The sequence below is a fragment of the Schistocerca americana genome, chromosome 5 (genome assembly GCF_021461395.2).
Source record: "Schistocerca americana isolate TAMUIC-IGC-003095 chromosome 5, iqSchAmer2.1, whole genome shotgun sequence".
Classification (NCBI taxonomy): domain Eukaryota; kingdom Metazoa; phylum Arthropoda; class Insecta; order Orthoptera; family Acrididae; genus Schistocerca; species Schistocerca americana.
Window position 1 is genome coordinate 508,943,181 of NC_060123.1, and position 1,153,433 is coordinate 510,096,613.

The 1,153,433-nt window shown below is 42.9% G+C and overlaps 3 protein-coding genes, 1 non-coding gene and 1 pseudogene across 6 annotated transcripts; 4 read left to right on the top strand and 1 right to left on the bottom strand.

Annotated features, from left to right (window-relative positions):
* The first annotated feature begins 312,434 nt into the window (after positions 1 to 312,434).
* On the top strand, positions 312,435 to 323,706 carry LOC124616475 (sterile alpha motif domain-containing protein 1-like). The gene is made up of 3 exons (XM_047144784.1): positions 312,435 to 312,448; positions 323,183 to 323,414; positions 323,512 to 323,706. The coding sequence occupies exons 1-3, from the start codon at positions 312,435 to 312,437 to the stop codon at positions 323,704 to 323,706; spliced, it is 441 nt and encodes a 146-aa protein (XP_047000740.1).
* A 298-nt stretch (positions 323,707 to 324,004) lies between these two features.
* Positions 324,005 to 881,736, top strand: LOC124616750 (homeotic protein spalt-major-like). 3 transcript variants are annotated; one of them, XM_047145118.1, is made up of 13 exons: positions 324,005 to 324,108; positions 579,751 to 579,903; positions 837,818 to 838,092; positions 841,838 to 842,056; positions 844,863 to 845,141; positions 851,112 to 853,626; positions 859,184 to 859,282; positions 862,618 to 862,754; positions 864,973 to 865,194; positions 866,110 to 866,356; positions 866,980 to 867,125; positions 878,939 to 879,112; positions 880,223 to 881,736. In XM_047145118.1, the coding sequence occupies exons 1-13, from the start codon at positions 324,039 to 324,041 to the stop codon at positions 880,619 to 880,621; spliced, it is 4,935 nt and encodes a 1,644-aa protein (XP_047001074.1). In that variant the 5' UTR covers positions 324,005 to 324,038; the 3' UTR covers positions 880,622 to 881,736. The 3 variants fall into 3 exon arrangements, with proteins under 3 accessions (XP_047001074.1, XP_047001075.1, XP_047001076.1); XM_047145119.1 differs by lacking the exon at positions 864,973 to 865,194; XM_047145120.1 differs by lacking the exon at positions 866,980 to 867,125 and having other exon boundaries at positions 880,223 to 880,361.
* Trnat-ugu lies at positions 381,445 to 381,519 on the top strand. The gene has a single exon. It is a non-coding gene; the product is annotated as a tRNA-Thr (tRNA).
* On the top strand, positions 842,276 to 842,393 carry LOC124616981 (annotated as a pseudogene).
* Positions 881,737 to 1,051,420: 169,684 nt separating the features above from the next.
* Positions 1,051,421 to 1,102,208, bottom strand: LOC124616077 (sorting nexin-2). The gene is made up of 11 exons (XM_047144322.1): positions 1,102,026 to 1,102,208; positions 1,101,795 to 1,101,866; positions 1,101,005 to 1,101,073; positions 1,100,686 to 1,100,932; positions 1,097,407 to 1,097,562; positions 1,095,591 to 1,095,712; positions 1,089,850 to 1,090,056; positions 1,073,531 to 1,073,623; positions 1,071,179 to 1,071,322; positions 1,059,685 to 1,059,837; positions 1,051,421 to 1,052,302 (listed from the first exon to the last, which is right to left on the bottom strand). The coding sequence occupies exons 1-11, from the start codon at positions 1,102,119 to 1,102,121 to the stop codon at positions 1,052,252 to 1,052,254; spliced, it is 1,410 nt and encodes a 469-aa protein (XP_047000278.1). The 5' UTR covers positions 1,102,122 to 1,102,208; the 3' UTR covers positions 1,051,421 to 1,052,251.
* Between the last annotated feature and the right edge of the window lie 51,225 nt (positions 1,102,209 to 1,153,433).

Consider the following 1,153,433-nt stretch of genomic DNA (forward strand, 5'->3'; position numbering starts at 1 on the left):
CGAAGTTAAGTTTCTCTCTTTTTTCACTTCTGCCACTTCTCCTTACTTTCGTCTTCCCCTTACTTTCGTCTTCCCCTTACTTTCGTCTCCTCATTACTTTCGTCTCCTCATTACTTTCGTATTCTGAGTACGGACATAAATTCTTTACATAATTTTATCTACCATGTATCATATGCTCTTAATTTTTTCTAAATTTCAACACTTTCTGTTTGTCATGTTTTGATTTTTACGATGTTTTCTTGCTTTACCGAGCATTTTAAAAGCGAGTGGAAATGGCCGTGCTCTTCGTGGACGGCTCACGTACTTCACAGAAGTTAAAACCTGAGAAAAGTGTGTTGGCTGCAATCACAGGAGCAAGTCGCGTCGCCCAGCCCGCACCGCCGTAGTGTATCGTATGCTGCCCAGAGAGGCGTGGCGCCGCCGACAGTCAGCTTTACGGGCCAGAGAAGGCCGTGAATCTCACTCCGCGACGCATGTACCGCGTGCTGGTGTCCGCTGGCAGCGTTTGTTGCCGTCGCACGGGCGCCCCCGCCCAGCATCTCATCTTGCAGTTCGGCGAAAGATGCGAGACCCGCCTATGCACTTGCCCTTTTGCCGGCATACCGAAGGGATAGCGTCTTTAATCCAAGTCCCCGCCAGAACAGCGCTTCCTAACAGATGCCGAGAAGTTACCAGCCATCAGGAATACATCCCGTGGGATTAATGTCAGTCCTCCACAGCCATGTCCCAGCTGAAGAATGATTTATTTTTAGGGAAAAGAATCATCAGATTCATAAAGAGCCTTATGGCAAAGCGTCTAGCGATTCAAAGAAACACTATTGCTTAGCAATAACTTATTACCCCAGTAGTAGCTCTAAACTGGATAACTTCTACCGCATGTGGAAGACAATAAATAGGCTGCGTGTTAGAAGTAATCTTTACAAAGACAATGTACAGTGAAGTGAGGTTTGTTTGAACTAGGCGATAATACACACGAACGGATGATTCAAAAGAAGGTGCTTCACGAACTGAGCAAGTGATTAGCGCGTTGGTCCATCTCCGGCCCTTATGCAAGCGGTTATTAGGCTTGAAATAGATTTATACAGTTTTTGGACGACTTCCTGAGTGATATCGAGCCAAATTCTGCCCAACTGACGCGCTAGATGGTCAAAATCCCCAGATGGTTGGAAGGCCTTGCCTGTAATGCTCCAAACGGTCTCAATTGAGGACAGGTGCGGCGGCCTTGCTGGCCAAGGTAGAGTTTGGCAAGCATGAAGACGGCCTGTAGAAATACTCGCCGTGGGCGAGCGGGAATTGTGTTCGCTGACCATGGAGGCTCAATTCCAACCGTGACTCATCAGTGAAGACGATTCTACTACAGTCGGTTCCAGGCCGAAGACATGTCTGCACACGATCCGGACAGCGATTGGATACCAATATGGATGTTGCCTGCCTCACGTCCCGACAACAAGGACTGAAGATCTGCGGTGCCGTTTAATTTCATAGCAAGACCCCTTTGGTGTTCATCCATGGCACACTTACACCACAGAGGTACATCGACGTTATTCTGCACGCCGTTTTGTTGCCCTTCGATAATTACTGTACAAACACCGCTGTCCATGACCATGAAACAAGAACTAGACTGCATCAATAGTGCCTTTGCTAGGGTTTTCAGTCATCGTAAGCAGTTTTCCGAAGTGTCCATTATAATTTTTGAGGTGTGCGAAGCATTTTCACTCATTTCTAGTTATAACAGGAAGAGAGAACAGTTTCCTCAACAGGAGAGAAGTACCTCTTATCTTTAATATTGCCGAAGATCTCTTTAAGACGTGACGCCAAAGACTGAGAGGGTTTCGAAAAGGACCAGCCGTTTTCTAAATAATTCGACATCAATATTGCCGACATTGATTTCAGGATTTGAAACGAATTGTTTGGAATTATGTTCTCGAGGGGGATGGGTACACCACCTCAGCCTCTCTCCTCATGCTACAGAGCTTATATTCTTGGAAATCGCTAATAATGTCTAACTGCTGAAAGGGTTGATATATTTCGGCGTCCTGGTAAAATATAATGACCACAGCCAGTACTATGTATGAACTATAATTGGGCACACGGACTCCGTAGTTCTGTTCGGCAGCAGTCAGCAACAGTCGGCAGACATCGTGCCATAGTGACTTGTAGAAGTTCGTTCCCAAATGTGCAGCGAACATTAGCTGTTTTAAATCAGTCACATCAGCTTTGTTGCTGAGCTGTAAAGTCGTTGTTTGTGTTTTGTTCTTCTATTTTCATTGTGATATTTATTGAAATGTAGTTGTTATACTGTTGCTGCCGCATTGAAGAGTTACCTTCCACTCCAGTTCAGAACAGGAAGACGTTTGTCAAGAGCTCTTGGAAGCTCAAAACACGAGTTTCTAAGCGAAGTTTCCTTCGCCCGGCGTCCCACTTTCCCATCAGCATACCCTATCCGTTCTTCTCGCGCCTCGCAAACCCCTCTCGCCAAATGCCACGTTACGCTGAAGTGACAAGTCATGGGATAGCGACATGCACACATACAGACGGCAGGATTATTGCGTACGCGAGGTATAAAACGGGAGTGCACTGGCGGTGTTGTCATTTGTACTCAGTGATTCATGTGTAAAGATTTCCGACATGATTATGGCCACACGACGGGAGTTAACAGACTATGAATGCTGAATAGCAGTTGGAGCTAGACGCATGGAACATTCCATTTCAAAAACTGTTAGGCAATTCAATATTCCGAGGTCCACAGTGTCAAGAGAATGCCGACAATACCAAAATTCAGGCATTACCTATCACCAGGGACAACATAGTGACTGAAAACCTTCAATTAATCACCGAGACTAGCAGCGCTTGCGTAGAGTTGTTGGTGATAGCAGACAAGCAACACTGTGAAGTAACCACAGAAACCAACGTGGGAAGTATGACGAACACATCTGTGAGGACAGTGCGGCGAAATTTGGGGTCAGTGGCTGTGGCAGCAGACAACCGACGCGAGTGCCATAGCTAACAGGTCGAAATCGTCTGCAGCGCCTCTCCTGGGCACGTGACCATTTCGGTTGGACCCTAGACGACTTCAGAGCCATGGCGTAGTCAGATGAAGTCCCGATTTCAATTAGTAAGAGCTGACGGAAGGGTTCGAGTGTGATGCAGACCCCACGAAACCATGGACCCAAGTTGTCAATAAGACACGGTGCAAGCTGGTGGCGGGCTGTGTTTACATGGAATCGTCTGGGTCCTCTGATCCAACTGAAACGATAATTGACTGGAAATGGTTATGTCCGACTACTTAAAGATCGCTTGCAGCCACTCACGGAGTTCATCATTCTCAAACAACGATGGATTTTTAGGGCTGACAGTGCGCCATGTTATCGGATCACAATTGTTAGCGATTGGTTTCAAGAATATTTTGGACAATTCGAGCGAATGTTTTGGCCACCCAGGCCGCGCGACATGAATTCCATCGAAAATTTGGGAGACATAATCGAGATGTCAGTTCGTGCACAAAATTCTGCATCGGCAACAGTTTCGCAATTATGGACGCCATAGTGGCAACCCTGTGATCTAGGAGTATCCGGCACGTTAGCTCAGCGTGTCCGGTCAGAGGGTTAGCTGCCCTCTGTAATAAAAAAACTGAGTGAATGGATCAACTTTGTAATCGAACACATATCATAGGAAGTTCACCTCGAACAAATACAATGAACAAAAACAGATCAAAAAGAAAGGGTAGTGTCTATAAGTAGTTATCAAAATGTCCTCGGTCTCGCCTTTGAAACCCGCCACCGCTTAAATTCTGATTAATAATTAGCATTGGCGGCCGAAGGCTTCCAGCATAACAAGTCACCATCATTCTGTCAGTGGCCTTGTCAAAGAGGGCGGAGGAGCGGACAGAGGTTCAGGACACTCTCTTGTCCTTGGGGTGGGAAACTGCCCGTAAAGACGGAAGAATCAACATTGATCAGCGTCATGAGGATGCAAAAGGTAATGGAAATCATTGCATTAAAACAAACAACACGTATCCATGTCATGATGGTATCTCCATTGCCAAAAGTTTCCGGAGTAGTCCCCCATTCGGAACCCCGGGAGAGGACAGCGAATGGGGAGGTGACTGTGAAAAAAAAAAAATGAATAATCAACGAAAGGATAACGTTCTACGAGTCGGGAGGTCGAACATAACAAGCTTGAACGTGTTAGGGAAGCTAGAAAATCTGTAAATGGAAATGCAAAGGCTGAATGTAGATATAGTCGGGGTCAGTGGAGTGAAATGGGAAGAAGCAAGGATTTCTGGTCAGGTGAGTATAGGGTAATATCAACAGCAGCAGAAAATTATATAACGGGCGTAGGATTCGTCATGAATAAGAAGGTAGGACAGAGAGTGTGTTACTGTGAACACTTCAGTGATACGACTGTTCTTATCAGAATCGACAGCATACCAACATCAATAAAGATAGTTAAGGTATACATGCCGATATACATGTCAACTTTGCAACCTGAAGATGATGTGACAGAAGAAGTATAGGGGGATGTTGACAGGGTGATTCAGTACGTAAAGAGAATTGAAAATCTGATTGCCATGGGGGACTGGAATGCAGATGTAAAGGAAGAAGAAAAAGTTACAGAAGCATAGGGGCTTGGGTCAAGAAATAAGAGAGTAGAAAGACTAACTGAGCTCTGTGATAAATTTCAACTAGTAATAGTGAATACCATGTTCAAGAATCACAAGAGGAGGAGGTATAATTGTAAAAGGCCGGGAAGTACGGAAGATTCCAGTTAGATTACGCCATGGTCAGACAGAGCTTCCAAAATCACCTGCTGGATTTGAAGGCGTACCCAGGAGTAGATATAGAATCAGATCACAGTTTAGTAGTGATGAAGAGTAGACTGAAGTTTAAGAGATTAGTCAGGAAGAATCAATATGCAAAGAAGTGGGGTACAGAAGAACTAAAGAACGACGAGATACGCTTGAAGTTCTGTAAGGCTATAGCTACAGCAATAAAGAATAGCTCAGTAGGCAGTACAGTTGAAGAGGAACGGACATGTCTAAAAAGATAAATCACAGAAGTTGGAAAGAAACCCGTAGATATAAATAATGTAACTGCGAAGAAAACATGGGTAACAGAAGAGATACTTCAGGTGATCGATGAAAGAAGGAAGTACAAAATTGTTCAGGAAAACTCAGGAATACAGAAATACAAGCCACTGAGGAATGAAATAAATAATAAGAGCAGGGAACCTAAGACGAAATGGCTGCATGACAAATGTAAAGAAATCGAAAAAGAAGTAATTATCGGAAGAACTGACTTAGCATATAAGAAAGTTAAAACAACCTTCGGTGAAATTAAAAACAAAAGTGGTAGCATCAGGAGTGCAACGGGAATTTCACTGTTAAATACAGAGGAGAGAGCGGATAGGTGGAATGTGCACATTGAAAGCCTCTATGAGGGGAAAGATTTGTCTGATGTGGTAGACGAAGACGCAGACAAGTACTAGAACCAGCATTAAGGAGAGCTTTGGAGGACTTAAGATCAAATAAGGCAGAAGGGATAGATAACACTCCATCAGAATTTCTAAAATCTTTGGGGCAAGTGGCAACAAAACGGCAATTCACGTTGGTGTTTAGAATGTATAAATCCGGCGACATACCATCTGACTTTCGGAAAAATATCATCCATACAATTTCGAAGACTACAAGAACTGACAAGTGCGAGAATTACCGCACAATAAGCTTAACCGCTCATGTATCCAATTTCTGACAACAATAGTATACAGGAAAATAGAAAATAAAATTGAGGATGAGTTAGATGCCTTCAGTTTGGCTTTAGGAAACGTAAAGGCATCAGAGAAGCAATTCTGACTTTGTGGTTGATAATGGAAGCAAGACTAAGGAAAAATCAAGACACGTACATAGGCTTTGTCGACCTGAAAAAAGCGTTCGACAATATCAAATGCTCCAAGATGTTCATAATTCTGAGAGAAACAGGGATAAGCCTAAGGGAATAACGGTTAATATACAATATGTGCAAGAGCCAAGAGGGAATGATAGGAGTGGACGACCAAGAACGAAGTGCTCGGATTAAAAAGAGTGTAAAACAGGGAGGCGGTCTTTCACCCCTACTGTTCAATCTGTGCACTGAAGAAGCAAAGACGGCAGTAAAAGAACGGTTCAGGAGTGGAATTAAGATTCAAGGTTAAAGGGTTTGAATAATACGATTCGCTGGTGACATCGTTATTCTGAGTGAAAGTGAAGAAGAATTACATGATCTGCTGAATGGAATGAACAGGAAGAGTCTAATGAGTACAGAATATGGACTGAGATTAAATCGAAGAAAGATGAAGTTCGGGAAAAGTAGCAGAAATGAGAATAGGGAAAAACCTTACATCAGAATTGACGGTCACAAATTAGATGAAGTTAACGATTTCTACTACTTAGGCATCAAAATAACCAAAGGCGGATGGAGCAAGGAGAACATCAAAAACATACTAGTACTGGCAAAAAGAGCATTCCTGGCCAAGACAAGTCTGTTAGTATTAAACATGGACCTTAATTTAAGGAAGACATTTCTGAGAATGTGCCTTTGGAGCAAAACATTGTATGGTAGTGAAACAAGGACTGTGGGAAACCCGGAATACAAGAAAATCTAAGCATTTGAGATGTGGTGCCACAGACGTATGTTGAAAATTAAGTGGACTGATAAGATAAGAATTGAGGAGGTCCTGCGCAGAATCGGAGAGGATATGTGGAAAACACTGACGAAGAGAAACGACAGGGTGATATGAGGTCTGTTAAGACATCAGGGAATGACTTCCATGGTACTAGAGGAAGCTGTAGAAGGCAAAAACTGTAGACAAACACAGAGATTTGAATACATTCAGCAAATAATTGAGGACGTAGGTTGTAAGTGCTACGCTAAGATGAACAGATTGTGCACAGAAGAGGAATTTGTGGTGGGCCGCATCAAACCTGTCAGAAGACTGATGACTCAAAAAAATAAATAAATGAGTTAATAGAGACAACGTAGCTCAAAATTTCTGCTGGGGACGTCGAACGAATTTTTGAGTTATGGTACGTCGAGTTGCTGCATTACGCCGAGAAAAAGGAGGTCCGACACAGTATTAGAAGGTATCCCATGACTTCTCTCACCTCAGTGAGTGTTTCTCGACTATTAGCGAAGATGGGTCGTGCGACGAGTGTTACGGTGGAGAGCAAAGATAAGAAGTTTGCGAGTGAATCTTCTTACGTTTCGGAAAGCAATATTTTATTCTGTAAATTATTTAATTTTCGTATTTTGTGGCAGAAAAGAGATGCTGTCTCAAAACATTTCTTTAAAAATAAGGAACATTTGTAACGAAAATTAAGCAATGATATGGCAGGCAACAATAGAACTTTCGTTAGATAAGCAAAGGAAACCTAAGAGTAGAAAAATAGAATCTATTCACGAATTTACGAGATGCTATACAAAGCCAACATCCTGCTGGAGATGGTAGACGACCCTGCAGTCCGGAAATAGCTTCCAATGTGTATTACCAGGTGTGTACTTTTAATGAAATTAAATGAAAAAAAAAATAAACAGTTATCTTTATTTTAAATTTGTTTTTAGTTATTTATAATTTTTTTTTAGTCAGTACGAACGAACTTTGTTGTAGAACCCCTTATCTACGTGTGGTAATAAAAATTCATTTAGACAGAATTAAGCACATTCACAATTACGTGAACTTAGTCAACCCTCTCATGCTGATAAATTCATATTAACTGATTAAGAACATTTAGTTGAGAATTAAATCTTTCACATAATTCGGTCTTGGCACACATTTTCTAAATGCAGTGTTTTTTTTTTTAATATTTACTGAATTCTTTCCCGGCGTTAGCTATGGAACACAAGACTGTCTCTATTACAGAAAATGGTTAAATATTGCCAAGCCGACGTTTAATTATCATTGATAAAACACACTTCACTATACATTTAAGTTACTTGAAAGAACCAACAAATTGTTAAACTTCAGCGTTAACTATCCGCCTATGAATGCACAAATGTGAAACTAGTAATAAATTCCGTCAGTCTCTGGATCGCTGTAAAAGAAAAACATTTACTTAATTCGCTGCTAATTTTTATCTTCCTCCGATTTACGGGTTTGGTTAATTTTTCTTAGCGGAACAATTTTTTAAATGTACCGCCACTGCAAATCGTTCGGTCGCGGCACAGCCCAGCAACGCCAGCGATAATTGCTAAAAATGCTGAAAATTCTTTAAAGAAATATTATAGATGACATGGGCAAGCTAATTTACATTAGTAATACACACTTTTGATAAATTATAATGTATTTAGACCACAACAATAATTCACCTTATATTAGTTTGTAATTTCTCCTCTAATGGCGGCTAAATCTCGATACAGACAGATGAAGTCTACCCATTCATAAAATGCTACGTCACAGGTTCCTCTCTTTCTCAGCTCTCGAGGAAGAAGACAAAGAATGCACACTATGTATTCCTATTTATACGACTATCAACCGTTATTGCCTCTTTGCAGTCTGCGGCTGTATTTTACATTTTTCTTATCGCACATATTGACACGTTTCGTAATTACATTGTGAATATAGAAATATTACAATCATAAATACATCGATAATATTGTTACAGAAAATATTACAATAATAACGAATGTCCTCTATACAAAATTAAATAATATTTTTTGTTAAATAATTACAGTATATACAAATTGCTTCATAGCGGCGTATATAGTACAATTAAATTTTAGTTTATTAATAGTGTGTGTGTTGCCAGGGAACGTTACATTGCCCCCTGGCAGCATTTGGCAAAGAGTTTCTATACTTTGACACAATGGTGCCAGTAACGTTCTTTACAATTCTGTATTTTTTTATGGAATGGCTCTTTTAATTAGTCCCAGGGTTATATATGTTCATGGCTCCCCCATTTGGGCGAAGGCAGACAGGAAACCTGGGCAAAACTGTGCCGGAGCCCAGCCATCCCAGTTGGTTCATGATTAATCTTGTCTCTTTAACAGTCATTTTTTTGAATTCGTTTAGCAGTTTGTCATCAACGGTTACATAATATCACAGTCACATACAGTACAACGAAAGTTTGTTGTGTGTGATTTACAACTCGTAATTATTATTTTTGCGATATACTGCAAGGTCACTTGTCCTACGATATATCACTTAGTTTTTTGAAATCATTTAGCACAACGTCACTTTTCATAATGTTCCCACTACCTACGTGTTACAAATCTTGTTAGTGTTCATTTTCTCTTGTCAGTTTACGGGTATACATAATAAATGTTCAATGTTTACCAAAAATCGAGTTAATTGACATGTTATGAGTTTGTGTAAATATTTTGGGATATGTCAATAATGCTGTAGTTGGTGAGCGGTGCGGAGTGATTGTTGGGCGGCGCTCGGCGCGGCGCGTCGGCTCCGTGTAGGTCACCGCCCCCGGTGTTGACAGCTACGGCGCGGAGAGGCGTGTGGCTGTCTGGTCTGCTACGGGCTGCTGCGGCCGCTGCATGGCTGAAGTAGCCGGATGCGCGTTGTATATCAGCTCGCCCGTGTGACATCTTCTTGCAGTGCTCCAGCAAACATGCAACAAGTTCACAAACAGTGTACTATCCTTATGGGCATTTTTCCTGCTGTGGGAAAGAACGCACAGTTATTGGCAGTTATTATTCAGTACGCCTTCACTAGTCTGGTTTGCACAATGTTTCGTTGTCACAGTAATACGTTTTATGGGCACACAATATTTTTTCACCATGTCATGACCTGTCATTAGTCACACGCAAGTTTTCACCTTAGGACAAAATGTATCTCTGTAGTCAATGCGCTTTCCTGGCGTCCCTTGACACACAAAGAGTTATAGTTTGACACTAACTTGGTCCACCGTCTGTTATCGGCTCACTGTTCGTGTCGTGCTAGTTCCTTGTCCACTTGCACACACGGCGATAATACAGTTTCTTATTGCTTGTTCAAAACAACCTCGTGACGTATTGCTGCAGGTTTAACAGTCACTGTCTGTCTCTGCCACACAATACTGCACTTTTGTTTAAGTTTTTTCAGTTACAATGTCCGTTGTGCAGTTTTTTGTAACAGCACATTGGTAACTTCTTTGTTCGCTCTTTATCAAGGTGTGTGATAATTGCGTACATGGTAACAAATATTAAAATTTCGTATTAGTTTGCCCAAAAATCATCTACACAGGGTTATTACAAATGATTGAAGCGATTTCACAGCTCTACAATAACTTTATTATTTGAGATATTTTCACAATGCTTTGCACACACATACAAAAACTCAAAAAGTTTTTTTAGGCATTCACAAATGTTCGATATGTGCCCCTTTAGTGATTCGGCAGCCATCAAGCCGATAATCAAGTTCCTCTCACACTCGGCGCAGCATGTCCCCATCAATAAGTTCGAAAGCATCGTTGATGCGAGCTCGCAGTTCTGGCACGTTTCTTGGTAGAGGGGGTTTAAACACTGAATCTTTCACATAACCCCACAGAAAGAAATCGCATGGGGTTAAGTCGGGAGAGCGTGGAGGCCATGACATGAATTGCTGATCGTGATCTCCACCACGACCGATCCATCGGTTTTCCAATCTCCTGTTTAAGAAATGCCGAACATCGTGATGGAAGTGCGTTGGAGCACCATCCTGTTGAAAGATGAAGTCGGCGCTGTCGGTCTCCAGTTGTGGCATGAGCCAATTTTCCAGCATGTCCAGATACACGTGTCCTGTAACGTTTTTTTCGCAGAAGAAAAAGGGGCCATAAACTTTAAACCGTGAGATTGCACAAAACACGTTAACTTTTGGTGAATTGCGAATTTGCTGCACGAATGCGTGAGGATTCTCTACCGCCCAGATTCGCACATTGAGTCTGTTCACTTCACCATTAAGAAAAAATGTTGCTTCATCACTGAAAACAAGTTTCGCACTGAACGCATCCTCTTCCATGAGCTGTTGCAACCGCGCCGAAAATTCAAAGCGCTTGACTTTGTCATCGGGTGTCAGGGCTTGTAGCAATTGTAAACGGTAAGGCTTCTGCTTTAGACTTTTCCGTAGGATTTTCCAAACCGTCGGCTGTGGTACGTTTAGCTCCCTGCTTGCTTTATTCGTCGACTTCCGCGGGCTACGCGTGAAACTTGCCCGCACGCGTTCAACCGTTTCTTCGCTCACTGCAGGCCGACCCGTTGATTTCCCCTTACAGAGGCATCGAGAAGCTTTAAACTGCGCATACCATCGCCGAATGGAGTTAGCAGTTGGTGGATCTTTGTTGAACTTCGTCCTGAAGTGTCGTTGCACTGTTATGACTGACTGATGTGAGTGCATTTCAAGCACGACATACGCTTTCTCGGCTCCTGTCGCCATTTTGTCTCACTGCGCTCTCGAGCGCTCTGGCGGCAGAAAACTGATGTGCGGCTTCAGCCGAACAAAACTTTATGAGCTTTTCTACGTATCTGTAGTGTGTAGTGACCATATGTCAATGAATGGAGCTACAGTGAATTTATGAAATCGCTTCAATCATTCGTAATAGCCCTGTATTTATGTTCGAGTAGATTTTATTTGTGCATTCCAGCCGGATTCAGGCATATTGTTCAATAACTCCTTTGAAATTATGTCTCACTTTACTTGCAAGGTCCCACGTAACTACAGTGTAGTCTCCGTAGGCTAAAATTGACTTGGACTGTATCAGGCTAGCTCTTTTAACTGATTTGATCTGCACATGCTTCAATTGAAGCTTCTTTGTGCGTAACTTTGCGATACTTAAATTTGCAATAAGTTTGCCTCCCATGGTGCCCTCGGGTCACTACTGGGTGCACTATTCTCTTTGATAACACTGGTTTGAAAATAAAGTTCTCAGGGTCTCATATTATTGATATTATTCTGGGTTCGTATCTGTCAATCTGACAGCTACACACACACACACACACACACACACACACACACACACACACACACACACACAATAGAAAAGATTTTACCAAGAAATATTTCAAGTTTGACACACATATAGAATATTATGCAGTACACAAACTAATCACTACTATAATGTTCCTCCTGACTGATCTCTGTCACAATTTAACACTACAAATAATTGCACTAATCAGGTTATCTGTGCAGACATTTAGAGCATGTTCAAGCTAACACTAATTAAAAAGAAGACATAACACAAATATTCATAAACAAAAGAGAAAGTCAATCACATTTTTATAACTAAATACTTCTACACTAGTACATTATCTCTACAGATCACACATCATTAATGTTCATTCATTTTCAAAAGAATGGTGTACCTTTTTTTACACATAACACATAGGACTATTATTCATTTACTGTAGGAATATTTTCACATCCTTACGCGGATACAGTCCCCGTACTCTCCCTGATTGGGGATCTGCTAAGAGATAGCTACTATTTCCTTCTTGGACTAAGGAATGGAGTATGAGGCTCGACAGTAGGTTTTGTGAGGCTTCACCTCGATATTGTATTGATACTCCTTAACAATTCCTGGTCGTTCTGAGAATACATCTGCATAGTTAGATAATAACTGTACCAAATCCTGCTGTTGCATTGAGTTCAGATTTTCGGACTGTGATACTTTGTTCACAAGTGCGTCCACATTTGCTTTTAATTGATCACTTTGTATGTCTGGATAATAGAGATTTTGTCCTAGAGAATGATTGTCTAAATGTAGTATCCACTGATTCCTACATTTTATATTAATAGCATTACAATTAGGCACAGGTACCTCTTCAGATCTGAGCATGGACAATTCTATCCTCCTACCCGCGTTCATCAAACTTAATTTTCCCCGAGAAAGGTCGATTACTGCGCCCCTTTCTCTCAAAAAATCTACCCCAAAATGCAGGCTACCTTTAAACCCTTTACTACCAGAAATGAGCACGCTATGGCTTCTCCCCCTATATACATCTCTACCCGCACTTGGAGTTTAATTATTTGTCGCTGTGCACTGATGGCTCCAGTGACTTTGCAATTGTTCACAGGAAAAATCAGCATACGCTTTTCTTTCCCCAGTACTCTGAATAAGTCCATACTCATGACACTGACAGTAGCACCTGTATCTACGATTGCTTGCACATCAATATTGTTAATTTTGATCTCTATTATCGCTTGTACTTTGTCTTTGTGCTCCTTTATGCACGTGGGTGGTTCAGTTATTAATTCATGTCCCATCTGTACCCCGTCATTATACCTGAGGATACAGATTCTCGATGTTTTGTTCTGTGTCGGGCTGCTCTCACTCTAAACCTCAGCCGACGATGGAGAGCGTATCTCGGCTGAATCTAGTTTGTTGAATTATTACAGGTGGATGGGTGTGGCTGCTCTGTGTCGCTGACCTCCACTATGTGTAAGTTGTGTTGCGTCGGCCGCCACGGTTGCGCAATTGGCGCATTTTGTGGTGGCGGTCGGTTATTGTCATATCTTTCACTGTTTTGCCGGTCCGGACTGGGCCTCTGGTTCTGTGGCCAAGTTCGGTTTGCATCATTATAGGTATTAGTGTTCCACTGCCCCCCGGCATTTTTCCATCTACTATTGCTTGGTGCGCCTGTTTCATATCGGTCATCGGACCTCCTTTTCCGGTCATTATTCACCGGCAGACTATTGCCGTTCCGGTCTCTACCTCTATTCCCGTTTTGTACATTATCTTGTCTCCCATTGTTACCTCCGCCGTTTCCATTATTTGGTGGAGGCGTGTTATTTCGATCATTTCTGTAACCGTTTCCGTTACTTCTAGCCTGTTCAGAGGCTGCTTTAATATCCTCCTGAATCAGGTCAATTGAGTCCAGAACAGACAAGAAATGTTCCATGTCGTTCTCCGGTACGTGTATAAGTTTTTCCTTTACGTGTATAGGCAAGTGTGATTTCAAAAGTCTGATCAAATCCCGGGATGAAATCTGCTCGTCCCAGTAACGAGTCTTATTAATGTATTTCTCAAAATATTTTCGCAAATTGCCTAATCGTGGAGATTACGGCTCTGGATTATATACCTCTTTCCGTAATCTCTCCTGAATACATGTTGACCAATATTTGGCCAAGAATGCCTTTTCAAATTGCTCATATGTGTCGCAACTGTCAGCTGCTTCGGTTGCCCATAATCCAGCATCTCCATGTATCTAAGACATAACGAACTGTATTTTCTGTGTATGACTCCAAACGCTAGGCAAAATATTTCTAAATCCCTTGATAAATACTACAGGGTGAACAGATTTCTTCTCCGTTGTAAAGATCTGAAACTGTCGGTTTTTAATCAGGCTTTCTTCAATCACTATTTTGGAGTGACATTTGTTTGTTTCGCTAACATTGGTTGCCTGTTCTGTCTCGCAGTCGCTATTTTTCACTGCTGTACTTATATGCCTATCATTGTTGGACCTGGCTGGCGTGACCCACGCCTGTGCGTCGCCGTGCAGCAAGCTGCTTTCCAGCTCGACGACGGTTGACATTCCGCTGCCACAGCGGAATGTCAGTGTGCACCGCCTTTTTTAGGTCCTGCACTTCCGCACTGGAGCCCACGGCTTTGGCCTCAATCGCGGCGTGCACCTTCTTGTGTATTTTTTTTATAAATTGGTTTCTAGCTCGACGACGGTTGACATTCCGCTGCCACAGCGGAATGTCAGTGTGCACCGCCTTTTTTAGGTCCTGCACTTCCGCACTGGAGCCCACGGCTTTGGCCTCAATCGCGGCGTGCACTTTCTTGTGTATTTTTTTTATAAATTGGTTCTCAATTTTGTGCACTTGTTCGGACATTTTGTGCTCAATTACTTGACTTGTGTCAATTTCTAATTGTTCCATCCTGTTAGCCAGTACACTGAATTCACCCACGATACTGGCGTTCGCCACATGGATATTATCTACTCTTTCGCTCAGTTCTTGCACCGCTTTTGGTATGGTTTCATAGTTTTGTCTCAAACTAACAATCTCACTTTGCATAGCTTCCAAAGATTGCATTAACTGCAAGTCTCTCTCATGCTGGCGTCGATCACGCGCTGCTTGTTTAGCATCACGTTCTCTTTCGCGTTCTGCTTGCATACGTGCAAATTCAGCTTGGAAATTGAGCATGCGCTCGAACATAGCTCTTAATTATTGCACTTCTGACACCTCACCACTCTCTGGTCCGTGTCTAGTGCTTATGGGTGGTACAGTATTTCCACTATCAACTGAATCACTGGCTGGCAGTGGCAACATTTCTTGCCCTTCTGGCCCCAGATTCTCACATTGTACTTCCTGAACTACGCCACTAACATTACTTTGTGCCCCACTTTCTAACTCGGTATCACTGCTTGCTAACTGTTGTTCATTATCCATGTTTATATCTTTCTGACTACGCAATCTAACCATAGTCAACAAAAGAAAAAAATCTGAACTAAATATCCTAACACTCAGGTTTCACTGACATAATCACACAAGAAATGACCATTTGTTGAAACACACTTATTATATGCTACGATGACTAACTACTCAAATGTCCTGTTATTTTTTTTAAAAAAAAGAACACTAACAACAAGCACACCACTAATGATCCGAGAACACTGCACTGTGGCTACTTTACTACCCACAGGACAACTACACTGTAGCTTTACCTTTTGGTGATCTATCTTGGGTGCAGCTGCCCCCTGGTATTGTGGTAGGTAATTAATTTTTCGATATAATGAGCTCTCTTCTTCAGCTTGCCTCTGGGTATATAGTGTTCTCATGCAAAAAATCATATACAGGTATTACCACACAATATTGGTTAGGCAATACATACAATACATGAAAAAAATTATTAATTGTTCTCCAACAAAGTTCGACTACAATAATTCCCTAGTTATCTCATGGGTATTTTGTGGCCACTGCATATTCGGGCCCCACGTTGGGCGCCAATTTAATGAAATTAAAAAAAAAAATATATATATATAATGAAATGATTTTGTTTTCAAATGTCCCCTTTTTTAAATTGTTTTTGTTATTTGCTCTTTCTTTCTTTCTGTACGAACGAACTTTGTTGTAGAACCACTTATTTACGTGTGGTAATAAAAATTCATTTAGACAGAATTAAGCACATTTACAATTACGTGAACTTAGTCAACTCTCTCATGCTGATAAATTCATATTAACTGATTAAGAACATTTAGTTGAGAATTAAATCTTTTACAAAATTCGGTCTTGGCACACATTTTCTAAATGCAGTGGTTTTTTTTTTAATATTTACTGAATTCTTTCCCAGCGTTATCTATGGAACACAGGACTGTCTCTATTAGCAGAAAATGGTTAAATATTGCCAAGCCGACGTTTAATTATCATTGATAAAACACACTTCACTATACATTTAAGTTACTTGAAAGAACCAACAAATTGTTAAACTTCAGCGTTAACTATCCGCCTATGAATGCACAAATGTGAAACTAGTAATAAATTCCGTCAGTCTCTGGATCGCTGTAAAAGAAAAACATTTACTTAATTCGCTGCTAATTTTTATCTGCCCCCGATTTACGGGTTTGGTTAATTTTTCTTAGCGGAACAATTTTTTAAATGTAGCGCCGCTGCAAATCGTTTGGTCGCGGCACAGCCCAGCAACGCCAGCAATAATTGCTAAAAATGCTGAAAATTCTTTACAGAAATATTATAGATGACATGGGCAAGCTAATTTACATTAGTAATACACACTTTTGATAAATTATAATGTATTTAGACCACAACAATAATTCAACTTACATTAGTTTGTAATTTCTCCTCTAATGGCCGCTAAATCTAGATACAGACAGATGAAGTCTACCCATTCATAAAATGCTACGTCACAGGTTCCTCTCTTTCTCAGCTCTCGAGGAAGAAGACAAAGAATGCACACTATGTATTCCTATTTATACGACTATCAACCGTTATTGCCTCTTTGCAATCTGCGGCTGTATTTTACATTTTTCTTATCGCAGATATTGACACATTTCGTAATTACATTATGAGTATAGAAATATTACAATCATAAATACATCGATAATATTATTACAGAAAATATTACAATAATAACGAATGTCCTTTATACAAAATTAAATAATATTTTTTGTTAAATAATTACAGTATATACAAATTGCTTCATAGCGGCGTATACAGTACAATTAAATTTTAGTTTATTAATAGTGTGTGTGTTGCCAGGGAACGTTACATACTAAAACCTCAGTGATACTAACTAGGATTTCCTATACTTCTTTCTTAATACTGATTTTTCTTTTTTGTATTGGGTAATATGTGGAGACCATCGCACAGTCAACCAACTAAGCAAACAATATATTCCACGCTATGCCAGCGAAGTACTAGCAAGCATATTAAAACAGTATTTAGAAGGGAAATCGAACTTGGCTCTATCTGCGACGAAAGTAACGACTCTTCAGGCCGCTGTGTGTTTGCACGTTTGACCAAAACTGAAGATCCAGTATCTAAACATGGATGACTTTTTGTTATAAAGTGCGTTACTAAATGCCGCGAACAACAGAATATCTTCTCAAGCGATCCTGCAGGCTTTGCATGCTTTTGAAATTAAGTGAGTCTGCTCTGTATATTTTGAACTGTTATAAAAGGAAGGGAATTATGACAGAACGTTTAATTTACATCACTTGTTGGGCATATAAATTCAGTTTGTTCGGTGGTGTCCTGCAAAAGAATCTGAAGGAGCTTAATGCCGTTGTGTCGAAAACAAGAAACTGTTTTCGTGTGTTCAAGAAAATCACTCACTCAGTTCCGTTCATACCTACACGAAAACTTCCCAGATACGTCAATTTTATTGTATCCATAGCCTGTGTTAAGTAGATGAGAAAGTTAGTTTAAAGCCGCCTGTTACATACATACAAATTTAGATACCCTCCACTATCTTTTTAAGCAATTGTCACTAAAATTGGGAATAGTCCCACAGTAACCCGGTTGGCAGAAATGGACGATGCCAGATTTTGCAACATGGTAAACTTCCAAGCACCATTTGTTTTTGGAAACTGCAAGTTTTTTGCAGACGTTATTTTGGAATTGTAAGGGTCTAATTATCTCTTTTTTCATTTGCTGGTTTCGAAAATAACACAACTGAAGAATAGCATGAATGTAATTGCTTCTTCTTATGTTGGTGAAGTAGTTAGTAAGATTATTTAAGGATTTAGTGACTCGCTAAAAAGTGAAACGGCTCTCCTCTTGCAAAATGTTAGTGTTTTAATTGTATACAAAACTGAAAAGCACAAGTCCCCATGTGATGTTAACATGTTATTTAGTTTTTGAGTGATTTACTTCATCCAGCTAACAGAATTCAATCAAACTATACAACCATTTCTGGAATAAGTGAGAAAGCACAAAAATTATATGACTTTCACGTATTAAAAGAGTCTGACATTACCGCTGGGTACCTTGCTTTTAAAGATATTCTCCTAAATCAAACAGAAAAATTTCCCGGTCAACAGGTTGAAATAATTCAGTCACTCCAAGCATTGAAATTCTTGTACCTGAACTTTACAAATGCTGTCTGAAAGTCTATTTAAGTTACCTCTTCATCCCTTGATGCAGGCAGATCTGTTTTCAAAGTATAGTCTAACTGTCAACGACCGGAGACGACTAATGAAAGATCCATTGTAGCACGTGCTATGTTACCTTTCAAGAAGTAAGGGATGGGTAGGATGGCCCAGCCATAGTGTAATGTCAGTGTCATTTAATGATAATCAGGGAATTAATAAAGTAATATTTGATGATTATTAGTACCTTGTACACCTATCATTCACGCAAATAATTCAGAACCACAATAATGAAAGCTGTAAAGATGAATTTCAGAATTTCATTAAAGCGATGCGGCAATATTTTTATCGCGAAGGAAGGCGAAAATTTGTATCCTTCTCGGGAAATCGTGAAGAAATTAACGAGAAAAATTTATACCTCTAGCAATGATCTTTACTGGAAATATTACATCAAATGCATCAAAGTTGCAGAAGTCAATTCAGTAAAATTATATCTTTAGAAACTAGTATCTGTATTTCATATTAGATTAGCTTAGGTCCGCTGCTTTGCTGGCATAGTTTCTATGCTATGAACAGATTTCTTTCTTTAATCTAATTTCTATGTTCACATACCCCAACACCTAAACTTCTCACGCTAATTAAGTCCACAGAAGTATGGTCTTTTCCTAAAGTGCTTATGACCAAAAAGCAATTCTGGTAGGTTTTTGTAAATCATATCTTTTGCATTCTCGTTGTGATACTTCCATGGGAACTTCCATTCCCTAATACATACTTCTTTGTCAAAATAAGATTTTCACTGTGCGCTGATCTGAAACTTCCTGACAGATTAAAACCGTGTGCTGGACCGAGACTCGAACTCGAGATCTTTGCCTTTCGCGGCCAAGTGCTCTACCAACTGAGCTACCCAAGCACGACTCACAACCCGTCCTCAAAGCTTCAATTGTGGCAGTACCTCGTCTCCTACCTTCCAAACTTCTCAGAAGCTCTTCTGCGAACCTTGCAGAAGTAGCACTCCTGGAAGAAAGGATATTGCGGAGACATGGCTTAGGCACAGCCTAGGGGATGATTTCAGAATGAAATTTTCACTCTGCAGCGGATTGCGCGCTGTCGTGCTTGGGAAGCTTGGTTTGTAGAGCACTTGCCCTCGAAAGGCAAAGGCCCCGAGTTCGAGTCTCGGTCCGGTACACAGTTTTAATCTGTTAGGAAGTTTCATATTTCTTTATATCTAACCAAGAAATGAAACATCAGTTTTCATGATTTAGCTCTAACCTTTTTTTTTTAATTTCTAACAGAGAAGCCAAATACAAATTGGCGTAGAGTTAGCTTTGAACATGTTTTCATAGTGAAATAATTTCATAAAGCTTTTCAGCCCCTATTTCACTCCCTTTTTAGGAGACGAGGTACTGGCGGAAGTAAAATTGTGAGGACTGGTCGTGAGTCGTGCTTGGGTAGCTCCGTTGGTAGAGCATTTGCCCGAGAATGACAAAGGTCCCGAGTTCGAGTCTCGGTCCACCGCACGGTTTTAATCTGCCAGGAAGTTTCACTCCCTTTTTCGTTTCTAACAGAATTAAAAACCAATTTTCATAGACGCAGCCCTAAAAATTCTTTAGTAGTTATTTAATAATCAATTATTTCCAAACAAATCTTTCCCCCACTATTTTACTTTCTTAATGGTTGAATTTCCAAAAATACTGAAACACCTATTTTTTATGTCTGACTGAGAAACGAAATACCATTTCTCGTAGTTCTATCTTCAAAATTACCTTAATAGCGACATATTTTCAAAAAGCCTTTCATCCCCTATTTCACCTTCTTTGGGAGTGTAATTTCGAATAGCCCTTGTTAAACGAGACCTGTAGTGTAAGATCCACACCCTCTCCAAATTTCAAGTCTCTATCAATAATGGTTTGTGCTGAGCGATAATGAAGCAGTGAGTGAGTCAGTCAGGACACTGTCTTTTTAGTAGTATACACTGTAGAGGTGTAGTCGTATAACAAAGCGTATTCTCTACAAGCTGGGTAAAATGAGTTACCAGTTATAAAAACAAAAAAACTGTTGGTTTTTCAAATAAAACACACAGGACTTGCAATTCGAATTATGTTTTTATAAGCTGAATAAATTTACAGTGACTATTTCCGTGTGTTGTCGTAAGTCACCTAACGTTTCGCATCAGCTTAGCAACTGCGTTCTTACGCTACTACTAGCATTTGTAACAACACGACCACCTGAAAACGTTTAGCATAGCCCAGAGTCGACAACTTTCTGGTACAGAAAACAAGTCATTTCCTTTCGCTGGTAACAGCGTTGTTTGTACGAGGAGAGCGTTAAAACTCGCAGAACTTGATCCCTCTACGTTAGTCCTCGTTGAGAATAACAAACGATTTGCATTTTAAAAACTTCACGCTTCTGGAAGCGGGCAACGTACGCTAATTAGCGAGGCACGAGAAACAGAGAAATGATTTTCCGTCTGCTTTTCTCTTGCTTCGCAAAATACGGGATATCTGAGGGATGTGACAATTTTCATGGAACTATATTTTTTTAGGTAGCATACGAAGCTAAACACAGCTTATTCGAAACGATCTGGACTTGGCAATCGTCTGCTTTTCCGTTCCTGTTTTTCCGTAGAGCTGGATAATACCATTTTCCCTCCGCAGTGTTATATAGAGACACTTTGGAATAAAAAGAATGGCAGCTCTGTCCCTTTGTGTGAAACAGAGAAATAATATATGAAGAAACAGGGAATACTTTTGTATGTTATTTCAGTGTAGGCAACCTGTTTAATTATGTATATTCATTTGCATTGTGGAAAGACAGTTAAAGATTTTCACCCTCTAGATTAATAGTGACATCCACATTAATTGTTGCAGTTAAACGTGAGGGACAAATAATCGTGTATCTTTGTCTTTTGCCCACTTATATTTTTCTACAGTACCACATTTCGAAAATTTTTCACTGCTGCCATTTTTATCTGTTTTTTGAAGTGTTGTTGTTAGATATCAGCTTCCTTTATGAGCATATCAACTACTTATCACGTAGTATTTACCTACTGCGCCTATTTGCTATCCACTGGGGCCCTTGTTTTTTTATTAGTTTCACACTGAAACTTTACGTTACGACAGAATTGAACGCAAAATTTATTTTTTGAAGTCCTGGGATGTATGAGAGTCCTGTATCCTTCCGCTTCGGAATATTTATCTTTTGTGGCATTTTTTGGTAAGCTTATTGCTTAACTCTAACACAAGACGAGCGCTATTTTGATGTACCTATATATTTAGCCATGATCAGCATTTTAGAGGAAGCTTTTTGAATTGTGACTGTTGTGTCGTACGCGCACTGTGAACACCCTAGCGTATGTGTTGGTCAGGTTTGCTCTCTAAATATAGGGCCGTGAGACGGATGTGTTAGAATAATACTCTAACGGAAAAAATGCGGCAACACCAAGGAGTAGTTATGCGACATCAGCGAAAGTTGGTAGGCGTGTTTCTGAAAGATGTCTGTTCAAATTTCGCGCCAGTCGCATAAGACTGGCGCTAGTAACTTCGAGGATGCAGAAGAGATTTGCTTTAAATACACGCTGTAACGGTCATGAGCGATAGTTACTGGAGGTGGTGAGTTGATGTAAGTCAAGAATGCCTTTAAGGCTACAAAGACGCCATAATCCACACCACACTGAGTAACAAACCAGCATTCCACAATTGCAATGGCTTATCCGGCGCTTGTGGTAACCTGTGAGCTTGTAGTGTTAACAACTTAAATATGTTGCCCAGACAAATGTATTCTCGAAATTTCATTAGTCTACATTAAAAGTTTTTTGGCGTTGCGATTTTTTTCCTTCGCTACATATTCAGGCTAACTTTTCACGTTGCATTCTCGTGATATTAAGAACAACGGTAGTGAGGTGAAAGTCGGAGTGGGTCTTTGTCGTTTATCAATAGTCTAATTACTCACGCCGCGTTCATATGGTCTCAGAGATTCCGTATGAAGATCATAATTTTGTATCGTGGACTACGGAACGTTACTAAAACTGACTGTAGATGAACTGATACGAAATGAATAAGAATTTGCATAATTAAACCATGCTATCTTTGATATGCCAAGAACTGTCATCAATTGAAACTGGCATAGTCTCCTTCCTAAAATTATCAGCAAATGAAAGTATATAATTAGATACTTGGAGGTGAAGAGGAGTATTACAACAAGTCTGTTACTCTACGTCAACGTTTAATATGCTCTCTTTGCATAATTCTGCGTTGTGCGGTTTCTACACAGACCAGTGGCTAAAAATGAGACTAAACCTGCATGTATAGCGGATTCTAAGTATGTGGTCTAATTTCGACGTTGCAGGCGAAATCACTTGCTGGTGAAGTAGGCTTGTAGTATTTTGTATAGTTGCGCAAATGATAGACAAAAGTAAACTAGAAGACAGTATGTTGGGGGAAATTTATCTGAAATACAGCAGTTATTATGTTTCAGATTATTCCGTAAACTGCGTCTTTCTTGTTGCATGATTTGAAATGACGGTGAATGGAGGTTGATCTATACAGCTTCTGAGTTACAACAATTTAATCCACAAGTATAATCCTAAATGGACAACGAAGACAGTAATGAATGTAAACCAGATGCCTCCAGAGCTTTCAGTTTATTCAGAAGCTACAATTTCGCCACAGACAGTGTATTTGGGGCTCGGATCAGTTTGTCTGACGTCCGGTATTGTGTCCCCATTCACAGTTCTGCAGAGATGTGTTAGTTGTCTGATAACACATCAAGATCAGACGGTTAAGAAGGAGGAAATTTTCTCTACACACAGTACTCCAGACTGAGTTTTAAGAATTACTGTCGTGGTACGTACTTAACAGGGAAAGTAGTTACCACTACAGTTAGATTAATGTTGTGAAGTTTTGTGGTGACGGTGTAGTGGCGTTGGGAAGCATCATCTGTACGTAAATTTTATCATTTTCGTGTGCTGTCAGAGGAAAGTTGTTCCCGATCAGAAGAAGAAAGATGAAGCGCAGCAATCACACGATACAATTCGAAGGAGTAGTTGAACTAACTTCGTCTCCACAGAATGTAATCATAGTCCACACAGAGCTGCTGTGTTGAAGGAATACCGCGCAGCTGAAGATGCCATTCACATGGAGAGCTCCATATCCGGATCCTAGTAAACATGTCTGGGATGCAATGGGCAGTATACGTGCATTCCGTTACCCGCTTCCAATAACTATTGTAGATCATTCAATATTTCGCTCTTACCAATCCAGATTAACACATGACTGCTGTCCAAGTGCAACACATCATTCAGTTAAATCTCAATGCCACAATCCACCATCACTGATCGTGACAGTAACCGACACTGTGACGTACTATTCACTCTAGGCGCTTTCAACATTATTCTAACCTTCCTCTGGATCACATGTTGGCCTTGTAATGGTTCTTTATTTATGTGACCATTACGGCACTCCAACCCCAGTTCTCGATACCAGTAATATCGTACTACTTTTCTACGAAGTAACAGACATATTTTTGTGACAATATTCGCATTTGGTATTATTAATGTATAGGTACTCCGATGTATCGATATATTACAGTGATATGGTTCTTGTGTGTATTCATTTCTGTGAGACTGTCGTAATCTTTTACTTACTTGTAACCGTTTTGCCGCGAACGCGCTCAGAGCAGTCTTTGTTTCACTTTGCAGAAATTAAGTTGTTATTTCGCTTTGTAAAAGAACAGTCAAGTCTTGTGTTTGGTTAAAGTGGAAATTAAATATATGAAGATTGATACAAAACTGTTTTATTGATAATGTGACAATTAAGAAGAAGTATATGTGAATTTACAAGAAGTTTAATAAAAATGTGGATCCTGAACACCAAGTCAAAAATTATTTCTACCATACCATCGTTCTGATCTGTGATTGTTTGATCATTAAGAATTTCCGGAAAAACGCATTTGTTGGGTCTTCAAATATTGCTAAAATACAGATCTGGACCTTCTAGCAGTCAAAGTGGAATCACCCTAGAATCAAAAAGAAGAGCCATAAGAACTTCGATGAAATCTACATGGGAATCCATTCAAGATAGCTGCCAAAATTAATGACTTTTTTACAGTGACTTCATTATTTCCATTCTGACGATACCATCCACAGTCAATAACTTTGTTGTTGCCCGATAAAACGAACATATGCTGCGTGAGCAGCATTATTAATCTGATTTCTAACCTACTTTACAAGTGATGGTATCGTTAGAGCCTTTAATATCTGACCTCCTATAATCCTTTACGTTATCGCCTCCTTTCCGCATCCGAAAGAATTCCATCGACACCCACTCCCCTTCGTGAAGTTCTCGTCCAAATCCGTGATTTCTAGTTTCATGAAGATGTTATGCATTCATTCTTCGACCCAATCAACACCGATATTAAAGAGTTGTATTTTGTCTCTGTAACGAACACTCTCATTGCGATGACTTCTTTACTACTAATTCCGTGGGGTGGTTATAAAGTTTTAATTGTCACCATGAAAATATCAAGCTGCGATCACGAAACTTGTTGGTGTTGTCAGTCGTTCTACTCACATCCACCCTTCGACGTGACAAATTTTTACTAAATATGGATGATTGGTGGGGATCTTGCAATGGAGAAGTCTGCATTTTGGCTGTTCACGGAAAGTCCCACCTCGAAAATCGCCTCTTTGTCATTCTGGAAATGAGTACCAGGCTATATTTTTTTTTTTTTACGTGAGGAAAAAAAAAAAAAGTAGTCACCGAGTGCCGTGTCAAGAGAATACGAGCACTGAAGGGAAAATTTGACAACCTAAGGAAACAGCGTATGTGACTATCTTGTGCAGAATGAGCCACTGCGTTGTTGTAGAAAGGAAATTTCACCATGAACAACTTCCCGAGGCTCTTCGTCTTGACAGCATACCGTCAACTCGTCACATTTCACGAGGGGCTTGCAATGGGCTGCTGCCCTGTAGGCACCCTGGCTAATATCTTCCTAGATAATATGGAACATAAAGTGCTGAATAATAATTCCGACATTGTTAATAAAATAGTATACTACGAAAGATACGTAGACGATACGATCACATTATTACGTGGTGACAGCAGTGATGTAAATAATTTAGACCAGATCTTCAACAACATGCATTATTCTTTGAAGTTTACCACTGAAATTGAGACAGATAGTGGACAACAGTTTCTTAGACTTGAGAACTGAAAAATGTAAAAGTACACGCCAAATGAACATATTCAAGAAAGCAACAATTACAATTGCTATTTTCAGTAGTAACTCTTGCTGTCCAATATCGTACAAGCCCTTTTTTTCCACAGTATGATACAATTATTTGACTTCTTTTGTCACAATAAAGTGTCGGTAGATAAGGTATACAACAAGAAAGTAAAAACCAAAGACAAGACTGAAAAATATGAGACTGCTTTACAAAAAGTTAATGAGAAACCAGCTCCTAACTGTGCAGTTTTACCGTATTTTGGCAGTGTCTCAGACAAGTTAAAACAAATTCTTAAAATAATTGATATTGCTGTGGCATTTCGAACTGAGATGGGGCTAGGGATGCAATTGCAATAACATTTTGAACAAGGATCCATTTATAATCAGTCTGGTATTTATAGAATTAAGTGTTTACAGCGTGATAAGATTTGTATTAGCCAAACACTCTGAAAATTACTAACAAGGTTTAAAAAGCACATATACCCGACAAATTGATCGGCTTTAGGTATAAGCCTAAAAACATAACATCACACCATGAGGAACATCTTCGATCAAATGGAGTTATTACACAGGGCAGGCAAGGGTTTATGATGAACTCACTGTGTAGTGATGATTGTACGCACAGAAAGAATACTAAATGAAAAAACTGATTTAAGAAATAAAATCTCACTCAACAACGTTATTGACATCTTTAAGAGTATAGGACGCCAGAGTTAGTGGTAATTTTTTTATGATGACGATATCTTGTAACCTACCACTCGATAGGTTTCTTCTCTCTGTCCTGAGTTGACATATATGACTGTACAGTAGTACCTATAAACTGTGGTCATATCTGCAGTGTTGTTGTTGCTTCCTGTTTGTGGCTGGTGATGTTAACTGTGTTTGCACGTTTTCTTATTTTATAATCTGAAGATTAACATTGTTTTTTTATTTATCCTATGCTTCTGGTGATTAGGACTTGCGATGTTTACTTATCTTGTGCCTGTTATAACTTGTTTATCCATTACTGGTGTAATGGTCACAACTTTGTCACAAGGATTTTGTATTATCGTTAAAACATATGTTGGTGAGTTTCATAGCTAATTTTTCTTACTTAACATTTTATTCTTGTATGCTGTTCACTCTTAGTTACATTTTTATGGATACTCACATGTGAGGCTAGTAAGACTGCAAAGCTGTATCCTTTGAATTACGCCTTGTTGCTGTTGTGACTTTGCGAATCTGATTACTGATGTTAACTATATTAGCATATTTCCAGTTTTACAATCTGAAAATTAGGACTCGTGTTTTTTCTACTTATCTTACACTTGTGATGATTAGGACTCATGGTTTTTTTTCTTATCTTATGCTTCTAATCACACTTTTTTTATAGGTGTTATAGTTACAACACTGTCACCTAACTTTTGTATATTGTTAAAGCATATGTAGTGAGTACCACAGCTCATATTTCTAGTAAGACTGGAAAGTTGTACCTTTTGTATTCCTCCTTTTAGTATAGATGTGTAGGTGGGAACCGAATTGTTTGCAAGGATCGCTGAACAGCCAGAAAGGATACTTCATGTACACACTGAGTTTAATGAAATAAGAATCACCTCAATTCTGTTGTCATTTTGAAAAAGTAGGATGCCACATTTAAATGTTATTTTCAAGCAAGTACAGCATCTTGAATTCTGGCATCCCTCCAGTTTTCTTGTCGTACGTCTTCATATGACACGTAGGTTAGATCTTTAATATAAATATGGATCTAAAATTAAAATTTGGTTATTACAGCGGAATATTGTAACATGCCATCCCAATAGCGTTTTTCTTTCTGTCTTGTATTAACACATATGCCTACACAGTAGTATAAATACGGTCATATAAATGCTGCAGTTTTTGCTTTCAAAATGTAATTGCTAATGTTGACTATCAACATATTTAACTCTTTTATAATCTAAAGATGACGACTTGTACTTTCTATTTACCTTAAGCTTGTTATGGTTAGGACTTGTGGTTTTTACTTACTTCATGCCTGTCACATTACGAATATCCATTACTAGTTTAATAGTTATAACTGTTACACAATTTTTGTATTATTGTTTCATGCATGTGTTAATGAGCTTCACAGCTCATTTTTTCTTCCTGAAAACGGTTGCACCCTTGCATGCCATCCAATTGCATTTACATTTTTAAAGATATTCATATGTGAGACTAGTATGAGTGATAAGTTGTATCCTTGGTCATGTCTGAAAGAATGGTCATCATTTTGATCCTACAGCAACAATGAACCGATACACAAATGAATTAATGACAGTAGCTGCCAGTGGATATTGATTTAAATCAATGGTAAAAGTGAAAATTTGTGCCAGACCGGTATGTGAACCAGAGGCTCTCCTTACAGGGCAGATGCACTGACTACTGTGCCATCTGGACACAGTGGTCATCGCACAGTATACTCTGTCAGACTATTGATTGCCCCTTGCCCATTTCCTCATTACTCAAGCAGTTCGCCGTGGTGTGCACTGAAGTGACTAACTGATCACCCTCGCCTTAATTACATATGTGGTGACTGTTCTTTCGGACATTCATAGTGGCCTGGTGACAGGCCACATTGTCATCTATAAAAATTCCATCGTTGTTTGGGAACATGAAGTGCATGAACGGCTGCAAACGATCTCCAAGTAGCCGAAAATAACCGTTTCCAGTCAATGACGGGTTCAGTTGTACCATAGGACCCAGTCCGTTCCATGTACATGTCCCAGCCTTGTTGACAACTTGGATCCATGGCTTAGTGGGGTCCGGGTATGTGACCATATCGGATCCTAGGCAACAGGAAAACCGTGATTGATCAGATGAGTTCCGATTTCAGGTGGTGAGAGCAGATGGTAGGGTTTGACTGTGGCACAGACCCCACAAAGCCATGGACCCAAGTTGTTTACAAGACGGGGATGTGTATCTGGAATGAACTGGGTCCTATGGTACAAAACCCATCACTGACTGGAAACTGTTATTTTTGGCTACTTGGTGATCATTTGCAACCATTGCTGGACTTCATGTTCCCAAACAACGATGTAATTCTTATGAATGACAATGCGTCATGTTACCAGGCCACAATTGTTCGCAATTGGCTTGAAGAACGTTCTGGACAATTTTAGAGAATAATTTGGCCACTCAGATAGTCTGACATAAATAGCATCGAACTTTTATAGGACGTAATCGAAAGGACAGTCCGTGCACAACATTCAGCACTGGCGGCACCTTTTCAATTACGGACGGATATAGAGACAGTATGGCTCATTATGTGTGCATGGGACTTCCAACGACTTGTGGAGTTCATGCCACTTCGAGTTGCTGCACTACGCCGGACAAAAGGAAGTTAGACACGATATTGGGAAGTATCCCATGTATTTTTTACCTCATTTTATAAGGGGCGTGAACAGTTTCAGATGCTGACTGATCACTATGAAGGACACGTTGACAGAGTCTAGAAGGGGCCTTGTAGTGGGTCCCCTTTTGGTCAGCTGGTCGATTCGTGCTATATCCTGAACAGTTAGGCACTTTAGTGTTGCGAACTTATACGATTCTGGACTTCACCTCCAGGTTGGAAGTCGTCGTTGAGCACACAGCATTCAGAAACTGAAAGCACTTCCTCTGCCTATTCTTACGTTGAGACATTATCTGAACTTCGTGCTAGTGCGTGCTTGTGGCTGGCAGTTCGCGTTTCTCGTCTGTAGAACACAGACAGGAGAAGACAGTATTAGAGTATATTAGTCAGAGGACCGCCTTCTGCCGTCCTAGTGTTTGAAAGAGTTTATTTGTGGCTGGAGTTCTTCCATAGTCGCAGGCGAGTACAAAAATGTTCAAATGAGTGTGAAATCTTATGGCACTTAACTTCTAAGGTCATCAGTCCCTAAGCTTACAGACTACTTAACCTAAATTATCCTAAGGACAAACACACACACCCATGCCGGAGGGAAGATTCAAACCTCCGCCGGGATCAGCCGCACAGTCCATGACTGCAGCGCCTGAGACCGCTCGGCTAATCCCGCGCGACAGATGAGTACGAGAACCATCACTTCGACGCACCGGATGCAGTACATATGGTGATATCGCAAACTGCTTCGCCTTATTAGGGCTATAAAAGCAAAACAGCTGTGATCACGTTAGTTTATTTCTACTGAGGTTCCACACCACCATATATCGTCTTTGAAAGTAGTTGGTTGATTGGTTGGTTTTGGGGTTTGATGGGGGCTAAACATAGAGGTCATCAGTCCCCAGTTCCAAACAGACATAAAACGCCTATACAGTAAAAGCGTAACCTCTCTACCCGGAGGAGGGAACACAAAGGGGTATAGAGCCAAAATGAACACCGCAGTAACACAAAATATAGGACACTTAAAAGGAGCAGAGAAAATAATTGACTAGAGTAAAACAGACTACAGTGGTTGATGGATCAGGTAAAAGGTCAACCTCTCAACTACAAATGAAGAACCTCCTGCTGGAAAACGTTAATAGAGGTACCAACACAACTTGTTACCATAAAAGACGCTATTTTGGTATCCACGTCACAATTAAAAGTCGCTGGAGTGGGTGTAACCTGAGAAATCATGCGAGAGCACCCACACCAGAGCGAATGATAAAATCCAGCTGCCGGCCGCAGTGGCCGAGCGGTTCTAGGCGCTCCAGTCTGGAAACGCGCGACCGCTACGGTCGCAGGTTCGAATCCTGCCTCGGGCATGGGTGTGTGTGATGTCCTTAGGTTAGTTAGGTTTTAGTAGTTCTAAGTTCTAGGGAACTGATGACCTCATAAGTTAAGTCTCATAGTGCTCAGAGCCATTTGAACCATTTTTGAAAACCCAGCTGCACGGATAAAAGGTAAAACTGAGTCAGCTATAGAGGCATTGTCACCTAGAATTAAAGGAAGTGCAGCTGGTAAATTAAAGGACTGCCACAAGGAGGCTAAAAGGGGGCAGTCCACCAGAAGATGGACCACTGTCAACCCTGCATCACAGCGACACTTGGGCGGGTTCTCACGACGACGGAGAAGGAGATACAGTCATAATGAGGGGCGGGAGTTCGGCAGTTGATCAGTAAATTTACTTATGAAATTTAAACTTTGTAATATAAATGTTTTTTTTTTAATCTACGATAAATATGTAAGCAGGAACAATGTTTATCATTAGTAGGATTAGTTGCTTTCATCATTCATTTATGTTCAGATTGTAATGTATAGAATTAAGAGATCCTAAGATCTGCTTCAGTGGGTTGTCAACAGGGCCAAATCTTTATTTTAGCGCTTATTATTTATCGCTGCGCACACTCATTTTACACCCGCCTGGAGTAGCATCTTGGAACATCACTGGTGAAGTTTCATTTCGTTTCCTCCGCCCCTTCCGGGTGCTTCACGTTTTCGGTCGGTCAGTGCTAAAAGCTGAAATCCCAATCCGATAATCATCTAATAAATATGGATAATTAACCAAAGGAAATGATATGTTACGTAAAGCCGTCAGATTAAGATACTCTTCCACCGCTAGAAAACGAAGGTTGTCCTCGGGTACAATACAGGTGGCTCAGTGAAGTATGCATGTCGCAAGCACGGCATATTGAGAAAGGCTGCGCATAACCAGTCCAGCGTCGCACAAGAACTGGTCTCGTCGGAGTGGCGCGCCAGTTTCATACGGCGGGCGGGCAGGCAGCTATGCAGTAATTGTGGCCTGCTGGCGGTGCGCTCGCGCCGGCCCGGCTGTCAGGAACTCGTCATCGCCCGTGGCACGCTGCAGATTAGTTCCGCGTAGCCGCCGCAAGAACTGTCGCCACCGGCCGACGCATTAGCCTTCTAGGGAAGCCGCTGCCATCTGCGAGGACGGCAGCTCACTCTTATGGGCTCCGCTCTGTCCCAACGTGACCATACAAATGCTGCGCAACTCATCCTCCGTTGGTATCCCTCATGTTTTTAATGCATATTAGCGTCAATCTTCCGACTGTGCTCGAAGAATATCAAAAAGGTTCAAATTCTTATAAAGGGCAAATGGTGAGAGATAAAGCGCGTACTGGATACCGAGTCATTATCTGGATATCTACAAGGTAAAACCGAACCATACCTGTTGTGGTTGGCAGGAGAGCCAACACCGTGTTACTAGAGGAAGCCGAAAGGCACGCGTTTTAGCTCACGCAGGCTGGCGTGAGGTCTGGAACAGGACAAGGAAATTAGAATTTAGAAAAAACGGACGTAGCTGGGGGAATACTTAACTTTAATCCATTAATGGTGAACGTCGCTCTTGACGGTACATGATTCACAGTATCAATAGTAACTGGTAATGGCGCCTTGCTAGGTCGTAACAAATGACGTAGCTGAAGGCTATGCTAACTATCGTCTCGGCAAATGAGAGCGTAATTTGTCAGTGAACCATCGCTAGCAAAGTCGGCTGTACAACTGGGGCGAGTGCTAGGAAGTCTCTCTAGACCTGCCGTGTGGCGGCGCTCGGTCTGCAATCACTGATAGTGGCGACACGCGGATCCGACGTATACTAACTGACCGAGGCCGATTTAAAGGCTACCACCTAGCAAGTGTTGTGTCTGGCGGTGACACCACAATACCCACAACATTTTGGAGGCTGTCCAAAGGTATTTTGGAATACAGGATCTGTAGTTATAGATAAAATGGATATCCTTTGATTTCTTGACCTCATTCATCTTCATATCAGTGTTACACTGAAAGTACCGAGCGAGGTGGCGCAGTGGTTAGCAGAAAGGACCAAATTCTGGATGACTACGATTCAAATACCAGTCCGACCATCCAGATTTAGTTTCTCCGTATTTCCCTAAACGCTCCAGGCAGATGCCACTATGATTCCTTTAGTAATGCAAGCTTGTGCTCCGTCCCTAATGATGACACTGTCGACGGATGATAAACTATAATATTGCTTTCTTCTGTTTTTCCTTTGAACTGGAAATGTCTGCTAAACAGTGCAGTTCAGTTGTAACGAAATCAAGTCAATAATTCGAAAAGAAAGGTACGCTACCAATCGGTATCGATATCTCGAGTCTGTATCGATATCTCCAGACGCATATAAATACCATTGTATATACAGAGTGTTACAAAAAGGTACCGCCAAATTTTCAGGAAACATTCCTCACACTCAAAGAAAGAAAATATGTTATGTGGACATGTGTCCGGAAACGCTTACTTTCCATGTTAGAGCTCATTTTATTACTTCTCTTCAAATCACATTAATCATGGAATGGAAACACACAGCAACAGATCGTACCAGCGTGACTTCAAACACTTTGTTACAGGAAATGTTCCAAATGTCCTCCGTTAGCGGGGATACATGCATCCACCCTCCGTCGCATGGAATCCCTGATGCGCTGATGCAGCCCTGGAGAATGGCGTATTGTATCACAGCCGTCCACAATACGAGCACGAAGAGTCTCTACATTTGGTACCGCGCTTGTGTAGACAAGAGCTTTCAAATGCCCCCATAAATGAAAGTCAAGAGGAGGTCAGGAGAGCGTGGAGGCCATGGAATTGGTCCGCCTCTACCAATCCATCGGTCACCGAATCTGTTGTTGAGAAGCGTACGAACACTTCGACTGAAATGTGCAGGAGCTCCATCGTGCATGAACCACATGTTGTGTCGTACTTGTAAAGGCACATGTTCTAGCAGCACAGGTAGAGTATCCCGTATGAAATCATGATAACGTGCTCCATTGAGCGTAGGTGGAAGAACATGGGGCCCAATCAAGACATCACCAACAATGCCTGCCCAAACGTTCACACAAAATGTGTGTTGATGACGTGATTGCACAATTGCGTGCGGATTTTCGTCAGCCCACACATGTTGATTGTGAAAATTTACAATTTGATCACCTTGGAATGAAGCCTCATCCGTAAAGAGAACATTTGCACTGAAATGAGGATTGACACATTGTTGGATGAACCATTCGCAGAAGTGTACCCGCTGTACATGGTACGGAAACAACTGGTTCTCCCGTAGGGCTCTCCATACAGTGACGTGGTCAACGTTACCCTGTACAGCAGCAACTTCTCTGACGCTGACATTAGGGTTATCGTCAACTGCACGAAGAATTGCCTCGTACATTGCAGGTGTCCTCGTCGTTCTAGGTCTTCCCCAGTCGCGAGTCATAGGCTGGAATGTTCCGTGCTCCCTAAGACGACGATCAATTGCTTCGAACGTCTTCCTGTCGGGACACCTTCGTTCTGGAAATCTGTCTCGATACAAACGTACCGCGCCACGGCTATTGCCCCGTGCTAATCCATACATCAAATGGGCGTCTGCCAACTCCGCATTTGTAACATTGCACTGACTGCAAAACCAAGTTTGTGATGAACACTAACCTGTTGACGCTACGTACTGATGTGCTTGATGCTAGTACTGTAGAACAATGAGTCGTATGTCAACACAAGCACCAAAGTCAACATTACCTTCCTTCAATTGGGCCAACTGACGGTGAATCGAGGAATACAGTACATACTGACGAAACTGAAATGAGCTCTAACATGGAAATTAAGCGTTTCCGGACACATGTCCAGATAACATCTTTTCTTTATTTGTGTGTGAGGAATGTTTCCTGAAAGTTTGGCCGTATCTTCTTACATTTTCATACAAAATTATTTCATATTTAAATGTTCATCTTGTACATCCTGTAAAACATCATTTTTATATGATGTTTTTGTGTGCCAAAGGTGCGTAGCGAGAACTGGAAGCAAAGATATTACTCTATGACTCCACTCACAGAGCGAAAAATGGTTAAATACTCGTATTATCTCTGAGAGAGTATGAGCTCTGTACGTCGTAATTAAGACCAAAATTATTAGGACTTTTTATGTTCTGGGCTTGGGCATGATAAAAACAAATGGTTGGGTGGACTATTAATTAAATAAAGGATATGTTCATCATCATTGTTCTAGTATGAAAGTATCACTCCCACCAATGAAAAAAGCAAACGAGTTTTCGCCGAGGACATTTATTAAGTGAGACTCAACTAAAGGTCATTATTTCTATTCATTATTAATACCTATGGGGAAGTTTAAGGTTTCACGTGAAAAATATCGGCGCGACGCTGAGGTGAATTCCACGAGCCTGCAACCGAGGGTGACAATTTCAGTTTAACGGTTTCCTTTGAATAAAAGTAAATTTGTGGCTGGTTGCTGTCCTAACACCATCAACATTCATGAGCATACTTTTCCATACTGCTGTCTATCACGTTAACGTACAACTGACACCGCCAGAAAGCGCACACCGTCAACGTTTGCACTGGTGTGCAGATATTTTCAGTGGGATGCAGATGCTAAGTTAACGGGGGTAATAAATCAAACTAAAAGCAATTACTCCCTAACGTGCCAGGAGAGAACACCGGACCCTTATACTAAATATCTGCCGGCCAGTGTGGCCGAGCGGTTCTAGGCGCTACGGTCGCATGTTCGTATCCTGCCTCGGGCATGGATGTGTGTGATATCCTTAGGTTAGTTAGGTTTAAGTAGTTCTAAGTTCTAGGGGACTGATGACCTCAGAGCCATTTGAACCATTTTTGTTTTGTTTCGGCGAGTTGATGTTTATGTCGAATACCGGCTTTAGCGCGTTGTAATTAATCTTCATTCACCAGTAAGTGTTACCAAGTAACGTCTCATGATCTGTCTCGCGCGTGAAATTTGCCTGCGGTCGCGAGTAGATATCGCGCGACGCCACGGAAAGACCAAGGAAGAGTCGGCAGAAACGTTTCAATTTTCAAGACAGCTTCATTTCCGTAGGCTATTTTGCATCGGACAGAACGCATACAACGTGTCGCAGATTGGCTCATTAGATGCAGGAAATGTAATCGATCACCATCGTCTGTAAATTGGAATGACCGAACAGAGACTCGATGCCACATTTCCCGCTTCACTTGAGCGGTCACCTTAAGCGCTTTGGCTATCCGTGCACGAATCACAGCCAGAGCCAAACTTCCATATGTCGTCGTCCATGTGTCAGAAACTGTATTCGTACGTTACGTATATTCCCGTCCGTAAAGGACATATTTATTAGCAGTCAAAGACCTGGTATTGGCGAATAAATATGGCGTAGCAGTGCCTGTGTTGTTAAGAAATACCAAGCAATGTTCCTTCGGACCTGCATGCGTGTTTGAAGAAACATCGCATCCTACTTCTTAATAGTACACGCACTGCTATTAAGTTGTTAGACACAGTTATTAGAAAGGGTTGTTGCTCCTTCAAAATAATATTTTTGGTGAGAGAATTTTCCGGGTACAGTAAATGACAGGTGGTCTTCCAACTGGATAGCATTTATCATTCCCTATCTGATGATGACAGCTATACACTTCGAGACTGTACTTCGCTCAAAATGCTGATTACATTAACATCAGTAAATACATTAACGTTGGCGCTCGAATGCACAAGTATATATTCCGAAACAGAACCGTCATCATTAGATCCTATTCATAAATTCCTTCATGATACACGAGGTGGGAATTTTGGACGCACAACTTCATGCTTCAGGACTCCGCAAGAAACGAGAACAGTTGAACGCAGAGATGTACAGGATGAGTTCGAACTCTAGCATGAAAATGTAGAAGGTTGTTCAGCGATATTTTTTAGATATTTAGTGGTTCAAATGGCTCTGAGCACTATGGAACTTAACACCTGAGGTCATCAGTCCCCTAGAACTTAGAACTATTTAAACCTAACTAACCTAAGCATATCACACACATCCATGTCCGAGACAGGATTCGAACCTGCGATCGCAGTGGTCGCGCGGTTCCAGACTGAAGTACATAGAACCGCTCTGCCACTCCGGCCGGCAACGCCGAAATTTTGTAAAAATAACATCGAAATTGGCAAATGAATTTGGCCAACAAAAACGGTATTTTCATGTCTCAACACTATTATGTGGTCTCTTCATACACTCGCCCAGAGAGTACGAAAGTGATTCAATTGAATTTCACGACCGCACACAGGAATGCACTTTGGAATGCTTGTAGTCTTTCAGTTTCAGCAGAATAACGTTACTGATCACTGAGGATGAGTCACTCCAGACTTCCTTCACACAACACTCTTAAGACATCATTCCCGTCCCACAAGAGCCTCGACTCACCTCCTACACCCGCGAAAGCTGCCGCCGTCCCCTGAAATGCTGAACAGTTTAGGACACTACTCTAGTCCCAGACAGCATACGACTCGTCTCCTACACCAGCGACTTGCCGGGAACACTTCATTTCCGTGAAATTTTTTTAACATGCTTACCTTTCAGCCAGTCAGCCGCACGAACAGAACGCAGGTATTTTCAATAACCATTGCCTGCTCACAATAACAGCACACCTCTGTAAAGTGCTGCTTTAAGCCAGTACTTTTTAAAAGTAGTTACGTCCAGCAAGTGCTGTAAAATACCTGCCGTCATGGGAAATGCCCCCTTCCCAAGGTTGCTAGAAACTCACTCAGATGTCCATAGTAGCGAAGAGGACGTGACCACGGGTGCAGCCAGGAACGATGTTACAGACTGCTTTGTGCTGACTTTCATAATTTCCTGCATAACCACGAATCGTTAAACTCTGCAAATGGTGTGTCAACAGAAGAATGGAGCTACAAATATAATTTCACAGGTGCCGGCGTGAAGATAAAATGATCAGTTTAAAGACGATGGTGTTCACTAACTTAAACGGAAATTTTTAAACTGCGTCATATACCCTTAAGTCTGTAAAGTGAATTACTATTTTTGTATTGTAATCCATATGATGTTCCCGACATGTTTGCGGGAAGACACGTAGAATTTGTAATGATTCACTAAAATATCCAGTAGCCTGATGTAGTGGAGTCATCGAATGTTCTCATTTTCTACAGCTTACGGAAATTGTAAGAAGAAATTGAAAGAGCTAAAGAAACAGACACTTTTCTTAAGACGCAAGATACCTCACTAACTGTGAAAGGTTACTTTGCAAGACGATCGTCCCTTACAGATTTAATTGTCGATTCGTCTTGCTGACAAATACTTCATTAATCTCCTGATGTGTATTGGCCACTGACTATCTTCCCCAAAGATCCAAGCTGTTTCGAAAAACTATTGGATCATGGAGCAGTAATTGAAATATTGCGTAAATTTGCTCTTAATGTAGAATGAGAGGCAACATTTATTAAGTTTGATCCTCGTAATGTTTTTCATAATACCTATCTTCCATTTCTATAACCATCTAAGATTTCTAATTGCCCGACTACTTGTAGTCTTCAAAATATATTGCATGAATGAGATGCAGAAGCAGATTTCAATAAAAGTAGGATAAATTAGAATTTCTGTGATGTTTGTTTACAGAATTCTAGCGCGAGTCTTTTACGAGATATCGTATTTTGAAAAGTTCCCACAGCGACACTGGTCACTGCAGGTTGCAGTGATACGTAGTTACATACGATAGAGTGTAGTAGATGTGTCCTTTTAAACAGTGTCTTTTAGCTTTCTGTACAAGTGCTAGAAGCGTCAAATCCGAGAAACGGACTGGCCGAGGTACAGATCCTCTACGTCCAATCCAACGATCTGGAAATAATTCATGAAGACACGCTGAACTGCTTCGTACATTATGGGTTGGACAGCCATCATGTTGGTGGTACTACAGTTTAATCCGAGCCTGCAGTCGAACATTTTCTAGCATCCTAGGAAGATAGTTGTTTGGAGGCTGCGATATGTGTGCGGATTCAGTATTCCGATTATGAAAAATGGGTCTGTGAGCTGATGGTTCACTATCCAATACCACACTTTTACACACCATGGATTGCTGACTTTCCGCCTGACGAAGCCAATGGGGATTGTCAACAGACCGGTAGTACACATCTCTGTGGTTTACCTGGCCATGATCGGTAAATATGGCTTCATCACTTAAGAGGATGTATCATATATCTGGAGTATCCCGTCTTAACGCCCCTGTACGGAAGTTAAATTGATTCTCGTAATCGTTTCCATTTAGATCTTGATGGCGAGAAATGAAAGAGGTTTGGACGTATGTCGATGGAGAACACGTAGGACACTTGCCTGACTCAAGCCACTTCCTCATGCGACAGCGCGGAAGCTAACGTACGGATCAACTGCAACGGCAGCAGATTAATTTCGCCCACTTCTGTAGTCGCTTTTTCCCTTCTGTTACGTTGTCTAGGTGTTACGCTACCACTTTCTCGTAACTGGTTGAAGAAGATGGTAAATAATTGCCGAGGTGGTTGACGTCTGTTGAGATACCTTTCTGCATACACCGTACAAGAACGAACTGCATTCCTCCTACACTCTCCATACACCATGAGCATGTCGGCTTCTTCTGCATTAGTAAATCTCATCGTCCACTCACGACTTACTACTTGGACTGCCACACACTAACTGACTAGCAAGTTGCAAAGCACTCAAGGACCACACAAGAACACTTTAAGCAAACATAACAACATCGAACCTAGCAACTACGCAGGTTGAATGACACAAACATGTGTCGGTGTGGAAACGTTGCGCACTATGACATCTCGTAAACGACTGTCACTAGACTCTGCAGTGGCATGACTGACATTTTAATTTACCCCACTTCTGGTTTGCTTACCTCAATAGGCGTTGTTCCATTTAAAAAGTGTGTGTTTGCACAAAACATACACTTTCTAAGTATTATCATAATCTTTTGAATGGCTAACAATACCAGCCCCTAACTACCAATCCACTCAGTCAAAACCGCACATCAATAGCACTTTCCATTTCCGCTATATCTGCGGTGCATGTTTTCGGTGATTCACACTGTATAATTTGCCGGCCGTTGTGGCCGAGCGGTCCTACGCGCTTCATTTCGGAGCCGCGCTGCTGCTACGGTCGCAGGTTCGAACTCTGCCTCGGGCATGGATGTGTGTGATGTCCTTAGGTTAGTTAGGCTTAATTAGTTCTAGTCTAGGGGACTGATGACCTCAGATGTTAAGTCCCACAGTGCTCAGAGCCATTTGAACCATTTTGAATTCTGTATAATTTAATTACACATTTGTTTGAACATAAAATTTTTTTAAATTTCCTAGTGCGTTACAGCTACTGGATATATTCAAAAGAAAATGAAATAGATTAATAAAAAGTATCTCGACCATGTTGTCGGTACAGAATATCTCCAAATACCTTGATAGAAATCTGAGTATTGCTTCATGGTGTAGCACACTCTCAGTTCCTGTGGAATTACATTCCCGATGTATGACTGTGAATCGAGGAGAGGTACTGGTCGCTTGTAGTGAGAGTCCGAAATCGCGCTGCTGCTACGTTCACAGGTTCGAATCCTGCCTCGGACATGGACGTGTGAGACGACCTCAGGTTAGTTAGTTTTAAGTAGTTCTAAGTTCTAGGGGACTGATGACCCCAGATGTTAAGTCCCACAGTGCTCAGAGCCATTTTTGGTGGCGGGAAGGAGGGGGGGACGGAATGGTGTGCTTTATGCAATTCGTTGGGGGCTGAGGTGAGACGGAGGAAGGTCTGCGTTTAGCAGTAGAGTTGTCTGAATTATTTGCACTGACAACATTGATGTTGTACTTTATCTCAATTTATTCCATAACCTGAATATGGCTTGTAGAGGAAACTCGTCAGAAAATTAATAAAATATTTCTGGTTCAGACAAATATATAATTAAATTACACGGGCCGGCCGAAGTGGCCGTGCGGTTAAAGGCGCTGCAGTTTGGAACCGCAAGACCGCTACGGTCGCAGGTTCGAATCCTGCCTCGGGCCTGGATGTTTGTGATGTCCTTAGGTTAGTTAGGTTTAACTAGTTCTAAGTTCTAGGGGACTAATGACCTCAGCAGTTGAGTCCCATAGTGCTCAGAGCCATTTGAACCAAATTACACGAGTGCAATATATGTTCGCTGCATCTCATTTTCCCTTCGTGCAATATGTTTGCAGGATCATTGCTGTTCGATTTATATTTTATCAATAACTTAATTAAATATTTTTGGTGGAGTGCCCAACCAGCTGCAAATACTTTTAAAAAAGGCTTATTTTCCTGTCATGTTCCATTTAGGCCTACCACACCCAACTTCCGGTGGATAACGACTTTTACTACTGCTTTATATTTGTCAGCAGCATGTCGTGCAGTCCTGCAGTTTGTTCTAGTGAATGTCGTTCCGTATCGTTTTCCTCCTTCAGCAATTCATACGAACAACTGTGGCACACATGAACGATTCCCAGCATTCTTCATGTCTAAAGCTACAACTAACAGAAAGAATATTGTGAAGCGTTCATCTGTCACAGTTGTGTGATATGTGTGCACATCCTCAGAGAAACGCACAACGAGAAAAACGATACGTAATGACGTTCACCACACCAAACTGCAGGAGCGTATGACACGCTGCTGACAAATATCTGCAGCAAAACAGGCAGCCATCTGCAGACGGTCGTGATAGCTTTAAACACGTCGTGGCAATAAAAGAAAGCTTTTTGTGGCTAGCTGCGCTCATCATCAACCATCCTGACTTGAATAACAGACACCTACTCGTATTCCAAGAAGATCCAGCATACATAAAATAACGTCCATATTAATATAATAAATGCAAAAGAAACTCTGCCTGTTACCTTTTCATGACCAAACCGCTGAATCCATTTCTGTGACGTGGTATGGAGATAGTTTGAAGTCTGAGGAAGAATATGGGCTACATTGGAAAGTGTATAGTGTAAGATATTTATTGATCTGAAGAACAATATACGGATTAGAGGGATATATTCGTTATTATTGTTGTTGTGGTCTTGAAACTGAAGACTGGTTTGATGCAGCTCTCTGTGCTATTCTATCTTGTGCAACCCTCTTGATTTCGAAATAACTACTGCAACCTACATCCTTCTTTATCTGTTTACTGTATTCGTTTCTTGGTCTCTCTCTGCAGTTATTACCCCTCTCATTTACCTCCAGAACTAAATAGGTGATGTCTCAGAACGTGCCTTGTCAACCGATTCCTTCTTCTAGTCAGTCTGTGCCACAGATTTCTTTTATCTCCAATTCTACTCAGTAGCTCTTCATTAGTTACCTGATCTACCTAGCTAATCTTCAGCATTCTTCTGTACTACCAGGTTTCAAAAACTTCTATTCTCTTCATTTCTAAACCGGTTGTCTTCCAGACACGATTATACTCATTACACTCCACACAAATACTTTCAGAAAAAGACATCCTGACACTTAAATCTATGTTCGATGTTAACAAATTTCTCTTCTCCAGAAACGCTTTTCCAGTCATTGCAAGTCTACTTTTATATTCTCTCTACTTCGACCATCATCAGTTATTTTACTGCCCAAATAGTAAAACTCATCTAATACTTTAGGTGTCTCATTTCCTAATCTAATTCCCTCAGCGTGTCCTGATTTAATTCGACTATACACCATTATTATTTTTTGCTTTTGTTGATGTTTATCTTGTTTCCCCCTTTCAAGACACTGTCCATTCCGTTGCACTGCTCCCCTAAATTTTTCGTTGTCACTGACAGGGTTACAATGTCATCGACAAACCTCAAGGTTTTTATTTCTTCTCCCTGGGCTTTAATTCCTACTCCAGCTTTCTCTTCGGTTTCCTTCAAGGCTTGCTCAGTGTACAGTTTGAATAGCATTCGGATAGACTACAACCCTCTCTCACAACCTTCTCAACCACTGCTTCCCTTTCATGCCCCTCGACTCTTATAACTGCTGTCTGGTTTCTGTGCAAGTTGTAAATAGCCTTTCGCTTCCTGTATTTTACCCCTGTTACCTTCGAGAGTACTCCAGTCAACATTGTCAAAGGCTTTCTTTAAGTCTACAGATGGTATAAAAGTATGTTTGCCTGTCCTAAAACTATCTTATAAGTTTTAGTGTCGGTGTTGCCTCCTGTGTTCCTACATTTCTCCAGAATTCAAACTGATCTTCCGCGAGGTCGGCTTCTACCAGTTTTCCAATCTTCTGTAAGGAATTCCTATAGTAGTCTGCACTCATGACTTATTGTGCAGGTTGTTCGGTAATATTCACACCTGCCAGCACTTTCTTTCTTTTGAATTGGATTTTATATTCTTTTTGAACGCTGAGGGTGTATTTATTCATTGAAAAATGCTGTTCACTCTTTGACTTTTGAACTTATCATATTTGTGAAAATGCTCGAATTGGTTGATATGTTCTACATAATACGTTTCCACGTAATGAATACAATGCCGTTACAATGCTCAACGTGTTTAATTCGTACTTCCACACGAACATGATAAAAGACGAAAATAACTCTGTCTTGTACGTTTTCAAGACTAAACCGCTGAACCAGTTTCGATGAAATCTGATATGAAGATAGTCTGAAACCTTAGGAAAGATGTAGGCTGTTTTAGAAAGTAAAAAAGGACTGCTAAGATGGTGAAGTAAGGAATTGAACGTTTTTTTTACATTATTGAATGCAACCGTGTCAAAAAATTATTAAAATTGTTGCATAATGTACATGTTGTGTAATGTATAGCTACTTGAAAAGCACGATGCATAGATGAGCGCTCCTTTCTGCCCATGCCCCTCCGCATTCACAGTTCGGCTGCTGTGTCATGCATTTGCACTGTTTGGCGGTGGAGGGGAGGACTACACTTACCCAAACAGGCAGACAAGTGCAGGCAGCTAGCGGTATTGCAGTTACAGTAGCTTCTTATTCACCATCACCCATCACAACCAAATTACTGATATGCGAGTGCAGCTGTGGATAACAGCCAGTAACTCCATATTTGCTGATGAATCTTCCAGGCCGTGGTCGAAGAAACTTTTCGGTTCCTGACGTTTTGTCCAGAGCTGCGCGGGACAAAACGTGAGGAGCAGCAGAGTTTCTTCGACCACAGTCACACAGCCTGGAAGATTCACAGCAATTGCGAGGTGCAGTTGTGAAAACCTTCATTCTATGAACTACTTACATATTTAATAAGTAATTATTGCTATTTTTCTCTTTCTGCCAATCCAGGCTCAGACCACATGGCGTCTTCCTTGGTCTTCCAACACTCCTCCTTCCAATAGAATTATACTCCATTGCTTATCGACAGATTCTCTAAGGTGACATACACATCCTCTTTCCAGTTTTGTTTTCATTGGACTACTTTTTTCATTATTTGCTGTACCCACAGTTCTTTCCTTTTGTCTGCATTTCTTATACTGTCTTCTCTTTTGCAGCCTTCCACTAATCTACGGAACTTCATTTCTCATATTCCAAATTGTCTTAAGTCTTCTGATTCTAGTGTCCAACTTTCTGGTCCATATGCACTGATGGGGAAAAAAACGCTACACTAATAAGGAGTTGTGCGATATAAACAAAAGTTGGAAGGCGTAATTGTACGTCTGAAAGACGATGTCTATTCAAATTTCGAACCAGTCGTGTAAGAGTGGCTGTAGTAGCGCCACTGTGAGCAATCAAATGGCCTATCGGGAGTTTTAGTTACCTACTATCTACACAGCAAGTTAGGCATTAATTGTCTCAATTTTGCGCTTCATTTTTGTTTTAAAGATTTTGTTATAGATCTGAATGCTGTTCGTACTTTTTGGGAGAATCTGACATACCGATTCAATCTCTTTTCGTAGCTGAACTGTAACTGAACTTGAGTTTTCAGCAACATCATAGTAGAGCTGTTGTACCGCTTGAACGTCTACTTCCACCTGCTGAGCACATGATGCGTTGACGTTAGTCAAGGATGCCTTAAAAGCGACAAAGTCGCTATTATCAGCACCTCACTGAGTTTGGACGAGGCCATGTAAAAAGGACTATGAGAAGCTGATTCTTTCTTCTGCGATACTAAAGAAAGACTTGTCAGGAATGTAGCACTGTACATGATCAAATAACTTACAGGTTTGCTGCCGGATGACGTCGTCGGACACCGCCGATATTTCGACAGAAGCACACCCTGCCATTCTCAAGGCGCAAATGCAAGGAAGATTAAGGCCCTGTTGGCGTCCGTAAAAGATGATCTTGGTTTGCGTAAGGCTGGGGTCTATCGTATTCCTTGCAGTTGTGGCATGTCATATATTGGTCAGACAATCAGGACTGTGGAAGACCGGTGTATTGAACATAAGCGTCACACACGCTTACAACAGCCGAGCAAATCCGCTATTGCAGAACATTGCCTTGACACCGATCATCCTATGGAATACAACAACACGGAGATTCTGGCTTGCGCGTCAAACTACTGGGATAGTGTTATTAAGGAAGCTGTTGAAATCAGACTGTCAAGTAACCTTATTAACAGAGATGGTGGATTTTGTTTAAATACTGCTTGGAATCCGGCTCTGTCTCTCCTCAAAAAATAGAGGGACAAAATTAGCGCTACCTCACCTGTTGATTAATAGTAACCATCGACATTTCTGATGTTGGTTATCTTTGATTGTGTTGACACTTGTTCTGTGTGTGGTATCTTCCCTGTTTCTCCTCTATGAACCGAGGTATTAAATTTGCTTGCACATTTTTTCTTCCTTGCATTTGTGCCTTGAGAATGGCAGGGTGTGCTCCTGTCGAAATATCGGCGGTGTCCGACGACGTCACCCGGCAGCAAACCCGTAAGTTATTTGAACACTCGATTCGCCGGGAAAAGTTAAGGTCTCACTATACATGATTGCTGACAGCAGGGGTCACGAGAATGTACAGTCGCAAGAACACCAGGCTCCGGACGGCCACGTGGCACTACAAATAGGAAAGATGAGCGTGAGCGGTGTATGGCTCTAACGCTTGAGCAGCAGTTGGCACCACTGTGATAAACACACTGTTTCAAATCGATTGCCTCAAGGACAGCTCCGAGGCAGACGCTGTGTAGCGTGCATTCCACTGACCCATTTGCGTCTTAAATAGTTCAAAGCGAGAGCACGTTAGAGGACAGGGTGGAGGTCTATAGTGTTTTCGGACGAAAACTGGTTCTGCTTCGAAATGGTTCAAATGGCTCTGAGCACTATGGGACTTAACTACTGTGGTCATCAGTCCCCTAGAACTTAGAACTACTTAAACCTAACTAACCTAAGGACATCACACACATCCATGCCCGAGGCAGGATTCGAACCTGCGACCGTAGCAGTCGCGCGGTTCCGGACTACGCGCCTAGAACCGCTAGACCACCGCGGCCGGCTCTGCTTCGAAGTCAGCAGCGATCTCCTTGTGTTGGTTAGAAGGAGGCCAGTTGTAGACCTGCAACCTTCCTGTCTGTATGACAGACACAGTGGACCTACACCTGGAGTTACAGTCAGAGGTGTGATTTCGTATGACAGCAGAACCACTCTCGTCGTTATCCCACGCACCCTGACTGCAAATTTGTACGTCAATCTGGTGATTCGACCTGTTAAGCAGCCATTCATGAACAGCATTCCAGCGGATGTTTTCCAACAGGACAACGCTTAGTAACCCAACATGCTCTACAGAACGCTGGCGTGTTGTCTTCGCCTGCTCGTTCACTATATCGCTCTCCAATCGAGTACTTATAGGTTATAAACCAACGCCAACTCGAACGTCTCCACAAACAGCATTAACCGTCCCTGTATTGACGGAGCAAGTGTCAAGACCTGGAACTCCACCCCACAGTTGACATCCGGCACCTGTACAATACGTGCAGTCACGTTTGCATGCTTGCACTCTGGTGGTTACACCAATTATTGATGTACCAGCATTTCACATTTGAAATGGGTTATCTCGCGCTTACAATCGCCTGTGATCCTGCAGTGCTAATTGCTTACCTATGTTCCCCAGACAAATGCATTCCCGAAATTTCATTACTTTGTATTAACTATTTTTTTGATGTTGCGAATTTGTCCGTCATTGTAGTACTGTGGGTAGTTCCATGACTTTATAAAATTTGCCGGCCGTTGTGGCGGAGCGGTTCTAGGCGCTTCAGTCTGGAGCTGCGCGATCGCTACGGTCGCAGGTTCGAATCCTGCCTCGGGCATGGATGTGTGTGATGTCCTTAGGTTAGTTAGGTTTAAGTAGTTGTAAGTTCTAGGGGACTGATGACCTCAGATGTTAAGTCCCATAGTGCTCAAGGCCATTTGAACCATTTATAAAATTTCGTTTGGTTTCTCTTCTCGTTTAACCCTTCAATGTTCTTCCTATCATGCCAAATAAACGCTATAGGCGTTAAGATTCTTATTTATACAGGGTGTTTCAAAAATGACCGGTATATTTGAAACGGCAAAAAAACTAAACGAGTAGCGATAGAAATACACCGTTTGTTGCAATATGCTTGGGACAACAGTACATTTTCAGGCGGACAAACTTTCGAAATTACAGTAGTTACAATTTTCAACAACTTTTTTTGTTCTTTTGTTTCGGAGTGTTGATGGTTATGTCTAATACCGGCTTTAGAGCGTTGTAATTAACTGTAATCTGCCTACAGTTGCAGGATAATTGAGGAATTGTGGCATTTTCCATAATCTTTCAGGAATTATACAAATTATGACGTATTGAGGTGAAGAAATTTGGGCCCTCTACTTTACTGTTATCAGGTCTCTGGGAAAACCAATTTTCCCCATTACTGACCAGTATTATTAGAATATTTAATTAGTATCTGGAGAGTTACTTCCCAGTGAGGACGTCATCATTTCATGATATATCACTGGGCTTGACAGGCGATCGACGATCTAAAAAGGCATACGAAAGCCAATGGGAGAGGTTGATGAGGGGTAAAATAGAACCCTGGGCGCACTTCGGCCTGAAATTGCGTCGCAGACGAGGGTGTAGGGCAGGCAGTGGGCGTGTTGCGGCAGGTAGGACAGGCACCGTTTTAAAACGCTAATCAGCGCCGCGCCGCCGCCCTGTGCGCCTCTGTACGTGCCAGTCGAGCGGTCCCGTCTGGCTCGCCCCGGCCGCCATTTCTGTCCAATAATGTTCAATTAGTTACGAGCCGATTAATTCCAAATGAGGCAGCCTGCGCACGCCGCGGCCGTATCGGTATGGAGCGGGCGTGCGCGCAGCTCGCCTCCCGATATGGGGTGCCGCCGCCGCCGCCGCCGCCGCCGCCCCCGGCCGCTACCCCCCGGTGCGGTTTTTTCGCGTCACTGCCCCTCCCGTGCGGTCGGCGGCGCAAGAAACGCGCCAGCCATCATCTAGCTCTGCTGCACGCGCCCTGCATACCGGCCCGGCAGCCGGTGCGATATGGCGGGACGCGCCACTCCATTCAGACATCCCAGCCGCAGGTACCGTTGGCGGAGGTCACCTCCCTTACCTCCTTCCGAGGCACCTCGCCCAGCTCACTCTTCTTAGCATCGAACGAGTCTACTCAGTTCAGGGTCATCTCGTTGCGAATCCAATTCCACGTGACTCTAAAGGACCCCTACAGGATCAACACTCCTCTTTTCCTTCCTGGCATTATCTCGTGTCTTCATAGGAACTGAAGTCCTTTCAGGTATTAGATATGCCTTGCGTATGGTTGGAAAGATTGAGAAACCAAGTTCCACCAACAAAATTTATGGCCGGCCGTGGTGGCCGAGCGGTTCTAGACGTTACAGTCTGGAACCGCACAACCGCTACGGTCGCAGGTTCGAACCCTGCCTCAGGCATGGATATGTGCGACGTCCTTAGATTAGTTAGGTTTAAGCAGTTCTAAGTGCTAGGGGACTGATGACCTCAGAAGTGTCCGCCCCTAGTAGCTGAGTAGTTGCCGGCACGGTAGCTCAGCGTGTTCGGTCAGAGGGCTGCGTGCTCTCTGTAATAAAAAAACTAAGTCAAAGAATCAACGATCAACTTGAACAGACGTCTTGTGACGTCCTTCCAGACCAAACGCAACGAACAATATCGAACAAAATGAAAAAAAAGAAGAAAAAGAAAAAAAGTGGTCAGCGCGACAGACTGTCAATCCTAAGGGCCCAGGTTCGATTCCTGGCTGGGTCGGAGATTTTCTCCGCTCGGAGACTGGGTGTTGTGTTGTCCTAATCATCATCATTTCATCCCCATCGACGCGCAAGTCGCCGAAGTGGAGTCAAATCGATAGACTTGCACCCGGCGAACCGTCTACCCGACGGGAGGCCCTAGTCACACGAAAAAAAAAGAAAAAAAAAGAAAAAAAAACAAGGAAAAAACCTTAGGAGTTAAGTCCGATAGTGCTCAGAGCCATTTGAAGCAAAATTTATGACTATGCGAATGGTGTCTCTTCTTTCAGAGACATTTCTGTTTTTGATCCAATGGCCGGACATAGAAAATGTTCAGATAGGAGAAATTCTGATCTCTGCCACATAGGGACAATGGAAGAATTCATTGGCGACAAATGAAAATTTGTACCAAGGTCGGGATTGAAACCTGGGTCTTCTGCTTTTTAGGCAATTGCATTACCCATGTCCAACACCTTGGTACAGTGGTTACATACAACTGCACCGGCTACCCACGCCCGCCTTCCCCCTTAATCTACGAGGGTCACCCCGAAAGAAATGAACACTATTTTTGTAAAAATGCAGTTTTCATTCTGCATGTGTTAAAGTTTTACCGTGTGTAGATACATCCTTCCTGCTCGTTTTCAAACTTAGTTCAACCTGTTCCCGTGAGCGGCGCCGTCACAGCATGTCTTCAAGATGCCTCCTACACTTGACGTTCGTCAGAAGCCATGTGCTGTCATAGAATTCCTGTGCTGTGAAAACGAGACAGTGGTAAACATCCAAAAGAGGTTGAAAAAGGTGTATGGAGATGCTGCTGTCGATCGCAGTACAGTTAGTCGGTGGGCAAGCAGGTTGCGTGATGAAAACGGGCACAGCAAATTGAGGATCGTCCTCGCAGCGGCAGGCCTCGTACTGCACACACTCCAGACAATGTGCAGAGAGTTAACGAATTGGTGACTGCTGACAGACGCATCACAGGGAACGAATTGTCACGCTACGTTGGGATAGGGGAAGGAAGTGTTTGCAGAATACTGAAAGTGTTGGCGTTAAAAAAGGTTTGTGCCAGGTGGGTTCCCAGGATGTTCACAGTGGCTCACAAAGAAACAAGGAAAACGGTATGCAGCGAACTTTTGGAACAGTGCAAGAATGGTGGAGATACATTTCTTGGAAGAATTGTGACAGGTGATGAAACATGACTCCATCGTTTTTCACCAGAGACGAAGAGGCAATCAATGGAGTGGCATCATGCAAATTCACCCAAGGAAAAAAAAAAACACACCTTCTGCTGGAAAAGTTATGGCTACGGTGTTTTTCGATTCCGAAGGACTCTTGCTTGTGGACATCATGCCAAGTAGAACCATCATAAATTCTGATGCATATGTGACGACACTGAAGAAACTTCAAACTCGACAGAGTCGTGTTCGATCTTATCGCAAAAGCAGGATGTTTTGCTGTTGCACGACAATGCACGGCCACATGTCAGTCAAAAAACATGGAAGCGATCGCAAAACTCGGATGGACAACGTTGAAACAACCTCCTTACAGTCCTGACCTGGCTCCATGTGACTATCATCTCTTTGAGAAACTGAAAGACTCACTTCGTGGAACAAGGTTTGAAGATGATGACTCCCTTGTGCACGCTGCCAAACAGTGGCTCCAACAGGTTGGTCCAGAATTTTACCGTGCGGGTATACAGGCGCTGATTCCAAGATGGCGTAAGGCAGTTGAGATGGATGGAAATTATGTGGGGAAATGAAAATATTGTTCCTAAAGGATGTATCTACACACTGTAAAACTTTCAAATATGTGGGATAAAAGATGGATTAAAAAAAATAGTGTGCGTTTCTTTTGGAGTGACCCTCGTATATTCCTGTTTGTCGCACAACATTAAAGTAACGTCCCCTAGTCCTTTTTTCTCTGTTAGTTCGCCGCATCACGCGAAGTTCCGCACGAGGTCAGGCGAAGAGTGCTCTGCACTGAATGATCATATTAGCCGTCACAGCAAATATTTATCTATATGTGTGGAATCTGTTCTTTCGGACATAACCAATTTTGAGCTCTCTTATTCTGTTTATACAGTAGAAATATATGTTAGTTATAGATTGGAGTTGAACATCTCATTCAGCCGTTATCAGTTACTCCTTGTGCAGTCGGGTGATTAATGGGCATCCATCTATTGTGATTCGTACATCACTAGTCGAACTGAAGCTCCGTGCATTTTTATAAGACTAGTCATTATATTGAATATAGACTGAGGTGACAAAAGTCGTGTCATACCCCCTAATATCGTATCGGACCTCCTTTTGCCCGGTATAGTGCAACAACCCGACGCGGCATGGACTCAACAAGTCGTTGGACGTCCGATGCACAAATACACAGCCATTCTGCCTCTATAGTCGTCCATAAATTCGAAAGTGTTGCTGTTGCAGGATTTTGTTAACGAACTGACATCTCGATTGTGTCCCATAAATATTGGATGGAATTCATGACGGTTAATATAGCTCGCCCAATCATTCGCTCGAATTGTCTTGAATGATCTTCCAACCATTAGCGAACAAATGTAGTCCGGTGACAATGACATTGTTATTTGGGAACATGAAGCGCATGAATGGCTACAAATGGTCTCCAGGTAACCGAACATAACTATTTTTTGTCAATGATAGGTTCAGTTGGGCCAGAGGACCCAGTACATTCCATGTAAACACAGCCCACACCATCATGGAGCCATCATCAACTTGCACAGTCTCTTGTTGACAACTTGGGCCAATGGTTTCGTGGTGTCTGCGCCACATCCGAACCCTGCCATCAGCTCTTAGCAACTGAAATCGGAACTCATCTGACAAAGGCATTGTTTTCCAGTCGTTTAGGGTTCAACCGATATGGTCGCGAGCCGAGGAGAGGTGCTGCAGGCGATGGATGACGTGCTGTTAGCAAAGGCATCCGAGTCAGTCGTCTGCTACCATAGCCCGTTAACGCCAAATTGCACCGCACTGTCCTAAAGGATACGTTCGTCGTACGTACCACATTGGTTTCTGCGGTTCTTTCACGCAGTGTTGGTTGCCTGTTACCAATGACAACTCCACTCAAATGCTGCTGCTCTCGGTCGTTAAGCGAAGATTGTCGGACACTGCGTTGTCTGTGCTGAAAGGCAATACCTGAAATTTGGTATTCGAGGCGCATTCTTGACACTGTGGATCTCGGAATATTAAATTTCCTAACGATTTCCGAAACGGAATGTCCCATGCTGCCAACTACTACTCCGCGTTCAAATCTGTTAATTCCCGTCCATAATCAGTTCTGAAAACTTTCTGCATGAATCGCCTGAGAACAAATAACAGCTTCGCTAATGCACTTTTATACCTTGTGTCTGCAATACGACCGCCATCTGTATATGTCCATATCGCTATCCCATGACTTTTATCACCTTTCAATCATTTCAGTGTGTTAAATAACCAGCGACAGAAAACTTAATTATTATTAGCTGAAATAGCGAAACCGAAATATAAAAAGTAACTAAGCAAAACAAATGCTTTTATAGCCAACACTGGACCACTTTACACAATATAGCGAATTAGTTTCTTCTGTTTTTTGTTGGCCCAATACTTTTTCATTCTTTCAGATCGTGCCCTTTTCTTCTCATCCGAAATCACCATTTCCATTTTTATTGTTAGTGCGATATGTTTGTCCTCAAGAATCTTGAGTGCGTCTGTCTTGCCTTTCAAATCCTCCATCGTAATCTGTAATTTCATCATGTCCTCCTTGATTTCTGCGGTCCATCTAACGCCGCTCATACTATTCCACAACTTCTCAATTATTCTCAAGTTAATTCTATGTCCTAGGAAAGAGATCCGTTTCTTTTTCACTGTACAGTACTTATCACTGCTTCTGTTTCCTTATAAAATGTTTCATTTTAAGCTACTCTCCAAACCCTTCTTTTTGGTACTTTTTATTTATAAATGTTCTGACTATCCTTCATTCTGTTTTGAGTAATCTGTCTATTGCTGTAGTGTTGGTTGTTTTAAATATGGTTTCTCTAGCATACGTTATTTGCGGTTGTGTGACTATTTTATAGTGTTTCAGTTTTGTGGCTACTGAGAGGTATTTTTTGTTATATGTGTTCTTGGTAGCATGATGTGTTTTAATCAATGTGTTTATTCTACTCTGTCATGGTGGTTTCTCGTTCAGGTTGTGTGTTATTATTTCTCTCAAGTATTTAAACTTTTCAACAATTTTGTGTCGTGTTCTCGAACTATAATTTATTTTTCCAGTGGCGGTTCCGTTAGCATTATTTCTGTTTTTTCAAAAGATATTTTAAGGTGAATACTCTCGGCTATTTCCTATAATGATTATATTTGTTTTTTGGTTCATTAAATGTTGCTAGCGAGAGGAGCGAGGTCATTAGCAAATCTTAAACATTTCAACTTTTTGTGTTACAACCTTACAGTTCTTTGGAGTGTCCTTGTACCATTCCCTCATCGTGTATTCAAGGGCACAATATAAGTGAGCGGTGACAAGCCGCGTCCCTGCCTTAAACAAGTTCTTACAGATAATGATTCAGGAAGTTCCCCTCTGAACTTAATTTTCGAATTTGTATTTGTTAAGGTAAGTTCTGTTAGTTTAATTAAATTTGGGTGGTGTCGGAAATGTCTCAAAATTTTTAACAGTGAGGGTCTATGGAGATAATCAGTTGCTCTACTAAAATCTATAAATGTATTTGAGAGAGGCTTGTTTCGTTTGCGGCAATAGGCCATGATTAATTTCAGAGTAATTATTTGTTCGGCAAAATTTCTCCAAGGTCTGAAACCTCCTTGGTATTCCACCAGTTCCTTATCCAGTTGTTCTTTGATCCTATCGTGTAAAATCTTGGAACAAATCTTGTAGGTACAGTCAGAGAGCGAGATTCCTCTATAGTTGTCTGGTTCACATTTGTCTCCTTTTTCATGAATTGTGTTAATTATAGCTGTGGTCCATTCTCTGGGAATTTTTCTGTTGCTCAAATTTCTTGTAACATAGTGTATAGAGATATCTGAGCTGTTTTACCAGCATACTTCCATATTTCCGCAAACATGTGATTTTCACCACATCCTTTGTAGCTCTCATGCTTAAAGTGCAATTTCTATTTCTTGTACTGTAGATAGGTTTGTATTTTCTGGTTGGTTTGTACAGGGGTGCTTGTGTCTATTGTTAAAATCTTTTCAGGTTCCTCACAGTTCAACACTTCTTCAATGCTTCTGTCATTATTTCTGCGTTTTTCTTGTTATTATGAGCTATTCTTCCATCTTTATTTCTCAGAAATAGTGCGGGGTGGTTATAATTGCGTAATTGTTTATCAAAGGCTTTGAAATAATCTCTGGAATTGGTTTTGTAGTAGCTTTCTATAATGGAAGTCAGCAGACCCATTTGATGTTGCCGGTCTGTTTTTCGTACAATATGAGAGAATTTTTTCTGATGTTTTTGTGTTTAGATGCATTTTATTATGTTTTGTGAGTCCGAAATTTTGTTCAAGTTTGATGTCTTTCATCATGAATTTCATACCATTCCGTTGTCGACCATACATGTTGTTTACGTTGATTTACTGGGCCGATTCATCAGCATGTTTCTTTAAAATTGATATTAATTCCTCAAGATTATCCGCTACTAATGTATTTTGCGTGTTTCTCTGACAGTGTGCTTCAAACTTCGCCGCTCGACTTACATCAACACGAAACAACTGAAGAGCTAACTCAGGTGCTGAATCTTGCCTTACCACAACAGGCCTCTAACCGTTGTTAGTGTGACTCCAGTCCCATTTATCAGAAGGTTTCCAGTTTCTCATTCCACTCTGGACACGATGGCAGCACAGAACACTCAAGGTACAACGAAGATAAAGAACTGTATCAAAGAATCGACTGTATTGGAAGATATAATAATGACCTAATGAAAATGATGTGTAAATGGATGGAACATGTAGCCAAATGAACGCATGGTGGATGAACCAAAAATGTACTTTGCTGGAGAAGGAACGATCGAGGCGAGGATATCAAGAAAGTTGGGTGGATGACATTAGAAAACATACAAGATCATATGGATACGTACAACTCAAGACTGTGACGCTTTTGAAAGTCTAGATCAGGCCTTTATCCAGCAGAGGTCGTCAGATGGTTAACGATGACGTTAACGATCTTGATGATGATAATCTATCTCAATTACTATTGTTGAGATAATTATATACACAAAATTCCTGCAGTTGCTAGATTAGGAACGAAAGAGACCAGTATATTTTTGATGATATGTGTTTATCTCTGTTAATTTTATATAATTTCTTTGTACAGTCTACAGCATTATATAATTACCAGGATCATTGACCTCTACCGTATCCTTACTTTATTGAAAATTTTGGCCTGGAATATCGAAACAATCGCATCAGAATATAGCACCACTGTTTCAAGAAGTATCATTATATGAAATTTTGAGAACATTTCATAGTTAAAAACCGCTCTAACATATTTAAAGTTTTCGACATGCATTGAGTTGATCTACAGAGAGTAATTGTGTGTGTTGTCTGCTGTGTTCGACAAAAATGATCTTATTTAGTTCCTTCTTCCTACTTTTTCTGCTATAGTCTTTTGAAACGCTATTTGTTTTCGTTCGTAATGTTCTCTCAGCAAGTACAAACTAAATTTATGGTGGAAATTACAAGCAACTGTTGGGAGGCTCATGCGGTAAAAGAGATAAACAAGTAACCAGCGTTGAGTCAGTCTCTTCTGTTAGTTTGCTGAAATTCAGTAACAGTGGTCTCCACATGCCAGTCGCATGTTTTACTCTCTGCGTTTGTTTAGGGATCCGTGTTGTAACGTTTCCCGCATGTTGTGTTCCATAAAAACGACCAAAAAGATGTTTTGTTAGGCTAAACCTGTATTTCGAAAAGAGTGTGACGTCGCTGGTATTATATCGGCTGCAATATTAATGATATGATCAAGCAAGAGCCTCAGTAAGTTCACGAAGGGTGACTTCAGGTCACACTAACCAGTCCTACCCTGACGCTCGAGTAAAGAGTAGTCTACGATAGTTACGCATGATCGTGGAAGACAACAATCGTGTGGCATTAAATTGAATTTTTCTTTGGTGATAATAGAGGAATTTCACTCGTGACACCATTTCAAAATCTCTTGGATACTCTGAAGAAATGGTTCTGTATACCTGCGAACAAAGCTGGATCTAAACCACAGTCCCATTTTCAAGTTCCAGTTGACGTGTCTTTTGCACATCTCCTAAAATTCTCTCTTTCCGGCAGTTCCAACCGATCGAACCATGAGACAAATCGTAAATTCTAGAATGAGATATTAGGATCAACTGATAACCATTTAAGATTCGTCAGAAGATCTATATAAAATTAAGCAACCACATTACTCCACGGTCATGGCAGATATATCTTTTTTGTTCTTTTACAGCTCAGCTCAAAGCCGCCAATAGCTGTTCCCGCTTTTGATGTACGGTACCCCAGTTTTTCAAATTAAATGTTATTTTGAAAGTTCCCGAAAAGTTGAAAACGTCTGCTTTCTACAAAAGATCGTTAGATCTCGTCACCTCTCGACTGCTAGTAACTATTCTGTTACATTCTGCCTTGGTTGAGTATTCAGTGTTTAACAATCATCCACAATTAGTCAACAACTGTATCGAAAAATCAATTTCGTTAAGGTGGTGAATTTAATCCACTTGTGTTAGAAGTGTTTATTCTCTATCGTTTTTTAGTAGTGATAAAGTGCTTTTGGATTTCATCTGTCTCCAAGCCGGCCCCGTTCATTATGAAGTGACTGTTGTGAGCATAGCGGTAGTAACAATGAGGAAGACACTTAAAAGTATCTACTGATTTTGATATTAGACTGGTAAAACTCGACTGGTAGACCAGAAAGAAGAGCTAAGTGGGTTAATATTAGCAGATCGCCATTACTTACTGGTGTGTGATATGTCCTAGCGTTCATGTGTGACGGTGAACTGATTAACGATGAGCAGATTATGAAACAGCCAGCGAAATGTTCGCAAAGCTTATGCCAAGACTGACCATCGCTACAGTAGAGCTGTACTTCTAATTTGCTGTCGAACTGCCACTTATTGGCCCAAGGCAGAACTACCTGATTCAGAACTAGTAGCCTAATGCTGACCTATGGCGGCCTAAATTACTGTACCGACGTCTTCACGTATTTCCATTTTATGACAGAGCAAATGGGTGTTAAAGTGACAGTTATTTCCTCATGTAAACTTTCTTAGTGGATTGAGTGATGAACCTGGTGATTGGCGAAATTACATGTGAGTAAACACTGAAACACATAATTTATTTCCTAAATGAATTTTCAATCAGTAGCGGACTGTCCACTGATAAGTAACTTTCCAGCAGATCCAAACTGTGTGGCGGAAGCGGCTCGACCCTGGTCCATGGTATTCGAGGGCAAGTGGCTTACCGACTGGGCTATCCGAGTACGACATGCGACCTCCCACTCCCTGCTCACACCTTTACTCTCGCCGGTTTTCCTGGACTCATTTCATACCTTCCAAACTTCACAGTTCTCCTCCATACCATGCGGGACTATTACTTCTGAAAGAAAGAATATTGCCAAGACATGTTTAGCCACAGCCTGTCGTCACAGCTTTACTTACGCCAATACCTAACCTCCTGCCTTCCAGACTATTTTCCCATATTTCAATGAGAAAGGACACGTGCTCGATTTTCTTTGTTACTGTAGTCCTAATTTCCCCCATGGACAAAAATTCAGTTTTCGCTGACTTAATTGCCCCACTATATTGTTAGCTTTTGATCTTCCACCAAAACGGATGATTTCTGTAAAATACTTCGAACTGAACAATAAATTCTCGGGAAACATATCAGCCACTTCCTCAAAGTGAAATAAATTACGTTGCGCAGCTCACATAATCTGTCCCGGTTTCCTGTTCCCTCGCAGCGTTTGTTTGCTCAGTGCTGAACTGCACGTGCATGTTCTAGACTTTAGTGAGAACGGCATATAATGTTTGGCTGTTCGGTGCGTTAAAAGTTGAGGAGTACTGCCAAAACTCTTGAAACATACGTGGTCTACAAGGAGAGGCAGGCGGGTGTTCCACAGTACCCTTGAGGCCATGCTCCCTGAGGACTCACCCTCGCTGGTTCCTGCTAAGCAGGTGGACGAAGTCACCGCGAATGGACAACGCCACCCTGTAGGGTCGCTGACCTTTGTGCGGCATGCCAGCCTCACAGCGACGGTAAACTGTTAGCTTCAACCAACATTCGGAGACTGCTAGGGACTTTCAGATCATAGCTGTCAGTATGCCTTACGTCGATCAAACGGCCACAAACTTCTTTACACTACGCAAAGAACATATTTACAGTATAACAAAACAGCATACGGTGAGCACGTAAACACAACTGGGCAAACCATGAAGGGCATCGAGCCATATTTAAAAATTCTACACTGGGAACAAGAGCGTGCTCTGCTGGAAGAAAATGAAATATAAGCCAGTCGAAAAAATAACCACATAAACTCCCCAAATGCGAGATACGCCACAGCATCTATTCTGGCATCTTTAGAGATATCCTGTGACACAGCTGTTGTAGATGCTGTCTAGTTACAATATAACTCATTGTTATTGCTCCTACCATTAGTACGAGAACTATGCTTCACGCCGATAGCAAACTCGCGGCCAGCCGATGTCAACACAAGCCGACGTTCCGCCTGTGAAGCCGGCTGGTCTGCCGCTACTGTCACAGATGGTCAGCCTGAACTCATCCGACTAATGACGTCATCTACTCTGCTTCACCAGCTCCTACATTCAGATTCGCCTATTTTGTGGTATCAACGTTCGATACCACACTTGTTAGGCGTTGAAGATATCGACCGCGATCCGTAAAAGATATCGCTGGACCCGCGAGTCTCGACTATGGCTGCTAGCGCCGCTCCGCGGCTTGTGACAAGTATCTAGCGAGCTCTCGTCCACTCTTGCTCGGAACGTCAACTAGGAATGTACCATAGCCTTCAGCTGATAGGAAGCAACCTCTAACCAGCCGCTTAGTCAAGTATGGCATAAGTAATGCCTCTCTAGATATGTTTGTAATTATATGTATGCACCATATGAAGAAGCCTGTAACACAAGTACAATATATGTTATTTTTTACCAACGATTATTAATTATTTGAGTCGTTGCAGATACAGACTATGCAGCCAGCTCCTTACCGACTTCGGCCGGCCCGGGTGACCGAGCGGTTCTAGGCGCTACAGTCTGGAACCGCGCGACCGCTACGGTCGCAGGTTCGAATCCTGCCTCGGGCATGGATGTGAGTGATGTCCTTAGGTTAGTTAGGTTTAAGTAGTTCTAAGTTCTAGGGGACTGATGACCTCAGAAGTTAAATTCCATAGTGCTCAGAGCCATTTGAACCTTCCCGACTTCACTGTCAAACCTGCAATATATGTTTCTATTTAGCATTGGCCACCTGTTATCATAACAACTGACGACGAGAATCATAACAGATTTTAAGTCCACCTTTATGCCATTATTTACTCTCTTACTCTTTTATTTAAGTAATATTACATTTACGTTGTATACTTCCAAACTTATTTTAAATTTTCTTTACTTTTCTTACAGTGTCTTACACTATATGTTACCGCTTATAAAACTCTGGCACCTACCCTGCGATGTACTGCTTTCCATGTAATATCTTTGTGACCCAGCTGTACAGAATCAGATTTCAAACGTGTTTTAAATTGTTTTTATGCTTTTAACTTGTGTCTTACATAATACATGACATTCTTTTATCACGACAGAAACGATCTGATCTTTACCTTTTCAAACATGAAATTTAACATTTGTTTTTAAATATATGGACTCGCCATATTTTAGAAACTTGTAAAAGGTATTTCATTTAACATTTCCTAACATACATTTTTTTTAAATTTTCTGCATTTAACGTACATATGCTTTCAATTCTCTGTAACTGGTATTTTACAATCTATATTTTACAATCTATAAATGTGTACTCCTTGCTCTTGTTATTTTATGTAGCGACTACACACCTTCTGACTGAGCTTTTCTCAATTGTTAATTAACACAAAGTAATTTTGTGACTTTGTATGTAATACTGATTCAGTTTAACTTGTATCTTACTGGTTTTTTTCTCTTGCATGTGAATCAATACAATTATGAAGAAAATGTATGTACCTCACGTTTTATGTGATTTCTGTGTGGTCCGATAGAATACATGTGATCTTTGTAAACTTTTATCAAGAGTCAAGTGAAAATTGAGAAGGGCCAGTTGAAGCTGCTGCAATGAAGTGTAAAGATGGAGAGAATGGACGTGTCGTTTTATTTAGTGGAAAAGAGTGATATTTTGCGGAAAAGAGGAACTTTTCTTTGTGGTTATAGTCGGAAAGTGTAATCTGGGGGAAGAGAATTATGGTACGGAGACAGAGGCAGCACCATGAGAGTGCAGAGACGAGCAGAGCGGAGAACTCGGCGGCAGATTGTCATGGCGGCCTTTTTGCAACGAAGTACTGAATTTTAAGAAGAGACGCCAATTTTGAAATTATCAAATAAGAAGAAGAGACCAAGGGAGAAGATGAAGACTGAATATTTAGAAAAAGGATCAGCACGGAAATCAACAGGAGGTCAAGATTTACAAAATGTTGTGATTTTCATAACAAGGACTCGAATATTTGATATATTAGTAAGGAGTGGGTACGTCGGATATGATGGCGTTATTTCGTCTCAGAAACATAGAGAAACTATAAACTATAATTGAAAATGTCTGATTATTGAGTTCGTCTTTGCGAAGCAGACTGTGAATTGAAGAACTGTTGTTAAAAAGTATTTATTGAGACAACCAAAAAACGCATTAAATCTGGCAGTGAAATGCCAATAAATAGGCACCACGTGCTCAAATTAATCTTACCGCTGTCGTTCGTTGTTGTGTATATAAAATAATTGTTTGAGTCTATCAGTTTGTCTAACAATCTTATCTCCAGAGCATTTTCTTTTTTTTTTATATGAAGTTAATTTATGAGATAGCTCATTGCCATCCTTACGTCTTCCTGCTTCACTGAGAACAACGAATGCAGCGACTGTCATATGCTGTTATATGCTGCTGCAATTACGTCACTCGTAAGGCAGAGAGGAATTGCATTGACACTTCTTTGGAGGTGACCATTATTTTCGACAACTCAATGAATGTTCATATTGAACATACCATAGGCTATGCACATTAGAGATAGACAACAGTAATATATATTGATATTAGAGACAGTTATTTCAGAATAATAGTAACAATATATGTGAAGCTATTTCATTCTACATTCAGATACAGACTGTCGCTTGCAGGCGAATATTTGATAGCATCGGTTAACACAAGTTAAGTTTATAATCAATTCCTTTGATCATCGACCACTTGAAACTTTACATTTGTTTCGTAAATATCCAATCATTTGTGTAATTTGAGGTCAAAAATATCGTAATGAGAGCTTAACCTCAAATATGCAGTTCCGTACATTACTGTAGTAATCTTGCGATAGACGCTTCATGTTACCGTTTCATTCCGATCTTCCCTTCTATGTGTAGACTGCTCAATAGATTTAGTAATTCATAACAGTTTAAACTTTGCTAATGCCACTCTTGTTACAATGACTCAAAACCATTCACTCAGAACAGAGAAATGACTTATCGACCTAAATAATTGTAAAAATGATTGTGATTTTGTATTTGTACCTATTTTATGCAAGCGTGACTGTGTGTATGCGTGTATGAAATGAAGTCGCATCTATTACCAAGAGCAGAAGTTAGACTTACAAGATCCATTTAGACGAAACAGCAACACACTTGGGGGTAACAATTTATTGACAGTGACAGTATTCCTTGAAATCTATGTCAGTGAAAGAGCAGTATCCACTATTATTTAATCAGTAAGTCAGTATTATTAATTTATAACCGCTTAACCTATGTGTAGCTGCTCTAATTTTCAAGTAATCTGTTTACTTTACTCCGAAATTTAGTATCCATTTTCTTGTTTTGTTTATCTGCTAATATTCCTAATATGTTTTTGTTTATATTTTCTAGTTTTCAGATCTGAAAACTGAAACCGGTTATTGGTTTTAATAAAGTAGCATGTGACCAGGGCAGTGACTTTTATAATCTATTTCAGTCGAAAGTACATGATGCTACTGAGAAATATTTATGAACAAACAGCAATGACAGTCTGAGTAGTCGAATGCCGCGTAGCCGACAACATCCCACAAGCCAAAGAAGTTCGCCAGCGAGGATATAATATATCCAAAGTTGTTTAACCTAGTCATCAAAGCTGTATTCAAAAGTTTGGACTGGAATGGCAGAGGAATCCAAATTGACCATCAATCCATGAACCACCGTCGACTTGGTGACGCCATCAAGTTAATACACTGATAAGTCAAAACATTATGATCACCTACTTAATAGGGTCATCGTCCACCTTTGGAACGGAATACAGCAACTATTCTGTGAGGTATGCATTCCAAAATCCTTGGTAGGTTTCCGGAGCTATGTCACCTCAGATGTCTGTGCACAGGTCACCTAATTCCCGTAAATTGAGAGCCGGTGGTTTGTGGGCACAAAGCTAGCACCTGATAATGTTCAAGATATATTCCATCAGGTTCAGGTCAGGAAAACTATGTGGCCAAGACGTCAACGTGATTTCACAACAACGCTCTTCGAAACATTGTAGCAGAATTGCAACTTTTTGACATAGAAGATCGACGGTACAGTCTGGATGATCCTGTGCCTTTTGCAGTCGTAATTAGCGATGTCGTTGCGTCAGTCTGGGATCACGTAGGGGTTTTCTGCTGTGGAACCACAAGTTCACCATGTGCACAGAACTGTAAGCTCCGGAACACTTTTACATGCGTCAGCATTGTGTTCATATTTTACATAGATCCCCTCTTAATCATGCTTTTCAAAGTGGGCCAGCCTCCGACCTCCACGTTCTGTGATGAGACATTGACGTCTGACACCTTCTCGCTTACTCGCAGTTACACCATCTTTCAACCACTTTCCGTAGGTGCTCACGACACTAGCAAGTGGACGGCTCGCCGTAACAATCTTCTCTTTGTCAGAATCTTATCAATGGACTTCCCGTGTTCTCACCAGAATTATTCCGCATTCTACTTCACTTATACTGGACAATCAGAAACGGTGTGAAAGGCTCGTAAGGGTGTTGCAGGGTAAGCTGTGCTGGGAAATATTTGTTAAAAAAAATTCCATGTGTTCAACCGACTGAATTAGTATTGACGTTAGCCAGTCAGACCGTTATGCACGCAAATTCAAACTACCCGCCAGACACGGTATCGCCTAACGTTTTCTTCGTTTTGGTTCCTAAAACCAAACAAGAGAGCCATACAAGAATTGGACGTTAGACGGTTGTAGGGATCGAATGTGAGCCAAAGGCTGACCAGACCCGTGCACTATCATCAACGCTGTAAGAACAATCGACACATTGTTTCTGACGGGTTGCTTGAATCTGCACATGCAACTGCCTGATTGGCTGACCAGTGCTAATGTGGTATCATGTATCGATACCTCCCCCACTGGCGTTCCACGGTTGGCAACGAAATTGCAAGTTTTCATCAAACGCCGATGGTGAAAATTTGGGATTTGGAGGACCCAATGGAGCACACCTGCTGAGCCATGCCTCCAAGGCTCTGGACTACTAGCGCCCTCTACCGCCATAATATAGGATGGCTGGTAGCAACGTCTCTCCCCACTTGCTCTTTGAGCCACTATACTACCAACCTTCGTTCGTGTTTCATCATTGTTGACATTGAAATAGCTACAATCTGTTTCATGCTGCGTTATTTGAAACGAGTCTTCGTTAGCTTGGAGAAATAAAAGTTAAGTAAATATTCTACTTATTGTGATCACTTTTTCGCTAATAATTTCTGTTCCTGTCCAGCTTTTCCACGACGACAGTTGCTGCACCACTCTGTAGCCCACCTTCCCTTGCCGTTGTGTACAATATCTACACAACAACTAAATACTCAAAAACGGCACAACGTACAGAATTTTTTCTTAACATTTGTTTCTAAACAAAATCTACCCTGTAACACCCTTACAATCTTTCAAGACCGTTTCTGACCATGCTGTATAATTTCTTGACCTTGTCACGTAACCGCAACGGCTTCTGGAGAGATTCAGCCTCGTGGTGTGCAGTGGCCATAATGTTTTAGTTCATCAGAGTAAGTGAAGTCCCGACACAACTAATTTAAGAACGGAAGTTGCCTCTATAACTGTTGATTTGGAAATGAAAGTATGCAAAACTAAAGTTTTGAGCCGAAGCATCCAACAGTTAAAACTTAACACAAAGCTATTAAACTTGGCACTGAATATATCTGTCCTGGCAATAAAATTGAGATGTGGGTAGCTAACCGAAAGGTAGAAATTCCATGAAAAACAGTTCTGAATTTTGACCCATTCGATAGCCTGAGCGCATCCTGACCAGCGAGGGTATTACGATGAACCTAAAAACGAAAGTCTCTAAAACATACGTTCTATCAGTGACACCTTATGCACGAGAGAAGTGCTCACAACCAATCACCACCCGCACTTTACATATCCACATAGATTACACTTTTGCGAAAACTGTCATCTTCGGATAAAAATAGAAGATAAAATTCTATAAAGTGTATGAAGTCAAGAATAGCACTTATACGTATCAAATTTAAGTGAAAGCAATGGCGCTTTATCGTCTCTACTTGATGGATGACCCATCAGAAATACACTGATGAGCCAAAACATTATGACCACCTGCTTAACAGATTGTTTGTCCGTCTTTCAAACGAAAAAGACCACCGATTCTGCGTCACGGATCAGACAATTTGCTGGTAGGTTATTGGAGGTATGTGGGAATAGATGTCTACGCATAGTTCATGTAAATAACGGGCCGCTGGTTTGCATATGCGGTGATGCCGCCCAGTAGTCAATCAGATGGGTTTCATATGATCCACATCAGGCCAATTTGGTCACCGAGACATCAATGTGAGTTCACAATAATGCTCCTCAGATCACTGACCCCTGGACCGAAAGGGCTATGCCGCTGAAAGATGATATCGCCTTCGGGGAAGACATCAAGCATGAAGGAATGCGGGTGGTTCGCACCTGTCCAGCGTAGCCTATCTCCGATTACTACCACAGGTCCCAAGCAGGCGCAGAATAACGTCTCCCATATCATAATATTGCTCCCACCAACCTGCTACCGTGGCACGTTGCACTATTCGAGCTGTCGTTCACTTCTAAGAGGCGTTTGTGGAGACGACCATCGACCTACTGTAGCAAAAATATAATTCACCCGAAGAACCAACACGTTTCCATTGATAGACGGTCGAATCCCAATGGTCCCATGCCCACTGCAATCGTAACTGACGATGCGGTTCTGCCAACATGTGAACACGTAGGGGTAGTCTGCTGCGGGGCTCCATGTTCAACAATGTACGATGGACGGTTTTCTTCGAAACACGTGTGCGTGCATCAGAACTGTGCACGTTCGGCAGAGATGCCACAGATCACCATCTATCCCACTTTACAGAGCAAATAAGTCTCCGAACCCTTTGTTCTGTGAAGGGTCGTGCACATCCAACCATTTAGCTCTTAGTGGTACTTTTATTGTCCTATCTCTCCCCGTAGGTGATCTCGACAAAAATTGGTCCAAATGGCTCTAAGCACTATGGGACTTAACATCTGAGGTCATCAGTCTCCTAGAACTTAGAACTACTTTAACCTAACTAACCTGCCTGCCCGAGGCAGGATTCGAACCTGCGACCGAAGCGGTCGCGCGGTTCCAGATTGAAGCGCCTAGAACCGCTCGGCCACACCGGCCGTCTCTTCTATGTTCACTGTAGGCATTCCCAGGTTACACTTCGCTCAAAAACTGATTAGCCAATCGAGTCACCTTTTACCACCAGCCCCGAAAAGTGGACTAGTAGGCGACAGCACGTAGACGGTATCATTTACAGCAGTGATGAACTAATAGTTATAGTGACTGACTCACGATTCTCTTCTTTGCTGTGGCCGAGCGGTTCTAGGCGCTTCAGTCCGAAACCGCGCGCCTGCTACGGTCGCAGTTTCGAATCCTGCCTCGGCCATGAATGTGTGTGATGTCCTTAGGTTATTTAGGTTTAAGTAGTTCTATTCGTGTTCTGAGAGAGGGAAAAATTACTATCTATACACTCTGTATGTACCATAATCTCTCTTATCTTAGTATGATTCCTACGATGATGGCAGCGTAATGTCTGCACAGTCTTCTGCGAATAGAGATTCTCTAAATTTATCCAACAGGGTTTTGCGAGAAGTACGTCGTCATTTTTCCATACAGTCCCCTTTATTTTCTAGGATTTCTGTTTCAGGTCCCTCTGGGCTATACCGATCTGTTACGAGCATAGCTGCACGTGTCTGCATTTGTTAGACGTCTGTTGACACGCCTTCTTGATAAGGACTCCAAGCACTGGAACAATACAATTGCTCACACTAGAGTCTTCTATGCGATTTCCCTTACAGATGCATAGCGATTTCCCACAAGCCTTCCCGGAAATGTAAGTCTTTCATTCACGTTTACTAATACTGGATTTGCGTGATCATCCCGTTCCATATCGCTTTTTAGTATTACCCCTAACTCATGAAGTGGAACGAGCGCGTAAGGATCCTAGTAGTGAAGGCGAATGGTCGGCTTCGGTTTATTGGAAGAATTTTAGGAAGATGTGGTTTATCTTTAAAGAAAACAGCGTATAAAACACTAGTGCGGCCCATTCTTGAGAGTTGCTCCATTGTTTGGGATCCTCTTCAGAGTAGATTAAAGGAAGACATTAAAGCAGTTCAGAGGCGGGTTGCTAACTTTGTTACCGGAAGGTTCTATCAGCAAGTGAGTATTTCGGAAATGCTTTGATAACTCAAAAGGGAATTCCTGGAGGGGCGGCCGCGTTCTTTTCGAGGAGCACCATTGAGAAAATTTAGAGAACCGAGATTTGAAGCTGATTGCACAAGATCCTATTGCCGCCAGCTTACATTTCGATAAGGCCCACGAAGATAGAAATTTGGGCTCGTGCAGAGGCATATAGACAGTCCTTTTTCCCTGTCTGTGTTTGCGAGTGAAATACGAAATAAAATGAGTAACAGTGGTACGTGATACCCTCGCCACGCACCCTACGGTAGTTTGCGGAGTACCTGTGTAGAATTAGATGTAGATGTGACGTGCTCAGGATATTCAGTACCAATGTTGTACTCAAATGCTATCGGAAAAGTGTATGTTTTAGTCTGCAGTCGCAGTTTATTTATTTTACCTACTGGCAACAGGTTTCGGTACACAGTACCATCCTCAGGCTATTCCCTAACACGAAGTCGTCACGCTCGCTTCCCAAAAAAAATGGTTCAAAAGCCTCTGAGCACTATGGGACTCAACTTCTGAGGTCATCAGTCTCCTGGAACTTAGAACTACTTAAACCTAACTAACCCAAGGACATCGCACACATCCATGACCGAGGAAGGGTTCGAACCTGCGACCGTAGCGGTCTCGCGGATCCAGACTGTATCTCCTAGAACGGCTCGGCCACTCCGGCCCGCCGCTTGCCAAGAAGGGAAGCGAGGGTGCCAGGGAATGGCCTGGAGACGGTACTCTGTGCCGAAACCTGTTCCTGTAAGCAAAATAAATATTAAGTTGATGCGTAAGTTCGTAGCATTCTTCCATAATTTTAATAAAAACAACAATACGTATGACAGATACTTTATTCGTCAATAACATATTCTCCTTCACCATTTACAACAGTCTTCCAACGCTGGGGTAACTTTTCGATTCCGCGACTGCATAAATCACGTGGTTTTGAGGCGAAGAACTGGTCGAGCCACATTCGGAGCGCTTTTTCATCTGGAAAGGAAATTCCTTTAATTTTGTGCGATAGAGAGTAAAAAAGTTGAAATTCTGAGGGAACAAAATCAAGTGAACGAGGTGTGTGCCGAATGACATCCCAAACTAGCACGTGTATACTGTTTTTGTCAGTCTAGCAGAACGAAGGCGGGCGTTATCGTGGAGTAGCATCGCTTTATGCGGTCTTCCTGGTCATTGTTCTTGGACTGTGTCTGCAAGACGTCTCAGTTGTTGATAATAAAAACCAGAAGTGATGGTTACACCTCAGGGAAACAATTCGTAGCACATCACACAGTCGCTGTTCCACCAGGCGCATAAAATCATCTTTTGTGGTTGCGCGCAGGTACATGTACGGAAAGACGTAGCTATATTTGAAGGGCTTATTTCAATATTGGCACAAGTCCATTTTTGTTCATTTTGAGATACAGAGTCCTAAAGTTCAATAAGCGCTGAAAAATCTACAGTTGAGATACCAGAAATATTCAAGCATATGGTTTCTTGCTAGAGATGAACCGTTTGTATGGATCATTAATTTCAGAAGAATTATAGGCATAAAAGTGGAGGTAATGGACTTGTACCGCTATTGAAATAAGCCATTCATTTGGGCTCAACCATTTCTGTCTTTTCCTTATGTTAGCATTAAGACACTGTTTATAAAGTATGTGAATGGCCGATATGTTGTTCACGAGCCAGCTGATGACGAGCAAGCAGAGATACACATACGGCCATCCGCTGATTTTTGTGTTTTTAATTTACAGCGTGCGGTGTACATACACCCGATATTTGAACCTTCCCCATTGGGTGCAAGTGTTCATCTCATTTGCCAGTTCTCGAGTACGCTGATACGGATGATTGTGCGCTAATGATTTTCATCAAACCCCGACACTCTTCCGGAACGTGGAGGGCCATTAATGTCAAAACGTTTCTCCTTAAAACGAGAAAACCTTTTTCTTGCCGTGCTCTGTCCAATGAAAATTTCCCCCACTCACGGCGCAAACACTTCTGCCTGGCTCCGCTGCTGTCATCGCTCTACTGAACTCAGACAGAAGAATATGTCGGAAATGTTCCGATTTCTCCACTCGGTACTCCACTTTTTAGCAACCAGAGCTCCACTCACTATCCCCAAATGACTAAAAGATAATATGTAAACTTAAATAGCAACAGTGAACTACAAATAAAAATGAAAATCGATAAATAAACCCATTGCGTCCGAAATACCAAAATGCAAAACAATAACGCTACGAGCTTACGCACCAAAGTAATAAACTGCGACTACACATTGAAACAATACATATTTTTTCAGTATTGTAATGGTCACTGTTCATCCGACACTATATCGAGAATACTCTTTGGTATAGGCGTCGTTGTTGCTGTTGGGGTCTTCAGTCCTGAGACTGGTTTGATGCAGCTCTCCATGCTACTCTATCCTGTGCAAGGTTATCTCCCAGTACTTACTGCAACCTACATCCTTCTGAATCTGCTTAGTGCATTCATTTAATGGTCTCCCTCTACGATTTTTACCATCCACGCTGCCCTCCAATGCTAAATTTGTGATCCCTTGATGCCTCAGAACATGTCCTACCAACCGGTCCCTTCATCTTGTCAAGTTGTGCCACAAACTCCTCTTCTCCCCAATTCTATTCGATACCTCCTCATTAGTTATGTGATCTACCCATTCAATCTTCAGCATTCTTCTGTAGCACCACATTTCGAAAGCTTCTATTCTCTTCTTCTCTAAACTATTTATCGTCCACGTTTCACTTCCATACATGGCTATACTCCATACAAATACTTTCAGAAACGACTTCCTGACACTTAAAGCTATACTCGATGTTAACAATTTTCTCTTCTTCAGAAACGCTTTCCTTGCCATTGCCAGTCTACATTTTACATCCTCTCTACTTCGACCATCATCTTACGTTAATGTACAAATGTCATTCGTGATATGCAGAATTTTGTCCAAATCTTCCTTCAGTTCCGCCCAACGACGATACCTTCCTAATAACAACAGAATCGCCGACTCATCCTACCTGAAAACTGTTTATGTATACTCAGAGTATTAGAGGTGAAACTTTCTGGCAGATCGAAACTATGCGCCGCACCGAGACTCGAACTCTGGACTTCTGCCTTTCGCGGGCAAGAGCTTTGCCAGCTGACCTATCCAAGCACAACTGCTCACAGCTTTACTTCCGCCAGAACCTCATTTGATACCTTCCAAACTTCGAACTTCACAGAAGTTTTGCCACGCGGGTTAGCCGCGTGGTCTCAGTCGCCTTGCCTCGGTTCGAGCGGCTCCCCCCGTTGGAGGTTCGAGCCTCCCTCGGGCATGGGTGTGTGTGTGTTGTCCTTAGCGTAAGTTAGATTAAGTTATATTAAGTAGCGTGTAAGCCCAGCCACCGATGACCTCAACGGTTTGGTCCCATAGGAACTTAGCATCACCACAGAAGTTTTCCTGCGAAACTTGCAAGACTAGACTCGTGGAAGAAAGGAAATTGCGGAGACATAGCTTAGCGAGATGAGTTACTGTCGGAAGTGAATGTCAGGACGGGTCTACATCTACATCTACATTTATACTCCGCAAGCCCCCCAATGGTGTGTGGTGGAGGGCACTTTACTTGCCACTGTCATTATCTCCCTTTCCTGTTCCAGTCGCATATGGTTCGCGGGAAGAACGACTGCTGGAAAGCCTCCGTGCGCGCTCGAATCTCTCTAACTTTACATTCGTGATCTCTTCGGGAGGTATAAGTAGGGGGAAGGAATATATTCGATACCTCATCCAGAAGCGCACCCTTTCGAAAACTGGACAGGAAGCTACACCGCGATGCAGAGCGCCTCTCTTGCAGAGACTGCCACTTGAGTTTGCTAAACATCTCCGTAACGCTACCACGCTTACCAAATAACCCTGTGGCGAAACGCGCCGCTCTTCTTTGGATCTTCTCTATCTCCTCTGTCAACCCGATCTGGTACGGATCCCACACTGATGAGCAATACTCAAGCATAGGTCGAACGATTGTTCTGTAAGACACCTCTTTTGTTGATGGATTACATTTTCTAAGGACTCTCCCAATGCATCTCAACCTGGCACCGGCCTTAATAACAATTAATTTTATATGATCATTCCACTTCAAATCGTTCCGCACACATACTCTCAGAAATTTTACAGAAGTAACTGCTACCAGTGTTTGTTCCGCTATCATATAATCATACAATAAAGGATCCTTCTTTCTATGTATTCGCAATACATTACATTTGTCTATGTTAAGGGTCAGTTGCCACTCCCTGCACCAAGTGCCTATCCGCTGCAGATCTTCCTGCATTTCGCTGCAATTTTCTAATGCTGCAACTTCTCTGTATACTACAACATCATCGGCGAAAAGCAGCATGGAACTTGCGACACTATCTGCTAGATCATTTATATATATATATATATATATTGTGAAAAGCAATGGTTCGATGACATTCCCCTGTGGCACGCCAGAGGTTACTTTAACGTCTGTAGACGTCTCTCCATTGATAACAACATGCGGTGTTCTGTTTGCTAAAAACTCTTCAATCCAGCCACATAGCTGGTCTGATATTCCGTAGGCTCTTACTTTGTTTATCAGGCGACAGTGCGGAACTGTATCGAACGCCTTCCGGAAGTCAAGGAAAATGGCATCTACCTGTATCTAATATTTTCTGGGTCTCATGAACAAATAAAGCGAGTTGGGTCTCACACGATCGCTGTTTCCGGAATCCATGTTGATTCCTACAGAATAGATTCTGGGTTTCCAGAAACGACATGATACGCGAGCATAAAACATGTTCTAAAATTCTACAACAGATGTATGTCAGAAATATAGGTCTATAGTTTTGCGCATCTGCTCAACGACCCTTCTTGAAGACTGGGACTATCTGTGCTCTTTTCCAATCATTTGGAACCTTCCGTTCCTCTAGAGACTTGCGGTAAACGGCTGTTAGAAGGGGGGCAAGTTCTTTCGCGTACTCTGTTTAGAATCGTGGTTGGGTAGCTCAGCTGGTAGAGCACTTGCCCGCGAAAGGCAGAGGTCCCGAGTTCGAGTCTCAGTCCGCCATACAGTTTTGAACTGCCGGGAAGGCATCAGCACCCATTCACCCACTCCATTGCAGACTGAAAAATCTCACGCTGGAATGTTAGAGGTCTCCATTGTACTCCTTTGTTCTCTGTCCCCAAGAAGACGACAGAAATACCTGTAGCAGCCGAAGTGTTTGCCTCAGTGGTGAATCGCTGCGAATGTGAGCGATACAATCGGCTTTCAGTGGCGTCAGTTCGGAGTGGCACGTTTCTATCGTTTGAGCCAGGACGTGCGACTTGACGCTCCGATGAGGCCCGCGATTGGATTGTGTGGCCTGCAGCGCCCTCGACGCCAGCAGGCCCGACAAACGAACCGGCCACGAGGGCCCACACAAATCAGAGCGCCCGCCCGCCACATAAATCTATATTATACCCGGGGACGGCGACCGCATGCTACCGCCGTCCCGTCCGGGACCCACAACATCCAATTAGACGAATTTCTGGGGACATCCCGGGCCGAAATACTGTCTTGTCGTCCCAAACGACTGCTCGGGCTGCGCGCCGGATCCGAGACTATGGCTTAAATTATTCCGGTCAGGAGAGCTGGCTGCTCATTATAAAAGAGACGGCGGCACCGACAGCGGCCGGTCCCCCGCTCTGCCGCCATCGCCCGTTCTCTCAGATAGCGTTAAGTCAAAACGCGGGGATCAGCCCACCGGCAATCAAAACAAAGGGCACGGCATCGCAGGTTTATGACTGCCGGCCGACAATAAATAAAGTTGATTGGGCTCGACGTTTTCATATCGCATTAACATCACCAGCTGCGGCAGCGGAGAAGAGCGGCATTCTATATTTGGAGACATCTGTGGAAGCCGAGCGGCACGTAACTCGTGCATTAAGGTCGCGTCCGTCTGACCCTCCATCCCCTGCTTACTACGCCGCGGCGCCGACTAAAATACATATAATTGCGCCGTCTCGTCAATGCGCTGATAGTATTCACCTGGCGCGAAAGAGCTATTGCCGGCGCGTTCGCTGCCTAATGAATAGACACGAGTGCCGTTATTTGTGTAAGTAGTTCGCCTCTGGCGCGCTCGCTGAAGTTAAATGAATTCTTAACCAACACAGTGGCCGTTAATCCGGTGCCTTAGATGGCGCGTTCCTTCTTGAGCGGACGGAGGGAAAGATACACCAGGGCTCTCTGCGTTACAATGAGGCAGTTCAATTCATTACCGTACCGGCGTAAATCAGTGCGCCTATCAGAGCCTAGGCGGCATATATTACTTGTTTAAACATTCTACCTGGGTCTCTGAAACTCGCAGTAGGGCAGCTGAGGGAAACCTGAAAGCAGTCTGTGCCAGGTTTCTTCATGTGGCATCACAATTTAACTTGTTCTGCCCTCACATTTCGGTATCACTTGTATTCAAATTCGGATTAGCATTCTGTAGATCCGTGGAAAACGGAGAGGGCAGCCAGTGGTCGCTGAACATTTATTTAGCATCGAACCAAGAACCAGTACTTGATTATGTCTCCGTCGCTAGTTTCGTTCATAGTCTACTGTAAGAAGTGGACGAAATTTTATAACATTGTTCGTCAAGACAGCCATTAACTTCGATAGTGTCTCATATTGAATACAATCCTTCCTTTTTTCATAGTTAATTCAAATTTATAAAGCTACAGACACTACTGTTCATACACGATAACATTTATTTCTATTTATCTCAAATGAGTGCAAGTTCATTTGCAGGTGTTCGACATATGGAAATGTAATAGACATCCATAATCAGAGTACACTGAGTAAAAATATCAATAAATATTTGACGCATACAACATACTGACAAATTTGTCTAAATGTATTACACATCGCATGAAACAGTTTTTTCACATTGTTTAAGTTCTGTTGTTAGGAAGTCGATATCTAGCATGCATGATTGGAAATTACTACTGTGTTGTTGTTTAACTAGAGGTCAGAACAATTTTTTCCAGCTGTCGAAAGATTTGTTGTACTCATAATATGGACTGTATTCCAAGCTTATTTTGGAGAGACTACAGTGCATTGCAGGTTCAGTTTCCACAGAAGAACAGTGTTATATTTAGGTTGGGCACTTCTGCACAAATACTTTGTTTATTCTCCAACAACTTATTGAAAAGATGAGAAAGTACCCATTAGAAACTCAATTGCATTTGTAAGTTCTTTATAAACCTTTCAGTTATTTAACAGAGGTACACTATGAAAAATGACGCAAGATATCGTCTTACCTTACATACCAAAAGCTTATATTGTGGGAGTAGAATGAAAATACAGGACGGAAGAACTTACTTTACAACAAATACGGAATTTAGAGACGAGCGCTATTTATCACCGACATCTCTTAATTTGTATATCGACTCTGCTGAAAAAATGGAAAATACAACAGTCTTTGGGTCAGAGATATAATAATACTCATTTCGTTAAACCTCTTCTATTTGACCACGACTTAATCCTCTTAGGTGAAATTGATGATGAGGTTTAGATGTTGCTCTTATTCCAAGAGAATACAGTAGGATTACCACCGCAAAAACAATATTAAATGGAATCATTTTAGCTTGTAACTACTCCATTGGTTTCTGTTTGTATAAAAACAACAGTATGGGATTGAGGGTCCGCCTTATTCAAAAACGCTTTTGTTCTCACTTATTTTATTTTAATTTCCAAAGTAGTTGCAGCGACAGTTTCCCCATTGTCAGTGACTTTTTTGTACTAAAACATGCAAAAGTAGCGTCGTTATAAACATTCTCTCTCTCTCTCTCTCCCTCTCTCTCTCTCTCTCTCTCTCTCTCTCTCTCTCTCTCTCTCCCTCTCCCTTTCCCTCAAACACACACATATATCCGCATATCCGCTTACTTAAAAAAAGAAAGCCACTCTCACAGGGAATGACACATTCACACATAACAAAATACACACACATACACGCAGACATATCCAAAACAGATGAAAAATATCAAACCACACACCCAACGTAAACAAAAGACTAAGAACAAAAAAACACAGTGACAGTTGGCAACACTACACGCTGCAAACGCACACATGTTGATCACAAAATGAAAAATGCAAGTAATGTGTTGTAATAAATGTAGGTGAAAAAACTCCAGAAATCGGCCAGGCTGGAGCTTGGGGATCGAATGAACACATCTCCACGACTACACATATGGATTAACAAGAATGGAAATCGTAATTAGTACCAAAAGATGACTAACCTCGCGGAAATCGTGCTACAGAAGTTATTTCTGATCTGAAAAAACAAGAGAAAGGCATTAAAAAAAGTATCCTAGTAACATACTTGGATACTAAATAACACATTTATTAATGTACAGAAATAAACATGTATCACAGGCCAATGGAAATGCCTCGTGTATGAAAGAAGCGCTGCGCGGGATTAGCCGAGCGGTCTCAGACACTGCAGTCATGGACTGTGCGGCTGGTCCCCGCGGAGGTTCGAATCCTCCCTTGGGCATGGGTGTGTGTGTTTGTCCTTAGGATACTTTGGGTTAAGTAGTGTGTAAGCTCAGGGACTGATGACTTTAGCAGTTAAGTCCCATAAGATTTCACACACATTTGAACATTTTTTGAAAGACGCGAAACGCGTGTGGAAAAAGGCAAACTGCCTTTCATTTAGTTGCATAGACGGAACATACCTAAATGAATTTTGAAGCAACTAAAGAACGACGAAAAACGGAAAAAATGACTATTATAAAACATTATTGCAAGTGTACCATTTGGTTTTAAACACTGCATTCTGTGAACAGTTTCATAATACCTTACTTACGTTAAGTGACAGCATGGTTTATACATTTTTTTGCCGTTATTATCGGAATATTCTACGGTTTTTTTTGTTTTTTTTTTCTTTGTGGTCATCTGTAACTGTGTCAGTGGCTGTTATTAAACTACACGTAGGAACTAAATACAATCAAACAAACTGCTGCTGAAAATTAGTGGAAAACATACACCACAAACAAGCTCAACAACAATGTAAAAAGAATAGATAATGATAGTGGCCGACCACTCAAGAGCAACACCAAAGGGTCTGAAAACATAGGGCAGAAAACACAGGAAACAGCAGACCACACCACGTCACGAAAAGCAAATAGATGGTACACACGAACATACAATAATAAAATAGTGCATAGAATCGGAAACATTTTGAAAACGCGAGGGATCCCAGTAACATTCAGAACAAACAACACAGTTCAACAAAGGCTAAGATCAGAAAATTCAGCAATGCAGGAATATACCAACTCACACGTAACATCTGTCAAGCCCAATACATAGAACAACCAAGCAGAAACGTCTGAACAAAAGGCTTTAGTGAAAGGGAAAAACGTAATAAATGAAAACTCAACACTTTACAACAACGTACTCTTCACGGCTCTAAGAGAACTGACACAGGACGCAGAACAAGAAGAACACACACAGACACACACACGCGCGCGCGCATGCACAGATAATCACTGCCCTATCGCACACAGGGAAATAAACGAGGAACAAAAGTCGTCAGAACTCCCGCTAAAATTTTCAAAACCTTCTCGCAGTATGCGATACATTCTCGTGACACATGCAAGCAGCAAGATGGGGTAGTGTTTTGGATTACAACCAAGGTGCAAACGTTATTTTTTTCTGTGTTTAAAAGCAGCTGCAAGCCGGCCAACGAATGTTCAAAAATGGCTCTGAGCACTATGGGACTTAACTTTTGAGGTCATCAGTCGCCTAGAACTTAGAACTACTTAAACCTAACTAACCTAAGGACGACACACACATCCATGCCCGAGGCAGGATTCGAACCTGCGACCGCAGCGGTCGCGCGGTTCCAAACTGTAGCGCCTAGAACCGCTCGGTCACTCCGGCCGGCGCCAACGAATGTGGGAACATGAAAAATTCCGTAACAACATAGCGCACACCTAAACAGCATCCACAACACTAGCCCAATTCCCAATAGGATAACGCTGAAGCAGTCTCACGTTTTACATTTGTTTAATAACTGCCACCCATACAGCTGCGGATCACATGTTGTGCGCCGAAGAAAACGCCAACAAAATCAAGGAAAATATGCCGGAAATAACGGTGTGACTTCAAGTAAATAAGGTATTACGAAACTGTTCACAGAATACAATATTTGGAACCAAACGGTACACGTGTAATAACGTTTTATAATGTTTATAACATTGCTCTTTTTGCATGTTTTAGAGTTAAAAAACCCACTGATGATGGCGATACTGTCGCTGAAACTAGTTTGGCAAAGAAAATGAAATAAATAATAACAAAAGTGTTTTGCATCAAGGCGGACCCCACAGTCCAATAAAACTAACGACTTCACACAGTTACGCGCAACGCTGCCACGTTGGTAACTCGTTTCCGTCCGATCGTGTAAGTTATGCAACTTTTGGCTTGGCTAGTACTTGGATGGGTGACCATCCGGGGAAAGCTGTTCGCCGTTCGTTAAACGACATGCAAGTCACCCAGGACGCGTCCAATTAAAAGACTGGCACCGTGTCGTCGTGCCATTATGACTTTATTACCATTTTTTATTTTAGTTTCGTTATAAAGTTTTTGCATGGTAGGTAATGCAAAGCGTCTATATTTGTAGCGTGCGGACACTAGGAGAACTGGCTGCAGCCTGGAAAGTTAGGAGCTGCGTTGTTCAGTATCGACAGACTTCACGGTTGCTGCACTAACAAGGGAAGACCACGACGTTGAGATCACAGACTTACTTCCTACTTTGTACACCTTTCGTAAGCCATTAAAACAACATAATGTGCAAGTAGTAAGGTGCACTTCTTTGACATTTCCTAGAAAATCGCAAAGGAAGTTTTACGCGTCTGTTATGCAACTGATGTATCTGTGCGTGGGACCCGGACGATAGAGTTCATGGTGGTCAAGAGGTTAGTGTTCGAGCTGTCACGGTAGATCAGCGTGTTCGAGGGTTAGCTCCTCTCTGCAATCAAAGAAGTGAGTGGGCGGAATATCGATGAACTTGTACGGTTTTCATGGAACGTCCGCCCCGAATAAATGCAACGAACAACAACAAACGAAAGGAGTTGTTTTTTTTTTTTAAAAAAAAAAGGGTGTCGCAACATGGACGTGTATGAAGCGACTGCTCGACTCCCGCTCAGACTTAATTTTTAATCTGCATTTTTTTCATCACTAGTCATTATTTAATTTACATGTCTTTGAGAGGTAATATAACTAAAAAAGCCACTGTATTTGCAAGAATTTTTAGTGAATTTCACATTACTTGACTACTTACTATTTTTAATTAAATTTAATTATTAGAACAAACATATTTAGAACTATCGACAAGCGCTAAATGAAGAAAAGCATAGAGTTTTCCTGAAAACGTGCGCCTGTCGTGATTTGCGAAATCCGTTATACATGCGATATGGTAAGGTACCCGCAAGTACTTTGCACCTCGAGGCAGGCCCAGTTTGGCAGTTAACCTGCGTGGCGGCGTGGCATTGCTAAAGTAGCGAGAACGAATAGTGTCGGTGCAAATATTGTGATTACAGAATCCGTACCAGATAGGGTTGATAGAAGAGATAGAGAAGATCCAACGGAGAGCAGCGCGCTTCGTTACAGGATCATTTAGTAATCGCGAAAGCGTTACGGAGATGATAGATAAACTCCAGTGGAAGACTCTGCAGTAGCTCGGTACGGGCTTTTGCTGAAGTTTCGCGAACATACCTTCACCGAGGAGTCAAGCAATATATTGCTCCCTCCTACGTATCTCTCGCGAAGAGATCATGAGGATAAAATCAGAGAGATTAGAGCCCACACAGAGGCATACTGATAATCTTTAGTTCCACGAACAATACGAGACTAGAATAGAAGGGAGAACCGTCAGGTGGCTTGCGGAGTGTGGATGTAAATGTAGATGTAGATGTAGATTCACACTTGTACTACAAAAATGAAGGTTCGAGCGAAAGTCGTACCATCGCCTTATACATGTTCACCTTACTTAGCTCTAACGCTAACCACTTGTGCATCATGAACTCTAACGTCCCGCTTCTGCACACAGATATATCAGTTACATTATAGACGCGTAAAACTTCTTTTGTGATTTTCTCGGAATTGCCAGAGTAGTGCATTTTACCACTTGCACGTTATGTTGATTTAATGGCATACTAAAGGTGTACAAAAGTTTGAAGTAAATTCGTGATCGCAATGTCGTGGCCTCTGCTTGCAAGCTGCGACGATGCTGAGGAACCAGTGGCGAAAGCTGCGACACCTCTGGCAAGCCACTGGGAACCTCAATATCGCTACATCTTCGCATGTGCATCATGTGAACGGTTTGTCATCGTTCGAGGGTGAGTGGCGAACCAGGGAGCGTTTGTGTGTCTTTGGGTGGAAAGCGAAAGTGGGATCTGGCCACATGGCAGCCCCCTTACGCCCTAGGAGCAGCTACGAGGAGCTGCCCAGTGTTGATACAACATCTGAGCCAACACGGGATGCGTCGACTGTTGGGCAAGTGGCTGATATTCCACCCAATTCCAGATCATCATAGAGAGTATATATGCTGATCCCAGGGTGCTCCAACGTTAGGCGGGTAGTGGACGCTACAAGAAACGGCAGGAAAATCGGGAAAGATGCTAGTGTGCAGCAATATGTTTGCTGTGAGATCTAATTCGTGATATGGAGGCGGCTCTGCCGGTGACTACTGAACGCACTGGGTACGATCACCTGCGGATAGTGACTCACTTCGCCACGAAGGGCACTGGGTTCTGAGACTATCCTCTCTTCATGTGTAGATGGTATCTGTTCTTTCGGACATATGGTCATCTTGCACTTCTTGAAGAATGAAATTACAATGAAATACAGATCTTTAGCTGCTTACAGACGTTGATAAATATCAACGGGGACAGTTGAAATTGTGTACTCCGACCGGAACTCAAACCCGGGATCTCCTGCTTACATGGTAGGCGCTCCGCCTGAGCCATCAAGGACATAGAGAATAGTGCGACTGCAGGGACTTATCTCTGGCACGCTCCCCGTGAGACCCACGTTTTCAGCTTACTGTCCACACATTATATTTGTAGTGCGCCTGCCGACTATACTCATTACTCGCGGCAGTCAATCTACCGATTCCCATAAGATGTCGGGCAATGTGAGTGCATCTGCACTGAAGAATATCATTGGCCGGTAAGCCTTATCTATATGAAGATGGTAATCTGTTCTTTCGGACATGTGAGTTCCGGTCGGGGCACACATTTTTAACTGTCTCCGTTGATATTTATTTTTGTATCCCGCCTGGAAGGCGGCGTGTGGGTCTGCTCCTGAAAACTGAAGGGTAGGTCGAATGGGGGAAGGTGAGTCAACAATCTCTCGGTACTGATTTTAAGGTAAAAGTGCCTTTAAATAGAGAATATTAGTAAATGGCATATACGTAACTTTTGGTAAAGATGAGCACGTAGGTTCAAAGCCGTTGTCCATGTATCAAACCTAGCAAATGTTACACAGGCAAAATCTGTAGTGGCTCGCCCACTATGAAGATGAAACAATGTTGGTTGGTCGTCAGCGAGGCAACAAATGGGCTGAATCTGGAACGGCGCTCGTGGAGCTGCACAGTGCCGGCTAGATGGCGCTGTAGTCGGTGTCGGTGTCGTAGTGCCAACCTAGTAGAGCGCACCTACGTTGTGGTATCGTAGCTATCGATACCACATTTATCAACGCCTGCAAGCAGCTGAAGGTCTGGAGTTTATTGAAATTTTAACCTCTCTTCAGTTTCTTTTGGGTTGGTTCCACAGCCTCGATACATTTGAAGAAAGATATTGTTCCACCAGATTGTATTTTAAGATTATAGTTCATTAAGCACTAATAGCGTCGAGTGCGACTCATTCTCAACGCATAAAAAGCATAACACACCACAACAAAATGAAATTCACTGTACAAAAGCCTATACAGCTGTAATGAATGTAGAGTTTTCTTAACCTTAATGGTTACCCAATACGCATATGGATTTACATCCTCGTAAAACCAAAATTTCGCACCATGCGTAGTTGTGCATAGCGAGGTCGTCAAAGTGTGTGATCTAAAACATAAAACGCATAGAATGATAGTGACTGCCATATCCATAGCGTAAATACACAATTAAAAAGCCATTATAACCAGTGGTAAGCCAAATCTTGCTATACATAACCACAAAGTACACATACATACAGTTGTTCACGGTACTGCCCCATATGTACAAGAATGTACGGGAACCATGTGTGCAACCATAAGAATATACAGACAAAGGATCTTATAGTACTATCGATATGCAAAGTAAATGGTGGATATCACTGTGAATTATACTGAGAATCAATTTTCGTTAAATGCAAACAGCGAATAAGGTTGTGTACTATAAACACTACGTCCATGACACTCTTGTTCCGTTTAACCGTCCTCTTGAAAAAGTAAATACGATGTTAGCATAACTTAATAATAAGTATAATGTGCAAGGCAATATTTTTTAGAAAGTAGAATAACGCTGTAGGAAATACTGCAAACGGCCACAAGTTTTCTTGAAATGATTTTATTATACCAGTACTAGTTTCGGGCCTGAGTCCATCGTCAGATGGTAGCGTTGACTTCTCAGTAAGTTTTACAAAAAGAAAAAACCTTGAACGACTAGAGAAAGACCATTCATATTCACAGGACATGTACATCAGTATGTTCTACAGAAATCATGAGCATTTCAGTCTCCTTGTGTCCTGTTGGGTAGTAGGCACAGGGTCCACCTTGGGCCCTGACGATTTGTTCCATGAGTGATGACATCGACGCGAATGGCGTCTTGTGGTATAGCCAACCATGCTGCATTCATCTGTGGTTATTGCCATTGGGTCACAGCACTGCACCCATCGTTTCACCACATCCCACACATTTTTGACTGGCGACAATCCTCGTGATTTGGCAGGCCAGGGTGAAAGGCTGACATCCTGTGACACCAAGAAGGCACGTGTTCGTGCAGCAACAAATGGTCGCATTGTCTTGCTGAAAAATGGCGTCTGGGTGTTGTGCAGAAAGGATACGGCTAAAGGTCACAGCACGTCGTCCACGTAGGTCACACTGGTCACAGTGCCCTGGACACATTCCATCTGTGATTTGTGGTTGTACCCAATAGCAACCCATACCATAAGGCCTTGAGATGGCGCATTATGTCTTGTGCGAATGCAGTCAATGTGATGCCTCCAGGCCTGTATACGGCGAACCAAAATGCGGTCATCATTTTCAATTAAACAGAACCTGGATTCGTTCGAAAACATTGCTTGATGCCATCTCTGTCCCCAGTGACGAAGTTCCACAAACCATTGCCGTTTAGCATGTTTCTGCACATTCGTCAAAGGTAGGCAGAGAAGCGGACGACACGCACATAAACCATGCCGTAATAAACAGCTACGGTCTGTCACCCCTGATAGTGTATGATATCTTAGACGGTTCCACTGTTGCACCAGACTCGAGGAAGACTCATATTTGTCCTGCAGTGCCATTACCAATGTCTGGTATGAAGGCATAGTTCACAGTGTTCGGAGAAGCTATTTGTGCTAAAGTGCTCTTCGTTTGGACTTGGAATATGAAATGCGTCTGCATATCATTCATTGGTGAAGTGTCATATCAGATTGCAAAATTATTCCGTGCCAAATATCAAAATTCGTTTTTCCAGAAACAATAAAATGAGACACAGTATTTTACACAGCTTTAATTTAAAAACTGAAGCACACCACAGGCCTGTGTTAACAAACATTGTTCTGTGTGCTCCAATTTTACATTGGCCAAACTGGTAGGAGTTTCAACGTACAATTCCGTGAACACATGGATGATCTCAGGCTCAGCAACTTCAATGAGTCAACTTTTGCTCCTCACTTGTCCCAACACGGAAACACAAATATCAACGGCGAAGAAAACTTAAAAATACTACATTTCACCGAAAAAGGAGTACAGATGGATTTGTTGGAGGAATCAGAAAGATATAACCACATTCGCAATAAACCTGTCTGCATTACTGACTGATCAACTAGTATTATAAAACCAAATGTACCTCCAAAATTTCATACAACTCTTACAATTTTAAACGATAGAAACAATTATTAATTGCCAGAGAGAAAATTCTTGGTTGGCCATTGCCAGCATCCTTTTAACCTAAATTATTAAATGGCTAACTGCATAAAATTATCTGCGCTATGTAAAAGTATCTTTGAGGTAACTTAAGGAGAGTAACATATTTGTACACATATCACGTAAATTGGCACATCAGACCAGCAGCCGATGTAAAGAAATGTATCCGCCATGATGCATTTAGTTCAGTTCATTGAGTGGTCGCAGGTTCGAATCCTGCCTCGGGCATGGATGTGTGTGATGTCCTTAGGTTAGTTAGGTTTAAGTAGTTCTAAGTTCTAGGGGACTTATGACCTGAGATGTTGAGTCCCATAGTGCTCAGAGCCATTTGAACCATTTTGAACCATTGAGTGGTAACGATTGTACAATAAAATCAAACCTCTGTCCTATAATACGTAAAGGAAAGCTTTTCAGGAAGTAAGTACAAAGTTCAGAGCATATATAAAAATAAAACTATGTAATCACAAAACCTTTGTTATATTTTTAGGACGCAAATGTAAAATATTTTGTGAACTATGGATCACAGAAATTTTGTTGTACTTTAGGACACAAATGTAAAACTTGCAAAAAAGCCAACGCTATCATCTGACGATGAGCTCAGGCCCGAAAGTGGTAATGGTATAATAAAGTTATTTCAAGAAAACTTGTGGCGGGTTGCAGTATTTCCTACAGTGTAATTTACATAAGCTGCTGCGGTGTTCTCCAGCCGAAATGGATAAAATAGTAAGGATAACAGTGAGACCATAGTCACCACTTAAGCGCTTACAGTAAACCAACAGCAATGGACACATTTATGGCCAAAACTTCATGCCTTCCGAAATCACATAAAAAGGCCTTCTTCCATTCCATGTTAGACTAATGAGGATAATAATCACCTAACAACTAATTTGGGACATAGCTGTGAATAATGGATAGGATACGAAAATGACTGGAAGATTATATGCGAGAAAATGCAAGCAAAATCGGCACCAGATGATGAAATCACATTATGAAAGGAATCTATAAGATATAAGTCTAGTTATGTTGTGCTACCCTGTTATTTCAGGCAGTGTAGCAAACATGTGCAATCAGACTAATACTCAGATAGGCTTCCAGACTGGCATCTATTTGGGGAAAAATATTCATCGAACGACAGATAATGACCTGCCATTTTCACAATTTTGTACATACAAAATTAGTTGTGGTACCTGTGTCTCACATTCTCCGTGGTGTCTGTTTGTTCTATATCGTGTCTCCATACCACTTTCGCGCAACGACGCTCTGAGCGTGTTTTTTAGGGAATTGACTAGTTTGAACCTGGGACCTGTTGCTGGTAAGGAGACGCCAGACCACACATGACATGTAGAGTTCAGAAGATTTCAGTGAGACTAGCGATGATATAACCAAATGCATAATGATTTCAGCGTCAGCTCCACTGCACTCCCTGTAAAAGAGTCTTAATACTAACTAAATTTAGTGAAAGGGGTTCAAGGCTTTCCTATTTTTAGTTAGCTGGTAAAATAACGTCGAAAAAGCAGTTAAGTTTACCATTGGAAATCTTATTCTACTCACAAAACATTGTTTATAAATTGCACTATTGATAAAAGGAAATGTTTTAATACAGGATGGTAAAAACCAACTGCGTTCAACAAAAATGTGAACGAATATTCCCTGAATGAGTTTCCAAATTCTACAATGGATCAAAGGATGACCTATGCCATATCACATCTATAATCTAGGTTTAAATTAAGTTTCACAAAAGAGAAAACTATCAAAATGGTCTACAGTGACCCTCAATTATCTTTAATTACTTATCTAACTTGTCGTAAATTACAGTGGCTAATGTGGCTTCTCAATAACTATATAACAGAAAAATCATCGCGTTTCAGATTTTTACTTCAAGTGGCAAATGTGAACACCATGTGCTTTAATTGACGATCGACACTAGTATTAGGCAAAAAGGGGGTGTAACAGATGAGACTTCTGCAGTTCTGAGTGAAGCTTTATGCGCTGTTACGCGGCATCGCGTGCGTTCATTACCTTGTCGGTGTTCGTCAGGGGGCGGCGGACAGCACAGCTCCGCTCACCTCGCCGTCTCGGAAGCAACTCTCGCCTAACTTCTCCTTACTACAATTTACCGAAGTTGGTTTAAAAAAACTATCTGGCTGTGTTTTCATCTGACCAATCAGGGTCTCAATGTTAACCTTAAGCTCCGCCTCCAAAAATTCTGTGGGGCAATGTTTTTAAAGTTTGCAACGTAACAGAGACGCGAAAAAGTCTCACGCTAAAACTTGCAGCTGGTGTGGTCCTTTTAGTGTTATCGTAAGATCTATACTGTTCTTCTGGAGGGCTCTATCTTTTAACATGGGCTGGGAGGTGGTCCTGACGTAACAGAGACGCGAAAAAGTCTCACGCTAAAACTTGCGACTGGGGTGGCCCTTTTTGTGTTATCGTAAGATCTATACTGTTCTTCTGGAGGGCTCTAGCTTTTAACATGGGCTGGGGGGTGGTCTTAGCGGTTAGCTGGCGACGTGGGTGTCCGTCCGCCCCTTATCGTAGGGCCTTCTAGCTTAACACGGTTCTGCTCTCGGCTTCTGTTCTCGTTTCTCCCCTCGGAACTGCGTCTGTCTCACGGTGGGACGGTATGACATGCATTTAGGCATTCTTGTGTTAGTCTGTGGTATTCCATTTGCTCACTCGTTACTCGTATTACTTTGGTTAATTTAATGTCACGATTTATTCGGAGCTATGTGACACACTACTGGATTTGCTTATTGTGTCAGGGTTTTCATGGAAGGTGTTGGATTTGCCTGACACCTTACATGTGATACATTTTACAGAGGACGTACTGGACGTAATTTTAAGGTACGTTAGAGCGAACGCACAATACCAAGCGAGAATAACTTGCCTTCCTTTCATGCTGACCTAAGCACTGAACTTCATACCCCACAGGACATTACCATTACATTCAACGCTTTACGCAAAGTCAGCAAGGGCAGAGTTATGAACATACTTGAAGAGATTGAGATATAAAGTCACTTCCGGAAACATCCCGATAGTGCTCTCAAACAGTGATAAAGAAAATTTTAATCAAATATTCTGAAGTTAGTACCTATTGTTTCTATGTTGTATCTTCTATTTCACGTTGTAGCAGCACATAAAATGATTGTTTCACGTTTTAGACTTTGTTCACTGTACATTACGATAACAGCAGTATAGAGCCGGAAGTTGTTACTGCACTTTTGAATGTTTATTCTGCACTGACGGCTGTTTCTTAATCCTTATGTTCTTGCAAATGATAGTTCACTTTTTATTTACACAACGGTTTCGTTTTATAAGGTCTAATCTGACTGAAAAAGGAAATGTTTGTGAGAGAAACTGCGACATTCAGTATCTGTCCTTAAGCACTCAATACCATGTCTTCTGCGCTTGAAGCGCTGGTTTACAGAGCAGGCCAAAATGTGCTCTGTTTATCTGCGTCATGACAGCGAATCGTAGTTGAGTGCATCACTACTTTTATGGTGATGGTATCGTAAATTTTCGTTCGTATAGTTTTTGCGGGGAGATGATTAAATTAAAAAAGAAATTGGCAGTTGGTTGTCTTCTTTTACTTTTTAATTATTATTATTCGTTTTACTTCTGTGCATCAACTATCAACGTACAAAACTGGTACTGATTTCACAGCCTTGATTAATCATATTAGACACTCCGTTGAATATCGAATTAACTTCTGCACTTCTTTTATTATTTTACTTGTAATACTCTTGACTTTCTTGTATGATGGACATTTTATCCTAAATGTTAATTTTATAAGTTCTTCGCTCACATTCCCACGACATCCATATTCAACGCTGTTCTCTCGCTACTAGTGCCTTGTGATCCAGTGAACAACACACAGAGTTTGACAGCAACAGAAGATGCGGCTTTTACGTGATGGTTAGAGGAGTGTAACACTCTTTCGAACAATTCATTTTCGTTATGGTACTTTTATAATCAAACATCTGCTTCAGAGGCTCACTAATTTCAGGAGCCAATTCAGATATTCATTTGGATATAAAGAATTTTAATCGTGTATCCCTAATAAAAATGTGAGATGTCATCTGAGAAGTCCGAGGATATGACCGACTTACAGTGATTACTCGTGACACTCCTCCTACACATCCAACGATCTGCCGACACAATTTTTGAATTAAACTTCTGTGTGTGCACGCAAATTTATATCTCTAAAACAAGAAGTTGAAACATCTTAAAACATAAGTTAGTAGTCCGTTTGGCAAAACTGTATGACTGTGAGATTTTTGTGACAATAGAAGTATCTTTATATAAGTCTGCAGGCTTCCTTGGCCATTGTGATTGATAACAAAATCTTCTGAGTCGTTATGTCACGTTGTATCCCTCATGCACGACTTTTCCATCCCTCTGGTGGGATATTCTGCAGATTTCTTCTGGTGTTCCAGAATGGCTGAACACTGTCGAAAGCAATTTTTTCTTTATTATTTTATTGCTATTTCAGTCCCCTCACCTCTCACGGGCCAGGGGCGGGGGAACGAGGGGGAGGGGAGAAGGGGGAGACTGCCAGTGGCACCACGTTCCTCTTTTCACCCAAATGCTTTAAAAATATACGTACAGGCGAAACAAATATGATTAAAGGGTAAAAAATTTACATATGTTTTTAAAATCTTTAAAGGGAAGAACTTTGTTGGTGTTTACATAAGATTAAAACTTTTGATCTTCATTGTTTTTTAAATTAAAATCGAAGGTCTGAAAGATACAAACAAAAAAATACGTATCTGAAACATGTAGTAGAAGTGTTGACTTTCTTTTAAAGAGAGCATTACACTTTCACTAAAAAACTGGAGGCCCTGCATTGAAAAAAATATGAAAACAGAAAACAGCGTAAGGTTTGCAGGGTTTCAAGGTGTGGGTATAAAAAAAGGGTCTGTTAAGTAATATCTACGGAGTTGAAGGTATGTGTTAGGAGGAGGTGTCTGGTGTGTAGGCAGAGCTGTTGTATCAAGAAGATAAGGGATAGGGAAAGATGAAGCAGCATGAGGTTTGTGGGGAGGCCTGATGTTAATCGGAATAGGTGGGGTAAAGTTACTGGTGGCAGGAAGGATAAACACTGGACCGGATTTCATTGTCTGTCAGAGGGACTCGGATGAAGTTGCATTGAGATAGGATACAGAATGTGCGTAGGTATAGGGAAAATTGTTCAAATGGCTCTGAGCACTATGGAACTTAACTTCTAAGGTCATCAGTCCTCTAGAGCTGAGAACTACTTAACCTAACTAACCTAAGGACATCACACACATCCATGCCCGAGGCCGGATTCGAAACTGCGACCGTAGCAGTCGTGCGGTTCCCGGCTGTAGCGCCTAGAACCGCTCGGCCACCCCGGCCAGCAGGTATAGGGACTGTGGGATGTGTCCTTGCAGGTGCGGCAGCACAGCCGGATTGTTGATATGTGGGGAAATAATGGGGTTATTGGAATCTAGTTTGCAGATGTTCTAGGATATGCGGATTTGTTGAAATTTGATTAGATGGTAGAGAACCCCAGTGGGGGAAGGTAAACAGAGGCAGAAAGCAAACCAGAGTGTATGGCACTCAGTGATTTGGTGACAGTGATAGAACCTGGCTGGAGCAGTACTTGAATCATTTTATAACGTCTCTTCCACTTTTCGAAAACATGGTGTAGGCTCTGAGCACTATGGGGCTTAACATCTATGGTCATCAGTCCCCTAGAACTTAAAACTACTTAAACCTAACTAACCTAAGGACATCACACAACACCCACTCATCACGAGGCAGAGAAAATCCCTGACCCCGCCGGGAATCGAACCCGGGCGCGGGAAGCGAGAACGCTACCGCACGACCACGAGCTGCGGACAAAACATGGTGTAGGCCACTCTTTGTCAGGTCCTTGAGAATCACCTCACTTTTCTTGAGCATTGAATTAGAATTCTCAAATGGAATTCCCCGAAGCTTTGCCTTTATTGACAGGAACAAAAAAATCACAGGCTACAAAATCGGGACTATAAAGCGGATGTGGTACACAGGTAATGTTGAATTTAACCAGAAACTGCATAACTTGATATGCGACGTGAAGCCACGCATTGTCATGATGAAGTCTCCATACAGTCCGATAACGTTCTGGTCGTTTCCTTGCAACGTGCCTTCTCAGTTTAGCGAATACTGACTTGTAGCGTGCTTCTGTAGACTGTAGTGTGAGAGGGAACGGTATGCTGGTAAATCATTCCTGAACAACCAAAAAATGTGATCACTATCACTTTGCCTACAGATGGAACAAATTCCGCCTTTCTTGGTGTTGGAGAAGCTACCAGCTACACTGTGCTGGCTCGTTTTCCTTTTGAATCGTAGTGACGCAGACATGATTTATTACCGGTGATAATCGATTCCAGACACGGATCCCATCCATCACAAAGAGACGCAGCATCTCAGGGCTTGTCTCCATTCGCACAACCTATTTTTCGGGAGTTAACAGACATGGCATCCGACGGGCACAAACACGAGTCATATAGAGATGATCAGATCAGGCATAATCGTAAAGGCACTGCCGTGTGAAAATCTTGACACTTCACCGAGATTAAGTAATGTTAACCACCGATCTTTACGGACAATCACAACAGCTTTGTTGATATTGACTTCAGTCACAGCAGAAGCCGAAACACCAGACCCGTCTTGCTTAATACAGACACGTCGGCCTTCTTTGAAATCCTTAAACCATATAAATACTGTTGCAAGAGGTTGCGCATCTTCACCGTACGCTTGTTTCGACTTTTCGTAAGCTTCAGAGGCTGTATGGTTCAAACGAACACAGAATTTTATTGCGCCATACTGTTTCTCTCGCGTCACCTCCATTGTTTGGGACACGAAATGCAAAGAGTGTCTACAAAATAGAGCATTACAACCAATCTACCGATACCAGAGTGCTACCGCCCACGGATATCATACATAAAAACCGTTCTTTTAAAATATTTGCGGTACATATAGAGACTATCACTGAAGCTGCAGGAAAAAATCATTCTCAGCGTTTATTGATCAGTCCTCGCAGTTTTAGTGGTTTCAGTCTATTGTGGGCTTTCTGTTGGGTGCTTACTAGGTGAGGTTTCCAAGTCAGTTGCATGTCGAGGATTAATACCGAAGTGAAAGTAATAATTTTTGAAGTCTTAATTGGAAACATAGCGATCTTCTTTCGTTATCTAACCAAAACGATCAGTCTAGATCGCTATAGGTGTCAAACTTTCTGGTAATCAGTATCAGTGACAGAAAGACTGTCATGACACCAGAACGAAACTCCATTGGCGACGCGTGGAGCCGGTACGCCGAGCTCCTCTATGTGCTAAGAGGCACCAGTCAACAACTGGACAAGTAACAGTCATGGTTGCGGAAGCTGCAGATGGTTCGTAGTGCTATTACTGCCATGGTTTGGAGGGGGTCTATCTTCAGGAGCCAGTGGCTACAACTGGAGGAAAACTGGTTAAGATGGGATTCTAGGGACTGTTGGGATTTATGGAGTGTTGGTTAGAGTATTATAAATGCAGTGTCATCAGCAAAGCGAAAGGGGTAGTCTGAAGGGGGTAGTTTTAGCATATCATGTGTAGAGGATATAAAGGAGAGGAGAAAAGCAGAGCCTTGGGACACACCTGCAGTAGGATAGATGATGCGGGGAATGGTATTGTTAATAGCGACAAAATATCGACAGTTTGACAGATAGAAACCAGCAGACATAGTTAATTGGAAGAGTATGTGTCTGAAGTCTGAAGGGCAGATCAGCAGGCTGCACATGGGCATAGGCTTTATCGGGGTAGGGGGATATGAAGTCGTTCATATTTTGTTGTTTGTTAAGTTGGTGGGGTAACAGATGTGTGAGGTAAAGGACCTACGTCACAGGAAAAGTTGAAACTGACACTAGGTGAGAAGGGATAAGTCTGGGTTTAGGTGATTATGGATGCGTTAGGAGCCGACAGGTGTGGCCGAGCGGTTCTAGACGCTATAGTCCGGAACCGCGCTGCTACTACGGTCGCAGGTTCGAATCCTGCCTCGGACATGGATGTATGTGATGTCCTTAGGTTAGTTAGGTTTAAGTAGTTCTAAGTTTCAGGGGACTGATGACTTCAGATGTTAAGTGCCATAGTGCTCAGAGCCATTTGAACCATTTGATGCGTTAGGAGAGGATAGCCTCGAAGAGCCTGCTGAATACCAAGGTAAAACCTCTGGCTCAATTGGAGGTTTGTTTGGTTTAAGGAAGGTAGTATTTTGGAGTTTTTACACAGTTCAGGGTAGTAGCTAAGGCGAAGATCGTGCTGTAAATCGTTGCAAGGGTTCCTAGGAAGGAGTAGGGACACTGTTCTAGGTGTGTGTAGCTAATGCAATCGTGAGCATGAGCAGCGTGACAGTTTTCGGGTAATACTTGTTTTATGTCATTTGTTGTGCTGCTCTATCAGGGGTAAGCTGTCCAAGTAACGAAAGCTGGCAGCAAGTTGTGGCATAGTAGTGTGTGCGCGTTAATGGACTGTAGAGGATACGGGATAGCCTAGCCGAAATGAAAGTCATCAGGAATTGTGAATATATCTGAGAGATAATATGCAATGTAGTTAAATTTTCGGAGGGCATCAAGTAGGTGCTGGTTATTGTGAAGGAGTGGGTAATCAGGAATGGAATCGCTGCCTGTGAGTCAGTGGAAAGCTTTCTAATATTTGAAGACTTGACGGGTTATATAGCGTTAAGTATGGTGCATATTCGGCGCCTATCTACCTAGCGTAGAGTAAGTTTCTGCTATGTCCCTGTAATTGCCGGTGGCGTGAGAGTGTATCCCGGTACGAGTCTGTTGGAATGAAAGATACAACTGGGACTCACGAAGGAGGAGTGGAGTTTGTGGAGGGAGGGTAAGGCGATTAGCATAAATTTGTTTGACAGGGATGCGTACGGATATGACGTTAACAAGGCCTACTGAAGGAAGGAAGTGGTTCGAAGTGTATCGGTTTCTGGTTGGCTTCCGTTATGGTTGTCTGGATTCCCGGTAGGCATTGCAGTTGGTGTAAGAATTATCTTGGATAAGTTTGTGGCAGCTGCTAGGATGGGATACTTAGGGGTGAGGTGACCAATAGGGGATGGTAAGTAGGAGGGTAAGTAGTCAGTTTCATTTCGATCCACGACTTGTGCGTTAAAATGTCCAAGGAGATTAGGAGACGGTAGGATGACGTCTGAGGTTGTTTTGCTTTCAGGACAGGTGGGGGCTATGTCACCCTCGAAGGAGTTAGTAAACTGACGCCACCACTTGAATTTTGTTAAGGATCTACAATGGATGTCGAGGTTAGTGGCAATAATATAGGTGGAAAATTTACAGTCTGCGTGAGTGAAGAAGCCACAGGCCGAATGCATAGGGCGGCCAGGCAACGATTAACGTTCCGAAGATGATAAGGATTAGATGTTTGGTGGGAGTGTTGTACAAGGGTTGTAGCGAACATGGATGTTCTTTAGCTGGTGGACTGGAATTTTACCTCAAGCTGAGGGAAAGGCGGGACCTAAGCAGAGGTTCAGGTGGTGTGATAGGGCTGGAGGAAGGTCTGGTTTAAAATTAAGGCATTGATATTTTATTGGGAGAGGATATGCATAAAAACGGTTTATTTGTTGGGTGGAGGTGGATGTTGTGAAACAGGATATTGCAGAGATGTCACGCCGTCGTAAGGGTTCATGATGAGGGTATGGCAGTGGTTTGCGTGGGTGAGGACTAGAGAGGGCGTAGATCAGGGAGTCGAGGCGAACTGCACTTGTTGATACAGGACGTTGTAGTGATGTCACGAGATCATAAGGGTTCATGAGAAGGGTGCGAGGTGCCGGGGCTAGCAGTGTATTTAACACTAAATTCTTCTAGAATCTTCATATGGAAATGATGCTCTAAGACCTACTTTTCTAATTCCGACTTTTGCTGTTGCACATGGATCAAAAAGAAACGCGAACTGACTATAATCGACCCTGCAAGTGGAGTAGAAAAGAGTTTGGCACCTGCAATAATTTACTTTGATAGAAATTAATTTGATAAAGACAGCTTCATTAACGTACTGAGAAATGAAAGGGTTACTCTATCGATCTAAAGAATGAAAGTTTTGTCCAAAATAACAATTTGATTTATTATGACTAAACTCAAAATAATAAACAAAACACATGAAACATTTACAATACGTCAAATCGGGTATTCAAATAAATGCTGTGAAGGTGAAGTTGTCCATAAACTAGATTGTGACATTTATGACCAAGTGTTATGTGGAGACAATTCCTTGCAACTCAAATCTTAAGAGAAACACCCAGCCAACCCAACATTAATTTCTGCTACAGTAGTGAGAACTCAGACAATGAACACCCAAGACAGAACCACGTTAGAAAAGACGGGAACAGGCGCGCTCTGCTGAGCTCTGATCACCACGCAGCAAAATTCCCTAATCTGCCAGTGCTGCGGACATACATTACCAAGCTGTCTTCTTAACTGCAAGGACACGATCTGGAGTACCGGAGGCGATGGTTAGTTGCTTCGACGTCTCGTCGTGGTGATGATAATGTCGCGAGTGTAGCCCGAACAAATTATCCTGGTCTGATTGTTCAAGACTAAGGACTTCCTAGCAACACAAATGCACCTCTGAGGGAGACGAAGAAGGCTCGCTACACAATCACTGACGGTACAGTGATTGATTTTAACAAGCGAAGTCACACAGTCACTCCGATACAGTCAACCTTAGCCAAAACTGCTCAAGACGGATAACATAGGCCGCTTGTACGCAGAACGCTCAATTGCCAACTGTACTCGGAAAGTTACGTTGAAGTCGAAATTTCAGCAACTTCGTCAAACAGTTACAATTAAATGAAAGTATATTAGACAGCCAACGGAAGGCAGGCTGTCCAGAGCAGCGAGAGCTCAGTCTTGTAACCTACTCCGATAGAAAGGCGAGAGCCGACTCTCTCAAGAGCACCCGTACAAGCCGAACACAGAACATTCCCGCCCCCACGACAGTGGCTGTGGCCAACTCGAAAACCGGCGGAAAATTCCACTCTATTGCCGAAGCACTACTATTACACCAATGGAGATACTAGGCGTCAATTTTTGCGCCGATTTTGCTACGTCACGGAGCTATCCCCTGAGCAAGCCAATCACAGTTATGATTTTGCAGCAAACGCGGGAATTTGCCCGCCAAGACTGCCTGGGAACACAAGTCATTCCCACGTCTCGCTGGAAGCCCGTCAGAAAATTTTTCACCAAGTTTCTGCGAAGTAACTTAATCTCTAGCCCCAGTCGCTCCTTCAGGTCCCTGTAGGTTTGTCGCCCCCGCTCTTATGACAATGTCGGCGTCTGGAAAGCATCCACTCGACTCCCTCACACCCGTCAGCATAACCCTTTCAAGATCAGGAGAACCCGCCTGTCACCGGACCACCCAGTTGACGAGAGACGATGCGTGGGAAGTCCGCGTGTGAAGCAATAGCAACTTTTCTCCACATGCAATTTGAGAGGAAAAATATTCATATCTTCAGAGTTCTGAATACTCTTTCTTTTAATGACAATACTCGGCCACACTTCCCCAAATCGAGTTGCTCAGAGTAAGATGTAAATATGAGAGGGGGCAAGTCAGTGTGTGCATGTAAAGGCATGCCACCTCTCTAGGGTTTGGCAGTGGTTTGTGTGGGTGAGGACTAGAGAGGGCTTAGATCAGGGCGTCTAAGTGAACTGCACTTGTTGAGACAGTTGGTGGTTTAGATGATTAGATGAAACATAGAGAGGGTGTCGAAAGAGAGTTTCACTCAGATAAGGCTATTTTCCAGCGCTTTTCTCGATAAGTGGAGTTACTAGCTAAAATTATTCAGGTCACTATGGTGGACCGTCGTCATTAGATAAATACTGAGAGAGAGAGAAAATGTAAAATAGTATTTTTGTTGTGTCGTCTCTGCTATTTTCTGGTACCTATACATGTTGCGCTCACCTTGGATGGGTGCTTACTTCCACGACAGTAGGAGCCGCGAGGTTCGGTTGCTGTAGCCGTCATCTCTGCCGCAGTTGCACACATTTTCGACATTTCAACCGCTTCACGGTTTCCTTCGATAAATACTTCTTTATCTGGTTAGTACACGTACGTTTTTATAATCCGTAACTCTGTAACATTTCTCGTTGTGCTCCGGTACCGCTGATTTTACATTCTGTCGTAAACGTGAGCGACGTTCGTGCTGTTTAAAGCGTTCTTTTTTATACTGTTTCGCCGAACGCTCGAGAACACGTAATGCTTATGGAAGACCTCTCACGAAATATCAAGGTAAAGGGACCTCTTTTGTTAACTAATTAAGGTCTATTATTTCCATTTTAAGAACAGAATAAAATTTGTTTTTTTCCCTAAATGTACTTCATTTATCGCGTGCGTTTTTTAAGTTAACAACTCGATTACGTGAAAGAAGAAAAATAACAGCACTGAGAGGTGCTGTAGAAGAAAAAACGAAGAGTCTGTCTCTGTAGCTTTGTTGCTGCGAGGGTTGCCCAGAAAGTAGTGCACCGCATCTTTCTCCCATCCGAAAACAAAGCTACGAATGCGAAACGTTGCGTATGTATCATTTGCAGTCTCCTGAGTGAGCGCGCCAAGCTTCTATCACTTCCGACAGATAACAAATGTCCAGGATAGTTTCAAAATGGCTTCTGTAGGTGATGCACGTTACAAGCAACGTGCTGTCACTGAATTTCTCTCTGCAGAGAAAGAAACTGTGAGGAATATTCACAAATGCATGTGCTAAATCTATGGAACATCTGCTGTCGACAGAAGTACAGTTAGCCTCTGGGCACGGAGGGTGAGGTCATCAGAAGGCGGTTCGGCGGAGCTCCACGATTTGCAGCGGTCGGGGAGACCTTCCACGGCTGTCACACCTGACAGCCCTGACCTAGCCTCCCTCGGACTCCCACTGGTTTGGGCCATTAAAGGATGCCATTCGTGGAAGACATTTTGAGGACGATGAGGAGGTGATTCACACGATAAAGCAATGGCTCCACCACCAGGACAAGTATTTATACCGACAAGGCACACACGAGCTTGTTGCCGGCCGCTGTGGCCGAGCGGTTCTAGGCGCTTCAGTCCGGAACCGCGCTGCTGCTCCGATCACAGGTTCCAATCCTGCCTCGGGCATGGCTGTGTGTGATGTCCTTAGGTTAGTTAGGTTCAAGTAGTTCTAAGTCTAGGGGACTCTTGACCTCAGATGTTAGGTCCCATAGTTCTTAGAGCCATTTGCACCATTTGAACGTTCTTGTTTCGCGCTGGAGGCAAGCCATAGAACGGGATGGAAAAATGGGGTGTGTAGATGAAACATCATTCTTACGTGTGTGATTCTCATTATGTTCAATAAGCGATTGTTAAAGAGAAAATGCAGTTCATTATGGAACGTCCCCTTAGAAAATTTAATGGATTACTGTGCTGATAAACCTCTTACGTTATTTGATTTTCAAACAGCTGAGCAAAATTGAACGTACTCAGACATTTGTCTCTTTACTTACTCTGATCATCATTAAACTGACACACAATATTTTTAGCGCAACGCAATCTGACTTTCAATAGTCCCTACATAAGAATGGCCCTGACTAACAATAACCTACACCTTTCATGAATCACTTACCACACAAAAATCTTCGTTATTCGAACTACTGCAATACAGCGAGCGCCACTACTGCCAGCTAAGTAAAAGATTCTAACTACTGAAGGCACTAACTACTGATAGGTATAATTAGCAAATGAAAGATTTTGATAAAGAACAATGTATTTACCTTAATAATTTTCAAATTCATCATATATATGTATCAGTTCATGATATCCAATAATACAAATTTACTGTTTCTGATGGACACACGTCCAGATCGTCCGCTCTCAAAATTCTGCCATCTCTCTCCCCACATCCACCATTGCTGGCGGCTCACCTCCTACTGCTCAACACTATGCGCTGTTCACATGCAACTGCCCAACACTACAATAGCAAATATTCCGACAATGGAAACCAGCCACAGACTGCACACAGCACAGCCAGTGATTTTCATATAGAGCGCTACGTGACGTTACCAACATAAAACCTAAACAGCCTACTTACAATTCCTTTCTCGGTAACCCTCGTAGGTTTTAGCAGTTAAAGAAACATCACAGTTATGAAAGTGGTGAAACACATTGTAATATTAATGTTTTTGGTGTGTTCTTCAGTCCTGAGACTGGTTTGATGCAGCTCTCCATGCTACCCTATCCTGTGCAAGCTTCTTCATCTCCCTGTACTTACTGCAACCTACATCCTTCTGAATCTGCTTAGTGTATTCATCTCTTGGTCTCCATCTATGATTTTTACCCTCCACGCTGCTCTCCAATACTAAATTTGTGATCTCTTCATGACTCAGAACATGTCCTACGAACTGGTCCCTTCTTCTTGTCAAGTTGTGCCACAAGCTCCTCTCCAATCCTGTTCAATACCTCCTCATTAGTTACGTGATCTACCCATCTAATCTTCAGCATTCTTCTGTAGCATCACATTTCGAAAGCTTCTATTCTCTTCTTGTCCAAACTATTTATCGTCCACGTTTCACTTCCATACATGGCTACACTCCATACAAATACTTTCAGAAAAGACTTCCTGACACTTGAATCTATACTCGATGTTAATAAATTTCTCTTCTTCAGAAACGCTTTCCTTCCATTGCCAGTCTACATTTTATATCTTCTCTACTTCGACCATCATCAGTTATTTTGCTCCCCAAATAGCAAAACTCCTTCACTACTTTAAGTGTCTCATTTCCTAATCTAATTCCCTCAGCATCACCGGACTTAATTCGACTACATTCCATTATCCTCGATTTGCTTTTGTTAGTGTTCATCTTATATCCTCCTTTCAAGACACTATCCATTCCGTTCAACTGCTCTTCTAAGTCCTTTGCTGTCTCTTACAGAATTACAATGTCAGCGGCGAACCACAAAGTTTTTATTTCTTCTCCATGGATTTTAATACCTAATCCGAATTTTTCTTTTATTTCCATCACTGCTTGCTCTATATACAGATTGAATAACATCGGGGAGAGGCTACAACCCTGTCTCCCTCCCTTCCCAACCACTGCTTCCATTTCATGTCCCTCGACTCTTATAACTGCCATGTGGTTTCTGTACAAATTGTAAATAGCCTTTCGCTCCCTGTATTTTACTCCTGCCACCTTAAGAATTTGAATGAGAGTATTCCAGTCAACATTGTCGAAAACTTTCTCTAAGTCTACAAATGCTAGAAACGTAAGTTTGCCTTTCCTTAATCTAGCTTCTAAGATAAGTCATAGGGTCAGTATTGCCTCACGTGTTCCAATATTTCTACAGAATCCAAACTGATCTTCCCGGAGATCGGCTTCTACCAGTTTTTCCATTCGTCTGTAAAGAATTCGCGTTAGTATTTTGCATCCGTGACTTATTAAACTGATTGTTCGGTAATTTTCACATCTGTCAGCACTTGCTTTCTTTGGGATTGGAATTATTATATTCTTCTTGAAGTCTGAGGGTATTTCGCGTGTCTCATACATCTTGCTCACCAGATGGTAGAGTTTTGTCAGGAATGGCTCTCCCACGGCCGACAGTAGTTCTAATGGAATGTTGTCTACTCCCGGGGACCTTGTTTCGACTCAGGTGTTTCAGTGCTGTGTCAAACTCTTCCCGCAGCATCGTATTTCCCATTTCATCTTCATCTACATCTTCTTCCATTTCCATATTGCCCTCAAGTACATCGCTCTGTATAGGCCCTCTATATACTCCTTCCACTTTTCTGCTTTCCCTTCTTTGCTTAGAACTGGGTTTTCATCAGAGCTCTTTATATTCAGACAAGTGGTTCTCTTTTCTCCAAAGGTCTCTTTAATTTTCCTATAGGCAGTATCTATCATACCCCTATTGAGATAAGCCTCCGTTCATATTAATAAATAAATTATTAATTCATTCTTCCCAATTTATACTTTGATTTCGTCGATTGGTCGTTCGGAAGTCTTGTGCGCTCGTCAAATGTTATTTTAGGAGTGTTCCGGAGGGCCGCACGAAGCGCCAGAAACCGGGCTGTCAACGCCTGTGCCTTACGCACTGTGCGTGCGGTCAGCGCGCTCAGGTGTGAGAAGGACGACGCTGCCCGCGGCTTGTGGCTACCGCCGGCCCGGCTCCCTGGCTAGGCCCGGCCTCGGGGATGACAGGTTTATTGCGCGGCCGTGTGCTGCCCTGGACCAGCGGCAGCGGCAGCAGCAGACCCGGCGCAGGCGCGGGCACGGGCGCGGCCAGAGCGCCATTTAAATCGCCGGCCATCAGTCAAAGTTCTTGCGGCGCCGCGGGCAGTCCATCACGGCGGCGGCGCGCATTCCGCGGCTTGGCCCAGCCCCGGGTCACGCGGCGGCAAAAACAAAGTGTCGCCGGACACGCCGCGCCAGGTTGCGCTCTGAGCCGCGGGGTCGCAGCCGGGCCGCCTACCGACGGTCTCGACCAACAGGCCGAAGCCACAGAAGTGCGTATCGTCAGTCGTTCAACAAACAATATCGCAAGATGGACTTTTTCCGACCCTACTGAAAGGATCACTCCAAAGAAATCCTTCAGTTAAAATAGGAGACACAAACATCAACAGAGCATATACAGGGTGTTACAAAAAAAGTACGGCCAAACTTTCAGGAAACATTCCTCACACTCAAAGAAAAAAAATATGTTATGTGGACATGTGTCCGGAAACGCTTACTTTCCACGTTAGAGCTCATTTTATTACTTCTCTTCAAATCACATTAATCATGGAATGGAAACACGCAGCAACAGAACGTACCAGCGTGACTTCAAACACTTTGTTACAGGAAATGTTCCAAATGCCCTCCGTTAGCGAGGATACATGCATCCACCCTCTGTCGCGTGGAATCCCTGATGCGCTGATGCAGCCCTGGAGAATGGCGTATTGTATCACAGCCGTCCACAATACGAGCACGAAGAGTCTCTACATTTGGTACCGGGGTTGCGTAGACTAGAGCTTTCAAATGCTCCCATAAATGAAAGTCAAGAGGGTTGAGGTCAGGAGAGCGTGAAGGCCATGGAATCGATCCGCCTCTACCAATCCATCGGTCACCGAATCTGTTGTTGAGAAGCGTACGAACACTTCGACTGAAATGTGCAGGAGCTCCACCGTGCATGAACTACATGTTGTGTCGTACTTGTAAAGGCACATGTTCTAGCAGCACAGGTAGAGTATCCCATATGAAATCATGATAACGTGCTCCATTGAGCGTAGGTGGAAGCACATGGGGCCCAATCAAGACATCACCAACAATGCCTGCCCAAACGTTCACAGAAAATCTGTGTTGATGACGTGATTGCACAACAGAGTGCGGATTCTCGTCAGCCCACACATGTTGATTGTGAAAATTTACAATTTGATCTCGTTGGAAAGAAGCCTCATCCATAAAGAGAACATTTGCATTGAAATGAGGATTGACACATTGTTGGATGAATCATTCGCAGAAGTGTACCCGTGGAGGCCAATCAGCTGCTGATGGTGCCTGCACACGGTGTACATGGTACGGAAACAACTGGTTCTCCCGTAGCACTCTGCATACAGTGACGTGGTCAACGTTAACTTGTACAGCAGCAACTTCTCTGACGCTGACATTAGGGTTATCGTCAACTGCACGACGAATTGCCTCGTCCATTGCAGGTGTCCTCGTCGTTCTAGGTCTTCCCCAGTCGCGAGTCACAGGCTGGAATGTTCCGTGCCGATCAATTGCTTCGAACGTCTTTCTGTCGGGACACCTTCGTTCTGGAAATCTGTCTCGATACAAACGTACCGCGCCACGGCTATTTCCCCGTGCTAATCCGTACATCAAATGGACAACTGCCAACTCCGCATTTGTAATCATTGCACTGCCTGCAATACCACGTTCGTGATGAACACTAACCTTTTGATGCTACGTACTGATGTGCTGGATGCTAGTACTGTAGAGCAATGAGTCGCATGTCAACACAAGCACCGAAGTCAATTGGGCCAACTGGCGGTGAATCGAGGAATACAGTACATACTGGCGAAACTAAAATGAGCTCTAACATGGAAATTAAGCGTTTCCAGACACATGTCCACATAACGTCTTTTCTTTATTTGTGTGTGAGGAATGTTTCCTGAAAGTTTGGCCGTACCTTTTTGTAACACCCTGTTTAACACGCTATCTTAGTGAACACATAGATGAGAAACTTCATTTCCGTGATCACTTTTTGAAACTCGCCCGGTTAGCCGTTCGGTCTGACGCACGGCTTTCCTGACTGGGAAGGGGCGCCTGGTCCCCGGCACGAATCCTCCGGGCGGACTTCTTCGAGATCCGGTGAGCTGGCCAGTCTGTGGATGGTTTTTAGGCGGTTTTCCATCTGCCTCGGCGAATGCGGGCTCGTTCCCATTATTTCGCCTCAGCTACACTATGTCGGCGATTGGTGCGCAAATAAGTTCTCCACGTATGGGTACTCCAGCATTACTCTACCTCACAATCATAGTGGTTACACTCGTCTGGTGAGAGACGTTCCTTGGGAGGGTCCAACTGGGACCGAACCGCACAATAATCCTGAAAGAGTAGTTCGGTGTGGGGTGGCGGATGGGTGAAGTGGTCTGCGGTAATCGTTGTGGGGTTGTGGACCACTGTGGCTGTGGCGGGGACGGAGACTCTCCGTCGTTTCTAGGCCCCTGTTAACATACAGTACAATATAAGACGTGTTTCGAATCAGTACTCAGCTAAGCAGCTAGCATGTGGACACATCGTCACCAATAATGCATCAGTCAGACGAAACAGAAAAGCGTCCCATTGAGATTACCAGAAGCATTCGGCACCATCGCCATGGTGGTGCTCGGAATATGACCGATAGATAATACGATCAAATACGGAGCTGCAAGATACTGGTTAAATTATACGAGTGAGTGGTGTCTGTTCTTTCGGACATGTCCAAAAGAACAGATTCCACGCACCCATATAATTGATACACCTCGAGGGGCAATGAATCCATCACTTTCTGTGCGAATGCACAATTACGTTTGAACTCGTGAGGGAACTTCAAAGTAGCGAGCATGGAAGACTTGGACGGGGACTGTGGATAGGTGGCCCTCGGTGGGAGTGTGGATCGGTCGAGGGGCGTACCGAGGTAGTCCGTGCAGTTGCCGTAAATACTGTGCCCGGGTGGTACAGTTGTTAAATGCCAACACGGTAGCTTAGCGTTTTCGTACAGAGGGTGGGCTGCCCTCTATAATAATATAAAAAAAACTGAGTGAAATATTCAACGATGAACTTTAAGGGGTGTCATGTGATGTCCGCCGAGACCAAATGCCGAGAACAATGACCAATAAACTGAAGGGAAAAAAACCAGCTGCCAAGAAAGCAGGATCCCGTGTTCGAATTTGTCCAGCACATATTTTCGCTCGTAGCTGCCGATTCCGCGTAAAGTCCCTTACATAGTAAAGGGTGCTGAAAACCTATTAGTTTCTGATTCTGAAGTCCTATTAATTTTTACTTTCTGTTGTTTTGTATTAGTCTTGTCATTCAGGAGCAGTTAATGAGCCACTTGTTTAGGTATTACCGCAGTAGACTGTTTGGGACCATTCGATGTTTCCGTCAAGTTTTTTAATGAGATTCCATGCTATTTTGCTGCCATGTATCATATCCATCCTCTCCAGGGTCTCCAGCTATCTATTTTGCCGAGCTTCACTTAGCATTTCCATAAAACCGTATCATATGCTATTGTTTCTTGATTAAAGGAGTCCTTTTGGTATAATTCCTCGTACTTAGCTAGGAGATGCCTGGGGTTCTGTGACAGACCAGGGTTGTACTGCTGTCTGCAACCTCGTGATATATCTTGTCTGTTCTCTGTAGCATTCGTACAAATGCCTGGTGGTTCTCTGCGGTTAGGGCGAGGTTTACTATGGCTTTATCCATCTCCTCTGGGAAAGTTTCCCAATTGGCCTTTTTAAAATTAAATCTTCTGCTAAACGGTACTGTAGTGGTCTTCACTGCTGTATATACCTGTATCCCTACTGATATATGCTGTGTTCGAGGTATAGGTTGATATTTGCTTTAGTACAGCAGACTTGTATGTTTGAGCTGTTAATGCAGTTGTCAGGGCTATATCCACGTTTCCATATTTTACTTGTGAAGGAGGGGGGAAGTTTTGGATCATGGAGGATACTGAGGTTTCTTGTTTCTTTCTATACATTCCTTCAGCAGGTGTCCGTTCTCGTCTGTTTCACTATAACTCCAAGTGGTGCTGTAGCAATTAAAATCTCCTACAATAAATTTGATGTTTTGGTTTGTGAATTTTTTTGGCGGGGTGAAAGCAAATTTTTTCCCTGGAGGTTGATACACGGATGTTAATGTAAAGTTTCCAATTTCAGCTGTTAGTATTTCGATATCACTGGCTGTAGCTTTCTGACGGAAGTCACCGTCATTTCAGGTCTAACGAATGTGGCACTGCCGTGTTTAGGATGTGGTGCTTCCACAGCTAGTCGCATTCCTTGTATTTCAGGTGTATTTGCTTCTGCGGCTCTGTCCCATTTTTGAGTCTGACAGAGTTCCGAAAAGATATCTTGTTTGTTGTTTGTAATTCCCTCCACGTTTAGGCTTATTATCGTCAGAATTGGCTCTGAAAAGTGCCTATTTGTTACCTTCATCCAAGGTTTCCGGTGGCGGAAGGATTGGCCGTTATCATTATTGATTACGTTTCGAGGGTACCCGGCATGCTATACTCTGATGATGTTGCTATAGCATGCTCTTTTGGAGGCTCCTTCCTTGTCTTCATGGACGACAATTCGCGCCCCCATCGTGCACATCCTGTGTATGACTTCCTTCAGGATAACGACATCGCTGGATTAGACTGGCCAGCGTGTTCTCCAGACATGAACCCTATTGAACTCGCCTGGGATAGATTGAAAAAAGCTGTTTATGGACGACGTGACCCATCAACCACTCTGAGGGACCTACGCCGAGTCGCCTTGAGGAGTGGGACAATCTGGACCAACAGTGCCTTGATGAACTTGTGGATAGTATGCCACGACGAATACAGGCATGCATCAATGCAAGAGGACGTGCTACTGGGTATTAGAGGTACCGGTTGAAACGTCCCCTTTGAACAATTATACATGACTGTCCTTAAACTGACACACAATATTTTTAGCGCAACGCAATCTGACTTTCAAAAATCCCTACAAAAGAATGGCCCTGACTAACATTAACCTATACCTTTCACAAATCACTTACCTCACCAAAAATCTTCGTTACTCGAACTACTGCAATACAGCGAGCGCCACTACCGCCAGCTAAATAAAAGATTCAAACTACTAAAGGCACTAACTACTGATAGGCATAGTTAGCAAATGAAAGATTTTAATAGAGAACAAACAATGTATTTACCTTAATAGTCATAATATATATAGCAGTTCATGACATCCATTCGTACAAATTTCAAAACTCCGCCATTTCTCTCCCCACATCCACCACGGCTGGCGGCTCACCTCCAACTGCGCAACGCTACACGCTGTTCACATCCAGCTGCCCAGCACTACAATGGCAGACAACAATGCAAACTAGCCACAGACTGCACACAGCACAGCCAGTGATTTTCATACAGAGCGCTACGTAACGTTGCCAATAAGAAAACATATACAGCCTACTTACACGGTGTGTACAGCAATCTGGACCACCACCTGTGAAGGTCTCGCTGTATGGTGGTACAACATGCAATGTGTGGTTTTCATGAGCAAAAAAAGGGCGGAAATGGTGTTTATGTTGATCTCTAGTCCAATTTTCTGACTCAAACCATAATCACTGATGCAAGAAAGAGTGCAATCATCCGTACGTGAACCATGTGGCATACAGGACCACTACTTAAGAGAGAACAGAGAAACTACTACATCCGTTGTAAAATCCTGGAAATATTTAAACAAGCTACAGTGTTATACATTCAACTCATTTACGCAGATGAATTAATGAAGACCTTATTTTGTACCACTTGCATCGAAAGCCAAATACCTCACTGCACGGCAGACGTAATATTTTAACACGAGTAAAGGAACATTAAAGATCTGAAAACGCTGCAAGTAAAAATTGCGTGAAGCTGCAAAATGCAAGCTGCAACCTCACCACGAAAAGGGCCAGCTTCAAAGCTAGGTACTACACCAGTTATCCACAGCAGAAACGTCACCAGAGCAGATCGCAGAAATCGTTATAATTACTTTACCAAACAAGCACTGACTTTAGGAACAAAACCCTCAGCAACGTGTTCGGGCGTCAAACTCTCATCAGTTGACAGTCTGCGTTAAACCTACACTAAAATGCACTTCAAAAGCACACTAAGTCAAAATATAATAACAAATAAAATTATTCGGAGATAAACGCTTAGTCTAACTTTTAAAGAAACGGCAACACCAGGTTAAAAAAAATGGTTCAAATGGCTCTGAGCACTATGGGACTTAACATCTATGGTCATCAGTCCCCTAGAACTTAGAACTACTTAAACCTAACTAACCTAAGGACATCACACAACACCCAGTCATCACGAGGCAGGGAAAGGCAACACCAGGTTTCTGCCCCATTTGTCCATATTATCTTCCATCCACCAAGCGTTAATTTCGTATAATGACGAATTCCAGTCACATCAGCTACAAGTTCCATCAATTGCCTCACTGCTAGTTAACATGTGTGTAGAGATCCAACAGAATGCACTGAGCCATCTAAAGATGCTGCAAGAACTTGAAGAGACAACATACAAACGCAAAACCGCTTACATTTACCGTGCTAAGTCTAACATTAAGAAAGATCCAAAAAATCATTGAGGAGAGCGTTACCACTCTCGTCCGTTTGTACACGTTCCTCAAGTTAATGATTGAACACTAAAGTAATTATAACGATTATCTTCGGCACTGTTACCTCCAGTACTTAAGATGAACAATATTAGACAGGTCGTAGAAAGCGAGCCGGAAACAGGCAGGAACCGTGCAGCGAATGCTTCGCGTCATTCAAAATGGGCTCATACAGATACCATGCGGCCCTGAAGGCCTACCATTGTCTCGCACATACACCGTCCAAAGTAATTTTTTACATATTTTAGGCGTTTTATATGTCATGTTCCGTAGGACCAAATTGAGGGCAAGTGTCTATGGTGATGGAACGGGCCAATAAATAAATTTATAACAGAGGAGTAACAATAGATAAACTGAAACGTATATGAATCCTAAGCAGACGACAAGCCACAAGTTGAAATAAACATAATAAACAAAGTAACACAGGAATTATCTTAACTTTTTAAGTTTTCCATGATTCCCCTACGGAATAGAAGGTATGAGCCGTGAGGAAACTCTACACTTTAGATTTGAAAGTACGTGAATTACTGCTACGATTTTTTAATTCCTGCAGCAGCTTATTGAAAATGGATGCGGCAGAATACTCCGTTCCTTTCTGCACAAGAGCCAAGGAGGTGTGTTCCAAATGCGGATTGGATTTCTGCCTAGTATTAACCGAGTGAAAGCTGCTAACTCTTGGGAATTAGCCAATATTGTTAACAACTAAGGACATTAGAGAAAATATGTATTGAGAGACCAATGTCAGAATTTCCAGACTACTGAATAGGGGTTGACAAAAGGTTCGCGAACTGTAACTGTGTTACACTGTAACACCCCACCCATCACTTAGCTGGTTTTGGGCGTGCGTTCACCCCAACTAATTGACTAACAGATCAACAGAGAGTGCAAAACTGCCGCAATATCGGATAACGCAAAAAAGTAATATGGCCCTGTGACTCCTGATTGAACTGCGGTGGCAGTGTTGACATTAATTTATTCAGAATTGATCACTTTCAATTAAAAAGGGGTGCACATTGATGTTATATTCAGCTATTGAATACCAGATGCAAATGTTGAACATAAAATTAATTAATAAAGTGACTTGGGATTTCATCTACTTGATTCAAAACAGGTGCAATCGATTAGCACAAATTTATTTTACTCCCGACCTTCAATCATCACATTACAAGACTCTCCTATCAGGCAGTGGTAATAAATTGCGTTTGCATGGAGAAAAACGCGATAACTCAAAAGTAATTCCTATCGACTGACCCAGCTGTAATGCAAAGTGCGAGAAGAATTCTGCAATACACGGCCCATGAAAACCTCATGGAAACTTTGCCGACGTGATCCAAAAATTAATCAGTGGCCGGAGCGGGCGCAATATCACCGAATACAGCATGGTGGAGCAGCGTCATTGTGTGGACGTCGGCCGACCTCGTGGTGCTGCAAAGCTGTGCTCGTCTATTCACTCCTAGCTATCTTGCTCAGTACATAGCTGAACCAAAACTTTCTATCTCCAACCTCAATCGTTCTATTTGCTAAGTCCTAAACTGCAGAGATGCTCACTCTTTCTCAGGCAAGCTGAGTAAAGAACGCCATGTCCGCACTCTAGGCAAGCTGGGAACGGAAGACCTCCACGGAGACTTCTCACAGTCCGCTCATCGCCTCGGTTTCCCCTCCAGAAAAATCACTTACGCCAATTGCAGCGCAAGTCGCGTTAATTGTGTGTCGCTTCCAAGTGGCGACCAATGCCTGCTCTGGGAAGTGAACAAATTCCCACAAAATTTCCCTTCCTCTCAACTTCTGTTATTTAGCTCCTCCCAGGCCTCCCACCAAGGTTAGCGTCTGCACAACACCAAGTTTTCCGGAATTCTGACTCCCAGGAGAGTACTTCAAATTCCTTGGTCCTATGTTCCCATCGGAGGCCGGCGTATTTCATTATGCGCTCTTCACCTGATTTGCTTCAGACTCTGCGGACCGTGAATTCTGCGTGAAGTTGCTATAGTCATGAACACGCATATTTTGACTTCTGTTGACCGCTCCACCGTAGCTTTGCGCGGCTTTCTCACATGTTGGACATTTATCAACAGGTGTACAAGTTCTTCGTCTGTTTCCTAGTACACCAGCATGGAATCAGGGGCAACCACCAACTCACTAGGTGGCTGTAGGCCGCGTCCTGTTACTGCTTTCTCAGAGCTTGAGCTGCCCTAAGCTGCCTATTGTCGTTTCCCTTAGCCGCTCCCCCGGCGGCCACGGTCAATTCTGAGTACTTCCCAGGGGTAAACTAGCCTCCAGTAAATGGATGCGTTTCCGCAAAGTTTTCATGTCATGTGAATTACTGTAAAACCATCACCCGACATTAATTATTCCAATACATCCATACTATACCCTCTACAGGATGCATTGTGCCTTGTCAGTCATTTTTGTTCAGCACTACTGTTCGCTCAACCTGAGTTAGGTGATCTTTAATGACTTCATGTTAGGGGCATAGTTCTTGCCATCTTACAACACCACATATTGCTCGAACTGCCCGTTTCTGAGCCAGAAACGCCCTTTTTGAATCAGAAGAGTTACCCAAAAAAATAATACCATACTTCATAAGTGAATGAAAAGAAGCAGTCTAGACTACTTTTCGTGTTGAACTATCACTTATTTTATATACCGTTCTAATGATAAATAAAGCCTCATTGAGTTTTTTAACAAGATCCTGAACGTGGCCTTTCCACAGCAGTTTGCTGTCTAAACATCTGGGATTTGGATTGTTCAGTCTCACTAATCGTATATCCACCCACTTTGTATAGTCAAAATGTCTTTTTTTGTTGAACTATGTGTTAGAAACTGTTAAACCTGGGTGTTACTATGATTTAGCATCAATTTATTTTCTACAAGCCATGAACTTATAACTTGAACTAAACTATTTTATTGTCAATATTACACACAACATCTTTCACTAGCAAGCTGGTGTCATCAGTAAATAGAAATATTATAGAATCATCTGTAATACTAGTAGGCATATCGTTTATATAAATGAGAAAAAATGTTCAAATGTGTGTGAAATATTATGGGACTTAACTGCTAAGGTCATAAGTCCCTAAGCTTACACACTACATAACCTAAATTATCCTAAGGACAAACACACACACCCATGCCCGAGGGAGGACTCGAACCTCTCCCGGGACCTATAAATAAGAAACAGTAGCGAACCCACCACCGACCTCTGGAAATCCCCCCACATAATTGTGCCACATTGAGACTGCACGTCGTTGCCATTCTCAGTACTGTGGAGAACGAACCTTCTATTGTCTGTTCTTAAAGTAAGAGGCGACCGAGTTGTGAGCTACTGCTGTTATTCGATAATCGTCCTCTGCAGTAATATTTTGTGATCAACGCAATCAAACGCCTTAGCTAAATCAAAGAAGACGACTAGCGTTCGCAACCATTTACATGATACGTATAGCGCCTTAGTGCCAACGGCCTTGGCGCATTGATAACACCGGTTCCCTTCAGATCACCGAAGGTAAGTGCTGTCGGCCTGGACTAGCATGGGTGACCATCCGGTCTGCCGAGCGCTCTTGGCAAGCGGGGTGCACTCAGCCCTTGTGAGGCAAACTGAGGAGTTACTTGATTGAGAAATAGCGGCTCTGGTCTCGTAAACTGACAAACGGCTGGTAGAGCGGTGTGCTGACCACATGCCCGTCCATATTCGCAACCAGAGACGCCTGTGGGCTGAGGATGACACGGAGGCCCGTCGGTACTGTTGGGTCTTCCAAGGCCTGTTCGGACGGAGTTTAGTTTAGTTTATAGCGTGTTGATGAGAGCGAGAATATAAGACTTTCAGTTGTTAACACGTTCAGCTCTGAATTTTTTCTGGAGGAAGGAACATTTTTCTTTATGTGGTAATGCTCATAGGCAACTTTTTAATGATTTCAGATGCAAGATTTATACAAAAATACGAGTATGTGTCCATTTTCAAAATATATCTTGTACACTTGGATTCATTTTTTGAACTAAATAACTAATTATGAAACGTTCTCTATTGTAACAAATAAAATGATCATCCAATAATTTCCAAGCAAAATAACAATAACAACATTCAGTTATACAGTGCAGTATAGTGAAACAACCACAACTATGTTTTCTCGTGGTCATTAGCTGTTGTGCAGTGCTACATCGACTTGATATTTTCATAGTGGTGACCAACACTTGGCAGCACTTGCGCGTGATGAAAGGGTTGAACATTCACAAAGGTATACCTCAGGTTTTCATTGCGGAAAAATATTTCGATTGCAACTTCGACACAGTAGAAGTTAATTCACACAGCTGAAGCCAGAGGGCTTGATAGGGTTAAATCACTTCTAGAACCAAACTGTAAATTGGGCAGAAAATTATTTGAACTGAAATGAGCAATTGTCCTTCGACATAGAGCCTTTTCAATAAGTTTGGCAAACGCCGGTGGCATAGAAATAGATCTAAAATTATCTACGTTGTCCCTTTCTCCCTTTTTATAAAGCGGCTCCATTACTGAGTACATTATATGGTCAGGAAACTGACCATTCCGAAAGAAATACTTACAGGTGTGGCTAAATACTGGGCTAACGTATGTGGAACAGTATTCCCCTAGATACCTTGTCATATCGATGGGAGTCCTTAGTCTATAGTCATTTAATTATTGACTCAATCTCCCCCTTGTCAGTATCATGGAGACATTCCTTTACACAGCTAGCCAAAGACCCTGATACATCAGAGACATCTTTGCAGTATGCTTGTAATTCAGGACTCGCAAAAGAAAGAATAATTTTGAAATCTAACACTCTAACAAGCAGCTTTCGACTTGTAAGTAGCCGTAGTTGGAGATGATTGACGGGGCACCATATCTAATACCACACTGTGGTACTGAAACAAAATCACGGGTTGACAATGGTTTTATCAATTTTCAACAAAAAAAGTACTGGAATTTTTCGTATTTTCAGAAGTAAAAAACAACAGGCTGTACTGCGCATGCGCAGCTACGATGACATAGGTAGCCCGTGATTGCTCTACTCATACGCTTTTCGTCGTATTTCTGGTGGAATTTCGTGCGTGGTGGGACATCGCGTGACCATGTGCAGCCGTGCGGCATGTTGTTGAGAGGACATACTGAGTTGTACTTAGAGCAATTGTTTTATCATATCCCACACAGATAAACAATTGAAATAAAGAAGCAGTTCTTGGCAAAATATCGTTTCAAAATTAGACTCCACAGCTCGAAGTACCATAAAATTTTGTTAAGGGATGACATTGACAGATTTTTTTTTTTTTTAATTCGTACTCTGCAATATTGTTATGTAGAATTTCCAACAGGTTTACATCTACACAGCACTGCAAACAGCTAGTAGGATGGAATTCAAATTTCTTGCAAAAAAAAAAGTTTCTTGTGTAGCTAAACCCGAATAAAGGACAATAAATGTCATAACTATTTTAAATTGTGAAAAAATTAACATGGTTGTCTGTGAGGCAAAGAAACTGTACAACTACAGTTTATATAATCCTCTAGGAATAAATACACTCCTGGAAATTGAAATAAGAACACCGTGAATTCATTGTCCCAGGAAGGGGAAACTTTATTGACACATTCCTGGGGTCAGATACATCACATGATCACACTGACAGAACCACAGGCACATAGACGCAGGCAACAGAGCATGCACAATGTCGGCACTAGTACAGTGTATATCCACCTTTCGCAGCAATGCAGGCTGCTATTCTCCCATGGAGACGATCGTAGAGATGCTGGATGTAGTCCTGTGGAACGGCTTGCCATGCCATTTCCACCTGGCGCCTTAGTTGGACCAGCGTTCGTGCTGGACGTGCAGACCGCGTGAGACGACGCTTCATCCAGTCCCAAACATGCTCAATGGGGGACAGATCCGGAGATCTTGCTGGCCAGGGTAGTTGACTTACACCTTCTAGAGCACGTTGGGTGGCACGGGATACATGCGGACGTGCATTGTCCTGTTGGAACAGCAAGTTCCCTTGCCGGTCTAGGAATGGTAGAACGATGGGTTCGATGACGGTTTGGATGTACCGTGCACTATTCAGTGTTCCCTCGACGATCACCAGTGGTGTACGGCCAGTGTAGGAGATCGCTCCCCACACCATGATGCCGGGTGTTGGCCCTGTGTGCCTCGGTCGTATGCAGTCCTGATTGTGGCGCTCACCTGCACGGCGCCAAACACGCATACGACCATCATTGGCACCAAGGCAGAAGCGACTCTCATCGCTGAAGACGACACGTCTCCATTCGTCCCTCCATTCACGCCTGTCGCGACACCACTGGAGGCGGGCTGCACGATGTTGGGGCGTGAGCGGAAGACGGCCTAACGGTGTGCGGGACCGTAGCCCAGCTTCATGGAGACGGTTGCGAATGGTCCTCGCCGATACCCCAGGAGCAACAGTGTCCCTAATTTGCTGGGATGTGGCGGTGCGGTCCCCTACGGCACTGCGTAGGATCCTACGGTCTTGGCGTGCATCCGTGCGTCGCTGCGGTCCGGTCCCAGGTCGACGGGCACGTGCACCTTCCGCCGACCACTGGCGACAACATCGATGTACTGTGGAGACCTCACGCCCCACGTGTTGAGCAATTCGGCGGTACGTCCACCCGGCCTCCCGCATGCCCACTATACGCCCTCGCTCAAAGTCCGTCAACTGCACATACGGTTCACGTCCACGCTGTCGCGGCATGCTACCAGTGTTAAAGACTGCGATGGAGCTCCGTATGCCACGGCAAACTGGCTGACACTGGCGGCGGCGGTGCACAAATGCTGCGCAGCTAGCGCCATTCGACGGCCAACACCGCGGTTCCTGGTGTGTCCGCTGTGCCGTGCGTGTGATCATTGCTTGTACAGCCCTCTCGCAGTGTCCGGAGCAAGTATGGTGGGTCTGACACACCGGTGTCAATGTGTTCTTTTTTCCATTTCCAGGAGTGTATGAAGCCATGTGGGGAGTTAAAACACGGTATGCTGCCAGTCTACAATTTAGCACAGAATATAAATTTAAGACGTAAACACAAATTAAGAAATAACTTCAGGCCTAGAGGAAGTACTAGACAAGTGATCGAAAAACACTTTCACAGAAGGCAGATTTGTAAAACTCTGCTACAGCTGTCGTTATATTTGAAACAAAATATTTAGTTCAAAACTACTGACCAAATTTGCCTACTTAGTCAGCTTCAAGTCAATGTTTACGTATGTTCGTACGTATATAGCACTAAGAGATCTTACACTGTCATAAAAGGAACAGGACATCAGAGACTACTCCAGCAGCATCGAAATTTCATAAACCATGTAAGTAGGCTGTTTAGGTTCTTATATTGGTAACGCCACCGCCACGTAGCGCTCTGTATGAAAATCACTGGCTGTGCTGTGTGCAGTCTGTGGCTGGTTTGCATTGTTGTTCGCTATTGTAGTGTTGGGCAGCTGGATGTTAACAGCGCGTAGCGTTGCGCAGTTGGAGGTGAGCCGCCAGCAGTGGTGGATGTGGGGAGAGAGATGGCGGAATTTTGAGAGCGGACGATCTGGACGTGTGTCCAACAGAGACAGTAAATTTGTAAGACTGGATATCATGAACTGATATATATATATTATGACTTTTGAACACTATTAAGGTAGATACATTGTTTGTTCTCTATCAAAATCTTTCATTTGCTAACTATGCCTATCAGTAGTTAGTGCCTCCAATAGTTTGAATCTTTTATTTAGCTGGCAGTAGTGGCGCTCGCTGTATTTCAGTAGTTCGAGTAACGAACATTTTTGTGAGGTAAGAATTCATGAAAGGTATAGGTTATTGTTAGTCAGGGCCATTCTCCTGTAGGGATTATTGAAAGTCAGATTGCGTTGCGCTAAAAATATTTGCTGTCAGTTTAGTGTTGATCAGAATAGGTAAAGAGCGAAATGTCTGAGTACGTTCAGTTCTGCTCAGCTGTTTGAAAATCAAATAATGTAAGAGGTTTATCAGCACAGTAATTCATTAATTTTTCTAAGGGGACGTTTCAACCATAGTAAAATGCTTCATTCCGCTCTAATTGCGCATTTCTATGTCCATATGCACTCTGAAGTACCTGATATTTAGCTTTTCATGTGGTTTTCGTGATATCAATTTTCTTGAAGGTACCGTACTGTATTCTCATGTTCGGTTCTTTATTATGGTATAACGTCATTCGTCCCAGAAAATGAAAATTTGCACTTTAAATTGAACGAGGTTGAAAGTAGCGAATAGTGCGGTATGATACACTTCCTTTCAAATAAACTAACTGCATCAGCGAAAAAAATTAATAGAAGCAAATTTCTCTATAAAAGAGACAGAAATAGCTTCATTAAGAGATTAACGGTTGGGTGCTAATAATGTGGAAATAATATAAAATCAGAAAATTGAAACTACTGACTTATTCTGGTCTTTCATGGTTATGAGAATGTATATTAATTCACTTGATGGCTCCCGGCCACAGATATCTGTTTTCATTTCATTTGACGTGGGAGCTGTAAACGAAGACACGAAACATATACACGGGTCACGTGGGGAAGGAGCCCCCCCTCCCCCCCCCCCCCCCACTATAACTCACCTTGCACGGCGCATGCGCGAATCTGGCAGCTTGGGCGCGCCAGAAAAAAATTTCCGGGTAGCTTCTGGCTACTTGCTGCTACTGCTCATACAGCAAACAGCCACGCTTCAAGTAGCCAGAAGCGGGAGGAAGACACTGCTCATACGCGAATTCAGCTCTGCGCATGCGCACGAGCCCGCTGGCAACTGCTCATACGAACCTTCAATGTGTATGCTTAACCCTCTAACGGTAAGGTTGGGGTTGGATCCGACCCCAGCGAGTCTGTTTTGTTTATAACTCCCCACTCCCTTTTCTGATAGCGCTGTGGTTCCAGCTACCCTACCAGCCAGTCGTCCCGAGAACGCCGAGGAGGCCACGTCAGTCTGGTGAGTGGCCTGCAGCTAACCTCTCTATCCGAAGCCTACATTACCCGCGCTCGTGTTGGATCCGACCCCACCTTACTGTTTACGTCACACTTATTAGTTTCTTTTGTGGGAAGGATTCAACTCCATATTGATGTTTATATTACATCTAAGTTTTGATTTCTCTTCTAGTATCTTACTAAAATGGCGAATCAACTCCTTAGAACTCTTGAGGAGATATACAACAAGTTTCTCCGACAGGAGGCTGAGTCAGAGGATGGCGACAATATCGATGCAGAAAACTGTTCAGAAACCACATATTACATTATGTGTACAAAGACATTTATTATTGAGAACTTTATATTTCGAAACTGCTGATACTATAATTATTTTGTACAAGTAGTAAGAGATGTTTCTCATTTAGTTCCTATCTGTAGAACTTCTAAAGCACTCAAGTTTCTAGTTGATGACTGAATCTATGTTTTCAACAATTTTATAGAGAATATTTCTATTAAGGAATTTTTTTGTAATCAAATTCCTATTTTTTTCCAAAGTACTTTATATTCTTACTTATTGACTATAAAAATAAAAAAACTTGTTATAACAAATATTATATGTGTTTAATTGATAATAAAACTTTTTCCCATTATTCATTTTTTATTTTAGCCCGAAAAATCGATATTTGGAGGGTGGGGTCTGATCCAACCCCACCTTACCGTTTATGTCAGGAAACTTCACCTTACCGTCAGAGGGTTAAGGTCAATAACAGAGCAGGCTACTGAATGTTACGGAGTACATTCAACTGTACGAGACGCTGAGCCTTCATCCACAGCCTGCTGGTGCCATTCGTAATTGACGTTACGTAAGGACTGCGTGCAGGTGTCAGCCCTCGGCTTTTCCACTGCGGCGGCTTCCCCGGCCCTTCCCCTTGCCCTTCCCGTGGTGCCAGCCCAGCCCAGCCCAGCGCCGTGAGAACGTACCGCGTGGGCGGAAGCGCCGACATCCGAGCCGCGCCCCACTTGCAGGACTTCGGCCGCTGCATCGCTCGCACGCCCGCCCTCGTACCGTAAGCGCGAGAGGCCGGCGGTTGCCATTAGTCGCGCAGCGCACCGTGCCACGGCCGGTTCAATTAGGGGCGGTTCACGCCGGACGTCAACGGAACGCAAGGGCAGGCGTGTCACCGTCAAAAGGAGGCGTGCTCACGCCAGGAGGAACGCCAACGAAGCGTCACCTCCGATGCTGAACATTGACAGGCTATACGACACCATCCGTGATACAAAAAGCCATAATGTAATATCAGAATTAAGGGAATAGTGTTCGGTATAAGAGTCGAGGGACATGAAAGGGAAGCAGTGGTTGGGAAGGGAGTGAGAAAGGGTTGTAACCTCTCCCCGATGCTATTCAATCTGTATATTGAGCAAGCAGTAAAGGAAACAAAAGAAAAATTCGGAGTAGGTATTAAAATCCATGGAGAAGAAATAAAAACTTTGAGGTTCGCCGTTGACATTGTAATACTGTCAGAGACAGCAAAGAACTTGGAAGAGCAGTTGAACGGAATGGACAGTGTCTTGAAAGGAAGGTATAAGATGAACATCAACAAAAGCGAAACGAAGACAATGGAATGTAGTCGAATTAAGTCGGGTGATGCTGAGGGAATTAGATTAGGAAATGAGACTCTTAAAGTAGTAAAGGAGTTTTGCTATTTGGGGAGAAAAATAACTGATGATGGTCGAAGTAGAGAGGATATAAATGTAGACTGGCAATGGCAAGGAAAGCGTTTCTGAAGAAGAGAAATTTGTTAATATCGAGTATTGATTTAGATGTCAGGAAGTCGTTTCTGAAAGTATCTGCATGGAGTGTAGCCATGTATGGAAGTGAAACATGGACGATAAATAGTTTGGACAAGAAGAGAATAGAAGCTTTCGAAATGTGGTGCTACCGAAGAATGCTGAAGATTAAATGGGTAGATCACATAATTAATGAGGAGGTGTTGGATAGAATTGGGGAGAAGAGGAGCTTGTGGCACAACTTGACAAGAAGAAGGGACCGGTTGGTAGGACATGTTCGGAGGCATCAGGGGATCACAAATTTAGCATTCGAGGGCAGCGTGGAGAGTAAAAATCGTAGAGGGAGACCAAGAGATGAACACTAAGCAGATTCAGAAGGATGTAGGCTGCAATAGGTACTGGGAGATGAAGAAGCTTGCACAGGATAGAGTAGCATGGAGAGCTGCATCAAACCAGTCTCAAGACTGAAGACCACAACAACAACAACAATCGGTATGCATTCGTTCATAAACACGGGACTTACCCGGGGCTCATACTTCGGGTTGTATCGGTGATAGAAATCTAGGGTCAAGTGTTTTGAACACCCCTTGCGCTAAGGACCGTATGTTTCCCAACAGAAGGATCGTCTTATTGCAACTACGCGGACAATGTTTGAATATTGCACACTTGTTTAAGCTTAGGCAAATCCAGCAAATCGGTTGGTACTATTTCCATCAGATGCGGTCTACGGTGCTCCTTAAGGGACTTATGAAGGCATCATTTGGTTCACGGGGGGTTCCTGTGAAAACTCGAAGAATCATGTATCCCGTTCTTTGGCCGTCACCAACTGATATCTAAATAACTAGCCGCAGAAAATTGCTCAAATCATAACAGTGTATTCAAAAACCTTTATCCGATATCGAGAAACATCCGAAAAACTTGATTTCTAGGTACCAAAATCGAGGCGCGGATTCAAAGACGGCTATGCACTAGAAATGGATGTAATTCAATCTTTATCGTTTTCTATCTTTATCGTTTTCTATCTTTATCGTTTCTGAGATACGGAGGTTCAAAGTAAGGAAATCAGAAATTTTGCTTTGTTTTAATGACATCCCGAAATTCCGTAGTTCTTACAGGCCCGGACGCACTTAACTCACTAATGAAGCTACTGAAGCGGGAACGTGTGAAGATCGCCGTGTGTTTGGCGAACGCGAGTCAACCAACGAACGGCACCAATTAATTTGGAGTACGCGATGCTGGGGAGCCTGTGTTAAGCTCCACCCACGTGGTTCGCGGCTAGCGAAGTCAGTCTGTCCGATCCCCTCTGGTAGGTACCGTTGCTCACTTCGCACTACTTTGTGCTTTCGTCCCAGGCGAGTTTGTCCGCACCATACCGTTGCCAAAAGGTGGCCTAACGGTAAATATTCGCACAGTTACCGGGCCGGTCACCACCCTGTGTCAGGGCCCGGGGTGAGAATTTCAGCCCCCAGCTCACCCAACTCTGCAGTACGACTGCTGCGGTATGACTGCCACACTACTTCCCTCGCAAGCTCGCAAGTAACCGGATGATGACGCACCTTAGGCGAAAGCAACAATGACAACATGAGAATGATGATTTAGTTCTAAATGTTTTGAAATGCTTAACTACTACATAACACTTTTTCAAAATTAATAAGCAAACATATTAATTGTAAGACAGTATTAAAAACTTTCAGTGTTCGGCTCCACAAATTTAAATTATATGTAAAGTTTTACTCCAGTGCATGGGAAATACACATCCCAGGTTGGGATGCATAAACTAAAACCAGAGGAGGGGATGGTCTGATGCAGAGGGGGGGAAATTCCCCCCATTCCCCCCCCCCCCCCCCCTGCAAATCGCGTATTGGATAGTAGCAGTAAGAGAGAGGTGAGAGGGAGGCAGTGACGGTGAGAGGAGGCAATAGTAGCAAGACAGGACGAAGTAGGCACTGGCTATGAGACAGGAGAGACACAAAGAAATAATGACAATGAATTGGGCTGAACGAGTAAGAGAGAAAGGGCACGTGAGACTGTATAGGGATGAGCGAGTTACAGCGATGGCCTAATGGGTGTGAGCGAGTTACAATTTTGGGGAGCTTGTGAGAGTGAGAGTGAGTTGCATGTTAAAAAGAGCTCGAAAACGGTCGCGTGCCAAAATTTTTGGGAAAATTTTTAAAGCTGTTGAGGAAAGTAGAATGGGGCAGCTGATACCCTACTTTCCAGTCAGAGATTTTTGAATGGAATCGTATTTGTCATTTTTGTGCAACGATTGAAGCATCTTTTCTGCTGGTGATAGTAGAATCTCTGTCTCTCTTTTCAGCGATCACAGGCCCTGTAGACCACGCGCTGCTTCAACGATCTGCTTCCACCGCCTTCTATCTCTCGCAGCCTGTCTCCACGCTGCGATGTCCTTCTCTATGTCATCTTTCCACCTTTTACGGGGTCGGCCCAATGGTCTTGTTGCCTGAAGAGTTCCTTCAAATGCTTTCTTGGTGATTCTGTTGTTTTCCATTCTAGCCACATGTACAGCCCATTGCAGTCTCCCACTTTTTAATTTCTGGATGATAGTGGGTTGCTTCATTAGCTGATGAATTTCATTGTTCTTTCGAATTCTCCACACACCATTTTCCAGCACAGGTCCCCAGATTTTTCTCATTACTTTTCTTTCGAAAACATTCTGTCTTTCTCTTTCATTCTTTGTAAGCGTCCAGCTTTCTGTATAGTAGAGTGTATGAATGTTATGAGCAAAATTCGTATTGGATATTCTTGACAGTGTTATTGGGGAAAATTCTCCACGGTGCTGAGAAGTGAAACAATGGAAGCAGTTTGCCGTAACATTTTAAAACACCTTTCCTAGATATGTATACATCAGACAATATTTAGTACGAACACGCAGACTGATGAGCCAAAACATAATGACCACTGTCCACCGCCACTATGAATGCCTCGTAGCGTTACGGGAACGTGACACGACGAGGAAAGTAAATAAGATGAACAGAAACGAATGGGGTATCATTAAAGCGACAATACGAGCATCAAATGCTCGATATCTGCCCCAACGACAATGGCACCTTCCACTATAACACCTGCCAGTGACAAAAGGCCAGAATCGTGCTACTGTGGGCCGCGCAGGATTAGCCGAGCGGTCTGAGGTGCTGCAGTCATGGACTGTGCGGCTCGTCCCGGCGGAGGTTCGAATCCTCTCTCGGGCATGGGTGTGTGTTTGTCCTTAAGATAATTTAGGTTAAGTAGTGTGTAAGCTTAGGGACTGATGACCTTAGCAGTTAAGTCTCATTGATAGTGAACTCACCTTGACGTTTTGATCCTCAAATTCTCCTGATCTGATCACGATAGAACACGTCTTGGACGCTACACGGGGCCAGCTCCGCGTCCAGAGATCGACAGTTCGCAATTAAGGGAAGCGCGCGTCCATTGCGTAGACGAATGGTTCCACATACCTTCGGGAACGTACAAAGGACTTTTCGAATCTCTGCCTAGCAGGGTCGCTGCTATATAGCGTTACAGATGTGGATATGAAATGGAATGAACAGATCAGGTTGGCAGTCATGAAGGCATTGCTCTTCTTTGTTTTATTCGAAAAATTTTGGGACAGAGTAGCTCATCCGTGCAGCAGATGGCGTGTAGAACGCTAGTGCGACGTATTCTTAAGCAATGTCCGAAATGTTTAGGATTCCCACCAGATCAGAATAAAGGACGACATCGAAGCAATTAACAGGTATGATGCTAGATTTGTTACAGGTAGGTCCGATAATCACGCACATATTACGCAGATGGTTTGTGGACTATATATGTGGAGCAACATGCTTTTAGGCAGGTGGTCATAATATTTTGGCTAACTGGTGTAGTGACTTTTCACTGTATCCATTGTTTTGTTTTCTTTCCAAGTACCAAATAACGTCTTAAAACTAGATATTTCATCTCGATTCGAGCTGACCTTTCCAAAAGCACAAAAAAAGCTAATGAAAATTATTTACACACGATGTAGGCAATTTTTTCGTTCACTTGTTGAAAACGTAAATTATTCTTCGCTTTCAAATATTCAGCGTCTTTTGTGGAACAATATCCTAAATGTGTCACGAAAACGACGCAGAATAAATATAAAACCTACCAAATGTACTACCGTTACGTGAGTGAACGCAGTGAGAATAGATTAACTTGCGATGTTAGCGTACGATACCACCGTCTCCCCACCAACAACAATGTCAAAACTTTCTTCCAATGCGTCCTTCGTATCAACGTTCTTTTCCGGCCGGAGACGGTCTTTTCAAAGGCTATGTGGACGCCTCCATCTGAAATGTTTTGTGGAACGTTTTGAGCGTTCCGATCCCTCCGGTTCCGACCGCTGTGATTCGACCCTTAAGCAACCCAGTAGCACGGGCCTCGGCACTTTCTTCAGTAGCCCCACTTTGGAGAACGAAGTTACGTGGTTAATGATAAAAATCAGTCGTATCGGTGCATTTGAAAAACCCATTAAAATTCTATTGCAAAAGAAATGCATGTTATTAAATTTCTTTGCACATACAAAATTGTTGTGGTTTTTGTGGCCACTTGTCCACTAGGTCTCTAATGCCTAACCATTCTCAAATTTACGCAGTACTGTACTGTGGCTGTTGTATCTTTGAGAGCGAGATACGTAAACCAAATTTATTATGATTAAAAGAAATTATTTTTCTAGGTTTTGAAGTTCACCATCGAAATATTGAACACCATGATGCCATTAATACCGGTAGCGACACACTGTCGACTGAAGCTCATGCATTTAGGACAGACTGGTTTGACGCACATACATGTTGTTCTTGCAGGGTATCGCTCGGAAGTCTAATGATCTACCTTCTCACAAGCAAAAGCACATTGACATTAAAGATGCTGGACAAGTAGCTATGAGAGACAGGCACCATGACGTAATCGATGTGCTCTTTAAAGCAAATGGAACGAAGACTTTATGAAAAGCAGTGACGAAAAGTGTTGATACTCTGTATCTGCCCACAGAGATAACAATTTTTTTTGTGCCTTTTTCCGCACTGACACAGGGTCAGCATGGTTAATCGTAAGGGGTGGCCGGATGCCCTTCCTGCCGCCACCCCATACCCCCCAGGATGGAATTAGTGTATCCCAACTGTCTGTGTCTTGTGTAATCTATGGAATAGTGCGAATGTGTTCAGATGTCTGCGAGCCGTGTAACTGAGACGGGACGTCGGGACCAGCCCGGTATTCACCTAGTGGGATGTGGGAAACAGCCTAAAAGCCACATCCAGGCTGGTCGGTACACCGGCCTCCGTCGTTAAGCCGCCAGGCGGATTCGATCCAGGGCCGGCGCGCCTACCCGAGTCCAGGAAGCAGCGCATTAGCGCTCTCGGCTAACCTGGCGGGTACAGAGATAACAATAAATCTTGTTTTTTATTCTGTTACTTGCTACGCCACAGTTAAAACTCGTGTTTCATCGTTATTTGAAAATAATGCTACCCGCACGAGGCATAAACATTTACAGATATTTCCAGAATGAAGATTGTAAGGTGGAATGGCTACTGGCTGTGAGGGGCGAGGGACTGTGGGTCGCGTTTGTATAGCTTGATGACATAGCATTTGTCCTCTTCCGTCATAGGCTTTCAGTCTACCTGGACATTTCACGTACACATTGTGGTGTGCGTACTGTAAGACCTTCGGTACACACCATCAGATTATTTGACTTGTCGCTCTAAAGAAGTAGGCGAGTGTCAGCAAATATGTCTCGTGGTCTTATCGTGGCGTGTTTATCTTCTGCCGTTAGGTCAGACGATAGAAATGCCACTTGCACGCTTAGAGTGCCAGATTGACGGTGACCAACTTTAAACAGAACTTGATTAATTTTCACACGCAATTATTAGAATAATAACAACATAAAATTACTTAACTTGATTCTGGATGCTATTTACAATTGACAATTGACAATTCCCTTGGTCTTGGTACGTTAATCTTATTCTCACATATCTCTGATACTTGACAAAGTGTCTATACATTCTTCTTCATGACTATGTACAGGAATATGATAATCTTATTAGGTGCAGACTGAAACTTGACTATAGACTGGTACAGACTAATGCCGACTGACTAATCGCAGGTCGGTACACTCGTTATAATACCTCGTGCGCTCAGGTATCACTGCGCGAGTGTGATCTGGGTCGAGAAAAGGTTCTACGTTAGCAGCAATCTCATTGGCTGCGTTACATATTAATACGTGGATCGGCGGAAGAAGAAATTGGTCCGTCTCTAAGACAGCGCCATCTCGTAGTGCGGAGATGGACGAGCGCTGCGCCTGCGCTGTTGTACTTAGCGGGGCGCGCTCTAGTGGGAAAGTTGTGTACACGCTGACTACGCGTAACTATGTACACAACACATATATTGCTAGTGTAGATCAATAGATGGAACAGAACCATAAATACATAATAAATACATAATGATGAAAATAGTGACTTTCACGAAGTTATGCCTGATGAGGTATACGAAGCCAATGACAGTATTTGAACAGAAATGGTTAGGGAAAACAATAGAGTAAGCCAAATGATTTGCTGAATGACTACGGAGTAAAAAGTGAAGTAAAATTCCGCATTCTGGCCCAAGATGGGTCCAACGGAGTGCCCTGTCATCCACTGCCAGTGGTGTCATTGGATGCAGTTTGGGGGAGTGTGTGGTCAGGACACAGCTCTCTCGGTCGTCGTCAGGTTCCTTGACCTTGGAACCGCTACTGCTCGGTCACATACCTCCTCACTTGGCCTCAAGAGGCTGAGTGCACCCATTTCTAATCCTCCCATCAAGAAAAAGTCCTTGACATACCGGGAATCGAACTCCTGTCCTGTCACGCTGAGCACTAAGCTGTGGAGGCCGACGAATGATTACGTAGGACGATAAATTTTCATAACTGGAATAATGCCGTTCTGCTTCACAAGAAATGAGACTGACAAGACACAATAATGTCGTCCTATTACCTTGCTCTTCGTAATGTACTAGGTATTCAATAAAAGATCAACCAACGGCAAAAAAGGAACACGAGATTTAACTTTAATCAAGCAAACAAATAATCTAGCTTTAGCAGCGAAAAGGCTATAGCATGACGTACAAGCTACTGCAAAATCTAAGGTTTTCCTGCCGTTTGTTAAAAATGTAACGGAAAGAATAGGGAGGATCTTGACGAAGCGGAATATTACCGTAATTTACAAGCCCACCATGAAGATACAGGAACACCTTAAGCCTGCCAAGGACGCTAGCAAACCATTGGAAAAAGCTGGAGTGTGTAGGATCCCATGCAGCTGTGGTGATGTTTATGTGGGTACCACTAAAAGAACTTTTTCTAAACGTTTGGAAGAGCACAAGGGAAATTGTAGAAGAGGAGAAACGGCACGATCAGCTGCTGCGGAGCATGCTTTCCAGCCAGGGAACCACAATATTCGTTTCGAGGAGACGCAAGTACTAGCGGCCACAAGCGGATATTACGAAAGGCTCTACAGGGAGGCAATCGAAATCGCTAAACACCCAAATAAGTTCAACCGAAAGGAGGAGGGCTTGAAATTAAACGATATATGGATGCCGGTGCTAAAGAAGATGTGTACCACCCGCCCACTACTGGGTGATGGCAACGGCGATCGACTGCGACGGTCAGCGGCCAATTGCACTGACGTTTCCTAAACACGTGACGTCACGCCGCGGCGTGGGAGCGCGCGGACACGGAATTTAGCGGCAGTCGGTAGCGAGCCAATGGGTGTGTTGGACCTTCCATCGAGCTACGGGCCCCCTTGAAGATGTCTCCCGCAGTCGGAGACGAAACGTTGGGAATCGACACAGAATTCATCAACCGACCACGGCATAACAGCCCGGATAATTATAATGGACATGATATTTCCGGCCGTGAAAGTCTACATTTTAGTATCATGCGACAGCTACATGGATGCGTATAACTGTAGGCAGGAACATGCGGAAGTTACGGAGGGAGCCTGTACCCAGTAATTGTGGTTTGGAAATAGCTAACGGTGGTGAATAGGATAGCATTGTACTCTCTTAAGTTGGTCTGAATGCAATAATATTTCAAAATTATTTATATGGCCATAATTTACGCTGTGAATTTGGAAAACTAGTATATTGGACATACGTTCTGCTGTATACAGTTTCCTGACTGTATTACCGTGCTGCTACAAAAGTTTGTCATCAATAGTCCGTTCTGTGCTGATATTCGTACTACGGTGATAATTATAAACTTGCCGGCCGAAGTGGCCGAGCGGTTAAAGGCGCTACAGTCTGGAACGGCACTACCGCTACGGTCGCAGGTTCGAATCCTGCCTCGGGCATGGATGTGTGTGATGTCCTTAGGTTAGTTAGGTTTAAGTAGTTCTAAGTTCTAGGGGACTTATGACCACAGCAGTTGAGTCCCACAGTGCACAGAGCCATTTGATCCATCTTTTGAATTATAAAATTCAAGGTACAAGGAACTTTGTGTCCTATATTTTAGGCTTTCATCCCATTATCTTCACAGATGAAGCGTGACTGCTGATGTGCTTTAGTGCACGCTATTACCAGTCTCAAAATGGTTCAAATGGCTCTGAGCACTACGCGACTTAACTTCTGGGGTGGAGGTCATCAGTCGCCTAGAACTTAGAACTAATTAAACCTAACTAACCTAAGGACATTACAAACACCCGTGCCCGAGGCAGGATTCGAACCTGTGACCGTAGCGGTCGCTCGGCTCCGGACTGTAGCGCCTAGAACCGCACGCCCACTCCGGCCGCCTACTAGTCTCATTTGATGCTCGTAGTCACTACTGGATCGATATGTAAATGGCTGTGGACTATTTTGCCTTGATTACCGGTTGGTGAAATCTTCTAATTGTTCTTCTACAAACTCGGCCGTCTTTCTTCGATGGTCTACTGTTTTAGATTTCTTAGCATTCGTTTTCTCATCACTCACCAGACAAACTAGCCTGTGACTACATTCGGACTGCGATTGTTTGTGTGTATGTTCAACAGACAACGTCCAAGGTGATATGCATAGAACAGTAGAATAGACCTCGGCAGTTTTCAGGATGGGTCAAACAAGTATTTCGCAAACTATCTTGCGTAGACTACCTGCATTTTTCTTGTACATTCCAGATGAGTGGAAGCCTGTCATTTGCTGTTATTATAGTACATTCTATGTGATCGTTTCGCCTCATATCCTCACGCACTTTTACTTTCAGGTATTTGTATGGCAACTCAGTAATCGCGTTCTCATAGACATATTTCTAAAAAAAATCATGACCAGCTGCGGCATTATCATGCTTCCGTGGGGCCAATCCGGACTTATTTCTGTGTACACGGATGGCTCTCCGTCAAGAACGATCTGTTTCACACTGCCTGTCGAACATTTTTCGGTCCAGTTTGTGATATTCGCTATTTTTGACTTCATTAAAACAGCAAATAGTTAATACTTTCAGCCAGAAGGCAAATACTTGTTTATAAAGAATGATTAATGTATAATAAGGCGTCGCATAGCGACGGTGGAATTTCGTAAATAATGTAATTCGTCGTCTTTGGGCGGCAATATAAACAGAAAAATACGGATAGATATGCGATCCTTCACTATTTTGTTCGCTAGAGGACAAATGCAGCATTGAGCGCAAAACACTTGTGCTGTTTTTCTTAAGTAAGACGGACGCAGATTTGTGGCAGTCTGATCTAATTTTTACTAAATGTATAAAAACGTGTTACTTCTAAGTTTTTGAGTGAAGTGTAAAAAGAAGAACTATTATAACTTATAGTGACAACGGTTGGTTGGTCGGTTTGGGGAAGGAGACCAGACAGCGAGGTCATCGGTCTCAACGGATTAGGGAAGGACGGGGAAGGAAGTCGTCCGTGTCCTTTGAAAGGAACCAACCCGGCATTTGCCTGGAGCGATTTAGGGAAATCACGGAAAACGTAAATGAGGATAGCCGGACGCGGGATTGAACCGTCGTCCTCCCGAATGCGAGTCCAGTGTCTAACCACTGCGCCAACCCGCTCGGTTAGTGACAACGTACGAGCGACTCAAAGAGGACAATGGTTATATAAAAGAGCGCTCAATGGACATGAAACAGACATAAAAATCTACCGTCATTGTAGTACTAAGCTTATGGTACGATATATGTTTTAGTTATAATAAATATTTGTTCTGGAAATATTGACTCATTTAGCAGTACTCATTCCTATCTTCTCCTCAGTGTTATTTTCATTTTAATAATGCATTTTGCTAAGATTACAGACGCCAAGATCAGCAGTCCAATGTGCGTGTTACATTGACAAAAAGAAAACTGTTTTTTCGTCTTCTTGCTTCAGCTTTAATATTGAAATTCCCTTTTGTGTGATATTACAGTTGTTTTTGCGCCCTTAAGAACTTTCTGGTCCCTTAGGAAATTGTTTTGTCATAAGAATAACTTCGCGACCGGGTATGATCGTATCTACGATCATGAAGTAATTAGAAAGACGATAATGCAATTTCTTAATCAATAGCACTCTAGCTGTGACTGCCTCAAGCCACGCGAAACTGCAAGTAAAGACTACTCACATTTCATAATGCAATATTTTATGACAATGGTCAATCCATGATTCTTACGCCAATTGTGACTGATAAAACAGTAAGCGAAATCTCAGTTTCCAACTTTTCCATTGAATAACAACATCACTTTTATTTTGTTACATCACAAGTTGTAACCATGGCTGCACATCACGCAGAAACACATTTTCTATTGTGGGGTGATCTCATGGGATGTAAAATTGTACAGTGTCTAGAAAGTGCACGGTCGAGAATGGCTCTGTTTGTCCACTTTGACAGGCGAGAAATGGCCCCAAGCCAGCCGACGACGCAGGGAGGCTGGCCCGTCTTTCTTTTCACAGGCAACAAGAGGATTATGACTGGCGGCTGGTCCCGAGGGGATGTCGCGTCCCGTTAGCTCACGCAGAGTGTAGTGAAAATAAAAGCACGTGCTGAGAAACCGAAATTCCTTTGCACCAGGGAACACAAGAGGCGGCCAAGTCAAAATCCATGACAAATCAGTCCACCTGGGTAGACTTCGAAGAAAACGCAGTAACTATAGGGATGCTTCCCCGAAGACAACAACGATGAAACAAACAACTCTCTTTTTACTTGGCATAAATTTGAGGTGGGTTCCCTAAGCGGCGACAAGCATGTATTAGGTCGATCCTACAAGAAAACCAAAGAATTTCTAAATTGGGAGCACACGATTCCTCCTCTCCCCCTCCACAAAACCTCGAATTATTCACCTTTCTATTTCAGAAGAGGGAAGGAAAGCTGCCGATAAAAAACGGGGAGCAAAGTGGAATCGGTCAGAAGTAGCGTGACGATCTCTTCGAAATAAATATCCGAGCGACAAAAAGGCGCTGTGTTACTGCCACCGTCCCAGCACAGCTACTAGATTTTCGTCACAGCGACTAGTTCTAGAAATAAATTCACGGCTAACAAAGAAGGAGTATGTTTGTAAACGCGTCAAGTTGGACTACTAATTGAGCGAAGTGAGGCTGTGGCTAAAGCAATGTGATCACATTAGGTAGGAGCAGTATTTAAATCCCCATTCAGTTATTCTGGTTTTGAATTTCCTGCGTTTCTCTAAGTCATTTAGTGCAAATACCGGGACGGCTTTTCTGAAAGTAATGTGGGTTGTTACCTTTCCCTCTATTGTCCATTTGGAGATTGTGCTAATTGCCTCACTGTCGACTGGCTTTAAATCCTAATCTTCCTTCTTTTCTGGACTACTCAACCGGTGTCTCTGGATACCCAGTCTCCCAATACCTCCCAGCAGGTGCGAGTCCGAGTCCTTCCTCGGGCACGGGTGTATGCATTGTCCTCAGCCCTTAACGTAAGTTATTTTAAGTTAGGGTGTAAGTCTAGGGACCGATGACCTGAGTAGTTTGGCCCCATAGACGCTTACCACAAATTCAAATTCCTCCCAGCAGTAACCACTGCAGCTGTGTCACTTCTAGACCTGACCTGCAACAATAACGTAAAACTACTCGTGCACAATTTTCTATGGCATACAGTGGTATAAAGTCTCTGATTTGCAATTCAGATGGCAAAATCCCTGACAATTATGGTTAGAATCAACACCTTTCTTCAGAGAAAATCTCAAAATAGGGTTTCACTTCGATCCACCGGCTTCTTTATAGTGAGATTTACATAATCAGTCGTCTTCTTAAAGTTGTCAGAAAATTTAATATTTCAACAACGTTTCTTAACCTTTTTAAGATAGTGGATGATTTACTCTTGATCGACGCAGCAAAAATTATCACACTTGAATCGTCTCTTTAAAAACGACATTTTCGTACTCAAAAGACTCTGACAGGAAGTCAGCAAAACTGCATCAACAAAATCAAGTGGAATAGAAGAACCATGCAAAAATCGACATCTGCCGTTGATACCTGACTTTACACAGTGAGTGACGATAATATTCGGACACTATTTTTCTACTTTGTAGCGTCATAACTTCAGCCTTAACGAAATAACAAAAAACATAATCAGATATTATGTTAATTAAGTTATATGTCTTGTAAATAACAGCATAAACTTTACTAACATAACGTATAAAAATTCTTTACTTACAAGACTAAATAAAACACCGTTTTATTTTCACGTTACTCTAATATTCGGTCACTTTTCAGAACTATTTATTTCAAGACAAATTTTTCTGAAAAATTTGTTTTTTTAATAATTTGCTGGGTAGCCATTCAAACACTGTGGCATACTGCTAATGATCTTTCTAAAATAGTCCATGCACTACTGATACATTCTTCTTTTAATCTAACTCCAATGTTTCTTTGAAAGATATTAGTGTTTTTCTAATACGTCGCTCTAGTTTTCCCCACACATTCTCAATGGGATTTAGGTCTGGTAATTGAGGTGATGGTCGTAACACTTTCGTGCAATTGTGCAACAAATATTCCTGCACAGTGCGCCCCTTATGTATTGGTTTCTTGTAATTGTAGCCGGCCGTTGTGGGCGAGCGTTTCTGGGCGCTTCAGTCTGGAACCGTGCTGCTGCTACGGTCGCAGGTTCGAATCCTGCCTCGGGCATGGATGTGTGTGGTGTCCTTAGGTTAGTTAGGTTTAAGTAGTTCTAAGTCTAGGGGACTGATGGCCTCAGATGTTAACTCCCATAGTATTGAGAGCCATTTTTCTTGTCCTTGTAAAATTTGAGCATGTTTGATATCTCCAGTTTTTAGGAACTTTTGCGTAACTTTTTTTTTACATTTCAATATAGAAATAATTGTCCATAATACTGTCTATGAACACTAATTCGCACTGTCCAGATATGGAACTACAGTTCCAGACGAGAACACTGCCACATCCATACTTGAAAGCCGGTTTAACATTTGTGACTAATTCTTCATTCATCTTCCGCCACACCATCATTCATCTACCCGACCCAAAAATGTTAAATTTACCTTCGTCTGCAAAAATGACTTCTTTCCACAATGGCTCTTCTTTCGTAACAAACGCTTTAGCAAAGAGATACTGAGGAATGAAGAGATACGCTTGAAGTCCTTTGAGGCTACAGATACTGTGATAAAGAATAGCTCAGAATGCATTTCGGTTGAAGAGAACTGGACATCTGTGAAACGGACAGTCACAGAAGTTGGAAAGAAAAACATAGGTACAAAGAAGGTAACTGTGAAGAAACCATGGGTAACGCAAGAAATACTTCAGCTGATCGATGAAAGAAGAAGCAGAAAAATGGTGAGGGAAATTCAGGAATACAGAAATACGAATCGCTGAGGAATGAAATAAATAGGAAGTGCAGCGAAGCTAAGACGAAATGGCTGCATCAAAAATGTGAAGAAATGGAAAAAGAAATGATTGTCTGAAAGACTGACACAGCATATAGAAAATTTCTGAAATCATTGTGGGAAGTGGCAACAAAACGACTGTTCACGTTGGTTTGTAGAATGTTCGTATCTGGCGGCATACTATCTGACTTTCGGAAAAATATCATCCACACTATTCTGAAGACTGCAGGAGCTGACAAGTGCGAGAATTATCGCACAATCAGCTTAACAGCTCATGCATCCAAACTGCTTACAAGAATAATATAAAGAAGAAAGGAAAATAAAATTGAGGGTGTGTTATGTGACTATCAATTTGGCTTTAGGAAAGGTAAAGGCACGATAGAGGCAGTTCTGACGTTACGGTTGATAATGGAAGCAAGACTAAAGAAAAATCAAGACACGTTCGTAGGATTTGTCGACCTGCAAAAAGCGTGCAACAAAGCAGAAAGGTACACGATGTCCGATTTCTGAGAAAAGTAGGGGTGAGTTATAGGGGAGAGACGGGTAATATGCAATATGCACAAGAGCCAAGAGTGTATAGCAAGAGTGAAAGACCAAGATCGAAGTGCTCTGATTAAAAAGGTTGTAAGACACGGATGTAGTCTTTCGCCCCTACTATTCAATCTAAACATCGAAGAAGCAATAATGGAAATAAAAGAAAAGTTCAAGAGTGGAATTAAAATCCAAGGTGAAAGGATACCAATGACCCAAGTCGCTGATAACATTGCTATCCTGCGTGAAAGAGAGGAAAAATTTCAGGATATGTTGAATGGAATGAACAGTCTAATGAGTACATATTATGGACTGAGGGTAAATCGAAGAGCGACGAAAGTAATGAGAAGTAGCAAAAATTAAAAAAGCGAGAAACTTAACATCGGGATTGATGATCGCGAAGTAGGTGAAGTTAAGGAATTCTGCTACCCAGACAGCAGACAGAAAAATCACCAATGACCGACGGGGCAAGGAGGACATCCAAAACAGACTTTTTTTTATTTTTTTGTCATCAGTCTTCTGACTGGTTTGATGCGGCCCGCCAAGAATTCCTCTCCTGTGCTAACCTTTTCATCTCAGAGTAGCACTTGCAACCTACGTCCTCAATTATTTGCTGGATGTATTCCAATCTCTGTTTTTGCCCTCCAAAGCTCCCTCTAGTTCCATGGAAGTCATTCCTTCATGTCCTAACAGATGTCCTACCATCCTACCCCTTCTCCTTATCAGTGTTTTCCACATATTCCTTTCCTCTCCGATTCTGTGCTAAACCTTACCTTTTCATCCACTAATTTTCAACATTTGTCTGTAGCACCACATCTCAAATGATCCGATTCCCTTCTATTCCGCTTTTCCCACAGTCCATGCTTCACTACCATACAGTGTTGTACTCCAGACGTACATTCTCAGAAATTTCTTCCTCAAATTAAGGCCGACATTTGATATTAATAGACTTCTCTTGGCCATGAATGCCCTTTTTGCCACTGCTAGTCTCCTTTTGATGTCCTCCTTGCTTATTTTACTGCCTAGGTAGCAGAATTCCTTAACTTCATCTACTCCGTGACCATCAATCCTGAAGTTAAGTTTCTCGCTGTTCTCATTTCTAGTACTTCTCATTACCTCCACCTTTCTTCGATTTACCCTCAGTTCATCCTTGTATTCATTATACTGTTTATTCCGTTCAGCAGATCATGTAATTCTTCTTCACTTTCACTCAGGATAGCAATGTCATTAGCGAATCGTATCATTGAGATCCTTTCACCTTGAATTTTTATTCCATTCCTGAACCTTTCTTTTATTTCCATCATTGCTTCCTCGATGTACACATTGAACAGTAGGGGCGAAAGGCTACATCCTTGTCTTACACCCTTTTTAATACGTGCACTTCGTTCTTGGTCGTCCACTCTTATTGGGTTGGGTGGGTTGTTTGGCGGAAGAGGCCAAACTGCGAGGTCATCGATCTCATCGGATTAGGGAAGGACGGGGAAGGAAGTCGGCCGTGTCCACTCTTATTAATCCCTCATGGCTGTTGTACATATTGTATATGACCCGTCTCTCCTTACAGCTTACCCCTACTTTTCTCAGAATTTCAAACATCTTGTACCATTTTACATTTTCGAACGCTATTTCCATGCCAACAAATCCTATGTACATGTCTTGATTTTTCTTTAGTCTTGCTTCCATTATTAACCGCAACGTCAGAATTGCCTCTCTCGTGCCTTTACTTTTCCTAAAGCCAAACTGATCGTCATCTAGCTCATACTCAGTTTTCTTTGCCATTCTTCTGTATATTATTCTTGTAAGAGACTTGGATGCATGAGCTGTTAAGCTGATTGTGCGATAATTCTCGCACCTGTCACCTCTTCCCGACTTCGGAACTGTGTGGATAATGCTTTTCCGAAAGTGAGCTGGTATATCGCCAGACTCATACATTCTACACACCAATGTGAATAGTCGTTTTGTTGCCACTTCCCCTAATGATTTTAGAAATTCTGATGGAATGTTATCTATACCTTCTGCTTTATTTGATCTTAATTCCTCCAAAGCTCTTTTAAATTCTAATACTGGATCCCTTATCTCTTCTAAATCGACTCCTGCTTCTTCTTCTGTCACATCAGACAGATCTTCCCCCTCTTAGAGGCTTTCAATGTTTTCTTTCCACCCATCCGCTCTCTCCTCTGCATTTAATAGTGGAATTTCCGTTGCACTCTTAATATTATCACCCTTGATTTTAATATCACCGAAACTTGTTTTGACTTTCCTGCATGCTGCGTCTGTCCTTCGAACAATTTCTTTTTCGATGTCTTCACAGTTTCCCTGCAGCCATTTCGTCTTACCTTCCATGCACTTCCTATTTATATCATCCCTCACCGATTTGTATTTCTCTAGTCCTGAGTTTCCCTGAACAGTTTTGTACTGCCTCCTTTCATCGATCAATTGATGTATTTCTTCTGTTACCCATGATTTCCTCGCAGATACCTTCTTCGTACCAATGTTTTCCTTCCCAACTTCTGTGATGGTCCTTTTTAGAGATGTCCATTCCTATTCAACTGTACTGCCTACTAAGCTATTCCTTATTGCTATATCTATGGCCTTAGAGAACTTCAACCGTATCTTGTCATTCCTTAGTACTTCCGTATCCCACTTCCTTGCGTATTGATTCTTCCTAACTACTGTCTTTAACTTCAGCCAACTCTTCATCACTACTATATTGTGATCTGAGTCTGTATCTGCTCCTGCGTACGCCTTACAATCCAGTATCTGATTTCGGAATCTCTGTCTGACCATGATGTAATCTAACTTAAATCTTCACGTATCACCCGGCTTTTTCCAAGTATACCTCCTCCTCTTGTGAATCTTGAACAGAGTATTCGCTATTACTAGCTGAAACTTGTTACAGAACTCAATTAAACTTTCTCCTCTCTCATTCCTTGTCCCAAGCCCATATTCTCCTGTAACCTCTTCTTCTACTCCTTCCTCTAAAACTGCATTCCAGTCTCCCATGACCATTAGATTTTCATGTCCCTTTACATACTGTATTACCCTTTCAATATCCTCATACACTTCCTCTATCTCTTTATCTTCAGCTTGCGGCGTTGGCATGTATACCTGAACTATCGTTGTCGGTGTTGGTTTGCTGTCGATTCTGATAAGAAGAGCCCTACCACTGAACTGTTCATACTAACACCCTCTCTGCCCTACCTTCCTGTCCGTAACGAATCCTACTCCCGTTATACCATTTTCTGCTGCTTTTGATATTATCCTATACTCATCTGACCAGAAGTTCTTGTCTTCTTTCCACTTCAATTCATTGACCCTTGCTGTATCTTGATTGAGGCTTTGCATTTCCCTTTTCAGATTTTGCTAGTTTCCCTACCACTTTGAAGCTTCTGACATTCCACGCCCAGACTTGTAGAACGTTACCCTTCCGTTAATTATTCAGTCTTTTTCTCATTGTATCCTCCCCCTTGGCAGTCCCCTCCCGGAGATCCGAATGGAGGACTATTGCGGAATCTTTTGCCAATGGAGAGATCATCATGACACATCTTCAATTACGGGCCACATGTCGTGTGGACACACGTTACGTATCTTTAATGTAGTGGTTTCCATTGCCTTCTGCATCCTCATGCTGTTGGTAATTGCTGATTCTTCCGCCTTTAGGGGCAGTTTCCCACCCCTAGGAGAAGTGAGTGCCCTGAACCTCTGTCTGCTCCTCCAGCCTCTTTGACAAGGCCGTTGGCAGAATGAGGGGTGACTTCTTATGACGGAAGTCTTCGGCCGCCAATGCTGATTACTAATAAAAATTTAAGCAGTGGTGGGATTCGAACCCGGAATTATGAATGAAAGACGCTACCCCTGTTTTTGTTGTATTTGATCGTAGCGGACGTCACGTGACATTTATTGAAGTTCATTGCTGATCCCTTCACTCAGTTTTTTTAAAATTATTATTACAGAGAGCAGCACCCCTAGACTCCTAGATTAGCACTGGTAAAACGTGCATTCCTGGCCGAAAGAAGTCCACTAGTATCAGACGCCGGCCTTAATTTCAGGGAGAAATTTATGAGAATGTGCGTTGGGAGCACAGCACTGTATGGTAGTGAAACATTGACAGTCGGAAAACCTAAACAGAAGAGAATCGAAGCATTTGAGATGTGGTACTACAGGAGAATGTTGAAAATTATGTGGACTGACAGGGTAAGGAATGAGGAAGTTATGTGCAGAATCGGAGAGGAAAGGAATGTATGAAAAACACATCTATTAAGAAATCAGGGAATAACTTCCACGGTACAAGAGGCAGCTATGGAGGATAAAAACTGCAGAGGAAAAGAGAGATTGGAATACACCCAACAAATATTTTAGAATTTAAGTTGCTAGTGTTACTCTGTGATGCAGATGTTGGAACAGGGTAGGAATTCAAGGCAGGCCGCATCAAACCATTCAGAAGACTGATGATTAAAAAATAAATACATAAGTAAAATAAAAAAAAAATCCAATCTCTTGTTCAAAAATGGTTCAAATGGCTCTGAGCACTACGGGACTTAACATCTGAGGTCATCAGTCCCGTAGAACTTAGAACTACTTAAACCTAACTAATCTAAGGACACCACACACATCCATGCCCGAGGCAGGATTCGAACCTGCGACCGTAGCGGTCACGCGGTTACAGACTGAAGCGCCTAGAACCGCAGGGCCACAACGGCCGGCAATCTCTTGTTTCGCTTCTGTTTATTCACATATGGTTTCTTCCTAGCCACTCTTCCTTTGTAGCTACTATCTTTCAATGCTCTGCGAAGCGTTTCAGGATGTACCTTGATTGTACTCTCGTTTAGAAGCTCACTTCTTAATCTGGGTTACGTATTAGAGCCTTCTTGTCACGTGCGTCCAGCTGCTTTGGTTAGCCCTTTTGAGGTATAAAGTCTATACAGTCCTTGTTTTTGAATCGTTTGACGATATCTGTATGCCACAGTACTCTGGATCACCGTAGACTATCGCGAACTGTAACAGCGATAGACGGCATAAAAAAAAATGGCTCTGAGCACTATGGGACTTAACATCTGAGGTCATCAGTCGCCTAGAACTTAGAACTACTTCAACCTAACTAACCTAAGGACATCACACACATAGATGTCCGAGGCAGGATTCGAACCGGCGACCGTAGCAGTCGTGCGGTTCCATACAGAAGCGCCTAGAACCGCTCGGCCACAGCGGCCGGTGATAGACGGCATAGTGCAGCCTCTTTATTATTATTTGTTAGTGTGTGACATTGTCTAAGCTTCACCCTCCTTTTCTTGTGGCGGAAACGTCAGAAAAATCATTAGACAAACGTCGGCCGAATAACCCAAGACAGAAGACAAGAGGGAGTTTGTCAACAATTGGCACAAAAGCCATAACAATTTTGTACATTGTAAAAACTTATCGTTACACTTTGTACAATTAAAAATCATAAAATATATTTTTTTTTAAAAGTAGTGACTGTTTTTGGCCAAGGCAGTGTTGGCTGATATGGCTTTTATCATATTCGGATTCAGCACATTAAAAATCACAAGAGGAATCCGCTCTCGTTTTGAAAAGATTTTCATCGTTGTTCCCATAAGACGTTACTGAGCCGAGCGTCTGACAGGATATGAGACCCGTCAACTCGCCGCGGCAGCGTGCTCTGTGCGTACGTATCTGTTACGCCGGGGGGAGAAGTGTGTATTAGCGCCACCCGCAGGCGGAGGGGCCAGGCAGCGGGGCCCAAGTGGCAGCACAATGGCTTATTAGGGGCTGGCCGGGCGGCTACCGGATATGCAGGAGCAGGTCGTCCTGCCTGCGGGACGGGCCTCGGCCCCCCGTGACTCACCGCGGGAGGTGCCACTGGGCAGGATGTTTTCATCTGGCGGGGGTTATACCCCTCATAACGCCTGCCGCCGACACACGCACTGCTACTGCCACTCGCGATGGCACCCCTGAACAGTGTACAAGCTGGCTTCACGCGAATGCTCGTGCGTAGAACAAGCGTCAGTAAGAAACTTCTTGGCAGATTAAAACTGTGTGCCCGACCGAGACTCGAACTCGGGACCTTTGCCTTTCGCGGGCAAGTGCTCTACCATCTGAGCTACCGAAGCACGACTCACGCCCGGTACTCACAGCTTTACTTCTGCCAGTATCTCGTCTCCTACCTTCCAAACTTTACAGAAGCTCTCCTGTGAACCTTGCAGAACTAGCACTCCTGAAAGAAAGGATACTGCAGAGACGTGGCGTAGCCACAGCCTGGGGGATGTTTCCAGAATGAGATTTTCACTTTGCAGCGGAGTGTGCGCTGATATGAAACTTCCCCCAGGCTGTGGCTAAGCCACGTCTCCGCAGTATCCTTTCTTTCAGGAGTGCTAGTTCTGCAAGGTCCGCAGGAGAGCTTCTGTAAAGTTTGGAAGGTAGGAGACGAGACACTGGCAGAAGTAAAGCTGTGAGGACCGGACGTGAGTCGTGCTTCGGTAGCTCAGATAGTAGAGCACTTGCCCGCGAAAGGCAAAGGTCCCGAGTTCGAGTCTCGGTCGGGCACACAGTTTTAATCTGCCAGGAAGTTTCATATCAGCGCACACTCCGCTGCAGAGTGGAAATCTCATTCTGGAAAGCGACAGTAACATTACATTGAGGTGATAAAAATCGTGGGATAGCAATATGCAAATATGTAGATGGCGGTAGAGTCGCAGACGCAAGGTAAAAAGTGCGATGCATTGGCGGAGCTGTCAATTGCACACAGGTAATTCAAGTGAAATAAACCCACAATAATAGAAAAACATCACAACAAAATGCAGACAAAAACCACAGATCCACTTCACAGCAGTGACTTCAATCCATATCAGTACGCCATAGGAGCCAAACCTAAATATGCTACTCTCCCATACATAGGCCCACTTTCATACCAAATAGCAAACTTATTTAAAAAGAAAAATATCACAATCAGCTTTTCCACAAATAATAAATTACAACAAAAGGTAATCCATGATGTAAATACCTCCAAAATTCCTTACCGTAAATCAGGAATAGACAAACTCAAATGCGATACATGCCCAAAATTCTACATTGGACAGACAGGCAGAAGTTTTGAAATTAGATGCAAAGAACATATTGATGCTTAAAGACTTGGTAACTTCAACAAATCAGCATTTCCAGCCCATATTGCTGAAGAAGACCATACAGTGGGAAATATTGAGGACAACTTAAAAATTTTACATCTAGCAGAAAAAGTAGCCACTATGAACATATTAGAAGAAATAGAAATACACACACACAAAAACAGCACCTAAGACTATATCCTTAATGAACAAACTGAGTTAGCTAACACCCCTTTCCTGAAAAATTTCCAAAAATTATTTTCCAACCTCCAAATCAAATAATATTAGTACGCCTATCTGCAGATGAAGTAGCAAATTTACATGTTACTATAATTCTCATGATGCTGAATGTAATTAAATAATATACTATTTTACCTATACAGTACTATATATGTATATATATTTAAAAACTTTATAATTAATGTAACAATATCAACTCAAAAATTCAATGTCTCTGTACAAGTGTAAAAGGCATTACAGTTGCATAAATGAACATATGATCCTTTCCAAACATACGACATCATTGTCAAATATTACGATATATCATAGCATCTTTGATACTCATATGTTTGTAAGCTCTTTGTATGTATCAAAACATGTGGTGCGTGGTAGAAATCTTCTCAGTGACAAATCTAAAGTGTTCAGTCTGAACAATTTACGTGTGCAACAATAAGAAAGAGGTGGGAATGTATTCACATTTGTTGGACGAATGTTACGAAAACAAACACTCCAAACCGACATTTCACGTAAGTCACATGCAACGAAAATCTGTAACGCAACCATCTGTGTGTGGCGTGTTTATAATTATGTATTATTTATATTTTAGCACAATTAATCTGTAAAAAAACACACCACATGTCATAAAGAAAGCGTGTAAACCGTCTGAGGATGAATCACAACGATTCGAAACCGGTAACGGTATCCTATGAATAAAGGAACTGAAAGTAAATTTGTGGCTGGCTGCTGTGTTAACACCATCAACATTTGTCTCAAAACGTTTTCCGACTTCATTACGGCCGCGCGATGGACTTTAACAGACTTTGAATGCGGAATGGTAGCTGGAGCTAGATGTAAGGGACATTCCATTTCGGAAAGCGTTAGGGAATTCAGTATTCCGAGATCTATAGCTTCAAGAACGTGCCGAGAATATCAAATTTCAGGTTTTATCTCGCACCAAAGGCGGTGCAGTGACCGACGACCTTCATTTAACGACCGAGAGCAGCGACGTTTGTGTAGAGTTGTCAGTGCTACCAGACAAGCAACACCGCCTGAAACAACCGTATAAATCAATATGGGACGGAAAATGATCGTGTCCGTTAGGGCAATGCGGCGAAATGTGGCGTTAATGAGTTATGGCAGCAGACAACAGACGCCAGTGCCATTGGTAGTGGCGCGACATCGCTTGCAGCTGCGATTCTGGGCTCGTAGCCATATCATTTCGACCCTAGATGGCTGGAAAACCGTGGCATGGTCAGGGTAGTCCCGGTTTCAGTTGGTAAGAGCTGATGGTAGGTTTCGAGTGTGGCGCAGAACCTCGAAGCAATGTACCCAAGCTATCAACAAGGCGCTTTTGTTCCATAAAGATGTGGGTTTTGTTTACATTGAATGGACTGGGTTCTCTGGTCCAACTGAACCGATCATTCACTGGAAGTGTTTATTTTCGTCTACTTGGAGACCATTTTCAGCCATTCATGGACTTCACGTTACCGAACAACGATTCAATTTTTGTGGATGACAATGCGCCATGTCACAGGGGAAAAGTTGTTCGCATTTAGTATCAAGAACATTCGGGACAACTGAGGGAATTATTTGGCCACCTAGACATCCCGACATGAATCTCAACGAACATTTATGGAACATAATGGAGAGTTATGAAGATGGCATCTGACATGTCCGAAGGAACAGATGCCATCTTCGAATCGTTTAAGGCTAACCGGTTGATGACCTTCTTCAGTGCGAATGCACACGATTTGCCTGAACTCTTACGGGACTCGGTGGATTGTCTGCCACGAGTAATGAGTATAATGGCATTGGCACTACGAATGTTGTATGTGGACTATAAGTTGAGAATGTGTGTCTCACGGGGAGCGTTCCTGCCGATAAATCCCTGCAGTTGCACTATCTTCTGTGCCCTCGGAGACGCCGGCCGTTGTGGCCGAGCGTATCTAGGCGCTTCAGTCTAGAATCGCTACGGTCGCAGGTTCGAAACCTGCCTCGGCCATGGATGTGTGTGATGTCCTTAGGTTAGTTAGGCTTAAGTTGCTCTAAGTTCTAGGGGACTGATGACCTCAGAAGTTAAGCCATTTGAACCATTTGTCACTTCAGTGCTCATTCACACGACCGATAACATAATAAATAAATAGTATTCCATGTAAAAGTACAACCTCAGTTCTTGCACTTGCACCTCTAGCTATAGAGAAGAACAATAATTTCTCATGACACACAACAGCATAGTTGAGGAACCATCTAGCTACAATTTTGGTTTGGTTCCCAGCCATAGTAACACTAGGAGCAGGTGCAGAATGCCGAAGCTCCGTTCCCAGTAGTGGCCTCTGAACACGTTACCTAATCCGCCTACATATTTTATCCCCCAAGCGCGACTTTCAAAAGAGGCCTACATGACAGGCCGTCAGGCTAATGTTAACACTGGCCACTGCTAGCACAGGGGTTAAAGCTACACTACTGGCCATTAAAATTGCTACACCAAGACGAAATGCAGATGATAAACGGGTATTCATTGGCCAAATATATTATACTAGAAGTGATAAGTGATTACATTTTCACACAGTTTGGGTGCATAGATTCTAAGAAATCAGTACCACCTCTGGCCGTAATAACGGCCTTGATACGCCTGGACATTGAGTCAAACACAGCTTGGATGGCGTGTGTGTCGAGCCAGTTGCTCGGCCACCATTGACCAGATGTTTTCAATTGGTGAGAGATCTTGAGAATGTGCTGGCCAGGGCAGCAGTCGAACATTTTCTGTATCAAGAAAGGACCGTACAGGACCTGCAACATGTGGTTGTGCATTATTCTGCTGAAATGTAGGGTTTCGTAGGGATCGAATGAAGGATAGAGCCACGGGTCGTAACACATCTGAAATGTAACGTCCACTGTCCAAAGTGCCGTCAATGCGAACAAGAGGTGACCGAGACGTGTAACCAATGGCACCCCACACCATCACGCCGGGTGAAACGCCAGTATGGCGATGACGAATACACGCTTCCAATGTGCGTTCACCGCGATGTCGCCAAACACGGATGCGACCAGCATGATGCTGTAAACAGAACCTGGATTCATCCGAAAAAAAATGACGTTTTGCCATTCGTGCACCCAGGTTCGTCGTTGAGTACACCATCGCAGGCGCTCCTGTCTGTGATGCAGCGTCAAGGGTAACCGCAGCCATGGTCTCCGAGCTGATAGTCCATGCTGCTGCAAACGTCGTCGAACTGTTCGTGCAGATGGTTGTTGTCTTGCAATCGTCCCCATCTGTTGACTCAGGGATCGAGACGTGGCTGTACGATCCGCTACAGCCATGCGGATAAGATGCCTGTCCTCTCGACTGCCAGTGATACGAAGCCGTTCCGTATTACCCTCCTTAACCCACCGATTCCATATTATTTTAACAGTCATTGGATTTCTACCAACGCGAGCAGCCATGTCGCGATACGGTAAACCACATTCGCGATAGGCTGCAATCAGACCTTTATCAAAGTCGGAAACGTGATGGTACGCATTTCTCCTCCTTACACGAGGCATCACAACAACGTTTCACCAGGCAACGCCGGTCAACTGCTGTTTGTGTATGAGAAATCGGTTGGTAACTTTCCTCATGTCAGCACGTTGTAGGTGTCTCCACCGGCGCCAACATTGTGTGAATGTTCTGAAAACTAAATCATTTGCATGTCACTGCATATTCTTCCTGTCGGTTAAATTTCGAGTCTGTAGCACGTCATCTTCGTGGTGTAGCAATTTTAATGGCCAGTAGTGTATTTGGAAAAACTGGAATCAGGCCTAATAGTTCATCTCCATATCACATGGGACGATACGATGGTCATTGAAGCCGTCTAATTGGCTTGTCAAAGCTGTCCAATAGCAGCTGGTTCTATCGTGTCAATTGTGTACTGCTGCGTTTGTTTTAGTTTTTATAGTCTATCTCATTTCATATGTGCATATTGTACATTACTAAATATTTGGCTGCATCTTCGTTATAATAAGATTCTATACTTTAAATATCATAGCCTTCGCAATGGAACTGGAGAGAATGTCTGCTGAGAAAAATGTCCACAATAATTGTGGTGTCACCGCCAGACACCACACTTGCTAGGTGGTAGCCTTTAAATCGGCCGCGGTCCGTTAGTATACGTCGGACCCGCGTGTCGCCACTATCAGTGACTGCCGACCGAGTTCCGGAAGGTCTAGTCTAGAGACACTCCCTAGCACTCACCCCAGTTGTACAGCCGACTTTGGTAGCGTTGGTTCACTTTCTACATACGCTCTCATTTGCAGAGACGACAGTTCAGCATAGCCTTCAGCTACGTCATTTGCTACGATCTAGCAAGGCGCCATATTCAGTTACCATAATTACTTCAAGAATGTATTCTGAACAGATAATATTGTGACTCAGATACCGTCAAGAGCGACGTTCATCATTAATGGATTAAAGTTAAGTATCAAACTAATTACGTCCGCTTTCTGAATTCTCATTCCCTGTCATGTTCCAGACCTCACGTCAGTATAGTTCTTCCCTCCTCACGCCAGCCTGCGTGAGCTAAAACGCGTGCATTTCCGCCTCCACTCGTAACATGGTGTTGGCCCTTCTGCTAACACAAAAGTAATTAGTAAGGTAAAATATTTAATTTACTTTATTTTAATTACATACAAATGAAATGTATTAGCTTCTATCTAGAATTAAACTGTGTGGATTCCGTCTGGTTATTCGTTGCGGGCCGGTCGGAATGGCCGTGCGGTTCTTGGCGCTACAGTCTGGAGCCGAGCGACCGCTCCGGTCGCAGGTTCGAATCCTGCCTCGGGCATGGATGTGTGTGATGTCCTTAGGTTAGTTAGGTTTAATTAGTTCTCAGTTCTAGGCTACTGATGACCTCAGAAGTTAAGTCGCAGAGTGCTCAGAGCCATTTGAACAATTTTTTATTCGTTGCGTGCCGGTGATGATGAGATGATGATGACTACACAACACCCAGTCCATGGGCGGAGAAAATCTCCAACCCGACCGAGAAGCGAACCCGGGCCTGCTGCATGATTGGGAAGCACGTTACCACTGTGTTTTACGTGTCAAGTTGGTTTATTTGTCACCACAGAGCTACCCCTCAACTAAGGAGGTGGATTCACGTGTCATTAACAATTGTTGTAGACAACGTAATCAAGAATTTGTTTCTCCGAATATCCAATGCAAGAAATTAACGTTGAAGTACTCCTGAAAATTCACAGGCTCTTTTTCTAGATAATACGTACTTTCAATGGAGAACGTTAATTACAAGCATTTCTACAAATTTCCCAGACAACCTCAAGTGATTTTTCTGAAGTGGAAAAGTGTTTACGAGCTGCCACCTGCTGTTAACTGTGCTAGTGTTTTTGTTTGTGAGGCCCCTTTTTCCGAAAAATACTTTCCAAGCAAAACTTGGCATAGGCTAAATAGGGGTGCGTTTCCAAGACGTCTGACACGTGTTGCTTTTGTAGCTACTAATACCAGAAGTGAATCAGGTGAAACTGGTGCAGAGCAATTCTATGAGCGATACACTTTGTAAGTCTTTTGTTCCCTCTCAAAATGAATCGACAGATGGTGATTACGCATTCTTATCTGAAACATCTGTAAATGAGGAAGGTGGGGTTTTGCGTACTGGCAACAACACCTTCTGTGATAAAAGAATGAATGTGGTTAAGGATAAATTGAGCAAAAAGAGCGAAACCGTGAGATATTTTACAATGTACTTAAGACAAGAAAAAATACTAATTAATTTTTTTCATTTTCACTTTTTTAATTCCTATTTACTATTTGTGATACTTTTCTCTTAATCTGCGTCTTCTTTTGTATTGAAGCACTTAAAGTTATTTTAAGATGTAAAAATTTTGTAAAAGAAGTCAGTCGTTGATAGTTTCCTAAAATACGCATTAAAAATAGCATTAGTATTATAATAAAGGCGAGTTAAAGTCACTGCTGTTGCAGCTGCGTTTCAAACTGTTTTATTCTGATGCTAGCCAAAAACATTGTTTCGGAAGATCATAAAAATGATATTAGTGAAATTAGAATCACAATAAAAACTTACTGTATATGCTGCAGCGGATGCAATCCGTAATGTTTTCATTTTCTTTAGGTTATATTACATGGGACGTTGCTGTCATTCCTTGTTCCCATTCTGCAACGCGGGCCTTGCGCTTTTTGCTTACTGTTTTCTGTGGTTGCTGCTTGCAACAGCAACAAGCAAGCACCACCTGACATAGCGAGGAGTTGCTTCGAAGAAGTATTGTGGTATAGTTTGTGAGCGCGACACCCATCTTCAGCTATCTGAATTCTTACATCACATATTTCTTTCGCTTCATCCATGCGGTAAGTGTCTGAATCTCCTGCCTTGCAAGGTGTTATGGTTTAGTCAAAAAAGAAGAATAAATTAGTACATCGATACAAAATAGCACACTCTTTCCGCCAAATAAAAGCTCACTTTTTCAAAGTAATCGGAACCATCCACAAAGGAAACGGTCGTATAGTGAGATGGAGTTCGGTGTACACGCCGGCGTACTGGAAGCAAACGCTCCGTCGTTAAAAGTGTGGTAGGTACCCACGGGATCAGTCGCTCACACATTCATGATACCTAATGCACGCAACCCTTGTTAATATCACATTTTCTGTTGCCTCGGAAAGATCTGACTGTAGTGGACTGGGGTATGAAACCACATGTTTTGTCAAAGTTCGATGCTCAGGTCTTCAAATAGATGTGGCAGTTCAATTTCAAGTCGGTCCGGATATTTGTTGCCATTCAAATTACCGTCGATAAAATATGGGCCGATCAATTTATCACCAATTATACCACGCCAAACATTAACTGACAAAGGTCGCTTATGGTCGACTTCTCGAATCCAGTGTGGGTTCTGTTCAATAATGCATGTCGTGGCGATTAACTTCGCCGTGGTTTGTGAATGTTGCCTCATCGGAAAAAAGTACTCTGGCAAAAAAGTTTTGGTTTGTTTGCATCCGCTGAACTGCCCAGTGACGAAACGTTAGACGGTTTTGGAAGACATCGCCATGTAGTTCCCGACGCATGGATACAGGGTATGGATGAACTTTGTGGAGCTTCAGGATTTTCCAGACACTCATATGTGAAATTCCTCATTGCCTTGATATTTCTCTTGTGCTCGCATATGGATTATGAACCACAGCAGCTACGACTGCCACTTGATTGTTTTCTCCACAAACAATAGCTGCACGGGTTCTTTTTTCTTGTTCACACTACCTTCCCCAGTAAATTGTTTAATAACTCGAACAAAAGAGGACCGTGATCGTACTTGGTCAGGAAAACGCTCTGTAACAAAGTATGATAGAATAAATAGCCTCCATCATGGATCATGTATTTGCGGACATAAGTTCATTTGACCTTTTTTGTTCCGTATCCCCTCATCGATCAATCCCAGGAGTTTGTACACGATGGAAAAAGTCACTGTGTACACAGGGTGTTTGTTATATCTTGAGGCAACTAAATATCTCGAAAACGATGAATTGAACGGAAAAAATGTGCCAGGTGAAAGTCAGTATTGGTAAAGAGGACGTGTGTCTGAGTTACAACTGGTCACCTTCTAACCACCCCTCCTGAGTGGGGCGTCAACTTTGTACTTTCAAATAGCAACCCTATATTTATCATATGTTCGGATTTACATCAAGAAATATGTACAGTTTACTCAAACCACTGTTTCCCATTCATAGGAGATGGTGACGTAATCCACTAATTGCCTATTTTTGCAATCAAGAACCAACGCATTTGATTCTACATTTCATTTTCGATGTAAATATAAACCTTTGGGTTCTGGCGATTGATATTTATGTTAGAAATTTATTTTAACACTGCAAACTCGATCGTACAGTACAATATGGCTACCCTTTTCAGGATCTGGTTCGAAACTACGTTTAGTGTTACCTGTGGACAACGACATGACTGTAATAGTTTTCTATTCCCATAGGTGTGCTTTGTATTGGTGAGTCCTTTTGCCTTGCAGCATTGGGGTGCTTGATATCGCTGACTCTCCATGGCAGCTGAGCCTGTCACTATCACTTCATAGACATTTTACAATGGTTGTAGTTTGTATTCCGCCGATAGCCACACAGCGGGTTGGGCGAGATTTGCAGGTTTGGACGGTGATACGCCAAAATCAGATCATGAATACGACATTTCGTAATGATGTGGAACATGTCGGCTTTACATAAATTTTCTTTACACTCCATAACCTTTTCTTGTTTTTAAAGGGTGACCACTGAAATAAGGCATTTTGGTAGTTTTGGGAGGTCACATTCAAACCCATAGAGAACATAAAACTATGGCAACACACATATATCTTACTTGTCAGGAATGTCAATGTCTAGCCATATTACTTGAGCTGTACAATCACATTCGTAGCACTCAAGTGACATTTGAACATCAGCCTCAACCGTTAGAGCACAAAGGTTTACATTTACATCGCAAATGAAATGTAGAGTCAAATGGGTCAGTTCTTAATTGCAAAAACCGGCAGTTTGTAGATAACAGAGCCATCCACCATTAATGTAAAACAGTAGTCTGAGAGCCCCATACATACTTTTTAGTGTACAATCTGCATATGCAATAAAAATGGGGGTTCCCATTTGGAAATCCAAAGCTGACCTCACAATGCAGGATGGGAGGTTAGGAGGAGACTAGCTACCGCACTGACAGATGGCTCCTTTACTAATATTAACTTTTCTCATAGAACATATTTTTCATGCAATGTGTTGCTTTGTAGATGTTTGGCTGTCTCAACTTAAAAAAAAAAAATTAAGCAGGGTGTATGTCTGGGATCTCTTCTCAAATCCCTGGATTGTTTTCAGCTAAGAAATGTAGAAACAACAAATTTCATGAGTATCAGCACTTTGGGGTACACAACCTCCAATAGGAGCAGGGATATGGGCAAAAACGTTTTTCCAGCTCCTGGAACATAGGCTACCCTGTACAACAGGCATGTTGTGTGTGAATAGTATGGGCCCTCCAAATCAACCTGCTTCTTGGTGCAGCCAACATGTAGGCTGCCCTACGTGACGCATGCATAAGTATTAAACGTCTGCTTTAGCGACAAAATTTACATGGCAGCCTGTATGTCAGGTGCAAATAAATGATTTAAAGTCCCTGGTATGTAGCCTACCATGCACAACAGTGATTTGTAGAAATAGTATCAGTCTGCTTTATATACCTGCACTGCAGGGGCTACAGATGAGAATGAATATGACTGGGGACAGGTTGAGATGCTTAGAGACAGAGAGGAACAGAGTGAGGGGGAGGAAAAAATGAACTGAGAGAGGGGAGGAGGGGAGATGCATTAGGCAGGTCAAAGGTGTAGAGATAGAAAATGGGAAGGGGGGGGGGGGAGCTGGAGAAGATGAATAGGGAGCGATAAGGAAGAGGAGAAGGGGCAGGAGGAGATGGATAGGGAGAGAGGGAAGGAGGAAATGGAGAGGAGCAGAGGGAGGAGGATGATCAGGGCAGGAGGTGATGTACAGAGAGACTGGGTCAGGAAGAGATGGGCACAGAGAGCAAGAGAGGAGGAAACAAACAGAGGGAGGTGGATGGAGAATAGATGAGTAAAGAGGGGAGGTATAAGGGTGTTAAAAGGAAGAGGAGAAGATGGTCAGAGAGGATTGGATTGGAAATGGGAGAGGGGGAAGGAGGAGGAAATGGACCACAGGAGTGGGAGGCAGAGATGTGTGTAACATATGTGTCACATATCTACACGGGTGTAGCATGTACACTGGTGGGATAAATATCGCAATAACAAAAAAGTAACGAATGTAGAACAATAAAATTTCGGGAATACATTTATCTAGGTAACGTATTTAAGTGATGAACATTGCAAGATTACAGGTTAATGTAGGCGTGAGATACTCCATTGCAAATGTGAAATACTGGACGTTAATAACTGGTGTAACTGCCAGAATGTTGAATCCAGGCATACAGACGAACATATATTGTTTTGTACAGCTGCCGCATGTCAGTTTGCCGAATGGAGTTCCATGCCTTGACACTTGGTCGGTCAGTACAGGAACCGTTAATGCTGCTTGTGGATGATTCTGGAGTTTCGTCCGATGATGTCCCACATGTGCTCGATTGGAGACGAATCTAGTGATCGAGCAGGGCAAGGCAACAAGTCGATACTCTGTAGAGCATGTTGGGTTACAGCAGCGGTGTCTGAGCAGGAGTTGTAAGCTTATTTGTCCATCGCTGACATAGAAGACCGCAAACCTTCTTTCCTTCCCGTCTGGGCAAGCTGTGCAGTGACTAGAGTACATGTAAAGCTTACTGGGACAGGGTAAATGCTAGCTACAATGAAGTCGACAATTCGATTATAATATTGGCATTTTAATTAGATATCCCCCACAACTGCAAAACTTACAAAAAAAACCTGAATTTCTTTGTCAACCCACACACTCCTGAGAATGGCACATTAAGAATTTGCAGTTATGCGCCCCTATTACTGGCAGCTGCGTTGATAAATACTCGGCACCTCGCAAGGATAACTACCAGATCAAAAATATTAGGTAAGTTGTTGGAAGTGGTTAAGCGATGGTGAAAATCTCGCTTCTGAACACACAAAGAGCTCTAACCGCAGAACAATGCACGGAACACGCGTTGGTGCAGTGCTGCAATACAGACCGTATATCTCCCTTCGAAGACGATGGCCAAGACGCCGTCTCCAAGTCCGTACCGCTCGATGGCTGAAGGTGAAGTCCCTCCACAATTCTATCTTCTCCCCTGCGTACGAAAACGCGGAGGAAGAATACTCATCAGTTTCGGCCAATGTCGAGCGCTCTATCATCGCCGAAATCCCTCCACTGAGATCTACTCAATGGTCGAGTAGGTCATAACACCTCTAGGCAAACGAAATTCCCGTCTTCGCCACGTGTTGCCCAGCACCGTTGGCTCCGGATGCCGGGCTATCCCCAAAAGCTCCGTATTGTCCCGCGTTTCCGGTGACCGCTACCTGCCGCCCACGGCGGCCCGGCGAGCTACGGCGATCTGCAGACTTTACATTGCACAATTCTCAACTTCCAATACTTTTCACCAACGCTTTAAGTTAGTGACTTAATCTGCAGACATGCAGGGAATACTGCTCGAGAGTGCCTTATATTTATCATAATTCAATAGAGTCATCATCTGATGCCCTTGCCAGTCCCTTTATTATTAATACTAATGTTGGTAAGCTAACGTGTAAGTGCCCATGTCCTGGCACCTTACAGAGTTATCCTGTTGGCAACACAACAAATCGAATCACCATATTGACGTAGAAATTAGTAGTCAGAGTGTGTGGGATAACCACGAGAGTGCTTCTGTTTTCATATGAAATGGTACCCCAGACCATAACTCCAGGTGTTGGTCCAGTGTGCCTATCACGCAGACAGGTTGGTTACAGGCCATCAATTTGCCTGCTTGTAGCCAACAAACGGTCATTTCCAGCACCGAAGTAGAACCAGATTTCACCAGGAAACGACACTGACTTCCACACTGCTGTCCAATGTCTCTCGTTTGACACCACGTAAGTCGCAAATGGCGTTGGTTTGGTGTCTGTTGAATGCACGTTACAGGGCGTTTGGCTCTTAGCTGTCCTTGAAGTAACCTATTTGTAACAGTTTGTTGTGTCACTATGGTGCCAACAGCTGCTCAAATTGCCGCTGCAGATGCAGTACGATGCGCCAGAGCCATACGCCGAACACCATGGTCTCCCCTCTCGGTAGTGCCACGTAGCCGCCAGGAGTCCGATCTTCTGGTCACCGTAGTTTCTCTTGACCACCCTTCAACAATCATGTACAGCAGTTGCGTTCTTGCCAAGTCTCTCTGCAGTATCGCGGAAGGTACATCTAGCTTCTCGCAGCCTTATTACAAGACCTTGTTCAAACTCAAGTGACATGTTGATAATGGCGTCTTTGTCGTCTTAAAAGCATTCTTGACTAACATCAACTCACCACGTTCAATCTCAAAGGTAACTAACGCTCTCGACCGTTACAGAGTGTATTTAAAGGAAAGCTGATTCGCATGCTCATTGTGGCCCTACTTGCGCCACTGTTATGCGACTGGCGTGGTATTTGAATAGACATAATCTCTCAGATGTAGAAAAACGCGTAGCCACTTTGGTTAATGTCGCACAACTTCTTCTTGATGTTGGGATTTTTTTCCGTCACTGTATACAGGGTGTCCCATTTATCTTGCTCACCCAAAATAACTTTTTCTGATATGTTGAATGAAAAATTGTTCAAATAATGTTTTTTAACCTCACTGGATAGTTCTTGCTGAGGGTAAACATTTTCTGTATCACCACAGATGTAGAGATGCGGAGTAGAGGTTAATTCTTTTAAATGGAATTATGTACATTTTATTCAAGAATAGACTCCCCCTCTCCAGGAGATACTCAAAAATGTATCACAGTGTGCCATTTCATCCACGAAACTAGTAGCTGTGCGAATGATAGCTACGGAAATGATAAATAATACATAACTTCTCTAATTTAAATAGTACTTCAGTGCATTTCATTAACCAAATCATTTAACCTCTTCAAGGTACGATTGAACATTCTACAAATTACCAATAAATATTGAATACAACAGTACTGCACTGTACAATAATTGGATCTTGTTATTGTACAGCACCGTTTTATAGTATTTATGACAGTGTAGAAGTAAACATGGCCCTTTGTAGTAGTTTTTACTGCGATACTACCACTAAGTGAAAAACAGAGCTTTTACATCACATCCTCAAAATGGTGACCATTGATATTCATACATAGGGTCACTCTGTAGATGGAAGAAGCTGTTCAAGCTCTGAGCACTATGGAACTTAACTGCTGTGGTCATCAGTCCCCTAGAACTTAGAATTACTTAAACCTAACTAACCTAAGGACATCACACACATCCATGCCCGAGGCAGGATTCGAACCTGCGACCGCAGCGATCACGCGGTTCCAGACTGTAGCGCCGAAGAAGCTGTACATCGTGTTACTACTCCCACTGTGATGGCTGTACAAGCATCAGTAATGCGTTGCTGCATGTCCTCTGGTGTTGCAAGAACATTTTGGTAGATATCATCTTTAACTGCTCCCCACAGAAGAAAATGCAGCGGTGTAAGGTACGGATATTGGGCAGGCCAACTAACTGGCCTAACAATCCCAGGGTATTTACAGTCCAGAATTAGCTATGCACATATGTCGTTACGTGAAGGGCATCCATCATACCGATACCACATGACCATCCCCTGATCCCTGATCCAGAGGTATAGCGTCCAAGGGAACAGGAAGAGTGTGTGTTACAAATTGGGCATATTGTCTGGCATTTTGGTTGCCATTTACAAAGAAAGGTCCGATAATGGTATCTCCAATAATTCCGTACCACATATTAACGTTCCTTGGAAGTTGATGCCTTACCTGTCGGAGGTTTCGTGGATTGTTGATGGACTAATAATGTGTATTTCTCATATTGGAAATTCCTTTCTTGGAGAATGACGTCTCGTCTGTAAAAATAACATCTTAGAAGAAATAAAGATTAGTGAGAAGTTTTTCTGAAACAACCTTACTCTTGAATTAATTTCTATGAAGTTCTTGGTGTAAATTAACATGGTAAGGAAGAAATTTATGACTTTGCGGAATGCGATATGCACTTCCTTTCGGGATATCTGCTTCATGTTGAGAGGATTCAGCGCTACGGCGGCGCGCACAGCGACCTCAGCAGCTTCGTCTCTTCGTGTACTACGACGATTTCGAGGTCTTGCATTTAAACTTTCCATTTCACGCAGACGAGAAATGAGATGACCAGACATCCAGCGAAAGGGCGATGGCTTGTCAGGGAATCGTCTGCTGTACAGTAGTTGTGCCTGAACAGAATTTAGAAACACAAGTTAATAAATTATTTCCTGTCAACGTACTTTCTCCTTAGATCAGCAGCATTTTTACCTTATCGTCAGGCGCGTACACAACTAAAACTGTATTCACAATGTGTACAGGCGCCATGCAGTTACTCAGTTACTCTGATGCACAACTACGCTATAACGGTGTACTGTAACAAATTTGGTGTGCGGGAGAGGGGCCTGGGGGAGGGGGGGGGGGAGTGGGGGGGAGTAAATATTGGACCTGTGTTTACATGAGCCAGAAATCATAAACAAAACCCACACCTCTACTACAGCACTACATTGGGTACGTAATGTCTACAATCAAGAGGGTTAACAGCCAGGTTTCTTCACAACATGTGTACACTTTATCATCTGCACATCTACATCCTATCAACAAAAACGGTAAAGTGTGATACATTTTTGAATAGCTCTTGGAGAGGGTAAGTGAACTTGAATAAAATGACATGGTTGTATTTAAAAATTTAACCCCTACCCCGTATCTACTACATCTGTGGGGATACAACGAACGTATACCTTCAACAAAAACTACTCAATGATATTAAAAAACGCTGCTTGAAAAAAAATGTTCAAATGTGTGTGAAATCTTATGGGACTTAACTGCTAAGGTCATCAGTCCCTTAAGCTTACACACTACTTAAGCTAAATTATCCTAGGGACAAACACACACACCCATGCCCGAGGGAGTACTCGAACCTCCGGCGGGACCAGCCTCATAGTCCATGACTGCAGCGTCTTAGACCGCTCAGCTAATCCCGCACGGCACACTGCTTGAAACAGTTTTTCATTTAAAGCATCATAAAAAAGATTTTTTTTTGGTGAGCAACATAAATCCTGTGGGACATCCTGTAGAGGCGAAATTAAACTTTTATTGTTGTGCTGATTCTTTTGCAGACAGTCTTACATGTTTATTAGTTCACATGTAAGTGCAGGATTATTGGTTTAAACGTTAAATACTCTGATGTCACCATACCTTTTGTGATAACGCTAATGCATTAATTTCGATTGTACATAGCTGAGTTAAGTTTTGAAGTTCAATTTTCTTTATCTTGATATCCTATGCTGTCAAGAATAAATCAGATAATAATAATCTGGTTATGAGTGACATACATAATTGTAGTGAACGTGGATAGCATTTTATTATAATGGTTCGTGGTGTTCAATTTCATAATTGATTCTTACCTTTGAAAGGGTACAGTACCACCCGACATTGAAAATAGGTACAACTTACTTCATTATTCTTGTCAGATCAACACATTTTTTTTTTGTAAAACTAACTCAATTTCAATTAATACAGCGAAGCCGGATACCAGTGTGGGAAAGAATGACAATTTATTTATTTAATTGATCACATGTGCACTCCCACAAAGTAAATCGCTACATCCAGTTTGGTGAGATCTGTGAAATAAATGAATGTATGGTCGTCTGCTAACCACAGATAGTGAATGTGAATATATGATCATCTTTGAGACGGTACTTGGGTCACCTTTGGTGGGACCAAAGAGATGAAATTTACCTGAGCTTTGAGCGCCTGAAATGTGGCTGACCAATACGGTAGCAAGGTGCTCCCCCACTTCGGCAGAGGTGCGAGAGGACCTGAAGAATGGCCATGTTTCAGCACTCTGCCGCTGGATCTTGTGCTGTTAAGACCTGTCTTAGGTGTGCTCCGTAAAGACAAAAGAGTGGAGACACGGTATGCATGTGGAATATTTAAGAGTAGTTTGAAATAATAATTTCTCTATTTCAGGAACTTTTGTGGCGAGAATTAAATGTCAGGCAGGTAATATTAATGGGATCGTAGTAATCTTTGGAAGTGACCAACGGTCATCATGTAACCATCTGTAGCAATAAGTTGAAATACTTCCGTGTGCTTAAGTTAAGCTGAATTACTAGCGTACGTACTATAAGTTGAAATATTTAAGAAATAGCGTGTGCAGGACTTGAAATTAGAGGCGAGTACTTCCACGTGGTGAGTACTGTGTGAGTCTCAATCTGTGTATGAGACAAAGAATAAAGAGAAGTACTCGTCCATGGTATCAGTTGAGGACTCGCGTGTGTGATGAATACGTTATTACTTTGCGTGATATGATTCCGTGTGACGCTGGATTCAAACTCTGAGAGAGAAGCAAGGTGAGTCGGCCGTCTATCCAGCAACGCCACTTGGCTTGCATTGCACAGGAAGACGTGCATATATCTCCAGAGTTCATAGTAGGAAAGTGGAATTATGAAGTGGGGCAGTGTCGTGTGAAACTGGGATAAATATTGATTGAAGTGGGAAACCTGAAAGTGATAATGTTGTGACTATTCTCTGTGTAGTATTTCATGTTGTAGTGTGGTGTATGTCATATAATTTGGGTATGTGTGGTTTGCATGGGAGAGTAGCGAGGTAGTTTCAAAAGATTAGTGGGTTATGCTTGTTCCTTCAGTACCGCTCGGTCTGGAGGAAAGTTTAGTGATGATGATTGTGAGAGTCGAAGTGTGAGGTATAATAAAAGATCCACCATCCTATCCAGAAAGTGTACTGTAGCGTCAAAAATAATTACGAGACCATAATATAGAGATTCACCATTGTAAAGCCATGCCCACTGGGCGGAATTTCTCATGTGTTATTGTTGTAGGTTATAGAATTTGTGTGTTTAGGTTAGAGAATTTATCGGAATAAATAAGTTAGTGAAAAGAAAAAGATTGGTGGACTTTTCCTTCGAATTGTATGTTGTAATAATGTCCCGAATTTATAATGTGTGCGCCATTCATATTCAGTGCGGTGGCCACATGTTGATAAAAGCCGTTAAATAAAAGACAAAAAGAAAATGTGGTATTGCCAGTGCTAGTGTACAGTCAGAGTTCTGTAAATTACTGATAGTCAGATGCGTGTTTCCGTTGCGTATTAATCATATAGGAGGATAACTTGTAACTTAAGTGTGAGTACTAGAGTTCATGTTACTCGATAAATAAGAATGAATCCACTCGCTTGGCAGACCACTCATCTTGCAGGCCTGACTGCTTGATACCACAGTATGAGCAAGGCATGTGGGTGCCTCTCATAATTTCGACCCTGCCAGTATTCTGTTTCTGCCAGGATATTTTGTTGCCAGGATAATTTGGCCAGGATATATTTTGCCAGGATATTTTGGTGTTAGAGTTTGCTGTTAAGATTTTTTTTTTATGGAATGTATTGTGATAGCGATAGGAAGTAAAATTTTTTTCTGTTTGCAGTTTCTTTTGTGGATTGGTAAGGATCTTTTATTTTTTTTATGTAATTAATTGCTATATCGTCCAAGGCTGGAAGATCGTGGTATAATTTTTTTGCGTAATGTCCATAGTAACTAGGTCGCAGTCGAAAAGGGTAGCCACCATGGAGAATAGCGATTCTTGGGTGAACGTAGCAGTGCAGCAGGAAGTAGCTGTTGACCATGGGTTAATGAGCGGGGACGGCAAACACTCAGAAGGGGCTGAATTGTTCAGCGGACCGCGGCTAGGTGATCCTTTATGCTGCGGGCTTTGTTCACAATCGGGGGCTTTTCCCGACGACGCGGGCGAGCCGGGACTAGGTCAGGTATGCAGTGAAAGTGCAGCTACCCTTAGCGAAGCTAAGGTTTCTCAGGCGAATGAGGTGAGCGCACCGGAAGTAGCAAATGGCAGTGTGCTACTGCAGTTTTTACAGAGGATGGATAGAGATAATAAGGAAAGATTAGAAGCGATGAATAAAGATAATAAGGAAAGATTAGAAGTGATGAATAGAGATAATAAGGAGAGAGATAGGGAGAATAAGGAGAGAGATAGGGAGAATAAGGAAAGATTTGAAGCAACTAAGGAAAGATTGGAAGCGATGGATAGAGATAATAAGGAGAGAGATAGGGAGACTAAGGAGAGAGATAGTGAGAGTAAGGAAAGATTGGAAGCAAATAAGGAAAGATTGGAGGCAATGGATAAGGGAAATAAAGAGGCAATGAGGAAGCTACACACAGTTATCTATGAGCATCTGTCCGCAGTTAATAATCGGTTAGATGAGGGGGAGAAGAATCTGGGTGCGGTGAAGCAAGTATGTGATGCAGTGAAAGAAAAAGCTAATAATTTGGAGGTACAAGTATTTGCAATAGAGAGTGATACTACTGAACGTAGGGACGTGTTGCCGGATGAGCGAATCAAAGAGGTAGTGGTCAGAATGAATACGATTAGTGCAGATGCAGAAAAGTACAGTACAAGAGGTGAGACAGGTTCTGACAGTATGCAGCAGTTTATGCCGACCAGGAGGAGATACAATCACCATTACAGTTTAAAGAGGCACAATTAGAAATAAGTAGGAAACATAGTGAAGAACTAGCACAGTTGCAATTAGCGTGCATAGCGAAGGTGACACACCACCAGGTAGATTGCAGAGGGAGAGTGAGATAAACTCAAAAAGCGAAAATAGGCAGAAAGAGCAAGACGAATTCAGAGTCAGAAGAACGGTTGTGTCGGATAAAACAGGTGACAAACCCAACTGGGTATATTCCAAGGCTGTCTCAATTTCAAGATTCATTACCTTCATCGTGGGGACTGCCCCTGAAAATGAAGTTTGTGTGTAACCATTTGAGGGACGAGGCTAAAGCGAAAATGCAGGAAGTTATTAAAGACTGTAGTAGCTATTTAAATGAATTCTGATCGAAAAGTAAGCAGGACCAGGTTACGCAAAGCATATTGATGATGTCAAATTTTAACGAAGGTGGTATAAGAGATCCAGTGTCGTGCTATGAGGAACTGCTGAGACGAAATAGGTATTTGGATGTGCCATACGAAACTGGGGAGCTCATTAGAATCTGTATAACTAAGTTGCCAGTGAGATTGGGGAGAGATATAGTGATAGCAGGCAGAGGCTTAGACGATTCCGCGTCACTTCAGCACTTGTTACAAGGATTGGGTAATGAGAGCAATATCGTGAATGGAGACACGACTCATAGGTCAGACAGAGTCGAGGATAGGAACGGCAGAAACTATCAGAATGACAGGAGAACATGGAATCCTGGCATTTCATTCTTGTCATAATGGATTGAAGAATAGGAGAAACTAATCCAACATATCAGCCCTTAGCATCTTGCCTTAAAACACATGCAGCTGGCACTGAAAATTGTCTATGTAGCAGACATACTCTACTGATATGTAGGAGTGCAAATACCATACTTCTGATCAGAGAATAAAACACCAGTAATGGCATCTGTTAGGCTGGTCTCTCAGAGAAAAATTTGAAAATTTTTATTTCGAACAGTAAAGTAAAAGAACTGTTTCTTCAAAAAAAAAAAAAAAAGAAACCAGTTGCTAAAAATGTTAGGTTAATGCCAATGAGTCCAGTTTAATTGGTGCGATTTGATTATGGCAGGTACTTGACACGTAATGTATAAAGTAAACATTGTGATCTGTATGGAATAGGGTACGTTTATACTGCTGTTACAGGTAACATCTGTAATGTGATCAAAGTTTTTTAAATTAGATGCCATCTGATCTATAGTATGTCATAGTCGTGGTGACAGTTATAATGAGGTGCTGTGTATGGTTGTTCGGAATCTGGTGTTAGTAAAAGAGGCCACTAGCACCAAAGTTTCTAGCACTTGGGCTGTCCCATCTCTCCCAGCTTGTATATTCTCTGCACACATTTAATTTTCATGTAAACTTAGATTCCTAACTAGCAAATTCTTTACTGTGTATAGTGGACCATTCAGAGTGAGGCGGATTGTCCATGAAAATGCTGTACTGATTGAGACGAACAAGGGAAAACAATCTCGTTGACTTCATCACATTTCTAACATCAAATTATGGAAAAGTTAAGGATAGATCTAAAGTAGGCAATTTATGGTAGATAGTCAGTGTATTTATTTGTGGTGTGTAACGTTGTGCAGGGTCAAATCGAACATAAGAATTTTCAGGCGGGATGTAAGGAAGTATGACGGAATAGACTTGTCGAATGAGTCATGAACAGGAGTCTACAGGGTGGTGTATGTACGTATTTTTTGTCATATGAATAAAGATCAAGCAGAAACGACGTGATGATTAATGAGTGGATAAAGATGGTAGATAGAGAAGCGACGTGATAAATAGTAGTGGATAAAGGTGATATATAAGGAGAGAAGCGACGTGGAGCAGTGTGATTAATAAAGAGAGATTCGACGTGATGAAACAGTGGTAAATAAAGGTGAGTAGAATTGAATAATGTGGAGATGTCTTAGATGTATGTTACAGAAAGGCCTGTGTATGCTGCAATAGAGATTGATGCCAATGTCGAAGGAAGACCAGGAAATGATGGAGTAATGGACGGACGGAGAGCCGAAATACGAATGAAGAGATGAGGACAACTGCACAATGTGAAAGGACATAAAGGGAGTATGAGATCCAGATGGTGAATGTTGTGGAATACTGACGTAGGATTTAATATAAATGTAAAATCTAATTCTTACCGTAAGATATGCAATTTGGCAAAAATAATTTTTGTTGTTGTTGTTGTTGAAGCCTGGTACCAGTATAACTAATCAAAACGGAACCAAGAATGTGTACAGTTATTTTGCAGGATGAATAATTAGTGTATTTTTTGTTCTTAGATGAAATGTCGCAATTCTAAGTGATATTTAGCAAGAGGAATAATTGGTGAAGTGAATGCAGAGGTAAGCCGATGGAGAGAGGTGCCAGAGTGAAAGGACGAATTCGGAGACTGGAATGCTATCTTCGAAACAGCTTCATGTATTATGTGGTCGAGTATAGTGGAGGAAAGGTATGGTATGTTGTCGTGAGTGTGGTGGTGTTATGAGTATAAGGGAGCAAAGGTTGGTATATTGTCGTGAGTGTGGTGGTGTTAAGGTTAGCTGACTTCTAGACCTATTCTGTTAGTGTATTAATGGATTGAATGAGAAGGAAAATGTGGTCTGGTGAGTGAGAGTCGTAGAGTAGTGTGATCAATGCTACCGATCCATAACTAAAACATTATTGTGTTTTATTGTTTGATTGGGATGAACCTCGATGGCAGGTCAGGATCTGACGTGTCCTAGAAATGTTGTTATATATAATAAAATGTAAAATATATAAAGAGATACTAATTTCAATCTGTCACAAGCACAAAGGTGCATTGTATGTTGTAGATTTAGAGATATCAGTTTCTAAAATGTTTATTGTCTTAGTATGTTAAAGTAGTTTACTAGTTAATAGCATGTGGTAGGAAGTTGTGAGCTGTGTAGATTACTTCTTTTTTTTTTTTTGTTGGAACACTTTCAAGTGGTATTAATTTCAGTCTGTCACAAGCACAAAGGTTCACTGTATATTGTAGTTTTAGAATAAACAGTCTCTAATATTTTCACTGTGATGGGATGTTAGAGTAGTCTACTATTTTATATTGTAATTATGAGTTGTATAGATTGTTTATTATTCCTTTTGTTTTTTTTTATACTTTCATGTTTTGTATGAGGGACGACAGGTACAATTAATAGCGCAAGTGTGGGCTGTATATAGAAAAGGGATAAATGTTGATGTATGTGTAGAAAACTAGGGTGTATAGTTTTATGTTTCTTAGAACAAAGATTCTTTTATTACCAATGTATCTAATAGATCATACATGTAATCAATGAGTATTTAAATATATCCTTTTGTCTGTAATGTTGCGAGATGCACGGAACGGTCTGACTGATTGGGTGTCGTAACGCCCATACCGCTAGCGGGCCGAGCTGAAGTCACCATGGCGACGGGCGACAGAGCCGCGGCACTCCCCACTCCACTGCCGGTGGGGGTACACTCCACGCGCCCGCTACAGCAGGTCAACGGCCTGGGGCGACACGCACGTACCACTGGCCATTCATAAGTTCCACCACCCTTACGACTGGGGAAAGTATCCTGCGGAGGCAACAGCGGGTGGTTTCTTCTGCTTAACGGGTCGCGCGGCGGCGCCACGGCAGAATGAACGACGCGGCGCAGAGCCCGGCGGGCATTTTTTTACCAGCAGCCATTAACTAGTACTGGACTGTGGAGCCGTGAAACAAGATGACTGCGACTTTCCATAAGGTGGAAAGTGAAGGACTGGTGTTTCCACGTTGTGAGTGGTGGAAAAGATTTTGTCTTTAGCAGACAGGACGATTGTTTTGTTTTCTCTTGACCACTGGAAGGTGGGATCCATAAACTTTTGGCAGTGACTTGTTAAGTGTGCTTTGTGAATTGCATGTGGGATGCTTGGTATTCTTGAAGAGGACAGTTGTCGTTTGGTGACTAATTATTGTATGAATGCAAGAAACTAGAGTGGGACATTGACAGTTGCATCGGTAGTAGGAGACATTTCTTTAATTGGTGCGGGAATAAGTGCTATTTGTTGGAACTTACGACTTTAAATTACACCATGAACTGAAAGGACAGAACCGTGGGTAATAGTAGTTGTAGGGCCATTTCTGGACGACCAGATTCGTGTGGATGGTATGCTGAGAGTGACTATGGCATTTGTGTTTAATGTGAGATACAGTTTACTGTTCAGTGCATGTTCAAAATGCCGATTTGAGTGACTTAAAGACTTTCGTCTGGGAAACCATGGGAGAGCTTTGACACCGAGACAGTGTTTCTAGGAAAACTATCAGCAACTTTTTGACCCCAAGAAAATCACAGAATGAAATGTTTCCGTGTGACTCGCAAGATAGGGAATAATGTATTTGTACTTGTAATTGTGTAAAATTTTTTTTATATGTTTCATTCCTGATGGGACAGCAAGTGTAATTGTATTTCAGTAACATTTGTGTTTAGAATAGTTAGTGTTTTTTTTGTTTGTTTGTTCTGGGTTATCAAGTTCACGTAGCATGTTTATTAGAATTGGTACAATGATGCTTTAATTATTAGCCAGTGGCGTAACACTAACGTAGCGGCTCTTGTTGCATTGGTCAGTAAGGTTGTCACAGGGGACAAGAGTTTGCATTGCACAACAAATATCGGAATTAATTGATGCATTTTGATGTCGTGGACAGTAACAATCTTGTTGGTGTGTTGACTGAAGCCACTTAATTTCATTATCACAGTGGTGATATTTCACATTAAAGTGTAACGAAGGCTAGTCGAAATGCAAGCTCTTGTCGTCTAATTGTGTGACAACAGAGAAATGAGCAGTAGAGTAAGATACGAGAGCTACTGGTGGATTCAAGCACTTATTGCTAACTATTTATTGCGTGTATTGATATGGAGCCTGACTTCTACGTGTAACTAGTGTACGCAATTTTTTTTCTTTTGTTGATTTTGTTTTGTATTTAGACATTGCCGTGTAAAGATTATTACAACGCAATTTATGAATGTCAGATTACTTGTTCTGTGTTTGGACGGTGACTTACTTAAAATTTCATGAGTACAATTAGTATTTTTTTTATTTGTCATAGAATTAGTGAAGTTTGGATTACTCATAAAAATAACGAAAATCCCAGTAACTAAGCAAATTTTTATCTCAACATTATTTTTTATTTGTGTGATGTAATGTTTTATTTGTCATGTGGATTGTTGCAAACTTGTATGTGTACATTACTCCGGATTGTGGAGAGTACAATAATGGAACAACTGTGTCAATACTTTGGTAAAGTAACAGCATTTGGTCGTCTATTTGAGGTCACCAGGGGCTAAGGTCTCCTCCTGGTTATTTTGATGACTTGCTACGTTTGTTGTAATACAGCTTTCTTAAAAAAAAAAATGTTCGCAACTACCCTCGCATTGCAAGGATAGTACCGTGCTATTTTTTTCTGCATGGGTAGCCGGTGGTGAAAGGGTACAGTACCACCCGACATTGAAAATAGGTACAACTTACTTCATTATTCTTGTCAGAACAACACATTTTTTTTGTAAAACTAACTCAATTTCAATTAATACAGCGAAGCCGGATACCAGTGTGGGAAAGAATGACAATTTATTTATTTAATTGATCACATGTGCACTCCCACAAAGTAAATCGCTACATCCAGTTTGGTGAGATCTGTGAAATGAATGAATGTATGGTCGTCTGCTAACCGCAGATAGTGAATGTGAATATATGATCATCTTTGAGACGGTACTTGGGTCACCTTTGGTGGGACCAAAGAGATGAAATTTACCTGAGCTTTGAGCGCCTGAAATGTGGCTGACCAATACGATAGCAAGGTGCTTCCCCCACCTCGACAGAGATGGGAGAGGACCTAGAGAACGCCCATGTTTCAGCACTCTGCCGCTGGATCTTGTGCTGTTAAGACCTGTTTAGTTGTGCTCCGTAATGACGAAAGAGTGGAGACATGGTATGCATGTGCAATATTTAAGAGTAGTTTGAAATATTAATTTCTCTATTTCAGGAACTTTTGTGGGGAGAATTAAATGTCAGGCAGGTAATATTAATGGGATTGTAGTAATCTTCGGAAGTGACCAACGGTCACAATGAAACCACGTGTAGCAATAAGTTGAAATACGTCCGTGTGCTTAAGTTAAGCTGAATTACTAGCGTGCGTACAATAAGTTGAAATATTTAAGAAATAGCGTGTGTACCATAAGTTGAAATATTTAAGAAATGGCGTGTTCAGGACTTGAAATTAGAGATGAGTACTTCCACGTGGTGAGTACTGTGTGAGTCTCAAACTGTGTATGAGACAAAAGATAAAGAGAAGTACTCGTCCATGGTATCAGTTGAGGACTCGCGTGTGTGATGAATACGTTATTACTTTGCGTGATATGATTCCGTGTGACGCTGGATTCAAACTCTGAGAGAGAAGCAAGGTGAGTCGGCCGTCTATCCAGCAACGCCACTTGGCTTGCATTGCACAGGAAGACGTGCATATATCTCCAGAGTTCATAGTAGGAAAGTGGAATTATGAAGTGGGGCAGTGTCGTGTGAAACTGGGATAAATATTGATTGAAGTGGGAAATCTGAAAGTGATAATGTTGTGACTATTCTCTGTGTAGTATTTCATGTTGTAGTGTGGTGTATGTCATATAATTTGGGTATGTGTGGTTTGCATGGGAGAGTAGCGAGGTAGTTTCAAAAGATTAGTGGGTTATGCTTGTTCCTTCAGTACCGCTCGGTCTGGAGGAAAGTTTAGTGATGATGATTGTGAGAGTCGAAGTGTGAGGTATAATAAAAGATGCACCATCCTATCCAGAAAGTGCACTGTAGCCTTAAAAATAATTACGAGACCATAATATAGAGATTCACCATTGTAAAGCCATGCCCACTGGGCGGAATTTCTCATGTGTTATTGTTGTCGGTTATAGAATTTGTGTGTTTAGGTTAGAGAATTTATCGGAATAAATAAGATAGTGAAAAGAAAAAGATTGGTGGACTTTTCCTTCGAATTGTATGTTGTAATAACGTCCCGAATTTATAATGTGTGCGCCATTCATATTCAGTGCGGTGGCCACGTGTTGATAAAAGCCGTTAAATAAAAGACAAAAAGAAAATGTGGTATTGCCAGTGCGTAGTGTACAGTCAGAGTTCTGTAAATGACTGATAGTCAGATGCGTGTTTCCGTTGCGTATTAATCATATAGGAGGATAACTTGTAACTTACGTGTGAGTACTAGAGTTCATGTTACTCGATAAATAAAAATGAATCCACTCGCTTGGCAGACCACTCATCTTGCAGGCCTGACTGCTTGATGCCACAGTATGAGCAAGGCATGTGGGTGCCTCTCACCTTTTACTGTGGATGACATGTGTAAGAATGTCTTTAAGTTTAAATAGACACATACTAAGTTCCTCTCACAATGATGAATCTACTTGCAACTACTGAGATAACCAAATTCCTTCACCATTGAATAACTCTCTGTTGAAATTCTGTGGCGACCCGAACGTTAACGAAGCATATGGAAGTGATTGCTAGACTGCACCTCTCTTCCTGCTATACTGTCACTTCTCTTCACAGAGACCAACGTCTGTAGCAGTTCGAAGTCCTGAGGACTAGAAGTGCTCCTACACACGCTACCGACAACGATAGACTGCATCAGTGCTGATAGAAATCCGTCCCATTACGTGCATGGTTGCAAGTGCACGCCAAATGACGATTAGGTACTCCAGTCTCCATAAGTTCTCATGTGGTACAACTGTGCTTTATACTGTAACAAGATGGTTAATTCCTTCATTCATTATGCGACTAGGAAGACTGAACACTTCTTACGGAAACGGATAGGATTCATAATTCAAGGGAATGAAAAAGACAGATTCCACAGTAAAACCGGGTAGCAACACAGCACCATTAATAAGGAAAATATTTCCAAGCAGTTTCATCCGACGTGTGTGAACGTAGTAGTTCGTTCCGCGAACTGCAACCCTACTTAAGCTGTTGGGTTTCACTACGCCAGTCTGGCCACGGACGTTTCACGAGTCACTACTAAGGCTACTGGAGCAGACGCGTGTATCTTCGATTCACTTTCGCACATGTCCCGCATCTGTCAATAAACGTCCACTTCCACTCGTCGACGATTGCGGAAACCTAGCAAGGGCACGCTGATGAAGTCCGCCGGGGATGAAGACTGAATAAACTAATCAAGTCTCACACGGCTTCGATGCAGCGACCAAATCATACAAGTGCCTCGCGTCTTAATTAGGAAAGAGTTGATATAAATGTTGAACGTGTTCGAAGCGTTAATTAACTAGATAAACTAAAGAACATAATTTTCCAATCGGTGATTAACAATGGACACAGCATAAAATTTTAGAGATCGAGGAGCAGTATAATCATTTTTCGTGCTGTTCGTTAAAAGGCAAACTACATTCCTTAGCGAAAGCTAAATCTCTCGGATGGATACTGATACATATTTGCATTCCATTTCTCCATATGCTCTATATTCATTGATTCTTTCTTCCTTCTGTTGTTCTTACTAATAATATTATTTTCTTCTTCTTAATCGTCAATTTTGCGAGCGAAGTGGTGCACTTGTGCACCGTCTCTAATGACTTCGATATCGACTCAACGTTAAGTCTAATATTCCTTTCTTCCTTCCTTCGTCATCTTCAAATTACGAAAGTATTTCTGTGGCACTTAGTACAAGACATGTTCTTGAACTGAACATGATTTGAGAGTAAAGGGGGTTTAACCTATAAATATAGGAATACTTGAGACAGTATTGACCCTACGACAGTTTAAAGAGGGCAAACATACGTTAAGAGTTGAACATTAAGAAAGTAAAACATGGATAATGCAACGTAAACGAACTAAATCAAGCTATGCTAGTGGAATTAGACTAGGACATGAGACTCAAAGAGGTAAATGAGTTTTATTACTTGGACACCAAAATAAATGACGGTAGCCGAAGCAGAATATAAAAGAAGCAATGAAATCATTTATGGAAAACGAAAAATTTTTGAACACTGAATGTAAATTTAACTGTCGGTAAGTCTTGTCTGAAGGTATTTCTTTGGAGTCTAACCATGTGCGGAAGTGAAACATGGAAGCTGAAACAAGAAGAGAGCAGAAGTTTTGATATGTAGTGCTGCAATAGAATACTGAAGATTATATGAGCAAGTCGGATAACTAATCAGGAGGTTCTAAACCGAACTGAGGAAAAGAAAATTTATGGAATAACTTGACTAAAGGAAAGGCATTTGGTTGGACACATCCTGAGGCGTCAAGGAATTGATAATTTGGCTATGGAACGAAGTGTATGTGTGTTTCAGGGTGGAGGGTAAAAATTGTAGAGTGAGGTCAATGCATGATACACTGAGCAGTTTCACTTGGATGTAGTCTGCAGTAATTATGCAGAGATGAAGAGATTTGCACAGGATGGGCTAGCATGGACAGTTAGATTAAACCAGTCTTCGGACTGAAGACCACACCAGCAACACCACCAATAACAAAACAACCTAGAATATTAGTACGATATTGCAGCGCCTGTGTTGTTCCGAAGTACGATGCAACGTTCTTTAGGGCACGCATGCATGTGCCAAGGAACAGGCATTGCGGCAACTACAGCTGTTAAGAAGTACATCAATTGTATTCACTGTTGCGAATACGAACAACTGAACGACGACAGTGAAAAATTTAGCCGGGGAGGGACTCGAAGCCGGATTTTCCGTATATAGGGAACCGTCGGCTTGCCATTAGGCTATCCGAGCACAAATCACGGCGAGACCCGAACTTCCATATGTCGTCAACCAACTGTCTACAATTTGTACTCGTACATCCATTATGTATATTCTTGTACAGGGGACACATTTTAATTGAAAGTCGCTTGCCCAGTGATGGTGGGTAAATACGCTGATGCAGTGCCTGTTGTCCCTATGTACGATGCAGTGTTCCTTCTGACAGTAATAGAAGGGCATGATGAAAGCGTAGAGATGAAAGCAACGCCGATGATACAAGATAAAGCTGTAATGTACTCTTGAATCCAGAGTGGTTTTGGATAAGACACAAGTTACATGGTAAAGTATTTTATATTCCTGTAGCTGAAATGAGTAAGGAGTTGGTGAAAGATTTAATGTTCAGCAAAGGGACTGCCAAGACATCAGACCTAGCCGATCTGACATTGCAGTTGTGGAATGATCATAGATGTTTGACATGTAGGTAGAGGTAATGAGGACACCAGTGAATAAGAAACCAACGAAGTAAAAACAGCATGTGAAAATCATGTCACTTCCCCGGTCGCATCCAACCTTAGTATTGGAAAAACTTATGTGTTAATACATTTTAAATATACGTCATCTGCAGAAAATCGTACAAAAAATCTCCAATTCTCTTCCGGCATAGGTCTCTACAGTGCCTTTAAGCATGTAAAAAATTCTCTTCTCAGTTTTAATTATTACGTTTGAGAGGTGACAAGCCTTTACAATGGACACAGTGACTTTACCCCTCTCATATTTATATCTTGCTCTGAGTAATTCGATTTGGGGAAATGTAGCCGAGTACGGTCATTACTAGGCTAGTATTGAGAATTCAGAAGATACGAATATTTTCCTCTCTAATTGCATGCAGTGAAAAGTTTCTATTCCTTCACACACGGACTTCCCATGCAGAATCTCTCGTCACCTGGGTGGTCCGGTGACAGGTGGGTCTGCTGATCTTGAAAGGGTTATGCTGACGAGTGCGAGGCAGCCGAGTGGATGCTGTCCACACGCCGATATTGTCCTAACAGCGGGGGGCGACACGCCCACAGGGGCTTGAAGGAGTGGCTGGGGTTAGAGATTCCGTTACTTCTCAGAAACTTAGTGAAAACACTTTCTGACGGGCTACGAGCGAGGCGTGGGAATGACTTGTGTTCCCAGGCAGTCTTGGCGGATAAATTCCCTCGTTCTCTGCAATATCATAACTGTGATTGGCTTGATCAGGGGATAGCTCCGTGACGTAGCAAAACCGGTGCAGAAATTGGAGCCCAGTATCTCCATTGGTGGAATAGTAGTGCATCGGCAACAGAGTGGAATTTTCCACCGATTTTCGAATTGCTGATTGACACGTTTAACCACAACCACGGTCGTGGGGGTGGTAATGTTCTGTATTCGGCTTGTATGGGTGTTCTTGGTAGTGTCGAGTCTCACCTTTTGGTCGGAGTGGGTTACAAGACTGAGCTCTCGCTGCTCTGGACAACCTTACTTCCGTTGGCTGTCTAATACACTTTCATTTAATTGCAACTGTTTGACGAAGTTGCTGAAGTTTCGACTTCAACATAACTTTCCGAGAACAGTTGGCAATTGAGCGTTCTGCGTACAATTTGGCCTATGTTGTCCATCTTGAGCAGTTTTGGCTAAAGTTGACTGTATCGGAGTTACTGTGTGACTTCACTTGTTAAAATCAATCACTGTACGGTCAGTGATTGTGTGGCGAGCCTTCCTCGTTTATTATTTTGAGTTTAGTAATAATAAATCAAATTGTTATTTTGGTTGTAGAACGGCAGAGCAACCCTTTCATTTCTCACTACATTAATGAAACTTTCCTTTATCAAATTAATTTCTATCAAATTAAATTATTTGCAGGTGCCAAACTCTTTCCTACTTCACTTGCACGGTCGATTACAGTCAGTTCGCGTTTCTTCTTAATCCATGTGCAACAGCAAAAGTCGGAGTTAGGAATGGGGGGGGGGGGGGGGGGGGGGGCTTAGAGCATCATTTCCATATGAAGAGTCTAGAAGAATTTAGTGTTAAATACATTGCTTGCCCCGGCCCCTAGCAGGTTTTTCGCTTTCCGAAGAAGATCCCTTCATGATGTCTGGTAGTAATAATGCTTTACGCAGGGGTAGCTGCAATATAGTGGGTTCCGACAATGCCAGGCTCCCAGGAATATTTTGGTGGTGGTAGCAGTTCAGCCCCTTAGCTGCCACATGCCGACTTCTTCCTCTTCTACTTCTTTTCATTTTAGACATCTAAGGACCACGTTAATTCGAATGAGCTTCATTTTTCTGTTCTGTGTCCTTGTGCAGTGCTACTTCATTCTCTTAATTTGTAACTATCTACGCTCTTCTGTCTAAGGTTGTTCTCCTCTGACTCTAATTCTGCCTGGAAACTTATAACAACCCGAATTCTTTTATTTGAAAGTCTTCTTGATGTAGGTCTCCGTTTCCACATTCTCGGTTATTCTACCTCTCTCTGTACCTCTTGGACCCATCGTAGCCGGCTGGGGTGCCCGAGCGGTTCTAGGCGCTTCAGTCTGGAGCCGCGCGACCGTTACGGTCGCAGGTTCGGATCCTGCCTCGGGCATGGATGTGTGTGATGTCCTTAGGTTAGTTAGGTTTAAGTAGTTCTAAGTTTTAGGGGACTGATGACCTCAGATGTTGAGTCCCATAGTGCTCAGAGCCATTTGAACCACTTGATCCATCGTAGTTTGTTTTCCTGTTCAGAAGAAACTACGAGTACATTCTGTGACATGACACCCTTCCGTGGGTGCGCGAAGAACATGATCTTTCTTTTACGGATAGTGACTGAATTTTCTCTATGTGGTCATATTGCTCTTGGATCGCTCGTCTTCTATTTTGACCGTCTCCTCCTCTTCGAGGATCCAATGGTCTCCTGAAGATCCTTCGTTCCAGAGGGTCGAGCCTCTTAAGCAATCATGTTCTTATTAAGTTCAGACAGTCTGTTGCAATTCAGGCGTCAGGGCCGATAGCAGTCTGGTACTATCTAAATTCTCCATTGGTCGAAACAAGCCAAGTACTCTAAAGTGGACTGTAGTTCCTTTTCTTTCAAAGCTCTCTGTTTCAAACCACCAAGATGGCCACCAGAGACAACTGTGAAACATTCATTTCTCAGCCGAAACCTTAGCATTATAATGTTGTGGCCTTCAGTCCGAAGACTGGTTTGATGCTGTTCTCCATGCTGGTCTATAATGTCCAACCCTCTTCATATCTTCATAACAACTGCAACATCTATACCCTTTAACCTGCTTACTGTATCCATCCCTTAGTCTCCTTCTGCAATTTTTACCCATTACATTTCCGTCCATTACCAAACTCCTTGTTGCCTCAAAATGTGTCCTGTCAACGGAACGCTTCTTGTAGTCAAGGTGTGTCATAAACTTTTTCCCCCCCCAGTTACAATCATTATCTCTTAAATATTTTCTCAATTTACCCATCTAATATTCAGATTTTACTGTAATACTACATTTCAAAAGCTTCTGTTCTCTTCTTGCTTGAAACTCTCATCGTCGTTTCACCTCTCCCCTCAGAGATCCTAACAATTAAATTTAAAATTTCCTCGTTTTCAGAAATGCTTTTCGTGTTATAACCAGCCTGCATTTCACACGCTCTCTACTTCGACGTTATCAGTTATTTGTCTGCATAACAAGCAAAACTCATCTATTAGCGCCTCATTTTCTAATCTGGTTTTACTTTATTATATTGTATCATGTCCGCCACTCGTGGTTCAAATGTTCAAATGTATGTGAAATCTTGTGGGACTTAACCGCTAAGATCATCAGTCCCTAAGCTTACACATTACTTAACCTAAATTATCCTAAGGACAAACACACACAACCATGCCCGAGACCTCCGCCGGGAGGTCTCGCGGTAGCGTTCTCGATTCCTGGAGGGGTCTGGGATTTTTACCTGCCCCGAGATGATTGGTGTTGTTGTGTCGTCTTCATCGTCATCAGTTATCCTCATTATGGTCGGAGGAAGGCAACGGAAAACCACCTCCATTTGAACCTTGCCTAGTACGGCGGTGTGGGTCTCCCGCTCTTTCCCCTACGCTCTGTGCAGAAGCATGGGACTTCATTTCCATATTCCATTACCCTTGCTTTACTTTTGTTGATGGTCATTTTATAAACTCTGCTCAAGACCCTTCCCGTTCCACTCAACTGCGCTTGAAGGTTCCCTCACTGTTATTAGAAAAACTCAAACTTTTTATTTCTCTTCCTCAAATTTTAATTCCCTCTCCAAATTTATTCTACGACTCCTTTATTACTTGTAAAATGTGCAGACCGAATGGCATCGGGGATAGGCTACAATCCTTCTTGTCCTTTCTCAACCACTGCTTCCATTTCAATCCTTCGTCTCTTATAACTGCACGTTTGTTTCTGTTCAAGCCGTTATCCGCTTTTGCTCCCTTCGTTTTATATCTGCTGACTTCAGAATTTCAAAGAGCATATTCCAGTCAACGTTGTGATAATCTTTCTCAAAGTCTACAAATGCCTTGAATATAAGTTTGCTCATGGGCGTCCGCAAATATTTATGCAAGAGAGTGCAAAATTCTAAAAATGCGATTTCTGACGTCAGAAAACTTGAGCAGTTCCTGTTGAATATTAACAAAAATAACCAGCAAAACCGACGCTGGTTAATACTCCTAAAAGTGAGGAAACAAGAAATAAATTTTAAGAAAGATTATTCAACTTACGACATTGACTGTTTCACTACAATATTTCACAGCTGATTTTGTTAATGGATATTGTTGCATTATTTACAGAATTTCAATTTTTTAAGGTTGATTGACGTAATTAAAGATTAATAAAATACGTTTGGAAAGCTACATTTCTTAACTTGTTTGGCTGAAGTGTACCAAAGGCCAACATTCAACAAGATAATAGTGGGAAATCTTCCAAAACAACCTGCACGGAACAATATACCCTCCAGATCCTAGAACTGAACCACGAAACCAAGGTATCTTATCTCGCCTTCTCCCAGTTTAACACATTACTGTGCAACAAGCCAACTGGACCGATGAATTCGTAATTCTGTGACTGTATGTCAAAAAATGGTTCAAATGGCTCTGAGCACTATGGGACTTAATATCTGAGGTCATCAGTCCCCTAGAACTTAGAACTACTTAAACTAACCTAAGGACATCACACACATCCATGCTCGAGGGAGGATTCGAACCTGGGATCGTAGCGGTCGCGCGGTTCCAAACTGAAGTGCCTAGAACCGCTCGGACACACAGGCCGGCGACTGTACGCCATGCTGTATTGCATGCACCCTATGCAGTCTGAGAAGATTCCATTACTTGAAGTGGAGATCTTTTCTCCCTAGTTTTTTCACACTTTTTCCCGCTATACGATTGCAGTACTGAATGTAATCTCAGCAAGCCGTGGCAAAAGGTAGATTATTATTGCGATTAAGTTGTGCAACGGAAGGAAGAAGTGTCCTTCTGGGAATTAGGGACGGACGTTGGGTAGGTGTACTGCAGCGATGTTTATTTTACGCAGAGAGGAGGCACCGCAATTCGCGTGCCAGCGTGCTGGTCGCTCTCTGGAGGTCATAAAAACTGTACGAGGATGGGTTGGAGAATACTTTGGGAACAATAAGTTAGTAATGCTATTATGTCTAAAACTGACATGGTGAGACAGTAGCTGTGCACAATTAATGTGGGTTAATTCTTACAAAGAAGAAGACAGCAACCAACCACTATTAATACTGCTATTTATTTAGGTAAACAGCGCCGTTACCGTTTTCGAACTGGCAAGTTCTTCATCAGACGGCTGTTCACATGATTTGCAAGATACACTTTACATTATCGTCAGTTTTCGATTTTTATTCTTCCACTGCGACGAAATATTTTTGGTGTGATGGTGCCCTACGGTAGAAAACAGTGTTAAGCCGGGTTCACACAGACAACAAAAGTATCGCCACTGCTAATGACGAACTGCAGTTGCTTTGTAGTTGCATGTGTGAACTCTTAGTTTTCGGTGGCGCCATTTAAGAAGCGCAACTTTTGTCACGCCACAAAAAGTTGAACCTGGTTCTACTTTGTTGCGCCATTTTGCCTTCTCCACAATCGGATAACGTCATTCGATTGCTACCTAGCGGCTGGATTCAAACGTTTCAAATGCGCATTCGTTCGCAGATAGTGCTTTTGTTTGTGCGTTTGTTATTAATATGTCGAAAAAGTGGTCAACAGCGACAATTATGAGATTCTTGGAGGTGTATCAAGAACGAGAATGCCTTTGGAACCACAAAAGCGAATCATACAAAGACAGAAATTTGAGACATGCTGCATTAATTGAAATAGTAAACAGTATGCGTGAATATGTGCCTGGAATTGATGTAGCTACAACAAAATTAAAAATTCGAAGCTTCCGAAATGCTTACATGAATGAACATAAAAAAGTACTGAAATCACTTAAGAGTGGTGCGTCTACAGACGGTATTTATACACCCATCCTTGCTTGGTTTGAAGCTGCAGACCGGTTCTTAAAACATATAGTCGAGACAAGAGAGACGAGAAACACTTTGGTAAGTAATATTTTACATTTATTATGTTTCCAAAACATCTTATTTAGTAATATGTACAGCCGTTTAATCAGCTGAGACAGGTGACGCCATTTTGCAAACCGCGCAATTACGAAGAATTTGTGGCGTCCTGTGTGAACGGTAGCTGACAGCGCCACTTCAGAATGACTTGACTTGTGGCGATACTTTCGTTTGCGTGTGTGAACCCGGCTTTAGAAGCGTCCTTTGTGAAAATAACTAACCTCCAAACGATGAAATACATAGTAAATAAATATGTGAGGTTATGTGGTTATGGTACTTGCGTCAAAAATTCCGCGCGATTTTGTTGCGAAGTTGCAGGATTGTATTTTTCGAATATTCCAAATATTCGCGCTGAATTTTCGACGTAAGTACCATAACCACATAACCTCAAATATTTATTTACTATGTATTTCATCGTTTGGAGGTTAGTTATTTTCACACAGGACGCTTCTAACACTGTTTTCTACCGTAGGGCAACAACACACCAAAAATATTTCGCCACAGTGGAAGAATAAAAATCGAAAACTGACGATAATGTAAAGTGTATCTTGCAAATCATGTGAACAGCCGTCTGACGATGAATTTGCCAGTTCGAAACCGGTAACGGCGCTATTTACCTAAATAAATAGCAGTATTAATAGTGGCTGGTTGTTGTCTTTTTCTTTGTAAGAATTAACCTACATTAAGTTCGCAATGTTCTGTATATCGTCACATTCTCCTTGAAGGAAGAACAAACAACCAACACACCGACGAAAACGCATAATTTCCAGCCATTGTTAGAATTCTGCACCCAATTGTCAGGGCACGGCAAATGTCCCGCCTTAACCCATCCCTCCCGCCATACCTTTCTTTCGGACGCCTTTGCGTTTGCCTTTATCCAATCTTTCTTATGAGATCGCCTCGCATGTTCCTTGTTTTCTCTGAAACCCCAACTCATCTCCCCCCAGTTCGGCATCTAACAGTTTTTCCATTCATCTCTCTATAATTCGTGCCAATATTTCACAATTTTGATGTGTTTAGCTGACAGTTCGGTAACATTCACCCCTGTCATTCTTCCTGATGTTGAGGGTACTTCGCTAGCCTGCTAGCTCCCCTCCGTTCTGTTGGTACGTTTAGGACGATGCGGTCCTCTCGAGAGGTGGCGGCCGCTCGCTGTACAGCGTCAGAGTGAGACAGGTGGGACTGGACAGACCGGCAGCATTCCTGCCCGCGATGAGACCGCGCGCCGTCCAGCGCCACTCCACGCCACACCGCGGCTTCCCGGCGCTCCGCTATTAGAACAACAAATCGCGCACTGCCCAGGAATGGGCATTAGCGGCGCCGCCTCCCTCAATGGCTATATGGCCGCTATAAAGCAGGCATCCCGGACCGCGCCGCTGCCCCAAATCGATTTACTGCGTCTTCGGAGCTCCGTCGCCGGCCAGGTGCCTCCTCCCTCTGCTCTCACTCCCCCCAACCGCCCCATACTGCCCGGCGTTTATTGCAGCCTCCTCCGCCCATCGCTCGTTATTGCTGGTGCGCTGCTCTGCTGCCACTCTGCACACTTTGTCGGCGCCGTCCTTCTGGATTAGCTCCTGCCCGAGGTATACTGGCAGCTGCCAGCACTGTGCCGACACCCAGCTTTTTTCTGACACCTCGCGATGGTGCCGAAACGTGGTACATTTGGCCTCGTGACTTACAGCTGTTGCAGACATCATTCTCAAGACTCGTTTGAAAACATGATAATCCATCTTGTACAGTACTCTTCATCCCTGAACAACTGTTGCAACCTACAGCCTCTTGAATTCGAAGCTGCTCAATTTGTTGCAGCCTTGCCCTCTCTCAACAATTTTAACCCCCCTCCCCCACCCCCACACACCCAAACTCCCGCTAATCCACTAGTGGCCATTAAAACTGCTACACCAAGAAGAAATGCAGATGATAAACGGGTATTCATTGGACAAATATATTATACTAGAACTGACATGTGATTACATTTTCACGCAATCTGGGTGCATAGATCCTGAGAAATCAGTACCCAGAACAACCACCTCTGGCCGTAATAACGGCCTTGTTACGCCTGGGCATTGAGTCGAACGGAGTGGCCGTGCGGTTCTAGGCGCTACAGTTTGGAGCCAGGCGACCGCTACGGTCGCAGGTTCGAATCCTGCCTCGGACATGGATGTGTGTGATGCCTTAGGTTAGTTAGGTTTAATTAGTTCTAAGTTCTAGGCGACTGATGACCTCAGAAGTTAAGTCACATGGTGCTCAGAGCCATTTGAACCATTTGAACCATTGAGTCAAACAGAGCTTGGATGGAGTGTATAAATACAGCTGCCCATGCAGCTTCGACACGATACCACAGTTCATCAAGAGTAGTGACTGGCGTATTGTGACGAGCCAGTTGCTCGGCCACCATTCACCAGACCTTTTCAGTTGGTGAGAGATCTGGAGAATGTTCTGACCTGGGCAGCAGTCGAACATTTTGTGAATCCAGAAAGGACCATACAGGACCTGCAACATGCGGTCGTGCATTATCCTGCTGAAATGTAGGGTTGCGCAGGGATCGAATGAATGGTAGAGCCACGGGTCGTAACACATCTGAAATGTAACGTCCACTGTTCAAACTGCCGTCAATGCCAACAAGAGGTGACCGAGACGTGTAACCAATGGCACCCCATACCATCACGCCAGGTGATACGCCAGTATGGCGATGACGAATACACGCTTCCAATGTGCGTTCACCGCGATGTCGCCAAACACGGATGAGACCATCACGATGTTGTAAACAGAAAATTGGATTCATCCGAAAAAACGACGTTTTGCCATTGGCGCACCCAGGTTCGTCGTTGAGTACACCATCGCAGGCGCTCCTGCCTGTGATGCAGTGTCAAGGGTAACCGCAGCCATGGTCTCCGAGCTGATAGTCCATGCTGCTGCAAGCGTCGTCGAACTGTTCGTGCAGATGGTTGTTGTCTTGCAAACGGCCCCATCTGTTGACTCAGGGATGGAGCCGTTGCTGCACGATCCGTTGCAGCGATGCGGATAAGATGCCCGTCATCTCGACTGCTAGTGATACGAGTCCGTTGGGATCCAGCCCGGCGTTCCCTATTACCCTCCTGAACCCACAGATTCGATTGTCTGCTAACAGTCATTGGATCTCGACCAACGCGAGCAGCAATGTCGCGATACGATAAACCGCAATCGCGATAGGCTACAATCCGACCTTTATCAAACTCGGAAACGTGATGGTACGCATTTCTCCTCCTTACACGAGACATCACAAAAACGTTTCACCAGGCAACGCCGGTGAACTGCTGTTTGTGTATGAGAAATCGGTTGGAAACTTTCCTCATGTCAGCACGTTTTAGGTGTCGCCACCGGCGCTAACCTTGTGTGAATGCTCTGAAAAGCTAATCATTTGCGTATCACAGCATCTTCTTCCTGTCGGCTAAATTTCTCGTCGGTAGCAAGTCATCTTCGTGGTGTAGCAATTTTAATGGCCAATAGTGTAAATTAAATTTATGCCCCTAGACGTGTCCCTTCAACACTTACCGTCTTTTAGTCGTAACGTGTCGTAAAGCTTTTTTCTCCTAAATTAAATTCAGCACCTCTTTATTAGTTGCTACTTCTACTCACTAAATCTTCAGCACTCTTCTGTAGTAACAAATTTTTAAACATTCCACACGAATGGAGAAAGAAGTCGCGACGCCAAAAAGAAGTTGTGCGACACAAACTAAAGATGGCAGGTGTGCTGCTACATCTGAACGATGATCTCTATTCAAATTTCGTACCAGTAGTGTAAGAGTGGCGTTAGTAGCGCCACTATCGGGATGCAAAGCTGGTTTGCTTCAAATACGCGCTGCAACGGTACTGGGCGTTACTTATCTTTGAGATCTGACGTGATGAGTTGATGTTAATCAAGAATGACTTTTAGGTGACAAATACGCCATGATCAACATCTCACAGAGTTTGAATAAGGGGTTGTAATGGGCCTACGAGAAGCTCGATGTTCCATCTGTAATATTGCAGAAAGATTTGGCGGGAATGTAGTCACTGTACATGACTGGTGGCAGCAGTTGGAACGGTCGCAAGAAGATCGGGCTCCGGACGGTCACCAGGTACTGCCGACATCAGACCATAGCGTTCGGCTTATGGATCTGGTGCATCGTACTGCATCTGCAGCAGCAATGAGAGCGGCATTTGGCATCACAGTGACACAACGAACTGTTACTGTAGGTTACTTCAAGGACAACTCTGAACCAGACGCCCTGTTGCGTACATTCCACTGACCCCAAACCACCGCCATTTGCGACTTATGTGGTGTCAAGCGAGAGCTCATTGGAAGAGAGGGTGCAGGTCTCTTGTGTATTGTGATGAAAACTCGTTCCGCCTTGGTGCCTTTAATAACCTGCTGGCCGTGTGTTGGTTAGGAGGAGGCCAGCTGAGGGCAACCATCCCGCCTAGTCACACTGGACCTACAGCTGGAGTTATGGTTTCGAGTACGAATTCATATAACAGCAGCAGCACTCTTACCACAAATTTGTACATCTAAATTACCATCTACATAGATACTTCGCAAGCCACCGTACGGTGCGGGGCGGAGGGTACCCTGTACCACCAGTTGTCATTTCCGTTTCTTTTCCTCTCACAAATAGAGCAAGGGGAAAACGACTGCCTATATGCCTTAGTATGAGCCCTAATCTCTCGTATCAACCTGGTGATACAACCTGTTGTGCTTCCATTCATGAATAACATTGCAGGGGGCGTTTCCCAACAGGATAACGCTTGCCCACATACCGCTGTTGTAACCCGACATGTTCGACAAGGTACCGACATGTTGTCTTGGCCTGCTCGATCACCAGATCCGTTTACTTTCGAGTAGATGTGGGACATCATCGGCCGACAACTCCTGCGTCATCCGCAAACAGCATTAACAGTGCCTGTATTGACCAACCAAGTATAGGACTTACGGAGCTTCATCTCACAAACTGAAATCTGGCTATTATACAACACAATCCACGCACGTTTGCATACTTGCATTCAACATTCTGTTGCTAACATCGGTTATTAATATACCAGCGTTTCACTTTTGCAATGGCTTACCACAAGCTTACATCAGCCTGTGATACTGTAATGTTAATCACTTAAATATGTTACCTAGATAAATCTATTCCCGGTATTTCATTACTTTACATTAATTACTTTTTTGGCGTTGTGATTTTTTTCGTCAGTGTAACCTTCTCTTGTATGTAGCGTTTACCGACGATCTCATACGGCAACACTAAAAATCGAAAATTTCAGAAAATGCTTCCCAACATAAATTTGCATTCGAAATTAACATATTTCTCTTTTCCAGAAAATTCTTTCTTGCTCTTGCTTATCTACACTATGCATCCTCTTTACTTCTTGACTTCTCAAAATGTCACTCATTTTGCTGCCCAAATACCAAACTCGTCTATTGCTGTCAGGCGTTGCGTTTCGGGGAATTGAATTACGTGTTTGGTGTGGTTGTCTGATCTTCACATACAGGGTGATTCCGTGATGATATTACAAACTTTCAAGCATAATGGGGAAGAGAAAATGTGTCAAAATGAGACAAGGGCGCTGGCCAGGAAACGACCAGTCGAAAGTGATAAGTGAAAATCCTTCTGATACATGCCACAATGTACTTGTTCTATTGTAAGCTCTTTTCTTTCCATATTTTGCGAGGAAATAGTACGGACCAAAACAAAAAAATTGTCTAGTAAACAAGGACTTTAAAATCCGTACCTCAGTAACTATGAGTGCTTGTTTGGAAGAAGATTTGTGTGTTTCACAGTAGCAATGATGAACAAGTGATTGTAGCTCCTTCAGTGTGCATTTCAGAGATCGTATTTCCTGGACCTTTTTTTCTCTTCTTGTTTGGTCCATACTACCACCTCTCAAAACATGGAAAGCAAAGAGCATGCTGTAGATGAGGTCCTCTGTCAGAGGTATTAAAACGATTTACGCTTATAACATTCGAGATGGTCGTGTCCGGGCCAGCGTCCCTTGCATCAAATTGATACATTCACGCTTGTCCATCATCTCTGAAGGTTTATAATATAGTCACTGAACCAGTCCGTATTGGAATTATCATCCCGAGAGCTTTTACCTTGCTGAGACTGTCGACAACATTGTAAACAGTGACTTGAGGGTTCAACGGAGATTTTTAGCGTTACATGTCTCCAACCCAGTGGGTGTATCTTGGAATTCACATGAGGTCATTCGGATTGCTAAAGGCTAGTGACCAGTTCTTTCATAGTTGCAACGTTTTAATCTTATCTCGCTGATTAAGCCAATCCTTGCGATTCTTAATGAACATAGCAGTGTAGAGAGTTGACGCGGATCCGAGGAATCCCTTCGCGGACAGTCGTTTAATAACGTCTCGTAACGGAAACACGCGTGTCGCGGGACTTGGATTGCGTGGAACGTAACTGCTTTCACAGCTTTGCGGAAGGGAGAAGGTTATTATTTTACATGGTACGTAACTTGGGACCAAACTGCTGAGGCCATCGCTACCTAAGCTTACACACTACTTAATCTAACTTAAACTAACTTACGCTAAGGACAACACACACGGCCGGCCAGAGTGGCCGAGTGGTTAAAGGCGCTACAGTCTGGAACCGCACAACCGCTACGGTCGCAGGTTCGAATCCTGCCTCGGGCATGGATGTGAGTGATGTCGCAGAACGCTCAATAGACAACTGTACTCGGAAGGTTACGTTGAAGTCGAAACTTCAGCAACTTCGTCAAACAGTTACAATTAAATGAAAGTATATTAGACAGCCAACGGAAGGCAGGCTGTCCAGAGCAGCGAGAGCTCAGTCTCCTAACCTACTCCGACCGAAAGGCGAGAGCCGACTCTTCAAGAGCACACTTCTACATCTACATCTACATTTATACTCCGCAAGCCACCCAACGGTGTGTGGCGGAGGGCACTTTACGTGCCACTGTCATTGCCTTCCTTTCCTGTTCCAGTCGCGTATGGTTCGCGGGAAGAACGACTGTCTGAAAGCCTCCGTGCACGCTCGAATCTCTCTAATTTTACATTCGTGATCTCCTCGGGAGGTATAAGTAGGGGGAAGCAATATATTCGATACCTCATCCAGAAACGCACCCTCTCGAAACCTGGCGAGCAAGCTACACCGCGATGCAGAGCGCCTCTCTTGCAGAGTCTGCCACTTGAGTTTATTAAACATCTCCGTAACGCTATCACGGTTACCAAATAACCCTGTGACGAAACGCGCCGCTCTTCTTTGGATCTTCTCTATCTCCTCCGTCAGACCGATCTGGTACGGATCCCACACTGATGAGCAATACTCAAGTATAGGTCGAACGAGTGTTTTGTAAGCCACCTCTTTTGTTGATGGACTACATTTTCTAAGCACTCTCCCAATGAATCTCAACCTGGTACCCGCCTTACCAACAATTAATTTTATATGATCATTCCACTTCAAATCGTTCCGCACGCATACTCCCAGATATTTTACAGAAGTAACTGCTACCAGTGTTTGTTCCGCTATGATATAATCATACAATAAAGGATATGTATTCGCAATACATTACATTTGTCTATGTTAAGGGTCAGTTGCCACTCCCTGCACCAAGTGCCTATCCGCTGCAGATCTTCCTGCATTTCGCTACAATTTTCTAATGCTGCAACTTCTCTGTATACTACAGCATCATCCGCGAAAAGCCGCATGGAACTTCCGACACTATCTACTATGTCATTTATATATATTGTGAAAAGCAATGGTCCCATAACACTCCCCTGTGGCACACCAGAGGTTACTTTAACGTCTGTAGACGTCTCTCCATTGATAACAACATGCTGTGTTCTGTTTGCTAAAAACTCTTCAATCCAGCCACACAGCTAGTCTGATATTCCGTAGGCTCTTACTTTGTTTATCAGGCGACAGTGCGGAACTGTATCGAACGCCTTCCGGAAGTCAAGAAAAATAGCATCTACCTGGGAGCCTGTATCTAATATTTTCTGGGTCTCATGAACAAATAAAGCGAGTTGGGTCTCACACGATCGCTGTTTCCGGAATCCATGTTGATTCCTACATAGTAGATTCTGGGTTTCCAAAAACGACATGATACTCGAGCAAAAAACGTGTTCTAAAATTCTACAACAGATCGACGTCAGAGATATAGGTCTATAGTTTTGCGCATCTGCTCGACGACCCTTCTTGAAGACTGGGACTATCTGTGCTCTTTTCCAATCATTTGGAACCCTCCGTTCCTCTAGAGACTTGCGGTACACGGCTGTTAGAAGGGGGGCAAGTTCTTTCGCGTACTCTGTGTAGAATCGAATTGGTATCCCGTCAGGTCCAGTGGACTTTCCTCTGTTGAGTGATTCCAGTTGCTTTTCTATTCCTTGGACACTTATTTCGATGTCAGCCATTTTTTCGTTTGTGCGAGGATTTAGAGGCCGAACACAGAACATTACCGTCCCCACGCCCCTGGTCGTGGTTAAACGTGCCAATCAGCAACTCGAAAACCCGCCGAAAATTCCATTCTATTGCCGAAGCACTACTATTCCACCAATGGAGATACTTGACGCCAATTTCTGCGCCCATTTTGCTACGTCACGCAACTATCCACTGAGTAAGCCAATCACAGTTATGATTTTGCAAAAAACGCAGGACTTTGTTCGCCATAACTGCTTGGGAACACAAGTCATTCCCACGCCTCGCTCATAGCACGTCAGAAAGTGTTTTCACTAAGTTTCTGCGAAGTAACGGAATGTCTAACCTCAGCCTCTTCTTCTGACCCATGTGGGGGTGTCGCCCCCACTCATATGACAATGTTGGCGTCTGGACAGCATCCACGCGGCTCCCTCACACCTATCAGCATAACCCTTTAAAGATCAGCAGTACCCGCCTGTCACCGGACCACCCGGGTGACGAGAGACGCCGCGTAGGAAGTCCCCGTGTGAAGGAATAGCAACTTTTTACCGCATGCAATTAGAGAGGAAAATATTCATATCTTCTGAGTTCTCAATACTAGCCTTGTAAAGACCATACTCGCCTATACTTCCTCAAATCGACACTGGACTCGCATTCGGGAGGACGACGGTTCAATCCCGCGTCCGGCCATCCTGATTTAGATTTTCCGTGATTTCCCTAAATCGCTCCAAGCAAATGCCGGGATGGTTCCTTTCAAAGGGCACGGCCGACTTCCTTCCCCCCCCCCCCCCCTTTCCCTAATCCGATGAGACCGATGATCTCGCTGTCTGGTCTCCTTCCTCAAAAACAACCAACCTTTCTCAAATCGAATTACTCAGAGTAAGATAGAAATATGAGAGGGGGCTCATGCCACCTCTCAAGCACACTGGGATCAATGCGCAAGCGCAAGTCACATAAAGTGTTGGGATGCGTGATTTTCACAGTAATACGTACTGTATGTGTAATTTTGTGGGTTTTGCAACGATGGGTCGTGTCTGTACACGGCAATGGGCATGTCTGCCTGGTTCAGTTCGCTGTGAGAGGTTGACGGTTTCGGACGTATGCTAATGAGTGGCGTGTCAATCGTGATTAAACTCTAAGGACTTGTAAAATTCCTCCAGGAGTTCGGAAACTTAGAGAAATTTTCGAAATTCGCGCTCATGGACTTTGATAAGGGGAGCGGTTACAGACCTTTGAAATATCTGCATAGTTTCGTGGACTTTGAGCTGTGGCATCGTATTTAAAAACTTCTGAAAGTTCTGAACAGATTTGTAGACTTCTAGAAGTTTTAAACAACCGATTTCTTGAGCTTTAATTTTGAGCGGCAATTTGATATGTCCGAGTTTCGAGTCCTCCCTCGGGCATGGGTGTGCGTGATGTCCTTAGCGTAAGTGTGTAAGCGTAGGGACATATGACCTCAGCAGTTTGGTCCCATAGGAACTTACCAACACCATTCGTAATTGAGCTAGTGGTTCAATCTGTCGTTACTCTCGCGATATTAAGCAAGGATCGAATCAGCTTCTACATTACTAAACGGTGCCCGCTTGTGTTGTTAACCATTCAAATCACCACTATAATCCTGCCTGCAATTTTAATTAAGTTGTAAAAAGTTATGAGAACAAAAACAGGATAATGTGACAGACAGGTGTGTGGGCATCCGCCAGATACACATGAAGCCAGTGAACTTTAGAAATCGGTGGCGGACATAGTTAAATCTTTTGGCGCACAGATAAAGTGTGACGAAAGACATTTTTAGTACGTTGCAGCTAGAACTATGGCTATCCCCCTTCTCAACCACCATTTTCTCTTCACATCTCTCGACTCTCACAATTGCAGTCTGGTTTATACACGAGCTGTAAATAACCTTTCGCTGCTAGTATTTTATCCATGCTAGATTCACAATCTAAAAAGGTGTAAATTTGTCTCGCTCACCGGACATGGCCAAGAGTACCAAGATTAGATTACATTAGTACTTGTTCCATAGGTCATGACTACGACACTTCGTAAAGATGCGGAACGTGTCAGGTTAATAAAAGGTGTCTATACAAGATATTACATTACACAAAATATTACATGACACTTTTTTGTGTGGGTTGGGGAAATTACCCACTTACTATATCTAAAAATTCGTATAATGAGTAGAAGGAGTTGCCATTAAGAAATTCTTTTAATTTCTTTTTAATTGCTATTTGGCTATCTGTCAGACTTTTGATGCTATTAGGTAAGTGACCAAAGACTTTTGTGGCAGCATAATTTACCCCCTTCTGAGCCAAAGTTAGATTTAACCTTAAATAGTGAAGATCATCCTTTCTCCTAGTGTTGTAGCCATTTACACTGCTATTAATTTTGAATTCGTTCGGACTGTTAAGAACAAATTTCGTAAGTGAAGGTGTTACACAAAGGTACGGCCAAACTTTCAGGAAAACATTCCTCACACACAAATAAAGAAAAGATGTTATGTGGACATGTGTCCAGAAACGCTTAATTTCCATGTTAGAGTTCATTTTAGTTTCGTCAGTATGTACGCTCAATGGAGCACGTTATCATGATTTCATACGGGACACTCTACCTGTGCTGCTAGAACATGTGCCTTTACAAGTACGACACAACTTGTAGTTCATGCACGATGGAGCTCCTGCTCATTTCAGTCGAAGTGGTCGTACGCTTCTCAACAACAGATTCGGTGACCGATGGACTGGTAGAGGCGGACCAATTCCATGGCCTCCACGCTCTCCTGACCTCAGCCCTCTTGACTTTCATTTATGGGGGCATTTGAAAGCTCTTGTCTACTCAAACCCGGTACCAAATGTAGAGACTCTTCGTGCTCGTATTGTGGACGGCTGTGATACAATGCGCCATTCTCCAGGGCTGCATCAGCGCGTCAGGGATTCCATACGACGTAGGGTGGATGCATGTATCCTCGCTAACGGAGGACGTTCTGAACATTTCCTGTAACAAAGTGTTTGAAGTCAGGCTGGTACGTTCTGTTGCTGTGTGTTTCCATTCCATGATTAATGTGATTTGAAGAGAAGTAATAAAATGAGCTCTAACATGGAAAGTAAGCGTTTCCGGACACATGTCCACATAACATATTTTCTTTCTTTGTGTGTGAGGAATGTTTCCTGAAAGTTTGGCCGTACCTTTTTGTAACACCCTGTATATTGTGAGGCTACAGTGAAGATCTCTAGAGTCCGCACCTCGTGGTCGTGCGGTAGCGCTCTCGCTTCCCACGCCCGGGTTCCCGGGTTCGATTCCCGGCGGGGTCAGGGATTTTCTCTGCCTCGTGATGACTGGGTGTTGTGTGATGTCCTTAGGTTAGTCAGGTTTAAGTAGTTCTAAGTTCTAGGGGACTGATGATCGTAGCTGTTAAGTCCCATAGTGCTCAGAGCCATTTGAAGATCTCTAGCTCTTTAAATAAGTGTCTGCAGGATGATCTTGGATGAGCTCCAGCAATTATTCTGATTACGCGCCTTTGTGCAATGAACACTCTTTTACTAAATGATGACTTACTCCAGAAGATGATGCCATACGAAAGCAGAGAATGAAAATAGGCGTGGTAAGCTAATTTACTCAGATGTACCAAGGTCACGAACCGGTGCCACGCAAGCAGCGAGGAAGGAACTTTTTAGTTTTAATGACTTTCTTCGCCTCACTACACGTGGAAGGAACTAAAGATCGCAGGAAGGGAAGCCGGTGCAGCGCGTGAGGTCTGTCTTTAGCCTTTCCCAGCATCCGCTCGCCGGCGGCGGGCGCTGCAAAAACGAGCTATGACACGGCCCGCGAGACTACACGACTCCGCCGCGGTAACTGCCGTTGTTTATGCGCGACCGCCACTCGCCCCATATTATTTATCCACACTCGTCAAACAGTTGCGCGCCGCAGGTATCTCGAGCCGCGTACACTCCACACTCTCGGAATGGCATTCCAGTTTAAAAAACGCCTCGGACGCCATCTCGCCACCGCTCCCGCTCTGGAAAGGAGACAAGTGGAGAGATCTGAATTACGAGCTGGTCAGATATTTCTCTTCCCCCCTCCCCCCCCCCCCCACCCGTTTCAGTTTCTTTTTTCCTCCTTTTGCCGCCTTTGGTTCTCCACTTCCTCCGAGGGTACCGGGCCGCGTTGTCCAGAACATTATCTGCGGGTTTGTTTTATTACCGCGCCGGAAAATGAGCCTCACGTATGGGTCGGCGCAGAAGTATGCGCGATTATATTGACAAAGGTAAAAGCGGCGCGGGCCTAGTTCCCAGGCCCGCATTCTCCGGCGCGTTCCTCATCACTTACTCCCCCCTCCTAGGCGGCCGCGGTATCGCCTTCGCCGGCCGTACGGGCCCCGCTAAATCTCGAACAGTGAGTGCCGCAACGGTCTGCCGGTTGCCCGCGCCGGATCCAGCTGCGTCACGTGTGAATCGCTCATCGTTCTCCGCGGCGCTCGGCCAGATTAATCGCCCGAGTCCCGGGCTCGACACGTCCGCGGGGAGCGGCCAGGTATTCCGGCGCAAGACAGAGTGCGCCGCGCGGTACCGGGCATTTCTCCAGCCGCGAACACGTGTCTCGCGCCGGTAAGAATGCGGCGCGATTAATGGCGCTCTCGAGGTGCGGACCGCCGTTTCCGCGCCTGCGCTAATGTGTCCCAGCCGCACCGGCGTCCGGGAGCAAGCGGCCAGTCCCGATGCCGGATGCTTCTGTCTTCGAGACTCCTTACAGCAGGTGAAAAAAACCTGTGATGGTGGAGCGCTGTGGTGTCCGGCAAACTGCGAAACCTAAAAATCCCGGTAAAATAATGTGCGGCGGTGTCCACGTGCACCGCCGGCCGGAGTGGCCGAGCGGTTAAAGGTGCTACAGTCTGGAACCGCACGACCGCTTCGGTCGCAGGTTCGAATCCTGCCTCGGGCATGGATGTGTGTGATGTCCTTAGGTTAGTTAGGTTTAAATAGTTCTAAGTTCTAGGGGACTTATGACCACAGCAGTTGAGCCCCATAGTGCTCAGAGCCATTTTCTTTTTTTTTTTTTCCACATGCACCACCCGGCTATGGCGCGCAAGTCACGGGAAGCAACGCTGACGCGGTCCGTAGGAGCCAGGAAGGATTTCCACGTACGTTCACAGGCAGCCATGAGGTACACCGAGAGCTACGTACCGTCAGGTACCTCGGCACCGAACAGCAAGAGGTCGCCAGTCGCGTCGCAGGAGCACGCCTACATCCGGTCACAAGTTACTAGGGTGCAGCACGTCTCTTCCGGAAAAACAGCTGTTGAACGAAACCCGTGGATCACTGCGGCACCATGGCATCATTCACATTCATCAGTGACTGCAATTTAACTGTAGTATACAATGAAGAGCCAAAGAAGCGCGTACACGTGTCTAATATCGTGCAGGCTCTGAGCACTATGCCACTCAACATATGAGGTCATCAGTCCCCTAGAACTTAGAACTACTTAAACCTAAGTAACCTAAGGATATGACACACATCCATGCCCGAGGCAGGATTCGAACCTGCAACCGTAGCAGCAGCGCGCTTCCGAACTGAAGCGCCTAGAACCGCTCGGCCACCGCGGCCGCCAATATCGTGTATGGCCCCCGCGAGCACGAAGAAGTGCCGCAGCACGACGTGGCATGGACACGACAAATATCTGAATTAATGCTGGAGGGAGATGACACTATGAATCCTGCAGGACTCTCCATAAATCCGTAAGACTGAGAAGGGGTGGAAATCTCTTCTGAACAGCACGTCGCAAGGCAACTCAGATAGGCTCAATAATGTTCAAGTCTGGAGAGTTTTGCCAGGCCACCGGAAGTGTTCAAACTCATAAGAGTGTTCCTGGAGCCACTCTCTATCAATTCTGGACATGTGGAGTGTCACATGGTCCTGCTGGAATTGCAGAAGTCCGTCGGAATGCACAACGGGCATGAGTGGATGCAGGTGAACAGACAGGGTGCTTAGGTACGTGTCACCTGTCAGAGTCGTATCACTCGAATTGCACACGCCGACACTATTACAGAGCCTCCATCGGCTTTGACAGTTCCCTGCTGAAATGCAGGGTCCACGGATTCATGCGGTTGTCTCCATACCCGCACGCGTCCATCCGCTCGATACAATTTGAAACGAGACTCATCCGACCAGGCAACATGTTTCCAGCCATCAACAATCGGTGTTGACGGGTCCAGGCGAGGCGTAAAGCTTCATGTCGTTGAGTCATCAAGAGCATCCCAGTGGATGATGTTTCGTTGAATGGTTCGCACGCTGACACTTGTTGATGGCCTAGCATTGAAATCTGCAGCAATTTGCAGAAGGGTTGCATTTCTGTCACGTTGAACGATTCTCTTCAGTCGTCGTTGGTCCCATTCTTGCAGGATCTTTTTCCGGTAGCGCCGGCCGAGGTGGCCGAGCGGTTCTAGGAGCTACAGTCTGGAACCGCGCGACCGCTACTGTCGCAGGTTCGAATCCTGCCTTGGGCATGGATGTGTGTGAAGTCCTTAGGTTAGTTAGGTTTAAGTAGTTCTAAGTTCTAGGGGACTGATGGCCTCAGCAGTTAAGTCCCATAGCGCACAGAGCCATTGGGACCATTTTTTTCCGGTAGCAGCAATGTCGCAGTTTTATGTTTTATTGGATTCCTGATATTCACGGTACACTCGTGAAATGGTCGTACGGGAAAATCCCCACTCCTTCGCTACCTCGGAGATGCTGTGACCCGTCGCCCGTGCGCCGACTGCAACACCACGTTTAAACTCACTTAAATCCTGATAACCCGCCGTTGTAGCAGCAGTAACCGATATAACAACTGCGCCAGACACTTGTTGTCTTATAAAGGCGTTGCCGACCGCAGCGCCGTATTCTGCCTGTTGACGTATCTCTGTATTTGAATATGCATGCCTATACCAGTTTCTTTGGCGACTCAGTGTAAAATCGACAACGAGTTTTAAAAACCATTACTCTTTTGCATATGTGTGTACGTTACAAAATTCTCGTTTATTGTCGCCTGTTTTTATGTAAAAATCTTCAAAGTCGTCCACCTATGTATATCTTTTTTTCAAAATCATCTGTTATTCTCATATTTTATATATTTCTACCATCTTTAAACATAGTTTTGCAAACCTTTGGCTGAAGGATGGTTTTATGCGTTGCCAGCACGCCTTCATTCTGGAGAACTGAAATGACAATAAAGGAGAACAAATCACTGCGGACAGCGCCCGTTGAAGAGAGCTGGTCGATTCAAGTGTCGTCTGCTTGCAGTCCCTCAATTAAGCTCTGGTCGACGTGCCGTCGGTCACGACAGCACAACACAGAGAAGTAGGCTTCTGTTTTGTAAAACAGGTTTCTTTGAGTCTTGATAATTTCAGTGCGTAGTTCCGGCTCCAGGGACTTAGATGCACCCAAATCCGCAGAATCGTATTTTGTCTGGAACTGCAGAAGAGGCGAAGTTAATTTGTAATTATAACCTGTGACGAACAGATTTTTGGTTTTCGAAAGAACATTAAAGAAGCTATTGAACTCCTACTGGGACTTTCTTTCAATTAGGAACAATAGACAGATTTTGCAGAATGGAAGTGGCGCTCTTGCTGCTAGCGACCTCAAATTTTTGGACTTATTTGGTTATCGATTTATTTAACCTGTCAAGACCAGGACCATAACACCTTTTCCTATACAATCACGCTTTGTGCGACTCTGTAGCCGAGGTCACTAACACACGCCTGTGCGGTAACACTCGACTCGAAGGTAAGCCGATTCGAATCCTAGTGGAGGGCGAATTTTTCATGCCAGTATTTGGCTGGCAAGGGAAGGAGAGGTGTTGGCGGGCACTCGTAGTGCAGAGCTGCTTTTTTTTTTGTCTGTGTGTAGTGTGGCCTGAAGAGACGGTCCTTGATGACTTATTCTTCTAGGATGGGATGTAAGGATAAAAGGAAAACACTTTATTTATTACACATTCAGTTAGGCTTGGGCACTCAATGGGTCCTTTAGTCTGCTGTCTTTGGTGATGTCTATCTGCTGTGGAGGGTGAAATGTGTCTACGCTGTTATGTGTGACTGCTTCCTCGTGTTATGACAGATTGCCCATGCGGGGGTGAAACGTTAATGACTTCGGTACACGATACTCGTGCCTTCTTGCAGGGTTTACCGTTCCTACTGATTCTAATTGTCGAACTTCGTCCGTAAGGGCATCGATTTTGTCAAAAACGCTTAGAGCATTGTCATGGGCCTTCTCTTGTATAGTGGTCTCGTGGAGTGCTGTGCGGATGTCGACGTTTCTTGTCCACCATGGAGCTCCTGTGATCCTTCGATAGAAAATGTTTTGCAGCGTTTGGAGTTTGTTGTAGTTGGAGACGCACGTTGTTCCCCAAGATGTGGAGCCATGTAACATTGTGGGTTCCACCGTTGCCTTATACAATTGGAGTTCAGTCTTCGGGTTGAGATCCTTACTCTTCAGGAACGGAGTCAATGACCTGGCCATCTTCTGGGCTGCCGTCTTCTTGTTGTGAATATGCTGCGTAAAGAGTAATTTTTTGTCAAGGTAGACACCGAGGTACTTCACTCCCGGCGACCATGGGATAAATGGATCAGCTATTTGCGGTCTGTCGTTCAGAACTGGTTTCCTCCGTGTGAACATAACGGCGGCCGTCTTCGTCTGGTTGATCGTTATCTTATTTTGCAGCGCCCAGCGTTCCATTACAGCAAGTTGCCGTTGCATCCTAGCGATTAGCTGGTCCAAGTGTCGTCTAGTTGTCAGAAAGGCGGTTGTTGGTGTTGTGTTCTTCAGTCCAGAGACTGGTTTGATGCAGCTCTCCATGCTACTCCGTCCTGTGCAAGCTGCTTCATCTCCCAGTACCTACTGCAGCCTACATCCTTCTGAATCTGCTTAGTGTATTCATCTCTAGGTCTCCCTCTACGATTTTTATCCTCCACGCTGCCCTCCAATACGAAACGGGTGATCCCTTGATGCCTCAGAACATGTCCTACCAACCGATCCCTTCCTCTAGTCAAGTTGTGCCACAAACTCCTCTTCTCCCCAATTCTATTCAATACCTCCTCATTAGTTATGTGATCTACCCATCTAATCTTCAGCATTCTTCTGTAACACCACATTTCGAAAGCTTCTATTCTCTTCTTCTTGTCTAAACTATTTATCGTCCATGTTTCACTTCCATACATGTCTACAGTCCATACAAATACTTTCAGAAACGACTTCCTGAAACTTAAATCAATACTCGATGTTAACAAATTTATCTTCTTCAGAGTCCGCAGCTCGTGGTCGTGCGGTAGCGTTCTCGCTTCCCACGCCCGGGTTCCCGGGTTCGATTCCCGGCGGGGTCAGGGATTTTCTCTGCCTCGTGATGATTGGGTGTTGTGTGATCTCCTTAGGTTAGTTAGGTTTAAGTAGTTCTAAGTTCGAGGGGACTGATGACCATAGATGTTAAGTCCCACAGTGCTCAGAGCCATTTGAACCTCTTCTTCAGAAACGCTTTCCTTGCTATTGCCAGTCTACATTTTATATCTTCTCTACTTCGACCGTCATCAATTATTTTGCTCCCCAAATAGCAAAACCCTTTTACTACTTTAAGTGTGTCATTTCCTAACCTAATTCCCTCAGCATCACCCGATTTAATTCGACTACATTCCATTATCCTCGTTTTGCTTTTGTTGATGTTCATCTTATACCCTCCTTTGAAGACACTGTCCATTCCGTTAAAAAATGGTTCAAATGGCTCTGAGCACTATGGGACTTAACTTCTGAGGTCATCAGTCCCCTAGAACTTAGAACTACTTAAACCTAACTAACCTAAGGACATCACACACATCCATGCCCGAGGCAGGATTCGAACCTGCGACCGGAGCGATCTCGCGGTTCCAGACTGTAGCGCCTAGTTCTACGTTCTAGGGGACTGATGACCATAGATGTTTAGTCCCATAGTGCTCAGAGCCATTTGAACCTTGGCCATTGTCAAGTGCTATGACTGCCAGTGGGCTGTTGGTCCGCCCTTATATACGCTAGCTGCCGGCTGTGACGTCACTGGTGCCCGTGACATTGCCATATATGGGCATGTTTTGAGTCGGCGTTCGATGTGCCCTCTTCAACCGCGCGGTCGCTGGATCCCACGCAGCGCTGAGCTGTAAGCCACCGTCTCTATTCAGGGTGTTTGTGGTAATTTTTATTTTAATAGCTACCTGTATTAAACTGTCCCAGAAGCCGTTAGTGCGAGCCACGACAGAGGTATCGTCAAATTTTATGTGGTGACCGTTTTCTAACGCATGCTCAGCTAACACAGATTTCTCTGGATAGCGTAGGTGATAATACCTCTCATGTTCTTTCCTGGGTTGTTCCACAGTGCGCACTGTTTGTCCGATGTACTTCTGGCCACACTCACAAGGTAATTCGTAAAGTCCAGGTGTTCTGAGTCCTACAGCGTCTTTAACTGGTCTCAGTAATTGACGGATTTTCGTTGGAGGCCTGAAGATCGATTTGATCTTGTGTCTTTTCAACAGGCGGCTTATCTTGCCCGAAACAGAGCCACAGAATGGCAGCAAAGCCAGTTTCTTTTCCTGCTCTTCGTCGCTGGTCTTATTCTGATATTTCCGAGAAATCCCTTCCTTCACTTGATGGGTGTTTTAGCCGTTATTCCTGAAAACCTTGCGTAGGTGGCTCAGTTCGTGGGGCAGGTTGTCGTCGTCTGATATTACTCTTGCACGATGCACCAATGTTTGCAATACTGTGCGTTTCTGTGCTGGATGATGATGGCTGGTGGCGTGCAGGTAAAGGTCTGTGTGGGTGGGTTTTCTGTAGACGCTGTGGCCAAGGCACCCATTTCGTTTACGGTGGACAAGGACGTCGAGGAAGTGCAATGCACTATCTTTTTCCAGCTCCATGGTGAACTGGATATTACTGTTGATGCCATTAGGATGTTGCCATAGATACTGCGCCATTGAAGCCTAAGTGTTTCTTTCGATACGTTGACGACACGTTCGTCATTTGGCCACATGGACGCGAGAAATTTGACGAGTTTTTGCAACACCTCAATGGTGGCCGAAAGCTCGTGTAGTTTTAACCAATTGACGCGGTTGGAAACCCGAGAACATTTTATTCAATGTTACCGCCGCGAGACTCTGCATTCATACATTATGGTACTTATTCCAAATATGTTTTGATTAACGAGGATATGGTTAGGATGGAACCTGAAAACATGGCTTAAACTGTTCTTAGAGAAACTAGTAGGGATTATATTTTTACTCTTGTTTTGATGAATATTTGGCTCTTACTTTTACTATTTGGTACTATTTCCTAACCTCGGGAATAGACAGCAATCTGAGAGCATAATTTAAATTGTACCGAATGGAACGATTAGTGATTATAACGCTGTTTAGTATATTTATTTGGCTGTTTTTTAATGTGGTACGTTTGTTGAGGGATAGGTTAGTCAGGAACCTAAGTGCATAGCTCAAATGGTTGCGAGTGAAACGAATAATGATGTCATTTACAATCTTCGTTATTACAATTACTTGAATGTTTCTTCGAATGTGACGTCGAGGAGGTGTGACATATTTGAAATTCAGTGCTTTTAGCGCTCGTGTTGCCGTTAGCGGTGGCTCACTCTTATAGTAGACGTTTGTATGCGTGATCTGGTTTGTGGTAATGTTTCAGCTGGACTGGATCTAGTTGTTAGTAGTTATTGCAAAGCGGCCTTACCACAGTGATAAAACCGTTTACCGTCAGATCACCGAAGTTAAGTACTTTCGGGGTTGGCTAGCACTTGGATGGGTGACCGTCTGAGTCTGCCAAAAGCTGTTGCCAAGCGGCGTGCACTCAGTCGTTGTGAGGCCAATGGAGGAGCTACTAGACGGAGAAGCATGGAGTGATTCCTATCTTCTGAGGATGACACGGCGATCGGTCGATACGGTTGGCCTACCAAGGCCAGTTCTGGCGGAGTTTCTTAGTTATTGATTCTTTTTTATTTTTGGTTTTTGAGCTGTTAGTTTTCGTTTGCAGTTTATTGCTTTGTTATATTGAATGCTCGTGTTCGATTTCAGTTGTGTGCTTTTCTTTGTTACGTTTATTCTAGAGGAATGCGTATGTGTCATTTTTTGATTATGTGGTTCTTTTGTGTGGCTGTGTCTCGACTCTGGAATCAATGTCTTAGTTTGGGTTACATACATCGAGCGTAAGCTGAGGTTCCACTTCTTGGCTTCGACTTGTGACGTTAATGTGTTGCGTTGCGTTGAGTGAAATCGTGATTGCTCGGTGTATTCTGAAGTAAGCGGTGAAGTACTCTTGTGGTTAATGTTTACGTTTGCTTGTTTCCTCTAAAAAAAAACAATTTATGATTTTCAATTTAATGTTTTGTTCCTGTCATTTCGAGGGATATATTCTTGGTATCGATGCTTGTTTTTCAGTCATATACACCAGACAAAAACCGTGATATTGGTTCTTGTGGTTCCATTTGCGGCTTCCCATATCACTATATTCCTTTGAACTATCATCCAAGTGAAAAATTCTATTCTAGTTGTGCGATTCATGTATTTCTATGTCCGGTTAATCCCAGTTAAATTCGTGTGTGTCGTTTCTCGATTACCGTGTTTTGATAGGACAGTGTCTGGTATCGCTGTCTTCGTTTGAGACATAGGTGAAGCGAAATGTTCGATTTCTTTTTTTTTTATTTCTTTTAATTTCTATTTTGTTTCTTTTAGGGAAATTTATTTTCATTGATGGTTTTCAGTTTCGTGAACTGTTACTGTCACTTGTAGGGCTGTGTTTTCGATACCAGTACATGAGCTTCAATCATATAGACATGACGAAAGTACGATATTGCTTCTCATGGTTCAGTCTGTGGTTTCTGGTATCGCCGGCTGGGTTTGAGCTATAGGTTAAGAGAAAAAGTCGATTCCGATTTTTCGATTTTTGTGCTTTTGTGTTTGGTTTAATCTAGAAAAATGCGTGTTCGTAAATTTTCATTTTCTTTACTGTTTCTGAGAGAGGATTGTCTGGCGAGGCTGTCTTCCTTTCAGTTGTGTAGGTCAAGAGAATTTTTCTATTCAATTTTTTATTTTCGATTTACTTTCTTTCTGCATATTCCAGATGAATTCGTGGTGGTGGTGGTTAGTGTCTAACGTCCCGTCGACAACGAGGTCATTAGAGATGGAGCTCATGCTCGGGTTAGGGAAGGATTGGGAAGGAAATCGGCCGTGCCCTTTCAAAGGAACCATCCCGGCATTTGCCTGAAGCGATTTAGGGAAATCACGGAAAACCTAAATCAGGATGGCTGGAGACGGGATTGAACCGTCGTCCTCCCGAATGCGAGTCCAGTCTGCTAACCACTGCGGATGAATTCGTGTCCTATTTTTCGATGCCTTGGTTGCTTTCGAATGAGCTTACCTTCATAACCCTTTCTTCTAAGTGCATCCCCACCCACAATCCCTTCATTAGCGCGGTTGTCCCGTTAATTTGATCTTATGAGCTGACTGATGCATTTCGCGTGTTTATTGGGTTTGTTTCCGATCGTAAGAGTGTGTCCTGTGGTCGCCGTCTTGTAGGATGTAATAGGCTTATTATTAAATGCCGTCCGTGGTTGCCTAAGTAACTAAGATAAACGACCGCTTTTACGCGTAATATAGCATCATTGGTCAAACCAGACAGGTGGAACTGAACCTTACTCCGTTCCCACCATGAACAAACATCTGACTTCTGCCAATCCGTGGCACCCAAAACACAGGCACAAAACAGATTGCAACTTTCTCCGGAAGCATAACAAATTCTCACAGACCTGTATATATAATGAATATGGAGATCGAACTGCAGTTATATAGAGTTTAAACTGATCTTGCAAATCAGTCACCCAGACTTTGTCAAGATTTGTTTGAGACAGTTGCTGCTTAAATTTCTGTATCGAAAAACCAGCTGCGATCCATAGGCCATCACCTTCACACACTCATTTACAGGTTCATAGAAAGCTATTTCTAGTTTCGTGTGCGCTCTACTGTGGAGGAAACGCACCACCAGCGCTGGCGCCAACTGGCTTCCGGGGCGGGATTTGAACTGCGTCATGAAGCACAATTCACGGTGCATAGGTGAGTATAGAATGAAATTTTCACTCTACAGCGGAGTGTGCGCTGATATGAAACCTTCTGGCAGATTAAAACTGTGTGCCGCGCCGAGATTAGAACTCGGAACCTTTGCCTTTCGCGGGCAACTGAGCTACCCAAGCACGACTCACGCCCAATGCTCGCAGCTTTAATTCCGCCAATACCTCATCTCCTACCTTCCAAACTTTACAGAAGCTCTCCTGCGAACCTTGCAGAACTAACACTCCTGGAAGAAAGGATATTGCGGAGACATGGCTTAGCCACAGGCTGGGGGATGTTTCTAGAGTGAAATTTTCACTCTACAGCGGAGTATGCGCTGGTATGAAACTTCCTGGCAGATTAATACTGTGTGCCGAACCGAGACTCGAAGTCACAAGTAGAGCAATTGCCCGCGAAAGGCAAAGGTCCCGAGTTCAAGTCCCGGTCCGGTACACAGTTTTAATCTACCAGGAAGTTTCAATGATGAGTATGCTGTGCACGCGCACATCTTCGACGATGACGACAGCCTTTTTGACAGAAATTGCATTCATACACCCCTAGTTCGACGAACACTCAGGCAACCTCTGCTCCTCGACTAGGGATGTGGAAAACGACCAGTTAAAACCATACCGGTATTTTAGTTCTGAACAACCGGTATTTTTCAGTATTTTTTTGGTCTCGGTTATAACGTGTCTAACGTATGTTCGAAATATTCCGGAACATTCGTAATTTCGCGCCAGTGGTGGAGTGAAATGCGGATGGCATCCCCGCACACGCCTGTATTTAATGTGTAACTGCCGGAAGTTTCACTGTTGTGTGTCTGTTAGTTATTGTTCAATGCTTTACTGAGTAGAACGTTGTGTCGTACTGTTTGCGAATTTTGAGATGGGAGAGATAGAGGGGCAACGCGTCTGCATTAAATTCTGCGTGAAACTCAAGAAAATCGTACAGAGACACTCCAAATGATGCAGAAAACCTACGGTGATGAGTGCTTAAGCTGTTCTTGCTGTTGCGCATGGTTCACATGGTTTAAAAATGGCCGGACGGAACTTAAAGGTGATCCTCGTTCAGGAGGCCCTTCGACGTCTACCGGCGACGCTCATGTCAGGAATGTCAGCGAAACTGTGCGTGCCAATCGAAGACTGACTGTTCGAGGGATTGCAGAGGGCATGTAACATTTCAGTATGATCGTGTCATGAAATCCTGACACAGCATCTTAGAACGCATCGTGTTGCCGTCAAGTTCGTCCCACGGCTCATGAGTCAAGAGCAGAAAGACCTTCGCCTCGGAATCTGTGAAGAGCTTTTGTATCGCGCAGATGAGAACGAGATGGTCCTTAAGAGAATCGTAACTGGTGATGAGACGTTGGTCTACGGTTATGATGTTGAGACCGAAGTTCAATCTTCACAGAAAGGTTCTCCAAGACCCAAAAAAGCTCGTTAGGTCAGGTCAAATGTCAAAGCCATGACGGCAGTTTCCTTGACTCTGAAGGAATAGTTCATCATGAAATCGTGCCACAGGGGCAGACTGTTAATCTGCGATGTTGCGACGCCTGAGAGAAAGTGTGAGAAGGAAACGGCCTGAAACGTGGCGAGACAATTCGTGGCCCTTGAATCACGATAAAGCAGCCGCCCATTGATCCATGTTGGTGCGTGACTAGTGTGCGAAAAACGAAATCACTGTGCTGCGTCATCTTTTGTGCTATCCAAATTTGGCACTTTTATTTATTTGCAAAGTTGAAAACCCCATTGAAAAGACGAAGATTGGCAACGATGGACAAGATAAAAGAAAATTCGCAGACGGCGCTTCGCGCAAACCAGAAAGAGGCGTACCAAGACTGCTTCCGGAAGGGGAAACGGTGTTTGGAGCGATGTGTTAACTGTGGAGGAGAGTATTACGAAGGAGACCATGCACAATAAGTGAAAGGTAAGCGCAGGAAAATGTTGTGGACGAAGTTCCGGAATTTTTTGAACAGATCTCTCACTTTTCTCTTTTATTGACAACCGGGTTTTTAAACAGATAGTTTGCCATAGGATTGTGCTAAAATTTTTGGTTTTAAGTAAAACTTTAAAAAAACGCGTTTGGTAGGTCATTTTGTGACTTCTGATCGATTTGTATCGTCTTTGAATGATATTATTTTTGATCAAAGGAGTCATCTTACAGACCAACACATTATACTGTATAACAGGTCTTTATTAACAGAATGGACAGTAAATATTTTCCATTGGACAAATGCATTATTGAAATTTTAACTATTGTCATATAACTGTTCCTGGCAAGTTTTGTATTTTGCCTACTATTTAAATTGTCATCTGATCTTTTGAAATACCATACTTTGTTTTGTTTTCAAAAAATCAACTACATTCAAATCCCAATAAAAAGTAAAAATATATATTTGACTAAAAACGGGGTTTCCCTTCGAAATAGATAAAGAACAAGAACGCTACAATTTTTATACAAAAGCTTATCGTTTATCTGTCATTTTTGTGGAAAACTAAAAGAAAAAGGATGTTATAATAACGGTAGTAAATTAAAGACGTATCACTTCATTCATAGTTTTTAATATAAAAATTGAAAGTAGGTGATCTGATGCATGTGTCTGCATAATATGGCTTTATCTGCGTGTAGCCTTTGGAAAAGGACAACTTACACGAAAAATAGAGATTTCACCCTTTGGCACCAACTATTCGTAATGTCATATAGTGGTATGATTCTCGATCAGAACGTGATTTTCAACAGATTTAAAAAAATCAAAATCAATAGGAGAATACTGGTGAATTTTCTGTAGTGCTTTTCGAGGAAAGCAGCGAACTATGGACGGACTAAGTTTTTGTTTATTTACCTATTTTATTTGACATTTTTATTCTACACTGACGGAAAAACTCGCAACATCAAAAAATATATAATGCAGGATAATGAAATTTCAGGAATATATTTGTCTAGATAACATATTTAAGTGATTAATATCGCAGTGTCACAGGTTAATGTAAGCAGGAAAAAAGCCTTTGGAAATGTCAAGTGCTGGTACGTTAACAACCGGTGTAAAGCCAGAATATTGAATGCAAGCATACAAACGTAAATGTATTGTGTTTTACGGGTGCTGGATGTCAGTTCGTGGGATGGAGTTTCATGCCTGTTGCATGTGGTCGGCCAATACGGGGACGGTTAATGCTGGTTGGGGATGATGCTAGAGGTGTCGTCCGATGATGTCCCGTATGTGCTCGATTGGAGGTGGGTCTGGTGATCGAGCAGGCCACAACAACAGGTCGATACTCTGTAGAGCATGTTGGGCTACAACAACGATATAAGGGCGAGCTGTTCATTAATTGCAACACAACGGATCCAGTCAGGATGCGTGGTATAACCACGTGAGTGCTTCTACTGTCACACCAAGTCGCACCCCAGTCCGTAACTCCAGGTGTAGGTCCAGTGTGTCTAGCATACAGACAGGTTGGTTGCAGGTCCTCAACGGGCCTCCTATTAACTAACGCACGGCCACCACTGGCAACGCGGCAGGAGCAGCTTTCATCAGGAAACACAACAGACCTCCACCGCGCCCCACCACTGAGCTCTCGCTTGACACTACTGAAGTCGCAACTGTCGGTGGTTTGGGGTTAGTGGAATGTACACTACAGCGCTTCTGGCTGGGAGCTATCCTTGAAGTAACCGATTTGTAACAGTTCGTTGTGTCTCTGTAGTGCCAAATGCTGCTCACATTGCTGCTGCAGATGCGGTACGACGCGCTAGAGCCATACGTCAAACACGATGTTCTTCTCTCCGGAGTCCGGTTTTCTAGTAAGTGTACATTCTTGTGACCACCGCTGCCACCAGTCATAAACAGTGGCTACATTGTTGGCAAGTCTTTCTGCAATACTGCAGAAGGAAGATTCAGCTCCTGGTAAGCCTATTGCCGCGCGGGATTAGCCGAGCGGTCTACAGCGCTGCAGTCATGGACTGTGAGGCTGATCCCGGCGGAGATTCGAGCCCACCCTCGGGCGTGTGTGTGTGTGTTTCTCCTTAGGGTAATTTAGGTTAAGTAGTGTATAAGCTTAGGGACTGATGACTTTAGTAGTTAAGTCCCATAAGATTTCACACACATTTGAATATCTTTTGGTAGGCCCATTGCGCGACCTCGTTCAAACTCAGTGATGCATTGATAAAGCCGTCCACGTCGTCTCAAATGCCCTCTTGACTAATATCAGCTCACCACGTCCAGTCTCATAGATAAGTAACGCTCACGACCGTTACAGTGTGTATTTAAAGCAATCCTGATTTGCCTCCTCATAGGGGCGCTTCTAGCCCGACCCGTATGCCACTGGAGCGAAATTTGTCTGGACATCATCTTTCAGCTGTAGAAACACGCCTATCAACTCTCAATTATGTCTCATAATTTCTTCTTGGTGTTGCGATTTTTTTCCGTCAGTGTATCTATCTTGAAACTTATAACGCTTAAGTCTGATAGTCGTAGAATTTTTCAACCTTTCCTCGATGTGTACGTTTATTGGTGGAAATAATAGCAATAAAAAACCGAAAATCGGTTATTTTAGAAACCGTTATAGTTAAACTGGAGATGAAAAATCGACGAAAACCGTTTGTTCCAGCGATAGCCGCCATCCCTAACCTAGACTGGTCCACTGAAATACGCGACGTTAATCCCATACAAAATGTCTGGAACTATTTGGAACACCTAGTGAAATGATCCAATTAACTCCCCTGCTGTTTTACAGATATGCGGGCTTCTACTGTATAAGGCATACCTGATGACAGGTGTCGACTCCCCCGTCCGCCGACCTGAAACCATCATCGAGGCTAGGCATTAGCATGACGTCTTCTTGATATGAGTATTTTTTTTCCGTCGTGCTTATTTCAGTCACTAGAAACCCGAGACTGTTTTTCCAGGGCTTGGTGCCAGCGGGTGAAAACACACGAGAGGAGCCGGCCAGGTGGAGGGCAGCTAAGTGGCCTTCTCCAGCTCCAGCTCTGGAGCTGGCATCGCGTGCGACGTGGCGTGGCGCGGCGCGGCGCCGCTTTTTGTGGCCTGTGTTCTCGCCGTCAGCTGTCCGTCAGCGCCGCCCGCGCTCCATCCAACTCCTCCGCAGACGGGCCGGGCCGCCCGTCACCGCGCTGAGAGCCGTCCACCCGCCCTGCCTCGCTTTCACCGCGTCCATCTGGCGCCGCTGCGTGCACGAGGGGTACCACCACCACCACCACCACCAGCCCAGCAAGTAGTGGTATATGTTAATGCTTAACATTGTATGTCTTTAGAACAAGGACCCCAGATTCAAAAATCATTGACAATTTCGTTAATGCAGGCCATTCTCCATTTTTAATTCAAACGTCTATTTCATTCAGCAACGTAATATTATTTTCCAGACATGTTTTACCCTTTTATATTAAGGGCATCACAATTTCTTTTATTCTGGAATAACATAGGTATGTGAGCCGTGGTAAAATTTGCTGTTCTGAAGAGCGCGCTGCAGTGTGTACTGTAAAAAAGCAGTCGCCTTCCGTTTCTGGCGGTGGCGCCGCTGTGGCAGTCGCAGCTTTGGTGTCTCCCTCTGGTGGGAAAGGGGAAAAGTTGCCTTTTCACATGTATTTAAGGGGCGCTATGAGCTCGGTAGTACCCCAACCCCCTCCCCCCCTCCAGTACACCTCTTGCAATATGACAATGACACCGCATTCCTCCCCCACGCTCCTACCCTCCAACGGTCCCAACGCCTTCTCCAGAATCACCTTGACCTTTTTGCTGCATATTGTAATCAGTGGCTCCTGAAAATCAATCCTTCCAAGACCAAGGCAATCATCATAGGTTGTACCACTCGCTCCTTCCGGCTCCTGGATTTCTCCCTTACTGTCTGTGCCCGTCCTGTCCGCCTCACCCCCACCCTCACCTACCTTGGCCTCACCATTGACCGTCACCTCATCTGGATCCCTCATCTCCGCTCCATCCAATCCGAAGCCCACAACCGCCTCCGACTCCTCAAACTCCTCCCTGGCCGGACATGGGGGTTGCACCCCTCTACCATCCTCTACACCTACAAATCCTTAATCCGTCCCATCCTCTGTTAGCCAGTCCCGCCTGGATATCTGCCCCCCCAAATTCTATAAGTCCCTCCAGATCCTTGAGCGTCATGCACTCCGCCTCGCCTTCCGTATACGCCTCCCATCCCCCACGTGAATCCTCTATGACCTCATTCCTTTCCCCCATCTGCTCCTATTCCTCGAACATATCCGCATCCTCTACACATCCCGCCGCCTTGATCCCCCTCTCCTCTCCCATCCCCGCCCCCTGCCACGTCTTCACTGTTGTGTCCTCCCTACCCTCCATCTCTACACCCTTCATCTCCTTTCCCAAGGTGGCTTTCATCAACACCCCCTCCCAGATGATGCCCTGTCTCCCTCCATTTATCCCTCCTATCAACTCTGATCCTCGCTCCCCTTCCTTTCCTCTGTCCTTTTCACGGGCTCCCTCTCCCCCCCCCCTTCCATCCTCTTCCTTCCCCACCTCCCCTCTCTCTGCCCCCTTCTCTCCCCTGAGTCCTTTTGCATTTCCCTCCTCTGCCTTTTCTCATTCCCTCTCGCGCCTGTCCTGCCCCTCTCCCCCCTTATGAGTACTGTCCCTCCTTGGTCCCCCCCCCCCCTTTTCGTTTTTTCCTCTCCTCTCTCCTTGTTTTTCCCCCTCCTCCAGCCCCCCCCCCCCCCCCTATCAGCCCTTGGCTCGGGAGTGTCATCTTTGTGCCGCCGTTTTTGTGCAGTGTTTTACAGTAAGTGTTTTACAGTGAGTGTTCCGTGTTGTGTGTCTTTTGGGAAGTGTTGCGAACGGCCATCATAATGTTGCTGGGTGTGACGTTTTTTTTTTTTTTGTCTCTTGCGAACAGAAACCAGACTGTCGCCATTTTTTTTAAATTGTGTGTCTACTATGTTACTTGTCTGATTCCTGTGTATTTTATTAACATTGCCAACCCCTTTGCTTCCTGTTTAAACTTTCTGCATTTTTTCGCCGTTTTACACTTTAAGTCACCGTTTTATCGCCTGTTTTCCTTGTTTCTTTTCTTCTTCCGCTTTTAAAAAAGTCTGTAGGCTGTAGAGCAGCGTACTAAGCTGCTGCCAGCCCGCCCCCTTCGGGGGGAATTGAAAATCAATAGAGGAAAAAAAAAACTCTGCAGTAGGTCAGTCTGTCAGTCTGGGCGAGTCTGGTCAGCTGGTCAGCCGGGTCACTGTGGGGCAGTCAGTGTCTGTCTGTCGTCAGGAGTGTTAGTATGGGTTAGGCCGCCAGTCTGCTCGAGTTTGTTCAGGCAATGGGCATTGGCGGTTGGATCGATCGGTTGGACGGTCGCGCACTGGGACACAAGATGACTTGTCCGTCTTGAGCGTTGGCGCATGTGAGGTCGCCACGTCAGTCCAGTGCGCCGCGTCGTATAGCGAGGGGTAGTGGCTTCGCGGCCGACACGAGAGCAACAGGAGTCAACCCACGACATCGGTCTGGCCGGCGCGCCTTCCTGCGTCCGTTGAAGCGGCTGGCAGCGGACGGTTCGGGAGACCGATTTGGGGGTGCTGCGCCAGGTCTTCGCCAGACATCGCAGTTTATTAGAAGTTAAGTGATTCGTGGTATGTTGTTTCATTTACTTGTAAATTCTGCTTGTTTTCTTGGTCAGTCTCTCGTCCCCAGCTTGCTCGTCTGTCTCTGGTCCGCATTTTTTTGGCAGTTAGTGTCTGTCTGTCTGTCGGTCGGTCTGCCATACGTTAATAGCTGCCTCTGTCATGTTTGTCGGATTCGGTGTTAACGAATTTATTGCTTAAGGTGTAAAGGCCGAATTCCTGAAATATGTTTTTATCTTGCCTATCATCTTGAGAGGCGGTATATGTATAATGTAGAGCATGTTTGTACGTTTTATGTACGACTGCATTTCATGGGTTTTTACGAGTATTTAAATGTTCATTTTAGGATATAAAATTGACACTCTTCCACCGTAAGAGTTTTCTTTTAAAGGCAAGTTGCGCTTTGGGTGGCAAGTAATTTTTTTTAATGTGAGTGTTTGTACCATTCCCATCCCTCCTACGGGGTTCATAGTTATGTGTTTGTGTGAGTTGTTAAAATTTTTAGTTTAAAGTAATCTGGTGTGTTGCAGATTTGCACCAGTGTAGTCTTTCAGAGGTTGTTGTGAGCGGTCGTGACTACGGCCGTGTTAAAAGGGAGCGGCAAGGTTCTCTGCCCGAAAGCTCATACTGTCAAAAAAAAAAAAAAAAAAATGTTATTTTTGCCTCTGAATAAATTTTTACTTGACATTTAGAGGGTGCTTTCTGATTATAATTTTTAAATCTGTTTTTTTTTTTTAAGAAAGGGTTTTTAGGAATAAAATTTCAATCGGTTGAAAGAAATTTGTTTTTATCAGTTACCCACTGGCAACTACTTCCACGCTCACATAGTGTGATTAAATGTGTCAATGTTCTTGATGAATCCCTAGCAAATAAAGTAAATTCTCTAAGAAAAGATTTTGAAAGTAAATTCGCGGTCCAGTATGTCTATCCCTCGATGATTAATAATGTATTCTGCATATGGACTCAAACCTAGAACCTTCCTCTTTTTTGGGGACTTAGCCTACCGACTGACTCACTCAGGCACATGTCACGACACGCCTTCGCTTTTCTTCCGCTTTTAGCTCTCTCCTACTTTTCAGACTTCGTATTTCTCCTGAACACACTATCTTATCGAAAGTATCTGGACACCTATTAATGGACATTAATATGAAGTGGACACTAATATGAAGCCTTTATGATGGCTTGAACTCTGCTAGGGACACTTTTAGCGAGGTGATGCTGTGGGGGATGGCAGCTCCCCGAGAGCTGAAACCAGTGAAGGCAGTGATACTGGACGCTCTAGTCTGGAGCGCAGTCGACGCTCTAACTCGTCCCAGTGGTGTTGCATTAGCTTCAGGTAGGTGTTGTGGCCATGCCGGTCCATTTCAGGAACATTACTGTACACAGACTATTGCCTCACAGATGTTGCTTTGTGACAACATGCACTGTATAGCTGATACAAATAATCATCGTCTCAGAACTGTTCCTCTAATGCACTAGGTACACTGTGCTTTAAAATGTGTTCATATCCTTCGGCATTTAGCGTTTTCTTAAGCGCAATAAGGGAACCACACCCTAGTACGGAAAAACGCCTACATACCTTTAACAGCATCTAATCCGTACTTCACTGTTGACACTACATATGATGGCAGGTAATGTTCTCCAAACATTCGCCAAAATCAAACCCATTCATCACAGTGCCAGAGTACAACGTGATTCGTCTCTCCAAATCACTCGTTTCCAGTCATCCACTGACTGGTGGCTTCGGTCTTTACACCGCCTCAAGCGTCGCTCAGTACTAACCAGAGAGATCTGTTACTTATGGGGAGCTGCTCCACCATTGTATCATATTCTTTTTCAACATTCTACGCACATTCATTGTGCTGGCTCGACTACTGGTAGCGCTGTGGAACCACAGTCCGCAGTAGTCGACGGCCTTTGTTCGTCAGTTCGTGAAATCCGCCTGATCTTCGTCTAGCTGTGGTTGTTCATTCGCATTCGCACTTCAAATTCAGATGAGCAGTCGACTTGGGCAGCTGAAAAAAGGCTCGAAAAGTATCTGATGGGTTGTTACTCAAATGACATCTAATGTCTCGTCCACATTCGAAGGCATTCCTAGCCACTGCTTCTCTACTGACAAAGCAATTGCCCCCTCCCCTCCCCCACCTCCTTTTACAAATGGCTCAAATGGCTCTGAGCACTATGGGTCTTAACATCTGAGGTCATCAGTCCCCTATACGTAGAACTACTTAAAACTAACTAACCTAAGGACATCACACACATCCTTGCCCGAAGCAGGATTCGAGCCTGCGACCGCAGCAGCAGCGCGGTTCCGGACTGAAGCGCCTAGAACCACTCGGCCGTAACGGCCGGTCCCACCATTTACTTTTATACCGGCGGGTCCACCTCACGTGACATCTAGTCGTCAATACCGCTTTACGCAGTGGTATCCAGATACTTTTCATCAGACAGTGCACGTTGCGGAACTAGCGCTCCTGAGAGAAGGATTCAAAAGTCGTTCACTAAGACAATTTCCACTTTTTATATGATACTGATCGATTCGGGCCGACAACACCACAGTTGCAACATACACTACTGGCCGTTAAAATTGCTGCACCACGAAGATGACGTGCTAAAGACGCGAAATTTAATCGACAGGAAGAAGATGCTGTGATATGCAAATGATTAGCTTCTCAGAGTATTCACACAAGGTTGGCGCCCGTGGCGACCCCTACAACGTGCTGACATGAGGAACGTTTCCAACCGATTTCTCATACACAAACAGCAGTTGATCGGCGTTGCCTGGTGAAACGTTATTGTGATGCTTCGTGTAAGGAGGAGAAATGCGTACCATCACCTTTCCGACTTTGATAAAGGTCTGATTGCAGTCTATCGCGATTCCGGTTTATCGTATCGCGACATTGCTGCTCGCGTTGGTCGACATCCAATGACTGTTAGCAGAATATGGAATCGGTGGGTTCCGGAGGGTAATACGGAACGCCGTGCTGGATCCCAACGGCCTCGTATCATTAGCAGTCGAAATGACAGGCATCTTATCCGCATGGCTGTAACGAATCGTGCAGCCACGTCTCTATCCCTGAGTCAACAGATGGGGACGTTTGGAAGACAACAACCATCTGCACGAACAGTTCGACGACGTTTGCAGCACCGTGGACTGTCAGCTCTGAGACCATGGCTGCGGTTACCCTTGACGCTGCATCACAGGCAGAAGCGCCTGCGATGGTGTACTCAACGACTAACCTGGGTGCACGAATAGCAAAACGTCATTTTCTCGGATGAATCCAGGTTCTATTTACAGCATCATGATGGTCGCATCCGTGTTTGGCGACATCGCGGTGAACGCACATTGGAAGCGTGTATTCGTCATCGCCGTACTGGCGAATCACCCGGTGTGATGGTATGGGGTGGCATTGGTTACACGTCTCGGTCACCTCCTGTTTGCATTGACGGCACTTTGAACAGTGGACGTTACATTTCAGATGTGTTACGACCCGTGGCTCTACCCTTCATTCGATCCCTGCGAAACCCTACATTTCAGCAGGATAATGCACGACCACATGTTGCAGGCCCCGTACGGGCCCTTCTGGATATAGAAAATGTTCGACTACTGCCCTGGTCAGCCCATTCTCCAGATCTCTCACCAATTGAAAACGTCTGGTCAATGGTGGCCGAGCAACTGGCTCGTCACAACACGCTAGTCACTACTCTTGACGAACTGTGATATCGTGTTGAAGCTGCATGGGCAGCTGTACCTGTACACACCATCCAAGCTGTGTTTGACTCAATGCCCAGGCGTATTAAGGCCGTTATTACGGCCAGAGGTCGTTGTTCTGGGTACTGATTTCTCAGGATCTATGCACCCAAATTGCGTGAAAATGTAATCACATGTCAGTTCTAGTATAATAAATTTGTCCAATGAATACCCGTTTAGCCGCCCGCAGTGGCCGAGCGGTTCTAGGCGCTACAGTCTGGAACCGCGCGACCGCTACGGTCGCAGGTTCGAATCCTGCCTTGGGCATGGATGTGTGTGATGTCCTTAGGTTAGTTAGGTTTAAGTAGTTCTAGGGACTGATGACCTTAGAGGTTAAGTTCCATAGTGCTCAGAGCCAATACCCGTGTATCATCTGCATTTCTTCTTGGTGTAGCAATTTTAATGGCCAGTAGTGTAGATAATATGTTGCTAACATTCATCTCTATTACATGCCAAAATCCGTGTGTTCTGTCTTGTGGTCATAGCTTGGGAGACATACTTTAATTTCACTTATGAAAATTCGGCCCACATACCCTAGTCGAAATATTTCGGTTTTCTGGTTTCTCACACTTCGTTTTTCGTTAACTAAATGGTGTGAAACTCATTACTGTACCTTTGACAATAACTGTCTGCTTTATAAGATGAGAGCAGCTGAGTGGATTGTGATCACGCAGAGCACGCTCACACGGTCGCCCCATTACCGACGAACCTTCGCAGGATATCACCAAAGAGCCTTTCTTGATCCCCTTCCACCCATCCCGTCCACCGTCGGGGTGTGCCGCGTCTCCCCTTTTCATGACACAGATGTGATCATCTTGCATGGTATGGTGCACCGACACGTGTAAGCCAACGAACGGAGATATTACGAAAAACATAAATCGTTGTTTCACGGTTACTGGGATATCCTATCCCTCATTCCTGTCGCCTTTAAGGATTGGCGCTCGAAAGATCGCCTGTTTTAGTTATACAGTGTGATCCACAAAGATATGCAAATATTTTAATATGTTATTCTACAAGAAAAACTAAAAAAAAGATTCATATAAACGTAGTTCAGTATTACAACACTTGTCGTGAATATGATCTGTAGAACTAACAAACTAACTTCACGTACATGTTGTGCAGCATACTAACTTAGACTGAATTAGTATCTCGTTTCTCAAGGGCTGTCACGAAGACACTGTTGAATTCAAGAGAGAGACGCTTTTACAGCCATGCGGGCACCGGACAAGTATATAAAGTGGGGACCCCTTCCCTCCTACATGCTTACCCCCACTCCGGCCTATTTCCCACTCAACACCGCCCATACATCGACTCTCATAGGTAGTCCCCTATCCCTTCCTTTCTCTTTACGTACATTCAGTCTGAAGTCCACCACTCAAAGACCGCTCTCGTTAAACTAAGACAAAAAGTGAAATAAGTAAAGAAACTTTTAAAAAACCATCGTATATTAAATACTTAGGTGAAGTCAAACATAAATTTAATGATTCTTCTCATATTTATACAAAGAAGATCCAACTGTTGATCCTTACATTATTGCACATGACACTGCACGCTATCTGAGAAACATTTTAATTACATACAAAAACCACAATGTTTATGAGAGTCTTCGTTAACTCGTCAGACAATCTCCTTACGTTCAGAATAAAAACATAAAAAGGAATTGAAAAACTGAATAATATCACTGTTGTATTCACCAAATAAAGTACCAGGAACTGAAACCCTAGCGCAGGAAGTAATAGTTATATTGACGCATCGTGCTTGCACGCTGTAGTTAGTCTCGTCACGGGGAAAGCTACACTACAGGAAATATAATGCTGGCAAAATAATGAGTAACAATTAACAAACATTTACTAAAATTATATATATTCTGAAGGTAGCAGGGGTAAAATACGCGGACGAAAGGCCATTTACAAATTGCACGGAAACCAGACACCAGTTATAAGAGTCGAGGGGCATGAAAGGGAAGCAGCAGTTGAGAAGGGTATGAGAGAAGGTTGTAGCCTATCTCCGATACTATTCCATCTGTACATTGAGCAAGCCTTGAAGGAAACCAATGGGGACATTGGAGTAGGAACTGAAGTCTGGGGGAAGAAATAAAAATTTTGAGGTTCCCCTATGACACTGTAATTCTGTCAGAGACAGCAGAGGACTTGGAAGAGCGGTTGAACGGAATGGTTGGTGCCTTGAAAGGAGGATACAAGGTGAACATCAAGAAAAGCAAAAGGAGGATAACGGAATGTAGTCGAATTAAATCAGGTGATGCTAAGGGAATTAGATTAGGAAACGAGACACTTAAAGTAGTAGATGAGTTTTACTATTTGGTCAGCGAAATAACTGATGGTGGCCGAAGTAGAGAATATAAAATGTAAACTGGCAATGGCAAAAAAAAGCAAAATCATTTCTCAAGAAGAGAAATTTGTTAACATCGAATATTGATTTAAGTATTTTCTGAAGACTTTACCTGGAGCGTAGCGGTGTATGGAAGTGAAAGTTTAGACAAAAAGAGAATAGAAGCTTTCAAAATGTGGTGCTACAGAAGAATGTTGAAGATTATATAGGTAGGTCACATAACTGATCAGGAGGTACTGAATAGAATCGGCGAGGCAAGAAATTTGTAACATCACCTGACTGAAAGAAGTGAGCAGTTGGTAGGACGCATTTTGAGACACCAAGGGATCACCAATTTAGTATTGGAGGGAAGTGTGGGGTGTAAATTCGCAGAAGGAAGGCCAAGAGAAGACTACAGTAAGCAGATTCAGAAGGATGTAGGATGCAGTAGTTATTCGGAGATGAAGAGGCTCGCACAGGATAGAGCAGCATGGAGAATTCCATCAAACTAATTTTCGAACTGAAGACCACAATTGTTGTGTACATAGTTCCGCGTAGTCAGTGCTTACACAACTTTCCCACTAGAGCGCGCCCCGCTAAGCCCAACAGCGCAGGCGCAGCGCTCGTCCGTCTCCGCTCTACGAGATGGCGCTGCCATAGAGACGGACCAAATTCTGCGTCTGCCGACCCACGTATTAATATGTAACGCAACCAATGAGATTGCTGCTAACGTATAACCTTTTCTCCTCACGGATCACACTCGCGCAGTGATACATGAACGCACGAGGTATTATAACGAGTGTACAGACCTCTGATTAGTCAGTCTGTATTTGTCTGCACCAGTCTGTACCAGTCTGCAATTGTCTGTACCAGTCTGCAATTGTCTGTACCAGTCTATAGTCAAGTTTCAGTCTGCGCCTAATAAGATTACTATATTCTTGTACATAGCCATGAAGACAAATGTATAGACACTTTTGTCAAGTATCAGAGATATATGTGAGAATAAGATTAACGTACCAGTACCAAAGGAACTTCAGACTGTCAATTGTAAATAGCATCCAGAACCAAGTTAAGTAATTTTTATGCTTGTTATTATTTTAATAAATGTGTGTGAAAATTAATCAATTTCTGTTTAAAGTTGGTCACCGTCCATCTGCTACTCTAAGCGTGCAAATGTCATTTCTATCGTCTGACCTAACGGCAGAAGATAAACACGCCACAATAAGACCACGAGACATATTGCTGACACTCACCTACTTTGTTAGAGCACACCACAACAATATAACAATATATACAGTGTTGAGCCAAAACATTGTGATCACCCGTTTAATAGCGTGTTGTTCCACTTTTCAAACACACTAGAACAGATGTTCTGCTTGGCATGGATTCTACAAGTACTTTACAGGATTCCAAAGTATGTGGCACCAGATTTATACTTACAGGTCAAGCAATTCTCGCAAATTTCGGTTTACGGGCACACAACTGGGGCCCTATATGTATTCCAGTGGGTACAGATTAGGTACATCTGCTGGCCAAGACAGCAGTGCGAGTTCACTAGAATGCCCCCAAACCACTACGGCACGATTCACACCTTGCAACACAGACTTTTCCTGGTGAGGGAGACTTCAAGCATGAAGCGCTGCAGATGACCTGCAGTAATGTTCACGTAGTTTACTGCTGTCACATGCCTTTGATTACCACCACAGATCTCACGGAAGCCCAACTCAAGGAACCCTGCAGCACAGTTCTGCTCTCACAGGCCGCATCTGTGGCGCGGTGCATGTTTCGTGCAGCCAGTCCAGATGATGACGTGTAAGTTCCCAACCGTCGACCTGGTGTTGCAAGAAATGCGCTTCATTCGACAGGCGACACGTTTCTGTTGATCCGCTGTGAAACCTCAGTGAAGTTGTGCCCACTGCAATCATGACTGACGATGTAGCAGGGTCAGCACACGAACACGTAGGGGTCATGTGATGTGGATCTCCTTGTTCAACAACTGCCTTTGAACGGTGTGCTCCGAAACACTTGTGGCTGCATCACCATTGTACTCCGCCATTAGATCCGCCACAGAAGGCTGCCTGTACTGGATTACACCGTGGGGGATGCTCCGACCTCTACGCTGTATTATGAGACGTGGTCGTCTAATGCCAAACGGCCTACTCGTTATTTCACCATTCTTCAACCACTTTTCATAGGTGCTCGAGACAGTAGTATGCCGACAGGCGACCAGAGATTCTCATTTCCAGCGTTTTGTCAGAACCACTTATATCAGTGGATTTCTGTATTTTCGCTTTAATGACTGCCATTGGTCTCTCATTCTCTTACATTTTTTCCTTGCTGTGTCATGTGGCCGCAACACCACCAGGAGGCTTTCAACCTCGCTGTGGGTAGTGATCATAATGTTTTGGCTCATCAATGTGTGTGTGTGTGTGTGTGTGTGTGTGTGTGTGTGTGTGTGTGTGTTCGGCTTCAGTGTGATGATGATGATGTGAAGGCGTGACATAGATGATGAAGTTTTGGACTCTGATCTAAAGCTAACGGTAATAATGAAGACTAACTAATCTAATAGTAAGTCAAGTCTGACTCTGCTGCCAGTAACTGGATCTAAGGTCTAGCTTTGTTAATAAAGCGCATGGTGACACTTGGCGTAATCTACGACAGTGTACGATGACTGCAGCAACTGACAGAAACTGGCCGGGTCAGTCTGTGCGTCCGATTAAATTCGCGGTCAGCAGATGGATGTTCATTTGGGAACAATCAGCCGGAATCGGGCTGTAGCCGCTAATAGCAGTGCCCTATGTGGCGTGACCACATGGCTTTGACGAATAGGTATGATTTATGGTGGAAGCATAATATGGTGCCTGCCAGGGGACTCTCCTATTGATAGTAGTTTCTAACTGGATAACCATTCATAGCTCGTTGTAGAACGTAAGAATTTTATTATTAATATTTTTAGCTAGGAAAAAGAAAGCTCAGCTTTTGAAACAGCCGTGGTTCTGTCAGGTGCATCAGGACCCCTTTAAATGAAGTTGTCACCAAAGTGACTTATGCTGGAAACAAGGTAAATTCTCATGGAAAAGTGTCACTGAAAAACTTAAGTGCTTCATTTTTTAGATCTTCGACGCAGGCGGTAGATATGAAAAAGGGCATATTGCTGCGAAAGAGTCTTTAAAATGCTTCATTCTTTAAAATCAGGTACTTGACTGTTGATAATCACTGGATAAAAAGACCAGTTACGGGCTCTGTAAAGTTCGTCGAGGTGTTTCTCTGCTGCTTTAATTCGTTTGTTCGGTAATTTACTCAATGGCCCCTCTTTAACAGATGTTGAAAGTTTGGGCAAGTGGTTTGACGGTAGCTATTTGTGAGAGTAAACGAGCGATATGTCGCAATGGTGAGACAGTCGACTCGCATTCAGAAAGAAGGCGATTGAGATCCTCGTCCGTCCATCCCCATTGAATTTTTCCGAACTTCCGGCCCAAATTGCTTGTTGCAAATTCTGGGATGATTCCTTTGAAAAGGATACCGATTTCCTCACCCACCCTTCGACTACCCAAGCCTGTGTTCCGTCTACGGGACGTTAAACCTTTACCTGCCACCTCTATTTCTGACGGTGCAGTTCCTAAACAGTCATACAAAGCTGCAACGCCCACACTTGCAAATTGGAACGCGTTGGGTGATGTATTAATTTTTTCTAGCGGTTTACATTCACCCTGAAAAGGTAACATTATGTTTTTAAGACCTATTGCTACATTTCGACGTCACATTTCTTACCCGTAAGAATTTTTGTCGGAGAGCCTTAAGAACGTCAGAGAATTCGTAAGTCTACAGACATTTTCCTATTTGCTAGTCCAGTGCGCCCATGTCTTTGCCATTACTTTGGAAGTTCTCATGGAACACCTTAATAAATTCTACGACCATAACATCCTGCGAAAAATTTTTTTTAGATGTTCTCACGTGTTTAGCCTCCACAGTATCTTTAATAACTAAATTTAAATTATGACTTGATTCTTTTTTAGCACACCGCTGTATACGCCGCTCACGACAATTGTTCAGTCATACCCTCGGCCGGAATGCTTCCACACATTCAGTCCCTTTCGTTCTATGTATTCATTTAATTGATTTCTGTACCCTAATGCAGCCTGGTCTTTTATCTGAATAAAGCAGATAAATGATTCTCATATCTTTAACTCACAATCATTTCCAAAAAGATCTCGTTTAACGTAGTGAAAGACTGTTCGTGACTGGTCGTTTACAAAGTTCTTCACTTTTCCTTCCCATTTTAATTTATCTTCATTTTTACTACCTTTTAATTACAGAGGCATCTTAACTTTGCGGGCATTACGTTATTATCTCTGGACAGTTTCTTTATTTGTGCAGTTATTATTTTCTGCATATCCTTTCAGAGAATAGAACATATAGCGACATGACGAGTTCCTCAACAATGCAGGGGTTCTGCAGCGCCCGTTGCCGTTGCTGATCATCAGTCAGAGATGAGGCAATTGGCGAGCAACATGACTGTGTCCGTCCCCAGTCAGGAAAATCTCAAGGAAACCGTAAAATTCAGCAAGAACACGGAGCAACAATACCAGCTCGAAGTTCAGCCATGGAGATACTCCTGGGCTCCGCTAATCCGTGGTAAACAAACCACAGGCATCAAATTGAATTTCAACTTTCTGGGGACGCGTGACATAAATTCTCATAGGTATTTATATTCATAAATTTGGAGATCTTCGACACTTGTTACATTCAGCGTAATGTGATTTTGCAAACTCGTCATGCAGACATTTTATCAAGGTTTGTCTGAGGCATTTTCCGCTCGAGAAGCATTAATTTTGTAAATTTTGCAGCTAAAAGAAAATCGCAGTACTACAAATTGTACATTCTCTTACTAGGTTTCGCTGCCAAGTGATCTCTATTAGCTCATATAGACACTGTTCGACAAGTCGAGTGTGACCGTGGTTTCTTGAAACACACACGTGCACCTATTGTAAGAAATAATACAATATAAGAATTTCTAACGATTATAGTAGAATTTCTAACGTTAGCTGTATTTTTATCAAAAAACAAATTTGCGTTTTAAATCTTAGATGTCTTGTAAACTGAATGAAGCGTGGTCTAAAATTGTTGTTCGTGCTTGCGTATAGTTAATGTAGATCAGCTTTACTGACTTGGCGTCAGTACAGTTCCTACCCCTAATCCCAATACAGTGTGAGCACCGTTTCTTGGCAGATTATCTCCCTAACACTGAATCGGTAGAGGTATTGTAATTCGGCCTGCTAATATGTTGCTTATTCTGGCATCCAACTTCGGCGATGAAATGATATTGTCCGCAGTAGACCAGATTACGCTCGTCGTGGTTTAATACTCTGTTTCAGTTTGGTGACAAACAATTTGTAGCAAAGAATGGTTCAAATGGCTCTGAGCACTATGCGACTTAACTTCTGAGGTCATCAGTCGCCTAGAACTTAGAACTAATTAAACCTAACTAACCTAAGGACATCACACACATCCATGCCCGAGGCAGGATTCGAACCTGCGACCGTAGCGGTCGCTCGGTTCCAGACTGTAGCGCCCAGAACCGCACGACCACTCCGGCCGGCATTTGTAGCAGTGAACATCATTTATACTTGACCTCTTACGCCATTGCGTACCCCAAAGTATGCTGACAGAAAAATATAGCGACACCAAACAATAATTAATGTAGGGTAATGAAATTCCGGGTATAGATTTGCTTAGGTAACATTTTTAAGTGATTAACATTGCAAGATCACAGATTAACGTAAGCGAGAGATACGTCATAGCAAATGTGAAATGCTGATGTATTAATAACGAGTGTAGCCTCCAAAATGTTGCACGCAAGCACGCAAACGTGCATACATCATACATTGTGTTGTACACCTGCTAGTTGTCAGTTTATGGGATGGAGTTCCTGGCTATTGTACTTGGTCGGTCAAGACAGGGAGGTTAATGCTGGTTGTGGATGACGCTGGAATTGCTGCCCGATGACGTCCCATTTATCCTCGATTGAAGACAGATTTAGTGATCGAGCAGACCAAGGCAACATGTCAACATTCCGTAGACCATGTTCGATTACTACAACGGTAGGCTTCTGGCTCCGAGCTGTCCTTGAAGTAACCGATTTGTAACAGTTCGTTGTTCTCGTGACCACAGCTGCCAGCGGTCATGTACAGCGGCTACATTACTGCCAAGTCATCCAGCCGTATCACAGAAGGAACATCCAGCTCCTCGTAGCAGTATTACACCACCTCATTCAAACTCAGTGAGGTGCTGATAACGGCGTCTTTGTCGCCTGAAATGCATTCTTGACTAGCATCAACTCACCGAGTCCAATCTCAAAGGTAACTAACGCTCGCGACTGTTACCGCATGTATTTAAAGAAAACCTGATTTGCATCCTCATAGTGGCCCTGCTAGCGCCATTCTTAAGCGACTGGCGAGATATCTGAATATATATAATCTTTCAGATGTAGCAACACGCCTACCAACTTTCGCTTATGTCGCACAACTCTTTCTTGATGTTGCGATTCCTTTTTCCGACAATGTATATACACTACTGGCCATTAAAATTGCTACACCACGAAGATGACGTGCTACAGACGCGAAATTTAATCGACAGGAAGAAGATGCTGTGATATGCAAAGGATTAGCTTTTCAGGGCATTCACACAAGGTTGGCGCCGGTGGCGACCCCTACAACGTGCTGACATGAGGAATGTTTCCAACCGATTTCTCATACACAAACAGCAGTTGACCGGCGTTGCCTGGTGAAACGTTGTTGTGATGCCTCGTGTAAGGAGGAGATATGCGTACCATCACGTTTCCGACTTTGATAAAGGTCGGATTGCAGTCTATCGCGATTCCGGTTTATCGTATCGCGACATTGCTGCTCGCGTTGGTCGACATCCAATGACTGTTAGCAGAATATGGAATCGGTGGGTTCAGGAAGGTGATACGGAACGCTGTGCTGGATCCCAACGGCCTCGTATCTCTAGCGGTCGAGATGACAGGCATCTTATCCGCATGGCTGTAACGGATCGTGCAGCCACGTCTCTATCCCTGAGTCAACAGATGGGGACGTTTGCAAGACAACAACCATCTGCACGAACAGTTCGACGACGTTTGCAGCAGCATGTACTATCAGCTCGGAGACCATGGCTGCGGTTACCTTTGACGCTGCATCACAGACAGGAGCGCCTGCGATGGTGTACTCAACAACGAACCTGGGTGCACCAATGGCAAAACGTCATTTTTTTGGATGAATCCGGGTTCTGTTTACAGCATCATGATGGTCGCATCCGTGTTTGGCGACATCGCGGTGAACGCACATTGGAAGAGTGTATTCGTCATCGCCATACTGGCGTATCACCTGGCGTGGTGGTATTGGGTGCTATTGGTTACACTTCTCAGTCACCTCTTGTTCGCATTGATGCACTTTGAACAGTGGACGTTACATTTCAGATGTGTTACGACCCGTGGCTCTACCCTTCATTCGATCCCTGCGAAACCCGACATTTCTGCAGGATAATGCACAACCACATGGTGCAGGTCCTGTACGGGCCTTTCTGGACACAGAAAATGTTCGACTGCTGCCCTGGCCAGCCCATTCTCCAGATCTCTCACCATTTGAAAACGTCTGGTAAATGGTGGCCGAGTAACTGGCTCGTCACAATACGCCGGTCACTACTCTTGATGAACTGTTGTATTGTGTTGAAGATGCATGGGCAGTTGTACCTGTACACGCCATCCAAGGTGTGTTTGACACAATGCCCAGGCGTATCAAGGCCGTTATTACGGCCGCAGGTGGTTGTTCTGGGTACTGATTTCTCAGGATGTATGCACCCAAATTGCGTGAAAATGTAATCACATGTGAGTTCTAGTATAATATATTTGTCCAGTGAATACCCCTTTATCATCTGCATTTCTTCTTGGTGTAGCAATTTTAATGGCCAGTAGTGTATTTTCCTTGTCGTGTCACGTGTCCACAGCGTCATCAGGCGTCGTCAGAGGTCGCAATGTTTTTGCTCGTAAGTGTACAAAATAAAAACCAAAAGGAGGCAAAAATATAATGGGTGTCATTCTTTCTTTCACTTTTAGGAATGCTCCGCAACGTGAAATTCTACGTTGTGACTTCAAGGAACTCGTCCTGCTCCATGTTCACGTTAGCTCTCAAGTCTCTTGTGACGATGATCTAACAAGCTCTCAATGGCAGTTTTGACGTGGGCAACATACCGAAGGGCTCGCAGCGCCTGTCCAGTACGTCATCCCGTATATTGAATGCAAATCCAGGCTCGTCGTCTGAGACGGGAGCCTGACAGCGCAGACGTCCGTCAGACCTCTCCGCCTCATCTGCATTGACGCCGGAATAAGGGCCGCATTGTGTGCCACTGTGGGCCCGGGGCCGCGACGGAGGCCAGCGTGTGTTCTCTCTCTCTCTCTGTCGTCTCAGAGGATGGCTCCGACGTTCCGGGCCTGGACTACACGGCATTACAGGTCACTTTTAAGAAAAGCATTGTCAAGTACTACTTGTAGTGACGTTTAGATCCTGCCATGGCTTTTGCTTTCGTTCGTTGTGGTCTTCAGTCTTGAGACTGGTTTGATGCAGCTCTCCATGCTACTCTATCCTGTGCAAGCTTCTTCATCTCCCAGTAACTACTGCAACCTACACCCTTCTGAATCTGCTTAGAGTATTGATCTCTTGGTCTCCCTCTACGGTTTTTACCTTCCACGCTGCCCCCCAATACTAAATTGGTGATCCCTTGATGCCTCAGAACATGTCCTACCAACCAATCCCTTCCTCTAGTCAAATTGTGCCACAAACTTCTCTTCTCCCCAATCCTATTCAATACCTCCTCATCAGTTATGTGATCTACCCATCTAATCTTCAGCATTCTTCTGTAGCATCACATTTCGAAAGCTTCTATTCTCTTCTTGTCCAAACTATTTATCGTCCACGTTTCAGTTCCATACATGGCTACACTCCATACAAATACCTTCAGAAAAGACTTCCTGACACTTGAATCTATGCTCGATGTTAATAAATTTCTCTTCTTCAGAAACGCTTACCTTGCTATTGCCAGTCCACATTTTATGTCTTCTCTACTTCGACCATCATCAGTTATTTTGCTCCCCAAATAGCAAAACTCCTTCACTACTTTAACTGTCTCATTTCCTAATCTAATATCCTCAGCATCACCCGACTTAATTCGACTACATTCCATTATCCTCGTTTTGCTTTTGTTGATGTTCATCTTACATCCTCCTTTCAAGACACTATCCATTCCGTTCAACTGCTCTTCCAAGTCCTTTGCTGTCGTATTAAAGACAAAAGCGGTGCAATTACTCTAATGAATCAAAAACAAGTTTGAGTTACATTACATCATATTTGATTTTTGGTTCTCTGACAGCAGCCGTGTTTTCGGACTAAATCATTGAAATTTGATTCTGCCTGTTACATAAGCAGCCAGTGTTGCTTTTGGTCCAACATGTTTCAGCACATTTATGCCATCATCAGTGGGTCATGTTTTTATTCAGGCTTGGAAAATACAAACTATCATTATTGAGAAAAAAAGTTATTGGACAACTATTGACTGAATAAAATAGAAGATAAGAGGGTAGCTTCGAAAAATGAAATACAGAAGACACCACAGGGTCAAATAGGCAAGTAGATAAGCCCTTGGATGATACAGGAGTTGTTGAATTTAAATAATGAAAGAAGAAAATACAAAAATGTAGCAAATGCAAAATGATAATACAAAAAGGCTAGAGGACAAATTTTTTGATGTCATGTGACGACGGCCTCCCGTCGGGTAGAACGTTCGCCTGGTGCAAGTCTTTCGATTTGACGCCAAATTTTTTGATGTCATGTGACGACGGCCTCCCGTCGGGTAGAACGTTCGCCTGGTGCAAGTCTTTCGATTTGACGCCACTTCGGCGACTTGCACATCCATGGGGATGAAATAACGATGAGTAGGACAACACAACACCCAGTCCCTGAGCGGAGAAAATCTCCGACACAGCCGGGAATCGAACCCGGGCCCTTAGGATTGACATTCTGTCACGCTGACCACTCAGCTGCTGGGGGCGGACTAGAGGACAAATGAGTAGCTGTAAAAGCAGACACGAGTACATGAAAGACAGATGCAGCCAGTAGAAAACTGAAGAAATCCTTGGAGTAAAGAGAATATAAAGACTTTACATGTAAGCCAGTGCTAAGGAAGGAGTGGTAGGAAAATATAAAAGGAGTATATAAGGGTAGGGAACTTCAGAAAGTATTACAGAGGGAACAGGATTTAGGTGAACATGAAGTGGGAGAGTCGGTAATGCGAGAATAATTTACAGAACACTGAACGACCTAGTGGAAGAAAGGCACCTCGAGCCGATAACATCGCCACAGTATTATTTAAACCCTTGGGCGAGCCAGTAATAACAAAAATATACCACCTGGTATGCAAGATATATGAGACAGGGCAAATATCCTCAGACTTCAGAATATCCTCAGACCTCAAGAGAATGTAATTAATCCTATTCCAATAAAGGTAAGTGTTCACAGGTGTAACTGTCACTCAACTATAAGCTTAACAAGTCAAAATTGCAAAATACTAACACTAGTTATTTACAGAAGAATAGAAAAAATAGAAGTCGACCTCGGGGAAGATCAGTTTGAGTTTCGGAGAGGTGCAGGAACGCACGAGCAAAACTAACCCTGCTACTACCTGAGAAGATCTGGAGATAGCTTTTGACAAAACAGACTAGAATATATTCTTTGAAATTTTGAAGGTATCAGAGATTAAATATTGTGAGCTAAAGATTAGTTACAACTTATAGAGGACTACACTGTAGTTATAAGAGATAAAGGCCCTGAAAGGGAAGCAGTGTTTGAGAAGGAGGCGAGACAAGGTTGCAGTCTATCTCCGATATTATTCAATCTAGTCTATCTCCGATGTTATCTGTACATTGAGCAAGCAGTGAAGGAAACCAAAGAAAAACTTGGAGAAGGAATTAAAGGTTCAAGGAGAGGAAACAAATCTTTGAGTTTTGTCGGTGACACTGTAATTCTATCGGAGACAGAAAGAGCAGTTGAACACAACGGAAAGTCTCTTGAAGGGAGGATATAAGATGAATATCAGCAAGAGGAAAACAAAGATACCGGAATGTAGTCAAATTATACCGGGCAATTTCGGGGTAATTAGGAAATGAGACGCTAAAAGTAGTACATGCTTTTTGCTGTTTGAAAGCTAAAACAAATGACAATGGCCAAAGTGAAGAGAATATAAAATGCAGACTGGCAACAACAAGAAAGCATTACTGAAAGAGAAATTTGATAACATCACATATTAATTTAAACATTATGAAGTCTTTCCCGAAGGTATCCGAATGTATCTTGGCCCTGTAATGATTTGAAACTTGGATAATAAGCAGGAACGCAATAGAAGTTTTTGAAATGCGATGCCATAGGAGACTTTGAAAACTGGATGTATCGATCGGATACAAATGAAGTTATGGACCGAACTGGAGAGAAATGAAAGTTATGGCAGAACTCGACTAAAAGAAGTGATCGGTTGGTATGGCACATTCTGAGACATCAAGGAATAGTCATTTTGCTAATACAGGCAAGTGGGTGGTGTAATAACTAGTGTAATTATTGTATAATGAGAGCAAATCTTTACTACAGTAATCAGGTTCAAATAAATTCAGGTTTCAGTAAATGTACAGAGATTAAGAAGTTTGCTTAGGACAGAATAGCATGGAGAGTTGCATCAAACCGGTCTTTGGGTATAAAACAACAACAAAAATTACTACTACTATTTAAAATATGCCTTAACAATGCAGCTGTCGACTGGAGGAAGCAGCAATTGCTTCTATAACATTTCACTCAGCTGAAGTGCAGATTCTGAAGCAAGGTTTGAAGATTTTACATGTGCTATTCGCTCATTATATACGTGATAGCAATGTTAACGAGGTAAGTGACACATCGAGGGTTCCCTGATAGCAGTTCTTGTGAGTACTGTTGCGTAGCTACCTCAAACGGATTGTGGTTCTAACGTACAGTGGTAACGTTATGTTTATTATCGTAAGCCTTTTGAGAACATCATCGAAGATATGCATCGGACAGGTCGATTTTAGAAAAATAAGTGCCCCTATGATCATTTATATCATTTCTTCCGGCCAAGAATGAGACAAGTACCTATTTCGGTCTCAGCATTCACCACATTGTTGAAATTACCGCAGAGCGTCTCACCATCACCATCACTGTATTACCGTTCCTTAATATTTTTTAGACAATCTAGCTTCTTCTTAAGGTAATCCTGAGAGCAAAACTAAAAGACCACTGCAATAACGAGTACCGGAAGTCTTTCAACGTTACATGTACATCACATCCGATTTGAGACTTATGCTTTTGAGTAGAATGGTCTCTGACACAAGACTGGCTACATCTTGAAATGGATGGTGAAAGAGAAAAATGTACCGACGCAACTGCAGAAACAAAGCCCATGAGAGCCCCGCTCGCGTTTTCATACGTTACTGTCATCGCAATTTAGCCTTTTAAAGGAGTATCTTGTTTGTTGTAATCCATAGGTGTTAAGTGTCTGCTGTTACGGTTGAGAACCCATACAGATAAACCAAGACCTTATGATCACAGCTCATTGGGTACTGACTGCCGCCTTGTGGCTTTTCATCGACATGGCAATGTTAGGAAAGAATATAGGCAGAGAAGAGACGAATAAGGAATCATTCTAGCGACATTATGGGCCGAAAATAGGGAATCTCTGCACAGACTCTCTCAGCGTCCTTCAAAGTCTATGTGCGCTGTACACCGCCCATGCCTTAGTGCAACGGGTCCAGGAAAACTGTCACTCGCTCACTCTTGGTGAGGCCACTGTGATGTTTATGTGGGTTGCCGGTCATGTCGGTCTGCCAGGAAACGAGGCTGCTGACGCTGCTGCCAAGGCTGCAGTCCTCGTACGTCTCCCCACAGTTCCTATATTCCCTCCGATGATCTCTGTGTTGCTGCCTGTCAGGAGGTGGTGTCTCTTTGGCATCGCCACTGGTCCTCCCTTCATGAGAATAAGCTCCAGGCTATTAAGCCTCTCCCAGCGGCTTCTCGACCTCCTCTCGGCCCTCCCGGGAGGAGGTCATTTTAACCAGGTTGCGTATTGGGCACTGCCTTTTTAGCCATCGCCTTTTGGTAACTGGCGCTCCCCAACTGTTTTGAACATATTGCGCCCAAGTTTTAACTGTCAGTCACTTTCTGAAGGAATGTCAATTTTTTAACCGTTTACGTTCCCGCTTGGGTTTGCCGTCTGAGTTATCGGCCGTTTTAGCAAATGACGCGCGAGCTGTCAACCACGTTTTACTTTTTATCCGTCAAAGCAATAAGGCGAAGGCCATTCGTTTTAGTTTTGGACCTCCGTTTCTGTATGGTGTCTTTTGTAGCTCTTTCTCCAAGTGCCTGTTTTTAGCTGTCTTCTCTTATGTCAATTGGGATTGACGATTTTTTAACTCCTCTCTGTCTTCGTGTTCTATAGTTTTGACTTGGGCGCGTATGACCCCAGTTGTTTTTGCGCCCTAAAACAAAACAAATTATCACAAGCGGTTTTGACAATGGGCAGACTGTTACGACCCGGGGTCTGGGAAAGAGCATCCCAAAAAATGCCGAAGCTGATATACATTTGCCTGCTAGTGCCGTGAGCATCTATGGATAGTGGTAGAAGGATTTTTAAACCAGGAGAAAGGGACAAGGTGCTGGACGCCCTCGTCTCATCAGAGAATGTAGCTTCGGTGGCTCGCCGACTCTGTAAACCAGGATGGGCGGCGACCTGTGGTAGATCAGGCAAGAGTGTACAATACTTTTGCAGGTACAAATGCTTCGAAGCACACTGTTCAGCGAATATTCTTGTAAGTGGGATCCGTAGCTGACCGCCTTTACGTGTTCTAATGTTGACCAACCAACATCGTCAATTACGATTGCACTGGACGCAGAGTCTCTAAGACTGGACGATGGATCAATGGAAAAGTGTCCCCTGATCGGATGAATCAAGTTTCTTGTGACACAAGGTCGTGTTTCTTGTCCTGATAGCCACCATTCAGGTTGGCGAGTGCAAGGAACATGCACAGATCACGGACGCCAGCTGGTAGTGTCAGTACTACGCTATGGGAGATATTCAAGTTGAGTTCCTTGGGTCTTGTCGCAGTAAACCACCCATTAGTGTGAAGGAAACGCCGTCTAACTGTATCTCTAATAAAGATTACTTAAGAACGTGGTGATATGCGGCACGACCTGCATATACTAGTTACCACAATTTATCGTAACATTAATTCATATTTTTACGATTTTTGAGTGAACTGTGCTAACTAGCGATGTTCACGCAGGTTGTAGGCCGTTACCACAACGTTCATAAGTAACCTTTATTAGAGAGACCATTAGATGACGCTTCCTCCTCACTGATGTGTGGAAGGTACGTGATCACAGTTTTTCACATTCACGGAGGTGTGTAAAATGTTTTTCTGTACATTTCTGACTTTAGTTTTGAAAATACCCAAAACGGCCTAGGAAGGGCAATGACTTCCTTCAAGACAACAAGATCGTTAGTGTGGCACAACCCATTCGTACCTCATCCCTACTCGATACATATTTAAACACTGGAAATACCAATCTCTCTCTCTCTCTCTCTCTGTGTGTGTGGAGCCTGTATCACAACTTGACTAAAAGAAAGGGTAGGTTGATAAGATACAACCTGAGGCATGTAGGAATAATTGATTTTGCAGTCTAGGTACAGACAGTGCGTCCGTGAAGCCATGGTGTAGTTTTAATAGCTCATTGAAAAGCTATGAAACAATATAAAAAATGTGAACCAAGATAGAAATGAAAGAAAAACTCTCCAGTGTAAATACCTGTTCAGCACAGTTCACTGTGGCTTCTATTCGTTGCTCAACACACATCTAAACGGTACATCTAGTGTAATAGAGAGAAAAGCTTCTACGAGTCTCTGTTTTAAATACTCTGAACTTTTCTCTATATGGTCCATATCTCGACTGACGTGAATTGATCCGCTGCTGCTACACGGTTCGTTGTGTTGCGTCATCAGCTGCACGTGCACACCATTGAACATCATGCTACAGATACTAATTGCGATGTGTCCACTGTAGGGCAAGTTTCAGCCTTTCATTTCGTTTCTGTTAACCAGAAAAAGCGTTCGTAACCGCACCAATTGTTCATGGACGCATTGTATTAAAATTGCGGCGCCCCAGTACCGTAGTACGCCGCTATATGAGCCAGAACAAAATGATGCAGCCCACTGACAAAGCGTAGTACCTTTCGGTAATTCATTTTCTGCATCTGAAGGACAACGGCGCTGCAACAACCCGTACTGGGAGGGTCGGAGTACAACAGCAATGGACCATCGTGTGACGCGGCCGATAGGTGCCGCAGACGCTTCCAGTGTGGTGAGACGAATGCAAGTGATGCACAGTGAAGTGGCAGACCTGCTCTCTGTGAAAAATCGGTAACCGACAGAGAAGTGGAGGCGCTCGTACTCGAAGACTGATGTATCGTGGCGACTGAAAATCAGTGAGTACCACTTTTCAACATCTTGTACGGCATTCTGAACATGGCAAATGTCACTGCTAGGTGGGTTCCTCTACCGCTCACAGCCATTCAGAAGCCCGCCTCACTGAAGCAGCAGCGGAAATATTTCTGCTGTGTCTGGCCGGGCCAATGTAAACGACTTCTACAGCCACCTAATCACCGTGGAAGGTCGCTGGATGTACCACAATGACCTCGATACAATGGAGCGAAGCAAGCAGTGGAAAGCTGTGTCGAAAATAGAACATTGGGCAAAGTAACGCTGCGTGTTTCTGGTAGTGCCGGGCTAAGACATAACATTCATTAAGGGAAAAACCATCAAAGGAGCATATTACCGATGTCATCTGACGAGGTTACAGACAGCTGAAAATGCGAAGTATAGCGAGAAGCTGTTCAAGGGGGTGTTCTCGCTCCACAGTAAGGCTTCCGCTCATACTGCACATGACACAGTACACACGCTGCTTCTATGGGCTGTCATATTCAGCCTCAAACCCTGTATTCCCGCGACATGACAACCAGTGTATTCTTCCTTTCTAAAAAAAATGGCTCTGAGCACTATGGGACTCAACTGCTGAGGTCATTAGTCCCCTAGAACGTAGAACTAGTTAAACCTACCTAACCTAAGGACATCACAAACATCCATGCCCGAGGCAGGATTCGAACCTGCGACCGTAGCGGTCTTGCGGTTCCAGACTGCAGCGCCTTTAACCGCACGGCTACTCCGGCCGGCATTCTTCCTTTCTCTTCGAAGGAAGAAACCCTTACATGGCAGGCATTTCCAAAGTGACGGGTAGGTGATTTTGGAGGTAGAAAGTTTCCTGAACATTGAAAATTGATGCTTCTGGAATCAAGATCTCCACCGTTGGCAGGGGACTGATGACCACAGCTGTTAAGTCCCATAGTGCTCAGATCCAGCCATTCCGCCGTTGGCACATTTCACCACAGTGAAGGGTGAATAAGCAGAGAAGGACTAACACATCACAAAGTTTTGTGGACGTAACACGATTTTTTTTGAGGTGATAGCTGATACTTTATGACTATCCGCTGTAGGTTGCAACAGTTATTCAGAGATGAAACGACTGCCACAGAACAGCCTAACATAGAAACTGCGTTAAACCAGTCTTCGAACTGCAGGCAACAACAGAAAACGAGGGCGGGCTGAAAAATAATTCCTCCATACTTTTTTTTTCTATTGGAAATAGAAATGCCGTGTGGCTAGGGCCTCCCGTCGGCTAGACCGTTCGCCTGGGCAAGTCTTTCCAGTTGACGCCACTTCCGGCAGCCTGCGTGTCGATGGGGATGAAATGATGATGATAAGGACAACACCCAGTCCCTGAGCGGAGAAAATCTCCGACCCAGAGGGGAATCGAACCCGGGCCGTTATGTATGACATTCTGTCGCGCTGACCACTCAGTCAGCTACCAGGGGCGGACTTTTTTTTCTATTCTCAATTTCCGTCATACATACTCGTATTACTCACTCGACTTTCACGCTTCACTGATGCAAGTTGCAACCCTCTGCCGCTCTGAACTGTATCGTGGTGTGTAACGTAACCATGTCGGGAGAAGCAGAGCGCTGGAATCCCTCTGAAAGCTGAAAGCACGAATTAGAAGAGTTCGTCTACACGCGGAGCACGTCACCCTCAGCATGATACACAAGCCCTCCGACATCTGCAATAGTCCTACACCTTGGGTTCACCGTCATCGATCATCCGCGATACAATCCAGACGTGGCACCCCAGATTTTCATAGCGCACCTTCGACAACTTCGCTTTGATATGATGAAGCGGTGAAAGCAGAGGTAAGGTTGCGGCTCCATCAATAAACTCAAACGTTCTACAGTGACGGTATCAACAAACTGGTCTCTCGTTGCAAGAAATGTGTTCGTCACCAGCGTGACTATGTTGAGAAATAAATATGTAGACATGAATAATAAAGATGTGGAAAGTTAATAACGTTTGTTTTATTTAAAAAGCCTTAAGAGTTCCCACATAAAAAATTCGGAGACATTACTTTTCGGAACGCGCTCGTACGAACTGTGAAATTATCCCTTACACGTAATTTGACATTTTTCCATCTTCAGGCTTACATTTCAGCTGTTTCTGAATCTTGGACTGAGCGACAACTGTGGCCTGAGCAACACGTGAAAGAGGAGCATGTTTTCAGCACGGCTAGTACAGGAACAGCCACTCCAAACGACTTCATACGACAGCCATCTGGAGGAATGACAGCTAAATAATACCCCATGTAAATATGAGTAAGAGGCTGGGCGGGGGGATGGAGGGGGAGGGGAGGAGACGGGGGCTGGCGGCGCTATATTTTCCCCGGACGACAACAAAGAGCGCTGATGCATGCGTGTCCAGATTCCGGCCGCTCGCGGTGATTGATACAAGTGCCACACGCGGCAGCCCTAATAGCCCGCCCGCCTTTGTGGCGGCTTCATAACTGCGCCGAGGTCACCAAACAATAACCGGTCATTACGCTTATTATACGACGACGTCCGCTCGCTCTGCCCCTCGGCTCGCTCTGATCCGTCTCCACATACGACGGTCTCACCAGGCGTTCCCTTCTCCACCCACTCACGAGACTTTTCCTGTCAGAAGCATAGAACGTTCTCTGAGGAACGCTTCAAAACCACAAACTCTAGAGGTTTGTGGGACCTAGAACCACACACCTTCCTAACGTGTCAGTCATAAGCAGACGAGGTGCAAACAATGTAAGAAGTCGAATTACATGATACGTTCAAGAGTCTCCGGAGGGAGATTTTTCGTGGTTTCTACAAATCACTTCTGGAGTATGTGTGTAGAATCTACATGTACATGGATACTCTCCAAATCACATTTAAGTACCCGGCAGAGGGTTCATCGAACCACCTTCACAATTCTCTATTTCTCCAATCTCGTGTAGCACGCGGAAAGAATTAACACCTATATCTTTCCGTACGAGCTCTGATTTCCCTTATTTTATCGTGGTGATCGTTCCGCCCTATGTAGGTCGGTGTCAACAAAATATTTTCGCATTCGGAGGAGAAAGTTGGTCATTGGAATTTCGTGAGAAGATTCCGTCGCAACGAAAAGCGCCTTTCTTTTAATGATTTTCAGCCCAAATCCTGTATCATTTCTGTGACGATCTCTCCCATATTTCGCGATAATACAAAACGTGCTACCTTTCTTTGAACTTTTTCGATGTACTCCGTCAGTCCTACCTTGTTCAAATGGTTCAAACAGCTCTGAGCACTATGCCACTTAACTTCTGAGGTCATCACTCGCCTAGAACTTAGAACTAATTAAACCTAACTTAACCCAAGGACATCACACACATCCATGCCCGAGGCAGGATTCGAACCTACGACCGTAGCGGTCGCTGGGTTCCAGACTGTAGCGCCTAGAACCGCACGGCCACTCCGGCCGGCCCTACCTGGTAAGGATCCCACACCGCGCAGCAGTATTCTAAAAGAGGACGGACATGCGTAGTGTAGGCAGTCTCCTTAGTAGGTCTGTTACATTTTCTGAGAGTCCTGCCAATAAAACACAGCCTTTGGTTAGCCTTCCCCACAACATTTTCTATGTGTTCTTTCCAATTTACGTTGTTCGTAATTGTAATACCTAGGTATTTATTTGAATTTACGGCTTTTAGATTACACTGATTTATCGTGTAACCGAAGTTTAACGAGTTTTTTTTAGCACTCATGTGGATGACCTCACACTTTTCGTTATTTAGGGTCAACTGCCACTTTTCGCACTTTTCGCACTTTTCGCACCATACAGATATTTTTTTAAAATCGTTTTGCAGTTTGTTTTGATCTTCTGATGACTTTATTAGTCGATAAACGACAGCGTCATCTGCAAACAACGGAAGACGACTGCTCAGATTATCTTCCAAATCGTTTATATAGATAAGGAACAGCAAAGGGCCTATAACACTACCTTGGGGAACGCCTGAAATCACTTCTGTTTTACTCGATGACTTTCCGTCAATTACTACGAACTGTGACCTCTCTGACAGGAAATCGCAAATCCAGTCACATAACTGAGACGATATTCCATAAGCATGCAATTTTACTACGAGCCGCTTGTGTGGTACAGTGTCAAAAGCCTTCCGGAAATCCAGGAATACGGAATCGATCTTAAATCCCTTCTCAATAGCACTCAGCACTTCATGTGAATAAAAAGCTAGTTGTGTTACACAGGAACGATATTTTCTAAACCCATTTTCCTTGTGTGTCAATATACCGTTTCCTTCGGGGTAATTCATAATGTTCGAACACAGTATATGTTCTACAATCCTGCTGCATATCGACGTTAATGATATGGGCCTGTAATTTAGGGGATCACTCCTACTACCTTTCTTGAATATTGGTGTGACCTGTGCAACTTTCCAGTCTTTGGGTACCGATCTTTCGTCGATCGAACGCTTGTATATGATTGTTAAGTATGGAGCTAATGCATCAGCATACTCCGAAAGGAACGTAATTGTTATACAGTCTGGCCCAGAAGACTTGCTTTTATCAAGTGATTTGAGTTGCTTCACTACTCCGAGGATACTTACTTCTACGTTACTCATGTTGGCAGCTGATCTCGATTCCAATTCTGGAATATTTACTTCGTCTTCTTTTGTGAAGGCATTTCGGGAGGCTGTGTTTAGTAACTCTGCTTTGGCAGCACTGTCTTTGATAGTATCTCCATTGTTATCGCGCAGAGAAGGCATTGATTGTTTCTTGCCGCTAACATACTTCAAATACGACCAGACTCTCTTTGGATTTTCTGCCAGGTTTCGAGACAAAGTTTCGTTGTGGAAACTGTTATAGGAGTCTCGCACTGAACTCTGCGCTAAGTTTCGAGCTTCTGTAAAGGATCGCCAATCTTGGGGATATTGCATCTGTTTTAATGTATGAATCTGGCGACTTCCGAAGACTGCAAGATGTGACGAGTGCGAGAATTCGCACAATGAGCTTCACAGCTCATGCATCCAAGATGCTGGCAAGAGTAGTATACAGAAAAGTGAAAAAGAAAATTGAGTATATGTTAGATGACGATCACTTTTGGCTAAATGAATGGTAAAGAGACCTGAGAGGTAATTCCGACGTTGTGATCGATAATGGAAGCAAGACTAATAAAAAATTAAGACACGTTCATAGGATTTGTGGACCTGGAGAAAGCGTTCGACAGTGTAAAATGGTGCACGATGTTCGAAATTTTGAGAAAATGAATGTAAGCTATAGGGAGAGACGGATAATATATAATACGTAGAAGAGCCAAGACGGAATAAGAGTATACGACCAAGAACGAAGTGCTCGGATTAAAAAAGAGTGTAAGGCAGGGATGTAGTCTTTCGCCTCTACTTTTCAATCTGTACAGTGAAGAACCAACGATGGGAAAAAAAAAAGAAAATTTAAGGAATGGGATTAAAATTCAAGGTGCAAGGATGGGAATGATATTATTCGTTGATGACTTTGCTATCCTGGGTGAAAGTGAAGAAGAATTACATTATCTACCGAGTGGAATGGACAGTCTAACGAGTACAGAATATGGACTGAGAATAAATCGAAGAAAGAAGAAAGTAATGAGAAGTAGCAGAAATGAGAACAGCAAGAAACGTAACATCAGGACTGATTGTCACGAAGTAGATGAAGTTAAGGAATATCATTCCCTAGGCACCAAAAAACCGATGGCGGACGGAGCAAGGAGGACATCAAAAGCAGACAAGCACTGGCAAAAAGGACATTCGTGACCAAGAGAAGTCTACTAGCACCGAACATAGACCTTAATTAGAGGAAGAAATGTCTGAGAATGTACGTCTGGAATACAGCATTGTATGGTAGTTGTAACCGATCTTTAGAGAGTGCGTATTCAGAAACGAATATTAGATTAAATTCTGTAATACGAAGTGATCCAAGAGCCAAAAACCGGTAGTAGTCTTTCAGAGAAATAGTTAAAATTTTACAAAGAGTAGATATTCGAAATAGAGTAACGCGAAGTAGTACAAAGGAAATCCAAGGAAGATATAATGGAGCTGCGTTTTGTTTTGAACATAATATATAAGCCAATGAGCAGCATTATTAGCTCTCCAGAGTCTTTGTTTTCAATGGTGCATGTTCGCGGTCTTCCGTGGTAGTCGGAAGCTAGGGATTATAAGCCTAATTAAATATCATTCTGATAACTGGGTTAGACATTGGAGTGGTGAATAATAGATTATTTTAAGATATTGGGACGGAAAATAGTTGGACCTTCCCATACTAATATCTTTGCCGAGCGTTGTCAAGGCGATTCTGCTAATAAACGAGGCGTGAGATACAGCGGACGTGAAAAGGCAAAATTTGTGCTGAATAGATATTCAAACAACTCTAACTTATAATTAATATCGTGTCGGGAGAATTAAGGAGCTTAGACACTGTCAGCCATAGATATATTTATGATGTATCAGATATTAGTAGTAAAGAACAGTTCATGGAAATCATACCTTTGGTGACAGGAACGCGAAGGAATGTGGTACAATACACACTAGGATCAACTGCTTCATTGATTCCCCAGTGCCGTCTCTCATTAATTTAAGGATAGAAGTATGTCAAAAACAGAATATATACGAGACTTTCTCCGTGTTTTCTAAATCACAAAAATCAGTTAGTGCACGACGATTATATCTGTGAACATTCAAGGGTTGTTGAGAAAAGCTGGTCAACCTGTTACAAACAGATAATAGGATTTCACGATGGGATTTTGACTGCGAAGGAAACTAAATCAAATTATTTTGGAAACAAACATCAGAAAAAATAGACTGGAACCCAAATGCTTTACTACTCCCGAGTAATAAATAACATCACTGTCTTTGGATCCGTCGTGGTTGAAATGGTATGAAATAACTCCGGGAATAAAAAACGATATCAATTTCCACCCGTAGTTCACACAATTAGAAATAAATGTTCAAATGTGTGTGAAATCTTATGGGACTGAACTGCTAAGGTCTGCAGTCCCTAAGCTTACACACTACTTAACCTACATTATCCTAAGGACAAACACACACACCCATGCCCGAGGGAGGACTCGAACCTCCGCCGGGAATAGCCGCACAGTCCACTGTAGCGCCTTAGACACAATTAGATTCACAACGTGATTCTAAGATGTTTTATGCCTGACCCACACGGCAGGGTATGGTTCTCAACTAGCCTCACAGTATACAGGGTGTTACAAAAAGGTACGGCCAAACTTTCAGGAAACATTCCTCACACACAAATAAAGAAAAGATGTTATGTGGACAAGTGTCCGGAAACGCTTAATTTCCATGTTAGAGCTCATTGTAGTTTCGTCAGTATGTACTGTACTTCCTCGATTCACCGCCAGTTGGCCCAGTTGAAGGAAGGTAATGTTGACTTCGGTGCTTGTGTCGACATGCGACTCATTGCTCTACAGTGCTAGCATCAAGCACATCAGTACGTAGCATCAACAGGTTAGTGTTCATCACGAACGTGGTTTTGCGGTCAGTGCAATGTTTACAAATGCGGAGTTGGCAGATGTCCATTTGATGTATGGATTAGCACGGGGCAATAGCCGTGACGCGGTACGTTTGTACGTTTGTATCGAGACAGAATTCCAGAACGAAGGTGTCCCGACAGGAAGACGTTCGAAGCAATTGATCGGCGTCTTAGGGAGAACGGAACATTCCTGCCTATGACTCGTGACTGGGTAAGACCTAGAACGACGAGGACACCTGCAATGGACGAGGCAATTCTTCGTGCAGTTGACCATAACCCTAATGTCAGCGTCAGAGAAGTTCCTGCTGTACAAGGTAACGTCGACCACGTCACTGTATGGAGAGTGCTACGGGAGAACCAGTTGTTTGCGTATCATGTACAGCGTGCACAGGCACTATCAGCAGCTGATTGGCCTCCACGGGTACACTTCTGCGAATGGTTCATCCAACAATGTGTCAATCCTCATTTCAGTGCAAATGTTCTCTTTACGGATGAGGCTTCATTTCAACGTGATCAAATTGTAAATTTTCACAATCAACATGTGTGGGCTGACGAGAATCCGCACGCAATTGTGCAATCACGTCATCAACACAGATTTTCTGTGAACGTTTGGGCAGGCATTGTTGGTGATGTCATGATTTCATACGGGATACTCTACCCGTGCTGCTAGAACATGTGCCTTTACAAGTACGACACAACATGTGGTTCATGCACGATGAGCTCCTGCACATTTCAGTCGAAGTGTTCGTACGCTTCTCAACAACAGATTCGGGACCGATGGATTGGTAGAGGCGGACCAATTCCATGGCCTCCACGCTCTCCTGACCTCCTCTTGACTTTCATTTATGAGGGCATTTGAAAGCTCTTGTCTACGCAACCCCGGTACCAAATGTAGAGACTCTTCGTGCTCGTATTGTGGACGGCTGTGGTACAATACGCCATTCTCCAGGGCTGCATCAGCGCATCAGGGATTCCATGCGACGGAGGGTGGATGCATGTATCCTCGCTAATGGAGGGCATTTGGCACATTTCCTGTAACAAAGAGTTTGAAGTCACGATGGTACGTTCTGTTGCTGTGTGTTTCCATTCCATGATTAATGTGATTTGAAGAGAAGTAATAAAATGAGCTCTAACATGGAAAGTAACGTTTCCGGACACATGTCCACATAACATATTTTCTTTCTTTGTGTGTGAGGAATGTTTCCTGAAAGTTTGGCCGTACCTTTTTGTAACACCCTGTATATACAAACTTGTGAGATCAGCCCCCCTGCCGAAGGGGGAAACGTCGAAGCGATATCATTGCATTTGCGACGACGATGGGTGAGCGGTCATAAACTGGTGCATTCAACGCGGGGCCCGAAAACGGATATAAAGGCACGTGAAAATTAGGAATATCAGCGTTACTATCGACGAGAGTAGCTGGAGTTACTACCATCCTTACCGACTGCTTCAACAACGACTCCACGACGTGGTTGTGACTCAATCATAACGCACGCCGATCGACGCGGGTCTGAAGGAGGATCACCAACCAGCGTGCTATCTTCTGTTGGCGCTGTCGTCTCTGCGAGGGGTTGCTGACGACGCGGCGCTGTCTCTCGAGTCGTCATTGAGTGATATCGGAAGCCGTGAAGAAACTCATGTAGGAAACAGTTCACTTCGCTTCTGTGCGCAGATTTCGGGTTGAGCATAGAATCATTTCGTTCTATAAAGCAGTTTGAACATTTCTTGGGTATCCGACCGGATAAAGTCGTAATTTCTCCACAATATTTCGGCAGATGTATACGCTGCCATCTTCAGGTGGTTCCTGACGAATGCTGTGCTGTTCTTCTCGGCGCCCTATATATACTAGCCGTTACCCCCTCCACCGTTCCTCTCCTGATGTCTTCGGTGCGGCCGGCACGGCGGCTATTGGATGTGGTGTGGGAAGCGGCACCTGGGTCTGAACTGGGGTCTGCAGTCTCCCTGCTGCCGCCTTCGGGGGCGGTCCTCGATCTCTGGAACCGAATCTTTCTCTCCAGGCTGAGTGCAGGGTTCCAAGCCTGACTAAGTTTAAGGCCGCTGTCTTTATTAATTAGATCGTTCTGTAGTCGGATTTTGATGGCCTCTTTAGTAACGCAGTCCAAAAGTAGGAGGATTGACAGAGTATTTTTGTTTTTTCATAGTCCATAGTATGGCCAGTCTTAATGCAATGATCAGCCACGGCTAATTTAGTGGCCTGGCGTAATTCGGTATGGCGCTTGTGTTCGCGGCACCTCTCTTCTACGGTGCGGACTGTCTCCCCAATGTATGATTTTCCTCACTGACAGGGAATTTGATAAATGCCTGGTTTTCGAAGGCCTAGGTCATCTTTCACTGAACCCAGTAGAGTCAAGGTTTTTGCACGGTGTCGGAATTCATATTTCACATTGTGTTTAGGATTCTACCGATTTTTCTTGAGGTGTTTCCGACAAACGGAATGCACGCCAATTACTTGTGTTCTTCTCTTTCCTCTTCTTGTTCTCTTGGCGCAGTCTGTCTGAGTGCGTGTCTTATTTGCTTTTGGCTGTACTCTTTTTTCCGAAATGCTGTCTCGAGGTGCTGCAGTTCTGCTGGAAGGCTCTCCTGAACGCAGATCGATCGTGCCCTGTGAACAAGTGTGCGCAGAACGCCTTCACGCTGGGAGCTGTGGTGGCAACTGAAGGCATTTAGGTACAAATCGGTGTGTGTAGGTTTTCTGCTGTATACAGTGTGTCCCAGCTTGCCGTCTGTTTTCCGTTTCACCAGGACGTCAAGAAGCGGTAGGGCACCATCCTGCTCCACCTCCATCGTGATGTTGGGGTGCAGCGAGTTGAGGTGTTCGAGAAATTCATTTAAGCTGTCCCGTCCATGTGGCCAAACAACGAACGTGTCATCCATGTAGCGGAAGAAACAAGTTGGTTTTTGTTTGGCTTGTTCTAGTGCCTTCTCCTCGAAATTCTCCATTGTGGAGAAATTACGACGCTACCCGGTCGGATACCCGAGAACTGTTCAAATTGGAAATACGCCAGGAAAACTTCAGAACGCATATAAAGCTGTTCTTCATAGTGCTTATTTAGTCATAGTACTGTGTTTGAGCGAGGCAGATTCGCGGCTCAGCAGTATCTTAAGTAATTAGTGACGTAGTAATAGTGATTTTCATAATGGTGTTCGGTGTAAAATAACCCATCAAAATGAAGCGTACTTATCAGCTGAGGTCCAATCTTGACGTCAACACGTCAGATGTCGAATTCGATGAAGCTCATAGAGATAAGCGCTGTATAGAAAATGTGGCTAAACATAACAACATGGAGATTGAGGAATCTGAATTGATTAACAGAGGTTCGGCGGGTGCAAGAGGGACTAGCTCACAGAATGAACATGATGAGCTAGATACTATAGGTGTGCCTAGCGCCAATCAAACTGTAGGTGTAGACATTGAGTCCTCTGCACCAATAAGTATGAAAATGTTGTTTCAGCTTTTAGTTAACTTTAATAACGAACAAGAACGCAGATGTAAAGCTTTGTGGGAACAGAATTTAGAAATAAAGAAATCTATTAGGGAACAAGAACGTAGGGAGAATGCCTTTAAGAGGGAAATGCTCGACTTAGTTAATAAGTTTGAAAAGGCCAATCGGGAAAAAGAGAAGCAATTGTCAAATACTTTAAGTAAGCTACCATTAACTATAGAATCAACTCAATGTGTAACCGATTCCTTGAAAGCTTCTGTAGCTAATCTAGAAGAGAATGTAAATGACATTAATAAAGAACATGATAAAATGACCACACAGATCGAACAGGTTTCTGATCAGGTTAAGCAGTTGCAAGTAGTCGGTCAGGAATATATTGATGACTATCTGACCAAACAAGCTAAAAAATTGGAAGACGATGTATCTGAGTGGCTGGAAGCAAAATCCGTGGAGGTTCAGGCTCAGGTTAATAGCGCGATTAATAATGTGAGGCAACAATGTAGACCAGATGCACCAAAGCGCGACTAATCTGAAACGGTAGCTAAGCTTAAAGAAGAATTCAATTTAATAAAGGAAAAAGTTATGTCTGAACTGCCTATGTGGCAAGAAAGTGTGGATAGACAACTAAATAAAAGCGATATTCCAAGTAGGAAACATTATTCTACGGACAATTATTCAGATGTCAATTATCATGATCGGTCACCTATAAGAAAACCTAAATGGTGTGAAAGATATAATGATAATGAACGTAGTAGCGATGAGATGGATGATGATGAACAAAACTATGTATATCGGGGGGCTACTACGTCATCATAGTTTGAAGATAGTATATTTAAATCTAGACAGTTTCCGACGTTTTCTAATGATAAGAATTCCATACACCCCATAGTTTTCATTCATGGGGAGAACGAGATAAAATTCAGTTCATTGTATCAAAAACGAGTGGTGAAGTACCTTTGTGGGCGTCTGAAGCTGCTGAGAAATGTCAATCGTGTCAATATTTTGAAAGGTTGTTTGTAGCGAAATATTGGTCGCAAAGCAAACAAAATAGGCTTAGGAATGAAGTTTATAGTCCAGAATTTTTTAATCCCAAGAAGGGTACACTCAGGAAATATTTTCAAAAATACATTAACAAAACCAGATATTGGGATAATCCTGTCAGCCATAGTGAGGTACTTAGAATACTGACCGGAAAACATCCCATACATTTAAGAGGAAAGTTGGTAAATGTACCAGTAGATTACGTAGATAACTTTCTTTCAGTTATTGATTCATTGGATGTCATTATGGAAGACGCAAAAAGCATGGGAAACCAATTTTATACTAATGGAGGTTGCTATTCGCAACATGGTAACAGTAAAAATAGCAACGGAAAACCGAAAAATGATGAGAATGGTGACTATGGTAAGAGGAATCGCGATGAACTCTACAATGATCATTAAAAAAATGATCCGGGAAGCCGAAATTATTGCCCTGACAATTCTAGTCAAAGTAAAGACGAGAGTAGAAAATATCCTTACGAACGTAATAACATAAATTTTCCCAATACATCGAGAGACAGAAAAGGGTATTACATTGAACCGCAGAAGAGTCATGGACCATTTAATGGCAGGCGTTTTAATTGGGTAAGAGCCGGAATGTACAGTGGGGGGCTCCTACGAATGTGATAACGGCAAATAGTCAGTATGTGCCAATGCCTGTTCCCTCGACCTGAGTCTAATACAATAATAAGGCTAAATGCAACGGGCAAAGTTCGGGAGTTCGGATGGTGGTGATCGACGACACGGGTAGCCCTCAGCCAAATAATACAACAAACCAGCTGCCCTGAGTCTTCCCAGTGTGGCTGATGGAGTGTTGGGAGGCCATGACAATATTAATCTGTGTGTTTTAAGGTATAATGAGGGAACAGACATCCGAGACTGACTATTAAACAACCCGGGAAGTAGAACAGCCGCGCGGGATTAGCCGAGCGGTCTGGGGAGCTGCAGTCATGGACTGTGCGGCTGGTCCCGGCGGAGGTTCGAGTCCCCCCTCGGACATGAGTGTGTGTGTTTGTCCTTAGGATAATTTAGGTTAAGTAGTGTGTAAGCTTAGGGACTGATGACCTTAGCAGTTAAGTTCCATAAGATTTCACACACATCTGAACATTTTTGAAGTAGTACAGGCTGTTGTTAAGGTCAAAATCATTGACGAAGATGTTGAAACTCTGTTAGATACCAGCGCTGCCTTCAGTGTTGTTTAAATATTTAGCCACTAAACAAAAATTACCCGTATTGCCTGTAACTAATTGCACCTTGTCTGGAGCGTTGGGATCACACTCCGTCGTCATTAAAACCCAAGTATTAGTGGATGTAGAAGCACAAGGGGAAATAATAGAGTGAACCTTCTTGTTGGCTCCTCACTTATCTTGTCTTTATTTAGGGGATTTACTTTATGCGTAGAAGAGACGTTTATGCTCGACATCCCAAAGGAAAGTGTATTCTGAACAATCAGGGTAAGGTAATTACGTTGCATCTAGTACGGAAGCTTGAATATGTGCAAAATATATGTAATAGAATAAGAGTTCAGACTAAAGAAGTAAAATTACTTTACGTGAATAGTGATTATCACCTCTGTTCACTAACTGAGAATCTGTGTCGAAAATAAAAGAATTAGTATCTCAAAAATCATTAGAGTCCGAATATTTGTCATACGAACAGAGAGGTAATTTAGCAGCTGTACTTAATGCGTATATTAATGTAATTGATACTAAACCAGGCGTTATCAAAGATTATGAATATGTTATGGATGTCTACCCGCATCAAACCTATTGTGAATCCAACACTGGCATTGGCTCGGCATTTTTTCAAGTCAGAGGGACTGATAATTTGGAGGACATTCGTGTAATAGCGTTTGCGACGACGGAACTTGAAATCTTGGCTGTTGTGTGGGCTACGCACAAATTTAGATTTTTGTGTATGCTAGAAAAGAAAATATTTATTGTCATCATAAGGCTTTGACCTTTTTAATGACTTGCAGGATCATGCACACCCAATTAATGCGGTGGGCTTTAATCCTTCAAGAATATCAAATAAGTATTAAGTACCGGTATATTAAACGAACTTATCTTGAGAAAAACCGTTATTGGTGGATAGAATATGTAGGTTGTTTTTTTTTTTACTTACATAATGAACTGCCTCATTCATCCACGATTTTAGTCCGGTAGAAATTATGGTTAACCAAAAACAAAACGAAGAGTGGATTAAACATCTGCCAAGGATAGTGGAACCGGATATTGATCGACCAGTTCTTCTCGACCGGGTTCGATTAGCCTTAGCTAAGGCTGCTGAATTACGTAAAAAGAAATATGACAAAAAAAGAATAAGAGTATGTACCTATAATATCGACGATAAGGTCTTGCTAAGAAAACATACAAAATCGTCAGCTATCAAAAGACTGAACAAGAAATGGCAACATTTGTATAAGGGTCCTTATCAAATTGTGGACATACCGCATGCTGGTAGCTATGTGCTACGAGATATTGATAATACTGCTAACAAGAGGGGATTATTTCCTCAAAAATATTTGAAAAAATTCTATGAATACGTTTTAGGGTTTAGAAAATAATTTCAAGATTCTATTCAAGTGTTGTTATTTTCAAGTCTACGTAGTGAAGAGAGTCTTTTAATCGTTGCAGTTTCGTAGTAATAAGTTCTCTTGGAATTTATGTATCATAGTTTTAAGGATGCCTCTTTTGTAAAGTCAATTCACGAGGCGTGTTTTTGTAAGAGCACTATGATGGACCGGGGGTTTAATGATTTTATCCTACAATGGGAAGCTAACTGTTTCCGAACCACAATATTGAGGTGATCGTAAAAAAGGTAACTCATATAGTCAGTGACAGGCACAATCATGTGGACTGAAATATACCAGTGATTAAATGAAAATGAAAAATTTTGATGCATGATGATAGAAGCTAATAGTTATAAGTAGGTTCCATGATTCGGAACTGAAGATGGACGGAATCCGAACTCGCGGCGAACTATTAAGTGCGTGAGTAGAAAATGCGTTACGTGTTCGGAACTGGCAATGGACGAAATCCGGATTCGATGCCGATTGTGAATATGTATCATGTGATCGCATTACTGGTTCGGAACTGCTAAAGACAGAATCTGAGCTCGTAGGGAAAACTTAAAGTTACAACAATATAAATGTCTAATTACGTGTGTGGAACAAAACGTAATAATTCATGAAACTATCGTTAGTATGATTTTATGTGTGATGAATGATAAATAGGAACGAACTGAGTAATGAAGTAATCAGTGTTGACAAGGACGTCGTTGGAAGTCGCTAAAGTGTTACAGGACTTATTCTAATTATATATATATATATATATATATATATATATATATACACTCCTGGAAATTGAAATAAGAACACCGTGAATTCATTGTCCCAGGAAGGGGAAACTTTATTGACACATTCCTGGGGTCAGATACATCACATGATCACACTGACAGAACCACAGGCACATAGACACAGGCAACAGAGCATGCACAATGTCGGCACTAGTACAGTGTATATCCGCCTTTCGCAGCAATGCAGGCTGCTATTCTCCCATGGAGACGATCGTAGAGATGCTGGATGTAGTCCTGTGGAACGGCTTGCCATGCCATTTCCACCTGGCACCTCAGTTGGACCAGCGTTCGTGCTGGACGTGCAGACCGCGTGAGACGACGCTTCATCCAGTCCCAAACATGCTCAATGGGGGACAGATCCGGAGATCTTGCTGGCCAGGGTAGTTGACTTACACCTTCTAGAGCACTTTGGGTGGCACGGGACACATGCGGACGTGCATTGTCCTGTTGGAACAGCAAGTTCCCTTGCCGGTCTAGGAATGGTAGAACGATGGGTTCGATGACGGTTTGGATGTACCGTGCACTATTCAGTGTCCCCTCGACGATCACCAGTGGTGTACGGCCAGTCTAGGAGATCGCTCCCCACACCATGATGCCGGGTGTTGGCCCTGTGTGCCTCGGTCGTATGCAGTCCTGATTGTGGCGCTCACCTGCACGTCGCCAAACACGCATACGACCATCATTGGCACCAAGGCAGAAGCGACTCTCATCGCTGAAGACGACACGTCTCCATTCGTCCCTCCATTCACGCCTGTCGCGACACCACTGGAGGCGGGCTGCACGATGTTGGGGCGTGAGCGGAAGACGGCCTAACGGTGTGCGGGACCGTAGCCCAGCTTCATGGAGACGGTTGCGAATGGTCCTCGTCGATACCTCAGGAGCAACAGTGTCCCTAATTTGCTGGGAAGTGGCGGTGCGGTCCCCTACGGCACTGCGTAGGATCCTACGGTCTTGGCGTGCATCCGTGCGTCGCTGCGGTCCGGTCCCAGGTCGACGGGCACGTGCACCTTCCGCCGACCACTGGCGACAACATCTATGTACTGTGGAGACCTCACGCCCCACGTGTTGAGCAATTCGGCCGTACGTCCACCCGGCCTCCCGCATGCCCACTATACGCCCTCGCTCAAAGTCCGTCAACTGCACATACGTGTCCGCTGTGCCGTGCGTGTGATCATTGCTTGTACAGCCCTCTCGCAGTGTCCGGAGCAAGTATGGTGGGTCTGACACACCGGTGTCAATGTGTTCTTTTTTCCATTTCCAGGAGTGTATATATATATATATATATATATATATATTACGGCTTTTGAACACTATTAAGGTAAATACATTGTTTGTTCCCTATCAAAATCTTTCCTTTGATAACTATATGCCTATCAGTAGTTAGTGTCTTCAGTAGTCAGAATCTTTTATTTATCTGGCAGTATTGGCGCTCGCTGTATTGCAGTAGTTCGAATAACGAAGAATTTTGTGAGGTAAGTGAATCATGAAAGGTATAGGTTATTGTTAGACAGGGCCATTCTTTTGTAGGGCTTATTGAAAGTCAGACTGCGTTGCGCTAAATATACTGTGTGTCAGTTTATGATGATCAGAATAAGTAAAGAGAGAACTGTCTGAGTACGTTCAGTTTTGTTCAGCTGTTTGAAAATCAAATAACGTTAAGAGTTTTTCCTGCAATGTCAGTCTTCACATACAAAGTGGAAGTTTCACATGTCGACCCTTAGTTGAGGATACCTCACTGGAATCTTTTGATTTTTTCTTGTAATTTGAGAAATTAGTGTAGTTATTGTTTATTGCTAGCGCGTAATTGTAGAGAGAATTTCCTTTCTACTGTAGTTTTTCAATGTTGTACAGTAAAACAGTTGTGACGCGCATGTAGATTTGCACCAAGTATTTAGCAGCCGCGCTTGCAATTAAGTAGATATTATTTTCAGTGCTATTTTAATGTGTTTTCTTATTTTGATCTTCAAATTGTACTTTTCTATGTTATCGTGTGAAATATTGTGACAATTATGGCGTGTGAGAAATGTACCAGTAGGCTCCAAAGTAAATTGAGAAATGATAGTGACGACGAGCGTAGCTTATCAGCACCACTGTGTAATGAATTAACAAATATTCAGAATAGTAATTTGGTAATTGTGCATAGGGAAATGGACCAGACAATAAATAATGATGTAGACAGTGAAACAGCTCGTGAACAGGATAGTATTGTCGATCGATCGGTCGGAAACAGCTCGCCCCAGGAATCCGAAATGATAGGACAAAATCTTGCAAATACCGTATATTCAGGTTTTGTGTCCTCACCTTTTTCTCAATTAAGTCAAGACTCACTCTCTGCTTTTCAAAATGCGAATGTTACCGAAGCAAATGCACTACCGAAAGCATAAAGGAACATGTTCCAGACACTAAAACATTTGTTATTGCATTTCATGCAAAGAATGGAAGAAAATCAGAAACAAATGGGGCAACAGCTTCAAGAAGTTAGACATAATGGAACAAAATCAGAAACAAACACAGCAAAAGCTTCAAAAGTTAGACTCAATGAAACAAACGCGTGAACAAACACGTGAAGATACATAACATCGAATCGAAATGTCAAAAATTTTGTAAAGACGTAAAAACACAAATTTGTAAGCATTTTCAACCTATTTTTTCGCGTCATGAAAATGCATTACAGAATCACGAAGCAGCCATAAAAGAACTGCTAACTATTGTTCGTGAAAATCACGACACTTTGCAGGCTTAAATTGACTCAGTTGCATCTACTGATTCGGTTACGCAACTTGCAAAAACTCAAGAAAACTTAAAGGACACAGTAGATACGCTTTCGACACAAATGGACACTGAAGCTTGGTTCAGAAAAACACACGGAGGAAATTAGTTCATTATCGGAAAAAGTAGCCAAACTTTCGGATCAGTTCAGTAACTTATCTACAAAGGTAGATGATGATCTGAATGACACAAGACCGGTAGCCTTCACTGACCCAGAAAAATATGAAAAAATTGAGAAATTTAAACAAAATCAGAATCAAATTAATACAAAGTACAAAAGAGAAATGCGGAAGGTACAAGATTAGTTGACACACGTAATGCAAGAATTACATATTTCAGAGGATACTAGCGCTCCGACACAGGAAGAGGGACTTAGAAATACGAAAAACCCACAAAGTAATAACACAGGGCATTTCGGAAATTTTGAAATAAATTGGCAAGGTGCACCAAATTTTGAGATAGAACCGCCGTCACGACGTAACAATGACCGATATGCGACTCGCCGTCGTGATGACTTTGGCTATAAGCTGTTCATTACGATACGTAAATTCAAAACATTTAAGAATTCCGGCAACGACATTCATCCACAAGCATGGCTTCATCAATTCTCTCATTGTTTTACTCCCAGCTAGTCATTAGACCACAGACTGAAATTTATGTGTGGCTATTTGGAAAACGAACCTCATGTAAGAATGTGTTCGGTCATTCGCGATTGTCACACTGAAGGAGAATTTTATCATGCCTTCCTTTCAGCATATTGGCCTCAAGCTACTCAAGACCGACTAAAACATAGCATCATAATTGTAACCTCCCCACAAAAATATTTAAATTAAAAATAGGAACCAAGTGTAACCTCCCTTCGGAAATAAGAAATTAAATGATGAACCAAGTGTAACCTCCCCACAGAAATAATAATTAAATGATTAAAATGAATCATGAACCATGCGTAGGCTCCCCACAAAATATTAATTAAATGAATTTTAAATATTGTAACCTCTAAACAAAATTGGCTCCCATTTATAATCTGTGTGCAGAAATGCATTCACATTTAATGTACCCCACAAAATTCTTTTCTCATTTAATGTTAAGTTCGAAACAGAAAAATTCCTAAACACCAGAATAATAAAAAATTCAGTAACCTGGTAAGTTTTATGACGACAGCAGCGCTGCGTCTCGGCCCTGTACTCTGAATAAGAAAACAAAAATTCTTACCTCAATAAAAACTGCGAATATATCTGCTCTTACCTAAAAAATTTTCGGCACAGCTCCGTGCAATGCTGGCCTGTGCTTTGTGACTAGTGAAAGGAATTAATTATTCATTGGATAAAAACTTTAAATTGAAATGAATGCTTTTTTTAAAAAAATTACTTTATATTATAAAAATTATTATTGGGGCATTTTTTTAAGAAATTGATGACAGTTAATATACATTACTAGATATGCGCAAGGCTGCTTCTTTACCTTCTACAATAATACCCATCTTCCAGAGTCTCGACCAGAGCAGACTGCACACAAGCGCAAACACGCGCCGACAACTGCCGACTACTGAAGACTACAGAAGACTACTGTCGACTAGCGACAAGCAACAACTAACTACATACTGCTCTCTGGTCAGAGACTCTCCCATGCCCCGCCCATCGCCGGCAACGCATACGTCTTACATAATGATGAAACACGTTGAACAATCTGAATTCTCCAGTCTTGTCAAATATTTTTAAGATATGTTGCACAAGAATCAGTACCTGTCAAACCCATACAGCCCCTCAGGTCTCATCCACATTTTTTTAATCAAATTGCCTGAACGTTTATGACGTATTATTTTGGCAGGACGTTGCAAAGACGATATCGAAGCTTTTCAGGGACTCTTACAAGAGTTAGAAATTGACACTGATAATCGCAAAACCAGGAAAACAACAATAACAGGTCACATCCGTCACAATTCCGTGACGACAGAAATAATAACTGGACACGACAAGGCTATTCTTACAACGCAAATCGTGACCAAAACAGACACCACCCGTATGACAACCGTTGGCAGAGTAATAATAATTGCAGGGAAAGATCACCTCTCCGCAGTAATGACTATGACGGAGACAATCATAGAAACAGACAGTATGGGAACCAGAACTATTATTATCAAGAGACACAGAATAATTTCAGACGCAACAGCCCACCTCATAATTACGATTCCGGGAGAAATTCTCCACCACGTGATCGACATGAAAGAAATTACAGAAATTACCGACATGACGACAGACGCTATAATCATAACGACAGACCTGAGTTTCATCAGAACTGGCGGGATTCAAACAGGGCAGGGCCCTCTCGACATGTCGAAACTGTAGAAGTTAGATCTCCAAATCGCAATAAGGACGCGCGACAACGAAGAGACAGTATACAGTTACTCACACTGCAGGCAGCCACGTGCGCAGGCTGGCCCTGAGAAAAATAACATAGAAGCTAACCATGAGAAAAATTGCAGTATTCTTTACCGGCGTATACGCCATGATAATAGCTTTGAAGTTGACGCTTTGCATTCTAAGAAAAGTAAAGAACTACACCACATTTCTCGTGTAAAACCGTTTATTGAGAGAGTACTTAGTCTTTGCCATAAAATTTTTCACTTCACGTTACTAGTACGCTTTGTCACACTTAGAAACTGTTAACATGCAACATTGTTTTGAAGTCAACTATCCGGGCAAGAACCTAAGGAACTTACTTAGACAGTAATTACGAATGCATTGCTATAGTGAAGAGACGACACAGTCTTATTGTGTGTACATTCTTGCTTGTTAGTTGCACGATTACGTAACAACTGTACTTAGAACATATACTGCTAATGAGACTTTACTGCAACATTTTGGTATACTTGAAAAGACATTCTCTATTTAAAGTTCTTTCTGAGACATTAAAGATGACTTAGTATTTGGTTTGTTTGACAGCTACACGATTATATATCATGACGCTATTAATGAGTGACAGAATTTATATCATTGCTTTTGTGCTGTATCTTTTTTAGAGCTGCACAGTTTTTTTTTACATTCTTATGGAAAGCAAAACATGTTTTAATAGTAACTTTTGTGATATAGCTACAATGAGGCAGGCTTTTCCATAACACAACAATATGTTAGAGTACAGTACTTTCTTGGTCACAGCAATGAGCATAATAGCTACGACATCTATACACATAGCATTTCACTTTTGTTTATGATGAGGTAAGTGCATTGACTTCTCCAGAACTTTGTTTATGGACGACGATAACTATAATACTTGGCACATTTTTACTGTCAAGTAACGACAGAAATTATCTTACAGCAAGATGCACAGTTTAGCTCAAAGGAAACGCATTTCACTGATTCAATCTTTGCACTTGGAACATTTTTAGAGAGATTCTTGAATTACAAAGAAACAAAGAAGGTTGTCAGTGAGACATTTCATTCCGTTGCTGTAATCTGTAACACCTGAGGGTATAATTAGATTAACGTTTACTTTGTGTACTAAGTGTGTGCAAGCGCTAGGAGCCCTAGCTAATATGGTATTTGCTTATACAACTTTACACATCGGTACAATATTTCTCTAACACACAATTACACAGCTATCTGATTATTTAACAGAGAGACAAACATTTTTTTTACTACATCAGTTGGATAACTTCGCACTTATGAATTTGTATTTTTTCTGTACTTTGTGAACTGTTCATACTTTTTTGGAACATTTGTGATACTATGAGAGCTTTTCATGGTGTGTTTGTAAGGGATCATGATTTTTGAAGTACATTTGAGGTAGATGCACAGAGAATTTTTTGAAGGTTCTGAGATTATTGAAGGAAGCTATGACGATTTTGAGATTTGATTGATCTGTTATGTGATGTTATTATAGAATCGTGCATTAAGAGTTATGAGATGTGAATGTATATGTCATTGTCAGTACCACAATGCCGATAAAATGTGAGATTTTCTTTATCCATACTTCTAATGTAAATTTTCAATCTGTGAAATTTTTTATTTTATATGAGACTGTCACTGTAGCAGAAACAACTGTCGTAAATATTTCAGTAAAGAAGGTAAGTGACCTTGACGTAACGCGCTGTGGGCACCCAGCTGCTTGACAGTTGCCTGGAAAAAAACCGCTAGTGTGTGCCTTTCAGAGGCACAGGTGTAGAAAAAAGACGCCATTAACCTCACTAATGACATTTCTTTGTAGAAAGCATCGCAAATATGACACGCTCATACATGAAAACATATTATTACACTTTGGAGCTTGTAATTTCTGATACTTACTGAAATGCCTATAAAATGATGAGAAATTTTTTACATCTACACACCTGATTATGACTACTGTCTTTCTAGTTGAGAGATTTTAATGATGTTTCATGCAGGCCTCTCCAGTTTGTCTGGCGAATCGGTTTCAGGCTCTGTTTCAGGCTGATACTGATCTTCGGCCTGACATGGCTGCTTGTACTGTTCCAGAGGTTGCCCCTTAGTCTGCAAGATCCGGGCGGTTGCAGAGGGTGGTAGTCGGGAGCTCCAATGTCAGGCGCATAATGGGGCCCCTTGGGGATATGGTAGCAAGAGAGGGGAAGAAAACCAATGTGCACTCCGTGTGCATACCGGGGGGAGTCATTCCAGATGTGGAAAGGGTCCTTCCGGATGCCATGAAGGGTACAGGGTACACCCATCTGCAGGTGGTCGCTCATGTCGGCACCAATGATGTGTGTCGCTATGGATCCGAGGAAATCCTCTCTGGCTTCCGGCGGCTATCTGATTTGGTGAAGACTGCCAGTCTCGCTAGCGGGATGAAAGCAGAGCTCACCATCTGCAGCATCGTCGACAGGACTGACTGCGGACCTTTGGTACAGAGCCGAGTGGAGGGTCTGAATCAGAGGCTGAGACGGTTCTGCGACCGTGTGGGCTGCAGATTCCTCGACTTGCGCCATAGGGTGGTGGGGTTTCGAGTTCCGCTGGATAGGTCAGGAGTCCACTACACGCAACAAGCGGCTACACGGGTAGCAGGGGTTGTGTGGCGTGGGCTGGGCGGTTTTTTAGGTTAGATGGCCTTGGGCAAGTACAGAAAGGGCAACAGCCTCAACGGGTGCGGGGCAAAATCAGGACATGCGGGGACCAAGCAGCAATCGGTATTGTAATTGTAAACTGTCGAAGCTGCGTTGGTAAAGTACCGGAACTTCAAGTGCCGATAGAAAGCACCGAAGCTGAAATCGTTATAGGTACAGAAAGCTGGCTGAAGCCAGAGATAAATTCTGCCGAAATTTTTACAAAGGTACAGACGGTGTTTAGAAAGGATAGATTGCATGCAACCGGTGGTGGAGTGTTCGTCGCTGTTAGTAGTAGCTTATCCTGTAGTGAAGTAGAAGTGGATAGTTCCTGTGAATTATTATGGGTGGAGGTTACACTCAACATCCGAGCTAGGTTAGTAATTGGCTCCTTTTACCGACCTCCCGACTCAGCAGCATTAGTGGCAGAACAACTGAGAGAAAATTTGGAATACATTTCACATAAATTTTCTCAGCATGTTATAGTCTTAGGTGGAGATTTCAATTTACCAGATATAGACTGGGACACTCAGATGTTTAGGACGGGTGGTAGGGACAGAACATCGAGTGACATCATACTGAGTGCACTATCCGAAAATTACCTCGAGCAATTAAACAGAGAACCGACTAGTGGAGATAACATCTTGGACCTACTGATAACAAACAGACCCGAACTTTTCGATTCTGTATGTACAGAACAGGGAATCAGTGATGATAAGGCCGTTGCAGCATCCCCGAATATGGAAGTTAGTAGGAATATAAAAAAAGGGAGGAAGGTTTATCTGTTTAGCAAGAGTAATAGAAGGCTGATTTCAGACTACCTAACAGATCAAAACGAAAATTTCTGTTCCGACACTGACAGTGTTGAGTGTTTATGGAAAAAGTTCAAGGCAATCGTAAAATGCGTTTTAGACAGGTACGTGCCGAGTAAAACTGTGAGGGACGGGAAAAACCCACCGTGGTACAACAACAAAGTTAGGAAACTACTGCGAAAGCAAAGAGAGCTTCACTCTAAGTTTAAACGCAGCCAAAACCTCTCAGACAAACAGAAGCTAAACGATGTCAAAGTTAGCGTAAGGAGGGCTATGCGTGAAGCGTTCAGTGAATTCGAAAGTAAAATTCCATGTACCGACTTGACAGAAAATCCTAGGAAGTTCTGGTCTTACGTTAAATCAGTAAGTGGCTCGAAACAGCATATCCAGACACTCCGGGATGATGATGGCATTGAAACACAGGATGACAAGCGTAAAGCTGAAATACTAAACACCTTTTTCCAAAGCTGTTTCACAAAGGAAGACCGCACTGCAGTTCCTTCTCTAAATCCTCGCACAAAAGAAAAAATGGCTGACATCGAAATAAGTGTCCAAGGAATAGAAAAGCAACTGGAATCACTCAACAGAGGAAAGTCCGCGGGACCTGACGGGATACCAATTCGATTCTACACAGAGTACGCGAAAGAACTTGCCCCCCTTCTAACAGCCGTGTACCGCAAGTCTCTAGAGGAACGGAAGGTTCCAAATGATTGGAAAAGAGCACAGGTAGTCCCAGTCTTCAAGAAGGGTCGTCGAGCAGATGCGCAAAACTATAGACCTATATCTCTGACGTCGATCTGTTGTAGAATTTTAGAACATGTTTTTTGCTCGAGTATCATGTCGTTTTTGGAAACCCAGAATCTACTATGTAGGAATCAACATGGATTCCGGAAACAGCGATCGTGTGAGACCCAACTCGCTTTATTTGTTCATGAGACCCAGAAAATATTAGATACAGGCTCCCAGGTAGACGCTATTTTTCTTGACTTCCGGAAGGCGTTCGATACAGTTCCGCACTGTCGCCTGATAAACAAAGTAAGAGCCTACGGAATATCAGACCAGCTGTGTGGCTGGATTGAAGAGTTTTTAGCAAACAGAACACAGCATGTTGATGTCAATGGAGAGACGCCTACAGACGTTAAAGCAACCTCTGGCGTGCCACAGGGGAGTGTTATGGGACCATTGCTTTTCACAATATATATAAATGACCTAGTAGATAGTGTCGGAAGTCCCATGCGGCTTTTCGGGGATGATGCTGTAGTATACAGAGAAGTTGCAGAATTAGAAAATTGTAGCGAAATGCAGGAAGATCTGCAGCGGATAGGCACTTGGTGCAGGGAGTGGCAACTGACCCTTAACATAGAAAAATGTAATGTATTGCGAATACATAGAAAGAAGGATCCTTTATTGTATGAGTATATGATAGCGGAACAAACACTGGTAGCAGTAACTTCTGTAAAATATCTGGGAGTATGCGTGCGGAACGATTTGAAGTGGAATGATCATATAAAATTAATTGTTGGTAAGGCGGGTACCAGGTTGAGATTCATTGGGAGAGTCCTTAGAAAATGTAGTCCATCAACAAAGGAGGTGGCCTACAAAACACTCGTTCGACCTATACTTGAGTATTGCTCATCAGTGTGGGATCCGTACCAGATCGGGTTGACGGAGGAGATAGAGAAGATCCAAAGAAGAGCGGCGCGTTTCGTCACAGGGTTATTTGGTAACCGTGATAGCGTTACGGAGATGTTTAACAAACTCAATTGGCAGACTCTACAAGAGAGGCGCTCTGCATCGCGGTGTAGCTTGCTCGCCAGGTTTCGAGAGGGTGCGTTTCTGGACGAGGTATCGAATATATTGCTTCCCCCTACTTATACCTCCCGAGGAGATCACGAATGTAAAATTAGAGAGATTCGAGCGCGCACGGAGGCTTTCAGACAGTCGTTCTTCCCGCGAACCATACGCGACTGGAACAGGAAAGGGAGGTAATGACAGTGGCTCGTAAAGTGCCCTCCGCCACACACCGTTGGGTGGCTTGCGGAGAATAAATGTAGGTGTAGATTTTGTTTGATATCTAGTTTCTAGCTGCACTGCAGCATTGGTTAAAATAAAATTTAACAGATGTACTAATGTAAATATTTTCTGTCTACAGATCCATTAAATAATAATTTTATGATCTACTTTCTCTAAAAAGAAAAGGGGGAAGCACAAATAGACATTTCCCTTCACAGGAATTGCATACATAATTTTTTCAATGATTTGGTAACTTGTTTGGTAGAGAAAGTTATCGTGATTCGTCACTCTAGTGTTAAGATGTGACATAGGTGTTAGACATTTCCTATCTTTACTGTAATATTTTTTCTGCTTCAGCTTTGTCATGGTTAGGTATAAGTTATTGCATTTTCTGCTGCTGTTTGTCAGGCATAGTCCTATTGAATTTCACTTTGTATTAATCTGCTAAGCCAGTTTTATTACTGATTTATTCTTCTTGTTGCTGCACATTGCCTTATATTAGTTGTAATGTTGCATTTGCTTTGCTAATTTATATTTTTTTGCTGCTTGCTTTGCCACTGTGCATTTTTTTCTCGTTCTTGTGAGTGTTAGTGTTTGTGTTACTGCATTGCCTCATTCCTTAGTTTATGTATCTGAGCTCAGTAGACTTAAGTTAGATTAAGAAGGGTGATACTATATAAGAAACTAAACATGAAGAACAGGGAAAGAATGCATTGAGAAGTTACATGAAAAAGTTTGAAAGAGGATATGAACAGAATACAAAAAACAGGTATTGATAGGATATTTTAGCGAAAAAAATGTTGAAATAAGAGGAAAGATCTATGGAATGAAGTTTTGGGTTGGACTTCAGTACCAAATGTTACACTAAAAGTAGACCTTGTCCTTTCCTTTTGTATTATTCTGCTATGTGTTTATGTGTACCTTTGTGTGTCCATGTTCTTCCTGTCTTTATGTGTTTATCTGATAAGATTTATGCTGTAGAATTTTCTAATACTAAACTGCATTTACTATGATGAGGAATGCTGTTGTTCTCAAACATAATTTGCATTAATAATATGTTCTCTACTTTGTAAAGTTGTTTAGACATTATTTATTCTGTTCTGTTTTATTCTAAGGTTCATGTGAGAAGTTAATGTTTCGAAAGGTATTCTCATTTTTTTATTTATTTACTTATGTCATAATTCCTGTAACACTGATGCATATTTTTATTTCTGTTCTTTTGTAAAGCCTATATCACTACAAATGTTATATGTATTATTATTTTCTTTAATGATATTTTCTGTACCTTTGTAATTGTATTCTCATGTTATAAAATTGTAATTGACACCAGTTCAACAAATTAAGTAACTAGTAGGGATTCATTTCACTGCACACATTTCTGTTGGTCATAGAATATGTAAAATATGTGAGAAGTTAAAAAAAAGGACTGTTAGTGCTCACACGTGTGTTGATAATTCAGCATGGGACTGGTTAGCAGTGTTCCTGGTTCTAAGGATATTCCAAAAAGTTTGTGAGGGCACAAGTGGTGGTTCAAGGACTTGCTGTATTATCTGCAAGACTCTTTGATGGTGATTGTGCAACTGCACAATCACAACAGATGGCTGCTGGTCATCTCTGAAAGGACTACATTGGGTCTGCCATTTGGTGGTCCACCAATACCATAATCTCTACAAGGACTACATTGGTTCTGCACCTTTGGTGGCCCACCAGTACCTTTGTCTCTATGAGAAATACTGTGGGTCTGCTCTGTGATGACCTACCTACCATTATTCTTCAAAACTTCGACTGACTCTGCTGTGGGTTCGCTCTGTTGTGGCCCATTACCTGTCTGCATGTCATTACCTATCTTTCTGTCGGAAGGATAACACTACTTCTTCAAGACAGCATGGAAATCCACTAATTCTGTGTGCATTTTCTCTTACTGCTCAGACTTTGTGCATAAAACTATCATTATTACTCTGATGAATGATCAGAATTATTTTTATGGACTGTGAGAATATCAATAAGTGTGTGCATTTGATATCTTTGTTAATGTTAAAAAATTTAGCCAATAAGTAATGGCCACTGTCCAAAAGAATTTGTAAAATTTTTTGTGGGGAACATGGGTGCTATGTAAGTAGGCTGTTTAGGTTTTTATGTTGGTAACGCCACGTAGTGCTCTGTATGAAAATCGCTGACTGCACTGTGTGCCGTCTGTGGCTGGTTCGACTCATTGTTGGAATATTCGCTAGTGTAGCGCTGGGCAGTTGGAGGTGAGCCGCCAGCAGTGGTGGATGTAGGGAGAGAGATTGCAGAGTTTTGAGAGGTTACTATGAGCGGACGATCTGGACGTGCGTCCGTCATAAAAAGGAAATTTGTACGACTGGATATCATGAACTGATATATATATATATATATATATATATATATATATATATATATATATATATTACGGCTTTTGAACACTATTAAGGTAAATACATTGTTTGTTCTCTATCAAAATCTTTCCTTTGATAACCATATGCCTATCAGTAATTAGTTAGTGCCTTCAGCAGTTAGAATCTTTTATTTATCTGAAAGTATTGGCGCTCGCTGTATTGTAGTAGTTCGAGTAACGAAGATTTTTCTGAGGTAAGTGATTCATGAAAGGTATAGGTTATTGTTAATCAGGGCCATTCTTTTGTAGGGATTATTGAAAGTCAGATTGCGTTGCGCTAAAAATATTGTGTCAGTTTAGTGATGATCAGAATAAATAAAGAGAGAACTGTCTGAGTACGTTCAGTTTTGCTCAGCTGTTTGAAAATCAAATAACGTAAGAGTTTTTCCAGCACTGTTATTCTGTACATGCAAAGAGGAAGTTACAAAGTTGGCTAAGTGTGTGTGTTTCGGAGACTACTTTGTCTACTTCTGTCACTCCACACACTTTCTGCTTCAGTCTAGAACAGTCCGTGAGAAGCCGGTGTGCGAGCTCGAATCTGTCTAATCTTGCCTTCATGGTGTTTTCGCGTGAGGTATTCAGAAGGAAACAGTATACTGGTTGCCTCTTCTTGGAATGTGTGCTCTCGGAATCTTAACAGTAAGTTACGTCGTGACACAGAACGCTTCTCTTGCAGCGTCTGCCACTACAACTGGCTGAGCATCTCAGTGCCGTTTTCGCGCTTGCTGGACGTACCTGTGACGGATCGCGCTGCTGTTCTTTAAAGTTTCTTTATTTCCTCTATCAGTCCTAACTGGTACGGATCCCAGATCGACAAGTAGTATTCAAGTACTGGTAGAAAGACGGTTTTGTAAGCTACCTCCTTCGTATATTATCTGCACTTTCAGAGGTTTCTTCCAGTGAGTCGCAGCCAGTCAGCTACCTAACCTGCGATTACTTTAATACGAGCGTTCCACTTTAAATCGCTCCGTCCTCATAGTCGCAGATATTTAGTGGGTATAACTGTTCCCAGTTACTGTTTTGTTACCGTGCAATCATGCAGTAAGGAATCGTTCAACCTTCTTTTGCATGACACGAAGTTACATTTGGTTATGTTGATGGTCAACTACCAGACCCCGTACCAATCGTGGATCCTCTGCAGGTCTTCCTACATTGCGCTGCAATTTTCTATCTTTGAAACGCCTATGTATATAACATCATTATCTACGAAAAATTTCTTCGAACTTCCGACGTTATCCACTACATACACTGCTGGCCACCGTGAATGCAACACCCTGAAGGAAGCATCCGAATCAAGTGAAATTTACACCATGGGTTTGCAGCGATGAGATATGCAACTGATTGGAATTTCAGCGCAGACGTACATCACGCGCGCCTGTGGCGCCACCTCATAGCGCCATTTAAGGCTTGGCGATTTCGACAAGTGTACGTTCGGCACGTGTGTTTACCTTGTGGTTGTTTCGCAAGACGATCAGTTATGCCTCGTAGACAACAGCGAACATCGTTTGATCAAGTATCCGAGTTCGACAGAGGAAGGATAGTGGCTTACCGAGATTGTGGATTATCATACAGAGAAATCGCTAGTCGTGTTGGACGAAACCAAACAACTGTAATGCGGATATGTGACCGTTGGATGCAGGAGGGTACGACGGACTGACGTGGTCGATCGCATTCACCTCGGTGCACCACTGTATGTGCTGATAGGCAAATTGTGCGCATGGCAGTGACGGATCGCTCAGTGACATCCCGAACCATAGCACAGCACATTGCGTCTGTAACACATTATCCAGTGTCTGCGCGTACCATTCGACGCCGTTTACAGCAGAGTGGTCTGTCCGCAAGACGTCCATTGCTTCGTCTACCATTGACGCAGAACCACAGACGTCTCCGTCGCCAATGGTGTGATGACAGACTGATGTGGACGGCAGAATGGAATGACGTTGTCTTTACTGACGAGGCACGCTTCTGTCTGCAGCACCACGGTGGTCGGATTCGAGTGTGGAGACACCGTGGAGAGAGGATGCCGGACAGCTGCATTGTGCACCGCCACACTGGTCTTGCACCGGGTATTATGGTATGGGGCGGTATTGGATATTACTCTCGCACGCCTCTAGTACGCATTGCCGGTACTTTAAATAGCCGGCGCTACATATCCGAGGTGCTGGAGCCAGTTGTCCTTCCTTACCTTCAGGGCTCGGCCACAGCCATATTTCAACAGGATAATGCGCGACCACACATGGCACGCATTGTCCAAAGGTTCTTCGTCAATAACCAGATTGAACTGCTTCCCTGGCCGGCTCGCTCTCCGGATCTTTCGCCGATAGAAAACATGTGGTCCATGGTTGCTCAACGAGTGACCCAGATTACATCCCCAGCTGCCACACCAGATGATCTTTGGCAACGTATGGAAGCTGCTTGGGCTGCTGTACCCCAGGAACACATCCAATGTCTCTTTGACTCAACGCCGAGACGTGTGGCAGCGGTGATCTCCAACAATGGCGGCTACTCTGGCTACTGATTCAGGCAGGAACCACATGTCACAGACGTCTGTAAACGTAATCATTTGATACTTGGTCAACATGTTATCTACAAAATAAATTTTGTTGTGCTGCCTCTTGTCTTTCTAGGTGTTGCATTTACGGTGGCCAGCAGTGTAGTTTATATATTTGTGAAAAGTGATGGTCCTGTAACACTTGCTTGGGATAAGTCCGAAGTTCCTTTGAAGGTTCCTCTCCGTTAAGAAGGATACGTTGGGCTGTATTTGCTAGTAACTCTTTAGTCCAGTGAATATCGTCGAAGTCTTCGGATATGAAACTCACGCCTTCCTTAACGATTTCCGCTTGACCTTCTGTCGTGTACCCGAATATTTAGACATATGGATCGACATTATAAACTCCTTTTGTGCCAACACGAGTGAATAGATAACTGAGCGAGATCTAACCGAGGTAGAGGGCAGACTCGTCGTTTTTAGGCATTCCGTCAGTGCGATTTCAGCTGAGTTGCATGTCCCGAGGTTCATTTATAGTGATCTCACTGAGAACTGAAAACGCCACGGAAGGCGTTCTTAGAAGTTTGTGCGGAGATCTCCCACTGTGATAATGCACAGAATCACAAAAAGAAAAAAAAAAAAAAAAAGTAGAGCTGCCTTAGTCCTCAGTTCTACTGGTCAAGTTGCTCCTGCGACTGAGAAGGTAACAGCTCACCTAGTATTTGGCAGAAAGGAATCTTACTTTACAATGTGCCGAATCTCAAACCACCTGCCTTGCCCTCCGGGTTAGCAAATGAAGTTAAAACAAAAATCGGAATGGTTTGCACTTCAGCACCACAGTCACAAGCAGGAGAGACCATCCTGTCCACAACACAGAGCAGCAGTATTTCTTCCCACACCAGTATCGTGTTAAGCTATGTCCAGGTAGAGCAAGGGAGGCGAAGACAGTACTGCGTAAAATTGTTATTGTAAGGCCATGAGCATGTGATGAGACCATCATGAGATGTAAAACACATGTGTGCCAATTCTTGGGGCGACTTCTAGGTAGGCTTACGGAAAGATTTCTGTCTCATTGGAGAAGTACTTTCTGTTTCGTGATAAACAGGAAGAGAGCACCTCTTCAGCATCACCATAATGCGGGAACAGCATTTTAACATCTAATAAGTGAGTCTGAATAAAAGTATGAGTATCTACTAGATCAGTGGAGAGTAACGTACCAAGCACGTACAAGATATGATTCGTTTGCATTGTGTAGAACAGTTCAGTCAGTCGAGTATAGCATACAATCAGTGATACAGTTGGGTAACATTCCAACGTTGAACACCCTATCTGATCAAAAGTACGTAAATCTGTTAGTGATCATCAGTATGGGGTGTATCCCTCTTTTGCCTTCATGACGGCTTGAACTCTACTGGGGCACTTTCAATAAGATGTCCGCAAGCAAGCAAGCAGCCCAGTCCTCCTCGGGAGCCGAAACTAGACAAGGTACGTAGTCATGCTGGACACTGGAGTCTGGAGCGAAGACTCATCGTGAAGGTGTTCGACTGCGTTCAGATCTGTAATCAGGAATGCTACCCTCAGCAAACCACTGAGTCAAAGACGCTGATAAAATCATCGTCTGCGCCTGCTCTAAAATGCGTTCATGTCATTCCGTATTCTTAAACACAATAAGTGGACCATACACTAATTCGAAAAACACTCTCATACCGTAACACCACCTCCTACACTCTTCGCTGGTGGCAGTACACATTATGGTAAATAACGTTCCCCAGGCACTCGCCAGCTCAAATTCTTCCACCGAACTGCAATAGAGCATAGCGTGACTTAACACTCTAAATCACTCTTTCCCAGTCATCCACCGCCCAGTGGTTACGCTCTTTACATCGCCTCAGGCGGTCATACAAATGTGTAGGTTATGAAGAGCCTCTAGATCGTTGTACCCAATTGTTTTTAACTCGGTATACACAGTCAATGGGATAGCTGGACTGCTAGCACCACTTTGAAATTCACGAGTGATTTTTCCTCTGACGTCATGCGATTTTTCACAACCACCCTCCACAATGCTCGATGGCCGCTGTCCGTCACTACGTGACGTGTGCCTCATCTTCGTATAGGTGTGGTTGTTCCTTCGCTTTTCCACTTCGAAATCACATCACCAACAGTTGACTTGGGCAGCTTCAGAAGGGTTGAAATATGTCCCTGACGGATTCGTTTGTTACTCAGGTGACACCCAATGACTAGTTCACTTTCAAGTCACTGACCTCTCCTGACTGACCGGATGTCCTATTACTGCTTCTCTACCGACAACACAATATTCCCCGCCTCTAAATGGCTTCAGGCAAGTGCCGGGATGGTTAATTTGAAAGGGCACGGCCGACTTCCTTCCCCATCCTTCCCTAATCCAATGGGACCGATGACCTCGCCGTTTGGTCCCCTCCCCCAAGTCAAACAACCAGCCAAGTCCCCACCTCGTTTTATGCTAGTGGGTCGGGCTCTCGTGATCGCTAGTGGTAAATTCCGCATCACATAGTGGTGTCCGCATACTTTTGATCGGATAGTGTAACCGTAGAGCTAGTGCTATAAAGCACTTGTCCGTAGCCATAAAGTTCCTGCTAGTCTTCCTAGCAACCTTTTTCTTGTTTCCTTCAATTTAACGGTCATTTTCTGAAGTTTGTACCGGTAGATAGAACTGTGTCGTAAACTGCGAGTCCTGATCCTCGCTGTAGACCAGAAATTTTCCTTTCTGTTATTTCGAGAAATGGGGTAATATCTGTTCAGTTGTGTTGTTCGTCAGCACTATTTTATGAAGCAAACATCCTCCATCTCGATTAAATCTCTTCGTATGGTGAGATCGATGTCGTCAGAATAATTTGTGAGACACAATATCTGAAGGTCAAGACTATACAAGTTGAGGAGAACTGGATACTCGGCTGAACCCTATGGCACGTCATTGTTAATTGCGGAAGACTTGAGTTAAAGAGGAAGGCATTTTTGCAAATAGTGTCATAAGTAGCCGATAAATTACGGAAAATAGAGATATTTCTAATTTTCCTCTCTAAAACTGGTTCCAAATACTTATTCAAGGCGGTGTCCACCATACCGAAAGCCAGTTCGCTTATAAGGAGCATGGGCCTCAGACATAGAGGTAATATTGGGTCGCTAATGAATTGTGGTTCGAATCGAATCCCGTGCAAACGGTTTGATTGTCAAGTAGTGCATCTCCTGGTTTAGCTATGGCGAATTAGATAAATGAATGTAAAATGTTAGGCAACAGCGTGCCAAGCCGTCCATGAGAATCTTTTTGTAGTGGCGTGACAAGACAGCCAAGCCAATCGGAGGTAGCCGAAAGGCACGCGTTAAGCTCACGCAGATTGGCGTGAGGTCTGGAACAAGGTAAAGTAATTATCCTATAAAGAAAACAACGTAGTTCTTGGAATACTTAACTTTAATCCACACTTGGAGAACATCGCTCTTGTTTAGACATTATTATACTGAATATAAACTGGTAATGGCGCCTTGCTAGGTCGTAGCAAATGACGTAGCTGAAGGCTAAGCTAACTATCGTCTCGGCAAATGAGAGCGTATTGGTCAGTGTAGCTTCGCTAGCAAAGTCGGCTGTACAACTGGGGCGAGTGCTAGTAAGTCTCTCTAGACCTGCCGTGTGGTGGCGCTCGGTCTGCAATCACTGACAGTGGCGACACGCGGGTCCGACGTATACTAACGGACCGCGGCCGATTTAAAGGCTACCACCTAGCAAGTGTGGTGTCTGGCGGTGACACCACACTTTTCTAGTCTGATATTTTCTTTTCTAGCGTGATATGATATTCTCAACAAAATATGGATTCTTTCATTTCTTAATAGGACTTGTTGCTCGGCTTTATTGCCGGCCATTGTGGCCGAGCGGTTCTAGGCGCTACAGTCTGGAACCGCGCGACCGCTCCGGTCGCAGGTTCGAATCCTGCCTCGGGCATGGATGTGTGTGATGTCCTTAGGTTAGTTATGTTTAAGTAGTTCTAAGTTCTAGGGGACTGATGACCTCAGAAGTTAAGTCCCATAGTGCTCAGAGCCATTTGAACCATTTTGAACCATTCGGCTTTATTCATAGCTCCTACTTGATCCACAGTCCACATGTCCTTTGAATGAATTAGAGCTTCGGTTACATGTGGGATAGTTCCCCTGCCGCCTCCTTCCCCCTCACCCTTCCTACAAAAAAAAAGAAATTCAGCAACTGCATTGACCAAGCATAACGAAGAATGCAAACAGAATCTGCGTTTAATGTATCAAACCTTAGCAGCAAGCCTCTTTTGGCGATTAAACACGGTACCGTTAGCAAACGAGAATCCTACACCTATTTAATTATCTTGCTAGTCTTAAGAACGAATAGTACTATGTGTTTCACGAGTTTTGGCGACATCAGGTATCTTTAAAGGCAGTAAATATTCTAACATGCGTAACTCAGTATGCCAGTAGAATCATATCGGGTGTATACCTTTGCCACTAATATAATTTAGAACCGATTACTGATAAGCTACTCACGATATCATGCTATTGTCTTCGCACTTCACCTTTTCCATTAAGTTTCTCGCACCTGGCATTCAAGACAAAGAAATTCTTTCGTGACAGAGGCGCTATTTGACTGCAAACATCGGAACATAATGTTGAATACATGCAAAATATAAATTACCAAATTAGAAATTAACCGACATCTAAAATAGAAAATAAGGTAAGGTTGCTCGTTGTTACCATAAAACAATACCATTTTCACTGAAAAAGTGGAGAAGATTTTCGAAGGCAAAAGATTCATTATTAAGGTACGGAGTGCTGCAATTTTTGAACTGCACTGACCTCGTGGCCGACAGCAAAAGTATTTGCGGAGTATGGTAAAGAAATTTGAAACAATTTTGTATACGAAACTTCACGCTCTAAATCAATACCACCATAATCAGAACGATTACGCTCAGCAAACATAGGAAAAAGTACGAATACGTGACATTAAAATAGGCTGAAATGGAAAGCATCTAGAGGATAATTTTGTTATTTAGGGACTACAATTACAAACCGCAACAGATGATGCAGTAAATTAAGAAAAGGAATTCAATAACGAGGCGTGTCTTCAAGTGAAGGAAACCATTACGAGTGAATAAGCCAGTGTGGACAGAAAAACTGTTTTAGCTGGAGATTGCTGCATGGCGAAAAATAAAGAATGAGTCCTATTGCGTTCTTAATTGGCAGACCCTAGCGTTAGGATCAGCCACCATATCAGAGAGGGTGAAGCTGGACACTATTAACAACAGCCAAGAGGTGACTGATGGTTCAAATGGCTCTGAGCACTATGGGACTTAACATCTGAGGTCATCAGTCCCCTAGAACTTACATCTACTTAAACCTAACTAACCTAAGGACAGAACACACACCCATGCTCGGGGCAGGATTCGAACCTGCGACCATAGCAGTCGCGCGGTTCCGGACATCGCGCCAGAACCGCTGGACCACCGCGACCGGGAGGTGACTGAGATGAGGTTTTAGTTTAGGAGAAAAATAAAAGTTATATGTCATTTCTTTAGTAGTAACAGTGTAGCAACAGATGTCTTTGAAGGAAACAATGTAGAAAAGGACACAGGAAGGCCAAGTCGGAATATAAAAGACGATATTTCTCAGGTAACAAAACAACATTATCAAGAAATGAAGCAATCAGCACCAAATGGAGCACAACATTAGTGGTAATAAAGATTTTTTCATCCTTCTGAAATGTAACTCTATCCATGGGTGCCAAATGATTATCGCCGGCCGGCCGGTGTGGCCTAGCGGTTCTAGGCACTACAGTCTGGAACCGCGCGACCGCTACGGTCGCAGGTTCGATTCCTGCCGCGAGCATGGACATGTGTGATTGTCCTTAGGTTAGTTAGGTTTAAGTAGTTCTAAGTTCTAGGAGACTGATGACCTCAGAAGTTAAGTCCATAGCTCTCAGAGCCATTTGAACCATTTTTGATTATCGCCGAATCAGAATTAGGATAATTACAGATTAACAACCCACTGATGCTATCAATGACAATATTAGTACTAACTATAATCTGCTTAACCCTTGTATGTGTATTGCGTGGGCGAGAGTGAGATACTAAAAACACGGTAACGGTAGCCTGGTGTAGAAGTACTGTCCATAATTTTTTCTGGTGGTAATTGCAGTTAGTTCAGAAGTTACTCGTCTTTGCCAAGACGACGTTTTCCGTACTAAGGCATCCCTTTGTGCTGTTTGAATGGTCCTTCGCGCATGAATTCGTCAGTATGGTGCCCCAAAAGAGGTTGGGGCTATTAGAAGAAGTCAGTGTCTGACATCTTAACTGAATTAAGCAATCTGCCCAAAAATGTGCAAATGAGCAAAGGCTATGAAAAGTAGAACACTCCACGCAATCGACCGTTTTGTTTGAAACAGAGATGTTAAACAGCCCCCACAGAGAGATCTCTGTTTCCCCGGGACTCGATTCCTTCTGCCTCAAGATGCGTTTTCGTGGCTGGCACAGTCGCCACACCACATGGTCCCACAGTTTAGGCAGCTTGCTGATACTGTGTAACTGAGTAGGACCCATAATATATTCCCGGTTAGTCGGAGAAACAATCGATGATCTTTTTGCTCGCTAGTAGCGAAAGTCACATCATCCGCAATTACGATGTCAACTCGTAATTACGGTTGCATGCCGATCACTGACGCCTACACGCCGCTGCTGATGTAATCTGCCTCCATCTAATGCCATGTTCCGTCATCAGCATATCTCCCGCTCACTCTTAATTACGTATTTTATTTCTTCGTTTTGTGTCCTCTTATTACTTTTGTGTGTGGTTTTGCTGATTGTCTATGTATTGTCTACCGGTCTAGTAGTAACCTTTTAGTACCCAGCTACCTTTTTCAGCTGTTTCAGTGCCTTTTTACCCTATGCGATCGGTATGTTGCTCTCTGCATATGTTTTTTGGTCTTCATGGAGCTTTGCATATTTTACTTAATCTGTGATAGACTCTTATTTAAGTAGTGTTCTGTCTGTAACCTATCTACTGTGACTGTGAAGAAAAGGTCGAATTGCTCATGTGGTACGAGATGAATTCGATGTTTTAGGCACATTCAGGGCATAAAGTAAAGTAATGGGTGTTCATTTCCAAGCCATACAGCTGGGAACGCAGTTTCATCTCCTCACACTTCCTTCCGAAGGTTAATTTGGACAGAAGAGTCATTTATTATGCCCGGTCCTACCGGGCGTGGTACATACATGCTATCTTTTAATCTATTACGAGGTTCCTCATGTTTAGGACTGCATTTCATTTTCTAAATTTTACATTTTACTGGGAATCTGCAGATAGCAGAAGTAATTCACCGCCTTAAGCAGAGCTGCAGAATATGACAGCGCCCTGTAAGAAGCTGGTTCTCTCTAAGATATTGGTGATGAATGGACCAAAGGGCGCAAGAGTGAATCGTTGGAGTGGGGCACGACGACAGCCTTGACAACGAATTTTGCATTGCAGTCCATACGTAGGGGAACCAAAGGCGCTCTAGAATAAGACTCAGAATTTTCTTTATTAAGTACTATTTATCAAAGTCCACTTTTGGCATAGTAAATACTAGGAGGAGCCTATGGCTTATCAGAGCATTAATACAATAATACAATACTGCTATGGAGCAAACCAATTAAATAAATATACCAACGAACATTGTCAAGCTGTGACGATGTACGACAGTCAGTGACAGGATGTACTCGTAGCCTGTTCGGATGGGATAGTCAGCAGTACTCAGAGCTAGCTTGTCCTTCCGTGATAGGAAGGTCTTAACATGCTCCCGAATTTTATTAACTTTTTGAGGGGAGTCGCTTCAAACTACACTCCTGGAAATGGAAAAAAGAACACATTGACACCGGTGTGTCAGACCCACCATACTTGCTCCGGACACTGCGAGAGGGCTGTACAAGCAATGATCACACGCACGGCACAGCGGACACACCAGGAACCGCGGTGTTGGCCGTCGAATGGCGCTAGCTGCGCAGCATTTGTGCACCGCCGCCGTCAGTGTCAGCCAGTTTGCCGTGGCATACGGAGCTCCATCGCAGTCTTTAACACTGGTAGCATGCCGCGACAGCGTGGACGTGAACCGTATGTGCAGTTGACGGACTTTGAGCGAGGGCGTATAGTGGGCATGCGGGAGGCCGGGTGGACGTACCGCCGAATTGCTCAACACGTGGTGCGTGAGGTCTCCACAGTACATCGATGTTGTCGCCAGTGGTCGGCGGAAGGTGCACGTGCCCGTCGACCTGGGACCGGACCGCAGCGACGCACGGATGCACGCCAAGACCGTAGGATCCTACGCAGTGCCGTAGGGGACCGCACCGCCACTTCCCAGCAAATTAGGGACACTGTTGCTCCTGGGGTATCGGCGAGGACCATTCGCAACCGTCTCCATGAAGCTGGGCTACGGTCCCGCACACCGTTAGGCCGTCTTCCGCTCACGCCCCAACATCGTGCAGCCCGCCTCCAGTGGTGTCGCGACAGGCGTGAATGGAGGGACGAATGGAGACGTGTCGTCTTCAGCGATGAGAGTCGCTTCTGCCTTGGTGCCAATGATGGTCGTATGCGTGTTTGGCGCCGTGCAGTTGAGCGCCACAATCAGGACTGCATACGACCGAGGCACACAGGGCTAACACCCGGCATCATGGTGTGGGGAGCGATCTCCTACACTGGCCGTACACCACTGGTGATCGTCGAGGGGACACTGAATAGTGCACGGTACATCCAAACCGTCATCGAACCCATCGTTCTACCATTCCTAGACCGGCAAGGGAACTTGCTGTTCCAACAGGACAATGCACGTCCGCATGTATCCCGTGCCACCCAACGTGCTCTATAAGGTGTAAGTCAACTACCCTGGCCAGCAAGATCTCCGGATCTGTCCCCCATTGAGCATGTTTCGGACTGGATGAAGCGTCGTCTCACGCGGTCTGCACGTCCAGCACGAACGCTGGTCCAACTGAGGCGCCAGGTGGAAATGGCATGGCAAGCCGTTCCACAGGACTACATCCAGCATCTCTACGATCGTCTCCATGGGAGAATAGCAGCCTGCATTGCTGCGAAAGGTGGATATACACTGTACTAGTGCCGACATTGTGCATGCTCTGTTGCCTGTGTCTATGTGCCTGTGGTTCTGTCAGTGTGATCATGTGATGTATCTGACCCCAGGAATGTGTCAATAAAGTTTCCCCTTCCTGGGACAATGAAATCACGGTGTTCTTATTTCAATTTCCAGGAGTGTATTTAGCTGTAACTGTTTCATGGTGTTTGCTAATAAACGCATTGTAACGGCAATCCATGACTTACTTCAAGTAAATCGGCTACTCACATGTCGACTTACGTTCACAGGTAGTATGCTTCCGTCTTTTTCGAGGGACAATATCACCGAGAAACTCAAAGAAAACTGATGGAAGGAAATCCTAGGCGCCAATTGATTACGATAATCGAGGAAAGGTTTAGTTAGCTTAATTAGAGCGTCGCCGGATGGGGGGCATGACTAGTTATAATGCACGTCACTAACAGCTGTGGTCCTGTAACTACGAGCGGCGTTCAATAAGCAATGCAACACTTTTTTTTTCTGAAAATGGCTTGGCTTCATTCAGGATTTCAGCTCACTATATTATTCTTAACGCTTTTGGCTACAAAACATTATTTTTCAACATGATCTCCGTTCAATGTGTCGGTCTTACGACACCTCACTGGAAGGGCCTATATACATGCATGGTACCACTCTGCTGTTCGACGTTGAAGCCAACAACCTCGCCATCATCGACATACTGTTTCCTGCGGAGTACGTCCTTCATTAGGAAAAACAGACGGAAGTCGGAAGGTACGAGATCCGGGCTGTAGGATGGATGAGGAAGAATAATTCAATGAAGTCTTGTAAGCTCATCTCGGATGTGCAGACTTATGTGAGGCCATACGTTGTCATGGAGAAGGACAAGTTCCTTTGCATCACCTCGAATGAGAATGTCGGTATTTTTCACCACTGCAGGAGGAGTGGCGCCAGCCAACACCCAGGAGATCGGACGGGTTTTCGCGATCTTGTTGCAATGGTGACAGACGCCTCACCTAACGACTCATCATGCTTTTGTTTACTGCCAGGTTTCCGCAGACATTCTTTAAGTCCTTACGAATATCTGCGATGCTCTGGTTTTCCGCTGAGAGAAACTCAATGACAGCTCTCCATGGCACGCACCTCCATTACAGACGCATTTTGAAGGCTACGTATAGCACCGCTACCTATTCGAGCTTCATGAATCCATAGGGGATGAAGTAGGAAGACTCCATGATGTCTCACAATAGACGCCGCATTTTTTGAACCGAAACTTTCCGAAAAAATATATTACATTATTTACTGAACGCACCTGGTGAATAATGGAGGTTTGGTAGTGTAAGATGGCAAGAACTATGCCCCTTACATGAAGTCATAAAGATCATCTAACTAACGTTGAGCGAACAGTAGGGCTGAACAAAAATGACTGGTAAAGCACAATGCATCTTGTAGAGGGTATAGTATGGACGTATTGGAATAATTAGTGACGGGTGACAGTTTCAAAGTAATTCACACGACATGAAAACTTTGTGGCAATGCCTCGATTTATTGGATGCTAGTTTATCCCAGGGAAGTATTCAGAGTCGACCGTGTCTGGCTGGGGAGCAGTGAAGGGAAGTGACAATAGGCAGCTTAGGGCAGCTCAAGCTCTGAGAAAGCAGTAACGGAGCACGGCCTCCAGCTGCCTTAAGATGAGTGACAGTGAGTGGGTGGTTGACCCCATGCTGGTGTACCAGGAATCAGATGGAGAACTTGTACACATGTTTATAAATGTCCCTCGTCCCGTTTTCAGTGAAACATGCGAGAAAGCCGCGCAAAGCTACGGTGGAGCAGTCAACAGAGGCCAAAATATGCGTATTCGTGACTATAGCAACTTCACACAGAATTCACGGTCTGCAGAGTTTGAAGTAAATCAGGTGAAGAGCGACAGAATGAAATACGCCGACCTCCGATGGGAATGTAGGACCGAGGAATTTGAAGTACTCTCCTGGGAGTCAGAATTCCGGAAAAATTGGTGTTTTGTGCGGACACTAACCTTGATGGGTGGCCTGGGAGGAGCTAAATAGCAGAAGTTGAGAGGAAGGGAAATTTTGTGGGAATTTATTCACTTCCCAGAGCAGGCATTGGTCAGCACTTTGAAGCAATGTATAATTAACGCGATTGGCGCTGCAATTGGCGTAAGTGATTTTGCTGGGGGGGGGGGGGGGGGGGGAAACCGAGGCAAAGAGCGGATTGGCAGAAGGCACTGTAGGGGTCTTCCGTTCCCAGCTTGCCTAGAGTGCGGACGTGGCGTTCTTTACTCAGCTTGCCTGAGAAAGAGTGAGCATCTCTGCAGTTTAGGGCTTAGCAAATGGAACGATTGAGCTTGGAGATAGAAAGTTTTGGCTCAGCTATGTACTGAACAAGATAGCTAGGAGTGAATGGACGAGTGCAGCCTTGCAGCACCACGAGGCCGGCCGACATCCTCACAACGACGCCGCCCTGCCACGCTGAATTCGGTGATATTGCACCCACTCCGGCTTGAATTAGGCCACTGATTAATTTGTTGGATCACGTCGGCGAAGTTTCCATGAGGGTTTCATGGGCCGTGTATTGGAGAATTCTTCTCACGCTTTGCATTACACCTGGGTCAGTCGATAGGAATTAATTTTGATTCATCGCGCTTTACTCCACGAAAACGCAATTTATTAACACTGCCTGATAGGAGAGTCATGTAATGTGATGATTGAAGGTTGGGAGTTAAAATAAATCTGTGCTAATCGACTGCATCTGTTTTCAATCAAGTAGTAAATCGCAAGTCACTTTCTTAATTAATTTTATGTTCAATATTTGCATCTGGTGTGCAATAGCTGAATATAACATCAAGTGCATCCCTTTTTAATTAAAAGGGAACAATTCTGAATCAGTTACTGTCAACAATGCCACTGCAGTACAATCAGGAGTCAGACGGCCTTATTACTTTCTTTGCATTATCCGATATTGAGGCAGTTTTGCACTCTCTGTTGATCTGTTAGTCAATTAGTTGGGGTGAACACACGCCAAAACCGGATAAGTGACGGGTGGGGTGTTAGAGTAGTGTGACAGGATCTTGCACAGTGAACTGATTCACCCATCCATTTTTAATGTCAAATGGGTACCATGTATTTTTCATATACAGAAAGCTTTGCCCAGAGGGAAAGAAGTCACAATATATGCCAGAAAAAGATCATATGTGCGACTGGAGACGGATGACCGAACCTGTGCACTATCTCTGACCTGTCAGATATTATACCACACGGCAGAACGGCAGAGCACAACTGCACAATGTCGAAAATCATGGGACAGCGATATGCACATATACATGTGGCGGTAGCTTTGTAATCACACACCACTGTAATCAACAGACTTTGATCACAATATGGTAATTGGAACTAGACACAAGGTACACTTAGCTTCGAAAATCGTTAAGGAATTCAAGATTCCGTGATCCATAGAGCCAAAAGTGCGCGGAGAACACCAAAATTCAGGTATGACCTCTCACCACAGAAAACTCATTCGCCGACGGTCTTCACTTAATGACCGAGAGCAGTGGGGTTTGTATAGAGTTGTCAGAGCGAAATGAGAAACGGCGAGGTGTGACATAACCGCAGAAATAAATGTGGGACTTATGACGAAAGTATCTGTTGGGACAATGCTGTGAAGTTTGGCGTTAATGGGCAAACGCAGCAGTTGACCTATGCGAGTGCCTTCGATAATAGAACGCCATCAACTGCAGAGCTCCTCCTGAGCTCGTGGTCATATCAGTTGGACCATAGACGACTGAAAAACCGTGCCGTCGTCATATGATTCCCTATTTCAGTTGGTTAGAGGTAATGGTAGGGTTCGAGTGTGGCGCAGACCCCACGAAGTCACGGACTTAGGTTGTCAAGAAGACACTGTGCAAACTGGTGTTGGGTCCATTATGAAGTGGGCTGTGTTTACATGGAATGGAGTGGGCCCTCTGGTGCAAATTAACTAATCATTGGCTGCAAATGGTTATGTTCGGCTACTTGGAAACCATCTGCTGCCATTCATGAACTTCTCGTTTCCAGACAACGATGGAATTTTAATGGATGACATTACGCCATGTGACCGGGCCACAATTGTTTGCAATTTGAAGAACATTCTGGACAGTTCGAGCGAATGATTTGGTCACCCAGATCGCCCGACATGAATCCCATCGAACATTTATGGGACGTAGGTCGTGTACGAAATGCTTCACCAGCAATACTTTCGCAATTATGGACGGTTATAGAGACAGCATGGCTTAGTGTTAACCAAGGGACTTCCAACGAATTTCGAGTTCATACTACGTCGAGTTGCTGCGCTATGCCGGGTGAAAGGAGGTATCCCACGACTTTTGGCACCTCAGTGCAAAAATGGAGGCAAAGAATAAACGGAGTGTGCTTTTGGTTTAGCACTCACATCTACCAGCAGAAAAATCTGAATTTCTGTGTATAATGCAGTAGGAGAACACGCGCAGTCGATAGCTCGTGGGAAAGTCCCACGGACGGAAGGTAATCTCGCGCCTTAAGAGGTTCCGCATAGCTGTATGATTCATCTCACGCTTTGTCCCGTCAGCGGCGAGGTGTCCGGCGGGCAGCGATACACGACTGGAACGGATCTGCGCCATATTTCGTGAGGGAACCGAAGGACCGCCTTATCTGCGATCGGAGCCAACAAATTCCGAGATTCCCATTGTGTGGAAATGTCTCCGGAGAAATCCACGGGCGACGCGCGCGGCCGCTCAAAATTTTAGCAGAGGCGCCGACGTGAGGTGTAGGAGGCGGCCGTGCCGAGCCATTCGCGGAGCGCTCACGGGGTCGCCGGGCTGAGCCGCCGCGCCGCCGCGGGCTCCCGGGTTCGACTCCCGACCCGGCCACGCCTAGCCGAGCGCGGCGCGGCGCGGTGCTGCTAACAGGCGCATAACTCTGTCCGCGCCGCAGATGGGATCTCGCCGCCGTCATTCTGAATTCTATAACTGGTTTGGGAAGCCGCTCGCCGCCTGCCGTTCGCCAGGTGCGCGTCCGTCCAGGCGTCATAACTCTTGGACAAATCCACGATCTCGCATCGCTCACTACTAAATATTCGCCGTATAAGCGGCTCCTCTCTCTCTCTCCGCTAATATTAATCTGGCGCTGTCCGCGCACGTCTCCCTGTCTCGATCGTTCTGCTTTTCTTTGGCGGAGTCCGGCGAGCGGACGCATATTTCTCTACCGGCCGGGTCTTCAATCATTCAAAGTATTAACATGTAAAGGAACGCCCGAAGCACTGGCCCGAACAAATAAGGCCGAGCGTCCAGTGTTCCGCCATGGTGCATTTCGCTCCGAAAAAGACTAGTTGATTGAGGTAAAGATACGAGACAACGGCGGAACGAAATAGATCTAAATTGTCAATCTCTAGCGTCCGAGATGCAGCCAAACGAGAACCTTATCACCGTGACGACAGTGGGACAGCTAGCTTGCAAGCTAACAGGCAAGAACGGTCTGTACTGAAAAAAAAAAAAATTGACTCACTTTTGTTCTAAAGGCAGTCTTATATTTCTTAAGTCACGGTGGAGACACCGACAAAGAGTATTTGAGAGCATATTCTCACTGACATAAATAAAAGAAATACTATCCGCCTACCTACCAGTCACACTCAAACCACTAAATAGTCGTTCTGTAAAACACTATAGGTCTGTCTGAAGATGACACTATAGTGAAAATATACGTAAGTGATTGGCTGTTCATACAGTATAACGCAGATGTTTACATACAAGTATTAAAACTAGTAAGTGTAAAACTGAATGAAAAAATCAGTAATAGCTGTATTTATTGAAATCGATTAGAGACTCACATAATTGGTTACGCAACTTTTAAATTGCATCGTCTGGTGTACATCTGTACAGAAATTTTTATAAACCAATACTTTGATAATGGGAAAATGAAGTTACTTGAGATATTTTAAATACTAAGTGAGTAGACGGAAACACGTAAAAAATTATTTTGCATCTAATTAGGAAACAAGACGTGGATCACCAACGCCCCGCAAGCAATGGGCCTATTCGTATGTAATAAACAAGATTTGTAATTTCATACAAAAAGATGGTTACTTACGTTGCTATGTCTTATGATACAGTGAGCTATTACAGAATGCCGCACAGCAGCCAAAGTTCTCAGCCTTTTTCAGTTGGTAAAACCATCAACAATGATGAATGTCCAGCAGTCTATAAAAGCGAAGAAATATAATTAGTAATCAGAAACTGATCCGTGACTATAAACAGTGAAGCAGTAACTGAAATGAAAAAGAGACGAGGACAATGCCATGTAACGTGGAACAACTGACAAAAAAGGAACTGACCTGTGATAAAATCGCGATGAACTGTTATCTCCTGACCAGTTAAAATCTGTTCCTGTGGGCCTATGCCAAGCAACGGAAGATACCGCTCGTAGATATTATCAACGAAAATACTGGGACCTGGAGCGACTGAAGAATAAAAATAATCAGAAGATGCAACTTAAAAGTTGAAAAATCGGTTGTGTAAGTCTCTAAACGACTTCAGTAAATATAGCTTTGCGGACTACTGGACTTTTCATTCAATTTTATATTTAATACGTTTAACAGCTATATGTTAAACCTGTGTTACACCGTATGAATCGTCAACCAGTTACGTATAATTGCTTTAGCTGTGGCTGCACTAGTTTTAAAACTATCTGTAGTGAAAATGTCAGTAGTATTTTATTCTTACTTTTTTGATCGACAGTAAACATTTCGGGGCCATGCCCTCATCGTCAGGCGCCGTATGTCGAATTAGATGCACATGGCAATTGTTTCTATGTTACTTTCAGCCGACCCAATTTATTTTCCGTTGTTGTGTTATATTTGCTTAGCAATATAAGCACACTAAGTCGCCTATTACACTTTGATAAATATTGCCTGATGTCGTTACAGTCAAGTGATGAGTTTTCTTGGCCAGTGCTCGTGAACTGTTTCCGACATATGTTACATATATCTCAAACCCCAAAACTTCTGTCATGATGCAGTCGTCATCACGTACGATGGCAATTGCAGCACCAATGGCACACAAAATTCGCGTAACCAAACTGTGTAGTATAGTAATGGATGTATAAATGACACATGAACCGGTGGAGAAGTGACCGGTAACACATTGCAGTAAATGACAGAGAGATGGAATCCTTGATATTTATGCGGACGGTCAATTAAGAAACAAGTTCCAGAATGAGATTTTCATTCTGCAGCGGAGTGTGCGCTGATATGAAACTTCCTGGCAGATTAAAACTGTGTGCCGGACCGAGACTCGAACTCGTGACCTTTGCCTTTCGCGGGCAAGTGCTCCACAAACTGAGCTACCCAAGCACGACTCACGCCCCTTGCTCACAACTGCCAGGAAGTTTCATATCAGCGCACACTCCGCTGCAGAGTGAAAATCTCATTCTGGAAACATCCCCCAGGCTGTGGCTAATCCATGTCTCCGCAATATCCTTTCTTTCAGGAGTGCTAGTTCTGCAAGGTTCGCAGGAGAGCTTCTGTAAAGTTTGGAAGGTAGGAGACGAGCTACTGGCAGAAGTAAAGCTGTGAGGAGGGGGCGTGAGTCGTGCTTGGGTAGCTCAGTTTGTAGAGCACTTGCCCGCAAAAGACGAAGGTCCCGAGTTCGAGTCTCGGTCCGGCACACATTTTTAATCTGCCAGGAAGTTACGTATCAGCGCACACTCCGCTGCAGAGTGAAAATCTCATTTTGGATACATCCCCCAGGCTGTGGCTAAGCTATGTCTCAGCAATATCCTTTCCTTCAGGAGTGCTAGTTCTGCAAGGTTCGCAGGAGAGCTTCTGTAAAGTTTGGAAGGTAGGAGACGAGGTACTGGCAGAAGTACAGCTGTGAGGACGGGGCGTGAGTCGTGCTTGGGTAGCTCAGTTTGTAGAGCACTTGCCCGCGAAAGGCAAAGGTCCCGAGTTCGAGTCTCGGTCCGGCACACAGATCTAATCTGACAGGAAGTTTCATGAAACAAGTTGTAATATCTGATAGTATGTCAGCTCTGCTTCTTATATATATATTTTCTCCTCGTTCGCAACATGAAATTATATTGTCTGGCTTGAATAATATATTGTAATGTGTCCCACGTCTTACGATTAATTGAATCACCGTGTAACCCCTTTGCAATGATTCTTTACTTCCCTCAATATGTAGCAAATTAATCTGGATTATAAATTTCTGAATGGTTCGGTACACATATATAAATAACGGAAGAGCATTTTCTTGTGCCTTTTTGGTTTATTGTAGCTCCGAACACATTAAGTAACAACCACTCACTCATGTTAAAAATTGGAATATATTTGACTTTAATATCTTTATCCACAGCAATATTCAAAAGCCTATGCCTCTTGTACTGGCGGATAATTCTATATTGTGCTGCTCGTCACAAACGCGTGTAATTCAACCACCAGATGTACCCAAACTGTTCTCTCTGCAGCCATATTCGTCTCCATAACGAAGGAGACAGATCAACGTTCAAAGAGCGAGAACACATCGTTGCCTCAGTATAGTTCGTAGAAGACATTATCTTTAAATTATATCGAAAATACCGGGTGATCAGACAGTATAAATTTGAAAACTTAATAAACCACGGAATAATGTAGACAGAGGTAAAAATTGACACATATGCTTGGAATGACATGGGGTTTTATTAGAACAAATAAAAAAGTATTGCTAGACGCGTGAAAGATCTCTTGCGCGCATCGTTTGGTGACGATCGTGTGCTCAGCCACCACTTTCGTCATGCTTGGCCTCCCAGGTACCCAGACCTCAGTCCGTGCGATTATTGGCTTTGGGGTTACCTGAAGTCGCAAGTGTATCGTGATCGACCGACATTTCTAGGGATGCCGAAAGACAACATCCGACGCCAATGCCTCACCATAAATCCGGACATGCTTTACAGTGCTGTTCACAACATTATTCCTCGACTACAGCTATTGTTGAGGAATGACGGTGAACATATTGAGCATTTCCTGTAAAGAACATCTTCTTTGCTTTGTCTTACTTTGTTATGCTAATTATTGCTATTCTGATCAGATGAAGCATCATCTGTCGGACATTTTTTGAACTTTTGTATTTTTTTGGTTCTAATAAAACCCCATGCCATACCAAGCATGTGTGTCAATTTGTCCTCTCCATGTACATTATTCCGTGATTTATTCAGTTTTCAAATTTATACTGACTTTTTGATCACCCGGTATTCGAAACCTCCTACACTGGAGGCATAAAAATGAAACTGAGATACCACTTAATCCCCTAGGTAGGCTGAAACTACGGGGGGCGTGGTGAGAAGTAATGCCTCCGAATTTTTTACGTGATGACTCAGAAGTTCTGGTTTGTGTGATGAATGGCAGCTAGCTCTAAACGTGGGAAAATGTAAGTTAATGCGGATGACTAGGAAAAACAAACCTGTAATGATCAGATATAGCATTAGTTGTGTACTGCTTGACACAGTCGCCTCGTTTAAATCTCTGGGTGTATCTTTGTAAAGCGACTTGAAATGGGACGAGCATGTGAGGACTGTGACAGAGAAAACAAATGGTCGACTACGGTTTATTGGGAGAATTTTAGGAAAGTGTGTTTCATCTGTAAAGTAGACCAGATAAATGACGCTGGTGCGACCTATTCGGGTGACCAGTGCATTTGTTGCCATATGCCTTCAAAAACCTGTCAGTGTCTTGTGGAATCCATGCCATGCAGCACCGTAGCCGCTTTAAGACTTAAACGTTCCCTAATAACGCTGTTTAAGCAGGTAGTCATTATAAGAGATAGCCGGCCGGGGTGGCCAAGCGGTTAAAGGCGCTACAGTCTGGAACCGCGAGACCGCTACAGTCGCAGGTTCGAATCTTGCCTCGGGCATGGATGTGTTTGATGTCCTTAGGTTAGTTAGGTTTAAGTAGTTCTAAGTTCTAGGGGACTGATGACCTTAGAAGTTAAGTCCCATAGTGCTCAGAGCCATTTGAACCATTATAAGAGATAGAAAATTTTGTGAGAGCGATAAAGCGAAAAAATAGCTATAAATAGAATGTTTTTAGCGTAATAACACAAAATCGATAATTTTTCATCTACATCTACATCTACATTTATAGTCCGCAAGCCACCCAACGGTGTGTGGCGGAGGGCACTTTACGTGCCACTGTCATTACCTCCCTTTCCTGTTCCAGTCGCGTATGGTTCGCGGGAAGAACGACTGTCTGAAAGCCTCCGTGCGCGCTCTAATCTCTCTAATTTTACATTAGTGATCTCCTCGGGAGGTATAAGTAGGGGGAAGCAATATATTCGATACCTCATCCAGAAACGCACCCTCTCGAAACCTGGCGAGCAAGCTACACCGCGATGCAGAGCGCCTCTCTTGCAGAGTCTGCCACTTGAGTTTATTAAACATCTCCGTAACGCTATCACGGTTACCAAATAACCCTGTGACGAAACGCGCCGCTCTTCTTTGGATCTTCTCTATCTCCTCCGTCAGACCGATCTGGTACGGATCCCACACTGATGAGCAATGCTCAAGTATAGGTCGAACGACTGTTTTGTAAGCCACCTCCTTTGTTGATGCACTACATTTTCTAAGGACTCTCCCAATGAATCTCAACCTGGTACCCGCCTTACCAACAATTAATTTTATATGATCATTCCACTTCAAATTGTTCCGCACGCATACTCCCAGGTATTTTACAGAAGTAACTGCTGCCAGTGTTTGTTCCGCTATCATATAATCATACAATAAAGGATCCTTCTTTCTATGTATTCGCAATACATTACATTTGTCTATGTTAAGGGTCAGTTGCCACTCCCTGAACCAAGTGCCTATCCGCTGCAGATCTTCCTGCATTTCGCTACAATTTTCTAATGCTGCAATTTCTCTGTATACTACAGCATCATCCGCGAAAAGCCGCATGGCATATCGTGAAATTTGTCATTTTGGGGTATCAAAAATGTTATAATGCGTGGACGACAGTTTATCAATACTTGGAAGTGATATTTATTGAATGGTGAAATTGCATTTTGCCTTTGTTTCATCGAGCTTAAAGTTCGTGTTTAATCCCAAAACGGCAATTCATTTCCCTTGTAACGAACTATTAAGTAACTTCAAAAATAGCGCCGCAACTGGCAAAAATAACAAAATTTGCAAGAAAATAATAACGAAATTGGCATAAAAAACAACGACTTCGGCAAAAAAATAACACCAAATTTGGCAAAAAATAACACAGCTGTGACGTTCGAACAAGACACAGCCAGGGCAAAAGCACCACAGGCGCAAAGATGCGAGCTGGTGCCAGTGCCGTAGGGACTCGCCGCTTGCACGAGTCCCACCAGCGCCACGGGCGGCGCTGAGGATGAAGATATCGACTTCGCCTCGGCCAATTGCCGGTCGAGCACAATCCGCCAATGACCGGACAACAACGGACAGAAGGCTACTGGGAAGATAGAAGAGCAGCTCTCGCCCACTTGGTTATAGATCATCGTCCGCTGCTGACTTAAACAGGAAACGTCGTTTAGTGAGCTCTTAGAAGTGAACAGACAGTTGTAAATTGCATTTTCTATGTACTGTGAAGTGTACTTACGATTATTTGCACCTAACCATTGAGGGCCTTCCTTGTGTTATATTACAAGCAGTGTTGCAGACTTCATTATTGGCTCTGAGCACTATGGGACTCAACATCTGTGGTCATAAGTCCCCTAGAACTTAGATCTACTTAAACCTAACTAACCTAAGGACATCACACACATCCATGTCCGAGGCAGGATTCGAACCTGCGACCGTAGCGGTCGCGCGGTTCCGGACTGAGCGCCTAGAACCGCTAGACCACCGCGGCCGGCAGACTTCATTATTCAACAAGTCACAAAGATATGTAAACGTTTTTAAATCATTTGTGTGACTTTGTTGCTAATTTGTTGGATTGTTGTAGAACCTTCGTTCTCCTATCATGTTACCTAATCCGGGGCTATAGCTGTTTAATAGTGGCAGGGAGAAATTGTCTTAACCGTTTACTGCACCGGAAACTGTTTCACGAACTCACAAACTCGGCCTACCGTAACAACAGTGGCAACTCCGCCTCCACATCAGTAGCGATGAGGCATTTACAAAACTTGCCACGAGCGTTTACAAAGAAACACCAGATTCGGTATAAATATACACAGAAATTGTCAACAACTGCAGCGAAGTTTGTCATGATAATGACGAACGAATCGTAGCCAATGTGAATGACTGGTGGCCAATGCTAAATAGAAACATAAGAATCTCTTCTTTGCATATACAGCAGGTTTGTGAGTGAAGTCGATAAGGAGCTGGCTGCTTGGTCTAGGTCTACAACGACCAAAATAATTAGAAGTCGTGGGTAAAAAATAATATATTGTACTTAACTGGTGGTACAGGAGTCTTCATAGTCAGGAGGAATATAGTTACAAACAGAGAGCTATAGAGGCATCGCATAGGCCATACTTTAACCAAGCGCCTTGTTAGAGGTTGCTTCCTATCAGCTGAAGGCTATACTACTTTCCTACTTGACGTCCCGAGCAAGAGTGGCCGAGCGCACGCTAGAGACTTGCTGCAAGCCGCGCTAGTTTCGACTCGCGGGTCCATCGATACTAGTACGGACCGCGGTCGATAACTGCAACCCCTAACAAACGTGGTATCGAACGTTCATACCACAAAGGTGGCAAAAAAATATCGAATTTGGCAATAAAGACACCGAAACTGGCAAAAAGTTACAGTGGCTTTGACAAAAACACACCGTATGTGGCAACAAATTCCATCGAATTTTGCAAAAGAAACACTGAATCTAGCAAAAAAAAGATAACACAGAATCTGGTAAGGAAAAAGAACCAATACCGAATCTGTCAAAACAGTAACACTGAAACTGCCCTTACAAGCACGAAGTTCCGAGGTTCGGTCGTCATCTTGTTCCTAAACAGGAGTTCATATTAATCATCCCTGGCAATATCAGGACCGAGAGGCAAAATAGTGTACAGTTTCTATTAACTGAACGGGATCACAGTCTTGCGGTGGCACATGCCTTGCAGAGGGCAGAGCAGGACACAGACACCTGCAGTCCGCGCCCCCTACACGCACAGCGGCGCGGTCTTCCCCCTCGCGCGCTCTCGTCCCTCGGCTACGCTGCCGGCGCCTTCTCAGCCCCATGACGCTAGTTATCGATAAAGCCACCAATTCCAGCGGCTAGATGCGGCCTCTTCCCGCCGCTGACATATATAATTCATAACGAATTCCGCACAAGGCAGCGGCAGCCCTTTGATTAGCTATTCCGACAGAGTGGCGCGACTAATGCGCGTGACCTATGGTCTGGCGGCCATCGACGGGCTCTTCACTTTTCTTCTGCTCGATAAGAGAAAAAGCATCGGCAGGATCGCCAACAGCCGCGAGTGCCCCGACACGTCTCTCACGAGGGGGAGATAGGACGACAACGATCGCTGTGCAGTTCTCTCAACACAGTATGGCAAACATCACCACAGTCTACCCCTCCGTGATTCCAATTCGTTTTTCTACTCTCCATGAACTAACATAAAATGTGTATTCCTTTTCTAATGTAATTACTGATGTTTCTATTATTTTTATGAGCTTCTGGCCATTAAAATTGCTACACCACGAAGATGACGTGCTACAGACGCGAAATTTAACCGACAGAAAGAAGATGCTGTGATATGCAAATGATTAGCTTTTCAGAGAATTCACACAAGGTTGGCTCCGGTGGCGACACCTACAACGTGCTGACATGAGGAACGATTCCAACCGATTTCTCATACACAAACAGCAGTTGATCGGCTTTGCCTGGTGAAACGTTGTTGTGATGCCTCGTATAAGGAGGAAAAATTGCTACCATCACGTTTCCGACTTTGATAAAGGTCGGATTGTAGCCTATCGCTATTGCGGTTTATCGTATCGCGACATTGCTGCTCGCGTTGGTCGAGATCCAATGACTGTTAGCAGAATATGGAATCGGTGGGTTCAGGAGGGTAATACGGAACGCCGTGATGGATCCCAACGGCCTCGTATCACTAGCAGTCGAAATGACAGGCATCTTATCCTGCATGGCTGTAACGGATCGTGCAGCCACGTCTCGATCCCTGAGTCAACAGATGGGGACGTTTGCAAGACAACAACCATCTGCACGAACAGTTCGACGCCGTTCGCAGCAGCATGGACTATCAGCTCTGAGACCGTGGCCGCGGTTACCCTTGACGCTGCATCACAGACAGGAGCGGCTGCGATGGTGTACTCAAGACGAACCTGGGTGCACGAATGGCAAAACGTCATTTTTTCGGATGAATCCAGGTTCTCTTTACAGCCTGACGATGGTCGCATCCGTGTTTGGCGACATCGCGGTGAACGCACATTGGAATCGTGTATTCGACGTCACCATACTGGCGTATCACCCGGCGTGATGGTATGGGGTGGCATTGGTTATACGTCTCCGTCACTTCTTGTTCGCATTGACGGCAATTAGAATAGTGGACATTACATTTCAGATGTGTTACGACCCTTCATTCGATCTCTGCGAAACCCTACATTTCAGCAGGGTAATGCACGACCGCATGTTGCAGGTCCTGCACGGGCCTTTCTGGATACAGGAAATGTTCGACTGCTGCCCTGGCCAGCACATTCTCCAGATCTCTCACCAATGGAAAACGTCTGGTCAATGGTGGCCGACCAACTGGCTCGTCACGATACGCCAGTCACTACTCTTGATGAACTGTGGTGTCGTGTTGAAGCTGCATGGGCAGCTGTACCTGTACATGCCATCCAAGCTCTGTTTGACTCAATGCCCAGACGTATCAAGCCCGTAATTACGACCAGAGGTGGTTTTTCTGGGTACTGATTTCTCAGGATCTATGCACCCAAATTGCGTGAAAATGTAATCACATGTCAGTTCTAGTATAATATATTTGTCCAGTGAATACCCGTTTATCATCTGCATTTCTTCTTGGTGTAGCAATTTTAATGGCCAGTAGTGAATTTGTAACACTTCACTTTTAGGGTACCGTATGTCAATCGGTAAAAACGGGACCCTTCTGGTTCAAATGGCTCTGAGCATTATGGGACTCAACTGCTGTGGTCATCAGTCCCCTAGAACTTAGAACTACTTAAAACTAACTAACCTAAGGACATCACATACACCCATGCCCGAGGCAGGATTCGAACCTGCGACCGTAGCAACAGCGCGGCTCCGGACTGGAGCGCCTAGAACCGCACGGTCACCGCGGTCGGCAGGACCCTTCCGGAATCACTGTACTGTCTGTCTGTCTGTCTGACTTTTCCAAATCTCTTGCCTCAGGAACTGGTAGACGTATGAAGTTGAAATTTATGTTACGTATTAAGGTCTACGGTTTCTTGGCGATATAAAAAAGTGAAGCTTCTAAGACAGTGGAGTCAAAAGATATAACGTTTATGTCACATAATTTGATACACACTCACTCATAAAAATCTCATTAGTGTAGAATCACGAAATTTGTCAAGAAGCAGGATTTCACACTACAACCAAAGGAAAAAATGCGAGAATTATTAGTATGCAATTACACCACAGGAAATTTTTTTTATCATTTGTTATCAGACGATCTGTCTGCCCGTCCGTCTGTTAAGACCCGTTTTTCTCAGGAACGAGTAGATGTGTCAGTCGGCCTTTTGTGGCCGAGAGGCTCTAGGCACTTCAGTCCGGAATCACGCTGCTGTTACGGTCGCAGGTTCGAATCCAGTCTCGGGCATGGCTTTGTGTAATGTCCTTAGGTTAGTTAGGTTTAAGTAGTTCTAATTCTACGGGACTGATGACCTCAGATGTTAAGTCCCATAGTGCTTGGAGCCATTTGATTTGGTAGACGTGTCAAGTTTTAATTTTTGTCACGTACTAAGCTCTACGTTCTCTTAGTAGTGCAACAAACGGTAGCTCCTAAGTCAATGCAGTCAAAAGATACTACTATTTATGAGTATATCATACTTTGATAGTAGTAAAATGACTCATCAAAACGTCCCGTTAGTCTAGAGTTGTGAAGTTTGTCAAGAAGCAAGGTTACGCATTACAGCCAAACGAAAAATCCGAAATTGGTAATTTGTAATTACTTCACAGGAAAAATGTTTCTTTTGTCATTTGTTATATGACTTCAAACTTGAAATTAAAACATCCTCGAAAGTCTTGCGATCCCTGGGACCGATAACTTGCTATTATCATTGTCGATAACAGGCAAAAATTGTCGAGATTCTCGATTTCACAGATGGGTGGACTGTCTATATATATAATTTAGTTTGTACGAAGTGCGCGAATCCTACTCGCATTTGGCCAATTTGTTATTTATTTATCATGTTCCGTCTGATAATGCGACCCAAAGTTGTTTGTTCGTGGAACGAACCAATACACAGTTCATAGAATCTTGAATAGAAAATTTATACACAAAAGAATTAAAGAATTAGTAAAGAGACAAGTGTGACACGTGGAAGTCTGGGTCAGGCCTGGAGGCGTGTTCGGATAGCCTGTGTGGTTAAGGCGACCGCTCGTGTAAAGTGGGCAATCCGGTTTCGAGTCCCTGTCCGGCACAAATGGTTCAAATGGCTCTGAGCACTATGGGACTGAACTTCTGAGGTCATCAGTCCCCCAGAACTTAAAACTACTTAAACCTAACTATCCTAAGGACATCACACACATCCATGCCCGAGGCAGGATTCGAACCTACCACCGTAGCGGTGGCGCGGTTCCAGAATGTAGCGCCTTGAACCGCTTGGCCACCTTGGCCGGCCGTCCGGCACATATTTTCGTATTTCACCAATAAATAGTACAGGTAAAGTCAGTTCACATCCGCAATTTGCGAATCAAATTACTTAATAATGGAACCAGAAACAATTTGTGAGACGATATACGAATAAATAACACAATACAGAGGAAAGTTCTCAGTTATGGCGAGAAAATCGTATACAGAATCGAAGGAGTGAGCTTCAAGAAAACCTTTCGACTTGGATTCGAACACGTGGGGTTTATCACTCAATTATTTTTCAGTTCTGCTGGAAGAATATTATAGTTGAAACGTATTAAAAACAGTATACCTTTCTCCATGCAATTTCTTCTGAATTAGTCAATATTGTCAACAACAAATCCTATACAGGGACAGTGAAACCGATGGGGATAACAGAGTCACATTTCTAAGATATGTGTGTTACAACGAACATAACTTAAAATGTTTAGAACGCCCTGTTAACCCTTTTGACCTTAATTTTACCAGGATAAATAAATAAACCTAGGGGACCTGAATGCGAATCTAGGAATTCAAATACAGCATCACATCGCTCGGTTATTCCATAGACAGTGTCAATGCTGATCGTAGATTATGCTGTCTTACTATGCTCTAAAACCATTGAAATTATTATCTAAGTCTGTACTTAGGTGCATGTCAAATAAGTAAATTAATCGACTCGAAAGCAGATTTGATCAGAACATTGCTTTAGAAGACATTTTTCTATAAGAGATAACAAATCCTTGATTTCTGTCAACCTAATACTTGTTCCGCTCAACGACCAGAGAGATGATGCAAGTGATCATGACGGAGTTCGGTCACTACAGATGGTCCTCATTCCTCAGGTTTTGTTTGGTTGTTCAGAGTGACACACGCCACATTCGTCGCCGTCCACGGTTCACGGTTTAGGTATTGCAGAAATAAGAAAGTGCAAATTTTGACGTTAGCCTCTGTGTCACTGTACGGTATAGCTCGCAGAAATTAGTTTGATTTGAGAACTGTCGGTCACGGGGTAAAACAACTTACTTGATTTTCGATGTATGACAAAAAAGTGAATCACTCAGACCAGACGGCCGGATATCAATGTAACTTCGTAAAAGTACACTCCATCGGCGTTATGTAAACGATTAAGAGTTGTAATTCTTCACGACAGGTGGAATTTCCATCAGAGTGTACGTGATGACTGGGTGTTGAGTGATGTCCTTAGGTTAGTTAGGTTTAAGTAGTTCTAAGTTCTAGGGGACTGATGACCATAGATGTTAAGCCCCATGGTGCTCAGAGCCATCAGAGTGTATCAGTGTTGTTCGTGTCTCTTTCGTTACCAGAGCTGGGAGGGTATACAAGGGTCGTGAACAGCATGAAATATTAAGCGAGCGCTGCACTGTGCATAATACGTGGATGTCGCGTCCTCGTGTGAGAAAGCGTTATCAGCGCCTGGCAGAGTTTGAAGGGGGCATCATTGTGGTTCTCCGTTAGGCCAGTTGGACGAATTGTGTTTTATCCAACTTTGAGGCGCTTCCAGATGTGATAGTGGTCTGCCCAAACTTCAAGGCAGCTCTCCTGTATATCTCGCAGGGCTGGCGGCTCGTATCCCGCAAGTTTCAGGTAGAGTTGATTTCCGTGCGTGAGCTACATAAAATATCACCATTTAGCTATCATATAAAAGTGAACCGAAATGTTGTACACAAACAATGGCAGATATGTAGAAGTGATGCTGTTTTTTCAGTCACAGTGATGTTGTTGGCTGCTCCCTACAGAGGTGATGTGGTCGTTCTGTCGGGAACAGTTCCGGAGATCTCGCTGGCCACGGACGTACTTCAGTATCACGCATTTAGTTCATAGAGACACACGCCATGTGTGGATGAGCATTGTCCTGTAGAGAAAGGGCACCGCGATACTGTTGTATGAGAGGTAACAGGTGAGGATATAGGATGTCTATGATGTACCATTGTGCCGTTGGAGATACTTGAACCACTACCAGCCGAAACAAATGTCGTAGGCGATGCCTCCCCACACGATGAGGTCAGGAATAATTTCGCTGTGCCTTTCTAAAACACAGGAAGAATGGGTCATCTTCCCATATCACCACCATACTCGCCGCCGATGTTCATTCGGGTACTGCAGTGCGACGCTTTTCATTAGCAGCCTATGTTTCTCGACAACACTCCAAACCTAGTCGTTTGTGTTGGGGTTTAATGGCAACCAACACACTGGGCGGTAATTCCGTAGTCTAGCTGAGTCTAGTCTCTGACCAGTGGAGTAGGATGACAAGATACAGAATGTTTCAGGGAGTCCAGTACTCGTCCTCTCATACCAAGAGCAGATATGAAGGGGTTTCGATCTACTTGCTGCAAAGTACGGCGGTCCTCCCTTATAGTGGTCTGCCCTGACGTTCTCACGCAGATGTGCATCAGGCCAGTGTCGCATTTAAATGAGCTACTTATGTGAATATTGCACGATTCGACCAGCTGATCAAATGGAGATCCAAGCGCTTTCAGGTGCTTCTAACGCTGTCTCTTATAAATACGTGGCATCTCCGTGTCCTTCACAATGCTCATTCAGCATCTGATGCAGTTGGTGCACGTTGAATACCCTACCAGGTCAGGTGACAATACTAAACACGAACAACACTAATGCACTCTGGTGGCCGTTTCAGCAGTCACAAGGAACTGCCACTTAAAGCTTTTACAATTCCACCAGCGGTGAGTACGCGTTCGAAGATACTTTGACATTCGGTCACGTCTTCTAGGAGCTTCACTTTTTTCTCAGGCAATGTATCGTGAAATGACGGCATACCAGATCTCAGCGACACAAGTTATATTTTCTGGACAGCGATGTATTGGTTCTGTAGAAACAGCGTACTTAGAGAAGCTACAATCAGTCTGCTGTACCAGGCTTTTTTTCCCAACAGACAGACGGGCGAATATCTGTAGCGAGCGAGAAGCAACTTCACCGTAATCGCACGAACGGGCAGTACCTACAGGATCGTGGTGGGGAAAAAAGCTGGTCCTACCAACGGAGATACGACAAGGCGAGCATGCACCCAATGAGTCATCGATTATTCACATCTTGCACACGATTGTAGTACATAGTTGGACATGTAACAAATGTTACTCTAGTGCGATGCGCTCCTGAAGCATTTTCGAAAAAATCGTGGTTCAAAGTTGAGCCTTTTGAATAGCATACGAAAGCAACAGCTTCTGAGCAGCGACGCCAGCGTAACCGCGTTGGTCTACATGTCGTATGCGATCGAGTCGTACCTTTCCTTTTCCCCCTAATCTGCTACCAAACACTTGTACTGGTACAGCGAATTATATTTCTTCGGAAAGGAACAATAATAAGAATGATAAACAATGTGGTATATTCGTGGCGTGGTGTAAGAAAGATACACTCTAAGACGAGCAAAAAAACGCAGCACGAAGGGATTATCGGAATGGGATGGAAATCGGTAGACGTATGTGACGTACATTTACAGACAAACAAATTATTACAATTCCATTAAGTTTCGGGTGTCCATCCGCAAGAAATCTCCTTCTCCTTCTAATATTTCGGCTGCATAACGTTCAGCCACCTTCAGAGTGAGCCGCAAGACTGCCGCTCCAGTTTTTTTTGTTTTTTGTTTTTTTTTCCTTTGTTGATTTTCAATTCCCCCCGAAGGGGGCGGGCTGGCCCGCTCCAGTGCTCGCTTCGTCCCTTTATACTGTTGTACCGCGCGTCTGCGCATGCGGCCACAGATGCAAATGCACCAGAGGCGTTGGTCGGCGGCAGAGACGTGCGTAATGCGCGAGTTGTATCTATGACTCGGCAGTTGATCTGTGTTGGCATATCGATATACCATTGTGAGCTGCACTGTGACGACGTCTTTGCGAGTTTATTACAGCAAGTGCCGGATTCCATGATTTATCAAGATTGAAACCACTCTCTCTATTAATTAAATTCATCGTCAAGCGAATTTCAATTGCCTCCTTCACTATCGAGTCCCAAAAGGATGATGTAGTTGCCAAAATGTCGACGTTGTCATACAACACACTGTGACCATTATCAATACAGTGCTCTGCCACTGCCGACTTGTTGGGTTGTAAGAGTCGTGTGTACTTCCGGTGTTCTGTACATCTTTCTTGGACAGTACGGGTTGTTTGTCCGATGTAAGAAAGGCCACATTCACATGGAATTTTGTAAACTCCATATTTTCGGAGCAGCAAATCATCTTTGACGGACTCCACGAGTGCAGCTGTCTTGGGTCTTACTTTGTGTCTGCCAAGAATGCGTCCTATTTTTGATGAGAGGCTACCCACATATGCCAGGAAGGCCATCGATTTAAAGGTATCTACATCTTCTTCTGCTTTCTTTGTGGCCTCTTTCGGTTTCATTTTCAGTGCCCTCTGTATTTGTTGTGGAGAGTACCCACTGTCTTCAAACACTCTTTGTAAGTGGGAAAGTTCATCTTGCAGACTGCTTTCGTCAGAAATAATATGCGCTCTGTGAGTCAAATTTCGGAGAACACTCGTTGTCTGGGCAGGATGGTGGCAGCTATTTGCACGTAAATACAGATCGGTGTGCGTGGGCTTCCTATACACTTCATGTCCCAAAGTGCCATCCTCTCTGCGCCGAACCAAAACATCCAAGAATGGAAGGCATCCCTCCTTTTCAATTTCCATTGTGAACTTTATTTGATCGTGGAGGGAGTTCAGATGTCTTAAGAAGTCTTGCAAGTTGTCTTCACCATGGGGCCAAACTACAAAGGTGTCATCTACATACCTGCAGAGCACCGTGGGTTTCAAGTCAGCAGATTCAAGCGCCTTCTCTTCGAAGTCCTCCATAAATAAATTGGCCACCAAAGGGGATAAGGGACTACCCATGGCAACTCCGTCCGTCTGTTCAAAAAATTCGTTGTTAAATAAGAAATATGTAGAGGTCAGAACATGTTTAAATAGAGCTGAAATCTCTTTGTCAAAACTTCTTTCAATAAGTTGTAGAGATTCTGGAAGGGTAACCTTTGTAAATAAAGCCACCACATCAAAACTAACTAATATATCAGACGGGTTCATTTTCAATGATTTCAGTTTACTAATGAAGTCAGCCGTGTTTCTTATGTGGTGAGTACATTTTCCCACAAGAGGCCTCAACAATGATGCCAGATGTTTGGCAACGTCATAGGTCGGAGAGCCTATGTTACTCACTACGGGGCGTAGAGGAACATCTTTCTTGTGGACCTTTGGTAGTCCATAAAGTCCAGGAGGCACCGGACCACTTGGTTTCAATCTCCGAACAACTTCTGATGGAAAGGGAGAATCATTCAGAAGCGAAACAGTTCATCACGTACTGTTGCTTTAAGCCATTACAGAAGCGTCGATTATTCATATGGCACACTTAATAGACAGCCAGTGAGAATTTTATAAAACAAAGTAAGTATATGAACGGATTAATATATACAGGAGATACTAAACGAATTATCCCTCAGGACAATGATGTTTCCGAACCACAGCATGAACGTTCACTCTCAATTTATTCAGAAGAAGCACAAGTGACTTCTAATGCTGGCCTTACACAAACAGATACTTAGACGAAGTTAAGCAATAAAAAATCATTTAATTGATCTAGCACACCAAGCAGAATGTTTACAGGCAATAACAAATGAAAGCGAAAGACATTTTGCAGTGCACCCACATTACCCAAAATTAATTAAATCTCTGAAGTTCACTAGGTTCATACAAAGTTATATATTGATAAGCCAAAACCATGGAGGTAAGAATAAGGGGAGATGGCGCTGCGTATCCCAGCCGTACCACGTTTTGAAGCCATGGGGGCGTGGCTCGCTGCCATGACACTCTGACCAAAACATTGCCAGTGTGCTACAGCGCTGCGTGTATTACAATCGCTAATTGCACCATATACGCATGTAACGTCATCAGATTGGTTGTTTCAAAGTTTTTGTTTAATATAAAATCTCGTAAAGGCGAAATTCCGTGTTTCTTCTGATTAATTTAGTTTTTAATGTAATATTACGAATAGCTAGTCTTCAATGTAAACGATACAATTTTGTTAATTCAGTAATAAACGTGTATCACAAACTAAATAATAGAAACTGAAAACTAGGTTAGCTATACCCTCCCTCCAAAGCCCCATAAATACATCTTGTTTGTAATACGTACTGGGACATTTCAGTTACGTTACACTACTGGGAAACACTGTTCATTACCACCAATATTTACTGAAATACGGTACATAGAATGGCAAATCTACACAGTGTCCTGTTTAGGCCTATACTTTACGCCAGTTAATGTAGTGTTAGCTTTTAATTTGGTACATGATGAAGACAAAGTGAGTTACTCAACATTTCGATTATCGACGATACGTACGTATTATACTGAAACGTGAACTTGAAAACTAAGAATTTAATTCTTTTAATTAACATACCTTTTGCAAATGTTTTGGGTGTGTAGGGAAAACTGATGGTACAGCATTTTCTCGGAGCCTTACTGTTGAAAGGGAAGTTCGGCCTATGTCCTCTTCTCGGAAATGCTGAGAACATATAGTGCTCCATTTAGACGCACGCCAGTTCTTCCTGCTCACGGCATTCTCCCACAGAGCTTTCCGACTTTCATTTTTAGGAAATCTAAAATCATACAGGAGAAAAACACACTATAGTACAAGTACCGATGTAGCACACGTTCATTCACAATGAAGTTGTAAAATCACACTTATCGAGACAACTTACACATGAAATGATATTCCCTTCGATTTCGCATCACAATCAGAACGATTCGTACATCCGAACACCACACAAGTCAGCATAATAGCGCAAAATCCCTCCAAAAGCGAGCGACAAGCCTATGCACACAAGCTTACAGCAGCAATGTTTTGGTCGGATTGAGATGGCTACCCTCGGCTTCACATAGCTTCGCAGCTGTGACGTCACGGCGTCTCCCTGCATTCTTACCTCCATGGCCAAAACATTGTGATCACTGCCCACAGCGATGCTGCATGCCACCTGGTGGCGTTGCGGGCACTTGACGCTAGCGATAGCTGAAGTACGTAAGCAGAGCAGACACGGACGAGGGATCACCCAAGCGAAGATATGGGCTGCAAATGCGGAAATACATTGACATAAGCCACTTTGTCAAAGGGCAGATTGTTATTATTCAGAGCCTGTGAACAAGTATCTCAAAATCGGTGAAGTTGGTCGAATGTTCACCTGCTACTGTTGTGAGCATCTACAGAAAGAGGTGGGACAACGAAACTACCACTAGGCGCTAAATGGTTGGGCGTACACAACTCTTCACAGAACATGGTGTTCGGAGGTTTGTCTGCTCTGTAAAGTGGGGTAGATGGTGATATGTTGACTAGAATACTCTCTTTCAAATTCTGAAGGTGGCAATGATAAAATACAGGGAGCGAAAGGCTATTAGAAATTTGTACAGTAACCAGATGGCAGTTACAAGAGTCGAGCGGCTAAAAGGAAAGCAATAGTTGAGATGGGAGTGAGACAGGGTTGTAGCCTATCCCCGATGTTATTCAATCTGTATATTGAGCAAGCAGTAAAGGAAACAGGAGAAAAATTCGGAGTAGGTATTAGAATCCATGGAGAAGAAATAAAAACTTTGAGGTTTGCCGATGACATTGTATTTCTATCAGAGACAGTAAAGGACTTGGAAGAGCAGTTGAACGGAATGGACAGCATCTTGGAAGGAGGATATAAGATGAACATCAACAAAAGCTAAACGAGGATAATGGACTGTAGTCGAATTAAGTCGAGTGATGCTGAAGGAATTAGATTAGGAAATGAGACATGTAAAGTAGTAGATGAGTTTTGCTACTTGGAGAGCAAAATAACTGATGATGGTCGAAGTAGAGGGGATATAAAATGTAGACTGGCTGTCGCAAGGAAAGCGTTTCTGAAAAAGAGAAATTTTTAACATCGAGTATAGACTTATGTGTCAGGAAATCTTTTCTGAAAGTATTTGTATGGAGTGTAGCCATGTATGGAAGTGAAACATGGACGATAAATAGTTTAGACAAAAAGAGAACAGAAGCTTTCGAAATGTGGGGCTACAGAAGAATGCTGAAGATTAGATGGGTAGATCACGTAACTAATCAAGAGGTACTGAATAAAATTGGAGAGAAGAGAAATTTGTGGCACAAGTTGACTAGAAGAAGGGTCGGCTGGTAGGACACATTATGAGGCATCAAAGAATCACCAATTTAATACTGGAGGGAAGCGTGGAGGGTGAAAATCATAGAGGGAGACCAAGAGATGAATACACTCAGCAGATTCAGAAGGATGTAGGTTGAAGTAGTTACACGGAGATGACGAAGCTTGCACAGGATAGAGTAGCATGGAGCGCTGCGTCAAATCAGTCTCTAGACTGAAGACCACAACAAAAACATACTCACAGACTGTACAAAACTGAAACGCCTTGATCTTCAAGTCACCGGAGCATTAGAAGCATCATCGAGGGAATCAGTTTGTCTTCTGCTCTTATGCCCTTGGCACACATCAGATCTTTAAGCAAATTTTATCAAGAACGAAAATGGTCCAGAGCATTTAGGGCTCCCTCTCTTGCTTAAACAGCATGCGAAGGATGTTTCAATCCCCTGTGTGCAGGTTGCATGACGATAAGAGGACAAGCTGTCCAGTCGTGCATGGTTTTCTGCTCAAGTGGAAGGATCCCTCTCGCTATTTGTAGTTCTTGTAGAGAACAACTGCACCGTACCATGATGTGACCAAAGTCGTGGGATACGTCCTAATTCCGTGTCGGACCTAGTTTTGCCCGGCGTGGTGTAGCAACTCGACATGGCATAGACTCAACAAATCGTTGGAAGTCCCATGCAGAAATACTGAGCCATGCTATTTTTACAACCGTCCATGATTGGGAAAGTGTTGCCGGTGTAGGATTTTGTGCACGAACTGAGATTTCGATTGTGTCCCACCAATGATCGATGAGTTTCATGTCGAGCGATCTGGGGGCCGAACCATTCGCTCGAACTATCCAGAATGTTCTTCACAGCAATCGCGAACAATTGTGGCCTGGTGACATGGCGCGTCGTCATCCATAAAAATCCCTTCGCGTTTGCGAACATGAATTCCACGAATGACCGAAAATGGTCTTCAAGTAGCCAAACGCAACCATTTCCATTCAATGACTGGTTCACTTGGACCAAAGGACCAAGTCCATTCCATGTAAGCATAGTCCACCCAAAAAAATGGTTCGAATGGCTCTAAGCACTATGAGACTTAACATCTGAGGTTATAAGTCCCCTAAATTTAGAACTACTTAAACCTAACTAACCTAAGGACATCACACACATCCAAGCCCGAGGCAGGATTCTAGCCTGCGACCGTAGCAGCAGTGCGTTTCCGGGATGAAGCGCCTAGAACCACTCGGTCACAGCGGCCGGTTCAGTCCATACATACCATCATGGAGCCACCACCAGCTTGCACACTGTCTGTTGACATCTTGTGCCCGTGGATTCGTGGGGTCCGCGCCACAATCTAACACTGCCATCAGCTCTTACCAACTGAAATGTGGACTCGTCTGACCAGGACACGACATTCCATTCGTCTAGGGCCAAAACGATATGGTCGCGAGCCCAGGAGAGGCGCTGCAGGCGATTTCGTGCTGTTATAACTCATTAACGCCAAATTTCGCGGCACAGTCCTGACGGACACGTTCGTCGTATGTCCAACATTGATTTCTGCGACTATTCCATGCAGTGCTGCTTGTCTGTTAGCACTGACAACTCTACGCAAACGCCGCTGACCTCGGTCGTTAAGTGAAGGCCGTCGGCCACTGCATTGTCCGTGGCGAGAGGTAATGCCCGACATTTAGTATTCAAGGCACACTCTTGACGCTGTGGATCGTGAAACACTGAATACCCTAACGATTTTCGAAATGGAATGTCGCATGTGCCTAGCTCCAACTACCATTCCCCGTTCAGAGTCTGTTAGTTCCCGTCGTGCGGACATAATCACGTCGGAACCCTTTAGACGTGAATCACCCTAATACAAATGAAAGCTGCGCCAATGGACTCCCCTTTTTTATTTCGTGTTCGCGATAGTACCGCCATGTGTATATGTGCACATCGCTATCCCTTCACTTTTGTCACACTATTGTACTTAAATATGGTACATTTTATATAGTGGAAAGAGAACGCAATTATATGAGAACCAGCCCTCTACTATGCTCGTGAGAAGACGAGTGTGTTAAAACTTTTAAAATTTTGTGCAGTGTCTGAACTCCAGCCTGAGCTTTTGCTGTAGAGATGTTAGGGAGTTGCAAAACAGAGACTGCCTGCCTCGTTCTCCCACCGCTCTTCCTCTCTATGCCTTTCTCTCTCTCCCTCTTTTAGTTCTAGGCCAGCCAAACGTATCTGCTTGTTTTACCTTGATCTCATGGATTTTTGTGCTTATCATGTGAAAAGGGTAAAGAAACCGACCTAGTACAAATTTTATAATCAGTAAATGTTTGTATGTTTTAAAGGTACGTTTTCATTTTAATATCAAAGACATTTTGCATTTATTCTTTCTAACCACGCTCGTCCCTACGCAAATTGGAATAGCATCTGAAGACCGTGATGTAAAGTGCTCTAAATCGCATCGTCAGAAATCACTGCGCTAATGCATTGCAGCACTTGAACACTCCACAACCAGAGCTATCTTGTCAGGCACTACACTCCTGCACCTGTTCCAACTGCAGACGTAATTGCAGCGTCGATGTCGTAATCTCCAGAGTTCGAGACTAGCAACCAAGTGTCTTTAACGCGCATTACGAGAACACAGGACCCGTTGTTACATCAGCTTCCGGTCGCGTCTTTCTTACAATTAGCTGCGCTTCTGTTGCGACACCACCCGGTGTCTGATGCAGGCCACAGCTGGAGACCCCGATGAATCTGAAAACTTGTGTGATGTATTTCAACAGTAGCGCTGAAATGAATATTTCCTGCTCAGTAATACCAGCGTTCACGGAACGATGACGACCAGTCTCTCACAAAGGAGTGTGGTGGGTGTGTGACAGTACCGTCACATACATAGCTTTCAGATAATGTGTAAAATTGTTGCCTAAAGATTCTTAACTGTGCCGGGGGGAAATACATCGTTACTGGCTTCTGGTGGAAGATTCGTGAGTTCCGTTCGCTGAGGTAGGCCAGTGAGGGCACACTGACGGACCTGGGTCAGCGCTATGAATACGGGGCGTGTGTGTGTGTCTATTTACATAATGGTTCACTTATGTGAGTGTGTGTGAAGCATTATGTAAATAAACACACAAACACACACACACACACACACACATACACACAGGATTAATTAATTTCAGGCATAGCAATAATAATTTCAAATCGTAATTTTGGCTGAAACAATGTATCTACTTTAAGGTGTAAGTGGTTGCAGATAACAAACTGTGGAACAAAACAGTCACTATAGAAACACAACACATCAGTAAAACCACACCATGTGGTAAAAAGGTACGAATGTATAATTTATGTATTGTTTCAAATATCTGTAATTACGATTTAAAAACTAACAGTTACGTGTATACAAACAGTAAAGAACATTCTTTATCTTTAACAGATGAGAAATAAAAACCCACTGAAGACGCTGCAAGTGCAGTGAAACATGTTTAGGTCAAAAAACAAAATTGTGTTTTCCTAAAGGCGGACCCTATCCAAAAACATGCGTATTGTTAAAGCAAACATCGAAAAAAGAGCTTCAACCCCAAGATGATTACCAAATTTGATTGTGTATTTTTTCATTATTTTTGTATTTACAACGCTGTAATTAGGCAGTATCAGTGCCGTAACTTTGAGGTCACTGAGGGTGGCAGCAATCTGAAACAGCCACAAAGTGTTCCAAAAGGACCAACTTTTAGCCATCAGCACTTGGGAGCCGGCGGCCAGCTGAAAAGCGCCTTTACTGTAGCTAGTCTACTTGGGACTTATAAGAGGATAATTTATGTAGGTTACCAATTGACTGTAAGATCGTTACGTACGCGATCCTAGGCACCATCCCAGAATCTCAGTTTTGGCTCTTCAGCGAAAAAGGCTGACTACCACTGGCCCAATGGGTTCACAATATAGGTTTAAAGTACACTGAAGAAAGACGAAATGAATGAGTACTAGCCAAAATGAGGTTAGAGATAAATGGAAGTGAAGGAATTCTGCTACCTTTGTTGTAAAATAACACATGACGCACGAAGCAAGGTGGACATAGAAAGGGGGCTAGAACAGGCAAAGAGGGTATTTCTGGTCAAGACAAGTCTACTTAATTTGAGGAAGAAGTTTCTCAGTAGATACGTTTGAGACACAGCACTGTATGGTCGTGAATCACAGTTTCTAGAAAAACTAGAAAAGAAAGTCGAAGTGTTTGAAATGTGGTGCTACAAAACATTGTTGAAAATCGAGTGGACTAATAAGATAAGGAATGCGGAGATTCTCCGCAGAATCAGCAAAAGAAGGAACGCGTGGAAAACACTGGCAAGGAGAAGGGCAGGCAGATAGGACATGAGTTAACACATCAGGGAATAACATCCATGGTACTAGAGGGAACTGAAGAGGGGAAAAATTTTATGGGATGACATAGATCGGAATATATCCAACAAATTAATAACGACGTAGGGTGAAAGTCGTGTGACTAGGGCCTCCCGTCGAGGAGACCGTTCGCCGGGTGCAAGTCTTTCGATTTGACGCGACTTCGGCGACTTGCGCGTCGATGGGGATGAAATGATGATGATTAGGACAACACGACACCCAGTCCCTGAGCAGAGAAAATCTCCCACCCAGCCGGGAATCGAACCCGGGCCCTTAGCATTGACGTTCTGTCACGCTGACGGCGTTTTTTTTTTTTTTTGTTTTTTGTTTTTTTTCCGATGATATTGCTCGTAGCGTTTGGTCTGGGCGGATGTCGCAAGACATCCGTTCAAGTGGATCGTTTATTCTTTGACTTAGTTTTTTTTATTACAGAGAGCAGGCAGCCCTCTGACCGAACATGCTGAGCTACCGTGCCGGTTGCCACTCAGCTAGCGGGGACGGACAGGGTGAAAGTGATACTCTGAGATACAGAGGTTGGCACTAGAGTGGAATTCGTACTGGGCCGCATCGAATCAGTCAGAAGACTGAGGTCTCAAAAACGAAATAAGCTTAACGAGTGAGATACGCACAAGAACGTGCTTCCCATTGTAGTTATTACTACAGCAACAGTAAATTGATACATTAGCCTCGAGATGTGTGTTTCCTATCTGCCTTAAATTCCTAGTGGCAGGTAACAATAATTTAGACGGAATCAGACTATTCATTTTTCTCTGTGGTTACCGATAGTATTCCAGAATGATCACACCGTAAACTGACATCTTTATATTAGAATTAGCTTAAGTATGTCCAATTTTTTTGTGTTCACGTTGAACTTGTAGTTTGTATTATCACACACTGTTTGTACATCTACATCTATTTGTACATCTATATCATTACTCCACAAGGCATATTAAGATGTGTGGCGAGCGGTACTTTGTGTACCACTATCCCCCCTTTCCTTTTTTATTCGTGAATGGTGCGCGGGAGGATCGGTTGTTGGTAACTATCTGCGTGAGTTAGAATCAATCTGGTTTCACCGTCTTGGTCGTTTCGCGAGATACACATATACACGTAGGAGCAAGCAATATACTGGTTGACCCTTCAATGCAAGTACGCTCGCCGAATTTTAACAGTGAACCACAACGCCTCCTTCTTAAAGTCTGCCAATGAAACGGCCGAGCATCTCTGTGTCACTTCCGTGCCTAGTAAACTTACCTGTGACCAAACACGTCGCTCTTATTTCTTAATAATTTCCTCGAAGAAATATTTTTGGTACGGGTCCCAGACTGGCGAGCAATATTCTAGTATCAATCGAAAGACGGTTTTGTAAGCCACCTCCTTCGTGGATTCTTCCAATATCTGTTTGATGAGATTATGTTACATGACAGTTTACACGTACATACATCAGGCAAAAATATCAGAGAAGCTGACAAGTTCGAAAGGTCGCCCTGTCATCAGTGTCCACACTAAAAGTCCAGGAAGACAGCATGCGGTCATCATTAAATAAAAAAAAGAATCAGTCTAAGGAAGAATTTCGTACAAGTCCAAGGAGTATAAGTCGAATGGAGTGAATCTGGATATCTACATACTGCTGCAGGCAACTGTGTCGGCGATTTTATGCCAGGTCGCTTACCACGTTATGCACGTAGGCGTCGTCTATACAGTGCTTAGTTTATTGTTTCCCGGTTGCCGGAGCTGAACGATAGGTTTCCTCTTCTGCTTTACTCTGTGCCTGCTGAAGGACATAGACGAGAAGCGGGGTTGAGAAGAGAATGAAGTATGGTCATAGGCTGTCCGTAATGTTATTCCGTCGGTACATTGCCCAAACAGGAAAGAAAACCCAAGACAAATTTGGAAAGGGAATTTAACTTCAAGAAGAAGAAATAAAGCTTTGGGTTTCCCAGTGTCGCTGTCGGCAAAGGTCTTGGAAGAGCTTTGGAACGAAATGGATAGTTTCTTGAAAAGAGTTTATAAGAGAGAACATCAACAAACGTTACGTAAAGGTCTCGTCGTCCATAAGCAGCTCTTTCCAATCTATCCCAGGCATCTTCGACAGGGTTCATGTCTGGAGAATGTGCCGGCCACTCTAGTCGAGTGATGTCGTTATCGGGTGAAGGAAGTCATTCACAAGATGTGCACGATGGGGGCGCGAATTGTTGTCCATGAAGACGAATGCCTCGCCAATACGATGCCGATTTGGTTGCACTATCGGTCGGAGGATGGTATTCACGTATCGTGCAGCCGTTACGGCGCTTTCCATGACCACTAGCGGCGTACGTCGGCCCCACACAATGCCACCCCAAAACAGTAGGGAACCTCCAACTTGCTGCACTCCCTGGACAGTGCGTCTAAGGCGTTCAGCCTGGCCGGGTTGCCTCCAAACACGTCTCCGATGATTGTCTGGTTGAAGGCATACGCGACACTCATCGGCGAAGAGAACGTGATGCCAATCCTGAGCGGTCCATTCGGCATGTTATTGGGTTCATCTGTACCGCGCTGCATGGTGTCGTGGTTACAAAGATGGACCTCGCCATGGACGTCGGGAGTGAAGTTACGCATCATGCAGCCAATTGCACATAGTTCGACACGTAACACGACGTCCTGTAGCTGCACGAAAAGCATTATTCAAAATGGTGGCGTTGGTGTCAGGGTTCCTCCGAGCCATAATCCGTAGGTAGCGGCCATCCACTGCAGTAGTAGCCCTTGGGCGGACTGAGCGAGGCATGTCATCGACAGTTCCTGTCTCTCTGTATCTCCTCCATGTCCGAACAACATCGCTTTGGTTCACTCCGAGACGCCTGGACACTTCCCTTGTTGAGAGTCCTTCCTGGTACGAAGTACCAATGTGGACGCGATCTAACCTAGGTACTGACCGTCTAGGCATGGTTCAACTACAGACAACACGAGCCGTGTACCTCCTTCCTGGTGGAATGACTGGAACTGATCGGCTGTCGGACCCCCTCCATCTAATAGGCGCTTTTCAAGCATGGCTGTTTACATCTTCGTGACGTCCCTGAACAGTCAAAGGGACTGTGTCTGTGATATAAAATCCACAGTCAACGTCTATCTTCAGGAATTCATGGAACCGGGGTGATTCAAAACTTTTGTTGATATGTGTATTATGACTGCCTAAAACAGTAGCTACCGCTATTTCCTTGAATACAACTCTCTAACAAACCGTCCTACGGAATACTGCCAAAGTAATACAGTTATTCTCATTGTATCCCCAACTCTGGTCAATAGAGGACATTACTCACGTTTGTCCTCCTATGGTTTATGTTTTCTTTGTTAGATACTTTTTACCCATTCAGTAACTAGACGCCAAACTATTAATGATACAATGCCAAATGTATGGATATGATCTTTTACCGTATAATTCATCTTCATAATAATAAGTAATTTTCTTATTGCATACATTTTGCCCCGATGCTGTAGCCACACCATTCCCTTTTCAAATTCTAATATTATTAAGAAGATTCATTTGGACTTTTACATATACTCTACAATAGGAAATACATTGAAGCGCCAAAGAAACTGGTATAGGCATTCATATTCAAATACAGACATACGTAAACAGGCAGCATACGGCGCTGTGGTCGGTAACGTCTATATAAGTCAACAAGTGTCTGGCGCAGTTGTTAGATGGGTTACTGCTGCTACAGTGGCAGTGAGTCTGAACGTGATGTTATAGTCGGCGCACGAGCTATGGTTCTCAGCATCTCAGAGGTAGCGATGAAGTGGGGATTTTCCCGTACAACCATTTCACAAGTATACCGTGAATATCAGGAAGCCTGTAAAACATCAAATCTCCGACATCGCTGCGACTGGAAAAAGATCAGCAAGAACGGGATCAACGACCACTGAAGAGGATCGTTCAACGTGACAGAGGTGCAAACCTTCCGCATATTGCTGCAGATTCCAGGGCTGGGCCGTCAACAAATGTCAGCGTGCGAACCATTCGATGAAACATCATCGATATGGGCTTTCGGAACTGTATGCCCACTCGTGTACCCTTGATGACTGCACAAAACAAAGCTTTACGCCTCACCTGGGTCCGTCAACACCGATATTGGATTGTTGGTGACTAGAAACATTTTGCTTGGTCGTACGAGTCTCGCTTCAAATTGTATCGAGCAGATAGACGTATACGGGCATGGAGACAAGAAATCCTTGGACATGTCATCAGAGGTCTGTTCAAGTTGGTGGAGGTTCTGTATTGCTGTGGGGCGTGTGCAGCTGGAGTGATATGAGACCCCTGATATGTCTAGATACGACTCTGACAGGTGACACGTACGTAAGCGTCCTGTCTGATCACCTGCATCCATTCGCGTCCATTGTACATTCCGACGGGCTCGTGCAATTCCAGCAGAACAGTGCGACACCTCACACGTTCAGAATTGCTACAGAGTTGCTCCAGGGACACTCTTCTGAGTTTAGACACTTCCGCTGGCCTCCAAACTCCCCAGACATGAACGTTATTGAGCATGTCTGGGATGCCTTGCAACGCGCTGTTCAGAAGAAATCTCCACCCCTCGTACTCTTCCAGCTTCCAGAGACGCTCTACGAGATTGATGGTGTCAGTTCCCTCGAATACTACTTCAGACATTAGTCGAGTCCATTCCACGTCGTGTTGCGGCACTTCTGCGTGCTCACGTGGGCTCTACACGATACTAGGCAGGTGTACCAGTTTCTTTGGTTCTTCAGTATATTATGTATGTTACATTTGTTAATATGTCTGATGTAATATTTCACCTCTCTCGTTGTTTTAATGTATTGTATCTATTTTGTTTTAACATTACCTATCAGTATCTAAAAAATTGCTTTTATTTGTACATTTAGTATGTACGTAACTGCAGATATCAGTTCGTACCCCGCTTTAAATTTTTAAAGAATAATTTTATGGTGGTTTACCTTATGATTACAAAATTATCAACACTTGTGAAATACTTTTAATACATTACATATTTGTCATGTCATTTCTGATGAACAGGGATCTGAATATGACACTATGCAGTGTCAAAACTGGTTCCGTAATTAATATATTTTGTAAATATACCCTTATTTCTTCAGGGTTCTGACTAGCTACAGTCCCACGTCCAACTTAGTGACGGATCCTCTAAAAGTTTGCCCAGCGTTTCTGTTACACTCTTCTTGTGTTTATATATCGATAACTTCAACGAAAGCTGTACTTCTTTGTGCAGTCTGATGATTTTTTGCCCATGATGACAACAGGGGCCGCCCAGGGACTATCACTCTCTTCATTAATGTTATTGTTGTCGTCTTCAGTCCAGAGATAGCTTTGATGCAGCGCTTCATGCTACTCTATCCTGTGCAAAATTCTTCATCTTCGAGTAACTACTGCAACCTACGTCCTTGTATATCTGCTAACTGTATTCATCTCTTGGTCTCCCTCTATGGTTTTCACCCTTCACGCTTGCCTCCAATACTGAATTGGTGATCCCTTGATGTGTCCTACCAATCGATCCATTCTTCTAGTCGTGTCACAAATTCCTCTTCTCCCAGTTCTATTCGGTACCTCCTCATTAATTACATGATGTATCCATCTCATCTTCAGCATTCTTCTGTAGCACCACATTTCGAAAGCGCCTATTCTCTTCTTGTATACACTATTTATCGTCCATGTATACAGATACTTTCAGAAAAGATTTCCTGACACACAAATCTATACTCGATGTTAAGAAATTTCTATTCTTCAGGAACGCTTTCCTTGCCATAGCCAGTCTACATTTTCTATCCCCTCTACTTCGACCATCATCAGTTATTTTGCTCCCCAAATAGCAAAACTCATCTGCTACTTTAAGTGCCTCATTTCCTAATCTAATTCCTTCAGCATCGCCTGATTTAATTCGACTACATTTCATTATCCTCGTTTTGCTTTGTTGATGTTCATCTTACATCCTTCTTTCAAGACACTGTCCATTCCGTTCAGCTGCTCTTCCAGGTCCTTTGCTGTCTCTGACAGAATTACAATGTCCTCAGCAAACCCCTTTCAGCCCCTCGACTCTTATAACTGCCATCTGGTTTCTGTACAAATTGTAAATAGCCTTTCGCTCCTTGTATTTTATTGCTGCCACCTTCAGAATTTGAAGTAATTGAATTTCAGTAATGCCATCAGCTAATTGTTGATCGATGAATTCCTTCATCATTGGTTACAGGCTTCGAGATATTCTGTATGGCTTTACATAAACTGGTGAACTGTACCATTTACTGTTTTATGCCTTGTCAGTGGTATCGCTAGTAATGGCCCATCAGGACTGAACAAGTTTGCAAACCATATCAACAGCGATTCCATAGCTCCCTGTCTTTCCCTTTCCAATGCTGCACTTTCTCGCATAATGTAGATGCACTGACAGTTTGCTTGTGGCAAAGTTCACCGCTCAACCTGTCTAAATCGTCATCATCCAGGATATCAAAATTGGCAATCAATAATCTTTTTGGCAGATTCATTTCATCAGAGCCAAAATTATCCACACTAACTGTAACCATGTTATCTCCATTTATATCCTGCACGTGTGCCACGCTCCTGCATACGAAACAATGTGAAGTTGCCTTCCAATGGTTCTATAACACACAAAATATCGTTCAGTGGGGCGGTACCCACTCTTAGCCAGACCAGCTACCCTAGGCCCTTCAGTACTTTACCATATGAATTGAACCTTAGTACCAGTTTACTCGTTTCTGTCTCCATGATCGGCGAACTATGTGACAGTGGGACATATGTTGCGATCTCTCCCAGCCAGAAAAATGTCCCACTGAGTTCGATAGTGTTCTGCCTAAGATCAATTTTTGCGTAATTCCTAGTCAAGAAATACAACGTTACGACTGCTCGGCACCACTCACTGACATGGCGAAATATTTCGATTTACACCCAAAAATTCTGTTCTCCCTCCAGGAATTGAGCAACATTGACCCGAATGATGCCACACCTTTGTCCCATACTCCACATAAAATATAGCATGGGGAATTCAGTGTCTTCCTACCCAAGAGGTCCAGATTCACTGCCGACACATGAGCCTTTGTGCCCACTAAAAACTAATGTTCTGCACCATTTAACATGCCCACCAATTAACACTCCAGCTATGTCTACGTCTTCCTAGTACTGTGCTTTATTGGGACCACTGTCTCGGAGTTCAGAAATTCCTGTTGTTGTTCAGTGAACCTTTAACATGATGTTACCCACTTTGTTTCTTACTATAACAATACCATACATGCATTCGCACCAGGCAATTCATTACTTCAGACTAGGTCGTGGTGTAAAAACACTTCACACACCAGTTCGTACAGTTAAGCGTCATTTATGTAACAAGTCATCTATAGTGACTCAACATTACTATTTATATGTAGTACGAGTAACATAACCGTAACAACGATAGTAATAGTAATACACCACTGGCCATTAACATTGCTACACCAAGAAGAAAAGCAGATGATTAACGGGTATTCATTGGACAAATACATTATACTAGAACTGATATGTGATTACATTTTCAAGCATTTTGGGTGCATAGATCCTGAGAAATCAGTACCCAGAACAACCACCTCTGGCCGTAATAACGGCCTTGATACGCCTGGGCACTGAGTCAAACAGAGCTTGGATGGCGTGTACAGGTACAGCTGCCCATGCAGCTTCAACACGATACCACAGTTCATCAGGAGCATGACTGGCGTATTGTGACGAGCCAGTTGCTCTGCCACCATTGACCAGACGTTTTCAATTGGTGAGAGATTTGGAGAATGTGCTGGCCAGGGCAGCAATCGAACGTTTTCTGTATCCAGAAAGGCCCGTACAGGACCTGCAACATGCGGTCGTGCATTATCCTGCTGAAATGTAGGTTTTCGCAGGGATCGAATGAAGGGTAGAGCCACGGATCGTAACACATTTGAAATGTAACGTCGACTGTTCAAAGTGCCGTCAATGCGAACAAGAGGTGACCGAGACGTGTAACCAATGGCACCCCATACCATCACGCCGGGTGATACGCCAGTATGGCAATGACGAATACACGTTTCCAATGTGCGTTCACCGCGATGTCGCCAAACACGGATGCGACCATCACGGTGCAGAACCTGGATTCACCCGAAAAAATGACGTTTTGCCATTCGTGCACCGAGGTTCGTCATTGAGTACACCATCGCAGGCGCTCCTGTGTGTGAGGCAGCGTCAAGGGTAACCGCAGCCATCGTCTCCGAGCTGATAGTCCTTGCAACTGCAAACGTCGTCGAACTGTTCGTGCAGATGGTTGTTGTCTTGCAAACGTCCCCATCTGTTGACCCAGGGATCGAGACGTGGTTGCACGATCCGTTACAGCCATGCGGATAAGATGCCTGTCATCTCGACTGCTAGTGATACGAAGCCCTTGGGATTTAGCACGGCGCTCCGTATTACCCTCCTGAACCCACCGATTCCATATTCTGCTAACAGTCTTTGCATCTCGACCAACGCGAGCAGCAATGTCGCGATACGATAAACCGCAATCGCGATAGGCTACTATCCGACCTTTATCAAAGTCGGAAACGTGATGGTACGCATTTCTCCTCCTTACACGAGGCATCACAACAACGTTTCACCAGGCAACGCCGGTCAACTGCTGTTTGTGTATGAGAAATCGGTTGGAAAATTTCCTCATATCTGCACGTTGTAGGTGTCGCCAACCTTGTGTGAGTGCTCTGAAAAGCTAATCATTTGCATATCACAGCATCTTCTTCCTGTCGGTTAAATTTCGCGTCTGTAGCACGTGGTGTTGCAATTTTAATGGCCAGTAACGCAATAATATTGACAAAATCTTTGATAGTGGATGTATATGGAATTTAAGAAATTTCAGTCTCATCATCATTATGCTTTAATCCCCTCCTCAATGCAGTATGGTTTTGCATGAGACACAGGATACACAGCAGTTTGTTTCACAAATGTACAGCTGAAATGAAGGAGATGGTGAAAGATTTAATCTTACGTTGGACCTATCTGATCTGGTACTGCAGTTGTGGAATGGTGATAGGTATCTGATATGTGAGGAGAGGTACTGAAGACCACAATGACTAAGAAACTGATGAAGAAAAGAGAGCGAGAGAGAAACGCGTTGCCTGTCCGGTTGCATCCAGTCTAACCAAATGCAGCAAGAACTGTTATGATCTAACAAAAGATTGTAGACAGGTGCCTGCCAGACGAGGCTGACTCACTGACAGATTTTTATGTGATATTTTATTATCGGTATCTGTTTTAATACAATTCGCATGCGTGTTGAGTTTGCACGAACAGAGACAGATAGCTAGTGGTGGCTAGTGAGCCCCAAGTTAGCAGGCAGTGATTAATGAGTCCAGAATCCCTGCGATTTTTACGACATAAGAATGCTCTGTCATTTTGTGTCGGAAATTGTGATTATCTGAGTCAGCTTCGAGGTGTTTTTATTTTGTTAATTGTAGAAAAAAAGGGATCTTTGTAGTGGGTATGTGGAGAATGCGACAGAATATGTGTGGTCGCTCTATGACATTATCAGTACATCATGTATCGTGAAATTTCTGTGTTAATTCGTTTTTGTTAATAAGTAATCAAAGTGAAAAGCAGACTTCGTGAGTTTTGGTTAGAGAGTTCCGCTATTCCTGAATACTTTGTCCTGGGGAGAACAATGTATAGGATGTACTTTTAGTTCAATATATTTCGGGTATAAATTATGCTGTGTACGAATAATGCATCGTTTCTTCTTATTGTGCTTCATTAAATTGTGCTGAAGATTTTGAAGCAGCTCCAATCAATGATGCAAGAATGGAGAAACTGGTGGTACGGACACATTATACGGGCTCCGCCTACTTCAGTCATCAGCTCAGCCTATCACATCACTGTCGAAGGCCAGAGACTACGTGGAAGGCGTAATTTACGGCGGCTAGGCAGTATAAACGCAGATCTAACATCAAGAAGCCTAAATCCACGGGAAGTGTTGTACTGTAAAAAATAGCGTGCATTAATCTAGGCAGCGGACCGCAGTCCAACGAGAAGGTGCTAAGAAGAAGTAACTTCTCCACAAACTGGGCAGATTGAGGGGGTGCAGTGCAAAGTCACCGACTTATATGGGTACTTTGGAGGACGTCAGTTCACATCCACGTCCTGCCAATCACGTTTTGGTTTCGCGTGGTGCCACGACTGATTTCCTTCTCTATCCACTTCCAGTCCCAGCCTGTTATGCTCCATCTTTAATGAACTCGTAATCGACGGGACATTAAACCATAATTTTCCTGCCTTCCTTCGACAAACTGGAATTATGCTGTCTATGTACGAAAGGAGTAATTATTTTAACGACAAAGGAAGCAATGCATGAAATCCGTAACATCTCAGTCGTTCTTCACTTCCTTGCGAGAATAGTGTAGGCTGTTTGTAAACTTTGCATTCTCATGCCTCAAAGACGCCATTTTGGTCCTGTTTCGTAGGTGACAATGCCGCTGCGCATTGACGCTGGTGAACTTTAACCAGATCGTCTTAGTGAAAAAAGTGGCCTGAGGTGTAATTCTGCGTATCACAACTTCAGCGACCAAACAAATCAAATTTGTTTCGCCGATGCTGCTGTTAAAAAAATATTCTGTTCAATCCTGTATGAACAACCCTCAAATCAACATACCGCTGTATTGTCACAATGACTCAGCTGGAGATTCGAAGCAACGGAAACGCTGTCTGCCATTTCTGTGAAGCTTCTGTGACCTTGTATAACCAAATGAAATACAAAGTAAACGTAAACATTGTTTTGCAGTCTTTCATTAGCAAAACACAGCCAATTCGACTCGTAGGGCTTTGTTCTTGAAAACGATTCAAGTATTAATGGCTAGCAAATACAAAGAAAGGCTCCCGCTACGTGATACGAGTGCGAAATGTTTGTAAAAGTGTCATTGCGAAGCTAAGTAGCTTTGATCCAAGAGAAGTGGTCGCGACATCGTTAAAACATTTAAAAAAATTCCTAACCTCTTTTCACTGGAACTTCGAATACACGTCATTGCTTTAGTCAACATTTTTCCTCAAATAATCCGATAAAAACTTGCCATGAGGTTTCAACAATAATCCGAAGCATTAATACTCAAAATAAATTCTCAGTTTGTGAGAGGCTTTCATGTCATGACGTAATAAACGGTTCCATTGGCGCCGTTTATGATGCTAACGAGATTCTGAGCATGGCGAAAATACCATGCAACTGTAAATTATAACCAGATGAGATTAGGCTATTTTTCATTTTGAAATACTTTATTTCATGGTTTAGTATTAACTAATTTCGCTCCCTTGGGCATTTTCATGCTGTCTCTGTTACTTCCATCATAGTGAAAAATTTAGCACCTTGCATTCCACAAATCTATGAGAGGACGCCGTAGGTTAGCAAACAGCGTCATTAATAAGGATTTCTTACGCTCACGGTAGTTAATAGACAAAACCTGTATGTGCATTGTATTTCGGAAGTGAATGCCGTAATAAAAAAAAAGAGAGAGAGAGACAGAAAATTACGACCATTATGTCGATACCAGCGTACCACACATTAATATATGTTGGTTTCAGATCTCAAATAAAATTACACACTGTCTGGTGAATATTTTAAAATCAAAATGTGCTGTACTGTGGCACAGTGTCAAAACTCGCAACAAAATGGTCACAATTCTCTCTTGTTGTATATGGAATTCAAGTCTGAGATATCATGTATATACCTGTTGTGCCCGTAACTACCATGGTCGAAAGAAACTTTTATGAAGGACGCCATCAGATTTTACTTCCTCCTCACAGATGTGGGGATTTTAAATGCATACAGATTTTTACTACGATGTAAAAAAAAAAAAAAAAACCAGCAGATATAGTCCGAAAATGTCCAAGGCGAAATTAGCTAATAGCTAAAGCGTCAAATAAAGAGATTATTTCAGAAATAAAAAACTCCTACATAGAAAAATGAGTTCCCCCAAGCAATTTTCAGCTGTTGTGGACCGGTATATATAAACGAGATTACTTCTCTATCGTAACAGGCTTTGTGAATATATGCGATTATGCAAGTGAACCACACGTTTTCAGGCTTGACGTCTAGTACAGTGGTAGTACACGATGGGCAAAAGCAACTCTTCTAGAATTAATTGTAACCGATCTCTCAACCCATACATACGTGGGGAGCCACACAGTAATCGAAGTTTTTTTTTCTTTCTTTTTCTCAGTCATCAGTATTGTGGCTGATTTGATGCGGTCCAATACGAATTCCTCTCCTATGCCGACCTCTTCATTTCAGAGTAGCACTTGCAACATACGTCTGCAATTATTTGCTGGATCTATTCCAATCTCTGTCTTCCTCTAGTTTTTACCCTCTACAACTCCCTCCGGTTCCATGGAAGTTATTTTCCGTCGTCTTAACAAATATCCTGTTATCCAGTCCCTTCTTCTTATCAGTGTGTTCCATACATTTCTTTCCTCGCTGATTCTGTGGAGAACCTCCTTATTCCTTACCTTATTTGTCCACCGAATATTCGTCTGTAGTACCATGTCTCAAATGCTTAGATTCTCTTCTGTTCCGGTTTTCGCGCAGCCCATCTTTCTCTGGCACACAATGCTCTGGTCCAAACGTACATTCTCAGAAATTTCTTCCTCAAATTAAGGCCTATGTTAGAGACTAGTAGACTTCTCTTCCCCACGAATGCTTTTTTTCCGGTGTTAGTCTGCTTTTTATGTCCTCCTAGCCCCGTCCATCAATGGTTATTTTGTTACCCAGGTTGCAGAGTTCCTTAACTTCGTCTACTTCTTTATGTTCAATTCGGATGTTAGGTTTCTCAGTGATATCGTTTCTGCTGCTTCTCGTTACTTTCGTTTTTCATCGATTTACTCTCAATCCACATTCTGTACTCATTAGAATATTCATTTTATTCAACCCACCATTGCCTATACCTTATCACTATTTTTCTCAGAATTTCGAGCGTCTTGCACCATTTTACATTGTCAAACGATTTTTCCAGGTCGACAGACTGTATGAAGCTGTTATGAATTTTCTTCTGTCTTGCTTCCATTATGAACTGCCTCTGGTGCTTTTACCTTTCCTAAACCCAAACTGATCGTCAACTAACAGATCCTCAATTTTTCTTTCCGTTCCCTCTTTATACTATTCTTGTCAGCAACCTGGTTGCATGAGCTGTTAAAATGATTGTGCGATAATTCTCTCAACTGTTGGCGCTTGCGATCTCCGGAATTGTTTGTATGATGTTTTTTTCCGAAATTGTGATGGTATATTGCACGTTTCATACATTTTACGTGTCATCGTGAATAGTCGTTTCGTTGCCACGTTCCCCAATCAGTTTAGAAATTTTGATGGAATGTCATCTATCCCTTTTGCCTTATTTAATCTTAAGTCGTCCAGAGCTCTTTTAATTCTGATTCTAATATTGGATCCCCTATCTCTTCCCGGGCGACTGGTAATTCTTCTTCTATCACGTCATGAGATACGTCATCTCCCTCATGGAGCCTTCAGTGTACCCTTTCCACATCTCCCCTCTCTTCTCTGCATTCGACAATGGAATTCCCACTGCACTCGTAATTTTAAAACCCGTGCTTTTAATTTCACCGAAGGTTGTTTTGACTTTCTATACGCTGAGTCAGTCCTTCCGACAACCAACTATTTCTCGATTTCTTCACATTTTTCGTGCAGCTATTTCATCTTAGCTTCCCTGCTCTTCTATTTCATTCCTAAGTGAGTCGTATTTCCTTATTGCTGAATTACTCTGAACATTTTTGTACTTCCTTCTTTCGTCGATCAACAGAAGATTTCTTCTGTTGCCCAAGGTTTCTTCGCAGTTACCTTCCTTGTACCTACTTTTTTCCCTCCAGCTTCTGTCATGGTCTGTTTAGTGATGTCCATTCCTCTTCAAATGAACTACCTATTCCGTACTGAGCTATTCATTATCGCAGTATCTATGGCTTTAGGAAATTTCAGTCGTATCTCTTCATTTCTTAGCATGTCTGAATCCCAGTTCTTTGCGCATTGATTCTTCCTGACTGGTCTCTTAAATATCAGGCTACTCTTCATCATTATTAAATTGTGATCTGAGTCTACATCTACTCCAGCGTATACCTTATAATACAGTACCTGATTTCGGAGTCTTTGCCTGACCGTGAAGTCGTCTAACTGGAATCTTCCCGGATCTCCGAGCCTTTTCCAGGAATGTCTCCTCCTCTTGTAATTCTTGTATAGAGTATTCGCTGTTACTAGCTGAAATTTTTTACAGAAGTGAGTTAGTCTTTCTCCTCTCTCATTCCTATTACCACTCCCATATTTTTTTCATATCCGTTTCTTCCACTAAATCCCCTGTACCGGCATTCCAATCACCGATGACTAATAGACTTTCATCTCCCTTTACGTACTGAATTACTCATTCGGTATCGTTATATACTCATAACTTTCTCTATCTCTTCATGTCCTGCTTGCGGCGTCGGCATGCACACCTGAATTATTGTTGTCGGTGTTGCTTTACTGTTGAAGGTTAGATGCACAATAAGCAACTAACGTGCCTTTTAGTTTCTCCAAGACAGTCATGAAACCATGATCAGCAGTACCTGCGCAGTTTGCTTGTTCGTTGGTGAGCTTGGACTGATTTTATTTCATTCTACTTTTATAAATTCATTATTATTTGAAACGTCCCCTTAGAAAAATTTACGAATTACTGTGCTGGAAAACCTCTACGTTATTTGATTTCAAACAGCTGAGCAAATCTGAACGTACTCAGACAGTTCACTCCTTACTTATTCTGATCATCACTAAACTGACACACAATATTTTTTTTGCGGAACGCAATCTGACTTTCAATAATCCCTACAAAAGAATGGCCGTGACTAACATTAACCTATACCTTTCACGAATCACTTACCTCACAAAAATCTTCGTTACTCGAACTACTGCAATACAGCGAGCGCCAATACTGCCAGCTAAATAAAGGATTGTAACTACTGAACTCACTAACTACTGATAGGCATAGTCAGCAAATGAAAGATTTTGATAGAGAACAAACAATGTATTTACCTTAATAATGTTCAAAAGTCACATATCGGTTCATGATATCCAGTATTACAAATTTACTCTTTCTGGCGGACACACGTCCAGATCATCCGCTCTCAAAACTCCGTCATCTCAATCCCCACATCCACCACTGCTGGCGGCTCACCTCCATCTGCGCAACGCTACGCGCTGTTCACATCCAACTGCCCAACACTACAATAGAGAATATTTCAACAATGCCAACCTGCCACAGACTGCACACAGCACAGTCAGTGATTTTCATACAAAGCGCTAAGTGGCGTTACCAACATAAAAACCTAAACAGCCTACTTACATATTCATTCGCTCTAATTAACGTAAGACATTATATCTAACCACCAAAAGGTCTAATCAATCCTATTTAGTAGTGTATTATCACTGCACTGATAATACATTTCTATTTTAGCACTGATTAGACATCTCGTTAGTTAAATACAGAGAGCTACACCACTCTTATTACTATTGTGTTCTTTAAGTGATGTACTGTAGAAACATAGAAGTGCACGTCTCTTCCGTCTTTTCTTCTTCTTCTTCTTCTTCTTCTTCTTCAGCACATAGTATTCTCCCACTTTCTGTTACCAACTGATACTACAAGTTACTGTAACGAGTTGCAATTCATTATTCCTCCAATTGTGTTTCGGAGGATTATACCTCCATCATCAGGTGGATATAGGTCAATCAATAAGGTGTGACACAAAACGTGCATGATGTTCTGTGTGCTAAAAGTTTAATGCTGAGCTAATAATCCATTCATTAGAGGTGACCCCTAAAGTAGCTACGGTTCCTTACCCCATTGTCGTCTCATTAGTTCGCTGTATAACGAAGACTGCACCTAAGAGCAGCATTTTACCCACTTTGTCGCCGAGCGTTGGCAGAAGATACAAATACAACGCACCGCCTCCTCCGTAAGTTCTCCAAGCTTGTTCTACGAATTCCTTCAATGCGTTCCACTGGCAACGTCCTGTAACGTCCACCCTTGCGACTGCCTGCGTCCAATCAAAGCAGTGTCCGTGCTGACACCCGGCGGCCGGTGTGCGGGGGCAGGTGGCCCTCGCTGAGCTGTGCTCTGCTGTGCTCTGCCGCTTTTTGTGGCCGGGCCGGCGTGCCGATGAATAAGCAGACCCCGCGCCGCGGCCGCCCACAATATTGCCGCACCGTCATAAAAGAGAAAGCGCACCCCTGATGTTTCCAGAAAAATGTTGCCTTCTGGGGTGCGAATTGTTTGTCGTCCTTTCCGACTTCCTCCGCCCCGACAAAAAAGAATGATAAAAGGAGCCGAGCAGGTAGAGAGAGAGAGAGAGAGAGAGAGAGAGGGGGGGGAGGGTCTGGTATTCGTGTCTGTGTAGCTGTTCTGGTAGACTAACGGGAATTTTACAGCTCTGACGAAAGCCATATGCGATTCATCCAGCGCCAATGTGGCTTATCCCCATTATTACTCAACCTATGCACTGAGCAAGTTGTAGAGGAAACTAAACAGAAATTTGGCAATGAAACTGAAGTTCAAAAAGACTAAATTCTGCAGTTCTATCAGAGACGTTAAACGTTCTTAAAAGGGCAGCTGAGCTGTATGGGTAGTGTCTTGAAGAGCGATTATAATGCGATCATCAGTATTGTGTTCTATTGTATGCTAACCGAGGACCTAGAAACACGGAGATGCGCCGTCCCTTCCACAGCCGCAGTGGTCCACAACCCCACGACGACTACCGCAGTCCACTTCACCCCTCCGCCGCCCCACACCGAACACAGGGTTATTGTGCGGTTCGGCCCCCGGTGGACCCCCCAGGGAACGTCTCACACCAGACGAGTGTAACCCCTATGTTTGCGAGGTAGAGTAATGGTGGTGTACGCGAACGTGGAGAACTTGTTTGCGCAGCAATCGCCGACATAGTGTAGCTGAGGCGGAATAAGGGGAACCAGCCCGAATTCGCCGAGGCAGATGGAAAACCGCCTAAAAACCATCCACAGACTGGCCTGTTCACCGGACCTCGACACAAATCCGCCGAGCGGATTCGTGCCGGGGACCAGGCGCTCCTTCCCGCTCGGAAAGCCGTGCGTTAGACCGAACGCCCAACCGGGCGGGCTCGATCATCAGTAAAAGTAAAACAAGATAACGCAAAGTAGTTGATTTAAATCAATTGATGCTGGAGGAATTAGATAAAGTAGTAAATAAGCTTTGCTGTTTGGACAGTGAAATAACTAAAGACTGTCGAAGTAGAGGGAATCTAACAAGCAGGCTGCCAGTGGTAGAAACGCATTTCTGAAAATAATCTTATAAACATCGGCTAAAATTTTAAATTTTATCATGGCTTTTGGATCTGTTTGACTGTAGTGTAGCCCTGTGCAGAAATGAAACGTGGATGATACACAGTTCAGACAAGTAGGTAATGGAAGCTTTTGAAATGTAGTGCTTGCCACAGGAGAATGTTGAAGATTAGGTACGTAGATTAGATAACTAACTGGGAGGAACTCAGTCGAATTGGGGAGAAAAGAAGAACATGGCACAACTTGATTAAAAGAATGAATTAGTTGCTGGGACACATACTGAGATACAAGGAATCGTCAATTTGGTAATGGAAGTGGGTGGACGTGGGAGAGGGATATGGTACTTTGGAAAAAATGGAGAGGCTTACACGGAACAGACTAGCGTGGAGAGTTTCTTAAGACTGAAGACCGTAGCACCAAGTAAATTGTTATCTGTCTCCCGACGTTATTCCTTATTTCAAAAACCGCGTGATTTAGCATTATTAGTTGTCATGGTGCCTGTGAATTTCCTTTACAAGGTCATGTGATGCGTGGGTAACTGAAAATGGATAAATGATTTCAATAAGAACACATGTCCAGAAAAAAAATTATTCTGTGCTTCAGCCACAAACATGTGTTTGCAATTACACAAATGCCGGATGGATGAAGAATAGTAAATGGTTCAAATGGCTCTAAGCACTATGGGACTTAACATCTGAGGTCATCAGTCCCCTAGACTTAGAACTAATTAAACCTAACTAACCTAAGGACATCACACACATCCATGCCCGAGGCAGGATTCGAAACTGCGACCGTAGCAGCAGCGCGGTTCCGGCCTGAAGTGCCTAGAACCGCTCGGTCACAAAGGCCGGCTGATGAAGAATACTAATTTATTGCGACTGGAGTAACTACTGAGAGCACTGTTCTTTAAGTTTCTATAGTAACAATGGCAAGAAAACAATCTGTGATAAAATTATCAAAATATTTACTTGAAATTTATAAGCTTTTGAATGGATTCGAACAAATACGGAAAACATTTTTACAGCCCTAATGCTGGTATGTCAAAAAGATTATTTTGGAAAGATTCAACAGCATCTTGACATAATGTTAATGGTTGTTCATTTTTTTTTTTTTTTTTTTTTTTTTTGGGCGTAAGGTATCAAAAAGATATCGTCAAGCCATAAAGCAGGTTAACTAGGGCTATAAGACACTAGTTCAATGGTTTTCTCAGTCTAATAATCAATAATCTGATGTGTGACCGCCGGTGTTATCATGGCGAATGATGAAACATTTTCGATCGACTTCCTGATTTCGTGTATGACTCGTGGTAGCCAAATTATTGTATAGCTATACCACTCTGCATTAACTGTTGGTCGATCCTCTGAACGGTGCTGAGTAATCAAACGAACAAGCGATCAATTTCTTGGAGCTGCTTCGCGAACTAACCATTTTTGAACAGACCCTTTTCAACTACAGTTTTTTGTCGACCTTCCGGATATTCTTCTCTGACCGAAGCAGAACCATATCGAAATTCTGCAGACCAGTTGAAAACAATCTTCTCTGAAGGTGATGTATTAATAAAAGTTGATCGAACTGATTTGAGGCATCGTTACGAAAATATTAAAAAAATCATCTGCGTGACCTTACCTTTTTTTCACTACACTGTTTGTATAAACTCTCACTGTAATCAAACTACTCAACCAGTCCGAGAGTGTCGTTGTATTAAGCATAACAAATTTATTTTTAAAACAATAGTAATGTCGCATTTCAAACCAGCCATCTAGTAGTCCTTTTTTAAAAACTTAAAAGTAATCAATGTAACGCAAAATGTATGTGCAGAGGTGAGGCATTCCTCTCTGTTACCAACAGCCTAACCCGATTCATGATTCACTGTATAGGGTTCGAGTTGCAGGTTGCCTATCTGACGGCTCCCAGGGGATAAAACCTTGATTTTCAACATTTTTTATAGTTTCTGACCAAATTTAAAATTTTAAAATGCTACCATAAGAATCTGATTAAGAGGTATAATCTTATGCAAAAGGCACAAAACAGTAAAACAAGTATTACAGCTAAATATTGTGTATATGTCTCGAAGCAACGTAACTCTGGGTCGCTAATACCCAGACTATATTCGCCCACTATTTGAGAGGGAGAGCAATTAGTGAATTGCAACGAACATTACACAGAATTTCAAACCTTTACGAAACATCTACCCGCTGACATCTCCTCCACAAAATGTTGAAAGGAAAAAAGCTTGTCTCTTACTACATTTTTCGTTATTCATGCAGTAAACTGCTACATTAGGCGTGATGAATCAATTTGTTACTTCTCTACAACTTGCTTGATTCGCAACACATTTTCCAAACAGTCCCCAAATACACCACTGATGTACCCGTAAAATTATATCAATGTACGGCGTTTAGTTCTGGAGATATGAGGTGATAATCTTTGAGATGCGTGAAAAGCTAGCTTTTGCTTAAAGCGGGGCGCAAATTACCCGGACTATACTCATCCACTGCTTGATATGAAAGCACTTAGTGACCTCCAACAAGCCTTAAACGTAATTTGAAACCCGTTCTAAACTTTTGCTCATTTACTTGTCAAGCGTCAAGCATTTAACACATTAACTCATTTGTAAAGCAAAGAGAAGTTTGAAGCTGCTTTATGAGAGGGAGTTCCATTCTTTACAGAATCGGGGGTTTCCTGCTGCATACGAGCTGTACAATTTTCACGTGTCACGTAACAAACTCGGACTTTCTTCTTCCGCTTATGGTTCGCATTTCGTTCCTGTAGTTTAATAATTGTAAGCGCCCGGTATTGTTATCACAGTAGCCGTTAGGTTATACGTAAACGTAACAAACAACAGAGTCGTATTACGTTACTACCGATCTTTCACCCAACAGAAACGGAAGAATGCGAAATAGTTGAGTCTTTCTGGTCACTAGCTGACGCACTGCCTCTTGGCTTTACTCTCAGGATCTGCCGCCGAGTTTGTTTAATGATTTTTCTGACGGTTCGCAGCACGAGTGACCTCACCTCTCCTCCCTCCCTCCAACTGGCCTCTTCAAATAAAAAGAAAAAAATACATAGCTTTTGACAAAGGTCAAAAGACATAATCAGAATATAATTTATAAAGACTCGAGAAATTTAAGAAGATTTTTAAAATCTCTGACTTTCTTGCAAAAAATATAGAGGGGGATTAAAATTCATAAACTAAGACAAAAAGTTTAATAATTTGCTGCAGTAACGTTGTAGAAAAAAATATAAAAATTAAAAAACATAAAAAATAAAAGGAATAAAAAGGAAAAATTAAAAATAACAAAATGATTTAAACGTCCCTATGTACTATGTCATAGCCAGTCCTAATCCTGGATAAATCATGTGGGCCTTCCAATTGTTGCCAAGGTTGTTTCGACTACGCTGAGAAGTTTCGTTGGGAAGCCGTTAAGCATCGTGCGTGTAGTCCCGATCTCTCTTCACGCGACTTCCTTAGTTTGAGGGCCCTGAAGAAAGACATTCGTCGTCGTCGGTTTGTTTCTGACGAAGAGCTATACGCGCCGGTATTATCATGATTCTGCAGGCAGCAGCATAATATTTCTATGAGAGCATTGATCGATTTGTCTCACAGTGGGATAAATGTATAGTGGCTATGGAGGTTACTTTTGAAATAATAAACAGTTTACTTGCTTTTTTTCCATTTGTCTCGTTTCCACATGACTGCCGCTTACAAATATGTTCAACAGTTGTTAACATTAAAGAAAATAGTACACAACAGCATGATGGAAAAGTGTATGTGCATTTTGTGTGTGCGTTGACAGTTGGTGTAGCGAGGAAGTAGGGGAACAATTCCACGAGCAGAGAAGCAAGTTCAATGTAGTGCAACGTCACGCACCATAAGTAAAAATATGAAATAAGCCACAAAGCGCCACAGCCAGACCTGTTTATTAGATGCAAGTACAAAGTCAGAATATGTAAACAGAAAATGCTGCAGGCAAGAGAAAAGTACCTTTTTTGCAGATAACTGAAGCCATTTCAGATAAATGGAGGCAAAATATGTGTGGTAAAAGACAAATTACATTTATTCATTTGCAAAACTGCTTTCTCATTATTTTTTACAAATCTGGAACGAGAATCTTGTTTTAAAACAGCTGTCAAAGTTCCAGCCTCCATTGGTGGTGGCGGACAGGAGTCGAACCGGTGACTGGGGATTACAGGCGCCTGTAGCGTGGACGTCTGAGCTCTTTTACCGCAGTGGCTCTGCCCTTGATATCTGCAACGGTCGTTCGCTCGTTCGCTGCATCACAGGAATCCGGCATCCGTTTACCTTGAGGCTTTCCTGTTGAAGTGGTTTTCATGCTTCTGAATTTCTGTGGCTTCCCTAAACAAAGAGGGCGTGGCAGCTCTTCACCACAGCGAAATCCTATGTGTCAGCGAATTTTACTATGTGATCTGTCTCACACAGCACGTTTTCACCAACGGCCGATTTCTCCACCCGCCACAACCTGTACTGTCGTTTAGCTTAGGTCATCCTGGTAATGATGGATTGTCTACTCATTCCAGCTTTCCATTGTAAATGAACGTTAGTTATGGTTTATCAAATAATACTTCAGGAAAATTATATTACGAAATTTTTATTGCTATAATTATCAACGCATTCATGTAATAAGATAATATAGCGTTACAATGGAACCTTCCAAAATACGAATGCAAAATTTATACGCATTTTGTAGGGTGTTACCCTTGCGATGCTTCTTCAGCACTATTTCAGTACTGGCTTTAGTTACCAAATGAGCTTATGAGTACTGAAAAGTTTAATAATAAGAAAAGAAAAGGAAAGAAGTAAAGAAAACTAAAGAATAAATAAAACGGAAAGAAAGATTTAACGTCCCATCCCCCGACGAAGTAAGTGCAGACGAAGCAAAAGCCCGAAATGGAGAGGAATGTCGTGCGTGGTTCTCTCAAAAGAACCATCCCAGATTTCACCCAAAGCGATTTAGGGAAACCACGAAAATCTAATGTGAATCACCAGACAAGAAGCTGAACCTCTGTTCTCGCGAATGCATGTGTGGTGCTTTTACAGCCGTGCATGAAGTGATGGATATTTCCGCACTGGGTACAGTTGACACGAGAGCTGCAGGATGCGAGCAGATGGTGAAGCGGTATGATGAACATGTTTTTGTCCTAGCACAACAGTCCTGATTGTCTCCATACGACATGTCTGTTTGTCGAAATATAGTCATCTAGCCTTAATAATTTCAAGATACAGTCTTAAATAAGACTTTAACTCAAAATGCACAATAGTATACATCTTTTTCCCCATCTACATCTACACTTGGTGAATGACTGTGAAGTGCGTAGCAGAGGCTATCATTTCTGACACCACATCTACGCTTACTGTCAAAAGTACGATCTTATTGAGGTATCAAGCGAAATTTGTGCCTGTACTGAGGATTTTTTAGTAGGGAGGACGCAGAAAGTTAACTTGCGGTGCAGCCAGAGAAGTGTGTTGCGACTCTTGCTATGCATGTTTTATATTAATGACCTTGTGGACAATGTTAACAGTAACCTCAGATTTTTCGAAGATTGTGCAGCTATCTATCATGAAGTACTGCCTGAAACAAGCTGCATAAATATTCAGTCATACTTTAATAATATTTCAAAGTGGTGCAAAGCCCGGCAGCTTGCTCTAAATGTTCAGAAATTTAAAACTGTGCACATCACAAAAAGGAAAATAACATAGTATCCTATGACTATAGTATTAGTGAGTCACAGCTGGAATTGGTTAACTCATACTTTGTAGAGTTATGAAAAGGTATTATCGCATGGGCTAAGTCTTAATTAAAGCAGGTGGCAGACTTCGGTTTATTTGTAGGATACAGGAGAAATGTAATCAGTCTAGAAAAGAGATTTCTTGCAAATCGCTCGTCTGACCCATCCAAGAATATTGCTCAAGTATGTCTGACCCGCACCAGATAGAATTAACAGGGGATATTGGACGCATACAGAGAAGGGCAGCACGATTGGTCACAGTTTTGTTTGAGACGTGGGAGACTGTTACAGGGATGCTGAAGAGATTGAGCCGGCAGACTCATGAAGATAGTTCATGTCTATCCCTACTAACAAAGTTTAAAGAGCTGGCTATAAATGATGATACCATGAAAATACTACAACACTCTACGTACCGCTCGCTTAAGGATTGTGAGGACGAGATCACATTAATTACAGGACACACGGAGGCATTTAAACAATCATTCTTCCCGTACTCCATACATGAGCGGAACGAGAAGAACTCTAAAAACTGGTACATGGGACGTCCCCTCCGTCACGCAGTTCACAATGCTTTGCAGAGTACAAGTGCTGATGCGGATAACCAGTCAGTCCAAAAAGTTTCGAGATTAGAGTAGTGAAAAATAGAGAAGGTTTAGATGGAGTTTTTAATGTTTCGGGCGTTCTCTATAGTTTCCCCCCACTTAAGTAATACGCACAGAATGTCCATAAAAGCGTATGAAACTGTTATAAAAGTTGTTGTTTGGGACAGCGTTCAATTCGCGCTTCACACTGACTTGAATGTCAAAACAATGACCCTTCATGTCGATTTGTGGTAGGTACGTGGTAATTAACTTTTTTCGGAAAAGAATTTTCCGCACTTTGGGTTTCAGTCAAGTCGCGACAGGCGTTCGCGCGTCATTGTTTTTCTTCGGAAGGCATCGTGTGCGGAATAAAAAAAAATGGTTGAAATGGCTCTGGGCACTACGGGACTTAAAATCTGAGGTCACCAGTCCCCCAGAACTTAGAACTACTAAAACCTAACTAACCTAAGGACATCACACACATCCATGCCCGAGGCAGGATTCGAACCTGCGACCGTAGCGGTCACGCGGTTCCAGACTGAAGCGCCTAGAACCGCTCGGACACTTCGGCCGGCGCACATCTGTTACTAGTTCACTACTGTTGGTTCAATCTGCCACCGTAGTTAGTAAGCTGATGTCGCTTATACGACAAGAATCAAATCAGTCGTGGAACTTTTTGAATGGACGATGTGTGTTAAGAATGCACCCCTGATAACGAGCGCTTCAGGGGAAGACTATCTGCTTGTACCCCTCTCTGCGAGATTCTATGTGCTATTTTTATTTGCATGGCCAGTCTGAAGGTCTGTACCTAAAGACTGGAAAGTCGCACAAATCACACAAATACCAGAGAAATAAAATAGGAGTAATCCGCTGAATTATACGCCCACATCACTAACATCGAATTACAGTAGGATTTTGGAACACATACTGTTTCAGATCATTATAAACTGCCTCCAGGAAAACGGTCTGTTGACAAATAGACAGCACAGATTCAGGAAATATCGTACTTGTGAAACACAACTGGTTCTTTATCCTCACGAATTAAAGAGTGCTATCGACAGGAGAAGTCAAATTGATTCCATATTTTGAGAAAGCTTCTAATCAAATTGCGTGCCTCAGTTGTGCAATTGGATTGGTAGGTTGCTTTTATGAAAGTTACAGTTGGTAGTAATTGACAGAAAGTCATCGAGTAAAACAGAAGTAATTTCTGGCGTTCCCCAAGGAAGTATTATAGGCCCTCTGCGGTCCCAGATTCACGTCATAGGAGACAGTCTGAGCAGCCCTCTTAGACTGATTTCAAATAATACTGTCTTTTATCGTCATCAGATGATCAAAACCAATTAAAAATGATTTAGACAACATACATGGTCGTGTGAAAAATGGCAGTTCACTCTAGATAATGAAACGTTTGAAGTCATCCACGTGAGTACTAGAAGAAATCCGCTAAATTTCGGTTTCACAATAAACATATAAACCTAAAGGCTGTGAATTTAACTAAGTACCTAGGGGTTACAGTTACCGATGACTTGGAACGATCACATAGATATGTTGTGAGGAAAGCAAACCAAAGACTGTGGTTTGTTAGCAGAACACTAAGAAAGTGCAATAGGTCCACTAAAGAGACTGCTTTACACCACTCTTCTCCACCCTTTTCTGGAGTGTTGCTTTGCGGTGTGGGATTTGTATCAGATGCGACTGACGGAGGACATTGAAAACGTTCAAAGGAGGGCAGCACGTTTTGTATTATCGCGAAATACGGCAGAGAGTGTTACGGACATGTTACGTGAATTGGGGTGGAAGTTATTAAAACAAAGGCGTTATTCGTTACGGCAGGGTCTTCTCGTAAATTTTCAGTCACCGACTTTTTCCTTTGTTAAAAATATTCTGTTGGCGCACCATGATAAAATAAGAGAAATCAGAGCTCTCACTGGCAGATTTAAGTGCTCGTACGAGAGTGGAACGATGAGAAATACCTTGAAAGTGATTCAATGAACCCTCTGCTACGCATTTAATTGTGATTTACAGAGTAGTCATGTAAATTTCGGTGTAGAATATATACCTAGGAGGGCTGGAGAATATTCGTGGTTTCTGCCATGAAAGACTTCTAAGATGGTTCTAGTGTGCGATGGATATTTTTTATACGTTGCACAAAAAGGAGCACCACTGGATTCAAATAACATGGCACGGATCATATTAGACAGATCAGCAGTTTGGCAGTCATAAGCTGGAATAAGCATCATTCATGATCCTGTTCCAGCAACCACTGGTACGGCTGAATTTGGAGACAGAGACATACGCCTAACAACAGCCACATCATCATCACTGGTAGACTTCTTTATCTTTCAAAACATCAAGATGTTTGTCTGGTTAGTACAACTGCTGGGAAACGCAGATCAAAGACAACGTACCGCTAATTGGTTCCATTTCTCTACATTTGTAAAGATAGATATTTACGTGACGTATGTGACGCTTGATTATACAGGGTGTCTCACAGTAAATAGCGAAAAGTGACTTGGGAGAAAGTGTCTGATAATAGGAGCAAAAACATTACTGGGAACATTGCAAACGAGCCATTTGCGAAAAACTGCGATTTTGTGATTTAGAATCACCACTGATTTTGTTATGAAATGTTGTCCTATTTAGTACAAATGGATTTGGAATGCGTCTAATTGGATTCAGATTTTACCTGTAGCCCATGAGTGCGAAATGTGGCACACGTGTAATGGTGTACCGGCACATTTTGCTGCTCGTGTAATGTGATATCTAACGCACCAACATGGATAGCATTGTGCATCATATTAAATGCTCCACGCCTCGTTAGGAACACCACGATCCACGGTGTCTTACAAATAAACACTTTTCCAGAGAAGATCCGATCCATATTCGAAAGCTTTTATGCCAGTTTCCTTCCTTCACCAAAACAGTCATTCTTCAATTACCCACATGCGCTATCGATGGCCAGCACAAACATAAACGTCCTAAACTGGTGCTGTTACCGCGTCGGTAATCTAGACTGTGGCTGACAACCGGGTGCACTATTCTAACCATTGTTCTCATATATTTGTGTATGTTGTCCGTCTCACATCATTGTAAATAATGTTCTGTAACAATGCAAATTGTCAGGCTATAATTGCAGTATTGTGCACTGTGAATTGTGTTTTGATCTTTTATTTAACAATGTATGTTGTCCAATAGCTTTTTGTGTGGTTATTTGTGAATCTTCCATTATTTATAGTTACTAATGACCTAGTCCTTGTAAAACAAAACTTGACTTCATGTTCTATACTCATTTGTACTTTGTCATGTTGTGGCGTTTTTGTTGGCAAATATTTTGCCCCATTACTGTCATTTATGCTTGATATACGGAACGGTACGTACTTACGTGTAAGGACCCTATAAAATAAAAAAATTAATTAATTAATTAAAACATTAAAGAAACATCAAAATGTCAATCAGGACTTGTACATGCACCAATATCTACATCTATACCCTGCAAATCACTGTGAAGTGTATGCCAGAGAGTACGTCCCACTGTCCCAGTTTAAAGGCTTTCTCCCGTTGCATTCACGTATGTATCGTGGGAAGAATGACTGCTTAATGCCTCTGTACGTACAGTAATTACTCTAGTCTTGTCTTTGTGGTTCCTATTGGAGTGATACTTAAAGGGGGGAGGGGGTAGGATGTTCTTAGACTGATCGGTTAAAGCTGGCTCTAGAAACTTCCTAAGCAGGTTTTCACGCTTAGCATTTAAGATCACCTGACCTCAAACCTCTGGATTTTCCTGTCTGGGGTAATCTCGGGATTGAAGTGAAGTGTGTAGAAATCCCTCTGATACGATTGGAACAGCGGATTATACCGTCTCGTCACGATTTACGAGATGATCCGCGGGTTTTCGTAGCCCAGTGTATGAAACGAATGCAGTATTGCATCGGAATGCGAGAAAGACTCCTGGAACACTTCTGAGCGTCCCAGCTCACTATCAAAAGTCTATTTAACCACCTTTTTTTAAACTACAGTCTTCTGACCGGTCTGATGCGGCCTGTCGCGAACTCATTTCTAGTGCCAAACTCTTTTTATCTCAGAGTAGCAGAGGCGAATCCATAGGCGGCGGGGGATGGATATGGGGCTGTAGACTTCCCCAGAACTGCACCTGATTCTTCTTAATCTAAAAAAAAAGAGAGATACAGAGAGAGAGGAGTAGGAGCAGCAGCAGAAGAAGAAGAGGGCGAATGTTTGCAACATAGCTTTCAGACTTTACAGTCTGCAAATTTTTTTCACTATTGTAGTCCGTGTAGGAAGACACTTTTGTTTACACTAGAGGAATAGCAGATAGCACAGTGACACGAAATTTCTATGAGACCAGCCCATCCTTCCATTTCCCCTCCCCCGCCGCAGACCAAAATCCTGGGTTCGACTATCCGACATCCTTAATTATGTTTTGTATATATTCCAACCTCTGTCGTCCCTTACAGTTTCTACCTTTTACAGCTCTCTCAATTATCGTGGATGTCATTCCTTTTAACGTTTCTTATTAGCGGCGATATATTGTTATCGAAAAATCGACTGCCACTGGAAATTGGCTCGAATTCAGATACTGATTTAATGTTATCTGAATAAAAACACGCGTCTCGGTTATATAGCTCACCAAAATGATTTTGTTCTTCCAAGCACAGAAACGGAGCGTTTACTATCCTGTTGCATTTAGAAAAAAGGGGAAACTCTTCCTTTTGTCAGCGTCATAGCTTACCGCTAAATACACATATACGGCCATTTTTCTTCCTGTCAACAGTAAAGCAAACGCTTCCATCTTCTCCCATTTATGTTGCTTCCTCGTTTCGATCCTCAGTCACACCGTTGTCTCTGCGCCTCTCTTCGTTCCCCGCTTTTCTATCACGCTCCTATTTCTCTCCCTCTGCCACCCCTTCTGCAACGTCCATTCCTGCCACTGCACTTAGCTTAAATTTAAGTGATTGTCAACAACCATAAATAAATTTTAATTAAATATAGTATACAGCCAAAAGTTTGCATAAATTTATTGTTAAAAACCTCGTAGACAAACCTCGTTGTAATCATATAGCTTACATCTCAGCTATTGCTCTATCCTGTCGTTTACCAAGTTTTCTACGTAGTCTTAGACCTGTAACAACGTAGTCTTTTGACAGGATAGTAGCACATCATCCTCTGGCGACAAATGCCTTCAGCGGAAGATAAGGAAGAGAAAACTTTTCGAAATGCTGCTGCCAAGCGGCTGAAGAGGCGAAAAACAACCTTGATTGTAATTTACATTTGCTTCTCTGCTTCTCATTAACTTTCTACTGTAGTTACTATTGCTTTCCACTGTTCATGTTATATTCGTCTTGTGACTGAAGCTCATGTTTAGTTCTGATGTAGAATTACAGAAATACGCTTCTGCTTCGAGCAAACTTTGCTCATGGCAGAACCGTATTTCCATAATTCGTATCATAGTTACACGTAAGTATAGTGTACCATATTAAACATAAATCCTTCTACGACGGCTTTGTCTTTATGTGAAAGTTGTGGTTCTGATCCTGTCAAGATAGACAAATAAATAAACAATATGCAACGTACGTGCATCTCTTCTGTAAGAATATCACTGAAACTTGTCACTAACGAGTGGTCCTTTCTAACCCCCAGGTGGGCGCGCCGTTTTTTAGAACAAGAGCGGCCGCGCGGCGTATCAACGATAACACAAACTTACATTATATGAGCTAAATCACTGTTTAGTGTAACAGTAATAAAATACTATTTCATTATATCACTCTGTTGCCGCGTACAAGTGTTAACCCACACTAATGACGCACTCGGAGCATTAAAGAGCGCATTTGTATCAGATCCCTGTCAGCCGTTTATTTGATAACTAATCATCTCGTACACTATTGCCCCAGTGTAAGATTGTGTTGCTAGCTCGGAATCTGGACGATTTTCTTGCGCGGATAGTAATTTCTTCTCGCCTAGCTCGCTGCTTATTTTATGTCATTGCATCTCACTTGGAGTATGACAACACAAGTGATCACTGTGTTAGATGAAGTAGTAATGCAGGAATACGTACGGGCTCGAAATTGTAAGACAATATTGGAATTGTACAAAAACTGTTTTTTTAGTGGCGCGTATTTTATACTTAAGCGCGCCCGCTCGAAGGTTGACATACACGCAAACTTTTCATTAAGAAAAGAAGTCAAGGCGACTGGTTTCTGTTCCTTGTAGAATTTGGGAGCCGTGGCACTTGGCGCCGGCGGGCTGTTTGAATGAGAAAGCACACAGGTCAGCTAACCTGCACCCCTTTCCCCCTCCCGCGGACACAGCTTCCCCCACCAGGACGCCAGTGGCCGCCCCTCCCGGCCCCTTCCACGACAAGACACGCCCGCGTGGTCAGCCCGGCGCGCGGCTCCCTGCGACGACTTGCGCGCCGCCCAGCGGCCGGCGCCTCAACGAACGGGCCCGAGAGCGGCCGAGCCGCGCCGAGTGTTGACGAGGCTCGGCGGTGACGGCGCGGCTGTCGGGCGTCAGAGGCGCACGCAACTGCGAGCCCACAGGACACGGGAGCAGAACAGAGCAGGCGCGGCCCGGAGGCCACGGCGACGCACACCCGACCCAGCGCCCCCGCGACGCCGACGCCGGCGGCCGGCCGCACGGCACCGCAGCCGCCGCGGCGCGCGCCACTCGCCACCGGACACTGTAGCGCGACGCTGCGCGCTCGACGTGCCGATATAAATCAGGTGGGGGAGTGACGGAGAAAACGAGTGAGAGAGAGAGAGGCGCGGACAAGGACAGAGAGAGAGAGAGAGGTAGCGAAGGTCCGAGGGAGGGGGCCGGACACGACGGCGACGACGCTACAGCAGCCGCCGTCGCCGAGTTGGACGACGACGGACGGCGTGGCGCAGGACAGGCGGCGTGGCCGCGCGCGAACTGTGTTGTCCCGGCGACGCGCCCACGCAGCGAGTGACGCCGGCGCGCGCGCCCGCTGGGGGGTGTGACACGGCGGCTGACAGCCCCGGAGGACCTCCCGACGCCGACGCCGAAGCCGACGCCGGCAGCGCCCCGGCAGCGCCGCGCTGAGGACATGTCGCGCCGCAAGCAGGCGCGGCCCAGCCGACACCTCGAGGCCGACGCCGAGGACGCGCTCGCCAGCGGTAAGTACCGGACACGGACGCCGGGCGTCGGCGCCGCAGCCGCCGCCGCCGCCACGCCACCAGCCGTGCCAGCGAGTGCCTCGTGCAGTGCCCATGTGTCGTGAAGTTCCACCAGTGTGTCGCTACAGAGTCCGCGCACGATAAAAATTCCGGCGTGCGAAACACGCCCCCTTGTTGGCAGTGTGTCCCTCCCTCACCCTCTCCAGTACACCGATCCGCCTACTCACCGCGCAGAAATTAACGCGCGACTTCCCCGTGTAATAGCCTTTACTTTACATCGGACATTACCATATATTTATGAGTTATTAGAGACTCCCTCGCAGACTTTCACCGATGAAATCTGCAGGCTTTTCAGCCGCGTACCAGCAACGTTTCCACTAGTTTCCTACTCGTAATCTTTCGCTGGAGTTACTCTTGGCCAGAAGATGATGAGCGAGAAACCTGCCGAGATGATTAACTTGTTACAGGGTTGATAACCGTAGAAAATTTGGTAAACATAACTATGTTTTCGTTCAGACATAGCAAAGACTGAAGTATACACTATATGATTACGCAGCAGATATGCGTTACCACTGATATTTTGATCTTACGTAGTCATGCGATCAGTATTCGCGATTGTTACGCTCCGTTATCAGACGCTGTTTTGGTTCTTAGTTCGTCTACAAGAGTCGGAGGTGTATTTCGTTGAAAAGTGCCTCTGTTATAGTATTTACGATACATTAATTCCTACCCCAACAAAGGCAGAAACCAAAGAAAATAATAAGAAATAATAGCGATTGTATTTCATGACTTGTCGTTAACCCAGGGACGAAAATTTCTTATCCTGCTGTTCAGAAAGACGTTTGTTAGAATATTTTAACACAAGGGCTTTAACAAATATTATCCATTTGCGATGTTTAGCTTTCTCAGGACGAAAGCTGCGAAAGAAAGCCCACAATAAAATGTAATTTTGCACTCATTCGGATCAGTACCTGTCTGGGCCGAATTAACGAAATATTTTTCAGTCTATGCCCCTGGAAGTATATATATTAATAGTGTTCTTGCCGTCATAGCGAAAAATTTCTGAGAAATGTTTTATGACACCATGAGTTGTATGTTTACGTCCTAGTCAGCGTTGGTTTTATCTTGTCATTTCCTTTTCAGTCAAAATAATGAAATTAAACGAAAAATGTTTTCGTATTATAATCAGTGACTATTACTGCGATGCAGAACTCATGAAATCGAAAGCTATTTGATACGTTCCCCGCATTTTCAAAGTATCTGAGCGGAGGAAATGGATGAAATGTCAACAAATGTAAATTGATCACAAAAAAAGAAAAAAAATCAGGCGACGCTCTTGCAAACGATTAATACAGATAACTATCATAAGCTCTATAAATGGTCCTTGAAATGTGTGTCAAACGTTTATTCATACTAATAACGACTGTGGTCTTCTACTCAATGTTTGCATTGACATATTGTAATCAACTAAAATTCATCGTATTCTCTGTTGCTATATTCTCCATGACGTTACCCGCAGGAAATAAGTTGTGAAACCTCGAAATCGCACTATTGATGTTAAATACCGCGAAACGGAAATGAGTTTCATTTCGATTCACAATACGGAGTCTTCCAGTGAGCAATTATGAGTATTCTGTACATTTTAAGAACGAAATCGGCAATGAAAAATAAGTATTTGCTTACTCTGAAAGGATTTAATGCTTCTACTCTGAAGGCGCTACAGGTACGGTCGTTCGAATGTGAATTACGAACATCGCGCTTTTCGAACACCGCTGTTACTCTCGCTGGGGTTGTCATCTTAGGTTTGTCGAGATGATAACCAATTCAAAAACTGCCAATGCTCGAGTGAATAAAATTGACTGTCGGATACCAGAGTAGCGATAACCGGACGATGTAAATCTAAGTGCCCTACCTATGTTTCTTTCCAGGAAACACATGCTTCACTACTGATAGGGCACTAAGCAATAGTAGTTTGACAGTTGATGAGGAGAGAGTAAAATGTTTTGATTTATTGTTTTTTGAAAAGGTAATTACGTTTTTGTACTAAGTCATTCATCTATATCAGCGGTTGACTTCTATGCTACCACAAGAATGGTTGCTATAAAATCGCCACCTTAACTGTGGAGTCGCTTTCTCATTGTTTGTTTGACTTTATTTTACAATATTTCCGGTTTTTTGTAGATTGTTTCAGTTTGTTTGCAAGAGTGTGATTAACAATCTAGATTTCAATACTCTTTATAGGGGCTGGGGGCTGTAAAGAGTAGCAATGCTAAAAAATAAATAAACAAATAAAAAATTAGTAATTTATTGCTATCGACCACATAGAAATTTGTTTTTGTCCTACAAGAACGCTCCAGTTATAAATTGAATCGAAATCACTTGTATGAAAATAAAATCAACTTGGATTTTTCATAATTGTTGCAAAAAATGATTCGTCGTCATAGTGCAGTGAAAGCTTGGTTAGAAACGTGAACTCGGGATTTTGAACTAAATTTCCTTATTCTTAGATCTATGATGAGAAAGTCATTACGGAAATAAAAAGAGACATCACCAACTCTGACTGAACAATAATTCCTGACATACCGTTGAAATTGATTACCATAACGCAGAATATTTTCATACCGTCTGTGGATATTAGAAAGTGTGCGGAAGTTGGATATTTGACAACACACTTCGCAAAACATTCATCACAGACTTAGCTTTCTCCAGCGACATGTCTGAAATACTGTAGTGAAATTCTCATAGTGACATACTACCGCACCACGTGATAAAATAAGAAAAATAGTGTTTGACATGTAATACGCATGAGTGCATCATGTTTTTAAGTGGGAATGGTTGCTTGTCTCCTTACATGCAATTAACCCGTTATTTTAGTGCGTGGCTTTGCGGAACTAATACGGTTGAGTAAAATAAACCAGTTCTATATACTGAGACAAAATGTCTTGAATGTCGAGGAACGTTCCAGCGATTTTTCCCCCTATTAACAGTTGTAGTTGGGTCACATACTTGCACAGTATCTATATGATGAAGAAGCTGCGTCTAGATACTAAAGTAGTGGATGTTTCTCTGTCCTATTTCGATTTCTTTTATGCAGAAAAAACGTAACTACATATTTGGAAGTGTTATACGTGTGTCACAAGGTGTGAATTCCTACCGCTTTAAAAAAAAATCTTTGTATGAAGGCCTGCAAACAATTTAAAAATGTGCATTAGTGGATTCCAAGAGAGATCGACTACAGGTGACCTCTCGTGTTCAGAATTTGTAATTAATCTTTTATGTCCCTGCAAACGTTTGCTAAATGTTTTGCAATACGCTTCGGTAATGCGGACGCGCATTCGTGCGGTACTGATACCCAAAGGTTATTTTTAATGATTAAAAAAATATACCGTGCGTTTAGCTTAGCCAGTCATTGTGGTTTTATATAGCACTTAGCATCAATGGAATTTCCACTAAAAAAAAAAAAAAAAAAAAAAAAAAAAAAACTGGCGCTTCGCAGATTCTATTGTCGTAGTTCAGGACTAGCAAACATTTTGCTGACGGCCCTTAGCGCTTATTCTGCGTTATCTAACTTGCCAAATAGAGATGATGGTCAAAATACTCTTCAAACACCGTTACTTACTTGATTACGCTTAATTTTATCCATATAAAATGCTATTAAATTTGTCTTACACTCTGTGAAAATGAATGTAGACGTTTGGTCAATATTTTTATTTTTTCCCTTAAGACAGAGAATACTCTGGAAGCGTCAGTAGTGTCATATAAACTTTTTCTTTCTTCAGTCCAATCCAGAATCAGAACTTTTTTTGCATTTGTGGTAATTAGCGTTGCTATCACTATCAGCAAATCGTCATGAACAAGTGCATTCACATCAGGTCTTCCATGTCTGTGGTTTACTACTACATTCCCTCGAATGCAGCTCTTTTCGACTCTTAATGTTTGCCAGAGGTTCCTCTGTTTCTTTCTCCATTTGTCTAATATTCACTTTACGTACTCTACCATTTTTAGATACCGTTCTTAGAATTTTCACTTTTTACTTTCTGCTGATTTTGCTCTTGTGTGTTATTAATGGTACTCTTCCCTCTTAGGCAACAATGCCCTTATTTTTCTTTACCTCTGCGTTGTGTCTTTTTTATCTAGTCTAGAACTCGATGAACTATACTCAAAATAATTGAATACGTCTGTTCTGTTCTCTATTTAAAAGATAAAAAGCGCGAAGTATGAGTCAACAGAATGCGTTTACTCGCTTGAAGTACGGTGTTATATTGTTCTCTAATCGGCACATACATGGCAGCGCGTTTCAGAATCATAACCATATATGCGAAAACCTCAATTTGTTTTCCTTGTTTTCAGCGAGCAATAAAGCGCTCAAAAATTGAAATTTCTAGAGCTGGTCGTCTTTCAAGACGCTCCAGTAGTTTTGCATTCACGTCAAAAATTATTTTGTACTTTGAAATGACTCTTGACACAGTTTCCGAAATTATTTTGTATTTTGAAATGATGCAGTTTCCTTGATATGCACCTCGACGTTCCGATGTCGACCCGAGGGGGTAAATCCTAGTAAAAATATGCCGCAGGTTGTAGATCCAAAGAGCCGTAACATTCAGTTGTGATGTTGTTATCAGAGATTACATTAGCATCATTGCAATAATCTATGTCAAGAGAGAAAAACGTGAATTAATCAGAGCTTGATTCCCAAGTCACGGAATAGATTACGGAAGATACCTGCAAAATACAAGTTACGTTCGATTCCTTAATCAGTATCTACGCCATATCTTAATTAATATTTTATTCACTTTTAGATCATTTTTTTTTTCGTATTAGTTCGGCTATTTTTCGTGGTTTTGTAGTTGTCTTACTCTGAATACACATGTCACTCCTTGAAAACACTGTACATATCGTTTACCACTGACATGTGAATATCTCAAGCACTAGCTTCATAAAACACAATATTTGTGTCCTGACTATGAAACAAAGAATGGTCATTAGAACACGCGGAAGATTAAGGTTTACTGTATCCCGACTAAAGCAAGGTTATCTTCCTGTGTTCACGAAATGAATCACATAAAATTCTAGAAATCACGATAGTTTTGTGGGCAAAATATAACTTTTTTCTGACAGGCGAAACGTAATGAATGTTGCACGCAGGATTCACTGCTTACAGTTGTAGATTCGACTTCCAGGTAGTTAATCAAACCCCAAATTGCACTTTGTTTCGGTTCAGCATGTTTCATCATTTTACTGCTGTAAGTTTTCATGTGTAACATTTACAATACCTTCCTTGCAACCCTAGTAGTTTTTCGACACATGAACGTTCGTTAAAATTTTGCTGTCTCGTCTTGTGTCTTGTTTCCGTTCGCGTTTATCATTGTTGACCATGTCTACACTCGTTTTCCGACGTAGTGTATTTGATGTGCATCACATAGTTTCAAGTCTTTATTCGTACATGATAAATAAATACAAATGTTTCATTTGAATTAATATTAAACTGCAACCACAAAACCACTTAATACAATACTTGTCAGTGAGCATTGAATGTGAAATGAAAAGGGAAAATCCCTTGTTTTCGTTTCTGTATAATTTATGAAAATAATACCACTGAAAATACCAATGACAGCTTTTGTTTCATACAATTAACGCAAGAAGAACATAGGCTAAAAAAAATAATTATTGAGTCATTTATATTTCACCGTAATCGCATAACAGTGCAGGGTTTGTGAGTACAACTTTTTGCAAAACACCATTATTCTTACTCATGTTTCAGACTTGTCTCATCTTGGCTGGTTTTTAAAAATGAAAATACTGAAAATGCAGAAAAAAGATAGCGGTTTACAATAGTTTGCGGCAGTCAGACGTAGTGACCGAGCTTTGCTGTGCATGGACTGTGAAACTTCGTATTTTCTCTTGACGAAGCCAGCTCTGATGATGGCAAAGTGATTAATGCTGAGTAGAATTCGTAGATGTACACACCCCATGAAGCACAGATCTTCATGCAAAATAGAAGAAAAGGAAATTAAACAACTGATGTACGAATTGTCATGAGATGATGTCAACCACGCGAACACTCGAAAAATAATTTACATCAAAAGAGGAACGAACTGTGTAGCATTAGGCTATGTACAACAATAACAGATGCAGTGCTCAGCGTTCATTCGTCTTTCTCTTGTCGGTGAAAACATTAATTATTCCGCAATCGTCTTTCGATGTGATGAAAGGTGTCTTCACCCATAACTTGCAGGTAGTGTCCCAGTTACGTTCCCTCACAGATAACTTTCTAGCATTACCATGTAACACTGGTTCGGCGACTTTATAAATAAGAAATGGAAATCGAACGAATCGAAAGGCAGATTTTAATATTGTACTCTACCGCTGAATGGCCTCTTATCATGCGGCAGCAAATTGTTGAAGGTGCCGTTTCTCCATTGTGGAAATTGAGGTTTATGTGAGACCTAATATCTTTTAATGAATTACACACAGTTCGATGTTTAATAGATTGTTTACTTATTGAAAAAGCGCGTTGCCTTAAGATATCGCGATATCCTCACCAGGTCTGTTTTCATTGCCTCAAATTAATTCTTCATATCTTCATGCATATACACTCTCGTCATACGGAGTTATTTGTGGTTGTATGACACTGTGCACCGCGTATTATCCCCAGCTTACGTAAAAGTGCGCAACAGATACGTTTGGAGACTACTGCGTGAATGTAAACCAGTAACATGAGGCAATAACAAGTCATTCGGGGACGGCGAAGTGCTGACGAAATGGATCATACCAGTGTAATTATTAAATGGCGGTCGAAGGAGCAAACGGTGATTGTAGTAATATAATAGCAGCTACCGTTGCACAATGGTTTGTCGACGCAGTAGGTTCTGGTTAGCGTCTATCTTTTACACATGTCTCACGGAATGTAATTTTTTTTTTTTTTTTCGTACGTTGGATAATTTTTGCTTCTAGTCCCAATGTGTACGTCATAATCAGACGGTTGTGTGATACTTTGAACAAAGAGCTGCACGTTGTATGTTTGGATTTGTTCTACATCTACAACTGCAGCCTTCAAGCTATCGTGCGATGCGTGGCGCAGGGCACCAATTTCATTTGTGAATGGTAGTTGAAAGAATAAGTGTCGATATAACGATATAAGTCTCAGGATAAGATCAAATGTCTCTAATTTTCCCGGCGTAGCAGTTACGCGAGATATTTATATAAATTCATATGCTTCTTGACCCATATTAGTCCCAATGTGGGAACTCTGTGATGCACAGCGCTTTTGTTATAGCATCTCCCATTGAGTTTGTGGAATATTGTTGTGACACTCTCTAGCTGACTAAACAAATCCTCAACGAATCGCGCGGCTCTTCTTTGAATCTCTCCCGTCTCTTGTGTTAGTCAAATTTGAACATTCTGCTAAATCTGAAGATCTTAGATACTGTCTGTCGCAGTGCCAAACTAAGAAAAATAATGTGGAATGTGTGAATACTACCTTGTAAATGTGAAACATTACTGTAAGCCAGTGGTAAGATACCTGAAGATGACAGTGTATTGCCGAGATGCAACGTGCTAATTTGATAAGTATATTTTTAATAACATAGCAGACTGTGTTAAATTTACTGCAAGGCATGTTAACTGGCGTCTTCGCTAATACATACAAATAGTCAACCACTATGAAAATTTACGTACTGTACAATACAGAAAAATAAAATCCGCTAGTGTAGGCAGGTTGTGTGATACCTAGAGAACAAGGCTCTACGGAAGACAGAATACGCGCTCTAAGATCTGTAATACACTGCTGAGCGCCTGTTGCTTATTGGCCAGGTGTCAGCTTCTGAACGTTAACTAGCTCACTCATTCGTTGGCCGTGTATTCCGGGCTAAGGCAGGCGCGCTAGCCGAGTGAGGGAGACTGTGCATGGGTGGCGGATTGTAGGGAAGCGGGAAATTGGTCTCCCGGAAACGAAGCGGTCCAGCAGACTCCAGGAGGCGTCTGTTGGCGGGGGAGGGTAACAGGTGGCGCCACGGCCCGGCGCCGCCGCCATCCGCCTCTGATGGCCGCTTAACCGCTCACCGGCTTCGCGTACGGGTTGCGCGATTTTTTTTTTTTTTTTGTCTCCGAGCACTTTCAGCAAATTCTTTCTTCGATTTCGAAAACCATTTTCCTCCATTTCTCACCACTGTTCCACAAAGCGGCAGCCAAAGCCTCTTTTGAAATAGGTCATAGGCGTACAGCTCTGACACATCATAGTACCCACACAAGCGGAACTGTGTAAAGAAGACTAGGCAGTACAACGGCAGGAACGGGAAGTGAAACTGTGACGCCCAGAACTCGAAGCAGACGTACTTCACAGTTGATGCTTTGCATCCGCTAAAAATGTGCCTCGCAGACCATTTCCCGGGTTGCTTAACATTTTAGGTTTTATTTAACTGCATGTGCAAGTGCTCTTGAACCTGTCAGCGGCATTACGAGCTGTAAATAAGACTGCGCGGTTATGTTTAATCAAGACTCGCGAGAACATCGTTAAAAATAAGAGAGATATCTCATAGTAAACAACGTTCTGCTAAAATGTGTCTTGGTCAATAGTACGTTGTAAGTAATTCATCACGGTTATAATTTCCACCCAAGTCGCATTAACATCAGCAATGCTAAATTTTAGTGTAGTAGTCGTACTGCCATATTTCGTCTATAGCAAAACAAAGAATTATAGGCACATATCATATGAGGTAGCTTACAGATATTGACATTTACCTCACCCACATAGGTTATGCCTTTAGAAGAACCTCTGATAGTTTCAAATCATTGTCGAGCAATAAATAACATTGATAGTGGTGCAGTTTTCAGTCGGCGCTAATTTCTATTTCCTAATTATTATGTTATTCTTATCTTACTCTTATCTGAACTTCAACAGTATCGGATTTGAAATGTTAATTGATCAAAAGTTATTCGCTAGATAATAACTATAATACGATGAATAAAAAATTCTGCAGATGGCTGCTTTGTGCACAGCGAAAAATGTAACACATTTAGTTTGAGGCATCTAATGTTTCAGCATAAATGTTTGTAAACGCAATCCTTCCTGTTAAGCGACGCATAAAATATCTCCAAAGACTATTTCCACAACTAAAACATCTAAAAAGAAAAGCATTTTCTTATCTGCATTTCTTTCACCCTCCCACTGTCCAAACAAAACGAAAATTTTCGTTAAGTTCCCAGACGTGAAGATACGCTTAACTGCACCTGCAGCTACGAGCAGCTACACAATTTCACCGGTCTAAGACAGTAAAACGTCGGTGCACTTCAGATAAATGCTACACAAGTATCGTATTATTTTCTCTCGTTTCAAATAACTTTGCAATTTAGGAAAACTATTGCTCTGAATCGCAATGTCTGTATTTAGCACAAGTACGAATTAAAAAATTAACAAGTTAATTTCAATTAACATTTAAACCCTACTGTAGTTTTTCCGGATAGATTAGGAAGAGACAGGTCCCAAACCCTTGCCCAGCACCTTCGTATTTCACGAAATACGACATTATCAAATTGGAACATGTGGCCTATTTTCAAAAATACTTTTTTATTCACAATTGTCTTGGTGGATTTATAATAATTTACCGGATCCTACTTTTGTCATCATCAGAACCAGTAATTTTGTTACGAAAGTGGTATTTTTGTATTATTCCGTCACTTCTGGGCTCAGCAATTTCACTTTTTACTTTGGAGGCGAGCTTCGCTTTTCTGAGCCATCGTCAGAAAACAATTGTATAGTGTCCATTAGAGACACTAATGTGTAGGAAACGAACCATTAGAAACAAATATACAGTCGACACATACAGAATGTTTGGTCATGACATTAGGTGTGAAATGTCAAATCGAGCTCTCATTAGTCATGTAATGCACCAATTGTAAATTGTACGAGTAATTTAGCACTGCAGTGTAACTAGCTTGGTGGAAACCATGAGATACGAGTGCTCGGTTTGACTTCACTCACATAATGTCACGACCAAAGATTCTATGTGTGTTGACGGTTATCTTTGTTTTTAATGTTTAGTTTACGTCAGCGATCAAAGTTGATTCCAGGTTAGCAAGACGGGCACGAGATGACTATTCACGTGTTAATTTTCGCAGCAAGGCACTGATTCTGAAGATGACTCATGAGAGTGAAAACTGGTAAAAGACACCAGACGCGATCAACACATTTCCAAATAAAAAAAAATCTATATTTTAAAAATGACCGCAAAAACATTTATTTCGATGGTTACAGGTTTCGTTCAGTATTATGACATTCCTCAGATACTCAAGTGCAGTCGACGCTCTTGGAGTCACATCACCTCCTCCGTCCACCGTCTAACAACCCTACCATAACAAAGGTCAAAATTTTAATAACGATTGTGGTGTTGCTCACGCTGCTAAATACTGCATTTTCGGGCAACATCAGTCATATTATGTGGCAGGTGTCATTAGAGCACAGTTGATAGTCATTTCAAGTAATAATGAAAAACTAGGCACTCATCTTTTTGTGTTTCCCACGCTGGTCTCGTATTATCATGGCTCAGTCGTTGAAAATCTAGGTGATTATGATTCCAAGCTCGAATGCAAAGACGCCTAGGTTTTATTCTGCTATATTCAACAGTTATGTAGATGCGCTTCATAAACCATCCTTGAAGATTACACTTTTGCTGGACAATGGTGATGTAAAAAAATAATCAGCACTCCGAAATTAAAGTTACACTTCCTTTTAATTGCTTTTATTGCAATATCACGTAAACACAAAACATCACTTGACAATACAAAACATACTTGAAAACATCTCTCTCACAGTCACTGTTAAAGTTCACATTTTATAAGCGGACTACGTTATGCGTCTTTCCAACATGACGTCCAGCACTTGACTTTTTCAAGGTCCGACTCTCTAACAAGTTAACAACTAACTGATAATCGCTTATGCGCCCAAAAATCAGAGTTACAAGTACGTCAAAGATCATAGTGACAAAAGAAAGAATACACATAAGAATAATATATTGCAATATAAACATATCGATGTAGCACAATTGAAATCAAGTCTGAATGTTATCTCAGAAATATGTAAACTATTTTACAGAAACACATTAGAATATTACTGGTATCGAGAGGTTCAGATGAGGTGCCGTAATGGTTACGTAATTCAAGTACCATTACAACCGTCACCGCCTACTATCACGGTATGACGGTCTAAGGATAGTCAAATAGTGATAGAAACTGGTATGACTTTGCGATCAAGACTGTTTGTAATCCGTTTTTGAGCTACTTTCTAACACGTCGCTGTTCCTCCACGAGAAATGTCCTCAAAGATTACTTTTGTATTTCTCGTATGCATCTCCGAGTAACCAGGAATGTTTCTTTGCTGAGGACTAGCATTACCTCAAATCGGTGAAATATCGTGCCTTTCTTGTCCCGTCTGCGAAATTGCTCGCGGCGACTGTTGCCGGTGTGTCGGAGAAAATACCTGATCAGCAAGATACTCCGGCAAGGGCAGCTTGCTCCGCAGGGAGGTGGCTTGTGGGTGCGAGACTTCGGTAGGCGTCCAGCAGCAGGCGCCGGAGGTAAAGACGCTACCAGAGGCTCCAAAGTGACTAAGCGGGGGCCGCGGCGGCTCCGCGATACGCGGACAGCGGCGTATTTGTCGTCCGCGGAGGCGGGAAGAGCCGTGAATCACGCACGGCGCGCAGATCGTCGGCGGGCGCTGAGAAATTGCGCGCTGTATCCGCAGCCATCTCCGCGCGACCGCCGGCGTCGCCGGCTGGGGACTCCTTCTGCCGCGGTCTAAAATTAAAACTCACTTCCAGCCCATTGTGGCCGCACCTAGGCACCGCCCGGTGACCATGGCCCGCGTGTACACAGGAAGACCCAGAAACTTTCTTACCTCATCTTTTCGATGACCGTACTGTGAGACATTGATAACAGCTTCTCTGTCCTTTATTATTAGCTGTAACAAATGCGATGAAGAACGCAGTTACCCTACCTCCTTATACCCAAACCTCTAGATGTCAGACACTTAGATCGGTACCAAATGTTGTATGTCGATAGAGTATCAAGCAAAACACCGATTTAGTTCGTCCAGTAGAGCGTGAATAGACGGTAATTAAATGTAACACCAGAACTACGAAGCACAGAAATAGCGTATCTGTGAGTAATTATTTGCAGGTCTCGTGTGGGTGAGTTGGTAGTGCGTGAGCTCGACGTGTCAAAGATTCCTCGTTCAAATCCCACTCACGGTAGTTTTTCTTTTTTTAACTGTTTACGTATGAAACTGTTGCATGTAATTTACTTCAAATACTTCTTAGTATGCAACCATTATTGCAAAGCCTTTGTTCCTAAATGAATGACACTGTGTGTGTGTGGGGGGGGGGGGGGGGGGGAGCGGGGCGTCGAGATTGCATTGATTTTTGAATGTTTAGTGCTTATTATTGATATTATTATTTTGTTTGTTATTACTTCTGTTAGTTTTATTATGTGTATTACTACTACTACTACTACTACTCCCTTTACTTCCTCACGTGTGATACAATTGTTTCCTAATTTTTCTGTTCTAATTGTATATTCGGTGAAACTATAAACGTAGTCTATAGGTTTACTACTTACAAAGAAACGAAGCGAGAGCAGACTTCCAAGAGAACGTTACTGTTAACTCCAACCGCCCTTTTCCATGTCATAGACATGTCGTCCCAAATAACACTTTCACGCATAATACACAAAAAAATTGTCATGATTGGGGTTTGACTCCAGGACCCTTAGTAAGACGATCCAGCGCCCTACCAACTTCCCCACGAAAGCGATGCTAAATTACGACTCACAGGTCTCCGTAGGTCTGCTGTTACTTTTAATTAACGATTACGCCCGTTCTGCTGGGCGACAGCATAGTGCGAAGTAGATCGGAGTTCTGGGTAATACTCCGTCGACATACAGCATTTGGTAGCGATCTGAGTCTCTTGACACCTGGAGGTTTGAGTGTTAGTCAAGGTGTTTCGGAAATTTTAATACGGGCGGGCAGCACCCAGGAACCAAGATCCGATACTGTGATGCAATAGAAATACAGAGTGTTTCGAAGATTTCGTATTTGAATAACACAGGATTCTCAGGAGCCCAATTAGCGATAATTTTGTTTATTCACTCCGCCAGTTAAATGGAAGTGCGCCTCGTCCGTAATCGAAATTTGATCTAGGTCAGTTTCTTTATCTTTGATTTTCTCGAGCATCTGCTAGGCGAATATTTTTCTTTTCGGAGAATTTCCAGTACATGACTTTTGCGTCACGAGCTAATTTGTACGGATGCTCACGCAGAAAATGCCGGATTACACGATGAGTGGACGCCGGCCAAATGTTCATTGTTTGGGCACGTTTTCGTCACGAATGACGAGGGCTTGCCTGTAAACTTCTACGCACACATTCGATGTTCTCGGGAGTTTGGGCGGTTTTCCGATGGTCGGTTGACTTCCGATTCGATGCACAGGCCGTTGCCCGGAAGTTTCTTGCCCCGGTTCAATATTATTCCACGAGCTGGAATTGGATATCGCGCCCGCATCTTCAAATGCTCAAATGCTTACTTAAGGCACGTGGCAACCGCGCTAAAGATTCGCTGTAGCGAAAATAGCACTCCTCCACGAACGCACGATGTTGCTTCAGTCCAGTACGACATGGTTACTGACTTGCATATGGGATGAAACGTGACACTCCTTAGTACTAGTAGATGTTGTATCTTGTTTTTTGGCGCGCATTATTCAAACTCGAAATCGTGAAACATTTGAAACACCCTGTACGCTAATGTACATTGCTTTTCTACGTCATTGCCTCCATTACTGAGACACTTGGAGTGTGCTACCAGTTTTCGTCTACTGTCCTTGCAGAATTCTGTTATCCGCTATTAGACTTCGTACAAATTTTGGAAAGTTAAATCCAGAATGCAGTGTGAGTATGGTCAAAAATCCTCCATCCCATATTTCCCTTGGTTTTCCTACATTAATCGACACGAATGCCGGGAAGATTTCTGTTATAAGACCACAGATGATTCCTGCCCGCTGTCTCTGAACACCTCTGGGTTCGCGATGCGGCAGTAGTAATACTCCGACCTTTCCAACTTTTCCTTTGGAAATAAAGTGTTCTCATTATGGAACTTATATTCTTACTTATTAGGCACACCAATTAACTATAGCAATTTCGCAGTTACTTTGGACGGCGCCTAATTTTTTACTGTGGAAATGTGGACGTTGTAAGTCGAACAACCACTGCCACCAATGAATCAATGATCTTGTTTCAAGAGTAGGCGTGTGTGTATAAAAGACACGTTTCCTCCGCATGAAAAAATATGCGAGTTGTTACAGGTAATTAAATCGTTATAGCCTGATGAAACTGCGACTGGTTGCCATATTTTTCTCGCCGTTAAGACTCACTCCTTGCCTTCAGCGTCATAGTACACAACGCTGAGTTACTGCTTGTGTCATACGTCGCGCATTCAGAAAAAATGCCCTCTAGCGAAGTACAATTCACCAATGGGTTACAACTTTTAAACTGAGCAAACACCATTTGAAGGCTACAATCAAGATAACACCAGAGTGCATATTCGGGAAATATACCGGAATTGGTATTTTGTTGGTCAGTCCAAACTTTGATAGCCTTGTTTTGTGTTCTTCTCCAACATCTCTTAAGTCGCGAGGAGGCGTCCATAGTTGCATATGAAATGCACCAAATGTATGTCTATTACATTAATTTTTTATTCAAAAATTACATTTACATTGTGGGTAATCGAAAATGACACCGTGAATTTTGCACAATGTAATGGTTAGCTACTTACTAACTGGAACACGCCTGCTAATGGATCTTAGCTCACTGAATATCTATTTCCGTTGCTATTACATTGTATCTTACACGTACTGTAGTAAGGGTAACATCATTAACTACATTCATTGGTTTCATTCGTATGCTACCGGTTTCGGTGTTACAATACACCATCTTGGCGCCGCTCTATGATTCTGGGTGAGCTCTTGATAGTGGTAGCCACAACCATATCAGCGATCAGTGTCTCGTAGTTTTATTAATATGCGAACAGAATAATGCCTTTGAAGCATGTCAATAATTGTTTTTACCTACTTAGGAATGGGAACCTAATGAAACTGATACTATTTGCTTTTCGTCATAGTTTGTTACGTAAATTTGCCGCTTTAAGATATTTTTCCTTTCTTTGCCGCATTCTTGCAACACTACATGTAAGGAGTTTCCCTTATTACGTACACATCTAAGAACGCATGCTTTCTCTACCTTTGCTTGGAATATCATGCACCGTAGAGCTTCTGATTACACTAATAAAGTATACGCTTCGTTGTCTATTGGAACTGAATCTCCAGTTAAGATCACAACCAAAATTTGGCGGCGAATTATTCGTTAAGTATAGTAGTATGGGTTTCCTTATTACGAACGTCATTCGCTTCAATGTAGGAAAGGGGTAAAGAAAGATGAAGGTGTTATGTTTTGACATGGTCTTTCGACAGTGGAATTTATGATTAACGTATTATTTGGGAATGATTACAATGCACACCTATTCATAATCATAAACACTCAGCGATATATATGAGATGGTAACCGTACTAAATGCATCTCATTGGACAAATAGTAACTTTATAAATGCCGATAATATAAGATGAAGTCTTCAGTTGTGATAAGAATTTCTTTTTAGATTATCGTACTGATACTTAAAAGTGCACACGACTGCCTCTCGCAATTGAGCTGCGTGGAGCTTTCAATGTAGCACACATCTTTAGTTCTCAAAATAAGAGTTTTCATAGTCTTTCGCGTAATAGGTCCACTTGGTGAATTAGTTTTCGTTAGCTGAAAATCGCGGAAGGAAGCAGCTCTTACGTATAATCGGTTGTAATTAATTCTCTAAGCAACTTGGAAAATTTTCTTGATATGTTTACTGCTTATTGTGAACATGTCAAGCATACTGCAACACATTGTATATAGACAATATTACAACACGTTGTATATAGACAAGACAGAATACAATAACTGTCCATATAAACATAGTCAAGCTGATAGGACGATACAGCATGTTTCGTATTTGTCGGAAAGTCCTAGGGGAAAAATATTCAAATGTATTACATGTAGACTTGGGAAGGACTTTGGTGCTTAAATTAAGAAATAAAAGCAGATTTATTATTTTTCCAATCCTTCGTTCCTTTGGCGATTTATATAGACATATTTCTTAAACATGTTCTGTATACTCACAGAATTCAGTAGTCAATTTACATGTGCTTTCGATGAAACCGCTCCCACAATGACAATTCATCAGTCCTGTGGTTTGTGTGTTTTTGATTCTCCCTGTCGGCAGAGACAAGCTGTTACGGCAGCCACAAGCGGCAATAGGCTCGAATGAGGAAGGAGGGGGCGTACCACGTTATTATTGTTCATGATAAATATTGCCCCGTCAGTGTCCCAGTTTTTGTGGTTTGTGCTGCGCGTTGGACGTCACCAAGCACAGCCGTACTCAAGCTGCGCATTTTTGTATGCTGTGCGCTTCACAGTTAAGAAATAGCAATTTACACAGAAGATGAAGAAAGCATTATAGTGGTTGCTGTAGCGCTCTTCTGACGATGCAGAGGTACCTGAAAGCAATACCCTAATATCGTAACTATCTGTGTCCATCGATCAACATTGCTAAGGTGCTAAGCCAAACGACAAGTGTTGATTCCTAGTAGATACAATTCTCGAACCGCACAAACAATAGCCCCTTAACTTCAAGTAACTAAAATTGGCTAGAGTCATGAAACAGGTTGACAGTAACAAAATAATACAGAGCTGCCTTTCTTTCTTCTAGCTTCATGGTGAGAGGTTACTTTTTTTCTATGAAAACCCTTCGAATTTTTTGTATGTCAACCCACCACACTGTCCATCAATATCAAAGTTTCGCACTGCGAAGTGTCTTTAGCGGAGATGAATAAAAGCTTTTGTGAACAATAATCTGTAAGATTCTGGTTCATTTTTGCTGAGGCAAGGTATTCGTAAAACGTGGCTGCAGGGACCAATGCAACAAGCGATTCCATTTACTGGTTCCTTGATTAACGCACATGACAGTTTATTTCAGCAAGTAATGTGATCCAATGGTCGGCAAACGTGACGATCATTTATGGCACACTTTTTTTAACTGACTGTAACACTATGTTACATCTCCTTCTGAGGATAGGACTCTCTGGAGTCTCACAGATGACTGTCTCAAATTAGTCGCTGATCTTGAAAATGTTCAAATGTGTGTGAAATCTTATGGGACTTAACTGCGAAGGTCGTCAGTCCCTAAGCTTACACACTACTTAACCTAAATTATCCTAAGGACAAACACACACACACACGCATGCCCGAGGGAGGACTCGAACCTCCGCCGGGATCAGCCGCACAGTCCGCGACTGGAGCGCCTCAGACCGCTCGGCTTATCCTGCGCGGCGCTGATCTTGAATTTTAGCGTGTATGTACGTCATGATTACGGCATTTCTATTCATTACTTCCGCCGTTATTAAACACAATATGGGATACATTTCTTGTACTGACTTCTGCATGGACACGCCGTTAATGAGACTGCTATTTCTCTCTCTCTCTCTCTCTCTCTCTCTCTCTTTCTCTTTCATCCCAGTAAGTAGAACGCTACACAGTACACACTATTTGATACCATACAAAGTGCGACGACAACTGCAACGCAGTAATTCATTCCGGATTTTATTCCAATGATTACGTAAAGCCCGACAATGTTATTCATAGTCGTTTTGCGGACAATAATGTAATGCATTAATTCACTGATTAATGACAGCTGTGAAACTGTTGATATACCAGCTATTTTGCTAACATTCCTACTTCCATAAGCAGACTCAACAATGCCTAACAACGGCGCTTACTATGTAATCATTTCGTTATCGATGTGGTTGCATCACTACAAATTATGTGAAAATAAGGGGATGGGGTGTAGTGCTAAATAGAAGATGAACTGATAAATGTGGCAGACGCAGAATCGTAAGTTAAATGTGGCAACTATGCTGATGAAGACTTAAATATGAAGACAAGGTAGTTTAATGTGTACTACGATTTTATATAGCAAGTTTACACATTAAATACCAAAACTATTGGTGATTGTAGTAAATCATTTATGAACATTCGCTCTTCTCCGGTCACTAAACTCGTCCCAAGAACTGCTACAAGGAAGGACACAATAGTGCAAGGGCCGGCCGGAGTGGCCGAGCGGTTCTAGGCGCTACAGTCTGGAACCGCGCGACCGCTACGGTCGCAGGTTCGAATCCTGCCTGGGACATGGATGTGTGTGATGTTCTTAGGTTAGTTAGGTTTAAGTAGTTCTAAGTTCTAGGGGATTGATGACCACAGCAGTTATGTCCCATAGTGCTCAGAGCCATTTGAGCCAATAGTGCAAGGAGCCCCTTTGTCGTGGAAGAGAAATAGCAAAAGACGACATACATACATATTAACAGCAATTCGTGAATTGTGTGCCACCCATAGGTGTGAATTGTTCGTGCCCCTACTTTATTAATTACTGTTTAGCTTCTTGTTGACGATATGATGATTAGGAACGGTACACATTCTGTGCACAGATAATCACAATGAAGCAGTTCTGCCATGGACTTACGTAATGCGACCTCAGTGCCGTGGCCTGGAGGAATATTCAGAAGTCTGAGAAAATAAGTGCCAGCATGACTGAACCAGCATTTGGACGGCAACCGTCTCACAATGGTTACAGCATCACTTTCAAGACTAGGTTACTAAAGCGAACCACTGGCTACTGGGTTTAATATTTAATAATGTAAGAAATTCTTAGTTTTGTAAGTAAAAATATGTTTACGAATTTTCATAATTTCTGCAAGCGTGTGACAATTTGTTTCATTATTCCTCAAACAGATCCCCAACATGCGTTTTTGTGTAAGACAGCTTCCTGAATCGAATGGCCAAACTCCAAAGCATACAACAGACGTTGTTATCTGTTGATTTGCTGCTTGTGAGCGTATCGTGATATATAGTCTCAGGCTATGGCACATACTACTAAAGCACTTTAGCCATTGTCCTGTGTTTATTATTGCTTCAGTGAAGTTATCAACATACTGCAATTGAAGACGAACTATGAAGTACCTAAACATAATAAATATTTTTTTAAACAGACGCTTTCAAAGAAAAGTTGAAGTTTTCCGTTATGCCACAAGCCTACCATTTGTTTAACTCGCAGCCGATTCCACATGATCGTTCTGTGTCACATTTGTACGCATTCCAATTCTCGGCTATCGATTGGACAAAGTGACTCGTTGTGAACCGCCGTAATGTGTTTATAGTGTTCTATGCTGGTATGACAATATTCCTGGAAAATAGACAGTATTAACAAATCTTCTCAGTACAACGTCTTCCCTCCAGATAGATGCAGATAAAATATCAATCTGGTGCAAAGATAGCGACAAGCTATTAATATTGAGAAACGTATAAAACTGTCCAAAAAATGTACAAATAGTGTGTACTTTGACTATAGCTTGCAACTGTCACGTCATACAACAGTGTGACAGCTACAAAGTATGGGAAAGGAAATTGAATGATACCATAGGTCCACCGCTAGGGAAAGCAAGTGGACCGTTTGATATATTTGTCAGAAACTGCAGTCTGTGTGTGGAAGATATTTCCAAGGAAATGCATGAACACAGCTTCTAATAGAAGATTGGCCAACTATTTCAGACTAGCAGTGGGCACAGAGCGCAAACAGTGGAGGACATCGAAAGTGTTCACAGGCTTTTTATAGTAGCAGGAGAGATTAACGGAATTATTGAAAAGTTTCAGCTGGCAGACATTAGCAGAGAGTATCGCGTGGAATCCCATTTAGAATTTTAATCGGGAGAGGGTGGGGGAGGTGGGAGGGCGGGTTGAGTATGGTTGAGAACGCGAAGATATAATTAGACTAGTAACAAGACGTAAGCAAAATAACGCTGTTCTCAACCTTAACGTTGAACTGATCTTTACGGAGCTTTACAGGTGTGATCCAATTTGAAGGAACTTACCGAGACATGTGTAGGGGAATATACAGCTTAACAAACTATTTTCAGAGGTGAAATGAGCGGCAAGTGTCGGGAAAAGTATTATGACAGTCTCGGTCTCGAATATCCTATCTCTACGTATGTAGAGTGCCACCAAGCACCATGTACATTGCCCGTACTCACTCATCCTTCCGACTCTCCAACTGCGAAAGGAATGAGCATAAGGTCTAAAATGAGATCCATAATAAGCAATCTTCACCACTTACTGTGCAGTGTGTAGCAAAATGTGTGTGCCGCAAAGTGTAGCAAAATGTGTGTGCCGAGATTAAAATTGTGTCCGGAGCGTGAAACCGGGACTTATACCTTTGGTGGGAAGCACGATATCGGCTGAGCCATTCGGTCTCTAGGTGTGGTAAACACTTCAAATAGCAATTCCCATTTAAAATGAAGAAATGGATTTAATCTTTCGCCTTTTGTAGCTCACTGTGGGTGTGTGAACTGGTTGACGACCGTCGTCTCTAATCTTAAATTACAATTTCGAAATAAAATTGCCAAAATAATGAATATATTGGCTTTTGTAGCTCTCTATTAGTACCATATGACGTCTTAATCTGGTTTATTACCACTTTCTTCATGCAGGTATAATGAATTCTCTATAAAATTGAAAAAAATGGCTATTTTATGATTTACATTTGTGCGATGTGTTGGCCTCACCTTGTAGCAAGAATATATTCTTGACATGGTCAGTGTAACAGCAGCTACTTGCTACTATAATAACCGAAGGAAACTTCAGAATCCAAAATCGCCAAAAAAAAAGCATGTCATTGGATGTCCAGTTTCGATAGAGTTACGGTGTCATCAACGGATCTTACGTTTTAAAATTTTTTTACACGTTTTCAAACAGTGTTGCAAGTTGCTTCACACTTCCCACTATCATGAAGATCGCGGTACATCGGCACGTTAGATGTAAAAGTGTTATGTATAGACATAAACATAACTACATGTTGGTGATCTTAATGGTAGTGAGAAGTGTATGTGCAATGTGAAGCAATTTGCAAGACTGATACATAACATGTTTTAAAAAATTTTAAAGCATAAGATCCGATGATAACAGCATAGCTCTGTCGAAACCAATTACCCAAGAAAATGCATTTTTAGCGATCTTGTCTTGTGAAGTTTTCTTCAGTTATCATAGTGGCAAGTAGTTGCCTCTGCGATAGTGTAACGAATTCCATGAAAAGTGGCCAAACTGATAGATCTTTTGGACATCATACCTCACTATGGTTAATAACCGATTTTATGTAAATGCCGAACACCAGTCTGTAATGGCTGTGGCGCGTCGCTTGACACAGTCACATCCATTAAATATCCAGACCTAACGCTGCAAAGCGACATGAAAAGTAACGAGAAAGTAAGGGCTGTTGCAGGAAAAGCGAAGTCTTTTTCAGTTTATTGAAACGATTCTGGAATAGCGTAACTCACCTATAAAGGAAGGAAGAAATATTAGGGTCTAACGTCCAGTCGACATCGATGTCATAAGGGACGAATGGTTCAAATGACTCTGAACACTATGGGACTTAACATCTGAGGTCATCAGTCCCCTAGAACTTAGAACTACTTAAACCTAACTAACCTAAGGATATGACACACATCCATGCCCGAGGCAGGATTCGAATCTGCGACCGTAGCAGTCGCGCGGTTCCGGACGAAGCGCCTAGAGCCGCTCGGACACCGCGATCGGCTTCATAAGGGACGGAGTCTACAAAGGAGACCGGATACAGAACATTGGTGTGACGATTCTCTTGTACAGCTCGAGTGTTTGGGATCCCCTCCAGATCGGACTAAAGAATGACGTTGAAGCAGTTCAGAGGCATGTGGCTAGATTTGATACCGGTAGGTATCAGCAGGCAAGAATTACAGAAATTTTCCGTGAACTCAAAGTGGAATCATTGCAGGAAATACGCTCTTTTCGCGAAACGCTATTGAGGAAGTCCAGAGAACCTATAGAACGATTGTACTGCAGCCAATACACATTTTACGCAACAACCGGTAGGAGTAGATGAGAAATCAGGTCTCGTACGGAACCCTGGAAACGGTCGTTTTTCCCACGTTCCATCTGCAAGTGGAGCATGAAAGGGAGTGAGTAGTAGTAGTGCAAGGTACTCTCCGCCATGCACCGTATGTAGGGCACGTATGTCGATGTAGACAGGTGTAATGATTTCCACGTACGGTTCGTAGCTCGACTCAAGCTTCAGACCTGTCAGTACCTCGTTTTGTCTTTTTATGGGGACGCAGCGGCGGAGGAAACTACCGAAGCGTAATCCGGAGGTTCACAATGAAGTAGGTCCTGCAGCAGTCGATTCCGCCTTTATCGAAATGCCGCATAATTACAGGGTACTAAGAGAAATGCTGTCAGAGGTGTCGGCACACATTTCTTGTGCTCGGCTCCAGCGGAGAGACCGTTAGCACCGGCTCGCCACCAGCTGAGAACAGCGGCTGGGAGGCGAACTCGGGCACGGCGGGAGGTAGTGTCCTCTGGGAAAGGAGCGGCTGGACCCTGGCACCTCACCTCGGGCGCTCGTCCCCGCCTACCCGCCCAGCGCCTGTTGACTCGCCGCTTATTGACTCGTGGCCGGTCACTCAAAACCTCGCCGCGACTCAACACCACAGCTATATGGACCACCGCAGTCGTCGGCCGCTCCGTTTGTGTGTGTGTGTGTGTGTGTGTGTGTGTGTGTGTGTGTGCGTGTAACAGGCAGCGGAAGATCACTGCCGAGCGAAAGTTTCCGTCTGCAGTGCTGGTAAAAACTTCGTCTCCATCTCTTCTTACCCATCCTCTTCTGCCACCCAGCACTAGCGAAGTAACGCCATAGAGCCGTGCTGCCAAGGAACTGCGTGTATCCAAATGGTCTCAAGCAGATTCCGCAAAAAAAAAAAAAAAAAAAAAGAAGAGTCGTTTGGCATGAATGGCTTGAAGATCCCGAAGAACACGTTTGGCCGCCTAATGGGAAAGTTTTCCCTTGTCCTTCCTGCCCGCAGACACCTTTCCTTCGCGAATGATTAGCTGTGTGTGGAGGCGTAACTGTCAAGTTTAGATGACTGTAGTGAGTGTGGGTGTGGGTGTGTGTTTGTGTAGTGTAGTGTCATGTTCGTGCTGAAAATGAGAGAAGGTAGAGGGTGAAAGCCCTCGCGAACACATAGCCTACTCCTCTCAAACATTATCAGGGGTGCCGTCGAACCTAAGGATGGATCACCATCAAGTGTCACATGGCCTTCACTTCTTGAGGCACTTTGGAGAGGTATTAAACTGAATGCAAGACATTGGCAAAAAGACTGGTGATCAGGAACTTTACGCCACCACATCTCCCATCCCCTCTGCCGTAAAGAAAAAGGGAAAATTTTCAATAGTGCGTAGCGTACCCGGATAGTCACCCATCCAAGTATACGGTTACGCCCGATGGTGCTTTACTTCGGTGATCTGACGGGAACCGGTGTACCCACCTCGGTAGGGCCGTTGACGATATTCCGCACAAACGAACACGGTCAACTTCCTCTTACCAAACCTGAGTGAATGCTCCAACGTGTCATAATTTTGCTGTTTATCCTGTCCGGATTAGAGCCTTTGTGCTGCATGTTACTTGGGACCACCGGCCGGTGTGGCCGAGCGGTTCTAGGCGCTACAGTCTGGAACCGCGCGACCGCTACGGTCGCAGGTTCGAATCCTACCTTGGGCATGGATGTGTGTGATGTCCTTAGGTTAGTTAGGTTTAAGTAGTTCTAAGTTCTAGGGGAGTGATGACCTCAGATGTTAAGTCCCATAGTGCTCAGAGCCATTTGAACCATTTTTTACATGGTACCAGATACTTCACATGTTACACTATAGGCACATATCTGTTTCCCTAATGATGAACAGCAATACATTAGAGCATGTACTCGAACTATGTAGTGATATCTGTTGTAAAGAGCTTTTTTTTATTTGACCACCAGACACTGTGCTCTTTTCAGTCATCTAAAACACACGCTTTCATTGAAAACATAAATGCATAATTACATATGCAAAAGATCAAGGTGTCACAAGTTTTATAAAATAAATATTTTGCCAGTAGCAGCAGGATTACATCTAAAATTTTTGGTTACCAATCCACACAATTTCCGTAAAAATTAAAATATTAACACTATGAAAGTCTACCGATCCTTTCCCTACACTCTTAAGAAAAATAACAATCGCTTTATAAAGGTTAATGTCTTTAGCAAATAAAAGAGAAGAAGCTGATTGATGAAGCCGGTACTCTATACTCATCAATGTCTTCAAAAATTCCGATTTTCCACAGTCAAATTTGGTCCACGGAAACAATATGTGGTTTACATCAGAATCATACACACATACAGGACAACCACAAATGTTATTTCTATGAAGACGTAGAAGAAAAAAGGCTTAGTTAAAGGAGAGTCCAATGATGGTCAAAATCGATGATCGGTCTAGATGTGTACTCTTAAACCACGATCTAGTAGAAATTTGAGAGCTTACACATAATCAGAGCTAAGACGTGGTGTGTGTGTGTGTGTGTGTGTGTGAGTGTGTGTGTTGCGGGCAGGGGTGTTACAGATCACTAGTTTAATGGATGATGAAGGGTTGGATGAAACTGTGCACAATTTCTTAAAGAAAAAAACGCAAAACTATATAAACTTGTGTTTGATATTTACCAAACACACTATTGCTTCCACTTCATAATAGGTATCAGCCACCTATAAAATTCTTAAATGTGAAAATGAAGTTTGTATGAGATTTGTACACACTATCTTCCTGTCACGTACATGGCGCTCAGCTATATGTGAATAGTATTAGTAGTTTTTAACTTTGAATGGCAATAAGAGAGAAGACACCGCGAAATGAATACACAATATTACTGGATGCTTGTAGGAGCCAGAGCTATTTGGTATTTCCAGCTGCAAGGAGCGTCGTGGGGAACTGTGAAATAGTTTTGAGATTTCACGACAAATGGCTACAGTCAATATCCCTTACATTTTGTGACGTTCTTCCAACTGATACTGAATTCGGCATGTATGACGAGACAGTATGCCACTTCGGTATCCAAAGATCATAATTTTCAGTCCACGGCGGAGGAGGACAGCTTCCCTCGTTGGATATATCTTTATCTATTGTACGAAATGAAACTTTTTGACGAAGAGGAAAAACTAAAATGAAATGAGAAAGAAGAAACAGAGAGTAGAAACATTTCTTGAACCGTCGGTAACTCTTTAGTCTGATGATTGTAGTGTGTATGAAATAAATATTTCAATGTGTAACGAATCTTTTCGATGGAAAATAGGAAATTTGTGGTAAGGCCTTATAGGACCAAACTACTGTGGTCATCGCTCCCTAAGCTTGAGCACGCACTACTTAATCTAACTTAAATTGACTTGCGCTGAGGACAACACACACACACACACACACACACACACACACATATGCCCGAGGGAGGATTCGAAACCTCCGACAGGGGAGCCGCGCTTTTCGATGGGCGACGCACCACACTCTAACGTATTTTATGAAAGCCATGTTGGAAAACACACCGACAGCTGCTAACGCAGTCTTTTAATTCATCATGATTTCGATAATGAAATATCTGCATCAAGTTACCCTTACATGTTTTTAAACCTGAAACGAAAGATCATTATCGAAATCAGATTATACGAACGGGTGCTAAGGTGATTTTTTGTGAACTAGGACGATCTTATAAATCGAAACAAGTGAAACAATAGGGAGATTTACTACGTAGCTGTCTTATTTTCCGACATGACTCTTATAACATTCTGATTCTTTTTTAACTTTGTGGGAAATTTACACCTTCTCTGATGATAAAGCCGCAGTCGAGTGTCTGCAACACAGGTGACATGGTGTCAGCTGTTGTGGTATGAGAGAAGAATAAAAGTGATTTCAAATCTAAGTATCGTAAGTGTTGTTCATGTAGAAATGAAGATTTAGAGAAGAGACATTTAGGGTTGTGATTATTAGTGGTCTAAGGAGCATATAAAGTGTTGTAATCGTTCATTCTTGCGGTACGTAACGAGGTCAGTTTTCTCTAGGAAGCAGCAATACGACGCTACAGTAGTATGCCGATTATTTATCTGTCAGGAATTTTGATCGACGTCGAAGCTAGTTGTCTGCCAAAGGAATCGTAAACACTGACTTTCTCTTCTTATCAATGATTTTGAGTTTGCTCTTTATCGGTAGTCAACAGTGCTTAACTCCTTGAATGTATTGCTGTGTTTGTAATGACTAAACCTGCAACAGCTATACTCTGGAAATCTCTGTAACACGTTTTCCACTGTCCCATGTACTGAGATAGCCTTCCGTTCCATTTACTGAGTGGGACGTAGGATGGTCTATTGCTTATAAGCCTCTATGGCAGCTTTTTAAATCTGCTTTTATCTACTCTGTCATTACATGAATTAAATGGAGAGGCTCAAGAATACACGTAGATATCGTACTGAAAACCGACTCTTGAAATTTTCTAAGCAAGTTCTCGCAAGATATTAGGCTTCCTTCTTCTTGTGACGTCCACTTCATACATTGCACGTTTTTGTTACATTCCCTAACCACACAAAGAAACCAGTAACCGATCTCGCCGCCCCTTTTTGCATTTATTCGCTGTCCATTCTTACTCCAACATCAAAATTATTCCAAGCACTTACACAATATATCAGCACAGGACGTGGAAGTCCTAGACTTACATGACATGCTGAGACCAATAAAAGCTGTGGTAGTCTTAGCAGTGAATAGAAGCCTACACTTTTCACTGATACTGTATTATCATTTCATTGCTAATGCCTAAGAATTAATATTCCCACAATTTGTGCGAGATGTTGAGATTTATTAACATTGCAGTCTAAAACCCGTAGCGTTCACCTTCTGTGAAGTAACAGCTTCTCGTTTCTCTTCGTTATTGAAGGTTTTAAGGCTGCAAATCGTCAGCAATTTAGTTTCAATTCAAAAATCTCTGATAAAAAACTAGCTATATTATTTCTGAAGTTATTACTACCATAGTGTACAGTATTTCACTTAAGGGACAAACTTGCTAATCAGAAGATAGAGTGGGTAGGAAACATAGGAATGAAGGCAGTACCTTCTGGTTCCTATTCGTGATAGTCAAACCAAAGAAAGAGGACGTCAAAATTTAGCAAATAGGGTAAGAGAAGTAAAAATAAAGAAAGATACAAGTGATGTTACTACTACTGTATTTTCAATGCATACTCGATACTTTTGTGGAGTCGTGTTGTTAACTAGATGTTAAGTGAGCCTGAGTGTAATTCTTATCTAAATGATATTAATTTCAAACTCATCGTTGACCGTTCTGCCGAAAAATTTACGTAATGTAAACACTAAGTTGTATAAGACTTTACATTTGCCAAACATGTTTTCAGCAATTACTTTATCTCTTTCAGTGCTGAAGTAACTGTCCTCTGATATGCACACATCTGGAATCATATATCATCCCGCAATCGCTGTTGCTCTGCGGATTAGGCTTCCTATCTTGTACCGTTGTTCATTCTTTCAGTACTTCTGTGTAGCGCATCACCGTTGGTAATTGTATGCTCTTAGAATACACGTCTTTATTCAGCTTCGTTTCGTATCCTATTCCATTCGTGAAATTAGTCCCCAATTAGTAAACTACATTCATCGTTATTCATCTAAATCCGTGAATGATGTATAATATAATTACATCACATACTCGGTTCCATTTGTTGCTTGTGCGGAAATCATTGTGAGAACAAAAGACGGATAAAGTTGTGCCGAAAGTGATATAAATTAATTATGTTTTTCGGTTATATTGAAATAGGAACTTTGTGAACTGACCCCATAAATTTCGTACCTATATCATGATCCCGAAGTATAAACTTGAAAAAGTTCCAGTTCCACTATACAATAAGATCCTGACGCACAAAAGACTACGATTCACTACATTAACGTAGCACGAGTTAAAGCACGGTAGAACGTGAACAGCAAACTGCAAAACAGTCAACGCGTCCCGTAAATTCTCATAGTTGTAATACGATAAAAACGCCGGTGTTAAATACTGGTACAAATGAAGTGTTAATTCGTTAGCTAAATCAGCAGTTGGAGCTGTGATGAAAAATAAGTGAATAATATTCGTTGTCAGTTCCATAAATGTTGAGTTAACATCTCTTGGTGAGTGGTTCGCATACCATCATGTTGCTTTGAAGAATGTGCCCAGCGTAGGCTGCATTCCGTACGTATTTTTCAGGTATTCTTTTCTCAGGAAACGAAAAGTAATAGATTTGTCAAAACACGCCTGTCTTTAAACTATCTTTTGTAGTTTTGTTCTTGCTTGTTCGAAGTGATGTGATGTAAAACTGAAATTTAATGTGGAGGCAGCGATCTCTTACGAAACCGATGTCTGGCGAATTCTGTCCATTGTGTACGGTAAGTGCTCTTCGCTGTAAGAGTAGTGATACTATGTTGTGGAAGGAAGTGACTAGTCCTTGTGGTCAAGGAACAAGCGCATTACCTGTGACAACGTAGTAATTACTGAATAATTGTCACTGGCGATGCATATTGTTAATGATAAGCGAAACACGTCGAGTGTAAATACATTTCAGTTATCTATTGCACAAGGACGATACGTAAACTTAACAATTCACACTTACAAAGTGTTGCAAAATACTTAAGCATATCCCCTATAATACTATCTTTCCAATAATTCAAAATGGTGTATTATTCATCAATACTATGTACGTCACATGAAAGTAAATAATACAATTTTAGATATTATTCTTCAGTTATATCTTATGAGGTTTCTCGTAGAAGATATATACACTAAATACTGTACGAAAAAGCGATTAAAGAAATACAAGAAAGAAAATGAATCAAAATATTTATAATAAGATAACTGCAAAGATGTTCTCATCTCTTAACAGATAAGGAGGCGCTATATATTATGCTTTTGTACAGAATGAATTTATTCCTGACTTCAGTTACTTTAAGTACCTAGGGGTGTAACACAATGAGTTCATAGTCGCCCACATTCAAATGCAACGTTACCATATTTATCAAGTCGGAGTTGCCAGTAAGAAATATACATGTATGCAACAAATTCCTGTTGCTGCGCTGACCATTGCTCTCCTTGTAGACATTAAACTGCTTTGATTTAAATACCGTTTTCGCTCGTAAACGAATTGAGCACAATACTTAGTAATTTATCTGTAAATCACCTATTCTCAAGGAGGCCATTCATCCAATAACGTATACTGAAACGACTACAGGCAAGTCACTTACCTTCCTTTCTTTCGTAACAATGTAAAAAAAAAAAAAAAAAAAATTCGCAGCATTGTGATTTTCAGCCATGATGTGAGACTTCCAAGAAATTCACTTCGCAATTTAAGCCGTTGTATGGATACCGGGATCTTCCACATATTTCTCTGTAATAGTCTGAGCAATGATCATGCAAACATCGTTGACGTTGAATTTTATGCCGAAGGACTTCATGCCTGATAGACAATGGTCGAGCTTTTCCAGCCGGCCGAAGTAGCCGAGCTGTTCTAGGCGCTACAGTCTGGAACCGCGAGACCGCTACGGTCGCAGGTTCGAATCCTGCCTCGGACATGGATGTGTGTGATGTCCTTATGTTAGTTAGGTTTAAGTAGTTCTAAGTTCTAGGGGACTGATGACCTCAGAAGTTAAGTCCCATAGTGCTCAGACCATTTGAACCATTTGAATTTGAGCTTTTCCATTTGCTTCCAGTTCAGTCTCATTTAAACTTCTTTGCATTGATACGGTTCTTTTTCTGGTCGGCTGAATATCCTCCTACGAGTAAAATGGCTCAGGTGTACAGAATTCCTTAAGTGCTGGTGTTTCTCATCAAGTGATTTCATTGCTTAAAAATTAAATTCGGAACAAATTGTCTGGTTTAATAACACTGTTTTTTTATCTGATACATCTCACATTACATGAAGTGTAAAATGCTTAAAAAAATAAAATTTCAGAGATCGAATTATGAAGCATATTCAACTATTGCCAGTATTTTTAATCAGGTAAGGGAGCACGGTTACGTACGAGTAGCCTTCATTTTAATGTGATTGCTCTATCAGGTCTATATAGCTATCGAGCAAGCGTCAGGCGTTCCACTCGTGTCCCAAAATCAGTGTTCACGTCCTGTGATTCGTGCTCCGATTCCTGATTGTTCTCCCTGTTGGCAGCGTGTGAAATTTGCTTTCTCTTACTGCTGTCGACTGCTTTCTTTTTTTACCGAAAGCCAGATTTTCTTGTACGGCACTTGTTTCTCCCACGTTGGTACACTGCTCCGCACGGTCGACGTTTATTAGCGTGCTGCGACTGTGCAGTGTTCTGAAAACTCGATAAGTCATATACACGCTCTCAAACCCCGAAAGCATTCATTCATGTCGTCACTAGGTATCTACCAACGGCTGAAGTACGGAAACGTAAGATACGTGTGCAATACGTTGATACAAGGGAACGTATAATTTATCGCCAAGATTCGCCACTGAGTCGCAGTGACGTTTCTTTGACGAATTACTGCAGAGATATACTTCTTATCACTTACGGGGTCCACCTAGAATAAGAGCCTCTTTGTTTCTACTGTTCAGACAAAGAAAATAAATGCTGGCTTATGGACATAAGGTGGGGCTAATGTATACACTTCCTCCAAATTCAGAGCGGGACCTCACTCTCCAGCCAGAATTTTCAGATTATCAGTAGATATCCAGTATAATTTTCTCAAAAATCTCCGGTGGTGCAGTGTTCTAATCCCTGTCTAGTCAACAATACTTAGATTTTTCAGTAGTTTCCTCTAATGTTATCAGTAGAGATCAACTGTCGTTTCTGTGACAAGACCAATGAGAGACTGTAATGAGACCTTGCTAAGAGGGCAAACCGAACGTTAATGATGAAGCTTTCGTCCATCCTTCAAACAGCAGGATAATGGACATTCCGCAATCGGTTGTTTCTATACAAGTGTTTCCATTATTATTACAGTGTTTAAAGAGATGAGAGTTTTACACAAGACAAGTCTTCATATTTTAGACGGAAATTTTGCAGTGACTGTATCAAGGCTTAAGTTCAGCCTGGTGCTCTGAAAAGAACAGTGAACATTAAAATGATCGAGAAATATAGAAAGAGAAGTAAAAGAAAACGAAAATTCATGAGGAAGACTAACGTTAACTGCAAGTGAAAGAAATATGAGGAGGTTTAGGAATGGGAGTAACAAAAGTTATTTTAATTTCCTTGGACATGAATGCCATTAAAGACGGAAACGACTCACATACATGGGGAAGACAATGGCTGTAGAAACCACTCAGACACCCGTCAGCACATGCGGAAAGTCTACGTCTGGATGCACAGATGTGAATTTGGAACTCTTTCGGGCCATTCCTGAATAAGTCTAATAAAACTGTAAAACCGTGATATAACTGTATGGCTTAGATTTTCTGTCAGCTTCCAACGTGGTTCCTTCAGTGAGCCACCAAGGAATTCTTCCATCATACAGGTAAAACTGAACCGGCACATTGATTCTGCATTCCTGTGCTCGACAGTTCATGAAAATACGGGTACAGTGATTTAACGGTTCGTAATCTTGGCCCTGATACTCGCTGCAAAAATATCGGAGGAAAGCGCTAAAACTGAGAGGCTAGGCGGCCAGAAGTGACTTTTGCAATGTACACACCGCGCTTATACCATGCTACATCGTTGTACCAAACCTTCACTTGCTTCCGCAAAGATGTGTACGTACATACACACACATTTGTGACAGTTTTGTTAGGCCTCTTATGAAATGCTACAAGTCAGCGTACAGTTCTATTTACAAAATTTGTAGCTAGCCATTACCTATATCTACACTACTAACGTACTTGTATACACGTACAGTGACTAGTCGTTGATTAACGCGGTTACCAAAAGTCTAGATAGGTTTTTATTGACTTCTGTAAAAGTATTCTAATCATAAGCCGATAAGACATAAATACAACTTTCATGCGAGAAATAAAACGAAACAACACATTGTTGTTTATAGTTTTTTTGAAAGAGTATAATGGTTACTTTCACAACCATTTGGATTCACATAGACTATATATTCCTTAATATATGTGGTATGTAAACACATAGTACTCTATACATAGGGGAAACATTGTTATAAAATTCTCAGAAACTTTTTGAGCAATTTACTTCCAATTTTTGCAGGATACCCTAATAAACATTGGGACAGACATATATTATATTTTTTTTAAACACAGTTGTACAGATTTTCTATTAAAACAAACTGAAAGCAAGGAAACGCTTTTCTACGCTATGATGTGAAAATGCGCTTTTTTCCCTCGTGCTCAGTTTTAACCACAATAACAGGGAATTTAAAGCATTAGACAAACTGTTTCTCCCATATAATATAGCACCATTATACTCTTTCATAAAAATCATAAACAACAATGTGTTGTTTCGTTTTCTTTCTCGCATGAAAGCTGTATTTATGTCTTATCGGCTTATGATTAGGATACTTTTACAGAATCTGAGTCGTCCGAAACTTTGCAATCTTCCGCGTTTGCAGATTAACACTGTCTGAAATTCTGTCATTGATGCTACTATGCTCACAGACCCAGCAGCGGGAGAGGTCTCTCATAACTCACATATCGATGATCCTAATTGATTTACCATTTCATTTTAAGTGACTTCAATTCCTAATCAAGGCTTCGTTGGCAGTAACAATAAACAAGACTCAAGGTCAGAGAGAGAGGGGGACGAGGAGAGGGCTGGTAGGAGGGTAGGGGGGGGGGAGATGAGGAAATTGATATAAAGCGGGGAAGGAGGATATAGATAGAGAGGACGAGAAGGAGGAGGCGGGGGTGAGGGTGCAGAAGCGTGGGTGAGGAGGTGATGGACAGAGAAAAGGAAGGGAGAGGAGGGGAGAGACAAAGAGTGGGGCGGGGGGAGAGGATATTAGGACGTATATCCAATTTCCATGCATATTTGGCAATTGTGAAGCATTGCCGGGTTTGCTACTGCCATATAAAGGCCAGTAGGAAATACATTTTATCTCAGTAGCGTAGGCACCCTCCCTGCTGGAGCCTGGCACGAGTGTAATACTTGTAGGTGTTTATACCTGATTAGCCGATTCCAATCGTCTGATTTTTCAGTTTGACCATGTTTCTCGTGAAATTACGCGAAAGAGTTTCAGAGGCAACACTGATCTTTAGAATAAAGAAGATATCGTTGCACTTAAAACCTATACTTGTTATAATATCTCGCTTTATGCAAGTGTTAAGACTGTTAACCGTGTAGCAAACTTGCGTCTCCCTCTACGTCTCTCATTCACCTTCAACCTCGGAGGGGAGGAGGAGGAGGAGATTAGTGTTTAACGTCCCGTCGACAACGAGGTCATTAGAGACGGAGCGCAAGCTCGAGTGAGGGAAGGATGGGGAAGGAAATCGGCCGTGCCCTTTCAAAGGAACCATCCCGGCATTTGCCTGAAGCGATTTAGGGAAATCACGGAAAACCTAAATCAGGATGGCCGGAGACGGGATTGAACCGTCGTCCTCCCGAATCCTTCAACCTCGTTCCGATAACGTACTTGTGTGCGTATTTACAAATCTCTTTCGGTCTCCAACACTGTTAGAAACTGCAGAGACCGTCTAGCTTTTGTTATCCGTTGAAGGCCAGTGGCTACGAACGGGTTCACTGCCAGCCCCAGCATCCACTAAATGGAGCGGACCGCCGTCGCCACCGCCATCGCCGACGCCGCGTTTTGAGCGCTGCTAGCCACGGCCGGCGTACGTCGCCGCACAGCTGCGACAGGGATGATTTTCCAATCGCTGGGCACCGCCTGGCGCATCGGAATGTTCCATTACATTCGCGTCGTTCCGAGCTATTTCTCAAAGCCAGGAAGCTCGATTCGACTCGTGTGTTTCCCTTTTCTCCCTGTCATCGCGCTAGGCTCAACCTACAGATTGATCACCTCGTTTCTCTATGCATCCGTGTCCAGGTTTCGAGGCGGTTGATAAATCGTGAACATAGATTTCCATTTGCTCCGAGATAAACTAGGAGATACCAGGCAAATAAGGAACACAGCGTCCAAGTCAGTTATTCTGTATGCTCACATAGCGACATTTCCGTTCCGTAGCACTGTTACCTAAATCGATTCTGTTCATTTGATTTTCTATTAGCTTAATAAACACAGACATAATAGCTTTGAGCTAAGTTTTGCGTCCTAGTCCATTACTGAACCGAAGCGCTGTGCTCGTTTGTCGACTCGCATATAGAATGTTATCATAGTACATTTAGTACTTCTTTGCGACGGCTGTAACCCGCATATCGTATCTGAAGTTTGCCGCTGGATTCTCTGCTTTCATCAAATTGTTACCAGAGAACAAAATAAAATATATGCTAACAGGTCACTGGAGAGTCAGTATAACGCCACTTCATTGTGGTCTTGCTGTAGAAGCTAACTCAATGTTCGCCGCAAGTCATTCAAGAGAATCATGGAAGCTAAAAATCAGAATGGCTTTACACGGTTACGAACCTTGCACCTCCCAAATGTGAATCAGTTGCCGTCTACACTGCCCTATGCTGCTCTGTGTTGTTATCAGAAGCACATTCGTTTTCCCTCGCAGGTCATCCTTAGAATAGACATTTTTCAACTGTTGTTAGATCTGGGCATCCAATAATCCTTGTTCGAAAGTCCTTGGTCATCCTCTACATACTTAGAATACTGATGTTCTACATATTACCCTCGTTTTATTCTAAGATAAGTTTTAGTTTAACAGCTCAATTATACCACAGTGTCAACGCAACCACTGTGTGAAAATTGCCTCAAAAATGGTTCAAATGGCTCTGAGCACTATGAGATTTAACTTCTGAGGTCATCAGTCCCCTAGAACTTAGAACTACTTAAACCAAACTAACCTAAGGACATCACACACATCCATGCCCGAGGCAGGATTCGAATTTGTGTGAAAATTATTAAATACAATTAGCTATCATGCAACAGATGATACATATAACACTAGATGTACGTTAGATTTGAACAGGGTTTAAAACTATACAAAATGGGACTTCAAAAGACTAATTTTTTTGTAATAATATAATTTTATAAAGATAGGGCTTGTAGCTACAGCAGAATTTTTTACACAGTAGAAAACAATCCTCCCGAGGCAAAAAATGATGGTTCGGAAGACATTCAAAACAATCATTCTACATTTTTCTTTTCCAACGATAAGACATTTACAGTTGTTAAATTTACTCCATTTCCTCTTACGTTAAGGAAACACCAACGTGTGGGCGACAGAAAATAGTTTTCACCCCTGTACCTAAATCACTCCCTGTGCGCACGAAAGGGTTTGAAGAATACAGAACAAACACTCGTTGTATGTAATTGCATTCGTGATTTCAGACTTGAGTATTTGTTCATTTCTCTTCGGATCAGCTCCAGCAAACAAATCACGGAACGCAATGCCAGATATTCCCAGCTACTGTCGCACTTATTTCTCCACTGCTAATTTCTGTAAAGAAAATAATATTGAACTTGATATCGTTTATGGGATAATCACGTAGCTCGTGTTCGGATATGGGTCCCGTAGGCGTTGTTCTCGTGCCGAAATTCTACCAAGGGTCTTATCAGTCAAAGACATTAACTATAGCTAATATCACGAACAATTTCGTTTTGCGAGAACTGGTTTTCGATTTGTTCAAAAACATCACCTTCGTATGTTCTCATGAACTGCAGTAAGTCACATACCATCAGCACATTCAAAGACTAGTGATAGAGTTCGTCACGTTCCCTGCCAGGATGTAAGAACTTTAAGGTATGTGAAGCATACAACTCTAATTCACGTATGTTCTCAGAAAGTACGAAGTACTTTTGTAACATAAATCGCAATTTTGTACAAAGCTTTGTAACGGAAGAGAGTACTTCTTTATGTTATTACTTCAAACAATTCCACAGCAGTTTTTTTCTAATACTGCTCACTGAAGGATTACCGACATTGTGGGATATTAGAAGTACAATATTTCTTTTAAAATTTCGAGAATTTCATAGTATTCTGTGATTACTGCTAGATAATAAGGACACTGACCCGGATTTATGAACACAAAACTGGATAGCACTGCTCCAACCCTCATAATAAATGTATGAGTTAGAAAAAGCCTACTTCAAATTGTGTGAGTCGATTACGGAAATTTACTACTTTAGCTCTCTTATTTAATTTGTCATCTGTCAAATCGGAACGAAGAAAATTATATCCTTAGAATTCCCAACGGAATTCATGCTATGCCAATAGACATCCTTCACTTTGTTTAGAATATTTCGGAAAATTGTTTCTTCTTCAGTACTAATGTAGGTAATTCAGCCAAAGAATATATTTTTAGTGACAAAACAAATTTTAGCAGCAGACTCTTCAGCTGCATGAGATGTATGGCTGAATTCATCAGTTTTTGCCTTTTTGTCAGCTGCTCTCGACTTAGGATAATGAACAATAGAAGACTTTCTGAACAATATCGGAGCTCTTTCAAAGTACAGTCAGAGCTCCTTAAAGTGTATTGGAATCCGTCCACGTAATCGATGCGGGGAAAGCAAAAAAGTTCAAAATACGCGTCTCTGACAGAGGTCGCCTATCTGCAGTTACCCCAAATTCCGAACATGCATTTCGAATGGCATGTGGCAGAAATAACGTAGGTCACCGTTCTTTGGTTGACAAGGGTGACAGCGTGCCTTTCTTGATGACCTGAATGTGCGTCGATGTAGGCGTACTGAATTAAAATCCATATCGCATGTGAAGTGAGATTAGACATCGTTTATAGTGATTCATTCGTCGCACGTAAACCTGAAATCCGAGTTTCTCCTTGGCACTTACCGTGAGTAGTGGGGTATGTACCGGCAGCAACATTCACCTTCAACGGTCTTGAAATAACAAGCACTTTACGTCGTCACCGTTCCGAACACTCATACTGAAGACATAGTCACCCGTCACAATAGGCAATGATTTAAAGTCCAAATTAGAGAGACATGCATGCCTATTAACAGCTTATGTCGTCCCTACCGTTTTTCCGTTATTCATATGGAGAAAGTAGCCGAGCATAAACAATTAGCACCTCTTCAAAACGTTTGTGTGCTAGAGTTAACAGATCGTAGGCAGAACTTTGTACGACAGTCTTAATGTCTAAACTAAATGTAAATCAGTTGCGTGAACTAGCGAATAACCAACTGACATTGTGACTTATTTCACTTCGTCTTCAATGTCCTAAACTACAAGGATATGTTAACCTTAATTAGCTCTGCTGATGACATGTCTGTATTACAGATCTGTTACCAACAACCTTGGAATTTGAGGATTTACAATCTCTTGAATTAACAGCGGCAGGGTAATTATTGTAAGTATCATTTGTAGAAAGAAAAATAGTTTCCTTTCGTTTTCATTGCTGCAAATAACAAATTGCGGTGACGAGTAAAGCTTTCCTGTTGCGACTTTGTGTACTGTGCGCGCAGTTTTCAGCGACGTGTGTAATTAGTAGTTCGCTGGTTTATCTTCACCATCTGTGGACAACCGAGTCCGGCGAAAGTAATACTAACTGTATATGAAATTAAATTTACAGTCCATCCTAGCGAAGCTTGCGGCTGGAAGGACAGCACTGCAATGCAGAAATAAATAAAGATTACTGCAATATTCTTTGGACGTCTAATCTTTCATTTTTATTGTTTTCCGAAGAGCAAAATAGTAGTGTTATACTTTTTGTTGCCTTTTTTTCAGTTACGCTGAGTGCATACAGTTCCGCCTCCTGCCTTCCTCCCCGAATCACGACATAGCGCAGTAGTGTTCTCAATACTAATTACACATAATTATGCCAAATGTTGATGCACAAATGTCTTGAACCTTTTCATATTTCTGAAACTCAGGCCCTAGTGACACACAATGTTTTGAGCACAACAGCTGAACACAGGCAAGAACGTACTCCAACAGAAAGGATCATTTTAAAATGTTATCATTATATTCATACAAATTCGAAGAAAACCCAAAATACGAGTGTAAATATTTTTTGTGCGCGCCTCTTGTGTAGACAGTTTCTTTAAACCTCTTGGGCGCTGGTCGTCCTTTATATGTATGCCTCTTTTGTACGTCTTTTTAAACGTTTATAATATGTTCCATATTGCCACACTGTAGAGTTCATCTCACATATTCTCAGTGACGTTAGCATCTACGGACTGATCAGGTGTTTATAAAATTTGTGTGATGTACCGAAACAGTTATAGACATACAATTTCTACTGGAAACAGATACCTTCTACTCTTTACAAGTGTTTGAAGTTATTTTGCATGTTCTCATGCCGTATCTTCACACATCGTTAAAGGCATTTATAGTCATCGATGAAAGCCAACAACACCACGATACCACCTCACTATTAAGACAGTGAATCGCGAAAGTGGCTCCGTATTTCACTATCGTAATATTCAGTGCTTGACCTGCTCTGCAGCAAATTCCACGGGGCAGACTAAAATACGTGACCTTATTTCAAAACGCTGTACTGTTATCCACACGCTCCTGGTCAAATCGAAGTCTTCCATCCTCGTTCATCTTACCATTCATCTCAATCAAGGTATCTTAGAGAAAACATACCGCACATTTAAATAATCTTACGGCAATGCAAGTCGGCACAGCTGGATCCTGATCCACCGCAACTGTGCCGCAGTTACGGCAGTATTCGCGTACTTGTTCATGAAGCTCAGCACTGCGCCTGGAAACTAACGCAACATTTGAGATATTGGACTTGCGTCAATGCTTAAATCTTCTTCGAGATATCCAAACTTAGATTTTCCATAGCTTCCCTAAACTGCTCCAAGTGAATTCTGGCCTGCTTCCTCTTTTTCTTCGCATCCCAGCACTCATATGCAAAGTTCCGTAAAAGTATCAAATGGCCAGCATATAACGGATCTGCAAATTAACGGTCTTCTCTCTGTTGTATATATGAATGAAATCCGCAATCGAGCATATAAGAACAGGACAATATGTCAGTCTCGTCCAGTTAGAGTATGCGATCATATTTGAACTGTTCTATAAATTTACGTAGTTTCAATAATATTTTAAAGTAAATAAACTGTTTGTAGATGACAATGAACGCTTCTGTCGATATGATTATATAAGTATTACCCACAACACGGATGGCGTCTTTCAATACGGACAGAGCAAGGGCTCCAATCTGGAGTAGGGTGGTTCAAACCCCCGTCGGACAATTCGCATTTATGTTTCCCACGATTTCCCTAAATCGCTTAGGACAAATGCTATTATGGTTTCGTTGAAACTAACGTGGCCAATTTCCCTCTTCAACGCGAGTTTGTACAACGTCTCTAATGACCTCGCAGCCGACGGGACGCCAAATACTAATCTCTCTTTCCTTTTATCTTCGATGCAGTCAACCTGTCAGGGTAATGCTGTTTGATTCTGGCTTTTAATTTGTCACTGTGATGAAGCGTGCGGACCTCCCAAGATCGAAATCGGGCGTGAGATATGGAAGCATTTGCTCCCTGTTGCTTTAATGGTACAAGAAGATCTTGAACTATGTAATAATTACCACATGTATCGGCCAGTACAAATTCGTGGCTACCATTCGAACGCGAAGTACTGACATACAACTGACACTGTAAGGAACGGCAGAATACATAAGTGCAGCGTTTTGCAGCAAAGTTGTAGACAAGGCGCACAAGACGTCGGAAGGAAGGCTGTGGAAAATAAAACGGAAAGGCGAATCAATTTGCGGAATAGCTCGGTTCCCTACGTGGTTCCTCGCATTACTAGGAGCAGCTATTTAGCGTTATCTCGCGACGGTTCTGCATTTTATATTGGGACGATAAAACGACCGCGAATCTGAGTCCACTTAATTGGCTGTAGCCCATTCCTTTCCTCCTCCCTCCTCCGATGTCCTTTTCGTCGCCCCCCTCTGACCTTGTTCGTATCAGCCGAGCGCAGGGATTACCTACCGCGCAGCTAATGAAGCGAGGCAGCGAGCGATCTCCGCGGGCGGCAGTACAGCGGGTGCTCGCTAGGCTCACGAAAACTTCAGCACCGCCAAAGTGCAAGAGTCAACAGCCTTCCGTCGTCTGCCGCCTCCTTCTCCTCCTGCCATTCATGTCGCGCTTTTCATATAAACGCTGCGGGGGCGGAGGGTGGTGGTGGGGTGGCAGTTGCGGCGGCTGCGGCTCTTTTGTTTGCTGGGGTTCCGCGCTAGGTTAGGGGGGCGGCTCCCAGCCAATATTTGCGGCGGGGGCGGCAGCTCCGCCCGGCGGCCCGGAGGCGCCAAGTGAGCCTTCCGCCCCCGCCTCCAACTGCTGCCCGTCACCTGACAAAGACTGCAGCGGGTAACCGTGCTGCTCTCTCCGCCCTGCATACAAGCTACTTAACACGCACCCGTAGGTGTGTGTGCTGGCCACCTGCAGGGAAGAAAAATGCTAACAAGGGTTCACCCACCTTCAAAAGACTTTCTAACAAGGGGAGGGTCTGACATATGGGTCACCGATTTTGAATGAATTTTGCGAGGACGATCTGTATTGAAAAATAAGAGACACATGGTTCAACTTTTTGCTGAGCACTAACTAGTTTTTGAAAAAAAATCGAGATCATATTTGATGGTGGAAACTCGTATTTTTAATGCTTTGCATCGAAAGACTGTCAATAAATAATCATTTGTATTGACATCATGTGGCATCCAAAGTTAATAAAGTTAGAGTTGTTAAACTTGTCGTGTTTTCCTGCTGTGGTTAAGGTAGCCTACCCATGATTCCATGCGTCTAGCAGAGCGTCGGCGGAATAGCGGTCGAGGCGTTACACTACCAAACCGTTGGTCCGTGTTCGATTCCTGGTCGGGGCTTTTGTTCATTCGATATTTTTTTCGGTGCATCTAATAATATTCCGATAATCGGAATACATTTCTTTGACTTTTTTTAAGTAAAACATCGAGAGGCGTGATTAATATTCAGATAAGCATGTACTTTTAAAAAAAAGCAAGGAAAAGTATTGTAACCGTGCTGCCCTCTCCGCCCTGCATGCCAGCTACTTAACACGCACCCGTAGGTGTGTGTGCTGGCCACCTGCAGGGAAGAAAAATGCTAACAAGGGTTCACCCACCTTCAAAAGGCTTTCTAACAAGGGGAGGGTCTGACATATTGGTCACCGATTTTGATTGAATTTTGCAAGAACGATCTATATTGAAAATTAAGAGACACATGGTTCAACATTTTGCTAGGCACTAACTAGTTTCTGAAAAAAAATCGAGATCAAATTTGATGGTGGAAACTCTTATTTTTAATGCTGTGCATCGAAAGACTGTCAGTAAATAATCATTTGTATTGACATCACGTGGTTCAAATGGTTCAAACGGCTCTGAGCACTATGGGACTTAACTTCTGAGGTCATTAGTCCCCTAGAACTTAGAGCTACTTAAACCTAACTAACCTAAGGACATCACACACATCCACGCCCAAGGCAGGATTCGAACCTGCGACCGTAGCGGTCGCGCGGTTCCAAACTGTAGCACCTAGAACCGCTCGGCCACCCCGGCCGGCGACATCATGTGGCACCCAAAGTTAATAATATTAGAGTTCTTAACCCTCTCGAGTTTTCCTGCTGTAGTTAAGGTAGGCTACCTGTGATTCCATGCGTCTGGCAGAACATCGGCGGAATAGCGGTCGAGGCGTTGGACTACCAAACCGTTGGTCCGTGTTCGATTCCTGGTCGAGGCTTTTGTTCATTCTATATTTTTTTCGGTGTATCTAATTATATTCCGATAGACGGAATACTTTTCTTTGCCTTTTGTAAGTAAAACATCGAGAGGAGTGATTAATATTCTGATAAGTATGTACTTAAAAAAAGGCAAGGAAAAGTATTCACATTATCAGAATTTATCAGGTACACCGAAAAAGATGGAATGAAAAAAACTACTATCAAGAATCGAACATCGACCAGCGGTTTGGTAGTCTAACGCCTCAACCGCCGACCTCGCTCTACTAGACGCACAGAATGACGGATACACTAGCTACAGCATGAAAACAAAAAAAATTTAATAACTCGAACATTATTAACGTTGGACCGCATATTTAATAAAAAAAATGTTTGTTTTTAGACGCTCTTTCTGTGTGTATAGCACTGAAAACATGATTTACCTTCATTACCTTTGACACTCTTTCTTTGTCTTCAAAAACTGGAGTGTCCAGCCAGAAGCCGAAACACCTATCCCTTTATTTCGAATGTAGGAAGTCCTTGCAAAAATTGAGCAAAATCGGTGATTGAATCGTCAGACCCTCCCCTCTTAATCAATTTATGTGCGTCAGATTGAAGATCCGTTTTGCAGGTAATGACGCACCTCCGCCGCGCCGGTAGCCGCGTGGTCTGGGCAGCTTGCCACGGTTGGCGCGACTCACCCCTCCGGAGGTTCGAGACCTCCCTCAGGAATGGGTGTGTATGGGTGTGTGTGTGTGTGTGTGTGTGTTGTACTTACCGTAAGTTAGTTTATGTTTGATTAAGTACCGTGTAAGCCTAGGGACAACAAAATTTTGGGAGCATATTGAACTCCTTTCTGAGCATCTGGCAGCTTTCATAATGAATAATAAAGATCATCATCTTCTGGTGTTGTAAGTATGGACATAGCTGGCCCTTTTTAATTAACATAATTTCCTTATAAAAAAAAATGTTCAAATGTGTGTGAAATCTTATTGGACTTAACTGCTAAGGTCATCGGTCCCTAAGCTTCCACACTACTTAACCTAAATCATCCTAAGGACAAACACACACACACCCATGCCCGAGGGAGGATTCGAACCTCCGCCGGGACCAGCCGCGCAGGCCATGACTGCAGCGCCCTAGACCGCTCGGCTAATCCCGCGCGGCTTCCTTATATACATGATGATAATAATAATAATAGTAATTATTATTATTATTATAATTAAAAGTCCTACGTTATAATTGTCTGTGCTGTCGACATTGAGATTTAGCAGCCTACATTGAAAATATTTTCTTCACTACCATGGATTAAGCAGAGTGTGAAAAGCGTGTGTTAATGTGTCTGATCAGCGTGGACAACTGACGATTTCAGGTAGAGTGTTGGTGGTTTCGATGAAGATGGAAGAAGGGGGTAGGTGCTGGAGCGTAGACTACTGTTCTAAAATAGCTCCAAAGGGGTTTCCCCAATTCAACGGGTGAATCACCAACAGTGTAACATGCTTTCACTTCTTGAAACACTGCGGAATGGCTTCGGACTGACCTCAGGATACCGGATACAGTATGGTGATGAGAAACTCAGCTATCTTTCCTTCCGCTGCCGACAAAATGCTGTTGATGTATAATTATTCTGCAACGAGAATGCGAAGAAGCTTCCTCTCTGTTAAGCGCCAGGTGGCAGTTCGTGCAGGATGCTCGGACAAATACTTTATGGAGAGATAAGGTCTTTAGTGTCACAATAACAAGCGTTTTAAACTGGCATGTTTTATTCATAACTGTATCTTAAGTACATATTTCTAAATTATGTTAAAGATAAAGCTGTCAACAGTTGACACTTTCGGTAGCCTATCCTTGCTATTCGTTTCCATCTCTGTCAAAATGATCTAGTTCTGAGGGTACGTTTCCAACCTGGGTTCGATTATCCATATTCAGATCCTCCCAAATAAATGCAGATGAGTGCTGGACTTGTTTAGCATTATTATCATTATTATCCAATACCGATGTCGCTTCCACAACCAAGTGTATCTGAGTTAGTTGTTCGTCTCTTATGACCTTGAAGCGGACGGAAAATTAGACTTTCTTTTCCTTCATTTGGCATTCGAAGCGTTCATACACTGTTGTCTCCATTGAGCTTGTAGATACGCCTCAGATACCACTTAACATGCTCACAGTTACTGTTCCCTCATTTGCAGCGACACCACGACTTCTAGATTCGATATTGTTGTGGGGAAGACAGACACGCCATGTCGATATTCAAAGCTTTGCCATCTATTGTTAGTCACGTGAACTGTTTTCTTGGCGACTCTTATTCATTGTGTCGGTAAGGACATTCTGCACTGTTTGGTCTGGAGGTATTTCGTCATGGCATTTCGTCTCCGTAACCGGATTTGGCCCTCTTTTACTGTAAAGCACAATTAAAATTTTATCATTTCCACAAGTTTCTAATTTTGAACAGTTACTAATAAAGGACTTACTGAAATTCAAAGATGGTGGACCAGCTGTTTCACGTCGTGAAAAATAGTTGCATAATATCTGTGCTATTAGTAATTAACGTTTCTTTTCACTCCGGAGTACAGACAACGCAGCTACTCACAGACACGATAGATAAAAGTTAACAAATCAAACTGGTTTTCAGAAAATAAGAAAATTCTGAAAAGAAGTGATCGACTTGGGAACTGAGCGCGGATCTACACGATTAAGAACCTTACAATCATACTTCCTCAGGGCTTATAGTGGTTACGTACGAACCCATCAACATATTAGATTCGGACCATAACTCGTGTTCATTCAACATAATTTGGAAAAAAAAAAGAAAAATTCGCTGTGCCCTGGAGACGATGTGAACTGTACATTTTACCAGAGCTGTAAAACATTCGCTTAAGCTAGCCGACCGACAAGGATGAAAATATTGCTGTGCATATTGTGAGTCATTTCGTCATCATTATTCGAAAATTACACTTCACATGGAATAGTATGATGTCAACTGAGTATCAGTGTCCGAGCTCTCAAGAAAAGCGAACTAGTTTCTTTATACGATCTGCTGGTAAAATATTCAGTAGTAATTCGAGGATTTTCCTCGTTATGCATAGGAAATTCGCTTCTGTAAGGAATGTGTGTCTGCATTTATGAGAACCTTCTGATAGGTAAGTTTTTTACTTTCTCCTTATGTTACTAGTTAAGTAAATGATCTGTAGACACCTAATCACGTAGTCGTTAACTTTATTGAGCTGTTAACACGACAGTAACAGTGGTAAATATTAGGTGTACTACTTTTAAGGATTTCTTGCCTGCTATTATCCAATAATACACAATTTAAAAATGTCGTTATTGTGATTGCCATATTCACACTCTCTTCCTTCGAAGTATTGCAAGAGATGGATACCAGTAAATGTTTGAACAATATTATGACAGTGATACAACGAGCAGATTCAAAATTGGAGTGACAGAATTGTGTGGAGGTTAGAAAGATGCTGAAAGTTAATTGCATGTTCGGTTTTTGACATAGCTATTTCGTTTGCATTGTGGATGGTTTAGTTAAAACGATTCATTCAAACTTCCGATACCGCTTATTTTACAATGTTCCTGTTTCATCTTTTGCCGGCTCGTATTTTTAAATTTTAATGACAGATTTCTAATAATACTTACCATCACCAACCGAAATAAATAGAACAGAGCTCCATCTGTCTGTAAAACTGTGTAGACTTATGTATAATTAAGTTTGAGAACAGAATGGTGTCCGGCTGCAGACAAACTGAACGATCGGGTTGTAACACAACGCTTAAGACATTTCCAAGATGGATTAAAAAATAATGAAGAATTTCAAATTAGCTGCTGGCATTTACAGAACAATACATCATTGTCCTCCTCACGAACCCATTTATTGACTTATAATTATAGAATATGACCATGTTTCATATGCTACATCACTGAATGAGATTTTCTACCGTTCATTAACTCCTAATCTATTAGATGGTGCACTGAATAGTGCTATTCTGTTTTGTGGCCTACATAGGAGGCACGTTTTGCAGTATTTTAAACGTCTGAAAATCGACGAGCAATTTATGCAAGCTTTCGACTATTTTGACTTCAGCTAACGCGTTTAATTGTGCAGCCGTCAGGTTTCTCAGTTTACTGCTTTTTATCAGATAGCTGGCGATACCGGGCTCCCAAAGACACCGAAGAAAACAGTTACTGATTAGCCCCTAACTACTAGCACTTGTATGGACAAACCCCCTCCCACTTCACACACACACACACACACACACACACGCACACACACACACACACACCACAAAACATGGCTATTTCAAATTATTTCTTACACACCTGAATACTTTTAGATCAACTATTGTGTGCTCTGGATACGGAAACAGATTTTAACTTTGTGGTCACGTACTGGAATACATCTTGCACTGATAAGACTCGACAATTCCTGTTTCAAGCGCACTGTTTTTGAATTGTAGCTGCGCCCTGTATAAGTATTAAGGACATTCAACTTTCATTATCTCGTATTTCCTTTTTTTTCGGTCATGTGGAAGTACAATAGAAAATCAGATGCAATTGTGAATATGACTTAAATTTAATTACAACAAATCCGAGCTGGAAAGAATAATGAAAGTTTTTCTTTATAAATTGAGATGTATTGAAGTAGCAGTTTTAAAGTCATGTTCCGAACGCCAAACACTAATTTACTTTTTTAATTGTGTATGTAGAAATAAATCAACCCTCGCTCCTAAGTTTCTGTTTACGTAGTCCCATAGCTTGTACATTAAACTCCAAAATAATAATTAACAAAAAAATACACGAACGATTTCTTCCACAGAGTGAATGTAATTGATATTTGCATTTGAAAGCAATTACATAACGTTACTATTGCCACACCTAGTGTTTTCTGTGTCTTCCTATTCAGTGAGCAGATGAAAATATAAGACATTTAGTTCCAAACCATTTAATTGAAAAAAATAGCTGTATTCTCCGTTGGTGCTTGGTAGAACATGACAATATTAACAAAAAGAAAACACGGAAATGGCAAAACACAATTCTCTTCCTACTTCTTTTATAGTAAGGATCAATTATGCACAAGTAAGAAAACAGCAGTAAAATGAACTTCTTTATTCGTTTGCAAAAGTGACTATCTTTAGTCCAAATGCGCTCTTTAAGGGCAAAACACAAATTATATATATATATATATATATATATATATATATATATATATATATATATAATTGTGAGAGCTCTGTACGTGTAGCTCTGTACGTGTATCTCTGTAAGTCGTACGTCATTTTCTCTGTTGCTGTGACGTGCACTCGTCGCTGAAGATGGCCTAAGAACGAGGGAACCAGTTTGTGAGCAAATAAATGTTAGTTGTAGAACAGCAGCGAAGTGCCTTCCTTTAGATATTATTCATTTTGTTTACCTTTATCATCTAGGCAAGAAGAGGATGAAAAAAGGGTCGATTGACATCAATTTTCGTGCTGAAAGCCGTCATTTAGTTGTACATGTACTTCCTCACGGAGCTATTCTCGAGCCCCTCCTCGACCCGTGCGTTTCTGTCTGCTGTTAATATTGTCCTTGTCACATCTATTACGAGCTACCCCACGATCATAAATGCCGGCACTATTGCGCATATATCAAGCATTTTCGGGTAAGAACAACATCAAGCCGTCTACTGGGTTATGCCGAATCAATAATAACAGTCTGTTGAGGTCATTATTATTAAAGTTCAACGCAGCTAAGGGCAACTGATTCACTGTTTAATGTTTCCATGTCACGGGAAGGGGGATCCCCACACTACCTAGAGCTGACGTATGCCAATATTTCAGTCAGCAATCAAAAATGATTTCTTGTGGAGCAAGAGCGTCGCGCAGAAGGATTAATGCTAGCGAGCTCTATGAAAGATGACTAACAATAATTTAATAGCAGTTCACTTGCTTTTGGTAACATATTTAGTCATGTACTGCGAACGCCAGAAAAAAATCTCACCATTTGCACTTTTAGTGGGCTGTAAGTAGCTGTGAGTAGTTGTAAGTAAATGAGATATACGAAATAATTATAGACACAAAAAGGAAACTTATGATTTAGCTCATTAGCGAGGGGTTTCCGCTTGTGGACGGGACGGCATCTGAATCACAAGTGTCGTCATATTGGAAATATTTTACCTATACAAACTTCGTATGAATCAATAATGCTTCCCTTTGCTTTCAGTTGGCCAGCCGCGGTGACCGAGCGGTTCTAGGCGCTTCAGTCCGGAACCGCGCGACTGCTACGGTCGCAGGTTCGAATCCTGCTTCGGGCACGGATGTGTGTGATGTCCTTAGGTTAGTTATGTCTGAGTAGTTCTAAGTTCTAGGGGACTGATGACCTCCGATGTTAAGTCCCATAGTGCTCACAGCCATTTGAACCATTTGATTTTGCTTTCAGTTCTCGAGGAAACCATAAGTGACGTGATCATATTTACGAGGAAGCAATTATTAGATTTCTCTGTTTCCTTGCAGGTAAGACGAAACATGATAGTAAAAGAGAAAGTTGTGTGTGTGTGTGTTTGTTTGTGTGTGTGTGTGTGTGTGTGCTGTAGTTAGGTAATAGTGTTACCTGATTAATGAAGTTATATGCGGAAAATGCGACCTACAGCCTCCACATTTCACTTCTATACCCTATGTGCAAGAAGCACGACAGGAATTGCGGTTCCAAAAAGAAAGTAATTTTTTCTCTAGAAATTTTTTTCCATGATAAATTCCTCTATACGAGCCTTTCATAACTAGCCGTATCTGTTTCCTCAGTCTTTGAAGCGAGAGAACACAGCGATAACTCATTTAAAAGCTTTGTCTTAATTAATTCACATTGACCATAGAGCCACTTCGTCAGTTCTTGTGCTTGCATCGATGTTCCCACATGTCTTATGTTATATGTGTATTTATTACACACACACCTATGAGTATTTTATCATAATTTTTTGCCTTTTTCGGAACACAAATTGTAATGACACATTTAAGGCCTGCATCTAGACCAGAGGAAACCTCTACGAGGTACGACAATACCACAAAACAAAGGCAATTGGCCATCACAAAGATCCAAGTAATTTTGTGTATATGTATTTATGAATTATTAATTTGTCGAGATAAACAATATACAGATTGTTTCCCCCAGCCGCGCGGTTTGAGGCGCCATGTCACAGACTGCGCGGCCCCTCCCGTCGGAGGTTCGAATCCTCCCTCGGGCATGGAGGTGCGTGTGGTTGTTAGTTTAAGTAGTGTGTAAGTCTAGGGACCGATGACCTCAACAGTTTGGTTCCATAGAAATTCACACACATTTGAACATTTTTTTGTTTCCCCCAATAGTTACCAAAGGATTGGCTGGTTTGAACACTACCAAGTTTTATCAGACAATATGCAATTAGAGGAGGATACATCGTCTTCCTTTGTCTGTACAACCGGCTGTCCTAACTATTTATTAACACAGAACCAGAGTCGTGGAAGGGCTTCACGTGTTTCAGATACTCTGCGCACTGGCGGAGGTGATCGTCTGGTTGGATAGCGAGTCCTCTTATCTACTTACGAGCCCGTCGAGCTATAATCTGATGCGAAGTCACCGAACAACACTGTAATGAAAATATTGGCGTCGTAAGAAATCACAATTGTATATACAGTCCGAATGACGAGCATAAGGTTTTTGAGAAAAGGACTGATCCAAAGTACCACTCGTGAGAGACTCATAATGAATCGTTAAGGAAATCAGACGTTTACAGCTGTACAAATTCGTGACATAAGCAGAGGAACACGAGCGTAAAATGTGCACCGAACGCGCGGCGCAGCACCTCTTCCGTTGTGAACGACTTGCTTTCGCCGGTGGTAATTTCTGAGATTGCATCAGTTGCGATTATTTCCAACTGTCAAAGAGTTCAGAACGCGCATTCCTCTCTAGAAGTAGAGCAGCGCAGAAGTGCGGTACCTCCCGCGAGGACTCGAGCTTTGCCTGTTAAGGTGTCTCCTTGGTGGAAGCAGCGTCGTGTTTCAGCGTACGAACGCATCGTCAGCACCGTCCCACTTGTCACTTGCCTTATAACCGAAGCCATCTGGTTCGTTTACGCCGCGCCGCGCTGAGATTTCTCAATCACAGAGCACGTGCTGCGGCCTCGCAGCGTCGCGAATTGTCTCAATAACCATTCCTTCTATCTCTGCTAGAACTTCTTCACGTTTATCTGAACGTGTTCTAATCCAAAGAGCGAATCTGACACTGCAAGTTCTGCCTACGATCTTTCGCATGCTGTACGACCACGATGTCTTACGACAAATTGCGCGTTAAGTAACTGCTTGTTATATCGTCGTGGCAACATGTAATTAAATTTTATATATTGCTGTGTTGCTCAGGGGTCTTTAATAATCGGAGTAGTATCAACAGCAGTGCTCTCTCTTTTTCAACCTATCTCTCTCTCTCTCTCTCTCTCTCTCTCTCTCTCTCTCTCTCTCTCTCTCCATACCTTTGTGCGTACGTGCGTGTATGTGTGTGTGTGTGTGTGTGTGTGTGTGTGTGTGTGTGTGTGTGTGTGTGTGTGTACGTGTGTGTGTGTACGTGTGTATGTGCGCACGTGCATGCGTGGATGTGTGTACGGAAGCTGAAATTAAAATGGTCAAGTAACTAAGACAACGAAATCGTTATAGAAAAAATAGGCAACATTCTATAAAACATCGGATAGTGGCGAAAAGGTATTCGGAAACTGTTAACTTAACCCTTGCAATAGGGATTTTTTTGGGGGAAGGGGGAGGGGCAATAAGGAGAACAGGAGCCGATAATATTGGACTACGTAAAACAGATTATCAATTATGATCGGTGTCCTAAACATGAAAAATTGGCACAAATATAAAAGAACCATAAAGCCAAATAAGTAAGGAAATGCTAATCGTCGCAACTAGTCGCTTCGCAATCTTTTGAAACGATTTTGAATCCACTGGCCAGCTATCATCAGATGGGGCACATTCACAGAAACTTTATTCTGGGTGTGAAAATAGGTGGTGTTTGTCGAAAATATGCAGAAGTTCTGGATAGTTATTACTATTACTTATGTGTAGATACAGAATGTTAGAAGAAATGCACTATGAAATTATCAGTTTCTTACTAGATTTGAAACACAGCACTTAGACTCATGAGGTTTACATGCTGCAGCTACTTAAACACCAAGTATATCGAAGTGTAAGATATGATGCTTCACTGCATCACACTTTTTGACATATCTATTTTGTTCGTCAAGAGATATCATGTGTAACAACACTAACACGATCTTGACACGTAATGGTAAACAAATTTTAAGTGTTATGATACTAAATGAGTGGTTTTTTTTAAGTTGTTGGTACAATTGTTCCAAGTTTCATAGTTACATTCTAAATAATATATGAGAGGTGAGTCGGTTTCTACGTTCTGGTTTGGTTTACACATGCCTGGAAGGCGTTGATAACTCGATCGGTCTTGAGCTGGGTTCTAATGTTTCAGAATCGTCTTATCTGTTTTTACCAATATGGTAACTGCAATTGGCACAGTACACTTTAGAATATGACTCATTGTGCTGAAGGATATGTAGAGGTAAAGAGAAATTTTAACATCGTAGATAAGTCACCATACTACGCTCTACTAAGGAGGCTTCCTTGTCCTAATGATCACCCGATTTTAATTTTCCTTATTTTGAATTCTATTTAAGTCAAACAGAAAACTAGAGGAGAAGTCGCAGTGACGATACTGTAAAACATTATGGCGAACTGGATGGGACACTGCCCAAAACAAGAATAATGCTATTAGGATAGAATGTTAAACACTTGTACGATGAGCTAGACCAAACAACTTTTCAAAAGTAAGTGTTCACATTGTGTTTCGTTTGCGCAATAAGTTCTGCTGTTAGTGTTTAGATAGTGCTTATATGACTAAAATGCATTTTCAATTAATCGTGTGTAGCTGGCAGTTAGCACAAGGATGCTTTCAGCAGCAATAATACGTCAGTCATCAAAGCTATTATCCTGTAAAATCTAAAATCTTCTATGTTCTTGTCATTAACATAATACTTCCAGATTTCTGCAGTGTGTCTTACAGTAAGCAACAGAGATACGTATGCCGAGTTTTCGCCGTGCCTGGGTTATACGCACTTGTATTACGATGTACTAGAAAGTTGTTTCAGCACTGCTACTCTGACCATCAAGTGATAAATACAACGGGCGGGGAAAGATTGTACTGCTCAAAGGAAATATTTTCTTTGGAGAATCAGAGGTTATTTTTCTCAATATTGTAAACAGGACTTCGGTAATCAGAGAAAGATAACAGTACATTTATGTTTGTCGGGCTGACTCAACGATACAGTGCCTGAACAATGGGCCGTGATATTTCTGTAAGTGCCAGAAATGCGTTTGATTCGTTGGCGGGGAACACTTGGACACATAGTGATAAAGAAATGAAACAAAAAAATCTGCTATTGTCTTCCTGAGGGACAGTGACATTGTCATCCAGTCGCTTTCTGAACTCACAATTAGACTATAAAGAAGAACCTGTTTACATTCCCCCTCCCCCCTTCTCCCCCCCCCCCCCCCCCATATACCTGCTTTCAATCACAACTAGACTTAAAGAGACGAAATCAGCACTGTAAATATTCCCTTTGAATATCTGTGAGACATTGCTTTTCATGGCATTCTAATCGTGTTCGCGAGGGCTTCATTACCTTTATTGAATAGTTTTTTCATAAATATAGTTCGACAAACACACATTTTAATCTGGCTACCTCCTATAATTTCCAGTGTGTGTGTGTGTGTGTGTGTGTGTGTGTCAGAGAACACAGAGAGATGAGGTAGAAAGAGGTCGATCTGGCATGGATGTGTATGGTCTTTGATTTTTGTTACACAATATAACAGTAGCCTAACGACGCAGAAATATCAATTCATGACATACATCCCAGATAACGTTCCCCTATGGTACCACATATAAGAATACGAAACTCATTTGTAGCTCTGCGTAATGAAAGTAGACAAATGTCTCCTTGAATATTCCTTTGGTTTTTGCGCGAAATAGAGGTCCATCGCTAAACTAGACCCAAGGACAAGGTATTTTGTCATACGACGCTACAAGATGCACTTAATGAATAACAGCTGAAAGTTCTACCTCGCCTCAACGTCTTCTAAGATGTCCAGCCCCTTAACAGTTTTCTCACATGTGGATTTTCTTACTAAGTTCTTACTCGCCGCCGGCCGCTGGTGGCCTGGCGGTTCTAGGCGCTTCAGTCTGGAACAGCGCGACCGCTACGGTCGCAGGTTCGAATCTTGCCTCGGGCATGGATGTGTGTGATGTCCTTAGGTTAGTTAGGTTTAAGTAGTTCTAACTTTTAGGGGACTGATGACCTGAGATGTTAAGTCCCATAGTGCTCAGAGCCATTTGAACCATCTTACTCGCCTTCAGTCATCAACCACCCGCTTCGCAGTCAGTTACACTGAGCACAATCGTTATTATTGTTATTATTGTAGTCTTCTGTCCGAAGACGAGGTCGATGCAGCGGACTTCGACTGTCTATCACGTTTAAGTTTCTTCGTCTCTGATTACTGCAACGTACAGCCATTTGAACTAAGTTATTATGTTCAAGCCCCGGTCTCTCTCGACAATCTAGTCCTTATAGTCAAGTTGTGCCCTGAAGATAATTTGTCCCCAATCAGATTCAGCACTTCTCCATTACTGATCCCGTGTACTCTTCAGCACTCTTCTGTTACACATCATTCCAATAGCTGCTATTTTCTGTCCATAGTATTAGTCGTCCACGTTTCATTTACACCGATGCTGCTGCACTGCTGACAAGTACATATAAGGCTTAAATTTATAATGGATATCGAGTATTTCTTAATGGCCAAGTACATTCTCTTTTTCAGAAAAGCTTTTCTCGTTATTGCACCTGTATATTTTATATCCTCTTTACATGTGCCATTAATTTATTGCCCAAATAGTAAAACACGTGAACTACTTTGAGCTTCTTATTTTCTAATCTAATTCCTATATTATCAGTTGACGTAATTACCTGTTTTTGCTTTTATTGATCTCGTAACCTCTTTTCAAGTGACTACCAGTACCATAAACTGCTGTCTCACAACCATCTCATAAATATCTTCACATACCTTTACGGGACACAATCACACGTCACCTTGTAATTGTGTCAGTAGGCACGTAGAGAGAAATCCTTTCAAGAAGCTGACTGAGTAGCCCCAACAGACGTTCCAGTTAGCATTTTCATACAATGAATTTTTTTTTTTTTTTTCAGAGTATATCCGCCGTGGAAGGTGGTAAGGGGAGGTTGGATTACACTACTGGCCATTAAAATTGGTACACCAAGAAGAAATGCAAATGATAAACGGGTATTCATTGGACAAATATACTATACTAGAACTGACATGTGATTACATTTTCACGCAATTTGGGTGCATAGATCCTGAGAAATCAGTACCCAGAACAATCACCTCTGGCCGTAATAACGGCCTTGATACGCCTGGGCATTGAGTCAAACAGAGCTTGGATGGCGTGTACAGGTACAGCTGCCCATGCAGCTTCAACACGATACCACAGTTCATCAAGAGTAGTGACTGGCGTATTGTGACGAGCCAGTTCCTCGGCCACCATTGACCAGACGTTTTCAGTTGGTGAGAGATCTGGAGAATGTGCTGGCCAGGGCAGCAGTCGAACATTTTCCGTATCCAGAAAGGCCCGAACGGGACCTGCAACATGCGGTCGTGCATTATCCTGCTGAAATGTAGGACTTCGCAGGGACCGAATGAAGGGTAGAGCCACGGGTCGTAACACATCTGAAATGTAACGTCCACTGTTCAAAGTGCCGTCAATGCTAAAAGAGGTGATCGAGACGTGTAACCAATGGCACCCCATACCATAACGCCGGGTGATACGCCAGTATGGTGACGTCGAATACACGATTCCAATGTGCGTTCACCGCGATGTCGCCAAACACGGATGCGACCATCATGATGCTGTCAACAGAACCTGGATTCATCCGAAAAAGTGAAGTTTTGCCATTCGTGCACCCAGGTTCGTCGTTGAGAACACCATCGCAGGCGCTCCTGTCTGTGATGCAGCGTCAAGGGTAACCGCAGCCATGGTCTCCGAGCTGATAGTCCATGCTGCTGCAAACGTTGTCGACCTGTTCGTGCAGATGGTTGTTGTGTTGCAAACGTCCCCATCTGTTGACTCAGGGATCGAGATGTGGCTGCACAATCCGTTACAGGCGTGCGGATAAGATGCCTGTCATCTCGACTGCTAGTGATACGAGTCCGTTGGGATCCAGCACGGCGTTCCGTATTACCCTCCTGAACCCACCGACTCCATATTCTGTTAACAGTCAGTGGATCTCAACCAACGCGAGCAGCAATGTCGTGATACGATAAACCGCAATCGCGATAGGCTACAATCCGACCTTTATCAAAGTCGGAAACGTGATGGTACGCATTTCTCCTCCTTACACGAGGCATCACAACAACGTTTCACGAGGCAGCGCCGGTCAGCTGCTGTTTGTGTATGAGAAATCGGTTGGAAACTGTCCTCATGTCAGCACGTTGTAGGTGTCGCCGCCGGCCCCAATCTTGTTTGAATGCTCTGAAAAGCTAATCATTTGCATATCACAGGATCTTCTTCCTGTCGGTTAAATTTTGCGTCTGTAGCACGTCATTTTAATGACCAATAGTGTATTTCATTTTTAGAGGAAACGACTACAAATACTATGTAACACACATATTTCATTGCAGGTTTGCGCACGAATAGTACCGACTGAGAGGAAAAAGCGCTACGGATATTAAACAATGAGAAACGAATTCGGTTGAATAACTGCACGTTTTCAATACACAGACCGTTCCGGGAGAGTGGCCGCGCAAGTGACGTCATCACGATTAAAACAATGAGGCGTGTTTAGAAGTGCGGAAAACAGGATGTCTGCGCGGTCTCCTTTGTGACGAATTCGCCATTCCGGCAGCAACACAAAAATTGAACGTGGCGCCAGGGGGGGGGGGGGGGGGGGGGCGGGAGGGGGAGGGGAAGCACGCGGCGGTTGCCGTCTAGCTGGCGTGGCGGGGAAAAATATCAATGTGCGCCGGATCCGGGTCGGCGTAAAGAACCCCTTATTTTTATACCACCAGTCGTGCAAGTAATGCACAGAAATAATACCGCTGTCACGGCGCCTCAGGCGACAGCAGGCTCTGTGACGAAGTATGCAGGGGAACGGGTCGACTCTGGGGACGTAGGCGTATATGGGCTGCGTTATTTCACGCCGGGCAGAAGAGGTGCGGGGCAAGAAGCCGGGACGACACTCGTACGGCGCCGCTTTTGTCGCGCGCCGCACCTGGGCGCTGGCGGGAACTGCGCTCGGATAAACACAAGGCGACGCGAATCGATGCTGCGCGCCTGCCCCACACATCATCGAAGGCCGTGCATGACCGCCGCCGCCGCCGGAATGCCCCCACTCAGTTTTTGCCGCCGCTTCTCATAGCGCGCCGAGCGAGCGGGCTGCTGCGTGGACCGTGCCGGCGCAGACGAGGGCTGCGCGCTTCGAGACCGTGCCCTCCCCGCTAGTCTCACCTGACGCTGAACACACTGAGGTGCCAAAAGTCATGGGATGCCTCCTAATATCGTACTGGAACTCCCTTTGCCCGGCGACCTGCAGCCAGTCTACGTGTCATGGAGTTAACAAGTCGCTGGAAGTCCCTTGGCCCGCATCTCGTGGTCGTGCGGTAGCGTTCTCGCTTCCCACGCCCGGGTTCCCGGGTTCGATTCCCGGCGGGGTCAGAGATTTTCTCTGCCTCGTGATGGCTGGGTGTTGTGTGCTGTCCTTAGGTTAGTTAGGTTTAAGTAGTTCTAAGTTCTAGGGGACTTATGACCACAGCAGTTGAGTCCCATAGTGCTCAGCGCCATTTGAACCATTTGAAGTCCCTTGCAGACATAATTGAGCCATGCTCTCTCTGTATGGCTGTTCATAATCGCGAAAGTGTTGCCGATACAACATTTTATGCTCGAATTGACCTCTCGATCATATCCCATAAACGAAATTAGAATTATATTAATACCTTCAGCTGCTAACGGGGACAGGTGAAAATGTGTGCTCCGACTGGGACTCGAACCCGGCATCTCCTGCTTACATGGCAGACGCTCTGTCCATCTGAGCCACCGAGGGCACAGAGGATAGCGTGACTGCAGGGACTATCTCGCGCACGTCTCCCGCGAGACCCACATTCTCACCTTGTATGTCCACACACTACATTCGTAGTGTCCCACCCCAACACACTCATTACTCGTGGAAGACATTCTCATCAAGTCCCGTAAGAGTTCGGGGAATATGTGTCCATCCGAAAGAACAGACACCATATCCATATAAGTATATAGTTCTGGCAACACCGGCCATGAACTTCTTCTCCTGTGTGAGTGCACACATATTCCCCGAACTCTTACGGGACTTGGTAAGAATGTCTTCCACGAGTAATGAGTGTGTTGGAGTGGGACACTACGAATGTAGTGTTTGGACATACAGGTGAGAATGTGGGTCTCGCCGGAGGCGTGCGCGAGATAGTCCCTGCAGTCACGCTATCCTCTGTGCCCTCGGTGGCTCAGATGGACAGAGCGTCTGCCATGTAAGCAGGAGATCCCGGGTTCGAGTCCCGGATGGGGCACACATTTTCACCTGTCCCCGTTGATATATATCAACGCTCGTTAGCAGCAGAAGATATTAATATAATTCTAATTTCGTTCTAGACGGCTGCAGGTCATCAACGGTGTCTGTTCTTTCGGATATGTCCGAAAGAATAGACACCATATCCACATAAGTATATCCCATAAATGTTCGGTTGGATTCAAGTGGGGCGATCTGGGTGGCTAAATCATTCGCTCGAACTGTCCAAGAATGTTCTTCACACCATTTGTGAACGGTTGTGGCCCGGTGACATGGCGCATTGTTATCCATAAAAATTCCATCCTTGTTTGGAAACATGAAGTCCATGAATGGCTGCAAATGGTCTCTGTGTAGTCGAACATAACCGAGGACCCAGTCCATTCCATGCAGGGGGGCACCGTACTGGAGCCACAACCAGCTTTCACAGTGCCTTCTTGACAACTTGGGCCTACGGCTTCGTGGGGTCTGTGCCACACTCGAACTCTACCACCACCTCTTACCAACTGAAATCGGGACCCATCCGACCACTCCACGGTTTTCCAGTTGTCTAGGGTCCAACCGGTATGGTCATGAGCCCAGAAGAGGCGCTGCAGGCGATGTAGTGCTGTTGGCAAAGGCACTCTCGCCGATCGTCTGCTGCCACAGACCACTAACGCCAAATTTCGCCGCACTGCCCTAACAGCTATTTCACACAGTTTTGCTTGTCGGTTAGCACCGCTGCTCTAGGTAGTGAAGTGAAGTCTGTCGGCCACTGCGTTGTTCATGATGAGAGCTAATGCCTCAAATGTGGTATTCTCTGAACGTTCTTGACTCGGTGGATCTCGGAATATTCAGCTCCCTAAAGATTTCCGAAATGCAATGTCCCATACGTCTAGCTAGAACCACCATTCTGTTAATTCTCGTCTTGCGGCAGTAATCACATCGGACACCTTTTCACACGAGTCACCTACTTCCAAATGACGGCTCCGTCAATGGACTGTCCTTTTATACCTTGTGTATGCGATACTACCGCCGTCTCTATAAATGCGTATCGCTATTCTATGACTTGCCACCTCACTGTAATAAACCCAATGCTCACTGATTACTTCTACCCATTGAGCCTTTATGTGTAGATGAAATCTGTATACAGGGTGAACCAGAACTCCACCGACAAACTTTGGCAGGTGGTGGTCGAGTCTGTAACACATTCGGAATCCTACAATGTATCGACAGCTTAGTTTACAAAACGAAAAGTTCTTACGAAAGCTATGTCCGTAAAATGTAGTTATTATTAAACGTTTATACTTCATATCCTTAGAACTAGTTTGTAGATGTTACGTAAAACACTGTAAATTCAAATCTATAAAATTTTTTCTTTATTCCAGTTCCTAGAGTTTTGTTTCCCATGCGTATTTCGGAGTGAAAGTTTCGTCCTGAAGGGTTTCAACATTCACATGATGTTTTCTGTCTTTAATTGGTGAAGTAGTCGCACCTGAAAGATGTTATTTTGATACATAAATGTAAAAACACACGAGCGCCATTATAAAGCACACTACGGTGCTGTAAAATATGTGAATGTTGTGAGAAACTGCTTCACTCTTGGCCAGTGACAGAAATCCTCGAGACTGTTTGCTTTTTATTGCATACGTCGTACAAATGTATGAAGGAAAACACTGAAAATAAAAAAAAACATTGTGACCAAAGATATTCGATTACAGAAGTTCTCCTCTGTGAGTACGAGACATTGGAGAGAAATAACTGCTGTTGGAGGCCATAATTTTCTTACTGCAGCGAGATATTGTGTAAATGATACTGAAAAACGGTACAGAGTTTTTTACCGTTTTTCACACACGCTCGTGTGTGTTTTACGTTCATATAACATCACAATATCTCTCAGATGCAACTGCATCACCATATCAAGACGAAAGACTCTTGCGAACGTTGAAAACCCTGACGAAGAAGCTTTCGCCCGAAATACGTATCGAAATTAAAATTCTAAGCACCGAAATACAGTCTGTGGACTTTAGTCAAAAGTATATAGTATTATCAGAAAGGCTCTGAATCCAAGGACATCGGTTCGATCCTACTTGCAGTGCACTGACAGCAATATTTTGACTGTAGATCCATTTCAGACTTCCAAAACGAGTCGGGATAGCTACACACAATCTATTATTTGTTTTGGTGTTCCGCAAAAGGATTTATGAACTTAGGAATCTGATTCTCGGGAAATCGCTCCTACACAGAAACCAAGCGCTAAGTGACGCCAAATGTACGAGAGGCTGTCTCCTTTTATCTCCCTCTCTCACGTCATTGACTGTTTTGAAACCATATCGAAAAGCACATATTATTAGTAGACGGCGGGGTGTGTGGTACCGAATCAAAATTTTCGTATCACTACAAACTCATTGCTTTGATCATATCTGACAATGTTTTCTATACATGAAAATAAAAAGTTTAACCGTGATTTCGAGTCCACCACGTACAATAAGCGTCTCCTATAACTAGTTGGAGAAGACAGTTCACTGGCTAGGGCATACCACCTCCAGTAAGAACGTACCGAGCAAAGCTTTCCAGTGATCAAATCTACCTTCGAGCTGAGGCCAGCTTTACCTTTCACTCTAGATGCATACCTTTCACTCTAGATGCACTCTCACGACCATGATGCACCGTGCATTCTGCTTAACTATCGGCAGGCACTCGGCAGAATTGACACCCACGTACTAACTTGGGGTAAAAAGTGGACCAAATACCTACATTCCTAGCAATTCATTTGGCGTCAAGTTCATCGGATAATTCATTTGATATTTCCAACATCAGTATTTCCCAAATACGACGTACAACTGATGTGCTGCTCTCGCGACATTAAAGGACTCACAGACGTACGAAAGTGTTGCCCTTACGTTGATTCGAATGATTCTAGCACCAGGCTGAGATTCAGTTGAAGAGTCTTGAATAACAGCAGTACATCCACGTAAGAAGTGGCGTACTAATCAATTTGAAAAATTCGTGAGTATCTCTCGTAGGTTTGGGACTCTAACCAAGTAGCGAGGGGACAGAGAGAGAGAGAGGAGAGAGAGAGAGAGAGAGAGAGAGAGAGAGAGACCAGATCCAACGAAGAGCCGCAAGAAGCTTACCGAGATGCTAATCAGTTTCCAGTGACTGACGATACAATAGGAAGTTTACTGTTAAAACCATATAATTACCTCTTGTAATATTACAGTATTCGGAAAAGCAGACCTTGGTTAAGACTGTCCGTTTTCTAAATAAAGACTGAAACAACATTTGTCCCATTCTTGGCTTAATATTAGCCTGGTCGCAATACTGGATAACATCACTCAATGTACTGTCGATTGCTTAACATAAAAGTAGTTCAAAAACCTTGACTATGTAACTGAAATAAACAATGTAGAATTGCTAAAAACGACATAGTGGTAGAACAGACCATTTATCATAATTCAATGGATTCTATCTGAAGTTAATTATCTGTCCACGTACAATAATTATCATATGTTTAACGGTATAGACTTTCATAAAATGCGCTCATTTTATATTGTGTGGTTTCAAAATTTTGCTGTTTCCGTTCTCGCCTTTTGGTTAGGCAAACGGTACTAACCAGCAACCAGACTTTACAATCTTATCGCCTATATCATACAGGCGATAAATGAGTTCTGCAATAACTACTCTTCTAAGTAGAAAGTGTCTGCTGCTTCGTTCTGTCAGTCACCATACTCGGTGTCCTCCGTCGATGCGCAATCCATTGAGTATAGTACAGAATGGGGCCTAATGTTGTCCAATATATCATGAATACAAGAAGAAATTATGATTCAGTATGGGACTGCTGGCAGACTTATTGCGCAATCTCTAATTTCCATACATTTGTCGATCTGTTTTGACGGCCTTGAAGCAGCCTCTTCTGTACACTCACCTATTCGGCTTATAGGAGTTCGTCAAAAAGACTGAGCAATTATTAACTTTTAGATGGCAGTATATCTGGCCGCCTCTCTTCGCTGCACTGTTTACGTCGATATCTGTCAGTGCGCTTGAAGCAGAGGTTATAAGGACCCGTAAAATTCTTGGCTGTCATATTTCTCCGAGTTAATTTTTCCGCGGAGGTCGCAGACATAAACTGTACCCGCTCTTAGTTCGGAAATGGCTGTCAGGCATGGACTTTTTAAAAGTTATCTTATTCGGCTTATCAGCATACATTCGAGAAATATGCAGAGTTCCCGCCCGTTAAAGTCGGACATAAACTAAATTGCAGACAAAAAAAGCCGAAACCAGTTTTTATGAGTGCTTTGGTAATTTATCACTAGCATTCCATCGGCACATTCTAGATGCAGCCAGGTACCTCTTTCCCTTCGTTTGTTTTGCGGTCTGATGCTTTTTAAGATTCCACTGCCCGATGAAGAATTCATGGGCGTAATTGCGACTTCATGCTTTCACATACTGCTTACGTCACCGACTTTTCAGACAGTGTGTTTTCGATTTGTAAAACGGCGGATCAACGTCCGTCACAATCGGATTTGCCCACTGTAAGACCTATAATAAATAGACAATTTCTGCGTATAAAAATTTTGTAACAATTTGAAATATTTACAAAAAACTTCTTGCAATACTGAGAATTTTCCTCCAAAAATGTGTTTGCTTTCAATAAAAGCTCTGCTATTTTACTGAAATTTATTTATCTGTTAGCGCTGCCAATCGTTGATCGTTAAAGTGAAATAGCTCTTAAACAATAAATTTACATACGGCCTATTTCATGGCAATCCTAACCAAGACAGACAAAGAGTCTAAGTTTCCTTCTTCACTATAAACAATATGTAATTTCAGTTATGTGACTGACGTCTCAAGTGGACTGTAGTTTCTGTGATAGTCGGTACTCGCACATCACGTAAGCAAATAAATGTTGTGTGATTCCGTTCCCCTCTTTTGACGAGGCGCCGCTTCGTGAGCCAGGTCGTCAGTTTTGATTGTAATTTAGCTAAGCAGGTCCTCTTTCGAGCTCACTAGGCTGAATGGCCCCATTACATAAAAAATGTGATGTGACAACACGGACTCGAACACAGGACCTCCATGTCGATAGCCAGCTAGATCAAGGAAGTCATAAACAATATAAAAACGTAAAACTGTTACTAATGATTTTTAGTCTCTTGCGTTCACCGAATTATCTGAATCAAACCCAGCCATTCCAGCAGTATGAAGGTAGTTGATAAATGCACTCAACTGATTAATGAGGCTTTCTATTAGTATATCGGTACGTATGCAACAGCATGCACTACATAATATGTTCCTAAACGCCGCGCATAAAAACCGGATTGTCCCAAGGCTTATACCTCGGTTTCAATTGGTGACAGAAAGGTAGGGTCAAGCGTTTTGGATAGTCATTGGGCTAGAGACCGTTTGATTGCCCAGCACAAGGATCGTCTTACTGTAAGTATCCTACAATACAAGGTCAAAATCTGAACATTAACCACTTCCTCTGGCTTAGGCAAATAGAACAGATCGGTTGTGTCTTTCTGCATTATATGTGGTCTGTGGGGCGCCTTAAAGGGCTTATGGAGGCTCCGTTTAGTTCATGGGCGGTTCCTGAGATAACCCCAAAAACATGGTTTTTGGGTACCAACACCGAGCCGCGGATTCCAAGACGGAAGATCCCGATCTCGGACACCCCTGAGAATTTTCTTGGTGTCTTTATCCGTTTTCGAGATACAGGGGTTCGAAGTTACCCCACCTGTGTAAGTAAAATACGCACGTAGTACCCGGTGTGAGGCGGAAGTTTAATGTACAAAGTGACGTAGCTAGGAGAAATATGCTGCAAACTATCTGTGTTATCATTGGAACCCTATGTTGTAGTACGAAAGCACATGCAAAATTTTCGTACACGTAAAATCCTGACTGAGGTTTTAAATTAGTTTTGCGTTCTTTCAATTGCACGTTAGCAAACTATCAAAATTTTATTGACCCGTAATATTCTTTTCATGTAAGTGACATGACCTGCTCTAACAGAGAAAAGAAGGGAACCAGCGGAAAAATGCTCTTATCGGAGTACAAAAAAGGCATATATGCTCCTGTTTTCAAAGGGTCTGACTGAATAATGGGGTACCAGCTGCCTCATGTTTATCTTTATGAGCATATTTAAAAGTTTTCCCAAAAATTTTGGCATACGAACATACTCGTGATTTCCATGCTGAGAGATAGAAGGAGACACTGACAGTAGTAGAGAGACGGAAAAGTAATAAGCACTGGAAAATTTGGAAAGACTGTGGTTGTGGTACAGAAAGAGCGAAGGAGACAATAGCAGTGTGAAAGGAAGAGAGGGGCACAGTGACAGTGGAACAGACGGCAATGACAGAACAATGCTAGGAAAAGAGTGAAGTAAACAGTGTCTGTGGGAGAGGAATAAAGAGAAGGAGAAAGTGGAGTTGGCTGAGGGCCAGTGATAATGAGAGTCAGAGTCTATGACATTAACAACGAGGAAGAGGAACATAGTGACAGCGAGAAAAGACAGCAGCAGTGCGAAGGAATGAACTATATTGTAGCAGTAAGAGAGAGCAAGAGGGCGACAGTGACAGTGAGTAGACAGAAGTAGTAGGAGAGAACGAATTAGGAGGTGGCAGTGAGATAGGAGTCAGTGGCAGTTAGAGAGACACAAAGAGATAATGACAGTGAGTAGGGATGAAGGACTGAGTGAGAATGGGTGATGGGTATGAGCGACTTGCAGCGATGAACTAGGGAGTGTGAGCGAGTTACAGTTAGAGGGGCTTGTGGAAGTGAGATGTGAGTTACAAAGAGCGCGAATATGATGGCATGCCAAAATTCTTAGGAAACATTTTAAGGTGCTGAGGAAGGTAGAATGAGGCAACTTGTACCCCTCCCCCTTGTCTTATTCTTCTAAAACAGCAGCAAATTAGCCTCCTTTGTCCTCCGATAAAAGCATTTTTGCATTGGTTGCAATAGTGCATCCTCTTTCTCATTCCCCAATAAAAATTTTACTTAATTATTGTGTCATAAAGCACGCAGTGTTTGCATTGTTGCAATATCACTTCTCTTCGCCTACACGAGACAACGTAACAACTTGTATTCGTTAACTGTTTTGTCAAGAACGGCCATTCTTCTTCGGTCACTTGTTTCTGTAAAGCTATAAATCGGGGAGAGTTGTATTACACCAAATGTACTAACACTGAAATTGCAGAAGGCCTGTATAAGAACTTCTGGAATATAAAATCTATACAACATTCAAGTGAAGGCCCAACACCGGAAGTGATACCAATGACAAACTGTTACAGGAGAGTACGCGGCGTCAGGAAAGTTTGAGGGTGCGTGAAATGTGTGGCGTGGTTTCTTTTAGCAGAATTAATACTTGCTGTAATTAATTTTATATTCAGTAACACCAGTCGCACTAACATCCCCCTACTAATCAGAATTTTGAAATTCCCACTTTTTAAACAGAATAAAAAGTTTCTGCTTGCATCCTGATGCAGAATGGTAATTTAATTCTCTTCGCTGCTGTAGTCATCTTGACTAGGAGAATAGTATATGTCATCAGCAGAGTATTTCGATTTAATTAAGACAGCTGAGTTACCCAGTTACTGTGTAGTATTAGAGAAAAGTTAACGACAGGAAAAGAAGAGTGTGGTGTCACCGCCAGACACCACTCTTGCTAGGTGGTAGCTTAAATCGGCCGCGGTCCATTTAGTACATGTCGGACCCGCGTGTCGCCACTGTGTGATCGCAGACCGAGCGCCACCACAAGGCAGGTCTCGAGATACGATATAGCACTCGACCCCAGTTGTACGACGACTTTGCTAGCGACTACACTGACGAAGCCTTTCTCTCATTTGCCGAGAGACAGTTAGAATAGCCTTCAGCTAAGTCCATGGCTACGACCTAGCAAGGCGCCATTAACCGTATCTGAAGATAGTCTTATTTGTATTATCAAGAGCGATGTACCACAAGGATGGAATAAAGATAAGTATTCGAGGAGCTGCATACTTTTCTTATTAGAATTCACTACTTATCCTGTTCCAGAATTCACGCCCGTCTGCGTTAGATAGCGTGCATTTCGGCCTCCTCTATCTACAAGGTGTTGGCACATTTGCCAACACATCAAAGAGAATCTTGTTTGTTTGTGAAATATGTATACGCCACTGAGGCAAGTTACACTGCCAATATAGACGAACCTAAACAACAATGGTAAGATGCAACTTGAAGACCAGCCCAACATTCTCTCTTATCACCCGATACTAGATTGCATTCAAATCGTATAGCGGTGCAGTATCTTCCTTTCCAGTTCGGTTTCCATTTGAGGCTAAAAGTAGAGGAATCTAATCTTCTGATAACACTGTCCATTTAGACCTTTACGTTTCTAGCAACTGTAATTTCCGTTTCCGTGCACGCGTCAGGTAGCAAGGAACCGGGTTCGTTCTCCTCATAATGACGGAACATTTGCCAGGCCGAGGTGTCTCGCCTGTTGCAGGATAGACCAGGTTGCGTGCTTGCAGGCAGTATCAGCAGTTTCAGGGCACATCTGTTTCCAGCCTACTGAATATAGCTCCCACCCAGTTGCTTTACATAGACCATAATCTCTTTCCTATGACCTCTTTCCCTCCGGCAGGATCCAGAAAGTTGACAAGCCACTGCTGGCGTTAATCTACAGTCAGTACGTAGCCACTTGTGTTCAGGGGTGTTTTCTTCTGATACGCCCTGCTGGGAGCTAAGCCAGTGGACTGTTCCTCTTGTTCGGTCGAACACGTTTTCTCTCACTTGATCGCTTAATGACTGAATCTTCGGCCTAAATACACCATTGCTGTTCTGATGACTAGTAAACTGTGTCTGTGCCCGTCGTTATCCATAGTAACAGCACCATACGCTCTTACATGTGAAAGAATAAACGAAAATAATTGTTATCGTAAACATTATTAAGCTTGATGTTATTTATCGGACTTCAAATTAACACGACTATTATTACAACAACGCAAGTTAAACTTTTGATAGGTCATATGTTGGTTGGAGATAAGGTGCAAAACTGAATGATGGGATGCACTTCTGTAAAAGCTCACGATTACTGAAAATGTGACAGGCGCTCGATCATGGCTTTATCTTTACCGTGGAAGATCCTTCAAAATGAAGTCTGTTGTGGATTGGCAAGAGGGCCAACCCACTAATGTAAGAGGAAGCCGAAAGGCACGCGCTTTAGCTCACGCAGGCTGGCGTGAGGTCTGGAACAGGACAAGGAAGTTAGACTAGAAAAAAAGGATGTAGCTGGTGGAGTACTTAACTTTAATCCATTAATGTTGAACGTAGCTCTTGTCTGTACATTATTTACAATATCAATAGCAACTGATAATGGCGCCTTGCTAGGTCGTAGCAAATGACGTAGCTGAAGGCTATGCTAACTATCGTCTCGGCAAATGAGAACGTATTTTGTCAGTCAACCATCGCTAGCAAAGTCGGTTGTACAACTGGGGCGAGTGCTAGGAAGTCTCTCTACACCTGCCGTGTGGCGGCGCTCGGTCTGCAATCCTGGTAGTGGCGACACGCGGGTCCGACATATACTAACGGACCGCGGCCGATTTAAAGGCTACCACCTAGCAAGTGTGGTGTCTGGCGGTGACACCACTAAGTCCTTTCGACGCTATGCTAAGCTACAGACTCCACAGATCTTGTAAGTTTCTACTGGAATGTCTTTCATCGGATACTACAGGTCAGTAGCAATTAGCAGAATAAAAATAGCCGGCCGGGGTGGCCGAGCGGTTCTAAGCGGTTCTAAGCGGTACAGTCTGGAACCGCGCGACCGCTACGGTCGCAGGTTCGAATCCTGCCTAGGGCATTGATGTGTGTGATGTCCTTAGGTTAGTTAGGTTTAAGTAGTTCTAAGTTCTAGGGGACCTCAGAAGTTAATTCCCACAGTGCTCAGAGCCATTTGAACAATTTTGAATAAAAATATGCAGACTTAAGGTAACCTAGCGGATCACTACGTTCTATTTACAAAGTACAATACACAGTTTTTCCTGGGCGAAGTAACTAATACTCTCATTATTCTACTAAATACTATTGAGTGCTAATACTATTCCATTATTTTCCAAGCAACATCAAAATCCATGAACCTGGCTTTGGAGTTGTAATAATGGAATATTCCTTGGAAGCGAGCTTCTAACCGATTTTCTCTCATATATATTCAGTTCACTGAATCTTCATCGATTTCATCCCCATCATCCATTTCATTAATTCAGATATGTTATAAACATGCATGTATTTATGTATGTGCCACATCTCCTCCTCAACCAGTGGATCTATTTCAATTAAACGTGGTACACACACCATTAATTCCTGGGAAGAAGTATTGTGAGTGTAAGAACTAGCTCACACTGAGTGTGACATAGTAGGCTGACAGAAAGACGAACGTGCAGAAGGTTGACAGAGATGGTTCAAACGGCTCTGAGCACTATGGGACTTAACATCTATGGTCATCAGTCCCCTAGAACTTAGAACTACTTAAACCTAACTAACCTAAGGACATCACACAAAACCCAGTCATCACGAGGCAGAGTAAATCCCTGACGCCGCCGGGAATCGAACCTGGGAACCCGGGCGTGGGAAGCGAGAACGGTTGACAGAGAGAGGGGAGGGCAGGGGGGGAAGGAGGAGATATGCGCAGTCATGGGTTAAATAAGCGTACGTGGGCAGAGCTGACGGCAAAAACCTAGTGTACAAGGTCATGCTGAAAATGAGTAGCTTTGGATTTTTTATGTGGGAACTCAAAACTTTTAAAATAAAACAAAAGTTATTAACATTCTACATCTTTATTCTTCATGTCTACATATAGTATTTGCAGCCCTCTGACGCTAGACCTCTCCGAATTGTAGCGTATAACATCGTGATGTGTAACCCAACCACGTCGGTGCGTGAGAAACAGCATGCTATAATCAACTTTCGAATTCGAGCAGTTCTTCTACCAATCGAATGCCCTATCCTTCAGCACCACAATGCTAGACCACACAAGCGCTGCAACATTTGCAGCAATACGACGTCCTGGGTTTGCTGCAAGCGATCATCCTACATACAGTCCTAACTTCACCCCATCCGACTTCTCGTGTTTCCAAAACTTAATGAACACCATCTAGGACTTCACTTCGATAGTGATGGAGCTGTGCAAGCCGGCCGTGGTGGCCGAGCGGTTCTAGGCGCTTCAGTCCGGAACCGCGCGATTGCTACGGTCGTAGGTTCGAATCCTGCCTCGGACATGGATGTGTGTGATATCCGTAGGTTCGTTAGGGTTAAGTAGTTCTAAGTTCTACGGGACTGATGACCTCAGATGTTAAGTTCCATAGTGCTCAGAGCCATTTGAACCATTTTTGAGCGGTGCAAGCGGAGGTGAGGTTGTGGCTCCGTCAACAAAGTTAAACGTCTATGACGGTATCAACAAACTGGTCTCTCGTTGGGAGAAATGCGTTCGTCGCCAAGGTGTGTATTTGAGAAATAAATAAGTAGACATGAATAATAGAGATATGGAATGTTAATAACATTTGTTTTCCTTAAAAAACTTTAACAATTTTCACATAAAAAAATCGGAGCCATTGCTTTTCACCACGCCCTCGTATAAATCTTGGGGCAAGGTAAGTCGCCTCCTCCACCGGCCCCCTTCCCCCATGGGGGCTTCCTCCGCTCTCCTCCAGGAAGAACCTCTCGATGTAGTGACCGGAAATAATAGATGGAAACATTAAACCTGAAAAACATTTAAATCAGGTCTGGAGATGTTCCCAGGTAACCAGTGTATAAGATGATTGTTCTCAGGAAGCAGGAAATCTAGACGCATTTTGAATTGTCACAATGCATTCATAAGCAAAGAGAAAATTGCGTCAAGAACGTGTTTGGAGAAAACACGAATTTGGGAATTTAAAACAAGCTTATTAGCCGCGCGGTCTTGGCGCCTTGCCACAGTTCGCGCAACTCCCTCCGTCGAAGGTTCGAGTCCTCCCTCGGGCATGGGTGTGTGTGATGTCCTTGGCGTAAGTTACGAGGGCAGTTCAATAAGTAATGCAACACATTTTTTTTCTCGGCCAATTTTGGTTGAAAAAACCGGAAATTTCTTCTGGAATATTTTCAAACATTCCCGCTTCGTCTCGTATAGTTTCATTGACTTCCGACAGGTGGCAGCGCTGTACGGAGCTGTTAAAATGGCGTCTGTAACGGATGTGCGTTGCAAACAACGGGCAGTGATCGAGTTTCTTTTGGCGGAATACCAGGGCATCTCAGATATTCATAGGCGCTTGCAGAATGTCTACGGTGATCTGGCAGTGGACAAAAGCACGGTGAGTCGTTGGTCAAAGCGTGTGTCATCATCGCCGCGAGGTCAAGCAAGACTGTCTGATCTCCCGCGTGCGGGCCGGCCGTGCACAGCTGTGACTCCTGCAATGGCGGAGCGTGCGAACACACTCGTTCGAGATGATCGACGGATCACCATCAAACAACTCAGTGCTCAACTTGACATCTCTGTTGGTAGTGCTGTCACAATTGTTCACCAGTTGGGATATTCAAAGGTTTGTTCCCGCTGGGTCCCTCGTTGTCTAACCGAACGCCATAAAGAGCAAAGGAGAACCATCTGTGCGGAATTGCTTGCTCGTCATGTGGCTGAGGGTGACAATTTCTCGTCAAAGATTGTTACAGGCGATGAAACATGGGTTCATCACTTCGAACCTGAAACAAAACGGCAATCAATGGAGTGGCGCCACACCCACTCCCCTACCAAGAAAAAGTTTAAAGCCATACCCTCAGCCGGTAAAGTCATGGTTACAGTCTTCTGGGACGCTGAAGGGGTTATTCTGTTCGATGTCCTTCCCCATGGTCAAACGATCAACTCTGAAATGTATTGTGCTACTCTTCAGAAATTGAAGAAACGACTTCAGCGTGTTCGTAGGCACAAAAATCTGAACGAACTTCTCCTTCTTCATGACAACGCAAGACCTCACACAAGTCTTCGCACCCGAGAGCAGCTCACAAAACTTCAGTGGGCTGTTCTTCCTCATGCACCCTACAGCCCCGATCTCGCACCGTCGGATTTCCATATGTTTGGCCCAATGAAGGACGCAATCCGTGGGAGGCACTAGGCGGATGATGAAGAAGTTATTGATGCAGTACGACGTTGGCTCCGACATCGACCAGTGGAATGGTACCGTGCAGGCAACCAGGCCCTCATTTCAAGGTGGCGTAAGGCCGTAGCATTGAATGGAGATTACGTTGAAAAATAGTGTTGTGTAGCTAAAAGATTGGGGAATAACCTGGTGTATTTCAATGCTGAATAAAACAACCCCTGTTTCAGAAAAAAAAATGTGTTGCATTACTTATTGAACTGCCCTCGTAGTTTAAGTTAGTTTAAGAAGTTTGTAAGTCTAGGGATCGATGACCTCAGGAGTTTGTCCCCATAGGAACTTACCACCACCAAGCTCATTCATTATAGATACTTGAATTGTGTATTAAATGAGTTATAGCTACAGACAGCTGCCATCAGTGTCTTAGTGTACCGATAGTTTATTTCCGTAACTATTTCCACAACTGAGAATCGCGAGCTCTGCGCCGTCACTGGTCACAGGTACTGTAGAAGGCACCTGTCGCCCCCCGCAGTCCCGGACACGGCGCGTTTTCGCTCATAGCTATTGCAGGCGCGCCGCGCCGCGCGTGTTGCTACATGGAGACAGCTCCGGCTATGATGATGCGTGGCGCATAAGGCGGCGGCGGCACGTCGCCGCATTAACGCCGCCGAGAAGACGGTCGCCGCATCGCGATGGCGGGCTGCCGCGGCTCGTCTCCTTAGCCGACTTCTATCCAGCTCCGGTTCACGTACCAGGAAAAGCCTTCCTAGATGAGGAAGTGATACCAAAAACGCACGTAATGTTACGCGTACCACACGGTACAATACTAGGTCCACTGCTATTCGCAACATCCATAAATGGCTCAGGAGATGATTTCATTTTCAGCTTGAGCCCTCTTTATCAGACTTCTAGGCAGCTCCAGTTGGCGTATCAAAAAACGCCTTCTTGAAAGAGTAAATAATATCAAAAACACTCTTTTACCAGATATACCACAAGGCACTGTGCTAGGTCCACTGCTTTTAGCAACATCCACAAATGGCTCAGGAGAAGCTATCATTTTCATCCTGACACCCTCTTTATCAGACTTCAAGACAAGTATAGTTGGCGTATCAGGAAACGTCTCCAGAGAGAGGAATTGATCCAGGTCTACCACAGGGCACAGTGCTAGGTCCACTGCTATTCGCAACTTCCATAGATGTTTCAGGAAACGATTACATTTTCAGCCTGACTCCTTTTATCAGATATCCAGGCAGCCCGGTTGGCGTATCAGGAAACGTTTTCTTGAAAGAGAAAATGTTATAAAAAACAATTATGTAGTGCCAGGAGTACCATAGAACACAGCACTAGGTCCACCGATATTCACAACATCCAACCCCTCTTTATCGGACTTCCTGGCGGCGCGGGTTGGCTTATCAGTAAACGAGTTATTGGAAGAGAAAATGAATATTATCAAAAACATTTGTAGTGCCGTGCATACACAGTACTAGGACCACTGATATTTGCAACATCCATCCTCTATCAGAGTTCCTGGCAGCTCTGGGAAACGCATTCTTGGATAAGAAAATGTTACCAAAAGCTCTTGTAGCGTCGGGCATACCACAGGGCATAGCGGTAGGTCCACTGCTATTTGCATTCATAAATCCTTGCTGCGCGGTTTGAGTCGCCCTGTCACGGATTGAGCGGCCCCTGCTGCCGGAGGTTCGAATCCTCCCTCGGGCAAGGGTGTGTGTGTTGTTCTTAGCGTAACTTAGTTTAAGTAGTGTGTTAGTCTAGAGACCAATGACCTCCACTGTTTGGTCCCTTAGGTATTCACACACATTTGAACATAAATCCTTTTTTTTTTTTTTAAGGTGGGCCCACATTTGCCATAAAGTTCTCAAAATTATTCCATGCTTCCTTCGACCGTACAATTTTAGTTTATTTTTGCTCTATTGCACAATAATGGCCTTAGCCCACTTTCAAGTACCATTCGTTGGCTGTTTGGCCAACAATTTTTCTTTTTTTAAATTAATATCGCCATACTTGTCTGTCGTATCTGTTGAACATGAAATTCACGACTTAACCTAGAACATTTTAGTGCAAACTTCTTAGGTATGATTAAAACATTGCAATTAGCTCAACGGGTATGGCAGCACGTCTCTAGGTTGAAATCACACATAATGGTAAAACACACAGTCACATTCGAGGTGTAAGCTAGAATCTACCAGTGGTGTTAATTGCGACATTTTAATCATACACATGCTCTTTTGCACTAGGCTAAATGGTGTGCTTCTTGTACAACTCATACAATAGACCTGTATGGCAAATTTGGTTGGCCAAAGAGCCAATGAATGGTTTTTGAAAATGACCGAAGACCGGGATGGTACATTAGCACATAAATAAAATAGAATTCAGCAGCTGAAGGTGGTATTTAGTCATCTGAGAATTTCAGAGATTGGCGGACGATGTCAGTTTCGGCCGGACCCTGTTCACGAAGGCAAGGAGTATCATATTCTGCCTGGCAGTGAAAGAGGTCATTTTCTTAGATGAAAACTGCGCTTGATTGTTTGACTTAGTCCAGTATTAGAGTAAAACACTTTGCCTTTCTTTGAAGCGCTACTCTCGAAGTCTTACAAAATACGAGCCGTATTCGAAAATTGTCATTTGGTTAAACACGGTGTCCCAAGAGGAATGATCAATATTCAGAGATATGATAAGAACAATCGGTCGAAGCAAAAAATGTTTAGCAAACATGGGCCCTGAAATGCACACCTTAAGAGCATTCTCGCTAATGTGAAACACATCTCTTCTACTGAATAAGTGCTCACGCATTTTAGAGCTTATGTTTAGTACACAATTTTTTCTTGCTTTGGTTCATACTAAACAAAGAGCTTGCAGCAGAAGAGATTTGTTTCACAGCATCGAAGATGAGGAAGTTCTCATAGCTCTTGAGGTGTACATTAAGAGCCTGTGTTTACTCGACTAATTAGCTTCCAATGATCGTTACTTTCATATCCCTCAGTATTGACCATACCTCCTGGAACACCCCGTATTTAAATGTCAGATCAGAGAAAAAGTTGTACGAATGCTTCGCCATCCATTGTTTTCCTGGAAATACCAGATTGTGATATAATTTCATAACCGATTACAAATTATTGAAGCAAAAGCGATCACGACACCTAGCAACACACTCTTTGACCCTAACCTAAAATGATATTACGTAAATTCTCTTTTTTATACATAAGACGCGTTTATAACAACAGCACAACATGGCTGATTCCTTGCTGATTCCATAGATCCACGAAATTCTTCTGAAACTGTATTTTAAGGTTCCCGTAAGAAATCCGTATTTCGAATGTTGAATCCACATAAATTCATTTCCCCACATTTTGCTAGCATGATTTGGGAATCTGTAACAACTAAAGATCATAGAAGTTGTTTACTGCTGGCAAAATTGCTTGTATTCTTTTGATAGTAAATTTTGTCACTGAGGTCTAAGTTCCCATGAACCCTCTACGTTTGATATTACGCGACGGATAGTAAAATACAAACAGTTTTGTTTATGTACTGTGCAAGAACTACTTTTCGGCGTCTGTAGAATCACAAAATAATTACTTATTTCTGACAGTTTCTGTAAAACTATTCCTATAGTTTAAAGAATAGAATTTACGCCCTCTTGGGTTAATGATTACAGCACTACAGGCCGTGGAAGACAAAAATAAAACTATCTCCATAATTATATGTACTGGATGCAAAACAACTTGTACTTGGCGAAAAGATACGTCGTTACGTCCGTTAACCAGTTACGTTACTTCCGATGATGACTGGTCTTGTGCAGGAAGTGAAATCTTCCATCACAGTGTCCGTAATTTTGTGATGGAGAGCTGTTCTTCGCTCGCCCGTTGGACAAACCAGAGCATAAATAATGCAGATACAACCGTCAAGAATACAAGACAGTGTACTTACTTCACAATAATTGGTGACACATCGAGCCGGCATCTGGAGCGGACGTATGCCACTGCTCATGAATCAATGCAGAGCCCCCTTACTTTGTAATTATGATTCATTCCGTCAAATTAAGCGATACTGAGCCTTTTGTGTCGCTTCCTTTCTTCTCAGCAAAATCGTAATGGACTGTTCGAAACAATTTTTTGTACATGCCGTGACAAATACCTTGGTGACGTTTCTCGGACAAGAATAAGATTTGCCGATGTTATTTCCGCCCGAATGATTAAGTAATAATACTGATTCTGGCATAGATACTCCTAGCTCAAAATGGCGTAGGACGTTCTAAGCCAGTATTAATGTTGCCCATAGAGACGTGCACTAATGTCATTTGGTAGTCGCATGGCACCTGTATTTACATCGTTAAAAAGCCACTGCACAAATTAGCGTGGCAAGACTCTCACGCTAGTACCAATACTATTAATTCACGAATTTAGTGTGCAACCTAGAAACTTAATGGAGGGCTTATTACCATGACTAACGCCCAAATTGGAGTAAATATTAACAGTTACACTCCCGTGCCGCTGTTGTTACAAATCTGTTAGTGTTACAAGTGCTATTACTTCTTCCACTTCTATGTAGCTTTTCCATGTCATCACACAGCCTCCATATTGCCGCTTAAGGTTAACTGGTCCACTCGTTACACGCAAGGGTTGGACAAAACTATGGAAACGCTAAACACACATACCATACCTAATTCAGTACAGGAAAACCGCTGGCTTTCGAAAGAGCTCCCTGCCTTTTCGAAATGGGTAAATACAGGTCCCGTATGGTTTTCTTGGGGATCTTATAACATTATACCAGCAAAATAGTGGCAAGTTTAGGTAAAAGTGATAGAGATGGACGGTGATCATGCACTTTTCATTCGAATATTGATCACGCAAGCTCAATAATTTTGAGATCTGGTGACTGTGTTAGCCAGGGGTGATCCGGCAATTCATTCTCGCGCTCACAAAAGCAGTTCTGGACGATGCGAGCTGTGTGAAGAGGGGCCCTGTCCGTTTGGAACACAGCCTCACCATTGGGGAACAAACATTGCACAGTGGGATGGAGCTGATCAACCAAAATGGTCACATGATCCTTAGCAGGGTAACGAGACCTTACAGAATAGCCACGAGGCCCGTGGGATATGGCTGCCCAAATCATCGCTGGATACCCGCCATGTTCCACTCCTCGGATGTGAATTCTGCCAGAAGTTGGAAATGGTGTGAAACAAGACTCATCCGACCAAACGATTTTCTTCCTTTGCTCCAGGGTCCAGGCTTCAGGGCTTCGGCATCAAATTTCCATTTTACGGGCATTTGCATCGCCGATGTGAGATTTTGGGATACCAGCTATCACTGCAGTTCCCTGCTTATGAGAGCTCCGGCCGTACTGGTTCGGGAGTGCGACATTCAGTTCTGGAGTATTTTACGCTGCTGTCGTCGTCTTATATTTGGCTACAGTCCTCTTCAAGGACCGTTAATCACGACCATTAGGGACACAAGTTCGTCCGCGTTGTGACTTAGCAGGTGTGATGCTTTTTCAGCTTACCATGTACGCGGTATAAATCTTCCATACGGTGCCTCTTGAAACACGGACAACTTCGACTACGTTGGTAACGGAAGCACCCACCATACGAGAGCCAACAGTTTCTCCACTTTGGAAACCACATAGCTCCAACATGTTGCACTCACAACTACACAGAACACTGTTCTGCCCAAGACCGAGCCGGCCGGAGTGGCCGAGCGGTTCTAGGCGCTATAGTCTGGAACCGCGCGACCGCTACGGTCGCAGGTTCGAATCCTGCCTCGGCCATGGATGTGTGTGATGTCCTTGGGTTTAAGTAGTTCTGAGTTCTAGGGGACTGATGACCTCAGAAGTTAAGTCCCATAATGCTCAGAGCCATTTGAACCTTTTTTTTTTTTCGCCACAAAATGTTAGTGTGGCCACCAACACGATGTTATACAAGCATGTTATACATTACGATGACATTTCAGTTTACATTTTTTGGCATATTTCGCAGTAACTTGAGGCTGTTAATAATTTCCTTTAGTAAATGAATGTTAATTGCCAGTCGTATCACACATCGACTCAAAAGTGAGTCTCCACAATTAGCTAGTCTGCCTCAAATACTGACGACGTCAAGGGCCCACACGGGACATTTAGTAAACAAGGGACTGAAATTAGTGTGTCTGTGGTTCTCGACTGCACATCTTAGTGAGAACGATATGTGGCCGCCTTCCCGCCGATCCAAAGACGCTGTCAGCTCTCACGTCGCTGTTCCAGCTTTCACACGTGTTTCGTTCGAGGGCACAAGTGAGCCAGACGGACAGCGGCGCAGCTCCGGCTCATCATACGCACTATCAGGCTTCCAGCCAGCGTTCATATACTGATCCAATATTTGTTTCATTCTTATCGGTCAGTTCATTGCCCGTTCTTGTGACAGCTGATACAAGAGGCTAACGTTCCCAGAGAAAATCACAGCCACACATTTAAATCAGAGTTCTCTCGTGCATGCACTCTCTATAAAAAAAAAAAAAAAAAAAAAAAAAAGTGATTCATATTCCTTTGCACTGCCGCTTAGGGGGATGAAGAGTGTTTAGAATTCTGCTTACTCACATCGCATTTTTTCAGGAACGGTGTTCATCTCCCACTGTATGTTTTCCGCGTATCCTAAACGAGGTTATTCGAGATCGAATGCATGCCGGATTGGACAAGGCTGGGGAAGAAAATGAGCGATGGCATATAAAGGAAGATCAGATGGAGATTTTCTTTAGGCGCTTTAGGGAAAGCAGAGAGAATAGATGATGGGATAGCTTGTTGAATTCCGATTCTCCGTATTATGTGTGCAACGCATTAAAAACTGCTCATCGTTACTCAGTCCACATCTAGGAAAAATTTCTGAATAAACAGTCATGTTCAGAAGAATAAGAACACCTAGACTGGCTACAGATAAGTCCTTCATACTCACACGACACGTACATTACTACGTTCTGCAGAAACGATTAGCATTTGAACCATGTTGGAACGCAGGTTCAAGGCCAGCATCGATATCGCGGCGCAATACGACCTACTGGTAAAATGTCCCTGTCGCTCTTGTTGTCGCTATTATGGTTCGGTGTGACTTGAGCAGGCGTCCAGGATGCCTCGCAGACGTATGCGCGAACTGTATCGTCAAAGTAATGAGTTTGAAGTAGGGCGCATTATTGGCATGAGAGAATGTAATGCATCCATCCGGGAAATTGCTGCTCGTGTGGTACAAAGTGTTTCGGCAGTGCAACGGGTGTGAGCAGAGTGGTTGACGGAAGGCCGTAGAACACGACGAGATGGGTCAGGTCGCAACATCCAGACCACCTTCCGTCTTTGCCCTCCCACCTACCAAGGAGGTTGAAACCTCATCCGAAAGGCATTACCGGACAGATCTGAGTCCTCTTTGGCTCCATCACAACAGTAGAACAGTGTAACACATTGTACACTACCAGAAATGACAGTCCGTCGCCGTTTATTACGGCATGAGTCAGGTGCGCGTCGTCCACTTCTCCGCCTACCTTTGACGAATGTGCAAAAACATGCTAGACAGCAATGGTATGGAACGACGTCATTGGGGACAGGAATGGAATCAGATGGTCTTTTCAAACGAGTCCAGGTTCTGTTTCTTTGGAAATGATGGCCGCATATTGGTTCGCCGCAGACAGGGGAAAGGCATCACAGTGACTGCATTCGCACAAGACATACAGCGCCAACTCAAGGCCTTATGGTGAGGGGTGCTATTGGGTACAACCACAAATCGTAGCTAGCGCCTCTCCAGGCCACTGTAACCAGTGTGACCTATGTGAATGACATCCTGTGACCGGTATCCATACCCTTCCTACTCAACATCGCAGAAGCCTCTTGGTGTCACAGGACGTCAGCCTTTTGCTCTGGCTCGCCAAATCCCAGACCTGTCGCCAATCGAAAATGTGTGGGATATGGTGAAACGGCAGGTGCAGCACTGTGACCCATTGCCAACAACCACACATTAACTTTGGAACCAAGTGAATGCAGCGTGGATGGCTATACCGCAGGACGCCATTCGCGCCTTATACGCGTCAAGGCCACCACGCATGGATTAAGTTATCAGGGCCCCTGGCGGACCCAGTGCCTACAAAGCAACAGGACGCATGCTGAACCGAGGTGACTGAAAAGCTAATCATTTCTGCAGAACACGTTAAGGTACATTCCTGTGAATATGAACGCCCTATCTCTAGTCATTCAAGGTGTTCTGATTTTTTCTGGACACGAAAAAATGGTTCAAATGGCTCTGAGCACTATGGGACTCAACATCTGAGCTCATCAGTCCCCTGTAACATAGAACTACTTAAACGTAACTAACCTAAGGGAACCTGAGACCATAGCGGGAACGCGGTTCCAGACTGAAGCGCATAGAACCGCTCGGCCACACCGGCCGGCTCTGGACATGAGTGTATAGATACCTAGGTCGGGAAGTGTTTCTGATGTTGTAGTCCTAAAATTACCAAACTATGCTACGTTGTCATGCAATGTGCCTCAGCAGAAAAAGGAGAAAATAAGAAAAGATTTTGTCATTGACAAATGCAGCTGCGCGTAAGTACGCTTTTCTAGTTAGCGGATAAAGCTCTGAGTATGCGGTGCTTCTAGCGAACAAGTTTGTGGAATATCAAGTATATACCACGAAGTGACTCGATAGACGATTCGCCATTTCTGCTACTCCATTTTCTTTAAGAAGCGCTCTTGCTTACTTTGTTGCCAACAAATCTAACTTCACCACATAGTTCGATCAAGTTTTAAGTTCGCAGCGAGCTCATATCTTGCTGTAGGCCGATTCTGTTTTCTTTCTACCACACAGCAGTTGATGTGCATGCGTCTGGTATTGCATCTCATTCATCTTCCTAGATGTTTCCTGTTTCACGAGCAAATACATAAAATGCGAGAGCCAAATAGATTGAACGGTATATTTTATACGACACTTGTACATCTCGCTGTTCAAAATGATTCAGATGGCTCTAAGCACTATGGGACTTAACATCTGAGGTCATCAGTCCCCTAGACTTAGAACTACTTAAACCTAACTAACCGAAGGACATCACACCCAGCCATGCCCGAGGCAGGATTCGAACCTGCGATCGTAGCAGCAGCGCGGTTCCGGACTGAAGCGCCTAGTACCGCACGGCCTTAGCGGCCGGCCCATCTAGCTGTCAAAATGTTATTTTTAGTGGTCGCTGTCCAACGCGATGGCCTCAACAGTTACTGAAGTTAAGAAAATAATGACATTCGACGAATCGTTCAACCGCAGGCCGCGTGTTTCATAGTACCAGTTGCCGTAAACGAGGGTCAGCCCTCGCATTCCATTCGGAGCGTTTGACGTGAGAAAGTCAGCTCGGTAGCATACTTGCCTAATCAGTACAGCGCCGAAGTAATGTTCTCTCCGTGTCTTTACGTCCGGCACTGTTACACCTGTGCTCCTCCACATTTCCAGTCACGCCACAGAATAGTGAGGAAGTAGATGGCGCAAAGGTAACGGGACGAAACGACAGACAGTCAACTTACTCAGTCGTTGGGAACCTGTTTCGAGCCACTGGATTTGAGATGCATTAACGAAGGTTCAGTTATTCCCGGAGTGCTGTGACACAGGGATGGCCCCTCTTAATCCTCTAAATCAGAGCCATTCTTATATTGATTGCAGTAACACTTCCAAGCATCTGTAATGTGACATCTCAGCTCTTACCGTGATGTTTAATTTTTTTGTCCAGTAACATAGATTAATAAACGTTAAATCACAAAGTTAAACGTGCTTGCATACTCTGCCAACATATGGCTCGCAATATGTGTTTTCCATGGTATCCCTAAATGAGGTTAAGCGATATTTCATATACGAGGGTTGCCCAGAAAGTAATGTAGCGCATTTTTTTCTTGAACAATCCTTTATTGAACACAATGAGAATCACACACACGAAGGAATGGTGCTCTGTCTACACACGCCATTTTTCCACGTAATCTCCACCCCGTTCTATGGCTTTCCTCCAGCGCGAAACAAGGTCGTGTATGCCCTGTCGGTACCAATACTTGTCCTGGTGGCGCAGCCAGTGCTTCACTGTGTGAATCACCTCCTCATCGTCGTGAAAATGTCTTCCACGAATGGCATCCTTTACTGGCTGAAGCAAGTGGAAGTCCGAGAGGGCTAGGTCAGGGCTGTCAGGTGCGATAGCCGTGAGTGGTCTCCCTGACCGTTGCAAATCGTGGAGCTCCGCCGAACGGCCATCTGATGATCTCACCCTCCGTGCCCAGCGACTAACTGTAATTCTGTCCACAGCAGAAGCTCCTAGACTGTGCACAAGCGTTTGTGAATGTTCCCCGCAGTTTCTTTCTTTGTAGTGAGAAATTCAATGACGGCACTTTGGTTGTAACGTACATCACCTACAGACGCCATTTTGAAACTGTCCTGCAGCTACGCTATCTGGCGGAAGTGACGGAAACTTGACGCGCTCAATCAGGAGACTTCAAATAATACATACGTAACCTTTTACCTTCGTATCATTGTTTTCGGCTGAGAAAAAAATGAGGTGCATTACCTCCTGGGCAACTTATATTTATTTCGATAAGGCCACTATCGACTATTTCAGCCTACTGCAACAGGCAAGGACAGAGCCACCTCTTAACTTTCTATACAGGGTGTTAACAAAAAGTATTCCATATTCTGAAACGTGGTAGTAAGGACCGAAACAAGTAGAAGATATCCAGTGAACATGGGCTTAAAAGGCATGCCTTAAGACCTCAACAGCTACGTGCAGTTACTCATATTCGCTACTCTGAAACACATCTCTTCTACTGCAAGCTCTTCACGAAAGATCTACAGAATGCGATAACCATTCGAGAAAGGAAACGAGGACACATTATTCTGTTACTGTGAATCATCTGAGCTTGTAATGTATTCTGTTAGCCATTGTATATGACCTGTATCTGTGAGTCATCGCTAAAGGAGGTGCTCCATATGGTTTCCATTTATAGTAAGGCATGCCTGTGTCAGACGTCTTAGGAAATAAGGACTGTGGAAAAGTCCAGGTTGGTCTCGCATGTGCGGGAAGGAACTGATGCACACGTTCCTCTAGCGTTTGTACATCATTAATTGAGCTTGCATACACTAAAAATTTAAAGTGTCCGCGAAAACAAAAATTGTAGGGATCAAGATTGAGGGAGACCAGATGGCCAACGTACTGGACCTCCCTGACGAATCCATTGCCCGTAATGTCTGTGTGTTGTCGAACATTTCGAAGAAAATAAGCTGTTACTCAATCGTGCATGAGACATGTCCATTTTTCGTTGCCTGTCAAGACAGGCAAGTCATTTTATAGGTACTGTAGATACACTGTCGTAGTCAACCTGCCTGGTAGTCTGTAAGGTCCTCTTAGTCTATCGCCAAACACTCCTGGCTATAGGTTAATCGAAAATCGGCGCTGGTGCTATGCTTCTTCAACAGCTTGTGGATATGCAATCAAACCACGCATGCTGATTACGAAAACTGACAATCCCATCTCGACTGAAACCACTCTCGTCTGTGAACAGTATCTCTGTCGTGATAAGTGGATCTTCACCGCATCTTTGGAACAGGCATTGACAGGACTGCATTCTGGTACGCTGATCTTGTGGCCAAAGGACTTGGTCACGCTGTACATGATACGGGTATAGAGCCAGTTCACACAGGATTGCCCAGACTAGAGAATGACCAAACCGGACGGATTCTCAAATTCTACTTATCTAGTTGTAGAAGCTTTTTGCATTCGTTGCAGTACTCTCTCCCCCACCACAGGAGTACGAATGATGCGAAGTCTGCCACGTTCTGCTGTTGTTAAAGCTACGGAGCCACAGTCTGCCAGTAGCTGGGAAAAACGGCTGAATAACTGTGCAGATGGTATCCTACGTTCTGGATATTTTTCAGCATACAGGACACGAGCTGCACTGTTGCTTCCATTTGCCAGAACATAGTAGAAGGTGATGTCTACCATTTTCCGTATGGAACAATAGGCTTCCATTATTCTGGTAAGCGCGAAGACAAAACTACAATGTAAAAGCGTTTCTCAAACTTAACAAAACATAAACTGGTTCCATTAGAATTAATTTATATGCAGCACTCACACAGTACTGTGAATACGATGTACAGTAACTAACCTAAGAGATGTTTACTGCACGCGGCATCCATGGACAGTAATAAATGAATGTTTACTGCATTCTGCAAAACGGTTCAAATGGCTCTGAGCACTATGGGACTTAACATCTGAGGTCATCAATCGACTACACTTAGAACTACTTAAACCTAACTTACCTAAGGACATCACACACATCCATGTCCGAGGCAGGATTCGAACTGGGACCGTAGCAGCAGCGCGGTTCCAGACTGAAGCGCCTAGAACCGCTCGTCCACAGCGGCCGACGCTGCGTTCTGCAAATCGGTTCATACTAGCAGAGAGCTTACAGTACAAGAGATGGGTTTCACAATATAGAAGACCTAGCTGTGCTCGTAGCTCTTACGATATGCATCTTAGAGGCCATATTTACTAGACTTTTTTTTCTTGTTTTGGTCATACTACCCACCTTTCAACATTTAGAATAATTTTTCATAACAGCCTGTACATCTTGGATATTAGTATCAAGTGAACTGTAAGGCTGTTTCAAAAGCTTAATTTTCAAACATTGTTTGTGTATTGTCTCTCTCTGTCCGTCCGTCCGTCCCCCCTTTCCGCCCTCCTTCCCTCCCTCCCCCCCCTCTCTCTCTGTCGCTGTCCCTCTCTCTCTCTCTCTCTCTCTCTCTCTCTCTCTCTCTCTCTCTCTCTCTCTCTCAGGCTGTGCGAGTTGGCCCAGTGTGCTAACCACTGGACTTGCATTCACGGCCGGCCGAAGTGGCCGTGCGGTTAAAGGCGCTGCAGCCTGGAACCGCAAGCCCGCTACGGTCGCAGGTTCGAATCCTGCCTCGGGCATGGATGTTTGTGATGTCCTTAGGTTAGTTAGGTTTAACTAGTTCTAAGTTCTAGGGGACTAATGACCTCAGCAGTTGAGTCCCATAGTGCTCAGAGCCATTTTTGCATTCACGAGGACAACGGTTCAAATCCAGGTCTTACGATCCTGATCTAGGGTTTTCGTGATTTTCCTGATTCACTCCAGGCGAGTGCTGGAGTGGTTCCATTGAAAGGAAGCGGCTGATTTCCTTCCCCATCCTGCGTACGGGTAGGCTTGTGCTCTGTCTCTAATGACCTCTGTCTTCTGTGTGTGTGTGTGTGTGTGTGTGTGTGTGTGTGTGAACATAGTTCGAAGTTATTTCTAAGACAGCAGAGCAAGTGAAATAAGATGTTGGAATCGGTCTCGATAACGAAAGTCTAACGTTCTGCCTAGGTAGCCAGGTTTTGGCTATCGGGTTCTGGGCGCTGCCAGATCTCTCAGGCTGCATGCAGGCGGGCCACGTGGGAGCCACGCACGAGCACCGGGTGCTGGCGAGGCGGGTGTCTGGCAAACGCCGGCCAGCAACCACCTTGAATGGCGGGCTTTGTGGTGCCCGCTGGGAGGTCCCACAAACCACACAACACGTGGCCACACATCTTTACTGCCCGTTTTACTGGCCCCGCCGCGGCAGGGAATCAAAAGTGTTGATGAGCTGAGGAAAACATCAAAGAATGTGCTTGTTGGCGGCTCCCGGCAGTAAAAGGACGGCTGGCGCGCATATCGCGGCCGCAGGGCAGCGCAGCACATGCACGGCGCGCGGCCTCTGTCGGCCCTAGCACTCGCTTCGCGACCCCTTTTTCTGTGCGGCGCGGCGGCAGAGGCGACCGTCATAACCGTGCCCCTTCTCGGAAAGCCTATCTTGTCTCCCACCCGAAAGGGCTACCCGTCTTTTGCGGCACTTAGACCTTTGAGTACACGCTCTCCAACTGAGTGATGTGCGGGGAGTCCCGAGTAACGCAAAGAACACGAGTCTTGTCAGGCTCTAGGCAAACGTGGCACGTACGTAAACTACTTGTGTAGTCGGGAGTCTGACGAACCCCACAACACATTTTGAAACACGTCAGCACAAGACGTTACTCACGGAAACGGATGAAAAATGGAGACATATTGTTCATATTAAGAGTATAAATAGTTTTTTAGCTAATCCAGTACACTTGAAATTTTTAGAGGTTCCCAAATCATTCTACGAGAGCTCGTTTTGGCTGCTAGTAATAGGCCAAGACCGCCATTTACCTTCCATAGCTCTGAATAATATCTTCGAAGACATTTTTATTATTAATAGCTTTACATTCATTCCAGCCAACTGCCCTGCCACAGTGGTAACACCGGTTCCCATAAGATCGCCGAAGTTAAGCGCTGTCGGGCTTGCCTAGCACTTGGATGGGTGACTGCCTCGCTCTGCGGAGTACTGATGGCAAGCGGTGTGAACTCGGACAATTGAGGAGCTACTTGATTGAGAAGTTGCGGCTGGCGGGAGAGCGATGGGCTGCTCACATGCCCCTCCATACCTCCATCCAGTGACGCCAATCGGCTCGGGATGACACGGCGGTCGGTCGGTACCATTGGGGCTTTTAAGGCCTGATCGGACGGGGAGAGAGAGAGAGAGTGAGAGAGACAGTGGTGTGTGTGTGTGTGTGTGTGTGTGTGTGTGTGTGTGTGTGTGTGTGCGTGTGTGGGTGTCGGGTGTCTGTATTCATTCAGACAGAAATAATAAAAATAGCAATGATAGAGTTGCAATAAAATTCTCATGAGTGTGTGACCACATCATCAAATCATTAAACTACTAATAACATTAACTGAATTTTCAGCCGATACTTGGCAGAAAATAATAGCAACATTAAAAAGAAAAACAATTCCTAATGTTCTACAAAATTATATCTATTTCTTCACAAACCGGCTTTCGGCTTCTCAGGCCATCTTCAGGTGACAACTAAATGTCGCAAAAACATGTGCAACGTACAGAGATATTACTTGTGTAGAGGATACAAAAACGAGAAAGTGTTTACAAATGAAAACATTACAATAATTAAATTAACTAAAAAGGGAGTGAGGGATTTAGTTACTGTAATCACTGCAAAGTTTTGCTATGTAAACACTTTGTCATTTTTGTATCTTATTTACCAATAATATGTGTACGTCGCTTGTCATGTTTGTCTGTGTTTGCGACATTCAGTCATCACTTGAAGACGTCATGAGATGTCGAAAGCTGCTTCGTGACCAAATAAACATAACTTTGCAGAACATTATCCAGTATTTCCGTTTGTATTGCAGGTATCTTTCATCAGGGTGACTACTTGTGTTTTGTGGCTGCTGCTTTGTATACGAGGGCTATTCGGAAGATAAGGAACGACAGGTAGCGCAGTGGAAAAAAATGGCTCTGAGCACTATGTGACTTAACTTCTGAGGTCATCAGTCGCCTAGAACTTAGAACTAATTAAACCTAACTAACCTAAGGACATCACACACATCCATGCCCGAGGCAGGATTCGAACCTGCGACCGGGGCGGTCGCTCGGCTCCAGACTGTAGCGCAATGGAAACCACAGAGAAAATCAAAACTGTTTTATTTGCAACTGTTAGCTACAACTTCCAGCTACTTATCTCTATAGTCGCCGATCCGACTTAGGCGTTTGTCGTAGCGTTGTACCAACTTTCCAATACCCTCGTTATAAAAGGCAGCCGCCAGTGCCTTCCGCCAATTCTCTTAAGCTGGCCTACAGCTCGTTGTCTGTGGAAAAATGTTGTCTTCATAGCCAGCGGTTCACGTGAGCAGAGATGAAACTCAGAGGGAGACAACTACGGGCTGTATAGTGGGTAATCAAACATTTCCAACTGAAAACGACGCAGAAGCATTGCCCCTGCAGAATTCGGCTGAGAATTGTCTTGAAGAAGGAAACGCACGACAGTTATGTAATTTTGACTGCATAGCTTCAGGCGAAATTTCTCACCCGGCCCTCGTACTTGGTGGGAGACACTATTGTTCTAGGTATCTTTATGTGCTCCCTCTGTGCTCAGAACTAAAAAGAACGACGTAACGCCATCGACAGACATACACTGCCCAGCACACCTGTGCAGAACTCCATCGGATTTTCATTGCGGTTTTTATTTCGCGACCGATCGTCCCTTACTTTCCGAATAACCCTCGTACATTATCTGAAAATGACTGGACACGATGCCATACTGTATTTTGCTTGGGTGGCAGAATCATGGTGGACGGATGTCAGATGCTTATTGCTCGGAATATTTTGTATTAATTTCTATCAGTTGTCAACGGGGAACCGGGTGGAAGCTGCTATCGGGACGTAGCGCAACGTGGAGCTATACTGAGCTAGTAGAAAGCACTGGTAGTCCTCAGGCGCCACCGACCAGTACTATGTCACGGTAGCACCTTCCACCGGATTTCTCAATCACAACCATTAAAAATATCAAATATTCCCAGCAATAAGAACATCATATCACCCCTCCCCCCCCCCCCCCCACTTGAACCTGTCACACAAACAAAATATTGCATGCCAGTCCGCTCAGCCCTTTTCAGATAATGTACACAAAGTAGTGGCCACAAACCGCAAGTAGTTGACCTGATGCGGCTGCCAGCAATAGCAAAGGAAACTTGAATAGATTTATCACATCATGACGCTGTCACATATCCACAAGGATTTTAACGAATAAACTCTGGTTGCGAAAACATACGCTCTTATAATGACACAGCTTTTGTAACTCTTTTCTCTGCTTTAATGTCAGATTGTATCACAGTCATATACGGTGCATAAGACAACGTTATAAGTAAGCCAAGAAGTTACGATCCCGTCAACACCGAGATCATGAGAAACGGAGCAGCAGCTCATATCTGGCAGTTGGTCCGTCGCCCAGAGATAGCTATCATACCATCGTTTTCTGACTTTTACGCCCGAGTCCACACTAGATCGACATGTTGAACTGGATTTGGCAGCACGGAATTTGTGTACCCCACTTCTGCGTCTAGTGTCAGAGTGCGAAATGTTTGCGAATCGTGTAACTGAGGCGGGTCGCGTTTATCAGCCCGGTATTCAGATAGTCGGATGTGGGAAACCGCTAAAAACCGCATCCAAGCTGGCCGGTGTTCGTCGTTAAACCAACCGGGCGGACCCTATCTGGTGCCTGTGTGCCTCCCCGAATTCCGAAAGTGGCGTGCTAAGTCGTGCAGCCAGCCGGGCGGGTCAGAGAAAGAGCAACCACAACGCCATTCAGATTAAGTGATTTATGGAAAGCAGAAAAAAAACCTGAATTTGGATGGCCAGTCAGAGAAATGAAGCAGCCTCCTTTCGAACAGGATTCCGCAACCTTTTACCCGATGTTCTTCTCAGTTCGGCATTCCACTGCAATTCAGTTGAACGACTTACAGTCACCCTGCTGAGTCTCGTTTAGTCACGACATGTGTGGTAGCGAACCCGCTAGCAAAGTCCAAACCACGCGACGTACTTTGCTACAAACAACAAGCTTGTTAAAGTACTTGTCACGCCGGAGAAACACAATATTCACCACATCTAAACATCGTAATACGTAGCGATAACAACTGTCATCGGTGAGATCAAAAACTTTCTTAAGAAATAGCGAAAGACTTGCCTTCTTCCAGATAAGCGGGAGAAGAGCGTTTTCTCTCGTAATTGGAGTTTAGGGTTCAGTTGTCTTAACCACTCGCACCGTTTCGTATCTGAACGCTACACAGAGAAGTGGATACATTACTCGTTAGCGACAGAAAAATTGTTTCCTCATTTAAATAAGTAGTTTAGGTGGGTTGCGAGACCGGTTCCTGTCCGGCCTGTAAACACACTACCAACGTGAGATCGGAAGACGATTATGCTGCAGGTGTCGTATTAACAGGATTTGAGCCTCCACCAAAGGTCATCGCACTGTTTACTGAAAACGCATTACTCGTATAAACTTCCACATGTGTTCTGTAGTGAAAAATAAGTTATCTGACGGTCAATGCCCGTTTCTTTGTTATTCACTGATAATAGGGATTTCGTGCGTTGCTCCTCTGTTACTCCAGGCGTAGAAGTGAGATTCTTTAAGGTCCAACTTAAAAGGCTCGATATTTAAGCCGGAATTTTCACCTTGTCAACAAAGCCCTCTTGACCTACCTCACAGCCTCGGACTGCCAGCACATTTTGGACAGTCCCTATCTCTACGGAAGCTCGGAATCTCAGAGAGAAAAAGAGAGACAGATAGGGTTGACAGAAGGGGGGGAGGAGGAGAAAGGTGAGAACATAGGGAAGAGAGAGTGTCCGCAGTAAACATGGGCTCTAAAATGTATAACTTAAGAGCTCTGAGATTTGCTCAGTAGAGGAAATGCGTTTCACAGCAGCGAAGATGAACAAATACTCATAGCTCTTCACGTATTCATTTTAGAGCCCATACTTACTAGACATTTTTACCTTGTTTTGGTCCATGCTACCACCTCTGAAAGTTGTAAAGTTGCCTATCCTATAATCCTAGCAACTACAGTACCAGTATATGTATTCCACTGTCAAGAGGTATCAGAACGGTTTTCCTTTATAACTTTCGACTCGTTCGCTAAGCTCAAATTGATACATTTATCCTTCTCCATCATCCTACAAATTTTGTAACATCACCACGGAATCACGCTGTACATACATACATTTCTAGACCACGGCTTCTATACCTTTGACGCTCTGTAGCGTCGTTGAATGACGTTTCCGGACATGGGTTCCCATGTAAAACTTGATCTGCTAAGTCCCCTCTACAGCATCTAGAAGTATGTAACATAAATTGTGAAATACCCTGTACACTATATAACTATTTCGTAAGCAAAATGCAGTTTCCTAGCATCGTGCCAACAAATCGAATCTTGCTGTTTGCTTTGCAACTAACTTAAACTTAAGACACTCCCATTTCATGCATCTACATGCTGTTACTTAATTTTAAGATATAACTAATTTAAGACATAACTAATGGCTCATCTAGTAAACGAAGGTCTACTACGTATTTAAGTTACGTCAAATGGGTAATTTTGCGTTTAGGTACATTAAGAGTTAATTAACAGTGTTTGCAAGAGGGTAAGCTTTTTGTCAAGACATAATTAAATATTACTAAAATTTATATAGGATAATCCCTCCTCATACACCGAAGAGCCAAAGAAACTGGTAGACCGGCCTAATATTGTGTAGGGCGCCCGCGAGCACGCAGAAGTGTCGGAACACGACGTGGATTGGACGCGACTAATGTCTGAAATAGTGCTGGAGGGAATTGACACCATGAATCCTACAGGGCTGTCCATAAATCCGTAAGAATACGAGGGGCTGGAAATCTCTTCTGAACAGCACGTTGCAAGGCATACCAGATATGCTCAATAATGTTCATTTATGAGGAGTTTGGTAGCCAGTGGAAGTTTTTAAACTCGGAAGAGTATTCCTGGAGCCACTCTGTAGCAATTCTGGACGTTTGGGGTGTCGCATTGTCCTGCTGTAATTGCCCAAGCTCTTCGGAATTCACAACGGACATGAATGGATGCAGGTGATTAGACAGGATGATTACGTAAGTGTCACCTGTCAGACTCGTAACTAGACGTATCGAGGGTCCCATATCACTCCAACTACACACGCCCCACACCATTACAGAACCTCCGCCAGCTTGAACAATCCCGTGCTGACATGCAGCGTCCATGGATTTATGAGGTTGTCTCCACACCCGTATACGTCTAACCGCTCGATACAATTTGAGATGAGACTCGTCCGACCAGGCAACATGTACTATCAAGGGTACACGAGTTGTCCTTCGTCTCCGAAAGCCCTTATCGATGATGTTTCGTTGAATGGTTCGCACGCTGACACTTGTTGACGGCCCAGCATTGAAATCTGCAGCAATTTACGAAGGGGTTGCACTTCTGTCACGCTGAACGATTCTTTTCAGTCGCCGTTGGTCCCGTTCTTGCAGGATCTTTTTCCGGCCGCAGCGATATCGGAGATTTGACGTTTTACCGGATTCCTGATATTCACGGTACACTCGTGAAATTGTCGTACGGCAAGATCCCACCTACATGGCTCATGCACCGACTATAACATACGTTAAAACTCACTTAAATCTCGATAACCTGCCATTGCAGCAGGAGTAACCGACCTAACAACTGCGCCAGACACTTGTTGTCTTATATAGGCGTTGCCGACCGCAGTGCCGTCTTCTTCCTGTTTACATATCTCTGGGAGAATTTTTGGAAGTGGTTAGGACCAACACCTGAAGGAGGATAGTTTACTTTTTATGATAGGGTAAGAGTGGAAGTGCCAACTATGGGTAGTTGTGCGTTTTTTTCATTTGTTTAATATTTTCAACATTTAGCGACCCTGTCAGCAAATGTATAAATATTAATTTTAATTTTAATAATGAACAGCCTCAGTAGCACCGTTTACCTAGAATTTACCTAGGTTTCACCCGGGATAACACAACCTTCTTCAGAATAACAGTATCTATCGTTTGTCCATAGTGGACATCGTCAAGCTAAAACTACAAATCCATAAATTATCATCAGACTGTAAAACTTATCTGGCACTCCATCGGCCCCACTTAGCGACCGAGATGCGGCAGCCGCGAGTGCTGTACTGGAACCAGTACAAACGATAGATACTGTTATTCTGAAGAAGGTTGGGTTATCCCGACTAAAACCTAGGTAAATTCTAGGTAAACGGTGCAACTGAGGCTCTTCATTATTAAAATTATCATTTGTTTATGTTTGAATTAAATAATTAAGTTGATAGAGGAAACGAATAAAATTGCTTAGCTGTGCTGCCTCTAGATCGCGGGTCCCGGGTTCGATTCCCCGCCGGGACGGAGATTTTCTTCAAGCAGGGACTGGGTGTTTGTGCTGTCACAGTCATTTCATCTCATTTCCATTGACCCGTAAGTCATCGAAGAGCATCAAATACATATAAAAAAAAAAACTTACACCAGTCGGTCGAACAATCTCAGACATGTCTCCAGACCAATAATGTCGTACGATCATGTCATTTCACAGATAATCGTTATTCTTAGTTTAATGTATAATTAACTGAGCACTGCAATACAGTAATGTGATGTCATTTCCATATATTCAATTTATATTAAATTAAATGTACAACCTCGACTGCTTTTAACTGTCGAAAAACCACTCTCCATAGGATGCATGCAGAACAACTAATGTAACGTAACCTAATGGGGAACACACGGTTCGATCCGAGTAGGAGACAAAAAAAAAGGCCTTCTTTACAGTTTGGTAGTTTCTGATTTTTCGTGCCGTCTTCGAAAACTGGAGACAATGTAACTGCAAGTACAGAGTCACCGAGATTCCCTTCGAGGGCGTGCAGTTTCATTGCAGGCGGGCACACTGGGCCGAACGCTGTCCCACAATGTGTAGTTTTCATGCGGGCAGCGTGCAGAAGTCCTCTACGCTGTGCGAAGTCCGCGCAGGTCTGCAGCCGCAGAGTGCAGCGCAGCCGGCGGATCGCGGAGCGTTTATTAGCCGTTAGCGAGAGGCGACAAGGCGAGAGAGCCCCAGCCGGCTAAGGCTTTGCGATGCCTCAGCGAATCATACCGCCGGCTGGGGCCGCGCGCGCAACCGGTTCCCATCGACAAGCTCTTCCTTTTTCCTTCTTATTCCGTCCTGTGTCTCTGCGACTTTTACGACCGCGACGGTTATTAAATTATTCGAGCTATCGCCTCGACGCTCTTTGGCGCGCACATTTTGAAGCACAAAGTGGCGGCCGTCATAATATTAAGTGCATAATTTATTACGGCGACAGGCGCTCTCGGCTGAACGGCCATACCTGGCGACGGATTCGCGTCTATTTTTAGAAATGTCGTGTCCCGAACGAATGTGGGCCCGTTCGAGAGATAAGCCCGGGCAGCCAATAGGACATTATGTATTCCAGTGATTACATTATGGAGCTTAAAACGAACGGCACTCGTTTAGCTATGCTAGTTATTCTACAGTAACGTTGCTCAACTTCCACTGAAATTCAGATTACCTGTAAGATAAAGATCTTATGTCTTTTCGGAAATATTGTACAATTTTTTTTTTTTTAATTGTGAAGGAATAAAATTTGAATGAAGAGGGAGCCTTTCTCGACGAATTTTACAGATGAACTCCCCTCGGGTCATCGGTCGCCGTACTGAAGCCACGTTTTAAAGAGTTTCCAGATGATCTTCTTCAGACTCGTTGAAAGCCGGCCGCGGTGGCCGAACGGCTCTAGGAGCTTCGTTCCGGAACCGCGCGACTGTTACGGTCGCAGGTTCGAATCCTGCCTCGGACATGGATGTGTGTGATGCCAAATGGTTCAAATGGCTCTGAGCACTATGGGACTTAACATCTATGGTCATCAGTCCCCTAGAACGTAGAACTACTTAAACCTAACTAACCTAAGGACATCACACAACACCCAGTCATCACGAGGCAGAGAAAATCCCTGACCCCGCCGGGAATCGAACCCGGGAACCCGGGCGTGGTGTGATGCCCTTAAGTTAGTTAGGTTTAAGTAGTTCTAAGTTCTAGAGGACTGATGACCTCAGATGTTAAGTCCCATAGTGCTCAGAGCCATTTGAACCATTTTTGATGTCGCTGAAAATTTGAATTTAGAAACGTATTCGACGTGGTAGAAAGTCCTAGAAACTCCCTGCGTATACGAGTCAACATTCTATCAGTAACTGAAGGCATCAGTAATAAATTTTCACGTCGCAAGTGCTGTTGTAATACACAGCTTATAACAAATAAAAGCGAACCGAAAAAGTGTAACACCGTATCGACGTTGTTCTTGAGATAACTACATTAAATTCGAGTACTCAAGACATCTCGAAATAAATATTATGGCTGAAAAAAAATTGTTTCTTTCGTTTCATAAAACTGGGTATTGTAATTTCAACAGGGAACTGTAGCATCCATTTATACCAAAAACGAATATAGATTATCGATAAGGATAGAAGCTGAAGTAATGAATCAAAATTTGTACGAAGGCCGTAACGTGAACCCAGATCTCCTGCTTATTAGGTAGATGATCTATTTTCTACACCACCCTGGCACGGAGGCGAACAGTGCTCCAAGGATTACACTTTTCCAATGCCTTCCCTAACACAAATATTGATGTTGCTATTTATTCGCTGCGCAGAGATGACTTCTGGCCGGCCGTGTGCCGAGCGGTTCTAGGCGCTTCAGTCCGGAACCGCGCTGCTGCTACGGTCGCAGGTACGAATCCAGCCTCGGGCATGGATGTGTGTGATGTCCTTAGGTTATTTATGTTTAAGTAGTTCAAAGTCTAGGGCATTGATGACCTAAGATGTTAAGTCCCATAGTGCTTAGAGCCATTTGAACCATTTTAGTTGACTTCTGTAAAATAAATACATCAGGTATGATATGGTAGAAATCTAGCGAACGAATACTGTATAAAATGTAGAAGGTTGTCTTTTTGTTTTCTATTCTCGCGCTATAACAAGAAATCGCCGTTACGAATATTTCTCACTCTATACTACGCCCCCACCCTCCCTACCTTGTTGTTTCAGTGAGCTGCGGAGTCTTGGGAATGATCCATCGTGGTTTGCAATCTGGCGAGAACTGTGGAAAATAGAGCGATGATCCTTCGTTAACCAGTGACCTAGGCTAAATGTCGAAGAGCGTGTAAGAGAATCATACCAAATGCTCTCGGCGATGCACGACGTTGTAAGGCGAGCGGCTCTGGTCCCACGTCCGATACACAGTAGGACTTACTGCGCGGACGAGTAATCTGTGCCGCGATAGAGGGCGGAAGGACGGCTAGAGAGAGGGGGTGAGGGCGTCACGCGAGCCACGCATAGCCTCGGCACAAGCGTCGTAAATTCCTCGCCTCGCAAAAAGCCATTACCATATCCATATATACGCTACATATGTTAGCCGCCGTACCCGAGGTGCGCGCCTCTTCTTTTTAATCCCGGGCTCCTTTCTTTGGTCGGCGTTTTATTGTGAGCCGGCGCGGCTCGTCCTACCTGGTGCGGTTGACTGTGAAGTCCTGTCATTGATCCGGCGGGCTGCCCACGGCGTGTTTATGCCCCGACCGGCAGTAAATACCGAACATGCTCGCGCCCACCACCCAACAGCCACTTGTAAAACTAATGGCCGCCGGGCACACTATTAAAATTAGAACTTATTTCATTTCTGTATTGTCCGACCCTCCCCGTTCCCGGGGTGGGGAGCGTCCGCTGGATTTCTGAGACGATGCTCACCGTTGGTATTTACTTCACCAGCCATTGCACAGATACACCGTCTCATCAAAAGTATCTGGACGCCTTGGAAAACCTATTACTGGACATTAATATGGGGTGTGTACATCCTTTGTCTTTATGACGGCTTAATCTCTGCTAGGGACATTTTCGATCAAGTGTTTGAACACCTAGGGAAGAAAGCAGCCCATTCTTCCTCAAGAGTCGAAACCAGTTAGCGATTTTTCCCGCTGAGGTATGGAGCGAAGTCGACGTTCTAACTCATATCAAAGGTGTTCCATTGGCTTCAGTTCAGGACTCTGGGCAGGTCAGTCCATTTCAGGAATATCTTTCTTTCACTTCCTTTCTATCGCGTTTGCCTTTTCCTGCAGTTAGGCTGGGTCGGCATTGTTAATTGGATTTGGCAATGGTAGTGGAAGGGGTGGCCGGATACCCTTCCTGCCGCCACCCTGTACCACCCGGGACGGAATTAGTGTACCCCAACTGTCTGCGACTAGTGTAATCCGTGGAATAGTACGAAAGTGTTCAAATGTCTGCGAGTCGTGTAACTGAGGCGGGATGTGGGGACCAACCCGGTATTCACCTAGCGGGATGTGGAAAACCGCCTAAAAACCAAATCCAGGCTGGCTGGCACACCGGCCGTCGTCGTTAATCCGCCGGGCGGATTCGATCCGGGGCCGGCGCGCCTACCCGAGTCCAGGAAGCAGCGCATTAGCGCTCTCGGCTAACCTGGCGGGTGGTCCATTTCACGAATATGTGGCCCACCAACCATTGTCTCACGGTAGCTTCTTTATGGCAGAGCGCATTGTCTTGCTGATAAAAACAAGCATCGTCTTCGAGCTACTCCTCTACTGTACCCGGTACACCACGCTATAAAATGTGTTTATGTTCTGTCACATTTAGCTTCCCAATCGCTATAAGGAGACCACGCCCTAAGCACGAAAAACCGTCGTACAACGTAACACCATGTTCTCTATACTCCACTGTTCACGTTACACATGACGGTAGGTAAGGTTCTCCAGGCATTCGCCAAATCCAAACCTTACCATCAGATTGCCATTACTCCAAATCATTCATTTCCGGTCACCGATCGTCCAGTGCGTCGCTCTTTACACCACCTCAAGCGTCGCTTAGCATTGATTACAGAAATAAGTGCCTTATGTGAAGGTGCTCGTTCATTGTACCCCATTCCTATATAGCCATTGTGCTAGCTGGATTTGTAGTAGCATTATGGAATTCGCGAGTGATTCCTTCCATTGGTTTCATGCCTTTCTTTACAAGCAAACTTCACAAAGCTCGATGCTTCCTCTCCATCAGCAAATGACGCCTGTTGGGTCTTGGTGAGGTGTTTTATGAAGTGGAAGCGCAAAGGAACAACCACAGCTAAACCATCTGTCGACTTGGGCAACTTAGAGGGATTGAAATGTCCCTGTCATATTTGCTACTCAGGTGACACCCAGCGACTAGTAGTCGCTCAAGTTATAGGACTCTCCTGACCGATTAATTCTGCTTTTACTGATTCTCTGCTGACAACATAACACTGCCTACTTTTATACTAATAGGCCGGCCTCTTCTGATTTCCAATGGTCAATTCCACTTTACATAGGTTTTTTCTGATATTTTTGATCAGATAGTGTATGAGAACTGACTGCTGTTTGTTGCATTATTCCTTTTTGTAAAAAAAAAAAAAAAAAAATTACTTGATCATTTGTCATTGCTCAGTTACGTACTTACCAGAAAAACAATAAAAGTTTCACTTTTCAGTGAGAACAATGACCAAGTTCTTACAGCAATCATTGAATTTACATCGAAAAGCAGTTCTACTATTTGATTTCGCGTTTAATTACACCATAGCTACAACATCTTGGGGTTGATATTTTATACTTCACATGATCTGTGAATTAACATCTCCGGTCCCAGATGAGTGCTGTAATTGGTTCAATGAATAAATTTTGTACTGAGGATTCTAACTTAAAAATTTAGTAGATAATTGTGATGTGTAAGCAAATAGGACGACTGTAAGGTCTTACGGACCAATTATGAATAAAACAAGAAACAAAAAAATAATCAAATGTATCTATAATTGAAACATGGGACTTAGGGAAAGGCAGGAATCGGTTGGACGGGGCCTTATTCAGTTACTGTTAGTTGCTCAGTTTCTCTTTTAAATCACGTACACTTTATTTGGAACCAACTGCAAATGAGGTTGACAATAAGGAACAATTATCAGATTTGACTATTAAGACACAATGTCTAATAAAAAGCAAGTTGCACTCACATCTGAAGGCCTTGTTGACCAGAAATTCAAATTGTTCATCGGCTGAAGGCCCCAATAGTAATAACTCAAAAACAATTTAACGGCTGAAGGCCTGGACAGCAAATTCTTAAAAACAGTTAAACTTCTCCAAGAGATACAATTAAAAAAAAAACACAACCATCAAAGTTGAGAGACAATATCTAATTAAACATTCGTAAGAGCTGCATTCACAGCTGAAGGCCGTCCTTCCAAAGATAGTATCATGGTACTAAAAAATCGATAACCGCTGCTGCTGCCACTCGCGGACAGACAACGCTAGCAAACGTAGTGGCGCCAGTAAACACAAGAAGAAAACGAGACTCCACTATCCCTATTACACGATGCCAACCTACCAACGGCACCAACGTGAGCCGCCACACGGCTCAATAATGTTATGTAAAAATAAGTTCACTACGCTGGCTATCTTGTAGATAAGAACAACAATCACACGGCTTGTTCAACTGAATTCTATTTCTTTTTTCTAATCTAACATATGTTGCCTAATTGTTTCAATGTCTTCAGTGTTCTGATAACAAAATCATTTACTACAGGTATTATGCAATAGTTCCCTCAGTATCACAACAACAGTCCATTCATTTCCACCATCTACAGTTCATGGCTTACCATTGTCCCTCAGTTACATTAGCAACAATGCCAAGTGCAGGAACTGAAGTCTTGTGTTTCACGTAGTTCACTGGAATCTTTTATACAAAAAAGTTTCCTTTCAGATATTCTTCCAGAAATGCCAATGGATACCCATAAAATATTCCACTTTCGTATATATGCAACACACGCAAGGTGGTTCGGTGTCCACTTCGAACTGCGGGGCTCGCTGCAGCTGGCTACGTTAAGTCGCTTCCAAGGTCACCCTTCTTAGAGCACTGTAACGTTAAAACCAGTCTTCGGGTTGCCGGCAACTAAGCTTCTATGAAAATTATGAACTAAATAGTAAAACCTTCAGTGTGCTATTAATTTAAAATAAAACCCTTGATTATTAATAGCACTAAGGAAGAAAGACCAAGAGCGTGTTAACAGCAGTAGAGAACTGTGCCAAATAATTGAGCTAAGGTAGCCTTGGCTGAGATAAAAGAACCAGGATTGCATATACACTAAAATAAAATACCATGTGTGTCCTTATACCGGCGACCTTCAGTGATCAGCCGTTTTGGTACAGAGAATTAAAATCTTCAGATAATTATTCAGTTACATAGACTTGTCACTTTTAATATAACTTGCTTTTTACCGGAATCCTTGAAACTAATTTCGATATTTGTTAGTATTAACCAGTGGTCAACCAGTCACTTCACGAAGTAATTTGGAACCATACCCAGTTTATTGTAGAAAATAAAGTGTCGGGAACAGTGACGAATAATGTACGAACGTCGTTTCTTATTTTATCTCGTGTTTATTTTCGTGTGAGCTGCTCAAATGAAAAAGTTCTCTTCACCGGCCCCATTGACGGAGAAAATAGTTTAACTCGTATGTTATTAATCATACACAGCCCACACAAAGCACAAAAAATCTTGTTACGCCAGCCAACTTTAGAAAGTGAGAGTTATCTAGCGATGGCCTCCAAACCCTGTATCTTTCGTGGGAAAAGGCTTGAAAATGTCGCTATAATTTCTTTGAGACGATAGAGTGAGCCAGATTATTCAGATGCAGAGCGCTGACCTATTCTGGAAACAACATGAAATGCATGCTTCAGTATTGTGGATTAACAAAATAGCATGTGTGTCCTTGTACCTGCGACCTTTCGTGATAAAGACTGTAGTTTCTACTTCTTGTCTGACCCAGCGTACCTGTTTACAATGGAGGAGGAGGAGATTCCTGTTTAACGTCCCGTCGACAACGAGGTCATTAGAGACGGAGCACAAGCTCGGATTAGGGAAGGATGGGGAAGGAAATCGGCCGTGCCCGTTCTAAGGAACCATCCAGGCATTTGACTGAAGCGATTTAGGGAAATCACGGAAAACCTAAATCAGGATGGCCGGACGCGGGATTGAACCGTCGGCCTCCCGAATGCTAGTCCAGTATGCTAACCACTGCGCCACCTCGCTCGGTTTACAATGGAGTTTGGCAAAAGAGTGACTATTCTTTCCCTTTTCAACGCCCAAAATATTTTAGCAGAAATGTATACCATCGACTAGCCTGCCATTGATCTTTAAAAAATTAATTCATGAACAGCTGTTCACTACCACAACCTGAATATAGACCCAAATTTACGGGGAGATGATCATCTCTGGTTTCTCACCCCCAACACTTTCGGCATTAGAAATGACTTCTGTTAATGCCTGAAAGTAGAAGCAACCGCAGATCCGGGTTTACGCTGTCTTACCCGAGAATCTGTCAGCCATTTATATTTGTGTCGCATAGTACGCAACGATGCCCGAGGCCACACTACAGGGTCATTACAGAGCAATTAGTAAACAGGTCCCTCGCACCGAGCTGAAACGTATTAGGCATACAACTACCTTTGGCAGCAGGTCGGATTCTTGTTGTCATGAGTCACAGGAAAAGTTTGATCAAATACTGTGTTCCTTGCTTGGGGAACAAATTTTAGTCTATTTACTTTTTTTCAGATAATTTGCTGGTACGGGAACAAATCCTAATCTGATCGACCAAGAACTCTTCCCCGTTTCTGTTTTAAATACTATCATCACAATACCTTCATTTGTCTCACTGGAATTTGCTTACATATTTCTATGCGCTTTTCTTGTGCATTACGATACATTTTATGAATGCATGATGTCTGTTCTTTTAGACATGTCCGAAAGAATAGACATAACGCATTCATAAAATTGATTTGCCTCAATGGGCTATGAATCCACCTCCTGTGGGAATCTCAAATTAGCAAACAAGGGGACACGGACGGCGACTACGGATAGGTTTCGCTAGGTGACAATGTGGGTCGGCCGTTCCGAGAGAGTCCACACAGTTACGGTAAGCACTATGTCCGGGTGGCACAGTGGTTAACGCAACTCTCTAGTAATCAGGAGACCCTGAGTTCGAAACCCTGCCCTCACACAGTTCCACTTCTCGCCGCTGACTTCGAATCAATCATAAATACCTTCCCTTTATTTTCTCCCCTCCCCCTCCACATTCAATTTACACAATTAGGGTAAATCTTCCTCCACGAATATGCTGCCATTAATATGCGTATTCTTTTTTGTATTCAATTTTTTTAGGTTGCAGCTCACTTAACATAAAAATATTCTTTCAGTGATTGTTCAAGTCTTGATCTCATAATACAATTTAGATGCGTCATCCTTTGTGCACTTTTGAATTTCTAGTCGCGGGCATTACGGGAAGATAAATATTGTAATTTCTGATAAATATGTCCCAATGACCTATAAAAATCACTCTATTCTGTACACATATTGCCGGCCGGAGCGGCCGTGTGGTTCTAGGCGCTACAGTCTGGAGCCGAGCGACCGCTACGGTCGCAGTTTCGAATCCTGCCTCGGGCATGGATGTGTGTGATGTCCTTAGGTTAGTTAGGTTTAAGTAGTTCTAAGTTCTAGGGAACTGATGACCTCAGAAGTTAAGTCGCATAATGCTAGGAGCCATTTTTTGTACACATATTCAACTGAAAGACTGTTGTATATTCATAAACGTTCTGCAGTCTTCGAAAAGACATTAGTGGCTGTGATTATCGTACATGGAAAGGAAACAAGAAACTGAACTTCTTGTTTTGCTACAGGGAACGTAAAAATTATAGTCTTTCGAAAAATTAATTCCTATGTTTGAAACATCAACACTTCCGTACTCTGCAGCAAGAGCCAATTCTTCTAAACTGGGTTAGGTGACACACCCCTAAAAACATACGTTTTTCATATTAGGTGCATTGTGATGCCACCTACTGCCAGTTACTCCGTATGTGACCTTAGTAATCATTAGACATCGTGAGAGAGCAGAGTGGGTTGCTCCGGGGAACTCACGGACTTCGAACGTGGTCCAGTGATTGGGTGTCACTTGTGTCATACCTCTGTACGCGATATTTCCACACTCTTAAACACCCCATGGTCCACTGTTTCCGATGTGATAGTAAAGTGTAAACGTGAAGGGACACGTACAGCACAAAAGCGTACAGATCGACCTCGTCTGTTGACTGACAGAGACCGCCGACAGTTGAAGAGGGTCGTAATGTGAAATAGGCAGACATCTATCCCTACCATCACACTGGAATTCCAAACTGCACCAAGATCCACTGCAAGTTCTATGACAATTAGGTGGGAGGTAAGAAAACTTGAATTTCATGGTCGAGCGGCTTCTCATAAGCCACACAACACGCCGGTAAATGCAAAATGACGGCTCGCTTGGTGTAAGGAGCGTAAAAATTGGACGACTGAACAGTGAAAAAACATTGTGTGGAGTGACGAATCACGGTTCACAAAGTGGCGATCCGATGTCAGGGTGTGGGTATGGCGAATGCCCGGTGAACGTCATCTGCCAGCGTGTATATTGTCAAAAGTAAAATTCGGAGGCAGTGGTGTTATGGTGTGGTCGTGTTTTTCATGGAGGGGGCTTGCACCCCTTGTTGTTTTGTGTGGCACTATCACAGCACAGACCTACATTGACGTTTTAAGCACCTTCTTGCTTCCCACTGTTGAAGAACAATTCGGGGATGGCGATTGCATCTTTCAACACGATCGAGCACCTGTTCATAATTCACGGCCTGTGGCGGAGTAGTTACAAGACAATAACATCCCTGTAATGGACGGCCTGTACAGAGTCCTGACCTGAATCCTATACAACACCTTTTGGATGTTTTGAAACGCTGACATCGACACTTCTCCTCAATGCAGCACTCCGTGAAGACTGGGCTGCCATTCCCCAAGACACCTTCCAGCACTTGATTGAACGTATGCCTGCGAGAGTGTAAGCTGTCATCAAGGCTAAGGATGGGCCAACACCACATTGAATTCTAGGATTACCTATGGAGGGCGCCACGAACTTGTAAGTCACTTTCAGCCAGGTGTTCGGATAGTTTTGATCACATAGTGTATGTAACGTATCTCTTGTATATGAGTCAAGCTTTCCATCGTTGCCGGCCGGTGTGGCCGAGCGGCTCTACGCGCTTCAGTCTGGAACCGCGCGACCGCTACGGTCGGAGGTTCGAATCCTGCCTCGGGCATGGATGTGTGTGATGTCCTTAGATTAGTTAGGTTTAAGTAGTTCTAAGTTCTAGGGGACTGATGACCTCAGATGTTAAGTCCCGTAGTGCTCAGAGCCATTTGAACCATTTTTATTTTCCATCGTTAATGGGGCTGTGGAGAACGCAGTCGTATGTTTAAGAAGGAAAAAATAAATTGCTACCGACTGCAATTAAATGGTCTCCATTTCATTATACCATTATCGATTTCAGTGCTTCTAGTCCTATCATCAAAATTACCCGATACATCCATGTCGGATGGATGTGCAGTGTATTCCGCTTAGGACTATCTGTTACTGAGGTCATCTGTTCTTCAGTAGTGCATATTGTCAAACCAAGGACCCCTGGCACCATTCAAGAAGCGACAACCTAGGCACTTGGTTGCAGCTAGCTTCGTCAGTGGTGCTGTGGGTCCCTGGTTTGACGGTACACTTTACTGAAGGACAGTTGATTTCAGCAAGACATGGTCCAAAGATGAACACATTGCACATCGATCCGATGTAACAGGCAAATCGATGGTGGCATAAGAAAATGAAGACCATTTAATTGCAGTCTGAGGAAGTTTCTTCCTTTCTTAATTCTTGTTTGTGATTTCTTCAGCGTTTAATATGAAGCTACTAGGGAAGCAAGTGGTCAGTCTACACGGATTAAAAGTTGCAGTACAGTGTGAAATTCCTAAGAACTTTTGTATGAAACTTCCTGGCAGATTAAAACTGTGTGCCGGACCGAGACTCGAACTCGGCACCTTTGCCTTTCGCGGGCAAGTGCTCTACCGACTGAGCTACCCGAGCACGACTCACGCCCCGTCCTCACAGCTTTACTTCTGCCAGTACCTCGTCTCCTACCTCCCAAACTTTTGCAGAACTAGCACTCCTGAAAGAAAGGATACTTCTGTAAAGCTTCTGTAAAGTTTGGAAGGTAGGAGGCGAGGTACTGGCGGAAGTAAAGCTGTGAGGACGGGGAGTGCGTCGTGCTTGGGTAGCTCAGTTGGTAGAGCATTTGCCCGCGAAAGGCAAAGGTCCCGAGTTCGAGTCTTGGTCCGGCACACAGTTTTAATCTGTCAGGAAGTTTCATATCAGCGCACACTCCGCTGCAGAGTGAAAATCTCATTCTGGAAACTTTTGTATGGTCGTAAGATGTCGAGTAATAATGTAGTTGTCTATAGAACGATATGAAATGGAAGTAAAGTTTATGTAATAAGTGTCCATATTACCTGGCAACCATCGTACTTACATGTCCGTTGCATTCATTACTGTGCTTCAAACGCATTCTAGCGTCGCAGAGAGGAACTTTTCTAAGCTGGCGTTTAGTACGTAAGATTACAGCAAATCAGAGGGCTTCCGGATAGTGCGTCTGCAACATAACTTGAACAGTTACCACACACTCGTTGAAGACGACGTAAACGACGATATGACGCGTTGCATTCGCAGATCAGTTGCTGCTATAGCTGACGACCCCGATCACCGCTCTTCCCAGCCCTTCCGCAGCACCGCCGGTTAAATACGCCCGTGCGTGCGTGCGTGGGAGCGGCCGCCATGCTGGCTGTTCGCTCGTATCATAATCCCATTAGCGGCTCCGAGCTCTGTTGTGCAACGCGGCGCGCAGCATGCTAATATGACAGCCGGCGGCGGCGTGGAGGGGGAAGCGACGCCGACGCCGAGCCGGGGCGCGCCGTGCGCATGCGCAACCCGCCACGCACCCCTTGGCGCCCTCGTCCGCCGTACCCCTTTCTCGCGCTCCCCTCCGCGCCTGCTGCGACTAATCGCGACATCAAAGTAATCCGCCCGGCACGTTACACTCGTTTCTACAACGCAGGCCACGCGTGGTCGCCGTCCGCGAGTTCCTACTGATAGACGCAGCAAGTCTTACACGTCCCAGAGCGAACTCACGTAGTACAGTCTTCCGCTTATACTTTCAGTTGCTTATCAATAGGCTTTGCCGCGATGGTGTCTTAGAGAGGGCATACTTGTAACTAAAATCACTGCCGTTGTTGTCGAGTCTGCAGGAAATTGGAAATTTGTGATAAGGACTATGGGACCAAACCTCTGAGGTCATCGGTCCCTAGGCTTACGTACTATTTAATGTAATTTAAACTAACTTACGCTAAGGACAACACACACACCCATGCCCGAGGGAGGACTCGAACCTCCAATGGAGGGACCCGCGCGAACCGTGACAAGACTCCCTCAGACCGCACGGCTAACCCGCGCGGCCGAGTGTGTAGTATAGGCCGCAAAATAATACGTATTCGCATGATGGCGTTTCTCGGTGTATTACACAGCACAGGTATGTTTATTTTCATCTTTAATAGTTTCTTTCTCTATTCGTGGTAGAAGTATTTCATACTTAAAAGTTGTGTTTGTCCTGCTAGTACCCTTTCTTCATTATTAAGGAACGGCTTTCAGCTTACTGAATCGATAGTTGTTGCTGGCAGATTGACTTACAAGCTGGAAACTGTTTCGAAATATATAAATACTGGCAAAAGAAGGGTATTTTGTTTGAAGTTTCGTTTTTAAACATTGTAATAAACTTTTAAATTTTGAAAGAGTCACTTTAGCCATCCAGAACGTCCCCACACATCTGCATCTGTGCCTTCTAATGCACGCAGATTTATCTGGAGACATGTCGTTTTTGTCTTTCGAAGGAGAGTATTCAAAAATTTCTCGTACGACCTACTCGTACTACCTATTCTCTAGTTTTCTCCGTCATTCTGGAAATCCTTAACAAGCTGGATTAACAGATGAGATGGACAACATTTTTCGTTGTAAAAATGGTGTTAAGGAAATACTCAAGAAACTTCTCTATACAGGATGGTCAGAAACATCTGAAAAGCTTGTGAGGATGTTGCAGGGTAGGTTGTGCTGCGAAATAATTGTTTAGAAAAAAATTCAATAAGTTGCACCTTTTACGAGTTAATTCGTATTGAAGATAGCCACCAATGCCGTAGAGCGCGCAAATTCAAGCGGCTGCCAGATACAATTAGCTTCCATTAATCTCATAGAGCAGAGATAGCGGACAAGACTGCTCAACCTTCAGCCTGGGTTCGATTCCTACTACCGTGTCATGTTCAATTTTTTTGTGATCGGCTAACTTCATTACTAATCAACTCGGAAACGGCCTTTTTTTTAACAGTTTCTCAGCACAACCTACCCTGTGGCACCTTTGTGACCTTTTGTGACTGTTTCTGATCACGCTCTATAAGAAACACAACATTCTCTACGACACAAATATAGTGCCGATAACTTCACACTTCCAAGGTGACGCATGGAAATTACTACTTTCTTCCAAACGGAACCTTGCAATGACGTGATTGTAAGAATGGAAGTAAATTGAATTATGTGGATGTCTGCTGAGTGAATGTCAAGATAAGGTCTCCCTCCGCAGATGGCTGCCATGTGGGGGACCAGGCTTCGATTTCCAGTATTGCCAAGGATTTTTCCATGGCGGGAGGACTGGCACGGCGTGCACTCAAAGAGTCGTGATGCCAACTGAAGAGGTTCAGAAGTAGTGACTCCACAGTCTGGAATGTCGGAGAAAAGGGCCAGGAAGGGTGATGTGTGACCACATGCCCTGCATCCGCATGACGTTGCAGGGCAGAGGATGACACGGCGGCTGGTCGACATCGCTTGAGCCTTCACGGCCTGGACGAGGAGCTCGCTGAGGAGAAGAGTTTGAAAAGATATTGTGGTCAATAAGGATGTAATCGTAGGTGCAGAAGAGAGGTGAGCGCATTGCGGCAGATACGGACCACAGATACCGGCATTTTCCAACTGCTGAGGTGTCCTCAGTGATGGCGGAAGTGGTCGGGGGTGCGTGGCTCAGGGGGAGGGTGACTGCGGCGGTGCTTGAGGGATGCGCGTTAGCAACCCCTTGGGGTCTCACCCGCTGTAGGTGGCAAGTCCCACCCCCGGTCGCTCCGCAATATTGCATTATCGTCACGCGTCGCTGCCGCTGGAAATCGAGTTTCAAAGCGGCCGACTTCTCTTCATTAGCTGGGGTCACGTTTAATTGCAGGGTGCGGAGCCGGCCTTTAGCTTATTATTGCTGGCATTAGGTAAACACGGAGGACCAGTCGTTTCGCGCTGCTACTACCCATATGCAGAATATGCGCCTTGCTGTTTTCCTCTGTTCATTGATCGTAGCCTGTTCCTAACCATTCTGTGTGGCTTGGTTGGGGGTGACTTGTTCAGACTTCCACGCAGACTTCCTCACATAATTCTTCTACTGTTCACATAAAATAATATCGGATGAATGACGCCGTGTTGTGTTCGAGTCGTCTTTACAACCACGTTTTGGTCTTTCCCCCTTTAATCGACGAAATAAAATACAATGATAGACACTACCAACGTTTACACTAAAACACATTTTCTTGATTTTTCAATTGTATGATGATGACATTTCAGAGTCTATTATTTTTGTGTGATCTAAAAGATGCAACAAATATAATAAATTGATTGGCGACTCCATGGAGTGCTGTGTGCACCACGTCCATATATGTCATATTAAAATATAATATAATATAAACATAATAAATGCACATTTTAATTCATTTTAATAATAATAACTAGGAGCATTGGTCAAATTTTGACTACCCTCGAGGGTCAGTGTATGCAAACATGGAGGATGGAGAAATTCTGTCACATTAAGCAGTTAAAATAGCATAGAAAAATTGCGAAAGATATGTCAATGAGAGAGAGGAACAGATCATATTATGAGTCTCACTGCATTTAATTCATGTTTTTTTTTTTTTTTTTTCGTGTTTTAACTTTGTTCCTATCTACAAGTGTAGGGTTCACCATCACCTGTTAATTATCACAGCTCATCATTAGCAGTACCCATGACTATTAATCTCATGTTTTAGTTCATTTTGGCATACAAAGTTTTTCTAACGACATGTATCCCTCTTTACGCAGGATGTGCAGCAACTATTCATACCCTCCAGCACACATATATCTCACTCATTCCATTTTCTTGTTCACTGTCTTCACTTAGACCTCTCCCTATTTGAATGCTATCTAGAAGTAATGGCAAACCAATCAGTACACCTTGTAAGCACTTTCTCACATTATTTAAGCAACTGGTAGGCTTTCACTTTCGAGGTTACTTACAGGAAATTTAAAAGAAGAAAACACAAGTAGTAAGCCTATAGTAAACACAGACTCTTTTGCACTAAGGATCAAATCATTATTGTCATTTGTACACAGTACGATATGCCCAGGTTTATTTGTACAATGCATCGTAAAGATGTGGAATGTGCTACTTTAGAGTTAGATATCTTTTAGAACTGACGTTAACACTGAGTTAAACAACGGAAATATTCAACAACCTACAAGAAAACATTATCCATAGAGGGGAACTTTACTCCCAACATATAGAGAGGTCTTATTCCAATACGAATCGGTAAACATATTGAGACGGCATTTTTGTACTCTTTAATGGGTTAGACTGTGATGAACACGTTTGACGAGCTGAAACCGTGTGTCAGAGATCGAACACGGATAACTCTGTTTCGCAAGCAAGATGCTACTAATTACGTAATATGATCATGCCTTATCGGATGATCCACAGGTTGTCCCTCTCCATACCTAACACAGATGTTATTTACATGTACAATATTCTGGACTCTCAAATTAGAAAAAATCGAGTTTCGAAGGAGAAATTCCGACATCTTTCTTTCCAAGTACTATCGCAAGAATGGATGATTTGGAGGGGGGATGATAGATCAAAGTCCAAAATAATGGTCACGAAACCCACAGTTTCTGAGCAGCTTCGTTGCTGTACCGCTGCCAAGATTTTAGCTTGATAAACACACTGAAAAACGATTACGTGTTGTGTATTTGAAGTAGCGAAGCACTTTCAGATGAAGCCGTTTTTCGGAGTTTATGTGGTTGTATACCTTATAACAGCAATCAGAAATATAATATGAAAATACTACTTTTCGATTTCCAAAGTATTCTGAGAGATGACTGAATAATGTTAGGACTAACAAATGCTCATTTGTGGATGGTTAGTTTCACTTATAAGACATGCAAGATAATGTTTAATATTTCCATTCACTCGTAGTATCGTCAGAACTTCTGCTGTTAATGGGACTGAAAAACTTTTAACCATTTTTTGATCGTGCTATTATTCTATAAATATTCCTATCAAACTTGAATCTGTTTCACAGAAACGAAAAATTGACCTACTCGTGCATTTCACCACTACGGTAGAAGAAGAAGGCATCGTACTCCGTGGATAGGCCTAACACTGATGGAGACGAGTCGAGTGCGGTACTAAGAGCCCAGCATTCAAGTGCAGAGCCTGAATTAGTTGATCCACAAATAAATTTGCAATACAACAATCGGCGCAAAGCACCAGAAAGTATGTGGCAAACACGCAAACATAGCCATAATCATTTCCTTTCCAACTTAAAACTCATGAGGTTACAAATCATTTCTCCTCTTAAAGGATTTTAGGTTATACAAATACTACTGGACTACTGCGCGAATTATGTACACGCTGTATCGGGTATACGTGCAGATATTTCTATTGGTGACTGAGATCGGTGTACTGAACAACAGTACATCAGTATTTACTTCATTTGCAGACTAATAATCATAGCTATTAGGAGAAGTATGTTTTTAGGTTGGTTAGTACCTCCAAGTACATGTGACAAAAGCAAGACATTTGTGCTTACTTTCCCGTGGGCAGCTCAGGTGTTGAAGTGTGGAAAGGTGGGCGCAAAATACTTAGTGTATAAAGACAGGGAAGTGCACTTAGTGGTGGAGTTACGGCTATGCAGAAAATGTCACGTCGCGGAGTTTGTGACATGTTTGTGGGAAGACTGTTCGATGCAAAGAAAAAACAGCCAACACACTAATGTATGTAGATATTAAGGTACCACATTTAAAAATGTCTGGACTGATCCCCGCTGCACCCTGATACATTGCTCTCAGTTATTATTATACTTTGATACTACCAGGGAAGCATAATCGTATTGGAAAAATCACTGCCCCGTATGGTGACTTGACAATAAAGAAGTAACAGCGTAAAAAATACCCATTTTCACTTTATATCAAGTCATTCTTCTGTTACTGCAAGCTAGCCGCCTGGAGTGCTAGCATGGTTGCAGCTGCTAAAAAATTGCATTTATTTCCCCTGCAGACTTTCACGACTGTTTGACTCAAGCTGTATCACACGCCGTACCGTGGTAGATGTGGTAAATACAAATGTACAACTACTAGCTTAGCGCCGGCCGCGGTGGTCTAGCGGTTCTGGCGCTGCAGTCCGGAACCGCGGGACTGCTACGGTCGCAGGTTCGAATCCTGCCTCGGGCATGGGTGTGTGTGATGTCCTTAGGTTAGTTAGGTTTAAGTAGTTCTAAGTTCTAGGGGACTTATGACCTAAGATGTTGAGTCCCATAGTGCTCAGAGCCATTTATTTTTACTAGCTTAGCGTCCGCTGCTTCGCTCGCGTAGACTGTGGTCTGCACAGAAATTTTTTCATTAATTGAATATTTACGTTGTTCATAAATTACAAACCTTCTAAACTTTTGACGGTAATTAAAGGCCATAGAAGTATCATCTTTCTCGAATGTACTTCCGATCAAAATCTGATTCTGGTAGCTGAAGTCGTAGATTTTTGTTTATCAAGTCTTTTGTGTTCTTGTGCTGATATCTTCATACAAACTTTCATTCTCAAACACAAATTTCTTTTTCATAGCTTTAGATTTAAATCTTTTTGATACAACTAAACGTTAGCTTAGAAATTTTTAATCCCCTATTTCACCCACTCGGATACTGAATTTCCATTAACAGTGAACCAATTTTCTTAAAAAAGAGAGAGAGAAGCCAAACAAATTTTCACAGCTTCAGCTTTGAAAATGCCTTCATAATGAAATAATTTCATAGCACTTTTCATTCCCTTAAAACGTTGAATTTCCAAAAATACTGCAACACTCATTATTTTATTTGTAACCGAGAAGTCAGATACTAGTTTTCACACATGTAGCTTTAAAAACATTTTAGTAGTTCTTTAATAATGATTTATCTTCAAAAAAACGTTTCATCTCCTATTTCATTCTTACAGAAGTTGAATTTCCAAAAATGCTGAAACACGTATTTATTTATTTCTGACTGAGAAATCAAATACCAATTTTCGTAGTTCTAGCTTCAAAATTGCCTTAATGGCGACATATTTTCAAGAAACCTTTCTTCCTCAATTTCACCACCTTAGGGGTGGAATTTCGAAAAATCTCTTCTTAAACGATGCCTACAATGTAAGATCAATACCCTCTGCACATTTCAAGTTTCTATGCTTTGTGATTTGAGCTGGGCAATGACGAGTCAGTGAGTGACTCAGTCAGTCGGGACATTGCCTTTTCTCTATAGAGATTTCCGTTTTTTACTTAATGAAATACAAGCGAAATACAAGCGACCATTATTCTACACTATCACTAAGTCCTACAGCCGTAGAGTTGCCCACGAGACGGGTGAGTATCCCTGCTGTCGCCCTTCGCCTCAGAAGAAAACGCATTAAATCGGCAGCGACTCGGCTTACGCAGAATGAGAGAGAGGAGACGGTGGTGCGGCCCGCCGGCTGGCGTCGTGCCGAAAGAGTCGCGCGGCGTCGCGACGCCGCCCTCCGAGGCCCGGCAATTAAGGCGTCGCCGTTTACGAGGCAGCGGCCCCTCCCGTTTTTATTCGCGCGCTTTAACACCGCTGGCGCGGCAGCACGCAGCCCGCAGGATGGACCGTCTTTCCAGCGACCGGCACCCAGCCGGCGGCTTCCGCGGCAGCGAGCGGGCTTTTATGAGCAGTATTTCGAGAGACGCGTGCGCTTTCTGCGGACGTGTCGCCGCCGCCCCCACCTCGCAGTAAAAACGCTGCCGGCTCAGAATAATACGGCGCTCGTGGTTATCCCCGCACTGAGTTCCGCGCGCCGCTCGCTGCGCGGTCTGCCCTGCGCTTCTGTTGGTCGCGTGCGGTCGGCTGTGCCCACCGATGCTACGTCACGTGAGTAACTCCACCGCGACCAGGTGTCACTACATTCTCCCTCCACGCCTTTGAACGACTGATTCCGACCTTGTCAGAGACCATAGCAACTTGTGGGAGGACACAAGGGAAAAGGAATAGGAATTCACGGGGCCAAACCCAGTGTGACGTGCTCTTGGTCACGTGATGACCAATTCCAGAGTATTATTCCACTGTTTGGAGGCATTAGAACAGACATCGAATGAATTCAGAATAGTGCTACCAGGATCTTAAGAAACGGTAGAACTATTTAGTGCTACGTTTTTAAATATTTCACACAAGTCACTGTCATAAATAGGGTGAAACTGCCCATTAGTGTAACTTAGTACAGTATGTCATAAGGTCATCTTGTCTAGCCGGTCGGAGTGGCCGAGCGGTTCTAGGCGCTTCACCCTGGAGCTGCGCGACCGCTACAGTCGCAGGTCCGAATCCTGCCTCAGGCATGGATGTGTGTGATGTCCTTAGGTTGGTCAGGTTTAAGTAGTTCTATGTTCTAGGGGACTGATGACCTCAGATGTTATGTCCCATAGTGCGCAGAGCCATTTGAACCATCTTGTCTAAGGAATCTGGCAATTTACGGTGCATATTTGAAAAGGTTTAATCATTTAGAAATCACGTCGATGCTGTGGACCAATACACGAGGAAGCTAATGTAACAGAGATGTTTAGGGCACTAGGGTAAATGTAGAGAAGCTGTAATCGAGCAAAGTTCTTGCGAGCATTATGCTCCCACCATCTTGGTTGGTTGGTTGGTTTGGGGAAGGAGACCAGACAGCGTGGTCATCGGTCTCATCGGATTAGGGAAGGATGGGGAAGGAAGTCGGCCGTACCCTTTCAGAGGAACCATCCCGGCATTTGCCTGGAGTGATTTAGGGAAATCACGGAAAACCTAAATCAGGATGGCCGGACGCGGGATTGAACCGTCGTCCTCCCGAATGCGAGTCCAGTGCCTAACCACTGCGCCACCTCGCTCCGTCCACCATCCTGTATATCGCGTAGGGATCATGAGAAAAAATGAGAAATTTGCATGTACAGAGGCATATAGACAAGTCATTTGTCCGTCCCCCAACACACGAATTGAATAGACCAGAAATCCGACGTACCCTCTGCCATGCACTGTACAGCAACTTGTGGAGTTTATAGGTAGATGAAGGTGCAACCACATTTATCTCTAGAACGGTACGATGTTTTTTATTTTGCAGTTACGCGTAGGAAGAAATAATCGAAAATGCATTCTTGTAGAGACACTGGTGCTTATTCTTAACCCTAAGACTACCAACGGAACGTCTGTGCCCCACTATAGGTTATCATGGAACCAATTGGAATTTGATGCATGTCACTGTCACGTATCTGTGTCCCACTAGTAATTGGGAAAGGGAAACCTGCTGCTAGTTAGCAGAATTCTTATATTTACAGACTGCACATGTAGGTTGCGCTGTCCTCAAGTTTCATTGTTAATCCTTGATCCCGTACTGCGACATCGAATTAGTTCGCACCCGCAGACAGGCTACCGAATTACCAGATTCGCAAAGATGGCTGGCTCAGGCTTTTCCCGGACACACTGCGTCAACGACTTGCACCCAGTAACTCATTCTTAGCAGATCACGAACGAAGCCTTTATTGAGCACCTGTAGTGTGTGTGACAAACTTCACGAGATTATCTGTCCATTGATGTGAGTCTGTTTTCAGTATGTCTTACAGGTTTTGCGCAGTCATCCTCTGGAGGTACTTGTAGAGGAGGAGGCGATAAGAGTTTAATGGCCCATCGACAACGAGGTCACTAGAGACGGACCACATCCTCGGCTTAGGGAAGGATGGAGAAGGGAAGCGGTTGCGCCCTTTCGCAGGAACCATCCCGGCATCTGACTTGAGCGATTTAGAAAAATTACGGGAAACCTAAATCAGGATGGCCGGACGCGGGTTTCAACCGTCGTCCTCCCGAATGTGAGTCAAGAGTGCTAACCAACGCGCTGCCCTGGCCCACTCGGTGTGGAGGTAATTATGACTAATCTTGTATGTCGTACCCCATACCGCACCCCCCGCCCCCCTCCAACCATCTTGGAAAACCAAACGATGAGAAGTATTCTTTTCATATTGTTACTTCGGTTTAAAACATTAATTAAAATAACCATACATAAACGTTTTTTAAATAAAACTGGTAGTCAGAGGGCTAAAGACACTAAATTAATTGATCAACGTTAACAGACAAGTGGAAATGTCGATGAGAAAAGTGACGGAAGTGTTAAAATGAAGAAGGGATGGGTACTTTTTTCCACTGTACGTTGGGCATAGCGACAAGCAGTGGGCCACTGCACGTAGGTAACGACACTAATTCCTCACTTACACAACCTAACGACAACGACACTCTCATTGTCTGTGCCCCTTCCCACGGTTCCAACCCTTACTCGAATAACTGTCAGTAATGCTTCATGCCGAGTTAATTGGAGATGCGGGCAGTGTGGAGTGCACCGTACCGCCGCCCTATGCGGGACAGCTGAGTGGAAGTATTTCTCGCAAACCTGAGTGGAACTTCTGGTCCGGAGTGCGGAGCTTACTTATCACAACTGCGACAGAATAGAGAGCTGCGTGATTCATGCTTCAGTTCTATTCAGAGCTCTAAATGGTGCGCGAACAGTTAGTTGACGGACAAATTGGTTTGATATGTAACCTACGAAAACTTGCCTTCCTGAATCATGAATGTTAGGTCCCGGAAATGGGAACAAAAATGCTCGAGCCGATTTTCGCTTCGTAGCTTACCCTTGTGTGTTAGTGATTTTCAGGCTGCTTTTTCTCTGTTCCAGTAAGCATAGTGGCTTTCCGAACAGATTTTTTTTCTGCAAGTACGTTTTCGAAATTCGTCATGGCTCTCCAAGAAAGACAAATTGTAAGACAGCTACAATTTTGGGCAATTCTGATATATAGTTTCGCGTTATATTTTTGTTGATAAGACCAGCGTTAGCTGTCACACTCTCATAGCACACAGCACTAATTCCCAGTTAAATAATTCAGTGAATAATAATAATGTGTCTGCATAAGTGGTTAACTTGTGTTTACAAATGAAAGCGCAGAGAAAAGGAAAACGACAGCCATACCAAAACACAAAAGTTGTCATTACAAGAACCAAAATTTGAAAAATTAAGTAACAAATTTTAACGTTAAAAATTCAGTGATTCTGCAGAGAATAAAGTAAGTGTGCCTAACGAGTACGTTGAAATCTGGTCTTAAAAACTCGTTGTTTCTAGTTTTACAGAAACATAAAACGTATTTCACAGAGAAAATCACACTTTTTTGAACGACAAAGAAAGCTATGTTCCCTCGTCTCGTATTCAAAAACAAATACAGTTCTTACATACACGAATCTGAATAACGAGTTGACGTATAGCGATGCCTGTGTAAGATTCTTCGGTTTGCTAAATACTGCGATAAGGTTCAATAATTAACACCACTAATGGGCGGGATGAAATAATTATGGACTGGAACCATCCTTTACCGCAAACCATTCCCCTTTAATACTAAGAAATGAGACCTTAGTAACTAAGTCAGCTGAAGCGCATCACAGGTGCTGACGGTGGACGAAATTCTGGTCGTAAAGCCAACTGCATCCATCTTACACTGGTAGTCATGAATATGTGCGTTATGAGAGATTCCCATCTATTCTCAATGCCAGATGACTGACGAGCACAGCCCAGTAATCATTCCAGCACTTTAATGAAGCTGTCAACTCTCATAGAAATATTTGTGAGATACTTAATATAAGAATTTCGTTGTAACCTATAACCTACAAACCAGAATGTGTGTTTCTAAACACATTCAATGATTTATTAGTCACGACTTGATTTGAATCTGGAACAGTTTTATCAAATGACTTTGAAAGTGTTGGAATGGTCTGTAGCAAGCAGTTAATAAATATTCCCGATATACTGTCGGCTGGAACAGTTGCCAACACAGAAGAAATTATTTAGTGTAGTCTATAGCGTCATTTTCATTTTCCCTACTGATTACTGCACTGTCCAATCACATTAATGCGAACACCTGTTAAAAACCTAAATTACCACCTTTTGCAGAATGGATCACTGCGAGTCGAGCTGGAAGAGATTCATTAAGGTTCTAGAAGATTGCGACAGGGACGTGAAACCATGCCAATTCCAGTGGTGTGCCCAGCTGCACTGGGTTTGGTAGCTGATGATCCGTGGCGCGAACAGCCAGATAAAGGTGGACCCACAGATTCTCCATTGGGTTAAATCTGGGAAGTTCGATGGCCAGCGGAGTACGGTAAACTCAACCTGTTGCTCATCGACCCACGCACGTACACAGCGAGCTGTGTGACACGTTGCATTGTCCTCCTGGTAGATACCATCAAGCCGAAGAAAAACAAACTGCATGTAAGGTTGGACATGGTCCCCAAGGATAAGTATATACTTGTCTCGATACACTGTGCCTTCCACAATCACGAGACCTCCCAGGGAACGCCACGAAAACATTCTCCAGACCATAACGCCCCTTCCTCCGGTCTGGATCTTGCCGATGACTGTGGCAGGGTGTTTGCTTTCAGACGTTTCATTTGCGCAAATTCCAGCCTTCGTCGCCGATGAACAGCAGTTAGCGGGGGTGCACGAAGCAGGTGCCTGCTGTGGAGGTCCATTACGCACCAACGTTCGCTGAACAGTCGTTGAGGAGACGCTGCTGGTAAACTCTTGGATCATCTGGATTGTCACTTGATCAGCAGTTGCACCTTTGTTCGCCTGTACATATCTCCCCAGCCGTCGTTTACCCTTGTCATCTACCGAGCGAGGTGGCGCAGTGGTTAGCACACTTGACTCGCATTCGGGAGGACGACGGTTCAATCCCGCGTCCGGTCATCCTGATTTAGGTTTTCCGTGGTTTCCCTAAATCGCTCCAGGCAAATGCCGGGATGGTTCCTTTGAAAGGGCACGGCCGACCTCATTCCCCATCCTTCCCTAATCCGATGAGACCGATGAACTCGTTGTTTGGTCTCTTCCCCCAAACAACCCAACCCAACCTTGTCATCTATGGCCCGTGGTGCACCACAGTTGCCACGAGGCTGCTTTTGCATGGTCTACTTTAACCACGGCGGCACGCGAAAAGCTTACAGACCTAGCCGTTTCAGAAGTGCTTCTACACTTGGTCTGTGGGCCACTGATCGTGCCCTTTTGGACGTCAGATAAATGTCTCCGTTTCCGCATCACGAGAAAGACTGCACTGACCCCCCCCCCCCCTCCTCCCCATCGCACACTCTTCACATACCCTGCACTGCTAGTGCTGCCATCTGTGAGTGGCTATCGCACGTTGACGTCGAACATTGGTGACGGTCACATGAATATGGTTCAAATGGCTCTGAAAACTATGGGACTTAACATCTGAGGTCATCAGTGCCCTTGACTTAGAACTACTTAAACCTAACTAACCTAAGGATATCACACACATCCATGCCCGAGGCAGGATTCGAACCTGCGATCGTAGCGGTCGCACGGTTCCAGACTGAAGCGCCTAGAACCACTCGGCCACACTGGCCGGCCGAAATATTAATGTGAGTAGACCGTGTAGTACTGAAACCAATAGTCTACAGACACACTTTTATTTTGACTAGTGATTATTAGTACTGAAACCTGTAGCACTAGACAAAATAATAGTACCATTACAGACCAAAGCAAATTTTTTGTACAGTCGTTAATGAATGTTAGAGAAGACGTGGTCCTGAAATGAAACCATGGGGGACATTCCAAATTACTTCACCCCAAATGTAAGACTGCAGCGGGCCCAAGTGGACAGTAAATAACAAATGTCGTAAGTTTGGACGAACTCTCTAAGCCATATGTAACAATCAACTGGAGCAGCTCACTGTATGACGGTTACTAAAAACCCAAATTGTCCGTGAGAGCGTGCCGGATTCGCGTGCGTGTACAAAGCACCGCAATTGAAAGCGATGATTATTTAATTTTGCCTCGTACAGTTTTGTGCGCTTCTAAGAAGTGAGACGCCTTAAATGAGCTGAATTGCTGCGTAATATGTCGCTTCCTGGAAGGCCACAAGCTCATTGAAATAATTTTGCCGCTCGCTGCGCCTTTATGTGGCGTTCCAGCACGCCACGCTGCCCTTGCGTCCCGCGTCCCGCGGAATATGCATGCGAGTGCCGTCGGAGCGTGCCGCGGATGTGTGCCACACTTCTCACTGCCGCGGCTACTTGACAGGGCGGCCCCCCAACTGTTTGGCCATTCAAGCAATTGTACTACAACACCTTACAGCCCCCTGAGTACATCAAGCAGGGCATTTTCGTGCGTAAAAACAGCGCACTTGCAGCTGAGACAATTCTTCTCGACGTAAAGGATGGAGATCTCGACGTCTCAATGAAACACATCCTCAAGTGTTCATAAACATAGACTATGCTACTGAGATTCTCTTCTCTTAACTTGTTCGTTGCTACTACCTGTCGCAGCTTCAGAGAACATGTTGTCATTGCCCCTTAGCGAAACAAGAAAACTTCACATTTTGTTCATTGTATATACAATGCTTATGTGACTGTCAGACAATTCAGAAATAAATACTGGTAAACAATGTCCTCTCGGGTAGGAAAAAAAAAATAGTGCATTTCGAACCCTGTGGGCAGTGTAAGAGCACGTGAGCACCCTAACTTTCCACACCCTGCGGATTTATGAGTTATTTTTCTTTGAATGTTGTTAAACGTGACATAGATGTGCAACCTGAAAGATACGGCATTTATATCTACAGCGCTACTGCTCGTCTAGACTCCTTGAAACTTGACATCAGAGTCGCGAGCACACCTTCGGTTGTGCACGTTTTAAGGAGCTTTTGCACATGCGCAATGGGTGTGACGTAATTGTCTTATGGGCCGAATACATAGGGATTTGATAAGCAACGTGCACAGTTCACTATGTGCACAGCTGGCCCTTACAGGTTTACGGCAGTGCCACCAGGTGGCAGCACACTGCGGCAGACATTTATCGCCGTTCGCTCGGCGTAAATCCCACTACATGATAACACACTCCTCAGATATGCCAATTCACTCACTATATAGTAAAATTAGATCGGACATCAGTACGTGTTTCAGTTACAGAAAAAATCTATGAATGTGTTATAGCGTACTAAGTGTGTTGATAAGCATAACTGTTTCACATCAGATTCTGTTAATTTCACACTCTCAAATTCACCTGAATCTAAAATTTTGTGAACACCCAGAATGAGTCGCTGCCTGTGGGTACAGCTTCAGATGCTGGTTACTAGTGAATGATACTTCTTCATTGACTTAGCACGCTACGAGCCACCCAACCAACGCAAAAAATTGTACTTGTGTAGTAGCTTACGTGTCTCATTATGAAACAGACACATGGCTGGAAATATTCGCACAAAATTTAAGTCCAGGTATAAGTATGTTTCAATTGTATCCAGTGTTTAGCACTTTTCTCAAGCCAAATTGCGTTACCTCTGAAGAATTCTGCATTATATATTTTACATGTTATACTTAATATCCATCTCGAATTTTAAAAGCTCAGGAAGTCGATCGGAGTGTGGGACTATTTGAAATTTATCTATTCGTCATGTTTTAGGCAGACTGATGCAGTTTTCTTCTTTTTAAAAGGTGTGGTCATTCGACTCCAGCTTCATATATTTTCTACTACGAAAGGTATTCGCTGCTTGTGAAATATTTGGCATTATTTGTGTTACGTGTGGATATACTACCTATTAGTGACACATGAAAATTTGTGCTGGACGAGACTCGAACCCAGATTTCCCGCTTATCGCCAACGGCCGGCCTAGGCGGCTCAACTATCCGTGCAGGCTCCTCGGACCGACCCAAACCCTACCACGCATCCACTAATGCTTGCAACATTGCTTGGATTTCCGCAATAGGAAGAGTGAGACAACAAGGCGTTCATCGTTATTATTCCCATCGTTTCGCCCCTGCATCTCTGAAAGAGCATGCATTTACAATAATAAACATTGTCGTATATGAGGTGTATCAAATATCTCTGAAACTAATAGACATATACAATGAATTTCGTTTTCTAATGAACTGGAACCCAAAACTTTCTTTTCATACCTTTCCTTAGGTGCTCAATACGCCACACTTGAGTTGTCAATGCGGTATTCAGATTGTTCCTACACTGCAGCGACCATGTCTTGAATTACAGCTTTCACAGCTCCTATTATGCGATGTCTCAGTTTATTCATTGATGTTGGTAACGGAGGCATATAAACGGTCCTTTGTAAACTCCTACAAGAAATAATCACATACAAACAGGTCCGGTGGCCTTGGAGGCCAGTAATGTAGAGCTGAATCATTTGGTCCAGTGCGGCCGATCAATCGTTCAGTAATCCTTTGATTTAAAAATTCCCTCACTTCCAGTTGCCAGTGCTACTACGTAGCGAAAACAATGTAAAGTTTTCTCTTTCCAACAGTACGTTGTTCACGCACATAAATAATGTAATAGTTATGATTTTTTTTAAATCGGATTATTCTTTTTGATACACCCTGTATTTTTGCAGCTCTGTCGAGAACCATCCACTTCCGAAACCGTAAGTGACTCTAGTAACGACGAAAGTATCTCATACAGAAAAACTGATTTGCTGGTAATTCTGTCTTCCAATACTCCCTCAGACTCAGACTGCAACTTCTAGTGTAGGAAAGTATGCCTGCCTCTTCGTCAGAAAAGAGACAGTTGCCAACGACGTAGGTACTTTGTTTTTTTATTCGTAGTACACGATAATGCAGAGAATTTCAGTAGTGATACGAAGACAAATCTTTCGCCTTCAGCTTCTACATATCCTGTTTGTGTTCTCCTGGCTGTCATGACTGCGACAATCTCGCCATAGCTCGTGCACATTAAACAGCCTTTGATTCATTGTGTCGACTTAAAAACTTATCAACATATGCACAGTTCCATGCCCATGCTGTCCCACAGGCCAGCGAGAGAGTTCAGACTGGGCGCATCCCATCTGCCCTTCCGGAGCACAGCGCTTTACTCAAACAGCTGGTCTAACAGGTCGGAAGCGCGACTAAATAAACTTGTGTTTATGAAACGCAGCGGATCGGGTGTCGAGAAGCAGAAACTTGTGTTTACGTCTAAAGCTGTGGACCACGCCTGAGTACAATGGTCTACGGGCGAACACGTGGCCGGGCAGAACACCGTTTGTTAGGGCGGAGCTAAAAATACAGCCCACCGGTCTCTGTCGCGCAGCTGGGTGGCCGTGGCCCGCCAGAGGGCCTACCGACGATCAGCTGTCTGATTCGCTACTCGGTCGCTGCGGGAACTGGCACAGTGCACCTTCTCATAGTACGAATGTGTTGTGGGAACGTCTATACACTACCGTTGACATGGAAACATCTGTACACTGCTTTTGACATTCAAGCTACGCTGGTATCCGATACGTGACGCCGGAGCCCTTGATTTCGTTCTCATTTCCCACGTTTCATCGGGTATGTGTATGGAGGAAAAAAATGGTTCAAATGGCTCTGAGTACTATGGGACTCAACTGCTGAGGTCATTAGTCCCCTAGAACGTAGAACTAGTTAAACCTAACTAACCTAAGGACATCACACATCCATGCCCGAGGCAGGATTCGAACCTGCGACCGTAGCGGTCTTGCGGTTCCAGACTGCAGCGCCTTTAACCGCACGGCCACTTCGGCCTGCTGTGTATGGAGGACACTGGATGCAAAGATTTTATCCTCGAACTGTGTTAGTCTTCTATACGAGTCCATAGCTACGTCATGAAATGAAGCTCTTGCGCTTAGTCTTCGCCATGCTGTTTAACTACCTTAAACGATCCGAGTTTCTGGCAATTTCAAATTTATGTAAGTGTTGTGTACATAGTTCCGCGTAGTCAGCGCATACACAACTTTCCCACTAGAGCGCGCCCCGCTAAGCACAACAGCGCAGGCGCAGCGCTCGTCCGTCTCCGCACTACGAGATGGCGCTGCCATAGAGACGGACCAAATTCTGCTTCCGACGATCCGCGTATTAATATGTAACGCAACCCATGAGATTGCTGCTAACGTAGAACCTTCTCTCCTCGAGGATCACACTCGCGCAGTGATACATGAACGCACGAGGTACTATAACGAGTGTACAGACCTCCGATTAGTCAGTCTGCATTTGTCTGCACCAGTCTGTACCAGTCTGCATTAGTCTGTACCAGTCTATAGGCAAGTTTCAGTCTGCGCCTAATAAGATTACCAGATTCCTGTATATAGCCCTGAAGATAAATGAATAGACACTTTGTCAAGTATCAGAGATATGTGAGAATAAGATTAACGTACCAAGACCAAAGGAACTTCAGACTGTCAATTGTAAACAGCATCCAGAATCAAGTTACGTAATTTTTATGCTTGTTATTATTTTAATAAATGTGTGTGAAAATTAATCAAGTTCTGTTTAAAGTTGGTCACTGTCAGTCTGATACTCTAAGCGTGCAAGTGTCATTTCTATCATCTGACGTAACGGCAGAAGATAAACACGCCACGATAAGACCACGAGACATATTGCTGACACTCGCCTATTTCGTTAGAGCGACAAGTCAAATAATCTGATGGTGTGTGCACCGAAGCTCTTACAGTACGCACACCACAGTAAGTGATTCGCTACAGCTAGTAAATACGTAAAGGATATCATACACAACAAATTAATTGATACACAAGAAATTAAGCTGCTAATTAAACCACTTTTCGATGACATAAACCACCATAAGTTATTACGAAACATCAGTCTAACAGTTGCCAAACATGGCTTTTTAATAAAGCCAAATGCTCACAGTTTGTGACTGACGCAACGTGACTATCGCAACCCGACCCATCATAACAGATTTTAATTTCAGTAAGCGGAAAGAAGAATGACACTTAATTTCATGGGCCCAAAATCAACTGGGTTCCAACCATTATTATAAAGTTTGTAATGTCAGAGTGCGAAACTTCAAGCGTAAACCAGCAAAGTGTACGTTATCAGTAGCAAATATATGTGTCCATCGTGAGGAGTCTACCGCCGACCATGCGCTAAGAATTCGTTGAATGTGTGCCATGACTAGCTGTATGCTTTTAGCACGCATCAGGTGTGTGGCTGCAATGTCGTGACTGGGTCAATATACAGGGTGAGTCACGAGAAAAAGTACATGCTTTGAGGGCTGAAAGTATTAGTGATACTGAACAAAAAAGCGTCATACGGACATACGCCCTACACCAAATGGTTTCCGAGATAGCGCATTTACTGTAAATTGTTATTTATTTTTCGTATTACTCAAACATTGCAATTATTTACAGCGTTCCACAGTAGTGTTGAGGAAGTTGAGTCGAACAACTTGATGCAGGATCCTTGTGGTCTGTCAAATCGGGAAAATGTCTCCAACAGGCCTACAAAAACTACCTAAGCCACAGCGCGTGCGGATAGCTCAAGATTTTCAGTATTCTCTCACTCTCTTCGAGCAAACGTAAAGAGAAAAATGAATAGGAATGTATTTTAATTTCATACTGCCTCACGCTTTTGCAGTTATTCTAGAAAAAAGTACAAAAGTCATATTAAATGTGCTCTGTCTTGGAAACCACTCGGAATAGGGCGTATGTCCATATGAAGTTTTCTGTTCGGATTTACTAATAGTGTCACCCCTCAAAGCATGTACCTTCCTCACTCACCCTGTATAGTGTGATCTCAATCGGGATACACCACATGTACCAGTACTGAAACATTTTAAAACTAGAATTATTTATTTATTTTTTTATTTGTGGATCAACTAGTGCAGGCTCTGCACTTTAATGCTCGGCTCTTAGTACCGCACTCGAATCGCCTCCATCAGTGTTAGGCCTATCCACGGTGTACAATGTCTCCTTCTTCTATCGTAGTGAATGGGTTCAAATGGTTCAAATGGCTCTGAGCACTATGGGACTTAACATCTATGGTCATCAGTCCCCTAGAACTTAGAACTACTTAAACCTAACTAACCTAAGGACATCACGCAACACCCAGCCATCACGAGGCAGAGAAAATCCCTGACCCCGCCAGGAATCGAACCCGGGAACCCGGGCGTGGGAAGCGAGAACGCTACCGCACGACCACGAGATGCGGGCTGAATGGGTTCAAATGGCTGTGAGCACTATGGGGCTTAACATTTGAGGTCATCAGTCCCCTAGAACTTAGAACTACTTAAACCTAACTAACCTAAGGACATCACACGCATCCATGCCCGAGGCAGGATTCGAACCTGCGACAGTAGCGGTCGCGCGGTTCCAGACTGTAGCTCCTAGAACCGTGCGGCCACTCCGGCCGGCCCTTTGAACTTTTCCTACGGCGTTTCGCGTAAGGAACTGCATCCACTTCTCTCCCCACGGGTCTGACACTGTATCTGTCGGGAGTATAATATCCTAAGATACCGTTATAATAATCATAGTAATAATAATACATTAACGAAGATGCGTTAAAGAGCCGGGCAGAAACCTAAGGAGGATTGGTTGAACCTACTGATACTGGGCGTCGGCTTTGAGACGTCGCATAATAAAGTGACATGCGACATCATACGTGTGCGTTATTAATTTGCCTTATATTAGGGAGGCGATGATTTACAGCTTTTGTATATATTTTTATGAATTCATTCTGTGGGCCTGACACTCTTAATAAAGTGACCTACAGTTAGAGAGGAAAAATATTAATATGTTTCTGTTTCACATAATTTATATAATAATAATCCGCTACAGCTGCCAGTAATTTCATATTTATTGCACTACCGGTTTCGAAACCTTAAGCTTCATCTTCAGGTGCCACCAACTCCAACAAGAGGAGTAGCTACTACCGTAGAAGTACTGTGTGGTTGACATACAAAATGAAAGGTAAAACCGTGAAAAGTGGTGTACTCGTGTAATTATGGAAACACAAATGTGTGGCGGTCAGACCAGTCGGGGGAACACACCGACGTCAAACAAACGCATGGGACAGGAATAGAGGCGCTAACATAGAGGGACGGGTCTGGACAAAAATGAGCTCCTATAATAGATAAACAAATAAGTAACTGTACTCACGCATAGGACCAGCAACCAAAGCAGTGCAGTTGCTGGCATTTTTGTCCAGATCCCTCCCTCTATGTAAGCGCCTTTGTTCCAGTTCTGGGTGTGATCCCCCATAACTTACTGGCTCGACCACCACATATTAAGTTCCCATAATTACGTAAGTACACCACTTTTCACTGCTTTACCTTTCATTTGGTATGTCAGCCACATAGTACTTGTGCGATAGTAGCTCCTCCTCTTGTTCCCAGCTGGTGGCATCTAAAGATAAAGCTTACAAATTTGAAACCTGTCGTGCAATAAATAAGAATTACTGTCAAGGGAAACGAATGTTTTATTATATTAATAAGTTCCTCAGTTTTGGATGCTACTCTGATCACACATTTTGTTTTATGTAAGTTGTAAGTACAGACTAGTCTGTATAATAGCCCGAGGCCTAGGTTAGAGTGAAAGGTGAGAAGTCGTGACTTGGCGAAGCCAATGAATGGGGTACCACGAGAATAACTACAATTATCGTTATAACGCTTATTTCCACCTGCTACAGTTCATTGAGTGTTATATGTCTGCCTTTATGACGGAGTCACTGTTGTGTATGACTTCGTACACAACGTAGGGAGAGGTGGGCTACAGGGTGGTGTGGCAACAGTCGTCTTAGAAAAGTTGAATAGCAGCAGAAATGGTAGCGAACAGTCTAACACAGTAAACAGAAGATTAACATAACTCGTACTTCTCCAAGCATACGAAGACTCTTTACAAATAAAGCAGTAAAAAATAAAGTCCCTCTCTCAATCTCAACGAGGAAGAGACTCTCTGTATTCAGTTCAAATGTTCAAATGTGTTTGAATACCTAAGGGAGCGAACTGCTGATGTCATCGGTCCCTAAACTTACACACTACTTAAACTATCTTATACTTAGAACAACACACACACCCATGCCCGAGGAAGGTTCAAATGTTTCAAAAATGGTTCAAATGGCTCTGAGCACTATGGGACTTAACATCTGTGGTCATCAGTTCAAAAATGGCTCTGAGCGCTATGGGACTTAACTTCTGAGGTCATCAGTCCCCTAGAACTTAGAACTACTCAAACCTAACTAACCTAAGAACATCACACACATCCATGCCCGAGGCAGGATTCGAACCTGCGACCGTAGCGAACGCGCGGTTCCAGACTGTAGCGCCTAGAACCGCTCGGCCACCCCGGCCGTCTGTGGTCATCAGTCCCCTAGAACGTAGAACTACTTAAAACTAACCAACCTAAGGACATCACACGCATCCATGCCCGAGGCAGGATTCGAACCTGTGACCGTAGCGGTCAAGCGGTTCCAGACTCAAGCACCTAGAACCGCACGGCCACACCGGCCGGCCCCGAGGAAGGACTCGAACCTCCGGCGGGAGGGGCCGTGCAATCCGCGTGACACGGCGCCTCAAACCGCGCGGCCACTCCGCGCGACTCTGTATTAAGCATTAACGATAGTATTGTAGCGAAGAGGCTGCTAGTGCAAGTGGGCTGAGTGCCTGCCGCCGACCGTCCTAAGTGTCGGGAGAGGGCGATCGTAATCCAGAGCCGGTACTGACGTGGCTCAGCAGGTGCGCACCATTGGGTCCGCCGAATCCGGCGCAACTGCTGTCGGCCTCTGAAGGAAGCTTGCACTTCCGTTGCCAACTTAAAGACACTGGTAGTGAGGTATCGATGCGCGATACCAGAGTCACAGATTAAAGCAGACAGTTGGTATCGGTAGGATCAAGCGGGCGACCTTGCCTCTGGACTGGGGAAGCTGGCTATCGGGGCCAGCCGCCGTGGCTCCGCCTGGCGAGTCATCTCCGCCGGCCGCGGCGTGGGAATGCGGAGGACGCGAGCCTCCCCGGCACGTTACCGCGCGTCTTGTGTGCTCCTATAATTAGCAGCCGGCGGGCGGCAGCGGTCGGCCAGTCTCCTTTCTGGCTTCTCTCTGAGTGTGTGTGTGTGTGTGTGTGTGAAGGCGAGAGGGAGCGCGCGCCGTGGCGTGGTCTAGGTCACGCACGGTAGCCCCTGTATCGGACGGCCGTATCTTCGCCGCTCCGCTCCCGTGTGCTAATAATAGCGCGGGTGTGGCGCTCCACTGGCTCCACTCTCGCAGCCTCCGCCACTTGGCGCAGGTCAGGGCGGTGGCGGCGGCGGCGGCGGCGGCGGCGACAGGTCCCCGGCAGACCGCACCGACCGCCTGTGAAGCGCCTAGCTCCACCACTTCCCCTTCCGGCATCCTTGACACAATACGGCAGGTATCTCCTCATCTCCATCGCAAATCAATTTCGGGAAGGATGATCAAAGAGGACTGAGACTGATTTCTTTTCTGTAGCTTCCGTGATAGCTCCCCATCTTTAGTGTGAATATTTGGAAAGACCAGATTTTTATGTATAATGTCCATAGGCGACACCACTGTCGTAAGTCAAAAAGAACTTTAAAACTTTGGAATGACATACAAATTTATTTATTAAGATAACGTGCAGTGCCGGTAGATATGTCATTTTGCGGCAAACAACCTCAACCTTGATTCATGTAGTGCATCAGTACCCCATTTCACCACCAGGAGGCGCCAGCGTCGTGCAAACTTACAATGGCGATACCACAGTCTCAGATTAAAGCAGACAGTTGGTATCGGTAGGATCAAGCGGGCAACCTTGCCTCTGGACTGGGGAGTGTGCTCGCTGTTAATTTTGGTTTAAAAAAAATGGTTCAAATGGTTCTGAGCATTATGGGACTTAACTGCTGAGGTCATCAGTCCCCTAGAACTTAGAACTACTTAAACCTAACTAACCTAAGGACATCACACACATCCATGCCCGTGGCAGGATTCGAACCTGCGACCGTAGAGGTCGCGCGGTTCCATACTGTAGAGCCTAGAACCGCTCGGCCACTTCGGCCGGCTTAATTTTGGTTTCATCAAACGAACTCTGCCACAACGTTTTAATTCCACAGACAGATGAGGATGACCGAGATGGGATGATTTACTGCCACCACCTGATTTCCCCACAGAAGTTCGAGGTTTCCTCGATAATCGCTTCCCAAGTCGTCGTTAGACTGGCCGTGAACGGCCAGTCGAATGGCCGCTGGACCTTTCTCTGGGTTTTCATTAAAGACCGTGTGAATTTTCCTCCCCTAACAAACAATTCAGCCGACCTGAAGAATCAAATCTACCATACCGTTGTAGCAAATCAGTGGCACAAGTTACGCCTGATTTTCTGCAACGAGTGTGGGAGTATATTGATTACCGGTAGTATGTTTGCTGCATCACAAATAGTAGCCACATCGAATCAAAATGACACGAGACAGTTTTATGGGGAGATTGAGGTTGTTTGCTAAAAATGACACATCTATCGATTCTGTAAAATACATCAATAAAATTCCATGTCATTCCGAAGTTGTGAAATCCTTTTCGACTGACTCAGTATTTTGTAGTGCTCTTACCAGTACGCATACCAGATAGTGGAAGTGACGCAAGAGGAAGAGTACTGTGCCGTAAGATTCTGTGTTTGTTTAAACCGTACAGCCAATGAGACTTACGAAAAGCTGCACCAAACGTAAGTTGAAGGTGCACTACCTCATGCAATAGTTTGTAAAGAGTGTAACTGGTTCAAGGACTTCAAAGAAGTCCGACTTGTTTATGTTAAGCAAGGTGGGCCCCGTGTTTCCACTTCTGCTGTGGCTGAGGTGAACATCAACATAGCTGCTGCGACCGGAGTTAGGATCAGCGGATAACATTACGTAACCTCAGTGAAGTGTTGAGAACTTCATATGACAGTGTTTTAATGATTATCCATAATCGTCTCTATATTTCCCGTGTTTGTGCCCCTTAGGCGCCACGTCTGTTGACTCCCAAACAAAAGGCGGAGCGAATGGAGGCAAGCCGTGAGGTGCTGTGTCTCTTTGCTGATAGGGGGGATGCTTTTCTAGAATATTATCACCGATAATGAATCATGGCCCATCGTTATGATCTTGCTGGAAAACGATCCAGCACAGGTGAAAATCGCCAGGTTCTCCAACACCAAAAAAAGGCGAAAGTTGTTCCATTCGCAGAGAAAGTGATGATGATCACATTTTTTTTTTTAATCCTATAGAATGATTTACTAGCATGGAGTTCCCCCTCGCACTACTGTTACTGCAGCATACTAAGCGTCAGTGTTGGCTAAACCGAGGAAGCACATTGTAAGGAAACGACGAGCACCTTCTCGAACTGGGTGGCAACTTCATCATGATAACGTGCGGCCTCAAATCGCAAGTCAAGTCATGCAATTTCTGGCTCAGTTCAACATTACCTGTGTATCACATCCACCTTACAGCCCCGATCTTACACACTGTGACTGTTCCCAACACTAAAGGAAAAATGGACATACGATTTGAGAACTCTGAAGCAGTGCTCAAGAGAGGTGAGGCGATTCTCAAGGACCTGACAAAGAATAGCCTGCACCATGTGATCGAGGACTGGCAAGAGATGGTATGAACAGTACATTCAAGAGGGGACTATTTTGAAAAAGACCATGTAAACACTGAAACGGAGCAATAAACAACTGTGAAAAAAATCAATCTCTGTCTTTGTTGATCAGCTCTCGTAGTTCCTAGCGTCTCTCCTATAAACGAAAGAGAATTCAGTTTTCTTTCTTAGTTTTCGACTACACTGACTTTACAGGAGAGACTATACATTGGGTCAATGTCTGATTACCCCCAAACGACAGACGAGAGCGCTCCAAAATTTTCCAACCAGCTAGCATCCGGGGAGGAGGGAGGGATTCACGCGCCACCACCAACAGCGTAAAATCACACATAACTAGACCTTTCGCCATTCTCCTGGGCGATGTTCCAAACTTCTACGCAGTGTGGCTTGGAATGAAGGCATGTGAAACTGTTAACGATGACCAGTCCTTCAGATGGAGACGTTAAGCAATGTGGTCCCCTTCGTGTTATTCGAGAGGAGCAGGCCATGTACCGGCTCCTCTCTCTCAACCTCATAAAATACGAACAAAACATTGCACTACACACGAATCGATTACAGTACCTACACTTAACACATACATCTAAGACACAACTCCCAGACGAAGCGAGTATAGGCACCATTGTGGTCTTGGGAAGATATCCTTTCCGATTAAGCTGCTGAACGTACCCTCGGAGATACTGAGCCCACAATGTCATACAATTCCCTCAATCTTTCCTTTGGAAAAATTACGGCCTATTTCTCTCTTCTTTCTTCTTATTCCCACGCTTGTTATACATGTTCGTCGTCGACGGGACGCTAAATCTATATCATCCTTTCTTCCAGCACTCCGCCTCACGAAGATTCGTAACACATGTAAGCTCTGGTTAAGTTAAGTAACTAACTCTTGAGTTCATCACTCGACGATTACATCTTGTAAAGCTGAACTTATTATACAAGGTATCTATTCACAATTAAATCTTTTCACTGCATGAATGGCCATCCACTTCAGCGTTGCACCGCTTTCTTCTTCTTTCCACTTCACACACTTTTGCAATCATTCTCCAAACAGCAAAGTTCCTAGGTCGCATCCTACGTTTACATTACCTTCAGCCGAACACATAACGATTTATCGGGTGCTTTTCGAGCCAATGTTCTGTTAACTGTTCTTCGTGCCGGCGAGATTTCTGCCTACTGTACTACTTGAAAAAAAAACAAAAAAAACACAAAAACAACTTTATTCGCTGCGGGACTAAACGTGGACCTCAATTCGAGAATTATTGTCATATTTTAATTAAAAACAATCTTGACTGCAACTTATTCCTTTATTAACAACGCGTTTCTACTTCATGGGACATAACAAATAAGCAAAAATTAGGGTGTGGTCGGTAAGAAAATTATTGGGAAACACGGATTAGGAAATAAAGGAAATATTATTTAAAGGATTAAATTATTTTAATAAAATTATTCCGGAATGTATTATCGGATAATTTCGGCTATTCGAACAGTCACTGTAGCTAATGAATAAAAAATTGAACAATAAGGTTTCGTTATGAATACATAGTTATAAAAATTAAATATATTTCTTATGTCCCTTCCTGAAATAATTGCTTACATCTCTTCATCGCTGCGGTGACACGTTGGTGTTTCCCTCCATTATTACTGGCGTCCTTGCAGGTCCTCACGATCGCCCAAATCTTTGTTACACAGCGCTTTCACGGCCTAATAAATAAATATATAAACAACTTTTTGAAACTACCCTGAGTATATTTTTACACACAACCCTTACGTAATACATTCAGAAGGTTAATAATACGTGGCGTGCATACAATTTTTTACACCTGCTTCTCACTCTCTTTTAGATTTCAACATAGGCAGATGGACAGACAGGCAGCTACTAATTGATTAGTGCGCGCTGGATTGCTCATCTCTGGCCCCGCTATCTTTTATCGTTGTCACAGATGTTATCGCTATCTAGCGGTCAGAGAGTGCGTATTTTAATCAACTTAAAAATTACCGCCTCAGGTCCTAGCTTGCACGATTCTAAATATAAATAAGAAATTATTACAAACATTAAAAATTCCCTTTTACAACTTATTAAAAATAATAAAACAGCTCTGTGCTGTACTGAAGCACGAGTCGAACCAGATGGACTCAGCGAGACCTTTTCTATTACCAACATTAAAAAAAAAAGTAAAACGGCTCTGTGCTAGATAGAAGCACTCGTTGAATCATATTTATTAAGTTATGTCTCGTTCATTTTGATTATTTATTTACCATTCTGTCCCGTGGATACACGACATTATATTAGTCTTTTTGACTGGGTCTTTGCTGGTTCATCTAGTCATACGCGTGCTTCAGTCTAGCAGAAAACAGTTGTTTTATTTTTGATGTTTTGTAAAAGGAAAATTTTAACGTTAGCAAAAATTTCTTATTCACATTTAAAATCGTGCAAGCTAATATTATACCCTAATTTTTGATTATTTTGTTGTAGTTATTGACAATCTGCAGATCTCCTACGAAGGCGAAATGCGTTGTTAATAAAAAATTAATTGCAAACAAGAATGTTTTTAATTCAAATATTCTACATACCATTTCTGTACCAGACGGCCTAATGGAGTGGAAGAAATTTTAGTTACTCTCATCGCTAGGTCGACACTGTCTCAATCTAAAACTTGTCATCAACCGTGTCTTCCAAAATTCAGATGTCTGGAGGTAGTAAAAATCTCTCTTATCTGAACTTCCTTCCACTTTTGTCACTCTGGCTGCAATCACGTCAAATTCTTGTGGGCATCACGGAGAATTCCATGATGGTGTTTTGCAGCGCAAGATTTCAATGGAGCAGAAAGCAGAAAGTTTCACTTTCGCAGATAACATACACATTCCTGCAGACTTCTGATTTTGTTTACTCTCGCGTGTCAGACAGGATCGTCTTGGTTTTCAGACTGCCTCGAGGAAAATTCCATCCATTCAGTGCCGAATAGTAAACATTGGTACAATTTCTAGTATGAGTTTGTTCCATGCAAGAAGACTGTAATCATCGAGCATGTTCTTTAAAAAGTTAAAAAGGTGAATTGCCCTTTTGATGTTGTAGCTGTGGATTCACTTTCTTCTGCCAGTGTTGCTACACGCCGCACTCTGTTCTGGAGGTCAGTGTATACATGTTTGCCTCTCGCTTTCATGCTCTTATGAGGCATAACGCAAATAATGTATGTCTATAATTCCTCAACAATGAAATTTGTAAGCTTTGTTTATTATAAGAATAAACTCTTTGTCACGCGACTGCAGCAGTGTTTTAGTAATATCTGAGCACCGTAGCATTTCTATCGCTCTACTCTTACCAGAGAGATTTGAAGTGACCCACACGGTCTCAATGGAAGACACCTGATATATTGGTGAATCGTTGGGTTGTTTTACATAGTAAAGCATTTATCCAGAAGTCCTCCAGCAGCGGCAGACTACCCACTTACAGACCGTTGTCTCCAACACAATGTTCGTGCTAGATCACTTCTGTGTTGCACCTCCACTTAAATTTCTCTTTTCCGTCTTCCTCGCTTTTCTCATACCGTGGCCGTGCTAGTAATTATCATGTCCGTGCGGATAAGGGCCTGTCGAGACGGAAACGCAGAAATTGCTTCTGCCCAGAAAAAGAAGAAAGTTTGCGTTAGCAGGAACTTGCCGCTTAAAGTCGACTCCGGACCGCCCAGACGCGCTTCTTGTTCTTTCCGGGCACGCCTCGGGACCCGGTACCGCCGCTTCTTTCTGCTTTCGCCGTTTGTTCGTTGGAGCACCAAGTATTCTATCGAGATTCACAGACGGGCGTTCCGTAATTGTAATTGAAAAATAACTGCGATTGGCATGCAGCTCTGGAAATGCGCTGTTGAGTGTTATTACGCCGCACAAGGGAGCTCGGGATAAACCATTCACCAGCCAGAGGGATTTAATTTGCTTGTAGCGTAAGTACATATGCGTGTAATGCATTTTTATAGAGTCCAGGCATTAAACTCATCAAACAACCCTTCCTTATTAATTAAGGATGACGCAAAGAGAATCCGACTTGAACCAACATCTTTGTTTTATCGTATCACGAGAAATGAGCCTCAGGTCCTCATATTGATAATGGCAGCAGAACTTGCTAGTAAAGGAAAAAAATAAAGCAGTTACCTCTTGACTGTTAAAAGTCAGTGCGGAAGGTGGGTGCAGAAACAAAGGTATTTCTGATTTAAGCTTAGTTCTTTCTTGTGTATACCTAGTTCCCGTTTTATCAGTCATTATGTTCCACTCTCTGACCACTTTATGAGAAATCAGGCGCTTTCGCTTACGGCCACAGATACGATTTATCTTTTCCCATCTGTCAGTTATTGACATCATAAAAAAACAAAAGATTACATTTTCTATAAATACATTAATTTGACAACATCATTTGCGAAACAGATCACACATAATCCTTATCAGCTGCCTAGTATTATTAATTAACTTCTAATAGTCTTCTTACGTACTGGTGTAAACAAAGCCACAAAAAAAGGTTCAAATGGCTCTGAGCACTATGGGACTTAACTTCTATGGTCATCAGTCCCCTAGAACTTAGAACTACTTAAGCCTAACTAACCTAAGGACATCACACACATCCATGCCCGAGGTAGGATTCGAACCTGCGACCGTAGCAGTCGCGCGGTTCCAGACTGTAGCGCCTAGAACCGCTCGGCCACTCCAGCCGTCAAACAAAGCGACATTAAACCTATTTTTCATATTTCACTTTGTTTTACCATTCATTACAGTTGCTAAGGCTGCAGTTCATCTCAGGAAGTTGATTCACAGGCGGCGCATGATTTAGCAATTTCAAACACCGTAAATTCTCTACCTCTCCTGTCAGTTTAAAGAAACTATCTCAACAAATTACGAGACTGGCTTTAACAGCAATGCCTTGACTTAAAATCGACGATTCGTACTGCAGCAATAACGCGCTACGATATTGCCACATAATAACAGTAACACACAAACATGGAGCCGGCCGGAGTGGACGAGCAGTTCTAGGCGCTACAGTCTGGAACCAAGCGACCGCTACTGTCGCAGGTTCGAATCCTGCCTCGGGCATGGATGTGTGTGATGTCCTTAGGTTAGTTAGGTTTAATTAGTTCTATGTTCTAGGCGACTGATGACCTCAGAAGTTAAGTCGCATAGTGCTCAGAGCCATTTGAACCATTTGAACAAACATGGAAAATAAACAATGTCTGTTCTTTTTACACAGTGTACACATGTCGAAAATCGTGCAGTACCACCATCAGCTACCATAAAAACCTTCATTATCACTGCTAGTTCCGATTTATACTAATCATTATCAGCCACAGTATCCGTCAGCTGCACATGAAGCTGTATCCTAGTAAAGTGGAATTATCACAAGAAATGAGTTGTAGAAAAATCAGACGCCAGGATGAGGTGCATTGGAAAAACTTTAAGGAAATGCAATTCATCCACGAAATAAGTGCCCTACAGAACACCTGTTCGCCAAGTTCTTGAATGCTGCGCCCTTCTCAGGCTGGATTAATAGGAAAGATAGACAGAATCTAACGAACAGCAGCGCGTTTCGTCACGCAATCCTTCATTCTGCGCGAGAACGTTACAGAGATGATCGACAAACTCCAGTGGCACACGCTGCAAGAGAGGCGTTGTGGAATCACGAAGTAGTTTACTATTCAAGTTCCGAGGTACATTCTGGGAAGAGTTGGGCAACAAAATATTATCTCCCGCATACGTTGCGCGAAACGATAGTAATGAGAAAATTACAGAAATTAGAGATAAGAATAATACAGAGTATAGGTAGTCATTCTTTCCTCGCACCATTCACCAGTGGAGTGGAGTAGGCAGAGTACAAAATTGGTTCCGAAGCTGTTAGCTGTGAGACTTGCCTCCAGATGAACCGCTTTTTACACTACTGGCCACTAAAATTGCTACACCACGACGATGATGTGCTACAGACTCGAAATTTAACCGACAGGGAGAAGATGCTGTGATATGCAAATGAATAGCTTTCCAGAGCATTTACACAAGGTTGGCGCCGGTGGCAACACCTACAACGTGCTGACATGACGAAAGTTTCCAATCGATTTCTCATACACAAACAGCAGTTGACCGGCGTTGCCTGGTGAAACGTTGTTGTGATGCCTCGTGTAAGAAGGACAAACGCGTACCATCACGTTTCCGACTTGGTTGGATTGTAGCCTATCGCGATAGCGGTTCATCCTATCGCGACATTGGTGCTCGAGTTGGGCAAGATCAAATGACTGTTAGATAAATATGGAATGGGTGGGTTCAGGAGGGTAATACGGAACGCCATGCTTGATCCCAACGGCCTCGTATCACTAGCAGTCGAGATGACAGGCATCTTATCCTGCATGGCTGTAACGGATCGTGCAGACACGTCTCGATACCTGAGCCAACAGATGGGGACGTTTGCAAGACAACAACCATCTGCACGAACAGTTCGACGACGTTTGCAGCAGCATGGACTCTCAGCTCGGAGACCATGGCTACGTTTACCCTTGACGCTGCACCACAGACAGGAGCGCCTGCGATGGTGTACTCATGGACGAACCTGGGTGCACGACTGGCAAAACGTCATTTTTTCGGATGAATCCAGGTTCTGTTTACAGCATCATTATGGTCGCATCCGTGGTTGACGACATTGCGGTTAACGCACATTGGAAGCGTGTATTCGTCATGGGCATACTGGCGTATCACCCGGCGTGGTGGTACGGGGTGCCATTGGTTACACGTCTCGGTCACCTCTTCTTCGCACTGACGGCACTTTGAACAGTGCACGTTACATTTCAGATGTGTTACGACCCGTGGCTCTACCCTTCATTCGATCCCTGCGAAACCCTACATTTCAGCAGGACAGTGCACGACCTCTTGTTGCAGCCCCTGTACGGGCCTTTCTGGATACAGAAAATGTTCGACTGCTGCCCTGGGCAGCACATTCTCCAGATCTCTCACCAATTGAAAACGTCTGGTCAATGGTGGCCGACAACTGGCTCGTCACAATACGCCAGTCACTACTCTTGATGAACTGTGGTATCGTGTTGAAGCTGCATGGGCAGCTGTACCTGTTCACGCCATCCAAGCTGTGTTTGACTCAATGCCCAGGCGTATCAAGGCCGTTATTACGGCCAGAGGTGGTTGTTCTGGGCACTGATTTCTCAGGATCTATGCACCCAAATTGCGTGAAAATGTAATCACATGTCAGTTCTAGTATAATATATTTGTCCAATGAATACCCGTTTATCATCTGCATTTCTTCTTGGTGTAGCAATTTTAATGGCCAGTAGCGTAGAATCCTTGTAACTGGTCTACAAGGAGTCAAGTTACGATATGAAATCAACGGTTAATAAGTTTGATAAAAGGGAGTCTGCATCGTGAGTGCCAGAGAATTTCGGGAGGCTTTCCTCCGCAGAGGACGTAGCGCGGTAGGAGCTGGCGGCGTGACTTGCAGCCGGTGGCGTCAGCGGGCTGTGACGAAGGGGGGGGCGGCGCGGACAGGTGGACGCGCAGGGGGCCAGAAAAACGACTGCCCACAAAGGCCAGCGGCGCGCCCCGCCACACGTCACACCTCCCAGGGGTCACCGCGGCAGTCGCGGGGTCACCTTCCGTAAGCTTACGCACACGCACCGTGTATAACGCGATCACAGGCTGTCTCTCGTACTACCTGCGCGTGACGCAGCGCTGTGACTCAGCGAACTTAAGCACTTTATGTTTTTATATGAAACAATACACAGCTCTGGAAAAAATAATAATAAAGTCAGTTGACCTGGATATTACAAGAAAGGTAATGTAGTAACGAATCGGAATGTTCAATTGGATGCTGGTGAATACATACCACGGCGTTAGGTGATGTGATGCATGGTGCTAGGGGACTACATAAAGCCAGTTACACATTATTTTGGTAGAGCAATAAACTTTTATTGAACGCTGTAGTACACATCGAAGTGGCACAGATACATGGCACTATTTTTCAACATACTTGACAAGTTTCTAAACAATTGTCGGAATGTTTTACCAATCGCACAGTTTCTAGACGACAGAAATCCGCTCCCTGGCCGCGGAACCATCTGAGAGAAACGCTGTGTGAAGTCCTCATCGTTGGAAAATGGAAATCTCATCCCCCTCCCCCGCATCTACCTTGATTACATGACATTGTCGCCTGCCGTCGATACCGATAACCTTCCTTCCCGACCAGCATCACACACATCTCTGTGGCCTTCGTCAAACTGTTGACACCATTTCACGACGAATGGAGCGCCGGAGTGTCAAATCAAACACCTTTCAGCTCTCTAATTTCCAAACTGTTATTTTATTGGGCTACCGATTTCGACGATATACTACGCCATCTTCAGACCCCCTTGACCAACATCGGTTCCGGTCATAATAGGGGCCAGCATTCAAAGACTGGTATCTGTAGATATCCAGCGATCACTTGAAACATCCGGCGGCAGTCGGAAGATGATGTTTCAAGTGATCTCTGTATAAAGTAGAAATCTACAGACACTAGTCTTTGAATGCTGGCTCCTGTTCTGACCGGAACCAATGTTGTAATCTTCCTAATTTCGGTCAGGGGCCTGAAGATGGCATGATATATCATCTAATAAAATAACAGTTTAGAAATTGGACGGCTGAGAGGTGTTTGATTTGACATTCTGTACTGAGCAGCCGAGATCCTGCATCCATATCTGAAAAGACTGACGTACAGAGACCGGACTCAACTCGTCCGCAAACCACCATAAGTTCACGACGAACCTGTGTTCAACTGAAAATGTACTCCGAAGTTAAAGTACAGGGCAAAGAACGATTCTTGTAGGTAAAATGCCACTCTTACTGTGCTGCGTACTTCAACTTTGGAGTAGATTTCCAGTTGCCGTGCCATTTCGCCTGCACACTATGATGCAGATGTTCCCGTACCGCGGCAGCACTGTCTATGCCACAACTGTCTCTGCAGGAAACCCGGGGCATGTACTCTCTTCCGACAATACGCTGTTCTTGTTGAGCTATGGTCTCAACGTGGGACGAAGTGTGTATCCGGCCGCTGTGACCGAGCGGTTCTAGGCGCTTCTGTCTGGAACCGCGCGACTGCTACGGTCGCAGGTTCGAAAAATGGTTAAAATGGCTCTAAGCACTATGGGACTCAACTTCTGTGGTCATCAGTCCCCTAGAACTTAGAACTACTTAAACCTAACTAACCTAAGGGCATCACACACACCTATGCCCGAGGCAGGATTCGAACCTGCGACCGTAGCAGCAGAGCGGTTCCGGACTGAAGCGCCTAGAGCCGCACGGCCACAACGGCCGGCTGGCAGGTTCGAATCCTGCCTCTGGCATGGATGTGTGTGACTTCCTCAGGTTAGTTAGGTTTAATTGGTTCTAGGTTCTAGGGGACTGATGACCTCAGATTTTAAGTCCCATAGTGCTCAGAGCCACGAAGTGTGTAACTTACTTGCTGAAGTTCCTACGCAGCAGGAACTATTTTGTAACTTACTTGCTGAAGTTCCTACACAGGAGGAACTACTGTTCAAAGTGACGCATCAGCCATACACATCACGTGGTGGTTTCTATTCTTTGCTGGAACTTCGGGGTGGGCGTGAGTACTCAGCGTCGATTTTCATGTTCTCATTGTATGATGTTATCTGTCAACGGTAGAGAGAGGTGGGCTACAGTGTGGTGCAGCAACTGATGTCGTATGAAAGCTAGAGAGGAGCATAAATGATCAGCGAACCAGTTAACACAGCGAACGAATGATTTATTTAACTTGTATTTCTCCAAGCATCCGAAAAGTCATTGAAAATAATGCAGCAAGAAACAGAGTCCAGAGCTGACAACGCCAACAACGAAAAGACTCTCTGTACTAAAGCACAAATGATGGTGCCGAAGCCACCACCAGGGAGCGTCGGCAAAAGTAAGGGTCGCTCGTAATCCAGAGCTGCTGGATGCATGGCCCAGTAGGCACGCACGCATTATTGGGTCCGCTAGATCCCACACGCCCGCTATCGGCGCCAGACAAAAAATTGCAGTTCCTTTGCCAACTGCAACATCCATAGTGTGCTATCAATACTTGATATCACATTAGAAGCAACTAGAAGCGACACGTGGAGAATATCCCAGGGTTGCTCACTGACAGGAGAGAGGAAAGCTTCATTTGTTGCGAGGGACAAAGACAGGAACGTCGACACCGCAAAACAGCCCCCTCCTCCCCCCCCCCCCCCAACTCTCTCTCTCTCTCTCTCTCTCTCTCTCTCTCTCTCTAAATGGAGGAATCATTCACATTATTAACTGCTCACCACTCTAGCTGTAATTACATTACCTTGCCTCAATTCTCAGAACCAACTCGCGCGAGTGTGGAGACATAACATCGATAATACCCAACCAAGTGTAGTCACGTTGATCAGGCGCGATAGGTCAAATTGCCGAAGGGATATTTATGCGGAATGATCATATACATTCAATTTCGGGGTCGTTTACTTCCATGGATAATTCAGATGACAACGTCTCTTACATGTGACGTTACATTCAGTTTTGTTAAAAACAACTTTGTAATTCACAGAGACATGCATCGCAACAACCTACTCACGATAGCCGTACCTCGCTTAGGGAACAGTTCGTACTTTCTTCTGTTATTTTGTAGGAAGGTCAAAAAAATTATGTCCATCTCCCCCCCCCCCCCCCCCGCCCAAACACACACACACACACACACACACACACACACACACACACACACACATATACACAAGCCACCTCCCACATCCATCCAATCAAATCTTATCGCCCGGCCTGTGTGCAGCTGATGACGCCATATGAAAGGCACGAATGCTGACGCACGACAGTTGGCTCGCAAGATCAGAACGCACGCAGACAAGGGCCTACGAAGAATTTCTACGTCGGCGTTTCCGCCTTGGCAAAACAAGGGAGTTCAATGAATGCATTATTCTTTCAGGCATAGCGCCATTACCAGGTCGCACTGGACTACCGCTGCATATGAACTCGAGTTCATTTTTACAGATTATCGATAGATTACGGAGCACGCGCCAACGTGAGATCCCTGAGGCGAGATGCGCGTCCGATATGAGCGGCCCGACCGCGCGCATTGTCTCGGTGGCGCCGCGAGGAATGAGCAAGCACCGCCTCTTGTTTGTCGCGGGCATTTGCAAGCAGATAGCATCGTCATATCGGTACGTGCCAATTTCATTAAAATTCAAAGGACTCTTCCTGCTTACACGGAAACGAATTAGAATATTTTAACTCGCATACTTTATAAGAGCTCTTACAAATCGCGCCGACCTTGCTGCCACGTAGCAGGTGTTCTGTATTTATGAAGAGAATGGCAAGCGGTGGCTGCCGCTGAATGCTAATGTGCGCGCGGCGAGTTATTGACGCTCGGGGAAGCTCCTTTCTTATATTCGACTTGTGGCGGAGTGTGAGCTCTTCCTTCAGTGTGCGATTGCTCAGAACCATTTCTGAATAAACGTCGTGGCGGATCGAAATGCGAAGTAGCGCAACTGGTTCTAGTGGAATTTTGTAAATTGTCCCCGCACTTTCTGTGGAATGACCAGTGGACCCTGCGACAGTCAAAGCCTTTACTTCAGTCTCTAAGTCAAGCAAGTGGAATGAATTTTTTCTCGTGATGTTTGTCGGAAAATGTGTCGTATTACACATATCAGGAATTTCTTACCAAGTTACATCGTTCCCTCGACTCCGCAGAAGTTATGCTGTAGTGGAGCAAGTAGAAGATGTCATTTTTGAAGGAGCAAGATATCAGCTTGGAATAATTTAGCTGACAAGTGCAACTAATCCACTTTTATTCACACATCGTTATTTCGGCTGAGTTTTTTTAATAGAAATGTCTTCCTTGGGCTAATTTTTCACTTCTACATACATATAGCACATCGGATATTTCCGTAATTGGTTCTACGCTAAATAACATTTGTTCATCATAATGTTCATCTACCACTTCCTCCAGATCCAAGAAATCTTGGGTGCTTTAACATGTGCCTGCTACTGGTAACGATTTTTCCATGTCTGTTCTTTCTAATGCCTACATTAATAAAACCTTTTTTCATTTCATATTGTCATCTTCAATTTATCACTGTCTTATCGGAGTTTTATCATGTATGATGCGGTGACACAACCAGAAAGATTTTATTGAAAAAAAAAGAACTCCAAAGTTCTCGTCGTGCTAATGGAAAACAACTTACGTCGGCATGTCACAGCTGAGGCATAAAAAAGCTAGAGTGACAGGGCGTATGTAATAAGTACACCGAAAGGCTTGATAGGTAACATCTATTTGATGAGCGATTTCATTATATCTAGCAATGACAGTAGACATCTTTGAGCTTTCGAGCCTACTTCATAACCACTTTATCGTATTTGCTTATGTTCCTTATCAACTGTACGTCACTTCACAACGTATTTGTTTTTCGCAAATGTAATATCGTCTGAGTGCAATCTTAGAGAGTAAGGTATTCAATAATAACAAATCGTCTCTAATGAAAATGCTTAATTATTTCTAGTATATTCGGTGAAAACCTGAGCCATTTAACCTTCGATAAGTGATAATGTGGATGCACAAGCTTCTCACGGACTCAGGCAACAGATGTGACGGGGCAGAAGGAAGATAAAATTTAAAAAAAAATTTCAAATGTGTGTGAAACCTTATAGGACTTAACTGGTCATCAGTCCCTAAGCTTGCACACTACTTAACCTAAATCATCCTAAGGACAAACACACACACCCATGCCCGTGGGAGGACTCGAACCTCCGCCGGGACCAGCCGCAGAAGATAAAATCGATAAAGTAATAAATAAGTACATCTTTTGTCTATTTAGACTAGAGACTTAAGTCTCGATTTTGTATAGTGCTTATTTAAACTTCGATTACGTAGTTCCGATACGAAACATATCGCAAGTGTTAGAATCAATCACAGAACGTTGATCGAATGTACGTGACATTAAAAAAATGGTTCAAATGGCTCTGAGCACTATCGGACTTAACTGCTGTGGTCATCAGTCCCGTAGAACTTAGAACTACTTAAACCTAACTAACCTAAGGACATCACACACATCCATGCCCGAGGCAGGATGCGGACCTGCGACCGTAGCGGTCACGCGGTTCCGGACTGTAGCGCCTTTAACCGCACGGCCACTCCGGCCGGCTACGTGACATTAAGCTTGAGACATGCTGCCATACTAATGGTGCTAGCTGTACAGTTTTAATTATTATATACATGGCATCTACTGTCAGAAATACAAAGGTGCACACATGATTTGTGAGCAAGAGATGGTCATGGCAACACCAACAACGGTAAATGTCGACGATTATACTGTCAACAGATGTATTGTAGGTACCTGAAACTGGCGTAATGCCGAAATTGTTGGTATTGATACCAGTAACACAATTTCGTTACAGCATTTTTCAAATGGTTCAAATGGCTCTGAGCACTATGGGACTTAACATCTATGGTCATCAGTCCCCTAGAACTTAGAACTACTTAAACCTAACTAACCTAAGGACAGCACACAACACCCAGCCATCACGAGGCAGAGAAAATCCCTGACCCCGCCGGGAATCGAACCCGGGAACCCGGGCGTGGGAAGCGAGAACGCTACCGCACGACCACGAGATGCGGGCAGAGCAGCATTTTTCCTTCTGACGCACTACAACTTAATTAATTAATAATTAATTAAGTTAAATAGGCCATCATCAGTGTTGTTATTACTAACGAAAGTGCAAAAGTGCCCAGTGTGTATTAGGGACTTACTCTAACAACGCTGATGCTTGCCTGTTGAGCTCAACATTCAAACAATAATTTGTAATACACGAGAAAAGTAAATTGCTATAACAAACTTTTTGACAAATACCAGAGGGTGTTCTGCGTATACGACCGAAACAAGTAATAAATTCAAGTTTTTGACAGCAGTAGATAGCGTAACTATATGAATACGCCTGTCATGTATTAACCGTAGATTATTAAACCCTTATAAAATTTACGACTGCCATTGGTACTATGTATCGATTCCCACCAATCTGGTATTGTCAGTATATTGTGTAAAACAGGATATTTTGCACTTATTTTGTTTATGACGTACCGCTAGAGACCTTATAACTGTAATCGGCTGCCGGCCGTGGTGGCCAAGCGGTTAAAGGCGCTACAGTCTGAAACCGCGCGGCCGCTACGGTTGCAGGTTCGAATCCTGCCTCGGGCATGGATTGTGTGATGTCCTTACGTTAGTTAGGTTTAAGTAGTTCTAATTTCTAGGGGACTGATGACCTTAGAAGTTAAGTCCCATAGTGCTCAGAGCCATTTGAACCATTTTTTTTGTAATTAACTAGTGCACAAGTTATACATTATGAGCTTGAATAAAACATGGAGTAGTAAATTTTACAGTGGTTTAGTAACAATGTAACATTTTCCCCGCTTTTAGCTTCTAGTGTTAATCCTCTAGTTGTGTTTGAGATGTGATATCGAGTATCTGAAGAACCCTGAAACGAACATGCGACTACAGTTCATCGCTTGCAAAGAGACTGAGACACTGTCCTACCTGCTGGCCAACATGCAACGGATCCGTAACAACAGCACGAAATTTTTCAGACGCTCTTTTCGGAGCCCTTCCATTCAACACTCAAAGCGAAATTTAGGATGAAAATGTGGGTTGCCATATTTACCGTGCATTTCTCTGGCTCGCCTTTCTGTCTGCGCGCGGATGGCGGCTGGCAGCCGATTGCAATCCCTTCCGAGCATTTACGCGGCGGCAATATTCATTATGATCGAGAATGGACTCTATCGAGAGGCGGAGAGGGCTCTGCCGGTGCACGCCGGACCTGCGTCCAATCAAAACAAAGAATACGCGCGCAGAAAGGGGGAGAGGGAGAGCAAGAGAGAGCGAGTGAGAGCGAACGAACGGGGCATTGGCGATTCCGCAGCCGGCATTATATATAGACAACGCGAATTATTCCAGTGACTGGGGATAATGCCCCATTTCAATAGCAACATACATTTCCCATTCGGACTCGTTGTAGGGTTTTGGCTTCCCCAGCCGGCGCGCGCGGCATGTTTTCGCTCGAGTATGAAAAGCGTGGAACATTAATGTGATGGCGGCATTGTGCGCGGGGCCCGCTGATGGGCACGATTCTGCAGCCATTGGCGCGCCGAGCGTCCATTTATTCACGCGCTGTCCGCCGCCGCCGCCACCAATGCCTCCTCCTCGGCCCCCGGCGCTTCCGCCTCCGCTATCGCGCGTCATGTTTATTACTTATTGAGCGCCGCACCAAGCCGTCACTGCCTGCCCCAATTTCTGCTCGTCAACTGCCGCCGGACGTGTTTCAAAATTTTAGCTAATCGTCAGCCATGGCAGAGTTCCTATAACGAGGCGACCCATGAAAAAACGTTCCAGGGGCGTTATTTCCGTCCTACGGTCCCGAGTGGCCTTCAGCTTATTGGTTACGAGATCGCTAGTTTTTTTTTTTTTTTTTTTTTTTTTTTTTTTTTTTTTTTTTTTTTAGGGAAGGAGATCCTTAAAAGTCTACCGTATATCTCGAAACCGCGTGCTAGCGTGGAGGACCCTTAATAAAGGTATTCGGGAGGACGACGGTTCAATCCCGCTTCCGGCCATCCTGCATCTTGATTTAGGTTTTCATGATTTCCCTAAATCGCTCCAGGCAAATGCCGGGATGGTTCCTTCGAAAGTGCACGGCCGAATTCCTTCCCCGTCCTTCCCTAATCCGATGAGACCAATGACCTCGTAGTTTGGTCTCTTCCCCCAAAACAACCAACCAACCAACCTTAATAAAGACAAAAACAAAGTAACCACCATTGTAGTAAGGTCCATAAAAAAACTTTGCTTCCAATTTGACATTGCAAATAAGTGAAGTATGACACGTTCTTTAACTCACATCACCCACAATGTTTTTTAGTCGTATCTGATCTTTTCCCCAGAATGCATCATTTTATTCTTGCTTTTAGAAATCTCAACATCTTATTATTTACAAAGATAATTCAGACGGCACATTGCATGACGCAAGTCGTCGTCTTTTTCTTGGAATATCGGAACATTATATCGTCTTCCTCTTCTTGTGCCTTTGTCCCGCATAGGCGCAGGGTCTGAATGGTCTTCAACCGTTTTGGCTTGGTTAAAGGGTGCCCGGATGCCCTTGATTTCTCCACCACGTACCTCCTGAGACCGAATATGTGTATCCGTTGGACTGATTCGATCCGGGTCTGGCGCACCACTCTGTCTCGGAAATAGCTTTTAGACACGCGCAGCTATTCGAGGGGGTCGAAACATCATCTTGTCTTAATTTAGATATAAATTTTTCACCTAGCAATCAGTCAATTTTTTTGGGGGGGGGACCGCATTGGTCAGTTGGTTGGTTGATTTGGGGGAGGGGACCAAACAGCGAGATCATCGGTCCTATCGGATTAAGGAAGGATCTGGAAGCAAGTCGGCCGTACCCTTTCAAAGGAACCATCCCGACATTTGCCTGAAGCGATTACGGAGTATCGCCTCAGTTGTGCGACTGGATTCGTGACTTCCTGTCAGAAAGGTCACAGTTCGTAGTAATAAACGGAAAGTCATCGAGTAAAACAGAAGTGATATCCGGCGTTCCCCAAGGAAGTGTTATAGGCCCTCTATTGTTCCTGATCTATATTAACGACATAGGAGACAATCTGAGTAGCTGTCTTAGATTGTTTGCAGATAATGCTGCCATTTAGCGTCTTGTAAAGTCATCGGATGATCAAAACGACTTGCAAAATGATTTAGATAAGATATCTGTATGGTGCGAAAAGTGGCGATTGACCCTGAATAAAGAAAAGTGTGAAGTTATTCACACGAGTACTAAAAGAAATCAGCTAAATTCCGATTACGCGATAAGTCACTCAAATCTGAGGGCTGTAAATTCAACTAAATACTTAGGGATTACAATTACAAATAACCTAAATTGGAACGATCACATAGATAATATTGTGGGTAGAGCAAACCAAAGACTGCGATTCATTGGCAGAACACTTAGAAGGTGCAACAGGTCTACCAAAGAGACTGCTTACACTACGCTTGTCCGCCCTATTCTGGACTATTGCTGTGCGGCGTGGGATCCGCATCATGTGGGACTGACGGACGACATCGAAAAAGTACAAAGAAGGGCAGCTCATTTTGTTTTATCGCGAAATAGGGGAGATAGTGTCACAGACATGATAGGTGAATTGAAGTGGCAATCATTAAAACAAAGGCGATTTTCGTTGCGACGGGATCTTCTCATGAAATTTCAATCACCAGTGTTCTCCTCCGATTGCGAAAACATTCTGTTGGCACCTACCTACATGGGAAGAAATGATCATCACGATAAAATAAGAGAAACCGGGGCTCGCACAGAAAAAATTAAGTGTTCGTTTTTCCCGGGTGCCGTTCGAGAGTGGAACGGTAGAGAGAGAGCATGAAGGTGGTTCATTGAACCCTCTGCCTGGCACTTTATTGTCAATAGCAGAGTAATCACATAGATGTAGACGTAGAATCCAGTGTGCTAACCACTGCGCCACCTCACTCGGTGTGACCGCATTATCAGTGGGTAAAACTTACGACTTTCCGGCCACTATTGCAGCAATTGGCATTTCTCAGGGCGTCTTTTTCGCAATCTGAGGTTAGCGTAAAGGACACCCTGAGGAACGCCACTTGCAATTGTGACCGAAACCTCGGAAAAAATTGATTGTGACAAAGGCCGCGGAAGCCTATGATTATATTTTCAACTATTGTTAGTTGTGTGTTTTTCCATCAATTTAAGAGACCACAGTTTTGTACGTGAGTGACGGGACTGTCAGTATTGCACGCTCCCAGCGAGTCGTATCCCCGGTGAAGGAGTGGAGGCGAGTGCCCACGTGCCTCGCCCCGACCGCCGCCGAGCCTCACCTCTTGTTTCGTCCCTGCTCTACGGACGCGCCTGCGATGCGGAGCCGGATAGGGCGCCTAATTTGTCATATTATGCTAACGCGGCGCCCTTTGTCATGCGCCATCAGTCTGCAGCGGCAGCCCGCGGGGGGCCGGCTATCATAAAACTATCATAACGCGCACAAAGGCGCCGCATTAGGACAGACGGGACCCGCTGCAGATGAGAAGGATTAGCCGGCGAGCACCTGGCCGCGCGGTCTACTCCTGCCCGTGCCTTATTATTTATAAGCCGCTTCACGGGGACAGACGCGACAGTCGCACAGGACAATGGGGAGCGCCGACACCGGACCCGGGGCCCCTCTGCCCGATCTCGTGGCTGATCACCGAGCTGCGCGCAGAGAGCAGAAATAAAGACTGGCGAGGTACGCGCGTGAGATTCAGAGAATATTGCGTCACCACGGGTTATAGTCTGTCTGTAAACTCAAGAGCGAGCAGCGCTTTTGGTGGGGGAATTGGCGTTCCCCGGAAGAACGCTGCCACCGGCCTACGGGGGCACCCAAAATCTGTTGCCCGTTATCTGTCTAGCGGTGTAGATCGGCGTGCAGCGAAATACGTCCTTTCTGTTCTTGGGATCTTAGTTGCCAGTGTCACTGAGTTAATTTTGTATACTTACTGATGTACTTCGATATCCGCATGGGCTATAGCACATGTAGTCTTGTAAACCTGTTGGTGGCTGTTTCCCAACTTAACAGACCACATGTAGTCTTGTAAACCTGTTGGTGGCTGTTTCCCAACTTAACATACCACATGTAATCTTGTAAACCTGTTGGTGGCTGTTTCCCAACTTAACAGACCAAAAGTGTCTCGTATAAAATTCTTCGTTTCGACTTCCACTACATAGCTATGCTACGTTGTAAACACGAAAATGTGCAGAAAACTAGGAAGAGGAGGTATTTGCGGAGTAACGAGCGTCTCTAATGTTATTACAGCGTGTATTAAAGAGGCGACCCAAAAAGAACTGTTGGCTAATATTACCAGTCCCAATCAAAGGTCTGCAATTTATGCAAACGTCAGCCTCACCTAACAGGACGCAGAAGTGAGGAATGGAAAAATTAGCCGCATGGTTTACTGGAATCGCCACGAAGGAAAGCTAATAATTTTGGGAGGAAACCCATCGTTATAGACAGTTTCCAAATCACGTAAAACCTTTGATGCTTATGGAACACTAAATCTCTATCTCGGTCACTAGTCACCTGATTCTAAGACATATTGCTTAAAACATCTGCGCAATAGCTATTCTGGCTCTGAGCACTATGGGACTTAACAGCTATGGTCATCAGTCCCGTAGAACTTAGAACTACGTAAAACTTAATTAACCTAAGGACATCACACAACACCCAGTCATCACGAGGCAGAGAAAATCCCTGACCCCGCCGGGAATCGAACCCGGGCGCGGGAAGCGAGAACGCTACCACACGACCACGAGCTGCGGACAATATAGCTATTCTAAACACTGCTGCAATTTCCTTCGAAACATGTACACCGATTCTGGACTTCTAAGCAAAAAGCTTGACATACGAGATGCGTTGACATATTAATTTTTATTTTTTGGTAAGAACTTTATTTGTTAATCTACAGCAATGTCATCCTTTCAAAAATATTCCCCATTACATACCATACACTTATGTCAATGCATTTTCCAATTCCCGAAACACTTTAGGAACTGTATCTTCGGGATAGTTTATAGGTCTCTTAACTGTGCATTTTTAATGTCATCCATGCTTGTAAAACCGCTGTCCTCTAAGGCCTGCTTTGAAATGTTTATACCACTTGTCTGCCCTTGGTTTACCCATAACAGGCTCACCAAAAGCAATATTTACCATTTCTAAAAATTTCATACAATTTATTCCATTCTTATAACAAAATTTAATGCAGATACTCTAATTAATTTTTATACAAAACAAATAATCGTTGATGCTACCAAAACACATGTAACCTTTCTGACAGCTGACAACAGAGTAAATACCCAATATGCATAACATTGAACACATACTTTTGAGGCATGTTTACGAAGACAGTGACAAAAAAAGTAGTGCAAATCGGACTAATACAATACACAAAATTATAAATTTCTGCTTACTTTTTAAACACTCTTTGTGTTGCAAGAATTGTTAAGTTTCAATGCAATCCTTCAATGAAAACTTCTACCTTTTAGTAGAAACACAAAATAAGAACAAGCCTTAAATTCTACAGACTGATTGCATTATATTGGGTTCGTTTTACGAATAGCAATAGAGAAACATACATTCACATGAACAGGCATTTGGCTCTATGTTTGTAGTACATTCCTGACCGTTCTTATGTTAATATTATTTACTCTATAATGTTGTGTTTCGGAAGAAGCTATCGTTTTTTTGTATTCCTTATGGTCTTAATGCATTTGTCTAAAAACAAACTCAGCAGAGACGTATCTGAACACGGCTTCGCCGCAGACTTGAAGCGAGCGCCGCGGCAGGGCCGGTACTGAGTTGTGAAACAGCCTGTAGAAGCGCCTTGTGACGTAGCTGGGTTGACAGAGAGAGGACTCGCTCGCTCGCTCTTCAGTTTACCGACAGACTATACCTAGCTTTATGCAGCACAGTACTAATCTGCCCCCATCTGGTCGTTACTCCTACCAATACCTAGTCACATCAGCTACGTCTACACCTTCCTTGTCACATCCGCGAATGGTGCACGGGAAGAACGATTGTCGATCAAGCGCCGCATGAGCTCTATTTTCTCGTCTACGCCATTCTTAAGCGAAATGCATATCAGCAACAAAAGAATCGCACTGCAGTCAACTGCAGATCCCTATACTCTAAATTTCCTCAGTAACGTTTCGTCTTCCCTCAAGGGATTCCAATTTCAGCTCACAAAACGTCTCTGTAACACACGCATATCGGTAACAAATCTAGCCTCTGAATTGCTTCGATGTCATCCTTTAATTGGACCTAGTAGGGAATCCCAGACCCTTGAGAACTACTAGCGGTCTCCTTTACAGGAGGAGCAGGAGGAGGTTAGTGATTAACGTCGCGTCGACAATGAGGTCATTAGAGACGGAGCACAAGCTCGGATTAGGGAAGGATAGAGAAGGAAAGCGATCACCCGCCAGGGTAGCCGAGCGCGCTAACGCTCTACTTCCTGGACTTGGGTAGGCGCACCGGCCCCGGATTGAATCCGCCCGGCGGATTAACGACGAGGGCCGGTGTGCCGGCCAGCCTGGATGTGGTTTTTAGGCGGTTTTCCACATCCCGCTAGGTGAATACCGGGCTGGTCCCCACGTTCCGCCTCAGTTACACGACTCGCAGACCTCTGAACACGCTCGCACTATTCCACACTAGACGCAGACAGCATGGGTACACTCATTCCGTCCTGGAGGGGGGGGGGGGGGGGGTACGGGGTGGCGGCAGGAAGGGCATTCGGCCACCCCTTTCCACTAACCTAGCCAAGTCCGTTCCTAACAATGCCGACCCTGCGTCAGCACGGGACATGGCACCAGTGAAAGAAGAAGAAGAAAAGAAGGAAATCAGTCGTGCCCTTTCGAAGGAACGATCCGGCATTTGACTTAAGCGATTTAGAGATATCACATAAAACCTAAATCAGGATAGCCGGAGGTGGATTTGGACCGTCGTCCTCCCGAATGCGATTCCATTGTGCTAACCACTAAGGTTAACCTCCAAAGTAAATTACTGCTTCGCGATAACAGCGATGAGGACGCAGTAGATAAAGATAACTGCGCCTAGGGAAAAAAATCTATGATTAAAACCAAAAGAAACTAAAATGATTGCGTAGAAAAAAAATTTATGATATTTCCACAACATTTTAATGTTGATAATGTTACATTGAATGAGTTTAACAGAAACGAAACGGCAAAGCCAGAGGACTCCCGCAACATAATTAAATCGTCTGATCTGGATGTCGGACAAAAATTATGGAAATACTGCAATGAGTCTGAAATCATGGAAACAAACCTTGGATGAGCCACAGGCTATTTTCCTCCTCATTTTCGTATTTTGTAACCTTTTGCTTTTTATTTAATAGTTGATGAACTGACCTACTGAGTACAGTTAAAAGAATATAAGTAATATAAATTCACCTCATTCTCTTGGAGTTAATTACACAATAATTCTGTTAATTTTGCAGTTCCAGGTCACTTAGTCTCACAAGCACACATTATTATTAAGTGAAAGTGAATTTGACAGTTATTGGTACCTTGCTTTCCCAACGGGCAGAGTTTACACAAGTTTATGATTACTCCTCAAACAGTTTAAGTAGTAGACAACTTTGCCAGAGATATTGTCAAATTATTCCAAAAATCAAATTAACACGTGACGGTACAATGGGAACTGCGAATTTAGACACCCTCTTTCCTTCCGTTTTTTCTCCCTTTTCACCTTCCCGTGTTTCTTTTTGTCACACAACGCTGCAGAGAACCAAGATCAACAGTCGCCACACATATATTCCACAGGATATAATAAACCTGAGGTTCCACTTGTGCAAATTATTCTTGGTGGAATTTCAAGGACGAGAGGAAAGTAGGAACACAAATTTTAAAAAATTACTGATCCATCACCGCTACAGTTTTGAAGGTCGAACTACACATGATCCCTTTGAACGAGGTCCGCGTATCTTCCTCTTGAAAGTTTATACGTTGTACAGCTTTTGTGCAGAGTTGTAACTCTCCAAGTATATTATCCTGTTAAACTGTTACGTCCACGATGCCGCGGACCACTAGAAGTGTTTAGTTATAGGAGCGAATATCTATGGGAAACACGTGGCACGCAGACAAAATTACGAGCACCGAAAAAATTCCAGCCAGTTGGCGAGAACGAAGTAAAGGGCTGCGGATATTTTTTTTTTACCCCTTTCCCCTCGTCCGCAGTCCAGGCTCAATCAGCTCTCGAGTTACCGCGCAGCTGGGTAACACGAGAATTTTTTTCCCCGCGCCCGGATGTAAAAATGTGCGTTAATTATCATTCGAAACTGTGCGCTGTGCCGATGGCAGCCTATTAATCTGCACGCCTTGACAAAGCGAGGCCGCAGCCGCACAAAGCGGCAAGACGCGGCGGGCCTAATGGGCGAGCGCCGCACCGCGCACCCACAGCCACGCACCGCCCTCCGTCGCGGCGATCCCTGCGCGCCGTCTACGACGGTACGGCAAGCGGGTACTTGTCGTGGCAGGCGATGCTTGTCTACCAAGGCGACTGTTCGCCGCTGTCTTACGCTGGACTTCCAAGACGCTGAAACGCCATAGTCAAGTTAATCTGAATATACACTATATGACTGAAAATATCTAGACACTCCTATGTAATGCGGAGCTGACTACTAGATATCACGAGAACCGGGTCCGCCAATATAAAAGAAGGCGGGAAGAATTATGAAGCAGTAACAGCGGAATGGTTCCGTCATGAGAGCTCAGTAACTTCAAATATGGACTAATCGCTGGATGTCATCTGTGTATCGCATTCGGGAGGACGACGGTTCAATCCCGTCTCCGGCCATCCTGATTTAGGTTTTCCGTGATTTCCCTAAATCGTTTCAGGCAAATGCCGGGATGGTTCCTTTGAAAGGGCACGGCCGATTTCCTTCCCAATCCTTCCCTAACCCGAGCTTGCGCTCCGTCTCTAATGACCTCGTTGTCGACGGGACGTTAAACGCTAACCACCACCACCATCATCTGTGTAACAGGGACATTTCAACACTCCTACAGCTGACCAAGACGACTGTTAGTGATGTGACTGTAAAGTGGAAACACGAACAACCATAGCTAAACCAACACCAGACAGACCTCATATACTGACGCATTGCGGGGGGTCGTTGTAAAAAGTCGTATGAAACCAGTCGAAGGAATCGCTCGTGAGCTCCAGAGTGCGACTAGCAATCCAGGTAGCACAATGACTGTGAGTAGGAAGTTAAAAAGAATCGGGTACAATCGTCGTTCTTCTCATAAGACACACATTTCTGCAGTCCGTGTTAACCGATTATTGGGGTGATGTAAAACGCGACGCTACTGCACAGTGAATGACTGGAGACGATGAGCTGAAGCGATGAATGATGCTGTACCCTACGGCAATACTACGAAATGCATGGAGAAAGTTACCTGCCATCATACACTGAAGAGCCAAAGAAACTAGTACACCTGCCTAATATCGTGTATGGCCCACTGCGAGCACGCAGAAGTGGCGCAACACGACGTGGCAAGGACTCGACTAATGTCTGAAATAGTGCTGGAGGGAGCTGACATCATGAATACTACAGGGCTGTCCATACATCCGTAAGAGTACGACGGGGTGGAGATCTCTTCTGAACAGCACGTTGCAAGGCATCCCCCATATGCTCAATAATGTTCATGTCTGGGGAGTGTGGTAGCCAGTGGAAGTGTTAAAACTCAGAGGAGTGTTCCTGGAGCCACTCTGTAGCAATTCTGCCCCATTGTCCTGCTGGAATTGCCCAAGTCCGTCGGAATGCACAATTGACATTTATGGATGCAGGTGATCAGACAGGATACTTACGTACGTGCCACCTGTCAGAGTCGCCTCTAGACGTACCATCGATCCAAATGTACTCCCCCTACACTATTACAGAGCCTCCACCACCTTGGACAGTCCCCTGCTGACATGCAGGGTCCATGGATTCATAAGGTTGTCCCCATACCCGTACACGTCCATCCGCTCGATATATTTTAAAATGAGAGCCGTTCGACCAGGCAACATGTTTCCAGTCATGAACAATCCAACGTCAGTGTTTACGAGTCCAGGTGAGGCGTAAAGCCTTCAGTCGTGCAGCCATACACGGTACACGAGTGGGCCTTCGGCTCCGAAAGCCCACATCGATGATGTTTCGGTGAATGATTCGCACGCTGACACTTTTTAATGGCAGAGCATTGAAATTTGTAGCAATTTGCTGAATGGTTGCACTTCTATCACTTTGAACGATTCCCCCCAGTTGTCGTTGGTCCCGTTCTTGTAAGATCTCTCACACAAGACATTAAACAGTTGTAATAATACAGACAAGCCAAAACAGTTTGAAGTACATAAGATCAACCGCCAAAACTGCACCATTTCTACGTAGCTCAGAGAGGCAGAAATTTTAGAGCGAGGTTTAAAAAAACACCTTGCTGCTTTTCATCTGCAACATTCCCTATCTACCTATAAGTGTTACGCAGAACAAAACCCGAAAACTGGACATTCTAAAACACTGAAAAAGTTTTGAGGCACACTGTCACAGCACATACTTAAGGAAGAGACAGACAGCGAATGCATTGCAGTTCTCAATACATTCAAGAAACTTTGGCTTAAAGTATCCCACCGATTGTAAACTCTTATTTCGTCTTCTTCTGTTCCTTCAGAATGAACTCGTCACAAAAATTAATCGAAAAAAAAACACTGTACTTCTTTTCATTACGATGTATATAATATCTCGTAATATCTAGAAATTTGTGATATCTGACAGCAATCTTGTTTATCCGATGTATCCTATCTATAGAATAATACCACATTAAGAGTGTATCTTAGTGCGCTCAGCATGTTTATTCTGAATGCTTTCATGCTTCTGTTTGTTAACGACATATCTGAGTAATGAAGCCGGCCAGAGTGGCCGAGCGGTTCTAAGGGTTTCAGTCTGGAGCCGCGTGACCGCTACGGTCGCAGGTTCGAATCCTGCCTCAGGCATGGATGTGTGTGATGTCCTTAGGTTAGTTAGGTTTAAGTAGTTCTAAGTCTAGGGAACTGATGACCCCAGATGTTAAGTCCCATAGTGCTTAGAGCCGTTTGAGTAATGAAAAGTATCATTACCGCAGGTTATTTCGATAAGTGGGTATTTTATAGTGCTATAATTTCCTTTTTACTAGCGCTCGTATGATTTTCCATTTACATAACAAGATAATCTACCTTAGGTGCGTGCTTTGCCAGATCCATGACATAAAGCCTCATCTTTGGAACGTTGACGATGAAACTTCTGATCTGGAATACCTAAAGGAAATGAAAACAGAATAGCCGAAATACAGGCAGTCGAGGAACTTTTATTCATAAAATATTCACTTTCTCAGTGTGCCAGGTGAAACCATTATGGATTCGTTAAAAAAAAAAAAAGACAGTAGCACACTTACTGAGAGGCGAGCAGCTACGACTCGTTTTCACAGCCAGGTGTCACCCCCCGATACCTCCTCGTGGCGATTGCCTTGCCAACGATTGTAAGCGCAGAAATTCACTGGCGGGGAGCGCTCGCTTCTTGAATGCAAGTGGACGCCGGCGCGTCGCTGCGGCGGAATACTGATGGGTGGCTCTCATCGGTGGCCTGCAGCCACTGTTATGAATAGTGATTTCTGTCACGCGGCGGCGATGGGACGTACGTCCCGTGAAACTACAAGTACGCAGGCCGAAGAGACTGCTGTTTGAAAATCAGTATTCGTTGAAAGACTCGGTGCTTAATGGCATATGTCACGGCGAATTGAAAACGGACATCGAGCGAGGAAGTGATACTGACATTGTGTGATTAATCACATTTGTCGACTTGAGGAGTGCGTTTACTGAAGCGAAGAGATCCATAAATAGTCGCCATTAATCATGGAACTGGTCGGTCGTCACAGGTCTGTCAGGAAGAGATAGCAATAAACTAATAAAGAAGCTAGTTATACCCTCCCTCTCCACTGTATACACACTCTCCCAGTGTTTCGGCTAAAGGAATAGATTTTATGCAAATTTCGGATATCGTAATTTGTTATCTTTCAGGGCAGCCGGCCGGTGTGGCCGAGAGGTTTTAGGCGCTTCAGTCTGGAACCGCGCGACCGCTACGGTCACAGGTTCGAATCCTGCCTCGGGCATGGATGTGTGTGATGTCCTTAGGTTAGTTAGGTTCAAGTAGTTCCAAGTTCTAGGGGACTGATGACCTCAGATGTTAAGTCCCATAGTGCTCAGAGGCATTCGAACCATTTTTTCATGTAACGAAAATTTTGAACTGGTCTGCTCGGCAGCCAACTTCCTCCCCATTTTAGCAGGTAGTGTAGCTCACTCTTCAATAGCACTTCACGTTCGTTTATCTGCGACGGCACATCAAAGCATTGTTCTACTCAGTCGGGTTCGGTCCAGCACGGAGTATACTGAAATCGATAATGTTACTAAGAGACATTACGGTTCGTGCAAGTACTCATTCATATAGAGGGCGGTCAGAAACAGCCTGAGAATCTTGTAAGAGATCCATAAATAGTCGCCATTAATCATGGAACTGGTCGGTCGTCACAGGTCTGTCAGGAAGAGATAGCAATAAACTAATAAAGAAGCTAGTTATACCCTCCCTCTCCACTGTATACACACTCTCCCAGTGTTTCGGGTAAAGGAATAGATTTTATGCAAATTTCGGATATCGTAATTTGTTATCTTTCAGGGCAGCCGACCGGTGTGGCCGAGAGGTTCTAGGCGCTTCAGTCTGGAACCGCGCGACCGCTACGGTCACAGGTTCGAATCCTGCCTCGGGCATGGATGTGTGTGATGTCCTTAGGTTAGTTAGGTTCAAGTAGTTCAAAGTTCTAGGGGACTGATGACCTCAGATGTTAAGTCCCATAGTGCTCAGAGGCATTCCAACCATTTTTTCATGTGACGAAAATTTTGAACTGGTCTGCTCGGCAGTCAACTTCCTCCCCATTTTAGCAGGTACGTGTAGCTCACTCTTCAATAGCACTTCACGTCCGTTTATCTGCGACGGCACATCAAAGCATTGTTCTACTCAGTCGGGTTCGGTCCAGCACGGAGTATACTGAAATCGATAATGTTACTAAGAGACATTACAGTTCGTGCAAGCACTCATTCATATAGAGGGCGGTCAGAAACAGCCTGAGAATCTTGTAAGGGTGTTGAAGGCTAGGTTGTGCTGAGAAATAATAGTTCAGAAAAAAATTCGATAAGTTGAACTGCTTCCAAGTTAATTAGCGTTGAAGTTAGCCAAACAGGCTCTTGCGCACGTAAATTCAAGAGGCATCCCCGATTCAATAAATTAATGTCAGTTGTTCTCATAACATGGATGATTGCACACGAGAGCGCTCAGCCTTAGACTACGGTCTATCCTTACTACGATCCCATGTCCAGTTTTTGTATCGCTCTCCTGTTCGGCATTATGAAAGCAAACGAAGAACAGGTTTGGCGACACCGAGTCATGCGCGGCGCTTGAAATTTACTCACGCACTGTCTGATTGGCTATCTCTAACGCTAATCAACTCGGGAACGACGCAACGCTTGAACTTTTTACTTAATAATCATTTCTCAGCACAACATACCTTGCAACACTATCAAACTGTTTCTGACCACCTGTGTAAGTGGCCGAGTAATTGCATCAACAAATGTTGCTCATACTGGTAGTCGACGTTCCTGTTAGTTTGCAAATCTTCGTGAAAGACCACAGTATAGGAAAATTTATGTATGGACCGAGGGAAGGAAAATTAAGTATTTAGATGCTACTAGTTTCATAAACTATTGACTTTCTCACTCCTTTTATACAACGAGAAAATGAAATTAATTTGATAGTGTGATGGCATCGGGATCATTTGAGCATTTGGGCTTATTACGGCGCAACGATGCGCGCGGAATGTTAGAGACACAGTTAGATAATAACTGAAACCTTTTCCTGCGCACATTGGCAAGCGCTGCACGGACAGAAATAGGGCTTCACTAAATCCGATGCAGCCGCCTTTATTAAATGGGGCACTCGTGCCACTAACATATGCTTAGGCTGCGTACAACACGGCGTAGACACGAGGAAATGAACCTCGTGTGCCCGTCTCACACATATATGTGTTTCGTTTTGTTTATTTATTCATTTTTAAATTGCGCGAGAAATCAGAAAGTGTAAACTCAGCCACCACGCTTTGACGAAGAGAATTTTTCCACGTCAAACAGAGCAGAAATAACTCTGAACATGGCCACAGAAACTTTTCCCTAGTCAGTGAACTAATTTGTCCTAGATATTGACTCATTTCGCATCGTTATGTTTTATGTTGGACTAAAATTGTGTATTATAGGAAATAATCGGATTTATAATTTTAACTGCGAACTCATCTCATTTGAAGCTGAGTTCCCATCACAGATTCGTCTGTGGCTAGGCGTCCGTTTTTTTTTACTTTCGTAGGCACACTTAAGAGTCGCAGTTCCTTCACAAAAGTCTCGCGCGTTATAGAGATCAGGGCACTGTCTTGTACAATAAAGTAAAATATATCGCAACGAAACTGTAGTATTTCAGACTGCTTTGCCTCGAAGATGGCTCTGTGGCATCTGTTAATTTATTACATATTTGATTACAATAACTGCACCAGGTACTATTCTTTCCTTTGTTTGAAACCCATAATTCGTTTCAAGTGGTTAACAGTTCATCTTCGGATTGCTGAAACATGCGTGCCCAACAGCTGGTCCTCCTGTGGACTATGTAAACACTCTTGTATTGCCATCACCTGTTTCTGCAGTTACGCCAAGCAGTGATACTTACCAGTTTTGACATGTATTTTTTTTATAACATTCGTTCAGATTACAAATAACTGCATCACATCTAAAGCAATGGTACTGCTACTGTCACATACTGCCGTGTAAACTATTCTATCAACCGATGTTTCACCTGTATGAATGTGGGTGTTAGTCCACTTGAAAATTAACATGATTGTTAAATGAACAGCAGTAAAAAACAGAAGTGACTGCTTGTGATTATTATAGCCGTAATAAAACCGTATACCAGAGAAAATTAATTCAATATTCATGCATAATGCATCAATTTATTTATTAATTTATTCTATTTCATCTGTCGTTTTCGTCGTCAGTATCCGTTGCATTACTCAGTTTCTCATTCTCGGATGGGCAGTATATAAACACGATACGGTTGATGATGAAAATTTTTAAATGTCAGAATACGTTCAGAAGACTTAACTCAAAATGACTGGCTTTGGAAGCTATTCGGCGATGCTGGCTGAGCGTTTTGATACTAATATTGATTAATTCAAACCGTTATGTCAAAGACAGACAGTTCCTGTCATGAAATACCGAACGGACAAACTTTCTTCTAACGTCACTCTGTTTCGAAATTTCAGGCGCGGAACTTCAAAATCTTCTTGAGGGAGCCATTTTTATATTTTTAGTAATTGCCATGTTACTGTTCGGAACAATGTTATCCCTCAAATATTTTGTTTCCTTCGTTTGAGAACCCACATGCAAGTAAAAGGTGTTCATGAGTGTCTGAGATTCGAGAATACCGATCCAACTGATATGTAACTTGTCTCTGCCGTATGTATTCTGTGGGCACAAACAAATAACCACCGAACTACTTACCTTTTACTGTTTATTTGACAAGAACAATATTAACAAATTAACTGGACTATGCGCAGGCTGCGGGCACTCTTTAGCTGTGTCACTTGCCACAGAGCTTTCTCCCTCAAAAGTACTGGGTTAGTGCATAACTTCGTAGCGTTTTTGCGGAAGTTTAATAAACACAACAAACGGGTCAAATGGCTCTGTGCACTACGGGACTTAACTTCTGAGGTCATCAGTCCCCTAGAACTTAGAACTACTTAAACCTTACTAACCTAAGGACGTCACACACATCCATGCCCGAGGCAGGATTCGAACCCGCGACCGTAGGAGTCGCGCGGTTCCGGACTGAAGCGCCTAGAGCCGCTCGGCCGCAGCGGCCGGCAATAAACACAACAGATACACGTAACAGGGACGTTAGTCGTCAATAATATATTGTACTTCACTGCTTACAAAAGTATGGGGTAACTTTTCGATTACGCGATTGTAGAAATTACACGTTTTCAGGCGAAGAAGTCGTCGAGCGATGTTCGGAGCGCATTGTCATCCTGAAAGGATGTTCCTTGAATTTTTTTCGATAGAGAGCGGAAAGGGTGAAAATCTGAGGGCGCAAGATTAGATGAAGAGGTGGCGCGGGATTACTTCCCGCCATAACTCCTATCTAGTGTTTTTTTGTCAGTCCAGCAGAAAGCGGGCGGGCGTTACCGTGGAGTAGCATCACTTCACGCAGTCTTCCCGGTCGTTTTCGTGGACTACGTCTGCAAGACAACTCAGTTGACAATAAATGTCAGCAATGACGGTTACATCTCGGGGAAGCAACTCGTAGTTCACCACACCGTCGCTATTCCACCAGGTGCGTAACACGAGCTTTTGTGAACCCGCGTAACTCTTTGTAGGGGGGTTACTGCTTTGTTTGGGCTCAAAATCAACCATTCCTTTCTTTTCCATTTGCTAGCATAAAGACACCGTTTCTCGTCACTAGTAACAGAGCAACCAGAGTTCCACATATGGCTTCCCGCTGAAAAAAATGGTTCAAATGGCTCTGAGCACTATGGGACTTAACATCTATGGTCATCAGTCCCCTAGAACTTAGAACTACTTAAACCTAACTAGCCTAAGGACAGCACACAACAGCCAGTCATCACGAGGCAGAGAAAATCCCTGACCCCGCCGGGAATCGAACCCGGGAACCCGGGCGTGGGCTACCCGCTGATTTTTGTGATTATGATTTAGAGGATGTCATACCCTTACACCCAGTTTATGAACCTTCCCCACTGCGTGTAAATGTCGCACAATGGTCGAATGATCGCAGTTCATCACATATGCTAGTTCTCGGGTGGATCATTGTGGATTAATGCGTTTAAAGGATCTTCATCAAACCCCGAAGGTCTTCCTGAACGGGGAGAGTCACTGATGTCAAAATGATCCTCCATAAAACGAGAAAACCATTTTCTTGCCGTGCTCTGTCCAATGACTTTATCCCCATACACAGCGGGAATGTTTCTAGTTGCCTCCACTGCTGTCATCCCTCTGTTGAACACAAACAGAAGAATATGTGGGAAATATTCCATTTGTCCACTAGGCACGCCATTTTCTAGCGTCCACAGCTGCTCCGCTCACTATCTCCAAATGACAGAACGACAGTACGTAAACTCAAGAAAAGTGAAACAAAAATAAAAAATGACAGTCGATAAATAAACTCACAACAACTGGAATGCTAACATGTAAAACAAAAACGTTACGAAGTTATGCACCAGCCGGTCACTGTGGCCGAGCGGTTCTAGGCGCTTCAGTCGGGAACCGCGCTGCTGCTACGGTCGCAGGTTCGAATCCTGCCCCGGGCGTGGCTGTGTGTAATGTTCTTAGGTTAGTTAGGTTTAAGGGGGGTAGGACGTCAAACGGGCCGACTTGGAGCAGGAGAGGCACCACAGGACATTTTAATTTCCACTGTCTATACTTTTACAAATAAATTCATAAGACTTTGAAAGCATGACCAGGAAGGATTCAGGAGCCTATTCATAGCAGTGGATGCTCAAAAACGTAACAAAATACATTTTTTTACGTGTGATATTTCATCATTTTTTCACTTACTACTGGCTGCATTTGTTGCTATAGGTATACTTTTCTTCCTAAGTAAGAGAGATTCTTCGATGAATTTTACACAGCATACAAACTACAGTTACATGTGTATGAAACTCTAGAGTTTATTTAATTTATGAAAAAATGAATGAACAGTTTCATGTCAAGAAAAAACTCAAATTTTGTAGTTAATTATCTCAATTTTTACCACAGTTTTTAATAGATTTGGAAAATTCTAGAGTTTCATACACCTGTAAGTAAAGCTTGTATGCTGTGTAAAATTCATCAAAGAATCTCTCTTACTTGTGAAGAAAAATGCACCTATAGCAACAGATGCAGCCATTAGTAAGCGAAAAAATGATGAAATTTCACATGTAAAAAAAAGGTATTTTGCTACGTTTTTGAACTTCCACTGCTATGAGTGTGAGTCCTCAATCCTTCCTGGTCATGCTGACAAAGTTTTATGAATTTATTTGTAAAAGTATAGATAGTAGAAATTAAAATGTCCTGTGGTGCCTCTCCTGCTCCAAGTCGGCCCGTTTGGCGTCCTACCCCCCTCAAGTAGTTCTAAGTCTAGGGGACTGATGACGCTCAGATGTTAAGTCACATAGTGCTTAGAGCCAATATTTAAATCTTATTTTGCCGCTGTTGCTGGGAGAGCTGAGTTTATACACAAGTGAGCTTACTTGGGAGGTATACGGGTACTTTCTCTGGTGTAAAGCTTGGGCAAGGGTGTTTCGAAATGCTGGCAACTGCCGGGTTACGTAGTCAAAAATAACCAGCGAGCTATCATGCCAAGCACGAGGATACATACATTCTAAAAATGACATCCATGTCTTTTCATACCGGAGTCGGGGCACGAGTTGGCAGCCCGCAGTTGCGGAGGGCTCCCGGTGTCGGTAGTCCGGGCCACACGAGGTGCCGGGCCGGCGAGGCGACTGGTGTTACCTCCGAGCGGTGCGCGCTGTGGCCCTCGTCCGCGATGATTTATCAGCCGCGCTTGGCGTGTGTATCGCGGCCGCACTGAACGCGCCGGTGTTTACGCGGCGCCGGGAAGTAAATTACTCGCGCCGAGGAGCATCAACAAGGCGACGTTTATCCGGGCACTAATAACCCCATTCATAAGCGCAGTAAATCCCAGTGTTATGACGCCCGGTGGCCAGTTTGTCACGCGCGGCCGGCCTGCTCCGAGAGGCGCGGCGCTTTTGACGCGCGGGCCAGAGACAACTCAACTCTTTCTCCGTCTGCGCCAACAGTACATTAGCAGCCCTCGATACATTCCGTAGACCAGGAACCTGTGAACCCCCTATTCTTCAAAGAACCGAACTATCGTGCATAAAACATTTTCAAACTTCTGAGAGCTATACAAATGAATTAATGTATTAACCCGTAAGTAAATTTTTGTGACGTCTTTACGCGCGTCGGTTTTTACCCCACTTAGAAAAAATATATATTTTCATGAAATTATTCGGGAAATTTGAATGTACGTGCGTACACCATAACATTAGAGCACATGGTGTTTCAGAAAGATTTATCTGTAGGTTAATTCTTACAAAGAAGAAAACAGCAACCAGCCACTATTAATATTGCTATTTATTTAGGTAAATAGCGCCGTTACCGGTTTCGAACTGGCAAGTCCATCATCAGACGGCTGTTCACATGATTTTCAAGATACACTTTACATTATCGTCCGCTTTCGATTTTTATTATTCCACTGTGGCGAAGTATTTTTGGTGTGTTGTTGCCCTACGGTAGAAAACAGTGTTAGAAGCGCCCTATGTAAAAATAACTAACGACCAAATGATGAAATACGGCGTAAATAAATATGTGAGGTTAAGTGATTATGGTACTTACGTCGAAAATTCCATAACCACTTAATCTCACATATTTATTTATGCTGTATTTCATCATTTGGAGGTTAGTTATTTTCACATAGGGCGCTTCTAACGCTGTTTTCTACGGTAGGGCAGCAACACACCAAAAATACTTCGCCACATTGGAATAGTAAAAATCGAAAACGGACGATAATGTAAAGTCTATCTTGGAAATCATGTGAGCAGGCGTCTGATGATGAACTTGCCAGTTCGAAACCGGTAACGGCGCTATTTGCCTAAATAAATAGCAATATTAATAGTGGCTGGTTGCTGTTTTCTTCTTTGTAAAAATTAACCTACATTAATTGTACACAGCCACGGTCTTACCATGTCAGTTTTAGACAAAATAGCATAAGATTTATCCGATTTCAAAACTCCATATTTATAGGTAAAAACATACAACAAATATGCCTTGAATTGAAAAATACTCGCAAAATCTTAAAGTTTCAGCTATGCTGTCACAAATGCTCTATGCGACCAGCAGTAGCAGTACGAACAACATCTAGACGAGAGCGAACTTGGTCATAAACTTTACACAGTGTAAAGGGAGATGAACACACTTTCCTTCACACAGAAATCGCTTGCGGTTACATCTGGCGACCTTGGACGCCAAGAATGCAGGGCAGTGTCTCGGGCTGCCGTGCGCCCTATCCAGCCTTGAGCTACCTACAGATGCGGCAGAACTCGCTTTTTCCACAACTTCAGGAGCTCTCCGATGACCGCCGGCCAGAGTGACCGAGCGGTTCTAGGAGCTACAGTCTGGAACCGTGCGACCGCTACGGTCGCAAGCTAGAATCCTGCCTCGGCATGGATGTGTGTGATGTCCTTAGGTTGGCTAGGTTTAAGTAGTTCTAAGTTCTAGGGGACTTTTGACCTCAGCTGTTGAGTCCCATAATGCTCAGAGCCATTTTGAACCATCTCCGATGACTTCATTTTCTAACAGGACGGAATTCCAACACACTGTCACAACAACGTGCGCCAGGTTCTCGATGACGCTCTGTCTCAACACTGGATGGGGCGCACAGGACCCCGAGACATTATACCTGCATTCTTACAAGGGAACCTCCCCATCGCACCCCCCTCACATTTAGTTATAAGTTGGCACAGTGGATAGGCCTTGATAAACTGAACACAGATCAATCGAGAAAACAGGAAGAAGTTGTGTGGAACTGTGAAAAAATAAGCAAAATATACAAACTGAGTAGTCCATGGGCCACATAAGCAACATCATGGAAGAAATGTGCTTAGAAGCGCCGTGGTCCCGTGGTAGAATGAGCAGCTGCTGCATGAGAGATCCTTGGTTCAAGTCTTCCATCGACTGAATATTTTACTTTCTTTATTTTTGCATAGTTATTATCTGTCCGTTCGTTCATTGACATCTCTGTTCGCTGAAATAAGTTTAGTGTCTGTGTTTTGCGACCGCACTGCAAAACCGTGCGATTAGTAGACGGAAGGACGTGCCTCTCCAATGGGAACAGAAAACATTTGATCGTAAGGTCATTGGTCAACCGATTCCTCCACAGGAAAACACATCTGATATATTCTATACGACACTGGTGACGGCATGTGCGTCACATGACAGGAATATGTTGTCGACCCACCTAACTTGTACACTTGGCGAATGGGTAAAAAGATTCTTCTTCTACCTTGCCCGATTTAGGTTTTCTTGTGGATGTGATAATCACTCCCAAAAAAGTGATGAAAACATAAGAGTTTGTCACATAAACTGGAAATAAAAAATTAAAATTTACACGCGATGGAAGATTTAAACCTAGGACCTTGCCTTCCGCAGCTGCTCACGTTACCACGAGACCACGGCGCTCCCCGTTCGTATCGTCCTTATTGTTGCTTATCTTCCTTTGAACTACTCAGTTTGTATATTTTGCTTATTTTTTCACAGTTCTACACAACTTCTTCCTGTTTTCTCACTTGATCTGTGTTCAGTTTTTCAAGGCCTATCCACTGAGCCAACTTATAACTAAATCTGAGGGGGGTGCGGTGGGGAGGTTCCCTTGTTAGCCTCCAAGGTCGCCGGAGATTTTTTCTTGTAGTGATATGTGAAGGAAACTGCGTTCACCTCCTCTTTACCTCCTGGCATAGATGAAGTGAAGAACGGAATAACAGCTGCCATAACTTCTGTAAAATTAGATGCAGTGTGTAAAGTTTATGATGAATTTATTTATCGTCTAGATTTTGTTCGTGCTGCTGCTTGTGGACACACAGAGAATTTATAACAGCGGAGCTAAAACTTTAATATTTTGTCAGTATGTTCCAATACATTCCATGTTTGTAGTATGTTCAGCCACAGATATGGCATTCTGAAATCGGGTCATTCTCTTTGAACACCCTGTTTCTTAAATATGTATTTAATCATGTTTATGGTGTAAACACTGACTTCTCATGACGGTAGAAAATAAATCTCACAAAAACATTGTATTCTTGAGACTTTATCTTTCATATCTAACCAGAATCATTGCTGACATATTCTTTGCGAACTGAAAAGTAATTGAAAGACATCATGTTTACGCCAGTGACTGTTTAAATTTTTATTTCCACTATAGCAATTTCAGCCTTAGGCCATTATCATGTGCAGATGTTTTGGCTTTAAGCCATGTCTACTTTATACAAGCTGACACATTTATATGTCGTTGTCATTTGCTATTATATACATTCGTAACGCAAATGGCTCTGAGCACTATGGGACTTAACTTCTGAGGTCATCAGTCCCCTAGAACTTAGAACTACTTAAACCTAACTTACCAAAGGACATCACACGCATCCATGCCCGAGGCAGGATTCGAACCTGCGACCGTAGCGGTCGCGCGGTTCCAGACTGTAGCGACTAGATCCGCTCGGCCAATAACGCAAATGACAACGACATTTAAATGTGTCAGCTTATATAAAGTAGACATGGCTTAAAGCCAAAACGTCTGCACTTGATAATGGCCTAAGGCCGAAATTGCAATAGTGGAAAAAAAAATTTAAACAGTCACTGTCGTAAACATGGTGTCTTTCAAGAAATTTCACATGACTGTGAGTCCCAGTTATGAAAAAAAATGAAAATTAATGGTCCTCAGATATTAATCTGTAGCAATCCTAGCACGTAGTTTCGGTTTTCCAGTCCTTTTTCGGTGGACACATCGAATCTCCCAAAAGACAATCTAGCTTGCTTCTGTCTTGGCTCTTCGACTCCAGTCGTGGACCTTCCAGCAGATTTGATAAGTGAGGGCAAGTGCTTCTTTCTTGTGTAGATTTTTTCCACAGAAAGTTATCATCCTTTCCTTTATAGCTCGTTCGAAATATTGCAGCCACATCCTCTGAATCATCACTTCTCCGTCTTACTCCGTATCTGTATTATTATCACTCTCTGAAATGTGGTCACTTTCGTTCTCACACTCTTTATTTATCTTACATTCATCTGCTAATGTGGCTACGTTATCATACGCTTTTTTTTTTTTTTTTTTTACCAAGCGTCAAACTGTGAGACTTAAACGTTACATGAAAGGACAGTTGGTTGAAAGGTATGTGGAAGGTCAGAGGTGTAAAATTTATCTAATACTGGTAACAACATATCAAGGCTACCCGGTTACATTTTAACGCCGAGTATGGTTACGGATTAAAGTTTTGACATTTAAGTATATAAGCGAGAAAAAGTTGAGAAGAGATTTGAAATTACTTTTCAAGTTTGTCGAAAGTTTCTAAGTGCTCTCATTCTCAAGCACTTGATGCCCATATTCTGGATAATTTGCACTCCGTTCCAAGGAAAAATTAGTTTCTCACGAATCTCAGTGTTTATGACGTCGTATTTTGCGAACCATGTGTCGTGCAAAGATATAATTTGGCAGGCACATTCACTGGTACATGTGCATATTGCTTCTAAAGGGCGTTGCGAATACAGAAAGTAGTAAGGAAATAATAAATTAAGGCCTGATGCCTGACGCGACAATTTTACTGCATGGTCAACGAAAGTATAGTAAGGGATACACTTTTTTCCTTTCATCATTTTGTGCGGTATGTCAGCGAGAAAAAGCTTCGCGAAGGTTTGAAATTATGTGTCAAATTTGTTGCAAGGCACTAAATGCTCTCATTCTCAAATACTGGATAAATATACTCTGAGAATTCGCGGTCGGAGACTTACACTGGCTCAAGACGTATACACGGTTTATAACTGTAATAGCTGTCTTACTGCGCTGAACCTTCCACATAATGAGGAGATTACATCAGTATTTTAAACTTTTACATTCGGTCAGTATCTAAATGGAATACTGAAAATCAAATTTTAGTTGCCGTTGGAAACCGTTAGATAGACAATCTGAATTCGTGCGCTTCATAACATAAATAGCCACTGCGCATGTCACGAGAACCAAACTGAAGTAGTCACGTGACGTTGGTTTTGCGCCACGACCGAAGCTTTAATATTATACTGTTTTCACGCTTGTATTTATTATTAACAGCAACGATGCTGAATTGTTGCTGTCACGAAATCAAGTCTAAATTCCCCATAGATAAAAAGTTACTTTTCGTAGACACGTACTTCGAAGGTCTACAGTTGTCATGTTAGTAAGAAGAGGTATTTTATGTTGATCAATATCGAGACGCAGAGTAATAAAGTGTTGGTATCGTAGGCCTGATTCATTTGACTGTATGAACGTATATTTACGAAACTAGTGCCATATAAATTTGGTAGTGCGCGAGCATGCTGCAGAAAAGATTGTAATCCACACTGTATCTTGGAGAGCCGCAGTTGCTTTATACCTTTCAGAAAGTAACAGAAAGCTACAGACAGTGTTTATCGAAACTGGAAGAACGAGAAAATGCTGAACTCACAAGAAACCAGACGCTCAGTTAAGTTATGGCCTTATACCTCAACAATAGGAAAGTGTGAATTATCGAATAATGTCATTACTGCAACACATTACGAACTATTAAACGTAGTGGCTATCGAGTATTACTGTCAAAAATTTTTTTACTTATTTCGATTGCAATTTCGAGTATTCCTCATTTTAAAGTAAACATCACAGATGCAAATATGTACACAGGAATACATACATCTGCTATATCAAATTTCTTAAGAGTCATAACATTGTCTAGGTCACACAGTAGACAGACATAAATAAATCCATGCCAAAACCACTTTAGCAATACATTTATGTCCTAAACCCTTCGTATTGTCTTGCTTGATAGTCGGATTAAATTAGAATCACAGGCGAATAACACGATTTGAAGCACACGGAGTGAATGTAGAAAGTATGATGGCTTAGAGCATAACTGTTAAAAGCAACACCTCTTGTTGCAGAAAAAGAGCGAACTTTCTTTGACCATACTATGTTGATTTCATATCCAAATATTAATTAACTCCGAAGTTGGTATTCTGCTTCGAGAGTGTTATGCAACACCAATTGACAACAAGGGAAAACACCTAAATGTCAGTAATGCCTAGCGGGAATTCCACAAAGTGATGGCTTAGATACTAATCTGATTACAAAGAAGTAACATATAACGTATCCAAAAATATTGTGTGCCATGAGTAGCAGAACTCATTTTTGAAGCAGTTTTTGCAGCACGTCCCAAATATTCCGTGTAACATGTGCATGTGTTGTAACACGCACAGTGTGGGCCAGACTCTGATCAAATCTGTACTCCGTGCAACGCCATTTATTTGAAAAGTCATATAGTAGGTGTGTCGCTTTTAGATTTCCCACAACAGTTTAGCCGACTGCTGGTTACTTTCCCCCGCCCCCCTCCGCCCCCCACCCTCACAGAAAAGTAGACCCGCAGAACTGAGTTACGGCGATTCAATGCTCTCTAATGTACACGAAATTCCTTCCTTAAGACTGAGATGATGTAACGTGAGAAGAGCAAAGAGCATAATTAAGTAGCAGATTCACGATGAGCTGAGATACATCAGGTGCGGACCCTAATGTTACGAAGAAGGAAATGAATAATTATAATCAGTATTTCCTGCAATGCTAGTCCGCGTGTGACAGCCACCATGACGATGAAGTCGACAGGAGACGTGTGACGGCGGCCGCGGATCTAACATTGCGCCCAGGGCCGCCCGCCTTGATGGATGGACTCGCTCTGACTAATTACGGCTGATCTACGGCGCAGCGCTAATTAATATCTCACTATTTATTTGGCAGCCTGCCCCTCGATATATATTTCATACAGGCGCTGTGTGTCTTCGCTTGTCCCCCTAAATAACTTTGATGGCATGCGGCCTCGCCAATTTACTTTAGGACAGAACCGTGTGGCAAGAGCCAGGCATTAGAAACATTTGTTATGTATGATTTTCTGGGCGCTACAGCTACTACTGTCAAGTCCCACAGCCAGGAAAACCTCACGCCATAAATGGAGATACGATTCGCTATATCCGGAGAATGAAACTAAACACTTTTTCCTTTTTCTTGCTCTTCTTCTTACACCTGCAATGGAGCAAAACCCTCTTTATTATACAGAAAATATGGATGCACTGTAGTCACTTGATAGGATTTCGGTAGGAATGGAGTTTGGCTACGGGTTGTGTAAGTATGTGCTCTTAACCCAACGTACTTCAATTTATTAACCGAGAAAAACACACTATACCAAAGATTACGCATAAGAAAACAAAATCAAGAATTGGCTCTCAATTTGCAAAATAACTTAACCTCTAATACAACAATATAAATTCCACGGAAATAATCTCACTTGCATCACAATAATAAATACAAATTTCAAGGGGGCCCCACTGAATGCAGAAACAGGGAATCTTAGCCTAATAAGCATATTTATATATCATTCACAATAATTACTTCAACTTACTGAAACCAGCTTTAAAAGAGGACACTAAAATAGTCTACAACAACACACAGTAGCCAAAAAGGTAGCACAAGCGAATCCAGATATGACCAGCACCTCAAGTGAACATCGGTCTGAGAACACGTACAAACATACAGAATCTTAATGACACATTAACCTACTTACACCGTCATAAATATTTATAAAAAAAAGACTTCAGTCGCTAAAAAGTCTCATCACTAAGGTACATCTCCTCAAAAAATTCGCTGTTTACAATATTCAGGTCTCACAATGGCCTCACCATGCCTCGTCCAAATGCCATACAATTATTCAAAGCACTCCTGCACATACTATGGGCCTGTAACTGACCACTGTGTTTAGTCAGTTCAAAACCTTGGTTATTCATTAATGCAAGCGTGGACTCAAAGGCCAACACAACTAAACGGCACGAGTCCGCCTATACACGTCTTCCGCAAACGTTTCCTAGTTCCCGGCTGTTTAAGCCTCTGGAAGTGCGGAGGCAAATATCAAATATCACTTTCTGTTCCAGCCAAATGACGCCTCGTGTTAACAGCGAGCCATACGTCGTGTTGATCTTTCACAGTCCCACTGCTTTGGTAGCTCCACACTATCAGCTCTACACTTCAGACGGCGGTTCCGAACTCCCTCCAGGATCTGACTGCCACTGCTCCAGTGGCTCAAAATGGCTCTGAGCACTATGGGACTTAACTTGTGAGGTCATCAGTCCTCTAGAATTTAGAACTACTTAAACCTAAGTAACCTAAGGACATCACACATATCCATGCCCGAGGCAGGATTCGAACCTGCGACCGTAGCGGTCGCGAGGTTCCAGACTGTAGCGCCTAGAACCGTTCGGCCAAACCGACCGTCACTGCTCCAGTGGGGCTGCGTTGTTTGATTGTTGGCGACAGCAAGCGCACGTCTACTTGTACATCTACATCTAAGTCCTGCGAATACACGGAATAACACCGATTCAGTGCCGGTCTCCAGACCCCTTTTTTACTGCGTTGCACCACCACAGCCAACCTCGGCGTGTGCCTGCGTGTGGCTGCGTAGGCATCTTACTGACACCTGCGCCCCGTGGCGTGACTCGATCGCATGACCCATGCTGGCGTAAATTACTGAGCAAAGCAGGAAATAAGGTGTGCCTTGAAATAGTTTGTTCACGGAATGTTAACAATTCCAGTCTGTGTCAGGTCATCATAAATTATAGAACACTTCAAGGGAATAATCAGGATAGTCCAGGGCTGCAGAGCAGCAACCTAAAATGTAGTTCCGTTGAAATCCAGTAGAGAGCCAGGTCACGAAAGTGTCATGTAGGGACTTAAGTACAGTTCTATTCGAAGTGTCCTGTAGCCGACCAGCGTCAGTGTTTTGCCTGCAGCGTGACGTCAGGAGCCAGGTCCATGTGTCAACCCGCTGGCACCACTTACCGGCCACCGGCTGTCTCTCTGATAGCGGACATCGCAGAGCATCGACATCACTGTCGGATGGCAGAGATATAGCACTTCCCCTTCTCCTACTTTCGTTTTGGCCAGAGCGGGCCACCGTGAGTTTCCTTGAGCTTCAGCTTGTACCTTTTATTCTCATATTTGTTTCTGTGACCTTTCTTTCTCCATTCAACGTCTTGTCAGCTTCCAACTTCGGCATTTCTTGGAAACTTTGGGTGTAACTGGTTGGGTTTCATTTGTGATTTCGACTTTTCGATCCGTTGAGCCTCAGTTAATTAGGACCCTTTGGTTCTTTTGTCCAGAAAACGTAAAAAAATTCTGTTGATCAGTTTCCCTTTTTATAAGAGTGAACCAATATATAGAGATTACAGCCCACTCAGAGGTTTCCAACGATCGTTCCTCCCACGCAGTGTGCCATTCGTGACTGGAACAGGAAAGCTAGAAGTGACGGTGCTACATTTCTTCAGCCACACACAGGAAGATGGCTTGTACAGTTTAGATGTAAATATACAGCACACGAGGTTGAAGCTATCCATTACATGAGCGTGGGGTTGCGTCTGCTGTACTGAGGGATTTTCCTTACATAAACCTCCTTCGGCCGGTTCGTTCATGTGGGACCCTTATCAGCTAGGTGTGATAGAAGAAATAGAGGTCGTAAGCAGAGGAGCACATTTAATCATAGATTCGTTTAGCGTGATGCAGATGGTTCTCGACATTCACTGGTAAATGGTACTCTGAAGCTTTGTGCACCACTGTAAAAGTTGCTAGGAAATAGGTTCTAAGAAATGTCATTGTACACAGGGTGATTCAGTTGACCCTAGTGCTTACTTTTATGCAGCCTGTAGCGCCTTCAAAATGTATAGAATGTATAGAAGAAGGAGCAGATTGCCAGTGTACAAGACAGTGGACACTTTCAGTTTTGTTCCTAATAATGTTTCTCAGGAAGAACTACTGACTGGTCCAATCACATTTGTTGGATGCAAGATTAACTTTTCATGTACTACTACAGAAGTTGTACCTGGTAATTCATGCAGATGCAGATGGTAACTGCATCTGCATCATATCCTGCATCTGCATCATATCCTCTCGCTCATTACATGCAAACTGTAGTCCTACGGAAAAAAATGAACATGACATTTTTGTAGGAAATGTAATATAGTTAAATTTTGTACCGAAATATGGTTTCTCTGGAGGCCACTTCTTTAGTGTTATTCAAGAAAAGCGCATTTGAAGGTCATTTTTGTACGTTTTTCTTCAATAATTCGAAACCTACAGCCTCTAGCGTATCCTAGAACCAAATTTGACGGGGCTAAATTTGCTACAGAGAGCTCCTACTCATTTTTTCTCCGGGCCAGCGCGTAGCAACAGTTTTGTGTATGGTATTTTAATGCACTGCGCGTTGCATAAAACCCAGCGGTAGGACCAACTGAATCACCTTACTCACCCTGTATATTGCGTGCTCCTACGTGTACCTTGTGAAAAAACAGTGAAGACAAAATTACAAAGATTTTAGCTCACGCACAAGTTTACAACAAAAGGATCGCCGCACTCTCCATCGCTCGGGTCTGTAACAGGACGTGAAGTGACAGAGGTAGACAAAGCAGGATCCGCCACACACTTTAAGACGACTTGTAGAATATATAAGCAGATGTACACTACTGGCCATTAAAATTGCTACACCACGAACATGACGTGCTACAGACGCGAAATTTAACCAACAGGAAGAAGATGCTGTGATATGCAAATGATTAGCTTTTCAGAACATTCACACAAGGTTGGCGCCGGTGGCGACACCTACAGCGTGCTGACATAAGGAAAGTTTCCAACCGATTTTTCATACACAAACAGCAGTTGACCGGCGTTGCCTGGTGAAACGTTGTTGTGATGCCTCGTGCGAGGAGGAGAAATGCGTACCATCATCTTTGATAAAGGTCGGATTGTAGCCTATCGCGATTGCGGTTTATCGTATCGCGACATTGCTGCTCGCGTTGGTCGATATCCAATGACTGTTACCAGAATATGGAATCGGTGGGTTCAGGAGGGTAATACGGAACGCCTGCTGGATCCTAACGACCACTATCACTAGCAGTCGAGATAACAGGCATCTTATCCGCATGGCTGTAACGGATCGTGCAGCCACGTCTCGATGCCTGACGTTTGCAAGACAACAACCATCTGCACAAACAGTTCGACGACGTTTGCAGCAGCATGGACTATCAGCTCGGAGACCATGGCTGTGGTTACGCTTGACGCTGCATCACAGACAGGAGCGCCTGCGATGGTGTACTCAACGATGAACCTGGGTGCACGAATGGCAAAACGTCATTTTTTTTTCTGATGAATCCAGGTTCCGTTTACAGCATCATGATGGTCGCATCCGTGTTTGGCGACATCACAGTGAACGCACATTGGAAACGTGTATTCGTCATCGCCACACTGGCGTATCACCCAGCGTGATGGTATGGAGTGTCATTGGTTACACGTCTCGGTCACCTCGTGTTCGAATTGACGGCACTTTAAACAGTGGACGTTACATTTCAGATGTGTTAAGACCCGTGGCTCTACCCTTCATTCGATCCCTGCGAAACCCTACATTTCAGCAGGATAATGCATGACCGCATGTTGCAGGTCCTGTACGGGCCTTTCTGGATACAGAAAATGTTCGACTGCTGCCATGGCCAGCACATTCTCCTGATCTCTCACCAACTGAAAACGTCTGGCAATGGTGGCCGAGCAATTGGTCTGGCAATGGTAGCCGAGCAATTGCGTCGCACAATACGCCAGTCTCTACTCTTAATGAACTGTAGTATCTTGTTGAAGCTGCATGAGCAGCTGTACCTGTACACGCCATCCAAGCTGTGTTTGACTCAATGCTCGTGCGTATCAAGGCCGTTATTAGGACCAGAGGTGGTTGTTCTGGGCAGTGATTTCTCAGGATCTAAGCACCCAAATTGCGTGAAAATGTAATCACATGTCAATTCTAGTATAATATATTTGTCCAATGAATACCCGTTTATCATCTGTATTTCTTCTTGGCATAGCAATTTTAATGGCCAGTAGTGTAGAACACAAGCAGTTGAGCTCTGCGTCTCGTTTACTGAACCAAGTCGATATCGCACCGCGCTCATAAAAAAATTTTAAAAAAATGGAAAAATTAGGTTGACTCCTGGCTCGGGGGGTGCGAGACAGCTCGCTGTCAGGTGGGGAGCGAGACCCCCGCGGCCGGGGCGGGGATTCACCGCGGACGCACGTCGCGGGCTCGTCCGTCAGTCAGGCCGGGCCCCGCACAGCGCCGGCGTCGGAGTGACGCGCTAATCGGGCAGAGTGCGCCGCGTCAGGGCGCGCCGTGTACATTTTATCAATATTGAGCGCCGCGACGCTGACGGACAGCTGCGGGCGCCGCCGCTCTTCACGCGTCGCGCCGCGCCGCGCCGCGCATCGCAAATTCCGGAGTGCCGCCGTGCCGGACACATCCCCGCACTCGCCCGTCCGCCTGGGACCGCGGCCGCCACGGCCGCTACCGCTTCCTCAGAACGCTCATCCATTCGCGTGCCGAACCTCTTGATCAGACTCTCAGAAGATTACAGGGAAGATCACTACGGTAGCTGGATTAAACAGTTTCAGGGTCTCAGTTGAACGTAATGAGCGACATTACCTTTGAGCACAGTACAGCATACGCAGGCAATGTTACTTACAGTTTTTCCAAAATTGCTCTGTAACCTCATTAATCACCCGCTATTCAAATTAGAGTACAAAATCAATTCAAATTAAAAGCAATACGTGTAACAAAAACAAACATCAATGATTGTGAATATAATTACTACTTCTGCATTTGATTTCTGTATGGTGGTAAAAGTTCCTGAGCCCACTAGCTGACTGTGGAAGCAGGTATACAATCGCAGTCGAAACTGTTCTTTCACTACAGTTCAATTCTTTTATCTTGGCGGCGCGCGCATGCCCGCCCAGACGCGGGAGATTGCTGCGTTGCCAGTTGCACACGACGCACGCGCCAAGAGAAGCAGCGCCATAGTATAGTATAGTTCGCAAACTTACGTTTAGGGGGGAGCGCGCAGTTCATGAAGCCACCACGGCCGCATTAACCTTATCGCTGCTACAAAGACGTGCTCCCTGCATTCCGCGCTGAGTGCCATTTTGTCACTGCAGTGCTCCCCTGTGCAGACACATGGTGTTCCGACTGCTTTGACACAATTATAATTCGATTTCACAAAAATTATTTGGCCCAAAAAATTTGATTTTTACTCATCTTCTTGACTGATACCTTCCCCCCATAAATGACTTAATTTTGTGTCGATGTTCAACGCAGTTATCGTGCCGCATTAAATGTAGTAAACCATTGGACGAAATTTTGAAGAGTTTGCAGAGGTAAAAGACGGAATATCTCAATATTACATACGACACCTATGTAGTACTTAAATTAAATGAGATATTGTTATACAGTAAGTTTTATATGAAATTTAGGTATCTTGTCCACATTTCATTCTCAACATTGTAGCAACTAAAATCGACCATACGGAAAATATACGCTATGGACTTTACCTCTGCAAACTCTTCAAAATTTCGTGCAATGGTTTACTACATTTAATGCTGCATGATAACTCCGTTGAACATCGACACAAAATTCAGTCATTTATGGGGGGAAAGCTTCACTCAAGAAGATGTGTAAAAATCAAATTTTTTGGGCGAAATAGTTTTTGTTAAATCGAATGATAAGTGTGTCAAAGCAGTCGGAACACCATGCGTCTGCACAGGCGAGCAGTGCAGTGATGACAAAATCGTGCACAGCGCGGAACGCGGGGAGCACGTCTCTGTAGCAGCGAAAAGGTTAATGAAGGGACAAAGCACTAGAAATTTCAAAAAAAATTACATTCAGACGAATAAAATTCGTGAAGTAAGACACTTCGATATTGTTTTTAAATAAAGAAAATATTAAGCACCGCATAAGGTATGAACCCATAACCTCTCGCTTAGTAGCCCAACACCTTAACTGTTACGCTAATGCAGCTTCTATGCCATCATACCTCCTTGAGGAGTCTAACACGTGACGCAAAATACTGACAAACACTGTTGGTATGACTATGAATTACTCACGCTTCGTCGAAGTATAATAGAAAATAAACAATTACCGCTGTTCTTTATTGCGAAAAAGCGGTTCGTGAGATTGATACAAACATCTTTCCTTGCTATCGCCTGAATTAGGAGGCTTATTGCTTGTTTGGTTTAATTAATTAATAGAATATGAAGGAATTGGTATATGTTGTTGTTGTGGTCTTCAGTCCTGAGACTGGTTTGATGCAGCTCTCTATGCTACTCTATCCTGTGCAAGCTTTTTCATCTCCCAGTACCTACTGCAACCTACATCCTTCTGAATCTGCTTAGTGTATTCATCTCTTGGTCTCCCTCTACGATTTTTACCCTCCACGCTGCCCTCCAATACTAAATTGGTGATCCCTTGATGCCTCAGAACGTGTCCTACCAACCGATCCCTTCTTCTGGTCAAGTTGTGTCACAAACTTCTCTTCTCCCCAATCCTATTCAATACTTCCTCATTAGTTATGTGACCTACCCATCTAATCTTCGGTATAAAGAATGCTTTTTCCAAACTTTCTATAAAAGGAAGTCTGCTATCAAGACATTGCTTTTGTTATTACTTTATTTATGACTGAACGTTTCTAAAACTGAAGACACTCGTCCGTGCTCTGCACTGCAGTCCAGCTCTGGCAACGTCGTTCTCTGTTCATTGTCTGACTGTTTTGTGACGTCAGATGCGCAGAACGAACCTAAACTTGGCCGCCGTCATAAATGACGCGCACTATAAAAGGCAGATACGCTAGCAAATATACACTGGGCGACGGGCGTTTTTGGGACGACCATGTCGCCCTAGTGTCGGCCAAAGCAGCAGGGAGTAGGCTGAAATTGCAGGTTGTAAACTGGCATTGTGGATGCCGTAACCCGAAAACACATACGTGTGATGGATTTTTCAGTTTTAATTGCGTTTAGGAATCAGGGAGGTTTGATGTGGACACCCTGTATATCTGTACTGGCGGTTATAAACCAGTGTTTCTGTTGGAAGCACGAGCTACAAAGCGTGTTTGTAGAAGTCTGGACTCTTGAAATTACCAACAGAGGCAATTGTCACGACTGCGTAACCTATTGCTACACCAGGTTTCTGCTCGCGGATGACGGCAGCTCTCCATTTCTTACTCAGCGACTTTTTATCTGCTAAACAGTACTTAAGTATTTTTAGCACCTGTTTGACTGAAAATCTCTTTGTATACAGGGTTACAAATGTGTTGGAATTGATGTGTGACGAATCCAATACCGTTAACAACAAGGTGATGAAATCAAACTACAGTACAATTGGCAACGAAGATACTCGTTTACCTTTTGTTTCCTTTCGTTTAGTGTCAACTGCTGGAAGTGAACGACTTCCATCACCACTGGTAGCAGTAATGAACGCTAATACAGCAGAGTCGAAGTCAGTCTTGAGTTACGTTTTTAATATGGCAGTGTTCACTTCATTCCTGAGAAGAGGAAGTGGATTAGCGAATAAAAAAGTAAGGCTGATTTTGAAAAATGACGTAATGTTTCCAGCTCTCCCTCCATTAAATGTACTACTTAATCAAGTTCATTGCTATCGGCAGCCTTTAATAACCACTCTCCCAACACCGACAAGGTATTTGGGTCGCCAGCCTCACTATAAAAGATTCACACCGTGAGACAAAGGGAACCATTCCGAAAGAAAATCATTGGTCCATCTGGCACTCGCAAAGACCCAGCGTCCGTTCATAACGATCGTCTAACAGTAGGAAAACCAATTGAGAAATACAAGCATTGTATTTAAACATAGATTCTCTCCATAAAAAGGTTATGGCGGTCAATGAAAAGAAAATGACGGCACATAGGACATATAACACATACAGGTCGAGAGACTAACTGTCTAAGGAACATGGCAATACAAATTGAAGGTGAAAAGGATTTTATTCACATCCTTTAACAACCGTTTCCATCCTTTTATACTTCGACATGTAAAGTTTCGCCTAGTCTATGTACATTGTCTAATAAAGTGTGACAAATGAGGTTTAATCTGACCTCTGTAACACTTTTAGGCATTTCCAGTCTTTCCTGACGACTAGTGAAACTCACAAAGTACCAGTGCTCGAATCTTCGACCGATCAGATTTACTTGCTCCCACCCGTTAATGAAACTACAGAGAGTTTGCAGGGCGAATTACCTTTGATAGTGAGCGTAGCGCCTCTCCGTTCTCCACAGGTCCAGGCCGACCTACCCTCTCGTCCTTCAGGCTGCTCCTCACGAAGCAGTCACCACTTCATAATTACACAACCGGCCTCGACTCGGGACCAACACCTACTGCCCTCCCTACTCTTTTCACTCCTGTGCCCCATTACGCAAATCTTGGTCTCTCCCCCCTTTCTATTGGCTGTCTCATAAACAACCACAACGACGAGATGTCATTGGATACTGCCTCTCTTGTCCCTCCCAGAGGAATTTTCCGAGATAAATGTGGCCTGGGAACCACAGCTACTACTGTCGGGGGCGAGGTAACACTTGACAGTCGCCGACACACCTCTCCTCTGAGTTTGCAAAATACAACTTGGAGTTCCCAGACCCGTTATGGTTCCACAACAACTCCAGAAGTCGCGCTTGAATTCTGTTTGGTCAGCGTTCCCAAGCGAGCGGCCAGCCCCTTCTCAATCACCGGAAGCCGTCACCCGCGAAACTGTTTTCTTCGCGGCCAAAGCATCAAGTTTCCCACCGTTGATTCAAGCAAGTCCAGTATACAGCTTAACTACATCTCCAGGCTATAGTCTCACTAACTGAGCTATCACATGCCTTTCATACACTACTGGCCATTAAAATTGCTACACCAAGAAGAAATGCAGATGATAAACGGGTATTCATTGGACAAATATGTTATACTAGAACTGACATGTGATTATTGTGGTGTCACCGCCAACCACCACACTTGCTAGGTGGTAGCCTTTAAATCGGCCGCGGTCCGTTAGTATACGTCGGATCCGCGTGTCGCCACTGTCAGTGATTGCAGACCGAGCGCCGCCACACGGCAGGTCTAGTGAGACGTCCTAGCACTCGCCCCAGTTGTACAGCCAACTTTGCCAGAGATGGATCAATGACAAATACGCTCTCATTTGCCGAGACGATAGTTAGCATAGCCTTCAGCTACGTCATTTGCTACGACCTAGCAAGGCGCCATTACCAGTTAATATTGAGATTGTAAAACATGTACCGTCAAGAGCGATGTACACCACTTATGGTTCAAATGGTTCAAATGGCTCTGAGCACTATGGGACTCAACTGCTGTGGTCATAAGTCCCCTAGAACTTAGAACTACTTAAACCTAACTAACCTAAGGACATCACACACATCCATGCCCGAGGCAGGATTCGAACCTGCGACCGTAGCGGTCGTGCGGTTCCAGACTGTAGCGCCTTTAACCGCTCGGCCACTCCGGGCGGCCACCACTTATGGATTAAAGTTAAGTATTCCAGCAGCAACGTACCATATTGGCTATATTAATTACATTGTCCTGTTCCAGACCTCACGCCAGTTTGCGTGAGATTAAACGCGTGCATTTTGGCCTCCTCTAGCAACACAGTGTTGGCTCTTCTGCCAACACATCAATTACATTTTCACGCAGTTTGGGTGCATAGATCCTGAGAAATCAGTACCCAGAACAACCACCTCAGGCCGTAATAACGGCCATGATACGTCTGGGCATTGAGTCAAACAGAGTTTGGATGGCGTGTACAGGTACAGCTGCCCATGCAGCTTCAACACGCCGGCCGTGGTGGCCGTGCAGTTGTAGGCGCTGCAGTCCGGAACCGCGGGACTGCTACGGTCGCAGGTTCGAATCCTGCCTCGGGCATGGATGTGTTTGACGTCCTTAGGTTAGTTAGGTTTAAGTAGTTCTAAGTTGTAGGGGACTGATGACCTAAGATGTTAAGTTCCATAGTGCTCAGAGCCATTTGAGCCAAGCTTCAACACGATACTAAAGTTCATCAAGAGTGGGGACTGGCGTATTGTGACGAGCCAGTTGCTCGGCCACCATTGACCAGCCGTTTTCAATTGGTGAGAGATCTGGAGAATGTGTTGGTCAGGGCAGCAGTCGAACATTTTCTGTGTCCAGAAAGGTCTATACAGGACCTGCAACATGCGGTCGTGCATTATCCTGCTGAAATGTAGGGTTTCGCAGGAATCGAATGAAGGGTAGAGCCACGGGTCGTAAGATATCTGGAATGTAACGTCCATTGTTCAGAGTGCCGTCAATGCGAACAAGGGGTGACCGAGACGTGTAACCAATTGCGCCCAATACCATCACGCCGGATGATACGTGAGTATGGCGTAGACTAAAACACGCTTCCAATGGGCTTTCACTGCGATGTCGCCAAACACGGGTACGACCATCATGATGCTGTTAACAGAACCAGGATTCATTTAAAAAAATGACGTTTTGCCATTGCGCACCCAAGTTTGTCGTTGAGTACACCATCGCAGGCGCTCCTATCTGTAATGCAGCGTCACGGGTAACCGCAGCCACGGTCTCCGAGCTGATAGTCCATGCTGCTGCAAACGTCGTCGAACTGTTCGTGCAGATGGTTGTTGTCTTACAAACGTCCCCATCTGTTGACTCAAAGATCGAGACGTGGCTGCACGATCCGTTACAGCCATGCGGGTAAGATGCCTGTCACCTCGACTGCTAGTGATACGAGGCCGTTGGGACCCAGCACGGCGTTCCGTATTGCCCTCCTGAACCCACCGATTCCATATTCTGCTAACAGTCATTGGATTTCGACCAACGCGAGCAGGAATGTCGCGATACGATGAACCGCAATCGCGATAGGGTGCAATACACCGTGACGGTGCGCATTTCTCCTCCTTACACGAGGCATCACAACAACGTTTCACCATGCAACGCCGGTCAACTGCTGTTTGTGCATGAGAAATCGGTTGGAAACTTTCCCCATGTCGGCACTTTGTAGGTGTCGCCACCGGCCCCAAGCTTGTGTGAATGCTCTGAAAAGCTAATCAATTGCATATCACAGCATCTTCTTCCTGTCGGTTAAATTTCGCGTCTGTAGCACGCCATGTTCGTGGTGTAGCAATTTTAATGACCAGTAGTGTATCTTTGTATCGAACGACGTTACAGGGAAGACAATCATGCTGCCTTGTGTCCCCCCTAGCAGCCAAACAACGTTCGCTTGATGCATTTTTCATTTTACTTCTGGACGGAAAGTTATGTGGCTTGGTTAAGATAAAAGGGACACCATGCATGATTTTCTTCTGTCCTCAAACTGTAATAAACGTCGTATTCGGTATCCTTCCAAGTGCCATCCACGGATTAATAAAAACTCCTGCAACTGCTACTACTACCACTACCAGTGAGTGACTAAAACGGCGTCCCCACGCGGCGGAGTCGTGGCCCTCGCTCCACGCCAGAGGCCTCTGGTGTGGCCAAGCCGTCGGCGGCGACCGCGCCCCGGGAGGAAGGCGCGCCTCCCGTCACTCGCCCGCGGTGGCCCTGCTCCGTCCTGCTCTTTCGCGGCAGCCGGCGGGCTAAATGCGGTTTATTACTCATAAACCCGCAGGCGACACTCCGCCTGTGAAATATGACGCAATTGTTCGTTTAATGGCGACCCCAGATTCATCTCGGCTGCGCATCGTAGCCAACGCGGATACCGTCGGTAGCAGCGCGACATTACTCTCTCTCTCTCTCTCTCTCTCTCTCTCTCTCTCTCTGTGTGTGTGTGTGTGTGTGTGTGTGTGTGTGTCTGTCCGTCCGGCCTTAATTTACCCGCCGGCCACAATATTTTTCCGGCGCCGACGTCCGTTTTGATAACTACCAGAGGCTCTAGTGCTGGCTTCGTAGGCGGTCCTAAAACAGTGGCGCAATACACACGTCAGCCACAGAACGCTTTTCGTCACCAGTGCGACGAGCACAGCTCGCCGCAGAAGGGTCTGCAAGCCGAAGTGACACAGTAACGATTCCTGGATTTTTTTTTCGTAGTCCTAACCTTTGCCTGAATTACCGTCATGTCACATTCATTTACAGTTTACAAAAGGGAAAAATTATATAAGATCCAAGCACCAACTGCGAAAGCCTGCATTGTAAAACGCATGGTAAATTTGACATATTCTATTTTTTGTTTATTGTTTTGAGGTCTTCAAAAATGGCTCTGAGTACTATGGGACTTAACTGCTGAGGTCATCAGTCCCCTAGAACTTAGAACTGCTTAAACCTAACTAACCTAAGGACTTCACACACATCCATGCCCGAGGCAGGATTCGAACCAGCGGTCGCGCGGTTCCAGACTGTAGCGCCTAGAACCGCTCGGCGACTCAGGCCGGCTTTGTGGTCTTCATTCCAGAGGCTGGTTTGATTTAGCTTTTTGCACTAGTCTGTCCTGTACATGCCTCTTCATCTCTATATAACTATTGCAAATCTATATCCATTTGAACCTGCTTACTGAAATCAACCTTAGTCACTCTCTACAACTTTGAAACCTCAGGACGCGTTCTTAATTTTATTTTATTTCATGTGGTTTCAGGCGTTGCCAATTTCACCAGGTACAATTATCATACATAATGAAACGAATAAGGTATTGGTCCAACGTCATTACAAACTATAAAACATAATTAACGGAATTACGGAGTCAATGAAGTACATTAGTCTGCGCCATTACAATAACCGCAACGAAATTTTGTATAGATTCGTAATGAAGTATAAAAATATCCTCAGATTTTAAAGTTCTTTTTTTACAAAGACGAATGAAACGGCAAATACGAGGGTTGGAACTTAAATAGTGGCAACTACTTATTCACAACCGATACAAAAGAGTTACATGTTCTTCTTTCAAAATAGGCACTAGCATTGTGTAGAACCCGTTCCCAGCGATGTGGAAGGCGTAGTATACCGTTAGCAGAGCCTGTTCTGTTGATGGTGCGAATGGATCGGTCTACTGCCTGTCGAATCTCTGGAACAGTTCTGAAGCGAATGCCAAGAAGTGGTTCCTTCATCTTCGGAATCAAATCAGAGTCACAAGGACTTAAGTCCGGGGATTATGGTGGATGGTACAGTACTTTCCAGTCCCATCGACTGAACAGAGCAGCCACAGCTTGCGCTGTATGCGCCCGCGCATTGTCGTGCAAAATGATGGGTGGATTGCGCGCAAAGTGTCGCCGCTTCTCTCCCAAACCTGGTCCCAGGTGATGCTCCAAAAATGAACAGTAATACTGTACATTGACGGTCTGTGGTGGAGTAACGTAATGCGTTAGGAAACACTATCACAGTCGTACACGAGACGAGAATCACCATAACTTTGGCTCCTCAGTGTATTTACACAATAGTATCAATTTATCTTCTCGTGAGCGCCAAGTTGAGAAATCGAGGGTGGCGTTGAATGTATTGTTGAATCGCCCAGTACCATGGGGAAGGATGTGTTCTATTAACAGATCGCTTCTCTTACTCATGAATTGGGGGCATGTGATGGGATCCATCCGTCCGGTGGAAACGTTAAGTTCGGCGGCCGCCTCGGTGCTGTTCGAGAGGAGGTGGCACTGGGTTTAACCCAGTCAGTTCCCTTCATTGATAACAACACAGACACTATACAAGCTCTCGTCAGTTATCCACACGACACGGATGCGAACTTGGGGCTTCATCAATGGTCAGAGGAACGCAACGACAAACGACTTCTCTTAGTACCTTGCTTAGCAAAGCGATGCAGGATTCCTGCATCGGCTCCAATGCTCCAGGGTTTTCAAAGCCTTAGTGTTGGCATGTTTTATCCTTTGCCACACCTCTCGTAATCACTTAGCACTATTTTCTTCTTCTCTGAGCATGACTTGATCCTCTTCTGCATTTTTTGTCAACTCATATGTCTGCGTGTTCACTTTTTGAATTCTTTCAGAAAAGGCTTCAACAGTTTCATTGGCTTTCTGCACTAATCCACTCAACTTCTCTCTTAAAGATCTAGCACTGTTCTGTTTATGGTAATTCTGCTGTCAATCCTCCACTAATTGTTCGAATGTGCGCACTTCCTCTTCTCCTTGATCCTTCGATTTCTAGGTCTTCAACTCTTCTCCCCACGTAGTACTCATCTCCTCTCAGTACATGTCCATACCATCTTAGCCAACTTTCTGTGATCTTCTTCCCTACGGGCACCTTAAGGGGGGTAGGACGTCAAACGGGCCGACTTGGAGCAGGAGAGGCACCACAGGACATTTTAATTTGCATTGCCTATAATTTTACAAATAAATTCATAAAACTTTGTCAGCATGACCAGGAAGGATTCAGGATTCGCATTCGTAGCAGTGGAAGTTCAAAAACGCGAAAAATAATATTTTTGAAACGTGAAGTTTCATGATTTTTTACACTTACTGTTGGCTGCATTTGTTGCTATAGGTACACTTTTCTTCTTAAGTAAGAGAGATTCTTCGATGAATTTTGTACAGCTTACAAATCGTACTTACAAGTGTATGAAACTCTAAAATTTATTTAATATATGGAAAAATGAATGGACTGTTACGTTTTAAACTTCGTGTTTAGAGAAAACTCGAATTTTATAGTTAATCATCTCAATTTTTACCACAGTTTTTAACAGACTTGGGAAATTCTAGAGTTACATACACCTGTAAGTATGGTTTGTATGCTGTGCAAAATTCATCGAAGAATCTCTCTTTACTTATGAAGAAAAGTGTACCTACAGCAACAAATGCAGCTAATACCAAGTGAAAAAATGATGAAATTTCACATGTAAAAAAATTGTTTTGTTATGTTTTTGAACTTCGTCTGCTATGAGTGTGAATCCTGAATCCTTCCTGGTCATGCTAACAAAGTTTTATGAATTTATTTGTAAAAGTATAGACAGTGTAAATTAAAATGTCCTGTGGTGCTTCTCCTGCTCCAAGTCGGCCCGTTTGGCGTTCTACCCTCCCTTAACATTCTCATTTCTGCCACTTCCATCTTTCTCTCTTGGGTTTTTGTAATTGACCAAGTTTCTGCGCTACACAGCATCGCAGGCCTCACCACAGACTTCTAAAGCTTTCCTTTCATTTTGCAGCTAACCTTCTTATCACATAGTATTCCGCTCAGTTTCCTCCACTTCATCCATCCACTAATTATCCTATTTATCTAAATAAAAAGTAATTACATTAAATAAATATTTTACTTCATTTCTATACCCCCATAACAGAATGTCCCGACGAAGTCCCAGCTAGATATGTCAACCCTTTGTTCACCCCAATAAGAGTTAAAATGGCTCTGAGCACTATGGGACTCAACTGCTGTGGTCATAAGTCCCCTAGAACTTAGAACTACTTAAACCTAACTAACCTAAGGACAGCACACAACACCCAGCCATCACGAGGCAGAGAAAATCCCTGACCCCGCCGGAATAAGAGTTAACTACTTAAAGAAAAAAAAAAAAAAACCTATATTACATCAGACAAAACTGAATTCTAAACCCTTTTATATACAAAGCTGTCATCTGTCATTGTATCCCTTTGTGTCTATTTTTACCAAATTAAGTTCTATTAATCATAACCGACACAGTTCTATATGGCCTACTACAAAAGTCAAGTTGAAAATGTCTGCTGCAGCCGCGTGGTATTCTTTCAGATACCAGGGCGTCAAGAGGCCTAGAAAATGTGTCCAGATATCAGGAAAACGAAAATGACATCCTGTTGCGATGGCACTCGCCACAGTATCCGCTCAGGGTCACCATGTAAGCGTTCAGAGAAATGCACGAGGTTCCAATACTTTGTTTTCTTTTTCACTTAAGAGTATTCGATGCAATACCTTATAATTTGTAGATTAAAAATGAGTAAGCTTCTGTCAGCAGCCGTGGTTTGGGAACATTGAATTTCTCATTGAGTAGCCTCTTTATCCCCTCCCCCCTTCATTCCCGGCCAGAGTATCGCCGTAGAATGTCAATATTAGCTCTTAAGCAAGAAAGTTTTGAAAGTTTAACGACCACTGTTCTATAGTCTGCATTCTACAGACAGCTCGTAAATCCATTCACTAATCTTCGCCTTCGTTCACGAGACAGCGGTAATAGACGCACGCGTATAACGGCCGGGGCTCCCTAAATTAATACTGCTAAATTCTTGGCTAAATTACGAGAAGCGTTTGGTGTCAGGCGCTAATGCACCATAAAGACAAGAGAAGAACAGCGCCCAGGTCTGGGGGCGGATCTTAGGAACACATAACGACAATGTCGCGACGCGCGAGACGCAGTACAGGCACCTTTTGTGCTCGGGCCGCCACTACTTCAAAAGAAAAGTTATTCTCGGGCAGCCGCCGCGCCATTCCAAACAAAATAATATTAATAATAACATCCAATTTGAGTCCGGGGTGGCGATAAATAACGGCGAGCATGTCTATAATGAAGGGCCGCGCGGAGCCCACACAGAGGCGCTCCCTATTTATATCGCGCCGCTTTGATGTCGCCCGCGGCACCTTTGTGGCCGTCGGCCGCAGCCACCGCGGGCCGCGAGACACCCGCGGAATTATCTATTGCCGGCCTAATCGACGTGTGAAAGTTGCAGCCGGTTCGAAGCTGAATCGCCGTGTCCGCTCCCGGTGGGGCAGCCGAGGACACACTGAAGCGTCAAAACATTAACTGGAACGGGACTGTTGCGGTCAGCAACTCCCCATTGTCCTCGTTTCATCTGGACTCGCGCCATTCGAACAGGTAGAGCTACCGTGCATCAGTTGTCACCATAACGTAAACACCTACCAAATATTTTAGTCATAAACAAAACTTTCTTAAATATTGGTGAGGCTCAATGGCTCTCCGGAGTTTAATTCTCAGCTGGTCTGGGAAATTTTGCTGTAACTCACTCATTATTTTACCTCTGGTACGAATTATGCATCAAAGGAATGTCCAGTTCCACTGTGGATCGGAATCCATGTAAAGACTTCAGCTCTCCTATAACTGGTCAATTCAATGATCTAAGAAGGGCAGACCACGTTTTATACGATCACACCTGATAAAGCTGTTCAAACCAAGCTCCATGTTGAAGAGCCGGTCGGAGAGGCCGACCGGTTATAGGCGCTTCAGTCTGGTCAATTCAATGATCTAAGAAGAGCAGACCACGTTTTATAGTATCACACCCGATAAAGCTGTTCAAACCAAGCTCCATGTTGAAGAGCCGCCTGGAGAGGCCGAGCAGTTCTAGGCGCTTCAGTCTGGAATCGCGCGACCGCTACGGCCGCAGCTTCGAATCCTGCCTCGGGCATGGATGTGTGTGATGTCCTTAGGTTAGTTAGGTTTAAGTAGTTCAAAGTTCTATGGGACTGATGACCTTAGAAGTTAAGTCCCATAGTGCTAAGAGCCATTTGAACCCTTTTTTTTTCTTTCATCTGCCAAGATTACATATACACAGGGTGGTTGGAGACAGTATGAAAAGTTTGTAAGAGTGTTGCTGTAGGGCAGATTGGGCTGAAAAATAATTGTTCCGAAAAAAATTCGACACGTTGCGCCGTTTCCGAGTTAATTAGCACTGAAATTAGCCAATCAAGTCGTTGAGTGCGCATATTCAAGCAGCCCGCCACAGACGGTGTCGCCAAACACGTTCTTTGTTTGGTTTCCTAAAACCGAACAAGAGAGCGATACAAAAACTGGACATGGGACGGCAGTAAGGATCGAACCCGGCCCAAAGGCTGAGCGGTCTCGTGCGCTATCATCTACGCTATGGGAACGACTGACACAAATTGTATCTGGAGGGGACGCTTGAATTCTCGCGCCCAACGGTCTGATTGCTAATTTCAGTGCTAATCAACTCGGAAACAGCGCAACATACGACATTTTAACAAATATTTCTCGGCACAAACTATCCTGCAGTTTTTCAGACTTTTTCTGATCACTCTGTGTGTGTGCGTGTATAAGTATGTATATTCCACGTCTGCTCCTAAACCACTGAGCGGATTCAACCAAACTTCGCACACGTATCCCTTACTGTCATGGTAAGAACAGCCAACCTGCCATAATTCAGGAGGTATGGCTTCTTAAATACTGAGATGCGTGAAAAAATGCCGCATCATGGCCGAAATTTTAATACACTTTTTCTTTATTGTTGAAACGCACCTACGGTACATTCGAGTCAGCGTAAGAAAATCGGTGATTACTGGTAGCGCTTTTAACAGCTTTCAAGAGCGAAGCGCAGACGACTATAGGCGAAAACAATCTCCGTCTATAGAGCTGCAAGAGGCGTTTACAAAGTAGCTTTGAAGACACGCAAAGCAGCTGTGCTCAGCATACAAAAACTGTCCGGGATATCGCACTACACAGTTGAATTTTTGCTTTCGTTTCTAACAGAAAAGTGGCAAAATGAATGCTGGGACAATGCCGGGTTTGTCAGCTAGTGTTCGTTGGTTGGTTGTTTGGTTGTTTGGTTGATCTGGGGGAGGGGACCAAACAGCGGGGTCATCGGTTCCATCGGATGAGGGAATGATGAGGAAGGAAGTCGGCCGAGCCCTTTGAAAGAAAGCAGCCCGGCATCAGGTAGTGTACACACAGATATCTTGTATTTGTGCAGTATTACAGAAGGAATCAAAAGTGGAGAAGAAACACACAAAGTTTACGTTGTGGCAGCCGATGGTGACAGATAATGCCTTAATCTCCCCTGACATGCTACCAAAAGTAAAATACGAAGCACTTTTTATTTATGAAAAGAGAAAATTTATTTGAAATTTTACAACATTAGAATGAGTTGGCATTCAATGATAAATGCAGAGGATTAAGATAATGCAGATTAGTAGCTTTTTTAAGGTACGAAAAAAAATAATTCTATGGTTATGCAAAGCTTTGAAGAGAAGGGACTTGCCTAATTTGATAAACAGTGTACGCACAGCATTATTGGCATGTGTGTTTCATGTAGAGGTATGGATATTTTAACGATTTAGTGACAAGCGACGCGACAATTGTGAATTCTGAGCCGATGCATAGCAACAGGAGAGAAAAGAGTCCCGGTGTGGAAAGGGCAAGAAAAGTCTCTCAGGACAGATTTTATGATTTGGTAATGAGACTGTCGTTGGCTGGTGTCGATTCAGAGTCCAAGAGAACTGGCGGTCCTCTTTTTGCCTAAAAATGGAACCGAAGTATGGCTGGACACTCCTGACTTTACGATCTGTCAATACTCAGTGGAAACGTAAGAAATCACAGACAGATGAAGTTAATTTGGGTGAGGTTGTGGAATGTGTGTAAAAGTATAGTTGGCAGAAAGAGTTGCTATGGGCAGGCATCCTTGTACCAGGACTGAAGAGTAGCGGAGGCTGTTAGAAAGTTTTGGAACAGCTAGTTTAATAAGTCTCATTACTATTCTGGGTTGACGAGACAGGGAAAATTGCTTATTCTAATTAATAAACGCCCCTTAATATAGATACACATCTGTTGCCCTGATGTAGCGGGCCAAAAATTAGACATAAATCCCAGATAGCACGAAGAAAGTAACAACCTGACTGTGAAATCTTGTGTTGTATGAAAAGATCTTTAAATGTAAAAGTTAAAAAGCACCACAACTGTATTTTGGAAACGCTTATTACGCCACAACCTGTTTCGTCTTGACTGAACGTTTTGAGGTGACGCTAGGTTCACCAACAGCCTTCGTAAATAGTTCTTGCAAATTGGCAGAAACGTGCCAGTGTGATCACTCAAAAATGCCTAACAGGCACATCTGTAACATAAAGAGCACACTGAGTGTGCTAGCCATTTTTAGTCATGACACCGGCACATTTCTCCCACTTGACAAGAACTAGTTAAGAAGACTGTTGGTGAACTTCCGATCAGCCTTAGATGTTCATTTAGAGCGAAACCTGTTGTAACGTAATAAAATTGCCTGGAACACAGTCTTGGTGGCTTTATTAACATTTACATTAATCAGTTAAGGAGCACAAGTTCATCAATAAAAGTTTTTGTCACCGGAATTTGGCGCGTAGAAAAGAAAGTGTGAGCTAGTCTCCTGGTATGAGCATAAAAGACGCTGCTAATGATGATCCGCCCATGGGTTAGTGAAGCTAATCGTAACGACCCTTTTAACGGTTTTAGTGAAGGACATGTTGCAAGCAGTCATTGTGTTTTGACATCTTTTCTGGCTAATCAGAGACTGAAAAAATAAATACATCGAAAGTCACATGCAACAGTTAGAGATAATTATCTACGTTGAAAAGCTGTAGTTAAGACGCAATTTTCACGCCTTGCCAGTCTTCTAGAACCCTATTAGGGTGATGTAACTGTCTCTTTGATTCCCCCAACCAACAACGCCTCCTTTCAATGTCACTTCCCACCGCGCGACGTCAAATGCGGAAAGAACAACGTGGCTTTACTTGGCTGCCCCGCCAGCGACCAGCGTTACAAGAGGGTCGAGTAGGGATGTCTCGTACGACGCCCTGGGGATCGGATGCGTCGGCGTCCACTCTCAGCCCTCCACTCGTCCCAGTGACACACACTGGACATCAGATTGGCTGCACTCACCTCTACCCAGTAGGGACTACATTGCTACAGACAGGGAGAGGGCAAATTTTTTACCCGTCGTTCTTTGTGTCAGATGTTCAGCCAACGACGCTGGTGTATCCTAATCAGCTGATACGCTGCCCTGTGCGTAACTGAGACGTAATTCGACGCTGAACGCCACCAGTTAAGTAATGATCCAAAATAGTCTCTCCCGTCAAGTGAGGGTAGCCGCTGCGAAGTTTCGCCTGATTTCATGCAACCCCACATAACACAACTGTCACGCATTTCCTCCTTCATTACAGTTTTAGGTCGCACTCTACAGGGGCAGTTCAGGATGCGGCAGGAGCGTCGATGGAAAGCATTTCATCACCTACCATACAGCCCGGACTCGTCTCCCTCTCATTTTCATCTCTGCTCGAATGAATCACTGACTGTGAAGACAATATTTTGTCAAAGACATCGAGCTACGATCCAGCGAACAAAATCGTATCAAAGCACAGGAGGCTTCCTTCTATGACGAGGGTATTGGAGAGTTGGTATAATGCTATGACGGATGTCTAAGTCGGAGCGACGACTACGTAGAGAAGTTCCTGGAAGGTGTCGCTAACTGTTGCAAATTTTTGATTTTCACACTGGTTTCCATTCCGCTACCGATCATTCCTTACTTTCGGATTAGCTCTCATATATACGCGTATATTCGGAAAGTAAGGTTCGATTAGGCGCGAAATGGAAACCACTGTGAAAATCAGATGGAACTTTACTCAGATGTGTTGAGTAGTGTCTTTAGTGTGCCTGCCGATCGCTTCACGTCTCTCTTCTCGGTTCAGAGTGCAAAGTGATCACGTATAAATGCCTAAAACAACAGTATCTCCCGCCAATTATGTGGATCTGGTGAGAGATTTCATCTGAAAAAATGCAGCCCACATAACATAAATGCCGCCCCCGGTGGCCGAGCGGTTCTAGGCGCTTCAGTCCGGAACCGCGCGACTGCTACGGTCGCAGGTTCGAATCCTGCCTCGGGCATGGATGTGTGTGATGTCCTTAGGTTAGTTGGGTTTAAGTAGTTCTAAGTTCTAGGGGAATGATGACCTCAGATGTTAAGTCCAATAGTGCTCAGAGCCACTTGAACCATAACATAAATGTCATACATTTCTTTCTTCAATACAAGTTTCAGCCCCATTCTGCAGGGGCTATGATGACGTTCCAGCAGCGTTTTCGATGGGAAGTGTTTGATCACCCACAATACAGCCTTTAATTGGCTCCCTCCGTTGTTCATTTCTGCTCACGTGAACCGCTGGCTACGAAGACAATATTTTGGCACAAATAACGAAATATATAACAGAGGAGGATCATTGTAGGGTTTCAGATAATTCCTGAATTATACGAGGCACAACTACATTGCTAGCCAATATCTTGAGTGTATCATAGCAGGTTATACAGCTCCATCGTCACAACCCTTAAGTAGAACTACACGTCTGGGATCGCGTGACGAATCTGCAGTAGGCCTACTTACTCGCTTGTCATAAATACTCTTCATACAGGCAGCCGGCTTATCTGCGTGACTCCTGCGAGATACATTCCCGCACGATCGCATCTATGCGGCGTTCCCGCAGGTACCTGTACCGTGGCTGTACGTCATACATTTTTCGCCCTGCATCTCGGTAAGTAGCACATCAATTTAAAACGCTCTACCGCGAAATGAATGTACATATTTATCGGCAGTCTCAATCGGCCGGAGCGACCTGTTAAATGGAGCGACGGGCGCCTTCCTTGCGGCAGTGCGCTCACGACCCATCGGAGCTCTTATTTATTCGCTCACAGTGCGCAGAAATCACGTGGCCTTTCACCGACCCGGAACGCAGACTGCTTCGGCGAACGTTGGCCGACTGCGGCCGCTGCTCTACCTTAGCGGTATCCGAACCAATTTTCCAGAGGCACACACAGCATCGAAACTAAGGAGCAAAGGTGCTTCCACGAATAGCTGTTTACAAGGTGCACTGTTTTGTCGTGGGAACTTCGTGACAGGATATAAAATTTATGGAACAGATGCATACACATCATTTCAAGATTCGTCATAGACCGAGCAAACGAGTTTTCATCGAAATGCGAACGTAGCAGTCGCGCAGTTCCGCACTGAAGCGCCTAGAACAGCTCGACCACCGCAGCCGGCTCCTCCATTTATAGCAACACAAAACTGTCCATATGACAACTATTGTCAAAGCCCCGTACTACTTGCTTAACAGAAAATCACTTTACGTGTATCTGGCGAGAGCGGAACAAAAGATTGCGTCCGTCCGCCCATACTTACGTTTTTTTTTTTTTTTAAATAAAAAAAATCACGCAATCGGTTGCTTTTGAAAAGGACTGTGACGTTTTTCTTCTCATCTTGTGCTATCCACACTTGTGCTGCGGCTCTTATCTCGTTGTCAGCGGGACGTTAAACTGTATTCTTGCTCTTTTTTCATCCTTTTAACACCATGTGAAGGTAACTCCTCTCTGCTGCCTCTCTTTCCTGTCGAATAGTGCGTCCTTTTTTAACATTTTGTGTAGTTTATGCAAGTCGTTCTTCTCGCTCCTCCACAATGAACCATTATACCTAGCACCAACCGACATTAAAACTTAATCCGTCTTCGATTTTTTCACATTTATCAGTTTTATTTGCCATTTTTCGCGACGTTTCACACCCATACAAAACACCAAGTGGCACTAAGTGGACCTGTATTTACAGATGCGACTTTGCCAGAGGAAATACGTTTTGAACATATTTTTATTTCCACTATAGGCAATTTCATCACAACCTATCCAGTTGCTCTATCAATTTGATCAGAGTTAAATTCTATTCGGGTGCCTATACGCTGACGCCTCTCTGATTTTTACTGATTATCTTACAAGTACGTTAAGTGTTTCTCGACAGCAGATACAACTTTTTTTTGTTTTTTTGTTTTTTTTTTTTTTTCAAAAGGAGGAGATAAATGCCTAGAGAATATATCGTTAAAATTTGAGCAATTCGATGCCGTTGTTCATTATTTAGATTTCGCCTCATACGAGAATTCACCTTGAAAGTGCGGTAACTATGAACCTCTGTATCTTGGAAATTGATTAAGACATAATAATGAGCGTATGGCATTGGTGGCCGGGAGACCCCTCGCGGTGCGGTTCGGCCGCGGCTCCACAGGTTCTTTAACGCCACTACGGCGACTTGCGAGTGAATGAGGATGAAATGACGATGAAAGACACACAACACCCAGTCATCTCGAGGCAGAGAAAATCCCTGACCCCGCCGGGAATCGAACCCCGGACCCCGTGCGCGTGAAGCGAGAACACTGCCGCAAGACCACAACCCGCGGACGATTAAGACATCAAGAACATTTTCAACTTTATTCGAGATCGCAAAAATTTCACCCATTTGTTGTGCATAGCCTTCTGGGAAATTTTTGGGGCTCTCCGGAGAAGTATCCATGAACCAGTGGTGCCTCCGCAAGTCCCATCAAGTCCACCGTAGACCACATCTAATGCAAGAAGATCCATTTACCTAAGCTGGAGGAAGTGTGTAATAGTCATGCTTTGACGCTGTACTGTAGGATAGTGACACTAAGTCAATTCCTCTACTTGAAACACGATCCTGCCATTCTACCACCAATAGAAACGGAGGTATGAGCACTGGAAAATCCTGTTTTTATGCGCGGCCTTTTGGAAGATATTAGGTAACAGACTGCTAGTATGTTTTCTTACCTTGATGATGTACATAATATGTTGTTTATTTGTTGTGTTATATTAGTCTTAATAAAAAGTAGAACCTTCAAATTTTGCGCTTTGTTTTGGCATGGTGATTATACCGAGCCAGGAACTAGGTCCTCTTTGTGGACGGACGCTGATGCTTAAGCTTCTTTACTTTCTGCTCTGCACTGATGACGCACAGGCTTCTGGACACCTGTGAACGTCGCTGCCAGCAGTGTGTTTCGTTGCGGAACAGCCGCTCCTGGCTACTGCTAATCTGCCCACGGTGGACGGACGGCGCCTGCGCGGCCGTCCGTGGCGGGCACGGCGTTGCGGCGCCAATATAAACACGGCGGCGTGGGTGGCGTCGGCGTCGGCGCCGGCGTCGGCGGCGCCCCATATTTCGCGATGAATATGCGCGATGCAGCGCGGGGGCGGAGCCAGCCTGCCGCCAACATGGCCGGAGGTGGCGCACGCGACGTCGTCCCTCCCGGCTCCCCCGTAGCGGCGGGCGCGGCTCACCCAAACAAGGCCTCATTTATTGCTCTCAGGGATCCCGGTACAAAGAAAGAGTCGCCTGGTAACTTCGCCGGAGTGATATTGACCTGCCGAATTAGTGTAAAGGGTTATTTCCTTCGCAGACGTTTGCACCTTTACTTCGTGATGAGCTAGTGTCGTGAATTCTACAGCTACATCACTTGTGCTCTGGAGACCAATGCAATTTCTTCATTCAACTTGCGGGAACGCAGCCGCGTGACTTTGGCGACATTCGCCGATATTTCGACAGGTGAACACCCCACCCAGGCTGTGCAAGGAAATTTAAACCCTCGATAGCATGGACTACGTAGACCAAGAACCATAATACGGCATTCGCAGAAAGACAACACACACACACACACACACACACACACACACACACACACAATGACACGCTGTAAATAGCTAGCGCTACCATAAAATCAAAAACGATCATCAGAAGTTATCGATAATGAATATTAATTATCAACTGTTGGACCTGTTGTTTGGCCATATAAAGACCAGGATTCGAAGCAGAATTTAACCAACTAATTTGCTAATTTAATTTCAAGTGGTTCTCTTAACAAGACTATCCCAATAGCTGGAGCTACATGACAAAATCTCCAGGATGTTACGTTCCATAGAATAACCGATACCGAGGTACTCCTCTGCAGTATAAGATTTGTTCGGCTGTTTGTAAGAGCGTCTGATACTTGATCTTAACAAGTTGTGATGAATTTCGGCTTTTCTTAGCCAACCGGGGTGGCCGAGCGGTTCTAGGCGCTACAGTCTGGAACCGCGCGACCGCTACGGTTCCAGATTCGAATCCTGCCTCGGGCTTGGATGTGTGTGATGTCAGTGGGTTAGTTAGGTTTAAGTAGTTCTAAGTTCTAGGGGACTGATGACCTCAGATGTTAAGTCCCATAGTGCTCAGAGCCATTTGAACCATTTTTCGGCTTTTCTTAGAATAGTGTGCTCATTATGAAAGTGCTCCTATAAGTATAACGTGCTATTTGTCGTTGATAACAAGTGCCGTAATTCATTTGAGTGTTCTCATGAAAACTGTAGTCTGCTTTAAACGTGAATGTATGTATCTTGATGCTCTTCACATAACAGAACTATATACTGTATGTTAAACCCAACTAGTGCGCAAATATTTGCTCCAGTGTAATAATTCTGTAAGTCACTTCGTAAAGCTTACAACGCCATTTCGTTTCAGAAAATCGTGTTAGGACCACTCACAAATTTGCTGACACTGCCATCTTACCTCTCCAAACGTCTAGCTTCAGTAAAAGCTACGTCTTTGCCAGTCTATTAATGTATGTCTGTGTTCCATACAATATCTAGCAATATACGTAAGGAGAAATGAGATGTGGAACGACAACGTAAAATTAATTCCGGTAAGGCAGTAGCTAGACTAAGGTTCATTGGAAAAATCCTCAGGAAATGTACTCCATCAACAAAGGAAGTAGCTTACAAACCATTCTTTCGATCAATCCTTCGATATTGCTCGTCAGACAGGGATCCACATTATACAGGATTGATAGAGAAGATCCAGAGAAGAGCAGCACGTTTCGTTACAGGTACATTTAATAAGCGCGAAAGCATCACGGTGATGCTCTGTCAGCTGCAGTGGAAGGCGCTGCAAGAGAGGCGTTCTGCGTCACAGTATGGTCTACTGTTAAAATTCCGTGAGTGTACGTTCCTAGAAGCACCAACCGATATATTGCTTCCTCCAAGGTATACCTCGCGAAAAGGCGATGAAAATAAAATCAGAGAGATTCGAGCCCACACGCAGGCTTACCAGCAATTGTTCTTCCGGCGAACCACACGCGACTGGAACAGGAGAAGGGGAAAGTGACTGTGGGACACAGACCAGCCTCTGCCACACACCTGAAGGTGTCTTGCGGAGCGTAGATGTAGATGTGGAGTCTGCTACGAAAACACCAGGACGTTAATTTTGTGTAGGAAATTGCGGATCACTCTGGCACTTCCTTCACAGAAGGGCGCAGAAAAGCGACCTTTCTTGAATTCGGAAAGGTGGCCGTGAAATTTTAAAAAGTTAACAGGCCAGAGGGGCGCCGCGAGCGCCGTTCAGCGCTTCACTACTCCCATGGAGAGCCCGATGTCTTCCGGGAGAGTGGCTGGCGCCCGCAAGTGGGGGTCGTGTTGACTTTGGCAAATATGAAATTCGACGCGTCTGCGTGCAGCTAATATAGCAGGCCTTTGTGTGCGCTCGTCCTTCTGGTCCTCGTATTTTATTTCACACGGTCGGGAGGACACCATATTGTACCGTGACTTCATCATACTGCCAATGTTAGCATAAAGCGAGGGAGGCCCGTATGAAAAAAGGAATAAAAAAATCCCTGTTTGTCTTTCGCCCTCTCGCCGTGGAAACAGGGGAGGCCATGAGTTCATTTTGTAGGAGCGAGATATTGTTTCAGACACTTCCACACCTCCATCATCCCCACTGTTTCTTTCATGACGCTCTTCCTGTTGGCACTACGTTCACAGAACTTTTTACTGCTGAAAAATCTTTATCCAGTGTTTTTATTTCCGCCCAAGACTTCTCAACACGATACTTTATATTACATATAGAAATTTACAGAAGCGCTAGAAATACCGAAGCGGTGGAGAAACAACTTCATAAAAGACCAATTCAGAAAATTTTTACGTTCTATACGGGATGATGAGGAAGAATTTAATAGCGCAGTGCACAGGAGAGAACCGAATATGTGTCTTTCAGAAATCATGCTTTCACCTAACTCGAATAAAGCCTGTATTACAGGAATTATCTATGATTTTGAGCTCCCTAAGAATTAAAATTTGTTTCGTACATCAAAAGTAGCTTCTCCAGGAGAAAATAATTTCAATTGATATCAACAGAGGACTCTTAAAGAACGCCGCGCGTTCGCATTTGGTAATTAAGTGTAACATCTCGATAGCACCGTTTCTATTTGTTTCCGAATGCTGGACCTTGAGCGTAATAAAACCACACTTTTAAGTGATAAATAACTATTTATAAGATCTTATTGTGAAAAAAAGTGTGACTCCGCACATTAAGCGTAATGATTGAGTATTAGGGAACGATTGCGCTAAAACAGAGACATAGGATGCAAGTTATGTATAAGAGCCACTTCAGTTTCTAGTTCCACCAGACAATCAGAACATTGATTTAACTTACAAAATGGTTCAAATGGCTCTGAGCACTATGGGACTTAACTGCTATGGTCATCAATCCCCTGGAACTTAGAACTACTTAAACCTAACTAACCTAAGGACATCACACACATCCATGCCCGAGGCAGGATTCGTACCTGCGAAACTTACAAATTAACAAATGTCTATGTAAAAAATGTTAGCACTGACAAGGGAACCTCCCCATCGCACCCCCCTCAGATTTAGTTATAAGTTGGCACAGTTGATAGACCTTGAAAAACTGAACACAGACCAATCGAGAAAACAGGAAGAATTTGTGTGGAACTATTAAAAAAAATAAGCAAAATAGACAAACTGAGTAGTCCGTGCGCAAGATAGGCCACAACAAGGATGGTGCAATCTCAGGAGCGCCGTGGTCCCGTGGATAGCGCGAGCAGCTGCGGAGCGAGAGGTCTTTGGTTCCAGTCTTTCCTCGAGCGAAAAGTTTAATTTTTTATTTTCAGACAATTATCAAAGTTCAGGCACTCACACATAATCAACTTCCCTCTCCAAAATTCCAGGACATGTTCAGATTTGCTTGGACATATGCAGGATTTGACGGTCTACACACGGAAAAATTTGAAAACGTTAAAAACATATTTTTTCACAGAGCACAGGGAAAACTGTGCGACTGTAAAACTGTTGCATTCATTTGTTGCAGTTTATGTGCCAACTCTTATGTTTTCATTACTTTTTTCGGAGTGATCATCACATCCACAAGAAAACCTAAATCGCGCAAGGTAGAAGAATCTTTTTATCCATTCGCCAAGTGTACAAGTTAGGTTGGTCGACAACATATTCCTGTCATGTGACACACATGCCGTCACCAGCGTCGTATATAATATATCAGACGTGTTTTCCTGTGGAGGAATCGGTTGACCTATGACCATGCGATCAAATGTTTTCGGTTCCCATTGGAGAGGCGCGTCCTTTCGTCTACTAATCGCACGGTTTTGCGGTGCGGTCGCAAAACACAGACACTAAACTTACTACAGTGAAAAGAGACGTCAATGAACGGACGGACAGATCATAACTTTGCGAAAAAAAAAGAAAGTAAACATTTGACTCCAGGGAAGACTTGAACCAAGGACCTCTCTTTCCGCAGCTGCTCACGCTAACCACGGGACCACGGCGCTCCTGAACTCACGCTCTCCTTGTATTGCCTATCCTGCCCATGGACTACTCAGTTTGTACATTTTGCTTATTTTTTTCATAGTTCCACACAACTTCTTCCTGTTTTCTCGATTGATCTGTGTTCAATTTTTCAAGGCCTATCCACTGTGCCAATTTATAACTAAATCTGAGGGAGGTGCGATGGGGAGGTTCCCTTGTGAACATGCAAACATGTACAGCTGAACAAGATGTGAACTTATAGGCACAAGTATAATAGTGAGGGTCCGCAGCTCGTGGTCTCGCGGTAGCATTCTCGCTTCACGGCCACGGGGTTCCAGGTTCGATTAAAGGCGGGGTCATGGATTTTTCCTGCCTCGAGATGAGTGGGTGTTGTTGTGTCGTCCTCATCATCATTATTCATCCCCATTACGGTCGGAGCAAGGCAATGGCAAACCACCTCCATTAGGACCTTGCCTAGTAAGGCGGTGCGGGTCTCCCGCGTCGCTCCCCTACGCTCTGTAAAGCGATACAAATCAAAATCTCAAAGGATATTTTTTTCTTCATTCTGCCATGACATGATGTTTTCTGTTAATACTTTTAAGCTGTTTCACTGATGTACAGATTGAATTGTGTGCGACGCTACTGGAGGACAAGAGGGCCGTTCTTCTGCTGCTAGGATGGCTAAAAGTGTTACGCACCACGTCCTAACATTTAATTTTCTCCTGTAACCGGATCCGTCCAAAACATCCGTTCGTTTACCCTAAGAGTTTCAGTTTTCTCTTGAAAGATTCTCTCTGTCTTTTGTTAGGTCCCTGAGTTATTTTGCAGATTGAGCTGTTCCACTCTATCGTGTGGGTTGTGGGTTGGATCTCCCGCTACAATCACTTAAATTTTGTTTCTAATTACCTCATCGTCGACGATACGTTAAACCGTGATCATCCTTCCTGTTTCTCGCCCTCAGGTACTGTCAGTAGTTTACTATCACCCCGAAACTAAGGTTTTGATAAAGCTCACACATGCACGACTAGTCTATGCACTATACACGTGAGAACGTTTCACAAGCTTTGGTGTTCCAGAAATGTCCCGCAAGCAAGTGATATTCCCAGTTTACTGTTCAAACAAATCGTTAAAATTTTAAGTGGTAAACAATTATTTACAAGACCTGACTAGAAAAATTGGTTCAAATGTCTCTGAGCACTATGGGACTTAACTTCTGAGGTCATCAGTTCCCTAGAACCGTAGCGGTCGCGCGGTTCCAGACTGTAGCGCCTAGAACCGCTCGGCCACCGCGGCCGGCACCTGACTAGAAAATTTACGTTAAATTGTAAAATAAGCGAGATTTCACACACCAAACGTAATGAATGAATGAACGAATTCGCACTGACATAAGGTTCAAATCATATGTAACAGTCCATTATCTGAGTACTTTTACAGGATAATAACCTTAAAATTGTCGCAGAGAATGTAGTTACCCGTCAGTTGATTTACTGTCTGAAAAAAGCTCCACAAATACACATTCAGAGCTTGGTAAGATTTCAAAAAGGTGCAAAGATTGGCACCTTGTTTTAAATGTTCAGGAACGTAAAATTTTGCACTTCACAACACGTAGTATCCTGTGTCCACACCTTTGAATCACAGTTTGAATCGGTCAACTCGTACATATACTTTGGTGTAACAATTTGTGGGGATATGCAATGAAGCGATCACATAGGCTCAGTCGGAGGTAAATGAGATGGCAGACTTCGGTTTAGTTGTAGAATGCGAGGGAAATGCAATCATTTTATAAAGCAGATTGCTTACAAAAGAATCGTGCGACCCATTTTAGAATATCGCTCACGAGTGTGGGACCTGTACCAAATATGACTATGAAGGGATACTGAACGTATACAGAGAAGGGCAGAACGAATGGTGACAGGTTTGTTTGACTCACGGGAGAGCCTCTCAGGGACGTAGGAAAAACTGAATTTTCAGATACTTGAAGATGAACCCTAATAATCGCGTGATAGCCTGCTTGGTAAGTTTAAAGAAGAAATTATAAGTGATGAATCTAGGAATACACTACAACCAACTATGTAACGGTCCCGTAGGGATCACGAGGACACCATTGGACTAATTACTGAGCGCACAGAAGCGTTAAAGCCATCGTTCTTCGCGAGTTCCATACGTGAATGTCTGTGGGAAAATCCGTAATAACAGACGCAATAAGAAGTACTCCTTGCCATCTACTTTGCGGAGTATGAATATACACGCAGACGTAGAGTCTGTTTCCAGGTCCAACGTATCAGTGTCATTCTTCGATGTCGCCAACGCACCTGTAGTGTCACGAGCTATACGAACTGCAGACTTCATGACGTGTTCGTAGAGATAGTGTACCCTCGGAGCACAGAACCTAGAAGAGTACACAGCAGTAAATTTTACGAACGCCTTGTAATTGCCTACTTAGAGGAAAAGATAATTCCTAGCTTTCTCTGTGAAGCTAATCGAGTCAAGTGTATGTCAGCTAGTTAAATTAATTGCGCTCCACAGTTCCGTATGCCTCACGGAGTTCCTGTAAGGTTCGGACGAAACGCTTTACGAGTTCATTAGACCGCAATAAAACCTCTGCCAGTCAGCGCAGTTACTTGCCGGCATTGTCGGCCGCGCATCGTATTTCTCGGATGAAGATCCGTCCGGACCGTTTGTCTGGCGCGGTGGTTGTCCCGGACAGCACGCGCCGGCTGACAATTAACGACACCCTCCGAGGGCGCTCGCCCGTGGCGTGACCAGCGCGGGGTGGACGTCACGGAAACAAATCTGGCCGAGGCGCGTCTTATCTGAGTGTCACAGGCTGGCCGCCTCTGCGCGCAAGTGATCGCATGGCACCGGAGACGGGCACTTCGCCCGTGGATCACTGTCTGCATCGAGAGCATAGCTCCTCGTGTCCCCGTCGTCTCTGCTACTCAGTTCCTCTTAAGCGCAAGAAACTGGGAATTCGGGGTAATGAATCAGCTGGGGATGCCAGGAAGGTAAATACAATTCCACGATGCCCATCTCCCCCCCCCCCCCCCTTCCCCGCCACCTTCCCTAGAGGAAGTTTACTTGTTGTCGCGACGAACGATCAAGACTGTAGGAAAAGAGGTGGTTAGCGTTGAGGAACAACAAGCAGCGGTCGGTGAAAATAGCCGTGGCGCTGCCCTGTACGGTCGTTGAGGCGGGAAGAAGTACTCTTAACACGTCTCACTTTTTGCCATAACAAGTACCCTAAGTACCTTGGTGTCACCCTTGACCGCACCCTTTCATATAGAAAACATCTTGAAAATACCACTGCCAAGATAAAAACTTGTAAAAATATTATTGAAAAATTGTGTGGAATGACATGGGGAGCTTCAGCAGATAGCTTGCGCACATCGTTCATTGCGCTGGACTTCTCAGCAGCCGAGTATTGTGCCCCAGTGTGGCTAAACAGCTACCACACCAACTCGATCGAGGTCCAGTTGAGCCACACTACGCGGTTAAGAACTGGCACAATCCCAGCAACACCGATTTCTTCGCTTCCTCTGCTGAGCAACGTCTATCCACCCGCAACTCGTAGAAGCGAGGCCTTGCTTAGGGAATGCTGCAAACTATACCTGGAATTACGCATACGGGAAGAGATACCAAATCTACGACGAGACCCCGTTCAAGAAACCCACCCTTACGGCAAGCAGAACAGCAAGATGCCAGTAATACCGGGATGAGAGACCTGTGGGATCAGAACAGTCAACTTCTTGAAAATCCTGAAGAGCGTGAGTATGGTTCCGAAAGTATAACTGTGATAATGCTGGCACAGAATTCGACAGGAAACTGAGCTGGCACTGGGCAAAGACGATGCGCAGACTCTCTTTACAAATGGGATGTTGCAGAGTCTCCGGTCTGTGATTATGGGGCTTCGAACCAGACAATCAAGCACATTAGAGATGAGTGCCCCTTGCGTTCCTATCAGGGGAGTAGGAAAGACCTCATGAAAGCTAATGATACAACTTTTATATGGATCAGGAACTTAGATATTGACCTTTAGTTAGTTTTATATGTATTTTTGTCTTTCTGTATTGCCGGCCTCTGTGGCCGAGTGGTTCTAGGCGCTTCTGTCCGGAACTGCGCTGCTGCTACGGTCGCGGGTTCGAATCCCGCCTCGGGCATGGATGTGTGTTATGTCCATAGGTTAGTTAGGTTTAAGTAGTTCTAAGTCTAGGGGACTGATGACCTCAGATGTTTAGTTCCGTAGTGCTTAGAGCCATTTGAACCTTTCTGTATTCTTATTGTATACGTACACTTATGCTATATATGGGTATTTTTAAACTGTATGTGAGACATAGGAATAAATAAAGAAAAACGACAGGGCTGTGTCCTCTGACACCTAGATTCCTCCGTTGTCGACAGGGCACATCATGGCGTACTGTTTGTTCTTCTTCTTGTTCCGCTGTCGTGCATCCGCATGGTTATTAACGGATTAATGGTTAATTTAATGGGCAGCCGGATGGCTTTCCTGTCGTCAGCCCGTTTTCCTCGGGATGGAATACGTGTACCCCCAACTGTCTGCGTGTAGTGAGCGAGAGTTTTCTAAATGTTTGCGAATCGCGTAACTGAGCCGTCCCCCTTGGGTACCTGCCCGTTATTCACTTAGTGGGATGGGGGAAACACCCTAAAAGCTACATATAGGCTGACCGGCACAAGGACACTCGTCGTTAATTCGCGGAGCAAATTCGATCCGGGGCGGTGCACCTCCCCGTCACGGAAGCATCCCTTTAACACGCACCGCTACGCTGAAAGATTCAGAATGCATTGCTTCTGATGTATTAACCATCTCTAAATATTACATGTTAACTCTTATCTGTCTTATATAGATACGACGACTGCAGGCGATTTACCAGCTGAGTTGCCCACTGTTTAAAGAGACGATGATACGAATGTGGTTGGGTTTTTAAGATCCTGTGCAGCGTCTAACCCATTACATAGGCTGTTACTCGTACGTAAAAGATCTGATGTGTTTTCAGAGTCGTTGGCTCATCCTATTTTTTTTTTCCAGTGATCAGCCATTCACAGTACCCTATTACATTATTTCAGCTGTTGTGTAGGCTGTGTATTTTAACAATGGATTATACAGGATTACTGCAGATAAGAGTCTTTTATTTTATGCTTCTGCGAGAAATAGTGAATGAAAGTCGAGAACAGCGCAGCAAATTTCTACATTGTATTTTCAAATTTCTACATGGTATTTTGAATTTTTAAATTTGATTTTAATTATTTTAGGCATTGTCATCTCAAATTATTTTAGTTAGAATGTCGGTGGCCTTGATGTTGAGCGCCACTAAGAAAGAAAGGGAAAAAAGTCTGAGAGGCTGCTGATGGTTCGAAGTGCGCAGAGAAACCAGCATGAACAGACGGGAAAAAGGACAATGTCTTCGTGACTTGTTGGATACAAGGACGATACGGCTAGGTGCCAAATAAGCGATGAGAACCTCCGAGCGTACCAAAAGATTTAGCAGCTGAATGACCTACACGACAGATACATTCCCAGTGCGTACACTGTGGTGTACAAGGAATTCGCATCATAACAGCGGTTATAATTAATCATAAAGTCTTGGCCACCTCGAGGCTAAAATTCTCTCCGATAAGAAGCAGAAGCTGTTGGAGGCTGTTGGAGTGAGGCGCAAGCAACTGAGTGCTTGATACCTTATGCGCAGCGGTAGAAGGAGACTACTAAGTTGCTTCCTCAGTTCGCTGTTTGTCTCTGTCACGCTACACGCGCGACATCCCTTCTGTCTCCTGCCACCTGGTAGGGCTGAGGCACGCTTCACGTGCGGACAGTGCCCTTAGTTCTAGCACTTCCTATGACTCTTAACACCTGCCCTTGGTTGTTCACCTAAAATTTGCAGTGGTTTATATCTCTAAAGAAAACAAAAATGACAAAATATCACGGAAAAAACGCTGAATGTGCAACACACACACTTAAGCGCTCGCTATAGACAGTATTCTTGGAATTCCTCTATTGACAGGCGTGTTGCGCAGTACACAGCCGCATATTACTGCACCTCACCTCGCCACCACCGGGCCTTGTCTGTGTGTGTGTGTGGGGGGGGGGGGCGACGCAATGAGGGACGCGTCGACATTTGGAGCAGAGATGCACATAGGAGACTTTTTCTCTCTCTCGCGCCACTAAAGTTTCTCAGTTAAAGCAGGGAAGGAGATACAAATATTGGACCGAAGGCTGCAAACTGCCGTTTTGTCATACATGTATGCGAATGTTACAATTGAAGTGACCACCGTAAACCTCAGTAAGCTTTCCTGGAGGACTTTGTGTAAGGGGAGTTGCTACCATGAAGAAGTGCTTTTTTTTCCCCTCTGCGACCACCGCCATTTACGCCAGCATTTACAACCACCAGAATAAGTAGACATATTACGGGATAAATACCACAGGATTTTATAAAAACATTTAATGAACAGTAGAAAACCTAAAACTTTATTAATGGAATACCGAATTTCTGTTTGTATTATTTGAAAGGTCTGCACCACGTGGAAGATCCATGTTTGGCCTCCGATACCTCCAGGATTTTATTATTATTATTATTATTATTATTATCGGGCCGGCCGCTGTGGCCGAGCGGTTCTAGACACTTCAGTCTGGAACCGCGCGACCGCTATGGTCGCAGGTTCGAATCCTGGCTCGGGCACGGATGTGTGTGATGTCCTTAGGTTACTTAGGTTTAAGAAGTTCTAAGTTCTAGGGGACTGATGACCTCACATGTTAAGTCCCATAGTGCTCAGAGCCATTTGAACCATTATTTTCAGCAGGGCTAGAACAGGGTACACTCAGTCTCGTAATATGTTCCGGTTTCTAAAGCCAACACTAACATCCAGTAGTTCATAAAATGAATAGATATTACCCTGAAGATTAGTTTTAACACCACACTGCACTACAAGACATGATCCTGTTGGATGTGTTAGGCCTACGCCTTTCTCCAACGTGTGAACCACGCGCTAGTGATTACGTAACTTATACCTAATAAAAAAAAGTGGTACCTGGCATCTCCGTACAAAGCTGTTTAATAATAGGAGAGGTCCGTCATTACGGCAGAGAACGGCAACGCACTGTCATCTCTAGTTGGAATTATATTTATAATAACGCAGTTCCACGGTTGCATTTCACACTCTAGCCTTGAAGATTCCTAGAAATATTCCTTGTTCTCTGGACACTCATTTATCATCTAGTTAACTCCCAAGGCCAAGCAAGAGAGTGCCACAGAATCCATCTTCAATGTTTGCTGGACTCTTCCTGACATTAGTTGTTCTGTGGCATCAGTGGATGTCGGTGAAGTTTCTTCATCAAAACCGAAACAGATTCCTTTAATAATATACTGATAACAGCTCTTAGTCCACAGACGTTCCTTATCTTATTAACACGGGTTGTGTTCACTGTCATCACCTAGAACCATGTCACATTCGAGACACCAAACACTGGCAATCTTCCAAAATACAGCGCCAACAATCTGTTCTTGGAGCTCAGAGTCGTCCACTGCAAAGTCTTACCAATGCTCTGACAGTTACGAGAGGAACTGCCAATAAATCAGGTAGCGTACCACAGACTGTTATTTGTACGCAATAACAAGGACAGACAAAGTGCACAAATAAATGATATTCCCATCTTACAAGGGTGTTGTGTTCCGAAACATACATTAATTATCATGTACAAGTATTAGCTACAATCTATGACTGCTACGATACAGAGCAGGAGAAGCACAATAACATACTAAAAGGAATGATGAACTACTAAAGTCCTATCGGGTCAGAAACAATCTGAAAAGCTTCTAAGAGAATTGCACCGTAGATTGTGATGACAAATAACTGTTCAGAAAAAAATTCTACACGTTGCTTCTTTTCCGACTTAATTAGCATTGAAGTTAGACAGCAAGGCCGTTGACGCGTAAATTCATGCGATGTCACCAAACGCGCTCTTTGTTTGGTTTCCTAAAGTCGAATAAGAGAGTGACACAAAAACTGTACGTGGGGCAGTAGTAAGAATCGCACACGAGCCAAAGACTGAGCAATCTTGCGCCCTATCATCTACGCTATGAGAACAATTGACACTAACTGTATCTGGTGGGCCTCTTGAATTTGCGTGCGCAACGGCCTGATTGACTAACTTCAATGTTAATTAACTTGTAAACGGCACAACGTATCGATTTTTTTTCCTTAACTGTTATTTCTCAGCAGTCTAATCTTCATCATCCTTACAAGCTTTCAAGACCGTTTCTGATCGCCCTGTATATAAGGTTGAAATGAGGCCCTCTGATAAACGTCAGATATCAAATGAATTAGTAACTAATTTGATAATGTTTCAGTTTTATGACCTGTGCAAAAAAACTAAACAGGATAGCAAACTGAGAGGCTAAATCTGTTCCTGGTATTATTTTAAATAAAGTGAAGGGATATATTTTAGTAACATTTATTTGAAGGCTTTCTGCTTCAAGAAAAACATGAAATTTGTGGAAGTGGAGGATAATCATGCTACGATTAAACACTTTTTAAATAAATCCTTTTGTATGAGACATTTAAATAGTGACAGACTGACAAAAGGCTTAATAAAATTGCTTTCCTCGTCCAAGTCTTAAATAACAAAACAAAAAATCTAAGCCACTACATAAACGAAACAAGTGAGAAAGAACAAAAAGGTGTGTGACGAAGGTTTATTGCTTATAAAAAGCAGCACTAACTATTTTATCTGGTCTGGCATATCACAGGCAACAGTATTCAGGCTGAAAAATTTACTTTGAACCAGAAAATAACGGTGAATACATTTTAAAAATATGTTCGTAGCTTGCATACTGTTCCAAAACAAGACGGTAATCATTTATTGAAGCATGCTTCCTGCAAACAAACCTCGTTTCCATGCGACGTCTTCTCGTCGCAAATGTGCCAATGTCTTGTTGAAGCAGAACACCAATGGCAAAATTTTCAACATTCTTCGCACAATGCTGATGAAAGCTGATTTGTAGAAGAGACACAAACATCACAGCTGAACTGAAGGAAGGTTAATGTTTGATACGGTGTGTAAGAATCTATAGTCGAAAGTCATGTTACTTGCAAGCGGCAGCAGGTGAAGTAATACAATGGGAAACATAGGATCTTCACTTGAGATGCCAGGGCGCACTTAGAAATTGATAAATATAAACGAAGATAGAGTTTTGTGTCTTAGACACTTCATAATGGGCATTAGAGCACGAACTCAGATTGGACAAATATCGGTTAGGAAATCGGCGATAACTATCTCGGCATTCACCTAACGCGACATCGGAAAACTACGGGATTCCTCCAAAAAGTTTGTCCAGTTCCTTAATCACTCCTACATACCGCCCTTTAAGGTTAAGTCTTCAACTGCAACTCTTCGTCAATGAGGCACCACTTCGTTCTTTGTCTCCCCGGATCTTACTAGTGATTTCATGGTGTGTCGGCCGTACGGAGACTAGGACGGATAAAAGTTACGAGCTGTTGCACAATTTTCGGTTCCTGCTCAGGATATCGGCATGCTGATTCTCCTTTCTTGCCGCCACGGTTAATTAGGGCCGTCATGCTTTTAAATCGCTGGCGCGTATAGCCTACTCATGTTCGATCTCCCGCAGACGAAGTCAGTGGGTAATAACTCCAATAGCGTGTGTCATGGGCAGGCAGGTGAATGCAGCATTAAAGGATTTATGTGTTTGTACGCATATATCTCTCTCTCCGCTGAAATGAAATATTCAAGGTTATTATTCTGATCGCAGTATTGTCTTTCTCGAACAAGAATATTCAATATTTACCGCGAACACCGCGTCGTTCATTACGATCCATACAAATAGATTAATACGAGTTTCAGTGTTTCCTTAAGGGACTCTCATGTTTACTCATGACTATAGAAGCGTTGCGGAAGGACGGACGGATTGAACTCACTGGTGTCTCTATAGTCTCTGATGCTGAAATACAATCAATATTAAAATTATCATCAGAGTAAATATGAAACTTGTCAAAAACATTTGAAAGTATCTATACGGAAGCGCATAAAATAATTCTCCGGCTACTATAGCCACTTATCATCAACAAACAGTAAGCAGTTTACAAAATTTTTACACGTCACTTCACTGTAATGAAGGTTTCTAAAAGATTTTGCGTAACAATAGTGTTATTTGATATTAATAGCCATACATACAAAAACATCATTTGACACCCGTAAGCAAATCGTCAGTGGAGTAAGAGAAATTGACCAGCAACAAATCCTTTAGGCTCCCCTTAAACTGTAGTTTATTAGTAGGTAAAATTTAAATAGCTGATCGAAAGTTGTGGAAAATATGTATTACTAAATAATACAGGATGTCCCATGAGGAATGGTCAATATTCTGGAAGATAACAGGAACGATAATTCGAAGCAAAAAAATCTAGTAAACATGAGCTCTAAATTGTATACCTATGAGCTATGAACACTTCTTCATCTTCAATACAGTGAAACAAATCTCTTCTACTGATAGCTCTTTGCTTCCCATATTTTGAGAGGTGGCAATATGGACCAAAACAAGAAAACAAGTCCAGTAAACTTGGGTTCGAAAGTGCATACCTGAATAGTTATAAGAATTTGTTCGTCTTCGATACAATGAAATACATCTCGTTTACTAAACAAGCGCTCATAGCTCTTAAGGTATGCATTTCAGAGGCCTCGTTTACTAAACAATTACTTCGTGTTTTGGTCTATAGTACCACCGCTGATAATACAGAAAGCAAAGGGTTTGCAGTAGAAGAGATTTGTTTCACAGTATCGAAGATAAAGTGGTTATAGCTCTTAATGTATGCGCTTTAGAACACATAATTACTAAACTTATTTGTTTCTAAAGAATGTTGACCATTCCGCCTGGACACACTGTATAAACTTTTGTGAGCCAAAGTAAATCGTTTTTAAATCCTTGCATAATTTATTCTAGTATTGACTCTGTTCATGGAATTGTGTTGCTAATGTCGGTTCTCTACTCTCTATGTCTTTGAATTGAATGAGTATATGGAGAATTGTACCTCAGATCATATTTTTAGAACTCAGTTTTACAAGATTTTAAATCACCACCCGAATTTAAAAGTGTTTACACAGGCGGGCCTAAGCAGGAGAATTTTATCGATTGCTCCGTCGTGTTACCCACCTTTTTTCTTCGGATAGGGCTCCCGGCGCAGTTCACAGTTAATTATGCGGGACTATTTGCTATCCTTAGGGCACTGGAGCAGATGAGACGCCAGCGTGGCACGATATTCCTCAACCGGACTCATTCGCTAAGCGACACTCTTGCTATTGGTCAGATGTATCTATCAGATCATAGGATGGTGCTAGGCCGTCCAGGACGCTCTAGTTCTCTGGCAACGGCGGGAAAAAGAAATACTTTTCTGCTGGGTTCCAGGGCACTTGGGTATCCGTGTAAATGAACTCGCATAAATGAATTCGCTTATGCGGCCGCCAAGGAGACTTGCATCCTTCTGCCTCAAGCTCGATGTGCATGCCCCTTGCAGGCCGTTACCATATATGTGACCAGAAGGCCATGTGCTGGTGGGAGTTTCAGTGGCTGGCAGTGTTCAAAAAATGGCTCTGAGCACTATGGGACTTAACTGCCGAGGTCATCAGTCCCCTAGAACTAAGAACTACTTAAACCTAGGTAATCTAAGGACATCACACACATCCATGCCCGAGGCAGGATCGAACCTGCGACCGAAGTGGTCGCGCGGTTCCAGACTGTAGCGCCTAGAACCGCTCGGCCACTCCTGCCGGCCGGCTGGCAGTGTGGGGCAATGTCTGGTCAAAGTCAAAGCCAACATCTTACCTCATGAATAACCTCCACATCATCCACGTACTGCTTCCCGCGGAGGGAATCCTTGATTGGGTCAAAGTCGTTGCTCTTAATGGCCTTCGGTTAGGAGGAAACCAGCGGGCACAAGCCTTTGTGTACCCCAACTACTGGAGGAATGTGTTAGTACTACCAACAGGGACGTCTTGTTGTGCAGCGAGGTGTTTGAGCGATCCATCGATCATCTCGAATGAAAGTGTCCGCACGTTCCAATATTGCAGGAGTCTCAGCTGTGTGCGTCCAGCTGGCACAGGAGATCGGACAAGCTAGTGCCACCTTGTGAAACATCCCCTTAGCAAAATTATAAATGACTGTCCTTAAACTGACACACAATATTTTTAGTGCAACGCAATCTGACTTTCATAAATCCCTACAAAAGAATGGCCCTGACTAACAATAACCTATACCTTTCATGAATGACTTACCTCAAACTACTGCAATACAGCGAGCGCCACTACTGCCAGCTAAATAAAAGTTTCTAACTACTGAAGGGACTAACTACTGATAGGCATAGTTAGCAAATGAAAGATTTTGATAAAGAACAAACAATGTATTTACCTTAATAGTGTTCAAAAGTCATTATATATATCAGTTCATGACATCCAGTCTTACAAATTTACTGTCTCTGATGGACACACGTCCAGATCATCCGCTCTCAAACTCCGCCATCTCTCTCCCCACATCCACCACTGCTGGCGGCTCACCTCCAACGCTACGTGCTGTTAACAGCCAACTGCCCAACACTACAATAGCATATACTCCAACAATGCAAACCAACCACAGCCTTCACACAGCACAGTCAGTGATTTTCATATAGGGCGCTAAGTGGCGTTACCAAAATAAAAACCTAAACAGCCTACTTACGGTTGTTGCGATGATGACAGACACCTCGCCCAACGATTCACCGTGCTTTTGTTCACTGCCAGGTCTCCGCAGACATTCTGAAAGCGCATCTGAATATCTGCATGCTCTGGTTATCCGCCAAAAGAAACTCAATGACAGCTGTCTGCTTGCAACGCACCTCCGTTGGAGACAACATTTTGAAGACTATGTATAGTGCCGCCATTTATAGGAACTTCATGAAATTATAGAGGCTGAAGAGTGAATACTTCACGATGGCACCACCAAGTTCTCCGTTTTTTCCACCGAAAGTGGCACAGAAAAAATATGTGTTGAATAACTTACTGAACGTCCATCGTGTATCCTTCCAAAAGTCAATCAGCGGTGAGACATCCCGTACCTAGCTTATGGAGAGAATAATGCAATGTATCCCGGCGGAGTCGTTGCGAACACGTGTAGGACCAGAAAGACGCCGCTGTGGTAGTAGCGGAGGTCGTCCGCGCAGGTGTCGCGAAGCAAAGCAGAGCGGCGCAGCGCAGCCACCAGCGATGACACAGCCGAACGGCTGGAAGCGGCGTGTTCCTCCCCTCGGCGTGCGCTGCGGGCGCTTGCTTCCCTTATGCAAGGGGTTAATGGCTTGTAAAATTATGAGCAGGCGTGACGTGCCGCGCTGCCGGGGACAGCCGAGCCGATATGACGGCCGCCTTCCTGATTAAAGGGGGCAGCGGCGGCGGCGGCAGTCGGGCCCGGAAATGATAGATGGCGCCCGCCTGAATTAAATTAATAAAACGGGTCGCAGGGCAGGCCCCTCCCCCGCAGCTGTCTTGATGGGCATTCTTCCCGTCCGCTGCCCTCCGCTGACATAATCTGATTTGTTTGACCTTCTCTTTCCTCGCTCTCCGGCCTCCGCCGTTTTAATCCTCCGTCAGGGGAGACAATTGTGACGAATTCCGGTTTCTACATTCCTCGCGAATTTTTTCCTCGCCTCCCTTCTCATTCCGTAAAAAAAGAGAAAATACAGAAGGTAAAATTAGTTGTGAACATTCCTCGCTGCTTCCAACGAACAACTAAAGGGACAACCATTCATTTTCAATATCCGTACCTTATACAGTTGCCCATCTTTGTCGTTTAATTTTTCGTACGGATACCTGCGCTTTAATCTCCCTAAAATCAACATATAGAGTTTGAGAAGGGACAGAAATACAGGGTGTCCTTGCTAGAGGTAAACACAAACAAATGCCTATAACGAAAGAATTCCACATTTCAAGCTGTTGGGTAAAAACGCAATCGACAGAGACACTCTCCAAGATGTGAGGCGAAAAATACCGGGTGATCAAAAAGTCAGTATAAATTTGAAAACTTAATAAACCACGGAATAATGTAGGTAGAGAGGTAAAAATTGACACACATGTTTGGAATGACGCCGGCCGCGGTGGCCGAACGGTTCTAGGCGCTTCAGTCCGGAACCGCGCGACTGCTACAGTCGCAGGTTCGAATCCTGCCTCGGGCATGGATGTGTGTGATGTCTTTAGGTTTAAGTAGTTCTAAGTTCTAGGGGACTGATGATCTCAGATGTTAAGTCCCATAGTGCTCAGAGCCATTTGAACTTGGAATGACATGGGGTTTTATTAGAACCAAAAAAAAAAAAGTTCACAAAATGTCCGACAGATGCGCGTCGTTTGGTAATGATAGTGTGCTCAGCCGCCACTTTCGTCATGCTTGGCCTCCCAGGTCCCCAGACCTCAGTCCGTGCGATTATTGGCTTTGCGGTTACCTGAAGTCACAAGTGCATCGTGATCGACCGACATCTCTAGGGACGCTGAAAGACAACATCCGAGCCCATGTCTCACCATAACTCCGGACATGCTTTATAGTGCTGTTCACAACATTATTCCTCGACTACAGCTATTGTTGAGGAATGATGGTGGACATATTGAGCATTTCCTGTAAAGAACATCATCTTTGCTTTGTCTTACTTTGTTATGCTAATTATTGCTATTCTGATCAGATGAAGCGCCATCTGTCGGACATTTTTGAACTTTAGTATTTTTTTTTAGTTCTCATAAAACCCCATGTCATTCCAAGCATCTGTGTCAATTTGTACCTCTCAATCTATATTATTCCGTGATTTATAGTTTTCAAATTTATACTGACTTTTTGATCACCCATTATATCACAACGAACTGAAGATCCACTTAACTTGTATTTCTCCAAGCATACTCATCACAAATAATGCTGCAAGACACAGAGTCCAGCTCATACGCCGGCCGGTGTGGCCGAGCGGTTCTAGGCGCTTCAGTCTGGAACCGCGCGAACGCTACGGTCGCAGGTTCGAATCCTGCCTCGGTCACGGATGTGTGTGCTGTCCTTAGGTTAGTTAGGTTTAAGTAGTTCTAAGTTCTAGGGGACTGATGACCTCAGATGTTAAGTCCCATAGTGCTCAGAGCCATTTGAAGCAGCTCATACAGTAGCAACTAGGATGAGGCTTTACTAAGCACGAAAGATTGTGTCATAGCAATGAGGCTCCAAGTGTAAGTCGGGCAGAGGTCGCTCACAGTCGTGACTCGCTGGAGACGTGGCTCAGCAGGTGTGCACCGCTGGCTCTGCCAGATCCCGCGCGTCTGCTATCGACTTGCAATTCCGTTACCCACTGTAGGACGCCCTTCGGGTGTCATCGATACGCGACACCACACGCTGAGTAGCATGGTGCACATGTATCGACTTGCTGGTGAACTATGCAGTTCCACAAATGCCTCCCGATGTCATTTTCCAGTAAGATAGTGCTCCCCCCTACTCCTGCTCACTATCATGGGGATATTACCATATTTCTCAACAAGCTGTTTCCTGAGCTTTGGATCAGAAGGTGGGGGGAGGAGGGGGGGAGGTGTCCCAATGCCTGCCCCCCTCGGTCTCACGATCTGATTTCGCTGGATTTCAGTGCATGGGGGACATTGTGTATAGAACAAAGACTCGAGATGTGGTAGATTTGATTCAATGAAAGTTAAAGTAAGCAGGAAACACAAAGACAAGGAAGACAGCGACTGTGGTGGAAGACAACTCACAGATTAAAAGAGAATGTCAGGAACACAAGACATTAATTACAATTTCAAATATAGACCATCTATGCAGCTAGAGACCAGTTCCGTTGTAGGGATGAAAGATGTGATCGGTTTCGTTTACTGCTTGTTCAGTGCACATATTGAGTATCGTCTGGGCTAGGCTACAGCCCTGCCTCACTCCCTTCTCAACCACTGCTTCCCTCCCAAACCCCTCAACTCTTATAACTGCCATCTGGGTTCTGTAAAAATTGTAAATAGTCTTTTGCTCCTTTTATTTTACCCCCACCACCTTTAGAACTTGAAAAACAATATTACAGTCAGCATTGCCAAAAGCTTTCTCCAAGTCTAAAAACGCTATAAAAGTATTGCCTCACGTGTTCCCACACTCCTCCGGAATCCAAACTGATCTTCCTGTGAAGAATTCGTGTTCCTTTGGGTTGGAATTATTATATTCTTCTTGAGATCTGAGGGTATTTCGCCTCTCTCATACATGTTGTAGGGATACCGCAGGAAAATGCGCTGCAAAATCTCTTCAGCTGTTGACAAGGGGAGAGATAATTCCCATCATACAGCTCGAGCACTGGCTGCAGAATTTGAGGCATGTGCTACAGCTACAGCAAGTTCGTCAACAGCTGCCATGGGAATGGGCCGCTTGCCTCTCCCTGCTGCACCTCCTAAGTCGCCCGTTTCTTTACAAAAAAATGGTTCAAATGGCTCTGAGCACCATGGGACTTAACTTCTAAGGTCATCAGTCCCCTAGAACTTAGAACTACTTAAACCTAACTAACCTAAGGACATCACACACATCCATGCCCGAGGCAGGATTCGAACCTGCGACCGTAGCGGCCGCGCGGTTCCAGACTGTAGCGCCTTTAACCGCTTGGCCACCACGGCCGGCGTTTCTTTACATGTACTTTAGTTCATTTATTGACCTGGGGCCTCTTCGCAGCTGTTCCTGTCGGTGATATTCCTGCAATACAGCTGTGCTATTGCTGCCGTTTTGATAACAGATAGACACAGGAAATCAGTCAAAGTACAAGTGCTGAGTTAGAGTTGAAGATCAAGCTTGCTAATAAACTCGCTGTTAAGCTCTCGAAATTCTTGAAACCAGGCAGATAAGCCATGAGAACGGGTCCTGTCTTCTTAAATATGCTCCCGAATTAGAAACTTGTATCTCTGTAGGAACGCCATACATTTACCACCATTACACAAAGAGAGTAAACGAAATATCAGGTGTGACAAGCCTCAACAATCTGGTAATTCACACCCGTACTCATTAAAATGTGCCTAGTGACTGGACTCTAAAAATGGTTCAAATGGCTCTGAGCACTATGGGACTTAACATCTGAGGTCATCAGTACCCTAGAACTTAGAACTACTTAAACCTAACCAACCTAAGGACATCATATACAGCCATGCCCGAGGCAGGATTCGAACCTGCGACCGTAGCGGTCGCGCGGTTCCAGACTGTAGCACCTAGAACCGCTCGGCCACACCGGCCGGCGACTGGACTCTAGTTCCATGCCCTACGTCGAGAGTGAGAAGTGCTGTTATCTTCACCAAGGCAACAAGTTACGATTTCGGAGATTTATTATACACCAACATTAAAAACAAGGAGTATGTGCTGTTGCAGTGGTAATCCTTATGAGCAAATGAGACATCCCGTTTCACAAAGGGCTTGCGTATGCTACCGCTCATGGGCGACAAGATATTTTTCAGGGACATTCAGATTCAGACATGATTCAGTCAACTATATGTCAAACCAAAGCAACATTTCTAAGACACTATAATTTCATCACTTCGTCTGTATTCAGGTGCTTTGCTTCCTCCCGCACACGTCTTTATTTCTTGAGAGACATTTGCCAGCGGCAACGGGCTGACAATGTAATTGACTTGCTAATTTTAACTGCCGCTCCGACCATATTATAAAGCACACGTGTTTCAGATCTTGTTAGAGAACTGTCTGATTCGATGTTCAGTAGCCACCGAAACGTGAAACTAGGGTTCTATTATTAGATGGCGGAAAATCGTTGTTCTAAATTGAAAGACACCGCAGAGTAATTTTGTGTCTGCTTTGTGTTGGAAAGCGGCACTGCTTCTGTGGCTGCTAGCGGGCGGTAGTTGTATCAATTAAACACGGAACCGTTAGCTATAGAAGGAGAACGTCACCGCGATTGCTGAGCGAAAGTTAGTAACTACGTGTTTAGCCGTGAAATTACATAATTTTCAAGTTGTGGTTCCGGCTGATCCAAACTGTTACTGTATTGCTTGTTGGATATGCTTCCTGTAAACAACAGATCAATAGATAACTCGCAACGAAGATGAAATCAAATCATGAGCGGAACTTTTCCTGCGGTAATACAAATACAATCTGCAGTTGCACATGAAGGCTGCAAGTCACTGTACGGTACATGATATTACGTTCTTTGGATGAATATTAGTGATTCTACATCTACCTCTATGGACAAACGGAATGAGTGGAAAATAATGTACTTGAATATCCTCGCAAGCGTTATTGTCGCATTGACTGGTTTTGCATTGCGCGTGCGAAGTATATAGTGGAAGCCATGAAGAATTTTGTAGCCTCATTCTAATATCAGTTCCCTAAATTTGTCGAATGCATTTCTAGTGGAAAACTTCTAATGTCTTCCGTAGATTCTCACTTACAGCCATGGAAAATTTTCTTTGGCCAATTGCAGTTCAACCAGACTGTCTTTGAATTCATTCGATCTCTTCCTTCCGGCAGACATAGTGATAATTCTAATTATAGGAGCTTTACTCAAGCACGCACGGTATCGGAATGTTGTATGTGGTCTCAGACGCAAATATATTACCCAGAATAACACATACTCGTCTTCAGACGCTGAAGTAAATTTTATCGATGTCCATATCTGTTCTGAGCCGGCCGAAGTGGCCGCGCGGTTCTGGCGCTGCAGTCTGGAACCGCGAGACCGCTACGGTCGCAGGTTCGAATCCTGCCTCGGGCATGGATGTGTGTGATGTCCTTAGGTTAGTTAGGTTTAACTAGTTCTAAGTTCTAGGGGACTAATGACCTCAGCAGTTGAGTCCCATAGTGCTCAGAGCCATATCTGTTCTGAGTTTCCTTGAAGAAAACTAACGACGATACTTCCCAGTACACAGTGGCGTCATTCGGATAACAAGTGAATGGTTTTCAATTTTCTAACAGAACGATAATATACGATTTTGGTGTAAAGTGTGAGGTTAGTAGAATTCGAGTCCAACCCTTATACTAAGGATGTAGGGTACGCCCGTCGTTACCTTTGATTCTGTAGACCAGTCGCCGTCTAATAATAATACAGCTCACCAAGAACTCTTAATTACGTTCTAAAACAAAAAAATAATTGCACTTTGTGCCAGTAGTCCTTGGAGACGTAATGTACCTCCCTTCTAAAGACGGCTGCAGAGTGACGAACATTTCGTACGCGCTCTATTTGCTTCTGTTGCAGTCTTTAATCCTCCGAGAAGTCTTTGCATACGCTATAGGTAAAACAAGTTTCTGCTGTAGTCAAAGCGTGGGGCATATTTCTCACTTATTTTTGGTTGAAATGATATGCCATAGAATAGACGTTCTAGCTCGTCGGAACCACGTTGTACGGGGCTTAGGTCGGGAAGAGGAGCAGGCCGTTCCAGTAAATCCAGGTGATTTTCTTCGAACCACGACACAACTGCCCTTGCCCTGTAAATAGGAGCATTATGTAGCTGATGAAAAACGTGCTGATGCTAGAGTGTCGAAACAGTATGGGAAGCACGCCCGTATCTAAAATGTTTCCATAAGCCCTGGAGTTCATTCTTCTAAAGACGAAGCTAGTGATCCGAGTCAAAATCACTTGAAACAACTATAGATCACCACATTATCTCCACCGGCTTTCACTGTCGTCACAAAACGCTCTGGTAAATATAATTCGCCAAGCCTCCGCTAGATGCATGAATCCCCATCTGAGTGCATCGCATGGCATCCCAGTTGATATGGTATCATTACACCGGGTACATGACAATTGCTCATTCAGTACATCGTATATTTAGGCAGATTCAATCAGATAATTTTTTATTCCCGTCACTGTGCCTGACAGTACCAATGGACCTGGGCGGATCCGAGTAAACTCAAAAACGGACACGAAAGGTGCTTCATTTGTAACGAGATTTTTCCGGCTGCAGGATCGAAAATTCTGAGCAGCTCTTTCGCCTCTCGGCTGCGTACAAAACAGGTGGTGCTATTCCGTTTGGCAGGCGGCGGCTTCGGCAAACAAGCGCGCCACTGCGCCGAGGCGAACTTTCGGATACCTGCGGGGTAGCGGAGCGGAGCGTGCAGGGCCCGGCTCAGCTCTGCCTCTCTGTATGCACGCCCCCCTTCCCTCGGCTAATAGTTTCTTGCATAGCAATTTAGCCGCTCCACAGACGGTTTTCTCAAGTTTTAATTAACATTTTCTCAGTGATTTTGCATCACATAATTAAGGTGGGCGTAAAGCGCTGTTTATTTTTTTCTTTTACCTTATTTTCACCGTCATGGGAGGAGAGATGAGAGAAGAGACTATGCCAAGCTGTATCGTAAACTAGAGAGACTGTGTAATCCGGCAGGTGGGACAGATTTATTGCGATGCGGGTGGCAAGTCTCATTATTGGCTCTATTCTCTTGATGGTATTTCTTCTTCTTCCTTCTGTTTTTCCCTTCCTCTACCAGTCTTCATTATCGCTCCAGCTCTAATGATTCTCGCACACTTTCCCTTCTATATTATGCGAAGCTTACAATCGACGCAATTTTGTATCATCTGTTATCTGCCAGTAGTTAGTATGATCTTCTCAACTCATCGGAGGTGCCGTTTTGCTCCACCGTGTATTGGCAACGTCACCAGTCCTGTCCAACTCCATCTCTTCCGCTACAGTTCTCACACTCTGTATCACTTCTAAAACTACGAAGCGAAATAATCTTGCAATATATGCTATCAACATGTCATTATGTGTGAATGCAGACTTTTTCGGCGTACTCTACAGATGACATGCTCTCGAGTTTCCACCCAGGAGTCATTGCTGAGAAACCATGACTTTTTGACGACTCTTATTATGTTATTGGCCAGGGGATGGTGACTCTACCACTCATCGAAACGTCACAGAATCTCAGCACTGCCTGCCGGCTGGAAACTCGAGAGCTTTCCATCAGCATCTCGTCAGTCATATATTTGGTCCCTCATGCTACCCAAAATCCCTCGTTTCAGTTTTTCCACGTAGTTACCTCGGCACGTATTTCTAAACATAGTAGTTCCAGTGTATACAAGTTGCCTCGTCAAACGAATCCTGTGTACGATCTGAATAAACGACACATCTCTTACAACAGCCAAGGTGTCGCATAAAATCGCCGACTCGACTTCCGTGGTCTGAGTTGCATCTGTGCCTGAATCAAATCCCCGCTATGGATTTGAGTTTCAAATTTGTCTCTGCCATGTGGACGCTGTGCACATGCAGGGCGCGAATATATGCGTGACGGTCGAAAACGAAACGATAAAAAATTGAAACTGAAATATGATATAAATATGTGCCTACGCAAAATGATTGAGACGTCCGAAAAATTCATGAAATGTCTGTACTGTAAAGCAATTGAAATTTTATAGCACGCCACGGAAGGACTTTTTTTAAGTCTATTCAGACATTTCATTTATTTTCCGATGCGATGCAACTACTTTCTGTTTCACACACAACAGTCAACATAAATTTTGCGTTCAAGCTCAGTTTTTTAAGATGCCTGAGAAACTTAAAGCATATTTTAGTGATTTTTTGGATCCTAGTCATTTTTTAATTACATGGGTACCAAGGCAGTCTTTCGTGGGCGTAATTCTTCAGTGCATATTTATATAAGGAACGATCGAAAGATTTCCGTTCATATACCACACTAACCCCTTGCGTAAATGTCGGTGCTTATATATCAGCACCGGAGCAGCGCTAGGTTGCACATACGCTGCAGCAACGCCCTCAAACGGAAATTTTTTGATTGCCCGTTATATAAGAGCTAACGTTAAATGAATAGAAAAACTTATGTTCAAAACATCTCTAACTGAATTTACAATAATTAAAAGAAATGTTCTTCGACGAACAAAACTTCCCGAAGACGAATTTGGCACTCAGTATGACTGTCCGTCACAAGTCTTCCCTTGTGTGCTTAACACGCCAGTAACAGAATAAGGAAACCGTAATCAACTACCTATTTTTCTATTTTCGTTCAAATGGTTCAAATGGCTCTGAGCACTATGGGACTCAACTGCTGAGGTCATTAGTCCCCTAGAACTTAGAACGAGTTAAACCTAACTAACCTTAGGACATCACAAACATCCATGCCCGACGCAGGATTCGAACCTGCGACCGTAGCGGTCTTGCGGTTCCAGACTGCAGCGCCTTTAACCGCACGGCCGCTTCGGCCGGCTGCTATTTTCGTCTAAGTCACAAAAACATACTGAAGAGCAAATAGATCAGAAGTTACAGGCCCATAGTATATACAATTTCCTAAAACTGGAAAAGGAAATATGCATAAATAACAGTAATCGAGATGGCTTTGTTCATTACTGTATTTGGGCACGAAAAAAATTTACAAGAGTGATATGTCTGCCATGAGCATCACGTATCTGAGGGTGATTAGAGTACACCACGCTACCCAAGAGTTCCTCTGAAGTGACCATAGGCAAGCAGTAGCCATGGTACCCATGAGTAGCCTACTCACGTCATTACTGTAACCCCCAACGCAAGAACAGCGTCGTGAAGATTATTATTTAACGATGATGATGATTACGATGATGAGTATTCTCCCATTCGACAGACCGTCGCAGATGTTGCGTTGACTCCAGCGCTCAGATCTGTAGTGGCATGCTGGGCAGACGCTCTGCCGTAGTTGGCGACCTCGAAACGATTCCATTCATATGCATCTAATGACCTTGTCGTCAACGGGAACCTTCCTTTCTTCCTACCCAATCTTGGTAGCTACTGACGAGCATCGATATTACTTGCTGTTCTGCCTTAGACTTCCATAGAGTATCAGATATCCAGAGACAGTACTCGAACAAAAAGGCAAAACCAGTCTTTGAGGGCTCAGGGGCGGGAAAAGAGACCATAGCATCATGTTGTTTGTCTCATGTGCCGGAAGCATTGCTGTTCTAAATACCACAAGGCTTTGCTAGATATAGCCTCCTTACAATCCATATCCTCCTGCGTTCATGTGTCTCGGCTCATCGAACCCGTAATTTGGGCGTTTACAGCTAAAACAGGGCTTCTTTATGAGCAGACTAAGAAGAAAAAAAATTAGGAGCAAGTTAAACGAAAGAAAGAAATGCAGATATTGCGCATCGTAAGATACAACGGCGTGGATGTTTGAAGAAGAAAAGGAAATAGGTCTCAGGAGACGGTACGGTAAGGCCAGTTGAATGCTTTACGTATTTTGGGGCCACTGACCTCAATGTTTGTGATGAAGTGTGGGAGTTCCGAGTAAGCGAGCAGCCGGGCAGCGCGGAACATCTGAGGAGCGCCGGCCGTTCTTGCGTGCCCGCGGACCAGCAGCTTCCCAGAACGGTCATAACGCGAGAGAGCGGCCGGACACCGCTGCAGCGCCGGAGCGCACCGCGCAGCCCCTGAAACGCGGAGGTATTCTTTCGCGTTCCTCACCATTTATAACAATACGTCTTTACTTTTCAAACCCCTCACCCTTTATTCTATCACCTCCGTACTTGCTAGTTGCCCTCATAGTGAAGGACCATATTCATCTCCCCTTTCTTTTTTCCTCAACTTTTTCTGTACTTCTGCAACTTTCGTGGCTGAGTTCTCTTACCAGAAACAAAAATCGACTTGCCGTAAGTCATTTTTATTATACAGTGTTTCAGCTGCCGCTACCGCTGGATTGTACGCAGCCCGCAACGCCTCAAATATCTCGCGGGAGTTTTTCATTTTCTCTCGTTCGCCGCACGCAAACTATTAGTTCTACAGAAAAAATAACTGGATTTTTTGTAGGAAATTTAATGTAGTTATATCTCGTACTGCCATACTACTTCGCTGGAGGCCGCGGTTTTCGATTTAGATAAATGCATTTTAAGGACACTTTTGACGTTTTCCTTGAAAAATTCCAGAACTACAGCCACTAGCGAAAACGTGTCCCAGCACAACATTTTTAAAAAGTTATTTCATAGGAAGGGAGCATCTTTCTCGTTACACTGTTTTCAACCGTCACTTCATGTGACTGGTTTTTTCTGATAAAGACACCTATAGTCGGTGTCGAAACTATCTCAAGTTCAATCTTGCTGCAACCGGTTGGCTATATGATACAGATCATATTCTAGTACTGTTGGGTCACAGAGATGCTTAAATTTGTATATTACACACTCTGAGACAAACATAGCGACGCACCACGAAGGAATTATCAGAACGGGATGGAAATCGGTAGATGTGATGTACATGAACAGACAGACGAGTAATTACAGTTTCAGAAAAAGTGGATAATTTGTTCACGAGAAAGCGGTTAACAAATTGATGTTTTTTTCCTTAGGTTCTATTACGACTTCTGGGTAACCTGTGGCACTATCTGACACTAAAATACAAAAAGCTGTTCTGGTTCAAGCTCGAAGTTACATGGATGTTTTTATTACGTCTGCGAACAGTAATATATATGTAAGTATCTTAACGAGTTATAGCGTATCACCAGGTACTTACGGACAGACTACTAGCAATGCTACATTTGTTTGTCTATTTTAACATCCCGTTCATTATTTTATTCGAAATCTTAAGAGACAAGTCGTAAACTATGGCGTGGTGTTTGGGAGGGGTGGGGCCAGATAGGGGTTAACGTCCCTTCGATAACGAAGTCATTAGACACAGAGTACAACCTCGGCTTATGGAAGAACTGGGAAGGAAATTGTCCGTGCTCTTTCAAAGGACTCATCCCAGTTTTACCTGGAGAGATTTAGGGAAATAACCCAAAATCTAGATCAGGATGGTCGGGCGCGTGTTTGAACCGTCGTACTCCCGAATGCGAGTCCGGTCTGCTAACCATTGCGCCATCTCGCGCAAGGTGGCATGGTATTAGTCGTACAAATAATATATTTTGACGAAAAGTTTGAAAACAAAACACATCAAGGTCACTACGCAACAAGAGTGGCACACAGTCAGAATATAGTACATGTTCTGGATTACCTGCAAACACAGTTCTGCTCCGGTACGGCTAACAGTGCATCAGAAAGTGCGACTGAAATGTCGTGACAACTGGAAACCTACTCGGAAGTTGAAACGCGCAGGAGGTACGATTCTCGTCGCAAAACGTCTAATGCACGCAGATTCACCGTGAAATTTTGGCGTTATATCACCAAATGCCGTTTCACGTCCAACCGTAGTGAAAAATGATGACAACAATTTGACCAAGGCCTCACAGACATGGATGGTGCTGATCGGGAAGGAATACCATCGACATCGACCACAATGTCATGCAGTGGCGTAGAAAGCATGGGTACAAAAAGGTTTTCCAATAACGAGGACGTTCACAAAGCGGTTCTCGAATCCGAGACCAAGGAGTGGGATTCTGTCGTCGAGGAACTGAATATTGGTAGAACATTCCAATCTTTGTTTACAGAGTCTTGGTGACTATGTTGAAAAATAGTGATATGTATTTGAGTCACTTTGATGTGTAGTGCAGCATTCTATACAAGTTGGTTGGCCTGCCATAATACTGTGTAACGTAGTGTTATGGCAGGCCTGTGTAACGTAGTATTTTAAGATACAGAACAGCTATTACACTCATTTCAGCTCTATGCCCTATATAATATGACATTTTTTGTAAAATGTCTGCCAGTGTGATGCAATTATGGTATGTTGATTTTGAATATATTCCAGTATATGAAAGGTCGAAATTCCTTTACACGAACAAAGTATTGAACAAACATCTGAAGAAGGCAGATATCAAAATGGTGGGGCTACTCCACCCAGTCATGAGACTATTCCGTCCAGCGTATTCCAGTGTCAACATGACAAGCATTCAGCACAAGTAATCACTTTTCATCGTTTAGCAGCCACATACACTTCGTGAAACCACGTAGCATATTGCTGGCACTTTATTCAAGAGGAGCTGCCTACAACACTTGTTACTACTTGTTTGATATCTTCCTCGGACCATGAAGCACTTGGCTTTTTCCCTTTGGATGTACGGACTATCTGAAACGAAACCAAAAAAACGTTTTCTCTAGAATTTCGCAGTAAAACATCAATTAAACTAATAATTTCACTGAGCGGAAATAGCCCCACGTGTACGGGGCGAAAAAACCCCATGTGCAGACATTTCGAAAGATGCAGCTAATCAGACCTTTGTGGAGAAAGCATGCAATATTTGTTGGTACACACACTACATCACCTATGTTCTTATACAAGTAATAATAATAATTTCATGTTATTCTGCATGACATACCTTACTTTCTTAAGTTGTATTCTTTAACTGTACCAATAGTCCATCGCAATTCGATTACCTGTAGTGTTTGTTCTTCTTTACTGTCAAGAACGTAACAGAAAAGACGCTTACTACAATCATATGCGGCGACACAGAGATAATGGCGCAAATTTAAGGCAAAACGACCTTGATTCTGCTGGGAACTAGCACACTGTTACAACATTTCTTATTTCACGCAAATCAGCCACGTGACTGTAACTTCTGATTGCATTGCGCTTGCAATGCGATGACTTCGATTTTAAGCCACCCCAACTACAATTAAGGGAAAAAAATTAAAAGTATGCAAACTTTGGTAGCATCTAAGGCGTCGTTTTCGCGATGAACGCACAGCAAAGAAGTATTTCGCTTCAAGTTGCGTAGCTTTCTGCCGAGTAATTTTGTCCGGTTATGGACTCATAAATTTCCTAGTGATGCGAGACATATCCGCGAAGCGCCAGCGGATGACTGTTCCGCGCCATTTGTATTCCACGCCCCCACTGTGGTATCCAATAATCGATGGCTGTGAAACTGAACTGCCCGTGTGACGCTCCGCTGAGTAATTAATTACTTCCGCGTCGAAAACTCGGCTCACTTCGCTCCGATACATCCGCTGTTGGCCTCCGTGTACATGCGCGACCGCGGTTTGCGCCGAAATGAGCTCCTGTATACACAGGGCGGCACCGCGCAAATACCGCACTGCCGGCCGCCGCCCGCCGCCGCAGCGTTTTCCTTGCGCACATGGACAGCTTCTGGAAGGCGGGCCCAACTATGGCCGCCACTCGATATCGATGCTTCTTTGCAAAAATATTCGAATCCGGTCCGAAGACCTCTTCCGCCTGAATGGTTCGCGTGGGGCGTCCTTCATGGATCTTTGGGCTTTCTTGCCACGTCGGGTTTGGGTTAACCCGCCAGCTTCTCTTACGCCGAGAAATCAGCTTATGCTAACATATACATTTTGGGCGGTAACTTCTATATTCCCGAAGGAGACGGTAGAGGAAACCATATACAGGTTAATATTTTTGAAATGGTTCAAATGGCTCTGAGCACTGTGGAACTTAACATCTAAGGTCATCAGTCCCCTAGAACTTAGAACTACTTAAACCTAACTAACCTGAGGACATCACGTACATCCATGCCCGAGGCAGTATTCGAACCTGCGACCGTAGCGGTCACGCGGTTCCAGACTGAAGCGCCTCGAACCGCTCGGTCACAGCGGCCGGCTTAAGATTTTTTTCCAAGTAAAACGCAACAAGAACGAAGACAACACATTTTATGTTTCGCTTCAACAAGATCCCGAAAAACCTTTCACAACCAGTTTGCAACTGACACCTTGTTAAGGTTTTGTAAATCATTCGCTCTGTGCGATTTGGACGTCCCCAGAAATTTATCCAAGGGGGTCAACATTCTAAAATTGCCTTTCATGCACGTGATTCGGTGAATTTGAGAACGTATGATGCTCCGAGAATTAAAATTAATAGGAAGTACACAGAAGTTATTGTACCTCAAACTACAGATAGGTGTTCACTAAATGTTTTTAAGGTACGATAGTGTCAAACTTCAATAGCCCCCTCCTTGCGAACGATCATTCATGAAAGTGGCGAGATTGGACTGTGCGAAGGTTGGGAATTTGTACGGGCGCTGATAACCACGCAGTGGAGTGCCCCACAAACGAAACATCATCATCATCCTTGCGAACGCCTATGTTGACAACACTTATGTCAGTCGATCGTCTCAAAACACTACTACCGCATTCTTACAGCGTTGCTGGTTGAAGGCCGCTTCTGACGATCATCAGATTTAGCTGCAAACTGTATCCCCGTTTCATCTAAGGCTACGTACCGACCACGATCGTAACACATAATTACGACTGAGGAAATTTTTCTGTCTTTGCAGTGACTGACTGTTTCGTCGTTCTTGGTAGAATATTTTCTACATTATGAATGAAAACACAGACGACACTGGTGTAATATTCTACATAGTGTAGAATTATGATAGTTTCGTGTGTGTCTTTATTGATAATATATTCTCTGTTTGCTTCGCAAGTATACATGTCGGTTTTAAAACAGGCGCATAAAATTTAAGTGGCTAAAATCTGGGAAGGTTTCTAGTCGGTTGAGAGAAGATTGTAAATTTACGCGAAGTTCCCGTCATTTACGTCGTCACTGTTAAAAATGCTTACCCATACTACTGACCATGCATCAGCGGCAAAAAGAGTTCAGTTTGATTGTTAGCATCAAAACATGATATATTTTCCGCCACGTAAGAGCTAGCGAGAAATAACTGGAGAAGAAGGTCCGGAACTATCGCTGGTTGAAGGTAATGCAATGGGGTAATTGTGTGCTTAAGTGTGAGACACTCTTGGTCAGTTTGGTTAACGAATACTTTCTTAGAGGAACTATATAGCTGTCTTCGTTTTAAAGGTCTTAAAACTTTCAATAAAATAATACACCTTGGTCCACATCCGGCAGTGCGCAGAAAGGCGCTGGAAGTCCTTTGGTCACCAAATTTCTTGAGACCTGAACCCAAAAGTGTATTTCTGCAATCGTTTAGCTAATGAAGCTCGCAGTTTCCAGCAGCTAAAGGAAGCATTGTGAAGAAGTGTTTCTGATATCCAACTAGGTACATCAGCGTCTCGGTACCTAGTACGGCTTCGTCTGGATATTGTTTGTGCTCCAAAGGACTGCCTCTCTGCGTAGTAACGGGTGGATAAAATAAGGTGACTTCCCAGTGTAAAACTTGCTATTAACTTGTACCTGAAACGATGTCGTCGCAATGGCGAAGAATGCTCCCCAAATATATTTAATTAATGTCGATGAAATGGGACGGTTGAAATGCTAAGGAGCAGCTGTAGCTCAGAATAGCCACGCTGTCTACGCAGCTGGTCTCACGACGTACCTCCCCGCAGCTGTGAAACAAATTCACGCGGAGAGTCCTCGAAATGAAGCGGAGTAAACGTCACTTGTCGAGAAACCCGGAGACAGCGACACCTGTTCACCTAGAGAATTAAACTCGACAATAAAACAGCCATTACGGGTCGGCGCCTTCTAAATATGAGAACCGGGCCGCGCCGTTGTCGCCGCGTGCGGGCGCGCCCGCGGTCCGCGGCCATGAATTTCAAGCAGTGCTGGGAGCGGCGAGCGATCCGGGCGGCCATTCCGCCCCCGCCGGCCGGGATCGGATTTACCCCGCGGCTACCTCTCCGACTTCCTCCTCCGGCGACTGCGGTCCATTCCATCAGCGGCGCCGCCGTCAGGAATAGCTACAACGCCACAACCGGCGCACCGAATATAAAAATGTATTGTTACTGCTGCCACCGGCGACTGTCTCTCTGAGCCTCGCGGTAAATAAAAGGCAGGGGGTGGACAGGTCCAGTTGCTGGAAAGGACCCTGGAGACAGACAAGGGGCGACGGTAAATCCATTTACGTTACGCGCGCAGTGGAGCTTCGGTGTGGATTTTTTGATAGTGAGAGCCATACCTGCTCCCAGCCCTCCAGATTTTTTCGTTGCACACAGTTTTTCTCGGATTATCGGCTGCGAAAGACCGATGCCAATTCGATCAGAATACGAAATTTTTAAGACTGCAGCACTCGGCTGTGGAAACTGCACAGTGTTGACAGAATTCACTTTCACATTACTCAACACTCAGTGGCTGAAATCCAGCGGAAAAATCCAAATGGTTATGTTCCTTCGTTGAATGTAGATATTAGGACGATTTCGAGCTCTGGAATTTAAATGTGCCTACGAAGAATACCAAGTTGCGCCGTGCTTCAGATCCCATGTTTAACTCCATGAACCTAAATCATTATCTCCTTAAAACTGTTCACGCGTGTTCGGTTCTCGGCAATTCGAGGTCAAATGAGCTCCAGCAGGAACATCGTTAATAATGTACTGTGCAGTTCCAAACAATTTTTGGGTTAAATGAAACTATCTTCCAAAGATATTTTCAATTCTCAAACATCTATCATGTATTTATGCATACTGAAACGAGAAATAAAAATTTGTACCTAGGCTAGGATTAGAAGTCGGGTCTCGTGGTCGCTGGGCAGAAGCAAGGGCCGGCCGGGGTGGCCGAGCGGCTCTAGGCACTACAGCTGGAGCCGCGCCTCGGGCATGGATGTGTGTGATGTACTTACGTTAGTTATGTTTAAGTAGTTCTAAGTTCTAGGGAACTGATGACCTTAAAAGTTAAGTCCCATAGTGCTCAGAGCCATTTCAACCATTTGGCAGATGCACTAATCACTACGCCATCCTGGCACAGTGGCTTTGCTCAACTGCAATTACTATCTTATCACGTCAGCGAGGCGTGCTAGGGTAGTCGATGCAGTTGTGCAAAGCTAGCGAGCAGGAGACCCGAGTTCGAATCCTAGCTTTGGTACAAATTTTCATTCGGGGAGTCAATCCGCATATAACATCAGTCTTTGGGTTGGTTATCCCCTTTCGAAAGTAAAGTAAGGTATTAGTAGTCATGTGTCTAGAAATTTCCCGTTTATTACCTGTTTACACCCTACACTACGAAATTAATGCTGAAAACTCTGACGTTACACCGTTGAAAAGCATATTGACATATCTCAAGAGTATGACCAAATGGCGTGTTAGACACCACTGAGGATGCTTCAGAAGCGAATTTTTTTTTGACAAAAGTTTAAAAAGCCTTTCGATTATTCACGGAAATGGTAGTCAAATAAGAAAGAAAATCAAGATTGAATACGCTAAGAACTATTTTGCGGCACACGCATAAAATATCGTTAGACATTCTTTCCCAGCTTACCCGTCACTCCCTTTGATGCATGATGCATCTGCTCCAGTGGCCCTCTACGCAGCAGAGTTCGCACGACTTTTGTGACAGACACATTTCTCGCTACCTCCGTGTTCATTTGGATAGCATCTCATTCCATCTCAGTAATCGACATTAATCACATACATCATTGTGACACAAAGTTTCGCAGTTTTTGCAACGGATGTTAACAGTTACTGCATTAGTTAATGATAATGTTTGATCGTGTAGGCAATACAATAACTTCGTTGTTTCATAAGTACTGCTCTTCTCCGTGACGATATCCGATGTAAATTCCTTCTACAGCTAGGATAAACTGAAAGAAGTCTGCGAAAAGGGGCGAAGACGACTAGCTGTGTGGCATGAAGTAGAATTTGAGCCCAGGCTAAAATGACAAGGAGAAGCGAATGGTGTGTGTAATTGGCAGTATGAGATGTTAAATGTCTACTGTTCCGTGAATTTGTTTGGCCTTGAAAATTATGTATATGTGGTTTCTGCACTAGAAAGTAGACCAAGAAGTGGGGCAAGAGTGTGTTTTACGTAAAATCAGCGGAAGATTTCGCTAGTTTTCGCGATTCGTGCCAGACAGAATTTGGCACGATATGCCTCAGGAGGACATACAACAACTCTTTCAATTAATGTCAAGCCGAATAACCGTTTGCATAACGGCCAGATGTGGACCAATGCGTTATTGACTTGCTCAATTTGTGAAGCTCTTCGTCTTGAATAAATCATCCAATTTTTTCTGAAATTTTTTTGTCTGCACATGTATGTCACATCTAGCGACTTCCATCCCATTCGGTAACCCCTTAGTAATTCGTCTTTTCTTTTCTTAGAGTGTATTTTGGTACAAGGAACCCATGGTCGCTAGCGGTTTCTTACCAGGTTAGTGCGTGTTGTCTGGTTTCTTGCCTCAATTAGCTTCGCATTTGAACTGCACTGAAAATAGTGCAAAACAGAGCACATGTCGATGGCATGTACTATATGTCTTGTTTGGAAATAAACTGGCCCCATTTATTACCTTACGAGACTCCGATCGATACTCACACGGACCTGGTTGCTAGGATCATAGCAGCTGCGGGAATCGTACTCCCAACTCCTGGCATTCTTGAGCGTGTAAGACAGTCCATGGTTCGTCACTGTACACACCGCCGTCGAAATTTTGTGCAGTAACTGGAAGGAAACAGTTCTACATTTGTTACGTATGCTGATGCAACAGACCGAACACTCTGTGATGAAACTACATGTTCTCATCGCAAGGTTGTTGTATTACGTGTCTTGTTGGTCACATTTTTTGGTTATTGCATATTAGAGGCTCCTTCACCGATTGAAGTTAATTTGACAGAAACGAGGATGATTGTGGTAACAAACCGAATAAATCGTAATTACGTTATTACTCTGTACCGAGCAACCTGAGACCGCGGGTCCTTCGAGCCAGATTACTCAGAAGGTATCCCTGAACAACCTCAGAAAATTTGTCTGAGGATTTCTGGTTCACCTCGTATATTTCTATTTAATAAACGGTAGGTGTACGTCACAAATGTTGCTAACATGCCTGCCGCATCTCTCTCTCTCTCTCTCTCTCACACACACACACACACACACACACACACGGAGGGAGACGCGAAGAAGCTGCCTGCCGTTCGCGTGTTTGCCTAGCGCCCCGTCAGTGGCAGTGCGGTGGGGGAGACACGGGGCTACGCGCATGCGCGCCGCGGCAGCGACAGTCGGCGGGCGCTACAAATTGCCGCCGTGTTTTTTCTGCAGATTTATGTAGATGCGGCGCGGCCGGCACGCAACGCGGTGATCTCATCGCCCACGCAGCGCCACGCACCGTGGCCGCCGCTGCAGCTCTAATTGTCACCCGCCACGCAGTCTTCCCAACACTGCGTGTCCATCAGCTCCGCTCCACATCCGAAGAGCACTAAACGCTGCAAAACCGTAAATACTTCCACGACACTTCGCCAACGATAGTTTTGCATTCGTTTGGGAGTTACGGTTCTCTAGCGCCTGCCTCATAATACACTGACGGGAAAAAAAATCCCAAGACTAAGTAGGAGATGTGCGAAAAAACGGAAGTTGGTAGGCGTGTTTTTACATCTGAAAGATGACGTCTATTCAGGTTTAGCTCCACTGGCATCAGAGTGGCGTTAGTAGCGCCACTATGAGCATGCACACCAGGTTTGTTGTAAATACACGTTGTAGCGGTCGTGAGCATTAGTTACTTTTGAGACTGTACGTAGTGAGTTGACATTAACCAAGAATGCCTTTAAAGGCGACAAAGGCGCCATTATCGTGTAATAGGGCTACAAGAAGCTGGATGCTCCTTTTGTGATATTGTAGAAAGACTTGGTAGGAACGTAGCCACCGTACATGACAGCTGGCAGCGGTTGTCACGGCCGCCAGGCTCCAGAATCCACGTGGCACTACCGAAAGGGAAGGCTATCGTGTTCGTCGTATGGCTGTGGCTCATACTACTGCGCTATGCATCAGCGAAACGAGCAGCAGTCCACACTACAGTGACACAACGAGCTGTTACAAATCGGTTACTTCAAGGACAGCACCGAGCCAGACACACTGTAGCGTCTATTCCAGTAACTACAAACCACCCCATTTGCGTCTTTAGTGGTATCAAGCGAGAGCTCATTGGAAGTCTGTTGTGTTTTCTGATGAAAGCCAGTTGTTCCTCGGTGCCAGTAGTGGCCGAATGTTGTTTAGAAAGAGGCGAGGTGAGCACCTACAAACAACCTCTCTGTTGCCTAGACACACTGGACCTACACCTGGAGTTATGGTTTGAGGTGCAATTTCGTATGACCGCAGGAGCACTCTCGTGAGGATCCGACGCGCCCTTACCGCAAATTTGTACGTCAGTCTGGTGATTCGATCTGTTGTGCTGCCACTCACGAACAGCATCCCAGGGAGTGTTTTCCAACACGACAGCGCTCGCCCACATACCGCTGTCGTAACCCATCTTGCTCTACAAAGTGCCGACCTGTTGCCTTGGCCTGTTCGATCACCAGATCGGTCTCCAGTCGAGCATGTATGGGATATCACCGGACGACAACTCCAGCTTCGTCCACAGACAGCATTACCCGTCCCTGTACTGACCGACCAGGTGCAACAGGCATAGAACTCCACCTCAGAAACTGACATCTGACACACGTTCAAATGGTTCAAATGGCTCTGAACTACTTAAACCTAACTAACCTAAGGACATCACACACACCCATTCCCGAGGCAGGATTCTAATCTGCGAGCGTAGCAGTCGCGCGGTTCCGGACTGAAGCTCGGCCATCTGACATGTGTACAACACAATGCACGCACGTCTGCATGCTTGCATTCTACATTTGCGCGGCTACACCGGTTATTAATGTACCAGCTTTTCATGTTTGCATCTCGTGCATACGTTAACCTATGATCATGCAACGTCAATCACTTAAATATATTACCCAGATAAAAGTATTCCCTAAATATCATTACCCTACATTAATGATTTCTTCATGTTGGGTTTTTTTCCATCAGTGGATTTATTATAGTAGAGGTCAGTAGAAAAAAGTGATGTGTCATCAGCTGAAGACTGCTCTGAACAGTATAGTGCTCTACTAGTCATGGTTCTATCGAAGATGAGACTATCTTCTCTGTACTGCCTAAACCAGACAATGACTTACAATATAATGTCGAATATTAACCGCAGTACAACTATTTAATTCCCGTATGCATAAAGAACTGGCACAAACGAAACTCACATTACGTGCAGAAAAAAAAAAAAAAAGAAAAAGACCTAGGATATGGATTGATAGTCTCTCTGTTGCACAAGCAAAACGAGAATCGCTACTGTAATTCGCAAGAGGAACTCGACTCTTATGACCGAGCTGTCGACGGTATGTAAACTCTTATCTTTTACTATAGAAACATTCTTGGTGACACTGATCATAAATACACTGCTGGACAAAAACGTATCCATACAACGAAGAATTCTTTAGAAGTATACGAAACTGATGTAAATAACTGAGAAGGATAACAAAATAGTTTCCATATAATAAGTATTTCCTGAAGCTGCCACAAAGTAAAATATGATCTACAAATCACTGTATGGAGTAAGATATCCACACACAGCACCTTCTTTCAGTAATAGTACTGGTAGAGAAAAAGGCAATAAGGTCTCATTGTATTCTAATAAAAATAGTCTAATAAATGAAGCTTAAGTTATGTATATAATATGGAGATCGAAAAACTACAATCTGTGCTTGAGGTTCTGACAGAACAAGGTGTGGAGAAGGGTTATATAAATCTTTTGTAACATATTCAAAACCTCCACACCTTTTGTGAGCTTTCTTGAGGAGACCAACGAATTATCCATTGAAAACGGTGTAAAACAAGGTGACTCTATATCCCCAAAGCAATCCAAGGAGAAGTAATGTCTAAACTGAATTGGAAAAGAAAGGAAATCCAAGCTGTGGAAAAGAGATTAAATAACCTGAGGTTTGCTGATGATATTCTTCTATTTGCAAATAATATAGAAGAACTTGAAATATTAGTTAGCGAACTTGTGCTAGTCTGCTCTGAAGTTGGTCTAAAAACGATCCATGATAAAACCAAGATCATATTAAATGAACGAACACCAGAGAGAAATATATGAGTTGGTGTTAAATTCAGCTGGCGGGTTTACGAAAGATACTTTCCAGTTTTCAAATCTAAGATGTCGGCTGAGCTGAAGAAAACAATTTTTGATTAATGCATAGTCCCTACTACCAGTGATAACTTATGGCTGTAAGAGTTCATTGTCAAAAAATTGGTAGTAGCTCAAACAGAAATGGAAAAACCAATGTTGGCCTACGCGAAGAAAGACACACACAAGGCAGTAGACGTGAAAGATACAACAAAGTTCAATGACATAATAGAAAGAGACAATACCTTGAAATGGGATTGGGTTGGTAGTGTCGCTCGAAAAAAGATTGACATATGGTCAATAAAACACTGTACACACGTCCGAAAGAACAGACACCGTTTATATATAACTGGAGTGAGACGGCCCAATGATCCCTTCGGTGCGGTGTAACATACATGAGCGAACTCTACGAGAATCAGCGATCAGCGATCGCTGCGAGTTGTGAGGCTGACGGGCAGGGGCACTACGTCAGTAGCGTGTGCTTATGTTGGAAATTTGGGTCGGTCAGGGAATGCGTCCGGATGGCCGAGGTGGTCAAGGCTAGCATTCGCCAGAAACGGAAAAATCCGGTTTGAGTATCGGTGCGGCACAGATTTTCAACTTCCCCTACTGCTGTATTTCAATACCGAGAGGCATCCGATGTCTTCATGTCGTTTGCTGCAGCTGGATGCAGTTGGCAACAACAAGCTCAAGATCGGCAAAAATAGAAGAACATGTAGGGATCCGACGTTGCATGCAAACTCTAAAGAGGTCACATTGGCTGATTATGTTAATGATTCGGTTCACTGAGCACACCCCTGATAAAGTGTCAGGTCGCTAAAGAACAAGAATCCATTTGTAATTAATGCTGCACTGAGATCGATGTTAGTAGATTTATCTCTTGACACGGTACTTTGTAGCAAGTTTATTTCTCGGTCATGTCATGTCCAAAATGCGTCAATAAAGTTTTTATGACAAATGGATTCTTGTCATTTAGCGACCTGAAGAAGAGATACGGGCATGGTCAAATGTTCATCTCACGCTTCAAACAGACGTAGCAGTATGCTGCGATACCTAGCACCGCGGCATTCTTCCAGCTTGCGCAAGCCCTCCGCGTGTTTTATGTCCGTCTCACTGGGCTATAACGCTAGGGTCCCCCGCCTAAATCTCGCGCCTTTCCTCGGCGCCACGTGCTTTTATTTCCCGCGGTGGAGCAACAGCGCTGGCGGGTACATATATTCCCGTTAATTACCGTAAACTGACTCCGCGCGCGACACGTGCTTAGCCCTCTGTCATAGTGGCGCTGATGCACGAGCGCGGGGCCACGTCATCAGTCGCTCCCGCCACCGTAATGATCCATAAATTGAGCTAAATGACCAACATTTTACGAAAGCTCTAAAAGGCTATCACAGCGGCGTGGGCCGCGATGACAGATGACGAGGCGGCACGGAGGCGCAGCGCCGCATATTAACCTGCGGTGCAGCGACCGCGGCTGTATAAATAAAGCCCTAATGGCGAGCGGCGTTTCGCGCCCACATTGTGGTGCCAGCTGCAAGACACTTGATTGGCATTAACAGAAAGCGCGCCTCCGCTACCGGGGGTGGGCGCAGACGTGCGGGCTTCGGCGCAAATCGTGTCCGCTATTCCGCTGCGCCGCTGCCTCGCTGCCCGACCAGTAAATCCCTCACTCACGCTGGCCCTCCCTCCGTGAGGAATCACGCTGCGTCTCCGTGCGTTGCACTAACTGGCGTCTGGGCAAACGCACGAGCTCCAGTCGCGCCGTAATGAGGGCAACAGCCTACCTCCGGTTTCACTGACAATAACGAAAATGCACTGACAAGAGTAGTTGATCTATAGACAACTGCCATCAACAGCGCATCCAGGGTCTAAGCTAGGAGAAATGTGGTGGTGGGCGTGGGCATGGGGCAGGGAGGGAGGACACTCACGATAATTTCGTGGTCAATGACGAAATACACTAGCAGGCCAAAAAAATTAATCACTCGCGAAGGGAGGAAGAAACGAAATGAAGCTTCAGGGACTGAGCCTCAATGTGATGTTCAGCTGCATCTACACAGATACTCCGCAAGCCGCCGTACGGTGCGTGGCGGAGGGTACCCTCTACCACTACTTGTCATTTCCTTTTCTGTTCCACTTGGAAAGAAAAAAACTAGGGAAAAACAACTCTCTGGGTGCCTCAGTATGAGTCCTCATTTCTTGTACCTTATCTTGGTAGTATGTTGAATGCAGTAGTATCATTTTGCAGTCAGCTGCAAATGCCGGTTCTCTAAATTTTTTCGATAGTGTTTCTTGAAATGAACGTCGCCTTCCCTCCAAGGATTCCCCTTTGAGTTACCGAAGCATCTCCGTAACATTTATGCGTTGTTCGAACCTACCGTTAACAAATCTAGCAGCCCGCCTCTGAACTGCGTCAATGTCTTCCTTCAATCCGACCTGGTACGGATCCCAAACACTCCAGTAGTACTCAAGAATAGGTGGCACCAGCGTCCTATATGCGGTCTCCTATACAGTTGAAGCACTCTTTCCTAAAATTCTCCCAATAAACTGAAGTTGATCATTCGCCTTTTCTATCACATTCTCACATGCCCGTTCCACCTCGGATCGCTTTTCAGGGCTGTGCCAGATATTTAAACGACTTGACTGGATCAAGCAGTACACTTACTGTACCCGAACATTACAGGCTTTATCTTCGTAATCATCCTCATTAACTTAAATTTTTCCACATTCAGGGCTAGCTGTCATTCATCACACCAACTGGAAATTTTGTCCAAGTCGTCTTCCATCTTCCTATAATCACTAAACTTCGACACCTTACGTACACCACGGCATCATAAGCAAACAACCGTAGATTGCTGCCCACCTTGTCATCCAAATCATTTATATATATAAATAACAACAGCACTCCTATCACACTGCCGGCCGATGTGGCCGAGCGGTTCTAGGCGCTTCAGCCCGGAACCGCGCTACTGCTGCGGTCTCAGGTTCGAATCCTGCCTCGGACATGGATGTGTGTGATGTCCTTAGGTTAGTTAGGTTTAAGTAGTTCTAAGTTCTAGGGGACTAATGACGTCAGATGTTAAGCCCCATAGTACTCAAAGCCATTTGAACCTATCACACTCCCCTGGGCCACTTCTGACGATACCCTTGTCTCTGATGCTGTAATTACAAAATCGAGTAAAATTTACGAAGAAATTGCAAGTATGAGGTCATTTGTCAGTACCACGTCGCACACAGTCTGGCCTGGATACATGGATTAATACGCTTGTTAAGGGTGTCGTAAAGCCATTGTATCCTCCCCTGGGGCAAGGTGGCTCCATAGCTGGTTAAGAACTCGACGTGCGAACTGGGTATCTTGCTGGCCACGAGGATACCTCAGCGTCACTCGGGACAGTTCATAGAGACAGGTGCGTTATGTGTACGACCATAGCCCTGTCGAAAATTGACACCACGATAATATCGCAGGAGAGGCAACACATGAAGATGCAGTACGTTTGTGATGTACCGTTGTGCTGTCAGAGTTCCACCTAAATCTACCGGCCATGACTTGTAGTCATTCCCTATGGCTCTCCACACCGTGACGCCAGGAGTAACACGTTTGTGCCTCTCCAAAACACTGGGGGAATGAAATCCCTCCTGAGGTCGCTGCCGCACACACGACAGTAGAGCAAAACCGGGTTTCATCGCTGCACGCAATCCGTCCTGGCCATAGCACAACTCCAAAAGCAAACGTCTATGTTTTGATTTTCGTTGGACAGTAATTCCCTTGTCTGGCCGCTGCTTGTCTCCGACCAGTGGTGCGGGATGACACAGAATACTTTTTCTCCAATGACAGGCACAGAAGTGAAGGAACTGCTATGTGGCTGGTGCACAATACGACTATCCTCCCTAGTGGTGGTCGGGCGTCGTCAGTCGGATCCTTGACGACGAGTATATGTATCCTTAGGTTCCCATGCAATCCGTCGTCGGATCACTATCACATATGAATGCCCCACGAATGTGGATATTGCACGATTCGACCATCCAGCCAAGTGAAGAGTGCAATGAGGCGCCTTTCAAACTTCGTCAGGCGCTGATAACGCTGTTTCATACTTAAATTTTCTAAATAAGTATAGATTTATATATTGTGATGTGTGTTTAATTTTTTTTTTTTTTTTGTTCTGAATGTATATTTTCCTGCTCCGAGTGATATAAAATTCGAATTTTTTTACATTAGATCAAGTTCCGGGATTGCACGTTTCACAAAATCTCGAAAATTAAGCAAAGGGTTAAGCAATCGTCTTTAAGCTGTGTTCAATACTAATAAAAATGTTAGTAATTTTAATTCGCTTCTCACTTTCTCTACAGCTGTTTTGTAATCTGCGTGAAATGCACAATGACGGTTTAGACCTTGAAAAGAGGCGCACCCTTCACCTACCGGGTCTCCAATAGGTAGCCTTAGTTCATAATGGAACTGGGGCACCGAAGTTTCCCTGTGGGATATGAGTACGTGAAATGAAATGGTACACTTCTACAGCTGTCTGAGCTCAAGAGCAAATGACAAGAGTAGCAAATGAAGCAGATCCATTGATTCGTCTACAGTCCTTCAATGAACAGCGTTACATTCAGCAAGCCAGTACACTTCCTCATTTCTTGGGTACTGTTTGGGGTAAACGAACTATCCACAGACGCCACCATAACTGGTTTTTCGCTATGGTCCATGATATCAGTTCCTCTGGAACGCTCATGAAAGGAATGTAGATGCATAGACCTGTTCTTCGTCAAACCCTTGTCAGATCTATGCTACAAGTGAACGATCACGGATCAGCATTGACCGTGCCGAGATGGTGTAGACAAATGATCTCAGTTGCACAGCACACTGATCAGAGGAACGTGGATGCATAAGACTGTTCTCCGTCAAATCTTTGCTAGCTCTAGTCTACCATGGATTCATCATGGATCAGCACTGAACGAGATAAATGATGGAGTAGTTTAGAAGCTGAACTCGTATTCGCGGGACCCATAGTTCAAAATCTCATCAGGCCATCCTCATTTAGCTTTTAGTGGTTTCACTACATCAGCTCACGCTAATGTCGGTATGATTCATTCCTTCGTCAAAATCAGGCTAGTCTGTTGGGAGGCGTCATTGTCTCATGTCTTCAGATGAACATGCTCCTCAAGGCTTCTCGTGTTCTACTGAGCCACTGCAATGATCACTGCTGATAGGGACGCTGCTGAGTAGTCCGTTCCAGCGAATCGTTCATTAATAACGTCATCAAGTGGAGGTGGTTTGCGTTGTTTTACTCCGACCTGTTACGGATAAGAGTGTCTTGGTGGATGACGACTGTTTGTGCAGTGCAGTGTGGTGTGGTGTTGTTGAGGGGTTTGGATAAGAGGAGGAGGGGGGGAGGGACAACCTACTGTGGGCACACAGCCTACTCAAATGACAGTGTGGAAGCCAACGAAACTGGCAGTCCGATTAACCAGTCACCATTCATAATCTCATTTCACTCATTCTATGAAACACTGCGAAGAGACTAGAGTTTTACCCTATGACAATAGCACAGGATTTTGTTTTCAACAATTATGAGACACCACATTCCTACTTCCAAACAAAATACTTTTTGTGGTAATGTATTCCAACGCTAGCTAGAGAATACATACAATAATATAATCCCTCATCAGGGTAAACAACTGTCTTAAACGGATATAATTTGTTGATCAGGCTGACAGCATCGAGCGAGCTAGAGCAACAATTAACACCCTGCAGCCGTTCTTGCTACAGGCAGCTGTCAGTTTTGCTCGTCGAAAATAGCACGTTTTTCTCCTCTCGCTCTGCTTAAGCTAAGCTCTCGACTTCTGACAAATTGACCATTACCTGGGCCGAACTGCGTATACACAATAGTCATCACTTACAGGTGTACTCTTGAAATGATGCCATTTAAAGTAAAGTTTCAAGTAAGTCTCAAGTCCGTTTGTCTTTTTTCGGCCTTCGCGCGATGCATTGCTCCCGACGCAACTCGTTCGGATTCTCAGGCGCACTCGCATTTTCTTGGAATTGGAAACGTAAACTATTTAACGGCGTGCCCTTCTCATCCCAAAGGCTCATTTCTCTCTGAAATGTATTTGCAGACACGAGGCACAGAAATGAAGTGGCTCGCTGCCAAGTGCTTTGCAAAAACGCATACACAAGCAGTAACAGAAGGGCCGGAGGCTGTCGGAAATAGGCAGCTCGAAGAAATTAAATAAGTGAGAGAGAAGTGGTAATTACTGGCTTTGTGTAGTCCAGTTCTTAGTATGTTTGCTTATTCTTGTGCTATTCTGTACACAAATAAACGTCTTTTATGAGGGGGAACTATAGTAATGCTGACAAACGGAACTATAGATTGAAACCAGACAAGGACAGCTGCCAGCTTATGGCAAGGCACTCAGAAATTTGGTACATCTAGAACTAAAATAAATTATACGGAAACTGTACATTTTCCTGTAAAATTGTTCGTAAGTAATTTGGGCCATTTTCAACAGAGGGAGTCAGGAGCAGTACTTTCATATTACCGTTATTCGCAGCTTCATTTAATGCGCAACAGAGTAAATTTTATTCGCCTGCTCCTTGTTTTACGCTTCATCCGCTTCCGACGGCTGGAAAAATACTGCAGGTGCGCAGGAAGTGCAACGATGTAATTCGATCCGCCGTTCGGCGCGAGTTCGGGGTGGTGCACAGATGTTCGACGCGGCTCAGGTAACGAAATAAACTTTAGGGAACAGGCGACGATCTGATGTGGCTACGATCGTTTGTTAGGGGGAAAAGCGTTCGCCTTCTCACGCTACATTCAAGTCGCACGGCAACTTAAAAAAAGACGGCACGTAGAATGGTAATTCGGCTTCAGAATGGGTTAGTAAATCCGCCAATCATCGATTCCCTTTTGTCAAGTGTATTATAAAATATCATGTTCGTAGGTTCGCAGTAACTGGCAAGTAAGTCTGTCAACTTTGTTCCGTTTAAACGTATAGCCGTCTGCTGTCATTTGATTCACGTCATGCCACAACTCTTGTTACATTCTATTTTTCGTTAAATTTTTTCCTCTCTTGCACACGACAGACTGTTAGTGATGTTGGCCCATTGGAGAGCTCCGATATTTTTACCTATTACCATCGAACTGGAACTGCGATAGAAGATTAGTCCGGTATATCTGGGAAGGAATTTCCAGTTGTCGTACTTGCCTTAAAACCAAGGGACACTCCCCGAAAACTATTCGAAATAAGAGGATTAGAACTATTTTCAGTATGTATCTTGAACAATACACTGATGAGCCAAAGCAATATGACCTTTGGTTAACAGCGTGTTCGTCCACCCTTGGAACCAAATATGACAGTGATTCTGCGTGGCATGGTTGTGACAAGTCCTACTTAAGTTTCCGTAGGCAGGTGGCACCAGATATCTAAAGAAATGTCACTCATTTTCCGTAAATTACGGACGGCTGTTCTCTACATGACGAGCTAGCGCCAGACAGCTATCGGATTCGGATCTGGCGAATTTGGTTCAAATCAAATGGCTCTGAGCACTATGGGACTCAACTGCTGAGGTCATTAGTCCCCTAGAACGTAGAACTAGTTAAACCTAACTAACCTAAGGACATCACAAACATCCATGCCCGAGGCAGGATTCGAACCTGCGACCGAAGCGGTCTTGCGGTTCCAGATTGCAGCGCCTTTAACCGCACGGCCACTTCGGCCGGCGGCGAATTTGGTGATCGAAATATTAACGCGAGTTCACCATCTTTCTCACCAAACCACTGTAGCACGATATCATGCAGTTATCCTGATGTAAATGCTGTCGCCGTTAAGGAAGACATCAAGCATGAACAGATCGCAGGTGATCCGCAAGTAAGCTCACGTAATCAACAGCTCTCATGGTGCCTTCGGTTACTTACCCAGGTCCCACGGAAGCCCAACTGAATGTCCCTCTAGCATAATACTGCACCCCACTGGCCTGCGTATGTGCATATTTCATATTTCTTTCACTTAATTGCCTGGATGAGGTCATACCCGGACACGACATTAGAAATGTGATTCATACTACTTTTAGTCTTCCCACCAAGTTCTTTTCTACGGAGCAAACTCCGGGTCCGCCGTGTGGCAGTTGGGCCCGCTGAAATCCTAACAATAGTTGAACCACGGTTAACATTAATTATTGTGGTTATTTTAACGTCGTCGTCGGTGCGCACAAACTATGAAAGAGCTAGCTCGATAGCGCCAGAAAGAAGCTCGGCTGCCGCGTAATTTTTACCAGAGAAGAATTCCGCGCTGGTGCGCGCCGTGTTAAACAGCGCGACGGCGCGCTGGCGCCACAGGAATGTCCGGCGAGCACGTGCTACTGGCGCCAGCGCCCGTTGCCGCAGCCGCACTGAATCACGGCGTCGTATCAGCCCGCCGCAGGGCCTAATCTTCTCCGCGGTAGCTCGCCAGCAGCGCGTCTTGTATTGCCACCCTGCTGTCGTTTGCCCTGTCCTGAAGTCACTAGACACTGTGGTATTAACCGCAAAATACTATTGACAGTATGTTGCGACGCATCATCGATTTATTTTGGTGAAACTAGTTTGGAAACTAAGCAAGCATTTCTTGTGAAAATTGCCTATTCATTCCCCTTTATTACGGAAGAATATAGGTGCTTAATTTCATTCTCGGGCCATCAGGCTGCTGACTGGTTTGATTCGGCCCGCTACGAATTTGTCTTTTGTGTCAACCTCTTCATCTCAGAGTACCACTTGCACCATACATTGTCCATTATTTGTTGAATATTTTCACTCCCTTGCCTTCCCGAGCAGTTTTTACCCTCCACAACGCCCTCTACCACCTTGGAAGCTACTTCCCGGTGCCATAACAGATGTCCAATCATCCTATCCATTTTTCTAGTCAGTTTTTTTTTTTTTAATTCGTTCCTTTCTTCTTCAGTTCTGCGGAGAACCTGTTCATTCCTGATTTCATCAGCCTACCCAGTTTTCAACATCATTATATAACACCGCATCCGAAACGTTTCCATACACTTCTTTTCCGTTTTTCCTAACAGTCCATGACTCACTGCCACACAACGTTGTGCTCCAAAAGCACATCCTCAGAATCTTCTTCCTCAAGTTAACACCGATGTTCGGTAGTAGTAGACTTCTTTTAGCCATAAATTCCCTCTTTGCCTGTGCTAGTCTTCTTTTCATGCGCTCCTTGCTTGTTTAGTCATGGGTTTTTTGCTTCCAAGCTGCTAGCAGAATTCCTCCATTTCGTCTACTTCGTGGTCTGCAATTTTGATGTCAATATTTCTGCTACCCCTCATTACTTTCGCCTTTGTTTGGCTCACTCTCAATCCACATTCTGCCCTCATTAGATTGTTCTTCCATTCAACAGCTCCTGCATTTCTTCGTCACTTTCAGCGAGAATGCCACTCTTCAACTTTTCTTTCATTTCTACCATTGTTCTTCGATATATAGACAGTAGAAGCGGAAGACTGCACTCTGTTCAATCCGAGCACTTCGTTCTTGGTCTTCCACTCCTACTTTCCCTCGTGGTCCTGGTTCATAGTGTATATTAACAATCTTTCCGTTTATCTTACCCCAGTTTTTCTCAGAATTTCGAACTCCTTGTCCTTTTTTTACACTGTTGTCCCTTTTTTTCTGTGTCGATGAATCTTATGAGAGTGTTGAAAGTTCAAATGGCTGTGAGCACTATGGGACTTAACATCTGAGGTCATCAGTCCCCTAGAACTTAGAACTACTTAAACCTAAGTAACCTAAGGACATCACACACATCCATGCCCGAGGCAGGATTCGAACCTGCAACCATAGCGGTAGCTCGGTTCCAAACTGAAGCATCTAGAACCGCTCGGCCACAACGGCCGGCTTATGAGGGTGTCTCGATTTTTCTTCAGTCTTGCTTTCACTCTCAATCTCAGCGACAGCTGTCTCACTGTTGAATTTATCTTTACGAAAACGATCCAGATAGTCATCTAACAGAACCTCAGTGTACTTCGCATTCTTCTGTGTATTACTTGCATTCACATAAGATAAATTTATCGAAAGGTGATTAAAAAAGAATGCTTTTCTTGCACGTGAGTATCTCAAACTTCAAATAAATGTAATATATTAGCGTGCATTATACAGAACATTCATTTATTTATTTATTTATAATCTCAAAAAAATGGTTCAAATGGCTCTGAGTACTATGAGACTTAACATCTGAGGTCATCAGTCCCCTAGAACTTAGAACAACTTAAACCTAACTAACCTAAGGACATCACACACATCCATGCCCGAGGCAGGATTCGAACCTGCGACCGTAGCGATCGCGCGGTTCCAGACTGACGCGCCTAGAACCGCTCGGCCACGAGGACCGGCTATTTATAATCTTCTAGTTCTTGTACATGATGTTCTCCTTTCATATCTTCCATATTTGGAAATGCGAATTACACATTTTCACGAGCTTCACATTTTTTTGTAGGGTGTATTTCACTCCATACTGCTATAGGTGTTTTAAATTAATTAAACGAAAAGGAAAGGGAATGGTAAACTGAATACAGTTTTCAGCAGTTGGACATACGAATTTCAAATACCTGTAATGTACTTAAAAAAAGTTGATCATAATATAAAAGGAAGAAATGTAATTTGTACAAGAAATGTAGGCCAGTGTGCAAAAGCAATTAAAGGGACATACGTCAGTAATTTAACGAAAGTGAGACGGTTAGCAGTTTTCCACCTCGGTGGACTAGCGGTTAGCCGAATGAGCAGCTGTCCGAAGAAATAAGCAGCGAGATGGACAAGCCCGCCACACCGAAGTGGCATCAAATCGAGAAGCTCGCATTAGACCGGGAGCCACCTGATCGTTATGACTATGAACAGTCGCAGTGATCTCCAGACATCACGGACGAAATAACACGCAGGGCAGCGCCGGCCGGCCAGCGCAGACGTCGGCGTCGGCGTCGCTTTGTAGCGGAGCGGCGCGTCTCGGCGCCACACGCGGCTGATATATTTTCAAAACACTGACGCCGGGGCCGGCGATTATTTGCTTTGTGGGACGCGGCGCGTGTTTACGGCCGCTTATTAAAACATCTCATTCTCGCCGGCGCTGACTTATGACTGAGAGCTGCCCGCCGCCGTTTTGCTCGTCCCGTTGCCGGCGGCGCCGTGTTAGCGCTGGCAGCGCATCTCGGTGCGGCGTCTGAAGCGTTATGACAGCCCTCAGACGCCTGTCATTACTCAAGCCGGAGGGCAGACACCGCTGCTGCTCTGTGGGTGGTTGGAAGCGAGCGACATATGAACCGTTTCGAATTCTCCCTAACATGTAGCTGGGCGGTCACACTCGCGCATACTGCCAAACGGACGAGCCGGGTTCGATTGTCGGTAATGCTTACAGAGTCTTTTTCGGTGGTCGGGAAACCAGGTGAATAATGCGGCACCTATTTCATTCCCTTAACCTTTCATTTCTTACACCTGAGGAGAACACGGCACGCACCGTCACCCGATCTCTCAGAAAGTTCGCTCAGTGAAAGAGGGACCAAAATAAGCGAACTCGTGTCTCAGCTTATCCGCGGATACTGGACCATTTCTGATAAAACGGCTTTCAAATTTTCTGCATCTACATCTACATCCATACTCCGCAAGCCACCTGGCGGTGTGTGGCGGAGGGTACTTTGAGTACCTCTATCGGTTCTCCCTTCTATTCCAGTCTCGTATAGTTCTTGGAAAGAAAGATTGTCGGTATGCCTCTGTGTGGGCTCTAATCTCTCTGACTTTATCCTCATGGTCTCTTCGCGAGATATACGTAGGAGGGAGCAATATACTGCTTGACCCTTCGGTGAAGGTATGTTCTCGAAGCTTTAACAAAAGCCCGTACCGAGCTACTGAGCGTCTCTCCTGCAGAGTCTTCCACTGCAGTTTATCTATCATCTCCGTAACGCTTTCGCGATTACCAAATGATCCTGTAACGAAGCGCGCTGCTCTCCGTTGAATCTTCTCTATCTTCTCTATCAACCCTACCTGGTACAGATCCCACACTGGTGAGCAATATTCAAGCAGTGGACGAACAAGTGTACTGTAACCTACTTCCTTTGTTTTCGTATTGCATTTCCTTAGGACTCTTCCAATAAATCTGTCTGGCATCTGCTTTACCGACGATCAACTTTATACGATCATTCCATTTTAAATCGCTCCTAATGCCTACTCCCAGATAATTTATGGATTAACTGCTTCCAGTTGCTGACCTGCTATATTGTAGCTAAATGATAAAGGATCTACTGTAATTTATGTACCTTTTAGCACACAATAAGTTCAGACGAAGTGGTGACAAATTGCTAGCGTCGCGGTTGGAAATGTGATTATTGTTTTTATTTTATTTCATTTTTTTCAATTATCTACCCATGTCTGTAGAACATTACTACACAAATGTTCACCAATGTATGTTGAAGTGACGTTGTCCTTATTCACCTACTACATGTCTGTCTGGTGAATGAGTTTAAAAAACTAAATTAATGAGAAAATTATTTGAACTTATTTTCGCTGATATTCCTATAGTGTATCGTGATTCATAAACGATTGCTATCGCCAGTTTTCGGGAAAAATGATCGGGTATGCGTGGTTTGCCGCGAAATTATTGCCAACTCGCGCAATCTTCAGTGATGTTAACCACGTTCTTCTCCGGAGTAAGATTCATGCGAAGAAGTGTCACTGCGGCAAACCTCCCTTCGCGCGAGGATCACTGTGTTCGGAATTTCCATATTTCTAATGTTTCTATCACCGATATCATTCAAGGCAATGCACGAAATCTTCATGAAGAAAGACGTAAGAATAAAACGTAAGAATTAACATAAGAAGTGATATGAGAATGAAATACGAGAATATGGGAATTTAAAAAGACTGTAATCCCGGAAAATACCATACTACATACCATACCATACATAATAACATACATACATTATACACTCAACAACCAACGAAACTGGCATAGGCATGCGTATTCAAGTACAGAGCTATGTCAACAGGCAGAACACGGCGCTGCGGTCGGCAACGACTATATAAGACAACAGGTGTCCGGCGCAGTTGTTGTATCGGTTACTGCTGCTACAATGGCAGGTTATAAAGATTTGAACGTGGGGTTATAGTCGGCGCACGAGCGATGAGACGCAGCATCCCCGACGTAGCGAAGAATTGGGGATTTCCTCGTACGACCATTTCACGAGCGTAACGTGAATATCACGATCAGATAAAACATCAAATCTCCGACATCGCTGCGACCGGAAAAAGAGCCTGCAAGAACGGGACCAACGACGACTGAAGAGAATCGCTCATAAGTGCAACCCTTTCGTAAAGTGCTGCAGATTTCAATGCTGGGATGACTGGAAACATGTTGCCTGGTCGGACGACTCTCGTTTCAAATTATATAGAGCGGATGGACGTGTACGGGTATGGGGACAATCTCTTGAATCCATGGACCCTTCATGTCAGCCTCAAGCTGGTGGAGGCTCTGTAATGGTGTGGGGCGTGTGCACTTGGAGTGATATGGGGCCCCTCATACATCTAGATACGACTCTGACAGGTGAAGCGTACGTAAGCATCCTGTCCGATCACCTGCATCCATATATGTCCATTGTGCATTCCGAGGGACTTGGGAAATTGCAGCAGGACAATGGGACAGAATTTCTACAGAGTGGCTCCAGGAACACCCTTCTGAGTTTAAACACTTCCGCTGGCAACCAAACTCCCTAGACATGACCATTATTGAGCATATCTGGGATGCCTTGCAACGTGCTGTTTGGAAGAGATCTCCATCCCCTACACGCTAAAAGGCATATAAAGTATATCGAAAACTTCGACCGTTGTTTTTTCAGAAACGATCGATTATCTGCCGAGAAGCCGAGGTATGTGTTTGCTTATTTTGACCCCTCATCCACAGAGCGAAGTTTCTGGGAAACTGGGTGATGGCACTCCTCGTCAGATGTGCCGCCTGTGTTAGAACTCTGTTTCAGTTAAAACTCGAGCTGGGAGTGAGTTAAATAATATTGACAGTTGCGAATATTTGGAAGAGACTTCCGAGTTTCGGCATTTGACGTACAATCAAAGGCAGCCCCACGAGACGCGGTAGCATTCGCTGTAAAGTAAAGAGGCTAGGGCGTGGGGAAGAAGCCTGGCACTTATTTCAACTTAGAGTGTATAAATTATACGGGATGATCGCAGGATAGCGTTACAAACTTTCAGGGACGATGGAGAGACGTAAATTAATCATTAATTAGAGGTAAGGTACCCTGGTCCGGAAATGATCAAGTCGAAAGTTTTAAAATAAAATCGCTGTCATACCTCTGACGCGGAACACATGTAACGGTATGTTGTTACTAAGGTTGCAGCGTAGGCAACTTTCAGATTTGGTAGTACAGACCAAACAAGGGAAAAAATGTCTAGTAAATATGGCTCTAAACTGCATACCTTATGTGCTGTGAGCACTTGTTCATTTCCGATACTGCTAAAAACATCTCTTCCACTGAACAACTGCCAGTAGTTCTTAAGGCATGCATTTTAGAGCCCATAATTACTGTATATATTTTCTTTGTTTTCCCCCATAATACCTCCTCCAAAGATAAGGTAGCCAAAGAGTTTGCTGAAGAAGATATGTGTTTCACAGTATCGAAGATGAACAGATGCTCATAGCTATTAAGGCATGCACTTTAAATCACATGTTTACTAGACACCAGCACCTTTAAAAGTCGCTGAAAGTTGAACGGTTGACCAAAGAATAAAACGAAAGACAATTTTGTGTACTTTTTACAGACGATTTTGCTGTATGTATCGAAAAGTCACCCTGAATCCAAGGAGGCAGACTGGGAATTATAGCACTTTAGATTCTTTCCACTTAGATTCCAGATTGCTTCATGTAAAATAATAGTAACTTGGGAAAGCAGCAAGGTTTGTTCCCAGTTGTGTGTTCTTAAGAGGGATCTTCTAACTTCCCTCAAAATCCTTAGAATAAACAGCGGTATTGTTTCTATTTCAACATTTTTCCGGTCAGTACTGTTCCATTTTGCTTACATTTTAACAAGGTATACAAGCGCAATGTCTGGTTATTGGGGACTTCTTACTGAGTAATTACTGACCACGAAACTTTTTTCACGACTGTTATTGGAACCACCTACCCCCGAGTTGGCTAATGGCTCTGAGTATTATGGGTCTTAACATCTGAGGTCATCAGTCCCCTAGAACGTAGAACTACTTAAACCCTAACCTAAGGACACCACACACATCCATGCCGAGGCAGGATTCGAACCTGCGACCGTAGCGCGGTCGCGCGGTTCCAGACTGTAGCGCCTAGAACCGCTCGGCCACCCCGGCCGGCACCCCCGAGTCCTCAGAATCAATTTTCTCTCTGCAGCGGCGTGTGCGCTGATTGTGTGATTTCTTGGAAGACTAAAACCCTGTGCCAGGCAGCTAACCGAACCCTATCTAAACACGAATCAGGACCAATCCTCACTGATTTAATTCCGCCAGTAGTTCGTTCCCTACCATCCAAACTTCACAGACGTCCACTTGCATACTTTGTGAGACTATGACTCGAGAATGAAAGGAGATGAGGTTGTGGCGAAAGTAAACCTATGAGGTGCTAGGATAGTCAGTTCGTAGAGCACTTGCCCGAGAAAGGCAAAGGTCCGAGGTTCGATTCTCAGTCCGACATACAGTTTAATCTGCCAGGAAATTTCAATACACGTGAGTTTACTTAGCTCGGCTGTCGATGCGGTTCATCTGTAACTGACTAGCAACGAGATGCACGTAGATTAGCATTTGTGGTTATCGTAGACCACAAACGAAGCATCGCGCTTCAGGGAGGACTATCCACCTCTTCAGTGAACACAGGCCGAGTGACGCTAAGCAGAAGAGCCATTCATTCCGTCTCTCGCGCCGCATTAAAATAACGACGTCGAATTTAGCACCTTATATATGAACGGTAGTTGTCTGGCGGGCGTATAAATTTCATTCCGCGAGGAAAACGCGTAAATTAACCGCTGGTGGGCTGGTGTCACTACGAAAATAGGTGTCGCGATGGTCGGCCACTCCGCTTCTCCGAGGCCCACGAGAAATTCAGCCCGTGGCGCATACGTCACAGCAGGTGACCCTGCAGGTCTTAAGCCGTCGGCACACGGACCATGCATCCGAACGTTGAGCGTTGAGCGTGCCGAGTTTCTGACGTCATGGCGTGGAATAGCACGTTCGGGAGTCTTTCCGAACGTGCAGAACAACATCTGGCATGTCAGACATTCTGAGCGTGCGTCTGAGCGTTGACCAATGAGATGGCACAACGCCACCTACGTCACATTCACGCCGTCTCTCTTCAGTACAGAGTTGTGAGGCGCCATATTGGCATTCATTTCAAGCCTATATGTATATATGCCGTTTCTGAGCACCAGCAAATTGAGAATCACTGCAAAACCCGTTGTTAACTGTGTGATCCGTTCCAATAAAATAATGAGAAGCATCACATTCGTGGCAAAAGAATTATTGTAACTTGCGTATTATGAGAGTACTGCTATTTGAAGGCACCGGCACACTAAAGATCCACTCAAAACGCATTGTTCTTGGTACAATTTGTTAAAATTAAATTTCAATTAGTAATTATCTACGATTACGGTTTCCAGCATGGAGTAAGAAACTATCAGTCATACAGAGAGATTGTTATTGGTTTAGCGTAATGAGTAGAGCTACCTACTTGTAAAGAGTTGATACAACGATCAATAACGAACAAAACGCAAAAAAAAAAAAAAAAAAAGTAGTGTCACTGACCGAGGTGGAGAAGGTTGAGGCGGTGGTTCGCGTCCAAACAAAACCAAATTTTTTTCCTAACATTCGCGTTTTTATTAGGTTCTGATACTTTATTATTAGTTTAATGTAAGTATACACTATAATATTTGATGTTATGTAAATATAAGTTCACCTTTTTTTGAGGGGTGACTGTTCGATTGGCTTAATCTACTAGACAGCTTGCGCTACTTGTATAAAGATATTTTGCTACTTTTTCATTTACGCTTCGTAATTCACATGTTGCTAAGATTCTGCTACTGGGTAGGAACAGTGATCAAGTAAGACTGACCTTGGGGTTTTACTAAAATGTGGGAATGATGAAATAACAAACATTATTTATTATTATTATGCGGAGAAGTATTCCAAATTTGCATCGCACTGTTTGTAATGGAAGTTTTATAAGCCTGTGTCCTTATTGATTGGACATAGTACTTTCGTTTTCGTGGACGATGGAGGAAATGTGAGTTTTAATAGAGCTAACGTGGGAATTTTACGCTGGCCTAGTGCGATTTACGAACTAGAAACATCTCCCAACTGCCGCTGGAGTGCGTTGCGATCGCGTATACGACGTTGGGGCCCACGTACCGTATGCACAAGTCGCATCGTTCCTGAGCGCTCAGCAGCTCGTTGAACTTGGCACGCTTAACGTTAACGTTCGACAGCTCGGTCCGTGTGCCGACGGCTTTACTAGTGTCTGCACTGCGGGGAGACGAGTTTAATTCTTGACTGCGCGTTTAAATGCATGCAAGCTCTCGATAGCACACGACAAAGTTAAGACCATTAGTGGGTGTCTTTTCAGTTTCATATTGATTCCCCGTGGCCCTTGGCCGGCCGCAGTGGCCGAGCGGTTCTGGGCGCTTCAGTCTGGAACCGCGCGACCGCTGCGGTCGCAGGTTCGAATCCTGCCTCGGGCATGGATGTGTGTGATGTCCTTAGGTTAGTTAGGTTTAAGTAGTTCTAAGTTCTAGGGGACTGATGACCTCAGATGTAAAGTCCCATAGTGCTCAGAGCCATTTGAACCCCGTGGCCCTTGCACGGAGCCGAGCGTTCACGAAGCGTGGCGGACAAGCCGGCTAGTGTGACGTCACAAGTTCGTCGCGGGGCCCGTATTTCTCGCTGGCCGCGGCGTGACGTGGGAAAGCAGCGCGCTGCCAGCGGAGGAGACAGCCAGTGGCCAGCGGCCGGGGGACGCCTGGCGCCACGCGCGCTGCTGCGCTGTACCGTTACCCGACTCCCCGTGCTCACGTCGTGGCCGTCGCGCTCACTGCGCTACCATACGACGTATTTTCGACCTCACACCAAAATGAGAGCAGCAGAGCGCCAGAGGCTCCCACAGGTTTCGACATTTCCCGCCGGGGCGGACAGTCTCGGTGGCTTCCATTTGGTAAAACACCTTGGGCGCCACCTGCACTAAGTTACTGGGGACAAGGACTCAATTGATCGAGTATAGATCATAATGGGGTCTAAACGGCAGATCCGCTTGAAAAACGTTGAATAAATTAGGCCCTAAAACCATATTTTGGATCATTGTTGATGCCTCAGACCAGACTTAAAACTCTTACAGCGTGCCAGTTTAAGCCTGGACTAAACGAATTTTGCGAGTAGAAAGTAAAAAAAATATTTGTTATTAATACGCAAATTTTTCATCGCTGTGTGCATGATTATTATCTGTTTCAAACTGAATATTTTTCAAATTAAATTCTGCTTGACTTGGTTGATACCACATTCCAGTGGCAAAAATGAGTAAACTGGGATACATTTTCCAATGAATTTTTACTTAGCATCATTCCTTCGTTTGTTAAGAAAAGGCAATATTGGTAATTCAAAATGGCTCTGAGCACTATGGGACTTAACTTCTGAGGTCATCAGTCCCCTAGAACTTAGAACTACTTAAACCTAATTAACCTAAGGACATCACACACATCCATCCCCGAGGCAGGACTCGAAGCTGCCAGCGTAGCGGTCGTGCTGTTCCAGACTGTAGCGCCTAGAACCGCTCGGCCACCCCGGCCGGCTATTGGTAATTTGCCTCGAACTCTATTCACAGCAATTCCTCTTCATAGATGCACTGACTATTGTTATACCAACACCAGACTTTAAGCGATTGTCGCGTGGCGTTCGATTGTTAGCCGTCACTCTCCTACCCATCTCTCTTACTAAAACTTAGAGCAAAACCAAGCAGATTCGTGCTTATCCACCACGCCCCTTAATCATTCATAGTCGTACTAGCGCAGTTCATTAAAACTCAGAATACTGTCTTTTTAGTGGATAATATAGATGAATTTGATTTACTGGCACATTAGTAAATCCTACAAAGCATCAATTCTTACTGCAACACAGCTTTTCGTGTGTATAATTAATTAAGCTTGGATATATTCGTTAATGATGTTACTTTTGTCAACTAAGACGCAAAAAATTGAAACTGCTTGTCAAAAAATATGGGAAGAGCAGGGGTGGGGGGAGGGGGCGGGCAACGACGCAATAAGCAGTTGGAGCACCTTTAATGACTCTGCTCAAACCATCAACCTCTGGTGTCTACTCTTGGGAGAAAATACGTGACAGGTAACGGATTATGCGCAGCCCATATTTCTTTTGTTGACTGTGCCGCAAGGTGCACGCTGCAAAAAAGCTGATATTCTAAAATTGCACGGAATGAAATCTCGCGCCTAGACGCGCAGTGCATCCTTTCTCTCACTGAAGCTAGTCCAGCAATGTATGTAGAAGATATATCGAATTTAAGACTCGTGTACAGGCAGATTGAAGCTGTTTATCGAAGCATGAGACGTGACGAAATTTATTGCAAGGGGAGGCCACGACGTTCGGATCATGGATTTACTTTAAACTTTGTACACTTTAAGTAGTACGTTAGGACAAAATGATGTGCAGGTAGTTAAGGCCAGAGAAGTTTTACGCGTCAACGGTGTCCGGTGCGTTGCGACCCAGATAACGAGTTGGGCTTTTGAACTTACATTTTTTTCAACACCAGTCATATTATTTCGTACATATTACATTTGAAAGGTAATATGATGAAAAGATGTGTATTTACATAAACTTTTTTTGGGTTTCCAATGTTATTTCATTGTTTACTAATTTTTCTTATTACATCAAATATTAAGCGACTTTTATTTATACAGGCAAGTTAAAAACTTTATCAAATGCCAACGGACTTGTTCATTTTCGACTGACAACTAACGAGAAATTACTTCTCGTGAAGACGCTACTAAAATACATTCAATCGTACATCGCCAATTTCTGTCACCTCCATTTACGAAAATGTTGCGTTAACGCACTGTTTCTACCCACACTGTCAGAAGAAAGAGAAAGTTTTCAAACTGTCAAAGAGCTTTGTTTTTCCTTAGAAACTCTGACGATTTCTTGTGCATGTGGAAACACTGCATTCATTCGTTATAGTAGATGCCGTTTTAATTTATGTTTTCCGTGTCTGTAGAAAAATATCATCCTGCGTCTTGCAGCGTCGAAGCCACATCCGACCATTAATCGTACATTATCCTCATATCCCAACGCACTGTAACTAACTCTATTATTGAATAAAGTTTTTTAAGCCTTTATTTATCGGTGTTTGACTTGGGTTTTGCAAACCTGTCGCTCGTCCTAGAAATCTGTCTCTGCAGACCGAAGCGTCCAGGTGCAAAGCCATTTCTCGGTATCTCACCCGATTACCCTTAAAAACTCTCTTGCGATTTCTTCCGAAACGCCTGAGTGGTACGCCTTACTAGTTGCACATTATGTTGTCCTAATGGACTACTAAGTTTAAAGTACAAAATCTGAAGTACATCCGTGATCCGAACGTCACAGCCTCCCCTTGTTAGTACGAAGAGTAAATCCCCACTGAAGACAATAGTCTGTGTTCGCGTCTGGTACGGCTAAAACAGAAAATCTAGATAAGCGATAGTTCTGATTCTTCGTTAAATATGGTCGGCAGTTCCTCCACTCGTCCTTTTAAAGCTGTCATCTGTGTTATCTGTTGGTTTCTCTCGTTACTGCCCGTCAGACGACCGAAGATTACACACAGTTTGTTAAGAAATAACAATTATAATTTTCCATTATAAGTAAATATATAAAAAATAACGTCCTCTTTGCTTGTTTCAGGTAAGTCGGAGCAAGCTTCGCCGTGTTCTGAAGTGGCCTGTTACCAGTTCAGTATTCGCTCTCGAAATCACGAAAAAAGAGACTTACAACCCCAGCGTCATCTGCAATGCGTCGCATCGTCAAAGACTACGAGGCTGACCTTCGCCGCTGCACGTAAGCAGAAAACATTTATTCTTATGAAGTAATTAAATGTTACCAATGTGGCGTATGACTCTGTCTGACTGTTATGATTTGCAACCCTATTTGGACCCTGATTTCAGCTTCTCGAGTAGTCAGCATTCGATGCAGTACAGTGTACTTTCGTCTTTCGTTTAGTTGCATCGGACAATGACAACGGAATAGAAGGAAAAATCCCTCTGCATTTTCTAATGCAAGAAAAAGTAGTGGGAGTTAGTTCACCATTGAAGAATTTCCAGAAAATAAATACCTCAGCGAGCAGTTTGCGGTTGAGTGATTATGCTTTTCTTCTACTAGTTATACTTTCCGATCATAATTAATGTAGCTATTCTTAATTACGTCTCGTCCAGTAAGTCTGTTGTTTAACAGTAATTTAAAACACTGTAATTCTATGTAGTGAAGCAAACTTCAGCGTTCCACTTTACATTTTGCTTTCAAGAAAGGACACAAGTTCTAGCTACTTAGTATTATTTGAAGCGAATTTACTTTTTAATTGTACTCGTGAGTGCATTGTCTCCTTTGTAAGACACTTTTGCTAGGACACAATTAGAAGTCATACTATTTGTTAACAAATGACAAAAGTAAACACAAAAAGCCCCTATTTCACTTCTTTTTTACGATACAACAGCGCTTTGTTTGACATGCTCCATTTTTAATCTTCGTAATTCGGTATTAACATGTTACAGTTTGTAATTGATACCACAGATATAGCTCCACAAAAAGTGACTTCGTCATTAGAAGGACTTCGCAACGGATTTTAAGTGTGTCTACATGCTCTTGTAAATGTATTTAACGTAGTTTCAGTGCTTTGATAGTCTGGGGAGACTACAGCTTACTGTAATTATTGAACGCACTGTAGTTGTTACAACGCACCTGCGTTTTGTAACTACTCAAGTCAAATATCATTGCCCCTTTTGCCATCTTATAGAAATCTACATTACTATCCCAAAGACGCGTAAATTTCTCATGTAGCATCTCTGCCCAGAGACCAACAAAGATATAGAAAAGCAGTTCATATGCTTTTGAATTATTCCCTCGTTAACTAAAGTAATACTGTTGTGAACAGGCGAAACTACTTTCGTCCAGCTACAACTGTAAATTCTTTCATTGTTCTGGGAGAAGGCTCATTAAAGTAGAACGCATGAAATATTGGTTCACTTTACTACATGAATGAATAAAAGATTTACTTAACATTGAAACACTTCCTTGCTATAAGGGTAATTTACGACTGTCATGGGCTAACAAAGCATCACTTGATGCACTAATTAAGAAACTGTTCTCTTGAGGTACACAATGTTCAACATTGACAACACTACAAGTTCACCTGAAACTTTCATGATTCATTGATCCTATACGATGATGTTGACTGCCTGTAGTTGAGGTCTCGAACTGGGGTCGACCTCCTGCATGCTCAACACTATATTGACCTCAGTGTGGGGGCACTGCTGTTCCTGGGAGGGAGGTGGTGTCTTCTGGAGGGCCTCCCGTACATCATTGTGGATTGTAACGAGCCTTCGCTAATGTCTGTGGTACCGATTCGCATTGCCGTTTTTGATGTGGGATCTGTGTCTCTGGACGATACCACAAATATGTTCCTAAGACATACCTTTCGCAACATAATGGAGCCGAGACAAACTTTGTACATAGACGGTCGTATACACTATCCGAAGCTGAAAAGCAAAGTCAGTGAGGAAAATGTCTTTGTGTACTACTTATAGTTCAGGCTCTCAACTGCAAAACGGTTCGAGCTTGCATTTACTCACGAGTTTTCATTCTGACCCACATTTTGAGACGTTTGACACTCTTGCGAAAGTATATAAGACAGAAGAGCGGGAGATTTTTTTCGAGAAGTGACCCGTAGGGTCTGTGGAGATAGGAAAGCACTTTTGCAAACGTTTTTTATAAAGACGTTTTATAATATTTTTCATTGTGTATTGGGGTACTTTTATCATATTTATTATAAAAGTAGGGCTTGTCGTAGCTTTTATAAAGAGTTGTCAAAATATTTCCACAGTGTAATATGGACCTTATGGCGATTCACGCAAAAAGCAATGATTCTTGTTCGAGTTCCCGTCCAACACACAATTTTAATGTCAGGAAATTTAAAATGTGCCAATTAATTGTAGGTGAAGCAAAGAAGAAAAGTCTTGTCTCTGCGTTTCAAACCGAATGAGAGAGTGCTTTTGTTAGGTCGTTGGACTCAAACTCGAGAGAAGCGGGATGCAAGACAACAGGTGAAGTGAGGAAGATTAGGTTTCAAGGAACTGTCGACGACGTGATAATGAGAGAGCTGGACAGGACAAGGAGGGGGCAGGAAACCGGCTATTGCGTAGCCTGGCATTAGTCTTAAGAGACAGAAATCACGGGTAGGTATATCTCGATGTCCAGGCGAGAACCTGAACTTCGTTGAGAGTCCAGCGTGCTAAACGCTGAACCATTTCGCTCGGTACGTAGTTAAAGGTCCCTTTCCGACTATAATGAGTGGTGGTTTTTGAGGTGTCTGCTAACGGCGTCCACTTCAATGATGGTGTAGCTCCTTAGCAAAGGCCAAACCATTTCCTTCGCCCTTCCCTGCGTCACTGAACCAGTGCTTACTTGTTTACTCAACAACATGCGCAACTCTGAACTTCGAAACCACATTTAGTACTGACAGTGTAGCTTGTAGGCTGATTTGCGCGAGCTGGCAGTGGGTGAGTTCAGATGTGAAGTAAGTCGGTCACAGCCGCTGACTGCTCGGATTTTCGTCGAACGCATACGGCGCAGTCCCGCGCTGAGTGTTTCTGTGAAAGCGGCCCGCTGCACGCCGAGCAGCCGCTATATAATTACACTTAATTACCTCGGCGACCGTACTGTTAATATTTTTATTACCGTCACCAACGATCTTTCTCAGCAGCAGCTGGGTCACGTGTGCTGACCTGGTTCTCCTTCTTTCAGCCTGTGACATGGGAGCCGGCCGGTGTGGCCGTGCGGTTCTAGGCGCTTCAGTCTGGAACCGCGTGACCGCTACGGTCGCAGGTTCGCATCCTGCCTCGGGAATGGATGTGTGTGATGTCCTTAGATTAGTTAGGTTTAATTAGTTCTAAGTTCTAGGCGACTGATGACCTCAGAAGTTAAGTCGCATAGCGCTCAGAGCCATTTTGTGACATGGGACTTCATTCGTTGTCATCAGCCGGTCCACTGAGCTATCCGGGTAGTATGTTTCCAAACGATTTGTTCCACCTGTTTCCGTCTTGGTATACTTCCTCCCTCACCACAGTATCCCATCTCTCTCGTTTCCATTCAAGAGTCTTTAATTTGGTCCAGTAGAGGGGTGGACGTGTCAGCTCTTTCTTGGACGCACAATTGCTCTTCGTCCCGGCTGATTTCTTTCCAAGAACTGATGGAGAATTCGGTTAGGCGGCATCCGTTTCACATGACCAAATCACCTCAGTCCCTCTGCACTCAGTCTTTCCCGCATGATCACATATTCCAGACAAGTCTTCATATCAGACTGAAGAATTTCGATCCTTTGATTACCTTTATCAGAACTAAACAATTGCCCCTCCCGTCATTTGCCATAACTCTGCCTAGATACGTCAACATTCCCAATCTTCTTACCCTCTAAAAATGGGTGACAGGAAGTGGGGGTTCTACGCGTTCGCATTTCCTCTGTTGTTTTTGCTCTTATCTAACCCGAACTCTTTGAATTAGATCTTCCACTGATCACCTTCCTCTGTACATGCACGTTGGTTTCACTCAAAATGGAGAGGTGACCCGCAAGTACAAGAGCATTTAGGTCTTCTTTCCCCATTTCGTTATGATATCCATGGGTGTGATGAGGAGTTTTGATGAAAGGGAACTATGCTATGACATATCTCTCTTTTTTTAAACCCCTTTCGACTTCTCATCTCCTATTTGTGCACTGCTCCCATAATTATCAAACAGTATCTGAATGTTTGCAATTAGACCATGTGAGACATTCGTTTTTCCAAGAAGCCCATATTTTACGTTTCGGCACACTGCCATATGCCTTCGCCAAATGTGGGAGCACTATTGTCAAGTCTTTCTTGTGTATAACTAATCAGTTAACTGTCAGTCTTGTTTAATGGGTACAAAGCAAGTGTGTTAGTATAAGAACGACAGAAGAGACACCACATGGACCCCAAACAACCAACCATGAAATCCCTCACTACGAAATATGGCAACTCGGTCAGCTTCAGCATTTCAAGTACTTACAAGTTAGGCAAAGTTATTGGGAAAACTGAGAGTGACAAGGTGAGTAATAAAACTTGTGCAGAATAACTGCATACGGTTTACATAATCATTTGAAATACTAATGACAAGAAATCCCTTTCCACCAAAGTCAAAATACGCTATTACCAAACAGTCGTTCTCTCAGAAGCACTCTGTACAGTTGAGACATCACCATTAACCGCTGGTCTCAATGTCATCGAGTTAATGGAATGACAGATATTGCGGAAAATTTTCAGATCCAAGATGCAAGAAAGTATGTCGGTGCAAAAAATTTCAGAAGAATTATATTCCCTGAGGGAAAAAAATTGTTCCTTTGCACGGAAAAGATGCCTGAAATTTTATAGATATGTAGCACGAATGGAGTACTCACAATTAGGGAAAACATTTTCAACATCATAAATGGGACCTGAAGTACAATGGCTAGAGTGTCAAGGAAATCGTTGTTGACCCGCTAGCAATTAAGCGGATGACATCCAGACGGAAGAGTGACTCTCGTAAGTTCACGCCAAAACACCTAACCGAAAGAAGACAGAAACTAAAGAAAACATAGGTCCTAGATGAAGACAGACTTTTTTTAAACAGCAGGGTGAAGAAGCTTTGGGAAGATAAGAACCTCAAGACCAAGGCCAACCAGTGGTTCTACAGGCCATTTAGAGGGTCAAACTAAATAATAATAATAATAATAATAATAATGAGAGAAAACAAGAAAGTCGCAGAAGGGCTCATGAACAGAAAAAAGGAGGGAAATACATTTTCCTTCTAATTCTAGGCTACTGCGTTATGATGCTGTAATAATGATTTTTCATTCCATTCTCACAAAACTGGACATCGCTCATTCTCCTAGGACGAAGAAGTTTCATAGACTATCTCCTCGTGGAACATCAAATACTGTTCTGTAAATGTTACCATACGTCGACAATTCTGCGCTGGTGTCACTGCTTACAGGACAAAAAATATTTCATGACAATAATTCGCTCCTTGTTGATGCTTTCGCTGTAAATCTCATTTATAACAGTATCATCCGTAGGGGCATTTTCGAGTGCCGCTGACTTGAGCAGGCTGTTCGGGCGGAGAGCGCTTCTGGAGTTTATTGCGGGTTCGTGAGCACGAGGAGTCGACGCAGAAGTTATTTCATTTTCCTGATTGCCTCATCTCGTGATCATCATCGTTTCCCGTAACTCCGGAATGGGGATATCGGCGGTAATATGCGACCTTCATCAGGCGCCCGCCCCCGGTGCCATTACGGCCTTAATACACCGGCGAGCGCTTACGCATCGCCGCAGCGCAGCCAGAACCACCTAGATTCGCCCCGAGCTGGAGATAAGGCAGACTGCGGCCGGGGACTGGGATTGCAAATTTTATATCAGCATCTCGCCGCCTTCTTTACCGCCTTCACCCCTCTCTCGCGTCGGTTCCGTTCCTTCCGCACCTTGGCGCTTCGCCAAGAGAGAACAACGTTAGCCGCTGCTACTTCGCCGCCAACCAATAGACACGCTCTGCAGGTTGTCGAAAGACAGTTGCCAAAGAGAAGCTTGCCGGTAGATCACATACGTTGAAATCAGACAATAGATTAATATCGATGACATACTTACACTACTTGATCAAAAGTACATGGCCGTCTATTAGTGGACATTAATCCGGGCGTATCACGTTGGGACAGCTACGGGACGAGGAACGTGTGTATGTGTGAATATATAGGGTGTTACAAAGAGGTATGGCCAAACTTTCAGGAAACATTCCTCACACACAAATAAAGAAAAAATGTTATGTGGACATGTGTCCGGAAACGCTTAATTTCCATGGTGGTTCAAATGGCTCTGAGCACTATGGGACTCAACTGCTGAGGTTATTAGTCCCCTAGAACTTAGAACTAGTTAAACCTAACTAACCTAAGGACATCACAAACATCCATGCCCGAGGCAGGATTCGAACCTGCGACCGTAGCGGTCTTGCGGTTCCAGACTGCAGCGCCTTTAACCGCACGGCCACTTCGGCCGGCATTTCCATGTTAGAGCTCATTTTAGTTTCGTCAGTATGTACTGTACTTCCTCGATTCACCGCCAGTTGGCCCAATCGAAGGAAGGTAATGTTGACTTCGGTGCTTGTGTTGACATGCGACTCATTGCTCTACAGTACTAGCATCAAGCACATCAGTACGTATCATCAACAGGTTAGTGTTCATCGCGAACATGCAATGTTTACAAATGGGGAGTTGGTAGATGCCCATTTGATGTATGGATTAGCACAGGGCAATAGCCGTGGCGCGGTACGTTTGTATCGAGACAGGTTTCCAGAACGAAGGTGTCCCGACAGGAAGACGTTCGAAGCAATTGACCGGCGTCTTAGGGAGCACGGAACATTCCAGCCTATCACTCCAGACTGTAGTGAGGGGAGGAAGGTGTCCACCCTTCGCCATTATGATATCCGCACACTTTTGATTAGATTGTGTACGTATCAGCATCCGTAGATGGGATCGGTAAGGTACGATTGTGCTATGGCACTCGACTCGGGAAGTGGCCGGTTCGAAGCCTGGTCTAAAAGTTTCTTCATTTTAGCGGGAATGGGAGGAGGACTGGTAGCGTGCAATTCCCCATTGGCAGATTCTACGTGAAACCCCTGCATTTAGTCCCAAATGTCTCAGCTTTGTGTCAAGGAATGTGGCCCTGTCGAAGATGTTAGTCGTTCATTGAATTTCCAGGAAAACACTCGGAGGTTTCTTTCGAGTACTAACATGTGGCCCTGTCGAAGATGTTAGTCGTTCAATGAATTTCCAGGAAAACAGTCGGAGGTTTCTTTCGAGTCCTAACACTTGAAGTGTTCCAGCTGCTCCGGATAGAATGAAACTATTTTATTATCCTAATAGCAGACGACAATAATACCTGAAGTATACAGTATCTAACAACTGTGGCACTTTGGAACGTCGATAGCACTTTCCCTGTTGCAGGGTCATCCACACGTAAGGCTTTTAGTCCCCCTGTCGAACCAAGGACCCACAGCACCACTGACGAAGTGAGGCGCCGAGTGGCATTGTGCGTTATTGAAGAGCGTTTGATGTCAATAAGTTGTATCGATTCGATGTATGCATGGTGTTTTACAATTCGTTTTACACTATTGTAGAGGTTGTAGAGGGGACTTAGTAAATAAAAGTGTCGATAAGGATTCATGTCTGGAAATTAGTTTTGAGTTCCAGTTGTAATTACATAATATATCATTTTCGTTTTCACTACATTAGCCGTCACGATGAACTGGTACATTCACAAGTAGTAGGGTTGACTGTGGTACTTCACAGACGTGCCGCGCTCTTGACTTTGTAGAAGATGTCCTTCGTCACTTTGGAGAGAACTCGACCATGAGGGCCCGAAACATTGCTCAAGTCATGTGTTGTGTGTAGCACACAGGTCAGAGCTCACTGGACTTATTTTACATCCAAGCAGTACATTTCCGGAGATGGTCTTAGTAGATTAGTGCTCTGTACAAACACCACAAGAATATAATAGGAACTGTGAAAAACCCAGTATGTACCAAAGACGTATTATGAGGCTAGAAACCTCGAATTTCGGCTGGTCCCTGCGGAGGTTCGAGTCCTCCCTCGGGCATGGGTGTGTGTGTTTATCCTTAGGATAATTTAGGTTAAGTAGTGTGTAAGCTTAGGGACTGATGATCTTAGCAGTTAAGTCTCATAAGATTTTGTACACATTTGAACATTTTTTGAAACCTCGAATTCGATCATGGTGTGGTGAAATGTACTGCTAGGCAGTTTCCATTTTCGTAATGAAAACAGAGGATACTTCCAGTCACGGAGTCGGTCCTTGGGTACTCAAAAGACAGTGCTAAGGAAAACGAGCAGATACACAGTTGACTATTTCATTTTACCATTGTCGGAAGCAGGTGCAACGGATTCCTAGCATCCGCGAATTGATTTGAGAGAGGTTAATTGCTGTTCACTGAGTACCATCCCGCTACATACCGCACCATGCTTGCTGTGTGCACTTGCAGCTGTAGACGTAGAAGTGGATTACGCGTTTTGCTACCAAGCGTCTCCCTGGCGTGTACTCTGACAGTGGACATCGCTCACTTCATACAGCTCCGCAGTAGCTAACTATGATGCCTGCGTTCCAAAGCTAACGTAAACCGCAATCTCACTGGACGCTAACTACGTATAATTAGCTATTTTTCTCCCCCACTGGTGCTTACCGCGCCTCCCGTCTGCCCACATTAATTTCTTAACTCGAGAGTGTCCCCCAGATGAGCAACGGATACTAATGCGTCTCTCCCCCGCCTGCCGCGTCGTAAATGGCGGGTCCGCGCAATTAGGCGATCGACAGCCGCTCCCGCCTTTAACGATATTAGAAGAGTAGCGCCGTTATAAAAAAGCGGAACAGGTTGCGAAACGAGCCGTTCGCGTTAACCTGCGCGGCGCCCGACTAAATGAGCGGGCCCGTGTCAGCCTGATGGACGTGACGTGTAGCGCACGCCCGGGTGCCAGCTGCGACAAGCCTCCCCGACCCGCTTCGAAAAAGCAATTAGCCCAATTGGAATAACGTCCGCCGCGATAATCAATTAATGACGGCGGCCGCCCGCGCCTGCCGCGGCCGGCAGTAGGTACTATGGCGGGTGCTGTGGCCAGCGACACCTCTGCGAAACCGCGGCTACTTGTCGCCGATTGACCTGCCCAAGCAGGCGTTCCTGCTCGTCATCCCGCGACACGCGCGGCGGCCAGACAAGTCGCCTTCAATCGCAATTAGCTGGTAACGCCTACACGTGCGAGGGTGGATCGATAAGTAATGAAACAAGAGTTTTCTTCTTCTTCCTTTCTCCCTAGGCTAAAGCTTGTTTCCTTCAGTATCCATGCGTCTACCCTGATGTTGTCGCTCCATTTTTTCTTTGGGCAGCTATATTTCTTTTACCAGCTGGGGATTTATTTCTTACGCTTTCTACAGTATATCGTTCATCCGTCCTGCCTATTTGTTGGTTCCATTCTTGCTTTCTCTTATGGTTCAAATGGCTCTGAGCACTATGGGACTCAACTGCTGAGGTCATTAGTCCCCTAGAACTTAGAACTAGTTAAACCTAACTAACCTAAGGACATCACAAACATCCATGCCCGAGGCAGGATTCGAACCTGCGACCGTAGCGGTCTTGCGGTTCCAGACTGCAGCGCCTTTAACCGCACGGCCACTTCGGCCGGCTCTTTCTCTTATGTACCACTCATTAACGGAGCCCACTTTACACCATTTTTCTAATGCTTTCACTTCTCTGTCTCCCCTTTTAATACTTCACAGAATTTTCATTTCCGTGGTTACCAAAAGCCGGCCGGTGTGGCCGAGGGGTTCTAGGCGCTTTAGTCTGGAACCGCGCGACCGCTACGGTCGCAGGTTCGAATCCTGCCTCGGGCATGGATGTGTGCGATGTCCTTAGGTTAGTTAGGTTTAAGTACTTCCAAGTTCTAGGGGACTGATGACCTCAGATGTTAAGTCCCATAGTGCTCAGAGCCATTTGAACTACACAACTGGCCATTAAAATTGCTACATCACGAAGATGACGTGCTATAGACGCGAAATTTAACCGACAGGAAGAAGATGCTGTGATATGCAAATGATTAGCTTTTAAGAGCATTCACACAAGGTTGGCGCCGGTGGCGACACCTACAACGTGCTGACATGTGGAAAGTTTCCAACCGATTTCTCATACACAAACAGCAATTGGCCGGCGTTGCCTGGTGAAACATTGTTTGTGATGCCTCGTGTAAGGAGGAGAAATGCGTACCATCACGTTTCCGACTTTGATAAAGGTCGGATTGTAGCCTATCGCGATTGTGGTTTATCGTATCGCGACATTGCTGCTCGCGTTGGTCGAGATCCAATGACTGTTAGCAGAATATGGAATCGGTGGGTTCAGGAGAGTAATACGCAATGCCGTGCTGGATCCCAACGGCCTCGTATCACTAGCAGTCGAGATGACAGCCATCTTATCCGCATGGCTGTAACGGATCGTGCAGCCATGTCTCGATCCCTGAGTCATCAGATGGGGACGTTTGTAAGACAACAACCATCTGCACGAACAGTTTGACGACGTTTGCAGCAGCATGGACTATCAGCTCGGAGACCACGGCTGCGGTTACCCTTGACGCTGCATCACAGACAGGATCGCCTGCGATGGTGTACTCAAAGACGAACCTGGGTGGACGAATGGCAAAACGTCATTTTTTCGGATGAATCCAGGTTCTGTTTACAGCATCATCATGGTCGCATCCGTGTTTGGCGACATCGCGGTGAACGCTCATTGGAAGCGTGTATTCGTCATCGCCATACTGGCGTATCACACGGCGTGATTGACGGCACTTTGAACAGTGGACGTTACATTTCAAATGTATTACGACCCGTGGCTCTACCCTTCATTCGATCCCTGCGAAACCCTACATTTCAGCAGGATAATGCACGACCGCATGTTGCAGGTCCTGTACGCGCCTTTCTGGATACAGAAAATGTGCGACTGCTGCCCTGGCCAGCCCATTCTCCAGATCTCTCACCAATTGAAAACGTTTGATCAATGGTAGCCGAGCAACTGCCTCGTTACAATACGCCAGTCACTACTCTTGATGAACTGTGGTATCGTGTTGAAGCTGCATGGGCAACTGTACCTGTACATGCCATCCAAGTTCTGTTTGACTCAATGTCCAGACGTATCAAGGCCGTTATTACGGCCAGAGGTGGTTGTTCTGGGTTCTGATTCCTCAGGGTCTATGCACCCAAATTGCGTGAAAATTTAATCACATGTCAGTTCTAGTATAATATATATGTCCAATGAATACCCGTTTATCATCTGCATTTCTTCTTGGTGTGGCAATTTTAATGGCCAGTAGTGTATTTAGTTCTCAAAAGCCTTCTTGTTTTTGATGTTTCCGGTCTGGTCTCAACTGTGTATGTCATAATTGCACTCACTATTGATTTGCATATTCTCGCTTTTGCGTCTTTTCCTATATGTTTGCTTTTCCAAATACTATCTTTAAACACCTAGCCCCGTGAAATTTTGTTTGTTCTCGCTTGTTGTTCTCTATCTTCCTTTTCGACATATTCACTGCTGGATAGTTCAATATTAAGATATTTAAATGCCACTACCTGATGAATAAATTCCACTTCCAGTTTGCAATTAATTGGTTCGACAGATGTGATCATACATTTTGTTTTTTGAGTAAATACGATCACATTTAGGTTTCTGGCTACCACATTAAATACATTTAAGAGAAAATCATTAAAACCTTGGCATAACAATTTTTCACCAAATAAACATGACGTACACCTGCATGAACTCTTGGGCGCAGAAGTATCTAGAAAGAAATTAAACATCAACAAACATTAAAAAAACTGCGTTATTTTGACTAATACAATCAATAGGGCGATTAACCTGCGGGATGAACCCATCAAAAGTTACGAAATTACAATTTTGATTTTAGGAAAACACTAGGTGAAGTCAGTCAGTTTTTTAAGTTCCAAACCACGCAGCACAGTTTATGAAATAACATTTTTGAGCCCTAGAAAAAAAAGAAACAGGTAAGGTTAATCGGTTTGTCACGCTCCAAAACATAGAAGAGCCATCAATTAATGCAAGTTCATAGGCTCCTGCTATAACGAGAAGCAAAAGCAGGTCAACGCACCTAATACAATACCAGAACCAGACGTTACAGAGACTGATAAAGCTTGACAGCCTAACCAAAACTGGCTAGGATGAGTGTCAACAGGCTCGGGTTGCAGAACGTGGAAGCATCGGAAGCGAATGTATATAAACGCACTCACCAATTTTTATTACTCTGGTGGGGGCAGCTGACATATAAGATGGAATCCACAGCAGCGATTTCCTCAGTCCGGAGCCCTCAGATTACCACATATTTTCGCAGAGTAGAGTCCTGCCAGAACGTTCGCTTGATCTTGCGCGTCAGCACTGCCCCAGTGCGTGGTCCATCCGCTCCAGTCCGAACGCCAAGAAAGAATCAATCCCAGCTTCCACGGCGCACCCTGTAAAATCCTCGCAAGGGGACAGATCGCGCACTCTCGTGGGATTCAGCTGAACCCGTTGCTGGGTAACTATCACAGATAACAGTGGACAACCGCTATCGATACGAGCCGGCACGGCTCAAAAGCCAAGCTCTTACCGCGGTATCGTCGAATGGGACGAATCGTGGGTGCGTCGTGGAAGAGAGCATCGGTGGCATGAGAATACCTTGTCTCTTCCCATTAGAAGTTGAAGTCAGTGGTACCCCTTGTAATGGTACTTGAATTACGTAACCATTACGGCACCTCATCTCAACTTCTCGATACTGTGTTTCTGTAAAATAGTTAACATATTTCTGTGACAACATTCAGATTTGATTTCATTAATGTAGAGGTACTTCGATACATCGATATGTATATATTGCAATGATATAATTCTTATGTGTATTCTTTCTTTTACCACTATGATGTTTGCCGTACTTGTAAGTCTGATTTTTGGGCGCGTAAACGGTTATTAGGGAACCAAGCTTTGGTCATCATGTTAAAAAAAGACGCAAATTGTAGTCAGTTTATGAAATGTGAACTTTAACAGTGAGGAAGATATTTTCAAGTATGTTTTATATTGTGAAGTAATGTTTTGGAACGAGTTACGTGATATTGTTACAAAACTAATAAAAAAGAAGTGTAACTTAAATTCGGAGTGTTGATTACTTTTTTACATCACCATTGTCCTAACTTGCAAAAGTTTAATCTTCAAGACTGGTTTATGAAACACATATATAAAACTTTTGAATATCACAGAATAACACCTAGGCCTCATTGCATCCGAGCTTGGAATCATCACTACCTAGATTTTCGACGATTGAGCCATGAGTTCACAACGAGACCAGCGTGGGAAACACGAAAAGATGAGTGCCTAGTTTATCCATTATTTCAAGAAATGACTTTATTAACTGTGCTCTAATGACACCTGCCACATAATACAACTTGGTTGTTGCCCGAAAATGCAATATTTAGCAGCGTGAGCAACACTACAATCGTAATTAATTTTTGACCTTTGTTGTGGGAGGGTTGTTAGACCCTGAACAAAGTTATGATCACAATCTTTCCTTACCCACACAATCTTTCCTTACGCATGCAGTCAGTGAAAAATGGCAATTATTGTATCACTCTAAAACTGTTGCAAAAGGCGACTAGGTTGTACGTGGTTTGGGTTGGCATTCCCGAGGAACTCACCTTCCATACAGCCCGAATATCGCACCAAAGTATTTTCATCACTTCGAACCGTTAAACAAGCACCTCGACCTTCGTCACTTTTCGATGTATGTAGCTAGTTAGTCATATGGGCTCATCAAAGATGGTGGGATGAAGGTACGGCGCGTGCCACAGCCACACGTTGCTAGGCAACGCGGTGGCCACAGCGAGGCGGCCGAGCCGCGCCGCGAGGTTTTTTGTCAGACGGCGGCGGTAATAAAGCGAGAATAACACAGCCGACGTGCGGCGTGTCGCTTGGAGCGCGGCCAAGCACGAGCGCCGGAATTCTGTCATTAGCCACCGGCGGCAACGGCGGTGGAAGGCGTCGGCGGCGGTCGCCGCAACCAGCGTCCGTCTACAGCGACGCCCCTGGTATTTAGCACCTTGTTTGTATACACGTTGTTAAGGACCTAGCTGCCTTTGCGTGCACTCTTCAGAAACGTCCTCCTAGTTTAGAGAAGGAACTCAGATGAGACCCACAATCCTCTCTGACACCTTCTCATCAACACTCGTCTCTTTTCGTTTGCAGTTTCGGATAGCCGCAATAAATCCGGCAGTCTGATCTTTCTGTACAACCTAGACACAGGGAATTTTACCTATTGCCTTTCTATTTTGTATAGAACTTTGGCTGCCTTGATCATAACAGTGAGGTGAAGGTACAAGACATTGAAGCCCTGGTTGTACTATTACCGAATTCATCTCAGCCTTGTCGTGCTTGAGTCATTTCTTATCACACACAACGTGCTGGTCTATGCATCTGATAAGCCTAGACTGCTTTACTTTCCTGAATTTTGTGCTTAGACCGACCAAAATTACTACTTTAACTGATAGAGGTAGTAAAATGTTTTTAGGTCTATTCAGGGGATACCAGTTTGTATTCTGAAGGAGCAGTACTCAACTCGAAGTCTAGTCATGCTCCTTTAGGTTTCTGTAGCTTCTCGTCTTAGAAAAATCGCAATGCTGTTTCTTAGATGAACACGTCCATCTCCATCCACATATTCCTTCAACTAAGAAAATCTTCTACATCCCTCGAGTCTGCGGCTGCCTGGAGGTTGTGGTAGAGTAGGCGGTAGTTCCCTAGACCTTTCAGAAGGCGAACTTCATGCGAAGTGCAGGATAACCTCTGGAGAGCCGATACTTGGTGCAGGAATCGACAATTGAACCTCAATGTAGATAAATGCAAAGCACTGTGCATAAGTATGGAGAAAGACCAAATGTTGCACCCAAAAACACTGCCGGCCGGGATGGCCGAGCGGTTCTAGGTGCTACAGTCTGGAACCGCGTGACCGCTACGATCGCAGGCTCAAATCCTGCCTCGGGCATTGATGTGTGCGATGTCCTTAGGTTAGTTAGGTTTAAATAGTTCTACGTTCTATGGTACTGATGACCTCAGAAGTTAAGTCCCATAGTGCTCAGAGCCATTTGAACCATTTGAACCCAAATACACTATTGGACAAAAATCACTGCAAATAGTATAGCATAGCGCCGTCGTTCTGACCCAGACGAGCCAGTCGGGATCGACCGACCGCCGTTTCATCCTCTGCCAATGGCGTCATTTGGATGAAGATGCGGCGTTGGCACACCGATCTCCGGGCCGTTGTTGGCTTTGCAAACCATTGAGCCGCTATTCGCCACTCAGGTAGCTTCTCAGCTGTCATCATGAGACTCTCACCAAGAAAAAATCCCTGGCAGTACCAGGAACTGAACTAGGTTCCTCCGTATGGCACTCAGCCGCCAGACCGCTAAGTACGAACGTTGGCCACCGGAAACAGTAACGACCGTAAAATATGTAGAAGGGTCCATTCGGAGTCACCTAATGTGGGATGACCGCGTGTACTAGTTGTAGCAAACGCTGATAACAAGCTGAGAAACAATAGAGGAATCTTGTGGAAATGTAATTTATCCACGAAAGAAGTGGCTTACAAAACAGTCATTCTATCAGTTCATGAATACTATTCCTCAGTCTGGGACCTTTACTAGGTAGGGAAAATATAGGAATTGAAGATGATCTAAAGAAGAGTAGCGTGTCTTCTCACGGGTTCGTTTAGAAAGCGGGTGAACATCACGGAGATGCTTGTCCAGTTCCAGACACTACAAGAGAAACACTGTGTATCACTGAGGCATGGAGGAGTTTTTTTTTTTTTTTTTTGTCTAGATCCCGAGAGCGTAAGTTCCAAGGAGAGTCAAGCGCCATATTACTTCCTGCAACACACTTCTCACGAAATTACCATCTTGGTGGAAAAAATTATAGAAATGAGACCATATACGGAGGAATACCGACAGTCGCCTTTCCCACAAATGACTTGTTCATGGAATAAGAAAGATGGGAAATACCAATGGTACCGCAAGTACTTTCCGCCACACACTATAAAAGGACCTGCACAGTGAAGCTGTAAATGCAGATCACCTATGATGTTCAACACATCATACATCGTTTTCCACAGATACTGCGAGAGTAATTCACAACGGTATCGGTAACCGTTACACTTCCATCAGAGATGCACACAGGGTGCTCTAAAATTCGCCTTACAAACTTCTAGGACTTGTAGAAGTGACTGAGCAGATAATATTTTGAATTAGAAGCCACATCCGTAAACGAACCGTTTTCATGCTACAACTTTTTTGAAAACATATTGACAACGCAACTACTTTTACAAGTAATTTATTAGGTGTGACACAGTACATCACTTGTTTTACAATTCCACTCATTAATAAGAGTTAACACTCCCATCCACTAAAAGTAAGGTTCGATGTGGCGACCACCAAGATCGGAGCGAAACATTGTATCTACGAATGATGTTGTGGTACGCACGCTCTGTCAGACCTATTGTCTCTGCGATCTGTCCTGCAGCGGACACAACTCGTCCCACCAGATATTCTTTGTCTCCAGAGGAGTCTGATAAACCAAATTCTTTATTCGACCCCAGAAGAAAAAGTGTAATGGACTCAGATCCGATGATCGCGGACGCCATGCGACTGAACCACCTCGGTCTATCCATCTGTATCCGAATAGTTGGACCAGATGTAAACGAACATGACGTGAAAAGTGAGCGAATGCGCCGTCATACTGGAACCACATGTCTTGATACGTGAATCAGGTCAGAGAGGTAGGTAAGACGTCAAATGACATCAGTCAATCCGATGTAAGCACCGCATACCATGACTACCCTGATGCACACCTATGTAACAAACATGTTTCGGCCGTGCGAGGTAGCCGTGCGGTCAAGGGCGTCTAGTCGCGGTTCACGCGGCTCTCCCCGTCGGAGGTTCGAGTCCTCCCTCGGGCATGGGTGTGTGTGTTGTCCTTAGCGTAAGTTAGTTTAAGTTAGATTAAGTAGTGTGTAAGCCTAGGGACCGATGACCTCAGCAGTTTGGTCCCATGCTCCTTACCACAAATTTCCAATTTTCAAAACATATTTACAAATGGCTGTAGCACGGAAATGGTACTTTCTGGACGTGGGTTCCGATTCTAAATATTGTCTGCTCAGTCCCATCTACAACTCCCCGAAGTTGTAAAGGAAATTTTAGAGCAACCTGTTGTTGTTGTTGTTGTTGTTCTTGTGGTCTTCAGTCCTGAGACTGGTTTGATGCAACTCTCCATGCTACCCTACCCTGTGCAAGCTTCTTCATCTCCCAGTACTTACTGCAACCTACATCCTTCTGAATCTGCTTAGTATATTCATCTCTTGGTCTCCTTCTACGATTTTTACCCTCCACGCTGCTCTCCAATACTAAATTGGTGATTCCTCGATGTCTCAGAACATGTCCTACCAACCGATCCCTTCTTCTTGTCAAGTTGTGCCACAAACTCCTCTTCTCCCCAATTCTATTCAGTACCTCCTCATTAGTTATGTGATCTACCCATCTAATCTTCAGCATTCTTCTGTAGCACCAAATTTCGAAAGCTTCTATTCTCTTCTTATCCAAACTATTTATCGCCCATGTTTCACTTCCATACATGGCTACACTCCATACAAATACTTTCAGAAACGACTTCCCGACACTTAGATCTATACTCCATGTTAACAAATTTCTCTTCTTCAGAAACGCTTTCCTTGCCATTGCCAGTCTACATTTTATATCTTCTCTACTTCGACCATCATCAGTTATTTTGCTCCCCAAATAGCAAAACTCCTTTACTATTTTAAGTGTCTCATTTCCTAATCTAATTCCCTCAGCGTCACCTGACTTAATTCGACTACACTCCATTATACTCGTTTTGCTTTTGTTGATGTTCTTTTTATATCCTCCTTTAAAGATACTGCAACCTGTATAAACAGTTAAACACCCTTTCGCACCTCGGGTAAATTTCTTCCTATAGCCGTGGCAGCGGTGAACGAAATACTTACTGAAGCAGACCTGTCTCATTGTACAGGTACCTAGCGAGCGAGATCCTCGGCAGACGGTGGTTCAGATCCCCGTCCCGGCATACAGATTTGGGTGTTCATATGATTTTTAATTTCTTAAATTGTTGCGTGACTGCTGGTATGGCCCAAACTTTCTCAACCCGTGCTTGTGCTGCATTACTATTAGTCTCGTCGTCGATGGAACATTAGACCCTAATCTCCCTTCCGTACTTAAGTCGTCAGCAGACGTCGCATCTCGGTAGCGTTTTTACCACGGTGTACGCCTCAGGCCTGGTAACAATGAGACGTGGGTGGCGACGCGGCTGAATGGGCGCCGCTGGCGCGCTGCCAGCACGCAGAAGCAGCAGCGATCGGCTTTGGCCGGCAGATCCTGTTAGCAGCGCAAACACCTGCTGCTGCCTGGCTTCGCGGCAGCGACCCGCGACCCGCAATTATGGACGGCTTGTAGAGCTTTGACCACCTACTCTCCTAACCAATCTGATCGGAAGTATTCTGACAGCCCGAAGTAATGCAGAATTGACCACTAGATATGACATGTCGGACCTCCTAGTATAAAGGGAGGCGGGGAGTACTGTGACGTCACTATAGTAATAGTAGCATCAGCATAATGGGCAGGTTAGGGGAGCCCGGTCACTTTGAAGTGGGCTAGTCACCGGATGTCATCTGAGCATCAGCTCCATCAGGGACAATTCGGCCCTTCTAAAGCCGCCCAGGTCGACCGTTGCTGATGCTACTGTAAAGCGGAAGCGCCAAGGAACGACCACAACTGAAACAAGGTGAGGCAGCCCTCCTTTATTGACGGAGAGGGGCGTCGAGCATTCCGGAGTGTGGTTGTAAAAAGTCGCGAGAAATCAGCGGAAAAAAACACTTGGGAGTTCCGAAGTGCTAACAGCAATCCAAGTGGCGCAGTGATTGTCCGTAGAGAGGTAGTAAGGACTTGGTTCTATGGTCGAGGTACTCATCACAAGCTATAAATCTCTGCAGTTAACGCTAAGTGGTGCTTGAGGTGGTATAATGAGCGACACCAATGAACAGTAGGATCAATGAAAACGAGTGAGCCGGCCGAGCGGTTCTAGGCGCTACAGTCTGGAACCACGCGACCGCTACGGTCGCAGGTTCGAATCCTGCCTCGGGCATGGATGTGTGTGATGTCCTCAGGTTAGTTAGGTTTAAGTAGTTCTAAGTTCTAGGGGACTGATGACCTCAGAACTTAAGTCCCATAGTGCTCAGAGCCATTTGAACCATTTTTGAAAACGAGTGATTTGGAGTGATTAATCACGCTGTACCTGTGGCAATCCGATGGAAGGGTTCGGGTTTGGCGAATGCATGTAGAACGTTACCTGCCATCAGTGAAATACGGAGGAAGCGGTGTTGCGGTATGAGAGTGTTTTCCGTGGTTATGGTGCGCTCCAGGTATTGCGCTGAGGAAAATGCTGAATACGAAGAAACAGGAACACATTTTACAGCGTTGTGTACTGCATACAATAGGGGAACAGTTCGGAGGCAATGCTTGTATCAGCATTACAAGACACTCTCTCACATAGCAACGTCTACGAGGCAATGGTTTGTGGACAATAACGTTCCTGTAGTGGACTCGCCTACACAAGGCTCTGAACTGAACCCAAGGGAGCACTTTTGGGATGAGTTAGAACGCCGAGTTAACTCCAGAGCCTAGCGTCCAACGTCACTACCTTCTCTGGTTTCGGCTCTTGAGAAAGAATGGGTTGGCATCCCTCCACAGACAAAAAGACACTTCACTGAAAGCGTTCACAGCAGAGTTCAAGCCTTCATAAAGGCGAAGAGTGTATCATAATAATGCTCACTAATAAGTGTCCGGATACTACTGATGGCATAATATAATCTTTAATCCGTAACCAGGCAGGACTCAACACTAGGCATCGCAGTTTTACTTCCGCCAGCACGTCTCTCCCAGTGTCCGAAATTCTCAAGAGTTCTCCTCCATATTTTGTGATGCTAGCTCTCCTGGAAGAAAGGAAATCCCATGTATTAGTACAGTGCTACCGTTCCCTTACGTGAACAAAAACACTAGTTACAATTTCGACACAGACTGAGTTCGGTGCACAACGCAAACTTGTGGCTAGCCGGTGCTAAACAAACAGTGAACACCGTGAAACATTGCAAGTCAATGAATAAAGCCGAAGTCCGTTGCACTGCTGTGAGAAATCTAGACAACCACCAAACAGAGCCGCAGTGTAGATGGTCAACAAGAGGGCAGGTGGCGTGTATTTCGCAACTATGTAGAATGAATACGACACTGGGGTTGCTGTCGTGGTCGGGCAGCTTTATCCAAAGGCCACGGGATCACGCCAAGTGACCTGAAATGGCGAAAAAGGCCGTGTGTCCACCCTGCTGTGGTATCCTCGCTGCCTGCTGCAGGTATATCGGGCCGCCGGTCCCGCTCTCTGAGACGCTGCCAACAGTATCCGAGGCTGTGACTAAGGTATTTATCCAGAATATCCTTTCTTTCGGGGATGTCCCACGAGGTATCCAGGAGAAAGTCTGTGAAGTGAGAGAAGTTCAATTGGCTCTGAGCACTACGGGACTTAACATCTATGGTCATCAGTCACCTCGAACTTAGAACTACTTAAACCTAACTAACCTAAGGACATCACACAACACTCAGTCATCACGAGGCAGAGAAAGTGAGGGAAGTATTGGCAGAAGTTGTGAGGTGCGTCGTGAGACGCGCTAGGATAATTTAATCGACAAGAGAATTGCTCGCGAAAGGTAAGGTTCCGGAGTCACTCAGTTTTAATCTGCAATGATGTGTCAATTTAGTTTTTAGGAGTCCATACCTCAGTTGTTGTCCGTCTGACTGTTAAAAACAGTTTTTATCAGGAATGGGAAGACGTGTCAAGCTGAAAGTTATTACACATATTAATGTCTACATTCCCTTAGAGGTGTAAAAAATTGAAGCTTCTAAGTCAGTGCAATCAAAACATTCGCTTATTTATGTCACGTATTTTGATACTCGCGAGCTCACTCATCAAAACCTATATGGTACTTCTCATTTACCTAGAATCATGAACTGTGGCAAGAAGCAAGGTTTCACAGAACAAGTAAAGGAAAATATGTGAAAATTCTTAATTCGTAATTATATCATACGAAAAAAATGGTCAGTTGCTATCCGGCTGTGTCTGCCCGTCCATACCACTTTTTCTCAGGAACGACTAGACGTATCAAGCTGAAATTTATGTCGCATACTAAGGTCTATAGCCCCTTGGCTGTCTCAATAAATGTAAGCCTCTAAGTCATTGCAAGCAAAAGACACGGCCATTTACGAGGAGTGTGAGAAAAGTAATGAGACCGAGAGCAACGCGGGCGATTTGGCCGCGCTGTAGTGTTCGACTTGTGTAGACCGATGTGTCCATCTCTTCCAAATGTTCAGTCTGAGTTTCAGCACCGTACAGCCGTAATGTTTATTTTTGACAGCGCCATCAGTGAAGTTGTGTTTGTGTTGTGTGTTACACGAAAATGAAACAGCGGAATTTAGCGGAGCGTTATGCTTTCAAGTTTTGTGTTAAACTTGGAGAATACGCGAGCGTGAGCTTTGAAAAGTTGAAACAGGCCTTTGGGGAGCATTCCTCGCCAACAGCATTAGTTTTTCGCTTCAACGTATCATTTCTGGAAGGCCGAGAACACGTTGAAGATGAAAATCGCTCAGGGAGACTTCAACTTCAAAAACTGACGGAAAAGTCGAATGGGTGCGTCCATTAAAAAATTTGTACCTGATGGACAAACTGTTCAACTCAGTGGTTTACAAAGATGTCCTTGAAAGGCTCAGGAAAAGAGTCAATCGAGTGAGACCGGACATTGCAGACAAGTGGATGCTGCATCATGACAGAGCCCCATGTCACACGCCTGCTGCCATCGCGGAATGTTTGACCACAAAAGGCATTCCTGCTAATCCCCCGCCCCCCTATTCACTTCATCCTTCATTTGACTTTTTTCTTTTGTCGAAATTGGAAAAAGTTTTAAAGGGACGTCATTTTGAGACTCTGGAGAACATTGAAAAGAATGTAGCCGACATTTTAAAGGCCCTACCAGTGGATCTACATCTACATCCACATACATACTCCGCAATCCACCATACGGTGCGTGGCGGAGGGTACCTCGTACCACAACTAGCATCTTCTCTCCCTGTTCCACTCCCAAACAGAACAAGGGAAAAATGACTGCCTATATGCCTCTGTACGAGCCCTAATCTCTCTTATCTTATCTTTGTGGTCTTTCCGCGAAATGTAAGTTGGCCGCAGTAAAATTGTACTGCAGTCAGCTTCAAACGCTGGCTCTCTAAATTTCCTCAGTAGCGATTCACGAAAAGAACGCCTCCTTTCCTCTAGAGACTCCCACCCGAGTTCCTGAAGCATTTCCGTAACACTCGCGTGATGATCAAACCTACCAGTAACAAATCTAGCAGCCCGCCTCTGAATTGCTTCTATGTCCTCCCTCAATCCGACCTGATAGGGATCCCAAACGCTCGAGCAGTACTCAAGAACAGGTCGTATTATTGTTTTATAAGCTTACAGATGAACCACATCTTCCCAAAATTCTACCAATGAACCAAAGACGAGTATCCGCCTTCCCCACAACTGCCACTACGTGCTTGTCCCACTTCATATCGCTCTGTAATGTTACGCCCAAATATTTAATCGACGTGACTGTGTCAAGCACTACACTACTAATGGAGTATTCAAACATTACAGGATTCTTTTTTCTATTCATCTGCATTAATTTACATTTATCTATATTTAGAGTTAGCTGCCATTCTTTACACCAATCACAAATCCTGTCCAAGTCATCTTGTATCCTTCTACATTCACTCAACGACGACACCTTCCCGTACACCAAAGCATCATCAGCAAACAGCCGCACGTTGCTATCCACCCTATCCGAAATATCATTTATGTAGGTAGAAAACAACAGCGGACCTACCACACTTCCCTGGGGACTCCAGATGATACCCTGACCTCCGATGAACACTCACAATCGAGGACAATGTACTGGGTTCCATTACTTAAGAAGTCTGCAGTGGGGCACCGAGTCAAACGCTTTCCGGAAGTCAAGGAATATGGCATCCGTCTGATACCCTTCATCCATGGTTCGCAAGATATCATGATAAAAAAGGACGAGTTCCGTTTCGCAAGAGCGATGCTTTCTAAAGCCGTGCTGATGCATGAACAGCAACTTCTCTGTCTCAAGGAAATTCATTATATTCTAACTGAGAATATGTTCGAGAATCCTGCAACAAATCGATGTTAAGGATATTGGTCTGTAATTTTGAGGATCCGTTCTTCTACCCTTCTTATACACAGCTGTCACCTGCGCTTTTTTCCAGTCGCTCGGGACTTCACGTTGGGCAAGAGATTCGCGATAACGACTTTAAACGCTGATATCAAGAGTGAGAGCAACGATTCGGTCGGTGTATTGCTGCCGAAGGGGACTACTTCGAAGGGAACAATATTGTTTCCAAAATATAAGAACTTTGGTAGATGAAAAATCAGTGTCATTGCTTTTCTCCACACCTCGTATGTCGTACATTTTGATACTCGCAAACTCACTCATCTGAAGCTATAGGGTCCTTTCGGTTGACCCAGAATTATAGAATTTGGCAAGAAACAAGGTTTGACAGAACAAGTAAATGGGAAAAATTGGAAAATTATTAATTTTTCACTACAGCACACGAAAAAAATTTCTTTTGTGTTTGTTATCCTAATGCAACCATAAAATTAAAACATTCGAAAGTCTTGGAAATCCCGGAACCGTCACCTTGCCAGTATCAGTGTCGGTAAGAGGCAAAAGTAGTTGGGATTCTCGATTTCAGGGATGGGTGAAATGTCCATATACGTAATTAAGTTTGCAGGGAACCCTCGGAGCGCGAGTGCTACTCGCATCTGGCCAATTTTTACTGAAGAAAGTGCGATGTGATGGGAGAGTTTACCAGGGTGCGCTGAGATAAAGGGCGCTTGGAGGAGCGGTTGTGGCTGGCTACTGGCGCTGCCTAGGCGGCCCGCAGTACCGTGTGCACTGTGCTGTGCGCGCATAGCAATGCTCGGCCTCTGCTGGCGCTGATGTATCTGCGGGAAGGCGATGCCCGCCGGCCGATAGGCGGCGCGGTGCGCTCTCACGCCGCCGCTTTGCATGGAAACGCACGCCACGCACCGCGGCGCGAATGCCGCACGCATCGTGCACAGCAATTCCCGCCATTACTCTCCGCCCCGCCGGGGGCTGCGCTTTTCCCACTTAGCAACTGGCCAGGCCTGCTAACGTATAAACAGCGACGTGTCACACAACTCCGGACAGCGACTAGCCGCCGTTTCGTACCTGAACTCTTCGTCCAGCCCGCAAACTCACTAACTCGCATGCGAATGCGCTAATTGAGGGGCAGCATTAACTACTTCGCGCTGCTCCTTCGCTTACAGGAAGCTTTGCCCGGAATAATTTGTGGCGCGATAACCACCGGCTCTTTGTGTGCGGAACGCAATGTATGCGGCCGGATGCGTCAGGTTGTAAAACTTAAATGTGCAAAAAGAGGAGGAAATCTAGCTCGCAGTTCATGGCGCACCATATGTCGTCCCTCGAAACAACCGAAGTTTCCCAAATGCTAAGTCCGGCAAGTCAGTCGTCTCTGGCCACATTATCAAGTCGCGCCGGCCGAGCGGTTCTAGGCGCTACAGTCCGGAACCGCGCGACCGCTCCGGTCACAGGTTCGAATCTTGCCTCGGGCATGGATGTGTGTGATGTCCTTAGGTTAGTTAGGATTAAGTAGTTCGAAGTTCTAGGGGACTGATGACCTTAGAAGTTAAGTCCCATAGTGCTCAGAGCCATTTTATCAAGTCGCAGCCTGCACCTTGTTGACGACTTATTGTTTCGTCGATACACTGAAGCTTTTTGAAGGTTGTAGTGTCACATGCCTCATACAGGTACATAGGAAAATCAGCGAGCATGAGTGTCTCTCGAATTTCGGAAATTGTCCAGGGATACTGTCTGAGAGTAGGTCCCTTGTTCCAAAATACTCTGAATATGTTACTAAATTACTCGTACTTCAAAGTTTTTTCGGTGGCGGTAGGGTACACGCTGCACAATTCCACAGGACATTAGTTTTACGCGTAGCGCATAGAAACTGCGAAGAACATCCAAGGATTTTCATCACTTCATCTAACTTAGTAACTCTGTTTCATGATAAAACAAGGCTTCAACAGTCATTATTCCACAAAATTTCTTTCCCTGTTTCGAGAATAAGCTGTTTCCAAACAGCAATGGTTATCTTATGATGTCTCAATTTTAGTCTTTTACATGATGTCGCCTGCTGTTACGGTGTATGAGATATAGCTATGTGATTAGCTCAGATTTGATGATTGTGAAAATAACTGAATAATTAAAAAAAAATTGGTTCAAATGGCTCTGAGCACTATGGGACTCAACTTCTGAGGTCATTAGTCCCCTAGAACTTAGAACTAGTTAAACCTAACTAACCTAAGGACATCACAAACATCCATGGCCGAGGCAGGATTCGAATCTGCGACCGTAACGGTCTGGCGGTTCCAGACTGCAGCGTCTTTAACCGCACGGCCACTTCGGCCGGCAATAATTAAAAACAGAATTATGTGTTGTATGTGTGAGGTGACAGGAAATGTGAACAAAATTTGCAGATTTCCATGCTTTTTGTAGTTAACTCACAGTAACACATGTTTTAAATTAGTTATTTAATATTCAACTTTGCATGTCTTTTATTTGTTTTGACAAATCTGGAGATCTTCACAATATGAACGAAACTGGTAATCGTTTGTGGAGACACATGCGATGATACGGTGTAATAAAAAATATTAGAGCAGTATCATTTCATTTCAATTTTCTTTAAGAAACTGCACATTAATCGGGCGTCATTCTTGTTACATAAACATAACTATCGTAAATGACGGCAATGTATGAATAGCGTCTTCACAGGTTTAACGTAGGTTTTGATACGTTTCGCTTTCGTGGAGGTAATATTTCAGGTTCACACGTACTGTACCTGTCCAAAAAGAAGTTTTGTTTCTCTCTGTGTCTGTTTCCAAATTCAGCAATTTCTCGACATCAAGATGCTGTCCAACATCCGTTCCTCTCTAACAAACCCAACATTGCGGTTCTATGAATTCCAATTTTGCTATGGTGCAATGTAGGTACAAGAAACAAAATTTGAGTATAGAAATCACGTAAGACCCATTTTCTGTAAAATAACACTGTAAAAACGCTGCTCTTTCGCGGACACCTAAACCAAATATTACATTTCACTTTCCAGGGCAGTAATTTCAACTTCAGAATACTGTAATCAATTTTGCATCAATTTTATAAATAAATATTGCTTTTAACCTATAAGTATCAAAATGCAGGTGCATATTATCTGTATCATATTTCGAGAATGATCACAAAGATAATTTATAAATAAAATTGGATCTCGTCTGGAGAAACAGACACTTTAACTGCACCTAACTTAATACGCAAAAACCAATAACAATATCTACCGCTGAAGATGGTCGTGCAAACAAACATACTATTTAAATGCCAAAGTTGGAATGCACTATCGTTTCTTGGACATTTGGCAGTATCTCCCTATTTCACGCGTACATAAACTTAACAAGGGTTTTATAGTTGTGTTCTTCACTCGTTGTCGGTTAGATCCAGTTGTGCATATTTCTCGTAAATCTCAAATTTTATTTGATGACTGAAAAGTGATTTCATCTTCCGCTGGAAGTGAATACGTGCTCCACGCTATTAATAGGATGACGTTCTTTTGACATTTTGACGATACTAATTTATTTAAAAATTCTATTATGATTCTGTGTTATTATTTGTGATTTAAAATTCAAGTAATCACTAGGTACAACAAGTTTTTCTCATTTTTTAAAAATTTTACTTAACTTCAAAACAAACAAAGTGTTCCACGAGAGTACCGGCGTTCTCAAAGCATTCCGCCAGAGGAAAAGTTTGGGACCGCTGGCCAACACTGGATAATTCATTTACTCCGTATTTAGCTGCTTACACAGCAAATATTGCGGCAGTGGAAAGTGCTATTCATGTGCGGTTTTCACAGAATGGATTCGCAGTCAGGGGCTCGTCCTATTAGCCATACAAAAGGATTGCAATAATACTTAGAAAGTGCAGTTTTGTGCAAACATTCTCTGCTCTTCCGTCGTCTCTTGTTTCCTCTCTTTCATCGTCTACGTGTTACACTACTACTTTCACGTGACTCGTTGAAGAGGTTGATAACTGCATTGGTAAATCTCGTCGTCCATTCACGACCTACTGCTTGCGCTGTCACACATTAACTGAGTACCATGCACTCAAGGAACACGTGAGCACACTGCAAGAAAAGTAACAACGTCATACCTAGCAAGTACGCAGGTTGAATGGCACAAACGAGCTTCGAAGTGGAAACTTCTCAAAATACGATATCCTGTAAACGACTCACTAGAATAGTGCAACAAAGACCACTAACATTCTAATTTACCCTACTTTAGTTTGTTAATGTCAATAGGCGTTGTTCCATTTTAAAAAGTGTATGTTTGCACAAAAAATACGCTTTCTAAGTATCGTTACAATCTGTTTATTGGCAAACAATACGTGTTCTTGACTACCAATAAATTGTGTAAAAATCGCACACCAGTAGCACCTTCGACTTTCGCAATTTTTGCGGCACAAGTTTTAGGTGATTCACCCTGTATATCCGTACTCTCACTTGGAAATTGTAAACGAAACTGAATCCGATACTGCTGGATTTTTTGTAGCTGTGTTTCTTAGCAATAAATAAGCGTGTAGCGAAGGTAAAGCATATTTTGAGAAAGCACACTAAAAGTACGGATGCTAGGTATCCCTTCTACTGTGCAATAGAAAGTAGCGTAGCGTAATTCGTCAACCGACAGGGTGCTACGCGCAGAGCAATTGGCGTGACACTGTCGGCAACATTTCTCGCCTGGCGCTGCCGAACGCGACGTATATGTTCGGCGGGGATTGTGGCCAGCACAGGGCCGCGCCGCCGGCTGCATCATTAATCGCCGGCTGCCGCGATTCGGCATTAAACAATTTCTGGGACTGCGCCTGCGAATTGGTCGGCGAGCGGCACCTGCGCCCCGTGCGTTATTGCGTGGCCGGCGCGGCGCGCATACGCACGCGCGCGTGTCATAAGGCCGGGCGCGGGCTCAAATTACTCCGTTTCCACGCCGCCGGTCACGCCGGCCGCTGGCGGATTCCAATTTACTGCCTCCCCGCTCCCGCGGCGGCTTCCTGCTGTCCACCCCCGCCCGCCCCGACACCCGCCCCCGGCCCCTCCGGCCGCGCTACCCAGCGCCGCTGTGCTCTACTTGGCGCCGCTCGGAAAATGAATTTGGCCCCCGGCGGCCGGCGTACAGATATTACACACTTTGCCTCCGCCCCCGGCCGGCCGGCGGGCATACATCACGCCATTTCGGACCGGGTTATCGCGGGCTCGCGACTGCTTATTTATTAACGCGTATCGCCAGTGTAAATCTCCCGGCACAGCCCTATCTACCACTCTCCTCTCGCTCTTCTCTCTCTCTCTCTCTCTCTCTCTCTCTCTCTTGCTGCTACTTCTCTTTCTCCTACCAGTAGCGGCTGCCAGGCTGAAATTAATAAGGGCTACCCGCCCTCTATTCCTTCCTCCCACTTTTCGACCTCTTCCCACCCTTCCCTCTCCTCGTTCCCCTCCACCTCCTACTAAAGCACCTTTGTGGCACAGATAGCAAAGTGAAATCTAATTCGTTCGTGCGCGCTTGTGACCTTCCTCGTTCTATTCTTTCTTACTGCCCTCTTTTGCTGGCTTCAAAGACTTCATGATTACTAACAAATTTCGTCAATGAATATATATATTGTAGAGTACAACTTACTTGTACACGACAATGATTTTTTTTATGGCGACAAATTACTAATGGTGTCCCACAGGGTTCAGTTCTGGGACCACTCCCGTTCTTGCCTTATCTGAATATTCACTTCGCTAGCGTAAACGAAACTAAACTAGATCCTATTGTATTTTTTTGTTCTGTTTTGTAGCTGTATTTCTCACTAAAGGATAAACCCGTAGCGAAGGTAAATCGCACTTTGAGATGGCACGCAAATACTGCAGATTGCCCCAAGTACAATTTGGAGCAATATTGAACAATGCGAATCATTTAAGAGCTGAATATTCCCGTCCTATGGTCAGTAAACGATTACAATTAATTTACTCATGTTAGCCGTGGTCGAGTTCCGTGACTGTGGATTAACTTACCTGAAGAAATACAAAAGCTGGCCATTTTTTTATGTAGCTTTATTGATCCTAAAAAGCGTTTTGAGCTGTCACCCATCAGAGACAGAGCCAGGGTTTCGTTCTCATGTGGTCCAACGTTTATTCGGGTTAGGGTAATTTTCAAAATATGTTCCAGTTTTGGCGTCTTTGTTATGGTCAGGGGCGATGAGAGAGAGAGACCCCTAACCTCACACTGCAGTTGTGTTTTCTATTGTTCAGTATGTAGCCTACTTTCAGTGTCAATTTCTGTCCCCTTCACCCCTCGCCCTCCCCCCCCCCCTTCTCGCTCTGCAGTCACGGATTATTGTCATTGTTTCAAGTGACACGCCGGCACAGCTCACTAGTATCTTGATAACAATAACATTAATAATACATATCGAGATAATCAGTAACCAGTTGCATAAAGGAAATTTAATTTCTTAACCGGTTTCAGGCACTTAATGTCCTTCTTCAGAAGGCTGTACAGAAAAATACACAAATAAGTATAAGTGAGACAAGAGTATTAAAATCAAGGACGAAAAGTTTTAAAAAACTAAAAAATTTAAAGATAAGAAATGGTAAATACTTATAATTATCGCATTATTTGCGAGTGCCAACAATAAATGCATGCAGCATATTGCTGTAGTCTTAGAAAAAAGTGCAATGAGTAATACAATAATGCAGCCATTAATACAATAAAAGCTCGTAAATGATTGCTGATTATTTCGATATATACAACCGCAGTTGCAGAAGGTTGATAAAATATTACAATAAATAATAGAGTATATAAACTTTTAATACAACTTACTTCCGTCGGTGCTTAGAATATTGGTACAGCATAAGCCCAAAAAGTTGAAATTAAAGAAAGAACATCATTCGAAAAGTGCGTGTCACAAAATTTGAGATACACGTGTGTCATGCTGTTGAGTGAACAACTATAACAGCACACAATATAAATCTAAGGCTGCACTCACCAGTATCAGTACTTTAACTAGAGGTTTCCACCTAAGTTTGCGACATAGTTATCTTTCTTTACTACTTTCTTAGTGGAAGACCTTTCCTCCTCTGTCTTGCGATAGTGACCTCTTGAAATCACAAATGGTATCGCATTTGTTGTTGGCGACCGGTATGTTCAACCTGTCATGATCGCCTTTACCTAGCTGGAATTTTTCTTACAGCCAGTAAGGCGGCAGCCCATTCACGTGGACCACCCCTCAGAAAGGCAGCCAAAAAGAGGATTTCCTTGCCATTATCCAGCCCCTCGGTTTCCAAGTTACGTTTTTCTCCAAGAGAAGATTAAAGAGTTTGAAAATTATTGAATGCAAAAATACAAATTGATTTAGCAAATTGTTCTTTGACTCCGCGCCTGTCATACATCGTCAATTGGCGTAATACATTTATAACTTCCACAACACAACGTTTTATTCAACTTTTAACTTGTGACTTCTTTCTCCGCGTCTATGTGTATAGCACAAACATTTTTAGTCTCACTTACGCGGGACAGCATTCGCCAGTGGCTGGCTTATGTTTTTTTTTCTTTTTATATCGGGAATTACATCTAAAGTCTTTTTTAATTTAGACCAACCGGTGTAACGCAATAATCGTTTGTTTATACTTGAGTTTCATAGCCTTCGTAAACGCAAGTTAAGTCAGATAAGCAGATTGTCTTGATGCCTCCAAGGATAATGGGGACTTCAGTTGCAAATTATTTTTTTGGAGCACACAGGCTATTTCTTTACTAATTTCCCACTGTGCTGTGTTTGTTGTTTACTTTATTTGTAGTCGATTTCTAAGCCATTTATGGCTTCATTCTCAGGCATCGAAATAAAATGCGGCATCAAGAATGTCTTGTTGCCTTATCAGAGCATCCTCTCCTATAATAAATGTTATATTTGATATATTACTGGATTCTGTAGTGCACCAATAACATACGGTATACGTGCAGCTATATTTCATTTCGATAACTGCTCAAATGCATTATGATGAAGTCATGAAATAGTCCGAAATCGAGTGTCAGGAAGGTCATAGGTAGTCACTGGCACGAACAGAAATGGTATCCGCGTTTGCCAAGGAAGCATTATAGACCCTCAGCTGTTCTTAATTGTGCAAGCGATTTAGGAGACAATGTGAGCAGCCCATTTCAGATGTTTACAGGGGATAATGTCGTTTACCGTCTATTAAAGTTTTAATAAGATCAAAATGAATTGCTAAATGATTTACACAAGGTATCTGCGTGTGGCAATTGAGTCTAAACAATAAAAAGTGTGATGCACTTAAGATGGGTGGTTGTCAGTCCAACAAGGTACCTAGGTACTAGAATTACGAACAACTTAAATTGGAAGCATCACAAAGAAAATGTTGTGGAGAAGGCGAAGAAATGATTGCATTTTATTGGCAGAACACTTAGAAGATGAAACACACGCTTGTCTGTCCTCTTCTCGAGTAGGGCTGCGCGGTTTGGTATCCTTATCAGATATTATTGACTGAGGACATCGAGAAAGCTGAAACGAGGACGCGTCGTCTTGTATGATTACGAAAGAGAGGAGAGAGTTTCACGGTTATGATACGCGAGTTCGGATGGCGATCATTAATACAAAGACTTTTTCTTTGCCGTGAGCACTTGTCACGAAATTACAATCACCAACTTTCTCCTCCGAATGCGAAAATATTTTGTTGGCTCCCACGTAAACAGGGAGAAATGACCGTAGTAATAAAATAAGAGAGATGAGAGCTCGCACAGAAAGGATGAAGTGTTCATTTTTCCCACATGCTGTTCGAGAGTGGAACGGTTCTACGAACCGTTTTTCAAACACTTAAGGATGAATTGCACAGTGTCAAGTACGTGCAGATAGATGTAACAACAAACCAGCTGAGCGGAAAAGTATTGCGAAAAGTAACCGAGTGCTCCAAAAAAGTTTTACCTTTTGGGGGGTATGTGATGCAGGCGGGCAGTCAGTGCTTATTGTGGCAAGTGGTCACAGCACGGCAGCGGACGTAACGGCGGAGCCATAACTCCGATGTGGGCGTGAGAGCGTGCGGTCGTGGGGGGCGCGCCTAAGTGACAACTTCCGGGCCACATATCATAGCGCATCATAAGCTGCTCGCCGTAATTAACCAGCTGCCGGTCGCCCACTCGAGGGCAGACGCTGCCGCTGTTGCCGCCACGCCACGGCGCTGCGTCTTGCTCTCCTGCTCTCGCTCCTGCTGCCACAAGCCACAGGGGCCTGTGAAGATGCAAGCTCCGCCTTCTCTTATCACTGCAGGGGAAATAACAATATTCTCGTACAAGATATTTGTGGCAGGAAAATACTTGATCTGTGGATTACCAAACCTTGCACTTACTAACTGTTACCGAAAACGATGTAACTAAAAGTCAACTCGTCAGCTTTCGTGGTAACCATAGCGACTATTCTTGGTAAACCGCGACAATCGAATAACTGCAAAATTTAATAATTAAATCCGTCTAATGTCACAATTAGCATTTTCACTGTGGCGATGTATACTTCGAAGCCATAATTCATCAACAGAGCTTTTTTTTATAATGGTAAGGACCTTCAATGTGATGTCAACACTCCAGAAGAGCCTATCTGTGGGAGCTCTTGTTTTTACCTGTAATCTCATGTTTGAAAATGGTGTGTATTGAACAAGTTGGAGTCGCTTCATTGCTATGTCATTTACGAAAGAAATTAATAAATTTCACATGTATGCTGTGATTTTCAACAAAAATTTTCTTATAATCTTCTTTAAAACTTTATATATTCCCGCACAGATTCGCAAAGTGCACTTAACAGTGCGCTGTAGCTCCCATAGATGCGCGTTTCTGGCATGTTGACATAGCAGTGAAGCTCCTTGCATAACGACAGAAAGTTCTGATTATGAAGTTGCAACTTCGACATGTTCATTCACATAGCAAAAATGCTTGAAGACAGTAAGTCCTATTTTATTATTGTTATTAAGTTTTCCAACTTATCAACTTGTTTGATTTTTCGTGACTGCCTCTAAGAATGTGAGTTTATAAAGTGTCAGGCTAGATTGGAACGGCCATAGATTTAGATATGAGTGCGATTCCGTTGATCTTCAGGGTTTTGTTTTTCTAGCGACAGCTGGTCAGCTCTCGAATAATAAAAAAAAAAATCTATGTAGTGACCCATGTTCTCCTAGTAAGTGATCGTATGGTGAGATGATTCGTAAACCAGAAGCAGGATAAACAGACACACGGAGAGGGTCGGTGAGCAAGGCAATCACTGAAAGGATTATTTGGCAGAAGAGAGATTGAGAAAAAGGCGATAAATTCTGAATACAGTTTCCTCCTAGTCCTGCAAATACACATTTGAGAATGTACGCAGTCTCGAAATATTATGATTAATCTAATGTAGTGAAAATCAACTTTAATTTACCAACCACTTCACACCAAACTGTCTCTATTTTGCTGGCCGGTGTGGCCGAGCGGTTTTAGGCGCTGCAGTCTGGAACCGCGCGACCGCTACGGTCGTAGGTTCGAATTCTGTCTCGGGCATGGATGTGTGTGATATCCTTAGGTTAGTTAGGTTTAAGTAGTTCGAAGTTCTACGGGACTGATGACCTCAGATGTTAAGTCCCCTAGTGCTCAGAGCGATTTTTTGTCTCTATTTAAGAGTATCCAATAATAATGCTTACGTTATTTGAATAAAAGCAATGTTAGTAATGCAGAAAAAAAGGTTAACTAAGAATTTTGGCGACTATTTGTGTGAGTGTGAGTGTGTGTGTGTGTGTGAGAGAGAGAGAGAGAGAGAGAGAGAGAGAGACGGAGTTAAACATGTGTCCGCTATCGCATCGGTGCGATTTTGCACAAGACACACTGTCTTAAAATGTTACGGTTAACCTAATGTAGTTAGGACAGTCAGAGAAACAACGAATCTCATTGTTTTCCATAATTACAGCATTTGCAACAACCCACTGACAATGCACAGTGAAATGAGTGATAGCTACATACTTAAATGAATGTGGAATTGTTCCTAATTAAGGAATAAAACTATCTGAGTCACACAGCTAACACGTTCTGTGTTAACTTAGCGTAGAATGTAGATAAAAATAATTTTCGGACAACTGTGCATACAAGAACTAATAGCGATGTCGACCGAGAAAATAATATATTTTCAGACATCGTCATTAAAAACTGATAAGTAAGAATTGGTAGGTGTTTGTTGCTTCCCTTTTAGGGCATCACAAACCTAACATCGCTGCTCCATTCAACGAACATCCACGGAAACTGTAGTTTACGTTACCACAAGTGTACATACGAACTTGATGGGGGCGTATGGTAAAAATCAGATCAATATATCCATGACAGTCAAGTTTCCAGTAGAGCGATAATTGCGACCGTTCGATACTATCCACATGAAGAGGGTTTTTCCTACCAGGACGGAGCACAATTGACGGCTACGGGAATGAAACATTTATTGAGAGAACGCTAGGTTATCGAGTAAATACTGAGTACCCACTCCGATAGTCAGTTATAAAACATTTATTTTCTATTTGTGACTCGCGCTAATGGGTTCTTAAAATTGGCAAGCTGCAGAGCCACGGCACTCGATGCTACAAGAGATGTCATTATAACTTACCGTGAGTCGGAGTTACCATTTGTCGCTCTGATTCACAGCACTGCGCACAGAGTATTGTGAACTCTAAATTTTTCCGGAGCAATAATTAAAATCAAATTTTCCACAATTTCAGCCCGGTATTGTTAATATATTTAATTTTGTGGTTCCATTAGGTGTTTTAGAGATATTTTGTACACAGTAAATTGCTGTTGACGGCTGTCAATTTCAATAGCAGTTGTTGCATACGTAAAGTATGCTAATTTCGAACTGTTAGTCGTAATGTTCTTAAAAACAGTACAGACATTAATTTCGTATATCCGGTTGTCAGCGAGATATTCGCGACATAGAAACGGCGAATGTTGATATTTCGTCGTAATCCGCTCGCTGGAAGTGGGACGAAGCGCTAATTCAATCCATCATAAAGCGCTTTTGTTCGGAGGTTTCCCCTGCGCAAACATTTACACGTTTCCATCAGTAAAAAATGTATTTTAATGTGAACTGAAAGGAACGGGTGCGAGCAGTTGGCCGTTTCTTTGAACGCAGAGGCCATTAACATCTCTTGGATATTCAACACGAATTTCAGAGAGTATAGCCTCTCTGACAGGCATCTTTGTAGGAACACAGTTCTCTCTCTCTCTCTCTCTCCCTCTCTCTCTCTCTCTCTCTCTCTCTCTCTCTCACACACACACACACACACACACACACACACACACACACACATACACGAACAAGCACGCACGCACTTTACACCCACCATCTGAAAACAAAGCGGAGCATTTTACTTCTCTTTAGTCGTTCGCTGCTTTCTTTTTGTTTTAGTGTGTAATTAAGTGCGAGAATTTTACAGTTACGCTATCTTAACCTAAGTGTTTCTATTTTCGACATAGAAACAGTTTCCTCTCAAGGTGGATACTTCGAATGTTTCAATTTTTTGTGGATAAAGACTGAGCTTTCATTTTCTGTCGTGTGCTAAAGGTGTATACTTCATTTTCTTTAAGCAAATTTCTCACTTTTTCGTAGTTTGCGTTATATCCATGACTAGTAAAGCACGTAAGTTACTTGGTCCTCACCCAGACGTAGCCTTCTCTACACAGTCGCCCCTCCGACTTAAATATCTGTCGTAACGTGGTACCAAGTTTCCAATACCCTCCTTACAGAAGGCAGCCGCTGTGCCAGAATGCTGTCCTCATAGCCGGAGGCTCATATGAACGAAGAGATGAAAATCGGAGGGGGCCAAGTCTGCCTGTGTGGAGAGTGGTCAAACACGTTCCATCGAAGACGCTGCAGGAACGTCTTCGTTGCACCTGCAGTGTACGGACGAGAATTGTCATGAAGAAGGAAACGCATCACAGTTACATTATTTGAGCTGCACGAAATCGGGCGAAACCCCTCAGCAGCACTTCACAAACAGCGGGAGACACTATTTTCTAGGCATCTTTACGTGCACACTGTGCGCTCGAACTGAAAAGCGTGACGAGACGCGATAGATGGGCGTACTAGAGACACTCCGCAACACATCTGCACAAAGCGTCACCGGCTTTTCTGTGTGGTTTTGATTTCGCAACCGACAGGAGGATGAAATAAAAGTAGCCCTCGTACTTATTTTACAACATTTTACATTGTCGAACGCTTCTACTAAGTCGACAAATCCTCTGAAGGCGTCTTGATGTTTCCTAAGCCTTGCCTGTATTACTAAGCACCTTGTTATCACCGCCTCTCTAGCACCGTACCCTCTTCTAAACCCAAACTAATCCTCATCTAATAGATTCTCAACTTTGTTTTCCATTCTTTTGTGTGTTACTCTTGTTAGCAACTAATATGAATGAGCTGTTAAGCCGAATGTAATACAGTTCTCGCAATTACTGTCCTTTGATATATTCGGAATTGGGTGCATGATATACTCCAGGAAGTTCGATGCTATGTATCAAATATTGTACAGAGTAATCTGATTAGTCATTTGTTTGCCACGTCCTACAAAGATTTTAGAAATCCCAAAGAAATACTTTCCACCTTGAAACTTCCTGGCAGATTAAAACTGTGTGCCGGACACTCCAACTCGGGACCTTTGCCCTTCGCGGGCAAGTTGGTAGAGCACTTGCTCGCGAAAGGCAAAGGTCTCGAGTTCGAGTCTCGTTACGGCACACAGTTTTGATCTGCCAGGAAGTTTCATACCAGCCACACTCCGCTGCGGAGTGAAAATCTCATTCTGCTTTCCACCTTGTTTGCTCGCAGTTCTTCTAAGCTCTGACTCCAGTATTGGATCCCAAACTGTTTCCAAAACGACAGCCATTACTGCTGAACTTCTATAGTTCAATCAAAGTTTCCACTGCTTCGTCGAGCTTTTTAGCATACCTCTTCAGGCTGATGGACAAACAGGTATGTTGTCACATAGGTTCAGGCCGGCAACCGGCCATTTTAGACGCGCCTTGTTTCCTGTCTTAGCGTGCAGTATAATTCCACAAGTCCCTGTATTCAGCTGTACAGACACATAGAAGCAACCCAGAGAGATTTACATCGAGGAAAAGTCGTGTATTCGTAAACGATATTTAAGTCGAGGCGACGTCTGAGAGATTCCGGCTGGAAAAGACACAATGTCCTCTCTTGCAGGACACAACTCAAGCAAATAACTGGGTGTAACGATTTGTAGGGATATGAAACGGAATGATCAGATAGGCTCAATCGCTGGTCAAGCGGGTGGCAGACTTCACTTCATTGGTAGAATACAGAAATGCAATCAGTCTACAAAGGAAATTGCTGACGAAACCCTCGTGCAGCCTATCCTAAAGTATTACCAAATTGTTTGGGACCATTAGCGAATAGGAATAACAGGAGATATTGAAGGTACACACAGAATGGAAGCACGAATTGTGACAAGGTTGTCTGACCTACGGGAGGGCGCCACGGAAAACCGACTCCTATTATTTCGTGAAAACCAACTTACAAAATTTGAGAAACCTGAATTATGTGAGGAACTTTGGAATATATTACTGTGGAACTATGCGGTATTTTCTTAGTGACTAGTTGAGATTTTTTCTCCAAAATTTGAGCCGTTTCATTACTTTAGCGCTTCCATTGCTTTCTCACAATGCCCACGTCTTGTTATTACAGTATCACTAAGGCCCTAGTGCAAGTCAACTGGTAATTCTGGAATACGATAATAATAAATTAAATGTTGAATAACAGAGTCGTAACTAGGCTTCACAACCTATAAAAGAAAGAAGTAAGATCTTCTGTTCTTCATGTCTATTTCAGAGCAGCGACTCTTCTTTACTAATCATATAATACCAACCGGCAGAACATACAAGCCGTGATCACTCTTTCTTCTCACGAGACACAATAAGCATTCATCGACAGCTGATCCTGGAGACTCATCTGCATGTGCTGCCGCACTTCCGTTGGACTTATATTCAGCTAGTTCCCTGGAGCACTTAGGGCACGTCCTTCCTCTTCCAGTTCGCAGCCAAGAGCGTGGTCCTGCACAGAGGCTTTATGAGGCTGGCATTTGCCTTGTACTTAGCTGTGGTGGTGGTAAGTTCCTTTGGGACCAAACTGCTGAGGTTATCGGTCCCTAGGCTTAGACAATACTTAATCTAACTTAAACTTACGCTAAGGACAACACACACACCCATGCCCGAGGAGGCCTCGAACCTCCGACGGGGGGGAGGGGGGGGGGGGGGGGGGAGCCGCGCGAACCAGTACTTAACTGTACAATTTTGAAATGAACCAACTGGATTTGCCATATTTCCCTCCATAATTCAGGCCACTTCCCCTAGTTACAAATACTGATTTATTGTGTAACATTTGTAATTTATTTTTCTTCCTTTAATAGGAATATTTTTATTTTCGAAATATCGTATTGCTTCAGGTCGCTCACTGTACTAATAGATTCATTATTTCGTGCCATAGTCTCTTCCCGCGATTACTCTGCTCATTCAAGTGCTCGATGATAGAAGGAGCGGTTGAAAGTGATGCCAACCATGTAGAAGATCTTTCAGGGAAAAACAACACCTAACTGTTGTTGGAATGTGACCCGCTCGGATAGCGGAGCGCGTTAAGGCACCGCTTCCGGGATTCGGTGAGGCGAGCCTCCCCCGGATCGAACCCGCAAGGCGGATTACCAACGAGGGCTGGTGAGCCGACCAACGTAGATGTGGTTTTTAGGCTGTTTCCCACGTCCAGATAGTTAAATACCGAGCTTCTTTCCACGTTTCACCTCAGGTATACCCTACGCAATCATATCACTCTTGTACATGAAACGTAAGCTGAGACGTGAACGGGAATTTGGATTGAGGAGGGAGACATGCTAAGGAATTCCGTGCAGTTGTGCGAAGCTACTTTGCCAGGGTGGCGTAGTGGTTAGCGCGTCTGGCTAGTGAGCAGGAGTCCCAGATTCGAATCCCAGTCTGTACCGGTTTTACATTCGTCGCTTCAGTCTGCATGTATATATCTTAAGTGTTAGAGACTTGAAAAGGTCTCTAAACCCTTATAGTTTCACTTGGACATGGGATGTATTCCAGACGCATACATATGAGGTACACAATTCCGTCGCAGGGATGGTTCAAATGGCTCTGAGCACTATGCGACTTAAATTCTGAGGTCATCAGTCCCCTAGAACTTAGAACTAATTAAACCTAACTAACCTAAGGACATCACACACATCCATGCCCGAGGCAGGATTCGAACCTGCGACAGTAGCGGTCGCTCGGCTCCCGACTTTAGCGCCTAGAACCGCACGGCCACTGCGGCAGGCTCCGTCGCAGGGAAAGTCTTGGCTTCAGGTGAGGCAACTGGCCAAAATCCGTATAAAACACGTATAATAATGGAGACCCCGTAGATCAACGAGAAAAGCCAAAGAAAAAGAAGAAGGGGAAGAAGAAGAAGAAGAAGATCGTTACTGGAATGTGTTTGCCGAGGGTGTAGCTTTCTGTGGGTGGATAGACGTTCACAACCCATCCCCTCCCCTTTGCCACAACCCGCGCTCTCCCTCTTTCTATTTCAAGTGCCAGGCCAGCTTTTTCCGCTCAAAGAACAGCCGTCTCCTTACATTAAACTACAATACACTATATATCAGTTCTGTAGATTTGACTCATTACAGCGCGCAGAGGCATTTAAGGAATAGCCCGTCCCGCAATCGGTAAGCGAATGGAACCTTAATACGCGGTGCAGTGGGAAGTCCCCTCTGCCACGCACTTTACAGATCAGAGCAGTAGAACCGAGCTCCTTGAGACCAACTCAGTGGCTCACCAGCGCTGAAGCATGTTCAGCCGGAAGCGCGGCAGCAAGTGCGCCACAGGTGTTGGCCAGGCACGCGGGCCCGCTCCTTATGTGAGGGCTACGTCCTGAGACTCAAGTGCCACTGGCAGAAATCGGTTTATAGTCGCGGCAAGGAGGCGTGGGCCGAAAATAACGCCTGCGGTCGGCGTCGCCGTCACCTTCGCCTCGGTGTAGGCAGCGGGATGGCGGCAGCGTGCGGCGAGCGGCCGCCAGCGCAGGCGCAACGCGACTGCCTTGCACAGCAGGCGGCTGAAGGAGGCCACGCGCCGCACTGCAAGCTTGACGAGCGTGCAAGAATGCTTCACCATCTGTAGGATAGCACTACACTATCAGCAAATGGCTGTAGGTACTGTAGATGAGTCGGCGTAAGTTGATCCCTGACAGCTGCAGTGGGCTGAGCGCGGCAGCCTCGCGGGCCTACGTCAACCAATAACGTAACGCGATTTTATAAACGTCTCTATGATCAGTGCCGCTAGCGTTTGCAGCAGAAAGCTGGCAGCAGCGCTATGAATTGTCAGGGACGTTCTTACGCTAGCTCGACTATACACATGTAACTGACAAGCATACATGACCAAGCACTCTGTGGAAGCATACTTGATCACCTTTAGTATAATTTTGCGCAAGCATCTGGACTATTATTATTATCTTTTGGCATTGTAGATAATATTCCTACATATACAATGTGTTTTTACGCATTACTAAGAGGAAAAAAGTACTAGTCCAAAGCGCAGTTTATTTTTTAGTCGTGGGCGGTTTCGGTTATAATGACCATGATCAGGCCACAATTAACGTAGCCAAACCTAATGAGAAGCCGCTGATCGAAGACACTGTGTACTGGTGTCGTTTGCGTCAGCAAGCGCTCAGTACAGGTTTACCATCCGAGCTCTTAATTTTCATACAGATGATTCTCTTTTACATCTCCTACACGCTGCGTCTATGACTCCCTTGGTCTTGCGTGATTATATAGCCTTGCCTTTCTCGTGTAGCCATTCCCACTTCACCACCTTCTTCTTTTGTCAATTTCGTTTTTTGAACGTCTGTATTCTCTTTTGCCTGTTTTATTTGCTGCATTTCGATATTTGCTCTTTTCGCCACTTAGATCCAAGGATTTCTACCGAGCCTTGTCTTTTTGCCTATTTGATCCTCTGCTGTCTTCACTATTTCATCTGTAATCCATTCGTCTTCACTCGTCATCCTTATCGCTGAATCAGTCAATCGTTGTCTAATGCACCTTCTGAAACTCACAACAACTTCTGGTTCTGTCGACATATCCAGGCCCTACCTTATTGATTCCCTAACTTTTTGCAATTTCTTTACTTTTAATGTGCAGTTCGTAGCCAATAAATTATTATCATGACACATATCTCTCTCTTTAAATGCCTTACAATTTAAAATCTGGTTCAAAGTATTTGCCTTATCATTAAATAATCAATATCAAACATGCCGGTGTCTCCAGATATCTTATATATGTAGAGGTTTTTTCATGATTTTAAATCAAGTACTGGCATGATTAAATTGTGCTAGATGTAAAATTCAACCTGAAAATTTTTCCTTTTCGTTTCTCTTCCTCAGTCCATATTCTCCTTTTCCTCCCTTTCCTACCGTCGAATTCTAGTCCTCTATCACAATTAAATATTCTTCTCCCTTAACTGTCTGTATAATTTCTTTTATCTCAGTATGGATCCTTTCAGTCTCTTCATGATATATACTTGATTAGTAATGAAAGTTATACTGATAAAACATGTTTTCTAGTGCTTACAATTAAGAAACGAGCAAAAGTTCTATAAAAATACTCTCGTATGTCGTTTTCCACAATTAACAATGGGAGCCGTAAAGTGAAAGAAGAATACCACAGCTAATCTTTTCAAAGGAGATATAATGGAGTTGTGCAAAGCTTCAATCAACAAAAATATAATAAACATAGATTTTGTATGTGCTAGTGAAACATCTTCAGAACAGAGCAACCGTTGGAATACAACTTAGTAATTCGCTAACTCTGCCAAAATGAAGAATAATACAGTTTAGCCGAAGCACGGTGTGTATAAGGGAGCTGCTGAAGGAAGTTTAATTGGTGATTTGTAAGGGTAATTGGAGCTCTGACATAACATTCCACATGATCCTTCCATCTACCTCTACATTCATCTATTACATCGTTGATCTGTTCAACTTTTTCTAATATCTTCAATCTTTATTTTATCTAATTTTGTACATTCTTCCGCAGCTCCTAGAAATCCCGTTTCAGACGCTTGAATCTTATTACTCTGTCATTTAACAAGGGTCCAATTCTCACCGTTTACAGTGAAGTACAGCAACCGACATAATTTTATAAAATTTAGTTTTAGTGTCTCACTTACAATGGAATTATTTTTTTAAATATCTCTTCCCTCACTTTGGTGGTTAAATTGCATTCGAGCAACGTTTTTCATACACAGAAGTGAGTTTTCACTCACGGTTCCGTCTCGTTTATTACACTTCAGCCAAATATGGAAAGTGAAGCAGTTTCAAATTGCAACATGTAACAATACTGAGAATGCTGCGTGTAAGCACGACGCTGGCCGCCTTTTGCGCTGGATGTCTGCACGGCTTCTCATAACCGTGCCGCCCCTCGGTGGCCGAATAGAAAACCGGGCAGTGCGAACCTCCCCCTCCCCCCCCCCCCCCCACCACCCCCTGGGTTCCCGGAATCCCGGTCCCCAGGGCACTGTCAGCTTTTATGGTGGCGACCGCGCAGACCTCCCCATAAACCATGCGCGTTCCGCGTTACGGTTATGGAGTCGCGACATGTTTCTCGGTAGCTCCGGCTGCTGCTGCTGCTGCTGTAATATGGTTATGGCCCGTGCGCTGACTAGAATTTTCGCATGTTTTATTGTCGCGGCGGAAATGTACGACACATCAAAATTTCCCTCGAATCCTTCCATCTGTCCCGAGGGAGGCCAGGAAGCAGAGATGGACATTTCGTATTGTGTGACCTCTGAAACGACCGACCACGTAACAGTGTGGCCATAACTAGCAGAGGGCAGCGCTGATTTTCGGTGCTTGTCGAGCCGCACATAGCGGGCATCTGTTTTATTACCCTTCCGGGAGAAAGTAGCGTCCATCCTCTATTTGTGTTATGCTCTTATTTTCTGTATTACGAATCTTATTCTCTATGAAGAGTACAGTAGTATCGACATGCGTGACTGACGGTCAGACCGAGGAACTGACTACTAACAGTGCTTGGAACAAACAGATATATTCTCAATCCCCGCCCCTGACAATAGAGCTATGGAAGTGAAATGCTGACCGAATGCAACTTCGACCTACAATGCGCCTCGTTCAAAACACTTGGAATTCCTACTGGGCACAATGGCAAACTAGATGCTTCATTCTAACACAATTCGTAGTTCATCAGAATGAGGGTCCGCCCCCGGTAGCTGAGTGGTCAGCTGTCAATCCTAAGGGCCCGGGTTCGATTTCCGGATGGGTCGGAGATTTTCTCCGCTCAGGGACTGGGTGTTGTGTTGTCCTAATCATCATCATTTCATCCCCATCGACGAGCAAGTCGCCGAAGTGGCGTCAAATAGAAAGACTTGCACCAGGCGAGCGGTCTACCCGACGGGAGGCCCTCGTCACACGCCATTATTATGTCAGAATGAGGCATGAAAGGCAAGAAATAACGCTTTTCATTTGGCTTGGGTTTATTGAACAATACTGCTAACAGCTCGGTACAAACGTAAAACCACATGTACGTAATATAAATTGTTTGTAAAATGATTTAAGATTATGTGACAGTGTGCACATAGGCAGGCACAATACCTACAGTTAAAGAATCTCGAAAGGATACCAACTGTCGAAAATTAGAATATAAAAAAGAACTTCACGGAGATTGGGGAGCACTGATAATACAAAACTGGTAGTACACCAAATTTCATTACTCGTACATAATCGAAAAGGGCTTTGCACGTTTGAGTATCTCCATGACTGAGTAAACCACGGCCACTTGTTTATGAACTTGTGTAGACCAGTGTAGTCATCCCTTCCAGATGCTCAGTTCGATTTTCAGCTCCTTACTACAATCATGTGATTTCTGAGAGCGCTATCAGTGGAGTTGTGTTTCTGTTGTGTGTTACGAAAATGGATCAGTGAAATTTAGAGCAACGTTATGCGATCAAGTTTTGTGTTAAATGTGAGGAATCGAGGAGTGACCTTTGAAAAGGTGAAGTAGGTCTTCGGGGAACATAGTTTCATAAAGATTTTAAACATCCTCCTTTTCTCTGGCAATCGCAGAGAGGGTTATTCCTAATGCCTGCCCGACGCTAGTGGTAATATACGCATTCGGACCAACCTAGTTATCACCATTCCGCTCGAAAAGGCAATCTGTATCACGACATCTGCATCAGTATTGCTTCATGTGAACGCGCCGATTATTGTGGTCCAACAAACAGAATGGTTCCTCCGAAAAACGAATGTGCGTCTAAAATTTCCGGTAATGCTGATCGCACGCTGTGTTCCAAAAACGGACAACTTAGATAAAGAAACGGCGGCACTTTTTGCAGGACGCGCCCATCAGTTTGCACGACAATGATCGCGGACGTATCGCGCAATTTGTGACTGATTCGTTCGATCTTTGGGGCTGGGAGGTGCTGTACCACCCACGATACTCACTGTGACTTCAACTTGATTCCTGAACTGAAGACAGCACTTCATGGCATTCGACTTTGAACTGTTATAGAGATTCGCCAAGCAATCAGCACAACTGGCGCTGGTAGGGATATGCTAAAACTTCCACATCGCTGGCACCTGGTTATGAACAGTGCTGGTGACTACTTTGAAAGACAGCAAAACTTCGAAACAATTATATATTTTGTATAAGCTGTAAAAATAAGTAGATGCCGCTATTGAAGGTCAAACGCTCGTATATGAGAATTTCTACATAAAGTGCACTTAGTGCTCTTTCTCTTCCTGCACAACAGACACACACATATTTCTTGTTCGCTGTTCACTCACAACTGTTTCTCCTAAACGTATATATTATCTTAACAGTACGTGTAGAAGTTTTTCTCTGTGGGCAAGAAATATTACGAAAAATTAAAATTATATATGGGTTAGTTCTGTTATAAAGCAATAAATAATTGTTTAAATAAAAAAGTTATACCATAGCACGTTTTTAAAAAGGACTACAAGGTATAAAATAATTTCTTCTGGCCCCATACAGATTTCTACCCCTGTACACACAGACCAGAAAATTTGTGCTTGTGAAATTTTAATAGTTATGAAAATAATTCTAAAATTTAAAAAGAGAAAAACGTGGGGCGAATGGCATAGACAACTGATGTATGAATAGTTCACCTAAGTGACTAACGATTTTACTGCACTGCAAATAATATGAACGGTTGTGTGATTTTCTTCAACAACTACTCTCTACATTCCTTACTATTATCTGCTGCAGACGTCCCACGTTTTCCTTTTTAAATATTACAGATCTTGTAATAGCTATTAAAAATTAACAAGCACAAATTTTCAGGATTATCTGTATGATGCTAGGAATCTGTATGGGACTGAAAGGAATTGTTTCATACTCCTTAATCCACTTCAAAAACGTGTTGTATTAGAAATTTTTTGGTGAAATCGTCATTTTCTGCTTTTTAGACTAATGTGTGTGAAATTTATGAATCGATTTCAAACATTCTGATGAGAGTATAACAGAGGCATAATGGTAAATTTCATTTATATTCCAGTTTCTCTTCAACTGAGTCAAACAATATGTTGCTTTCTGCTACGTATATCTCGTGGAAAGAACATGAAGGTAAAAATGAGCGAAAATCGACCTCACATGGGAGTTTACAAGCTATTGTTCTCACCACGAAACATTCACGACTGGAACAGGTAAAGAAGAAAATAGCGTTGGTAGATAAAGTACCCTTCGCTCACACCAGACAAGAAAGCGATTTAATATTGCATTGCGACCCAGTACTGAGCTATATTGAAAGGCTTATGTCTGTAGCTCATCGACAAATTGGACTACAGTCCATTGCAAAATTTGTACCTAACAGACAGACAAGAAAGTGATATAATAAAAACATCTTAAAATACTGTCCTTGAACTGGCTAGGTCCTACAGAGAAAATATATTTGGAAACGTGAGATTTCAATAATAATTAGTTGAATATTTCGCTATGAAGAAGGAAAGACTACACACGCCTCCAACTTTTCCGACGCAGTCATCCATAATCACCCTGGCGGCCATTTTAGTGGATTTACGTAAAGCATTATATGTCTTGCCCGTGGAAATTAACTACTGCACTGTGCTGTTAAGATACATATTTTTGTTGTACAAGCAGAAAAAGGACTCCTTAAGTGAGCCTTCTGAAGAACATGTCAGTATGATTATTACAGTACTTGCCATCTGTGATGGAGAAATAATCAGTTCGAATCAAAGAATTTGAATATCATCGAACCCTCTGAAAAATCATAACGATGTTCAGCATGTTTGTGTGCCCGTCTCGCGAGCGAATAGCTGCTGGTTAGGCTCTGGCTGCTGGCGCCACCATAACAAGTGAGATGGCGCCAGCAGGCGTTGGCGGCTGTCCGTCATCGCGACGCACGCTTCTCTTCCGTCAGCGGTGTCGGCTTTGGCCCCGCGGCCCGCGTATACAGCGCTAGCGCCGCCTGCAATCACAATATTGCCGCGCCTCCGTCGTCACCTCCTCCAAAAGGGGAGCCGACTGTGCCCGGTGCAAAGAGGCAGTGGCGACCATACTGGGAAAGGCTGTGGATCTTCACCAGTGAGATCCTATTCTCGAGTGCCGCAGAATCTTACCAATTTCTTACTTTTTGTTTCTCCTCAAATTGTGTATTTGAATTCGTATTTCTTGTAGTTCCATCTAACACACACGTCGGTAAAACCGTCAAAGTGTACCTCATGAATCAAAAAGAGATTTGTAAACAACGTACTGTATCACGCAAACGCCGTCAGCATGGAAAGTACTTGTTAGTAACGAAACATGTTTCACGCCCTTATTTCGTTCGGAAGAATTTCGCTAGATGGTGACTACCGTATCGTAGTGCACTCTACCGAGACTTTCATGTACCTTTACCATGCCTTTACTACAGTGGATACAACTGCCAATGCCAGAAGCAAGAAAGCGCCTTTACGACAAACAAAATATAAAGATGAAATTTCCTTTAATGACGATTCGAACCACAAGAGAGTGAAACAGAGACAACAATTCGAGACTGAAGGTTCAGTCACTCTGTTGATCCGCCATCGTTGCAAGAAGCGGAACGTGAAAATCACGTGTAATTTGGTACTATTCTTTAACTTCTAGAACTCATAATCACAATGCTCCATAAAAGCCACGCGCCAAAACCTGTGCTACACGGAGCTAATTAGCATGTCAAGGTTGCAGCCTTAAGACTAGCTACTACCAGTTTGAAAAATTTCAGTGTACATCAGCAGTTCCAAAAAATGTTGACCCTCGTTATATAAAACTACGTAGAAAATATTCGATAAGCTTCTCGATAATTTAAATTCTGTAGTACATTACGCTCCTCCATAATTTAAATTGTGTAGTACATTACTGATAAATACATTTTGATACGCCGCGCGACCGCTACGGTCGCAGGTTCGAATCCTGCCTTGGGCATGGATGTGTGTGATGTCCTTAGGTTAGTTAGGTTTAAGTAGTTCTAAGTTCTAGGGGACAGATGACCTGAGATGTTAAGTCCCGTAGTGCTCAGAGCCATTTGAACCATTTTGATACGTATTTTTTGGGGGAGGGGGGGGGGGGGGAGGAATCTCCACGGCTCCACCTCAGAGCCTTCGGCGGATACTGTGCTTAACAGCAACTGTCAGTTCACGTGCCCTAATGTCTATACCATTTGCCCACAACACAGTAAGGCCAACTCGCCGCGTGTACTTTATATGTTCAAGTGAGAAATGGTCTCTGTGGAAGAACTTGTTCACTTACACAACTCCAAAAATGGTTCAAATGGCTCTGAGCACTATGGGACTCAACTGCTGTGGTCATAAGTCCCCTAGAACTTAGAACTACTTAAACCTAACTAACCAAAGGACAGCACACAACACCCAGCCATCACGAGGCAGAGAAAATCCCTGACCCCGCCGGGAATCGAACCCGGGAACCCGGGCGTGGGAAGCGAGAACGCTACCGCACGACCACGAGATGCGGGCTACACAACTCCCTTTCTCTCTCTCTCTCTCTCCTCTCCTCCCCCATGCCATATCCCAGAAAATCTGTACTGACAGCACTCGAGAAATAAAGCTTTGTTTTCAGTCTTCGTTAGAATATGGAAGAAAATGTATGTCACATCAGGACAATGGGAAATTCAGAACTGAAACGGGAATCATGGCTCGAGAATCCACGTCATCAGCAAAATTCTCAGCAGCCGTAGGGGAAGGTTTCGGATCCCTAGACTCTGAAATACGAAAATGAAAATGTTTAGAATAATGTGTCTGTACGATTATCGTTTTGCTGACGGCAGTGTACTGTTTGCCTCTACTGCAAATGATTTTTAATACTTACGGAAAAAATATGAAATAGTAAGTTTGGAACTAGGCCTGAAGTAAAAATGTAGTAAGCCAAAATTAGCGCATAACAAGTACATAAAAAATAAAGTACTACAAATTAACAGCGAATGCGTGGAATCATTTGTAGAATTTTATATTTAGGGCATGTGAAAGTAATGACTGTATGGACCTCAAGAGAAATAAACAGACAAAGTGGCCTGGTATACCTTCGGTAAATTAAACACAGTTTCGAAACCAAGACTGTGATGTGTCTGAAAAATAAAGCTTACAAAATCGGTACGTATTTCTCGACTTTTGACACGTCTCAGAGAAACGTGGACTTTACATGTCAAACCGGTTTAAAAACTGAGGCTTGCTCAGCGAGAAACTGAGAGATGCACTTTGGAAATTATTAGACAACAGGAGAACAAACAAATGGATCAAGATAATTTTATCAGTAATGGGTGCTGTTGAGCACAGTGACTGTTTCTTTAAAGGGGGAGACTGATGAAAGTCTGCTACCCGTCACAGCTGAAGACGGTTTCGGTCTTATGCCCATGTACAGGTTGTTTTCACAAATTCAGTATTGTAGTTCACTGTTTAACATAAAAGGCAAATTATTTGATGCTGGCATAGGTGACGTAACTGAAAGCACTCAATGTGGCATAGTGACAAGAGCTGATGTGGTTGATGTGCCTGACACACAGGATGGCAGAAAGAAAATTCTCTGCCATTCCAAGAGATTAGAAAAGACAGAAATGACAACGTAATAGCAATTGGGTAGAAAACATACAGGAGCTAAAATTATAATGCATACGAGTGGCAAAACGAGACCTTTATACAAGAGTGTATGTCAGACGGTTCCAGAGAATAATGATGATAGGGGCAGATGACCTAGCAGTTTGGTTCCTCCTCCCCCCCTCCCCCCCTCCCCCCCTCTCACCGTCTTTTAACCCAACCAACCAATAATGATGATAGAAACTGTGTGTGTGTGTGTGTGTAAGAACATTAATGTTGTAAGATGGGTATTTTTCGAGTAGAAACACTCTCTGGTTGAGAATATTGTTGAGAAGCGCGCTTACCTCAAGACGTGATTGTTAGGGCGTAGACAGTGCTGATAGAAGCCTATGGAAGTACTTACGTGATCTCACTCTCACACACCTCCAAAGACACTAAGCGATCATCCGTGTAGATAGGGGAGGGGTAATTCAAAGAAAGGTGCCGAAACTCGAGCATTTATAACTAAATGAAGTATATTTATTAGAGCGTCTCTCCCCAATTCATATAGAAATCCGAATCCATAGCTGAGGAAACGCCGGCACGGTAGCTCAGCATGTTCGGTCAGAGGTTTAGCTGGCCTCTGTAATTAAAAAAACTGAGTGAATGGATCAACGTTGAACCCGAACGGGTGTCATGGGTTGGTTCAAATGGCTCTGAGTATTATGCGACTTAACTTCTGAGGTCATCAGTCGCCTAGAACTTAGAACTAATTAAACATAACTAACCTAAGGACATCACACACATCCATGCCCGAGGCAGGATTCGAACCTGGGACCGTAGCGGTCGCTCGGTTCCAGACTGTAGCGCCTAGAACCGCACGGCCACTCCGGCCGGCGGGTGTCATGGGACTTCCGCCCCGAGTAATTGTAACGAATGATAATGTACAAGATGAGATTAAAAAAAGTGATGGGGGTCAGCGCAGCTGGAGGACGCAGTTTCGATCAACGGTTCTGCCAGGAATTTTTCCTTGTTGAGAGGACTGGAAAGGAGTGCATTCAGCCTCGTGATGTCATTTGAGGAGCTACTTGATCTAGTAGTAGTAGTTACAAGGTCAAGAAACCCGACCACGACAGGGAGAGAAATGTGCTGATCATGCGCCCATCCATTCTGCATCCACTGGTAGATGATGACACGACGGCCGATTGGTCCGAAACTTTACCTTTACCTACCGTCTAGCGTAAGCAGCTACAGCTGGTTGCGCTGACTACGCTCCTCGGCAGCTGGCGCTAATGTATGCGTCGTAAAACTTTGAACCTCGATTTCTCGAAGATGCTTTTGAAGCGTATCGTACTAGAGTAGCATCTGTTACATCTACGTACATGTTACAATCGTGTAATAAAGTTGAGCAAAATCGGTGGCCTGCTGGGTGTATGCTTCCCTTGTGAGACACTGTGGTAATGAGAAAAGTTGAAGACCAACAGAGAGAAACAGAATTAGGAAGGGGATACATGAGGCGGGAGAGCGGCATCTCGGAAGATAACGCAGGGTTGCTACTGTCGACAAATCATACACGAAGCGGGCGAGCGAGTTCAGTGTTACAAACGGCGGGAGGAGCGGCCGGTGGGATTGTTTACCGGCGGGCACAGTGGCTGCTGTTCCGGGCGGCTACCAACACAAACACTAAACGTCAGGTATTATTAGTCCCGGCCATACGTCACGGCAGCCGAGTGTCAGCCGGCCGTCGCTCATATTTACAAATCCCGCGGGCCGTTCTGCCAGGCTTGCGTTAATATTTTGACAAGGGACGTCGGGGAGAGATGAAAATCCGCCGCAACTATTTCGGATGGCGGCGGGCCGTGTAATTGTTTTCGTTTAAGTCATAATCCGTGGCTGTAACGGCCTGACAGTCGGACAGCCCGGCCAACACACAGCGGCCGCCCCACGAGCGCGCCGCGCCGCCGCGCACAGCACAGCCTCTCTATTATTTAGGCTATCCCAGTTACCTCTGTTTTACATCAGTCGCTAGGATATATAAACGCTCAGACAAAGTGTGGGTCCTAACTGCGTATTTTTGGATGGCGTGTTGCTTGCGCTTGAATAAACAGGTGCGAGCCGGCGCGCCGTGTCTCCCGACACGAGCCGAGGTGAAATTCTCCTTGTCTCGCCGCCCTTGTTCCCCCTGCGTGTGCCTACGAGGTTCTCCACTTGCAGCTTTCTACGCGGGAAAACACTACTCATAGCGATGTCACGCTGGACGAGCATTACTCTGTTTTACTATGTTTTGCAACTGTCCTCATTCCTTGCTTCCCAACCCTCACGTCTACCGATCTTGCCAGTCTCCCTGCTGTCATCGCACTGAGAACATTGTAACACTGCGGTAATCCATCGAGGACAGTGGGACAGGAGCCTGACATGCACTACTTGAATAATGATAATTGAACCAGTAGCTGTATTGTAATCCAGTGTCGTTTATTCAAAAAATGCTACCACTTTCGATTCCAAAAAGCATCATCTCCAGGCCCATGTACATAGAGACATGCGTAGCATGATATTATTCATGAAATTACATAGTAAAATGTACTATCGTTATTCATAAAAGGCAACATCTAATTTATATTGCTTCGTTTTTTTTATCCAGTAATCACATACTCCAATGACGCAACGTACCCGAGGGGAACCCAAGCACAAAACGAATTACAGAAATAGATGCTGCATTTTGTGTTGCATCGGTAACGACAGAATCCTGTTATTATTTAATTTTATGATGTGGTTTATCTACATTTTAGTCCAAGCTGTAATTTTTGTTGTTTGTGCTCTCATAGCTTACTCTCATGCTATGCATGTTTATATAAACAGGGGCCTGAAGATGACGCTTTTTGGTGTCAAAACCGATAGCGTGTTTTGAATAAACGACGTTGGATTATAATACAGCTGTTGGTTTCAATTATCATTATTCAAGTGCACTGCAATACTGCTTAGAAGGTTCACGAACTTGCACGCTCTTTACGGCCATTTCACTCTGAAGGTAGCAGGGGTCAAACACAGGGAGCCAAAAATTACCTACACGTCTTATGGATTATACTGTAGTTATTGGTTCTAAGGGCATGAAAGGGAACCAGTAATTGAGAAGGGATTGAGGGAAGGTTGTAACCACTTGCCAACGTTATTCTGTCTGTACAATAAGCAATCAATAAAGGAAATCAAGGAGAAATTTGGAATTATAGGGTCAGGTAAAATAAATAAAAACTTCAAAGAAAGAAAAACTGTGACCACAGCATAATTATAATAAGGATACTCCATCTTTATGTAAGTACAGATATATTTTCGGCAAATGCTGCCTTGCCACTGACAATTGTTCCACTTGTATCTCTTTAGTTACCAGCAAATAATTTTTTTCGTACTCAAACCGTGGTCTGCAACAATAAAAACATGTACATGAATGCACAAACACCTGAGGATGGGCACTAGCCCGAAACCGGTCGTGTGACGAATAAATAATCTTTCATTGTGACTGGCTACGGAAATTTTTCTACGCCCTGTGACGGAATAGTCACAGAGTTCAACAGCATCTTCTGTGGATAAAATTCACTGAAGATCCGCCTCTGTTGTACTAGTTACTTATTCAAACCACGACCCATCTTCAGGTTTATGAAATTATTGTATTGGTAACACATAACATACGATCGAGCCAGTCAGTGCAAGAGCTCCAGTTAGTGTTTGTTGGCGCCGCCGGGCAGCTGCACGGTAGGAACGGTAACTACTTGGTCGTGTTTTGAATAAATAAGTAGTACAACAGAAGCAGATCTCTCTAAATTAATTATGATACTCTAGGGTTGAAAGGGAAAAAAATTCTAAGACCGAGAGTTAAACACACGACTTAACATACTGCCACGCTACACGTTAGCTACCGGAAATTGTTATAATCTCGAACCGTCCAGCAGCGATCTAAAAATTTTCTAATTCTCAAAGGCGAATTCTAATCTGCAGCCACACGAATTTTGACGACACTTTGTACGGAGTTTTTATCTCGAAGTAGCTCGTACACCCGCGTTCTGAAACATTCGTCTAGAGACTCCTACTTTTCGACAGATTAATTCGTCAGCGTGAAATCTGTGTAGAGAATTGTTGCTCACGTCATACGGTGGAGAGCTGCATCCGGGCAGATCTTGGGCCGCGGTCAGCAATTATGGCGGGGCAGCCCGGCTGTGACAGATTAATAGGGAGGCTTACAGCGTCTCGGAGGGACGAGCCGCGGGGTTGCGGGCGTCGCACAGCCGAACGGCCACTCCAACCACGCGCACAGCCGAACGCTGGCAGGTAATTGGCCCGCAGGCGCACGCGGCCAGTAATTGCGGCTGAGTCGCTACACGGCTGCTTTATAGGCCCTGCTCAGCACTCGTCTCCCGACAGACGGCGCGGCTGCGCTGGACTCCGCACGCCAACTTGTCCGTCCGGCTTTCCGTCCGTCCGCATTACATCACCGCACCTCGCGTGATTATTCGCCTACTCCGCCGTCTTCGCTTCCCCGTTGTCGAGGGAACTCTACCGTTACATCACTGTATTAGGTTGGTGCAAAAGTTGTTGGCGTTTTTTGTTTTGCATGCTGGTATTCATGTAGCTATGAGTTTATTTACCGATTTTATTTGTAGTCCACTGTTGCTCTTTGAGTTTACATTTTGTCGTTTGGAGGTAGTGCGTAGAGCTGTGGACGCTAGAAAATGGAGTGCCAAGTGCCGAAATCTAAACATTTCCCACATATTCTTCTGTTTGAGTTCAGTAGTGGGGTGAATGCAACAAAGGCAGCCAGAAACATTTGCGCCGTGTATGGGGATAATGCCATTGGAGACAGATCATCGTTTTGACGGTAGTGACTCTCCACGTACTGGAAGGCTAACGGGGTTTGGTGAAGATCATTGAAACGCGATAATCCACGATGATCCACGCGAGTGTGCTCGAGAACCGACAAATGTGTTGAACTGCAATCGTTCCAACTATCGTGCGACATTTGTGCTGAGGAGGGTTCAAAATTCGAATGTATGGGTACAGCATTCTCTGAGCCAAAATCACAAAAATCAGCAGATAGCCATTTGTGTATCTCTGCTTGCTCGTCACCAGCTAGCCGGCCGGAGTGGCCGAGCGGTTCTAGGCGCTTCCGTCTGGAACTGCGCGACCGCTATGGTCGCATGTTCGAATCCTGCCTCGGGCATCGATGTGTGTGATGTCCTTAGGTTAGTTAGGTTTAAGTAGTTCTAAGTTCTAGGGGACTGATGACCTCAGATGGTTCAAAAATGGTTCAAATGGCTCTGAGCACTATGGGACTTAACATCTATGGTCATCAGTCCCCTGGAACTTAGAACTACTTAAACCTAACTAACCTAAGGACAGCACACAACACCCAGCCATCACGAGGCAGAGAAAATCCCTGATCCCGCCGGGAATCGAACCCGGGAACCCGGGCATGGGAAGCGAGAGCGCCACCGCGCGACCACGAGATGCGGGCTCAGATGTTAAGTCCCATAGTGCTCAGAGCCATTTGAACCATTTTCGTCATCAGCTGGCTCGTGAATAACATCGATCTTTCCCGTCTTCTGTGTTTACTGGTGACGAGAAATGGTGTCTTTATGCTAACATGAATAAAAAGAAAAGAATGGTTGACCCCAAACACAGCAGCAACTATCAATACAGAGACCTGCACGCATCAACAAAAGATAATGTTCAAATGGTTCAAATGGCTCTGAGCACTATGGGACTCAACATCTGAGGTCATCAGTCCCCTAGAACTTAGAACTACTTAAACCTAACTAACCTAAGGACATCACACACATCCATGCCCGAGGCAGGATTCGAACCTGCGACCGTAGCAGTCGCGCGGTTCCAGACTGACGCGCCTAGAACCGCTTGGCCACTGCGGCCGGCAAAAGATAATGTTATTCATCTGGTGGAACAGCGACGATGTAGTATACTGCGGATGGCTTCCCCGAGGTGTAAACAACACCGCTGGCATTTATAGTCAACAGCTGAGATGTCTTGTAGACGCAGTCCTGGAATAACGACTAAGAAGACTGCCTGAAGTGATGCACTCTACGATACCACCCGCCTGCATTCTGCTAGATTGACAAAAAACACTGGGAAGCAATCCCGCGCCCGCCTTATTCATCCAATGTTACGACCTCAGATTTTCAGCTTTCCGGCTGTCTGTCCAATAACCTTCCAAAAACTTCCTTTCCAGTTGGAAATGCGCTCCGAACATTGGTCGCGACTTACCCCAGAGATTTGGCAGAGCGTTGTAAATAGTGAATGAGAATTTACTATTGAGACTAAATTCTCTGTCATGTATATCTGTTGTGTTTATTAAATTTATGGTGTAACGCTACGGATTTATGCACCAAACCAATACATTTGCGAAGGTATTGACATTAGCGGCTGTGGCGACAGCGTTTCAGGCAATGTCTTACTCGTTCACACCGCTACGAAATAAGCAAGTTCAGTCCGTACTATGAGACTAAGCCTGAGCTTCTTTCGTCCCTTTCTATATAATTTGAGATTACAGATGCTACTGCCAGAAAATTTAGATGTAATTCACTCCTTTTACAGATTATATAAGAAAAGAACAATGCAGTGGACAGTAAGAAATTGTCTGACACAATAAGAATTTGTCTGACTTCAGCCTGAGGAGACTGGGTAAAACTTGTGCTCTTAGTGATATAGCTAGTGATACAACTACTCCTCAAAGACGCAGCTTAAAACTAGACTTGATGAGTATAACTAAATTAACACCTATTATGTCCTTTCTCCTTCTAAGACTCTACAATCGATTATAGGCCTTCACATTTTTCACGATTTTCCATCAGACGTTCCCATTTTGTACTAGTGCTTCCCAATCCTTGCACCTGCTTTGAAGTGAAGTGCATTCAAGAAAGGATCGAAACCACAATTAGCAAGTAGTTAATTCGCCGATAAATTTAGTTTGCTAGTAGTATTATCTCAGTAATTGATGAACTTTATGAAAATAGTTATATCTAAAAATGTTAACAAATAAAATTATAAAGTTATAAATATTATAAACAATAGAAAGTTAGTCTGCTTTAGTTTCTATGTAGCAGACTTCTTGCATACAAGAGATAAACGTATAACCCTTCTCTGCGGGTGTTCTTTAATACCATATATCCGTCTGATTTTCAGTCGGCCGTGCCCTCGTCCTTCGGGATTTCTAGGTAATATCTTCTTCTACCAACGACAACACCAAATGTACGGAAAATTCATATAAACTTCCATTTACAAAGCTGCTCTAAATGCTTTCACAACCGTGTCTTTCGCCCCTTATCATGTACGCAGGATTTTGAAATTATTTGTGCAAAACATTTCATTAGAGAAATCGACATATGTTATGAAAGTTTTGCTATATTATTACGGCTCGTAAGGGAAGAAATATTCTTCCTTGCGAACTTTAATAGTATAGCAAAATATTCATGCCTCTGCTTACTATGAACTAGTGCGAAACATTTTTTTTTTTTATTTTAAACAATTTCTGAAGAGATCGATTATTATAACATATGCATTTGCTAAGAGCTGACAACCATCCTGTGTCTGTTGTTTCGAAAAATACTGCTAATATATTTTTTGTAAAATGTAGGTGGACCCTGCCCACAAAAGCTGCTCTTGTGGTGTTCCATGCGATGCCCAATGTCAACAGCAGTTACGATTTGTTTCTCAATGCAAACAATACATTCTTTAAATTGTATTTTTGAGTATCATTCCACAGAGCATCCTTATATTTGCATGGTGCCAGTAGAGAAGAATATTGGGAATAATCAGTAACTGTAACCAGCATAGATTGGCAAACATCCCAGGTTCGAGTCACGGTCCGGTAGTAAGGATTAATCTGCCATGAGGTTTCAAATTATTTGTTGTCTCTGACTACTAAAGACAGTCGGGCGAATAAAGTCTCGGTCGGTAAAATAAAATTAACTCTCAGAATTCGATTATTTTCTTATCATTACAGTCACAGTCACGTAGAATTGTCTAAATAACTACACTTTCCCCATTTAACTGTTATTACAGTTGTTCTGGAGGCAGTATTACATTTTCTTTGTTGTAGACATAATCAACTGATTAATATACAAATTTCAGCACAATTACATCACGAAGTTTCCCTTATTAATATGGATTGCATTTGCTATCGCCGCCATTCAGTAACAGACAAAGATCTTATTTCGTATCCGTAAATCTGTGGTGATTAGTAAAATTCATGGAACACATGCCCTGTTACAAATAACGCTATTGGAGATCTAACTTTAAAAGAGAAACTTTACGTATGATGTCAGTATAGAACTACCTTTGATCAATGAATAAAATTGCTGTCACTCTATATGATATTTTCACTTCATACTCTTAACATACAATATAAGTGACATTAGCACGATGATCCTTTTATGGTGAAATAAAGACTGTGTGATCTTCTTGAGATGTACTACGAAACGCAAAGTAAGTAATTGCGAAAGACAATAATAGAATGTTACATATCAACAGGGTACTCGGTACGACTTTTCGTGGTGTAAACTGTAATGTTGTAATAATGTACTAAAAATTAAATGTATATGTCTATGTTAATTGCAGAATCATTTGACAATGGCTACAAGGTCGAAATTACAGTAGTGTTCAAATGTATGTGAATTCCTAAGGAACCAAACTGGTGAGGTCATCGGTCCCTAGACTTACACACTACGTAAACTAACTTATGCTAAGAACAACAGACACACCCATGCCCGAGGGAGGACTCGAACCTCCGGTGGAAGGGCCCGCGCAATCCGTGACATGACGCCTCTAACCGCACGGCCACTCCGCGCGGCTACAGTAGAATATCCAGAAGGAATACAATAAGTCAAATGACGAAAATATTATCATTGTCGGCAAATTTCAGGATATTTGTGGTGGTGGAGTAAATTTCATTTTGGTTTTCCTATTCAAATACAGGAAGAGACCATAAAAATGACCTCTTAAACGCTTGTCACGTCACCGCAATGTCTTTTGTAAGCTTATTATTACTTTTTCAAGATTTTCTTACTGTGTATGTGGTCACATCTGCTTTGGCGACTTCATAAATGTTATACGAAGAAATTTATGCTCCCACCACCGTGGAAAATAGACAGCAAGTCCCCGAGTAAGTTCCTCCGCCAGCGTCTGCTAAACACAGAAGAAATAGATCCCTCGGTGGCAAGACAAACAGCACAACACAACCACCTAGGCTTCCGCGGCTGGTGACGTGATGATTAAAATTCTTCTGGGTGTTGCACCACGTCATTGTATAATAAACATTATTTATAGACTTAAGACCAATGTTTCGATTGTATTACAACGGAATTGCTCAGGACAAGACTGGTTTTGGTGAGGGGAAGATGGCTCTATTTATTGCAGTCGATGGGTGCCTTTAAACATTGGAACTTTATTGGGCCTAAAATGTAATATACTAGTCTTTTTCTTTCGAACTTAGTGGCCCTATAATATAATAGGCTAGTCATGCATGAAGGGGATTGTAGGGAAGAAGCTGTTGATTGGCTGGCCAGTTTGTAAATGATTGGCGACAGTTTTCAGGTAAGCGCTTGGCTTCTCGTGTGCGCAGAAATGCAGAGGCATTCCCCCTATAGCTGTTTGTTTAGGCCGTCGAATCCGCGTCCCGTGAGGCTTCTGCCCTGCGACCGACCCGTTGGACTTGTTTAGCCTTCAGCCAGGACGCGGGAAGTTTGCAGCCGTCGTTTCTGTTGCCTGCTTAATAATTTCAATCGCTTCTCGAATTTTCCGCTGGCGCGTCCACGACTATTTCGCCAACACACTCATCGCCTGCAATAGACAGACTCCTTTCACTCCGCCAACTAGTCTTGCCCTGAGGAAGGCTATGTAATACGGTCGAAACGTTGCTTTTGAGTTTATAAAATGATTCAAATGGCTCTGAGCACTATGGGACTCAGCATCAGAGCTCATCAGTCCCCTAGAACTTAGAAATACTCACACACATCCATGCCCGAGGCAGGATTAGAACCTGCGACCGTAGCAGTCGCACTTTGAGCTTATAATTAAAGATTTTATACAATAGCGCGGTACAACACAAAAAGAAATTTGATCATCAAATCCTCACAATTGATTACTGGTGCAGGTGTTACACAGGAAAAATAAAATAGAGAACCAGGATTCGGTGACAGTTTTTCGTGGCGTTGGGATGAATTTTCCTTTCGATTTTCCTATTCAAGCACGGGAGGATGCTACAACACAGTTCCTCTTTAAAGCGCCTGTCACTTTATGGCAACGTCTTCTGTTACCCTATGAATGTGTTTAAAGATTTTCTTATTTCAGGGTATGGACAAATCTGTTTTGGTGCGTCCAGAAATATTGCGTGAAGAAATGTGTATTCCCAACACCGTGGAAAACAGCCAACAGAGTAATTCCCCCCGGCGGCATCCGCAAAACACCGAAGAAACAAATCAATTAGCCGACCCGCGTGACGAACAGTCGTTACGATAGATTATTAGCCGCAGCTGTTTCACAGGAAACCGAAGCGCTTCCTGGCCGGCCGGCGCGCCTGTACACAGACAGGCCTTTTGTACGCGGCTGCTGCGTTTTTCGGAGGCGAGCGGGTAGCGGCCGAGTCACGACACGGCCGCCGCCTCGGGGCCTCCGGTTTCTGAACGTGGCCGGCGCGGCGCGGCGTAGCGAAGCGAGGGACGGACTGCGTCAGCGCGCGGGCGACAAAAATTAATATGCATCTGCGTGCCGAATCGGGCGGGCCCGCATGCGGTGCACGTACCGTGCTCGTTCATGCGCGGAAGAGATCATTTCTTTATTCCGCGTCTAGCGGCAGCTGTGAGGCGCGGGATACGATCTGCGGCAGCTACCCGCTGCAGCGTGCGTACTTGCCACCAGAAGAAAAGGAACAATGTCGCAGCTTCGCAGGAACACACGGCCGTTGTTTATTTTCAGCTCATACGTGCTCAGTTTCGACAAAAAAATTTTAAGCTGCTCCTAACCTTATGTGCTACAGGAAGAGGATAATATGAGTGGCGTTCAATAAGTAACGTAATATATTTATTTCTGAAAGCAGGTTGGTTTTATTCAGGATTCAAGTACACCATATTATTCCCCACTCTTTTGGCAACAAAACCCATTTTTCAAATGGCCGAGCGGTTCCAGGCGCTTCAGTCTCGAACCGCGCGACCACCACGGTCGCAGGTTCGAATCCTGCCTCGAGCATGAATGTGTGTGATGTCCTTAGGTTAGTTAGATTTAAGTAGTTCTACGTTCTAGGGGACTGATGACCTCAGATGTTAAGTCCCATAATGTCCAGAGCCATTTGAACCATTCTTCAAAACAATTTCTCTTCAATGAGACGCAGAGGGCCTATATGCCCGAATTTTACCACTTTACTGGTCAGAGCCAACGTCATGCTGTATCACTAATATCCCCATAAACCACATACTGTTCCACGTGGACTGCATCCTTAATTGGGCCGAACAGATTGTAGTCGGAAGGTACAGAATCCGGGCTGTAAGGTGGATGGGGAAGAACGGCCCAATGAAGCTTTGTGAGCTCCCCTTGGGTGTGCAGGCTTGTCTGTAGTAACGTACACGCCAAAGTTGTTTCTCCACTTTTCCTGAGAGTAGCACAGTACAATTCAGATGTGGTCGTTGCACCATGAGCGAGCACATCAAACAAAATAACCCACTCGTCGCCGTGACTTTACCTCCCGAAGATGTGACTTTGAACTTTTTCTTCGGAGGAGAGATGGTGTGGCGCCACTCCATCGATTGTCGTTTTGTTTCCGCTTCCAAGCAATGAGCCAGTCTTTCATCTCCTGTGACGATGTTCGATAAAAGAATTTTCACGATCAACTTCGTATCTTGCAAGCAATTCCGCACAGCTGATCCTTCGTTGCTCTTTATGGTCTTCTGTTAGGCGGCGATGAACCCAGCAGGCACACAGCCTTTGAATACGCCAATGGTGGAAGAGTGTGTCAGCACTACCAACAGAGACGTCCAGCTGAGCAGCGAGATGTTTGACTGTGATCCGTCCATCACCTCGAATGAGAGTGTCCGCACGTTCCAACATTGCAGGAGTCACAACTGCGTGTGGCCGGCCGGCACGCGGGAGATCGGACAGGTTTGCGCGATCTTGTGATGATGGCAAACACCTCGCCCAACGACTCATCTTGCTTTTGTTCACCGCCAAGTCTCCGTAGACTTTCTGCAAGCGCCTATGGATATCTGGGGGACGCATTTCCGTTACAAGGCCACGTATCGGAACGTAATGTAACTATAGGGGCTGAAGCGAGAGTATTCCACAGTGTCCCACGGCAAATTCCGCAGTTTTTCAGCGGAAGTCGGCGGAGGGAAAAATGTTTTGCATTATTTATTGAATGCCCTGCTTGTAATCAGCGTACGGTGTCATTTAAGTGGAGCGCGTTAACAGCACAACTATATTTAAAATGCCAGACTGCTTTGATAATTCCATATTTAGTCCCTATAAACCGTGCTCAAAAAATTTTGACAGCAATAAGTTTAAAAAACAGAAAACAGCAGTACCAAAATTTGTTTTCAGCTTGAAAAGCCTAAAACCAGCGTAGAAAATTACTTCTAAATTAATTTTCCAATATCTACGGTGCACAGTGCGTTTCAAAATTCCTAGTCTTTGTAGGCATTATTTCGGACACTAAATTGAAAATTACTTTTTTATTACTATTTTGTACTCCGAGGAGCTGATTTATTGACAGTCACCGTTTGCTATTTAGTATTTGGAAATAGTAAAAACCAATAAATAACGCAAGCTGGTTAGAGATCAGAATAATGATAAAAAAAGAATAAATATATTTTATCCTCCGCGATAAGGTATTTATCACCTAATATCCAGCACTGTGCAAGCAACAAAATTGGTCTCTGACTAGTCTACAGTGAGAACTCACGTCCATTAAGTTGCGTTTGCGTCTCAGAGTAATGTATTTCACTCTGATCGTCTGCTGAATGAAATAACGCTAGCTTTTTAAAATGAACTTTTCCTCTGACGTAATATTTTTACAATCTTGTTAGTGCACTTTAATGGAACACCTTATTTATTTTGAAGATTAGTAATTTTTAATGAGAAAAACTTGTTTTATTTCATGATAATTTCAATTTTAAATCATAGCTAATAACACAAAAATCATAATAAAATTTTTAAGGAATAATTCGTATCACGAAAATGTAGAAAACAGCCGCTATGTTCTTAACAGTTTTTGGCGTAGCACAGAGTGTGGGAAACCCTGGTCTAGATAATTATCGCATTTGTAAAGAAAGGGTAAGACTGGTAACGATGTCGAACGCTAGGAGCCAACCAACGAGACTGTACACTCGTCGTCCTTTCTCCTACCAACTCCCTGAATTCGGATGCGCTGCAACTGCAGCCATCAAATTGGCAACGCATTATTCATTTAGTATTAACTATAACAATTAGCAGAGTCCCCATGAATTATAAAAGATCTCTCAAAAAGCAGACGCGTAGAAGTGAAATACACAGATTTTCGAACAGAAACAGTAACATATCATTTGTATAGCTTCGGAGTTGTATTCACGAGGCTGAAAGGACATAGTTCCTGCTCTCAGACAGCACCAATTCTCAGCGGTATCGGGAATCGAGCTCGTGTCTTTGTGCGAGAGATTAGCTAACCGCGTAGCCTTGGAGGCTTACGATAACTCAGTCTTCTTTCGGCAGAATGATACTAGTAAAAATTCCTCAGTTTAACAGGAAACACACATATATTATTTATATTACCATCAAGACTAAAAAATTCTTCCTGGTTGTATTGAAAATAGGCTTACACCCTTTGGTCGAAGTTGTTACTATTCGCTGTTAAGAGAGTCATATTATTTCGTTTTCCTTTTTTTTCATCCTTTTGCCCAAAGAAGAGCGAACTTTAGATAGCAAAAATGTTAGGTCAGGTAGCAAATTTACTGGAAATGGTGACAGTAGCACGTACACACGGCTTGAACTACCGGCACAGCACTGGTGGAAATCGTCATACAGAGTTTCGGCGAAAACAGATGGAAAAGAAATTCCGTGGTATGTAGTGCATCGAGTATTTCAACGAAAACGTTCCGCGTTTCGTTCCAGGTGAGAGGGACAGGGTTCCATCGCTGTACTTCTTGTGTGTAGCCCGTTAGAGAAAGCCTGAGCGGGGTAAAATATCTGGTGTCAAAAAGTGACGCCTCCGTGCGGCCGAGCTGCGCCCAGCGCCTGCCCCAGGAGCGGTGCCAATCGCCGCAGGCGGCAGAACTGATGGCCGTTTTATCGCGGCCCCCACCACGGGATCGCGATGGGTATGCGCCGGCCGTCGCGGCATCACGGGAGCCGGGCTTTCCAGCGCGCCGCGCCGTTACGATATGCGGCCGCGTTTCGAAAGCGCATTGGCAAATACTGGCGCCAGTGGCGCGGCCGTTCCCACGGCCCGTTTTGACGGGAATGCCATTTTCGCGCGTTCTACCTGGCGCCGGCCAGGGCTCGGAACGAGCCCGTCACAGCGAGACGGAGCAGCCGGAAAACACTCGAAATCAGGGCCTACTCGCTGCTTCCGGGAAACAGCTGCTACAATTCGCAATCGACATTGACAACCGTATTTTCAGAATACCTGCTGGCTGTGTAATCATGCTATAGGCGATGGTAGCTCTTATGTACAGGGTGAAATTGATCCTAAATGCATACCTACCTGCCGACCGCGGTGGCCAAGCGGTTCTAGGCGCTTCAGTCCGAAACCGCGCGACTGCTACGGTCGCAGGTTCGAATCCTGCCTCGTGCATGGCTGTGTGTGATACCGTTAGGTTAGTTAGGCCCGCATCTCGTGGTCGTGCGGTAGCGTTCTCGCTTCCCACGCCCGGGTTCCCGGGTTCGATTCCCGGCGGGGTCAGGGATTTTCTCTGCCTCGCGATGGCTGGATGTTGTGTGCTGTCCTTAGGTTAGTTAGGTTTAAGTAGTTCTAAGTTCTAGGGGACTGATGACCATAGATGTTAAGTCCCATAGTGCTCAGAGCCATTTGAACCATTTTTTAGCCATTAGTTAGGTTTAAGTAGTTCCAAGTTCTATGGGACTAATGACCTCAGATGTTAAGTCCCATAGTGCTCAGAGCCCTTTGAGCCATTTGAACATGGATTCTGTGATTTTGGTTCTCTGTGCACTAGGCAGGGCGGATGTCACCTACCTGATTGTGGAATGAAGATTGCACTACTGTAGCGTTATTTTCTCAAGAAGAGAACCAAAAAAGCACTTCTGTATTTCTTCTTCCTTTGCGAAAGGAACACCACACGGTTGTAGAAATAAGGAAATGGAGTTACAGTTCAGAAAGAAGAAAAAATAATTGTACTTTGCCGTTGATTACAAAATGTTCAAATGTGTGCGATTTCCTAAGGGACTAAACTGCTAAGGTCATAGGTCCCTAAACTTACACATTACTTAAACTAACTTATGCTAAGAGCAACACACACACCCATGCCCGACAGAGAACTCGAACTGCCGGCGGGAAGGGCCGCGCAATCCGTAACCCGGCGCTTCTAACCACGCAGCTGTTGATTACAGTAAAGGGTTTGGAAGAGCACATGTTTGTAGACGATACTGTCATTTATCATCTTATAAAGTCATCAGATGATCAAAACAATCTGCAAAACGATTTAGGCAAGATATCTATATGGTGCGAGAAGCGGCAGTCGTCTCTAAATAATGTAAAGCGTGAAGTCATCCATGTGAGTACTAAAGCGAATCCGCTAAATTTCGGTTACTGGATAAAACACACAAATACAAAGGTTGTAAATTCAACAAAATACTTAGGGATTACATGGATAATTTGTGTAGAAAGCGAACCAAAAACTGCCATTTATTGGCAAAACGCGCAGAAAACGCAAAGGGAATACCTGCACTACACTTGTCTGCCTGCTGGATATTGTTGCGCGGTGTGAGATCCGCATCAGACAGGACTGACATGGAAAAAGTCCGAAGAACCGTAGCTCGTTTTGTATTATCGCGAAATAGGGGAGAGAGTGTTAACGGATATGATACGCAAACTGGGCTGGCAGTCATTAAAAAAAAAAAAAAAGCGATTTTCGTTCCGTAGTATCTTCTCATGAAATTTCAATCACCAACTTTTCCCTCAGAGTTTGAAAATTTTTTGTTGGCGCCAACTTACATGGGGAGGAATGATCATCCTAATAAAATAGGAGAACTAAAAGCTTGCACGGAAAGATTTAAGTGTTCGTTTTTCCCCACGCCCATCCAGCCGCCATGTGCTGTTGCCATTTTTCGGGGTGCACTCAGCCGCGTGATGCCAATTGAGGAGCTACTCGACCGAATAGTAGCGACTCCGGTCAAAGAAAACCATCATAACGACCGGGAGAGCGGTGTGCTGACCACACGCCCCTCCTATCCGCATCCTCACCTGAGGATGACACGGCGGTCGGGTGGTCCCGATGGGCCTTTGTGACCTGACGACGGAGTGCTTTTTTCCCCACGCGCTATTTGAGAATGGAACGGTAGAGAAATAGCTTGAATGTGGTCCGATGAACCGTCTGCGGAGCACTTAATTGTGAATTCCAGAGTAATCGTGTAGATGTAGATGAAGAGAAAAGAGGTTATAACACGAACAAAAATAAAGCAAGTGTGAAAGAATATAGTCCAATTAGAACACGGGATGCGGAGGGAATGAGAGTAGAAAATGAGACATTAAATGTAGTAAATTAGTTTTGCTATATGGGCAGCAAAATAACTGATGATGGGCGAAGTAGAGAGAATATGACATGCAGACTAGCTAGAACACGAAAAACATTTATGAAAAATAGAATTTTGTTATTTAGAAATTTAAATGCTAGGAAATATTTTCTGAAGCTGTTAGTCTGGCGTGTAGCCTTGTACGGAAGTGAAACGTAAAGAACAAACAGTTCAGACAAGAAGAGAGTCGAAATTTCGGGCTGCAGAAGAATGCAACGGATCTGATCAGTAAATCGAGTAACTGATGAGGAGATACTGAGCCGAATTGAGGAAGAATGCGTGACTAGAGGAAATCTCGAATAAAAGAAAATATCGGTTGATGGCACAAACCCTGAGACATCAAGCAATCGTCAGTTTGACAATGGAAAGAGATTTGGGGGGGGGGGGGGGGGGAGGAGTAGAAATTGTAGAGGAAGATCAAGGTTCGAAAAACATAATCAGATTCAAATGGATGTAGGTTGCAGCAGATGAAGAGGTTGTGCAGGATAGAGTAGCGTGGAGAACTGCACCAAAGCCGCCGTCGGTCTGAAGAGCAGAACAACTATTTCCTGTGGTTTATCGAAGATAACTTCGCCAGTGAAGATATTGCCACTGAATCAACAGAATAGTATAACGAATACATCAATACGATGTTCAGCGAATTACAACTTTAAATGATATTTTCATATTTACCTTTCACTCAGCAACATTTCTTTTTTATTTAATTGCAATCGATTTATGGCTTCATCTTGAAGCATTCATATGTAGTTACCGAAATGGTATACATCCGCAAACATGTTTTGTTGCTGATTCACAACATCCTAATATCCCATGAATGTAAAACTGTCACCGAGAAATTTGGTTGGACACTCTGATACCCTACGCGCGGGTCGGCCACACGCGGGTTTGACTCCTACAATGTTGCAAAGTGCACACACTTTTATTCGAGTTGGTTGACGAATAACAGCAAGCTGCTCAGTGCTCAATTTGATACGTCTGTTGGCAGTGCTGACTACCAGTTAGCGTATTCAAAGCATTGCAGTCGCCGTGTTCCTTGACGTCTAACTGAAGTGCGTAAAGAGGAAAGAAGGAACATCCCTGGCTAACTGCTTGCTCGTTATGAGGCTAAAGGTGATGGTTTCTTGTCAGACTTTGGCACAGTCGGTGAGAGATAGGTTTACCAGTTTGAGTCTGAAACAAAACGGCAATCCACAGTACCCCTCCATCGAAGTAGTAGTTCAAAATAGTACCCTCAGCCGGTAAACTTATGGCTACGGCGCTCTGGGATTCTGAAGGGGTTAGTATGTCCGATGTCGTTCCTCATAGTCAAGAGATGACCTCCTAAGTCTATTGCGAGATTGTTAGGAAAATGAAGATACTATTACAGGCCGTTCGTGGCCACAAAGATATGGAAGGACTTCTGCTTCTCCTCGATAACGCAACGGCACACACAGGTCTGCACACCCGAGGGGAAATCACGAATCTTTCATCCGCCCTACAGCCCGGATCTCGCACCTCCTGCGTTCCACCTCTTTGATCCACTGAAGGATAGACACCGAGGGAGACATTACAGCAATGATGGGGAAGGTGTTGATGCTCCAATAACTTGGCTGGGACGCAGACCAGTAAACTGATACCATGACGGTATTTAGGATGTCACATTAAGGTGGCACACAGTCACGGAACTGAACGGAGATGACGATGAAACATAGGGTTCTGTAGTCAAGAAATTGGGGAACAGCGTGCTGTGTTTAAATTATGAATAATACTATCCTGCTTCGATAAAAAATTTCGCATTACTTATTGGACGACCCTAATAGGAATATTAGTTATTTATGACTAAAGTACTGTTTCCTCTCTGACGATATCACAGTCAACATTTGTTCAAATAGCTCTGGAGCACTATGGGACTTAACTTCCGAGGTCATCAGTCCCCTAGAACTTAGAACCATTTCAACCTAACGAACCTAAGGACGTCACACACATCCATTCCCAAGGCAGGATTCGAACCTGCGACCGTAACGGTCGCGCGGCTCCAGACTGTAGCGCCTAGAACCGCTCGGCCACTCCAGCCGGCAGTCATCATTTGTCACAATTATGTCAATTACATATACTGCTTAGTGCTGTTTCTACACGCTAAGTGCAAAGATAACTGTTAAGGTACATCGGATTGTGCACAGACTTCTCTGTTAACTGAAAACTTACAGCACAACGTTATACATTACAGAAAAACTAAGTTTATGTTGTGTTTACAGTTGTCTCCATTTGATTATTCTATGACTGTAATAGTTTTAAGTATTGTGACCAAACACGCTTCCCAGTTTTGCTGCCAAAATATACATTCTTGGATGTCATCAGCATTCATACGGTTTACAGGCAGGCATTGCAATTGTGATCGTAATGGACGATTGCACTGTGAGGAGCAGCTCAGAAAAGAAGCATCTCCTTAAGAATACACCGAATAGTCAGAAATTATTTCATTTGAGATTACGCAACACAAATAACTGCCAATACTTCCGATTACCGCGACTCAGTAAAGAAAATATTGGCAGCAAATGTTCATGTTTCGGTAACAATACTTGTATCCATAAGTTTTTGGGACATTTATATGAACAACGCTACTGTAAATGCGAAATCGTCTGGCTGTCTCCAGGCACTTCTCCATGCAAGACGAGCTTTCCCCTCCGCTGACAATTCGGAGGAGTGGCTCCATCTCGCGACGAGCCCTAGTTCCGCAGAAAATCTCATCTTCGTGCAAGCCCAGCAAAACCTGTGGGCTGCTTCTCTCTCTCTCTCACTCTCTCTGTCTCTTTGTTCCTCTCCCCTGCACAAAACGGCTCACCCCCATCCCAGGCCGGAAACCCTATAGCGAGAAATATCTTTCTGAGCAATCCACTCGTTTCAAATATGCACCAGCAATCTGGGAGGTAGGCCCGGCTTTCGGCGCGCGACTCTCTCCGCAGCGCCGGCTGGCGAGCAGGAGTCCGCAGCCGCTGTTTCGATATTTATCGACTCGGCGCGCGACTGACGCCGTCGACTGAGATACGGCCCGCCCACCTGGTCGACCGCACAACGGGGCGCCTTATCATTTCATAAATCCATAATGCCCCTCATTACGAAATGGAAGGCGGCAGCGGTGGCGGAGTGGCCGTTTATTAGAGTTATGACCGTTCCGGATACGACGCATCGGGGGCCTCGCGCGTGCTAGCGGTGGCGCTGCCGGGCCGGGGGAGGGCGCTTTCGACAGTCCCGCTACCTGGGATCGCCGGCAAACCATCTCATAATGGAACTCTGTTTACGAATTTCACTACAGTCTGATTTAAATTAGCTGGCATCTTGAATTTAAGTACCAATGCTGCTATATTGTCGCGATAGGCACTGTGTACGGACAGCCGCTACTGCGTTCTCTGTCTGAGACGGTAGAATCTCTCTTCAGAGCCTCAGTTTCCTAAAAAAAATCACGTATACAATCTTAAATTCACTCACGGTATGGATCGCTCTAAAATCTCTAAGCATGTCAAAATTCTGTTCTTAATTTTAATTATGGCCGTGGTTGTGTAAACTTTGTTTAACTGCTCAATCTGGGAGTCTGCTCAGTCTGACAGTCTTTGTCGTGTCATATCTCAAAAACTATCTCAAAAACAGAGTGCAACTACCAGTTGCAATAATGACGTCGAGCAATATTATCGGAATCGTCCAGGCGACGCACTCCGTTTCTTTTTGTAAGGGTTCAGTTTGCACAACTCTGTGATCACATGCCACTTGCACATCAGTGTGGAGCGCTAACTGCCTCAATAATTTCCGTGGCCCGAGTCTTGCTTTAAGTTTGCACAGTTTACTTCTGCTTGTTGATGTGATTCATTAGAGCAGTTCTGGATTCGTTGTTAATGTACCGCGCAATGATAACAGACAAGTCTTGCTCGAATAGCTCATTAATACAGCAGTTACCGCGAAGGCTACAGAGTATCGGACGCAGTAATAACCATTTTTACTATTGTCTTCCCTCTGCGGTCGAGAATGAGGAAATATCGACTTCATCTGTGAAATATATTTTCTACGAAAAAATCTGATCACTCGTTTTAATGGGACATTCACAGCCGCTCGTAAAGTTCTGACAGCAATAAAAGTGGAAATACAACCACGATATCTACAAGTGAGTACATGTCTCCGTTGCTGTATTATTGGTTCTTCTTTCGTTAAAACAAACCTTGAATCGCAAAGATGGAGAGCATATACTACACGCCCTTATCGCAGAGGGAAATGGACACTCGATGTGTTCTTCAGCAGTCTCATAAATAATTTCTTAATGGAATCAAACCACCAAGTAAAACATGGTTTTATACACTGCAGATTGCATGGACCACATTCGTGAAGTGATAGACAGAATAATGCTCGATGGGGAGCGTCTATCCCAGGAACGAGTCCTTAGTAGCTCTTTCAACATTAAATAAATCAGAAATGTCCATGTAGAAGGTTTGCGATAATCATCCTTATCGACATCAATGCTATTTCCGTCTCTAATACAGTAAATTCAACTCGATCGGCATTCTTAACACTAATCGACCTAAGATTGGCGGTGAGCTGTGTACATTATAATTCGCACTGTTCGCGTTCAATGCAGTGCGAGCCTTAGAAACAAAGATGAATAGTTGCGGACTTGGCAAAAGCTATTAGTGTCAACAACAGAATCAAAGCCTATAAAGACAAAGTGAGAGGTGCCTCACCGCCGTGAGCCATGAATCAGCAGCAGCGGTGTGGCCGCTACGAGTCGAGTCACTGCTAAGCAGGCAACGATATGACGCTGGTTCTGGTGCCGTATAAGGGACACGAGATCAAAATTATTTATGAAGATTGGTGTCTCACGCTGTCTACACGAAGTCATAGAGCACTTAACTGGCTGTAAATGAGAAGTAGTTTATTTTTATAGGACTTTGATATGGTCTCGATTTTCTCTCCTCTCGCCGACCGATGAATAAAACAAGCCTATCGTGTTGCTGATGACAAGATATGTCGCTTAGGTGGATGAAGTTTTATGCCTAAAGGGACTTTTCTTGAAAAGTATGTAGCTTACTAGTGCAGTTCCTTAAGAAGAACGTCTTACTTTATTTTCAATCGTTCCCATCTCTCCTGGTAGGATAAATGATCGTTCATTGATGCAGACTTTCGCGGAGTTTAATGCCCCGTATTTCCAGCTTATCTCTCCTCTTTTACTAACTCAGCAACGCCGCAGCAATATTCCAGGCTATTGCCAGATACACAGCATTTTCAAATTTGTTTCTGTACGTCGATCCAGTGACTTGAAGCTTGTCGTTAGCTTTGCCCACACCTGAGATTTTGTAGTCGTTCTCATTCACATCACCAGCATAGCTGTTCTCACTTATTTCTACAGCAGGACTTGCGACAAAGTTACGTTATGAAATTACCATTAAGAACTGACCTGTCGTCTGTAACTTAATGGTCATCTAGAACGTACTAGCGAATGTACTCTTTACGATATTAATGATACTCTTTCTTGTTCTATAAATCCAATGTATGGCTTCCTCACATTCGTCCTCTGGGTCGGCATGCCAAATAATTATAGTTATTCAGACTTGAGTCCCATAGAAAACATTTCATCACTTTTAAAAATGACGGAATACTAAGCTAAAAATCGAACTAGGCATCCATATATATTTCCAGTAAGCATCACTTCTTAGTAATGTAATCTCAATTCATGAACCACAATTGCTGGACTTTCCTTACAGGCAAAAGAACAACGTCAAAGAGCAGTGTTACCTCTGCCGGCTGCTGTGGCCGAGCGGTTCTAGGCGCTTCTGTCCGGTACCGCGCTGCTGCTACGGTCGCAGGTTCGAATCCTGTCTCGGGCATGGATGTGTGTGATGTCCTTAGTTAGTCAGGTTTAAGTATTCCTAAGTCTAGGGGACTGATGAACTCAAATGATAAGTCCCATAGTGCTTGGAACCATTTGATTTGAAGTGTTACTTCTAATGAGAAGGCTAGTGCTACGAAAGTGACAGCTGGGCTTATTATTATGCGTCTAGGCTTGATAACACAGCATCACTCAAAACAGTGTCTCAGTTCTGTAAAGATAAACAGATATAATGGAGGTGATGTTGCGGGTATCACGTATACCAAGGCAATATAAGAACGAGCTTCAGCAATGCAAGCAGCACAAACAACGATTAGAAGCAAGCAGATATAACAGAGGTATCCCATGGACAGAATGAAACGTAACCCAGTTCAGTTATATTTTAATGGCATTGTTTCTAGCAGTTAAGTATACAAGCTTCGATTGATGTGAGGCAAAAATAACGCATCTTTCTTGATCTCAGTCGCTGGCGTTCAATATTACCCAGTCTTAGTGCCCGACGTTTAAATACTTTGGAGGGTTGTGCGTGCACAGGCTTCCGCGGCCGTTGGCACCTTCAGAAAAATGTTTCCGGGTACGTGAGTGCGTTGCCGTGTTGTTTATAAAATCAACGTTTTGGACACTCTTGCACGTACCTTAATCAGGCACAGCGGGAGCAAAACACTACGTCACAGGTTGCACTTCATTCGCCGATACCAGAGATTTTAAATTAATACCTACTGCCAACAGAGATGGTGAGCTCCTGCATTGCCATCCCTGCCAGCCATCAAATTAGAGGTCACTAATGTTCCCGACAAACTGCCTCTTCGCTGGGATTGACACTACGTTTGCTAAATGGCGAGAAACTTTAAGAAAACGATTTCTAAGAGAACAAGCGACATGAGGGAAATGCTTTCAAGGAGGGTACATCCACTTGAAGAGAGAGAGATAACATCTTTGCCAGTTTACATTTCAGTGATTGAAAATATCCATGAAAACACACCAGGAAAGTGGAAATCTTCTGTTTGCAGTAGTGTTTTGTCTCCACACTCAAAAGTGCACTGATCTGGAGCACACCATGTGGTAGCCACATTACCTTCGTAACACCAAGGCACGTCTATCAGCAGGAGAGACAGCATGACCTATAGGAAGTGCAGATATACTCTGCCTGTGAGGTGTGGAAGATGACTAGTTCCCCAAGGCAGTCACCAATAATCTCCGCCCACACACTAAAGTTCAACAAGTGCTGACGTTTGCTGCCACTATACCAAGGAGATTCTCCGTCGTCTACAGGCGGGTGTTGTGAAGGGCGAAGGTTGGCGATACCGCTCCTAGTAAAGGCACCCACACCTTTGAATAGGATGGATGACGGAAATATCAGCACCATGGTGGCGTGTGCGACGAACCAGCGACAAAACCGTCGAAGCGGAGGCAAACCACCTCTGTGGTGCTGATACCAGGGTCGCTGTCAAAGGTCTTTTATGTCCACCTTCAGTTGGGTGTAGCTCCCTTGGGACGCGATTCCGTCAATAACTGACCACTTTTTATTACTTATCCTCCAGGGATAGTTTTCTGCACTTTGTCCCCATTTAGCAAAATCATCCTGTATAAGATTTGAAAGCTGCACTGGCTCAGTAACAGACCACCTTGATGAAGAGCACTTGAGCAACATCGGTTACACAACCGGAAACGTTGCGTCCAGGTTTCTATACCTATATCAGCTATATTCTGTAATCACCCTCATAATGTGTAGTAGGGGCTGCTTTGTGTACCACTCCCACTTCTACTGTTTCCTACTCCATTGGCGTATGATTCACTGGAAGAACGAATTTTGATACGCCTCCATGAGATCTCGAATCTCTTTCATTTTACTTTCACGGTCTTTTCTTCTACGGAAATACGCTCTGAGAATTTCAACTGTAAACCACACCGTGAGTCACGACGCCTCTCTTGCAACGTTTGCGCCAGATTCGGATGATCATCTCTGTGACGTTTTTGTGCTTACCAAACATACCTGTGACGAAAAGTGCTGCTCTTCTTCGGTCCTCTGTATCCTCTGTCAACTCCATCTGGCCGCGCGGGATTAGCCGAGCGGACTAGGGCGCAGCAGTCATGGACTGTGCGGCTGGTGCCGGCGGAAGTTCGAGTCCTCCCTCGGACATGGATGTTTGTGTTTGTCCTTAGTATAAGTTAGGTTAAGTAGTGTGTAAGCTTAGAGACTGATCACATTAGCAGTTAAGTCCCATAAGATTTCACACACATTTGAACATTTTGAACTCTATCTTGTACAGGATCCAGACTGACCAGCAATACACTGAAGTGACAAATGGGTTAGCGGTATATACAGATGGCGGTAGTATCGCGTACACAAGGTATAAAAGGGCAGTGCACTGCCGGAGCTGTCATTTGTACTCAGGTGACTCTTGTGAAAAGGTTTACGACGTGATCACGTCGATGGGAATTAGCAAACTTTGAACGTGCAATGGTAGTTAGAGCTAGACGCGTAGAGGGGACCTTCCATTTCGGAAATCGTTAGGGAATTCAGTATTCCGAGATCCAAAGCGTGAAGAGCGTGCCGAGAATACCAAGTTTCAAGTATTACCTCTCGCCGCGGACAAGGGAGTGGCCAACGGCCTTCATTTAACGACCGAGAGCAGAGGTTCAAAAATGGCTCTGAGCACTAGGGTACTTAACATCTTAGGTTATCAGTCCCCTAGAACTTAGAACTACTTAAACCTAACTAACCTAAGGACATCGCACACATCCATGCCTGAGGTAGGATTCGAACCTGCGACCGTAGCAGTCCCGCGGCTCCGGACTGAAGCGCCTAGAACCGCACGACCACCGCGGCCGGCCGAGAGCAGAGGTGTTTGCGTACAGGTGTCAGTGCTAACAGGCAAGGAACACTGCGTGAAATAACCGCAGAAATCAACGTGGAACGTACTACAGACGTATCCGTCGGGGCAGTGCGGCGAAATGTGGCGTTAATGGGCTATGGCAGCATACGACAGACGCGAATGCCTTTGTTAACAGCATGACATCGCCTGAAGCGCCTCTCCTGGGCCCGTGATAATATTGGCTGGACCCTAGACGAATGGAAAACCGTGGCCTGTATCCCGATTTCAGTTGGTAAGAGCTGATGGTGCAGACCCACAGAGGCCATGGATCCAAGTTTTCAACAATGCACTGTCCAAGATGGTGGTGGCTCCATAACGGGTGTGGGCTATGTTTACGTGAAATGGGCCAGGTCCTGTGGCCCAACTGAACCGATCATTGACTGGAAATGGTTACGTTCGCCTACTTGGAGACCATGTGCAGCCATTCGTGAATTTCACCTTCTAAAGCAACGATGGAATTTTTACAGATGTCAAAGCGCCATGTCACCAGTTTGAAGAATATTCTGGACCATTTGATCGAACTATCTGGTCACCCAGAAAACCCGATGTGCATCCCATTGAATATTTATGGGGCACAATCGAGAGGTCAGTTCGTGCACAAAATCGTGCACCGGAAACACTTTCGCAATTACGAACGGATATAGAGAGAGCATGCATGTATTTCTGCAGGAGACTTCCAACGACTTGTTGAGTCCATATCAGGTTGAGCTGTTGCACAATGCCGGGCATGATATAACGAGGTATCCCATGAGTTTTGTCACCTCAGTGTATAAGATGGAGACTGGGGTGATGGCGGCTGCGCAAGTGACAGAAAAAGAAGTGAGAGCTGGATGTGGAAATGACACGCGAGCAGGTGTTGTCTATCGATGAAGGCGGCGGACTACCTTGGCAGTTGGATGTGGGAACCGGGGAACGCCCACGGCTCGGCCTGCGGGCTGGTTTTATTGCCTCGGGCGTCCGATACTGGGCTGATATACGGGGACGCAGCGAGCCTCGTCCCGAGCCTAATTGTGCGGGTATCTCTTTACTGCGTGCCCATAGATTCGCGTCATATCGGACGGAGCGCGCCGCATAAAACTTTACGGTGAACGCAGGTGCAATTAATAACGTTCACTTTTATTGAACAATCTTCTCCGCCTCCAGCTCATTTGTGATCCCCCCCCTCCTCTCCTCTCTTCCCACCACCGAAAACAGCCGGGAGAGCTCTCCGCCAATTAACGCTGCCCCTTCGCCGAGGAAACATCCCAGAAATTTACAGCCCCGGCTCGAAAATTCGTTGCTTTTTTACCGGACTTCATAGTTTGCGTGTTATAGAAGGCATCAAAAGGGTAATAAGTCTCTTACTCTTTCGTCTTTCTTTTTTTCCTGTTGCCTTTTTGTTTCGTGTTTGAGTTGCGTGTCGCAGATAAAATTTTATGGTTGCAGGGTCATGAAAAGGCTGTAAAGTTAATGTGCAATAAATAGTGCCTCAGATATAAAGTATAATATTTTGGATCGTGTGACTAGATAGGTATCTCTCTTGCCGTTCGTTGTTGAACTTAATGGTCGGTAAGAGATCTTGGACCCGTCGTAGTCCGGATCTGCAAAACATCGCACGGCATCGTGTTTAACGGCGGACGGTAACGATCTCGGTGGATACGTAATGTGACTGAACCATGTGTTTGTTGAGGAGATGCGAGCTTGGAGATCTTACGCGTTGTACGAATGACGCTTCACATCCCAAGTTGCTGCGGTACTAAAAAATGCTGTCGACCATTTTTTCCTTGCTTTAGTGATGCTTATACCGAATAAGGTAATTCCATTTATGACTGAGAGACTTCTCTAAAAAGTAGTTTGATTTAGCGTCTCCAGTTACATCCATTCTCCAATGAAATAATATATTATACAGTTCGATGAACGTGGAAACTGTTTGTTCCATTGAAAAACACTAGCTTATGAGATAACGAGACAGTGTACCAACATGAGAAGGTAGATACTGACAAAAAAAGCAAGTAAAAAAATAGAGCCGAATGATTATTTTAAAACAATGTTGTTGTCGTTTTGAAGCATTTTGCATTGAATCAGAATTTCTCACATAGAACATTGGCCTCTTAGCTGTTTACTGCGTGATATCGTTACGATAGCTACTCAGCTCCGGACAAATTAATTACGAGTACGTTTTACAACAACAATGGATGCAGCTGCCTAACTTTAAAGGCCAGTTCCTACTGCTGATACTACTATCACTTTTTTAAATTTAGAAATATCGATGACGTTTTGTTATGCACTATTAATTTTAACGCTAATTATCCTCAAGTTTATTTGCCTACATCCACCCACACTACTGTCCTACTCTTTCCATTGGGATCTACCTTCGAAATACATTGCTTAACTTGGACTCTACAGTCTGTCCCAGGAGGAATGATCATCATTCCAGTATATGGCAGGAACGATCAATGCTCTTCAGAGTGCCGACATGTTGGCCTGCTCGATCACCAGATCTCCCTCCAGTCAAGCACATATCGGACATCATCGGGCGACAACCCCAGCACCATCCACAAACAGCAATAATTGCCTCTGTATTGACCGACCAAGTGCGACAAGCATGAAGCTCCATCCCAAAATGGCTCTAAGCGCTATGGGACTTAACATCCGAGGTCATCAGTCCCCTAGACTTAGAACTACTTAAACCTAACTAACCTAAAGACATCACACACATCCATGTCCGAAGCAGGATTCGAACCGGCCACCGTAGCAGCAGCGCGGTTCCGGACTGAAGCGCCTAGAACTGCTCGGGCACAGCGGCCGGCAGCTCCATCCCACAAACTGACTTCCAGCACCTGTAAGTCCCAAATCATTCGCGTTTACATGATCGCATCAACATCCTCGCATTAACCCAGTTATCAAATGTTCAAATGTGTGTGAAATCTTGTGGGACTTAACTGCTAAGGTCATCAGTCCCTCAGCTTACACACTACTTAACCTAAATTATCCTAAGGACAAACACACACACCAACGCCCGAGGGAGGACTCGAACCTCCGCCGGAACCAGCTGCACCGTCCATGACTGCAGTGCCCTGGACCACTCGGCTAATCCCGCGCGGCTAACCCAGTTATCAGCACTTCACATTTGTAATGGCTTATCTCGCGCTTATATTAACCTGTGCTCTTGCAACGTTAATCACTCAGATATATTACCTAGACAGATTTATTCTTGTATTCCCGAGATTTCATTGTTCTCCATTAATTATATTTTGGTGTTGCGATCTTTTCCGTCCGTTTGTTAGTAAGTCTCGATCCGTCAGAGGACGCCCACCGGTGTGCAGGGGCGGCTACCAACAATGGCGGTACTGCTTATCAAAATTTATCTGCCGCCGTGGGTGGAGCCACGTCCGGCAAATGGAGACGTACGCTCCGCGAGGCGAGGCGAGGAAAAAGCGGAGCGGACCGGGAAGGCCGGTCCCCACTATCTCATCCAAGTTGGCGGCGGCCTTGCCCCGCGGCGCGGCGAGCTCTTCGCCGCCACACCGCAGGAGATTGATATAACGCGGCGGGGGCCACGGCGCGGCGGCGGCCATTAGGGTGAGGCTCGTAATCTGCGGAATTTACGCCGTTTATCGAGTGCGCGCCGTGACGAGTGGCCGCGAGGCGCGCGTTACGCCGACGCCCAACGACGCCTGCGGCGCATCCATCCGGCGGCCGGCCAGGCGGCTGGCGTCCACCGGCCGCGCCACCTGACCGCCGCCGGCGCGCCGGCAGATAAACGCGATTTACGGTAGCGCGGTCGGCCATTCCGTCCGTCGGTGTGCGGCCACTCTTATTACTGCGTGACACTCGGCCGACACTGACGCCGATTCTTCCGGCTTCTGCGGAGCACCTTCTGTGACCGTAGAAGCGTCGGAACATCACTGGGAACGAAATTAGCAGTTTCTACGGCGCAGGAATGCACCTCCACAGCTCAGTGGTCAACTAATATGACTGTCACGTCGAAAACTCGCCTCTGTTCTGCTCGCAAGGAGCTTTCCTTGAAGGGACGACGTAAATCCGGCGTTCTCATGTGATTGTACAGCGTCTCTTTCAATGACCGGTTTAGTAAGCTGAGGAGGAGGAGGAGATAAGTGTTTAATGTCCCGTCGACAACGAGGTCTTTAGAGACGGAGCACAAGCTCGGATAAGGGAAGGATAAGGAGGGAAATCGACCGTGCCGTTTCAAAGGAACCATCCCGGCATTGGCCCGAAGCGATTTAGCGAAATCACAGAAAACCTAAATCAGGATGGCCGGACGCGGGTTTGAACCACTGTCCTTTCGAATGCGAGTCCAGTGTGCTACCCACTGCGCCACCTCTCTCGGTGGCGTTCTCAGTGTTGGGGACAATTCCGCAGCTATTGGAAGACTTTGAAAAACATTGAATGATTCTTCAGCGAGATCTTACGAGGGGCGTTCAGTAAGCAACGCAACACCGGCTGAAAAAAATGCGGAATTTTTTGTAAGTCATCATGGGATATTCCCGCTTCACACCCTATAGCTTCATAAAGTTACGATAGTTCCAAGCAGCAAGCTATCATTGAGGTTCTTTTAGCGGGATAGCACGGCATCGTAGATATTCATATGCGCTTGCAGAATGTCTACAGAGACATAGCAGTGATCAAAATCACGGTGAGTCGTCGAGCTAGGCGTCTTTGATCATCGCAACAAGGTCGCGCAAACCTATCCAATCTCCCTCTTGCTGGCCAGAAAATGGTGCAAATGGCTCTGAGCACTATGGGACTTAACTTCTGAGGTCATCAGTCCCCTAGAACTTAGAACTACTTAAACCTAACTAACCGAAGGACATCACAAACATCCATGCCCGAGGCAGGATTCGAACCTGCGACCTTGCTGGCCAGCCGCACACAGCTGTTACTACTGCAGTGTACGAACGTGAGGACACTGTCATTCGAGACGATCGACGGATCACAGTCACACACCTCACTACTCAACTGGACGTCTCTGTTGATAATGCTGACATACTCGTTCACCAGTTGGGGTACTCAAAGATGAGTGCCCGCTGCATTCCTCACCGCCTAACAGGAGACTTCCAAGTGTTTGGCGGAATGGAAGATCAGCTCTGCGGGAAGCAGTACGTTTATGACGTGGAAGTTATTGATGCAGCAACACGTTGACTCTGACGTCAGCCGGTAGAGTGATACCATGCGGGCACACAGGCCCTCCAATTAACATGGCGCAAGGTCGTCGCACTGAACGGAGATTATATTGAAAAATATGACTTTGCAGCCAAAAGAGTGGGGAATAATACGGTTATTGGAATCCTGAATAAAACCAACGTAAAAGCACTCCGTCTTCAGGCCACAAGTGGCCCATCGGGACCATCCGACCGCCGTGTCATCCTCAGCTGAGGATGCGGATAGGAGGGGCGTGTGGTCAGCACACTGGTCTCCCGGTCGTTATGATGGTTTCCTGTGGCCAGAGCCGCTACTATTCGGTGGCGTAGCTCCTCAATTGGCATAACGAGGCTGAATGCACCCCGAGAAACGGCAACAGCGCATGGCGGCCTGGATGGTCACCCATCCAAGTGCCAGCCGCACCAGACAGCGCTAAACTTCGGTGATCTGACGGTAACCGGTGTATCCACTGCGGCAAGACCGTTGTCCAAAACCAACCTGCTTTCAGAAAAAAAATCTATTGCGTTACTTACGGATCGCCTCTCGTAGATACTCCTCTAGAAAGTTGTTCATTTATGCGGAACAATACGTATGGCAGCCGCCGTAGTTCAGTGGCCAGCGTGTCTGGCTGCTACGCGGAGGAGCCAGGTTCGATTCCCGGCACTGCCAGGGTTTATCCTTGATGGGAGCAATGGTACAGTGTACACTCAGCCTCGTGAGGCCAATTGAGGAGCTACTTCATTGAGAAATAGCGGCTCCAAGGTCAAGAAAGCTGAGAACGGCCGAGAGAGCGAAGTGCTGAGCTCGTGCCCTTCCGTTCCTCATCCGATGACGCCTTGACAGAGGATGACACGGCTGTCACGCGGGCCCGACTGTAGCATCAGAATGCAGAGCTTTGTTTTTGCTTTACAATCACATATATTTTCTCTTGACGGTTTCTTATAGAAACTGTATGTCAAAATAAAACATTTTCAAAGAGTACTTTAATAACCAATGACATCTACACCAAGAGAGAAATGTCATTCTATCGAGGATCTTACATATTTATTCCCAGAGAAAATGTTCCAGTTCCTTGCAAGAGTGGTTTTTCAGCTCCTCCATAATGCGTGTGTGATTCATCTCCTAATTCTTTCAGAAAATGTACTCCGTCTCTCTCTCTCTCTCGCTCCCCTCTACCTCCCTCTCTCCCTCCCTCTCTCTATCTCTCTCCCTCCCTCCTCCCTCCGTCCCTCTGTCTCTCTAGTGTTCATCCGGCCGTAAGCTGTTCGCTGGTTTCAAGCTTTTGCTGTTTTTTAAATGAGCGTTGGATCTGCCTAGAAACAACAGTGAGGCTTGCCTGTATACCAGCGGTTGTTAATTCACCGTGCTCAATCGATCCGGGTCTGCCTGGCCTCCTTGTACTGCAAACTAGCGCGTTAAGCTATACAAACAGGCCAGAGAATTGCTTGCACTATTACTCGGAGTATCTCTGCCCACAACGCCACACGACAGCAGTTTATCTAACATCATTCCAGCTGCTTACGCTTTCATAAGTAGGACTGAAGTCCGATCAATCTATTCAAACAGTTGTCTGCATCCAATATTCACGTAATTCGACGTACGGCGTTACTAGAAAATGCCGTACTGTAGCTTTCATCTCATATTTCACAAAGTACGACCAGTATGGTTGACGAGGAGTTCGTACTATAATAATTTAGTCAGTTCCGAATTTCTTTACACTGTCCGAATAGAAAACATCATCTAGAACATACAGAGCAAATGGTTCAAATGGCTCTGAGCACTATGGGACTTAACTTCTGAGGTCATCAGTACCCTAGAACTTAGAAGTAATTAAACCTAACTAACCTAAGGACATCACACACATCCATGCCCGAGGCAGGATTCTCATCTGCAACCGTAGCGGTCGCGCGGCTCCAGACTGTAGCGCCTAGAACCGCTCGGCCACTTCGGCCGGCCATACAGAGCAGCGTACCACTACACTATTAAGGTAATTCGTGTCTTCCTGTAATTATTAGCTATCGGTCAGTGGCCTTCCGCACAATGATATATCGTTGACACACGACATACACTGTCCCGTCACATTAATGCGACCACCGCCTATGTTGGGGTCAACGCGCAACAACCACACACAGACGGGAAGTGGCAGCTCTAGCAGTGTCGGGGAACGCGGAAAGCAGAGCACTCGTTGCTGTAATGCGGAAACGGAGCGATTTATCTGGCGTCCGATAGAGCATGATTATTGGCTTTCTGGCCGAAGGAAGAAGCATTTCCGAAACGGTTAAGTCTGTCAAATGTTTGCGTTCAGCCACGGTTAAAATATAAAGAGGATGACGAAACGGTGCTGTACAAAACAAACGACGAGGCAACTGTGATGTACCGTGTGCCATAGATGACACCGGTGGATGACAGCTGAGGAAATGTGTACGGACTTACGTAGTTCAACTGTTAAGCAGTTACCGCCCAGATGAACCGAGGACCTTCCAAAAGTGTTTCCTTAGCGACCGTTCAGCGAACGTTGCTGAGTAGGGGGCCATCGCAGCAGGAACCTGGTTCAAGCGCCAATGCTGACTGCTGATCATCGACTATGTAGTCGCGCTAGTACCGCAATTTAACGTCAACTGAGTGGCAACATGTGGCCTTTTCAGGTGAATCACTTTTTTTGCTCACATCGAACAGATGGTCATTGGAGTCTGCGGCACGAAATGTCTCACAGCAAACGGAAGGGGGAGCGTTATAGTCTGCGGAATGTTTTCCTGGCATGTCCCGTATGATCTCGTCATTCTGGAAGCCACAATGGATTAGCAGAAGTATGCATTTATCCTTGGTGACCATGTCACCCCTACAATGAAGTGTGTTTTTCCTCACACTATGGCGTCTACCAGAAGGACAATGCAACGTGTCACACAGCTCACAGTGTAAGTGCGTGATCCCCTGGCCACCAGACTCACCGGATTAGAACCTAATGGAGAGTCTGTGGGAATACCTTGAAAGGATTGTTCGCGACATGGATCCTGATCCGAGAAACCTAGCGCAACTGGCCGCGGTACTGGAGTCGACATGGCTCGACTTCCCTGTCGGTTCATTCCAGAACCTCAGTGACTCTCAGCGTTCCGTGCTCCCAAATATGGTTATTCAGGCTTTTGACAGGTGGTCACATTAATCTGACTAGGCAAAGTAGATCAGATCGAGGTTTGCAATCAAGCCCGTTCTCATCCCGCTGTTTCTCAGAAATGGTCGAGGTGAACCACGATTTATTTGCAGTGTCAGAACAGATAACACTAAGAACATACAGGAGACAGGCTGGTCATTGCTATCCTGTAAAGGTGATTGATGGTGGATTTGGGCACGTTGATATATCGTCGGCATCATACGATATAGATCAGATCGGTGTTTGCAATCAGATCTCTTTGCTCGTGAATGCAATGCTGTTCCGGAAACTGCTGCGAGGTCCCGCTTCGCGGTATCTCCTCGCGTCCCCGCGTGGCACCTGCGGGAGCACCTGTGTCGCGGCAGGACAGCCTCCGACCGGCGGAAACGGTGAGCGGCGGCCTTCGGCGGCGTTTTTCCGCGCTGAGAATGCATATTCCCCGTCCCCGTCACCCGCTCGTCCAACGAGCCTTTGTGCATTGTCCACGGGCAGGTGCGACTCACCCATTATGATATTATGACCTTCAGGAATCTGCACGACTTTCCCTTTGTTTTTGCTCGCTTCTTTCCGAACAACCTTGCGAGAGCGGGTGCACAGCAAAGAAGGCAGTCGCTGCCAGCTTGCCATTATTCCGGGATCGCATATAACCCATTACCAGTCGCCTTCTTAATGCCGCTCGGCATGGGAGCGTTTCTGAATTGCGCTATTGTTCTCTGAGGTCCAGCGTGCTTTGACGAAACGAAGGTTCCACCGTCTCATTTTCCCCTGTCAGAAAAGAGAAGCCTGAAAATGAAAGACAAAAAATTATTCTTTGTATTTACATTAAACGCAAGCCTCTATTATAGCACAGGAATACGCGTCTTAGGATCTCCAGAAAACACTTCCGTCGCTGAGTTATTAAAGCTTAAACTTTCGCTTTTCTGGTTTAAGTTACAACTATTGTTGTTCATACAAACACGAAGTTCCCCACAGTCGTTTAATGAACGAAGTAAGAACATATGGATTATCAGACCAATTGTGTGATTGGATTAAAGAGTTCCTAGATAACAAAACGCAGCATGTCATTCTCAATGGAGAGAAGTCTTCCGAAGTAAGAGTGATTTCAGGTGTGCCGCAGGGGAGTGTCGTAGGACCGTTGCTTTTCACGATGTACATAAATGACCTTGTGGATAACATTGGAAGTTCACTGAGGCTTTTTGCGGTTGATGCTATAGTATATCGAGAGGTTGTAACAACGGAAAATTGTACTGAAATGCAGTATGATCTGCAACGAATTGACGCATGGTGCAGGGAATGGCAATTGAATCTCAATGTAGACAAATGTAATGTGCTGCGAATACATAGAAAGAAAGATCCTTTATCATTTAGCTACAGTATAGCAGGTCAGCAACTGGAAGCGGTTAATTCCGTGAATTATCTGGGCGTGGGTATTAGGAGCGATTTAAAATGGAATGATTATATAAAGCTGATCGTCGGTAAAGAGGATGCCAGACTGAGATTCATTGGAAGAATCTTACGGAAATGCAATCCGAAAACAAAGGAAGTAGGTTACAGTACACTTGTTCGCCCACTGCTTGAATATTGCTCACCGGTGTGGGATCCGTACCAGATAGGGTTGATAGAAGAGACAGAGAAGATTGAACGGAGAGCAGCGCGCTTCGTTACAGGATCATTTAGTAATCGTGAAAGCGTTACGGAGATGACAGAAAAACTCCAGTGGAAGACTCTGCAAGAGAGACGCTCAGTAGCTCGGTACGGGCTTTTGTTGAAGTTTCGAGAACATACCTTCACCGAGGAGTCAAGCAGTATATTGCTCCCTCCTACGTATATCTCGCGAAGAGACCATGAGGATAAAATCAGAGAGATTAGAGCCCACACAGATGCATACCGACAATCTCTCTTTCCACGAACAATACGAGACTGGAATAGAAGGGAGAACCGATAGAGGTACTCAAAGAACCCTCCGCTACACACCGTCAGGTGGCTTGCGGAGTATGGATGTAGATGTAGAAGTGAGAGTTTCACTCAGCAATATACATCTACTTAGGTCTTTTTTTACGCATAATTACTTCAGATTGTGTTCAGAGATACTTATTTAACAAGAATGTGATGAATGAGCGAAGCTGATTTGCATGTCTACTACCTAGAAAGAAATAATATTTCCCAGATGAAAGATAATAGGAAATTGCTTGTCTAAACCTGCAGTTATACTTCCAAAACGCGAAAGCTGATAATTCGTAGAAACATAAAATACAATAATTTAAGGAAAATTATCTATCCTTAGACATATGCAACCACATAACTGAATACGAAAGCTTCAGACACATCACGTTTCAGTGTCACAGACCAAATTCAGAATAAGACAGACACCATTTTAGTCCAACAGCCATTATGAGTTATGGAATTGCAGACATTGGCTGCGAGTGATTATTGATTTAAATCAGTGGAGAAAGTAAAAAATTTTTTTCGTGGACATGTCCGAAAAGACATAAACCACACATATATAATTTACGAGAGGACGACCGATTTGCCGGACTTTGCGGCCGAGCGGTTCTAGGCGCTTCAGTCCGGAACCGCGCGACTGCTACGGTGGCAGGTTCGAATCCTGCCTCGGGCATGGATGTGTGTGATATCCTTAGGTTAGTTAGGTCCTGCCTCGGGCATGGATGTGTGTGATATCCTTAGGTTAGTTAGGTTTAAGTAGTTCTAAGTTCTAGGGCACTGATGACCTCAGATGTTAAGTCCCATAGTGCTCAGAGCCACTTGAACCATTTGAACGATCGATTATCTATCTCTTCAGTGCGGATGCACGCCCGGCTAGAACTCTTACGGGAATCCGCGAAATGCCGCTACTAATGAGAACGATGTGCAATTGGCACTGTATTAGTAGTGTAAGGATGAGTTGAGAATTTGGGTATGCCGGGAGGCGTGCTAGGATAGTCCGTGCAGTTCCTATGACCACTGTGTCCGGATGGCTTAATGGTCTGAGCATCTGCCTAGTAAGTAGGAGCCCTGTGTTCGAATCTCGCTCCGGTACAAATTTTCAGCTTTCCTCGCTGATTTAAATCAGTGCCCACTAGCAGCTAATGTGTGCGTCTTAATCCAGCATGTGTCTGCTTAGGTGTCTTAAGACAACTGTGCTCTGTTTGTGTCTAGTTCTGAACATATAACGCACGTCTGGTGCCGGCCGTAGACTTGAAGCAAACAAACGATAGCAATTCGTAGAAAGATATCTGTATCTACAGCGATAACAATATCTCAAGCTACAGGATACGAGAACTGGCGTTTGTTTCACTTTTGCATTAGTGCATACATGTTATAGTAACACATTTTGACATAGAGCAGTGGATCAGGTGATGGTTATCTGATATAGATTATATTTGGCGCATTTACATGGAAAAGATAGTACCTGAAAAAAATAAAGCTTTTCAGGGGAACTAAAAAACAAATTTATGAATTCGTTTCAAATAACTTTATTACAGAAACAGCTTGGAATGAAAGACTTATAATCATATTTTGTGTTACATATGACATCTGGAAAATTTCGCATGTTTTTGTCTATGGAATTCCGCTTTCTGTATATTAAACATACAAAATCACTCCTTATCCACAGTTATAATTACTGTTATTTGTATTTTATGCACAAATTTTGCCTAAGACGTGCGACTTCTCGTCAAAGACACTCAACGACGATAATAAGGGCTTTTATCCCGGTGATCTTCAAATATTTGCGCTACCTTTTTCGTCTTCTCTATGAAAAGTATACACACGTTAGTGTGATAGCCCCAATGTATTTTTAAACGGGTCTGTAACATAAAAGTGGAAGTATAACGAAGATGAAAGAAAGATAAAACGCTTAGAATGATGTTACCGGAGGAATCAGTGAGATTTTTATATTCTCAGCCACTTAGAGAGGGGAGCAGTGGTGTGACACTTGGCTCGCATTCGGGAGAACGTTGGTTCAGATCTCTTTCATCCAGAAAGTGATCTTCCCCAGTTTCTTTTAAACGATTAAGCAAAAGCCGGGACAGTTCCTTTGAAAACTGACACTGCTGAATTTCTTCCCCATCCCGAGTTTATATCCCATCTCTAATCACATCGTCGTCGACGAAACGTGAAATGTCTGTGTACCCTCCTTTCTTCCTCAACATCTACCACACGAGTGTGCTACCTAATCCATGCACCCAAACAAGCTGCTAAGTGTGGTTTCGTTGAGCGCTCAGTATCGAAAAAAAAAAAAAAAAAGCGGATGGAGAACGTATTGACAACAGATTCTACGCGATCTTCAAATAAACTTCACTACTATTGCTGAAACAATTTGTTCATGTTACTCTAATAAGCTAGAATAAATGTAGTAATTGTCGTAAATAAATCAGCTGACGACTATGTATTAAAAGTGTTTATTTAAACCAACTATGGCACCAATCACACTAGTCAGTGGACCGAGCGGAATGTTTTAGGAACTAGACTCGTTTGTGGGTAGTAAAAAGTCAGTGTCGCAAGTGCGTGACCGGGCTGTTGCTCTGACCGAGTACGGCTTTTCTTCGCAGCGGCACTAGGAGGAAAAAGTTGGTGGCGGGGGGGGGGGGGGGGGGGAGGGAGGGGGACATCGGCCCAGCTGGCTTTTACCTCCACATTTTATTCCAGTTTAAGTGGACCTGCCGCCGTTCTAGAGGGGCTGGAACTACGAAAAATACCCCTCTCTACCCGCGATTGAACCCAAGAGTTTTGGGAGAAGCAGCGTCTACATCTACGTCCGCCCAACCTAATTTATGTTGTCCATGGTTTCTCTAAACCGCATCTGAGATGGTTATTTTAACAACGTTTGCCCTATTGTTGCCCAGTCCGACCTTGTAACTTAAAATCGTTGATACTGCAATCCTCAACCCTCCTTACTCCCATATCAGTCGGTTGGCGGTCTGTAACCGGCCCTATATAATAAAGAAAAGAATAGACTCAAAATGTTTCTTTGTCTAGCCGAAGAAGGGGTTTCACTTTCTGTCACACTGACTGTACTTATATCTCCACCAGCGACGTCGCTTTTGTGAAAGCTCGCATTAGCGTCAGAAGGCTTGTGCGATAGCTTATTATCACGGGCATTTCCATTATCGCCCTGTCATGTCGGTGACGTGTTTACCGCTGTCTTTTGGACTTTCTGTCATCGGGCTTTCAGCGGATTTGTTCGACTCTTCGCTGCACTCGTTTTGCATTTCAAACTAAGCATGTTTTTTTCACATCAGCCTCCAATCACTTCGCCTCTCACTTAGCCGCGTGGTCTAGGCGCCTTGTCACGGTCCGTGCGGCTCCCCCCGTCGGAGGTTCGAGTCCTCCCTCGGGCATGAGTGTGTGTGTGTTGCCCATAGCGTAAGATAGTTTAAGTTAGAATAAGTAGTGTGTAGGCTTAGGGACCGATGACCTCAGCAGTTTGGTCCCATAAGACCTTACCTTACCACAGACAGGAGCGCCTGCTATGGTGTACTCAACGACGAACCTGGGTGCACGAATGGCAAAACGCCATTTTTTCGGATGAATCCAGGCTCTGTTTACAGGATCATGATGGTCGCATCCGTGTTTGGCGACATCGCGGTGAACGCACATTGGAAGCGTGTATTCGTCATCGCCATACTGGCGTATCACCCGGCGTGACGGTATGGGGTGCCATTGGTTACACGTCTCGGTCAACTCTTGTTCGCATTGACGGCACTTTGAACAGTGGACGCACTTTGAACAGTGGACGTTACATTTCAGATGTGTTAGGACCCGTGGCTCTACCCTTCATTCGGTACCTGTGAAGCCCTACATTTCAGCAGGATAATGCACGACCGCATGTTGCAGGTTCTGTACGGGCCTTTCTGGATTAAAAAAAATGTTCAACTGCTGCCCTGACCAACACATTCTCCAGATCTCTCACCAATTGAAAACGGCTGGTCAATGGTGGCCGAGCAACTGGCTCGTCACAATACGCCAGTCACTACTGTTGATGAACTGTGATACCGTGTTGAAGCTGCATTGACAGCTGTACCTGTACACGCCATCCAAGCTCTGTTTGACTTAGTACCCAGGCGTATCAAGGCCGTTATTACGACCAGTAGTGGTTGTTCTGGGTACTGATTTATCAGGATCTACGCACCCAAATTGCGAGAAAATGTAATCACATGTCAGTTCTAGTATAATATATTTGTCCAATGAATACCCGTTTATCATCTGCATTTTTTGTTGGTGTCGCAATTTTAATGGCCAGTAGTGTATATGGGGTAGCAAAAATAGGTGAGCGAGTAGTAATATGGCAAGGTAGGTGTGAGGCAGAGTAATTTAGGATGCTCACGCCAGGGGCCTGACTGCGTCCCCGGTAGACAGTGGTGAAGCCCGCCGCGGCGCGCCCAGCCCCTGTTCCCGGAACGACAGGTCGGTCGGGAGATTTGCGATCGCGACCCCCCAGCGGCAGCCGATAAGTGTCAGGCGTATAGCGTGCGCCGCCACCGCCGCCGCCGGCGCCTCATCTCGCCGAAAGCCCACATAAAACTGCTGGCCGGCGCAGCCACGCCCAAAATCTGTTCATAAGGGCGTCGGTGCCGGGGCCGGAGCCTCTCTCGGCAGATTAACATGTTGCCTGTCACCGGCGCCGGCGCGCTCTTCCTCCTTTCTCCTGCCCGAGGACTTCTCATCGGAAATATGGGGCGGCCCGCGTCGTAAAAAGGGCGGATCGCGCCGAGCGTCTTTGTTCGGCTCTGCCAACTCGCCGTCTCCGCACGGCACTGGGGAGCGCGGCTGGGAAGCCGGGGCGGCGTTTCGTGTAGCGACCCACCACTCGTGTGCAGCGACAGTTTTGATTCAGTTGTGTTCCGAGTATACGGCGACTTGCACAACTCAAACTCAGCCAAAGGAGCAGAAAAACTTTGTGGTTTTCCCGATACGATTATCACTAGCGCATCGAGTGGACGAACCGAGAAGTGGCGCTTTCAGCGGTTTTTCTAAATCGCTCACGGACACGGCCAATATCCTTTCCAGTCCTTCAAGTGCTTAACCAATCGGTCTCTAATGATCTCGTCGTCGTTGGTACGTTAGATCCTAATCTTCCGTCCTTCCTGCGACTGGACGATGACCTGAATGCACTACATGACTTGCTTGTCACTTTACTATCCTTACATTTCTTACCAACCCATTCAGTTCTCTACAGTTTTTCAGTATTTTATCCGTTGTTCTTGTGTGAGTACTGTAATATGGTTGGGTTGGGTTGTTTTGGGGAAGGAGACCAGACAGCGAGGTCATCGGTCTCATCGGATTAGGGAAGGACGGGGAAGGAAGTCGGCCGTGCCCTTTCAAAGGAAACATCCCGGCATTTGCCTGGAGCGATTTAGGGAAATCACGGAAAACCTAAATCAGGATGGCCGGACGCGGAATTGAACCGTCGTCCTCCCGAATGCGAGTCCAGTGTGCTAGCCACTGCGCCACCTCGCTCGGTGAGTACTGTAATAGTAATATGTGAGCGTGGAAAGGAGAGTGAAAGGGGAAGTGGATGGAGGAGACAATGAGACATGGGTGAAATGGTGAAGACAATTAGCCTTCTCCTTTTGGCTTACAGAAGTCTTGTTTTTCGAAATCCTCGACGTTTTTAGGTAAGTCCACTGCTCTAAGCCTGTCATGTAATGCATGAGACTCACTCTGCAAAATACATCATCACCTAATGTAAATCCTTTTGTCTTATTAATATTTGCTCGATACCATACAATATACCACCTTACCTGGTCACCTGATCACATTCATAGTTCCGTAAGAAATAAATTAAGATAACGAACTTGTATTTCAAAAAAGCTGTAATGAGCTTATGTAACGATGAGAGCCCCCATGTATACGTGTGACAACCATTTAATTTTTTAACTCTTTTCATTTTTAATAATGAGTATTGTATGTATCAATATTTATCACCAGTCACAACTTTTACCTGCTAGGCCTAGTTTCATGGCTTATTTCATTTATCACCAAACCGTCTCCTCTGCCTGTGATGACCCTAGCTTTCTTTGCCAATTGTACCTGGTTTCCTTTCATTCCATAGTACTGACGTAAATTTTGTTTTTAAATCCTTCACAACTGAGCTATTTGACATTTTCTCACTATCACACTCACTGTCACATATGTATATAGTTCTTTTCATTTTTCACACCTCTATAAGTTTCACTAGTTTCTTTTAGAGTTTCTCGCAAGTCACACTTCCATACTGAGCTCCATCCAAAAGACACAGTCCAGAAACTTGGGGTTAGTTTGGTCATAAGTTATCCAATGTCAAAAATACCTTTACCTGTTGTGAAACATTACCCTAACAAAGCATTTCTAAATGATTTTCTCATTCCTTTTGGCTCGTAGCTCACAATGTAATCAACAAATTCAGTAGTCCTGTTATTTCTATATATTATTTGACGAACTACAATAGAAAATCTGGAATGCTTCAAAGTTTGATAAACACCATTCCAGTAGTATCTAGTGCACACACAAAGAAAGTCTAATTTTGAGGAATGGGGCGAGATAGTTGCATTGATCCATGGAAATTCGGATTACCACCCCCTGCTCTCTTCTCGTCGTTTTCAAATAAAATAGTACTTCAGAGTAGTGAAAAATTTAACGTATAAAGTCTCTTCCAGTACACATCTGTAGTTATCTGGTTATGTATCCCTTGTAACTTCGGAAACCACTTGCCGCCAAATAGTTTCTGGCGTTTGCATTGCGTTACGCGTTTACATCGCTGCATGGTCTAACATGGCGGTAGAGGCCATGCTTGCAGAACCCCCCACTCGCTGCCTACCTACCCGGTCTTCTCCCCCAGCCGTGTATGAATATTTCGGAGTGGAGGCTGAGATGACAAGGCCAACCAGGAATGAGATACGTCTCCTCCCCTCTACCCGGCGGCACAATGCGCGACCGGAATGGAGGGGCAGCAAGACAATTCAGCCCACTTCCTCCGATTTAATAAAAGCCCGTCCCTCGGGCGAGGGGCTGGCTGGTAAAACCACAACGCGACCGGCCGCGCCGTCAGCTTTGATGCGCTGCCAGCCGTCCTTATGAATAGCTCGCATTCCGCCGCCCGCCGCCCCCCCACCCGTCATTTCACATCTCGGCCGCGCCCCTCGCCCCTCACCACGGCTGAATCACGGCCCCCGGTCCGACTTGTCCAGCCACCTAATCGCCGTGTCGCGGCGCTTAGAGCAGTTCATCGCCCTAGCTGAGCACCGCCAAACCTAGCCCACAGTCGCTCTTCCCGAAACAGCAAGCCGCAACGACACGTACGGTCTCGTACGTACCTTCTGTTTCTCAGCGCTTCTTCATCTACACCACTGGCCATTAACCCTTTAAGGGGGGTAGGACGTCAAACGGCCCGACTTGGAGCAGGAGAGGCATCACAGGACATTTTAATTTCCAGTGTCTATACTTGTACAAACAAATTCATAAAACTTTTTCAGCATCACCAGGAAGAATTCAGGATTCACAGCCGGCCGGTGTGGCCGAGCGGTTCTTGGCGCTTCAGTCTGGAACCGCGTGACCGCTACGGTCGCAGGTTCGAATCCTGCCTCGGGCATGGATGTGTGTGATGCCCTTAGGTTAGTTAGGTTTAAGTAGTTCTAAGTTCTAGGGGACTGATGACCTCAGATGTTAAGTCCCATAGTGCTCAGAGCCATTTGAACCATTTTTCAGGATTCACACTCATTGCAGTGGGAGTTCGAAAACATAACAAAATAATTTTTTTTATGTGTGAAATTTCATCATTTTTGTCACTTACTAATGGTTGCATTTGATGCTATAGGTACACTTTTCTTCATAAGTTAGAGAGCTTCTTCGATGAATTTTGCACAGCATACATACCATACTTACAGGTGTATGAAACTCTAGAATTTATTTAATTTGTGAAAAAACGAATGATCTGTTGTATTTCACACAACATGTTTAGAAAAAATACAAATTTTGTAGTTAATTACCCCAATTTTTCTCACACTTTTTAATAGATTTGGAAAATTCTGGAGTTTCATACACCTTTTAAGTATGGTTTGTATGCTGTGCAAAATTCATCGAACCATCTCTCTTACTTATGAAGAAAAGTGTACCTATAGCAACAAATGCTGCCATTAGTAAGTGAAAAAAATGATGAAATTTCACATGTAAAAAAAAATTACTTCGTTATGTTTTCGAACTTCCACTGCTATGAGTGTGAATTCCAAATCCTTCCTGGTGATGCTGACAAAGTTTTATGAATTTATTTGTAAAAGTATTGACAGTGGAAATTAAAATGCCCTGTGGTGCCTCTCCTGCTCCAAGTCGCCCCGTTTGACGTCCTACCCCCCTTAAGCGACGAAATGTTTTATTGAGCATAACAATGAAATACACGTCAGCACGTACTCTTTGGGAAGAGTAATCAATAAAGCTGCTCAATTTATCACGTATTTCTAAGTCCACCATGGGTTATGGGGTGGAAAAAAATTGGAACCAATTAATCAGGGGCAAAGAATCTGTGCTGAAGATAACTGAAAAATCTGAGCAGGAAATTAGCAGTCTCAACTTGTGTTAGTAAACAGATGCCCTCAGGAGGAAGATATTTTTCAAAGCACTGGTGTTCACGGCCAGCTTTAGAAATTTTGGTAATTTGTGGTAAGGTCTTATGGGACCAAACTGCTGAGGGCATCAGTCCCTAAGCTTACACACTATTTAAAATAACTTATGCTAAGGACGACACACAGACCTATGCCCGAGGGAGGACTCGAACCTCCGACGGGGAGAGCCACGCGGACCGTGACAAGACGCCTCAGATCGCGCGGCTACCTCGCACGGCTCCAACTTTAGACTATATGTATAAATCCACAACTGCAGTCACCTCAGTCAGTTTCACGACTTTCACCAGACGCTTCTCCAAGGACAGACAAGCAGTCTACCATATCAGCTGCATCTGCATTAGGCGTTTCAAGCACTGGTCCACTTGACACTTTGTTACCCAGACTAGTATCAGCTACTACAGTAGGGTTTGAAAATGTGGAAGTATTACCTACATTTACTGCATCAGAGTCCCCTCCAGAGTCTGAACCATCTGTGTCTTCTTCCGCAGCCTCTCTCCAGCAGTTCATTACACGATCAGACAAAACTTCATCTGCCGCTGAGCTATGCTACCTTCATCAAGTCATTCTTATAAATCTAAAGGAAATATTTACGAACGCCAGTGTGATCCCTCCAAATATTAAAACCGACCAAAAGTGAGTAAATAATATGCTTTTAACATTCAAGTGCGATCATAAACTGTTTTCGCCATTACAATGACTTTTTAAATCTGTAGTGGAGTGTGCGCTAATATGAAGCTTCCTGGCAGATTAAAACTCTGTGCCGGATCGGGATTTGAACCCAGAACCTTTGCCTATGGAAGGTAAGAGATGAGTTCTGCCGGAAGTAAAGCTATGAGGGCAGGTCGTGAGTCGTGCTTGGGTAGCTCAGTTGGTAGAGCACATCCCCGTCAAAGGAAAAGGTCCTAGCTTCGAATCCCGTTCCAGCACACAGTTTTAATCTGTTTTCGTCATGTTGCACATTTTCAGTAATCATCCTGCAAGCGCACAGACGGCAGAAGTAATTTGTATTATCTCAGCGGCTAACAGTTTAAAGTTAATTTGTGAAACAATATTACCCAATATTCATTATTCATTAGAAGAAGAACTACACAGTATATAATCAGTAAAACGGGATGTAACTAGGAACTGAATTCAGGTCAATCTATTTCCCTACATGTATGGCAAGGAAGAAAAGTAGCTGTAAATATGCTTACAAACGACTCCATTATCGATTTTATGATTTATAATGCACGAAATGTGACTGTTATTTCAATTAACCGTTGTTTATATCAGAAGATAGCAGAAGTGTAAATCCACAGATGACAAAAGCTAGGTGAACACAGAACCATTTCTGAAGATGAGTGCCCCAAAGACCACCGGTAAATAGTCATACCATTAGTCATTTGTTCGCCTATATCTCAAGGCTACCGACTCAGAAACGTGAAAATGGTATTCATACTCATCAGAGAAACTACGGTGAATATATTACCACCAACACAATTTACTGTTTGTAGTAAATAATGAAATAAGCACCATTAAAGACAGGTGGTATCTATATTAACCAGTGTCACATATAGTGTTAAAATTTCAACACCATGAAGACGGCATGGAACAAACGTAAAACTGGGAAAAAGTATATTACATGCTTGGACAAGCAAATAATTGGAAATTCTGGCAACCGCAAAAACTAGGTAGGAGTTCTTCATATAAGGAAAGACTACTCAGCACGTTTCTCATTCAGAGGTTGCATCTGAATGTTGGTTATTCGTGAGAAAATCGTGATATGCCTCTTGCAAGAAGGAGAAATGTGTACATGTCGGAATGCGATAGGAGGAGAACCTCAGCCTATGAACTACTTCAATCAAAACGATCTGTTGACACAAGATAAGCTCGGATTCAGAAAATATCGTTCTTGTGAAACACAACTGGCTCTTCATTCTCTGGATCTCAGATCGATTCCACATTTGAAGATTTACAGAATGCTTTTGATGTCGTTCATCATAAGGGGCTTCTAATCGCATTACTTGCCTTTGGAGTATCATCTCAATTGTGCAAAGATTATTTGCAGCTGATGTTGTCGTTTACCGTTCAGTAAAGTCATCAGATGATCAAAAGTTGATGCAAAATGATTATATAAAATATGTGTATGGTGCGAGAAATGGCAATTGTCAATAAGGTAACTTGTGGGGTCATCCACTTGGTACTAAAAGGGACCGTAAATTTCGGATACCCTATAAGGCTGTCATTTCAACTAAATAACTTGGAATTACGGTTATGAACAACTTAAACTGGAACAGCCACATAGATAATGTTGTGGGAAATCACATCAAGGAGCCGGCCGAAGTGGCCGTGCGGTTAAAGGCGCTGCAGTCTGGAACCGCAAGACCGCTACGGTCGCAGGTTCGAATCCTGCCTCGGGCATGGATGTTTGTGATGTCCTTAGGTTAGTTAGGTTTAACTAGTTCTAAGTTCTAGGGGACTAATGACCTCAGCAGTTGAGTCCCATAGTGCTCAGGGCCATTTGAACCATTTTTCAAATCAAGGACTGCATTTTATTGGCATAGAAGATACAACAGATCTACTAAAGAGATTGCGTACATTATTCTTGTCCATCCACTGCTAGAGTACTGTTGTACAGTACGGAATCCTTACCAGACAGGATTGACGGAGAACATCCAAAAAGCTCAAAGAGGGGTTTCTCGATGTTTATTATCGCGAAATAAGGAAGAGGGTGTTACGGATATGATACGCGAGTTGGTGTAGCAATCATCAAAACAAAGGCTTTTTCGTTCCGGCGAGATCTTTCCATGAAATTTCAATCTCCAACGTTCTCCTCAGAATGCGAAAATATTTTGTTGACATCTACCTACACAGGGAGAAATATTCATTGTAACAAAATTAGAGAAATCAGAGATCGCACTAAAAGATTTAAGTGTTCCTTTTTACACACGCTGTTAGAGAGCGGAAGTGTAGAGAGATAGTGTGAAAGTGGTACGATGAACCCTCCGCCAGTCGCTTAAGGGTAGTGAAGTAGACGTAGGTTGAGACTGCGGTTTATCGTTCCGCGGTACTGCTATTAACGTTGGCCGGGATGCCACAAGTGTCATGCGAACTGGAATCGATGAGTTTAGCTGTACTATTCTCAGCGCCGTGCAGTATCTCAACAGCTCCACATGAATAGCGCCCGAGAGGACAGACACGTCGTTGGCTCTCCTGTCACGTATATAAGTCGTTAAAAAAATGTGTGTGAAATCTTATGGGACTTAACTGCTAGGATCATCAGTCCCTAAACTTACACACTACTTAACCTAAATTAAACTAAGGACAAACACACACACCCATGCCGGAGGGAGGACTCGAACCTCCACCAGGACCAGCCGCACAGTGTATGACTGCAGCGCCCCTGACCGCTCGGTTAATCCCGCGCGACTGTAAGTCGTTAGCACTGGAGGCGCAACGGTTTTGCACGGACGTATGTCTCTAGCAGTTAAAGAGTTCGGCACTTCGAAAAACAGCTTTTCCCCTGAGCAAGTGTTCACACCTTTTAATGCGTGAATCTTGGAGCCCATATTTATTGCACATATTCGTCTTGTTTTGGTGCTTACTACCACCTCCCAAAATATGGAATCCACCGTTTGACGCCCTGTATTGCACGTAAGTAAATGTGAATAAAATAGCACTGTGCAAAGTAGCTATTGATTGGTGAGTAGTACGGTCCCTTTTAGAACCTAGAGAATGGGGCTTGCATGTATCAATATGTAAATGAAAATACTGTCGGATGTGTACGGTCCGGTCGTTTGGCATGCGCGCGCCGCCCGTCCGCGCATCTCTGAGAGCGGGCGACGTGAGCTACGGCCGTGGCGCCACACGCGGACGTTGGAGCCCTTCCAGCGCGCTTTCCTGCCCGTCGCCGAACCCGCCGCGAATATCAAGGAGCGCAGCGCGGTCGCACGCTCCGTAAACAGCGGGCCAGATCCGCCACGCCACATCGTTATTAACCGCGCGTCCAACTTCTTCCTCGGCGCATCATTTGCCTACTGGTGTTGAACCGCTTCGAGTTCAAACAGGAAGTACGAGCCGGCACGTGTTTGTGGCGCACCTCTTCCACTGTTTGCAAACAAATGATGTGCGAGAAGCGGCTGGAGAGGGCTCACGTTACAAGCCTACTGCTTCCGGTGTCGCACACTGTGCGCTTTTTGGAGCTGCTGGTCTTCCCCACGTCGGAAGACTCTGTGACTTCATTTGTTAGCGTTCATCCCGTCTAGGTTGGACTCGGCTGTAGCCAAGATTTGGCATATTTATTTAACTTTGTGGCCGGATGCCCCTCCTGTACCCGCAGTCACATAAGGGAGAGAAGTCATGTGCGTACCTGCCAGTGACATCTATAAACTTAGCTCTAACTTTTTGTGTATGTCATTTTCTGAGGCGGACACCGGGGACCGGTCGTGACTGCGGCCAAACGAGCGCGGGAAACGGCCTAAAAGTCCCACTCGTTCTGGCAGTGCACCAGCCATGACCGTTACACCTCCGCACAGATTCGATCTTCGTCTGGCTCACCTCGCTGTCTCATAAGCTAGCGCGCTGCGCGTTACGGGTATAGATTCGGAAACATCCGTGACTACCTGGTACACAAAAATAAAGAACTTGGCTTAATTTATTTATAATTTATTACTTCGTGACAGTAACATAAAGAGTGATAAGTTACAAGACAAGATGTTGCAGTGTGTGATTGTTGTTGAAGAAGTTGCTCCAGCTTTCACTGGAGTAATTTAGACTGTTCCAGGAATGCTAGGCTAGCGAGATGTGCAGGAGAACTTCTGTGAACTTTGGAAGGTGTGAGTGAGCTACTGAGGAAGTAAAGCTTTGAGAGTGGATCGTGAGTCGGTATGAGCTTTGTCCGCGAAAGTCATAGTTCTACGTTCGAGTGTCGGTTTGGCAGACAAAAGGTTCAAATGGCTCTGAGCACTATGGGACTTAACTTCTAAGGTCATCAGTCCCCTAGAACTTAGAACTACTTAAACCTAACTAACGTAAGGACATCACACACATCCATGTCCGACGCAGGATTCGAACCTGCGACCGTAGCGGGCGCGCGGTTCCAGACTGTAGCGCCTAGAACCGCTCGGACACCCCGGCCGGCGGTTTAGCACACAGTATTGATCGATCATCTCCGTTTTCACCTCGAATGATTTATGGAAACCAACTAAAACCTACCTGGGCGAGGACAGGGGGAAATGGAAACTCCTGTCTAATATGGCTCTGTGTGTTTCCACTGTGTCATCTCGTCGTCGTCGTCGTCGTTGTCTTCAATCTGAAGACGCGTTTAATGCAACTATCCAAGAAAATCTATCCTGCGCAAGTTCCTTCACTTCTCCATAAATATTGGAACGTACCTCCATTTAAAACTGCTTCATGGAGTCGAACATTGGTCTCTCTCTACAATTTTTATCGTCCCCTCCGTTCCTCACTCAGAAAAACGCACACTTTCCACCATTACCAAAGTCGCGATTGCTTGTCTCACGAAGCGTCCTGCAAACCTCTCTCTTCTTTCCGTCAAAATATGTCATAAATTTATTTTTACCCCGCTCTGTTCAGTACCGCCTTATTAGTCACGTGATCTACTTATGTAAACTTTAGTCTGCTTCTGTAGAAGCACCACATTTCAGACGTTTTACGCCCTTCTTACCTGTCCTGTTACCGTTCATATTTCATAGTGCAGTTATAAATATTTGTGTAAGTGAAAAGTCGGGAGAGCATGAAACCCAATGCTGCCCATAGCCCAGTGTGCCCGAATAATACCACATGGTCCACTCTGTTTGACCTCCCATCCAGACAGCGAATAATCATCAATAACTCACATGTACTCAGCCCATGAATCACTGTGAAGAGCTTTCAGTTTATTCCCGGATTGTGGATTTCTGTGTAGGTGGTATCGCAAATTTTTATTGTTACTTCTAATTGTTTTTACACTTATATTTTTGTTAGCGATGTTCGAGAACAATTCGTTTCGTCCTACGTCTCGAGTAGGATGTTTCTTTCAGTAAAATGCGCTGATCGACAAGCCCCTACGCATCACTTTCTGAACAGTCAATGAGGATTGTCAGAGAGGGATCACGTGCTGTCTGCAGGACGCAGATGGAGCGACGGTTCAAGTTAGGACGGTGTCTCTGACTCCAGCTTCCAGCTAGAAATGACGTGTACCATCTCCGCTCCCTCTCTTGATTGTTTCGGAGCTTACCTCTACACAAAAAGACATCTTTCCGTTACCACCTTAACTGGCTAGTGATCTGGCATTCTGCCCTGGGCGCGACCAATTGCACTCTGTACTCCAGAATAAACAGAATGTTGTCCAAAAGAAATATTTTATTTAAAAAAATTAATACCTTTAGATGCACACATTCTTAATCATCCTGAAGAGGACCACCGACAGCTGCCCATTTCTGTCCCAAGATCGGTCATTTTACCTCTCAAATCCCTTGCTATCGCTCGACAAATTGTACCGATGAAACTTCCTGGCAGATTAAAACTGCGTGCCGGACCGAGACTCGAACTCGGGACCTTTGCCTTTCGCGGGCAAGTGCTCTACCAACTGAGCCACCCAAGCACAACTCACGCCCCGTCCTAACAGCTTTACATCTGCCAGTACCTCGTCTCCTACCTTCCAAACTTTACAGAAGCTCTCCTGCGAAACTTGCACAACTAGCACTCCTGAAAGAAAGGATATTGCGGAGACATGGCTTAGCCACAGCCTGGGGGATGTTTCCAGAGTGAGATTTTCACTCTGAAGCGGAGTGTGCGCTGATATGAAACTTCCTGGCAGATTGAAACTGTGTGCCGGACCGAGCCTCGAACTCGGGTCCTTTGCCTTTCGCGGGCAAGTGCTCTACCAACTTGAGCCACCCAAGCACGACTCAAGCCCCGTCCTCACAGTTTTATTTATGCCAGTACCTCGTCTCCTACCTTCCAAACTTTACAGAAGCTCTCCTGCGAACCTTGTAGAACTGGCACTCCTGAAAGAAAGGATATTGTTGAGACATGGCTTAGCCACAGCCTAGGGGATGTTTCCAGAGTGAGATTTTCACTCTGCAGCGGAGTGTGCGCTGATATGAAACTTCCTGGCAGATTAAAATTGTGTGCCGGACCGAGACTCGAACTCAGGACCTTTGCCTTTCGCGGGCAAGTGCTCTACCAACTGAGCCACCCAAGCATGACTCATATCAGCACACACTCCGCTGCAGATTGAAAATCTCATTCTGGAAACATCCCCCAGGTTTTGCCTAAGCCATGTCTCCGCAATATCCTTTCTTTCAGGAGTGCTAGTTCTGCAAGGTTCGCAGGAGAGCTTCTGTAAAGTTTGGAAGGTAGGAGACGAGGTACTAGCAGAAGTAAAGCTGTGAGGACGGGGCGCGAGTCGTGCGTGGGTGGCTCAGTTGATAGAGCACTTGCCCGCGAAGGGCAAAGGTCCCGAGTTCGAGTCTCGGTCTGCACACAGTTTTAATCTGCCAGGAAGTTTCATATCAGCGCACACTCCGCTGCAGAGTGAAAATCTCATTCTAGAAACTGTACCGTTTATAACTTTCTTTGCACTATCGGGGTTCGAACTAGATAGCCGTAAGGCCGAGCGCAGTCACTCTATCGTGCTTCAGCTGGGGCAAGTAGCAACAGTAATCAGTAGTCAAGCGAGCAATAGCTTAGCCTGCCGCGGTACTAATAGACTGATACGGAGAGGGATGCGATAGCGTAGCGGTGTGCGGGAGCGTCGGTCGCTAAGCAGCCGGCACCGGCACCGGCAGAAGCGGGCGCCGCTGGCAGCGCTCCAGGGGCCGCGAGACACAACAGACCACGTGCGCAGCGCAGCGCCTCTGCGCCTGGCGCAGGCGCTGGTAAAAACTGGCGGCTCGGCGCCGGTCGCCGGTCGCAGGTGCCTCCTGGCCACGGGCCAGCTCCAGGTCACAGCAGACCGTCTCCAGCCGCTGGAGCGCCGGCCGCCTTCTCCCTAGCGTCTGCTGGAGGCAGCATCGCTTACAAGAGACACCTGGACATCCGTCAAGGGGATTTAGCTGCTAGCGACAATGTGGTTTTCGTCTTCATCCAGAATCGTAAGGAAGATAATCTCGTAGCTCACACAGTGGTGGACGAGGTGGAGGACATCAGCTGCCAATATTTTGGCACCGGATAGTAATTATTTCTTATTCCTGCATCATAAAAGTTGTATGCTGGTCACTTAAATTTCATACGATTTCTACGCCACAAGGTTCCATTTTTAAGCGTAATCATCTGAATCTGACGAAAGTGCTCAGGCATCTAACGACACATATGAAGAACCTTATATCGTCACATTAAGGCTGGAGCTGGCCGGAGTGGCCGTGCGGTTCTGGGCGCTACAGTCTGGAGCCGAGCGACCGCTACGGTCGCAGGTTCGAATCGTGCCTCGGGCATGGATGTGTGTGATGTCCTTAGGTTAGTTAGGTTTCATTAGTTCTAAGTTCTAGGCGACTGATGACCTCAGAAGTTAAGTCGCATAGTGCTCAGAGCCATTTGAACCATTTTGAACCATTAAGGCTGGATACTATGGTGTGCACAAACAGCGGAAGGAAAAAATTCACACGGAACTAGCAATGCGTTTTGTCTATTAAATGACAACAACCGATTAACAAATAATCTTTTATTCCTCTCTCCCTTAATCCATTATCGACATTTAATTAATTTTGACCATTTGGTCACGAACCTATTAATGACTAATATAGGAGCTCAAAAAAATGCATTTGATATCCGTTTGACCTATGGCAGCGCCATCTAGCGGGCCAACCATAGCGCCATCTGGTTTCCCCCTTCAAGCTAGACAAGATTCTTTCTTTGCAGTTTTTTCGTTTGACGCTTATTTCGTGAGATATTTGGCCCGGTCACTATCAATGGACCACCCTGTATACAGGGTGGTCAGAAACAGTCTGAAAAGTTTGTAACGATGTTGCAGGGTAGATTGTCTAGAGAAATAATTGCTAAGAAAAATTATCTTGCAGCGTTTCCAAGTTAATTAACATTGAAATTAGCGAATTAAGGCATTGCACGTGCAAATTCAAGCAGTCCATCAGATAAAATTAGAGTCCGTTGTTCTCATAGCATGGATGATAGCGCGCTAGATTGCTCAGTCTTTGGCTTAGCTTCAATCCTTACTACGTCCCATGTCAAATTTTTTTATCTCTCTCTTGTTCGATTTTAGGAAACCCAAAAGAAGAACACGTTTGGTGACACCGTCTCTGACAGGCCGCTTGAATTCGGGCACACAATAGTCTGACTGGCTAACTTCAGTGCTACATAACTCGGAAGCAACGCATCGTAACTAAATTTTTCCTTAACAACTATTTCTCAGAACAAGCTACCCTACAACACCGTTACACGCCTTTCAGAATGTTTCTGACTATCCTGTAAAACTGGGTAACCGGATGATAATAATGGCGTGGGACGAGGGCCTCCCGTCGGGTAGACCGCTCGTCTGGTGCAAGTCTTTTCGATTTGACGCCACTTCGGCGACTTGCGCGTCGATGGGGGATGAAATGATGATGATTAGGACAACACAACACCCAGTCCCTGAACGCAGAAAATCTCCGACCCAGCCGGGAATCGAACCCGGGCCCTTAGGATTGACAGTCCGTCGCGCTGACCACTCAGCTACCAGTTAGTATACTATGTAAGGGCACAAGGCTTAAGAGGCGGCGATCTTGGTAGCTTTTAAAATTTGGTGCCTGCCCCGAGAGACGTTGTATGAAAAGGGAAAAAAACTGTATGTTCACTCCTTGCGAGCATTTAATTGGTGATGAATATGTTTGAGAATGCCGGATAGCAAACCTGAGTTCGTGTCTCTTGCACTTGATGCGCAAGAAGTCGATAAAATTTATATATATACCGAGTGATCAAAAAGTCAGTATAAATTTGAAAACTAAATAAATCATGGAATAATGTAGATAGAGAGGTACAAATTGACACACATGCTTAGAATGACATGGGGTTTTGTTAGAACCAAAAAAATACAAATGTTCAAAAAAGTCCGACTTCATCTGATCAGAATAGCAATAATTAGAATAACAAAGTAAGCCAAAGCAAAGATGATGTGCTTTACAGGAAATGATCAATATGGCCACCATCATTCCTCAACAATAGCTGTAGTCGAGGAATAATGTTGTGAACAGCACTGTAAAGCATGTCCGGAGTTATGGTGAGGCATTGGCATCGGATGTTGTCTTTCAGCATCCCTAGAGATGTCGGTCGATCACGATACACTTGCGACTTCAGGTAACCCGAAAGCCAATAATCGCACGGACTGAGGTCTGGGGACCTGGGAGGCCAAGCATGACGAAAGTGATGGTTGAGCACACAATCATCACCAAAAGACGCGTGCAAGAGATCTTTCACGCGTCTAGCAATACTTTTTTTTGTTCTAATTAAACCCCATGTCGTTCCAAGCATGTGTGTCAGTTTTTACCTCTCTATCTACATTATTCCGTGGTTTATTAAGTTTCCAGATTTGTACTGACTTTTTGATCACCCGGTATATTGCACGCATTTTAGGCAGACCTGCGACGCGGAGCAGAACAGTCTTGACACGCAGCGCGAGTAAGCGAGCAGCTAGCGTAACTGGCGACAGGTAGCAGGCGAGGTGTCGTCCGGAATGCAACGGGGCGACAGACGCGTAAAAACGGGCGGAGCCTGAGACAGACGCCGAGGCGCGACCGCGTGGAGCCTGCGGCACACAGCGCCAGAAGGGTCGAGTTTTTCCCTGCGGCGCGCTCTTAACGACGCCAGTGCGCCGCCGCGGGCCAGATGGACGCGGCCGCAGCCGCAGCTGTCACTGACTGCTCACACCGCACGCAGCTGGCCGTCACCTCTCGTTATGCCAGTCCACTCGACCCTCTCGCCTTAATGGCCGCCCCCGCAGATGCGGATCTCGCCGCTTCACTACGCTCGATTTCCGCCGCTGAAATGCGCCGGCAATGAGCGGATTGTTCCCCGGGCAGCAGAATGGCCGAGCCATCCAGCGCGTGAAACCCGATCTTTCATTCGGCGAATCGTACCTTTTCAGTTGCTGCTGTCCTTGTGTTATACGGGGATCAGAAAGGCTGCTTTAACTACCGGGCATTGGTGCTAAATGGAAACGGTAGAGGATATAATAAAAAGTAAATGAAACTACTTCTCACAATCACCACTCTGGTTATAAGTACGTCAGAAGGCTAAGCAGGGTAATGAAACTTTTATTCGTAACGTATCTCGTAGCTTTATTATTCGGCCGACGACCCAGGATTTTGAATTTCGTACGTAGGCACCAAGGTCGCTCAATCTAATACTTACATGAAATGTATTCGCAGTTGCGAATATGGACAACCATCAGCTGTGCGGGGTGTTCAAAAAGTCTCTCCGCAGTGCCGTATGATTGTTAGCCGCGCGTGCAGTGTGATTGTTCGCCTGCCTGGGAACTGAACTCTGTATTCAGCAACAGGGGGAAACTTTCAACATTTAATGTGAAAATTTGTAAGTAAAAATGAATATTCAATAAATTAATAACTTGTATTTCACTGAGTGTCATTTCGGTATAGTCACTGCGGCATACGGCACGCGCGTCTAACAATCATACGGCACTGCGGAGAGACTTTTTGAACACCCCGTATAATGGAGTGACGACAATGAAAATTTGTGCCGGAGCGTGATTCGAACCCAGATTTTACACTTATCGCAAGCGGTCGCCTTTAACATTACGAGCCGTTCGTTGTGGCCGAGCGGTTCTAGGCGCTTCAGTCCGGAACCGCGCGACTGCTACGGTCGCAGATTTGTATCCTGCCTCGGGCATGGATGTGTGTGATGTTCTTAGGTTAGTTAGGTTTAAGTAGTTCTAAGTTCTAGGGGACTGATAACCTCAGATGTTAAGTCCCATAGTGCTCAGAGCCAAGTTGTTCTTTTTTTTTTTTTTTTACCATTAGAAATGAAAATTTGTGCCGACGCGGGACTCGAACCCAGAATTCACACATATCGCGGGCGGTCGCCGGACCGTTAGACTATTCCATCACGTTCCACGACCAGGCCCAAACTTCTGTATGTTGTTAACCATGTGCCTACAACCTGCACTCGTACAGTTTATTCCCATACAGGTTCAAAAAAATGGCTCTGAGTACTATGGGACTTAACTTCTGAGGTTATCAGTCCTCTAGAACTTAGAACTACTTAAACCTAACTAACCTAAGGACATCATACACATCCATGCCCGAGGCAGGATTCGAACCTGCGACCGTAGCAGTCGCGCGGTTCCAGACTGGAGCGCTTAGAACCGCTCGGCCACCCCGGCCGGATTCCCATACAGGAGAGACATTTTGATTGAAATCGCTTGTCTGGTGTCAGCGAATAGATACGATATTGCAGTGATGGAACACTGCATCGTAATTTTGAACAACACGGGCACTGCAGTATGGTAACCTTATACTTGGAGACCTTGTTTTGGGAGGCTATGTAAAAGACGTGGCTACCTCTCAGGCATCTGTCACCGGCCCGCATCTCGTGGTCGTGCGGTAGCGTTCTCGCTTCCCACGCCCGGGTTCCCGGGTTCGATTCCCGGCGGGGTCAGGGATTTTCTCTGCCTCGTGATGGCTGGGTGTTGTGTGCTGTCCTTAGGTTAGTTAGGTTTAAGTAGTTCTAAGTTCTAGGGGACTGATGACCATAGATGTTAAGTCCCATAGTGCTCAGAGCCATTTAAACCATCTCTCAAAGCTATGAAGACTTATTTTTATTGTTTTCAAGTTCTTAGATGACATTCTCATAAGTGCTTCTCTAAAGCGTGACACGAGTTTTCATAGTGAATCATTTTACTATCGCCAGAATGTTGCTTGTGCAGTCTACTGTCATAAATATATAGCGTGTTTCAGGACGATGCTTTAAAAATGTGGTGACAGGTTTCTTACATCTCCGTCCAGTAAACCTAGACTCTAAGACGCATGTCTTAAGACCTACGAGCAATTTTTCATCTTCGCTACCGTGAAACACGGCTCTTCTACTGAACATAGTTCTTAATGTATGCAATTTAGAAGGCCATGTTTACTGGACTTTTTTTCTTGTCTTAGACCATACTACCTCCTACTAAAATTTGGAAGGCAAAGAGTTGTGTTTCACATTATCGAGGATGAACAAGTGCTCATACCTCTTCAGTTACTAATTTTAGAGCCATGTTTACTGACATTTTTTCTTGTTTTGGTGTTAGGGCCTATCCCCACATTTTTAAAACGTCAGCCTGTATACTTAGCATCGAGTGTGCGAAACAATTTCATTCTTTTTTAATTCTCCAGTATATAGTACCTGACGATGTCTCCTACTATTTGCCAAGTCTCCAGAAAAAGATGACTCCAGGGCTGTAGTAAGCAGACCTGAAACTAGGCATTTAAATAACATAAGCTCTGAACCGTTTTAAATTCACAAACTTTTTGTGTTTTGTGACGCACTCAGTTAAAAAATCAACAGTAATGGTGGATCAGGATAAATAGCGAAAGACACAACCGTGAACTGGACCTTGATCGTAGACAGATAAAATTCGGGAATGCAGCCACTTCCTGGGCGCTTCACCCCTTCAATTCAACGAACTTCAGGTTACTTTTTGGTCTGTTGATATTACTAACTCACCACGACAAAGACAGAAGAGCAAGTTTCACAAGGGTTTCTTCCAAAGGGATATTTTAACACTTGTATGAAAATAACTTGAAAGATGTTGCGGAAGGGGGAGGGAGCAGGACAGTTGCATTAGGACAATTACATCCGCCTTCGATGGTATCTCTACTCCACACTAGTATATTAGATATTAATTCACAATCAGGATAGCTACCAACAACCACGATATTTCGTTGTCATGGTGCACTTCGACCTTCTTTCCTTCGTTCTTAAAAATAAAGAAAGCACAACGTACGAACGACTCGTGCGTGCATTTCAAAGGACTGTAACTTACGATTATTCCTTTAAAGACACCGTAGACCAGCTTTCTAAGGAAAGAAGACAGTCGCTGTTGGCAGACACCAACGATATTGCCTATAAAGATTATGACGAGGAAGAGAAATCGGGTCGCACGGCGCATGCGGAAGCACTTCAACGAGCGTTTCCCCACATTCTGTCCGCGAATGGAATAGAATGGAAAGCGCACAAGTGCGTGCCAGGTAACCTCCAAGAAAGTGCACGTTGCGCCACTGTTTCTCAGTAAGCATACAAATATGTGTAACAGAAGTATTGATAATTTCATTCCGACTGCAGCGGCACAAAGTAACGAAAATGAAGGCGTGTGTCATTCTTCTCGGGTAGCGGAATTTCAAAGTCAGCAATGTTAGACAACTTTTGCTTAGTTTCGTGTTATCATTTACTTACCGAAAATATCGTAATATCTACTATGAATGACACGATATTCACAAGTTACTGTCATCCACTGACCAAAAATGGCAATGAAATAAGCTTAGTAGTGTCATGGATATAGTTTGGATAGTATATAGGTTTGAGATACCTGGTTTGCCATTACGACCGTCATATATAAACAAATGCTAATATCCAGGACGGTCAGTACTATAATCACAGCAGTAGAAGGTTCATTAATGTCTTCGGTGCCCACCACGAACGAAAACACTGCAGGCAGCTAAATTCCAGATGTACTAACGGAGCATTTAATTAACAATGGGGAGAAACAAAATGCCATTCAAATTGTATTTAACGGAGCCAATGAATAATAATGGAGACAAACAAACGGAATGTGTAATATGAATCTGTGCTGAGAGTTACCTGCCAGACCTTGGGCCCCGTCGATCCTCTGCATTTCACAAAAACCTGATCCCTACTTATATTAACAGCATCTTCCGTGAACAGAATCGAACCGGTATCCCATTAGGTCCAGTAACCTTTTCTCAATTGGCCGATTTTAATTGAGTTTTCAGTTTCAAAATGGCTTACCTTGTTTCAGCCTTCGTACGACGATCGAAAGGACAAAAATGAGTTAGACAATCATCACTTTCAATTTCCATTTCGCTGTCACTGTGATAAATGTGACCGCATAGGTGGCTTCGAACGTCTGACTTTACGAAAAACCAATACGCTTTAGGTTCCTGCGTCAATTCGCGTGATAAAACACTGTTTCCCAGTTTATTGAAAGTTTCTCGTATTACTATACATACGTTCATTATGACTTCCTCCAGCTTTACTTTGTCAACAAGGCTTTCTCTGTTCATTGTGCTAAAGTATTCTGAGATTTTGTAGTAACCTTCAACTAGAGCTACTGAAACTAGGAGCCACAAATTTGTTCGGCGTATGTCTGCATAAGGTGTGTTGTGAAATACTCTCGCATTTTTGCTATTTTAAGCTTCAATGATGGTCCGTAGATCTAAAGAAATGTGGCTAGTCTGAACATTGTGTCTAGATGTAAGACTTGACTCCACACTTTCTGTAGCTTTGTAATCCCTGCAGACGGGGTTAAAAAAAAGTTGTAGGGTTCACTTGAGCAGATATTGTATTCTTCTTCAATGAATTCCTCTCGCATTAGTATCCTTTAACCCACTTTGACTTCGCTTTATTGATGTGATGGAATTACATTTTCCTGGAGAGATATTGAGTCTCATCTTTATCGTCGATAAGGTTAGGAAGTGAAGAAATGAATTAAAATTTGTGCCATGGCCAGTATTTGAACCTGCGTCTCCTGCTTACTAGGCAGAGGTATTACCCACTACACCATCCTGGCATTGTGGCTTAGTACACATGCACAGATTATCCTAGTCCAGTGCCCTCCCTAACACAGACTTCAATTCACACTTCAGACCATCTTGATTTTCCGCTTCCTAAAACGTCAGTACTGCCGACGCTCTCCGGTAATGGAATAGCACCCCAGCTTTGTATGTAACGGGGAAATCCTGCCTGTACCGCAAGCATAGGTGATCTGTTGATCTAATGGAATTACATTTTCCTGGAGACATATTGAGTCTCAACTTTATCTTCGATAAAGATAAAATCTGAAACTCTCTTTACTTTCACAGCAAATTTCAACTTCCGCGAGGGTCTTTCCCAGCCGCCACAACTACGCTGGGCACTTGCTCGTCTACCACGTGTTGTGAAATACACTTGAAGTTTTACCCTTTTCAGTCTCAGTAACGATTAGCAAAGCTAAGGAAACCGAGTCCGGCTGAAGATACCGTCCAGCCATGAGTATTAACTTGTGACACCCTGTAGCAGTGTTGTGTCTGCAGAAGTATACACGAGTGATTAAAATGTAGCACAATGCAGGTACGCGGTAACACTGTAGCAGAGGAAGGAAGGGCGACGAGCGCCAGATGCCCGACTGCGACTGGGCACGCGCAGGGACCCGTGTTCGCCGTTACGGCGGCGGCGGCCGACGATTTATTATCGACAGCTGGCTCCTCATGCGGCAGCTATGCCGAGAATTTTGAGCACAATTAGGTTGCCTAGCTGCAGCTCGTTGTGCGGCGGGGGTGGCTAGCCCGGCCCTGCCGCTAATGACGAAGGTTTGAGTAAAGTGCGAGCCGCCGGTAATTGCCGGCACGCACCGTGAGAGGCCATTGTCCGCCGCGCTCAGATGGATGCGTCTTTGTCCGCCCACGCCGCGCCGCGCAGATGCCCCGCAGCTGTCGCCCGACGCCCACGCCTCTCACTGCCCGCTTCTCCACGTCTTTCTCGCTTCCCGAACGGCTCTGCGATACCTCAGGTACGGTAACTGGCGTGACTCCAGTGATAAAATCTGTCGGAAGGAATGAATCTTGGGGTTTAGAGTAGCTAGAGACGAAGCTCTACCTCGGCTGATACTTGTATCATTCCGTGATACATCTCTGAAGTGACTTAGGTCTGTCACAGTTCGAAAGACGGTAAATTTGAGATTAAAGCCGATGGCGAGGGCGTCAGACGGAGTGCATGCTCGGTTGCGTCCTTTTGAAAGGACTGACGTAAAGATAATTTCAGGAGTACCTCCCAGAAACTTCTATAGGATCACCGCTGTCAAATCAAATGGCTCTGAGCACTATGGGACTTGCTGAGGTCATCAGTCCCCTAGAACTTAGGACTGCTTAAACCTAACTAACCTAAGGACATCACACACATCCATGACCGAGGCAGGATTCGACCCTGCGACCCTAGCTGTTCCGCGGTTCCAGACTGTAGCGCCTAGAACCGCTCGGCCGGCTCACTGCTGTCGCTACCAGTGATCTTGTAATTAACGCCGGCAGGTCGATAAGGCTGTTGCAGATGATGCGGTTGTCTATGCGGAGATAGCAACGCCGGAAGAGTGTATAAACTGAAGGAAAACTTGCAAGGGATTAATGGTAGGCACCGAGACTGGCAGTTGGCCCTGAACGTAAGTCAATGCAATGCAGTACGTATAAATAAGGAAGAAATCCACTGCTGTACAATTAATATGTTGGCACAAATAGCTGGAAACAGTAACCATCACAAAATACCAAGGAGTATGCATCGAGAGCGGCCTAAAGTGGAAAGGGCATGTAAGAGAAGTAGTATGAAAAACAGCTGCCAGGCTGATTCGCAGAAAGAACGGTTAGAAAATGGAATTCATCTACGAAAGAAGTGGCTTGCAAAACAGTTGTTCCACAGTTTCTTGCGTTTTTCTCATCAGTCTGGGACCCATATTCGGTTCGATTAATAGATGACGTTTAGTAGACGCGAGAGCGTTACAGAGATTTTGAGTAAATTCCATTAACAGACGCTACAGGAAAAGAATTGTTTATTAAAAGGAAGGGTTGCTATTGAAAGTTCGAGGGAGCACGTTCCGAGTCGGGCAGTATATTCCTTCCTTTCAAAAACAGCTCGCGAAAGGACCACAACGAGAAAATCCGAGAAATTGGAACTAATGCGGAAGTACACATCCTCGCCCAGTATAAGACGCCAGAGAAAATGGACAGAGGCAATGTGAACTAGGAGAGCGGGGGTGTGGGGGGGGGGGGGGGAGGGGGAAAAATAAGAACAAGAGAAAGAGGAAGAAGGTGATGAAGAAGAAGAACAAAAAGAGGGGGGTATAATTGTACAGCACTGAAATGGAAAAGAGGTGTAATGTGCGAAAGGAAATTATGAGAAGATTCGAATAGGACTCTGCTGAGCAGTAGTTTCGTAAGGCCTACCTCTATTAAATGGAGACACTTTCTTTACGGCAAGTCGGCGACGGCAGCGCAACAAAAGTGTAAAGGGCACTTTTTAAGTCTGTTATTTTGTATGTTACGACTGTACAATAATAATAATTATAATAATAATTTCGCGTAAGGCAGTGGCCGAGAGCAAATGTTTCAATCTTTTTTGATAAATTGTTATTATTATAGTATAATATATTACAAAAAATGGTTCAAATGGCTCTGAGCACTATGGGACTTAACATCTATGGTCATCAGTCCCCTAGAACTTAGAGCTACTTAAACCTATCTAACCTAAGGACAGTCATCACGAGGCAGAGAAAATCCCTGACCCCGCCGGGAATCGAACCCGGGAACCCTGGCGCGGGAAGCGAGAACGCTACCGCACGACCACGAGCTGCGGACTAATATATTAAATAATTATATATAATATTACATACCATATGTAATAATATAATATATTACATAAATTATTATTATCTTGTGAACTTACATAGTTAATTCAACACTGTAAATTGGAGATAATCTGACACTTGACGCATACCATTGTGACTTGGGCTTAGTGGGAGGTTGACTCCGTGTAGAATGATGCCTCTTTCGTCTGGCTGCTGCAGCTTTCCTTCTACCCCAATCTTGACGCGCTGTGTTGCTGCGTCTTGATGTTGACAGAACCCCGTCGGTTTGCTGTTGTTTTTGTTAAACAATTTGTTGATCAACCCGGTTGCCAGCATTCACCATAGTTTTTAAAGGCAATGTCTAATGAAATAATTTAAATATGATAATATTTTCTTCATGTTTTGGTATTTTCTTTTTTTTCTCGTGTTCGTCCCATAGGTAAGGCCAGACATTGTAATTTCTCAGTGTGTCGCGAGGTGATAGATGGTGTGCACTGTGTGGGCGACTATCCACATGGTAGCAGATCGCTTGCAGGCGAGGAATGGCTTAATCTTCTACAGTTATCCAATCGGGGAAAGGGGGCCTGCAGCTTGACGTGGGATACGAACCACGTGTCATCCTGGTGACCCCTCACATAGCTTAGAGATGAAGACTAGATTAAACGAGGATTGAAATATTCCGTGGTCCGGCCAGGATTCGATCCCGAGACCTGTTGGTTTCCAGGCATGCACTTTACCACTAGACTGCCATACCGCCGACTTTACAACAATCGGCAATGAAACAATGAAAGAGGAATCGCATTACTTTTGCAAGCAATGCTAAAGCACTGGAAACTCGGCCAGTTCCGACTCCGCAAGGTCCGCGGCAGCCAATTCACCCCGATGGCAACAGAGATGACAGGTCCAAGAAGGCTTACGTTAGAGTGAATTATAGCCATACAACGACACACAGCAATCAGTATTATACCAGGAAAGCAGTGTGCAAACCCATGCATAGTTGCTTCCCTGTACCCCTCGATTCAAACCGAAATGGTACGGCAGATTGTTTCCCCTTCATCCCGAACCAGAACTTCCGTTTCATCTGTAAAGACTTCGGTGCTAATACTTTGGAACTCTAACCTTCCCTTCTTCTCGTTTCATGCAGTTCTCTGGTCAAGTTTAACGCTGAAGATGCTATCACATTAGTACGTGCAGTGAGTGCGAAACCCGGCAACCCGTGCCATATGCTGTGGTAGGGGCGTGTGGAACTAAATCTTAACGTTTGGGAAGCATCTGGCAGCGAGTGAGTGGCTGTTTCTACGGGCAGGCAGCCTTCCGCCCGCCCAGTCAGATGGCCGATCCCACCACTTTCTTGATATGTATTATTTCGGGAGACAATAGCAGGTGACTCACGGCGGGAAACAACGTCTGCTGCCAAGACTGCCGCTGCTCTGTGTGTGTGTGTGTGTGTGTGTGTGTGTGTGTAACGATGTTTGTGTTGCTCTACTTAAATTAAAACGTCTCGCTCGCCCACCGACGTCGGCTTATCGCCTGCTCAGTCTTTCTTTCTTTCTTTCTTTCTTTCCAGTTCGTTTCCCTTTCTCTCTTTTACATGTTTGAAGGTGTATGTCAATCTTACTTTACGGTCTCTCTCTCTCTCTCTCTCTCTCTCTCTCTCACACACACACACACACACACACACAGGGGTACACGCGTTTACTTTCACTTACCATTCTCTCTCGCTCGTATCTCTCCATTATCTGTACAGGCTTAGATGTGTATGTACGCAATGAGTGACAACAGAACGTGGCCAAACTTCAATTTTTTCCCCCCTCTCCCCCCTTTCCACGTGCAATTGTCTCCCTGTTCCTTATTTAATTATTAGCCTTTTTATAGAGATCAACACTACTTTGCAATGAAATAAAGGGTACGCGTTTCAGTCATTCTTCTTTGCGTGATAGAATTCAAAACATGGAACAACACACAGTCCAAAGTCGATTTGCTTGTGACAATAACGCGATAATTTTTCATTGTTTCACCGCCGATCAAAGCAAATCAGAAACAAACCAGACATCAAAAGCAAAATATACAGTTTACACTTCCGATGCGAAAACTCACTTGGTATAACGAGAGTGGCTCCATACACTTGCTTCAAACAAGAAACAAGCGTCTCTGTTCCAGGAAGAAGTAGGTCTTACGGAACTGTTGCTCAACACAGTCCAACTCTAATCTCCATATGATTTCCTTGCACACATCTCCGTCCATTTTCCGTTTTAGTGTCCTCCTCTCCTTTCCTTTCTTCTTCCTCTTTCTAGGCGCTACAGTCTGGAACCGCGCGACTGATACCGTCGCAGGTTCGAATCCTGCCTCGGTCATGGATGTGTGTGATGTCCTTAGGTTAGTTAGGTTTAAGTAGTTCTAAGTTCTAGGGGACTGATGACCTCAGCAGTTAGGTCCCATAGTGCTCAGAGCCATTTGAACTATTTTTTCCTCTTTCTCCTCCTAATTCGCCCTTTTTCTTAAAAAAAAAAAGTGGTTCAAATGGCTCTGAGCACTATGGGACTTAACTTCTGAGGTCATCCATGCCCGAGACAGGATTAGAACCTGCGACTGTAGCGGTCGCGCAGTTCCAGACTGTAGCGCCTAGAACCGCTCGGGCACTCCGACCGGCCCCTTTTTCTCGTCTCTTACAAACGCTCGCCGTCGAGGACAACATACTGTGTTCTATTACTCAAGAAGGAGCCACTCACATATCTATATGCTCGTACAGTGGGGCATCGCGTCAAACACTTTCCGGAAATTTAGGAATATGGAATCCGCCTGTTGCCTTTCAGCCATGTTTCGCAGGATGTAGTGTGAGGAAAGGAAAGCTGAGTTTCGCGGGAGCGATGCTTTCTAAATCTGTGCTGTTTTGTGGACAGGAGCTTTTATGTGTCAATGAAATTTATTTTTTTCGACTTGTGAATATGTTGAAGAATTATGCCACAAACCGATGTTCCTTGCTACTCTTTCCATTCAACGGTTCTTCTAAATCTTTGTTACTATTGCGCAAAAACGGCTACGTCATCCGCAAACCTTAGAATTGGTAGCTGTTCCTCTTGCGCGATTGTTGACTTACTGCATTGTTCTTTCACTCTTTTCGTTTAAACAACGGCTTCAGATGAGCTTGCTGACTGCAGACCAATAAATGGAGAACAGTGAATGTGGAGTGGTGGATTTTTTTTTGTCCAAATGACCTCGATGCCGGCGGGACTTACTCTCTGTGTTGCCATGCATACCATAACATCTCTTCGGTTGCGCCCGGCTGGCCGCTTTCTGCCGTTTCGCTCGGGCGGTCACCGATTACTGCAGTATTGGCGAATACTCAGCCGCGTGCACGTCGACGCGGCGAGGGAGTTATTAGAGCGCAGATATGACGGTTTCCACCTGTCGCAGGCGGCTAGAAAGCCGCTTACTGAGTATGTAGAGCAGCGTCTGCTAGCCCAGCCGCCATTAGACGCGCCTCGAGGCCGCGAAAGGCAGGGCGCCGCCGTCTACGGCGAGGCGGCCGTCTCTGATCCAGACCGGTAGCCCGCGCGCATACCCTTTCGCGATTTTTATCTCCGTGCCTCTAAAAGGCCTTATGGGCCCGCAGGTTGGCTAGGAGCAGTTCGGATTTCTTGCACGCCAGAAGGGAAGACTTTATTCCTGCACAGTAAATACAATCCGCGACGGAGGGGGGACAGGGAGGCTGAGGCTGCAGGTACATCCGGCTCCGCACGGCGCGGCGAGCGCTTTCATAAATATTTAACCTACGTTCATTGATGCGACGCGCCGAGAAAATGGCGATATGAGGCGCGTTCCTATTACAGCAGCACAAAGCGGCGGCGGCGGTTGGCGATGCACGGACAGTGCCCATTGAGCACGCGGCTGCATTGACGGCATAGCGAGCAGAGGCAGACTCCGTTAGCCAGCAAGTGCACGCCACTTGTGGACGCTCATTACACGCGTCGCTCCGGTATTTAGCGCGCCTTCCGGGGAAGGCTAGCTCGTAGGAGCTGCGGGGCACTTCTACTGAGTATTTAGCTCGATCCTTCACCACATTAATATAGTATCTTTTATAACGAAGAAACGCAGGTGGTCGAGGTTCAACAAGACGTCATGTCTTGAATTATGAAATATAGCTCTGATTTAATGTTAAAAAATATATCGGCTCAACCATTTGTTTATAGTGTAAAGCACTAAGATTGACGCGTTTCGGAGGTCAAGCTTCCATCATCAGAATAATAAAAAGTAAAAGAACCTGTTAAAACTCGCTAAAATGGAACATGCACCAGGCACAATAAAATTGATAATAAAATTAAAACATCGTGGCTACTTCCCTTGTTGCAGCCGCGTCTTGCAAGGTGCATCTCCACATAGTCGTCAAAATATAAAAAAACTCTAAAATGTTGTCGCCTATGGTGTTCAACATCTAACCACATGGCTCTCTCCTCTATCGTCGTAAACCGCCCGTGCTTCTTCGTTGATACCACACACCACGTAGCCAAACACGACACTGAAACGCGAGTGAGCTCACGCGCAAGTAAACAAGGAAGTCACAGAGATGTCTATACAAACAGATAACGTATACATGTTCCAAGGACCTCATGAAATGATGCTATCCTGTCAATTGCTAAAAATGTAGTTACTAAAAGAAACCAGTGAAATGTTTGAAAAAGTTATTTGTATCACCAGTTAGCTGTTCATTCAGTGTGTTCTGATTATCCACGCTATGTATCGTAATTTCCAGCTGTTCTAGTAGATCCAGCTTTTTGCCATTGTCCTGTCTACGTAAAATAACGAGATCCTGATCTATTTCCAACATGTGTCCCGTTTTCCAAATATGCGTGGCTACAGCTGACTTTTCGAAATTATTAATCCGGAAAGCACCGCTATGTTGTTTGTAACGTACTTTAAAGGACCTACCAGTTTGGCCTACATAGCTTGCCTTGCACGTGTTACACTGAATTTTATAGACCCCAGCTCTCTCATATTTATCGCTTTCCTGCTGTAAATTATTTCTTAGTTTAAACCGCAGCGTATTATTGGTCTGAAAAGCGGTATCAGCTTTAAAAGGTTTGAAAACGTTAGCCACTTTTTGCGAAATATCACCGAAGTATGGTATTGTGACTCTCGTAATATTATTTGCGGTATTCTTCCTTGCATTCGCGCGCTGTTTCTGTCGTATTAATTTATTGACAACGCAAATAATATTACGAGAGATTATATCAGGATCTACTATTTTGGAATAGTAAAACTCCATCATAATTTACGTTTACCTTTTACCACTCATTATTACTCCTTTGGAACGATATCATCGACACTTTTGACATAAAATTCTTTATTTGTTTGTTTCTTTATTTATCTTGCCAAGTTTAGGGTCATCAGGCCATCTATTACATTTAACCAGGCATTGTATATTTCTACTTTGTCTTTTCCCTTTTCTTCAGTGGAAGGGTTTCTCAACCTGTGTTCTGCGGGACACTGGTGTTCCCGAAGAAGTAAATAAGTGCTCCGCGAAAACCTATTAATAACAAAACGGTTCTTTTCGAAAGTTGTCGACACTGATTATTTTTTTAAAATTTTATTACAATTTCTGTGTTATTAGTTACCGGGGACCGATCACCTCAGCAGTTTGGTCCCATAGGAGATTACAACAAATTTCCAAATTTCCAATACACATTACGCATATAATTCACACTGTATTTTACCGTCGTAAGGCGAAGCGGGGTGCAGTACAGCAGTCGGACATCGCTAAAATATTTTTTCATTGTTTCCCATCTCGTCTCCTGGTAAATGTAGTGACTCTATCCTTGTGAAATGTCCCCGGAAGATTCATGTCTTCGCATCTGATTACTTTCACTAGGAGCTAAAGGACCATAATATCTAGCTTACTTAAGGCCGTGGCGGTGAAATACATTGATCTGTTATTAGATGAAGGAGGTTTGATTATACCCGTGCTTTGACGTTGTGGAAAATATCAGTGAGAATTTGGAAATTTGTGGCAAGGACTATGGGCCAAACTGCTGAGGTCATCAGACCCTAGGCCTACGCACTACTTAATCTAACTTAAACTAACTTAGGCTAAGGACAACACACTCCTATGCCCAAGGGAGGACTCGAACCTCCGACTTGGGGGGGGGGGGGGGGGGTGAGAGCCGTGCGAACCGCGGCAAAACGCCACAGACCGCACGAACGATACCCCGCGCGGCCGTCAGGTAAAAAGTGAAACAAAATTGGAAATAGTAAGATTGAACGATTCTTCCAGAAAGCGAACTGAATGCAAGTCATACGAAATACAGAGTGTATTAAGTGTCATTTTGTAAGTAAATTAGTTTCCGGCTAATAATGCGTGGATAATGCAGTGGGCCTGTAAATGTAACACGTAGCAGTCGGGATATAAACATTTTATTTTGGATTGTCCGTGTTCTTCCGTTATTCGGGCAGGCTTTGGTCTGTATTATCACGGACAATCAGAGTTTATTTTAATAGTTTATTTCAATATTTCTGACCGTAGTTAAGCTTCCTCTTCTTTTTCTCTTCATTAAACAAAGTAGAGAACAGCAAACACGCCAAGACTACCAGTTTTGCGTATGCTGTTTCATCTCTTACCCCTCTCTTCATCTTACATCCTTTATAGAAGCACGACTGAAAGCATCGCCTGATCTCCGTTCGGACAGACACGTCAAGAAATCAGCGCGCCTATCAAAAAGAAGTGGTGCAAATGATCAAGATCGCAGGGCAGTCGAAGATGAAAGGGAAGAGGGCCGAGGACGCGATGTTCCCATCAGCGCCGCTGTTTCGGGAACGGAAAGTGTGTGAAGTACGAGTGTTGTGCAGCGAGAGATGAGCGGGCGTTTATGGCCTCTGGGAGCTGCGGACGGTTATTAATTCTCCCATAGGATCATACGGCGGCTGCGGTCTTATTATGTGTTTATGGCTGTATTCGGGCAGCCATAAACTAATACGCCCGCCCGTGGAATAGCGTGCGGCCGCCGGGGGCCACTACTGCGGCCACGGAATACCTCCGTGGGAAGGCACGCCCAAGAGAGTACCGTACGTGATGCATGCTGCACAGCCAGCCTGCGCCGATGGCGACTGATATTTCAAATCATCACATGACGTTACGCCAGAAAAACTGTTTGAATGAGAGGTTTCTAATGCCCAGATCTGAATAATTTCACTTCTAGATTTTTGTGTCCCATTGTGTTATAATATGGCATACAAGTTTCACTACTGAGTACAATATTGTTCTTGTGAAGGTATAGTTTCGGAAGTTTCAAACGTCGTGAGTTTTAGTGACAGAAATAAACATTCAAACTCCTTGCTTTCGTTGGAACAGTGTGCAGTGAAACATGGAAAGGCACATACAGCAACTATTAAATGTGGTCTAATGAGCATGATCACGGCGTTGTGAGCCGACAAGTAATTGGGATCTATTGAACCTACCGGTAGGTCCCATCGCTTCGACACAAGGCGTTATCAAACGGCAAGCATTCGAAATCCACGAAGCAGAAAATAAGCGCAATAATAAGAATTGCAATTCATACAATGAAGGCTTTTACGTCCGTGTCTGGAGACACCCCAGACGATGGTGGGATACTGAAAGGTGGCTACACTGAGCCACAGCGCCAGAGATTGCGCCAAAGAGTATTATTCAGCCGCCTCCACTGGCAGTTCTTGTCGAGAAGTGGTAGTGGAGAGTGCTTGTCAAGAAGTGGTAGTGGAGAGTTCTTATCGAGAAGTCGTAGTAGGCAGTGCTTGTTGAGATGTAGCAGTGGAGAGTCGTAGTTGAGAAGTTGCGGTAGTGAGTGCTTGTTCAGAATTTGTAGTATTGTTTTGATGGGCTAGACACCAGATGTTATTGGATTGGGGATGCTGTAATGATCAGTGTGTGCTTTTCGTCAATATATATGAAGGTAAAAAAATTCCTTTTTTTTATTATTTCAATGTCTTAAACAATAATGCCTCTTGGTCACAGGTTCAGTCAACAAACCATCTGGCTCGTGTTCTTGTATTAGACTGCATTTCTGGTTTCTATGTGCAATTATAGTATTTCTGGGTTTTTTTTAATTACTTCAGTGTAAATGGTGTTTAAAATATCTGGTCTTATTGAGGAAGAACCGTGCCAGATGTGTACGTTGAATCACTCTTCCACATACAGAACAGCGACACTTGTGCCTTGTTGTTTCGTAGGTTTTACAGTTGCTGGGGACTTAATTAATTAATTGTGTTAACGGAAGTTTTCTTTCGTTCTTTGTTGTTATTCTATGCAGTCATATTGCGTACTATACCAGACAGAGCCAACCGGTTACGAGACTGCGTAACCGGACAGTCAGCTACTAAAATTAAAATTATTTGCATAAAATTTAATTAAGCCCCCATGCAATACGACTCTGAATGTCGCCCGCCACATGGCCCGACACCAGGCATGATGGTTTGGGGTGCCATTTCTTCTCATAGCAGGACCCTTCGGTTGTCATCCGCAGCATCCTTATAGTACAGCGGTAAGTCAACGATATTCTGCGCCCCGTTTTCAAAAATGGTTCAAATGGCTCTGAGCACTATGGGACTTAACTTCTGAGGTCATCAGTCCCCTAGAACTACTTAAGCCTAACTAACCTAAGGACATCACAAACATCCATGCCCGAGGCAGGATTCGAACCTGCGACCGTAGCGGTTCCAGACTGTAGCGCCTAGAACCGCTCGGCCACATCGTCCGGCCGCCCCCTTTTGTTACACTACATGGCAAGCCATCTCGATATTATGTTTCAGCAATATAATGCCCGCCCACACACGGCGACAGTTTCTGCTGCATGTCTGCGTATTTGTTAATCCCTACCTTGGCCGGCAATGTCGCCAGATCTCTCTCCAATCGAGGACGTTTTGAGCATTGCGGGCTGTGTCCTTCAACCAGCTCGGCATTTGGCGATCTAACGCGCCAATTGGACAGAATTTGGCACGGTGTCTCTCAGAAGGACATCCAACAGCTCTAAGTCAATACCAAGCCGAGTAACTCCTTGCGTAAGGACCAGAGACTTGCTCAATGTGTGGAGCTCTTTCTCTTGAATAAAACATCCAATTTTTCTGAAACTGTAGTAATTTGCCTGTCTGTAGATGTACATCACTTCTACCGATTTACATCCCATTCGGACAATTCCTTGGTGCGTCGGAATTTTTCTTTTCTCGTCTCGGGTTGTTGGAGCGTATATGGCGAGAGATAGGCAGAGATGTAGGGGTGGTAGGGCAAAAAAGAAAAAAAGATGGTTCAATCGACAAGAGCACTGCCCGCGATGGGAAAGGTTCCGAGTTCGTATCCCGGTCCGGTACATATTTATAAACAGCCTGGAAGTTGCAGGGTAGTGAACGCAAAGTGAAAGATTACTTCTGGAAAAATAAATATGGTCAGTGTTGTATCTTTGCTTCCACTCGTATCACAGCACATATCGCAACGTCACGTGTCAGAGCCAATGCAAGTTCAATCCACACGCCATCGGCCACGTAGATGAGCGCAGTAGCGTCTATCTCAGAGTGGGCCCATTGACTCCTCCGCCACCCAGATGTATGCCAAGTCCAGGCGGGCGGTGAGAGTGGCAGGCTGTGTGTCGGTAGTCGGCAAACGATCCGGTATCGTCGCAACGGTCAAGCGCGCCCTGGCGCCGACGGCAGCCCGGGACTCGGCCATTAGCATAATAACGGGCGCGGGCCGGCCCTGCAGAAGTGCAACAGTTGTTACAAGATGCCGGCAATGGCGGCGCCCAGATAACCCGCCCTCCGCCAGAGCAGCGCCCGGGTCCTCGGCCGCTCCCATTGTGAGGCGGGCGTGCGCTACGCACAATGGTAGCCAGATACGCACCACCGCCTGCTCCCGCCCCCTCGGCGCGCACTCACTCCCCTCTACCACCCCTCCCACTCCAGATATGAAAATGAGCCGTCGTTAAGCCGGCACACCCTTCCCACCTCCCTCCTGCGATCCCTATCTGGCGCACAATAGTTCGGTAATTTGTATTGTACGTCAACAGTGACCGCCGCGACCACTGCAGGCCTTGTTTTTGCTGCTGCCAGCTCTCACGCCCCTCCAGACGATGTAGTGTGTGTGTGTGTGTGTGTGTGTGCCGACTATCTGCAGACTCCCACCAGAATCGCCCCCCGCTGTTGTATACCCTAATTGACAGCTGCGGAAGGTCGAGCTACCCTTGCACATAATAATTCCGCTGTATTTCATACGCTGTCGCCGGGGCTTAGGCAATTTGTTCCGCACGCTATCAACATCCTGCAACGACAAATTCGTTAACAACCACAACCAAAACAAATTCCTTCTACGCTCGTTCTGCTTAGAAGAAAAGGTACATGAAAAAGTAACCGGTTCAGTGTTTTAACATTTAAATCAGCACTTCCTAATACTGTTAACAAAAAAGTTTTCTGAGTGTCGAACCGCGTCATAATATGGAAAATTATACTCGAGAAACTGGAGACATCATTGTAACTGTGACCGAAGCGTTGGTTTCTGCAGATTAGTTGCTTACGTTATGACCAGAAAACTTTTAAGTCAACTGACTCTATCCCCGGAAGCCTTCGCAGTTATAATTCCTGATGCTGTTTTTATCTCGCCAGCTATGCCGTAGGCAGTAAACACTTCTAAGTTTTTGCTCGTGTGGAACACGTTTTGAGCTCGTGAATTATGACATTTCTGAACATCGAAAATCTCCCCTGCAGGAACCATCACGGGTTCCATAGACAATGATCGTGTGAAATCCAGCTCGCTCTGTTTGTCCGTGAATCCCAAAAAGCAGTAGATACCTGCGCCCAGGTTGATGCTGTGTTCCTTCGCTTTTGGAAGGCGTTCGGTACAGTTCCGCATTGCCGCGTGATGAACAAAATAAAGAGTGTACGGAATATCACACCAGCTGTGTGACTGTACTGAAGAGCTTCTGGCAAACAAGAACATGTCATTTGTAACGGAGAGAAATCTTCAGGTCCATAACTTATTACACCAAATATATACATGTAGTACATATCGTAGGATGTCCCAAGAGGCTGTCTGCTGTTGTATACAGAGAAGTAGGAAAGCTTGAGCTTCTAGCAAACAAGAACATGTCATTTGTAACGGAGAGAAATCTGCAGGTTCAAAAAAATGGCTCTGAGCACTATGGGACTTAACAGCTGTGGTCATTAGTCCCCTAGAACTTAGAACTACTTAAACCTAACTAACCTAAGGACATCACACACATCCAAGCCCGAGGCAGGATTCGAACCTGCGACCGTAGCAGTCGCGCGGTTCCGGACTGCGCGCCTAGAACCGCGAGACCACCGCGGCCGGCTAAATCTGCAGGTCCATAACTTATTACACCAAATATACACAGGGCTATTACAAATGATTGAAGCGATTTCATAAATTCACTGTAGCTCCATTCATTGACATATGGTCACGACACACAACAGATACGTAGAAAAACTCATAAAGTTTTGTTCGGCTGAAGCCGCACTTCAGGTTTCTGTCGTCAGAGTACTCGAGAGCGCAGTGAGACAAAATGGCGACAGGAGCCGAGAAAGCGTATGTCGTGCTTGAAATGCACTCACATCAGTCAGTCATAACAGTGCAACGACACTTCAGGACGAAGTTCAACAAAGATCCACCAACTGCTAACTCCACTCGGCGATGGTATGCGCAGTTTAAAGCTTCTCGATGCCTCTGTAAGGGGAAATCAACGGGTCGGCCTGCAGTGAGCGAAGAAACGGTTGAACGCGTGCGGGCAAGTTTCACACGTAGCCCGCGGAAAATTGGCTCATGCCACAACTGGAGACCGACAGCGCCGACTTCATCTTTCAACAGGATGGTGCTCCAACGCACTTCCATCATGATGTTCGGCATTTCTTAAACAGGAGATTGGAAAACCGATGGATCGGTCGTGGTGGAGATCATGATCAGCAATTCATGTCATGGCCTCCACGCTCTCCCGACTTAACCCCGTGCGATTTCTTTCTGTGGGGTTATGTGAAAGATTCAGTGTTTAAACCTCCTCTACCAAGAAACGTGCCAGAACTGCGAGCTCGCATCAACGATGCTTTCGAACTCATTGATGGGGACATGCTGCGCCGAGTGTGGGAGGAACTTGATTATCGGCTTGATGTCTGCCGAATCACTAAAGGGGCACATATCGAACATTTGTGAATGCCTAAAAAAACTTTTAGAGTTTTTGTATGTGTGTGCAAAGCATTTTGAAAATATCTCAAATAATAAAGTTATTGTAGAGCTGTAAAATCGCTTCAATCATTTGTAATAACCCTGTACATGTAGTACATATCGTAGGATGTCCCAAGAGGCTGTCTGCTGTTGTATACAGAGAAGTAGCAAAGCTTGAGAATTGTACTGAAATACAGGAAGATCTGCAGAGGATCGGCGCTTGGTGTGTGGTTCAGCATAAACAAATGCAGCGTGCTGTGCATAAATAGGCACAAAGACCCATTATTGTATGATTAGACGATTGCAGAACAATCACTGGAAGCACTCACATCCACAAAAAATATCTAGAAACATGCGTACGGAGCGAGTTAAAGAGGAACGGCCACGTAAAACTAATCGCTGGTAAGACAGATGCCAGATTGAGGTTCTTTGGAAGAATCCTCATGAGCGGCAGTCCACTCCTCCCCCCTCCTCACTTACAAAACCTTCGTTCTATTAGTACTTTAATATTGCTATTGTCTGGCATCTGTATCAGTTAAAGTTCATAGAGGAAATAGAGTCCAAAGAAGAGCGACGAGTTTCGTCACAGTGTCATGTAGCAAACACGAAAGCATCGCTCAGATGCTCATGCAAATCCAGTGGTAGACGCAGTGAGAGAGATGTTCGTCGAGGATTTGTTTACTGTTAAAGTACAGAGAGCTTCCTAGGGGGTCAATCAGTATATTGATTCATCCCACAAATACGTCGCTAAATATCATTAACGTCAAATTAAACGGATTCGAACTCACACGGAGGCTTACCAGGAATAGTTCTCCCCCCCCCCCCCCCCCGCCCCCAACCATTCGCGACTGGAAGACGAATGAATGATGAATGGGGGGGGGGGGGGGGAGTGACAGTGATACACAAGCTACCCTCCACCATACAGCATAAGACTGTTTTCATTGTAGATGTACATATGAAAATCCGAAATTTCTGTTCTTGTTTGCTATCTAGTCTAACCTCCAACGAATAAGTTTCTGTTCCAAATGCTACTACGCGCCAATATGAGAAAAGTGTCTCTCTGCAATTATTGCAACACAAAAAGAAAGGATTACATTTACATACCGTCGAGATGTGATCGTTGGGGACTGAACATAAGACTGGATGAACATGAATATCATCTCCAATTTCGTTTTCTTAGAAAGAACCAACATGGCTTTCGCCTGACACTATTTAGGAAGCAAAAAACAAAGCGTGGGATTGTTACATTGGACATGGTAAGCAGTTGTACAGCGGTCTGCTGACTAGGATTCCTTCCCTCGCACGCACTGCGTTCATAAGGGTGTCATGTGTGACTTCTGTCTTAAACGTTTCTATTCAGTGTACATGGCTGTGCTGAGAATGTGTTAAGTATGGTGTTCTGTTTGTGTGCCAAACAGCGAAGTATACGACGAAACGAGTAGCAGGCGGAAAGACTTCTTCTGAGAGCTGCAGGAGCTTAATGTCACCATCCGCAGAATTCTTTCAGATACTGTGGATAGTATTGGTACGTAAACACTTTACATTGACTCACACTACTTATTCCCCCTTTCCCTACCAAATTCTAATAATGATAATTTCCTCAACTGCCGGGAGTGGAACCAGGTACCTCTTGGCCCAACGCCGCAGTACTACTATACGTTGATGGCTTCGATAAGAGGAATACTGGAAATTAGAACTTGCTATGCAGGTAAAGATGACCTCAGTAGATCGCATGTTGCAGTAACTAGATAATGGTGCTTTACATAATAGCTTTAGAGAGCAAAAAACATTACATACATATGACTCAATATCTAGCGCATAATATCTTCTTCTAATCGCTTAATGTCCTCCCTAATTTGCTGCCATGCTCCGCATCTACCCAGGTTTTTGACAAACTAGCTAAACCTAGTCTTAGGGAAAAAACTGTGGGCACGATGCTAAGATTAAAATAAAAATTCAATGTTTTATGCATTTTATTTGCATTTATTTCTTTTAAATCAAAAGTAGTGGGTAAAATTAGTAGTGGCTGACACATTTCTTCAAAGACGTGTAGAGCGCACAACAAAACAAAAACTGTGAGGTTATAGAAAGCGAAACAGGAAACTGAACATATGGTTGCAGCGAGAACGCTTGGCTTTGTAATAAGACGATGATGGCGGTGATGATGATGCTGATGATAGTGATGATGTACTTACAAATGTGTCACGTATACAGTGAGAACTTCATATTAGTAGTAAGGCAAAGATACAAAATTAGAATATCGAAGAATTTTTATGACAAGACACCAGTTGGAAAAGTTACTGAATACTGAAAGAAATGATAGTTATCTATCACGTAGATAACTCGCAATATTAAAAACAGCTCCGTACTTGAAATTCAGTGTGGCCGCGAATACATCAGAATTTCCTCTCGCCCATGTGTTACCTGTTGGTGATTAGTGTGAGAAAACGCTGGTCATGTACTTGGCTATGTCTTAGTGCCAACGTAGACGTGAAGGCATCCCAGAGGATGTTTACTGCAGCTATAATGTTAGTCCCTGACGGACAACGTGACATGTTAGTCGAGCAACCAACAAATCTTCTCTAGTCTCTCTAAAGATTCCAATAGCAGTCGGATTCACACTTTAACAAAATCTTTTTCCACGTCGCTTTCGATAGCTGTTATCTGTTGCATTCCATGTTTATGATACAATCTACCATTTGTGATGCTATTCTCTGAAGGTCATTCACAATTCCTCAGATGATACCTTCCCTCTCCCCATCCGTCACCTTTAACGTTAAATAATTCCTATCGAAGTTTACATTATAAGTCGTGGGACGAAATTGCGCTAAATCTAAATTAAAAGAAAGGGAGTTTGCGGTTGAAACTCTCTTCTACAATCAAGCCATTAAAGATGGAGTACAAGCTACGACTGAATAGGAATAGTGCAGGAAATCGATGATGCAACATCGGCCCTAAATAGTATAAGGAAACCATGGAAAAAGGATTTGAACACCGCTCCTCCCTAAAGCGAGGCACGTAATCCGAATCCGGATGGCATGATCGCGATTTGAATGCAATACTACCCAAATTCCACCCTTAGCTCTGTAATCTCATCATTGATAAACGGCGCTACATGTAGAAAGTTCACAGAACAACGGCAAGTTGTGCTCTATCACACTTTTAGTTTGCATGCAGCGACATAAACTAACGCTTCAACAAGTGACGATCTTCATTCGAAAATGGTTAGTGGACCTGGGAATCGCTCATCAGGCCTTTGCCATTTTTCTTACTCCTCTTTCTAGGCATGTTCGTCCGACTATTAAGAAGATATGAAGTAAAGTTTATGTAAGCATCATTTATCTCGATAGGTAATGCTCACGGACACAACTGTTGTCTACACAAATGTTGTGATACGATGGAGGTAAGAACTTGGGCTGCGAGGCTGAAGGTTGTTGACAGTGATGGGAGTCAGCCGCATGCACACACCCCAATTCACGACTGCAGTTCAGTATTCAGTATTAACTTATATTTCACTTTCGTGGGCCCAACACTATACCCGTTCAGGGTTTCAATGGAAAATCCACGTTTGACTAATGTGAACAAAAAGCCAAAATATTTTTCAGTTTGTACGAATAATTTATAAAACGTGGCAAACGCGTGGGCAAAAACACACACACATGCATTTGTTTCGAGTGATTTTTGCACTTCAAAATTCACACAAGTTTGGAACTTGAAGCCTTTTCAGGATCGTAAATTTGTACACGCAATGACTTATTCTGTGACTCCATGTGACTCATTATGATACCAGAGCTCCCCAGTTACTTAGTAACTACTTTCCACGGATAACTTCATGATTAGTTAAGTCTGCAGGAACTTCAATTCTTAAACATAACGGGCAGCATAATATTTTCCAATAAAATACTACATTAGGTTAGAATATTGACATGTTCCGTGACTGGAGAGCATGTTATCTGTTCAGCGGAACTAGTTTAATGTTGTATATCGAACTCACTTCGCATATCTGTGATTGCTTTATGGTGTCCGTGGCAGATACCGACAATTTCTTTTCCAGGAATGGTGTTATCCAGTTCTCTTCGTTATTATTAACCACGAAGGAAACAAGTGTCAGCAGTTATCACTGCAGACTTCTTTATGTTGCTGGAGGCGCACGCTAATGGCTTTCTTTTTTTGTAATTACCTTCTCGAGTGCATTTCGCCCCTGGTAGTGCACTTAAGTCTTTATAAGAAGGATGAGCCGATACTGTATCTGTACTTCGCTTGACACACTTTAAGTTATCGAAAACTGACTGCTGACATACCTAACGCATTCCCTTTAGTCAGTTTTTTTCCTTCATTGCACGGACCATTACGTAATGGCATGATCAAGTTCATCCATAAACCTGAATCGTCATTCGAAAGTTATATGACGAATTAAAGCATTCTCTAAAATCAGGGAAATTTAAAGTTGCTTTTAATTTTTAATTCCAGAAAGCTTGGACACTGAAATAAAGTGGTGTCCGTGTTCTTTGAGAAAATAAAAGAACCGGTGGAGTCAATAAATGAGCATATCCGTCTTTTCTCAGTCTCTTGCACAAATAATTGTCATCGAAAGGCATTCCCTCGCAGAAGATTGTTTCATCTTTGAAATTTGACACTGCAAGAAATATCAGTCGCTAAGTCATTAATACGTGAGACGAACAGTCCTCGCCCTGACGTACTTCCCTGGACCACACCGAAAATTAGTTCTGTGTATGTAGATAACTTCCTCCAGAATAATACGCTGCATTTTGCATATCAGGAAGTCCTCAGTCCAGTCGTAAAACTGGACAGATATCGATGGCACCGAAGTTTCTTTAGCAAGAATCGGTGCGCTACTGAACTGAATTCTTTTCAAAAATTAAACTCTGAATCGATCGGGTAATGTCTATCCATGAGCGCCTGGATCTCATTCGCGTAGAGTTTCTCGCTATTCACCTTGTCTCCAACCAAGCTGATCGTGATGGAGAAGGTCGTCTTCCTCATCCCAGAATATGTTCTGTATCTCGGGTTTGGATAGAAGTGAGCGAATTACGTTTTGGATACGTATCTCCATCGATTTTCTCGAAATTTCAGCACGACGCAAGTGGCTGCATTACTCCACGCACGTTTTGTAATCTTTATAATACATATTTGCTTGAAAATTTAATTTTGTACCTTATGTGTCTAATTTTGTACCTTATGCGTCTCTAACCAAACTAATTTTTCTGGAAGACATTATTTCACAACTGACTGATTTTATAACGTCATTTTTTGAAAGGTTTAGCTCGTAGGTTACTCATAACAGCTGAAATTGTCCGTAACAACAAATTACAGAACATCAAAAAAACAGCCAGATGAAGAATAATGCAAACGAACAATGATTTTCTTGCCCATTCATGCGCAGTATGTCACTTTTAGATAGTCTGCCTTTGCAGCTCAGTGGTCATCTTGTGTGGCTGCTGTACGGACGACTCGTGTTCGATTCCCGGTGCTGCCAGGGATGTTCGCTAGATGGACTACACTCAGCCTCGTGATGCCAGTTCAGGAGCTACTTGAGTGACAAAGTCTAGAAAGCCGGCAATGGCCGGAAGAGCGGTGTGCTGACCCCACGCCCTCCATACGGCAAACCAAATGACTTCACTCGCTGAGGACGCAACGGCGATCGGTCGGTCCCGATTGGTGTGAATGGGTCAGAACGCGGAGCTTTGCCTTTACATTTATTTATGTTGACGGCCCGCAGCAACTTCCTGCACAAAGCTTCAATCCTTTGCACGGTTTCTTGCGTTTTGCTATAATTTTATGGCGTTTAAGTAAATTCGTTGATACAATACAGTCACCGAGGGTTTCGTAAGCTGTCTCATCTGTCGGTGGACTACCTTCCTGTGGATCTTTCCAAAGATATTCTAAGCGTGTCGTCTGCCTTTCCCATGATGCTATTCCTGTCCCCAGTGACGTTCCATACATCATTGCAGTCTAGCATGTTTCTGCACGTTCGTCACAGGTAGGCGGAGAAGTGGACGACTCACACGTAACCCATGCCGTAGTAAACGGAGACAGACTGTCACCCCAGATAGTGTACAATGTGTTACACTGTTCCACTGTTGCGCCAGAACCTTGGAGGACGCAGATCGGTCCTAATGCCACTCAGATGAGGTGTCGATCATTTCGGGTGGTGGGCTGGGTGGTGCGACCTGACCCATCTCACCCGTGTTCTATGGCCTTCCGTGAACCATTCTGCACACACCCTTTGTAGTACCAAAACACTTCGTCCCACCCGACCAGCAGCTTCCCGGTTGGATACATCACCTTCTCTCACGCCAATAATACGCCCTTTCAGACTCGTTGATTTGACGGTACGATTCGCGCATACGTCTGCGAAGCATCACGCACGTCTGCTCAAGTTACATTGATCCTTTACCTTCAGTTTATTGAGAAAACGAAAGCCGCTGGCACATTTTACCGGTAGATGGTGTTGCTCCGCGATGTAGATGTGGACCGTGAACCCACGGGGCGACATGGTTCAAATGCTAATCATTTCTGCGGAACATACTAATGTATATGTCGTGTGAATATGAACGTCCGATCTCTAGACATTCAAGGTGTTCTGTTTTTTTCTGAGCTTTAGTGTATATGTACTGTATACCACTGCAAAGGAGAAATCCCGTATATAAAGATCAATCAAAAATAATACACTACGGGCCATTAAAATTGTTACGCCACAAAGATGACGTGCTACAGGCGCGAAATTTTGCCGACAGGACAAAGATGCTGTGATACGCAAATGATTAGCTTTCCAGAGCATTCACATAAGGTTGGCGCCGGTGGCAACACCTACAACGTGCTGACATGACGAAAGTTTCCAACCGATTTCTCATACACAAACAGCAGTTGACCGGCGTTGCCTGGTGAAACGTTGTTGTGATGCCTCGTGTAAGAAGGAGAAATGCGTACCATCACGTTTCCGACTTTGATAAAGATCGGATTGTAGCCTGTAGCGATTGCGGTTTAGCGTATCGCGACATTGCTGCTCGTGTTGGTCGAGATCCAATGACTGTTAGCAGAATAAGGAATCGGTGGGTTCAGGAGGGTAATACGGAAAGCCGAACTGGATCCCAACGGCCTCGTATCACTAGCAGTCGTGATGACAGGCATCTTATCCGCATGGCTGTAACGGATCGTGCAGCCACGTCTCGATCCCTGAGGCAACAGATGGGGACGTTTGCAAGAGAACAACCATCTGCACGAACAGTTCGACGACGTTTGCAGCAGCAAGGACTATCAGCTCGGAGACCATGGCTGCGGTTACTCTTGACGCTGCATCATAGACAGGAGCGCCAGCGATGGTGTACTCGACGACGAACCAGGGTTCACGAATGGCAAAACGTCATTTTTTCGGATGAAGCAAGGTTCTGTTTACAGAATCATGATGGTCGCATCCGTGTTTGGCGACATCGCGGTGAACGCACATTGGAAGCGTGTATTCGTCATCGCCATACTGGCGTATCACCCGGCGTGATGGTACGGGGTGCCACTGGTTACACGTCTCGATCACCTCTTGTTCGCACTGACGGCACTTTGAACAGTGGACGTTACATTTCAGATGTGTTACTACCCGTGGTTCTACCCTTCATTCGGTCCCTGCGAAACCCTACATTTCAGCAGGATAATGCACGACCGCATGTTGCAGGTCCTGTACGGGCCTTTCTGGATACAGAAAATGTTCGACTGCTGCCCCGGCCAGCACATTCTCCAGATCTCTCACCAACTGAAAACGTCTGGTCAATGGCGGCCAAGCAACTGGCTCGTCACAATACGCGAGTCAGTACTCTTGATGAACTGTGGTATCGTGTTGAAGCTGCACGGGCAGGTGTACCTGTACACGCCATCCAAGCTCTGTTTGACTCAATGCCCAGGCGTATCAAGGCCGTTATTACAGTGAGAGGTGGTTGTTCTGGGTACTGATTTCTCAGGATCTATGCACCCAAATTGCGTGAAAATGTAATCGCATGTCAGTTCTAGTATAATATATTTGTCCAATGAATACCCGTTTATCCTCTGCATTTCTTGGTGTAGCAATTTTTATTGCCTGTAGTGTAATAATAAAAATTAAAACTTCAAGACTTCAACCTCTGCGAAGCCGCTTAAAATATGTTCACTTAATTGGTGAGCACGCTATGACTTCTGGTTACTGCCGTACGCGGTGGAAGAGTGCGACTGGAGAGATGCACGACTTGGCGTCCGCGACAGGGTAGGGGCAGTGTGGGGTGAGCGGCCGCTGTCTGTCTGGCACGGGGACACGGCACACAGCAGAGCAGAGCAGGGCTTAGGCGGCGGGACACGGCACACGGGCCGCCGCGCCCGATCTGGCCCGGGGGAGCGCCGCTGTTTGAAATCCTGTCAATCGGATGACGAGCCATCAGCTCGATACCTGCGCCCGTGAATGGCGGCCGGGGGCGCGGCTTATCCTGTTTCTGTGGATCAACTGGCGTGGAAAGACAACTGCCGCCGCTATTAGCGCGCAGCTGCCACCTCCTACCTGCGACAAAGCGGCCTCTGCTCGTCTGCCCCCGGATCTTTGTCGCACCGCCGCCGCCGCCGCCGCTTCCGCTCCCCACATCACGCCCCAGCTCGCACTGCGGACCCGTCTAATGTCTCGTTTCCTTTAACGCCGACGTACGGACCTCTTCGCTTCATTATTTGTGCGTTGGACCTTTCTCTAGCACTCATTCGATTAGCATAGACAGCTCGTGTATCTCACCCCACGATGCCTCAGCATGTTGTCTTCGCTTCATTGTTTCGCTGCTGAGCTTTTCTCTTCCACTTATTTCATAATTATTGACTGCTCTTATACCTCTCCCCACGATACCCACCCATACTCAATTCTGCTTATAAGGTAGGCCGAACTTCGATCGGCTAACACAAAGTCCGACGAGTTGTCAGACGTAGCACTTACCGGTACGCATGCGACGGCAGTCCTGTGTTCCAAAACGCCGGGTCTCATACCTCAGTTTCTAAAGGTAGGGTCAAGATTTTGGATGGCCCTTGGGCTAGGAACCATTTGTATACCCAACAGAAGGATAGTCTTACTGTAACTATACTACAGTGCAGGGCCAAAGCTGAATATTACACACATTTTCCAGCTTAGGCAGTGGAGCAAATCGGTTGGTGCTTTCTGCATTAGATGTGGTCTACGGTGCACCTTAAGAGGCTTATGGAGGCACCATTCCTTTCATGAGCGGTTCTTGAGACAATCCGAAAAACACCGTTTTTGGGTGCCAAAACCGAGCCGCGGATTCCAAGACGGCTGCGCACAGCAAATGGCTGAAATTTTTACTGTGTACTCCTAAGATCCTGAAGTCGAACAACCTTGAAAAGTTTCTTGGTCTCTTTATCCGTCTCGGATGTAGAGAGGTTCAAAGTTACCGTACGCACGTAAATCCCGGTGTTAGGCGAAAACGTATTTTATAGAATGACGTAGCACGGAGAAATATGTCGTGAAGTGTCTCCGTTATCGTCAGAACGGTTCTGGAAACCCCATGTAGTTGTAGTATTAAAGCACAGGCAACTTTTTGTGCGCATAAAATGCGATCTGACGTGTAAAATTATATAGTTTTGTGTTATTTCCATTTCACATAAGTAAACAATCAAAAGATTAATGACCTATAAAGTTCTTTTCACATGAGTGAAAAGAACTGGTCTAGCAGGCAAAAGAAGAGACTAATTTTACAGAAAAAAACTGATATTAAGTCGGTCCACTTTAAAGGCCTTTCGACGGAATGCAGAATAAGTACATATTGGCGAACTAAAAGAAAAGTTGCCATCTGACGGTGGAGCAATGATTAAATTTTCTTAATTGAAGTTCACACTCATATAAAAAAAATTTGAAAGACATCAACGTCACCTATGATTGTTAAAACTATTTATTTATTAAACCCACCATTGCAGTTTCGGCCCTATAGTCATTTTAGAGTGAAACACAGCACAAATTTTGTCCTTCGACACAAATGTTTTTAATTATATGCGGAAAAATTATCCTATCGGAGCTCAAGGAAGGCGAAGATGCTCCTGTTTAAAAGATACCAGCTGCCTCATTCTACCTTCCTCAGCACCTTTAAAAATGTTCCCAAAAATTATGGCATCCGAACGTGTTCCCCGCTTTTTTGCGCTGAGAGAAAAGAAGGCAGCGGCAGTTGGAGAAGGATAAAGAAAGGAGAAAGTGGAAGTGAGTGAGATCCAGCGATAGTGAGAGGCAGAGTCTATGACAAGGACAACGAGGACTAGTGAGAATGAGGGGAGACAGTAACAGTGGGAAGTAGTGAATGAGACACTAGCAATGAGAGAGAGCAAGAAGGAGACAGTTTGATGATGTTTGATTTGTGGGGCGCTCAACTACGCGGTCATCAGCTCCCGTGGGAAGTCTCAACCTTGTCACAGTCCAATTCTGTTTCACAGTCCAATTTTGTTTCACAGTCCAATCTAGCCTCTGTCACGAATGATGAGCTTGTGGAAGTGAGAGGTGAGTTGAATGTTAAAAAGAGTGTGAATATGTTCGCACACCAAAATTTTTGGGCAATTTTTAAAGATGTTGACGATAGTAGAATAAGGCAGCTGGTACCCCACTTTTCAGTCAGAGGCTTTTAATAAACAGGAGCATATTCTCATTTTCTATGCTCCGATAGGAGCATTTTTCCACTGGAAAATTATGTAGACAAACATTCCTTAATGGATCAGTCTTCCTGATAGTGAAAACCCATTAAAAAATCCTAGAACAGTTTCTGAGATTAACCTTTACACACGCAACAGGAGACTTTGTAATATTTATAATTGTCTACCTATGCATAGATCCTGATCAAGCTTCGCCGTTCTATGGAGTTGCGGCGGGTGTTTACTGCTTTTCCCGCCAGATACCGTCTCCTCTGTAAGAAGCCTTCACCTGCTATGATCCAAACATATTGGCAAAAGTTTAACAATCGTCCGGTGGAGGGGAACTGATCATTTCTGAAAGGTAAATGAAAACTGAGATGGTAAGTGTAATTGTAAAATATATCCCGAGGGGCAGGAATGTAAAAGCTTCACTGTTGTAAAATTGGAAAATTATTTTAAAAATAAAAAAAGTGTAGTTATCTAAGTTAAGTGGTGTACTGTAGAACCGAGTCATAGAATCTCCAAATTACAACTTTGGTCACGTTGCAGAAATTCTTACCCTCGGGTCTTCTGGTTGAAACATTTAATTTCGGGCTCTAATTTTCCACCTAAGCTCGCTAAGGCAAACTGTAGAAAATGGTTCAAATGGCTCTGAGCACTATGGGACTAAACATCTGAGGTCATCAGTCCCCTAGACTTAGAACTACTTAAACCTAACTAACCTAAGGACACCACACACATCCATGCCCCAGGCAGGATTCGAACCTGCGACCGTAGCAGCTGCGTGGTTCCGGACTGAAGCGCCTAGAACCGCTCTGTCACAGCGGCCGGCCAAACTGTAGATGACACACGAGGTGCGTCCCGCTGACGGCGTGCTAACCCATGTTATTTATTTTTCAACGTCTTGTATCCGTCGTGGAGTTGTACTTATTGCCAGGGAAGCACACATAACCAAACACATAAAACACTATCTAGTCGTTTACATCGTGAAAACTATTAACAAATAAGTCTGCTGTAAAGCCACTCACAACTTTTATGACGTTTTAATTTTTTTGAGGTCGCGATTTTTCCTCGTATAAAGCTTTTTGAAAAACACCGTCGTCACCTTTGACAGGTAAAATAGTGTTAAAATAAAAATGTCGTGTGACTAGGGCCTCCCGTCAGGTAGACCGTTTGCCGGATGCAAGGCTTTCGATTTGACGCCACTTCGGCGACTTGCGCGTCGATGAGGATGAAATGATGATGATGATTAGGACAACCCAACACCCAGTCCCTGAGCGGAGAAAATCTCCGACCCAGCCGGGAATCGTACCCGGGCCCTTAGGATTGACATTCTGTCGCGCTGACTATTTAGCTACTGGGGACGGACAAAATAGTGTTACAAGTCGAAGATGGCGATAATGTAATGCAGGTATTAGTGTGTTCCTCATGTAGGTGCTACATCGAGTAGTAGTTTACATCTAATTGTTTCTGACTGTACAAAAAAAAATCCTTATGTTATCTTCAGTTACAGGCGTACTGACAGTTCTTAATGGGAAAAGCAAGCGTGAATTTTGTGCACAATAGGCAGCCAACACATATACGGGATACGTAATTATACCGAACACAAGTAAACATTAGTCAAAACTGCTAAGAGTCTGAAGACAATTTGTGCGCCATTTACATGACCTGTCGTTTACTTCGGAATGTAACCAACGCCGTTGCTATTAGAGACATTAGAATCCGAAATGAAACCGAGAAGGGGCATTATAAAATACGTGCTGCTGTAAAACAGTGTTCTACAAGGACCTTTTCGTAGTACAAATCTCTTTTTCTGTTGACCGTGATCAGTAAGAATTTTAGCGGCAGCCTTTATAAAAATAAATCATCTTCTTCTTCATATGCGCTCGCAGGCTTTTACAGGCTGTATTTGGGTATTAAGCTGCGACATTGTGAAAGACCAAAGCAAAGATGTATCAACAGACTTGCCACGGTCCTCTTCAGGATTTTTTCTGTTTAGTGTTTTATAATGACGCGGCCTAATACCCAGATTTAGTTTATTCATCTTACTGCTCCTTCAAAAATAAATTAACTCGGAATAATAAGAGCGGAAGACCTACTGAATTCTTCACCGGGAATAAGTCCATGATCTTAATCTAACATCTTACATCACAACCACTTGAGAGCAATTTTATCAAAATATCTTTCATTGTACCGTGGCAGCTTCGTTCTTTCTGCTCGTTTTGAAATCAGAGCATAATTTGTGTTTCCTTCGCATTATATCATCGCCGCGCACGCAGAAGCCATTGCAGCTCCAGAGGCGGCCGGCGCGACCCCGCCATTCATCTGAGCCGCGTTAAGCGCCTGAGTTATGACTCTAGCTCTGTCGGACGCGGGTGATATTAATTGCCCCGGTTTATACGGGCGCGGGGGCGGCCGGAGACACGGGCTCACAGCGCCAGATTGCAGCGACACGGCTCTTATTAACTGCCACTTTTAAGATGGCCCGTCGCTTTCATTAGCTATAAAATATTTAATTGCTCCGCAAGTTGGAAATAGGCTTTGGAGCCCGTTATTAACTCCAGCATAAACAGTTGGAATAGATCGGCGATGCCATTAAATACATACTTCATGCATTTTAATGGCGGTCGCTCCGAAACGGATATACGTCAAGGTATGTTGTTATTCTAGCGACAGGGAATGCCCCACGAAAATGGGCAAGATCCGTGTATTTGTGTACTTCGAACATAATCGCGTCCTCGCTGCAGGGACCCATAATTTAAGGTTTCCATTCGCGAAGCTTCATCCACTGGAAAGTATTTCCACTGCATTGCTGTGCCGTGTTGAAAGTTAATTTAAACTTGTGTTAAACTCTAATGCTCCCCTTCAGGTTTTGGTGGGCTGCCATTTCATGAACAATGCTAAACGTACAACTGCTGTGAATACACACGATATAATTGGAGTCGCAGGATCTGGCATAAACCCGTAGGGGAAAAAGATATAATAATTTACGCAGTTCAGAAGACGTATCTTCTGGAAGTCAAGGACTTCTTCACCTCACGTTAGAACAACATTACTCGGTAATTTTTTTTTTTAATCTGATTGCGTGGGCTGATCCTTTCAGCGCCGTCTTGACGGTTTACTGAACTATGAACCAATTCCAAGACTTGAGTTGTTTCAATAGTACTCTTGACGTCATTTACTTCAAACGTTACTACAACAAAGTTTGCATCAGCAATATTTTTCGTGTTCTTGGGAAAGCTGTTTCTGGGTCCAAACTTAGTCAGGGCGATAGACAGTAAAGTTTCTTCTCATCTTCTATGAGCTGTTTTCTTCTTAAGAAATCGGTTGTTTTGCCAGTAAAGTCGTCTAGTTCGCTTAATATATTTCGTTATTTATAACAGCGTTTCGACTACTGACTGCATCGGATTACAACTTAGAACTTGTAAAACGAAGTTCAATGCCAGTTGCAATAAAATGTATGCCTATGTTTATGCTTAGGAAAGCAACAGACACCGGGCCTCCTTTTACAAGTTCTAAGTTCTGATCTGATGCTACCAGTGGCCGTAACGTTGTTGTAAATAAAGAAATAAATTAATGGAACTAGATTATTAATGTGTTTTATGGACATCCGCTTCAGTTGTCCTAATTATATACTCAAATCACAACCTGTTCCGGTGTTTTAAAATTCTTCAGGTATATGAAATGGGTGTATTCGATAACACGCAAAATGCGGTCGGGCCTAATAATCTGTGTTTGCGACATTTAGTTGTCACCTGAAGATGGCCTGAGAAGACGAAAGCCGGTTCGTTACAAAATAAATACAATTAGGTAGAACATTAGGAAGTGTTTTTCCTTTTTAATATTAGTATTATTAAGATTGCTTGCAAACATCTAACTGATTGCGAGGTACTTCACAGCTGCTCTCGTTCAGCAGTACGGTATTCTGTAAAAAGCTGATGATCAGTATGTTCAGAGTCAGGAAACTCATATTTCCAACACAACTATATAGAAACACTAAGACGTTGTTATTTGCCTTGAAATGTGTTATGATAAGTAACAAATTTAAAAGTTTGTTCTATTACGTATCAATCGTGAAAGTGGACTAGTTTCCGCAGTAGCATCGATATGTTTAAAATTTCTTCGATCGAATCTTTTAATGCGGTATGAAAACCACCTGTCAGTGAGAAATGTTGCTTATAAACGGGATACAATAACGTGCGCAATTTGTGGAAGTTGCTGATAGTGGAGGGGGTCTACGGCAACTTACGAGGGGGTGTTAACCGACCGGTTAAAACCGATACTAGTATTTTACTTTATATTGTTCTATATTTGTTTGGTCTCGCTTATAGCACGCGGTTTTTTATTTTTTTACTAATAAACGAGTAAAAAATCGAAATATCCATTAACCGTAGCAGTAACGCTAAATTTTTCTTTTTTAAATATACATTTTTCAAAAAGGAGTAATTCTTATTCGTAAAATCTGCATTGTTCTGAAATACTGCATTTTAATAGAAAACGGGAAAGCCGGCCTCAGTGGCCGAGCGGTTCTAGGCGCTGCAGTCTGGAACCGCGCGACCGCTACGGATAATGGAATGTAGTCGAATTAAGTCGGGTGATGCTGAGGGAATTAGATTAGGAAATGAGACACTTAAAGTAGTAAAGGAGTTTTGCTATTTGGGGAGCAAAATAACTGATGATGGTCGAAGTAGAGAGGATATAAAATGTAGACTGGCAGTGGCAAGGAAAGTGTTTCTGAAGAAGAGAAATTTCTTACAATCGAGCATAGATTTAAGTGTCAGGAAGTCGTTTCTAAAAGTGTTTGTATGGAGTGTAGCCGTGTATGGAAGTGAAACATGGACTATAAATAGTTTAGACAAGAGGAGAATAGAAGCATTCGAAATGTGGTGCTACAGAAGAATGCTGAAGATTAGATGGGTAGATCACATAACTAATGAGGAGGTATTGAATAGAATTGGGAAGGAGTTTGTGGCACAACTTGACAAGAAGAAGGGACCGGTTGGTAGGACATGTTCTGAGGCATCAAGGGATCACAAATTTAGCATTGGAGGGCAGCGTGGTGGGTAAAAATCGTAGAGGGAGACCAAGAGATGAATACACTAAGCAGATTCAGAAGGATGTAGGTTGCAGTAAGTACTGGGAGATGAAGAAGCTTGCACAGGATAGAGTAGCATGGAGAGCTGCATCAAACCAGTCTCAGGACAACAACAATACAGGAAATGATAGGAATAAAAAACCTAAAATAGATTATTTCATAAACCGGTTATCTCGAGTGGTTTTAAGAAGAAGGTTAAACTGGCGTGAAAAAAACCGATGTAACCGAAAACCGGTTGTTTCAGCGACAATTGCCTTCTCTAGGGCGTGTACATTCCTGTAGCGACAGCAGCGGGAGCAATATCAGCAGCACCATCTCTCAGCACAGTGAAGTGGCCAGGTGTTCAGAGAGTCGTCAAAAAAATCACCGAACTGAAGAGTGCCGAACGCCAACATATGGCCCGGTTCTCTCTCCTCTCCTCTGCGGCGCGACCGGCTCCAGAGCGCCATATGTCGCCAGCAGCCCTGTGCGCCCAGGTGCCACCGACCGGCCGCTGCCCATCAGCGTCGCTAATTCGTCCGCCGTATTTGGTGTCAAATCATTAATAGGATAGCAATCGACGCGAGGCTCGTGCCGGTTTGTTTTTGCTGTACGCCCACATTAGCGCGCTGCAAACCATAATACAACGGGCAAATGACACGTTTGTTCAGTTCACTAATTCCTAGTTTGCGGCGCGGTGAAACGTACAATACAGGTTGCTCATTACGACATTAATCGCTTCTGTCACGGTAAATCGCCCGGGTAATGGAGCGAGTACATCTTCGCATTCAAGTGTACTGGACATCGATCTGTTAGAAGAGATATCCTTCCCGCTTTCGTTGTGTGTGAAACCTTTCGAAAGTGGCAGCTATAGCTTTTCAAAACCGAAGCGAGGCAAAAGTTAAGAAAATGGAGAGCTAGCACTCTAGTATAACTATTTTATGAAAATTTTAGGCGTGCCATACCCTTTTATTTACTTTTTACACTTCCAGGTTACAGCCTTTCTCACTACATGTCTACTCGTGGTCTTTCTGAACCCTTTCCTTGCAGGCCTCATTCCTTCTGTGATACCCTTTGAACTATTTGCATTATTTTCTACTGGCTGAAATACCGATTTCTATTCCGATCATAAGTAAATTTATCTTTTATCAATATATTTCTACGAACTAGTTGTCGTTTACGCAATTTAATTTAAGCTGCGTATAAAAACACATAAGTGAAAGCAACACCAAGAAGTATTATGTTTTTGGAACATCTCTATCAGCATGAAAACAAGGTGTGAATTTGCAACATACAACACAGTATTGACGTAGCTGTTAGACAATTTATATAATTATACTAATTACAAAAATTTAATATGAGGTTATTACTGTTTCATGATGCATTTCTGACGAGTTGTCAATAATATCTAGTTTCAACAATGAGACTCCGAGTTTAATGACATCTTCTTTAGTGCGATACCCGTCCTGTAGTTAAATTGGACATGCTTAAATTTGGTGTACTTATGTCCCTGTATCTTTTGACGGTGAAGTTGTGGTACTGTGATAGATTTTTTTAAAAAAGCAAAGCATCAACCTAAAGATAAATGTTGCAAGGAAGCCAAAATGAAAGCGGCCAGGACAAGAACATTTAAGGTGAAAGAGGTGAGAACCAACGCCATTGGGTATATCATTAAAAATGGTTCCCAAGAAAGGAAACACAAGTTTAAAATTAAAATACAGAAAGATACCTCTTATAAACAATTTGTGCTCGCAACTAAAGAATAATTGGATATAGGGTAAATATTTACACATTTTGAAATGGATTACAGCACAAATAGCTGCAAAGTACGTCAGCAAAGTAACTTAGGTGTAGTGATATCTCGGGTTTTATACAAGGATGATTACGTTAAAAACTTAAAGACCAGTTCAAAATCGTGTTCAAACAATTTTATAGGCGCTCGCGGTGTTTCGTCTACCTCACGCACAATCCGAATATTTCAGAGCCATAGAAGCATGTTCACGGCAGTGTCCGACTTTTTTTCATTTTTAAAATGTATACACCATGCACAATAAACAGGGAATTCAGCTGCTGTTATCGATGTCGTTTTAAGCATCCCCACATGACAAAACAATGATTTTGGCTAGTTCGCTCTGGGGATGTGAAGCACATTGTCAAAATGCCACAGAAATTGCTTTAGCACATTAATGTGGCGAGTCATATGTTAATCTTTTCCACGCTTCCCATTCTGATATCTCCTGTTAATTTCCTTGTTTCCGATTGATTAAGTACTATAAACGGAATAAATTTACAGAGATATAAGTTTGGCAGAAGTAAGGTATATTTCGGTCCAAACATGCCGTTTAGCTCATGGCCAATCGTCGTATTTTTTACAGTACGATTCCATTTGCTAACAGTCGCCCAAAAGTCTGAGAGGTAACTTACATCGATTACGTGGCTGTCCCTTGCAGCGATACCGTTCCTGTTACAGACATAGCGCATGTTGCGCCCTGTATATAAATGTCGTAGTAGAGAACTTCTGAAGTTCCATGAGGCTGTTCACGGATTATGCTGTTGTGTAACAGAAATCACAACGCTAAAAAATTGTAGTGAAATGCAGGAAGACCTGCATATAATCGAAGATTGGTGCAGGGATTGGCAGTTGATTTTCAACATAAATAAAAGTCACGTATTGCATATAAATAGGCTAAAAGACTAGGCACTGTATGGTTACACGACTGCCGAATCAATGCTGGAAGCAGTCACACCCGTTAAATATCTGGGTGCATGCGTACCGATCGATTTAAAGCGGCAAACCATATAACAAAAATCGTAGGAAACGCAGATGTTCGACAGAGTTTGGAAGAATTCTCAGGAAGAACATCGCGTTTCGTCACAGATTCCTTCAGCATGCAAGAAATGACGGAGATGCTCACATAACTATAGTGGCAAATGCTGCGAGAGATGCTTTGTGCACTACGGTGTGATTTACTGATAGAATTCCAAGTGTACGTCCCTAGGAAAGTCAGCCAATATCTCTCGCGAAAAGACTATGAACGTCAAATTACAGAGATTTAAGCCCACACGGAGGGTTACCAGCCATAGCCCTTCCGGCGTAGCAGGAGAAGGGGTAAGCGACAGTGGTACATGAAACACCCACCGCCACACATCGTAAGGTTTGTTTCATAGAAGCACCGGTCGTTTGGGAGCGTTATTTTAGCGCAAGGGCAGTGCGATGGTGTAAGCTCGCCGTGACCGTGGGGATGCTGGGAACGGCTAAGTAGCCAGCGGCCAGACGAGACGCGCAGTTTGGCGGGCCCTGGGAGGACCTGGGCGCGCGCCAGCGCTCCATTCCGCGCCAGCAGGTGTGAACGTGGCCTCGGCTCCGCCTCTGTCTGCCACGCTACTGTCCTCGCTGCTGATGGCGCCTTATTGTCATGCTAGCTGCAACTACCTCACATTCTTCTGTGCGCCATGGTGCTAGATGATAAGCAGGGTAAGCACTTTCAGATGCGGCTACTAACAATGGAAAACGAATCCGATAAGTATTGGCTGTAAGGATGGCTACACTAGCGTCCCGATCCGATCGGATGTTGTATTGCATTTATAACAACATTTCTTGCCACCTGAGGTACAGAGGACATTTGACTGGTGAAGAAGACAGGGTGTGTGTTACTGCTCGTCCCGCCGCATACACCCATTCCTCTCGGCCAACCTTTTCATCTCAGAGCGGCACCTGCAGCCAACGTCCTCAAATATTTGTTGGATATATTCCAATCTCTGTCTTTCCTCGCAGTTTTTACCCTCTACAACTCTCTCTACTACCATGAAAGTTAGTCCCTAATGTCTTAACAGTTGTCATATCGACCTGTCCCTTCTTCTTGTCAGTGTTTTCTATCCGTTCCTTCCTTCGCTGATCTGCGGAGAAACTCCTCCTTTCAGCAGCCTTCTGTAACACCACCTTGATTCTCTTCTGTTCTGGTTTTCCCTCAGTCCGTGATTCACTACCATACAATGTTGTGCTCCAACCGTACATTCTCAGAAATTTCTTCTTCAAATTAAGGTCGATGTTTGATACTAGTAGACTATTCTTCGCCAGCAATGCCCTATTTACCTTGCTAATCTTTCTTTTATGCCCTTACCTCGTCCGTCGTGTCTTACTTCGATTCCAAGGTAGCAGAATTGGTTCACTTTTTCTATTTCGTGGTCCGCAATTTTGATTTTAAGCTTGTCGCTCTTCTCATATCTATTATTCTTCCTTACTTTACTCTTTCTTCGGTTTACTCTCAATTTATATTTTGTACTCATTAGACTTCATTCTATTCAACAAGTCCTGTAATTTTTCTTCACTTTCACTGAGGGTAATAGAAAGGGCAAGCGAGGTAGCGCAGTGGTTAGCACACTGGACTCGCATTCGGGAGGACGACGGTTCAATCCCGCGTCCGGCCACCCTGATTTAGGTTTTCCGTGATTTCCCTAAATCGCTCCAGGCAAACGCCGGGGTGGTTCCTTTGAAAGGGCACGGCCAACTTCCTTCCTCATCCTTCCCTACCGATGCGACCGATGACCTCGCAGTTTGGTCTCTTCAAAAAATGGTTCAAATGGCTCTGAGCACTATGGGACTTAACTTCTGAGGTCATCAGTCCCCTAGAACTTAGAACTACTTAAACCTAACTAACCTAAGGAAATCACACACATCCATGCCCGAGGCAGGATTCGAACCTGCGACCGTAGCGGTCGCGCGGTTCCAAACTGAAGCGCCTAGAACCGCTCGGCCACTCTGGTCGGCTTAGTCTCTTCCCCGAAACAACCCAACCTCCAAAGGGCGATCAAGAAGTTGCGTTTGAGGACATAGCTGTGGCATATATGCAAAGCAGCGCAATTCCATGCCATAGAGGCACCGACACATATACAAGGGCCTAGTGTGGCATTCACGCGTTTCCGTTCGTACGTGTCATTAATGCGCAAAAGTGAACTACGGCTACATTATTACCAAATGCGACCAAACATGACGAATGTGTAATTATCATTTTTTTCTTGGCGACCGAAGGTAGACATCTTTCGAAAAATGAAGAATTTATATGAGGTAGAACCTCTGTCGAAAACCACCGTTGTGGAATGGTGCGACAAGTTCTGTTCTGGTCGCCATTCGACACAAGACACCGGTCGATGTGGGAGACCAGCCCCATGCATAACGGACAACACTCAACTGAGAGGCACTCGAGCACCAGTCTTAAAGTCCTGACCTCTCCTTATGAGATTGCCACGCCTTCGGTCCCTTAAAAAAGCCCTCGAATGCTCGACGGTTCCCGCTCGTCGATGATGTGCAGACTTCTTCGCGCAGCAGGAGACGGTGATTTACCAACCGTGTTCTCCAACCTGGTGCTTCGGTGGGATAATTTCCTTAATGCACACCGTGATTCTAGACAGTGCGGCCTTCCAACGGAAACTTTATGATCGCCCCTTGTAATACCATTAGCGAATCTTATCACTGACATCCTCAAATTTTATCAAACACTTGTACTTTTCTTCTATTTCTGAGAATGCTTCTTCGATGTATAAACTGAACAGCTGGGCCGAAAGATTACCTCCTTGTCTTACAGCCATTTTAATCAGAGCACTTTCTTCTAGGTTTCCCATTCTTACTGTCCTCTTACTATACTTTACATCTACATTTATATTCTGCAGACGAGCCAGAACTGCGTGGCGAAGAGTTGTTCCTGTTCCAGCCGCAAGTAGTGCGCGGACAGAGCAATTGTTGGTAAGCATCTGTGTAAGCTCGAGTCCCTCTAATTTAAGTAGGAAGAAGCAATATATTGGGCTTATGCTAGGACGATGCTAACAAGTCAAACAGGCGAATTCTATACAATGTGATCAGTAAATGTCAGGCTACAACCAGTGGACACATATGTCAGTGCCTACGATAGAGGGACGCCAACGTCAACACCGCCCACGCTGGCACGAAAACAGCTCCGCAAGTTTATCTGTAGTTAAGTCACCACCAAAGATAATAGCCGCTGTCCTAGTTAAAGTTACTATTGCACATTCTGATGTCTACTGCCTCTTCGATGATAGCATCCCAGTAGACAGACGGAGGTGTGCGACAAGATTGTTGTTGATTCGTGAGATCGTGCTTAGCGACCACAGCTGTTGACTTTTATAATTCTCGATTTTTTAATGTATCATTGGTGTTCTGCACAGCGTTCTGAAACCTCACGGACTGACTGACCGTTCAATATTTGGAAAAATAAACTAAATATACATGAACTGAATGTTACTGTAGCTAAAGAATAGGTGCTTTATATGAAGATTGCCGCATTACTCACGCAATGCCTTTTTTTCGTAATTCTAGTTTATATTTCTCTAAATGAGATACTTCTTTGCATTATTTTTAACTATCCTTTTACCTGCAGCTTCGCCCAAATACACATAAAGTACATATATTCCACACATCTCCTCCTCCTCCTCCTCTCTGTCCATCTTCTCCACCTCCCTCTTTCTTTCTGTCTTCTTCTTCCCTCATCTCTCTGTCCATCTCATCCTTCCCCCTCTCACCATCTATCTTCCCCTCCCCTTTTCTCTGCTCAGCCTTGCCCATCCGCCTGTATACCCCCTAGAAAGCATTCGGATACTACCCACAGACATGTTAGTCACGCAGGGCAGTCCAGATCTCAGGCATTACCAACTCTCTTTCACTCCAGTCCCTACCCCTCTGTGAGCTATGTAGTACTTATCCCCACAGTACTTCTTTCTAGACAATAAGTCGTCTGTGTACCAAATTTGGTCGAATTCGATCAAGTGGTTTCAGTGGAGATGTGGAACATATATATTAATGCCAGACCATACACCAGCTGGCCGGGGTGGTCAAGCGGTTAGAGGCGCTACAGTCTGGAAACGCGCGACCGCTACGGTCGCAGGTTCGAATCCTGGCTCAGGCATGGATGTGTGTGATGTCCTTAGGTTAGTTAGGTTTAAGTAGTTCTAAGTTCTAGGGGACTGATGACCTTAGAAGTTGAGTCCCATAGTGCTCAGAGCCATTTATTTACCATACACCAATCACATCTTAATTTCTCCAGAATAAATCTTGACTCTGCGTAGAAGTGTGTGCTGATCTGAAACGTCCTAGCAGATTAAATCTGTGTCCCAGACCAGGACTTGGACCTGTGAAATTTGGAAGGTGGTAGAAGTATTGGCAGATGTAAAATTGTGCTCTGTTTTCTCAGTCGTTAGGGCACTTAACCCATGAGAGGCAAAGATCTGGGTTCGAGTTCCAATGTGGGACATATTTTTAACCTACCATAAAGTTTCAATCTTAATGTCTAACATTATTATATCCGCTATTTCACTTCTGGCGACACATTTTTAGTTGATCTTCTTTCCACTTTATTCCCTGTACATACCAGTCACAAGCTCATCAACATAACAGCAGCGTCCAGCGCGTTGCGTTGTAAGGCTGCGGCCTTTCATGGAGAGCACCTGCGCAAACGTCTCCATCCGTCTCTCCGCGGGCTGCCTACGTCACTGGAGAACAGGTGCGTTAGTTCCGTAGCGCTAAGGACCAACCATACGTCCGTTGCAGCTGCTCCGCTAGTCATTGGAGCGTCGGCGGCCATCCATCGTCATTTGCGCGGCCAGGTCTCCTTTCTGGAGTCATCGGACCGCGGCGGTACGTCCTTGTATGCTGACACCGGAGCTGGGGGATATACTTCGATCTAAAAAGCCTGGGAAGTAACGGGCCGGCAGAGATGGACGACTTGTTCTTCATTTGCTGCAGACAAGGGCTGCGTGACCGGTATCCTTCCCGCGACGGCGCAAGAAAGGCCAGCTTTCTTTGTAAGGCGATCATACTACCATTGCATCTGTAGATGGAGAAATCAAGTCTTCAGCGTCAATGAAGCGTTGCCATCCAGCTTTCTCTTTTTCTGAGGGCTTCTTTTGAGCAGCATAATGGAATCATCGGATACACCTTTTGTTTCCACAATTGGTTTTAGATTCGTATACACTCAGTGAATCAAATATCAATAGACCGTATATGTTCTGACATCGATCCTTTTACTCTGTAGGACAGCATATACCATTGCAAAACAGGTGGAATATGACGGCACCTGTGTATTACCGTTCTTTGTACGTCGTTGTAAAAGGAACAGATTTGTGGTCCCGTATTCTCTCTATTTCACATTTCTCTAATAATATCATGAACGAAGCGAGATGGTTTTCCAAATGCCCGAATAAAGCTATTTTGTGAGTCATTATTTCAATAGATGTCACTCAAATCGTCGAAACACGCACGAAAACCTATTCATATTTCGGTTGTTTTTTTTTGCGTAGGTGCTCGGGAATAATGATATATGGTTTCACAAAACGATGGGCTATATACACTTGTTTTAGTGTTCTGAAAAAAAGAGGAAGCATACCTTGGTGTTTCCTCCGTTACTGACGAGACTGTTCAATCAAACTCTGAGGTAAAATACAAAATGAAATTACTGGTATGTTTTGTGGCGTCTGGAGGAAGAAAAAAATTGAGAGGCGGAGGTTGCGAGTGAATATGTAGGTATGGTTTTCAAAGAGCAATCATTGCACATACGGTGATAATTTGTCCACAAGAAGGCAATAAAGAGGCAATAGTTAGGGGTGGAGGGGGGAGGATGGTTGAGGAGGGCTAACTTCAACTGTCTAGTCCGATCCGCAAATTTCTTCCTATTGGGGCAGCAGCGTTTACGGAAGTAACATTACAGTGACTCTGGTGTTCGTATTCCCGCTCTTGTTGCCACTGTTCTATTTAACTTTGTGCGCAATTTTTACATTTTAAATTCTCTGTACCCACGCTGGCTCCTTATTAATGAATTGGCGCTGTCGGTGCGCATTTCAAATCGACATAATAAAATTTTGCATAAGGTTGTACCTTTTACGACCCAGCCACAACACCGGCGTCGATACACGTAGTTCACAGAATAACGCCCTGCGCCTGCCACCATCTCCGTGAGTCTGAAGTATCTTGCAAGTTGGCATACACGGTAACAAATATTTCAAGGCGCTATACCGTGATTAGTTTTGTTTCTGTCCGAATTACTTACGCGGACCACAGCCGCTGAGTTCAGCTGCATCCTACATCAAAAACATACATTTTTAAAATACTAAGGGCTAGAAAAGGATACTAAAGAAAGTAAAAAAGGTTATCAGTATAGCAATAAAATAATATGCACGGGAGAAAATAAAGCAGATAATTAGATGACATATGTTATTGTAGCGGTGGTAGGAATCCCCGAATTAATTAATTACCGATAGAAAGTAGTGGCCTAGAATTGCAGAGCAAGACAGAATCTGAAAAATGTAGCTGAGATTATAAGAAACGTACGGCACGTCTGTACGATATTGCCGTGAGATGGGAAGAGGAATGGAAATACGGGAAAATGCACAAGCAGACATAGCACTGAAGGAAGCTTTCATCTCACTGTTGAACAGAATTGCGCTCTACCAAAACTACGGTTACCGTAAGAAGTTTTGGTACGCTACATACATGACGTAGTTAATGGTAGGATTACCAGTACTATTGGCAGAACTAGTATGGAAAGATACATAAATGAACGTTTGTTTTTCTTGTACACAGTTATAACCACAAATCATTCAATGTTAGTCCATTGCGTATTTTATATCCTTACAGAGTATAAGTTGCATTTTACAAGACATAAAAAATTAATTAATCGTGTAACTTCTGCGCTTTTATGTAATCAAAGCAATTGTTTTTGGTGTAAGTACAGTTTACATGCACAAACATTATAATACACTATAATACGGTATTCAATGAACTCTGGATGAAGCCCGACCAACAGGTATTACATGCATTGATCAAAAATGATAGTGCATTGAGAATGACTAGTTTCTAGCTGAAATCTAGATCTACCAATAAAATTTAAAAAGGACGACTGATAGCTGAAATCTATTATTTACAAATCAATAGAGTTATTGTTGTCATTTTGTACTCACTGGAAAGTTCTTCATCACGATCAAATCCAGGGGTTTCTGTCATTATTGATAAATGTGAAATTTGTTTATGAATAACAGAAACATATTTTATGTAAGTTCGACGAAGTATTGAAGCGATGTTTGATACATTTTTGTTTTGTGTTACTTTTTATTCTACCTTTTTGTTGAAGACATTGCGTTGTCTAGCGTTTTGAGATTAATCTGTGTTGTTTTCTTCATTTTTACTGTTTCACAATGTAAATCAACATATTTTCGAATTAAACCTGAATTAAACAATGACAATTCCAGTTTTGCTGTAAATACTGTCTATTCTTAACTAACAAAAAGGAGTTAATTATGTAGAACAAAAATGTTTCGTTGTTTACTCAGACCTTTATACATCCTTACTCATTTTCTAGACGGTTCACCGCTTCCCGTTTTTGGAGACTCTAGTAAGACACTAATCGCATACGTAAAGAAAGTGAGCGTTATGAGGTAACGCCTGATAAGTATGCAACACACCCAACGCACAGGTAACTTGTGTGCGACCCTAACCGACCAAAGCCGATAGGAAAAATGCCGTAGTTTACGCTTACTTGTGGTAGTCTACGGAAGTGTACTGTAATTTTACAACTCTGCTGTTGAATAATAAAGTCATGCACCTACGAAACAGAGTTACCCAGTCCTGCCTCCGAAATGGGCACTGTCGCTTTTACGACTGACTTGGTACTCTAGGATGCTGTTCGGGGGAGGGGAGGGGAGGCGGGAGAGGGGGAGGGGAAGGGGTGGTTATGAACTATGGGCATGACAGGCCAGGTTTTCACAGAGTGTATTTTGTATTGAGACAGGTCGGTAGAAGCAGACTGATCTAGAGAAATGGTGTCAGCGAAAACTACAATTTTGTGTATCGACAGGACTCCATCCTTGGCTTCTGTAAAGGAATGATCATTCAGGGACTGTTGGCGTGCCGTTGTCGTCCGCTTTATGATCTCCCACTGAGCGAAAAGAGAAGAGTACTGAAATAGTGGCTGGAATCGTGGGGGACACGCCGAGACGGGGTGGCGTGGATCGGTGAACGCGGCCAGCAGTGACCTGTTGCCCGCTCTGGGCAGAGCGCGGACGCGGCCCGTTCCGCGGTGAAGGCCCTGCAGGGAATGTAGCGTCCTCTCCTCTCCTTGTAGCGAGGGGCTGGCCGTAAATACGTCGCTGTCCGAGGCCCTCCGTCTCGCTCGGGCGAGCAGGCGGCCGGCATCCGTCAGCAGGGCTGCACGCTTAAATCAATATGTCCGCCACGGCAACCAACACGGAGCCAACAGGAGCCGGGGTCTGCACCTGCGATATGACATCCGGAAACTTGATACAAAAGGAGAGAGGGAGGTATCCCTGATATTGTCTGTGGGGTGATGAATGCGATACCTGGCAGCACAGGAGAAGCAAAAAAGTGCGTAAACGGAGACGAAAATCCCATCGAAACAGCCCGAGGGACGTGTCTCTTCATGGTTCGGCAATAATCTTTGGCAATTTACCCACACAATAAACAATTATTAAACAAAACTTATTTGATCAGTGCAGACTTTTACAACGGTATAACGCTCGCTTGACTGCTTTTGGGAGCGTCTCGTTCCTTCCTGTCTCCTTCTAATATTTCCATCTCTACACAAAAATCGTCCACTCTGAGAAGACTGTCGGTGCAGTAGCTAACAAAAGTGGCTCTGTCGACTGAAATCGAATGGGCTCTGTCGGTAACATTATAATGAAAACAGTATGGCTGTAGTAATGTTAGCCAGCCAGAGTGGCCGAGCGGTTCTAGGCGCTACAGTCCGGAACCGCGCGACCGCTACGGTCGCAGGTTCGAATCCTGCCTCGGACATGGTTGTGTGTGATGTCCGTAGGTTAGTTAGGTTTAAGTAGTTCTAAGTTCTAAGGGACTGATGACCTCCATGTTAAGTCCCATAGTGCCCAGAGCCATTTCATTTTGTAGTAATGTTAGCTTATTAGCACACTGTTTGGAAAGCTTAAGTTGGTAGCGATCGGGGAAAGGTAGACATCGCTCCGAAGTCAAACACCGTCTTCCGATTTCTATCGAAACGGCTACTCCCGCCAGCCAATGCGCAAAGGTTCTTCCGAGAGTGAACAATAACTACCTCCTTCGAACAATCTTCTTCATAACGGCGTATACTGTCATCTTTTTCTTTTTCGCCCATAATTTTTTCTCTATCTAATCCTTCGAACTACAATTTAACTGCTGCTGCGTGTTTCTGAAGATAACTCACCAGGTCTTTTCCTTTTTATGGTAAAGATTTTCCGTAGACTTCTTCCCTTTATTCTTTCTATAACGTCTTCATTTCGTATATTTACTGTCCACTTAATTTGTAATATTCTGTTACTGGTCCGCATAAAAAAACCACCCAGATCCTTATTTTTATTTTTATTTTTTAAATTTTAATAGGATATCTCATAATCCAAGTTTTACTCCCACACAATTCTGCGTTCCAGAAAGTAAACCTGTTTCTCCGAAACATTCATCTAAAACTGCCAATAAGATCCTAAAACTGCAATTTTTTAGCATAGCACATTACGTGGATGAATTTTGGTAGTGGAGAAAGGAGACGGAAGGCACTGGACATGTCCACCGGAACGATAAAAGTGAAATAAAATTGTGATATGGGCATATATTAGAACAGGTACGATAGAAACTCTGTAGGGCTACAATAACACGATAAAATTGGTGGGGCAATTATTATGGAAAAGAACAGTTTGGTAGTAATGGGTACAAATTATGTTCAGGGCCAGATGTTCGACGAAAGGAAGATAGAAATGAGAAAACGCACGAAATACTTTGAAAGAAAATATGGAAACCTTGGAATACACTCAACAAAAACGAAATTACTCTAAGTACGTTCTAGGGCACTTTCGAAGGATGTAAAATACACATTAATGAGAAGGCAAGAAACAGCAACCGAGCAGTATAGCCGACAGCCTTCATTAATAACATATAAGGACATGACTCGAGTATCGATTCTTATTTTGGTATATGTGCTTTCCCTAAGTCCCTCCATACGAAACTACATATGGGTCATTTCAAAAGCATTTTCTAATCATAAAATATCTTAATGCTAATGATGTAGGACAATTCTGTTTATATATTTCGTCACAGACACTGATCATTAGCGCAAATAATTGAGGACTTCCTGTGTTCTTGGACAGATGTGACGACTGCATTGTTTAATGCTGCCATCAGCAGCGCTGCGGGTTTGACGACTTAGCGAAAGTTGTCTGCGAAAAACGAACAACGTAGCTATCTTATTGCGCGTCTGAAGCTTTAGGTAGAAGAAGACATTTCAACAAAGGAGGACGATAGATCACTCAAATTTTCCAGTTTCTCGATAAGATAACGCGAACGGATTCACAGCCGAAATTGCAGATACGACTATAGAGGCCCTATCGAAAGAACTATCTGTTGGTGAGAGTCTCACTCAGAAATAATTAGATAGATAAGCGGGATACATTAAGTGTATTCGCAATTGCAAATATGGACAACCATCAGCTGTACAATGAAATAACGACAATGGAAATTATGCCGGACCGGGACTCGAACCCCGATTTTCCGCTTATCGCGAGTGGTCGCCTTACCATTTGACTTTCCGTGCACGACTCATGGACGTACCTAAACTTCCATATGTCACCAACCATCCGTCTACAACATGTACTCGTACATCCATTATGTATATACCTGTACAAGTGAGCCACTTTACTGGAAAGTCGCTTATCCGGCAGGGATGTACGAGTACAGCTTGTAGGCGCATGTTTGAAGACATCTGGAAGTTTGGTTCTGGCCCTGAGTCGTGCCAATGGTAAGACAACCACTCAAGATAAGCGATAAATCCGGGTTCGAGTCCCGTCCCGGCACAAATTTTCATTGCCGTCATTCCATTCTACAGGTGATGGCTATCCATATTCGCAAATGCGAATACAATTAATGTATTTCATCAAAAAAATGGTTCAAAATGGCTCTGAGCACTATGGGACTCAACTGCTGTGGTCATAAGTCCCCTAGAACTTAGAACTACTTAAACCTAACTAACCTAAGGACAGCACACAACACCCAGCCATCACGAGGCAGAGAAAATCCCTGACCCCGCCGGGAATCGAACCCGGGAACCCGGGCGTGGGAAGCGAGAACGCTACCGCACGACCACGAGATGCGGGCTAATGGATTTCATGTCGGCTGTAGTTGCCGCAGTGCCTATTCCTTTGGACATGCATGCATGCTCAAAGGAACTTACAAGGGAACCTCCCCATCGCACCCCCCTCAGATTTAGTTATAATTTGGCACAGTGGATAGGCCTTGAAAAACTGAACACAGATCAGTTGAGAAAACAGGAAGAAGTTGTGTGGAACTGTGAAAAAATAAGGAAAATATACAAACTGAGTAGTTGAAGGGAAGATAGGCAACATTAAGGACAATAGGAAAGCAGGAGCGCCGTGGTCTCGTGGTAACGTGAGCAGCTGCGGAACGAAAGGTCCTTGGTTCAAATCTTCCATCGAGTGAAAAGTTTAATTTTTTATTTTCAGTTTATGTGACAAACTCTTATGTTTTCATCACTTTTTTGGGAGTGATTATCACATCCGCAAGAAAACCTAACTCGGGCAAGGTAGAAGAATCTTTTTACCCATTCGCCAAGTGTACAAGTTAAGTGGGTCGACAACATATTCCTGTCATGTGACGCACGTGCCGTCACCAGTGCCGTATAGAATATATCAGATGTGTTTTCCTGTGGAGGAATCGGTTGGCCTATGACCTTGCGATCAAATGTTTTCTGTTCCCATTGGAGAGGCACGTCGTTTCGTCTACTAATCACACGGTTTTGCGATGCGGTCGCAAAACACAGACACTAAACCTATTACAGTGAACAGAGATGTCAATGAACGAACGGACAGATAATAACTATGCAAAAATAAAGAAAGTAAAATTTTCAGTCGAGGGAAGACTTGAATCTAGGACCTCTCGTTCTGCAGCTGCTAACGCTACCACGGGACCACAGCGGTCCTAAGCTCGCACTGTCCATTATGTTGCTTATGTCGCCCATGGACTACTCAGTTTGTATATTTTGCTTATTTTTTCACAGTTCCACACAACTTCTTCCTGTTTTCTCAATTGATCTGTGTTCAGTTTATCAAGGCCTATCCACTGTGCCAACTTATAACAAAATCTGAGGGGGGTGCGATGGGGAGGTTCCCTTGTTAGTACCGTAATTCAGGATAACACAGGCACTCCAAAACCGTAGATAAGTAGGAGCTGCTATTTACCGGAGAACACCGAATTATGTAGTTGTTAGTTCTTCTAGATCCTGAATACAGACAAATCTGTTACAACAGTGTCTGCTCCTGACTGCTGTCGCACTGAAACACTGAATTCGTTAACAACTCTATTCTCCCTATCGAAGGTATCCAGCGACGGTGTACTGAACTATGTTGCTGTGGTTTTCAGTCCGAAGACTGGTTTGATGCAGCAGCATGCTGCTCAAGCTTCTTCGTCTCCGAATAACTGCTGCAACCTACATTTTTCTGAATCCGTGTACTGTATTCATCTTCTGGTCTCCATCTACGTTTTCTCCCCGCACGCTTCCCTCCAGTGCTAAATTGATATCTTAGAATGTGTTCTATCAACCCATCCCTTCTTTTAGTCAGGTTGCGCCACAAATGTCTTGCCTCCCCAGCTCTATTCAGTACCTCCCCGTTGGTTACGTGATCTACCCATCTAATCTTCAACGTTCTTCTGTAGCAACACATTTCAAAAACCTCTATTCTCATCTTGTCTGAACTGTCTGTCCCCCACGTATAACTTCCATACAAGGCTCAACTCCATACATACACCTTAGAAAAGATTTCCTAACATGTAAATTTATATTCGATGTCAACAAATTTTTCTTCTTCAGGCACGCTTTTCTTGTCATTGCCAGTCTACATTGTATATCCTCTCTACTTCGGGCTGTCATCACTTATTTTACTGCCCAAACAGCAAAATTAATATACTAGTGTCTCGTTTCCTAATCCAGTTGTCTCAGCATCACTCGATTTATTTCGGCAACATTACATTACCCTTGCTTTTCCTTTGTTAGTGTTCATCCTATATCCTCCTTTCAAGACACTGTCCACTCCTCTTCCAAATCGTTTGCTGTCTCTGACAGAAATACACTGTCATCTGCAGACCTCAAACTTTTTATTTTTTTCTCCCCGAACTTTAATTTCTACTTCAAATTTTTCTTTTGTTTCCTTTACTCCTTGCTCAATGTACAGACTGAGTAACATCGGGGACAGGCTACAAACCTGCCTCACTGTTTTCTCAACTACTGCTTCTCATTCATATCCTTCGGCTCTTATAACTGCAGTCTAGGTTCTGTAGAAGCTGTAATAAACTTTCGCTCTCAGAATTTAACCCTGTTAACTCCAGGTTTTCCAAGGGTGTCTCCCAGTAGAAAATGTCGAGAGCTTTCCGTAAATCTACAAACGCTATGGACGTAAGATTGCCTTTCCTTAACTTATCTTCTAAGATAACTAGCAAGGCCAGAATTACCTAGCATGTTTCTATATTTCTCGGGAATCCGAACTGAACTGAGCTACAGTGGGCTCATATCAATGCAGGTTTGGCCTCTCCTCTTGCGTTCTCTATTCGGGTAGGTTCTGCCACGGAGTCTTAGAGTTAAATTTCAACGTTTGCATCTTAATGATTAACGTGGTTTGTATCCTCGAAGTCCTTCGCGGCGGCACGACTGAAAAAAAAAATCATTTCGGTCAGTAGTTTTACTTCTGACGACGATGGCGGAGCTAACCATCGAAAGCTCGAGAGTTTTGTTCGAATTGACGCGGCTTGAAAATCGAGATTTTATTCATTAACGTGTTTTCTCACACCCTCCATCCACCCGCCCGTCTCTACCCAGTTCATCAGTTACGTTTTGATCTTCTCTCATGACAGAGGGGGAGTCTATAAGGGGTCGATTCGGGCTCGTGACGCCAAATGAGAAAAACTGAAAATCCTCTTGAATAAATGTCAACGAAATTGATACTCGAGCCTCTGAAGCGACATCAGATCAAAAGGCACGCGTCATAATGGCAGATACACTGCATTTATTTATATCCACCAAGAGTCGCACCTTGTAAGGACTACAGTGATAAGTTGGATTTCAGGGCACATTAGACAGCAGACATAAAGCGAACATTTTTTAACTATATCCTTACGTGAAGGGAAACGAAGGGTGTGGAGATAGCGCATGTGTATCAGTGTTGGTCACCAAACAAATATCGTGAACACAGACGAAATTGAACGACGGCACAAACCGTTCTTGTTCGCGCAGAGTTTGCTATATCAGCTGTAAATTATTTTGCTTCTTTTCTGCACACTTTGTGGTTTTTCCACCCACGTTTTATTAGACTACAGCCAAATGTGAAGCCTACACACTGTCCATTTGCTCAGTCTCCGTATAATAATCCAAAATTATTAGTACTGACACTTTCATGTGATAATTATATAAGGTATTTTAAGCCAAAGCGATTGTTTGCAGTAAAAACTCTTATTGAAACTAGTGCAAATCAGAGTAACACGTAAAAGTTGTCTGAAAAGAGTGGAATAAGTGAAACCAGCAGAAATCCATTTAATTAATGTGATGCGGTGTATTCTGAATAATAGTATCGTGCTATTATGGGACAGGTAATAGACGTTAGTCCAAACCGCTGCCTAACCGTGCTGTCGGTTTGCTTTTCGTATCAGAATTAAAAACCTATAACTGTGAAATACTAGATACGAATTCTTTACGACGAAACACCAAAGCATCAAAAATACGTTTGAATAAACCTATCATAGAGGAGCTAATAAGTTTTTAAAACTCTCAGATGCGACACGACGCACAGGTAACTTCTAACACAACCAACGGAATTGTTTCTAGAGTGCGAAGATACTATTCATAGGAATCATTAAGGAAATTATGTGATATGATAGTCACCCACGCTTCTGTACGGTTGTGGAGTATGGCTAACCGAACCGAGGACAATGGGAGAATTAGACAATTGGAATTTTTTTATTAGCGTATCTGAATCTTGCAGCTAACAATTTCGTGAACACACTACTCGAATTGATCCCCTATCGTTTGCCAAAGCTTCATTTTGCGAATTAGCTCGAAGGTAAAAATATTTGGTACAGGCCAAACGTACCGAGACAGGCAAGAGTGCCTACTTACACGTTGACCGGACGAGCTGACCATCTATCCACCGAAACTGAGAGTTTTTAAGGGCTTGTAAAGAATCACCCGGAAGCATTGCTGACTGTTAGTTTCAACTGTCTATCGAGCTTCTCTCGGATCAATAGTTCACTTCGTTCGTTGTGCAGAGCCACTATTACATCACCAACGAATGAATGAACGGCCAGCATGCACCCAGTGTATTAAACTCAATACGCCTTCGCTTTAGGCAAATGATAACTTGTGCATGCATCGTGTAATTCTCGAGAATAATATGAAGTGATGATCAACATTTAGAATACGTTGCGAGCGCTTTGCATATTGACGCCGGTGGAGATATTTCGACACTTGAGTAAGAATAGGGACCAGGTTAATGTTTGCCGTTTGTTTATTAATTGAGTTATGCAGTGCATCTTGTAGTTGAGAGATTGACTTGCGAGGGAGAACACGTATCATGTCCCGAATTGTGTCTTTCCCCGCCATCTGTTGACAGATTTGTGTACTAATTTCAAATGAAATCACTTTTGTTCAGTAATATGAGAGTTGAAAATCGCAGACTGTGGTTTGAAGTAACACTTTTATGGCAAATATACACAAGATAATAGTAAGTAAAAACAACACATTTCGGTATTTCTATCTTTTAAGGTAAATATTTTTATAGTGATGTACGAGGGTAAATAAAGCATAATCCTTAATTGGCTTTTACAGCAGCCAAAATGTTTGGATATTTAGAGGCTTCCTATAGATAGTACCTATTCAGTAGTAGTGAAATTATCATATTCCGTCTGTTCCACGGAGGACTGCAGAAATAGGTTGTCCTTCGCTTACAAGCGTTGTATCCAGAGAGAAAGAAAAATCAGTCACATTTAAAGGACCTCAGGAAACATCTTCCTTGTATACCCCTTGTGTTATCACGCGTTATGTCTGAACCTAACACCAAAGAATAGAGTTAATGAAGAATATGAGGGCTGTATTCTTGAAGACGAGTAAACCAGAAATTGGATTGTTGGTAACGAAAGATATGCTGCAGTTTCCTTGAATTTTTGTACTATGCTGTCAGTTTACGGTACTTGCTTCAAAATTTCGTGTGATTAAAATGTTTAACGTGGACATGGTACAGTCTTCCTCGAAACCACAGTTGCTCTACAGTAGAAGTCGAATTCCTTTCCCCCAGAGCAACAACCATTGGAAGACAAATTTCATCACAACTCTAATTTGGTATTCCTACAATAATACTAAAATAGTGGGTGGTATTTACAGTTCACAAGGAAAAATACGCAAGTGCGTTTTTCTCGACAGTGAGAGCAAGGGCGACTCATGTTTTTTAGACAAGCGTCCGTTTCGGGCGCGTCGGAAAGCCAGTAAAGCGTGCCCTGTGAGTGTAACCGGCAATGTTGTCCGCTCGTCGCGCGAGCATAGCCCCGTGTGAGGGGCTCTCGGCCAGGTGAGCAAGCTGCCCCTTCCCGCGCGCCGCGGCTCCCCACCACCGCGCCGCGGCGGGCGCGTTTTCTTGCGAGCACCCGTCAGGCAGGCCGGGCGCGTTTTTTTGTTGCCGCTCCGCTTCGTCCGCCAGGCAGCGAGCCGCAAAGAGGCGTAAAAAGCAACGACGCGCCGCCGACGGTGCACGCCGCGGGGCGGGGCGTCCGCGGAGGGGGGAGGGGCCAGCCGGCAGGTAGCCGGCCAATGACGCCGGCTCGTCATAACCCATAACGGGCATATCGCCAATGGCGACGCGCGGCTCCCCTTCCCGCTGCGGCGCGCTAGCGGCTGCCTCCTCCCGGGGGGACAAATCGATTCGAAATCGCCGCCGACGTGCGCTCCTTTCTCACCTTTGTCTTCGGAAATTGCTTCCTAATTGCCCAAGTACTCGCCGGCCGGTGGTATTCGCCTTATTTATGGAGGAACGCTGCCACCAGAAAAATCGTTTACTTTCCTACGTCTTCCTCGCCTTCTGCATCTGAATGTTACTGGACCTGCTTTACTATCCTATCCTCTTATTAATTTTGATTGATATGTTTAATGTTCTACTATCCCACATATTGTACAACAACATTCCCCCACCTAAGAGGACAACTATACAGAATACAGATGTCTATTCTTAAAGTAGAATGAAATTTCGGCCATTAGCCTATGTGGGGTTATCTCGATTTTCCTGTTGATGACTCGACCCCCTTTTACACCCAGATAACTAAGTTCGTTCATTTTGTGAGTTTTAAGAGGAAAACGTGTTTGCGTAACTGAAATCAACATTCGCCGTTTATTTCGAAGAGAGACTGCACTCATCAATCTGTATATGTTAATTCTATGTTTAGAGATGTCAGTTTCGAAAATTACCGATTGCCTTCAATTTGAAAGTATCAGCTTCATAAAAAGTCGGAACTTGGTTAAGAAAAACTGACAACGCTGATTCCATTTTATAGTTGCATACAGTCTGCGGATAGCTTGGTATACGGCACTCCGAACCACAGTATGGTTCAGTACTTGACCCGTCCCTAGGTATTAAAAAAAAAAGTATAATTTGCATGGTCGAGCTATGCAATTCTGAAGTTATATTTGGTTAATCACAATCATCTACAAGCAAATGTGGCGATATGCCACGCGGTCTGAGGCGTCTGGTCACAGTCCGCGCGGCTCAACTCGTCGGAGGTTCGAGTCCTCCCTCGGGCATGGGTGTGTGTATTGTCCATAACGTAATTTATTTTAACTTAGACTAAGTAGTGTGAAAGCTTAGGGACCGATGATCTAAGCAGGATGGTCCCATAAGATCTTACCACAAAATTTTTTTGTGGCGACATCTCTGACATGAACGTTACGAAGCTCATCGACTTCTGTTTTGATTGTTGTGGTACAAAGGTATAAGTGATACGACACGAAAAAAATACAGCAACAATGAAAAAATATGAAACCTCGGCTCTTATATGCGGTTGACAGAAAAACAACTTCTATCACTCCTCGTACTGTTTTTGTCTTTCACTGTTGAATATAATTGTAATTAAAATGATGAAACAGTCAGCGAGAGGACAATTCTTATTTAATTCCCTTTCTTCACACAACTGCATCTGCTCATCCGGTTTCATTATCAGGAAACTTAACATTTATCCAATGTCGGCAGAGGGGAATATAGGTCTGCCTTTGGGATATAACATTCCTCCGTTTCTGATTGTCTGCTTCTAACGAATTTTGATTTAATGCTCACGGCTTTGTAGTGTATACAGAGGACGAAGCACATTAAACATACCACCGGAATAACACAAAAATACTGCAGACGGAAGAAGATGGAAATGAAGGTGCGTAGGTCTATGTGTTAGTGTGTTCTCAGGTGGACTACAGGGAACATAAAATAGACTTCTCATATTTTAAACACATACTGTCTCTTTTCAGTAGTCTCTCCCGAAGCGATCAGTTTGACTACCTTTCAGTTGACTATAGTATAACCAACAATGAGACTCTGCCATGATTACATTGTCAAATAAGCATGTGAAAACATAAAGCGTTTTAAACAGTTGGTGTAGTATGCACAGTTTTTTAAAACTCATATGATACAATGCAACATACAAATAGCTGAGCGAATGGGAACCAGATCGCAATATTGGGCTTTGGAAGTGGGAGGTTTTTTTTTTTTTTTTTTTTCACGAAAGAATCCTGAACAGTTCAACAGTACTGCTTCTGTTAAATTTAACAGAGTAATCATATCGTTACAATAGCATAAGCTCTTTATTCTTTTCTACGCTCTAAGGAATTCCAAATTTTAATTAAAATTCGTAATATCACTAAAAATTTCCTGTTGAAACAAATGTTTGAAGGCGTAGACGGACATGCGGATGAAATCCAACGCCCGTATTGCAAACATCACGTGACGTGATTGGCGTTTTATGTAAATAAAAGGGTTAACTACGGAGAATTTCGACTATAAACAACACAGGACACAGATAAAAACAGACGAATACGACGCTAAAATTGTAGGGTACTATGCAGACAAAGTAACCCAGTTCGTGAACATATCTTAATTAAATTCTTCTGGCATAGACGTTCGTCTTCGAAGTACGTGAGTGCTAGTCTACCTTCTTCGTTACATGATTCCATTTAACAAACACTTATCGTTTCCCATTTTTATGCCCAAAGCACTATAACAAAAATAGATTTATATGGTGTTATGTCTTTGACTACTAATCACAAGTCGCTGGGTCCCAGGCCACACCCCAAACTCTGCTTAGATTTTCAATAAAAGTTGTCAGTTATAGAGGTCGAAGACGTCCGGCATATTGGGTCACCCTCAGTCTGCCAACGATTTTGGCAGAGGAGCAGATAGAGATTCTGGGCACTCTCTAGCTAAATCGTGAATGAAGTTCGCAGGTTTTCGCGGCCGTTGTCGATTTCTATTACATTCTTCTGGTTTGTAGATCGCATTAGAGGCTAATGATTACACACCATGAGGCAGGTCCGTTGTAGTAGTGTCTACAATAAAGAAGAGTTTAACGGAGATTTTTACAGATTATTCCCCAACAACAAATACCGTTCTTTCAGGTAAGTTCAGTATTCCGAATGGTATCCACCAACCAAGCTGAGTAGTATTGGTTAGTTTCTGTCGGGGACCCAAGCAGTGTAAAAATGTACTTTGGTTTGTCTTGTCTTGACCAAAGGACTTCAACACAAAATACAGCGCGCTTTGTCTTACGGTCAGGTGTTTCCGTTCAAATCTGTCAACAAGAAGGATAGCAGAAGGGATCCACAAAACTACAGTCCAATATCCCTGACATTGATTTCTTGTAGAATCTTAGAACATATTTTGAACTCAAACATAATGAGTTATCTCGAACAAACTAACCAACTCCATGCCAACCACCATGGATTCGGATAACATCGATCGTTTGAAACCCAACTGCACAATTCTCGCATGACGTGCTGAAAGCTTTGGATCAGACACGGATCGTAAGGACAAGATCAGAATAATTACTGCACACACAGAGACTTTGAAAGAATCGTTCTTCCTGCTCCCATATGTGAATGGAATAGAAAGAAACCCTAATAGCTGGTATAATGGGACGTACCCCCTGCCATGCACTTCACGGTGGTCTGCAGAGTGTAGATGTAGACATCGGTACAAAAGTGCGTATCTTCATGACCCTCTCCCGTTCCAGTAACATGTGACCGAACGACTGATTATGTGCCTCTATATAAGCAGTACTATCATGACACTTTCACACATGGTATGTATTCTTAGATTCGGCATAGTAGAAACTTTTTAAGTAAGCTTCGTGAGACATCAGATTTATTGCATCGAGAATCTACCAAATTTTAGTTATCAATGTTGTTGTTTTTGTGGTCTTCAGTTCAGAGACTGGTTTGATGCAGCTCTCCATGCTACTCTATCCTGTACAATCTTCTTCATCTCCGAGTAACTACTGCAACCTACATCCTTCTGAGTCTGTTTAGTGTATTCATGCCTTGGTCTTCCTCTATGATTTTGATCCTATGCACTTCCCACCAATACTACATTGTTGCCTCGGAATGTTTCCTACCAACCGATCCCTTCTTCGAGTCCAGTTGTGCCATAAACTCCTCCCCAGTTCTATTCAGTACCTCCTCATTAGTTACGTGATCTACCCGTCTAATATTAGCATTCTTCTGTAGCACCACATTTCGGAAACTTCTTTTCTCTTCTTGACTAAACTATTTACTGTCCATGTTTCACTTTAATACAAAGCTATACTCCATACAAATACTTTCAGAAAAGACTCTCTGACACTTAAATCTATAATCGATGTTAACAAATTTCTATTCTTCAGACACGCTTTCCTTGCCATTGCCAGTCTACATTTTATATCCCCTCTACTTCGACCGTCATCAGTTATTTTGCTTCCCAAATAGCAAAACGCATGTACTACTTTAAGTGTCTCATATTCTAATCTAATTCCCTAAGCATCATCTGATTTAATGCGACTACATTGCATTATCCTCGTTTTGCTTTTGTTGATGTTCATCTTATATCCTCCTTTTAAGACGTTGTACATTCCCTTCAACTGCTCTTCCAGATCCTTTGCTGTCTCTAACTGAATTATAATTTCGTTGGCAAACCTCAAAGTTTTTATTTCTTCTCCATGGATTTTAATTCCTACTCCGAAATTTTCTTTCGTTTTCTTTACTACTTGCTCAATATACAGATGGAATAACATCGGGGATAGGGTACAACCCTGTCTCACTCTCTTCTCAACCATTGCTTCCCTTTCGTGCTCCTCGACTCTTATAACTGCCGTCTGGTTTCTGTACAAATTGTAAATAGCCTTTCGCTCCCAGTATTTGACCCCTGCCACCTTCAGAATGTTTTCAATATCTGTGACCTATTCTCAAAGATATTAAGAAACATGTTGTGACTTACCGAGCCCTTATTTCGTCTCCTTGTGATATCCATTTCAGAAAAGCTACAAATGATTCCAAAACTCTCCATGAGTGTTTCCGTGAAGGACGCACTAGTGTTTTACAAGCAATGACAGGAGTGGGCAAACTGCAGTTTCCCGCACACTCACATTAAAACGAAGGCTGCCATTCGCTTCTCCCCTCAAAAAAAGCATCTTTGCAGCTGGTCTGTTTCAACCGTCGATGCTATACTTGATTGTTTTAGTGTAATAACTTTTTTCGTCAAGTTTCGTCTAACGCTTTGTGGCGTCCATCGTACCAGAAATTTTTTGTACTTTACAAATATGCTGATACATACAGCATCTGATCAAAAGTATCCATACAACGGTATGAGGACATTTCAAGCCTTCTGAAGGTGCCATAGTCGTTTATTATTGATGTGACAGTGAAGTGGGAACGCAACGGAACCATTACAGCTGAACCAAGACCAGGCAGTCCTCATGTAGTGACGGATGGGGACCGTCGAGCACTGCGGAAGGAGCCATTCGTGAGTTCCAAAGAGGTACCAGCAACCCAGCTAGCACAACGGCTGTGTATAAGCAGTTAAAAAGAATGAGGTGCAGTGGTCGAGCATCTCACATAAACCACGCATTTCCAGTTTAATGTCCACAAGTACATATCCGCATAATTTAGAACAGATAGTTTATTCACCTAATTACATAAGATTTTTTATACAGGGAAGGACAAGCAAATCAGACGTGGCCCATTCGAAAGAACCGAATCCGCGTTCGGTTGGAGTGACTTTCTTTTTTTTTTATTTTAACTAAGAAATGACAGTAGAGGTACTACCGTGAATGCTAGATCACCTGCTGATGGGAAAGTTCTATAGATTCCCATATGTCATTCGACAAAAAAAGTGAAACTGATATCTGACGCACAAGCAACTGGTGGAAGAACGCTACGCAAAGGAGAAGGGGCTGGTGATACAAAGGTGGGGGCGTTATGAGCTGGGGATTGGTTTCATGGTGTTTTTTAGGGCTATTCACCCACGTGAAAGGCACCCTTTCCTATTTGGTAACCAACCCATCCTCGGATTCTCGCTAATTACATCGAGCGAAGAGGTAGGATGGCTAAGACACAGGACTCCATAACAGGAGGAGCGTGCTTCAGATCAAGTTCCGACCAGTCCGATTTAAGATTTTGTGTGTTCTCTGCACCACTTGAGGCGAATAGACAGGATCGTTCCTTTCAAAAGGACACGGCAGATTTCCTTCCAAATCTTCTTCCGGCCAAAGTCTCTAGTAACCTCCTCTTCGATGACGCTTTAAGTTCCTGGCTTCCTTCTTTCCTTTTCTTAAGTCACGTTCATTCATACATGATTTCTGTCTTCAGTGACGGAGAGGAGGTATTTGGGATAGTATCGTTAATAATAGTAAAGCGTCCTCTCGCGCGCCTAGGATCGCCCGCATACCATCAATATTCGGAGCACTTTCCTTGCCCGCGAAACTCTCCCCTCTCAAACAAGTTCATCTTCTATGTAACTACTTTCATTGTATCGTATGCTGTGTGAATCCTAAACCCTGCACCTTCTTAAGACTGCACAGCTCTAGGTGGCCGCGTAATTCTTATGTCCTTCACTCCTGAAGACCGATGTGTGGCTGCCTGAGCCACTTTAAAGTCTTCCGCTATGTGTGCTGTAAAAGGCAAGTTCTAGGAATACTAACAGTCGGCATAATGCAGTGGGTATTGCTTCCTAATGACGACACGATTTCCCAAAATGACGAAGTTTGAACTCGCACTGATGAGACCTTTGAGGTACGATTTAACGGCTAGGGGGTCTAAGGAAGAAAGGAGGTGATCATTAAGACGGAGCACAAGCTCGGATTGCGGGAGGATGGATAAAGGAAACCGGCCGTGACCTTCCATTAGGCCGGCCGCTATGGCCGAGCGGTTCTAGGCGCTTCAGTCCGGAACCGCGCTGCTGCTACGGTCGCAGGTGCGAATCCTGCCTCGGGCATGGATGTGTGTGATGTCCTTAGGTTTAAGTAGTTCTGTCTAGCGGACTGAGGAACTCAGATGTTAAGTCCCATAGTGTTTAGAGCCATTTGAACCTTGCATTCGTCTTAAGCGATTTAGGGAAATCGGGAAAACCTAAATCTAGATAGTCGGACTGGGATTTGAGTCGCCGTTCTCCCGAATATGAGTCTAGTGTCTTACCGCTTTGTCACTTCGCTCGGTGACACCTGGTTGATTTCTATTAGCACCTGCCGTTACCTGCCTATCACGTGAAGGTGTCATCGTTGAGTACCTGTAGGCGGATACAAGATGACTTGGACCAAATTTCTAGTTGGAGTGATGAATGACAGCTAGCTCTAATTGTAGAAAAATATAACTTAATGCAGATGACTAGGAAAAACAATCCCGTGACATTCGACTACAGCTAGGTATTCTGCTGCTTTGCACAACCACGCGGATTAAATATCTATGCGTACCGTTAAAAAATGATGTGGAATGGAACGAGCACGTAAGGTCTATAGTGGGAAGGATGGATGGTCGGTTCAACTTATTGAGACAATCCCAGGAAAATGTAGTTCATCTATAAAGGAGACGGCGAGTAGAGAACCGCTCGACTGTTTGGGGTCCCACCAGATCACATTAAAGGAAGACATCGAAACTACTCAGAGACGAGCCGCTAGATTTGTTACCGGTAGGTTTGATCAGCACGCAAGTATTACGGAGATGCTTCGTCAGCTTAAATAGCAATCTCTGGAGGGAAGACAGCGTTCTTTTCGCGAAACACATTTGAGGAAGTATAGAGAGACGGAATTTGAAGCTGCCTGCAGAACGAATGTGCTGCCTTCAGCGAACATTCCGCATAACGATCATGAAGATAAATTATGGTTTGTTGGACTGCATATATTTGCTATATTTGCGAGTGAAACTAGAAAAGGAAATGGATAGTGGTAGTACAAGGTACCCTCCGCCGTGCGCCTTACGGTGGCTTGCTGAGTATTTCTGTACATTTAGAACAGAAAGTCTATGACAGATTTGTATCACCTTCATCGGTAACGAAATAAGTGTTGTATTTTACCGGGAAAAATGACATTCGGATGAACACCCATCTACCATCCGCATAGAGTTTTTTCGTGTTACCTTAAATCACGTGTTCCCTTAAATCATTCGTGGCAACTTTCAGGGTTGATTTGACTAGGCCAATGTCAGTCAGCGTCCCTACCTTTGCTGAAATTAACTAGTGTAAATAAAGTATAGTCATATATATGTTAAGAATTATTAGTTCGTAAGTGTGATGGATATCTGATGGTATAGTGTAGTGTCAACATTAAAAAGGTGTTATACTTCATCAGGAATGACACAAACTATATCAGGATATAATTAACGGTTTGCATGTACTTTCTTCTTGACGAATGTTCAATGCGCGACAGCATAAAAATGTTCCAGCGCGCTATTAATCATCTCCATTCAGGAGTTTCTATTATAATTTGACAGCAATCTGCATATAACGTACGAGCGAGCGGTGGAGAGGCGGACCCCTCGTTGAATTGCCTCTGGCACTGCAGAATGACGCATTAATCTATTTCAGCGATTGCGAATTCGCCACGGCCTCCCAGCAATACAATTCGACATTCCCCATTGTCAGTTTCTGATTTGGACACATCCGCAGGATGGATGACGTTACTTCCACACTAATGCATCCCGGCGCAGTTTCCATATCAGATTAGCTGCCACATTTGCAAGCGCCGCTGTTGTACGGGCCGAAGGAAGTACCAGCTAGAACAAAGGGGGCGTTGCCACATATGAGAGCCGCTATACGTTCGCAGCCAGGCGCTAGTATGTCACACCTGCGCATAAATTGTGTGCGGGCGAGAGAGATAAAGGGCGCAGAATATGTTATAACGCGTCCGCGTTTGAGAGACTAACGACTTTATAAGAGGGCAGGTCGTTAAAAGTGGGTTGGAGGGGCGGGGGAATAGTAAAAAAGAAAGATGGAGGCAAAGAGAGGGGGGACAGAAAGAGAGGCAGAGCAAGGGAATGTTCCGGCTCGCAGCAAACAGATAATAAACGCCATTAATTCAAGGCGAACATAATGGTCGGGCATTGATTTATGTGTTATGTCATTCGGCGTACAGGCGCGCAGTAGGAGAGGCACCAGCCACCACTGTCTAACTCTCACTCTCTCTCTCTCTCGCTCCCTCTGTAATTTGCAATCGGCTCCGCATAAACAACTGACATTCACTTAATTACATTCCAGGCCTTCTGCTCGCGCTGTTATTTAATTCGTTATCCTCCTTCGCGGACGGAGGGCGAGAATGCCAGGTCTCGAACAGACCCGCTCGACACACACACACACACACGGGCGCGCGCGCACACACGTACACGTGAGCGCGTAAGCGAGAGCAATAAGGCCAGCGAGACGGCATTAAAAATACGCGCCGGTTTGGGGAGGGCGGACCGCGTGTCCTCGCCGAGTTTAGTGTCGATCGGCGATCGTAAATCGTGCCTCGCAGCCCTGCCCGAGCCATTGTTCGTCGCTGGGGCATACGCCGACACTGCATGATATACAAGGCGTCGCCCGCCACGGGATTTGCTCGTTGCTCCAAGTGTAGTCTCCTTCAACCCTCCCTCACCCCCCCCCCTTCCCACCAACCCTTCCTCCTGCTCTTCCCCTACTTCCCGCCCCCTCGCGCCTTGTCCACCCGTCCGTTGTCCGAGGATCTCAGACACTCGAATATGTGGATAAAGGGTGCTGCAGCATTATACCCCTGCCTGGAAAATACCATTGTCACAATTCGAGAGAACTGCAAGAGAGAGAGCGCCGTTGTTACCCGTCGGCGGGAAAGGTGGCTCTCCTGAGAAAGGCCGCAAGAAGAAGCTTGTGTAAAAAGCAGAAGAAATATTCCGCTGCGGAACAAGAAGATGGGAGGAAAAAAAAGAAGGGTAAAGCGAGTGGATGGATTTGTAGCCGACCTGGGCGCTGTCAAGCGTTTTGTGCGCAGCGGACGAAGATGTACAAGTTTTTGGTCTGCGAATGAATTCACAGTTAACAAGCAAATTGTAGGCTATCACGCAGTACAAAAACATTCTTTCGCATATTCCGAGTTACTGCCGCTCGCCCCAGCCTCTTCCCGCTGGTATAATAACAGGTAGCTCGCCTCGCTCCGGCTGCTCCATCACTCCTTCTCTTCCTCCGCATCCGCAGCTCCCATCGCCTTTGACGTATTACAGCCGGCGGCGGGCCGTGTATCTCTCGGACCAGAAATTAGCAATCCAATCAGCGATTGCCATAACTCGTGTGGCGCCGGGCGGCTTCTTCAAAAAGCCCGCCATCCGTCAGTCCGGGCGTCTCCTTATATATGTGCATTCCAGGTCGACGGGCCCCCTCCCCTAGCCTAATCCCGACCGCCTGCCAAGAAAGGCCGGCTCATATTCCCCTGTCCTTGTCTTTTACCGGCACATTTGGTGTTCCATTACTTGTGCTTTTATCCGGTAGTGCCCACGTATTCGAAGCGTTTAACCAACTATTTTCGATGCCCAACAACAGTCATTGAAAAGAAAATCTAGTCTATAAGATGTGCCGTTTGTCAGAACAGTTTTCTGTATTGTGGCTTCTTGGGCCACATACGAGTTGTGGTCGGGAAAACTCCGATATGGAGGTAGAAACAAAACTCCATCTTACAAAATTGACATGATCACTAGTCTAGATTTGTCAATATTTCTACGAATAATTGAGCACAAGGATAAGGCAGTCATGTTATAACGTGTACAACCCATCCGACACGCCCACTCCAATGATCTGCAGTATAAGCAAATGACATCTCACACCGCATACATCGGTTCTTTCTATAACAAAGCACAATAAAATTCCATTGTGGGTAGAGAAAGGGGGGAGACGGTTGAGACAGCGGCTTGTAACACTGGATACATAGTAAAATGGACGATCTGCCTACCAATTTTTAAAAATTATTATTTTTCCGATATTCTGTCAAGTAAAGGGTTGGCAGGTCACGTAAAGCTATGACCGACTCTTTACTCAGTAATATGACAGGACTCAACTCTCCATGTTGAAAAGACTGTTATGTTCAATCGTAAATGGGAGAAATTGAAATGAGACTGCCTCATCTGACATGAACCGGTGCACCATTAACGTCGTTAACAGTTCAAGAAACCGAAACTAGTTTCATGGCCGATGACAGTCTACAAAACTGTGTCTCCCCACACCAAATTGCCTGGACCATGAAAACGATCATGTTCGACAATACTGCACGTACCCCCATATAGCGAGACGTGGGAACACGTAATGCACCCAGGAACAAAGACGAACATAATCGTTTTTCTGTTCCAGGGATTATGATCTGTGGAAGTATAATGTTGCGTCAGCGTATTAATCTCATAATCTTCAAACACGGTACATCCACAGGTCAACGTTATTCTATCACTGTACTCCTTCCCCATGTGCGTCTTTTCAGGTAAACAATCGTCCCTCGCTTCATTTCCAAGGGTGAAAATGTGCAACCGAATCGAACAGCGCAAGCGGAGGAGATGTTATAGCGAGAGGATATTCGGCGAATGGACAGGCCTGGCCTGCCCTACCATCTTGTGACCAGCATGGCTGCAAAGTATGCAATGCCGCCCGTGATCACACACTCTATTAAGAACCATGTACCGCCTTTTGTAATGTCCAGGGGACCAACATAAATCGAGGTGACTTCTTTGAATAAAACTGTCATTCCTGTTCATTTTATTGCGCATTACTTTCAGTTACCTTCTGCACTATAATGTAGCGTTCTTTTTATGTACAGTCACAGTTTCATCGAGATATGTCACTAGGTACTGACATGATGCGAAAGTTACTTTTGTCCTTAAATATTGCACACCGGTGTATACCCACAAGTACATAGTCCAGAACTTAACACACTGAACAATTTAGCACGTTAGCATGATTTAACATTATCAACATCTACGTGATTACTCTGCTATTAACAATAAGGTGCCTGGCAGAGGGTTCAATGAACCACCTTGAAGCTGCCTCTACCGTTCCACTCTCCGACGGCACGCGGGAAAAACGAGCACTTAAATTTTTCTGTGCGAGCCCCAATTTCTCTTATTTTATCGTATTGATCATTTCTCCCTATGTAGATGGGTGCCAACAGAATGTTTTCGCAATCGGAGGAGAAAACTCGTGATTGAAATTTAATGAGAATATCCCGTCGCAACGAAAAACGCCTTTGTTTTAATGATTGCCACTCCAATTCACGAATCATGTCTGTGACACTATCTATAATACAAAACGAGTTGCACTTCTTTGTACTTTTTCGATGCCATCCGTCAGTCCCACCTCATGCGGATCCCACACCGCACAGCAATACTCCAGAATAGGGCGGACAAGCGTGGTGTACGCAGTCTCTTTAGTAAGCAGTCTCTTTAGTAGTATGGTGAGTTGACGTCCGTTAATAAAAGAACTAAATTGCCAATTTTGAAAAGCAAGAAATATGTGGATATGAGATGACAACATATAATACGATTTCATATAGTGGAAATGTTTCGCACACAACTTCACAAAGTAAGTTTCACTAATTATGGCAGAGATTTATAACCTACGGATCATATGAAGACTATGACAGACGACGTAGCTTCAAAGTTTGGTGACTATCAGTATCTACTTTCTTAATCAATGTAATGTAAGTTACGAGGTGCGACGGCAGCAGACGAAAATTCAGGCCAGGAGCAAGCCTACTGTGAGGGCGCCAGCGTACGGAAAACGTTAAAGAAGTTTACAACATCCTAATATTCGCACATGTGGATGAAAGATTTGCGGTTGTCGGTAGGGGACTTGTGGACGCGGATCTCATTATTCCTATTCGCGCAGATGCTGTATCTAACGATAGAGGTAAGAAGTGACTGCGCTCAGTCGGTAGATTCACTTCATGACGGGCCGGCGTCGGGACTCCAGATTGGCTAACGTTCATGATGTCATAAGAAAGGCAGCTTGGTCGTGTACGAATCAATGTCTCTCTAGTCAGGATATCTTTAGAGAGGACAGAGGCTCTATAGGTATCATGAACCTACATGGCGGAAGCAATTCTAGCAGACAAAGTAAAACAGCAGCTTGTTACATCAACAAGTGACAGTTTCATTGCACTTTTTGAAGGTATTTACTACCTTTTCTTATTTCTTAATTCAGAACCTGATATCTTCATTCTCACTGCTGACGTAAATTTTATAGAAATAAATACCCCCACTAATAAAATACTGAATGTGTATGTTTAGTTGCTTGTATGTATCGGGTTCGATGGCTCAGTCAGTAACTACTGGTCAACCAGTCTAGTGTCAATCTCACATTGATTCGGTGATTTTTTTCTGTTTTTTATTACTTATCGATTCTTTCACCTCTGGCATCGATTTGTTAGTATGATAAATCCCACGCTACTCCAGTTAAAGTGGATAAGCTAGTTCTAAGATTAGATTTGTATCCCCTGTCGTCCCATTGGTTTGCGTCCCACGCGCTTGAGAAATATTCGAAGATGCACGAGCGTTTTGTAAACAGTCGCCTTTGTAGACGCTCTTTAATTGTTCTTGGAGCATACCGCTTTACAAACCTGGAATTAGTTTCCTTTTCAATTTGGATCTTTATTTTTGTTTTGAAGGTTGCACTGTGTAATCTCAAAAATCTGTGTCTCTATAGTAATCTCATCTTACAGGCGATGTTACGGTGTGTTTATCAAATCTAATTTCCGTCCGCACAATGGGCACATCATCTGTTTCATGGTAATATTCTTCCTAACTCAGCGAAAAAAAAAAAGACACGACGCTTCAAATCAAACGAATCTCTGAAACTTCACGACGAAAGATGATCTGGTGGCAACGAGAAGTTCCATGGATCCACTTAATATGCTGTATACGTGTACGAAAACTTGTGAAACTCTTTAAACACTTCCCTTTGAGATTCCTTTTGAATATTATCTCTAGACAAAATTTCTTTTTGGTGTGATTAATGGCAGTTTGCTCTAAATGCAGAAAAGTGTGAATTAATGAAGATGAGTAAGAAAAATAATCCTGTAATGATCAAATGCATGATTCATAATGTGCTGCTTGACACGATTACACAAGTAAATATGTAGGCGTAATTTTGCAAAGCGATATGAAATGGAATGAGCGCGTAAGGCCGGCGGCAGGAAAGGCAAATGGTCGACTCTGGTTTATTGGGAGACAACTAGGAAACTAGCTTATGTACACTGAAGAGCTAAACAAGCATGAGGTCCGCAACACGACGTGGCATGGACTCGACTAATGTCTGAAGTAGTGCTGGAGGAAACTGACATCATGAATCCTGCAGGGCTGCCCATAAATCAGTAAGAGTACGAGGGAGTGGAGATCTCTTCTGAACAGCATGCTGCACGTTGCAATGCTCAATAATGTTCGTGTCTGGGGTGCTTGGTGGCCAGCTGAAGTGTTTCAACTCAGAAGAGTGTTCCTGGAGACCCTCTTTAGCAATTCTGGACGTAAGGGGTGTCACATTGTCAGCTGGAATTATCTATGTTCGTTGGAATGTACAATCGACATGAATGGATGCAGATCATCAGACAGGATGCTTACGTACGTGTCACCCGTTAGAGACATATCTAGACGCATCAGAGGTTCCATATAACTCCAACTGCACACGCCCCACACCGTTACAGAACCTCCACCAGATTGAACAGTCCACTGCTGACATACAGCGTCCATGGGTTCGTAAGGTTGTCCCCCTACTCGTACATGTCTATCTGCTCGCTACAATTTGAAGCGAGGCTCGCCCGCCCAGGCAACATGTTTCTAGTCATCAGCAGTCCAATGTCGGTGTTGACGGGCCCAGGCGAGGCGTAAAGCTTTGTGTCGTGCAGTCATCTATGGTACACGAGTGGGCCTTCGCTCCGAAAGCCCATATCGATGATGTTTCGTCGAATGGTTCACACGCTGACACTTGTTGATGGCCCAGCATTGAAATCTGCAGCAATTTGCGGAATGGTTGCACTTCTGTCACGTTGAACGACTCTCTTCATCGTCGTTGGTCCCGTTCCTGCAGGACCTTTTCCCGGCCGCAGCGATGTAGGAGATTTGGCTTTTACCGGATTCCTGATATTCACGGTACACTCGTGAAATAGTCGTACGGGAAAATCCCCACTTCAATGCTACCTCAGAGATGCTATGTCCCATCGCTAGTGCGTCGATTATAACACTACGTTGAAACTCAATTAAATCTCGATAACCTGGCACTGTAGCGGCAGTAACTGATCTAACAACTGCGCCAGACACTTGTCTTATGTAGGCGTAGCCGATCGCAGCACCTTATTCTGCATGTTTACATATCTCCGTATTTAAATACGCATGCCTATACCAGTTTCTTTGGCGCTACAGGAGACTGCTATTAGTGCGACCCACTCTTAAATACTGTTCGAGTGCGTAGCATCCCCACCAGGTTGGATTAAAGAAAGACATTGAAGCAGTTCAGAAGCGAGTCGCTAGATTTGTTACCAGTACGTTCGATGAACAGGCGAATTTAGCTAGATGATTCATGAACTTAAATGGGAATTCCTAGAGGAAAGCTGACGTTCCTCTCACCAAACACAGTTGAGAAAATGTTGAGAAACGGCATTTACAGCTGATTGCAGAAGGATTCTACTGCCACCTGTGGTATCATAGATCGCTACCATCCTCACTGGCGTCTCACAGTCGCAGCGTAAAAATATGTTTCCGACAGACGCCGATAGCGGTCGCGTGGGGACCCCGAGGATCCAATGTTGCACGCCTGCTGAGCGACGTCCTCAGCAGCTCCGAATAAGAGCGCCCTCTGCCTCTGCACGGATAGCCTGAGTCGTCGTCTTCGACAGGCTTCAGTCTTCGTCAGCCGTCGACAGCTCGCTCGTGCATTAGTATTGGAAGCTTCTCACTGTAGACGCTCTTTAGTTTGCTTCTCGTAAGAATTGGGCTTGATTGCTATTTGTTCTTTTGTAAAATTTCTTGGCAACGCTTGGAGAAAGCTATATGCTAAATAAAGGTTCTGTTTACTGTATTTATCTGTTCGTTAATCATTTTTGCTCCCGTCCAGCTTCCCTACGACAACAGATGTTGCACCAATCTGTAATCCACCTCTTCTTACTGTTGTTTACAAAGTAGTAGACAACACCGCCAACGTACATTTCCCGTAAGAACCATGGAGTTAAGATAAGAGTAATGGGGCTCATTCGAAGGCATATAGACAGTCGTTTTTCTCTCTATATATTTGCGAGTGGAACAGAAAAGGAAATGAGTAATAGTGGTGAGGGTACTTTCCACCATGCACCATACGGCTGCTCGCAGAGAATGTATGTACATATGTACGAAGGAAGAGTACCGTGTGCAAACCGCAAAGACTGCAGAGACATGGGTTCGCGCTAAGGACCAAAGTGCTTTCTGAGGACGATTTATGCCGGTCTACCCCGAAGGTCGGTCCAGGCAGTGGCTTCCTCGGGCGTCGCTTGCGGAAGAGACCAGGCGGCAGGCAGCGCGCCTCTGCCACCTCTCAGTGGGAACTGGCGCCGCCGCAGCCGCGTCTCCTGCGCCATGCAGCCGAGACACAGAGGCGAGAGGCGACGGCCGCGGGTCGTTGTCTCTTTGACGCGGCCAGGAATGCGTGAGGAAGGAAGCGGGCGGCGCACCCCCGCGTTACGAAAACACGGCTGGGAGCAGCGCCACAATGAGGGGCGACTGTGATTTAGAGTTTCCGGCCCGGTTCGGCCGGGGCGGGCGCCGCAGCCGGCTGGCTATTGTGGCCACGTGGGACGCTGCAGAGTCGGGTGGCCAGCTTTGTTCCGAGCCGTGGTCAGTGGCGCCATGTCAGTCCTCTGGCGGCAGTCCGGAAGGTGCAACAGAAACCGTCCTCACGATATAGTCGGAACACTGCCGCTTAAGCCGTCGGCACACGGACCGTGCATCCGAACGTTGAGCGACTCGAGTTTCTGACGTCATGGCGTGGAATAGCACGTTCGGGGGTCTTTCCGAACGTGCAGAGCAATATCTGGCATTTCAGATATTCTGAGCGTACGTCTGAGCGTTGACCAATGAGATGGCACAACGCCACCTACGTCACACGCACGCCGTCTCCCTTCAGTACTGAGTTGTGAGGCGCCATATTAGCATTCATTTCAAGACTATATGTATATATGCCGTTTCTGAGCACCAGCAAATTGAGAATCACTGGAAAACCCGTTGTTAACTGTGTGATTCGTTGCAATAAAATAATGAGAAACATCATATACGTGGCAAAAGAATTATTGTAACTTGCGTATTATGAGAGTAGGCTATTTGAAGGCAGCGACGCACTGAAGATCCACCCAAAACGCATTGTTCTTGGTACAATTTGTTATAATTAAATTTCAATCAGTAACATAATTATCTACGATTAACGTTTACAGCAGGGCGTAAGATAATATGATTGGAGACGAACTGTGTGTTGTTGGTTTAGCATAACCAGTAGCAGCCGGCACGATAGCTCAGCGTGTTCGGTCAGAGAGCCGGTTGGCCTCTAATAAAAAAACTGAGTGGAAGGATCAACCACCGAACTTGAACAGGATGTCTTGCGACGTCCGCAGTGACCAAATACAACGATCAATAACGAACAAAACGCAAAAAAAAAAAAAAAAAAAAAAAAAGTTGTGTCACTGACCGATGTGGAGAACTCGGTTGAGGCGGTGGTTCGCGTCCAAAGAAAACCAAATTTTTTGCCTAACATTCGCGTTTTTATTAGGTTCTGATTCTTTATTATTAGTTTAATATAAGTATATGCTATAATATTTGATGTTATGTAAGTATAAGATCACCTTTTTTTGAGGGGTGACTTTGTGCGATTGGCTTAGTCTACATGACAGCTTGCGGTACTTGTATAAAGATATTTTCCTTCTTTTCCTTTTACGCTCGGCAAAACAAATGTTGCAAAGATTCTGATACTGGGTAGAAACAGTGATCAAGTAAAGACTGAACTTGGGGTTTTAGTAAAATGTGGGAATGGTGAAATAAAGTTTATCTTATGCAGAGAAGTATTCAAAATTTGTACCACATTGTTTGTAATGGAACGTTTATAAGCCTGCGTCCTTATTTATTGGACATGGTACTTTCCTTTTCGTGGACAATGGAGGAAATGTGCGTTTTAATAGAGTTAACGCGGGAATTTTGCCCGCGCCCGTCGAGTAAACAGTGTGGTTTACGTACTAGAAACACCCCTTAAATGTCGCTGGGGTGCGTTGCTATCGCGTATACCACGTTGGGGCCCACGTACCGTATGCACAAGTCGCATCGTTCCTGAGCGTTCAGCAGCACGTTGAACTTGGCACGCTTAACGTTAACGTTCGACAGCACGGTCCGTGTGCCGACGGCTTATTATTCAGGTGGTAGCACCACATCGAGGAGTTGGGCTATAGTTGGGAAATTTAACAATGAATTCTGTCTACTGTCTTTCCAACGAAGTATTGACCCAATGAGCCGAAACATAATGTAAATAACGCGCTGGTGTACCTTTGGAATGTAGGACAGCAGCGACTCTTCGTGTAATGCGTTCGACCTGTCCTTGGTAGATTCCCGGTGATTTGTGGGACCAGATGTCTGTGCACAGGTCAAACAGTGCCGCCTGAATACTGACTGGTGGATTGTGGAGGCTGAGCTGGAGCCCGATAGAGTCCCAGGTATGTTCCAGTAGGCAGGTGGCCCGTGACAATCCCCCTCCTTCCTCCCGAAATGTTTGGCCTTATACTAGGTACAATGGAAATTTTCTGGTACCAAAAATCTTTATTAGTATTCTTCATTCTCGATTACAACTTTCAGTCAAGTGAAAGGAGTTTCAGCTGTACAGAAGCTGTTGAAAAACGGCAGAGAAATATTCACGAAACTACTGGTATAAGAGGCTTCAACTCTTGTAATGAAGAGTGAATGGTGAACAGTTTCATAACATTACGACTCGTAAATCTGTACTTGCGTTCAGATGTCTGCGTAGTTGAAAACAGATCACCCAAGGATAGGTCTGAGCTAATTAGCTTCCTTTCTCTCCGGTCTCAGTGGCCATACTTCGCCAGTAACCGACATGTTAATGAGAACCCCGACGTTATAATTCGATCCCCTCAATGACTTTATTTTGCAACCTTCTGTTAGTTTCTTTGAATTTTTCGAGGTATTTGCTTTTCTAGTGCGTACTATGTGAGACTGACACTTCAGAAATACTGCTGTAAATTAAATAAATATTTATCAAGCACTTTTGCGGGAATTTGAACTATTGACGCGTTTATGGATCGTTTAAGGCGAATGAAAACAGCAAATCAGTTCTTGTCCACCTGTCTGATCTATTAAAAGCTTCAATCGAATCTTTATTTACAGTATAGACTAATATAAAAGGTCACACTAGGTAAAAAGAGTTTTCTCTTTTGCCCCCTCCCCCCAGACACACACACACACACACACACACACACACACACACACACACACACTGAAAAATGCTCGTGTGTGCGAGCCTATCCGCAGGTCCCAGCCCAGGTGAATTTCCCCATAGCATCATAACAGTCCCACCGGCCTACGTCCGTAGCGTCGTGCGTGTTCGCAGTCAGAGGTTCGAGACCTTCCTCGGGCATGGGTGTGTGTGTTGTCCTTAGCGTAAGTTAGTTTAAGTTCGATTAAGCTTAGGGACCGATGACCTCAACAGTTTGGTCCCATAAGACCTTACCACAAATTTCCAATTTTCCTGTTGGAGGCATGAACATGAAACTGTGCTTCGAAATGTACATAATATGATGTTGGGAAAAGAATCGACGGACGTTGTTATTCAGTTTTCCATTAATATCAGTGTCTCAGTTTTGCTAATAACAGCCCCTATAGTTACATAAGAATTGTAGTTGCTTCAGTGGAATCAAAAACAGAAAGCAGTTGTACACACTTGTGTCTGCGTAGTGTTTTGTAGAACCCCTACAGTGAAACTGTAGTATATAAGAAACTCTGAAATATCTTTCAAAACGCTAGCATCAAAGCAGATCTCGTCTGCCACACACAAAAGCGCGTGCACTACTGCTGTATATCGTAAAAGTTATTACGAGAGGACTGCAGAAAGTAAGTGACACATTATCATGGCAGACCAAGTAACTTATTGAATGTTGTACAACACCGCAAAGTGACACAGATGCATGAAGCTGTATTTCAGTATAGTCATCAAGTCTTAGTAAACAACAATAGCGAGTGGAGTGGGGAAAGGAAAGTAGCGAATTACTAGCGGAAAACTTCTGTGGTGTCAATGTTACTGTGGCATGTGGGACATTGTTAATACAGCTCATGCTGTAGCGTTGGGGCCAGCTGCCATGTGTGGAAGCTACTGCCATTTTTCTGGCGTACGTATAGTGTCTGAACACTTCGTTAGTCGTGAACTACGCCAGAGAAGGTTCCTCACTTTTCAGTACCTTCATACTTCACATTGACCGCAAGATTTTCGCCAGACTAATAGTTCACAACAAGATATAACGGTGAATTATTTCTTTCCTGGACACGCAATGCAATCTTAATTTGGAATGCCGTAACGAGCCAATCAAAATAGCTGAGATATTTAAGAAGTGCCCCGTAGAGATGAAGGTGAATTCCAGGTTACTTTCCTGTATCCATTATTCAAGTCACAGGCCAAATAATTACACCGCTCTGGCTTAGAAATTCACAAGACATAAACATGTCAGATCTAATCGTTTTCAGAACTTAATTCCAAATCTGGCAAACAGAAAGAGTACATTTTTATTTACAGTGAATTATGTGCGACAGTCGTGAGGCACGAGAATGGCAGTGGAACTACCTCAAACCCCGAAGCAGCCGACGTCCGGACCGGCACGTCAGAGAGCACGATCAACTAGATTGGAATGCGGTTCCCCCTTAAGCGCATTCTGCTGCTGCCAAATTGTCCTTTCAAGAAAGCCACGGTAGAGTCCTACCCCATTCTTGCTCATCTGAATTACAGTTCCATCTCTTATGATGCCCTTAAGCGTATGAATGTGCAATACATCACGCATTTTCTGTTTTGGAGCGAGCAGTAGTGCTTCCTCGCCACCGCACATTTATCACCAAAAGAAAATCATAGATCGTGTGCCCTACCCAGTTCACTGGAATCAGCTGATAGATTGATATTTTTTTTAAAAAAGTGTTGAGCTTAAAATGCAAACGAGAGATCGCCATTGAGCACCGATTTGCTTTGTTTGAATCAGGTGGTAGAGGGCTACTTATCTCCAGAATGGGAATCTATTTGGAAAAAGTTTAAAGGAGAATTTCGGGATTCCGAAGGATTCTACAGAAAAAGTTTCTACAGAAAATAGCTGAAACTATATACCGAGCCTTGTCCCTTTGGCACGATAGGTAGCCCTTGAAGAATCAGGGAAGAATCGTGTGGAGTTTGCACCCGCAGAAACATAGAACTGGCAGACTGCAAGTGCGAAGCGTGTGCAGTTGTGTACCGAGACGGCGAACTGCAAAGATCCGAATCAGTATACAAACACATTAACTTGACCCACTATGTAGGTAACTGTAGTACATGACTGAGGTAACAAATTTAAGTCCCGTTCCGGAAAACGGCAGCCCATCTCAGTTTCATTTTACAATTTATCTACTCAAATCCGCGACTTGTTTCGAGTGCGTATGCACCTATCACATAGCAGAGAATATATATTTCACAGTCTTTTTGTTAGATCGAGATAGTTACTGTCCCCAATGTTCTTGTTTGCAAAGCTGTAGTACCAGATGACAACTAGGTTGACATTTCGTCATCGAGCCTCTGCTGAAATCGTCGCACAGTACGACTTTTCTTCTGTGCGGCCGGGTGCTTCCAAGCTGCTCTAACGAGTGAAACCTCTGTTTTGTTTTCGAAGTCACACATATCTTCGGGGAAATATCTTCTAAAGAGCGGTTTTTGGTCTGTCCTAGGTCCTACAGGTTCAAACGCAGTCTTCTCAGCAGGTATTAATCGGTTCACCTCTGTATGTCACTGGGAAGCGACAGCGAACGTTTTGCCTCTAACAAAAGTTCTTCCCTGTAACTTGATCTCATATTCCTAGAGGTTTGATGCAAAGCCTTTGAAAAAAAAAAGGCAGGAAGGAAGATCAGGGTTTGACGCCCCGTCGCCAACGAGATATTTAGAGACGGAGCACAAGCTCGGATCGTTTTAATTTTTGACGTCATAGCGTAAAGACAGTGACGTATTTAACAGTATAACAGAAAAAGACAGTCCAGATCGCTGTAAATGTTTTATTCTTTGGGATTCAATAAGTAAGGCAACACGTTTTTTCTGAAACCTTGATCGATTTATTCAGGATTGCAATACGCCATATTATTCTCCACTCCTCTGGCTACCAAACGCTGTTTCCCAACATAATGTCCGTTCAGTGTGACGGCCTTACGCCACAGTACTGGGAGTGCCGCTCTACTTTCGACGCCGGAGCCAATGTTTTGCTGCATCAATAACCTTCCAGTCATTCACGTACTGCTTCCCACAGAGTGCATCTTTCATTGGACCAAACAGACGGAAGTCGAAAGGTGCGAGCTCCGGGCTGTAGGGTGGACGAGGAAGAAAAGTCCAATGAAATTTTGTGGACTCCTCTCGGATGCGCCGACTTTGTGTGAGACCTTGCGATGTCGTGAAGAAGTTCGTTTGCAGTTTTGTGGCGGCGAACAAGCTGAAGTTGTTTCTTCAGTTTCCTGACGGTAGCACTATACATTTCAGAGTTGATCGTTGCACCTTGACGTCAAAGAGAAACACCCCTTGAGAATCCCAGAAGACCGTACCATGACTTTACCGGCTGATGATGCACCTCTGAACTTCTTTTTCGGAGCAGAGGTAGTGTGGCGCCACTCCACGGGCCGCCGTTTTGTTTCCCGTTCGAAGTGATGAATCCATATTTCATCGTCTGTGACGATGTTCGGCAAAAGATTGTCACGATCAACCTCTTAACGCGTACACAATTTCGCGAGAATGGTCCTGCGTTGCTCTTTGTGGTCTTCTGTTAGGCGGCGAGGAACACAGCGGTCTCACACCTTTGAGTACCCCAACCGGTTGACGAGTGTGTCAGCAATACCAACAGAGACGTCCAGGTTTGCAGCGAGGTTTTCTTTGCGATCCGTCGATTAGCTCGACTGAGTGTGTACGCACGTTCCAACATTGTAGGAGTAACTGCTGTGTGCAGCCTACCAGCACGCGGGAGATCGGACAGGTTTGCGCGACCTCGCCCAACGGCTCACCGTGCTTTTGTTCACTGGCAGGTCTCCGTTTACTGCAAGTGCGTATGAATATCTGAGATGCTCTGGTTTTCCGCCGAAAGCAGTTCAATGACAGCTCTCTGGTTGGAACGCACCTCCGTTAGGCGCCATTTTGAGGGCTACGTACAGCGCCGCCGCCTATCGGAACTTCACGGAACTACAGGGGCTGAAACAGGAGTATTCAATGATGTCCCACAACAAATTCCGCATTTTTTCAACGAAACTGGCTGAGAAAAAGAAAGTGCTGCATTACTTATTGAATGCCCCTCATAATTCCGGTTTCAGTCCAAGCGACCATCTTCGGAACAGAAGTGCCTTGATGACGTGGACCCATTTCACGGAGCTGCAGTTGTTGACTGGTTAACTGTTCGTACTCATAGTAGCTCCGTGAACTGGCTCCACACGTCACCAATGACCTTCTGGTCTGAAGACGGTCACTTAGATTGAAACAGGTTGACGGAAACAGTAAATAAATAATTAATGCGATCCGGACTGCCTTTCTCTGTTATATAGGATTGTTTTATTAAGGTTGGGGAAGGAAATCGGCCATGCCCTTCCAAAGGAACTATCCTGGCATTTGCCTGGAGCGAGCAAGGACTTCAAAACACCCTGTGTAGTGAAACAATCGCGTATATTGAAATAAAAGAGACTGAGCCGTAGTGGGCGCAGAAGTGTATTCTCTTAAGAGCAATGCCCTCTGCTCTGCGGAGTTACATCACACCAGCAAATAGAACAGCAGCGTGGCGGAGCGGAAACATTAGGGTGACCACTGGCGGAACAAAGGACGCACGACAGGAGCTGGCGAGGGGCGGGGAGATTCACTGCGAGTATTTATGGCCGCCTTGCAGGCGGACGTCGAGGAATCTTGTACGGCGGCTATTAATTGGGCTGCAGAATAATAATCGTATTGGCGGAGCGGCGCTGTGTCCGCATTATGCGGGCGGACCCTCGGCGTCTGCTACCAATTACAACCCCGGACCGGGGCGCTCATTCAGCGGTACATGCATTATTGCCGGCCTGGCTGGCCGTACGACAATTACACGCGGTGCCGACTCCCGGATTTGAATTACACAGTGATACGGCCATTGCTACCATCGCTGCCTGCGCCGCGCCGTGAAATGTGGCATGCCCATTTAATTAACCAGTCAGCTTATGGGCTAACATTTTATGAGATCGTTTCCTAATGCAAATATCTCGAACGTGAATCTTTTGTGCGATGCCACTGAGTACCTCTTCGCCAGTAGCTAGGTGCACGAGCGCTGGGTGATGTCTCGTCTGCGTAGCCCTACGGTTTACATCGACTCGCGGCGACCAGTAGTGAGAGCGAAGCCTAAGGCGCGACGCGATAGCGAGAAGTTTTAGATTTTTCATAATAGTATTTGTGCATTATTAATGCATATTATAGCTCGTCATATGATTTGCTTTGACGCACGCCGTGCACTTGTCTGAATTTGCCAGTCATGTGTAAATTCTTATTTAAAAATAAACTATAATTTGGACTAAAAGATGAACTGGCCATACTTTTCAATGATCTATCATTCTGTAACCCTAATATTAATTCACGGACCATTCCATCTTGGGCGACTCGGCGGTAATAGTGTAATAATTTTAATCATAACCTTGCTCGCAATAGCTGGCTGGTGTGGCCGTGCGGTTCTAGGCGCTTCAGTCGGGACCCGCGTGACCGCTACGGTCGCAGGTTCGAATCCTGCCTCGGGCATTGATGTGTGTGATGTCCTTAGGTTAGTTAGGTTTAATTAGTTCTAAGTTCTAGGCGACTGATGACCTCAGAAGTTAAGTCGCATAGTGCTCAGAGCCATTTGAACCATTTTTGCTCGCAATAAACACTTAAGAGAAAGTTATTGTTCCAATCAAGACGGCAAATAAATTTGCAAACTGATTCAAAACACGGCCCATTAGATGTTAAATACAATTGCAGCGATAATGTCAGACTACACACTTCGGTTCCAGTCTCCCAAATAATCTTCATCTCTCTTCTTGACACTTACTCGCACGCTTCTCGTCAACATATAGCATGTCATTGCCATGTTAGAGGTTACAGATACTAAAGGGATTTTATTTTACTTTATTTATTTATTCACCTGCCAATATTAGAACCTTCACGGCCCCTCTTACATGTAACCAAACATCCTTAGTGCGTCAACATTACTGTCTGTGTAACAGGGAACTATATACAGGGTGGTCAGAAACAGTCTGCAAAGATTGTAAGGGTATTGCAGGGGAGGTCATACTGAGAAATAATTGTCAAAAACAAATCGTTACGGTGCACCATTTTCGGATTACTTAGCTTTGACTTTAGCCAGTCAAGTTGTGCGCGCAAATTTAAGCAGCCTGACAGTGACATCGCCGCTAAACGTGTACCTCAAACCGAACAATCGTAGGCTAGAAATATGAAAGGATAAGGATCCCGTATCCTATAAGGTTATCTGCGTTTCGCCGTTACTGTAACAGTAATCACCGAAAATTAATAGGAAATGTGATGAGCGCTTAATGAAGAGAAGTAAGTGCTAGACGGATGGATACAATATGCACAGACACAAAACGAAAACAAAATTAGTGGTACGGACGCCCATTGGGCTGAATCTTTGTCTTGGACGATTTTGCTGCATAGGACGTAGAAAAGACAGAGAAGGAAGTCGTAATAAACGCATGTAGCAAGTTCTGCGCAAGGCGGAAGGGCTTTAAATAAAAAGAAACAACCGCTACATCCAAATATATAAACTTGGAGACCAGAAAGAGGTTCGAGAAGTGCTGTTTTTAGAACACAACTGAGTGTGGATACCAAACGTGGACAGCGAGGAAGATAGGAATGAAACGATTAGAAGTCTTTGAACGTGGTGTTCCAAAATAATTTTTGGGTGCTTGTTACTACATAAATCGCCGCCGGAAGCATAGTTAAATGTATGGTGGAAGGAAGCAATCGAAGGAGCACGCTCGGGTATGAGTATGAAAGGCAGATGGTTGATGTTGCAGCTTTGCTGAAATCAGGAGGATTGCCTGCAAACGACTAGAATGGATTGATCGCCGAATCTACGACAATATGACTTTCACTTGTGGATGTATCAGCACTAATTCTTATCGTTCAACAAGTCTAGTCAGCCCCTTCCATGGAGTGTGTGACAAGAAGGCATAGAGATGCTGTACACATTCACTGTGTAAATTTCTGACCTCTAGCCTTTCATATAAAGGAACCTATAAAAATGTCCCACGGGGTATCGCCAGTTTTGTAAATGACTCTAGTCTGTGGGCTTATAGGCAGTTGGCCACTCCCACATGAAACTTACTCGATCTTCTCAGGTGTAAAACTGGTATAATGAGAGGTGCTGATGCGAACATTCTTGCACAGGAAAACCTAAACAACCTGCTCATTACGAGATAGTTCACATTTCCTTCACAAGTGTTATTAACAATTTGAATTAATCGCCCTTAAAGAATCGTAAGTGAGAAAAGGCCTCCAGATAAAACGCAGTGGTTGACGGAGGACTTGTGGAGGCAGATCTGCTATGGACGCGTCCGAGTTAGTGGAAATCCGGTTCTGTGTGTGCTGCAGCTATCAGCCAAAGTGACTGCCCTTCCCACATCTGGGGGATCGTAAGGCGGTCGCCTCGGCCAACATTCCGGTGCGGAGGCTGGATATATCCCGGTCTAAATCGGCTTTCTCAGAAGCAGTTCCGATGGGAATCTATACGTTCTCTGCATTTCCCTGAAAGCCTGTCCCCTAAGTGTTGGCTAATACAGTGCTAGTCACCAGAACAAATTGGATCTAACGTTTTCCAGTGTAATGTGTACCGTTTAAGAAACGGCGCACGCTTATTCCACCTAACAGAGGAACCGTTACCAAACGAAGCGGTTGGGTGGTTCGCTATAACCTGCTTCACGTCCGTATCTGCAAATTAAAACTTGCTTGAGTGAGTGTGTGTAAACGGTACTCAGGGGCGTACACTAGTAATTGTTCGGTTCACATTTTATGAAAGAGAAGAGACGAGATATGACTCTCATACAGTTATCTCGGCACATAAAATTTATCTAACTCTTTCTAGCAGGCCAATGATGCTGGCGCTGGAGCTGGCGCGATGTATCGATGATGACGACAGAGTAATGAGCCTATGAAATTTAAGACATGTCAGGCTTATTAACATTGGGTTAAGCAACTTCCTCATTATGTTAATGCTGAATGTGAATAAGGACGTCTAACAAATACATGGCAGCAGCACAAAAGACGGCAAGAATCTAAAATTGCCATTTTTTGATTAATGTGTTGGTCAGTCGTGTGTCATGTCATAAGAACTAAATTTTGTAGGGACAAAAAATACTTATTATATCCCAGAGAACTGATGGTTATCAACTCAGTACCTGTTATAGATACATTCATTTCATACTCAACAGGTAGACATGATATCATGATTATCTACAAATAATACCTTCTTGTATTATTAAAATTATTATGAACGTGTCATTTTTAAGTTGGTGATCTGCAATTATATACTTATAAGATTAAATCTTGCATTTATCCAACAAAATGATCAATAATTAAGGAAATGAAATGCTAAAATTTTTGGAAAATATATTTTTACTCAGATACCAATTATATAAGATTCACACTTACTACGAAAAGATTTAGCAGAATCAGGGGGGATCAGTTCTAGGAGTGTATGAGAATCATGTAACGAATAAAAATTTTGTAATCAGGATTTCAGGAGGGCATAAGTACAACCTTTTGTGCCCCCTTGCGGACACCTATGCCGCCCGTACGGAAAGATATCAGCTATTTGAAGACTCACTTCGTTTATGGTTACACTGATATTTCTTCGTCCTTCTCGAAGTGTTGTTTGATGAAGGATCTGTATTTCACTGGTATGCGGTATGTGCCCAATCTTCTTGTACGCTAGGGAGAAGGCATTCAGGATTAACCCTAGTTCTACTTCTAATCGAGTTAAATTGCATTATTATCAACATACTGTAACACAACTAATGTTTCTAAACGGCTCCAATTAAGCAGAATGGATGAAAGCTGTTTAACTACACTGAGATAACAAAAGTCATTGAATATGCACATAAACAGATGGCACTAATATCGTGTACGCAATGTATAAAAGGGCAGTGCATAGGCGGAGTTGTCCATTGTACTCAGGTGACACTTGTGAAAAGAATTTCGACTTGACTATGGCCGCACGACGGGAATTAGCAGACTTTGAATGCGAAGTGGTAGTTGGAGCCAGACGCACAGAACATTCCATCTCGGAAATCATTAGAGGCGTCTGTATTCCGAGATCTACAATGTCAAGAACGTGCCGAGAATACTAAATTTTAGGCAATACCTCTCACCACGGACAACACAGTGGGCGACGGCTTTCTCTTAAAGGCCGAGAACAGCAGCGTTTGCGTATTGTTATCAGTGCTTACACTGCGTGAAATAACCACGGATATCAATATGGAACGTACAACGAAGGTATCCATTAGTACAGGCGGTGAAATTTGGCGTTAATGGTCTACGGTAGCAGACGACCGATGAGAGTACCTTTGCTAATAGCACGACATCGCCTGCAGCGCCTCTCCAGGGTTCGTGACCATATCGACTGGACCCTAAACGATTGGAAAACCGTCGCCTGATCAGACGAGTCCCGATTTCAGTTGGTAAGAGCTAATCGTAGCGTTCGAGTGTGGCGCAGACCCGCCGAAGCCATGGACTCAAGTTGTAAACAATGCACTGTGCAAGCTGGTGGTGACTCCATAACTGTGTGGGTTGTTCAAATGGGCCCGAGCACTATGCGACTTAACTTCTGAGGTCATCAGTCGCCTAGAACTTAGAACTAATTAAACCTAACTAACCTAAGGACATCACACACATTCGTGCCCGAGGCAGGATTCGAACCTGCGACCGGAGCGGTCGCTCGGCTCCAGAACCGCACTGCCACTCCGGCCGGCCTGTGTGGGTTGTGATCACATGCAATGGACCGCTTCCTCTGGTTCAACTGAACCGATCATTGACAGAAAATATTTATATTCGGCTACTTGCAGACCACTTGCAGTGATTCATGGACTTCGTGTTTCCAAACAACAATGGAATTTTTATGGATTACATTACGCCCTGTCTCTGGGCCACAAATGTTAGATATACGCTTGAAGAACACTCCGGACTATGAGCGAAAGATTAGGGACACCCATATCGCCCGATATATATCGCATCGAACATTTACGGGACATAATGGGGAGGTGTCTGCAGCTCGTGGTCTCGCGGTAGCGTTCTCGCTTCCCGAGCACGGGGTCCCGGGTTCGATTCCCGGCGGGGTCAGGGAGTTTACCTGTCTCGAGATGACTGGGTGTTGTTGTGTCGTCTTCATCATCATCATTCATCCCCATTACGGTCAGAGGAAGGCAATGGCAAACCACCTCCACTAAGACCTTGCCTAGTAAGGCGGCGCGGGTCTCCCGCGTCGCTCCCCTACGCTCTGTAAAGAAGTATGGGACTCATCACATCATCAATGGGGAGGTCAGTTCGTGCACAAAATTTTGCACCGGCAGCACTTTCGCTATTATGGCCAGTTATAGAGGCATGGCCCAATATTTCTGCATGGGACTTCCAGTGACTTGCTGAGTCCAGGAGACGCCCAGTTGCTGCTGCAATATGCCGGGCTAAAGGAGGTACGACACGATATTGGGGGGGAGGGGGGGGGGGGGAGGTATCCAATAACTTTGGCACCACAGAGGATGTAGTGTTTCGCTGACTATGAACCACCCCGATAAAGCCCTCCTGCAATACACATAGGCAATTTGTTATGCTGTACACTAAGATGAGGTCGTACATACAAAAGATTTGTATTTAAACTGGCAAAGGGCAGGAGAGGCACACCGTGTAGGTGCAGCGCACTATGAAACTGCCCCTGGAAACAAAAAAATCTTTGCAGATGAGCGCCAAAAGCATTTCGAGGGGAGTGGGCAATGTTGCGACCTGCCAGGGGCCCGGGTTTCGCGACTGACAGCCAGTGGCTATCGACCGATCAAACGATGCGAGCGGATTGACAGGTCTGCGCGTCCGGCCGGGACACGGAAAATAACGGGCACGGGAGTGGGTGCGATACGGCTCTGGCGCCGTGTGGCGTGATTTATTCAGGCGCGCGGGCGGCGTGGGCGGAATAGCAGCCCTGGGGCGGTGCGGCCCTCCGCGGCACGTCGCTCATAGCCGCGGACGCTGACGCCGGCGGCCGCCGCAGCCGCAGCCGCAGCGGCAGCGACGCGGACGGGGCCCGGCATAAATTTACAACTGGTGTCTTCTGGAATGGTGGGGGTGGCGCTGGGGGCGGAGGAGGCGGAAGGGGGACGGCCCAGGGGACATGTCCCACGTCATATACAGCGGTCATAAATTCGGCCCGGTCCGGCCGGCCCAGGGCAGCGCACGACCCACCGACGACGCTATTAGCTGCTCCGGACTTATACTACCTGCTCCGAAAATATTGGTCCCCCCCGGGTCCCCGTCCTCTGGGAAACACACACACACACACACACACACACACACACACTGGCTCACCTCGGCACCGCTCTTCACCATTCTTTTTTCTCCCGCCCGAGACTTTTATAGAGGTTTTTGTTAAATGCCCCGGGTCCTTAAAATACTCGTCTCGCTATTGCTTCGGCCTGTGCTAAGTCTTTATTTCAACTATTTACAACGCCGCCATTGAGAGTCCATTCAAGCGGCGCTTTCCCACACGTTATTTTTACGGCCACTTGGGTTTTTTTGATTCGCTGTGGTCGTCGCTGTCGTCGCCGCCGTTGTCGTAGTCCTCAGTCTTTACATTCTATAATAATTTCTCGGGAAACACTGCGCACGTATAGTAATAAAGACGCTTATCGATACTGATGTGAACGCTAAACACTCCCTCTTCGTAAACCGCCAGAAAATGTGAAAAAGGTTTTCCGAAAGGAGAGGGAATATACGTCGAACTTCTGGAGACAATGTAGGTACAATTCACGCGATTCATACCCAAATTTCCTGATGTTAATCCTTTCCATACGGGCGTTTTTTCTTTTAAGCTGGCAGTTACATCAACTTAACGACCACTAACTCAATAACACAAGGATGGGTAAAGCAAATTGTTATTTTTGAAGGATGCGTCCTGATATTGGACTCCACAGAATTAAGGAGAACTCAAATCTGAATGACTAGATGAAAGTTTGATCTTCAGATCTTTTGAATATTTTATTAGTTTCTTTAACATAGCGGCATCTCGGTCGGTGTATGTATTTAAGCTATGTATGTATTACACACTGAAAATCCTAACTCTCAGGGAAAGCTGTCATACAAGTAACTCTTGACTGTCACTTCCAAATGGCACACTGCAGAACCATACTTATGATACAAAAATTCAAACTGGTTGTGAGTACAGAAGCACTTGTATGATAACTGCGAAACGGATACGTGTGAAGATTTGCATCCCAATAGTCTCCATGACCCAAAAAGGTTTCTTTATCATTGGAGACAGAATGTCCCACAATAAGCGTAATAAGACTACTAATGTAAGTCTGCAGGCTTTCGTGGTCGTTATCACTGAAGTTCCTCAGGAACTTTTGGTGTCCAATACTGCTATTTCCTGAGGAAGATCCCAGCAGAGGAGTCGAAACGTCGAATATTTTAGAAGAAACATGACGCGGCCTAATAACCCAGAAGATTTTAACTTCAAGACCACTAATGGTTCCGATATACAAAGCAATTTATCGGGTAGGATTGGTAACATGTTCGCTGACAATACTTTTTTCTGCCGGAAAGTATCATTTAACTAGGACTGTGTGGAAATGCATAATGATACACATAGGTGCAAAATAACTACAGAAAGGAAATTTCTAGAACGTCCCATACCATTTACTTCATCTTCTTCTTCCTGAACGTTTCTGCTTATGCAGGTCGTTCTCACAGCCTCCTCCAAGCTTCTCTTTTTCTCCCACCGTCTATCATTTAGCATCTTCCCTTACTTCACTCCTCTTCGACTCACATCATCATTCCCCTTGTCTCTCCATCTTGTTCGTGTTCTTCCAATTGGCCTTCGTCCAGCATCTGTCCTTGCTAGAGCTTTTCTTTGATGACATTCTAGTCCCATTCTTTTTACTTGGCCAAACCATTAAAGCCTATTTCTCTCCATAGTTTCTTTTAGTAGATTAATCCGAAGGATGTTACGTATTATTCCATTCCTTATCCTGTCCCTTCTCGTCTTACCCAGGTTGCTTCGTAGAAAGCGCATCTCTGTTGCTTGAATTCTGCTCAGATCTTCTTTGCAAATTCAGCCTTCTTACCCATAGGTCAAAATTAGCAGATAATGACTTGTATATAATGATCTTTGCTTTGGCATATATTTTACAATTTCTAATTATGCTAGGTACACAATAATAAAATTTCGAACAATTTTCTGTCCTCTCCAAAATTTCATCCTTTATGTTTCCTTTCATGATTAATTTACTTCCTTGATACTTGAAAGCATATACTTCTTTAATATTCTTTTTTAGTTGTCATACGGTCGCTTCCGTCATTTAAATACCTAGGAGTAAATCCATGAAACGACATGACATAAAAAGGAGTCGTGAAACAGAATAAATCATTTAGATTTAACTACTTAATATAGTTTTCCGTAATAATAGCTTTTCATTTTCATGAAATTTCAACCAAACGCGTCACTATACATAATGAAACATACCGCATTAACTCTTTGTAGAGTGGCGTTGCCATTAGGCAACAAACGGAAAATTTGCATGCAATGTTAAGGAAACCACTCATACATGCATGATGTGGCCGTCCTGCGACACACATACTCTACCTGCATCGAGATAGACTGTGTTTACCGTCATTATGTTGGTAAAAACAATTCGGAATAGATTTTCTTTGCTGAAGGCTTGGTTCAAATGGCTCTGAGCACTATGGGACTTAACATCTGAGGTCATCAGTCCCTAGAACTTAGAACTACTTAAACCTAACTAACCTAAGGACATCACACACATCCATGCCCGAGACAGGATTCGAACCTGCGACCGTAGCGGTCGCACGGTTCCAAATTGAAGCGCCTAGAACTGCTCGGCCACCACGGCCAGCTTTGCTGAAGGCCGTGTATACGTAAACACACCCGAAAGCAGCTGAGAGACATAATTATTTCCGGCAATTAGATCATATCTAGATAGATTTTTAAAGTATGCACAATGAAGCTTAATGATAGCACATATTGTGCTTCCCTGTCTCTGTAACTGAACGATTAACAGTATTTTCGGCTTGTTGCCGTGTGGTAACAAACTTAAAACCTTTAGTAAATCAAAATTAAATCAGAATTTCTATGTTCAACCTGTTACGTAGTATTTTGTGTGTCAGAACCTACCCCCAGAAACTTTTTTCACTGAAATGCTTTCCGGAAAATAAAATGTCATGCAATAAAGAGTTAAAAGACATGTATAGAGAGTATCGCGTCAGCTCCCGCTGTACAAATTTACCACGGACAATTTCCGCCGACGACTTTTTAACGTCTGTGTGTGTGTGTGTGTGTGTGTGTGTGTGTGTGTGTCTGTTTTGGTGGGTGGGTGTGGGTGTGGTTGGGTGTGCGGGGAGGGAGCGGGGTGTAAAATTCTATGTTCTGTATAAAACTGCTTCTCCTATTTTTCTTCCTATCTGAGAGACTTCTGATGGCTTAGCCCGAAACGCGTAAGCTTGGCTTGTTTATGGAAATAAAAACGACACAGGCGGAAAAGTAAATCAGTTAGTGCTATTATGATAGCAGACTCGTATAATGAATTAGATACATAAGTTTTATGTAGTACATTTAAAATTTCGGCAGCTTCAAATGATAGTGCTCACCCATTCCGAACACGAGAGAGGCAAACTGTCAGGCAGAACTTCAAGACAAACTGACATGGGACAGCGAGTTTCCAGACGCATTTGTCGCTGAAACTGGATGCTCCAGTGGAGTCTACGCGCTCTGTCCGCAGCAGAGTGCAAGTGATACGGCGATAGGCGGGTCCGGCGCGACGCCTCCAGCCGCGTGGGCAGATGATCCGGCGATGACCTCCGGCCGGCGCCACCGGAGCCTGGTATGCGCAGGCAGCAGGGTAACGAGGCGCGAGAGAGACGGAGAGCCGAGCAGCGAGCAGCGCTTGTTGGGCACCCTGTAGCTGTTCAGCTTGAACAAAGGCGCGAGGGGGCGGCAGTTAAACACGTCCCACGCCTATTGCCTGCTCGCCCGCCCGCCCAGACAAGCACGGAGCGCACTCGCTCTGAGCGCGGGAGTCCTGCACTCGGCCCCAGGGCATACCGCCGGCGCCGAACGCACGCCTGCTGCGAGGGCAGCGAACGAGCGAGCCAGCCGTCTCCTAGAATGCAGCTAGCCTGCAGGCTGCATACCTATCCAGTCGTTCGCTCGTCTTTAACAACTATCTTCACAGATGTGTGCCGGCCGGGGTAGCCGAGCGGTTCTAGGCTCTACAGTCTGGAACCGTGCGACCGCTACGGTCGCAGGTTCGAATCCTGCCTCGGGCATGGATGAGTGTGATGTCCTTAAGTTAGTTAGATTTAACTAGTTCTAAGTTCTAGGCGACTGATGACCTCAGAAGTTAAGTCGCATAGTGCTCAGAGCCATTTGAACCATGTGAACAGATGTGCGCCGGCCGGGATAGCCGAGCGGTTCTAGGCACTACAATCTGGAACCGTGCGACCGCTACGGTCGCAGGTTCAAATCCTGCCTCGGGCATGGATGTGTGTGATGTCCTTAGGTTAGTTCTAAGTTCTAGGGGACTGATGACCTCAGAAGTTAAGTCCCATAGTGCTCAGAGCCATTTTGAACAGATGTGTGACTGACTCCAAGAATATTCGATTAAAGGTCCCCGTAGACTCCCAAACAATTTGCCAAACTTTACTTTGTCTGTCAAATATTTGACCATGTAGGAAGCTGTTTGTCGTACTTGTCAAACATAGGGGATGTTAGAGAATAGGATAGAGTTGACTAGATGACGGATGTTGTCTGTGTCGATGTTTAGGAATTTCTACATATACTCATCAAACCACCGCACCCTGTACCACTACCAGTCATTTTCTTTCCTATTCCAGTCGCAAACAGAACGAGGGGAAACGACTTCTATATGCCTATGCTTTTGAAGACTTTTTTTTATTTCGACATAACTGTCGCCAAAAGAGTGCTCCTGGAGCCACTCTGTAGCAATTCTGGACGTGTGGGGCGTCGTACTGTCCTGCTGGAACTACCCAAGTCCGTCGGAATGCAAATTGGACATGAATGGATGCAGGTGATCAGATAGGATGTTTACGAACGTACGTGTCGTATCTAGACGTATCAGGAGTTCCATATCATTCCAACTGCGCACGCCCCACACCATTACAGAGCCACCACCAACTTCAACAGTCTCCTGCTGACATGCAGGGTCCAGGGATTCATGCGATTGTCTCCATACCCGTACTCATCCATCTGCTCGATACAATTTGAAACGAGAAACGTCCGACCAGACAACAAGTTTCCAGTCATCAAGAGTCCAACGTCGGTGTTGACGGACACAGGCAAGGCTTAAAGCTTTTTGTCGCGTAATCATCAACGGTCTGGGCCTTAGGCTTCGAAAGACCGTATCAATGATGTTTCGTTGAATGGTTCGCACGCTGACACTTGCTGATGGCCTAGCACTGAAACCGGCAGCAATTTGCGGAAGGGTTGCACATCTGTCACGTTGAACGATTCTTTTCATTCGTCGTTGGTCCCGTTCTTTTAGGATCTTTATCCGGTCGCATCGATGTCGAAGATATGATGTTTTACCGGATTACTGATATTCACGGTACACTCGTGAAACGGTTGCACGAGAAAATCCCCACTTCATCGCTACCTCGGAGATGTTGAGTCCCATCGCTCGTGCGCCGACTATAGCACCACGTTCAAACTCACTTAAATCTTGATAACCTGCCATTGTTGCAGCGACCGCAGCGCCGTACTCTGCCTGTTTACATATCTCTGTATTCGAATGCGCATGTCTATACCAGTTTCTTTGGCTCTCCAGTGTAAAATAGACTGCCACTTTGGAAAAAAATTTATTTTACATTTCGACCCTAGTTGTTGAGAGAAGATGTAGGCGACATTTTGATGGGCTAGGCGAACTTACTACAGAAATGAGTGTATCATTGGGTGTCCCCCAAGGAAGCGTAACAGGACTACTAATATTCCCAGTATACATAAAGGATTTACCAGATATATTGAGCAGCACTATAAGGTTGTTCGCTGATTATGCTTGGACAGAATTTTCAGTTGGTGTAATGAATGTGGAACCTCTATTAATTTAGATAAATGCAAGATAATCATAGCACAAAGAAAAATAAAGAGTGGTAGTTAAAGACTTTGAGCACGTAACATCGTAATTCCAAGAAGCGATATGAAATAGGACGAGCAACTAAAATCACTGTTAGCGAAGGAGTATGGAATACTTAGATTTGTTGGAGGGGTTCCAGGAAAAAAATAATTTTTTAACAAGCGAAAACCTAACACATTCATGAGTAACTATATGAAGAAAATAGGATTATATTGTGGAATTTAAGCCAATTTTTTTTACTGAAATTACAAGGACATGTAGCTTGCACCATTTGGTTCCTTTCGTTTTCGTGGACAACATCGGCCTGCTAACACTAGTCCGCAGCTCGTGGTCGTGCGGTAGCGTTCTCGCTTCCCGCGCCCGGGTTCCCGGGTTCGATTCCCGGCGGGGTCAGGGATTTTCTCTGCCTCGTGATGACTGAGTGTTGTGTGATGTCCTTAGGTTAGTTAGGTTAAGTAGTTCTAAGTTCTAGGGGACTGATGACCATAGCTGTTAAGTCCCATAGTGCTCAGAGCCATTTGAACCATTTGCTAACACTACTCATGGCTAGTCCTTTCTACGCAGTCCTTTAGCCAAAGATTGAATACTGTTTATCATACCATTAACATCAATTTGTGATGCTGAGAGCAATCTGTCAAGGTAACTACACCAAAGAAATAAATTATGGCACATCGTAATGATGCTTTAGAATAGATCCTGGTGATTAAAGAAACTTCTCTTAGCTGTCTTAGAATTGATGTAAGCTGAAGGAGGCATGCTAGTGCAGGTGTGTGATTTCGCAGTTTCGTAATTTTCTCTAGCCTTATTGTACTCTTAACTTTCTCGGCGTTGAATCCTGTGGGCGTTCGGTGATGGAAACCGGAGTTTCGTTTCTGGTTTCGGCTCAGTGGCGACGGCGGCGGATGGTAAAAACGCCTCGAAAAGTCAGCATGCCATCTTCTTTCGCGGGAATCCATCAGTCACGGCACCGGTGCCTTTTGCCCGCTGATTTGTTAGTCTCGGCATCCCGAGACGCGTTCCGGAATCTTATTGTTTGCGCCGCTTATAAGTGGTGGCCATTTTGCGGACTCGGCCAAAATTTTTTAATTAATGCGGCGAGCGCTAATGGATGCCGGGGGGGGGGGGGGGAGAGGTAGAGGGAAACCGGGAGTGTGGGATTGGAGGACGGGCAGATTTAAAAAAAGGGGGAAAAAGAAAGCCGTAGAGTCGGAATTCTCCGTAATCCAGGCGCAGACACGCCCGGCTCCATTGTTCGCAATATTCATTCCAGGCTGGCGATTTATTTCGGCGATGCACATCGAGAAGCGCGCTCCCGGTTCCTCCGTCTCGGCCCACACACACACACACACATACACACACACACACACACACAAGGACTGGACACGATTTTGCCTTTCGCCACGCCAGCCTGTCAGATTTATTGCAGGAGGAGGTACTACCATCGCCATCGCAGCACAAATAATAATAAAAAAAATTAAGGTGGAAGGAGAAGAATCGCTCCAATAAATTTGGTAGTGAGGAATTGCAGCCGCAGCGCAGAGATAAGTGATTTAATTAAGGAGAGCCGAGCGTGGCCCCAACGATGACAAGGCCGTGGCAATTAGCGCAGGAAGCGGTCATCTCAGGCTGCAACCCCGTCTGCGGTGTTTCCTTCAGCACTCCTCCCTATGCCTGTGCATGAGATATCTCTCGTTCAGTAACCTTCCGAATAATGATCGATCTTTAGGACAGGGGAAACTGAGTGGTTTCTTTCAATGCCCCCAAAGAGTGTATTATTCACTGCACAGACTTCTCAGCGGCACAGCAACTCAGGGTTTACAAATAGTTCAAATGGCTCTAAGCACTATGGGACTTAACATCTGAGGCCATCATTCCCCTAGACTTAGAACTACTTAAGCCTAACTAACCTAAGGACATCACACACATTCATGCCCGAGGCAGGATTCGAATCTGCCACCGTAGCAGCAGCGCGGTTCCGGACTGAAGCGCGTAGAACCGCTCGGTCACAGCGGCCGGCGCGTAGTGTTTACACTGAGGTGACAAAAGTCAGGGGATAGTGATCTTTACGTATACAGATGGCGGCAGTGCATTGGCGGAGCTTCATTTGTACACAGGTGATTCATGTGAAAACGCATCCGGCGTGATTACGGCCGCACTAGGGTAATCAACAGACTTTGAAGGGGGAATGGTAATTTGAGCTAGACGCATGGGACATTCCATTTCCGAAATCGTTAGGGAATTCAATATTTGGAGATCCACAGTGTCAAGAGTTTGCCGAGAATACAAAATTTCAGGCATTACCTCTCTCTACGGACAGAACAGTAGCCGACGGCCTTCGGTTAACGACCGAGAGTAGCGGAGTTTGCGTAGAGTTGTCAGTGCTAACAGACAAGCAACACTGCCTGAAATAATCGCAGAAATCAATATGGGACGTACGTCGATCGTTTCCTTAGGACAGAGTGGCGAAATCTGACGTTACTGAGCTATGGCAACAGACGATCAACACGACATCGCCAACAGCACCTCTCCTGGACCCGTAACCATATCGGTTGGACCCTAGACAATCGGAAAACCGACGGGTCGTCAGATGAGTCCCGGTTTCAGTTGGTACGAGCTGAAGGTAAGGTTCGAGTGTGGCGCAGACCAAGGTGTCAACAAGGCGCTGTGCAAGCTGGTGGTCGCTCCATAACGGTGTGGGCTGTATTTACGTGGACTCGACAGGGTCACCTGATCCAACTGAACCGCTCATTGACTGGAAATTGTTATGTCCGGCTACTTGGAGACTGAATAACGATGGGATTTTTGTGGATGACAATGCACCTTGTCACGGGCAACAGTTGTTCACATTTGGTTTGAAGAACATTCTAGACATCTCGAGCGAATGTTCTGATCGCCCGACATGAATCCTGAAGAACATTTATGGAACATAATCGAGTGGTCAGTTCATGAGCAAAATCTTGTATCGCAGTTATGGACGGCTATAGAGGCAGCATGGCTCAATATTTCAGCAAGGGACTTCCAACGCCTTGTTGAGTCCATGGCACGTCGAGTTGCTGCACTACGCCGGGCAAGAGGAGGTCCGGCAAGATATTAGGAGATATCTCATAACTTTCCTCACCTCAGTATATAACGTAGAAGACTAGTACATTGTTTGGGGGCCCACGCGGTTGGCCGTGCGGTCTAACGCACGGCTTTCCGGAGTGAGGAGCGCCTGGTCCCCGGCACAAATCCGCCCGGCGGACTTGTGTCGAGGTCCGGTGACCCGGCCAGTCTGTGGATGGTTTTTAGGCGGTTTTCTATCTGCCACGGCGAATGCTGGCTGGTTCCCCTTATTCCGCCTCAGCTACACTATGTCAGCGATTGCTACGCAAACAAGTTCTCCACGTACGCGTACACCACCACTACTCTACCACGCAAACATAGGGTTTACACTCGTCTGGCGTAAGACGTTCCCCGGGGGGGGGGGGGATGTCCACCGGTGCCGAACTGCACAATAACCCTAGGTTCGGTATGGGGCGGTGAAGTGGTGAAGTGGACTGCGGTAGCCGTCGTGGGGTTGTGGGCCACAGCGGCTGCGGCGGAGACGGAGCCCCTCCGTCGTTTCTAGTCCCCCGGTTAACATACAAGACAATACAATTCATTGTTTTGGAATAATATGAAAGACAGGAGGACGTATATCATTAGATTTACACTGTAGGACGAGTCCAGTGATCGGAAAAATGTGAAAACCGTCAAATTACGTTTACAGCAACTGGAAGGACAAGGAATTAACACTAAAACACTTCGTGAATGAATGATTGCCCGTGATTAGCGATCATTACCATGTGTGATGCAGACGCTGAAGAACAAGAACGCAAAGAGTTGTTAAGTCTCTCAAATGTTACATATATGTTTGATAGAACAGAGGGGGGTATTTTTGTAAAAAAATTATTTTCCCTAGCCATTTTAAGTGTTTAAAGAAATCTTCACTCGAGAGACACTTGGACAGCATGAGAAGGTTTTTTTGCGCCTCTCTCTCTTTGTTCTACGATTGATTCTGATCGACGCCTGCAGCGGTCCAAGGACAGAATATTCGTAAGTTATGTTCATTGGCTTTACCACATTGGGTAAAGTGCAAAAGCCTCAAGAAACATGTTTTACAGTGAAAACGACGATGTCCACGCCTTAAATCTGTTAGCACAGGGGAAGACCCCAGTCCGAGCCTCCCAAAACAGAGGGCGTTGTTCACGGCAGTCGCGATCAAAACGACTTTGTTTTAACACGGCGCTTCAGACATTTCCCTCGCGGCCGTAAAATATGTAATGATCCTGGACCGGAAATAAATTATTTAACTGCCGAAGGCTCGTTTCGCCCGAAATGATAAGACGATAAATCTCAGCCAACAGACACGGCGTTCCGGCTTTACTGCTCCAGGAAGCGGGTCATTGGACGCTGCAGTGAAATAAGACGACGCGAGTAGTTAAACTGCGATATAATAGACGGTCTGGATCGCACCGCCAGATGCTTTCGCTCTCGCAACTTTTCATTTGCTCCCGAGTGGGCAGCAACGGCAACGCAAGAGAGACGTGTCTGAATCTTTCATAACATGTGCGCATGTCAACCATAAAATCGAGCACCTTCCATTCTGTATCCGCTTGCGACTGCTGATCCGTAGCCCACTTGTAAATTAAGTGGCGGGCCTTTTCGAATGGAAGTCAAGTCTGAGTAACGGTACTACATTTTGTTCCTTTGACTCAGAGTTATACACAGCAGAATTATTTTTCACTCCTTGATTTAATTCACACGCTTAAATGCGTTCCGTCCGCGCTTTTGCAAATCAAGGGGTATGCTCGCAGGTCGAGTATTAATCTAATTCAGCAAGAAGATTGTATCTCCAGAAAGAGATGAGGGAGGGGGGCGGGAGGATGTCCGAGAGAGAGAGAGAGAGAGAGAGAGGGGGGGGGGAGGGAGGGAGTGAAAGGGGGGGATTAGGAGGAGGTGAAAGAGGAAAATAACATGAAAAAAGAATGACCCGTACCTCTGTATTACTCCTTTTAGTTTCTACCGTATTTTCCATAATTATTATGAGATTGATGGGCATTAATAAAGTAGGCGATAATAACTAATTACAGTTTACCAAAACCTCATCAACAACTTAAATTATCTGAGATTGAGTTTCTACCAGCGTACACAGTATTCAAATAACTTATGGAAATGCAGCTTGGCAGTGAGAATTTGAACGACTTCTTAAAACACCCGAATCTAATCCACCAGGATATTCGTTTCCCGATGTAGGTGGAAAAGGCTGACTGCCTGTCCTTGGTTCAAATGGCATTGAACACTATGGGACTTAACTTCTGAGGTCATCAGTCCCCTAGAACTTAGAACTACTTAAGCCTAATTAACCTAAGGACACCACACCTGCCTCGGGCATGGATGTGTGTGATGTCCTTAGGTTAGTTAGGTTTAAGTAGTTCTAAGTCTAGGGGACTGATGACCTCAGATGTTAAGTCCCATAGTGCTCAGAGCCATTTGAACCATGAAAGGGAAGCAGTGGTTGAGAACGGTTGTAGCCTATCCCCGATGCTATTCAGTCTACACATCGAGCAAGCAGTAACGGAAACAAAAGAAAAATTTGGAGTACGAATTAAAGCCCAGGGAGAAGGAAAAAACCTCGAGGCTTGCCGATGAAATTATAATTCTGTCAAAAACAGCAGAGGACTTGGAAGAGCAGTTGAATCGAATGGATAGTGCCTTGAAAGGAGGATATAAGGTGAACATCAACAAAAGCAAAACGTGGATAATGGAATGTAGTCGAACTAAATCAGGTGATGCTTAGGGCATTAGAGTAGGAAATGAAATACTGAAAGAAGTAGATGAGTTTTGTTGTCTGGGCAGCAAAACAACTGATGATACCCGACGTAGAGAGGATACAAAATACAGACTGGCAATTACAAGAAAAACTTTTCTGAAGAAGAGAAATTTCTTAACATAGATAATAGATTTAAGTGTCAGGAAGTCTCTTCTGAAAGTATTTGTCTGAAGTGTAGCCATGTATGGAAGCGACAAATGGGTGATAAGCAGTTTTGATGAGAGGTGAATAGAATCTGTGGTGCTACAGAAGAATGCTGAAGACTAGATGGAGAGATCATATAATTAACGAGGTGGCACTGAACAGACTAGGGGAGAAAAGAAATTTATGGCACAACTTGACTAGAAGAAGGGATCAGTTGACAGGACACATTCTGAAACATCTACGGATCATGAATTTAGTGCTGGAGAAAATAGGGGGGGGGGGGAATCGTAGAGGGAGGCCAAGAGATGAATACAGTAAGCAGATTCAGATGGATGTAGGATTCAGTAGTAACTCAGAGATGAAGAGGCTGCACATGATAGAGTAGCTCGGAGAGCTGCATCAAACCTTTCTTCAGACTGAATTCCTCAACAACATCACTGATGCTCTAAGCTCCAAGCTTCTCTTAGATGTCTTTACTCTGGTTTGTGGTCAAGCAGCAGGTAACCCATTTCGTGGCGCGGGAACTCTTATTATCGTTGCTAGTTCCCTAATTCCGTTACTATATCTCGAATATCTGTAAGGATGGTCTCTGATACCTTACTTTTACCGTCTGGGTGCCAAACTGCACACCACACAGCTCTCACGACACGCGCAATATTCGTGCTACGTGTAAACAGAAAGACCACTCGTGACAGGTGGGGCTCGATACAAGCACAATGCGCCATGACCGCTACGGTGGACTCATATTCTATAGTCGATTGAGACAAGAAAATGTAAACGATGCTTAAGGTAGCGCGAATCTGTTAGCAGTTGTAAACGTGTGTGCGCGTGTACGATTTGAGGTAAGGCGTACCCCGCAGCAGAGTCCCAGAGGCCCGTGGGAAAGGCCGGACGCTCTTCCGCCTGGGCGGTCCGCACCGGAGTGGCGCCGATGGGCCTTCGCTGATAGCTGCGGACACAGCCGCGCAAATACCCGTGACACGGCGCTGCACGCCGCCTGTTTGTCTTGGGCCAATATCCCTCCCTCCGCAGTATATTAGTGTCCCGGGTCACATCGGCCGGAGGGACACAAACCTATCCTGAGGACATAAACGCAGAAATCCGAGATGTTTATCTTTTTTTTCCTTGGTCCGCCTGCGCTCCTCCGTTTTCTTTCCCTCAGGCCGGCGAATTTCACGAACAAAATAAGATCTCTATGAAGGCTACTCGCTCGTCCTCGAGAAGACGAGACCCAGATTTCTGTATCATGTCTCGTGGAGTGGTGTGTCTCTGTCTCTTTGAGCCGTCTGTCCTCGAGGCAGGAGAGCAAAAACATAACTGCGGACACAGGCGGGGCATATTATTTGGTCGCGGGCCGAGCCACAAAGCGTTGTCATCTTAGGGGGAGAGGCGGCGGCGGCCTCGTGTCCTTGTGTGTCGCGCTCCCCTCTCCCCCCCCCTGCCGCTCGCCCGTGTCCTTTCTGTCGTCAATAGAGGAACCGCCGCGTCTTCTGCCGGGGCACACAACCACGCGCATTGTGCCTCGGCAAACCAGGCGTGCCCTGACGCTCGGGGGAACAGCCGCCTACCCTCGAAGCACTGTTGTTGCTGCTCGTCGTTACGTTTCCGTTCTCAGTCCGCAATAGACTGTCATTCGCCGACAGTATTCGCCCCGTATCGGTGACGGTAGCCCTCCCATACAGGCTGCCGTAAGTACTGCAGCCCTGTCTTAAGCCCGCATAACTTTATCTTCCGTGCTGAAAGGGAGGAGGCTCTTAGGCTTACCGAGCATTACAGATGTAGTGGCCCCGCCGCGGTAGCATTATTGAATGCCACCCAAGAGGCGGCAGTGGCACAGCCCGTGGCCAAAGCGGTTTCTTAGTGGAGAGTCTAACCGCGTACGAACACAATGCTACCACATTCCTACTGCACATGTACTCTGGGGTGGAGAGTACTTCGTAACAATTTACCGATTTTCTGTCCTATTTCATTCGCATACTGAGTGAAAGAAAAAAATGACTTAACTTTGCCCATTGCTGTCAGCGTTTCCTCCGCGACCGTAATACTTTAGTAAAATAAAGAACAACCACCTTCAGTCACAATCGTGATTTTACTTCAATACACGATGAGTTTTGAGCCCTAGGGGCTCATCTTCAGGTGCCTTGATAGTCTTCATCGACTTCTTTTCCACATTAAGGGGGGTAGGACGTCAAACGGGCCGTCTTGGAGAAGGAGAGACGCCACAGGACATTTTAATTTTACACTGTCTATACTTTTACGAATAAATTCATAAAACTTTGTCAGCATGACCAGGGAGGATTCAGGATTCACAATCATAGCAGTGGAAGTTCAAAAAATATTACAAAATAATTTTTGTTACATGTGAAAGTTCATAATTTTTTCACTTCTATTGGCTGCGTTTGTTGCTATAGGCACACGTTTCTTCATAAGTAAGAGAGATTCTTCGATGAATTTTGCGCAGCATACAAACCATACTTACAGGTGTATGAAACTCTAGAAATTATTTAATTTATGAAAAAATGAATGTGCTGTTACATTTTAAACTTCATGCTTAGAAAAAACTCAAATTTTATAGTTAATTATCTCAATTTTTACCACAGTTTTTAATAGATTTGGAAAATTCTAGAGTTTCATACACCTGTAAGTATGGTTTGTATGCTGTGCAAAATTCATCGAAGAATCTCCTGTACTTATGAAGAAAAGTTAACCTATAGCAACAAATGCAGCAAATGGTAAGTGAACAAAAGGTGAAATACAAATGAAAAAAAAACTAAATTATTTTCTTATATTTTTGAACGTCCACCACTATAAGGGTAAATTCTGAATCCTTTCTCGTCATTCTGACAAAGTTTTAAGAATTTGTTTTTAAAAGTATAGACAGTGGAAATTGAAAGTTCCTGTGGTGTCTCTCCTGCTCCAAGTCGTCCCGTTTGACGTCCTACCCCTTAAGGTTAATTGGGGTTCTGGTAAAATTACCATGGTATAATACAAGTACATAAGTTTACAAAGCTAATACAAATCAAAAAATAACTTCCTGTTTCCAGTGGTGGATACATGTTTTTGAAGCACACTATGAATAAAAATGTTTATGTACATATATACACTTTTAATTCTAAAATACATTTTGTAAACACAAGTCAAAGAATTTTGAATGTAAAAAGACCGCATTTCTACAAATACACAGGTTTTGTTTCCAGAACGAAATTTTCACTCTGCAGTGGAGTGTGGTGCTGATATGAAACTTCCTGGCAGACTAAAAATGTGTGCCGAACCGAGACTCGAACTCGGGACCTTTGTCTTTCGCAGGCAAGTGCTCTACTAACTGAGCTACCCAAGCGCGACTCACGCCCAAAATCGTCCCGAGTTCGAGTTTTGGTCCGGCACACAGCTTTAATCCGCTAGGAAGTTTCACAGGTTTTGTTCTTTGAGAGAAGATACAAAGCAATTACATTATTCGTTATACAGGATATTATTTACAAAAGGAATATTTGTGAATATGACAGATGTTAAATATTCGTTTCTTTAGGAAGCATTTGATAACATAATCCATGTTTGACATATTTCTAAATATTCGTATAACTAATATCCTGTATAACTAATAATGTAATAGCTTTATATCTGCTTCGATATAATAACTGTGTATTTGTAGAAACGCGGGATCTTAACATTTTAAATTCATTGACTTGTCTTGACTTGTGTTAACAAAACTTACTGTAGAATGAAAAATGTGTATATTTTTACTCATACTGAGCTCCAAAATCATATATACACCATTGTAAACAGTAAGTTATTTTTCGTTTTGTATTAGTTTTGCAAACTTATATTCGCAATGTGCTAACTTAGTAAAATACTACAGATCAGGACCAGAAATAATCTAAATCTGAAAAAAAACGATGTAGACTGTCAAAGCACCTGACGATGAGCCCCCACGGCTCGAAATGTATGACCCCTTGAAATAAAAACTCGAGTGTGAGTGTCGGTAGTTGTTCTTTATTTTAAAAAACAAAAACGACTGCTAGGACAGTGAAGCAAGCAAATAATTCAAGTGAATGTATGTACAGAAACTAATGGTTTCGCCGATACGACTTATTGCGACTTAGTACATGAACTCCTCATAGGAAGGTCCCAGACTATCCAAACTGCAGATATGCACTTGAAGTCAAACACGTTACAACAAGCATTCCTCAAGACCATCGTTCATATGAATGAATGCTTTTCAGCAAATCTCCTCATTGATGCCCGTACGCTATCAAAAAACCCAGGCGTATTCCGAATGCATTGACAACCATTCGCAATGCAGTACCAAGCTCAAAGACACTATCAACACGTCTGGAACACTGCAAGGTTTTGAATACTCTGCACAAAAAGTCCAACGAGTTCAGGTCGGAGGACCTGGCCACATGAAAATATGCCAGTGCTCCATCATGCATGTACTATATTCGCATCCTTTCACCATAAGGAACATAATCCAAATAGTCGATAAGCTTCTGTTGCAGGAAATTAATGTACACAAAACCATTATGTCAGCCAGGAAGGAAATGTGATTATATCAGAGAAACCGTTTGTTTCCGGACCTAAGTTTATTAGGATTACTTGCTTGTTTCATGGTCCTCTACTCGCCCCAGTCAAACACCCTGCATACATCTCTGCTCAATCCTTAAGCTTTCTTATCTTACTCTCATGATTTCTGCACGAGACATACGATTGTGACAACAAAATTGTAGAGCAGTATTCTTTAAATTCATCAATCAGGCTTTCGCTAGAGAAACGTCGCTTTCCTCCCATTTTCCTTTCTTTTTAGAGTTTTACTTGTTCATCACATCACTAAATATTTAAACGAGTTAAAGGGCTCCAGATATTGACCACTAATCTGTAAATCGGACGCTAAATACTAATTCATTATTTTACGCTTCTTATAAATGGAATGAAAGAGTTGTTATTTTGGATTAGGCGAAAGGAGCTGGTTATACGGATTAACATCCAAAGAAATTTGCTAACGATTTAGCTTCAGAATTAAACTCAAATGCAAGAGCGAGCACGGTTAAGGCGGCGCACATATAACTGAGGATCAAGATTCAACTTTCGTTCTTACGCCCTCATCTGTGTGTCAAGCATTTCCCATCAATCTCTTCAGGCGGGTTTCAGACTACATTCTTCAAAAAGGCTGCGGTCACATTTCTGCCCAGTTCTCATACTATCCGACCTTTTTTTTGTCTCAAATCAACATTATATCAACAGGACATAAAGAATGTAAAGTTTCTTCCGTCGAGGGTCAGAAAAGGGGGCAACTCATTTCGCAGATTTCGTTATGTTGTTTTTGAGAAGGAAGTATTGTACCTTATTTTTCGTGTCAATTTCTTTCAACTATACAATGAACTACTTAATATAAACCACATATAAGGGGTAGCCTTAGATCACTATAAGAGGCATACAGCCAAACCCGGATCTACGATATTTCCGAACCGGAGCATAATGGTGCCCCCCCTCCCTCCCCTCTAACTCAGTCCTTTGAGATAGGACGTAAAATTAAAAAAAAAATCTATTTTTCACAACTATGTTCATTTTGTGCTGCACTTCTTTCTCAAGAGTTAAATGTAAGACTTGTTATTTGGTCCTAAGTGTGCCAAAGTGCAGTGCCACGCCTCTTCACACAGCAGTCTTCTATCGCACGTCACTGCATTGCGCTCTGAGGAATTCAAACGTGGTAGAAGGACATTAAATCTAGATAAAAAGAAATAGATGCTGTTTGTTTCCCCCATATTCCTCAATTGCCATTAAATCTCGATTAACTCTCCTCGTTTCCATATTTGTGTATTAGTGTTTTTCAAAGACTGAATGGTTATTATTCTTCTGTTTTGGTGCAGTTCTCTCATTGTCAAGTATCTCCTCTTAGTCACGAATTCGCGCATTTCTACAATAATAAAATTTCCACAGTAACAAAACAATCGTCACTTGCTGGTCAAGTCACCGAGGGCTGCAGTAGCAGCATAGTGCCGACAGGGGCTGGACGCTAATAGAGCTGGGTGCCCTCCGACCAATTAATCACACCGTCCAGCAATAAAGCGGCTAGCATCAGTGAGTGATGGCGGGGGCAGTGGGGACTAGTAGAGTAGAGGGGGAGTTCCTGTGGCACCGTGTGGAGTGACGCTAAAGCACGGCATATTGGCTTGAAGTGAGAGGAAGATTGAATGCCACCCTACCTTCATCGGAGTACCTCTTCTGCTTGACTACGTTGATGTATTCAATCGTATCCGCATCTTTACTTTAGTAAAAACAATTTTTTTTACATACATCGATTTAAAAAATGCTACTAGAAATATAATATTTTTGATAATATGTGGAGTCCGTGGTCGTACACCACCCACAGATGGTGGGATTCCTGTGGAAGAGGCAGACCAATAACTCTTTGAAATGTTGCAAAGATACTGCTTTGTTAACCTGTGCGGGTGGTGCAGTGTATCTGTTTTGGACGAAGGAGGTTCGAGTCCTTCCCCGCGCGTGGGTGTGTGTGTCGTCCTTAGCGTAAGTTAGTTTAAGTTAGATTAAGTAGTGTGTAAGCTTAAGGACCGATGACCTCAGCAGTTTGGTTCCATAAGACCTTACCACAGCCGGCCGCGGTGGCCGAGCGGTTCTAGGAGCTGCAGTCTGGAACCGTGGGGCTGCTACGGTCGCAGGTTCGAATCCTGCCTCGGGCATGGATGTGTGTGATCTCCTTAGGTTAGTTAGGTTTAAGTAGTTCTAAGCTCTAGGGGACTGATGACCTAAGATGTTAAGTTCCATAGTGCTCAGAGCCATTTGAACCATTTGAACCTTACCACAAATTTCCAATTTTTTTCTGTTTTGGAGCGAACACACAGCAAGTTTCCTACGCGCCATCTGTCCCCGGCACCTTACTCCATCCGGTGCACGAATACTTGTGAACAAAGCCGTCTCTTTCAATGGTTATTCATTTCATTACATATCTTTTCGTGAGTACGACCACTGATATGAAGTTCACGTAACTTATGAACTGACAGCTTTACGTCTGTTAATTATTTAGTTCCACTTCCTATTTACATGAATATTATGGGACTACTTATGATAAACGATATAGTAATTAATTATGAGCCGGCTGCTGTGGCCGAGCGGTTCTAGGCGCTTCAGTCCGGAACCGCGCTGCTGCTGCGGTCGCAGGTTCGAATCCTGCCTCGGGCATGGATGTGTGTGATGTCCTTGGGTTAGTTAGGTTTAAGTAGTTCTAAGTCTAGGGGACTGATGACCTCAGATGTTAAGTACCATAGTGCTCAGAGCCATTTGAACCAATTAATTATGATTGCATAATGTATTACACTTCTCTCTACCTGGGGATTTATCATTACGCGGAATGATCGCAGCATATAGTGAACAAACTCCGATACTCCCTCGCTCGGCAAAATTTTATCTTCTTTTGAGTGGCAAGGACCTCCGAGGTTAGAATTTTGCAGACGACTGCTTGTGTCATATCGTGATCGGAGAATTAAAGAAAATCACTGGTATCTTATAATAGGAAAAGCCGCGGGGTTTAAAGGCTGGTGCCTATACTTATGAGACTTATGAAAGCTGCCATAGGTTGCAATGCACACTGCATGTTATACTTTCGCTCGCAGCATGCGGCGAAGACGGCGGGGTCGGTCGCTGAAGTATTGTCCAGAAGAGTGGTAGGCCTAATGTGAAACCAACTGGACCCCGGTAGCAAATAACGACTAATATTTTCTCAGTCGCACTGAGAAAACTTCTGAAAGCAAAATATATGTATCCGGGTGCTGACAGGGAGAAACACTGGGCAGAACTGTAAAAGATGGCCGGCCGGGGTGGCCAAGCGGTTCTAGGGGCTGCAGTCTGGAACCGCGCGACCGCTACGGTCGCAGTTTCGAATCCGCCTCGGGCATGGATGTGTGTAATGTCCTTAGGTTAGTTAGGTTTAATTACTTCTAAGTTCTAGGGAACTGATGACCTCAGAAGTTAAGTCCCATAGTCCTCAGAGCCACTTGAACCATTTTTGTAAGAGATGATCGAGCACCAGCATGCGGAACACTTCAGAACTCACCAAAGCGGTTATTATCTGCATGGCGTACAACCGAACACCACACATCTCAAAGTCGCAAGTGTGGGTTTTTCCAGCGGAAGTCCGTTTTACCATCGACACCTCGAGCGGACTCGCAAGTGACTAGTGGGTCCCGCAGACGACGGCGAGACATCCGCGGAGTCTGCGGCTGGTGGTGGCGCAGTCGAGGAGCGCGACTGCACGCGAAGAAATGCGGCCGGCGGCGGCCAGGACCGCTTTTTGAGCGCGCAGTCGCTCGATTGTGCGGAGATTTATTGCGCTGTCGACAGCCGCGACGCATCGATGAGTGCCGGAGCTCTCACTCGGCAGTCGCCAGCCGGCCGCCGCCGCCGCTGTCATACGCCCTATGGCTGCGTCAGCAGCGTTGGCGCGTGCCCACAGCTAGCTACCTGTGCCCATGCGAGAGGCATGGGTCGGTGAAGACCCGCAGCTCACAGCCTGGCAGGATTCACAAAAGATGGCACAGTAAATTACCATAAAACGCATATGTGGGCTGATGCAAATCCTCGAGCAATCGTGAAGGTGAAACATCAGGATCGCTTCATTACCAGAGTTTGGTCAGGAATTGTCAGTGACAGACTCACTGGGCAAGACGCTGACTAACAGGTGCTGTGTATCGACCGATTTCCGTGCGATGATTTATTGGTGCTGTTGGGGAACGATACCCTTGCAAAAGACAATTGTGGTTTACACACGGCGGGGCTGTACCTCACCGGCACGTTGCATGGGCGATGGACTGATCGAGCACTTGCCCAGAGTCCAGACATGAGCTGAGATGAGTTAGAACGTCCTCCCCTCCAGACTCCAGCGTCCAACGTCACTACCGTCTCTGATTTCGGCTCTTGATGAAGAATAGGCTAGGAGATTCCTCATCATACGTTCAGACACGTCACTGAAAGTGTGCCCAGCGAAGTTCAAGTCGCCATAAACGCGGTGGTTGGGCACTCTAATTGTATGTATTGTACTGTATGTTAACCGGGGACCTAGAAACGACGGAGAGGCTCCGTCCCCGCCGCAGCCGCAGTGGTCCACAACCCCACGACGATTACCGCAGTCCACCCCTCCGCCGCCCCACATCGAACCCAGGGTTATTATGCGGTTCGGCCCCCGGTGGACCCCCCAGGGAACGTCTCTCACCAGACAAGTGGAACCCCTCTGTTTGCGTGGTACAGTAATAAAGGTAGTGTACGCATACGTGGAGAACTTGGTTGCGCAGTAATCGCCGACATAGTGTAACTGAGGCGGAATAAGGGGAACCAGTCCGCATTCGCCGAGGCAGATGGAAAACCGCCTAAAAACCATCCACAGGCTGGCCTGTTCGCCGGACACAAATCCGCTGGGCGGATTAGTGCCGAGGACCAGGGCGCCTTCCCGCCCGGAATGGGCACACTAATAGTTTCCGTATACCTTTCATCATGTGATGTATCATTATAGGAATTTTTCTTTTAGTTTTGATCAATAGTACCTCCTGCAAAATACATGAACCTTTTTTTAAACAGTCTAGATACGTAGGAAATAGTAATGGACCTGTCCCACTTGCTTAAGAAACGCACGAATTTTCTATACATTTGAAGATTTCTCTCTGTTGAGAATGACGTGTTACCTTGTTCATTAAACAACAGTACGGAATTGTATCGAACGACTTCCTGAAGTCAAGAAACACGATGACAACCTCTCCGCCTTCTGGTACGCTTGGACGAAGAGATCGAAGTGTGTTGCACACGATCGTTGTTTGCCGAACCCATGCTGATGTTTTACAGTCAAAATATATTATATGGACGGTAGATGATCCTAAACCAAATACTTCGAGATAAGGAGCCAATAACCGGAATTGAACATCTCAGACTGTGAGAAATATTGAATCAGCAGTGCGTGTTTGTAAATTGCTTATGCTCCGTGACAACTGCTTGTTGAATCGATGTTGTTGGCGCTACATCTAGGAACAACGCAACATTTGCAAAGTTGGGATATGTCAGCTATTTATAGTTCATGAGAGGAACATCCGAACGAGGCGGCTGTCACACTAGTCGATTAACACGAACTTTCGTTGTTGCAATAAAGTGTTAGTTGTTTATTTCGATAAAAACAACAAATATAATTACCCGACCAGCAGTTCCTCATCTCAGAGTACTAGGTTAAGGACACTGCAAACCCCTTCATAACTTTCACGCTAAAGGTGTGGGCGCTTTGTAAATGTAACTACAGTGTAATGGCGTCGATGACAAACATTAGAATTTTGCAGCGTTGAGCCTGTATAGTTGTGAATGAATGTGTAAATTACTATTGTATGAGTCTACAGAGATATCTCGAAAGCCTTACGTCCACACACACGCTTTTTGTATTTATCATAATGAGAGCTGTACGATTTATCTACCAGGGACTTCAACCATTACACAATAAATTGACAAATCATCAATGCAACTACAGGTCCGAAGAGATCATACGCCCTGAAACATGTACAAGAAGTGTAAACGAAGGGAATGATAGTAAAATATTAATACTTCCCACAATGCATATATGAAAAGTTTTATTCATCGTGGTTCTAGCTATTATTTCCATGCCCGAATGCCCTTTCTTTTAAATTAATCTACGGATGTACGAAAAGTCATATAGGTACCATAACAGCAAACTATGTATTTCCTTTACTGTGTGTTTTCGAGTTTAGTTGATTCTCTGTAATACTCTGAACTGAAGGAAGAAACCACAGGTGGCTGCCTTCTATGACGAAAGTGTTGAAAAGTTGGTAAAACACTGTGAGATTTCTCAGTCGGAGCGGCGACTATGTAAAGAAGCAGCTGGAAAGTGTAGCTAACTGTTACAAATAAAACATTTGTGATTTTCACTGTGGTTTCCATTTCGCAATCGATCGGAGTTAACGTTCCGAATAGCCCTCGTAGATCCAGAAATATAACAGTGATCGGTTTTAGATTTTGCCAAGAAAGCGAAGTGGCGAATGGGAAACAATTACGCTGAAACTTTGTGTCGCAATAGTAGCAACAAGGAATGGAGGGCTGGAAGAGAGAGAGAGAGAGCGCTAACGGGCCGATTTCTTTTTCCATACTCTTCGACTACAAACGCGCCCGGTGTACAGTCTAGGGAGAAAGTGACTATTGCAGTCGCATCAGAGGGCACTGGAGCCAAACTGCGCAAACACATAGCAATTAACATTTACGGTCGTGACGGGGGTGGCCTCTTTGTGCTCGAATAAGGCCGTAACGTAACCTTTAAAAACAAATGTAGGCATGCAGAGCAATGAAACCCCCGATCCGCTAGCGCTGATGCTGTCCTTAAGTTGTGTGCAGCGCCGATTGCTGCTTCGCATCTTAACTAGTACTCTCTCCAGGATACGCAAAGGTTTTATGCTGATGATATTAACGGTGGATCTAGGGTGTAAATAGAGAACTGTCTATGCGTTTCAGAGCTACTTCGTTTCACGAGACTGCAGCTGAGAGCAAGGTGTGAAGAGATCATCTACCTACACTGCCAATGGCATAACTTCGACTGGAGTGATGTTTCTCACTATATTGAAATCAATCATTGTATCAATAATTTATGTACAAAAAGCTTAGGTTAATAGAAAAGAACGTCAGTCAATGCACCTTAACAATGATAATCAAGCATACTTCCTGTAAAATGGATGCCGTTTATTCATTTTGGTAGTAGGTACCACAAGGAACTTTACAACGAACTATAAGAATTTTCTCAGCTTCTTATTGATCTAGCGCTCCTTTGAAAGAGGCCTCCTGTCTGGTATTGAGCATACGGGTCTCTGAAATTCAAGCCACGTGCTGAATCTTCGTTGGAAGTTGCTATATACACTGCCGTAAAAACGTTAGTACACCCTTTAGAGTTTTCTAATTCACTCAAGATTTATTGTAGCAACAGTACATATGGAGTACGTGAAATGATTACGTTTACAGATTAACAGCACAAGCAATTCTATTGTACCAGGTATCGACTCATGCTGAAACACTCATATTAGTACGTGGTTTAGTCTCCACAGTCGGTAATGCAGGCGCTGACTCTGGCATGCAGTCGATCGTACAAATTCATATGGTTATATGGTTGAAATGGCTCTAAGCACTATGGGACTTAACTTCTGAGGTCATCAGTCCCCTAGACTTAGAACTACTTAAACCTAAGGACATCACACACACATCCATGACCGAGGCAGGATTCGAACCTGCGACCGTAGCAGCATTGCTCATACAGATGGTAAACACTGTCCTGGAATACATTATGACAGGCCTGCCGCTTACGTAGATCTGTAAGAGTTGCTGGTTGAATAGTCACACAAGTCACTTCGCGTCCCATCAGACTATTTCGAAGGCCTTCAGCTGGATTATTTCTCGTTAGAGAAGCATCTCACCTTTCCTTTTACTTGCGCTTAGGATAGAACCTTAACCTGAAGCACCGGATATTTGACATATTTTGGTCCCCTGGAGATTATATATCTTCGAAATTGCGTTCTTCCGTTATTCTTCTGTACAAAACCGAACGTCGCACATTGGATTAGTCCTGTCAGTCCATACTTTCTTCCGGCATCTCTGTTGGTGTTGGTTTTGGCGTAACACATAACTGCAAGTTTGAAGCTTACATCGTAACTGCGCCAAATTCCTTCGCTTGATGATGCTTTCTGCTCTAAATGGTTGTTCATATCGGCATAAATCAGGCTTTATTACCACTATACAACTGAAGATGAATTCTAAGGTAGCGAAACAATATGCAGTAAAAGTTTCCAGTGCTGTATAATAAAATGGCTTGCCGCCAGTTCCGGTTACAGACGCTAGTTGCACTGTAGCGAATGAGTATAATTTTTTGTGCAGCAAGGGTACATAAAAAGATAAGGTAGCGGATACACTGAGTATCCAAACTTTTCGAGAGTGAAATCTGGATAAAGAGTGGTGCTTACTTTCGGGCCAGTACGGTATGTTAGAAAGCGCTCGAGAGTTCGCGGCAGTCTCGTGGTGGGCTGAGCCTAGTGTTGCAGTTGGTGGTGAACTATATAGTGGTATGCGGGGGCGGCGGGGATAGCCGCAGCTGCGGCCCCGCGCGGCGAGCGGTCAGCCGCCGGCCGGCCAGCCGGCCACCCCCGCGAGGCGAGGCTTTGTCATACCGGCGCTAATTTATTGCTCTCACCCCGCGCACCGTCCACCACAATGACCCTCATATTTCACGCGCCGCTCGAGGGCCGCTGTCAAAACGGCCGCACAATGGAGACGCGCGGCCGCGCCAGACTTTCTCCCCGGAACCTCGGACAATGGTCGTGCGGGGGTGGAGGCGGCTGCCCCGCCAGGTGCGGCAACACGCGCTCCGCACGCGACCGCCGGCTGCGCCTCCCACCAACCCTTCTGCTATCACCTCCTCACGCATTTCTTTACCATTAATTTTGGATGTTATGCCTGGTTTATGATAGGTAACATTGTTTTTCTTCATGTATCGCCACTGCTGTGGCATCATCAGTGGATTTTCGTTTCAGTTATTTACGTGTTCTGAAAAGAAGTTGTAGGGTGAGCACCAACAAAAACGAAAAAAGAAACCGACCGGACAGTCGCGCGCGTTTGCACGCCAGTCCCGTCGCGAACAACTAACGACGAAGACCGGTGTGCCAGTCAGCCTGGATGTGGTTTTTAGACGGTTTCCCACATCCGACTACGTGAATTCCGTTTCACCTCAGTCACGCGATTCGCTAACATATGGAAAACATTCGCACACTTTCACTTGGGATAACGCTAGACGCAGACAGCGTAGACACATTCCGTCCAGGGGAGTGGAGGAGGGGGAGGGGGGCATAGGAAGGACATCTGGCCACACTCTGCCGCTAACACTGCAAAATCCAATAATTTACAAGTTGACTCCATGAAGACACGGAGCAGGCTAGGAAAAAGAAGAATAAGAAGGACGAATAAAAGTGAAACAAGGAAATGGAGTGTATTCAGGTGCTGCTGAGAGAATTACAGTAGAAAATAAGACGCAGCGTGAAGTAAAAGATAAAACCGCAATATAACCCCTACTTTACCAGAGCTGTTGAGCTTGTAAACACTGAATTAGATCCACGCAGGCAATAGCACGAAAAAATTTCCGATAAAATATGTTAACAAAGAAATTAATTTAAGTGTTATGAAGTCGTTCCCGAAAGTTTTGTTGTTGTTGTTGTAATTTTATACGTTACCGATAAACACTACCGACTAGAACGAAGTAGACTTCTGAAATAATGTACTCATAAGAATGCTGAATATCAGATGGGGAGAAAAGAGCTTTACACCACAATTTGACAGACAGGATATATTGAAAAGAGACAACCTGAGACATCAAGGAAAACAAAGTTAGTCATAACGTCTTCATTGAATGTCGTTGTATCTAGATAAAATTTTCACTCTGCTTAGGAGTGTGCGCTGATATACCAAGAAGTATCAGTGGTGTGTAACTTTGGAGGTCCATGTCTGCAGTCGTGGTACACATTCAAAATTCCCTCGCCTTAGTACCGCAATATGCCGCCAAAACAGCTAAACGCAGGACTGTCATGTATCTGCAAACTAAAAATTAATTACGTAGTTCGTTAGCACAGAAGACTCGCATTCGGAAGGTTGACGGTTCAAATGCGAGTCCGACCATCCTGATTTAGGTTTTCCGACGTTTCCCTAAAACGTGCCAACCAAATGTCGGGACGGTTCCTTAAAAAGGGTGCGGCCGATATCCTTCCCCATCCTTAAAGAAACACACAGTCCGAGCTTGTGCTCCGTGTCTAGCAACCATGATGTTGAAGGGACATTAAATATTAACCCATCTTTCGTAATTTTAATTTTTGGAGGTCATAAGTGATACGTAAAGCCTTAGAATTACCCCTCGCAGTCAGTTTGATAACAGAGGGCGTGAGACAGTAGGAGTTGTAAAGGAGACCAAGATGTGAATATAGTAAGCATATAGGGTGTAGACACACACACACACACACACACACACACACACACACACACACATGCGCGCGCACGCGCATACATATCACCTTCAACGCACACAAAATTCATGTCATCTAGGTCAGTGCCGTGCCGTTGAAGATTGATTAGCAGTAGAGTACGCTGTTCTAAGCCCGATTAAACTGATGAGCATAAGTTTAGCATAAACACTTTTGCAAGAATGTTCCTGCTCGTCTCGGTAAGTGCGCGGGCAGCGCGGCAGATTGATAAGCGAAGGGGCCCGTATTCGATTCTCGGCTGGGTTGGAGATTTTCGCCGCTCGGGTGCTGGTTTTTGTGTTGTCACTACATTCGTATCGTCATAATTGACATTACTATTGAGAAACTTTAAAAAAACTCTTCTTAACACAGGGCTTCTAATTATGCATGGAGTGGCGATTTCCCGGAGACCAATCACTTTGTACTGTCTGAGACACTGCAGTCACGATCAACAGCCAAATTCAATTAAGGATGAACTCTCAAACTGTGATTGTGTTCTGCACCAGCTATAGACCATTTTAGAAGAAGTGAAAAGTTGTGCCGGGCCGAGAATCGAACCCGAACTTCCCGATTGTGACGGCTGGTCGCCTTTCGACTTCGACTATCCGAGCACACCTCAAGGTGCGGTCCAAATCTCTACGTGTCCTGGTGTCTACTCTCTCTTGTGCTCCTACTATACTACCGTGATTCCCGCACGAGGTCAGACACTGTTTTCTCTCGTCATTTCCTTGCTATGCAGTTCAGTGTCTGAGACACTGCATTGACGATCAACAACCGCATTCAGTTAAGAACGAAGCACAAGGGAGAGTAGATACCAGGACAAATTGACATTTAGGCCGCTCCTGGAAGAGTGCTCGGACAGGCATAAATTTTCATTTCTTCTGACATAGTTTGCAGCTGACGTGCAACCATAATCGCAATTTGCGAATTCATTCTTAATGACTTGGCACGTCAAGTAAGCGTTTTTGACGAAATGTGAACAATAATTTTTTACCTGGCTCTCTTTTTATTGTATGATACTACAAAACCGTGCTTTGCTACTTGCAGTCGCTGCTATCTGTCTCTGTTTTAATGTACCTGGCACAGTTAGCACAACAGCGGCTAGCACTTGGGACACGGAGTGCACTCGTGGCAAAGCATCCGTGACGGGCGAGTAACAGCTATTACCCCCGGCGCGTCCGCCCGTGTTCCTGAGAGGTTCCGCGAAGACAGGCGCATTCCCGGTCGAGAATAAGATTTTCATTACTGTCGCAGCGGGACAGCCTCACGCGAAGCCTCAAAATAACGGCGTGCCGTTTGCCAGCTGCGGCCGGCTTTGGCACGCACTCTGGCCGCATCCGCCCTCGCTCAGATTTATGCCCGAGCTAAGCGAGGACGCGTCTTCCGCCATGCTCGAGGTCTCCTGTCCACGTCTGACGACTGCCACGGAAATCGCAGCGTACGTCTACTGGTGGAGAGAGACTCTCAGATTGAATACGGTGTGTACGTGCCGTAACGACGATCGGTGACACAACTGAAAACCTAATGCTCGTTTATTTTAAAATGTTGCAAGTATTATCGATTGTGTTCATTGTAATATCGAACGATAACAAAGATGATAATGCTTTAAGGGGTCAAGAACGCTGAGTCTTCAGCCTCCGTACATACCGAGTGATTATAATTAAAGTGCAGCTACTCATTGAGTTCCAGTGAGGGCTGTAATTACAGCATGCCAGCGAAAGTTGGTATATATTCTAATATATTAAAGCGGAACCGATTTATCCTGAAAAAAAATTGGTTCCAATTTTGGCCGTCAGGTGGAAATCTGGCGCTCTGAATACAAGAAAGACGAATAGAAATGTTTCCATATGTAATGGATTAGGAACGGGATGTGGGCAGAAAAGGCCAAACAAGTGAGAAAGGCATAACGGTGATATAAACTGTCGCTTACCCAAATTGTTTAATATGAACACCACAGACGTCGACGAGATGCTGTACAGTGCCAGATTTGCACCTGGTGGCCAAAATTCTAACTACGTTTTTGCCAGTGTAAATCGGTCCCACATTAACGTAATACAATATCAACCAAGTTTCGCTACTTTACGACAATTAAGGCCACGCTGGACCTCTATGAGTAGTTGTAATTTAATTATAACCACCCAGTGTAAATAAAGAGTAGTGTGGTTAAAATGTGTTAAAACAATAATAAATAGAAAACGGATAGTCATATTGAGAGGTGGCATGCCTTTACAATGCACACAGTGACTTGCCCCTCTCATATTTACATCCTACTCTGAGTAATTCGATTTGGGGAAGTACAGCCGAGTATGGTCATTAAGGGCTAGTATTGAGAAGTCAGAAGATGTGAATATTTTCTTCACTAATTGCATGCAGTGAAAAGTTGCTTTTCCTTCACACGCAGACTTCCCATGCTGCATCTCTCGTCACCCGGGTGGTCTGGTGACAGGCGGGTACAGTTGATCTTGAAAGGGTTAAGCCGACGGGTGTGACGGTGTCGAGTGGATGCTGTCCAGACGCCGACATTGTCATAAGAGCGGGTGCGGCACGCCCACAGGGGCCTGAAGGAGCGGCAGGGGTTAGAGATTCCGTTACTTCGCAGAAACTTAGTGAAAACACTTTCTGACGCGCTACCAGCGCGGCGTGGGAATGACTTGTGTTTACAGGCAGTCTTGGCGGGCAAATTCCCGCATTTTCTGCAAAATCATAACTTTGATTGGCTTGCCCAGGAGATAGCTCTGTGACGTGGCAAAATCGGCGCAGAAATTGGCGCCAAGTATCTCCATTGGTGGAATAGTAGTTCTTCGGCAATAGAGTGGAATTTTCCACCGGTTTTGGAGTTGCTGATTGGCACGTTTAACCACGGCCACTGTGGTGGGGGCGGTAATTATCTGTGTTCGGTTTGTACGGGTGCTCTTGAGAGAGTCGGCTATAGCCTTTCGGTCGGAGTAGGTTACAAGACTGAGCTCTCGCTGCTCTGGACAGCCTGCCTTCCGTTGGCTGTCTAATATACTTTCATTTAATTGTAACTGTTTGACGAAGTTGCTGAAGTTTCGATTTCAACGTAACTTTCCGAATACAGTTGACAATTGAGCGTTCTGCGTACAAGCGGCCTATGTTGTCCGCCTTGAGCAGTTTAGGTTAAAGTTGACTGCATCTGTGTGACTTCGCTTGTTAAAATCAATCACTGTACCGTCAGTGATTGTGTGGCGAGCCTTCTTCGTCTCCCTCAGAGGCGCATTTGTGTTGCTAGGAAGTCTTTAGTCTGTAACAACCAGACCAGGATAATTTGTTTTGAGCTATACTCGCGATATTATCATCACCACGATGGGACGTCGAAGCAACCAGCCATCGCCTCCGGTACGCCAGATCGTGTCCTTGCAATTAAGAAGACAGCTTGGTAATGTATGTCCGCAGCACTGGCAGATTAGGGAATTTTGCTGCGTGATGATCAGAGCTCAGCAGAGCGCGCCTGTTCCCGTCTTTTCTATCGTGGTTCTGTCTTGGGTGTTCATTGTCTGAGTTCTCACTACTGTAGCAGCAATTAATGCTGGGTTGGCTGGGTGTTTCTCTTAAGATTTGTGTTGCAAGGAATTGGCTCCACACACCACATGGACGTAAATGTCACATGCTAGTCTATGGACAACTTCACTTTCACAGCATTTATTTGAGTATCCAGTTTGACATATTGTAAATGTTTTAAGTGTTTTGTTTATTATTTTGAGTTTAGTCATAATAAATCAAATTTTTATTTTGGACAGAACTTTCATTCTGTAGATCGGTAGAGCAACACTTTCATTTCTCACCACGTTAATGAAACCTTTTTATCAAATTAATTTCTATCAAATTAAATTATTGCAGGTGTCAAACTCTTTTCTACTCCACTTGCAGGGTCGATTAGAATCAGTTCGCGCTTCTTCTTAATCCATGTGCAACAGCAAAAGTCGGAGCTAGAAAAGGGGGGGAGGGGCTTAGAGCATCATTTCCTTATGAAGATTCTAGACGAACTCAGTGTTAAATACACTGATAGCCCCGCCACCTCGCAATATGAACGCAAAAAAACAACAGAATTTAAAATACAGCGTTGATCGAGAAAGTCACAAAAACAATAAAGCGAAATACAGATAAAAAGACTGCAGAATAACGGCCAATAAAATACATTATAGAACTGCAGAAAAACATTTAAAAAGGGAACAGATTTTGTGGCTGGATGATTACTTAATGAACGACCCTCTGTGTAACCGGTTTGTCTCCTGTCTATTTCGTGTAGGAGGCCATGAAATACAGAAAATCTTGACAACCGTAGCACAGTCGTCTAAATGCCATTAAGGATACTGGGCAAGTGATATGGAAGATTCAGACCAGCCATCGGATGGGAAAGTAAAACATATTCAAATGGCACATGTGGTTTTACGTGCTTTCTGAAGCACATTTATTTCCACGATATTTTACAAAGTAAGTGAGTAATGTTGTAAATCACTAAATGAAATTTTATCTCTCTATATATCTATCTCCCTACATACCTACCTTCAATTCGCTATTTTTACTCTAAAATACCTGCTTGAATCCTGGCTTTATGTGTCATGTCGTTGTTCCGTCTCTGTATCGCAGCGTCTTTAACGATTATAGGCCTTGTATCTAGTCTGTACTTTTTTACATGCTATATAACGTGAGTAAAAATACGTGATGCGTCGAGTTGTGTTGTTAGGACGTGAAAAATAATGAAGACCTAAACTACTTACCTAAAGGTCAAGAGCCGGTTGCTCCTTCCTGTGTGACATGGTTGAAATGTTTTAAAATAGTATTATACCAATTTAGCTTGCACAGTGTCTGGAGACGCCATGGCCAGCGGTGCGATTCCGCCTGACCGTCCAACCTTTCTGTCGCTCACCATACGGCCCAGCAACCGGGAAAGATGGTCTGAGGTGCCATTTATTTCCATAGCAAAACCCCTTTGGTTGTCACCCGCGACGTCCTTACAGGACAGCGGTATGTCGATGATACTCTACGCCCCGTTTTATTGCCCTTCATGGCAAGCTATCCTAGGCTTACATTTCAGTACGATAACAGCCGCCCGCAGTAAACGTGAGTTTCTACTGCTTGTCTTCGTACTTGGAAAACCTTACCTTGTCCAGTAAGATCGCTGAATTTCTCCCCAACTGAGAACGTGTGAAGCATTATGGGCGGGATCCTACAACCATATCTGGATTTCGACGACCTAACGCGCCAACTGGCAGAATTTGGCACATTTCTCTGCAGAGTATCCAACAACTCTGACAATCAGTACCAAGCCGAATAACCGGTTACGTAAGAACCAGAGGTAGACCAACGCGTTGCTGACTTGCGCGTACCCAGTTTGTGAAGCTCTTTCTCCTTAACAAATCATCTATTTTTCTGAAATTGTGATCATTTGTTTGTTTGCACTTTTACACCATATCTATCAATTTCCGTCCCATTCGGATACTTCTGTCGTGATACACCGTTTTTTTTCTTTTTTTTCTTAGAATGTATAATGGTAAGACAAAGATTTCGGAACCAGGTTTTGAGCTGTAATACATTTCCAGGGGCGGATATGGACTCTGGAGCACAGTTATTCGTTATTAACTGTACATTAAAACACAAGAAGTGGCAAAAATATAGGAAGTTAAGGAGATGGGGCTTGGATAAGTTGAAGAATCAGCCGCTGTTGAAAGATTAAAATAGAGCATTGGGCAACGATTGGCTACAACAGGGGAAGTGAATACAGTGGAAGACGAATGGATAGCTTTGTGAGATGAAATAATGAAGGCATCACAGATTGATGATGAATGTATTATAATGTGCTGATGCTGGCACAGAAACTAAACACACATAAAACTTGCATTTTTTTCTGTTTCATGTATGGAGCTCACGCCTAAGACAGTAGCGTGATAATTGCAAAGGGGATGAAATTAGGTGATTCCTAAATTATGAAATAAAGTGTTTACTTAAAAAAAAACTGTGCAGGAAGATGACTTCCCTCAATAAATTCTCAGCGGCTGTAGAGCCTACATCCAAAAGACTATTGTTTCATTACATACTCAACTGAAAGGTGGTCCTCTGATGCACCGGGTGATTCGACTGCCTGTACCATTGGCGTTTCATACAACCCACAATGTTATATGGTTGGCTTTCATCAACCTCGTGGGAGATTTTCATATTCTCTCTTGCTCGCTACGCGCAAACTGTTATTGTTACAGAAAAAAATGAGCAGGACCTTTTTGTAGAAAATTTTATGTATTTTAAGTTTTGAACTGGGATACGTTTTCGATAGAAGCCGTGGTTTTAGAGTTCTTCAAGAAAAACGCACGAAAGTGACTTTCAAATGCACCTCCACTCCCACACTCAGCCCGCACCGGTCAAGATTTCTAGTATGTTGTTCATGGCACTCTGTCCTATCCCTGTACATATATTTGCGACTGGACGAATTATTTCCCATATTCGACCTTTTTGGGTCTTCACTGGAACGCGTTATTACGCCACCAGCTTATTCGAGCAATTACAAATTGCAAAACTGATGTTTTGTGTAAATTTTACCTAACAATTTTGTGAATTTCAACATCATAAAATAAACTATTACATCATTGTATTCGTCAGGCCTTCTGACTACGAATCTACTTTGCTTGTAAGGGTTCAGTTTGGATCAAAGTGTCAACGTAATTAGTTTTTTTTATTGCCCTCACGGGCACGTTTAAGTTAGAAATGTCAACGAAGGAGAAGACTAAGCTCGTGGCGTAATAGCACAATGAATGGAGATCAATAACGGTCGAATATCGGGAATAGCCCGGTAGTCGGAAATTTTTGTACAGTGGTAGGAGGGACTGCCACGAGCAACACACTAAAAATCCTGACTGGTGAGGGATGAGTGTGGTGATGGAGGTGCATTTGAAGGTCATTTCTGTAGGATTTTCTGGAATAACTCGAAAACCGTGGCGTCCAGCGAAATGGTATCCCAATACAAAATTTAACTACACAAAGTTTCTACAAAAAGTCCTTCTCGTTTTTTTTTTTCTGCAGGACTAATAGTTTTCGGGGCAACGGCCTTGCCGCAGTGGATACACCAGTTCCCGCCAGATCACCGAAGTTAAGCCCTGTCCGGCGTGGCCGGCACTTGGATGGGTGACCATCCGGGCCGCCATGCGTTGTTGCCAGTTTTCGGGGTGCACTCAGCCTCGTGATGCCAATTAAGGAGCTACTCGACCGAATAGTAGCGGCTCCGGTCAAAGAAAACCATCGTAACGACCGGGAGAGCGGTGTGCTGACCACACGTCCCTCCTCTCCGCATCCTTATCTGAGGATGACACGGCGGTCGGATGGTCCCGATGGGCCACTTGTGGCCTGAAGGCAGAGTGCAATAGTTTGCGCGTAGCGAGCGAGAGAATACGAATATCTCGCGTGTGGTTTATGAAGGCCACCTATAATATTGCGGGTTGCATACAACGACATCTGTTGGGGCAGCTGAATTACCCTGTATGCAACAGACACATAGCTGTCACGTGGTTGGCATCCCGGCAAAGGTCTTGCGAACTGCCAGTGGAAGTGTAGCCGGCCAGGGTTACAGGCAGGGCGCAAGGCGGTAGGCGGACGGGCCGTGGACGAGTGGCGGCGGGGGTGGCCGAGTATGCAATATCGGTGGCGCCGGGCGTGCCGTATTAGGTCGGGCCGGCGCCGGCACAACGCAAACAAGCGGTCGGGATGGCGCGCGTTGTGGCCGGTGGGTGGGGGTGGCGGGGGAGGGGGGATATTAAAACCGGCCGCCCCGGCCAGCCTGCCGATATTGGCTGCAGCACAAACACCAATACCTCCGGCCGGCGCGACGGCTTTAATTAACGACAAGCAGAGCAGAACAACAACAGCGCCTGCTGCGGGGAATCTTGGCTGGTGGCGCAGCGCGGCCCGCCACGCGCTCCTCGGCTGCGGCTACGGCTGCGGCTACGGGGTGTCACACCGCGGCGAGGGGACCCTCCCAGACACAAGCGGCTAGCCAAGCTCGAGACTGGCCACTGTCTACCGTAGCTTCTCACTTCCTCCATCGAGGTTCCGGTCTGGAGATATTGGTGAGCTGCCTTCTCGTATCCCGTTATTTCAATGACTGCGACGCTACTTGTACCTACCTGGGGTTAAAAAAACATGTTTATTAATGTCGTCATTATTACTTCGGCAGTGTAGCGCGATGCTTGCATAATTATTTAATGCTTATGGCTCACCTGCGTCGAAGGGATTTTCACGTAACATCACATTCTGTTCCTGAAAATATTGTTCATCGAAAACACTTGCAAATATTCTCAAATAATAACGTAGACATAATTTCAAATTACGGTAGTTGAGACGTGAGAAACAAAGTTCAATTAATTGTCTACTGCTCTCAGGCATACGTGCTGAGGGTGATGAATATTACGACCATTCGCACTTAACTGACTACAGATACTATGTTGTAAGAGCATGGAACACAGAAAAAAACGGTTCAAATGGCTCTGAGCACTATGGGACTTAACTTCTGAGCTCATCAGTCCCCTAGAACTTAGAACTACTTAAACCTAACTAACCTAAGGACATCACACACATCCATGCCTGAGGCAGGATTCGAACACAGAAATTTAAGTGTTGATCAACTTAATTGTGCGCCGTTTTGCGGACACAAAAAACGACCGTACAGAACTGTTAAATAAATGTTCATAATTCGCGACTTTCCTCACTAAAGCTAAATTTTACCGAGTCCCATTGAAGAAACTGAAACACCGGCTAATTACTCTAAGTCCCAACGCTAAGTTTCTTCAAAAATTGAAGTACCACGAGTTGCTCATTACGCACTTAACACAAAGTCCCTCCGAAAGTTGCCGGCCGGGGTGACCGAGCGGTTCTAGGCGCTACAGCTGGAACCGCGCGATCGCTACGGTCGCAGGTTCGAATCCTGCTTCGGGCATGGATGTGTGTGATGTAGTTAGGTTTAAGTTGTTCTAAGTTCTAGGGGACTAATGACCTCAGAAGTTGAGTCCCATAGTGCTCACAGCCATTTCAACAAGCCCTCCGAACGTTAAAGTCTTGAAGCTAGTCCAATTTAAAAGAACGGTAATATTGTAAACCTGACATGTGCTGATCGTAATGAGGCTACCCCATACATAAGTATACATCTGTACTCCACAAGTCACAGTATGGTGTGTGGTAGCGTCTGCAAGATGTGTACTGCGAGAACGAATATATTTATTGACTCGAGTTGACACATAGGCCATGGCGATTTTAGAAGTAAGCCCCTTCCGCGATCAGGACCAGGAGACCACTCGCTGCTACAAAACTGCTCCTCATTGCTCCCTGTCAGCTGCACTTTGCCGTCAGACAGCATAGCCACTTGCCTCAGATCTTCTCCGACACCATCACCTTCCGTTGCCAAATGGCTAGATGGTTGAAATCTATATAACACTATGCTCTGCATTGGTGTCTTACACAATTCAGGTTGTTTACACAAGCTGCATGACTTCATAATTCGATTGAGATTGCAGTAATTACGAAACCTCTTCAGGACGCACAACGCATTTCATGAAGTGTCTCCCACTGGACCTTGCTGCGCGAGGTAGCCGTGCGGTCTTGGGGAGCTGCGTGATCTAGGCGCCTTGCTACGGTTCGCGCGGCTCGCCGTCGGAGATTCGAGTCCTCCCTCGGGCATGGGTGTGTATGTTGTCCTTAGCGTAAGTTAGTTTAAGTTAGATTAAGTAGTGTGTAAGCCTAGGGACCAATGACCTCAGCTGTTTGGTCCCATAGGAGCTTACCACAAATTTCCAATTTATTCCACCGGAGCTTCCTGAGCATTTTTGTAACGCTCTACCACTTACTAAACAAAACCATGACGAATAGCTCAGTTCTTTATTCACTCTTCTCTGTATCTTTCATTTATCCGGCTGGAAGCAACTATACACGGATCTAAAGGCAACCTGACAAAAATGGATATATACTTGTTATACAGTAGATGACATAAGCCTCAGACATTAATGCTTCTTATTTCGAATATTTGTCATCCAGCCTATACACTTCTAAATTATGGCCACGGTGGACGTGCGTTACCTGTGCCACGAGTCAAAGCACTAACGGTCCTGGAGCACTTAAGATCCAATTTGAACTAGTATTTATTTGACACAGGTACTGCATGAATAAACATGTGCTTGACGTTTATATATGTATTATATATCTGTTACAATGTTTAGGTGTCATCGTTATTGCCATCACCGAGCGAGGTGGCGCAGTGGTTAGCACACTGGACTCGCATTCGGGAGGACGACGGTTCAATCCTGCGTCCGGCAATCCTGATTTAGGTTTTCCGTGATTTCCCTAAATCGCTCCAGGCAAATGCTGGGATGGTCCCTTTAAAAGGGCATGGCCGACTTCCTTCCCTAATCCGACGAGACCGATGACCTCGCTGTCTGGTCTCCTCCCCCACCACAACCCACCCCAACCCATTATTGCCATCACTCATACGATTCTGCTGACTAGACTGCCTGAATACCGCTTGATTAAACAGAAAGAGGAAATGACTTACTACAAGATTTTATTTTATAAAATGTTCTTGTACTCAATTACACTCGAATAAAAGACGGACTGGTCCAATGAATAAAAATTCAAATGGCTCTAAGCACTATGGGACTTAACATCTGAGGTCATCAGTCCCCTAGACTTAGAACTACTTAAACCTAACTAACCTAAGGGCATCACACACATCAATGCCCGAGGCAGGATTCGAACCTGCGACCGTAGCAGCAGCGCGGTTCCGGACTGAAGCACCTAGAACCGCTCGGCCACAGCGGCCGGCTTTCAATGAATAGCTGCGGTAACTACTACAAGAGAATTTTATTCCTAGACATTACTGGCGATTAAGACCTCCCATAGAGAACGTGATAACACGCTAATCGCTTTCGCTCGAAGTGGCATACCGACCTGTTACAAAATGGTTGGCTCTGAGCACTATGGGACTTAACATCTGAGGTCATCAGTCCCCTAGAACTTAGAACTAATTAAACCTAACTAACCTAAGGACATCACACACATCCATATCCGAGGCAGGATTCGATCCTGCGAACGTAGCAGTCCCGCGGTTCCGGACTGCAGCGCCTAGAACCGCACGGCCACCGCGGCCGGCGACCTGTTAGAAAACACTAACTATTGGTCTTATAAGTATACATTGCAGTTTATTATGATGATTGTACGTAATGAGTTTACGACGCTCCTGGTTGTTTTGTCGGTCGAAACTTGTATCCATCGCGCTGGCACTGCAGCAGCGGCGCTACTGAGTTGACACAATACCCGTGAGAAGCAGCAGTAGGGAAGCAGGAAACGACGGCTGTGTGCCGGCCATATCGGCTAGTATCGACAGTTTACATGCGTTTCCGCAGCGGCGGGGTTTCCTCATCAACTGGGAAATTCGATGCGGCTCGCGGAAGCCGCACAAATGAGAGACGCGTCCGGCGTCCTGCACTGCCCTCGTCTCGACTGTCACCGGCGCGGTGTCTCTCATCGCCACCTGGGCAGAACACTACTCCTCTCCTCTGCTCGCTGATAGCCAAAGCTTTCCGTAGTGCTGCTGCAGTGCAGTCAGACAAAGTTCCACCTCCGAGTAGTGTACATAACAAGAGATCTAGCTGGGTGCGGAAAATTTTGAATGTTCTGAGAGACAGATTGTGCCCACAGTAGTTCTATTCTTATACTCGAGAAACATGTAGTCGGACTTCTATGATGTCCGGAGCCACGAGTAAAACATTTTAGATTTTTCCCATTATCGTCTAGACTGATGGAAACGCACAGCTGCAGTTTACATTTGATGGGTTCTTCATTGATCAGTCCTGACAGGATAAATCAGTTTTGTAGTTATTAAACAGTTTAGGGTGATGGGACTGTACATACTGCCAGGCACCTCGGGGATGAAAGTGAACCAGATAAAGTTCTATGAAGGGACATTCGATGTTTGGTTAGATGTTTATAGGTAGTCGCTACTAACAAAATGGTTCAAATGGCTCTGAGCACTATGGGACTTAACTGCTGTGGTCATCAGTCCCCTAGAACTTAGAACTACCTAAACCTAACTAACCTAAGGACACCACACACATCCATGCCCGAGGCAGGATTCGAACCTGCGAACGTAGCGGTCCGCTACTAACACTGGATGGATGTTATGAGGGCGATTCCCAGTGACCACCTAACATTTTTCATGGTGGAAAGAACTGGAATGGGGTCCTCGTGAGACCACATGAGAACGTGCTTGAATAAATAAGCTCCCAGGCTGGGAGCTACAGACAAATGGTTCAAATGGCTCTGAGCACTATCTGACTTAACATCTGAGGTCATCAGTCCCCTAGAACTTAGAACTACCTAAACCTAACTAACCTATGGACATCACACACATCCATGCCCGAGGCAGGATTCGAACCTGCGACCGTAGCGGTCCGCTACTAACACTGGATGGATGTTATGGGGGCGATTCCCAGTGACCACCTAACATTTTTCATGGTGGAAAGATCTGGAATGGGATCCTCGTGAGGCCACATGAAAACGTGCTTGAATGAATAAGCTCCCAGGCTGGGAGCTACAGACAAATGGTTCAAATGGCTCTGAGCACTATGGGACTTAACATCTGAGGTCATCAGTCGCCTAGAACTTAGAACTACTTAAACCTAACTAACCTAAGGACATCACACACATCCATGCCCTAGGCAGGATTCGAACCTGCGCCGTAGCGGTCGCGCAGTTCCAGACTGAAGCGCCTAGAACCGCTCGGCCACTCCGGCCGGCAGCTACAGACATGTTTTTGTTCCTCTCTGTCTCTGCATTCTTTACCCAACTACAGCGCTAAACGGGAACAAAACTGGAAAGTCAAAGAAAAGTCGTTTCATTCATACAGTAATGGCCAAGGAAACTTTGTGACTTTTTTGTTACAGGCGTGAATGAAACAGTGAAGTTGCCTACTTATATCGATTTCGTAATCAATCTACCATTATTAAACTCTTGAACAAAGCTTACGCAAATCCATTAATGTGGTTCGTTAAATGTGTGGGTACCTGTCACACACAACTCGAAATCTCTATCGTTCAATCTTCCGTCGATCCTGCGGTTTTTCCTGTCACTCATCGCTTCTCTCACCTCTGTCCATCTGATTGGTTCAAATGGTTCAAATGGCTCTGAGCACTATGTGACTTAACATCGATGGTCATCAGTCCCCTAGAACTTAGAACTACTTAAACCTAACTAACCTAAGGACATCACACAACACCCAGCCATCACGAGGCAGAGAAAATCCCTGACCCCGCCGGGAATCGAACCCGGGCGTGGGAAGCGACAACGCTACCGCACGACCAAGAGTTGCGGGCTCGGTCCATCTGATAACTGTAGTGCTTCCTATCACTGGCTGAGTAGCTCATCCGAAAGATCAGAGAAATGCCAGAGTAAGCCGCCTCCAGTAGGGCCAACCTAGGTAAGCGATGTGGTGCTCGCACCAACCGACATGTTGTGTATAAAAAAAAAGGAATTACTTCGGTTGAACGCAAGTATTGTGCTACAATACGGCCATTTCCTTCCCACAACCTTGTCCTGTCCGATCTAGAACGCTCTCTCTATTGACCTCCGTGGCTACAGTGCGCTAAACTCTAACCTTCGCTTCCTCCTCTCTCTTTCACAAAAGAGAGCTATCAATGCATGCTTTGTACCAGGCGTTGTTGCAGGCTTTTAACACTCGTCATAACCACCCACCAGTCAGCGAGTGAGGCGGCGCGGTTCTAATACTATATAGACTCGCATATGAGAGTATCGGGTTCAAATCCCTATTCGACATACAGATTTAGGTCCTCCGTGAATTTCATAAAGCACTTCAGGCGAATGCCGATATATTCCTAATCGGATTGAACAAGTACTTCAGCCCTAATGATCTCTGCTTCATTCTTTACATCCCCGTAGTTAAAAAAAGAAATCTGCCTACTACCAAATGTACATGCGTTAGATTAGAGTGCTGCACAGCTCCTCTCATATCTCTTAAACGCCGCGAGGTACATGGCAGAGGGTATTTTTACTTAACCATTTGTTAAGGTGTATTCTACTACCGTTCATGGACGGTTACGGTTACCGCTCGACCTGATACCAGTACAGTTTCATCCTCACACTTTCTGCACTAGAGATAGGAAGACAGCAGAAATATTCATAGACTCCGTTCTGAAAACTGATTTTAGAATTTTCCAACGCTCAGAACCGCACTAACATGTACTTCGAAAATAAATTGCTCATTCCGAAACACTAGTATGAGCCATTCGCATGCAAAACTGCGCCTCTTACCACGAGAGATATTTGAATGCTCACCTATTCGCAGTTTAGGGGAGAAGCATAGGTAACGCGAAGAAACAAAACGTCGATGTAATAAGACGAATGTCGTGACGTATTACTATACTATTCAAAGTGCAGGTGTTGGATTTGAATGAAGTAGTCGAAGAAAAGCGGAAGAGATCAGTATGAACGTCTGACTAAGCCACTTTTTCATATTCAGCGTCACTTCTGCATTCAAGCAGTCCAGTATCAAGGGTCACACTAATTAAATTTTCAAACGACCATATTGGTATGTCAATGTCATAACTTGCCTTTTGCTGAACCTATTGTAGATAAACTTCTACTTTGCCAGAAGTTGACCTTTCGCCTTCCCTAGGAACGACAACAAGTTCCATTTCATTTTGCTTAGCAACGTTAGCCGAGATACCTAATAGGCGTGACGGTGTCAAGCAGCATACCACTAATACTGTATTCGAATCTTACTGGATTGCTTTTCCTACTCTTCTGCATTAACGTACATTTATAGCCATTAGAGCAAGCCGCCATACATCGCACCAAATAGAAGTTCTAACCAAGTCATCCTAGAGTTATTCACAGAGTCGTCAGAGAACAGTCGCAGATTCCTGCTCACCCCATCTATCAGATCGTTTATGTATTCAGGATGCCCCAGGCGGAATGATCAATGTTCAGGAATGTGACAGGAACGATCATGAGAAGCAAAGAGTCTACCAAACTTGGGCTGTAAAAAGCATACCCTAAGTACTGCGAGCACTTCGTCTTCGATACTCCGAAACAAATCTATTCTACTAAAATCTCTTTGCTTTCCATGTTTTCGGAGATGGTAGCATGGACCAAAACAAGAAAAAAGTCCAGTAAACATGGGCTCTAAAGTGGATAACTTAAGAACTATGAGCACTTGCTCATCTTCGCTACTTTGAAACACGTCTCTTGTACAGAACTAGTGCTCATAGCTATTAAGGTATGCATTTTAAAGCCCATGTTTACTAGACCATTTATTCTTGAATTGGTCCATTTTATCTCCTCCCAAAATATGCCAACCAAAGAACTTGCAACAGGGGACATTTGTTTCACAATATGAAAGGTATGCTGGCTCTAAGCCAGTGTTTTTCTAGGCCTTTTTGCTTCGAATGATCATTCCTGTCATACCACTAAATAATGGCCAACCCTCCTGGAACACCCTGTCCAAAGAACAAGAGCGGCCCTATCACACTGTCTACCACAACAAAGGTCAAAATTTAATAACGATTGTGGTGTTGCTCACGCTGCTAAATACTGCATTTTCGGGCAACAACTAAGTTAGCCGGCCGCGGTGGTCTCGCGGTTCTAGGCGCGCAGTCCGGAACCGTGCGACTGCTACGGTCGCAGGTTCGAATCCTGCCTCGGGCATGGATGTGTGTGATGTCCTTAGGTTAGTTAGGTTTAATTAGTTCTAAGTTCTAGGGGACTGATGACCACAGCAGTTGAGTCCCATAGTGCTCAGAGCCATTTGAACCATTTTTGAACAACTAAGTTATTATGTGGCAGGGTGTCATTAGAGCACAGTTAATAAAGTCATTTCATGTAATAATGAATAAACTAGGCACTCATCTTTTCGTGTTTCCAACTCTGGTCTCGTTGTAAAATCATGGCTCAATCGTCGAAAATCTAGGTGGTGATGATTTCAAGCTCGGATGCAAAGAGGCCTAGGTTTTATTCTGCTATATTCAAAAGTTTTGTAGATGCGCTTCACAAACCATTCTTGAAGATTAAACCTTTCAAAGTTAGCACAATAGTGATGTAAAAAAAATAATCAGCACTCCGAATTTAAGATACACTTCCTTTTAATTGCTTTTATTGCAATATCACGTAACACACAAAACATCACTTCACAATACAAAACATACTTGAAAACATCTTCCTCACTGTTAAAGTTCACATTTTATAAGCTGACTACGTTATGCATCTTTCCGACATGACGTCCAAGACTTGACTTTCTCAAGGTCCGACTCTCTAACTAACTATTTAATAATCCCTTACGCGCCCAAAAATCAGAGTTACAAGTACGTCAAATATCATAGTGACAAAAGAAAGAATACACATAAGAATAATATCATTGCAACATAAACATATCGATGCATCAAAGTATCTCTACATTAATGAAATCAAATCTGAATGTTGTCTCAGAAATATGTCAACTACTTTACAGAAACACAGTAGAATATTACTGGTATCGAGAGGTTCAGGTGAGGTGCTGTAACGGTTGCGTAATTCAAGTACCATTACAACTGGGACACTCCTGTGTTTACCTTTGCCTCCGATGAGCACACCTCTCCCAGGACAACGTGCTAGGTAGTGTTACTTAAATAGCCTTCCAGCCACTCACGTACTGAGAACCTATTCCGTAAGCTCGGATCTTTTTTAAATCCTTATCAACTATTCTCCCTTCGTTGGCGGACCATACTCAGTAATGGCACCCTGTGAATAAATCGAAGGCTGTGTCATTTGATTTGCCTATGTGTTCGTTCCATCTCAGCACACGTTGTAGCTCCGGGACATTTGTCGTAAAGGTGACACACGTTCGTGCAGCATCCATATTAATGCATGTCGAGAGACTGTTATTGCAGATACAAACACAGAACGCGGGGCTTATATTGATGCGAGAGGCACGTGCGGGCATGCCGGGACGGCTCTCGCCGACTGTACAGCTTCTCTGCAGACAAAGCTGGGCGCGAGGCGGTTCCTGCCGGCGCGTGCGGCCATCATTTATAAGCGCAGGAAGCGGCGTGTGACATATGGGGCTGTTAGCGAGGGGAAGGCGGGCGTGTGGCTACTCACTCGCCGAGCCCCAACCCCGGCCGCAAAACTCGCTCTAATTTTAAAAGAATATCCTCACCCTCCCTAACAGAGCCCGTGGCCAATTTTGACGGTATTTTACAGCTCTGAAATGCAGACACGGTGCGGGAGAGGGAGAGGTAGACAAATGGCTCACAGTAAAAAGAAAGGCAGAGAGACAGCCACGCCGTTTCCAACTTTCCCGTCATAAAAAAAGATTTCTGTGGATGCGGAAAGAAGCAGGGTGGCGCTGTGTCAACTATCGCCCCCTCCCGCACGTGCATAAAAGGGGCAACGGGGGTAGAGGGAGTCTGCGCACGCGCCAGGGGCTGAAATGAGGTGACGATATAGAACTTCCGCTCGCCTCCCTAACTGCTAGCCGGCAGACGACCTGGCCGGGCGAACGATAACAACCCCCAGGAACCGGCACGCAACACATGCCAGACCGCCGCCACCGCTCCCCCTGCTCCGTTTCCAGAAAAGTAGGAAATAACGCGCGCCGGGGGGATGAGACGTGTCATCTGGGGAAACAGAGCGCCTCCCGCACCACACGCTTATTAGAGGACGCGACGCCGGAAGCAGGGATTGTGGAACGTCCCCAGCCGGTAGCTGTAATAAACCAGCTCGCTTTAAAATTAGACACTCGCATAAAGAAAGAAGAGAAGGAATTTTACACGTAAAACTGAAGAGTCTGTTATAAATAAGAAGTATCTGGTGTCTGAAAGTAAGAAGTCACAAATGGCGACTAACTTCTGTGGATAGTCTCCTCCGTACATTGTTGTGACGGGAACTAGTCGACAACACACCTCTTTCATTGTATTCTGCTCGTATCCTCGGAATTACCAATTCACTTGTCGCTGGCGTTCCGATTTGCCACATCTTTTTGAATCAGCCACCCATCTGTTGGTATTCAGATTTTCCATATCGTCCTAGATATTATGTATCCAATATATTCTGGGTCTACCACTGTTCTTCAGACATTCTGGAGAATGTCTGTTCTTAGACGTACCAATTCTTGCCCAGGCCAACGTAGCTTTTCATTTCCATTACACAATGATGTAATGCTTGTATAGCAGCTGTAATTATAAGGTCTGTTCGGAAAGTAAGGTGCGATCGGGCGCGAAATGAAACCGTGGTGAAAGTCCGATGAAGCTTTACACAGATGTGTTGAGTAGTGTCTCTAGTAGGTCTATGCCTCTCGACTGCCTCACGTCGCCCTTTTCGGTTTTGAGCACACAATGAGCACCTAAAGATGCTTAGATCAATAGTCTCCCGTCAAGTGTGTGGAATTGGTAAGAGATTTCGCCTGATGTCATGCAGCCCACATAAGATAACTGTCACGCGTTTCCTTCTTCCTGACAATATTCTCGGCCGCACTCTGCAGGGCCAATGAAGATGCTCCTGCAGCGTTTTCTATGGGAAGTGTTTGATCACCCACAATATAGCCCGCAATTGACTGCCCCTGGGTTTCATAACTGCTCACATGAACCATTTGCTGTGGAGACAACACTTTAGCACAGATAGCGAGCTGTAGACCAGCGAAGAGAATTGGCGGAAAGCACAGGCCGCTACCTTCTATGACAAGGAAATTAGATAGTTGGTACAACGCTACGACAAATGTGTAAGTCGGAGCGGCGCCTATGTATGTAATTAGCTGGAAGGTGTAACTAACTGTTGCAAATGAAACATTCTTGATTTTCACAAAGGTTTCCATTTCGCGACCAATCTGACAGCAGTTTCCAAATCGCCCTCGTACTTTTTCTTATCTTCCCTCCCAGGGGAATCTCATCCGTAAAGGTTTCATCCATAACGTGTGCGATTTTTCTTCTTTCTTTTTCTGATAGTCACCTATCAGGTACTCGGAGACTTTCGTCATCTAGCCGGCCGGTGTGGCTGTGCGGTTCTAGGCGCTTTAGTCTCGAACCGCGTGGTCGCTACGGTCGCAGGTTCTAATCCTGCCTCGGGCATGGATGTGTGTGATGTCCTTAGGTTAGTTAGGTTTAATTAGTTCTAAGTTCTAGGCGACTGATGACCTCAGAAGTTAAGTCGCATAGTGCTCAGAGCCATTTGAACCACTTTTTTCCTCATCTGATTATTTTTGTCCTGTATATCGTGCATCCACGGTTTACTATAACCTTCTGTACACTTTTGGATTGATTTCTTTTCTTTAGTATAGATGCACTTACGTTTCAGGTTTTAAGCAAACGCCGGCCGAAGTGGCCGTGCGGTTAAAGGCGCTGCAGTCTGGAACCGCAAGACCGCCACGGTCGCAGCTTCGAATCCTGCCTCGGGCATGGATGTTTGTGATGTCCTTAGGTTAGTTAGGTTTAACTAGTTCTAAGTTCTAGGGGACTAATGACCTCAGCAGTTGAGTCCCATAGTGCTCAGAGCCATTTGAACCATTTTTAAGCAAACGCATTCTGTGAAAGACCCAGAGAAGCTATCTTTAATAAAGACCTTGCAGAGTGAACTTTATGTGAAATTTACTGCCGTCTGCTGTACACTTCTGGCCCGGGCACAGTTTAGATTTCAACAAAACACAGTCATCAGACAAATTATCCGTAGTAAGGACCTACTGAATGAACAGTATATCAAATGCAGTAACGAAACATCCTCTTTTTCTTTTTTACAGCTGTTCAACAGGATTCGAATTGCCAAATACACACAATACATTAACTTAACAAAACTGATATTCTAATGTACAGGGTTACTCACGCAAGGGTTTCAGAAGACGACTGCAGGGAATCTACAAGACGACATATATCAGTGCATAGAGCTCCTCTCAAAGTTCTCAACACACATTACAGGTGCTCAGTATGGTCAACCTTTATTATGTGGGAATGTCAGTTCAAATGGTTCAAATGGCTCTGAGCACTATGGGACTCAACTGCTGAGGTCATTAGTCCCCTAGAACTTAGAACTAGTTAAACCTAACTAACCTAAGGACATCACAAACATCCATGCCCGAGGCAGGATTCGAACCTGCGACCGTAGCGGTCTTGCGGTTCCAGACTGCAGCGCCTTTAACCGCACGGCCACTTCGGCCGGCGGGGAATGTCAGTCCCCTTCTTCTTTTGCTACTGCCTTGGTCCCACATAGTGTGCAGGGTCAAGTATGGATTTGGCACGGTGAAGTTTTAATGGGTGGCCGGTTGCCCTTCCTGCCGCCACCCCATACCCCCCTGGGACGGAATGAGTGTACCCCAGCTGTCTTCGTCTAGTGTAAATCATGAAAGAGTGCGAATGTGTTTCAAATGTCTGCGAGCCGTGTAACTGGGGCAGAACGTGTGCACCAGCCCGGTATTCCCCTGGCAGCATGTGGAAAACCGCCTAAAAACCACATCCAGGCTGGCCGATATACCGGCCCTCGTCGTTAATCCGCCAGGCGGATTCGATCCGGGGCCGGCGCGCCTAACCGAGTCCAGGAAGCAGCTCGTTAGCGCTCTTTTTTTAATTTTTTTAATTTAATTTATTTTTTATTTATATAGATATCAATGTGCGAACAGTCACAGTTAATCATGCCTGGAAAACTAAAACAGAATGAGGACACAACGCTCTCGGCGGCGGGGCCATGTGGGAACGTCAATACGTGTGTGCAACTGACTGAAACCACCCACACAAATTGCTCTGCGCTTTGGAGATCTGTTCACTAAGTTGCCTGTCTGAAGGCGCGAACTAATTCGATGCGACAATACGGACCGAATGATTTGGCTACATGTTCTGAAACTCCTGGATGCTAGTGGAACTACTCCACGGCGCGTATTACTAATGGAAACGCTCTATCCCCTGATACTTGTCATTTTTCGATATATCTCGTAGTTTTTTCGATGTTGCCTTCTGAAAGCCGTGACGTACTTATTAATAACACCGGATATACAGGATTCCAGCAACATTCATTCCGTAGACTCATGCTGAGCAGATGCCATAAGAGGTGGAATAAGGCACATTTAAAATCCACACTCATGAGCACAGCAAGAGTCGATGCTACGTTCTTCAGTTTAAGGAGCTGTAACGCAAATTGGAAATTGCATAGTCCGACACCGAAAAGTTACGAGCATTGCTTCTACAGCAAAATACATCCTTCTAAGCGAACTGCCACTGGCAGAAGATCTCGATTCTATATCTTCAACGGTACAGGAAATATTGTAGCTGACTCAGTCTGTGTGCACTGAGAGGAGAGTGGTGGGGTCATGACTCAACACGCATAGAGGAGGTAGATGCTCTGGTTAGCAGAAGCATCAAGTTCCCAGCCGTTGCAGCCTCCTGGCGCTGACAGTCTTTCTGTCGGTAGATTGAGCTTTCAGATATTTCAACGCTTCGCCTAACAACCATAATTGGGAGCGAAAATGGGAGCCGCAAGGAAGATAAGATGGTGCGCTGTGTTTGGAAACAGTTACTCAGCCGTGAGGTGTTTACGAACGACAGCGCACCTCCGCCGGCCGTTACCCATTCACATGCGGAGACAGCCAGCGGGGCCCGGGGAAAGGGGGGGGGGGGGGGGGAATTTATGTCGCGGCGCGTGCAGCCTCCACTATGGAATGATATTTTCCTTTCGGGAGGTTGCAGGGGTTAGGGGCCGGAGCGACGACTCGCTGATGGTAAAGTTATCGTCGACGGCGGCGGTTACATTCGGCAGGCAGTACATTAGCATAAATCAGAGCAGCCGCCGCGAGGCGGGAGACGCCTGCAGGATATTACTGGCGCCGTAATATGGCGGTATGGTGGGATCCCGGGATCAGGCCGGGATAAGCTATGCGGGCGCGCTGCACCGCCGCTCCCGCGGGGAATACGCGACGGTCTGAGTATACGGTATACGACCCGCGGGGGCGAGTTACGCGACGCGTCTCTGGGCCCACTAAATCCTGTCGGCGTTCCGCGGCCGCCAACGATGACCTGCTGCAGTCGCTGGCGGCGGCGTCGTCGAAGTCTCTTCTGATGGCGCGGCTTTGAAAGATCCGTCAGAAGCAAATGCACGGCTCGGTTAGTCACAGTTCATTATATATCTCTCCTACCCCCTCCCCAGCCCCACTTCCAACATAGCACACATAGCACAGATGTCTACGTTTATAATAGAAAAAAACACACACACACACACACACACAGGGTGATTCAACTGCCCTAACGTTGTTGTTTCAGGCAGCTTGCTATGTTATTTCTGGCCTACATAAGCCCTGTGTGAGATTTTCATATTCTCTCGTCCGTTACGCGCGAACTGTTAGTCCTACAGAACAAAATGAACAGCACTTTTTCACCGAGCGAGGTGGCGTAGTGGTTAAACACTGGACTCGCATTCGGGAGGACAACGGTTCAATCCCGCGTCCGGCCATCCTGATTTAGGTTTTCCGTGATTTCCCTAAATCGCTCCAGGCAAATGCCTGGATGGTTCCTTTGAAAGGGCACGGCCGACTTCCTTCCCAGTCCTTCCCTAATCCGATGAGACCGATGACCTCGCTGTCTGGTCTCCTTCCCAAACAACCCAACCCCCCCCCCCCCCCCCCCCAAGCACTTCTTCGTAGGAAATTTAATTTAGTTGAATTTTGTATTGGGACTCGTTTTCGCTAGAGGCCGTAGTTTTCGAGTTATTCAAGAAAAACGTACAAAGGTGACCTTCAAAATCACTCACACTCCCACACTCAGCTCACACCGGTCACAATTTCTAGTATGTCGTTCATGGCACTCCTTCCTACCACGGTACAAATACCTACGTCTGCACGAATTATTTCCCACATTCGACCCTTTTTGGTCATCACTGACTGGACTTATTACGCCACCGGCTTAATCGAGCTCTTGCAGCCGCGCGGGATTAGCCGAGCGGTTTGGGGCGCTACAGTCGTGGACTGTGCGGCTGGTCCCGGCGGAGGTTCGAGTCCTCCTTCGGGCATGGGTGTGTGTGTTCGTCCTTTGGATAATTTAGGTTAAAGTAGTGTGTAAGCTTAGGGACTTATGATCTTAGTAGTTAAGTCTCATAAGATTTCACACACATTTGCAAATTGTAAAATTGACGCTCGTGTAAATTTTACCGAACAGTTTTGCAAAGTTAAACAGTATAAAATGAACAGTTACATAGTTGTATTCATCAGCCCTTCTGACTACGAAACTACCGTGCTGTTATAGTTAAATCTGCATCGAATTGTCAACGTAATTTGTTTTAGCGAAACATTTACTAAAGTTGTTTATCATTTATTTCCCTCACGGGCATGTTTAAAATAATAATGTTAACATAGTAGCCGACTATATGGTGGTGGCGTAATCAATGGAGACCAAAAAAGGTCGAATATGAGGAAAGTTCGCGTAGTTGGACATTTTTGTACAGTGGTAGGACGGAGTGCCGTGAACAACATACGGGAAATACTCACTGTTGAGGGATACATGTGAGAAAGGAGGTGCGTTTGAAGGTCAGTTTTGTACGTTTTTCTTGAATAATTCGAAAACCGTGGTCTCCAGCGAAAATGTCTCCCAGTACAAAATTTAACTACATTAAATTTCCTACGAAAAGTTTCGCTCATGTGTTCTGTAAGACTAATAGCTTACGCGTAGCGACCGTGCGAATATCGGATCTCGCGCATGGTTTACGAAGGCCTGGTATAACATGGCGGGTTGCATAAAGCGACAGCGGTAGGGGCAGCTGAATCACCCTCTATTAAATATTTTAATATTGTAACAATCAGGGATATATTTCGGAGCTGTTTGAAATTAGAGAGTGTGTGACAAGAAGACAGACTCTCGCCACTAACTTACAATTGTGTATAAGAATGAATACAGTCAAAAACTGAAAATAGACATGGACTTATGCGAGAAAGAAGATAAATAATTACAATGTAACACATGTAATGGCAGTTATTTGGGGCAAAAAGGTAGAACGTTCGATGCTAGATACGAGGAATACGTGAGAGCCTGGAAGTATGAGACAAATCCCTCCACATTTGCAGAGTCTCTCAGAGAACATCATCACCACAAGCCAACCTCTAGAGATGACATGAAAATAATCAGATAGACAATAGAAGGCACTTTCTAATCTAGCAAAAAAAAAATCATCGTGTGCAAAAAAACAAAACTCTTTTGAATGACCAAGTTTACACGACAAACAAGTCACGTTAATAGATAAAATAGTGCAGTAACGCCCCAAAAGATGGTCATCAGAATAATGCCTCAAAACCCCTTTCCCCTTCACTCTTCCGTAGTACCCTCGAAATAACCTCTAAACCATAAATGCAAGCATCCAGACACCTAGAACTCTCTATCTACTCCCTGGCGCCAGCTATTAGATCCACATTCAAATTCCTGCAACTCCCTCCAGTGTCTAGCCACAATTACACCCCCTCTCTCCCCAAAATTTGTTAACATAACGATAACATATCTGAAGCAAATAAAATGTAAGCACACACACATACACGCATGCAAGCGCGCACACACACACACACAAAAGCACAGACAGTTACATGCAGATAATACAAATGAATAGTCGTTAGGTTTTCACAATTTGCTTCGTTAGATTGGCAACGCTTACGCAAAGAAATAAAAGAAGACACACCAAGCGAACACACAGTTAAACAGAAATCATTCATAATTCTCGTATGAAAAATCTGCAGTTAGTGACAGACGAGTAATATTGTTCCACAGCAGTTAGCTTACCAAGTATGAGGTCCGCCCCGGTAGCTGAGTGGTCAGCGTGACAGAATGTCAATCCTAAGGGCCCGGGTTCGATTCCCGGCTGGGTCGGAGATTTTCTCCGCTCAGGGACTGGGTGTTGTGTTGTCCTAATCATCATCATTTCATCCTCATCGACGCGCAGGTCGCCGAAGTGGCGTCAAATCGAAAGACCTGCACCAGGCGAACGGTCTACCCGACGGGAGGCCCTAGCCACACGACATTTCCATTTTTACCAAGTATGAAAGCCGGCCGCGGTGGTCTAGCGGTTCTAGACGCGCAGTTCGGAACCGCGCGACTGCTACGTCGCAGGTTCGAATCCTGCCTCGGGCATGGATGTGTGTGATGTCCTTAGGTTAGTTAGGTTTAAGTAGTTCTAAGTTCTAGGGGACTGATGACCACAGATGTTAATTCCCATAGTGCTCAGAGCCAACCAAGTATGAAAACTACAAAACAAAAAGATCGTGATGTGAGACTATGTCAATGTTTTGTACGTGAGGTGACAGTGTGATGTCTAATCCATGACCATATGAGAGGAAACACAGATTTAGGCCAGAAAAACCAATAACTGTACGTGAGAATTTATTAATGTAAAAAGTTTGACATGAACTGTTTTCCAATGAGTAAATATCGCCTATAAACACAAAACTGTTTTATTCCAGATAAATCTAGCTTGCAGCAAGAAAAAGGTGTTTCAATTTATAAACTGAAAAATTATTCTCATAGTGGTGCAAACTGTAATTGGAGTTTAAAATTGACAATCCAATCAAACCAAGAAGAAGCAACATTAGGACAGACGCTTAGCCTTTGCAGAAGAATCGGCGATCCCATATCAACCCAAAGACAAATAAAAATTCTTAAATACACAACAGAAAGAGTAGATCCCCAAACATCAATTGAGAAACAAACTTGTAGCAAAAATTTGGCACCCAAGGTTCTAAAAACTAAGTAGGGGTAATCGTGAGAACTTCAATATTTATGCAAAACCATTCAGGGGACTGGCCTGAAGAAGATGAAGTACGAAATTTGTACCCGCATAATGGAAACAGCCTTCGGACTTCAGCATCCATAACAAAGAATGCACCTCAAATTACGCATATCTATGACACTTCAACACAGTAGTCAAACCATGGTGTTGAGATGGAGCTGCAATGCTCATTTTAAACATAAATAGAGGTACTCAAGAAATCCGAGAGAGAGAGAAAGAGAGAGAACGAAAAGTAGACTTATCAGGAAAGCTGTAGTGGACCTACAGCTTTTCTGATAAGTCTACTTTTCGTTCTCTCTCTCTCTCTCTCTCTCTCTCGGATTTCTTGAGTACCTCTATTTATGTTTAAAATGAGCATTTCAGCTGCATTATACTGGTGAAAAAGCATACATGCAAATAACGGATAAAGAAATTTCGAAGCGTATCAAAATTTATCCCCATTCGAAAAAGCCGGCTACAGTTCTACGAACATTTTAAAAGAATGGAACCAATCACATTAAAAAAATAAAAAACAGGTTAAGGATTTCTAAAAGCCAGAACTGAAAGAAAAAACATACATACAAATAACGGATAAAGAAATTTCGAAGTGTATCAAAATTTATCCCCATTCGAAAAAGCCGGCTACAGTTCTACGATCATTTTAAAAGAATGGAATCAATCACATTAAAAAAATAAAAAACAGGTTGAGGATTTCTAAAAGCCAGAACTGAAACAGTATACTGGGGTGACTTATGTAAGCATGAGAAAGTAACTCCCAAAGTTTGTCCAAGTAATTCTGATACACATTTCTGTCGTCATGAACCAAGGTGAAAAAATAGAAACCGAGTTCCGAATCTGAGGGAACCGTTCCTAAGCAGCAGATTGTAAACAAAATATTGTGTAATGTGTATCTGTGACTAGTACTGTCTTGTCAAAGTCAAGTCAAATCCCACTTTGTGCTTCTCCATGGTGAAAGAAAAGAAAACAAGTTACAAGATGTTACGAATCAGTTAAGTCTGTGTAGGAATATACTGATTTGTTATGCTGTGTATTATCTAAATAGCTTTTTATAAAACATGAGAAGAAGGAAGTGCCCCAGATGGTGCGAAATATTTTCAAATCTTTCTTATTGTCTTTCACTATTGTAAGCCACAAAAGACACTGTGATCATGCGGGTTTTGTTATAGCTCTAAATAGCAATTTTATGATAACTGAATTGATGACAACCAATAATAAAGGATTATAGAAAAAAACATAAATCACATTCTCCTCTGGGAACTCAATTTGGAATCCCTGGAGGGAAGGAGAGGTTATTTTCGGGGAACACAATTAAGACAATTTAGAGAACAGGCGTTTGTAGCTGACTGTAGAACGATTCTACTGCCGCCAATATACATTTCGCATAAGGACCACGAAGATAAGATACGAGAAATTAGAGCTCTTACGGAGGCCGAGGGCACAGAAAATTCTACAAAGTATTTGTATGCGTAGTATACAAAAAAAATTTGAAATTCCATTTTGCTATCTCACGAGAATTCTGAAACCTTACGGACTTTGACTTCAGTTTCCTCAAAACATCTAAAATGGTACTTATACCTCTTTGCTTGTGACCCACTCAATTATAATATAACATTTAATAATAATAATAATAATAATTGTTGTATTAGTATAACCAGAAAATAGTAAAAATTATGTACCTATAACAGAAAATATAAAATATGTAACATTTTAGATATCGCCTGCTACGGGCAGTGACACAAGTCAGCGGCTTTACTTTGTAAAACATCTGTACTCCCATATACACTAGGCTCTCATTTTTTTCTCTGGACATATTGTCCTAGAATTTGATTAAAGATATTTCCAATTCCTCGACTCTAAGCAAAGCTTCCGAACGTTTCACAGGGTCGTAAGGCAAATGCTGGCACTGGAAATCCTGTCCCAAATATACTCAAGTGGGGGACTACTTTTGCCGCATTATGCTCGACAGGTATTTAGCTAGTAAGTCGCTCAATACACAATGGACTTATACTCGAACGACCCGCTCTAGAAAAAGAATGAAAAGTACAGAAAAAAGAACAGTTAGCGGTGTAGCCGATCAGTAACGAAGGGGAACGTGGAAAATAACAGAATGGAACCAGATAAGACTTTGTTTTCGATGTATGTAGAGGCAGCTGCTACAAATTAAATAATTAGCCATTATCTTCCGGTTACACTTGTTGTCTTTAAGCATAGAGTAGTACCGTAAAATGCAAGACGTAACTTTCATCGCGAAATCGTGGCAGCAGCAAATGTAAAATGCATAAGCGCTGGAAACTGTGCGAGCTTCCGCAAGGCCGTGAGAGATGCGATAGGTCGGCCGTGAGCGCAACTCGCCTAGGGTTCGCGCCCGATGGTATCGCCTCGCAGCGGTGCGGTCGCTCGGGGCGAGAAACTCGGCCAGCGGCTTTTGTTTGACACTTTGACCGCGCGATGCAATCTGCACAGCACCTTACGCCCGCTCGTGCTTGTCCTTTTCTACTCCACAGCGACTGTGCCGTCTCCTCCCCCCCCCCCCCCTCTCTCTCTCTCTCCTGTTCACACCCCTCTTTTTTCTCGCCACTTTCCATACCATCCACACTGCCTTGCAGAGCTAAGAGCTAAGTGTCGCAACAGTCAAGTCACTGTAGTACGATGAAGTGCTTAATTATGAAAGGTACGTATCGTGTGGATGTAATTAAAGTGCAGCTACTCAATGTGGGCTGTAATTATCGTATAGCAGTGAAACTTGGTAGATATGCTAACGCATTAATGCAGAACCAACTTACGCTGAAAAAAAAAAAAATAGTTCCAATTTTGGCCACCAGGCCCAAATCTGTCACTGTACAGCATCTCGTCGGCGTGTCCAGAGCTCATATCGAACAAATTGTGTAAGCGGCGGCTACTAATAAAATCAACATTATGCCTTTCTCACTTGTTTTACCTTTTCTGTGAATGTTCTGATTCCAACCCATTATGTGTGGAAACATTTCTATACGTCTTCCTTATATTCACAGTGTCAGATCTGCATCTTGTGGCCAGAACAGGAACTAAATTTTTTCCAGTTTAAATCGATTCTGCATTAATGTATTAGAATATCTACCAAGTTTCGCCGACATACGATAATTACAGCCCAAATTGGACCTCTGTGAGTAGCTGCACTTCTTTCTGTGCTTCATATTTATTAAATTAATCTTAGTCCTCAATACGAGTCCACAACCATTATGATGTATTCTCTTTCGCATAATATAAGGCGCGATCAAAAGGTTCCGTTTGAGGGCGTCATTTCAGCATATAGGGAACCTAGCGTGAGTCCGATGCGGGTATATAAGCACCAACGTGTAGCATAGGGTAGGTGTGGCTTTCAACGGAAACGTTTTGATTGCCCTTTGTATGTTAACATAAATTCAGTCACAAAAAAATTCCCAAATGTCGAAAATTCGGTACTGTCATTAAAAAAGTCCTCATTCGAACTTCAATAAATTGAATTTTTGGACATATCGAACGTGTTGTCTTGGTCATTTAAAAACCTCAACAGATCGAAGAAATCATATGCTTTTCTTACATACGATAAATCGAAGAGATTTTCACGACAGACTAAACCGCAAACACTCTATAATTCGAAATCAGCTGCTATCTCACAATCGGTAATTCGAATTGTTCAGATAATAGTTTCGTCATTCAACTCTTTGCGACACTCGTTTGTTTATTCAAAAATTAGGCAGCTTATAAATAAGTTACACGAATCGCTTCAAAAAAGAAAAAGCGACTTATTGGGCATGGAGAATGGAGCAAAAAAAAGTAAAGGGTTTCGATATTCCGTTATCCTTGCTGTCGACAACCATGAAGCAAAAAGATATCGACAGCCATGAAGCGGGAAGATGAGATTGCTTAAAAGTATCATAAGGAGAGAGAAAGCGAAATCGAGTAGGTGACTTCCCGCATCTTGAAGAATGCTTATTGAAATGGTTTAGTCAATGTATAGGCCACAACATATCTGTCGGATGTTACGCAGTAAAAATAGCCCTCATGTCATTCGCTGTTACTCTCGGCTTTGAAGACTCCACCGCATGTGAGACGTGGCTCACTAACTTTTAAAAATAAACGATATAACTTCCTTTTAAAAGAGTTGTGGAGGAAATGCGAGCGGTTATGACAAATTCGATTTGGCACGGAAAAGTGACCGAAGTTAATGGTTCAAATGGCTCTGAGCACTATGGGACTTAACTTCTGAGGTCATCAGTCCCCTATAACTTAGAACTACTTAAACCTAACTAACCAAAGGACATCACACACATCCATGCCCGAGGCAGGATTCGAACCTGCGACCGTAGCGGTCGCGCAGCTTCAGACTGTAGCGCCTAGAACCGCTCGACCACACCGGCCGGCAACGAAGTTAATGTTTTCTTATGTATTCACGGGAATTCATGTCTGCCTTTCGTTTGAAACGTATAACAAAAAAATAAAAAAATAAAATTTATTTTGGGCTAAGCCGGCCGGTGTGGCCGAGCGGTTCTAGGCGCTTCAGCCTGGAACCGCGTGACTGCTCCGGTCGCAGGTTAGAATCCTGCCTCGGGCATGGATGTGTGTGATGTCCTTAGTTAAGTAGTTCTACGTTCTAGGGGACTGATGACCTCTGCTTTTAAGTCCAATAGTGCTCAGAGCCATTTGAACCATTTGATCAGTCAAACTTGCGTTGAATCGAAAAAATTTTTACGTTCCTTGAACTTCGAGCTATCGGGAGTCGACTGTATCGTCTTAAAAATTGCTGTCCTAAACAAAAGTAGAATGGAAACATAGTACAACTCTTCAATTACATGTCGATACCATCTTTGTACACTGATTAATTTGTGAGCTGTTCGATGCGGGACGTGTCAGCTTTGCTCGGCGCATCCTGCTGAAATGTCAACCCTACAGCAATTCTGAACAGAGTATAGATGTAACACGTCTCAGCTGCTGCTGCTGCTAACGCACATGATGGGGATAACTGAATCCCCGTTTAGCGGTGGAGTCCAAACGTGACAGTTACGCCTGCAGGCTGAAGTCTGTGGCGGTTGTCCTCGCGTGTAAGACTTGTTTGACGATGTTGTTGTGTTCAGCCGCTGCACCCGTCGTTCTAGGGCGCGAATGTTTCTCTGTTTGGGGCCGCGCAGTCCGTGCATAAAACAGCTGTGCAGCCCAGTGGAACCTTTCTCGAAGCGGAGGTAGCTCTGAGGCTCTAGGGAGGTCTACAAAAGGCTCGCGGGCGATGCAAAGCGAGACGAAGAGTTCTGTTCTGGAGTTACTGCAGACGGCGAGAGTTTCGGGGGCGCGGCTGTATAGTTTAATAGGCGCAGCAGAGGGAGGTGTGGGCAGGCGACAGCGTGCAGCGTGGCCGTGGGGGCGTGGCCAGCGCCGCGCCGCCCACCTGTCATAACTACGGCCGCGCACGCGCCACCGCCTTGACACGTGGCGCCCACGTGGACCCCGACTCGCAGCTGCCGCCACTTTTTTTGTGCGGGTTTTTCCCCCACACTGTTTAACTCGGCACTCCGCAGCTGCAACCTACTTACTTACAGCTACATCTCGAACACCAGGCTTCAGTTCTACACACGTCTCTACTTATACCAACCCCGAGCACAGCTCGGACAGCTACTTTGCGTTAAAAAGACTGCGCCCGAATATAATAGATCGGGCCGCGACTTTCTCGACGCGCGAGCCACCTATCGCTAGAAAACTGGACTCATTTCGTATGAGAACAATGTACGGACGTCTCGCAGCGAGCACCTTGAATGGTGCTGCCTTCTATAGTCAATTTCTAGAATTATTTCGAAGGAAATATCAGCGAACATAACAACTGTTGTCATGAATAGCTTCTTATTAGGTCACCTTTTTTGAGTGAGCACGAAAAAGGAAGCTCATGGGAGAGAAACTGCTCGATAACTCACCTCACACTTTTTTCTTGGGAGGATAATTACAGTTTCCATCGCCATTATTTTAAACTTTTTTGGGGAATCGAAGAACTGAAGTAAATATGAAAAATAAATCCTCAAGCTTGGCCCGCTTTTAATATGTACTACTCCTGAAGATACATAATTACATATGTGACACCGAGCGAGGTGGCGCAGTGGCTAGACACTGGACTCGCATTCGGGAGGACGACGGTTCAATCCCGCGTCCGGCCATCCTGATTTAGGTTTTCCGTGATTTCCCTAAATCGCTCCAGGCAAATGCCGGGATGGTTCCTTTCAAAGGGCACGGCCGACTTCCTTCCCCGTCCTTCCCTAATCCGATGAGACCGATGACCTCGCTGTCTGGTCTCCTTCCTCAAACCAACCAACCAACCAACATATGTGACAGTAACGCTTTAAATAACGGCATAAATGGCCGGCTTCCTAGGCCCAATATTCTTTCAAGTGGCCGGTTTCTGAAGTGTTAAACAGCGGTCACGTTATAAAGTGATACTAAGCGTCACGAACAGTAACATCAGATTCTTAAATTGTGGAATGAAGACGTCGAATTCTGGGAGTATTCTGACCACACCTACCAATTTTAAAAAATGGTTCAAATGGCTCTATGCACTATGGGACGTAACATCTAAGGTCATCAGTCTCCTAGACTTAGTACTTAAACCTAACTAACCCAAGGACGTTACACACATCCATGCCCGAGACAGGATTCGAATTTGTGACCACAGCAGCAGCGCGGTTCCGGACTGAATCGCCTAGAACCGCTCGGTCACAGCGGCCGGCCCCTGTCAATTTCCTGATTTAATAGCTAACTTTGGGAGAATACTATACTCTGAAAACTAATGGCAAAAAATTCAAGAATTTATAAGGTACGTTTTTTACACAGGATACTTTTCAGTTGCGCCTGTGAGGGCCTGCTCACGGGAATGGTCTTGAGACCTAATCGGTTGCATTCTAGCCAGGCAAGGTTGTATACGCACAGGCTGATCTACCCGCTGTTGACAACAAATCTGACACGTTTCGGACCAAGAACTGGGAAGGAACTGGAAGTTGAATAAGGGAAGACAGAAATGGAAAGATGCCCCTAGTTTTCAGACCAGTGTTAACAATGGCAATGCTTAACGAAATGCTGATAACTGTGAGTCGCACTTCGATGTTGTATTGTGTACATTATGGCGATATCAAAGTGGAGAGAGAGTCTTACTGCTATGTTTCTTGAATAAATTACGTCACAAATTTTATGAAGTTGCTTTAGAAAAATCTAAATGTTTCTCAATTGTATTCTAAACAACGTAATACTTACAAATATTAACAAATGATTACATAAAAATATTTTATCGTAATTAAATACTCTATTAGTAATGTATATTAAACAATTTATGTATTAATTTTTATTACAACATATTGTAGACGTCTTCGACACTTTAAAGAAAACGGCTGACGGCAAGTTGTAACTGCCGTTGAGGAGGGAGAGAGGGGGGGGGGGGAGGGGGGACATAGTAACGAACTTTCAACCCCAACTCTAGAAAGCCTACACTAGATCCACTACTGCCCTGAGAACCCATTCTACAGTATTGCTCGTGTGCTGGAGAACCTCATCAAATCGTTCTCCTGGAATCTGAAGTTGTGATGTAGGGATCGTGACCAAACGGTTTAGTAAACATGAAGGTGTCATGCAGATGCTCGCGGCACTCACATGGGAATCATTGCAAGAAATGCATGAGTGTTAAATTTCAGAATCAGTATTTCTGGAGTCCTGTGAAACCGTTGTACATCGCTCGCCGCATATTCTGTGTGCAAGACCACTACAGTAATCTTAAAAAGATTAGAGTACGTTTGGACACGATCAGTTTCACATTTACTTGCTACATACATCAATGGAAAGGTAAAGGGGGCGCAAATAACAAAACCGAATTTGAATTTTGTATTTACGACGCGTTTCGGAGACTTTGTTCCACATCGGTGGCAGGTCCGTTGTATAGCTTAGGCGCATCGCTCCCAAGAAACCAAAGCGGTAGCACCACTGATAAAGTTTGCAAACAATGAGTGTTCAAAGTTCAATTGCAGCGCACTCGAGGAATTTCTCAGTGAGGATGCACAGGAATGCAGGTATTTAGACTTCATTGGATTACCGGGAACAGTGCAACTGAGCTAAACACGGAAACTACCCCTTGATGTTGGATCAAAGACACCGAAAGAAAGCACCGCTGTGTCAGCCTCAGTCAATGGTGTCATCGAGATGCAAAGATTCCGAAACGCTTCTCAACCAAAAAAATTAAAATTTATTGAGAGGTTCGTTGGGTCTTTTTTTATTTATATTTCAGACAGGCAGTCACGGAAACAGGGTATCAATGACTTTTATGTGAAAAGTAGGAAGCGTCGTGACTGTCGAAAGTTATTCTAGTTTTTTTTCCTTTTCTTCTTTTATTTGAACACCTCGATTATACTTAGTATTGACTGTCATCTACGTGTCACACTGTGCAAGCTACAAGCTACAATACTAGTCTCATTTAGATGTGGCTCATAGGATATCACATCACTTCCAGAGATTTATATTAATTACAAGCACGCCCACGTCAAATAAGTACACCAGGCGCTTAGAGAGAAAATAGAACCAGACAAAGGTTTATTTTGAGCCCGAGAGTACATCCTTGTGACATATAAAAGAAAAAAGGACTGTCGCAGTGAATTTTAAATACAGGAACTCTATTTTAAAATGATCCCACCCGCCGGCCCGTATGGCAGCGCTATTTAATTTGCTGCCACATGTTTCTTCTATGACAATCGTTTCTATTCTCATGCTCATTTGTCTGTTCGTTCATGCATGTCAACTCATTGTAGTCGTCTTGCTACCACCGTCTGGCAGCTTACTTTATCTCTTGTATATCCTCAAAGAATACTTAAGTTTTCGTTGCGTTCGCCTTTTCTTTTTAGTCTCAAAAATAAATTCTGTGAACTCTTTTTGCTGTACTCGTTTTATTTCAGTGTGATGTGACTAAATAATTCATTCCGGAATATTACGCAAGTGTGAAATACTCCTGTTGGAACCGCTGACATGGTGTTAAATGGTTAAATAGCAGACGATCACGTGGACTCCGAAATTACATTTTGCTCGAATCGCTGTACTCAATTCGAAAGGAGTGGGATTCGAATCCCAATCCGACTATTCTGCGTCCGGTTTTCTATGGTTTCCTTAAATCGCTATAGCCAAGTACCTGGATGGTTCTGACAAAACTACCTTGCCGTATTTTATTCCTCATATGGTGCAACAGATCTCCCTCTTTAACGACCTCAATCAAAACTTTGAACTCTAACATTCCGTTTTCTTATTTGCGCACGAACCGCATGCTTAATAACTGAGAGTGAAGTATAAGTGATTATTTATATCTGTACAACCAATAAACTGTGACGATGGCGAAGAGAAATTTCTGGGAGAAGCTACCATAATTTGCGAACTCAATAAACTTTATTTGGTAAATATTCTCTTCTACCACAAAACCTCGTTAAGGATAAGCAATGACACGGTTGAGACAAGCGGGGAATTGTCGGATATTCAGTTCGTAGCCTTCTGGTGCTCAGCCAATGAACGATTGTAACGTATTTGAAACATGACATCTCGGCATGATCTGGATTAAAATTAGTCGTCGGTTTATTGATACATTAACGCCCATTACCTAAACTCTAAGTTAGACTGTGCTATTACAGTTCAGGACAAGTTAAGTGTAGGTAATATAAATTAGCATAAATCTAATTTTAGTTGCACAATTTGCCCTACTTTTTCCTGCTCTAGCGATCAATTCTCTCCTAAGAAAATGACTACACATCCATGCTACTGCTTTCTATTTCCGCCCATAATAACTCAGGAATCATGACAACGAACCTACCAAACTATCGTATTCGAACAATTAGTTCCGGATAAATACATGGGTTTTTTTCGTTCAGCGGGAGTAAACACTGTGTTTAAGATTTCTTTGTTATTTCAATTTAATAAAAGTACGTTTCGTCACATCATAGATTAGCTTGTTCTAATTTATAATAGTGCCATTTACGTGTCGTATAAAGGCAGTATAGTGTTAGCTCTCCAACGGTTTCTACCACCGTTAAAGAACTAATGTTGTTCATTTCTGATATGTATGAAAAAAATGATTTAACCATGATGCAAGTGCGATAGACCGCCTCTATAGCCGAATGGTTTTCGTCACTGCCTTTGGTGTGGAAGTTAGATTTCTGGCAACTCCCGACATTTTTTTCTGCGGTATGGACGTCTTGATCGGGGTCTACTCATCTTCCTAAGGCCAAACGGAGAACTTCTTGAGCAATGAAGCAACGGTATCATCTACGGCTGTGGGGATTGGCTATCACATGTCCCACGACCACAGATTGCTCCTCGCACTGTGTTGTAGGCAGTCGGAACAGGACTAGGGCCTAATCCGTGAGCGATGTTTACCAGTACGATGGCTTAGAAAAATCAACATAATTTTTAAATTGTGTCTCTCAAGATGATTATTAACAAAAAACACTGCACATGATGTTATTGGTATTTTAGATATCTTTTTAACTTAATGTTAGCCAACGGCCTTGCCGCGGTTCCCGTCACATCACCGAAGTTAAGCGCTGTCGAGCTTCGCCAGCGTTTGGACGGGTGACACTCCGGGTATGCCGAGTGCTGTTGCAAGTGGGGTGGACTCACTGCTTGTGAGTCCAACTGGGAAGCTACTTGATTGAGAGCGACCGGAAGAGCGATGTGCTGACCACATGGAGACATTCCATATCCGCATCCAACGGCGCCTATCGTGTGAGGATGACACGGCGGTCGGTGGGTACCGTTGGGCCTTGGGAAGCCTTTTCGGACGGAAATTTTTAACTTAATGTTGGACATTTCTATTTTTAAAAGCCTCTTATCGTCATGAACATTTTACTGGGGCAGCTTCGCAAACTTACGGGTTAGTGTTCGACCTGAAAGAATCACTCGCTTCAGGCTAACGATTTTTACGTCGGACATTCGACCTACCCACACTGCTGCTAATAACTCACTATGACCACCAAGTGCGCACACGTGAGAGAGCGATAGGGTCAGGTGCGTCATCAACTGTCCTCAAGTAGTGTTTTCATAGCCAATGTTGTCTTCAACGAAGTTTTTAAGATATCAGCCTTTCGAATGGTTTGATAATGTTCCTCAGTCTCTTCCAATCTATTGTTAATATTTTCATCTTTACATAACTGTTACTCTCAACATCTTTTCTAATTTGTTTCGCATATTTTAGTAATGACCTGTCCCTACTATTTTACGTCTCCATTGCTCCTTACAGCGCCTGGACAACCATTCCAGGATAGTGTTGCAGATGTCTCACTAACGTGCCCCTTCTTCCCGTATGGCCCTTCGATATATTTTTGTCCTCCCCTGCTCTTTTAGTACTTCTGTCCTCCCGAATTTCCATGGTCCATGTTTCACTTCAGTGCGTACACTTCCAGAACACATTCAGGAACTGCTTTATCACATCCGCATCAGTGTCTGATATCAGTAGAGCTGTACACAATGCATATACCTTACACTTCAGTAGCCATTAAGTATGAACGAAACAGCATTTTTTGGGAATTTCTCAACATCACAATTCACAGGAAAACTAACGGTTAAAGAATCTGGAATAGGATCAAAACAGTTTCAAACGAGAACGGAAACTAAACTTTTTAAATGAACTGTAGATGTCTGAGAAACAGAAAGATGAAACAAAAAAATATGTTGCAAAAGACTACACAATGAACGGACTGAAAAATGACTGATCGAATTTTGGCGAGAAACTGAGATTTTAGGACATTACTGAGATAATTTCACGAGAGCAATTGAAGTGGACGGGAGCACATTCTAGTGCGGTACTCATTTCCCAGGCCGGAGTTAACGCGCCGCGAGCCAGCTGCCGTATGTCAGCTTGGGACGCATCCAAATGCATCAACTTTGACACGGCGCGCGTATATCTGCCTCCGCTCTATTCCTGGCCAGTTGCGAGAATAGCGCCAGCCAGTGCTAAAATCCAGGAATCCGTATAGAAATAAAAGGAAAGGGGACTAGAATGCTATGCTCTCGCAGTTATCTCTCTCTCTATCTGTGTGTGTGTGTGTGTGTGTGTGTGTGTGTGTGTGTGTGTGTCAGAGAGGGGCGGGGGGGGGGGGGGAAGGAAGGAAGGAGGGAGGGAGGGTGGAAGGGAGAGAGAGAGAGAGAGAGAGAGAGAGAGAGAGAGCTGCGTCTCTTCTGAATCGGCGATGCTTTCTTTTCCCTCTCCTGTTCCCTGCCTCTCTTTTCCTCCTGAAAAAATCTTTGTTTATGTTAACCGAGAGCTTCCTGCTGAGACGTGCCTTTCATCTCACATCCTTTCGCCACCCACCGCGGCGCAGTCGCCGCGCCCTTCTCATACTGTCAAAGACTCCAGCTGCTGAAAAATAAGACGGGAAGGTTTGGTGGGAATCGGGATGGCTCCACCGGACGAGCAAAGAGAGGCGAGAGGAAGTGAAGAACTGGTAATGGCTTTAAACGGTGCTGGAAACTAAACCTCTTCTTTTATTTTTTTGGGGAAAGACAGAAAAAGGGAGTGGGACCAGTGGAGAGGGGTGTTGCATGTAAAGTGAATGAGGACATTTGGAGAAAAAAATATTGAGCTCAACACGCTGTGTCTAAGACCACACGAGGGGAGGAGTTGGGCCCCCTGAAGGTTTTCTCGATTTCTCCCTATCTGTCTGTGAGGTAATGGGCCCTTTATGTTAGCGGAACGCCTCTCAACAAGCAGCATCCATTATTTTTTCTGTGCTCTTAAAAATAGTTCCGAGTACTACTACGGCGACGCTCATCTCAGCATTTCAGTCCTGTCTGCACTGTCACGCCGTCCTCCTCCCTCCATCTCTTTAGCTACTACTTTTCCAGTATCGCCGCCATAAAGTTATGCGGAGATCCCACCGAAAGCTCAATTCCGGAGTGATACCTTGCGGCGGCCGGGGGAGGCCTCGACTATTTCCGTCTTCGCAGAAAGGGAAACAAAAGCGCAGCGACGAGGCGACACGCCTGGGGCCCCGAAGTCTTCCGGCGCCTCACGAACAGCGGCGGAGCAGGGCATCGACGGCTCCGTTTACGCACTGACTGCGAAAACCGCGACGATTGCGATTCGGAGAGCTCGAAACAAAAAAAGAGAGCGAAAAACCGCGGGAGGGAAAAAAAACAACAGCAACAGGGGCGACGAATCTAAATATCGCTACACAAAGAAAGCGGCGGCCAGGTAGCGGCACGCGCCGCGGCAAATGAGACATTCCTGGGTGCAATATATTTTTAACGCTGGAATAAAAACAAGCGGGCCATCGGCGAAAACAAAAGCGCTGTCCTCTCAGTTCCGTCGTATATAGTGGCACAAATATAAAGTTGTTCTCTCGCTTGTCATCTGCCGGTACGGTCCCGGAGGCTGTTGACGCAAACGCCGCGACCACAGCGCTCATCGTTCCTCTGTCTCTCTCTCTCTCTCTCTCTCTCACACACACACACACACACACACACATACACACACACACACACACACACTTTTTTCAGCTTTGCAGTATGCTGTGCCGCAGCCCCATACCGTCATATCGGTAGAATGTTAGAGAAAGGGTTAGAGTTACGGGCGTACAACGTCGCGAGGGCTGATGCGCGTGGCCGCGGTGCTTTTATATGAAACACTGCACAAAGGAATTTAAAAAATTGCCGCCGCGCTGTGTGTGAGTGTGTACACTTGGGTTCCGGAGCGAAACACCGGCGCCTGTGAGGTGATGAAAAAGCAAACACGCGCCCGCCTGTGTCTATCTCTCTCGCCAGCTCCTGTCTGTCCCACCCCCGTCGCTGACAGCCCACTCCACCCTGTTCGCTGCGAGCCCGCGGCAATTCGTTTGCGCGTCTGCAGCGTGGAGGAATGCAAATATAATCACGAGGCGAGCCTTCATTAAGCACTCAGGGACGAGTGGCAGTCGGGGATCTTAAGCGGATCTGTGTGTGTGTGTGTGTGTGTGTGTGTGTGTGTGTGTGTGTGTGTGTGCGTGCGCGCGCCCCGTCTGTTTGTTTTTGGCCGCAAATTGCCTACGCGTTGCTGAGCGGACGCCTAAACACGCCGGGCATCTGCCCTACCTGAAGAGATGCATCGCTCGCGCGATCGTCATTGTCTGTTCGCTATAATAACAAGGAGGTAATTTCTGAGGGACGCAGACGCACAAATACTCGTACAGTGTGTAGTATCGAAAACATTGTAAATCGAGGAATGCAGGCGTGTTTTCTCCCGCATTCATCGCGTAACTACGAAAGAATACAACTAAACCAGCATTGCTGTTGTTTTGGTCTTCAGTCCGAAGACTGGTTTGATGCAGCTCTCCACACTGCTCTAGTCTGGTGTGTCATATCAGGCGAATGAGAGCTATCCCCGTGATTTCGTGCGTCTATAGCAATATTCTGTAGTAAGGTTTGCTTGGGTTATTTTATCTAGGCTTGTAATCATCTAATATGCGAAAAACGTGATACTTTTACATTGTGATTAATTTTTGAACTTACTACTTTGCTTATTGAACTTCAGTCCATTCTAGAGCCGATCAACCCGCCCGTGCATTTAACACTGGGGATCCAGAACTAGGTTCCACTTCGCCGATACGTATCCCTCGATACGCTTTATACGCCATCCACTACTGGCCATCTGTGAGTGGTTATTGCACACTGACGTGGAACATTGTCGGTGGTTTGATTAACGTGACTGGGCCGTGTAGGTATTACTGCTATAAGACAGATAACGGACAGTATACATTCAGGATCAGCTTCAACTTATAATAACATAAACTAACACATTGAAAATTCACTACAGAGTATGATTCTCCATAATGACAGGCTCTGTTAAACTGTAGATAGTGCATAGCAAACTCTCCAGCTACCTTATGTGAGGCAGGCGCGATCCTCAATGCTCTCGTAATAGACGTGCACGTACGGTGTGTTGCAGTGTCCGCGTGCGGCGACGAAGACGAGGGCAGTTCGTGCTCGGAGGCGGCCGTCTGCGATGAGCCTCCCGACGCCGATGCCGATGCGGACGGAGACGTGGACGCCGACGGCGAGCCCGACGCCGACTGCGACATGATGCTGCTCGACGACCGTAACAACAACGACGACGACGTCGAGCCGGAGGACGCTGTCTGCGCCGACGTGGGCGACGGTGTCGTCGGCTCCGGGGACGGAGACGCCGACACCGACGAGCCGGAGCCGGACGCCGAGCCTGAGGTACGCACTAGCGCACCTGGCGGGGAACACAGCAACATGTGCCATCCTACAGTGTCAGTTGTAGGCAACGTTAAGTCACTTAAACGAATAAGTAGGTCGCAGCTCGGCTTAAGTTTGGACCTTTCTACTGTAATAATATGCGTGACTCTTAACCAGTCTGCAGCCAAGCATTCGAATACGATATGTGCCAGAGACGCCAAGTCACATTCGGGAAGAGTGGCTATTAAACAATGTGCGTCCACGCTCTTAGACTTTCTATGGCTCCCTTAAATCACTTCTCGAAAATTCTGGGACAGTTATAGTATTTGTAGTAATGTAAACACTTTTTTTGGAATCTCCAAGCTAGTTTCTGTGGTAATTTCGCCATCAGTAGTGAGTTTTTATTTTAAAAACACTTGTAATGTACAGGGTCTCCCAGAAATGTTGCGACAAACTTCGAGGGGTTGTAGAGGGTGTCTTGAAGAACAAACCGACGATAGGAACCGGTGTCCGGAAACTTCATCCGACGACACTACAGAAAGTCGAAGATAAGGCGCTAGCCCCTGCCACTAGGCCACCGTTTTGGCAGTAAACGAGACCGGACCGTAAGCAGAACGCCTCACAATATTGTATGTTACACAGTGGTCGCGACTGGCTACTACTATCTCCAGTAGAGAAGATGATGCAATCTGTTGCGTAGAAAGGCCTTGTCTCCTAGGAATGCGATGCGCTGTTGCCTCTGGGGATGGCGGTTTAGGACACAGGTTTCCATCCGCAATTCGTCATTTCTGCTGCGACTTTTAAAACCTCCGGTGTTTTTCGGAGTGCATGAGAAAGATGAACTGCAGATGGAAACCCGTTTCTGAAGCTGTCATTCACCAATGCAACAGAGCATTGTATTTATAGCAGACAAAGCCGTTCTACGGAGCTAGCTCCATCTTCTTCAATGACGATCGAGACAATCGGTCTCGATCACTGAACAACAAGGCAGGTGCCGACCCTACAACATGGGCACACTGAAGTGTCATTGGATGACGTTTCCAGACACAGGTCCCTATCCTCGATTGGTTCCTCAAGACACCCTCTACAACCCCTCGAAGCTTGTCACAACGTTTCTGGAACACTGTGTATCGTTATACATTGAAATTTAGTTCATTTAAATATATGATTTTTTACTTTTTGATGTGTGTCGACGCAAAATTTGGTTTCTTTCTTCAAAATAGCATGTGTAGCATGTGTAGATGTAGATTACGTTAGCCACATTAACAACAGTAGTATTAATTAGGCTTCTGCTCCTCAGCAATGAAGAAAGGAGAAATTTTGTTTCAGATAATGATACATGTTAAAATTTAAGAGAGAGGCACGATACGCAGACTTCTGCGTGCAGTGTCCACTTCATTGACACCCTCTTGCGTATACGGACGCTTCATCACAAAAAATACTGAAACTATTACAATACCAAATATAAACGACGTTTTCGTCCTGTTGCAGCGGCCTTCCTTGGAGTGTCTCGGGCTTGGTGGTCGAGTGGTAAAGCGAATGCCTGGGAACCGAGAGGTCGCGAAATTGAATCCCCGTCAGATACTCCATGAAACGATACATGGTTCGGATTCAACGTTAAACTGTAGGTCCCCTTTCCCTGGTTAGGGTTATTGGTTAGCTCAATGACACGCAAGTCATCGAAGTGGCCCACAATAGGAAGACTTGTACCAGTCGACTGAACACCTCTCTTAAAGGACTCCTAACCAATGATTCCGCACAAATATTTTATTCCCTTAGGGTGCAGACTATGTCCTACCTGATGGCGCACCTAAGAGTCTTCAAACACCATTTTTATATGTCGCTTCTAAAAATATTTAAATTTTGTTTTTGTGACAAGTAGCTGGGAAAATGGGAACAGTGAGAGGTAGTAAATAGTCTAAAATGGAAAGTGAAGAAGAATAAGGTGAAGTTACTGAAAAAGTAAATACACTACTGGCCATTAAAATTGCTATACCAAGAATAAATGCAGATGATAAACGCGTATTCATTGGACAAATATATTATACTAGAACTGGCATGTGATTACATTTTCACGCAATTTGGGTGCATAGATTCTGAGAAATCAATACCCAGAACAACCAACTCTGGCCGTAATAACGGCCTTGATACGCCTGGGCATTGGGTCAAACAGAGCTTGGATGGCGTGTACAGGTACACCTGCCCATACAGCTTCAACACGATACCACAGTTCATCAAGAGTAGTGACTGGCGTATTGTGACGAGCCAGTTGCTCGGCCACCATTGACCAGACGTTTTCAATTGGTGAGAGATCTGGAGAATGTGCTGGCCAGGGTAGCAATCGAACATTTTCTGTATCCAGAAAGGCCCGTACAGGACCTGCAACATGCGGTCGTGCATTATCCTGCTGAAATGTACGGTTTAGCAGGGATCGAATGAAGGGTAGAGCCACGGGCCGTAACACATCTGAAATATAACGTCCACTGTTCCAAGTGCCGTCAATGCGAACAAGAGGTGACCGAGACGAGTAACCAATGGCACCCCATACCATCACGCCGGGTGATACGCCAGTATGGCGATGATGAATGCACGCTTCCAATGCGCGTTCACCGCGATGTCGCCAAACACGGATGCGACCATCATGATGCTGTAAACAGATCCTGGATTCGTCCGAAAAAAATGACGTTTTGCTATTCGTGCACCCAGGTTCGTCGTTGAGTACACCATCACAGGCGCTCTTGTCTGTGATGCAGCGTCAAGGGTAACCGCAGTTATGGTCTCCAAGCTGATAGTCCATGCTGCTGCAAACGTCGTCGAACTGTTCGTGCAGATTGTTGTTGTCTCGCAAACGTCCCCATCTGTTGACTCAGGGATCGAGACGTGGCTGCACGATCCGTTACAGCCATGCGGATATGATGCCTGTCATCTCAACTGCTAGTGATACGAGGCCGTTGGGATCCAGCACGGCGATCCGTATTACCCTCCTCAACCCACCGATTCCATATTCTGCTAAAAGTCATTGGATCTCGACCAACTCGAGCAGCAATGTCGCGATACGATAAACCGCAATCGCAATAGGCTACAATACCACCTTTATCAAAGTCGGAAACGTTATGGTACGCATTTCTTCTCCTTACACGAGGCATCACAACAACGTTTCACCAGGCAACGCCGGTCAACTGCTGTTTGTGTATGAGAAAACGGTTGGAAACTTTCCTCATGTCAGCACGGTGTAGGTGTCGCCACCGGAGCCAACCTTGTGTGAATGCTCTGAAAAGCTAATCATTTGCGTATCACAGCATCTTCTTCCTGTCGGTTAAATTTCGCGTCTGTAGCACGTCATCTTCGTGGTGTAACAATTTTAATGGCCAGTAGTGTAAATAAAAAACTGCTCGTAATGTAGTACGATGTCGAGCACGGAAGAAGGCCTCGTTTTGTCTCTCATTTTAAACAAAATTTGTCCAATTTGTAATTTTGTGTGTCCAGTCGATATATCAATTCAAAATTATGCTACGATAGCGTCTATTGCAACTATGAGTCAAGTTACCCTGGTATAATATCGAGCTCAAGGATGTTTGCGGAGGTGACGTTAAAACGTGAATAGTAATGTTTCCAACAGCTACCGGATATGGCAACTGCGCCGTGCGGCACTCTCTACGCATTACCACCGCAGAATAGCTGGAGTATACACGCGGGGACAGTTTTAGTCAGATTCGTGTGCGCAGGAAAATTTCTGTTGCTAACTGGTAGCACGATACGCCGACAGACCCTGGCGTCGCCGGCGGCTGGCGTGGTGTCGGCGTTCGGGGCGGCCGTGGCGCCGTTCCCGCTGGCGGGCCACGTGACGCTGGAGGCGCTGCAGAACACCAAGGTGGCGGTCGCGCAGTTCGCCGCCACCGCGATGGCCGGCAACGCCGACAACGCGGCCGCGCTCCAGGAGCTGGCTGTGCTCCAGTCCACGCTCTTCACGCTGCAGCACCAGCAGGTGACGTATTCCTCGACCTTACTCACACTGTCAAAGCTTATCGCAGGTAACGTTCTACCAGCTAGGCCGTCTGAATTCGCCCCACAGCTAGATTCAAAGCTCCACTCCGTCGCTACCTTTCCCATAATTCTACATGCTTCTTGACTGCAGTGGATTTGTTATCTCCAAGTTGCGCATCTCTTTTATGTGATGAATTTTGTGCCGGTAACCAACTTGACTGCCAACGGCCTTGCCGCATTGGTAACACCGGTTCCCGTTAGATCACCGAAGTTAAGCGCTGTCGGGCTGGGCTAGCACTTGGATGGGTGACCATCCGGTCGGCCGAGCGCTATTGGCAACCGGGATGCACTCAGCCCTTGCGAGGCAAACTGAAGAGCTACTTGATCGAGAAGTAGTGGCTCTTGTCTCCTAAACTGACATATGGCCGGGAGTGCGGTGTGCTGACCACGTGCCCCTCCATATCCACATCCAGTGACGCGTGTGCGCTAAGGACATGGAGGCCTTCACATGGCCTGTTTGGACGGAGTTCATTACCCAACGTGGCTAGCTAATTTACTAATTACAAAAAAATTGTTCAAATGGCTCTGAGCACTATGGGACTCAACTTCTGAGATCATCAGTCCCCCTAGAACTTAGAACTACTTAAACCTAACTAACCTAAGGACATCACACACATCCATGCCCGAGGCAGGATTTGAACCTGCAACCGCAGCGGTCGCTACTAATTATAAATAATGCACTTATGACGGGCAATCAAATGAAAACCGATCACACGCCACGACAGAACCATGGCGTCGATCCATTGAAAAGTAGTCTCCACACGCGTTAAGGCATTTGTCCACAGGGAGACGACGAGGTCAATTCCTGTTTCGTTCAACGCGGTCGGTCGCTGACGTATCCACAAACGTACCCACTCTTGCACTTTCTCGTCAGACTGAAGCCGACCTCCACGCAAGACTTTCTTCACGTCCTCAAAGATGTGGAAATCCAGGCTGCACGGAGGACGTTGCGCTGTTTCCCAACCAAATCGCTGCAGCGTAGCTTTCGTCCGTTTTGGAGTTTGGGGGCGGTTCCACGTTCGAGGAACTCGACGAACAGGGGGACCCTGCATAAAATGGTTCAAATGGCTCTGAGCGCTATGGGACTTAACATCTGTAGTCATCAGTCTCCTAGAGCTTACAACTACTTAAACCTAACTAACCTAAGGACATCACACACATCCATGCCCGAGGCAGGATTCGAACCTGCGACCGTAGCGGTCACGCAGTTCCAGACTGAAGCGCCTAGAACCGCACGGGCACACCGGCAGGTGATGACCCTGCAGTCGAAGGAGGAGGTCAATCATGACCTTGCGTGGTGCCTTCATTTCGAGCTCGAAGGCAAACGGCAAAGTTTGCAATGGAAACATCCCACATCTTCCCCGACAAAGAAACGCAAAACTGTTCACACAAGCTCCGACGACGCCCACCTCTAGACTGACAATCGGAGTGAAAGCTACGCTGCAGCGATCTGGTTGGGGAACCGTACAACATCCTCCGTACAGCCAGGATCTTTCACCATGTGATTTTCACTTCTTTAACAACCTGAAGAAAGGTAGTGGATGACTAGTTTGTTACTATTGGACGGTATGTGGTTTTCACGCAATGTGTAACATGGCAGCAAATATAGCAATGGGTGTGCTTTGTGTGTGGCTGTGGCAAGGTATGACTGTATGACTGCACCAGGTGTTACGCAGTAATGACTGATCGTCATCGCTCTGTCTCAGAAGCAAAGTCTTCAGCTACCTACCACCAGAACTTGAGATATCTCGCAGCAGCTGTAGCAATGAAGTGTAGGAGTCTGACTCTACTCTCTCCCCTACCGCGCTGAAAAAATTGCCCTGAGTTTATCATTTTATTGTCCACCACAGACTTTTGCCTCATAAATCGAATTACCTGTTAGTAATTTGTGTCACTTTCGTGTAACGAATTGTTTTGTCACACTAAAGGACAAATAAATACTTACCAAAACATCTTTTCCAGAATTCAGAAAACTCCATGCTGAACCAGCATATCACTGAGCGAAAAGCTGTCCGGTGAATGGTTCAGGCACAGCTTGTTCGATACAGGGATAAATTTCGGTCCTGTAAAGACGCTTGCAGAACGAAACTCGAACACCGATAACTGTCTTTTACGACCAGCACACTGCAAACGGAGCCCTCCAGGCGCGTTCCATCCTGTCATTATTTATATGCTACGTTTCCAAACCGTGCAGAAGATATTTTTTCCCAAAAACTGTTATAAGTATTTAGTCGAGCTGTGCGGCGTGGTCAATCAATTCAGACGCCGAGCTTTTGCTCTTTCTCTGCTGACCTCGACGCCGGCGGCCCGTTAAGTTCTAATTTTCTTTCTTTCATTCATTCCCTCAATTTCTGGTAGAATGTCACTCACAATAGATATAGGCTCAGGTGCGACCATGGATCCGACAGACATATATAACCTGCCAGGATTGCAGAACATGCACTGCGACAACTATGCGTAGTTTCACATTTACTATGATATTGAATGTGTTTCTTGTTTGTTTGCTTGCAACTACCACTAATTTTGTGCACAGATGAACAGTTGATGCATAATATACTTTAGTACAGTCAAAAGCGCTTGTTGATTAGCTAAGCTAACCTTTTTCTATGTATCGATCGCGCCATGAAATACAAGCATCTCGCTCACCAAAAGTTTCGCAGCCCCAGCGGTTCATCTGTTGCACAAGCAATACGTCGAGACAGCAAAGTGGCACAGCATCTGACAAAAGCCGTGTATTCGCACCGCAGGTGATGCAACTATCGTTGATCCAGCAGCTGCAGCAGCAGCTGCAGATCACGCGCTGCCCTAAGGAGGCGGTGGCGCTCGCGAGCCCACCTCCGGTGTCCGCACAGTCCGCGCCGCCCCCGGGGCCCTCCTCCGCCCCCGGCGCCAGCCCTCCGCCCCCGCTGGCGCTGCCTCTACCGGCCCAGCAGCAGCACCCCCCGCTAGCACAGACGCAGCAATCGACGCCTCCCAGCACGCAGTCACTGCCCGCCTCTCCGCCAGCCGCCAAGCAGCAGCTCAAGGTCAGCTTCTGTCTACATTTCCACAATGGTTTCCATAAATAAATTATAACCACAAAAAATTCCTCGTTATTTGTTTATTCAACGGGCTGTTATCCTTTCCAGTTGTAGAATTCTCGGAGGTCCGATCGCGTGACGTCGTAAGTTCTCCAAGATATTTTGGCAACTGACTTGGTCCCATCTTCAGGTGGTTTCTGCCGACTGATGCAATGCTTGTGCGACCCAGGTGGGCGCTAGAAAGTTTTACAAGTTAGAAATACGCCGGGAAAACTTCAGATCACAAATTTTCGTTTCCTCAGCGAAATCTGTCAGCGGTTCTTTCCCATGAGAGGTCCCCGCACTGATATCTCCGAAGACATGAACCTGCCCAATTTCCTTTCAAAGCACCGATCCAAGTTCATGGGCTCCTGTGTATCAGTCTTCAAAGAGCAGATGTGAAGGCGTGCTGGAAAGTAAGGCCTCTGAACTTTTTATTCTGTTTTCAATATCGGCTGGGGTATTACATGCAGTGCATACTCCTCGGTCGATTTTCTAGCTTCGCTGACGCAAGTTTCAATCCTCTGCCGCTAGAGGTCTCCGAGTTGTAGGTTGTAACACAGCGGTGTGTAGCGTATCGGTCGGTGCGCGAGAAACAGCATGCTATAATCTATCTTCCAACCGCAGAAAACGTGCCTCCAATTGAAATCCATAGAAAAATGAAAGCTGCGTACTGTGATCACTGTATCTACATCAATAATGTGCGACGTTGGGTTGTTCGTGCTCGTAACGAAGGAAACGGTGGAACCTCAACGTGTGTGACAGAGCTCGGGGTGGACGACCGCATGCGGCAACCGATCAAACTCGTCGGAATCGGGTTGATGATTTCACCAGAGAAAATTGTCGGATAACGCAGACACAGCTCACTAGAGCATGTGCAGGCCGCCATTGCAGATCTACGGTACAGAAAACTGAGTGCACGGTGAGTGTGACGGTTTTCTCAGAGTTTATCAGCCCGGTTCCAACGAGACTCCTCAGTTGTCGTACGTGGTCGTCCACTCTGAGCTCAGTCACATACGCTGAAGTTAGCATCACCGTTTCCTTCATTAAGAGCACTTATATAGCCCAACGTCGCACATTACTGATGTCGATACACTCATCACCATACATAGCTTTCATTCTTCTACGAATTTTAGTTGGAGGTACGTCTTGCTGTTAAAAACTCGTTCACAGAAAGTTGTTTCTCACGCACCGACGTAGTACGTTACACACAGCTACGTTACGCGATACAATTCGGAGATCTCTAGTAGCAGATGGTTGCAACTTGGCGTCAGTGAAGCGGAACGTTGACCAAGTAATAAGTACATAACTCAACCAATATTGAGAACAGAAAAAACATTCTGAGGCATTACTTTTCAGCATGCCTTCGTACTAGACTGGAAAATTCAACTGTATATTTTCGGAAATCGTAGATCACCGAGGAGAACATCTGGGAAACATTTAATAATAAATTCACAGCCCAATAAGCCACAAAAAAGACATAAAGAAAACATGTTGGCAAATGAAGGAGTAAATGGATAAAACAGATCCAGACTTGAAGGTGCAATTGCCCTTAAGGTCGATTGCCCGATAGAAAAAGAGAAAGAACATTGAAACAGCTGTAACGCTAGAAAACATCATACGACTGTCTTCAACATTAAGTATGCTGATACAACTGTCACACGCAGAATAGCAGTCTAAGGTCTGCGTCTTTTGTACATTGCAGAGAACTGCAAGTTTGGTAACAGAACGACAGATTGAATTCGCATTCAGGAGGCTGGAGGTGAAGGATTTAGATTTCAGTCCCTCTAAAGCACTTCGGGTGGGGAAAACGGGAAGGATTTCGTGTTAATGGATCTTACTTGAACCATCTCCACTTCGCTGACGACATTGTAGCTATTGTTTGCTTTTAGTGCGAATAAGCTTCGACAACTGAAGATGAACTTAACAGAACAAACCGGGCTGAAAATCGGTCATTATAAGGAAGTTAAAAAAGGTAGCTTTTGAAGCACCAAAATAATATTACCTGTTACAGACGTTCGTTTTTAGTCCTTGCTGTAGTGCGTGGACCGAAGGACAAGTCGTGCGAATTTTTGTAACATGGCTCGTTCTGGGGGATCACACAATACACAAGAACGCTGTGAACAGAGCATGTTGAAAGAAAGCCCTCTCCTGGTCCCTTGGTGCTGATTCATCCCAGCATGTGATAAGATACTGCTAAATTACACTCTCTAAGTACTCGCAAGAAGAGAACGCAATTCATTAGTGAAAGAATGAAAATGAACGAAATTGGAAAATAACGGTGAGATCAAAGCCCCTACATCCGGAGTGAACTGAAGACCTCGCCTGTAAACAATGATAAAGGACGGTCGACGAGAAAGAAAGTTCTTGCAGGTAAAACATGGAAAATAGTGTGTTCATTCATATTAGCTGATAGTTCCGCAATAAACAGCGATGTGATAACTCTAGCTCAAATTTCCGACACTTGCTAACGGCAACTTTGTCAGTATGTGTGCAAGTGACAAAAACATGGATGCAGTAGCAGTAATGAATATGGCGTTCGTTCCAGGAAAATGTTTTTCAGGAGCGATTTGCACAAATATGATGATGCTGTGGATAACTGAAACTCAGATAAAAATCCACAGTAAGTCTGTGAACACCAATGCATTTCAAAAGTTTTACCATAGATTAATCTTAAGATGTTGTTATACTTTATTACTGAAGCAATTGTTAACGCAGATCTTAGTACCAAACACAGAAACAATTCAGACCTTTTAAATTTGCATTTGTGAGAGGTTTCACAATACAGCTTCGTCAATTCGCCCAGCAAGTAAACAGTGGTAAGTTAATGCTAACCCATTTTACGTGCACTTAGTCTGCAAGTAAACATTTTTAAGGGGAGCCGGATGTGCCTATGCTGCCCATGTTAAAATCACTAAGTTTGAGGAACATTTATGAATAAACTACCAAATAGAAAAATTTGAATTTTTTTTTTTTACATATAGAGTGGTTTAGTATTGCAGTTATGACAGAGGGATTTTGGAGTATCTTTTCTAGTTTCCTTCCAATTATTTTTTTATTAATGACCCAAATTTTTTTACAAATAATTGCTTTATAATTAAACTGAAATGAAACTACTGAACATGTTGCCAAATGGCTGTGTTACAATGTAAGTTTGACCACTAGGAGTGCTGTATAAAAATTTCATCTCTCTAGCTTGAGTGGATTTTGAGAAAATGTTCCTTATATTCGAAAAATTATAATTTACGGGAAATGGCTATCAAAGTTTCTCAATACATTCCTGCACTATAGGATGGATTATCAGGGTCTTCTTCTTCATCCTCCAATAGCTTCCTCTTCTGTCTTCTTTTCTGGCCTGTTGTTCCATCATACGTCATATGCCTTTCTCTTCTTTCTGCTCCTCTTATCCTTTCTCTGTCAATATTTCCTAGTGCTCGTACAGTGTTCACCCCAGCTGTAAATCCTAATGCCTTCAGAACTTCACACTTCACACTGTTCCCTTGGTTGTAGGTTGCTATTGCATCATAAGTGCCAAAGTGCAGTGTTTTTATGCTTACAAACACTCTTTTAGGAATCACTTTCCAAATCAAATTGCTTACGCTCTCATTAGGATTCTGCGTCTTTCCGTGTAGACATTTGAGTAACAACTCTGGCTGTGCTAAGTCACGAAAAATTGGTTTTATTGTTCCCTCCTGATTCTTGTACATACTGCATATTACCCGCTTTACATAAGAAGTATAATACTACCAACTACAGGCGCAACAGTGAACTCGTTCGAAACGGTAAACAGCAAAGAGACGATGTTGCGCACTCTTATTCAGTGTAGTACCGCAACTTGGTATTAGTGTTATTTTCTTTTCCCTACGTTCTTCTTCTTCTTATATACACGGTTACTAAAGCGTGGCATCGTAACCAGAACAAAAGCGTACGACAATATTAAATAGAGCAAGATGTTCGAAATTCTGAGGAAAATAGGAGTAAGCTGTAAGGAAAACGGGTAATATTTGTCACAGAAAACAATGTAGCCAACCCTTGCACACTCGGTGTATGCGTAACATAAGGCGCTGTAAGCGTAACAGGCCGAGAAAATCCCAAGCAGTTTGCCAGGAAGTCACGAGAGGGTGTTAGATGCATTCAGCGGCCGCCCATTTCCTCTGCAGGCGTGGGGGAAAATGGTAATAACTCCACTTCTAGGGCGAGTAGAACAATATTTCAAAGTTTACATTAAAGAGGAATGTTCCAATTAATTTTCGGTAGCAAAAAAAAAATCGTAATTTTGTGGATTTGACCACCTCCGGCTCCCCTTAAGTAACCATTGATGAGTTTTTAGAAATAAAATTTTGAGTAGAACGTTCCATTTTAAAAATATGTGGTTACTGTAGACATATTAGAAAACAATGACTTACCTGAACAAAAAATTCACGTTGTATATAATTGAAAATATTATTTATGAGACCTTATCCAAAGTTTTCCCACGCAATTTCCCAAAACAACCAACTTGTCCTTTACATTGTTTACGCAGTCTAGATCTCCTCAGCATGACTCGCGAATGTCTTCCACGCAGTAAATCATTTACAGTACGCTCCGTAAGCCACTGTGCAGTGCCCGGCGGGAGGGCATAACATGCCAGTGCTACCAATTTTCTTTTGTATTCCATTTGCTTATTGACAAGGAAAAGCTTACTATATGCCTCTTTACGTGTCCTAATATTTATCTTATTATGATACATACACGTGATGTACAACGGTAAGAGAAAAATGGTCGCACAGTCTCCTTCGAATTAAGGTTGTCTAAATTTACCCAACAGAGTTTCCCCATAATTCCATCATTTTTATTCCAAGAATTCTCATTTACGTTCCCCGCGCATCTCTGGTACACTTTCGTATGGGGCTATACTGACACCTGTTATGATCCTAGCAGCGCGTCTCAGAATTCGCTGATTCCCTCGATGTATGTTGTCACGCAACTTGTTAACGACTCCAAATACTAAAACAATACGCTGGAACTGTCGCACTAGTTTGTACGCTATTTCCTATCCTGATGCAGTGCTTATTCTCAGAACCCTTACAACAAATCTAAGTCTTCCATTCGCATCGCTAATATTGAATTTACGTGTTCATATCGCTTCTTAGTACTACCCCTAAATATTTAAACGACCTGACGAGGTCAAGGTATTCACTACTATTCTTCACATACTATGGGCCTCCTTCCCTTTGTTATTGGCATTATCTTTCATTTACACACATTTAAAGAGAGCTGCCATTCAATAAACCAAATGAAAATATTATTCAAGTCTTTTCGCAATTCTCCGACGACGTTACTTTCCTGTACATAAAAGTATCGTTAGTAAACAATCTTACAATTCTGCTGAGTCTAAGCCGCTGCAGTCATGGGCTGTGCGGCTGGTCCCGGCGGAGGTTCGAGTCCTCCCTCGGGCATGGGTGTGTGTGTTTGTCCTTAGGATAATTTAGATTAACTAGTGTGTAAGCTTAGGGACTGATGACCTTAGTAGTTAAGTCCCATAAGATTTCACACACATTTGAACAAATCTGCTGATCCTGTCTGATTAATCGTGCATGTATACTGAGGACATTAGAGGTCCTATTACTTTTCTTTGGGGCACAGCTGATGTCAGTTTCGTTTCTGCGGAACATTCATAACGTACTGGGTTCTATTTGTCAAACGATCGTCGAGCCAACCATATATATGCGAAGAAGCTCCATTTTGTTACTAGGCGGCGATGTGGTGGTGTCCAACGCCTTTCGCAAATCTAGGAAGACGGGATATATTTATTCACCCGCATCTGTTGTTTAGGAGATGTCTTGTATGAACAAAACAAGTTTTATTTCACAACCGTAAATGTTCAGTTGCTCTCACAATAATATTTTCCAGTAACTTGTGTACTACATATAACAAGGTAATAAATGTAAAACGCAGGTGGCGGGTCCGTCTCCTCCACCGCCGCCCCCGCCTCCACAGGCGGTTCCCCAGCAGCAGCAGCAGCTCCACTCGCAGCTGCAGCCACAGCAGGGGCAGCCGCCGGCGCAGGTCCCCCAGCAACTGCTGCCGTGCTCCATCTCGTCATCGCTGGCGGCGTCTATCATCACCAACCCGGAGCCGCCGCCACTCAACGAACCCAACACCCTGGAGATGCTACAGCGGCGAGCGCAAGAGGTGCTGGAGAACGCAAGCCAGGGACTGCTGGCCAACAACCTGGCAGACGAGCTTGCCTTCCGCAAGGGCGGCGCCGGCGGCAAGTCCAGCTCGCTCTCGCCGTACGACTCCAAGTCGGGCCGCAACGAGCCATTCTTCAAGCACCGCTGCCGCTACTGCGGGAAGGTCTTCGGCAGTGATTCGGCGCTGCAGATACACATCAGGTCGCACACGGGAGAGCGGCCGTTCAAGTGCAACGTGTGCGGCAGCCGCTTCACCACCAAGGGAAACCTCAAGGTGCACTTCCAGAGGCACTCGGCCAAGTTCCCACACATAAAAATGAATCCGAACCCAGTGCCAGAGCACCTGGACAAGTACCATCCACCACTGCTGGCGCAACTGGGGCAGAGCCTGTCGCCGCACGGACAGCAGCCGCCGCCGCCCGTGCCGCCAGTTCCGCCCCCGCAGAGTCCGTTCAGCTTTCCGCTGTACAGACCTCCACAGCCGCCGCCGCCGCAGCAGCCGGCGCCGCCGCCGCACGCCGTGCCGCCGCACGACCTGCTGCCGTTGCCCCCACCTCCCCTACTGCCGCCGCACGCCCTTTTCGCGCCCGGACCGCTACCGCGCATCGCGCCAGCGGAGCAGGATGCGCCCGAGAACTTGTCGAAACCTCAGCCACCCAGGCAGTCTCCCCCTCCCCCGATGCAACAGCAGCAGCAACAACCGCGACCGCAAGAACAGCAGCAGCAACAACAGCTGCAACAACACGACGGCAACGAGGAGCCGCCATTCGTCAAACAGGAAGAGATGGACGATGCCGCGTCGACGCAGCGGCGGCAAGAGGAAGACGACTGCGAAGGTCGCCTCAGCCCGAAACGGGAACCTCCCGAGGAACCTGAAGATGTCGATATGTCCGCCAGGTTCCCGTCGTCTTCGCCGTACGACGACAGTCTGGACAGTAAATACAACAGCCAGGACGAGGAGAACAGCCTGCAGGACCAGCCAGAAAACCTGTCGAGCAAGGGTGCCGGCACCTCCAGCAGGCTCTCACCGCCGAGCTCGACGTCTTCCGGTAGTGCAGTTGCCATCGACCCTGCCAAGGACCCAGCCATCTATACCAGTCTTCTCCCGCGGCCGGGTAGCAACGACAACTCGTGGGAGTCTCTCATCGAGATCACCAAAACGTCGGAGACCTCCAAGCTGCAGCAGCTAGTCGACAACATCGAGCACAAACTGACGGACCCCAACCAGTGTGTCATCTGCCACCGCGTCCTCTCGTGCAAGAGTGCACTGCAGATGCACTACCGCACACATACCGGTGAAAGGCCGTTCAAGTGCAAGATATGTGGCCGCGCGTTCACCACCAAGGGCAACCTCAAGACGCACATGGGCGTGCACCGTGCCAAGCCACCGGCGAGAGTGCTGCACCAGTGCCCCGTCTGCCACAAGAAGTTCACTAATGCGCTGGTACTACAGCAGCACATCAGGCTACATACGGGAGAACCCACAGATCTGACCCCGGAACAGATACAAGCTGCAGAAGTGAAAGACTTCCCTGCAGCGGCCTCGACCCCTGGGCCTCCCTTTCCCGGTCCCGTCTCCTTTCTGCAGGCCTTCCCACCGCTGCCGCCGCCGGGCATTCACCTACCACCTGCGCAGCACCACACCAAGCTCCCGGCAGGGTCTGCACACGGGGAGCTCAAAGAGGAAAAGCCCGACTATCCCGATGACGACAACTCGAGTAGCAGCGGTGGTGGAGGGCAACAGCAACAACAGCAGCAGCAGCAGCAGCAGCAGCAGCAACATCAGCAGCAACCACAGGCTTGCACGTCTGCCTTGCAGCAACAACCGTCACCACAAATTTTCTGCACGTCCCTGGCGGCACTCGAGAACCAGGTGCGCACCATCACGACAATGGCGTCACAGCTTTCGGCGGCCAAGTGCTCGCCACCGGCGGCCACACCGGGCTCGGCGCCACCCCTAAATGGTGACCGCTCGCCGTCTCCCAGTGCTGGTGCCCCTGCTGGCCCCAGCGCCGCAGCCAGCCCCTCGGCATCGGAGTCTGGTGGCTCACTGAGTGGCGCCCTCGACCTAACGCCACGCTCTTCCTCTGTGGGCGCTCCGACACCCTCTCCCGGCCCGCCGACATCAGCCTCGGGGCCAACTGCAGCGCCACTACCCCCACCACCACCTGGCGCTTTCTCGGGCTTCGGCTTACTACCACCTGGACCCATTGGCAGTGCCTTGACGTCCTCTGTTCTCACATCGACTGCATTCAGTCCCATTGGCCTTGGGGCAGGTAAGCAAAGAATTTCAGATGCAGTGCTACTGCTCTCTAAGAGTCATATTTGCACTTAAATACATGACTGGTTGTGGATTTACGCATTAGGAAATGGAAATTGTTACTTCATGGAACACTAGTCTGGTACATGTCAAACTGGTGGAAATGTTAATCACATATGTTGTTGTTGTTGGGGTCTTCAGTCCTGAGACTGGTTTGATGCAGCTCTCCATGCTACTCTATCCTGTGCAAGCTTCTTCATCTCCCAGTACTTACTGCAACCTACATCCTTCTGAATCTGCTCAGTATATTCATCTCTTGGTCTCCCTCTACGATTTTTACCCTCCACGCTGCCCTCCAATGCTAAATTTGTGATCCCTTGATGCCTCAGAACATGTCCTACTAACCGGTCCCTTCTTTTTGTCAAGTTGTGCCACATACTCCTCTTCTCCCCAGTTCTATTCAATACTTCATCATCAGTTATGTGATCTACCCATCTAATCTTCAGCATTCTACTGTAGCATCACACTTCGAAAGCTTCTATTCTCTTCTTGTCCAAACATAACAGGTACAAAATGATGAAACATTCATTCCATTTGTAATCGATGTCCATCACCAACATCAGTGTGATGTGTGACAGCTATGTGCATGAACCAATGTTGTATTCATTGTAGCATTGGAGTAGACAGCCTCCAAATATCATCAGGGGAAATTTCTTAGCATGCCAGAAACATATGCTATGTCAGTTCATCAAAAATATTGACTGGAGGTTGCTATGGTAGTATATTACTGCTCATTGCATCCCACACATGCCATATTGGTAAAAATCGAGGGTACCAGGCACGTTAGTTAAGGACCCACTCATTCTTCAAGGTGTTTGTGGTATGAACTGCATTGTGGGTTCTTGTATTATTCTACTGGAATATACAATTTGATCATGAGGGGAATGACAAGGTTTACTATTCCTGCCACACACTGACAAGTACCTAGACTATCTTTGAAAATTATCAAATCAGTACTAGTGTTGCACCCAACAGCTCTGCACACTATGATTCCGAGAGTTACAGGGGTGTGGGTCTCAAGAATCACTGCTTCTAGTGACCTTTTCACTGGTTGAAAGTCCATCTGCCACAAACAAAAGCCAGACTCTTCACTGAGTATCATGAAAATCCACTCAATGTTGCTCTTTACTCTGACTCTATACCATGCAAGTCTCTGTTGCCTTTGGTACGGTTCCAGCAGTAAATGATCTTGGCAACATGAGATCTCAATCCAGCACTCAGCAATAGGCTCCTAATGGTTTGTGGTCTCTCCTAACGATTTGTGGTGGCACTCTGCCTGTAACCTATGTCCAGTTTTCAGCTGTTATAATCTGTCTGTCTGTCAGAGTCAGCTGAACAATCCTATGATCCATGTGAACCATAGTCCTTCTAGAAGGACCTGTACCTACCCTTCTTGCCACACCGTTGGCCTGAGTCCTTCTGATCATCTCTCATCCTGCAATCATTGTACTGCAGCCAACTGTCTGTGCAATCTTTTGGTGTGATGCTCCCTCCTGCCAATGATTTAGCTATTCTCAAAAGACCAAAAGATGGCAATACGCTACTTGTGAATGCCCTCTAGGAATCCCTATTGAGATCTCCACCTAAAAAGTTCAGTTGTGTTAGACATGCCCAATAGCTGTTGTGTACTCACATCATCGTTCATTTGTAGGAATGCCTTTTTTCTGTGCTTAAAACAGAATTGCATAAGGACAAAGTTTTAACCGACATATCCAGGAGGAAATACTGGAGTATCATTTCAATGGCATTTAGTCAAGATATTCATGGTGTAACACTTCCCATTTCAGGCAGTGTATATAAAGATAGATCACAGCTATAAGCTACAAGTGAATAAATTTTTCATCTCTAGCGTCTTAAAAAACTATAAATATTGATAATGTGTTATGAACTTGAGAAACAGCTTGTTTTTGCAGCTCTGTTAACCTTTGACAAATGGACATCAACTTTGTTTTTTTCAGCTGGAACTATTCTCTTTCCGGCCCTAAATTAGTAGCTCCAATGAGGCAAATTTAGTGATATAAATACTAGAAGTTTCAAATACAACACATGTTCTGTGTACAGCATTGCATATGAATCAATACCAGTGAGGCCCGCTCCATTTGCTGATGATGTTCTACACCATTAGTCAGACTCTGGCAGGTGGCAAATCAGTTTTAGCCACACTAGATGCCTTGGAAGGAAGTCCATGAAAATTGTTGCACTATTTGGCAGATCAAGCCAGTGTGTCAGTAGTATCTGCTCCCAGAGCCGTGAACTAACTCAAAAAGAACACTTACAAAGTAATTCATTCAGACGCTGTTTCTCAAGCTCACTGCAAAGTAAGTCTGAAAATGTGTCTTCCACAATAATTTTAATAATATCAAAGTATGTGTTTGGTGTACATGGTGTTTCACAATTTCTATTACAAGCTTTTAGGGGTTGTATTGGGTACTTAGTAGATAAGAGTTTCAATAAGTAACATGTCTACAAATGTAACATTTGGATAAGTTTGAAGATCAGATCGATTTCAAATCTCCCACTTCACAGTACACACACACACACACACACACACACACACACAGCATAGGCGAACTGACCCATCTAATCTACAGGGAGCCCATGGCATTGGCAAAGTTTCAATTACTGATTGTCAGTTTTCTTCTACATGACACAGGACATCGTGTCAAAAGTCAAGAGTACTGCACATCCAAGGAACACTACAGTGAAATCCCCTAGTTTTGAATGTACCAGTTTCTCACAGCTGTTGTTGTGGTTGGACAAAAATAGTATGCGTTGTCATAATTACAACAGGGCCTGATAATGGAATTCTGTGTGTGTGTGTGTGTGTGTGTGTGTGTGTGTGTGTGTGTGTGGGTGTGTGTGTGTGTGAAACAATCTGTGTATTAATGGAAAAGTGTTTCCCTTTTAGATATCAAAGAAATCTGTCACTGAAAACTATTGAGTAAGTTATTACCAGTCCTGTGCCTCCTGTTCAATACGTTTCTTTGAGCATGAGACATTGCTTCACCAAGCAGCGGCTGGAGAAAATACAGGGTGCACATAAACTTCAGGAACACTTTCAGTTATTTATTGCACAAGAACTAAACAATGTGGAGATGTCATACATATTGCATTATGAAGAGAAACTCTGAAAGTCTTTTTTAGAAACATTCAATATGCGAACCATGAGTGACCCAGCAGACGTCAATATGGTAATCAAATTCTTGCCATACCCGTCCCAGCATGGCATTGCCGACTGACAGTTGCTTCCCGTATTCTCTCCCGGAGCTCTGCTACATCACGTGGTAGAGGCAATACATACACCAGATCCTTAATGTGTCCCCACAGAAAAGAGTCACACAGAGTGAGATCTGGTGATCGGGGATGCCATTTCATGAAACAGCTGTCCCCTTCTGTAGCACGGCCGATCCATCAATGTGGCAGCTCCATGTTCAGGTACCCACGAATTTCACGATGAACATGGGGTGGAGCCCCATGCTGCTGAAAGATGAACGGAGAGTCCGATTGCATTTGAGGCATCAGCCATTCTGCAACATGTCCAAGTAGGAATATCCAGTGACAGTGCTCTCGGTGAAGAAGAATGTCCCTTACAGTTTTCGACGTGACAAGGCACAAAAAACATTTATCTTTGGGGAATCACACTCAAATTCAATGCATTCATGTGGATGCTTTGTACCCCAGATTCAACAGAATTCAACGAACGATCAAGAATGCCATCCTCATCCTCATTCAGTCATTTCAACTGCGAACAAAACTCAAAACGCTTGTCTTTGTTGTCATCATTAAGCTTCTGCACTAGCTCCAATTTGAATGGTTTCATAGACAGCTTCTGTTGCAGGACTTTCTACAGTGTCACTGGGGCCATTTTGGGTTCAAGAGATGGACAACACACCATTTTCTTTGGACTCCTTATGAATGTCTCTCGTACATGCTCCACATTCACTTCACTCACACTGGGATGTCCACTTCTCCTTGCCGGGTGCAAGCAACCCATTGTAACGAATTTGTTGTGCTAGTGGTAAATGGCCTTCCTTGTTGATGGCTTCTTACCATACTTGGTTCTAAACATCTGTTGAACAGCTGCAGCACACTTGTTTTTGCCGAACTACACACAGAAAGCTCGCTCTGTACCTGAACTTGCCATGTTTGTGACTAGCACTGGCTATCACCAAATTATCAAACTAGGCTGTGGAAGTATACATGAAAAAAAGACTTTCAGCATTTCTCTTCAAAATGGCATATGTATGATATCTGTACAATGTTTGTTGCTTGTGCAATAAATAATTGAAAGTGTTCCTAGACTTTATGTACACCCTGTACATATGATTAAAGAAATGTACAAGCTTTCAGATCCAGTGGCTCCTTCTTCTAGCAGAAGGGTTGAAGGGGAAGAAGGAGAAGTGAAGGAAAAGGGCTGATGAAGTTTAGGAAATGGGGAGAGTTCAAAAAAGTCATCCAGAAACCCATGTCCAGGGAACTTACCGAACAAGATAAGAAGGAAAGGCTGTACACATGTTGATATACGAAAGCGACTATGGAATTCTGAATACCAGTTACTTCAGACAAATAAAGTATCTATACCAATTCTGTTGGATTTTAACAGATATACTCTAAAAATGTCAGAGTTAATTAAGTATAATTACTATTCCTCTAATTTGTCTCAGCTAAGATGACCCAGTAAGCAAATAATTGAAATTAAATCTCTGTTGGCTACACAGTGACACATTTCCCAATATGAGGAGACTGGCATATTCTTTCACCAAACACTCAATCACTGCCAGTGTATGGGGCTATAAAACTGGTGACCTTGGAAAATATCTATATGTCTGAATAAGAAGTAATTCAATTCTCTATGAAACTGGCCATGACACCTAACTTCCAAAACAAAAAAGCAGTCTCTTTTGGCCAACTATTTACTTGAAAGCATTGATTGTCTTACCTCAAATATATCCTCACAAAACATTTGCTGGTAAAGTCCTTTTTCACCTATTACCTTTTTTTCCAAGTTAAGCAGAATACTGTCAGTCTATGAAATGGTGACCCTAAAAAAAAATAGCGTACAAGATCTGAGGTCGCAAAACACTGGAGACAGCCATGCATGCACATTCAATAAAGTTATTATTTTAATTAGCACTGCAGAGTCAGTTGACAAGTATGTGTATCAGATGCAAAATAAATTGTAACAATGTTTTAGATGGCACCTATAAATCTACTACTATTACTCCAAACTCAAATTATAACAAACACTTATAAGCAATACAGGAAAGTATCATTTTGTTAATTATGTCTACATTTTTTGTCGGAGAAAGAAAGCTTCACTTACAGCATATCAAAAATAGCTCTGCACTAATTGTGACATTTATTTTGTCACATACATAATTTTTTTTAGATAGCACAATTAATTCTATTTCTTTCAGATTTTAACTCTTTCTCACTGCATGAAGAGGAAAAAACTTTGTACAGAAAATGCAAATTATACAAAAATCATAAGATGAAGTCCACTTATCTTTCAGATTCAGAGTTCAATGGTCGAAGCAGATTTCCATTTCATCCGCTGGCACCTTCACTTCGAGACAAAATACCCTACTCGTTTCTAGATTCTCACATCAATAGTAAGTTTGACTATAGTTCCTAAATCTGTAACATAAATACTATTGATGTAACACATGAACATAAGCATGAAACTGCAAACAGTTCTCAAGGGCAGAAAACGCACATTTGAAACAATATGTCTTCTGTATGAATATTGAAATACAATGTTAATACAATGTAAAACATAGGCTAAGAAACATGTGCTTGAAAGAAAAGGTGATTATAAACATCTTAAAGGTGAAGTCAGAAGGAATGGAAGGACACCTGAACAGAGAGTACTTATTTTCTGCAGCTCCATTCCTAGTTCTTTTGCTGATTCAGAGGAAAAGCATGAGAGCACCAATATTTTTTGAGATTACATGGTTCCATATCCAGAAAATCACCTGTCATTTAAAAATATGGAAAAAAGCTTTAGCCCTATGTAATATGTTCTATTCACTACTTACTAATCAACTTTAAAGGGACTACTTCTTACAGGTATATGCAGGTATTTATTATTTGAATTTAAATTTCCCGATTCAGAAATGAAATGTGACAATGTGCCTAACAAATGTATTTTGATTGAACTACTCACAATTGGATTTGCATGCTATGTCTGTCTGACTGCATTCAGTTTATGGCATGGGAATCCTAATAACCCCAAGGAAATACAACTATTCCTAAACAACAGCTGATCTATTGTCAAAGCTAGATAAATATTTATGTAAGCTTTCTTCTGAATGTAACAAATAAAGTGAACAGTCTAATTTCTATTTCATTGACTTATTTCTGTAATTTAAAAAAAAAAATAAAATAAAATAAAATAATTTGCAAATTGCAATATTTGGCACCGACATTATTAACTTGTTTAAGATGATATGTTAGAAATTAGGTTTTGTATAACTAAATCGGTGGTAAAAAGCCATGAACCAACATTACCTTATTTCAGTTCTCATTTCTTACAGTCTCTCACATGAGCATATCATCTAATTTTAAGTATGGAAAAATAACTGATAATAGTTATAAAAGTATTGTAAGGTATTTTAGAGTAAGCCATTGAATTGGTTTTTTGCATTTGCTTCTGTTAAATCTCATGAAAGAATGAAACACCAAACCACAAGAAGAGTAACAAATATAAATTTGTGCATTAACAAATACCATCAATGACAATACACCTGATTTTTATATAATTTTTTTCTTTTTGTTTCTTCTCCTATTCATTTGGTATTTAAACAATTTTAAGTCTTAGTATCATAGTGCTATTGACTTTGTGGAAAATCTTACGTACTGTCAGACACTGTGTCAAATAATGTTCTTCTCCTAATATTGAAAGTAGCAACTCTACATAGCTTTAATCTAGGAAGTTTATACTTACATTCTACTAGCCAAACTGTACTTGAAATATTTGTTATTCCACTTAAATGTTTCATGGCTATTTCCTAAAAGATGTGTATATTTGCTGTAGTCACTGTGAAAATTTTCTACATTATAGGAGATGAATGAATGATTCAGTTATTAACATAGTCTTATATTGGTAAGAAGACAACAATCACAAAATGTGCAGATCTCTCTGCTGAGAGCTTTGCATTATTACATAACATAATACTTCAGTGTTCTGAGGCAAAAAGTCAAGAATTTATTCTATCTAAAACTGTTGTATGTATGCCAGATACAGTTCCATTTTATGTCATACACAAGTATATATGAGCATTTATGCTATTGTGAATTGAAATATATTCATTCTGCTTGACACATAATGCTGAAGAACATTCATTTAGCATTGATTACATTACACCTAATGTTCTACTTTGTCTGAATTGTGATAATGCAGTTACTGAGCTCTACCACAAAATCAGACACAAAATGTAGAAGACAATATAATATCTGAAAAATCATAAATAAGATTGTACAATTCAACTGCAAATGACTATCATTACTTAGTTAACATTTAGTAGGGCAGTCAACAATAACATGATAAATTCTCAAAATTTCAAGCTTTCATAATCAGAAGTTTTGTCTTACAGTATTCATTAGAAAATAACACATACTGTAAAATTGGTAAAAAAAAAAGAAACAAGACTCTTCCTCCAATTTACTATTTCTTGTTATGCTGCACATGGTGTGTGCCTTCAGATTGTGTTCATAGTGTTGTCCACTCCTGTTTTCCTTAATCACTAGATACAGAACTATAGTATATAGGCAGTTACCTTTTCATATCTATTGACTGAAAAGTTCTGTCATCAATATCTGTAGTATGGCACAGAACAGATATCTAAACTTCAACAGGAAATCTCCAATGGATTATTATCACATGTTAGTAAAAATATATAGGTCACACATAAAAAGTAGTCACTCCTACAAACAAATGGACAAATTTTTCACAGCCTGATTACATTATTTCCACATAAATAGTTTATAAGCAACAGTAAGTGAAAAAACAATGGCCATTCACTATATGGAAGATGCATTGAACAGCTGCTACAATATATGAACATGAAGTTGATTACTGAGACTCAACTACCGAACATATTTTCTTGATTAGAGTGCGCACGTGCACGCGTGCGCACGCCCACACACCACACACGCGCGAGCACGCATGCACACACACACACACACACACACACACACACACACACACACACACACACACACACAGAAAATCTCCCCTGATTCTGGGGCTCAAATGGTTTACAGGTGTCAATTCCGAAATAGCCATATGTGACATGCATGTCACAGTTGAAAAGTGACTGTTGTGACAGCAGACAAACAGCTGTATTAATAGCATTATGAGAGTAGGTAGCATCCTTAAAACAAGATGTGATATCTTCTTTACCACGACAGAAGTTCAAAATTTTTAAAAAGTGGTTGAGGGAGAACAAGTACATTTAAGATAGTGGAAAGAAAGAACTCGGTTTTAAAGGATAAAGAAAACTGTACAAAGAATATGTAGCTGTAAGACCTTCCTTCAACAAAATACTGTGTGGGATTTTCTTCCCTTCATAAGGAAGTGAAGTGAAGTGAAGGAAGAAGGAAGGAAGATTAGGATTTAATGTTGCATCAACAATTGTAACTTGTGGGTTTGACCATTTCATATATGGTATTTATATTTTTACCCAAAGGAAATCAATCTTATCGATTTACTAGTTCAAGTAGAATTGATATTTTATACATGAAAATTCACTTGTAGCTAGATATTGTTACAAAAATAAATCAGCTGGTTATTGATGATGACAAAGAACTTATTGCATGTAGTTTTTTTTCTTTTTTATCATGGGAGTATGTAAGAAACAGTATGTGTGAACAATCTGTTCTTGTCAACCCTTTAGAAACTTTGCTTTACATTTGTGATTTCTCCACACAAATTTTTCCATTACAGTGCGGCCAGGAAACACCACATGCAACATTTGTTTCAAGACTTTTGCATGTAATTCTGCCCTTGAGATTCACTACAGGAGTCATACCAAAGAAAGACCCTTCAAGTGCACAGTTTGTGATCGTGGATTTTCAACTAAGGTAAGAAAAGATACAGCAATTAATTGTATTGAACTAACAGTCTTTTTTTCATATGCATACCATATTTGGGATGGCACTCTGATGTTTGATAGTCACTACATTTGTTTTGAAAAGAAACCATAAAAATAATTAATAGTGTGTGGTTTATTGGAGAATTGCACCTAGAAAAATTTTGTGGAATAGGTATTAAAAACACACACACACACACACACACACACACACACACACACACACACAGATATATTTTCTAAGCACTGGGGCTACTGAACCCATAAAAAATTCACATATCTGCTGATGTTCTGGTACATCACTACAGGTTAATTCCACTACCTATATTTCTTGTAGACTGAAAATCCGGCTCCATACCACCAACCAAAATGCTTCAATTCTTACTTGCATTTGACATACATGTTTGTTGCAAGTGTTTAACCATCACCCACTAGCAGGACTAGCAACATGATGAATGGAAGTGGTAAACAACAGTGGTTAACCCATTTTGAGTTATAGCCTGGAAGTCTTTAATTTACGAGCAAGTCAAGCCACTTAGCCAGAAACAACAACTCTCTCTCTCTCTCTCTCTCTCTCTGTGTGTGTGTGTGGGGGGGGGGGGGGGCAGGAGGGGGGGGGGGGGGGGGGAGAGAGAGAGAGAGAAGTAGGTAGGTCAGAGGTCAGTGGTGGATAGGTACATGTGTTTGCACATAAACGAGCATTTGTGCTTACAGAGAGTGCCTTCATTATTCCATTATTATTACACTGAGACCATACCATGAACAACTTAATTTTTTAGATTATAATCATCAAAATATATAAAACATTGCAATAATTATGCTATTGCATCTATATTAATAATGATTAGCAATAACAAAAACCTTAAGACTTTGCTCTAGTGTCTGTTCCTGATCACAATATTGGTGTCCTCCATTTTATGGTAATTCTTTAATTATATTCATCATAATACTGTCATATATATATATATGAATAATTGTTAAAAATAAATTAACTAAATACACTATTTTCAAAAAGAATAGTTTACTGAACTATGATTAACCAAAAATGAAGGCATGAAACTATAAACAGTTGGATAGTTGCAGAAGTAACCAGTTATTTTTGCCATGATATATGTGTGATTCTGTAATTAATTCATTTTTGATAAAGGACTCCAAACTACCTGCCAAATTAAAAGTGCATCTGAAGTAGCCATGCCATTTGTAACTTGTGGAACAATTCCATATAAACAAACTTACTTTCAATCAATTAGAAGTGGCTAAACTTGCACAGAACCAGAAGACGTCAGATTATGATGCATCAACCAATCACAATTTATGATAATTCAAGTAATTTAGATACTGTTTATCGAGTGGTTTTAAACCTATTAAAATCATGAAACTACAGCCTTCCTATTAGGTCAGAGGTGAAATCTTCAAGATTTTAGTTGAATTACAAGTTGCTGAATGTTTTTGAACAAAGTGTAAAAAAAAAAACACTTATGTGCTCTTTGAGTTGTTTTTAATGCAGTGAATCTGATAACAGTTACATTGTATGGATTACAATAAGAACAAAACTGTGTGAGTCATGCACAGAAACATCATCAAAAATTAAAAATTTGTGTTAATTAATTAATTAATTTATTTATTTTAAGAAATATTTCTGTTGACACAGCATCACACTCCATTAGTCTATTGTAAAGGCGTCATATCTTGATTCATTGGCCAGTATTCGATCTTAACATTTCAGATACTTGCATTCAGTCCAGTCATCTGTTTTTCTGTATGTTCTTCTGCCTTACCGTAACTCCAGGAAGATCTATTAGATCCTTAACGGATGCTGAAAGATAATTATATTGAAAGCAATGTAGTGACGTACATACTGGAACCAGAACAGTACGTCAAGTTTGTATACATTCGAGGCCACTAACATGATATATGTACTTGCTCACTTCCTTGTTTTGAGTTACTTTATATCGTGTTATTCATACAAATAGAAAACTCTAGTTTATTGCAAAACATAAATTTTGATTATACACTATTCATAGCAGACAATAGAATTCTTTACAAGAAAAACACAGGTATAATACATGAATCTTTGTATAGTTCAATTACAAATGGAAATTTAATCAATTTAGAGCTTGAAAGTATGTGTAGATGATGGCAAAGATTCTGCCACAAGGACTCCCGCTGCACACTTTCAATCTAAAATGTGTTGTTTCCATTAATTTCAGGACAGTACTGACAAACAATCGATCCATGATTGTATCTGTGACCTTGGGAGTCAGTGGCGTATCCAGCGGGACAACAGTGGGGGTCGAGCCAATGACAAACCTAAGGCACAGACAAAGAGAAATGATGCAAATAGGAAAAAAAGAAGTGGAAAGAAGTATACTGGTAGGCTGCCCCCTCTGCTATGCAACCCTGGATACGCCGCTGACTGGATCCCTTTGTTGGTAAGGGTCTCTATCCTCTTACCAATGACTTCAATATTTAATTAATAGTCTCTATGACATGTCTCACTGAGAAATATTTTAACTTATTATAGTATTGTTACATAAATTTGGTAGTAGAGCAATGTACATATTATAATCATTAATGAAATAAATTTCATCAAGTAAACCGTAAGATGAATGACCACTAATTTTTGTAGGCTATGTAAGGGAGCAGCAAGAACTATAATATAATAGTAGAGTTTTATAAAACCACAATATCTCAGTGATACAGTTTAAAACAGACTGTAAACTCACATAAGTCTTGACTTTGAATTTAGAAGATTATTTGTACATATTGAAAAAATTTCACATACACAACATAATCACAAAAACTCCATAGCTTATTTTTCTGGGTACTGTTTCACTTCAGATTCATTATCATTCATTTCAGTTTCTTCCTTACATTTTTTAAACAAATAATATGTTGCAAATACTAGAACACATACACAATATTAGGAACAAAAGGCATAAACTATACTAAGCTGTGCAGCATCTCACTTACCCATACCTAACTCAAGTCAGCAATACTAGCTTCATTATGACTGCTGCCTTATAATAGACGTAAATTTTGTTTCTTGTTGACTTTCACCGCCACAGGTACTTTGTGAATTACTGTAGCATAGGACAGGAAAATTCACATGAGAGTTTTGATATTGTAATAGTGTGTATTGATCAAGTACTAAGGAGGTATATGACCAGGTAAACAATAAACATTACCTGAAAGAACTTTCTTCAATGTTATTGGTTTGGAGGTTTTATACAAATACTTGTAACTGTGTAATGCATAATGCCTACTAATTACTTAGGTTATAGACATTGATAAATTGTTTTCTTCTTCAATCATTATTAAATAATCCACATTTTGATCATGTGCAGGGAAATATGAAGCAGCACATGCTAACCCACAAAATCCGTGACATGCCTTCCCATCTATTTGAAAGTAAACCTCCACTGCCACCACCATCATCAGGCATGACACAAGTGAAAGAAGAGCCGGCCAGTGGGGAGGAACAGAATATGGCTACACCACCATCTCTGGAACTAACAGTGAAGTCTGATCTGGGCATAAAACGATCTCCACCAGAGGGAGAAACTATGCTTCCAATTCCAAAGCGACAGCCAGGTAGAGTTGAATAAAGAACTGCTATATTAGAGTACATGGTACTGGAACTAAACATTTTGTAGCTACTTAATGTGCTATGTGTTTAGCTTGTACTAAAATACCTGCAAGTAACACCTACTTGTTGCAGAAATGTTATTTAACATTAACATGAGACATACTTCCAAATCTTTCCTTGAAATATATTTTGGGACTCAATGCCTTCAACCTATTCTAAGTTGATAAAAAATAGTGGAGCCTGATTTTACATATCTCCTTTTTTTAGTGTGGAAAAGACTTTATTTGCAACACAAAACACTAACAATAGTAACAAATTTTGTTTAGTGTGTCTGTGTGCTTGACAAAATGAGTACAGAACATTCAAAACAAACTTTCCAACATTAGCTCATGTGTCTGCTTAACTTTCCTTGTGTATTTTTTTAGTACTTTTATTTGGTGCATTTCAGTCACATTCAACAATACCCATTAACTTCATCATTTAATGTGAAATCAGGATCACACTGTAACCTGTTGCTTTTGTAACTTGGATTGCTTGTCAATAACAACTGTCACAAAAAGAGGGGCAGTAGGCTCCTAAGCCAGCCTTTGTCTGTGATTAAAGGTGTGATGTGTGTGTGTGTTTGCAGGCTTACCAAAACACTTGTGCCATGTTTGCAATAAGAACTTCTCATCCTCGTCAGCACTGCAGATACACATGCGCACCCATACTGGCGACAAGCCTTTCAGGTGCACAATCTGTCAAAAAGCATTCACCACTAAAGGCAATCTTAAGGTAACTATCTGTCTGACATGACATTTTTCAGGAGGAGACTACTGTCCCTCAGTCTATTCTAAATGTGTATATATATATATTCCTCTTCTCTCCTTCTTCTTTCTTAAAAATTGCAAAAAGTGCTGGATACAAATGAACAATTTGGGTCTGCTTTCGATTAACTTGGATGTCCTTATACATGCTTTGCTTTGAAAAGTACTGTACTGTTTGCTTTAGTAACACTGCAGCTTATCTACTAACAAATTTTCTGATACCATGGCAGCAGGCTACATCGTACATCTTGTGTACTTAAGTTCTTTAAGTTAGATTTAATACAACAGATCTCAACAATGAATGAAAACCATAATAAATTATATTTATTTTATACTCACAACCTGCCCCAGCTTCACACTGGTAGCACTAAGTATCTAAGCCCAGATGAATTGACCAGCATGGCAGTAATAGGTGATACACACAAACCTTTTTCATGCAACAGTCCATTAGTGAAAACCATATCAAAACACTTCCAGTATTTCCTGGGATGAGCCTTCACATACAGACAAACAGTGGGTGATATTATATATGCTTGTGTAGTAGCATACAAGACTGACAGTGTATGAAACAATCTGCAAATTGTAACATTTATACAAAACTTACATTGTTTTGAGATGGGTAAATTTACCATGTAATAATACACATCATGTGCCACATTCAGAGGATTTTCAATTTTTTAATTAGAAGCCTGCAGAGCTATTGCCTAGACTCAAAAGACTGTCATAATTTGTGTAGGTGCAAATGATGTTACCAGAAATAAACATAGTGAATTTATCACCGTTCTTGAAAGAGTGCTGTCCAAATTTTTTGAACATTGTCAAGCATAATGCTGACATAGCTTTTCCACAAAGGAAAGTGATTTCCAGAGCACAGATAGATTCAAAAACTGAATTACATCAGGCATCAGAGTATGTTGTAAAAGGATGTGGGAACTTTTTCTGCACTCAAAAACACAGCAGACCAGAATTTCTTAGTTATTTCAAAAAACGTAAGTTAGTTTTGAAACGTGTCATAAAAGAGGCAAAAATTAAGAAAAATGACAAATATATTATGAAGTCATCCAATACACCTAAGTGCATGTGGAAAGCTGTGCAGAATCTTATGAAGAAGAAAACCCACAAAAATATTGTGATGTCACACAATGGCAAGAATTTCACTGACCCTTGGGCAGTTGCAAACAGCTTGAATTCTTATTATCCAATTGTTGCTGGAAAATTAGTGAAGGAAAAATCTGGTAATCCACCTAGTACAATGTTGAAAAAGAACTTTCATTTATTGAAATAAATAATATATCCTTGTCCCTGAGTCGAATACGCCCAACAGAGCTTCTAAACACCATTAGTTCATTGAAGAGTAATTATTCAACTGGTATTGATGATATTACGGATTATATTATAAAAGTAACAGCAACTGAAAATGGCAAAAGTAGAACCTCTACATAAAATAGATGATCAGCAATGTATGGGTAACTATAGGCCTGTGTCACTACTTTCAGGGATTTTGAAAATTATTGCAAAAGTGTTCCTTTCACAACCAGTTACATTCTTCGACAAGAAAAGTATTATTTCTGGATGTCAACATGGCTTCAGACCACAGTGATCAACTGAAACAGCCACTTTCAACCTGATAAACCATGTCTTAAATGCAGTGGACAACCACTGAAAAATCTCAGGTTTATTTTTGGACCTAACAAAAGCTTTTGATGTGATTGATCATTCTGTGCTCCTGAGAAAGCTTGAATGGTATTGGGTCTGTGGATTAAATCATATCTGGAATATCACTTTCAAATAATTGAAATTAAATACCTGGAAGGAAATGAACTCCAGGTACACCTTTCAGAACCATGTGGACCAAGTCATGGTGTTCAACAAGGCTCTACTATAGGTCCCTTTCTTGTTTTGGTACACATTAATGACTTCCCATCACATTTTAGGGATTCTGAACCAGTACTGTTTGCAGATGACACCAGTCTACTGATTGAAGGAACTAAAGAAGAAAGTCTTACTGCATCTGCAAAAGATATTACAAAAGAATGGTTTACCAGAAACAGGGTAATAGTTAATCCCCAAAAACAGTACTCATGAATTTCCACAAAGATCAAAATAAAAATGCTGCACAACCTGTAATACTTGTAGATAACAAAAACATTAGTGCTCTATTTGAAACTAAATTTCTTGGGATTCATATCCAGGAAAATCTTAAATGGAACACTCAAATCACATCCCTAAATTCAAAACTATCAAAAATGAGCTACATAGTAAGAATTCTTTGCAACAATGCTAGTGCAGAAACAGTTGGGGCTGTATACTTTTCTCATGTACATTCAGTACTGAAGTACGATATCATTTTCTGGGGAAATGTACACCAGGCCAGTTTTCAGGAAACAAAACGCAATTATAAGAATAATGGAACAAGTAAGGGGCAGAAAACCATGTAAATCTTTCTTTAAAGATCTAAAGATCTTACCCCTTCCCTGCATTTATATACTGGAAGTAGTCACGCATGTCAAAAAAAGTATACTGAGAAAAGGAAACCTTTTTCCTCGAAACAAAAGTGTCCGCGATTACAGTACCAGGTCAGACACTGACATACATGTTAATCATTATGTCAAAAAGGTGTATATCATGCAGGAACAAAAGTATATGACACATTACCAAGACACATAAAATCTCTTCGTGAACTACAAAGTCTGTGACAGCCTACCTTCTGAAAAACTGCTACTGTTCAAGCTCACAGTATCTCATGCAAGAAAAAATGTAATTTGTTTCTTTAATTGCAGAAATATGTTATAAATACACACTGTTTAAAAAATTGTACTTATTAATTGTATAGATCCAATTTGTTATAAAAATTTAAATGATGTATGTTTGATGTTTGAAAAAGCAATCGATAAAAAAGTTTTCTGTCCAATATCTTGTGTACGATATATGTACTGAAAAAGAGATTTATTTGGACAAATAAATAAATAAGTAAATATGCTTCTAAAGGATGACCTCCCATTGCTATAAAATAAACAATAACTAACTTTTCTATCTGTGAGTACAAACAAACAAAAACATGTGCTCACCAAGTGCTGGTGTCAGTAATCACTAGTCAAAGTTTCTCCCTTTTGAAACTATGGAAATCTGACTAAAGAAAAAGAAAGTAATGAAGATACTAGGAGAATGTTATGGTAAGAACTCATCTTTAGTGGAGACAGAAAACCTAATAAACTACACGTGATTCTAAAGTCAACAGTGACTTAAAATATTCGCATTCTCCTATTATATGAAATTAGTTAGTTTTTTTGTTACATCTGGAAAATATGATCCCTTTCAAACCAAGTGTTGTGATGGTGAAACTCACAATGAAAAATGGAAGTAGTTTCTCAAAGTTCATTTTGATCTGGAATTTTTAAATGTTTTAACTTGGTATCTGAATAAATATAATGAACCCTTCAGCTAACACATAATGGTGTCTGCTAAAGGGTTCATTATATTTATCCAGATGCCAAGTTAATAAGTCATGTTATGTGCATACATAAATAACTGATTTAATGTGCAGAAGACCCACAAATACAAGTAATATAATTAATGATTACATCAATAAGAATTTAAAGACAAATTTGATCAGCCACCTTACGCAGCTCTCATAGGCACCAAAAATCATTTTGCATTAACAAAAAGTGATTTCTTTCATAACTGAACTTTTCTTGTGTGTGGCTGTAGCTAAATCAGAATGAAGATTGGGTTTGCTTTTTTTCCTGTTAGCAGAGTGTGGTTTTCATGGTAAATATAAATAACAATTACACTGTCCATAATTCATGTATTAATAGAAACCTATTACAATGCACATACAGACAAAAGGAACAATGATTCAAAGATAGACCACACCTCATAGACAGAAATGACACAGAAGAAACAAGGAGTCAGATTAGCAACAGAACAACACTACCACTTAACCTGACAAAACATTTTCAACTTAAGAATAACATACATGCGTTGCTCCCTAACTAATGGGAAAGTTATTACATCAGCAGGCATTTCCTTTGACTGCATGTACCATCTCACTCCTCTTTTCATATCATCTAATGAAATGTCGTTTAGCAAAAATGTGTTTCAATCTAAAATGCAACACAGGATTTTGTAACATCCTAATAAACTCTGGTTGTCATGAAAAATGATAACAGGACTTACATGCTTACTGTTTAATAATTCTCTTGCCAGCCACCTCAAATATGCTGCTTCTAGAATTTAAAGCTGCATATTCACTAGCAATATCCTTCAGTTTCTTGCTTTCACAGGAGATTATATTTTTACCCGACAGAAAAACACTCCCATATTGTGATAAGTCAGTAGATAAAACTACAAAATTTGAATCTACAAAACCAGTTACATGCAGTTCCTCAAACTCCTCTTTTTTGAGGAGCTGCCCCTTTCAGCACTGCTGACTTCCACTGCCTTGCTTCTTCTGCCTTGCTTTGTTCAGCATACTGTTTATTCATTTACAACATATGGTAATTTTCTTTTGCAGCTGGTGTCCTGGTACTGTCAAATCCTGCACTAATTCTCCAGAAAAATAACATTCTGGCCTTTCACAATTTTCTTGGGGTTCTGGGATCAATTAGTCTGTAACCTTTAGTCATTTCATCATAACTTAGAAAGATAAGTTGCTTAGATCTGGCATCTCAGTTTCTTGTAGGCCTATTTTGATGATGGTATATGGAGAAGGGTATGACAACAAAACACTTTCAAATGGCTCAGAGAAGGTACCTTTTCCTTCCGTAAGTCATGTGAAGTCTTACCATTAAGTGCTCTGTGAGGAACACTGTTCTTTATGTAGGCTGCTGTACTGCATGCCTCTGCCCAATATTGCTTAGGTTGACCAGATTCAAATAAAATACACCATTCCATCTCATAAACTGATGTATTAGTCCCTTGCACTACACCAGTTTGTTCTAGACTATAGGGCACACTTATCTAATGATCTATTCCATTTTCTCTGAGAAATGAATTGAACATAGAGTTCTCAAATACACTGTCATTATCTGATCTAACAGCTTTGTCCACCAACACTAGTTTCTGATCATGTTTTAAACTCACAGAAAAAATCAAATGTTGATCTTTATGCTTATGAAAATAACAGAATGACCTGACATAATCAACTAGTACATACATGTACTGAGCCATATCACATGACATTTACTCCTCAAGACCACGTAATTCCACATGCACCAAGCCAAGCACCTCAGCTGCATTTTGTCTTTCACCCTTATGGAATGGAAAATTAGACATATTGCCAAGCACACATGAATTTCACTTGTCAGCTGGTTCATACTTACAGCTCACCAACTTCCCTCTACTCTGTAAATATAAGTCCAGTGTAAACTCTAACATGACCAGTTCAACAGTGCCGTGAGTGTTCCATATTATTAAAATTCTGTGATAGCTAGAGCATACTCACCTGATGACACAGGTTCAACATATGCCATTTGACTCTGATTCAGAATAAAATAGCTTGCCTTTTTTGAACATCTTATATCCATCTGTGTCAAAGAAAACATTTATGCCTTTCTTAACCACAACAGAAACTGATGACAAATTAGTGGCTGGGCCAAGGACAAGAACTTTCCTGATTGGCTATACAGTATATCTAGTGAATAGAAAATAAAATCAAATAAAATCTCCTTTTTTCACTTACTTATTCAACATCAACAGCACACTTCACAATTTTTTGTTTGCAATTTTCTGGTAACCACCCATTCATGTTGAAATCCAGTGTACCAAGTGCACAAAATAATGACTTGTCTGCTCCCTTGGAATGCTTCTTTGATGAGTCTTGTTTCTGGGGACAGTCAGACTAGAAGTGACCACCCCTCCTGCAAATGAAACCTTTTCTTCTTTTCTTGTCTGCCTTTGGATAAATCCTGCCGTCATTGCTTACAATGTTTTGTGAAGAAAGCACTATCACCAACACATTTGTCTATCATGAGGTATTCCACACTTCCATGTTTTCTGATGTGAAATTTTCATCTGTTCTACTTGACTCTACACCCATCCAGTAAGGCAGAAAAGCTTTTGGTAAACATATTAGCATAATGAGTGCAGTTAGTCCATCATCAAACAGTTTGCCCATGCTCTGCAGTTTGTTGGCTGCTTCTGAGATTCATCCACTTAGTTTTAACTTACCTACAAGTAGGCTTTCCAGAGTGGCTCAAGCTTTCTTTGCTATGTTGTGTTTTCCATATGTGCACTCAGAAATTTGTCCATATGCAAAAGAATAAGTATCCACACATCTGTAACCTTCTCTGCATTTGTAGCTGCACTTGCACCTATGGCATAGTCCAATAATTTTTCATGCATTAGAATTAGTTTCATTTCAAACTCCCATGTGTTGTAATCACCCTGCTCCTTAGTTTGTTTACCACTGGAATAGTGTTTTGGTGAAGGCATTTGTAGAAACATGAATTCGTATGCACTACATCATGTAACTGATTTCTTCCAAAAAACTACATAAGAGTTCAAGCATCCTTGAGTTTGACAAAACACGAATCGTAACAAGTATCACTCACAACATGGTCTCATAACCCAAAACACTTGTTCAGTTATTTATATTCCTACCAGCATAGCAAACTTAGTTCACTGCACAAATTAACTGTCCTGGGTCCATAACCAGTAAGTAGAGTGTGGTATATGATGGTAAATACATACTACAATTACACTGTTCATAGTTTGTGTATTCACAGAAAAGTATTACATTTCATATACAGACAAAAGGAAATAACAACTCAAAGATAGTCCATACCTCCCAAGCTGCAATGACAAAGGTGAAACATGGAGCCAGATTATCAACATAACAACATACCATACAAGATTTTTATAGTCTGTTAACAGTCTTTAAAATGGTATTGAAAATATTTGTTCATGTTTCAAATGAATACACATGCAAAATGACCAAGACTTATGTGGACTACAAATCCTATGTTTCTCTGTTGTGGACATAAAAGGATAGGCTGCTTTAAAATATCCATTGTAAGCATAGAATTTATGTGTGGTCTGCAACCATTCTCATGATTGGTGAGGAACAACGAGAATGGCTGAAACAAAATCTCCCTCTTATCAGAAACAAAATTGTTTCATAATGAGCATAATAGAAATGTACAGAACTGCATGCTGTATGCTGGACACTTGCAGTTAAGAGTATTTGCAAAAAGTAAAGGTCTTCTTAAAGTACTCAAATTGAAGGGCAGCATTAAAGGTCACAGGTTTGTTTAAACCATGGGAGAGCATCAGTAAGATGCTGAAAAATCTGAATTGGGAGATATATGATGATGAATGCAAATTATCCCATGCAAGCCTACTTCCAAAACTTCAAGAACCAGCTTTATGTGAGGAAGCTAAGAATATACTACAATCCTCTTGTGTATTGTTCCCATGGAGGTAGTAAAGGCAAGATTAAACTAATTACAGTGTGCACGGAAAGATTTAAGCAGTCATTCATTCTGCACTCCATGTGTGAATTGATTGGGAAGAAACCTTAATAAGTACTGCTTCCTTTTCCATGTCATATTTCTTTCCCTTCTGATGCTACACTGAAGTTTGTAATAAAAACACAATTATCTCCTATCTTGTTTCCAATCACATTTTTCCATAACACCACTGTACATCTCAACCTGTCATAAAATACATGTAAAAGGTATATACTTCACCAGTGCACATAATGACAACATTAAATAAGAATTATGAATCAGCACTATAAAAATCATCAATTTGTAATTTTATCATTACCCAACATTTCAGAACGAAATATCTACATTTCTATGGTACGATAATTGAAATTCTGCAGCTTCTGTTCGTCTTACATTTGTCATTGGCTCATAAAATGTGCTCCAGTCTTTCATTACCAGAGCAACACAGAACAATACACTCATTACGTGGTGTTGTTGGTAAACAGTGTGACAGCACTGGATGGTGTATTTACTTTTCGGTAGTTTGAACCACTTGTCAGAAATAATGGAAGAGAACTTTTCTTCTAGTTGGACTTTTCCTTTTTTTTTAAATGCATCCTTGCAACAGGCTGTACCTCTTGTCCCCATTCAACCAGGTATCCAAAGAAGTGCCTATCCTAACCTGTTTTCTGATTATGTTCAGAAGGTGGAGGAATGACAATGCTGCAAATTTTATGTGAGCTTTCATTGGTTTGACACTCGTATTTCAAAAGGTAATTCAGTTTTCTGAAAATATCCATCAGAAGAACTGTGCACTAACTAAAAGCCTTGCATGATTGTTAAGTACTGTAAGGCTATTAGGAGCAAAATATAGTACAATAAAGGAATAAGACTGACACAAATTATGAAACTCTGTGTCTGGCTTCTGAAATTGAGCATGTGGCTTGAGAGAATCTATTTTTCTTTCATATTTTGAGATATGGACATGATAAAACCAAAGAAATTAGTACAAAATCAGTACTTATTAAATTAAAAATTAAAAGCACAAAAACTTTCATCAAATGTCACAAGAAAAACAATCAATTATTGATAAAATTATTTAATTGAATAGATAAAATATCTACTCACCAAGCAGTGGCAGAACACATGCATAAAAGAATGTTGTGAATGGTAAGCTTTCAGAACCAGTGGCTCCTTCTTCAGGCAGAAGGGTTGAAGGGGAAGGAAGAAGGATGAAGGAAAAGGACTGGAGAGGTCTAGGGAAAGGGGTAGGTTTTGGGAAAGTCACTCACAACTATGGGTCAGGGGAGACTTACCTATGGGATGAGAAGGAAAGACTTATTGTTGGGGACTGCATTGGACAAGATTTGAAAACCTGAGAGCTTAAAGGTGGAAGACAGGGTAATATGCAAGACAGAGATTACTACTAAAACATTGTGCACGAGTTAATAAGAGTGAAAAGCTAAGTGCATTGTTTGTAACAGAGGTGGGAGGGGGATAGTGAAAATTAGACGGGAAAGACAATGAAATATGTATAAAACTAAAATGGAGTGAAGCAAAGAGTAGTTACAGTTAAGAAAAGCTGAGACGGGAGAAATTACCATAAATTAAGGTCAGTTTGGTGGCGAGAACCAAGGACATGTTGTAGTGCTAGTTCCAACCTGTAGAGTTCTGAGAAACTGGTGTCTGGGTGAAGAATCTAGATGGCGTGTGTGGTAAAACAGGCGCTGAGGTCACAAATTTTGCCCGCCACACCTAGAATAGCTTTCCATCACCCTCCCAATCTCTGCAATATTCTTGTCACACCCTGTGCTCCTTCTGCACTCATCTCCCTATCCTATGTCTCCTACTCCTTTGTCCATCCCCGATGCAAGATGTGCCCTATGCATCCTCCTACCACCATCTACACTCCTGGAAATTGAAATAAGAACACCGTGAATTCATTGTCCCAGGAAGGGGAAACTTTATTGACACATTCCTGGGGTCAGATACATCACATGATCACACTGACAGAACCACAGGCACATAGACACAGGCAACAGAGCATGCACAATGTCGGCACTAGTACAGTGTATATCCACCTTTCGCAGCAATGCAGGCTGATATTCTCCCATGGAGACGATCGTAGAGATGCTGGATGTAGTCCTGTGGAACGGCTTGCCATGCCATTTCCACCTGGCGCCTCAGTTGGACCAGCGTTCGTGCTGGACGTGCAGACCGCGAGAGATGACGCTTCATCCAGTCCGAAACATGCTCAATGGGGGACAGATCCGGAGATCTTGCTGGCCAGGGTAGTTGACTTACACCTTCTAGAGCACATTGGGTGGCACAGGATACATGCGGACGTGCATTGTCCTGTTGGAACAGCAAGTTCCCTTGCCGGTCTAGGAATGGTAGAACGATGGGTTCGATGACGGTTTGGATGTACTGTGCACTATTCAGTGTCCCTTCGACGATCACCAGTGGTGTACGGCCAGTGTAGGAGATCGCTCCCCACACCATGATGCCGGGTGTTGGCCCTGTGTGCCTCGGTCGTATGCAGTCCTGATTGTGGCACTCACCTGCACGGCGCCAAACACGCATACGACCATCATTGGCACCAAGGCAGAAGCGACTCTCATCGCTGAAGACGACAGGTCTCCATTCGTCCCTCCATTCACACCTGTCGCGACACCACTGGAGGCGGGCTGCACGATGTTGGGGCGTGAGCGGAAGACGGCCTAACGGTGTGCGGGACCGTAGCCCAGCTTCATGGAGATGGTTGCGAATGGTCCTCACCGATACCCGAGGAGCAACAGTGTCCCTAATTTGCTGGGAAGTGGCGGTGCGGTTCCCTACGGCACTGCGTAGGATCCTACGGTCTTGGCGTGCATCCGTGCGTCGCTGCGGTCCGGTCCCAGGTCGACGGGCACGTGCACCTTCCGCCGACCACTGGCGACAACATCGATGTACTGTGGAGACCTCACGCCCCACATGTTGAGCAATTCGGCGGTACGTCCACCCGGCCTCCCGCATGCCCACTATACGCCCTCGCTCAAAGTCCGTCAACTGCACATACGGTTCACGTCCACGCTGTCGCGGCATGCTACCAGTGTTAAAGACTGCGATGGAGCTCCGTATGCCACGGCAAACTGGCTGACACTGACGGCGGCAGTGCACAAATGCTGCGCAGCTAGCGCCATTCGACGGCCAACACCGCGGTTCCTGGTGTGTCCGCTGTGCCGTGCGTGTGATCATTGCTTGTACAGCCCTCTCGCAGTGTCCGGAGCAAGTATGGTGGGTCTGACACACCGGTGTCAATGTGTTCTATTTTCCATTTCCAGGAGTGTATAATAACTGGGAAAACATATACTATCAAAGGGAGAACTGCCTGTGAAACGACATGTCATATACCAGCTATTATGTAAACACTGTTCAGCCTTGTACAGCGGCATGACTACCACCAAATTATCAATTAGGATGAATGGGCATAGGCAGAGGGTGTATACTGGCAACTCACAATATCCTCTTCCAGAGCATGCTCTACAACATGACATCCGTGACCTTGGCGCCTGTTTTACCACACACGCCATGTGGATTCTTCCCCCAGATGCCAGTTTCTCAAAACTCTGCAGATGGGAACTAGCACAACAACACATCCTTGATTCTTGCCACCCAAATGGCCTTAATTTATGTTAATTTATTCTGTCTCAGATTTTCTTCACAGTAACTACTCTTTGCTTCACTCTGTTTTAGTTTTCTTCATCTTTCATTGTCTTTCCTGTCTAATTTTCACCATCCCCCTCCCAACTCTGTTACATACAATGCACTTAGCTTTTCACTCTTATTAACTCATGCACGGTATTTCAGTAGTAATCTCTGTCTTGCATATTACCCTGTCTTCCACCTTTAAGCTCTCGGGTTTTCAAATCTTGTCCATACAGCCCCCAACAATCAGTCTTTCCTTCTCATCCCATATGATAAGTCTCCCCTGACCCGTAGCTCTCGGTGACTTTGCCGAAACCTACTCCTTTTTCTAGACCTCTCCAATCTTTTTCCTCCACCCTTCTTCCTTCCCCTTCACCCCTTCTGCCTGAAGAAGGAGCCACTGGCTCCAAAAGCTTGCCAATCACAACAGTCTTTTATGTGTGTGTTCTGCCGCTGCTTGGTGAGTAGATTTTTTTATCCACCTAATTAGATAATCTCATTAAAAGTCAGGAACAAATGAGGGACAATGTTAAATGCAATTAATGCTGCAACTGATAACGGTACTCAAAGAAAAAACAATTTGCTTTTGTTAGTAAATAGAAAAGTTGTATTATGATATTTTGCATGGCATCTCTCTTAATCTTAAAGTGTATCTTTAATTTCAAAGGTCCACATGGGAACACACATGTGGAGCAATGGAGCATCCCGACGAGGACGTCGCATGTCCCTGGATCTGCCTCCCATCCCAATGACTCCCAAAGACTCAGAATTTCTTCAACGGAGGCCGGATCTTTTCTATCCGTATCTTCCAACTCCATTCCTTAATGGAATGCAACAGAAAGTAAGTATCTTGAATAATATGAATATTCGCACATCACTTCACAATACCATTAATGTACACACAATGTCACTTGTCTGTATCAAAGTTGCTGTCTGAGAATACCTGCAGTGTTGCATCAATCTCTTTATTTTTTGTTTTGTTATTTTTATACTCAATACGAAAAATTAACACCAACCCATCCTCTGAACTACATACCTTCATATAATTGTTCTACTTTCAAGTTTAAGCTTGAAATTATGAATTTTTCAGCGTTGTCATGTTAATAAGAACTGTAATATTATAATCTGAAGCTTCTCTTCCTTCTTGTCTGAACAGTTTAATAGAATTCAACAGAAAATATATTTACACAGAGATGTTTAGCTCAAGTCACTTAAATACGGTGCCACGATACGTGGTAAGATGACAGTGAATACAATCATGCAGGCATATCTGTTGAGAACCACATTATTTTTTCTGCACATGAGAATATTTTCTTAGCCTGTTTATGTATTACTCTCAAGTTTTTTTTTAATTCTCCTTTCTTCTGTACTGACTGGCAGCTTCATTCCACATATCATCCTTGTTCTCTTCTTAGTAATTTTGATTATTAGCAATACTTGTTATACCTTACTGTCATTATACAGCCAAGGTTGACTTTTTTGTTCACTAGTTCTCTGATCCTTAATATAAACATCAGTCATACAGCAACAATATTGCTGTGGCAATGTTGACACAATGTATCAAGTGCTGATAGAAATTTGTGAGAAATATTACAACATATATTTGAGAATTTGTGTATAGGATGTTGCATGTCTGCTTGGCAACAATGAGAAGCAAATATAAATACTGGCAAACTAAAACATTTATTTTAAGTTTTGCTGACATGTGTGTGTGTGTGTGTGTGTGTGTGTGAGAGAGAGAGAGAGAGAGAGAGAGAGAGAGAGAGAGAGAAGTACTACACAATAATGATTTTTATGTTTATCATAATTCAAAACCTACAGTTACACAGAATTATCCTCCCTTTTGACAGTTTAATTTGATACTTATTAAATAAGATATCATAGGATTTTGTGTTTTGATTTGACAAGACAAATCTTGAAATGACTGAAATGCATGTTCAATGTTTTCCAGCTGAACGAGATCTCTGTAATTCAGAGTGTGAACAGCAACAGTGGTCTCAGTCCCCCTGGCAACAAATATGCAAGCCTGCTTGGTTTTGGGGGCTACCCTTCAGACAAACCTCTAATGCCTGATATTGCACGCTCACAGTCAGGCTCACCACTCTCAGACAAACCTCCCTCATCAGTGTCTTCACCGCCGCCTCTTTCTCTTGGCAGCAGTCACCATGGCTCACCACCGCGAATCACTGGTGACCTCTCCATTTCTGACAGAGCAGTTTGGGATGTTCACTATGAGAGAAAACCCTCAGCAAGTCACAGTGATGAACCTATGGAAGTGTCGCCTACGCCGCCAGGACATGTGAATCCTCACACACAACCCCCACCAAGGGGAGAAGGACTAGCTGCATAGGACCTTGAGTAACAAGACTGTGTGTGTGTTTGTGTGTACACGTGTGGGGTTGTGTGTGTGTGTGTGTGGGCGTGTGCATGCGCACTCGCGTGAGTATGTATGAGGACCCATGTACATCAGTTTACATATCTCATCCATTAACTGTAACAATCAACTATTTATTCATTGATGTACAGGTAGAAGAATAAGAGTGAATAGAATTTGTGGTTTTGTGAATATTTTTCATCGTGGCTAATTCCATGCTAGCTGAATGTACCACTGCGGCTGTAATGTTCCTATTATAAAACTAGTCTACACTATTAAGAACAAGGTACTAAATAGAGATATGACATCAAAAGAGTCATATGTGTGAACTTGAATTATATAATATAAAACATGCAAATTATAAATATCAAACAAAGCTATTCAATAACAAGTAAAACTTTCTGTACGGATCTATATTATTACCATAGTTATATATGCATATGTATATGTAAGAATAGAAAAAATCAAGAAACATGAAAATGAAAATTAGGTTGTTACAGATTATCTACTCTATTTATAGATGAAAAATTTGTTTCAAATAATAAAAGAACCAATGTACCACTTTCATACCAAGAGGGAGAGGGGCATGCTGCTGCTCATACTTGACTCTGGCAGCAACACATGTGCGCTACTATCGGGCTGAGGCAATTTGGGGGTGTAACCAATCTCACATCCCCTTGTATTTGTTTAATTTTTAGCTGTGATATGGCAACTGCAGAAGAGGTTTTGGAGTGCAATGCATGTGGGTTACACCTGTGGCAGTCATGTTTCAATTAGCTGTACTTAATTTGTGACAGTTGTACTTATTAATGGCCGTAACAGCATTACCGCAAGTGTTACCACCAAGTGTGCTTTCAGTGATACACCATCATGAACTGGAACTGACGGTTCAGTGTCTCCAGCCAATAATTTATTTAATTAATGTTTATGGACTGTTTCAAACATTCACTCAACATTGGTGATGTGTGAACTCTATATATAAATTTGCTACTGTACTGTGTACTTGGTGTTATTCAATTACATACAATTGCTGTTAAGTGTATGTTGTCAAGATGGTATAAAGATATTGAGTTTTACCATTGTTACCTAAACTCTTTTCTTTTATTTGTTACTGTACATACTTGAAATGCATACAATGAAAATGAAATTGAAGTTAAGCTTTTCCTGTCAACCTCCCACTTTCAGCTGTGTAAAAGAACAAAAGATTGTATTTGTTTGTCATGTTAGTGAAGCAACTGGGAGCAAGGGGAGCTATTTGTACACCATCAAAAATTATGTAAAAATGTGTATAGTGCAAGTTTAATAGTATCAGTGTTTACTGTGAGAGTCTTAATTAAATATTTCCCAACTTCCGATGTCTGCAATAGAAAACCATTGCTCATTCACTATTTGTTGAGTTTTGTTTTGTATCACTGCACATCGCAGACTGTGCTACAGAATTTTCATTACAAAAGATTTCTTGCAATTATTAAATATTTGTTGGAATGCATTTAAATTTGTAGTCATAAACATGTTTCATATTGCTCCATGTGACAAAATGTCCCAGTAAAACTGTCAAGCATCACAGGGAAATAGTATTAAATTGTAACAACACGTACTGAAGCTCACTATTCAGTGTTATTAAGTAAAACATTTAATTCACAGAGGAAGTGACTGGGCAAAACAAGTGCCATGAAATTTACCAAGTATTGGGACAATGTTGTTCTTTTTTTACTTTTACTCTGATTATTGGGGATTTAACTCCAGCACAAATGTTAATTGTGAATCACTACTATCAGCTACATTTTCGTCCCTAGTTTCCCCGTCACATTTTCTCTTGCAAACTGAAATATTAATGCAATGTTTCTGTATAAGTGCACAATACTGGACTATAAAAGAGACTTGATATTTTTTTCCCTCGTGGCTACTGAAATTAATGGAGAAAGGTTTCAGTCCTTAACCTTTCATATGTAATTTGTACTTCAAAAAGAGATACAAGACATGAAGCTTACAAATAGAACGATAGTTACTTCTGAAGTTTTCACATAACCTCCTTACATATAGTGTGTTCGTGGCTCAATACTGTTGTTATCACATGGAAATATGCTATATTCTTCAGCATAGAAATTACTTATGATGAGACCTCTACTGAAGTTTTATCTCTAGTTCCCATGTCATGATATGAAATAAAGTTTCAGTGCCATATGGCTCAACATCATTGGGTACTTAGCTTAACTAGTGAAAGTCTCAAACCCAGACATCAACATTAGATTCAGTAGAGGATGTCAGTTCAAACCATGTCCAGCCATCCTAGTTTAGGTTTTCTGTGATTTCCCTGAATCACTTCAGGCAAATGCTGAGATGGTTCCTTTGAAAGGGCATGGCAGACTTCTTCCCCCATCCTTCCCTAATACAATGGGACCAATGATCTCACTGTCTGGTCCCCTCCCCCAAGTCAACCAACCAACCAACCTTCAGTAGAGTTTGCCCCTCACAGAAGTTCTAGTCCTGCTGCATCATGGAAGAGCTTATATGAAGTTAGGAATTGCAGAACAAGTGCTTTCCCTTTGGCACACCAAAGCTTTGTGAGGGATCAAAGATATGTTTGCAGGGGTCAGTAGATAGACTGTTGCCTTGAAAGAAAAAGATGTGAGCTCAACCATCAGTTATGCACACTGTTTTAATTTTTTAGGGAGCTCATGCTAATACTGATGGCATGTTTTCATTTCTATAGCCTTGCAGGCAGTTCAGTTTTTGAGAACTAGATTTCGACAGCCAGATATGTGCAAGCTGCCATGACTTCAACCAGGTCAAATGCATCAAGGAAACTTCAGAAAACCATTGCTGAAATGTCTACTTCTATGCATTAGGAGTGTGAGGTCACAAAAAATCTCTTTAAAAGATTTTCTTTACAGGGTGTTACAACATTACATTTTTCTAGCTATAAGGCACTCACCTGTAATGAACTATATGAAGTACAAGACTGAGCTACTTTAGATTTAGGAACAGGTATGAAATATAAAAGATATGCATCACTGAAATATAGCTTTTAACAATCTTATTTCCATGCTGAAATTCCCATTATCATTTGAGTCTTTTACTATTGATAAAATGAACTGCATTTTTCATTCAGTGTAGTTCTTTGCAAGTGAATTTCTGTCTGTAGTCACACTTCTCTTGTGCAAAATAGTGAGCAGGAAGTACAGGGTGAAATACCTGTACGAATGTTCAAGTTCACAAGGATATGAATACTATCACATAAAATCATGGGAGCTATTTATTTTCTTAATGCAAATAGTTTGACTTAATTTCATGAAGACAGAGAAAACAGAAATACTATTCCTGATGACACTCATCATCATAAAAAGCATATACAAGTGTTAATTTTAGCCAAGCAATAGATAGTGACTCATCATTTCAGTTCAAAGTCTACACTTGCAGGGTGAGGCACCTAACTTTTTCGCTTTAAACAACTGTTAACTCATTAAAGAAATTTGTATTTTCTTTCCACCTAAACAAATGTTTGCAACTTCATTACTTTCTGACATGAAGACAGTGAATTTATGCTTTTGAATGGGCCTACTGCATTTTTATACCAAAAAAGCAGGTATGTATGAGATAAATTCAATTATACAACTATTTTGTAGGTCTGCCAAGAAATGATGGTGGGAAATATATTGCATGTGGAGATTTTTGTGGGGTTGTTCTGGCTGTCTGGATGATACTAGGGGCCTTCAATAAGCAATGCAACACTTTTTTTCTGAAAGCAGGTTGGATTTATTCAGAACTCCAATACACTATATTATTACACACTCTTTTGGCTACACCGAGTGAGGTAGCACAGTGGTTAGCACATTAGACTTGCATTTCGGAGGATGATGGTTCAAACCCACGTCCAGCCATACTGATTTACATTTTACGTGATTTCCCTAAATTACTTGAGGCAAATGCTGGGATGGTTCCTTTGAAAGGGCATGGTCACTTTCCTTCTCCATCCTTCCCTAATCAGAGCTTGTGCTCTGTCTGTAATGACCTCGTTGTCAACAGGATGTTAAACACTAATCTCCTCCTCCTCCTCTCTTCTGGCTACAAAATTCTATTTTTCAACATAATCTCCACTCAATGCGACTGATTTATGCCATCTAACTGGGAGGGCCTGTATGGCCTCACAGTACCACTCTACTGGTCAACGTCAAAGCCAACATCTTGATGCATCAATAACCTCCCCATTATCTGTGTACAGGTTCCTGTGGCATGATCTTTCACTAGGGCAAACAGATGGAAGTCAGAATGTGTGAGATCTGGGCTGTAGGGTGGATGGGGAAGAACAGTCCAGTGAAGTTTTGTGAGCTCCTCTCAGGTGCACAGACTTATGTGAGAACTTGCGCTGTTATGGAGAAGGAGAATGTCATTGTATTTTTGTGGCGATGAACACGCTGAAGTCATTTCTTCAGTTCCCTGAGAGTAGCATAAATACACTTCAGAGTTAATAATAAATGAAAAGCACCAGTTTGCTTTTGTTCTACAAACTTCAGAGTTGATTGCTGCACCATAGAGGAGGACATTAAACGGAATAACCCCTTTAGAGTCCCAGAAAACTGTCTCCATGACTTTACTGGCTGAGACGGCGGATTTGAACTTTTTCTTCAGAGGTGGTGTGGTGTGGCACACTGCAGAGTTTTTTTTTTCCTTCAGTTGAAAGCGATGAACCTATGTATCATCACTTGTGATTATGTTCGACAAAAAATTGTAACGGTCAGCCTTGTTACGTGCAAGCAACTCTGCACAGATGGACCTTCATTGCACCTTATGGTCTTCTGTGAGGCAGTGAGGAATCCAGTGAGCACAGGCCTTTGAGTGCCCTAACAGGTGAACAAGTGTGTCAACACTACCAACAGAATTACCCAGTTGTGCAGCGAGGTGTTTGATTGTTGTTTCTGTCGTTCAGCTCAAATGAGTGTCCAAATGTTCCAACATTGCATGAATCACAGCTGTGTGTAGTCAGCCAGCACACAGGAAGTCTGACAAGTCTGCGCAACCTTACAGTGATGATGACAGACATCTCACCCAATGACTCACCATGCTTTTGATCACTGCCAGGTCTCTGTAAACATTCTGCGAGTACCTATGAATATCTCCAATGTCCCGGTTTTCCACCAAAAGAAACTCAATGACAGCTCTCTGCTTGGAACACATCTCCATCATAGACAGCATTTTGAAGGCTACATAAAGCACTACCACCAATCAGAACTTCAAGAAACTATAGGGGCTGAAGCAGGAATATTCTGTGACGTCCCACAAATTCTGAATTTTTCAATTGAAACATAGAAAAAATGTGTTGCATTATTTACTGAATGCCCCTCATAATAATAATAATAATAATACACTACAGGTGTTGTTGAGCTGAACTCTATGTACAATCTGTCACTTGGTTGCATGTGCTTGCCAATTTTACCTTACAAATAATTTTCAGTTGCCATTCTTGAAGTTTATTGCTCGAGTTGATCTTCCACGCAGTGCCATTAAAATGAGCTATATGACTTCTCCTTCTGCAGATTAGGCAGACGTTGAAAGAAAGCTCGGATTTATTTAAGCTACTGAAATTATGCAGTAAGTTTTGTGATAACTACTCTGTATTGTATCAGCAACACTTCCACTGTACATTTACATTCACAATTGCGGGTGATGCAGATTGCTCATAACTTGTAGCTCACAATAAATTGTAATATGTACGTGTAATACTTCAACATTGGAGACCAAATGACAATCCTCAGCACAATTTTCCTGTGGTTCCATCATTTACATTCTTGCAGCAGGCCTCCATAGCTGGTGGAGATGCACATTTGCTATTGTGTCTTGCCGATATGCGAAGGTGACTTCCTTTTGCATCCACCTGCACATACGTCAAATGAGGGTGCACACAGTGGAATGCTCCACATGCCACAATCACCTAAAATAAGTTTTCAGTTTCCAAGAGCATCTTTCACTGGGCTAAGAGGAGAAAACTCAAAAACATTATTCCATTGAAACTCATGTTACAACGCAAATGCCCCCCAATGAGACGAAAGATGCTGTGATAAACCAACTTATTTAACTAATTGCAACATCACAGAACATTAAAAAATTATTCTTTAAATAACAATAGGATTTTACATTATATCAATTGTCACTATTTTCTGCACTTAAAGTCTATTAAGACAAAATCCAATTTTATTTTTGAAAATCAATCTCCATCAAATACAAAGACAAAGGATAGAGTTTTACTTAACATACTTCATTAAAAATATTTGTATATGTCTGACCAATCATTCCTTCATTATATACATCCTATGATTATCCTGTTTTACATTTATTGCTCCTTTTGTATGGGACTGGTATCTACTGTGTTTCCCTTTCATAGAGAAGAATATGAGAAATAGTTGAATTGTTTAATTAGATTGCATCACAGTTACTGCAATATAACTGCCTTTCTTTTTTGCTATTAAATTATTGATTACAAGAGCATAGGTTACTCTGGTTTATTAAAATATGTTTATGATTTACGTGCTGACCTTACATAATTTCAAGTCTCAGAGCTGTGGTAAGTCAACCACATACAGAAGTGTGAAGGCAAAGAATTGTCTGTGTCCTGGTAAGTCTATTAGCTTTTAACTATTTTGGCAAACATTCCAACAATGTGACTAACAGTCACTGTAGAGCTTCCTACCTCTGTACAGGCTGTTTCGATGCGAGTATCCCTCTGTTCACCCCTCTACATAAAAAAATTGCTTCAGGTCATTCCTTCTGTGGATTAATCAACCTAGGCATAGCCCTTACCTTCCAAGGATCTGCCTACCCTTTACCTCTCCAGTAAACACACAAAATTGAGCACATCCATCTTAAATCTAGAACAGCATGCACAGCCCATAACCTTATATTTACACCTCCCAAAGATGAAATATTTCCATAACATATCAACTCTACCTGGTTACTCCACCAGATGTTTCCTGACTTCTTCTTTTATAACTTCCATCTGTGCTTCTTGCAATGCTATAAATTACCTACAGGGTGTTTCAAAAATGACCGGTATATTTGAAATGGCAATAAAAACTAAACGAGCAGCGATAGAAATACACCGTTTGTTGCAATATGCTTGGGACAACAGTACATTTTCAGCAGACAAACTTTCGAAATTACAGTAGTTACAATTTTCAACAACAGATGGCGCTGCGGTCTGGGAAACTCTATAGTACGATATTTTCCACATATCCACCATGCGTAGCAGTAATATGGCGTAGTCTCTGAATGAAATCACCCGAAACCTTTGACAATGTGTCTGGCGGAATGGCTTCACATGCAGATGAGATGTACTGCTTCAGCTGTTCAATTGTTTCTGGATTCTGGCGGTACGCATGGTCTTTCAAGTGTCCCCACAGAAAGAAGTCACAGGGGTTCATGTCTGGCGAATAGGGAGGCTAATCCACGCCGCCTCCTGTATGTTTCGGATAGCCCTAAGCAATCACACGATCATTGAAATATTCATTCAGGAAATTAAAGACGTCGGCCGTGCGATGTGGCCGGGCACCATCTTGCACAAACCACGAGGTGTTCGCAGTGTCGTCTAAGGCAGTTTGTACCGCCACAAATTCACGAAGAATGTCCAGATAGCGTGATGCAGTAATCGTTTCGGATCTGAAAAATGGGCCAATGATTCCTTTGGAAGAAATGGCGGCCCAGACCAGTACTTTTTGAGGATGCAGGGATGATGGGACTACAACATGGGGCTTTTCGGTTCCCCATATGCGCCAGTTCTGTTTATTGACGAAGCCGTCCAGGTAAAAATAAGCTTCGTCAGTAAACCAAATGCTGCCCACATGCATATCGCCGTCATCAATCCTGTGCATTATATCGTTAGCGAATGTCTCTCATGCAGCAATGGTAGCGGCACTGAGGGGTTGCCGCATTTGAATTTTGTATGGATAGAGGTGTAAACTCTGGCGCATGAGACGATACGTGGATGTTGGCGTCATTTGGACCGCAGCTGCAACACGGCGAACGGAAACCCGAGGCCGCTGTTGGATCACCTGCTGCACTAGCTGCGCGTTGCCCTCTGTGGTTGCCGTACGCGGTCGCCCTACCTTTCCAGCACGTTCATCCGTCACGTTCCCAGTCCGTTGAAATTTTTCAAACAGATCCTTTATTGTATCGCTTTTCGGTCCTTTGGTTACATTAAACCTCCGTTGAAAACTTCGTCTTGTTGCAACAACACTGTGTTCTAGGCGGCGGAATTCCAACACCAGAAAAATCCTCTGTTCTAAGGAATAAACCATGTTGTCTACAGCACACTTGCACGTTGTGAACAGCACACGCTTACAGCAGAAAGACGACGTACAGAATGGCGCACCCACAGACTGCGTTGTCTTCTATATCTTTCACATCACTTGCAGCGCCATCTGTTGTTGAAAATTGTAACTACTGTAATTTCGAAAGTTTGTCTGCCTGAAAATGTACTGTTGTCCCAAGCATATTGCAACAAACGGTGTATTTCTATCGCTGCTCGTTTAGTTTTTATTGCCGTTTCAAATATATCAGTAATTTTTGAAACACCCTGTATATCAAAATATAAAAGCCTGCTCTCACAGCATTCTTCATACATTTATTACCTTATTTGCTACTAACAACCTTCCTGTATATTTCTCCAGGTGGTCTTCACTTTCTCATATCTATTATTTTTTAATTACTATTTTCGCTCCTTTCAGCCAATACTCACAAAAGATTGCTGCATGAAATCTATTGTGAACTAACTTAATTTTCATTTCTTTTGGGAAAAACTAGCTCAAATGGCTCTGAGCACTATGTGACTTAACATCTGAGGCCATCAGTTGAAAAACTAGCAATATATACAGTAGCAGGTACCTTCACAAGTTTTGTTGAAATTACTTCTATATTTGCTCTTAGTCTCTGTTAAATAATCGTTACAGTTCTTACAAGACAAGATAAATCTACTTAATGACTCATCAATTATTCAATTTCACATTAAGATGTATAATACATTAACAATTGTAGCCTTTTTATTGCATTTTCAAATCACTTATTCACTAGCACTCTATCTTCAGAGGTAACTTGGGTTTTCTATATTACTTTCGCTCCTCAGCTGTTGACTACTCCATTAGTGGTCTCTCTCTCTCTCTCTGGAAATAACAACATGCTCAGCTATGGCAGCCAGATAACTTGCTTACCAAACTATCTCTGTTTTCTCACTTACATGTTAGCACATCACACTTGCATTCACTTAGAGAATGGTTACCATTCCTATCCACTTCTTCCTGTTCTTGTGACATGCCTAACATGTGTTTTTCCACCAAAAATACCACCTGTGTCAATTATCTGTGCATTTGTTTTGTCATCGTATGTATACTACTGTCCCATGCTATCCTACATGAACAGGTCTTAATTACAACATCGTGGTAAAGAAAAGAAGGTTTCAGATATAGAAATGTATGAATGTGGAGCGTTGGAGGATGAAGTGTGGTGGGCATACCTTGGAGAATGGACTTGTCTTGGGTACACCTGTACTGATCCCAAAAATTGATCCTAACTCACCTCTATGGTAAGCATGAAGTTATTCAACACATTCATAATTCATGATGCCGTCAACATTCAAATTAAGTCAGTCTATTGTCACTATCTCCACAAGCTGCTATGTGCTTATTGCATGTAACCTTGCAGATAAAAAGTCATACAAACTTCACCCTAATGCATCACAGAATAGGAAAAGTGTATCTTATTATACATAACATATATGATACATTATTTTTATCCTGCAATATGATACATCATAGCTGTAATGGGTTTTGTTTATATTATTGCAATATTTTTTTTTATTTAAGAGAGAAATATGGTAAGTCTCAGTAATGGGACAGTGGCAATTTCAATATCATTTTATGACTAAAATTACGATAGCACAGACAGAGTGTATAGGACCCGGGACAACCGGGAAAAACCCGGGAATTTTTCATTGTTTTAGTTTTTAGTTGAACTTTTGTTAACTTTGACTCGTAAGAACCAATACTCTAACAAAGAATCTTCCTGTATCTCGCTACTGCAGAATAATACTGCAGCAACAAAAAACGAACGAGAGAAAAAAAACGAAAATAAAAAGAAATGCACCATATACAACAACAAAACACGGTGCTCATACAAGCGCCTGCCAACAGCAAAATGTGTCAAAGCCTTTAGGAAGACTATGCAATGTTTCATAACAACAAATAGCCTCCGATGAGCGTGACGTCACAACTGTTTACATTAGATTCGGTTGAGCGATTGCGAGCGAGTTTATGCGAATGTGCAGTTGAGTCGCGTATGAGTAGTACCTTCTCCCGATTCTGGCTACAGAAGTGTAGCAGTTGCTGTGTAAGCAATAGCAGCAAGCAGCCAGACGCTATCCGGAAAAATTTTACTGTTACACCTAAGCTGACAGATTCACGTATGCGCAATAGGCCCGGAACTAGAGAGCGGGCGGCAAACCGGGATATCTGCTCCAGGCGGCAGTTTCTGAGGGGCAAATTCGTATGATTGAGGAAAAAGACCATGTTTCACAAAGCGCCTAGCATCCAGCGCACGTTGGTCTATCGATTACTCATATGATTTTGAACGCATCCCTGTTGGTTTCTGAACATTTCTGATCCAATTCCAAGTTGATTTCTGAATGAATCATATGTTGATTTTTGAATGTCTGCATAGTGTAAGTGATGTCTCTGACAGGGGAATCTCCGTCGCATCTAGAAATAAACTTTCCCGCAGACAAAAGGGGACGGGTCTATACGAGTTGAGCGAATAAAGCCGAAAGGGTGACTGACAATCGCTGTTTATGTGACTGACTGGGTTTACAAATGACCAGCACTGTTATAATTACTAGCGAGTTCCGTAGATTCAGACTACCAGAGTGGAAATAAACGACTAACAGGAACAACAGGCAACAAAGATTACGTATTGTCTTCTCCGTGTACCCAAGAAAATGAAATTTTGACAGAAAATTTTTGGCCAGACCACTACACTACTAAGGGCCAGTTATACAGTCCCCAGCTAGCTAGCAGCCGCTAAGTTCTATTCTGTAAGTAGCGCGGAAAACGCGATGTAATAACGCCTAACCGGAGAATAAATGCGGGACTGTGGCAGGTTTAGTAAAGTTAACTAGAGAATAAATTTTGACACTGGCAGGAATTGTTACAGAATTAGTGATGACAAGATTGTTTGTTAGAACGGGGAACAAGAAGAAACGGTGACCCACACAAATTACGGAAGTACATGATGATTCCAAATTTATATAAAAATTTCGTACTGCTTCTTTTTTATCTCATGCTTCAGAAGCTAGAGAGTATGAATGAAATGTGAAACTATTTCGTAACATAAAATTTTTTGTTTGCAGTGGGCATAATAGGCATTTGATATTGGTACTTCGTGGATTATATTCTGTAGTGTTATGAAAATGACCATTTATGCCAAAACAGTCTCGTTTATTTGGTGTGTGTAGCAATTGCTGCAATATTAGGCAGGCTTATTTCGTTTTATCTAGCAGACAGTGACATAATACATGTAATCAGATCGAGAAACCACACCCGTCTTGGGTACTATTTGTATTAACAGCTTTTCTAGTATTAGACAAAGCCATTTCGTTTTTTCATGTAGCAAAACGTTGACGAACTTTGATGAATAATAGATTCTTTCCCAGAAAGTAAAGTACGCCATACAAAGCTGTGGCAAGATTAGAGAGAGAAAAAAAGGCTAGGACTTAAGGATTGAAGAAATGTGTACTGTCTTGCTTGTCTCTTGCCTTTACTCGTTTTATGTACCCTATATTTAAAATTTCCACTGGCCTGAATATAGTTTGATGCCACCCATTACAAAATATTACACGCTTGAATTCCACAGAGCGAAATGCAGAGACATGCGATGGAAGAATGCTGTGTGAAGAGGCGTGGCACTGCACTTCGGCTCACTTAAGACCAAATAAAATGTCTTACGTTCCCTCGAACATATATGTTTTATGTATCAGACTCTTCAGAAAGATTTGCGCTACAAAATGAAGATATTTTTGAAAAGTCGATTTTTTAAATTTTTGGCTTCCTATCTCAAACGCTCGAGGGAGGGGGAGCGCCACTATCTAATACTGCCCCGGTTCGGAAATATCGTAGATCCGGACCTGATACACAGAGCAGTCTGAGTTGTGGGGAGGTGGTAGACTCCACGAGACCCGTGTTTACGTTAAGCGATTTTTCTGTTTCCTCTTCGTTTATTGCTCCCACGTCAAATGTAAACAAAACGGATTTCTGTGGCCGAGAGCTATCAAGTGAATTAAAATACATTCACATAATTACGGAAGGCTAAAATATGTTATTGGTTTCAGATTTTATTTTGTTTCCACCTTCTGACAGTCAAGCGTTAATCGCCTTGCAGAGCAATGAAGTTATTTTTGTCGGTTTGTTAAAGAATTTTGACTTTTATTAATCTGAGGCAGTCAATTTATTTGAAACGAAGTGTTTAGTTCCGCACTATTGGCTAGTTTCAACTGTTCACTGCATTTCAAGTTCACGTTTTCATCTTCTAACACGTATGGCATTGTTTTTGCTGTTGTGGTCTTCAGTCCTGAGACTGGTTTGATGCAGCTCTCCATGCTACTCTATCCTGTGCAAGCTTCTTCATCTCCCAATAATTACTGCAGCCTACATCCTTCTGAATCTGATTAGTGTATTCATCTCTTGGTCTCCCTCTACGATTTTTACCCTCCACGCTGCCCTCCAATACTAAATTGGTGATCCCTCAATGTCTCAGAACATGTCCTACCAACCGATCCCTTCTTCTAGTCAAGTTGTGCCACAAGCTCCTCTTCAATACTTCCTCATTAGTTATGTAATCTACCCATCTGATCTTCAGCATTCTTCTGTAGCACCGCATTTCGAAAGCTCCTATTCTCTTCTTGTCCAAACTATTTATCGTCCACATTTCACTTCCATACATGGCTACACTCCATGCAAATACTTTCAGAAACGACTTCCTGACATTTAAATCTATACTCGATGTTAACAAATTTTTCTTCTTCAAAAACACTTTCCTTGCCATTGCCAGTCTACATTTTATATCCTCTCTACTTCGACCATCATCAGTTATTTTGCTCCCCAAATAGCAAAGCTCCTTTACTACTTTAATTGTCTCATTTCCTGATCTAATTCCCTCAGCATCACCCAACTTAATTAAACTACATTGCATTATCCTTGTTTTGCTTTTGTTGATGTTCATCTTATACCCTCCTTTCAAGACACTGTCCATTCCGTTCAACTGCTCTTCCAAGTCCTTTGCTGTCTCTGACAGAATTACAATGTCATCGGCGAACCTCAAAGTTTTTATTTCTTCTCCATGGATTTTAATACCTACTCTGAACTTTTTTTTTGTGCTCCCCTTTCATAAGCCTTGACTCTTATAACTGCCATCTGCTTTCTGTACAAATTGTAAATAGCCTTTCACTCCCTTTTTTTTACCCCTGCCATCTTCAGAATTTGAAAGAGAGTATTCCAATCGACACTGTCAAAAGCTTTCTCTAAGTCTACAAATGCTAGATACGTAGGTTTGCCTTTCCGTAATCTTTCTTCTAAGATAAGTCATAGGGTCAGTACTGCCTCGCGTGTTCCAACATTTCTACGGAATCCAAACTGATCTTCCCCAAGATCGGTTTCTATCAGTTTTTCCATTCGTCTGTAAAGAATTCGCATTAGTATTTTGCAGCTGTGACTTATTAAACTGATAGTTCGGTAATTTTCACATCTGTCAACACCTGCTTTCTTTGGGATTGGAATTATTATATTCTTCTTGAAGTCTGAGGGTATTTCGCCTGTCTCATACATCTTGCTCACCAGATGGTAGAGTTTTGTCAGGACTGGCTCTCCCAAGGCTGTCAGTAGTTCTAAAGAAATGTTGTCTACTCCGGGGGCCTTGTTTCGACTCAGGGCATTCAGTGCTCTGCCAAACTCTTCACGCAGTATCATATCTCCCATTTCATCTTCATCTACATCCTCTTCCATTTCCATAATATTGTCCTCAAGAACATCGCCCCTGTATAAACCCTCTATATACTCCTGCCACCTTTCTGCTTTCCCTTCTTTGCTTAGAACTGGGTTTCCATCTGAGCTCTTGATATTCATACAAGTGGTTCTCTTTTCTCCAAAGGTCTCTTTAATTTTCCTGTAGGCAGTATTGATCTTACCCTTAGTGAGATAAGTCTCTACATCCTTAAATTTGTTCTCTAGCCATCCCTGCATAGCCATTTTGCTCTTCCTGTCATCTCATTTTTGAGACGTTTGTATTCCTTTTTGCCTGCTTCATTTACTGCATTTTTATATTTTCTCCTTTCATCAATTAAATTCAATATTTCTTCTGTTACCCAAGGGTTTCTACTAGCCCTCATCTTTTTACCTACTAGGTCCTCTGCTGCCTTCACTGCTTCATCTCTCAAAGCTACCCATTCTTCTTCTACTGTATTTCTTTCCCCCATTCCTGTCAATTGTTCCCTTATGCTCTCCCTGAAACTCTGTACAACCTCTGGTTGTCTCAGTTTATCCAGATCCCATCTCCTCCTCACCTCTTTGCAGTTTCTTCAGTTTTAAACTACACTTCATAACCAATAGATTGTGGTCAGAGTGCACATCTGCCCCTGGAAATGTCTTACAATTTAAAACCTGGTTCCTAAATCTCTGTCTTACCATTATATAATCTATCTGATACCTTTTAGTATCTCCAGGGTTCTTCCATGTATACAACCTTCTTTCATGATTCTTAAACCAAGTGTTAGCTATGATTAAGTTATGCTCTACGCAAAATTCTACCAAGTGCCTTCCTCTTTCATTTCTTAGCCTCAATCCATATTCACCTACTATGTTTCCTCCTCTCCCTTTTCCTACTCTTGAATTCCAGTCACCCATGACTATTAAATTTTCGTCTCCCTTCACTACCTGAATAATTTCTTTTATCTCATCATACATTGCATCAATTTCTTCGTCATCTGCAGAGCTAGTTGGCTTATAAACTTGTACTACTGTAGTAGGCATGGGCTTCGTGTCTATCTTGGCCACAATAACGCGTTCACTATGCTGTTTGTAGTAGCTTAATCATACTCCTATTTTTTTATTCATTATTAAACCTACTCCTGCATTACCCCTATTTGATTTTGTATTTATAACCCTATATTCACCTGACCAAAAGTCTTGTTCCTCCTGCCACCGAACTTCACTAATTCCTACTATATCTAACTTTAACCTATCCATTTCCCTTTTTAAATTTTCTAATCTACCTGCCCGATTAAGGGATCTGACATTCCATGCTCTGATCAGTAGAACGCCAGTTTTCTTTCTCCTGATAACGATGTCCTCTTGAGTAGTACCCGCCCAGAGATCCAAATGGGGGACTATTTTACCTCCGGAATATTTTACCCAAGAGGACGCCATCATCATTTAACCATACAGTAAAGGTGCATGTCCTCGGGAAAAATTACGGCTGTAGTTTACCCTTGCTTTCAGCCGTTCAGTACCAGAACAGCAAGGCGATTTTGGTTAGTGTTACAAGGCCAGATCAGTCAATAATCCAGACTGTTGCCCCTGTAACTACTGAAAAGGCTGCTGCCCCTCTTCAGGAACCTCACGTTTGTCTGGCCTCTCAACAGATACCCCTCCGTTATCGTTGTACCTACGGTACGGCTATCTGTATCGTTGAGGCGCACATGCCTCCCCACCAACGGCAAGGTCCATGGTTCATGGGGGGGAGGGGGACATTATGCCATAATAAAGAACCAAACATGAGATAATACGGTACTGGTCCTCCAATATGATTTTCATCTGAATCTGGACATACGAATGTGCACTTTACACCGAAGTATGCATTTTAGTATGGTTTACAAAATTCCCATGCTCTTGGAGTATCCTCTAATGTCTTGTTTCTTTTATGACAAGAAGAACGTATGGGCTTCCTGCATCATTGTAGCTGCAGAAGCGCGGTGACGCCCTTTATCTGGCGCTCTCTGTCGACTGCTGAAACGAATCTATTTCTAACAGGTCACGGGAAAATATTCCGAATGGTTGTTTGAAAAGCATTACTTTCAAAGTAAATTTCCTTTTACACAAGATGAACTCTGTGCAAGAAAGTCCGGTGAATTTCTTAAATCACACAGCGTTTGACTCTCATTCAAAAATCATATCTTTGAGGACGACCATTTAGAATATTTTCGAGCCCAGAATATCATACATGTATGTCGTTAAAAATTTTACTGGCTCATTTGTGTGATATATCTTAAAGTGTAAAAGGTGCAAAAAAGTTCGAAATTATGTGTGAAAGCTTAGCTTCGCTTGCAGCTCATTAATCTTAGAGACCAATATTATACGTGAAAGCTTTTCTTTTCTTGTAGCAACACTATGTATATTAATTTAAACCATTCATTTTCCTATTTGTGTGTTCGCAATACTTAACAGTGATGTTGCCGACTACATCACGTGTCCTATGCTCTGAATATCCGCTGTCATCGGCTGGCGAGATCGCTTGACATGAGGTACGTCTGGCTTACAAAAACTTAAACTTTGTGTTCTGCCTTACGGCAGGTCTGGTCATGGGGGAAGCCTTGTCAGAGAGGTCCACCGCGTGAGCATCTAGGGAAGTGACTCCAGTGGTGTTTCCCAGTTGCCTTCCACTGATGACCACGAAATGATAATGAAGACAACACAACACCTAGTCCCTGAGCGTAGAAAATCTCCAACCCAGCCAGGAATCGAACCCGGGCCCCTTGGCATGACAGACCGCCCCACTGACCACTCAGCTATCGGGGCGGACTGGCTTACAAAAGCGCATCACAATCTCAACTTCAATCCTTCAGAAAGTAACATGCGGTGTTTGGTGGAAGTTGAATTTATACTTTCGTAATATGAAATTACGCAGTGTACATGTTTCTGCACATCAGAAATCTTTCCAAAACGTGTTTTTCCCCCCTGAGTTTCGTTTTCTAAAGTGCCAGGAAATTCTACGCCGGTGTATGAAACCACAACCATTGAAAGGATTGATAAGTTTTACAGTTCCAAGGAAAAGTATACTGTTACTTAACACGGAAAAAGTGTATTTTCATCCGGGAAATCCAGGAAAAATCAGGGAATTTGTTTTCCTCGTCCATGTATACACCCTGACAGAGGAAGATGTATTCAAGTTAAAGATCAAAGTATACAGAGAGTAGAAGAAACTGCTTCAGAGAAAACGAAATGTGAAATACTGAAACAGTTAACTCTGACACACAACAGCTGTCAATCCACCAAATCTGCAGAGGTCACAGATTCTCCTGGGGATTAGTTTTTTTCTAACACATCAATATTGTTTAACCTCTTTTCTTGACCAGCCTATAGATCGACTAAGTATATTACATTTGGATGAGGAAGACCCAACACCTTGAAGGGCCCCCTATAACGTGGGAAAAATTTGCTTGTTTCCTTCTGCAAGTTAGAACAAGGAGGGAAATCCTTAACTAATACTCAGTCATCAGCCTGGAATGCAGGTGTAATTGCTTTTCTATTGTTGTTCCATAGCCTATTTTCCACTTATTTTTGAAAATTTTTCTTCGGCATATTTTGTAATTCTTCAGCTATAATCTCTATTGAAGGTGGCCACTGAAGCAACTTTAACAGTGGATCATCAGATGATCAACCAACTCCAGTATCAGATGTTAGAAGAAAGGTATTCTGCATCACTTTTTTGTTTATTATTAAAGCATATATTCCCAGAAGGGTCAACAAATGTATTGCTTCCTCGAACATATACCTCACAAACGACCATGGAGATAAAATTAGAGATCTCAGCTCACACAGAGGCTTAGCGGCAATCATTCTTCCCGCGAACTATCCACGACTGAAAAAGCAAAGAGGGAAAGTGACCGTGATACACAAAATACTCTTTTCCATAAATAAAAGGTGGCTTGCAGAGTATAGCTGTAGATATAGGTATAATTATCCATTTTTAGTAAATAAATAAAGTTAGTACTGTTTTGCACCAGGCCACAGGAGACATTGTATCACTAGTGCTTCCAGATGCCCTCTACCCTACACCTCACAGCCCTTCCTAGGTCAGGAGAGAAGATGCATCATAAATCTCTTCCATCTGCCTCTCTGATAAACAATATTCTTTTTACTACCAAATCCCTCACCTCTATAAAATGTAGCAAGTATGACATGATGCACATTCCACTACCATCAAACTTGCTTCCTTCCACAGATGTATCTTGACACAACAGCTTACATACTACATAATTCTAACATAGGGCTTCCCTCAGGTAATCTGCAAGACATACATACTTATTGCCGAAAGCCCTAACACATAAACACATCTTAGTGTCACTACATATACTTACAGTGCATCCAGTTACAGTGCTTTCAAGGCTCAAATAGTCATCGTTGTGTTCATTATATCTTAAATATTTTTCAAAACTGAGTTTCCTTCAGTAAACATGCTTAAAACAAGTAAATTATTTCTCATAGGCTCACTGAACTGACATAATGTCTTAAAATTGTTCAGGTATTTCGAATCTCATTGTACTTCTTCCCACAACTTTTGAAATTCCTTCTGGTTTTCTACAGTATCGCCCAAAGAGTTAGTTGTAGCACTAGCAGATTCTACTTTCTTTTCCACCTTTTGTTTAACTAACTTCTCCAAACTAGTCAGTGTTTGGAGCACCAGTTACTTCACCAAATTTTTTACTTTGATTTAATACCTCTGCCTGACCTTATGAAGCTGAGAATTGATTAATTAATATCTTAGGTTTCATCATGCACCTCTTTAAACTGTTCATTCACTTCATTTTCTACTGGGTTACACAGTTTATTTATTTCAGTCTGTAACTTCTTAAGCAAATTTAATATTATTGTTTCCACATAGAAATTTCATCTACTTTTATAGATACCTCTTCTCCTTGTGCTTTTAATTCCTCACCTTTCTTTTTGAATCTAAAATACTATTCAATAACTTTTCTAATTTCTTTAATTTCTCTGTCAGATCCTTCATGAGAGCCATTAGTTCTTCCATCTTGTCAGTAGTAACTGACATATAATATAGACAACAATACCTTCCCTTCACATCACTTAAATAAGGTCACTCTGATTTGACACCAGCACACAAAATTGGTGAAATGTAATTCTACATCTCTCCACAGAATGAATTACTAAAAAAGAAAAACATGGTTGGTGCTATTTACAGCTCACTTAATTGGGCACACAACAAGCTGGACTGCACTGTCGATGCATTCCGTGTAGGTTAGGTGACGAAGAGACGAGCCATTATGTAGCCAGCTGACCAGCTACTGCCCTGCAAAATGCGAGCTGGTTGGTTGCCTCAGGGATGTTATCGGAGATTGCAGCTGCAACTGTAGTCTCGGAATCCCCATGGGAAATTCTCCTGTGTCATTAATGAGACTCTACTTCACACACACACGCACACACACACACACACACACCATATATTGCTTATGCAAATATCTTTCACTGTTTATTTCATTGCTATAGTCAACTACCATTTGCTTATTGATTCTTGAGATCAGTTAACAGTCCTTTGGTTGTAGCCACATTACACTTATTTCTTTTAGATTACTCATAACAAGTTTGGCAACACTACTGCTTATGCCCAGTTAGATCTTCTCGGTTATTGACTTAGATTGCTCTGAATAACATTGTACCTCCTCTTATTATTCTTGTCAAAATTTTTGAAAAATCATGAATGCCCTCTTATTTTTGCACCACTAATTCACATCCTGCACTAGAGTGCCGAAATGGGATGTTGCAAGGGTTGTCAGGTAGCGCTTCATGTACCATCTATCACTCAGTTGCACATGCATGCCAAATTTACCTTACGAACAATTTGCAGTCGCCATTCTTGAAGTTTATTGCTTCAGTTGCGGTGGGACGTCTTCTCCTTCTGCAGCTTCTGCAGTTGTGGCAGGTGTTGAAAGAGAGCTCTGATTTATTTAAGCTACTGAAATTATGTAGTCAAGTTTGTGATAACTCTTCTGTATTGTAACAGTAAAATTTCTACTGTACATTTACTTTTACAATGACGGGTGATGCAAATTACTCATACCTTATAGGTCACAATAGATTGTACGATGTTTGTGTTAATACTTCAACAATAGAGATCGAATGACAATACTCCAATTTTTCAGTTGTCCCATTGTTTACATTCTTGTCAGTGACCCTTTTCTTCTTGACTTCCAAGATACTACAAGCTGTGATGCCAAAGCACAAGCAGGCCTGCACAGCTAATGGAGATCCACATTCACCATCATGCCTTGCCGATATGCCAAGGTGACTTCCTTTTGCATCCACCTGCACATACATCAGACAATGGTGCACACAGTGGGATGTTCCACTTGCAACAACAACATCAAAGTTTTCAGATTCTGAGAACATCTTTCATTGGACTAAGGAAATAAAACTGGAACATGTTATTCTGCAGAAACTCATGTTACACCACACTAGTAAAAATAATTTTATTGTCGTTAAGCCATTACAACAATAGACAGATTCAAACACATAGAATACCAGCTACATTACAATAAAATGCAGCTTAAAAGTGTAAGTTAAGTTAACATATACAAAATACAATGGGTTAATTACTAAAATTACAATACTATTACTATGATTAATGCATCCTTTTACCTCACAGAATGGAGGAGCAGCTAACCAGTCATATGGTGTTTGTTCAAATTCAAGTTCTGGAAGATCATGTACAACTAGTGGGAGCTAATTAACACTATAAGGACTGGGCATTATGAGCTACTTAGAAGAACCATGTCATCATTTTGATGGGTGCAATTTTATCTGACTTTTTTAAAAATAGTAAACAAATTTGCATACATAGCAATTCATTTCATGCTATTTATACATTTTATCAGGGTACAGCTTTACTTTTTTCTGAAGAATTACATGGTATAATGAACATTTTATGCCCAATAATAAATCCAAATATATATTATCACATAATGTGAAATGGATAAATCCTCTTAGCAAAAAAATGTGTTTTAACATAAAATTTTGGAGAGCACACTACATAGCAGAGAAAAGATTTATAATCTTGATTTGTCTCACTCAAGGCCACCTGTTGCATGGCAACACCTAATATGTGTGCATTCTGCGTTGCCTATACATGATCCACAAACATACTTACTGCACTGTGTACATAAATGCTTGCTCCTGTTCTTCCCTCTACATCCTCCAATTTGCCAATTCTTGCAAGTGTTGTTACAGTGCAGCACTATATTAGGAAGTGTATTCTGTTACCTTGTTGCCCTATATGCTGCAGCCAACTCTTCAGTCAATTTCTATACAAATAATGTCTGTTTATCTTTTCACCGGCTACTTTCTTATAGAGTACCCAGCCATTAATAGCTGCCAAGTCCAATACATTGAAGGAAACAGAAAGAAAGAACAAAAGAAGAAGAAGAAGAAAAACACAATGAGCAATCTGCAACGTCCATACTTCACTGTTTAAAGTCAAGCCTTTCGGTTGATGACATCAGTGCTGTACTTGGTGTTACTGTAGTATGCCTCTAACTCTGAAAGGTTTTTATGGTGTGATTTGTTGATATAATTGTGTCATGCATTGAACTCAAAAACAGGCACTGTGATCATGATTGTCTTGTAGTGAAGCATACTCTGCAACAGGGTATTGTGTGTTGCCAGCGTACACCCTCTGCCTATGCCCATTCTATCTAATTGATAATTTGGTGGTAGTCACACAGATGTAAAAGGCCGAATAGTGTTTGCATAACAGCTGATACATAATGTGTCATTTCACAGGTCAGTGCACTTAGCTTCTCACTCAGGTTTTCAAATCTCGTCTGGTGCAGTCCCCAACAATGAGTCTTCCCTTCTCATCCCATCTAGTAAGTCTCTCCTGACATGCGGTTCTGGGTAACTTATCTGAAATCTACCCCTTTTCCTAGACCTCTCCAGCCCTTTTCCATCACTCCTCTTCTACCCCTTCAATCCTTCTGCCTGAAAAGGAGCCACTGGTTCCGAAAGCTTGCCTAATTATAACGTCGTTTAATGTGTGTTTGTTCTGCCACCACTTGGTGAGCAGATTTTTTTTTATTTATCCAGTTACATTATACTGTCAAAAATTGATTGCTTTCATTGCTATAAACCTATCCTTTTTTCAGTTCAGTTTCAGTTACTTCCAATGGAATACCCATACCTTAACGTCATTGCAATCATTGAAGCATGGCTGCATCTAAGCAACTGTATGACCTTGAGCGACTCGGTGTTGCATGTAAGTGTGATAAATATGTTTGTGGGGGCCATATTTCTTGATGTATGTCAAGGCCTCTGTGTATTTTCACATATCTGGTAGGGTCTACCACTGAACATAGCCGACCGAATTACTGTTGCACCAACATAATCGGCACTTCTGTCCTTTTCAAGTGCTTTCTGAAGATGTAGTACTCAACACAAATGTCATTGACTTAGGCATATGCATTGGAGGCATTCAGTACCAATTTTTGCATACATATCCACTAGGAATTGTTGCAATAATTGGCGGCAGTTTAAAAGGTTCTTGGAGACATCATTGTAAAGCGTTTGGTGGCACACATCGAATTCCATTGCAGACACCTTCTTTGGCCTGGTCTCACTGGACAATGGATCAATAGGCAGGAGGCCAGAAAGGTAGCCATCATCTCTGTGGGGAAAGATGAGGGGGTACTGTACACTTTCATATAATTTGGATACATGCATAACCTTTTGAACTGCGTAGGTGTAGAATGATGTCCTGGACATTAGTGCCATCTGCGAATATGACTACTGCAATTTCAGGCAACTGGGGTGGACTGAAGTGGCAATCATGCTCCCCTGATGATCACTTACTGGATTGTGTAAGTAATTCTTTCACACAGTCTGTCTGCCTCGAGGACCTCGTTACCTAGGAAATACAATTGTAGGTACTTGGATGCATTGCCTTCAGGTGGCAAAACTAACTCTACCCAGTGACATGCTTGCCCCTGGATCCTGGAAGTCGTCCCACTGTTGTGGTGCACACTTGGTGCTATTGTACTGAACGACATCATCTGGAACACTGTATTTTATTTTTTATGTGCTATAATAATGTCTCAACTGCAGCATGTCTCCTTGTGTCCATGCATGTATTTCGCCTGGTGGTGGATCGGGATGTTGAACTTTAACCTGGACATTCCTATAACATATGCCAGGTTGCTCGACAGGAAACTATTCTGCACAGCAGTGTAAACATAATGCCAAAGTTTCACCAACACTAACAGTCTGTGTATGTGCCTCTGCCTGAAAATGTTGCATGTTTTTGAAGCGTCTCTCACATTGTAGTGGAGTCTCACGTGCTCGTGAGTGGGAGGTGTAGTGTCTTAGATGTTAAAGCCTTGCAGCACAGTCGTCAGAGTACTCAAAGACTTAGCATTTTGCTGCAGTTGCGTCTGTGCATGATGTCGTTGCATGTCTTCAGAACATTCCTGCACATGTAACATTCTTTGCATTTGGTACTGGGACACTCTTACCCATGTACACCATCTGTGTTGCAGTAGAGGAGCTTTGTTTTGGTTTTAGGGCGCAAAACTGCTATGGTCATTAGCGCCCGGTCTGTGACTTAGGAAACAGTAAAAAACCGAAAATGGAAACCAGCAGCAATGGGAACAAAACTCAAAAAATTGGAGAAACTAAAAGCAGAAGGAAGGCTTAAAAATCCACTACAGAAAGGGGTTGGTTGTCCCCAAAAAAAGCTTCAAATGACTGACGTCATTTCACTGGCACTAATAAACTCAAGAACGCGATCGGCCGAGCACGTGTCATCAGCTAAAATTGACGATATATCAGGCGACAGCTGTAGACGGGCGCGTAACAGAGTAAAATAGGGGCACTCAATTAAAAGGTGTCTTACCGTCCACAGCTGAGAGCAGTGGGGACAGGGTGGGGGAGGATCACCGCTTAAAAGATGTCGATGGCTAAAAAGACAGTGCCCTATCCAGAGTCTAGTTAAAATTACCTCCTCCCAACGACGCGTTCGGGAGGAAGAGGTCCAAGCACAAGGAAGAGCTTTCACGTCCCGCAATTTATTATGGGGAAGTGTCGACCAATGTGCGTACCATAAAAGAACACGACGACATAAAACGCTCCATAGATCGGTGAAGGGAATCGATTGAATAGCTGGCCAAAAAGAGAGACTGCAGCCTTGGCCGCTATATCAGCCACCTCACTTCCACAGATACCACTGAGTCCCGGGAGCCAGAGGAACGCCACCGAGACGCCCCCCAGGTGGAGCAAGCGCAGACAGTCCTGAATCCGGTGGACCAGAGGCTGGACAGGGTAAAGAGCTTGGGGACTGTGGAGAGAGCTGAGAGAATCTGAACAGATAACATACTGTATCTGCTGATGGCGGCGGATGTAGTGGACAGCCTGGAGAACAGCGTAAAGCTCCGCAGTATAAACCGAACACTGGTCAGGAAGCCGAAATTGATTTGGGGTGTCGCCAAAAATATAGGCACTCCCTACACCTAACGATGTTTTCGAGCCATCAGCGTAAATAAATGTGGCTTCCTTCATTTGTGCACATAGAGCAGAAAATGCCCGACGATAAACAAGTGAAGGGGTACCATCCTTGGGAAACTGACAAAGGTCACGGAGCAGGCAGATCCAGGGACGGAGCCAAGGCGGTGCTGTACCCCAAGTTGTCAAGAAGGTTTTAGGAAAGCGGAAGGAAAGAGAATGGAGCAGTTGACGGAAGCGGACTCCCGGTGGTAGTAGGGAGGAGGGGCGGCCTGCATACCCTACATCAAAGGAGGCATCGAAAAAAATGTCATGGGCTGGATTAGCAGGCATGGAAGACAGATGGCTAGCATAACGACTCAGAAGGACTGTTCGCCGATTGGGCAGTGGAGGTTCAGCAGTCTCAGCAGAAAGGCTTTCCACAGGGCTGGTGTAAAAAGCTCCAGACACTAAACGTAATCCACGGTGGTGGATAGAGTCGAGACGCCGAAGAATAGACGGCCGAGCAGAGGAGTAGACTATGCTTCCATAGTCCAATTTCGAGCGCACTAAGGGGCGATAGTGGCAGAGAAGGACCACTCGGTCCGCTCCCCAGGAGGTACCATTCAGGATATGGAGGGTGTTGAGCGATCGCAGACAGCGAGCCAAAAGATAGGAAACGTGGGAGGACCAGCACAGTTTTCTGTCAAACATAAGACCCAAGAATTTAGCGACGTCCGAAAACTGAAGGTTGACAGGTCCTAAATGTAAGGAGGGTGGAAGAAACTCCTTACGTCACCAAAAATTAACACAAACGGTCTTACTGGGAGAAAAACGGAAGCCGGTTTCGGTGCTCCAAGAGTAGAGGCGATCGAGACATCCTTGAAGACGTCGTTCAAGAAGGCTGGTCCAATGAGAGCTGTAGTAGAACGCAAAATCGTCCACAAAGAGGGAGCACGAGACATCAGGAAGGAGACAGTCCATAATAGGATTTATGGCAATGGCAAACAGTACAACACTCAGCACGGAGCCCTGGGGTACCCCGTTTTCTTGGGAGAAAGTACGGGAGAGAGTAGTGTTCACCCGCACTCTAAATGTGCGCTCTGCCATAAATTCGCGAAGGAAAAGGAGCAGCCGACCTCGAAAGCCCCAAGAGAACAGTGTGTGGAGGATGCCTGTCCTCCAACAGGTATCATATGCTCTCTCCAGATCAAAAAATATTGCTACTGTTTGGCGTTTCTGGAGAAAATTGTTCATGATATAAATGGAGAGAGCAACAAGATGGTCAACTGCAGAACGATGCTTTCGGAATCCGCATTGGGCAGGTGTTAAAAGACTGCGGGACTCCAGCCACCAAGCTAAACGGCAATTCACCATACGCTCCAAAATAGCTAGAGGGGAGATGTTTGTCCTTTCCAGGTTTCGGAACAGGAATGACGATAGCTTCCCACCATCGTCTGGGAAAAGTACTGTCGGTCCAAATTCGATTATAAAGGCAAAGGAGGTAACGCAGACAATGGGTTGATAAATGCAGCAACATTTGGACGTGGATACCATCCGGTCCTGGGGCGGAGAAGCGAGAAGAAGAGAGTGCATGTTGGAGTTCCCGCATGGAGAAAACAGTATTATAGCTTTCGCGATTTTGAGAGAAGAAAGCAAGAGGTTGCACTTCCACTGCACGTTTCTTCGGGAGAAATGCTGGCGGGTAATTTGAAGAGCTCGAAATCTCAGCAAAGTGTTTACCCACGGAGTTATAAATTGCGACGGGGCCACTAATGTATCACGCGCGACGGTGAGCCCAGAGACCGGGGAGAAACTAGGCGCGCCTGATAACCGTCGAATCCGACTCCAAACTTCCGAGAAGGGAGTGAAGGTGTTAAATGAGCTAATAAAGAATTTCCAGCTTGCCTTCTTGCTATCGCGGATGACGCGACGGCATCGCGCACGGAACTGCTTTTAGCGGATACAGTTGGCCAAAGTAGGATGGTGGCGGAAAACGTGAAGAGCATGTCGCCGCTGACGTATTGTGTCACAGCACGCCTCGTTCCACCAAGGAACTGGGGGCACCGGGACAATTCGGAGGTGCGTGGTATTGAACGTTCCACAGCTGTAAGAATAACATCGGTAATATGTGTGACCTCATCGTCGACGCTGGGAAAGTGACGGTCATTGAATGTTGCTAGAGACGAAAAAAGTGTCCAATCGGCTTGGGCAAACTTCCAGCGTTGCGGGCGCATATATGGCAGTTGAGGCTGCAGTCTAAGGACACATGGAAAGTGGTCACTCGAGTGTGTATCATCAAGGGCGAACCATTCGAAGCGCCGAGCTAGCGGAACAGTACCGACCGAAAGGTCCAAATGAGAGAAATTTGTCGTGGAGGTAGACAAAAATGTAGGGACCCCAGTGTTGAGGCAAACTAGATCCGCTTGGTGGAAGACGTCTAGCAATGGTGAGCCATGTGGATAAGGATGTGGAGATCCCCAAAGCGGGTGGTGGGCATTGAAGTCCCCAACCAGCAAATAGGGGGGTGGAAGCTGACCAAGAAGATGAAGGAGATCAGCTCGTGCCATTGGTGTGGACGATGGAATGTATACAGTACAAAGAGAAATGGTATATCCAGAAAGGGAAAGACAGACAGCGACAGCTTGGAAGGAAGTGTTTAAGTGGATTGGGTGATAATGGAGAGTATCATGGAGAAGAATTATGAGTCCTCCATGGGCTGGAGTGCCTTCAACAGAGGGGAGATCAAATCGGACGGACTGAAAATGGGGGAGAACAAAGCGGTCATGGGGACGCAGCTTTGTTTCCTGAAGACAGAAGATGACCGGCGAGTAGGATCGTAAGAGGATCGACAATTCATCCCGATTGGCTCGAATGCCGCGGATATTCCAGTGGATAATGGACACAGGGTGAACAGAAAATGGAGGAATGTGACCAAGGTTGCCGTCAACTCAACGACTGCTCAGAGCTTGCGACCGACAGCATGGAATGGCATTCAGCCGAAGGCAGAAGATCCTGATCCATAGGTTGTTTAGGAGCAGCTTCTGCCACCAGCGATCAGCCGGTTGATCGGCCGCCAGCAGTGCGCCTCCACGACACAGAAGACGGCCGAGGGCGATTTCTGCCAGGTGGTGCTGTAGATGGGACACGCCTTGGCAGAGAAGGAGATGAACTGGGTTTCTTAGTAGCCTTCTTGGAAATATGATGTTTAGATGGAGGAGGAACCGATGGTTGTGAAGTTGGGGTACGTAAAAAATCTTCACGAGTATGCTCTTTTTTCGAAGTCTTGGTGTCTGATTTTTGGGCTCGAGATTTAGCAGAACCCGATGAAGGGTGAGCTATAGAGTGGGCAGGCGAAAGTGGTGAGGTTGAACGGGCAATCTTTGCGCTGGCCGATCTGACGACTGTGGCACTAAAGGTGAGGTCGCAAGTCTGTGTGGCCACCTCCTTTGTTGGCCGAGGAGAAGCAAGGACAGTGCTGTATTTTCCTGTCTGAGGCACGGTGGGCTGTCGACTGGCGAATAATTTTCGAGCAGCAAAGGTCGACACCTTTTCTTTCACTCTAATTTCCTGGATGAGCTTTTCGTCTTTAAAAACGGGGCAATCTCGAGAGGAAGCAGCGTGGTCACCCATACAGTTGATGCAGCGAGGGGATGGAGGTGGACAAGCACCCTCATGGGGATCCTTGCAACACGTAACACATTTGGCCGGATTGGAACAGGACTGGCTGGTGTGATTCAACTGCTGACACCGATAGTAACGCGTAGGGTTTGGGACGTAAGGGCGAACGGAAATTATCTCATAGCCTGCTTTGATTTTCAATGGGAGTTGAACTTTGTCAAATGTCAAGAAGACAGTGCGGGTTTGAATGATGTTCGTGTCAACCCTTTTCATAACTCTATGAACAGCCATTACGCCCTGGTCAGACAGGTAGTGCTGAATTTCTTCGTCAGACAATCCATCGAGGGAGTGTGTATAAACGACTCCACGCAAGGAATTTAAAGTGTGCTGCACTTCAACCCGGATAGGGAAGGTGTGGAGCAGTGAAGCATGCAACAATTTTTGTGCCTGGAGGGCATTGACTGTTTCTAACAACAAGGTGCCATTCCGTAATCTGGAACAAGACTTTACAGGACCTGCAATTGCATCGACACCTTTCTGAATAATGAAATGGTTGACCGTGGAGAAGTCGTGACCTTCATCAGACCGAGAAACAACAAGGAACTGTGGCAACGATGGAAGAACTGTCTGTGGCTGAGACTCATGGAACTTACACTTGTGAGCAGACATAGTGGAAGGTGAGGAAACCATTGCGGAAGAATCCCCCATGATTACCGGCGTCTCCGATGGCGCGCTCCTCCCTTGTGGAGGGCCTCTCTGAGGGCACTCCCGCCTTAGGTGATTGTTCACACCTCCTGACAAACGGACCGAGGGACCAATTGGCACTTTCAGAAGGAATCAGTTCCGGTAATCACCCCTCCCTGGGCCTGGCCGTTACCAGGGGGTACGTACGTGTCCTACCTGTCTACCCGGGGCGGGGAATTACGCGTTACCCCGTCACCGGCTACGCACAAAAATGCGTGGGTCAGCCTTCAGACCCGCACAGGGAGGAAGAAAGAGAAAGGGAAAAACAAAGAAAGGGAAAGGAAAGAAGAGAGGTTTCAAACGCCGCAGCAGAGAAAAGGGGAAAGAGAAGAGGTAAGGAAAAGAGAAGGACAAAGGAAGGATGAAGACATACAAGCAGAGAAGGCAAAGAATGTGTGACATTTATGAGCGTCCGTCTCCAGACGTAGGCACAAGCCATACTCCCAGAGGGGGAGAAAGGGAAGGAAAGAGCCAGAGGTGAGGGGAGAGGGGGGGGTGAAGATGGGGGATAGGGAAGGATGCGGAAAAGGAAGGTATGCAGCCCGGAAAGGAAGGAGGGCCAAATTAGCTCGGGGTCCCATGCTCGCTACGCATGTATCCACAAAAGAGTTGTGGACCCCCTGGGGGGGCAGTAGAGGAGCTGTGAAGGGTGTTCAGGTCTTGTTTTGGGACTATCAATGTCATTCAGCCAGGTCGCACAGTGTACTATGTTGTCATTGCCAGATGTGTAATGAATGTAGCAGTTGTATGTAAGTATAATGGCAGCGCACAAATGTTGGTATTTCACATTGGATGAATACAGTGGTACATATCTGTGTAAGAGCATGGCATATGTCTGGTGGCTTCACAACGAGGGGCAGACTACGAGTGTGTAATTGCAACACACGTAGCATGCTTGCTGTGATGTACTGATGATCATAACCTTGGAAATGACACATTCCTGGGGATGTAATACAGCCACGAATGGCGAGTCATCTGTCTGATTATCCATATGGGGCCTGACGTGTAGCCTGCACTGCAGAGCAGCTCAATGCTATTCCCACACAATGCACCTGTCGTGAAGGACAGCCTATATTGCAGGTGCTTAAAAAATGTGATAGGACTGTATCTCTGTAAATACTAGAGTTAAAGCATATAACCCCCCACCCTATGTCAGATCTCTCAGGGCAAGGAGTTTTGTGTGCAAAAATTGCTCCACTTCGGTCCAGGGACCTGGGAGGAGTTCCTGGACATACATACATATTCTCAACTTCACATATATTAACAAACGTCATAGAATATGGAAACTGTAGAATAAACCATGAACAAGAAATAAATCTACTAAAGCACAGCACCCATCAGAATGACAGGTATGGTCCTTCTAGTGTTAAATAGTATAAGTCCTGTGAGTTACTAACTGTTAATGGATCTTCATAATCTACAATATGGTGCACACACATGTTTATTGTACTGTAATTTCCTTGGCTTTAAACTTTAGTAAGTTCTTTTTCATATAACATCGTATATGAGTGTGTGTGTGTGTGTGTGTGTGTGTGTGTGTGTGTGTGTGTGTGGGTGGGTGGGTGGGTGGGTGGTGTGAGCGCTATTGCAGTCATAAATTTTTGCTCTGGGTATGGAGTGTAGATTCAGTAATTACCTTAGTGGCCTTCTTATGCAGTAAAAAATGTCATGAATATAATTAGAGTTGCGCTACAAGATAATACCATGTGACATAATGCTTTGAAAAAAATGCAAAATAAGATGTTCTAACACAGATGTGCACAATTTATTAGGCAGGTGAGCACATTTTTCTAGACAATTTATCACTAATATATTCTAATGTTGTCCCTACATTAATCTGCCAACCAAAAATTTGATAAAACTACGGTCATCGGAGAGAAGGTTGCTTACTCAATTAAAAGTGGTCATTTGGAAATTTATGCTACTCTACAAAAAAAATTAGCACTACTGGGTTGTGGAGTAAAGTTATTCTCAAGCATTAGCCGCGCGAGATTAGTCGAGCGGTCTAAGGCGCTACAGTCCTTAGGATAATTTAGGTTAAGTAGTGTGTAAGCTTAGGGACTGATGACCTGAGCAGTTAAGTCCCATAAGATTTCACACATTTTTCTTAAGCATTAGATTCCTCAGAGATTTACATGAAAAGAATTGTACTTCTTGGAAACGAACCATTCAAATGGCATAAATTGCAGAAACTCAGCCTATGCAGCAGCAATTCAGAAATAATATACACTGTACTTTTAACTGACTAATTACAACTAAGAAAGTACATGCTTTTAGGCTGCATGTTGCAATATATCCTGTTTGGACTATGACTCATCATCTTTGGAACTAAGTGAGGTGGTATAGTGGAAGGACACTGGAATCACATTCAGAAGGACATTGATTCAAATTACTGTCCAGCCACCCTTCCATGGCTTCCCTGAGTCATTTAAGGCAAATGTCGTATTTGTTCATTTGAAAGGACTTCGGTTATATTCTGCCCCATCCCTTCTCTACAAAAGCTTTCGTTTCCACCTCCAATCACCGTGTTGTTAATAGGATGTTCAGCCTTAATCTTTTCTCTTTCTCCGTTCTTTCCATCACTGTTGGAGACGCAGTTGTTGCATAAACTGTTGTAGCACCTGATCTTCAAAACCAACCTGCCTGGAATAGTTAAATAACTAGAATAGCAGTTTGTAACTTGTAAAAGGAACACATCAGGTGACTAGACAGAGGTCAAACCTGTCAAATCAGGTACCTCTCCCCTTTCCAGGTCAGATGTCAATGTAACTTCATAAAGAGACATACCACTGGCAGGCATGTGAGTGATTAGAGTTACAACTCTCTGCCAAAGGTAGAACAGCCACTAGAATGCATCAGAGTTGTGCATGTTTTGCATTGTTACCCGACCCAGCAGGGTACATAAGGAGTGTGAACAGTGTAGGGTGTTGAGTGATCACGGTATAGCACAAGGATATGCTACATACTCACATGAGAGAGTGTTATCAGCATCCGATATAGTTTGAAAGGGAGCTTATCGCGAGTCTCCATTCAACCGGCAGATCGAACTGTACAATATCCAGTATTGTGGGGTATTCAGACATGACAGTGGCCCAATACTGAAATGTACTGGAACGTCAGGGCAAGTGTACTCATTGTCAAGGATCCAGTTGACCACCACCAGGGAGGATCACCATACTGTGCACCAGGCACACTGTAACCCCTTTACATTTATCCCAGCATCTGAGAACAAGTATTGGACTCCCGGCACCACACTGTGCCACCCTGCACCACATTGGTCGGTTATTAGTAGCAGTTGGACTAGGGAATTACTATCTCACACCTAAGCTGCCATAAACACCACAACACAAACAGCTGCATTCGGCATAGTGCCATGACCAAGAAGAATAGGCTGCTGATAAACAACAACGCATTATGTTCAGTAAGGAATCACAATTTCATATCACCTCGGATGACCATCATTTGCCAGTATGGCAGCAACCTGAGGAGGGATCCAGTTCTTCCAGTGCTTTGGAGAGGCAGACCGGTTTTACTCTTGTGCCAGGATAAGTGGAGGCAGCTGGTATGACTTCTGATCATGGTTGGTAGTGACTGAGGGAAGTCTGATGGCGCAACAGTACATCACGGATATTCTGCATCTTCAGGTGTTACCCCTCATATGACAGTACCATGGAGTCATTTTTCAACATCAGAACGCTCATCCACACATGACACATATTTCTATGAACTGCATGCTTGATGTTGAGGTACTCCCATGGCCAGCTATATCTCCAGATCTGTACCCAAAAGAGCATGGGTGGGACCATTGCAGCGGACATCAATTCCATCCCAGTTGGCAGCATCACACTAGAGAATATCTAAGACAAGGTGCAACAGTTGCTGGTGAGCTTGTCTCATGACAGGATACAACTGTTTTATGACATCTTTTCCAACTGAATCAGTGCATGCATCCAGGCCAGAGGGAGTACAAACGTCACACTGATAGTGGGCTCTATCTGCCAAGTCCTCCATCAATGTGACACAGTATTCTAATCACTACAATAACATCACATACTCTCTGAACCAATGAAGTTTTGTTTTGTTTCCTACTCCCCTTCTAGATGCTCACACTTTTTCTTATTCCAAATTACTCACTGAATATGAAATTCATGACATCAGCTGCAATGGGTATACAAGTATTACCCAGTTGTGACATTTGATCATTTGTGGCGGACCAGGTCTCAAACCCAGATTTCCTACTTATCATGAATGATCACCTTAAGCATTTACACTATCTGTGCACGCTCCCTGCCTGATCCACACCTCCATATGACACTATTTCCTGATATTGTAGTCTTATGTATGTCTCCTTTTAAGTTTGCAACATTTCTTAATTCCCAATAGAGATAATGACACTACCACAAGGAATCAGATCATTTTTATCATTGTATACCCCTTCTCAGCTTCTGAGACTTATGTACGATCTGACGATCAGCAGCTGTAATAAACCGATTTCCTGCTTATTGTGAGTAGTCACTACAATCATATCCACTATCCATGCACACTGCACACTCCATGTCCGAAAAAAAAACCTGATATGTCACAGCCTACTTTCTTATATTGCAGTCTCCTTTTAAGCTCATAACACTTCTTCTTGCTCAGTGAGAATGACACTCCCACAAGAAAACAAGACCATTTTTATCATTGTCTCAGCTTATGACACTTATGTACAAATTGATGATTAGCAGCTGTAAGAAATATTACTCCAAATTATTCACTGAATGTGAATTTCGTATCTATGACAGAATGGAACAAGCTTTTCTTCATGAGCAAATTCATACAACATGGAGATACTTGGCAAGAACAGATGAGGAACTTTTGGACAAATGGCTCTGAACACTATGGGACTCAACTTCTCAGGTCATCAGTCCCCTAGAACTTAGAACTATTTAAACCTAACTAACCTAGGGGCATCACACACATCCATGCCCAAGGCATGATTTGAACCTGCGACCGCACTGGTCTCGCAGTTCCAGACTGTAGCGCCTAGAACCGCTCGGCCACTCCAGCCGGCAACTTTTGGACATTTTCTATCAACTAAGTAGCAGAATGCATCAAGACAACTGGAACAGGATGGGCAGCATCACTCACAGCAACATGCAGAACGAACACCAGCGCTGCACTGAGTGACAGAAGAAAAAGATTGAAAGGTGCCAGAAGCAGACTGACTATATGATTCCTGACATGTCATGCATAGTGGTCAACCTCACTGAATGAAAACTGACCGAAGAGGAAGAGTCTGTCCTTCAAACAGGAGGGAATTTCATTATCATCCCAAGAACTACACCTCTAGAGCACATCACTGCTAAGACCGATGCGGGCATTTGGACCCTTCTTTGTGAAGGAGCACAGGAAATAACACACTGAAACAGCCAGGATACTGCACTGAGCAAAACCACCAGCTTGCAACCTGAAGAAAGAAGAGGTACAAGCTATCAAGAATCTTAATGCGAACAAGAGTATATTGGTACAGACTGCCAATAAGGAAAATGAAACCGTCATAATGAAGACCGAAGATTATGAGCAGAAGATCTGGGACCTATTACATCTGAGAACATACCAAAACAAAACACAGATCCGACACAGTGCATCATAGGGAATACGTATCAGTTAATCAAGGCATCTTCTCTACTGGCTGACATACAGAGGAACCTGCACAACACAGAAGCCCTACCACCTTGGCTGTATGGATTACCAAAGATATATAAGAATAAAATTCCACAAAGACAAATTGTGAGCACCCCTGGCTCACCAACATATAAACTAGTGAAACACTTGGCCACTCTGCTACAGGCACACATGAGGATAACTGACACATACATACAGGACTCAGGACATTTCATTGAGAGGCTGAAGAAACTAAAACTTGCACCAAACAACATCCTAATCAGTTTTGATGTTGTTACTTTGTTTATGAAAGTGCCACTCAGTGACTCTCTGGAGCACATCAGTTCCATTTTCCCTCAAGACATCAACAAGCTCCTTCATGCATGTCTCACCACAAGCTATTTCACGAAGAATGGCAACTTCTACAAACAGCTGAAAGTGTCACCATTGGTAGACCTCTTAGTCCATTGGTGACCAACTTCTTCATGGAACATTTTGAAGCGCAGGCACTGGGCTTGGCACCTTATGAATCTAAGATGTGCCACAGTACATCGATGATACCTTTGTTACATGGAGCCATGGTGGGGAACAGTGTGGCAATTTCCTGAGACACCTGAACAGCCTCCATTCCAACATAAAATTTACCATGTAAGTAGAAAAGGACAAACAGCTACCATTTCTAGGTGTGCAGCTCACAAGGGACGGTGAAAACATGGGACTTAGTGTGTATGAAAAACCAACACACACGAAACGATACTATAAAATCACCACAGGAGCCACAAAAGAGGTATTATTAATATGCTCGTAACATAAGCAAGATGAATATGTGAGCTGTAGCACCTCAGATGCGAAATGCAACACCTGAAAAATGTTCTGAGGAGCAACGGGCAGTCCACAAGTTATATTAGAAGTATAACAGAGTCAAACATTCGGCAAAGTAAAACAATGGAAAAAGAAATGTCGGGTACGGCCTTTGCACCATACATTCCCACAGTGATTGACAGAACTGACTGTGTACTGCACAAACATGGCATAAAGACTATTTACAAACTGACAAAGAAGATCAAAGAATGTCTCAGATCAGCAAAGGAGAAAAGGGACCTTCTTGCAATGTCAGGAATATATCGTATTGCATGCACATGCAGAAAAGTGTATGTTGGAATGACATGATGATCACAGAACATAGGCAAAATTGCAGGTTGGGGCAGGTGGAGAAATCGGCCTTCACAGAACACACGTTGTGAGAGTCCGGCCACACAGTAAAATTCACCGACACAGAAGTTGTGGCTGTAGAGAAGAGCTATCACACCCGCTTGTTCAGAGAAGCTACAGAAATACACAAACGTGAGAATAGCTTCATCAAGAAAGAAGAAAGCCTAAAGGTAAACAGATCCTGAATTTCCGTGCTGCAGTGAACAACCGTTGCAGGTAGCGAGAGGAGAACCGCACTGGAAATTACTGCAGATAAGTTCTTGGATGCTGCTGTGCCAGGTACATATAGCCTGCGGCTGCGAGCTCAGCTCTAGTCCACCACCAGCAATGGAAGGAGAAGCTTTGACAATGCAAGCCACTTGTGCTGGTGAAACATCAGAAAAACCATCAGAGATAGTTCAGCCGACAAAACTGAGACAGAAGCCAACGGCAGTTTGTTAACAAGTGGGCACAAAAGCCTTAACTGTTTTGTGTTACACCTCTATGGGGAGGAGATTTGCATATTGTAATGATGCCTTGACCAGTGACAGAAGAAGAAAGTGTGACTGATGTCCTCTCTTGCCTTTCTGTTGTGGTGCAAGGATAAAGGTGCTACACAGAAGTTCTTGAAATGTAAGCGCCAATTCACCACCGACCAAGCACATCATATCTATGGCAGAATGGAACAAGCTTTTCTTCATGAACGAATTCATACATCACAGAGATACTTGGCAGAAATGGATGAGGAACTTTTGGACATTTTCTATCAACTAAGTAGCAGAATGCATCGAGACGACACTCACAGGAGCAAACTAGCTTTCAACCTGCGGAAAGAAGAGGTACAAGCTATCAAAAGTATTAATGCCAACAAGAGCATATTGGCACAGCCTGCCGATTAGTGAAATGCAATCATTATAATGAAGACTGAAGGTTAAGAGCAGAAGATCTGGGACCATTCAGATCCGACGATGTATCAAACACCAAAAACTAAGTGCAAATCCATCACACGGAATAAGAATCAGTTAATCAAAGCATAGCATCTTCTCTGCCGGCAGACATACAGAGGAATTTGCACAACATGCAAGCCCTACCACCTCAGCTGTATGGATTACCAAAGACACATAAGAGTAACATTCCACTAAGACTGATTGTTACTGCTCCTCACTCACCAACATATAAATTGGCAAAAATTGGCAAAACACCTGGCCTCTCTGCTCCAGTCGCACTTGGGGAAGACTGACATATAAATAAATGTCTCACCATGAGCTATTTCATGAAGAATGGCAACGTTATAAGCACCTGGAAGGCAAGGCATCACCATGGGTAGCCTCTTAGTCCAATGGTGACCAACTTCTTTATAGAACATTTCAAAGCACAGGAGCTGTACTTGGCACCTTCAGGGTTGCCACAATTTTTCCCAAGTGAGATTCCCTGATATTCTCCTGGTTTACAGGCAAGCTTTAGCATTTTTCCCTGACACATTTTGTGTTCTCAGGGGTAAGTAAATACATAAGTTGACAAAAAAAAAAAGAACTTCTGTATTTCTCTTGAGTACTAACGTCAACATCTTTTGTAATTGAACTGTTCTTAGATGGAGAAAGAAAGTCAAATAGTAGATGTGTTTCATTAAGACCGTGATGTTATTTTATTTCAATAAAATGAAATGCATTTGGTGACAAAAATACACATTTCCTTGGAGTTGCAAGACAGATTTAAAATACCTTCACCAATTTAAGAAATAACCTCAGAAAAAAATACGCCTCTTGAAAGAAGTGTATAAGGCACAGAAGAGTTGTGTAAACCAACACTATAGGTGACCACCAATAAAATGTTCATTCTGCTATGTTTGTTATTGACAGTTATTACCCACTGTGTTGTGTCTATTACTTTACAGGTATTGTGTGATTTTTCTTCTGAGAAATATATGAGTACATAGTGTATAAACCGCCAGCGACTGCCACAATTTTCTTCTTCTTATCGTCCATATCTTATAATATATAAATTATTTTTGAAGTGCCAAAATGTACTAGAATAAATAAAATGTCTATAAAATGCTGCACTGTACAATGTACTTGTGGTGAGACAGTCGCAATTCCTGAGATCCGTCACCTATGGCTTCTGGCCTGTCAAGGAGCACTGCAGTCCTGTGTCCTTGGATAGACCACAAAAAATCCACTGCATTATGCCACACACAGACAGAACCGGCCTGCAGGCAGATCGAATGGGCAGGGCTTACACATTAGTGAGAAACAATAGGCTTCAGATCGGCAGGCCCGATCCATTATGAGATACACGCAGAAATGGCTTGCGGTTTTGGCCCCTTGTGGAAATCCACTCATGTGGCCAACTATTCACGTGTCACAGACACCATGTTGATGAAATGAGACTGGGGTGATCAATCCATGCAACAGATAACTTGCGAAACTACTCTGAGAATCAGTACTAATGAGGACAGATAGCAAGTCACCATAAAGATGATTGCTAAACCACAGACAGGCACGTAGAAAAGACCATCACACTCTCACAACTAAATTTTTGGCCATAGCTTTTGCCAGGAAATGAGAGCACGCATATACCAACACACAATCACTCAGACAACAAATGCACACGTGACTGCTGTCTCCACCCGCTGTGTCAATGATCTCTGAGAATCACATTCAAACAAACCATTCGTCGCGCCTCCCTACCTCTCATCAGCAGTCACTAGACTAGTGCAAGAAGTGGTGGCAGCACTGATTGCAAGCTGAGGGGAATGGTAGGAAGGGGAGAAGCAGTAAGAATGAGGGAGCAGGAAGCAACACAGCACACTGTGCCCAGCCAGCGACGATGCGTGTCATCAAAAAAACCCTTTCATTTACTGAGACAAAAATAAGATTTTTCCAGTGTTTTTTCCAAATTTCCCTGATATTTCCTTTATTTCCCTGACATGTTTGAAATTCCCTGATTTCCAGAACTTGTGGCAACACCGACCTTGTAAACCTAAGGTGTGGTACAGGTATTTTGTGATACCTTTGTTACGTGGAGACATGGTGAGGACAGCTCGATGACTTCCTGGGACAATTAAACAGCCTCCATACCAACATAAAATTAACCATGTACATAGAAAAGGACAAACAACCACCATGTTAGATGTGCTGGTCACAAGTGACAGTGAAAGCCTGGGCACAGTGTTTATCAAAGACCGATGCACACGGACCGATACCTACACAAACTGTCAAATCATCACAAGAGCCAGAAAAGAGGCATGATCATTATACTCATAATGTGAGCAAAACAAATATGTGTGCTGCAGCACCTCACATGTGAAATACAACACCTGGAAAGTGTTTTAAGGAGCAATGGGTACACCACAAGTTATATTAGAAGTATAACAGAGTCAACACTTGGAAAAGAGACACATTGGAAAAAGAAATGTTGGGTACGGCCTTTGCGCCATACATTCCCAGACTGATTGACAGAACTGACTGTATATTGTGCAAATACGGCATAAAGACTATTTATAAACTAACAAAGAAGCTCAAAGAGTGTCTCAGAACAGCTAAGGAGAAACGGGACCCACTTCCAATGTCAGGAATATATCGCATAGCATGCACATGTGGAAAAGTTTATGTTGGAATGATTGGATGATCAAGCAACACCAGGATCACAGAACATAAGTGACATCGCAGGTTGGGGCAGGTGGAGAAATTGGGCATGGCAGAGCACACGCTGTGTGAGGCTGACCACATAGTAAAATCCACCAACATGAATGCTTTGGCTGTGAAGAAGAGCTATCACATCTGCTTGTTCATAGAAGCTATAGAAATACACAAACACAAGAATAGCTTCAACAAGAAGGAAGAAAGCTCAAGGTAAACAGATCCTTGATTCCCATGCTGCAGCGAATGGTAGTTGCATGTAGCAAGAGGAGAACTACACCAGAAATGACCGTGGAGAAGCCCTTGGGTGTTGGCGCAAGGTACATATAGTCTGCAGCCACAAGCTTGGCTCCAGTCCACCACTGCAGTTGGAGGGTGCAGCACGACTGGCTGGCAAAATGTCAGAAAAATCACCAGATAAATACTGAATTCAGTACTTCTATTCCTCATTTTACTTGGATTTCATTTTACTTATAACCCTTCATTTTGTTTAAATCTTCAGTTGTTATTTTGCCCATAGTGCAATAGGAATTTAGAGTATGTTTTAATGTTTGTAGCATGGTTGCCACCCAAGAAAATGCACATCTTGTAATGACAAATAATAATTTTTGACACAATTGCATAGATTATTTCGTCTTTGGTTTTTTAACTGACAGGTCAGCATTTTCAAATATTTAAATATTATAACAGCTAAATTAACTACATTCACATTCGCAACAATTCCTAGCGAAAAAAGAATGGTACATAGAAAAAATAATACCAAATGAAAAAATTGTACAATGATTAAAATGATGTAACAGAGGAATAGAAATAAAAGATTACATTTAAACCAATTAACTGAATAAAAACAATGATCAAAGTCATTTGAATAAAGAATTAAATATTAAAAAAGTTCAAAAGCACCTGTTAGTCCACAATGGGCCCAAAACTTTCATGGTTGCCTTTGGAATCCACAAACACTGGGAAGCATACGGAGAGGCAGAAGGCCTACTGACTCCCTCCACGAACAGTTTATCAACTATACTCCTTAAGTTATGCATTTTGGGTATCCTGACCTGATACTTGATTTTGTTGGTTACACTCAAGTATTCCATCAAAACATATGGAATTCACTTAATAACTGTTGGGCTTCATCCGCCCTCAAATGTTACACTTCAAATTAGAAATAACTAGAATCAGTAATGTTAACTGGAGAAAGTTGACCATGGCTATATTACTGATAGTCCCTAACTGGATGAAATTTAAAGTCAAATTTGTTTCCAAAGCAGTCTAAGACACAACCAATTTTTTCTATGAAATCATATCCCAATAGTAACTCAGTAAAAAATGTTTGCTGACACAGATTCTAATAGGCCATGGGAATGCTGAAATTTTAAATTAACTCTTATCCCACCCAATAAAGGCAATGACTAACCATTAACAGTCCGGACCAGTTTATCCAGTGGTCTTAAAGATGGGAAATTTACGTATCATCCCACACTTGAGATATCATGACTAATTAACCAAGGAAATATTGCTGCTAGAATCCAAGAGACCACAGAGTTGTTGATGGTTAAAGGTGGCACAGATAACGAGTAGGGAGGACTTCCTGATTCTACTTAAATGGTTACATCCCTTAACTCCATGTCCAAAAACATCGTACGTCATTACCTTTTCACATCTAGCTTGACAGTACCAAACAAAATGTCTGGTTTATTACACCTAAAACAATTTAAACTATCTCACCCACGTCGACCATTTCTGTGATACTGAGGGAAAGAGATGCCACGCAAGCCACTCTTCTGCTCAGCAATCCTTCTTTTACAATTAGCAAAACTAACGATTTCTATGTCTCACACAGCTTGATCCAAGTCAAGGACACATAGGGTTCATTAGCAAAAACTATCTGCAAATGGTCTTCTGGCAACATACTTTCTATTGTATTAGTGACAACCTAATTTTCACTGACCTCAACACAAAACACTAATTGGTCTATCTAACATTCTCTGTATAATTTACAAAGGTACTTGCTTATGCTGTACATAAAATAATGTTTTTTAATTAATTCATTTTTTCAGCCTATCTGACAAACTCTGATTTACAATCCTACCACACAACCACTCATGGTACCCATTTCTCGAATACTCTGATCAATAATAATAGCCAGCCGAATTTTTGTTAATGGGTGAAAGATCTAAAGAGCTACAAGAACTGAAATTTGAGGGGCGTTAGACTGCTGTAGTAATTTAAACAACAAATACAAAAATTCTGCAAAGAACTGTAAGTACACGCAAGTGAAGGATGCCTGAAGATGAAAATGTCTAGTCTTTTCAAAGGCACCAGCAAGAAGGAAAATGATGAAAGAGGAAAATCCTCAGTACTGCCCTAAAAAAACTGAAATGACCTGGGAACCGTAAAAAAAATACTGGAAAAATAAAGAAAATGAAGTTGAAAAAAACTAAAAAATTAATACAAAGCTGCAAGAAAAGTTATATCGAATAAATCTTCTGATAGTGAAGATGTTGACATTCTTTCACAAGTCTGACGTGCAAGTATGGACTCCGATGAGGATGATTTAAGGATTACAAACAAATGATTTTGAACCTATGGAGTTGGCAAGACACAGCTACAAAGGTAAACTGAAGAGAAACACAGCCTAAATTACAAAGTAAACAATGGAAAATCCAGGATGGAATAATGACAATATTATGAATAGGATAGTTGATACTCACCAAGTGGCGGGGATTCTGTCTCACAGATCGGCACAACAAAAAGACTGTCATACAAATATATCAGCCACACAGGTCTTCTTCAGAAGAGACATCATAAACAACTGTGGGTGGTGATGGGATCATTCATGGAAAAATTCCTGTAGTACTTGGTGTTAGAGCTGCACTTTTTTAGACTGAAGTCAGCTGATAGGTGTACCTGGTTAAAGGATATCCCTCTAACTAAGGAATTACCTTCAGAGGAGGTCAGGTATTCAAGTAGGGAAGAAATTAGAAAACTTCATCAAAATATATGAGGTATTAAAGATAAAGTTATTGAACTGCTTATAGATGTTGACTGACATTATTGGTATATTGGAGCACCACTTAAATAATTTGATAATTCAGAGGCATCCTTTAACAGATTACAGATTAGCTGGCTGTTTTCCAAGGAGTTCCTTGGGGAGTGGGGGAGTGACCATGTACATAAAAAGTAGTATTCTGTTTGAGTCCAAAGACGTATCACAGCACTGCACTGAACAGATATTGGAATGTTGTGTAGGGCAGTTGAATTTAGTGAAAATAAACTTCTAATTGTTGTTGTTTATAGGTCCCCTAGCTCTGACTTCAGAGCATTTCTCCTTAAGCTATACAAAGTATCAGAAAATAGTTATATAACTTCAGTATTAACTTTGTATATGATTGTGCAAGAAAAAGGATTTGGTAGATCTCCTAAACTCATATGATCTGATGAAGAACGTGTTTTTTCCAACTAAGGTGCAGGGGAACAGTAGCACAGCCACAGACAATATTTTTATTCATTCTTCATTACTAGATGGGCATTCTGTTAGTAAAGGGTGTATGGCCTTTCAGACCATGATGCACAAATTTTAACATTAAAAGGCTTTTGTACTCAAACATATGTCACACATAATTACAAACTAAGTAGGAAAGCTAATCCAACAGCAATAGAGAGTTTTTTAAACCTAGTTAAGGAACAAGAGTGGCAGGATATTTATAGTTCCCATAACATAGATCAGAAATATAATGCTTTCCTTAACACTTTTCTCATGCTCTTTGAGAGTTGCTTTCCATTACAACATTCTCAAAGAGGTACTAGCAGTAAAAGGTAGCCTGGGTGGCTGCCTAGTGGGATAAGAATATCATGTAGAACAAAGCGTGAATTATATCAAAATGTTAGAAGTAGTCACAGTCCAGCTACAGTAGCCACTACAAAAACAGTATTGTAAGGTACTTAAAAATGTTTTTTAGGAAGGCAAAGAATATGTGGTATGCAAATAGAATAGCTAATTCACAGGATAAAATTAAAGCCATATGGTCAGTTGTGAAGGAAATGTCTGGTCTGCAGCACAAGGTTGACGATATAAAGTCAGTTAGTAGTAAAAATATTACTCTTATTGATAAGTCAGATATATGTACAGCATTTAACAATCATTTTCTGAGCATTGCTGGTGAATTAAATAAAAACTTAACTTCTACAGGGAATTATATAACTTTCTTGGAAAATGCCTTTCCGAGACTGATGTGTGAAATACTCCTCTGTGATACTAACAAGGGGGAGATTTTGAGTCAATAATTAAATCACTGAAGACTAAGGACTCTTATGGATATGATGGAGTGCCTAGAAGAATATTAAAGTACTGTGCTGCACATGTAAGACCTGTACTTAGCGATATTTGTAATTTTTCCTGTAAGAATGGCCAGTTTCCAGAACAATTAAAGTAATCAATAGTAAAGCCACTTTATAAAAAGGGAGAAAGGGATAATGTAGACAATTTTAGACCTATTTATATGCCATCAGTGTTTGCTAAAGTTATTGAAAAGCCTGTGTATGTATACAGTTTGGCTTTAGAAGTCATTTAACAACTGAAAATGCTATTTTCTCTTTTCTCTGTGAGGTATTGTATGGATTAAACAAAAGGTTTCGAACACTAGGCATACTTTTTGATTTAACTAAGGCGTTTGATTGTGCTGATTACAAAATATTGCTCCAGAAGTTGAACCATTATGGAATACGGCGAGTAGCTCACAACTGGTTCATCTCTTACTTTAAGAAGAGACAGCAAGTCATTATGAGCTGTGGGGTCTGAGTGGGGTATAGTCAAATGGGGGGGTGCCTCAGGGATCAGTGCTGGGGCTACTCCTGTTCCTTATTTATATAATGATATGCCCTCTAGTATTACAGGTAACTCTAAAATACTTCTGTTTGCTGATGACACTAGCTTCACAGTAAAGGATGTTGTGTGCAACATTGGCTCTGCTTCCAATAGTGCAGTTCATGACGTAAGTTCATGGCTTGTAGAAAATAAACTAATGCTAAATCACAGTAAGAGTCAATTTTTACATTTTCCAACACACAATTCAACAAAACCCGACGTTTTAAATTCACAGAATGGGCATATGATTAGTGAAACTGAACTGTACAAATTTCTAGGTGATCAGATAGATAGTAAACAGTCGTGGAAAGCCCACGTTCAGGATCTTGTTCAAAGACTTAATGCTGCCATTTTTACTATCTGAATGGTATCTGAAGTAAGAGATCATTCAACACAAAAATTAGTCTACTTTGCCTTATTTTGATTTTCTTATGTCGTATGGTGTTATATATTGGGATAACTCTTCCCACTCTAAACAAATATTTTTGGCTCAGAAATGAACTGTTTGGGCAATAAGTGGTGTTAAGTTTGCGAACCTCTTGTCGACTACTGTTCACTAGTCTGGGTATTTTGACATTGGCCTCTCAATATACATATTCTTTACTGTCATTTCTTGTTAACAATATTGGCTTATTCCCAAGAATTAGCAGCTTTCACACAGTTAATACCCGGCTGAAATCAAATCCGCATTTGGATCGCACTTCCTTAACTCTTGTGAGGAAAGGTGTGCGGTATACTGCTGTATGCATTTTCAATAAGCTACCAAAAGAATTCAAAAATCTTAGGAGTAATCCATGCACATTCACATTGAAACTGAAGAGTTTCCTCATAGATCACTCCTTCTATTTTATTGAGGAGTTCCTTGAAAAATTACGCTGATTCTTATGTTATATTGTTGACTGTGTTTACTTAAAACTTCTGGCTTGACTTTTTTTGGATTCATAAACATTTTATTTTATTTGTTATTAGTTTTACGTTGTAATTTCATGTACTGACATGTTCCATGACCTTGGAGATTTGTTCCTCAATTTGGTCCTACAGAACTAGACACGTAAATAAATAAATACACTCACGCAAATTCAACTCATACACATTTGACTAGTCACTGACTGCCCAGGTCACTCTGTAAGCAGCAGTGCATGACAGGACAGGCAAACTGTGTGGTGAGGCCAAGGAGGATGCTGGGGCAAAGAGGGGGAGTGATAGCAGGTTAGGGGTTGAGAACGGTAAAGTGATACTTGTGGGAGCAAACAAGGACAAAGTGGGGAGAAGATAGGGCAGTTAGATGCAGTCAGCAGGTTAGATGGAGAGCAGGGGAGATAGGCGGTCGATGGAAAAGACTGTGGATGCGCTAGTGGTACAGAGGGCTGTCTAGTGCTGGAATGGAACAGGCAAGGTGATAGGTGGATGAAGGACAATGACTAGCCAAGGTAGAGGCCTGGAGGGTTATGGGATCATAGGACATACTGTAGGGAGATTTCCCATCTGCTCAGTTCAGAAAAGTTGATGTTGGTGGGAAGGATCCAGATGGAACAGGCTGCAAAGCAGTCACTGAAATGAAGAAGGTCATGTTGGGCAGCGTGCTCAGCAACTGAGTGGTCCAGCTGTTTCTTGGCCACCATTTCTCGGTGACCATTCTTGCAGACAGACAGTTTATTGGTTGCCATGCCCACATAGAACACAGCATGTGGTTGTAGCTTAGCTTGTAGATCACATGACTGGTTACACAGGTAGTCCTGCCTTTGAAGGGACTGGTTAGGCTTGTGACCGGAGTGGAGTAGGTTGCGCTGGAAGGATGTATGGGACAGGTCTTGAGTCTAGGTCTATTACAAAAATATGAGCCATGAGGCAAGGGCTTGGGAGCAGGTGTTGCGTAGGAATGGACAAGAATTTTGCGTAGGTTCAGTGGGTGGTGGAATACCAGTGTGGGAGGGGTGGGAAGGACAGTGGGTAGGACATTCATCATTTCCGGGTACGATGAGAGACAGTCGAAACCCTGACAGAGAATGTGATTCAGTTGTTCCAGTGCTACGTAGTACTGAGTCGTGAGGGGAATGCTTGATATTGAGCGTGTGGCAGCTGTCGAAGTGAAGGTATTGCTGGTGGTTGGTAGGTTTGATACGGACAAAGGTAATGATGTAGCAATCTTTGATCTTTGAAGTGGTGGTCAACATCAAGATAGGTGGCTTAGTTCATTGAGGAGAACTAGGTGAAGCAAATGGAGAAGAAGTTTTGAGGTTCTGAAGAAATGTGGATAGGGTGTCCTCACCATCGATCCAGATCACAATGATGTCATCAGCAAATCTGAACCAGGTGAGTGGTTAGAAAGGATTCCTCCAGATGGTCCATGAATTAGGTGGCATAGGGCGATGCCAGTGCGTGTCCATAGCTGTACCCCGGTTTTTTTTTTTTTGTAGCTGATTGCTTCAAAGGAGAAGTAATAGTGGGTGATGATATAGTTGGTCATGGAAAACAGGAAGGATGTTGTATGATTGGAACCCATCAGGCTTTGAGAAAGGTAGTGCTCAATAGTGGCAAGGCCATGGGCATTAGGGATGTTAGAGTAAACAGAAGTGGCATCAAGCGCAGGGTACCATGCGGTAAGGGACAGAAACCGTGGAGAGTCAGTGGCGGAAATGGTTGGTATCTTTTATATAGGAGGGTAGGTTGCACATAATAGGATGAAAGCGTTGGTCTAAGAGAGCAGAGATTCTCTCAGAGGGAGCGGAAGCGCAGTAACTGTCCACAGTGGGAAATCCTGGGTGGTTGAGCTTATGGACTTTAGGTTCTGAATTTTGTGTGGCAGTGGGAAGGAATTTTTGAGGGAGGGATAAATGTACCAGGTCTGCAAGGCAGGGTTTGACAGCTATGAGGGGATGTGGCACATATTTGGAGGTTGTTGTAGAAGCAATGGAGAATGAAAGACTAAGGTGGGAGTAGAAAGAGAACGGGTTGAAGAGTTTATTGAGGTCACATTGTGCATGCTATTCTAGTTCCTGGAGGGCAAGAGTTTCAGTGTGTAATACAGGATCTGGGTATCTGAACTTTCATAGTAGGAGAATTTTACTGATGGAGAGGAGGTACTGCAAGTAGGTTTGGGCCTGACTGTCATTGTTTTGCAGGACTATGTTGGTGACGGTTATGGATGGCGGAATCTCTGAACAGATGGAGGTATTTGTGGAAGGAGGAGTTGCAGCTAGAGATGGGTAATTTGATGGTAAGGCCATCTAGGGAAATTTCATGTGCCAAGCAACAATACAGGAACAGTATGTGGGACTGGATTCAGGCTATGGGATAAGAAACTTTTCTCTACTGATGCAGATGGAAGGAGCAAGGATTCTTGGTGGAGGATAAAACAAGGATTCTTGGTGGAGGATAAAAAAAGCATAAAATATGTAAATGTACAGATATGTCCCAAAAATTCACCAAAACACATGGTAAAAGTCACAAAACGGATGAAATGGATGAAGTATGGGGGAATGAGATGAAATCTGTGGAGTAGGCCAACAGCAAAAAGCGAAAACAAACTGAAATTGACCTGAAAACACTACAAATTCACAGACAAACTAAATAAGAGGGACAGGACAGCAGATGTGATGGATCAGGCAAAGTGAGTATGTGCTATCTGTAATAGAGAGGAGAAGGCATGGGGAATGATTGGCAGGGTGAAATACAAGTTCATGTGCCATGGAAAGGTATGGAAAATAACACATAAAAATATGCAAGAGTGACACAAGAACAGTGATCAGGATTAACAATATCGGTGCAATGTGCAACATGAGTTGCTTGTCCAACAGTCAACACTGTCCTGTAGCCATATGTTGTAAATAGAAAACAGGACTGACACTGAGCATACACAGTGTATCTGAAAATAGTACCAAAGGAAAGCAGCACTGGGTTATGAAGTAAAGCTGTCAGGCAAAATTAAACAATGAAAAATAGGGGATGGAATAATGACAATATTATGAAAAATCACAATAAAAAGACTGTCAGACAAAGCTTTCATCCAGACAGGCCTTCATCAGAATAGACAACATACATTGCAAACACACCTCACACACACACACGTGACCATAGTCTCTGGTTGCACAGGTCAGACTGCAAGAAGCAGTGCATGATGGGAGAAGCAAACTGGGTGGTGGGTGTATGTATGAGGCTGGGGCAGGGAGGAGGAAGGGGTGAGGGACAGTAAAGTTCTGCTTACAGGGATGAGGTGGGGAGAGGGTAAGGCAGTAAGGTGCAGTCAGGAGGTTAGACGGAGGACAGGGGGAGGGGCAGGGAGTTGCTGCGCTGATGGAGTAGAGGGCTGTGTAGAGCTGGAACGAAAAGAGGCAAGGGTATAGGTGGGTAAGGGCAATGATTAACGAAGGTAGAGGCCAGGAGGGCTATGGAAAGGTATATGTATTGCAGGGAGAGTTCCCATATGCGAAATTCAGTAAAGTTGGTATTGGTGGGAAGGATCCAGATGGCACGGGCTGTGAAGCAGTCACTGAAAAGAAGAAAGTCATTTGGGGCAGTATGCTCAAAAACTGGGTGGTCCAGCTGTTTCTTGGCCACCATTTGTCGGTGGCCATTCATGTGGACAGACAGTTTGTCGGTCGTCATGTCCATGTAGAATACAGCACTATGTTTGCAGCTTAGCTTGTAGATCACACGACTGGTTTCACAAAAGGGGTAGGTGATGCTTGTGATCGGAGTGGAGTAGGTGGCGCTGGGAGGATGTATGTGACAGGTCTTGAATCTAATCTATCATCCCTGAATTTAATGACCTCAAATTTTGCATCACCATCATTCTACAAATCCCACAACATGCAAGCTAACCTAATATCCCCAGAAAGAACTGCAATGCACTGCCTAAAAACTCATCCTGACTTTATAATCCTACCTGCTGACAACGGCTCCACCAATGTTGTTTTGAACTGCAAGGATTACCAGGCTAAAGGACTCCACCAGCTCTGATTCATCCACCTACAAACCCTGCCACATTGGTCCCATTCCAGAAATCAAGCAGGATCTCCAGTCTTTTCTCAAATCTTAGGCCTATCCCAGAACTCTCTCCCTGGAATCTATCTGCTTCCTCACCCCTACCACTCCCCACACTCATAACTTCTACATGCTTCCTCAAGTCCATAAATCCAACCACCCAGTGGCCGTTTACTGTGACCCCATTGAGAGAATCTCTGCTCTCGTAGACCAACACTTCAGCCTATTACCCACAACCTACCCTCCAATGTAAAAGATCCTAACCATTTCCTCCACCAACTCTCCACAGTTCCTGTTTCTTGAACATATGGTGCCATGTGAGTCGCTACTGAAGCCACCTCCCTTTACACTAACATAATGCCCACAGCCTTGCCACTATTGAACACTACCTTTCCCAATGCCCAATGACTTCCAAACCTACAACCTTCTTCCTAGTCACCATGATCAACTATATCCACACCCACAATTACTTCTCTTTTGAAAGCATCAGCTACAAACAAATCCGGGGTACGGCTATGGGCACTAGCATGGCACCATCCCATGCCAACCTATTTATGGACCATCTAGAGGAGTCTTTTCTAACCAAACTCCTCACCTGGTTCAGATTCACTGACGACATCTTCGTGATGTGGATTGAGAGTGAGGACACCCTATCTGCATTATGCCAGAATGTCAATACCTTCTCCCCCCATTCACTTCACCTCGTCCTCTTCAAGCCAACAAGCCACTTTCCTCAATGTTGACCTCAACCTCAAAGTTGGCTACATCAGTACCTCTGTCCATATCAAAGGTAGCAACCACTAGCAATACCTCCACTTTGGCCGCTGCCACCCATTCCATACCAAGAAATTCCTTCGATACAGCCAAGCCACCCATGGCTGCCACATCTGTAGTGATGAGCAGTCCCTCTCAAAGTACATCAAGGGCTTCACTGAGGCATTCACAGACCATAATTACTCTCCCAATCTTGTACAAAAAAGATCTCCCGTGCCTCATCTCTCCTGTCACCCAGTATCTCCAAAAGCCCCACAATACGCCCACAGAGGAGTATTCCCCTCATGACTCAGTACTATTCAGGGCTGGAGCAACTACCCCACATTTTCTGTCAGGGTTTCGACTACCTCTCGTCGTGCCCTGAAATGAGAAATGCCCTACCCACTGTTCTTCCCATCCCTCCCACAGTGGTATTCCGTCACACACTGAACCTACACAATATCCTTGTCCATCCCTACACAGCTACCCCCAACCCCTTGCCTCATGGCTCACATGCCTGTAACAGACCTAGATGGAAGACCATCCCCAACATCCTCCCACCACCACCTACTCCAGTCCAGTCACAAGCATCACCTTTCCCATCAAAGGTAGGGCTACCTGTGAAACCAGTCTTATGACTTACAAGCTAAGCTGCAACCAGTGTGCTGCATTCTACATGGACATGACAACCAACAAGCTGTCTGTCCGCAAGGATGGCCACCAAAAAGCTGTGGCCAAGAAAATCTGTACCACCCTGTTGCTGAGCATGCTGGCCAACCATGATATTCTTCATTTTAGTGACTGCCTCTCAGCCTGTGCCATCTGGATCCTTCCCATCAACATCAACTTTACTGAATTGCCAGGTGGGAACTCTCCCTACAATATATCCTACGTTCCTTTAACCCTCCTAGCCTCTCAACCTTCATTAGTCATTTTAGCCATTGTCCGTTACACACATATCCCCTTGTCCGTTTCCATCTCAGCACTGCACGACCCTCAGTTCCACCAGTTCACCCAGTCTTTCTACTTCTTTCCTACATCAATAAAATAGAAAACAAATAATATTGTTATTTGTTGATTGTGACCCTCGGTGGGTGTACACTTCAACAAAAATATGCTTAAACTGAATTGGCCCTCGGTGGGTGTACATTTCAACAAAAATATGCTTCACCAGAATTGGAAAACCAGACCTCTCATTTACAACTAGAAACAGTGATAAGAATGTACAATTTGTCATACAAGTGACAGTAATTAAAAATGGAAAATCCAGGACAGAAAGTAACAATATTACGAAAAGGATAGTTGCTACTCACTACATAGCGGAGATGCTGAGTTTCAGATAGGCACAACAAAAAGACTGCCAGAAAGTGAGCTTTTGGCCAAAAGGTCTTTGTCGGAAACACACACACACACACACACACACACACACACACACACACACACACACACACAGTTATGCAAACACAACTCTCACACATATGACCACAGTCTGGCTGCTTAGGCCAGTTAGAGACTGCAGTCATGTGTACATGAGTGTCTATGTGTCTGTTGTCTATTTCCAGCAAAGGCCTTGTTGGCCGAAAGTCATTTTGTGACAATCTTTTTGTTGTACCTATCTGCAACTCAGCATCTCCGCCATATCAAGAGTAGCAACCATCCTTTTCATAATATAATTATATGCCATAGTAATTAATAGTTCTAATTGCAGTAAGTAGTATATCATGTTTCATAGAAAAATAATAACCTAAAATTTGCTGGAATGTCCCCCCCCCCCCCCCCCTCCCGTACTAGACTAGGCATTAACTTGGAGCAGTCATACAGAGTATACATGAAAAAAGCTGCCACATGTCATTTCTATGTTGAGTAAAATACACACAAGAGTTTCTGAAAAGATGTTGCTTAATTCTTAGCTTCTTTCAGTAAATTTCTCCTCAGACAGATATCAGTTGGACATCATCCATATCTCCGCCCTGATCACCCTCCTTCACATTTGTTACTATTCAAAACCTTCTCCTTCCTTTCCCTTTTTTTTCTTCTACTTTTCCCTGCATGATTCTGTGTAGCATACAATTCCTACACATTGTGTCCCATCCAAGATGCTTTCCTCTTCTGTATCATCCTCATAAAGTTTCTCTCCTACCCTTCTCAGCACATCCTCATTTCTCATTCTGTTGATCCATTTCAGTTTCTTCATTCTTCTCGATAACCACATTTCAACACTTTCTAAATATTTTTGTTCTTTCTGTCCAACTGTTCATGTTTCAGAGCTATAAGACACCACAATCCACATAAAACATTTGGCGAACATCTTCCTAAGAGTACTGGGGATGCTTCTGGCTGTCAGCAAACCTTTCACTCTCCCGAAAGCTCTCTTTCCCATGGAGATTCTGTATCTCACTTCCTTTGTATAGCTTGAGCTGGAAGTTTCAAACTTCCTAAATACCAGAATGACTAAACCTGTTCTAATACCATTCTATCTAGTGATATATACATCTAATATATGGCATTCTCTTCTGGGGCCAAAAAATTTTTGTCTGGCAGAAGCAGCCCCGTAACTAAAATATCTCATATGCCTTATTTCAAACAGTCAAATATATTAACCATCCCATATCTCTTCATACACTGTTGCTAAGTGTATGGAAAAGAAAACTATATACCAGTATAACCTAATACAGTCTGTGCAGCAGCATAATACTCATCAAACTTTAAAAATAAACATACCTACAACAAGGCATAAGAAGAGAGGGTGAAGTTGTGAATACCTAGGCATGGAGGTTATTAATAAATTATCTTCGCGGTCATATCACATCTCACTAAATGGCTTCAAAAATAAAACCCAAATGTGGCTGAAAGAAAAAGGCTTTCTCCACTCTTGAAGAATTTAAAAACTATGCTGAAGATGACCTTAAATTACTCATTAATTTGTAAGACTGACTGTAACTTTAAACACAAAATTTAATTTTTGCTCCTCTATAGTGTTCTTTACATGTATCTGTTTATTTGATTGTGTAATCTTTAAAGTTTTATTTATTTGCCATTAATCATTTTACACGCAATAGATTTCATCATATGAGGTAAAAGTAGTGTAGTCAAATTGTATGGTACCATACAGCTACAATCTTTAATATTAAAATCAACACTGACCACATCATAGAACTATTTTATATTGCAAGATGAGCCTTCTTTTAGCCAGTGATATAACATTGTTTTGAAGTTTTTAAATGGCATGACTCAAGCATAAAGAGGACATTTGCTAAATATTTTGACGGAATTCACTCTGTGGGAGTTTCCTGTTATTGTTAGCTTGTGTCTTAGAATGCCGATGTTTGCCTAATTTCTATGGTCAGGTATTTGAAGTGCTTCCCTGGAAATACAATCGTTAATGTTGTTCCTGACAAGGAGTCCAGAGACATGGATGTACAGGTTCACGACTTAACAGTACCACAAGCCTATTAAAAAGAGGGCAAATGAGAGCAACCATCCTTGAATATTACGTGGACATTTTTTATATTCTTTTACTTATTTTTCACTGAGACAAGGGGGAATGAACCCATTTGAGTAGGCAGCATGAGATATGTGACTGAAAGAGCCTGAAACATGTCATACAGAGATAGCTGCTGTTGACTATCTCTCTCAGTTTCCAAGTGAAGTTGGAGACCTTCCTGCAGACTTGGCTGATATGCTCTTCCCACCCGAGTTTGGAATCACTGATTCCTAAAAGTCTGACATTTATTTTCAATATTCTTTAACAAATCTACCACAAACTTTAGGGTTTTGACTGGTTTACAAATAAGTTTATTGCAAACCAGTTTAATGCAGACACCCAAGTTTCTTGTGTACCATAATCTTATCAAGAGCTGGGATGTCATGGTGTGAAATAAGTAAATTTATATCCTCACCATAACAATTTACAGACTGTGATACACAATGTGGCAGGTCATTGTGAGCCACAATGAAAAAAAGGGGACCAATGACAGAACCCTGCAAAACATCCACACCAGTTTTTACTAAATGGGAATGTCTCATTGTAGCTGAGACAAACTGTCTTCTTTTGCTCATTTAGGAAGAAATTACCATTAATGTAGATTTATGTACAACATAATACTCCAATTTTGTTCATAATATGCTGAAAGGGATGTACTCAAATGCTTTACTTAGATTGCATAAAACAAGTAACACCATGTTCTCATTTTCAACAGCTGTCAAAGTCTCATTGACAATTTAAAGAACAGCTGCAGATGTATCTCTAACTGGCTGAAACTCATGCTGTTGTTGCAAAGGACATGATTTCAAAATAACTACTGAACTGAATGTACACGAATGATCTACAGTAAATATTTTTGAGAGTAATGGCACAGCAGAAACTGGTAGGTAGCTCTCTGGGGGAGTTGTTTATCGCCTTTTCAGAATACGAAGATAACTATTCAGATTTTTAGTGACTCCTCAAAAACTCCATAATCTACACATTTATTAAAAATAAAACTTAGGGGCCGACTTATCAAGTGAAGTGTTCTTTTAATAACTAAAACAAGTGAATGGCAAGATGGTGGCAAATAGTAATGGTAAAGTTCTTAGCTTACGTAAAAACTCATGTTTTGACGGAGAAAAGTGTAAAAAATGTGAAAACGTACTGAAAACCGGAATCACATGCAAGGAATGTAATAACTCTCATCATTTTCGATGTGCAAAAGTGGACTCATCTGTGAAAGAAAATAATGAGTTTATAACATGCTGGAACTGTATTCAATGCTGCGTTAAGAACTCAGATAACTATCATAAAGCAAAAATTTGTGACTGTAGGTGTGAATTATCTGTACTAGTCGGCGATATGGTAAGCAAAATCCAGAGCCTAAAGGCTGAAGTTACTGTCTTAAATAAGAAGGTGTGTGAATTTGAACAACAGCATCTGATGAATGACTGTAGACCTAAACTAAAAACCAAGGAAAGCTTTCCTGCCGTCATTACTTAAAACAGGTTTCAAATTCTCGACAAAGTAGTGGAACAAGAACAAGTTCAGTCCGTGCAAACTAGAAGTAATCCTTCAAGCAGCAAAAAAACTGTCAGTGATAAGTTCAGAAAACACCATGTCCCAAACTCGTGTGCAAAATGTGAAACTGAAAGTAAAGAAACTGACCAAGGAAATGTAATCTGTGAAAGTACATGCAAGAAATCGTCCCTAGAGAAAAACAAAAGAAATTACGACAATCAGAAACACAAGCAGGGTTGGATTCTATTATATGGAGACAGCCATGGACGTGAAATAGTGCAAAACATCGCAAATATGCAAGACAACTTTGCAGCTGTATGCCACATCCAGCTTGGAGCCCCAGCTGTGGTGAAGCTGTGAATGCAGGATTGTGACTCTTTCTCATCCAATGACTGTGACGTTATTATGGGAGGTTCATATGATGTAGCAAGAAATCAAGCAAATTATGCATTTAGACGTATGAAAATGGTACTGGGTAAGTTAAATGACACTAAAACAATTGTTGTCAACATTCCACAGAGGCATGATCTTATGAAACAGTCGATTGTGAACTGGGAAGTTCATAAAACAAATGATAGGATTAAAGCTCTATGTAATAAATTTCAGAATGTGTCTCTGGTAGATGTCAGCTATCTAGAAAGGGAGCTGCACACATCTCATGGTCTGCACGTGAATAAAAGAGGCAAAAAGATTGTTAGTAGCAAAATTATTGAGGAAGTCAGGTGACACTGTTCACAAAGTGATGAAAAGAAGTCCATTGCCATGGGGTGGTACAACCCACCTCAACAAAACCTCCCACAACACCAGCCATCACTGGCAAGCCAGGGAAACTTGTAAAGCCTGCTGGTCCCATTGCTAGTCCAAAATTATCCTCTAAGGTCCAGCAGGTAAAACTCAGCCTTAAAATCATACACCAGAATCTTGGTAGTCTTAGAAATACGCATAATGATCTAGATGTAATTTCTCGGATTGACAAACCTGATATATTAGTTGTAACTGAACATTGGTACAATGAAGCTCTGATTAGCATTAGTAAACCACTGTGTAAGAAATTCTACACAGTCTTCAGTAGTAGGAGGTGTAGCAATTTTCACTGTAAATGAAAGTAATTTTAATGTTATTGATGTGAGTGCCTCCTGCTTGGAAGGAGTCTCAGAATTTGCTGCAATAAACCTAAAATGGGGTAGAGATAACATAACAGTTATCGGTGTTTTCAGGCCACCTGCAGCAAATACAGATACCTTTTTTGTAAATCTTTCTGGACCAAATGGTCATGTAAATATTATAGTTACAGGGGGTCTAATATAGATTTATTAACAAATTATGTCAGCACCAAAAAGTTACATCGCCTGTGTGATGAATTTAACCTGATCCCACTCATTCGGGAACCCACTATAGAAATTGGCAATAGTAAAACATGTCTTGACAACATAATAACAAACATGACCCACCTATCCCACAGCGCATCGGTTTTAAAACTAGCCATCTCAGGTCACCATGCAGTACAGCTTAAATTGGAGCTACATGAGGCCCCCACTGTCACCACAAAGCAACAGTTTGTGGAGGAGGAGGAGGAGATTAGTGTTTAACGTCCCGTCGACAACGAGGTCATAAGAGACGGAGCGCAAGTTCGGGTGATGGAAGGACAGGGAAGGAAATCGGCCGTGCCCTTTCAAAGGAACATCCCGGCATTTGCCTGAAAGGATTTAGGGAAATCACGGAAAGCCTAAATCAAGATGGCCGGAGACGGGATTGAACCGTCGTTCTCCCGAATGCGAGTCCAGTGTGCTAACCACTGCGCCACCTCGCTCGGTCAACAGTTTGTAACTAAAAGAATAATGTATAACCACAACATAAATAGACTAAACTGCATGCTAGCACAAATAAAATGGTTTGAAAATAATAGTTTTTCATATGATAGCTTTGCTGCTGACTTCTATTACTGCTTTAATGCCACATACCCAGTTGTAGTCACAAAAAAGAAACACACAAAAAATATAAACAAAAATATTTGGGTAAATAGTAATGTCACTGAAACAAGAGAAAAATTAAAACTACTCCACACTGCGATGTTGAATAATAGAGAGATTCCTGAGCTAAATGAAGCCTTCAAAATATATCAAGCACACTATAAGGACTTACTCACACAGACCAGGAGCAACTATGTTGCAAATAAGCTTCAAAACTCACACAATGTAACTGCTGGCATCTGGGCAGTCATAAACAGTTTTAGAACCTGCAATGACAAATCCTGTATGGACTTTACTATTAACCACAATGGCATGCTCATAAAAGACCAACTGGAAATTGTAAATATTTTTAATGAATATGTTTCTTCCCTTCCCCCCAAGAACCATGGACCTTGCCATTGATGGGGAGGCTTGCGTGCCTCAGCGATACAGATAGCCGTACCGTAGGTGCAACCACAACAGAGGGGTATCTGTTGAGAGGCCAGACAAATGTGTGGTTCCTGAAGAGGGGCAGCAGCCTTTTCAGTAGTTGCAGGGGCAACAGTCTGGATAATTGACTGATCTGGCCTTGTAACACTAACCAAAACAGCCTTGCTGTGCTGGTACTGTGAACGGTTGAAAGCAAAGGGAAACTACGGCCATAACTTTTCCCAAGGGCATGCAGCTTTACTGTATGATTAAATGATGATGGCGTCCTCTTGGGTAAAATATTCTGGAGGTAAAATAGTCCCCCATTTGGATCTCTGGGTGGGGACTACTCAAGAGGACGTTGTTATCAGGAGAAAGAAAACTGGCATTCTACGGATCGGAGTGTGGAATGTCAGATCCCTTAATCGAGCAGGTAGGTTAAAAAATTTAAAAAGGGAAATGGATAGGTTAATGTTGGATATAGTGGGAATTAGTGAAGTTCGGTGGCAGGAGGAACAAGACTTCTGGTCAGGTGAATACAGGGTTATAAATACAAAATCAAATAGGGGTAATGCAGGAGTCGGTTTAAAAAAAAAAAAAGGACTCCAGGTAAGCTACTGCAAACAGCATAGCAAACGTATTATTGTGGCCAAGATAGACACGAAGCCCACACCTACTACAGTAGTACAAGTTTATATGCCAACTAGCTCTGCAGATGACGAAGAAATTGAAGAAATGTATGACGAAATAAAAGAAATTATTCAGATAGTGAAAGGAGACGAAAATTTAATAATCATGGGTGACTGGAATTCGGTAGTAGGAAAAGGGAGAGAAGGAAACGTAGTAGGTGAATATGGATTGGGGCTAAGAAGTGAAAGAGGAATGCGCCTGGTAGAATTTTGCACAGAGCATGACTTAATCATAGCTAACACTTGGTTCAAGAATCATAAAAGAAGGTTGTATACATGGAAGAAGGGTGGAGATACTGACAGGTTTCAGATAGATTACATAATGATAAGACAGAGATTTAGGAACCAGGTTTTTAATTGTAAGACATTTCCAGGGGCAGATGTGGACTCTGATCACAATCTATTGGTTATGAGCTGTAGATTACAACTGAAGAAACTGCAAAAAGTTGGGAATTTAAGGAGATGGGACCTGGATAAACTGAAAGAACCAGAGGTTCTACAGAGTTTCAGGGAGAGCATAAGGGAACAATTGACAGGAATGGGGGAAAGAAATACAGTAGAAGAAGAATGGGTAGCTTTGAGAGATGAAGCAGTGAAGGCAGCAGAGGATCAAGTAGGTAAAAAGACGAGGGCTAGTAGAAATCCTTGGGTAACAGAAGAAATACTGAATTTAATTGATGAAAGGAGAAAATATAAAAATGCAGTAAATGAAGCAGGCAAAAAGGAATACCAACGTCTCGAAAATGAGATCGACAGGAAGTGCAAAGTGGCTAAGCAGGGATGGCTAGAGGACAAATGTAAGGATGTAGAAGGTTATCTCACTAGGGGTAAGATAGATACTGCCTACAGGAAAATTAAAGAGACCTTTGGAGAAAAGAGAACCACTTGCATGAATGTCATGAGCACAGATGGAAACCCAGTTCTAAGCAAAGAAGGGAAAGCAGAAAGGTGGAAGGAGTATATAGAGGGCCTATACAAGGGCAATGTACTTGAGGACAGTATTATGGAAATGGAAGAGGATGTAGATGAAGATGAAATGGGGGATACGATACTGCGTGAAGAGTTTGACGGAGCATTGAAAGACCTGAGTCGAAACAAGGCCCCAGGAGTAGACAACATTCCATTAGAACTACTGACGGCCTTGGGAGAGCCAGTCCTGACAAAACTCTACCATCTGGTGAGCAAGATGTATGAGACAGGCAAAATACCCTCAGACTTCAAGAAGAATATAATAATTCTGATCCCAAAGAAAACGGGTGCTCACAGATGTGAAAATTACTGAACAATCAGTTTAATAAGTCACGGATGCAAAATACTAACGCGTATTCTCTACAGACGAATGGAAAAACTGGTAGAAGCTGACCTCGGGGAAGATCAGTTTGGATTCCGTAGAAATATTCGAACACGTGAGGCAATACAGACCCTACGACTTATCTTAGAAAATATATTAAGGAAAGGCAAACCTACATTTCTAGCAATTGTAGACTTGGAGAAAGCTTTTGACAATGTTGACTGGAATACTCTGTTTCAAATTCTGAAGGTGGCAGGGGTAAAATACAGGGAGCGAAAGGCTATTTACAATTTGTACAGAAACCAGATGGCAGTTATAAGAGTTGAGGGACATGAAAGGGAAGCAGTGGTTGGGAAGGGAGTGAGACAGGGTTGTAACCTATCCCCTACGTTATTCAATCTGTATATTGAGCAAGCAGTGAAGGAAACAAAAGAAAAATTTGGAGTAGGTATTAAAATCCATAGAGAAGAAATAAAAATTTTGAGGTTCGCCGATGACGTTGTAATTCCGTCAGAGACAGCAAAAGACTTAGAAGAGCAGTTGAACGGAATGGACAGTGTCTTGAAAGGAGGATATAAGATGAACATCAACAAAAGCAAAACAAGGTTAATGGAATGTAGTTGAATTAAGTTGGGTGATGCTGAGGGAATTAGATTAGGAAATGAGACACTTAAAGTAGTAAAGGAGTTTTGCTATTTGGGAAGCAAAATAACTGATGATGGTCGAAGTAGAGAGGATATAAAATGTAGACTGGCAATGGCAAGGAAAGCGTTTCTGAAGAAGAGAAATTTGTTAACATCGAGTATAGATTTAGGTGTCAGGAAGTCGCTTCTGGAAGTATTTGTATGGAGTGTAGCCATGTTTGGAAGTGAAACATGGATGATAAATAGTCTGGACAAGAAGAGAATAGAAGCTTTCGAAATGTGGTGCTACAGAAGAATGCTGAAGATTAGATGGGTAGATCATATAACTAATGAGGAGGTATTGAATAGGATTGGGGAGAAGAGAAGTTTGTGGCACAACTTAACTAGAAGAACGGATAGGTTGGTAGGACATGTTCTGAGGCATCACGGGATCACCAATTTAGTATTGGAGGGCAGCGTTGAGGGTAAAAATCGTAGAGGGAGACCAAGAGATGAATACGCTAAACAGATTCAGAAGGATGTAGGTTGCAGTAGGTACTGGGAGATGAAGAAGCTTGCACAGGATAGAGTGGCATGGAGAGTTGCATCAAACCAGTCTCAGGACTGAAGACCACAACAACAACAACAATTTTTCTTCCGTAGGGGAAGCCATAAATGACAAACATAAAACATGCACTATAGTTTTAAAGGTAATACATGTGACCATAGTATATATCTAGCCCCCACAAAGTGTGCAGAAATAATGGACATCATTAGCTCTTTAAAACCCTCTAATTCAGCTGAGCATGATGGCCTAAATATTAATGTTTTCAAAGCCTGTAGCCAAAATGTCTATGTACCTCTGTCTGCAGCAGTCAACAGTATAATAGAATAAGGCACCGTTCCAGGCAGACTAAAAATAGCACAGGTAACACCTATTTTTAAGAAAGGTGACAACAACAAAATAGAAAACTAGACTAGTCTCAATCCTTCCTGTCTTTTCCAAAATAGTTGAGAAAGATTTATACTACAGGATTATAAACTTTCTTAACAAACACAACCTGATGTTCGAAAATCAAAATGGATTCCTAAAAGTTAAATCAACTAGCACTGCAGCTGCTCAACTAATTGAAGAGGTGTTAGAGGGTATCGAAGGCAAGGAACACGTGGCAGGTGTATACCTAGGCATGGAAAAAGCCTTTGATTGTGTGAATGTTGACATCCTATTAGACAAGCTATGGAACATGGGCATTAGAGGCGCTGCTTATGACCTAATAAAGTGTTATATGAGCAATAGAAAACAGTTTGTTCTACTTAAAACTGAAAGTGGTGTCTACAAATCAGAGATCACTTGCATAAAATACGGTGTGCCCCAGGGCTTGGTGTTGCGCCCCCTTCTGTTCTTGATCTATGTAAATGATATTAAATACTGTACTATAAATTCCAAAATTGTTCTGTATGCTGATGACACGTCCATTGTATGTAAAAAGGAATTGTGTGATGAAATAATAATGTGACAAAAGAAATTTTACAGTTTTTTAATGAAAGCCACTTAAATGCAAGCACCAGTAAAACTTGTTTGATGGATTTTAACAAAAGTAGTTTAAATAATGAAATTAAATTATACACTGGCAACGAATTGGTAAAGAAAGAGTCTAGTGTAAAATTCCTTGGCGTAACAATCCAAAGCAACCTGAAATGGGACACACATATTGACTCCCTAGCAACTAAGTTGTCAAAAAATATATTTACAATCAGTACTGTTAGCAAGTTCTGTAGAGACACTGTAGTCCTAAAGACTGCATACCGTGCTCTTTTCTCCTCTCACTTAAACAACGGTATTGAAATTTTGGGGGGGGGGGGGGGGAACAACCAAAGCTAATCTACATAAGCTACTCATTCTTCAAAAAAAGGGGTGTGAGAATAATTTGTGGAGCAAAATATAAGGAATCTTGTCGCAACTTGTTTCCAAAACCAGAAGTGTTAACTGCGGTAGCCACCAGAAAGATCGCGGGAGGCGCACATTGGCACGGCGCGTCACGGACGGTAGTTGCTGCAAGTAGAGTCCCGTCCACCAGAGGGCACACAAGAATTCGGACGCGACCTCTGCTGGCATAACAACAACAACAAGAACAACTCCGGCAGCACGGGCCGTGCCCAGTCAGTTAACATCGGGGATGATTAGGACACAGTCCCGGTCTACGCTAAGTGAAGTGCGACGTAAACGTGAACAGTGTTATTACACAATTGGCGACGAGTAGGGTCGTTCTTTCATGTGTTGCGTCGTTGTTCCGATTTCACAGCTTCTCCACGGCATGGAGGATTTGGTGCGGGTTTTGGTTGCGCAGCAGACGGAGCTCATGGCCACCATGAAACAAGTGCTTCCGGCGTTGCTCTCCACGCCGTCTGCTCCGGTGCAGTTCCCTCCTCCCTTTCCCCCATATGACGAGGGCGGAGGATTGGGACGCATATGAACATCGCCTTCGGCAGCATTTCCAGGCGTTTCATGTTGCCGATGCGGAGGTATGTCGTGCTCACTTCTTGTCTTGGATATCTCCCTCGCTGTATCAAGTTTTGCGGCAGCTAGCGCCATTGCAGGAACCCTCGTCCTTGTCTTTTGACGCATTGTGTTCATTACTGTCTTCATATTATCGCCGCCGCACACATGTTGTGGTGGCTAGGGTCGAGTTCTATCAATGCAAGAAACAGCCCCATCAGTCTTACCGGGCGTGGGCCGCTACCCTGCACAGTCTTAGTCGCAAGTGTCATTTTGTCACGGAGCAGTCGCGAGAGTCGTATGCCCACGTTATGGTACGCGACGTCATTGTTCGTTCGGCCCCTGATAGGGAGGTCTGGCAGCGAGCCCTGCAGTTAGAAGACCCTTCCCTCGAGGAAGTCCTGTCCATTGCTCAATCGTATGAAGTCTCTCACGCAGCAGGTCAACAGCTGGAAGCGTGGTGCGATGTCGCGGAGGTTCAGGGTGGCGCGTCCGCGTCCACTATGTCCGGGGTGGACGACGTGCGAGCGGTACAATCCGGCCGTTACAGCCGCTCCTGCACGGCGCGTAAACAGAATTCCGGCCACTGGCCCCTGTTGCCGTCCTGTGCGTCGTGCTATATACATCATTCAGATTTTGAAGCTCACTTAACATTGAAGGGGTCGGCCCGCCCGCGTTTTCTACGCGCGAGGCAGGTCCCCTTGGCCCTCCGCCCTCAGGTAAAGGAAGAGCTAGACCGGCTGACAGCCCTAGGGGTCGTTCTTCCCATTTCTTCCAGTGAGTGGGCTTCGCCCCTCGTTATTGTAAGGAAGCCCTCGGGAAAATTACGTCTTTGTGGCGATTTCAAGGGCGGGAGGCCAATATTTTTTGAAAATCGATCTGTCGGAGGCTTATCATCAGATACCACTTGATGAGGACTCCAAACGGCTGGTGGTCGTCAACACCCCGTTTGGCCTTTACCAATACCAGCGGTTGGCCTTTGGAATATCCAGTGCCCCGGCGATATTCCAGCGTTATCTTGAGCATGTCACGTCGACAATCCCTCATTGTATTAATTACCTGGATGACATCACTGTCACAGGCCGCAGCACGAAGGAACACTTGCACAACCTTTGCACCCTCTTTCTCAAATTCAGGTCTGTGGGCTTGCGTTGCAACCTGCATAAGTCAACCTTCTTCCAACCGTCCATTGAGTATGTGGGCTACACCATCTCTCGGCACGGCATCCAGCCACTAGGAAGTTTGGTCCAAGGTATCGTCAACCTTCCTCGGCCCGCTTTGCTGAAAGAGTTACAAGCTTTTTTAGGCAAGATAGCCTATTACCACCGGTTCATTCCCAGGGCTTCCACTATAGCCCACCCCCTGTACTGCCTTTTGCACAAGGGTGTTCCTTTTGATTGGTCGCCTGCATGCAAGCGAGCGTTCGCCTCATTGAAGGGCCTCCTCACGTCAGCCCCTTGTTTGGCTACTTTTGATCCCCATAAGCCGTTGGTCCTGCCTACAGATGCTTTGCAGTATGGGGTGGGGGCGGTCCTGGCCCATTGCAACGCTGATGGTTCCGAGCAATCACTGGCGTTTGCGTCTAAAACGCTTAGTCCCGCGCAGGCCCATTACTCCCAGGTGGAAAAAGAGGCTTTGGCCATTGTCTACTCTGTTACCAAGTTTCACCCTTTCTTGTATGGCACGAAGTTTCAGTTAATCACTGATCATAAGCCGTTAATATCGTTATTTGGCCCCGCCTCTCAGATTCCGGATAGGGCGGCCCACAGACTACAGCGCTGGGCCTTGTTCCCCTCTAAGTACCATTATGACATTCATTTTCGCCCTACAGGACAGCATGCCAATGCCGACGCTCTTTCCCGTCTTCCGGTGGGCCCGGATCCTACGTTCGATCAAAAGGAGATTATGTGTTTTCATTTGGATGTGGCGTCCCGCCAAGCGGTTGATGGCTTCCCGATCACTAGTTCTCGAGTCGCCAGGGAAACGGCAGCTGACCCGGTTCTCCGGCAAGTAGTTCGCCTCATTCAGCAGGGGTGGTCATCCCGCCCTCAGGGCCGGGCCTAGGTCCCTCTTCGTAATTATTTTCTTCTACGAGACCGCCTCTCGTTCTTGGAAGGAGTTCTCCTTCTGGCTACCGATGATACAGCTCCTTGCATGGTTGTTCCTGCAAGTTTACGAAGGGAGGTCCTCACGTTATTACGTGCGGGGCACTGGGGTGTTTCCCGTACTAAAACCTTGGGTCGCAGACATGTGTACTGGCCCGGTATTGACAGAGAAATTGAGCACTTGGTGGCCGCCTGTTCCCAGTGTGCGAGCCAACAAGCATCTCCCAGGGCAGCGTTCTCTTCATGGCCGCCGGCAACCCAAGCATGGGAACGTGTTCACATCGATTTTGCGGGCCCGTTTCTCAATGGCTTTTGGCTCATTGTCATTGATGCTTATTCCCGATTCCCATATGTGGTTCGCTGCTCCTCAACCACTTCAGAAGTTGCAATCCAGGCACTAGCAAAAATATTTTCTGTGGAAGGTCTGCCAATCACCCTGGTCTCGGACAATGGACCGCAGCTTATTTCGCAGACCTTCCAGGATTTTTGTAGGCGCTTCGGTATTCGGCACATTTGCTCTCCCCCCTTCCACCCACAATCGAATGGGGAAGCCAAGCGCATGGTGTGCACATTTAAGATGCAGATGAAAAAGTATGTGCACGAATTTCCTGCGGAGGAAGCATTGACATTTTTCTTGACGGCATACCGGACCACACCAATGGGTGAACGCAGCCCCGCAGAGCTCCTCCATGGGCGTCAACCTAGGACTCTGCTGCACCTCCTCCGGCCTGGTCCTCGCCAATCTTCACAAAACGGAGTACCTGGCTTTCCACTGGGTATGTCGGTCTGGGCCCGTGGGTTTTGGTTTCGCAGGGGACGTTACCTCCTCTCCCTGCTGTGACTCTGCCACACTGCGATGGTTCTCAGCCTTGGCAGCCTCCAGTAGCTCCAGCACCGGCATCGCCATCGTTCGAGATGCCCCAGCGAGAGCCGGCCCCCCTAGCAGGCCCGGTTTCTCAGGAGGCTGGTTCACCTGTGGTCATCCCTTCCCCTTCATCCCCGCCACTGGGTCTTGCCCCTCCCAAGGTGGAACAGGATCCGGAGTTCGACAGCTTGTCGCCCGTTCTGTCTCGGGCTCCGGTTGTGGGACGATGGGGGCCTCTTCATGTGGGTCACTTCCAGCCGTATTCAAAGGTTCCGGCTCGAGGGTTGGCAGATCCCCTCGACTCCGGCCATCCAATGGATGTGGAGGTCATCGCTCCTGCCCTACACTCCACCTTCCGATGCAGTGGATCACAGTGGCTTCACCCCCCGAAGGAGGAGGAGTGCAGTAGCCACCAGAAAGATCGCGGGAGGTGCACATTGGCACGGCGCGTCACGGACGGTAGTTGCCGCAAGTAGAGTCCCGTCCACCAGAGGGCACGCGAGAATTCGGACGCGACCTCTGCCGGCATAACAACAACAACAAGAACAACTCCGGTAGCACGGGCCGTGCCCAGTCAGTTAACATCGGGCATGCCTAGGACACAGTCCCGGTCTACGCTAAGTGAAGTGCGACGTAAACGTGAACAGTGTTACTACATTAACTGTTATAAACACATACATTCTAAAAGCCATACTGCTTATGAAAAGACTGCACCCAAACACTTATTCAGATTTCCACCAGTACAGTACTAGAAATAAAGAAAGATTTTGCATTGGTAGCCACAGAACAGCACTTTACGAAAAGGGGCCTCAGTACGCAAGTATAAAATTAGCTAATGCACTGCTTAGTGCAGTCATGGCTCTTCCTGCAATTAAACTGAAACATCAGCTTAAGAAATTTTTAGTAAAATACCCTTTCTACACATTAGAAGAGTACCACAATTATATGAAGAACAACAAATGCTTTGTGAAATTATGTGAATAGAAATCAGTAAACATCTTGTAATTTTGTTGTAAATTAATGAATTCAGGAGAATGTGTCTTGTGTATTGTACAAATAACTTTAATCATTACTGTTTCTTTGTACATGTGCAGTGTACTATTTGATGTTGAATAAAGTTATTATTATTACTTCTTTCTTTTCTCAGACTTTATGTCTGGTCAAAAATGGAAAGTGATGCGGACCTTGATCAAGCGTGACTTCCTTTTAACTGTACATTATATTTTAAATTGCATTTAGGAACTTTCGGGTAATTGAACCTGCATCAATAATTACAGATTTCTGTAGTTGTATATATAAGTTTGGATGTACTGTATTGCATTGATGTACTGGTGGATATTGTGTGGTATGACTCCTGTAGTTGATAGTATAATTGGTATAATGTCAACTTTATCCTGATGCCCCATGTCCTTGACTTCTTCAGCCAGTTGGATGTGTTTTTCAATTTTTTCTCCTGTTTTCTTTTGTATATTTGTTGTATTGGGTATGGAAATTTCGATTAGTTGTGTTAATTTCTTCTTTTTATTGGTGAGTATGATGTCATGTTTGTTATGTGGTGTTGTTTTATCTGTTATAATGGTTCTGTTCCAGTATAATTTGTATTCATCGTTCTCCAGTACATTTTGTGGTGCATACTTGTATGTGGGAAAGTGTTATTTTATAAGTTTATGTTGTAAGGCAAGCTGTTGATGTATTATTTTTGCTACATTGTCATGTCTTCTGGGGTATTCTGTATTTGCTAGTATTGTACATCTGCTTGTGATGTGATCTACTGTTTCTATTTGTTGTTTGCAAAGTCTGCATTTATCTGTTGTGGTATTGGGATCTTTAATAATATGCTTGCTGTAATATCTGGTGTTTATTGTTTGATCCTGTATTGCAATCATGAATCCTTCCGTCTCACTGTATATATTGCCTTTTCTTAGCCATGTGTTGAATGCGCCTTGATCGATGTGTGGCTGTGTTAGATGATACGGGTGCTTGCCATGTAGTGTTTTCTTTTTCCAATTTACTTTCTTCGTATTTGTTGATGTTATGTGATCTAAAGTGTTATAGAAGTGGTTATGAAATTGCAGTGGTGTAGCCGATGTATTTATATGAGTGACTGCTTTGTGTATTTTGATAGTTTCTGCTTGTTCTATAAAGAATTTTCTTAAATTGTCTACCTGTCCATAATGTATTAGTAGAGGGAAACATTCCACATGGGAAAATATATCTAAAAACAAAGATGATGTGACTTACCAAATGAAAGTGCTGGCACGTCGATAGACACACAAACATACACACAAAATTCAAGCTTTCGCAACAAACTGTTGCCTCATCAGGAAAGAGGGAAGGAGAGGGAAAGACGAAAGGATGTGGGTTTTAAGGGAGAGGGTAAGGAGTCATTCCAATCCCGGGAGCGAAAAGACTTACCTTAGGGGGAAAAAAGGACGGGTATACACTCGCACACACACACACACACATATCCATCCACACATATACAGACACAAGCAGACATATATGTCTGCTTGTGTCTGTATATGTGTGGATGGATATGTGTGGACATAACATCAACAAATACGAAGAAAGTAAATTGGAAAAAGAAAACACTATACATATATGTCTGCTTGTGTCTGTATATGTGTGGATGGATATGTGTGTGTGTGCGAGTGTATACCCGTTCTTTTTTCCCCCTAAGGTAAGTCTTTCCGCTCCCGGGATTGGAATGACTCCTTACCCTCTCCCTTAAAACCCACATCCTTTTGTCTTTCCCTCTCCTTCCCTCTTTCCTGATGAGGCAACAGTTTGTTGCGAAAGCTTGAATTTTGTGTGTATGTTTGTGTTTGTTTGTGTGTCTATCGACGTGCCAGTGCTTTCGTTTGGTAAGTCACATCATCATTGTTTTTAGATATGTCCATAATGTAGGTTTTTTATGTCGATAAATCCCCTTCCTCCTTCCTTTCTGCTTAATGTGAATCTTTCAGTTGCTGAATGTATGTGATGTATTCTATATTTGTGGCATTGTGATCGTGTAAGTGTATTGAGTGCTTCTAGCTTTGTGTTACTCCATTTCACTACTCCAAATGAGTTGGTCAATATTGGTATAGCATAAGTATTTATAGCTTTTATCTTGTTTCTTGCTGTCAATTCTGTTTTCAGTATTTTTGTTAGTCTTTGTCTATATTTTTCTTTTAGTTCTTCTTTAATATTTGCATTATCTATTCCTATTTTTTGTCTGTATCCTAGATATTTATAGGCATCTGTTTTTTCCATCGCTTCTATGCAGTCGCTGTGGTTATCCAATATGTAATCTTCTTGTTTAGTGTGTTTTCCCTTGACTATGCTATTTTCTTACATTTGTCTGTTCCAAAAGCCATATTTATATCATTGCTGAATACTTCTGTTATCTTTAGTAATTGGTTGAGTTTTTGATTTGTTGCTGCCAGTAGTTTTAGATCATCCATGTATAGCAAATGTGTGATTTTGTGTGGGTATGTTCCAGTAATATTGTATGCATAATTTGTATTATTTAGCATGTTGGATAGTGGGTTCAGAGCAAGGCAGAACCAGAAAGGACTTAATGAGTCTCCTTGGTATATTCCACGCTTAATCTGTATTGGCTGTGATGTGATATTATTTGAATTTGTTTGGATATTAAGTGTGGTTTTCCAATTTTTCATTACTATGTTTAGGAAATGTATCAATTTAGGATCTACTTTGTATATTTCCAATATTTGTAGTAACCATGAGTGGGGTGCACTATCAAAAGCTTTTTGATAATCAATGTATGCATAGTGTAGCGACCTTTGTTTAGTTTTAGCTTGATATGTCACCTCTGCATCTATTATCAGTTGCTCTTTACATCCTCGTGCTCCTTTGAAACAGCCTTTTTGTTCTTCATTTATAATTTTGTTCTGTGTTGTATGTGTCATTAATTTCTGTGTAATGACTGAAGTTAATATTTTGTATATTGTTGGTAGGCATGTTATGGGGCGATATTTAGCTGGGTTTGCTGTGTCTGCTTGATCTTTAGGTTTCAGATAAGTTATTCCATGTGTAAGTGTATCAGGGAATGTGTATGGGTCTGCAATGTAACTGTTAAATAATTTAGTTAGATGTGAATGTGTTGAGGTGAATTTCTTTAGCCAGAAATTTTCTATTTTATCTTTTCCAGGGGCTTTCCAATTGTGAGTAGAATTAATTGCTTGGGTGACTTCATGTTGCAAAATTATTATTATTATTATTCATTCTTTCTTTACTTTCTCAGACATTAAGTCTGGTTAAAAATGGAAAGTGACGCGGACCTTGATCAAGCGTCACTTCCTTTTAACTGTATGGTATGTGTTATACTGCATTTAGGAACTTTCGGGTAATTGAACATGTATCATTAATTACAGATTTCTGTAGTTGTATATATAAGTTTGGATGTAGCTGTATTACATTGATGTACTGGTGGATATTGTGTGGTATGACTCCTGTAGTTGATAGTATAATTGGTATAATGTCAACTTCATCCTGATGCCACATGTCCTTGACTTCCTCAGCCAGTTGGATGTATTTTTCAATTTTTTCTCCTGTTTTCTTTTGTATATTTGTTGTATTGGGTATGGATATTTCGATTAGTTCTGTTAATTTCTTCTTTTTATTGGTGAGTATGATGTCAGGTTTGTTATGTGGTGTTGTTTTATCTGTTATATTATTATTATTTAATACTGTAATCAGACATCTAGACTTAGCAATTCATGCTTTTGGAATTAGAGAGTTTATACACTGTTTAACAGACCTCATTGGGTGTGATCATATCTCACTGACTCACTGAAAGACGGGCCTTTCAGACAGCTGGGGACCAAGCAGATCTCTTGCAGATGTGTCGGTGGCCTTAACTTTGTCACCAGGTGTTCCGACTGATGTGGCAATGCAGACATTCAGTTCTCCTCAATCAAGGAGTTGTTTGTTGGAACAATTATCCTGCCTAGTACCTTCACATGCTGCCTTGCACTTATCTGGAGTACATTTTATGTACCAGTACCTTTCACGAGCTGATTTTTTTGCTTGTACAGGCTTAACTTTGTAGTACTTTTTACATCAAAAGTAGGCATTGTAAACAATAACCCTCTGCTCAGTCCCTTGATTACCCTCAATTTTCTGTACTTGATACAGTATCAACATATTTTCTCTGCATTGTGTCAATTCTTTTGTATAACAGCTGACGTTTTTATTTTTACATTTACTTGAGGTGCAACTTTTATTAATGGGGACGAATAGTACTATAAATATCTTTATTGCTGAAAAAGTTATCAACATCATTTAAACACCAGTTCTTCCTGTTTAGCACTCATAGTTTGGTGTTTTATATGTATTACTATACAGAAACTTACTTTGTATTCTCTAAGATGACACTCTTCAATGTAAAACTTACAACACCAACTGCATGCAAATGCTTAAAACTGGATCAATAAAATAAATAAATAAGGTAATATGTGATGGAAAATCAATATTAAATTCTCTGCTAACAATGATTCTCTAGTTAAGTCTGCACAGCTTTATTGCAAAGGTCCGTGGCTGTTTTGTGAAGTCAAATATATTTCCCGCTGGCATTTTCCAGTATTAAGGTACAAAAGTTAAAGACCTATTCAATACATTATTCATTAACTTGAAGGTCTTCGGACTTAAATCAATTTTTTGCACATATACCACCTCCCCCATTCTTCTTACTGGTTCTACAGAGGTACAATATTTGATTGGATCGATCATGATGAATCTGTTCCATCTCAGTAACTCCTATGTGATGCTCTTGGTATGCACAACATATCTGCTGACATTCCGTATACCGATGTGACCTTTCATTTCCCTGTACGGATATGATAAATTCATCCTTCTTGTTAATGAGGTTATTGGTGTTTTCATGGTAGACACTAATTTCGTTTATTTATGACTTTGTCTAAGCTTGGTTTTGCTGGTAGCTGTTTCAGCTATGACAATATTTATTCTGGAGCTCTGTTTTCTGGACGATATTACGCTAATGATCTTAGGAACACACGAGTCATTCCATGTCAAATCAACACACTTTAAATAAAAATTTTACCTCACCCTCTTAGATTTTGCTGAAAGTTGGTATGCTTATAGTGGGTGCTGAAACTAAGAAAAATACCAAATTACAATTTTTTACCTCAAACCATTCCTGAAATATGGTCATGTAAACTTTTCAAAAACTGGCCAAAAATGTGTGAACGCACTTTTTTAAAATTGCCCTAGGAGCTGCCCTAATTGAGCTAGAGAACTGGGAAAAGTGTCATTTTGCAGAATTTTTCATGCTCTTTCCAGTGATAGACAAAAAACATAGCTTCTAATTAATAACATTTTTCAAAATGGTAATTAATATTTTGATTTAATTTTTTTTTACAAAAAGTACATAATTGAAAATTTTCAAAATATTTACATAGTTACTTCATACTGTTGCAAATCACATGGCAAAATATAAATGTGGGATGATGATGGGTTCATTGTTAAAAAAAAAAATTATTCCGGACTCTTGTTTTTCACTAACGGCCCCAGTTTGAGCAAACTGACCTTTAAGGTAGTACGTCAGTAGAAGACCATATACATAGGGCTTGATGTCTGTACAATAATTCAGAGACTGGAGCCATTGTTGAGATGATGTAGTCTGCATTGTTACCTTCTAAGGCTTTGTATGCCTACAGCAGTATTGTGCACTGTGGTTTTAGTGCAAATCAATTGTTACCTCTGTTTTCACCAGTCTGTATCTATTATATTTAACAGTTCATTTTCAAGTAAATCTATACATTGAAGGGCAGTTTATAAGTGGTTTTTGTATAAATATGGAACCAAGTAAAAAGTGCAGTGCTGTAAGAGTGCAGTGTTGTAATCCATTGAAGAAGTCAAATCATTTTATTAGAGACAGAAAAAAACTGAGAAATGTCACAACATGGATGCCCAGATTATTTCCTCAAATACCAAGTGGTGACAAGATTTGTGATAAATGTAGGAAAGATGTAACCAAATTGAAAAATACACCAAAGCCCATCAGTGATGAAAGTGTTAAAGAATCTTCTGGATCAGAGATAATCATCTGAGACCAAGACCCTGACTTCACTCCAACTTCAATAGCAGTTAAAACATTTAACACAACACTTCAAGAACTAGGTGAGTCCCCAACTGACAAGAGAAAACTAACATCTAGGCATTATGCCAAATCAAAAGTGAAGAAAATCTCATCAATGACACGTAAACTTTTTGTTGCTCCTGAAACTTGTTCGTCAGATACTGATACATCTGTTCTTGAAAATCTTAAAAGAAACTTTAAAAATTCTATAAGTAGAGCAAAAAAACTAATGATTCTTACAAGTTTACCTGAAAAATGGAGTGTCAGGAAAATAATGAGGGAATTTAATGCTCCTAATTACATTGTTCGGCAGTCCAAAAAATTTTGAAAGAGAAAGGATTCATGGAAGGTCCAAACCCAAAACCAGGGAAGTGTTTACCAACAGAAATGTCAAAACTGTACATTCATTTTATGAAAATGATGAAGTTAGCAGGGCAATGCCAGGTATTAAAGATTGTGTGACAATTACAGAAACAAGTGGAAATAAAACAAAAATATCAAAAAGACTTATTTTGTGTAACCTTAAAGAAGCTTACAAGCATTTTAAAGACAAGTTTCCTAACATAAAAATAGGTTTCTCTAAATTTGCTGAGTTGAGACCAAAACATTGTGTATTAGCTGGCCGGAGTGGCACACACACTGTCTGCGTGTGCACAACTCACCAAAACATAAAGTTAATGATAGAAAATGCCGAACTAAATACAGTAACAAACAGCAGCTTAAACAATTATAAGCAGTACATTGCAAAAATGCTTTGCAACCCATCATCAGTTGATTGCAACATGGAAAACTGTGAATACTGACCAGGAGAAACTGTCATACATAAAATTTTAAAAGACTCTTTTCATGAAAACTTAATTGAACAAGTTCAGTTCTGACAGTGGATGTCAGTTGACCAATGTAATCTGGAAATTGTTCAGTAAACTTCTGAAGAATTCATAGATTTATTTTGTAGTACGATGTCGACTTTTGATTCGGCATGACTTCATTGCCAAGCAACAACAAACATTCCTTGACTCCACAAGAGAAAACCTTATGGAATCTGAATTTGTTCTCATATGTGATTTTTCAGAAAATTATAATATAGTTCTACAAGATGAAGCTCAGAGTTTCCACTGGACAAGACAACAGATTACCGTTCATCCTTTTGTTATACAGGGTGTTACAAAAAGGTACAGCCAAACTTTCAGGAAACATTCCTAACACACAAAAAAAGAAAAGATGTTATGTGGACATGTGTCCGGAAACGCTTAATTTCAATGTTAGAGCTCATTTTAGTTTCGTCAGTATGTGCTGTACTTCCTCGATTCACCGCCAGTTGGCCCAATTGAAGGAAGGTAATGTTGACTTCGGTGCTTGTGTTGACATGCGACTCATTGCTCTACAGTACGTAGCATCAACAGGTTAGTGTTCATCACGAACGTGGTTTTGCAGTCAGTGCAATGTTTACAAATTCAGAGTTGGCAGATGCCCATTTGATGTATGGATTAGCATGGGGCAATAGCCGTGGCACGGTACGTTTGTATCGAGATAGATTTCCAGAACGAAGGAGTCCCGACAGGAAGACATTCGAAGCAATTGATCGGCGTCTTAGGGAGCATGGAACATTCCAGCCTATGACTCGCGACTGGGGAAGACCTAGAACGACGAGGACACCTGCAATGGACAAGGCAATTCTTTGTGCAGTTGACGATAACCCTAATGTCAGCGTCAGAGAAGTTGCTGCTGTACAAGATAACGTTAACCACGTCACTGTATGGAGAGTGCTACGGGAGAACCAGTTGTTTCCGTACCATGTACAGTGTGTGCAGGCACTATCAGCAGCTGATTGGCCCCCACGGGTACACTTCTGCGAATGGTTCATCCAAAAATGTGTCAATTCTCATTTCAGTGCAAATGTTCTCTTTACGGATGAGGCTTCATTCCAACATGATCAAATTGTAAATTTTCACAATCAACATGTGTGGGCTGACGAGAATCCGCACACAGTTATGCAATCACGCCATCAACACAGATTTTCTGTGAACGTTTGGGCAGACATTGTTGGTGACGTCTTGATTGGGCCCCATGTTCTTCCACCTACACTCAATGGAGCACGTTATCACGATTTCATATGGGATACTCTACCTGTGCTGCTAGAACATGTGTCTTTACGACACAACATGTGGTTCATGCATGATGGAGCTCCTGCACATGTCAGTCGAAGTGTTCATACGCTTCTCAACAACAGATTCGGTGACCGATGGATTGGTAGAGGCGGACCAATTCCATGGCCTCCACGCTCTCCTGACCTCAACCCTCTTGACTTTCATTTATGGGGGCATTTGAAAGCTCTTGTCTACGCAACCCCGGTACCAAATGTAGAGACTCTTCGTGCTGGTGTTGTGGACAGCTGTGATACAATATGCCATTCCCCAGGGCTGCATCAGCTCATCAGGGATTCCATGCGACGGAGGGTGGATGCATGTATCCTCGCTAACAGAGGACATTTTGAACATTTCCTGTAACAAAGTGTTAGAAGTCACACTGGTACATTCTGTTGCTGTGTGTTTCCATTCCATGATTAATGTGATTTGAAGAGAAGTAATAAAATGAGCTCTAACATGGAAAGTAAGCGTTTCCGGACACATGTCCACATAACATATTTTCTTTCTTTGTGTGTGAGGAATGTTTCCTGAAAGTTGGCTGTACCTTTTTGTAACACCCTGTATATTACAAACAGGAAGAAAAAATTGAGCATATGAGCTTTGTCACTGTTTCTGATTGCCTGGAGCACAATACAATTGTGGTTTACACCTTTCAAAAGAAGCTAATTTCATATCAACAAATAAATTTCACAAGATTCCAAAAAAGATATACCATTATTCTGACGGTTCTGCCGCTCAGTATAAAAATAAGAAAAACTTCCTGAACCTTTGCCTTCATGAGGAAGACTTCAACATAAAAGCTGAGTGGCACTTTTCAGCCACAGCACATGGGAAAGGGCCTTGTGATGGAGTAGGGGGTTCAGTAAAGAGACTGACAGCTTGTGCAAGTTTGCAAAGGCCATACCAAAATCAGATCCAAACCACACGAGATCTATTTGAGTGGGCAGTAGATAATATCACAAATGGTGATTTTGCATATTCCACTCAAGAAGACTACGCTGCTTCATAAATATTCTTAGAAGCCGACTTGAAGAGGCATTGACAATCAAAGGAACACAGCAATTTCAAGCTTTCATTCCCAACACTACATCAAAATTAATAGTCAAATACTTCTCAGGTGATATGCAGAGTTAGGAGAGGGAAGTAACTACATCACCAGACAAACTGAAGTTACAAGATGTATCAGGCTATGTCACCACTGTATATGGCCGAAACTGGTGGCTTGGGTACATTTTAGAGAAAAACGAAGAACTTGATGAAGTGAAAATAACTTTTCTTCATCCATGTGGACCAGCTAAGTCATTCTCTTATCCTGCAAATGCAGATGTCCTGTGGGTGTCAGTTGTGGATGTTCTCACAAAAGTGAATCCATTTACTCCGACAGGAAGAACATACATTCTTAATGAAAGTGATGTAAACCAAATCCAGTCTGCTTTATTAAAATATAATATGTGAAGTTCCAAGACAATTTATTGGGAGACTGCTTTCAATCAGAACTTAATTTTTGTCTCAGGTTAGTGTTAATGTATATTTTATAGAAAGTTGTTTCAAAATTATTGTTAGTACCTATTGTGTTAAATTTAGCTATGTACAGACACCTGTTACTCAAAAACAAGCATTATGTATTTAATTTGTTTAATAGTTACATTTCAAACATCAACTGTTTAAATGTTACAAAATTGACCAATGTCTTTTGTTCGCATAATTTAGCACCAACTATCTTTGAATACACTAGACATGGAAAGAACTCTGAAACAATAATAGACCAAATATTTCTTGACTTACATAAATTAGACAATGTTGTAGAAGTGATTGACACTGGATTCTCTGATCATAAAGCAATAAAACTTAGTATAAATAATGTACTCTGTAAAAACTCTAGGCCAAGTGAGAAACACATCCACAGGAGATGTATTAATGAGGACAACATTAGGATTTTTAATTCCTTGTTAAAAAATACAAGTTGGGATCTAGACAAACATGATAGTATAGACATGAAGTTTGAGTCATTTCTAGCTGATTACAAATATAACTTTGAAATTGCTTTTCCCCTTAAGAAAATGAAAGTAAAAGGCAAAATTAACACATGGATAACACAGGGTATAAGAAAATCTGGAGAGCAACTCCGAATGTTAAGTAAATCAGCAAGGCAAAATCCTGCTTTGAAACAACGTGTTAAGTGTTATAGGAAATTATACAAGAAAGTAATCACTGCAGCAAAAAAGTTAAATAATGATTCATATATCAGTAGAAATAATGGCAACAAAAAAATGAAATCAGTTTGGAAAGCGATCAATAGTAACTTAGGAAGAAGCAAAGTGAGAAACAACATTGTTATTAAAACTGAGGACAAAACTATAAATGATCCATTACAAATTGCCAATATATTCAACTGTCATTTTACAAGTGTAGTTCAAAACCTCATACAAACCCAAAGTAGTATAGACATCAGTCATAACATCACATTGAATTCCGAAACTATGTTTTTGTATCCTGTAACAGTACATGAGGTAGAGAATGCCATCAGCAAACTAAAAAATAAATTATCCTGTGGCACCGATGGCATTCCAGACAAAATCATTAAACACAGCAGATATATTTCTCCTCTTCTTGTAGATATAATTAATGCATCTTTCAGTACTGGCACTTTCCCTAGAAAGCTGAAACAATCAATTATAAAACCATTATACAAAAATGGGGATCATTATGATGTAAAAAACTACAGGCCTTTATCAATGTTATCTTGTTTTTCAAAAATCATAGAAAGAGTAATGTATGGAAGAGTCTCTACTTTCCTAAAAAAAAAGTGGAATATTGGTCAATGAACAAAATGGCTTTCGAAAGAATAGATCAACTGAAACAGCTATATACAACTTTCTAAAACTTGTCCTAAATTCCATTGATAATAATGAAGTAAATTGTGGGGTCTTTTTAGATTTTTCAAAGGCCTTTGACGTTATTGATCATAAACTACTGCTCGAAAAACTTAGTTGCTATAGACTCCGTGGTACTGCTCATGCATGGTTTAAGTCATATTTATCTGGCACATGCCAGAAAGTAGAAATAGTTCATGATGGAAAGTCATACTTTTCTGGTTATAACGAAGTTAGTTATGGGGTGCCCCAAGGTTCGGTGTTGGGACCCCTGTTGTTCTTGATCTTTATAAATGACTGCCAAACTATTTAACACAAGCTGATTGTGTACTTTTTGCTGATGATACACGTCTCTTTATTAAAGCTCAGAATGAGATTGACCTTAACAGCAAAATTGAAACAACAACGGTTGAAGCAAGTAAATGGTTCAGGGACAACAGTTTATTTGTGAATGAGAAAAAAAACATTATGGATGAATTACAGACATGTTTCAAATAATACGAAGCCCAATATAACTGTGAAGCTAGGCCAACAGAATATACTACAAACGCCAAATAGAAAATTCTTAGGAATTTGGTTAGATGAGCATCTAAAATGGGACAAGCATATAGATGTGCTCAATAAAAAGTTAAGTAAATGTTGCTATGTATTTAGAATGCTCAAAAATTGCTGCAGTGATCAAACAGTATTGTGTACATATTATGCATAGTCTTTTGCGATATGGTGTCATATTTTGGGGCAATTCAAGTCAGGCAAAATGCTCCTTTATTATTCAAAAACGAGTGATAAGAATCATAAAAGGGGCTGCACCTAGAGATCCATGTAGGGAAATTTTCAAGGAATATAAAGTCATGACTCTTCCATCCATTTACATCTATGAAAGTATATGCTTCCTGAAGTCTCACCCCCAGTTTTCTTCTTTAAACAGTGAGTTCCATGACTATACAACAAGACAGAGTAATGAATTTTACAGAGAAGAGCATAAGAAAGCCCATTACAACAAGAGTGCAATATACCACCCAAAAATTCTCTATAGTGCTCTTCCCTTAAAAATAAAAAGGATTCAGCAGCTGAGCAGTTTTAAAAGTGAATTCAAAAGAATGTTAATCAGTAATAGTTTTTACAGTGTTAGTGAATATATGAATTTTTCAGAAAGATAGCGCGCCTTCACCTATCTTATAAGTTACTCATATACAAACTTGTGTCGTGGGGTAGACTCTTTTATGTACACACAAAAATTAATTAATCTGTCAATACAGAGTGTTATAATCATTGTTTCTTGTTGATGTCCATTATACACAGAATACATGTAACTTATTTGTGTCCTATATTGTTACAAATTTATATCATGTAAGCTATAATTGTTTTGCCCATATATTTAATTCAGATTGTTCACTAATAGTTTTTACATAATATGTTGTTATTCATATTTTTTCTGTATGTAACATATGACAAATCCCATATCATTGTACATGATAAAACGGGTGCTCAATAAACAAATAAACAAACAAACAAACATCATGGACCAGAAGTATTATGTAAATACTTGTACTTATTCACACTTTATTTCAGTTTGTAGTTAAATGCTCAATTTCTTGTTTTTGTTATATCAGTTAATATACTGTTAGTGAAGTTGTATGAAATTAAAATAAGCAATCAACTTAATTATAAAATATGCTGATTAGTTATGGTTTAATAAGGTGATGTTTTGATATTTCTAATACTTTTTTTACTTACCTTTCAGTATATTTTAAAGAAATTCCTGTTTGTTAAAGGCCAATTTGGTCAAACTAGGGCCGTTAGTGAAAAACAAGAGTACGGAATAATTTTTTTTAACAATGAACCCATTATCATCCCAGATTTATATTTTGCCATGTGATTTACAATAGTATGAAGTAGTTATGGAAATATTTTGAAAATTTTCAATTATGTACTCTTTGTAAAAAAAAATTAAAATTAAATCAAACTATTAATTAGTATTTTGAAAAAGGTTATTAATTAGAAGCTAAGTTTTGTTGTATATCCCTGGAAAGAGCATGCAAAATGACAACTTTCCCAGTTCTCTAGCTCAATTAGGGCAGCTCCTAGGACAATTTAGAACAAGTCCGTTCACACATTTTTGGCTGGTTTTTCAAAAGTTTACATAGCCATATTTCAGGAATGGTTTGTCATAAAAAATTGAAATTTGGTATTTTTCCTATTCTCAGTGCGCACTATAAGTATACCAACTTTCAGCAAAATCTAATAGGATGAGGTAAAATACGTGTTGATCTGACATGGAATGACTCACACTGGAAATCACCTGTATAGGATATTTGTGACAATTAGACGAGCAGGTAGCTTCTTAACAGAAGCATTCAGACAATGGAAACTACGCTAGTATGATTTAAGCGAGTCGGAGGTTATAGTTTGCGGCTTATACTACTGCCACGTCAGCAAGAAGCTACAAGGTAAGATGCCCTATTTCCCAGAAGTGGTTATCACTGTATTGACGGATATGGTCACCAGTAATTCTCAAGGAATGTGCATTACAACATTCCATAGAAAAACAACAGTGACATTGTCCGTCAAATTGATTGCCATTCTTAATAATTATGCGATCATTTGCATACTTGTGCATGCTGAGAGTTAAGTTCTGTTAAATATTCAGTTGAAAATATTGATACAGTGAAGGAGTACAGCTAAGAGATTTCTAATTTCGAGCTTTTAAATGAGAATTATTTAGCAACAACTGTGTTAAGTAATTTAAATGTAGCTTTTAACCTCAGATATTTGCACAGGCCTAATGAAATTTACTTATGAAAGGAAATAAAACGTATTGACGAAAAATTATTTTCATCACGAAGGAAAGTTCAAATGATTTACGTACGATTACAGGTTCACGATCTGTATGATAAGTTAATTAGATCTAGAAAGTACTGGTATCGATTACTGATGATTGTACGACAGATGAAAATAGTTACGAACTGTAGGCCTACCGGTACTGCCACAAAAACTACAAACCTACATCGGTACATCTCCACTCTGCAAACCACTATGACATGGCAGAGGAAATGTCACATTGAACCAGTTAGTTTTTCCCGTTCCATTCGCGCATAGAGCGCGGGAAGAGTGTTTCTCCCCGGTCCGTGCACGTTGTAATTAATCTAATCTTGTCCTCACGATTGTATTAAACTAATACTTGTAAGTGACGCAAAATTTGTAATATTGCATAAATATACCAATATTTTCGTAAAAGTTTAAACCTAGCTTTCTTATTTCAGTGTACATACATGCTTGTATTGCCCTAGCGGTAACTGCACTAAATCTTCTGTAGTTACGAAACTGTACTCAGCTATTGTCTACCTACCTATCCACTTAGTAACACGTGCCGTATACGCCGTACACGCAACAATCGCCAAACTCAGGAAACACCATGGATGAAAAAATAAGGGGTGTCGTCAGGTTCGTTCTAGCCACTGCCTAAGAGCCACTTTTTTTAAAAAAAAAGACACGGGTATCTACGTCATCGTCGTTTGGTATTTGCCCTGCATCCCATGTGTCTAGTTGCCTGGTTGGATTCACGTGCGTATTTTCCGTAAATTCAATGTCACTAATTCGCTATACTGCAGCACCACATTCTCCAATATTTTTTGATCCTTTTCTTTTTTGTATTATGCAACACTTACAACTCCTAAAATACTTACAACTCCTCTTTACTCGACGTAAAATCCGATTCTGATTGGCTAGGCATGCGGAATAAATAGCAGTTTATCCAAATGCAAGCAGCCCGCATCTCGTGGTCGTGCGGTAGCGTTCTCGCTTCCCACGCCCGGGTTCCCGGGTTCGATTCCCGGCGGGGTCAGGGATTTTCTCTGCCTCGTGATGGCTGGGTGTTGTGTGCTGTCCTTAGGTTAGTTAGGTTTAAGTAGATCTAAGTTCTAGGAGACTTATGACCACAGCAGTTGAGTCCCATAGTGCTCAGAGCCATTTGAACCATTTGAAATGCAAGTCTTTTGCACTTCTACAAGTAAAAGTAATTGTATAAGAAAAAGTAAAATGCTTAGCTTCCAGTTAATGATGGAGCGTAAACATGAAATAGTCGAACACGGGGACTGCAACAGCTTCCTAAAGATTGAAGAACCCGCCACAAACAAAACAAGAGTCACGCCAAAGAATTTTTCCGGGTAGAGTTTGCCTGCTTGCTCTCACTGCTCATACAGCGAACAGCCACACTCCAAGTAGTCAGAAGAGGGAGAAGACGCTGTTATACGCGATTTCAGCCAGCTCTGCGCATGCGCATTAGTCCGCTGACGGCTACTTGAACGAACCTGTCATGACATCAAATACTTTTAGCCGACGAGCGCCTTCTTAGTTGCCTCGAAACATTACCTTCAGCCTTTTTTATTCTGTCCAGAAGTGTCACAACACGAACACACTTCATAGGGTCCTTTGTTGGAAAGTTTTTTGCCAATATATAAAATACAGATTTCCCGGAAAAAAGCAAATAACACGAACACACTTCATAGGGTCCTTTGTTGGAAAGTTTTTTGCCAATGTATAAAATACAGATTTCCCGGAAAAAAGCAAATAAATATTCCAGAATGAGATTTTCACTCTGCAGCAGAGTGTGCACTGATATGAAACTTCCTGGCAGATTTGCTACACGCTGAATGCGTATTATTTCTGGGGAGCCAAAACTTACGTTGTAGTTTCTCACAAAAAACAGTCATTATTGTTCTAATGACACAGTGTTTGGAGGATTTTCTGTGAATATAGCAACTGAAAGTTTCAGATATTAAGTTCTTCTGGTAAATATAACTGTTTTCCATCGTGAACGCTATAACTTGATTCGTGGCCTCTCAATGACTGCATACATTAATACACTTTAGATACAGTTTCTCTTTTAAAATTGTTTTGTTTAGTGCTATGTTTTTCTCTGCTTTCTTCACGTGCTTCCCCCGTAGTAGCCAATGCCTTTCTAAGAATAATAAGATGTCTGTTGGTGATGCCATGCAGTGCCACAATACCGAGAATGCTGACTGGCATACTGAAATGTCTCTGTGAAGTCGTTTCATAAGACGCTTGTTGAATTCGGTACAACTTATTCACTTTACTACCTGATTTTAGCTCAATTCATGAACTCTTCCAGAAAGTCTGAGCACTGAAATAAGGCCTATTGTCTATTATATGTGTGTTTTAATGTGGGGTTTCGGTTTTGTTTTGTGGGAATCGCTGAATTGGTCATCGTCTGCTGGGAGCAGACGATGTTGCTTCTCGTTCGAAGGAGAGCACAGGCTGACCAACTTAGGTTTCCAATATCTGAACAGAGAGGTTTACCCATCGTAGTCGAGGGCTGTGTCGAAGACTGTTCTTGTGTGTGAGGTTGGTGAAGGAGGGCTACCCCTCTGGTAGCTTCTGCTGCACAGGGAGCTAGGTAATCTCAAAAGAGGAAGCGGCACTCTTCGGTGAACACTTGGTGAGTACGCATCGTAGCTCTTAAGGGGGGGGGGGGGGGTTTCAGGTGATAGGAATCAAGCTGAGTTAGGACTTCGTTATGTTTAACTAGTGAAATACTTAAAAACTTGAGCTTAACTGAAGCGTGTGAAGCGAGTTATTTTTTTTAATGATTTTTAATCTTATATTTTGTGGAAATTGCTTTTGTCTTTGTGTGTCGATTTTGTGCCACGGCCGGCCGGAGTGGCCGAGCAGTTCTAGGCGCTACAGTCTGGAACCGCGCGACCGCTATGGTCGCAGGTTCGAATCCTGCCTCGGGCATGGATGTGTCTGATGTCCTTAGCTTAGTTAGGTTTAAGTAGTTCTAAGTTCTAGGGGACTGATGACCTCAAAAGTGAAGTCCCATAGTGCTCAGAGCCATTTGAACCAATTTTTGTGCCACGTGTTTGGTAATCAATGACCCTTCTAGTCCACCGTGGGATTGAGTCAGAATGCACCACGTGCTCTAGTTCGGCCATTTGCAAGCAGCAGTTGCAGTTATTGTGTTAAATTACACAGCCTTGTGTATTGGTTAAACCTCTGTTCAGAATAGGGCGTGCATAGAATCATAATGCAAATCTCACTGAGATATTTTCATTGTATTAATGCAAAGGAGATGATACTATAATTGTCTCCCACCCCCATCTTCTGTGTTTCTTCTTGCTGTAGTTAAATTGTGCTCTGTTTCATTCTCACGTAATTCTTACTTAAATATTTCGAGTCTGGCACCAGTTATGTGTAGTTAGTTACAAAAAAGAATCTACGTGAAAGATAAATTCTTTGGTGCCGATCTTACCCCCTTACTCCAATTTCCAATCCTGAATTAATCAAGTTGCTTCATGCACGATATGGAGTGCTACTTATGTGGCTGCTTAAAGAAATTTGCGTACTTGTAATTAAATTATTAAAGTAATTAAACTAATAATTTTCCAGCTCCGTTTTTTTCTAAATGGTTAGGAAGGGCTTGGGCTGGTGGCTACCCTGAATTTATGAATTTTTATCATTAATTGTGTGAGAGAAGCAGCTAGAAATGCGAGATAACATATATGGCTCAATGAGCAATGACGTACACATAGTAATACGTTACAATACATAAACATCCTATATTTCTCCATCACTATTAACATGCACCTTACAGAAGCAGAAAGAATCTTGGCATGCAGCTTCATCTGGACTTCTTCACATCACAGGATTTACACTGTTAAGTCCAATCTGGTAGATTGTGTAGCATAAGTAGCCATTTGTTAGAATTCCTTAATCTATTCCTTTTTATAAATGGAGCATTTTGAAAACATCTCCATCATAAGCACCCACAGTCGTCACCTGGAATGTAACTCATGACCCATAATATTTTTGAAGAAAAAGAAATATATTCCAAAACTTTGCAAAATATTTCTTTTCCTTGCACTTGTATTCTGCAAAAGGATGGACAGTTTACCTTCTATTCCGACATTTCTGATGCCTTCATTTCATTTAAGAAATAACTTTACACACAATCTCTGCAACAGTAATGTATGAGTGTTTTTGCTCAACTTACTGAGAAAAACTCCTTTCCCACTTATTTTGGATGCAAATTGTAGCAGATTTTTATATCAATCTTTGCTTTATTACTGAAAAGTTTAACAGTTCGAGCTTTGTTTACGATGTTTGAGTAACTCGCAAGGCTTGTTGGAAGCCAGTAACAGGAAGCTACAGTATTACAAGAAGAAATTTAAAAGGAGGACAGAAAAATCTCTAAGTAGAAAATGTATCTCGATCTTTCTTTCTCAGTTCTGAGTAGACATTTTTCTTAAGTATATGAAAACTTATGCACAGACTTTTGGAAATAACTTAAATAAATTATATATATATATATATATATATATATATATATATATATATATATTCATCCACCGCACAGGAGATCAAATTTGGTACAATGTACTTGTCAGATAGTTATGAACGTAAGTGTCAATAGCAAGAAATGTTATACACATAGAAACATTGCTAGTCTCATGTCAGCGGGATATAAAGATGCTTTTAGTCATCATAGCCTCGACTGGATACCATTCTGAAATTTTTACTATTTCAAGAAATTTCTTAGATAAAGAAATACCATTCAAAAGTGTGAAGTTACCAAATACTTTCATTACTACTGCTGTTATCGCTATTAACTTCTTCATCTTGCTGCTGCTAATGTGTGCTTGAAGGAAACATTTCATGCCTCTTGGTCAGTTTTAGATCAGTTGCCCAAGTCCAGGGAAATATTTAGTTCACAGCAAATGGTTGCAGTGTTCTGAAGTAACTGAACCATACTTTTACTGGTCATTACTATTGCGAAATGCTGAGAACGTAACACTTCCTTCTGTTCGTCAGAGATTTTCAGGAGGCAGAATAATATTCCAACCTGCATGATCTACTGTCCATACAGCAAACCATGTAAAACACTGATTTGAAATGAATTGAGGCATTAAGCTATTGGATTGGCCTCTCAAAGGTGCTGACCTCAGACCCACAGAGCCAATTTGGGCAGTGATGGAGACAATTATTACCTGCAGATCATCGCTGATAACCACGACAACATTGTCTGAAGGAGGTCATCACATGTGGGAAGAGTTGTAGGATAACAGATTCATTCAGAAATTTTGTGCCTCTGTTTCCAGGTAACTATATGCAGTGATAGAGGAGGATATAAACTGGACACAGTACTGAATTAAGGTGTTGTTAGGAAGAAACTGTTTATGAATGGTAGGCTCCATATGGTTCCCAAGTTGTGCAGCGACCGTAAACCATAAAATTACCAAATAAGCAGCAACCAATCGCAAAATCATGTTTTCTTTATTATTTGTTTATGACAACTGAATCTTTTGCTCTCTTTCAAAGAAGAGGAAAATTCGTGGGGATTAGAATTCAGATACAAGCTAGGCAGTCTATTTCACTCTTTTCAGTCGTTGAATAGACTCTTGATTTATAATTATTTTACCACATTTGAAACAAACATGAAACTATTTTTCTTTTTACATGGCACTTCATGTCAGTGCTGATGAAGTAATCAAAGAGAATATATTTAGTTTTCTTACATCGAAAAAAACACCACCTGAACAGTCCTTTAAGGCCCAACATAACCGACCGGCCACCTTCATCCCTTAGGTGTCACCAGATACAGAGGGACATGTGGTCAGAATATTGCTCTCCCAGCCATTGTCAGTTTTCATGACTGGTGCTGCTACTTCTCAATTATGTAGGTCCTCAATTGGTCTCACACGGACTGAGTGCACCTCACTTGCCAATAGTACTTGACAGATCCAGACAGTGGCCCATCCAAGTGCTAGCCAAGTCCGAAAAGTATATATTAATTTGTGTACATTTTACTCACCTTCATTCTGTACACTTGCGAGGTGCTGGGACTAGCAGTGTATTTAACACTAAATTCTTCTAGAATGTTCATATGGAAATGATGCTCTAAGCCCCCCTTTTTCTAACTCTGGCTTTTGCTGTTGCACATGGATTAAGAAGAAACGCGAACTGACTGTAATCGACCCTGCAAGTGGAGTAGCAAAGAGTTTGGCACCTGCAATAATTTAATTTGATAAAGGAAAGTTTCATTAACGTAGTGAGAAATGAAACGGTTGCTTTATCAATCCACAGAATGAAAGATCTGTCCAAAATAACTGTTTGATTTATTATTACTAAACTCAAAATAATAAACAAAACACATGAAACATTTACAATACGTCAAATTGAATACTCAAATAAATGCTGTTAAGGTGAAGTTGTCCATAAACTAGCTTATGACGTTTATGACCAAGTGGTATGTGGAGCCAATTCTTTGCAACTCAAATCTTAAGAGAAACACCCAGCCAACCCAACATTAATTGCTGCTACAGTAGTGAGAACTCAGGTAATGAACATCCAAGACAGAACCATGTAAGAAAAGATGGGAACAGGTGCGCTCTGCCGAGCTCTGACTATCACAGAGCAAATTCTCTAATCTGCCGGTGCTGCGGACATACGTTACCAACCTGTCTTCTTAACTGCAAGAACCCGATCTGGCGTACCGGAAGCGATGGCTGCTATTTCGATGTCCCGTCGTTGTGATGATAATGTCGCAAGTATAGCCCAAAACAAATTATCCTGGTCTGGTTGTTCCAGACGAAAGACTTCCTATCAATACAAATGCACCTCTGAGGGGGACGAAGAAGGTTCTCCACACAATCACTAACTGTACATTGATTGATTTTAACAAGCGAAGTCACACAGTAACTCCGATACAGTCAACTTTAGCCAAAACTGCTCAAGACGGACAACATAGGCCGCTTGTACGTAGAAGGCTCAACTGCCAACTGTACTCGGAAAGTTACATTGAAGTCGAAACTTCAGCAACTTCGTCAAACAGTTACAATTAAATGAAAGTATATTAGACAGCCAACGGAAGACAGGCTGTCCAGAGCAGCGGGAGCTCAGTCTTGTAACCTACCCCGACCGAAAGGCGAGAGCCGACTCTCTCAAGAGCACCCGTACAAGCCAAACACAGGACATTCCCGCCCCCACGACAGTGGCCGTGGTTATACGTTCCAATCAGCAACTCGAAAACCGGCGGAAAATTCCCCTCTATTGCCGACGCAGTACTATTCCACCAATGGAGATACTTGCACCGATTTTGCTACGTCACGGAGCTATGCCCTGAGCAAGCCAATCACAGTTACGATTTTGCAGAAAACGCGGGAATTTGCCCGCCAAGACTGCCTGGGAACACAAGTCATTCCCACACCTCGCTGGTAGCCCGCCAAAAGTGTTTTTACTAAGTTTCTGCGAAGTGACGAAATCTCTAGCCCAGCCGCTCCTTCTGGCCACTCTGGGCGTGTCGCTCCCACTCTTATGACAATGTCGGCGTTTGGAAAGCATCCACTCGACTCCCTCACACACGTCGGCTTAACCCTTTCAAGCTCAGGAGAACTCACCTGTCACCGGACCAGCTGGGTAACGAGAGATGCTGCGTGGGAAGTCCGCGTGTGAAGGAATAGCAACTTTTCACCACATGCAATAAGAGAGGAAAATCTAATTACTCAGAGTAAGATAGAAATATGAGATCATGCCACCTATCACACTAATACCGATGGAAGCACAAAAGAGGTATTTTTTCTTTTACTGCAAGTGGAAATCACACTACATAAAGAGAAAAAGTGGTACGAGACCAACGGTGCAGATGTAATACTTTAAAATTATGCATACATAATAATTATCGTTGCCCTCCTGGACTAACAATACTTACCACCAAGTAAAATTCATGGAAGTGATAGGATTCAAAACCACTACCTGCATATCAGAAACTAACTGCCTTAAACACTACTCCATTGTAACAATCATATACGCTATGCTAACGAAATGGTATGATACAGCCTGTAATATCAGACTTTTCCCTGAAAAAGAAATATTATATCGAGTGAAAGTGCTACAGTGTGTCTTTGATGTAAATTACATGAACTCCATTACGAAGAACATTAGCTAACTGAATGTGATACAGTAAATACTCTGATAATTGAATGTGATACAGTAAGTATATCTAAGATATGCTTGTTTTGGAGATGCTGTGACGGACGAGTGTCAGAATTTAGCTCCTGCTAACGGAAATGTCATACATTTTCGACACAGTGATGGTGAAATTACTCATGTAGCAATTGGTCATGTGGAAAATAGCTTGAGAATCTTTGAAGCATATATTCCATCACCATGATTGAAATATATCAAAAAAAGCAGTTGAGTCATAAACTTATCATATATATCTTACGACAAATGTTTGATGCAATAAAGGAAAACTGTCTCAGTCACAGCTGTGAATTGATTCAACTATAGCACACAGTAATCAAAATGTACACTATGTGATCAAAAGTATCTGGACACGGGGGTGAAAGCGACTTACAAGTTCGTGGCGCCCTGCATAGGTAATCCTAGAATTCAATATGGTGTTGACACACACTTAGCCTTGATGACAGCTTCCACTCTCACAGGCATATGTTCAATCAGGTGCTGGAAGGTTTCTTGGGAAATGGCAGCCATTCTTCATGGAGTGCTACACTGAGGAGAGGTATCATGTCTGTCGCCTGGCATGAAGTTGGCGTTCCAAAACATCTCAAAGGATTCAGGTCAGGATTCTGTGCAGGCCAGTCCATTACAGGGATGTTATTGTCATGTAACCATTCCGCTACTGGCCGTGCATTATGAACCGGTGCTTGAAAGTGTTGAAAGATGCAACCGCCATCCCTAAAGTACTCTTCGACAAGCAAGAAGGTGTTTAAAACATCAATGTACCCTGAGCTGTGATAGTGCCAAGCAAACAACGAGGGGTGCAAGCCGCCTCCATAAAAACATGACCACACCATAACACTGCCACCTCCGAATTTTACTGTTGGCACTACACATGCTGGCAGATACTGCTCACCGGGCATTTGCCAAGCCTTCGCCCTGCCATCAGATCGCCACAGTCCTTACTGTGATTTGTCACTTCACACAACATTTATCCACTGTTCAATCATACAATGTTTAAGCTTGTTACATCAAGCGAGGCATTGTTCAGCATTTACAGGCAAATTTTTCATTTACGATTGAAAAATCTTAAGCTTTGAACTTAATTATTCTTAAATATTCGGTTCTAGTGACTGAATACCTTTGGTTTTTATCCTAATATCATTATCATCTTACTAAAATTAGATTTTTTCCCTTAATTTTCGGTTCTAATGGTTCTCATTGTCTCTAGGATTTATCATATAAAAAAATGACCATTTACTATATTTAAAATATCTGGAAATTTATTATTATATGAAAAATGCTTTAACACAAATAAACATAAATGACCAGAAATAAAATTTTTAAAATTTTATATTCTTCCAGTGTCATCATTTAAGTCATTTTTCTGGAACAAATAATTAATTCATTTGGTATATTTACACCAAACAAATCCCAAACAAATTTATAATTTTTTGATTCATATTAACAAATCCAGTGAGTACCAACATCATAAGATAAATCTGAATCAACTACTTCACTTTCAATTTGCAATGGTTTATCAGATAATCCATCAATCATGAATACACAACAAAAGTGTTTAATTTTTAATGATTTAAATAATTCTTCTATATCAAAATTAGATAAAGGTTTATTTTATTTTTGGATTATTTCTTTGATTTTTCATTTATTTCAATTCTTTTGCTTTCTTTTCCATTATTAGATTATCTGGTTTCTATTCTTCTAATTCTTTCCAATTTTTTGTTTATTGTGAACAGATGAAACAACAGCACAAATACCATTAATCAACGAACAAATTGCACCTAAATTTGTCAATAAAATTCCTAAAACTCCTCCATTGTGTTTTGTTAATGCAGAACCTTCTTTCTTTATCATGATATATTCAACATGTTTGTCACTATATGAATACCTAATGTAAAAAGTAAATTTCTACCAGTTTTCTTCGTTCCCTTTGTTTTTTGAGTATCATTTAAAAAAATTATCAATAGTTTTAAATTGCCTATTTTTTACTTTAACTTATTTTGGTTAAATTTTACCATTTGGAAGTAGAGTATAACCAATACTAAAGTTATTCATTTATATAGATTAAAAATTAATAAAGAATTTTATAGACTCCATCCAATTTCATCAGTTTCAATACTCATTCGCAGTTTTTTTGCATGCATTATTTCTCTCAGTAGTGTTGAACTTAATTTTGCACCAATTGAAGGACCGTTAGTATATAAATTTTCTGCTGCAGTTAACTGAAATCCTTTCTCAGTTACATATCCTTTTTCCAAATTTTTATTGTCTCTATAAGAAATGTTTTTTTTTACAAGCTTCACCTTCTGGATTAATTCCTTTATCATCTCTAGATAATTTTTCTTCGATTTGTTTTCTAGGACCACGATAGTTGTAACCAAGAATATGTGTTCAAAAGGTAGTTAATGAATTTAAGTATTAACTATTCCTTTTCTATATTTTCCAGATTTCAAAAATCTAATGAAATACAGAATTACTTTTACATTATTAATAAAAACAGCAATAAATTTATTTGCTTCAGTTGAGATATTCTAACCATATCATTGTGATAATTCTTACATCCAGATAATTCTTCACCCTGAATTACTGTAATCTATCAATTAATTGCTGAACATAATTCATCCAAATATATTTTAATTAAATCTTCATCAATTTTTTCTAATGAATCGTTAAGATTTCTCTCTGAAAACCAGGAAAACATAGTTCAACAATAATTTTACCAGATTATTATATTTATTTCCTTTACCCGATTATCATTTATTTGGATTATTTTCATTATATGCTGGATTTGATTTGAATGGAATTCTGCCATAAATTTGTAAATAAGTGGAATCAGATTTTTATCCTAAATCTGTTTTTAATTAAAAACTCGTTAATACTTCTGTGCCTTCATATTCTGTATCATCAATGTTTAAGTTATAACCATTGAATTTGACTGGGTATTTACCAATATATTTTAAAGTACCAACAGGTCTTAATCTAAAAACTGTATCTTCAATATGGTTGATAAATTCTAACATTCTTTCACTTGCCAATATTTATTAAAAACCTTTATCTTCAAATTTCTTTCTTTCTTTAATTTCTTCTTCATAACTCTTCAACAAATCTTGTATTTCTGATTCACTTAAATTATAATCATATTGTGAACTTTTATGTTGTTTAATAGGTGGAATATCATTTAATCCTTCTAAATAATTTCGACGATAAGGAACCAGTGGTTTTTCTATTTCTTTATTTTCTTCAGTTGCGTTTAAAAGTATTTCTCCTCTACCTTCGATAGTATCAATAACAGGTTGATTTTCTTTTTAAATTTTTCGTATTCCATTCTACTTTCTTCTTTTCCATTTTTTTAAAACTCTTCTTTTATTGTTCTTTTACTTTATTGTTTTGTCTAGTTTTTTAATAATGTCTTGGTCATATTTTGTAAACATTTATTAAGGATAAAAAACGACAAACAATTATATTCTCCATTTTTTCACGTACAACGTTCAGTATGTGATGTTCAACGAAGTTGTCCAGCATTAGAGTAATTCTTAGTCTTTTGTTTGTATTTATCGTTACTCATTTTTCTTCTCATACTAAAACCGAATTCATCTCCATTCAAAAATTTACAACATTTTTCTTTAAAATCGTCAGATTTTAAATCACCTCCAACGAACGCATGATAAAAATTTGTGTCATCTTCTCTGAAAATATTTAAAAAAATAAGATTACCTTTAACTAAATGTTTTGGTATTTATCAAAATGTTTGAGTTAAATAAGGACAATGTATTCCATTATGTAGTGAAATATTTTCTAACTACATGATTTTTTTCTACAATGAAATAGTCCAATATAACAACTAAATTATTTTCAAAAATCGTCTACTGCAGTAATTTCTTCAATAAAAGTAGTGGTTTGTTCATTAATTGTATCCTTAATTTTCTCACACCTTCTCATAAATTCTTCTATTACGATTGATCTAAGCTTTTAGAATAAACTTACAAATATTTAATTTTATTCGATTTCAGCAATCCTAGAGCTGGAATACAATTATCGGTTATTATTGTAGCTTTCCAAATCCGTTTGATCCTATTATTGAGCATCAACTAGAATTCGATAAAAGTTTACCGTGTCTATTTTCCATTTTCTTCTCTGGATGTCGTATTATTGGTTCCCAATCTGGTTTCATTTATTTATGTAATTATTTCTTAATAATAAATGATTTCTCTTTTATAGTTGGTCTATCATCTGTTATTAAAAAAAGATTAACACATCCTATATAAGATACTTACAAAAATGTGGAACTAGTTGTTTTTCATCCACTGAATATTAAAATGAAAAATAATAAACGATAGAAATTATTTTGTATCAATATAGTTTGTAAAACTTGGCCAATTTTAATCATTCAAAAAATTAATATATACATTAAACAATAAACAATTATAAATAGAGTTACTGCTGAAAGAGATGTTAAATTATTTATAGATACAGAAGATAGTATAGGATGTATTTTAGGATCTAATCGTAAAATTATTGGACCAAATCAAAAAATGGTTGTTAATAATTTAAAGAAATAATACTGTTCAAAATAATAAATAGAAATTTCATCTGGCCAATGGACTGTTTGTTAAACATACTGATCAGTTTCATTGAGAAACTAACATTATTTCTTCTTTTAAACCAGTAGCTGAATTTGGAAGACCAATAATTTGAAACAAAAATTGCCTGTAAATATATCAATTTTTGATACTGTTCGGAATTTCGAAATAACAAATTCAAATGAAAATGAAAGTTTGGTTCACATGAATGGTTCAACTTCACAGTTCTTTTAAAAATGAATTAATTATTTTTTTCATTTGTAAATGAATAAAATCGATAGATACCAGTTTTACTCTTTTCCCATTAATGGAAAAACTTAAGATAATTCAAATATTCCAGTCATAGAATAGAAAATCAATATTAATATTGGAGATGGATGGAATCTTCCTCATTACTCAAAACTTTATGTGAATTTCAGTATCATTGGCACCTATGGAACAGATTAGTCAACTTGTGATGGAAATTCCAAAAAAAAACTGTTTGAAATCACCACAATTAAAAAAGGAAACAATATTCTGTCTAAAATAGAAGATCCAGCTGTATCTTCATCGGTTATTATTCGATAAATTTTCCTCTACCAGATGAATTAACTATGGAAGGAAATATTTTTAAAAATGAAAAATAAAAAAATTAAAGAAAACAACATACTTTATCTATTACACTTATATGGTGGATTTATTTAAACACCTTAAATAAATAATTTGGGAAGCAGATTTAACTGTATTTCTCAGTTTGAGGTGATGTTCTGGACAATCTATTCTTAGGTGGACTGATTGTAACCAAGCTGGAGTCAAAATAAAAGTTACACTTCCCAAAGAAGGTAAAATTATTCTAGAATCGATCGAAATCCATATTACAGTCATTAAATATTAACTGGGATAGTTATTCAAAGTAGACAAGAAAAGCCGAAAAATGTGTAAATTTCCATTTCTTACTTTGAACCACAAACCATTGATAGTGCTAACATGAATTTTAAATGAGCTAGTATTAATTATTATATTCCTACAGAATTTGATGTGCCTTACTTTATGTTTTCGAAACTAATCTAAAAAATAATAAGTGACCTAATTATTCATTATTTGATCATATTAAAATTAAGAAACATGTGTAATACAAACAACTTTTTAAAAGGTTATGATGGTTTTCGAGATTTTCGAAAAATAACACAATTAAATAAAATTTTAATATTTGTCAGTTCAGGTGTATTGAAAATTATGCTATCTTTGTAATTATAATATCTATGTACCTACACAAAAAGAACAACGAAATTATGTGCCAATTTTAATCAAAACATACTGAATGATACACTTGCTTATATAACCAAGTATGTATGGTAAGAGAATTTAATTTATGATAAATAAACAATATATTAACTGAGCATTTTATATAATTATCAGAACTCAAAGGTACATTTTGACTGTAAACTTCTCAATTTTTGAAAAATATTAATTTTTTCTGTACAGATAAAAGGAAAAAAAAGACTCAAAGGTACAGTTCAACTATAACGTTTTAATGTTAAAGAATCTTTTTTATGTATAAATGAAACGAAAATCATAAAAAAATGAATTACAACTGCGAGTTCCCATAAAGGTGTCAAGATTTATGAAACTTTATAAGACAAATAAACTTAACGGTTATTGAGACTCAAGCAAACGTGATGTTAATGAATTCATTTAAAAATATGATAAGAATGAACTGAAACAGGAAACTATAGAACTTCAAAAGAATTGTAAAACAAGATACCTAAAATATTACTCTAAACTTAATAAACAAGGATTACTGGAAATCTGAGTGTAAATTAATCGAAAATCCTGAGGACAATGTTAATAATAACAAAAATGGATCGAAAAATAAAAATTCTCTGAACTTCTAGCGGATAAGTATGAAGAAATAAAATAATAAACCTACCAGAAAAATGCGCAGGTTGTGATCTTGACAATGACGAATTTAAAACAACTAAACAAATTAAGAGAAAAATTTCAGCTTTTGAATCTACAATAATAACTTATCAGATAAATAATACAGGTAATATTGTTGAATCACAGGAACTTTGAATCAAATTAAAGATTAAGTAATCGCTAAATTTAAGAATGTTTTAACACAAAGAACATCGAATAAAATGAATATGAACTATTATTACTGTTTTAAAAGATGAGACAAATACAAGAAATTAATCTTAAAACAAGTAACGAATTTTTATTAATAACATAGTATTTACTTAGTTAGTAGCATGAAAGATCGACAGATAAATTCTTAACAAAAATTAAATAAATCCAAAGGAAAAAATCTGGTTGGTGTACATTATTTACAAATATTTTAGAATGAAGTGTTATTAGACACAATCCAATTCCAATTGTTCTTATATCGATCTACTAAATGAAATTAAAGACATAAACTTCGTAATTAATATTAAATACACCGATCTAAAATGTTTGCTCTATTCAGTAAAACAGATTTCTATATGGTAAAGGTTAATGCCAAACGAGTTAGTAAACATTAAAAAACTGGAATAGAATTAGATGGAACTCTTGAAAGAGAAAAGTTCTTTTTCCAGTTCAATTAACAGATATTCCAAAATTTGAAAAATCTAGAACTTCCATTAATGTTTATGCTTATAATTAAAAATTTATTGTATATCTTGTCTATCATACAAAAAATAAACAAGCAAAACATGTTATTCTTGTTTTATTTCGATATGAAATTAACTCACTTTGTTGTTGCATGAAAAATTTATCTAGATGAATTATATCAAAATAAACTAAACATAAAGAAAAAAAATTTATCCTTATGATAGATGTTTAAGATCTTTCCATTTACAAGAAAAATTGGACATTCACGAAAACGGTTGTAAAGGAGATTCAGAAGTAAGAATAAATATGTCTATAAAAATAAATGAAAGTATTATAATTATTCATTATAAGAATGTTTTGTCATTTATAGCGGTTTTGAATGTTCATTAAAAAGTGCTAGTACTTGTCAACAAAATCGTGAGAAAGCTGTTATTAAAAAATAATGAAAACAATTACCATTTTATTACAGTTATTATATAAAACATTCTAATGGTAATTATGAACCTCCTGTTATGTAGGCTGATAAGAATCTGCAAAAAAAAATTGTTGAAATGTTAAAAAAGCATCTATAGAAATTAAAAAATAATGTTAACAAGATCTACCAATAATTATGACACAAGATAGAATAAATTTTTTAAAAATTCGTGAATTATTTATATATGAAGAAAAATTTACTGAAGGAGAAATAAACATGAGTTTAGTGTCATTTAACAGGAAACAAGGAAGCAGTCATGAAGATTGTGATCATAATCGAAAATATCCTTCATTTAATCTACTTTATATTCGTAATTTAGCAAATTTTGACATTCATCTCTTTATTAAGGCATTGCCAATAGATAATGAAGATATTACTACTGTACCATACACTTACCGAAATACATTTCTTTCAGTAAAATGGTTGAAGACGGTTTAAGATTTTTGGATACTTTTCAGTTTATGGTTTCAAGTATTGATAAATTGTCTTGTGGTATTAAAAATAAACAATTTAAAGAAACTTCAAAATATTTAAAGGTGAACAGACTGAAGAATTAAAGAAGGCGTTCATCTTAACAAATATATTAATTCTGAAGAAAAATTGAAAAACACAATATTACGTAGTAAAAGGAGCTTTTATTCGAGACTTAATAAATCCAGTATTTCAGACAAAGATTCTATTCATGCAAAACTAGTCTGGGAAAAATTCAATATTTAAAATTTAGAAGAATATACAAGGTTATATAATATAACTCATGTTTTAACATTTCAGATTTTTTGAAAATTTTAGAGGTACTTGTATTAAATCCTATAAACTCGATCCATCTTGATATTTTACTGTTCCAGGTTTGTCTTCTGATGCAGTATTAAAAATGATTGAAACTGAATTAGGTGTATTAAATGATTATGGCATGATTTTATTTACTGCAAACGAAATTCGAACTGTAATTTCTCAAAGTATTGAAAGATACACTAAAGCTAACAATAAATGTACGAAACCATTTCCAGAAAATTAATCACATTATATGGCACATTTGGACACCAATAATTTATGTAGGTGTGTTATGTCTAAAAATTTCTAGTGGTTAGATCTATAAAACTGTAATACTGAAAAAACACTGGCAGTATCAGATGATTATAATTGTGGATTTCTTTCAGAAGCCGATTTTGCATATACAATTTAATATTCATGATTTACACAAGGATAAGCCTCTGTCACCCAGAGGGTGAAATCAACTATTAACAAAGTAAATAATAAATTAAAATATGTGTTACATCATAGAATTCTTAAAGAGTTTCTAAATGTTGGATTAAAATTAACAAAAGTCTATAGAATTTTTAGTATTTAACCAATCAGATTGGTTAAAAAGTACATTGCTTTTTAATACAGAAATGAGGAAAGATGCAGCAAACAAATACAAAAAATATTTTTATAGATTGTGGAATAATTCCGTTTTCGGTAAAACGAAGGAAATTTTGAAGCAGACAAAGTATTAAAATAATAAAGTTCTAGAAAAATGCATCAAATATACTTATAAACCTAATTATGAATATACAATGGTATTTTAAATAAATTTAATGGTAATTCATACAGAAAAAACGAAATAAAATCAATAAACCAATTTACATTGGGATAAGTATGTTGGATCTTTTGAAACAAAAAATGCACCATTTAGATTATAATGTAATGAAACGAAAATATGATGAAAGTATTGATATAGATTCTTCTATTTATGATATAACAAACTGAATATTTTAATGAATACATGAAATGGATAGTAACCGAATTAGACTCAGAAAGTAATGTTTGCGAAATTCTGCAAATAAGCATGATTGTTTTTGGAAAATGAATGACGAAAGTAGTGAATTAATTATGTTGATGGTAGATAATGTATGCTTATAGAGGAAAAGATCAAGAAAATATAAAAATCTAAAGGAGGAAAAATCTCTAATAAAAACGTATTATTTTTAAAGATTATGAACATTGCTTCACAATAAAAGAAAGCAATGTAGAAAAATGAATGTGATTCAATGTTTTAAAGAAGAATTATTTACTATTTAATGTAATAAATTTGTTTCCAGTTCTAATGATGATTAAAGATTTACATTAGAATATAGAATAAATACTTTACCATATAGTCATTATGAAATTACAGAATTAAAAAATTAACTGTTTAACCTATTTGAAACGGAAATTCAACATAATTATTCTCTCAGAGTTTGTACAACTACATCGTACGAATCCTTTTTTCATTTCTTGAATATTTTCAAAGGAAACCAAACGACAGTTAAATTTAAATATTGTATACAAAACTACAACTTGAACCTTAAAACAGTATTTTGTCAAGAAACTAATGTTTAACTCTTAAAATTTCAAACAATTTTTCAAACTGAGCCAGAACTTATATTTGTATACTACTAGCAACAACACAGCATTGATTGCAAAACATGACATCCTCTCGGAGACTTGTAAGCTATTTTCTCAGAAAACAGATATGTGTAAAATACCATCTGAATAATGTTTGGCCATCAGAGGGCTTCTGGGATTGGAACTGAATTATCCTACTCAGTTCACTAGATATTTACATGTAGTTTTGATGGCATTTCTGAACAATTTGTGTGTAATACGTAACACAGGTTGGAAATTTTCAATTTTCGACTGAAAGAACGTTATTTAATGGGAAAACTACGTTGTCTCTCGTCAGTTATTTTGTGGGACACCTGCTACTTTCTTCAGTAATTGTTGCCACGCTTCCTAAGTTTAGGAACCAGGATTTTGTGCAATAACATCGTACAAATGACTGTCACATTAAGCAGTGCAACAGTGTTATGTTGAGACACAGATCCTCCAGAGTACAAAAAAAAATTAATTTGGGAAGCCTAACTTGTAAGTGAACATTTGACATACAAAAGGTGTTTCACGTGATACTGCACCACAGTAACAGTTGGAAAATGTTTCCCACATAAGCTATGGTGTTAATCATAGCGAGATACAGCTCTGCACCAGCATAAGGCATCACTGGATGTCGATTTCTGGCCACTCACTAACACCTTGTGGCATGTGGTTAGGATTGTGGTATTTTACAAATCGTGAGCAGTACTACAACAAATTCAATTACTTATGATTAGCTTAACATGAGGTTTCATTTAACCGCTGCCTTTCCCACCTAAAGATAGTTCTCCTGTCAAAGAAATCTCCACCTGAGAACATGTACCAATGTTGTCTGTCAAGCAGTGTAAATGAGACTAAATTTTTTCACAACAGTGACCTCACACGATTTAGCGAACTATTATTCAAGGTGGCAACATTTTCCTTAGACAAAATTAACTGTTTTTACACACAATACCACACACACAGCACTAATGTATTCTTACCTGTCAAAAAATATTCCCTTATAGTCCTTACGAAATAATCAGGGTTCATACATTAGTAGAGAACAATTTCACCACCTAAGATACTGTTTGCACCATATTTAAAGATTATTCATAATCTAAGTCGAATTAATGATTTTTGGGTGGGTTCTAGGCTACCAATACACAATTATTATTGTGAAAATTGACAATCAAGATTCTTGTGTCCTTAGTAGTTTGATTTAAAACTACCACTGCAATATTTCACTAAGATGGCGGTCAACATAAGACAGTCACTTATCAATTCTGGTTCAGGCATTGTTTCACTCTCAACAAATAATATATTTATTAAATATTTTCTGTGCCTTAACTATATGCATTAGCATTTAAAACTATTTCTCCATGTTAATCACTCATTTTTCAGCACTTAACCAGTAATCCAGGCTATAGATCAATGGCGTTAATGTCTGCACTCCAGCTGAACAGAAAACTTAACATTTATATAGAACGAGAATCATATTAAAATAAAAGTTCAAACAGACATATTGATTTCAATGACACAGGAACTCTATTTCTCAAATATTACTTAGCAACACAATACAGTTTTTTTTACCGACCTCAGTGCTACAAGACATGAACCACGTCCAATCATTACAACAGTTTGTACAAGAAGAATAATTATTCCAGAAGAATCAGAGATAACAAACAATGAAGATTTCCATTATCTTTTTACATGAGTATTGTCTGAGATATCATTTTCTCAGAAAATTAAATTATAACTCTGACAATAATTAATCATTGTTATTTTTGTATTGATGAAGTCCTTTTTCATTAATATAACAAGAATGTTTCCTCAAAAGCCTGTCATGGTGGCCGAGCGGTTCTAGGCACTTCAGTCCAGAACCGTGCGACTGCTACAGTTGCAGGTTCAAATCCTGCCTCAGGCATGGATGTGTGTGATGTCCTTAGGTTAGTTAGGTTTAAGTAGTTCTAAGTCCTAGGGGATTGATGACTTCAGATGTTAAGTCACATAGTGCTCAGAGCCAACCATTTTGTAACAGGTCGGTATGCCACTTTGAGTAAAAGCGATTAGCGTGTTATCGCGTTCTCTATGGGAGGTCTTAATCCTTAGTCCCATAGTGCTTAGAGCCATTTGAACCATTTTTATTTCCTTAAATTGCACACACAATGCCATCCTGAATATTGTTCTAAATAAAATATAGTCGTGGATATTACACCTCAGCACTAAATATTCCAATAGCCACTCCAGCAGCTAACCATGAATGCAACAGTTATATGCTAAATTAGATGAAGATAACTTATCCTTATGTAACAGATTTCTGTATGCATAAGCAGCTGATGATAACATGCTTGAAGTGCTTTGCAGTGCATTAAATTACATAATGATGCTGCTTGTCTCTGTCTTAGTCTGTACTACACTAATGAGAGAATGTTATTCAAATTCTTGATTCCTCAGTACCTGAGAGAAGTGGAATAAAGCAGGATCTGGAGCTACTTTGATGTAAAATTAATTATGCAAATTAATAAATTGATTAATTAATTACATCCCACCGCAGATGATATCATGAGTTTTCACTAGCCAGCATGTCGGTCGCCCTCCTATTCTCTCCCCATGTCCAGAACCGGTGGGAAGTTGAAATTTTGATGGAAAATTCATATTTAATAGCGCAGATATCAAATCTTGTGTGTCTTCACCTTGAGTTTCAGAGACCAGCTGGCCTAGTTCACAACACCACCACCAGAAGACTCTGTTGGCCCACTCCTGCCCTCTCCCATTCTGGAAATTGGTGGGAAAAGGATTCAGTCTGTGCTGAGCAGCCTGATATTACTGATGTAAGTCTTTATTATTTTGTGTGCAATACTATATATTATTTATTTAAACAATTTGAGTTGCCACTAATTGAGCACTAGACAGTAGCTCTATCCAGTTTCGTCAATAACAGCTAGATGTGGAGTGGATATTTTCACTATTAGTCTAGCACTGGAGAGTCATTCCAACGATTCTAGGCAATAGCCTTATATGAGAAATAATGATAGGACAGCAAACTATCATTGAAGTACAGGAGAGTAGCCTCCTCCCAATCTACAAGTGAATAGCTGCTTCTGGGAGGAACATAAGGATAGGTAATAATAATATTAGAATAGCAAACCACTGTCTCACTGCACTTTTCTTTTCTTTTTTGAATTTCAGTTCCCCATCTGGGGTGGGCTGGTAGCAGCTCTTCAGATGAGAGACAGTACATAACAGGGAGGCATTTAAAACAATATAAAGGAGAAAATATGGCGAAACAGACATATAAACAAAGGGGAAACATAATGGCAGATAGCATACAAAAGGGGGTGACTGTAGAAATGGAGATAAAAATCTAAAAAAGTCTACTAAAAAAACCATATACTGTGATGATCAAAAACACAAGGCAAAATAGGGCCAGAGCATAAAAATTGTGTTGGGCAGTGTAGCACAGAACAATCACGGACATCCACACTATGGGAAAGGTCCAGCACAGAATTAAAATCACATAGCTTGATGTCACTGTAGAGCAGCACTGAACGCAACACTACAACACTGACATAGCACACCGAGGACAAACTGAGAGGATCTGCCAGGGGTATAGAGATGAGGGAGAAGAGAAGATGGAGGGGACAAGCAGTGCTTGAGGGGGGGAGAGAAGGGGAGACAGGTGGGGCGCGCGGAAGGGGGCCAGGGAGGAAAGGACTGGTGAGGGAAAAAGCCAAGGAGGGGGTTCAGAGACTCAGTGTGGGGGGGGGGGGGAGGAGGAAAAACTGCTCTGGGGAAGGAGGGGAGCGGAAAAGGGGGCCTGGGAAGGGGGGGGGGGGCAAGGTAAGGTTACAGTTGGTAGGAACCATTGCACCTCTTTTTTTCTGTATTGTAATGGGCAGGGGAGGGCTGGCAACGGCACAGTCCACCACTTTCAACCAAATGGTTTTACAACATACATTAAAGGGGAATGCTTACAAGAAAGGGGGTATAAAAGACGGACAGAAAAAACACAGCAAATGGAGATGATGGGAGTTAAAATACACACTAATATGGGGATATGCACAGGGGGGACAGTTAAAAAATCCACATAAAGTTAAAGGAACACTGCTAGCAATTCATTGCGCACATAAAATCACTTTCGAAGTTTCTCTTAAAGTAACCACATGCTTTGCCACATACGAAGTCTCTCAAGATAACAGCACAGAGAAGTTGTAAATACTATGCATCACTTTACAAATTCAATAGTAACTTTGATTTTGTTAAGATGATCGTCTCGTCCTGTCCGGGTTCTGTTAAAAGTCCCCACTGCAATGAAAAAATGCCTGATTAACACTTGCTCACTTCCGAACTCTCTATTAAAGTAAACCAATGTTTTGTCACATACGAAGCCTCTGAAGGTAAAAGCACAGAGAAGCTATAAATATCAGGTTTATACTACATGTCACTTTATAAATTCTATTATATAGCTGATTTTATTACTATGATCATTTCGCCCCGTGGAGTGTTCAATAAAAGACTTCACTGCAACGAAAAACTGCCTGATTAACATTCCAAAATCCAAATCAAATCCGTGGTAGTGTCACCTGCAGATTCACCCACTAGGTAGCACATAATTGATATCAAATTGTTAGGCTAATTAATTAATTTGATCATAGAGTCGCTTTGCATGGTAACTTTTTTCCCTTCAATCGGATTACACTCGCCATGTAACTGTTACATGCGCTTCTTTTTTTTGTGACGTCTCTGCAGGTGTCTCACAGTCTAGGTAAGTACTACCCCTGATACCAAAATGAGTGGTAACCATCATCAAATAGATGAAAACATTCAACAGTTTGTGGTTTCTGTCTCTTGGTTGTCTAATAATGCTGGTAGAAGTAAGTCACTTACAATTCTGGTATCTGCTCCCGAATCAGTCCTGCTGAGACCTATCAGTCTATGGGGGCAGTAGGATGCCTCACTCTCTTCTCCTGCCACAGATTGCATGTGAACAGCTGTCACTGGGGCGTGAACCTCCACCCACGCATCAGGGCTGTGCCACTCGCCGTGCCAAACAGCTGTTAATGATTCCAGACTCGCAAAAGTTGTCCTATCCTCTATGGAAGGACTGGGCGCTTAAATGTCACTGGGGTGCTTACCGGGATGTTGAACAATATGCTTCCCCTCCTCCCTCCTGCAGAATGAAACGTTCTGAGATGTGTTTTCGAAATATCCTGGAAAAGCTGACACAGGGAGCAATAACAAAATGCCCAAGTACTGATTGCAACATCCCAAATGTGGACGAGTGTGCAGACCTATGTTTCCCTCAGAATGCAGCCCTATAGAATCGTTCCTATTGCCTCCGCCAAATTAGTGGGCAGATGATTCAAGAATTTGAATGGGACTCCCTGGAGGGAAGACGATGTTCCCCTCCAAGGAACATTACGCAGAAGGACCATGAAAATAAGATACGAAAAGTTTGCGAATGAAATAGGAAAGAAAATGACTAGTAGTGCTATGGGATACCCTCCGCCACACACCGTATAGTGGCTTCCAAAGTAAGCATATAGATGGAAAATTATTCTACTTATTAAGAAGTCAGTCCATTCATTTATAGGGACACAAAACTCAGAGAAGAACTTATTTATTGAGAAAACAAAAGACGTAACTTCTGCAGCTGATTGTCTCCCTGTATAACCTTCACATTAGTACCTAATTTTCTCATTGCAGTCACTTCGTGAGACATATGTGAGAGGTTGTAATACAGTTTGCCCACAATGCTTAGAAGAAATGGTATGGAGGTCACCTCTCAACTACACCAGTCATTGCACTATCGCTTACCTGCCATATTCTCATGAATCTTACAGCATTCTATGTATAACATTAGAATTCACCTGATTTCGATGGGTGGAAGAAGCTCCCCCAGACAGGTTATGGACCCCACTAATTCTCTCGAAATCCCATCACATTCCAACAGCACTGCTCCATAAGTTAGAAGGCTGACAATGTGCAAGGTCAGCGCCAAACGAAGCTTTCTCTTGCAACATTTTGTAGTAGAAAAGACAGTAGAGTGGTGTTTTTTACTGGGAATATTAGGAGACTCCACATCTTACGGGAACTGAAAGATGTACAGGATTTTGCTACTGCATTTTGGTGCATTTCCAAACTACATACAGGTACTACAGTTCAAAGGAGTATGTGTCCCTCAAGTTGCATTCAGGTCAATCACTCAAACTTTGCTCTATAATAGTTATTTTGTACCATCCAACAGAGAAAAACTACAAACTATAAAAACTCCCCTAATGTCACTCCATAGAGAACTCAATAAGATTTTACCACACCTCGCTCTTCTGATATATTTGGAAACAAATACTCTCTGGGTGTTAACATACAGCATACATGGCAATTCCGCTGAATATACATTTATTGGACCAACAACGCCCTCTGGTGGTGTTATTGTGAACTAGGCCAATTGGCCTCTGAACCTCAACGTGAACACACATAAAATTTGATATTGCGACAGTAAATGTGAATTTCCTACAAAAATTTCAATTTCCCACGATTTCCAGGGGCAGGGGAGGCGAGAAGGCTGGGAGTTCCCAGAGGGGGGGGCCACGTGCCGGCTGGGGAAAATCTGTGGTGTCAACTGAGGGTGCAGGGGCAATTAATTGATGAATTTATTAATTTGAATAATTAATTTTGTATCACAATTGCACTAGAGCCCGCTTTATCCCACGTGAAGAACATTCTCCAGTTATTGTAGTACAGACTAAGACAGAGACAAGGTGATTCGTTATTCATTTTATGTTTAATTAAACACACTGCAAAGCATTTCAAGCATGTTTTGCTCATCATCAGGTGCTTATACATACACAAATCTGCTACATGAAGATAAATTATCTTCATCTAATTTAGCACAGAACTGTTGTGTTCACTGTTAGCTGCTGGAGCGGCTATTGGAGTATGTAAGGCTGACGATGTTAGCGAGTAGCCAGAAATAGACGTCCAGTGGTGCTTTCTACTGGTATGGAGCTGTATCTCATTGTTATTGACACAACAGCCTAAGTGGGAAACAGTTTCGCAGCTGTTATTGCGGTGCAGTATCAATTTATCTATGCTGCCGATATGGCATTGACAATCCAACATCAAACATTGGAGAAAGGAAGTGACCAGCTAACAGAAGACCTAGAAATAGTGCACAAAGACTGCATGAAATGATGCCTTCATCCTAATCCTAAAAAATCAGAAGTCATTTCCATCTTTGCAACAAGTTGGCTAACAGTAAACTTCAGGTTTACTTTGGAGGAGAGAGACTATGGCACAACAATACCAAGGAGTCACCCAGGACAGATCGTTGACGTAGAAGCAACTTATGACAAAAACTTCCCAGAAAATAAAGTCTAGGAACAACATTCTCAGCAAACTAGCTGGAATCTCGTGGGGAGCGAATGGGAACACATTGAGAACCATTGCACTGGCCTTAACCTACTCTGTTGCAGAATACTGCACTCTGGAGTGGTATAGGAGCAGTTATATCAACAAAGTGAACGTTTGTTCACAAATTATTGGTCCTCCAAATTCAGCATCTGGTTTAAATGATGAAATAATGGTAGTTTCTCAATAAAAATGATCAATATGTTTAACAAACAGTCCATTGGCCAGATGAAATTTATATTCATTATTTTGAACTGTATTATTTCGTTAAATTATTAACAACCATTTTTTTATTTGATCCAAAAATTTGACGATTAGAACCTAAAATACATCCTACACTATATTTTGTATCTATAAATAATTTAACATCTCTTACAGCAGTAACTCTATTTAAAATTGCATATTGTTTAATATATATATATATATATATATATATATATATATATATATATATATAGAGAGAGAGAGAGAGAGAGAGAGAGAGAGAGAGAGAGAGAGAGAGAGAGAGAGAGAAACGGTAGAAATTTCTATGTATCAATATAGTTTGAAAAACTTGGAAAATTTTATGATTAAAATATATATATATTTTTAATGAATAAAATTGTCGAAGTTTTTCAAACTATATTGATACATAGAAATTTCTATCGTTTCTTTGTTAGTGTATAATTTATTATTTTTCAGTGTAATATTCAGTGTTAAAAAAATTGTATGAAAGCCAACTAGTTCCACATTTCTGTAAGTATCCTGTATAGGATGCGCTAAACTTTTTTAAGAACAGATTATATACCAACTAAGAAAGACAAGTTATTTTTATTAACAAATAATTACATAAATAAATGAAACCAGATTGAAAACCAATAATATGAAGTCCAGAGAAGAAAATGGAAAATAGACACAGTAAACTTTTATCGAATTCTATTTGCTGTTCAATAATAGTATGAAACGGATTTGGAAAATGACATTAATAACTTATAATTATATTCTAGTTCTGGGATTGCTGAAATCGAATAAAATTAACTATTTGTAAGTTTATTCTAAAAGCTTAGATTAACCATAATATCAAGAATTTATCAGAAGGTGTGAGAAAATTAAGGATACAAATAAAGAACAAAACACTACTTTTATTGAAAAAATTACTGCATTAGATGAATTTGAAGATAATTCAGTTCTTATATTGGACGATTTCATTCTAGAAAATCGTTATGTAGTTAGAAAATATTTTACTAGAGGTAGAGTTAAAGCATAAATTGTTTTTATTTAACTCAAACATTTTGATAAATATTAAAACAATAAGTTAGAGATAATCTTATTTTTTTAAATATTGTCAAAGGAGATGACACAAATTTAAATCATTTTTCATGAGTTTGTTGGAGGTGATTTAAAGTTTGACGATTTTCAAGAAAAGTGTTGTAAATCTTGGAATAGAGATGAATTCGGTTTTACTATGATAGATATAACAAGAAAAATTAATAACGATAAACACAGAGAAAAGATAAAGAATTTTTTTAATGTCCGACAACTACACTGAACATCACGTATTGAATGTTGAAAATAATCATTGCATGTTAAATACAAATGTGGAAAATAATTGTCTGACGTTTTTTATCCTTAATAAATGTTTACAAAATATGACCAAGACATTATTAAGAAAACTAGACAAAACAATAACGAAAAGAACAATTAAAAGAAGAGTTTTAAAAAGATGGAAAAGAAGAAATAAGAATGGAATACGAAAAATTTAAAAAGAAAATCAACCTGTTATTGATAATATCGAAGGTACAGGAGAAAAAGTTTAGAAGGCAACTGAAGAAAATAAAATAATAGAAAAACAATTGGTTCCTTATAATCGAGATTATTTAGAAGGAATAAATGATATTCCACCAATTAAACAACATTAATGCTCACAATGTAATTATATTTTAAGTGAATCAGAAATACAAGATTTGTTAAAGAGTTACGAAGAATAAATTGAAGAAAGAAAAAATCAGAAGACAACGATTTAAAAAAAATAAAGATAAGTGAAAGAATGTTAGAATTTATCAATCATAGTGAAGATACAGTTTTTAGATAAAGACCTGTTGGTACTTTTAAATATATTGGAAAATATCCAGTCAGATTCAATGGTGATAACTCAACAATTGATGAAACATAAAATGAAGGTACAGATGGATTAATGAATTTTAAACTAAAAAACAGATTAACATTGATGATTTATGTGAAAATCTGATTCCACTGATTTACAAAATTATGGAAGAAATTTATTCAAATCATGTGCAGTATATAATGAAAATAATCCAAATAAAAGAAAATCGAGTAAAGGAAATAAATATAATAATTTGATAAAAGGGTTGTTGAAGAAAATTTTCCTAGTTTTCAGAGAGAAATCTTACGATTCATTACAAAAAATTGATGAAGCTTTAATTAAAATATATTTGGATGAATTATGTTCAGTAGTTAATTGATAGATTAGCAGTAATTCATGGTGAAGAATTATCTGGAAGTAATAATTATCACATGAAATGGTTAGAATAACTCAAATGAAGCAAATAAATTGATTGGTTTTGTTATTAATAATCCAAAAGGAATTCTGTATTTGATTAGATTTTTGAAATCAGGAAAATTTGAAAAAGGATTAGTTAATACTTTAATTCATAAACTACATATTCTTGGTTACAACTATTGTGGTCCTAGAAAACGAATAGAAGATAGATTATCTATAGATGATAAAGGAATTAATCCAGTAGGTGAAGCATGTACAAACCATTTCTTATAGAGAAAATAAAAATTTGGAAAAAAGATATGTAGCTGATAAATGACTACAGTTAACTACAACAGAAAATATATATTCTAATGGTCCTTCAACTGGTGGAAAATTGAGTTCAACACTACTGAGAGGAATAATGCATGCAAAAAAACTGTGAATGAGTATTGAAACTGATGAAAATGGATGGAGTCTATAAAATTCTTTATTAATTTTTTAATATATATAAATGAATAACTTTAGTGTTGATTATACTTTACTTCCAAAAGGTAAATTGAACCAAAATCAGTTAAATTAAAAAATGGAAAATAAAATACTATCGATTATTTTTTAAATGATACTCAAAAAGCAAAGGGAAAGAAGAGAAGCGATAAAAATTTACTTTTTACATTAGGTATTCCTGAAGTGACAGCCATGTTGAATATCTTATGATAAAGAAAGAAGGTTCTGGATTAACAAAACACAATGGAGGAGTATTACGAATTTTATTGGCAAATTTAGGTGCAATTTGTTCGTTGATTAATGGTATTTCTTCTGTTGTTTCATCTGTTCATAATAAACAAAAAATTGATAAGGAATTAGAAGAAAAAAACGAGATACTCTAATAATGGAAAAGAATTGAAATATGTGAAAAAATCAAAGAAATAATCCAAAAATATAATAATCCTTTCTATAATTTTGATACAGAAGAATTACTTAAATCATTAAAAATTAAACACTTTTGTTGTGTATTCATGATTGATGAACTAGCTGATTGTAAATCACACTCTGGAGATGTATGTACCAAGTAAGTGGATCAAGGATGGGATTAATAATCAAATTCAGAAAATGTTAAGGGAACAAAGATTGCTGAGGTCTTGGTTCAAAAACAGACTGTGTAAACATCAGTAGGCAAAGGACAGTAAAATTTGTGTGTCAGTAAGAAGGTCAATTCGCAAAGCATACAACAACTGCCACAATCATACCTTAGCGAAAGATCTTGCCAACAGCTCAAGAAAATTCTGCTCACACATAAAATGACTAGGCAGGTTGAAGCCTTCTGTCCAGTATTCATTGACAGTCTGGCATGGCTATAGAAGACAGCAAAATAAAAGCTAAAATTTTAAATTACCCTTTTAAGAAATCATTTACACAGGGGTATTGTACAAACATACCATCGTCTGACTGCCATACAGATTTCCACGTGGAGGACATAGAAATAGGCACCTCTGGTGTAGAGAAGCAACTGAAAGAACTGAAAACAAATAAGTCATCAGATTCAGATGGAATCCCAATTTGGTTTCACAGGCATTGGTCCCTTACTTAGCTTGCATTTATTGCAGATCTCTCACCCAGGGCATAGTCCAAAGGGACTGGAAAAAAATCGCAGCTGACTCCTGTTTATACGAAAGGTAAGGGAACGAACCCCTCATAATTAGAGACCAATATCCTTATCAAAAGCTATCAGCAGAATTCCTGAACACACACTGAGTTCTAACACAATAAATTTTTGTGAGATAGAAAAGCTTCTGTCCACACGTCAGCATGGATTTGGAAAGCATCACATTATTTCTATGTTGTTGTTGTGGCCTTCAGTCCTGAGACTGGTTTGATGCAGCTCTCCATGCTACTCTATCCTGTGCAAGCTTCTTCATCTCCCGGTACCTACTGCAGCCTACATCCTTCTGAATCTGCTTAGTGTATTCAGCTCTTGGTCTCCCTCTACGATTTTTACCTACCACACTGCCCTCCAGTACTAAATTGGTGATCCCTTGATGCCTCAGAACATGTCCTACCAACCGATCCCTTCTTCTAGTTAAGTTGTGCCACAAACTTCTCTTCTCCCCAATTCTATTCAATACCTCCTCATTAGTTATGTTATCTACCCATCTAATCTTCAGCATTCTTCTGTAGCACCGCATTTCGAAAGCTTCTATTCTCTTCTTGTCTAAACTATTTATCGTCCATGTTTCACTTCCATACATGGCTACACTCCATACGAATACTTTCAGAAACGACTTCCTGACACTTAAATCTATACTCGATGTTAACATATTTCTCTTCTTCAGAAACGCTTTCCTTGCCATTGCCAGTCTACATTTTATATCCTCTCTACTTCGACCATCATCAGTTATTTTGCTCCCCAAATAGCAAAACTCCTTTACTACTTTAAGTGTCTCATTTCCAAATCTAATGCCCTCAGCATCACCAGACTTAATTCAACTACATTCCATTATCCTCGTTTTGCTTTTGTTGATGTTCATCTTATACCCTCCTTTCAAGACACTGTCCATTCCATTCAACTGCTCTTCCAAGCCCTTTGCTATTTCTGACAGAGTTACAATGTCATCGGTGCCCCTCAAAGTTTTTATTTCTTCTCCATGGATTTTAATACCTACTCCAAACTTTTCTTTTGTTTCCTTTACTGCTTGCTCAATATACAGATTGAATAGCACCCTGCCCCACTCCCTTCCCAACCACGGCATCCCTTTCATGTCCCTCAACTCTTATAAACTGCCATTTGCTTTCTGTACAAATTGTTAAATTTGGGAAAGTTACAAATATGTCACCATCAAATAACAGTGAAGACCAATTTCATGTCCATGATAGCAATACAACTAATCTGACAACAGATGATGTAGGTACTAATTTTGTTGAAACTGAACCACAACCCGAATCACAATCCAGTGCTAGCTAGTACTTGTCAAACAGTCTTAAAGCTCAAATCCAATGCTCGAATTATTTGACAGACTTGTGGCTATAATGGCTACTACAGTAAAACCCCACTTAACTGAACTAAAGGGTTGGGGAAAACTGTTTCAGATAGCAATTTTTTTCAGTTAAGCCACAAAATCTAATATGTACTATACAGTCCTTCATTTTGAGGGGTGATTAAAAAATTTCCATTTGAGGATGTTGCTGCAGCCTATGAGCAATGTAGAGTGACTCCAATGCACGTATACAAGCACTGGCATGCAGGCAAGTGATTATTGTGCCATTCGCATATTTCAGCATGTGTGTGGTGAGTGTGGAAACATGAACTATGGTGACATTATTACCGGATGCATCCAAACAGGATCAATGTGTTGGTATTCTTTTCTTGGATGCCAAAGGACAAACACTAGTAGACATCAATTTGGAAATGAAGAACATGTATGGGGCAGCATGTCTGTCACAAACCACTATTGTGGAACATTGTGCCAAGTACTATACTGATCATTGTTTGTTACAAGGCACTGGTCGAACTGGGAGGCCAACCTTATGTATTACAGACAGGTGGGAGATACTTGAGCACCCTTACTAGAGTCTTGATCTCTCCCCATGTGATTATCTTGCCTTCAGTCATTTAAAAGAGACCTTGAAGGGTCGACGATTCCTCTTGGTTGAGGATGTGCAGCAGGCAGTTATGGACTTCTACACACAGCGTGACACACTGTTTTACCAGATGGGTACTGTCAACCTGGTGTGTCGGTATGATGACTGTCTCAATGCTGACAGTGATTTTACCTGATTAGCATACCATTCTGGACTGTAATGCCTTTGAATAGAAACTTTCTGCTCACCCCTTATAATTACCATATGTATTTTTGCAAAGTTTCGAATGTCAAATGAATTCAAAATTCACTTTGTAGGCTACACTTATACTCTTTGTTAAAGTTAAAATTATATTTTTAATTACAGTGTATTAATATACAGCATACCATACTTCATAGTTTGTAGCTTAGCACAGAAGATACACATGCAATGGGAAGGAATAATCACACAAACACACGATTGTTGGCAGTGCAGCTTTGATTGGACTGAAGAGTTGGTGGTTGGGGAAGCGACTTCATGTCAGGCGTTCACCTCTCTCCCCTAATTGCAATCACAGAATAGGGAGTATAAGAATGGGAACTAAGTTGCAGTCCATGCACAAAAATCTAGTGCACATGTGTGAAATCTGCCATACCGAAACGGAGTAAACAGCTGTGTTTGAAGCCAAAGGTGAATGGATATGTTTTGTTTATTATATTAATTGTGCATTTTAGCTGCTGGGCTTACCTACAAGTTAACAGTTGTCTGACGTACTGTTAAGGTTAGAAATATATAATGAACAGAAGTAAGAGAAGAGGCAACACATGGAAGTAAAGAGTAATTCCCATGAAGCCTTGACAGCAGTACACAAGAAAAATGATTTTCCAATTTTCTTGCCATAAACAGTAAAAGCTCATTAAACTGTAGAAGCACTGCATGTAAATGAAACAAAGCTACATCAACTTGAGTTAATTTTTCAGTAGAGTTTCTCCTTTTCTTTTAGGAAAATAAAAATGAATTGTTTCGCTTTTGTATGTTTTCTTCAAGTATGTATATAATATCTCTCATTCCAACATGAGGAAACTAATTGCAGCACAAAATTGATTTCTTCTGTGTCTTTTAGTTTTATATCACAGCTCAATAATGAAGTGTCTATTTTTTGATGTTGCTCGAAGTTACTGTGATATTTACTTTCCTAGTACTCTGCAGCATAGAATTTGAAGGGTTTGCCATGAAAAATGTGGTCATTGGCTATTTTACGTTTGGTTCATTTTAGGTGATATGTTGCTATGTGGTTAATGTAGCTAACATATCGAAATTGCTTTTAAAGTTGGAAGGAAAGCCACATCTCACTACAGTGTGGAGAAAATAGAATTTAAAGTATTTGACCTGAGTGCACTGCCTGACGGCACCACATGCAACTCATTCAGACATGAATAGTTTGTGCAAATAGGTGTGCGTTTCTCAAATTAGTGACCACATTTTGTTGTTGTACTTGCTGCCACAAGAAAATGACGAAAAAGAAGATATTCTACACCAACAGTTACATCATGGAAAAGCTGAAACAGGTCCCATATTTAGGACAAAACTCGACTAAAAGTTCCTTTGCTGCACTTATCAGTCTCAGTCAGTAAACGGATATGATTCAGATTACATTCTTATAGGTCCATGCCTAATTCAAAACATTTGCATAAACTAAATTTTAACACAGCCTACTGTATTCATTTAAAATAATATCTATGTTAATTTGAAATAAATTCACTGGCTATGAATATCTTGGAATCAGCTGTGTTATATCATCTATTAGTGAAATATGAAAATTCGTGCTGGACCAAGAACTGAAACTAGATTCCCACTTACCGTGAGCAGTCATTGTAAACACTTTGGCTATCTGTGCATGCCAATTGATTTCAGATGGCTGTCAATCATCATTAATGATTGCTCATCCAGACACACAAGTAAGTGTTTTACTTTAAGGTTGAAAATATGACTGACGATTCTAGCACTGATACAAACACTAAAGACCTGCAGATGGTCCTGCAACAGCTGTTTCTGTTGGAAACGAAGTTAGTGTTTTATTTATTTATTTCATGTTCCATAGATCCATATGGGAACATATCCCTGGATATAGAACGAGTCAAGGTTTTTTTTACATATTATTGTTTTGTGCACAGATACATTGATCTTATCATTAGATTAAAGAAACTGTGAAGTTTAGCATACACCCTTACATACGAGGGCCGTTCAGAAAGTAACCGCCGGTTGATTTAAAAAAATACACCAAGTTAAATAAAAATATTTTAATATATACATCTTACAACTACATCTTTGCACTATTTTTCTACATAGTCTCCATAGCGATTGAGGCACTTATCGTATCTCTTCACAAGCTTTGAAATTCCTTCTGCATAAAAATCACCCGCTTGTGCCTGGAGCCAGCCTGTGACCGCATCTTTGAGCTCTTCGTCGTCATCAAACCGCTGTGACCCGAGCCATTTCTTCAAATGCATGAAGAGGTGATAATCACTTGGCGCCAGGTCTGGGCTGTAAGGTGGATGGTTGATAACGTCCCACTTGAAGGACTCAAGAAGGGCCGTTGTTCTGCGAGCAGAGTGAGGACGGGCGTTATCGTGCAAAAAAACGATACCGGAAGTCAGCATACCACAGCGTTTGTTCTGTATAGCCCGTCGTAACATTTTTATTGTTTCACAGTACACGTCTTGATTAATGGCCGTACCACGTTCCATGAATTCAACCAACAACACCCCTTTGGCATCCCAAAACACCGTTGCCATCAGTTTTCTGGCAGAAAAATCTTGCGAGGCTTTTCTTGGTTTGGTAGGCGAATTTGAATGTGCCCACATCTTTGATTGTTCTTTTGTCTCAGGGTTCACGTACTTAATCCAGGTTTTGTCACCGGTCACGATTCTGTTTAACAATGGTTCTCCTTCGTCCTCATAACGTGACAGAAAGTCTAATGCAGAGGCCATTCTTTGAGTTTTGTGGTGGTCGGTAAGAATTTTGGGCACCCATCGTGCACAGAACTTACGGTAACCCAATCTTGCTGTCACTATCTCGTACAAGAGAGTCTTAGAAATCTGTGGAAAACCAGTAGACAACTCCGACATTGAGAAACGTCGATTTTCACGAACTTTTGCATCAACTGTCTGAATGAGTTCGTCAGTCACCAATGATGGTCTACCACTCCTCTCTTCATCATGAACGTTTTCTCGTCCACTTTTAAATAAACGTACCCATTCATGGACAACTCCTTCACTCATAACTCTTGGTCCGTACACGGCACAAAGCTCACGATGAATAGCTGCTGCAGAATATCCTTTGGCTGTAAAAAACCTTATGACAGCACGCACTTCACATTTGGCGGGGTTTTCTATTGCAGCACACATTTCAAACTGCTACAAAAACTAAACTAGCGCAGGTACGACGTTCACTCGACCACGGCTTGATGCCGACTGACCTGTTGAGTGCGTGAACGCACAGATGGCGTCGCTACTCCCCCCACAACCCGCACTGTGACCAATCGGAGGTTACTTTCTGAACCGCCCTCGTATTAGTTAAGATACAGGACATCTGAAAGAATATACAGTCATACATAAATTTGGGTATTGTTCTTAAGTTATACAGGCGTCATATACAGATATACATAATTTTGGGTATTGTATTAAGTTACACTGTACTTACAGAGTATGATTAATCAATTGTAGATGTCATATAGTAAGGTTGAAGCACAAACAAGAGATTCTATGCATTTTTGCTAAGAAATTCATCAATACTGTAACAAGATTCATCTAAAAGGAACTGCTTCAGATTTTCTTTAAACTTTGGCATGTTTCCAACCAGTTCTTTAATGTGCAGTGGGAGGGCATTAAAAAATCTTGGTGCCACTGTATAAAACCCCCTTCTGGACCATGCTTTTTGTTTTTAGCTCATAATGGATATCCAGTTTCCTTCGGGTGTTATAACTGTGGTATGAGCTACTGATATTGAATAAGTTGCTATTTTTTGAAACAAAGCACATCAGGGAAAAAATATATTGGGCAGGTGTTGTAAGGAATTGTAGAGCTATAAACAGATCCCTGCACGAGTGCCTAGGATGTACTCCACACATAATTCTTATTGCTTACTTCTGTGCATGGACACTTTTTTTGCTATTGGTTGATTTCCCCAAAATATTATACCATACGCCATAAGTTGGTGAAAATAGATCTTGAATATGGTGGTGCCACTTCATTTTGTTATCTATATGCCGACCCAAGAATTTGGAGGACTCAACCTTGAAAATCTCATGCTCACCCATTTTTAGGTTCATTTCATTAGTAACATTTGTGTTAGAAGAGAAATGAATGTAATTTGTCTTTTTTAGATTGACTGTAAGGCCATTGGTTTCAAACCAGTTTGTCGAACCTGCAAAAGCTTTATTTGCAGCCTCATTTGACACATCCCCTGAGAGATAAAGTGGTGTCGTCAGCAAACATGAGTATTTTCCCATATTCTGTACATAGTGCTAAGTCATTTATAAATATTAGAAAGAGCAGTGGGCCAAATACTGAGCCTTGAGGTACTCCTGCAGTAATGGAGCCCCATTCTGAAGATACCTGGCCACCATACATTCCTTCCATGATTACTTTCTGCTTTCTACCACACAGATAGGATTCAAGCCACGTGCCTACGGTTCCACCCATGGTTTTACTCATGAGAATATGGTGGCTTACACTGTCAAAAGCTTTTGACTGGTCACAAAATATTCCAACCATCATAATATTATTATTTATGGCTTCCACAACATTGTCAACAAAGGCATGTATTGCATCCACAGTTGATACCCCTTTCCGAAAGCCAAACTGGCTTCTGCTGAAGATGTTATATTTACTAAGATGCTCAACCATTCTGCTATGCATCAATTTCTCTAGTACCTTGGAGAAAACTGAGAGTAATGAAATTGGTCGATAGTTTGTAGCCTCAGTCTTTTCTCCCTTTTTACAAATTGGTCGTATAAGCCAATATTTTAGCCTGTCGGGAAAAACACCATCTTCCAATGACGTATTACTAATATTGCAGAGGACTGAACTTATTTCTTTACAACAGTATTTCAGTAACTTGCTGGAAATGTTGTCAACCCCAGCAGAATTTTTACATTTTAAAAACATAATTATTTTTATCTAATTCTATCACTGTAGTTTTTCGAAGATGCATCTCATCTATTTTGTTAGTTAAGGTGTTATGCAAGTATTCTGTAGCTTTCTTTACAAAACCCTGGCATCCTATTTGGCTGGTGACTGTTAGGACATGATTGTTAAAGATATTAGCAACCATTTCGGGAGCATCCACAGAAAGGCTTCCAGTTCTTAAGCTAATCACTTCTTTGGCAGATAGGCTTTTCCCCGTCTTGCTTTTAACATATTCCCATATGGTTTTCATTTTGTTATTTGATTTGTCAATTTCCTTTTTTAGATACATACTTTTAGATTTCTCGATCACTGTCCTTAATGTCTTAGAGTACACTTTATATTGCCCCTTCTTCTTCTTCTTCTTCTGTAGTGGTCAATCCAAGGATTGGTTTGCAACAACTACAATGGCAGCTTGTCTCCATTCTGTGCGTCTTTCAGCTTTTCTCTTCATTTCTTTATAGGTGTTACATCCCACATCTTTCACGATTTGATCCATGTACCTCAGTCGTGGTCTTCCTCTTGGTCTTTTTCCCTCGACATATCCCTCTATGATTGTGTTCAGGAGTCCTTTATGTCTTAATAGATGGCCTGTAAATTGCACTCTTCTTTTAACAATGAAACTCCAGAAGCTTCTCTTCTCACCTGCTCTTTCCAGAACCACTTCATTTGTGACCTTGTCGATCCATTTTATTTTGAGCATGCATCTATAGCACCACATTTCAAAAGAATTTAGCTTCTGCTGTTCCTCTGTCCCGAGAGTCCATGTTTCACACCCATAGCATGCCACACTCCACACATATGATTTCAAAAATCTTTTCCTGGTTTCAAGGCTGATGCTCTTAGATGTTAATATGTTTTACTTCTTGTTAAAAGCAGCCTTTGCTTGAGCTATTCTGCTTCTCACTTCTGCCTTGCTCCTTCCATCCCTGGTAATATTACTGCCCAGATAAGTAAATTTATCAGCTTGTTCAAGCAGTTCATTGCCTACATGAACTTGGACTTTCACTTGATCTTCTTTGTCGCATGCCATTACTTTTGTTTTTGCTTTATTAATTCTCATATTATATTCTTCACCCATAACTTTATCCATTCTATTCAGTAGGACTACAAGATCTTCTTCACTTTCAGTAGGACTACAAGATCTTCTTCACTTTCAGCCAGGACAGCTATATCATCGGCATATCTTATCATATCTATTCGTTGGCCATGAATTACTACACCTGTCTGTGAATTTTCCCTTACTTTTTTCAGCGCCTCTTCAATGTATACATTAAAGATAACAGGGGATAGTGCGCAACCTTGGCGGACACCTTTCCGTATCTGCACCTCTTCTTGTTTTGTCCGTCCACGGATAACTGCTGTCTCGTTTTTGTACAGGGTCCATATCATTTTTCTATCTTTATGGTCTATTCCTACTTTTTTGAGTACCTCAAACATCTTATCCCATTTAACATTATCAAAGGCTTTCTCTACATCTATGAAAACTATGTATGTTTTCAGGTTCTTATCTAGTCGTTTCTCTATTATTAGTTTTAGAGCAAATATTGCTTCTCTGGTTCCTCTATCTTTCCGGAATCCAAACTGGTCTTCGGAGAGTGTAGCTCCGACTTTTTGTTCTATGCGTTTTAGGATAATTGAGGTTAATATTTTAGAGGCGTGAGTAACTAGGCTGAGTGTCCTATAATTTTCACATCTTGTAGCATTTGCCTTCTTTGGAATGGGGACCATAATGTTTTTCTCAAAGTCTGTAGGAATTTTACCCTGCTCGTACATGTTGAAAACAAGATTATACAACTCCTGATTCAATTTTGCTCCTCCAGATTTCAGAAGTTCGGCTGGGATATTGTCTATATCAGGCGATTTGTTGTTTTTCAATTTTTTCAGAGCTAGTTCAAACTCTACCTTTAATATAGGTTCACCTATGTTGTGTGCATCTACTTCTGTTTCTTCTTCCATGATGTTTTCAGACAGGTCTGGTGCGCTGTACAGTTTTCCTATATATTGTTTCCATCTTCTTGCAACTTCATCATCGTCATCCAACATATTGCCATTTTCATCCATCACAGCCCTACATTTGTTTCTTCTGTCTCCAAAGCAATGTCTCACACATTTATAGGCCTTGTCGATATTTCCCTTGCTCATGTTGTCCTCAACTGAAATACAGAGATCATCAAGGTATTTTTCTCTTGCTTGTTTTGCCTCTCTGTTGATTCTGTTTTTCAGACTCTTGTATTTCTCTTGGTCTTCCTTCTTCACAGAATTTTTTAATTTCCTTCTTTCTTCCATCATATTTAGTAGGTCATTAGTGATCCATTCCTTCCTTTTCTCTGTCCTTTATTTTCCTATCACTTCTTCTGCTGCTTCTGAAATACCAGTTTTTATTTTTTCCCAGCTGCTTTGGATGTCATTGCGGCCCTGTGTATTTGTTTTCTTGTCTGTTTCTAGTTGATAGTGCTTCAGTGTATTTTCGTTTTTCAGGTTTGTCAAATCCCATTTACATGTACTTCATCTTTTAATGTTCTTGAATTTTAGTTCAGTCGTCATCATAACGAGTATGTGGTCACTTTCCACATCACAGCCTGGATATGATCTGCTGTCCTTAACTTGGTTTTTAAATCTTTGCTTCACTAATATGAAGTCAATTTGATATCTGTTAATGTCACCAGGCATTTTCCAAGTATATCTTCTTCTTGGATGATGATTAAAGAAGGTATTTGTAATGCAAAGTTTATTTCTTTGGCAGAATTCTACAAGTTTATCCCCTCTTTCATTTCTTAATCCTAATCCAAAATTCCCTGCCACATCCTCTTCTTTACCTTCCCCAACAACGGCATTCATATCTCCCATGATGACAAGGTTTTCAGCTCCTTTAATTCTGCCAATTACTTCTTCAAGGTGGTCATACATCATGTCGATTTCATCATCCTCGTGCCTCGTAGTTGGCATGTATACTTGGATTATGATTGTGTCTCTTGGTTTAGTTTCCAATCCTCTCACTATGTTGAACAAATCCTTTTACTCTTAACCCAATCTCTTTATTGAGGATAATTCCCACTCCTGCAATCCCGGGACTGTCTTGTGCTGTTCCAGTGTGTATGATTCTGTAATCCCCTGACCAAAAGTCGCCAGCGTTTGGCCATCTCATTTCTGAGACTCCCAGTACATCAATATCCATTCGTTTCATTTCCATTTTCAAGTTTTCCAGTTTACCACATTTAAGAAGTGATTTGACGTTCCATGTTGCTATCCTTCTTACCTTAATGCTTTTGGATTTTGATATCTCTTTAGTTGTCCCTGCCCGGAGATCCGAATGGGGGACTATTTTAACTCCGGAGAATTTAACCAAAGAGCTTTCCATCATAAGCTGTTGATACTTGGGATACCCAACCGGTTCTTTAATGGAGTGGTTTCCCGTTGCCTTCTCCATTCTATGCCGTTGGCCACCTTGTGGCTCCTCCGCCTTTAGGAGCAGTTTCCCACCCCAAGGGCAAGAGAGTGCCCTTCCTTCTAGCCGCTCATCCGCCCTCCTAGAAGGCCGTTGGCACTTGATAGAAGGTAATCTCCTTATCCCGGGAGATATTCGGCTCAGTAGAAGTATAGGTTGGAAATGGAAGACCCCTAGCCCTCGAAACCTAATAGCGTCAGGGTCGGAAAAGAACAAGAGTTGGCCGAGGGTGGCCATATAGGAAAGACAAACGTGAGGAGCCTGGCATAAGCAAGTGGAAGCAATGCTAGGACTCAGCTCGGGACCCCGTGGTCGCCAGCCACGTACTCACTACGTGTGAGTCCCTGAAGTGCCCCATCACTGCAGTATTGTTAGACTGTCTGGCTGAGGCATACAATTCTCTTTTTGTTTTACATGAAATTTTGATGCCCTGGGTAATCCATGGCTCAAATGCAGGGTTACATTGATTTTCTCTGACTCTTTTATTTGGAAACACCTCCTCAAAAAGATTTGATGTTAAATTAATAAATACAGTAGAGCGTCGATTATCCGAATGTCAGTCAACCGAATGACCGCTTAACCGAACTGTGTACTAGCTTGCACCTGTAACTTTCCCACCCTACCATCCATCATCCCCGTCACTCCCAAACCAAGTTTCCCACAGTAGTCGCCACACTGGGCCACCGCTGGCGGAACATTGCTTCTAATGGGGCCTTCACAAGGCACTGCTGACCGGCCAAGCCGCCAGTCGCTGTGTTTCAACAATCAGCACACTTCTGTCGGCTTGGCACTGGCAGTAAAAGTAGCAGCAGTTTCAAAGCTGTTCACAGCAACAGCTGCGCCAGCTTAGAGTTGAGGCGTGCCGCTCCGCGCAGTTTGAAGGATTGCGCACCCCCAAGAAGAGCTTCTCAAGGTGCAAACAGTCACCTTCCATTCTCTGTTACGACCGCTTGTGTGCTGCTGCGTGAAGAAGTGAACTTGCCTGTTTTTATGAATAAATTTACTGTACAGTACTTCTTTTTGGCAAATAAACGTTTACAGTTCGATTATCCGAACAAACCAGTTTTCTGAACACCCATGTCCCCCAATTACTTCGGATAATCGACGCTCTACTGTACATTAAATTTTGTGTTGACACCTGCTGAGTTGAATACTTCAGACCAGTCTACTAACTGTAGCTTCTGCCTGTATGTCTCCATTGTTTCTTTATTTATTGGTCTCACATTTTTACAGATAGCTTTTGGTTTTCTGTTAAGATTTAAATGGGGGATTGTCAGAAGTATAGCATCATGGTCTGACAGCCCATTTAGGACTTGACTGACTGTCAAGCTACTGTGCCTAGACTTATCAACAAACACATTATCAATTAGAGTACTGGAGTGGTCAGTTACCCAAGTGGGAAATTCAACTACTTGCATTAGATTGTAACAGCTCATTAGTTGCTCCAGCTCCATTCCGTCATAACTTGCATTCAGGAAATTTACATTAAAGTCGCCTAGTATTATGACTGAAATGTTTTTTTCTGTACAAATTTGATAACATTGCTTCAATCTGTTTGAGAAAGATTCCAAGATTCCCTGCAGGTGTTCTATAAATTGATAATATGACTACTGATACACTATTTGTTGCCAGTTCTATACCACACACTTCAAAGTGCTGCTCAAAACAAAATTTGCTTACATCAAGAGTTCTAAATACTACATTATTTCTAACATAAATCACTGTTCCACCCCTCTCCATGTTGGATCTGCAATATTGAGATGCTAAACTGAATCTGTCTAAGCACAACATCTGAATACCACAAGTGACATGATGTTCAGTGAAGCATAGTATATCTGGTTGCTTTTCTCTTTCAATATCATTTATGTTTATTAGTAGCTGGTCTAGTGAATTTATAAGTCCTCTTAGGCCAATGTTCTGATAGAAAATTGTGGGTGGTTTAGTCTTTCTTAAATCTGCACCGTTTTTACAATTAGGCTGACTTGGTATCAGGGCACTTTCACTGTGGACATGTAGGCCTACTGTTGGTTTGAGCTTCGGAACATCTGCTATATCCTCTTCCTCTGCGTTGAAGGATACAAAAAATCCTCCTGGAGCCTGGAAGTTATCTTTCTTCTTGACTGCTTCACCACTTTTATGGTCACTGCTGGAGATTCCAATGGTTCTGTCTGGCTGATGTGTTGAACACTCTGTATGTTGCTGGCACAGGATACAGTATTTAAGTGAGTTGGCAAAACAGTTGAGAACGAACTGTTTTCGTAAATTAGGGTACTTAGTTGGATCTTTTTTGTAATCAGTTTGTTTAATCTTTCACACAAAAATTGCTTCCCCTCATAGTTCAAATGTAATCCATGTACAGTATGCATGCATTTATCTAATGTCCCTATATCCAAAATGGAACATTTTTCATATCTTGAACAAAGCAGTTTAATCCTTGCATTTGTTTTTCTGATCTCCGTTAACAGACGAACGGTATGTTAAATCATGCCGATGTGGAATGGTAGCAACAACAGTATTTTTAGATTTGTTTTGTTCTAGAAACATGGACAAGCCTTCGACACAGGTCTCAGCTTCATTAAATGCCACATCATTTGCACCTACATACGATAAAATCATTGTCCAGCAACATTTTGCATTCTAAGTTTACATTTGCTACGATGTTTTTGGTTCTTGCTCCTGGCTTCACCACACTGCTTACTTGGATTTTATTGTTTACACTTTGCCGGGTTTCCGCTAACTTTCTTCCGTGGCTTTCAGCAAGCAAGAGAATATTGCACTTCGATATGGATTTCGGAGGGAATTTACAGTTATCATCACGCAGTTTATTGGGCTTGTTTATCTTGTTAACTGTCTTCTTTCCACTTGTCTGGATCGTTTCACTACCTTTAGCTACAGGGCTTTGATTTATGTAGCAATTTTCTTTTGTGACCTGATTTGTTTTGGTACTCACTCACTGTTTATGGAGTTCATTGTCCTTAGTGTGTTCATCACTATTTGTCAACAGTACGGTGATTCTGTTTTTTTTCGGCGAACACAATATCATTTACAAAGTTAGATACATGTTTTGCACAGCCTTTCCGCTTCTCGAGATTCTCTACAGCTCCAGTTTGCAATTTACTTACAGTTTTATCGTTAGGATAGTCTCAGAAAAGAGAAATTAAGAAGTAAAATAAAATTGCTACAAAGAAAAAAACTGATATTTGCAAAACAAAGTAGCTTCATTGTCATCTGAAGCTATAAGCAGTGGCAGTTCACAGCTTGCACGTGTTAACAGTAATGAATTTAAAAGCTTATGTGATACATTTTTAACTAAAGATTTATTACAAATTGTTTCATTAGCATTTCTTTTCCCAAAAGTTTTCATCTAGTTAGTTAGATTATTTCCATTTTGTAAGAATGTCCATTTTGAGCCATTGTAATAAGCCGCTGTCATTTCACTTTTACTTGGTTTCCATATGGTGTAGAGCACAATGCTTGACTTTATACAAATCAAAGTAGCCAAACCTTTGCTTTCCCTTCTGTATACTCTTATTCTGTACCACAGCCCAGCACACTCTCACCTCGAATTATTTCTATGAGTACATCAGAGATGTTTTGGATATCCCAGGTTTCAGTTAACCAGGGTTTCTCCATAATTTCTAATTATTAGTACATGAACAGTCAGTAAAAATCAATGCTAATTTCAAATTATTAGAACAAGAGTAGTCAGCAAAAGTCAATGTTAATTTCAAATTGTTAGCAAAAGAACAATCTGCACAATCTAAGTCAAAATTTATGGACTGGGACATGCATATGGATGAATGTGGTAAAGGGATTAGCCCCACAAATAAACAGTAGTTTTGCAAGTATTTCCCATAGAAATTTCAGGCTTCAAAGAAGCTTACAAAAATGTACTGGAAGCTCTCAAGCAATTATCGTCTGATTTCCAGTCTCTTTAGATGGCTCAGACTGAAGTTGAACATATCATTCAGAGAGTGGATTAATGATAAATAATCAAATAAAAACTGTCTTAAACAAAGACTTCCTCGAGTGGTGAGCTGAAGTAACTGCATGAATGAATCAAATACACAAGAAATTGTTAAGTTGGGAGCAGTACGCATACCATACCACCTTCGATTGCCAGGCACGGTGCCATGTATACAGTCACATGTCCATATGATGGAACGTATATGCACAATTTAGAACAATTCAGTCAATCTCCTGAACATTCAGCTTACACTGTGGCACCTACATTGTCTTCAGTATTAATGGAGGAAAGCATGCCAAAGCTCAGGCAATATCAGGTTTCTCTCCTGACAAGAAAACCGCACATCCCGTCAATTTCATAAAGGCTTTTAAATGCATTTTGTCAAAGACTTGGACAGATTATAAAAAAATCCAATTTGCCACAGCCTACATTCATGGTGAAGATGCCCTCTGGGAAACGGAAACTTCAGAAAAATGTACGACTTACAAATGGTTTGAACTGGCATTTTTGGTGAAATATTGGACACTTTGTGTTCAAGAGCAACTCTGCAAGGAAGTCTTTAATTTTGAACAGTACCGTGACAAGCAGGGTAGCTTGCAGAGTATTTTGAATTATGTATAAACAAAACCCAATACTGAGGTGAACCAATTTCGCATAGAGACATCTTAAGAGTATTAAAACAAAATTACCATTGAGTATTTGTGAAAAGTTGGTTCATGTCCTGGAAACCAATTTAGAAAATTTACTGCCAATATCAGATTCTATAGACCTCATACTGGAACATTCTAAGAGTAACAGTGGGAACAGTGGCAAACAGGCTCCATACTCCTCCAACCATGGCAACAGTCATGCCCACAACACCAACTATTGTCATAATGATGCAAACCCTCTCAGTAAATCAAAACAACAACATAATACTCAGAATTCTCTACATTTCACAAGGTGGCAAAAGAACAATAACAACAGATTCAATCCAGGGTATAGTAGGAATCACAATGGCCAACATCAGACTCACTGGCAAGGTCAGTCTGGAAATCAGTGGCACAAAAATTTTACAGGTCATGTACCACCCAACATAAATCACAGCAACACAAATAGTAAGTAAACTTTTGATGGCCTACTGATTGGGAACAACAACAACAACAACAAAACAATGCCATAAGTGTAGTGGAGGTGGGGGAGGAAAATTCCTATGCTCCCACTGGTGCGTCAAACTAAATGTGACTACATTACACTCTCCAATATTAGTTGTGGATTTGGGGAAGGGGGGCACTAACTTAGATCAACAAGTTAATATGTTAATATGTTAAGATGTAATGATGGTATTGATATACCAGATGACGTCTGCTGCAACCCTGAGCCATCCAAAGAAAAGGGGGGAAAAGAGTGTACAGGCAGCTGTAAATACAATAGCAGATAGAATACATACTGCTGTTATAACTGATACTGGAGCAACAGTAAACATGTTTTAGCAAGCAACATTTTCAAGAGGATAAGTGAAATGATTTTTGGTGCTATTGGTGTTAGATCACAATGCATAACAACACAGCCACAGATGAAGATAGATTCCGAAAGCAGAGGCACATATTGCACAGTTCTTATTCTAAAAAACTTGTCTGTAAACTGTATACTCGGAATGGATTTCTCACAAGGGAGGAATGTCAGAATTGACCTTCCTAGTAGAAAATGTTATTTTATGATTAATGGAGAGGATATTGTCTTAGAATTATTATGAACTAAGGCCCAACAAGGTATATTTTGCCAATAGCTGAAGATCAAAATGTTACGAGCTCAAGTGCTATATACTGATTGTATCCAGTCTCATTCCTTACATGTAAACATGTCACACAAAGCTGCCAAAGTAAAAACTGACTTGGCTTTGATTCACAAGAAACCTTTAGGATCAAAGAATTTAAATGAAGTATAGCATGCTGAACTAGCCAAGTTATCATCAAAGTTTTCTCTGATAGACCAGGAATTATTAAACATTAGGAAGCAGTTCTTCACAAAATGTACTGCCACACAACATACTGTTATTCTGATACCCTGGAGGTAACCAACACGGAAAGTCAGTTAGCAGTTAATACCTTTATTCACAGTCTGACAACTGACACACTATCATGAACATAAAATAAACTTTATAACAACAGAAACATGGCTTACATTCCATGGAGAAACTGCAGAAATGAATCGCACAACACAAGGTTTCTTCTTGACCTAAACTTAAGAACACTCTTTGGCAAAATAACTTGTAAATTTCATTCTGCACCTTAGCAGTATTAGTTCCTTTGTAATATGGAGTTCAGTTCTACTGAGCAACCAGCGAAATATTTCTAAGTCCAAAATAGAGTTTCTACAGCCTGAACAAAGTATGGAACAATCACAAGTTACCACTCTTCAGGGAGCTGAACAAAATGCCGTCGCCGGCCGGAGTGGCCGTGCGGTTCTAGGTGCTATAGTCCGGAGCCGCGTGACCGCTACGGTCGCAGGTTCGAATCCTGCCTTGGGCATGGATGTGTGTGATGTCCTTAGGTTAGTTAGGTTTAAGTAGTTTTAAGTTCTAGGGGACTGATGACCACAGCAGTTAAGTCCCATAGTGCTCAGAGCCATTTGAACCATTAGAATGCCGTCATGGGTCCACACAGTGAGGCGATTACTGAGCTGTGAAGTCCGGAGTGATGTTGGTGGTGATTCTTGACCATAGGCTGCAATGATTCTGCCTTTGAGGGCTACTGCACCAAACTAAACAGGCCATGGCATAGAGCAACACGTTTTCTATTGACTGCATTTCCCACTTTGGTGGAAGAAGATAGTTTCACAAGTACGCATCTTCTAGGGTGTGCATACCGGTGAATGTCCTGGATGGCCTGGAGCTGCCACCCTCGATTGGTTTTGCTGCAAGGCTGGTCCTCCAAGACACCACAGTGTGGCCACTGCTGCATGAAGTGCACTGGCTCATGAGGTGTTGTCGGTATGGCTTAACTGTCACACCATGACACATACTCCATCCCGTGGGCAAAGAGGAAAGCAGAAAACATACAGTCAAACATTTTATGTTTGTTTTTTCTTTCCTATATGTTCAAATATTTATGTTATACTACCTGCATCTGACCACACTTTGCAGTGGCTCAGTCTGCTTAAATGGAAAAGAAAGAAAAGAGAATGCACATGTTTCTAACATGTAAGGGAACTGGATATGCGTCCCCATCTCCTTCTCTCCCATCTCTGTCCATCTCTCCCACCCCATTTCTTTGTCCATCTCCTCCTCCTCCCCCCTCTCTTGGTACACCACTTCCTCACCCTCTCTCTGTCCATCATCTCCTCCCCCCCTCTCCATCTCATCCTGCCCCCCTCTCTGTCCACCTCCTCCTACTCCTTTTCTCTGTTCGTATCCTCCAACCCCTCTGTCCATCTCCTCCTCCTCCCCCCTCTCTCGGTACACCACTTCCTCACCCTCTCCCTGTCCATCATCTCCTCCCCCCCTCTCCATCTCATCCTGCCCCCCTCTCTGTCCACCTCCTCCTACTCCTTTTCTCTGTTCGTATCCTCCAACCCCTCTGTCCATCTCCTCTTCCTCCCTCTCTCTGACCTTGAACTTGTTTATTGTTATTACAAACTCAGATTCTGTAATAGTATTGTAATCATAAACCAATTTGAGATTTTGAAAAAATGAACATCTAAGTTTGTACTTATACGTGGGTTGGAACTCAAATAGTGGCAACACAGCTTGGAGACACTATGCAATGGAATCTACTATTATCACTGATACCACACATTTTGACATACCTACCTTACCTCTGAGCAAATGGACTTGCCTGTCACACGTCACCAGCGTGCGCACAATTGAGGGAAACACAGTCACTTGTGAGCGAGCAGTCTAGCGCAACGTAACGGTGATTCTCATGTACAACTGTGGTGGTGTTATCCTAACTCAGTACAGTCCTCCATGGCTGACCGTAAGTGCACAGTATTACTGTTCATTTTCAGAGCATCACCTGCGACCAGCTTTGCGAAAGAAGCGGCGACACTTTCTGCACAACCCACCCATCTCTGTGCACAACAATGCGCAGGCGCGTACATTGCAAGCTGTTGCTGCTCTGTTCAGTCGATGGGACTGGGAAGTACTGTACCATCCACCGTACTCCCTGGACTTACTTGCTTGTGACTTTGATTTGCTTCTGAAGATGAAGGAACCACTTCATGGCATTCGCTTCGAAACTGTTCCAGAGATTCGACAGGCAGTAGACCGCTCCATTCGCACCATCAACAGAACAGGCTCTGCTAACAGTATACTACACCTTTCAAATCACTGACAATGGGTTCTACATAACGCTGGTGACTACTTTGAAGGACAGTAACAGGTGCAAACATGTAACTTTTTTGTATCAATTGTGAATAAATAGTTGCCGCTATTTAAGTTCCAACCCTCGTATAAAAAATGTCTGTAATTGCAAATGTTCAAAAGCTTTTGACTGAATATTTTGAAATTTTGACTTAATGTCGCATAAGGATATGCCCATATATATACACATCTGTATTGGAATGCAACATTGTGTCAAAATTTCAAAGGTCAAGAACACTCACACAAATTCGATTTACATTTTTGTTTATGTAGATTGCTATGTAATAAGCTTGTACACTTAGACAAGGGTGTATGGACCTTATCTTAAATATAAGGCATATAACTGACCAAAACAAGAAAAGGAAACATAATTCAGACATTTCTGTGCTGCATATATGTAGATATATGTATTGTAGTTTAATAAGTTATGAATTCGTAAATCATAAGTGAACAACATTTCTAAACTAACTAAATTGTGCACATTGTTATGTACTATTTTGCTTTAAATACCATGAAGGAAACAATTATTTCATTTTTATACAGTGATTTTATGAAAGTTTGTATCTGCGTTACTAAGTGGAAAACAATACTTTTTTCCCCCGAGTTTTACAAAATTCTTTGCTATTCATACTCTGCAAAATAATGATGGACTCTATCTATGAAGGATGTATGTGTGTAGTAGATCCAAACCAATGAGAACTGAAAAATACTAATAATGTACATGATAATAAAACATTCTGGTGTATCGTATAATTACAAAAGAGAACTGTTGTAAACAGATTTTCTGTGTCCATGGGACCATTTATCCAAGAAACAATGTAAAATAAGTCATTTTAGCTTGAGTAACTACAATCTTATTTTATTTGGGACTGTATATGAGCAAGTACTTTTACATTCTGTTCACTATAAGCTTAATGATTTTCATCATATACGATTATAGAATGATTACTAAAATTGCTTTACTTAATAAGATCATTAAATATCATGGTACTATGTTAGTATGGGCCATGAGTTATCTAATGTGTGCCTAACTATAATTAGCTCAAGCAGTTTTCTTCTGCAGCTTTGAGTGCATTTTTTCTGTGTATATAGCAATATTTTTTTCTGAGTTAAATTCTGATTAGTAGGGCATTTTAGGATTCATTGTTCTGAACACGAGACAATGATGTCCTCAGTTTCTAAATGTATGTCGAATCGATGAGAACAGAGAAATGGTTTTATATATAAATGTCTGGCCAATGTGTTAAACCATTCACAGCCATGCAAATGAGAAAATGAAATAAAATTTAAAAAAAAGAAAAGAAATATGTATTTTGGTATGTACTGTAAACAGCCAAAAATGCTGTTGAAATCACTTGTAAAAAAATGATGTTACATGAGAATAAAAAAAGAATTAGGTTCATTCTTATGTGGGAATAAAAGTTAAGGGGAGTATGAATGGCCTATCATGCTAATGTCAAATTTGCTGATTTCATGACCCATTTTCTCAGTAACTACTTTATACAACTTAATGGAACATATGCATGTTATTTATAGATGCTTCATGTACTTTCTTCTCTAGTTTCATTGAAGTGTATATATTCTAGGAGTTCGAATAGAATATTTTTGCTATTATACTGTTATTCTTACTTTTTTCCTTAAATTTTTGTACATTTTACTGGAAATATACAAGCTACCTCTACTATTCTAGAGGTACAGTGTCATTATGGTATTATAAATTAACTGTAAAAAGTCGAGAAATTAAAACTCATTTTTAATAGGAAAAATTGCTAAAACATGGCAGCTCTGTGGTCTTTATCAAGTTCTGCATTGTCTGAATGCATCCTCTTCCTTCTAGATAAAGGTCTTGCCTCTTTGGACACTTTTTGGGCTTGCAGCTTAGCCCTGTTGACTCGCTCATTGTCCAGTTATTCCAGTATGGTCCACATATTCCATCCAGTCTCCACGCCCAGCTCCTCCAAGACTTTCAATTAACCTATATTATCATCATTAAACATGATGACAGCATCATACACACCCAACTTCCATGTGTGGTACCTCACAAATATAATTTTAGGCACTCTTGTCCACACTACATTGTTCAATGAATCAATCACATCTTGTGTTTTTTCCCTGTCAGTCATTTCTTCTTCAGTAGCTCTGGATTTGCCAGATCTCTATAAAACGGCTTTATAGCAAAATGAGAGCCTCAGCTAAAGAATTCTTGTGGGTAAACTAATGTAAAGTTCCCTCTGATTCAGCTCTTTTATATTTGCACTGGTCACCTGAACAAAGGTTGCGGATCAGCTTGTCATCTGTTGATATTTTATGGAAATAGGTTGCCCACAAGGTCTTTTTCATATCATCTAAGTTATTTTCATTTATTGAACAGTCCTTTTGCTCTTAATATGATCAAATGTAATAATCAATACGTAAGATCAACAGTACACCAGCACAAAGAATAAAATACTTGCACACATTATACCAATAATATCGCAGGCACAACATAAATAAGAATCACAACTGTTGTTCCAGTCCTATCAACTTACACAGCAATATTTTATAACAGAACATAAATCGAACCACAGCCTGCAAGACCTTATGGTTCTTGAGATATTAATTTTTAACTGACCAATGGTTTATGAAGTCCTAAATATGTCCCATGCAGCTAAAATAAATTAAATTAAAAACTTACAGTCAACCAAATTTAATAAATTGAACACCAAATTAATAATAAAATAATTTCCAAATGACATTTCTGCACTTAATAAAATTAAAATTTTTCATAAAAATGGCTATTTATACTTCCCTTAAATGAATATGTGTGTGAAAGTGTATGAAATGTATGCTTCCATATGAAAATATGTTTGAACCGAATTCTGAAGTGAACTTGGTGCTACTAAATAAGTGGACATCATCACTACAGCTCATGATATAGGGCACACAAATGAGCAATTTCTTAAGTTGAACTGACATCAAAAGACTTTTAAAATACAAGAGGGCACACACTGAAATTCACATACCTTGGCTAAACTGGAAGTGTGTTGTTGTCGTGAAGTAAATCCAAGGGTGATCACTGACTGATGAAAATTCTTCATGAACTAAATAACGCTTGCATTTCTGAGCACCAAAGGCAGCACACACATAGAGCAGTTGTGTGTCAACCAGCCCTTATGGCCCTTATGGCGGTATACCAGAACATGTGCAATATTTCTGACTCATGCAACTTTGTGCACCCAGCTACAAAAACTTTAAATGTTTCACATAATAAACATGCCCTGCAGAGATGGTTGACTTTTATTAATGGTGGATACTCATGTAAGTGGAATCACATCAGCAAACCGTATCACAGCTTATGAGGTAACGGAAATGGTTGGCTTTGTAAAATAATGCAGTAAGTCATTGCCAGTAAGCAGGCTTACCAACTAAAAACAAGAAATAGATGAAAATCCCCAATACATGGATCACATAATTGTTCTATAAGTAACTATTCATTTTAGTTATATAACTGTGCTAACGAGAATTTTATTTCTGAGCGCCTTAGACTAGATTTGTTATTATCCAACATTGATACTGCCTGATCAATGTTTGCGTTGACACTTGTTAGCTGCACAACTACTTGTGGAGAAGGTCAACAAGTCGAACTTGATGTCTTTGACCATCAGCTATTTCATCGATTTACCTGTTGCTATTCCTCTCAATATGTAGATGGTCATGAGGTCAGCAACTGACATCCTATCTCGTCGGCAGTCCATTGAGCCCCAACGCACCACACATTATGTATTTCCAGTGGTCAATCAAGAAATAACAAAGTTGTTCACTTTGTACACAAACAAAATGTTTATAAGGGGTTAAATCACAATTCACAGAAGATAAAAAATTCTTTAATAAAGTCTCATAAACCTAAATACACTGACGGAAAAAATCATAACACCAAATAGTTATTAGTGTGGAGTAACGAAGTTTTGGGAATATGTTTGTCTAGGTAATGTATTTAGGTGATTAACATTGCAAGATCACTGGTTAATGTAAGCATGAGATGTTGTTGTTCTGGTCTTCAGTCCCGAGACTGGTTTGATGCAGCTCTCCATGCTACTCTATCCTGTGCAAGCTTCTTCATCTCCCAGTACCTACTGCAACCTACATCCTTCTGAATCTGCTTTGTGTATTCATCTCTTGGTCTCCCTCTACGATTTTTACCCTCAACACTGCCCTCCAATACTAAATTGGTGATCCCTTGATGCCTCAGAACATGTCCTACCAACCGCTCCCTTCTTCTAGTCAAGTTGTGCCACAAACTCTTCTTCTCCCCAATCCTATTCAATACCTCCTAATTAGTTATGTGATCTACCCATCTAATCTTCAGCATTCTTCTGTAGCACCACATTTCAAAAGCTTCTATTCTCTTCTTGTCCAAACTATTTATCGTCCACATTTCACTTCCATACATGGCTACACTCCATACAAATACTTTCAGAAACGACTTCCTGACACTTAAATCTATACTCCATGTTAACAAATTCCTCTTCTTCACAAACGCTTTCCTTGCCATTGCCAGTCTACATTTTATATCCTCTATACTTTGACCATCATCAGTTATTTTGCTCCCCAAACAGCAAAACTCCTTTACTACTTTAAGTGTCTCATTTCCTAATCTAATTTCCTCAGCATCACCAGACTTAATTCAACTACATTCCATTATCCTCGTTTTGCTTTTGTTGATGTTCATCTTATATCCTCCTTTCAAGACACTGTCCATTCCGTTCAACTGCTCTTCCAAATCCTTTGCTGTTTGTGACAGAATTACAGTGTTATCGGCGAACCTCAAAGTTTTTATTTCTTCTCCATGGATTTTAATACCCACTCCGAATTTTTCTTTTGTTTCCTTCACTGCTTGCTCAATATACAGATTGAATAACTCAGGGATAGGCTACAAGCCTGTCTCACTCCCTTCTCAACCACTGCTTCCCTTTCATGTCCCTCAACTCTTATAACTGCCATCTGGTTTTTGTACAAATTGTAAATAGCCTCTCGCTCCCTGTATTTTACCCCTGCCACCTTCAGAATTTGAAAGACAGTATTCCAGTCAACATTGTCAAAAGCTTTCTCTAAGTCTACAAATGCTAGGAACGTAGGTTTGCCTTTCCTTAATCTTTCTTCTAAGGAGAGTCATAAGGTCAGTATTCCCTCACGTGTTCCAATATTTCTACGGAATCCAAACTGATCTTCACTGAGGTCAGCTTCTACCAGTTTTTCTATTCATCTGTAAAGAATTCGCGTTAGTATTTTGCAGCTGTGATTTATTAAACTGATAGTTCGGTAATTTTCACATCTGTAACCACCTGCTTTCTTTGGGATTGGAATTATTACATTCTTCTTGAAGTCTGACGGTATTTCGCTGGTCTCATACATCTTGCTCACCAGATGGTAGAGTTTTGTCAGGACTGGCTCTCCAAAGGCTGTCAGTAGTTCTAATGGAATGTTGTCTACTCCCAGGGCCTTGTTTCAACTCAGGTCTTTCAGTGCTCTGTCAAACTCTTCACGCAGTATCGTATCTCCCATTTCATCTTCATCTACATCCTCTTCCATTTCCATAATACTATCTTCAAGTACATCACCCTTGTATAATACTCCTTCCACCTTTCTGCTTTCCCTTCTTTGCTTAGAACTGGGTTTCCATCTGAGCTCTTGATATTCATACAAGTGGTTCTCTTTTCTCCAAAGGTCTCTTTAATTTTCCTGTAGGCAGTATCTATCTTACCCCTAGTGAGGTAAACCTCTACATCCTTACATTTGTCCTCTAACCATCCCTGCTTAGCCATTTTGCACTTCCTGTCGATCTCATTTTTGAGACGTTTGTACTCCTTTTTGCCTGCTTCATTTATTGCATTTTTATATTTTCTCCTTTCATCAATTAAATTCAATATTTCTTCTGTTACCCAAGGATTTCTACCAGCCCTCATCTTTTTACCTACTTGATCCTCTGCTGCCTTCACTACTTCATCCCTCAAAGCTACCCACTCTTCTTCTACTGTATTTCTTTCCCCATTCCAGTCAAATTTTCCATTATACTCTCCCTGAAACTCTGTACAATCTCTGGTTTAATCAGTTTATCCAGGTCCCATCTCCTTAAATTCCCACCTTTTTGCAGTTTCTTCAGTTTCAATCTACAGTTCATAACCAATAGATTGTGGCCAGAGTCCACATCTGCCCCTGGAAATGTCTTACAATTTAAGACCTGGTTCCTAAATCTGTGTCTTACCATCATATAATCTATCTGAAACCTGTCAGTATCTCCAGAATTCTTTCATGTATACAACAAGCATGAGATAAGCCATTGCAAATTTGAAGTGCTGGTGCATAAATAACTGATATAACCACCAAAATGTTGAATGTCAGCACGCAAATGTGTATGCATTGTGTTGTGCAGATGCTGGATGTCAGTTTGTGGTTGTGGGATGTAGTTCCATGCGTACTGTACGTGGTTGGCCAATACGGGGATGGCTAATGCTGTTTGTGGCTGATGCTGGAGTTGTTGTCCAATGATATCCTCTATGCGCTTGATTGGAGACAAATCTTGTGATCAAGTAGGCCAAGGCAACATATCAGCACTTTGTAGAGCATGTTGGGTTACAACAGCGGTATGTGGGCAAGAATTATTGTGTTAGAAAACACCCACTGCTATGCTGTACATGAATGGCAGCACAACAAGTCAAATCACAAAACTGATATACAAATTTGCATTCAGAGTGCATGCAATACCCACGAGAGGGTTCCTAGTGTCATGTAAAATCAAACCCCAGGTCCAATGTGTATAGCACACAGCTAGGTAGATTGAAGGCCCTCAACTGGCCTCTTAATCAACGCACAGTCATTACTGGCACCGAGACAGAACCAGCTTTCATCAGAAAACAGTTCCACACGGCCCACCAATAAGCTGTCCCTTGACACCACTGAAGCCGCAAATGGCAGTGTTTTGGGGTCAGTGGAATACATGCTACTGGGCATCTAGCTCAGAGCTGTCCTTGAAGTAACCAATTTGTAATAGTCCATTGAGTCCCTGCTGTTTAAATCACTGCTGCAGATGCAGTACAACGTGCCAGAGCTATACTCCGAACATGATGGTCTTTCCTCTTGGTGGTGCCACGTGGCCGCTCGGACCCAGTCTTCCTGCGACGGAACATTCTTGTGACCATTGCTGCCAGCAATCATGTACAGTGGCTACATTCCTGCCAAATCTTTCTCCAGTATCACCGACAGAAGGAACACCCAGCTTCTTGTAGCCCTGTTACATTCAGATTCAGTGTAGGTGTTGATAATGGCATGTTTGTCACCTTGAAGGTACTCTTCACTAACATCAATTCACCATGTCCAGTCTCAAAGGTATCAGTGCTCATGACTTTTACAGTGTGTATTTAAAGCAAACCTGATTTCTTTCCTCATTGTGCCCCTATTAGTGTGACTCTTATGCGAATGGTTTGAAATTTGAATAGACATCATTTTGCAGATGTAGAAACACACCTGCCAACTTTTGTTTATGTCAAGGGACCGACGACCTTAGCAGTTTGGTCCCTTCGGAATTCACACACACACATTTTGTTTATGTCACACAACTCCTCCTTGGTGTTACAACGTTTGTTTCTGTTAGTGTATGTTTGTTGCCTGATTCTCATTTATAGAGATGGATTAAGTCTCACAATAAAAATATTAAGATGGGATTTGAAGGCCTTGACTCAGTTTTAGGCACTGTTTTCCATGCCCCATGCTCAAATGGGGAGGCAAAATACGCACACCTGAATCTGTGCCAAGTCAGTGGATTCAAAGTCCCGTCAGGTGCAAAAGTATTCAAAATGTAGCTGCCAAACAAATTGTACATGGCATAATTGCAGCAAACAAACAAACCGTTGTTGTAACTGAATGTTTGACGAGTGTAGCCTTTTCTGTACATAACTCCTAGCATACAAGGGCCAAAACAACTGCACCTTTTCAAATTCAAAAAAATATAACTGATTTTGTACTTCCAAGATACAAAGTGCTGCACAAACCATTAGAGATCTCTCACTGCATTCTAAGGTGCTACTTACATGTCTTTTCATTTATGTTTGTAAACAAGAAAATGTTAGAATACTTCACTTGTCTCACGGATACTCTTTTGCTCCAAGATCTGTTTTTACATTGGGTGGAAGCACAATGTAAGTTTTGTAATGTAAACGGTTCACTGAGTAATTACTAAATTAATTTATGTAACAAGGTAATTTTTTAGAAGTAATATTTTAAATACCCATTTTCCAAGCCATTAATCAATCAGAAATATAAACTGATGATATGAATATAATAGAGGGAAACATTCCACGTGGGAAAAACACATCTAAAAACAAAGATGATGTGACTTACCAAACGAAAGTGCTGGCAGGTCGATAGACACACAAACAAACACAAACATACACACAAAATTCAAGCTTTCGCAACAAATGGTTGCTTCATCAGGAAAGAGGGAAGGAGAGGGGAAGACGAAAGGAAGTGGGTTTTAAGGGAGAGGTTAAGGAGTCATTCCAATCCCAGGAGCGGAAAGACTTACCTTAGGGGGAAAAAAGGACAGGTATACAATCGCACACACACACATATCCATCCACAGATACACAGACACAAGCAGACATTTGTAAAGGCCTTAAAGGTAAGTCTTTCCGCTCCCGGGATTGGAATGTCTCCTTACCCTCTCCCTTAAAACCCACATCCTTTCGTCTTTCCCTCTTTCCTGATGAAGCAACCATTTGTTACGAAAGCTTGTATTTTGTGTGTATGTTTGTGTTTGTTTGTGTGTCTATCGACCTGCCAGCACTTTCGTTTGGTAAGTCACATCATCTTTGTTTTTAGAAATATAAACTGATATATTCACAGGGGGCCTACATCAACAGGATAGCAACCACATTGTTCAAGGACAAAATGATTTAAGCTTCATGTTGACTCCTTCATTAATCACTCTCGCATTAGAGGTAGAAACTATCATTGGAAGAAATTAAGTCTGATCATATTAATTTTTTTACACTTTTATGGTGTACGAATTTTATTGAAGTTTTATGATCAAAATTCAATTAACAATGATGGGAGCCATCTGTAACACACTGGCCCAAACATCTGGTGATGGCAGAATAGAAAGAGAACCTTAATTTTATATTCAAATAATTAAATTTTCTTACTGAAGCTACTCAGAGAAACTGTAAGGATGAGAAATAATCACATTACTGTTGGAATGTGTATTCTTGATGTGGCAAAATTCATATGCAAATCTTCTGAATGATTTGCATATTTTAATGTCGCTTAACTGGAAGATTTTTCCTTTGTGTAATTTTCTCTGACAAGAAGGTACATTTCAGTGTTCCTATATTTCTGGAAAGTGTTTGACATGGTGTCCCACTCACAGACTGTCAAAGAAATCCAAGCATACAGATTATATTTCCAGATATCTGAGTGGCTTAAAGACCTTTTAAGTAATAGAACCCAGTATGTTGCCCTCAATGGTGAGTATTCATCAGAGACAAGGGTACCGTCAGGTGTGCCTCAGGGAAGTGTGTTAGTTTTTCCCAAGACTGCATGAGAAATGTCCATTGCAAGCTACACTACTGGCAGCTTAAAACTCAGCCTTATTAAGGCTCTCTAAGAGAATACTGTGAACTGCACAACTATTTGACAAGTCTCAAAACAACAATGGCAATATTTCGGCCACACTCACTTCAGCCTTCACTGGATGTAATTATCCCACCAGCCTAGTTCACAAGCAGATTTCCCAGGCTATCACATCCAAACCTGATACTGCAGATTTCTCCAAAAAACAATTTCAGAGCCTACCATTTGTCACCCATGATTATCCTGTCTTGTCTGTAATAATCGGCTACTTCAACATGGCCACGGCTTCCTAAAATCATGTCCTGAAATGAGATCCATTCTGTCGGAGATTTTGCCCACACCTAAAATAGCTTTTTGTCACCCTCCCAATCTCTGCAATATCCTCATCAGATCCTATGCTCCTTCTGCAGCCATCTCCCTACCCTATGGCTCCTACCCCTGTAACCACCCCCGCTGCAAGACCGGCCCCAAACACCAACACCCTCCTACCACCACCTATTCCAGCCCTGTAACAGGCAAAACATATGGTATCAAAGGGAGAGCCACCTGTGAAACTAAACATCATATACCCGCTGTTATTTAAACAATGTTTGGCCTTTTACATTGGCATAACTACCATCCAGTTATCAGTCAGGATGAATGGGCATAGTCATGACCTTGGTGCCTGTTTCACCACAAGTGCCACAGGATTCTTCCCCAGATTCCAGTTTCTCAGAACTCCGCAGATGGGAACTAGCATTACAATATGTCCTTGGTTCTCACCACCCACTTGGCCTTCATTTACGTTAATTCCTTCCAACTCAACATTTCTTCACTGTAACTACTCGTTCCTTCACTCCATTTTAGTTTTCTACACCTTTTATTTTCCGACCTGTCTATTTTTCACTGTTCCCCATCCCACTTCTGTCACATACAATGTACATAGCTTTTCACTCTTGTTAACTCATGCATAATGTTTTAGTAGTAAGCTCTGTCTTGCATATTATCTGTCTTCCACCTTTAAGCTCTCAGATTTTCAAATCTCATATAGTGCAGTCTCCAGCAATCCGTCTTTCCTTCTCATCCCGTCCACTAAGTCCCCCCCGACCCAGCGTTCTGGGTGACTTTTCTGAACTGTATCCCTTTTCCTAAACCTCTCCAGTACTTCTCCTTCACCCCTCCTCCTTTTCCTTCAGCTCTTCTGCCAGAAAGAGCCACTGGCTCTGAAAGCTTGTAAAATTTAAACCCTTTTGTGTGTGTGTTCCCCTGCCACTGCTTGGTGAGTATATTTTTTATCAATCCATTTACATTATATTGTCAATTATTGATTGTTTTTGTTGTTATACTGGCAATATTTTGTATGATCTTATCTGAGAATCAAAAGTGGTATACTCTGTGAAGAGACCACATTTGAAATCCGCATTGAGGCAGGCCATATTCATTTTCTTATTTTCCTACTTCCCTATGGAGTTGACATAGATTATTTGGCAATATTAGTGATAGGTGGTGGCAGGATGCCTTTTCTAATGTTAGCAACCCCCCTCCCTTCCCCTTCCCCAGGGTAGAATCTGTGCACCTAGAGTAAATCTCACATTCAAATGTGAGATAGTTTTCTAAATGTTTGCATAGTCTGTCTAAGACAGAAAGTAGACCGTAGCCCAGTATTTACCTAGTTTGCTGCAGGAAACAACCTATAAACCACATCCTGGCTGGTCAGCTCAACAGCTCTCATCATTAATCCAAAAGGCAAAATTCATCTGGAGCAGGCTCACCTCTCCAAATCCTGGAAATTTGGCCTTAATATACTCAGATATCCAGGTGTGTCAGGATAGGCATGTTGTTATTCTGTGTACATTCTTTTCTAGTAGTTTCAAGGAGGTGAGCAGTGAGACTGGTAAGTAATACCTTACTACCTTTCTTTAAAAGGGAACTGATAGAGGCATATTTCAGCCTGTCAAACAATACACTGTAATAAAATCAATGAATGAAAACCCCAAGTTGGAATATCAACAGTGTGAGGAAAAGAATGGATTGCTCCTCACCCTTACAAGATGACACATTGAGTAGCAGACAGACACAACAGAATGACTGTTACTCATTTAGCTTTTGGCCACAGCCTTCTAGATGGAGGCATGGCAAGAATGCCACCAGGCACAACATCAGGAGGTGTGGGGTAGGGAATTATGGAGGGATGGAATGAGGCGTGGAGGAGGAGAGGAGCAGAGAAGGGGAAAGACGACGGTTGCATTGACAGAGGGCAGCACACAATGAGGATGAGAGGCCTGTATAGGAAGGAGGTGACAGGACAGAGGGGGCAGAAACTGTGGGAGGAGGTGGCAGGACAGAGGGGGCAGAAACTGTGGGTGGAGGGTGTGGGACAGTAGTTTACCAAACATTGAGGCCGGGGTAATTTCAGAAGTGAAGAACGTGTTGTAAGGTTAACTCCCATCTGCACAGTTCAGAAAAGCTGGTGGTGAAGGGGAGACGGAGGGAGGGATCCAGGATGGCCCAGGTTGCGAATCAGCCACTGAGTTCAAGCATGTTACCTTCACGTGCATGTTGTGCCACAGGGTGGTCTACACTGTTCTTGGCCGCAGTTTGGTGCTGACCTTTCATCTTGGTGGACAGCTGGTTGGTAGTTATACCAACCTATAAAGCTGTGCAATGACAGCAACAGAGCAGGTATATGACATGGCAGCTTTCAGAGGCAGCCCAGCCCCTGATGAGGTAGGATAATCCTGTGACAGCCCTGGAATAGGAAGTGCAGGGTGGGCGGATTGGGCTGGTCTTGCACCTGGGTCTTCCACTGGGATATGATCCATGTGGCAGGGGGTTGCAATTGGGAATGGTATAGGGACGGACTAGGATGTTGTGGAGATTGGGTGGTTCGCAGAACACCACATTAGGCCCTGATGAAGGATGTGGTTCAGTTGTTCCAGCCCAGGCTGGTATTGGGTGATGTAGGGGCCACTCCTTTGTAGCTGTTTCTTGGCAGTGGTGGGAGGATTTGGGACATGTGGGCAAATGTGCATGGGAGATCTGTTTGCATGCTAAGTCTGAGGTATAGTGCCTCTGAAGGTCTTGGTGAGATCTTCATCATATTGGGCAAGGAGTTCTTGTCACTGCAGATATGCTGTCTCTCAGTGGCCAGGCTGTATGGGAGGGATTCTTTGATGTAGAAGGGATGACACCTATTGAAATGCAACTTCTGTTGGTGGTTGGTGGGTTTAATGTGGACAGAGGTGTGGAGGGAGCCGCCAAAGAGAATGTGGCAAATTCCAAGGAGTGGCAAGCTGGACTGATGAGGACTATTTGAAACGGATGGAAGAAAAGGTGTTAAGGTTGTGAAGGAATGAGGATATGGTGTCTTGGCCTTGAGTCCAAATCATGCAGATATCTCAATGAACCCCAAGCAGACTAGGGGTTTGGCATTTAGGAAGGACGTCTCCTCTAGATGTCCCATAAACAGGTTTGCATAGGAGGGTGTCATGCAGGTGCCCATGGCTGTGTCATGGATTTGTTCATACACCTTCCCTTCAAAGACAAAGTAGTTGTGAGTTAGGTTAGAGTTAGTAAGGTATATAAGGAATGAGGTAGTGGATTCAGAGTCTGAAGGACACTGAGAAAGGTAGTGTTCAATAGCGCCAAGACCATGGGCATGAGGTATGTTGGTGTACAGGGAGGTCACATCAACATTGACAAATAGGGGTCCAGGAGGTAAAAGGGGTGCGGATGGTGGACAGTCAGTGAAGGAGGATTACGGGCATTTGGTTGTCGGTGTTGGTCAACGAGGGCTGAAATTCTTTCAGTTAAGACACGATAACCAGCTAAAGTGGGGCATCCAAGAATACTGTGTGTGTGGATCTTTGGGAGCATGTCTATGGTGGGTGTGCAGGTTGTCTTTGGGTGAGTAGACAAATGGATTCAGGGGAAGGGTTCTGGCAATGGCCTGAGATTTTAAATGGGCATTGGAGGTTATGTTGAACTTCTGGCATTGGTTCACTCTGGCACAGTTCATAGATGGAGGAGTCGGCTATTTGCCAGAGGTCTTCCGCCACGTGGTCACTGCGATTCATAACAACACTGGTGGAACCTTCACCTGGAGGTAGGGTGGTTAGGTCAGGATTTGTTTTGAAGTTGTGTGTGGGTGCCCTTTCTTCTGCTGAAAGGTTGGTGTCCTTAGGAAGGGACTGTGGAAAGGAAGGTGATGCCAAGTTGGAAGTAAGGAATTCCTGGGAGGTGACCATCGAGTGGTTAGGAGGGAGGTATGGAGGATCACAGTTGGATTGGTGGTATGCACTGGGACAGGCAGGGTTCACTGTTGGGCATAGGTTGGCTTTGATTTGGGGGATTTGTGGCAAAGAAGTGTTTCCACTCCAGGGATCAGTAGAAGGAGACTGGCCTTTGACAAGTCATACATGGTTAAATTTCAGTGTAGGGCTAAAGGTGAGGTAACTTCTTTGTGGCTGGGGATTTTGGTGGAAAGGTTAACAACAGTGTTCCAAAAATGCTTCAGCTCTGGATTTAGTGGAGTGTTGTTTGGGAGTTTTTAGGGATGTGGCAAGTTGAAAAGGTCAGATAAGCAGGGTCTTGATGCTATGAGAGGTTGACAAGGAGGAACACTGTAGATAGGTTAGGGATTGATTAGTGATGCCATGAGACAACAGGTTGGATAACTTATGCAGTTGGTGTCTGGAATGCTCCTCCACATCCTGGAAAGCAAGGAATTAAATTTCAGAGATGTAATGTCTGTAGTAGGGATTGCACAGTAGCAGTATCTTGTGGAGGGGGCAGAGGTGATTCTGGGATGCCTGTGTCTCGGAAATGTGATTATACAATACCAGGTTTGTGAGGCTCAGTCACTAGTGCAATTTCAAAAGTTGGGTCATTGGGGAAGGAGGGTTGGGATCCAGAGAAAGGAATAAAGGAATTTTTATGGTTAGGCAGTTGGGGGAGGGGGGGGGGGGGATAACATGGTTTAGGCAGCATTTAAGGAAGAACAGGATGTGGAATGCATTTCAGTCCTAGCTGCCAGAGAGGGTAGTAACGTGTGTTTGCTTCTTTGTGTGTGTGTGTGTGCGTGTGTGTGTGTGTGTGTGTGTGTGTGTGTTTTCTTTCTCCTTTTCTGAAGGAGGCTAAAGTGAATGGCAATTTATCGTTTTCCTTATATTGTTGACATTCCTACTTAGAGTTTCCATTATATGCTTTCGCCTAACAACTTTTCTTCCATCCCACAACCTTGTGATGTTTTCCTTCATTACTATTCTCTAAGGCATTACTCTTCTCAGTGTCCGTTCTTTCGATTCCTTCCTGAGATTTTTCATCGCCTTCCAAACTGCATATGCTCCAAATTCCTAGCCATTTGGTGTCAACAATCTCCTCCATGCACAACGCATGGCTATGTAACCATGCTAACTGTTGGTTTGGTGCAACATCTGACACCACAAATTCATATCAATGATAATTATAATTATTCCCATTAATCCCATTTCATACCCCATCCTCACGTATTTTCACATTTTATTTTTCACATCTACCTGTGCCATATGAAATTGTGGACCTTGATCTACCAATCTCCCTCTCCTCTCTTCCCTTATCCCAACAAACACACACTCCCATATGTATCTTAACCTTTGGTTTTCTCCCATATTTTTATATACTTGTATTTTTACGTAGTCATGTGTTTTTGCATACTTTTATGTATTTGTGCATATCTTTACATATTTTTACTCAAATTTTCTATCATCCAGCTTCCCTCATGACCACATAACACTTTCATTTGCTCATTTCCACATCAGTCTTCTTTCCCCTATGCCACCCCTGCCACAACAGATCTCTTCTCTATATTTCTGCACCAGCTCACCCAAAAGTATCTCTTTCCTCGGCTGAAACCAAGTCCTACATCCTGTTTCTTAAATGCTGTCTAAACCATGGAATCCACCCCAATGGCCTAACCATAAAAATTCCTTTCTCTGGAATCCCACCCCTCCATTCACAATGACCTTCATCTTTTCAGATTCTGCCAGTTCCAGGCCCTCTCAAACCAGGTATTGCAAAAACACATCTCTCTTACATGGGCATTAGGAAACCACCTCTGCTCCCTCTGCAAGATACTGCTACTGTGCAATCTCTACTACACACAACACATCTCTGAAACTGAAGCCCTTGCTCTCCAGCACGTGGAGCAGCATCCCAGGCACCAATTTCATAAATTATCCAACCTGCTGACATCCTACTGCTGCCTTGGTGCACCACTATCCAACCCCTACCCAGAGTGTTCCTCTTTGTCAGCCTCTCACAGGACCCAAACCCAACCTGGCTGACCTTTTCAACTTGCCACAATCCCACAAAACTCCCTAACAACACTCCACCAAATCCTGAGCTGAAGCATTTCCAGAACACTGTTGTTAACCTTTCCACCAAAATTTAACCATTTTGGACTTGTTGAGGACATACTCTCCTCCTCCTGATACCAGCAGTGGAAACACTTCTTTGTCACCAATCCCTCCAACCAAATCCTACTTAATCCTAACATTGGGCCTTGCCTCTCCCAATTCATACCACCAGCCAGTTTTTCCTTAGGTCCGTTCCTCAGAAAACCAACCTTTCAGCAGAAGCAGCGCAGGCATACACAACAAATCCTGACCTAATCATTCTACCTGCAGACAAAGGTTGAAGGCCTCTGCCAATTATCTGACTCCTCCATCTATAAACACTGTCAGAGTGACCCCATCCAAAAGTCCAATGTAACCTCCAATATCTGCTTTAAGTCTTAAGCTCTTCCAAGAACCTTACCCCTGAATCCATTTCCCTCCTCACCCCTGTGACTCCCCACATGTCCAGCTTCCACACACTCCCCAAAACCAAAAACCCAACAATCCTGGTTATTGTGCCCCCACAGAAAGAATTTCTTCCTCATTGAGCAACTCCCCCAACCAACTGCCTACAATATAGCCTCCAAAGTAAAAAACACGAAACACTTCCTTCACTGACTCTACACCACCCCACCTCTATACCTCCTGGATCCATCTCAATCACTGTTGATGCCACTTCCCTACAGACTAACATCCCTCAGGCCCGTGGCTTACCTCTTCCCCAATCTCCTTCAGACTCCAAATCCACTACCTCATTCCTCATGCACCTTACCAACTTTACCCTAAAACATAAGTATTTCTCCTTTGAAAGGAGGGTATACAAACCTATCTGCAGCACAGCCATGGACAACTGCATGGTATCCTCCTATGCCAACCTGTTATGGGGCATCTAAGGAGACCTTCCTAATCTCCTCCCAAAATGCCATACGCCTAGTCCGACTCAGGTTAATTGATGATATCTTCCTGATCTGGACTCAGGGCTAAGACACTCTATCCTCATTCCCCCACAAACTAACACCTGTCCCATCCACTTCACTTAGTCCACAACCTGGACATTTACCGACTCAGGGTATAAACACAAACAAGGAAAAAAAATTCCCGGATTTTTCCTGGTTAAAAGTTGTTTTTTCCCCCAGATGAAAATACACTTTTTCCATGCTAAGTGACACTCTTTCAACCCTTTGAATGGTTAAGGTTTTATACACTGATGTAGAACTTTCGAACACTTTATAAAAAGAAAAAAAAAAACATGTTTTTGAAAAATCTTTCATGTGCAACAACAGGTATGCTGCATATTTTTGTATTATGAAAGCGTAAATTCGAATTCCAACAAAAACAGCAATTTAGTTTCAGAAGCATTGAAATCTAAATTGTGATGCCCTCTTGTAAGCCAATCCATAGCTCATGCCACGTGATCTCTCCAGCCGATGACAGCATATATTCTGAGCATAGGGCATGTGATGTAGTCAGCCAATAGCAACATCACCGTTATATAGCACGAACACGCACACAGGGAAAGTTAATAGTTTAAATTTATATACATGATGCAGGTACAAGAAAAGCTAGACTTCCTCATGTAATATTGGTCTCAAAGATTAATAAGCTATGAGAAAAGCTAAGCCTTCACTTGTAATATTGGTCTTTTTCTGCATGTGTCGCATTCACAGATATATCACACAAATTGTGACAAAGCAAGCTGGGATCTCTTTACTTCCTCTCTTGTTTTGCCATCTGCCTCCTTATATTCATTTTATTTTCATTTTTACCTAATTACCATTAACATGCACGAGTATAATCTGCATTCTATAAAAGAAAAAGGTTGGCCCTCAGTCTTAAGAAATATAGCACCAGGTCTAATTTTGTGTATGTATTAATTTCCTAATTTATTTTAACCATTCCTAGTTAATATCTTTTGCTACAAATCGTTACAGGGTGAAATCAGTAATTGTTTTGAGAAATTTTTTTTACTTATAAAAAAATATAAATTCTGTACTAATTATTTGGAAGAAAAAAACTACTAGGATTCTTGAAGTATTTATTTGGCTCTATTCGAAAACATATTTGCAAAGCCAGTACTTAATTAATTCCAAAATAATTACCAGATTTGTCAAAAGTATTGTTTGTATAACTATATCTGCTAATTTCATTATTTAAAAAGAAGGAATTTTTTGATGTATTCGGTTAACTGAATGAGTAACATTTTACTTTTTATTTCTGTACCTTAAACATCAAACAATGTAGAGTTTCAGTGGCTATTATTGTGAGGATACATAAAGGCCTGATTTTTTGTCCTGAAACATACAGTCCACGGCCGATTTCCAGACGTGAAACACATATTGGTTAGATTAACAACAATGCAACAACTTAACAGTGGAATAAGTGTAACACAAATAGGCCATGTGTTAAAACAATTAATGACAAGGTCTGTTTAATTTAGTTGAAAAATAGTGTCACATGTACTGTATTATTCTGCAAGAACTGTGTGGTTAGGTTTATACTGCTCATAGATGTTCAACAGCAAACTATTGTAGCAGTATGTTGATGTTGGCTGCAACCTGTTAATGAGGCTTATCACCATTTACCAATAGCAAACAGGTCATATAATTGTGTAATAGTGGAGGGGGGGGGGGGGGCACGTTGTGAACAGAAAAGTAAGGAACTGTGAAACACAATTGTACAGCTATCAGCTACATCATTTACAGTAGTCAGTGGCATTTCCCCTCAAACTCCCAATCCTCCCACCACCCCCAAGTACCAGCTACAAAAGGAGTGCTCCCTTCGTCACCCAATATCACCAACGATTAACAACTGAACCACATCCTTCGACAGAGCTTTGATTATCTATCATCCTGCCCTGAAATGAGGGACATCCTACCAAAGATCCTTCCCACCTCTCCTAAAGTGGTGTTCCGTTGCCTAACCAATCTCCACATCATCGTAGTCCATCCCTATGCCACACCCAATCGCAACCCCCCTGCCACACCAATCATATCCCTGTGGAAGACCCAGGTGCAAGATCTGTCCAATCCATCCACCCTGCACTTCCTACTCCAGCCCTGTCACAGACTTATATTATCCCATCAGAGGCTGGGCAGCCTTTGAAAGCAGCCATGTCACATCAGCCCTGCTGCAATCATTGCACAGCTTTTTATATTGGTATAACTATAAACCAGCTGTCCATCAGGGTCAAAAGGCCACTGCCAAGCTGTGGCCAACAGCAGAGTAGATCATCCCGTGATACAACATACAGCTGAATGTAATGTGTGTGAATTCAATGCTTCCTTCACAACCTGGGCCATCTGAATCCTACCTTCCATCGTCAGCTTTTCTGAACTGTGCATATGGTAGTTAGCCTTACAAGACAGTCTCTGCTCCTGAAATTATCCAGCATCAACCTACGGTAACCTACTGTCCCCCACATCCTCCACCCTGTAATATCTCTTTATATTCTATGAATTATTCTGATACAATTCTACCCTTGAATGACGTTTACAAATTTTCTATCTTCATACTCGCAGAATCCATGCGCAAAATAGTTTCATACAATAGCTATGCTATGAGCGCATAAGTATTCTTTGTAGTACTCTCTCTGGTGGTTGTTAGAAAAAAAAAAAGAAAGAGAGCTTCCGAGATTGTCTTCGTGCCGATTAGCCTGTGCTTGGTTTGGAAGAACTGTAATCTGATTATTGAGATTTATCACCGAAGATAACTGGTACGAACTGTACGATTAAAAGGAACTATATATAGATGGCTTCTTCAAATAAAAGGTGTGTATTTTAAATTTGAGAATTAATGATATTTATCGATATATTGCGTAGTTGTTAATCAGAAGGGACTTCCGAAAGACTGGATACGAACCTGCACTTAATAATCCAAGAGCTCCGTTGCTTCTTCGGAAGGTTAAACTTCATCAAAGCCAAATATCCGCTTGATCTGAGGTTTCCCGACTGATTATACAACGCTCCCAAAATTACGAGGCATTTTATTTGTGCAGATTAGCAGACTGCCGCAAAGCACGAGCCTGCAGAGAAGAAGAATCATCGCCTGATTTCATTCTAACAAGTAAAATTTCAGAATCATTTTGAGTGACTGAGCTATGACTGTATTTCCTATCATGAATGATTGATTGCTCGAACGAATTGAGAGCTACATAATCACGTAGATAGAGAGAAGGAAAAAAATTACAGTGGCGCCAGTGTGACAGGACTCTCTTGGATTGTTATATAGTATATGTATTTTTTGTTTCATGAAAACCAACGAGAACGAGAGGTAACTAATCTGAAGAGAGATTCGGTGCCCATAGTAAAAGATTGCTGATACCAAGAAACGATTTCAACTATTGGACAACACCGGACTGCAGAACAAGGCCAGAGAAATCTAATTTTTTTATCCTGTAGTTAAAATAGTTTGAAATCAATTTAGAAAGAACTTTTTTCCAGATAGTAGTTAGATTGTAGAACTGTATATTGTGTGATTTTCGTATCTGAGCAGTGAACTTTATACCATCTGTGAAGTAATTAGAAAGTTAAGTGTGTCTACGACAGTAAATTTGAAACTGTATTTAGTGACTGGAACCTGATATTGACAGTTATTTAATGGTATTGACTAGAGCGGCATTTAAAATGTCATTGAATCAGCAACGAGACGTGCAACAGCCTTCAGCTGTTTGCACAGAAGCAGAGGCCACGGATAACAATTCTGAGACTGTTGTGGCTAGCGGTAGCAATATAAATAATCCCGCTGGTTCAGAAAACATTCATACAACAGCTGATCAGACTGTTGTTGACACATTAGTTGTTATTATGCAACAGTTGTCTCTATTAGCCGAAGGCCAAGCAGAGGTAAAACGAGACTTATCCGTTATACAAAATGAATTCAAAAATCAACTAGCCGAAAATCAAACAGAATTACAAAATCAGTTAAGAGCAACCTTTACCGAATTAGATCAGAGATTAAATACCCAGACACAGGAAATAAAAGAACAGGCAGAAAAGACCGAACAGAATCTTATTGCTCGAATTGAGCAGGTCCGCCGACAATGCCAAGAAAACAATAGTAAATTAAAAGCGGAACTAACCGAATATGTATCCGTCAAAATTGACAAGATACAAAAACAAGTAGAACTGTTTCCTCAAGTAATACAAGCTCAAGAGGACATACAGTGTTCCGTAGCTATGATACCAGAAATAACAGAATCCCAAGATAATCTAAAGAAGCAATTTGACGAAGTGAAGGAAAAACAGGAGGCAGTGGAACATAGAATGAATGTACTTGCGGGAAAGTTTTCAGAAATGACATTAGAGCGGCAAAATTCTCCTTCGGAAACCATAGAAGAAACTGTGAAAGTAGCTTTACAGTCCATTTCAGAGAGTTCCGAGGATAATTTTTTTAACAAAGGGTTAAAGGAAGTTCGAGAACAACTTGGCGAAGATTTCTCGCGTTGGAAAGAAAATATCGAAAGATCACTAAATCTCTCGCAGCAGGATTTAGAAACAGCGAGAAGTAGGAAACAAAACTCTCAATCTGCGCGTGACATTCCGTCCACGTCAAGATCCGATGTAGATAGAACTGGAACGTCACAAGTTAGATTCGATATAACGGAGAGCCACAGGGAAAAGTACGAACAGGATGATTTTTGGAATCGTAGTACCGTTGAGGAGAAGATGATTAAACAGAGACAATTTCAAATCTTTAACCCTGACAAAAAGAATGTTCATCCTGTAGTCTTTATTCGAAGTTTCAGAGGTCTATTTCCACGATCTTGGACAGAATGGCAAAAGATTAGTTTTGTATCTGGATATATACAAGGAACAGGAGCATTGTGGGCATCCGAACAAACATCTTCTTGTAAATGTTACAAAGAATTGGAGCAGGCTTTTCTAGCAAAATATTGGTCTGCTGGAATACAAGAAAGACTTAGGCAGGAAGTATTATATCCTGAGCCTTTCTCGTTTTCTAGAGGATCTCTAAAGAGATATTTTGAGAAATACATTAATAAATCTTTGTATTGGGATGTACCGATTTCTTTGCCGGATATACTTAGAATACTCAAGTCCAGACTACCCACCAGTATAAGGAATCAGCTGTTGTATATAAATGATAAGGATATAGACTCATTTATGACTACGCTTGATCATATTGATATAATTGAGGAGGACATTAAAAGGGCAAGAGAAATGTCATATCAAAGAAGAGTAACAGAAGCGAATCCGAGCTGCAACTCGAATGGGAATGGCAGTAATAGTAGCAGTAACAATAATCATAACCAACTACACTCTCCGAGGAGACTTAGAAATGGACAAAATGCAAACAGTAATTATTACCATAAGGGAAACTTTAGTAATGGTGCAGCGAGGGGCTATTTTAGGAACAGTAGGAATTTTAATCGATATGATCCAATGTATGGCAACACAGGACAGTTCTACCAACACCAGCAAAACAACAACAATAATTACACAAATCAAGCAAGACAATATAGACCGAATTCACCACAACAACCGATAATCACTGAAGTAGCTGAAGAGATAAATACCAATCGGACCAATAATCAGTCAAACTAAACATGACCGCATCGTGCCCCAGAGGAGCGGTCAGGGGATCTGTTAGGGGCGAAACAGTAAAATTACAAATGTTAAGATATAATGATGGTGAGCTGTTGACTGAAGAGTTAACAAAGGATTTAATAACGTGTCATAATGACCGATCGAGTGTTCCGGTATCGGAAGTATGTGTTGAAATAGAGGAAGTTCCAACGAATGTGATATTGGACACCGCCGCTTCCGCCAATGTCATCTCAGGCGCTCTTTTTCGGAGAATTATTAGGAAGAAGAAGGTACCAATTTTGCCAGTACAGAACTGCAAAATCATCGGAGCTGTTGGAGCACGCTCTCCCAATGTCAAAATACAAACACAATTAGAGATGAAAATGGGAAATGTAGCAATAAAATGCACGTTCCTTGTAGTGGAGAAGTTATTAGTGGACTGTATTCTTGGTATTGGGAGTATGCAGGAATACGATTGTCAGATAGATTTTTTGGAAGGAATAGTTAAATTTAGATTAATTGGAGAAGAGATAGCGCTGGATTTAAATAGAAAGGAAACGGTGCATGAGAAATATTGTCGCGGTGCCATAATTCAATTAATTGACACTACAAACGGTCGTTGGAAGGAGCTTTCAAAGGATTTGATACAACAGGAGGACTTTAACCAAACAACAATGATAAAAGCTAGTGAATCAAATCAGCTTACCGGAGAACAAAGGCAGCAGCTTCATTATTTGTTAGTGGCATATGAAGAGATTTTTGATGAGAAACCAGGAATTATTAAAGGGTATATTTGTCACCTACAAGTGAAGCCACATCGGACTTACTGTTACACGCACTATCCGATCCCCTGGCGTTTAAAACAATCTGTTCAAAGGGAGATAAATAGAATGTTAGAATGGAACTTGATTGAGCCATCAACTAGTCCATATTGTTCTCCGCTCTTAGTCGTTCCAAAATCTGGCGGCAACGGACGAAAAGTATGAAGACCAGAATTTAAAACGGGAAGAAAAGATTCGACTCGCACTTGTCAATTTAACTAAAAAGGCAATACAACGGAAATTGACATATGATAAATGGATTCACCGGATTCAGACGTTTCATCTTGGAGAAAAGGTTTTATTGAGGCGACACATCCATTCCTCGACACTGATGAAGAACAAAAAGAAATGGAATATTATTTATACCGGACCATATGTTGTTGTAAATATACCAAATCCTGGATCATACTTGTTGGCATATCCCGAATCGAAAAGAATAAAGGGATTATTCCCGCATAATGATATTAAGAAATTTAGTGAAGGATCGTAGATCTGTGATACCAAATATGGAGAAGAATTTAGAGTGGAATTTGACTATGAGTCGAATGTGTATATAAATATCAAGAAGTTTATGTTGTCTAGAGGGTAAGAGACAGTGAGATTACTCCTGTGATAGGTTAAGAGACAGTGAGATTGCTCCTGTGATAGGTTAAGAGACAGTGAGATTACTCCTGTGATAGTTTAGCACAAAAAATTTTAAGATAGGTAAAAGAATTTGTTAATTACTAGTGTTTGTAAGTGTGGACTATGAGCAGAAGCCACAGTGATATACAATGAAAGTGCATCTACAATTTCTCAAGACACGGCACTTACGTGAGAATTGCGTGTGAAACTTGAACAGTGTGGGATATGTAGGTAAATACGCTGTGTGTATATGTGCGCTGTTCGCGCAAGAAAACAAATGAACTGTGAAATGAGGCAACAGTCGATAATGTCACTGTTGCAAACAATTGAAGAAATTCTCTGGTTGCGCGAGAGAAAATTATTATAATTTTTAGATTTTTTAATTATGCCTTCTTTACCAGGAGAATTAATTTAAGAATTTTAACTAACATTTTAAGAATAGCAGTTTGTGTGTTTCATGTTATGGACATAATTGTTGAAATATATTTCCATAAATCTTCATGAGAGGATGAAGAAGATTCTGTGAGTGGATGATTTGTTAAATGAACATACGTCATCATTAATGATATTTATTTGCAAGTGGATCTATAAATCAATTAATTATAAGAATAATGAAAATTTTTCAAATTATTCCTTTTGTGGAGTCAGTGTCATATGCCTATGTTTTAAAATTTTTCATCAGGTGTAAACTTAAATTTTATCCATAATTTCGTGATTGAAAGCAAACCTCGGACAGATTCAATGCTCTACTTCCACCTGCACTATAACAAAACGAAGATTAGATTAAAATTTTTTTTTGAGAGGAATACATTCGATATGAGCTACAACAAAATTTAAATGCCCACCGTCAATATGGCAATGTTTTGGACAATCAGCAGTTGTAATGCAAAACAACTTTGGTATTGAGGACTATAAAAAAAAAAAAAAAAAAAAATCGCGATGGTCAGGACTGATGGATGTTCCAGTCTAGTACAGATGGAAGAATGTAGGGATCCACTCCGATTTTGAGTTCAACGATGAAATATGGACTTCGTTGCCTTAATCCACTCTCTTCCAGGGATTTATTCAGTCAGAACCTTTTCTTATTCCGCTTTAAACCTGTTTCATGTTCACGTCCCTGACCATCTGTTCCTGAGATCATCTTCCTGTTTCTACGGCACGTTAACAGCTTCTATCCTGTACCATAAGCCATCGCCTGTCCTCCGTGCCGCCTCCACCAAACGCTGTACGTCGCCTACCCGGTGTCCGTACCCAGTGTTCCTGTCTCATCGACTTCACAACGAGATCGCCGGCTACATCGACGAAAGAAGAATTTTGAAAATTTTTTTTTGAGCAATACTGTAAAATTTTTTTTTGGCTATGAGGCACTTTTCCTTCGATCTAATCTATAGAGCTTCTATATATTTCAAAATTACTGGATTTAGGCTTTCCTATCTTCTTTAATACCTGAGCTGGGGTCTATTCTTCCGGGTTTTCCAGGGTTTCCCTGTGAAGGCCAGTTCCCAAATGGGTAGACCTTTTTCGTAATTACACCAATCTACATCTTCCCTGGTTATGTACTCGGGATGCGGGTATACCCCGGTACATGTAAAAGCTACAGCTTAGGTATTCTCGTAACTTATTGTCTTAACATGTTACCCATACTCTCTATAGTAAAATTCTACTAATTTAAAATATTCCTCTTTTGAATAAACAACCCAACAAATTTTTTCTGTTAGCTCGCAAAGTGTATTATCATTAACTTTGCTCGCTGCGAGGGGCAATTGTAATATCTCTTTATATTCTATGAATTATTCTGATACAATTCTACCCTTGAATGACGTTTACAAATTTTCTATCTTCATACTCGCAGAATCCATGCGCAAAATAGTTTCATACAATAGCTATGCTATGAGCGCATAAGTATTCTTTGTAGTACTCTCTCTGGTGGTTGTTAGAAAAAAAAAAAGAAAGAGAGCTTCCGAGATTGTCTTCGTGCCGATTAGCCTGTGCTTGGTTTGGAAGAACTGTAATCTGATTATTGAGATTTATTACAGAAGATAACTGATACGAACTGTACGATTAAATGGAAATATATATAGATGGCTCCTTCAAGTAAATGGTGTGTATTTTAAATTTGAGAATTAATGATATTTATCGATATATTGCGTAGTTGTTAATCAGAAGGGACTTCCGAAAGACTGGATACGAACCTGCACTTAATAATCCAAGAGCTCCATTGCTTCTTCGGAAGGTTAAACTTCATCAAAGCCAAATATCCGCTTGATCTGAGGTTTCCCGACTGATTATACAACGCTCCCAAAATTACGAGGCATTTTATTTGTGCAGATTAGCAGACTGCCGCAAAGCACGAGCCTGCAGAGAAGAAGAATCATCGCCTGATTTCATTCTAACAAGTAAAATTTCAGAATCATTTTGAGTGACTGAGCTATGACTGTATTTCCTATCATGAATGATTGATTGCTCGAACGAATTGAGAGCTACAGAATCACGTAGAAAAGATTGAAGAATATTACAACCCCACAGTTCCTGCCCCCCTCTGTCCTGTCACCTCCTCCTTATGCACGTTTCCCGTTTCCTCACTTGCATTGTCTGCTGCTCTCTGCCAATGCACCTGCCCACCTTTCCTGTTCCCTGCTCCTCTCCTTCTCCATTCTCCATTCCCCATTCCCCATTCCCCATTCCCCATTCCCCATTCCCCATTCCCTCTCCCTCACCCCCGACACACTGCTCACAGCCTCCTGATGCTATACCTGGTGGGAGTCTTGTCATGCGTAGTCCCTGCAGTTTTCTTGCACCCCACCCATACCCTGCTATCCCTTCCCTTTCCCTACCTCCTCCTGCTGCTGCTGCTGCTTTCGTTCCACATGACAGCTGCATTCTGGTCCAAGCTGCCAGAGATGGAGCTCATGTGTGCATGAAGTGTGCTTACTTGTTAATCAGAGAGAGAGAGAGAGAGAGAGAGAGAGAGAGAGAGAGATTTTCCTTTCCTGAAGACGGCTTTCGCAGAAAGCTAAATGAGTAACCATCTTTTCATTGTGGCTGTCTGCAAGTCTACATGTTATTTGTACGGAAAGCACCAATCTATCCTTTTCCTTGTATTGTTCATACGCCATGATGTATTTCACTTGTCATAAGATACATCAGATAGATGTGAAGAACAGGACTTTAGTAATTGAGATATTAATCACAACAAAGTTTTTGCTTTTGAGTGAGGTCATTATTTTCTTAATTTCTTGGCAGAGCATGGGATAATTGTGATTTGGTTTGTATGTGGGATTTCTCCTTGCATGCATTCTTTTGCTTTACCCCTTGAACTGTTCCATGTCAATCTTTCCTAACTGACTGGTGTAAATCAGAGGTAGTCAACATTTTTCCACCTACTACCTACCTTTGTATCTTGGTTAGTAGTAGAATTTTCTAACCACCCACCTATTCCACAGTAATGGTGATTTATAATGGAGAGAAGTAACTTTACAAAATTTATAAAGCAGAGTTACAGCAAGTTAAAGTATGTAATAATAATTACGATATTCTTTATGTCAAAATTTTATGAAAACCCAATGAAGAATGTTTTTAATATCACTACTGTCTACCATGAAAGTTGAAACGCCCATAAGTCAGTGTTAGAGACCAGGTTGATTACTACTAGTGTAAATTATCTAGTTGCTTTCCTTAATAATTTAATCCTCTCACTTCTTAATTGATTTACCTGTTCCCCTTAAATCCCCATTTCAACATAATTTTGGACATCACAGAACATTTTAAAATTCTTAATTTTTTGCCTCACAACAGCAGTTTCATGTTTTAGGAAATCAGTTTTTACAATCTCATATTTTCTGTTTTCTTGCACAACAGTTTGCCAAGTGCAGGTATAATTTTGTAGCACAAAATTTGTGGCAAGAAAGTTATCAGTACAACTCAGCAATACAATTAACACTTTCGCTGCAGCATCGGTGCAGGCACGCAGCTCTCCAGTGCGGCCCGCAACATGCGAGTGCGGCCCGGTAACGCTCCTGTTAAAATAATCCAATATATGTCTTATCTTATATAAACGATCGTCTGGTTTCGGGTTTCCTGGAAATGGATTTTTTTGCAAAATGCAGAGAGCGTAATATGATCAAATACCAGTCTCTTCTTATATTCATCGCTATTCCTCTATTCTCAAACAGCGGTTCTTTCTTCCAGTAGTCTTGTAATCGCAGATATTTAACGTTACCCATATGTAACAGAACTCCCAGGAAAACTAGTAATTCGCCTATACTTAGAGGTTTCCAGTTATAGACCCTAGATCCCTCTTTCGTATTTTCGCTCAGCAATATGTTGACTGCATTATCATTCGCTTCGTCAACTACAAGTTGCAACAATTTGTCCGTTATCAATAATCTGAAGAAATCCATAAGAGAATTGCCAGCAGGATGAATTTGCAAAACTTCTTGCTTCGTAAATGGGTGATATTGCATATTATGTGGTTCTTTACGCCAAAACTCACCTGGATTATCTCCGTGTGACAGGTCAGGCTCTTTTTCGTCATCGATTTTCACACAATCGTCGCGATCGGTATCATCAGATTCGGAACTGTCACGAAACAGATTCGAAAGCTGTGCTTCCACGCTATTATCACTCTACAGTTCTTCTGCAGCCTCTAAATGACAATCTCCGTGGTATGCCTCATCCTCACTACACAGAAAGTCACTGTCATCTAGTACACTAAGTAACTGTTCCTCTGTCAGTTTAACACTTTTTTTCCCTGCTCCTTTTCACATTGGAAGGTCCAGGTGTCAGTTCATTAGCCGCCATCACGAACAAACGTTCGATAACTGAGCACACGAAACAAAAGTTTACACACTTTAATGCTAGTTTAGACGCTGCAACTAGACTGAGTAATCAGGCAGTGAGAGCAGATGTTTATCAGCGTCGGCCGCACTGGCTCATGGCTTGTGACGTTTATAAGCGTCAGCCGCAGTGAAAGTGTTAATGTAGCAGCTAGATAATTTCAGTGACAAGTTGGGGACATTAAACCCATACTTATCCACACGACATTTTTTTCTTTATTAGAAACTTTCGCGTGGGAGAAAATATGAATTTTCATGCCACATTGATCCAAGTCCACAAGTCACCATCATCTGTAAGAATGTCTCAATCTCCCACTTTAGAACTGATCTTGTTTTGAAAAATACAGCCTGACACACTGATCCAAGTGAGAAACCCTACTTATATCATTACGGCTCAAAGTTAAGGCTCTAATAAAGTTGAAGTGATTCAAGTGCAAAATATTCTTATGCTTGTGACAGTTTGGAGTTCATGTAACTTGGTAGATTGAAGTCAAAACAGGTGCTTTTTTTATGTATAACAATGATCGTATACATACTTCATACAACTGACTATAGAGTGATTTTTCAACTGGTAACAAAAGAAATTGTTTATTTGAAATTCAACCATCTTATGTCCGTTATTTTTCCAGTTTCAGCAGTGTCTATATTCTTTGGTTTTGACAGATCTCCCAGTGCACTGTATTCTCTTTGCTGCTCACAAGTGTAATACCATCGTTCTTTGTGTGTATTTTCTGTGTTTGTACAGCCTGTCCACAAAATACACAACAGACAGACACTCTAGAGCACAAAATACATTAGCATTATGAAGTCCACTGAGTGACACTGAAAGTAATACGGAAGTTTCCAGTGTTCATTCATCCTACCACACCTCGACGAGGCACATCAATCTCTCAGGAAACATACGGAGGTAAGCGTATATGAAGAATCATCAGATAATGGAATTCTGAATGATATCTTATCTAGAAGAACTCTGCTCGAGATCTGACTGACTAACTAGCTTGCATTTTAACTTTAAGCACTGGAGGTCTCTGTGGTTTGGCTTTTATCAGAGATTTTATTACATCTGCATACTTTAAGAGATTGGCCACTGTTCCTTTTATGTGACAGGTAATTTAGGATATGTGGACATTGATTAACATATTAGAGGAAGGAAACAGCTAATAAATACGGATTCATGGAAGAGGAATGTACGAAAACGCGAGAACAGCCTGTCAGGAATACACCAACACTAAGCCAGCAAATGTATTCGTGCCCGTTGAATGTTATTTTCATGGGATGCACAAATGACTTGGTTATGTAATAATGTAAAAACTGCAGGGCCCAAACAATGTAAGAAGAAACATTCTAATCAGGCACCTAGCCACAAAAGTGTGACGGGACAGTTCATATGAGACAAAAGTTTGTAAAGATTTCTGTGTGGGTGTGATCCAAGTAAGCTATAACACTGATTATGCACTATGAATTTAAAAGAAGAAGAAGAAGAAGAAGAAGAAGTAGTAGTCTCTGGAATTCCTGAAAATGACAAAAGTGGATGGAAACCACCTTCAAACAAGTTCTCCAAGGAGAAATTGACAGCGATCAGAGAGCCTTCCTAAATACAGGCGCAACTGTGGGGAAAGGAAGTCTTCATGTCAATACTCTTCTACCATTCAGTACTCCAGAGTGGTCCAATAATATGTATGAACTACTCAAAGATAATGCGAGTCAGGAAAAGCCCATTCTAAAAACGCACATCAACAAAAAGTATTCACAACATTCAATTTGTACTTTAATGTGCCTAAAACAAATACATGCAAAACTTGCGGTAAGTCTCAAGTAGCACTAAAAGCAGAGGAAGACCTGGAAATGTGCTTAGTTTTAAGAACCTAGAAAGATTATCATATCAAACTGGCAACTAAAGTGCAAGCTATTTTGAACAACTAATGCTTAAGTTAAAGATGATAAATCTTTAACAGCTACAACCTTTAACTTTGAGCGCCCACACCCCATTCAGTACTTAAATACGAGGTGGTCTATTATCAGGGTGTATACGTGGACGAGGAAAAAAAAAATTCCCGGATTTTTCCCGGTTAAAAATACACTTTCTCCCAGATGAAAATACACTTTTTCCGTGTTAAGTAACAGTATACTTTTTCTCACAACTGTAAAATTTATGAATCCTTTCAATGGTTGTGGTTTTATCCTCCGGTGTAGAATTTCCCGGCACTTTAGAAAATGAAACTCAAGGGAAAAAACACATTTTGGAAAGATGTCTGAAGTGCAGCAACAAGTACACTGTATATTTTCGTATTACGAAAGTATAAATGCGAATTCCACCAAACACCGCATGTTACTTTCCGAAGGATTGAAATCAAGATTGGGATGCGCTTCTTTAGGCCAGTCGTCAAGTGATCTCGCCAGCCAACGACAGTGGGTATTCAGAGCATAGGACATGTGATGTAGTCAGCCAATAAGATCACTGTTAAGTAGCGCGAACACACAAACAGGAAAAGGTAACGGTTTAAATTAATATATATGTCTGTGTCTGTGCGGATGGATGTGTGCGTGTGCACGAGTGTATACCTGTCCTTTTTTCCCCCCTAAGGTAAGTTTTTCCACTCCCGGTATTGGAATGACTCCTTACCCTCTCCCTTAAAACCCACATCCTTTCGTCTTTCCCTCTTTCCTAATGAAGCAACCGTTGGTGTGTCTATCAACCTGCCAGCGCTTTCGTTTGGTAAGTCACATCATCTTTGTTTTTAGATATATTTTTCCCACGTGGAATGTTTCTATTATATATTTTTGCTACAAGAAAAGAAACGCTTTTACGTATAATATTGGTCTCTCAGATTAATAAGCTGCAAGAGAAGCTAAGCTTTCACACACAATGTTGATCTTTTTTGCACTTGTTACACTTTAAGATGAATCTCACAAATGTGCCAGTAAAATTTTTAACATCGACATAAATGTCTGATCTTCTGGGCTCGAAAATAATCTAAATGGTCGTCCTCAAAGACTTGATTTTTGAATGAGAGTCAAACGCTCTGATTGAAGAAATTCATTGGACATTTGCGCACAGAGTTCATCTAGGGTAAAAGGAAACTTACTTTTAAAGTAACGCTTTCCAAACAACCATTCGGGCTAATTTCCTGTGACTTGTTAGAAATAGATTCGTTTCAGCAGTTGCCAGAGAGCGCCAGATAACAGGCGTCGCCGCGATTGTGCAGCTACGATGACGCAAGAAACATGTACGTTCGTATGTGTAAAACATTAAAAGATCTTACATTATGTCATAAAAGATCTTACATTATGTCATAAAAGAAATAAAACATTAGAGGATACTCCAAGCGCATGGGAATTTTGTGAACTATACTAACATGTATCAAAATGGTTCAAATGGCTCTGAGCACTATGGGACTTAACTTCTAAGGTCATCAGTCCCCTAGAACTTAGAACTACTTAAACCTAACGAACCTACGGACATCACACACATCCATGCCCGAGGCAGGATTCGAACCTGCGACCGCAGCGATCACGCGATTCCAGACTGTAGTGCCTAGAAGCGCTCGGCCACCCCGGCGGGCAATATGCATCATTCGGCTTAAAGTGCACATTCATGTGTATTCATGTGTATTCATACGTAAATTTTATCAATATAATGGAAGGAAACATTCCACGTGGGAAAAATTATATATAAAAACAAAGATGAGGTGACTTACCGAACAAATGCGCTGGCAGGTCGATAGACACACAAACAAACACAAACATACACACAAAATTCAAGCTTTCGCAACAAACTGTTGCCTCATCAAGAAAGAGGGAAGGGGGTGGGAAGACGAAAGGAAGTGGGTTTTAAGGGAGAGGGTAAGGAGTCATTCCAATCCCGGGAGCGGACAAACTTACCTTAGGGGGAAAAAAGGACAGGTATACACTCGCACACACGCACATATCCATCCACACATACAGACACAAGCAGACATATTTTGTTTGTGTGTATCGACCTGCCAGCGCTTTTGTTCGGTAAGTCACCTCATCTTTGTTTTTACATGTGTAAATTTTGTTTGAGTACCAGTACTGTATTATGTCATGTTTGGTTCTTTATCAAGGCATAATGCCATACGTGCTAGAAGATGTAAACGTGAACTTGAAATGCAGCGCACAGTTGGAACTAGCCAATAATGTGGAACTAAACACTTAGTTTCAAATAAATTGACTGCATCAGCAGAAAAGATTAATGAAAGTCAAATTTCTTTAACAAACCGACAAAAATAACTTCAATGTTCTGCAAGGCGATTAACACGACTATCAGAAAGGTGGAAATAAAATCTGAAACTGATTACATATTTTGGCCTTCCGTAATTATGTGAATGTATTTTTATTCACTTGATAGCTCCCAGCCACAGAAATCCGTTTTGTTTTCATTTGACGTGAGAGCAATAAACAAGGTGGAAACAGCAAAATCACTTAACGTAAACCGGGTCACGTGGAGACTACCACCTCCCCACTACAACTCAACCTGCTCTGTGCATCAGATCCGGATCTACGATATTTCTGTACTGGGGCAATATTAGATAGTGATGCTCCCCCTCCCTTGAGCGTTTGTGGTAGGACGCCAAAAATTAAAAAAACCGACATTTCAAAAATATCTTCATTTTGTAGCGCACATCTTTCTGAAGAGTCTGATACATAAAACATGTATGTTCGAGGAAACGTAACATGTTATTTGGCCTTAAGTGTGACAAAGTGCAGCGCCACGCCTCTTCACACAACATTCTTCAATCGTATGTCTCTGATTTCGCTCCGTGGAATTCAGAAACATAATATTTCGTAATGGGTGCCATCAAACTATATTCACACCAGTGGAAATTAAAATGTCCTGTGGTCGGGGTCAAGGTGGTTGGTAGAGGTAGCACCTTTGCTTGGGGTTGACTCAGTACTGGTCCTCACCACCCCAGGGATGAGCTGAGGAGGTATGCAAGACCTTTGCCTCTGAGGAAGCTACGTCCAAGACCGTCCGTGCGTGGTGAAGAGCCACATCCTACACGAGGTGACCCTGTTAACGCAGAACACGGCGGATCTATAGGAGAAAACCTTGAAAAAAATCTCACATTCCAAATCCTCAATGCGTCTGTACTCGAGTCGAGCGGCAGCGAGGTCAGCGTCTGTCCATCTAGTAGGTGCGGCTGTATTATATGCTCCAGGAACTGACAATCCCTGGTTCTAAACACCCAGTGGAAACACTGGACCAAAACTTACAAGCTATCATGATTCGTGAGAGTAATGACAGAATTACCCCAGGTGGTAACCAATCCACTCGTCGACAGACGACAACTGGGTTTTCGGATTCTGGGGAACCCGGGCCATCACGATCAGAGTTCTCAAGCAAACTTCGTCCCAAGGTTCCCATGTACATTGGTACCTTTAACATTCAGACCCTAATTCAACCTGGAAAATTACACAACTTAGTAACAGAGCTAGACCAACAAAAAATTAAGATCTTAGCGTTACAAGAAACTAGATTCACGGATGAAAATACAATAGACTATGGAAACTATCGCATCTTCAAGAGCAAGACTGACAAACGAATTGCCAATGGTACGCCACTCCTGGGCATGGCATTTGCGGTGCACAGAAATATATTAGGCTCAATTAGAGAGGTCTCTTCCATTAATAATCGCCTCATGACCATGCGTATCCAGTGTGCCAACAAGAAATACACATTGATAAATGTTCATGCACCCACAAACATAGACAACAAAAAACGCCAACTACAAACTGAAAAATTCTGGACTAAACTTGAAGATGTCATGGCCAAAATTCCCCGGGATGATATCAAAATCTTAATGGGAGATTTCAATGCACAAATTGGCAGAGAGAAAGAACACCAAAAAACTGTAGGAAAATATCCAGCACACAAATTCACCAACAGAAACGGACTGAGATTTATTGAACTATGCCAACAAAATAATCTAAAAATAATGTCTACATCTTTGAGAAAAAAACCTAGAAAACAAAAGACCTAGAGGTCCCCCATACAAGAGATCGGCGAATATCAGATTGACCACATTGCCATCTCCTATTTCGTACAGAAAGAGATCCATGATGCCCAAGTCCGCAGAGGGGCGAACATTGACTCAGACCACTACTTAACACGCATTAAAGTGAAATTCACCCCAAAAAAATTCTATCCGAAGAAAACACACATGATGAAATTTGACACACGAACAATCAAAGAAACCAATCTGAAGGAGGAGTGGGAAAAGGAACCAGCTGACTCTTGGGAAAAATTTCGAACAAAAATTACAAAGAAGGCAAAAGAACTGATCCCATTGAAAAAGAACACAAAACACCCCTGGTGGGACTCTGGATGTAAAAAAGCGCTGGAAGAAAGAAAGAAAGAAAGCCTTTCTGAAGTATAACAGTAAAAAATCCCCAGAAAATCTAGATCACTTCCACAACACCAGAAGACAAGTGGCAAAAACAATCAGACAAGTCAAGAGGAAGTACCTCAAGGAACAGTGTGAGTCTATTGAAGAAAATTTCCGTAACTATAATGTACGAGACTTCTATAAGACCTTTGCTGGGAGAATCAATGGATACGCCTCACGAAATCTATGTTTCAGAAAACCAGATGGAAAACTAGCGCTCACAAATCGGGAAAATTGTGAGGAGCTGGCAAGATACTTTTCCGGACTCCTCAATTGCCCTGAACCTTCTTCAAGATTCCCTCAAGAAACTGCTATCTACACAAATCCAGAATCCCCACCACCTACACTAGAGGAGATCCAAAGACATATTCATAGACTGAAAAACAACAAGGCATCAGGAGAAGATGCAGAACTACTTAAAAATCTTGGACCAAATTCCCTCAAATAACTCACTCAAATCATCACAGACATTTGGCAGACAGAAAAACTACCAGAAGATTGGAAATGCGCCCTAATTCATCCACTGCATAAAAAGGGAGACATGGCAGATATAAACAACTATCGAGGAATCTCCCTTCTCCAAGTCACTTATAAAATCCTCTCAGCTCGTCTTCTTCAACGAACCCAAGAACAACTCGAACACAGTATTGGCGAATACCAAGCCGGCTTTCGCCCTCACCGACCCTGTGCAGAACAAATTTTCAATTTGAAGACAACACTAAAATACAAAGCAGTCAGAAACAGTCCGATCATTTGTTCCTTTGTTGATTTCGCAAAGGCTTATGATTCAATCGATAGGCAATCTCTTTATTATCCTTGAGGAGCTAGGATTCGATCCGAAAACCCTAAACCTTATCAAAGAAATGCTCACAAACACAACTTCTAAGATAAAATTCCTGGGTGAAATATCAGAGCCCTTCCTGATCAAAACCGGCGTCAGACAAGGTGACGGCTTGTCTCCACTCCTCTTCAACCTTGTCTTAGAGAAAGTCATCCGAGAATGGGAAAAAGAACTGAAGAATCAAAATTACTGGAAGCCTATACAACTAGGAAGATCTAAAGATGGTATTAAAATTTCATGCTTGGCATTTGCAGATGACGTGGCCATGCTAGCAGAAAACAAGACCACAGCAATTAAACAGATAGACATTCTCAAAGAATGCGCCGAAAAAGTTGGGGTACAAATTTCCTTCCAAAAAACCAAATTCATCTGCTCAAAATTTGAAACTCAAAAACTGACTACAAAATATGGACAAATTGAGAGAGTTCCATTCTTTAAATACTTAGGCGAGGTCCTAGAACCCACAGGGGGAGAGAAAACTGCACAAAAAGTTCGACTGCAAAAACTGAAAAGAGCATACTGGAAAACCCACAACATCTACAATAAAAAGCGTCTCTCCATTCACTCAAAAATACGACACTACAATACAGTCATCAAGCCCGAAGCACTATATGCCAGCGAAACACACACACTTCATAGAAAAGGCGACCTGGAAGGCATCCTGAAAGAGGAACGCAAAATTACCAGAAAGATTCTTGGCCCAAAAAGAACGGAAGATGGATACAGGTTACAGTCTCGGAAAACTACAGAAAAATTATCTAACCTCGCCGCAGACATCAGGAAAAGAAGACTAAAATTTTACAGTCATATCCACAGGCTCCCAACACCCAGACTCTCCCACAAAATTTTAATATACATTGAAAAATTGAAAACCATACCCTGGATACAAGAAACCAAAACAGATCTAGCAAATGCACAAATAAATTCTTCAGAAGTTATAAACAGAAATGTATACAGGCAAAAAATCAATAGTTGGAAAGTACAACCCGAGAATGAAGTTTGAAAGAGACGGGGGACAAAATGGACAGAGGAAAGAAAAAGAATTCATGGGGAAAGAATGAGAGAAGTTTGGAGAATTAAAAAATTGAATCGGAAAAGCTTTGCGTGATCCGTATGGGTCCAATCGCACATAATAATAATAATAATAATAATAATAATGTCCTGTGGTCCCTCTCCTGCTCCCAGTCAGCCAGTTTGACATCCTGCCCCTATTTTACAAAATCTCGCAATTAATACTGGATGGGGTTATTTGTAACCGGCAGAAAAGAACTCTTCAGAAAATTTGCAGTCTTTACTGCCTATTAGCTAATAAATTGCTGTTTTGTTTGATATAAAATTAAATAAAGGATACATAAAACTACTAAAGACAAGAGACAAGCAAGACAGTACGCATTTCTTAAATCCTTAAGCTCTGCCTTTTTTTCTCTGTAATATTGCCACTGCTTTATATAGCGTAATTTCCTTTCTGGGAAAGGAAATATTACCTCATCAAATTTAGTCAACGTTTTGCTACATGAAGAAATGAAATGTCGTCGTCTAATATTAGAAAAGCTGTTAATACAAATTGTACCCAAGACTGGTGTGGTTTCTCGATCTGATTACGTGTATTTTGTCACTGCTAGATAAGACGAAACAGGCCTGTCTAATATTGCAGCAATTGTTACACACAGCAAATAAACGAGACTGTTTTAGCACAAAGGGTCATTTTTATAACAAGACAGAATAAAATTCACGAAGTATGAATATCAAATGCCTATTAGGCCTAGTGCAAGAAAAAGTTTTATGTTAGGAAATAGTTTCACATTACATTCATACTCTCTCGCTTCTGAAGCACGAGATCGAAAAGTTGCAGTACGAAATTTTTATATAATTTTGGAATCTTCATATTCTTCTGTAATTTGTGAGTGCCCCCGTTTCTTCTCCTTCCTCGTTCTAACAGACAATCTTATCATCACTAATCTTGTAACTGTTCCTGCCAGTGTCAAAACTTATTCTTTGGTTCACTTCAATAACCCTGCCACTTTAGTTCTTCCGCGTTTATTCTCCGGTTAGGCGTTATTACGTGTTCGTACAACGTGGTTTCCGCGCTACTCCCAGAATAGAACTTTTGTGGCTGTTTGCCGGGGACTGTATAACTGGCCCTTAGTGGTGTAGCAGTCTGATCAAAAATTTTCCATCCAAATTTCATTTTCTCGGATACACGGAGGAGACAATATGCAATCTTTGCTGCCTGTTATTCCTGTTAGTTGTTTATTTCAACTCTGGTAGTCTGGATCTATGGAATTCGCTTGTAGTTATGACAATGCTGACCATTTGCAAACCCAGTCAACCAAATAAACAGCGATTGGCATTCACCCGTTCGGCTTTATTTTGCTCAGCTCATATAGACCCGTCCCCTTTTTTCTGCAGGAAAGTTTATTTCTAGATGTGATGGGGATTCCACTGCGGAGACATCATCACATACACTATGCATGCATTCAAAAATCAACAAATGATTCATTGAGAAATCAACTTAGAATTTGTTCTAAAATGTTCAAAAACCAGCAGGGATGCGTTCAAAATCGCATGAGTAATCAATAGACCAATGTGCACTGGACGCTAAGCACTTTGTGAAACTAGGTCTTTTTCCTCAATAATATGAATTTGGCATCCTTCCTCCCCCCCCCCCGAAACTGCCACCCAGGGCAGTACCCAGGTTTGCTCCCGCCCCCTAGTTCAAGGCCTGTTGCACATACATGAATCTGGCAACTTAGGCGCACCAGTAAAATTTTTCCTGATATCATCTGGCTGCTTCCTGCTATTGCTTATATAGCTAACTGCCACACTTCTGTAGCCAGAAGTGGGAGAAGGTACTACTCATACATGACAACTGCACATACGCATAAGCTCGCTCGCAACCACTCAAAGGAATCTAATGTAAAAAGTTGTGATGTCACACTCATCGGAGGCAATTTGTTGTTGTGAAACATAGTCTTCCGTGCTGTTGGCAGACACTTATATGAGCATTGCGTTTTTTTGCTGTATATGGCGCATTTCCTTTGCAACTTAAGTTTTATTTTCTTTTTTTCTCTTGTTCATTTTTTATTGCTGCAGTAGCAAGATACAGTAGTAGTCTGTTAGAGTATTGGTTCTTACCAGTCAAAGTTACAAAAATTTAACTGAACACTAAAACAATGAAAAATTCTCGGAATTCTAAAAAAATTCCTGGGTTTTTCCCGGATCTCCCAGTTGTCCCGGGTCGTATACACCCTGATTGTCTAAGGCGATTTCAAATGTTCTATTTTGGAATACATTCCTACCTAAAAGATGGAGAAAATAAAAGATGGAGAAAAATAGTTATGAACATGTGGCCTGAAGGGGTTCTCAGGAAGTGATAACTTCACTCCAGCACTACACAGAAGATACTACACCCAATACTATCAAAACCCTGTGCCTTTTAAGTGAGTGCTGCTCTGGACAGAATACAAATTGTATCATGTCGCATTTCATAGTGTTTCTGGTCAACAAATAGTCCCACCTCAAAAACATTGTTATGCACTACCTTGTGAGCAGCCATACATACTTACCAAATTACATGGATTTTTCTTTTTTAAGTCAAGAGCAAAAGGAAAAAGATAGACATCTTCACACCACAGGAGTGGCTGCACTTCCTGTGTGGCTGCCCGAAGCATAAACCTTTCAATAATGCGTGACATGACTGCCAAGTTTCTGGGTTTTGAAAGCCTATCAGATTACCACACAGACTACCAACTGTTTTCAGAGAGGGCGCAAAGATATCTCAAATGTGAAAAATAAGTCTTCAAGGGCTCAAACCTTATGCATTACAATTATGGCTATAGAGAAAAGTATAAAGAGATTGACTTCAAACCTAGTGAAACAGACTTGCAGGCATTTCTGCTAAGCCTCTCAAATTACTTACCTGCACAGACTAGGACAGCAAAGCCAATACCACACAAAAAGATGCAAGACAAAGAAATTCATAAATTTGTTCCACCATTTCATCATCTGTTCTACCAATCACTTCCACATGTGCTCATGAGATGATGAGGCCTAGGATGATGAAAATGTGTTACCCTCCAGATGTGAAGATGATCAACTTAGATTACCTCCTCTGATCATTATTTCGACGTGATAACAGTAATTTCATTATTTGTTTGTATCAAAGTAATCCAAGTGATTTGTTTAATGCAGAAACCAAAATATTGTGTGTCTTTCAATAAGAAGATTCCAATAAAACTTTATTTATTGGAACGCATTAGTCAACATTTTAGCAAACATTAAACCATAAAAAAATGACCCATTTCCTTAAAACTAACACTAGTCTTCTCGAAATGACAAGAATGCCACATGGATCAGTATGATTCTACTGTCGCCAATTGAGAACGGCTACACACTGTTTGCCATACAAACAGCTGCACCTAGACTGACAAGGCAGACTGCGATCATTGCTGGCAGGCAGGTAGATGGTACCACACATGAAAAATGAGAACACTTAAATTTGAAGAATCAAAATTTGTTGCACTACACACCCACAAAACATACATGTTACTATGTCATCACACCTCCATGGTTGTAAATACAAGCGTCCAGTTGCCACATCAAGTAATTGTACAGGTCTTGAATGTAAGTCCTGTGACACTTCATCCCATGCTGCTTGCACCTGAGTGCACAGTTACCACAGATAGGTGGGTGAGGTAGTAGAAATCCTGACAACACACTCCATGGTACACCTCTAATTCCCAATCACGGAGAGATCAGGCGATGTAGCTGGCCATAGAGTATCCACAGCTTCTGGCATGCTCAGGAAATGGTAGCAGTACGAGGACAAGCATTGACCTGTTGAAATAGGGCATAGGTGTGGTCATTTACGAATGGCAGTGGCATTTGTTGCAGGACTTCCTTCATGTACCACATGGTAGTCACAGAGCCCATTAGGGACACTAGTGATGAATGAGCACCATAATATACCACTATCCATACCAAACTGATGGGATGTGGTATGGAAGACCACACAACGGCTCTTCATGCTCTCCAACTTGTGGTCAACACCTCCAATGCAGACACAGGACTCATCACTGAAGATGACACATTGCCAATTTGCAGGATCCTCCTATGTCCATCATTCCCAACACCAGGGGCGTTGGGCATAAGGCTGTGGGGAAGGGGGGTGAGGACAAGAGCGCCGAGCTTCATATTGGTCCATATGCACCTACCCCTGCATCATTCAACCACCTGATAATGATACCTGCACTTACCGGATGTTGCAGAGAAGACAGGTCAGCCCACTGACCTGTTCCAACATTGTCATTACATCTGTCAGTGCTCTGTGGACAATCCATTGGTCCTCCCTCCTTGTACTGTGCGATGTCTACATCCTGCATGTCATTCAGGCATGCCTTCTTGGACTCACTGCCACTGACAATGAGCAGTGGTCTCATCTAGATGGGCAATCTGCTGTCTAACAGTCGCCTTGGCATTGTGCACCTTCAGAACATTACGTAGTGACATTACACCTGCTGTACTGGCTAATGTGGCCACTTATGACCTCTTTATATGAACCGATAGGCATTACTTCATCGTCTTTCCCACACTCGCTGTGTGTGCAGCTGACCATGAAAAAGTAATCATCAGCATAGCTTACTGAGTGCAACATATCCATCCAGTCTGCAGTGGGTTGACTGGAGCCTTCTGGGTGCAATACAATGATCAGTGTATTTAGAATTGTGTTAATAGCCAGTTTGTCTTTTGTTGTTATCCTTTACGTACTTCTGAGAATTTTGTATGCACATTTAACAACATAATTATGCTCTTCCAATATTAAGGTTGTTTTCCCATATTCGGTCATTCATAACTCAGACGTTTGAAAAAACGTTGAAAAATTTATTTGCAATTCTCTTAATCTTAACATTCCATTTCAAAAAAAAAGATTCATTTTCAAAGTACTTCAAAGCATTCTTGTAATGCTGTTACACATAATTTATGAACAAAAATATTATTCTTACACATGACACTAAGATATTTTCCAACATTCACAGCACATGGAGAACAGACCTCTGAAGCAGTGCCCCTAAGGACTAGAGAAATACATTTGAGACTTAAGAAATATTTTCAGTTTCATCACATGGGTTCACTACTCAACAAAAATACAATCCAAGTAAAAGCATGAGATTACACAGAGTTAAACAATAGGAACTATATAAATACAGAGCAATGCAATTAAACAAATTAACAGTTGAAACTAACCATGTAAGACATCCTATACATATACTTTGCATTTCTTTTGTCAAAGAGGTTACAGACAGTTTCACATTTCTGAAACAAAAATAAGTTTTCTTTAACATAAACTTTTGAAATATATATAATTAACAACAACTATTATTCCAGTTCCATGAGTAAATATTTGCCAGCCTCAAGGAACAGAGGCAATTTTAACAATTAGTGCTGGAGTCAGCCCACTACAGGAATATGCCTGTAGCAATGCTGTACAAAACTGCCATCCAGCAAACATTCAACACAAATATTGGTTTGATTTCCTTTGTCAATTTACTGTCACAGACTTTACACAAACAGTTTGGTTTCATCTTCACTTGATGATATATTTTGACTGCTATGCAGCATACATAGCATACCAAAAAAACAGTAGGAATGGAAATATGGAATGTTTTTTGGTTGAACACTGATCCAATTTGTTCATGCTATTGCCTTAGCTTCAGGCATAAATGCTTCCCAATATTTAATCAGCTGAAAATGTAAAATGACATGACATTAGCAGTTTTTTAAATATCCATCTGCTAATAAATTTTAAAATTTTTCTAATCAAACATCACTGGATTTTCACAACCAAACTTCCTTTCACAACTAAGTCAAAAAATGCAGTCCCTAACTTCTTTACATTTGTCTACTGTTCGAAAGGATTTATACCAAGACATTATTGCTACACGTGGTTAGCTTTTCCAACACCACTTGTAATTAAACTGCAACATTCTGAAAGAACTGTCCACACAGATCTAAGGTCTGGGGATGTATAGAAAAGGTTACCAGCAAAAGGTATTGAGATTGCACAGATATGCACAAGCTGCACATGTATTTCCCGTTTTTGTGTTACAAGGATGATTAAGGATGAATTGATCAGTTGGTGAAGAGCCTTCCAAAATGAGGAAACAAGATCGCAGTTGTCATTTGGTCTGGACAAGGAGTGCTGTATCAGATGGGTAATAATGAACAGGGCAAATTATTTATCTCTGGGAAATTAATTTGTCATACTATGACATTTCAGCTCACACAAAGGAAGCTTCTGTCTGCATTGAAGATGACATAATATGCTACACACATGCCAGCTACAAGTGGTATGCGAACCTCTGACACTGATATGCTTAGTCGAAAGTGTAGTGTTCCTGAACAGTAATCATTTCAATCTGTCAGTGATAGCTCCACAAGAGTTATATGCTACTGTCATGACTGCAATCTGACAGCAGCTACACCAGCACGTTGCGGAGGCCAAGGTAATACCCTTTAAATCACTCCAAACGCCATGTCACAGCAGCAAAATATCACAGGTAAAATCAAAGCCTTCTTTGAAAAATTGTAACTAACGTTGTCTTCCTTGGGCTGCATATTAACAGTTTTCCACTGAACACATCTGAACACTGCCAGCAATAATATTAAGGTCCCCCAGGTAATATTTCTGGTGCTTTTTTTTTTTTTTTTAAGCAGACTCATGTTTAAGAAGATTCCCAGGAATCTATCCAAACTCTCCAAAATAAATACCCCAATTCATTGTGGCTAAATGTAGCCCCTGTAATGCTCAATCTGTGCCAAAGTCTCAGCGAGATCAGAAGCAATAAACTGGAACAGTGTCAATACACATCATCATGACTGATGTGTTTTCACTAATATTTATTCACAGACTATCAAAATATATTTTACACTAATACCGATTTCTGCTAAGCAACAATCAGCTTCAATAGATGACAACTCAGTCACAAATCTTTAACAGCGTGAAACTACTTTGTGATGCATGAAAATTATTTCTGAGATTACCTGATTCTGTAATCACATTCATTTACATTGCCAAGTCCATTTTTGTTTTGTTTTTAATGTGCAAAAACAACTGCACTTCAGTACCATAGAACACGAAGACAAAAAGTGGAGCTGAAAACTACAACACGTTAAGCCCAATTGACGGAAAGACAGCTAAAAAACAGGAACTTGGAGAAAGGTCCATAAAATATGTCCTAGACACAATGGAGATCCTGAACTAAAGATTAAATGTCTTTCGCCATATTGCTATGACAGGTAAAAAGTAAAACGCACTTGACAGCCTGGGAGCCATTCGCTAAAACGGCTGATAGCCAGCAAACATAAATGAGAACATATGGCCAACTGTCAAAGGTTGACGGCAATGAGCACAAAGTGATGAGGGATCACCACTTAAATGACGATGGCTAAAAGGACAATGACCAATACACAACTGGCTAAAATGATCTCATGGCGAAAGGGCTGAGAGGAGATCGTCCAAGCTGCTGGGAAACATTTAATTTCAAGGAGCTTGTTCCCATAAAGGGAAGACCAGTGAAGATGCCAAAGTGTCACCACCTGCCAACAGACAGCAACACAAAGATCATCAAAGGAAACAGAAGAACTAGCAGGCTGAGGTACGAGGACTGCAGTCTTGGCAGCCACATCAGTGGCTGCATTTTCCATCAGACCAACATGACCAGGGACCCACATGAACATCACAGTGGCTCCATCAAGACTGAGCAAGAGAGAGCTTTCCTGGACCTGTTGCACTAAGGGGTGGACAGTGTACAGCACACACAGGCTCTGAAGGGCACAGAGTCAGAGTAGATGACAATTAAAAAGCCTATGTCGCCGGATGTACTGCATGGCCTGATACAGGGTGAAGAGCTCCGCTGTAAATACAGAGTAGTTTTCAGGAAGGTGATATCAAAACATTGTTGGTAACAATGATGAAGGCACACTCGACACCACAGTCAGTCCTAGAGCCATCAGTGAACACAAAGGTACTACTGCGAAGTTCCATGTGAAGGTCAAGAAACTTACAGCAATAGAGTGAGGCTGGAGAAGTGACCTTAGGAAGGGAATGAAGTCCAAGGTGAACATGGGCTGTCACACGAAGCCAAGGTGGTGAAGGGTTTACATCCACTGGGAAAATGGCAAATAATGTGGAGTTAAGCTACTGAAGTAATAGCTGAAAGCTAACTCCATGAGGTAGTAGAGAAGAGGGATGCACCCCATGCTGGAGATAGGAGTCATCAAAGGAGGCAGGAAAGGATGGGTGGCCCGGTATGGCAGACAAACAGCATACATATCTGCTGAGGAGAAAATCATGGTGGTATGACAGCAGTAGTTCAGCAGCTTCTGCATACAGACTCATCTGGGCTAGTGTACAAGGTGCCAGAGGCCAAATGGATGCCATGATGGAGTGTATTGAGACAGTGTACGATGAAAGGACGTGCAGCTGCATAAATGAAACACCCATAGTCTAGTTTTGAATGGAAACGCGACTGGTACACACAGAGGAGAGTGGTTCGATCTGCTCACCAGGAAGTACCACTGAGGACACACAGGACACAGAGGAACCATGTACAGCGACTGACCAGGTAAGACACGTGGCACGACCAAGAAAGTTTCCTTTGAGCATGTGCCCCAGAAATTTCGTAGTTTCAACAAAAAGAGCAACAGGCTCAAGATATAAAGACCGTGGAAGAAACCAATTGTGCCGAAAGAAACAGTTTCGTCAGTGGAAAAGTGAAAGCTACTGTCGATGCTCCATGAGTAAAGATGATCAAGACAATGCTGAAGACATCGCTCAAGGAGAGAATTCCGAGGAGAACTGCAATAGATGGCAAAAATAATCAATGAAAAGGGAGCCAGAGATGCCTGGCGGGAGACAGGCCATAATGGTTAATGGTGATAGCCAAGAGGACAATGCTCAGGACGGAACCCTGAGGCACACTATTTTCCTGGATATAGGTGTTCGACAAGGCAGAGCCTACACATACCTTGGAAACTCAATCTTAAAAATTCCTGAAGGAAACTAGGCATGCAGCCTCGGAAGCCGCACATATAGATAATTTGGAGGACACCAATAGTCCAGCAGGTATCATAGGCTTTCTCCAAATCAAAGAACATTGCAACATTCCAGTATCTTCACAGGAAACCATTCTTGACATGGGTTGACAAAGTGACAAGGTGGTCACCTGCAGAACAATGCACTCTAAAGCCAAATTGCGAGATTTGAGCCATCATACCAGCCTGGCATGAATCATACATTCCATCACATTGTAAACACAGCTGATGAGAGAAATGGGTTGGTAGCTAGAAGAAAAGTGTTTGTCCTTACTGAGCTTGGGTATCTGTAAGACAGTGGCTTCATGGCAGCATTTGGGAAATGTGCCCTCTGCCCAGATGTGATTGTACGTATGAAGGAGAAAGTGCCTGTGTGCAAGAGAAACGGTCTGCAACATCTGAATGTAAACATCATCTGGCCCTGGGGCAGAGGATCAGGATGAATTGAGAGCATCACCTAGCTTCCTCATATTAAAGGCGGCATTTTAGCACTCAATTCTGAGATAAGAAGGATATTGCCCAAGCATCTCTCATTCGTTTTCAATGGAGGAAGAAAGGGTGATAGTGGGTGGAGCTCGAAATCTCTGCAAAATAGCGGCCTAAGGTGTTGAAGATAGCAATAGGGTTCACTATGACATCCTCTGCTATGGTCAGGCCAGAAATTGGGGAAAGGACCTTGGTCCCAGAGGTCAGAGCTCAGCCCACACAATGGAAGAGGGAGTGGAATTGTTGGAAGAACTAGTACATGAAATTCAGCTAGGTTTCTTTTTGCTATCCCAAAGAACGTGATGACACTGTGCACACAATTGTTTACAATGAATTCAGTTTGCCAGTGTAAAAACACAGAGAGCACATCTCAGCACACAAATTGTGCTGTGGCACACCTTATTTCACCAAGGACATGGCATGGTAAAGATGAAGTGTGAGGAATGGAAAGTTATGCAGTGATAAGGATAATGTTGGTAAGGTATTCTACTTGGTCATCACAACTGGGGAAATGTTGTTCATTGAAGTTCACCAGGGAGGAGTAAGGCCTCTAGTCAGCCTTAGAAAGCTACCATTTAGGTGTGCACATAGGCAGAGGTAGAAGTCAGCAACATGTTAGCACATGGTTGCTTGAGTGTGTGTCAGAGAATGGACCACTCTAGACGATGGACAAGACGGCAGTGCAGAAGGAGACGTCCAAATGGGAATAGGTATGCACTGAGTCTGAAAGGAACTTGGGTGCTCCCATGATAAGACACATGAGGGTAAGTTGGTTGAGAAGATCAGCCAAGAGGGCACCTCTGCGACAGGTTTGGGAGAACCACAAACAAGATGGTGTCCATTAAAGTCACTAAGCAGCAGAAAGGGGTGAGGGAGTTGCCCAATAAGCTGGAGGAAGTCAGCCCTGGTGACACCGGATGAGCAGTATGACTCCCCCATGCGAGATGGAAGGCCGTAGGATCCTGCTCGAAGAGATCTGGAGAGACATCAGCATTCTTGTCTGTTTGTCGGGTCTAGGGTAGAACAATGGTTGGCAGTACGCACCGGCAACACGGCGGTCAGCCAGATAAGGATGTTATGTGGTGACACCATTCAAGAGGATCTGCAAGTTGGTGAAGAAGACCATTTGCCTCTGATTGCTTGGAACCTTTGTGGGTGGCAGAAGAAGATACAGATGTTTGTTGGCTTGAGGGCATAAGAAGTCTTCATGGAAGTATTCCTTCTGCCCTTTCCAGCCTGCCGGTTGTGTAGCAGGTGGCTGCCCCATGAGGCAAGTTTCTTATGGCTTGTTGTGCAGCTGGAGGAGGAGACAGGGATGCTACCATGACACGGTGATTTTTCAACCGCAGTGCTGAATTTGAGGTCGCAGGTCTGTGTGACCATGTCCTTCATAGAGCGAAATGTAGCAAGAACAGACTGTGAGCTGAAAAGTAACACACAGTGTTTCTGACTAACTAGCAACTTGGGAGCAACAGGTTAAGTCAACGTTTCCTTCACCCAGATCTCCCGGATGGTCTGCTCATCAAGATACACGGGACAATCTTGGGATGAGGCTGCATGATCGCCATTGCAATTGATGCAGCGGGTAATAGCAGGCAGACAATTGCCTTCGTTAGCATTCTTACCACGGGTTAAACATTTGGCTGAGCATTGACAGGACATGTGAGTGTGGTTGTAATGATGACACGGTTAGCAGCACATTGGGTTTGGGATATACGGTCAGACTGTGATAACTCAGTCTGCTTTGATGTCTGAGGGAAGCACTACTGTATCTACATCAGAAAAGGTATGCGTGTGAGCACTGAGGATTCATCTACCTTTTTTATCACCCAATGGCCTGCAATGATGCCCTGATCACAGAGGTATGTTTGGATTTCTGCCTTAGACCATTGAGCAGCCTAGTGTAAATAACACCACACAAAGAATTCAGCGTGCGATGTGCCTTGACACGAACAGGATAGCCATGGAGGAGCAAAACTGCAAGCAGTTGCTGGGCTTGAGAATCAGCAGTAGTCTCCAAAAGCAAAATGCCATTGCTTACATGAGAGCAGGATTTCACAGGGCTGGCAACTCCAACACATTTCTGGATAATGAATGGATTTACCGTTGCAAAGTACTGACCGTCTTCAGTATGTGAAACCACGAGGAACCCTAGTGCTGCTGGGAGGGTCTTTGAATCGTTAGCCTCATTTTGTTTCTATTTAGTAGATGTAGACTGAAGGAGATGAGTGACTCACTGTGAGAAAATCCCCACAACTGCCAGCGTGTCCAATGGTGTGCTCCGTCCAGCCCCCCCCTCCCCCCCCCCCCCTGCCAGCCTCTGACCCTCATGGGGGTCCCACCCGCCTTAGATGGTAGTTCACACCTGAGGTTACATCCCAACACCTAACAGAGGGACCAATTGGCAATTTGAGACTGTAACAGATCAGGCGATCACCCCTCCCTGGGTCTGACTTGTACCAGAGGGTACGTGCAAACCCTACCTATCAAGCCATGGCTGGGAATTACGCCTTACCCAGCCACCTGTTACTTATCAGATGTGTGGCCTGACATTCAGGAGTGCACCAGGAGGAAGAAGAAGAGGAACCTCTAACACCGAAGCGGAGGAAGGACAGGAGAAGGGGAACAAAGAAAGAAAAGATGAGCAAAAAGCAGTGGAGAGACTGTTCTGATGTCAGGCTACTGAAAATGCAGAACACATTCCCACGAACATCCCGACACGTTCCCCAAGGGAGGGTAAAAAGAATAGCGGGAGGATAGACATGCAACATGGAAGGGAAAAGGTGCTGCGAAGGCTGAGGCCCCATGGTAGCCAAGCATGAACCCACCAGAGTGGCGAGCCTACTGGGAGGGAGGGTGGAGTGGTTGTGTCTATAATCTATGAACAAATATTAAATGAAGTCCTACGTATTCTCACTGATTTTGAAATTTCAAATTCAGTATAGCACATTTTCACTACATAATCTTCATTAAACAATGATTGTGCGCTTGCACTGCCTTCTCCTTGGTCCTATCAAGAATCAAACAAGAAATCAGTTACATTTATGATACTCCTCTAAAATGCTTCATTAAGGCATGTTTTTGGTCAGCTAGTAGTGTATGGAGGTTGGTATTAATTGGCCTAAAATGGCTATGGTAGACATGGAAATACAACACTGGTGGCAGTAGCAGATATCTGTTACTTACATGGACTAAAAATAAACAAAGGAGGGAAGGCTCTTGTCAGCTGAGTTGTTAAGAAGGCACATGAGTAAGAAAGAGGCACACGAGTATGACTGGAAACATTGTTAAGCTTTCTTATGATCGTCTTCAGAGGTAGGTATAGGAAACATAGGTGCCTATTAAGCACTCAACATCTGAACTCTACAGCACGATGTCGCTTTTTCTTCTATTATTTACATTAGACCGAAGACTTTCATTCTGATCTCTGCCAAGATCATAATATTCAAATATCTAGACTGATTATTAAGTTTAGCAGGTCCATCATTCAAGCACACTGTAAAGCTTAACGGCAAAATTTTTAATGATTAGCACTAATTAGATACCTGTAGTTGATTGTTCATCAGGTTTTCCAGATACTGAATGATGATTGCCTTGAAATCTTTCACACGATTGATCTCAAATCTTTCCAATTCTTTTTTAATCATCTTTGAAATATTATCAAATTCTTCTTGACCACGTTCAACTTTGGACTCCCACTGAAAGTAAACAGGAGTTCAAATTATGATTCAGGAACTAGTAAAAACTAGAATTTTGCACCATAAAAACTAGAAGTTTGCACCACACAGAACATGGTCAGGTCTGAGTAGTAAGTCACTATATGTACTGTTTTACAGTGAAGTTAAGACTAATGTCTTTCTGTACCATATTTGCCTTTAATCTGTCACAGATAAGGTAGAATCTCCAAGAAGTATCCTCTAAACTCTTACTATCATTGCCTATTACTTATTAAGAACCTACTAAGTCAAAGTACAGCAGGGAGGGGAGGGGAGGGGGAGGGGGGGACCATCAAGTTCATCTTGACTGTCTAGATGAGTAGAGTTGGCTTATCGTACACTGGAAATCAGGCATAACATTGAAATAAGATTGCTATTCATCCATATTAGTAACAGTTGCTTTCATACACAGGGAAATATATTACATACTTATACTACTGGCCAAATAGTTCTTGCATATACAAGCCAACGGAAGAGCAATTTCCTAACATAGAATAAAAGTATTTTCCAAAGGTATTTGGAGTGTAGTCCTGTGCAGAACAGAAAAATGAATATAAATAGTTCAAACAAGAAGAGAATAGAAGATTTTGAAAAGTGGTGCTGCAATATACTGAAGAAGATGGATGTGCAGATTAGCTAACGAATGAGGAAACACTAAATACAATTGCATAAAAAATTAAATTTATCGCAAAACTTGACTGGTTGTTGTTGTGGTCTTCAGTCCAGGGAGTGGCTTGATGCAGCTCTCCATGCTACTCTATCCCATGCAAGCTTTAGCTCCCAGTACAAACTGCAACCTATATCCTTCTGAATCAGCTCAGTGTATTCATCTCTTGGTCTCCCTCTATGATTTTTACCCTTCACACTGCCCTCCAATACTAAATTGGTGATCCCTTGACACCTCAGAATATGTCCTAACAATCGATCCCTTCTTGTGGTCAAGTTGTGCCAATGTTAACAAGTTTCTCTTCTTCAGATATGCTTTTCGTGCCACTGTCAGTCTACATTTTATATCTTCTCAGTTATTTTGCTCCCCAAATAGTAAAACTTCTTCTTTCAGTGTCTCATTTCCTAATCTAATTCCCTCAGTTTCATCTGATTTAATTAGACTACATTCCATTATCCTAGTTTTGTTTTGTTGATGTTTATCTTATATCCTCCTTTGAAGACACTGTCCATTCCATTCAACTGGTCTACCAGGTCCTTTGCTGCTTCTGACAGAATTACGATGTCATCGGCAAACTGCAAAGTTTTTATTTCTTCTCCATGGATTTTAATTCCTACTCCAAATTTTTCTTGTTTCCTTTACTGCTTGCTCAATATACAGATCGAATAACATCAGGGATAGGCTAAAACCCTGTCTCACTCCCTTCCCAACCACTGCTTCCCTTTCATGCCCCTCGACTCCTATAACTGCCATCTGGTTTCTGTACAAATTGAAAACAGCCTTTCGCTCCCCATATTTGACCCCTGCCACCTTCAGAATTTTAAAGAGATATTCCAGGCAACATTGTCAAGAGACTTTTATAAGTCCACAAATGCCAGAAATGTAGGTTTGTCTTTCCTTAATCTATTTTCTAAGATAAGTCATAGGGTCAGCATTGTCTCACGTGTTCCAACTATTCTACGGAATCCGAACTGATCTTCAAGGTCGGCTTCTACCAGTTTTTCCATCCATGTGTAAAGAATTCGCGTTAGTATTTTGCAGCCGTGGCTTATTAAACTGATAGTTCGGCAATTTTGACATCTGTCAACACCTGCTTTCTCTGGGATTGGAATAATTATATTCTTCTTTAAGTCTGAGGGTATTTTGTCTGTCTCATACATATTGTTCACCAGATGGTAGAGTTTTAGGCTATTAGTAGTTCTAATGGAATGTTGTCTACTCCCAGTGCCTTGTTTCGGCTTAGGTCTTTCAGTGCTGTGTCAAACCCTTCACACAATATCTTATCTACCATGTCATCTTCATCTACATCCTCTTCCATTTCCTTGCTATTGCCCTCAAGTGCATCATCATAGTATAGACCCTCTATATACTCCTGCCTTCCTGCTTTCCCTTCTTTGCTTTGAGCTGGTTTTCCATCTGAGCTCTTTATATTCATACAAGTGGTTCTCTTTTCTCCAGATCTCTCTAATTTTCCTGTAGGCACTATCTATCTTACCCCTAGTGATATATGGCTCTACATCCTTACATTTGTTCTCTAGCCATCCCTGCTTAGCCATTTTGCACTTCCTGTTGATCTCATTTTTGAGACATTTTTATTCCTTTTTGCCTGCTTCATTTACTGCATTTTTATATTTTCTCCTTTCATCAATTAAATTCAATATCTCTTCTGCTACCCAAGGATTTCTACTAGCCCTCATCTTTATCTACTTGATCCTCTGCTACCTTCACTATTTCATCTCTCAAAGTTACCCATTCTTCTTCTGCTGTATTTCTTTTCCCTGTTCCTTCACTCATTCCCTAATGCTCTCCCTGAAACACACTACAATCTCTGTTCTTTCAGTTTATCCAGGTACAATCTCCTTAAATTCCTACCTTTCTGCAGTTTCTTCAGTTTTAATCTACAGTTCATAACAAAGAGATTGTGGTCAGAGTCCATATCTGAACCTGGAAATGTCTTACAATTTAAAACCTGATCCCAAAATCTCTGTCTTACCATTATATAATCTATCTGAAACCTTCCAGTGCCTCCAGGCCTTCTTTCACGATTCTTAAACCAAGTGTTAGCTATGATTAAGTTATGCTCTGTGCAAAATTCTACCATGCGGGTTCCTCTTTCACTTCTTACCCCCATTCCATATTCACTTACTTTTCCTTGACTTACTTTTCCTACTATCAAATTCAATTCCCCCATACCTATTAAATTTTCATATCCCTTCACTATCTGAATAATTTCTTTTACCTCATCATACATTTCTTCAATCTCTTCATCATCTGTGGAGCTAGTTGGCATATAAACTTTTATTATGCATTCACTATGCTGTTCGTAATAGCTGATCCTTTTATTTTATTCATTAGTAAACCACCTCCTGCATTAGCCCTATTTGATTTTGTATTTATAACCTTGTATTCACCTGACCAGAAGTCTTGTTCCTCCTGCCACCGAACTTCACTAATTCCCACTACCTCCAACTTAAACCTATCCATTTCCATTTTCAAGTTTTCTAACCTATTTGCTCGATTAAGAGTTCTGACATTCCACACTCCGATCCTTAGAATGCCAGTTTTCTTTCGCCCGGTAACGACGCCGTCCTGAGTAGTCCCCACCCAGAGATCCGTATGGGGGACTACCCTACCTCCGGAATATTTTACCCACGAGGACACCATCATCATTTAACCATACAGTAAAGGTGCATGCCCTCGGGAAAAATTACAGCTTAGCTACAGTAAGCGGCTTTCAGAAGATACATACAGATGAGAAGGCTTGCAAATGACAGCCCCTAGCAGTCTGTGAGTTATGATCCATGACAGTTACAGTGGGCTTGGTGCAGCTGCTTCACCTGTCAAGCTCAACAATCAGTTTCTATGGGAACACCTCCTCACTGTTATCACAGCTTTATAGATGACTAATTTTTCCATCTGCAGCCTTTGTGCTTTGCAGGGATCATCTGTCACCGACTATACTATAGTACATAAGAGCGGCATCAAACGAAGCTTTGAATTTATGGTCCAGTGAATCTTTCAACACAGTAGGAGTGCTCAATCAGGCATTATGTCAGGTTGCATTTGAAGTTAATTATATTGTCTATCAGAATATTCACATCAATGGGTACGTGGCCAATGATTTTTTGCAAGGTTTTTTTTCCTCCTTATATTTATGGGGATTACTGTTTTCAAATTGTGCCTGCTGGAAGAAGCTTCATAAGTGAGTAAATGCACTCCAAATATGTGGTCATAATGTCCATCCATTTGAAGACATGTCAAGTACAAGCAATTTCCTTACTTACCTGATAGCAAGATTGTCATTATGAGAAACATTGCTTATCAGCAGAACAATCATTCTAAGGAAGCATGGCTGTTTGCTAATCCCATTTATTTTGATATGTTGTCAAATGTTAAGACTCCAGGGCATTAGAAGTAATATTAGAAGAAGTCCTTACAATGGAAAGGCCAAACTAACAGTTCTGCTGAGTGTCCTAGCTCACAGCAGGAAGGTGCCCCATAAGCTGCACAGCAAAAATTCACCAAAAGAGGGTGATTGTAGGACTTAATCATGTCAAGAAAAGTGCAGGCTTGTTGGTTGAAAAGCATTTGGAACATAATGCTCAGCTATTTTCTTAGGGGGGGGGAGAAGAATGTTGGTGTTGAATTCTTTCACAAGACACTTCACTACACTAAAAGAGCTGATAATTAAGAACAAAGCAGACCTAACAATAATTCCTGACAACATATATTAGACCTTCAAATGATGGATGTTACTGTGAACAGACATATCAGAGCTCACCTGAAACAGCTTTATAGCGAGTTCCTCCCAAAAGGACACCATACTTTCACTCCAGGGGGAAGTCAAAAAAGCCCTCAATACCCAAGCTTGGTGAATGGATCATTACTACCTGCAGGTGAATCTCAAGTGAAACCATAACCAAAGGATTGAAAAAGTGGTGTGTATCTAATGCCATGTATGGATCATGAGGTAACATAGTATGGGAGTGTCAGGAAGAAAGAAATGGCAGTTGGTGTACAAACTATCATATCTGCATTTGTAATGAATAAAACAAATAGCAGTATCACAGCTATTGCCTTAATTGGCAAAACAGAGGTGAGCAACAACTGCACGTAAACCATTTCTTTCTGTTCCTTGTTTTTCTTCTATTAAAATATGTACAATTAGTCAAAAAGTGTATGTTCACAATGCATAGTGTTAACTTTCTTGGCAGTTCGTTCAGTAAAACTGCGACTTTGGTTAGTCAGGATTTGCTAAAAATAAAAAATCTCAAGCCCCTTCAAAATGGTGAGGAAGGGTGAACCATACAGGGTCAAAATACAATCAAATAAATACACTAAAATAATGTGAAGTTTCTAAACAAAGAATCACTTTAGTTCCAGAGCTCATTTTACCCTATAAGAAGAAGCAAGAAAAACAAAAGATGAAAAATTTCTTTGCTTTTCAAGGCACCCAAAATTATGAAGAAACCACCTAACGAATACAAGTGAATAATCCCAGTTTTACTCATTAAGAAACAAAATAGGAAAATTAAAATGTCCAAAAAGTTTTGTATAACTTTTATGATGTGATAAGATTCTACCGAGTACTTTTTGTAATTTTACTTTTCTAAATCAGAACTCCCGTTTTTTTCAATACCACTGACCACAAGCAATCTATGTACATGCCCCAGTATAATGAAGCTAACTGTAATTTGCATAATGTGTGCAATTCAGTGAAGAGCCAAGTTTCCAATTGTGAACAGGACAATGTGACCTGTGCACACTGTTCAGTCAGTCAACATGCCTCAAGAAATCATTTCGAGCAATGGAAAACCCAGGTAGGAATATCAACAATATAGGAAGAGATTGCTACTTACCATAAAGAAGAAATGTCAACTCGCAGACAAGCACAATAAAAAAGACACTCACATATAGCTTTCGGCAACAGCCTTCGTCAGTAAAAAACACACAAGCGCGCACGCACGCACACACACACACACACACACACACACACACACACACACAGAGCCTCTACCTTATACACACATGACCAACTTCCGCATCTCTGGCCGGAATCTAACATCATGTGGGATGCAAGCAGCTATCTGGAGGGGTTGGGTAAGGGATGGTAGTGTACAGATGGATGCTGTCTGGCGAAGAGTGCAAGGACTAGACTGCCAAGAAGTGCAGCGTCATGAGGTTGCGGAGCAGGGAGGTTCAGAAAAAAGGAGCAGAAATAGAGAAGAGTGGGGAAGGTGAGTGGATGCATTGGCAGAGGATTGCAAATAAACATGGTGGAAGAAGAGAATTCCCCATTCTCTTCTTCCACCATGTTTATTTGCAGACGATAGGACAGAGGGGGTGAAATTGTCAGGTGGAGAGTGTGGGCACAGTACGTTACCATAGGTTGTGGCCGGGATAATTACAGGAGCAGAGAATGGGCCATTCAGAAAAGCTGATGGTGAAGTAAAGGATCCAGATGGCTCGGATAGTGAAGCAGCCATTGAAATCAAGTGTGTTACATTCAGCTGCATGTCGACAGCCAGTTGATAGTCATACCAATGTAAAACACAAAGATTGCAGCAAAGCTGGTAAACAACATGGCTGTTTTCACAAGCGACCTGGCCCCTGATGGGGTAGGATAAACCAGTGACAGGACTGGAATAGGAAGCACCGCGTGGGTGGTTTGGTCAGGTTTTGCACCTCGATGTTCTATAGGGATATGATGTTTGTGGCAAGAGCTTGAGATTAGGAGTGGTGTAGGGATGGACTAGGATGTTCTGGAGGTTGAGTGCGCGATGGATCACCACTTTAGGTGGGGTGGGAAGTATATCAGGTATGATGTTCCTTACTTCAAGGCACGATGACACGTAATGAAAGTCCTGGCAAAGAATGTGGTTCAGTTGTTCCAGTCTGAAGTGGCACTAGATAATGAAAAAGACATTCCTTTGTGGCTGGTTCTCAAGGGTGGTGGGAGGATTGGGAGTGTGAGGGGAAATGGCATGAGATATGCTTGCAGGCTAGATCTGGGGGATAGTGCCAGTCTGTAAAGACCATGGTGAGGATCTCAGCATACTGACCGAGGGAGTTTTTGTCACTACAGATACGCCATCCCCGGGTAGCCAGGATATTTGGGAAAGGGTTTTTGGTATGAAAGTAATGACAGCTGTCTAAATGCAGGTACTGTTAGTGGTTGGTTGGTTTACTGTGGACAGAAGTGCAGGTGGGGCCATGAGAGAGAAAGTGGTCAACATCTAGGAGGATGGTACACTGGGTTGAGGAGGACCATGTGAAGTGGATGGGAGAGATGTTGAGGTTGTGAAGGAACGAAGATAAGGTGTCTTGGCTCTAAGTCCAGATCAGGAAGGTATCGTAAATGAACCTGAACCTGACTAGGGGTTTGATGTTCTTGGAGACTAGGAAGTTCTCCTCTAGATGGCCTATTGAAAGGTTGTCTTAGGAGGGTACCTTGCAGGTGCCCATAGCTGTGCCACAGATTTGTTTGTATACCTTCCCTTCAAATGAGAAGTAGTTATGGGTTAAGATAAAGTTAGTAAGGTGTATGAGGAATGAGGTAGTGGGTTTGGAGTCTGAAAGATGTTGGGAAAGGTGGTGGTCAATAGCAGTAAGACCAGGGGCATGAAGGATTTGTGCATATAGGGAGGTGGCGTCAACAGTGACAGGTGGGGATCCAGGAGGCAAAGGGGGTGGGGGATGGTGGAGAGTCTGAAGTGCGTGGTTGGTGCCTTTGATGTGGGAGGCTAGATTACGAAAAATTGGTTGGAGGTGTTGGTCAATGAGAGCTGAAATTCTTCCAGTGGGGCCACAATAACCAGCCACAATGGCGAATCCAGGACTGTTGGGCTTGTGGACTTTGGAGAGCACGTAGGAGATGAGCGTGCAGGGTGCCGTAGTGGAGAGAAAGATTCAGGGAAGATGTCCTGGGAAGGGCCTAAGAGTTTAAGCAGGGATTGGAGTTTGTGTTGGACTTGTGGGATGGGATCAGTCTGGCAGAGTTTATAGGTGGAGGAGTCAGATAATTGACTGAGGCCTTCTGCCAGGTAGTCAATGTGATTCGTAACAACATTGGTGGAGCCTTTGCCTGCAACTAGGACAATTAGGCTAGGATTTGTTCTGAGGTTGTGTATAGCTGTTCTTTCTTCTGCTGAAAGGTTGGTGTTCTGAGGAAAGGACCTGGGGAAGGATGGCGAGGGCTAAGTTGATGGTAAACAATTCCTGGAAGGTGACCAGAAGGTGGTCTGGTGAGGGGGGGCACAGTTGGATGGTGGTATAAACTGGAAGAGGCAGGGTTCAATGTTGGAATTAGTGTGGTTTTGGTTGGAGGGAGGGATTGGTGACAAACTAGTGCTTCCATTGCAGGGACTGGGAGAAGAAGAATAGGTCTTTGACTTGTCAACTCTCTTTCTCCTGATCTCTGCAATAGAGGCACTTCTTTGCCACCAATAGCTCAAACCAAAACTACCCTAGTTCCAACATTGAACCCTGCCTCTTCCAGTTTATACCACCATCCAACTGTGGCCATCCCTCCCTCTCACCAAGCCACCCACTGGTCACCTTCCAGGAATTCCTTACCTTCAACTTAGCCTCACTGTCCTTCCCCAGGTCCCTCCCTCAGAACACCAACCCTTCAATAGAAGAAAGAACAGCCATAAACAACCTCAAAACAAATCCTGACCTAATCACACTACTTGCAGATACAGGTTCCACCAGTGTCATGAATCGCAGTGGCTACTGGCAGAAGGCCTCTGCTGATTATCTGACTACTCTGCCTGGAGACTCTGCCAGACTGATCCCATCCCACAAGTCCCACACAAACTTTAATCCCTGCTTAAAGCTCTAGGCCCTTCCCAGAACATCTCATCTGAATCAATTTCCCTCGTCACCCCTACTACATCTCACACACACACACACACACACACACACACACACACACACACATTCCACATGTTCCCGAAATCCACAAACCCAACAATACTGGATGCCCCATTGTGATTGGTTATTGAGCCCCCACTGGAAGAATTTCAGCCCTCTTCAGCCCTCATTGACCAACCCCTCCAACCAATTGCCCATAATCTAGCCTCCCATGTCAAAGATACTAACCACTTCCCTCACTCACACTCTACCATACCCACCCTTTTAACTCCTGGACCTCTACTCATCACTGTTGACACCACTTCCCTACACAAAAACATCCCTAAAACCCATGGTCTTACTGCTTTTGAAAACTAGCTTTACTGACATCTCTCAGACTCCAAAACCACTACCTCACACGCATTACTAATTTATCCTAACCCAGAACTCTCATTTGAAGAGAAGGTGCATGAAAAAAATCTGTGCCACAGCTATGGGCCCCTGCATGGCAACCTCTTACACCAACCTTTTTTTTTGTTGAGCCATCTAGAAGACACCCTCATAGCCTCCCAAAACACCAAACCCCTAATCTGGTTCATGTTCACTGAAGGTATCTCCACGATTTGGACTCGGGGCCAAAACATCCTATCTTTGTTCCTTGACAACCTCAACACTTTCTCTCCCATCCACTTAATATTATCCTCCTCAACCCAGAGTGCCTAGATGTTCATCACCACCTCTCTGGCAGCTCCGTCTGCACCTCTGTCACATTAAATCAATCAACAGTACCTGCTTTTAGACAGCTGTCATCCTTTTCAAACCAAAAACATTTCTCCCATATAACCTGGCTACCTGGGGATAGTCTATCTGCAGTGACAAAAACTCCCTTGCTAGGTATTCTGAGGGCCTCACCAAGGCCTTCACAGACAGGCACTATACCCCAGATCTAGTCCACAAACAGATCTGTGCCACTTCCCCTCACACCCCCAATCCTCCCACTACCGCTAAGAAGCAGCCACAAAGGAGAGTCTTCCTCACTGTCTAGTTCCTCCCCAGACTGGAACATATTAACCACATTCTTCGCCAGGGCTTTCATTATGTGTCATAGTGCCCTGAAATAAGGGACATCCTACCCGACGTACTTCCCACCCCTCCTGAAGTGGTGATCTGTTGCCCACCCAACCTCCACAACATCCTAGTCCATCCCTATACCACTCCCAATCCTTTGCAACAAAGATCATACCCTTGTGGAAGGCTCAGGTTCAAAACTTGCCCAACCCACCCACCTCACACTTCCTATTTCAGTCCTGTCACAGGTTTAACCTAACCCATCTTGGGCCAGGCCACCTCTGAAAGCAGCCATGTAATTTACCAGCTCTGTTGCAATCATTGCACAGCCTTTTACACTGGTATAACTACTGACCAGCTGTCCACCAGGATGAACGGCCACTGCCAACATGTGGCCAAGGGCAAAATAGGCTATCCTGTGGCACACTATACATCTAAACACAACAACATTTTATTTCAAAGGCTATTTCACTACCTGCACCACCTGGCTCCTTTCCTCCATCATCAGCTTTCCTGAACTGTGCAGATAGGAGTTATCCTTTTAACACATTCTCCACTCTTAATTATCCCAGCCAGAATCTATGGTAACATACTGTTCCACAACTTCCGTTTAACAGTTTCACCCCCTCCGTCCTACCATCTGCTCCCCATTCTCATCTCCCACCCTGTTTATTTGCAGCCCTCTGCCAACACATCCACTCACCTTCCCCACTTCTCTCCATTTTATCTCATTTTTCTGCACCTCCCTGCTCCACAACCTCATGACGCTGCGCTTGTTCGCAGTCTAGTCCCTGCACTCTCCACCAGACTGCATTCATCTCTGTCTGTACACTATTATCCCTTTCCCTTCCCTTCCAGATTGCTGCTCACTGCCAATGCCAGCTGGTGACTACAAAGTATTGTTAGTAAGTATCCCGAGGAGGAGGCAATGCAAATGTGCACTGCCCTTTTGGAGGCAACCAGGAGAACAGTGTTGACCAAGACTGTAGGCAGCTGTTTGACAATTCAATGCAATTCCATGGGTTTATCATGGAAGCAGATTCGACAGTTTGGAACACCATGTACAGATGTCTGACACCTCTCACTAGTATCAAAGCCATCAGGACAAGCTCCACCAACCTATTGTCCGGCCCTACACAATACATTTTGGCAATGGCTTTTCCTTTCAATACAATAATGCACTAATGAGGAAAGTGCTTATCAACTTTATCAATGCTCCATTACCCTGAGCGTCATTTTCCCATAAAATGTAATACAGAACATACTGCTCTGTACTCTCTCAGTATTCAGTGCTCACTTCTCTGCACTGCTGTGTTTGGAGCCCGTTACAAACATGCATTTTTATTTCCATGAAGTCTGTAACAACTAACCAAGTAATTTGAAACATAGGCTGGAGTACATGTATGCTTACTCTCAACATTGTGTCTACCACACTGAGGTTTCTAGATTTCTGTACTTGATGTGTCACTGGTGTTCAAAATACTGGTGGAGAGCAGTTCAACACTGTCTTGCATTACCATTAGCACATTCACATTGAATATTTTAAGGATTTGAAACAACAACTATCCTGCAACAGTCACAGCTTACCTATTTGCGGAAATTTCTTTAAAAGTTCAAAATTTACGTTTCCTTGTACAGCAAAAGCTACTGAATTTAAATAAAATTTTGTTGGATACTGCAAAAAGTGTGAACAGAAACAAGACACTATTGGATATAGAAAATATTACTCCTTACTTCCACAACTTCCATCCCAGCTTGCACTCCTTTATCCGACTTCCCTGACAGCTCCAATTTTGCTTTTTGTTCTCTCTTTTTATTTAACATCTGCTGCGAGTGCTGCCAATTTTGATACACCTTGACCCTCTCATGGAACACTTCCTGAAAAATTATACAACTGTCAAGCACATATTTTGGTATAATGTTAATGTAATAAGTTTCTGTAATGATGCTGATTAATTACATGCACATTAACAGAAAAATCTGCAAAAAACTGACATTTACAATGGGAAATCCGTCTTTGAACCAATCAGTGCATGATGAACACAGAACCTTGTACTACACGGTAATTTTTGTTTTTATGCAAACCAACTGCTGCCATAAAACATTGCTTCACTAGATCAAATAAATATACATTAATTGTGTATCAAAGCCTAAAAGCTAGCATTAGACTAAAATGCTGACTGAAGGTTTACAATGTGAGGAGCCTCTGTTGCCAACAGCATTGGAAAAATAATAAAAAGGGAAAAATAAGAACACACTGTATGCGCTTTTGGAGCCAGTGGTTCCTTCTTCTGGCAGAAAAGTTGAAGGGGAAGAAAGAGAGCTGTACGAAAAGGACTGGAGAGGTTAGGTTCTCATCCCATCCGGCAATTCTCCCCCTGACCCAGCATTCTTTGTGACTTTTCTGAACTGTATCCCTTTCCCTAAACCTTTCCAGTCCTTTTCCTTCACCCCTCTTCCTTCCCCTCCAGAAGAAGGGGCCACTGGCTCTGAAAGGTTGCTCCAGGAGTAAAGCAAAACCTTATGTCTGAAAATAAAAACCACTTTTACGTAGGAAACTAAGAACCAGTTTAATCACCTGTGAATCATCTGCTAACATTAAAAGCAAGGAATCTTGTGTGTGTGTGTGTGTGTGTGTGTGTGTGTGTGTGTGTGTGTGTGTGTGTTCCACTGCTGCCACTTCGTGAGGAGATTTCTTATTTATCCATTTACAATCTACGGTATTGGTATGATTATGTCACAAGGTAATGAGATAACAGAACACAGAAGTTTCAAAATTCCTAAAATGCATGGAAACAGAATTTTTAATCAAAATATCCACGGGTATGCTGCCAGTCTATAGTGCCCGTTGGACACTATAGACCGGCAGCATACCCGTGGATATTTTGATTATCAAATACGCCGGGAGAAACTCAAGAATCAGAATTTTTAATATTATATCATTGAAGAGAGTTCTGAGATGGATTTAAACTGGGTTTAGTTCACACCCTCTTCCAAAACAAATAAGTAATTGGGAAAGCACAAGACACACTAAACAAAAGCAGCCACAAACATGGTTACAGAATATTCAGGAATCAATTGACTGACATGTCCTTAGATCCTGTTTTGAACTCAGGAATTTAATAACAGAGAGAAAGAAGGAAGATAAACACACTAGGAAGTTAGATATAGGTAAGTTACCAAAGAAAGAGATTCTAGAAATTTTCAGGTACAGTGATAACCAGTATAAGTAAAAGTGTTAAATGTAATTCCGTAGAGCAGCAAATAAAATAATGAAAATTAGAAGTGAATAATCTGAATCACCAAATCTCCTGAACTGGGAGTGTATGGTGCAACCATTTCCACAGAGTGAACAATACTTATTGTATTGTATATTGTATTTTAAAAGCTATGGTTAAATCAATATTTCACCCAAATCTACACATTCAATAGTATTTAGTCTCCAGAAATATGAAGAATTAAAATTACTGTTTGTCCCATTTCCTGAAGTATTTATAAACTTCCATGTAGTGCCTACACTTTACTTCAGCTAATTCTTTATTAAGGACCAAGTAAGGAGACACTGACTTTTCAAGAATTGTTCTGAAACTGGCAGTTAAAACATCAAACATTTGAGTGAAAAATCTGCCCCCTAACAAAGACTTTATATTTCATGAAAGACATACCATCAGCTGCTGTCAAAAACTTTATTAAGTGCCTACCAGTTTCAGTCTACATTTTCTGACACTGGCCAAACAATTCATAATATACACTTAAGATTTTGACAGCAGCTGTTGGTGTAACTATATGAACAGGTCTTTCAAGAAATCTATTGCAGCTGTCGAGCACTATTTTACGGGCTACTGTGCATAACAGCTTGAAAAATCTTACCATGGAACACCCATTTCATTAATAACACTACACAAACCCATATATTTAAAAGTGAGATCTTTTTGGTAATGCAGTGACAATTATAGGAGATTTATTTCGAGTGTTAAGAGCATGCATACACAAGTTAGCCACTCATTACCTTTACAACTTGTCAGACTACAGCATATTTTTCTTCCATTAGGTAAGTGCCAACAAACATGAGACTGAGCAATTTACCTTTATTGCGCCAAACAATGCGACATAGTCCTTCAAAAGCTCACAAAATATAGAGAAGTCAGAATTAGCTTGTTCGTTGTAGAGGGCTTCCACCTGCAACACAGAGTGACACTCTATGTAGTTCTAAGATATATGACCGATAACAAATGAAATTCAGAAACACAGTATCACCCAGCAAGAATTGAAATGAAATAGAACTTTCTGGGAGGAATAGCAATAGGAAAAAAATTGAAGAAACAAATCTTGTTTGAGTATAATGTGTAAATTTAATGTGGAAAGGGCAAATCAAAATCAATAATACCAGGGTAAATATCGAACACACAAAACATATTGAGCAAAGATACCATGAAAATAGGCTAAACTAAAGACCGAGATACTGATCAGAATGACTGAGGAATTCAAAATTATGTAATCAAGTAACTAGAAAATTATTCTTAACACAAAATAATCTCAGTATTTTACAGAAAACAACTGTTAAAACAACACTTCAGTACACTCTGGACAGCCAATTACTGACAACCCATGATTTAGCCACCCTAACAAAGCATCAATTACATAAAATTAAGCATAACAGTCACCGTTAACATCATAAGCCAAAATGAGGGCAGACAATAAATTTTTTCTGTCCTATTACGGTGTAAAAGATAATCAATTAAAAACACCGAATACAGAAATTATTTGAAACAAGCACTACAACCAGTTAACACTGACTGGAGTAGGATGCCATACAACAGATTCATTAAAATTAGTACCACTATCTTTATGACAGGCAGAAATGTTATCACAATCTTAACCTCACTAACAACATTTTGTAATACAACCTAATTAAGACACTGCACTGACAAATTGTCCTGTATACGGTAAGGTGAGGTGTGAGGTGGCCCGCACAAGCATTGAAAGTTGCTTCTGGGGGCCTATTTTTCTGGTCCTTATATCCAGTTTGGGCCAAAGAGATTTGATGCGGATCCGCATATCTACACCTAGAATCATGAAAGAAAATGGGGGGTATGTATCTGCTCCTCTAGCCAGACAGACAGCCAGCCAGTTCATTCCCTGGGAGGCCTACATGGCTTGGGGCCCACAGAAAATCAACAGAGTAGGTGGAACGGTCAAGGGTACAGAGAAGGTCATGGACAGCAGTGTCCAAATGGTGACTAGAGTAGCACGAGTCAATAGCCTCCAAGCTGCTCATTGAGTCGATACATACCTACTATTTTAGAACCATCAGTGTAAAAGGAAAACTGAGATACATTCCAACCGGCAGTCCCACCCAATGGCAGATATCAGAGGAGAGAGATTCCTCTTTCGCAAAGAGGACAGGCTGCATGGGATGGTCAGGGAATCGTCAAACAGCAATTGGGTAAGAAAGCACGGGAATCCCCACGTCTGTGAAGAGACTGTCAACACAGCTAGTGTGAAAGGCAGTGATTTTAGTCACACCCCATAATATGTAAATTTAATGTGGAAAGGGCAAATCAAAATCAATAATACCAGGGTAAATATCGAACACACAAAACATATTAAGCAAAGATGTGGAAGGAGTTACCGAGCCATAAATCTGACAACCATTATCTAGTCTGGACAAAAACAGAGTGAGGTGAATATGAAGAGCAGCACCCCCAAGACTATGTGGGGCAGGAGGCGCAAAGCATTAAGCTTCCGCATACAGGTAGTCTTCAGGTGGCGAATATGGAGCAGCCACGTCAGCTTTTTATTAAAAAATAAGGCTCAAGAAATGGGACTGTGCTACAACATCTAGGCATTAGTCACCTAAATGAAGTTCTGGATTGGGGTGTATTGTGGGTTGACGACAAAAATGCATAACCTGTGTTTTGGAGAGAGAAAACTGGAAGCCTTGGGAGACAGCACATGAAGAGGCTCGTCAGATGGTGTCTTTGAGCTGCTTTAAAGCAGGTGCTACTGAGTGGGAGCTGCACCAGATAAATTGTGAACATGCAATGCTGGGGTAACCGGAGGCCCAACAGAGGTTACAACCCCACTGATGGCAATGGACAAGAGGTGGACACTTAACACAGAACCCTGTGGGATACCGTTCTTCTGAATCTGAGGAGTGATGAAAAGTAACAGCTCAAACCCGGAAGAACCAGTGGGATAAAAACTTAGTGATAAAAACCTGAAGGGGGGCTGTGAAAGCTAAATGTGACAGCGCTAACCCAAGTTAAATGCCTTATGTAGGTCAAAGAAGAACACGTAATGGCGCCAGCAGTTAGTGAAAGGGTTGCCGTTTCCAATCGGAGTAAATGGTCAGATGGAGATCGTACTTACCGGAATCCATGATACGGTGACAAAATGCCCCGAGATTCGAGTACCCCACTATAATCTGAAGTTAACCATCTACTTGAGCAATTTACAAAGTATGTTGTTCAGGCTAATCGGGCGATAGCTGTCGAGAGCTGCCAGAATAAGAAGTTCTAACCGAGCGAGGTGGCGCAGTGGTTAGCACACTGGACTCGCATTCTGGAGGATGACTGTTCAATCCCATCTCTGGCCATCCTGATTTAGGTTTTCCGTGATTTCCCTAAATCGCTTCAGGAAAATGCCGGGATGGTTTCTTTGAAAGGGCACGGCTGATTTCCTTCCCCATCCTTCCCTCACCCGAGCTTGCGCTCCGTCTCTAATGACCTCGTTGTCGATGGGACGTTAAACACTAATCTCCTCCTCCTCCTACGTTTGGTTCTTTCCAGGCTTAAGGACAGGGATAACTATGCTGTCTCACCACTGCGAGGGGAATGCACTTGTGAACCAAATGTGGTTGAAGACCCTGAGTAGATGTTGCCTCTGGATTAGGAATGCGGGCCTGGGGTCATGTCATGTGAAAAGATAGGATCCTGCAAGAATTCCCATTCAGTGAAGGATTCAGCTTGATGGGGGTTGAAACAGAGGGAGGCTCAACTTGACTTTTCTGCCGGAGAAAGGTAGCAGGCTAGGAAGAGTTTGCTGATGCTGTTGCAAAGTGTGTCACAAAGTGGCCTGCAAGGACTGATGGAGCACTAAAGAGAGCACCCTGTAGGATAAGACCCTGGACAATTGACTGCCGCTGGTGGCCCAGAAGGCTATGGAGCTTGTACCAAACGTGCACTGAAGAGGCATACATCCTCAGGGAGGAAAATGTCACTCTCAGCATTCCTTTTTACTCTGCTTCATAAGGTAGTGAGCCATAGCATGGAAATGCTTAAAACTGATAAGGTTGATCTGGGAAGGGTGTCCTTTAATCGCTGCAGTGCCTGTCAGCAGTCCTGGATAGTGACTGTTACATCCTTGGTCCACCATGGGACCGGTCGACGAGGGGGACCTTTGGATAGGGGGAGAGCAGTGCCAGCAGCTTGAACAGTGGCAGAGACGTCTTGGATAAGCGCATCAATGCAGTCAGAGAGAGACAGGTGTTTAAGTGCACAGCAGATGCATATAAAGGCCAACTGGCTCTGCGGAATGCACAATGTGAGGGCGTGTCTGCCTGGCAACAGCAGGGGAATGATAGAATCATTGGGAAGTGGTCACTGTCACAATGATCTTCCTGAGGTAGCAAGGGAGAAGATCATGAGAGGAATAGCAGAAAATGTGCCATTAGTGGCACTGAAATGGGTATGGAAACTGTCTTTGAGGAGACAAATCGAAGTCTGCAGTTAGTTGGTCAATTAGAAGACCACTACTTGTTGATGTGGCACTCTCCCACAGTGGGTGGCTTGCACTGAAGTCCCCAAGGATGAGCTAAGGAAGTGGCAGTCGCTGTATTAAGATAGGCAGGTCAACATAAGGAAGTGGTCTACCTGGAGGGAGATAGACACTGCATATGGTGATTCCTGGGGTCATTCGCACTCTTACTGCTACTGCCTCTAGATTGGTACGAAGGGAAATCCAGTCACCGCAAACCGAAGTACAGGCCCCTCCAGACGCTATCCCAGGGCGGGCCCAGTCCTGACAGACTACCTGATAAACACATAAGATTAGAGACTGGTCATCACGAAAGTGAGTTTCTTGGAGAGCAACACACATTGCACAGTAAGCGGAAACAAGTTGTTGTACATCTAGAAGGTGACGGTAACATCCGTTGAAACTCCACTGGATTATCGTGATGGGAGACTCCAGGTTAGATATAAAGAAGCAAAGGGAAGGTCATGTCACAGGGTCAGTGGTCATCACCAATGAGGATGCGGTGACATTCATAAATAAGATGTCAGACTCAGGTTGCAAAAGGGGAGAATAGCACCTCTGGGGGCACCGGGGTGGCTTGTCCTGAGATGACCTCCTTCCGCAAGATCTGGAACCAAAAGATAAGGTGATGCAGGTGGCAAAACGCAGGGACTTTCCTCGTGCAGTGGGTGGGGCCACAGTCACCACACAGAGGGCCCATCATACAGTGGGAAGACATATGCCCAAAACACAAGCTCCAAAAGCACCTGATGGGTGGTGGGACGTAAGGCTTCACATGGCATTGGTAACACAACCTTGACCATCTCCTTGAAATCCAGAATAAAGGCATCTGTATCGGTGCGGTTTTATTTCCTAACCTTCTGCACACATCAAACAAAATTAATGCCGCGTCACTCCAGATTAGCCTGGATTTCTTCTTCAGTTTGCAGGAGGAGGTCCCTGGGAAAAATCACTCCCTGGACCATATTAAGAGACTAGTGAGAGGTAACAGACACCAAGATGTCACCAAGGCAGTCAAAACAAGCATGAAGGGCTGCAGAAGAAGCTTTTATCAACAGGGAGCCCAACTGCATTTTACTGAGAGACTCCACTTCGCCAAACTTTCTGCAATATTCTCCACAAAAACCAAAGGCTTTGTGGTGGCAACTGTGTCCCTGTCCATCCTAGTACAGACCAGGTAGAGGGGTAATTGCTTCATTCCAAGAAAACGAGCCTGGCCCTCTTCCCAGGGTGTAGCCAGGGGAGGCAAGGCTGCAGGGTCATACGAAACAGCATTCAATAATCCACCATCACTCAAGACGGACATCTGAAACTAGCAAATTTTTTTGCAGCTTGATACCCTTCATGCACCAAACATCCGCCCTGATACCATCCACTCCAATCCGGCTCTCCCCATGGTTGCCACCTAACTACAGCAACAGCTGCTTGGCACAGCAGCTGTTGCTGGGAGTTCTGATGCACCAGGATGACGAGAAACCACTCCTTGGCTTACATGGTTATCAGTAGTATGATCCCTTTATTGTCAGGAGATTCAGTCAGATGGGTACTTAAGAGCCCCACCACACAGACTGGCTATCCATGTTGGTGACCTAGCAGGATGGAGGGGGTTCTACAGCAGGGGAGGAAGGGGGAAGAGGAATCCCTGCTGTAGATGCTAGGGAGAGAGTTCTTCCCCAAACTTCTCATGCTAAAGACAGAAAATTTAGAAGGGGAGATCAAGATCCAAGAGGGGAAAAAAAACTGAAGAATAGGTAAGAGGAACAAAACTGAAGGGACACATGGAACCATGCAGAGAGCCAGGTTGACAAATCAGACCATTGAGAGAGTGGATGGAGGGGTTGGTTGGATGGTTGGTTTAAAAGGGGGGAAAGGGACCAAACTGCGAGGTCATCAGTCTCATGTTCCCAGTAGAATAATTACCCACAGGAAAGAAGAAAAAGACGATGTACGGCACAATAACAGGAGAAATGAAGAATAAGAAGAAGAAGAAGAAGAAGAAGAAGAAGAAGGACAACAAACACTACAATAAACAAAACAGGACAAGAAACCCACAGACACACGCAAGAAACAGGGAGAGGAGATTGAAAACAAGAAAGCAGATTACCATGGCTGGCTGACCATAAGAATAAAAGCCAGCCATTCTGCAACACATTAAAACCTCCATCCTGAAAGCCCTAGGGTGGAGGACACAGAGGGACAAAGGACGTGTGCTAAAACTCAGATCAAATGATAAAACCCATCCTCACAAATAAAACATGAAACTAAAGCTGCTGTTGAGACTGACACTCATCACTGAAGGTAGGGTGTTGGGAATATTGAAAGTCCGCCGCAGAGCAGGTAAAAGTGGGCAGTCCAACAAGAGGTGAACGACTGTCATTTGGGAGCCATAGCGACACTGAGGTGGGTCCTCGCGACGAAGAAGGTAATCAGGTGTGAGCCACTTATGGCCAATGCGGAGTCAACAAAGGACAATCGAATTCCTACGAAAAGCCCACAGGGAAGACTTCCACACTTTCGCAGTCTCCTTAATGACACAGCAGTTTGTTGTGCATACTGTTATGCCACTCTGTCTCCCAAAGCCGAAAAACCTTGTGGCGTGAGACAGAATGCAGGTCAGTTTCAGAGATGCCCATCTCCAGGAGCGGTTTCAGTGTAGCCCATTTAGCCAGCATGTCAGCAAGTTTGTTGCCTGGGATTCCGACGTGTCCTGGGGTCCACACAAACACCACTGAATGACTGGACCGTTCCAGGGCAGAGATGGACTCCTCGATGTTCGCTACCAAAGGATGGCGAGGGTAGCACTGGTCGAAAGCTTGTAAGCTGCTCTGGGAGTCAGAACAGAGAAGAAACGACTCACCAGAACAGGAACAGATGTACTGAAGTGCACGAGATATGGCCACAAGCTCTGCAGTGAATACACTGCAACTAGTGGCCAAGGAGTGCTGTTTAATATGGCCTCTGTGGACATAGGTGAAGCCAACATTACCATCAGCCACTGAGCCATCACTGTAAACAAGTTCAGAGCAACATAACACATCAAGAATCAAGAGGAAGTGACAGTGAAGAGCAGCGGGTTAACAGAGTCCTTAGTACCATGCAAAAGGTCCAGACGAAGCTTTACCCAGGTGTACACCATGGTGGTGTACGTGAATGGACCTAAAGTAGAAGTGGTAAAGGGAAGGACTCCAGTTCAGAGAGAAGGGATCGCACGCGAACCACAATCGTGAGCCCTGACCTGGGCCACCGATGCAGGAGATGAACTGCCACAGGTGGGAAAAGAAGACAGTAATTCGGATGCTCAGGAGAACTACGAATGTGTGCAACATAACTGGTGAACAGTTGTGCACGTCGAATCTGCAACGGAGGGACTCCGGCCTGCAATGTGACACTGGTCATCGGACTCATTCTAAAAGCTCCCGTCGCTAGGCGAATGCCACAGTGGTGCTCTGGGCCGAGGAAACCCAACGCTGAGGGTGCCACCCAACTGTAAACCAGACTTCCATAGTCAAGGTGGGATTGAACAAGGGCACTGTAGAGCTGCAGCAGCATAGAGTGATCTGCACCACAGTTGGTGTTGCTCAGGCAGTGGAGAGCACTGAGGTGTTGCCAGCACTCCCACTTAAGCTGACGAAGGTGAGGTAGCCAAGTCAATCGGGCATCGAAAACCAGTCCTAAGAATCTATACGCCTCCAGTACAGTGAGTGTATTGTCATTAACATAAAATTCAGGTTCCGGATGAACAGTACAACACTGACAGAAGTGCATGACACACGACTTTGCAACTGAAAACTGGAAGCCCTGGGCTAGAGCCCAAGACTCCCTGTAGGTGCTGCTCAGCAATGCCAGTACTGAAGGAGCAATACGAAATGCCAAAGTCATCTGCATACAGAGAAGGGGAGACCAACGCCCCTACAGCTGCTGCTAGGCTGTTGATGGCCACCAAAAATACAGATACACTCAATACAGAACCCTGCAGAACACCATTCTCCTAAATACGGGGGGAACTATAGGAGGCACCAACTTGGACACTGAAAGTACAGAGCGTCAGGAAGTTTTGGATAAAAATCGGTAGTGGAACCCAGAGACCCTACTCATACAATGTGGCATGGATGCGATGTCGCCAGGTCGTGTCGTAAGCTTTATGTAAATAAAGAAAGATGGCAACCAGATGTTTGCATCTGGGAGAGGCTGTTCGGATGATACACTCGAGGGACACAAGGTTATCAGTGGTAGAGTGACCTTGGCGGAAGCTGCCCTTACATGGAGCCAGCAGGCCATGTGACTCCAGGACTCAACCCAACTGCTGACACCATACATTCCAGGAGCTTACAGAGAATGTTGGTGAGGCTGATAGCTATCCACATCAAGCGGATATTTACCGGATTGAAGGTGCTCTCCTGCCATTGGTATGGAAAGATACCATCGCACCAGATCCGGTTGAAGATGACAAAGAGATATCGCTTGTAGTCAGACGAGAGATGGTTAATCATTTGACTGTGGATCCGATCCGGCCCAGGAGCTGCATTGGGGCAATGCGCAAGGGCGCTAAGGAGCTCCCACTCTGTAAATGGGGCATTATAGGGTTCACTGGGGCATGTAGTGAACAAGAGGACTTTCCTTTCCATCCGCCGTTTGAAGGTGCAAAAAGCTGGGGGGGTATTTCTCCGATGCAGGCACTCGGGCAGAGTGCGCTCGACAATCGCGTTTGTGTCAGTAGAGAGCATGCCATTGATGTTAATGCCAAGTACACCTGTTGGGGTCTGGTACCCAAAAAGACGTCTGATCTTCATCCAGACTTGGGAAGGTAACGTATGGCACCCAATGGTCTACATGTATCTCTCCCAACACTCCTGTTTCCACTGTTTTACAAGCAGGCAAATGCAGGCACGAAGCGGCTTAAAGGCTATTAGGTGCTCTAGGGAAGGGAGCCCCTTATGTCACTGTAGAGCTCGCCGACACTCTTTAATTGCCTCAGCGACTTCCGGCAACTACCACTGGACTGTCTTTCGCCGGGCACACCCTAGAGAACAAGGGATCGTATTTTCCGTTGCAAAAATTATCATCGTAGTGACCTGCTCAATCACAACATCAATGACAACACATGGAGGAGATTCATTGGTGGCAGTAGAGGTGAAGGCTACCCAGTCTGCCTTGTTTAATGCCCGTAGGTGTCCGTGGGCTTGAGACCGGGGGAGTGACAGGAAGACGGGGAAGTGGTCAGTACCACACAGGTCATCATGTGCTATCCAGTGGATAAATGGGAGTCATCCTAGGCTGCAAATTGATAAATCAATGGCAGAGTAACTACCATGAACCACACTGAAATGTGTGGCGACCCTAGTATTTAAGAGGAAGCGGTCGAGTTGCGGCAGCAAACTTTAGACATCTCTGCCATGGCCAGTAAGCATGGTGCTACCCCACAAGGGGTTATGGGCATTAAAATCTCCGAAAAGTAAGCAAGGTTTAGGGAGTCAATCAATCAGTGCAGCCAATACATTCAGGGGTACTGCACCAGCTGGAGAGAGATATACGTTGCAGACAGTTATTTCCTGTGGCGTCCGTATCCTGACAGCCACAGCTTCAAGAGGAGTTTGAACGGGCACAGGTCCACTACATACTGAGTTCAGGACAAACGCAAACCCAACCTGACACATATTTGCTACGGTTCTTGTAATATCCCTGTAGTCGTGAAGGGCAGGGGTCCGCATTACTGGGAACAAGGTTTCCTGGAGGGCAATGCAGAAAACAGGTGTAAAGCTTAACATTTGCCATAGCTCAGCCAAGTGGTGGAAAAAAAAAAAAAAAAAAAAACACCGCAGTTTCGCCGGAGGATGATGTGATCGTGAGACTGGGAAGGCATGGAACACTCAATAAGGTAGTCTACACCTCCGGGTCACCTGCTGCCACCGACTTATTTCCTGAACAGGCAATATCCATTGTGCCTGAGGGTCTGGCGAGATCTAGGTCCTCAGCAGACGCCAGAATCTTCACCTCATCCTCAGACACAGAGCTTGTAGGCAACAGTGGTGAGGGTGTCACTGCAATTTGCTTGGTCTTGGGAGTCTTCTCTCTGGATTTCTCTCACTGATCCTTGGGTTTCTCTGGCTGGGAGGGCTTCTCTGATTCAGTATCCGGGACTGAGGATGATCGTGAAGCCCTACGACCAGCTGCTTTTGGGCACTTCCGCCACTGGTGGCTGTCATCTTCCCCACTAGCAGAAACCTGGGAAGGGAGTGACCCAAGGGACCCCTTCCTAATGAGAGGAGCCGAGTAAGACTTACACATCTCTAGCTGAGAAGTGGGGACTGGTGTTCCCAATGGTTGTGGAGACAGTACTCCCGAGGCAGGTGGTGCGGGAGCAACAAGGAGGGAAGTGCCCCCAACCATCAAGGGGGCAGGTGTAGCCTTCCAGCTCTGTGAGCCACCTGGAAGTCACGGAACTGATGGGGCTACAACTGTTCTCATAATGGTGGCATAAGAGTAGGTCATAGCCACAGGCTGTAGGTGCTCAAATTTCCTCTTTGCCTCGGTGTAGGTCAGTCGGTCCAGGGTCTTGTATTTCATGACTTTCCTTTCTCGCTGTAAAATCCTGCAGTCTGGTGAGCCTCCCAACACTGTACCTACACTGTACCTGTTGGCAGTCCAGCCCCTGCCCACTCTACCAGACAGCACTCCCCCCCCCCCCCCACCCCCCTACACACACACTTAACCATATACTATTATCACTTCATTTTCCCCAATCCCCTCCAGACTGCTGCTTTCATTCTACCCAATAGTTGAATTCTGGCCCAAGCCTTTTTTTTTAATTTTTTTTTTTAGGGCGCAAAACTGCTATGGTCATTAGCGCCCGGTCAGTGACTTAGGAAACACAAAACCGAAAATGGAAACCAGCAGCAATGGGAACAAAACTCAAAATTGTAGAAACTAAAAGCAGAAGGAAGGCTTAAAAATCCACTACAGAAAGGGGATTGTAGTCCCCAAAAAAAAGCTTCAAATGACTGACATCATTTCGCTGGCACTAATAAACTCGAGAACGCGATCGGCCGAGCGCATGTCATCTGCTAAAATTGACAATATATCAGGCGACAGCTGTAGAGGGGCGCGTAACGGAGTAAAATAGGGGCACTCAATTAAAAGGTGTCTTACCGTCCACAGCTGAGAGCAGTGGGGACAGAGTGGGGGAGGATCGCCACTTAAAAGATGTCTATGGCTAAAAAGACAGTGCCCTATCCAGAGTCTAGTTAAAATTACCTCCCCCCGACAACGCGTTCAGGAGGAAGAGGTCCAAGCACAAGGAAGAGCTTTCACGCCCCGCAATTTATTATGGGCAAGTGTCGGCCAATGTGCGTACCATAAAAGAACAACATGACGACATAAAACACTCTGTAGGTCGGTGAAGGGAATCGATTGAATAGCTGGCCGAAGAAGAGAGACTGCAGCCTTGGCCGCTATATCGGCCGCCTCATTTCCACAGATACCAACGTGTCCCGGGAGCCAGAGGAATGCCACCGAGACGCCCCCCAGGTGGAGCAAGCGCAGACAGTTCTGAATCCGATGGACCAGAGGGTGCACAGGGTAAAGAGCTTGGAGACTGAGGAGAGAGCTGAGAGAATCTGAGCAGATAACATACTGTATCCGCTGATGGCGGCAGATGTAGTGGACAGCCTGGAGAACAGCGTAAAGCTCCGCAGTATAAACCGAACACTGGTCGGGAAGCCGAAATTGATTTGGGGTGTCGCTAACAATATAGGCACTCCCTACACCTAACGATGTTTTCGAGCCATCAGTGTAAATAAATGTAGCTTCCTTCATTTGTGCACATAGAGCAGCAAATGCCAGACGATAAACAAGTGAAGGGGTACCATCCTTGGGAAATTGACAAAGGTCACGGAGCAGGCAGATCCGGGGACGGAGCCAAGGTGGTGCTGTACCCCAAGTTGTCAAGAAGGTTTTAGGAAAGCGGACGGAAAGAGAATGGAGCAGTTGACGGAAGCGGACTCCCGGTGGTAGTAGGGAGGAGGGGCGGCCTGCATACCCTACATCAAAGGAGGCGTCGAAAAAAAATGTCATGGGCTGGATTAGCAGGCATGGAAGACAGATGGCTAGCATAACGACTGCTCGCCGATTGGACAGCGGAGGTTCAGCAGTCTCAGCAGAAAGGCTTTCCACAGGGCTGGTGTAAAAAGCTCCAGACACTAAACGTAATCCACAGTGGTGGATAGAGTCGAGACGCCGAAGAATAGATGGCCGAGCAGAGGAGTAGACTATGCTTCCATAGTCCAATTTCGAGTGCACTAAGGGGCGATAGAGGCAGAGAAGGACCACTCGGTCCGCTCCCCAGGAGGTACCATTCAGGATATGGAGGGTGTTGAGCGATCGCAGACAGCGAGCCGAAAGATAGGAAACGTGGGAGGACCAGCACAGTTTTCTGTCAAACATAAGACCCAAGAATTTAGCAACGTCCGAAAACTGAAGGTTGACAGGTCCTAGATGTAAGGGGGGTGGAAGAAACTCCTTACGTCGCCAAAAATTAACACTAACGGTCTTACTGGGAGAAAAACTGAAGCCGGTTTCGGTGCTCCAAGAGTAGAGGCGATTGAGACATCCTTGAAGACGTCGTTCGAGAAGGCTGGTCCAATGAGAGCTGTAGTAGATCGCAAAATCGTCCACAAAGAGGGAGCCCGAGACATCAGGAAGGAGACAATCCATAATTGGATTTATGGCAATAGCAAACAGTAGAACACTTAGCACGGAGCCCTGGGGTACCCCGTTTTCTTGGGAGAAAGTACGGGAGAGAGTAGTGTTCACCCGCACTCTAAATGTGTGCTCTGCCATAAATTCGCGAAGAAAAAGGGGCAGCCGACCTCGAAAGCCCCAAGAGAACAGTGTGTGGAGGATGCCTGTCCTCCAACAGGTATCGTATGCTCTCTCCAGATCAAAAAATATTGCTACTGTTTGGCGTTTCCGGAGAAAATTGTTCATGATATAAGTGGAGAGAGCAACAAGATGGTCAACTGCAGAACGATGCTTTCAGAATCCGCATTGGGCAGGTGTTAAAAGACTGCGGGACTCCAGCCACCGAGCTAAACGGCAATTCACCATACGCTCCAAAACCTTACATACCCTACTCATGAGAGAAATGTGGCGATAGCTAGAGGGGAGATGTTTGTCCTTTCCAGGTTTCGGAACAGGAATGACGATAGCTTCCCGCCATCGTCTGGGAAAAGTACTGTCGGTCCAAATTCGATTATAAAGGCGAAGGAGGTAACGCAGACAATGGGTTGATAAATGCAGCAACATTTGGACGTGGATACCATCCGGTCCTGGGGCGGAGAAGCGAGAAGAAGAGAGTGCATGTTGGAGTTCCCGCATGGAGAAAACAGTATTATAGCTTTCGCGATTTTGAGAGAAGAAAGCAAGAGGTTGCACTTCCACTGCACATTTCTTCGGGAGAAACGCTGGCGGGTAATTTGAAGAGCTCGAAATCTCAGCAAAGTGTTTACCCACGGAGTTATAAATTGCGACGGGGCCACTAACGTATCACGCGCGACAGTGAGCCCAGAGACCGGGGAGAAACTAAGCGCGCCTGATAACCGTCAAATCCGACTCCAAACTTCCGAGGAGGGAGTGTAGGTGTTAAATGAGCTAATAAAGAATTTCCAGCTTGCCTTCTTGCTAGCGCGGATGACGCGACGGCATCGCGCACGGAACTGCTTATAGCGGATACAGTTGGCCAAAGTAGAATGGTGGCGGAAAACGCGAAGAGCACGTCGCCGCTCATGTATTGCGTCACGGCACGCCTTGTTCCACCAAGGAACTGGGGGGGGGCGCCGGGGCAATTCGGAGGTGCGTGGTATTTAACATTCCGCAGCTGTAAGAATAACGTCGGTAATATGTGTGACCTCATAGTCGACGCAAGGAAAGTGACGGTCATCGAATGTCGCTAGAGACGAAAAAAGTGTCCAATCGGCTTGGGCAAACTTCCAGCGTTGCGGGCGCATATATGGCAGTTGAGGCTGCAGTCTAAGGACACATGGAAAGTGATCACTCGAGTGTGTATCATCAAAGGCAAACCATTCGAAGCGCCGAGCTAGCGGAACAGTACCGACCGAAAGGTCAAAATGAGAGAAATTTGTCGTAGAGGCAGACAAAAATGTAGGGACCCCAGTGTTGAGGCAAACTAGATCCGCTTGGTGGAAGACTTCTAGCAATAGTGAGCCACGTGGACAAGGATGTGGAGATCCCCAAAGCGGGTGGTGGGCATTTAAGTCCCCAACCAGCAAATAGGGGGGTGGAAGCGGACCAAGAAGATGAAGGAGATCAGCTCGTGCCATTGGTGTGGACGATGGAATGTATACAGTACAAAGAGAAAAGATATATCCAGAAAGGGAAAGACGGACAGCGACCGCTTGGATGGAAGTGCTTTAGTGGATTGGGTGATAATGGAGAGTATCATGGAGAAGAATCATGAGTCCTCCATGGGCTGGAGTGCCTTCAACAGAGGGGAGATCAAATCGGACGGACTGAAAATGGGGGAGATCAAAGCAGTCATGGGGACGCAGCTTTGTTTCCTGAAGACAGAAGATGACCGGCGAGTAGGATCGTAAGAGGATCGACAATTCATTCCGATTGGCTCGAATGCTGCGGATATTCCAGCGGATAATGGACATAGGGTGAACAGAAAATGGAGGAATGTGACCAAGGTTGCCGTCAACTCAACGACTGCTCAGAGCTTACGACCGACTGACAGCATGGAATGGCATTCAGCCGAAGGCAGAAGATCCTGATCCATAGGTTGTTCAGGAGCAGCTCCTGCCACCAGCAATCGGCCGGTTGATCGGCCGCCAGCAGTGTGCCTCGGCGACACAGAAGACGGGCGAGGGCGATTTCCGCCAAGTGGTGCTTGGCCTTGGCGGAGGAGGAGATGAACTGGGTTTCGTATTAGCCTTCTTGGAAATATGATGTTTAGATGAAGAAGGAACCGATGGTTGTGAAGTTGGGGTACGTAAAAAATCTTCACGAGTATGCTCTGTTTCCGAAGACTTTGTGTCTGACTTTTGGGCTCGAGATTTAGCAGAACCTGATGAAGGGTGAGCCGTAGAGTCGGCAGGCGAAAGTGGTGAGGTTGAACGGGCGATCTTTGCGCTGGCCGATCTGATGACTGTGGCACTAAAGGTGAGGTCGCAAGTCTGCGTGGCCGCCTCATTTGTTGCCCGAGGAGAAGCAAGGACAGTGCTGTATTTTCCTGTCTGAGGCACGGTGGGCTGTCGACTGGCGAATAATTTTTGAGCAGCAAAGGTCGACACCTTTTCTTTCACTCTGATTTCCTGGATGAGCTTTTCGTCTTTAAAAACGGGGCAATCTCGAGAGGAAGCAGCGTGATCACCCAGACAGTTGATGCAGCGAGGGGATGGAGGTGGACAAGCACCCTCATGGGCATCCTTGCAACACGTAACACATTTGGCCGGATTGGAACAGGACTGGCTGGTGTGACTGAACCGCTGACACCGATAGCAATGCGTAGGGCTTGGGACGTAAGGGCGAACGGAAATTATCTCATAGCCTGCTTTGATTTTCGATGGGAGTTGAACTTTGTCAAATGTCAAGAAGACAGTGCGGGTTTGAATGATGTTCGTGTCAATCCTTTTCATAACTCTATGAACAGCCGTTACACCCTGGTCAGACAGGTAGTGCTGAATTTCGTCGTCAGACGATCCATAAAGGGAGCGTGTATAAACGACTCCATGCGAGGAATTTAAAGTACGGTGCGGTTCCACCCGGACAGGGAAGGTGTGGAGCAGTGAAGCACGCAACAATTTTTGTGCCTGGAGGGCATTGACTGTTTCTAACAACAAGGTGCCATTCCGTAATCTGGAACAAGACTTTACAGGACCTGCAATTGCATCGACACCTTTCTGAATAATGAAATGGTTGACCGTGGAGAAGTCGTGACCTTCATCAGACCGAGAAACAACAAGGAACTGTGGCAACGATGGAAGAACTGTCTGTGGCTGAGACTCATGGAACTTACGCTTGTGAGCAGACATAGTGGAAGGTGAGGAAACCATTGCGGAAGAATCCCCCATGATTACCGGCGTCTCCGATGGCGCGCTCCTCTCTTGTGGATGAAGACATACAAGCAGAGAAGGCGAAGAATGCGTTACATTTACGAGCGTCCGTCTCCGGACGTAGGCACAAACCATACTCCCAGAGGGGGAGAAAGGGAAGAAAAGAGCCAGAGGTGAGGGGAGGGGGGGCAAAGACGGGGGATAGGGAAGGATGCGGGAAAGGAAGGTATGCAGCCCGGAAAGGAAGGAGGGCCACATTAGCTCGGGGTCCCGTGCTCGCTACACACGTATCCACAAAAGAGTTGTGGACCCCCTGGGGGGGCCGGCCCAAGCTGACTGATGTGGGAGTCAGGTGTGTGTGCTCTTGCTGACTAAGGCTGGGGTTGAAAGCTAATCTTTTACTTGTGAACATCTACAACCTGACGTCTTTATGGTAAGTAGCAATCCATCTCTTCCATATACTGTTGACATTCCAACCCAGAATTTCCACTGTATGAACTAAAGTCAATTAGATTTCCACAATAAATTTGTTATAATTGAAGATTACAACCACAGAAGAAGATAGGGTAAGCTTTATACCTTTTCTTCAACATCTGCAAGTTGTGCAAGTGCTCTTGACAGGGAGGTGTGTTCCTCACAGTTGCCAAGCATAGCTGCACTCTTTGCAAATGACGATGTGAGGGTCGCAAGATCTTTGCGGTGCAAGACGAGCAGCTCTACACTTGTATGCAGCTTGCGTAACTGTAGATCCAGATTCTCCACTTGCTGTGTTTTCTCTTCAAACCACTGCAATAGACAAAATAGCTTCTGAAATCCATATGCATTACTACGTTATAAACTAAAGTAATTAATTTTTGGCCTGGTATACGCACCTTTAATTTAACAATATATTCTATTGCTTAATAAACAAAGGTCCATAACAGCAGCAATTATAGTTTTTCATAAGAAATGCAATGCAGATGGAATTACTTGTGTTCCTTGCATATTTTGCAAAAGTTCTTATTGTGTAACAATCGAGGAAGAGAAACAACTAACCTTTTGTCAACTGTCTCTACATTTGTGTAGGCATCAACGAACTGTTCAACAACCTAGTAATGTACAGAATCTAGCAGTTCGACAGCAAAGATACCCTTCTTGCAAATTCTTATTGAAATAAGCTGTCCACCTTTAAAATACAATCATAATGCATCCAAAGCCATAAATAATTTTCTAATAACTTCCTGTTCCCCACTTTCTTTGTGAGTACTATAACACTAACCATTTATAAATTGAAAGGCAGGCCATTTGGTGCAGATCTCAAGCTTTCAATCATTACAACATAACAGCAGTGTGTCTTCATGACAACCAAACCAATAAAGCAGCAACAAGACAAAAACCTACTGGACACAACCTGAGCATTCATGTCTCATCGTTTAGAGCAGCTGGCAAGCTGAGTTCTACATATGGTCTGCCACTGTTCTTCAGCTTTGCATGCCTAGCCTTGAAGTGTTTCTGTAGTCTACAGAGTGATTCACGAAGATATGCAAATATTTTAATATGTTATTCTACAAGTAAAACTAAAGAAAAAAGTTGATATAATCAAAGGTCCACAAATGTTTAGTTACCGAGCGATGGCTAACAAAAGATTTTGCCTGAAATCTAGCAACTTCGATAATATGAAGCCATCGCACAGCTGTGCGACATTAAAGTAAAGCACTATTTGCATTTATTTTGTTGTTATTGGTCTGGTGAATGTAATAAAACAAGTCCCAGACGTGTATCTGCAGTAGTTTTCCAAAACACCCAGAGAAGCAAAGATTATTATACAAGTAAATCTGTTTACTTTCCATTAAGAATGTAGTAATGTTTATGTCATTGTTGGCAAGCATTAGTTGTTTCAGTCATTTCCTAACCTTGAAATGAGTTAGTTTTCTGCATTGTTCAGTGAAAAAACATAATGTATTTAACTGAAACCATATTCTCTGTTTTAACACGAGTTCATGTGTGCTATGGTATTAATGAAAGCTATTATCTGACAAATACATGCAGTTTCAGTTAATGTTACTACCATCATTTTTCCAAAATTAAATTCTCTACAACTTCTGTTAGAAAACTTTGTGCAGTTGTCTGGAACTTAAAAAACAAATTGGACCAAGTAGTTAATTATTAAAAACTTTAAAAAATTGCTTCTTTGCTGCTCTGGATGTTCTGGAAAACTATTGCAGATACTCGCCTGGAGCATGTTTTATTACATTCACCAGATCAATAACAAAATAAATGGAAATTGTGCTGTATTTTAACCTCTTACAGTTTTGTGATGGCTTCGTATTAGCAAAGTTGCTAAACTTCGGGCAAAATCTTTTATTAGCCGTAACTCCATAACTGAACATTTGAGGACCTATGATTATATCAACCTTTTTTTTAGTTTTACTTGTAGAATAACATATATTAATATGTTTGCGTATCTTTGTGGATCACCCTGTACAAAGGCACTGAAGATTTTTAAACTATAGCAGTGTTCACCGCTGATCAGTACTTCTCCACTCACCCTGAATCTATTTCCATTTGATTAATGGATGGCAACTGATTATAATGACAAAATAAATTCCATCCGTAGGATATGTCTTAGACAAACAAGACAATTCACACTATAAACAGGCTTATGAGAATCAACAACTTAGGGTTGTGTGTGTTTACCACAACGTCATACGATGATGATCATCGTGGGCTAGATCTGTTTTCTCACATCCCAGAAAATGAAGTCAACTCAGGAAACAGAGGAACTTTACATCTGCTAGTACTGAAAGAGCAGGATGTAACTAACATTACACTGACCAACAACTGGATATATCCCTTCTGCAGCCATCTAACAGTTTAGAGGAGCAGGTAAACCAGTCTGCAAACCAGTCTCCACAAAACTCCAATCCATTTAAACAACTCATTTTGCAGTTTTAGGGCTTTTAAACAACAGACACTCAGAAAATCTGTCGTCGTCGTTATGGTCTTCAGTCCAGAAACTGGCTTGACGCAGCTCTCCATGCTACTCTATCCTGTGCAAGCTGCTTCATCTCCCAGTACCTACTGCAACCTACATCCTTCTGAATCTGCTTAGTGTATTTATCTCTTGGTCTCCCTCTATGATTTTTACCCTCCACACTGCCCTCCAATACTAAATTAGTGATTTCTTGAGGTCTCAGAACATGTCCTACCAATCAATCCCTTCTTCTAGTAAAGTTGTGCCACAAAATTCTCTTCTCCCCAATTCTATTCAATACCTTCTCATTAACTAATCTTTAGCATTCTTCTGTAGCACCACATTTCGAAATCTTCTATTCTCTTCTTGTCCAAACTATTCATTGTCCATGTTTCACTTCCATACATGGCTACACTCCATACGAATACTTTGAAAAAAAGACTTCCTGACACTTAAATCTATACTCGATGTTAACAAATTTCTCTTCTTCAGAAACTCTTTCCTTGCCATTGGCAGTCTACATTTTATATCCTCCCTACTTCGACCATCATGTTATTTTGTTCCCCGAATATCAAAACTCATCTACTACTTTCAGTGTGTCATTTCGTAACCTAATTCCCTCAGCATCATCTGATTTAATTAGACCACATTCCATTATCCTTGTTTTGCTTTTGTCGATGTTCATCTTATACCCTCCTTTCAAGACACTGTCCATTCCGTTCACCTGCTCTTCCAAGTCCTTTGCTGTCTCTGACAGAATTACAATGTCATTGGCGAACCGCAAATTTTTTATTTCTTCTCCATGGATTTTAATTCCAACTCCGAATTTTTCGTTTCCTTTACTGCTTGCTCAACATACAGATTGAATAACATCAGGGATAGGCTACAACCCTGTCTCACTCCCTTCCCAACCACTGCTTCCCTTTCATGTCCCTCAGCTCTTATAACTGCCATCTGGTTTCTGTACAAATTGTAAATAGCCTTTTGCTCCATGTATTTTACATGTGCCACCTTCAGAATTTGGAAGACAGTATTCCAATCAACATTGTCAAAAGCTTTCTCTAAGTCTACAAATGCTAGAAATGTAGGTTTGCTTTTCCTTAATCTAGCTTCTAAAAAAGTCGCAGGGTCAGTATTCCCTCGTGTGTTCCAGTATTTCTACGGAATCCAAACTGATCTTCCCCGAGGTCGCATTTCTACCAGTTTTTCCATTCGTTTGTAAAGAATTCGTGTTAGTATCTTGCAGCCATGGCTTATTAAACTGATAGTTCGGTAATTTTCACATCTGTAACCACCTGCTTTCTTTGGGATTGGAATTATTACATTCTTCTTGAAGTTTGAGTATTTCGCCGGTCTCATTCATCTTTGTCACCAGGTGGTAGAGTTTTGTCAGGGCTGGCTCTCCCAAGGCTGTCAGAAGTTCTAATGGAATGTTGTCTACTCCAGGGGCCTTATTTAGACTTAGGTCTTTCAGTGCTGTCAAACTCTTCATGCAGTATCATATCTCCCATTTCATTTTCATCTACATCCTCTTCCATTTCCATAATACTGTCCTTAAGTACATTGCCCTTGTATAGACCCTCTATATACTCCTGCCACCTTTCTGCTTTCCCTTCTTTGCTTATAACAGTTTCCAGCTGAGCTCTTGATATTCATACAAGTGGTTCTCTTTTCTCCAAAGGTCTCTTTAATTTTCCTGTAGCCAGTATATATCTTACCCCTAGTGAGATATGGCTCTACATCCTGACATTTGTCCTCTAGCCATCCCTGCTTAGCTATTTTGCACCGTCGATCTCATTTTTGAGATGTCTGTATTCCTTTTTGCCTGCTTCATTTACTGCATTTTTATATTTTCTCCTTTCATCAAGTATATTCAATATCTCTTCTATTACCCAAAGATTTCTACTAGCCCTCTTTTTACCTACTTGATCCTCTACTGCCTTCACCATTTCATCCCTCAAAACTAACCATTCTTCTTCTACTGTATTTCTATCCCCCATACCTGTCAATCGTTCCCTAATGCTCTCTCTGGAACACTCTACAAGCTCTGATTCTGTCAGTTTATCCAGGTCCCATCTCCTTAAATTCCTACCTTTCTGCAGTTTCTTCAGTTTTAATCTACAGTTCATAACAAAGAGATTGTGGTCAGAGTCAACATCTGCCCCTGGAAATGTCTTACGATTTAAAAGCTTGTTCCTAAATCTGTGTCTTACCATTATATAATCTATCTGAAACCTTCCATTATCTCCAGGCCTCTTCCACATATACAACCTTTTTTCATGATTCTCGAACCACGTGTTAGCTATGATTAAGTTAAGCTCTGTGCAAAATTCTACTAGGCGGCTTCCTCTTTCACTCCTTACCTCCATTCCATATTCACTTAGTATTCCTTCTCTTCCGTTCCCTACTATCAACTTCCAGTCACCCAAGACTATTAAATTTTCATCTCCCTTCACTATCTGAATAATTTTATTTATCTCATCATACATTTCATCAATCTCTTCGTTATCTGTGGAGCTAGTTGGCATATAAACTTGTACTACTGTGGTAGGCGTTGGCTTCGTGACAATCTTGGCCACAATAATGCGTTCATGATGTTTGTGGTAGCTTACCCGCACTCCTATTTTTTCCTTCATTATTAGACCTGCTCCTGTATTACCCCTATTTGATTTTGTATTTATGACCCTGTACATTCACCTGACCAGAAGTCTTGTACCTCTTGCCATCGAACTTCACTAATTCCCACTATCTCCAACTTTAACCTATCCATTTCCCTTTTTAAGTTTTCTAACCTACCTGCCCGATTAAGGGATCCGACATTCCCCGCTCCGATGCATAGAACACAAGTTTTCTTTCTCTTGATAACGACGTCCTCCTGAGTACTCCCTGTCTGGAGATCCGAATGGGGGACTATTTGAACTCCGCAATATTTTACACATGAGGACCACATCTTCATTTAACCACACAGTAAAACTGCATGCTATCGGGAAAATTATGGTTGTAGTTTCGCCTTGCTTTCAGCTGTTCGCAGTACCAGCACAGCAAGGCCATTTTGGTTAGTGTCACAAGGCCAGATCAGTCCATCATCCAGACTGCTGCCCCTGCAACTACTGAAATGTCTGCTGCCCCTTCCAGGAACCATACATTTGTCTGGCCTTTCAACAGATACCCCTCTGTTGTGGTTGCACCTATGGTATGGCTACCTGTATCGCTGAGGCATGCAAGCCTCCCCATCAACTTCAAAGTCCGTGGTTCATGGGGGGGGGGGGGGGGGGGGGGGCAGAAAATCTATACAGCCAACATTCACTCTATTGTAACACAAAGTATAGAACAGAATGAAAATTTAGGTAATTCAGTGAACTCTTACAGGGTCATTTTCATCCATTTTGTAGGTGATTTTATTGACCGTTTCACCAACTTTGTTAAACAACCGCATTACTCCAGCACCACTGAGTGCTGAAGTGTTTGTAGCTTTTGGTAGGTCCATATCTGCAATAAAAAAAAAGAAAAAACGGTATTAACTATGTATTCATTTTACAACACTGACAGTTACATTTTATTACTTACATTGTTTAACAGTCAATTTTCTGTTAGGCAGTGGTATGAAATAATGCATTTCAAATAACCAATGCTGTCTTTTCTTCAAGCTACTACAGTCAGAGGTACTATTCTCATAAAAATTTCAAATGTGTAAATTTATGTTCAAACTAAATTAGGTTGTTTGAAGATCAAACAATTCAATTGGTAGATAAGGACAATGACAAAAGTCCTCCATAAGTTTATCGACTAAAGCATCGAATTAATTAGAAGATGCAGAAAATCTTCTAGCATTCCTGCATTCATTCAATATAGTTACGAGTTTCTATATGATTATGAGACATAATTTCTGGGCAGTATTTGCTTTCAGTACATGAAATTTTTAGTTCTGCCAACAGACACAGATGTACATGAAACTTTTGTAGCTTTTTGACTATTAGCGTCTTCCTTGGGGAGGAAAGAGGGTGTATGGTATTTCAGATGGGCTCAACAGTATCAAAGTTAGTCCCCTTATCTTCATAATCAATAAGCCAAGAGAAAAGCTTTTTTTAATAATAGGGGTAGAGTTGGGTTAAGAACTGTGATGCTGTCCCAAGAAATGACTAACAGACAGTAATGATACATGATGTGGAAAATAGTAGTAAGGTTGAAATGCAAGCTGCTTTTGTTGCATCATCAGCTAAAATCTGTGGCAACAATCCATCATGACAACCTATGTTTTAGGTCACGCGAGTCTTGACGTACTTCAGGAAAGATGTCGTGGTCTGTCAGGGTCACTCTGCAGCGTGTGTGTGCAAGTTAAGGATTATACCTTCTCTTCAAGAGGGGAGAAGTGACATTCCTAGATATTGGTACACACTTATTCAGAGTGCTGGGTCTGATGACAGTCATCCACTTTCTCCGAAATTCATGGGACACTGTATTGAGATGTAGCCATATGTCAGCTTCTGGGATTCTTATTGGCAGCAGGTCCATTGCAGAGGACTTTCTTAGCTAATTTATCATTGCTTGGTGCATCTCCATGGTGCAGTATGGGGAGGAAAAGGAAATAGTTTAGGAGGCTCCCTCATCTGAAGGTCTGAGTAACCTCTCTCTTTAACATTCCACAACCTACACTTTCCTGTGTAAGGAAGGAAATAATAGTCTGATAGGCTGGTTGTGTTGGTAAGTACTTGCCAGCAACTCTGACACAGAATTTTAAAGTTTCTTCAAGTCAATTTTCCTTCTGATACAAATTGTATGTCACAAAAATATAGAATTCAATTGTACCCTCCTCCACAACTTTACTTCCAAGCAAACTCTTCATAACATTTAGGGCACTGGTGATAAATACTGAAGGAGGGAAACTCAAGGTCTAACATCCTGTCACTGAGGTGGTCAATAGAATTTGATAATACGAAAGAGGGTAGACACCTAAACCAAAAGAAAGGTACATATCATTGAAAAACATGCAAGGCACTTTAGCACAACTGCAATGTTACAAAGCAATTGTGGTATGACTCAGCACTGAGCTTTTTAAAATTTATCACGTACTTGCGCACGAAGAACTATTGTCAATGAATTATTCTACAACATTTCCCCTGTACAAGCACTATTTATAAAAATAGTACTTTAAAATGCCATTACACTATCTGCACAGTTTATACCTGCTTCCAAGAATTCTCTGAAGTCAGGATCAACACACAGAACTGGATGAGCTGCTGTACGGTTCAAGTATCTTTCCAGAGAAGCTCTTCGTTTCTCGATGAACTCAGCAGAAGAGCCCTGTTCTGCTTGATTTGACATCTTTATTTTTGTCATACCTAGAAGAGAATGGGATGGTTACAGTGCATAAGTCAAGCTGGGGAAATATCACAAATAAGATTTTCTTTTTTGTCAGATGACAGTTCTGAAAGGTATTAAGGCACTCTCACAATGGTACAGCAACACAAATCAAATGCATTTCTTATAACAATTTCTCCATATTGAAAACACCAAATGTTTCAGAAATTAAGTTACTGCATATTAATGTAAATAAATTTTAGGGACTTCATACATAATAAAAAATTTGGTGTCAACGGAGGCATCCGATCCCAACTGTTGGCTTTGACCCATCATGTAATGGTGGTGTGTGTGATGTCACGATGGCACGGAGTTTAGTTTACGAGTGTGTTGTGTTTATAGATGTCGTTTTGTTGTGGTCAGTGGTGCCCTCAGGTGGTGTGTTTATGGTTTGCGTAATATGTGGTGTACTGGGTTCATTGTGGTGTTGCTGCTTGTCCTGCAAGGTATTGGTTTCGACTGTGCTGTGACAGGAATTGGATTTAGTGAGTTAACAATTTAGTTTTTGTTGTGTCCAAGTCACTATAGTGCTGTCTGCTGTATGTCTTGTGTTAATTTGTGGCTGCTTTTGTTATGTATGGATATGACAGATAAATTTAACAGCACTCATTTGCGTGTGGAAATGGGGTTCAATGTGTTGTCCCTTATAAAATTTTTGCAACTGTATGGGCTGCTGGCAGAAGTGGTTAGGTGCAGCGTGTGTTGGCAGGAAGTGCGGTTGGCAAAAGTTACAGCATCTCGGACCAGAGTCGGCTACATGTGGCAGTGCCGTAAGGACAACCTATGGCGCTCCATAAGATATTGTACCTAGTTCGAGAGGTCTAGGTCGGGCATGCAAGAGACTGTGTTGATGACGTATTATTTTTGTTATAAATCCTCTCACAATTTTTGTGCACATGAGACTGGTGTGAGTGAGAGGACTGTTCTAGACTGGTTTTTGTTTTGTAGGGAAGTGTACAGGATAACTTGGAAAGGCCTGGCGTGGTGGTGGAGGTTGAAGAGTTGCAGTTTGGGAAGAAGTAGTATGGGAGGGTGGTTGGTTTATGGGTGGGGGAGGTGGGCATTGTATCTGGGGATGGTTTTTCAGCGTGTGTTTTGAGGGGTTTTGTAGGTGCGGACGAAAAGGGCATCGGTGTGATTAATTGAGGAGTTTATTGAAGAGGGCAGCACAACAGTTTCCAATGCTTTTTCATCTTATAAAGGGTTGGGTGAGAGGGGGTATCATCATTTAGTAGTTAACCATAGTTTGGAATTCAAAAATTATGAGACTGGGGCATGTACAAATACGAAAGAGGGATTTTGCGGGTCAGTTATTGGGGGGGGGGGGGGGGGAGAGATGATATATATATTTTTTGTGGTGGCTCACCTAAGTGCAGCACCGGAACTTTTTTGTGGTAAGTAGTCATTCTTTTCGGTGTATTTTTTGCGTGTTTTGATGGTTGAAGGGGTACTTCTGTGTTGTTTGGTTGGTGGTATCGGTATCTTCAGTTGCTGTTGACCTATAGAGGTGAGGCGAAGTGTCCAATTCCAATGTGTGTTTTTGTATTGTGAACTGCTGTTGTGCTATATAGGTTAAGGGAAGTGTTCAATTACAATTTTGTTTGTCAAGGTGTTGGTTTTGTGGTACCCATAGTTGTGGCAGTGGTGTAATCTTTGGAGTTTTATAATGTGGTATCGATAATTGTGGTTGAGCTATATAGGTGAAGGGAAGCAACTGATTACAGAGGATACTGTGTGTAGTGGAATTTGGGGATTTTGTGTTGTCAATTTATTTTGGCGTTTTGTGTCGTCGTGTATGGTGGCGTGTGTTTATATTTAGTTTGTCCCCAGCCAAAACCCCCCAATTTTCCATGCTTGTCCCGTTAGTTTGATTATATTTTTGGAGGAAGATGCAGGTGTTGGTCTTTCGATCTATTTTTGTCTTTGCCGTCATGTTTATGTAATGACATAGGCGCCATATTGGAGTCGCAGTGAATGGTCATTTCCGCCACATTGGTGTCGCCATGGGTCAAAGCAGACGGGTGGAATCTGATGCTTCTGTTTTCCCTGTCTGTAGCTGAGGACCATAGTGTGAACTTCCACGTACAATTAATCAATATCACAAGGGCAGAGCCCTATTTCCATAAACATTAACAATAAATATAAGAATACTTGCAACAAGCACACTACCAGCTTTTGGAAAGAAAAAAAACTTTGCTAATGATGTACATGCACGTGTATCAACATTTAATATTATTTACAATCCTGCAGCAAAAGTATCTTCATACAGCAACTGGATTTAATGCAAGAGTTTAGGAGCAACTGAAAATACAGATGGTTTAACTCCTGACTGCATGAATTTCATCGACTCACAAATGAAACTTTGAAATCGCCACTCAAACTACATGACAAATGTGACAATTTCAAATAAAATAATTGGTTATGAAACACCCAGAACAAATACGACAGAAGGAACACAGTTTTATTATTATTGTATTCTGAAAGCAAACCCAATAAGAATATAGTATTGCCCATTTGTTATCCTATATTTTTAACAGCCTGCTGCAGCTGGACCCGAGTTGCTTAAAGAAAACAAACATTTGCAACTTATCTATAAAAGGTGAAGTTATCATCAACCCAAAGGTTAGTATGAACACCAATAAGGCTTTGCTAAGTATGATCAAATCTGCGGTGGCATGCCCCTGCCTTCTTCCAATTTTCAAACTCATTTATCCAGTTTTATGGAACCTATGGTTTAACATGAACCATATTTCAACCTGGCATTTCAAATCAATGAATAATTATCTCAAAGCTACATGACAAAAAAATTGCAGCCCAAACTGTACACTGGACTTTTGAATATGTAATCTGACAGCTGGTAAACTACTGAGCCACACATTTACTGTTATAAAAATGTCAGAGTCTAACTGCCTAGCAAACATTGTTCAATTTAGAAGTCTTAGAAACATGCTAATTTTGATGTATTTAATAGCACTCATTCTACTGATATTAACATTCTGCATTAAAATTTTTGTTCAACAAAAGTAGCAATTGCTATTTAAAAACGAAGACAAATCCAGCAACCGAGGAATTTATACTAACTGTAAAATATTTGCATAACAAACCTATAACACTCTTCTCTGGAGCTGGTGGTATGATGCGGCCTAATCTGAGATACTTTTCTACTAGTTTGTCATGCAGGCCCAGGAAATCACTGAAACGTCTCATTACATCAAAATGAGTCTTCTTGAATAGCCGTATATTTGTCCTCGTTACAACTTTGTACGCTACATATGCTCCCATTCCGTCACCCACTTTCTGTGGATCAGTTACAGAAACTTCAAGAAACTGGTCATCATTTTCCTTCTCCACCTGTAACAAAACATTTTTTTCCAATTATATTTATAACGACAAATGAACAACAAACAATATCCACTGTCTTACCTCTTCTAGGGAGTTTGACTTCAGCACCGATGGTCTCTCAACTGGTGGAGTCTCATAGGTAGGATTATCCTTAAAACAAAATCAACTTTTTAATTTTTTTTTTTTTTTACAAATTTACACTAGTGCAGAATATAATTTAAATAGTTCTTGTTTTTTTGCTACCACAATTAGGCTCCTAAATGATGGCTTCCCAAATTTATTGTGCTCTTATTTTTTCAGAATTTCTGATGTTAATTTTACATTTTCTTGGATTCTTTTTGCTGAGTAGTACGCATTTTTTCATAAAAGGTTTAAAAAGACAGTTAATTGGTCTCTAGTTAATGATAATCATAGTGTTACAAAATATTAGCACTGCAGACATGCATTACGGCCTTCTCGTAACAGAAACTGTTAAAGCCTTCATGGAGCGTGTAAAACAGCAAGCCTAATTACGTTCTCATAACGCTGCTGCCCCATGGGTTTTATTGTCAATAAACAACGAATACAATATGAAATCAATGCATGAATTCGCATGTTTTAATACGAACTCACAATGAACACCTGACACTTAACGCTATGTAAACTGGGCAAACATGCTGACATGTTCTGGTTTAAGCCACATTAATAACGAGACCAAATTACATTTCCATGTAGAAAAAAAAAATTATTTCAATATCAGAAGAAAAATGAAACATCTGTAACACTATTCTCTGCTTAGTTTGTATTGCAAATAATATTACTAATTTCCAATACATGACTAATAACACACATTGAACGCTTGCTTATCGGATAAATTTAATAACACACACACCTCTGACAACTGTAACGTTGGTGCATCGACGTCCCTAAAAGGCACTCGCTTCTCATCTTCGAGACTTACATCCTGGGATAAAATGAAAACAGATGTTTTTTTATTGAATTCAATAAAACAAACAAACTAAATGGATTCAGTTAGCATAACACACTCCAGCACAGACAAGATACATGTCAAACAAACAAATACACATCAAAGTCCAGTTGTGGAATAAAAATTATAGTTTACTTCAATAGCGGAAGTGAATAAGTCATCATTGTCTTCCTCTTTCTTCGTTATGTCCACAGTATCAAAAAGTGGGGGTGGTTCCCTTTCTTCCGCCATTCTTCCTAATAACTAGTAACTGACAGAATACCGCTATCTCCCAACTCCTGCGACAACGCCACTACAGCGACATCACCGTCATCTGCTTGTAACTCGCCATAATTATCTATGGTGTGGACACTAGCGACGACTTTCCAGTGGTATTAAATTCCTCTTTACGGAGCAATTATATATCAATAAAATTCAATGCTTTTTAAGCCATGATTAATAAAAATATCCAAATTCGTTTAACATACGCAATAGTGCAAAGAACTACTTCAGCTCAAACTTTCCTGAGTCAAGGCGAAGAGCCTAATGAAAATCTCCTTAGGCCTAAGTCACGATTATTTCTGTCATAAGTATACACTATATTAATTTCCAAATGATAATCATATAAAACGTCAATACTTCAAAAATTGTTAAGATATTTTCTGCTTTTTCGCTACCCCGAGTTGCATATTGAGTCAATGAAGGCGGACTACTGTTTTGTAACTGCCTAGTTAAAGACAGGTGATTCAATTTCTGCCCTTACTACCAATAGCTGTAAGAGGGAGTAGAATGCATCAAATGTTTGTGGCTATCCGGGGATCCAGAAAGTCGTAAGATTCGGCAGGTATCGAGAAATGGTTGTTAGACGATGATTCTGCCTTCTCGAAGTACTTATGAGGAGAAATTTATATATGCCTTACTAAAAGCAGACCTCAAATAACAAGACAGGTGTCACTCTTAGAACTTCTTGAATGTTATCGAATATTTTAATCCCATAAATTAAAAACATGTAGCTGTTCTGACTGCTTTTCTCTTACGTGAAACCGAGCGAGGTGGCGCAGTGGTTAGCGCACTGGACTCGCATTCGGGAGGACGACGGTTCAATCCCGCGTCCGGCCATCCTGAATTAGGTTTTCCGTGATTTCCCTAGATCACTTCAGGCAAATGCCGGGATGGTTCCTTCGAAAGGGCACGGCCGATTTCCTTCCCCATCCTTCCCTAATCCGAGCTTGTGCTCCGTCTCTAATGACCTTGTTGTCGACGGGACGTTACACACTAATCTCCTCCTCCTCCTCTTACGTGAAAATAAATTGTTACCTTTGACAGAAATAGGGACCATAAGAGAAGACGAATGCACATTACGTTATTTCGGCTGTGTGCACGTATTATTTCTGAGCCACATGAATGAATTAGTCACAAAAGTCCGCAGGTGCCTTGATGATAAAATGTGTGTGTCAGAAATCTTTTGTGACCTGTCCAAAGCCTTCGACACAGTAAGTCATGACCTGCTTCTCCAAAAATTGGCACGCTATGGTTTTCAAGGTAAATCTCTTAGTTGGATGTCATCATACTTGGCAAACAGAAAACAAAGAGTACTTATTAACATCAATGGCAAGAAATTTCTCTCTGGCTGGAAACACACTCAATTAGGTGTTCCACAAGGTTCAATGTTAGGGCCACTGCTTTTTCTGTGTTATATTAATGATATGCCATGTCAGGTCCAGTCTGATACTATCCTCTATGCAGATGACTCAACAGCTGTAGTCTGTTGTAAAAATGAGGTAGACCTAATTCGTCATATTGAACAAACACTTGGGGAAGTGGAGGCATGGGTCAAAAACAATAACTTGACATTAAATTTTACAAAAACAGAAATTTTTATTTCACCACAAAACAATCTGCACAGTCTATAAGTGAAATAAGGTATATGGACAAAAAATTAGAGACTGTAGACTGTGTCAAATTCCTTGGCGTATTAGTCAATAAAAAACTGTTATGGAGTCACCATGTGGACAACATACTGGGTCGACTGAATAGCCTTGTATATATTATGAATATCTTGTATAGTATTACTGGTTTAGCTGTAAGAAAAACTGTATATAATGCATATTTTGTTTCAGTCATTAGTTATAGTATAATTTTCTGGGGGTCTGAAAAAACAAATTTACTTAGAGCCTTTAGACTACAAAAAAGAATCATCCGAGCAATGGTGGGAGCAAAACCAAAGCAACATTGTAAACCTTTATTTGTAAAGCTAGATCTAATGAGCATTCCAAGCATATACATCTATGAAACTCTCACATTCACGAAAAGAAACCCACAACTTTTTGAGGGCAACTTCTTCTTTCATCGATATGATACTAGATATAGAACGAGCTACATGTTACCTACCCATCGTTTAAAATCATATGAAAAAACCCCATACTATATGGGCATGAAATTCGTAAATAAAATATGGAAAGATATGGATGACCCAAATGTGAAAGGTACCAAAAGAGACCTGGAAAAATATCTGAAAGATAAATGTTACTATAGAGTAGAAAATTTCATGAATGGCAACAATGCCAAATAATTGTAATTAAAATACCTCTTTGATGATGTTATACCATATATATTTTTAGTTTATTGTCTATTTTTAGTATTATTATATACAGTGTAAAACAAACAAGTCACCTATGTCACAATCTTTGATTGTATAAGGCATGTTATGTGATAATAAAAATTGAATTGAAAATGCCATTCGTGATACACATGATCCCATTAGACCTTGCACAAGATAACTTGGCCCTCATGCAGAAACTCATCCTCGTTCTCACTGCTGCTGGTTTGGGGGGGGGGGAGGGTCCACCCCTCTGTTCTGAAGGGGTGGCAGCCTCAGTTAGCTGTGGGCCTTAGTGACGTACTCACAAGAAGTTGTGGGACCCCTTCGTTATGAATGAAACATTCTCAGCCAGTTTCGATGCGCCGTTTACCCACTCATTACAGAGCATGAACGAGGTGTACGCATGACAGCTGCTCTGCAGTCTTGTTCAAAGGCTTTTAAGGGAACGCTTCGGTAAAAAAATTGATTCTCTTGCGTTACATAGACTCATTAGTCAGTTCGATGATGAACTGCCCATCATTTCGTTAATGGTTATCATTACTGTGGTAGTTTGGCATTAATTAATCAACTGCAAGAAATACGAATAGTTTGCAATGGAAAATAGGAGTCGCTGTGAGTAATCCTTGAATGCATATAACTAATATATTCAGTTTTTCTTTAAACTTGAGACAATATCTATATCTATCTCCAATCTCGAGAAAATGTATTGTCTGTAGTGCACTCATTCCCACTCACATGCACAAACAATAGAATGAAAGTTATTGATCTGACATGTCTTTGATTGCTTGTTTGATAACATATTTTCGCCAGGATTCTCTCACAACTGGAACTGTACTAACATGATGGTGAAGTTAAATTGTACAAACCTGTTGCATTTTGGCAGAACAAGCTAATTTTAACACAGAAACAAGAGAAAGAAAGCAGGTTTATAAGTCAGAGGAAAATAAATTGCTACTTCTGTTGCAGCTTCAGCTTAATCCTGTAATACATTGTGTTTTTAATAATAAGAGGTTGACTTCTCAGATTACTGGTCGTACTGGTGTAATGCATTAATACCGTCATTTACAGACACAATAGCTGTAGCTTACAAGTTCTTCTTATTACTGACCTTCAGATGTTGAGCCACACATGTGGTAGCTGCCTACAGTGGAAGCCCTACCACCACTGTTGTCCCCTCCCCTCTACACTATCGGTGCAGGTACAGGCCTTGTTATTTTGTGTGCACTTTTATGTGCCAGTATCAAGGACGCAGTAGCTGTGAAAAATGATGAATGTAAACTTACTCATTTAGTCATCTGAGGCACAAAGAACACGAAATCAGCTGTTAAAAATACTCGGTAGTCCTAATTTAAGTGCTACTACTCGCAGAGATGCGTTGTGGGCTGTAGTTGTCATATGACACTTAATGGATATGCTAACGTGATAATGTGGAACAGATTTACAACGGGAAAAATTAGTTTCAATTTTGGCCACCAGATGCAAATATGCCGCTTACAGCATCTCATTGAAGGCTACAGTGCTCATATTGGACAAACTGTGTAAGTGGCTACTAATAATAAAATCAACATTGTGTTGTTCTCAGTTGTTTTACCTTTTCTGCCCACATCCCGTTCCTAATCCATCACACATGGAAACATTTCTACACTCCTTCTTCCAATCACAGAGCCAGATTTGTGCCTGGTGGCCAAAGTTTCGCTGACATAATATAATTACAGCCCACACTGAACCTCAATGAGTAGATACACTATAATTACAACCACCCATTACAAATTATCGATAGCCACTGTGTGATCTTCCTGAAAGAGAACACAAATGGGAAAAACTGCTCAAAAAAACTCATAATGATGGAAAGATTTTCAAGGTTACTTTTTGAGTCATATGATAATTTTATAAAGGAATTCAACGATATAAGTCACTTAAGAAAGAAAGAAGTGGTAGTTACAGGGAAGTTGAGGCATAATGGCTGGAGGAAACATATGCACGAAACTAAAAAGAAATAATCACTGAAGGAACTGATTCACCATGTAGAAAAGCCAAAACATCCTTCAGTAAAATTAAAGTCAAGGCCATTAACATTAAGAGTGCAATGGGAATTTCACTATTAAACACAAAGGAGGAAGCAACAGTGGCAGCTCATGTTCATTTTCCTTGGATGGACCCAGATAAAAGGATAGTAAGTGCTTATCTTTCTGTAATACAGTCACAAGACTCTTCTTCCTCAATATTATCAAAATATTCTAATAAGTGTAATATGTTTTCTTGGAAATTAGTTATTACATGAAACTGGAAGTTCCATCTAGTTGAAGAGACTTAAGGAATTCTCTTGTTGCAGATGTCTGTAACACTTAGGCAATGGAGAGAAAAACGTTGTAAATCGAGAAATATTTGCGAAGAACAACCAACACACTTTATGTTTTTACTACAAGCAGAGTGAATGACCAAATTAGTTTGGTGCACATAACAGTGGAAATACGTGGCATATGAGAAAGTACTCTGCAGCAAAGTCTGTACACCACCATAACTGCCACTCGCTATTGGGGCGCCATCATATATCTGAGCAATGAATTTTCCTTGATAACCGAAACGTTCCAGACTTCTTTTTAGAATCTCACTAAGCTCACATGCTGTCCTATCGTTAACATTTTACTACTTACAGCAGACTGTTGTCCACAATCCTTCACCACAAAATAACGCACAATAAAAACACAATAATTTTTATTTCCTCACTGTTATCTAAGGCTTTTCGCAGAACCATGTGTTGCAGAAAGTTCTCTTCTTCTTTCCATCGAGTTGAGACATCAAGAAATTTTTTCGTTCATATGTGCCTAACCACTTGATTTCCAGCTTCTCTTTCTTACTTAATAAGTGAAAGGGCGTTTTAAGCAAACAATCTATTTTAAAATCACTGTACAAGCTTCGGAATATGATATACTTTTGAGAGGTGGCCTCGTTCCCTGTTTTCCACGTTTCCCATTGATAAATGGCAGTGAGGGGGGGGGGGAGGTAATGCCATAAGGCACTTGACAGTAACTGTAGATAGGTACTGCAGACCCAAGGTGGTTGGTCTCAAATATTGCGAAGACTTGTAGAGCAAGGAGAGGAGAGTGGGAATGCAGCAGGGCATTGGGGTTCGCTAATATGTGGGGTAAGAGGGTTATGGGTGAGTTGATTCTTCCACTGGGCCGACTTGAGCTGGCACTAAGCTGGACTAGGGCGAGAGCCAAGGTGAGAAAGGGAATCAGCTGGGTCACATCACTGCGACTGCAGTTTTAGGAGCTGGAGGTGTGGGGGGAGCAAGGGCTGTCTTCCACTGGCCCCATGGCATAGCTGGGGTGTGGCAAAGTAGGGGTACACATGTGGTGACCCATCCATTGGTGTCCATGCTTGCTGGCCCACAACTATGCTTCATCGAGGGGTGAGATGGAGAAGGGGAACTGATGGTCGTTTCACTGTGACTGCATGCCAGGAGTATGGAGGCAGTATGGGGCTAAGGACCTAGCATTGGCTCTTGGCTTTGTATTAATGGGATGGGGAAAGAAAAACTGGTTTGTCACTGCAGAATGATACACTTTGTGTGTGACTGCAAGAGAGAAAACTGGGTCTGACGACAGAGTTTTTGGCAGTCACATTAAACCAGGTCATGTCATACTTGAACTGTTTGATATAAAGCTGAAAATTACCCCTTAGAAGAGCTGCCTCTGGAAAGCAGATAGGTCGAATGAGTATACTGAAGACCTGTACAACAGGAGAAGACTTATCTGATGATGTGATGGAAGAAGAAATGGGAGTTGATATGAAAGATATAGGCGATACAGTATTAGAGTCAGAATGTACTGAGCTTTGGAAGATATGAAATAAGGCAGAAGGCATGGTTTTCCTTTGAAATTTCTAAAATCACTGGGAAAAGTTCAAACTAAACAACTATTCAAATCGGTGTGCATAGGATCCGTCAGAGAGGAGACATACCATCAAACTTTTGGAAAAATATCATCAACACAATTCTGAAGATAGGAAGGGAAGATAAGTATTTATGGCGCAATCAGCTTAACAGTTTATGCATCCAGTTTGGCGACAAGAATAATGTACAGAAAAATGGAAAAGAAAATTGAGAATCTGTTAGATGAAGATCAGTTTGGCTTTAGAGGTAAAGATGCCAAATAGGCACATCTGATGTGCTTGATAATGGACGCAGTAAGTAAGAGAAACCGAGACTCGTTCATCGGATTTTTCGGCCTAGAAAAAGTATTAAAAATGTAACATAAGGCAATATGTTCGAAATTCTCAGAAAAATAGGTGTAAGCTATATGGAAAAATGGGTAATATGGAATATGTATAACAACCAAGAGGGTACAATAACAAAGGAACACCAAGAAGGAAGAGTCAGATTAAAGGGGATATAAGACAAGAATACAATCTTTCTGTACTATTGTTCAATCTATATTAATTCTATGAAGCAACGACAGTAATAAAAGGTAGGTTCAAGAGTGGGATAAGAGTTCAGTGTGAAAGGATATCAGTGCTAAGGTTCTTTGAGAACATTCCTATCCTAAGTGAAAATGAAGAAGAATGACAGGACCTGTTGAATGGAATGAACAGTCTAGTGAGTACAGAATATGGACTACAGTAGACTGGAGAAAGACAACAATAATGAGAAGCAACAGAAACGAGAATAGCGGGAAACGTAGCATCAGAATTGGTGGTCATGAAGTAGATGAACTTTAAGAATTCTGCTACCTCGAAAGCAAAATAATTCGTAACAGACGATGCAAGGACGAAATAAAAAGTAGAGTAGCATAGGCAAAGAGGACATTTGCGTTTAAAAAAAATCTACTGGTGTCAAATATAGGCCTTAATTTGAGGAAGAAATTTCTGAGAATGTGCATATGGAGTACAACATTGTATGGTAGTGAATCATGGACTATGGGAAAACTGAAAAAGAAGAGAAACGAATCATTTGAGATGTGATGCTGTGGAAGGATGTCGAAAATTAAGAGGACTGATGAGATAAGGGATGGGGAGGTTCTCCGCAGAATTGGAAAAGAAAGGACCAAATGAAAGGCACTGACAAAAATAAAGGACAGGATGGTACTACACAAGTTAAGACATGAGGGAATAACTCCAATAATAACGAACCTAAGGGGCCTGTAGAGGATAAAGACCTGTACGGGAGGACAGAGATTGAAATCATCATCATCGGCCAGTTACCACTTAATGATATGGCCTCTTTGAGTCGGCTTGTAACAAAGCATACCAGTAAGATCTTCCATTTCTTCTGATCCTGAACTTCCTGGTGCCAATTGAATCCCACTGTCTTCCTTATATCTCTGACCCATCTGTCTGGTGGTCTTCCTCTAAGTCTTTTTTGGTAAATGGGACTTCAGTTCAGTTTAGACCATCTACCATCTTTTGTTTGGGCAACATGACCAGCCCACTGCCATTTGAATGTGTTCATTCTTTCCATTATGTCGGTGACCTTCATTGTTCGTCTTATTTCAACTGATCTCTTCCTGTCTTTTTTCGTGAAACCCAACACTGATCTTTCCATTCCTCTTTGGGCTACTGTTAGCTTCCTAACAATGAACTCATTTAATGTCCATGTTTCACAGCCATAAGTTATTACTGTCAATATACATTGGTCAAAAATAGATTTCTTCAACTCAATCGACATCTTAGATTTCAAAATTGAGTAGCTCCTCTCACAAGCTTTCCAGCCCAATTTAATTCATCGAAATATTTCTGGTTTTAAATCTCACTTCATGTTTATCAGTTGACTCAGATAGATATATTCTGTGACTCTTTGGAGCTGCGTACTACCAACTGATACACTTCCCTCAGGTGTCCATTCATTGATCATTATCTTGTTTTTATCAATACTCATTTTTAGTCCAACTTCAGAGCACACTAATGCAAGTTAGTTAACCAACACTTGAAGTTCTTCTATGCCATTTGTAAATAGGACAATATCATCTGGAAACCTCAAGTTGTTCAGTCTTTTTCCGAGAACTTTTCTACCCAATTCAATTTCGACATGGCTTTTTCTAAGATGACTGAAAATAGTTTGGGAGACATAGAATCACCTTTCGTTACACTCTTTTCAATGGGAAATTCATCAGTATCTTCGGCAATACTCACAAAGGCTGTGGAGGTTTTGTAAATATTATGCATAATTTTGATATGGCCCTGTTCTACTCCTTGTTCTTTTAGAGCTGCAAACATAGCTGGGTAACTGATCGAATCAAAGACCTTTTCAAAGTCTATAAAAGCAAGGCAAATTATAGATGATACTCGTTTGTTCTACTAATTATTTCCTATAGCGTGAGGGTATGGCCAACTGTGCTAAATCCTGATTGGAAACCGGCTTGCTCAATGGGTTGAGCTTGCTCGAGTGTAGTGCTCAATCTGGTAGTCAAGATCCTAGTGAAAACTTTGTGCACTGTGGAGAGTAAGCTGATAGGGCAATAGTTCTTTTTACCTTTGATACTACCTTTCTTACGTATTAGAATTATTTTGTCTTTATTCCAGTACCTTGCTAATGTTCCACAATGCAAACAACCTGAAAATATCTTAGCTAAATGCTTTATGGATTCCCCATCCATCAGCTTTAGAGCATCGACTGGGAGGTCATCACTACCTGGAGCAGTCCCTTTTTTCATACTGTTTATTGCATGTTTGACCTCTGATGGGAGTATTTCTGGAATTTGGCAGACAGAAGCATCCAATTCGTCTAGGATCAAGGTATCATCATTGATTTTGCTGTGTAGGTTAGTACAGATATTTCCAATACATTCAAGTATTTTTCCTCCTCTGTAATTCGGCCTTGATCTGTGTCTAATGCTATTAGCTGATTCCTTCCAATCGTAAGCATTCGCTTGGCTTTCTTTAAACTAAATTTATTCTCAAGACTGGCTTTTAGTGTGTCATCTTCATACTTCTTGATGTTGTCTTTCATGCTTTTTCTCAGAGCTTTGCACAGCTCTGCATATTCCATCTTATCTTTGTATTAACTTTCATTCTTCTTCTCCTGCCCATCAAAGCTGTTGTTTTATTTTTCAGTTTCTTGGGTTGGTATTGAGATTTACATAATCCACCCACTTCTTCAGCTGTCATTATAAGTACTTTTGATACTTCTTCTGCTTCACATTCCTTCAATTTTCTCTGAATTCTTTCTTGAAACACCTCTTTCCGATTTTCACGATTTTTGACATTCAAAATTTTACTTTTTCGCTTAATTAGTTTTAATCTTTCATATTTTGTATTAAATTTAGATCTTGCCCTTACTAATCGATGACCACTGCTTGTCTTAAACCTGAGGCCTACTGCTGAAAGTGAAGTCTATCTCGTTTTTCACTTCAAAGTTAGAACTCCTCCAAGTCCATTTGCGACTTGGATGCTTCTTGAAAAACGTATTCATAATAGGTGTTTTCATGCACTCTGCAAATTGTACCAATCTATCACCTCTATCATTTCTTTCGTCTATTCCATATTTGCCAACAACTGAATCACATTCTTTGTATGTTCCAATTTGCCATTAAAGTCTCCAATTATGAATTTATAAAACAGTGTCTGCTTTTCTCATGGATTTCTTCAGACATTCGTTGGAAGATTCTTCACTTCATCTCAGTGAGTAGACATATGTGCATATGTTTGAACTATTTGGATCTTGTATCTGTCTGATATTTTAGGATGAAGCGTGCAGTTCTGCTTGAAATTCCTTCTAATACTGTTATCTTGTCGACAATGGTTTTATTTACTAAAAATCCAACTCCATTTAGTTTTCCGTTTGCTTCTCCAGAGTTGTATAAGAGATTCCCTGAATTCAAGCGAAAGCTGTTTTCACCTTTACGGCGCACTTCACTTAAACCCAGTTAATTTTCTCTAGTTCCTCTTCTATTTCCATTAATCTGTCATCTCCCACTAGTGTACAACAATTGTATGTACATATTTGAAGGCGTTACTTCTCTCGTTTTGTAGACTTAGGATTTTGTGACACTAAAGCAGCTCCCACCCGGAGATTCGAACGTAGGGCTATTTTAACTCCAGAACATTTTACCTTACTGTCACACTTAATGACTCAAAGGTGAGAAGCATAATCGCCATGCTTGCTTCAGGACTAATTGGCGATATACCTTTCCAGGCCGCCCCTAACATGCGGTACAGACATGTTTGGCAGGCTGCTGTTCTTGAGTACAGACGCCACCTATGCATGAGAAGTATAGGTTGGAAAATGAAAGACCCCTAGCTTGAAACCCAATAGCGTCAGGGTCGTAAATGAACAAGAGTTGGCCGAGGATGGCCAGATAGGAAAGATAAAAGTGGGGAGCCTGGCATAAATAAGTGGAAGGAATGCCAGGACTCAGCTCAGGGTCCTGTTGTCGCCATCCACGTACTCACTAGGTGTGAGACCACTGGGGAAGAGATTGGAATACCCTCAACAAATAGTAGAGGTTGGAGGGTGCAAGTGCTATTCCATGCTGGACAGGAATTCCTAGCAGATTGCATCAAAGTCACAATAATGATGACTTAAAAAAAATCATTATAAGAACAGAGAACTCAGTGTGTTAATAAAATCATCTGGAACTACGTGACCAATATCTAAAGGCTGCAAGACTCCTCACATAAACACACAGTTTTGTTTTCTTCTCACCCAAAAATACGTCACCACTACCATTCCATCATCAGAGGGGCACTAGTTATCCCATTACATGACTTTTGTATGGTACGACAGGTACATTAGGGACCTGAAAACGGCTTACAAGAAATTACACCTAATTTAAAAGACACAGAAAATGGACACTTTTGGGGGTGAGATTCTGGAAATGATACTGTGTGTGCTGGAACATGTCTTTCAATCTGTTTGTGAAGGACCACAGGATGAAAGCATAGTCCATAGAGTTCTATAGCGCTATGACATGCACTTTTACGTGAAACTTACTTGTAATGTGTGTGTTTTGTCCTGTGTGAAGGCAAAAGTTTATACATTATGTGAGTATTTCGGTGGGGAAAGAGTTGCATGTGTTCACAGTTAAAAATTTTTGAGTTATATCTTCGAAATGTAGGATGGTGTTTGAAAGTTAGCTGTGTGCAAGTTTTCATGATGATAAGTATTACCTTGTACTACCAAAAATATATCTTGGAAGGTCATCTTCTGTGGATAAAAGGAAAAGGAATGTGTCATTACATTAACATGCATTTAAACAGTTGAAAGTCACTACATTTGGTGCTGAAATAAACGTGAAAAACCAGCGAATTTGGTAAAAATTGTGTTGATCAGAGTTCTAGCTGACAATAATGTGCTCCTCTTGTGGGGATATGAGGGCTGTTTGGACAGTAGTATGGAATGTCTGCCTGTTGCAGCTGAGCAACGAACAGTTACTCGCAATAACACTGCCTATAAAATATTTTCTGGTTACTGAGAATGCATTCTGTGATGACCTGTCATATTCAGGACCAGTTTAAGGCATAAGCCACACAAGCGCCTGTTTGTGGCACCAAGTTAAGAGAGGTGAAAGAGCTTCCATAGTGCTGAGGGAGTGGCTTCCTTTCTGTGTTCTGATACCCTTGTCTTCGCAAAAGACATTAGCTCAGATCGTATTTTAAGAGAGGCTTCACATTATATAGCGAGACATAAAGAGCTTACTTTTGTGCCATGTACAACAGAGCCCTCACAATAGAGCGATTACAAACAGAATTAGGGGTTACTGGAGGAGGAGGAGTTTAGAGTTTAATGTTTGGTCGACAATGAGGTCCTTAGAGACAGAGTACAAGCTTGGATTAGCGAAGGATGGAGGACGAAAGCGGCCCTGCCCTTTCCAAGGTACCATCCTGGCATTTGCCTTAAGCCATATACAGAAATAATGGAAAACCTAAATCAGGGTACCAGATGCGGGTTTGAACCATAATCCTCCCAAATGCGAGTCCAATGAGCTAACAACTACACTACCCCACTCGGTGGTTAGGGGTTATTAAACAAGTAGCAGTAGCAGGTGGATATAGGACACAATATGTGTCAAGACAATAAAAAAATCAGAAACAAAATCCCTAACACAAATTATGAAAGTACAAAGGTAAAAGTTAAGAAGAAATTTGTCACTTTGGCACAAAAAGAGCGAGCGTCAGAAAGAATTGCCAATTTTTTTCCAGATAGTGTAGTGCAGCATACTGCAATGAAGGGCAGTCTGGACTGAAATATAAAACCAGTATGGCCAAAAAGAACGAATATAATAATTCCAGGATATATAAGACCAAATACGCAGAGTGCAATAAATATTTATAAGCCAAACTGGGTGAAACCTTGAGATTCATTACAAAGAACATTGTAGGACAGCATTTGATGTGAATGTAAGACGCAGTAAACATTAACTTCATACAAAAGGGAACAGATGGAGATTCTACACAGAGCTCTAAAAAGTTTTTATTTGAATGGTTTGGAGGAACCTGAGATTCTTGCCCACTGGCTAAAAACCCTGGGAGTGAACAAAGTGGTTTTGTGCATCGTAATTATTATGAAATTTTCGAAGACTTGTTTTAGCATTCAGCAGCTCATTGTGTTGAGATAGGGCACTCTACCACACATCCTCTGCAGCAGCCTAACATGCACTGGTAGTGTAAAATACTACAGAATTGAGGAAGCCCCAGCATGGCTCTTATTTCAGCCTGGCACTTACGCAGTTCCCTCTACAATGGTTTAATGGAAAAAAGAAAGGACAGATTTTAAAATTTTATAAGCATTTCTCTTTAAAAAACACGACTGTAAATACAGGAAATCGTCCTTAATATTTTATATTTGACACTTTGAAATGTTGTATGTCTAAATAACTTAGTGTTGTATAATAATTCCTTTAAAAAATTGTAGATGGCACTCATTAACATTACAGGCATTTTACGCCTATAAACCGTCTTAAATTTTAATGTAATGTGATAAACTGTAAGTACAGCTTTAGTATGTGGTGGAGAAACTGATAGTTCCATTAAGACGGGATACTCTGTAACTACAAGAAGTGGTATGTTATACAACTGTTGTGTTGTGACAAGACAGAAAAACTTTTTAGCATTGTAATAATGTAATTGTTTAACAGAACTGTAGATCAGAGACATTGACCAAAACCAGTCACGAAAGAATAATAACACAGAAATTGGCAGGAAAAATGAAGCCTTACCTTGATGATTTCGATTATGAGTTTTGTGTTTAGGATACCTAAAAATCCAAGAATCCAGAGTTTAGTTAGTTAAAGAATTACATGCTCCACAGATAATTTGAACGATTTTTTAATTGAAATGATGATTAGTTTTAAAATAAAAAAACTTATTACTTTTCAGCACTACTCATACAACTACACTTAAAAACAAGATTTTTATTACAGTATACCGGTTTTTAAATGTAAATTAGCCTATGGAGCTGAAGAAGTTGTCAAGAAGACATGATTTTAGGTTATATTTAAAACTTACTTTGGTACCTATAAAACATTTTATGTCACTGGACAAATAATCAAAAATATTTGTTGCCATATATTGAACTCCTCTCTGTGCCACTGACAGCTTTAATAATGCCCTTTTCTTGAATAATGAATTCCATTAGTGAATATGTATATATTGTGACAGTGCAGTTAAAATGCCTAGATCCTTGAAGAGGTACGTACCAAATGACTACAGATGAAGCTTACGTATTATTCTTACTGCCCCCTTTAGTACAATCAATACTTTCTTTTTCAGTGATGAGTTATCCCAGAAAATTATTCAATAATACATTAATACATGAGTGTATGCGAAATATGTTTAGAAGTTGATTCGTTTGTTTCCAAGATTAAATGGTGAGAAAAAGTATCTGAAATTCATTGTTTGATGAATTCATTGTTTGAACAGCACAGTAATAAGTTCCTTTTAGTTGAAATATTAATCAATGTATATACAAAAATGTAGAACATTCTACCCTGTTTACTGACTGCTGTTCATGTGGTACATCAGTTGTTTGCTATTACTCTATTTGTTGTACAGAATTGAATATTCGTAATTTTATCAAACTTTGGGAGAGCATATTTTCCGAAAACCACTTAATAACTTTCTGAAAAATTTAATTTAAAACCTCTTCCTTTACTTCCTCTTCATTGAGATTTATTGTAATGCTATTATCAATTGCAAAGGTACCAGTTCTGCCTGATAAATGTTAAGTGGGTCATTCACACATGTCAAGAATAGGAATGGACCCAAAATAGAATCTTGTGGGGCTGCCTTCATGTTTTCTCCCCAGTTAGTAAAATTTTTCCTACTTACAGCATTGTTTGAATTATTTAGCACAGGTTTTTGCTTTGCATTTTTTTGTGTAGGATTCAAATCAGTCATTTGTAAACCACTAATTCCATAAAGCTGAAGTTTTTCTGGGAGAATAACATTATCTATGCAATCGAAAGCCTCAGAAAGAACACAAAAAATTCCAAGTGGCGACTTCTTATATTTAAAATTTGTAATATCTGGGGAGCGAATTTATTAATAATATTCTCACTTGAGCAGGCATTTTGGAATCCAAACTGTGGTGTACTAAGTACATTTTTCGAATATTTTGGGAAAATATGGTAGCATGGAAACCAGACAATAACCATTTAAGCGTTTCTTGTCATCTGTCTCATACAGACGTTTAACAGAAGCATATTTCAATTTGCCTAGAGAAAGATTGTAGCCAGTAATGGACACATATATCACTAAGAACTACTCTTCACAATTCTGTTTGAAATTATAACAACACCATCACTATGTAAGCTTATGTTTTCTTATAAATTTTATAATTCTGCTAATTTCAGTGAATGTGTTGATGATGTTTGGTTTTGTGGGGCGCTCAACTGCGCGGTTATCGGCGCCCGTACAAATTCCCAACCTTTGCTCAGCCCAATCTCGCCACTTTCATGAGTGATGATGAAAAATTTAAGTGAAGGATGTTGATGCTATTTATAGTTGCTTAAAGTCTTGTGGAATGAAATTTTCAATACATTCTATTGTTTCTTCAACTGAGCAATTTAATCCCACTCTCACTGATACATTTAGAAAACAACTGTTAAAAATACTCACAACTTACCAATTATTTGTCACAAATTTGTCACTTAGTTTAATTGTGATGGTATCTTGTGCACTGAGCGGTTGTCCTGTCACCTGCTTCACAATATCCCATATAATTTTAATCTTATTATCTGTGTTACTAATTTCTGTCAGGATGTGCATATTTATTGACATTTAATGACATTCCTAAAACAATTACTGTATTTTTTCCAGAACTCAAATAATATGAGAGCTCCATTTGTTCTATACTTAATATAGCTTTCTCTTTACCTCATACAAAAGATTTTAATCTACTTAGTTATCCATGGCTTACTTGTTCTTATAATGAACTTCCTGGATAACTTTTTAGGAAAGCTGCTTTCATGCTTTTGTGAGCAATATTTTGGGAATTATTAGTGTTTTATCGAAATTTGACTAAAGCTGTAATCAATTCCAGATTAAAAGCTACTAACATTAAATTTGGTATGACTGTCTAGTTAGCCATTTATATATATATATATATATATATATATATATATATATATATATATATATATATCATGTTAGTGCCATTTATGATCAGAGAAGAGTTTTTAGTTACTCATGTTCATTTCCGTTTTTTATCGCATAACTGTAGTTTATGTGGTATCAGTTCTGATGAGGAATCAGAATTATTAATGGCGTTGTGTAAGGCACTTCAGATAAAGTACCTGTGCCAAGTTTCCTCACGGGGCATCGGAATTTTTCGAGAATCTCGTGTATGATATAAAATCAAAATTTTGACACTTATAAAAATCCATATGGATCACAGTTTTGTAACTAGGGATATAAACTTTGCACTGAGTTGAAAGCAAGTGATTCTCGTTAAAGGGAAGATTACAGGAAGCTATTAGATGCTCAGGTTGGATAGTAGGATGTGATTTAATGCTACATCAGGTGAAGGCCTGATCACTATGAAGCCTATGCAAATGCAAAACTCAACATGAGTTTTGTATGAGGTCCATGCCCACCATGTACGTAAGGTATGGGAATCTGGCCATGAGAGTTAGCCACCAAGGAAGCTACACTGTGTCCACATTGCACAATTCTCTGATTTGTGGGAGGTGACAAAGTTACAGTCTTAGAATGTTTTTAGCCCGGCAGTGACATGTTGTGAAAATACTTCTAAAATTATATGGACATTTTCAGACTCCATTTCTGGAGAGTTGCCCTGACTGTATACACTTAGAATAATTCTGTGGTGCAAAATATTCTGAGAAGCTTTGATGTCTATGTGTGTGTTTGAGTTTGATTTTGACAGTTGGGATATTAAATAATTTTAACAGACATGTTCAAGTCCAGTGCTCTGAATGTTTTTGTATGCATTCCATTCTGTACTGTAAAAACCATGTAGCAGCACCACCAGAATTCGGACATTTATAAATGTTGGTGTTTTAGATGAGCAAACATTTTATGAACTTTTACTGTTTTGCATCCATCAATTGATGGGACGTTAAGATTTTGATAGAATTTTTTATGAGGTTGTTCTGAGGAAGAATTTGTGCATTTTCTAAAGAATATGTGAAGTATTTCATCTTGAACTGTATTTTCCATTACAACCCTTCCCATTATTTGCATTCTGTTCAAGAAATTTAAGTTCAAGCATGAGTATTCTGGCTGGGCATAGGTTTTGCTATTTCTTCATATGCCATTGTGATAAGACAGGAGGCATTCATTGCATTCTTATGGAGTAGCTGGCAATGAACTGAAACAAACAACTATTTATAATAATAAATAAAGAAATAACAACTATACCTCCACACTGTGTATTTACTATCTGAACAAAAGCACCCAGAGACCTATAAGTGGACACTGATACGGGATATGTCCAGTCTTCACCTATATGACATCTTTAGCTCTTCTGGGGATACCTTCAATGATAAGTCTAAATGACTGTGGAAGAATGGCAACACATTCTTCCTCAAGAACCGAAACCAGAGAAGGTAGTGATGTTTAACACTAGAGTGAAGTCGATATTCTAACTCGTCCCAAAGATGCATTATGAGGTCACGACTCTGGGCAGGCTCCTCCATTTCAGAAATGTTGCTGCCCAGAAATCATTGCCTCACAGGTGCTGCCTTATGGTAGGGTGCATTGTCATACTGATACAAACAGACATTGTCTCCGATCCGTTCATCTACTGTATGCAGTACACAGTGCTGTAAAATGTATTCATATCCTTAAGCTTTTAGCATTTTCTCAAACTCAATAAGGGGACCACACCCTAATAAAAAAACACCTTAATACTGTAACACCCACCTCCTACACACTTCACTGCTGGCACTAAACACTTTAGCAAGTAACATTATTCAGACGGCTGGCAATTCCAAACCACTCAATTGGACTACCACAAAGTATAGTGAGATTACTGCCCAGTGCCATCTCTCATTATACGGCCCAAAACTATGCTTAGCATCGACTACAGAAACTTGTACCTTATGAGGAGCTGCTCCACAATTGTAACCTATTCGTTTTAATTCCAGATGCAAAATCGTTGTCCTAGCTAGACTGCTGGTAGCAATTTAGAACTCACATTGATTCCTTCTGCCGAATTCATGCACTTTGTTACAACCACCCTCTGCAGTGCTCGACGATCCCCATCCAACAGTACATCAGGTCCTCCTGGTCTTGGCTTAGCCATTGGTTGTTTCTCTGTATTACCACTTCTCAGTCATATCAAAAAAAGTGGACTTGGGCAACTTTAGAAAATCTGAAATGTCCCTGATGGATTTGTTACTCATTGACATCCAATGATTAGCCGATGTTCGAATTCAATGAACTCTTCTGACCGACCTTTTCTGCTATTACTGCTTCTCTACTGACAGCACAACACTCCTCCATTGATACTAACCCCTCATGACAGCTAGTAGTCAATTCCACTCGACATTGGTGTGTCCAGGTGCTTTTGGTCAGGTGGTGTATACACTGATGTTCGTTAGTGACGAGATGTATCTAAACATACTGGATACTTTAGCTTACGAAATGTAGTATGGTTTCATTACCTTAACAAAATGCAAAAGAGTAAGTAGTTTAAGCCTACCCACCAGCGATGTCACAACAGTGGCGAAAAATATTTAAGTGAGAAGAAAATACAATTTTTTTGCATAAGGTTGATATGAGCCTGGAAGATATTGTATTATGAACAGATAGTTCATTTCTGGCTCAGACATTCTCCACGAATGATTTGCTTAGGTGACTACGGCGTGCTTACATGTGGCGCAAGGAAGAACACATATAGTCTGACAGCTGCGCAGTTGATGGTGTTCACACAGTGGGAAACACATGCCGTGGGGCTCTGAGGTGCAGCTGCCCTTAGCTTATCCAGTCCTCAGCTACAGTCTGTCGGTAAACTGAAGAGTGACCGTGCTTGTGATTAGGAAAGTGATCTTTCCTGCAAAAAAGCCTTACTTATTCAGAAACACACAATTTCAATAACTTGCCAGCAGCCATAAAAAGCTTAACAACAAATGAAATTCAGTTTAAGAGAAGCCTAAACGATTTATTGGTGGCCAACTCCTACTCCATTGGTTAATTTCTCAGTAGAACCAACTGATTTGTATGTGTATATACACTCCTGGAAATGGAAAAAAGAACACATTGACACCGGTGTGTCAGACCCACCATACTTGCTCCAGACACTGCGAGAGGGCTGTACAAGCAATGATCACGCGCACGGCACAGCGGACACACCAGGAACCGCGGTGTTGGCCGTCGAATGGCGCTAGCTGCGCAGCATTTGTGCACCGCCGCCGTCAGTGTCAGCCAGTTTGGCGTGGCATACGGAGCTCCATCGCAGTCTTTAACACTGGTAGCATGCCGCGACAGCGTGGACGTGAACCGTATGTGCAGTTGACGGACTTTGAGCGAGGGCGTATAGTGGGCATGCGGGAGGCCGGGTGGACGTACCGCCGAATAGCTCAACACGTGGGGCGTGAGGTCTCCACAGTACATCGATGTTGTCGCTAGTGGTCGGCGGAAGGTGCACGTGCCCGTCGACCTGGGACCGGACCGCAGCGACGCACGGATGCACGCCAAGATCCTACGCAGTGCCGTAGGGGACCGCACCGCCACTTCCCAGCAAATTAGGGACACTGTTGCTCCTGGGGTATCGGCGAGGACCATTCGCAACCGTCGCCATGAAGCTGGGCTATGGTCCCGCACGCCGTTAGGCCGTCTTCCGCTCACGCCCCAACATCGTGCAGCCCGCCTCCAGTGGTGTCGCGACAGGCGTGAATGGAGGGACGAATGGAGACGTGTCGTCTTCAGCGATGAGAGTCGCTTCTGCCTTGGTGCCAATGATGGTCGTATGCGTGTTTGGCGCCGTGCAGGTGAGCGCCACAATCAGGACTGCATACGACCAAGGCACACAGGGCCAACACCCGGCATCATGGTGTGGGGAGCGATCTCCTACACTGGCCGTACACCACTGGTGAGGGGACACTGAATAGTGCACGGTACATCCAAACCGTCATCGAACCCATCGTTCTACCATTCCTAGACCGGCAAGGGAACTTGCTGTTCCAACAGGACAATGCACGTCCGCATGTATCCCGTGCCACCCAACGTACTCTAGAAGGTGTAAGTCAACTACCCTGGCCAGCAAGCTCTCCGGATCTGTCCCCCGTTGAGCATGTTTGCGACTGGATGAAGCGTCGTCTCACGCGGTCTGCACGTCCAGCACGAACGCTGGTCCAACTGAGGCGCCAGGTGGAAATGGCATGGCAAGCCGTTCCACAGGACTACATCTAGCATCTCTACGATCGTCTCCATGGGAGAATAGCAGCCTGCATTGCTGTACTAGTGCCGACATTGTGCATGCCCTGTTGCCCGTGTCTATGTGCCTGTGGTTCTGTCAGTGTGATCATGTGATGTATCTGACCCCAGGAATGTGTCAATAAAGTTTCCCCTTCCTGGGACAATGAATTCACAGTGTTCTTATTTCAATTTCCAGGAGTGTATATATATATAAGTACAATATAACTTCTGTATAATTTCAGTGCAGTAATGTGTTCATTGTAGATAAGTGTATATATATATATATATATATATATATATATATATATATATATATATATATATATATATATATATATATGTGTGTGTGTGTGTGTGTGTGTGTGTGTGTGTGTGTGTGTGTACTTCTGCCCAATTTCAGTGCAGTAATGTGTTCATTGTAAATAAGTATTATAGTAGTTGTATTACACGTTTATTACCTTATAAATAAATTTAAAAAATATTTTAAATTTTAGTGCATTAGTATTTGTAAAATGATTCTTTCATATTAAAAAATTACGATCATTCCACTTGGGACCTGTGGAATGGTACATTAGCTTATTTGTTTGAGTTGTAAATATTTGTCATTTATTGTTGTTTTCCTGACATGTTCTACATCCTGGAGGACCTCCTCACTACGGATCAATTGGAATGAAAGTAAATTTAATCTAATGTACAGGCAGCGACCATGGTGAGACACTGGCTCTGGTTGTGGAGAGGTTGCCGAACTCAGTGCACAGCCTATGACGACATGGCCAGCTCACAGCACTAAGCAGGCAGCAGCACAGCATAGTAAGCACTCTGGCATGTGAAAAAGCATAGCGTCAGAGCCAAGGCACAGTGACAGGCTGCTATTCCTTCCTTTGCAGAAGTCGTGGTGCAGATGCTCGGCTCAGAGCAGGAAACACTCGAGTGCACAGTGATGAAGCAAGAACCCCAGAGTGATCAGTAGCGTTGATGGCTGACAATTGCAGATTGTGCCTGCCCAAGAGAAGCCAGCAGTGCCTTAGTGTGCCTACACAAGGCTACAGGAGCTTGGCGGCTATTCAGGCTCAAGTGTGAACCATTGACCCCCATGCAGGTGTCCTGCAGTCGATAGAGGTCAGTCATGAGATGACCCACCACCTGGAAAGAAACAGTTCAGCTCCTGACGGTATGTAGACTTAGCCACAGCTCATAGCTATGTAACTAGTAGAAGTGGCCTCTAGTGTAGCAGACTGGGTAACCCACTCCAGCTAGATGGCTGGCATGGAGTACCTATCAAAGCTAGCTGCAGGCATAGACAGACGCTACATAACTAAAACAGGCAGTAATTATAGTGACTCATCTGACTCCTGTTTTTATAGGATATCATTCTGTATTACGCAGGCAGAGCTACAGTTTGAAGCTTGATGATATGGTTATCAGGTCATCAATCCTACAGTCTGTCTTCCGTATTTTCACTGTGTTGATGTTGTTGCAGCACTGGCTGTGACATTGAAGCTTGAATGTGTGGTAACGTCGCTACTTTATAGCCTGCCAGTGAATCTTCTAGCATCAACCCAGTCCACGTGCAGTTTATTGCAAAAGAATGTCTTGCTATCGCCCACCTTCCTCATATCTCTAATGCTTCTTGTATCACCTTGCTGTGACGTTTCCTGTTAACTCGTTCAAGGATTTCAATTGCGAAGAAAAGAGGCTCAATGGTACAACATGCTTCCCCCGTTTGAAAGATTCGGTCGACAACATCCCAGACTGGCAGTATTTCCAACAATGACTCAATACTTCATTTTACACTGTATATATATCTATATTCGTTTCAGTTTTCTCTTATGCTAATTCAGCTGGAATCACAACCTGAGCCTTCCTCCTTCCCATCCCTGGCGCATGGATATCCTTTTGTTATTGAACATGGACTGCTTCAGGAATTGTTAAAACTGGTGTTTGAGCAATATGCGGAATACTGTCAGATACATAACTTAAAGATGTCATAGGAACTAAATGTACCACTGCATAAAGAGAGACAGCAAAAGCTTTACAGATGATTCAAGAATATTCAAAGAATCTGCGATGTAAATACATGTTTTATTAAGGAACACCACCACCACCACACTAGAATACAAACTTTAAAAGAAGATTGCGGCCCACTTATCAAAACACCCCTGAAACATTTCGTGCACTTTTGTGGGAAATACCTTTGTCTTTGAGCATGGGCTGCTTCAAGAGTTACTAAGTCCAATTGAATATGTCTCTAAATACACTTTCAAAATGATCACTGAACAGTAGTTTACCTCAATTTTGTGATGTATATCGCTACTCTTACCACAGACTCTAAAAATATCATGGCACACTTGTGAAACTTCCCAGTCTTTCTCAACTGCTCTGGAATATTTGGATGTGTAAAAAAAGAAGGTTAAGTGTTTAACGCCCTAATTCGTTTGCAAATATCGCTTTAAACAATTTATTTCGATTGCACTCGCACACAAAACACTGTACTGTCTTTCCAGATGCACTGGAACGGAAATACATTACAGCAAATACATACGAAATTACATCACGTGGGAATATTGTTTATAAACTGAAACTAAAACAAATGAGCGCAAATACACCGTGTCTAAACTCTGAAGATGATCCTACATCATGTAAAAAAATACTGTTGAATACACTATCACAGTAGTTTGCTACACCAGGCACGGTTGCTACTCATGACCTGCAAAGTGGCACCACGTCCGTCAACGGTCGCAGCTGCCACAGAGTGAAGTTCCAATTGGAAGGGGGGTTTCCCAGCCGGATCCACCAGAGCGCGAAAACAGTGGCCGGCAGACCAGCACCAACTTGTCCTGCGTGCTCAGGCCAGCATTCATCTGTGAGTAGGGTAGAATGCCGCATACCTATTGATTCCCTGGGTAAAATTGCGGGTCGAAGGGGTAGAGGTTATATAAACCCTCGTCGTGGTGCAGTCGCTCTCATTCTGCCTTCGTCAGTTCGCCTGTGTGGTTGATTGTGTGTTCTTCTGTCATTTTTTTTGGAAAGAAATGAAGCGCTCAAATTCCAGCGACAGCATCAGCAGCAGTAGCAGCAGCAGCAAACGCCTTCGTCAGGACACTCTACCATGCAAGACAATTGTTCTAACCATTCAATGTACCTGTGTATGCCCTGTAATTTTAGTATCCCTCACAGTGCTTGTTTAGGTCGTAGTCACTAGACACATACCTCTGTACTACTGAACTTTGGAACAGCTCGTTGCCGTTATTTTCGGTGTGTGACGAATTTTTGTTCCGTAGCTGGTATTACAGTTTTTGTTTTGTTTTGTTTTGTAGCCTTCATCCCTGAGATGTTGGCTGATCTAGATCGGCAGCTGGAGGCTGAGAGACTATTGCAGCAACAGCCTCCAGCAATAATAATGGAGTCGGCGCAGCAAGAACTTAAGTGTATTTATTTTATTTTTTAATTAACTTGTGGCTGTTAGAGAAAATATCGTTTTTGTTCACGTGGTGTACTGTGGTTCTAATGATGTGGGCTGTGGAATTATTATCACATTTATTTTTTGTTTATTTTTTATACATTTATTTTTCATAACATGATGCATTCAGTTGTCTGAGACATATTCTTAGCATTTCTTGGTGTTTCTGTGGGTGAGGAGGGAGACATTGGGGTATGTGTTGAGGCAGAGAGCAACCGAGTTCAAGGGAACAGTAGAACAACCACAGACAACATTTTTGTTCATTCCTCATTACTAGAAGGGCATTCTGTTAGCAAAAAGGTGACTGGCCTTTCAGATCATGATGCACAAATTATAACTTTAAAAGATTTTTGTGCTGCAACACGTGTTAAATATAGTCATCAGCTGTTCAGGAAAGCTGATCCAGTTGCTGTAGAGACCTTTGTAAACCTTATAAAGGAACAAGAGTGGCAAGATGTTTATAGCGCTGATACAGTAGACGATAAATATAATGCTTTTCTCAAGACTTTTCTCATGCTCTTTGAAAGTTGCTTTCCGTTAGAACGTTTAAAACAGGGTACTAGCACAAACAGGCAGCCTGGGTGGCTGACTAGAGGGATAAGAATATCTTGTAGAACAAAGTGGCAATTATATCAAAACGTTAGAAACAGTCAAAATCTAAATGCAGCAGCCCATTACAAACAGTATTGTAAGGTGCTTAAAAATGTTATTAGGAAGGCAAAAAGTATGTGGTATGCAGATAGAATAGCTAAGTCTCAGGATAAAATTAAAACCATATGGTCAATCATAAAGGAAGTTGCTGGTCTGCAGAGACAGGTCGAGGATATAGAATCAGTGCGTAGTGGGAATGTCCGTGTTACTGATAAGTCGCATATATGTACAGTATTTAATAATCACTTTCTGAATATAGCAGGTGAACTAAATAGAAACCTAGACCCAACAGGGAATCATATAGCGCTCTTAGAAAAAAGTGTTCCGAAACTGTTACCTGAAATGCTCCTCCATGATACTGACAAGAGGGAGATTGAGTTAATAATTAAATCACTAAAGACCAAGAACTCTCATGGATATGACGGGGTATCTAGCAGAATACTGAAGTATTGTTCTATGTATGTTAGCCCAGTTCTCAGCCATATCTGTAACTTTTCCTTTAGGAGTGGTTGGTTTCCTGAACGATTAAAGTGCTCAGTAGTGAAGTCACTTTATAAAAAGGGAGACATTGATAACGTTGACAATTTTAGACCTATTTCTATGCCATAGGTGTTTGCTAAAGTTATCGAGAAGGTTTGAATATACAAGGTTACTGGAGCATTTAAATTCACATAATCTGCTGTCAAATGTTCAGTTTGCTTTTAGAAATGGTTTAACAACTGAAAATGCTATATTCTCTTTTCTCTGTGAGGTTTTGGACGGATTAAATAAAAGGTTGCGAACGCTAGGTGTTTTCTTTGATTTAACGAAGGCTTTTGACTATGTTGACCACAAAATATTACTGCAGAAGTTGGACCATTATGGAGTAAGGGGAGTAGCTAACAATTGGTTCGACTCTTACTTTAAGAACAGAAAACAGAGGGTAATTCTCCGCAATATTGAGAGTGGTAGTGATGTTCAGTCCCAATGGGGCACTGTTAAGTGGGGCGTTCCCCAAGGGTCGGTGCTGGGGCCACTGCTGTTTCTTATTTATATAAATGATATGTCTTCTAGTATTACAGCTGATTCAAAAATATTTCTGTTTGCTGATGACACCAGCTTGATAGTGAAGGATCTTGTGTGTAACATTGAAACAGTAACAAATAATGTAGTTCATGAAATAAGTTCATGGCTTGTGGAAAATAATTTGATGCTAAATCACAGTAAGACTCAGTTTTTACAGTTTCTAACTCACAATTCAACAAGAACCGATATTTTGATCAGACGGAATAGGCATCTTATAAGCAAGACGGAACAGTTCAAGTTCCTAGGCGTTCAGATAGATGGTTAGCTGTTGTGGAAAGCCCATGTCCAGGATCTTGTTCAGAAGCTAAATGCTGCTTTATTTACCATTAGAACAGTATCTGAAATAAGTGACACTTCAACACGAAAAGTAGTCTACTTCGCATATTTTCATACACTTATGTCGTATGGTATTATTTCTTGGGGTAATTCTTCTGATTCAAAAAGGGTATTTTTGGCTCAAAAATGGGCTGTTCAAGCTATATGTAGTGTAAGTTCGAGAACCTCTTGTCGACCCCTATTCAAAAATCTGGGAATTCTGACATTGCCCTCACAGTATATATTTTCTTTAATGTTGTTTGTTGTTAGCAATATTAGCCTATTCCCAAGAGTTAGCAGCTTTCACTCAGTTAATACTAGGCAGAAATCAAATCTGCATGTAGAATGCATTCCTTGACTCTTGTACAGAAATGAGTGCAGTATTCTGCTGCATCCATTTTCAATAAGCTACCACAAGAACTCAAAAATCTTAGCAGTAGCCCAAACTCTAAGTCTAAACTGAAGAGTTTCCTCATGGCTCACTCCTTCTATTCTGTCGAGGAGCTCCTGGAAGAGCTAAAAAATTAAGCAAATTCCAGTGTTACATTGTTGATTTTCTTCATTTAAACTTACGACTTTCACCTGAATATGTTTTTTTTATATTTCATTTTATCTGTTTCTAATATCGTGTTATAATTTCATGTATTGACTCGTTCCATGACCATGGAGACTTCTCCTTAATTTGGTCCCACGGAACAATAAATAAATAAATAAATAAACCGATTCATTCTTGTAAGTAGAAGAATACGATTTTCAAATTCAATGTTGAAATTGGAGTTCTTTGCAATGTTATACTCGACTCGGACTATGCTGACAGGCAGTATGTCTACAGTCTGACCTGACTTGTAACATTTACTAGGATCGTTCTTCAAAACCTGCTCTTCTGTGAAACCCAGTAGGCATCCTATTGAATCTTTCTGGTTGAAGTCAATCGTTGCATTCACAGTCCTTATTTCAGGTTTAAGTGAAGTGATGTTTCCATGAAGGTCAATAACATTTCCAGACTGTCTTAAGACTTCATTTAAATCGCCGATAACGTATGTACCAGGTTCTATTTCCACAATGTCTATTTCACCATTAATATCCAGATGCAGTTTGTTGTTAGCCTTGGTGATAATTGGGATGCTGTTGTACGTCTCCAGTCCAATCAATGTAATACTCCATTCACCAAAGCGCAAATCAACTGGCGAGAAGTAATTTGCACGTAATACAGATGAGCATTCTTTTAACTTCAAAGTGTATGACATTGCATCTGAACCTCAGCTGATGAAGGAGTGTTTAAACTCTTCCTTATATATATATATATATATATATATATATATATATATATATATTCTTCTTTGTAAACTTCAAGAGAAGCGTGATGCATAGATGTCTGCAGAGGTGTGTATGAAAGTCCTGATAGCGCCGAAAATTGTAGAACACACGTCTTCTGCCAGTAAAATATCGTTGTAATGCTTCTGGCGGTTGCAGGTCACCAAATGAATCGAAACAGTTGATGGTATTTGTATTTTTCATAACATATGACACCCAGTGGGTGCCGGGACCTCCAGCAACATCTGAATTCACAATAACACATTCACCAGTTTTCCACACAGTCTTCGGTAATGTATCCCACTAAACACACCACAGAATCTTGGAAAATTGAATTTTTTCCCTGCTAACTTAAGAAGTTTAGTACTTGTGAGTGAGCGATCTGGTAGGAATACTAATGGGCTTTTTTCTTTTTATGAATAGGCCAAGCCCTTTCCTGTACGGTTTGAAGTATAGTCCTTTTCCGATGGCTGCGGCTCCCATCATGCGATTCTGTCTTCTTGTTTCTTCTTAACTGCGCTTGGGAATTTTGTGCGTTCTTGACTGTTCGAGTAACCAGCGACGGACCTTACCGCCGAGAGAGCGGACACCAAACGTCTTGGGTATGGGTAGAACTCGAGGTGCTTTAACCGATCCTCTTCTTGTTCCCGCACCCTTCTGCTTCAGAGCGTTTTTAGCTGTATACATCGCTATCAGGATACAGTTCTTCAAACAGCTTTGCTTTCCACCCTTCCTCTTCTTTAGTGAACAACGTGCAGCATTCATAACTCGCTTGGAATTCATCACTCCTAAACCCAACTTTTTGTTTTCTCACATGGTTTTATCAACTGCAAATGTTGCAATGCGTTGATCCACATCAATATCCTTTCTTTTGCATATCGCCTTAGACCTGGAAGCTAAAATCCTATCTGCAATGTGACAACTTGGGAGATCTTCATTTGCAGCGTATGCAATGGCTCTGAGCACTATGGGACTTAAGAGCTGAGCTCATCAGTCCCCTAGAACCTAGAACTACTTAAACCTAACTAACCTAAGGACATCACATACATCCATGCCTGAGGCAGGATTCGAACCTGCGACCGTAGCGGTCGCGCGGTTCCAGACTGAAGCGCCTAGAACCGCTCTGCCACTCAGGGCGGCGCGTATGCAATGCCGTGTTCCTTACACGGTTCGTCGAGCAGATTAATCCCCCTGTCACCTTGTACCAATCGTTTTTGAAGCTTTGTTCTAGGTCCACAGTAGTTATATCCTGGACTGTGTAACTCCACTGGCAGTTTGTCTCTAATGTGTCCCACAGCACGCATGTTAGGCTACTGCTGTGGTTCTGGACTGAGCATCCCATTATATAGGAAATCGTTAGTATCAATCCACTGTTTTGTGTTGCAGGAAAACCAAGCCATTTGACTAGCGCTCTCTCCCCAAGAAACACATCCGGTTTTCAGCTTTTCCGCAACTCATCGGTGTAGTAGCAACCTGCAATTTCGTCACCTTTGCTATCCTTCAAGATATAAGCTCCACGATCCGTTCTTTGCAATTTTGAAATTGTAAATACCTTCGTTGACCAGTTTGTAGGTATGATTTTTCAAATGATGTCTTATGTTTTGAGATACGTATCAAATTAGCTACATTAAATTTCTGTTTGCATGGATCCAGCATTTTAATGTGGTAGTACACCGTATTCATCAGTCCATTATCACGAACATTGTGCTTTGTTTGGTGCTATTTTGGTTCAGTTATACTGAGCAACTTTCCGGGAGGATATCTGTCCATTTGTATGATCTGCAAGGATTAAAACGCATCCACATTTGACATTTTATTGTTCTGTTCAGGCGTTCCACGATACTCGCCATCAGGTGGGTGAATGTTGAGTAGTGATGTATTCCATACCGCTGCATCACGGTCTCGAAACACCTATTGTAATACTCTCCACGGTGATCGGTTTGGGGGTTGTCCGGGCATCGATTCGTCTCTGTCTGCAGCAAACGTTCAAACACATCTGCAATCTTTCTCCTCGTTTTTGTTTTAACGGGTAATGTCCAGGCAGATTTGGAGTATGTATCAATAACCATTAAAATATATTTTAACCCACTATTCTAATGTGAATTTTCACTCATATCTACAAGATCAGCCTTCCATAAGTCATCCAAACCTTTAATCGTAACATGCCTACTAGGGTATGTTTTGCGTGTCGGTTTGTGCAGTTCTCGAACTACTATCTCCACACTTATTCGATGATACCTCTCTCTCTAAGCTCAGAGATTATTTGAAACAGGCTCATTAAAATGAGTTGTGTTACCTGCAGCAGCTGATGCCATGAGCAGACGTAGTCTATCTATTAGCTCGTTGGGGTCGTCATAATATACATACTGCGGGATTCAATTGTTCATTGTTTTACGCTCAATGTCAACACCATCGCCGCTGCCGTTGTTGATGTTTTCAGTGTCAAGTATTGGTTTTATAACGGTTTTATATTTCTTGTTGCTCTGGCTTTTTGCAAACTTACGTACACCAGTCAACTGCAGTATTTCACGGTACATTTTCCTGTCATTAACTGAATAATTTACGGTTTTTTTCGTGGATCTTAGGAAAAAGGATTCATTAAGCCAGGTGTTCTCTAAAACCGCCTATCACCAATATGTATTGTGTTATTTATTACCCAGCTCGTACGCACTTCCCTCGCTGACGCCGAATGTTCAATTATTTGGCCAGGCGCGTGACGGATAAAGAATCCGTCAATGATGACACTATTGTTATCGTGTAGTGTTGTTTTTGCTCAGAGCTGCCTGAGAGATTAAGTAACTGGCTTAGTGTTTGCTGTTGATCCATATGTCCTAACTTTAGCAACGGTAATTTCTCTCTAACCGTTTTCCGTGTCTGAATGACTTTCTGCTTCGTTGACATCTCAGTGTATACTAATCAGACGTCTCTGCAGCGTGAGGCTTTATACATCCGATCTTCTTCCTCTTATTAAGTGCCTGCTCCCCCTTCTCAACAACAAGAGGCTCTACGTCTGTTTTCCCCTCAATAGCCTCAATCTTTTTAGTTAAGTCGGTTACTTTCTCACCAATTTCATTAACTAACTCATTTAATGCTTCGATCATTCTCGGATGAGCCTGGTAATATGTCTCTATCTTCCTGCAAGTACCTCCAACTTTATGCACGGTAGCCTGGATTTTCGCTGTCATGTTCAAGCGAATGTTCTGTCTGTGTACGCCCATTCTCTCGGGTTGAGAGCTCGACATGGGCGCGAATTTGTCCATGGTGCAGCGTATACTGATATACTCACGTCTCTTACAGGGCTACATATACCGAAACTCTTGGAAGTTTCGCCTGTACCTACCATCATTAAGTTTTCTTGTTTTATCAACAATGAGAAACCCATACTGTGAATGATTCCAGCAATCGGCACATATGATTGAACGACATGTCAGTTCCACATGTGCTTAATAAATATGTTTTAAATTGAGATTGTCTTGTTTGAAGGCTATAATGAGATTTGCATTATCCCTAACTAACTGTTTCGGGACTCTGATAAAATACATCAGCACCCATATGACGATCGAAACATAAATATTTTCGAATTTGGTGTTGGCTTTCCACAGCAACATCGTCAAATATGAACACAGTGTTTGGCTTTACTTTCTCTGTTAGGGGGATATCACTGCTTTCACCGATCGTCGTGTATGTAACGCCTTTTACACCGCGCAATAGCTGATACTTAGGCTGAAATAGTGTCTTTGAAAGTGCAAAAACATGTTCAAATCGGACTCCATCTACGAGTGTTAGCTGCGTCATGGGGACATTAGTCCTGCCGCAGTTGGATGGATCTACAATAACTGCTCGCATATTATCAGGAAGGAGTATTCCGTTCTTTTTCTTCTTCTTCAGGTCTTGTTTTGCGACTTCATTAAGACCAGTCACCAACAATAAAGTCCTTGGGACGATAATGTTTCACCCACCACGTCAGGTACTGGTAAGATACACTTGTAAGGATGGTAATAATATGGGTAGCCACCATATCTCCGTCACTTAATCAACCGAACTAAATTGGCTACACAGAGAAGTTAGCTATATACACACATCAAAAAACGTTTTGCATCACCTCGGTTCCGAGAGTTCCGGAATATGCACAAAAAATTGGAATAAAGATCAACATAAACATCATTTCCGACCTTTTTATTGCTCATGAAAACCACACAATGCATGTCGTACCACCATACAGCGAGACCTTCAGAGGTGGTGGTCCAGATCGCTGTACACACCAGTACTTCTGATACCCAGTAGCACGTCCTCTTGCACTGATGCATACCTTTATTCGTCGTGGCATACTATCCACATGTTCATCAAGGCACTGTTGATCCAGATTGTCCCACTCCTCAACGGCGATTTGGCGTATATCCCTCAGAGTAGTTGGTGGGTCACGTCGTCCATAAACAGCCCTTTTCAATCTATCCCAGGCACGTTCAATAGGGTTCACGTCTGGAGAAAATGCTGGCCACTCTATTCGAGCGATGTCGTTATCCTGAAGGAAGTCACTCACAAGATGTGCACGATAGGGGCGCGAATTGTCGTCCATGAAGACGAATGCCTCGCCAATATGCTGCCAATGCACTATCGGTTGGAGGATGGCATTCACGTATCGTACATCTGTTACAGCACCTTCCATGACCACTAGCGGCGTTCGTTGGCCTCACATAATGCCACCCCAAAACATCAGGGAACCTCCACCTTGCTGCACTCGCTGGGCAGTGTGTCTAAGGCGTTCAACCTGACTGGGTTCCCTCCAAGCATGTCTCTGACGATTGTATGGTTGAAGGCATATGCGATACTGATCAGTGAAGAGAACGTGATGCCAATCCTGAATGGTCCATTCGGCATGTTGTTGGGCCCATCTGTATTACGCTGCATGGTGTCGTGGTTGAAAGATGGACCTCGCCATGGACGTCGGGAGTGAAGTTGCACATCATGCAGCCTATTGCACACAGTTTGAATCGTAACACGACGTCCTGTGGCTGCATGAAAAGCATTATTCAGCATGGTAGCGTTGCTATCAGGGTTCCTGCAAGCCATAATCTGTAGATAGCGGTCATTCACTGCAGTAGTAGCCCTTGGGCGGCCTGAGCGAGGCATATCATCGACAGTTCCTATCTCTGTGTATATCCTTCATGTCCGAACAACATCGCTTTGGTTCACTCCGAAACTCCTGGGCACTTCCCTTGTTGAGAGCCCTTCCTGGTACAAAGTAACAATGTGGATGCGATCGAACCACGGTATTGACTGTCTAGGCATGGGTGAACTACAGACAACACGAGCCATGTACCTCCTTCCTGGTGGAATGACTGGAAGTGATAGACTGCCGGACCCCCTCCTTCTAATAGGCGCTGCTCATGCATGGTTGCTTACAGCTTTGGGCAGTTATAGTGACATCTCCGAACAGTAAATGGGTCTGTGTCTGTGATACAATATCCACAGTCAATGTCTATCTTCAGGAGATCTGGGAACCGGGGTGATGCAAAACTTTTTTTGATGTGTGTATATACCCATGAAAAGTAACTTCATTATTCATTTTGACAATGACTGGTGCGCAGATGTTGAGGAAGTTGTCTGCTACTGCATGATTATAGATGCAGCACTGAGAATAGTGATATTAATAAGTGTAATACTTGGACTATAATGTGAGAGGTATGAAATAAAACACAAACACAAATTGAGCCTGTATATGAATATTATTTATTTAAATGTCATACATCGGATGCAGTATTTAAAAAAAAAATCAGACTTTCTTTATCATCTTCTTCACATCTGTACAGTATTCCCCAAATAAAGCTTTTTGATATGCATTAAATTCTGCGTGTATCTTCTCCAAACTGATGGGTACCTCACAATACTCTGGTTTTTCACATGCACATTTAACTTTTTTCTCCTTTCGTTCTGCATTCATGCATAAACAAAGGTGCTGCTCCAAATAGCCAAAATGTACATGTACACTATGCACACGTTGAAAGTTTACTACAACAATGTATGAGGAGACTATGTTGAGCAACCAGCAACTCAAGTCTATCGAATGCAAGGCATTGCGCAGTATCCATATCATATAAGTTCATAACTGAGGTGTGCCGTAGATAAACACTCTCATCAGTCAATTTCACACATAGTGTTGAGACATCATATACTATTGAAGTAAATAGTGTCACACCAGTAAAGCAAATGTCCAGGGGGGAGTTGATAATACTCTGTGGTCATCTGCTGATAAATAGCCCAACTCAAAAATAGGCACCTTAACAACCTTTGATGCATTTTCAATATCTATCCTCACACTCAAGTCCCAGTCATGATGTGCTTCTATACCTTCATTTACACATTTCGTTTCACAGTTGTATGTAGAACTGAAAGGCATGGGCTCACATGATCTTTCTAACCAGTGTCATTTACACTCTGTCCCTGCACTAGCACAGGGATGTTCTGCTGGGATGGGTTGTATGTCGGAGACCACAACTGTCCTCCATCTTGCTGTTGTTTAGGACCACCAGCAGCATTGGAGATTTCAGGAGCAGTCTGCACATAATCATCACACAAATCGATGAGAGGGGCAGATAATAACAGCTCCATTTCCTGCTCCAGCAAGTGGGGTATGTTTGAAACCTTCCTATCCACAGTATCTACACTCTGTCCCTGCACTACCACAGAGATGTTCTGCTTGGATGGCTCATATGTCAGTGACCAGTACTGTCCTCCATCTTGCTGTTGTTAAGGACCAACAGCAGCTTTCGAGATGTTAGGAACAGACTAGGCATCCTCATCACCCAAATTGATGGATGGGATGGACAATTACAGCTTCTTGTACTCCTCCAGCAAGTGAGCTATGTGCGCTACAGGGTCTCACGTGGTCGCTACAGGTTCAGACATGCTGGAAGATGTTCCTACCGCAGGTCCAAAGGTCAGTGCAGGTCTCGATGAGATGCGACTGAGGTTGCTGCAGGTCCAGACACTGCAGATGTCGACAAGACACTGCTGGCTTCGTCATGTCAAAGACTACTGCCAAACAAAGAGGATGAAAAGTTATGTACAGACCAAGAAACTAAAACAACCAATAATAATAACAATAATAATAATACTAACTACAGTCAAAGATGTAATGTGGGATACTTACTTTTCCATTTCTTCCTGTTCTGCAGGACTGTGCTGGATCTCGACTTCTGTTGATGCATCATGGTTTTTCTTCTTCTGCTGCTGCTGCTGCTATTGGCTGACTGAGTGAGACTGAGTCCATTGAGCTGCTGAGCCTGTCCTGTACCCCTCTGGTTACATCACCATATACTGCCATCTCATTGGGCAAAGCCTATCATGTGACCAGATTCAGGGTTCCTAGTGCTTATTGTCCTTTGTTTCTGGACCGCCATCTTGAATTACATCATTGGAGGGGAGTTAGGGAGGGCGGACAGTGCACTCTGGTGGCGGCTTTGCAAACTTGGCCAGTTAGTCTCCAAACCTCAGGGTGAACACCTATGGTTCATTGTGGAACAGTGTGAAATTGGTGTGGGGTATTAAGCAATTTCAAAAAAGGTAGGCGGTTCAGGTTCAAGCATCTTCACACTATCCCACTGCACTGCCACTATTTGTTTAAAAGTATTCACCACACACTCATCTGTTAACTTATTTTTCCACTCATTGTGTAGGAGGCTATGGATACATTCTTCAGCTGTGTGCTGGCATGTAGTACGCTTATTAAATTCATCCCTGCTCATCACCTGCATTTTCTCAATTGTACACATGGGTGCTTGCACCAGAGTGACTGGACTTTTATTGATTGACCTACAGTTACAGCACACACGTTTATCAGCATAAGTTGGGAAGTGTAACTAGGCCCTAACATGCTCCATCTTCATTATTTGATGATGAAGTGTATTCGTCTTCTTCATACATTGACCAAATATGATTGCTTTCAAACATCATGCAGGTGGCTGTGGACACAGTCCTCAGCTGTACGATTACATCTAATATACCCATTAAACTCCTCCTTCTCCAGCACAGACATCTCATCCATTGAAAACGTGGTACACACAGTAAACAACTACATCCATCCTCCCAGCCCAGCTCCTAGACACAGGCTGAGTTCTTATCCCGCCATTTTTTCACCAGACTACCAACTTGGATTACATCACAGGAGGGTAGAGGGAGAGGGCCAACAGTGTCCTCTCATGGTGGTGTTGTGAAATAGGTCAGTTGGACTATGGACCTCATGGTGAACACACTGGATGGGGCTACTGTCTAGCTGCTTAAATAAACAATGTGTCCATCCTATTCAGAAGCCCAGCACAGACTGAGCCCTTTTCCCACCAATTCCCTGATAGGGAGGGGAGGGGAGAGGGTGAGGGGGTGGGATTATGTTAGTGGGGATAGCCCAATTGACCTGTTCTCGCACCAAAATTTGAACTTGCTACCATGACATCACTACGATGTTGCCACACCTATGGCAGCCATCTTGGATGCGCCATCTTGAATAAATTTGGCAACAATGCAGAGTGTGGTGATGCTGTCTTTGCCCTACGACTCATGGCTACGTCACAGCGATAAGCAGGCTGCAGTGGCACAGAGTCACAATGTTGGCTCTCTGGAATGTGGAGGCAGGCAGCTATTCCTGCCTTTGAAGAACTGGGTAGCCTTCGCTGATACAAAGTTATGGCTCAGTGTAGCTTGCAGACGTGACACGTAGCATAGCAGACTGAATAATCCACTACAGGTCGATGACTGGTGGAGAGTATTTCGTGTAGCGAGACAGGCACGACACAGTTGAAATGGGTGGTATTTATAGTGGCTCACCTCTCCCCTATTTTGACAGAACATTTTTCAGTACGAGCTAAGCCCCAATAGAGCCTCAATGCGAGGCTTGGCCATGTGGTAATCTGGTCATCACCACTACAGTCTCGCTTCTGTATTTTCGCTGTATCAGTTTGCATTCCAACAGTGGTGTCAAGGCTTGAATGTGGGACAGTTTACTTTACTGTATAGTCTTGCAGTGATTCCTGCTGTGTCAGCACGACCCACATGTATTTGCTAGTGACAGAACAACTTGCCGACTGATAACCACGGTAGTTAAGTCCCATAGTGCTCAGAGCTCAGAACAACTTGTCAGCACCTGTCCATGTCATTCTGTAATGCCTCTTATGTCAACATGGAGTGACATTTGCTGTTAACTTGGCCATTGATTTTGCCACCAAGGAAACAGGCTCAGTGGTGCAACAAAAACTTTCAGTAAATTTATTTACATTTCTCTAGTTATTAATTATAATCAGTTGAAAATGCTGAGGAAGCAAAGGCTGTTGCAATCTCAGTTAAAAAAGAACACGTGAATGACGACAGGCAAAGGTTAGTAGAGATTCGTGAGTCTGTGAAAAGACCTATGCACGAATCATACAACTACCACCGTCGTACCTTAACCAAAGAGCTGGCGGAGAAACCTTAGAAAATTGTGGTCCCATGTAACATCGTTAAGTGGCCTAAGGGTTCCATCCATTCACTTGTTGACCAGACTGGTGTGGCAGCTGAAAATTGCAAAACAAAAGCTAAAGTTTCAAGAAATCGTTCACTCTAGAGACTTGTACAAACATTTCATCATCTGACGATAGAACGGACTCTCTTATGGACGACACAGTAGTAAGCATGCCTGGCGTAGAGAAACAACTGAAAGAGTTCAAAACAGGTAACTCGCCATGTCTGGATGGAATCCCAGTTCAGTTTTACAAAGAGTACTCTACTACCTTGGCCCCTTACTTAGCTTGCATTCATTGCGAATCTCTTGCCAAGCGCAACTACCCAAGGGAATGGGAAATGCGCAAATGACTTCTGTACATAACAAGGGTAGGAAAAACGGACCCGCAAAATTACAGACCAAAATCCCTAACATTGGTTTTCTGTAGAATCCTTGAACACATTCTCAGTTCGAATATAACAAATTTTCTAGAGACTGAGTAGTTTATGTCCACGATTCAACACAGTTTTAGAAAGAGTTACTTGTGCAAAACTCAGCTTGCCTTTTTCTCACTTGATATACTGCGAACTATGGATGGAGGCCAATAGGCAGATACCATGTTTCTGGAAAGTTTGTGACGCAGTGCCTCCTTGCAGACCATTAAAGAAGGTACAAATTCACAGATATGTGAGTGACTCGAAGACTTCTTAAGTAATAGAACCCAGTATGATGACCTCGACAGCGAGTGTTCATCAGAGACAAAAGTAGGGCCAGCAGTCCGCAGGGAAGTGTTACAGGATCGCCATTGTTTTCTGTAAACATAATGACCTGGCGGACAGGGTGGTCAGCAATCTTCAGTTGTTTGCTGATGATGTTGTGGTGCACAGGAAGGAGTCGAAGTTGAGTGACTGTAGGAAGCTACAAGATGAGTTAGGCAAAATTTATAGTTGGTGTGATGAAAGACAGCTAGCACTAAATATAAAAAAAAGTCACTGTTTAAATATCTGGGCGTAACATTTGCAAAGCGATATGGAATGGAACGAGAATGTGAGGATTGGGTTAGGAAGGGCGAATGGTCGATTTCGGTTTATTGGTAGAATTTTGGGAAATGTGGTTCACATGTAAAGGAGACCGATATAGGACCTATTCTTTAGTATTGCTCGAGTGTTTGGGATCAGTATGAGATCAGATTAAGGGAGGATACTGAGGCAGTTCAGTGGGAGGCTGCTAGATTTGTTACTAGTAGATTCGAACAACATGCACGTGTTACGGAGATGCTTCGGGAACTGAAATAGGAATCCCTGGAGGGATGCCAACGATTTTTGGAGGAACACTATTGAGAAAATTTAGAAAAATGAAATTAGATGAAAGGGTCAAAAAGATCATTTACTTTTGGCATTGTATTATTGTGTAACTCGTCAGTGAGGGAAAAAGTGTTTGTTGCACAAAAGTGTCTATTAAGGATAATGAGTGGCGTCTGACCTAGAAACTTTTGTAGACAGCTCTTTTAGAAGTTGGGGGTACTGACAGTAGTAGGGCAACGACGACATGAAGACAGTTTCGTAATGAGGATTGCCTACATCACACCTATTGTGTGGTTAACTGGTTTTCCAAGAAACCTCCACCTACCACACTACCCCTCTTCGTCTCCCTCCGACTCCCCCTCCCTCATCCCTCTCAGAACTTCCCTCGTCAATACAAGCAAACTTTTGATATCAATTTGATTGATGAATTAATTAAATCGATCAATTAATTAACCCCTCCCCTCTGGGAAACCACCTAGCCCTCCCTCTCCCTTCCCCCACCTGAAAATTGCTGGGAAAAAGATTCAGTCGATTATTCATTTGCCAGGAAATCCATCGCAGTGTATGGAATGCAGTTATACAATTTAGATAATGTGTGGAATATTGTTTAAACAATTACGACAGAGTGTGAAATATTGTTCATTTAAAGAATTTATAGGATATAAGATGATGTTTGGAATATAACTTATTTATTTATTTAAAGAATTTGTTGGGAAATTGGAATACTGTTAATTTAAATAAATTAAGGATAAAACGTGCTTTAGGGAAAATAGTTTATTTGAAGAATATGTCGGAAAATCGATTATAGTACGGAATAATTAAACAACTGCAGTGTTTTTTATTCTGATCGTGCATGAAAACTCTGAGTAGGCTTAGTTTTTATTTGCTGGCAGAGTCAGGGATGTTAAGGCTCATAGTTTTTGTTTTCCTCATTTCCCAAAGCACAATGGTGTCTCGAAGGCAATAAAATCAGAACAATTACATTTCTAAAAGTTCATGACGAATTTCGAAAGTTACAGCCACGTTCTGCAGACTGACAGATTACTAGACTCTGAGGCAAACTATTTTGTACAAATCGAGAAACATACATGCATACATATTGTACTGACAATTGAACCCTGAAAAAGGAGCCTACAGATCATGAATGGAATGAAGTGCAGTATAGTAGCCACAGTTTGCGGTCTTCTGTGGGAGTGTCTATCATTAGGGCACTGCCACGAAGGTCAAAACCGCCCAGTGTCCTAATTATTGATCACGTTACTAAATACCACCGACTACAGACCGCATATCAGCTTCCTTTGATATCGCGGCCCCCAAAAAAAGCATCAAGTGGCGGCATTCTATCGATGGGTAAATTCCAGACTCGCTTCCCATCTTTCTGAAGAGGCTACTCCCTGTTTGTCTTTGTGAACCAACGTCTGGAAACACGCAGACGAAGGCTTTCGCCTTTCCTCTGAACCATTGGCTAATGCTTGAGACAAAGGGAGAGCTGACGCAATTTCGATGTAAAAGTTAGTATGAAATAATCCATTTGGGCTAGATTTTCAGATTAATTGTTTAACAATTTACGAGAATCAAATATATCGCTTACAACACTCATCTCAACCTTAAGATGATATTCATAATAAAACATACTTTCAACGTTTGAGTATCACACACAAACGTTATGCAAATCAAGTAATGAAATTTCCACCACAAGTAGATCGTAGCGCTAAATATATCCGAAGCCTTGTACGCAACAACGTTTGAGAACACAAACACTCTCCTCCGCCACAATGTTCCACTAAACAAATCTGGTGAAAAAAAATCCTACTGATCACACAAACCAGCGATCGCGAGGCGGGCACTATTCGCCGACTTCAGGGTATCATCTGTCCGCACTGACCAGGAGAGAGACCCACATCTGCACAGGCCATGCCTGCCCATGCCGAACGCATACATGCTGCGATGTATTGAGAAGCTCTAAACATGACACACTTAAACCACGATGGGATCCATAGTAGTAGTAGTTGTCGGCGATCGCTATCAATCGGAAATTTGACATCGCGATTGGTTTTTCAAGCACCACAGAATTCCTAAATTTGTTCTCGCCGCTACATTCGGAAAGAGGAAGGCCTGCTGCATAACAGCAAATATCACTTCAAGACAGAGTCTACTGCGATGTACTGAGAAGCAGTAAACACGACACACTTAAACCACAATCCAGTCCATAGCGGTAGTTGTCGCGGTTAGATGTCGGGGATCCTTGAAAACACTCGGATATCCCGTGCACTCACCTCCCAGATGTCCACAGTTAGCGCGCCAGTCCCATCGTAATCTACCAGCGCTGATAGTCCATGCTGCTGCAAACGTCGTCGAACTGTTCGTGCAGATGGTTGTTGTCTCGCAAAAGTCTCCATCTGTTGACTCAGGGATCGAGACGTGGCTGCACGATCCGTTACAGCCATGCGGATAAGATGCCTGTCATCTCGACTGCTAGTGATACGAGGCCGTTGGGATCCAGGACGGCGTTCCGTATTACCCTCCTGAACTCACCGATTCCATATTCTGCTAACAGTCATTGGATCTCGACCAACGCGAGCAGCAATGTTGCGATACGATAAACCGCAATCGCGATAGGCTATGATCCGACCGTTATCAAAGTCGGAAACGTGATGGTACGCATTTCTCCTCCTTACACGAGGCATCACAACAACGTTTCACCATGCAACGCCGGTGAACTGCTGTTTGTGTATGAGAAATCGGTTGGAAACTTTTCTCATGTCAGCACGTTGTAGGTGTCGCCACCGGCGCCAACCTTGTGTGATGCTCTGAAAAACTAATCATTTGCATGTCACAGCATCTTCCTCCTGTCGGTTAAATTTCGCGTCTGTAGCACGTTATCTTCGTGGTGTAGCAATTTCAATGGCCGGTAGTGTACCATATGAGGACCAAACTTGATAGCATTAATGTCAAGAATACGGGGAAGAGAAATAATGCAGAATCAATTCAGTTGAAACAATTTTTATGTGCTGCTATGGAACATCATATCATTACATACCGGAACGAGTACTGCTACAAAAGGGGGTCAATAAGGCGCCCATCAGTGTCCACAAGAGTCTGAAAGCGCAGGATTGCATTCTGCATAACACAACGAAGCATGTCTGTAGGTATTCTGGCTACCTCACTTATATATGCTGCGTTTCAGATCAGCACATGCGTGAGTGTTCCCCTAGTAAACCCTGTCCTTCAAGTAGCCCCACAACCAGAAATCACATGGAGTGAGATCAGGCGATCGTGCCGGCCGAGCGTTTCGAAACGATCGGCTGATAATTCGATCGTTTCCAAGTGTGTTTCGGAGAAACAGGTGAACTTCTCGAGCGATGTGCGGTGGGGCCCCATCTTGCATGAAAACTGTTAAGTTCAATGCGTCTCTTTGCTGTAGAGCGGGTTTGACATGCTGGCGAAGCATATTGCAGTAACACTGGCCAGTCACACTGCACATCTTTGGTCCGTGAGCGCCGACGTGTTCAAAAAATGATGGGCCAGTGATGAACGTAGACGTGAAGCCACACTGTTCAGTGACACGTTCACCATAGAGACGAACTTCATGCACAGTGACAGGAGGTGAAGATCGCCATACTCAGCAATTCTGTGTGTTCAGCTCACCTACCACAGAACAATGAGCATCGTCTGTCCACAGGGTGCTCCAGCGCCAATCCTCGTCAACTTCAATGCTTATGAAAAAGTGGAGAGCGAAATCAACACGTCGTTGAGAGTCCTGTGGCGCAAGCTGCTGTACGATATGTATCTAGTACGGATACCACTTGAGAACGGTTCGAAGCACCTTTTGTACAGTGGACCATGGGATGTTCAACTGTCGTGACAAAGCACGAACACGATCGGGAACTGCGTGCAGCAGCAACAGCGATTTCATCAACCACCTCCGGTGCAACCAGTCAGCGACCTCTTCCTGGAGCGACTCCCAGTTCTCCAGTTGATTCAAACTTCTTCATCATGCTCCATACAGCGGGTGGAGAAAGAGGACCCTTCTGTAATCTGTTCAGCCGGCGATACTCTCGAAGTGCAGCTGCAGCATTGCTGTTGTTTTGGTAATAGAGCTTCACCAATAATTTCGTGCTCCTTTTGTCCAAGCTCATGTTGGCACAGTAACAAGTGCACTGCTACTGGTCAGGTGTGTGAGACTATGAATCACGATGAGTGATCATGGCAGCTGGTGGTCATGGTTGGAACTGGACGGTGGCGCTGTGATTCATAGAAATCATGCATCCAATACTCTGGACATTAATGCCACCAGGTATGGTACCCGTACGGTAATTAGTTTCCGTGTTATGACGTTTTAAATAGGAAAAGTTTAATTATAACCACCCGGCATTTCCTCATCGGGTAGGAAAAAAATCGTTTCTTATCTGTTACGTCATGCATCACAGGACTAGAATATTAGACTCATTTTTAACTGATGACAGAGTGCCAAAATGTACCACTATCACAGGATCCCTCCTCACTTTCGAACTCTCTCTGAAAGTAACCAAATGTCTCGTAACATACGAAGTCCCTTAAGGTAACAGCACAGAGAAGTTCTGAATATAAGGTTTATACTGCGTATCACTTTATAAGTTCGGTAATACACCTAATTTTATTACGATGGTTGTCTCTCCCTGTGTAGGTGTATGACGGAAATGCCATTAAAAGATGTCGCCGCAACGGAAACAACGTCCGATTATCGCTGCCACTCCTGAATTATTTCCGTGGTGCTATTGCTTCCACCCTCCAGGGGACTTATAGACAAATTAATTAAATGGACCATGAGCGTCACTCTGCGTGGCAAGAAATTATTCTTTTTCAGCAGTCGGGTTACGCTCACCAGGTAGTTCAAATGGAAATCCCTGGAAGGAAGACGATGTTCTTTTCGAGGAACACTATTGAGAACCGACATTTGAAGCTGACCACAGAAGGATTCTACCACCGACGACATACATTTGCGTAAGGATCGCGCTGTTAAAAACACGATCACAATTATTATGTTACCGTCACCCTACATGAAAAGCGGTCTTGGTTCCACAGGCACACACGAGAGTAGACCCGAGTTAGTGTTAGTGTGTGGATGCTCCACGTGTTATATCCGGTGCGATGTTGGGATGCGGATCCAGAATATGCCACGTCCGGAATAGAGTTTCAAGGTGGATATTCCGAACACTATATCCAGAGCGATGTTCAGAGGCAGATCCACAATACGTCACGTCCAGAATGGGGCTCGGATGTGGATCAACCACACATTACGTCCGGAGATGTGTTTTATGTTCGAAGTTGGTTCCACCGGCGGGAGGACTGGGTTATGCGAGCCGCCCGAGACACATGCACAGACACAGACATGCTAAAAAGACAGCAAACGCACAGTACCTGCAGAATATGTGGTTGGAGGTGACTGGATGCTTTTGAGTACAGTGCTATAGTATGCCATCTGACCAGAAAAATAGTGCATTTGCGCTAACTGCTGGAAACTGTACTACTACATTTACTAGCAATTTTAGAACATGGAGCGAGAAGTGATGTCATGATCGCTTGGGCAGAAGTGACATAAAAATCTGTAAAAATTCAAATTGAGGGAAAATACGCCGAATTGCTGGGAAATTAAGGAAGTACTTGCATGTCTTCTGCCTGGTGCAGGACAGTTCTCGTACATGGAAACGAGTATGTTATAGTAAGAGGAACTTGAGAAAAAGTTGACATGGAAGCACCAGGAACCAGGGAAACAAGGTTTTTTTTTTTTTTTTTTTTTTTTTTTTTTTTTTTTTTTTTTTTTTTTTTTCGTCGATAGGAGAATCATGGTTGGAGTAAAATGTTTAACGTGGTTGACCACCAAATGTAGAATAATAATTTTATGTATGTAGAATCACAAGCCCAGGTTTGACCCCAAGTTATCGGCAACAACCTTATAGATTTTTATAAAGTGTCCTTAGCTAAAGAGCATTGTAATACCAGCTGTCTGACTGCAGTATACAACTACAGGATGAACTGCATGTTTGAACCTGTGCAGGATTGATTAGGTGTTTTAAACTCTGAAAAACGTATTTACAATGTGCTTCACTGGACTCTCCGCCAATCACAACCTTGCGGTGTCAGCTAACAAACAGTTGCTGTATTTTTTTAACAACATTCTACTGTATGTCTGTTGAGGTAATAGTGATACATGCAAGTTGCCTGCTGTCTTTGATGCTTTCCTGGAAAATACAGCCATTTGCCTCTAAATTGATATAGAAAGTAGATGGAGTGATCGGTTGAGAGCGAGAGAGGGAGATGTTGCTGAAGGCCATTTAACAAGCATTTAACCACTTCGCCCATTGTTCTCTCGGGGTGTATCAGCTTTTTTGATATAACCTGCGATCGACACATATGGAATTACGGTACGTGTTCTGTGTGTGACTTAGAGCACTATCTACCTGAGATCGTTAACAGCAAACCTCTCCAAACCACAGTCATCAGAGGACTTCTGTCTCTAGTGTGATGAAATATGTCCATCAATGGAAAACCTGTTTCGGCACCCTCCTCTAGACGAACGAAGATGTATGGGAAGTTGTCCATTTCTCTGCCACATGTTGTACGTAAATCGAGTCTTCAGTTTCATATTGGTACGAAGCGACTGTTACTATACTTTTCATGTTCGTCCTATCCTAAATGCACGCAAGTGGATCATCGGGGAGATGGGAAGTCTTAGGATTTTTTAATGAGTTGGGGTATAAGATGCGCAGACATATTTGTATAAAATCAAACAGAAAAGTGTATTCAGCAGTATGACCATATACATACGGAAAACTGTGGAAAAATATGGAAAAGACGTAAAATCGGTAAAATTCGAGGAAAACCCAGTAAAATTACGGAAATTCATTAATAATACATAAAATTAGAGACAAATAGCATAAAAAGAGCACTGAGAAAAATCAATAACAATGTGTGTTCTGGAGGAGGAGAGTAGACTGATGCTACCTATAAACATATTTTAATAGTGGAGAGGGGAGGCATTCTAGACACATGCCGTCAAGACGAAACGGCAATATTACCCTGCACATGAGCAATACACCCTGACATCGGGCCATGACTTCTGTGTGCAAGAGGGAGATTACCAGGGGCGGTGGTAAACTACAGTAACACTGTTACATCTCCTCTAGCTACTGATTGTGGTGTTTATTTCCTCGTAAGATGTCGCCATTCCTTCGTACGCATTTTCGGCTGTCGACTATCATTTTATAGGGCTGTTATGAAAAAGTCATAATTTACGAACCGTAATTGAGCTTGAACTTCGCAAACATCAGGTGCTATTCACCACTGGAAACCTATGTAATGTTTGTGTTACAAAGAATTGATGTTTTCTTTGATGTGCAAGGTAATAGTTGTATCGCTTTACAGATTGTCACCGTAGTTTATCGTAGAGAAACTTGCATGGAGAATGTATGTTACGTGGTAGGGACATATTTCTTGCACTGGAATATTAACAGCGTTGTATTCTGCAGGAGTAATATGTCGGAATCCGCTCTGCTCTACCGTTATAGCGTATTTTATGTATAAAATCGTGTAGCCTTAGGAATGTATGTGTTTATGTTCCATGATCATTTCTCTCTTACCAATACCTTCTTGATACTGACCTCAGACACCTGAGTAATGCTTCTGAATTGATAGTGCCGTTTATTTACGTAAAATACTTCAAATTCTGTTCGTCAGGTCCCTCACGAGACATTGAATATAGCCTCTGGCTTCTGGTCAGCTGCAAATTAAATCTGTGACAGTGTTGCAGGGAAGGTTGGTCACAGATAATGTGAGGACATCCTCCAATCTCTAACTTTATCCTAAGAATGCGAGAATTCTCTGTGACTCCCATATGCATAGAAAAAGATAGGCAATGGTAATCGTAAATTACGCACTATGATCGAAGTGCTGGAAATATGTAAATTGCTGTCTGGTAACTTTGGTATGTATACAGTGTGTTTGAAAAAGAACTCCGTAGTTTTAATATGTCCTAGAATCTGTACAAAGTGGCATGCACTTTTCTAGTTTGTGGTGTTTGATTTATCAACTCTCCAAGTTTGGCTCTCCGGGATTTGGCAGGTCTGCTTGATCTTGAGACAGCACCAGTGCTGTTTTTTCCCTCTGTTCCCTCAGTTCAGTCCAGGCGTGCGTGCAGTGCAGAGCAACTCAGCTACAATGTGTACTCCGCAACAGAAAGCACAGTGTTTTATCTGGCTTGTGAAAACTGAGTCAGTTAAAACAGTGCAATGTAGTTTTAGATGCCAGTATGGTGGTGAACCACCTAACTATTCGTAGTGTTTTAAAAATAAAATCACCAGGTAGACCGAGAACTTCTGAAGATGTTGAACAGATCCGTGTTTCGTGTGTTAGGAACCCGAAGAAGTCATTGGCCAGACGTAATCTACAATTAGATGTGTCTAAACGTACTGTGTGTGATGTTGTGCGTAAAAGACTAAAGTTGCATACCTACATATTGCAACTGTTACATGAAATAAAATCTACTGGTAAAATCGAAAGATATGAGTTTGCTTTTGACTTTCTACAAAGAATTGATGTGATGTCAATTTTTTAAAAAATATTCTCTTTTCTGATGAGGCTGCATTTCATGTCAGTGGAACAGTTGATCGTCATAACTGCAGAATTTGGGAGGCATCATCCTTATGAAGTTATTCAACATCAACGTGACTCTCCCAAAGTCAATGTCTGGTGCAGTTTGATGGAAGATTGTGCGATTGGTCCTTTCACTTTTGTAGAAAAAACAATAAATGGGGATATTTACTGTGTCATGTTGACAGATTATGTCATTCCCTAAATGGACGATATTGAGGCGGTAAAGGGACTTGTACTAAAATGTAAACTTTCACGGCCGGAAATATCATGTCCATTATAATTATCCGGGCTGTTATGCCGTGGTCTTGTGTTTTTCCAAAAAGATGGCTGCCCACCTCACTACAGTAACCATGTGCATGCAGCTCTTGACACCCGCTTTCCAGGAAGGTGGATAGGCAGGGCTGGCCCAATACCTTGGCCACCACAAAGCCCAGACTTAACCCCACTGGACTTTTTCTTTTGGGGCCACGTAAAAAATGATGTGTACAGTGAAAAGATCAGGGACATCAATTATTTATGGGAAAGAATCGTCACGGCAGTTGGGATAGTTACACCTGAAATGTTGGTGAATACGTGACGAGAAGTGGAATATTGTCTCGACGTGTGCAGGGCAACAAATGGGTCCCACGTTGATATCTACTAACATTAAACAAAACTTGAAGGAATTCTGTTTCATGATATGTACTCATTGATGTAATATTTCATTAATTTTCCCATTAAATTTATACTTAAAACTAGGGAGACCTTTTTCAAACACCCTGTATGTATGTTCAAGCATTAACAATGAATGGATGTACCGCATAGTCATCTGTAGTATATGGTACTCGTAAAGTAGTGAAGAGCTGATTTAGTGATGATACAGGAAGTGGGAAGCATGCTACCATGTCACTGGTCGGTGTTGAAAACTGGAAAATTGCTAAAATTGATCAAACTATCAACTGTGGTGCTTATTACTGTTCATCAAAGGTGTCTTTTCCATCCCATTCGTCACTGGTATAATGTTGATTACCACATAATGATTGACTGACATCATTTATTTGAGATGAAGAGAGTCTTGGTGGAAGGGTAACACCCTCTGGGGACGGTCTCCACCGAAACAGTGATCGCGTACATGAATACAGTGTGAGGGATAACTCGAAATGGAACACCAAGCCATCTGCTACACTGTCACTGTGAAAGATAAATTTAAATGTAGAGGTCGTCAATTAGTTTTGGACAGCTATTTGGAAATGCTCCACAACGCCACAAAACTCTTCCAGTTTTCATATGTTGCGATGTCTCATGCATTTTTGCCAATAAGAAACACCGCCTGTGTACTTTATTTCAGTCATCCTGTGTACTGTGGAAGCAGCATCAACATAATTTGCACTGTTCGATGTCAAGTTTTCTGTGAGAGCCAGTGGATCAAAACGTATTAATGTCAGTTTACAACCTGACACAGACCTCAGAGTCGTGGTGAGAAAAACAAAATGTATGGCGGTATATAAAGCTGTAGTCATACACTGCTTGGACGCATTACAGCAGAAAAAACAATGTATCAAGCAACAAAACATGGGCCCTCTCTTCCAACTGATAGTCTGTAGAATGTGCTCCTCCTACAGTACGGGAGATGAAACTTTAAACTGGTTTGTGCACGTGATTTTGATCACTGGTCACCTGCTCCAATGGATCAATGCCTGTATATTTAATAGGATCGCCACATAAGCTCGATGCTGGCAAAGAATGTGTGTGTGTGGGTGTCGAAAACCAGGATATATATATATATATATATATATATATATATATATATATATATATATATCAGAAACCAGGAATGCTATAAAAATCTTATCAAGTTCTCTATCGGATGATCGTAGCAGAGTTTTTATAGTTCACAGTTTGTTTTTCTCTGTTGGATAGTACAAAATAATGATGACAGAGTGAATGTTTGAATGACAGAGGTGACTGCACCCTGAGGGATACAGATCTCCTTAGACCTGCATTACCTGTATGTAGTTTGGAGATGCTTCACAATGCAGTAGCAAAATCCTTGTCCTTCTTCCAGTTCCCGTACTATGTGGAGTCTTCCTAATTTTGTCAATAAGAAACACAAGTGTAGCTGCTTGTACTGTGTTTTAACACAACTCTAACTGCTTGTACTGTCTTTTATACTACTTCATGTTGGAGGAGAAAGCTTTGTTTGGCGTTAGTCTTAGACATTGCACACAGCTGAGTGAGCTACAATAACATGTACCCATTTCCACTGAGTGATCAAAAAAGGTGGTCCTGTTGCATTAACTCAGCTCACCCTGTTTCTCCACAGGCTGCAGAAGGTGGTAGATATAGTAACCTCCGACTTCCATTCACTTCTGACTTAAATTGGGACAATCACATGGACAAAGTTGCAGGGAGGGTGGAGCAGAGACTGAGGAACACCTACAAGAAGCAGAGAAACTGTCTAAAAAAAACTGCACCAGACTTCTTGCTGTAGCAAACAGGTCCGAGAAAGGTGTCGCGTCTCTAGATATGAGATTGGCACGAACGTTATTCACCAGTGGCTGTAATCATTAAAAGACATCTACACAGGATCCAGAGCAAGTATGTGGTTGAATTCCAAATCGCAGACAGCAATTCTACCAGAAAGCATAATGCTGTTAGCGACTCACGTGTGTGCCTGTGAAACCAAGACCACTTTTTATGCAGGATGACGGTGACATAGTCCTTGTGATCACGTTTTTAATAGCGCGGTCCTTAAGCGAAATGAATGTTGTTGGTGGTAGAATCCTTCTGTGGTCAGCTTCAAACTTCGGTTCTCGATAGTATTCTTTGAAAAGAACATCGTATTCACTCCAGGAATTCTCATGTGAACTAGTTGGTGAGTATAACACAACTGCTGAAAGATAAAAATTAATCCCATGCAAAGAGACTCATGATTAATTTAATTAATTAGTCTACCAGTTTGATATCATTGGCATACTGAGTGGCGGGTGGAAGCGATGGATAGAGCACCGAGGAAATGATTCGTGAGTGAGAGAGGTAATCAACTGTTGTTTTCGTTGCGGCTATACCTTTTAATTATATTTCAATTTTCCACCTGAAGAGGGAGAGACAACCATCACAATAAAATCTGATGTATTACCGAATTTGTGAAGTGATATGTGGTATAAACCTTATATTTATAACATCTCTGTGCTGTTACCGTAAGAGACTTCATATGTTATGAGATATTTGGTTACATCAAGAGAGTGTTCGAAAGTGAGGAGGCGTCCTGTGATAGTGGTAGATTTTAGCATTCTGTCGTGGGTCAAAAAGGAGTTTAATATTCTAGTCCTGTGACGCATTATGTAACAGATGGGAAAAAATTTTTCCTACCTGATGGTAAAATACTTAGAGGAAATGTAGCCCATGCCATACTGTTAAAGGATTTTAACAAATTACGATACTTCAGCGATGTGAAAATGCGTGTATGAGTCGATTTCTTCTGTCTTCGACAGTGACTTGTATAAAAGGGGGAAATCTAGATTTCACATGAAAAATTCGTGGTGTATGGTCAACAGCATCGCTGCCTCGGATCGAGTAAAGTGGATTTTTTAAACTGATGAGACTATGATAGGGGGGAATTGTTTAGAACTTCTGTATATCTAGAAGCTGTGGCTACTTGTTTTGCAGTGCGCTGCAGCTCACTGCTGTGGTGTTCACCAGCAGTCGGCAACCGGAAGTAATGCATTAGCTCAGCCTGTGACAGGTACAAAGAATGGGCTGATCTGTCTGAACTTGTCCACGGGTTACTAGGGCTGTCGAAGAGACCAGTGTGCTTCGTGCCTGCATCAAAAGCGGACGTGTGTGTGTGTTGCAGGAGAGAAGATTCAAAATTATGGGTTTTTGCACCGGATGTATTAATCTCATCCTAATTCCGATCCTTTCAATCTTCCACAGATGCCTTCCATGGCCAGAGGTGGTGTACTCTGGCATACACGCTCGACCACGACTGTGGCTGTGGCTGCGGCGGTAGTTTTCACTGGCCTCTGTACGTTGGCGCTGGTGGTGTACGAGAGGACGGGCGTGCTGGCTGTGGAAATCTGGCACATGAGTGAGCAGGATGTGTGAGTGTTTTCAGCGATCTCTGACATCTAGCCACAACAACTACTTCTACAGACTGGATTGTCGTTTAAGTGTGTCACGTTTAGTGCTTCTCAGTACATCACAGTCGACTCTGTCTTGAAGTGGTGTTACTGTTGTCTCTATCCCATCATGCAGTAGGCCTTGCGAATGTAGCCCTGTGAACAAATTTAGGAATTCTATAGGGCTTGAAAAACCCAATCGCATTGTCAAATTCCCGATTAATAGCGATCTGCGACATCTAGCCACGACAATTACAACAACTACTACTATGAACTGGATCATGGTTTAAGTGTCCCGTGTTTAGCGCTTCTCAATACATTGCACCACGCATGCCCTCAGTATGGGCAGGCATGGCCTGTGCGAGTGTGGGTCTCTCTCCTGGACGGTGTGGACGGGATTACCCTGTAGTCAGCGAATGGCGTGTGGCTCGTGATCGCTAGTTTGTGTGATTGGTAGGATATTTTTTTCACCAGGTACGTTTAGTGGACCGTTGTGGAGGAGGGGGGTGTTTGTACTCTCAAACGTCGTTGCATGCAATGCCTCTGAAGTGCGAAAGAAACTGATATAGGCATGTGTATTCAAATATAGAGATATGTGAACAGGCAGAATACAGTGCTGTGGTCGGCAACGCCTATATATGACAAAAAGTGTCTGGTGCAGTTGTTAGGTCGGTTAGTGCAGCTACAATGGCAGGTTATCTATATTTAAGTGAGTTTTAACGTAGTGTTATAGTCGGTGCATGATCGATGGGACAGCATTTTCGAGGTAGCAATGAAGTGGGGATTTTCCCAGACAACCATTCCACGAGTGTACCGTGAATATCAGAAATATGGTA

What these genes read in the sequence shown, in the direction of transcription:
- LOC124616475 (XM_047144784.1), top strand. An exon ending in GCCGGCGCCTCAACGAACGG is followed by an intron (nt 323,415 to 323,511) that starts GCCCGAGAGCGG and finishes GCGAGCCCACAG; the next exon opens with GACACGGGAGCAGAACAGAG.
- LOC124616750 (XM_047145118.1), top strand. Translation starts at nt 324,039, where the DNA reads ATGTCGCGCCGCAAGCAGGCGCGGCCCAGCCGACACCTCGAGGCCGAC. An exon ending in TCACGCTGCAGCACCAGCAG is followed by an intron (nt 842,057 to 844,862) that starts GTGACGTATTCC and finishes TTCGCACCGCAG; the next exon opens with GTGATGCAACTATCGTTGAT. An exon ending in AATTCCAAAGCGACAGCCAG is followed by an intron (nt 866,357 to 866,979) that starts GTAGAGTTGAAT and finishes GTGTGTTTGCAG; the next exon opens with GCTTACCAAAACACTTGTGC.
- LOC124616077 (XM_047144322.1), bottom strand. Translation starts at nt 1,102,121, where the DNA reads ATGGCGGAAGAAAGGGAACCACCCCCACTTTTTGATACTGTGGACATA. An exon ending in CAACGTTACAGTTGTCAGAG is followed by an intron (nt 1,101,074 to 1,101,794) that starts GTGTGTGTGTTA and finishes TTTTGTTTTAAG; the next exon opens with GATAATCCTACCTATGAGAC. An exon ending in AGTCAAACTCCCTAGAAGAG is followed by an intron (nt 1,100,933 to 1,101,004) that starts GTAAGACAGTGG and finishes GTTTTGTTACAG; the next exon opens with GTGGAGAAGGAAAATGATGA.